Raw genomic sequence first — 1153433 nt, 5'->3', positions numbered from 1 at the left:
ACCGCCGTCTATCTTCGAGAGATCGGGACGCGTTGTAAAACGGGCCGATTCGAGGCTAGAGATATGCGACAAACGGCCTTTTTCCTACCATTTAATCACCTGTCGCGTTTACATCTGACGACTGTCGGCAGATTCAATAGGTGTTCCAGCTGGTGAAACAGCAAAGTGTGCCAAGTTGCCCAAAAGGGCAATCAAAGTCCCTACAATCGCTCCGATAAAACTCGGTGGATCGGACGATCGGAGTTTTATCAGCGAAAAAGAGGAACGCTGAAAGAACGAGGCTCGGTTGTTTCCATTTAACGGTGATGCGAGAGTCGAACGGTGCTCGATGTAAGTTAATTGATTCGGAATCGATCGGGCATCTCAGTCCGGTCTTTGGTAACACGTAAAAATCGGGCCGGCCGATTTTTCAGAGGATTATCTGCGGCCACGAGTTCCGCGTGCACGATGTGCGGCGTGCACCTTCGTTGCTCGGCGTTACAGGTACTACAGGTACCTGGAAACGGCGGAACAAGCCAGCCCGAGGTTGCCCACGTTAGAGTCGTACCTTAACCAAAGATATCTTTATCGGGATGAACCATCCGCGTAGCCGCGTTACGGCTTGATCGTAGCCAGGCTCTTCGGCCACGTTTCGCTACGTTTCGATAACCCTGCAGGCGCGTTCTCCGGAGCTGTTGGTCGGCCGAGAGAGAGAGAAAGAAAGAGAGAGAGAGAGAGAGAGAGGAGAGGAGAGATACGCTGCAGCCGATGGAATACCGGGTGGAGCACTCTAGGCAAATACTCACCTGCGTGCACGCACGTGTACGTGAGGGATTCAGCCGCGAAGAGACGATAGACTCCAGGAGTGTTCGCGGTTGGGAAAAAATTAGCAGAGGGAGCGAGAGAGGCGTGCATTACCTTCTGAAGAAGGCGCGACTCCCAACGACTCTATATAACTGCTTTAGATAAGGATTGAGTAGACACCACTACGTGGAATGCCGTTTTACATAAACCCCCGTCGTCGCACCATTCCCTCAGCGTTACCGATCTCCTTCTATTTCTCGTCGCGCTCACCCTTCGACCACCATTGAGATGTACATGCACGGGCGAAAACCTTTATCGAATCACCTACGCTCTAAAGGCACGTGCTCGTAAGTGCTGCGCCGCGGCGTTAAGTCCCCGGAGTGCACTGCGCCGTCACTCGGAGCCTACTTAACTTCGAGCCTGGGATTATTTCTGAGAGGCTGGGAGGTGCGATCTCCTTGCTTTGTATCGATTCGAGGCGATCGTTCCGGCGAACGCCCCGGGCGGATTCATTATCGACGTTGTAATAACGGTCGGTCGTTACGTATGGAATCGACGATTTTTAATAGCGACTTTAACACTCGAGAGCCGATGGGAGCCGGCGCAAACGCGGCGCTTCTTCTACTCGCTCTGCTCCCTTTCTCTTCCTGTAATGCGCCGGCGGATTCGCCGCTTTTACTCGCTCTAGTATCTACGAGATAAATAGTACACAGGCATCCTCGAATTCGAAGAAAGGAAGAAAATGGACAATCGATGATTTCAGAGGCGTTGAACGAAGAATGCGCATCAATTATCGTTAAAAGCGAAAAGCGGCAAGGCTGCTGTTAAAAATATTTGAATGGGCCATCACAACGGGCCAGTCTCCGTTCCCGTAGATTGTCGTCGGGCCATTGAGGAGTTCCATCTTCATTAGTCGCTACATAAATATTCCACGCGTTCGAGCACAGCCAGTTTCTATAACGATGATCAAAGGCCCCCCTGCCTCTACCTTTTACACATAGGTACACCGGGGCTCTCCGAACAAGCCATCAGGCCGCCTTTCAGCAATCCATCGATCCGTCGTGGATCGTTTTTCACTGCGAGGTTCGCCTTACCGGCGGCGTGCGATCGATAAAAAAAATCACCGCTGCGCGGATCTCTTCCTAGTTTCCCAAGACCCGTGGCCGCGATGGAGCGGGTCAAGCACGGGGAGGAGGCTTTACATTTAAGATGAAGTTTCGATCGGCCATACACGGCCGGAGTCTCCGATCGTAATCGTCCTTGCGATCGGGCTCGGCAGATCTCTCAGGATCACGACAGCCTTCTAATTGCCGCATTATAATTACAAATCGCCGGTTATGTGCGGCGTGGCGCAATAATCGTGGGCATGGCCCGTCGCGTAATTTATTTGCATTTCCACTTAGGTGTCTTCCGTGACCTTTCGCTGCTTCCGAGACATTGTCAAACCGATCGGCTGCCGCGACGGCAGCATGTAAATTAATTGATACCATCAACACGCCCATCGAACAATTAGAAACCTGCCTGGCGAGCCGAGTGATCCGGAGAAACTACCGGGACCTACCACTTTATCCTGCTACCGGAGTCGTCGAAATAACGAACGAGCAGTTTTACGCGTCATTTATGAAAAAATATTTTTATTACGTCGCGTGGAGATTAGGAATTTTGAAAATGTTCCGAGGAAGACCCATGCTGTTCCGCTCGGGCAGGATTTTTGTTTGTCGTGGCGGATTCGCGGCAGCCATTCCTCAGCCGATCGACTTTGCGAATCCTCTGTGGAACGGACACGGTTGCGGGCGAGTGTAAGACCGCTACGCAGGATCCTTCGAGCTGTTCCCTTTCTTGTAGCCCGTGCCTTATGCCGTGTTTTACGGGACGACCGGCGGAATTCTCGTTTCTCCGATCCTCCCGTTGCATCTCCTTGTGTAACGGGGGAACGCCGAGATTTCGGGGCAACAATATCATTTGGTGGCCCCGGGGTGATGTAGAGGATCGGGAATTCTGGGCGTGGGCTCGCGACATGCACCAGGATTCACGTCGACCAGATGGAACATCGCGCTCATTTGTGCTCGCACGAGGCTGCGTGTTCACCTCGCGGCGGCGGCACCGAGCGGAAGAGAGACGGGGTAGGCTAACCGCTTGACATTATCATTTACTTCGGACTGTCTTCGTGACTCCGTTGCTCGCCTCGCTATTGTATCCGCTTGGCGAAAAGAGTCTCCTCCTTTTTGCTTCATCGTCCTGTCTCTCTTCGAGCGAATATTATAAACAAGGATGACAAACAGTCCACTTTTCTGCTGACAAATCAGCAATCGCTTTTTCAATCGTGTATGCTAAAATTAAGACGGTTTATAAAAAGAACGTTTCATCAACAATGTTAAGTAGGTTAAACATGGCTGTCAGTATTTATAGAATGCAAGCTCCTCCCGCTGCATTATGTTTTTCTGCCAACTCCGCTGGAAGATCCAGATTAGGATCTCCGTTTCCTCATAAATCGTGTCTTCTCCCCCTGGTTTCTCCGATGCATTACTGCCGCGATGGGACACGTGTCGTATCGGGAAGTGGATGCCAGGAAATGCCAGAATCCCGTACGTAACATCTAAATCTTGTCTGAGAGGGTGTTTCCCTGACGCAGCGCGTGCCACAGGGTGCTTCCCATTGGCGGCTGTTCCTTAAATTTCTTAGGATTAAATGCGGCTATCCTCGGGAATAAATTGAACATTTTTCTGGATCATGTTTTCTTTTTGCAAACCGGCTAATTTTCGATGCTTTCGTGCTCGTCGCAATCGAAGGAGGCGAATCTCGGGCTCGCTTCCTCCCTCGCATCGTCTCCTCGCTAGTCCGTGGCGAAGCCGAAGGAACGAACTGATTTACATACTGGCTACGCCACTGCTGTATGCCTCTTTGGTGCGGGGGAGAGAACACGTGTGTGCGCTCGGTGTCCCGTGCGCACAGTTCAGTGGTTTGTGTGGGTGTTGGTCCCCGGGTACCCGGAAGGCGCGGCTCCGAAGGTTCAAGGACTGTACGCCAGGTGCCGCTGCAGGGAACTTAACTCGAAACGTAACATGTGCCGGGGCAGGTCCTTCTTCGTCTATGATCCTTTCGCTATCTCCTCGATTTTCTGCCCGGTACCCAGCCCCGAGAACGGCGCGCCGCGCGCCGCCTTTGAATCCCCAATAGCGGCGCGATCAATGGCCTGGAAATCCCTTTAGAGATTTTCAGGTGCCGCTTAATTGCCATCCGGCGAGTTGATTTATCGGCCGATTCAATGAACATCGAATTTGGACGAATCGGTTCGTCCTTTCGCGAAATGAGACGTTAAATCTTGCCTCGGGACCGGCAGACAACGTGATCACGGTGCTAAATACCCGAGGACAATGGCGATTCATGTGGCAAAAAGATGCAGAGAGCTACAGGACTATACTTCCTCGAAGGAAATCGCAGGAAACGCTTAACAGGAAGAAGTATGGAGTGTATCAAGCTTGTGGATCAAGGGTGGGGGCCCTCAAACGTTTGAATCCCCCACCAACCTCTTCGTTGCCCCACCGTAAGTACCTTCGAAGGTAGTCGCGGCAGGCGAAGTGCGTCCTTTCTCCATGGTAACGGCGCTGTGGCGGGGATATGAACCCTTTGTATTCGATTGTCCCCCCCGAAGCACTATCACATCTCTGACTGACCTAAAATTACTTGATTGTTTATAAACAGACCTGGGGTGAAGTGTTTTTGGCAGCTAGCGAGCGCTGTTAACAGGAAACGATCCGATCCACACATGTCAGGATTCCGATAATCTCGTCGCCTCGGCGGTGCATTAGGCCACCGATAACAATGGCTGATATCGGCTGGCTCCGATTGTTGACGTCAAGGAGCAACGGTAAGGAGAGTCCTTGCAAGATTATACGAGCTGCTTTCACGTTATACGCTGACTTTCTCCGTGGCGCGAGACGTGAGAGGCGCGGGGGGAGGGAACGAGCAGGGTTTCGGAGGAAAAATGGGCAGTCGATCCTCCTTCGCCTGGTCGTCGCACCCACACACCTCCACCACGGCCGCGTATCAAGCACAGATCTTGGTAATCTCCCGGCATCGACACACGGTTATATACTTATCCGGCTCCTTTGCCGACGAGGATGATTCATCCCGAGGCGGTATAAATCACTCTCGGGGTCCCAATTCACTCCGGAAGACGCCGACGACTTATCGAAAACGAGGATTTCTCCCGTTTCGAATCGCGCCCACAGGAGCCAGCTGCGAATTCAGATTTTTAACACTTACTTTTTTAACCGACTTCGAAAAAGGAGGAGGTTACTCAATCCGATTTGCATGTGCCTTTTTGTTTTCGCTTTTTTTTATGTATGTTCACCGATTACGTCGAGATGGATGGACCAATCGGAACGAAACCTTTTGCATTTTGTAGGGTATGTCTCCCAATTGGTCCCTTGAAAATAAATTTTGCATTTTTCAAAACCATCCTATGATGTTCTACAAATTTTGCTCGTTCCACTAAAAAGTGTGAAATAAAAAAATTTTATAAAAAAAAATTAAACCAACTTCGAAAAAACGCACTAAAAAATGCACTACAAAGTATGAAATAATTTCCATTTAATTTATGTGAATATACACGCGGTCTTAAATACAGTACAATCTTTTCGGAGGGGGCGCAAAAATTAAAAAGTTTTCCAAGTGACAGGCTGATTATGATTTCATTGGAATATGATGGACTTGGAAATCAGTAGTGTGGGGAGAGAAGATACATTAATATGTGAAAGCATGTAGAAGAATTTAAGGATTTTCGAAATTTCCAGTGTCGAAAATTTTCAATTTTGCACCCCGAAAAGATTGTATTGTATTTGAGTTCGTGTGTATTCACATAAATTAAATGGAAATTATTTCATACTTTTTAGTGGATTTTTTTCGTTTCAACAATATCACGAGAAATCTTCAATTCAATTTTTTGTTTAAGAACACAGTAATACAGTGGAGATTGTCTACGTCCACGTGCCGTTGAAAGGAACATCTGTAGCAATCCAAAGGTTGAACAGCTTTCCTCGAGCTCTAGCGCCAGAGATCCTGAACGATTTGGCTCGAGGCAAGCCATACTTGTCACCGTGCATCAGAAGCTGTACAAAAATAGTCGAACACGTATGCGTGGCACGCTTTCGTGCGTCGGTGCTTCGGGAAACAATCTGTCAGTAGGACAGATGCAAAGATAAGTCGGAATGCGTCCTATCCTTAAGAAGCTCTCCGCTCTTCCTGGTGTTGTAACTCCTCGAGCAGGAGATGAGACTGGTCTGAAAAAATCGTTTTTTTTTAAACCACGGTGGGTGAACCACCTGTCTCTACTTTGCGTCCGCTAAAAATAATCGAGCAAGCGTCCTGTTGATTTTTCTACTCTCGTCTGTTTTAGATAATGCCTTCTATTCAAATGCAAAATATTTTCTAATGACCAGAGAGCTCTTAGCATTTCCCAATCGTTGCAAAGAGGCTGCATGATACCTGCAGTTTGATCGCCAATAAAATATGAATTTACATTCAAGTCTGTGTAATAAGAATAATACACCTTTCATTAGAATGTAAAACATTTGCTAACAGCCAGAGGGCTCTTCGCATCCTTTACTCATTGCGTATAGTCTGATTACCAATAAAAATTCGATGTATTTCCAAACGTACCTCCAAGATGGACTAATTCTTACTGAACACTTTCCAATAAAATATTGGGTTGGGAATCAGTTCGTAGCGTTTTATGTTTTCTTTTATTCCACAACTATATTTTTGTTCTTTGACAAAGTATTGTACATCAATCGAAAGAGCTCTTTCTGCTCTACAAAACTGTGATAATCGTTGTTTTGAATAATTTAATTTTTTATTATTTTTCAGGCTTAGAAATGGAATATCCAGGAGGCAAAAATTAACATTTTCGACACATGTTGAGAAGCAATTTGAGGGACCCAAGCTCCCAATTTTTCGACAAATCCCCTGTATTCAATACAATGAAGATGGCTGAGAATGGTCTCATGATCGCAGTTCATTTGTTCCGCTAATTCTTTTTGACCTCGACGAAAAGCGAAGAAAACAGGTGTCGAAAATGTTGATTTTTGCCTCCTGGACCTCCATTTCAACGCTTGAAAAATGATACAAAATTAAATTATTCAAAACAACGATTATCACAGTTTTGTACAGCAGAAAGATCTCTTTCGATTGATGTACAACGCTTTGCCAAAGAACAAAAAAATCGTTGTAGAATAAAAGAAAGCATAAATCGCTACGAACTTATTCCCCAACCCAATATTTCCCGTAACTTCAGAAACAGTTTCGGGAAAGGATTTCACGGAGAACGTAGCGCTAAACCGCAGGTGATCGCGATCAATCATCGGCCCATAATATCGTTGCTCAAACAATCAATCAGCGGAGTATCCTCTCGAACCCTCCCAGGAGAACAAACTCCGCAATAAATTGCGTTCGTCGCGATCCAGCGAGTTACACCTCGAGAAATCATCAAGGATCCACGGCGGGGTTTAATGAGCCGCCTTGATCCACGTCGTTGCGCCAGCCCGGGGCTAGGATTCCTGGCGAATTTTAATTCGTCTCTGGCCGAGGGTGTAATTACAGGCGGCTCTGTTGCTACGATGTAGTCCGCGGCGAGCTCTAAATTAAATCGCATTGATTGCGAGCGAGGCTGGGATCCGTGGGAGAAACGGCGAACGGGAGAGTGATATGCGGTGCTTATCGATCGCCGGCGCGGCGTGTGTGGGAACGCGTCATAATTAGGTAAACGAGAGAGAAAGAACCGCGAATCGCTCGAGCGCGGTAATAACCTCGTAATTGAAATTCGCCTCGTGATTAAAACTTGCAAGAATGAAAAACGGGAAATTGTATCCCCTGCTTCTGAAATGAAAGGAAGCACGCTGCCATTTTGTTCGGGAGTGTGCCGCGGGATTAGACTACAGGCTTCGCGATAAAATACGCACGCGTCCTGGCGGGTACACGCGCGGCGCGGGTTCAAGCGGGTCAGCCGGCGCGGCCCGCGAGACCGAGCTTTGATGTCGACTTAACGATTTGACCGGTTTCAGACAGTCGTTAATCAGCCAGCACCGCTCCGGTGGTGGTATCTAATTGACGGCTAATTGAAGCGGACTGTTAAATGAGAAACACGATAACGAACGGCACCGGATTATTACAAAACGGTATTGCAACAGCCGAGCGATATACGTACTCGAACGAGGCACCACCATCGGCCAGCGATTTCCTCAAACCGCCTTTTTACCACGGACGCGAATTTATTGAAACGGTTTTGGAGAAACCCTCGGTTCAATGGAAGTTTATTCCCCTCGTTACAGGTTTCATTATCACGATCGTAACGTGGTAGCCATTTGAATTTTCCGCGGAATTGCTGTTTTACTGGGCTTTGTACGGTAGCGAGCGCAGTTAACGGCTGAAATTCATGGTGCAGCAAGAACGATTAACCGAGGGAATTCCCGAAGTCGGTGTTACAGTCTGCAACACCGTGTATCTTGTCCGGGAATTTATTCAACTGCGTTTTGTGTCGGGAATGTCTGAACAGTTTGCGACTGTTACGTTTAGACCGATTTTAAGGTTTCACGAGAGTCGGGGGTTGAATTATTAAAATTCCTCGGCGCTAATGTCGTTACGCAACCTCCGGTCTAATGATGATCTGCTAGGTTCGTGTCTGATCGTCATGAATTATTTTCCACGCCCTCCAGTCGCATCAATCTCGATTGTCGATCGCGACGAGAAGAGAGGGCCCCGAGAATGGTGCGCGTTCTACGGCCGACGTTACCGGCGGCAATTAGGGCAGTAAAAGGATAATTGCATTTATGTAAAATTACCCGGTCGCCGCCGGTGTGTTATTGTCTCCGGGGCCGGCACGCGAAGCGTTTTTCGTCCCTTGAAATTACAGATTTGTTTTTATATCTGGCGAGAACGTATCGTTAGCCGGACGTCGATCGATATTCGGCCTTTTGACTGCTGCCAGTTTGCAACAGTTACAATCCATAATAGCAGTAATTTCTGTTGGCATTACCGGGTAGCGACTGTCGACAGCCCGTGTTCCCTTTGTACCCGCGAATCATGGCTCGGCAATAAAAAAAAGTTTATGGCACAAGCGGAACGGTCCGGTAAACGTCGTCACCCGATGCGCTGTGGCGACTTTCGTGTCGGAGAACGTTGGGGACCGTAATCGTTTGTTTTTAACCCTCGTCCGGCCCTGGTGTCAATGTGACACAGTTTTCAATATTCAGTTTTCCCGAAACTCCGTGTCTTTTATCTTTTTAATGCGACACACATTACCGAAACACCTGAGATGCAAATGTTGACTCGTCAATTTTAATTAAAAAAAAACATCGAAAAACAACTGTTCATCTTATTATTTTATCGATCTTTTAGCACTGTAGCTATGTAATGCCGAGGGTCAGGTTCAGTTTGTGAAATGAGGGACGAATGAGGGTTAATAGAATGCAACTAAAATAAATGAAAATTCTAATTAATGTTCACACATGAGTTTGAAGGTGCCAAAGAGAATTTCGTTCAACATTTTTTTCTGTACGACGGCTAGCAGATGAGGGGTGTTGGCAGCAATGTAACCCTTGCGATGGAGGGTGTGGGAACCGTTGATTTCCAATGGAATTCCGATCGACTTCGCTTCTCCGTGATTCCAGGCAAGGTCTGGAGGAAGCCCCAGGCATCGACGCGGGTTTCTGTTCTAAACTTCGTTTCGTGACCGGCTTCGGTGTCCTACAAGACGTTTCACTCGAGCACCGGCGCGCGTTCCCAGTGAAATTATTGTCCTTAACACGAGCCTCGGCCCGGCCCGCGAACTCCGACAATAATTACGCGTTGACACAACCGGTATCCTTTCACATGTGAAACGGTCTGCTCCAGATTCTGAAAGATCAGTCGCGGGAGGGGTCAGCCCGGTAATGATACACCCATGTTGCCTTCATCTGACCCAACCCCCTTTAACCTTCCGCAGCCCCCTCACACCGCCCCCGCACAATAATATAATAGAATCGAAAATATCAATTGTCTAAATTCAACAATAATGACACCAATAACGAAAAGAAAAATGTGCATAAAATTTCCAGCTTCGCGGAAAATCCAAGCTTGTGATCACACGTGTGTAACGCTGTCAACGACCATGTTAATGTCATTTTCGATAAAAAGAGAACCAGCCTCCGAACGAAGCTGAGTAGTCGCCGATGTTAATTAACCATATTAACTAGGTTTTTCAATCTTCCCGATTGATCGATACCCACCGTTCAATTCGAGACCGTGGAATAATTTAGCATTTGTTTAATACCAGCGGCGTGCCTGTTTAACATTATGCGCCGGTGGATTTACGATTGCAGCAAGGACTCGCGTTATCAGATCACCGAGCAGTTTACTTTCTTCGGTCGAGATTACGCTCCATAAAACGCACCGGGTTGCGTCACAATGTGAGGTGAACAGGGGTCGGCGATCGGATCGAACGATTCGACCCCGATCGAGGGACGAATCGGCGACGTCGGCGGGGAATATATCGATTGCGACATCGCCGGAGCTCGAGTTTCGACGCCAATGGCCCCCGCCGCGCGTCGCTTCGTTTTATCCGTGGGACTTGATCGCATAGATACAAGAAATCGCTGCCGATCATTCGATCGATCGGCGTGCCGCTCGTCGGCGCCGATTTCTCCGCAGGTGTTCCGATCATCGGTATTCTTTTCCGTGAAGATCGATGGATCGGTGCCTGGATCACGGCTACACCTCGGTATCGCACATTGTTGGCCGCATTAAAACCGCTTCATCGCCGCGACGCCTCATTTTTCTCTATCTGCGAACGGTTCGCGAATATTAACGTCTAATTTCATTAATCCTCGCCATGCTCGCTATACACTATTATTTAAGGATTCTATCCACAAGGACGAGAGAAATCGTGAAATTGAAAGACAGGCACCGAGAGAAGGAATAATCGGCAAGAGCTTAATGTTAGGTCGATTCCACGTTTCGCCAGGCAGGACATTATGGTTAACCAGTCGCAGGAAATCAGGCCTCGAATGGCCAGTAAAAGCGTCAGCCGAGGATTTACAAGATTTCTTCGTGGATAGGGATTATTGCGGAGGATCGACGCTCAGGCCTGCCAAGTGATCAGCGATAAAACGTCATTACGGAAAGCCGTGTTTCGACGAGTCGACGAAGATCAACGCCATTTGCAAACGTGCGTGAAAGCGGCCGTTCGGGGCACAGGTGGCGAAACGATCTCGCTTTTACGTCGTGCCATTAAAATCAGCCGCGATCGTACCGCATAATGGGATCGATTTGTACGGCCAGGACTCTGGACGAGAAATACACTTTAGCGAGGATCGACTTTTCATTCGATAGCCTGTCGAGCCTGTCTCTTAACCCCTGCACTGTCAACTTACGCTGCACGGTAATCATTAGACCGTAGAACTTTATGCGAGTCCGAGTTTTGACTGACAAATTTAACACCTTCCACTTCGGACCTGTTTTCGACAAGTGTAAAACGTTCTTTTCGATTCGTACTGTATTTTTCAAGCATTCCCGGAGAAACATTATGAGTTGTGAAACACAAAAATGATACGTTTTACGATTGTTCGCTGTAATAATAGATCGTGCGCGAAGGATTTTTTAAATTCGCTACTTTTCAAGCCGACCTACATGCCACACGAAGAAAATCCTATCAAATATTTTCCCATAAACGCGAACGGCGCATTGACCTCTCGTGTTCGCGTTAAATTGATTCAATTACATCGGTTTGAAAGGCGGCTCGCGGCCCGAGCATATTTGACACACAAGAGAGAATAATCAACGTTGGATACCGAGCGTAGAAACACGAATCTCTCGTTGGCGCGTTTACAGCGCCGATCTATAATTATCCTTCAAAAGTGGGCTGATAAATGCGTGCAATAACTGGCAAGTTGGCATAATACGCGGACTAATTGCCTCAAATATTCCGTTCGAACCGAGCGGAAGAGTTATTGGGGGGTGGCTTGGAAAATATTCCGCGCAGTCGATTTATTTCTTGCATTGTTGTCGCGGACAAAAATAAATCTATTTTCGAAACGGTGATAGAACGCCATAAATCATAAAGAAATATAATCTGAAGCTTCAAGTTCTTTCCTGTTTTATTTATCCACGAAATATCAGTGTGGTTTACTCGGTGATCTGTTCGGAAGATTAATGACGTTCAATTCTTCAGAATATTCCCCAAGATCGATTAGTTAAATGCAACACAAATATAATTCGAGAGGGGAATTCGACGTGTGTCAAATTTAGTAGAGCTGCGCTCGAGGAATGACTGCCACATCTTTTATAGTTCTAGTGCGTTTGTGCATTAGATATAGGAAGCATAGATTTGTGGAAGTTCGACGAGGCAGCAGAAATCCTGGAGAACACCCGGAAAGGAGAGTAGAGGGTGCTGGGGTCTCCGTAAGGATTTCGGTTGTCGGATCAGGGCCAGTTTGTTGACGTAATCGACGAAAACGCCTCTCACACCGCGCCGGGCGAATCGGTTGAGTGGTCGAGTGGCAGGCCGGTGGTTATCTTCAATTTTTCCATTAAGGCACAGGTTGGTCGCCTAATGGTTGCTACTTGCTCCTCCGGGTATTTCGACAGTGGATCTCACTCGTTGACGAGGCTACGCCTCCGCGTTGCCCGGGGAACGATGATGAAGAGGGCCCGAGTTCTCGAGGGATGGGGGAGGGGGCGGCGTGCTAGTGGGTCCCAAGTGAGACCCCGAAGCATTACGGTGTTCCCCGTGGGGCCCCCGGTTTGAATTCCACCCGGTGATCTCGTTCGCGGTTATCCTGAGGGAGGTGTGCCCGGTTCTATTTTTAGGACGAACGCTGAAATCGGTCGATAGGGATTTCGTGGTACGGAACGCGGCACCCGCGCTCACGCTCTGCACCTTCGCCTTCGAGACGATGGCACATACGAAGAAACAGGTTTGACAACCTGGAGGTGGGCTCACCGGGGCCACGTGCTGCGGCGCATTACTTATAATCCCATCAGCGTCTCTCTTTCTCTCTCCCCTTCTCTCTGTTCCTCGTTCCCGGTCTCTTCCTCCTTTTGCTCATTTTCTTTCTCTCCTCCGCCTCCACCGCCTTCTTTCCATTTTATTTCTCTTCTCCTCTCGCTTCCTCTCCTACCTCCTCTTCTTCCTCTTCTTCCTCTGCTGCGGATCTGACTTCTTCTCTCCTCCCCCACATTCTGGTGTCCCCCGTTCTCTATACGTGTCTCCCACACCCTTCCCCACGTTCCGTTCTTCGCGTTTCGGGTTGCACTAAATGCTCGTGTAAACGCTCGACATTCTTATCGTCGATTTTTATCCAGCGATTTGATCGGACCGCGTCGTTACGGTGCGCCCTGCTATCTCGGTTATTCGAGGAAACGCGGAGAGAGCACGAGAGCTCGCGAATTGGAGACCTGCATTCCTCCAATTGCGAATTTAAAAGTTTTATACCGCGAACAGAATCGTAACGAAATGGTAACAAGTTGATCATTTGAAACACTGCTACACTTTCAGTGTCGATCTATTCTGAAGAACTTTTAGAATTCAATAACGTGAACGATAGCGAACAGCTCGTTCGTCGCCGTTCCATGCCCTCCCACCAGGACCAAGGCGATCCGTGCCAGGCAAATTACTCAAACGGTCCCAGCGCGCTCATATTTCCATATTGTATTTGCAATAGACGATTTACGCTCGTTACTGTAGAACCGTGCAGATATTTACGCCGACGGTGCGGCCGTTTTTCGCGTTCACGGTATTATGTATCGCGCATGAACCGAGAACGAGCGCCGCTCCGGTTGAACTTCTAACGCGGGCAGTTGTTAATTTCGCGTGTCCCGTGCGCCACCCGCTGGAAAAATCCAGTGAAAGTGCAAGTGCCTCGGCTACGAGTCGAGTGTGTCCCGGCTTCGGATGTCCTTGTGCGGATTGGAAAACGGAGACGGAACCTGTTTGTTCCCGCGAGACCGAATACCGTGTTCCGATTCGCTTGCGGACAACAGCTGGGTCGCTATTGATCCGGCGCCGGCTTCGAAACAACCGTTCGCAGGTTTGATTGACGCGGACATATTAATTCATTCTCCTTGTTCGACTGGGCTTATTAGCTTTGGAGACCCTGTCTCCAAGGTAACCTCTAACGAGCCTTTTCAATTAAAAGCTCGGAGAAACTTCTTACTGTTATCATAGTCCACGTCAAACTAGATCCTGATCACATACCATTTAATTTTACAATTACAAACATGCAGAATATTACTTGAAGAGAATATCCTTTCAAGGAATTCATTGCCCCGCGAGCAAGGAGTCGCAGCTGATAACCAGTTACGAGTCGAATGTTAATATACATTTTTTTCTCGCGAAAGGAGAAAATGCGACGACGTTCAAGATCACGGGTCATCCTGCATCTAGACGGCCTTGCGCGTATTGACTTTGGCGCTGACGAAAAGCGAACGTGGAACCTGTTTCTCCCGCTCGTCTAACGAGAACGCGGTATTTTTGGACCGCGTCTGGCTCTCCATTTTCCGATGGAAATTTACGGCAGCCTCGTCCCTCGCGGCCGCATCGATCGGCGTTATCGATCCGACGATCTCCCGCGGATGGATCCACTTTGGAATAACTCTAAACCCAAAGAGAAGTCTCATTTTTAAGCGCACAAACCTTTGTTCATCCTGTAAAGAATTGAGCTGGTTGTACCTTGACTAATCACTATTTTAATGGATCGTAGATTCAGATTTACAGTTTGTTACGAAGGCCTGCTGGATGGGCAGCTTCGTAGAGTTGAATAAACGGCGAAGTTAACAGGTCCGCGAGACCTGTGTTTATCGGCAAGCGTGTAACGAGCGGCGCGCCACCGGTAATAATTAGAGGAGGATGGGATACTGCATCACCAAGGCCGCGGCAAGAAATCGAGGAAGGTGGAATCGAGCTGGATCCGGGACTTAAATAATTAAAGCGTTCACATGGCATCGCGGTTACCGTTTTCTTGCGCAATACGATCTACTCGCGCCGCGATCCCATCTAACCGACCCCCCTTTTTCCCCGGGCGCCTAGCAACGTTGCGGTCTCCGGAATTATGGCCGAGCAATGTTTCTACCCCCATGAGAAAAGAAACGGATTGTTTCGTGTTCTACAGTTTTTGACGGATACAGTGCCGATAGAAAGTTTGCGCATTCCGACTTCATTCCGTGGAATCTCAGAAACTGGGGTCATTCTTCTCATTCTTTCGAACCACTTATTTCTACATTGTGTCATGCGCGAGACGGTAGAATATATTAGATTGTAGATTGTTCCGCGAGGAAAAGTTGCGTCCCCTTCGTTTTCTTTTATTTGAGCCACCTAGTTTCTCCATTTAATCGCGTGCCGATAGAACTGACCAGGGACTGAATTCTTGTGTGCTCACACCAAACATGAACGCAAGAAAGTCGATTCTAAAATACCAGAGTGCGTTGCGCGATTGCTAGCCAACAAAAATTTGAGATCGCGGCGAAAGATTGAAGATCACGATCTCAATTCGAAAATACGGTTCAGCTCCCGCCAGCGTTAATTGTGTTCCAGGTTTCCGAGAACGGTGCAAAGTGGGCGACGCAGTAGTGTGTTGGTCGTTCGCGAACAGGTGTCTCGGAAACTTTTAGCGGTGGTTGTATTAGCGGAGCGTCGCGGTCTCGTCCTGCGTTCCTGCACAATGAGCAGGAATTTGTCCTTCTTCTGCTGTCGTTCGCTGCCGTTCAATTTGCACCTTTGGCCGCGAGTAGGTCGATACACCGTTAACGCAGCCCCCTCCCCTCGCGAGAGTTGAAAAGAAATGAAAACGAATAAAACGAGAAAGAGAAAGAGAGGACACGGGAGGTGGACCCGGGGCTTGTCCTTTTTCGCGATCACCCGGGCCCAGGGAACAAAAGGATTTATTGCTCCCCGCTGGCAAATGTAGCGTTAATACACGTGTCCGGGCGTCGAAATTTACATAGTTGCGTTTATCTCGAAACCAGTTCCTCGGATCACGTCCTCTCCGCCGATCAAATATTCACGGTGCCTCTTCCTCGGCTCCGTTCTGCTCTTGCTCTCTCGGCTTCGCGTCCCTTCACCCCTACCACCACCCTGTTTTGTTGCGTTCTTTTTTCGCAGGTTTCTTTTCGCGAGCGAAAGGAACGCTGCCTCGTCCGCGACGGGCCCAGAGCGCAATTAGCGAAATTGTGTAATTAACGACTTCCGACGGGTACGAGGCGCGAGGCCCCAACTAGGAATCAAACTATTAGTCACTTGTCTCTATTATAACGCATCTGCTTGGCAATAACTCTTGCTTAACCCGTGGCTCATGAAAGGAGGCAAGAGCGTTCGCGGTCTCTTCTTGGCCGGTTCGCCTTTCTCTAAGCCGGCGGAAGTGCCGAAGAGAGAAGCTCTCCTCTTCTCCCTCGAAGAGCACAGGGAGCAGCATCTCTCCTCTCGCTGTCATGTTGCCATTCTTTCACTCCCGCGAGGCATTACAATCGCCCGGTGGACGGTAATAATATAGTCTTGATAGAGGCAAACACGTCTTAACTTCATACGCGCTTCCATATTAGTATTCTTGCGGTTATCCTTGAACGCCGAGGGAATTTCTTTTTGCGCCGGGTTCGCAGTCGGTTGTTCGCGCCCGTGAAAAAATTACGTCAAACTATGAATTACACCTGCGTTCTATTCTGTTGCCGGGCGACCACGGTCATTTATCATCGCGCTACAATGAGGGAGGCATCGTTAAACCATCGACATTGATTTCTAGAAATTGCTGATTTCCTACAGGCGGCGGCGTCGGCGGCTATGGAACTTCCCTTGCCCTTTGTGAACACGTCGTAATAAACCTGCGGCTATTTAATAAAGTTATAATGATCCTTCGAATTATTTAATTTAATAGTCCGCTCCGCAGACTTCGACGCCCCTGCACAGCAACGCTTCGCCGATACACATTCTTCAAATCGGAAGCTCTAAACAATGATTAATTTTAATAAATCCAAATGGACATTTTACGGTAGACCTTTCTTTACCAAATAGCAGTTATAGATTTATTTAAAATACTTGATAGAGTAATGAAAACGCTCGCTAAGGTTCTACTAGTCCGGAAACTTGAACGCCCGCACAAGAAGGCTCTCCAGTTACTTTATCCCATCCAAATAATTATTTATACTTCGTCCACCAATTTCGTCGTCCACAGAGACTTCAATGCCGAATCAGCAATGAAACTGATTCTACTGGGTGGGCTCGAAACGGGCAGATAAAGATACAATTTCGCAGAAGTACGTTTACGAATCCGTCGACCGGTACGCGTGTAGGGACACGCGCTGGTCGCCGGTCAAAGTTCTGCCCTCACTTAGCAATAATTCAACCGGGCTCTGGTTACCCGCGCTCCTCAAGAGTCCTGGTGCCTCCGTGCGGCTTCGTTCTCCACAATTCTTCCGTCGTCTTCTTTCTCCTCGTTTTTTGCCCCTCTCTTTTCTGTTCTTTCTTGTCGACGTCGAGAGCCCGGTCCCCGCCGCGTTGCTCGCTGCGGCCTCGCCGAGTAGTTACGTACACGTTCGTAACACAACGTGCCAATATCGATAAGTCAGTCGGAACAAAAACAACCGAAGGATCGGTCCGACTCTGCTCTGTTCCTATGGTACACCCGGTTACCTGCCTTCCCATACGTCTCCCGTTCGGCACGCCGCGTCGCGATCTCGTTACACGCGCCGGTACACCGTGATCGCCGGAGAAAGCCTACTCTTTCCATCCTGCGCTGTGGAATTCGACATATTCGAACAATCATTTGCTGCAAATATTGTAGAATCGCATCATTGGAAATGTTTTGTAAATTCTTTTCCTGGTGCCTTTAGAGAATTTCAGGCGTTAAAGTTCAGGCAGGATCAGTCTTTCGAGGAAAGAGAAGAGCGACTCGACTGTTCCGGCCGCGAGAAGAGCGTCTTCAGGGTCCCAGCACGCTAAATGGATTATCGGGGCCCATCGTCGGAGCCGTAGAGCAGGCGACAGGCCGGATGACCCCGGCTGAACGCTCCGCAGGACCAAGAAAATAGAATGTAAGGAAGAAACGCTACCGACCGGTGAGTTACGTCGCCGCGCAAGTGTTCGCCAATTATCTCGAACGGCTAGTCGACTCTAATTGGACTTTGCGCTGGTGGGTGGGATCAGGGATGCCGGACCGTAAAAGAATGGTTCGAGAAAAGAGTACGTGTGTGCATCGGTGGCGGTCCCCGCAGGTGTATGTATACGTATATACGTAGGTGCACAGGTCGGAATAGCGACGGGCACATCCCGAAGAGCCGGCCCGATAATTGGTCGAAAGCAGGGAACGATTTGCTCCATTAAATCCGAGCGCCACGGGGCCAGGTTCTCGCGGTGAGCCAGAACTCCGGGTTGTTCGAGGTGTTCCGGACGGTTACGACGATGGTATCGCTTTGTTACACACCTTCTGGTACCAATGGCTATAATAGAACGATCACATCGATTCCCCGGCCGCTGCTTTACGGTCTTTACCTGGAAGCTATACTAGCCGGTCGCCTGTTCCGTAATTTCTCGCACGTGGCTGGAATTTGTCCAATGACCGACTTATCTAGCGCTTTTGACTAATGAAAAACCCCAACGCCTGGAAAAACGAGTCTACTCTCTTGAACTCGTTACGGCTGCGCGTCTTCCTCGAAATTTCGAGAAAAAGTTGGCAATTCCTTAACAGATCGCACGAAGATCCTCGCAGCATCGCTTACAATTTTGTCCTCGAGTGTTCACGGCTCGGACCTTGAATGTTCGCAGTGTTGTCGAAGAGGCGAACAAACTTGGTCGAGGAGGAACATGTTACCCAGTTCGAGCGTAGAATTTTTCAAGCTTCGACGAGGCCGTTGAAGAAGGTAACAGCGTCCAGAAGGAACACCTTCCGGCGGGACTAAAGATGCGGGTCGGCCGACACGGCGCGCAGGTGAAAAACAACGGGGGTCGTTATCCTAGCAAGGTGTACGGATGCAAATCAAACGAATCCCCCGGCGGGTGAGGAAACGTCGTCGTCGTCAGGGAGTTTAACCGGCAGCGGCGGCGCGGCGCGACACGTCGGTGGTTGGCAGTGGCAAGGCAGCGTCGTCTATCTCGCTACCGAGTGTCCGTTTTGGTGGCAACGGTGATTTCAATCGCAAAAGCGGAACAGCAGAAGATTTAATATGGTTGGTCGTCGAGGACGTATCCTCGAGGGGCCTCCTCCTATTTCCGTAGAGGCCGGCGGGATACACGACGCCGAGAGCGGCGGTTCAGAGGAGAATTAGCATATGGCTGGAATCGAACGAGGTACCCCCGATGTCTCCATCGCTCGTGAAATGGATACCCCGTTGCATCGCGTTCTCCTTTCAGGATTGGTTTATGCCCGAGCAAGACTTACGGCCGGGCCGTGCCTCAATCGCCCGGGAGAAGCCCATACGGGCCGCCACGCGTGTGGGTGTTTACGTGGATATTATTGACTTCGTCTTTCTCTTTGTCGTTGGCCGCGCAACTTCGGTAATCCGGAAAAATTCCGTCGAAACGCATCCTCTTGATTCGGCCCGCCGCGAAAACTCGCTAAGCGAATTCTCCGTCTGGAAGGATCAATCCGACGCTATTTACAACCGGTCGTCGCAATTCCATGCTCAACGTAGTGCTGGTTAAACTTTCCTCGGTGAACGTGGAAAAACCATTATTTACAGAGTTATAGAGACTGTCGTCACCGGTCGGTGTGCATAAATAATTGGTAATGCGAAGGCCGTACGATCCGCGATGACTATGAGATTCGCCATATTTAGAAGCGGCTTGTTGACTTCGCGCGAACTTCACGACAGTTTCCACGGAAGAACCCCCGGAAGAGTCAGCCTCCTAGACTTCGTTGGACATTCGCCGACCATCAAAATCCACCTGGTCTCGTGGGTTTGCGTGGCGACCGAGCCACGCAGGGGACCTCCCGCGGAGGACTGGAGCGACGACTGATAAAAATGTTCGTACTCGATTCTTCCTCTGCCCTCCCCTCGTCCTCCCTCCTCGTCTCCTCGCCCCTCTCCCCACTGTTTCCCTGTCCGTCTTTATCCTCGTCTTATTTGGAATGAACGAAGGACGAGGGACATGCGAGATTACCGCAGCGAAGCTGCCCGTTGAGACGCGCTTGTCGAGACAAGACGAGACCAGACGAGACGAGCCAAGCGAACAGCCGTGCGGTAGGTACCCCGCAAGACTCTCCGCGGGATGATAAAACGAAGGGGATGAGATCGGACCGCTCGGGACGTACCAACTGTCCCTAGCACATTCTTTTTCGCCGGTCTCGAACGGCTATCAAGTCCCACGATAGATGAGCATGCTTCCTTTATAATCCTCCCGATGCTGGATACTTTGCCAAAGATGCTTCTGGGCCGGCCGCACCCGGAACGAACGAAAAAACACGTAGAAAATTCCTGCAACAAAATTTTTTCCCCTTCTTGTGATTTTTTGTTGGTCTTGGTCGCAACCCCAAGGGTAATTTATGTAATTCATTCGGCTAATATCGGCGGACCGTGTCGTAAAGCGTCCGCATAACCAATTTGGCACTAAAGACCTCGGCACGAGGGCCCTTTAAGGTCCCCCTCGCGGTGGGCAGTGCCATAACATTACGGGTTACGAGTCTCTCCGTGCACCATCTACTCCCTCTCGTCCTTCGCGGTCATCCTCCTCGTCGTCTTCGTTTGTCGTTCCTCCTCTTCCTTCTTTTTCATCCGATTCCCTGGCCTTCCTGGCCCCTTTTCCACCGTTCCTGTGCTCGTCTCTTCTCTCTTTCTCGCTGCTCTTTTTTTTTATCTCTCTTTTTCTCTCCGGCCGCACGCTCGACGAAGTCAGGTGGAGAGAAGCTGTGCGCGGTCGATCCTGGATGATATTAGCATGGTAACTGGAGGCCCCAGCGGGCGCCTTATTAAATTTGTACCATAAGCAATATCGTGATGCGGCCCAGGGCTGTTTCAATTTGCCAGCATGGAAATTTAAGGCTCGAACCGGGGCTCCGGCACCCGTCTTACCGACACTGGCTAGCCACGGACCCGCGCGTTAACCCGCCCATTAATCCATTGTTAATTCCTTTCCGACAGCAAATTAGTTCTAGTTGTTGCTCGGGTAATTACTTAATTCCCCGTCTTAGACTCGACCTGTTCGCCGTTGAGCTATGGGTGGGTTGCTGCGGAGCAAATTGTAATCTACACTGACAATGAGCTCCTCGTTCCCGGCTCGGAAACTGCTGTTTGCTTCGTAGTTACCGATGATGCACTCGTGGTACTTTGTTTCGCAGGGAACGCGCGCGATTAGAATATCCGAGGAAGACATTTAGATTTACAATGTCTCCTGGTGCGAGGAATGCTCGATATTTTCACTAAGAATTTCCAAGGGAATCGCTAGATTATGCATTAACTCGGGCAATTACTACAGGCCGAGAATAGAGCCGTAAAACGCCAACCGTAGTTATCGATTGGCAATAGGAAGCTCCGGTAGCTGTGCCCCTTAATATTCAACGTAGTTTAGTAGCTCGAACAATTCAAGTAACCCAGTTCAACACCATTAATTTCGAAAATCATTATCAGCCACATAATTGTCGCGTTCGAAAAATTCCGATCCCCGGCCGCTGATCACTATGTAGCATTGCGCGAGGCGAGTTAGCGGTAATTCCGATTCCGCAACATCGTGGTTCGCACGTTAGGTGTACAGCGGTTGCGGCAGTAAAGTACTTTACAGGATTGTGTCTTAAGAAAGATATTTAATTCCGAGAACCCGATAAACACGTTAATATGTGGAACCACGAACGTCGCTCGCGAGAGCCTGAAAATTAGCGGCCCCCTCCGAGACCTCTCCGATTTACGTGTTCCACATCGTAGTTAGCCGTGATGCAATTAAAAGAAAACAGGGGCCTCTCTCTCTCTCTCGCGCGCGCGCGCGGGAACCAACCTTGCGGCTGGAACCAGATAATAACGAGATAAACATTTCCCGATGATAATCCGACGATGCTGTTCTCCCTTAATTATTTCTTCTACTCTCTTATATTCCGACGGTACTCCTTTAATAACACTTCGAAGAATCACTGCAAGGTATAAAACGAAGAAACGATAGCCAGTCTCTAAGAAAAATGAATTTCTATCGAGACTGTGGTCGCCGGTTCGTGTTAATTAATCACGTCCTCGGTCTCTTTTTGCGGCGAATTAACCCGCGTGGAAAAGGTTTAATTGACCGAACTGTCCGCGCTGGTCCGGGGTCAAGTTAACTCGACCCTTCGACGTGGCCCGTGACACGCATTCGTGTTTAGATTCATCATCGCCGGCGACAATAGCAAATATGTGCGTGTGCCTGCACGCGTTGACGCGTCCCCGGCCGCAACCGACGGGGAAGACAGAACGTGGAAGAAAGAAAGAAAAAACGAACGAAATGAAATGACATAATAAGACGGCCGTGCCAACGGCACCATGGCGCTAATGATTACAAATGGCCGGGGCCGATGTACTTGCGCCGACCAAAAGGATAAGCCGGGTGATCGATCGCTTCCCCCAATATCGCTTGATTCGATTTGGAACCCATTCGGACCGCGGCCGAATTCTTGGCCAACTTTCCTGTCCTCGCACGAACTTGAAGAACAAGCTTACTCTTCGAGCGTAACCTGCGCCGCGGACGCGAAACAATTTTTTTAACTGCAGAAAATATTCCAAACAACGATGAAGATCATTTGAACAGCTGTTTTACTGTCTAACACGCGGGACGTGAAACGAAATATTTAGAAATACCTCGTGTTCGAAGCCGTCCAGATCGAGAACGTTGAACCTAACCAACATTCCTGGCTGACACTTGTCAACGAGCATTTCTAACCACGAATTTCTGTAGAGGAAACTTGCAGGATGCCTATGCATACGCAGATGACGACCTACAAGAAGAAGATGAGGGTGCGCGTCACGAAGTCTATGAGCATAGTTAAGGCTTGGGACATCATTGGACCTATTGTCGCCGAGCAGATCGGTGGACCCGAGTATTCCCATATACCTTACTTGGTTGACACAAGGGCTTATCAAATTGGTCACATTTTCGTCCAACAACCGTCCGAAGTAAACTACGCCACGATACAATTTAGCTAGTTTTGTGTAGACTTCATTTTTACTGGGTATCGTTGGCGGTAGATACAGTGTTTCTGTGCTGCGCCTATGCTCAAAGTTCTTGGACCACTTCAGGACTTCATCAAAAAGGAGAACGTCGACGATATATGGTTGAGCAAGGATCTTAATGCGATCAAGACCACGGAGGATCACGTCAACTTCCTAGTAAATGATCGCCGCTGCTCGAAATTGTCTGCCGAGTGAATCAAAAATGAGTCTATAGTAGACTTTAAACCAAAAATGGGGGTTTTAGGCCGCAATCTCATTATCTTATACAGGGTGTGTCCGTTAAGTTATGTCACCATTTTTAGGCATTTCCAGTAGTGCAATTAAAAAAATGTTTTAGACAAAAGTTTCTCAGTACTTGGTGAGCTACATGTTTGCATATTCTTAAATCTGAAAAATGCTTTTTACGTAAAAAAGTAAGATTGATCTTTTATCTAGAGCTTTTGACTACTGAAAACCCCCATCTTTGCATTATCGAGAAATTAGAAGGCACTTCATTCACCCTCGCAATCCTGGACGCGAGTCTACTCCCTTAATGACACCATTTTGGAAAGGTGGAGGCGGAGAACAGGAAGAACACCGTGGAGTTCCGAGCGTACGACTACTTCTTCTTGGACAAGGGGTCGGACATGTCGGCCAAGGGACAAGTGACCATAGATCGGTCGTCCCACGAAGGTACGAATAACAGTATGCCAGCCCGAGTCAGACAAGATACTCAGGTCAGACTTTCTCCGAATCAACGAAATTATAGATAATAGCGGTTTGATCACTCTCCGCGCTGCGCACAAAGACGATCGCCCCCCGACCAACACAGAATAGAAAAGAGGCGGTCGCCGAGATACAGATCCATTTTGTGGAAGATTAAAATGCACGATCGCTCTTTCGAACAGGCCTGTCTCGAGTCGACTGGTTCGGTTTGATCACGGGAGTAATCGCCGCGGAGAGCTGGGACTTGGTCTTGAAAAAGAGGCAGCGCGAGAGAATGTTCTACGTCGGCGACAGACAGAACACCGTCCTCTTCAAGTTCGAGATCTGCAAAATCGACGATAGCGGGAACGTGCACGATACGGTTAGAACCTTACTTTACGAACTACATCCATTACCATGAACGTAACACCGCGATTATTTCAATCCAGTCGACCGAGAAAATGGAATGCAGATGGCTACCAGTGCAACAGAGGGATCTGGACATACTGCCACTCACCGAATTTCGCAGCCAGAGCGAGATCGACGTTTGCCAACCAGACTGCTAGTTTTTCATTATGGATAGATAAAAATCGTACAACAGTCTTTTCCATTTCTTCATACGTCTCACTCGTGTTGAACGTTAAATTAATATGAGCCGAAGATAATCCGGAGACGCGAACGCAATGGGTGCCAGGCTGTCGAAGATATTTACGGCGAGAGATTCGCGTTTCGTCCCGCATGGTAAGACGGTCTGGGTCCTGGTAAAAGGACCTCTCACCGCATTACGAAAAAGGTTCGATGACCCGCAACGCAACCAGCCCTCGATCCTCCGGGTCGTACGTTTCAAGGACAAAAGTCGACCTCCTTCGCGGTTCTTTTCCTGGTTCCTGTTGGCGACCGATCTCCTCCTCCGCTGGTTAATTTAAAGCCGTTCGAACCAGCCACGACCTTCTTTTCTTTAAGAGAATCCTCCACCTCCGTTCTCTCCCTCTCCTCTCTCCACCGCCTCCGTGGGCCCCGGGGTCCTCCAGGGAGGATCGTGCTCGCTCTGGCCACCTTGAAAAAGTGCCTGACGCGGGCCTTTATATCGCGGCCGGCTAATCTAAAAATACTAAAGTCGACCTTTCCCGCGGCAAGAGTGATGGCCCCGGACGACTGCTAAATCAACGGCGAGATTGAGATGCAAATGCAGGCTCTCTCGCGACCGGCCGCGAGGAGAGGGAGAGACTTTACGAGAGAAAGAGGACAGGGAGCCAGGACTGCGGAACGTATGGACACCGGGGAGACACCTCTTAGGTGACATCCGCCGAATTCGATCGAGGCGAATCATTTTTTCAGCAATGTTTTATTCCACGGATTTTTTAAATTTTTCTGAAAAGGAATGATCCGGTATAGGAGTGCAATTATCATTTACGTCTCCATCGGGACCGCTGACAAGGCTCGGCGCTCGGGTCCGCGCGTAAAACGTGAAATTTAACGCCGATAATTCAATCGTTGCGGCGATTGTGCGCCGCCCCCGACTCGGTCCTCTGCTCTGTTGCTCTTTCGCCTGCATCGCGCTCGCCGTGAGGCGAAATAACTTTATTGAATTTTGCGCGGTCCGCCCGATCTCGCAATAATTCATGCGCGATCCGCAAGCACCGAGAGTCGCGCGAGCGAACGGAACGTCCGGCTGGGGTCCCCGCCTCGTATCAAGGGACACGATCTGCCTTGGGTGAACAACGAAGAAGCGTGCCGCAGCGTGGTGCTCGGACACAAGCGGTTGCTTCGACTCCCTCCGCGGAAATAAGGATAAATCATGCCCGGCACCGTATCTGACTGTGTTCGCGTCGGTGTCATCGGCGTCACGGCCCTTTGCTCGCCGATGCGCCCTTCCGCTGGAAAACAGTCTCCCAGCCGCCTCCGAGAGAGTCGGGCGGGGCCGACATTCACGATGTTTGACAACTTTCCTAATAATTTAAACCTTATCCGTCCCAAGGAAGTATTTTCCATCCAGTGGAAGTATTTTTGCGGAGGTAGGTTGTCGATAACAAGTTAGATTGCGATCTCGATCGGTCCGCGTATGAAATTCTTTATTTGAGAACGCATTATGTATCCCGCGAGTCCTGTCCGGTTCATACGCTTCATAAATACACGACTGTCCCATTATTTCAGCGTAAGCTGCGAACGCATGAAATATTTCCCCCAGCAATCTGGCGAGTTGATAAGGGATTGTGACGCAACGGTCTCTCGGACTTCCCATTAATTTTCCATACACGCGAAAGTGCGGTTAGATCGGATGCTTGTCACGGTAAAATGGCGATCGTAATGGCGTCCGTTCTCTCATCTGTACTGCCGCTGGTGCGCATCGACGGCGCGGCGCACTGCATCATCGAACGGGTTAACCTTTTTTTCTTTTGCGTTTTACCCACCTGCCGTCATCTCGGAATACGTAAATAAACGTTATCTCGATCTTAATGGACCGACGCGGGCGGACGTGTCTAGACTGCGAACAATTGTTACTATTATCGCGCGGAAAGGATGGGAGATGCTTACCAACAGATGGATATCTTCAGGGACGCTGTAAATCCCAGCGTGAAATGTACGATGCTAAAGGGTTGAGTCGGAGAAGGTGTAGCTGAAGTCGAAAGCGGTTTCGAACCGAGAATAAGTGGGAAGTACCGCGAAGTAAACTAGTTGACGCTAAACATATTATAATCCTTAAATTTCCTGCTTGTAAATTTTGGCATTGATTTTAGAATAAATGTGGAGTTGACGTGTTCGTGCAAATAATGTAGAATGCCAACACAGGCCGCTGTAGAGAAGTGCAACGGTCGTTTATGTCATTCGACACAGTTTTATGCGAAATTTCCATGCAAATGCTCGCATAGACCATCAAGTCAATATGCTCGGTGTGTAACGTTCACGCAACGACGAGGCGACGGGTGCATCTAGAATGCAGGCTGCAGTTGCACCGCGCCGCTCGACTTCCGGTACGGGGGACGGAAATTGTCATTGCCTGGCGCGTGCCGGCCACGCGACCAGCTTGGTAGCCGCGCTTCGTGTCAGGGAGACTCGTTACCATTGACAATTGACATTAACGAGGCGATCGAGCTTGGTACCACGTAATTGTATGATCAATGCCAACGCCTTTTGATAACAGTGTCCACGGCGGAACCGGGTCAACGATCTTGTTCCGACTGGCGATTGAGTCATTCCGAATTCTGGAAACAAATAATCGCACGTGGCTGAAATACTTGGTACAATAAGTCGTTCAGGGATCGATTGGATTCTTTGCACTCTGACGGAATGACTGACGCGAGTAAAATAATAAAATACAAAATTATATTCTGTAAAATATTTGACTGTTTGAAGCAGCATTTTGTCCAGACAGTAGATCAGATCCAGCAGCAGAAGATGATTTACAATAAGAAATACAGGGTACAATAAGAAATTCAGGGGTCGATTGGTTTCTTTGCACTCTGACGAAATGACTCTCTCTCTGACGCGAGTAAAATAATAAATTTATATAATATACTGTGAAATATTTGACTGGTTGAAGCAGCATTTTATCCAGACAGTAGATCAGATCCAGCGGCAGCAGAGGATGATTTATAATGTTCGGCGGCGCGGCACATAAAAATAACCGAAAATGGGTGGGCGTGACCGGGCTCGTATCGCGTAGCAGACTGCGCATAAAAATGCGTATCTGCTTAGGGCAGGATAATTACGAGAGTCACCCGTTATCTTAGAAATCGTGCGGGTAGTGGGTTGCGGCTCGGCTCGGCGCAGCGCAACAATGCACCTAGGCAGGCACCTGCAGGCTGCGCGTGCCGATGCACGCACGCGAACGTGCACGCGTGTTGCTACGTCCGATAGCCGTGACAACGTGGTGCTGTTGTCCGACCTTATGTAACGTGCTTGTTCCGGGACGCGCGAGTTGTTTTAAACAACAGTTGCCATGGCGAACGGGGGTTGCGAGCAACAACCGTGACACCTGATTTCGATATGGTCCCTCTCGGGGAACCAACAACGACGCTCTGGAACCTCATTGGAAAAGGTACTGCTCCACTTTCCAACTTCTATTCTCCATTTCTATTCAGGAGACATTTCTCAGAGACCCTTTAACCCTTCGAATACCATAAAGTACAGTGACAGCTGGCCCGAAGGATAATGAAAACGATTACTACGCGATTAATCGAGTGAGTCGTCGTTTTCGGGGCCCAGGCCCGGCTAATTAAGCGTATTGTGTCATCCAAGTAATAACAACGGAATTAACGTCCCTGTCCCATGGGGAAACGATCCTCTCCCCCGGATATAAAGCAGCGGATGCGTACAGTTCGAATTAATTTTAGTGTTTGACCCAGGGCCGACCCCGGCTGACTTTTGTGTGCCTATCCCACGGGTTTGTCTGTTTGAGGTTCTTCCTGTTAGCCACCACCGGTGCGACAACGTGTCGCGTTACGTTTCTCGTTGCTTTTTCCTCTTGTCTCTTTATTTTTTCTCTTCGCCTTGTCGTGCGGAGGATACGGGTAGCCATTACCTCTCCTCCTTGAATTCGTTAAACGCTTCCGCTCGGGGTCAAGAAAACCGTGGTGCCGGTTGGAGTTCGTTTCTGCACTGCTATTCCAGCCTGTGGATTTTATGGATGTCTGACAAAGATTTAAAGAGTCGTTTACTTTACAAGGATTGAATGAGACATTTAAGGATTTCAGTTTTACTTGGGCTGAAGGTGACAGTTTCTAAAAACCTGCCAGAGCTAAGATGGCGGGTTAAGGTGCACCACCACCTGCGGCAAAGTATAGCAAGACTCCTCGTAGGTGTACCTGCGGGGTGGCGAGCCGAGGCATCCGAGCATGATTCCTCCGCACATGTTCCACCTTCGGGACACCAGCGGCTACAAAGCGCGTGCCAGAAGGACCCACTCGGTTGGGCCCTCCGTGGAGGACCTGCCAGGATCTGGAATCACGCAACCATGAATCCGCCGAAGGAGACGGTGGTGCACCTGCAACCCCCAAGACAGGGTGCTCTCCACTCCTGGCCGAAGTCCGAGTCAGCCGTGCGTGATTCCTTGGCACATGACGCCTCGCGCGCCGTTAGTACGCCTCCGGCGGAACGGCGAAATTTGGCAGGCAAATTTCGGCAACCTAGCTTCAACAACTACAATTAATAACATTGTTAATCGTTTCATAGCTTACCCTCACAAATATAAATAAACGATTTCTGAAAATATTCGAAATAGGTGTTTAACCCGGCGTTGGTAAGGTGGGAAAATGTATCGCAAGTGTTAAGGTGGGGCCTCACAGACCCCCCGAAATAATATAATGTATTTTAGAAATATAAATACCTTTTTCATAAATGTAAGATTAGTTATTGTTTAAGAGGCTTGTAATTTATCAGAGTAAAAACGCAGATCCACGAAATTAAATTTTTATTATTAAAAAAATACTTAACAACTGTCACGCGTTCTTACAATGTTACGATCAATCTAAAATCTCTGGAATCTCTGTGAGACCCCACCTAACTAACGCCGGGTTAAGACCATTGAATTTGAGCTGCGATACTGTTAATCCGTCTCGGGGTTTTCGCCGTTCCAACAGGAAAACTCGGAGGTGAAAAAAGAATGGCGCTCGTTACTTCTTTAGAAAGCGATATCTTGTTACGCGTAGCTTGCCGCGAAACGCACTTAATGCCACGATTCATCAATCGGTCGCGGAGCCACGGCGAGCACGGCGAAGGCATTTTGAATAACGAAAGATAAGTCACCTGTCCAATGGGCCGGGTATCGGCGATTATCTTGCTATCCGGATAAACCGGCCCGCGGTTCGAACCGCTATCGAGAACCGATATAGAACGTCGCGTTATCGGGCTCGATCTTGATACTTCCGTTTGCTCGAGGGCGTAATCCCGCCCTCGATCACGCCACGATTCGCTCGTCTACGATTACACGATAAAAGTATGTAAACCTGTTCGTGAATTACTGTAAGTGGCTCTCCTTCTCTCTCTCTTTCTCTCTCTCTCTCCTCCTCCACTACCACCGCCATCGAGAAGAGAACTTCTTTCAAGAAAAGCGGCTGGCTCCTCCGCGCACACCTCCGGCTGGCTCCCAGTTATAATTATTTTATCTCCTAATGGGGGACATGTTTTGACGGGATTTTACGGCGCGGCCGGGCTCGCGGAAAACGCCGCCATCATAATCGTAGGGTCGAAGTTTTATGGTCGTGTGCTGGCCGGTGGTAATAACGCAATAAGCCCAGCCACGAGGAAACGAGCAAATGTAAATAGTCATCGGCATCCCGCCTGCAATTTACGGTTCGTAATGTTTCCGGCCACGTGACACGGCGAAGATGCGTATTAAAGACTCATCGTTGTCGGCGTGCTCGAAAAGAAACGAAAGCGTTCGGAATTCAAGAGAATTGTTCCGACCATTTTCCAACTGTTTATTCGGAAATTAACCCGACGCACGTACACGCGTGGAATTCGTAACGTGCGCGTGGCCGGCGCGTGTCACCTGTCCGCCACGGTTTCGTGAGTGCACGCCACTAGTCCTGGACAGTCCTGTACACCCTCCACGGAGGAGACATGGCCGACTGCCTCCCAAGACCTGCTGCTGGAGACCGTGGCTATTTGCCCCCTCGTGCGCCACGCACCAACCACGATCGTAATGTAATTCCAACATTTCCATACTCCCGGAGAAATTTATTCATCCCCGCCGCGCCTGACGTTCGAGCTGTCCAACTAAAATGAAATAGCCACGAGCGATAAGGGTTATTAAGTTTCCAGTATCCTGTGGAACTAGCAGGATTAGGGGATCCTCCTATTATGCGCAATTCGAAAGCTGGGTTAGCGTCCCCCTGTCCTCTGTCGGTCTAGAACCCTTTCACAACTGGTCTAGGAAGCTCCAGGTTTTCGTAATAAATTGTAGAGTGGCGCAGCTCGGTTGAACTTTGTTTCCTGCAGTAATGTTCTTCGGATGTATGCTTTAGAAATATGTATATTTTATATGTTTCCATTAAGCGATCGAGATCTGCAAGTCTCTAAACAGATCATTAATAACTGTCCTGAATATTCATGACCGACTAATTCAGATGTGATTCTTTGTTGATACGCGTCATTATGGTATTTTCTCGGGCGCGAAACTGGTTCCACGACTGCTTCGTAGATTTCCCGTTTATTTTCGACTTTCTATTCCTCCGATGCTAATTAATTGATGTCTGAATAGCACAATCAATTAAAATCACGAACAGAACAGGAGAAGGCGAAACCTCACAAAGGATTCGGGTGTCGTCTCAAGTGAATGCCGGACGTTTGACGTCCATTGTTCGTCCAGGTGAAAGAATCATCGAATCAGCCAGGAAACATCGACGTCACCAGCGATCGGTTGAAAATCGTTCCGCGGTGAGTCGTAGATTCAAATTAAACGATAGACATCGTTGTTCTCTGTTCGTAGATCACCGGGATCGTCCAGTCATCGCGGGTTGAATAATTGAGACCGGCAATTGTGGGCACCGAAACGAGAGTTCGAGGATATGCGACAGTGTACGAAAAGTATTGATCATCGTCGACCTAGGACTCTAGGGGTTTATCACGATGACCCAGCGGGTCCCTCCAATATTCCTCGCCATTGTTCCACCGAAGTAATCCGTCTGGGCAAAAGGCAGTTATACCGGCGAGCATGAAACTGAAAATAAACAGCGCGTATCTCGCTCGGATCTTGGCCGCGGAACTATGGAGAACTTCCGTGAAATAGTATCCCGAAACAATACGAAATTCCCCGCTTTCTCGTTCGTCGATTGACCTGCGCGCGGGTACACAGGGTGGTAGTATAAACATATTCGCCTGTTGTTGCTGCCTATATCGGTGAGACGTCCACGGTTTTAACAGCGGATAAAGCACGACGACCGGACTCTCGTGGCCGTATAAACCTCGGTAGTAGGTACCCTGGCTGGATATCCATAAATCTATTTGATAGTAGAAAGTCCTTCCATTATTCTCGCCACTCCACGGACTTATCCGCTTCGCAGCCCGACACGCGGACCCAACGCTTGATACGTAACACCCGCCGGGCAATAAAGGTACCTGGATCACGCTATCGGACGCGGATCGAAGGTTGGACTCGGCCCTTTTTCTCTCATTTCGCCGTGGCACGTGCTATCGCGCTCGCTATGACACGTCCCAAGACGAACAGGCGTAATCTCCTTCGCCACTGACGTACGCTGATACTCGATTCAACCATCCTTCCTGCTGGACAGCTTCCACTTCTGCCATTCCGAGGACAATCCATCTTTCCGGCTTCAACGGGCTATCTAAAAATTTCTGGATTTTGTCGAGGCACGGTGGTTGCCCTCTTAGAGTCTTAACCTTTAACTACCCGCGGCCTGAATTATCACATAACTACCCGCGCGGTGTATTCAGTACACCACATGTATCACTGTGCGACTGAGTACTGTGCGGAGCACGAGAGAAAACTAGCGGGCAGGGAAGGGGTTAAGAAGATTGCCTTTGCGTTCCTCTTGCCCCGTTCCCCTCCCGCTAGTTTTTTCTCGTGCTCTGAACAGTACATATATTATTGTATTGGTGTACTTTTTACACCAGCGCGGGTAGTTAAAGGTTAAGGGAGTAGACTCGTTTCCAGGATTGCAAAGGTGCGGGATGCATCTCATTTTCAGTAGTCAAAAGCGCCAAATAAAAGATCAATCTAGGCCGCGATCGCCCTCAAAGGTCCTATTTTTACGTTCACGAGGTGTAATTATTCGCCAGCGTGTAGCTGTCGCAGCTTTATGCTTCCGAATAATGCGAATTACGCCTCGTTAACGTAAAAATAGAATCTCTGAGGGCGATCGCGGCCTAGATTGATCTTTTATCTAGCGTTTTTGACTACTGAAAGACCCCATATTTTTGCACATTCCGCGCCCTTGCAATCCTGGAGAAACGAGTCTACCCCTTAATCGGAGTATTCCGGGGAAGAAGAGAATTGAAGGCGACGCGTCGGAGGGTCGCGAAAGCATACACGCGAGGCGGCGAGCGATAAATCTCGGAGAGTGTTACGTTCGGCTTCCCCCCGAAAACTGAAAACCGAGAGCAGAGAAAGTTCAGATTCAACAATAAGCGGAGAGACCTTCTGTTGCGTGACATCGTGGCTGGTTCTCGGACCGACATTACACGAACCACGAAGAAACGGATGATCGCCCTGTGTGGCTGGCCGCGTCTCGGCGCTGCCAACATAAAACCATGCCATTTATGGGATTGGTACCACCGTAACTCACAACATTGTCCGTCCACGTTATTTACAGCTGGCTTCGTTACGTGGCCAGGACTCGTTCGTCCTCCCCTTGTCTCGCCTCCTTTCTTCCTGCTCCTTTACGCCGTTGCGCTGTTGCTTTGCTGGTCAACCGACCTCCTGTCCTATATCTGTGGCTGCAAGGAAAAACGCCGCGTGTGAGAATTTCAAAAATTGTCAGTGCACCCATTAATTGAGCTTTATGGTATAGGATTGACGAATTTTCCAGGAAAAAGTCGTAAAAACAAATTCGAAAGCATTGTCCTATGTTAAAGCATTAGTGATCAAAACTGTAAAGGCAATATCACAAAAATGAAAGTTCTTACTACGACTATCCTGACAAACTGTCCGACAAATGTACTTTCGATCTTATTTACTCGATGTCATCAGACTTTTTCTGGCGGGTCTGCCTTCTCCTCGATCATTACTCAACTCCCCCGTCTAAACAAGACCTCCCCGCAACTCTCAAAGCTCGCGACGTCGAAACAACAGGATCGACGATAGAAAAAGAAAGTCGGGCGCATTTCTCCCCGGCGGAGGAGAGGTGGAGGCACACCGTCATGCAGGAAATATCGAATTTCCTGCACGGCTGCCTGGCGCGGCGTGCGACGTGTTTGTCAGACGTCGAACAATGCGGAATGACATTGCTGGCGCAACGATAGTTAAGAGACCGCCGCGCCGCGCGGTGATCAGCGCAATTTAGGACCCGGCAAGAGCGCGGACATTACAAACTGTGAAACGGGCGCCGGCTCGTGGACCCGAAAAATAGAAAATGTCAGTAGAAAGCTTCGAATATCATTTTTCCCGGTGAGTCGTTCGACTTGACGCCGAACGGACTCGAGACATATTAGATTGACCTATGTTTTCGAAGGCTACACGTGTCGGAGCTGGTTGGATCGGGTGGTTGGTGGCGGATCCGAATTTTCCATCCATCCATCAGAACGGTCAGGAGAAATTGAGCATAGCGTACGTGGAAGCGATACCGATCGATGAAATCGGAACGAGCGACGCCAAAGAGACGAAAACCGACTTGGGAATAATGGCGGGCATAAATCTAACCTCCGCGGGGACGTATCTTGGCGATCGGCTACTAGATTCCCGTCGCTGTAACACGCGAAGAGTAATTTTCGCTAAACTACAAGACCGATCCGGATCACGGCCGGAAGACCCACGCAGCATCGTGTAATCGGTCATATCGGTGATATCGGCAGATGCAGCTGCGACCTATCCCTCTGCCCCGCTCTATGCGGCTGCATAAACTCTTATGAACTTCTCTGGAGAGCACACTCTAGTCCGAAGCGTTCTATCGCGTGCTCTCGTTTTTCTCCGTAGAACGGAGATCGCTCGAGGGTATCTGCTGGATGGAGACTTAATGCGAATTATCAACGGTGACAGCGGCTACAAGCTGCACGAGAGCAAGGACAGAACGGGCTCATCGGTTATCGGTGGATAAATAACACGTATTACAGAAATAAATAGAGCCGTCGAACGAGTGTGTTCGACGGGCACGAGCTCGCGCGCGCGCGCGAACGAGAAACGGTGGCGAGAGAAAGAAAGGGTATCGCGGGAGAGGATGGCGGTGGACACAGAGAAGAAAGCTGCGAAGGAGGCGGAGGAAGAGGTGGGACTCGCGAGTACAGAGAGCACCGGAGAGCTCGTACGCGTGGGCGAAGGATCGAATGTCATACAAATCGCAGGTAACCTAAGCCAAAACCAGCTCGGTCTGCAAGCTAGAGACCGCCAAGCCGGCTCATCAATAACCAGCCTCTGCGCCGGTATCGGGGATCGAACGTTCTTAAACAATCGGCCGGCACGGGGCTCGGCTGGTGGCAAAAAGTACGCGACGAGCCTTTTTCAGAGGAAACAGCTTTCGATGGAATATTACACCGTGCCGCGTCGATGCTACCTCGTCGTATATCAGTCGGCTATCTGCTCGTCGCGGCCAATAATACCTCGGCTACAGGAGAATTAATTTGTTCAGAGTGATAATTAGACGGCGGATCTTTATGCATTTATAGCAAAATTTAGTAGATGAAATGCAAAATTGTTGGAAAATTTTTTAAATTCGAGATGCCAATACATGATTTCTCCTTTATTAAACTCATTGAGGGAAAAATTAACGTGCAATTTGTTTCCTATCTTTTGCAATCGATGCAGACACTTTTTATTTCGCATAAAGATCCGCAGTCTATCGATGCTCTTCAAAATTCAGGGGAAAAAGTGACCCTCTCTCTGCCGGTACAGTCACGTGACATTGGTAGATCGTACATCGAGCGATCCAGGAGAGGAAGCGGACGTCGCCGTCGATGCCAAAGCCCAAGGCTGCGGAGATTCCGATGGGTCTCGAGGAAACCAGGATGGAGAGAATGAACTGCGAACTGTAGACCGCGTGCAACGCGGTTCCCAGGCAATTCTATGAATACGAAATACGAGGTCGGTCGGTCGAACCGATACGAGCCGAACCGAACCAGCACAGCTTCGGCCAGGCTCACCGTACGCCCGCTTCGTTCAATCATCTTAGACACGCCCGCCATGTTGGCTTTGCATAAGCTTCGCCCGCGAGCCTTGTGTATCTCGCTCGCGACGACCACGACCGACGATCCTCGCGGGTGACGTACATGCACGTGCACGGCCCCGTGTAAACACGCAAAGGTCGACTTTCCTACGGGAAAATCATGGGTTACGTCGCTACCGCCTCAGTAATTATTTCACTGCTAAACGCCCCGGCGAGCCGGCGATTACTGTCATTCAGAATTTTAATGGTAACGGCCAGGTCTTGACCGCGCGGACAAGAGGAACTTCAAGCGAATCCTACGAATCACTTTTTAATTCTATCAAATTGATGTCGGAATTTTTACGAGACCATTCTTCCAAACGAGTACTTCAATCTCGACAGTCTTTCAACGAAACTGAACGAAAGTAGGTCGACATATTAGACGATCGAGCATAAATCCGCTGTTCGTTGTCAGCTTGATCCACGCAGATCATTTGAAATGCATCTCGGAGCCGTACTCCTTCCGGATTCTGTCCGGCGTTCTTTTTCTCGAGGCTGGTTCAACCAACTGCCAGCTTAACCGAGTCAAGCTTCGATCACTGAGAACATACATATGTCAAGACAGACGGAGAGACGCCGTTGTAAGAGGGTCGGAGCAGTTTTGTCATAGTCGATAAACTTCGGCGGATCAAGGTTTACCTCCTTACGCGCGCGGAGTTGCGTGCTATGGTCCTTCGGCGAAGTAAGTGAACTGAAGTAAAGTGAAGTGAAAGCGAGCCGACCTAACCCAGACCTATCACGCCGGATCGAAAGTGATTCAATGCCGGAACAAGAGTGACACGACGGATTCAGAGCGTTATCAGGTAATCGGCCACGGAATCCGCTTGGCCATTTTTTGTCCATTAACCAGAGGACGTTGCGAAACTGGGAAACTTTCGCTTCGAATCAGAGGATATTCTGAAATCTCAAGGGTTGAAGTAAAAAGATTACGTTTCCACTGTCTCCGAAATCAACTCATCGCAGTCAAGAGACAGAGAGCAGCTTGTTTCGGAGAGTATCGCATAGTTGATAAAGCGAAGCGAAAGGGAATGGGCAACCGATGGTGTATTTCTCGGTGGGTATTTATTGGAATCGGCGCCGATCGCGGATGGAGCGCGCGTGTGCTTGCGGCCAGTCAGGTGTGACGGAGCGCATACTAACGCGGGGGCATAGGCTAACGACTACTGCCTCTTGTAATTGTTCGTAGAGATCGAGCGAATCACGACGGATACACCCACGGCACACAGTGGCGGGCTCCCTGTGCAACAGCACACAGTATCAAAACGACGAAACTCAGGTTTCCTTCTCTCTCTCTGTCTCTCTCTCTTTCTCACGTGTCTGTTCGAGAACGGTTTTCCGTGATCGGTAGAAAATTTGTAGTAGTTCGCCCGATACATTCTCCGCGATGGTATCTACCGGCGTCTACCCATGGGAGAATCGAGACCATTCGGAGAACGCTCCTGTGTTCGAATCTACTATCGATCGGCAGGTTGCTAAGCGATCGCGGAAAAGATAGCTGAATGAAGTAGACAGAGCCGGCGAACGCGGACCAAATCGATCGAGCGGATAACGGCCGGTGATGCGGGTGAAACGGATGAACAGCAAGCAGCCGTCTAAACAAAGGGAACCGAACCGATAAACGTTCGGTAAAGCTGTTATTAATTGAGACTTCCGGGTGAGAGTCGAACGAAATCTTCTTAACATCGGTAACATTAATGATCCTCCTACGAACGACAATCGGTGATAGTAAGGGTCGGGTTCCGTTAACTGACGCAAAACACAGACCGCTGTAATACGTAATGCACACGCGAGCGACGGTTTAACTGGCCGGAATGTCTATCCAGCACCCAGGGGGATGTACGGCGCGCGTATTCGCCGTAATGGCTCAATATTCCAACAGCTCTATGGTCCTTGCCATAGATCACCGATCATTTTCTCCCGGTTCACGTAATACCAATATTGTTTCCGAGAATGGTGAGAAATGCGCCGGTGGCTTTATAACGCCTGCTGCCCTCGCAAGGGTTAACCGTTCGGCCGCCGACATTGGAATAATGCCGACTATTAAGCAACCTAACGTCGCAGCCTCGAGGAACGAGCTGTGGATATGGATACTCTCCTTAAACATCCTCGAGCTGCTCCCACTCATACCTCCCTACCAAATCAAGCGGTGACTGTGTGCAATCCGAGACAACTGCACGGCAACGCTTCGCTAGAACTGCATAAGAATTTTTCTGAACGCAGGGGTCGACTTCTTAGAGAAACCAGGTGAAGACTGAACGATTCGCCTAGCGAAACGGAGTCGAGGGGGTTGGCAACATTGGTCAAGGCCGAAATAGAGTATGTACGCCCATCGTCGGGCAAGGGAGACGCTCACGTAGGTCGCCATGAAATATTCAGGGGGTTAGCGCGTCCTTTGTGCTGGTCGTGTACCGATCCAGCAATAAAGACATCCGTTGAATGTCAGAAACGTGTATTCGACGGGTGGACCCGTGTGACACGGGCCATTATAATACCGTCGATTAAATCGTAGCCGGGATTCAAGTCGGAACAAGCGTAATGAGTCTATTCCTCGAGGCACCCCTTAAACGTATTCCGGGTTCCACGGAACTTACCCCTGCCGCGCCCATAATGTCGCTCCGGAATCGTACGAGACACGATAACATCTCAACGGTCGCTGGCGTGGAGCATAAGAGCTGCTCTCTCTTCCTTCTTCGTCCCCCTCCCTCCGTGGAGTTCGAGAGAAACGGAGAAAACCGATAAAGAAACGGCACGGCGCGGCGGTAGTAAAAAGGAGCACGCCAACAATAGTCAAGTGTCGTGATTTTTCTGCTCGACGAGGGGGGTTGTGCTGCCGCGCCTTCTATCCAGTCTTAATTAACCTACGTTCCCACGTGACTTCTTACCCACGTGGACGAGGGGTAGCCTAACGTACTTTTCACTGCGACAGCCGTCAGCCATCGATGGGGAATCGCATCCCCCAGAATCACTTGCTATCGCGTCACCTGCATCTCTCCTCCCTTTTGCATCCGTGGCCTTGGAGACCGCGTACGGTTAGAAGTCAACGAGGAGAGGGGCTGTTTCTCGTTACGATGGTTACTTCGAGAAGGTTGACGGTTTAAGCACACTTCTCCTCTCTGTCAGGACCTGAATACATCTTCCTCTGCCTCCCGATCGACTCGACAATCCGGGAAATCCTTAAATTGAAAACTTTCAAACACATGTTTTACATTTTGTATTTCTACGCAGAACGACACTTTGGGGCGCACGTTTAGGACATGGATCGAGGTCCAACGCTGACACGAAGTTTCCATTACCCAGATCCCGTGGGCCACATTGCAATTATAAAAGGGTTGGAGGCTGGAAAGGCTAAGATTGCGAACGACACGGTGGCCCCTGTTAGTCGAGATTACAGGCCGGAACAGAGCACCTCATCTGGCCAGGGTCATAAGTCTCATACCTGCCCGGAAACGCATTTTCCTACCGTGTAACGCGGCCGTGTCCCTTTTCTCTGTCCTCGCGATATTAGCTTATGGTACCGCGATATTAGTTTGCGAGCTAGTTACAATCCTGGCGCCAGTCATCTACGGAGTTGTAACGACCGATGTACCGTTAGGGCAAACGAAGGAACTGGGGATTATGATAGTTTGTTAGAAAGAATGGCCGGGATACGTGGGATCGTTAATCCTACTGACGCTTTGTTAGCGAACGACAGTAGCGAGGTCCGTGCATCCAGTTCCAATGACTACGAGTGACTAGAATGGCAGTCGGTTGCATGGGATTCCTAAATGGGATCGTCGCGTCGGGACGAGTTTTCACCTTTGGCCTGATGCAGCCTGACTACTTGCTACTTTGAAGATACGCTTTGTTGGCCAGAGGTTAATTATAAAAGAAAGTACATACCCCTAACGTATGATTTCCTGCGGCACCGTAATGAGTCGAACTTGCTCGAGTCTTTAATAACTTCGTTAAAAAAGAACATTCGCTGCAATACTGAAATATTGATTACAAAATAATACAATTTTATTTCGATCTGAAAGGAAAGGACGTTCGACGTTTGAAATAAAATTATATTAAATTATATTATATTATTATATTATTAATTATATTTAATATAATTAAATTATATTAAAAGCATAGGATCATAATTACAGAGGTAAATTCTTCTCGATCGAAAAATGAATAAAATAAATTTTATGATTTCGGCGCAAGGTTCGATCATTTATAGAAACTAGCAAATTTTCAATTATTTAAACATGTTTCTCGACGTTTCGATCCTTATGTGGATCATTCTCAATGAGACATTTTTTGCGTCTGAAAAATAATAATATATGTATAATATGTTTCGAAGAAAATTGTAACACAGCCGTGTATAATTCCATTCATTTCATTCCGATCATAATTACATCTTGTAGCATTGTAATACCAACCTGTAAAATTGTAATACCACATTGTAAAGTGAAATGGACCCATTTAACGGTCTAAAGAGCTTCAATAAAAAAAAGCGAAGTATCGTTCGACGTTTCAAAAATTTATCAGCGGAAAAGGCGATTTTCAGAAACATGCGTGACAACGGCCGACGCAGAATCTATGGAGGCATCGATTATGCCAGGTGGATGAAGCCGCGGCGGAGCGGAGCGGCGAATCAAGATGCGTTGCCGAGTGCCAATTAGATGGCCGTTGACGTTTCCGTCCCGTAGTCGGTAGGGGATGAAAGCCACTTGTCCGGCAGTGTTCCCAGTCCCTTTGTCCCTTTGATCCTCGGTGCATGTTGCTGCGTAATGTGGCGCAGAAAACACCGCCCCGGTACGACCACCCCAAAAGTCCTCGAGTCGATCGCGATCTTTGCGCGCACGTCCGGAACCAGAATATAATGAACCCGCATTAGGGGTTGGCGAGCTGTAGCTCGTGGATCGTCGCATAAAAGAATCGAATCCTGGCATAGGGAAGGGGGAGCAGAATTGAGGGTAGGGCTCGAAGACGCAAACGTTGTCGGCTGTATTCTCTCTGCGTGTATGTGTGGGGAGTCAAGTGGCGAGGCTCAAAAGAAACCGGTACCAAACTTTTTCGCCAACGAACGCCGAAACGTCTCCGATCCGATTTCTGTTTGGAGAACAAGAGAATGACTGAGCAGATGAGAATCGGGGCCTCGAACGAATCGAGAAGTCGTTGTACGGGTGACATGACGTATGCGAGATTCTTCTTTTTCGTCTTTATTGGGTCACGCTACGGTTATAAATTTTGTGGGGTCATTGTTTCAGGGGTCAGCTAGTTAAGGGAGTTATCCAGGAGTCAAAACGCTAGATGAAAGATCAATCTAGGCCGCGATCATCCTCAAAAGTCCTATTTTTACGTTTACGAGACGTAATTTGAATTATTCGGAAGCATACAGCTGCGCATGTAGCTATCTTCATAAAACTGCGACTGCAAATAATGCAAATTACGCCTTGCATACGTGAAAATAAGACTTTCGAGGATGATCGCGGCCTCGATTGATCTTTTATCCAGCGCTTTTGACTATTGAAAAGATCCATCTTTGCATTATTGAGGAATGAGAACGCGCATCCCGCACCCTTGCAATCCTGGAAACGAGTCTACCCCCGTAAGGGCAGTTGAAAATCATATTTCATTGCCGTAGCCGTGGAAGCGATTTTTAAAGGAGACAACATTAACGCATACGCGTTCTGTCAGAAGGTGAAGGGAACGGGAGGCAGGGATCCTGAAGGGACAAGACAGGAGACGAAGAGAAGCCCAATAAACATTCATGTATGCCAAGGTGTATCCGGGCTTGACCTCACCCTCACCCACATGATAGCGCGAACCTGTCGCGTCTCTGGCCGAAGGAGGTCGGTCGAAAAGGAAGAAGTAATTCCAACAAAAGCGACGTTTCTCCATTCATCCCCTCGGCAGACTTTTTCATATGTTAAGCGTCTTGTGCCCCGTGAAAAGAGGGCCGTGAAGACTCTCGCGGCTGAGGCGTGATACTGAATCAGACGTCCCGTAATAAAGGATGCTGCGATCTCAAAGGACCGTGGGATCATTTTTGTGTGTCGTCCATGTCCGCATCCTCTTGCGACGAAGAAAAAGGATCGAGATGAGAGGTAAGATGGAGAGAAAGAGAGAGAGACTTTTAGTAGAACGGAGACTTAACGAGCTACCGGGATCGTAGGTGGCTAGGTCCGAGGAACAAAGAAGCGATATTAAACCTATGACTCGGTTACCCGTTACTCGGATGACCATTTTGAGCTCCCTTTGTGAAAATGAGCTGACTACACCGCTGGCAAGCTCGAACCTAACCGGGACACATGCTTCGATAAATCTGGACGCGAACACGCGCGCTCGGGACAGAAAAATTAAAGCGGAAACCCTTCTTTAGAACTCAAAGTTATCGAGAAGAAAGAATACAAAGAATAAAGGTTCGAGGAGCAACGTTGCTATTAAATCTATCTCGGCAATTAAACGGTGTACAGAAAGTGAAAAGTGTCGTTCGCATCGATCCAGCAGATCGTGAATAAATTGCCGGTGATATTTCATCGATCGACGGGTGCAGGGTTGGGCGTGAAAACCACGGTACCGAAGACCGGGAGAAACGAAACATGGTTTGCAGCGAGGGGGCGGGTGTGGGATTAGTCAACGTCTCGGGTGTTTAGTATCGTGCATTTCCTGCGAGAGCCGGCGGGGCTGCCTCCGAGCGCCATGTTCGGAAGACAAGCAATCCCGGCGAGGTTTTAACTTAACAAGGTACACAAAGGCTCGATTTGGTGCACGAGTAACTTAACCCGCATAGTACAAAGCGCGTGCTGACCTCGTATACCCGACCTAAAACAGGGTGCCCCGGGTATCTCTCTGGTAGTACCAGCGTGTACCTACCACGGGAACCTCTACCTAGAGCCTGGTCGCTGCGCAACCGAAGAATGCCTTTCGCTTAGTTTAACAGCGGTAGCTACGAAAAACTGGCAGCGGCTTCTTCAAAGGGTCCACGTGTAAATAGACAAGGAAGAACGGGAAGACAATGGGACGGTGAAACGGATAGTACCGCAAAGGATCGGCCAGCAGTCTTGATAGAAGAAAGACGGACCCTGTACGCCGCGCTTAGAGGGTGCTCCTTATTCCCGGTTCGCTTCATTCCACCAGTATGATCATGCGATTCGGTTTTTCGCCTGTTTTCACCCGCTTTTCGCCGGAGACCCCTGCTCCGTCCTCTCTTCGCGCATTGTCTTCGGGACGGACTTTTTTCCGGACAATTCTTCGGATTGCGGGAGATTACCCGCAGCGATTTCGCTTCTGGTTCGAAAGTGAAAGATTCGCCCTTTAAAACGAGCCTGCGGAGATTATTGCCCGACTTTTTTTCACGAAGTTACAACAATTTAAACGTGACACTCTTTGATCTAACAAAAGACGGTGGTTCTTAAACTATGGTCTGCGAAACAATTTAGAATTTTTGCTAAAAAAGGTCATTCAAATCGTTTCCATGTTTTCACAATTCCATGTTTCAAATTAAATCTCGAGAACTACGTAAAATGCCTAGGGTTGGTCCGCAAAAAAGGATGTTGTTCAAGAGGGGTGCCCCGGACGACATAAGTTTAAGAACCACTGATCTAAGAGGATTCGCTGAAAATGAAATCGTCGTAAAGTTGTTGGAGAAGTAGAGGGAAGGTTTCGTCAACGTTATGGCAATGGCGTACAGCGTCGAGCTCGGCAAACAAGAGGTTCCCATCGACAGCGCGTGCACGCCGCGCCGAGCCGATGAAACAGCAAACTGCAAACTCGTCACGGTATTAAGGAGGGACCCTCCGTAATTACCCTGTGTGCGGCTTGATCCCGGCGTCGACTCTCCATATTACAGTCCATAAAAACCCTGGTAATTGTAACGTTCGCCTATCAACGTTTTATTACGTTCACCCTCGTCACAGGATGGAAATCGTTCGGCAACATTATCCGGGGCCCGTTGGTTGCGGCCGCGCGTTGTGTCTCGGAGCCGTGGCCCTAACGTCCGGCAAAAGTTCATACATTGTAAGAGGACGCCTCCTCGGTTGTACAGGTTACGTATGTATATATCGTAAGGGCATGGTCTCTCAGCATGCGATTGGTTGCAATTTATTCCTCTCGCGAGGCGTTTAGGACCTTCGGGGAGTCACGAATCGGCTCGTGTGAACGACCATCGCCACCGCAGGGTAGCTCCGTTGCCATTTTCGTCCTGGAACGTATACGCGAGAGGATGCTTCAACACATCGCCGCGATGTGTCCGTGTGCGAGGCGAGAGAGCGCGCGCCCGAGCGCACGAGCGTTTCCCTTTCGCATTAGCGTGGACATTACAATTAACGTTTCTTTTTTTCGACGCCTGTTTGTCAAGCGGTTTATCGACCGAATAAACAGCCGGACTATATAAGCACCGGGAACTCTCGTTTAATTATTCGCCGGGCGACGTTTAGCCGCGACAGGAGCCTGGCCATCGGTCAACCCCGTGAACATAACCGAACAAGAATAGCCGCGCGCCACGACGCTGAAAAAAAGATCGAAACCCGCACCGACGCGAACACCACCGTAGAAACCCGAGGGGTATACTCGCCGCGCGAGAGGATATGCTGCCACGTCAAGACAGTATTTTCGGATTAATCGGTCGTTTATGTGGCCGCGGGATGAAACCGTGGCCACGTTTAATCTACCTTACGACGCGCATTACCGGTAAATCACGCCGGATGGCCGGCCACGACGATACCGCTCTTTGATTGCTCGAATACACCGGGATTAACCTGTTCCATGAGCGACAACGCCGAATCCGGAGCACCCTGCTATCGGGAAACACGATACAATGCGAACCTTCGTTGGGAACACTTTTTTTCCGTGTCAATAAGACCTTGTGATCTAAGAAGAATCTGCCTAAGAAGATGAATCAAATTTTTATGTCATATATTTCCGCCCGTCAATTCAGAGTGACGTACGGCGAAGAATATTCAGAACTAAGAGATATTGCCGCGGATGCACCGCAAGGGAGAGTCATTGGACCAATATTGTACCTGGGGGTGTCCCAAATATAAATATATTCTACAGGGTGTCCCAAAATTCCTTCAACAGCCGGAAATGGGAGCTTCCTCAGATCATTTGAAGCAACATTTTCGTTTACAGAAATGTTATCCGCGGCTTTGTTTTGGAGTTATTAACGAAAAACACTGACCAATCAGAGCGCGATCTGGACGCGAGTTGGCGCAGTCGGCCAATAGACAGTTGACGCTCCGGCCGACTGTTTTTAAAACATATGTGGAACACGCCATTCGGAGTACTTCCATTAACCGCGAAGACTTGCCTAGATTTAAACCTTTAGACTTAGATTTAAGTAAGAATTGTTCTAACCAAATTGCTAGATAGTGGAAGTGGAAACTAGTAGTAAAAAAATAAGAACTTGATACTCCAGTAAATTTTTAAACCAATTTTCAACAAATAAAATCATATATCGTTGAATACCAATTCGAGAAAGTTACAGTATCAGTGACTCGACAGGCCCCTCCAACGATCCGACAGAAGATAGAGAATCGACGTTGCGATCGACCGGATTACAAAGTGGTAAAAGCCACGGAGAAGAGGGTTAGGCACCGTCACCCTCGCGATAGTCATCCAACAGAGGCTTCGGGCCACTTTTTATCCAGCTTCCGGCTCGAAATCCCTCCGTGACGTTCACCGGAAGCGTTTAGCCTCGTCACGGTTGTTTTAATTACGCGACCTGGCCACCGCGATCGTCCCTTCTTTTTCTCGGGCACGCACGACACCCACACACACACACCCTCTCTTACAGTTCCCAGTTAGCTATACATATATGTATATACCCTTGGCAGGAGTTTGTTCGACACCTGGCACTCCAGAAGGGAATTAATTTTTTGGATTAGCTTATCGCCTCTAGACGACCTGCTACCTATTGCGCCAGGAACGGGGTTAAGACCGGCTAAGCAGCTTTGTGTTAATGAGGTTCCGCTCGCGGAGGACGCGGCGTTTGTTCTTCTCTCGATTATTATTCCACGCCTGGACGAAGCTTCCGATAGCATCGAGCCTCTTCACAATACCCGATAATGAATATCGTGAAACTTCAGATCGGATAGTTGAACCATTGTGTTGATGAACTGTGTCGAGCATCTTCGAACAGTCATTTAATCGGTGTTCGAGCCAGGGCTTCGGAAACAGTAGACAAAATTCTTAACTCCAACTCCGATTCTCCAAATTGAAAAAATATGTGCTCAAAATAATTAAGAGTTGTAATAAAACTGAATAAATTGTTGAAATATTGTATTAAAGTCTAAGATTATGGAACAGATAACTCTGATACAAAATACAACACGACTGTTACTTTCTCACTTTCAGGAAATAGTTAGAAAATACTATGTACTACCATAACTTTAAATGTTTCTCCTCTACATAGTGCCGAGGTATATACATATACAATACGTCTATACTGTAGATCGATTAGCAATTCATTTATGTATACATAAATCTATTAATGATTTATAAACAAAAGAGCCGGAGTTGGAGTCGGAGTAGATATATTTTTTTCCGACTGTGACTCTCCGACACCGGGAGTCGATATATAGCTTTTTCTTACTCCGGATCCGACTCCAGTGATCAGCAGTTACTCCCAAACTCCGACTCCGACTCCGAAGCCCTGGTTCGAGCACCGGAGGATCGGAATAACGGACAGAAAATGAGTGGAAGCGTCGATGGCCGGGCGAGAACCGATGTCGTGGTAGCCAGGCGAATAAATAAGACGACGCGCTTCCGTCTACCTCCGGAGGCAGTATTCCGGACCGTTTCAACGTTCCATATCACCTATCGTAATGGGCTTTCTCACGAATCTCGGCCCATTAAAAGAATCCGTTTACGACTTGTTGCGCGCCGATATGGCCGAGCTAACACAGCTAACCGGTACGCGGGATACCGACGCGCCGGAGTACTATCAATTAGAATGAAATTGCGCGTTCCCCGTTCTCGCCGCCGAGGCGTAGGTGGGAAGAGGCCGGACCGGCAGAATCAGAAACAGAGACGGAGAACTTGGAAGAACAAGATAGAGACAATAGAGTAGAAGCAGGAACGAAAGAAATGGAGAGAAACGTTGACAGATGAAGACAGTAGAAGAGAGAGAGAGAGAGAGAGAGAGAGAGAGAGAGAGAGAGAGAGAGAGAGAGAGAGAGAGAGAGAGAGAGAGACAGAGAAATAAAGAAAGAAGAGTAGAGAGATCTACTACAATAGAAGAAAAAAGATAACAGTGCGGAGAGTCCAGAGGAGCAGTAGGAAGAGAGAGGATCGCGGAGAGTGGGAGAGAGAACGGGACTGGAAAGGGATCGGCGGAATAGCTATTATCCTCCTTAGCGGTAATCATCCGCGATTGTCTTCGTGTCAAACGCTATCAAGAGGAAGCCTCCGGAGTATTCAGATTTTATTAGGCGGACACCGAATGTACAAGCTGGCCTCTCTCTCTCTGAAGCCGCGTGTCTCCAGAACATCTTTAACGATTTTCGCAACAATCACGCTATTATTTCAACCGGAATCTGGCTGCCGCGACGTTCCATAGTGATAAGTACGTGTACCGGTGAATGCGTCTTAATCCTTTTGGTATTTATCCTTTCTTTACAACGTCTCTCTCCTTGGTCGGTTATCTGCTCCGCGTCTGGAATGCCGGGAATGCGCCTGACGAACGAGGATTTTGTAAGATTGAATATTATTCGCCGGGTGACGTAATGTACGTCGCAGTTGCGGCCTGTTGGAAATCGGACACGCTCCGTGCCCTTTTCAACTTTCTCCGAGGTACTTTTATTCCGCTCTTATCACCAGCTTCGTAAATTTCATTCCGCTCGAAATGTCACTATTACACGGATTGATTAGTAATTATAGTCCGCTAGATCGTGCGCCAACTACGTGACGTATGATTTATGTGGACCATCGCGCACGGATCATTCGAGTAACGCGCCACTTAATTCGACGTGGTCGTAAATCGAGACGTGTACAACATATATCTCTCTAACGACTGTAAAAAATTCTTTATACTCTTAATATGTGCATAAGTGGAGCACAGTATCTGGGACAGACATGACAAGGAAAGATAAGAAACTATAGAACAGTCTGATGTAAAAGTCTAGATGCTAAAATGCTTTGCTGTGATATTCGGAGGTGATCTGTTGACAGGGCGACACTAGTGGGAACAGACAAGGAGAGGGAACGATGCAGATGCAGTTTTCCGACGACAACGATGAAAGCCGGAAAATTTCACATGGCGGAGGAGCATCTGCCGTTGTGTAAGACAGAGAAAAGTCAGGAGAATGCAACCTGGAGGTTCGAATAATGCACTGCGCGATTAAGTGTGGCGCACATGCCATTCGAACACAGATCCCGATCGTTCTTTCTCTGTCGAGGAGGTTTTCCGCTTCCGTGGGAAGTGCAACCTGCGCGTTTACCCGGTCGGCTGAGGGCGCAAGGGACGAAAGTAGCTGAAGAGGGTCGTTCGCAGCTTTGCCTGTGCGACAGGTCTCGGCACGACCTGGGCCAAGGTTCCCCCCTTTGCGAGATTTCACCTTTCGCGGGCTCCGCACGGAGTTACCTCCGTTCCCGCGTACAGGTGAACACCGATTATTCCTGTGGGTCGTGCGAAAGTGATTTCGACGCGGTCGTAACGTCGATCACCGGCGTTCCCCCTGCGGGCACGTCATTAAACGCCGTGAAATTGGTAATTATAATCGACAACACGTACCTCGTTCCTCCCTGGAACGGTTTTTAATTCGCGAAACAGCAACCGGTCCGCCTAACCGACCTCGCCTCGCGATCCGTTTTGTGTCACGCGGCTGTGGGACTGAAAACCGTATGGGCTAGGCCACGTCGTCGTCGTCGCGTCGCCTCGCCGCGCATCGAGCTGCCGCGATTCGTCTCGGGATAATGTGAGAGTTTCTTTCGTTTACATTTGCCGTAAACACTTTTTGCTCGTCGGACTGAAACGCTGACCCAGTCTTTCCGCGGAAAATCGCTAATGGACCGATCGAGTGTCCCGCTCAGCCCAGCGACGACTATCCAGCTTTAATGGGCCCGCGATACCGTCAGCATTTTATTTGTGTTTCGAGTCGGGTTACAATGATCCCGACCACGAGATAACGTCGCCTCGCAACACACGGACAAAGAACGTTGCCCGTGTACACGAGAAACGACTATTTCCGATCGTGCATGGTACAAAGCCAGTGCAAATATTCGCTGTCAAATTATATCGTTGACGTTTTGGTTTTCTAGCAGTGTCAACGTTTCGCTCTACATCGACTAACGGTCGCAATAAATTCGAAATCTTAATTGAAATAAGATAAAAGAGAATTACGCAACGCTGTATTATAACCTTTAAATCGTTGACATTAAATGTAGCTACATAAATGGCGATTTCGATGACGCAAGAATCTTGCAGCATGTGCTCGGTGCGATTATTTCTACCGTACCCGACGCGCTCAGATTTTTCTAACCGTGCAACGGAAGTTTCCATTAAGATACTCCTTCGATTTTCATAGAACTTCTTCTCGCTCGGAGAAGGACAATTAATTTTCCGAGAAGTCGCTCCATGTGGTAAAACGAGATTTCTGCAACGGTCGCGGCAGAGTCGTCTCGTTAGCGATCGGCAGCGCGTTGATAAACCTCGGAGCGCTCGTTCAGCAATGAAATTAAGTTGGGGGTCCTTAGAAACGATTCCTCTCGGAGGGTCTGGCTCGAAGGAACGCCGAGGAACGTTATAAAGGAATCACCAGGGGCCTAAGGAAGTAGATCCGATATTCGAAACAGCATCGTTCCAATAATGGATCCGTGGGGTTGCATTTCCCATGGAGGTGACCGCAAGGTGGTCCATCGAGGTTCTCAGCCCCCCTTCGTCGGGACCTCCGTCGAAACTAGGCTCCCATGGGGTCCCGTGAGTACCGACAGCACCTGCCCACGGTCACCGCCCCGCTGAAAGCTTCTCCTTCCTTTTAAACAGAGCCTCGGCTCTGTCGCCTGCTACCGTGGCTTCTCGTCTAAACGAAACGAGAATCAGTCCACGGAGAAAAAAAAAATATACCCGACGAGGTTTCACTCCGAGGCTCCCGGGGCTCCGTGTTCCGATCGATAACGGCTAATTAATTCGTGTTCCTCCGACGATAATTGGAGTAGCTAACCAATCGATCGATCCTTTTTCACTTTCCCACGTTGACGTTACGACTCCGGCGAGTCCGGGTTAGGTGCCAGGCTACCAATGATCCGCGTTCATCCGCTCCGCAGCCTATAATTGCCATAGGTCGACGTCTCGGCCCCGTTTCTCACGTGTCACCGACGCAGTAAATTGTCATCCCGTCGGACCCCGTGCACCGGCTCATGTGAAATCCCGCCATTATCATCGCCGATCCACCGGAGCACACGTCCGCGAAATCATACGCCGCTCTTCGCCGCGCCGAGCAATACACTGCAATCGGTGCTTCTGTATTCCAGGTGAATCATGATTCGCCGAGAGGAATACCTCGCTGATACCATCGATCCGCGATCCACTTTCGGGCCCACCTACCGCGATAATCCTCCTCCGGAGCATCCTGCTTTTCACGCTTTGTTCGACGAATATTCTATCGTCACGTGCGATCGACGCTGCTCCTTATTCAACAGGACCTCTCATTCTGATGAGAGGACCTCCGTCCCCCCAAAAATTCATTCTTTCATTAATAATATTGTCGTCCTTCTTAAAGTGGCCGAGTTTCCAAACAATTTTCAGTAGAAACGTGGCCGAGATCGCCATGGGATAAAAGAAAACGGTATGAAATAGTGTCAGAATAGATAGATTGGTAAATTGGATTGAACCGAGTCCCGAAGCTGTAGAAAACCGGCCGACAGGGCCGCGACACGACAGAACAGCGGCAATGGCAACAACAGATCATGCCAGCGCTGTCTCTAGTTCTCACGGGGTTACGAGAAAGCGATTCCCTCTCTCTTTCTCTTTCTCCCCGCTTGCTTTTCCCTCCGTCGGCCGATCCTTGTCCTCTTTCGCCCTCGTTCTCGGCTCGAGGATTGCTTCTAGCTCTGTGGCAGCACAGGATCAACCGAGAGACTACTCGGGCCCGTGAACTTTCGACGCTAACGACGCCTGGCCCAAGATCAAGAACAAATTCTGACGATCGAGAGTTTCTCCTGCCGCTTCGAGCTGCAAATATTTACCACTTATATACACGGTGTCGGTTATTCTCCCGACAATTCACGAGGGTTTTATCTACGCCAAACCTCTCTTCACAATGTAAATATAATACATACTGATTTCTTAACATTTTAATCATTAGGATATGGTTGTGAGGAGTGGTTCTCTTTCTCGAAAAAAAATGCTTCGGATACGTACGGTTTCGTCAGTCCCCGTTGCATGCGATTGTTCCACAATTCCCCGAAGTCGAATGCGCCGGTGCGGTGTGCGGAAAGCAATCGTCGAAGAATCCGGAAAGAAAGTGCAGCTTTCATTCTCGAGCGCGGCGCTCGTGATCGGGTCTAGTCCGCGATGACGCAAGCGACGAAATTTTCTTTTGAATCGGAACCGCAGGGATGCAAATGCAACATGAAAGGCGGAGGCCGACTCGACGGGAAATACGATTTCATCGTGGACCGTCGGATATATCTGTGGATCCTGGGAAAATATTCCGGGGCTCGAATCTCCCAGGATCGATGAGAGCGATCGGCAGGGAAGCTGCGGATAGATAGAAGACGAGGACAAGGATTTCGAAGGGGCCGTCGGTTCACTTGTTCCGGTGGGAAAAATCGCTCTTGGGACTTTTGCATATATTAATCTATTTCAGGGAGCCATCCTTTCCTTCCGTGCCCGGTCCCTTTTCACTCGGTGCCTCTCCTCGAGATGGGTATTGACGGCCGAAACACCGTCGAAGAGGACTGTACCTGTCGCTCAATGGAAACAGGATACCTACCTGTTACTTTTTGTGGGAAGATTTCCTCGGCCGCTGGATCCTTCGTGAGAGAGAGAGCAGGCCGGATTATGTGGAAGGATTCACTGCTCAGTTCCGGCGCTCCGTTTGCGAGGGTGGCTCTCACTCTTCCTCGGCTCTCTGGATCGAGTTTCAAAGAACATCGATCCATTTTCAGATAGTTACCCGTCGATTCGAAAGTAATATTCAGCACCCGCGCATCTCCCACTTTGTGCCACGAGGATCCAGTGGGCTGGGAATATCGTCGATTCGATACAGAGCCCGTCAGAAATAATGAACCAATTTTTTACTCGGGTATACTTCCTCCTCGGCTAGTAACACTATCCTTCCTGTCGTCCCTCATTCCACTTTGATTGAAAGTATATCAACAATTTTTCTCATATTCTGTTACGATTTATAAAATATTTCATGAAATCATATGAGGCTGGAATTTAGAAGTCCAACTTTCTAAACAAATACCTCGAAAAGCGGTGTCGTGCAGAACCGCGCACAGCAATTAGCGTAATAATACGTCGGAATCGATATCAGATCTTATCTCTCCGGAGTACGGTTAAGGATTTATCATGCGGAGGAACGCGTTACGCAGGTGAACAGCTCAAAGCAGATGATTCGAGCTAATGCGGGAGTAACGTGAAATTATGGGGCTGATGGCCCGAGGCGTTGAATCCCTTGTGCCCGACTGCTTCGGAAGGATCGCGATAAAAACGCGTGCCACTTGTCGAAGCGGGAAGATCGGTGCACCGTGATTGCGGTTTAATAAACCGTCTACAATTCGATTAAACGTTTCAAGCATCCGTGTCATCGTCTTCTCCCGCCTCTCGCAACACTTCGTTGCTTTTAATTCGCCCTCCTCCACTTTCCGGCGTTAAAGAAAGTGCAGACCACCTTGAAGTCTGCACTTGCACCTACGCAGAAAATATTTCATCACGCGATTTCCTCGTATCGTCGACGCTTTTACAGAAATATCAGTAAAGATAGGACGAGTGTGTTGCTGTGCCCAGGCAGGTTTCGCAAGGGGGAAATATTAGGTTGTCCGAAAAGTTTCTTTCGGAATGTGTTCCTTTAAAGTCGCTAAAGAAATACGAACAATGCGATAATCTAACATGAATTTGCATTATTTTTGGGACAACCTAATATTTATTTAGCAATATTAAAGGAACACCTTCCGAAAGAAACTTTTGGGACAGTCTAAGACTTGTTGGAGAGACTGTACGGTGCCGAAAGATTCGCGAACCCGAAATCGCGACTCTAATCAGCGCGGCGGGCCGGTCAACGCGTAAATCCGCTCCTGCCAGCACCTGCCGCGCGTTCTCGCGCGGTTTCTTTCGCATTCGGGTTCCTCTTGTTCTCTCCTAGCCCGCGTTCTTGCCGTTTCGCCGATCGTATCTTCGCCCGTGGCTTCCACCACCGGAGATTATAAACCGCCGGGATTTATGTCGATTCCTGGAATCGGGCCTCGAAAGGAAGAGAACGCCCGAGCCTGGACGTTCTTCTTTCGCCGGTCCGTGTACTCGCCTCGGTCCTTTTTTACCCGTGCTCTCCCCCGCGCCGCTCCGCCGGCTCGGCTCCGCCGGGTTATCGCGAGAACCCGATAAATCAAGTTCGCGCGAGCGCCCACGAGATGGATATCTGTATGGCGTGGCGCGGCGTGGCGCGGCAACCAACGTACCCGCGCGATGCAATGCGATGCGCTGCGTTACCCGCGCATGTACCCGCTCGCCCGACGACGTGCGTGTGCGCCGCCATGATCGCTTTATGCGCCGACAGCAGTCTCCGCTTCACTCCCGCGGCTATTGAAACGACGCATGGATCATCGGCTGCAGACGTCCCGACGTTCTCCACAAAAATCCACAATTGTCTTCTTGTTTCGTCTTCAACTCTGCAGAATATTCTGGTAGACAATGGCGGATTCAGGAATGAAATAAATTTTCTCATCCTGGCAGAGTCGTTCGAAGATGTGCTTTGCTCCCAAAAAATTCCTAAATACAACCAATCAATATTGTTTGACACGCGGTTGTCATATATGAACAGGGGTGAATCTACACCTCCGAATCGTTGGACGTTTGTAAGAGAAACTTGTCGCAAAATTGTTGTTCAAGTTTTTTCTACATCAACACCTTCCACTCATCCAGACGAGAAAAAGTTTGAGAGAAGCCATGTGTCGCAAACAAATAGTTATCGAGATATAAGTTGGTCAAGCTTTTGTTTGTGCTGCGTCGTCGAACATCGCGTCGAACCCCGTTCCTAGACTTGATGGGAGTCCACGGGGTTCTCCATTGCCGGGTACGCGAAGTACAAGTGCAGCGCACGAGGTCGACAAGGGAAACGACCAACAGCCATTTCGCGTACACGGTTCCCCGATAGCAGAGGGGGGCCCGGGGTACCTGCCATAGAGGGTAAATTGACCGCGGCGCGACACACCGGCGATTTCCCGCAAAAGCGTTCCCTGATCGGAGCGCCGAGAGGGGTGGGAGGCGGGGGCTCTTGTATCTCGAAGACATCAGGAGCAGAGCGAGAGCGAGACCGTTCGTGGCGGGTTACTCTCGGGTGCCGGAGCCGAAACCGGCCGCTGCTTTATTTTATGGTTTTTCGAGACAATGTTCTCGCCGGCCGTTTCTACCGGCCTCCCATATGGGCCGGTTGCTGCGCGTACCCGGGGCCCCATTGTCTTCGACGACGGTGCGCCGCGGCCCGCGCGCGACCCCATCGACCCGGACGCTACTTTATTCCCGCATTAAAACGGGCCCCGGCGGAAATTTCGTTCCGAAATTCATTACGCAGTCGTGCACAGGCCCCTACCCCCTTCCTCTCGTTTTCTCTGTTACACACTCTCTCTCTCTCTCTCTCTCTGATGGGGTCCCATCTCGCGACGCGTTCGCTGCTGCACCATCCCGCTGCGCTCGTTCCCTCTCGCGGGCTTGTTCGGTTTTTTATCACTAAGCTCGCGCGCTTTATTGCGACGACGAACCAGCCCGCGCCACGCTCGCCTCGCTGTGTTTATTGGCGGCGGGATGGCTCTGAGCTACGCAGCTTTCCTGCCACGCACCTGCGCGTTCCTTCGACGATTTTTGCCAGCCGAGAACCTTCCCTCTGAGTCACCCACCTGACCGCGGTTTTAGGGATTCTTTCGCTGCTGCGCTTGAAATGGGACTCGGCTAGCCCACACCCGATCGTTAACACATTCTACGCTTTTTACCGTGGGTCCCTTTTCGCGCGCAAGAAAGAACATGTGGAATTTAATGGTGCGTACCGGATAAAAATGTTGAATATGATTGGAGTTTTATTTGAACAAAAAGTCTTGCTGCTAAAAATCAGACATTCCATATGCAACAACGTAATACCACCATGAATTCTTGCTGAAAGCAAACAAAATGGCCAGCGATTAAACAGTGGTCCCCGGTTGAACGCTGTGCCACAGTGTCGGGACGCTTCGTTACCTCGTGTCCACGATTTGATTAACATTGAATCAGATAAACCGGCACATCCTGCATATGTAGATGCGACCGCGCGCAACGCCGAAGAAATACGCTCGGAATCTGCGAGGCGGACGCGAGCCGTTCGGCATTCGCCAGATAAAATCTAGCGTAACTTTATGAGCTGCGGGTGATTTTTTATGGCACGTTGCCTCCGCTGGCTCAGCACCCTTCGCTTCGCCAGCGAGTTTCGCCACCACGGGCAGCTCTAACTCTTTTTTCGCTCGTTCCTCATGGGTTTCCGGCTGCGCAACGGCAGGCGTTGACAGTCAAACTTCGTCGCGGGGATGCTCGGCGAAGGCGAGTCGCGGAATTCCGTAACCGATACGCTTCCACCGAGAGAGAATAGCCAGGATTTCGGTGGACCTACTCGAATGTCGTATCATCTTCCCTCCTTCCACCGCTATTTCCTTCGGAGCTCCTTTCTTGAACCTTGATCTTCCGATGCGGTCACAAAAATTGCGAACTTCTCACTTTCACAGAATTTTCTGTGCCTTCAACCCCTTCCCCTACAATATCTCAACAGAGTCTAAGAAATCTACATATGTGTGCTCCTAATTTCCTTTAAACCGAAAGAAAATTCTACTTTGATTTTGTTAATGTACAGCTATTTACGAATATATGTTTTATGTCGGGAAGAAAGTTCTTACGGGTTTGCATTTGAATTTAATAGTTAAAAACTTTCTTTCGATCCTAATATAAACACACAATAGATATAAATTTTCTTCTTTTTTAGGAAAGTATACGAGAACTACAATAAAGTTCTGATCACTGAAACCGCAAAATAAATCGGAAGGGGAGGGGTTAACCTCGCTTAATGTATGCAGTGTAAAATTTGTGTTTTACAAGAATGTATTTCTGAAATCGTGAGTAACGCGTCAAAGCGAAGACAAAAGATTGAACACCTTTGGTCTCGATTTGCATAAGATTGTTAATCCGACGTTCCCAGCTGAATAATCGATCGCCCCCCGGTACCGTTAGCTTAATCTTTGATAAATTTTTGCAATGGTACCGCGGTGTCAACGGTTGTCACCCCTCGCCGATAAAAGTCTCGCCGCTGACACTCGGCGCACCGTGCACCGAGCGCGTGGGCGTGCAGATCGTAGGTGGAGTCGTTTCTATGCGCACGCGAGTGCATTGTCTCCCGGTATCCACCGAATCGACGTATCCGCTTTCGGTAACCGTCGATTGAAGTGTCGAATAGATTTTATTACACGACGCTCGGTCTTCCGTTAATCTCGCCTCGGATCTACTCGATGGTTTCCGATCTTTCTGCAGCATCTCCGAAAAAAACGTGGTAAAAAATTCCAGGCTTTTACCCAGTCTCGCATCAGACGGTCGAATCTCGAGAGCATAACACTTTGTCCGAGGTCTAACCGCGTTTAAACGGATCGCAGGGTGGCATAGATATCCCGGGGTGTGAGTGTACACTTAAATCACGATCGTTAGGCAGCAATGATCGAATCTAGAGCAGATCTGGCTACCTGAAACCCGGCTGAAAATACGACGTGCGATTAAACGAGAACCACCGATATTCCCGTGCATCGTGCCAAACCGATAGTTCCCATCGGTCGGCCGCGAGATTGAGTTATCTATCTGCCGACTAATCTTAACAACGTTGACACTCTAGCGTGGCGACCGAATGCCACACACCTCGTGACGGTTCACGTTAACGACCCAGCGATTGTCTGCCGCGATACCGTGCCGATCCAGAAAAGGGCAATTATCGAGCGAGAACGAGCAAGAAAAAGAAAGAGAAAGATAGATAATGCGAGACGAAGAGAGAGAGAAAAACGAGAGGAGAGCCAGGCAAGAGGGCGAGGCGAGGCGCCAAGTCGTGAGCTAGTTGTTAAGTGATTCCGATAACCTCTCAATCGTCCGGCAAACCGGGCTAGAAGGGAGAGACTGTTTCGCAGAAAGGGAGAAAAATCAGTGTTGGGGGCAACAGGCCCATCGCCGCCTTGGCCGCGGTGCCGTGGAATAATTAACGGTGGTCCCGGGGAGCGACCTGGATCGCGAGAACGTATCGCTTCCTTGTCCTGGGTTCCTCTTCCCCGGCGTTCACGTCCAGCGACACCTCGAACACGATGCTAACGGTTGTCGACACGACCACCGGCTGAAAACTTCCGTAGAAAATCCTGGACAAGCTTGCCGCTGCGACAACTAGATTATACACTCAGAGTACTTCAAACCTATTATTCTTAGTATCTTCCTCAATAAACAAAAGTAGCAGAACTGAATTTTAGAATATTCCTGCCATACATTTAATATTGTTACATCACACAAGTATATTATTATTATTATTAACCCTTAAAATGCTGAGAAAGTATTTTTCCTTAATAACTTTGTAAGTAATTGTTTGTAATTTTTCATATTTTATGTATTTCTTCTTTTTCCATCGCCACGTATTGTAGATGACTTGCCTATTCTAAATACATTACCGTACTGGTAATTAACATTATACGATTATAGATAAGATAAGATCTAGCGATAGAAAAGTAAATATTCTTTGTGAAGAATATCGAATGTTCACATCTGCAAAGATCATGGAGTAGAAATAATAGAGAAGAAAAATGAAGAGTATATTCTATTGTTCAGAATCTTGATGTATTAATTTTTTTTGTGAAGAGAATAAAATTTCATTTGATGTTTTTATACCATAATTATATCGATAAATACATATATTCAACATATCTATTTTTTATTTTCAATTTTACAATTTTTGCGTTATTAGTGTTACCAGAAAGTATACAGCATTTTAAGGGTTAACTTTTCTTTACTTGGTTAGCCTAACGAAATACTTGTGTGATGTAACAATATTAAATTGCGAAAGAAACATTTCGGACAAGCTAATAATTTAATTAATGCGTCACAGAGAGAGAGAGAGAGAGAGAGAGAGAGAGAGAAGTTAAGATTTATTTGTCGGATCACGGACGGCAATTTTGACCGCACAAGGCAACAAATTGCATTATAAATTACCGCAAACGAAACCCGACGCAACCATTCAATTTTAATAACACCGGCTCGGGCATTTCGTTGGAGGGTCCGGCTGGCCGGCGCGTTATTGTTCGATCAACCCGGAAATTTTCAGGGCTCGTTCACGTCGTTACCTGGCGTCGTTACCGGCGCTGTGATTGGCCGAGGAAGATCGGAAAATATTAGTTTCGTCGAGGTTGCTGGATGCAAGGACGCGCGGCGAACGGCTCGTTATTACCGCGAAACGAAACGCGCCTCGCTTTACGAGGTAATATATTTTTCGGTTCGAGCCGATGCGATGGCGCGCGAAACCGAAAAAGAGGATGTGCCGGAAGAGAGCAGCAAGCGGCGGGTAAGCAGCGGGTATGCGAACGGGTATACGCACAGCACCGTGGCCTGTCCGGTCGCTTCGTTTTCGAGGACGCGCGACGGTAGTCGACTCCCCGCAGATTTGTGGCCGTCTGATTGAAATGAACTGCTGCTCGATCCTGTTCGCCCGCGATCATCCGCCCGGATCTATCTATAACCGTCCGGCCACTTCCTTATGGCAAGATAAAAGCTGTTACGGCCCAGGGAAAACCGAATAACTGTCGAGGATGCTGCGACCTACACTGAAATCGCTCACAATACCGGATGCGGCTATTCCATTAATCTCCTTCGCTACTCGGCCTGTAATTGTCTTGGAAAATATTTCTCAGACATATCCTCCACCTTCCTCTTCAATCTCCAATCCCTTACTTTCACTTTAAAAACGTTGTACACATTTTAATACCAATTTGATTTACTTCTCTTCACTGTATTCGAAAGAATCGTGTAGCAGACTAAACGAGACATCGATAATAATAGTCCTCGAAGGATGACACGTGTCGCGGTGAGAATCGACGTGAGAGGCGAGAGAGCGTTGTCTCGGGCGGCGTGGAATTTTCTATGCGGTGGTTCGCGAATCAAAGTCAAGGTAACTGTCACGTTCGATCTGAACGAGAGAATCCCCGGTGGCACAAAACAGCTCGGTCTACGACATGAGCGAAGGCTGAGAGGCCGAGAACCGATACACACGTGCAAGTACTTTCTGATGCGAGCGATACTGTGCGACCGGCTGCTCCTCTAATGGATTCAAAGATGGATGATCGGTCGAGAGGGCGAGGGAGACCGTGTTACACCTTGGACGACAAAAAAAAAAGAAGAATCGGCCTGAGAAACTAGGAGTCGTTCAACTTTGTCAATTTTCAGATGTTCAGCGGAGCTCTTGTTATTCCGCTCGTCTGACTCTGAACATCCTTAACCCCTTATCACCGGATTCCCGAAGGCTACGGCAATGGTTCGTTTTCGGCTTGTCAAAGGGAATTCAATAATGTCGGTCCCGATTCACGGAATAACAAGTACTTGTAATCGCGCGCGATGAATTTCCTCGTGGCAGTGACCGGCGATAAATCTCCCCGTTGGCGCATTACCGTGTGCATTTTTCAACGGCGTCATTTTCGTACCTGCTCGACCGTGGGGCAGAGGTGGTGGCAGAGGCGGATAAAGATAGACAGTCCGATAAAGAGAAAAAGAGAAACGTGGAAAGAGAGAGATCGGAGGAGGAAAAAAACCGAGAAGAAACGGTCAGATGTATGCGCGTACGCGCCGTCTCTTTAAGATTCAGCGTATCGGGCCCCGTCGTCGCTCTCGCGCAAGAAAACGCACGGGGACGGTAAATTTCGCGAGAGCCGGTGAGCACGTCACAATTCAAGATTAAGCAGGACGAAACGGAGAGCAGAGGACGGGGCCAGTGTCGTATCAGAGACGCTCGAGTGCCCCGCGCCGTTCCCTAGCCAAGGACTTCGGAACCGCTATCTGTCGCAGCTGTTCCGCTCGAAAGGGAACGAAGAAAAGAGAGCCCGTGCCTCTTGTCCAGAACGAATGTACTGTGATAATAAGCGAACATCTCGCGGCCAGTCTACGCCGTTCCGGTTTGCTCTCCTTGCCCGATAAGCCCCGGGAACGCAGAATCGACGAAGTAAAACTTTCATCCGGCACGAATGATCGATGCGTTCTTCCAGTAAAATCACGCTCGGAAACAATTTTGTAATTTTATCATTTGCATTTCTTCGAAAAATCAACGGACTAAAAGAGGATTTCAGGAAGCACTTCCACAGGATCCAAGCACGATCAACGATCATGATCGCGATCGGCTCAGCTTGCCGGAGCGACGAGAGTAGATCCTCGGGCCTCGTGCTTCGGTAATCGTGTAAAAACAATTAAAAGAAATCGAGCCATTAAAAATGTGATTTCGGGGCGCGCCGAATCCTCTTAGCCCCCCGCCCCCTTCCCTTCATCCTGGCCAATCTCTCCCTGGACCTTCCCTTTCTCCTGCCGAACGGGCCCCGAGATGCGTTCTCCTGCACTTTGTGCAGCTGCGCCGCTCGCGAGACGGCGTTATCGAATTTACGAGAGGAATTCGGCGACACGGGCGTTAGGCGTGACACCGTCGCGACTCTTAATTGTAATTAATTTACAATCCGGACTGATTCGAGCGGACGCGACATTTAAAATCGCGGTTCGTCACGCCAAATACGGCGGCCCTGGCCTCGATGAAGCAGGAACGTCCGCGACGGTAATTAAATATAATCCAGTATTCTTTTATGGTCGCCTTTCCTTTTTCTTCCGGGTTGACGCTCTTTAAGGAAACGCCTGACACAGATTTATTCCCGTGCCTCGGAAAATTACTAATTCATCTTATATGAATAATTTAACAACGCGTTCGGTAAATCGATTCGTGCGTGGCAAATTTTTGAAATGGATTTTCTCGATGAGAAACCCACGAAAAAATTTGATATGGAATATCATTCGTGTGATTTGTATTCGCGACGTCGCGTCGCTCTGGATGAGCGCGTAAGGAAACTTCTGTCGGCGCGCATTGAATTGGTATCTTATCTGGTGTAATTTACATTCTGCATACTGTCCAATAAATAATGGTTCCCGGCGTTAAGGGAAAATGCGCAAAAGTGGGACACAGCGCACCGGCTCTTGCCGCGGTTGCCTTAGAAGAAGAGGCGGTTGCAACAGAACAAATTGAAGGTGCCACGATCGGCACGGGGATCAGTTTGCATTCCGCGCGATCCTTCGCGCTACCGTTTCGGTTGAAATGTTAATTGACCGTGGAATGCGCGCGAGTTGTTCCATAAAGACTGAGACTAATATCTGTCCGACCATGCAAACAGCTTAATATATCCCATTGTCTTTGCGCAATGGAATAATTAGTATACTGGAATAACGAGTGTATATTCTCACCGGTGTAGCAGCTACGATCGAAGTTCGATCTCGTCGATTTTGTAACTTGCAATTTCACAAGACGGTGAAGAGCTGCAGCAATGAAAAACTTTCTCGGTAAATATTCTTCTGGCGCCTTTCTCTCAAGCTCGGTCTGCGCCTTTTAAAAAAGCCCCTGATACACGAGAATTGCTTGACTTTTACAAGCGAATGGACGAAAGTTACAGCCCGGCCGCTCGGGTTCCTTAACTTCACGCTGCTTTTATACGATGATACGTCAAACGATACCAACAGAAATTCTGCTCGTCGCTGGAGACCCGTAAGCCTTTTGGTAAACCTTGATAACCGATTGCTATTGAATTAGTCCGTTTTACACATTTTACCAGATTCGCTGCTACTGAAATTCTATATGCAAAGTTTTCGCAAAAATTCGTATTTGTTTCTCCGAATAATCGCTGGCTTCCAGCTCGCAACAATGTGTTGCACGGCCGTTCGCGGCGGGTGAAATAAATGCCAGAGGGAGCAGCGGTCCACGGATTCCCGGTTGCACTCTCGACGAGAGCGCCGGGCCCCACGAGGTATGTTTGGGTTCCAGAGCACGAAATCGAGAGTGGCCGGTGATCCGGTGGCGTGCGCTGGAACGCCGTCTGGAATTCCAAGAAGCCGCGTGCTGCGCTGATAAAGAGCGTAAAAAGAATCGAACGCCCCGTGGAACGGGAGACAGAACGAGAACAACCGGAATAAGGAGACGCTCGCCGGTGACTCGGTGGTCTTTCCCGATCGAGAAACACCGGAGTCGTTTATTAACCCTTCTGCTCATACAACCCGTACTACATTCGACACAAATCTCCGAATTTTCACGACTGAAATTCTCCGAGACTCTCCGCGCCGTCCGGTTGGTCAACAGGTCCGAAAAACTTATGGTTGACGTGTTCGGACCCACCGCGCTCGTGACACACGGTCCGGGTGCAAATTGTGCGCGGTATTTCACCTGAACCGGGTGGCCTAGGCGGTTTATGATCGCACTCGGCATATTTGCGTTGAATAGACCGATAAATACAGGAGACAATAGACTTATAGTTATTGTCACAGGCGGCGCGGTGGTGCACACCGCGCGGCGGTCCGTTGTTCGCGCAGCGGCGCGCATTGTAGCCCAGGCTCGCTTTTAATTTAATGCTCGAATTTTCTATTTGCAGACCGTAGGAAAAAAAAATCGAGAAAGAACACCTCCGTGCCGAGTCGGGGTTCGTTATTCCCGCGAGAAACGCAGAACGAGCGTGTTCCGCTGAATGGAAATCGAAACGATCGCGATCAATAGGCTCGGCTGACCTCGTTCCCGCGTACCATTCGGACAGCCGTGTAATCGTAAACTTTTTCTTTCTCCAGCCGTTCCTTCCTTTCTTTTTCGTCCCTTTTTATTCGAGCTCGCGCCGCGGTGATTAATCGCGCCGACTCGCCGACTAGATAACGTGAAATTAAACGCGAGCGGATTGCGCGAGAGCCAAACGAAGCCCGATTTATTCGGCTCCGATAACGAGGGGCTCCGATCGAGAAACGAGCGAATTTGATGTCTCCTCGGTTTCGAAACGAGCGAGACCTGCGAGGCAGTCTTCAGATCTTTGCCATAAATGCACAAAATCCGCTCCGTCTGATTCTATAGGATGAATCCCAACAGATTAGCGGCTCGCCGAGAGTTCGTACGAGATTTCGGGTATCGACAGGGTCCGAGCAACCGGCCGATAATTAACTGCTAATTAATAGTCAGCGTAAAGCAACGCCCACGTTTCTCCTTTCTCGTGTTCGGTTTCGTGGGCACTCCGGAGGCAACGCGTCGGTCCTCGGGTCGTTTTAGCGGTCGCGAGATCCGAGTACCAGCCGATAAGATCGGTTCAACTGGCCGTGCTCGAATTTCAGATCGACGGGACGGTTTTGCCGAATATCCAGATCCTTATCCCGGAGATTTTGCCGGCCACGAAGCTGCGCCAGTCCGCCGTATAAGGTCATTTGTACGGGCGACGGTAGCTCGATGGCGTCACCAGATTTGGTAGCGCTCCTCCTCGAAGACGCCGATCTGCTTTATTTATGCACCTGTTTGCTTTCTGCGGAATTATTGCGTATTCCGACAGCCGCTCCGACTATTTCTTCGACATAGAAACGAGCCAGAATTTATTTCATGCGACAACCCCAGCAGTATATTACGGGACACCGAATTGGCGGGACCGTTCGACTAATGAGATCAGTCTTAATTCTGTTCCACGTTTTTCTTCGCATTGTTCATTCCTGTCGATATATTTTATTACACCGGAGATCGTGTTCAGATCGCTGGATTTCGGTTCGACGTTGCCAAAATTTGCATCATCGTTTGGTAATAAAGGGTTGCAACATTCCCCGCGATTTCGTGAGGAAAATGCAGGATTTTTGCAGAAGGAGAGGCCCCGCTTAGTATGTATCTCGACTCGGAACGCGTCTTCGCAAAATATGGATCAGGGGCTAGCAAAACAAGTCAAACTGTAGCAGGTATGAATTATCCATTCGTCTTGGCCCACACGTACACACGGGCAAGTTTCTTGCCGTACACTGTACAAGTATACCGTGTTCCTGTGTTCGATGATTCTTATCTCGAACGGATTACCATGGGACATATGTATGCGATACCGTAGTATTTTCATTTCGAATACAAACGTCTAATCGTAATTCACGCGACCGATGATTTACCGGGGTGCTGTTACAACGGCTATAACTTCGGCGAAGTGTTAACCAGCCCATCAAAACAATTCCCATTTTCGGTCGGCCGGTAATGGATCGCCGTGGCCATCGAAATTAATGCGCCAACTAAGAAGGCAATTTTTAATAATGAACTCGGTTCACCGGGAGTACCGAGAGTAAGACGAGGGCCGATTGAAATAAAGTGGCGAGGAGAAAACGGCGAGGCTTGGCTCCGGCCGTGGCGGAGAGGCATCGCCACGAGAATTTATGCCAATTTGTTTGGACTCGTCGCACGAACGAGAGGCAAGAGAGCTACACACTCCGCGGCTCCGAGCCTCTCTCGCTTTTGATTTGTGCCCTCGTTATACGCGGCCGGTGCGTGGTTGGATCGCCTAATTTCGTATTCCCTGGGCCACGAGCGCGTAATTCCACCTTAACGAATCTCGCTGCGTCCTGAGCAGCTCTTCCCCGAAGACAAAGAACAAGAATCAACGAACGAGAGCCGACTCGGGCGAAAGAGAGGAAGAAAGAGTCCAAGAAAGTCTGTAAGTAGCGTCGACAACAACAGTATCGACGACTGGAGGCCGTGGAGGCCGTGGAGACAGACGAAGAGGAAGAACCGGAGGAAAGAGAGGAGAGTAGCGCAAAAAAGAAACCAGTAGAAAAAGGAGGAGAGACACACCGAAAGAAGAAAACGAGGAGAAAGAAGAATTAAGAAAAAGTCCACTCGGAACGATGTCGGGGGTGGTTGCGGGGGAGGAGGAGGTGGAGGAGGAGGAGGTAAAAGGAGCTTCCTGTTCGGAGGCTCGTTAAATCCCGTCCCGGGCATCCCGAGAGGCGAGCGTTAACTCTGGCCCAATTAGCATACACAGCGCAGGCTACATCGCGGAATACACCTGCTTCTTACCTCCTACCTGTCCCTCTCTGTCCCACGTTCCTCGGACGCTGTCTCTCCGTCGCCGTTCCTCAGCAATGCTCTCCTGCTCGCAAGCCCAGCCGCAGGTGCCCCACCTGTTTCGTCGTGTTGCGCGTATGCGCGATGGGCCAGCGATTTACGTCGTTCGACGAACAGAGAGGCAGGCCACCGTTCGCGTATACGTGCCTCCAGCGTGCAACGGGACGTAGCAGCAGCAGCGGCGGCCTGTCATCATTATATGCAGATACCGAGGAACCGGGGAAAAAGTTTATGAAGTTGTCCGGTCCCGGGACAACGCAGCTGAACGATCCACGGAGGAGCGAGTCGGACCGCGGATCGACCTGTCGCGACCTGTCCCGTGGAAATGATCGATGTTCTTATCGGAACCCTCGAGAAACATAGAGAGAGAGACATCTTTGCGATAAACCCATCACCACCGATTTTAAAAGGCCCCGTATTCTTCGTTTTTGATCAGCGATAAATTCGGAAATACTTGATTCGAGTCGACAAGGCGTGGAAGATTGTGTCGGATTACCTTCGAATCGAGCGTGTTCGAGAAACCGAGATATCACAGTTCCATTCCGTTGACGGTGCTCGTCCATCGTGCACAGGTGCCACTCGGAAGTGGCGGCGATTTCTTCCTATAGAGACATCGTCGGCGCAGGTGAATATCGGCGTGCAAAACGATGGAGAAAAAGCGAGCGGGGGGAATTGTTGGTGGCTCGTCGAGTCGCAGGTGAACGCGAAGGTCGGCTACGTCGCGTATATAGGCCGAATTAAATTGGAGCACGGCAGATTGCAGGTTACCGTGTCTGCTGCAGGTGCCGGCGTCTGGATGGTTTCGAGCCTGTACACAAAAACGGCCGATCCGCAACACGGTTTGCGTAATTGTCCGGGGCGAATCTCGCCCGGAGAAAACAATTACCGGGATGTTCGTGGTGCACGGTCACGGCTCTTCTCCCTCTCTCTCTCTCTCTCTCTCTCTCTCTCTCCTCTTTCATACTCTCTCGATCGATGGGGCCAGGCTTCGGGACGATCGTTTTCACCCGTAAAACTATGGGACACGAAGTCTATGATGGAAGGAACACCAGGGACCTAAGAAGTTGATGCTCGGCCTGGGCCTGGAGTTGAACTCGCTTGACCCCGGTGTGTTCACCCACACCGACGGTGCCTGAGGCCCCGTGTCGACTTCTCTCTTTCCTCTCTTGCCTCTCATCTTCTTCTCCTCGTCCCCCGCGTGTCTCTCTTCTTCTTTCTTTCTTTCTTTGCCGGAGAGTCTCGCCTGGACCAGGTCCTCCGACCACCTCCTTTCTCTCTCTCTATCTCTCTTCTCCTCCTCTTCAGTTCCTATTTCTTTTTCTCGGTCGCGGTTTCAGACGGTTCGTTTGCTCCTTTTGATCCTCTAATTCTTCCTTTTCTCTCTGTCCCGCTCTCGCACCGGCTTTCGGTGACCGCGAGCTCTACAGGTGTCTGCCGCGCCTACTAGCCAGAAGACCCATGCGAGAGAAACAGAGAGAGAGAGATCAGACGATGGAAGAGGAAGAGCGAAGAGAGATTGGCGAACGGGGAAAAAAACGACGAAATAGAAGAGCGGAGAACCGGACTCTGCCCACAAAGGGACCTAATAATGAATCATAATGAGCGCGCGAGCATAACCGCCCCGGACCCGTGGGTTTTACACCGCGCCGGCGGTAGGGGCGTTACTTTCTTATGCAAAACGCGGGCTCGACGTGTACCCCGCGCGTTAAGCTCATTACGAGTCGGGGTAACGCGACACTCTAATCTTGTTCTCGAATTTAGCGGATACTTCGCCGTTTCTGGTACCGAAGAGGACCGAGAGCGCCGACGTTGGAACAAGGCGCTGGAAAAAGGCACAATGCTAGCTCGGAATCAGATCAACGAACAGGTGATACGATTCTGGTCGATCGTCCGTCTGGCTGGGGATCTCTATACGTGGGTGTTTTGCAGAACTGGCCACGGCATGGAACCCAGGACCATTCCTTCGGATTTTTATAACCGCGCGGCCGAATTGTTTCTGGCCGATCGTTCCGAGGGCGGTATCGAGGCGCGTGGCCAATCGATAATCGCCCACAGTGCGTATTAAACCATGCATCATCGGCATTATCGTTACGAGGGATCCCGAAACGATCCCGGCCAACAGTTCTCCACTTCCCGGGCCGTGGGGACGCTCGTGAAACCCCGCGTAAACGATACCAGGATGATTTTAAATCTGTTCATTACTCCGCCGCGGAATGTAATCGCCGAGTATATCTTTTCCCTCGTCCAGCGCCGATTCAGCGAAAGAAGTCGACCGTGGAAACGTTGAATAAATTCGTCGATCTTATCGCCCGATGCGCTTTCCAGGTCCCGAAGAGATCTATAAAATCGTTCCCGACCACCTCCTTCTACGCCCCGGTATCGACAAGACGAATCTAGACGCTCTCTCTAACCGGCTATCGGTAATTGAAATGGAATTAACGAATGATACCGGAATGTCTTCGCTTTGCCACTCTAACCGTTCGATTTTAAAACTTTCTAATTACCAATTTCTGAAGGCTCGTCTGCTTCCACGTGATTCAGATAAGGATTCTAGTATTTATACTACGGATCGCAGTTTAGATTAAGAGAATCGCAGTGCTGCTTATCAGTTCGGGAGATGCACCGCGAACTGTCAAGTCCATACAAGAGATAGAGCGATATGAATTGATCGTAACTGATATAATAAATTAGAGAACTCCTATGAGATACAGATAAATTGTCACTTTCTCTTTTAAGTTTGCTCGGATGGATATCAAATTGATTTCTTCAGTTAACACGGAATATCGTGCATCCGGAGATCGAGTTTAGGAAATTGTCCCGAAAATGGTGGCCATCTGCTACCCCTATACTCAAGTAACACGACCATCTCGGCGATCGCTGCGTACAGGTGACGACCCGACAGACGACAGTGATATATGTGCCTTGTTCACGCTCTTGTCTCGCACTTCTGATGAAACTTGAATATTCGTCGGAATATTTCTGCTAGGTAGATTGTCGCATCCAATAATTCTTCAATAAAGAGGAAACATTCTCGAAGCTGGTCTTAAAAGGGCAGAGTCCTCTCGAGTTAGTTAAAATTTTCAAGGTGTTCAGCGCGCGGAGGATAATAAAATCGAGGGAACATACTCGCGTAACAAGGATCGTACCTGGTTATGCAAGCTCCGAGTATAGCTGGGAGCCGAGCGAACGAAGTGCCGGTTGAAGGCTGGCATAAAAACGGTAGCAGACAAGTTGAAATAACCTCGAAAATCGTGCGGTCGCCCGCTTTCCCCGTGCAGGGCCCGGTAATTGGGCCCAGGCACGATGGTGTTCACCGGGCCCGGCAACACGGGCCCCATCCGAACTCCACCTCCGGGCCACACTTAGCACCTTATCCACTTAGCCGCTTCTCACGGGCTGTTCCTCCTCATCTCCGTGCGCTTCTCCACGGCGTGTCTCGTTTTATAAGGATTTTTGCTCCGGGGGACGTGACACTGTCATGCTCGGTGCCCTGACGAGAGAGCCTAGGGTGGTGAGGGGCTCTGGAGAACAAGGGAAAGGGAGAGAGAGAGAGAGAGAGAGAGGTAGAGAGAAAGGAGGAGAGGAGAAGAAAGCTCTCGGGGTTCGACGAGATCCGTGATGCCCGGGCGTGCTCTCTCGAGCGTCTCGCCTCTCGCGAGCCCGAGAAAGAGCAGGCCGACAAAAATTTCTGGAATTAATTCTCTGCCCACTTACCTCGCTTACTTACCTCCAGCCAATGTCTTGACGCCGCGCCGGCCCTTTTCTCTACCTTTTTCTTCTCCGCCTCGCTCGGCTCACCACCTTTCCGCGTTTCCTACGGGGCACCGTGCCGCGCCGCTGGAAATCAACGCTTGCGATCTCGACGATCGGACCCCGCAAAACTCCCGTAAATCTCCCTCTGAACCCTTGAACTCGCGACTCGAGGCCTTACCCGATTTTTTAGCAGCCCTTTTCACACATAACGAAGGAGGACGAAAGAGAGAGGCAAGACCGGAGACAAATTCGGCTCCCGGTGGCATTTCTCTGCGCGGGGCACCGTCGTTTTATCACGAGTCGCCGGGAATAAAACGGTCCCGTCGTTCACCGTGTTCATTACAATAAGAGCACCGCTTATAAACAGCCCCTAATACCAAACTCGTGTTCACTTAATGCGTCCGGGGTCCACGCGAGTCCAAGCGCAAGATTAATACCGTCCTCTCGGTGTTTCGGATCGGCCCCTTTGGTTCTTGACGCGAGGGAGGCTTGGAGGGACTGTAAGAGGGGCCAAAGAGCATAGGGGGTTTGGGGGGCAGGCCATCGCGGCGCGTCTCTCTATTGAGGTCCCGCATGACAGATAAGCTTAACCTCCGGCCCATTAACATTATTAACATCCGAACACAAGAGGGAGTCGGCTTTACTTGAGGGAGAAGAGAGAGAGAGGGAGAGAGAGAACCGCGTTCCGGCCCACGCGTGCTCGCGAACTCCCGGGAGAGGAGCGTAGCGCTCGGGCCCGCTTTGTGTGCCCACGAAACGGGCATTAAGGGGGTCCGCGTGCGACCGAGCCACTCGGATAATTAGGGGTACGTCGGCCGAATATCGCTTGCGGCCCTCTTTTCTGCTTATTAATTCAGCCCCTGGCCGATCCCCATTGTCGAGAGGACCCGCGGAGCTTGCCTGGGAATATGATTATGAATATCTGCCCGGCTGTAATCATACCTCTATCCGGCGCGTCTCAGTATTTTCTTCGAAGGTGAGGTAGAAGATGAGGGGAGGCAGAAAGAGGGTTGATCTCGCGTGTGGTGCATGCTCTACGACCGCGGATATCAGCGGAAAGATGGAGGAATCCGGTGGAGAAGGAGGAGGAGGAGGAGGAGGCTCTCGTGGAGAGAGGCCACGATTTCGATAACGATCGAGGAACCGATCATGAGCTTTCGTACATACACCGTGGCAAACGCTCACGTGAGAGGAGGATCATCGTAGCCCGGAGCGGGGTCAGTCCGTCTCACGAGGCGTGTCAACCTGCCAAATATTATGGAAATTTATTCCCGCGGGATTCAATGGCGTAATGGATTCCCGCCGCGTCGCTCCTCCGGGAACAACGCCGAGGCGGACTCGTCAGCAACGACACGCTCTGCCGCTAACGTTTCCAGACTAACTACTCCAACATCTAGAAAATAATTCACATTTGGACGACATATAGAAAAAGCTATTGTCATTTAAACAGTGTCCGAAGTGCGCTAAGAATCATACGATTTCCGTTCGACGTGCACGACGGCGGCTTATCTTTCCTGAATGTATCGATACGTTCGCTCATCAGCCTAAGGCGGGTGGCCATCGTCGACCACCGAGTTCTGGCGATTCGGCGATGGGCTCTTTGATCGTGCGTACCTCACGACCGAGTCGCCGGAGGCGTCGTCGCAACCTCTGGGACCTCGTGGGCCCATCAAGGTGCCGGTGAAGGGTTGCGAGAGATCCGTCGAATGTTTTCAGGACGCGAGAGAAGAGAAGAGAGCAAACGTGTGTGTGTGTGTACGCGTGGATTATCTCGATATTCTTCTGGGGGCCGAAGGATTCGCGCGAGAGGCTCGCGATTGAAAAATCGAGCTTGCAACCTTGGGTCAGAACTGATATGAACTCACCTCGCTGAACGAGTTCCAGACAAATCGCCGACGACTCCTTTCAGCAGCTCGACGAGCCAGCGAGCACAAAGCTGAAGATGTATCCGTCTTTGGGTACCAACGAGATCGCCTAATAGTGGCCATTAGTTATCTGAGACTGCGTTTAATGTTATTCCGAATCGGCGTGACCGGACTGTTGTGAACTCAACGGCGATGATTGCTGGTCGTGTCGTGAGCATTAGAGCTGCATATGGCTGCACCGTGCATCCTGGGGAAACCGAACTATCGGGAACGCATCGCTGTTTCCCTGAGAAAACGGTCCGCAGACTGAAATGAAGTTAGCCTGCTGAACAAGCAGCATACTAACACAGTGCTGACACGACGAAAAGAAATCAATCACAACGAATACACTTGAAAAAGGTTCTGAATGAATTTTCAATAGAACCCGAAGAAGGTAGCTAAAAGTGTCCAGAGTTTAATTACCAGCGTAACGGTCCATTGGTCGAGGGTTTTTCGCTGGACTTCCGGTTGCTCCCTTATCCCAGACAAGCTGTCTGAGCGTAACTCCCCGGTGGAAATCTATTTTCTCTCTTTCGAATCGTAATTACTCGCTTAGCATTTCCTAGAGCATCTCGCGGCCCCGCCATTCGCCTCTCTATAGAGTCTAGCTGTCCCGGGTAATAAATCAAACGTTTCTCTGCACCTTGAATCCCATCCGAGCGGTAAGACTGCAGGCGCGGGACACTGTACTTCCTCACCGACGGCAATCAGCACATGCTAATACGAATAATCCCGGGCCACATGCTGGCAGGTAATTAGAATGGTGAGGGATGTCCACGAGCCACGTACAGTCGTTAATCGTCGCCGGTACGCGCCCGTTGCTAGAGAGATATCGTTCATCGGCGGAACGCTGTTCACCGGACCCATTTAATCTGGGGCCTTATACTCTCTCTCTCTCTCTCTCTCTCTCTCGAGAGAGAGAGAGAGAGAGAGAGAGAGAGAGAGCGGGCGCGCGGGGCCCTCTGCGTGAATGTAATTCAAGTCGGCGCATAAACGACGACTCGCGAGGCGTTTAAGGATCACGCGAACGGAACGAAGAAACCAGCGTGACGCAACGGTGCTAAAAACCACGCTAAAAGTCTCGCCATCTTGGAACACGCCCGGGCAAATTCGTTCCGTAAATACGCGCCGCTCGGAGAAGGCGCGCTTCATTCGATTTTCGGCGATGCGCACAATCATTTCGAAGAGTCTGACGCCAGGCTACCTAGTTTTCTTAATGTTCGTAATATTACGAACATAATTAAGCATGTAGACACGTTATAGTTGCTTGAACGATCTCACCGGATACTTAATATACAGCTAGTCGTTGGATTGAAGTGTTAATAAATTTCCAATATCTACCACTTGTTCCAAACAGGATCAATTATTAACAGCTGCTGATACGTGTGTAAATACTAGTTGGTGCCATTACCGTAATTAGTCCTAGCTAGCAGCAAGTTATGGCTGTGAAAAAAGAGTGTTACTATCTAAATATGCTAAATACCAGCGCGTGCACTACGGTACGACTGTCTGTTCGAATGGGCACCGATTATTTAGTCTTACGTATTAAATTGATCTCTCAACAAAAAAATCGAATACAGGCTGTTCCAAAAAATATCCGTTACTTTTCCGCTGTAATTACGGTATCCGTGGCACGTAACAATTCCTTTCTTCTTTCTCCGTTCTCGCGCGGACAGGAGGAGGAACGAACGAGGAGAAAGAGGTGAACACGGAGGGAATCGGAGTCCCCGCGGCCGTCATCCGTGGAATGTATAATCAAGATTCCGCGGGGCAAAGCACACACTTGTTCCCCGGCTGCCTGTTTTGTCTCGTGCCCCGATGATTTTAAATTACGCCGGTATCGCCGGACGATCAGTGCCACGGCCACGGAGGTACCTGCTGGACCGGGCTAAGAACCCTGGCTACGGCTCTTTCCAGCCGAGATACCACGACCCGCGATACCAGCGACGTGTTTAGACCCTGCGGAGCCCCAGATGACGTATCTCGTTTGTCGCCGGAACACTTTGATCGACTGCTCGCCCCCGAACCGTTCCTGATCGCTGGCAGGTGCACCTCATTTTTAAACCTTTCGTTACGCCGACGGTCCAACGCTTATTCCACGCTGCACACACTACGCTGAAACAATAGCAACTTGAGGAGGTGGACTCGTTTCCAGAATTGCAGGGGTGCGGGATGCTTCTTCTCATTTCTCGATAATGAAAACATGGGGGTTTTCCCAAAATAATTTGCATTATTATCGGAAGCTTCATGAAGCTGCGACAGCTACGTGCTGCCGAATAATGCAAATTACGCCTCGGAAACGTAAGAATAGGACTTTTGCGGACAATCGCGGCCTAGATTGATCTTTAATCTAGCGCTTTCGACTATTGAAAATCCCCATCGCATGCATTATCGAGAAATGAGAAGGAGCATCCCACAAAATCAAAATAATTTAGCAGGCAGTTCCAGCAACTGTGTTACGAACAAAATTAATTTTAACGAACAGACGAAAAATTCCGTCGCATTAGAATATCCTCTCATTAATCAAAAATGTCGCGAATTACCGAAACGGATAACCGCGCGCTCGCCAGAACAGTAAAATAATTAGCCTAATGGCATTCCCAGCATAGCAGCGACAAACAGCTACGTTAGATTGCGACATACCTTTTTCTATGTCGACCATGACACGGCTCTGCATAGCAGTGACGCTGCAGTTAATTATGAGCAGGCTGTTTAGATATAATATTGAGCCCGATGCGCGCCTCCGGTATCGAATAAACGTGACGAAACAATGGAGGACGAAATTCCACGGGACCGGATACCTGAGAGCTGCTTCTAAAAGGGTTGCTACGCTCCTGAAAAAGGATGCTGGGTACTCGTGGTAGTGGGAGGCGGGGGAGTCGCGAGTAAGAGAGGCGAGCGAGTTAGGTATGTTGTTTAAATAAGAGCAACGCGAGTCGCCCAAGGGCGAAAGTTGTTGCAGCTTGGCTGGCTGGTGCACACCGCGTGGCCACACTGTTACGGCTGCGCTATGGCAAATATAAATGTGCTGGCTATCGGAAACAAGTGCAGCGAAATTTTCGAGCATCGAAGATCACCTTTGCACCGGTGCGAACGATATTTCAGCGAACAGGTGATCGTCGATCTTGCGTCTCGAATCATTTGATGCGAGAAAATGATGGACGATGATAATTCGAGATTTTTTTTATTTCTTTAGAATCGTAGAATTTCGCAACGGACACCAATTACACTGTCTTGATTGGGACAGCCACGCATTTGTCAGAGTTCACCGAAGACATTACGCCACGTCGACGGTGAATTTCACGCAGCTTTTCCGATTTCCATTTGAATGCCAGTAATGTACACGCAATTAGCTGCTGAAATTGATTCCACCTCCAATGGTAGATTGGAAAACATGATCACCTTCGATCCGCGCGATTGATACCGGGGAAAATAACTGAGGCCATTAATTGCGTGCCGGGTAACGGTTCTCCGCTCTTAATCGCGCTAAATTGACCCGAATGAACTGCTCCTCGTCCACTCGTGTTCATCATCCGTCTCTAAGTTTAATATTCTAAATGGTCGGTCTGCGTATCGGTAAAAAGCTCCGGGATTGGTCGTGGTTGTTCTTCGAGAACTTTTCTATCGTCCGTGAGAACCTGACGGAATCTCGAACGAGTCCTCCAGATTAGTCATACAAGATTTTATCCAACTCTTTCTCGTTTCAATCTTAATTGATCCATTTCCCGGCGACACTTTGCACCCCGTAACTTCCGTCCACACCATAAACTGTTATCCGAATAAATAAAGTATTAAATTCTATCCGGGATAATTATTTTATCTAACCGCGCGGCCGAGCCGGTCTAATTAACGGCCGTCGCGGCGGTGCAAAACGGTAAGAAAGTAAGATTTCATTATTCGCCGTGGACGTCAGAAGTCGTGAGGCGTTCGCGGCCGTTTCCGTGCTTCGACCGGGATGATAAAACATTATGACCGTTTTATAGGCGGGCACGACAGTGCGGTAAATCATCGGCGCGAGTAACACGAGGCACGGGGAGATCTTAACGACCGTGTCACAGTCCCGGTCATCCCCTCGGACTTTTGTTTTTGCGGTTAGAAAATATCGGCCGATCATCACACCGGTCAGTTGTTTTCGGTATCGCACATCGGTTTCGGGGTTGGACTCTGGAGGAGTTCTCACGGCGATCCACCGTTGTATTAAGTATACACATATACTGGCTCGAATACTGGCCGGGGCCGGCGTATAACATGCGAGCAAGTAATTGCACCGGGATTGGAGCGCATCAGCCCCGGCCAGCAACGAGGCAATTCTGTGCATAACTATGTCCGCGGAGCGTAATAGAGTGGCTAGGCCTCCGGTTTATCGGGCATACCGTGGATAGCTGGATTATTATACGTCACGGCGCGCGATGAGGCTCGAATTGCCTCGTACACGTCGGATAATTAGCGTTGCACGCTCGATCAGCGTCTGTCGTTCGAATCTGCTAATGACTTTATCAATAACTAGCCAGCCGGTGCGGTGGTGTGTCGTCCGCGTATCATGGGAGCCGGGATCGTAATTGCTCCAATGGAAATTCCGCGTATACCTCGGGATTCTCGGATGCGTCTGGACCCAGCGGTTTCCCATGGGGCCCCGTGAGATCCATTCCTCTCCTATTGAGCCGCTTTATTGATGCGCGAATCGTTAAACGGGATTAGATGATTGCGTCTCGCGTGAACGTCCGGTACACTCCGTTTTCCATATACCTGGACCTGCTCCCGTTCGACGTGCTGCTCATGTATATTATATGTATACAGGGTGGCTCGCAATTCATGATACAATTTATACAGAGCGATTCTAGTTAGCGAAGATCCGTCGAAAAATAACAATAACAACATCAAAAAATAACTTTGTTCTGGTAAAAATCAAGTACGGTCTGTGTCTTCTTCATACTTTGTCTCCTTGCACTCGACACTAACACCAGTTGCGAACCACCCTGTATACCGGCTCGCCGCGCTATCAACAATATCGCCTAACCGCATTCCCTATCGTTTTATCGCGCGATCCGCGAGCTCGATAACACTGTGCCGCTCTTCCTGGCGAGCCATCGCGACGCTGTTATGTTGCCTAACGCTAGATAACTTATTTCTGACTCCAATTAGCTCTGGTCCGTATACTCCGGCCTATTTTTCCGAGTGGCGCCCACAGTTCATTTCCTGCAAACCTTCCCGGCGCTTAGGCAGCTACGGTTTCCCCGGTTCTTTGCGTGTTCCCAGGCAAATATTCGATTTCCCGAGACACCGTATGATTTAGACCGTGGGAGGTAAAAACGGCGGAACGTTAACGTTCGTGGCAATAGGATGGACTCTATAGCCGGGCAAAACACTCGGTAATGGATGGGGCAGAGAATTAAATATGGAAACTTGAAATGTTAGGAGCTCTGCGGGTAATGAGGTATCTTGTCGAGCTAACTGGACTACAGTCTCGAGCTGGAGAAAAACGATCGTGTTTTTAAGGGTGATAATACACCGGCTTTTTAGGTAGAGTGTATGTACTGTGTTGCACGAAGTTGGACCAATTGCAGTACGCGTGAAAGTCCGTCTTTTTATCTACCGGGATGTGCTCCTTAAGTCCTTGGGGTTGGGTTTGCTAATCAGTAATTAGTAATCACTAGACTGCGGATTTTATGCATTTATAACTAAAATGGGTAGGCAAATTTAAAACAGTGGCCATGTTAAAAAGATTTAAGGCCACCAGTCTATTAGTTTCACCTTAATAAGATAATTAAAGGAAGAAAGAAATTTATATTTCACTCCTGTGTCCAGCAATCATTGCTTATATTTTTTATTTTGCATAAAGATCCGCAGTCTAGTAATTACTGACCCTGCGAGTGTGAAACACCAGGCAGTGACGGCTCAAGTCAAGTGGAGGCCCCAAGCGATAGAAATTTTAGTCGACATAGTAGCCTATATCGTTCGTGGTATTAAAAATAAGCATAGTTCACAATTAAAAATTGAGAAAGTTGTTTCAATTTTTTGTAAATGAATTTCTTGGAAAAGACATGAATGCTGCGAAATTTTCACGCGGTCGTTTCGTCCGTTTATCGTTGAACCCGCCACTGACACCCGGCACAGAATTTCCCTCGAAGAGCAACCCGTCTGACAGAGAGATATCTCAATCAGGGTGGAAACCTTGATTAGCCTACATCGCGATCCGAGCCGAACCTTTCGCCGGGAGTTGCGAGGATCCGAGTATCAGGGGTTACCGCGGCTTGACCCAGTAATACTCGGACCTAGAGAACCTACGTTCCAATTAATCCGCCGGCAGGATGCACCGGCTCATATCCTGGTCCAGATACATAAATCAAGAGCAATCTTCGGCGTTGCTAGAGGAACAGAGGTGCGAGAGGAGAAGCGAATAAGGAGGTGGAGGCGCCTTGCTCGCCTCTTCTTGTTCCTCTTCTATCCGGCAGCCTCCCTCCCCTTTAAAGCCCTCCTCTGTCCCCTCCGTATGCAGCATGCCTCCCTTCTCGCGGTTATGATCGGACCGCAGACCGCGACCATTGTTCGAAAGCGAACCGGGGTCGGTTCGTCTCGTTATATGAATCCGCCGCTGCCATAGTCGAGAGATAAACAGCGCTATGGGGGCTCCGCCACTATATGGAGAGAGGAGCGAAGATATCCATATACCGGCCTGTGAGAGGTGCATCTAATGGGGCGACAATCGCATATCGTTAGGGATACAGTCCCCAGCAAAATCCTCGCCACGGCTACGTCGGAGGTCCGATAGCGAAAGCAGCGTGAACAGTTGATTTTGATCTGTTCCATAGACCCCCTCGCCTCGCCGCGGCTTTATGGGGGCCCGTGGGATCCAAGTTTGTCGTCTTGCAGCACTTTCACGCCGTCGGAACCCTCCTGGCACCTAGATACACCGTTTGCTTCGATAGTTTAGCCTGGGAATCTGATTCGTCGATGTTCAAGCGATTTTTGTCGAACATCTCCTATTGATAATTATCTCATTTTCTGCGTACATATATGTTCATCTTACACGCGAACAGTTAATCCCTCGTTATCGAGAAAATTAAGTTTCAGTGGGAATCGGCTGAAGCGTCTGTGATCATGACCTTCCAGTTCTACTTCTCGTAAATACACTAGAGCACGCGAATCTAACGGATGTTCACATTCATTTTTCATTTGTCGCTGCAGCATTATTTATCGCATCACAGTACATATCACCGTTTTTCTCAGTCGAGCATAGAAAGAATTTGTTCCCGATGACGGCGTCTAGTGGCAACGGTGGCGGCGCTAGAAAAATATTTCGGATAACAGGTGGGTAGGCGCAAGTTTCCATGTTGGTGAAGATAAGTGCACGTCTTTGTTCGCGATCCACCGCGAAATTACACGGTTTATCAAAACTTGATCGACCTCCGCCGGCGTTTTTGCGGCTGATGGGGGCACCGTTTCTCTTAATAATTGGACAACGCCATTGTTCCCACCTTGGCGAGCATCGGTAGATCGAGAAAAGGTTCTCGATAGCCGCTTATTGTGCCGACACGTGTGCATCGATAAGCGGCCGTGATTAACGATCACCGTGATTTCGTCGGAGTTCCCCCGTATAGTTCGATCGTCCAGGATTTTTTTCTCCCGATCGCGGTACACAACCATGAACCTTTCTCTCCGGCGCGCGAGCAGCATGGCCCGTATTAGGAGTTGTGTTTCTTGCTATTTCGCCGGTATATCAATTATCTTGTAAATTCGTCGTGTACCGGTAAAGTGGATTTAATAACATTAGCAATATATACCCTCCCCCCCCCCTATTATTAACGTAACGTTGCATTTTATTCGGTCCCGAGGAGGTTCATTAAATTGTAAACTACACCGGAGCCCGAACCAGGGCACAAGAACCAAGGGGGTGTGGAGGGGCAGGGTGGCAGAGGTGAGGAACACACCCGGGGAGGGGATAAAGTCTCATATTTCTTCGGTCTTTTTCACCTTCGGCGAGCAAAAAGCTGGCGGTGGGCGTTGAACCGTGCCATTAACTGCAATTTCGCTGATGCGGTCCTTCTTCCGGATCGTTAGCGGAGCCACTTTGGCTGACTTATGTAAACTCCGTGGACGATGCAGATGTGATTTAATGAGAGGAGCGAAAGAGCCCACGATTGCTAACGTTTCGAGCCCGCCTCGCTCGCTAATTCGACGCGTGTTCTCCGTCGGGCCACTACGTTTCAGCTAGCGGTTGCCACCGGTGCGAAGCAATTAATCCTCGCGGTACTCACTCTCTTAATTGGAGGATTAATAGACGATAAAGTACTTAATGTACTCAAACAACTAGTTACAGACTGTATTTATCGTTTTTAATTTGACAAATCTTTTCATTTTATGCATATGAATTTGATAAAATACCTCATGTGTTACTTAAATGTTTAGTAATTGGTTAAATCCCAACATATTTAATAATGTAAACAATAGTTTGAATAATGCTACAGTTTTTCGCGGTGACTCCCTGAGGTACCGCTCGAGTGCTACGAGTTAAATATTAACACATTATCGACTGGTGATTATTGCATAATTTAGAGAAATCTATGGTACGTGGCTAAACACTTTTTAATGGAACCTTCAATGGCAACAGCAATTTTCATTGTGAACTAACAAGTCATCCTCAATAACGTCATCTAATAGTTTCATTTAAGATTGCAATGTAAAAGAACATTTCTATGCTTTCTGTTGGTACAGCACAATTATTGAAAATCCTATTAATAGGCTTCCGGCAGGTAAAGTGTTAAAAGCAGTGTGTCTTTCTTTAAAACTATATGTACAGGGTGTCACAAAATTATATGTCGCGATTCTACACCCCCGATTTAGTCGAGAATGACATAACCCACCGCAAAATTGACCTTGAACAAGAAAAACAAGGTAAAAAACCAAATTTTTTTAATATTGAAAATCTTAAAAGAAAACTTTGGTGTAAAAATTAAAAAAATCTTAATCCTTAATAGTATCTGTGATCCTGAGGGTAGGGTATAGATCAATCAGGGATCCTTAAATTTTGTTTTTTTTTTACCTTGTTTTTCACGTTTAAGGTCAATTTTGCGGGGGGTTTCTTATGTCGTTTTCAACTGAATCGGGGGTGTAGAATCGCGCTATGATGTCCACGACAAATAATTTTGTGACAGCCTGTACAAAATTGTCACAATATAATATTTTCCGAAGTGCCAGTTTCCAGGAGACGACACCTATGCAGTTCTCGGTGCGTTTGCGTGGCCGCAGACGGAGGGAGACCGCGGTGCAAGTGCAGGGGCCCGACGCAGGCCGCATCTGAATAACGGGCCTGTTTGCGGGCCAAAAGCAGCGACGTCGCGGCCAACTAATGACCGCCGTAATCGTGCATCTCGGTGCAACGCGTTGCACAGCCCGGTGCACACCTATTGCCGGACACTTTCTATTATCGCATCGACAAATGCAGAGTACAGGACGGGGGCCCGTTGGTAGGGGGATGTGTAGCCTCGTGTAAACGTAACGCTAGATAAGTTACGAGGCGTGCACACACGGTTTCGTGCGGCCCGCACCCGGGAACAGGCTCCGCGCGTTCTCGCAGTCTAAAGAGGCGGCTCGAGTACCATGTTAGGAATATCTGTATGGCCAGCCTGGGTTACCTTCTTCCTCGTTCGGAGAGAGAGGCCACGTGGGAAAAAATGTCACATTATTCTCCTATATGGTGATGCAGCACGCCGCTCACTTAGAAATTTATCCCCGTGGCCCCGGGCCCGTACGGGCCCCAACAGCTGCGGTAGTGGGGAGCCGCGATGCTTATACGGTCTTGTGGGAGTTACGGAAGCATGAACGCTGAACGGATGGATCGGGGAAACGCCGCGCGCCGTTTCCTTCGGTGAACTATACTGGCTGATTAGAAAATGGCCTCTGTTGGGACTTCGGCATAGGGAAAGATCGTTCTGATAAGCTCGAGTCAAAATACAACGATCGTATACTGTGGATCTTTACCGAACCGTTGGCCAACTCGAGAAGTGGGGGAACGTTTCCTTGACATTTGTCGGCGGATTAGGTGCAGTAAAGTTTTTTGCTGGCCGAAGGATTTGCGGGAAGCTAGTTGACCGTAAATCACCGATTACCTTCTGCCGGACCGGTAATCCTTTTGGCGGTGTGATGCACCATCTTCCTCGATTTAGCATATTTTTTCTCGGAACAGTAAAGACCAGGAGCCGGGAATAAATTATTCTCTTTTCTAAATTCCTAAAGGAACTGGCACGCTGATAATCGAGAACCTGTTTTCGACAGAATTAATCCTGAATCGCCGTAAAAGTCACTCGCTGAATCCACGGAATTTTTTGATGTCAGTAAAATGTCCTGACAAAAAGGAATACAAGGTTATAATTAATTTTATTCACTCAGCGATGATGTCTTTAAAATGTTCCTCAGTCCTCGACGTAGTTGGGAAGTCACGTTCACTTGAAAATGTCAGGACGAACCTGTGGGACCGTCGAGATCGAGGGTGCGATTTTCTGAATAGAATGGAACTTTTGTGAAATCTGATATTCGCGATATCGAAAGCGTTCGTCGTCATTTCCCGTACTGGGAAGTGAAACATGGCCGCGCGTGAAAGCCAACGCGAAAACGATTTCGACTGTTGCTCGCCGCGATTGGGAGTGACAGATCGGATCGAAGTCGTCCCATATCGTGTACGTCCGTTGCGATCGTTGCGCGATGGAGCGCACCCACGCAAAATACAATTGCGTACCCGTGTGTACTCGACAGGTATTCTCTTCCGCATATTTTTCTGTACAGCCGAGGCTCGCCGGACATTTCTACTCATCCCTGACTTTTTTCATTGGATTCCTCTTTGTCATAGCGCGGGGAATGCAAATGGGTCTCGGAGTGCATTGATGAGCGAATGGCTTGACTTTGATGCAGGAAAATGTATTTAATCGAATGTTGAAAATAATAAATTGAATAATAATGTTGAATAATATTCCAACTGTGGTCAGAGCGACACGTGGCAGACAAGTAATTAAAATTAAAAGTCGCCACGAAAAGTGTCGGATCGATACGTATCCTCGATTTGCGTCATCATCGGTCCGAGAGCCGCATCGACGGGATCGATCTGCCGATCGATCTGACCCTCGTTCGTCCGATCCTCCATCCACCGCCCTCGATTGCGTCACCTAAGCGAGGACGAAGAAATCATCGGCACCTTCTATCCGTGCTCTCTGCGAGAGACAATCTGTTGGCACGATCGACGCGCTCGACAATTATCTCTCGTCCATCCGTCTGTCGACGGGATCTCGACAAGGAGAACTGGCCAAGCTGGAAAGACGTTCGGGATATTTATTCCCGGGGATAGCTCGGATCGTATCTGAACCCGAAGTCCGGCTTTGGCCAAGTCACAGATCGCATCGTGCGTTCCGTTTCGCCGACAGGTATTCGCGGGAAACGAAGAATAGTCGGCCGTCCCGAGTTCCTGTTCCTGTCTTGCAGTAGGTCAATTCAGATCGTTATCAATTTTTCCACCGAAATTTTTATTCATTCCCGACGCGACCCCGTTGCTCCAACCAAGAGAAATTATCTATTTACGAAATAATCAAGATTATTCATCGAACGGAATTGTTTTGCTAAATTCGACGAACAGAGGTAGACCGTGAATCTGTGGCGGTGGTCTACCGGTGTCCGATGTATCGATCTCGCGCAAGTAGGCAGAGCGAAGCAGGCAGGCCGGAGCGCCGTTTTGCATAATACGACGAGACGCCTGGGCCAGTGAGGCCCGTCCTCCCTTTACGCCCGTTCGTGTCACGGGGCCCGCCAGCTTGACGACGTCTCGCGACGCGAGTCGAATCGAAATATTCCGCGGCGAACGTCCCCGGAATCGCTGGAGATTCGCTCGTTAGCGTGGACAGTTAATGCTGGGATAAATACCGGAATTACCTTGGCCGACGTGCGGTGCGTGCCCAGCATCCGGATGACCGTCACTCCGCCGGTATAATATTTCTTTCGTCGGCCAAGCCGCAGAAATGACTGAAGCCCTCTCTCCGGTCGCGTCAGCTCCCCCGTAGAGAAAAACAGCCACGCGTTTTCTGTAATTACGAAATTACAAGTCCGAACAATACGTATCGATACACACTCTTTGTCCCCGTTAGCTTTCACCGTGAGGAAATCGTGTTACGAACGCAGGTCTTGTCACGCCGGACGAGTTTTGCGACAATTTTCGATTCCGCGAACCGGCCTCGCGGATTGAATTTATGACGAGCAAAAGATACTCCCCTGGGAAACCGGGCGCCTTGTTCTCGGCCGAAGAAGTGTCGCCGGAGCTAGACCGCTCGGATAGATATTTCTACTTTGTTGCGCGAGCATTGCTTGAATTACAATCTCGGGTTCTTGAAAGCCTGTCGTGAATCGAAGATGGAATTTCTCATGGAATTAGAAGACCTCGGGCTAACTCGCTAATTAAAAGCATCGAAGTAGACTTTTGCTAGAAGGATATTCGATCCGAAAGGTGGGTCACTTGGTTGTTCAGTTATTTCCGAGGCAGTGAAATAAACTGAAGAAAATGTGTTCTAGAAGCTTTTCCTACACGAATCGAAAGAGGCCATCTCCAGGACACGAGGAGCAAAGTGGACCATCTGGACAGTCATTTCTGTAAATCGCAAGCGATTAAATTAATTTAAGAAAACAGGCTGAACGCATTACGATTACGATCACGCGATCAAGATTTCTGCGGGTATCGAGAGAGATCATCACTGGAGCAGACAAAGTAGACCAACGTTGGCGATTTCTATGCTCGGAAAGCAATCAAATTAAGTAGCGAAAATGGGCGGTAGCGGTTCCAGCTGACTCGGATTTAAGGGACACCTATCGCATCGCAGGGAAGCATCGAGATACCGGTTCAATCAAGATTTCTGTATCAAAGGAGATCATCGGTGGGGACACGTCCGCGGATAGAGCGAAGGAGCAGCAAACCGTTGTGTGCACCCACATACAATAAAGTCAGCCTATTACCACCCAGGGCGTCCTCACGTGTTAAGCCTCGCAGATTCCTCGGTGCCACGTTGAAGTCTTATTTATTGTGGCGCGCAAACGGGGCCCGGTATCGGGGCCCGGGGCCCGGTTTTTTTTTCCTTTCTTATTCCCGGGCCGATTATCGCCGCGAGTTATTACGTCGGTTCTTTCAGCGGCGGTGAAAGGTCGCGCTCATGCTCGATAAGGGTCACTCGCGATCCCGAGCGTACGGCGCGCAACGCTAAGCGAGATACGGCCGCAATATTTCAGATAACACGGCCTCTCGGATGCGCTGTTCGCCCCTTCAAGATCACCGGTCCCGGCTCGTATACACACCGAGCTGTGTGTAAAGTCACGGACTTGACACGGGCTTAAAACTTCTTCGACGAGCGGGCACGATGATTGCTCGACTGGACGTATTGTACAGTTCTATTTATATTAAAAGGCCCGCCCCGGTCACTCGTCGGAATGCGGCAGCGAACCCTCTTTGTCTCCCTCCGCCCCTTCGCATTCTCGGCTTTCGATGACGATCGGCATCGGACATCATTCCGCGCTGACAAATCGTCTGGCAAAGAGAATCGATCGTTCTCCGCTCTTGCCATATTTCGTTGCACCCGTTACTTTCACGGAAACTGCCCTTCGCGCTGCAATTCGACCAATTAAATTAAACCATTGTGTTAGACTGTAAAAGTTTCTTTCACTGCGTGCACATTCTAACACAATCTTCTGGAGCACATGAATCGAGAGCGAAACGAACTTTTGGGACAGCCTTATACTTTCAGCGATGATCTACGATCTAACCTTCGTTTTCTCGCGGCGGTCACGATCGGAATCGCATTTTAATAAATAGAATGTCCGCGCGCGACCGGTCGCGATTCCTAACGATGATCGCGATTTGATCATCGGATCTCTGGTCAGCGGTCGATCGTTTATTCGACGGTTTCGAACGGTCTGCCGTGACTGTTGGCCGGACAATTTCGAGCCATTCGAATGAAGATTTCCGTGCCATTACCGTTAATACGATCGCGAGATTGTCGGACGAAAAACGAAACGGTGAAAACGGGCGCCGACGAAGCGGATTCGCTCCGATCCACACCGATCCTCTATTCTCGGCGGGAGGCTAGGTTTGCACGAGGACGACGTGTGCGTGATACTAGTTAGAGAAATCATAACGTACTTACCGAGCCAATACGAGCGCCATTAAAGTAAACCGAGCGAGGAATCGATTCCGGGGGCCTTTATCGAGAGACGATCGCCGGATGGCTCGTGGAAGCGGTGCCCTCTGCGGCAACAGTTACACCGTGTTCCTTCCTACGTTGCCCTTCTTCTTCTCCTTTTCTTCTTCTTCTTCGCCTTCTTCTTCCTCGTCTTCCCTTTTCCCCTTCGATCTCGTTTGCAACCCGTGCCCACTTCGGATAGCTCGATGCAGAAACGCCACGAACGTGAGCATAATCGATTCTGATCTGAGTTCCGCACCATCTACTTCAACCTGACTTCGCGGTCGAGGAACGGCCCATGCTTCCTAACTAAGAGGACAGGTTTCCTGCCATATTGTTCCCCAAACTGTCTTCCAAAGTGTCTACAATGTTATGCGAGCCGGCCAGTAACACTATCTTCCTTGTTGGCCTCACTGTATCAAGTTGAATCTTCAACTTTCAACAGTATTAGTCCCTATCTGTCCACATCGTCAAGCGAGAGAGGAGATGAAGAGAATTTTCGAAATTTATTATGATCCCAATCTTACGAAATTTACAATCGAGAATGGCGTTAACGACGCATGAATCAAGTCGTCAAAACGGCAACGATTCCTCGAAACTCGAATAAAAATCAGTGGAGGCGTTTCCTCCGTAGCCCATTCCCGGCTACTTTCCATGAACTCCCAAACGAAAGCGACGCCGGCATAATGACGGATGGCTGTCGCTTATAAGGTCCCTTCTATAAGGCCCCCTATCGTCGCCGGGCCCATTACAATTCATTGCCGCGTGATAGATGTCTCTCGTTCTGCTCTCGATGGTTGATTGAGCTTAACCTGCGCCTCGCCCATGGCGAAAGAATGGCTTGATTTCGTGCGATCATATTTAACACGCCTATGGTGCCATTCACGTGTCTCTCGCGGTGTTCCCTTGTACGTGGTATTGTACCACGATGCAACTCGCGAGTCAAAACGTCACGATTTATGGGCCGTTTGTGCCTTGTGTGACTTGCTTGCGCAAGTCTCTACACCGTGGAACTTTCTGGTCCATGGGGCCTAGCCGATTATGATGGTCAAAACTGACCTTATAGGTTTTTCAATGACTATGGATAGGGTTGCCAGATCTTCTATATTTAATACGAGTCTTCTATATTTGAACTTGATCTCCTATATATCATATTTAAATTTTTTAAAATCTTTGAATAAAGTAGGTTGAAATGTGCTGTGTGTACCTCTTTTATTTGAACTCCTATATTTTGAGCCTATCTCATATATACATAATTGCAGTTTTCAATACTTTCTCTATATTTGGATAAAACATTTCTGGCAACCCTAACTATGGAACATGGTAAAATTTCAGCCCTCCAGCTTTCCCGCGAGGGTAGTTACAGGGTAACTTAGTTTCTGATGCGTTCTAAAATTCTGAAAAAAATGTGACATATTTTGGATCCTAAGACGCGTTTCAGAGAATTTTTTTCAGATTTTTTGTTGCGAACTGTCCTCGTAAAAAATGAAAAATCTCAACAAAATATAAGGTTTTTCTTGGTCATCTTTCTAATGGTTCGATAGCCATCGAAAAACCTCTAAGTGCAGCTTTGACCATTTTAATCGGCTAGGCTCCGCCTATTTTAGTATTTTAGTCGGTCTCGCGGCGTTTCTTCCCAAAATCTTCGCAAAACTCGGAGCGATTAAAATTCGAATAAGGTTCTCAGAGATTGGATGAAAATTACAAATATTATAAGAATGACGATACATACTATGAGGATGAGGCAAGGGCACATAAAGAACGTTATGCAGTCGTGGTAGCTCTTTATTTCCCCTCATTCTTCGAGCACGTGAGTAATAACCATCGAAACCTGCTCATTTCGGAGCGAGTCAATAAAGTCACAACTCTATTTCGTCGGTTCCGGGGCTTCGCATCGGGATCCATTGGCCGAGGAATTCGTCCAGGAGCGTCCGGGAGTGTGTTCCGTAGGAATGCACGGAAGATTTGTGTTTGTGCCTGCCGTAAAAGGATCCACCGGGCGAACGTTATCACCAGGAGAATTCATATAAACGCGGCGCGGTGCGATCGTCACGGGGGCTAAGACAAGTATCTCTGCCGAAGTTACTGACACGTCGTTCAGTTCGACGAGCTTCTCGGAAGAGCACTAATTCCCGATGATGGCTGCTGCCGACTGTTCTCCACCCATCGTGACGTCCCGCTGTGCGGCCCCGTAACTTCTCCCAGCTATCATAACCGAACATTAGGAATTCGAGTGGCGAGGGGAAGAGGCAAGCCTGCGGGGGATGCAGTTCACTGACCCGGAGAACCTGAACGTGGACATATTTCAATCCGTTTCGGACGTCGGCTCGATAAGCGACGAGCATCAGTCAGCCGCGAGGTGTCCGTCGAAATGAATCCTCCCATCCTCTGACCGGTGCTCCAAGGCGCACAGGTGATTCCTACAAAACGGGCCTTAATGGCTCCTGGTTCACCCACACTGCCCGTCCAAGGTCAGATAGCAACTGCGCTATCTACGCTCGTTCACCTTCTTTCTAGAGACCTCGCATCAAGTGAAACAGGAAGGTTAAAAATTCTCCCAGATGCTCCGCCAATGAACGTGCTCTGTCCGGAAAGAGAGTATCCGACCTTTGCTTATATCTTCGTTCCTAAGTGAGCTAAGGCGGATAGTGCGTGTTTATATTAGAGGCGGCCTTGTAACAAGTGGCCTGCCCATGCAACAAGTCTCTGTATGCCGTCAGTTTTGTGAAAAAAGTGTGAAATAAAAAAAATTTTATAAAAAAAAAATTAAACCGACTTCGAAAAAACGCACTAAAAAGTATAAAATAATGTCCATTTAATTTATGTGAATACACACGAACTTAAATATAATACAATCTTCTCGGAGGCGGCGCAAAATTGAAAATTTTCGACACTGGAAATTACGAAATCAGCAACATCTGTCATTTGGAAAATTTTTAATTTTTACGCCGCCTCTCAGAAAAGATTGTATTGTATTTAAGTTCGTGTGTATTAACATAAATTAAATGGAAATTATTTTATACTTTTTAGTGCGTTTTTTCGAAGTCGGTTTAATTTTTTACTCAATTAATTCCTCTTTTTTTTGGGGAACATTCATATAAATAAGTAAACTGAATTGTTTCTCTGTAAATCAAAGATAATTTTTATTATCTTAACGCTTATAAACTAAGGTTTACTTTGTTACAAATCGTACCTGTAAATCAAAGAAACAACATTCAATGTTTATTATCCACTCTGTTGTTCCTTTCTTACAATTCCAATTTCTTATTATCACAGTCTCTTTTGTTGTCATTCGTACACTTCTTTCTGCCACGTGTTTCTCTCATCATCACCTTCACCTTATTATCTTTATTTACCTGTCGATATTATTACCGACCATCGTTATTACGCGGGATAATTGAACTAATCTTAGGGAAGTGCCATGCACTTCCCTTACATGCATTAAAGGGCCTATTCTGTTTTTACTGTGTTTGATAATGATTTCCCGCAACAAAAAATCTGAAAAAGTGTGACATATTTTGGATCCTATGTCGCATTTTACCGGGAAGGAAGTTGTGGCTTCTAACGGACGATACTTTGGAGGGGACGCCATTGGTATCAAGCAAGGTCGGATGCTTTCCGGACAGGCCAAGTAAGGTGCACCGAATGGAAGACTGCAGTGGCGAATGGGGTAGAAAATTGGCAGAAAGTGAAACGGCGGAGGTGAACCGGTCCCGAAAGAATGACAAGAACGCCCTTTCACGGCGGGATGAGAGATACTTTATCGAAGGGCAGGCTACGCGAGGGCGGGGGCCCGATATCTCATTCGGAACGCGATGGAACGCCGCGGGTTAATTTACGGACGGGGCCTCGCGCGGGCTTTCGGGCACCGAATGCAAATACAAGTGTGGCGAAACCGCAGGGGTCCTTACACTCCCGGGGACAAGCCCGCTGAAGATACAAATGGATCGTCCACGAAAAACCGGCGGGTCACTGAGGCCCCGGGCCACTCGCGCCACCGAGTCACTAAAAGCAAGCTTAGCCGTGATAATGCGAGCTGAAAAATCGTCTTATTATTCACCGCGTCTGTCTCGGCCGCACACCGTCCACCGCTTGTTTGAAATCAATGGTGCAACCGGACAATGCATGATTACTTGCCGACGATTATCTTGCTCGTATTAAAATTTCATATTTCTTCCCGCCCTCCCTCCAAATCGGACACGTGGACGCGATTAATTCAAAGGCGGATGTACGCTCTAGGTTCCTTTTATGTACAAGAATATTTGGAAGACGCGGAGGATCGCACAGTCGGCCAGAAACCGATCTTTTTGGACAAAAATCTGCCGACAACTCAGTTTTTCATCGATACAATTGGAATTTTTTTTTAAATGTTCGTGAAAGGACAATCGTTAACTGTCACAATCAAGAATCCTTATCTACAAAGCCCAATAACTCCGATACTTCATCCTCCCATACCATAAATCTGCATTTTCAAAAAGATCGGTTTCTGGCGCACTGTGGCTCGGTCCGATCGATATTTCGAAATTGAAACGTCGACCGGTTTTCCAGAAGCGGCTGCTGCCTCTTGATTACGTCCTCGCGAGCCGAGGAATCGGATAGAGAAAGGTAGAAGAGGTCGAGCCTAGAGCCGAGTCTGATAAATGGTTTGGGACATGCGATTCCTCGTGATCCCTCCGAGATCCATCGACGATAGATCTTGCCCGCTTTGGGAATCGGAGTGTTCAGCTCCGTTGTCCTCTGCACACGGCTGTGGAGGAGCGATCTCCGTTGGTCACGGGCCGTGGAAGTTGGCTCGGAGAAGGGAAACAACGAGAAAGACCGTGGAACAGGCGATGCACAGGTGGTTAAGGCTCTGCCAGTACGTATAAGAGGAGAACGTTGGAATCGCGTGAGTCCAGTCGTACACATGTAGACATCAGATAGCACGCGTGGCACCGGTCACGACAGGACTCGGAGCGTCTTCGACGACGGTGCAAGAAGCGCCGATGAAAAATCCTTCCGCCGCAAGAACCTTGTCGCCGACGCGCCGCGCCGCGCTGACATTACACCGTGGCTTGAAACGTTCTTACGCGCGGACCATTTTGACCAGTTCCCGGGAAAACAAGGAGAAGCGCGCCTTGAATATTCCCGAGGACAAGCGTTACACACAGCCACCTCGACGCGACTCCGAGACCCGAGGAATTCTAGGTACGAGCTTTTAGTACGTGCCTACGCGTTCCCCGCTTTCCTTTTCGTGTCGTGATAATATTCGAGCCGCCCGTTTTATGACGGAGATGAACGTGATTCCGTGCGAGCAGGCTAACTGGACTGCGGACCTTTTCCAGCCGCGTTTCTCGGAAATTCGTGCCACAACGGAATTGATCCTTTAACCGCGATGCCTGTCGAGCCGAATTCACATAAATATTCCGCCGGTATCTCGTTGAACTCGTCGCCTCGGCGTGTTTGGTATTTCCAGGTCGCGCTGCGCTGCTGCAAGGGAGTTTGCTGTTTCAGTTGACTGCGAGCTAGGGAATGTTATTTTCTGTTTAAAATATACTGAAACCCAAAAATTAGATTAGCGTCGAGCCCCTAGGGTTTCCCTGTAGCGTATCGGGGGTAAAACCGGTCGACGCGATTCAATTTCGAAATCTCGATCGTGGTATCCTTGGGCGCCTCGGCGTAGATCGTGCGGTCTCGCTATAAAATCAGGAAAATCGGGCCTTTCCCTGCTGGAAATAGGGTCTTCTGCGGCACGGTTCCCGAGGCGATCTTAAGATACGATGTTTTACGATCGCCGGGCCTATGATATATATTCTGCGACGATAAAATGAATCGTGACAGGTAACGACGCCGATGCTCCTTTTCCGCGCGGCGCGTGACGATAATGCGGCGGCATGCGTGCAAGCTTGCGCAAGACTCCGCTGCCACGACTCCCGCGGCTGGTTTCTTGCTCGACGTTCGTTCCTCCTGCGAGATATATTTTTCCGGCCACCGGGGAGGCCTCCTGGAATCGATTCGCACTGGTCAACGATTTCCTTCCATCTCTCCGTACGTCGTCTTTCGTTTTTCTTTCATCTTGTGATCGCCTCTTAAATTTTCCCGCGCTTCCTCCACTAGCAGGGCTCGCAAGTCGCACGCGGCCCACAGACGTAAAAGGTACAAAGGTATTCTCCTTTCACCGTAAAACCGGGCAGCCGATCCACGGGGATATACCGCGTGCCAGCTATTTACACCACTTAGCCACGGTGTTACGTTCGAACTACTGGGAGCCAAAAAGGTCAATCGTCTCGCTGCTACTAGCCGACAATGGAGGCTAATCCGAACGGTATTGCGTTTTGGCCTTTAAGAAACACACCTGCCTCGATCCGCGGCCCTTTTAGCGCGGGGAATCGTGTTGCCTAAACGAACCGCGCCACCTCCGGCTGACCTATCCGCCGCAACCTCGAGAACCTGATTGCACCAGCGAGCTTTTGGTAGCGGGGTGTCAGCGTCGCCGTTCTGAACCGTTGCTACATCGCATTTTTTTTTTTTTATTATAGAAAATCTAATATGAGATTTATTTCAACATAATAGAGAGCACGCAGATTACCATACAGAGATTGCAAACAAAAAAATGGACAGTCTTCGCGAGGACGCAAGAGATGAGAAGATTGAAGATCATTATAGATACGTTCCGGCATCGTCAAATTACGGAACGCAAAAATAATAAACACTATTTATCAATATTTATACATTACACCGCTCGATGACACTCGCTTTTTTTAGACATCCAGTCCAAATACGGGCAATAAGCGGCAGAACCAACACAATTGTTTTCCCGACTCTTGCTACCGTTACACATTGAACAGCCACTCGGATTTTAACAGAATTTTCTTCAGCCTCCAATCCAAAGCTTGATCGGTGTCAGAGGCAAGCATTCAGTTTGAACAGCACATGTTTCGCGAACGTAATTCCAAACAACTTTCCAGTTGCTGTCGTCCGCGATCGGTTCTCATGCGGTCTCGAATACGGACGATTAGGAAACGAAAGTGTAGACAATTGGAAGAGGGGACCACACCCGTGGAAATCACAGAGCCAGAGGAAGAGAATGCCAGACGACCGACAATTTCACCTATCGGCAATTGAAACCGGGTGCATAATGAGTAACAACTCCTCTGTCGACCTTTCCACGAAGGAGTCGTCACGCATCTCGCCAATCAGTGGCCCGTAAAACAACGGTGTGCACGGCCTGGACATCCCGGCCGCTCTTACGCGTCCTACTCTGGGAAATGCAACGATTATTCGATGCAAATGAGCTGGCCAATGTGCGGGATTGCGTCAGCGTATGGCGCACCGTCGAGGTGCAAACAACGAGAATCAGATCTTTGATCGAACTTGAGGAACGGTCTTCGATTCCGTTTGCGCTGGGAACCTGAGCCTGAATGTGTCAAATGATCGAGGGCGCATTGTGCGAAATGTGTGCAAATCACGCAGAATTGCATTAGTCGATAGATGGTTTATGTTGGCGAGCAAACGAGGATGCTTTTGAATGCGCGCGTCGTTCATTGTTCATGTCGAAGCGAGATGCCGCGTAGTTTATGAGGATTCGATAAAAATTTCGTAATTGGCGAGGCGTATAAGGCATTGGACAATGGACAATTAAATAATGAACAGCTACAGAGGTTTGCGGTCGTTCCGAAGCTGGTTAAGCAACTATCCTACAAGGAGAGAGAAGATAAGAAGTACCTGGTCTGATTCGACGAGTGCCGTGCACTATGAAGCCGAAGATTGATTTCGAAGTGTACGGTCCCGAGAATCGCTGGTTCGACAAGGCACCGGAAGGTTGTTGCACCAGTGCAAGCTGGTCTACTTGCGTAGCGCGTCATCTTCGCTCAAGATCCGCGCCGATTATCTAGTCACCTCGAAGAACTCATAGGCATAGACGCAAACGTGTCGTCGGATTTTTAGCTGCCGCATCCCTGATCACATTGCGGTACTCTGATACACTCGTTAACGGATCCGCATGCATCGGACGTCGTCGATGATGCAGATCTCGTAGGAAACGCATCCCTGGATTGCGAACTCGACGGAGAGTAGAACCAGATCGATTTAACCCTGTGAAGAGACCAAGCATGATTAAATTCCGCATGTGTATTTAATCATTCTAAGTCTTCAATAAGGAACAGCAAGGATTTTTTAAGGGTTTCCGACCGGTTTAATCGATGCGCTTGGATCTCTCGCTACATCCTGTGCTTCGTCTTCCATCGAAAGAACCTTCGATCGGTTGTCACGAGCGATCTACGGATCGATCCTCGTTTCGCGCGACCCTCTGTAATCCAAAACCAACGATTCCGGTCACAGCACTCCTTCACCGAGAACAAAGTCGTACGTTTTCCAGCGAGCGGACGTTTCCTCCGTGTTCTCCACCCACGTGGACGCCGGACCTAACCGTCATGCGTATTACGTAACATCCACGTATCGATGCAACGAGGATAGAGAGATAAACGTTTGATTTGATTTATCTGCTACGGGAAATCCCATCGTTGCAACACGTTCCCTGGAACGAACAAAGGAGGGACGAGTGGTGGATTCACGCCGAGAGAAAATTCTGGATACAATTATAATTAGAAGAATGGCTGTCAAATTGTACATCGAAAAGAACGGTGTGCAACTGGTACGCCTACAACAAGGATAAAAGATCGATTTCTCGTCGGTCGGGTGGCTGGACCACCTTCTATGCAACGGAATCCTCACGAGGACATGAATAATCGTGGCGTTCACCTGATAAGCGGAATGCAGTCGATTCTTTGAGGGACCGGTCCCCGTGTTCAGGTTCACGGCGGCTACCAGGCGTTACCGGCCTGATCCTCGTCGATGAGCCGCCATTACGTACGCGCATAGATCATCCTGGTTGACCGTTGATTCGAGGGAAGAGAGAGCAACGAGGCTTAATAAAAGCAGCGCGCCAGGTTCGGTGACAATCAGGATGAATGGCGAATCGCACCGCGGCCATTCCTCTTCCTTGGCCCATTGGACAGGTATTCCCTTCGAAGTCCGGTGAGGTCCTCCGGTTCTACAGGGCCGGCGTTGTCCGGACTTTTGTAAATATTTCCAGCGCGGATGATGAACGCCGAATTAAATGAGCATTAATTATCGAGCGGGCGCGCGTCGCGTGGGCGTGATTCATGGGCCGGAAAGAGGCCCCTGGCTCCTTCTCCTTTCGCTCTTCTTGCTATTCTCGCCTTCCTTTTACCACCAGCTCTCTCTCTCTCTCTCTCTCTCTCTGCTTACTCCTATCACCGTCAATTTTATCTTCACCGGCCGATGAGAACGATAAACGACCTGCGAGCCGACGATAGAACGCGAGAGATTCGACGCGAGACGATTTATCGATTTTGCCAAGGAGATTAGTACTCCACACCGACTTTCTTCCTTCTCCGGACACGCCCTTTTGTTGCATTTACACCGAGCGGTTGTTACGATCGTTGTTTAGTCCAGATTTGGTCCGGCTGATCGGCTATCGTGTCACTCTTTTCAGAAGACTGATAGCTCTCCCACAAATAGATAATCAGTGCTGCATAGCCGCTAATTTCGGTACGATCTATTGGTTTCCGTGTAGCCAGGTAGATCGGTATTCGACTCGTTGCAACTATGTTAGCCTTTCTTTCTCCGCGATGACAGGCCCGCCCTTCTCTTCTCTTTTGTAACATCGTTCGTTGCCAATCACGATATGCAAAGATCATTCTTGTTTGCGAAACACTGTAACCATCTTTCTTCTATCCTCATCAGGTATGTCCGACCGATTACTATCGTGCATTCTTTACGGCTCTTGAATGCAGTCACGGACATGAAAGAGTCAACGAAACGGTTGCGGTTTCTCTTTAGACGAAGGACTGATGAATTTGTAACAAAAATCAACATATTATTTACAACGACTGCATACTTATTCTTGCAAATAGTTGATCCTAGAAGCGATCCGAGCAGGCTCGATGATGGAGGATCTGGCTGACGGAGTCCATCATCGCGTGGATGCGAGGACGGCTAGAAACGTTATCCGCTCGCCGTAAAATTGCGACGGGAGGTACGATCCGGCTCACGATCTCGTCCTCCGTTCTTTCGCCCGATTGCGCGGCTAGTTGCGCTCTTCAGGCCTGTCGAAGCGGACACGACCGGTGGCCAGGCCACGAAGACGCAGTTCCCTAGCCCCGGGAATTACTAGGATAACGTAAATGCGTTGCGACGGCTGACGTCTCGCCGCGCAGCACCGGCTCTCGACTTTTTCCCTCTCTCTTTCTCCCCGTCGATCGCGGATCGCGCGCGAATATCGAGAGCCGGTGAGCTGGTTCTCTCCGGTGGATTGTCCCCATGTCAGCACCGTTCTTCCTCCTCGCGGTCTCCGCTCGCCTAACGCGAACCTACGTCGCCACACGTGACTGCGGCCCATCCCACATCCCGCGACCGAGTCTTGGCTTACCTAACCAGCGGGCCACCTGAATGATTTGCGTCCTAATCGGCCAGCGAACTCTCCGCGAATATCGACGCGCCGAGCTGTTTTCACCCACCCTCGCCTCCCGGCACTTTATGCTTCGACCGCGTCGATTTAGTCCAGGGCTCGGAATTATTTAGTGTTTCTAACGTGTTCTTCGTAGCCTTAGTTGTCGATGGATATTTGGAAAATTGATTTGACAGTTTCTCAAGGAACTAAGTAACGAATTCGCGGATCGCCCCCGTCCCGGGTACCGACCTAATCCCTGGAACCGTTCGGAAGAACGGCTCGCATGTAGGTCGCTAATAAATCGCGCAAAAACGCGCTTGCATTCCGGCACGCGAAGATCAAGCCAGGCTCGAGGCTAGAAAAATGCCAGACGACGATAAGGTGGCTTCCCCGAGACGGTAGTCTCAGCGACACGTCTCTGATCGTCGAAAGACGAACGCATCCGAAGAGCTGGCGCTTGTCTTGAACCTGCCGAGCGGATGACAAGTGGAGCACAAGCATTTACGATTCCGTGTGTGTCGCGCGTTCTTCTCCTAAGAATGCGCCTAAGGTCTCTTAGCTGTTGGAGCTGTCTCCGACGAGCGTGTCCCGAGACAGATAGAGCGTAGAGGGAATGAAACTGGTTCCTCCGTGGATGAGGACGATGCCAATGAACGCTTTACCGCTGTTTGATAACAATGGCTCACTGTGCGTGAAACCAGGGTCCTCTCCCCGCACGTCCAACTTGACTGGAGCCACTGTCCGGTGTTTCTTTTCGAATCGCATCAGAACTGCCCAGTTATTGGAGCTCTCTGAACTCGCTCGAAGGAGAGATAGAGAGAGCAGGATCATTAATCATTAGGAGGAGGCGACCTCCTGGCAGTTTATCGGCCAGCGGGGCAACGTTCCCGAGCAACGTCGAGCTTATTCGAATTTAAATTTATGATAAATCCGAGTGAATTCCTCCGTACGCGTGACAGCGCGGCCGAACGATATTAGCATACCGCGTTCGAGCGTTTATTCTCTTTCAATCCGTCCGAAGAGCGGAAGCGCCATCGCCACGGCGGTCTGAAGAGAGGGGAATGCATTTATGCAGGCGGCTCTCTGCTCGGTATGCGCCGCGTTCCGAACAGATTCCAGATAGGGCCCTTTGTCAACGTTCGGCGCTCGTTATCGGCGCCGATGAATTTCGATCTTTTCCACCAGCGCGCGCGAAGTAAATGTCTTTCACGCGGGGGTATGATCCGCGCGGCCACGGACCACTCCGAACACAGTCGAACAAGGTCGATGAGCCCCGGCGACCAACCGAATTAACATACTTTCCGACGCGTCACGCGGACCCGAAGATGCTTATGGAAATGCTATTGGAAAGACGAACAACAGCCAAATTGCACCGGCGCGGGCTCAGCCGCGATTACAATGACCGATCGAGCACAATGAGATTCGTGAAATCGATGTCCAGCCGCCGGAGATCGGGATCGAGATGCTGGGCGATTGCGGAGGATGTCTGTGATACAATGAAGGGATGCGAAATCATTTCTTTCATGGGATCCTTTAAGCCGCGTCTCTCTGGTAATTAATATTTGCAAATCGGCGTGTAATTTCCTGGGTGCCGGTGGAAGGCGAACAGCTCCTAAATCATGTCGGCGTGAGTCCCAGCAAGCTGGTAACCGGGCAGGACGCAGGATCGTGGTTTTTCGTGGACGATGAGCTTCCGATATATCCTGGCTCGGCGGCTGCTGCACTTGTCGCGTCCACTTTCCCGGCCGTTTTCACACGAACCAGCTGTGGGAACCGCTCTCGCTCGCTGCACCCAGTGCAGTCCTATGTCGACCACTTGGAAACGACACCCCACAAAAAACCGACCCCCTTCCGCAAACACTCTTCCCGCGAGATTGTGTGCGCGGCCAAGGTGGCCCGTTATAAACATATGGGAGAGTATCGATAAGCCGAGAATTCTCTTTTGCTGTCGTTTCGCTCGTTAAGGATCGGCCGACGGGATCCCGAGCCTGGATCGCGCTGATCGCGACTAGATTAATCCGCGATGCCGCGGGACTTCCGTTTCTCCTACTGCTGGGATCCCAGTAATTAGACCGATCTTTGTTGATAATTCATCCGATTATTAATCCATTAATCTTGCCTGTTCATTTTTCCGACGTCTCTTCCTTTTTTTCTGCGACCGACGTCGCTTAATCACATCTCCGGACACGGTCTAATAGTACCCACGTGTATCGAGAACACTCGGAGTTCCCACAAAGGGCCAATAAAAACCGTCCCGAGGATAAAAAGTGTAACCAGAAGTCATCGAGGCAGCATCCCGAGATTTTCCCGCGGTGTTTGTCTTAAATATTATTTTACGAGGCTGGGAGAACTTCTGGGCCCATTCATGGACTCGGTCAAATATTGTCGAAGCCCAATCCGTCGACTGCCTCCATTCACCGGCGCCTTTCCTCCTTCTTCTCCTCTCGTTCTCGAGTTTTAATCTCTCCACGTAACTGCCGATGTCGCGCGACATCATCCGCCGCGTTTTTTCCCCGGCTTTTTCATTTCCGTGTATTCGATCAACAGCGATTCCACCGCTGTTGACAGTGGTACCCTTTTAAACGGGCACGCCGCAGACGAAGTAGGTAGAAATCTGTCGGTGGACCAAGTGCGAGATCGCATCTGTCACTGCGGAAACGGCTGCACCCGCGACTTCCGTCCTTTCTCGATGCGTTCCCACCGTGGAAGAGAGGTTAATATACTGGGCAGGTCACGGGTGGCTCGACAGGAAACTGCGTGTGTGTCAAGCAAGTGCATTTTTAAAGATGCGGGGCCGGTGCATGGTAATCGACGCTTGTATGCAGATCGATCCTTCGATGCGATTGGTCGGACGCTTGACCGAAGAGTCGCTCGATTGCGCAATGAAGGATTAAAGAGCCGATCATTCTACGATCGACATTAAATTTCTTGGTACACGATCGGGGACCACGCTCGCGATTAATCACCAGGCTTCATTGACAAATGAACGAGGATCCGCCGATGATCTGCGTACATCGTTAAAGACGCTAAAATCGTGCTCGGCCGATGGAGTCCAGATGTGTAGCGCAACGAGGGCCGAAGCTCTATAATCGAAAGACAGGACGTCAAGGCGAGGAGGTCGCGAGGTCGGTGCCTCGGCAAAACTTGCGCTTCTCTCGCGGCTGGTGGTCCCAATCCATTGATTTCTGTGCTGGCTGCAACAGCTCTGGCACACTCGGCTAAAACCATCGAGCGCCGCTCATAGCTGCGCACGATCGCCCGTCACTTTCTAAGAAAGATCGACGCGCGTAACCTGTACCATTCGGCCCGAACAGATGTTTCGTTATCTTCGATACACTTTCCAACATTCATTCCGCCGTGAACTTTCCTTGTACTCGATGATCGCCTCGGCGAACCTCATTGTTCTTCCTTATCTGCGCCGATTGAATCCGATCCCTCTAATACGCGACCTGTGGAACGTTAGACGCGTTGTCCGAGTCAGCTGACTCCTCGCAGTCACGAGTTAATAGACAGTTGTCTGTTTCAGAGATGTGTGTCATCGTTTGGTAGATTTAGTTACAAATAGTCTCTAACTGGGCCCGCTCTAGCGGTGGGCAATCCGGACATTTGTCCGGGGCGCGATTTTGGCTGTAAGTGTGAGAAAAATATTGACGTGTTAAATATCCAATTAATAGAAAATTTGCTTTTACTGAAATTTCAATAGAATGATTTGATTTTTATTGAAAATAAAAAATATGTACCTTTATTTAAAATATATACAGGGTGTCCCACCCGATTTCGACATCTTGATTTTCAAAGCCGCGGATAACATTTTTGCAAAGGAAAATATTGCTTCAAATAGTCTCGGGAACCTCCCATTTCCGGCTGTTGAAGGAATTTTGGGACACTCTATATATTTTCTTAAGGGGCGGCAATTTGTCCTTTTGTCCGGGGCGACGTAACCGCTAGAGCGGGCGCTGTCTCTAATCATTGTAGTCGGAAAGAACATCTGCAAAGGGTTCAAGGATTAAGGGAGTAGACTCGTTTCCAGCGAACAAGCGGAGGAATTAGAGTATCAGGTGCGATCGGCTGTCGAAGTCGATCGCCGCTCGCGTTTTGTATAATCGTAGTCGTTCGGATACGTGTCCGGGCGCGGTGCATCGTAGCGCATATACGAGAGAGCCCAGGGACCGGGTGCCGTACTTATTAGTCCTGTCCGCGCCGTAAATTCCATAATATCGTCCCCGGGCGTACACCGTCCCGCGGGATCCCGTACGGTCATAAGAGATACTAAGAGAAAATTATGGACATTCAGCTTTACACCTGGAACGCGTTTCAGATTATTAGGCACTACATTATCGGTATCGTTATTGGGAGATGTTTACAGGCGTTACGGGCCCGGCCGTTTCATGAATAATTCATCCGCCGATTAATTGTAATTTAGGGGATACGGAATCGCGTGAAATCATCAAGCCGTCCTGGAATCGAGCGCGCGCGGCTGTTTTCACATTTTATTTATTCGTGATTATTCGGACGCGCTGCTTTACCCTCGTTCGAGGCGATCTTAAAGGCCACCGGTCCAATCGTAATCCACACCGATTGGTAATTACTTTATCCGCCGTATCCTTTTGCTGCTAATAAACCGGGACCGTTCAGGAATTTCTTAAAGGATCATCGTTCCACCGAGTACGTTAATATATAGATCGCGATGCGATCAATCGATTCGCGTCCACCTTCCCTGCCACTTTAGATTCGAAGTACGGGTGCACGGGTGGAGAAAAAATTCTATAATAGATAAGTGCATTGATATTCTCGTACGGATAATTTTCTTCCAGTTTTACTTAGCTCACACGGTTAGTTAACGGCACCGCATTCTAAGCAAGCGACTCCTTCTTCAATCGTAAAAGTGTTTCAGACGACTGACACGAGAGATCGTAGGTAAAACGGTGCCGAAAAATGGTCGCGCGCGCGCCAGTTGAGCTCTCCTAACGCCGGTTTCCCGATTTAGATCTCCGTTCGAGGAATCGTCCGTGTATTCGTCGCACGTACACCGGCTCCGAAGAAATAGAAAGTACAAGTGTACTAGCAACAAGGTAGAAATGCGAGAGCGAAGACCGGTGACCAGAAGCACGTAACGCGGCTCCTCCTCGCGTCGTGTATCAAGAGCACGACGAGGGTGGAACAGCGGGCACGGTTAAATCGTATGCAAAAGAAGAACGCCGGTGAAAAAAGACGGGGCAGGGACAACCGCGGCGAGGAAAAGAGACGGAGGCAGAGCAGGCGAGGCAAAGAGAAGGAACAAACGGCAGTCAGGCAGCCGAGAGCGCAAGAGACGAGGGACACGAGCGAACCAGATTGCTTTAATTTGTTGCGCGTCCAGCAAAAATGTTAATGTCCGTCGGCCGCTCGTAATTCAGCTCCGGCGCGGCCTTCTCTCTTCCCTGCTCCCCCCCCTCCTCCTTTCTGCCCCCGCAAGCTTTTCCGTCTACCTTCGAAGGAACTTACCTGTCCCTCTATCTCCGTTATTCTCTTTCACGCGGGACACACACCGGTGGCTTCTTATCTCCGGCTTTATGCTCGCTTTTGCGCTGCCAAGGCGATGATCCGTCTCGACGGAGAGGGATTTGGAATCAAGTCGCAAAAATTGATTTTTACCTCATTTTACATTTATAGTATGTATTTTCTTCTTTAATCTTTCACTCAGAAAAGGTAATTTTAGGAAAGGAAATTGGCAACAGTCCCGAAAATCGACGGGAGGCAAACACGAGCGGAATTGATGGAAGCGTAAACGCGCGGAGGCACGAATTATGCAAATAAATTATATATCGACGGGGATGAATAGCCGGTTTGCCGAACTCCATTTACATACTGGAGGTACGAACGGCCACCGTAACAGAAGCAAAGGATCTCCCCGTAGGAAAAAGTCCGTGGCGAAGCAAAGTAGAGCGAACCGAGGTAAAGCGAACGAGAACTCAGGGGGATAGGGATGTGGTATATCGGACTGTCGCCTCTGTAAATCCTTGGTGCCCGGTAACGCCGCCACCGTCGTGCTGCAGCCTTATCATCGTCAGGGCCGCAGGACTAGCGAAAGATTCCAGGAAACCGACGACGGCGATCCTGCACGCAGTTCCCCTTAATATTAACATAACGTCCCGTGATGCATCTCGCCCGCGAACCTGCCCGTACCAGAACAAATATCATTTTTCCACGCGGCGTTTCAACTTGGATACATTAAAACGCGCCGCGGAGAATTTTAAACGCCTCTCGGAACTGCGCTCGGAACAAATGGTCAACCTATTTCGTAATTGTTGGACACCGAGGATAAAACGATATTGGAACACGATAAACAACATTTTTAATTCTTCATACTGCGGATGATTACTTTGCACAAGTTTCAAAAATTTAATGGCAAATTTGAGCTGCTATTCGAGCCAGTATGGAGAACATACGTAGAAGTTGGTAGAGGCAGCGGGCTCCGAGAGTCACACCAAAGGATGCTTCCCTGGTTGGCGGGAGCACAGTACCGGACCACGGCGGTCGTCTCCGTGTATCGTTTGATCTCGTTAATAGGACCGCATTGTCCTGAATCTACATACTCCTCTACGTACCCTTTCCCCGGTGTGCACTTCGTCGTCGACGCAAAAAAACGAAGAGGACGTGGCAGTGTGGGGGACAGGGGAGTCGAAGAAGAATGGGGTACGCGCGCGCGTGTACGCTCGCCAAAAGCACTTCGATAAATTGTTTCGAAAAACACCGGTCCCGTGTAAAAAACGAATCGAAATTCCAGTGAACCTGCCGCGAGACACAACGAGAGCCATTTACATAAAGATGCGCACAGGAAATCGAGGAAAACTTTTATTCATTATTGTATATAAAATACATTCGCTGTATTAGGTTGCCGATGTCTGATTTTTTACAACTGTCCGTCATCATATTCCGTCAAGAAACTACAAGTTTCTCCGCGGAGTTGGTCGTTTGGCTGCAGCATTCCACGCGGAAAGAAAATCCTTATAAGAAAACGCGTACAAGTTGCTCCTTACCATACGTTCCTTTGTGCCTGTTCCTCGTCGTTCTTTCTCCGGGTTCTTTCTCCTCCTGCCGTGCCTTCTTATCCTCGGATGCAACGTCTCGAGTCTGTTACAACGCACGGACTGCACTCATCATCCTATTGTTCTCTAATGAATCCGTAGATGCTGACGGAAGCGCCCCTGCCCACAAGATGCATGGGACAGGTTGCGTCTCCTGTGCCTCTTCTTTCCTCCTCCGGTGTCGTTTCCCTTAAACCTTCTCCCCCACCTCTCTTCCTCTTGATCCACCGTTGCCCATGGACCCACGGACCCCGAGCAGAGAGTGTTGGCCGGCTATAAACGACGAAAAAAATTATTTAGGCATAACGAGTCGGAACTCTAACTCTCCGGGCCTTTGTGAAATCACTCAGCCGCACTACATCACCTAACCGAGAATCCTGGTGGCTAAGAGAAACGACTGCCCACCTCGCTTTCTGTTAGAACGAAGAATGGAGTATGACGATGATGAAGCACGATATTGCGGTCCCGTCATCTGTGCTTGTCAACGAGGAATGTTTTTCGAATGCTGGGCCCCGCCACGAAATTTAACTACAGGAGCGGGGTCAGCGGGTGGACAGGCTTTCCCTTGTAGCAACGGGGCTCTGGGTCACTCTGGAAATTCGAAAGCTGACTGATTAGAGACATTAGAAGCGAAATTTCGGGTCTAATTGAGCCCTAGCACGTGGACACTCGATTACTCCACGGGGACCTCGATGACGCGGCGATTCGAAGGGCCTGTGTTATCTATGCTGGTTCACTGAAACTTCACGCAACTCCAGAAAATATTTACGTAGTTTAAGACCGGGTTGGGACTAAGAGAATAAGAATGAACTTCTTTCTTTCCGTGGCGACACTCTCGACTAAAACAACTGACGATCGGTTCTTATTGCCAAATTCGTGGTTGTTGGTTGCCGTTCGCTGTTACCAACCTTATGGTAGAAAGTGATAAACCGACTTCGAAAAAACGCACTAAAAGGTATGAAATAATTTCCATTTAATTTGTGAATACACACGAACTTAAATACAATACAATCTTTTCGGAGGCGGCGCAAAAACTAAAACTTCTCCAAATGACAGATGTTGCTGATTATGATTTCATTGGAATGTGATGGACTTGGAAATCAGTAGGTGGGAAGAGAAGATACATTAATATGTGAAAGCATGCAGAAGAATTTAAGGATTTTCGTAATTTCCAGTGTCGAAAATTTTCAATTTTGCACCGCCTGCGAGAAGATTGTATTGTATTTAAGTTCGTGTGTGCTCACATAGATTAAATGGAATTTATTTCATACTTTTTAGTGAATTTTTTTAGTGCATTTTTTCGAAGTCGGTTTATTTTTTTTTATAAAATTTTTTTATTTCACACTTTTTAGTTCCGATTGGTCCATCCATCTCGGCGTAATCGGTGAACATACATAGAAAAAAAGCGAAAAAAGGCACATACAGATCGAATTGAGTAACCTCCTCCTTTTCGAAGTCGGTTAAAAATATGTTCATGGCACAGTTAGCAATAAAATCCCAAAGTTGCTCAATTGTCAGGCGCATGGAACCAATCCAGCGATAGACCGGCGGAGCCGAGGAAAACCGTGTTCTTGGAAGTGTTGATTATTTAAACGATGCGGGACCGGATCCACGTGTCGCTCGCGGGTTTCCCATCGTTCCCCGTGACACACGGATCCATTATTTACGTCGATACGAAATTTACCTCCGGTGGAATCTCGATCTTGATCCCGGTGCTCGGGGTTGAGGGATGGGACGGCGACCGATGCCGGACAATACCGTATATCTCTCGCGGCCGTTTTATGGAAATCCGTTCGGCGGGACTCTCGTCGTCGATACAATGATCGGTTGGCCTCGATACGATCGTGCCGCAGCACCTGTGCCCTACGTGTCGTTGCCGCCACCTTCTCGCTCTCGTATATGCGAGAGCGCACGCCGATGGTAGAAGAAGAAGCAGAAGAAGCAGAAGAAGAAGAAGAAGAAGTAGAAGAAGAAGAAGAAGAAGGATCCTGCGGGTCACTGGCCGGAGCTCCTTTAAATATGGAAGAATCGGGGGAGATCACGATAAGGAGGGTCAGAAGCGGGTTACGAACCAGAATTTCGTTGTCATGTAAATTACTGTCTCTACGCCGTCTCTAACTAACCGGGGACCTGGCTGAATTCAATCTCGGGCCACGATTGGAGAGGAACGTTCTCTGTGTCCCGATGCCTTCGCTCTCCTCGAGAATGCACTGTGAGATCGACTCAATGGTATATCAAATAATGATGTCGCACCGTAACGAAGATATTGTTCAGCCCTAACGGAAACCTACGCCCCCCTCGGCCCCTCTGTTCCCCATTTTTCGTGCTCTGTTTACCGTGGTGTTTCGCGCAATTTCATTGTAATCCCGCGGAACAGTGGAATGTTCTAGACGTAGGATATTCCGGATCGTTCCCGGGTCCGAAGGATCCCCAGAAACAATGAACACGTAGAAACAGTACGGTCCTCTCGAGGAGAATGGTTTCCTGGTAAGATAAACAACATCGGCCAGCGAAACGAACGACGCTGGACCACCTTCGTGTCTCCCATAAAGACAGCCCGGTCCTGGCCACGGTGTAGGTGGAAATAGAACTTCGATTTCCCTTTTAATCCGAGGGGATCGGGCGTGATAGCTCGCACGCGTCGCCTGCTCGTTTCCCCGCTGTGGCCCGAAGTGTCCCTATAAAACGCGCGTTTTGTGCCCAGGTTTTGTGACCGTAAAGGACCGCCTCCCTCTCTCTTTCTTCCTCTTCTCCTGTTTGGACCAAGGCGTGGCCCCGCGATCTGCCTAGGTGGCCCGGCAGTAACTTACGCCTGGCCATCACCAGAGCTATCCGAATAACGCCGCGCTATCTTAAATATCCAGCAATTTATGCGTTTACACGGATTATCTCGCCGCGGGTTTACGGCCGGTAGTTACTTAATCACGTTAGGCACCGTAAGCCACCATCTCCCCCCGTCGACATATTTATACGTTTCTCGAAAGACGAACGGGCCGCCGACCCGCGAATCAGGTGCACTTTTGCGAAATTCGCGAAGATCCTCTAAATAATGATCCTCGTTGATCACTATCAAATAATTAGAAACGAGACATGCGAAGAAGTCCGAAGATAGCGGGAGAATGATCCTCATTGTTCTCTTATCTTACGATACTTTGTGGCCGAACCGAGAGGATCGTATTCCGGCAGCAAAAAAATGTGGAGCGTCGAGGGGTTGGATTTCCCCCGGTGAAAACGGTTTTATTATCCTTTTTTCCACCGTTCGTTCTTGTTAAAAAGTCCCTATGGCTGCGGCCGCAGCTTATCAAGTAATAAAGAATTGACTTTTTCTTTAGAATAATTCTTCACTACTTTATTGCGCCATAAAGAACCGTGGCCAACTTCTTGAAACTTAACGAGGCAGACGAAGCACGGCCGCGCGTATCAGGGCTCGGAATGCGTGTGCGTGCGACACGCGCGCGCATCCACGCACGAACAGTCGAACGAAGATACAGGTTGTCGGCCGCACCTGTAAACTCCATCGCGTGGGCGTCGGAGACCGCAGCCAGACATCGAGAAGCTGACGTGAAATTGTCAATTTCGGCTTAACTTTCATAATATCCGACCAAATCCGAGACAACGTCGATCGGAGGGCCCCGAGGAGAAAAAGAAATCCGAATACATTAATTCCTTCGAGGTTCTCCCAGCCACCGATCGACGTCGCTCACGTTAGCTTTGATTGCTGGCGCTGTGTTCCTCATTTTCTCCTGTTTTTGCTCTAATGTTTTTGTAAAGAACAATTGAGGACCGTGTATGTGAACCTTGTGAACCCTTGAGGGACACATTGCTTAATTGGAAGCGCAGACCGTGGCCACGGTTTCGCAAGCGTTGCTCGTTCGATGCCCGATGAATCAGCCGCGTTTCTCCATTTTGGCAACGCAGTGGGCCACAATCGTTGCATTCTTCTGCGCTAAATGCGTCGACCCTGTTGTCTCTCCTCTCCTCTCTCTCTCTCTCTTTTCCGAAGGTGTAGGAGGAGGAGGAGGTTTCTCTGGTTCACGGGGAGAGACTGAAACCTTGGACGGTCCATAAATTACTTGAAATAATGATGTCAGCCGGGTAATGAACGTAATGTACACCGGTTGGTGTGTGCGTTCAAAAGGATAAAGAGGGTCCTCGACGGGGACCTCTGGCACACTCCCATCGTCCGCTTCAAAATTGCTCGGTTTATTTGCGATCTCGTACAAAATCTACTCCTCAAAGTCGCTTTTACGCCGATCGCCGATCTCCAATTGACCGATTCCGTGTTCCTGCGATCGTTCAATAACGACACCGTTCCCGGCGAAAGTTTTTCTGGCGACGGCCACGTCCGGGTTGCAAATATCTTGTCCTATCGTCGCGTTTCTCTACCGTGCGACACGAGCCGCAATAATTTCGCCGAACCTGGCCCCGCGTGGCCGCTCGATCGGATAATGGACGGCATAAGTTAAAATTTCGGCCGATACACGCGAAAACAGGTGAGTTACGAACGGAATTATGTGACTTAAGGCCGGCGACGCGCGTACGTCCTCTACGCTCGCTGATTTTATTGGCAATTTGTCCCGGGCCGATCGAATTTATCGCGAGTGGGACCGTCCCTCTCCGGGCGCCTCTTTCCCGTTCTTCCTTCTCTCTTTTCTCTCTCTCCGCCCGGTTTTCGCTGCTTCTTTTTCCACGTTCCTCGCGGGATTCTGAATTTCTCAATTAACGCCGACGGACCTCCATTTAGCAAACGTCCTGTCCCCGGAGCGTTTTAAACGCTCCTCGTAAACCTCGCGGGGCCCTCTCGCCCGGTTAATAAGTGGCTTTTATGAAAGATACGCGCGAGAATGTAAGAAAATTGTTTTTAATGGAGTACTTACAGCCAAGGCTGTTCACCGATTGCCCCCACCGTGATCTTTCGCGTGATTCCGGTGGGGAAATGCAAGCAACCTTGACCGGTCTCCCTCGTTGGAACGAATTCACGAGGATCATTATTTTTAGGAGAGTTTCACCGGAAATTTCACGGAATTGTTATTTATCGTGCAATCGATTGCCTGGTACACCTATTATCCACAGAGTGATTTATCGATCAGAGGCGTTCGCGGGGGCGTAGCCAAAGACGATTGGAATCAATCTATAACGCTGCTCGTGGCCAGATCAAACTGAATGCTGGGTAATTTGCGCTGATGCTGTAATAGAATCTTTGTCAATGAGTTTAGCCAACTTTCTCGCAGAATAAGGGGCCCGACAAAAGTAGAATTTCGCAACGCGGTGGACACACGACCGTGCGGAGTTGAAATCGTGCGTGAATGGCCCTGAGGGCCAGGAGAGGGTGGTATGGGGTTCGAGGCATGCGCACAATGCCACTCGAGTGGTAATTTGTCCGAGATGGGTCATTACGGACTTAAGGCCTCGTCGTCTTTCCCCTGGCGAGGCCCGAGCTCGTTCGCGAGACACACGAATACTGGCTCTCGCGAGAAAGCGAGACCCGCTGACCTCATCGTGAACCGCGGCCGTCAAAACACGCGCTCGCGCGAACAAGAGGTTCGGATCTGGTAATTTCGGCACCGAGCAAAAAGAACCGGGCATAAAACACGTCGGTGGAGAAGAGTGGCACGGTAGACAGATATACGTGGCAGCGATGAGCTTCCAAGACAGCCCGGGCCCCGCGTCTCGTTTCGGGGAATTGGGACTCTCGCGGCTGTCGTGTTGTTCAATCTTCAGGCACGGTCGTTTTTTGGGAGTCCGGAGAACAGCTTCGGTTCATTTACTCTCGCGGGTGTACGCTCGGTTAATCGCGGCATTCTCACGGAAACGTGTTGCACGACGTGAAAGAAACGCCGCGCCGAGTGCAGTCAATTATCGTTCCCCGGTTTAGCGAGACGGACCCTTCTTTGCCGAGGATTTTTGCTAATCGATTCAACGAGGTTTCAATATCCCCCGGGCTTGAATTATTCATGGCTTATTTGCTCGAAATGTAAATTACTTTTTCGGGGATTTCAATAAGCGAGGGAGAGAGCGAGTCTGAACTTGCGACTTCGGTACCTCTTGATTTCGTTCAAGTTTAGCATGCGAGATCGGATGCAGAGAAGAATTCACGTTGAAGAGACGTCTCTTTAACGGCACGCTTGACAAAACTGTTGCAAACAAGCTCGTACCAAATAAACAACAGTTTGACAAATCAGATTAACTGTTGGATACGCGAGAAGAAAGAGTCTGTTTCGTCATTCGAAAAAGGTCGACATAAATACCTCTCTGGCCGCGCTTTAAAACCCGATCGCATGCAAGCCAGGCATCGTTGCAAACCATTGAGAAACGACTCCCTGTCTTCACAAAGGATCAGTGTTTAAGAGCCTTGCGCAATCTTCCACCTCGCGCCGCATTAATAACGAATTACGGCGATCAACATCAAAGGCACAGAGCAACTAAGAAACCAAATCGGACAGAGAAACACAGTCAGCGATCTGACAAGTACAGGTGACTACCCGTTCTGGATCACGTCCGTCCGCCATATAAAGAGGAACGAATTTTGAGAACTCGGTGGTAACAGGATGAACGCCATTATATCTGTGGCTGTAAGGAAAAACGCCGCGTGTCTGACAATTTCAACAAATTTTAGTTTATACATTCATCGTATGTATTTACCGGAAAAAAGTCATTCGAACAAATTCGAAAGGCTGAAAAAATAATGCAATTTAACCGATGTCCTAAATCGAAGCATTAGTGATCAGAACTTCAAACTGCAATATCACGAAAGTGAAATTATGTTACATGCGGCGTTCTTCCTGATAACCACAGATATACATACACTAACTCGAAGTCAGCTCGACGATAGACTAATTATTATTGGACAATTTGGTAGATTGATTATTATAGAACAGTTTGATCGATTCATTATGATAGGACAATTTGATAGACTGATTATTATAGGACAGTTTGATAGACTAGACGATTTTTCAGAGCTCAAAATAAATTGATTTAACACGTTCTCGGTATCGTGGTTGGTTCCGCTGCAGATCGCTAAGATCGCCAGACCATAAGAGGCTCGTCTACGGGAAACTGTCGTCCGAAACGGAAGCCATCGCGGAGGATCGATGGATCGCGATGGGGAAGCGATCAGTCAGCGTCCGCGCGCGCCGAGATGACAGGATATCGCGCTGAAACAATGAAGCCCGGCCTGTCGGAGTAAAATCGCGGAGGATCGTACGCTGGTGTAGGGGCCCGTGCGGGCATACGGGGAGCAGAGGGGGAGATGGGGCATAGTGTAGGGCCCTCACGGTGGTACCTGCACAATACCTGCGCGTCGGCGTGGGCGCACGAACCGCCTGGCCGCGTCTCAACCTGCTGAAACTCGTTCCTCGGTCCCTGACGAGGCCTCCGAGAGAGTGCACCGGCACGGACACGTCGGCTTCCGAGGACGACTTCTCCGGCTTCTCTGCCGGGCCTGTCGGGCCCAGCTCTTCGGATCCGCTCCGCGTTTTGCTCGCGTAGACGATGCTAAAGCGCCCCGAGAGGGCCCGGAATCGTGGGTCTCGGACGCGTCGGAGGCATATAAACCAGGATTACAGGAGACACGCGGCGCCGTAATTCTCGCCAGCCGACGCTTGACCACCGTTCGACTCTCCTCCACCTTAAAAATAACACCTCCCGTCATCTTTCGATCCCTTCCCCCCGTTGCTTCGCTCGTTTCCCTGCGCGCCATCCGTCGCGGAATTCACCGAGGAAACCTATCCGCTCCCCGTAAATACGCTGCCGCTTCCACAGACTGGAAACCCGTTTTTCGTAGCTAAAATTTTTAGTTTTCATATTTTCAGCTAATTTCTTTAAACATTAAGAGGGTAGACTCGTTTCCTGTTAAACCCCAACTTTGCATTATTGAAAAATGAGAAGCCACATCCCAAAGCCTGGCAATCCTGGAGAAAACGAGTCTCCTCCCAAATAAAATCGCTAAAAATATTCACTGGAGCTAAGCAAACCTGCAAATAAAAATTGCACAACACCCTCTGCACCTCTCCCGGCTTGCCCGAATAAATTGGCGCGGAGGGAACCAATCAATTTCAGTCGCCGAATGAAACGGCTATATTCGCGTCGAGCAGGTCTCAATCGACTCTTCCGACATCGATCAAACCTGACCGCGATAGCCGAATCTCTCCGTCGATTATCCAACGAACGCTTTATGATCCCCAACAATTGCTCTCCTCATTATATTTTAATTAGTATGGCGGATCGCCGGTGCCGACCGATTCCTCGGTTCATTAATGTTGTTTACGAGGCAGTCATTAAATTTGAATATTATTGAATAACGCTCGTTAAGGGCAGGCGCGCCGGCGCGATGCGTAATCGTGCTTACGTGCCCGTTCACACCATCGCAACGAACCAGTGTACGTACAGAGTTGTATAGCAAGGGAGCAACGGGTGTTGTAGCTGTGTGAGGTTCGAACACGACAGGTTGATGCAGACGTACGATGTAATTCGTCTTGACATTAATATATTTCCTCTAATAAGACAAATGCCGGGTCCACCTCCGCTGGTATAAGACCTGTCCCGATGGGAAAACTGCTTCTCCCTCCCATCCCGACCTTATGGAAATTTTCTGCCCATCAGGAAGCGTCCTGATCCACTTAAGGGAGCGTCCGAAGGTTAATTACTGCTCCTCGTTACGAGCACGCTCGCCGAGAGTCTCGAAAATTTCCGAAACCGTTTCTGAAAGATCAGATTCTCACTTCGAGGGATTATTGATTGAACATCGCATTCCGTAACTGGCGAGTTGAAAACCTATGAGATATGACGTAATTCTTCCGGGTCGACTGGTACCCAAATACTTAAAGAATGGGATTCGATTAAAACCCGTGTCACGAATCCGGTAAGCAAGTGTTGTTATGGTTGTCGGACAAGCTCCGCGAATTCCTCATCGTTGGCTCGTAATTGAAACGTTGATCAATATTCCCGGAAATCAGAATATTTATGCGCGCGGACGCCCACGATCCGCCCGAGGCTGCTTTCGAAGGAAGTTAGTCGAAAATGGGCAGCGCGGGTTAACTCATGCAATATTGAGTATGTAAATCCTGTGGATCTTCATCCGGCTCCGGGGATCTCGCTGCTTTTATTCGGAAATCGCTTATCTGTACCGAAGCTGGTATGTGGAATATGAAATTAGGTCGAAATATGATTTCACGACAAAGTAAAGAAATGAAAATTCCTGTAAGATCTACTTGTATGTATATTTATAAAGTTAAAAAATATTCTGATCTCATGGACTGTACCTTTGGCTCGACCAATGCGGGCTCGGGACCCACAATTTAGCAAGGCCCAGAACGCGTAGGCAAAGGCCGCGAGAGATCCGCGCGCGATGAATTCGTAGAATGGAACGGATGTTGGGCAATCCGAACGGTTGGCAGGTGCCGCGAGGTGGGCGTCGGTTTACGCCAAATTCGAGACGATACGAGGATTCCTGTTTCCTTTCTCACGCAGGAATTCCTTTACCTCTTCCTCCAAAGGACCGCACTCTTTTTTTGCATCGTCCATCGACGGCGGCACCGGGTTTCTATTTTCGAGACCCTCGAGGGACATTCTTCTGGGGCCCAATAACTCCGCCGCGATGCTTTATGCTCGGTCGGCTACCGAAAGATTTCGATACATTCCATGCAGACTCGTTTGGGAAATTAACATTGTCTATAGAAAAATTTAATATAGTTATGCCATTGCCTGTGAAGAGTTAGTTCAGCATTCTCTTTCACGGCGTAGGCACGTGCTCGACGGAACGCTGTCGCTGGGAAATCCTAAAATGTGAGGTCTAGTTTCCAGATCGGAGTTCGAGACGTCTCGAGTGACACAAAAATCGAGTTCCCGAAGAGAGATCGACAGCCGTTCGAGATTCCCAGCGGAAAAGCCACCGTTCCGTATATAGACCGGCGTGAACTGACAAAAAAATGGGTTCCTGTAGGAGCGTAGCAGGTTCGAAGATCACGAACGAGCGCATATGGAGTGGCCCTGAAGCGGATGAGGGGTCAGAGTACTTCCTACACGCGGTGCCCATGGGGTACACCCATACGCACATGATTACGTGGGCACGACGTGTGGGACATCATAGTACGGCCACGAGGCGAACGCACCACCTGTTGAATCCCCATGGGGAGGGTTATGGGGAATGTGTATGGGGGAAAGAGTGGGAGGACGTGGTCGAAAGAGGAGAGGCAAGCCGATTCAGGCGATCAGGAACGGAAGAAGAGAGTGGGCTACGGAGCTGGATTCGTTCCTTCGAAACCCTCTCTATTGGGTGAGTGCTAAAGTTTCCATGGTTTCTTGGACATTGCAATTTTCACTCGCGAAATTATTCAAGAATTTCTTTTGCTCGTCGCACAGTGGGACAGATTGAAGAAGCACGGACAAGATAACGGGAAGCGGATGTCTTCAAACAATAATATCTTGAAAAATGACTCGAACTAGGAAATAATTTTTGTCGCATTACGTAGAGGAAGGTTCACTGAAAATATCCTTGCTTGTTAAAAAGTCCATGTCAAAGATACTTAACGATTATTTTCATTTTACTCAGTACTTTTTTAAAAATATGTTATATATCATAATTGTGTGTCAATGAAAAGTATGATTTCGATGTAGAAAATAATTCAGGGCAAGAAGTTGATCACAGTTATCAGGACACTGCCAAATTATGTAGGGAAAATCGATATTCCTAAACTGTCTAACTTCATGCGTGTATCACAACTAGAATTACTATTGTATTTGATTAATTTGATCATTTTCGTGGTCGGTGGACATTTAGAAATCGATATCAATTGAAAAAATATAAAAATTAGAAAGTTGATTTTTTCGCAAAATGTCGCTTCTTCAATCGAACCCACTGTGCGTCGTTTCAATTGATTTTTCACTTACGATCCACACTTCGTTTAATTTATTTTCGAACGACGCGGACAATGTTATTTTAGACTTTTCAGACACAATAATGTGTAGAATTGAAATGTGCATAAATATTTAACAGCGTCGCGCGGGACAGGTTGCCGATTTCTAGAAAAAGCCATCGAAACTTCTGCACTCACCCAATATCTTTCCTCCTCCATCCTCTTATCCTCGGTCCGTTCTCTCCGGTCGTTTTGCGTTAGTCATCGTGCCTTTCGCAATACTTATTATCTTCTTAAATGAACCGCGCCGATGGTGGAAGCTGGCGGCTTCGGTAATTGGCCAAGATGCGCCCGCGGATAAGCAAAAGGAATAAAAACACGAAAAAAAGAATACGAAGGAAGAAGGAGAGAGAAAGGGAAAAGAAGCTGGAATATAAATCTCCCTTCGACGAAACAGTATTCCGTGAAAGCGTGCCCGAGCAATTATTCCCAATTATCGGCAAATTATAATATTCCGAGACTGTGTAGACCCCGATTAATGGGATATCGAGGCGCCGTGTTGGAATTTTGGGATTCGTGAATCCATGGGGTGGTTGATTCCGAGTGGAATTCTGGATACCTTGTAGCCGGGAAGATAATGATCTTGCTTGGCGTGTGGAAGCGTCTGCTTGCTCTTATGAACTCATTATTGTGCTGTACAAGCTCCAGTTTAAATTGTAAAAAGTCCTTCGAAGATATTGTCTTCCGATATAGAAGTCCTAAAGTGTTCGCACTCAGAGTAATTCGTTCAAAAGAGAAAATACATGCAACACGAGTTACGACGTTTAAAAGCAGAATGCGAAAATCTCGGATGATTAATCGCGTCCACCCACAAATCGTTTTCCTCCGTCAATCGACACTTAACGCTGGATTCATGCGCGCAGCACGTGTTGCACGCCTTAATACCTCACGCACACAAGCCTGAGTGAATGACAAGGGGTCTACGTGGATGGGCCCGCTTCCTCTTCCGGTGCTCGATAGCAGGTCAGGTGTCGCTGATCTTAATCCCGATGAATACCTGGGTGGTACAGGATACGATCGACAAAAGTATCGAAAATTTATGTTCGCCGGTCGACAAAAGGTGGAGAGGTCCACGAAGGGGGCATTATCCTTGATAACCTTTCGCAGGAAATGTTTCCAACGAAATCTTTCGATCCGAAATCTTCGAAAAAAAAAAAACGAAACCGGTCGATATAGATCATTCTTTACCGGGTATATTTTTCCATTGTGCCGTGTGGATCCACCTCCTAGAATTCCTTCTCGAGAATCTAATGACCGCGAGGAAGATCTACGAAAGAGCGATCTATAAGGACGGATAAACGCGACGACAGGTTTCATTGTGAGGGGACAGAAGCTGTTTTTCACCTGGACGTAGATCGAGATGCTCGATCTATAAAATGAGATCGCGGCGAGGAACGGATTTCCACTGATCTCGATTATGGACGTGAAAAGATGGTGGAAGCTGTACGTTAGAGTGTGACATAATATTTTTATTCTTTGATAGAATGATCGAGAGCTGTTCGGTGTTTTTTTTTTATAGCTGAGAGAAGAATGTTACTCAGAATGCAATTAATTAAAGTATACACGGAACGATTCAATAAGAATGAGATCCTCCTCGGGAGGCGTGATCCTCAGGAATGAAGGCTCGGTTTCCAAGTGGAATTCGAATGCGCCGATATAAATCTGTTATCCTAAGATATCCGTGATGTATAGTGACGGGGCCTGGCTTGTGACAGGTGGGAGGACTCGATTTCGAATTCCTCTTCTTGTCTCCGTGATATCTACGCGCACACCGATGTGCCTGCTCCGTACATGTGACGAGAGAGAGAGACGTTGAAGCGAAAAAATGAGAGAAGGAGAAGGAAGGAGAGAGTAAGACGGCTGTGGGTCCAAAAGTCGCACACGACAGATCGGGAACAGATCTCCAATTCGATTTGGAACGCCACGAATCCGGTCGACCGTGTATTATACGACAATGTGAAGCAGTCGTCAGCCGCCACGACCCGGTAAGTTTCGTTGTTTCATTGACACGAGATACGCGACCCCCGGATGAAAACGCCTCGAGCTGACTCGGGGTCCGTTAGGATCTTCCGCCGGGGACAATTAATAACTGACAACGCAGACGTTTTTGTCATTTATACGAGGTAATTAATTTCACGTCGTCCACTCTAATGAACCATTGATACCCGGCATTCTAATGTCTCCGATTTCGTCGGACCGTTCCGGTTCATCTGGACCGTGTCATTGGAGACAGGATGTGCTCGATCGGCGGATTTCGATCGGACATTCAGCTGAATAATAAATTAAAGATCGAGGGCTTCCTATTAATCATCGGATTAGAAGAATAGCCCCTCACACGAAGGAATCTTCATTGTCGAGACGGAGAATGATATTCGTGAATTAAAATTGATTTTGCCAGAAACACAAAAAGATCGCTCGTGTACTCGTTTCTCTTACAAATGCATAAAATCCGCAGTCATTAAGAAGAGACTTCGCCAAATATAGTTTGGAGAGGAGACGCGTCACTGTCAGTGTTCTCTATTGAATCGAATCTTGCCTATTTCTCGGGAGTACGTTCAACTCGTAAATCTGTCAATAGGATTTACGTCGAGCTCGAACTTGGTTGATGAGAGTTTGATATCCCATTAATCGCTATAGAACGTCTTATAAGGATTTCGGCTGTTGGAAACGGTGAACGAGGATTTGATAAATGATGGAATTTTGAAAGAATCGCGTTTCGACAGACAGGTGAGCTTAATGTGTAATTGATACGATGAACGGTCATTATTCCTATCGATCCTTCAAAATCCTTCAGTGGGACTTTACGTCATTTAACCTTAATTTCCGCACACAACTGCCTCTGCGATCATTATCGCATAAACGGGAATACTGTCACCGAGAGACTATAAATTACCGTTTCAACTTTCCACGAGATCAGAGAGATTCACAATTTCTCATTTTCTCAACCGTAATAGTCCCGCGGACGAAAGTTCAGGAAAAATGCCTAATCAATTTTCGCCGAGCAAGGATGGAATCTCGGAAATGGCTTCGAAGAAAAAGCGGATTGCTGATCGCTTCATCAGGCCAGACACGCCATAGACCAGCGAAATTGGACGATTAGATGTAATGATTGATCGGAGGCTGCGGAATAGACAATGTTCTCCTAATTCCAGTAAGGTGCAAGTTCATATCGATTAGCAGCAGCGTGGATCGATTTTTTACAGTAACACCTACAGTGGGCGCATCGACCCACGATTCTTCCTCGAACCGTTTCGCGAGGTTCAGCTGCCTAGACACGGCCTCCTTTCTCCTCTTTTCTTTCATCCACCCCCACGACGAGCAGCGTAATAGCTCACTTCGTTCACTGTTACTGTTATGCAAGATATAATAGGGTAATAATGGCACGGTCTGGCCTCCCTCGGTCGGTAACGCAGGGTGGAGCCAGTCACGATCAGAAAACTGACGTAAGCATCTTGTTCGTTCCTCTTCTTGTTCCTCGTCCTCTTCTCCTTCCTCTTTTCTTCTTACTTCTCTCTCTCTCTCTCATTCTCTCTCGATGATTGCTCTCTACGAATACCTCTGCGGACAGCTATGAACGGAGAACGACCCTGCGCCGAACCACCTTTCGATTTGCGCACCGATTACGCGAAAATTATTGATAATATTTTGTGGTGTGCGATAGGCGTTGATTGCACTGATATGGTAATTTGCGAGCGAGAAGGGCTGCGGTGTAGCCTTCGACTGTGTACAAAAGTCTTCGCAGCCGGCTGATTCTCTCTCCGCAACACTTCTGGGGAGATAGATCGATTTCTGATGGATCGGAAGAGGAGTATGCGAATCTTGACGGTTGTATAAGAATCTTAACCGTATTCTTGAAGCTGAACCAGTGAAAATTGTACGTTTCCAAGATTCCACACTGCCAAACTGAATAACCGCGCGCCAGGTATTTAACGAGAGGCAAGAGGTGACGCAATTCGGGGCTGCCTGTGCCAATGTCCGATGGAAAGGCAGGTAAAAAACTAACGAATCTGCATTTCGTTATACCGGAGCCAGCCGGCTGCGTAATCGGCCGAGAGCACTGTGCCTGCAATTTGAAATGGGCGTAAACTGCTACTTCGGTCGACGGATAATTTCCAAACGTTCTTGCAGCGGTTTCGTTCGGTAATATCGCGGGTGGGGTCGGTCACGAATCTTCGTTGACGCAAGACGAGCGTTCGCGAAATTGATTCGTCGTCCCATCGATCGTGAAACCGTTTAATCTCTAATTATCAACGTGACCCGGTCGATCCCGTTTCCACCGGCAGCTCCACCTCCTCGCGGATCGATCCGTTAATCGAATGCGAGTACGCCGACAAAACGGTGAAAATTCCTCGGCGGAGAAAGAACGCGGAAAAAACGTGTGAAAAACTCGATTTGCATACAAATCGGATCAAGGAAAATACAGTGGGAGGGAGGGAAAGCGTGTTTTTACGCGCATAAATTTTAAGCACCATTACCGCCGCGCCGCGCCGCGCTCCGCGAGCAATTGATAAGAAAAAGTCGCGAATTAAAAACGACCGTCGCACCGTGTTTGCCGTTCTATGGTTAAATACTTGTTCGCGAGTGAATCGTGCTTATGCTAACGCATGTAAATTACGCTTTCCGCGCTGATAATCGACCCGCGGCAAGCGGCGCGCCGCGTACGACAACTTTTGTACCGCGCATTGGTAAGGAGGTGGCAACAGCTTCACGGTCACGGTGCAAAGGTAATTAAATTACTTTAATTAAGGCGCGTGCAACATATTCTGCTCCGTGACTCGACACCTATTCAACCATAAGGCCATAAGGTGTACGCGACAGTACGATCACCGAGCCACACGAACGCCTGCTGTCACATGAATCTCGATTCTATTGCCTCGAAACAGGATCGATTTCGTTCCGATACCGCTGCTAATCGCACTGGACCCGGTTGCCAGGATCATCCCCAACAGTTGAGAACAGTTTTTAGGTGGGTGGCTCGACGATGATTCGACGGATCTCTCAGACACCGTGGCCCAAACACTCGACCACTTCCGCAGACATGATCCTCTAACTCTTCTCTGTTTTCTCAGATAACTCCTCGGCGTGTTTCCGTTTCGATTGACTTTTTTTAGATGCCGGTATTTGTTCGAGAAGTTCTCAAACAATCCCCGCTTTTAGAAACGATCCCTCGGGCTCTCGAGCACCGCTGTTTCTATGGGACGAGGAGCCCGCCTCAGTGAGACGAGTTAATGTCGAGTTCTTTTTATTGCAGAATAAAAGATTTCAAAAGAAGCGTGAAACATGCACGTCTACCTCAGCGTTCGTATTTGACGATTCAGACCAAACCGAGTCATTTTCCCATGATCCACCCGCATCGTCATCGGCGAAGAACAGGAATCAGCGAACAAGTGACTAAAAAGCGACTGAACCTGCACTTTGCAACAAGGCAGCAAGAAATCGTAGCGCGAGGCAGCGTCGAGGCATCGGCAAGAGAGTACGTATATGAGAGCTAGAGTACTGACCTTGAGTGACCGCCTTGAGTTCCAGGGGATTCACAATGATGATGATGATGATGATAATGACGATCATAACCAGGTACCACCTCGCACTCGGTTCTTCCTTTATCCGACTCTGGTATCGGATCCCCGGTTTGCCTCGGTAGCGAGCAAAGTGATGAGGCGTGGTCGATCACCTGGTAGCCACCGGGTTCAATCCGGTCCTCCGTGAGGGGTTACGACCTGCGTGACCTTCGATCGTTCCTCGATAGAGCTATTTCGAAGGCGTAGAGAAGGTATCCGTGATTCAAGCAGCTCGCCTCGAACGGTCTTGCTCTATTCGGGCCAGGATGCAATCTTCTCGACTAGGTACATACTTTCAAAATGGTATCGAGATCGTCACCTTCTCCGTACCATTATTAATTAATTTTGAATGATTGTAGGGAAAGCATACAAATTTTCTTTTGTCAGGAAGACAGTTCGGCTGACCGACCAGCTAATGATACAAAATCCCACGGGAAATGGCGATCAGCGTGCGGCGAAGTCATACAGGAAGCAGTAAAGAAAGGTCCCCGATGCAGCCGTGCGTAATCTAAATTTCAGTGGCCTCGGGAATCGACGGAGGGGGTGTCGGGAATACAGCCATGGATCGCCCACCTTCGGTGAGCGATTCTTCAACAAATCAGACGGTAATAGTTCCGCGAGAGTCCGCGGCGTTCCACGGGGGCTTTGTCTCTCTTGGTTTCTTGCCCGGTGCGTGGCTTTTATACGACGGCAATAATTATTTCGTAATACCGGGTAATGGCGGGTCCATGGCGAGAATTTATCGCTTGTGTATACCGCATGGCTGCCGGAATCCTCTGAGATCGTAATCCGCGGCGAAGGGGACGAGACGCGGACGTTTAACGAATGGTTTCCTCGTTACTTTCCACCGGGCTCCGTATAAATTACGACAAAATAGCTTCATCTACGGAGGCGAGTCTCCCGCGAATGCCACCTTCGCGACTCCCATCGTGCGAGGAAGGGTAACTCTCCGAAGGGATTTCTTTCCGGCGAGGATTATATATCTTTGATAGTAATTTTGTTTACGAGTCGACGGACGCGATTTGCTGGCCGAGAGTCACCGAGACGCCAATTACCGTTTCTCACTCGGCGGAGACAGTCCGTTTCGACTTTCCGTGTCCCGGATACTTTTACCCAGTCGATTTTACTCGATCCAAACCACGATCAACGAAATAATCTCGAGCATCCGCGCGGCGATCGTTTTCCTCGCGGCCGCGAAAGAGTTTAATTAGAGCGAGTTAATTGCGGATAACCGGTGCGAGACGATAAACGTCGGAAATCCGACACCGGCGACGGTCGCCGCACAATCGCGCTCGAGAAACCGGACTTTCTCCATTCCGTCGAATTTACGAGGGATCCCCGGTCGCGACCAACAGCTCGGAGAAGAATCGCTAGCGAAGCGGTAGGTAACACGGCCGTTGCGCTGATAAGAAGAGCCTCGGGTATCGATAGCGGCGGCCCCCGTAATTGGAAAAACCCGACGGAACCACCCGCGATCACGGCCGAGACTCCTCTTGCGAAACTGTTTCGCCGAGAGAACGAGACACCGCGCGCGCCCGATAAATGTTGCTCGAGTTTGCGCTTTCTTGTTGCGAGCCGGCGCGGCGCGCTCCAGCCTGTGAAACTTAATCTACACGGTGTACGCAGATAAGAGAACGTTGCTGCGGATTGATGACGGCGAAAAGGTTGCTTGAAAAATTGCTACCGGAATGCTGATACGATTAGAGGCTGCTGCGAGCTGCTCCGTCAGGAGCCGCGATATCACACCCGTTTCCAATATCAGCCGACCTCTACTTCCAACTGGAACACACTCGGACCCAGACCATTTTTTACAGTTCGATACGCGCCATCCTAGACAGAGGATTTTATTTCAAACTGTTATATTATTGTCAACCTATTAGACATGGTAAGAAAGAAAATAAATTTCCATTTCACTCCAGTTGGATGTAAATCAGGCAGAAAAATTTTATTTTGCATAAAGAACGCTGTCTAATTATTACAGTATATCATTACCAGACGAATGTTTAATTCTCCAATTTCTTAAATCTTTCACTGTTTCATATTTCACCCAACCAATTTCTTCGTATAAATGCCAGGATCGTAAAATTCCAGGATCGTAGCGTTACGTTTGACGGATGGGAGTTGCTGGCCGGTGCGCCGGATAGGCTAGAATCGAGGGGGGCAACAAGACGACGGGGAATAAAACAATCAGGGCCCGCGGGTTCATAACGCTCGGTGGAGAAGATTAGTTTCTCGTTTCATGCCGCGATTCCCTTGGGCCCTTTCTCAAGGGGAGAGGGATAAATGGAGTACACAGCAGCTCTGGCTCGGGCCCGGTAGCTCATCCGTGAGCCAGGGCACGCGCGGGGCCCTGCCACGCACACACCACGCACACGGGCCCCTTGTCGCGCCTGTGTGTGGCCCCGCTCGCGTGTACGGGAGAGCAACGCGCCGGGTAAGGGAGATTATATCATCAATGTCGTTACCGCATTACGCCTCTTTGCCCCCGGGGGCCTGTGAGCTGCAGAAGAAACTCGCTAATGTCCCGCACGGCGACAACGCTGAACACCACTCGAGATTACGACGCACACGCGTACAACTACACTGGGAAATGGTGAACGAGCACGCGAGCGCGACACAACGTTGTTGTATTCGTCGTAGTCATCGTTGTTGGCGGCGGCGGTGGCGGCTATCGGCGTCTCGCGATCGTTTCCTACCCGGCGCCAGATCCAGACGATCATACCGGTCGCGATGGATTTTCTTGCCAGCAAACGACGGGTGTCCGTCTACCTCCCGGACAGAATACGTGCCCTGTGTAATTTCTGGACGTATCCGAGTAGATGGGCAACCGTCGAGCTCCGGGCGACCTGCAAAAAGAGTTCGATCCTAAGTGAAAAGTTTCTCGTGGAACTGATCCGAGGGAATTTAGCATTTTTTTCGAGGGAGCATTACAGCTAGGAAGTTCAACTACAGTGGCCGAAGTTTCTATAAAGTCACTTAGTGTTTCTCTGTATTCTGAGCAGAGAACTACGGAAAACTGCGACTATTCTAAAAGTATTAGTTTTAGAACTCACAGAAATCCTGTTTGTTGTAATTTGATTCACGTGTACGAGAATGCCGAGAGGAAAAGTACTAACAAGTGAAGAAAAAGCATCAGTCGATGCTTATAAAGATATGCGCTGCTCTAGTCGCGCAATTGCTGAGAAAACTAATCGGTCAAATACTGTGATTAATGATTGTATCAATTTACGTGAAAATTACGGCAAAAATCATCTTAAAGGTAGTAATAAAAAATTGTCAAAGAGACAACATTCAATATTAATGAGGTCTGCAGCTAAGGAAGGGAAAAATGCAGCACAATTTCGAGCTGAATTGGAGCTCCCAGTAACAACAAGACAAGTGTGCAACAACTTTTAAATTCTTCTGGACAAAAATAAACCAGGCCTTAAAGAAGTACATAAACCGGCCCGTATCGATTTCGCACGGGCACAAAACACAGTGACTTTATAGAAATTTCGGCCACTGTATCTCTTGGATCACAGGAAAACATTTTTATTATTTCGAGGAATGGTTGGAAGGACTGTGAAACGTTTAGGGGCCAATCAGAGCCGGTATACGTAGCGACTATTAGCGGTATCGGTGGCTCCCCACACGCGGAGCTCGCACCTGCTACACTTCGTGACCGTGGTGGGCCAAGGTCCGGTGACCTCACTTCCTTCCTACTCACCTAAACCCCCAAGTCGGCCTCTGTTCAGCATCGATTAAGTCCCCGACAGTCCGTCACCTGCGAATCGCAGGCTACTTCCTTGCAGCCCTTTTTTCCGGGGGCAGGTTCGCGCCCCTTCGTGATCGACCAGGAGCGTGTGCATTTCTTATCGGGCTGCACCCACGGTTACGTCACACCTCAGCGGCTCGCTGCACTTCCAGAACAGGTGACGCTGTGGTTTCAACGCTGCGGAAACGGATGCGTGGATAGCCTACGTCACTCGGCTAAACGGCCGGTGCTTCGCGGTCTGAAACTGCTTTCAAATGACACGTTTTAACAAACGCAAACACGTAATGTTACCCCTGGTAAAATTCGCTCGATACAATGTTCGGAATTGATTGCCGAGAGAATTTCGCGTGCACGTAACAACGATGGCACACTCCACTGCCTTTTAGAACGGACGAAGCTTTTTCGTGCACCGACTAGAAAATTTCCTTGTGATCGGAATCAATTTGAAATGGCAATTTCTTGTGCCTGGATCGCGCATTTGCATATGCTGTACATGCATGAAGATGCTAAATATTAGCAACGCGGGACAACGTTTCCTTTCGGCATTCATTTCGGAGACAGTTAACGAGTTCCCGGTTTATACAAGCTGTGACGCCGAACGGCCTGTTAATATTCAGACATCGGCGTTTCGGTCTGCGAAAGTACCAATTCACCTTTTTTTTATGCCTGCATTATAACTCTTACATTTGTATAGGATACTTACGCTTTTATTGCACTGGTATTTTTATCTTTAATTTCGTTGATATCGAGCGGTTATTACGATTCGGAGGAATATTGCCTGTGTAATTACACTGGGGAAGAGTCGAAGCTTCGCCTGTGACGCTGGTGTTAAAAAACTTCCCAATAAGAACAGATTAAAAGTCAGTGAAAGTTACTCCCCGTTTCACGATTACCCTCGAAAAGATTTCTTATCTCTGGTGGCACCCGAATCCCGTGTGTAATGCAGCCAAAACATTAAAAAATCACGGATTTCTTTAACCTGCATCCGGTGCCACATTTTTTTTTCTCCTCCGAAACGAAACTGCAGCACACTTTTGCACGTTCCGAGCAACCTTGTGCCTTCATACACAGAATCATCCATATTCAATGTAAAAGTACAAAATGAATTGGGAAAGTAAGGATGTAGAAAATGTGAATTTTAAACGAGTTTACGGAATAAGCGAGTAACACGAATGAAAGAATCCAGTGGCCGGTTGGTCGAGAGGCAAATTGAGTTGCAAAAACGGGTTGCGAGTGTGAAAATAAGCATTCCGCTGCCAAACCGGCCGGGACAAAACACACCGCCGAGGTTTCGATCGAGTGGCAGCTGGGGCATCGAAAGAAATTATGCAGCTCGTATTACCCGTGGTCGTTCGAACAATCAGCACAATGCTCGCGGGACGCGGGGCCCGTCGAAGTGAATCGCGGGCAGGGGCCGGACGGGCCCCGACTTTCTTCGAAAGCATCCCGGAGGGGCCCAGCGGACCCGTGTGCGTCCGGTAGCTCGAATGTAATTTGTAATCGGCGTCGAGTCGGCGTAAAATATCGCGGGCAGCTCGTCATTTTACCGGGTGACGGGTACAAGCCGGCCACTCCGGGACCCGTGGCAGGTTGCGGTTACTTTAGGTTACCAGTTTTTGTGCCGAATATGTGGGCCATGCACCTGCCGCGCTGTCGAGAGCTCCGCGGAAGCCGGGACGTGGTGCTCGGGTTTCATGGATCTGGTTTTTGCCGTGCTTCCTGCGCGACTATCCGCTCCAGGAACCGAGCCAGACTCTGTTCACCATTTGGGAAAGTGGCTGGAACGAACGGAGGAAGAAAGGAAAATGCTGGGAAAGATCCTGGAAGCAGCGAGAAAATTTCAGCTGCGTTGATATTTATATATATATTCGCACATTCTACAACTATATTGTCGTCTACCCCTAAAGAAGGAAACGTTGACCAGACCGTTTCTCTCATACGGCGAGGTCCGATCGTAACTTACGCGCTTATTTCTGCGAGTACGTCTCCGTACAAAGGCGAGTACGTACCGGCTTACCTGTCCCGAATATTACCCGCGATATAGGGGACATTAAGAAAGTACTTTACGAGTTGCCGAAACGAAAATCTTTCTTATTAACGACCGTTTTATTCTCGGCCGACGGTAAATCAAGGAAGGCCCCTCACTCGACGAGGCCCCACCGATCGTTTCCAGGAAAAACTCGGCCGGCACGGCCCCGTGCGTTTCTCATCCCGTTTATACCCGCTCCCGCTGTTTATTAATAATTAAAAATACACACCGGCGAGACGCGTGAACGCGCCGCGCCGCCTATCGACCGGTAATTAAATTTAATGAGTTATCCGCGGCCGCGGCTACGAGGACGAATTTTCTGAATTATGACCGTGGACGACGCGCTCGTACAACTTGTCCGCTCGCTGGAAAACGTTTTATCGCCGTGTAAATCGTGGACCATCAACGAAAAGGACGAGACCCCGGCTTCCGGAAACGCCCTCGCGAATATCCCCGTCGTAGAGGAAGTTGATCCACGGGAGGAAACCTTTCGGGAACCTCCTTTTCCTGCGACTGAGACAGTTTATGAGTTCTCTGTCTTTTGGCATACTTTCGATCTGGCTTGCAAACCTCTGGCGAAGGAGTTTCCGAATTTTAAAACTTAAATAATGACTGGACTGCGAATCTTTATGCGAAATAAAAATTGTCTGCATCGATTGCAAGAAATCAAAGCTAAATTGAATGTTGCTTCTTCCCTTAATGATTTTAATACAGGAGAAATGATATGCAGGGTGAGTCTCGTAACGTGACGATCTCTTGCATGGTTTCTAGGGGGACACTAAACTGTTTCTACAATTTCGAATTTCATCTTCTAAATTTTGCTATAAATGCATAAAGATCCGCAGTCTAATACTGACCAATGTTCAAGTGCACCGTCTGAAAGCGCGTAAGAAACGAATGAACGTAACCTACGGATTATAAGAACCTATGGACCGGTGCATAAACTGTGAACCGAGTTCTGCAGGCGATATCTTAGCACCGCGCGAGGGCTCGTAATTTCCCGGTTACGCGCAGGTCGCGTTACCTCAGAGCGAACTTTCGAGCATGTTTCATCGGCGTAATGCCGAGTGACGACAAATTACAAGGCCCGGTACATCGTCGCCGGTGTCCACGGCCGTGTGTATCGGGGATACGATACGGTTGTCCTTTCGCGGCCTCTCGTTTCCGGGACCTGAGCGCGTCCTCGCCCCGAATCTCACCCGCATCTCGGCCGGTCCAGCCGTAGAAACGAGCACGGCGATCATTTAGAGAGAGAGACCTCTCCCCTCGACCCCGGTCGCACTTTCTTTCGCTGTTGGCGCCAGGCCAGGCGTAGGCGCCGTTTCGTTTCGTTTGCTTCGCGTATACAGAGACAGACACACGTGTGCACATAAGTATATACGCGTGCGCACGCCATCGAAAAGAGAGAGTCGGAGAAGGTGAACAGGTGGGAGAAGGACGCAAGATAATTCGGAGAGATCGACGCGGATGGAGGAGGATCGATATTACTTGTGTCACGGGACCGGTACCGCTACGCGACCGAAATCCGCCGCGAAGGTCGCCTGCTCGAAGAAAGGAATAGTAAAAGTGCTGATAACGTTCGCGTTATCTCGCCTCGCGTCGGCCCGCAACATTCTGACCTTGTCGAACTGTCCAATTGTTTTAGAACTTATAAAAATTGTCCAGTCTCACCGAAGAATGTTCTATTCATCCCATTCTTGCGCCAAGGTCTTCAATTATCCTCGTCACAGACGAGACAGTTCACTTGCCTTGGATCAATTAAATAGAACCGAGTTTTTGATCGCGCAAGCATCCAGCTTTTTGTCGGCTCCCATCAATCGGATCCGAGGCTAGGATCGTTTCTATCGAACGTCCGATCTCGGCTCTTGTAAAAAGACCGAGATCCGTCGAGATATTTTCTTGTTTCTCAGCGGAAGGTGGCCGGTTTCGTTTGCACGGGCAAATAGACGTCTCGGCAACGGCTTGTAATTTCTCTCCCACCGTGGATCGTCTCCGGATCCAGTCGATGTATCCAGTTTACCTTACAGAGAATCGCGCGATCTGTGACGCGAAGTGGCGCCACGATCACCTCGGCAGATTTATGGATCGAGGGGAGAACAGCGAGGCCGCGTGTCGTCCGGTTAGGCTCGGCGCGCGCGCGCGCGATTTTGGTGAAACGTACGCCCGAGATCGATGTACGTCCTGGATTTCGAGGAAAGAGAACGAGCGAGCCGCACGGAAAACCGCCTCCTCGGAATCAAAAGGACCTCGAGAAAGTCGACCCCGTCGTATCGAGTCGATCTCCCTTTCGTTCGAGACCTGGAAAACCTGTCGAAATTCTGAAAACCTTCCTTTCTCTCAACAAAACCTTCCTTTCTCGCGTAAGAATGTACGATTAGAAATTCCGACGTGGAATAGATTTTTAGGAATGATTTCAAACGAATCGTTCACTCGTAGAACGCGTTTAAAAAGAGATCACATTCGCTAACAGCACAATGCAGAACACACTGTCTATTCAGCACTCACGAGAACTGTATCAAATCGACACGAGGAACGAGCGAAGCTGAACCAATAAATATTTTCCAGCAGTGGTTTCTCTCGTCCGAAAAAATTCCCCGGAGCAATCAGCCGGCTCATAATTTCTGTCGGCGACTTTAATTAAGGCGGACTTTCATGCCGCCGCCGCCGCCACCCCCCGCGTCATTCAATTTTATCGCTCCGCGTTAAATGAGCAAAACTCGAAGGGGGCTGCCGGGGGAGTGAGGGGAAGCGGTAATTGCCGGGCTCGATAGGAATTCACGATAGCGATAATTTATTATCAAACTGATAAGCTCGTCGTAGCACTTCCTACTTGCGGATAATGGCGTTGGTCCGGCGCGAAACAATGGGGGGAGGGCCCCCGTGGGTGAAGGTAGACCGACAGGTAGTCGTAACATTCCCATCGTGCCTTGCTCACAAAACTCACCTGCTACCGGTTCGTTCGCCCGTCCTGTCACCATATGCTGGCTCGATAATCCCAGCTTTCCCAAGCCTCGGGGCTTTATGGGGGTGTTTCCATAGTTCGCGAGTAGTTTGCCAAACATGTGGATCGACCATTTCCAGCATGCCTCGTCACAACGGCCCGTTTATGGCCGAAGACGTTGGTTGAATATGCACATGGGCCGTTCGTGAAATTTTCAAATCTTAGAACACGCCCCGTGTCACCTCCTCGCTTCAATCATAGGGGACAGCAGTTGGCCCTTTTGTCCGCAAACAATTAACGGCGAACCTTTTTTGGTTATTGTAGCATTGTAGATAGAAACAACTTTATTGGCCTGTACATATTGGAGCTTGTAAATCGGTACCAGCAACGATACGAGGGCTATTAACGGTGGAAGACGTTAAAGTGTGGGTACCTCTGCAGAAGGATCCGATTCATTTTTATGACGGGATGTTCAACAAATAAGTTCGTTTACGATCGACGGTTCGTGAGCTCAGAGGGATTTCCCACAATACCAGATGTTGCCCAGCTTAACTATTTCATGAGAGTCATATGCTTAGAAAATCATTCTGCTGTCAATAAAACTGAAACAGCGCGAACACCTTGTAAACAGTCCTGAATGCTGTGCAACTAACAGTCCACAGGGAATTTAAAAGTCATGTTTTCGTTCCTGTCCACTCGGAACAGTAAACAAGAAGTCAGTTTGCTTCGAGAAAGAGGGGGCAGGTCAGAAGTGTTACACGTTCATCCTGCCAGCAATCGTACCAGCATGTTTCCAAGGTTGTAGAGCTAGATCCGGAAAGGGCTGAAAAACCCCTGAGATATTCTAGGGTCTTGTGCATAATCGGCACTTGTCGCCAAAGCTTCGAGGACTTTCTAGGATCTCCGAAGCTGAAGAGGGAGAAGAATAACCGTGATAACACCCAGAAACGGTTGGTACGCTGGCAGCCGATGTGTCCTCTCGGCGGGGACAATTGCTGGGGAAATCACAGGAGCAGGTCACGATCGAGGCAAGCGAGTAATGGTCGTCATAAGATGTGGAGTTTTCCGTTAGACACGTTTAGGTTGTAAAAGACGTGTTGCCGACTTTGCTGGTGGCGCATTCATGCCTCTTTACAGGATATAGCTGGTGGTATATTTTAGTGGGGCTACCTGCTCTTGCTGGTGGCCGTATTGTCCCTTAATCCCGATTTACACCCTAATCACCGGGGAAACCCTAATTACGAGCCTGTCCCTCGCAGGGTCGAACTGGTCGAGGCGCTGGGTTTTCCCGTGCGGATATTTCAACGGTGAAAAATATTCATCGATGCGCAGGTAGAGCGACTTGCTGATTCGTTGTGACCACGTTTTTTGTTCAACACTTTCGATAGTACATTGCAGTTAAATAAAACAAAATACATATAATTAACAAGTTGAACAAGCTGAAAGTAAGGGTGGATTTATAGTGGAGCTGCGAGCATCGATGATAGCGGCGCGGTGAAAAGAAACCAACATTCGTGACAACATTTCGACACATACTAATGAAAAAGTACATATGTATTATATTTTCTTTGTTTTTCTTTTTTTTCACCGCACAGCTCACCTCGCTGCTCTACTATAAATCCACCCTAAGCGTATGAACACAGAGCAATGCAAATTCGTCCGTGCGAACAATATTCGTTATTAAGACGGTCTCGCGAATCCGAGCGGATCGCGGCCATAAATCGACGGTGTTCGATCGAGAGATTCGTCTTCTTGTCGAGAGAGAGAGAGAGGGAGAGAGAGAGAGAGATTGGCTCTCTCCGGGGTTCGAATCGGTGATAATTAACGTCGACCGGAGGCGTGGCCCCGGGGCCCGGGGGCCCGTGGGGGCTCTCTTCCAGGACGATTCGTCTTCGTCCCACGGTGCGTGCGTTTCTCGCGTCCCGCGTCTCGCATTCGCTCATCATCAATTTATGCAGAACAATTCAACGACAACGGTGCATTACGGGACCAGAACGGCGTAGGTTCAAAGACCTTGCCCGCCGCCAAGCGCGGCTACACCTCGGATCGTCCTCCACGCAGGTACGGGCTCTCCTCGGGGCCCTCTTCCTGCTTCGAAGTCGCGCGAGCTCGTCTTTTGGCTGGCAATTAGCATACGATTGACCCTGTGCCGTGACCCTGCGCGACTCGCGGCCGAACGATTGAATTAAAATGCGTTTAAAGCCACCCGTCCCCCCCCGCGCGCTCGAACTCGCCTCGGCTCGATTTCGAGACCTCGAAGCTACGGAGAATCGGTGTCGTTTTCTTTTGTGAAAGTACCGTCGCCTTTTGTCGCGTGCACGCGACTTTCTTAAATAATTCTTTTTATTTTCGGACACCGTGCAAGCCCGCTCCCTCGGCCCCCACCCCTGTCCGACGCCGTTTGTGGCCCAGCCTTGCGTCTTTCCTAATTTCTGCTCCGGAAACTGTGCACACAATCTTTCTGAAAATTTGCTGCGAGACTCCTCCATACAGTTGGGAATGACAGCAAAAATTTTTGAGTATTATTTAAATTCACCGTCAATTAATTACCAATTATTCGAACAATGAAGCTTCTCTAAACTAGATTGTATTACTTGTAAACAAAATTGCAGCACTATTGAGTAAGTATTCTCCATTGGCCATCACACACGGTCCTCATGTCCTTTAAAGGCTGCAGAACCGTAGAAACCGCGAAACTCTCTGGTTCGGTGGTAATTAATTCCGGGCGAAAATTGTTTTGGGGGCCTCGCAGTCATTTCCGGACGAAGACGAACGGTAAAAGATAAAAACGCCAAGTACCCCGGGACAGCGGATCGGAACAAGGTGGACGTGTACTCGCACGAGGCCGGTTATAACCACGCTGTTATCCACCTCCACGATTTTTTTCCATGGGTTTCGTACCTCTCGACATGTGCAGCACGATCACCTTCCGCACGTCCTTGGTGGTACGTGCCCGAACACAAATTCTGCGCGAAGTCCCGGAGGCTGGCCGTCACATGTTTTCGGGCCTTGCCTTACCTGTTCGGCTGTAATACCTGCGACACACATGGCGCGCACACCGTCGAATCCTCGAAGCGTGAGTACACGATACGTTCCTGCACCTGCATTAATGAACCAGACGGACATTAATAAAGCGGAGCCGGCGATTCGCACGTGGACAGCATATGCGCCCCGGGAAAATGGACCAGCGAACCCGGCACTTCGTAATTTTAATCGAAACAGCACCTTTCCTCTCGCTGCCTGACATATCTTCTCGTAAAACACCGGAAGTACTGAAGACTCAGACTGGAGAATCCAGCGAATTGAACTATTAACCCCTTGCCTTACAATATCGTGTTTGACTCGAGATGAAGATTCCGTCGCGAGGAAATAACTCCGAGCCCTGGTGTAGACACGTGCGTGGTAAAAATAACAGAAAAATCTAGTACTAGAGCTAATCGATCTGCGTTTACGTTCTTGCGCTTCGACTATCGGATTTGGGCCCCATGAAAAATTCGACCAATTCACGCTGGGCGACGTGTTAAAAATAATTTGCTCATCTTCTTCTAATCACCTCATTCTGTGATCGGCCAATTCGCATTGATTTTGAAACAACGCTGTAAATCGGCGGTGTGTTTACAGCAGCTAATTACAGAGAACTACGCCTAGAAAACGCGAGCACGTGCTACAATGCAACAACGTTCCAAGCTCGTACGCGGAATCGAGCCTTGGCCACCGGCGACGGCTCACGTTTTTCGTTATCAGCGACCGATGCACCGCACCGGTGCAATGAAATCACGGGATGACCTCATTTCCTGAGTCAATGCATTCGGCCCGATGTATTCCGAATCGGCTCGCTGTTCCACGAACCGCAGATTCTGCGATTCCGCGGGCGGAACGTGTCCGCGAGCGTAAACTCCGCGACGATTCCGCTCGCGTGTCCTTCGATGATATTCGCCGAACACAGGTGTGCCGATTTTCGCAGACACAAGAGCTATGTTCGCTTCGAGAGTAAACACTTTCTATCTTCGTCTTTTCGCAGTGGCGCTGACTGATAATTGTGATCGATGAGTAATGGGCCTGCGATCCGGGGAAAAAGAAATCGTCGTGCGTGCGCTATCTTCGAGTACTGATGTGTTTTTTAAATGGACTGGTAGTATACAGGTGTCAAACTCTAAATATTGAATGTTAATTCTTTGTCTTGTTGCGGTGAGTCACATTCGTCACGAGAGATTGCCGACTGGTTTTGAAAGATTCTCTTACTTTTATTCTGCACACGTCGTCGTCGCTCCTACTCGAATTTCCTCTGCTAAATGCTTGTCAGCTAATTTTCCAATCGGTGCGCAAATTACGTGGGAACGTTGGTTAATCCTTTCAAAATTGCGTCTGTTACGGTAAATGTAATCCCAATTGAACATCCTTTAAACAGGAGCCAAATTCCTATGGCTGTGAAAAGTTGTGAGGTCAAACAAAATACGGCCAAGTTCGTTAGATTGGAAATCAGTCAGTCAGTGACAAAAGCGATTTTTGGGGTCCTATATCTCGGAACCTACTAATATTGGAAGATTAATGTTTTGTTAATATTGAGATATGATAGCATTTAACAAGTGTACGAAATTTCTCCATCTGCCTCCAGTGCCGAGTTATAAGCCTCTAAAAAACGGTTAAGTTGTTTCGTGTCAAAGAAGGTAGTGCGAGAACTTGGCTGGTGCACTACCGTGCACCTAGATAAATTGGTGATTATGTATAATAACTGGCAAACTTGGTGGTGATTATATATAATAACCGGTTACATGCATAATCACCGGATTAATCACATTTACCGTAACATATCTAGTTTACCACGTGTCAGATCGTACGAGGAAATTATAAATACAACACTCGATCGAGACGATCGAGCTCCGGGACTTTAGTGAAATTAGAGTGCTGGAGTTTATGGACCCTTAACGCCAGGAATAATGTATTTTTCCGGCGACTTCCATGCGAAATCAGGTTTCACCTATAATGCCAAGTGTAACAAGAAACGCGACGATGTAACCATCGCACGCACCGCGACGCGGCAATTACGCGGCATCGTCTTGACAAGTATTTACGGCCGGTGGAATCGGACTTTACGAGAATAATAAAATCAGTCCCATCATAATTCAACGGCGTGGGTCTCTATTCGATCTATTCGGGCCCCGGAACAGATCGATATCTCGACCAGGGAAAGATATCCCACGGTGTGAACATCGCTGGGCTTGCGATAGATACATTTTATCGGTGACTCGAATTGCGATGGATTAAACTTCAACGTACCAGAGCTTTATATTCAGATTAATAAATTCTATACTTCATGCGGAAACACTATACAATCTTTCATTAAACTTAGGTTGTATCGGCACCGCTGTCAAAATCGAGGGGAAATCAATCTCCGAGTTAGCGGCTTTTCCATCGGCACGGGGACCGCTAATAAACCTCTGTTTTTGCCAGCGATCTCGCTGACGATAATAAATACATTCGACGACAAAAAGATAATCACAATTCGAGGCTAATAGCGATCCTCACGGGGACCGAACAAGAAGTCGGGACTCCCAATAAAACGCGAAACCAAGAGCTGGCAGCGTATCGAGTTCCCCCAGAGGTTTTTCCGGCGTAATTTATGCCCGATAATGAATCTACACTCCGTAGATAGCGTAAGGTCAGGTGTTAATGCCGGTGCGTGTGTGGTGCGAGAACGCGGACCCGCGTGGGACTCGTGGGCCCATTGGGCCCACCCGCGTGCACACTCGCTCGATTCCACCGGCAGAATCAGAGGTGCTCACTTCTTATTCGCCGTCGAATTTCAACTCCCGCAAAACCAGAATATTCCCTCGAAATTAATACCCAATAACATCGCGGATTTGTCGGAACGATTCGCGCACAAAATCGCGAACACGTTCGACAAGCGACAGCCTCGATCGATATCGAATATTTCGGCGAGCTTCGTGGGTGAATTTTCGATTTTTATTAACCGCGGCAGTGAACTGCGGATTTTATGCACTCGCGACAAAAATGAGACGAAAATTGTATAGAAAAATTCGATAGATTCAGCAGTCTTGACAACGGAGATTTTCTGGAAACAGGCTCGATCGATTCCGAATATTTCGGCGAGCTTCGTGGGTGAGCCCTCTTTCAAATTAATACCCAATAACCGACGCGGATTTCTGCAACATTTATCGCGCGTAAAGTACGCAAAGACCGGATGGATTTGGTGGGCTTTGCAGGAAAAATTCTGCGAACACGATCAGCCGTGTTGTTCGAGGTTTATAGCAATGTTGGGCGGGGATATAAAATTGCACGTTGAATATAAAAAGACTGCGCGTGCAGTCTGTGCGCTTGGGAGGTTCGAGCTGTTGGTGGGACTTTATGCGTTTGTTGAAATGTTGCCGAGATCGTTGTAGGAGGTGAAGAAAATTTTGTATGAATTTACAAATCCGCTCGCAGTAGTCCTAGTAGTTTTCTCAGGGTGTTATTGAATTTCAGATAGCAGCTTTTACTTTCAAATCTCCCTTATCGGAAATTAGGCAGGACGTGAATCGAGACTGGAATCGGGACGGAGAGAAAGTACAGGACCAGTTCCCTCGGTTCTGTCTCTCCCACGAATGTGTATGCGCATCTCGGCTACGTAACCCACAATTCATCGATTCACCGGTTTCGTAACCGCAGAATTGTTTTCACCTCGCCCATGGTGTGAGCGAGCATGTCGCGTTAAAAAAGTTACGAGAGAACTCGACGTTCAATAAATAATACATCCTAGATACATAGATCCGATTCTCTTGTATCTCATATTGGTTTGAAAGGACATTTCCACAGATTCGTGCAACTCTAACGTGCCATATGTCGCAGGATCGAGAAGCGACGGATAAATCCCGAGAGCAATAATTCTCGAGGTAATCCTCGTAGCACAATATTCCCTCATACGCCTAAAATATCAACCCTTATGTCGAGGTTGAGCACCCTTTCCCGTTTCAGAGTACGAAGCACCGGCCCCAAACAATGTCTACATTAAGCATGGTTTCTAGAAACAGGACACACCGGCACACGGAGTCCTTAACGACCCCCGGGAACTCTCTGGAACCTTGAAGAGCACGGTTCGACGCGATTCACGGTTTATAAAGTACGTGCTTACGAGCGGGTTACAATCGACCGGGCACCATGGTTGGCAAGCACAGAGTCGACCCTCCATGGGCACGAGCTATTAAGATATTTGAATAATATTAACATCTCGGGGACCCCGCCAGACTTCGTGGCTTCGATAACAACGAGCCGAGCCGGGGCGGGGGGTGGCTCAGGTAGATACCACGATCAATTCTTAAGTAAGTAGTTTATCCCCATTCATTCGATCAATTTGAATTATTCGTCGCTAGAATTACCGGTTGGCTCACTGTGCGACGAGGAGACTTGGTCTTTGGAATCGTTTTAAGGTTTAACCCTTACGTAGTCAACCAAAATGTGTAGATTACTTAAAACCTTCCTGTATTTAACATGCTTGCACAAATTCTCATTATGAGACTATAAATTAATATACAGGGCGAGTCTCGTAACGTGACGATGTCAAATAACTTGTAAGTTATTTGTTGTACAAAAAAAATGTTCAAATAAATGTTGCATGGTTCCTAGGGGGACATACAGTGCTGCAATCAGATTTTTGTTACTTCGATTTTTTATCAAGATATAGACGTCACCTTCAGTTTATTAAATAGAATGATGCAAAATAAAAAATGTTTGCATTGATTGCAGGACACAGAAGTCAAATAAAAATTGTATTCTTCTTTTAATTATCCTATTAAGCTGAAACTAATACGTTGATGTCCTTAAATATCTTTAACATGCTTTAAATTTGTACGTGTCCATTTTTGTCATAAATGCATAAAAAATCCGCGGTCTACTAATCAATTACTAAACATTCAGATATTATATGAGGAATGGAAATATCCTAGATCGGAAGAAATGTTTAATTTTCCAGTGAAAATAGCTCCGAGTGCTAGGGTTCATTTTTCCACCAGAATATTTTCTGCCAGGGGTGAAGAAGAATTACAAAATACAGCTCCTACCTGGAAAAATGGTGTCCGTGCGTAAACAGTGAAAATTAGCAGAGAGTCGTGTCCCCGGCACATCTGCGACGCATGTGCGGTGGCCATAAAAGTGGGAAATACCAGAAGAAGGCAACAATGTCCGTAGGTATGGGGCATAAAATCGGAAAGTGCACAATTAGCCTCGTAATCCGACCGTTCGGTCGGCTCCGCGGCTTCGACTTCCCAATAAATAAAAGCGCGGATTTTACAGCTCGATCGTGGAGATCGGCATCGCGCGGCCGCCGGTCGCGTGCATGGGTGCGCGTAAACGTACGCTTTGATCGGCGTCGCTCGTGAAAACACGGGAATTATGCGAGCCACTAAACAATCGGACGTATCGCGCGGTACGCTCTTTAATGTCAGCCGGAAAGGAACAACTTAATCTCGCCATGCGAGAAAGAGATACGACGGCGAGACTTCTCGACCGGAGATCGAGGGTTTTATATCGAGGGCGCCGTTTCCAGAATTCCACCGACGCGACCGAGAGACCAGATTCAAATTCGACCATAAACGAGAATGATCACGGCCGTGACGCCACGTACGCTGTCCCGTCAAAGTAATAAAACCGACAACGTTAAACGCCTACGTCCTTCTTGCAGGGACCGGGACCCGCTTCCACGTGTTACCTCGAGGATTTTCTCGCCCTCATGGAAACCTTCGAATTGCGGGGATTTCCTATGGTCCGACACCTTCCCCTACGACGAACTTACGGTCGTCATTTTTACGACGACGTTGTAAAGTCGACGATTTCAGTTAACTTCTTTAGGCAACGCGCAAGCACGTTTGCTAATGGGTTCCACGACGTTTCTAAAGGTGAATTTCCCATGGCCTTCGTTCTTTGCATGGGGGTGAGTTTATGGAATAACGGAAAGGTGACTTCCCTATTCAGAATTTCATTTTCAGTGGTACTTCTCTGTAGCAGAGAGTTTAGAAACAGGTAAAAGATTCATTTGATCATATTTGAAGAAATTGTCTAATTGCAAAGGAGAAGTCTAGAAAGAGGCGGCTGGCAGCCAATTTGCAGCAGCCGAGGACGAAAGATACGAAACGGATTGCGAAAAAATCTGTCGACCAGGGGCCCAGGTAATTCTCTTAGCCCGATCCGGGTACGTGGCGTGGAGGAATCCTCTCGGTCGCGTAAAAAATGATTTTTCGTTCTTGGAAGCGAGCGTCGTTTCACGCGCGGACGGTCGCGACGCGTCGCGCCGGTTTCGGTGCGGGTCACAGCCTTTCGTAAAATCTTGCGAGCAGTAAATCCTCGCGTGTAAATCACCTGTCGGACGTTAAGAGGGAGAAGAAGCAGGGGAATAAGAAAGCGAAGAAGAAGAGGAAGAACCGGAGAGAGAGTGAGAGGAGAGGAGAGGAGAGGAGAAGAAAGAGGGGAAGAGAAGATGGAAGGTATATACGGTGGTGCGAGAGCCGTACACTGTGGTGAAATCGTAGGTGCGTGACGGCCGGGACATGCGTTTCGAAACTTTTGCGAGGCAAAAATCGCACCTTGTGTGCCGCCCGTATGGCGAACACTCGCCCGTGACAACCGAGCACCTTCGAAAAACGCCTCGGCCTGGCCAGCATTCCCACCGAGCTGCAGAATTACACGTAAATCCCATTATTCTCCTACGTATCTGGAGAACACATGGTCCCGGTCTGCCTCGACAACGCTTAGACCATAAAACCCCGGAGCCCGGAATTGTAGGTACGTGCCTCGGAGCCGACTTCTGTTCTATTTGGTAAACCCCGCGCGGCGCGGCGTTGCGCTAGGTGCCTACGACGACCTGGCAGAACGAATTTTCCGGCAAACAATCCGTTGTTCCCAGGTGCCTACACATTCCCCATCGCTTCTGCTCCCGTGTCGCTCGAACGGAATCCAATTTGTTTGAAAATTAATCTGCAGGCGATCATCAGGCTATCACGGTCTTCTTTTGGAAATGAATTCGATCTTAACACTAGGTTTACGGGATCTGTGAAATCACGGGTTCTCTAATATTCTTAATTTGCGATTATTAACACGTTCGCTGCCAACAACGAGTTATCTCGTAGGTCGAAGTTTGTATTTAGGTTTGTCATAAAACATTTTATCGCAAAAACCGACTACGATATAACTCGTATAATTAATAAAGCAGTTAAAAATTATCTGAATTCAATATCTTTCCCATAAATGCATGTTTTGTATTTTTATTTTACAATTAATTAAAATTTGTTGGCGTGGTGGAACCGTTTTTGAAAATGTCGCTCGGCAGCGAACGTGGTAAGTAGACTGCGGATCTTTATGCAAAATAAAAACTGTTTGCATTGATTGCAAGACACAGGAGCCAAATAGAAATTTCCTTCATCTTTTAATCGTCTCGTTAAGCTGAAATTAATCCACAGATGTCCTCAAATCTTCTTAATTCGTTCACTGCTTTAAATTGTACGTGCCCATTTTTGTCATAAATGCATAAAATCCGCAGTCTAGTGATAAGATTACCAGATTTATTTCTTTGGGTATATATTATTGGAAAATGGCCAAAAATTTGGATAGACACATTCTCGTTATGTTTATAAAATAATGCGAAATAGTTATTTCTAGAGCTCCGTAAACCTAGTGTTAAAAATGATCGATCTCCATATTCAACATGTTTCATTTTCTATCGAAAGACCAAATTTACTGGTGTAGAATGTAGAAGGTGCGCAACAAACGTCCAGAAGAAAAAGTCGCCCAAGAATATTCTGCTTTCGCCCCTACCATCGCATGTCACCCAATTTGCCCGCTGCCAGATTAAGACAGTACAAACGTGCCCGTTTCAGCACGTCTCCGGAACAAGTTTCGCTTCGACGCTTATCTTCGAGAAGTCAGTCTCGCGAAATCCGACTTGAAGGGGCCACGACCTTAAAAATACTTGCCGCGAAATTCGCACGTCTCGAGTCCCGGACACGTCTAGGAAAATAAAACAAACAAACGAAGAAAAGCCAGAGAAAAAGAAAGAGTCCAATCAGATTTTAACGAGAGAACAAGATTGCCTTACTTTCGAATTAAAGCACCTTTAAATCAGGTCCTCGGTCTTCGTTGAGAATCTCCTGGCGATGAGTCCCACATTTAATAAAAAGTAACAAAGAAGGCCGTGGAAAAAGAATGAATCAAGGAGGATGATAAGTCGAAGATCGATATTGATGTTATCATCATCCAACGGGAACGAACCCTGGTGGATTGGGAGGCAGGAGCTGTCAGCAGCGTAACACGCTCTGCTCGCCGATAGCATCTCGGCTTTTAGCATAAATTTGTGTTTGACGTGGGCGCCAATTAACATAGTAAATAACGCGAGAATTTTACGAGCTCGCGGGACCCTCTGCTCACTGACCAAACCAGATTCGAGCGGATTCAAGCGGATTTTGGATGAGAATAAGGGTTGAAATCCGCGATAGAAAGCGTATCGACTCGATTGCTTGCGATTTAATGGGTCGGTTAACCTTGGGTCGATTAACTTTACGATCGTCCGCGAAATCAAGACATTTGCTGAAAAAGGTAGGGCGAACCACGGATCCTCCACCGGTGAATTAATGCGCTCGAAGATCCTCGCTGTCGATAACACGGGAACATGTCCTGCTACGCTCGCCACGGTGATTTTTTTCAATCGGCCAAAGACGACCGGGTTTCGGCGATAACGCGCCGATGTACTCTCGTGTTCGCGATGTTTGTCGCAGGAGGTAATATAGGGGTCCTTTGGTGCGGATGTCGCTTCGCAATTAGAGGCCCCGGATTCGCAAAATGCCGCGCGGTTTGTCAAGTTAATGGGAAAACGCCCGGCCACAATACAGTGTAAAACTATAGATTGTTTTAGTCCCTTTTGTATTTTGGTCAATAGCGAACATACCGTAATTACCAGTGCTTCCTGGTAAATGAACAAACTTCAGAACGTACAGGAAGCATATTCCGTTCCTGCATCGATATTCCCATGTCCGCGCGCGCCGTCATCAGGAAAACATTGCACTGGAAGCCATAATAGAGTATGGGAATCGCCGTTGAGCTATGGGGACAGGTGACTCGAATCGCCTTTTTTTCGAGCACGCTATTGCGTGACTAGCCGGTGGCATTTTTGTCAGCAGGTGTCACATCAGTCTCTATGGCAATTTGTCAAAACTCGCCAGCCTTTTGCGGATCAAACCACATTCCAGTTCGCCATCGCGATCGACTCTGTCGCACTCGATTTAATATATTTCGCGAAATATTCGCGAGCGCGGTGTCATCCTCCCCTTTCCGTCGCATTCTCCACGGTGTCTTTTCGCGATTAGACGCGCGACAGTGCGCACACGGACTAATTAGCGGCCGTGAAATCAGCCAGAGCCGATGCGGTCGATCTCGGCTCCCCTTCGCAAGCGTTTGCGGTCTCGTCGCGTCACAGTTGTTAGTCCTTAACCACGTTAACCGCCGTGCCAGGGACGGTTTCGCTAATCGCGCCCTTCCACCCTCCTTTTTACACACGGACTTCCACGGTACTCCCACGAACTCGAAAACAAATCAACCTCACGCAGTCAAACGCATTTTTCGCTTCGAACTCGTAAACCCCCTTTAAAACCTATATTCATCAAAGTATTCTCCATAATTTTTAAAGACAGCGAAGATTCGATTTTTCCGACCAGCGCACCTTGTTCCAGCCTTGAAACCGCGAAGAGCCGAGCACGAAACCCGTGGGTACCGTAAACTCTAATCCCCAGGGACGTTGACTGATTTACACCAGCGACACATTCCCGGTCCATGCCGGGCCTAAGAGGAGAACCTGAAAAAAAGGAGAAAGACGAAAGGGGCGGTTAGGGTACACCCTTACGTGCAGAACACGAACAGGCAAAAGTTCTTTGCCGTGTATAAGAAGGTGTTCACAGCAGATTCACATTAAGATTCATTTCGCACATTTTTCTTTTTCAGCGTTGGATAGCGGACGATACGGGACTGGGAAAACTGGGTAAAAAGTTGCTGCGTACGACGAGCAAGTAACTAAATGACTTACGAAAATTGCTAAATTTTGCAACGTTCGACGAGGAATGCCCCCTGAAAACGTTCGAGGCTCGCGAACCGTAGGAGGGGCCCGGGCCCCGGCCTTCTCGTAGGGAGAAAGTAGCGAGGGCTACGAGAAAAAAGGCATAAAGAAAATTTAGCGGTAAATCACCCCGCTTTTGCTTGACCGCTCAGCTCGGACGGACGGGCGGACTCATGCATGTACGTGGAACGCGCCTGCCAGAGATCCAGCTTGTCGTTAAACGTCTGCACCGCGACGAAGACGACGACGACGACGACAACGATGGGCCCGACGATGGCGAATGGTGGTGGCCGATGGCGGTGGTGGTGGAGGTGGTTACGCGGGGTCCGAAACCGCAGAACGAGAAGGGGTCTGGTTAATTTTTATTGGGCATAAATTTGCCAAAATATTTGAGCGTGACGTGGATGGCCCGTAACTCTCGAGAATGTCCCCTCTACCCCCCACCTTCCTTCTCGCCGGGGTCCCAGAAAGGTTTCGTCCTTTCGGAGTCCCACTTGCTCCCTCTCTTTTCGTCTCTCCTCTCTTCCAACCCCCTTCGTCGCTCTCTTCTTCTCCTGTTTAGCTGCTCCTGTCTCGTGCACTGCAGCCCGCTAGCCTCCTTATGCATCTCGTATCTCGCCAGCGCCGAGGTATATTAAACATCTTTCGATTCCTGGAATATCCCGTGGAATTCGCCGTGAATGTCCGCGCTTGTCGGACACCTTCGACCCGACGATCTGCTACGACGATTCCTCGCCTTCGACCTCCTCGACCCTTCGAACACCCTCCTCACGTCGTCCTCTGACCCTCTCGGCCCCGGAGAAATACTGGTCCCGTTTCGGCTCATACTCCCTCAAAGCGTCGCCGATCTCGCCGAAGGATAATGAAGTTGTAAAGGGGAAGTTTATATCGACCGGTCGCAATTAAGTCGCCCGAGGATTCCGCCGGAATGCTCGGCAGCTGTGTAGAGACTAATTGATAGGTCGTTCGAGCCGATTCGAAGGTGATAGCGACTCTGGGCCCCTTTTAGCGCGGGATTGCTGGGCCCCGTTCAGTCACGCTTGATGAGCTGCGGGTAAAGAGGGATGCTGCTGGTCCGAATAATCTTTATCGAGGAATGGAGATTGCAGATTGTGCGATCCGTCTATTAAAATCAATATGCCAGAGGCACGAGTTACATCTCGGTCCCTAAAATTTTCAATCAGAGAACCTATTCTCCCCCGGTCGAAATCCAAAACGCAGACAGCCATTTCGTGCTCGACCGCAGAGGCCAGCCTCCGAGCAGTAAAACTTACGTATCGAGCGACGAGAACCGACGAATCTCGTTACGTGGTATCGTCTTGGTGGACATTGGAGTGAAGAGAGGCGTTCTTCGAGTTTGGGCACCCTTCGGCCCCCCGTTAGCAACCCCGTGCGTTTCTTAGTTGGCCCAGTCGGAAGGTAGGTGGTAAAATATGAAAATCAATAAACATAAAAATTAACACGCCCCTAACACCTATAATTTCAGCGGCGGGAACGTAACCGCGCCGTTAATACCAACATTATTACCATGGCCGGCTCTGTGGCCGCATTATGGGTGGCCGGGCACTGTAATTTGGCAGCAGTATAACCCCCCCACCGGGGCCACACTCGCGTCCGAAGGCAGCGTGTCTCTTTCGTATGCTCGGACCCCCGAGTACATCGGTAACATACATACGGACGCGGATGGGTTCTCTCGTTCGTTTCGCGGTGTCACGTGTGCGTGGATACGCGTGTAATAATGCCAGGAGATACTTGCCGCGGATATTTATGCTCTCCCTGATTCGGCGACCGGCCGGCTGCCTTCGTTCGCGAACCGTTTGCGAAACAGCTCCCTCCGAAACGCGATAGATTCGCCTGCCGAAACTGAGAGAGAGAGAGAGAGAGAGAGAGAGAGAGAGAGAGAGAGATGGTTCTTAGAAAAAAATATTCAACACGTGTTTCTTTTCGAAGGTCTCGATAAAAATGGACTAACTATCGTTTCGAAGCCAGTTGGACCATTCGAACAGGAATCTCCGAGCCGGGCGAATTGCTTTTCGGAAAGTGATCCCGCGCCGATATTGATTTTCACGGAAAAAGAATAAAGGGGGTGGGGGCAGGGTGGAGCGCGAAGAAATTACAACGTGCGAACGATTTTTTTCAGCTTTAGCACCCTCGAGAAAGAGGACGCGGTTTATGTGGCCCTTGGAAGCATCCCGTAGACACCTACGGTCGTTCGCAACACCGTTACCGTTCCGGGGGATGATAATGCTCGCAATTAAGGCAGCCGTAAAGGTTTCGCCCGACGCGGCGTAACAACGACGAGGAGGTTCTCGTTGTCTCTTTGACGTCACCGCGGCCTGCCTTGTTTGTCGTGGTTCTCGGCAGCGGGCATCGCGGCTGTAAAATGCACACATAAATCAGAACGTTTTACCGTGTAATTTGGCAGACCAGGGCGCGTCGACTCGCAGAAAAGTCGTTCGCGCGGGTTTATACGGTTGGGGTGGCTACTCTCTCGGTCCTCTCGCCGCTTGGTTTCCCTCCTGAAACACAGATCCTCGCGCAGAATCTTGCTAGCCCACTGGGAGACTTTTTCAACATTTCAACAAAACTTTGTATCAGAAATGTTAAACTCCGCAGCGAAACGCGGCGTTTATCCTGGCAGTCGTAGGACATCGCAAGAACAGCCTGAAGAGCGCGAGGATCATCGAGCAGCATCCCGAATGACACTCATCAAGGTACGGCTGCCGTGGTTGCTGCAACGAGCTACCTACCGCTGCGCCGAGAGCGTAGCCGCGGCTCGTAAACTGTTTTTATTCGCGAAGCCTGACGGGTGTGGGGTTAATCGGCAATGAAACGTCGCTATCGAGCCCTTTGTTCGCCGTGGTCCGAGTGGCTCGGTCGGGAAATCTAAACGGGCCGTAAACTATACAAAGTACGTAACTGTTCCGTGGCGCGCATGGTCCGGGGCCCGGAATTAAGATAAGCCTCTCGTGACTGGGCCCGTATCGGGTCCTGTGGACTTTTCGGACGTAAAATCGCGGCGGAAAAGACGCGAAGGGTTGCAGGGAACACACTCGAGCTGGTCGCTCGTAAAATAAGTATCGTTACAACCGTCCGCGCCGGGGCCTTGTAAGCGGAACGGGCCTTCTCGCGAGCTTTTGTCCTTTTTGGCTTATGCTAGCGCGCTATGCTCGCGGAGCAACGACAGAGGCCCTTGTTCGTTCGTTCGAGAGACGAATTATTCCCGCGCAGCTCTCCGGCTGTAATAGCAAAAACGTTCCTCGTTGGTTAGCACGTGGTGTGCCATTATCCTGCCATTTCATCATTTTATCTTCGTGCCCAATGGCCAGGCCTGATGAGCCAATAAAGCCCGGGAATATGGCCGCCCGACAAAAATGTCGCTCGCTAAATTTCTGCCTTCCAGGCCACCGAATAATTCCACGATTCTCTTCTCGGGCGCAGACCACGAGATTCCGGGCCCGGATAATAAGATCGCGGTGAAACGCTCTGTATCCCTTCTGCAACGGCGGGCCCTCTAAACTACCTGTGCGCCCCCGCGGACCCGTTTTCTGCTAGGAGACCCATTACACAGACTTAATGGACGATTTAGATGACGGCCACCCCGGAGACCAGAGAGATAAATGATTTCACGAGCGATCGGTTTCGCTGTTAGATAACAATAGACCCGGGGACCGGGGACCAGGCCACTCTTGCGTGGACGCTCACCGGTTGATGGTAATGAGCTTAACTGGTTTAAAGTGGAGCGCTTTGACTGATTATGCATATTACTCTATACTGAGTGACGAGGAACTCTGACTGGTCGCTGTGGAAATAGAATTGGATATTGATGTCCGACACTTTATGATTGTCGAGTGTGTACTGATCGATTCGGTTCGGAGACGTAGGAGTTTCAGATTTTTCTCTGTTTAAAAGTTATTGTTAACTTGATTCGATACCTTGGTTCTCGGATGATAGCCCCGACGATGTCAAGCGCCAACCCAGAACGTTCAAGGCCGAGGATCGAGTTAACGATCCCATCGATCCTGGGACGTCTAACAAATCGCCGGAGGATCTGGCGCCATCGGGAATACCGAAATACGAGCCCCCTCGGGGGACAATTAGTTTTTCCGTGACGCACCGTCGGTGGCTGCGAGCATCTTCGCGAAGGTGATGAGAGACCCGACTGCTCAACGCCTGTACGAGAAAAAAAAACACGGAGGAACGAGCGATGGTAACAAATGACACTCATCAATAAGGAATTAGCATGCTGGCGGGGCCGGGGATCCGTGTGGGAAACGAATTCGACTTCATCGTCGGACGAATCGATATGCCTGACTGTGCCGAAGAATGAAAATATGTTTCTCATTTCTCGATAATACATGAAATGGAGTTTTTCAGTAGTCAAAAGCGCTAGATAAAAGATCAATCTAATAAATAGCTCCACACGCGCAGCTGTTTGCTTCCGAATAATGCAAATTACGTCTCGTGAACGAAAAAATAAGACTTTTGAGGGCGATCGCGGCCTGAATTGATCTCCTATTTAGCGTTTTTGTATTATTGAAAAATGAGAACGCTCATTCCACACCCTTGCAATCCTGGAAAAACGAGTCCACCCACTCAACTCAAGTTTGTTACAATTCCGGTAGAGAATTGTTCTGCTAATAACGATGGTTGGTCTAATAACGAGGATGTCTGGAAAACGAGCGATTACAGAATCCCGTGGTGAACGGTGCAGCGACGACGTCAGTCGGCTGATGCAGCCGGGGCCTCATCAAAGAAGGCCCGGCAAAGTGAACCGTGGCAACTCGACCGACTGCTCGGCATCCACGGATAATATATACGTATTACGTATACAATGTGCAGTATCTTATCAACTAATCGAGCAAGAATCCCGTGGCCGGGGAGAGAAAGAGATGCATCGTTGGTCCCCGGGACCGCATCCAAGTTACCGTTGCGATCGCATTAAAACGAACGTGCATCCAGGGTGAGATGTATGTACGACCCGGCGATCCTGCCGCCGCTGGCACCGTTGATCTACATCGGTAGTGATCTACCGATCTTGTGTATAACTCGCGCGCGAATCGTGATCAGCCTTTGGGCATCAGAAGTGCAATCGTCCGGAATGGCCGTGGCCGGTGCTCGTTCCAGGGCCAGGATATACCGTTTTCTCCGTGTACGAGTCCGTCTGCCCTATTCCGCGGATGGAAACCGAGAGATCCACGATCCATATTCCCACAGAGCCGAGCTAGACCCGTGGATCGTTGCCACTACCGGCGAGGGATGGCCTCGCGAGGCAATACATCCTACTTTGATCACCGTTCCCGAAACGATCCTGCCAACCATCTTCGCGACAACGATTCCCGTTCAACCTCCATAAGGGTACGTCATGTTGAAATCTCCCCCGTTGCAAAATTTTCTTCACTGTGGATTGTTCCAAAAGTCTATATTTGAACTGTGATAATTAAAAAATGTAATTTAAAACAGTAAAATCGTTCCGACATATTAAGAACGCTCATATGTCGTTCTCGATTTATTAAATTTGTTGAAAATAGAGAGAAAATTTTTCAATTGATGAAGACAATTTTTATTTTGCACAAAGATCCGCCAGTCCAGTGACGATTTTTGGAAAACTAAAAGTTTAGTGTTTAAATTTTTAGTGACTGTATGCATATGGTTTTCTGGGTACAATGTATCCAAAATCGGGTGGAAATTGATTGCCAGCGCGTGCGGCTAAATGGGACAAGACGCAGACTCTCCGAAAGCCGACACCAACCGCCGTAAACACCGGTAACATGAAACAGAGAAAGGTCCTCTCCAGAAGCGAGCGTATAAAATAACACTATGTCATCCGAAAGTAGGATTTTCGAGCGTCCCGCGGTCTGGCCACAATGACCAGACACAAGGAGACCGGTGCTGCGAGCAACACTAGAAAATTACTTGTCTGCCCTTGAGTAGTCGCATTCTTGACGTTCCTCCCTCGCACCGTTCTCTATCCTCTCTCTCTTTTTCTTCTCCGGCGAGATCTCACGACGTCTGGTTTGGCCTTAGGACTTTTTACCTTTTTAGTCGCGTCCGTTCGTTCTCTTTTTTTACGTCTTATTACTACCTCCATTGAATCGGTGTCCCATTACGGCGTTGGTAACGCAGCAATAATTCCCGTTGGACCACCATCGCGCGATGGAAGAGGAATGATACGAGGTGGTAATCCCTTTCGTCGTGAATGCCTCTCTAGAAGCCTGTAACAGAGATAATCAAACGTCGCGTCGGTTTAGCCTGGCTCGTGTCCACCTGTTCCGCTTCTCCTGTTCGTTTACCTGTTCAAAAACAGTTTGATTTCACTATTTGTGTTCGCTATATGTCGTCGAAGAGTATTCCCGAAGCCGTTCGAGAGCAGGTGATCATTTACGAAGAGCTGGCGATGATTCATGCGAAGATTTAGAAAATTGAAGGCATCGCAGCCGCCAATTAGGCCCACCAGCGACCTGATTGATCGGTTACCGCGAGTCGTCGACCTTTTCGACGTCGTAGCCAGGAAGGGCCACGGAGGACTCGCCCTTTGGGGCCTCGGAGGCGACGCTGCCCACTCGTGATAGGAGCGGAGGCCGCCTCGAGTGTCTTCCACGGACATTAGTCCTCCCCCGGCGCATGTAAATTGTGCATGCTCTCCGGGGCCCATCTTACGGAAGGTTGGCCGAGGTGAGTTTGCCCGCGAGGTGCAAAACAATTCATTACCGCGTGACCTGTGACCCTGGTGCGCGAGCCGCTCATTATGGTACACTTTGATGATCCCGAGGAGGGTGTCCCCTGATCCTCCTGGGGCGGGTGGATCCTCTGCCCCGCGCGCCGCAGTCGAAAATCACCGCTACGTTGCATTCAATTTCAAGATCCAGCTATGATAACCAATTTCATGATCCAACGAAGTAGAAGTCTCGTGTGCCCGTATAACGCCAGCGAAACGCATAAAAATCAAGCAGGAAGGTGAATCCACGAAGTCATCGAAAGGAACAACGACTCTCGCACTTCTGCAAGAAAGAAACCTCTCTTACGAAGCCTACAATGTGTTAAACTTTTACGAGGCACAATAAAAACCGGTTGTCCATAGAACTAGTACCTACAAACCGCTCATTGAAATCACCGCGTCGGAGAATCGACGGTCTCCCGCTAGACTCCGTTTAATCGATACTCATTCGAGACGGAAGTAGCCATTATGGAGTGACGCATCGAGGGAAGAGGACACGCAACGAAGGAGGTTAATTATCCGTTCGGGTCGTCGATAATTAAATAGAATAAATCACGCGACGCGGACGTACATCGGTGACGGTGGCTGACGGCAGCAAAAGACGGTCTCGCTCCCGTCTTCGATTCTTCGAAGTATAATGCCCGTTGGACGAAGGTGGGAGGTCGTCGGATCTCCTGCTGGTTCTTACCTATATACAACGAGCGTGATAACGGTACCGACTCTTAAACGCCACGTTATTCCGTCAAATGAAATCCTCGTGACCCCGTGGCTCCCGCATTCTTTATCCCTCGGACGGGCTTCTCCTCTTCCTTCCTCCACCCACCTACTGCACGGAGCAGCGTATACCTCCACCCCGTTGCCAGACCTCCCTACCATTCTACACCGCTGCCTTATAACATTACAATTGCTAATTCCGCCGTTGCGGTTGCCGCACTAAAGTTCGACCGTCGTAAAAGCGAAGGCGACTCGCCTCTGACACGAATGCACGTGATTACGCGAGCTTGTCACTGCCGGAAACTCGGCCCTTGGTTCCCTGGCCCCCTTAGAATGATCCCAATGCTCCGACAATGTCGCACAATCTCTATCTGTTGGGTTGGCGAGAAAGCAATTTCGGTATTTGAAGGCGATGACCTGAAATCGCGCTTGAATCAGTTCTTTGCCGATAACGACCAGATGTTTTATGAGCGCGGAATTGTGAAGCTACCAGAAAGATGGTAAAAGATCATCGATCAGAATGGAAAATGTTCTATCGATTAAAGTTCATTGCTTGAATAAGAAAATTAACGCTTTACCTACCGAATGCCTATGAATAGGATTTTTAATAATTGTGCTGTACCAAACGAAAGCATATTAAATGTCTTAAATGAAAGTATTAGTGACTTGTTCGTCCGCAATGAAGATTGCTGTCATTGTTCAAGGTTCCGTTAAAAAGTGTTTAGCCATGAACCATAAATTTTTCAAATTATTCGACAATCGCCGGTCGATAATGTGTTAAAATACCGAAATTACTGTCTTGCCAATCCAATATTAAATGTAGTGCTGATCTCGTGTCGAATTCAGACCAGACCTGAACCAGAATCACATGAAAGTCAGTAACCGGTCTAATTGTCCGCTGTTAGCATAAAACAAAGAGGAAGCAACACCACAGATGGAATTTTCTGAATAGACCACCCTGCGGAATAAAATCAGCGTCGCGCACAATATAATTTGAAGTCCCCCGTGTGGCAGGATTCCTCGTGGCCCGCCTCATTATTCGGCCCCGTTGTTTCTACACCGGGGTTCTGTTGCACACACGTCGTCGCGCACCCACGTGCGCATTATTTCATGCGACGAGGACACGCACGTTTCGGAGAGGAGCCCGCGAGACGGGGTTTTTTTTTTTAAACGAGCGTGTCCTGGGTTCTCTTCCTGGTGCACCGATAGTAGGTCAAGTTAATATGCCGCATTGTGATTTTTAATATCGTCCCGCTGTCGGTCGTACCCTCCGCCCTCGCGGGCCCCTTCTCGGTTCCCCACCGTCCAATTCCGACTGGTACTCCTCCTCCGCAAAAAAGGAACGAAAGAATTCAAGTACCGGTGGAACGACTCGTTTCGTTTCGTTTCGTGGCGGGGGCCCCAGACGGCGAAAAAAGCATTGTTGGGATCACAATCGCAGTCGCTTAATATAGAAACAACGCCTCTCCCTTTTATCGTGCCTCGCGACGCCGAACACACACGCACGAACAGGTTTCACGAATACGATGCAACAAAGTTTCCTCGAACCAACAAGGAATCACCTAGGAGTTTATAGCCGAGTTACGGTTATAGTTACGTTTCTATAGGATTCGCCGTGTCCTTCCAGCAGCGAAAATCCAGCCAGATCTTTCACGAAACCTCGAGACGCTCGCCACTTCAGACTGTTCAAACACACTCGAAGTCGTTGGCGTCGAGGACGAACGTGCTACACGCTGAGAGAAAAAATCTGAATTTTGAAAGAAGATCGAGAATTCCTGCGATTTCCCTGCGAACCCGTGACGCTGGATCCAGCGTTACTTCACGGATCGATTGAAAGATTTCTTTTCCACGGTGGAGAGCGCGCGTTCCCTATATAATTTTATTATTTAACCGTAGGCTAAACTGTTCGGTGCGCGATTCGAGCCGATCCTAGACAGTGTATCGGCGGATCGCCCGAAGCGGTGGACACGGTTGCTCGTGATCGACGAAACGATCCCCCCGGAGAGATCTCTCGAGCGATCCGAGGGGCCCGCCTAACCTGGAAGACACGTCGCAGCCCGACAGGTACTTACGGTGGAGGAAGCTTATTAGACGGTGCGGTTGCATAACCGGGGGCGTTTAAGTGGACCTATCAGAGCCGACTGTTAACCTGGCAGGGCCCAGAACGTGCCGTGGGGCCTGGTCGTGACCCAACCTGTCCGATCTACCGACGGCCAAGCCGATCTTCGCCGACCGTGCCATATTTCGCGCTCCAAGATCGCCGATCGTTAGGCACTTCCGTGCTCCTATCTTGTCGGTGGCGGAGACGATCTTTTTCCTATCGTGTCCGGGGCCCGGGTTCGGCCTGTTACGGCTACCGAGCCGATCCTTGTACGGTCCGGGACCTTTTGGAACATTTACCGGACAGATAAGATGCTGAACTCGATGGACAACGATGTCCTCCTGCACAATTAATTGCTTTTAGGGTGGAGCAATTGAGGACGCTCGGACCCGGGTCGTCGACAGTGTTGGTGACTCTATACTCATACTACGTCCAATGAGTACGGTTAGCAAACAAATGCCACTTGAGTGCGACAGAGTATTATACTATTTTCGCATTAATTCTGGGAAGCAGGAACAACATAAAAATTGATTTCATCCCTTAACGACTTTGTTCCATTAAAAGCAACATTACAACATTCTGGAATTTGTTTAAATCCTTCACTGTTTCATATTTCGCCCAACCAATTTCTTCATAAATGCATAAAGATCCGCAGTCTAATTATTACATAATAATATGAAAAGTCACGCATCTCGTCCCCGGTTTGCTGTGGTACGTCCGTCGAAAAAATGCATGTCGGGTCTCATCAAAGGGTCCATTCTTCGACGGCTCTTAATTCTCTGTCGCGCCCGGGCGTCGCTCGGCTGCTTATGCAAATCCTCGCGTGATTAGGTGGCTTGTTGTCCAGTCATCCGGCCAGCTTTCTACCGTTCGGGGAGCTAATCCATATTCGTTATTCCGCCGCGTGTGGTGTTGGAGACGGTCCTTCCTCCGTGGAAACGGTAGCGCGGCGACGTGGGTGCAGCATTAGCGGCCCCTGTCAGGTCAATGAATCATTAGCGGGCACGGACAGGTCGCCGAGGCGCCTATCGACGACGTGAATAAATGTCGACTGCCATAATTCTCCTCCGCGAGAGTCGTGCAGCCGACACAGCCGCCGCCGTTTGCCGCGGTCCGCCTGTCCAATCGCAATCACGGCTCTCGAGAGCGCGGTGTGTCGCCCTTGCAACCATAGGCGCCTCGATTCATATGCACTTTTCAATGCGGGGCCCGTCACGCGAATAAGTGGCACGTCCCCCGTACAATATACTTGGATCCCGTAAATCAATGATCACGGATCTGGCGAACGGTGGTCGGCACCCTCGATCCACATCCGCGAACGCGAAAAATGACGGAGCATGAAGAAGTCACTGGATCTGTGGCCTCTCTTATCCTATCATTTTATTTTACAGATACGATGAAGAATAGAGAATCTCTTAGATACGGAATTATCCACGTGACAAATGATTTTCACCTCCGAGGTCATTTCTAAGCACGAAAGTTCCGGTTCGCTTTATTTTCTGGCGCTGTTAACTGGCTCCGGGGTTTCATTTTTACGTGTCTGACCAGGAACAGTCTTTTGTCGCCTGTTGGCGGATCTAGACTCGCCGATTCGTTCCGTGGACGGTTTCGGGGTACGGATTAGCCTCGCGATTAGTCAAACCCAGCCGGGTTGCAACCTTCGCCCCCGACCAGCCATGCATCAATTTCCCGATCTCTCGCCGTTTCCCGGGACCGTTATCGATGATTTATCGACCGGAAATGTCCGCCGCTTTGCTGGAGGTATCGAATCGCGGTTGACAAGCAATCGCAATACGGCCCCGTGGGTGGAGGAAGTGAACGAAATTGAGGGACGTCGTTAACGGCGACGCGAATGGAAGAACGCCCGGGAACGACCGTTACACGTCGGGCCGAGGGTTTTGCAATTTTAATGCTGCGGCAAGATATTGGCTGGCACTCTCGTAAAGAAATTCAATTTTAGAATCAATTCGACCCGTGTTTTACAATACCGGCCCCTGCGAATGTCTCTATAGTTGTCATACCGAAGATATATCGCCGCGTAATAGCCGCGACACGTCTTGCCCGGGCGTTGAAGTCACCGGCGCGGCGCGGCGGCGACTACTAGCGTCCGGCCGCGATTAAAGATGCTGGATTGCGACCTCGAAACAATTTGCTATCGCCTTGTGAAATACTCGGCGATGTTCCAGCTACTCGAAAGTACAATATTTACGGATTTTATGAATTTGTGACAAAAATGAACAGGCGCAATTTTAAATAGTAGAAACATTCATAGAATCTAAGAGTATCAACACCATACTTTCGACCTGTTAAGGGGGCAAGTGCTTCTGATTTCTCGAATGCAAAGGGTTCTTCAATAGTCAAAAGCGCTACAAAAACAGACTGCATAGAGATTCGCAGCCTAATAATTACTTTGAACAAGCAAAGGCTCATCTCCTGCAGTCGATAGGGGTCTTTCAAGCATTTCAAACGGCTAATGAACCGCAGAAATTTTGGAAATTTTGTCGCAACGAGTTTCGGGAAGGAGTTCGAGACTGCCTAACGGAATTAAGAAGATTCCTCGCGTATGGGCGGACGCACAAGCCGCGTAATTGTCGGTGTTAACCCACTTGGGCGTCTCCGCACGCGCATCGAGTGCGCTCGCGCGCTACATCACGCACGCGGCTGCACGCGCAGGAGAAAGAGAGAGAGAGACTCGCCGGTGGCACGAACCAATCGTGTGCCGTGCCGCGAATAATCAAGGAGAGAGGGGAAACGGTGAACGTCGCTCGTTGGAGACCGGCCGAACCCCGTCGGCCACGTGCGCAACCAGGCGACCGCCAAAAAAATGCTGATTTTTTACCCGCGAATTCCGCGTTTTCCTGCGCTTTACAATGCCCAGGCTGCGTTCGGTGTGACTCACTGCACCTGAACGTTCTCGGTTTGGTATCGAGCCCGAAGGAAAGTTGTTTGTTCGACGAGAGTTAGGGGGTTGGTTCGCCGCAGATGGAGATAACAGGCTTCGCTAGATTAACGATGAAAGAACCAGTTAACAGATAGTCTTTCTCTAGGAAAAGGATGCCTTGCAAGCTCGTTCGAGCGAATTTTCAGCGTGTTTCTACAGGCGGAGGCTGAGTCACGAAGAAATTGTGGGATAGGCACCTTTATTCGATTGTTAGGTGGCTTTTGAATCTGAAAATGGCTCGCGAACCATACCTGGATTGATTTACAAGAGCATTCACTTTCTGCCCGAATAGATTTATTAGCGGCTGGAGACAGTTAAATCTGTGTTAAGTTCCCTGTTGGTTTTATTCTTGCATACCTTCGCGAGATAATGAATCGCTCGATAAGGTAAACACATGTTTATCCGAGCGTTGTTCCTAGTTTTCTTTTAAAAAGATCATTTCCTGAGAACGAATGCAGCAAGTACCGATTCGAAAATGTTCCAAAGTTAGAGACTTTTGCAAGCGACCCTTTAAAAGCAATTAGGATATATCTCAATCGCTCCAGTAAAAAAGAATCGTTTCCCGGTGAATATATCGCAGCACGCGATACACGGTCGATACCGGAGTCGAACGCAGGACACGGTCGATCGTGGAGGATCGTTGTGTAAAAATCGGGTGGCGCGTTTTCGATCTGGTATCGATTTCACCGGTCGGTGTTCCGGCGATCGAGTAAATCACACGAGATCGATCTGGCCGATCTACGGCGAAAAATCCGGCCTGGTGTGTGTTTCTTTATCGCGATGGACTGCATTTGGCGTCACGCGAAGCTAGCTTTGGCGAGCAACAGGTGTCCCCCCGGTGACTATCTCGCGATTACGACATAGCAGGGCGGTTATGGTTGTCCGTTGCGTTCCTGGAAACTGTTCTCAATGGCCGCCGAGTCACCGTTCGAGTGTTGTCGATCGCGATCGGGCCAGTTTCGTGTCAACCGCGATCGATTCGCCGCTGTCGATACGCTCGCCGGAAAAAATTGTTAGTAATAAAACATCAACGGGGATAAATTATGTTCCTCCTTCGGTTTCTCGCAGTCACACGGACGATCGTTACTCGATCGGCAATTAGCGGGCACGCGTTGATCGATGACTGTAACCCTGAGAATTCTCATTACCCCGATTCTTCTCTCACGTTCGATGCAGCATTGCTAACAATCGACGATAATTAATCACGTACCAATGGCGTTTCCTAGGAGAAAGAATCTCGCCAGTGATCGTTTCGCGATCTATCGATGGGGAACTACGTTTGTGAGGGCCGCTGTGGATCCTTTAACCCTTTGTGCCGCGTGTTGTATCGTGGATAGGAGATGATATTGCCAGAACGAAATTTCTGTTTCATTCACGCTAAACCTATCGAGTCTTGAAAGTAAATGGTACATGTGCCATTATAAAAATGACAAGATTGATTTTACTTAGACTTTGTACAGCTCCTACTGTAATATGTGCTCCACTAAAGATATCTATACAATCATTTCTTGTGAAATTATTTTGATTATATCAATAATCGTGAAATGAAAAATCTGGAACCGGTCATTTCGACCGGCGATGGTAGGTTTAGTATTAATTTCAGTCGTGAAGTGAAACACTGCCGAAGTATGTAATGAACGTGTGCTACCTTGAATATTAATTCCCGATTGTGGAAGACCGCTTGACCGCGCAAGTCCCATGCAATGGCTCGTTAAAGAGATACAGTTCGCCGAAATCCGGCCGAGTCATGGTCGGCCATTACGTTTCACGGGTGACACGGTTGACACCTCACGAAATTGCGTAACCGGTCGACGTCAGCGATCGAAATCGTCGGTGTCGGAGCTCGATGGCTCGATTTTAATTATCGAACAGTGCCGGACCGTGTCGGTGGGCGGCGTTTCGTCTGCTAACGAGCCATCGTCATCGGGGCCCGGTAACATCGCATAGTTCGACGCGGGCATAGTTGGCATACTGTGCAGCCGGTGGTCCGACAGCTACTCTGCCATCGTCCCTCACTATGGGAGACCCCGGATGGCCCATGCCATCGGTAATTAAAGCGAGTCACGGTGATTGTTCGTGGCCGATCTTGTCATCGATCGAATCGCGAGCTGGACGGCCGATCTATCCTTCGATCCTTGGCGCGTCTCCTCTTCTCTCTTTCTTTCTTTCTTTCTTTCTTTCTCCTTCGCACCCTGCTCGCCAACCCCCGTTCACCGGTTGCAGCTTCCTGGCCAGCAATTAAGATAATGCTTTCGTAATCTCGCACGATATCTCCCTCGAGATCCGAGGCCTCGGAAGAGAGAGGCTCCTCCGTTGGTGCAGCGTGTTTGACCTTGGGTGCAATGCCACTGCGAAGGATTTTGCACCTGCAACGCCGTCCAGGGACCAGCTGTGCGGATAGAATTATGACGATCCGCAGGAAGTGCTCCTCGTCACGCATAATTAACCCCGCTCGGCGACACGCGTTCCACACGCCTCCCTTCTCCGGAACTCTGCTTTTCGAAGCGATTCTGCTCATTCGAAATCGTTAGATTATATTCCCAGAGCTCTGAACCAAAGAAAAGCAATCAAAATCATGATAGTGGAGGTCACTCGAATTTTATTCATGTGGCATTTTTTCTAAATATTTTTTAGACGTCATTTATTAAACTAATTCAGAAGAATTAAGGCTAGAAAGCCTTACAGAGAAATTGAAGTCGTTTGGTCCATTCATAAAAAGGTTATTCTGATTTAAAGTGTGTTGAATCAGTTATGCTCGTTAGTGTATGTATTCAATGTGTACTTGCGTCTACCTCTGTCTCCTGAAGATCCCAAAAAAGGTAGAAACAAAGACACATCGGAATGAATCAAAAGTTAATCGTTGGGATCAATGCTCGAAGAAAGTTAGCTGCCCGTGGCGCGAGAAATTAATGTCCTGGACACCTACGCGGAGAACGATGTCGCAGCACGATGTTCCACGTGATCGTGACACTCTTTAATCGATGTCCATCGAATAGAGAAGTCGTTAGAGGCCATGTTACACGGTACGTCTAAATCTTGGGCCAGAGACAGTGGAAATCGGCCTGGGAAACGGCGAGTTAATTAATTCGGAATCGTCTGTGTTCCTGGCCGCTGGCAAGGTATCGGTTGTTTTCAAGGGTATAAATCGTTTTTCGGTGTTGGTCGAACAGGCGCTTTCGTCTCGGCTGGAATTTCGGTGAGGCTCGACAGAGGCGGATGTCACGGCACTTAGAATGCGTGGAATCCACGGGGAAATGGACGACGCGACCGCAACACTTGTCCGAGCCATGTGCAGCTCGAAATACTCGTGTCCGTGACGAAGGGCGTGAAGGGAACACTTGCCAGGTTTCCTTGGAAGAAGGGCCACGCTTTAATTGCTTCTGCTCGTGCCTCGCTTTTTAGAAATACTTCCCTGCGGTGGAGCAAAACGACACAGTACAAGTTTACGTGAAAAAATTGGTAGAAATATTCTGCGGAACAAAATGAAAATTTATGAAAATAATGTACGAGTCTTGACGAGTTCTACTAAAAATATACGTAAACTGCTTTGAACATTGAAGATAGGCAGAGGACACAGGCGCGAAAAATGGCGAGGGACGAAGCTGTGAGAAAGGACTAAGCGTCCACCGGTTCCCAGTCGTTATTATGCTAACCAGTCATCAAATGGAATCAGCGAATTCGAGTAATTCGCCGCGCGTCATTATCCAAGGTGTGGCAATGTTCAGACGCATGGGTGGGTGGTCCACTGATTGCAAGCCACCACGTGTGAACCATGGTTCGGTTGATGATTTCGAACGAATCTGCTCGTCCCTTTGATCGAGAAGAATAAGCCAACAAAATAGTGGATAATTGCAGCGACTGGAGAAACTGTGAAGAGAAAGATAGTGTCGCTTAGGGTGCGGAAATGAATCCTTTCGTATCGTCCGTCACCCGTATGGTTTTGACGAGATTCACTTCTTCCTGTCAGGAGGGTAACACCTTCGAGAGGAAATTAAACGTTCCATCCGCAAGGAAATCATTTTTAACCAGGGAACTAATCTACTTAAAAATACGATAACTCACTCTTTTCCTTAATGATCATTGTTCAACCTTTCTCATGCTCTAGTTGAATATCAGACCACAAAGCGACGAATTAAAGTAACTAATTCGTTCATGAGGACTGCAGGAACTAGAAACGAAATTACAGGTTCGACGAGGAGTACAAAATTAGCTGGCTAGGTGGGAAGCTTCCGAAAGTATCGAACGGTAGCCATCTGACGCGTCCGTAGAGATAGGACAGGCGTTACCGATACGAAAAGGACAGCCCTTGAAAGGGTGATCCGGCTACCTGTCCCTAGAAAAAGACTACGATAGCCCTTCGTATTAGTCATCCGAATTCAATCGTCTCGAGAGGCCAGCATTCGAAAATTAATTACACCCCGTTGTTTAAAGCACATCTAGTTTCTCGGATGATGGATACCAAGACATTTATAAACAAGATGGTGTACACGTGTCGTCTCGGTCGAGCTTCCCACACTAATTCATATTTGAGCGTTAAATGGTGCATCCCCGGGCACTGAGTGAAAAGTTTTTCTAATTTCCTGCGGCCTGCTCGAGATTCTCTTTGATCTGTGAATCGTGAACCGGCCCGGGAAGTGCATTTGTTTCTACAGAAACTGTACAAACAAGTACATACTGAAAACAAGAGCCGTTTTGTAATTTATGAACTCACCATAACCTGCAGCGTTCCGAATCTCAGCGCAGCAAAGAGCCTAGCAAATTCGTCGGGAGGAAGAACATCGGCGAGCAGCAGCAGGTGGAATCTGCAGGGTCGTGCCGCGGGCCATCTGTTGTGCACGCCGCCTTAAGGGCCGGGTAACAGGTTGCTCGAGGTAGCCGAGATTGTTTTGTCCGGCCGTAAAGATCGTCCACGGGCTAATGAGCCATTCTTTCTGGATATTGGAACGAACCGGAGCGGCTCCCTTTTTCTCAGACCTGCAACCATCATCAAGATCAACGTTATCTCGCTGCAACACTCACGACGGGTTTTTCGAGAATCTGCAGCGTAGGATCTCGTTCGATCGAAGACCGCGTAATTCGGCGCGTCGCGATCATCGTATTATCGAGGATCGGGGCCCGTAAGGCCTTCGCGCACCTGGTCCAGGCTTCGGAGCACCGATCTCCTCCGGCTGACACAATGGGACACGTACCACCACGGAGTAAAGGGTTGCAAGAAGACGAGAGTCTTCCGGGAAGCGATGAAAGAGCTCGATTCCTGGTCGGTCAGGTGTGCCAAGCCCGTACGGAACCGGGGACCAGTTTTATACCTCGGGTCAATGTGGCCTATGGGCTTTTTTGCCTGCCCCTTTGTCAGAGACTCATTCACTCGCGCCCGGCACGCCGATTGCCACGGGCTTTCACGACGAATTGATAATTGGCTGATAGTATCGAGATCCTGGTACGTATTGCTTTCGTATGAGCGTGACGAGGATGTTTACCGAGGGAACGGATCGGTGTAATTGTTCGATGATGCTATTGTTCGTTGTTCTTGGACAGCGTGCGTGCAAACAAGCGTATGACGACTTGACTCCCACATTTGCGAATGAGAATCGAGTTTCGAAAATGTTTGGAAACGTCTCAAATAATCGTTCTGATCCGGAAAGTCTCGACCGGGAGGGTTTCCGGCCTGGTGGGCATCGAAAACGTAATCGATACTCGCGCAGTGAAAGTGCGGAGCGTTGGTTCGCTCGGATGGAGTCATGAAAGCCCCGAAGTCGTTGACCTGCGGGCGTCGACGTTCAGCCAAAATGGAGTTTCCACGGAGCAAGAAGGATCCAACGAAGACCCCGTTCCCATTGTGGCGTAAAAGCTCGTGGACCGTTCATTCTTCCGACGTTACGATCTTTTGTCGGTCTCCGAGACAGCATCTCCGTTTCTGCTTACCTCGAGAGACGGTTTTCTTCAGGATCGAAAAGAGACTCCGCGCTACGGCGCGTATCCCGACGCTACACTATAATACAACCGGCGCGGAATAATGGAACCTCTTACCCGGAGTATACGTACGCAGAGGCACAGCGCGGCGTGGCGCACCTGTTCGATCGGACCAGTCGCCATAAAAGCCCAGAGGCCAAGGTAGCTTTTGCTTCCACACTTTCTTGCACCGTGCACACGCGTACGAGTCGACGCGCTCCGCTGCAATCGAGGAACCAACACGCATACTCGAAAGTAACGAGCACCTGTCCTCCTCTCGAACCAGAGAAATTTCCTGCCGAATCCCGGCGCCGTCATTTTCGCCGGACATATGTGCCAGATTTTGCGGAAGGGTCAGCCAAACTTGCCATCACTTGCTTGGATTTCATTATTCCACTGCTTCGAAGGCTACACGAGATTCGCATGCACGTTTAACCCAACCATTGCTTAACATACGTTGAAAAATAATTGTCTAGAGACTTGCATCATTCTCGGAGGAGGCAAAGTGAATCACCAGTGCGAATCAATGTAGTCCTCGTGCCTTTAAAGTTCACTCCGAAGCTCCACATAAGGATTAACAAACTATAATAGACTCTCATTCAGCTCGGACGAGCACGGTTCCCAAAATAAAGGAGTATTTCAACGAGCCATCAACCATAAGCGCACGTCACAAAGCGACGCCGCCGGTACGGCGCGCATCGTACAAAGTAACGAAAATTTTTCGGCTTCCAAATGGAACAAGTCGTTTCCGCCCACCTTTGACTTTCACCGACAATTTCGGGCACCGGCAATTTCGCCTGGAATTAGAGGGAGGATTATATCATCGTTTCTGGAGGAAGATCGATCGATCTTAATCGACGGCGAGTGGAAGTGGCACGATGTTATAAATGCCCGTTTAACGAGAGACCGTAGGACAAATATTTGACGGGGCGATACAGTGACGAGGGGGAATTAGATCGTTCCATGATTTAGGTGGCCCATATGGGCGTCGAACAAAAAGCACGGAAAAGTTTGTGCCCCGTTTGTTCGTGGCGAAAGCGCGTGGGACTTAATACGCGCGGAGAAGCAGGTAGCCTCATCGTTGGCCAATGAATTGGACGCGTTCCGAACACGCGTTTGCACGCCATATGTTGTTTGCCTCGCTAAAAGACCATTGTGCGTTCGCGCGCGCGCGCGCGCTCTCTGACGCGAGCTGAATGAACGCGCGCGGGGTGAAACGGGATATCTCACGCTTGGGGTTGCGATCGTTCACTGCGCTGCTACGGAAAATTAAGGGATCGCAAATTCTGATGGGAAATCGCCGATTTTTAAACCTCTGTGATCTTCTTTGCCACGGTTTTATTGTACTTTGAATAAAAGATGTATCGCCTGCATTGAACACTGCATCCATAAAATATGAATAGTAACTTACATGAAATAAACTCGTTATAATGTCATATGTATTAATAAAAAATAACTTATAAGGATAGTTATATCAGTAACATTTCTGGGGAAACTCACATTTGGCACACACACAAGTTAACAAATCAATTCCCAATATATTTCGTTCTCTCTTAAAATGTAAATCTTAAATGTAACAGAAACGTGCAGAATCTGTTTTATCAATCGTCAAATATAAATAGCAACCGAAATAGATAACAGTCGGAAATTCCCGTGACACAGCAGTTGCTCGGAATAAAGGGGCACGTCTTCGTTTCTACCGAAATCGACATTGCAGTAGACACTCTTTTCTCGAGTTATATAGAGGGCGGGATGATAAACCGACCTGTCAGAGAGTGCAACGAAAAATCGTTCTATCTCGACGAGAGCAAGCAGAGCGAGGAGAGCGCAACACACGGTCCTCCTTCTCCTACGGGTCTGACATTTCCACGCAACTCGGGGCGACGAATAAAAAGAACCGCTCTAAAATACCACGTGCAAAGGTCTCGAAACTGCCTCCGGAACACATCTGACCACGCGAGGCGGGCACGAATCGTGCGCCAGGGAAAAACCGTCCGGCCGCGCACCGGCGCTGCGGCTACTCGATAGATTTATCTATCGTTAACACGGCAAATCTGTCGCCTTCGGAGTATAATTACTCCGGGGCGAACGGTTCTCCTGAAACACAGGCGTGCGGTCGCTCTCTCGGATAAAACGTGGCCGGGGCCGTTCTTGTCCGTCGGGATCTCGCCTCGAATCGAATCGAGTCGAATCGATTCGTCTCGAACCGGGTCCGGCCACCAACAATTACTTTTATCGTGGAGCACACGGTGTGCCCCCTCAGGGCCCCCCTCTCAAGGAGGGCAACAACGATCGGGCCCCCTTCGGATGGAGAGATAAACCGGCCGCGCGAGACCCGTTGTTTGTCGAAAGACAAAGCGCGTTATTATGCACGTCGACGAAAGTTATGCGTTGTTCCGCGGCACCGACCGATAACGAGCACTGCCTTCGCCGCCGATATTCGAGGTGTCCGCCGATTACATCTCTCCACCTTCGCCGACCCCATACATTTTCGACCGATTGATTCCTTATCGGCCAGGACCGATTGATCGGTCCTTCATTAATTACCGAGCGCGCAGTAACGAGCCCGAGAAAAAATCGGGAATCAATTCAGAGTCGTGGTCGTTCCGTGGCTGTTTTATTCGACGGCGTTTGATATGTTAATCTGTACCCTGCCGTTCATATACCTCGTCGTCTTCCGTTTTTAATATTCAATCTCTGTACAACCGAACCTCTATGCTTGCTTCACCGTCGTTGTCGTTCGAACGACACTTTAATTAATATACTAGACTGCGGATCTTTATACTAAATAAAAATATTTTACTTCGATTGCGATAAACTCGAGTGAAATAGAAATTTACTTTCTTCCTTAATATATTTCATAGAACGAAAATAATGTAATAGTATTTTTAAATTCTTCTAATGTATTCACTGTTGATGCAGTTGAAATTTCAGTTTGCAAATTTTCAGAGTGACGTACCTATTCCATTGAAAATTAAACTTACATCCATCACGAGAATTTAAATCGACTCAATTCAAAATTTGGAAACTTTTCCTCTCTCTCTCTCTCTTTCTGTTCGCTGAATTATTTGATACTCTCTGAGTAGATTAAGAGATTTTTTACAAACTGAAAGTTACCTCTGAACGGCGAATAGAATAATTTTGATCGGTAGCGTGAACGATGGAAGGAGTAACAGGTTGTGAGTTGAGGTGATCGAGCAATCACGAAGACAGATGTAAGGTTTAAACTCCAAGTAATTTATTTCGTATAAAATATCTCTATATATAGGTGATATCTGTATCTCAAATAGTAGTTTACTTTCTTTACAAAAAAAGAACTAGACAGAGTGGTACTCGCCCTGAGCCGTGCGCCGTACACATTAATTACACGCGGACAGTTTTTACGGTTACGCACCGGCAGCACCGGCTCGATTTTTGTTAATTAATTAATATAATCTTTTTTCGAGTGACTTCCCTGCTAAGAACAGCAAAAGACCAGGTCGGAGTGAGTATCCTCCTCGCAGCGAGTCTCTCGTTAATTCCTCGCAAACGTTCGTTATTGTACAATGACTAGTTTCTTCGAGTAACTTACAGTGATTTACAAAACAACCGCATAGAAAAGTACAAAATGGAAAGACAAAAAGAAACGTAGGATTACCAATCTCTCTCGCACTCTCTTTTTCTCGCGAACACGCACGCACACACGCGTAACACACACCGCATTCACTCGTCCAAACTCAAACCGACAAAAAAAAAAATACAGAAAAAAAAGAACTTAGGAAACGAAACATTCAGACACCCGACGATCAATTAAATACATTTCTCTTTCTCTGTCTCGTGTATGGCGAAAAATCGTAATACTTCGTTTCGTGCGTGCCTTAACAGCTAAAACGTCGAGAGATAATATGTACAGGCGGCTCGAGAAACGCTCCTCGAAAAAACGGAGAAATGGCACTTTGGTGCACGGGCGTCGACGCACGCTTCGGAAACCAACAAATATAAAAAAAGAAAAAAAATAAAACAAATATATAAAACACATCGGTAAGATCTTTTCTCTTCCGCGGATAAGAATCGAAAAGAATGCAGAAAGATACGGAAAATGGCACGGTAGTTTCACGGGACCGCGTCAAGCGGTCGCTTTTCGACTCGACTCTATTTTCCCCTGTCGCCACGGATCGCGAATACAGATTTTTCTCTGATCGAGCCCTCGAGGGGCATCGCTCCTAAGTACAAGTTTACAATCGTACCCTGAATTTCTCGCTGCACGTCGCACGCACACAACCCGAAAACTATATTTACAGCGCACCGGGGAGAGAGAAAGAGAGAGAGAGATAGACAATAAGAAAAACAGCAACGAAGGGCGGATCGGGGGTGGAATATCGAGAAGAAGAGACAGAAGAATAAACGAAAAGAGAAGTAATATGCACAACCATCGGTAGGTCTGATCGAGATATATCTCGACCGCCTGTGTTTTCTCCCTGTGACCCTTCTCCCCCCGGGGGAGTGAGGGAGTCCAGTTGCTTGGTAGCATATCGATCTCGTTTAAAATTCAATCGCGTAGAAGGGGACATGAATTTTAATCGAAAGCCAGGTACTGCTCCGACGAAGATTCTCCCGTCCGGATGAGACTGGAACCGAGAAACTGGACTCCGGTATATTTCTCCCGAGCCCCTCCCGCTATACTAAACGTCTTTTGTACTCCGGGAATGATTCTAAGGCACTTTTCAATCGGCGGATCGAGAGAGGAGACGAAGAAGAAGAGAGACAGAAGCAAGGAACGTACGGCAAACAAAGGAAAAGCGCGTGGTTTCCTTCGACGTGCCGCTTCAGCAACCGTAGCCGATGGGTACCGCGACTCCGGGACAGCCACCCTCTTGGTGTTTCGTCAGCAACGACATCCTGCTGAAGGTTTTGCTGCAGGAGGTGCACGAGTATTTCTTCACGTCACTGTGCGTCTGGAGATGCGCCCTCAGGTTACTCCTATCGGCGAACGCTCGGTTGCAGTGTTGGCAACTGAACGGTTTCTCGCCGGTGTGCGTTCTGATGTGTCCCTGAAGCAACCAAGGCCTGGAGAACGCCTTGCCGCACAGGTGACACTTGCAGGGCAGCGTGTGCGTCCTGATGTGCATCTTCAATGCTCCCAGGCTGACGTAAACCTTCTCGCAGTACTTGCACGAGAACGACTTCTTCGCCTGGCCTTCGGCCGCCGCACAATGGAACTGTTGATGTTTCGACAGGCCCGAGTAGGTGGAGTATGATTTGCCACAATCCGGACACTGGTACCTCGGCGACGTCGACGACGACGAGGACGAGGAGGAGGACGAAGAGGTCGACGAGAGGGACACGGTTGAACCACTGGTCACTGTTTTCTCGATCTTCGGGTTCACGATCGTCGGTCCTGTTGACGTGCTTCCTGCCGACGACCTTCCGCTGTCGCTTCCTGGAGAGGACAAGTCTTCAGGGGTTACCGGTGGTGGTGGTGACCTCAATGATCCAGATCCCAACGAACTCGTCGGTGACAGACCACAATGATCAGGACTGCTGGCCCAATGAGCGTAACTCCTGGCGATCGGTCTCTGGATCGTTGGACATGTCAACGCGCCATGAGGAGGCGGTGATACTGACGGATGATGTTCCGGGGACGAGTGTGGGTACGCCGGCATCGGATAAGACGGGTACAGCTCTGCGCCCGCGTGGTGATAGCGGTGATACGCCGCCGGATACGGGAGATAATGCGGCGGGTACAGAGGAGCAGTGCGCGCCCATGCAGGGGTCGCGTAATGTGCCAACGGTTCCACGGGCGTGTTCAGATTTAGCGGTTCGAGAGGCGCCTTGCTGGCCATGAAGTGCAATGGCGCCGACGTCGCCGTCACCGCCGCTGCCGTCGACGTCGAGCTGTCGTGTTGAATCACCTCGACGCGCGCCTTCTTCGCCACCGGGTGAATCGGCGCGATACCAACGGGCGGTGTGACTGCTTTTGTCGGGTACTGATGATGAAGATGATGATGCACCGTGTGGACGTGGTGCACCGTCGGTGACGTCGGCCCCGTCGCGAGTGGAGGCGACTGGGAGACTTTGATGACAGGCGATGGAGATCTAGACGCAGGCTGCTGTTGCTGTTTCTCCGCCGATCTACTGAGATCCTCGGGCTTCGTGCTGAGGTTCTCTGGCTCCGGGATGTCGTCCATCACGACGTCGATTATCTCTTCTGCAAGAGAGGAAAAAATTCGAATTTAGACTGAGGCTCGGTTCTGAGAATTGGTTCGGTTTCGAAAATTTTGAACAAGTTAAGATAGCTGATTGAAAAGGGTGAAAATTGTAGCGGGCAGCGAGACAGGATGGCGAGACTCACCTTTAATCGATTCGGTAACTTCCTCGGTGGGTACGTGCACCGGCCGCTTCTTCAGCGGGCAGTGGCTGTAGCTGTTGTTCTTCTTGACGAAGCTGCGCGGCATCTCGTCGACGAGCATGTTAACGTCGAGAAACGTCTATGAATTTCCGTCGAAACGAAATCGGCTCTTCGCAGGCACTGGACACCGCGAAGGCGCTACCGCAGCTTGTAATCCAATTGTTCTGCACTGATTGAACAACGACGACGATTATTGTCAAAGTAATCCCACAGACTTCACTGCACTTGCGTCACACATGTATGCGAAAACAATAGATAAAAAGTCCTGGTGAGTCTTCCTCGTCGTGAAATCCACAATGTTTATGAGCGCGCGTGCACACTGTACGAGAACGATCCTTGGTCGAAATCGATCCTCACGGTACGATGGTCGGATCTGAACTGAACTGACTGTTCGACCGGGACCGGGGTTAAAGGAACGACTGAACGAAACGAAACGAAATGAAACAGGGAACTCTGCTCGTGGAGCGTACGATCTCGTAACTCTGAAAACGGTTCGGCTGCAGGCCGGTCTCTGACTGGCAGGGGGGTGCGCCAGGGCCTTTTATAAGAGGTCACCCCACCGGCCAGGTGCAGGTGGCCCGCACGTGCTGTCCGACCAATGCAGGCCCGCGGGCCCCGCGCTGCCCGCCAATAGGGGACGGCCGGTCGCGGGCCATCGACCAATAGGAGCCCGGGCATCTGTTCCGCCGGCTCGCGTATTCTCCCCACTACCGTTCTCTATGCAACAACAGGAGGTGCAGGATGTTCGTGAGTGCGACGCGATTATCCTGCTGCGCTCCTCTCTGCGCTACCTTCTCTCTCACTTGCTCCCGCTTTTTTCCCCGACGTCTCTCTTTCCCCCTTTTTCACCGGCCGTCTCTTTCCCCGACGCGATCAACCGTCCTCGTCTTTTTCTCTTTGCGCTCTGTTACACCGCGCGTTGTTGCGTTGTTGTATGGAGCAGATGCTGGGGCCCCTCCGTGAGCCGCTCCCCACCCCTCTTTACCACCCCACGCCGTTTGAGACCTGGCCCAACGACCCGTCACCTCTACCGTCGTCGGTGCACATGCACCATCGATTCGTGAACACGTTTCTCTCTCTCCTGTGCTTTCTATTAATGTGTTTGTGCGCTGCCCGCGCTTGTGTGCGCTCCCGGAGGGTACTCCCCTCAACGGGCTGCGCGTATTTTTCTATTCGAATTTCCGTTTCGTCTACCTGAACTCTTGTCTCCCTCTCTCTCTCTCTCTCTCTTTCTCTGTCTTTCTTGGCGAAGAGTCGATCGTCGATGTGTCCGTGCGGTACCGTGGAGTGTGTCGCTTTGGCTGCCGCTTTTTTTTTTACACGTCAGCCGTCTTTTCACGTGGACACGGACGTAGAGGAGTGTAAACGTGTGCGTACTCGCTCGCGAGGGCACCGCAATCCGCCCGGTTCCCCTTCTGAATTTCACCCCTCGTCCCTTTCTCGCCTTTCCTACCCCCTCCTCGACGCCAGTTTCGAACGTAACGGTCGTGTCGCGTGCCACAGCATCGCCCACGCGTCCTGGAACCCACACACAAGCACACACGCACATGCACGCGTGTCCTGAGCGCACGATTCACCGTGCCCTCTCCCCCTAGAGAGTCCTCCAGCAAGGACTCACCGATGCGATGCCTTGCTGCCTGGCATTTTTGCGAGCGGGGGTGGCAGACGCTCTGATCCCGCCGATCTATTAATGATCCCGACACGTGGCTCGCGTCGAGATCAAGGCGATAAGCGCTTTGTGATTTTTTCGTAAACGGAGCCTGATCCTGTGCCGTTCCATTATCTTCTTGCGCCAGGATTTGCACACGAGTTCGTTAAAAGGGTAGTTGGCGCTGATTCCAAAGTCTGTGAACCACCGATCGTAAGAATAACCTCGTTCGGAACTTATCTCGAAGTCGATCTCGCGCGGGTGTAGTTTCGCAAGAACAATTGTTATGAGTCTCAGAACCAGTGTGTCACCGAAAAACGTGTGTGTCCCCGGTGCCGAATCGAAAAAGATAGCGGCCAGCCGAGGCGAAACGAAACGAAACGGCTGCGCAGCACACCGTTGACTTGTCGCTTAATTTACGAGACAAAGGAGCGCTCGGGCATTCCGCTCGATCGATTTTCCGTTTCATTCGCCGATGTGTCACCGGCGCTAAATCAGGTTATCACCGCGCGAGACGGGATCGTTCGAATCGGCCGATTGAGAAACGATAAACCCCGTGTGCGGCACCGAGACCGGTACCACACCGCGCAGCCATTTTTGATGGAGGACCCTTGTACTTGTCCTCGTAAACAGCTCGTTCGCCTAACGCTCTCTTCGGGGCTGACTAGACGATCGTTCGTTCGTTCGGTTTATTTCGTAATAAAGGGAGCCAGGAATTTTCCGATCGATCTCTCGCGCGAGCAGAAAAATCGTGCCATGAATTAAGAGTATTTTTAATTGCACACGTATCGATATCTCTGAAGTGTGTTTGTCATTTTAGCTTCTCTTCTCTCTTGCCTTGCTTCCATCACTCAACTTCTGCATCATGTAATCGGTGCTATGCTCTTGCCCCACATTCGGTTGTCTCAATCTCCGGCACAAACAATGATCTCAACGTAAATCAAGACCGCAGTTTCGAGCAGCACGGCCGGTTCTACACGGTGTCCCGAAAGAAATTTTTTTTACGGTGTTTATAAAAGACAAAGATGACTTTTAATTATTATTAAGATACAGACAGCGAGAAATTATTTCTTAAAAACAACATTCACGCTCGCAGCATTCTTCTAAACGAGAAGAAAAATTTCTGAGCACTGCGCGACACGTAGTTTCCGTGATGGCCGCCGTTTCAATACGGATATTTTCTTTCAGTTGAATCAAGGACCTCGGATTGCTGCTGTATACTCTTGATTTGAGATATCCCCCCCCAAAAAAATACATGGGAGTCAAATCAGGACTACGTGCAGACCAATTTATGCTTTCTCCTCTGGAGATCAATGTTTCAGAGAAAGTTTCACGAACTCGTGATAGATACGTGTTACAAAAACTCACGCACGGTCCGAAATTCCCAAAAGCCGCATTAACAACTGACATACGCCACATTTCTCATTGTTTCGTTGAAAATTTCTTTTGGGACACCTTGTATATAAAGCCGTCGTTATCGGTTCCGGAAGATTTATCGCGCGATCGGTCGTCAAGAGATCGGGCGCGCAAAAGTTCTCGGCCGAGGCTTCGCGGCATTATCGACGGCGCAGCTTCGCCGACGTTTATACAGGACACATTAGTCGAAATCGGTCCCCGTCGGCGACCCCCACGCGTTATAAATTTCTCCGATCGTTAAGAGCGACAGATTCGCCCGATTCGCGTGCCGATAACCGGACTCCTCGGCAAACTATTCGCATACAGCGCCCGGCACCGGACGAACCGGACGATTCGAATCACTCGTTGCCGCGACTCTTGTTCCTACCACAGAAACCACGTTGCTCCATTTTCACAGCTCTCTTCGGCTCCCTCGCCGGTTTCGCCTTATCTCATCGACACCCACGAACAGCCAGGTACAACGGTGTCCGTACACGCGAACCCTGTCCTTACACAAGTGCCCCGTAGTCCGGGGATGGCCGCCATCTTATTCGAATAATAGATACTCCAGTGTTGCCTTCGGAACATTACAGCATTTAATTCATTTAGACATGTAATTATATTCTTCTGGTTTTTTCTCCGTGTTTGTATACAACAACTCGTAACAAACTCGTTCAAAATGTAATTCGTAACAGACTTTTCCACTAACGACACCGTAAATTCCTCTTAACAGGTCAGCACAGACTAGTTCATCAAATGTACAATAAAATGGCCGCTACCGTTGACATAGTCATGCTGCCAATTTTCAAAAAGTAATAAGACATTAAAAATGTGGTGTGTTCGCATTAATTCGCACACTACCGTAACTAGCGAGGTTCTGCTGTAATTGTAAAATAAGAAATCCAGATGTATTTATATTATTGGGTTGTCGGGAAAGTCATGACGTATTTTTGGGTAATTTTCAATCAATAATATATTGGCCAATCAGTCATGACTTTCCCGACGACCCAATGGGTTGTCCGAAAAGTTTTTTTCGCAATGCGTACATTTAATATTGTTAACGTGACCGTCTGTTTATTAACTTCTCATTACTTGGTAATAAAACGGACTGAAAACGGACTTTTGAGATAACCTAATACATGTGTGATGTAACAAAATTAAATGTACGCATCGCGAAAGAAACTTTTGAGATAACCCAATAGTTGTGGTGCAAAAATTTAGTTGAGGTGTTAAATAACACAATAAAAAAAATGTTCGGACGTAGAATAAAAATGGTGTGCAGCTTGCGAAGCAGTTCGCAGGCGCCGGTCGACGAAAACAAGAAGCAGAACCGGAAGAGGAGGGCGAGGGAAGTGGTTTCTTCTGCGAAAGCCGTCGGCCGGTCGAGTAATTGTTTCTCTCGAGTCGATCGAGTTACTTGTCGCGCGAGATATAAATTGTTATTGGTTTGATGACTCGTGGTACGCGTGCTGAGTCAACGGAGCATATCCGTTCTGGCATCGTCGTCGGCTCAGCTCAAACCCGATGACCGTTGCTCTTGTTTGTCGTCCCTTTGATCGTCGGTCGTGTGACAAGACACTTTTACAAGGCTTGTGTTCCCTTGTCCTCTCGTGGGTGTCGATGAGATAAGCGGACACCAGACGCGGAGGAACAATCGCGGCACGGAGGAACTGCGCGATTTCTACGGAAGGCCACTGATGACCGAGTGACTCAAACTTTATACCTGCGCGAAACTTGCCGCTGATAGAAAGATGGGTTTTCACCGCAAATCCCATAAGTAGACTGCGGATGTTTATGCAATTTTCAATTTTTCTAGGCAAATTTGGAGAAAGTTGAAACAAATAAAATCTTATTTTCTGTGCTGATGTGGCCTTTTTAGATTTGAAATAAATTAAAATCGTACTAAATTCTGTCATAGTTTACGTCCTAGCATTTCGTGAACATTTTCAAAAGCGATAATTGCATAAAGGCTGTCCGCAGTCTAATCATAAGCCTATTGTAACCAGTTTTATAGTTCAGAGTAAATGGGAATATTTTTAACAGGGGTCGCAGACCACACAAATTTTTCAATTAGAATATATTCATGCTGTTTTGATCTGCACAATAGGAAACTCCAGAGCACGAGCCCGGTACCTGCTGCGGTCCGAAATTTAACCGAATCTGCGGATCCGCACCTTTCGTTCTAAATAAATGCGCATCGTAGAGGAAAGGGTGCATCGATCAGGGATCCCGATGATTCCCTGGGCAATCCACCGGCCGTCTTCGGTTACACGATCTCTTTTTACGTATCCCGCAACATACATGAAGAGAAAGAGAGAGAGAGAGAGTAAAGAATGAATCGTGCACCGGCGAAAAATAATCTACCTGCGTCGGTCTCCGAGCGAGTGCGCTTTTTAAACGCTCCGTTACAGAGAAGAGGTTCAGCTATCTGTCTCACACAGGACGGGGCAACCCTTTTCCCTTTTCGCTCGGCCGACGCCGAAAAAAGAAGCGAGACGGAAAAGAAGCATAGGTAGAGGAAACCCTGCATGGTCGGCCGGTTATTCCGGTAGCTACCCGCCGGTTCCGGTATGCTTCTGTCATACCCTTCTTCGTCCCCGAGACTACGCGAAAAATGCTCCTAAATTATATCAAATACTACGGGAGATCCTCTCGCCTTTTTCGATCCAGGGACGTTACTGCCAGAGAAGGGAGCCCACGGGAACCGCACCTCGCCCTTCCTGTATTTCGGGTATTCGCAGGTTGCTCGAAAAATGCCACTTTTTACGGGCGCTTACCCTCGGCGTAACAGGTTCGACGATGTTTCGTTACGTTCCTCGGGCCTACAAGCGATTTTCCAGCAGCCATTGCAACGCTACACCGTGACTATCTTAACTATTTTATCAAAGGAACAACAACGTCCGTCTCGATATTCGTAAATATTGTACATTAGTGTTATCGTTCCCTTGAGAAATTAGCTTGATTTGAATTTTGGATTTTATTTTGACTCGTTCCTTCGAGAAACATACTTCGAAACTCGTTCCATCCTGCAACAACGCTTTGTCTCGCCCCTTTGGGAACTGTATTTGGAAACTCGTTTGATTTTAAGACAGGATTTCGAATTTTATTACTCCTTCCTTTTGAACGCTGTATTCGGAAGCTCCTCGGACTATAGAGCACCTTTCGGATTTTTATTTCAGCTCATTTCCTTCGGAGATGCGTCTACTTGCCGAGGAGAACTCGTTTAATTCTTCGAGAGTATTTTTCACATTATTTTTACGTCCTTTCTCCGAAACTGTACTTCGAAACTGGTTCCATTCTTCGATAGTGTATACAGTTCTCATTCGTGAACGATGTACTCGCAAACTCGTTTGATTCTTCGATAGCATTTTTGATTTTATTTTTACCCTTTTCTTGGGGAACTTGTACTTGGAAACGGTCTCAAGGGTTGCGAGTAAGGGTTGAATGCTACGGGGTGGACATTCTCGAACGAATTTATTAGCTGGGAATAATAGAATGTGTTTCTGTAACTGTTCGGGTCGTCTCGAACATTCTCAGACGTGTCTCATAGGAGAAATCGTATAATCATTTTATCAGAGAATTCATCCTGATGAGACAAAAAATAGAGATTTTTAATTCTGTACATAAATCAATTTTAAACCGTGTCCGTCGTATAGCATTGCAAGATGATTCTCGTGGAATGAGATCGCTCGAATCCGATTGGGAAATCGATCGGACGTGCAGCTTGTGGCTTCAGGAATAGCATCCAGAGTCGATTTCATCAGTATTCGAGGCTAGACCGTAAATTACAGGGTGAGTTGAAAGGCAACGAAAGGTGTGACCCGTCGACTACCCTAGAATCTGTTTCGTACGCGCGACGACGACGTTGGATTCGAAACTTTTAACTAGTCCTCATATACATACGTATCGTACCGGTTGCGATTACGGCCGGCCGAATAAATCTGTATAATTATTGCGACGTGTGTGTACGTGCGTGTAGTAACGGGTGTGTAAAGGCCCTCCCCACCTCGTGGGGCCCAAGGTAGCCCCATCGGAAGGAAGCTGGTTTATTTTTTTGTTGTGCCGCCTCGAAGAGCGAGGGGCGCCCCATAGCTTCACCTTTGAAACACCTGGCTATTACCACTGGATGTTTTATATATATACACGTATACGTGCCACCATATGCGACTGGCCCCACCGAGACTAGCGGACCCATTTTCGTGGCCTCGTGGATCCCTAGGGCATGTGCACGGTACGCCAAATAAGGGAGGGAGAAAGGGAACCCTGTTTCCTCTTCTTCTCTCGTGCCATCAAACTGGTCTTCACCGGGTTCGGGGCTTGAATTTTCCACGGACCAATGGCGGAACCCGTCACTTTGTCCACGCAGGATTCGAACAAGATAGTACTTGACTCCCGAAAAGCACTGGCGAAAATGCCACCGCGCGAATCTACCTTGCGGCCTCGATAAATCAAGTCCCACGGGGGCAGATACACTACCGGCCGAAAGTTTGGAGTCACGGCGTAAATTCAGAGAAACGGAAGGTGTTCATAAGAAGAACTGAATGCCTTTCGAACAGCCAAGGAAGATTGACTTGTCAAAAAACTTATAAGCAGTATGTTTTATGTTTTGTATTATTCTTCTTTTCAGCAAGGAATGCGTATTTTTCTTCGAATTGCTCTTTCATTAAAAAACCGCTTTTATCTTTAATGATAGCCTGACGTATTCAGGGAATTCTCTGGCCATTAGTTCTTCGAATGTTTCTAATTTGATATCTTTCCATGCTTCCAAGAATTTCAAACATGTCCCTTTATAAAAGTGCATTCCGACATAAGAAAATGCTGAAACCTGTTCAAAAATATGATCCAACTAGTTAATATTTGATATTATAACGATGGACCATTTCAAAATTTATCGATATACACATGCGATTTTTACAAAAATCAGCAAGTGATTCCAAACTTTCGGCCGGTAGTGTATGCGAGCCTGGAGACTCAGAAAATGATGGAACTTTGTCGGCAAGTACGGTGTAATTCTTTATTGGATGGTTAAACGAGGGTCGGAATAAGTTTGCGTTACGTGAACTCAAACACTAGTTCTCGTCTCACGTGATTCAGTGCCCCTTTATCTTAATCTAAACTGTCCATCAGTAGTTTAACAAGCGCATCAATATTGACACTTTCCATTGCGGAGCGAATGCCCGATGACAGTATAGCCGGCAGATCCTCGGGATGACTCAGTGAACGATGAATTGCACGGGATGACCTTTGTCGTCCATTTCGTTCGCGATAAGCCTAACTATTTGCCATTTCACGTTGGTTAAAATGCTATAACAATCTCCAGGATCGTGTAGATTCCAGAATTTTCCCTGGCCAGCCCTCATAACTTACTTCTTTCCTCCCCTCACTTCGGCAAAACGCTCCGGAAACTGAATGAATGAGAATGGCCGAGTGTTTTGCAGGATGCTGGCGGGTTAGTCACACCAGTCATTTGCCTCGAAAACGGACGGAGGGCAAGCTCTTTTGGCAAGCGACTTAAGCAGCGGGAAATTGGCACGGCAACAATGGCCAAACACCTGCATTTCTGGCCCTGCCTCAAGGCTAATTAGGAACAATCATGCAGGTACTGCTCGGCGTGAATGGGGCGTTTAGTCATTCACTGATTCACTGGGCAAAATGGATGACATCAGCCAGCAGATTCTTGAAAGAAAAGCCTCGCTGTGACAATAACCCGCTCCGAGTAATTGAAACAATAGCCTTCGCAACGTCTGGACACGGAAAAACACGCCTCCTTCTTTCTCCGAGTGTGCATCGAATAATGATTCACCGCTTTTATTAATATTTATGATCCTGTATCTGGTCTCTCTACTGAACAAGTCGTATCTTCAGCATTTCTTTCATTGTATGAATAAACGAACTGAACAGTTTGGATTAATTTTTGCAAATAATCTATGAAATAGCGGGGGACCTTTCTAAGGCAAGTATTCCCACGTCGAGCATGTTAACGATGTTTGTCTTTCCTCGAAGGTTTGCGTCACCCTTATCGGACGAGGAAGATACATATTTCGAATTTAATCTAGGTTAGGTGGACTAGTCACTGTTGCACCTCGTATCGCGATCATAGCGCAGATATTTCCCGATGAGTAACGCGTATTGACCATCGCTGGAAAGGTCGACTTGTTTGTCGGTCCTGCTCGAAAATGTGCCGACAAGTCACCAGCGCAGTCTTATCGCTGCGTTACGGATTTGTTATTCCGTCTATCGCTTATCTGCATACCGTAACGCCTGGTGCATTCTCCGATGCGTCATTGCACGGTCTCTCCGTGTGTTTGCAGAAAGGGAATTTTCGAATTTTCCAACGATGAGCTCGTTCGACGTGCGCTTATCACGAGCTTCGTACTGAAAAGAAAAGCGTCTGTTTGAACGGCCGTGACGTCATAAAATGGGCCATAAATTCTCCCAAATTTTCTCTAAGAATCGAACACGAGTCACACCTCTAAAGTTTCGCAAGGGCCACTATTTTCTTACCAGTGCAAATATTTCTTCCAGGTGAAGTTGTTTGGAAAACAAGGATTATCCGTTCTCGCGGAGAGCCTTGCACGGCATAATTGATTCTGAGTACGATGAGATGAAAGCATGACACGCGTTCGTCCAGCAGATGACTCCTCCGATGTGCATTCTTGCTGTTCGATCCTGCATCATCTCACTTCCAGCATGCCTCCTTCGGTTTTTGTTTTGCCGGGCTTGTTTACAAGGTTATTAACAACCGAGATAATCAGGTTGCAAACAAAGTACCTGAGCAACCCGCCGGCAAAGCCTCTCTTCGTATCCTACGGGATCCCGCAGCCCCATTGTCCTCCATTGCGTACCTGGCCCCGTGAATCCTTTTGTCCTGCGAGCCTTCGTCCAACTGTTTCGAGAGCTCCTCGTTTATTTTTTCACTCGACGTCTCTGCTCGGCTTCGGGATGCGTCGAGCATCTCGGAGACAATTTTTCAAACCTAAAAACAACAACTTTCGACTTAGATTGCTGCTACTTTCTTCGACAGGCTCCATTAGAGTCGCAGATTCCTCAGGACCAATCAATTTTTTTAAAAATATGTTTATTGCAGGGAAAAATAGTACATTCTTATAATTAGTACCAACAAACATATAAAAAATAACACGCAATATTGCTTTGTTGTTCTAAATGTTCGCTCGCATACGAAGCTCTTAGAATTACTTTCTTTGGACGGTGGTTATGCTATTAGGAACTGTAATAATTATTTGCTATATTAGTAGGTTATATATAAACTAGAGGAAGTATGGGGTGTGGGGGTGGGGGAAGAAATTTTTTCATTCAATCAATCTGCATAGACACCATGGTCGTCGGAGATCATTCTCTCTAGCTCCTTTCATCAGCTCTCGAAAGCGTCCCCGTAACAATTCCCCAAGTATGGAAGCTGAACGGCGAAGTCATCGCCATTGAAGCACCAAGAAAGTTGAACCCCAGTTCACAATTACCAGGTCTAGGCCATCGCCATTGGACACCGAGGAGTCACCTTACAACTCTCGAACATTGTCTTGAAAGAAACTGCTCAAGAATGGCAGGTCCACGAAGAATGAAACGTTTCATTGAAGGCTGACCATCGCAGCGTCCCCGTGACCAATGCACTTCTTCGCGGGGATCCTGTGGAAGGTCCTTAAGGTGTCTTTAGTGCGTGGGCCTGATCTTTGCGAGCCTCCTGCCATTCATCCTGGAAACGGATACCTTCGCACAGGTGCAGATTTCTCTTCTCAGACCTGGTTTGACAGATTTTATTTATTTAAGCAGAATGTGTAGCAACATTTTTATCACAACTTTTTTCCTGCATTTAGGTTCCCATTTTCCACATATTGTCCCTCCCCATTGTATTCGCCTAATGAATCCCCAGTCCACACGAGTAACTTCAAGACAAAATCCACTTATGCCAGCTTCGAGCGGACACACGAGTGTCCTCAATCCCTTATTGTCAGCGTCTCTCAGCTATTCGGAAATCTGGATCGCGCGCGATCAACGGATCTCCTAGACTGGATCTAGAGAGCCACTGGGAGACGTCGGATATATTCCGTTGATCGTGAATGGGGAACAGCGTGGCCGGAGTTTTTCCTCTTATTTTCTTTCCTTCCTCGATGATGGTGAATAGCCGTCGCCCTCCATTGTGCCGGAATCTCAAAGAATCACTGGCTCTCCTTAAGTCCTCGGTCAGGGACGCAAAGCCCAGTACTCTTGTTCTTTGTGTAACCGGGAGCTGGGGACCTGCTGCAGCAATTTTTTCCTCGAAAGTACCGTCTACCCGCATCTACGTCAACGAGATGCACCGAATCCGTCTGATTCCGTCCGATCAGTATCAAAGTTCGTTTTTATGGAAACAAGAGGAACTGAGAAAATCGTAATGAATTTTTTCGAGGATCTAGAAAAATATTGGATTGTCCCAAATTTTTCTTTCGGAATAAACTTTAAATCCTTTAACACTAAACCTACCACGAGAGATGAAATGGCCCATTTTAGTTTTTTATTTGGCAATTATTAAAATTGTAGAGATGTTTTCATGGAAATTTATTGAACATATCTTTCGACTCCAGTATTTACATATTATAGTAAAAATCGCAGAAAATATAAATCAAAATCTTGTTATTTTTGTCACTTTTGATGGTCGGTAGGTTTTTGATTCATGCACATAATGCAAATTCATGTTAGAAAGTACTAAAACAGTAACATAAAGATTATCGCATCGTTTGTATTTATTTAGCAACATTCAAGGAACGCATTCCAAAAGAGACGTGTGGGACAGCCTAATATTTTCCATCTTCAAGTGTCCCTAAGCATCAGAACCTGCGCCGACGCGTTTCGAGACGTTCACCTGCGGCCTGGCGAGGAAAAATCGTTTGAAAAGATCGGGACAGGGTGCGAATCCCTAAACGCGAATGTAGCAGCGCGGCCATCTGTCCTGGATCCAGGACAGCTGATCCAGGACGGGCGCGTGGCAACTCTCCGATTTCGAGAAACGGACGCGCATGGGGGTCCTGAACGATCCTCTGACCGGACGTTTCATTGCGTTTAGTCTATTATTAGCGCCTCAAATAAAACGTTTCGCCGTCCGTATGCCGTGGTCCGCTATCTCCATCCTTCCCGAACAGCTTCTGGACTCTCGTCAAATATTTGGAAATTTCTTTTTTCCACCCTAACTTTTTCCTTTTCCATTAGCTGCGCTTAACTCGGGGCGCAAAGTGAGACTCTCAATATTGTTAGAGGATGCTGTCGGGAAATTAACGGTAGCTGGAACTGTCTGTCTGTCGTATGTCTCTTCAAGAACTCTTTCTTATCCTGCATCGTGCGTGCATTTTATTTTTTCAGTGTCAGGATGCGAAAGAATTCCGAGATGAATTTGATAGGTCCAGGTTAACGGCGGTTGTAAACGTCGACCAGCAGCCTGGAAAACAGTCGACCTCGTTAATCCGTATCGATAAGGACGCCGCAGATCGTTTTTCCAGGAACACAGCATATGGTCAGTTCGCTGGTCGATTTTCCTTTTGGCAGGAGGACGCGTGCCCATCGGGGGTTCGCTTTAGGGGCGGGCAGGTGACGAACTGGACCAGATGACCGAAGTCCCGTCAAATTTCTGCCCTGTAAACCCGCCCTGCACGGTGACTATCTCTGTCGAAAAATCATTTGCTTCTTTTACTTAACTTTTTTAACATTTTGATCGCCACGTCACCCATATCTGGGTGACGGGTATGCTTCCGTGGGACCCCCGTCACCCAAATATGGGTGACGCTCTTCTTGTTCGAGTTAATTAAAAATAGGATTTTATATATAGGATACACAACATGAATTCTCGCTTTTCGCTGTGTTTACGTTCTGTGTACCGACGGTCGGTTTTGGGCCCCGCGGGAAACTTAACCGAATTACGCTGGGCGATCAAAGTGTTAAACACAACTCAATTTCGTAGCCATAGAAGAAATTTTCTTCCGTATAAATTCCTTTTATAAATCTCTATCCTTGTATAAATACAAATACACTTTCCAGAGCTGAAGTATTATCTTGTTCGAGCAAACAAGAATTCTATAGCTTACTCGATCGACAGTCTTTCGAGTGCTATCGAAAGGAGTCACGCAAACACCGAAATCCCACGAAGTGGCCACTGGACCGTGCCTCCTCAGTCGTCAATTAAGACACGTCCGATCTTGAGGCTTCTCTCTGTTCCTGTCCCAAACACTTTAGCGTGGACCACTCTTTCAGCCAGCACGTTTACCGAATCGGCCGACCCTATAATGACATCACGGGACACGTCCTAGGGTGCGAGAGCGTGCGAACGCGATATGATCTCTTCAGGACCACCGGACGAGGAACTCTTATCTGATCGGCTATTAGGGTGAGACGTGGACCATGGCCGATGCATCACACAGGGAGAAGCTTGACTTTTATATTTTTCTGCTCGGCGCTCTTGTTTTCCTTCGAACGGACGCGACACGTTCATCATTATTGTGTACCAGGTCCGTCGATGAAGTAGCTCTTGTCCTTTTGACAGGACCTCACGCAGCCCGGGCTTTATCTGATCCTTGCGAGCCGCGTCCTGTAATTGTTGTGACATGCGGCTGGAATCTCCTGTCAGGATTAATTGGAATTTTTCGAGGATTCTGTCGCGTTTCCTCTTCAAACTGGTGTTCTGCGATAAACTCGATAGAAAAATTTGTACAGGACCTACTTCATGCCGTACTTAACACATTACCGTTGATTATTGCATAATTTTGAAAAATTTATAAGCTTCAATAGCAACAGCAATTTTCATTGAGAACTAACAAGTCACTGTCAATAATGTCGCCTAATAATTTCATTTAAAATTGTAATGTAAAAGAAAATCCTGTTAATAGGCTTTCGGTAGGCAAAGTGTTAAAAACGATACCTTCACTTTCGACCGGAAAAAGAGTACAATGGAGCGAGCCCCCTCTCCCAGCAGAGAAATCAAAAATCGGCTGGCCTAGAACACGCGAAACCACGCAACGATTTTTCAAGGATCGGCGCGGCGGCCAGGTAGACCGCTTCGATTATGATCGAATCACCGGGTGTGCTGGTCCGGGAGCAAGGCGCCTTCGTTGGCGCAGGTCCGGAGAGCCGTTCCGAGGGGCTTGCTTAATTAAATTAATTTCAATTGGGCTCTCGTATCGAGGCCCGATACACTTTCACCATGTTGCGACAGTGCCGCCGCCCTGGATCGGCTATCTCAATCTGATACCGGTACGCGTTTGCTTGATAACAATATCTGGATGGCCGCGGGCGATCGTGGGTGCACCGGTGTGTGCGTACACGTGCGTCGACATAAAAGCCCCCGGACCTGTATTACATCGTTGGCCGTTACGTTCGTTGCGAGAGAGACCCGGTCGGTCCCGGGCTCTGTTGCTGTTACGCGTCGCGCTTCGAAATTTCAACGATTTATCGACACGAACTGGAACGCCAGCGACCGATCACCCTCGCCGATATCGTAACTTGGATCGTTTCTTTATTCGAGCGGCAATGCAATCGCCCCGGCCGTTTCCACCGACGCACGCTTTGTCCTTACGAATTTACATTGCCATTTTATTACCGAGGTAACACAAGCTTCCATTCGGCTCCCATCTTCCAATTTATTTAAGGAAACTCGGCACACGACCGTCGAACCACAAGTCCCCTAACAGTTTTCGAAAAACCATCGAATATTTTCCTAACAAACAATCCCGACAATGGCCAAACTACTTTCCGCCTTTGTAGAGCCGCCTTCTTGATAGGCCACGAGCTTCGTCGACGGGAACAGGGCTCGCCACCCTCTTCCGTTCTTATTTCTGAAACTTATCCCCCCCAACACGAAGAACCAGCGAACAAAATCGTCCCGAGACGTGCTCGTCCAGTCGGCGATCGTCTTAGACTCGCGACCATGTGAGAAAATTCGGTAGCCTGCCCCTTTCAGACCGATCCACCAACATGATTTCTCCCCTTTTCTTTTTTCCTCTTTCTTTCCGAGCATTAACCGGGATTCCTAGCTAGCGTCTCGACGTTCCTGAATCGAGAACGAGTTCGGTTACCTTCTCTGCCTCCTCCTACACCTCCTACGCCGCTGAATTCTGCGGTCGATGCTCACGATCCTCTATATCCTCCTTCTTCTCGTCGCCTTCCTTCTTATTTCCTTTCTTCGACCGGCGTGTCTGTATGCGTGCGCGCTTCGTCTTCACGAGGGCCAGAGCTCATTGTACCATTGACGAGATGCATGTACGCCTTGTCGACGCTGATTATGAACGCACCCGTAAGCTTCGACGACCGCGTGCACACACGACGCGCTGGACACGGCTAATGCATTTTTTCTGGCCAGTGAAAAACGGACCGCTGCAGCCCTTTTACCCGGACCACGTCGCGACCGTCACAAAGATAAGATTTTTTACTATTGTTCCCGCTGACGACTTTGCTTGGAATCCGAGTCTTGGAGCGCGTGAGCCTTTATCGAAACCTATTAATGGAGCTTATAGCATTATTGAAAATATTTGTTGCATCATTAAATTTATATTTAATGAATTACTAATTGTTTTCTATGAGGTATCATATCAGTTTTATATTGATCAAATTAACCCTTGTGTAACCGGGTAACCTCATTTACTGTACTTCTTTCAACAATTTGTTAATGTTCCTCTAAAAAATGTTACAAAATTATAAAGCTTTACAGACGAATATCTCCAAAAATATTGATAATACGCAAAAATGTTTCAGATGAAAGTTGTTCAGTACCGACGGTTCTTTTTTAAATGGACTGTCCTATTTTTTATACCATAGATCGATAGAGTATCAAATAAAAGTGTTGACCTTCATATGTCCAAAACCTAATAGTTACGAGATATTATCCAAAGAAGAAAGAAAATTGTTTCAATAATATCTCGTTAAAAAATAAAACATTCCATTTAAAAAAAGAAAGTTGACCTTCTCCTCACCTTGGAATGTTCATTGGGAAAAATAAAAATCCTACCACATGATGCCGCCCTCGGTACTGAACAACTTTTATCTGAAACATTTTTGCGTATAATCAATATTTTTTGAGATATTCGTCTGTAACGCTTTATAATTTCGACCCTGTATAATGAGAATTATAATAAGAATTTCTGCGAACATGCTAAACACAAAAAGGTTTTAAATAACCTATACATTTTGATTGACTGCACAAGGGTTAACCCTTTGCACTCGAAGCAATTTTAATTCGAAAATCAAGACATCTCTTTCAACCCAGATCATTTTTATTCTATGTAATCCTTTTTACATTCTGCACATCAAATTTAACCAGTTTTCTCATATAACAGTTGAGCTTTCCACAATTTATAAAAAACAGACGAATTTAATAATATTGAAACTGTTTTGAATAATGGTGTGGCAATTTTCACTGGCGCCTCACACTCGTCATTCGAGTGCAAAGAAAGTCACATAAAATATTTCAGGTCGTAAGAAAAATTCGTTTCTCGAATTAGAATAGCTCCGAGCGCAGAGGGTTGACGGTAAGCAGATCAGCGCGATATTAGAATCGTGAGAGGACTTCATCCAGGTCGTAGGGCGTTCACGGGCGAGCGGGCAGGAAGAAGAGAACGACGAAGAGAAGGAGAATTATGGAGAAAGAATGAGAGAGAGAGAGAAAGGCAGTCCATAAACGACGGACGATGGGTCGATCCGCGGAGGATGGGTAGCACGGTAGTTGGCGGGCCGCGTTGACGGCAGCATTTTTTAAGGCAGATGATATCGGCCCCCGGGGGACCAAAGACTAATGCGTCGAGATAGCGGCAGTAAATCAAACGGGAATTCCAGGTCGTACGCGTACGGATGTTTATGCTCGCTCGCGACCTCGCGCGCTGTGCCTCTCCTCCTGCCACCGAGCGGAGATTTACTTTCTACCGGCCCTCTCGAATCGAAGAGATAACTGCGATCGCCAGCGCCCGCGCGATAAAATATTAACGGCCCTGGATGCTCCACTTTGCTCTCCTCGGTCCTTCAATAACGAGCCCGCCCAGCCATTGTATTAGATACCCACCCATGTTTCCTGACTCCACGCAGCAATCAGCTGCTAGTTTCATCTCGGCCCTAGACGATTACAGATCCATGCATAATCCTTTTGAACGTAGCAATTTTCTCCAAGCGCAGGCAACAATTTACACTGGCTTCGAGGAAATTAGAATCGAGATGTAACACGTTGATAACGATTTAAATGAAACAAATTATAATTCTTGGTTGAAGCACGGGAATCGATGGTCTTCCACGGCACTCGCGACAAGTAATCAATCCTTCACGGAAGCAGTTTCCAAAATAAACGTACAAATTGGTGATTACAGGGTCTGGGGAGCAGTTATAGCCGAGGAAAGGGAAGCTGTGTGGAAGCCAGTCACGTCAGCAGGTGTTTGCGCGAAGAAATTGATCGCCATTATCGTCTGGATCGTTCGAGTGTCCCAAGGATCAAGCCCGAAGGATACATGTTATTAGAAAATCTGGTTATGATAACGACGAAGACAACTAACGACGCGTAGATCGGTGTTTGGTTTCATCCGTTCGCTCTCTGCAGCCGGTAACGAGATTGATCCGTCAGCTCTCTGTAATTGAGCCGTTATTGAACGCGATCGATATTATCCCATAACCATAAAATGTCGAAATTGATAGGTGCGCACGGCGCAAAAGAGGAACAGCCACGAGGTGTACAGATTAACTGCGGACGCCCCGAGGTAAATGATATTCCACCGATCCTCCGCGAGTGTCACTATTAATATTCACCGTTGGAAAAGGTGCATTCCTGCTCGGAGGAGGACTATTTTTGAAACGACCCGACAGAAATAGACGCGCGCCGACCGTAACTTCCTATAACGTACAACACCGGGGGAATCATAACTCATTAGGTTTACATCGGCGCTAGAATATGCCCACGGGACGCGGGGCCCCGTGGATTGAGGAGGCGCCTTCATTTCCATAAGTCGGGGACTTCTCCTCGGAGCTACGACGAATCCACAGGAAAAACGATTCTCCATTTACATTCATTAAACTAGAGAACCGGTAGACGCGCGGCGACTCACCGCGAAATTCTACGTTTACCAAAGGGATTGTGGGGGAAACCGATAGAGACGTCAACGGCGGAAGGCACAGTGAGCGAAACGCGGGACAAGAAAATTATAGAGTAGCTCGAGAAGCTGCGAAAGAAAAGAAGGAATAAAAGAAACACCGAAGATAATGGTCGGAACGAGTGCAATAGGTAGGAGAGTTTGTTAGCGAGAGAATAACAAGTGGGTGTGGGAGAATGAGTGAGTTGAACGCGCGAATAAAACACTATTATAAAGTCGGGTTACTATAAACTCCTACACTTCGGTCTCGATTAAAACCTACGTATTATAATTGCTGCATACAAATGATTATTTATACAAGAAATGAATAACTCTGAAAAGCGTGTTCTAAATCGCGAAATAAAAGCACGCGGAGTAGAACGGAGCACGCGGAGTTGTCGCTTGGTTTTGTAATTTTATTTGGCGGAGCTCGGACGTCGGATCTCGCAGAAAACTGCTCCGTTTCCGTCGAATTAATCGCGAGGGGGCAGGGGACGGCCGGTTGATACGTCCGAAAATGAAATTAGTGCGTGAGCACGCGGGTGGGTAGCCGTGCGCCCCACAGCTTCTGCCGGTCGGTGGTCCCCGGCGGGCATACATTAAATAAATAATCTCGATCCTCTCTCGATATAACGTGACCGCTTAGAACACACCGGCGAGAAGCTACCGGCTGGGCCCGGGCCCTCCTCCTTGCGCAACTGTCGGCCGGTCGTTTCAATTAATTAGCATCGCGGCATAAAAGACGAGTCTCATCATCCTCTCCTGTTGCTCCTCTCTCGCACAGCCACGGTCAGATTATTCAAAACGACTCTCGCGTCGGGGGAGCGGCACCAGCTCGACTCCGCTTCACTCCGCTTCACTCCGCTCCGGACCCCCTTCGGCCTTCTCCTCCTCGATGATCGCCGCGTTATTCATTCCGCGGTATCGTACGTGTGCGTGCTCTACGTCCTAGAAAACTTATTAGTAATTCATGCCGTTGTCCAGTTCGTAGATTTCACCGGGAGCATCGTTTATCCTGGTGAACGTCGACCCGATGCACGACACGCTGCTTTCGGTGTTAAACGCCCAGACCGGTCCCAGGACGACAGCAATCGGACTGTTTTCGATCCGAGAGTTGTCTTATTGCCTGGCGAGGATCGTACACGGACGCATCCTGTTCACTAGACTGCGGATCTTTAAAAAATCTCAAAAGATCTCAAAAAATTGGTTGAGTGAAATCTAAAACAGTGAAAGATTTTAACACTAAACCTACCGAACTCTAAAAGCGATTAATATATTTCAGCTGATAAAAATGACAAGGTTCTATTTACTTAGATCCCGCGCAATTTTTAATACAATATGTGCTTGGACGAAAAATTTATCGAATCAATTTCCATGTATGCAACTTCATAATCTCAGTAATTATAAAATGAAAAAAAAATTAAAACGACTTCGAAAAAACGCACTAAAAAATATGAAACAATTTCCATTTAATTGATGTGAATACACACGAACTTAAATACAATACAATCTTTAGGCTGCGCAAAAATTAAAAATTTTCCAAATGACAGATGTTGCTGATCACGATTACATTGGAATATGATGGACTTGGAAATCAGTAGATGGGAAGAGAAGATACATTAATATGTGAAAGCATGTAGAAGAATTTAGGGATTTTCGTAATTTCCAGTGTCGAAAATTTTCAATTTTGCACCGTCTGCGGAAAGATTGTATTGTATTTAAGTTCGTGCGTATTCACATAAATTAAATGGCAATTATTTCATACTTTTCAGTGAATTTTTTTAGTGCGTTTTTTCGAAGTCGGTTTAATCTTCTTTTTATAAAATTTTTTATTTCGCACTTTTTAGTGGAACGAGCAGAATTTGTAGAACACCGTAGGATGGTTTTCCGGTCTTATTTAGTTATTTGCAATAAACACCGCAAAGAATGAAAAAATGCAAAATTTGTTTTCAACGGACCAATCGGGAAACATACCCTACGAAATGCAAAAGATTTCGTTCCGGATCGGTGACCATACACAGAAAAAAAAGCGGAAAAAGGCACATACAGCTCGAATTGAGTAACCTCCTCCTTTTTCGAAGTCGGTTAAAACTATGAAACCGGTCATTCGACCGACGGTGGTAGGTTTAGTGTTAAAACTTCAAGACTTTTAATGGTATTAGAGGGATCTCCCAGTAACGTCGTTCTTGCGCAAGACAACGTTAGACTGATAATAACAGCTGACTTGAAAGGAGTTGAAGTAGGGGTTGAAAAATTCGATTCTCTGCAGGGTTAACTTTTATCTCGCGCATGAGAATCATTCGATTGCAACGCGTACACGGTTTCGTAATATTTACAAGAGCACAAGTAATATACGATTTGCACACGGTGTTCCTTGTCATATCAGATTAAAGATCAACTAGCATTCTCTTGGCCGTCGCCGAAGAAAGGATCCTATCCTTCTTCGCGACAATGCTCGATACTACAAAAGCTGAATGACACCGCGCGCGGAATTGTGTCATATGCACAATGCAGCCGACAATTTTTCGTAATCAGGATACCATAGAAAACGACGCCCTCAAATTCATTGAAGATACACAAAGCGTTCGCCGGAAAAATCGCGGGCTTCGATCGATGCAGCTTCAAATAGCCTCGAACAAACGAAAATGAACGGGATAATACAATCAACTATATTATAGCTAAAATTAACTGTTCAAAAATAATTTCAGCAACTTGAAAATATCGTCAGGTTTTCGGAGTTTCCTAACTGAAACGTAGAAAAAGATCATTGATGACTATCGGTTCGTGGTTTCAGAGAAAGGAGTCGGTCCCGTGTTTGTGCGAGTGGGTGCGACGGCGCATGCTGATTGGAGCACCATGATTCCTCTAATCATTCCCGCGGCTATTAGGGTCACACTTTCTCCGAGCGGCAGAGACAATGGCTCCGCGGGCTCGATCATGCGAGTGCGCTCGAGTTGCGTACGGCGCGGCGTGCGTCGACGGGTGAAATTATCGGTTGCGAAAATCGGACCGGACAAAACTTAAAAAAAAAAAAGACACAAGCACGAACACAGCCAAGAGAAAAAATGTACACACATCGAAGAGGGCAGTGACTAACGGGCGCAGTTCGGAGATTCGGATCTGGGAATCTCGAGTAGCTATTCGAAGGAACGTCGACGTGAGAAACGAGTCTGCCGCCAGATTGCGTCATCGAACGTTCCCCGAGTACTCACCCTCGTAGACACTCGAATGACAAGATCCTCGCTGACAGATCCTCCCTGCACGACCACGCCGCGACACCGATTCAAACTTGTCTCAAGTGTTATCGAGCTGGGAAGAGTTTCCCGAAGTCGCTCGTGCTCGTGGCAATCGTGGAAACCCTTGAAAAGAGTTTTCCGCTCGAGGACTGCATCCTTCGAACCCTGCTCTCCTGATACCGTGGAATTCCAGCATGCCGAACACCAGTCTGTATACCCTATCCGAAGCTCCAGCTTCCTTCGGAAACTCTGTGTTTATTTGAAAAGGTCCATGCGTTTTATCATCATAACAAATCGGTCGACGAGCCTGGAAGTACAGGTCGAAATAAACAATTTTAGAAGCGGGAAGACGAACTCTTTTATGAGAAAATTTACGAGAAGTTACTTGTTGATTGTGCATTTGACAAGAAAAAACAATTAGCATAGACAATAAATTAGATCCAGAGTTTGGTTAACGATTATTCGGGAACGCAGAAACAATTGTAGTTCGTGTTCGTTTTACGATCGCCCCGGCGAAATAGTCACAGCATTATGACAGCAAACATTCCGATTGGTAAGGCCTCGTCGCGCCGGTTCTCCACGCCATGCCAGTTCCCACTAGCAGAGAGTAATTGGGAATCGGAGAACAGGATACACTCGGTGTCAATCGAGCCGCCATTGTGTACACCAAGTGTTGCGATAGTTGGCAAGTGGCAGACACGTTCGGTTCATTAAGAACACATTCCACGAAGTGTCTTTGAGAGTACTTATCCCGCCATAACAGGGTACTCACGGCGCCGCACTGTCCAGCGGAATGAAACGAGACACACCCCCGCAAGGGAACCGTGTGTACACGCGTATTATCAATTTTTATAGCGCTCAACGAGAAGCGGTATAGCTGCCGAGATCACTCGGTTGATTCTCCCGTGTTAGCTGGTCACTGAATAGCGAAAGTCACTTTCGCTGAGCACCGTGCTCTCCCGTTGCGTTATGTTACTTGCCTCGGCGAGGGTGTACCTTGCCTCTAATATTAATTTCGTATTCCTGAAACACGAATTGAATTTGTGGAGCGATGAATTCTCGACACGCTTAGCGTTAACACATTATTATTCCATAATCGTTGAAAGTCTATGGTTCGCGGCTGAGGATTTTTTCAGAGAATCCTTTAATAGAGCAACAGCAATTTTAATCGTGAACCAACAAATCACCGTCAATAACAAAATCCAATAATTTCCTTCGGGAGTATCGTGTAAAAGAAGATTTTTAAGCTTCCATTTGGTGCAGCACAGTTACATCTTTTTCAAGGGTTCATTTTGAAGGGGAAACTTCAAGGAATATAACCATATTTTTTTCAAAATTTAAATCACTCTGGCCCCTCATCGGAAAGAACGTAAAAAAAGAATTTGTTTAATTTTTTCGACATTACAAAGTTGATTTTCGATGTTGAAAAAATTATTTTGTAATAGCCCAATCCTTTTCGAATAAAACAAAAACAATGATTAATGACTATTTTGCTATGACCAACATTCATTTTAAATTATATTAGTCATTTTTAAATATTAGATGATTATTGCCCTACTCTGTTAACAGGCTACCGGTAGATAAAGTGTTAACAAGAATGTTCAGTGGAAGACGAGCTGGCAGGAAGCGGGCGGAAATCCTCGAGGATTTCAGGGTTTCAGGATCCGGTGAGGAGGGGAGCCGTGAAATCACAGAGCCGATCGATCCGAGAATCGACTAGAAACGCATCTGCCAGTGGCCGCGGGGGTCTGGCCAGGTGGCAGGAACTTTTCCGAGCGATGATCGTCATCGAACGCAGCCGTGCCGCGGCTCGGAGATCAATAGCCCGCTAATTGATCGGTCGCGCCGGCAATCGGACATTAAAAAGGGTCTGGCGCCTCGGGCACGGTCTCTCTCCGGTAACGATTCGATAAATCGATGACTCGTCGCGTCCGCGGGACGAATTCGTTCGGGCTCGTTAAGACGCCGTCGACCGTGAAGATTGCTCCTTGTCTTTAATTTTACCGGCAGAAACGGGTATTTCTGCTCGAACGGCCGCTCGTGACCGTTCCTCAATGTTTTCCCTTCGAGGCTTGTCGCGTTCACCTTTCACAACGATCTGCGAGGCGGATTCTACTGCTCGAAATTCTGAGCGTCTTCGAGTTAAGGGTGCATTTATAGTGGAGCTGCGAGCATCGATGATAGCGGCGCGGTGAAAACAAACCAACATTCGTGACAACATTTCGACACATACTAATGAAAAAATACATTATGTATTTTCATTGTTTTTTTTTTCACCGCGCAGATCACCTCGCTGCTTCACTATAAATGCATACTAAGTTCGTTCATTTGGTCGAATTGAACGTAGAAAGTGGGGGGCTGTTTGGCAGGCTGCATCATCAGGGGGCAGCAAGGGGCTGTCGAAAGTCGCAGGATTCCGAGGAACGGTATTGCCCACAGGCAACAGTGGCGAGATCGATAACGCGACGATTAGAGGTTTCGCAGCTCGTGCTTCAGTGAGCTGGAACCGGGCGTATTGTCGCCCCGTAAATTACGCGATTTTCTAGCGACTAAGCCCTCCAGACACGCATCGAGGCGCCAGGTCGTCCATGTCCTTATATGCGACGCCACCTGACGACCATTCCACCAGGTAGCAATCTTCCGCTATCGCTAATTGCTCGGTTTCCCGATCAAGCAAACGGGTTGCCAGCGATTTCAATATGTTGTCAGAAACACTTATTCGTTCGGTGCATTAAGGAGACATTAATCAATCTCTGACACCTTGACGTGGAATCGTTATTTATGCGCGAACGATACGATTGTCGGAGAAATTAATCTCCGTAATAAAACATCCGGCAAGATAGATTTAGGTAAAGTGAAAGTAATTAATAGGATGATTAATGTTTGCTTGCGCGCGTTTACATTTGCTACGAACAAGAATTTCGATCAAGCTCTGCGAGGATATGTATGTTTTCGCGGAGAAAGGAACGATTATGCGAGAAGGCTTCCACCACTGATAGGAGGCAACACAAATATCTGTACAATAGCGCAATTTCTCAGGTTGTGGACTACAGAGGGCCGACGAAAGAGTATTCGCATAGTCGCATTGAAATCTCCTAGAGCCCTAAACATCTCCGAAAGCATCTCCGATAAATTACCCTCATAAATCTACCCCTCTCAACGTGTTCAACCCCTTCAAGCTACCAACAATCATCCACCGTCAACCGCTAAAGAAGTGGCCAGAAGAGACCCCAAGTGCTCGGTTCGGTAAAGGCGACAATAATAATATCTCAAGACCTGCGATCGTATAAATCAGCCATGCTAATACACAGTCCGTTGAGTAAACAGCAATTTCACAGAGCGATATCAGGTCTGACGCGTTTTTACGCCCTGCTATAGTATACCTCTCTCGTATCGAATCGCATCCAAGGGAGAACTGGTCTCTCTAGGTGCATAGGTGTGCAAATTATACCCGAGCCATAAAAACGCGAGTAATGAGACTCTTTTACAACCTAACGTTCTCTATTCACGCTTCGTTACCGTGTATCTGCTGTTGCCTCGTTCGACCATTTCGGAGTAGTACCATTCGCCATGTTTCTCCGTGATAACGTTCGAATTTCAAGTTTACACTTTTCACTTCGAACATTTCAATTTTACACTCACTTTGGTTTTATTGCTGTGTAATTTACTACGGAGGTTCGAATTTCGCAGATTCGGAAATTCGATTCTCATCACTAGACTGCGGATCGTTACGCATTTATATCAAAATTGAGTAGATGAAATAGAAAATTATTGGAAACTTCTTTAAATTCAAGATGCCAATATACGATTTCTTCTCTATTAAAATCATTGAGGGAAGAAATGACATTCAATTTCGTTTCGATGTACTTCCGGAAAGCCCATACCTCCGATTTTTTTTATACTCTGGATTCTTACGTATTTCGACATGTTGATTACGAATATGATAGTAAAAATTAGCGCAAATGTTATTTTCATAGCGGAAATCGTGAAGAACCCTAAAAATCATAGTTTTTTCCATTTATTTCTGTAAATAATGGGAATTTTGAAAAATACTTCAGACAAAAATTTTAGGTCTCATCAAAATACACATTTTATGTCCTATTAATTTTTGTCATAAAGATAATATTTTCCGAGAAAAAAATGATAGGTAACTATCATATTCGTAATCAGCACGTCAAAACACGTAAGAATCCAGAGTATAAAAAAAATCGGAGGTATGAGCTTTCCGGAAGTTTATCCTTCGTTTCTATTTCTTGCAATCGACGCAGACAATTTGTTAGTTTGCATAAAGATCCGCAGTCCACTCGTCACTTTCGAAGTTTCTGGAATCGAAGCTCTGAAATTCGAAGTTTCGTAGCTTGAAAATCTTCGACCTTCGAAGGAAAGTAACAGCCCTATTCGGAACCCTTGTCGCATGGGGTCGGTTGCCAGCATCCCCAATCGGCGAAGGGGGGCCCGCAGTTCCCCGGAAAAAAGGCGATTTCTTCGGCGAGTGGATTTTCTGCGACGGTCTCGTCAAGGTTTTTCACACGTCCAACGGTTTCGAACCGGCCTCCAACCTGTCCGGGACTCAACGGTCATTCCCACAGTCACCTGTGCCGTCGAAGACACTCACTCGCCCATTGTAACGATCCCTAATGCGCGTTATCCCTCGGAGTCGGCTACCGGTTACCCGTTCGCCGTCTTTCTCGCGCTGATTTCTTCTCGCGGCCGACACCTTGCCCGCCTCGAGACAAAAGGATTCGACCGAGCTCGCGGTCGCCGCGGAGCTTGAAATGCTAATCCCCGTCGGAGGGACCGTGTCGAGATGAGAAAACCAAAGGGGCCAGAGACGGGGCCCGAGGAGGAGCGAAAAGGGGTGAGAGAGGACAGGGGCGCCGCGTGAGTTACGGGACAGTCTTAATTTCGTCATTCATCTCGCAGCGCAGCCGGAGAGCACCCGACAGGATCCCAACTTGGCGACTGACGCGACTGGTTGCTAAGACAAGCACCAGGTTTCTCGGAATCTGCCTGGGATTTTTATCCGTATCATTTTCACTCGTCATTTCAAGAATCAACTTCTTTCGAGAATTCTCACAAGTTGAAGATTAAATGGACAGGGAATCAGGTACGATGCAGTGGGCGGTCAATGTCGTAGCTCCGGAAGTCTGCGTTTTCTGGATTACTCAAAGCTGCTGAACGCGCCTCCGTGGCAGCCTCAATGGCGTTATTAAGTCGCGGTTCGTGAACCGGCATTCTCATGACAGACGAACGTCCCATCTAATGCCGGCGATCCATCATCTTTCTTTGGCGGAGCTGTTGGTAACCGCCAGCTCGAGACGTTCTGAATAACGCGATCACGAACAAACGGAGGCTAATTAATCCTGGGGATCATCTCTGCTTTCGGCTAGACAATCGCTTTCATTCTGATAACGCTGATAGCTGCGATTTAAACGATTAAGAACAGCTTAAGCGTGTTTCGTTCATAAAGCGCAGCAATAAAACAGAAACTGAGGAATATAAATTGATGTTAATGCGCGACGATAGCTCCGTCGTCTATGGATGATGATGACTGTCGCTGGGGACTGAAACATTTGCAATAAAACAGTGTGCAACTCTTTTCGGAGGGGTCCCGCGTTCCATTCTTCGTGCCTAGTGGAACCAAATAGGCCCCCGAAAGGATCCATCGTAAAGCAATAACGCGATGCAAACAAGGGTGGCTGGCGCGTAACCGATGACGGTGACGTCCAGCATGATCCAACAGAGGCGCTTTCATGCCCCCGGTTCGACGGGGCTGCAGAACAGTAGTATTTTTGTGTCCCGTTTAGCCACATGTCCCGCCGATAAAAGTGGCATTGAATTGACAAGGGACGCGCCGCGTTATCGAGCGATCGATAAATGCCGGCACAATGAGCCCTGGGAAATATTGGGACCAGTGTCGCTGATAAAGAGAAGACCGGCATTTTTATAGCCGGCAGGGTGTCCAACAAGACGGGGTGAATGGTACCTTGTGCCCCGTGGATAACGACCTCTGTTCACGCGCCGCCTGCCGTTCCAATAAACTCCATTAATTTCCATATTGGCACCGGTCTCCAACCAAAATCGATCCCGAGGAGCCCATTAAGTTTTCGATCATTCGATTCCGAAATTATAGAATCCGCGAGGATCTCACAGCGAAGGGTATACTTTTCGCGAATCGGTCGATTCTCTAACGATTCGAGCTTCTAACGCGTTTCTATAATTTCAGGGATCGTTCGAACGTGTTTCAAGGAATTTCGTATTTGAGGCTATACTTTTCGCGAATTATTTGATTACCTAGCGATTCTAACGCGTTCGAATTTCGTCCATATCTGTGTCTCTGCGGATCGGAATTATCTAATTTCGCCAGAATTATTTGATATATGATAATTCGAGTGTTCTTCTCGGGGCTATGTAATTTTGTATAATTTCTTAGTAACTGCTTTGTCCTGATTTGTTACGCGCACGAATAAATTCGATCACGAGTTACCACCGGGTTTCGCATAATGTTTGCGAGTCCCATCGGAAGATTACGTCTGCGCGAGGGGGCCCGATTAGCGGAAATTAAAGATACGGTGGCCTGCATGATACGATAGCTGGTCGTAAAAACGACCAACGTAAATATTAAGTAGTTTTCAGGGCAAACCAGGTTGTTTTCGCAGCTCTCTCTATCTCGTACCTGCAGACCGTAGGGATTAGGATTAGCATCTCGCATCGGCAGAGGGTGGTTAGGAGACGAAACGGTGCTTTTCCTTTTTTTTTGGCATGGCGTCTTCGTCTTCTTTCGTCCGTTCATCTTGTTCCTCGTCTTTTCGGTTAATGCGAGTTTTTATCGGCGCTAAACGAGGTGTGCCTGGCACAGATAAAAAAAAAGGAAGGTGGCCCGGAGGATTAACGTGTTTAATCTTGCGGTTAGAGAGTAAACAGCGGGAAGGAGGTAGATAGATGATGAGGAGACGGGTAAGAGCCGGTTGCGGTTTAAATCACAAAGCTCTCCGGCCAGTAAAACCTGCGGTTTCGGTTGTCGTCTTTTACGAGGATTCGCGGGCTGGCTACGGAACTACAATACAATGTAGAGCTGCTATAAAATGGTCAAGAAGGTAATCCAATCAAGAAAATTCCTAATTTAGTCATTTTTGTCTTACCTGATTTATAGACGAATGGTTGAGATTTTTCTAATTAAAATCAGTCCAAGCACGACGCAAATCCGACTAGTTTCGAACTTCGTGTAAATAAATTAGGGACATACTATTACTATGTACGAAGATAATAAAAGTAGATCGATTTACATCGTGTTTGGACTCATTCGAATCGGAAGAATTTCAATAATTATTGACATTAGCGATATTTATATTAAATTTAATGAACTCGATGTCAATAAAGGACCTGGCATAGATGGCACCCCTCCCTTGTTTGCTTTTGATAATCTTCAATAAATCTTTAAAATCAGGTTTATTCCCTACACTTTGGAAAACCAGTCTGGTTACACCCACACACACACATATTCAAGAAAGGCGACAAATCTAATATTGAAAATTTTAGACCTATAAACATCAGTAGCGTTATCTCCGAATAGCTTAAATTACGAAATCATGCTCGAGAGAGTGCAGCGTAAATTTCTTAGGTTTTGTTCTTATAAGATTAATAATCCTATGTCTATCTCTGATCACGATTACTCCACAATATTAAACATAGTCAACCAAGAAACATTGTCTGCTCGCAAAAGAGTATCCAACCACAGAGCTTTATTTTTAATTTAATTAATAACCATATAGATTGTCCCTTACGCAAATCAATTTTTACGCACCTGAACGTGCTTCGAGATCTCTCTCGAGCAGGTTTTCAAACACTTAAATGCAAATCCGCATATGGACTAATAAATCCTATAAATCGAATTATTGCGAACTCCAACATCCTATATAATAGTAGTACTGATTTTTTAATGGGATGTTACACACTTTCAAAAAAAATTACGCAGGATTAACTTATAATATCAGTCCCTTTATACCGACAGTTTTTTTACGTTAAGTCTTTGTACTATTGTAAACATTTGTGTAAAAGGACCTCGGTCCGTTCATAATAAGATAATAATAATAATTTATCGGTACCACATTTGACAAGGTAAAACAATTCCTGGAAGAGAAACGGGAATTCCGGATCCCGAGCTTTGCAAATTGAAGCGAGCACTACCGTGCTAGGCGGATCGGAGGCGACCGATAAATCACGCGAAGCTGGCCTTAATGAAGTTCACGAAGAGGTCTTATTGTGCGACGGATAAGACGGAGGTGGTGCCCCGATAAAGCTGGATGTTAGATTCAGCGAAACAGTTCCATTTGCTCGCGCCGCTATAGCCGCGAGTGCCTCTCTCGGGGCAGTCTTATCGAAAGCTCGATCGTCTAATACTCGCATTAGTTAAATGCTCGGAACCGGTTATTAGTAACATTTAGCCATTATACGGGCTGGCATATCTCGCTCGGCAGTGTCTCGCCAGCTCGAACGACCGAGGATTATTATATAAACCTTTTTCCCAGGTCGAAACGTTAATATACGTCGTGCTCTCGGGCTCCGCGCATAATAATTGTATTATGCCCGCGCAATCTCGCGGACAGCGAAATTTTAGACGGTCGTATCTTGTTCATCGGCGTCCCGCGATACGTTATTGCGTGTAATGGCTTCTATTAATAGGCGATTCTTTCCCGCGCGTTTCATTATTTCGCGAGAAATAGCGGATCTCCTTAAATTGCAACGATATCAATCTGAAACAGAACTAATGAGGCTGATTTATCGACTGGTTGTAAATCCCCGGGTTTTGAATAATTAGAGACGGAGATTGGAACGGCCATTAGCCTCTCTAAACGCGAATATTACTGCAGCGGAGAGACGTAATGAGTAGAACATGTGTAACTAATTTGGCCGGTGCAGTTTTATCCTGTTTAATAGCTGCACTTTAATTGAAAGGAAAAAATGTCGAAAGGAAATTTGCGTAGATTTGTAGGGACAATCGATACGTATCGATAAAACTAAGAGAGAACGTATAAATCATACAGAGTTCTGATTTACAGATGGAATTGAAATTTCAATGGTGTGTAATTTAGTGTTGCAACTTTCTAGCTATCTTTGGGTTATCGATTATCGTGAGATATATATATTTGGATATCGTGTCTGGCATGGCTAAAATTAAATATAATGTATACAACTTGAATCTGTACGCAAGCATCGAGCCGCAGGTCTTTCGTGGAAATATTCGAGCCAAATTTTTCCTCGCACAAAAACCCCTCCTATATTTTTTGAACCACCTATCTGTCGTCTTATCAGTCACCTTCCAATATACAACCGATCCTCCCTCGATATCTCACCGAAGGTAAAGATTGCTGGCGCGCCATGTACACGCACATCAAGTGTGTGCACAGAGAGTTTCCTTTTCTATCTATGGTGATTCCATGGGACCCGATCCATATTTGCGTTTGCCACAAGGTGCGTCGTCACCGTGCGCGATTGTCACGAACGCGTCGCGGACTGTCACCTGCCAAATTGGCAAACAGTCTTATCAGTAACGAGTACGGAAAAGTGTCGGGCCGTTACGTTCTGATCGTTCGCTCCGGTGTCCGTCCAATATTAATGAGTTCGAACTTATATATTGTATAAACCAGTGTCAAGGAAGTATATTGAATTTAGAAAAACAGGTTTTCAAAGTAAAACTTTCCTCTCTTTCAAAAAAAGATTAAACACGAAGGTTTATCTTTAAGTCAAAAGGTAATATACATTTACCTCGAAAGAAATCAATCGTTTAGAACAATTTAATCATTTTCATAAAAACGAGGGTTCCATAAAAAATCGGCCGGGGGTGGTGGCGAGGGTTAAAAGGAGCCGAACAGAGGATCAAGGAAGCTTCGATAGATCGAAGGAACGAACACGTGTAGCGAAGATAAAGAAGAAGCAGCCCCTCCGTTGGCGGAGGAGGTTTTCTCTTGGAAAAAGGGGGCGCGTTTGCCGACCTGCGGTTACGAATCATCTTTGCGGCATCTCTGCTCGGGGCCGTATCGTTTCTAAACACCGGTTAATCCGTAGGCACGACAAACGGGACGCGATAAAACATGTCCTCTAGTCCTCGGCCTCGTGGAATGCGGCTCATCGTCCTTCGCCCGGTGGAAACATCGATGATAACGGCCAAACAAAACCGAGTCGTCGCGATAAACCAGGTCGCGACAGGTCGGAGAAAGATCCTCGGCAAACAGAGGATCCTTCTGGCCCCGTGAGAATAATCTATGGATCGATATATGGAATGATTAATCGGCGTCCATCAAGTGAAACGATTTTCTATCACCAGGATAACCTGTAGACGCAATTCTGACAATATTTGGTGGTTGTACACGAAGAAATTTTGCATAAAGATCCGCTTAGAATGTTTCTGGAAGGCGAGTGCTGAAAGGAAACGTCTATCGATCTGTTTTCACCGATGTGAAGTGGCTTACAGCAGGCCATTTCTCGTGCGGAACACAATTGGTCCGCGGAACAACGGGGAGGGTCGAAATCGCCTTTAAGACCATTACGAAACCGGTCTTTAGTTTCAGAGAGTTCGGCGGGGTAGAGGAGGCGAAGGGCCTCTCGGTGGAGATCTCCTCGGGGTAGTCAAGGTGTTGGTTACGTCGGTGTCAATTAGGCCCACCGTTCGGAGGCGTGATCGACCGTGAAAAATGCCTGCGGTCACTTTGTTGGATCTTGTAAATCACATCTTATTGATTCCACGTCACCTTTCTTAAGGAGTAGCCCCGTATACCTTGTGTAACAAGAAACGGATTTTTTACTCGTGTGCTCCACCGAAGGCTAATGAACAGAGGTGTTCCGTTAAAACACGGCGAATTTCGGGAACTCGGCCAGAAGCGACGATGATCCGACTTGAACCGTATCGATGTCCGCCAGCGAATCATTTTCTGGAGCCTGAAGTGAATGTTTAGAGAAAATAATTTTTTTCAAGAATTTGCTTTATAGCAAATTTGCTCTTTATAATTTATATATATACATATATTTATAAATGGTCCAAACTGAATCACTTGTTCCCGGAAGAGCAAACAACGATACGGTCTCCCCGCAAAAGTCTTCCGGGAAAACTGATTTCCTTAACGCCACCGATAACCGATCGCCGACAAACATGTCGTGAGCGTGCATCGATACCGTGACCCTTCTTAAAATAGTTGATCGAGTAGAGTACCACCTGCCGAACCCACGCACCGTCGTGGCCGAAATAATCAGGTACGAGTCTATTGGCCCATTAGAGCGCATGATACATCGTATTAGCTCGTGGCAAGGAACACGATGCCATTAGGGAGATTGAATCGGTCCGCCTCGTGCGGAGAGAACGGGTCAGTGAAAGAGAAACAGAGAAAGAGAGAAAGAGAGAGGGAGGGTAGAAAGGAGAAAAAGGAGCCAGCAACGACGAAGAAGGGAGAATGTGTTTATCTGCGCCATATAAGCATACGTAAGATGGGGTAGAACCGTGACCATGGGTGTAACCCAAAGACCACGTGGCCGGAGAGCATGTGTTTTCAGAGTGAGTAGGTACTTTTCTGCCATCTGCCTCGGGAAGCCTTTGGACCGATAGGTGTGGTGTGTTTGATAAATACTTCGGAGGGGAAATAGATCGCCTGGAATGAGGCTATAAGAAATTAATACCGCCGCTACTGGAGAAACAAGGACGGAGAGACGTGGGGGTTCAAGCACTGCCCTTTAAAGGCTCTTAGTAAACCCTTGCCTTATCGGAGGCCGCAAGGTGTCAATTTTCTAGATCAACTAAACCAGAAACTGTGTAAGAATAATTGTAAATGACCGGAGGCATGATAGGCAAGACTGTTGAACGATCTAGAAAATTAAGGCGAGCGGTCTCATTAAGCATTCCGGGGGCTGGAAGCCGCTGAATGACTGACCTGCAGCGATTTAAAATAAAGAAGGCAGGCGGGTCGATCCGAATTCCTTTACTTGTTGCTTCCTTGAATGAAGCCCAGCCTTGGAAACCCCGCCGCCCTTCCTTGTCACTTCCGGCAGGAAGGTCTTCGACCGTCTCGGAACCGGTCCGGTTCCGCGGCGGCGGCGGCGGCGCGAGCATGAATGAACGTTTCGCGACAATGCGAATTCACCCTCCCGAGGAAGGGTTGCAATTAGACCGCCACGCGTATTGCCCGAGAGCTGGTTTCGAAGCTCTTTCTCTCTCTCTTTCTGCTCCGTGCATCTGCTCGGCATCTGCGGACAGATGCACGAGGCCGGTCGTCTCTCGGAGACGTCGCTCTCCTCTCCCGAATGCCCGGAAATGAAATTCTAAACACCCTCTCCTACCGACGCGGGTCCGACGTACCCGCCGTTTTCTCTTCTGCATCCACCTATGTGTCTGGCCGGTGAACAATGCAGCCGAGCTGACTGTGGCCTGGTAAAACGTGTGTCGTGAATCATGGGCGGCGCGAAGATCACTTATTTGCCCCCGCGGATGAGGTTACACGAGCTTCCTCTCACTCTCCTCAGCTCGCCATCTCGTTGCAAGCCCTTTTTTTCGATGCTTTTTCGCATTGTGGATCCGCAGAATCGACGACACAGCTGGGCGCGCGACCGGCAACCGTCAGGACCTTCGCAGGACCGCTTCGAGGACGAGACTTCCTGTTGGCAACCGACTTTTCGGTTACTCTTGCCCTCCGAGGAAGTTAGGGTACGTTGAATCACGACTACTGGTCACGCGTGTCCGGTGCTCGTTTCTTCATTCGTCTATTCACGAATCGACGTTACAGGAGACTTTCAATTGACTGAAACATGACGAATAGACAGCGGATTTAAACGGAGGGGTCGAGCCCGACAACGCGTCGACACGCTCAGCCCTGTTATTTTTGGGAAACTGTCGACACCCCTTTCCCGATTTTTGTCAAACAGCGTGCTGACACCACGGCGTTTAAGTATCGACGAATCCAGGAATTTCGGGGAAACGTCAACACGAGGTGTTGTTTCCCTTAGAGACGTTTCAAGGCGCCGACGCCTTGCCGAGCACGTAACTCAACCATGTGGTCAGAAATAGATCGGACCCCTAGCGAGGGTGGCACACGCGCCTCACACTTCCTGTTTTCCGGAAAAACCTCGGAACTGTGTTCTATTTTACACCCTGCAGCCTCCCCGTAGTCTAAATTAAGGCTCTTTAATCCACGATGGGCGTAGGACGGAGATTTTAACTTGAAAATGGTTACAAGCATCGACTATTAGGTGTAGAAGGAATGATTTTTAGACGAGGCTAACCTGATCAAGAGGGACGAGAGCAGATTCCAGAGGTCCGGGAAAGCGAGGTGAAATCTTGCGGCGAGATTTCCGAAGACGAGATTCTTCCAGTCGGCGAGAGACAGACGACATTGCGGTTTTCCTTTCATTGTGACGAAGCTAGACACCCCAGCGCAGAGGAAGCGATTTCAAGAAGCGTGAAGGGGAGGGTTCCGTGCGGCACGCTTCTCGGAAACTAGGTCCTAACATCAACCTACCGACAGATGCAAAAATTCGTAGGAGAATCAATGGTCCTCTGCCTCACCTGTCCACACACTTCTTCTTCGTTCGACTGCGAAGGTAGTCTACAGAACCGCATTCTGCAGGTTCAAGATGGAATCGAGAGTCCCGCGCGCTTGGTTCCTCGACGGATTCGTTGGTCGAAGGAACCAACGGACTCGATTCCGTGCCTGTGTCACCTCGACTGCAAGACCCTCCAACAAAAGAACTCCCGGGATCCTTTGTCGGTTCCTTTGCCCGGTTCTTTGTGAAATCCTCTCTATTCAGAACCGTGGACCATTCATGGTACGCGCCGTCTAAGAACGGAGCTAAGCGGCAAGTGCGCACTGCCTTGCGTAAACCGCGCACAAGTGTACCGAAAAGACCGGGATCTGCTGATCCTAAGGCCGCAGGGACTTTTAAAGTACCGATCCGAGAAACCAGGACGACTCACGGACTTTAAACTCAGCTGTACGCGCAATTAGAACATCCTGCACCCACTTGCTCGATGCAGTCCTCGTCTATGCATCTACGTCAATTTTATCTTTTCTGACTTGGGACCCAGGATTTTATAGGACTGTGACTGAACTGAAGAAATAGCTGCATTATTTTCTTCGCGATTTTATTAATGATTAGATTTTATGCATTTATAAAAAAAATGAGTAGGTGTAATTTGAAATAGTATATTGATTAGAAGAATTTAAGATCTTCAACTCGCTAAACATATTAAGACAGAAAATAAATTTCTATTTCACTCCAGTTTGTTGCAATCCAGGAAGACAATTTTGATTTTGCATAAAGATCCGCTGTCTATTAATGATCATCAAAATATTTTTCCGGGGTACTGAACGTCAATATCGATTTAGAACGCACGATGGTGAGTTATGGCTCCAGAGGAGGTTGAAAAAGCGGCACAGGGCAGTTGCATGTTGCCCCCAGCCGACAAACACGAAAGATACTTCCTACACGATGTTTAGAGACGGACCCTCGACCTAGATGGGTCCTAATTTCGGTGGGCCCTTAAAAGAAAATACTGCCCCCTCTTCTCCCTGGTTAGAAGGGGCTAAAGTGCAAGGGGCAAGCGAGGCCACGTGGCTATACGCGTGCCGGAAGTGACCAACCGGATGCAGACATCTGAAACGGTCTCTCTCCATCTCTCTTCTTCTCATCCCGTCCAATCGGATACGCCTTTAGCTAAGCTTTGTTCTTCCGTGGATTATGCTGATCTCTATTCGTAGCCGTTTTTCACCTCTCTGAAAGAAGGGTTGCTAAACGATAGATACGCCTTTCGATAGAGACACATCTGTCCCGGGTATTGTTCCGTTGGAAATGGATTGCGATTGGCAAGTGAATGCTGAAACAGTAACGCGTTCAACTCAAAATGATTTGCCGTGAGAAAATACAACTTTTTCGATTTTCCAAGTTGCCAGATTTGTGTCGAAATTCGTGTCGAGTTCTTCGGACGAGATCTCGGAGAAACCTGACCGAATCCGAGCTGGTCGAGAGGAAGAAACAGTTGTTTAAAAAGGAGAGTGGCTCACTTAAAGTTTTCAGCGGCCGCGTAACACGATCCGAGCCGCCTGTTTCGCTTTCGACGGCCGCTTATTAGCAAAGTACTCGAGGGCGGCTGCACTTGACCACTTCCTGCGGTCGTATTTTGTTTTTCCTTCCCGGCAAGTGTTCTCAATCCTAAACCTCAGCATGCTCCGTTTCAATTTTTAATGAAAGAAACTAAATCATTATAAATTCACATAGCTGTCCATGTTTCTTCGCTGGGATCGAGCAAGGATAACAAACGAACCCTTTCAAGTCGCACGCAAGCTGGCTACGAAGAAACGATTCAGAGTGAACTATTTTTCGTTTGAATTCAACCCTTGTGCATATCGTTGCCCCTCTCTTTCACTCGGTCCAGGACGACTTTCACCGATGGCACGCGTCCGTTTTCAACTCACGTTTGAAAGGGGGCGAAGCCACACGCCACGCGGAAACGCTCATGCTTCTCTGTGCCCTTATTATTGTCGCGCACATGCTCCCACCCCTTGTTGGGTCCCTGGTGACCGTTGAACTACTCCTGATGCGCGACAATCGATATTTAATACTAGACAGCGGATCTTTATGCAAAATATAAATGTTCTGCATTGATTGTAGGAAGCAGGAATAACATAAAAACTGATTTCATCCCTTAACGCTAAATCTACCATCATCGGTGATAATGACCGGTTCCAGACTTTTTATTTAACAATTATTGAAATAATAAAAATGATTTCGTAGGAAATGATTGTATAAATATCTTTAGTAGAGCACAAAGTCTATATAAAATCAATCTTGTCATTTTTATAAGGGTTATAAGGTTAATGAGTTAAAATCTTTTACTGTTTTGTATTTCACCCAACCAATTTCTACATAAATGCATAAAGATCCGCAGTCTATTACCGAAACTGCTCCTGCGAGCCTCGCTGCTCTTCGATCTGCAAAAATTAGCCAGCTACCAATAACTACGACAAGGTCTAAACTAAGATTTTTACAAATGAAATCGTAGAAAATTGCACTTAAAAAATGTTTTAGCAGATCTCTCTCAGAGTAACGAAATTTTTCCACACTCTGCTGTTCATATCTTCATTCCTTCCGTTTCAGACACACCGCCCCGGAAAGAACAACAGAAACCCGATCCAGTGGCACGTCCCCCGAACCGGTGAAAAGGTATCGACGATTTGGATCGTCGGGGTTCGAAGCAAGAAGTCTCGGTGACGTTCATTCATGGGTACGGGGTAATCGGATACAAGTCTCTCTATCGAGGAGTGCACGTGACCTCTAGCCAGAGGTTTTCCGGTCGGCGATGAAAAAGAGAGGCTGGGGGCGAGTCGGCTTTAACGGTAAGCACGTCTCAAGACGTTCTGCTGCTGCTGGAAAATAAAGGAGCGAAGGGGAGGAAGACCGAGGAGAGAGACGAGGGAGAGAGAAAGAGAGAGAGAGAAAGAGAGGAGTAACACACCGCCCCCGCTCGTGTGGGGCACGCGCCCGCCACGAACTCGAGGGGAGGCCTGCACACCTGCCCTTGTGGCTCATTGTACGCCAAAAACCCGGCATCCAACCCCCTCCTAGACAAAACTAGACCCCCGTGCACGGGGCTGTTTCGGATCTGAGGCAGCTAGGCTCGGGCCAGCTCAAGCATCTGCTGGAATCTGCGACGAGGGATGCGACGAGGGCGATAGGTTATTATTGGCATTGTGCACCCGGGCCTACCCTACACAACCAAGCCCACCGACATGTGTGCACGCGCTCTCTCTGCCTACGTGCACCTCAGCCACATGTGTCCCGGGATGACGATGGACCCCGGGTAAAAAGGTGCACATGCATCTGTCCGCATTTTGCGTGCATCGGCACCCAGCAAACCTCCCCTACCATTCTCGACGGTGTCTAAAAGCCACCCTCTACACGCGCAGACGATCGTTGATGCGTCCCGCAGACTGCATCGGCTTTTAACGGTCCCGTTGCACCGATTTCAGGGTTGAAGCCGCCCTGGAGGCTCGAGAGGGGATATCCTCCAATCTCGAACGGCGTGTTGCGCTTACGGTTTATACATTCTGCGATTGTGGTGGTGATTCTGCAGAACTCGACTGCGCTGCGATCCTCTAGTTACGATTTCAGTTCATGATCATGAGAGGGCTTAGCCGATTAAAATGATCAAAAGTGAACCTACAGGTTTTTCGATGGCTATCAAACCAGTCGAAAGCTGACGAAGAAAAAACCCCTCCGAGTAAAATTTCAGAAATCTAGCTAAATTACATTTCGCGCTTTTCCATGTATCTTCTGGAATTCTGAAAGAATGTGTCATATTTTTGATCCTAAGGCGCATTTTGCAGAATTTTATCAGATTTTTTTGTTGCAATCTGTGCTCGTAAAAAATAGCCAATTGGATGAATAGACCAGGTCAGGGCTGATGTTAAATTTTATTAATAAAAAAGAAGGAAAGGGTGCATTACTTTGACAATGAACAGTCTTGCAGTTTCATGGGTTTTGCAGTGGCACTCGAGCATTGTGCGACTCCACGCCAGCGAAGCCTCCCAAGCTTTGCGAGAAGTATTTCGAACTTGAAAACTATCGAATAATGAGCTACCCCTGGCAATAGCTAGTGCTCGAGCGAGAGCCGGTAATTCAATTCTACGATTCGATTCTCACGGGTCCCGGAGCTGAAGTAGCCTTCCTTATAAAACTCACTGTCGCCTCTGTTCTCGATGTAACGACAGGTATAAGCGTAACGAGAGAAGAAAAAGTAATGCCTCGTCGTTCGTCCCTATTAGCACTCGAGCTTAGAGTGATTGGCGTGAGTACTCGAGAAACGATTCTTTCGTCGGCAGAAGGAACTACCTCCGTCTATTCCTCACGGAATGGAATTATTGCCCTGTTCTTCGTCGTCGAACGATATGCACAAGACCCGTATATACTCGTATAGAAATCGCGTCCGGAACTCTAAAGTATCTAGATCGGTGCGTGGACTCGGCATTATTCGACCTGCACCTGGACTCTCGAGAGCACCGTAAAGATTTGCAATCACCTCCGTTTACACCGGTGCTACCTTTTGTGACCACCCTTCGGGGTCAGCAAAGGAATCGAGATTTCCGTTGCCGGGGCATGCTAATCTTCCGATCCGAGCATTGTTTCACCTGACTGACGGAGGAACGGATGCGAACGCTGCACCGTGCCCAGCATCCATGCTGTTCTCTTTCAAATCATCGATTTATTCGATTAAATGTTTATTGAGAACCTAAAATAGTTTTACAATTATCCCATTCTAAAGAAGGAATCTTTATTCCCGAGACCGTTCACCGACGAAGGGCTCTGTCGGAAAACTAACCTCCCGCCATCTATGAAGAAAGCCGCGAACGACCACGCCGAATTTCCATTTTCGGCCGAAATTCACATTCCATGAGGATTATGTCACTGCAATCTTAACGCTACACCTACCGACCATCAAAAGTGACCGATGTGTATAGTATTATAAAAATAATAAGATTAAATTTATTTATATTTCGTGAATTTTAAAAAATAGATTCAATAAATTCCCATGAGAACACCTTTGCAATTTCAATAATTGCCAAATAAAAAATGTAAAATGTTTAGTGTTAATAATGTCGCCATTCATATTCCTCCGATAAACATTTCTCCAGTAATCGTGTTCACAATCAGGAACACCTCTCCCGCGGGGCATGCGAACATCTATCAAAACACGCTTGGAAACAATCAAATAAATTACAGAAACAAGCTCGATCCGTATCAAGGGAACACGGAAAAGTTGAATGGTGAAAGAGCGCGATCCGCACGAGACTGACTCCGTCGACCTTATCATACTTCGCGGTACCCCATGCGCCCCATAAATCATTCATTTCACTTAGCGGGAACACAACACGGACAAATCGGCTCGCCACCGTCCCGGCGGACCTCCGAATCCCGGTATCAAAAACGCGGCGCGCGCGATCTACGATCTACCTTCTCGGACGTTATAAATTCTGCCTGGCCGATAGCGTTGCGGGAAAAGTTTCTCTGGAACAGATATCGCCGAAGCAGTGTAACACGGGTCGTGTCGGCGTGTTCGCGTTTCAACGACACACCGTCGACACTTTCTTCGACGTTGCTCGAAACTGTTGATTCGAATCGGGACATTCGGCGACACCGGCCACTGCGAGTAATAGACCGATCAATCGCAGAGATCGAGGCACGCTTTAATGGGAACACTTTAACCCCGTGCCGTATCTCAACGAGTCAGGCTCGTCACGAAGATTTTAACAAAATCTAACAAATATGAATGTTTTGCGCATCTTTTTAAATGAAATCAAATTTGATTCGTTTGCAATTAATATTTAAGCCATACAAAAGTTGCTGAAGCGTCGAGCCGATCGTTCATTTGCTGGGAGCGAAATTAATTTACGGTAAATACACTAGCAAATTATAATAAGATCATAATAACTCTATGTATCCCCGAAATTTGGTGCTTGGAATATACTTTCGTTTATTTAAAGTTCAATTAAAATATCAAATCATTTTTAAAGAAATTACCCAACTTCGATTTCTACGTTCCAATTCCAAGATCAAAGTCATTTAGAATTTAAGAAATCCTCGATTACCCGAACCGAAGCCGGTGAATGCAGGTAGGTTCAAAATTGCGTTTTATCATCAATTAAAATCTTTAAAATTTAAACTTCAAATCTTTAATACGTCCACCTTGGGACGTAACACAACGGCAAGGGGTTAATCTTGCGAGGCTGAATGATTCACTTGATCCGACATATCAGAAAATGTGTATCTAACATAAAGAGAACCAGAAGTTTGAAGTATGAAGCGAAGTAAATTTGAATGGCTGGTCGATCGGGTTCCGATTCGCGGGCGTTGCTTTCTCCATGGCTGGCCGTTCGCGAAAGGGCTACCATGGTAGCGCACGTTGACCTAATACGCTTCCCGACTATCAATCATACGCGCGTTAGACGCGGAGCCGACGACGACCGTTCTGTTGCATAACGTCGGCCGACCGGTGCACGCTCGCTAGATCGGGATAAGCGGGAACAATTCAATCGAGACGGACCCGGGAGAGGTTGTGCACCGTGTGTATACACGCAACGATAAAACCACGGAAAAATCTATTATCCAGCCGCACTTAATTATCCACATGTCGGCCGGTGAATGCGTTTCACCAATCTTCCGATCGCCGAGAAAACAGAGTGCCGAGCAACATTCTGGGAAGAAAGTTTCCGGACGTAACGTGGGCTGACCTAATACGCTTCGCGGCTATCAATCATGCGTGCGAGCACCTATACCAACGCACGGTGTAAACGGCTGTCTTGCATAATAGGACAAAGCCGAGAATTTCTCCGGCGCGGACGCCGCTCGTGTGGACAATTCAATCAGGGCGTCGCTAGCGGAAAGACTTTTCATTCTAAAGTAAGCTGTTGGATGCACATTCCGCTCATAAGTCTTGGGACAGTGATCATTAGACTGTGCGTTTATAGCAAAATCGAGTAAATGAAATTCAAAATTCATGGAGAATATATTATTTCTTCTCTATTGAAATCATTAAGGGATGATTCCATTTTAAAAATCGTCAGAAGAATTCCTGCCGTTGAAATGGAAAGGAAGATGCTCGGAAATGTGCATCGAACGCGTAAAAATCTGGTAATCACGGTTTCCCAGGCGGCATTCGAATCGCTTCGCGGTTAGCCGGTCAGAAACAGGGGTTCAGCGTTCCGCGAGGAAGATCTACGGTTCGGTTCAGCGCTTCCATTTACGGTCCCGAACCTTAAGGCGGTTTGTCGGCTAGACGTTAGGTATGCGATCGTAGTACAACAACACGTTACTGCGTCGTTGAGGAACGAGCACGGGCCCACGCCGCAACAGCGACCCGCGAAGCGATTGTCCTTAGCGGCTGGCTGACTGGCTGTCTAGCTATTACGCCGGCGCTGATAGGAGGATTGTCTTACGCGGTGTTGCCTAGGTGTTTAAGACCCGCGCTATTATGTTTCCCCGGCTGGTGTGGTGGATGGAACGAGATAGAGCGGAACAGTGAGAGCGAGGAGGGGGTGGTTCGAGACGTTTGGTGCGACTGTGTTCGAGTTAGGTTCAGGGAAGAGGAGAAAGGCAGATAGAAGCGAGGCAAAGAGAGCAATCCGTGGAACGAGACACCACGGGCGGTGCGAGCACAGTGAATTACGAGCGCAGCAGGAAGAAGAAAGACACTAGCGCTCGCTAATGAGGATCCAGCCTAGCCCCGGCAGCCGCGATCCATTCGGCTGCGCCGGAAATCGCGATCGCTGCCATTCAATTAATCAGCGGGAAAAATGCACCTGAGACAATCGCGTATGAGGCAGCGAGGACGCAGTGAGTCTGAAGATTTTCGTAGGAAAATTTCATGGCTCCAGGTAAGACGGGGTAAACGCACCGGATTGCGTCGGGATCATCAAAAATCGCGATCGCTGCCATTCAATTAATCAGCGGGAAAAATGCACCTGAGAGAATCGTTTATGACGCGGCGAGGACGCAGCGAGTCTGAAGATTTTCGTAGGAAAATTTCATGGTTCCAGGTAAGACGGGGTAGACGGCACCGGATCGTAGTCGGGATCAACAGAAATCGGCGAAATCGTATGGTTGTTCGTCCTAGTCGGGACGAGAAGAACCAGGTGCTACCGCGGGGCGCGTGTCCAGATTGGGGTAGGGGGCAGGTGGGCCCCCTGCATTGTCAATCTCTGCCTTTCTGTACCTCGTGCCTAGCTAGCTGCGTGTGTGATCGTGTTTCCGTGGACGTGTCCCGACGAAGGGTTCCCCAGTCGACGCGCGAATCTACGATTGTATTGGTGGCACGCACACCGAGCGAACCGGAGGGTGCAGCTAACACATAATGAGGATGTAGAGGGGTGCCGGCCTCTCGGGATGGCAATAGGGATGCCGTACCTCGGCTCACCTAGCCGAACGAGTGTACTCTCGGTCTATTGTCCGCGGAAAAGGCAGGTGATGAGAACGGCCGGTACCACGCGACTCTACACGGTGGTTCTCATCCCGAGGATCACCGTTGTTAGAAACAACTGAATTGAGATCCTCCGATATTCCTTGGAATGAATAAATTCTTCATCATTAGACCGTGGATTTTGTGTATTTATGAGGCACATGAAAAGGTGAAGGCATTTCAGGAATTTAAAAATACAGGAAATTTTTATTTCGTTCCTGTCTTTTTCAATTTCATGCAGAAGATATTTTTATTTGAAACAAGTCTCTCCTATCTTGAAAACTGAATAATTTATAAGAACGAAGTCTGTGAAGGGTTGTTCGACTATTCTAAGGATTGGACAAATTTGTTTAATTCGTTTATTCATTTATTTATGGGTGAATAGACTTTTGAATGTGGTTTAATGGTCGTGATAATACGGAGCCGGGTAGGATAGTTGCACCGATAGGACAACCACTGATGGCAGCGTGTCCCAGTATTGCACCATTGCACCGTATAGTGTGCAAAGCGCTCTGCCCCCACCTGGTATCGATACTCGAGCAGAGCACGTGCCATCAGCTGTCTTCGCTGGACCACAGCTGAAGCGGAGGAGGCGAGCAAGGACAATGCAACGGTCGGCAGATTTTGTGTCGGTAACAGTGTCTCCATGCAATCCATAATTTGCCAGGGCAGTATTTGTACGATTTGAGAATTGTAACCTGAAAAATCGGAGGCCAGTTTAATCCCTGAACATGGTAATCCGACGAGATCCGTGTCCCGCGGCGAGGCGATGAATATTCAATTGTTCCATCGGCCGGTGTATGTTCGAAACTATGTCGGCCGGTCGTAATAAATACAACTTTCACGTATACGGAGCGGAACAGGGAACGACACTGTGCGACGAAAGCCCGGAGGAGCCGAACAAAGGGGGCGCGGATAATGTCTGAAAGACACGGGGGTGGCGATGAGGAGTTACGGGCCGCGAGAGAGCACGCACGAAAATCACGGATCCAGGGGGAAAGGAAAAGAACGTAGTAAATCTGCCGGGGACAATGGGCAGCGAGTCGGAAGCGCCGCGGATCAACAACGTGGATCGGTAAGCTCGCCGTTCTGCCGTGGCCAATGAGATTATGTTCCTCTCGACTCTCGCTTTAACTGGTCCGTGCCCGAGTTCCGGTTCTTGCGGTCATTCAGGCCTGGAAAGCCACACGATTCCCGCAACCTATCAAAATGATAGAAAACCTATTAATTTTCATTTCAAAATTTCCCTACTTTTATTAAATTAAAAAGAATCTTTTTTACAAATACTTATTTTTCATATTTTATCTTTACCCCATTGATTGTACCCTTCCTCGTCAAATTGGGACCATGAAAACGTCACTGTTCCAATTACGACTTTAACGCGTCAGTATTCAGAAAGAAGATAAAATTTATTTTAAATTTAGACGGTGAATAGCCTGACATTCCACGTGGCTAGTTTACATTTTAATTCTCCGCGAGCTCGGCGCAGATCAGAATCAACGTCGATGGATGTTCCCGAGAGGGAGAGAGTCTTCCCTCTCGTCCAGTTCCGCGGCTGTTCATAAAACCGCGTCGGTATCAGGTTCCCGGGGCCGACACACGGGCGGCCTCCTCTTCTTCTTGGTCGTATCCTTCCTGTTTGCTCCTTGCATGAACGTCAGGTTGCGACAGGAGCGGCGAGCGCCATGACGCTAATACTATCGTGACGTCCATCAGGATTATCAATCCGCGGCAACGAAGACGAAGAAGCTTGCGGACGAAGACGAAGAGGAACCGCAGTGGACGAACGAGGAGGAAGGATGAAGAAGAAGAAGAAGAAGAAGAAATCGACGCACCGCGCCGCCGCCTAGCAATCCTTTTTCCTCTGCGCGTCGATCGCTCGAAGTCATTGTGCATCGTTGACGATAAACGCGCACGAGAACAGGAACGATAAATCCAATCCCGTTTCCGAGAAGAATGCGCCTCCGTGCGTGGTATGCAAATTAATTTGTACCGCGGCGCAAACGTGAATTTGTTGGTGCATTCCAGCATCAACGGAGTTTAAAATCCCGTTTGCAATGCGAGCTAGATTCGTTGCAACATTTCAAATAATTCTCAAACTTCGTAGGATAAAATAGAATTTTATTAGATGGATTGGGCTGTTACTTTACTTCGATGGTCGAAGATTTTGCAGCTTCGTAGCCTCGATTTCAGAAACTTCGAAGTTCGAATTTCGAACCTTAATTATTAGCAAATTAAAAGAAACGGAGTTTCGAAGCTTTGAACTTCGAAATTTCGCTGTTATGTTATATTTGATACAATTACAGTGATTGTAAAAAGTGATTGGACACTCCCACGTTTCGAAAAGAAATACGCCACCACAGTTAAAAGATTGAAGTCGGGCGTTTTAAACAAATACCCCAATAGTTTATGACACATAACGTTAATGTCAGTTCATACGATTCGAGGACTTTGAAACTTCGTACACTTCGAAACTTCGGACACGTCGAAGAGGCGAAGCTCCGGAAAAGTAGCCAGCCCTAATGGATACAGCAGCCGAAGGCGGTACGATCGCGCCGAATGAATGGAGAACTGCGCGGCGCGCTGGAGGCCAATAAAAATCGCACTTGTTTGCTCGCGGGCTCTGTCCAGCTAATCGACCGGGTTGCATAACTGTGAAAATGCGTTAGCAATCCGCGGTGCGACGTGCGGGGCGGTGTATTCTGGACCACCTTGATCTTTGTCGCTGTCGGGGGAGGGAGGAGGTTCAGGGTCGACCTGCATTCTTCGCGTCGGTTACTCCCATTATGCGGAGATCGCGACCTCGCGCCGATATCAGCCGTCGTCGTCGTTTCTGTACAGGTACACGTGTCGGGTAATTACGATTCTTCCTGCACGACGTAGTGCCTGACCTCGGAGCCTTCCTTGTAAACCTCGGGATTTAACGGGGTTCGTTTGTACCCGAAGGTAAATTCCCTCCTCCTTCTTCCTTGTACCTCCCCTCCCTCTCTCTCTGTTCCCCTCATCCACGGAGTTTTAACATCCGCCCGCTATCTCGTGTTATTGTTACCTCCTCGAGAAACAGCGTCTCGAGGAATCATTAAATTAAACCCTCCGCCGCTGTCGTGTCTGGCTACACGGACTTTTACTGAAATTATTTATTGAGACTTAGATAACCAACCTTTCGTTGAAATGCTGATCGGTATGGATCTCGTATGTAAAACTCGACACATGTAACAATTGATTCCCCCGATTAGAACGAACATGGGACTGATTTGCATAAGACCATAAGTCTCCCAGATGCCTGAGTACCGTCATCAGTTAATGATGGACCGCGATGTCAGGCCCAGCCAGGCAGAAGTGGGGCATCGTCTGCTTTCCATACCAAATATTTGCACGTTGGGGATTTCTGGCGGGTAACTAGAGACTAGAAACGGTCCTCTCGACGAGGCCACGTAACCGCCTAATCCTTTCGAGTTCCGGCCAGAGTCAATGGCGGCTGGGCACGCGATGGAAAAAAAGGGGTGAAGAAGGATCTACCTAGCCGGAAGCTCGGTGTGTACACGCGGGAGCCACGGCCCCATAATAAGTCTCGCTTGCCGAGGTCCTCGGTGACGAAGGTAGAACGTCGTATATGTGCCGACATTAACCAAATCTGAACAAACACCGGCGATGTGTCCTACCTTTCTATCCTCTTCGATCTTGATCCACGGACCAGCTGGCCTCGGGGCTTCATCCCCCAAAGGTCGACCCTCGAGGATACCGGGCCCCCGGATAAAAACGAAGACCCAGAAACGGTAAATCGGGGACCCTGAATGAAACTCGTGCCCCGATACCTAGCCGGAAAACCTGATATCCTGAACAGGGTGACGGTGTGTGTACAGTTAGATCGGGATGCGCAGACAGTCCTCATTCCAGACAGGATTTCGATGATCGATTCTTGGCTTTGCTGATTTTTCACACCTCCAGAACCCTTTCCCTAGGTCGTTAGAGCAGTTTGTATCTTGGATTGAATGCGTGACATGAGGTACGAGGCCTGAAAGTCAATTTGTCCAGTGATGAATATGCTGCAAAGTTTCAAAAAAGTTAAGGAATTCCACACGCAGCCAACGGCGAAGCTCGTCGTAGAAGATGGCCCAGAGTCTCGGTGGAAGGTGAGCGGAGATTCAGGTAAATCCCAAGAAGGCCAAAAAACAGCCGAGCGATCGAGGTCCCGTCTCGAACGGTTCCTTCGTTCCTTTTAAAGTTTAAAAGCACATGTACATCGAATGCGGCTTCGGGGTAGCTCGCCTCCTAGCTTGGTCCCGTGAAAGACGCAACCTCGTGGGCCTTAACTCGATCCATTCAAGATCGCTCCTCGTGCAGGCACTTTGTGAGCCGCGAGCACAATGAAGCCAGCCGAGCCGAAAGGTACCTGCCATCCGTGTATATACCTTTCAGCTCCTGGACACCTGCGCAAGAAGACTTTTGATTTTTCTCCTTGCCCCGTGCACCTTGGCGAATTTGTCATTCATCTTGGTGGCTCGATATATGCCACCCGAATATTATCTTGCTGCCGCCGCTTTCCTGTTCCGACGTTTCAATATTTTCGACTTACTGCTTCGATCGAGACATTCGAGACTTGCAATCGAGATTTTATACATGATTCGACTAACTGAGGTATTTTTTGTTTTCGTCGTTTGTTATTTCATTGTTCCTGTGGATGAGCAACAATAGTATTAAGAACATCCTGTAAACAGGAGCCAAGTTCCTATGTGTGACCGTAAAAAGTTGTGAGATCAAACAAAATACGGCCAAGTTCGTTAGCTTGGAAATACATCTTGCAATAGTTTAAAAGAACGCTATTTAATTTTTAAAGAGTTACATGGAGGGCTAAATTATTCAAACTTGGCCGCGACCTAACACCATGGCCATTGGTTTAAAAAGTAACGACCAAGTTTGAATAATTTAGCCCTCCATGTAACTCTTTAAAAATTAAATAGCGTTCTTTTGAACTAATTTTTACAAACGCTTTTTTCAATATTGCAAGAGGTATGCCTAAGCTAACGAACTTTGCCGTATTTTCTTTGATCTCACAACTTTTTACGGCCATAGGAACTTGGCTCCTGTTTACAGTTGGGATTTCATCAATTTTTGTTAAAATTTCATCAATTATCAAGTAGGTATCAAGGAAAATAATCCTTTTCTAATCTGCTCAGTCAGTCAGTGACAAATTTAGCGATTTTTGAGCTCCTATATCTCGAAACCTACTAATGTTTGAAGATTAATGTTTTGTCAATATTGAGAGCTGATAGCATTTAACAAGTGTTCGAAATTACATCTATCCATCTGCCTCTAGTGCCGAGTTATAAGCCTCTAAAAAACGGCTAAGTTGTTTCGTGTAAAAGGAGGTATGTACATAGTGCGAGAACTTGGCTGGTGCACTACCGTGCACCTAGATACGATTTTCTAGAGATGACGCGGTCTTGTCAGTTGAGAATCCGTAGTTTTTCCTGGAATGGCAGCGGCCTCTTCCGCAGAGAATAATGGAGCCGGAATTTTCCAGGCGTAAACGAGTCCCTGATTTCTGCGCCCTTGCACGGTCGCGAGCGAATCCTGGTTCAGGTGTAGGAATCACATGTCGCGCCGCGTTTATGCTACCCCGTCGGATCGCGGCACAATGGCTTTGACACATAAAGACCTCCCCTCCAACCCCTAAGGGTCTCTGCTGCTCCGGGAAGCGTGCCATTCGCCGTCAGCTGCTACCCCCAGAGCACGGGATACGTTGAAAACAACGTTCCTGGAACCAGGTATATCGATCTATCGAACGCCAAATGAATGTTGCGGAGACGAGAGTCAGGCCTGTTGAATTCCTCCATTCCGAACCACGTCGTTCGACTATTTTTTTACTCATTTCATTCTGTAGTTTTCTCTTTTAACATTCGCGGTGGTGAAACCCAGGTGCTGATATAAATTAGGTTACTCCACCCCGAGCACTTGCAATATCTTTTCTATTAATTTCGTTCGCACCTTCGATACTGAAATATAATCCCTGCGAAATTTTATGGATGCTTTTAGTATACTATCATTGCAGTGTCTCATTAGACGTTGCGTAAGTGAATAAATATGTGTCGTTCGGACGTAATAAAATTGTACGTCGCAATTTTTCTACAACTTTACTAGCCGATAAAAGTGAAAGGTTTTCGATAGGAAACTCAAGTTGACGTCACATCCAATTCAGAAAATACTCGCAGTGTTTTATGGTCTCGAATCAAACGATGCACTCTTTTTTTTATCAAATTTAATTTAGAATTTTAATGGTTTATTGAACCACTAAAATTTTAATTTGGAACACACTTATAGTAAATGTTTTATTGGACCATTCAAACGTTTGCTGCGAATCGAAACAAGATCGAGTAGATCAATAATTGCTTCAATTCCTGAGACCTCGGAGCCTGCGAGGAGCTTGACTGCATTAAAGCGAGCCTCGGTTGCTTTTTTTATTTAAAGCTCGGTAGTAGACGGAGAATCCTCTGTGACTGGCATGCCTAATTTTTCAGGCGGCCCAGACCGAATAATCTGCGAGACGCATTAATACAAAATTTTACGATCTTCCCCCCGAGACGGGAGCAGCCGAGAGGAGCGAGCTCGCAACAATGGGGCACGGTCGCATAAGATACAAAATGCAGCACAATGTTTCCGTCCGTTGGCCTCATATTCGGAGGAACGGATCTCTTCCGCGCGGTTGAAATAGGTCGCTCGTAAAAGTCTCGCTATAAATTCACCCCAATGTCTCCGCGATGTCTCCGGTGGAGCTGACGCGCAGGGGAGAACGATCGTAAAAAGAAGCGCTGCGATTCTGTGCATCGCCGGTTACCTTTCACCCCACCTGTGCCAACCGTTCTATGTACTACGGTACATACGCCATCGCAACCGACGATTTCTGCCGAATTTTGCTTCGGTTTCATGTTCTGGTTACTTTATACGACATTGAATTACAGTAACGGACAAAAGTTTGAGACGACTATCTTTTCAGTAGATCATCGCATTTTATTAGAGATGTTAAAAGACTATTAGTTCCCAATTGCTCTTACACTAACGAGCAAAACTGATTCAACACACTTTAAATTAGAATAACTTTTCTATGAATGGACCAAACGTCTTCAATTTCTCTGTAAGGCTAGAAGAATTAGTTTAGTAAATGACGTTTAAAAAATATTTTGAAAAAATCCATTTGGTCGGAATTGATTCCAGAGGTTCCCTAAACTTCCAAAGAATGAATAGAAACATCAAAGTCTAGCGTTCCTGCCTCCTCCTAGCACGCGTTCGATTAATTACAAAAGAAATTGGAAGAGAGTGGACAGCGAGTAACTTTCCCCTGGCAGCGAAGGTTACAAAGGCTCCTGTCGCCAGCGAGGTATGGTGAAACGGGAAGATATCTCGTGGACAAGTGTCCCGATCGTTTTCACGAGGGCGAGAATTCCATCGGGCGACGTTCTCGAGCGATTCTTCAACGACTTCGGAGTCGCTAGATCTCGTGTGTCGCGTCGCGTCGCCGCGATTTATCTCGTTGTAATCGATTCGTTGTCCGTTGGCGGCGAGTGTTGAAATTCCGGCCCGTCTATTCTGGGCCACCGAAACTCGCCAAAGGGTTACGGGGCCCGAAAGTTTTAAAAAGGAGTTTCGATCGGTGGAGGCGGAGAGGCCCCCATTCGGCGCCGCGGATTACCGATCTTATCGGCGGTTACAGGGCACCGGTGTACGCCCTACGCAGAGAAAGAACCGTCCGGTTTCGAGCTGGGGCCTGATCTCGGACCCACGGGTCAATTATTTTACCGTGTGGACACGGAACGGTATTAATGGAGGCTACCGAGGCGCGTCGCGCGTGCTCCTACCTTCGCCTTCGAATTATTCTAATGTCACGATACCGGCTGACGCTCTACGGATCGTTGTGAGCGCTCGATTTATACGGGGTGATCGGGAAACGTCTGTTCTCGAATCCAACTGGCCCACTACACGAAAATTACAATTTGTACGACAATCTTCTGCTGCGTTGACGATAATGTTTCGCACAATGAAAATCTATCTTCTTGTGCAAGGACTACTTCTGCTGCTATGGTTGGTCGATCGTTTCGGACACACCCAGTAGACGCTTTTCTACGTCCACGTCTACACCTCGCATTACCACGAGGAAAGAATACGCTGGCGTGTCTATGCGTTATCGCGGAAGGCTACTTGTCCGTGCATTCGTAGCACTCGGACCGAGCGAGGAAATTAATCGTATAGTGTTTCAAAATCTCTGTCTGTCCGTATTGCGACACTGAAGCATCCTCCTGGCATCTCTTATCGCATCTTTTTATTATTTCCCGGCCGACTAATATTTCTTCGCTTTTACTTTCATCGCTGGACCATACCCAGAAGCCAGAAGTTCGTATCGAATCGAAACCATCAGTCTACTCGAAAACGATCAATCTTACTACTTTCGTTTCAACGATCTGTACCAAATTGTCTAACAAGTACATTCTACGTTAAACAACCGCAAAGATTTGGCCGCCAACAAAATTCCCGGGGATCCAGAAGCCCGAGGATTCCGTCGCTCGATCGAAGGAGCAGAGAATCGCGGATACTTCACCGGTTCGTGCAGATAGGATCGCAGGAAATACTTTCAATTAACCGCTTCTTTTCGCCCGGGCCGGTCTATATTCATAAACACGGTGTGGAGGCGAAATTAAAATTCCGCAGCTCGTTCCCGATAGTCCGCCACCGGCGACCAGTCCAGATAGCATCTTCATTCATTTCCTCCCCCAATAACAATTAATTGATACGTCGATACGGAGTCCGCTTAGGCCGAGGCCACTTAGGCTGAAGAAACCCGAGGGATTCGCCCGGTATTCGGTGAAGATCTCAGGGAAAGCCGTCGATTCCGACGACGCGACGTGGAAACATCTCGGCGACGAGGTGAGAAAAAAAGAATGACAAAGCCCACGGAAACGATGGGAGAAGGGGAAGAAGAAGAGATGAGCATCGACGAAAACACCGGGGCCAGGATCTACCGGGAGTGAAGATGAATGCGCCGATTATCACGGCCGGTAATGTTCTCGGAAGCATGAAGCGGCGATGCTTCTGGGCCCGTTCGGTGTCGCCTTAGGCTCCACTCACAACGAGCTTCTCTTATAAAGACCCGTGGGGCACTAATCTGGCAGCGGCAAGGGCCACTAGGCCACGCCCACTCACAGGTAACGCTCCCTACAATGTTGACATTCGAGAGTTGAACTAAATTTTGTGGTGATGTACCATTTTGTGAATTCTTTTACTTCTTGATTAATTCAACGTTTGGACAACCTCGAGGTCAGAAAGAAATGTTTGTCTACACTTAGAGATACAGAATCAGTAAATAAGATTTATCTCTCTTCCGTGAAGATTTGCTTCCGAGAAACTTTCAACAACGACTTTGTACCTTAGGCTGATAACTAGCGTCTTGTTTAGTAAGCAACGTTAGCTTCTTCGTTTACGTTGATAGTATACGTATCCTTCTGCCATTTCTAGTAACCCTTCGTCTTAAGGCTGACTATATCGAGTATTCAATTTCCTTCTGCGACAAATTGTCTTGTGTAATTGATAAGCTAAATATTTTGCTAAAGCCTACCTCAATCTAATCATAATTTCGTTTCTGAAATACATTTGTCTGCATTGCACGATTTTTCGAAAGCTGTTGTAGGATTGATCGCGATCTATTCAGAGTGGTTCTTGATAACAGGGAGCCAGACATTGGTTATCTGATTATCAATTTCCTTCTGCGATAAATTGTCTTGTGTAATTGATAAGCTAAAAAATTTGCTAAAGCCTACCTCAATGCAATCGCATCTTCATTTCTGAAATACACTCATGATTGCACAGTATCCTCCTGTACAAAAATTTATCTGCATTGCACGATTTTTCGGAAGCTGTTGGAGGATTGATCGCAATGTATTCAGAGTGGTTCTCGTTAATAGGGAGCCAGCCATCGGTTATCTGGTTATCAATTTCCTTCTGCGATAAATTGTCTTGTGTAATTGATAAGCTAAATATTTTACTAAAGCCTACCACAATTCAATCGCATCTTCATTTCTGAAATACACTCATGATTGCACAGTATCCTCCTGTACAAAAATTTGTCTGCATCGCACAATTTTTCGAAAGCTGTTGTAGGATTGATCGGGATCTATTCAGAAGTGGTTCTCGTTAACAGGGAGCCAGACATTGATTCGAACGATCATCGAGTAGGTTTTTCGGTGTGAAGCAGGGTTAACGGTGCTCAGCATTCGCCGAGTCGGGTTAAGTCCGGTCCAGGTGCCGCCTGCTATGCCAGCCGGTGAGATGTTGCTCCTGGTGGACCTGATCGAGCTCGCTCGTGCCATTGACCGCCATTGACTCCCCCACGTACGACACATTGCCCGACGTGTCCGCCATGCCGGTGTGTTCCCCGAGTCACCTCAACCCGCATGGATCGGACGCGGAAAGTAAGAATTTTCGAGCGGATTGCCAGCTATAGCATCGATGATCCTCCTGTCAGGACCCCGAGACACCAATCTGATTGCATAATGCTACTAGCTGACACTTGCTTTGCTATCTGACATACCTTGCATTCCACGACAATTATCCTGTACCCTTCACAATAAATTTAACGAAAAGAAAGTCCGCTTGATAAACATCTATGGGGATATACTAGATTGTTTAAAGATCCCGTGTGGTCGAAGTGCAAAAGAGTTCGCATAATTGCGAGACTCCGGCGTCTAACGGGTCGAGAACGACGAGGAGTAACGGAAACGGTAAACGGAATTAATGGATTCACGTGAAGCGCCGACGGACTTTATGGGCCCTTAATAACTTCGGTAGACCCCATTACGGACACCTCAGGATCGACGGATCATTCGTCATTGCTCAATCGTCCGATCGATCCAATTACGGTCTCTGTAGCGGGCCGACGATTCCCGTCGATTCGGCCCGTTGATCTATGGCGCTCATATATTGTAATCGACTAATCGAGAGAGGCGAGCGCGCGATGACGGCCACGGACGATCGTCGAGAGGAAAAAAAAAGGAAAAAAGAAAGAAAGAAATTGAATCAGTGGGCAGTTTTCTTCACGAACGGCCGAGCACAATGCTTAGTTTGAACGATTGCGTAGATATCCTTTCCGCGATTCGTCTCGCATTCACATCGAGCCACGGAAATCGCTGAATTAAACCCTCGTTATGGTGGATTGTCGTCCAACAATGAGTTAATTATGACTCGGAAAGAAACTCGCACTAGAAAGAAGCATTTCGATCGAATGGTCCGAGTACCGTTTTTCGGTAATTCAGGATGACTGAAGGATTAAACAGTTCCTCTGACATATGAGTGCCAAATAATTGCAATTATGGATTTATTCTATTAGACATAATTGCATACAACTGGTCGACCATTAACAGACAAAAATCGAATGTCCTATCTTTCCTTGATCTAATACGGAATTTTTCAGAAAATTCTCACCCTGTTGGTTTCCAGTCATTATCTCCGGCTATATTTACTTTAAACTCCATATTCCAATAATTATATAGAAGACCTTACAATTCACCAGGAAACTGTAATTTTCCATTATAAGCAGTGGTCACAAAAGTGTATCAAAACCATCTGACCTGTCTTATCTTGCTATCGATACGGTATACAACTTTCACAAAATGGTGAAACATCTATGTCAAACATCGGTGTCGTGCGAAACTTTTCAGCTAGATCGATCGTTCACTTTTACTATCTAAAAATGACATCTCAAACAAATTAACCCTTGGCCTTAAAATTACCATAATAATTAGAACACTTTGTCTCCAATCATTTTCTAGATGATTTTTATTATTCCAGACACGATTGCATTAACTAGATTATTTAATGCGAGAATGTTGAAGAGTACAAAATCTGTGTCCGACGATAAAACATAAATCACCCTCGACCAATTTCGGTTCAGCTTTCACAGAAAAAGAAGAACGGGTCACCGAGGACCGTCCGCTTAAAAAGGAAATAATCATCGCCATTAACAATGATGACTGCCATAAAGACTGACGCAAATAAAAACCGCCTGTCCGAAGATCCAGGAGGACGATCGCTTATTGACAGTGATAGCCGTCGATTGTTCGGTAGGATCGGCACGATTTCGATCGAGGACCTGGAACCGGAAACCCCGGGAGTTTCGCCAGTCGAATTTTCGGGCGAAGCTCGCGGTTTCGTGGTCCGAAACACGACACTTCCGGAAACCGAGACGACCGACGACGTCGTCTTTCACGGCGCTTGGCGAACGCGTAGGCGTACCGAAAGTTCAACGCGGCCATATCGCGACTAACGCGAGGGACGCTTTAAATATATGTTGCCGCATAAACCATAAACCTGCTCTCGGCCGTTGCCGGTAAGCCGAATCCACCAAAACAAAACAGAACCTGCTCCTTTCTTCGACGTTCTCCCGGAAACTGGCTCCGACTCGTATTGCGCCTCGCGAGCGGTGCCCGCGATCGCTGGATCGCTGGATCGCATACGGTGGGCGTCGAAAGTGAAACACAAGGAATCGCTTTTCGATTCACCTTGTATTTCGCACCCCGCAGGTGGCCGTGAACAAACATGCAGCGCGAATACAAATCACTGTACAGCAAAATTATGAAATAATCGCTGGTAGTTAATGTGTTAAGGAGGAGGTGTTAAGGAGGCCTTCTCATTTCTCGATAATGCAGGCGATGGGGTTTTTCAGTAGTCGAAAGCGCTAGATAAAAGGTCAATCGAGGCCGCGAACCTCAAAACTCCTATTTCTACGTTTAAGAGGTGTGATTACTAGACTGCGGATTTTTTTGCATTTATGACAAAAGTGAGTAGAGGTAATTCAAAACAGGAAAGAAATTAAAAGAGTTTAACAATGCCGATATACTATTTTTAACATATAAAAATCATTAATGAAGAAAATCAATTTTTACTTAGCTCCTTGTATAGCTTGCAATTGATGTATAAACATTTTATTTTGCATAGAGATCCGCAGTCTAGTAATTACCATTACAACTACCACCTTAATATAGGATAGACCACTGGACATACCACGTTTCGTCGATGCTAATGCAAACCAACCGAGTCTCCGTTGCTAACCAGCACCGTCGCGTCGTCCGTTCGAAGATGGCGATCTTTTTTGCGAGAGGCGAAGTAGCTTCCTCGAGCAGGATCGTCCGGGAGAACGCAGGTGCAATCTATCCACCGGTCGGACAAGACAATTTTCAATCGCGCAAAGGAAGAAACCGCGGCGGTCACAGCTTTATTAAAGGAAACTAGCCGGTTGGTTCCCGGTTGGTATCGGCGTGTCGCGATTGCCCAAGCGGCGCTGTCGTCCAAATTTGGAGGGTTTCTAGCCGTGGAACGAGCCGTGCAGGGTCCGCGGGGCCGCCTCCACGGCTGATTTATCGGTAATTTACCGTGCGCACCGCGAGGGAAACATAAATCCTGTATCAGCGGTTTACATCAAGCGGCGCGCGACGCGTGTCGCAAGAGCGTTCCTGGTGGCGCGAGCGGTGCAAAAGCGGTGGATCGAGCAGGTTCGAATACGGCGTCAACCGATCGCCGATGCGATCTCCCGATCCCGAGCAATAATATCGCCGGTTTTCGCGTGGCTCCGCAACGCCGCTAAATTGACTTTCTCGAGAGGCGTTGTCGCGATAACAGAGAAAACCGGGTAGCTAATTGGCGGGTTCGACGATCTGGCGAGAAACAGATAGAGCCGGGGGAAAAATCGGTATACAGTCCGTCAGAGAAGTCTCCGGCTCCCTCCTCGACGGATTAACATTTTTCAAACTGAATTAAGTATTTCTTAACCCTTCTGTCCTCCTGTATAAACATTATCGGGTGCAACGGGTAAATGACACAATATTTAAAAACATAGTATTTGGGATAACGCAAACTCCATCTCGGGTCATGTAGACCCGAGGAAGACAGCAGGGTTAATCACACGTTTAACAATTAATCTGTAACGCTACATTCCGTAAAAATCGAAAGACCAGGTCGACTTTCGAAAGGCCGCACGATCAGAAAAGGGGGTGTACTTTTATGACTGACTGTATGATCTCACGACCTAAACGGCCCGTAGTTTCTCGATGGGGGGAGGGCAAGGCGAACGGTGTGGACTAGTAATGAGATTTTCTAACCGTGGAAACGTACTCTGCTCTAACGACGACACGGCTCGGAGGGCGTGTGCACGAGCCTTTATTAAGGTCCCCGTGGTCACGAGGCGACCATATACCCTCGGCCCCGGTAGATCGAATCGAGCGACTCGAGACTTTCGGGGCAATGGTTCTCCGCCGGGAGGTGAGCTCATTAATTCAAATAAATCGCTTTATGCATCGCCGCGATCTCGAAAGACGGTGGAAAGAAAGCGCGCGCGGTGCGGCTCGACGCTCGGCCTGACCAAGACGAATGGAATAGCTCGCGTGGCTTCTCCTTATCTCCGATGCATTCCGCTCGAACCTTGCCCCACGGTTACCGCCTTCGTTCGAACATGAACCAACGAGCTGCCATAAGAACGAACTATGCGCGCAACGCGTTATCCGAGGGTACACCGAGCCGAGAGCTCTCTTCGACGATTATCTGCCTATGCGCGGGGCTGCTGACGAGCACAGATCGTCCCATCTGCCTTCGAACTGGTTCGGTTAGAACCCTATCCCCTACCCTTACCGACTATCTCGCGGATACGCGCCGCGCAAATGATCGCCGCTCCGGCTTGCTGAAATTTCTTGATCGTACATCATCCCCGCAGACTCGCGCTTATAAATGGTGTTTTTTTAAGAGCTATAGAACTTTAAAATTAAATAAAAATCATAGCCATGGCCATGGTATTGGCTTTATTCAAAATATAGTTTTATCTCATTAGTGTTTAAATATGATTTCTGGCGTATAGGCGCTGTGCGGCTGGCTAGAATGAAGCGCAATCTCGAAGTCCAATTTTCGACCACTTTGCCTAGCAGCTGAGGCAGTGTATCGGCAATAACGCGGCTAATGTTGGCTTCCAAGTGGTCCAAAGTCTGTGGTTTATCAGCATAGACTAGCGACTGGGATGCAGAGGTGTGATATCACACGATCGTGGAGGTTAATTTATGGTTAATCGAAGAACTTGTTCGGATGGACGATTATGTCGCCAGTAAAATGAACGTATAATTTTCGAAGGCAGAATTTGCAAGCGTTGAGATGTCAAACATACTGAGCACTAATCAGCAGTCAATTGCCAAATTGACTGTCACTAGAAACAGTGTAGATATTTAAGTAGAAGACACTAATACATATACGGATCCTCGAGAGGTGTCGTTGCGTTTCCAATTGCGATGGCGGAATGCAAGTGAACGATTTCATAGTCCCTGGATCGTCTCCTCGCGGTGTATTCTGCCTGATGAATTATGGGTTCTAGTCTCTGGGTGATAGGAACCTATGGAATAGTCTCCTTCTAGACCGGGTTCCTGGAATATATTCTAGTACTTGAAGAATTTTATAGATCGTAGGTTATAAATCACCTGGACTTTTCGAATTCTAACTTTACGTTCCGAACGATCACAGTTTTAGAATGTGAGGTGCAAATTTTTGTGACGAGGATATAGTCTGCGGTGTGTTCTAGTTGATAAGCTGTGAGTTATTGTCTCCGAGTAATACTGGCACTTGGGATACGATCTTGGTCCTGGCTCTATAGTCTAGTTTCCTGCAACACAGTTTCTTCGACTGTTTCATCTTATAATGTGTGAAAAGATTTTAAACAGTTCTAAAATGTTGATACTTTGACATGCTCACAGAATCCACCGCATCAAAAACGACTTAGGTTCTCCGAATAGCGTCAGACTGATCAAGGTTTCGAGATACAGTTTATGATATAGTATCTCAGAATTATTCAGACCCACGAGATACAATCTTCGAAGGACTTAGACTACCGAGATATACTTTCAAAGTCATTAAAATCCTCCAGACATAGTGTCTGAATTATTCATATCCTAGACAATAAGTAATCCTAGCCTCGATGAAAAATTACACCTGTAACTATAATCAAGTCTCACTGTCAACTGTCCAATAACAACCGTCCCATAAACACGAACGATTCATAAATCTTAGCACACAGGTCCAAATCATTCCTCTAATTTCTCCAGCAGGATTTATCAATGATAGTCTTTTCGACCGAGTTCTTTCAATGACACGTCTATCTACATAATCGCAGATTTCCAGTGGATAGTACTGTCGCCCCGGACAAATATCAAGCATCGATTCAAGATAGATCAGTGGCCAGCACGGAACAAAACGTGAATGCTCCGGACACTAGCCCTGGAGCCTCTCCTGCCAATCTAGCTCCTGATAGTCGAACACACCGCCGACACTACCGCTAACAAACAAGCATAATCAAATAAACCGTCCCGGCACGCCACAATAAAAAGAAATCTTTCGACTGCAGGCCGTGTGCAGGCAGTCCGCGTGCAATCTAGCATCTCGGCGCGGCGCGGGGGCGTCTCCGACGCAACCGGCAGCGCGTACGCAACGATACGCATCTTCGCGCACTGTTGCGAGTCGCGCGAGGCGTTCTCGAACGCGCTTCACTTTTCACAAAAATCCGGGAGATCTTCCGCTTGATAGACGTACAAAGGACAGTCGAGCGAGAGCCGAAGAATCGCCGCTAACTATGTGGCAATTGAAAATCTGCTGCCTCTGCAATGGCTCGAACCATTGTCGACTGCAGCGTTGCATCTTGCAACAGAACGTGTCTGTCGTGTTATCCGACATGTAAAGTAATAATTATACAACCTCTTAGATTCCTGCTGAATTCGTTTGTCTTTGTGCTTGTCCTCTTCGCGAACCTCTTTTTGAAAAGATGGACATTTAAAAATTGACGAGATTAAAATTATTTGAAGTGAACAATGCACCGCGATGTATTATACACTCTGGGACGGCCGAAGAACACAGTGAGCTGGATCGTGTAACGTTTTACTATAACTCTTCAACAATAAGAGACATCGAGATGAAATTTCCACTAAAATTCATTAAAAAATTATTCCCACCTGCTGATAATTATCGTAATAAATATATTTTTTGTAATCATTTTTTAATTACAGTAAGGAGCATAACTGATTACATACTCTTTAAATCAGAATAACTTTTATATGAATGGACCAAACGACTTCAATTTCTCTGTAAGGCTAGAAGAATTAGTTTAGTAAATGACGTCTAATAAATAAGTAGAAAAAATGCATTTGATCGGAATTGTGAAAAACAATTTTAATGTTTTAATGTCTTACCGTTTTTACTGTTTTAAATTACATTTTAAAATGCATAAAATCCGCAGTCTAATCATTACAGATTACAACGTATCGAAATTTGAACAAAATCCGAACCAGTGGATCTAACTGTAGATCCCCGCAATTCCCGTCGCGTCGGCAGAAGCCGAAATCCGCGTCGTGTAAAACACATTCGCGCGAGTTCCGCCAGCGAATCCGCATAGCGATATCAATTAACAAGAATCTCTTTCCGCTTACTATCATTTTTTCTCGCAGCTACACCGAGCCAGCCTCATTAAAACCTCCCTACCATCTCGGTGCGAGACGCACATAAATCCTCCGGCCCCCTTTCTCTCCTACAGTTCGGCGTCCAAGAGGATTCGCCGACTCTATTCCGCGAGCGACGTCCCTCGGGGGTGGCTTGCGACTTATTTAAGAGGATAATTGCGTTTGCAAGCTCGTAAGAAAAACTGGTCGAGGAAAAACGAATTTCCGTAGTTCGTAAAAATGAGTAACTTCTGCTCGAACAATATTTTCTTTATGGAAATCGAGGATGGTAATGACGGTAATAACCGAGTTGTAACAGCCACGAAAATGGACCAATGGAATTCCTCTTTATCGTGCCGCTGGGACACGCTTACGCGGTACACGCATCGTACACGCATCGTACACGCTTGTCGGGCCACTATTCATCGGGCCCCGGACGTTTGGCCATCTTGTAAAAGCTCGGGGGTCCTGTTGCGAACGTATGTCAAGGGGGCAACCCGAGAAAAATGCGCCTAATTACCAGCTGGGGCCACCAGAGGTTCTGGACGTTGTACCCGGTCTCGAAATCAGAGTTTGATCGTTCCAGATACCTTCGAGAAAATAAATAAAATCGCAGCGCCACAATATCTATTATAATATAATATCTTTATCGCCCCGATTCTATTAACGCAAGTGCATTTCGCGTGGGGTTTTCAATGCAGAATGCCGCACAATAGCGCAATAAATAGCTGAGACACCTGGAAGGTGCATAAAATCTGACTCAGCTTAAAATACCAGGTTGATTGAATCATTAAGTGTTTTAACGTGAAGTTCGCCGAGGAGTCGCCTAAACGCTCTAAAAATAGCTGTATTATCGTGTGTATCGGAACAACGAGGAATTTCGCAATCAGTGCCCGCGGGGTTCCCGTCCGAGAAAATCGATATTTACATTGCACGTAAATAATTTAATCCGTTCCATTTCTCTCTCTGTGTGTGTACGTGTGTATGTGTGTACTTGTTGTTACAGAGAGTTTAATGAATGGAACGCTCTGTTCCCCGATGACTAACGATCGCGGGTATTCGATTACGAGGGATCCGTGCTAGACATAGTCTAGTGGAGACTTGCGAAACGCAATACACGTTGACACACGACTCCACTGTCTGCGACCTGCTCACGCCTATGCACGAACGAGTGCATAGATGCAATGCATTCGCACCACACATTGTTGCCCACACGCGAGCCGACGTTCTCCCGGCTTCAACAATACGTTCTCCGTTCGGCTTCCGAGCGTATTCGAGCAGAGTGGAACGGAGTGTCTGGAAACACATTTTTCGAGAGTCGTATCGTTTCAATCTTGTACGAAAAAGTCGAAATTTTCGAGCGAGCGAAACATTTCGCTAACATGCTTCGCACTCTTAACTATTACAACGCCGAGAAATATGTCTGAACACCGGGACATTCACCGTACTGCTTTTGTATTCGTGGTGTATTGTGGTTGGCACAGTTTCGATTGAATTATCGCCGTAAAATATTAAATCGAATGACCTGCAACTCTTTCGACTGGACGATTGTTTATCGTAATCATTCTTGGCCGTCATTACGCATTGTCTAGCTTCGATATGTTTAGAGTTAGTCAATTGTGGCGCTGAATATCTGTAAATGTCTGTAGTCCTGGGTGCAAGGATCGAACGACAACGCCAAGGACTGGATCACGAAGTCACACAAGAAGCGGTGCCTCGGACGGTGTCAATAACACTGTCAGCGGGCATTCAACGACAGGAAACAAAGTGGGCGCATCTTAATGGATTACACTTGTAGGCATCGCCTACTGCGGCCCCGCGGGCCCCCTATATCGCCAATTATAGTGCACGTTCGACGTATAAACACGTTATTTTATTAGCGGGGCCAGTAAAAGGGCGCGGCGTCCGTACCGTGGATCCTTTCACCTTTTTCTTCGGTTTCGTTTGCGAGAGCCACGCGAGAGAAGAAAGAAGAGAGGAGACGCGAGAAGCTCGCGTGCAAATTCTTGCCCGATGCGCACTGTCGTGACTCGCGTTCCGAAGTGCAAACATTCGATTCTTCTCATTCTGCTGTCCCCGCGCCAATGAAAGCACCGGTTCCACAAAGAATTAAGAGACAACGGGAAATATTCATTTTTTTATCTTTCGCATAAAGAAACGTCACTTCTTCAGATTGAAATAAATGAGCTACTGCGAGTTTTAAGGTACGTGTCCATCTGAGTGAGAGTAAAACGAGAGTAAAACGGCGACATTTTTTTCTCGGCGAGCAACTGTTAGCTATACCAACGCCGGTCGTATAGCTGAGAATCTTCTTGCGAGTTTTATGTATACATAAATCCTAGGTGACTTATAAATTAACATCTGCTACCGGCAGCAATTTTGTATTTGTCAAAGCCCGGTAAAAATGAAGAGGAGGATCGAGCTTGCGTCGATACCGATCGCAGTCGGCCGGAGTTTATGCCCGTCGGGAATCGGTGGAATAAATTCGACGGTGCCAGATTGCTCCAAGGTTATCCGGTGAATACCTTATTGCACGTTTTACGCGACTGCATCTTTGAGAAAAAAAGGCGAGCGAGAGCGTTCCGCGGCCAGGAGCGACTTCAACGCCTGCATAAGCGCTATCGGCGCCCGGGCCGACGCGCGGCGTGGCTCGGCGTGGCGCGACGCGCAGCTCGTTCTGAATGGCCCATTGTGTCGTCCGATCGGCGCGAATTTTTCGCCGATCCCGACGTGGACTCGCGTGGCCGCCCTCGATAGGCAGCAACGGGAATAAATTAACGTGCCGGTTAAACGTATCCGACCGACCGACGGCCGCGTATAATCGCGCGTGTCGTAACGCGTCCATTGTAAGCGAGAAAACCGGCTTCAAGCGCGTCCCGCGATCGCAGAAGGAAGTACCACCTAGGATTTTTCATCGAACCACTGACGACCGATGGCTCGAGCTTTCCTAACATCGAGCAAATTGAAAGTACATACGAGGGTAGATCAATAAGTACATCGCGTTAGAAAGACAGGCGGCGTTGCTGAGGGAAGAAAATTTCATGCTGATCGATAGATTAGTTTTGACTTGACAGCCATTTGCAGCAAACGTATTTGGTGTTTTTCGATAGCATCACGACAACACACGATCGCGAATTGCGATCGAATTGCTGCTGCATCCCTGCGACTTCTTTCTGTGCCCCAGCATGAACACGGGGTTCGCGGGAAAAAAATTCGGCTGAAACGAGATCATCGTCGAGACAGAAGCATATGTTCAAGAGTTTGACAAATTGTATTTCTTGAAGGATTTAAAAAAATGGGAGAGAATAATTTTTAAAAAATTTCTAAGGAACTTGCGTTTTCCTTCCTAACACGAGTACGTATCGATCCACCCTCGTACATGAGAGAGTTACCACGACTCTTGGATTATCGAGGATTTTTTGGTGTCCTCGGCACCTCCAACTTGTCCAGCGCAGCTCTCGGGAATGAAACCTGAACTGGGTTAGTCTCGAAAGGGGAATGAAGCAACGAAAGATCGTTTTCCCAATCGCGAAATCGGTACCGGCCAACCGAGTTTCGCGGTCTATCGTTCTCGGGCCGTCTCGGACGCATTGTTCGATAATGCAGTGCCGCTTAAATCGCGCCGCGGAGGCCCGATTTCATGGGGGACACATTCCCAGACGGTCGGTGGTCTTGGCGCCCGCCTATCACCGGCCAGCAAACCGTGGCGAATAACTTATCGGGCGCGAAACCGCGCCGCGCCGATCCGCTTCGCGCCGCGCCGAGCCGAGCCGAGCCAAGTCGAGTCGGCAGCTCCGCTTGTATCGCGATCCGAGATTCGAACGATCGTTGGCGGAACGGGGCACCAACCGTGGGGATCAGGGGCACCCTTATTCACCTGAACCTCGATAGCGTTTCCGTCTTCTATCTCGCGACTCCCATTCTACCTGAACGTCCCCAGCCATCCCGCCAGTTACTCCTCGAGATTTGCGATACGAGCTTCCCGCTGATACGAGATCCGTACGCACCGTCGCGCGCGTACAAGGTGTGTCCACGGACAGCACGGTTTCTCTCCGTTTGCTGGATACCCGGATCGATAGCGAGCGAGGTTTATTAAGGGGACTAGACAGTCGAAAATATTTTTTTATATTTTTTACTCGCTCGGATAACCGTTCGATTCGTCGCCTAAGCGACGCGTTCTCCGTTCTGGAGTTTGGAAGTTTTTGGAAAAACTACGAGAGCGATCACTTTCAAATTTTCTATCCATCTTGTTACGCTGTTGAAGATAATAATTATTGTTGCTGTAAGAGTAACGTTTGTTGGTCGCGTCTATGGTGGAGTTGTTTTTTTTGGGTCAACGAGTCGCTTAGGCACGTTTTAACGAGACGACACGGAGCAGAATAATAACACGAAAATCTCGAATCGATTAATACAGGTTTCACAAGGATGATCCGCACACGGATCTCATCTGGCGTTTTCGTACACGCGTCCGGCGTTGATCTTGATGGTTGTTCGTACGATACGATCGCGACGTCCCATCATGTTTTAATAATACGATTCTTAATTATATTATGAAAGACAAGGGGAGAGAACGGAACAACGCTCTCTGGAAGGTATCGTCCTGTGAGCGCACAGCATTTTTCACTGTGGCGGGCTTACACATTGGGTCAGCAGAAGTGGCTTTTTAAGGAGCGTTTTATTTTTGTACTGGACGCGACCACCGTTAATCCCGACCTTCTTACCTCGCCGATGATCCAACCGATAAATTCCGCGAGTCTCCTGCGAAACGGCCAACACTCCCTTCCGAGACCACTATACCAAGCTGTCGAGCATTTATTATCGCCGATAACGCTCTCCTCCGAACATTGTTACGCCGAGATCGGGCACAGCCAACGTCCGAGGACCCTCTGTTCAACGCAACAACACGGACCGCCTAAATTTATTCAATTATTCAAGATTTTCCATCGACACGAAATATTTATTTATCATTCTGTCGTATCTCTCGTGTTATCGATTTCTCGGATAAAGAATCATCGAACAACTGTAGATCGAGACTTCGTATATCTTGCTCTTGTGTAATTTTCATGCAATTGTCTTTAATGTTACTTGTTCTCTTACGATAAGTGAATAGTCGAGAGTCGAGGACAGTGAAAATCAGTTTCTAATCGATGCATCCCGGCAGTCGAAAATTAATAAAGGGAGAGAAATCCAATTTGCACGAATTAGAAAGTTGAATTTAAATGATTTCCAAGGCTCCGTGCGCCGGGAGTGGTAGACTCGTGCGCGCGGAGTTAAAAAGGATCAGGATAATCGACACCGTGGCCGGGCTCGTTCGGCTTATAATCGCGCGGCTTCGTTAAACGGTGCGCGACGTGCATGGTAATTAAGCCGCGTGGCGTAATCCGCTTTAAAATCACGATAAATCCAGCCCCACCCCCTCGTGTCAACGCGCCTTAAGAACCGTACAATCACTCGCAACAATTATTTCGTATCGCTCGAAATTACTGGCGACTCGATGCCGCCGTTCAATGCTCGGCACGTTTCCACTGACAATGAAATCAGAAATTAATCAGGAACTCGAAGTTACTCAAGAACCCGCACGATCGTAAATCTCGATTTTTCAGTGGGACGTCGAAATAAAATGCGGCAAGTGGAACGTCCTAAAACTAAAAATCCCTCGTGATCACTAGGACTATGCCTTCCTCTAAGAAAAAATTATTTCATGCTTTCAGGCTGTTACTTTCCATCGAAGGTCGAAGATTTTGAAGCTTCGGAGCTTTCCGAACCCTTGCAATTTCGGTAACGAGTCTACCGCCGTAGCATCTCCCGTCCAGAGAGATCACAATTCCATTAAAATCGCGAGGAGGAGACAGGTATCCCGGCGCAATTCATCAATTACCCGGTCCAGCAGGTGATTAATCGACGTTCCAGTGTCCCAGGCGACACCGTGATCTCAGGGGCTGGCAGGGGATCTAGGGAGGATCGACGGCAGAAGATCGAGGGACGTTGGATCGGTGGACGCCGACACTTGTTCTCCATCACGGCGCTACGCATTCGTTCTTCGTTCGGATGTTGAGCGACGAGCGGATATCGGCGATCAGACGTAAGTATGTGCGATCCATGGCCGTCGATCGACGTCCGGGCACGATCGGTAACCAAGAGAAACGAATCACGCGCCGCGATTAAATCTATGGGCCTGCCTGTGGACGACTTCCTCCACGGGGACGATCCCGATCGAGGATGCCGATGGATCGATCGGGGAAACGCGTAATGCGAGGCCACCGAGTGATCAATGGCGCCACGGGATATTGATGAGAATTAACGTTAATCTTTTGTCACGGTGATCCATGCACGCCGATCCTCTCCGGAGACTCGAGGAGCTGCGATCTTCCGAGACCGCCAGGCTTTTCTGCAGCAAACGCGTACGGCAAAGACATTCTTTGTAGAAAATGTTTATAGAAAAGCAGGAAAAATCCGTTGACCGAAAGCGTACACGCGCGCGAACCAGTATTTTCGCTCCACGGAACTTGTCGCAGTCAACTTTTCATTTGCGAAGTTTCTACAATCTTTTAAACGCGCGTTATTCATGTACGAATGTTGCAAACGAGCGAAATAATTTACAGAAACCGAAAGACCCGGTATCACGAGAACGTGGCAGGTTCATATACCACCTTCGAACACGGCCTCTATCAGATCTTGTGTTAAACGAGCGATACATTATTCGTTTTCGCTAGTCCTTGAAATTGATCATTCTCCTTTCCTCAATTTCTCTCTCTCTCTCTTCCTCTCTTTCTATCCGTTTGTCCGCGGGCACGGCGAGAAGCCACGACACCGTGTAATGCGGAATGAACTCGTCAGGATCTAATGAGAGTCCGCGGAGAGAGAAAGTCTCTCAAGTTTAACGAACGTTTGCCCGGCGCTTAACGGGCCAAACTCATACTTTCTAGCCCGCGAGACTTGTGCGCGAACGCTCCCAAACTTTCAACTTTATTTCACTTTATCACCTGCACCCTGATTCTTCGCATCTACTTTACTTCGTTCGACAACCTAGAAATTTTATTCCGATACTTTGAGATCAAGAATTAGATCGCTACTCCCCCGTAAGATCGGTTTCGCAATCGTTCAACGAAAAATCAGATCGATATTAATGACCGGCGACCCGACAGCGTGTTCCACGCTCGAGGAGAAAGAGAGAAAAAGAAGAAAGAAAAGGCAACACGAATTTCGAACGCGAATTTCTCAACCACCTGATCGTTTCCCCCATAAGACAGCCTGTAGACGTTTCTCGATTCCCGGCGTGCACCGGATTGCGTGCTCCACGCAGCGCGCGTGCCTCGGGCGCGGGTGTGCCCTCTCGGCGCGTGAGCGCTCACAAAGACTCGCGAACGCTTGTAGCCTCGGCTCGTCGTGTATAACGAACGAGCTCTCGGTCACTCACACGTGCAGGGGAGAATCCAAGTATTGCCAATTATAAATGTCCCAGTAAAATCCTTCGAGCTCCACAAAATCTCTCTCGGAATACGTTTTAACCCTCGTTTCACGAACTGAATCTCTCCCTCGGTGTGAAATCGACACAGTGGTAAAAGATAAACGAAATAACAAGGTAAACAGTTATTCTTCGATGTATTTCGGTTCTCTCGCATTGAAAAAAGAAAAATAACAAATTTTTGGGCAAATTTATGTAGAAGTAACGGAACAGGAACGGATCAGGATTAACGCCAACTCGAAGCATCCACGGATCTCGATCGCAATATCCGAGCACGGCGGCCAACAATGTAAACACCGGTGTAATTTCACAGCGCATTAAAATCAGGGATTACACTCAGAGCGGCAGGCATAAGCGGTGTCCGTCGCGTCGTCGGGTCGCGCTCGAGCAAGTACATCCGCGTGCAAGGTATAAAACGCGTTTCCACTCGCCGGGCTTAATCGACCGGAGCAGAATGTCACCGACTATAATCCACTTACAACAATTCACTGCCAATACCGGGGGCCACGTAACGAAGAAACAAGTGGCCGAGAGGCGGCCGGCCACGATCGTCCTCGTTATCTTGTGTCGTAGCCGGTCGTCCTCGCGCGATCAGGATCGCCTCGAGGAGAGCAGAGCTTTTCGCGCCGGGGCACCTATATTTAGAAATCACCTGGCCGGTAACAGAAGAATCTAATAAATTCACGAGACTTCAACACGTATATAATTCTTTACTCGACTTCAAGAATACATATACGCGCAAGGATTGAACTCGCCGATAAAAATTTGGAGCTTCGTACTCGGTTAACTTGATCAGGATCGTTTCTAGAGCTGTTCGCGTGGCGCCTATATTTAGCAATCATCGGGTCAGGGATCGGAGAGTCGAATAAATTTCCTTGTAGAGACGTTAGCGCGAATCGTAGCCGGGGCAAGCGTGTAATACGAGGAAAGCGAAAGAGAACGAGATAGTAGGAGAGTAGGAGAAACCGAAAGAAACGAGGAGTAAAAGAAAGAAACTCCTCGGACGATATCGCCGGCGAGAAGACGAAGGACAGCTAGGTGAAAATGAGATGGTAACCTGGATATCGAACGGCAGTGAAAGGGAGACGAAACGATCTTCGCGAGAAAGAGAGGGAGTGAGGGGAGACCCGGTTCCAGCGAGGGAGAAACACGGCTATCTCGCGGGGGAGTAGTCGAGCAGTACTTACTCAAAGAGCAAGTCAACAGCGGCAGCTCGTTGCTAACTTATGAGCAACCGGAGATCCCCCGGCCGACTACTAATGGGACTAGTACTACCAGTAGAAACTCACCACCGAGGGAGGGACGGGCTAGAACAAGAAACCGTCTGGCGGTTTATCCTCTAAACCGTTCCTTCCTCTCCACCCTGTTCAGGTTTTTCTCTCGGTTGTACCTGACGCCCGTATGTTTCTCTCTTCTCGCTTCTCCCTCCCCGTTTCCTCCCTTCCCGGCTTTCGTCTACCTGCGTCTACCTGCTATTTTAATAAATACGCGCAACGACGCGGCGCAACGGTCTACAGGCGGTTTTAGAAACGTAACAAATGGTTACACGTCAGGCACAAGGTACTTAAGAAAGGCCCGAGCTGCCGCACTAAATCATAGAAATCGTACGGTATAAATTACGTGAGCGAGCGAGTGCCCGCGTGCTCGCGCGAGTATTGTGCGGGCGCGAGAGAGTGTGAGGCCCCCTCCACCGACGCCAGAGGACTTCATTCAGCCTCTGTTTTGGGTCTGTTCACTTGGAAATTCACTGATAAAAATAGTAAAAACAAACATTTTTCTCCTTTCCTCTTGCCACAATCTATTGGGTTGGAGCGAAAGTTCGCAGCGTTTTTAGATTAAAATTCAACGATAAAATTAAGAGGTTTGTTCACAGATTCTTTTTGCCATTTTTCAATAAACCTGTGAATAAATTTCTTAATTTCATCTTCGAATTTTAATTTGCAAACGCTACGAAGTTTCGTTCCTACCCAATACCACCTTTCGTTTTCAATCAATTCGAAATTCAATATGTGCAAACCGCTGTGCAACTTTGCAACGTCCGCGGGGCAGCGATGAGGAAAATTCATTAACAGTTCAAGCCTCGTTAGAGCACGCTCTAATCAGCGCAGCCGGATTCTCCTCGTTTCAGCTGGATTCCCGGTTCTCGATTCGATTACGAGCGGCTTATGCAACGCGGCATAAAACGCATCCTCCCGTTCACGTGACTGTCGGTCGATCGATAAATCATGCACGGGATCCACTTGACGCGCGTTTCCACCTCCTCGCACCCCGGATCGTTCCGATCGGATCGAGCAACGTTCGGTAATTACACCGATTACATTCCAATTACGTCGTGGCCGGGCGCCATTGATCGTGCCCAAGCGAAAAAAAGAACAGGTCCGGCACTCCTGCGAACACGACTAGGACATGTTAATCCTGCGGTGCCCACGTGCTCGGTGCCCGGCACGGTTCAATCCGAGGTTACGAGCCGCGAACTATGCCGAACGTAAAAGTTGATATCTCATTTGGAATTGAAACGCGTGGCCCCAACTCTCTCGCACCTTTCATCCGATTTTTTCTTCTGTACATTAACGGCCCGGCTAAAGCGTTACGTTGTTATCTGATTGATAGGCGTGTTAATGAGAAATCTACATAGTATTCGAATCTACATTGGGAATTCAGTGAGATTCAGATTCGTTCTATTGATTTCAGCCTCGCGCAAACGTTTCGTGCAAATTCTAGCGAAAAAGAGATCGGACAGCGCGTGGAATTCCATGTACGAAAAACGCGTTGTGTTCTGATCGAGCAATAATTGTGTTTACGATTTTTCATATCATCATAGCGTATGTACCAGCATGCATACTTTCATCTGAGACACACAGCAACTTCTCGCATATTTAATTATATTACGCAAGACGCCGTGGGTCTACTTTCGTCTAAAAAGCCGGGTTGACACACACCTGTAATTATCGCCACCCAATTGCCGGATCGGACCGTTCCGCCAAGATCGCATTCGCAGATCGATTCTTATCGAGATCTTCGTACGTTATCGCCGACGCGTTTCCACGGATACGCCGACACTGCGGCCGCGTTTAATTACCGTTGAATCAGCTCGCGCGGCTGATTAAGGCGGGCGAGTCGCCGCGCTTGGTTACAACTGAAATCAATCTCGCTCGAGATCGATTAGTCGCGATCACGGCCGCTCAGCTGAATCGATTTCGTGTCTCGATTTGTTCGCGGCGAGGAAACTGGCTTCGCCGCGCCGAGGGGATTATTGGGTCCGCAGTGAAAAATCGGCCCGCGGAAATTATCCGCGGCATAAAATCCCTGTGATTAGAACAGGCCCCGGCTGGTTGGAACACGCGAGATGAAAACGAGATCGTATCGTGGCACATCGCGGCTCAGCTAATTAAATCCATGATTTATCCACAAAGCCGCCGCGCCGCCAATTTCAAATTCGCGCTACTTTATGATAATCCCGCCGACGAACGACTTCCTACATTATAAACGATACGATGGCTCGAGGGGCGTGTCTTGCGTAATACACGACTCGATAAAATATTTATTGGTCTTCTTTCCCTGTGAACAAACTGTGGTGTTAATTGTTAACATGTATGTATTCTTCAAGCGAATAAATTTGCTGACAGACGACGAAGAAAAGAACGTTTCACTTGGTCGAACAAGTACACAAACATAATAAACCGTGGAACAACATCGTCGCGGAAGAAGTGACAAGAGAGTAGCCAGCTTGGCGCGCGCGTGCCACAATTCATGACGGAAACTGCGGTCTCTGAAACGCGGCTAGGTGGTATCCATGGCCTGGATACCGATCGACAGATACTTATCGACGATCGAAGCTCGCGAGAGCGCGCGTGCACCGTGGACGAGGATTGAAATATAAGGGCGGAAACGCGGCCAATTAATTGCATTATAAATTCAAGCCGGGGACCGGTTCGGCGAACAATGAACCGGGACCGGGGACGCCGGTCGCGACACTTTGAGTACTCATTCTGCACCTGAAACTGAGCAACTATGCTCACTATTTATAACCCGACTTGTTTTCAATTATGAGCAAAAAGTCGGAACGGCGTGGAACCGTTCGAAAGCAGCGTCACGCGATTCGAGTCGAGGAAAGTTCAATTACGAGGGTGGCGGAGCAACAACATACAATCATCGAATTATCAGAGTGTGCCACATATTTTCTGAAAGCACTGTGAATGAATTTATGTCAGGACTCCTGTAATTATACCATTCGTTTTAAACTGGCAGCAGGCGCTGTGTTAATCGAGCATTTCCGTGTTGAAGCCCTTCGGCACGACTTCGAAGCGAGGACAATAGGCTGAATGGAGGAGCGTTCTCGCGTAAACCTGAATGCGTGATGCTCCGTTTACTATCGCCTCTACCGCATCAGCCAATAAAGGTAGCCGTCTCTGAACACGCAACTACGCGGAGGGGTTGATTCAGGGTAGCGAAACGTATAAATAGAACGGAGCGACGATCGTCGGAGAGTCGGGGCCGGAAAAATGGTCGGAGTCGCCCTCGGCGAAAAATGTTCTACACGCATCGAAAGGGGATACAGCGTCGGGTGTTGATCTAATTAAAATTACAGGCAGCCTATTAGCTACGCGAGTCCTGGAGCAGCTTCGATACCGGTAACAACGCAACGAGCCACGAGCGGGAGTTAACTTATGGTGGCGTGCAAGAGAGAAACGCCGGTCGACCGGAGAGTCGGACCGCGCGGCGGCGGTGGCTAACGAAGCGGATTTAGTAATTGTTTTGTTGCGTATCGCCCGCAGTGCGGAGCACTGCTCGACGCGCCATTACTGGTTCTACATTGTAAAACACTCCTCATTGATAGCACGAGCCTCTTTGAGCTCGCCTAAGATGACGCCGGCCGAGAACAGATACGAGGAACCACCGTTGCATGCCTGCCTGCCCGCCCGTCTGTCCATTTTGTTGATGCGACGCTCGACAACCTGGTCCTAGATAACTACAACCATATGTAAAGTTAGATGCATAAACCTGCGGATACTCCTCTCGTGACTTTGCAGAAGCCACGGGAATGTTCGAGTCCCCTGAGCGAAGATTCTTCAAGCTGAAGAGTGGGTATTCGAGCGGCGAAGAAAATTACTTCTTTGTGACCTCGCCGATCGCGCTAATTGGATTAGTAGAGGTTCGTTTTTCTTAGATCGAATAGTTGCTGTACCTTACTGAGAATTCCGATCGCTTTCTAAAGGAAAGTTCCAGTTTAAAATTCGCAAAAAAAATACGCAAGTAAGTTGAAACGCACCCCCATGTTTCGCGGTCAGTCCGGAGAGCTACGATCATGCTCGGAGACGGTGATTAACATTCGCCTAACATCGTAACGGGAGCCGATAAGGCCCGATTACCCAGCCGGCCGTTGGAAAAAGGGTAATTTATAGAAATCTGTCGTCGTTTAATTACCTGGCGCACGGGGGTCTCGTTTTAATGTCGTCGATCTCCCACCCGGCTCGATCGTGCGCCGCTAAATCATTCCTTGCTCTAATTCATCCGTCAGAAGGCACGTTTACGTATCTGCCGCGTTTCCGCGGTTTGCACGATTTATTTCCATAGAATGCCGTGGTTTCGCGGGCTGATTGGCGCGAAATCAGCCGGGGCCCGGCACACTCGAGGCGCACACGTGGACACACCGGGAAGACGGTGGAAAACGTATGGGGTTTTGTTGGCTGGGGACCCAGGCCGATTACCGATACCGCTTGTAATTTATTGCTCTTTATTCGCGAAACGTGACGCCGGGCTCTCCGTCTCGTAAAGTGCTTCCAGTTCTGAGTCACTGGGCCCGGCTCGCCTGATTTTTGTCCAATCGAGAATGTCGATAGCTCTCTTGCGCCGCCGCGGCCGAGAACCGTTCGACTCGAACGAGCCAGAGCGGCAAAGCCTGCATTAGAGGTACGCGCGAACACACACGCCGCCACCGGCCGATCGTCAAAGATAAAGACACAATAACTTTCTAATATTCGCCGCGGAACGCTCCGATTCCACGGGGATACGCCGATCCGTTGCCGTTTCCTTGAAATCGACGTTAATCGTCGCTACGCTCCTGAACCACTTGTCGCGCGGCCGTATATGAGGGGAGATCAATAATTACCCGTGTTCGAAGACAGGCACGGCGTTGCTGAGGGAAGTTGGCATTACTATAGTATACTGTCATCAATTAAACATCATACAAAATTTCATACTGATGAAAACGTGGTTCGCGGGAAAAAATTCGGCTGAAACGAGGAGGTCGTCGTCGAGACAGAAGCATATTTTCGAGAGTTTGACAAATCGTACTTTTGGCAGAGAAAAATAAACAAAAATGTCAGAAAAACTTGCGTTTTCATTCCTAATTAAGTTACTTGAAATTGTCACCCGAAACAAATTCTACGCAAACCACCTGCCAAGTGAAGAATTAAATGCGGAAATGTGTAAATAACAGTACTGATCGAAGGGAAGCCGCGGATCGAACAATGGCCGGCCGCTCGATCAAGGTCCTACTACAGTTAGACTGCGCAAGGATGCGAAATTACTCGTCCCATCAGGAATTGTCGCCAAGGACCGTCCATCGACGTCGATGGAACAGGAATGAGGCAGGCGCACACGTGACTGCCGTGAAGCGGCATGCGAAATCGCCGCTGTAGAGATCGGTAGGCATTGCTATTTGTCGAGATAGTATCTGGATGGGTGTAGCGAGTTATTACAGTCAGAAGAGCGGTCCCCGGCCGTCGATGGTAGTCCCTGAACCTCCTCTCTCGGAACCTCTTTCCTCTCCTCGTTCCAGCCGTTTCCAGGCGTTTCTCGCGTCGTGACTCCCTTGTCCTTTATCTTTGTCCGTGGCGCGTTTCGATGCGCGGGAAGCGGGAAACCGGAGAGGCTGTTATCGATGGCGAAAGCTCGACGAAATCCGTCGCGTGGCCATCAATTATCGGCCACCGTGGCACGCACGTACCCGTCCACGCCATAAAGCATACGCTGGCCGCACCATCCTGCATACTTCTTTCGCCTCGATCCCCCATTCCTGTCCTCAGAGATCCCCCCCACCTACTCTTTCGCTGCGATTCCGTTACCAACGGCTCCGATACGAAGATAGTTACTCACCGGGGCCGTTTACCGACGATTTCTGACCTTAATCCGCCCCGCATTGTTGTCAGCTTGGTTGCCGTGCTGGTCAGAGGCGAGACAAGCACCGAGGTAAGCCTGCAGTTCATCCAGAGACAAATAACGAGAGGTCTAGAAACATTACAAAAATTCTCATGCTCTAAGGATCGAGAAAATGCTCGAACTCGATTATTAAACAGAATCCAATTTCCCGAGCAATCGACACGATCGCACGTTACCATGTCGTAACGATGAAAATCGCTTCGAACGTGCGAAACTCTTCAGCCTATGGGATTATTTCCACCGCAAATGCTACGCTCGGAATGTCCGAGGGTCTCGCCGTTCCGTTTCTCGTTTTCTGGGCTCGAATAATTCTGCAGTGGGGAACGATCGGGGTTGGATAAAGTATGTGTGTCATGGATTTTGTAAGTTATCATTGCGGAAAGGGGCACGGTAATGGCGCCTGTGCGTTTACGCAGGCCACGTGTGGGCAACAAAGTCCTTTGGCTGGTGTTGCTGCTACGGCGCGGCGCGGCGCGTTGCTGGCGCCATCGTGCTCCGCCTCGGAAACCAATAATTTAGCATTGCGCTTTGCGAATGGCAATATAGACAATAATATTGTATCGTAACGTCCGTATATCGTAAGCGGGGCCCCATTGTCAGGCCTCTCGAGCCCCGGGGGCAGCCGTTATCGGGCGAGACGTCGCTCCCGACGGATCCTGGAGCCCTAAGAAAACCGTGAACACACTTTGACAGCGGGCCCCGAGTACACAGTGGAAGGCGGGCTTATGCTGATTTATCAACTGGCACGTCGACGGGAACGTTGTCGCGATACAGAAAGGCTTTTATTTCAATTGTACGCCCGCGAACGATACCGCAGATCGCTGTTAAATGGCCGATAATGGACCATCGACACCGGCTCATGGTAGCTATGCACTTGTCTGAGCGATTTCTACCGGGTGTTTGATATCTCATGATTTTTCAACTGTTCCAAATCTCCTACGTTACTCGTATTTCCGTCATCCGACGGATTAAACCTTCGGACCCGACCGAGGCCGACGATGCACTGTTTTCGCGAATTCATTTCATATCTTTATATTTATCTTTGTAATTATTGTTTGCACAAAGAAAAATGGTGTATTCCGTTCCAAGCATGACTCACACAGCCGGCTGAAACGATGAATCAAGCTTGTACTGTTAGGCTTGCTTCCCCGAAACAGACACAAGGAGAAATCACTTATTTTTTAATTACTCGCACATTGTCCACGCTTCCACCCTCTTCGTGCATGCGTCCCGGTGCCGGTAGAGGCAGCAGGAACACAACGCTTGATTTAGTGACGTCGCGGTGTTGCTCGTGTAACGAGGCTCAGAAATGATTAATTTCATGGTAATTACCGGTTAGTTGGTTAAAATTACTCGACCCGTTGTGCGGAAGGTTTCCCTGCCGCTTGAGATTTGTGCGTCTGGCCGGCGCGACGCGATAATTCAACCACATCGTCTGCGACGTCCAGACCGAGACAACCGACGGAAAAATTATAAATTGTCCAGTCCGTCATCCGACTGGCGGGCGTCACCCGATTTCTGCGAAGAACATCCCCGATTATTATTTAAATTATATTAGAAAGAAACAGACACCAGCATTCGCCATCCGAAATCTTGTTGTCCCGAGCGAGCGAGGGAGACAAGAAGATCGCTCGCCCAGCATAAGTATCGTTCATTTCGAAACGCGCTTAGGCCCGCTAAACACACGTTCCAGCAGCGCGCCGATCGCCGGCGTAATTATATTGTTCTGAATTCAATAAAATGCTTGTAATTTATTGCACCGACTGTTGTAATAAAATGTAATGACACGGTATCGCCGAGATTCATATCGAGCGCCGGCGTCGTACCTGCGCCACGGAGAAATTGCTCCATCGTTTACTCCGAGAAGGGAGCGAAATTGCACGTGTTCCAACGCAGTCCGAGTAAAAACCGATCGCACAATAACAAACATATTTTTCAATCTAAAAATCGTCTACGGTATTGTCACGATCGGAACAGTCGTATTTACTCGAGAGTCGAAGGGGTGGACGAGTGAAGAGGGATGGCATATGTTTTTGGTCCATGGGGGAGCGGCTATGGGGGATCCACGGGGCTCACCTGTGGGAAAGACACTCTGCCAGATTAGTAGCTTCTAGTTGTGGGAACTCGTCGAATTTCACAATTCTGTGCGAACGACGCCGCCGGTGGATTTTCATCCCCACGGATTGTGAAAATCGACTCGACGACTCCCACGAAGAACACGGATCGCGCACCTGCTCGCGAAGATGGGCCCAGGTGAACGCGAGCGCCTGTGTCCCGAGGCGTTGATAAATACGGGGAACGATGCCGACGCCGGTGTAATTACCTTTCCCTACGCTCGTTTCCCGGCGTCGTTTGCATAAATAACGCCGGACAACCGAGAAAAATGAACGAGCCCCGCGAGTGGCTCCTCGGTGATGGATGTCATTGCGAACAGAGACTTATAACGCGTTACCGTGTTCAAGGGCCGCGTGATGAATCGCACCCACGAGAATGATATTCGAGCTACCCACCTACTGTCCACCTATGTCGCCGACAATGCTACCCACTTGGTCAAGTTCGCCGTTTCACCCCTTCTCCTCGTCTTCGGGCCTGCGGTTCGCGCGGAGAGACGAAAATCGCTTTCGAGTTCGCGATAATAACCGCACCCTCGTGTAGGGCTGCCGCTTTCCTTCGTAGGTCGAAGATTTTGAGGCTTCGAAGCTTCGATTTCGGAAACTTTGAAAATTTTCGAAGCTTCGAAATTCGAACCTCTGTATTAAATTATTAGAGGAATAAAAGAAACAGAGTTTCGGTGTTTTGGACTTTGAAATCTCGCTGCTAAGTTACATTTGATACAGTTACAGACACTCCTACATTTCGAAAAAGATACGCCACCACAGCTTAAAGATTGTTTAAGTTACAACTTCATACGATTCGGAGACTTCGAAACTTCATGCACTTCAAAGGTTTCGAAGATCCTCGTACAGTTTCAATCAGTTGGTAGCCATTGCTTCATCTGCCGGCTTCAGGCTTGTTCAACTTCATGATTACCGTTTTCTCCGAAGTATACCATCAAGGTACACACGTAGTATACCTGGTATACACAGTTAGGTCATGCTAACGAGAGTCTTTCCTCTAATCGGAGGAAGCGCAGCAACGTGTGCAGACAATCGCCGTGGTCCGAGCTGCAGCTCATGAGGCTCGATCAGCCGGTGATTTGCAGACAATAGTTCTGAAAAAGGGTACGGCCTGGTCTCGTGCCGTGACAATGGACACGTGACTATCGCGTGCTGCGGATGACAGTTGACTCCGTCGCGACACGTGACGGGACAAACGAGGAATCGAGCCGCCGCGTGGTGGTAACCTTCGATCGCAAATTATATCACCAGAAACGTCAGAAACAGCGACGTTCGGCTGTGCAGATCGTTTGCACGATCGTTCGGTTACGTATGGGTTAGGTTTCCCCAAGAAATTCCCGACTTAACAATCCCCGGGGGATCAGATTTCCGTCTCTATCATGCACGGAGTTGTCCGTTTTACGATCCCTTCAATTTTACAGTCCACCGTGGACGCGAACGTTTCTTCTTGGCTTTTTTTTTCTCCCGCCGTGTTTCCGCCACGTTTCGCTAACGTTTCGATGACAGTCCAGCTCGGATAATGCAAACTGCAACGCTTGCGAAACGTCGGCGAGAACAGTAACGTTGTACCGGCTTAGACCACCTGGAAACTCGCGAAACGACCATCTTCTAATCTTTCGCACGAGTCTTGTGTTGCCGCGAATTTATTGTACTGCGTTTCTGGTTGGCGGAGGTCTCATGGCGGTGTCGTAAAAATTGATCGAGAAGAAAATTATTTTACATCAAGCTACTTGTTTTTCTCCACAAATCAGGTCACAGCGGAAGATTAATTAACAAGCTCATAAACTGCTTGGCTAATGGAGCATCGATCTCCGGATCGAGTAATCTCGAGGCAGACAGCACTCGACAACTGCGCGGCTACTGTCAGCGAATATCGGCCTGCTAATGAAGCGGTATTCATTAAAAATACAACGGTGACGTGTCGTTACGATCGGACACGATGTTCCCTTTTTGTTCGACGATCAGAGATAAGATAACAATTTTCAAACTCGCGCACAGTGAATCCACCGATAGAGCGATCCTTTCTATCGGAAAACGAGACCGTTACGCGGCGCCGAACGTTTACTCACCGATAATTTATAGTAGCGATTCCGTGGATCTTTATGCGCTCGTAAATCAAATTCGAATATTTACGGGAAAATTCGAAAGTCACGCTCCTTGTTCTCGATAGATACGATCGGTGTTTGTTCTTCGAATAAAAAACGTCCTGAATAATTTTGTACATTATTGCTACCATAAGTGACTTGTTCTAGAGTGATCGAGACAAAAATGAAAATTTTGTTAACTTCAATTGTAGATGTTGTAGATTGTTGTAGGCTGGTGAATATTCAGAGATCGATATAGTCGTCGACGTTTCATAGTTGCCTTTCATTAGTTAACCGATTACTGCAACTTTATCGATACAAGGTACCTGGTTGGCAAGCATTCTCGGTCCTGCATTTAACGCTATCTCCCTCTCGGCTTTTCCGATCGTGTATCGATACACGTTGTACGGCGATCGTTATAAGATCGATAGCAATACACGTAACCGAGGCTAATTAACCCGATAATGTGACCCAGTTAGTGGCTGGCCCTTTGGCAGCGTGTTGCGCGGCGCCTCGTACTAGCGCGTTCACTCTGCGCTATAAAGCCGCGTGTACACTTGCAACAAAGACTTTTACATAAATCATTATCCTGAAAATTTCACCGGCAACATTCACTCTTCCCACACAAATAAAACGCAATCGTACTTCTGTAACAGTGAGATAATTTTAAACGGAATGTGAGGATGCTCTCCATCGAAATAATAAGGTTGACCCAAAAGTTGGTTCTCGATTCATGCACATAATGCAAATTAGGAAGTACACTTACGATTATCGCATTGTTTGTATTTATTTAGCAACATTAAAGGAACGCATTCCGAAAGAAACTTTCCGGAAAACCTAATAGTTCGAAAAGTTGTCAGGAAAAGTTTCATTTTGATGAAATTGGTAAATCCAAGTGCGGAGGATCATCACCTGTGCACGCATCGATGTCACCAAGCGCAATATCGTGGTGTAGGCGGATAAGCAGCGTAACGTGTTCGACAACCCCACCCCCATACATCTCGCAGAGGTCTTTCGACAGTGGTGAACACGCACATAGAAACCGGCAGCGGCGGCAGACAGCCACTAACGAGCTGAATTAATTTATGCTCATTGAATTCTGTTCTGACAGAACCGCTTTTCGAGAAGTCATAATAAGAACACCGTGGGGCTTTTCGATTATTTAGTGCCTTTGCCTTTTTGCCTTGCCGATCCTCTTAGACGCTAATCTATCTCACTGATCCACGAAAAATACACCCGAAGAATCCTGTAACATTAGAACTGCTTACAGGATCCTTGAAAATAATAGGTTCTGGCATTGTGCACCTCCCACGAACAAAGTAGTTCATCTGAACCGTAGATCTAGTGAGTAAACTTTTCCAGTGTTTTCAATGTGAAATACTCGGCGATATTCTATGGTAAACGCACAGAAGTACAATAATTATTAGACTGCGGATCTTTATGCATTTATGAAGAAATTAATCGGTAACAGTAAAAACAGTAAAACATTTTAAAAATTCAAAAATGTCATAACGTTGCTTCTAATATAACAAAGTCGTTAAGGGATGAAATCAATTTTTATATTATTCCTGCTTTCTCTACAATCAATGCAAAACATTTTTATTTTGCACAAAGATCCGTAGTCTAATAATTATTTTAAACAAGCAGATCTTCCAAGCACTTCAACTAGATTTACGGAGCTTTAGCAATAAACATTTCTCATTATCTTATAAACATAACAAGATTGCGTCAGTCCAAATTTTTGCCCATTTTTCCAATAATATATACCCAAAGAAATAAATTTGGTAAATAATTCCGTTTTGACGGGTCCCCTAAACCTAGTGTTAACACATTACTGACCGGTGATTATTGCTTAATTTTGAAAAATTGTATGTTTCATGACAAAACACTTTTTAATGGAACAATTAATAGTAACAGCAATTTTCATTATGAACTAACAAGACACCCTCAATAACGTCATCTTATAGTTTCATTTAAGATTGCAATCTAAAAGAAAATTTCTTCAAAATTATTAAAAATCCTATCAATAGGCTTCCGGTAGGTAAAGTTTTAAATATTGAATAAAAGAGAGAAATTGTGCACCTCCCCACGATTGAAGTAGCCTATCCACTCGATCCGAGAGAAATCTAGTCGAGATTCGTCGCAGGGTTCCCACTGGTCGGTCCACTTAATAAAAACACGTGTCCATTCGATTCGTGTCAAGAAGCGACTCGTCCTATCAAGCCCATCGGGACCGGAGTTCGGTTCCCACAGGTCCGTTCTTGTAAATCGTCGCTGGTGGAACGCTAGCATATTGCCATTGTTGACTAAGCCCGTAGGGGGTCCGCGCCAGGGCCCGTATCATCCCCATGCCACTCCGAGAGCAAAAGAGAAGAGAGCACCCACCGGGGTCAGCATCATCCCTGCTTCCACCTTCGCAGGGTGGGAAACCGTGACCACCATCTCATTACCGGTTCCCATGGGTACGCGTGCATATATGGGGCTGCGTGTGCCGCAGGTTCTCGATTCTCTAGGGTGCATCGAATTATGTAATTGCGATTGGGGCTGAAGAGTCCGCCGGTCACCGTGGATTCTCGCGTGTGAACGATTTCCCATTCCTGGTTTCTTATTTCACCAGAATCCGACTAATTGGCAGTCGCCGGCGAATAGAAAAAACTGTGCTAATGAGACAAAGCCAGACTCGTCGCCGTCGATTCAGTCGTAATTTCCGAGCATTGTCGGTGGAGGGGTAGCATGATTTTTCGAGCGTGAGTCATTCACTTGTTTAACGTTTTAGTGACCTCTTTGTCGCGACTATGTCATTTAGTGTCGATGAGAGGTTTTGTTTCATTATCATTATTTGGCCATTTTAGTTTAAATCACTTGGAATCGTGAGGATGAGAGGCTCCAACTAAAAGAACAATAAATATATTATTAATTATTAAGTAACTATTAAGAATTGGGTGTTAAAGAAAAGAGCTGATCACCACAGGGAAGAACAGTTTTAACCCCTTGCCCTTCGATTTATTTTACGGTTTCAACGATTTGCACTTTTTTGTAGATCATAATTTCCTAAAAAAGAGAAAATAGCTGTACATTAACAAAACCGAAATAGAATTTTATTTCGGTTATTGGAAATCAGTGACATACATTTTTGTTAGAATCCGTTCAGACACGATATTGTAAGGCAAGGGGATGAAATTCGTACAATTAATTGAATTAGATTCTGCCTCGCATCCCACGCCACAGAAATCGCAAAATGGCCGTCTCCGCCCCAGAACAGGAAGCAGGCTCACGATTCACCGACAGTATCTCTTGAAAAAATAAATATTCCCCCGCCGAGGCAACTGAATAATCAGTGGCGGCGCACAAGCGTGCAAAATTGCGTGCGCACGTCGAGGGTGCGTCTTTCGTTCCGTTCCACGTTTCGGCAAGGGTCCGCCTTATCTTCAACCCATTGTTTGCTGATGGACCATAGGTTACCGGGCGAACCACGTGCGCATCGGCACGTGGCGAGGAGTGGTTGGATTCGTATAATTCAATTCTCGCCGCGTCGTCACGTGATAGAGGATCATCGGAGATGCACACCACCCCCTGAGAACCCAGCTCTAACGTCATTGTTTGCCTTTATCGCTGCGAACGCAGAAAAATCGCGGAAACGGGGTCGCTGCATCCGCTATCGAGGACACACGAGCCATCAGACACGTGCATCCGCGGTATGCATCCGGCCATTTTCGTTCGATTCATTGTTGGAGTCGTTATGGATCCATGAGCCGGCCTTTCGGGGGGATTTATGTGATCTACGGGATCTTTATGCTTGGAACTTGTGCTTGCATTCAATGTATAAATTCCCAGAAGTTGGTTTTCGATTGATGCACGTAATGAAAATTCATGTTAGGAACTACTAAAACATTGACATAAAGGTTGTCGCATTGTTTGTATTTATTTAGCAAGATTAAAGGAACACATTCCGAAAGAAACTTTTCGGACAACCTAGTATTATTTTCCAGAGTTGTGAATCGTGAAAGTAGAGCAACCCTTACTTTCGTAGAAGCGGCCGAAATTGATGTACGGGGTCGCCATAAAATTAGAGTTCTTATTCCCTGGAGTAAGGGGGTAAAAACAGGTTCTCCCCTGATCCGAATACCCAATCCCTTGCTCAAACTGCTGATCGAGGGCCGGCGCGGCGCGGCGAGATGTTTGAGGAAGACAACGTTTGTGTGTGGAGCCAGAGAGAACGTTCTCTCCCCCGTAACACGAGCTATCTGCCGGCTAATAAAGTTTGACAGTCGGTCAAACCGCCACGCTGCCACGTTGTTTGGCCCACGGGGACGCGGTGTATACCTTTCCCACACACGCGACTTAGGATTCCGTGCTCATTATTGCTTTTAAGGTCCGGGCACAATGCTGCCAGCGTCGGGACGCATATGTCGCGCGACACCGGGCTCTCTGCAAACTGCCCCTGAAATCGAATCCAAACCAGACCCTTGGGGGATACAGGAGTCCTATTAATTCGGAGGCTGCAGCCACCGATAACGACCAATGTTCCTGGCCCCCTGTGCGAAAAAAAACTGTGGCCTACTCGTGGTGCTAATTGATACCGTTCCGTTACGTGGTAACGCGATGTCGCTGATGTACACTAACAGCCAAAAGTTTGGAATCACGGCGTGAATTCAGAGAAACAGTATGTTTCTAAGAAACACTGAATGCTTTTACAGCAACCAAGGTAGATTTATTCGTGAAAAAACTTACGAGAGCTTGTTTTACATTTTGTGTTATTTCTTTTTATCAAGGAATGCGTACATTTCTTCAAATTGCTCTTTCATTAAAATGCCGCTTCTATCTTTAATGATAGCCTGACGTATTCAGGGAATTCTCTGTCCAGTAGTTTTCCGAATTTTTCTAATTTGATATTTTTCCATACTTCTTGTAAAAGTTACCTAAGATGTGCCTTTAGCAAAGTGAATTCCGAGCATTGTCTTACATTCGGTGTATAATAGAATATATAATAACGATGGATCACTTCAAAATTTATCTGTACACTCGATTTTCACAAAAATCAGCAAGCGATTCGAAACTTGTGGCCGGTAGTGTATCTATTAAATCAAATCTTGCAATTTGAACAGTGGTCCCTATTCGTCGAGTCAAAGTGTCCCACTTTTTATTGAAGGCTCTCCATCGGTAGACGAACGCCGCGCCGTCGAGCTAATTCGAATCGATTAGGCCCTCGACAAGCACGTTTTCCCGGGGTAAGAATTCATCTCGCAAATGACGGCGAGATCGATCCTCGTAGGAGAAAAGGGCGAGCCGACGCGGAACGAGCACTTAGCTCAATCGTCTAGAAATCCTCTATGACGCACATCCGCTGGTGAATCAGATGACGGTCGTGTGGGCTCTCGTACGAATCTGCGCGAGTTTCTGCGACGGTCAAACGACAAGGGAGAAGGAGAGACGGAGAGAGGAAGAAGAGAGAGAGAGGGAGAGAAAGAAAAATTACAGGGGAAAGAAACGACGGAAGAAGAAAGAGGAGAATCCACTCGTACCAATCGGAAGCTGGTTGTTCTGCACCCCCTCCCTATACTTTGTCTGGGATGCAGGGTGGCTGATAGATTAACTGCGATTCACTTTGCAGCTCGCGCGTAACGTGCGTGCTCGCGATCACACGCCGGAAGTCGGTATTGTGTGATCGTTTCATTCAATCCCTTTCACGATCTTCCATGCTCTCGACCGGCTATGCTTCGTCGGCCTTCTACACAGTTCACTTTGCTTCCTTTAATTATTTAACGGAAGATTCTCCGCTTTGTTCAAAGTAGCAAAAATACTAAACAAGAACAAACGACCTAAAGCGAGAGAGAGAGAGATAGAGAGAGGAACATAGGAAAGATTTCTATTATGTTGTCAGCGGAATGAAACCGTATTAGTACCAGTCGCAAATAGGGGTGCGATAAATCGTGCAGGGCGAAGGGTTGGCCCTCGCGCTGGGGATGCTGTAGCTGGTGGAAACCGTTTTTCGTGAAATCACACGGGCTGGTGCACGAGAGACGCAGGTCCCGGGACCGGCACGTGGCTTCAGGAGCGTGGGACATCATCGTGTTCGGTCGTTAAGGTTCACCGTGAGAGGGTGGAGACCGATAATATTGGCACGAGGCATATTGCGAGACTCACCCTTAACGTTCCTGGCCTGATGATGACGGGAGGGTGGCGCGTTTCCACCGGAACCGGTCCACAAGTATTATCGAGTCGCGTTTTACCAGCACTCGCATGGGAAAGATCGAGGGGTCAGAGACTCGTGAATATTTTTCGAAAACACTCATCCATCATCGACCAGTTGTTTGCAGAAATCACGGTCCGCGCCGCTGCAGAATTAAGTAATTTTCTAAAATAAAGAACAATGATAATTAATAACACAACTGTAAAAAATAATCTTATTGAAGAAGAAATTAATTGAAAAATTGCTAGCCTGCAGCATATCTTCTGAATGAATGTTGAACGTCGTTCTATTGAATGATTGAATCTATTAGGAAAGAGTTAGGTCGTAAGAGGCAACGAAGCGTCCAAGAAAATATTCGTTCGGTGAGAAAGATGTATAGATACGGATGGAAAAATTTGATCGGTAGCCTACCTGCATATCTACCTGCGGGTTTGCATCGGTGATCGAGTTAATTGGATCAGTGACATCCTCTTAATGGAACCGGCCCGCATGCGTCCAGGTGTGGTCCATAGACGAATGCCGAATTCGACGCTGGACGACAGATTACAAGATAACGATCGAGGTGGACCCGTATCGTTTGATTGGACGAAATTGAGTGAAACGATCCCCTAATAAAGGTGAATGAAATGAGCGCGCAATTATGAGGGAGATAAGGTGGCTTCCAGGAACGCGACTCGACATAATTGATATTAATGGCCAATCGAGGAATGTAAAATTTTTCTCGTCCGGCATACCGTTTGATCCGTTCCACGAAATCTAAATGCCTCAACCATGAGTTCTCTCAATTTTCTATTTTTAATTAATAGACAGCGGATCTTTATGCGAAATAAACATTTCCTGCCTGAATTGCAACAAACTGGAACGACGTGGAAATTGATTTTCTTTCGTAACATGTTTAATTTAGGTTGAAAATAATGTTCTGCTGTTTTAAATTACATCTACTGATTTTTTCCATACATGCATAAAAAATATGTTTTCATTTATCGAAAAGTGTAGAGTATGCCAGGAAAAAATGACGTTCGTGCAGCTAGCCAGGTTGACGAGAATAGAAACGCACGCGATCACGTCCTGACACAGGACAATTAATTAGACCGAGCAGCCCCGGCGCACTAATGACGCGTGAATGATTCAGGCCAATCAGTAGTTCAGAATCGCATCCGCGATGGCCGATGATGGATGGTCCGCGATGCGGAAATCACGGCTCGCGAAGTTTGCGAAAGAATCCTCTCTGCGAAACAGTGCCTTATATCCTGAGACGTTTCATCACTTCCTTCTGAAGTACAGGTAACAACTACATGCACGTAACAAGGTAATGGCTGGACTTCTTTAAAGAGGACGCTACGGGATGAACACGATTTTATCCGAATGAAAGATGACTATTCAAGACAATACACAAAGGTTCATTCAACGACCGATTCAGGGTTGTCAAGCGTCTATCTATTCGCTGAAACGTTTTCTTCTCCTGCGACTACAATCTTTCAATTCACCTCTTACCCTTCTACACTTAATTTTATAATCTGATACAGTAAGCACAAATATTTTAATAGAAATTATTTTTCTGTCACTCTTATCTTGATAATGTAATAATTAGACTATGGATTTTATGTCAATGTAATAGTTTCAGCTTGATAGGATAATTAAAAGAAGACTGCAATTTCTATTTGGCTCCTGTGTCTTGCAATCAATGCGAACATTTTTTATTTTGCATGAAGATCCGCAGTCTAGTAATAATTATAATGATAATGGGGTTTTTCAGTAGTCAAACTGCAAGGCTGTATGCTTCCGAATAGTGCAAATTACACCTCGTAAAAATAGGACTTTCGAGGGCGATCGTGGCCTAGATTGATCTTTTATCCAACGTTTTCCTTTTACGGAAAACCCCATCTTTGCATCATGGAAAAACGAGTCTACCCCCTTAAGCCCACAGAAATTCCCCGGAATTGACACCAGCACGTTTCGCAGCAGCTGTTAGGCTAATTGTTGCTCCCGGATAATTTAGTGGCTCGTAACATCCCCCTTTTTATTCATTCCGCTCGCTTCGTTTATTTGATTTCCCCCCGGAATAAAATTGAATCGATCCGAGTGACGGCGTCAGCGATGATAGGTGCATCCCTCGGATAGCAACCGTGGAATCCTCCACCTGACGACGAACTCGGAATGATTCGCGTGTTTCCTAATAATGGAACCGTGACCGGGGCCAGGTCTTCACGAGGATCGAGCGCCATTTTCCGAACGTAACACTCCCACGCAGCGTGGCGCGTGCATCCCGTGCTCGGTGCATTCGATTCATCATTGTCGATCGCAGACGAGCGTTTCACACCGTTCTCGCCTCGGAGCTTCTAAACGCGATGATGCCGGCTCCAATTCATTCGAGACGGTTCGTTCGACTTCACGGCGCGAGCTCTCTGATCATCGAACGAGAAACGAATCCATCGAGTGCGAACCGTGGACAACCACTTGAACCGGGATCCGGATGATTGAAACCGAGACAGACCCGTGAGAGTTCGATTCTGATCGTCTATTGTCGCCGTGTGAAAAATTGTTTGGACTCGTCATTCCAGACAGAAAATTGGCAATAATTGTTAAATACAAAATACTATTAGCAACACACGGTTCCAACAAACCGGAGTGACATAGAAATGTTCTCTCTTAATACGTTCAATAGCTTGAAAATGATATAAAAATATTTTTAATTCCGTCTAATGTTTTAAATCCATAAAATCCGCTGTCTAATTATGTATTAGTAACAGCACAGCTTCTTATTGCTTTAAAATGCTAGAAAAAACGGTAGCTCATTGGCAGCACTGACAAGCCATTTTACAAAAGGGTGAACGCAAAGATTTTAAGAGAGATTTTCTTGATGCAGGTATCGTGCCGACAGGCATATTATTTACATAATCAAGAGAGCACGACCAAGCATAAAGGAGAGCAGGGTGTGTCATTTCTATATTAAGAGTGTTAACAACGAATATAAATGTGCATACCCTCATATTACATTATAACATTAACTGCATAAGCGTTCTACTTTGCAGGTGCTTGCAAAGATTACACTCAGCTGATAACTTGATCAGATTATAATGGAAGAAGATGATTGGCTAGGAAGAACAGATGTTTATAATAATTAGTAGATATTCGACGTTAAATGTGGCAGCCGTAGAAGTGTTAACAGCTGAGTGCTTCTTCAAGGAGAACTCCTTGATTGTTTTTTTAAAATCCACAGATGTGGCAAGCTTAATAGGTTGTTTAGATACGATCCGATGTGTGGCATCGTTATCAATCATCTCTACCCCGTATTTTTACTTAAAATAAGTGTTCTTTGTGTAATCCTCAACTGGTAATCAGCCATAAGAATTGTTATCGTTACAATCTAGCCTTATTCGCCGTAAATGATACCATTTGATTTTTCCCGTATCACGTGCAACCAGCTTACATTCAGCTTACATTAAGCTTGCCGGTGTTGCAACACGTAATTAAGAACTCGCGCGAATATGGTGGCCTGCCAGTCGCGAAACTCCGTTGGCAACTTATTAGGGTACCCTCGACGCCATTGTGCGTCGTACGTACGTCGCGTCGGGATAACACAATGGTCGGCGTTCACGTGCGCGCGTTCGTTATGCGGGTCACCGGGATAATAAACGTTGATATCGCGATGCGAAAGTTTCGCTCGCTGAAATGCTCTTTCGACAATCCAAGGGGAGACTCTTTCCACTTCCTCCCCAAAATTGCCTAATTTTTTAACAATCTTTTTTAACCAATTCTAGAGTGAGTCTCTGCGACAAGAAGCCACCGCGAAGCCACCGCGAAGCATAAGATCGCATCGATCAATCTTCGTGCTGGTCGAAAGTAAATTCGGAACACACGCGGCGAAGCTAGCAGGCCCTCGTAAAACTCGAACAATCGGCGGCATTATACCGAGAGCAGTGTCCAATGCGCTCATGTGCACTCGCAGCAACCGATCCCGAGACAATCGGTCCCTTATATCATCTTCCGGCGATGGAAGGACCGCATGCAACTCCGCGCATACCCGTTCCTTCATTAAAAAATAATTACAGCGAGTGATTGATACCGGGGCGCGTTTTATTACCGGCGAGCGTCAGCCTTTTATTCCTCCGAGCGCAATAATAAAGACAATATCCTGATTATTATTAGCTGGCCTGGGTACCGTTAGCCCCGTAATTGTTATCGGCAAAAGGATTTCGTGTTAACAGCGTCGCTCCCGTCCGGAATGGGCCTTGCTCGTGTGTAAGGTGACAGGGAGGATATTTACGATCGCTACGGGATGTATAATTATTTTAAATTTAGGGCTCGGGGAAAAATGCGAGGAGCGCGAAAATTAAAGATTTTATTCGATTAATCTTTAAGTGGATTTTGAATGTTTAAATTTGTGGACTTGGAGTGTTGAAATTTCAACCCCTTGCCCTACAATATCGTGTTGGGCTCGTGATGAAGATTCTGAACAGAGTCTAACGAAAATTAAAAAGTTGTGCATCAATTGCAAGGCACAAGAACTATATGTATTATATCAATTTATATTTTTCATTAATAATTTTAATGTAGTGAAAATCATACAGTAATACTTTTAAAGTTTTTTAATCTGCTCACTGTTTTAAATTGCATCTACTCATTTTTGTTATAAATGCATAAAATCCGGAGAGAGTCTAGTTATTAATTTCCTTTAAACCGAGATGAAAATCTATTTTGGTTTCGTTAATGTACAGTTACATATTATAGTAAATTTTCTCCTTTAGTAAACTACGAACTACAAAGAAAGTTCTAATCACTGAAACCGTAAAATAAATCGCAGGACAAGGGGTTAACGACTAAAAAATTCTAGTTCTATTTGCATTTTTGTTGAAAATTGAAAAATAAAGATGTTTTGAGTATTCTTGATGAACGATGGTTTCCAGGGACCAACTCGCAGTGATTTCACGGAAAGGAGGTCGTAGGTGTGGAATCTCTCGATACACGGGTGTACAGTTTTCTATCAGATCGCGGCTACAGGTGGATTAGAGGAATAACAGCCGGGTTCTCAGGACCCAACGCGATTACCACCGACTGGTATCGATTTCAGACGACTACCGAGTCGCTAGTCTTCCTTTAATAGGATTAACGGTACTCGCGGTGTCACTTGTCGGCTCCCCATAAGCGAGTCCACTGTGCAACTCGCAAGATATACGACGGCCATTCGTTACGCGCGGATCGAGCGTCAAAATTAACGATTGGAAAAGTCAAGCTTAGCGCCACTGTTGTTGCGATTCCATAACTCATGGCGATGGCGTGCTCGTCAAGCTGTGTCGTCGACAGTTCTCGGAACGCCTAAGTAGAATTTATGAAATCTATTAACCACCTCGCCAGTCAAAGTACCACAGCTTCGTTGTCTGGTTATGGATCTTTGGAAATGATTCAGAAAACTTGTAAGTACTCTAGACTAGAGAACTGTCATCACACTAGACTGCGTATCTTTATGCAAATTAAAAAATATTTGCGTTGATTGCAGGTCACAGGAACCAAATAAAAATTGTATTCTTCTTTTAATTATCCTATCAAGCTGAAACTAATACATTGATGTCCTTAAATATTTTTAACACGTCCACTGCTTTAAATTGAAGTACCCATTGTTGTCATAAATGCATAAAATCCGCAGTCTATTCATTACACTAGACTGCAGATCTTTATGCATTTATGAAGAAATTGGTTGGGTGAAATATAAAACAGTAAAAGATCTAAAAAATTCAGGAATGTTTTAAGGTTACTTTACATGTAACAAAGTCGTTAAGGAATTAAATCAATTTTTCTGTTATTCCTGCTTCCCACAATCAATGCAAAACATTTTTATTTTGCATAAAGATCCGCAGTCTAGTAATTTCCATCTCACACCCTTTTCTCTAGAAAGCAATTAAGAAAATTAAGCAAAGTAGTAGAAAGCTGTTCCAGACGTCAGTATAATTTTTTGAAAGCTTGTAGTCCCCGTGTTAACTCGGAGAGATTAGAATTCGTTTAAACGTTTTCTTCGTTTTTTTCGTCGTGTGCCGTCGGTGATTAAGGTGAAATTAGTCCGAGACGACTCATTCGATGAGATTGCTTTGCATACGAGACGCCCAAGAGTCGTTGAAGGGTCCCGGTCATGAGAGGAGCAAGACAAATTGTCGGCGCACGATCCCGTCTGCCGGGAGATCGAGATCGTGATCGTGACGGCGCCCGACGACGTTTGTAAATCAATTAAGCTCCGCAGCCGATTACCACGACGTTAATTAAGTACCACCGGGCGGCAGGCCTGTCGAACTGTCCTCTAATTTCGTGCCTGCCTCTCCAACAGGTCCGATAATAAAGATCGCTCTGCCTGCTAAATGCCTGCCACTTATCTTCGCCAGATAACGACTTATCGAAACGGTTCTGCGTCGAAAGAATATTAATCGTGAGCTCCCACTGTCCATTCCATCCCTGAATTAATCGAACAATCTTGCAATGCAAAAAATTCGCTAGAGTTTATGGCCACCAACAATAATAATAAATATTTTGTCATTGTCTCCTTATTTAAAGCAAGTTGACAGTCCCTTTCACGGCATTAAGTAGAAACAGACTAACGCGTCTGACCATAGCCCACCGATTCCACTTTTTTCCAGGCCACTATTTGTAAAATTAATTTTTCCAACTAAAAAATAAACTCGTTGGTAAATCGTTCTCCCATGTTTATGCAAGGATCCGCGATATATTGTGAGTGTAAACAAAATAAGATTGAAGCAGAATTAAGATTGAAGCAGAAAATTCGCGAAGTTGAGCATGAAGATAAATAGCCAGGAGTGAGTCGTTTCTGTAGTAGAACGGCTAGTAATGGTTGTAGAGGCGGTCGGTTTCAACGAAAACACTCCGGGTCCTTGTCAGAAGCGAGTACAGCTCACTCCGTTCCCGGAAATCGCATCCCGATCAGAACCATTTCGAGAGGAATCGCGGCGGGAGCTATGCGCATAAATATCTAAGCCGCAGAGCGTATAAGGAGGACCAGCTAAGTGCACTCTATCGGCGCTCATTATTTTCCCGCGGGAGTGTCAGATCGCGGACTAGAGCTCGATAACCGAGCTCTACGAGTGCGACCGTCTTTCTTCCCCTCTGGTATCGGTATCTCGATCTCTCCTCAAACGACACGCAATCCGAAAAATTCAATTCTTTACGACCCCTCGCCCTGAAAATTCATTCACGTTTCCTTTTCAGATACTGCGAAATGTGCTCCAAGATGATTTCAATACTTCAGGAACTTTACCTTGTTCATTCATGAACGATTTATGAAGAAATTGGCTACGTGAAATATAAAACAGTAAAGGACTAGAAAAATTTAAGAACATCGTAATGTTGTCCTTAATGTAACAAAGTCATAAAGGGATGAAATCAATTTTTATTTTATTCCTGCTTCCCCCACAATCAATGCAGAACATTTTTATTTTGCATAAAGATCCGCAGACTAGTCATTAGTGACGACTGTGTGCTTCGCGGGTTATGTTTCATCCCTTGGATCTGCAGACTTCATGAATTTTAGTAGATTTTCTCTGGCTTGTTTCGATTTATGTACTTGTTTTCAGGTGTAAAAACTATTAGGGGATGAAATGAACCTGTATTTAACTCCTGCTGTCCAGAATCGCTGCTGAACATTTCTATTTTGCATAAAGATCCGCAGTCTAGTAAACACCATCGAAACACAAGTACGACGAAGGCTGGAAGGAAAAACCAGAGTGTCTATCACACTTAAGGCAAGCTAGATCATAAAACACAAAGGTGCAATAGTGCAGTTAAATGCACTTCTCGCCGAGGAACGGTTTCGCCCGCGGCTCGATCGCGATTTTTCCGCGGTCGAGCAGTCGCTCGCAATCCGCGATTCATAAATCTGTGTCACTGTGCCTATAATCCTCTGGGGGAACGGAATTCCCAGAAATAATTGCTCGCCCCGATGTCTCGATAAAACACCGAAATACCTCCGCGGATTAACCGCTCTCTCTGTCTCTCTCTATTGAAACAAGGGCACGCTGCAAGCAAATCACAATGGCCCGCTTAACAGATTGTGTCAAATTGATCAACACACCGACGCGAAATGCGCCGCTCCAACCGATTCCGCTTGGTATCACGTGTAAATCACGCTCGGTTGGTAGTATCGACAATCTGAAAAGTCGATCGGCTATCGAATAAATTGCCCCGCTCGCGGATACGGGTAATGATATCCAGCGTTATGGGGAAACCTTACCTGTTTACACGCGGCCCTTTACCCATTGTTACGCCACTAATGCCGGCTCATTTCTGTCGCGGTCACGCCTTCCTCTTTGAAATTCGAGCGCCGAGCGATGAAGCTACCGATCGGGTAGCCGATCCCACAGTTTCGTATGTCGTTGCTGTTAGGCTCCCACCACGGACGCGTCTTTATTATCTGAAAGTAATACACTGCGTCCGCGTCCCGTTTAGCACGGTTGCAAACCACTGCAGACTCGATAAAAAATTACCACAATAATGGAGATCCTATTATTGCCTGACGAATTATTTACCAAATATATATTATTGGAAAAATGGCCAAAAATTTGGACAGACACATTCTTGTTATGTTTATAAAATAATGTGAAACAGTTATTTCTAGAGCTCCGTAGACCCAGTGTAAATTAAAATTGTGGAGGTTATAGCCAAAATTAGTTTTATGAACTCTTGTTCTGGGACTCCTCGCAGAATATAAATTTTCTTCACACTTGCCGCGAGGTTCTCCCCTCGGAGCGGCGAACAATAGCCCCGGAATTAATTCAACGAAACCAATCAAAGTCAGCCGTCGCGTTCAACAAACAAGGGACAATACCACCAGCAAATGCCTCGGCCAGCGAAACAAAGATTAGGTGGGTGGTAATAAGTTAATGGCCGCTTTGATAGGGTGTTTCTCGCGATGAACGAGGAGGAAGTTACCGTGGCTCGCATCGGACGAGTCAAAATGACTTATAAGACGTTCGCGGAATAGACAAACGCGTTAAAAGGGAGGTACGAGGAATAGGAGAGAGAGAGAACCGAGTACATTGACGACACATGGTGGGCGTCGAGAAGATTCAGTGCCGGACGAACGTGCCAAGCCCAAACGGCATTTCATTCGATTCCTACCGCTGCGCCGCCGGCAAACATTAAACTCAACCTGTTTCAGTTCGGTCTGAACCGCGTTACAACCGAGACACTTCCTTCTACTCGCAAGAACCACCTCGGAGACCCGGCGAAGACGAGGATCTCTCAATTAACTCGTGATTCCCCGCGCTATTTCCATCCTTGTACGCTCGATGTTACCATTTGTATGGCATCGTCGTTATGCATGTATTAAATGTAAGATAAATTTACTGTTCACTCACAGAAGAATTATATTAGGTTGTCCCAAAAGAGTTTCTTTCGCAGTACGTACATTTAATATTGTTACGTCACACAAGTTTATTAACTTTCCATTACTTGGTAATAAAACGGACTGGGTCAAGTCTGAATTAACAAAACCAAAGTAAACTTTTAGGACATCCTAATAAATCAACCCTCAATGTATTCGACGTTGCGCAAGGCAATTGTCACACGTCCTTGAAGTCCTGCAGCGACCAAGAAAAGGCAACCGGAAATGGGCGGTTCTCCAAAGTTCTCGCCGCTCTCCGCAACACTAATCGGGTAAAATCATAATGCTGTCGGCGTCGGGCATTGTATGCAACGCTCCCGATCGGTCTCGAAAAATCGGCGCGATCAAGGTTCGGCTCCGAGGGGTTCGATCATTTTTCGAATTCACTTACCGTGAAACACTGCGTCAATGCTTACCGCACGGTTTCACCTCTGGCGAAGATAAGGCAGCGGTTACAGTGTGGACGCTGTACGTAGAACTACGACGCTGTTCCCCCGCTCCGCGTCACGGTGTCACGTGACTGATCCGGTACTGGTAGGGAGAGGGTAACTAGCTTGATTGTTTCATAATATTTTTCATCGAGGGCACACTGTACCGTGTGTAACGGGCACGTCGAGTAGAGCACGTGTATGAGACTCGCGGTATAAAACACTTTGTTCCGTTACACATCTACTCCTCCCTCACCCCCGCCGGTTTAGTTCGGTCGAATTAATTTATTCCACGCGCCCGAGTCCATTAAGCTTCACGGTTACGATTCCCGATCCCGTCGATAAATCGTCGCGCGTTATCGTTGTTTACATCTTCGTTATCCGATTCTTTCAACCAGCTCCGAGACCGGATCCCCCGGTGGATCGATGATCGAGGTAGGTGGATCGGCCGATCGATCGACTCCATTCACTGGGAAACGCTTTTATCATCGGCCACGATAAGCGACGCACCGATGCGTTCCACGCCTCCTGAACGCTGCTATTTGTCAGTCGCTGCCAGCGGTCTTTTAAACAAATCGAGGATTCCTGCGATTCTCCTGGGTAATTGGGTCGCCGTTATTGATTATTAGATTGCGGATTTGTGCTAGGTCGTTTTTACCATTTGGAATCAGTTTTACGACATTTTGTTCCATGATCTCTTGCGATTTTTCAGGCAACTTAAAGATCCCATGTATTGGATTGGCGAGAAAGTAATTTCGGTATTTTAATTAATCAGGCAATGAACTTTAATGATTCGAGTTTTCTTGTTTATTCTTTTTGGCAAAAGATCATCGAACAAAAGGGAAAATATCTCATCCATTAAAGTTCATTGCTTGGATAAAAAAATTGAAAATACCAAAATTACTTTCTTGCCAACCCAATAGAATGTCTGTTTTTTATTAGCAAGAAATTGCGTTGTATGACTTTTCACGACTCTATTTGAAATGACATTTACACCGCATGAAAAATGTTTAAAAAAGCGAGAAAAATGGTAATCCGATGTTACATCTTCTCCTGAAACAGCATACAACTTTTTCTTTCGTGCACTGTGTTTTTACCCATGCGCTAATCAAAAAGCAAAAGCCAAGAGAATTGCTACACGTAGGAAGTGTATGCAATTTATCTAGAAAATCAACATTGTGGAAACCAGTAGGTACACGTACCAATTCACTTTGGTACGGGAACAGCGTCGAACGCATAAGAATAAATCCCGCGGTCATTACAGCGGTTAAATCTCCGAATAATTAATTCAAACATATCGCAGAAACTGTCCATTAGAGTACAGCACGGTCGAAATCCGTATAAGGACTTCCTGCAATCAGTATAGCAAGTTCGCTTAGTTCGATTCGTCGGACGGACAGAGATCTCGAAGGCAAACACGGGGAAGAGGAAAAATTGCAGAAGAAAATCGTCGAAGTTAGAAGCGAGCGAACTCGCTCGTTGTCCGCAAGCAACAGTCCGGACGTCGATATAAATTTAATTACCGGACCCCGTTCATGCTCGAGGGAGCAGACCCCGGTGGCCCGAGCCAAACAATCACTTTACGTGAAAGTATGAAAATAATTCCAGGACGAAGGAACCGGACGGTAGTTGTAGGCGGCTGGTGAGGCTTGCGGGTGAGCGAGTGCATACAGGGTGGGGCAATAACTTCGTACAACTTCGACAATTCTTCAATCGCAGTCCTCATTCGTCAGTGTATACAAACACACTCAACATTGCACTTGAACATATTTGTACAACGAGTTATAAATATTTTTTGGATAAGTGAAGGCTTAATCAATATTGATTTTAAAAAACTATCGCAGAATCGATATGTTCTGTCGTCTCCACCCAGTATACGGGTACAGTTCACCACCAGGTGATCGATTTGATCGATCCAAGGTAGTTGCACCGGCAGGGACGTCGATCTTGAGGATCGACGATCCTCTTCCAGGGCTTCCATGTCTCTTTCACCTGCTCCAAATTCCAGCGGTGCAATTTCACGGCGATCGCTCCGCTCGCCGGGTCTCGTATCCGCCATTACATCGTTACGTGTCGCGGCTATTTGTATTATTATATTAATTACAGCGGAGCCAAGGATAACGCTGTTCCGTGACGCGTTACGGCTCACGAACGCGTTCAACATTATTGGTACCAGAAATGGAATTGTCTAATGTACAAGCCAGGAATTTTGTAGAGAGTGGAATGCGCGGGTCGCAAACGTTACCCGGGATACCTGTGTCAGTGTACACTTGTAATTATTGATTGCGTCGGTGGCTGAGGAATTCAGATTCGAAGAATTCCGAAAAATCGAGGGGGCATAGGTGCGAGGATATTTTATCTGTCATTCGCGAAAGTGGTCATTTGAAAATTTCTCGCACGGAAATACCTAATCGCCGTCGTGTTGCTCGTTTCTCCTGAAAGTAGTCGTTTATAAATTAATTTTCCCACGTGTATCTACATAATTTGATGAGATAAATACATTCCACGCTCAGTTTCTGGGGATCTTATAAACGCATAAAATGCACGGTCTAGCGATAAGGATCGGCCGCGATCCGAATTAAATGTTTCCAAGAGAGGGTTGGGCAGGGCAACGGAACTCGGGACACGGAACAACATAACGGACGTAATATCTCGTCGTGATTGTACGCGTCTGCGGCTTGCGCGTCCGTTAAGATGATCACGTATTACCGGTGAACCCCCGTCGAGTGAAATGGGTCCATTCAAGGGGCATTCTGGGGCCGGGCGATGCTGCGAGGGACTTTTGAGTGTATCAAAGAGCACTGTGTTCTTGCATAGTATTCCCGTCGGGGTGCATAGACGTTACATAATGAGACCGTTCAGCGAATTCAATGTCCCTCGTTCGCAGTATTCGCCAAACAAATGGCCCGGCGTCCTCGTAATAAAATTGTCTATCGGTATTGATTGCGTCATTTGCCGGACTGTCATGGAGCACGCTCATGGTTTCGTTTTCATCGACGTGCTGGTGATGCCCATTCAACGCTCACCCTCGACTTTTCGATTAATCTGACATTCCTTTGCACTCCTTGTGAAAGTTCCTTTCTGCGTACTAGGATGAAAGACGACGCTGGAATTAATTAAAAGACTTTCGGGCAGAGCGCACCCCTTCCCTGCATAAACATTAGAATTATAATAGACTGCTATTCAAGTTCTATACCTCTTAAGAAGAATATTAATATAAGGATATAAGAATAAGAAGAATAATAAGTACGGAGTTAAGAAAACACCCCTTTTGCTACTGGTGCTTGAAGTTTCTGCGTGTGTGCGGTAAAATCGGCGAAAATAGCAGGTCTCTTCCCGTGTTCGCATTCCACGGCGGAGCCATAACGACGCTGCTGGCCGAGGTAATTGGAGCGTCTATGATCGCCGGGCACCAGGCGAACGGCTATCGCAACAGAATTTGCACGTTTCAATGGGGACACTTAAACCGCGGGTGGGCCCATGTTTCTCATTGTCCGCATGTCGTTCGTAAGAGGCAGAATAATGGGCGCTATCTGCGGCAGCCAGTACACCGGCGTCGTAGCACAATAAAAAAGTATAAGGTCGCGGGCCAGATACCACGTACACACGCACACACACGTACACGCCGTACGGCCATCTCTTTTTCTCTTCTTTTTACAGGGCCTCCCTCTACTCTCGTTTCTCTTCATCTTTTTATTCTCTCTTTTCGGACCCGGGCACAACGAAAGAACGTATTACCGGATACCGATCGAAGTAAGATATTGCGGGACAATCGCGGATTGCTTCTTTCAGTCGTCCCCCTCCGAGCAATATTTCTCCTGATGCGAAATTTAATAAAGCAGCAGATCTGCGGGGACCATCTTCCCAAGAACATCCTTTTGTTGAGCGGCCTGTTGTTTCTCAAGGTGCATCGTTGATAGAAAAATGTGTAGCTGCGATTTGAAACGTTATAAGTAGACTGAGGATTTCGTGGATTTATGAGAAAAATGGGTGGAGGTAATTTGAAACAGTAAGAATGAACGTCGTTCAGAAAGTTCTCGGCCTGATTATTTAAAAAAGAACCTTCAGATTGCACTCTCCAAGGTTTCAGACTCGTGCGTATAATAGTTTTATTTTGTTGTCACTCCTGTGAAATGGATAAATTTGAAGTTCGTGTTGTGAACAAGTACTTCGTTTTGAAGAACTTTACTCCGACTGATAAAAAAAATGAGTTAGACTCTACTTTAAAGGAATCTCTGCATCTTCATTTTCTAGAAACCTTAAAAACTGGCTAGGGGGACAAAGATTCCTTTTAAATGAGGTATTATTCTGAAGGTATTAAAAAATTAGAACATCGCTGGACGAAATTATTACGTATCAGAATTGTTAAAACTAGGAAGAAATTTTTATATGGTTCCTGCTACTTGTAATTGACGAAGAAAATTTTTATTTTGCGTAAAGCTCCGCAGTCTAGTTATAAGGGTTGTAAAAAATGAGTAGTGTCATTAGCCGACTTAATCAATTTCGTCCACATGACTGCAGACATTTTGACAAGTCGTGAGTTCATTAGAGTGTCCCGCTCATACTCAGGTTCGATTTTTACAGGTTCGTACGGATTTCCCGTATCTTCGGTACGGTCGAATCGTAAATAATTTTCAATTTGAGTCGGCCTCGAGTAAACGTTAAGCCCCGGCAGATACCGCGCGTTTCCACGAACTCGAATCGCGCGATTTCACCGACCCGCGGGTATAAATCATTATTACACGTCCATTACGGTCCCCCGAATGGCGCGGAATCTGCTGGCGCGTTCGCGGCCGTGTTAACTAACTGGTTCTACGAGAAGAATCGATAATCTAGGATGCCCGGTGGCTGGAGAAGGACGAAAGGATATCGTTTCGCTCACGGTCCCGTAAATCACCGGCTCCGGTTGACAGTCGCAATTAACCAATGAGATAACGCCGCGCCAAGCGCCGTGAATCCCCGTTCCGCACACCAATCCATGGCTCCCCGTACCAGGAAAATCCAGGAAGACCAACACGCCGCATACACCGACGAACAAAAATATTCGCACGCAATTTCGCACACGGACACTTACAGTCAACAAAATCTCTGATTTTAGAAAAATTGTCTACTTGTTCAACTAGCTATAACTTTGTAAAAGCAAATCGTAGAGCAACAAACTTGAACTCATTTTAAAACTGGAGGCCTCTACTTTCACACCGTATTATTGTTCACTTTGTGCTAGAATATTTTTAACGATCTAGCGAGTGGAAAACTGAAGACACGCTTTGTTAAAAATATCTCCAAAAGTAAACAAAAGGAGAAAAATGAATACTTGATATATTTTCTTGCGACAGATTGGTTTTACGGCCGCAAGCGTGTAATCACCGAACCGGCGAAGCCACGTGCGAAATTAAGTGCTGGATTTAATGATCGGACCGCAATTAATTAGTATGCCACTGGATACCGGTAATCGTCGGCCCGCGCGAGAATTATCAATTTAACGCGTGAAATACTACCCTCCGTGTGGGCGTAAATCATTGCCGGGTATCGGCAGGAGTATACTTAATGAGCTGACGATACTCGCGTGCGGTGAAAAATCCGACATCAGTATACGGAGCATCTTTTTGCAGGATCGGGGTCGTTATGCCCCCAGCAGATTTCCCCCGCCGATTACGCACCATAAACCGTAATATGAGATCTAGAGACGCAAGGAATAAAGTGAGCCATTCCGAGCAATCGTATTTACCATTTCGCGTGCATTAAGCAAAACAATCGAGCAGTCACGGTCGGCGTCGCGTTGAATACCCCTGTCCGCGATACTCGATAATGAAAGCCTCTTGGCATTGTGTTATGATTGAAATCGAGATTGATAAGGAACTACGCGTCGATCTGAATACGGGACCGCCGAGGGGATTAAGCAATGGGCAGTCTGGTGCAACAAATGTTGCAAAGTAGACTCGAAACAGTCAAGTATCACGGTTGATCAGAGGTTCATTGTGTATTGTTAGTAGCGTAACACCACCGGTTGGGAGGGACGAGAGACAGACAGAGAGAGAGAGAAAGAGAGAAAAAAACGAGAAGAAACGATCGGTGGACCACGTGGGGGATACACATTTTCCTATGTGGGTATCTGGGTTAATCGGTTTCCATTGGCCGCGTGGTTCTCCACCGAAGTGTGAAAGTAAAATAGTGATACCGCAACGATAAATAAAGCCCAATCGCTTATCCGTTAATTTCGCTCGGACCGCGAAGAGGGTAATCACGGATTTTTGCCGGTCGACAATGTCGGACACTGTGAGAAACAGCGCGCTGCCGGTTCGCGGAAAAAAATCACAGCGTTCGCTCAGCATGCGGTATCGTATCGAGACCGGCAGCCTTATATTTTCTCGTCATATTAAAGCACGCTCGTTGGCGCTAGATAAGGACCATTATTCTCTATCCATTACGACACGACACGCGTACCGTATGTCGGCCGCGGTGAAACTGTCGCTTCTAATACGTTTCGCGGTTGTCGTGCAACAGGCGCGACGACGGACGCGAATTCTGCCGAAATCGTACTATGTATGTTTCAATCTTCGGAAAAAGTGAACGCCAATACTGGGACAACGATGCTTATCAATTTCGCATTAGAGGATCAGAGGGCAATCGCGACAGGTGCATTCTACGTCGCCTTAGAATATACGGGTTTTCCGCTTGCAACTCTAACCCGCGAGCCTTCGATTAACTTTTTAGCTTCGCATTTTTCTCGACACCTGCTTAGCATATACACTACCGGCCAAAAGTTTCGAATCACTTGCTGATTTTTGGAAAAATCGAATATATCGAGAAATTTTGATATGATCCATCGTTATGATATGGAATATTAACTACTTGCATAATATTTCTGAACAGATTTCAGCATTTTCTTATGACCATAATGCTCTTGTATAGTTTATACACCCAGAGTAAGACAATGCTCGGAGTGCACTTTTCTAAAGGGACATCTTTGGCAAACTTCTACAAGAAGCATGGAAAAATATGGGTGGCCAGGAAGCTATTAAAAATAAAGGTGGTTTTTTAATGAAACGGCAATTTCAAGAACAATTCGCTTTCCTTGATAAAAAGAAAAATAATACAAAATGTAAAACATCCTTTCTTGGTTACACTAAAGGCATTCAGTTCTTCTTGTAAACCTACTGTTTCTCTGCATTTACTCCGCGATTCGAAACTTTTGGCCGGTAGTGTAAGTGTCGGCAGGCTAGCCGGCTAATATTACGATCGAGCAGGGTTGGGGTTGGTATTTTAATGCGACCAGAAAATCATGGGTAACGTGCACCGGTAATCGACGCTCGCACATGAATTCCTCTCCGGTTCTCTCCTGCCGAGGCGAGACAGGCGAGCTTCGATTGAGACATTAGGCGAATAACAATAACAAAATGTTGAACCGTTCGCGAGGTAGGAAATTTTTCCTAACCATTGCTGCCCGACTACAGCTCCGTGATATCTGGTATAAGGTGTCGCAATACTCGAATAATATCGACAGTAACACGCATGTTGCTGTTATGGTTGAAATATAATATCCGATGAAGAACGGTCCGATGAGAATGAATTTGTTCATACGTCTTCCTCCTGGCAGGAACGCGCGTTCGATTGATTTTCTTGCGGCTCGCGGCTCGTTCGAGTTCGAGTGCCATTCGAGGGCGTTTATTTCACTGGCTGGCATTTCAGCCGAGTTTTTCACGTTGAAAAGGTCTCTCACGGCACGACCACGCGTCCGTCTCGCGATTCCTGGAATATCGGGCGTCGATTAGCTAGCCGGGCCGCGCGAGTCCCATAAATCGTTTTGCTCGCGACGCAATGCGTTTACGCAACGAAATGTGCAACGAGCGGCACGCACCGTGCGCGTCGGCGGTCCGAGGCAGGCCCAAACAGGAGAGAGAAAAACAGAGAACCAGAAGAGAGGGAGAGAGAGAGTGTATATACATACATTGAAACGACCGACGCTCGACAAATCGGCCGATAATACGATTACAGTGATAATTAATCTGATCGCGATTTCGATCTGTATCGAAAACCGCCCACGAACTGCCGCCGGCTGGAATCGGATCGCCGTGACGAAACGCCGATGATACGATAATTATTGTAATCGACCAGCATTATCCAGCAGGATCGAAAAAATTCGTCTGCCGGACACTTACAACGCGCTTATTCCGCTGATTATTCTATTAAAACGTTAAGCAACGGCAGAGGTGGGGAACAACTCGAAACCAGCGACGAGTTCACGGCTGATTCTTGCACTTTATCGCCGGCTGATTTATTAATGGTTTGCGGCTGGTCGGTGTTTAACTATCGGGGTAACAAACAGGTAATTAGTGCGTGTGAAACATAAATTGATACAGGAGTTATGTGTCGCGAGGTTTCGAACGGTCGAGCGCGTTGCTGTTTCTATCTGAATCGTACAGAATTTTTACCGACGTTCGAACGGACTTTAATAAAAATGCTGGAATATAAATGTCAACAGTTACGTGTTCGAGTCATCAAACAAACATGTAAATAATTTTTCAAGCAGCATTCGACCAGTCATTCGGATTTAACAAGCCCAGGTTTGTCGCGCGAACGTCATCGACAAAAGGCGAAACGATCACACGTGTTCCAAGGTTTTCGCGTCTGGTTCAGCTTCTAGAAACGCGATGAGAGAGAACAATGAGCAGAGAGCGTCGAGCGAGTTTCGTCACTTTCTAGAGTTTGAATCGGTGCGAGGATAATAATTGATTCGTCACGGATCGGTCGTCTATTGGTTAAACCATGGCGCGCGGCGGCGACGAAAAGAGAGCCAGGTACATACATATCGTGGCTCGTATAATACCGGCTCTATGGTGATATTTTCGAAAGAGTTCACGCGGTACACGCACGGATGTGTAGGAACCGGTGGCGTGACGGTGCTCCGTGGACGTATTATTGGCCGTGTTTCGCAAAAGATCGATCTCGTGGCGCGTGTACGCGTGTGCGTGGCTGTGTGTGGGTTAATCTGAGGAACCCGTTCCGCCAGAAGGCGATATTTTCCGCCTCCGCATGGCGCCTCCCTCTCTGTCTCTCTCTGTCCCTCTTTTGCTGTCTCTCTTTCTGTCGGCCGCCATCTGTGTTTTCTTGTGTCTGGCCAAAGGGGCCGTGTCTCAGCGGCCACTGTCCCTGGAAAACCGATCGCCACGTCGTTACCGCGATTAGAGAAAATTAATTAAACCCGCGGGGATAATCACCCGCTCCCTGTGTACCGGATAATCGATCAACATTCTGCAAATCTACGCGCCGTTAAACGGCATATACGTACACGGAACACGCGCGCCTCGCGTGCTATTCTACCATCGTGGTTTCTAAGTATGCGGTTTTTCGACCGGTAGCGACCGCAAGAAACACAGGGAAAACCTACCGCGATAGCGGTTATTAACGAGAACCAGAACACCGCTCGATTCTGTGCTTTACTGTTAATTGCGCGCGCTACCGATCTCGCTTTTCGAGACCTGCCACGCGCTCTGCTCTGCGAGCTTACTAAAAACTGAACACTGTCTTAGCTCATTTTATCCCCTTGCCCTACAATATCGTGTCAGGCTCGTGATGAAGATTCTGAACAGAGTCTAATAAATATCTTTGTTATTAATAGACTGCGCAATTGATCGCAAGACGCGGAAGCCAAATAGAAACTTCTTTGTTCTTTTAATTGTCCTATTAAGCTGAAATGAATACACTAATGTCCTTAAATCCCTTTAATTCGTCCACTGCTTTAAATTGTACGTGTCCATTTTCGTCATAAATGCATAAAATCCGCACACACAGTCTAGTTATTAATTTCCTTTAATGTACAGTTATTGGAGAACATGTAGGCATACAATAGATATAAATTTTCTCCTTTCTGAACAAATTACGAACTACAAATAAAGTTCGTCGTAGGGTAAGGGGTTAATGAGTGGTGCCTCTAGTTTCTCACCCTCAAATCAAAGCGAGAGTCCGAAGTGTTCGATACTGAGCGCGCAGTATCCGCAGAAAATCGTGTTTCCACCGTTCGAACGCACAAATTGTTCGCCCGGAGCGTTACCAGTCTCCATAGAAAACTTCGCCGATGATTTTTTCTAACCGGTTTTATTTCCTGCGGCTCGTCCCCGTCGCGTTTTCTCTAGCACAATACAAACTGGCGCGGCGCGGTGCGTACGCTCGAACGCGTACGGCGTGGAAAGACGCCCGGAGGTCCCCATTGTGCTCGTAATCTAGATCGGGGATTACTTTTATCATTGGCGGACATTCGAGCCGTTCGTTAGGTGCGCGGCGCGCGTGTAACGATCGGCTTTATGCGGCGTGAAAAGCGCGCGTAACGGTGCGTGCCGCCGCGGCCGATCCGAGAAACACCGGTATAATAACCGGTGCTCGATAACTGCGGAAAATCGCTCGACACGTGGATAATGGCCTGGAGAACGGATTCTCCCGCTACGAATCCGTATCTTCGATCTTCATCTTGAATCCCGTCTTGTGGCTATTTCATTTTATATTCTAGAAATATTTATTGTTGGAAATGTTCTTTCAGACCTTCATTAGATCACTGTTGAAATTAATGCTGTGCGAATAATTGGTGCGCCGTAATTGCGTCGGAAATTCGTTCACTCTGGAAAGAGAGAACGCCGTAACGAAATTCCCCATCGGACACGGCGAATGTATCGCGTACGGTGATCGACAGGTACAATTCACACGATTTCGCGGCCGAGAAATTCCACCCCGATACGATCTTAGGTACGCTCGCGATTTTCACCGCTAAGTGGATTTAATATCGAGAGACCGGCTGATACGAATGGTCCAATGGGTTTATTCGCAATCCAATGATAATGGGGCCGGCTCGTGTCTGACGCGAGTCATATACGCGCGGCGTTAATCCCCTCGCGGCATGGGAACTTAAAAACTGAATACCAAAGCGTATCGATGACTCGAGGGCACACCGGAATGCTGTGTGGTCTGCCTAACAGGTGGAGTAAAATATTTTATTTCGTGTTTCAGATTGTTCAAACAGAAATATTTTGTTTTCGAAATTGTACATCTCATTTGACATACTATTTTCTTTAAGCAAAACCAAATCTAAAATATTAAATAGTATTTGAAATATTTGTTTCGCCAAATAATGCCCATCTCTGGTTCGCACCGCGGCTAGGAATCATCGATGATTATCGCGCGTAGCCGATCGCGATGCCAATTGACTCGTGGCGTCGCGTCGGTTGACAGCCGGCGATCGCGTGCTCCATCATGGGCCCGGAGGGTCGAGGACGTTTCTCGCGCGTTTCGACATAAATCCAGCGCGGCGTTATCGCAGCCGCGAATCGATTCGCGCGCGCTTGTCCATGCCGATTCCTGTTATCGTGCCGGTGTATCTGGTTGCATCCGTCCGCGGTATCGTTACCGCGGTTTCTGCTTTTTGCCGAGCGGACGCACGGCCCCGACTCTGTCGTCGATTTCCGTGCTCTCGTTCAAGTCCGGCGTGTTTACTTCCTACGTGCAAGCACCGTCGGCCACCATTTCTCAGCCGCACGCGGGCATCTTGTACAGGCCGCTCGTGCGGAACGACGGCGAAACACCGCCGGGGTACACGGGATTACGGACGTACCAGTTCCGAGGAACGCTCCTGGCTCGGATCTCCGTTGCGAAAAAATCAAAATTCGAACCATCGAGACGATATCCTCCGGTTTCTTAAAAAAATCAATTCAAAAAGTTCCAGGACAGTCTCGTTTACAAGAACCGATTTTTATTCTATATAGTTACTACACCTGTTTAGAACGTCCAAGTTCTATTTAAGTAGATTTTAAGTAGTATTTGATTATGTGAAGAAGGATTTATTACACATTTGCATAGAAAGCCAGCGCCAGCACAAGGAAGGCTGCAGGGTTTCTGCGGGCAGAGCGCTCTGCCGGAAATATAAAGAAACCGGGATACGAAGGTTGATTTTTCCCGCGAAGGGCAATAATTACCCTCTGACCCTTTAATTACAGCGTGGGCGTTTCACCAGGCCGGGTAGTATTATCGGGGAATCGTTTGATACGCTTCAACGAAGTTGCTTTTAGCCGAAACGGGGCCCCGAGATCGCCCTTTTCGCTCTCGGCGGACGATTGTCTGGCATCGGGAGGCGAACACTCTCCGGAGGATCGAGAGTCCCAGAATCAGGTTAAACAAACGTTGCGCGGGACGTAATGGCGAGCTAATGACTTGATAAGCACCGTTGCCGGCGGTACACTGCAATAACCGAGTCGCGATAGATCCCTCGGGAACGAAAGAGCAAGCAGATCCAGAGAAAGAGAGTCGGCCGTTGGTGGCTCTTGCGAAGCGAGATCGAGAGGCAACACCACGCCCTGCTTGGAAATTAGATTGGCTCCGGCTACCAATTACCGATCTCGATAATTAGTTTCGCGGTGCCGATTGCGAAAACCGCCGATGCTGATAGAGTCGTCCCCATGGTACGATGTTTATGGCGCGATCTTCTTGCACGACACTGCAGGTGTCTTATTCTGCCGTGCATTTTTCTTTGCGGTAATTACAATACCGCGTCGAATGATTATTCTGTTAACAGTCGGCGCAAATAAGAAGATAATTTACACCCGGCCCGATAAGAATTGCTAATCAACTCAAAGCCCAGGCACCGAGCTTCAGCTTCTACCGCGTTCATTATTATTGCACCTGATACGTTCTTGTAGACACTGATTTAATTTTTAACGCTGTGAGCGGGTTCACTGCAGTTTTTAGCCGTGCAGCAGTTGCATTCTCGTTCACCTGGCACTGGTTCACAGGAAAAATTCTACACCCTGTGATTTAGACTCGACTGTTACAGCTCTCGTTCTTCTAGAAGTATCTAGGAGCATTGTGAAAAGATCGTAGACTACTTTATTTTACGACTCTCACCTTTCTAGTGTTAATTATTGCTCGAGTGCTCCGACTCTCTAATTAACCCTCTACTGTGATATATTCCGCAGAATTTATAACTTTCAAGAAACACGTATAAATCATATTCTTTCGTATGTTACAACATATTGGAGATGTATTCAATTAAAACGAGCGAAGCGCAAACTTCATATTATATCAACATCATTTCTGCCTTTTTATACAGCGTGTCGGTTTCTTTTAGTGCTCATTACGCTTCGCGTGTGAAACTTAGATTAAGTACAGTATCAAGGCAGTGTATAATTGATGGGTGAAGTGAAGATATTTCTTTTCCTCCTCGGCGGAAGATGGCGCAAAGTAGAAGTGTTCCTCGCAGATGGTTAATTATCGACCCGTTCACCACTACGTTTTAAGAGTGACAATTTTATTACCCTGTTCGCGAAGCTCGTCGTACAATGTCGTCGAGGTGATTTCCGCTAATTGCACGTTTAAAATCCTCGAAGCACTAACGACATAATCGTCCGTGTAATGACAGGCTGCCCGTGCCGCGTAGAGGCAACGCTGTCACTGCTACGGTGTTTATTGAATTAGTTAATTACACAGAGCACGCCGGCGACGTTCCGAGCAAGTGGTACCGTTCGCGGACAGGCAATTTTGGCACGCCTAATCCGTTCTGTTCCTTTTCCACTTCGACGTCGAGCTACGTCTCAATTTACGAGCCGAGTTTGCTCCTTGCTGTGCCATAACTCCTGCGATTGCTGTGTCGCTGGAGTAAAAGGGGCCAGATGCTCGCCAACTATTTCGGCTGAAACTTTTTCAAAGTTTACGCTTATCTTGCGTGGCTAGGAAAAATTCCAAAAGAATAGAATGGGTCCGTAGGACGAGACGCCGGACCCCCATGGGACCTACGGGGGCGATCGAAGCGATCCTCTCTCTTTCACTTTCGACACCTGCGCGGTGTCGTTCATCATCGAGCCGCGGCTTGTAAAAGGTCCTTGTCTCGGTTACGCTCGCCGCGGTAAAAGCGGAATCCACGGGCGATGATTTATCTGCGGCGAGTGAAATCGTTTCGGAGCGGATCGGCGCGGCGCGGCGTCGGGGTTTCGTCACTTTCGCGGCGCAAAGTGAAACGATGTGCCCGCGCCCCGCGCGCTGCTGCTCTCGGGGCAAAACAAATTGAAAGGCGCGAGCAGCAAATAATAATTAATACTTTCGTCGTTGATCGTTATCGGGCAACACGTTCCGGCCACGGCCACCGCTGATCGACAGCCGAACAACCGCAGCCGTGCGATGGATCGTCCGTAGATCCTCCTCGCGGCGCGACCCGGTGATTTATCGCGCCACCGCCCGCCATCTATCATGCCCGATAGCGCTGATAACCAGCCTAGCCAGCTCGTGTAAAGCTAGAATCTTTTGCCATCGGCGCAGCCTCCGAGGGACTCCAATCCGATCTTCCCCGTTCCATTATTGCGAGACGTTTCCATATTTTTCTTCTCCTTGGATCAGTGGATCCTTTGTCTGAGACTAGCTGAAGATTTGGAGCCTGCTTCCTGGAGAGCAGGTAGCAATTTGGATGTACTTGTTGGGTATTTTCTATATTTTAATCATTTTCTCATAGTCTTGCAACTCTACTTTCCGACTATTATTTCTAGTCTGCGAATTTTTATGCGAACAAAAATATTTTGTCTATACATCCCGCCAATGTATCTCGGCAATATGGTGCTAGTTTGCTCTCATTACCACTCTCATTGGTAATCCCAAGCCCATAAGGCGCCAAGGTTAAGGACTGTGGGGCATTGCGGGATCTTAGAGATACACGGCTCTGATAAGCAACTTATTACTTCCTGTATTGTCTATCTTCTGCCAAACCGGACCACCTCGCCTGCGCGTACCCCTGTGAGAAACTGAAATTATCCCGTTGACATACACCCTGCATGATTGAGACTATCAATCATTCCGTGATAACTTCCCTGAATGTCTAGCCTGTTAAACTTGCCAGACAAACCAAAAATCGTTCAGTTTATCAGAGTCGAAACACACCAGAATATGTACTTGCAGAGACACACGAAATCCGCATTCTAAGCGTCGCAGTCTAGTCCGGTGAGAGATGGCTGTCTCGAAATTTTTCCGTGTAACTGTCGCGGTACAAAGCAGGGAAATTAAGTCGACGTTAGCGGTAAACGACTGGGCAGAGCCGAGAAACGGCCCACGCTTTCTCCGCGCGGAGCTCATTGAGAAACGGCTTTAGAAGCGACGTCGCGTCGGTATTGTTTTAAAAGGCGTCTCCGGGCGGCGTCTGGGCGGTCAACTTTTGCACCGGCATATATCATCGTTCGCGAGTTACCTTTCCAAAGCGCCACGGCGGCTCCGTGACCCAGGTGTCTCTCTTAAAACACGCCGCGCAGCTTCCCTCCGCTCCGTTCCGCTCTGTTAAGATTATGGGAATTTAGAAGACATTTTTGTTCGTGCGAATAGGTATTGTCGCTTGATTTCGACGTCAGGAAGGAAGAGGAACCGCGGCGAACGTTTGCCAGAACCGCGTTTACTCCCACTTGTAGTCACGTGTGTGTACGTGGCGCCAGAGAATTGAACTTTTCCACGAGATGCCTATCGATCCGATCGATGACTTTCTCGATCACACCTGCGACCCGCCGCGCCGGGGCTTGGGAATGCGCCGCAAAGAAATCCGCGGACCCGTTTGCCGACCTGCGAACAATCTCGATGATTGGGTGCTGTGATAATTAATCGCGGATCCCTCAACCGTTCGTTCGATAAATTTCGACACTGAACCAACCGCACAACAACTGCATCGAAGATCGTTTGCGTTGCATACACCGTTGTGCACCGAGTTCGCTGATTAATACACTAGAAACCGATCGTTCTGCATAATCAGAATTTTCTCCATCAATTAATCTTTTTCATCGTATTTCATCTTTCCATCATTTTAGTTATTTCACAATCACATGGAATAATTGATATAGTTTTTTTAATGCGGTATTCCGTCTTCTAAAAAGAAACATTTCAGCAACAGTGTGTAATTTAGACGATCGGAGAGGTTATTAATGACACCACCGGCCCGCATCCACTTATTAATTTAAATAATTAAAATTCAATTGCCCACGGAATGAAATATTTGTTGTAACAAGCACTAAGCAAGCCTATCAAAACGAGCCATTGAGTATCGTACTGATTGATATTCATAAGTACACGCCGATCCTGCTCGCATCACTAAGAGCGACGTCTACTCCCCCCGTCACTTCTTCATTAATTTTAATTACAGCCGGCGAAATAATTGACAGCACGCAATAATTGACTTCCAACGGAGAGTTTACGAGCTATAGAACAGGAGAACGCAGAGAATGAAAGAGAGAGAGAGAGAGAGAGAGAGAGAGAGGAAGATAATGAAGCGTGTGTATACATACGAAATGTATTTTTCAACTACCACGCGTTTGCAGGCAATTTATACACCGATCGGAAAAGGTGAAGCTTTCAGAAGCGGCAACAAAGTGGCACAAAGTGAAATATCAGGAGTGTCCCAGGAATCTCTTCGATGATCGGGCCGGACCCTCTTGTTCGCTTATTAAAGAAAGCAATCGTGGTTGTTTTTTCACCGCAAAGCACCGGCGAACCACTGCAACACCAAGGCGCACCGATTGCGAAAACCTGCGCCGGAGTATCGTTTCCGCTTATTACGATAATAACGTTTATGGAAAATTGTGGGAGCCGAGTGATTGCGAGCGTGGTTGCTGTAACGAAAGAATTGGACGATTAAAGCGTGACGTTTCCCCGAACGAGAGACCTCGATTTCAATATTTTTATTCGTAGTTGGCAAACACGGAGAAATCTATTTTGAAAAATTGCGTAGATTTTTGTGAAATGGCCCTCTCGCGATTGAATAAGTGAATGAAAATTCATTGTTGTTTGGCCACAGCGAGAATAGCGGAGTAAGGACGGCGGAGGAAACGAGTTATCACGGAGGATCGATCTACGAGCATCCGAGGTATCGACTAGCAACACGGTGCAAAAGATCACGGGTGTTGCACCATGCACGCAGCAAGGTCCACCATAACTTAATCCACGTAAGTCGCCTACACACCGATGTTGGCGATGGCTAACCCGTGGATCGTTTATTTCGCGTATCCACCGAGCACGACGGTGTAACGTGTATTACGAGGCTGTCTCGTTTATTCAGACTCGCTTTCTGCCACGATTTATCGGACCGTGACAGATAAGATGGCTCTGGAAACGCATCAGGCCTGCGATTTACCTTGCTCCAGATAAGTGATCGATTCCGCCTGATATTTCATTCTCGAGATTATAATATTGATCTGCCAGCCTGATCGAATCTGTCGTATTCCGGATCAGGGTTTAAGAAACGTTGTAGGTTTATGATAAATAAAACACTAGTTTATTAATAAAACTCCCAATTTTTCTATGCGAACGATATCTTGCTAAAATTGTTTCAAACAAAGGTTCCAAAATTTTTAACACTGTCACTAAATACTTTCATCTATCCAAAAGGAAAAACTCTAGATTCAAAAACAAAATTCTTGACATATATTCAGTGGCTCAATAAAAAAAAATTCTACCATTCAACCCAGGTTATGGTTAAGTATCGTTCGATGTTTAAGTATCGACCGGTATCGATAAAGTATGGTAGTTCTACCCTTCTCGATTATTTCAAACATTCTGAAAGTTATTAGAGAAGGAATTATTACCACGTTTTTTTCATTTTTGCACGTGTGGCCACCTCGAAAATTGCGTAGGAATTTTTAAAGCTCCCCGAGGACAGGTTCGGGTGAAAGGACTGGGCTAAACGAAATCGATAAAAAGTCGAAGAGCCGTTACACCTACCGGTAAGCGGATTGGTATCTCGGTTCCCCGACAAGTCCAGCTCGTCCGTTTTTTTATTGTTCGGAGGATCTTCCCTTGTCGCCCTGCGTCCCGTTCGCTCGTTTGCTGGCCCTCGCAAAGACCCGGAGGATTGCGTGCGCCTCGAAGGTGAAACTAATAACAGCGACTCTCTCGGCTCTCTCGGCAAACACGCAATTACGTCTTGACGATGCGCCATGAATCGAGCTACCGCATTACGAGACACCCGGACTCGAAATCTCGTTCTCCAGAAAAACCGATCAGCCGTGTCTCTTCAACCATCGGGCACGGACGAGACCTTCTCTGGTTTTCGTCGTCTACCGAGACTCTCCTCGGACGATAATAAAATTTTTTCCGTCGACCTCGGAACCGTTTGTCCAACTTCTGCTAATTAGCTGTCCGGCGAAAAAGTGCATTCTCTCGTAAAACGATACGACTTCATTTCTTGAAAAGTTCATTACGCGTCTGACGCTCGAGCATATTAAATATGCACATCAGCTGCGAGTGCGTACGACTTTCATTTTTTGAAAATTACGAGAAGATTCGTTCCAAAAAGTTTCAAAGTGCACAAGAAAAAAATTCACAAAGTACTCATCCAAATCAGCCATTCCAAGCGCTTTCCAATGTTCGAGTATAGTAGCAGTCACACACATGCCAACTTTGAACGGAGCAGAACCGGAAGGAAGGTTTCGAAAGCCGAGTCACGTGGCATCGGAGGAACGGCTTGGCGGGCCCCGTATTATGCGAAATCGCATCGCGGATAGCTTGTGTAGCCCACGCGGGGATCTCGCGACACACAGCGTCGAGTGTGAGGTCCTCTCGCGAGCATGGTAATGACGTGACATACACGCACGCGACGAGACGAGAACGCGTACGTATTAAACGCAAACACTCCGCTCGGCTCCGCTTTGCTCGGCTCGGCTCGGCTCGGCGAGGGCACCGCGATGTCACCTGTGCATTATGCAATACGCCCGGTTGACCCGATCGGGGGCCGGATTAAATGTCGCTCTGTTAAATGCATGCCGCGAATAACTGTACGTGGGACGTTCATTTCGTAAGAGGAAATCACCCACATTCGTATCCCGGAGAATCGTGAATCACTGTACCGCCGCGGAAATGTGTAACACCGGTATCCGACGCGATTTCAATTGGATTCCTACGATGCGTCATCGTTTGTTGATTAGACTGCTAGTCGTACCGCAGCTGGTTTCATTCATTGGTGGGACGATTGTGTGGATGGTCGCGAGAGTAACAGGTTTTTCATGGATTGTTAATTCATTCGGATCTCGTTGACTTGATGATGTAATGCTGATAAAAAGATCCCTATACCCTAACCGATTAAAATAGTCAAAACTGCCCTTAGAGGTTTTTCAATGGCTATCGAACCATTCGAAAGCTGACCAAGAAAAGTAAATAAAACTTTGCGCTCTCTTCCGTGCATTGTTTGCAAGAGAAAAATCTGAAAAAATTCTATAAAATGCGCCTTTGAATCCAAAATATGTGACATTTTTTTACGAAGTTTAGAGCGCATCAGAGACCAGAAAATTCACGGAAAAGCGCAGGGTCTAAGTTACCGTGTACTTACTCTTGCGGGATAGCTGAAATATTACTCAGTGGGTATATAATAGTCATTGAACAACCTCTAAAGGGTAGTTTTGACCATCTTAATCGGCTATGCCCCATTTTTCTCGAGTTCCATCGTGAAAATTAGCACCACGAGATCTGTAACCGGCGTGTTTTCCGCTCGGCGTGGCTCGGAATCGGCGAGAGGAAACATATGGCACCGAACCGGGGAAAAAGAAGAGACCCGCGGCATCATTAATAAGCGCAACACCTTCGCCGGGTCGACCCACGTCTTCATTAGACCGCGTGCGGAGCGGGCTCCATTAGTTTTCCGTGGCCCGCGGTCGCGCGACACGTGCATCATTAAGAATGATATTTAATTAAGCGTCGAATAATTGGAAAATATTCCCCGATGCTCGTTTTCGAGCCGCAGCAGGGGCGCGTCCCAGGGCCACGTTGGCGTAATTAAAACTGTGGGATCGTTACGCCTGCGTTTGTACCTTTCGCCCGGAACGGAAACACGTGCACGTGCGCTCTCTTTCTCCGTTTCTCTCTCATCTCTCTCTCTCTCTATCTCTCTCTTTCTCTTGCTCTCGAGAGCCTGGAGATTTTTCCGCGGTGACTCGACGTCTGATGCTGCGTGGGACTCGCGCAGGTGCATCATCGATCGGCCATTCTTTATCGAAGCTTCTTTCAACGGGACGAGGAAATTGCCGTGCGGAATTTTTTCTCGCCGCGGGGTTTGTATGTAAATAAGGACTGATTACCGTGTGGTTTAACGCGTGATTAATACGGCATTCGACATTATTATTTTTCGAGGATTCACCTCTCCGCGAGAGCCCGGCGATTGTTGGGGCTTTCTCCGGACCGGCTAATAAATGACAGGCCAGCGAACCTTCGTTTGCACTCGCTATTTATTAAGGGGGGGGGTGCATTTTTTTATTATACGAACAGTCATTGTTCTTGTAGGTCCGATCTGAACAATGATGCCTCGCATTTTTGGAACGCATCCGGTTTCGAGGAGCACGCGCGAAGATTAATGAAACAAAGTTGCTGAAGGAATCGTCGTCTTTTCGACTGTAACTGTACCCGGCTTTGGGAACTCATTTCAACTTGACAGTGCAATTAAACCTCGAAAGATTGCGTCCCGAAGGTGGAACAGTTCGAGGAACGGTCCGTCCGAGTTTTCTTGTTGCGGAAGAAAAATTCCAAACAATTATAAGCCGATAAATTAACCATGATTACCGGAAGATGATGCGTTTCACGAATTTAATATAAAGGGTTAACAAACCCGAGAGAGAGAGAATGAGGGAGAGAGAGAGAGATCGTCCAGGCAAAAGGCGAGCCATCCGACGGCTACAATAAAGCAAATTGGTCACTGCAACCCATAAATATCTTGCTCTAATGAAAACGTTGCAGCTCGTCGCCTCGAGAAGGTGCACGTGAAGGCTCAACCCCCGTGCCTCCCAGCAGATGCTTTAACCACCGTTCTCATAACCATCGTTAATAATTATCGGTCTCCGATACACCGTGGATCTCCGGGGCCCAGATTCGAAAGGGTTTGCCGACGCGTTCGAGTTATCGGCGCATCTGTCCCGTAAATGGGCCCAGAATTTATGGCCTGGCCTACACGCGCCCGAAATCATTACCTCCACCCGGAGCGGGATATTTATACGCGCGACCTTGGCAGCTCTCAACACCCTGTCATTACCCACGCATGCTTAAAGATTCTCCAGGAGCACGCGCTCCACATCTCCTTCGAACCTGACGCACGCCTCCTCGAATCTGGAGAGACTCTCCGTCTCTGGCGTCTCGTCTGTGTAAGTTTTACTTTTGACATTTTTATAGAAAAAAATGTTCAGCCTACGAATTCGTTCTTACAAATTCGTTGCCTTTGCGCAGGCAAAGATATTGGACGCACCTCAGGACGCTTCTCTCAAGCGAAGGTGTGTAGCCTGTGTAGGTACGGCGGAGAGTTTCACGGTCGCCGGGCTCGATTCCGCTGAAAGACGTCGATTATCCGGGGCGATTTGTCCGTTGAATAGACGGCCATTAATTTGACGAAACGAGCATCCTCTTCCTGCATCTCTCACTCCGGCGCGTCATCGAAAATCCTCTGCGTCCGCGATGATCCGTCCGAGGAGGAGAAAAAGAAGAAATCCCGTCGATTACCGTCGATTATTCGCACGGTCGACTGGACTTCCGTGGCGGGCTGATTGTCGGCCGATTAGTAGCGCGATCAGGGCTCGCTAAGCCGAGAAGAATCTCGCGTTTGATCCTCTTCACGGTGTCCATTATGCTTGGATAGGAACGGTCCACCTGTCCGGCGCCGGGCATCCGATAATAAATCACACGGTTTTTAAACGGGACGGTCATAGGTGTACACCGGACAAAGCTAAGAAAGGCGAAAGAAAAAAAGAATGAAGGAAAGGCTTGGAGAACCGTAGGAGGCCACGAACAGAGATAGAAGATGGCGTAGTCGATCCAGTTGGATAGAGCGAGGGCGTATAACGAGAGAGAAAAAGAAATGGAGATCGTTCGCCGCGTTCCGTTCCTTTCGTGGAGTGACTTTTGCGAGATCACACGGCGATCCACCGCGTGTGTATTCAACCGGGATCATTAACCGACTATTATACGCCACGATGCTCCGTGAACAGATCATTTTTCCGAGAGTGACTGCGCGAGCTAGTAGAGAACGCGCCGGGCAGAGCCGCTCAGGTATTCAACGCGTTACACTTGCTCGACTCGCTTTGTCCGGCATCGCATTACGCAGTCCATTACTCATCCCACGGGGTTGCCTACCCGGATACAACGCGGAGTGATCCTGAAAATCACCGCATATGTGCTCCTCATTGAATTGTCTTCGATTATATTATTAACCTCTTTTTATTAACCGTCGATCCGCGCTGGCACGGTTTCTTTCGACCCTTAATTAGGCTGCGGCAACGTGTTCCAGAACTTTTTAATTGTGCCTGTCCATTCTTATCGTAAGTAGAAAGGTTTAGGTTTAAAAATCCCCCACAGTCGATCCCCGCTCGTCAAGCAATGACGAGTAAATTTCACGAAAAACGAGGAAGAATTACTTTTATTTGGTAAAAAATTAACTACTCATTCTTGAAAAGATTATTGTTATTGCACCGCAATAGAGATTTGGATTGACGTGTATACACGTCGAACGCAGTTAACTGGTTAAAATGCACAACAATCGGACCAGCGTTCGTAGGAAACGATAAAGTAAATGAACGAATACGTTAATGCTCTTTTGCATTTTTACGAGATCAATCACGAGAAGCGATTGATCATTTCGCGGACTTTACATGATTCTCACGGGAGGATCTTAGCTAATGCTCGCGCTAATTCGCTGCAATACGAAAGCTTAGTGACTCGTTACACCGGTAATGAGTTAATTACGAGCACGCGCTGGCGTCCCATTTAATGCAACGAAGTGGCGCCGGTGGTTTGCCGTAATGAGTGGTATTTCTTACGTGTCGGCGTCCTTTGTTCTCCTCGGTTGCGACACGCTCACGCTCGACATAGGTATAATTATTTCAAAGCTGAGGAAAACCGCGAGAATCAAAGAGAAGGGAACGGTGGAATCGTGCTTGCAAATTGAAATACTCGCGGAGCTAAACAATTGCGGACGCGTTATCTTGACGTGTAAACGTGACCAGAAAAACTTAATCCGCTTCACAGTCGATTTAAATCTTTCGGAAAACTTTTTGCATCGCTCTTAACCTATTAGAGGGATTGCTAGAAAAAAATTAACATTGTCTGTGATCCCAGACCTTTTCTTATGAAAGGGGAGAATTAGCATAGCCGGTTAATTATGATCGAAGGAACTGCACGATTCTGCAGGTTGATTGACAGATGCGACAGAACACGAATCAGAGGTAACACAATGTTGCACTAATCGTGAGCCTACGCTGTGCTAGGCGGCGATTTACGAAAAGACATTCGGGGTGTGTTTCAGTTCCCTATCAGGATCAGCCGGTCGATCGATCACGGTCTCTGTCGATGGCAACGGATCTACCGAGCGATCGGGAGCATAACTGAAACGCACAGCGAAGGCAACAGAACGCACGCGTGTCTCGCGGCAATTGTTGCCACGCTGAACGGTCCACTTAACCCGAGCGCATTGGCATTGGAGATACCGCTGGCCGATACCGTCTCTCGCACATTGCCGTACGCCGCGCGCCATACGCGATTTAATTATCCCAGGCTGGGTTGTCGACGTTGCCACCAAAAAGGTCACTCTCATTCTCTCTTTTCTTTCCGTCTGTTTCACGGAAACGCGCTAACCCTCCCCCATTGCGTGTTGGAATTTATTTCATAAATAAAGAACAAAATTAATTACTGAATCGGCTCTTCACCTGCCAATATACGTGGGCAGTTTTGAAAAGTTCTCAACTTAAGAATAAACGCATGCAGTTTGGAGTTTTAAATTGTTATTATTTTTCGATGTAATCTACTTGAACTTCAACGCAGAAAGTCCGTTTCTTGAAGATCTTCAAAATAGCTGTTTCCTGCAGCTGCTATTTTACCACGTTTTTATTAGCTCGCTTTCTTGTTTTCCTTTCCACACAAACAGTCTATTTAGTTTATATACTCATAATGAAATATTACGACAACGCTATCTCAATTAAGAAACAATGGTGCAACTGTGTACTCGAAGAGACGATGCCTCGAAAAAATCTGTTCCGATGAATTTAGCGACCACCACAGGTGTGTTCCAGCGGATGATCCTGCGGTGGTTCCGAGGAGATGGAATTCTCGAGGGAAGCCGGACGAGTGATTGACTGCTCGAAGGTGTAAGCGGTTCGAAACCGCAAAGCGCTCCAGAATCAATTCACGCCGTTATAAACAGCCCCTGACCGTCATTAGGATAATTTCTGTCCCAAGGCGTGTGGGTGGCAGATGTACGGGGCACCGTTACGAAAGCGGATTGCGTAAATCGTGAATTAACGACGACGGCCGAGGGTTTCACGCCGACCGATGACCCCATCGGATAAGGGGAGGACCGATTGATTCCGAGTGAAATCGCCCTCGGCAGATCCCCGTGCTGGATAAAAGTCTGCTCTTCGTGGTCCTGCTCTCTACCTGATCTCTACAATTTTCTTACTGACGATGAAATGTGAAAAAATCTTGGTTCGACGTTAAAATCGCGTTCGGTGGTGAGAATGTTCCGATTCGATCGCGTTTAGAAAGCGGGGACAGGCGTAACAAATCTCTAAGAGCGAAACGCGGTGCTAAAGAAGATATCAGGTGATTTATCAGTCGGTGGCTATCGCTGTATATGGGTTTAAATTATTGCGATCGCGAGGGGGTTAATAAAGACAGTCGGCCAGGACGCCGGGAACGGTATCAGATGCAGCCGCTCGATATAAAATAGCAACCGGCCTGAAAATCGGCCGCTGTCACCGGGTCATTGTGTCGTGTGTCGGTGGCACGATAAGCCGGCTTTTCTTTGTGCGCCAGAAACAGGTACGGCGCCACGGAATTGATCGATCATTCGGCATCTCGCTCGCGAGAGGTTTATACTGGCCGGTCGCTCGGACCAGACCAGGCTAGAGAGGCAACTCTGAACGCTCCATTTACCCCGGATCTATACGGTGTCCGTTTCGCCTGGACATTTTTGCTAGGCTTTCCCGGAGATAAGCGAGGTCGAAGTCGCGTTTCTAATTATTACATCGCGGCGGGAAGCCTGGCCGACCAAGTGCGCCATCGATCGATTCGAACGGCCTTAATCCTTTGCAACCCTTTACCGATCGTACAATGTGCTTAGATCCCGCGTTTCATATCCTCATTGTGCGCCCGGATCCGACAGTCATGCTGCCGTCATTGATATCTAATAAATCCTGTAAAGTAGAATCTACTTCCTGCAATCGACTACATTCAAGTTCTTTGGAACAGAGAAAGACAAATATTCTACGTTTTGCCAACGCCATTGTACAGGATGTATAAAAGGTAATGCTCATCCATCCTAGGGGTGAATCTACACCTCTGGATTGGTGGACATTTGTAAGAGAACATTTGTAAAGTTGATTTTTACATCGACACCTCCCACTCATCCAGAAGAAAAAAAGTTTGAAAGTGTAAAAATGGATATATAAGGTATTCTTTCATATTTTGCTACTTCAAATTTATGATTTGAATGGGCAGGGAGATGATTACTGGGTACGGGCCTAGAGTCGAATGTTCCTTTAAATTACGTTTGCCACGGTTGTGTGGACTGTAGTATTAGGCTTTTATCTATACGTATAATGCTACACTCAACATAATCAAATTTTGCAAGAACTTTAACAGCTTATATCTCAATAATTATTTGTTTGCGACATGTAGCTCCTTTCAAACTTTTTTTCTTCTCGATGAGTAGAAGGTATTGATGTAAAACCAAACTATAATGACAATTTTCTTTATTGTAAACAATTTTGCGGCAAGTTTTTTCTACAAATGTACATTGATCTAGAGGTGTAGATTCACCCCTACGAGGGATGACCATTACTTGTTGTACACCCTGTACATTATTGTACATTTCGACTTTATTCGCCGAGTTTGTCGAGTCGAATGTACTGTGCGGCACAATGGCTGTTAATTGCAACGAGAGTCATCGGGCCCGCCTACAAATGACACGAAATGAGACACTGCTTTCGAAATTATCCAAGGAACACGGTCAAGCAGCTTGACGATATTTCAGCCAGTATCGTGTGCCCGCGATATCGACTGGATCGTGGGCCGTTTGGCGCTGCGTTGGGACACCACCGTGTGTCTCCGGCTCGCATTAAACGCTTCGGGTTCGAATTGACAACCGGCGATATATAGAAAAAGATAGTCGAATATGCGTATGATATATTGCGCGGTGGTTGTTACCGTTTGCGCGCGGTGCCTGTGTTCAGATAAATAAGACACGTTTAACCGGCCGAGACGAGTTCAGACTTATGTTTCACGCGACCGATGTTTGTACTAGTTTGTCGGAGTACTGTTTCAACAGAGATCTCGTTGATGGGTTCATTTGCAATCCCGTGATTTTTCGATCTAAATCAAACCGGCGCCGCGGCGCGGTTCCCACTGTAAACTAATAGATAGACTGCGGATCTTTACGTAAAATAAAAATTGTCTGTACCGATTACAAGAAATAGAAATCTTCCCTTAATGATTTTAATAGAGGAGAAATCATATATGGGTATCTTCAATTTTGAAAATTTTTCAACAATTTCGAACTTCATATACTCAATTTTGCTATAAATGCATAAAGAACATTAATAGACACTAATAGATCCACTAATAGATACCTTGTGAAACATTTTTTACGTTAACTGCGAACAATTGTTCAATTCAGAAGAAATTACGAAACCAAAAGTGATCGCAATCTTTCGGAAACGAAGATCTAACGGCGCCCCTTGCAGTACCTCGTGTCATTCATAGTATGAAACCTTTTCAAAAATTGGTAACGGGATAACAGGGTCGTCCGAACCTATTTTTACCGTTTTCTTCCGGGCCGGAAGCTGCAGACGCCGCAAGGAGTCCCGCTAAGGAGCAGCCGGCTCGCGAAAAGATTCCACTTTTGATGCTCTATGATCCCCGAAACTCGGTCAGATCTAGGGTACCCTAGCGAGGGAGGGAAATATTAATAAACCCTGAGTGGGTGGAACTTCCTGGGCCCTCGAATAACAGAATACAGACAGTTATGGGTGGAGGGAACCGTTAACCATCGATGTCGATAATTGACATTCAAAGATTCGATCGCCCCCTCTTCTGCTATTATTCAGGTCCACAAAGAGTAGCCTTATTTCCTCCATATTGTCGAGATTCTCCTCTTGTATCCGGTTTTATTTTTTAAAGGGAGCCTGCATCGGCATGTAAAAACGTTCAAAAATATTTACAAAAATGGGTATTAATCATTTATATACAGGATAATTTATTCGGGCATTAAAGTACTGTTTCAGAATAGCGTTCACAGGTTTTTAAGCCTATTTTACAACCCACCCGGACGCTTTCATCGTAAAATCACGGCGCGAGCGTTCATCGGCGATCGGTAACAGGTACGTTCGACTTTTCCGATTGGATCGCGCCGTAAATGCCGGCCATTTTATTGGTATATTTTCCACGGAGCGGAAGAAAGTTTCCATCGCTATCGCTGGATTTTATTATCCCAATATTAACGCGCGTGGAAATATTTATCGTCGTCGACGCCGCGGGAATTTCGCGCCGAAACGATTTGAATATACAATACAACGGCGAACCCTGTACGAACGACGTTGGAAGATTACGATACCGTGGTGCTGTGCGCTCGGTTCAGCATATCGTGGATTACCGTGGTCGATGTACAGGGTGGCTTGATAATATTAAATCCTGAAAACCTAATCCAGACTGAACACCAATCCGTTGAGAACTATACAAATTGTTACCAGCTATTTCAGCAATTCTTTTAAAATCCATACCAGGCTAAAAAGTGTAAGGAACAGCAAAAAATAAAATATAAATCAGAGATTAAGTTGATGCAACTATATCACCCTGTATGCATGTCAGCGCGCGTTATGCACCTTGTGCGACGCCATGTTGACACGTGCCTCGATGATAACGGTCCGAGCAATCACCTTCGCGCAGAAACGCGAACGTTCTCTAAAATCATCGTATGAATCAACCGACGAGGGGGGAAATGGGGGACATTTCTCCCAGAGAATTTCTCCAGCGCGTATAATGCACGTTACGCGTATCTTCTCACATTACGCCGCGCCCGCTTGTAAATTTTCATGAAAACGCCGCGTCGGTCGAAGAACTTCCTCCTGACGAACTCTTGCCGAGAATCTTAGACGCGGTTTGATAATTCGTTGAACAAACTGGCAAGCGAGTTTCTTCTGGTATCGCGTGACAGAAAGAATCTCTTACACGCGTCTCAAATTCCTGAGGATCCGCCGGGGATCTCGATCCTCTGGATCCGTTCAACCCTTCCGTATACAATTTTTCTGATAAATACTTCTAAGATATTTTCAAAGCACCAGAAACATTAAGCCAAACAACGGGACATCAAAATAGAGATTGAACCAATTTCTCACGGTCCTCATTAGATTATAATGAGTAGACAGCGGATTTTATGCATTTATGACAAAAATGAGTAGGTTTGAAACGGTGAAAAAAAATTGGAAGAATTTAAAAATACTGTTACATTACTTTTAACTTATTGACTTATTGAACATGTTTAGACAGAAAATAAATTTCGATTTCATTCATGGTACGTCGTAATTCAGATAGAAAATTTTTATTTTGCATAGAGATCCGCTGTCCAATAATGAGGTTTTAATTCGCGGATCGACTTCGAAGCTCGATAGAACCTGTTTCTCACGAGCTATTAGCACGATAGTTTCTCGCTTCGAAAAGAAATCGCTGTAAAACCGAGAATCGAATAACGATCGTCGAATCGCATTAGCCTCCCGCAACCTCTAAATCATTCTCCCGGGTTCATTATACCGGGGCTGTCTCGATGTTGGTGTCTGGCGCTATCAGCCATAAATAAACAACGAACAATTTTCAGCCTCGTGGTCGTCGTTGTCGTCGTCGGCGTGGACGGTTCGGTGCTCAATTACGAAAGAATCTGCATCGAGAAGGCTCGATGGCTCATAGCACGCGCCAATTACTCGAAAACGAGCCGCGTGTCCCCGACCCATAGATCTCCGGCTCCGTTCTAACCAGGGAATGATCTATCGGTCCAGGCATTTCGTTTTCCCTGCTCGAGATTCCTCGGGCGAGCACGGTTTCTTGGTAGCCGAGCGTTACTCTCTCGGCTTCTTGCTTCTTACTCATACTCTCTCTCTCTCTATCTCTCTCCTCTCTCTCCTCCCGTCTCACCACTGGCCACGGGTACCTGGCGACGTTATAAATCGATAAAGTTCAGATCGGTCGACGTATCTCGACCGGTTCGAGCCATTGGAGCGCCTCGATTGGTCGGCGCGAAATCCCGCAGACCGGACAGCCGTCCGGGGACAGGTTTCACGCGATGGGTGACACACACCGGGCTAATTTATCGCACCGGGATAATTATCTCGGTGTCTACCAGCTCCGGTGCACCCTGGCCAGCCAATCACCGGCCGATGCCGTTGCCGCACGCTCCTCCCAGCTGTCGCGGGTCACCAGAGACCGCCGAGAACAAGAATGCCAGCCGAGAAGACTCACCGCGGTTGCGACACCTTGGCTTCCTTCGTAAATCCCCTCTCCTCAACCACCGGAGATCCGTCGATCCTGGATTAAGCGATCCGTGACGATTAATCGATCCAGAGCCCATCGGATCCACGGGGATCCGAGGTGTCCCGCGTGAAGCCGGCCCGCTGAATTATTGGCTGCGACGCGGTGCTCCGTCAATTCGAAGACGATCGTGATGCTGCAGAGTAACTTTACGAAATATATCTTTAGTGGTTGGTCGTGTAGATCCATCGATTTTCTGTAGGTGTATATAGGATGATGAATATTTTTCAATAAAATGGCAGAAACGTTTATTGAGCACAGCCGCGGATTTCGGAGTAGTTTGTGATAGGGCGCAGCCAGCGACATAGAAAGCAGCGGCAGATAAGTAGCGTGACAGTTCAGTCTGATAAATTGCTAACAGTATACCTGTTTTGCTACGCGGTCGCTTACAACGACTCGTTTACTCTGTTACGGAGCAGATCTCTCGAGTTTTCAACCTGAATGTTCGTGCCGGGTAACGTTATAGAACCCCGGCGATAAAGGAGCATAATTCACGATCGGTTGCATCGTATTAGGCTCTCGTAAATCAGCCGGAGCCGGTCTATCCGACTGACTCCCTCGATTCGCGTGCAATGTTCCCTCCCGGTTAAAAGGAAACGTTCTTCCTAAACGTTTTATTTACACGGTGCGAAATTAACTCTGATTCACGAGTATGTATGCGTACGTGTGTGTGTTGTGTGTGTGTGCTAACGCGCATTATTATGCACAGGGAGAGGACCTATCTCACCGCGGACAAGGAACGTCGACGGTTTAATGTCACAATAGGAATTTCGAAGTCACCAGGCTTAATGCCTGGAAACGTCGCCGGCTATGACATAACCCGTACTTTTCTATTAACATCTAAACGAGCTATTCACACGAGGCGAACTACGAGGCTCACGTGCCACAGGGAATATCGGTTTTGTGCTCGACGAGATTACGAGGGAGAGTTCCCGGTGTCAGGGCCGCACATGCTGCACTGCTGGTTCTGCACGGTGCAACGGATCCTTAACCCTTAACCCTTGCACACCGATCAGGATTACCGCGTTTGCGCCTTTGTCATTTAATGTGGAGCAGAGCTCGCGGTTTATTTAGCGTACAGCAGTTCCTTTTGATGGAATTTACACAGACTACTTAAACAAGAAGATGTACGTACCAACTGTTTAATGAAGTATAATTCGATACATCTAGAAAGAATTGTCGAACTTCTATATTTCCACGATTCGCAGGTAATTAACGAACACCTTATGAACATGGACCAAAGCTTGCGGACGAAGGGAGGCTTCCTGGGGCCGGCCCTGTGCCCTATCCGCGATCGTAGGCCCCGTGGCCGATAGCGAATCTGGTATGTAAATATCCGCGAGGCTCGGCTTTTCGCCTGCTCGTGTCGTCCGATCGAGCTCGGAGCGTGCGCAGCCATTGGTAAATGTTAGGCCGCATGTAAACTCGTGCCGACTCTTTCGCTCTTCAGGCTCGCATGGTCTCGCGCATGAGAGCGGCTCATACGCCGCGGATCTATGCAAATAACGACACGTGGGCGGCCGGCGTACGAGCTTGAATGAACCCTTGCGCCACGGCGCGGCGGAGTGAATGGATTTGCGTGGCGTTTAACGACCGCGACGAGTTTCGCTTGTATCGTTTGCCGCCACTACCGGAAGTCTTCCGTCTACCCGTGGTCCACGCAGCTCTACAGGTGTGGCAGTCGGTCGTTAAGTGACGAACGAGGGCGGCGACGCCACGTAGAAAACGCCGCGGAAAGACCCGCTAAAAGATCCCGTGTCTTTCTCGTTGAGCGAGCCTTAACGACCCAGGCCCGTGAAATTGAATTCACCTAAGCCGTCGGCGGTCACGCCACTGCGCGCGATCTTTCGGTATCTGGGACAAAATGGACGCCCCACCGCTTCGAACAGTCCCTCGGAGAGACTCCCAGTTTCTCTAGATTTGGTGAAATTACGGGGGCAAGTCAATATAAGAAGATTTATGTCGAAAGTGTAAATAATTTTAAAATAAGCGAGGACAGAACTCAATTTATATCAAAAGTGTAAATAATTTTCGTGCACGCTGAGTTCTATCTATTGTGGTAATGCTATGAAAGTTTGATCCCAATTCCGGCATTTTTCTTCCTCCTGGTGCAGATAGATCATGGTCGCTCCATTAGAAGTTTCCAGCAAAGAGGAACAACGAGCAGTGATCCGATTCCTGTGGTCGGAGGGTGTCAAAGGTTCAGAAATTCATCGTAGACTACCAACGCAATATGAGGAAAGTGCATTATCACGCAAAACTGTGTTTTTGTGGATCGAGAAGTTTAAAAGTGGCCGAACAAGTGTAAAATGCGGTGCGGAAATGGCTTCACGACCGACCGAGAACCTTTTATTTGCAAGGAATACGTAAGCTTTTTGACAGTTGGGTAAAATGCATTGATAAGGAGGGAGATTACGTAGAAAAATGATAGTGAAACCCTAGCTTCGTGTAAATAAATTGTAGAATGAAAAGTGTAGATAATTTTTGGAGCTTTCGCTCCGTTGCCCCGTAACTAGAAACTAATTAGTTTGGGCCGAAGAGAAACATTTTCTCCACTAGAAAATCGTCCCGCCCCTGACGCGATCACAATGGGCCTCTCGGACGAGTATTAATCCGACGCTAAGAAGACGTCCGAGTCAAAATATCTGATGAAACAGGTAGCTCTGGTCGAGTCCCTTTCACGGTACCGATTCATCGGCGAGATGAGAAACGGAGAAAAAGAAGCAGGAAAACGATCGTGAAGGGAACGAAGTCAGCCGGCCAATCGTTCGGACAGCGGTGCACGAAACGGTGCTAATCAGTGTCCCTTCAACGTCGAAAGGGGTTCTACCTGCCGGTATTCCGTCGATCGTGACGAGGACATTTTTCTCGGGACATGTCTGGTCACCGTGGCACCTGCCACACGTCGGATCGACGTGGATCGTTGTCGAGGATCGGGCCCCGGAGGAGGATCCACGAGCCCCACGGCACAATGGCACATCGTGAATCGACGGATCGATCCGTCGATTATGCTCAGGCTAAGGGGAGGAGTAGGGGAGACGCGTGGGCGAGGGCTTTTGTAACGGTAAATTACCGCACGAAAAGGTGGTAAAAAGAGGACGTATAGCGGCCGGGGAGAAAGAAAGGACAGGGTGGAGGAGGCGCTGATTTGAATATCGACGTTGAAGAACAGTGAAGGATCACGAGGCGTGGGCAACCGGGCGAAGTATGGCTGCACCTTACGATTAGCGATGGGACCAACCGCACCGCTGCACAAATTAATCGAATCGTTGAACACCTTTCTGGAATTTGCCTCCGTGAACCCGTCTTGTCACCTGACGATTAAAAGTATTCGATATATGCAATTTTTCTTTCAAGCGATTTGGGAAAGAAAATTTGATTAAGTCGACGTTGGGTCCAGAAATTGGGTTCGCTCCCATCGCTACTTATCCGTCTTCCTGCCCCCACCAGCCAGTCTCCTTTTCGCGGGAGATTTAATGCAGTCGCACGTGCTTTCGTAACGGTAAACCCAGCGCCGCTGGAAAACGATACCAGCGAATGTCCAGCAGACGGACCGACAAGAAAAAGCTGGATAGTACGAGCGGTAATTTGCGAGGAAACCCGTGGACAATATTAAATCGTGCATACAGCTTTCTACGGGATCGTAAACCTGTATATTGTAACCCTCTCGAGAAATTCTACGGACTAATTAATTGATCAATAATTTTATTATTTATTGGCAGGCTCGTGCTTCCGCTGTTCGAGAAAATTGCTTTGTGGTATTGAGGATATTTTGCTTTGTCCACTGTATAAGAATGTTAGAAACTTTCCTAACAAGCTATGGAAATCTGGTGTGAGCTCAGTTTCGAAGCCGTTTGTCATTTTCTGTTAGGTTTATACGATCTGTTGAGTGCTTTCGGGTTTAAAGAATTAATGCAAATAAGAGAAAGCTGAATAATATGTCTGCGGTCCTAGGAAAACATTCGCAGAGATCAGTGACTTTCATAGTTGCGTCTACGCGAGAATTCCTCTTTGGCGAACGCGAGCTGTTAAAGGTCCCGCAGGTTAGCGAAACAAATAGGTCATTTTAATTATGATATCTCCTTACATTTCACTGTTTATAAACCCCGCGGCGAGAACGCGTACGGTCGTAGATACTCGATAAGGGAGCTCGCGAAACGCGAGCCCTGTCGCTGTAAATTCGATCGCCGGCTCCATTGTCGGGCCGGTCAGGTGTTAACAGCGATTACTTATGAGTATGGAATCCGCGATATCCAACGTTTACACGGGGAAGAGTGTAGGATTCGCGGATAGGCGACAGAACCGGCCACGCGAGAGAGCTGTAGGTACGCCGAGCCGCGCCGCACGCAGCGCAGCGCCAGCAACAGCCGCACGCTTGCATTCTGAATGCAGCCGTTGCAGGTAAGCGGCGAGCGTGCATACATTAGGAGAGGAGCGTTGGTAGGCTGAGATACGTAACGAGTGACTAACAACGCCGGAGTCTCCGAGACGGTAATCTAATCTACCCGAGAGCCGGGGTTGCGGAGTCCATCCGCCAACGATGCACTCCGACTTCCACGGGATTGGCAAATTAACCATTCGCTGGAATTCTGATTGGATTCGACCCTGCTGGAAACCAGCTGAAACCTCTCCCCTATTTACCCGATCAAAAAATATTACGTTCGCGACACCGAAATTCCAAACATCGATGTTCAATTTATTAAAAACAACGGAAACGATGTATCGGGTCGTCAAGTATGAAACTTGACAAATAAAACACAAATTTCAAACACATTTGTCAAGTTTTACGATCTGATAACATGCACATGCAGCACTACCGGCCAAAAGTTTGGAATCACTTGCTGATTTTTGTAAAAATCGAATATACCGATAAATTTTGAAGTGATCCATCGTTATTATATTATATTGTAGTTATGCTATTGTACAGTTGATACACCGAGTGCAAAACAATGCTCGAACTGCTCTTTTCTAAAGGGACATCTTTGGCTATTTCTACAAGAAACATGAAAAAATATTCAAATTAGAAACATTCGAAAAACTATTGGCCAGGATGTCCTGAATATGTCAGGCTGTCATTACAGATAAAAGCGGGTTTTTTAATAAAAGAGCAGTTTGAAGAAAAATATGCATTCCTTGATAAAAAGAAATAATATAAAATGTAAAACATGCTGCTCGTAAGTTTTTTTCCAAATGAACCAAGACATTCTTGATTATTTTGAAAGCATTCAGTTTTTTTTTAGAAACATCCTATTTCTCTGAATTTACGCCGTGATTCCTATCTTTTGGCGGGTAGTGTATATGAGCCTATTAGAGACACAGTCGTTCGAAGATGACAACACGATGTCTCGCGTCAAAGGATACAGGCTGGTTATCAAAGTGTCAGGGTATAACTAAACAGACATAGGTGAACGCCGGCCGATATTATATTGTTGTTGGTAAGCAAATGTTTATCGAAGTATTACTCAGAGGCGTGGAACGTCGGTCGTACGATCGCGCGAAGGCGGCGTAGCCAGACGACGAGCTCGAAGATTCGCGAGGAATGTAATCTGTTGATACGTTCTCGATTTCAGAGTGTCTTCGACGTCATCGTCGTCGACGGCACGGTCGGCGAAATGTGTACAGGGCTGCAATTTTTTATCGTCACAACAAAAATTGCGACAAACAAAGCACGGAGATCATGTGAACGATGAATTCAATCAGAACGTGGACAGAGAAAATTGGAAAGACCCCCGGTTCCCGAAGCAAGTGCGGATGGATCTCCGCCGAATTTCATTGTGTCACCGAGCACCACGGAGCGGAACAAACAAGAGGGGCCCGTGGAGCGCATAGATCAGCATAAATCCGAATGATAATGCGCGCTTCCACCGATACACGGTGCAGATAAGCGTCTCGCATACGTGTTAAACGCGCGTCGACCACAGGTCCAGGTGTCATTCGAGCTGGTATTCGTCGAGGTCTCCGACGACGAGATTTTCTCCATCCCTTTCTATCCCCAGATTCTCTCTCCCTTTATCCTTTTTCCCGGAGTCCGCTGTCTCTGTGTTTATAACAGGCGACGACACCTCTGTTCGCGCCTTGGTGCATCGTCTCGGGTTTCGTTCGCGCGTGCTCCGGCCCGCGAAATATTCGCGACACGTGCAGATTATCAGCGCGCTTTTCCCCGCGGGAACGTGGCCGAGGGATTGCATTGAAGATTGGATCGAATGTCCTCGACGTTGCGTTCCCGGTACCGTCCCGATTCCCGTTGCTTTTATCTGGAGCTTTACCTGCAGGCTGCAGGGCTGCACCCGGCGCATTTCAGATGCATTTATGCGTACGCGTACCGCGTCTCGTCCTGTCCCGTCCCGTCCCGTCTCGTCGTCGTCGTCGTTGTCTCGAGTCGCGTCTCTTCGTCGTTTCGTCTGCCTGTTGCAAAATCGCTGGAGCCTTGTGAGAGCGAGTACTCGAGAGAGCTCGGTGCACGCCTCCTCTGACAGGTTAGATCGTTATATCGGATCAATTACAATGTACACCGTTCGAGAACACGCATCGCGATCGGCTCGATGCGTGTTCCGACTCGACCGGGTTTGTTCAATTATCTAAGCCCGGACGATAATGGACACGGAATTCCCGTGTCGGGCTTGACCGGTTCCGGACACTGGGAGACCGCGGAACAAGCTATTTTTTCCGGTACAACAATGCTCTAAACGAGTTTATTTTTTATTAAATAACATTTGATCCCCTCAGCGCTGCAAATCAGGGTTAAAAGTAGGACTTTCGAGGGCGATCGCGGCTTAGATTGATCTTTTACCGCCTGCATCATCGAGAAATTAGATACCCCTTAAAGCTTGTTTGATTTTGTTACTAAAAATGATTGAGAGCATTGGGAACATTCCCCACCGGGAAAAACAGGTCGCGTTTGGACGTTTAGAGTCAACTTACGAAACAACGAAATGATTCCGGGTCGCGCGGACATAGCATGCGAAATAATTCGCGGATATATGGGATTGGAAATCGATCGGATCATTACCGGCTTTCTTTTTCATCGGAACGACTTTACGACGTCGGTGAAAATTGTGTCTAGGAAAGTTTCGCTTGGTCGATTCGAGCGACGACGTTAGGCGAGTTTTAGATCGGGAGCAACATACACGTCCACGGACAGCATAAATCCCGGTCTTCATTGCGCGTTTATTAGGAATTCAATTCGATCAGCCAGACCGGGGATCGGTCGATCGTGTAAAACGCGTTATAACTTCTGGAACCGCGCACGCCTATTCCTATGCAACGATCGATAGATAACAAAACGATGTAATAACGGCCATATTGTCGGAGCCGTTCGACCGTATCCTTCGCATTCTTTTTGCCCGGCGCCGGGGCCGCTGCGCGCCGCGCGCGTTACACCGCCTGCCACCTGGAAAATTACGATCGATCTCGTGATTCATTGTCGCATCGATGACGATTGACAGCTTCCTTCTGTACGGTATTCCTTTCAAATCCGATTTTTTTTACCAATCGACGCCGCTGTAATTGAAGAAACTTTAATTTATTAAGATTAATGATTTCGCCGGACGCGAAACAAAGCGGAGCAACGGGAACACGCGCACCGCTATCATTTCATTTTTGCAAACTGCTCTCGTGACTGATGGAGAAACTTTGTGCTTTTTAAAAAAATTTGTATATCGACTCAACTATTTACGGTGTAGATTATTATTAGAAACTGTTCCAGCTTCCTGGAAGCGATGATCGGAGGAAGTGATTTTAACCAGATCTCTCGGAGGAACTCGAATTTAACGTAACAACGAACCCTGAAATTAATTATCCTTTCTCACAGGATCTACAGGTTGATCCTTGACAAAAGGATTTCACGGTTGCCTCGTAGATCCTGTCCGATCCCTGAAGATCTTGCAACAGGAAGGAAGCGAAGTCTCTGTATGACTTGGCGAAACTATTTTCCGATTACCTTTTTCTCTAACAAAAAAATCAATGTACTCGAATAATAAAGTATACTAAAAAATTTCTCAAGAAAAAATCTAGCTCGGGTAGTCCTAGTGTTGAATTATGGAGCTATTCGTATTTTTCATACAATTTTTCTGCACTTAATTAGAAGATTGATGTGCTTGGCCTTTCTCGAAGTGTTCACTTGTCGTCCATGTTTATTCAGTAGGACATCGATTAAAGTCAGCCAGTGTCCCAGTGACATCATCATCGAGCAAGAGAGCCCCTTCCGGTAGCCAAGGAGCCAGACACGCGGCCGATGGCCTTCTTGTATGTAAAATCAGTGTTGTATTCAACGAATGAATGTACCATGGCGCGTAATGGGCGAGGCTCGCCAGCTATTGCCATAAACCACGATCGTCCTACACATCCCCACCTGTCGAGGGGTACCTGGTGCCGAGGGCGATCGAAGATCAATTGCAAAATAGTCGGCCCTGAACACTCGCAAAAATTGAAAACGAAAGGCGGACTTTATGTTCTTCTCTCTGTCGCTTTCTTCGTGCGCGGCTTCTACCACCGTTTCTTCCACTTGAACTTTACGGTCCCACTCTTGGTCTCGCGAATATGCTAATCGCTGCTCGAGCTCGCGGGAAAACCTAACCTAGTTCGCGGACACCTAATTCGCTCCCTCCAGGATCGACGTTTGCGCACTCTGAAAAATAATTTTCAGGAATGCCGACGTTTGCATACTCTGAAAAATAATTTTGAAGACTGTCGACGTTTGCGTATTCTGAAAAATAATTTGGAAGAACGTTGAAAGAGACCTGAGGGTACATTGGCTAATAATTTTTTTAAAACATTGGTACTGCGTCAAGAGCAGCCAAGTTAAATTTTCTTCGTGGTGTATAGTGATTTAAGACTCTCCAGCAAGATCTGCGCTCTAACTCCAATTTATCACTCGTCAGAGTGGATCGTTCGGCAAGTTCCGCAGGGTGCGAAAAAGGGGAGGCGACACGGATTCAAAGTCAACGCCGCGATCGGAAGATAGACTGCCAATTATCCGTTTCCTCGTTATTCCAAGACGATCGTTATCTCGGCCGGCCGTAAAACGAAATGAAAAAAGAACCACGAAGGTTCACCGGCGAAGAATACGAGGCTGTGGCTGTGAGAGCCATTATAAAACGATCCGGGTAAAACAATGTGGTTTTTCGCACCTGGAGGGTCCGATTAAATATTGATTTTGGCCTAGGACCTGGGGAATCCGGGGAACGTTTTCGAAACAGCGGGGGCGAGGAGTTGGAGAAGATGCTCGAGGCACCTGCCAATTTCGGATGATGACTCTGCGACCGAAAGCTATTGTTTTTGCGAGGTTGGTTCTGGAGAACGGCGCCCCGTGGTCTCCGCAGGTTACACGCAGCTTATCGATACATCGATAATGGAGTGTGGGTGCCCCCCGTCTTCGTGGACCCCTCGAAACTGACCTCCGTACCCCTCTGGGCCCTGTTGTGACCGGCTAATAGACCATTGAATATGTTGATGGAACGCGTGTGCGCCCCTCGATAGAACGCGCCGCGTCGGAGAACGTCGAATTAAATTGCAAAACGCGGCTGCCCCGTTGCAAGTGGGCAGCGAAAATAATTGAAAGACTTAATGAGTTTCTTTCTTTCGGGCTTGCTCACCTATTCGGGTACCGCTTCGAGTTTTCTGGATCCTTGTAGACCGTGTTTCTAAATCTACGATTAGTTTCAAGACGAGCCGATTTGAACGATATTTTTTATGAATTTCCAAGTCCTACCCAGAAAAGAAATTCAGGCCCGTAAATTGTTCAGAAGATTCAACGGCAGTTTCGACAAGTCACGAAAGAAATGGTGACAGACCGAAAGCCATATAGGGACAGCATCACGGGCGTACCACGCGTGTCCTTCATAAATATGTTAATCGTTTATTAAACAAAGTTTATGAATTCAGTCTGAGCGGAGCGGCAATTTCGTCGGGCCGTGACGCCGTGTCCCCAAAGGGTTCCCTTTAATTGGCCAACAAAAGCGGACCGCTCGTAACCAGAAATCGTCTTCGGGAAAATTACCAATAAAAAGAAAAGAGAAAAAGAAACACCGGGGAATTTTAAAGAGTCCTCCGTGCGGCACACTTAGCCGCGCATTAGTCAAACAATTAAGAGTTTGTAATGGAACGTCACATAAATAACGCCGCCCGCGAGCCTGGTATCCTTCCCTTCTTTGACGCAATGGATCACGTTAATGGAATACACGGGCCATGCATATATGTATGTGTACACGCGAATTCGAGATGCACACGGCATCGTAGGGTTCGTACTTCCGAGGGCGGTTCCGTGGTAATTTCACGTGGGCGGCCTCATTTTCTACCACTGCAGGACTTTTCAATCGTGGGCCTGCTTTGACAAGCCCGGAACATCGACTTCCGTTCCTCAATTCAATTTAAAGCACTTGTGAGACATCAATTCTTGCAGTAACAAAACGCTGTTAATAAATAAATGAATAAATACAAAAAGAATGGTTACAGAAGAGCATAAGGCCCAGAAATGTGGACGGCCTGCGAGGATGAACGGTCCCAGCAAGGATTCCCATTGGTAAAATCAACAGACTCATCGAGGTCGGTGGAACTTCAAAAAAGCAAAGGCCTCCCTGCTACCTGCCGGCCTGCCGGCGAAGATAAGGCCCCCTTTCGTGGGCCCCACGGAGAAATCGACCAACGAGATATACATATACACATTTAACGATTGCCTGGAGGTTCACAGGCCCGGTGATCTTATCGAGCGACGGCCCGTGGTCGGATGACGGGCAGGAATTAGGCAATTACGCGCCGCTTAATTGCTAATTACTCAGGGGCGCACCACGGTCCGACACTAATTACTCCCGCTGACAATTTATATCGCGCGATAATTGTCACTGGGAAATGTAATAACGACTATCGAGAAAGGGTGCAATGTGAACCGAAACAGGCCCCGTTTTCTCGATGGTAAAACACCGGAATGATAGTCGTGTGGATTACGGGGAATCATCGAAAATCGTAATTCATCGATCACGATCGCGCGAGCCCCTATAATCTACGTGATTGCCGGGTTTTTCGAAGGTAGGGTGAACGAACCCTGGGCAAAGATCCTCGAGATGATCATGGTGGCCCATGGGACTTCCTACTTCGAGAATTATTCCTGTAAAAATGATCTTTTGACACATAGACATTGTTAATCACGATTCCGCCAGGTAAGAAGCTAGTTAAAGTCACGAACAGAAGCTTGTACTCGCTCGCGGTCTCCTGACAAGTGCCAGAGGAAAAGAAGAAGCTATCAAAAAGGAGGATGAGCAAATAGAGGATACAAGCCAGATGTACAAGACGCGTCCAGGGCAGCGTCGCGGATAATTAGCGCCGCGATCGAAGCGAGCCGTGCGTGACAATGAGCCATGAATCAATTTGGTCACGTCACATCAAAGTTGCTCGACCGCTTGGTCTTTCGATGCCGACCGGTTGGCATTTCGCCGGCACGATACCACTGTCCATGGCTGTCGCTTAGAGCGATCGGCTATCGGCCATGATTAAGGAGTCACTGAACGCGTTCGCCCGGAGGGAATCGAGTGGATCTAGTAACTGATAATCGAGTCGATAAGTCGTCGCCAGTGCCCAAGACGCGACTCCAAAATATTCTCGGGACAGACGAAAAATTATTTAAAAGAGGCGACAAGAAGCCCTGGATGGGCGAAGAAAATGAGGAAAGCACTTATCTGCGAGGAAAAAAAAGCACCAATTCCCCTATCGCTCGAAGAAGCAATGGTGTTTATACACGAAAATAATTTAAGTAAACGGCAGTACACAAATATTCGTTTGGAAAATAAACGACGAAATTGTGACATATACCCTACTTACGATGCAATCATTGAAGCTAGGAAAGATTCGGTACCAATGGGAGTTACGGTGACGGAAACAGTTGCAAAAGCAGAGCTTTATCTTCAATTTGATTAATAATAATATAGATTGTCCCGCACTCCTGAGGCAAATCAATTTCTACGTACCTGAACGTGTTTTGAGAACGAGAGCAGGATTTCAAACAATGAAATCCAGATCCTCATACGGAATAATAAATCCATTAAATCGCATTATTGCTTGCTCTAACATATTTTACAACAATATCGATTTTTTTAATGGCACCCCAGATAGCACAAAGACATCTTAAAGTACGCCTAAAAGTTCCCTGACGCAAGACGTAGGTACGTCTTTAAGTCGTACGTTACGACTGTGGCACGTCGTTTTCACGTCTTTTTCACGTACTTTGTACGACTTTAACAGGTCTTTGTTACAAAACTGTGCGACTTAAAGTCGCCTCTCACAGGTCTTTTCGATGTCTTTAAGTTGTACGTAAAGACGCAAAAAAGTTGCCTTTTTGGACACCTTTTTCAGACGCACAAAATCTTCAAATTTAAGAAAAAGTTATAAAAAATTAGAATCTATATTGTATATACATATATATTACTACTATCATGCACTGCATTCCACTTTGCCTCTGAAAAAATTGACTTTTGGCCACGAAAAACGGGTTTTCAGACCATAGTGCTGCGTGAGAAAATGAGAAATTGTCTATACCTTTCTACTAATTACATAAATAATACCATTTTTTAACTCAAAGATGAAGAGGTACTATGACTCGAGATAAAAAAGTTAAAATCACAGTCGTGATCGTGAAACAATCACGAGCGTGATCGTGATTTTGCGATCACTGTGATAAATGTTGGAATGGAGCCGGTGGTGGATGAAGAAGGAAGAAGACCGGTTAGGCGATCGGTTCTGCCACCAAGTATTCGCATACCGGTTGTTTTCGATAATTATGTGGAGCTGTTCCATCAATTTTCTGGGGTGCGTGCGAAAATTCGAGGCATTTCTAGCTTACCGCAAATCTATGCTGTTGTCTAATACTTTCTGTATTCACTGCTACAATCTTATGGATGTTCTATAGGGTTTTCTCTAAATTCCGCGTGAACTTTTCCGATAAGATGAACGCGCGAGATGATGAGAACTGGTTATAATGAGGGACACCGAGTATGTTTGCCAGGAAAATTATCAATGGTCTTCAACGGAGGTCCATCGGCCCGGACAAATGAGCAACAACGAGCTTGCCGAGGTAAAGTACGTGCAAATTAGTCACCGATCCTCGCGAGGAAACGCCGCTTGCCGACTACATGCGCTCGTTGCCCGCGTGCACGCGTTGCACGCGACCGGACAGTGCGTAGGCATGCTCGAACAGACGCACTCCATTCACTTGGCGCCACATTCATTCATGCCTAGAGCGAACTGTGCAACCGAGCCGGTAACGATCGACGAATCGATCGCCCTCCCTCCTTAAAATGCCCGTCAACTTTGCACGACCGATCTTTATGATTTTTGAAGCCCTTGCACGCAACCCTCGCTCATGTTATTTATTCAATTGACTTGATACATTTAATAATGAAAAATTTTCAAGAAACGATGCAGATGAAGGTGCAGGTCTGTCGCAGAAGGTTAATTTAATTTCGTTCTCAGCAGACCGCGTGCCCGTAGAGCTCCCTTTCCCCGATCGAATTAAGCAAATTATGTCACCTCGATTTATATGCATCCTTGTGTCCCCGCGACGCGACGATCCGATTGCTTGTACATACATTATTGCACGTTTACCCGGGCCACAGTCGCATGAAACGCAAGTGGGTGTCGCGGCGTTTTCTCCTTCTCCGTCGCGCTCTCCTTATCTCGTTTTCCCCTCTCACGGTGACATACCCCTCCCTCCGTTTTCCTCTCGGTTTATCCTCCTTTTCTACTGGATCGGTCGAACACACTGGGGAATTCAGAACGCCATTTGCCCGATCCATGGCACGGATAACCTCGCGCACCCGGACACTAACGGCTATCGGCGACCTTTTCCTTTCGAGATCCTTATTATTTGAACGCAGGTGCTTTGCTCCGCCGGATGGTACCTCTGTGATAACACTGTCTCTTCCCCCCTTTCTTTCCTCTACCTCCCGTCTCTGGTAACGTACAATGAGTCGCGATGGGCACACTCGAACGAATTAGAGTCCCTCGAATGCCCAGCCAGAGAGATTTCGTCCGGCTAACGAGGGTGGAACCGTGGTTTCGTTGCCAATTGCAGTATTTATGCGAGCTGAGATTCGGTCGCTGATACGGGGGTGGGCTCTGGTAATTGGTTGCCTCTTGTCTGTTAAACGGAGTCGCGGGCGTTCGTCTTGGCAGAAAGGAATGCTGTTTGCAGTTTAGAGGTTGCAATTTTGTAATAGCAACGTTCAGTAACGAAGGAATTCCGTGAAAAGAATGAGCGCGCGCGGAAAGACATCGCTTGTGCAGGTCTCCCGGACCTGAAGTCTCGAGACTGATCAAGTCTCCAGGCCATCATCGTGGAAAATCGTCTCTCCACTATTCTAAAAACGAAATTATGTATTAGGTTGTTGCATATGAAATGTCCGATTTTTAGCAGTGACATTAAACAAACGCAATTTCGTACCTAATGTATTCTATGTAGAAATTTCAAGTTTCTTGAGTGTATTGCGGTAGAAATAAGATATTATGATCATTCACGTTTCTCATTTACAAGATTGTTATCTTGATTTTGTAGTTATTTTTACCACCAACGACTAGTAAGTTAATTAATCAACAGATTTTGACGAAAAATCACATGAAAGTTATTTTTCCAGACATACAAAAGGAATACACGACAGTCGCGTTGATTGACGTTAAAATAAACGTTATTTGAAAGTAAAATTATACAATAAATATAAATCCATAAAAGTGACAGACACGTGGTTGCCTTATAAAAATGAGAAGAATTCATTTATTTAGACTTTGCTCGATTCTTATTATAATATGTGCTCTGATAAAGATATTTATTAAATCATTTCTTATGAAGGCATCTTTATAATTTCATTAATTGTGAAATAAGATAAATCTAGAACCGGTCATTTTATAAGAGTTGCATTCTAAAATCGGACATTTCATATGCAACAACCCAATACTTTCAGCAATCATTTTCAACAATTCTATATTGCCACAAAATTTCCATGTGTTTCACGCTAAACGCGTGACACGCTGTTCCGCGTCCTGCAGGCTCATCCAATCGAGACCAGGCGGCGATCATTAATTAATTACCGGTCGGTGATCGAGCGTGAATCTCGCCGGCCCACTTGTTGTGTTCGGCGCCGCGAGACAAAACGCGTCGAATAAATCGCAGGCTCACGCATCGAAGCGTTGCGTGTCACCTACGTGGGTTACCTATAATTTAATGTTATAATAACTAGTTGCACGGGTCGGTCGGGGCGCCGCGTGATGCACGTGCATTGTGTGACCGTTGCGGACAGAGAAACCGAGAGAAAGAAAGAGGAGACGAGAAACGTGAAACCAGGGAGAACGACGAAAGATAGAATAGAGAAACTCTCGAGCTGGCCGATGATTCACACTCTCGCCGGAGAAGGTGTCACTGGTTGTATGCATAAGCGCGACTCATTACGGGGGCCTTACCGACACCATGGGCCCACGTGCCTCCTCGAACGCAGAATGCAAATCGAGAAAGCCTCGAGAACACTCTGGGCGACGCGAAGTTCCTCTGGGACCAATCGACCTCGAAATCTCCGGGCCCGATAACGCTGGATGTGGCACGAATTTCTTTACAAATTTAATTCGCTATTTAGCGAGCCGCTAGATGATCGATCAAACGCAGAATGCAGCGCGTTTATGATAATATGATAATATCCGATTAACAGCCAAACGTTCAACATTTTTGTTCCAGAAGGATTTCACGTTTCAGAGGAATTACTTTTATGCTAAAGTGGTAATCGAAGTTGAAGAGTAAATGCGGTTGGAACGATGCTGCATCGAAATTACAGGGTAGTTCTCCGAGATTCCGAAACGGTACGGAAATTCGGTAAATTGCTGGAGCGCGTACATTGATTCCTTCGGTGAACGGTGAGGCATGTCTCGGCAAGGTGTTCGTGCGGGACTACCACTCTTTGACTTCGGACCACGCCGTCATTTTCATAATGACAATGGCCCGACGGCCTACACGGGCGAACCATGATGAGTAGTTTACGGTGTGACTCCCGCCACCTTCGCAAATCCCCAGCCAGTCGAGTCATGAATCTCCGACGGGTTGTCTGAGGATTCGCGATTTTTGTTTACCAATGTAACTGCACTCTATCATCAATACAGCCGAGTATCGAACCTTTGATCGGGCCCATTGTATCTTATTCATTGTCGTTGGGGAACATAGAAATTACAGTTCTGGGTTAACTGTCGCATTTATGATGAACGACTCTCTAAAACAATTAGTACTACTAGAAAGTTAACCCATTGCCCTACGATTTATTTCACTGTTTCAGTGATTAGAACGTTTTTTGTAGCTCGTATAAAAAGGAGAAAATATACATATATCTATTGTATGCTTGTATATTCTCCAATAGCTGTAGACGCATTAACAAAATCAGAGTAGAATTTTATTTCGGTTTAAAGGAAATTAGTAGCATACACATATTTATTGGACTCTGTTGAAAATCTTCATCGCGAGTCAGACACGATACTGTAAGGGAAGGGGTTAGAATGGGGGTGTTGCTTGGTCTTTCGATTTCCTGTCGATAAATCGAACGAAGAAAATGGATACGCGCGACGCGGGATCAGATAACGTCTAATGAGAGTGACATTTCGGCAGTATCATCATAAAGATCATCGAATTACAGGTCCCGCACGTGGGAAATGTCAAACGTCACTGTTCACTCATCAACATTTCGTCCTGGCGGTATCGTATATATTAATAAAGGAGTTATGCGCCTTGCGGCGGAGCACAATTGCGGATCGTGATCCGATACTAGGCATATACTTATCACTATTGTTATCCCTGTAGCGCGGGAGGAGGGGGATGTCATCGGGGTCTCTATCTACGATATCACGATCGGTAGCGTATACGTGTACCCGCGAATAGACGATTACGATAAACTCGAGCCAGCTCGATAACGATCTCGTTTATGAGCGACTCCTGTACACAGGATCGCGGTGATCCGATCAGGCTTATAAAGTTCGAGTGCACAAAAGTCTTTCGTGCCGATCGTGGACGCCATTGAAATAAAGGTATTTCACGATCTTGAACCGGCAACGCGGCGGATCAAGAAGCTGGCAAATCTAATCTCTCACGGCCGACTCTGACGATTGTTATTACTTCGTTTTACATTTTTTTCTGTTTCGTTTCTTTATGCTCGTTCGTCGTATACGTCTCGCCATTTCCACGAACGATCCAGAGAACACTTGTCGCGATCGATGCCAGCCGGACGATCGGTAATCTTAATGGGACACCCACGTGCAAGACACCCCCCCTCCCAAAGGAAGTCCAGAGTGCGTGTAGAATCGATCGGACATGGCACGATCGGATTCCGCTAATTGCAAATTTATGGCGGCTCCCGGGAAATCCGGCGATCCTCGGCTTGACACCGCTAAGCTGGTTTATTCGGCTTTGATACTCGATTACTATCGCGGGCATATCTCATGGAATCGGAACGATAGAGTCTTTTCTTGAGACTCGTGAAATTTGTTGTTTACGATCGATCAACGATTTTTACAATGTTCGAATGGTTTGTACCTTATTCTTGGATTTGAATTCTCGGTTAGAAGACCTAGACCTTGAGTGCGACGAACGTACTGGTTCTAAAAGCCAGCGATCGATTCGAGAACTCGCATGCTAATGTCATCGTAAAATACCTCAGCCTCTCCGCCGTGTTCCGCGATGTAAATGCCGGCAAAGAAATGCAACAGTAGGTAGCAGACACGAAGGTTTATCGGGGGCCCGGACAAATTTTCAGCGGTCTCTGCCAACGCGATCGATGCATGCCGGGTAGAAATGCCGGTGCACGAGGAGAGGTAGCAATGTCGACAGTGTGGCTTATGCCTACCACCGCGGAGGTGGTTTCAAACGTGAAATAATCACGCGTGGTCGAGCCAGAGACGCTGAATGAGTCACGCCTCGCGATATTGTCAGGGAAAAGAAAGGCAAACTGCGGATGGAAAACCAGCATAATCGCCTGAACCCTGTGTGCACGTCTTATCAGCTTTTTATCTCGGTTATGAAGAAAAAAGGAACTGTTTCCGGAAGTCACGAATTCGCCGTCGAAAATCGCGAATCAGCCAACGAAATCGTCAGGAGACTTACCTTTTACTGCTTCCTGGCGCCTCAGTTGGTCCAGACAATGCGTCACACACTCGCAGCCGCAGAACAAACGTCGAACAATGGTTCCTCCGTTAAGACAATGCGTCGTTAATGCCTCCCCTGTGCTTGTGTCACGATTTTTCAGGCTCCCGGGGCCCGGTTTCACCGGGATTCAAAGACGCTTTATACCGGAATCCCTCGACCTCCGATATTCTGCGGAGAAAAATTGTCTGATTACTCGCGGAGCTTCTCGTAATTGCGCCGTATAATTAGGCACGGTAACGAGCTGCCTGCCTAACACGCGAGAGTTAACAGACGTTTACACACAATCGAACCGCGCGGGCCGACTCGGTTTCTGTTAGAACCGACGATTCTTTTCACACGTGTCACAAAATCCTCCCCTTCCGCGCGAACTTTCCCCGCCGCCCACGATCCGCACGAAGGAACCGTCGACTTGAAAAAAGGAGAAGAACACAGGCGACGAAATTCCGCGAGAGCCTTGCGCATAAAAATTCGCACATACGTTTCCGTCGATCGGAACCAGCGATGCGACACCGGGTCCCGGGGGGAATTATTCGACGTTCCTGGATACGAGATTTCTCGATATCCCGCGCGAACCACGGAGTTCGATCTTGCCTCCGCGATTTCGCCTCTCTCTCCCCTTTTTCTCTCCTCTCGGAGGCTCTTTTTTCCCCTGTGGTCGTCGCCGGTTTCTGCCGTGCCACAATACAGGGTAACCAGGAGAACGGCCATAAAGCAAACGATAGAGAGACAATATTCTCTCCTGAGCAAACAATGGCTAACTTACGACGATCGTAAACAATCCCCTTATCCGCAGGTCGTTAACGCTGCATAATAATTTTCGCGACACTCCAACCCTCTCCTCTCTGTCTCTACCTCGAGCTCGCTATTATTTCCTGGGGGATCGATCGGGAGTAGCGTCGATCGGTATCTGAGGCCTCGGAACGATCGTTAGAACCTACTCATCTGGTTCGATCCGATAATGCCCGCCTTTAATGGCCAATCGAATTGGCCATTGTCAGGGGGCGAGGAATTCGCTATTCGACACGCTCGCAAATTGTTTAAGTGTCGTTTTTGCTCGATTGCACGGTTTTAATGGACTTCGGCTGACGGCGAGGAGACTGACTGCCGTTTGTCACTTCCTGCGCGAGCATTGAGATCACCTCGTTCACTGACAATTGCCTGTCGAAGTGATTTCAGATCTATGTAGACTCAAGAGAATTATTGTTTTAATTCTTTCCTTCGAACACGCGGGAAGAGTGAATTTTCATGTCGTTGGTGGGTCGAACACCGTTCAGAAAGATGTCACGGCTGAAATAAGCGAACCCAGCGGTAACGGTACCAGCACGATCGATAAATCTTCTATGGCAGCGTTACAATGGCTCCTCGACATCAATTAACTTGCAACCGTCTCGTGGATGGACCAATCTATCGCGACTAATGCTCGCTAATTATTTTTCTCGGTGCACCATGCGCGTCTCCCGATCGAACTATGTATTAGGTTGTCCCAGAAGTTTCTTTCGCTGTACGATACGTCATGTCACGTCGGTGGCTCAAATGAGTCAGAATGACCTCTCGCCGAGTGCAGGAGATCGAGTGCCGTGGATCGAATGTCCGCCACCCACGGGCGTCGATCGCCGATAGATCACACCTGATCGTAAATAGATCACTCGCGCCTGTTCCCGACACGTGGGCGTACACCCTTCCGATCTGGATCGTTCGGCCAAAGTGATTTTCAACTTTGTCTCGAATCAGTGCCACCTTGATCTCATTATTGATACACTGCCGGCCGAGTTTTACGACTAATGATCGTAAAATATATTGGCCTACAGAGATTTAATGAAACCATTAAGCCATCCTGTATACATACATACGTACGTACGTTTGCCGCACGCCGAGACACCGTCAGCTTTCTTACGCTCGCTAGAACAATCACAGAGTTTTCTTTGACTGACTCGCCGCTGAGTTATTGTTACTGTCAATTGTGTTGAGCAAATACTGCGGCCGGATCGTTCCAGCACTAAATGCCTGGGTGGACGTTGTTGCAAATGCATGGGACTTTCCTCCCAGGTGCGTTTTTAGTCGCCTTTTTTACGCGTTTGTTGCGCTGTTTCCATGTCCATTCGGAAATTCGAAATGTCTTCGTATCGACGGAAAAGAAATTGATTAATAGACAGCGGATCTTTATGCATTTATGGCAAAAATTTAAAGATACTGTTTCATTATTTTCGACCTATTGAATATATTAAGAAAGGAAATATTCCTATTTCGATCTTTTATTTTGCATACAGATCCGCTGCCTATTGATTAATAATGATCCTAGCCAGAACCAAACGTGCCGGTTATGATATTCATTTTCCTAGTTCTTTTCCGTTTGTCATTCAATCAACCTGACCGAGTTGATGCTGACACACGTGACTGATTTGCCAATAAAGGGCACAATAATTAACTTATTCGGCGTTCGTCTATCCCGCAGAACAGGCTCGAGGCTGACGTTATCCTTGACGTATCGAATAACGCGCAAAGCGCTCCAATTAAATCACAACGAGCATTGATACGATTCGATCGATATAATTGTCCGTGTTCACCGCGGTCGAACCGCCACGAAATCACCCCGGTGTAATTGATAGCCGGCTAATTCGGTGCTGCGGACCATTCGTTCGATTCGTCGGAAAAGTCGATTTAATATTATTGTTATTGGACCGGCTGGCTAATCGACAATTAAATTACCTATACGCGATGGGTGGTGGGGAGTGGCCGATGCTTTTAATATCGAAACCTGTTTCTTCTTTCGCTTCGAAATTGAAACTCTTATCGATCGATTCCGCTGCTGCACTTTCCAAGGATCGAATTTCATGCGTACGGAGCGTGAAATGTAATGAGTTCACTCGCGAGAGGGGCCATTGTAATAAAGTTTAAAGGTTCTGTGTTGAATTTAAAGTCGAGCTTCGTTCGGTCGGCACACTTTCCATTCAAACTTTAATAAAACACAGAGAAGAAATCGTACGTTCAGTTTTAAGAGGTCGTAACTTTAGCAAAAAATACTTAACGATCTGGAAGTAGAGGCTTTACGCTTTAAAGTGTGCTAAGAATCATTACTGCGTGATTTTTTGTTACGGAGATATGACAAACATTTAAATGAAACGTTTCGAGTTTCTGTGAAACATTGACGTTTATTGAGATATCTGAATTTATAGGAAGATCGATGATCGATGCAGTCAGAGCCGATTGATCGTTGGAACAAAACCGAGCCTGATTAGCGTCATGGAATCGGCCAATTCAATTGTAACAAGCTAATAAAAGCCTAAGCATCGGTACGCATTGTTCGGACGAAACAGTCTTGCCAAGTTCACGGAACGAGCGTTCGAATACGTATATCTCCTCGTCGTAGGTGTAATAATAATAATTATTATTAGCGTTATAATGGCGTGGAGACGAGAGGAGAGAAGCTTGTAAAGGTTTCTCGCCGATTTCCGCGCCGACGAGATGCCGAAAAAAAGTTTTTCAACGACCACGGCAAACGCGTGGGCGATGCTTTCTCTTCCGTCTGCGAGAGCAGAAGAGAGGCCTTGCCGGGCAGACGACCGATATAAACGGAAGACAAAACTAATTAGCCGGGATTATTAGAGACAATATGGCAAATTGCGCTTACTCACGGCCCGCAGCACGATCGTGCCGCGCGATAGACACTCGCTCGGAGCGTCAGCACGATTTAGTTCATTAATTATACCCGGCCTTACGATTACAAGATCGCTTTAATTGCAATTACGCAATCGCCACGGCCCGATCGATATATGGCGCGCTGTCGGGCCTGTAAACGGACCCCGAGGGCCCGCGTTTCGATTGTATGGGCCCCGTGTTCTACTATGGGGTCCCCTCTCTCCTGCAACGTGGACAATAATCGTGTTTACAAACAGCGTTCCGAAAAGGCAACAGAGAGATATCCAGGATTTTTTAATATTTTAAGAGACTCAATTAATATGATCCACTTTGAAAAAAGTTGTTCGATTTTGAAGGATGGGTGTGCAGAAGGTCTACACGGAGACTTCGTTGGCAGACCGTGTATCAATTAATAATTGTAGTAAAATTGCACGATGGTAAAACGTTTCTAAACGCAAGTAAATGGCTCATTAAAGCAACAGAAGGGAACGGCCCCATGGTCCCCATTGAAAGCAGCCGGAGCCTCGCAGTTTCTCCCCGTAAATCACCCACAGCGCCGCGAAATCCGTAACCCGCGTCGTTTATTTCATTAGCTGAATGATTGCGCGGAATCGTAAATGGAAGGAGGATTAGGCGAATAACGCGTCGAACACGCGATTCGCGAATTCGACGGTGCCTTTGATCGAGCGGCCAACGAAACCGATCGATCTTGTAAACTCCTGTTCAATTTTCTTAAAGACTTCGTAAAGCTCTGATCGTTACTAATGATCCTACCGTGTAGACCTTTATGCGAAATAAAAATTGCCTGCAGCAACTGCATGAAACAGTGGCTTTCTATTACGTTGTTTTAAATTTCACGTAGTCATTTTTGTTATAAATGCACGAAACCTGCAGTCTGTTCAGGATCTGAATGAAGATAGACTATATTCGTCGGTGAGATAAAATTACTGGTATTATATGCATAAGTCTTGCATAACATTAGCATAACATTGCACATTTCCTACACGAATGGATACGTCTGAGCCGCATAAAAGTCCGAGCAGTTTATTATTCAGGAGATTAAAATGGTCAGGGGGCTCAGGTAAATTTGTTTCCTTGATTATTCGCGAGGAAGGCAGTGGGAGGATGAATCCCGCTGCCCATTAGACGACAAAATTGGTTCTGCGCATAAGGAAAAGGTAGTGCAACGTAAAGAAACTCGAGGCGAAGCTGAAACGAGTGACTCGCCGGTGCCTGGCCGTAGGTCGCGGATTTATGGCCGGCCGGGTTTTATGCCCTGTTTGTAGAAGAAGAAGCGCACGCGGAACGCTCCTTGATTATTTCCTAGTTCGCTTTTACGTTTCAATTTAGCTTCTTCGACCTCGTCCTCTCCCGAGTCTCCTCCTCGAGCAATCGACTGAGGGCCTTGCAATCCTTGCTCTTTGCATTTCAATGTCTTCGAGGACTCTCTCCACTCGAATCGAGTCGAGCTGCTTCAATTTTATTCAACTCATTCGAGATCCAAACCTTCCGAAAGCAATTCCCTACGAAACATTCAATTTTAAATGGTACTATTGTAGGAAAAAGATAATCCCACACTATCAATTTCAAAATTTTATCAGTTCACATTTGTCGAACTAGAACTATTCGATCTCAGAAAGATTCGAAGCTTCGATATTAGAGGATTAAAAAAAAAATGGAGTTTCAAAGCTTTGAACTTCGAATTACAGACACTCTTACATTTCGAAAAAACTACGCCACCACAGCTAAAAAATTGATTAAGTTATAACTTCATACGATTCGAAGACTTCGAAGTTCCCTTCGTTCCTTCGAATCTTCGAAGAGTCGAAGCTTCAGGGAAAGTAACACAGCCCTAGTCGAAACCGCCTGAAAGATCTGCCAGCCTAATTCCCAGCACTGTCAAGTGTGTGGCTCTTTTGTTCGCTGGTAAATAACGTTTATGGGGTAGTTAGGGTCTCGGGAAAAAAATACGTCGTAACGGCGACTCTCGTCGGAGCTGTCAGTCAGCCGACGACAGAGGTTTCCCAACTTCCCCTAGAATTTGTAAATCAACGTTGACCATGCTCTCGCTTGTGTGATGCAAACGCTTCGGCCGACCTATTCACGCCCACCACGCCGGCCATAGCTGCCAACTATAATTGACTTTGTATTGAGATTTATCTGGTTCACGACGATCTTTTAACAAAGATTTCCCCCGGCGGGTTTATTGGCTCGCGGTTGCGACAGAAACGTTTCACTGTGACCACGGACTTACACACATTACAGTCGGTGTAATTAAACCAGCCCCGTGCTTTACGACTGCGCCGCGGTAATTTGTCCTAACGACCTTGTCGCCGCGATCTTGTTGCTTTACGAGACGAGCTTTCCGCGCATTAGGCGAGCTTTCTGTTTCGGGATCATTACTATACGAGCTCTTGGATCAATAGATTATAGAGAGAATATTTCCTTTTGGTCAAGAACGTTCTTTTTCGGATGGAGCAGAGGAAAAGAAGTCTCTGTCCCCAATTAGAAAACAGTGAAAAGAATTTGCTAGCAGTCCCACAGCAAATCGTAGCCGACCTCTGCAAGAAACAAAAGCGCGAGAATAATGCTGGTCGATTTATCACTCCGCGCAAACGCAAAATATTGTTAGACTCTCTGTTATTAATTTAATACGTTGCGCAACACGCGTCCCGTTACCAGAAGCGTTGCGTGACAATTACTTAACAGCGGGGATGATAATTAACAACTCGCGAAGGAATGTTCGATCGGACAGGCAGGGAAGAAATGGTTGAAAAGCGGCCCCGTTCGCTCGATTATAATATTCGTTTTTGCTCTCGCGTCGCTTTGATGTAATGACGGTCGCATAACTTTCTTGAAACGACTCCCGGGCCGAGGCAATCAGATAAAATCGTACACCCGCATGATCTTACGTAACTAAACGCGTGTATGGCGTATGTGGATCCTGAGGTGTGTGTGTGTGTTTAAATTCCATTTTCTTCTCAGTCCCCTTCGTTTTCGTTCTAAGAATTGATTAATAATGCTGTAATAATTTCGGGTGGTAAAACGTTTTTATGAGAGATGTTTCCGGTGAAGTTTGCACCGAAGAGGTAAATGGTAATTTTCGAAATCGTTCGAGCAGAATAATCATGTTCCCGGCGACCGTGTACCTCGATCGATTAACATGAGCAGGTTCCCGGCTCGCAACACACCGAAATTAATTCCGGGGTATGTTTACTCGATTCTTCGTGGCGGACATTTATTTCTTTCGGCATTCGGTATCATTAATTATTCAGCGTGCGTGCGTGACGCAAGTCGATCGCGACACACGTTGTCGTCCAGTGTCTAGCAGGTCTTAGCATGCCATTATCGCGCGTGATCATTGTGTTACAAGCTGCCGGCAATTACCCCCGCGTTCTTGATTGTCACGTCCCGATAATCTCTTAATCTGGTGACATTTCGCCGGCCTATGATTCCGTTGCTCCTGAATTATTAATTGGAAACTTTCCGCTAGCTAATACTCCCTCGAAGAATAAGAGAGCGGGCCATCCAGTGTGATCAATAATTTATTATACAGAACGATGGGTCCCGCGCACGTGGATCCAGAAAAATGGCCCCAGGGTTTCCGCGGTAATAACGGCGGTTTGTGCTATAATCATATTTTTGCACAGCCGAATGAGAGGAGATCAGAAGTCGATCTAACTACTCCCGTCTCTAGGCCGAGATAGATGAAGATAACATCTGACGGTGAACGCAGGCTGCGGGGGGTCCGTTCTCTCGCAACAGGTCTCCGAGTATGTTCCTACCTGTCGCGACTGTTCTCGGGGGCCTCGTCATTATAATGTTAAACGATTCGGGAGAGGAGCGAGCTCAACACTTGCATCAGCTGCCTGGAACTGTTCGATCGAAGTGGAGCAGTAATTCCTTCGCCCTAGTCTCTTTTTCTCGATGCTTCTTCACAGGGGACATTTCCTTGGCACATTTATTTATTCTACGATAATCACGATTTAGATCTGCATGTGCTTGTGGCATTCGCAAATTTGCAAAATAGTACTAGTACTTCTTGTAGTTACATTGAATCTATATTGTAAATAACATTAAAATAATTATTTTACTAAAACTGTGCCTAAAGCAAAGCGTATACTGTACCTAGAAATTATTGCGTTCAATTATCTATTGATTTTGAATTTATCCTAACTGCTGTGCACAAATCGAGAGTGCTATAACAGTAAAGTGAATGGTGGCGGCATCCAACAGTGAACAGGTATATTCTCTCGAACTGCAATTACTGCACTCGAGTATAAGGACAGACCTATCATCTTATGGGACTGAAACACCTATAATATATTTCTATTTCCTTGGAAAGTAGCAGGAACGCGATTTAGACGAGTTTATGCTACCAATGTTCGTGCCACAAGTCTATTTCTGTTCTGAATCATTGTTCCGCAAGCTGGATGGCTTCATTTGCATGCAAATAGTGGGACAGAAAAATACATTGGATGATAGGTTTATTCTTACCTCGTCTGTGATGTTACTTGCTGGCTGTTCTATTTGAACAGAAGGCGCGAAGAAGCTTCTGTAGGGTCCGCAGAGGCCGTTTGGCACAGCACTGTTCCAGCGGCGCCGAAATCCAACAAGTGAGCGCTCTTGTTTCTTCTCGCCAGCTGTCGGCTTTATTCAGTAAGTCCTGTATAATATATTTCAGTAATTTGAATTAGATTTATAGAATCTGCGTATTCAATTCTCAGCCTACATATTCTAATACACAATTTGAACTTCGGTAGAACCAGTTTGTCCAGTAACAACTGTAGAACTAGTTTGTCCAATAATTTCTGTGTATACATTCTTTAACGCGATTTCTATCGTATCTACAGAATCAGGGCACAAAGCTTGTATTCTAGACGACACAATACCTACCTTTAGGTAATTATACGTAGTTTTATTCAGCAAAATTCAGGAACAGAGGCACAGTACTTCCGCGCAATTTAAATCCACCACCAACAATTGCAACGTAGATGGCGCACGTGTAGCAACGTATCGACATCGACGTCAGCTGACTCGCTAAACAAGTTCATTTGAATTGGTTGTTCGTCGTGGTTCACGTTCTGCAATTTAACTGAAGGTTAACACAGTATTGTTTCTATTTTTATCTGCTTCACTACATAATGTCACGAACGACTGCGCCACAGTAAATGAAGTTGTGCTGGTCCGATTGTCTGGTGCAAAATAATTGAAGCCATTGAAGTTCTGAAGTGAGTCCTCGCTGGAAGTTTCATGGTAACCTGTCCTCTCGGACGTTTTCATTAAAAATCTAAAATCACGCTTTTATCGAAAGAATTCGAGGAACACTTTTACACAATGTTCCTTAATTAATCTATTTAATCACATAAAAAGGTTCTGAGCAAGTTATATTTCTGTATACAGACCTCTGGTGTTTACGCAGGACATCTGAGAAAGAAAAATGAACGATTCTTTCTTAGAAGACGTAGGTCTAGTCCCTGAAGATACTAAAAACTCTACCTATCAGATAGACAGGAACGTGACGACCAGAACTGCAACATCCAGTCCACTGCAACAACTGCAGTCGACCAAAGGCGACAATCTAAACAAAAAAATCGAGCAGACCGAGAAGCAATTGGTTCTTAAAGACTACCCAATAAAAGAATCGAGAAAGTTGTTAGAACAGGATGCTAGGAAGCAACAAATCAAAGTTAAAATGTGCGAGAAGAAGGAGAGGATGGTCAGCGATAGTAAATTAAAGCCTATCGAGAACAAAGTAAAGCCTAACGAGAAAGAAATTAAGGACGATATCAGGGCAAGGGTTAGGGAGACAAAGGTGAGGATCGCTGAGGGTAAAGTCACAGGGAAAGAAAGAACAAGACGCTCTGGTAGCTGTAAGGAGATCAATCAAACGTGGGATGTGTCTGCCAAAGAGAACAGACCGTCGGACGGTTCTAAGGAGGGCGCGTCTCAGGTAGATGTTCCTAAAGAAAGAGCTAGGAGTCACGAGCCTCCGAAAACGTCCGATACGAAGGAATTGGATTCTAGTACTTTGCTTGAAGCTATCAAAGACATTGTGAGCACACACACGAAAGAGGAAAGCTCGAAAATCTTAGGTGTGATGCAGAAACTGCATTTTCGCTCTCAGGCCAACTTGATTAAGCATATATTAGACCAGACGGATGAGATAACTAATGAAATACGCCCCAGTAAAGATTCTAGTACGGTAAGAAGCCTAATGGAGCAAAATGAGAGACTAAAGGAGGATATTGTCTTTTTGCAAAAACAGAATGTAGAGTTGCAGAAAAAGGTTCAAGAACTAGAACTTTTGAAGCAGGAAAATCTTACGTTGAAGCTGAAGTGTAAGGAGTTGTTAAAATAGTAGCTGCTAGACTGTATTGTCTCTAGGACGTTCCTAGAGCAGCCCATAGGTGCTTAGGAAGTTGTTAACGAACAGATGATCCATTCCATTCTATTGCCTGCACACGTTTTACCTACACAGTACTTTTAAAACTGTTACGAATTAAGTGATAATTAAGTACACTGAGATTAATAAAAGACTCTATTTTTTACTAATACTTTTAGTCTTTAACGATGGATTGCCCATATGTATTTAAGATTGTCGGAAGGTCGAGCTTGCGTTGGTTTGTGGTTGATATATTTATTGAAGAAATTTGTAAATCGTTTTCTGTAAGAAACTGTTGAATAAACATCTTTGTATCGATGATGATATGTTCTACATTTTCTCGTATGTGATTAAGAAAGTTGTCAGGCGAATAAGTAGTTCTCCGGGGTCGATTCGAAACAATTTATATTTGATTTATATTTTTAAAAGACGTATTAAGGCGACGCGATACAATGTTTCGACAAATGCAGATCGTAAAATGTATATTTACAAACAATGATTTCTTAGCGGTATTCAATTCTTGTTGAATGTAATCGATATACATATATAAAACGAGCATGAGTGACAGCTAGGTGTATCGACGATTAGAAAAGGTATAAAAGAACTGAAGTCCGTGATGACGGCAGTTTTTGGAGATACACTGTTCATCCTCTGTGATAATCGTTCCCTTATCTATAACCAATACGATACTAAATGCATCACGCTCGAAATGCACGTCTGTTCCGACCGTGAACTCTGACAAATAACAATTAGAAAACAAAGCACTATCTCTAGAATGGTACGACGCTGTAGCGTTCGCGGAGACTGTGAAATATATAAAGCACTTGTGTAGAAAATCATTTCCTCGTGTCACTGACGTGTCATGATCAGGATATTAATCGTACATTAATAAATATTAAAATAAAGATTACCAAAACACATTGTAGTACGTCCGTGAAACAAACAGGCTGAAATACCTCGATATTTTCCCGTTTCTTTCATCGTGTTAGATTCGTCCACGCGTGTTACCTATTCTCAACTTCTTCGTAAATATATACATACATATTCGTTTACAATAGACTTTTTTCGAAGATAGGAACAATCGTAACAAACATGGTGGTCATAAATTCCTGAGTTTCTAACTTTGCCGTTCGATGCGCTATCATTGACGATCGCGCTTTCTATTGTCACCGTTCCCAATTGTGGACGTTACTGTCATAAACATTCTCTTTCCTCGCGTAACAAGTTAATAAATTAATCTCTTTGTGAATCTGGACGCAGAGATCCATCCCTATCATCTTCTATCTCATCTTGGTCTTCGTTGTCGGTCCTTTCACCTTCTTCGGGAGGTCTCGTCCATCTAAAATCATTTCAATATTATTCAGAATCGTCCAGAATTAAGTGATGGAATATATTTCACGATGTTTTGATGCAAGACCTGATTAATGTCTCCGGCGATCTGTAGAGGAATATCAACTTAGCGAACAGATCCTCTTCGAGACATAGTTCTCCACTTTCGCGGACCAAATAAATATCCAAACATAGCCTGAGGATCCTGTCTACGTAGGGCAGGTCGTCGAACATTATCTTTGGCGCCATCTCGCTCACTACCTTCCTCATCATTTGACTTATCACTATCACCGCCGTGGTGTACAACCCCAAAATTCTATAAAAATCCAGACGCATTGGTGACTGCTCTTTCTATCGAAATTCTAAAACAAAGAAAATTTCTTTCAACCTACCCGAAGCCACTGATGAAGCTTAGTTCCTCGGGGAACGTTTTATCATTGAACAAGAACATCATGATATAACTGCAGTTATTCAATGGCAGGTGTATCAGTCGTTCATTGTATAGGTCATCGGTGCAGACTTCTTTAACGCTCCACCATCTAGCGCAGCAAAGTGCATTTGTAGACAAATTTAGGTTGATGCTTCTGAAGAGGTAGCTGTTGTCTGGTTCGTCGGTTTCTTCTTCCTCGGGTGATTTTCCTGAAACACAATCGCGTAACCGTCATCATCCTGCTTTCCTAAAATTCGTTCGACCTTTGTTCAATATGAAACTCACCGAGCTGCATTAATTGAGGAACGACGTCGGTAGTGAGGCTAGTCACTTTCAAGAACTTCGGAAAAGCGTTCGGCAGCGTTATAGTACCATTATGGGAAGTTGCGTTGCTGGCTGATAATATTTCTGCTAGTTTCAGCCTAACGGGATTAAATTCTGTTGAATTGACATATGGTGGCAACTGAATATCCCGCAACTTCGTTGTCACCTCTCTTGCGTCTTTCGCATAAGTTTTCCGGGACACTGTCCATTCCACGTGAATTACGACGGTGGTACTATTATCTTTCAACTCTGCCTCCAGTCTGCAATTAACGATAACAGTCTCGAATGAAATTCAAGAAACGAGTACAAGTTGTCTTGTGTAACATGAGTTACCGAAATTAATAAGTAGACTGTGATCTCCATGCAAAATAAAAATGTTTTGCATTGATTGTGGGAGACAGGAATGACATGAAAATTGATTTCATCCCTTAACGACTTTGTTAGATTAAAAGCAACATTGCAACATTCTTGAATTTCTGAAAATCTTTTACTGTTTTATATTTCGTCCAACCAATTTCTTCATAAATGCATAAAGATCCGCAGTCTATTAATGAGCTTCTTTGCAATACATTTTCATTTACCTTTGCAAATCCGGCGGCGATATGCTCCACAACTTCCGAGAAAATCCGCTTAGTCTCACCGCAGCGACGTCCGAATGAATATAGTTTTCCAGAAAAGTGACCGCCGATTTGTCTTTTGCATACCACTTTTGGAACTGCTTGTACTCAGACGGACTGTATCCGACGATCGAGCTAGTTTGCGCTGACATAGAGTAGATCGGTTCGTAAGGACCAATGCGAATTTTCATGGAAACCTCGTAAGGTAAATTAGAGTCGCCGACTGTTCCACCAAGTGCGAATAATAGCAGAGGGAACCAAATGAGACCGATAATGAGGAACAAAGCACCTCCACCGACCAGATATTTGCTCATCTGCTTCTTTTTTACGCCTCTTGGCTGAGGGAAGTCTGTTTCCAACCCCCTCATACACTAAACATTAATTTACAATAATTTTAATCATTCCTCCCACATGGATTTCTTTCGAATTGTGTTTGTACCTTGATCTGATAGATGCTAGCGAAAATGTCCTCCATCTTGAACCAGTCCATTATTGTCATGGATGTGTCCGTCCAGATCCAGTCCATCACTGCTCTCAGCTCGAACAAGAATGGCACTAACATGAATCTGAAAGATGAAATCATGTTTTAGAGTAAAATGTATAAGTTGAACTATAATTAAAAGATAGAAGATGGTCGTACCCTTTGAACAAGACGTAGTTAACAATGCTGTACTTTTTGCATACAAAGTTGCCGAGTATCCTCGTTGGGTAGCCTTGGCGTAGCTGATAAGCTGCCAGCAGAAGGTAGAAACACTTCACCATGTACCAGATTTGTGGCGGAAGTTTTTCATTAAATTGCCTGGAATTGTTAAGAAGTTAACGAGATAAAATCGTATATTTGGGGTTGTTAATTACTGGACTGCGGATCTTTATGCAAAATAAAAATTGTTGTTAAAAGAGGAGAAATCACATATCGACATCTTCATCTACTAAATGTTGCTATAAATGCATAAAGATCCACAGTCTATTAATTACCTTTCGGTTACACTGGGCAAAATGAAGAACATCCACGCATGTACGCCGAATATCAGGCAATATTGGAAGATCAGTTTTCCTAGGATCGATTTTCTTAAGAACAATGCTCTGTCGATGACTATCAAGGCGAACTGAAGCAGCAGCATCAGCAGAAAAGGCATTGGCACTCGATTTTCTTGTAGGTAGGCAGTGACTCCTCCGTCACCCTGCTGCGTCTGCATATTCAAACGAAAATTAGTATTCGAAGTTAGAGTACAAAGGTAGAGGCACTTACGCCGAACGAAGAGAACCCGAAGATGAGGAGCAAGAAGTTGAAGAAGTCGCAGAGGAACATGTAGGCGTATACGTTTGTCTTTTCTTTGCCCACTGGGCTGAGGATCTGGACGAAAAAGTACTTTGTTGGCTGGACGTACTTTTCAACTCTGAAAATTAATTAAAGCTTAGTCAGAGCAACTTATTTTGAGTTAGAATTTCAAATTAGAATGCTCACGCCATGTTCATGGCTGTTGGCAGCTCTTGAGCGTGAGGATCCACTTCTTCACCCTGTACTGCGACCAGATTTTCGTGTTCATCAGTTGTTTGAACAGATTCTCCATCGCCAGTTGCATGAATGTTTAAAGTTCTTCCTTTGGGTGTTCTCACAGTAGCTCCATCACTAAGAAAAAAGGTAACAAATATCCTCTCCTTATTGTTGATGGCGTAAACAATTTATAAATCGAAAAAATTAACGCACTCTTGCTGCTCCTGTTGAGATACAGGCTCCCCTTGTCCTTTATCAGCGGGTGGCTTTGATGAAACAAGGGTTAAGCTAGAGGGGATGATTTTTCTCGGTTTGAGGGATGGTGATGTCCACTGACCCAATGATTTGAGCATAAACCTAAGAACATCAATTTCATCAGTTTTTAATCATAAATTAAATCTTAATGATTTTAAAAGTAATTTACCTGTGGAAGAATACCATGAGCAGAAGTAGAAGATCCCAGAGTGCATAATTGGGTTTCCGTTCTACCCCCATAATCCTTGGTGTGAAAAGAGGATTGTTTGGAGCAGCGTCCCTGTTCCATGGCAGTAGCTCCAATTGGAAAATGCATTTTACTAGAACAATCACCTGTGGAAGATAAACATTTGGTTAACGAATTCTTTAAGCCTTCCAATGAATCGTGAAGAATAAAAATACTATGACTTACCTCGGTATAAGCGATTAGAGTGACCCAGAAGGTTTTCGACGGACGTGGGATGGTCAGGGAACCCCAACAGAACACCATAAGTGGCAGCGGTGTGGACAGGACGGACGCGTTTTTAATTTGATGGAGGAACACCATGAAGTAACAGAGGAGACTCGAGTGTGCCAGGATGCCAAACCAAATTGACGCCAACAATTGAATGATTGGGGGTTGATCAACTTCGGACAATTCTGCACCCTCGTCGCCATGTTGCGCCAGCGATAGTTCGGAGAAAAGTGTGCTGTACGTGGAATAAATTATGTCAATTATTTAAAACGATCTCCAGCGATGTTACTTAATAACGATTCACAGAAGAAAGGAATAGGTTTTCTTTCTTTTGCAAAGTGAATGTCAAAAGCACATTAAAAGCTGGGGAAACCTTCCACCATAAACGAGGCTGAAAAGGAAACAAAAATTATCATATGATCGCCTTCGGGTGTCCCGAGAAAAAATTTGGCAATGATTTTTAATCTGTCTTCTATTAAACTCTTTTCATTTGGCTTGGATCGCAAAATTTCTGAACTAATTCGATGGTGAATGCGTTACGTATGATTTCAAACAAAAATTAACAACGAATAAACTATGATTCAAGGGTACAATGGACACGCTGCGCACTATGATTAGCGTGCAAATTGTGCGGCGAGCAGCCGTGCAAAACAGTTTACGGAGCATTCTCGATACCTGGAGGAGGACATGTCCAATCCTCGCTCCAAACTCGGCGCCAGAATTCGGATATGCGGGACCGTCAGCGAGCTTCTTTTCCTGGCAAAAATAATACTACTCTCTGTCTACGTTTGTGTGAAATTGTGTTCGGATTTCAATGCTTGTTCTCTGAGGAATCGAGCGTGAACAGCACTGATCTGAGATGACGAGAATGTGGATAGGAAATATGGATAAGAAATAGAGGACGTAGAAAAGGGAGCAGGACTTACGGTGAAGAGCCCTTAGACAGGATGGTGATCGCGTCGACCATTCTCTTTCTCGTTTTCCTGTTGTTTAAAAGGGACATCATGGATCTCTACGAACTGATCCACATTCAGCACAGGATTTGTGGGTTTTCGATGCAACGGGTTTGCGTGGAATGTCGGAGTAGATCGTACTTTATTCTTAAATTAGAACTTTAGCTTCAACTAGTATTTTAATTTTAATAAAGTACCATATTACTGAAATAATAACTGAATTGAAAGGAATAAAGTTAAAGAGTACTCTTAGATACTGTTGAGTTAAAGTCGACCTCTTCCTTGAGTCCTCCACTTTTTCGCACAGCTACGCCCACTATGGGCAGAGCTTAACCATGATGAGTCGTATAATTCATAGTGGGGGAAGCTACCACGAGCATTAAGACGAATCCAATTCAACAGTATAGTCGTAAGTGTTCAGAAAATGACAGGACAAGTTGACAGAGGGATTTAGTAAGAAGTTAGACAATTAAGGGCGGCACTGACATCTACCAGACAAACGAAGCTGTTTATCCAAATCGTACCTTTGATCCAGAGATTCAGGTCGACTGGGACCCTCGCCAGGATCGTATTGCTCCTCAGCGTTCCCATTAGTTTCCGATCTGTCAGAGCGAGCACATTTACTACTCTACTATATAGTGTCTAGCCTAAATGGCAGGGGTAAGATCATGTCTTCTTCAAAGGGGGCGTCTCTCGAACATTTCTGTTAGGGACAAACTACTGGGGGGCAAGCACATCTTACACTACAGCTACGTGTCGACGGTCTAGAACTACAATACTTGAGAGGATCAACGCTGTCATTCTTCAATGTAGCCTTACATTTTCGGACAACGCGTAAACATGCAAAGAGATAATTAAAATATGGCCATTATTGTTTGAGGACGACAGTATCGATCCTCTCTTCACGATCTCTAGGTGTCTGCTCTAAATCTGTCTTCCGAAAAACACTACCCTGATACTCTGTACAGCTAAGCGTCTACGACAGATATCTGAGAAACTAATATAATGATAAGATTCTAATTATTCGGATTTACTATCCGTTGTCTTACCTGGTTTTCACCAGTGGTATCGGCTGCCACATCTGATTGATACCCAACCGCATACCCATCCGAAAGTCTGGCTTCGCCTAAGAATTTAACAAAATCATCAACAGTACTAACGAACCAATACAATTCAGACTCATTCTATACCTTCAACACTTTCTTCTCCTTGGCCAAGACTTTCCGTATGTATCTGTAATCTCTAGAGAATCTGTTTAGGTACTTCGTCATCGATGTTAGACCACTGTTGATAACCACAACCAAGAACTTGAAATACGTGACAAACGACACTTTAGTCTCTTCTCCCTCTTCCTCTTTCGCTTTCTGTCCATCGACCTTGTCTTCCCCATATTCAGATGATTCCGGAGTCTTCGCTGGCCCCGCTGTAGTCTCGTCTTTCCCATCGGTTTCGATGTCGGCCGAAGTTAGGCTGGTCTTATCGCCACCCTAATTGCACAGACAAATTGTTTTTATCTTTGCTCTGTGCTCTTCGCGGTCCCGGCACGCGGGATTCGATGCTGCCATCATCGATTCAAATAAAAAGATTGTCACTCGAGAGCATTTTTGCAAATTTTTAGAACAAGTTTTCCATCGAATTCGATCTTTTTTGGAACATTTTCACAGTGGCTTCGAACCCCGCGTGACCATGAATGGCTTCACGATATCGAAGATTATTGTTATAACAAGCGAGTGTGATTACGGTGCTAGAACTGGCTGTAAACGTAATGAGAAACAAATTAAGCGAGATATATCGAGCGGATTATGTACACCAACATCGCGTCGTAGGCGTCCCGCTGTCAACTGCAACTACATCACGGACGAGGGACGACATGTTAACATAAAAAAAAACATGAAAAAAAGAACAATAGAAATAGCTCTGGGACAATCCGCATCCGTTTGTACAAAGCTGGAAGATGCGAAATGAGGAATAGATAATAATAAATCCATCTTACTCTAGTAAGCACTGTAATAACCAGCGGCTGTATCCGTCTGCGACGTGTGATCGGTATTGTGTTAAGTGTACATGAATCTTGTGTCAGTGTGGAGCTCACCATTATATCATACAATATTTATACGCACTAGGTTTTTGTTTGTGTGTATGTGTGTATACTCGGCGGCTTAGGGGGGGGAGCGTGTTCGAATGAACAAACAAAATAAAAAACAAAAGGAACCAAGAATAACTAAAAGATACATCGTCCCAACGTATGGCACAGGAAACAAAACAACATAAAAAAAAATAAGAAAAATGTGAAGACAGAACGAAAGCTAACTAAAAGTTGGTTAACGGGTGAGAATGTAGAGAACTACTGGACTAATACATCGATGATTAAACGATATTAGAAAACAACGTTACAGAGGCTACAAGAGCGAGTAAATAGAAGGTAAGAGGGATTAAGACGATGGGTTGTGATGTGGGAGAACGAATTTGCACTGACCAATATCAGTTTTGCGGTTTCATAATCACTGAGCAATTATTATAGACTTTTGAGAGCCTTGACCAAAGTGTTAATATTAAAAATCTCTCAAAGACTGAGGATGACGAAAAATTTTGGCTTGGCGTTCAAAATCTAGAAGAATCGGCTAGTGTTTGTTGAATCACAAAAGGGAAAGTGATGATGTTGGACAGCGCGATCGAGTGAGAAAACGAAAGAGGATATGGTGTGGAGACAGGTGATAAATAGAGATAGAGATAGAGATAGAGAGAGATAGAGCCTGTAGCAGTGACATGCAGCCTTTTGAAGGGGGTCTCACATCGGTGGCCATCGCAGTGTCGGTCTCGGAACGTGCACTGAGATAGGACATTGACGATTTCTTCCTAGTCAACGGTGCGCTCCTGCGACGAAGTCTCAGCGCGTCCTTTTCCGTCCCTCCGAACATGGCGACGTGCGTCGCGGTCTCAATGTCTGTCTTAATCAGCGTGCTCATAAACTGCAACGACCAGACTCTTTAAAAAGTCATCTCGTGTCTCTTCCCCAACGTTGCCTCCAAACACGTGTGTTCGCCTGGTTGTCTTCTCGTTGGGCCAAAACGTACCCTCAAGGGCCAGGGGATCGTCAGAGATATGCGGGGGTGGGGGGCAATCGAGAAAATGTGGGGGTTGGCGGGGGAGAGGGTGGATGCAAGAAATGCCAGAAATTTATGCGCACACGTAGCTACAAAACTCTGTCGTGTGTTTGATCGAATTTTCAGGCATGAACAACGGGTATGATGTGCGGGTGAAGAGTCTATCCTTAACCCTCTATAATACTCTGCAACTCGAAAGTCGCATTAGGTACGCTCTTTTAGCCTGATTTCATCTTTTAGCTAGAATTTTATCGGTTCACCGTTTCCTTTCCTAACTAGAGAACTTGTTTCATTTCCAATCGCTTTCAAAATTGTACGGGGTTCTTACTTTATCCCGGAAAACCGAAATATTTCGTCGAGGATCGGTCCTATAAAAGGAAATGTTTCTTGCACAGGACCTCAAATCCTCGCGAGATACGCTGCCGGCCATAAGTTTGGAATCACGGCGTAAATTCAGAGAAAAAGAACTGAATGCCTTTAGAACAACCCAGGAAGATTAACTTGTCAAAAAACTTACGAGCAGTATGTTTTTCATTTTGTATTTACGTTTTTTTTATCAAGGAATGCGTATTTTTCTTCAAATTGCTCTTTAATTAAAAAACCTCTTTTGTTTTTAATAGCAGCCTGACATATTCAGGGCAACCTCGCCATTAGTTTTTCGAATGTTTAGTTTTTCTTGTAGAAGTTGCCAAAGATGTCTCTTTACAAAAGTGCATTCCGAACATTGTCTTACACTGGATACTGAAATCTGTTTAGAAATATTATTCAACTAGTTAATATCTGATATTATTACGATGGATCATTTCAAAATTCATCGATATATTCGATTTTTCCAAAAATCAGCGAGTGATCCCAAACTTTTGTTGCCGGTTGTGTATGTCGATTTTTCCAGGTAAAGAAAACAGCCTGTGCTCTTCTCGTTCAAACCTAATTGAAGTAGGGTTATAGAGGGTTAGCCTCATTGTCAGTCTGTTTGACGGAGTCGGTCTTAAGCTGCGTCGAGAGTGGGCTGAGTGAACTTGAACTTCTAGGGTCGAGTGTATTCAACGCGAACTTTGTTCTCGAAGCGGTCCAAATTCGTATTAGTCATGGTCACGCTCGAATACGAGACTCACAGCGGACAAACCAGAAAATTATATGGTGTAATTTCAGCGCTGTTCAACTTCTCACACATCTTTTCATGAGTTTTGTACGTACTTCGGAAATGGTCATTCTGCGACCTTGCTGTTCCTGCTCGTGACGACGCATTTGTTCCTCTTTCTCAGACTCGGTGTCCGGTATCATGTCAGTGACATCGTCGTCATCCAGATCATCGAACATATAGTAATCCCCAGATCGAATGGCTGATCAAAAAGAAAACAAACACCTCTTTCAATTGATCTGAGCCTGACACATTCGCATAGTACTGCCAAAGCCATGCACTGTTTTGTTAGACGCACTGCTATAGAAAATAAACGTTGTCCCAATAATCTAGCGCTAAATCGTTCAATAATATACATCTTGGTAGATTCGTAGACGTCGTTGCCACACACGCACAAATATACAACAAAATTATATATAATCTCTGTTAGAGTAGACGCAAAAACTGAGGTTGGCCGTTCAAGGTCATCTATGGGACTGTCCCCCACCATAGTGTCACTCGATTACGGAGGATCATGGGTTTGGAGAAGGGGTAGCCTTGAATGCCTGTCGAATGTGCGTCCACCTTGGCTAAACGATATTAATAATAAGTGTACAATAACAAAGTTATTTACAGGTGTGGAGTTCTGTAAAAGCAGAAGGATGGTTAGTCAGGATATGTGTGGACACGTCAGTTTAGGATATAAAGCCCGGTTGACAAGCTGCGGAGAGAAGAAAAGAATAATTTCATTTACCCTCTCTGTTGGTTTTTGGCGTGCGAACTCTGTACAACGGCCGTGCCCCTGGATAGAGAGTATCTAACACAAAAGAGAAACAGAAAAGTAGAGACAGAGAACCGAAAGACAGATTTATAGGGAGATTCGTCGGCGCGCGTACATCGAGATGTATCTTACAGCAGTATACATTTATATTACATCGAGGACAGTCAGCTGAATCCTCGAGTCTCCTCGCCAGGTTCAACGGTATTGGAATCTGTCGGAGGAACGTAATTTCTGGATTCTTCAACCTTCTGTAAAACAGGTTATTAACGGACTGGTGATGAGAGAGAGAGAGGGATGAGGAATATAATGCGGGATTCTAAATCAAAGAATGTACAGAACGTAAACTGAACACGTCTCTAGTTGTACGAAGTTATTTACACCTATCTAAACACGACATCGAACAGAGATCGATAGAAACTGGACCAAAGCAGACAACGAAAAACGTACTCGAAAAGAAAGTGGTTTGAAATAAGTTGATCTTGAGAGTTCGGTACAATTTTTCATACAGAAGTGAAGAGATTTGGAAGATCAAAAGAGAATTAGTACTGTAGGCTTTTAAGGAGGTAGACTCGTTTCCAGGATTGCGAGGGCCTGGTCTCGTTACGCCTCGTGAACGTAAAAATGGGACTTTTACCCCCATCGTTGCATTATCGAGAAATGAGAGAAACGAGAGTCTATCCCTTAATCTGTCCACAATCTGTCCACGAGCATGAGGACCGAAACGAAAGAGAATAAGGGTGCATCGTAGATGATCTAGAGGTGCAGACGGCGGAAGCGTATGTACAGGACATTGTAGCGGATCGACGACGACGATCTTGATCCCGTGGGTGGGTGTGTCGTTACATGTGTGATGAGACCGCGGGGATCGGGACGTGGTGGAGACGATCGACGGCCTGGGTGTCTGCAACTCGTTGACCCATTGCGGGCCGAAGTAGCTCGACTGTCGACGATGCCTGATCGAGGAGTTGATCGATCGATCGGGTGGTTGTCGATCGTACGGCGGAGGGGAGAACACCGGAAACGTCTCGTCCGGCGACGGTCCACGGGGGTTCAGCTCGCTACTTGGTGGAGAACCGAAAGAAATTCGAGCCGGCTCGAGGTAAGCATCGAGGCTGCCTGTCATGACCGCGGAGTTTGGTGTCGGCGCCTGCAATAAGGAGGCGGCACGTGGCGTCAGCGGGGGCGGCTCGTCGTCGTCCTCGTCGATCGGCGTCTGGTAACCCTGAGGAGGCGTGTGACTCGAGGACACGCACGAGCTGACGCTGGAGGACCTCGCCAAAGGCGCCTCGCCTTCTTTTGCGGGAGCATTAAATATAGAGAGTTGGTGTTAGGTCGTAGGACTTTTCCTGATGAAGGATTCACAGACTCGAGGGGGGAGTTGTGGTTGGAACTTCCGGAAAAGGTAACTTCAGTTAAAGAATAAATTTCCCTAAATTTCTCGACTGTCCATAGCCTATCAAAATTGGAGACCACCGGAGTTAGCGACTTACCAACTTTGTGAGTCTGAGGCTCCCTATAGCTAGGGCCTTGTATCTTTCTCTGACTGGCTTTGATCTTGTCCATCTTGAATTTTAGCTTCTGCAGCACATTCTTCTCAACCCCATCTTGAATCTCTATACGTTTCTGATGCAGCTCTTCCAGTAGTTCAGCTCCGCGAGATGCCAAGACGCTCATAGCTTTCGTCTCGTCCACTATGTGGAAGAAGTAGTAGCTCTTGAACAGTCGTTTCTGCAGTAGCAAGAAGCCAAAGCATAGACCATCCCAGACCATGCCTATGTCCTCTCGAGGGACTTCACAGGCCACATTACCAGACACTATATCACTAGAAGAACTTTCGAATTTTCTAAGACATGTGATGCCAAGTAATTGGATCACTGCGCAAGCTGATACTTCAAGCTGAAAACAAACAGTGCAGTTTCAGATACAATTAATCTCCAAAAAGAATAGATCGAGGCATATTCGATCTACCTCTTTGATCAGCACACAACCAACTCCCTGATGCAAAGCCTTCGCGAAGATGACCACCACATTGTATCCAATCAGTATATTCCACCATTTCAAGATCGTCTTGACTGGCCTCAAGTAGAAATCACTGCCCTGCCAAAGGAAAACGAAGGCGCCACCCAGGTAGCCTAACGAAAATAGGTTTGTCCGCTTTGTTCCTGCCAGGAACATGATCGACAGAGTGACCCACATGAGACTCATCAGCACGCCTCTCTTCGCAATGTCCAGCCACGAGTGAATGTGAGAAACGTAGTCCTTCACAGGATTCACGAAGTTTGGCTTCTCCATATTCTGATGAACAGAATAATTATGGCCGGCTGGGAAATCTGTGTTATCCGCAGCATATTGCTGCTCGATACGGAAGTATAGGCTCTGTCTGACTAGCATCATCAGTAGAATGAAGTCGCCTGGAAAGAAATCAGACTATATAGACTAAAAAGTCCTGTTAAAAAAATTGTTTAACTTAAACTGAGACTCACATATTAATTTTCTAGGGTTGGGAGGGAAGTCAGGATCGGGGAAGTACATCCACTCCTGCAGCCTCCTCAGTATCTCCGAATTTCTCCAAGGATAGTCTGAAAAGTGATATTCCACTTGCAAACTCTATTCGATTATAACAAATAATTTCGCATAAATGTTGAACAACCTATACAAAGCCAGGAAGGTAAAGCAACCACCAGAGCGTACTGGACAGGCAACATGATCACAGCGAATGATTTGAAGAACGGCCAAATCCTGGATATAGTCCTCCTCTTCAGACAAAACAACAGTAGAAGCCAGATGCTGTAGAGAACCGAATAAAAATCGAGCCTCGTGCCGATGAGCGCCACAGTACCAATTAGGCATAGTTCCAGACCGAATTTATAAAATCCATAGTTGAAGAGGAACTTTAAGCACTCTGGAAGACCTTTGTCAGCGTCCGCCCTGGTAATGGATGGGAACATCACTTGAGGAGTCTCCAGAGGCTCTCCGATCTCCTTTCGATAGAAGCACTGTCGAATTCTGATGACTTTTCGTAGTGTTGTCACTACCATGATCCCTATGTAGCCTTTCAACAGCTCTGCCAGCTGTCCTGCCTTTGCCTGCTTCAAACCAAACCATTCTGCTATGTTGTAGACTGTGTTGTTGCTCGAGAATGGGATCTGCTTATCGTTCATTTCTCTCTGGAAATGATAAATGAATTATTTCATTGGGTAGTGTTCATTTAAGGGAGTTGACTCGTTTTTACAGAATTGCAAGGGTTCGGGACGCGCCTTCTCATTTCTCAATAATGCAGGCGATGGGGTTTTTCAGTAGTCAAAGGTGCAAGATGAAAGATCAAACGAGGCCGCGACCGTCCTCAAAAGTCCTATTTTATCACGTTTTTATTAGCTTGCTTTCTTGTCTGTCTGTCTGGTCGGTACTTTGTTGCAATTGATTTTAAACTAACTTCCCGATGAGCTAGAGACTTGAAATTTTAAACGTAGCTCAGAACTGGATGACAATGCAATATTTTAAAAAAAAATTTTTAAAAGCCTATGGGTTTAAGAGATATAAACTATTCAATTTAACCGTTACACGTTAATAAATGAGAATGCGCATCCCACATCCTTGAAACCTGGAAACGGGTCTACCCCCTTAAATTTAAATCAAATCCTAGGTGCTCACAACGCAAGTGACGTCCCAATTATGTGGTTTGATGTACTGGATCTGGTAAACCATCTTGACCACCATCAGAGCGGCGATTAACGCCGCGATTACGTTCACAGTAAGGATTTGAGTGTGCCTGTTGGTGTTTATCATGATCGCTATGATTACGACGAACACGAGATTGATGGCGCACACCTAGAGAATTTAAACGTAGATGTAATCGGTGATAGGTTTCATTGATATAGAGATTCGATTAATCGCAACCTACGTCGTTGACGCACAGGAGAATCACAGAGGTGAAGATGACCTTCTGCATGTGGATCTCGAGGAACAGCCAGACGTAGTTGTAGAAATTCACTAGGTGATCCATTATTTTGCGGAAAAGTGCGATTCGCTCCAACTTAGACATCCCTGGATGCCAGATTTTCATAATTAGATGTCTGATCAGTTTCAAGATTCGTTAGGACTTACGTTTCAATTGACTAATACTATATTTATTGTCACGGTCATCTTCTTCGGATAGAAAGATTTCTCCAGCCGATGTTGGTGGCATGTTCAAGGTCGCAGAGTGATTTAGGGTATTTTCTCCGACGGGGCTCGTTCTACAATTTTTCATCGAGAAAATCATCTAATCGCACTCAGACCTCACACCTTTAAACTTCGTTATAACTAGACTGCGGATTTTATGCATTTACGACAAAAATAGGCACGTACAATCTAAAGCAGTGGACAGGCAAAAATATTTAAGTACATCAATTTAGTTAGTTTCAGCTTAATAGGATAATTAAAATAAGAATACAATTTTTATTTGGCTCCTGTGTCCTGCAATCAATGCAAACATTTTTTATTTTGCATAAAAAGATCCGCAGTCTAGTTGTAACTTCACGTACCCAACATTCTCGATGTTCGTCACTTCCATGAACTCTTTATGGAAGTAGTGAATCTGAAGGACAGTGATGATGACGAAGAACGTCGGAGTCAGTAGTCTGACGAACAGATCTTTCGTAGCATATGTCTCAAGCCCGATGTCCATTTGCAATTCCTTATCGATGTTCAGGTAGCTCCAATAGTTCGGGAAGTTGTCGAACTGGTAGGTGTACACGAGGATCAGCATGATTACCGAGTAGCCGATAACTGTCAGCCAGAATGTGTACATCATCTTCCTCCAGACAGTCCAAGAAATCTAGAAAACGAATTTATTGTCAATTCTAGGAGTACAGTAAAGTCGCCATTTCTATCCCCGAGGGTCTTCGCGGTCACTCTCCCTTGCCTATCCATTACACTGAGGGGCAACGTTTCCATACTTTGTATTTTCGGCGCGGTCGACGCAGTCATAAAAAGATAGTGTCCCTACGCGATCTCTCTCCCTGCTCGGAACCGGCGATGGGAAACTTACAGTAGTAGACAAAAGTTTAAGGACGCTCTAAAAAAGCCGATAGCTATTTTAAGATTGTACTATACGATTTGAACTTTTCTGGTAAGCTAGAGCAATTAGTTTACTACAGGATGTGAAAAGAAATTTTGTTAAAAATTGCAATTGATCGGAATTGTAGAAAAAATACTAAAAGTTGCATCTGTAATCTTCTTGTGGGAACCAGAATAATGAATTTTCTGTGCGTACCTGGAAGGTTATGACGAGCACAAGGAACAGGGACATGTAGACGATCCTGAAGACAGTCATGCGTTCCCCTGTGATCCCGCTGATGAAGAGCATGATTGCTACCACGGCGATCCAGAACTTGGTCAACAATTTCTTCAAGACTATTCCAACGTCTTTCATGAACTTGCTTTTGATTTCTGGCACTTCGTGGTTCATGGCTGTGGTGGCAGTCGATACAGAGACGTGTAGCGGTGCTACCATGTCTCTCAATGCTGAGGAACGTCTTTGGCGAGTTCTCTCAGCGGTGTATTGTCTCATTGTGATCCAGAACATTGTTATGAAGAGACACTGAAAGATTGAAAGTTTCATGAGAAACGTGAAATAATAATCGTTATGGAACATGAGGATTCATACCTTGACAACTAGATGCCAGCGACTGAGCTCCTGAGGCTTGCTGAACCCGATCTCCGACATCTTCATCCCGTTTATCTGCGTCGGTAGTTCTTCTTCAGTCAAATCCATGCCGTAAATGTACTGGCCAAGTAGCAGAAGGGTTGCATAGAACACTATGAAGGGCGAGCATTTCATCATGGACGCCCGTTTGTTGGGCACCATCCAGAGAATCAAGGCCCATAGTAGAAGAGCGAAGGTTGTCCAGCTGTGGTACATTATGCTCCAAGTCTGATAAGAAAGATAATTATTCCAGGCATAAAGAATATTCAAATAAAACATGAGATTCCGTAGGAGTCTCTTCATACCATCATTATGATGTTTGTAGCTAGATAGGACGAGTTGATTATCAACTGGAAGATCGAGTAGACGGCCATGATGATATTTTCTATGATCCCAGATTGCTCATCCGGAGCAGCTGAATAGAAATTAATCGATTAATCAATTTTAAAGTCTTGGGAACTTAATGATACGGTGGGCATTTTATTTTTTACCATCGCTGAAACTGTGCATGTGGATGCTGTCTTCCGGATGAGTGTCCTGGACGATGACACTTCCCGTGGAGTCCTGCAGGAGTCCCGTCCTTGCGGACCCAAACCTCATCAACTATTTATAAAACACATAACATAGTTCTTCACGCGTGTCAAGTGAATCTTATTGAATTCTGTATACTGTTTCTACAATACTTTCTCATGATTCCCCCATAAAAATTGTATATCAAAATTTTAGACAGACACATGCAAGCTACGTGAAAATAATACCGATGTTTACCTCCACCGTTAGCTAGAGTAACTTTCCGAACAGAACTGCGTAAAGAACAAAAATGATTGATAATAATAACTGGATTGCGGATGTTTATGTATTTTCCAATTTTTCTAGACAAATTTTAAGAAAGTGGAATGAAATGAAATTCTATTTTTAGTGGAAATAGCTTCTGTAGATCCAAAACAAATAAAAATTGTACAGAATTTTATACTCTATCCTTTCTTGAAGATTTTTATAAGCCATAAATGATCAGAAAGATCCGCAGTCTAGTAATAACAATTCCTCGAGCGTCGACGCATGCAAAAGTCGGTCTCCTTTCGATCTAATAAGTGATCGGTGTGTTCAGTGTTAGCGGTGGTGATCGCAGTGATAATCAAACATGCAAACTTAATCGTTATACGTACGGGTGTGCGCTCGTCGGCCGGTGGAAACGACGAATTACCGTTCGGCGTCTAAAACAATGGCAAACTAAACATAGCGGCATCCAAACGGAAAAGGAATTTGCTCAGCGTTAAACAACAACCAGAAATCTGGAAAGGCGACAGCAAATCAAAAGTCGGATGTTACCTGAAGGGGCGTGGAAAACATTCGTTAACACCCTAGTCTGTTTCTGTACATCAATTTCACATTCCCAGAAGATGTATCACACTATTTACAATGAACTATTCGACAGAAAAGTCAGTCACGAAAATTCGGGATGCGACCGCGATGATGATGCAACTTCAAAATTTCATGGAAAATTATGTTACAATTGTATGCAACTAGTCTGCTTGTTGTATCATCATCACTAAATTGGGAATCTTTATACAAATTTCTACTCGCGCACAGGTCATTTTACACTAATCAAAAAGAAGAGATCTCTTATATGTACATAAAATGAGTCAAAAACACATTGTCTTCTGTTTACAAGAATGAATGCATGCATTTTCTTGCATTTTGAATATTTAAAAAAATAAATGCACAAAGATCCGCAGTGTGGCTCGACACTCGAATGATTATGAAATATGAACAGTCGAAAAATGTCAACTAGCATCTACCATAGCAAAATCGAGATTCTCCATAACGTGACAGAAAAGTCTAAGCAAAATTCCGAAAAAATCGAGAAACTAGGCTCATGCAGGACGAGATCCTTACGCGAGCCTTTCGCCGCGCCGATTGCCACCTCTGAGACGGTGTCCTTCGTCTGATGGAAACATGCCTGGACAATGGAGTGTCCAGATTCTCCAGCTTGCCGCTCAAACGTTTCATTTTCTTAGCCTGTAATGCCTTGTTAGTAAAAGCGACGTTCCTCGGAGGTAAGTACACGTGTTAATCATTGTATCCGGAAACGGTTAGTAGATAAAACTGAGGAAGCTCTGATCTGATTACTGAGGCAACATTGGTGTTAATAGTTCTCCTCAACCGTGGAACAGATTAATTCAGACAGGCAAGTGACAGGGAAATCATTATCAGTTCGAGGAAAGCTCTGAGACGGCTGGCATGATCAATTGCATTGCAGGTTGTTCACAGAAAGCCTCGCGATCGTTAACATTTCAATCATTCAATTAAGAAACAAAGAGTCTAATGAATCCTTCGATTAGTTCGATTGATTATCGTTTCAAAACTCTCTGTGAACTGTTCGTCTTCGATCAGATCGATCGATAAAACTCGTGCTCATGAAAATCCTTGCTTACGATTTCTCAGGTGTTTTCAATTTCATTCATTGAGATCGATTAGTTTAACGTGTGGAGCAATCCCGAGGAAGACTCACCGGTTTTCTGTTGAGGAACTGCGATTGCAACGCCAGAACGTAGTAAAGCCAGAACAGCCTCAAACAGTAGCCGTAGATCAGCCAATCTGCGTTCTGCGTGTACTCGACGTTCCTCGGATCGCTGCAATTCGTCTGATAAATCGAGGTAAGGGCCAGATAACGTTGCCAAGTGCTGTTCACAGGGATTTGCTCTTGGGGAATTTGGTTTTGGTAGCTGAGCAGCGCCAGGATGTGCAGGGTCACGACTACCATCACGACCCTGCAGAGCACGGCGAAACCTTTCCTCAGTTCCTTGTTGCAGGCCCACCATGTGGCTGCTGCTAGAAACACCAGGAAGTAGAAGCCGGCTTCTATAGATGGGTTCAAGGACGACATGATGCACAGCGATGCCAGGACAACGTAGGTTCCGATGCTTCCGAGAAAATTGATAATCTGAGCAAAGAAAAATTTGTTTGAGAGGTCGAAGATTAATTCAGATTGAAGGTTGAACCTAGTTTACCTTCGCTGTACTGTCTTCAGCCTTTCTTGACGCATTGGCTGCTCTAACAGAGACATCGTCTTCCACATCGGTGATGGGTTTTTTCGTTAAAGTACGACAGATGCAGTATATTGCGATGGTGGTGGGTAGTACAATTATTTCTGGGGTCAACCAGAAGAATACTTCCCAAGCAGACGCGCTATCTAGCCTTACGAAACCTAAATGCCTGCACACTTCCTCCAAAAATTCGCCTGGAAACGTTAAGCACGTGGTTGATAGTGTTGGTTGAGAAAAATCGAAGTTATTCGTACAAAGTAGTGGAAAGTACAATAGTTCTACTGATAAACTGCCAGCAGGATCATAAGGAAAATTTTGTCTACTCAAAAGAAGCGGATATTTAGAAAGCAGATGTCTCGTGTCTTTCTTCTGCATCTACTACAAATCAGTTTTAAGGATTTGTAAAGCTGCCAAAACGATCTTAACCAAATAAACGGCCTAGCCGATTAAGATGGTGGAGATTGTTCTTAGATGTTTTTCAATGGCTATCGAACTATTCGAAAGCTGACCAAGAAAAACCCCTCGGGGTAAATTAGATGCATTTGCCGGTCTTTGATGCGTTCTAAAATTCTGAAAGAAATGTGACATATCTTGGGTCCTGATTTTTGTTGCAAGCTGTTCTCGTAAAAAATGAAAAACCCGAAAAAATTGTTTATGGTCCCGCTGGATTAGCTTGCTTTTCTAAATTGTCTCTCACAAATAGCATTTTAATGGATAAATGATGAAGGTCGCTCTATAAGAAAAGAGATTGATTACTTACAATTGTGGAGGAAGTGTCCGTAAGCAGGCAGCGCTAGCAACACTATGTGAAACGTGATTTGGCTGATTGCGGTGAGAAACGATAGGCCTATGCAGGTCTTCAGAAAAACACCGGTATGGCCTGCCATAGTCTTCGCGTTCGGTATTGGGACATGTGGCGAGTAGAGCATTAGGCCCAAGTAGACTAGGGACAGTCCCACAGGCCGCCATATTGTACCTGTTTCGATCAAACAACACAAAACATTCAACAACTTCTAAATGTTATTACTAGGCTGCGGATCTTTATCGCGAACATAATACTTAATACTTATTACGAGGCCAATAGTGTTGTCATCGTTTAACAATAACTATGACTCGAGCGCAATCTTTCCGAGCAATTCGAGGTTGCGACCTTTATCAAACGATATTCACTGTACCGTGCAAATGCATTCAATTCCAACGTAATCAGAAAGAATTTCCCACTCGTTAAAAGGTCAGCGAGCCCGAAGACCATAAAGTTTGACATTTCAGCTCCCTCCGAATCTCCCGACGAGTTTCGACGATTCGCAAACATTGCAAACGCTCTTTTAGATTTATCGTTCTGTGCCTCTAAGCTCGCTCATGCTAATAAACCGTGAATCATAGATACACAGGAAACACATGCACGCGTAATTAAATGGAACCAGTTCGCCCCAGGAGCAGTAATTGCTTTCGCTCCGCTGGGAGGCGTTAAGCTAATTAATCCCTTAATGAACCCGTTCAAAGGAAGGATGTATGTTCGCGTTTCTGTCGTCTTTTGATTTTGATATCGCCATTGTTCCGTTTCTGAAAAATCTTGATTTCTCGAATGATCCAGCTTGCCCTATTTCCCTTTCATTTCCGCCGACAAAACCACTTTCTATTCGGAGAATGCTTGCTATACACAAACGAAAAGCTTGATCAGCTGCCAAGGAAACACGGATGCGCGTTCCAGAGCCGGGAAAACGATCCCGCTCAATTTTCTGACGCCGGTCAAGGAAGATTGAACTCGGAAGATAAAATTCAACAAATAAATGTTCGCACATACGTGAAACTTTCAAGCAAGAGTACAAGAGGTCGCAGTAATTAAAATTGGAAGTGGGTGGATTTTTATTTGAGCAGAGGGGCAAGGAGCTCGAAGGGGTGAAATGTCCTTTTAACCTTTCGAGAAGGTGACTTTTCAATACGAAAGCGCTTGAGAAGAGTCAACACGAAGCAAATAAGGTTGACATTAGATAAAATTTGTAAACACGATGTTAAATCTCAATCAAGTAACCGGGTCGTCCAGCTATTAATACTCGATTAATCGCATATTAATGGGTCTTTAGAAATCTATTTTCCCGCGGCTTTTCAACGCGTCCTCGTTAATGGCAGAAACCGCGGACATCTAATTACTCCCGTTGGGCCGACGACGCCGACGCGAGACGATAACTCGAGCGATAACGATAGTACGTTCACCAACGTCGTAATTCCCCCTTTTTATGCTGGGTGATTCGGGTCAGCGGATCAAAGGAAACTTTCGAAATTGCCCCGACAGAACAAATTTCCGTACGAACGAGAATTGTGTTCGGTCAGTTAATAAAATTTCAGCGACCTCCATCCTCAACGCGACACCGTACGTTGATAAAGTTGTCTGCAGACAATCTTCGAATATGATACTCTTTGAGAAAGTAGAGTATATTCGCGGGAAATTGACAATAAACCTGGAATTTAGGAGCCGGTGCTCACCTAATTATAGACGACGCCTGTAAACCGAGACCGAACGTGTCCCGGCGCTGTCATACTGGCTTCCCGACGCACTGTCTCGAAATTTATGTGTGTACGCATGCTGGTCGAACTTCCGACCGCGTTCGGAATACTCATTTTTCATTCGGTCAACCGGAGAACCGCCAATTATGTTTGCTCGGGTATGGCTGATAGATTAATTGCCGAGAATTAATTGCTCATTGTCTGCGGGTGTTTTCGTTACAAACGTGTTTAATGCGCTTCGTTTTATGATTATCTTGAAGTTATAATTTTTCTTTGACAATACAGTACAGAAATGGGCTGGGTATCGAAATTCGAAAGTAGGTTTGTCCAGCTGAGTAGGATGATCGACGTCCTTCGAAAACAGACAGGAACGATACCAACAGCTGAACGTGACGCATTGTGGCATGATCTAGCACATGCGGCCTGGCGATAAAGCCCTATCATTAATGACGGTATTAAACTTCACATGGCCACCGAGTGGTCAACGTCTAGACTCTTAACACTTTACCTACCGAAAGCCTATTATGTAATAGGATTTCCAATTCTGGTGCTGTACCAAAAGAAATTTTCTTTTAAATTACAATCTCTAGGTTTACGAGGCTCTAGAAATACCTATTTCACAGTATTTTATGAGCATGACAAGTGTCTCTCCAAATTTTTGGCCATTTTTTCAATTATATATACCCAGATAAATAGATTTGGTATATATAATTCCTTAGGGAAGCTTCTTTACAATCTTAATAATCGCAAATTAAAAAATTAAGAAGACTCGTTAGTTTGAAATGAAAATTGCTGTCATTGTTGAAGGTTCCATTACAAAGTGTTTAGCTATGAACCATAAATTTTGCAAAATTATGCAATAATCACCGGTCGGTAATGTGTTAATATTATCTGAAATTTTCCGACAGCTGCTTAACTCCGTTTCTCAATTTTACAGGGTTCAGATATATTTGAGAAAAATTTAGTCTTCCCAGATGATGAACGACACTTTACAGTCGTGGTATTATATCTCTCAAATTGATTATTCTTCTATTTCTGGTTTCCACCTTGGAATCCGCACGGTCTTTCCAGTTTCTCACGATTTACTCGGCATAAACACCGACGCGAGCTCCGAGGTTATTAGTCGGTTCCCAAACACTATTTTAACATACTGATGTCATGGAGAGACGTCATCTGCCATTATTTTATCATTATAATTCAAGACTGTTCGCGTTCGTATAAATATCAACATCATTTTCGTTCCGTTTCGCAACGCTGACATAATATTATAGCTACTTATCGATACTGGTTTTATCGCTTGACAGCGACACGCGATGTTTCCTGGCATCTGTTTATTGATAACAGTATTTCGCACAGAACTTTCGCGCTGTAAATCAAAAGTCCGAGTGACAGCCATTTCTATTTATAAACTGGCAGCATGACACGATATTGCTGGTTTTCATTGTTGTATAGCGCAATGAACGTCAATGGAGAATCAATACTGTCAATGAACAAAATTCTCTCTTCAGTATCTCAGAAAAAACAGGCGGGCTACCAGCTAAGGAATCGGATAACTTTATTTTTAGACATCGTGTGCCACCTGTCAGAGCACACTCGGTGCAGATATAGTAATTCGCTGAACCTAATACAATACCGCAGTGTCTCCAGTGAAAACCGAACCCGGAAATATCTCGTTTCGATACGGCAAACTAGATTGGAGAGGTGCTCGCGGCCAAGAAATTGATACAGGTGACATTATTTTCATTGCATCGAACACTTACATCCCGTCAGAACAACCGGTAGAACGACCCTGAGGAGGGCCACGTTCAGCCAATACTTCGTCATGGCTGGATGAGCTCGGATGGCCTTTCACCCTGAAACAGAGAGAAACATAGGCGCTGGTGAAACGATCCAGGATCCAGGCTGTCAACATCTCGAGATTTTGCAGTGGCCGTGTCAGCTCGAAACGAATCGATACGACCCTGCCGCAGTTGGATACCTTTAACCTCGTTTTGCGAAGAGACAAGCGGCGTCGGCACCCTAAGGCTCGCCCTTCGCCTTTTATTATATACCCTCACCCCTTGCCCACAAATTTACGAGCTGTACCGTTCTACCGCCGAACATTACACGGATCCGCCATTCTGGCGCGCATAAACTTCTCTGGTAACGTGGTAACTCAAAAAAGTTCCAGGAACAGCCCCGTTAACAGCGAGAGCTACGAAATAGCAGACAGAAATTGCTTCTCCCACGTGGAACATTTCAAGGAAAATTATTTTCCGTTGAAACGAATGCATCGGAAATAAACTCACCCTCGGCACTCGAGTTGCTTACCCGCGAGATTTCGAATCGTCGAGGCACTGCACGCTCCGACGAGAGAGAAAAGTGAATTCGACGTGGCCTGACGAAGCGATTTTCTGGGGGACAAGAGCTTTCGGTGGGCCTCTATAAAGAGCGGCGCGCCCAGCTTAATTATTGGCCAATTACATGGGGGAGGATCTGGGATCCTCGGAAGGTGTGCCTATCCTGTTTCGAGAAACGTGGGTCCCCATCGAATACGATGGGGTTTTGGGTGAAATGTAATAATGTGGCTAGGGGGAGGAAGATTCAGATCGATTCTATAAATAATGCCGAAGGGTGAAGCTCATAAAAATTCTACGAAAAAAGGAGGTCTAATAACTTTAATGTTAAATATTTTGGTGTGAAGAATTGTTCTTCTACTTCTACTTCCTTTTCGATAAACACATTGAACGATTTGTACAAGATATTTAGAAAACGTTGACCGAAATGTATTCATAGCCTTGCCGGCGCGGGGCGTCGCGTCGTCGCGAAGGTTAGCATAAACTTGCCTGATGCGCCTTTTCAAGGCTGACTGTTTCCGCGTAACGCCGACAGGAGGGTTCAGTTCAAACCTTGAACTTGACAATTTTCTTTCACATTTCCTAATGTGCAGACTGCGGATTTGACTGAACAAAATGACTGAACAACACACGGAAATATTTTTTTATCAGAGTTGTTTTCTTTCACTAATTATATCATCGTAATTGGCGTTGTCTGAGGCAGGAAGAGTTCGTTCCGACATTATTCAATCGTCGATCACGCTCTCGCGAGATTTTATCGTTTGTCCTTCCCATTCTTCTGTTGCTCGGCCCAGATCAAAGATACAACTGAAGAACTTAATGGCACAATAAAACGATAGAACCATGTCAACCCCTACAGGCAACGGAACACAAAACGTATATCTAATTTAAAATTGGCTGCTACGTTATATCATTCTTTATCGTGCAGTTTTCTTGTATCTGATCTGCTTTCACAATTCATTACAACTGAAGTACATCGGCTATTTTTGTTACGATGAATAAAAACTTCCGGTCAACAGTTAGACACGTCATAATTTTTATCCTTGCTTCTCGCATGGTTGCTTGCGAGAGAAACACGACACTGGAATTATGTAATTAATGCGAAGCTTCGTTCCCATGGGTACATTGTCTCATTCTGCTGACCATGGCGAAGGCGGAGCACTCTCCTTTTGGACAGACGACGCATTTGACAGTGCGATCGATGCTGAAACTATACTGATAAAATCCTGGGTTACGTGCAATGAGTCACCGAAGCCTTTTGTTATCAGGCGTTGACTCTAGCCGATTGATTGTGCAGTTCTTTTCTTAAGAATAATTTTTCAAGAAATAATTGTATATGTTACAATTTCCTGCTAACAGGAAAGAGTTGACATTCATCAGACAGGCACACTAATCATTTTTTAAAGCAACAGCAAGGAGCTGAAGAGAAACGAACGCTCACTGACAAATGCGTGGGAGTAGCATAGAGCACACAATGGTCGACCATCATTACAAAATCAATCACACCGGAGGTGGCGTCGAACGTCCATTCACTAACGATCCAGCAGCGTATCGCTCGTAACACCGTGCAACACTATGCATCATGTTCGCTACACTGTGCCGATTGTGCCTCCAGTACGACTGAATCTAAAATTATCGGGATTCCGCAACGCCTCTGTCATCGGTAGACTGTGGATCTTTATGCAAGCTAAATATGTTTTCCATTGCTTATGAAAGGAATAACATAAAAATTGAGTTCATCCCTTAACGATTTTGTTATATTAACCCTTATGCAGTGAACCGGGTACCCATTTACTGTATTTCTTTCACCAATTTGTCAATGTTCCTCTACAAGCTATTACAAAATTTCTGTGAATGTCCATTCTTTACTCGCTAATATTACATATGAATTTATAGTCTTATATTGAGAATTTCTGCAAACATGTTAAATACAGAAAGGTTTTAAATAATCTATACATTTTCGTTGACCACACAAGGGTTAAAAGCAACAATATAACATCCTCGCATTTTTTAAATCTTTTACTTTACTTTATAAATGCATAAAGATCCGCAGCCTAGTCATCGGCATCAATTCGTGGTAACCTAACGAGTACTAATCAAACGTTGCAAGCAGTGGTTTTTCCGTGAGCTACTTCTGACTATTAATTAACATGCTACTTCGAACATAGTACTAACAGATTGTTCGATCATGCGATCACGTGGGCTACCAGCAAATTTCAAACCCTTGCCGAAGACGTGTGCTGAGTTATCTGTTTGCTGACTGGCGATCGATAAGATAATGATTCATCTTTGCAATGTGGACACGGTATTAGTTGTTCAGCGAAGGTTTAAACCAAATACGATAGCAGAGTCTGTTAATGTGTTGAATCGAGCAACAAGTGCACAATAGATGCTTATGTGAATTCAAGGAAATTCATTGGTATCAATGATATTAACATGGTTGTGATTTATCCATTGTTATTAAGCTGGCTGGTTTTCCATCGTTTTTATCAGCGAGCATAAAAATATTTACAGCCTGTTCCAACATAAAGGAATTAATTACAGATAACAGAATCACAGATAAAATTGAATCGCTACCGACAGAATGCCACCGATCCATGATGAATACTTATGTCATTTCGTTCGCACACAGCCAGTTGGTAAAAGCCGGACGACGCGCGTTGATTAGAATGCAACCTGAAGTGCTGGCCGGCTTAACTAATGCAAATGTGCTCGACTGTCAATGGCATGTTTTCACGACTACGGCTTCTCGGGTCTCGCACAGTGCATTTCAAACGATATTGATTTGCTTCCTCGCGTCGTTGAATTAATATTTACTTGATTTTCAGCGAGTCCTTTGAGTTTCTCAAATACATTAGACCGCATTGTACGAGAATGAAAATTGCTGCTGCCGCTATCAGCGAATTAATTAAAAAAACACATAAAAGCAATGAGGTACAAAGTATAATGATTACGTCCAAAAGCAGCGGATCGTTGTTATCTCTCTAAGCACCAGTTAATTAGCGCAAAGTACAGATGGTGGCACGAGCATTTTTTCGCCAAACAGCATGGGTGTAAAAAAGAGATATTGTGTCACGACATGAGGAGAGTCATTTCCACGAATAATTACATCTGTCCCGGGGAAAAAGAGCCGTTGCTTTGATTCCCTAGCAGCGGGTCCCATTAAATTTCTCGGACACCCGTTTATAAAGAAACGTGTACGCATTGCGTGCGGCGTTGCGTGGGTGCGTGCCGCACGCGAGAAAACGCCGGTTGATTAAGGTAGTGCGCAGAGAGCTAGTTACGCTTTTAGGCTGACCACACGTTGGATTTCTTCGTGGTCCGATGGATGATCACGTGCGATTAACGGGGTTGTTAAATGTCTCCGATGACACGGGAACGTTGTGCTAATTCGAGTTCGTTCCGCGAAAAACAAAATTAAAAATCGTATTGACTTGGTGGAAAAGCTTGGAGCACATTGAACGAGGAAACTGTTTAAATTCTTTGAATGAAATGTATAAACTTGAACAGAAATAATCCATGATTCAACCGGGCATTTAAAATTGAAATGAACAACCTCCAATGGAAGAAACGTCCACAGCTTATCACTGGACTGCGGATGCTTATGCAATTCTCAATTTTCGTAGACAAATTTTCAGAGAATGGTGCCAAATAAAATTCTATTTTACTACGTTTTTATTAGCTCGTTTTCTTGTCTGTTTGTTCGGTACAAATTTTGCAATTGATTTTAAACTAACTTCCCCATGAGCTAGAGACTTGAAATTTTAAACTTAGCTCAGAATTAGATGACAATGCAATATTTAAAAAAACACTTTTTAAAAGCCTATGCGTTTATGAGATATAAATATTAAAAATTTAACCGTTACACCTCCTCGCGCGACGCTTGGTAGTACCCACTCGGTTCCCACTCTGACTCATCCCCACTCCACTGACCCGCTTCGCACTGAAGGATCTCACAATCAGTATGCGTTCGAGCTCCGTGCGGTGTTTACAAAGTCACTACGTAGTATTATACTATAATGTTTGTTTACCAAGCGAAAGAACAGTGGCACCGAAATTCTCCGTCGAACCTTTATCTTTGACATTTTACCATGGCGTTTGTTTTCGATAGGACGCGGTCCTATAACGAAAAACGTGGGGCGCATGCAATAGATAATTGATGCATGAATAGTTCACCTAAATCACTAACAATTTTATTGCACTGCAAATGATATGAACTGTTATGTGAGTTTTCTCAACGGCAGCTACTCTCTACACTCCTTACTATGCATTATCTTGCGCCCCACGTTTTTCGTTTTAAGTCTTCCAAGTATTTTCATAGCAATTCAAGATTAACAATCACAAATTTTCAGGACTACATATCTGTACGGGGTTAGGAATCTGTATGTGGGGCTAGGAAAAATTATTTTATACTTTTTAGTCCGTTTTAAGAGAACGTGGTATTTTTTAAAAATTTATTTTTATTTAAATAATTATTTATTGGTAATAACACGTGTGTAGATCAGAAATAAATAAAAATCGTACTAAATTCTATTGAAATTCTATTGAATTTAGTACTCCAGCATTTTTTGAAAATTTTTGTAAGATCCGCAGTCTACTTATCACTGTAATAATCCTTGGAGGCTTCTTCATTTAAGTTTTCGCACCGCTGCTGATACTAAGAAAGCGTTTGCCTCTCTATCAGTGTCCTTGTGGATTACTACCGCGGTAGTATACGAATGACAAGTCGCTGCACTGACTAATCTATGAATGGTATTCCGATAATTGAGGTTTGCAAGATCAGCGCGAATACCTCGCGTGGTATGGGAATTTGCCCTCGGAGTGGATCAAAGAAGCTCGACACGTGCGTTCAATGATTGGCGGCGAACGGTTTCCCTGTCAATTCCAAATCGATCCTTGTCCCGGCGTATCTTGGCCAGGAGTAAACAGATCGATGCGCCGGTAGTTCCGTGTGCGCCAGCTTTCCAACACGATCTCTCTTTCTCTTTCTTCCGGCTCTCTTTCTCCCCGGCGAAATCGTAAACTGGCGAAAATGTCAGAGCCGTCTTTACGGGCGGCTCGCGTTCCACGCCGTTGGAACTCGGCTCCGTTTCTGGCGTTACGGGTCACGGAGACTCGAACATTTTGCGAATACTAGGCCGCACGAACGGGAAGGACCTTCCACTTTCCTCGTCGAGCCCTAATTTCGCTCGAGCAATCATGCTAAATTAGCAATCTTTGAAAGAACGGGGTTTTCGAAAATTGTTGAGAATCGAACCGGGAAATTCGAGATCCTATGCTGGGGGTTGTTCTCCAACGAAGAGAGAAGCTTACTTCCGGTTTCTGATAAGTCCTGGCCATTGTTGGCAGCGGACAGTGTAGCTCTTTGTAGCGTGTTCGCAGGAAAGTTTTCAAAGGGCGGTGGAATAGAAAGTTTCGTGAAACTTGATACAGCTTTATTTTTGATCCAGTGAAAGAATGCTAATGCTGTCTTATTGTTGGAAGACAATTCTAGTGAAACTCGCCTTCTTCTTTAAACAGACTAGTGGAAATATGTATAAAAGTCGACCGCACTGAATGCTAGCGTTTTAGTCGATTGGACGTGAAGGGGCTGTTTCAATTCCACTAATCCTCCGAACAAAACTGTACACGACTGATTCTAATCTCCCCTATAACACTGAGCGATCACGAAGTCCTGCAGACCTAATTTGACTGCGACATTATTATTCTACAACCATTTCGTGGATGCCTATTAATCCGTTAAACAAAATGTTCCCCAGCATCATCTATAACATAGCATACCAAACCGATGAATCAACACGTTCTCCTTTCTCGCTTCCACCTCTCCAGCAACTTGTACAAACCTAACAACTGACTATCAACAAGTCGAAAATGTTTGAACTTCCTTCACAAAAAGCCAGATCTTCGAACCTTTAAACCTTAGAGCCCGAGGGAAACGAAGCCTTTCGCTGCATGTGGAACTATCAGGTGTCCCCTGCAGTGACTCACACGTTGTCGCAAAGCCGACTGCGTACACTGCGTAGCACGATGCACTCGTGTGCATTCATGGGTGCACCGAGAAGGGACGCGGTCAACTGACTGGGATCGTCTGCTGGAACCGGTCGCATACGCGCCAGTAAAAAGGAGCTCACCTTGAACGGAGCGGCAGTGGCAGCGTTTCAAAGCATCCCTGTGAACTGAGCCTCTGCCAGCTGTCTATCGGCGGATCGAACCTCGAGGAGAGCAACATGCGCCACCCGGCTTCAACGCGCGCCAAATCCTCGACGTATCTGTCTCGAATCGTCCCGAGGATTACACACAATTTAACCAGTCGCGACAATTGGTTAGGCGACTGACAGGACGCCCACGAGGCGATCTAGATCACCGGATCGAGCGATCGAGACGCTCGAATCACGCGTCGCACTTCAAGTCAACGATCGGCGAGCAACGCCGGCCCGACACTGACTGCTATAGCGAAACTCGCCTTCTACGCCTGTCTCTGGCGTCAGAGATCCGCGCCTGCGTTCTTCTTTTGCGTCATTGCCAGGAACGTACATAGTGAATCCCCCTCTCGATGATGGATCGCTACTAGGGCTGTTACTTTCCTTCGAAGGTCGAAAATTTTGAAGCTTCGGAGCTTCGAATTTCGGAGCAAAGATTTCAGAAACTTCGATGGTGATGAGAATTGAAGTTTCGAAGCTCCGATTTTTGAAACTTCGAAGGTGATGAGAATCGAATGTTCGAAGCTTCGAAATTCGAACCTCTGTAGTAAATTATATTATTAGGGGATTTTAAAAGAGACGGAGTTTCGAAGCATTGAGCTTCTCCTACATTTCGAAAAGATACGCCACCACAGCTAAAAGATTGATTAAGTTACAACTGCATACGATTCGAAGAATTCGAGGCTTCGTGCACTTCGAATACTTCGAAGGCTTAGAACCTTCAATATTTCGAAACTTCGTACACTTCGAAGTTCCCTTCGTTCCATCCAATCCTTCGAATCTTCGGAGAAGTGTCAGCCCTAATCGCTACCTCGTGGAGACCTTAGCTCGCTTTTATAGACCTCTGTACCACCACTTCGCTATTTCGAGGATCGTTGATGGACACTGACGGTGGTACAGTGTACTGGTGGTCTGGGTTCATTTTTAACTTTTAGGGTGCAGAGGGTTATTTCCTTATTTTGGAGTAGGGAGAGTGACATAGCTGTTTTGGGTTTAGTTTTTGAATATTTGGACGGAGGAAATGTTTTTTGGGGCTGTTTGTATGAATATTTTAATTTCTGTGTATAGAGGTTTGTTTTAAGGGAAGAGAAAAGGATGATCGACGAGGGTGCTTGGATATGAGGGGGTGATCGATTGCCAAGAACATTGAGCAACGTTTTCTTGTAGGGTATTACTAGATTTATATGTTAGAACTACATAGTGTGATTTGGTTTGAGCAGCGTTCAAGCCACATTATTGGTGGCTTGTTGTAGCTCGAGGTATTTCGGGATATTGTCGAGTTGAGGTGGACTGTGTTAGCTGCATTGCGTGATAAACTTGTAGTTAGTTTGATTTCTATACATACATGTAGATGCTGAAGATAGAACAATCTGTTTTCACTCTTCTAATAATTTTTAGGTCGCTGAATAAAATAATTGATCGAATCCGAGTACTTTCTCTTAATGGCAAGCTACCTTAGCTTTATACTATCTCGAGACGATTATTAAAAAAATTATGGGCTCGGCGAAAGATCTATTTATTAATAAAAAAGAAATTTCCTAATTAGGATTGAAATCTGTTCGAAAATGTATTTAATTTACCTGTAATACTAACACAGTAAAATTACACTAATTTAATTGTAATACTTCAAGAATAATTGAATATAATTGAACAATTCGTAGGACTTGATCAATCAGGCTTACTAAAGGAATATTAATTTCTTCGATCGATAGATTGATGAAAAAAATGATAGAACGAGATTCTTACATTAATCATCCGACAATTAATTGTACGAATCGATGGTAGATGTCGCTCACGGTCCGTCGACATCAATCGATGCCGCCTCTGTTATATCGAGGAAGCAAACGCCTGTGGCTGCAACCGTTTAAACACGTCGAGGCGATACCCCCGGCGATATTTCATGATTCGGATTGAATGATTGCTGCGATTATACGTCTAACTGCTTCATCATGTAGTGGAAGAAGCCAAGGATTGAGAAACTGAAGCTCAGGGGGATAAACGTCGCTTTAACCCATGACCATACGCTGTAAAATTGTAAAAAGTCATTATAATATACTGTTTAACGAGACTCGGGAACTAATACGAGATTATACAAAATTGCAATCTACAGGATCTAATTGTAAGTGAAACCTCTACTTACTGCAAAATACTCACTTCTAGCAGCATGAACAACAACTAGCACTGACACCACTGAATAGAAAATTGGAATTATACAATTAAATGTTTACATACCTATAGATACGATAGCTAGGCTTTTACGTATATCAGAGGAAGGATTCAAATGCCACTTTTGAAGCATCAGTGGCTTTCTAGAGCTACAGTACTCTACAGAGACAAGTGTCGAATGTTAATTTACTTGTAGCTGTTATCGTCAGCCACTGTAAACCGCGATGGAGTTGGTATAGTGCCACATTCGAATATGACAATAGGTTTGACGGGATAATCGTCGGCATCAGTCTTCACCTGCTCGATTTTGAAGACTACGTCCTGGCCGCTGACAACCTACGAAAGAAATTGCACAGAGAAATTAAACGATTTTTCAATGATCTAATATTTCAATGATTTCCTACCTTGCCGAAAACAGTGTGCTTGCCGTTCAACCAAGGCGTGGGAATGGTAGTGATGAAAAATTGGCATCCATTGGCATCCTTGCCAGCGTTCGCCATGCTGACGAACATGGGGCCGTTGTGATCCACCAGGAAGTTCTCGTCGTCGAAGTATTTTCCGTATATGCTGATGGATCCGGTCCCATCGCTGTTCTCGATATCCCCACCTGTGTAAAGAAGCTATTAGAGCGAGTTCTGGTTGATCCTTCGGGTTAATTACCTTGGATCATAAACTTCTTGATCACTCGATGAAACCGGCTGCCTTTGTACGTTTTTCCGGCTATTCCAGTGGTCGCCAAGGTGACGAAGTTCTCCACGGTTTTCGGGACGATGTCTCCGAACAAACCAATCACGATTCTTCCGGCTGGATGATCGTCTATCATGATGTCCAGGTACACTTGCTCGGTGACTGTTAGTTGATCGTCCTGGAACGAATGTAATGTTGAATTAGACCTTCCCAACATTGAATCATACAACAACGAACTATTCAATTCTTTCAGCTTTCGAAGCTTTCTACATCTGATGCAATCTATGACATGCTGTCGTCAGAGTGCACGTTGAGCTTAAACTGCAGCTAGAGACGAAGGAAACCTTACATCGCTAGCTCTATACAAGTAAAACGTATCTGATCTATACCGGGCTTCAATTCTGTCTTCCTCGTAATCTAGATTTCTAGTCGCATTGCATCGTTTGCACGTAAGTTTCGTCACACAACAATAATGATAAACAATCCTCAACAAACTCCAGCGCCTCGTCGACAAACTGTGCTCTATTCTAATTTTTGTAGTACCAAACATAACACTTCCAGGGAAATTAATCATCATCTTTTTCAGGATTGTCCACCGTTCTTCTTCACTTTATCCTGGTTTCTTTTAATAACAACCGCGAGGATGTTCACCACCGATTTCCTTAACGGCATAACGGCACGCAGAAACACAAAAATATATCTGCCGACGTGAAGCAGAAAACGGTACCTCTAAAGTCGCGACGGCTGCGATCATGCAGGCAATCATCAGCAGGGTCTTCATGACTTTACGATCGAGATCCGACCGGCCCGGATTCCCTGATGTTCCCAACGTCATTAGTCAACTTCGAACTAGACGCATCAGCCGCGGGGACACGCTTGCGCGGAATGCTGCCGCCTCGAAGCACTTCGACCGTGTTACCTCACTTGACAATCTTCGAATCAACTGCGGAAAAACTGGCCGAACCATAATGATCCTCTTACTCGAGTATCCTTTTCCAAAATCAATATTACAATCTTCCAGGACCTGTTAAACATCCTGGTTTCGTTAACACTAAACCTACCGAGCCTCAAATTTATTATAATTTTATTTAAAAAATGACAAGATTAATTTGATTTTGACTTTGTGCGGCTCCTATTGTAATACGTGCTCTACTAAAGACATCTATACAATAATTTCTTATCAAATACTAGGTGCGCAACTAAGTTTCCGGGTTTAAAACCACCGGTGATTTTGATTGGTGGTGGTAGGTTTAGTGTTAAAGATCAGGCGAATACAATCCTCAACGAAAATGCCAGACCTCGCAGAATCGGACTCACCAGGTCAACAAGTAAAATTCCAAAAATTCTGACGAGATCCAGGACTCGACAAGTTCCTGCGGAGCAACCAGATCCTCGCGATGACAGCCGGGGTCAAAGATCCCCGAAGCTGATCCAAGCGACCCGCGCTGCTGGAAGCGTTCGAGTCGGGCTCGTTAAGTCCCGTTACTCCCGATCGTCGACCGGGTTGAATATCATAAAAGCAGGACCGGCGACGACCCGTGGATAGTCGTTCGAGGATGGCGAAAAGCAGCACATCGTACAGTGCACGTGGCCACCTGGCGACGTTCGTGTCGCTCCTCGTCGTCGCGTCTCTCGCAGAAGCATTAGTGCTTGAGCGACAACGTCGGGATTTTGTTATCCCGGACTGGATCGAAATCGTTGACGAGCCAGTTGCCGAGAACTCGAAGACCATTCAGAGGGCTGTGAGGGTGAGAGACGCGAAGGTGACATACGATGGAGCACAGGTGTGGAGGGTGAGGGCTGCTCAAGGGCAGACTGTCTCCAGCGTTGCCACCGACTTCCAGGAGGCTGGGTGTTAGTATTTTTATTTTTGAGAATCGCCAGATTAAAACAATTCGGGAGAATGGTTAACAATGCTCATTTTCTGTTTTTCGTGAGCAGTATTTTCTGTATGGTTGGGCAACGAGACGGCACTGGACGTGATGGTTCGTTCCGAAGAGATCCCCAGGGTCGCTCGTTATTTGAAACAAAAGGACCTGGATTATAATGTCGTGATCGAGGATCTACAGAGGCAAATAGACGAAGAGAACCCGATCCCATCGGAAGAGGAAATGCAGGAGATGGAGGGACGTTTTGGTTCGTAGAATTCTTTCAAATTGTCTTTTCATCGAAATTGGAATTTTGCTTACTATTCTGCCTCCGCTTGACATTCTCTTTTGCCCTGTTTCTATCTGTTATCTCCGAGTTCTGCTCGTTCGAATTGACGGGAACGAGTGCTTGCCTATTTGATTACGATCTGCCCATTACAAATCATAGGATTGATCTATTCACATTGGTAATACGATAGTTACAGAAAAAGCCAATATAAAAGTGCAAAAAACAGGGAATCAAATCCGTAGATTATAAAAGCCAACGCTTCCGCGGAACGAAACCCGTTCGACGGTCGCCAGTGAAAGAAAAAATGTTTCACTTGTCATTTTACCCGTTCCACTGACACGAATGGCAGCGACGAGCCAATGGGCAGTCCAGTCACGTACCGAAGAAAGCCGAGGGAACGAATGGCCGCGTCGAGGCACCGCACCGATTCGAAAGTGATTTTGATAAGCGTCGCTTAACAGCTCCGTTAGACGTCTCGGGCAAATTAATCGCGTGAAATCTTCCTCTCCCTCTAATGACATTCTAATGCTCCGACGAATAGTTTACGATCCACGAGGCTCGTGATCCACTTTGAATGTAACCTGAATTTAGAATTCTTTTCACGTTCAAACCGAGAAAGAGGAAATCTCTTTTGGTCCGAGTCGTTGAAATTAATCTGTCGGTTAGCAACCTCGTCGCAACCTGCTTACACAGTTCCGGCCCCACAATACCGATTAACATGAACAGTTACACGCTCGCTCGCATCTGTAGCGCACGTGGGATCGATTTGCTGGACGAGTTTACGCGATTCATGCTCGATCCGAATCCCGTTAGGTTATTCCCGAGCAAATCTTCTGATTGGCAGCGGGCCCAGTTGGAAAACGCCTAGAGAAACTTGCATCTCCGACAATTCGAACGGAATCGCGAATGAGGATAGCACCGGGAATGTGTTGTGGTTTGCGATTGATTGATGATCAGGAGAAAACGGGTTGTCGGGCTTCCACGGGGTCTTGTGTTACTGTTAGATGTTCGTTGAGGTAGACAGAGAGGCAGACAGTCTTCTGGCAATCTTGAATTTGTTTCTCTGAGTAATTAAAGTTTCTCAGGGGTATTGATTATTTATAGACTAACAGGTAACATCACCGACCACCGACCACTGAGCTTATGAGTAATTTTTTAGCTCGTTACGCTTGGTGGCAGAGAGTCAGGGTGCGAGGTAGATACCCACCACGTCCACGTCCTCTTCGTTATCCTGTACCTAGTCTATACGGTGGGGGTGGTCCCTGGCGCTTTAGGGGTGAGCTTCCCGCGCGCATAATCCGCTTCGTTGATTCAGAACCACTCGCTGTACTTTTCTTAACGATTCTGAAATCTGGATAAGTCAGTCTAACTCGAATTTCTAGAAGACACGGTACTAGAAGTAGCAAAGTTGCCAGTTGTGCGCCGAACCGTTTTACGATTTCAGCGATCGTGGTAAAAACTACGAAACCTGCTCTACTTGCCAGTTCTAGTGTCAAGAAAGTTGAGAAACGTTTTATATCCTGACGAAGAATTATGATTGACGCGATGATTATGATTGTCCGCAGTTCATCGATAATTGTTCGTCTCTGAATCCACGGAGCGGAACGTTCTCGCGTACGTTTTAAGGGCGTCGAACGTGCAATCTCTGAATAATCTTGAAGGTATACCTGTCAGGTCATCGAATGGAATGGACCAGCTACCACAGACTCGATGACATACACACCTATCTCGATTACCTGGCTGAAACGTTCCCCGGTGTTTGCTCTGTTGTCAGTATTGGAAACTCTGTCGAAGGGAGACCTCTCAAGGTAGTCATTCTTTTACGTAGAAAGCATTTTATTTCAGCAACAACGATCGATCAAAGAGGCATTCGATGAAGTCATTGTTTTTGATTGAATTGTCCTTCTACCGTTTTAGACATTCTTATCTCGTGGCTTGTTGAGTCATTGACGAGAGGCATTTCCTTTATCTTTTATGCATTCTTCGAAGTGTTCCACTAAATCAGTGTTGCGTGGCTACCTTCAATTATAAAGCCATTAAAGAGCAAGAAAGTATTAGGCTGTCCGAATGCGAGTATACACAAACAACGTGATCATCTGTTTATTAACTTTTCATTACTTGGTAATAAAACGGACTGGAAACGGACTTTCGAGATAACCTAATACTTGTGTGATGTAACAATACTAAATGTACGCATCGCGAAAGAAACTTTTGGGTCAACCGAATATTTTATTAGATGATTGAGTGAATCATTTACGTAGAGTCTTCTCGAGAGTCATTGACTGACAAGAAATGGTGAATGGTACCGTAGGTTCTAAGAATCAGCAACGGGAAGCCGAATGTCCCCGCGTTATGGATCGATGGCGGCATTCATGCGAGAGAATGGATCTCGCCAGCGGCAGTGACCTACATCATCGACTACCTGGTCGACAACAGTGAGAGCCTCGAGACTGACTACTACATCCTTCCTGTGGCCAATCCTGATGGGTAACAACTCGCAGTAACTCAGCAATGATCTCCTAGAAATTCCACTAACCAATCTTTTTGATCTTCAGCTACGAATACACGTTCACGAGGGATCGTCTATGGAGGAAGAACAGGAGACGAGCGATTGGCAGTTCCTGCACAGGCGTCGATCTTAACCGAAACTTTGGCTACCGATGGGGTGGCAAGGGAACCAGCAAGGACCCCTGTCGAGAGATCTACGCAGGCTCTGGTCCATTTTCTGAACCCGAAACCAACGCGATCAAGAACTTCTTCGAGGCCAGCGCTGCTAATTTCAAGGTTGCTCTCACTGGAACTCACTGACCGGCAAAATGACGGGTTCTAATATTCTTAATTTGCGATTACAGTAAATTTTCTATAGATGCGAAGGCCTCGGGGGGGGATTTCTTCGCATCTATCGCATTTGGTACTATTTTTTGAGCTGCAAAGGCCGAGCCGAACGCAGAGAAGGACAGCGCGTGTAAAGAGAGACCACGGCAACGTCCGCGTCTCTTTCTTTTTGATGCGCTGTCTTTCCTTGCGTTCGAAATTCTCATCATCGATTAAACCACTAAATACAGTTGAAATTATATCGTGTTTGGTATCATTTTGCATTAGAACAATGCCAGGAATATGTTGCTGAAAGTGCCATAAAAATATAATGAAAAATAAAGAAGATTAAATATTGGTGTTACATTGTGATGACGCACGGGCGTTTGAACTGTGCCGACGACTGCGACTCTCCGTGTCGCGTTAGTAGTGGTTCACACCGATATACCAAGCCGAGATCAGATTACTAAGTTGGGGGGGGGGGATATCTTTTTCGCATCTATAGAAAATTTATTGTATTAAGATTGCAAAGATGCTTCCCTGAGGAATTATTTACCAAATTTATTTCTTGGGGTATATACTATTGGAAAAATGGCCAAAAATTTGGATAGACACATTTCGAATGCTTATTTGGAAGAATAGTTTGGAACAATGCTGTTCTTTTAACACTAGGTTTACGGAGGTCTAGAAATAACTATTTCACATTATTTTATGAGCATTTCTTGTTATGTATTTCTATATATATTCTTTCAAACAAGTTCCACACCGTCCTAAAAAATTCCAAAAGTAATGTTTGAATTTATGGTTTCTCTGCAGGCCTACCTGACCTTCCACAGCTACGGCCAGTTCATCCTGTACCCCTGGGGCTATGATAGACGAGTCCCGCCCGATTACGCTGATCTGGACAGGGTTGGCAAAGATATAGCGATGGCAATGAGGAAGGCAGGTGGTGAAAACAGCGCTTACACTGTCGGAAACAGTGCGACCACTCTGTACGCAGCTTCCGGTGGCTCTGACGACTGGGCCAAGGCCATCCTCAAGATGAAGTATACTTATACGATCGAGTTAAGAGACACTGGAAAACATGGTTTCGTTTTACCATCGCGCTACATCATCCCCACGGCGAAGGAAGCTCTGGCTGCGGTGCTGGTCGTCTCCGAAGCTTGCAAAAGCTTGTAATTAATGAACTGCACGGTTGGAGAGTGAACTTTGCTGTTCGAGAAGCTTGTATAAATATTTTTGTTAGCATATGTATCGTGTACCTGCGCATTGCTAGTGGATGAGAAGCGGCGTTTATGTGAGAATTATTTATTTAATAAAAATGACGTGTGACGGAAGGTTTGGCTGATTGCTTGGCCTCTAGATAAGATATATTTCTGATTATATTTGATAGCATTATCTATAATAATTTCTAACAGGTTTTGATAGAACGATATTTGCAATCTGCCATGACACAGAAAGAAAGTTAGGGAGAGAGAGAGGAAGGGAGAAAGAAGCGCGATAAGAAGAGTCAGTCTTTCTAAGATACATTATCATTTAATAGCACATATTTGCACCGATGCATTCTGCAATCTTCTCAAACGATTCAATCGCGACATCCTATTAATCCTATCTGAATATCAAATATATTTATTAATAGTACAGTGGCTCGTGCGCGAATTTATATTTCTAATTGTTGATCGAAGATGGTTAAGAATAATTCAACATGATCACAGCAATCCACGTGATGAAGGCGGACACTCTTGTGTAGACCGAGGGTGCGTTTTTCCCTCCGCAGGGGAATAGTCCCCAGGAAACTATCCCAACCACTTCCGCTTCGCCAAAACCGTTCCTATTTACCAGGGGACCTCCCGAATCACCCTGAAAGACAAATGAAACGATGAAATTTCAATTAGACCCTCCAGGGTTGTCTTTCTAATTAAAAAGCTACCTTGCAAGCCGACAAGCTGCCATCCAAAGGTCCAGTGCAGATATTCGTCGGATGTAGAGGGTTCCTGTCCTTCTTCTTCAGGCTCTTGTCTAAGCTGAGTTTGCACAAATTGTAATCAACGATAGGCAACACGGCTGCCTGAAGCTTCTCCGGGTTCTCTGGTCTTCGTGTCCTTCCGATACTACCCCATCCACTCAACATTACATCTCCAGACGGTACCGAATCCGGGTATGGCAAGGCCACGGTGGAGACAAAAGGATTCAGGTCGAAAGGTTCCTCAAGGCTCATCAGGGCTATGTCGTAGGGTGCTACGGTCCTGGGGGATTCATCGAATGAAATTCATTGAAATTACTAGATTAATATCTCTACAGGACTGAATGTAATGATTGAAGGTTGAATTTCGATCTAAATTGGGTTGCCGAGAGTTGAATTAGAATTTGAATGCATAAAATAATGAATGCGTAAAATCCAGTCTCACTCACCCGTCGTATCGCGGATGAACGAAGGTACCCTTAACGAGTCTGCTCTGCTCAGTGTCCTCCATGACGCCGAGTTTGTATTTTCCAGCGAGGATCAGGTACTCTCCTTTGGAAGGAGCAAGAGTGACACAGTGTCCTGCGGTCAGGACCCATCCTGCTGTCAATAAGCTGCCACCGCAGACGTGTCTCGGTGCAATCTTCCTCGCCCTGTCGCCCCAGTGCACCGACATCTGCCAAGGATGCAATCCTTTTTCTGCATCCTTGCCCCCAACGATCCTCGTCGGACGCTGCGCCAGCATCGCTGATCTTGACATCGTTTCTGCTGGTGGAAAGTCAGATTAGATTCGAGAGAAATACAGGAAAGTCGTTGTAGTTTTACCCTCCATCGCGGAACAGAAGAACACAGCGGGAATGATGATTAAAGTGACTATGAATGATGTTTGCAAGCGCATCGCGCGGACTCTTCGACTCGCTCGAGCAATCACCATCGAATGAATACAGCGAGAGTGGACAGTGTCAAGGTGGCCGAGATCCCGGAAGAACATCTTGAGGAGGAACTGGACAGATCTTTCTTCCTACAACCTGGAACTGGTTCCAATCATTGATGACTGCAAATGGATTGCGTCAGTAGGGGTCCGGGTTTTCACTCGCTGACACTCCCCGAATGACATACCGCGAACCAGGACTGTCCGAATCGAGACTAGTTCCTTTCGTGATCGGTCTTGGATCGACACAGCTCTGGAGCATCGCTCTTCGAGGATTTTTTAAAATACTATTTCAAACCCCTCGATTCAATTTTTTAAATGTCAAACTGCAGATAATATAAATTATTGTATTAGATGATTGCGTAAAAGTTCGTGCCCGAGTGTAAAAATAAAATTATATAGTCGCCATCCTTTTATAATTTTAGAAAATAAAAATGTTCGACATTTAATGTGGGATGCAGAATAGAATAAAAATTGATTTCACCCCTTAATGACTTCGTTACATTAAAACCAACATTACAGTATTCTTAAATTTTTCTAATCTTTTACTGTTTTATATTGCACCCGACCAACCTCTTCATAAATGGATAAACATCCGCAGTGAATTGATTAATACAGCTGTATTCGTTAAAATTTAACCAGTGAATTGTATTTTCAAATCCGGCACGAACTTATGCAATCATTTAGTGCAATTGATTAAAATCTTTTGTGATTGGATGTACAACTTCTCAAAATTTCTCCTGTGTTAATAGAATGGGTAGAGAAATGACAAACATCGAGTATTGTGACTGAATTGTTTTTAAAGATTTATTTCCTGTTCAAGTGGCTATTGTTTATGTTTTCACAATGTATCTTTTTTCCATTCAAGTGTTCATTTCGACATGCTCTCTATAGAAATACGTATACACGCATATATCAAGGTGGGTGAACACTGTAGGTACATGTAGCATCTTTTATGCGACTCTCAATTTCAGTTCCGTAGGAAAGACTTAGTTCTTAGCGATGATGTTGTTGATCCAGTCATTGTAGGCAGATGTCCTGGTGTAGACCGATGGTGCGCCGACTGTGCCGCATGGGATGATACCCCATGAAACGACTCCAATTATCTCGGGTTTGCCGTTCTTCTCCAAGATCAATGGGCCACCAGAGTCACCCTAAAATCAAAGATATCGGATTGAACCACTGTCTAGTGAACACTCATAAGTAGATCTTTATGCAAAATAAAAAATGTTCGCAGTGATTGCAAGACACAGGGACCAAATAAAAATGTCTTTCGTCTTTTCATTATCTTATTACACTGTTTCAAATTGTACCTATCCCTTTTTGTCATAAAATCCGCAGTCTACTCATAAGAAATAGTTTAGTAGCGATGGAATCCAGAATTCAGGTATTCTTACACTGCAAGCGGAGTATCCGCCAGTGAGAGGTCCAGTGCATACGTTGACCGGGTCCAGAGGAGATGGTCCAGTCAGGTCTTCAACGGCTTTCTTGCAGGTTTTGAGGTCGATCAGTGGCAGAGTGACGGATTGGAGTTTGTCGGGCATGATGGGGCTGTTCGTTCTCGAGGTTGATCCCCAACCAGACAAGACAGCATTTCCGGTTGGAATGCTTCCTGCAGCCGGTAGACTGATAGGTTGGACGGATTTGGTCAGCTTCAGAGGCTTCGACAGCTTCAGCAAGGCGATGTCGTTGGGAGCGACGTTTCTAAAATCCGGTAATTCATGATCAAACCTCGTTCACCTTGTTTTACCTCTATTCACCTCTTGTATATAATATTACAATTGAAATTCTGATGGATCTTTAGAATCTTTCTAATATGATAATGGCTAGTCGAAGTTGTGCTGGACCTTTGGACGAATCTTTGATACTCACCCAGGGTATTTCTCATGTACGAAGGACTTCGCAACGGCTACCACCTGCTCCTCAGATTCCGTAGATCTCAGACTATGTTTGCCAGCCTTCACCACGAATTGGCCGTAACTAGGAACCGCGTCCACGCAGTGACCAGCAGTGATGACCCATTGGGCGGTTATCATCGACCCACCGCAGAAGTGAGAGTAACTCAGAACACCCCACTGCAAAGACACCTGCCATGGGAATTTACCTCGAACGGCCTCAGAACCTCCGACAACACGGGGGTCTAAACCCCCGGTTGGATGTAAATCCAGCATACCGAAACCACGATGGATTCTCGTGGTTTCGTAAGCTACAAAGAAATGAATTATAGTTTACTCGTTCACTGTTACAGTTCACGGTTTCGAGAAATTGTTTGCGGAGTATTTTTACTTACCAGAGGCGGCCGTGGCCAGGAGGAGAACGGAAACAATGAGTTTCAGAGCCATCGTGATGATTTGTTGCAGATTTCTGGTACGGATCGCCTTTTATAGGAAGCCGTCCGGTGATCGATTGCGCTGGCCTATCAGTCACATTGTCGAAACCAATGCGATCCACGATCGATAACGATAAAGAATTTCATTCTACTGGGTATCTCTTATCGATTTTTCAATTGTGAAATCCAGAGTGTTACAAAACTGTAATTAGAACAGTGATCAATTTCACTTGAGTGCAACAATCTATGAAACCTGCAGATACCAATTAATTAAAGCTAAGAAAATGATCTAACCGTTCATAAAAATTATTCAATTTTTCCGACTCGAGCCAGTGTTTCTTATTTTCTGGCAGTTTCTTAGAAGCTGTTTTATCGTTTGATTGAATCCAGATGAATATCTAAACGCTATATCTAATGCGACATTATTATTGTACATTGTTTGGAAATACGGAAGTATTAACGACTCAGCATGTTATCAGTCGCTTCTGCAGAACCAGAGATTCGGTGTGGTTTTATCGCCAGGAAAAGGATGAAAATATCAAACTCAATTTCCCGTCGATGAAGTTCGATTAAAATATGAAATTTACTTGCTAGCTTGTTAATACAAGGAGGATAAAAATATCGAACTCGGTTTCGTTTTCATTGAAATGATTAAATCATTTATTGTTTTTGATATGTGACAATTTAAACGGTCCTAACTTATAACCGTTGAGTTACAGGTTAGATTTAAGGGACAGTGGAGAAGCAGTCGGTTGATGTTTAGTTCATGTTCTGGTGAATCCAGTCGACGTAGGAGGCAACACGGGTGTAGACTGAGGGCATATGGCTGACTCCACATGGCATCATTCCCCAGGAGACAATACCGACTTGGACACCGTTCTGGGCGAGTGGGCCACCAGAGTCACCCTGGAAACGAAATAAATAAATCAACTGCTGTCCAGGTCGGAAAGTTGCAACAATTCGATGAATCAGATGATTTGAAGAGAACTTACAGAGCAAGCAGAGACTTCTTTGCCATCAGCTCCACTGCAGACTTGGGTGTCGAAGAGTTCAGGTTGTTGACCAACAGCGGGCTGAGCGGTGAGTTGTTTGTAGCAGTCATCGTTGTCGAGGATTGGTACGGTAGCCTTCTGAAGAACGCTGGGAAGCTGAGGAACGAGTTTCTTGGAGACGGAGCCCCATCCGGTGAGGACGGCTTGTCCAGCTTGTCTCTGGCCTTGAGCGGGCAGCTTAACTGGTGCTACCTGCTGGTTCAGTTTCAAGGGCCTCTCCAGTTTCAACAGAGCAATGTCGTGTTGGGCGACGCCTCTGTAAAATCACAGGGAAACGTGTTAAACGGTCGCTTCGGTGGCAAGAAGGTACTGTTCGTCTTGATTCAATTTTGTTGCATCTTGTAGTTAGTAGCTCACCCCTTGTATCCGCTGTGAACGACGGTCTTGACGACGTTGATGACCTGGTTGGACTGTTCAGCCTTGCTCAGGTAGAATTTACCAGCAACAACACGGAGTTTTCCAATCTTGAGGACACAGTGTCCAGCGGTCAAGATGTAGTTCTCGTTGAGGATGGAACCACCGCAGGCATGGGCATAGTCCTTCAGGGGTGGGATTCCCCATTGGATGGAAACCTGGTATGGGAATTCACCGGGCGATGCGTTCACACCGTCGGTAATACGTGGGGTCAGGTCAGCTGGGATAGCCCAGCAGGCTGCGGAAAATTCAATCGGTTAAACAAATTCATCGGTCAAACAGTTAAACAAAATTTCACTAGTCAAAAAGCTCTACTTTGGAATATTTCTAACAGAGGAAATTTATTATAGAAAATATGTTAAAGCAGGACTGCGCTTTCTTACCCTGGAAGACGAGGACGGAAGCCAACAAACACTTGGTCAACATTGTCGTACGATCAGCTCGGCACAACTTGCTCTCCAGCTGGAAATTACCGCTTATATATGAAATTACACGTCAATATCGACTGATAATTCTAAATTGTAATTGATAATGGAGCCACTCTACAGTCTATTTTTACTAAAGAAATGTTTATACTTCGTTAATTACGTTCTACAAGTACCCTGATTATCGTGACATCTGCATTAAATTATATTGTCTGCGATCAGTCGATACTATCGCGCTGATTTCAGCATGGGAGTCTTCGTCGACGGTCCTCCACTCGATTAAGTAAATTCGATCAGCTAAATTTTAAGGAGGAACAAGAAATTTGCATGATTCGACAATACACTTTTCTTCAGTTTATTTGAGAATTTTTACAATATTACAAATCCTTCAAACAATGCTTGAATAAATACATCGATCGCTTATCTAGTACGCATATATAGTCTACAATAAATTATTTTCTTCTCGGACTATCGACAATTCTACTAATACTTTACAATATTTACAGTATCAATAACGAGTATGATTTTATAAAAATTCTTCGTAACAACGCACGTTCACGTGATCAAGTTCCTCTTTGGAGAAGATTCGAGATTAGACGGTTGACCTTCAAACGTGATTAATAATCCGAAAATTAAAACATGCCGCAATCTCCGAAGCAAATCGAACGGAATCTTATCGAGTCGAACCGATTGTAGTCGTGTTTGGACGGTTCGATTAGATGCTTGTCGATTAATTTTGTTTTCATGCGGTGCAAAATATACAAGACGATGCGCACGCAGTATTTTGTACACGCTCGTCCGACGTGTAGAATTCTTTTGGCGAAATTTCACGTGATTCAAGTGACCTGTCGGACGATCGTTCGTATACCCGCCCAAATTTCGCGAGCCGTGGGCATGATCTGCGTGGCCGGAAGTAGAAATCCGTAAGTACCACGATCTCGAAGTTCCACTGTGTAGGCGTACTTTATTCCGGCTACGCCCTTTGCCCAGTCGTCCGAAGCTCCTGCAATTAATTATCCAATTAGCAAATTGTATCGATACAATTCTGTTCCACTGTACAATTAGACCGAGGTCTGATCATATTATCTTCCTCTTTAACATCGTTCCGTTATTTTTAACAGCGAAGTTTTATTTGCTATATTCGGCCTTATCTTCTGTATCTCCGCGCGGATTTTCCAGTTAATGACGAAACAGATGCGATTTTATTGGCATTGTAAAACGAATCAATTATTATTGAACTACCGACTTGATCTGCAAACAATTGGCTGCAAGCATCAATTCAGATTAACAAAAACGTAACTTTTCATCATGATACATTCCTAGATTCATCAATGGTTAATCAAAAATTAATATTAAATCACGATGAACATTTTAGGCAACATGTAAGTCTTGGTTAGTTGAATCAATTGTCGCCAACATTTGCATGCCTAATGAAAATCTGTTTTATCTAATCTCTGAAGAGTTCAATCATTTTAATGCGCGTCCGAGACGATTCGCCGCGTAGACAATAATCAGTTTAATTAACCGGCGGGCATCGATAGCACCCGGTTTCCAATTCCATGTCGAACATTATCAAACAAAACCGATAACAATCTGAGAGCTCTTTCTATATCCAGTTCTCATCGGTCAGTAGCATTGAAATGATCGTACCTGAAGTGGGATAGAGCAGGTCCGCCGACGGGCCGAGCTGATAATTAGTCCCGTGAACCTTGGAAATTGCGCTTATCGCTTTCTTAGCAGCGTTCGCTAACTCCGAATAATCTGATGGCCTCGAGTACGTGTATCCCCACGGGACCAGCCACATTTGCGAGTACGAATGCAGAGTCAAGTACATTCTGAAAGCATCATTCCACTCGTGAACGTCGAAAGTCTCTATTCTAAGCCAATCCTTCGGTGAAGTGAATTCCATAGCATTTACCTGATGTTGTCTTTGTTATCCAGGATGTAGTCAGCCATAGCCCTCGTTTCCGGTTCGGAGAAGGGTCGAGGACCAGCATAAGTTTCGTGACAAGGATCAGAGCTTGCTCCGCCCTCATCCATCTCGCCCCAATGGTAACCGAAATTCCTGTTTGGATCTACGCCCTCGCATTTCCCCCAGAACCACTTCGCGTAATGGTTCACCAACTGCAGGAGCCTGTGAAGGAAGTATCAGTACAAAAGAGACACGAAGGATAATTCAAAGAATTCTGAATTTGTTTCAGGAAACCAGAGGAAAAGGACATCGTACCGGCTATCGTCTTTATCCTCCCCATGGTTGCTCCTGGTCTTCCTCCACAGCCTGTCCCCGGTGTGACTGAACTCGTACCCGTCCGGATTCGCGACAGGTAAAATCATCCAGTCCGAATTGTCCAGCAATTTCGTATAGTTGCCGTTCTTCTCGACTAACTGGCTCGCGATGTAGGTCGCCACAGCTGTGCCGATCCATTCCCTCGCGTGCATACCTGCCGAATGTGATGACAATTCGAGGAACGAAACAAGCTAACGGTATAACATCCAAACGGTCCGACTCGGCTCGACTGGACCGAGCGTCGCTGCTACATTTTTCGATTTACGACGATCTGAATCTTAGAAGCAGATCTGCGATGTGATCCTCATAGAAATGAACCAGCTCTGTTCTTATTCTTTCCGTATTCAGTCACTCCCACTAATATTATTCGGACATACAGTAGCGGACAAAAGTTTAAGACTGCTCTAAAGAAGACGATAACTTTTTTAATATTGTACTATACGATTTGAACTTTTTTGGGAAGCTAGAGCAATTAGTTTACTAAAGGATGTGAAAAGAAATTTTGTCAAAAATTATGATACAATTGATCGGAATTGTAGAAAAAATACTAAAAGTTGAATTTTTAACATTTTTATGTGGGCCTATATTGAAAATTTAAAAAATACGTTTTGTAGATCTATGTCAATTAAATATATTCTGAAAATTTCGTCAAAATTGGTCGACGTTGCAATGAGCTACAAACGTCGACCGATTTCGATGAAACTTTCACAGTGCATCTCATTGACAAAGATCCACAAAACGTATTTTTTAAATTTTCAATATAGACCCACATAAAAAAGTTTAAAATTCAACTTTTAGTATTTTTTCAACAATTCCGATCAATTGCAATTTTTGAAAAAATTTCTTTTCACATCCTTTAGTAAACTAATTGCTCTAGCTTCCCACAGAAAGTTCAAATCGTATAGTACAATATTTAAAAAGTTATCGTCTTCTTTAGAGCGGTCTCAAACTTTTGTCCGCTACTGTACTTTTTAAATATTGGATCATACGACTTGACATTTTTGGGGAAGTTAGAACAATTGCTTGGCTGCACAACGTGGCCAAAAATCGTTGAAAATGCTAAAAGTTGTACTTTGCAACTTGTTATGTGGGCTTACATGGAAAACTTAAAAGACACGTTTCGCAGTTATCGTTTTTATGAGAGCGTCCGAATATTAACGAAAGTCACTGTAGATCTGTAGTCTACAGATTCCCAAAGATGTTTTTGATCATAGTCGACAGGTGCATGCGCAATTAATCTGTCCTCGGTTGATATACGCAGATATAAATTCTGATGCAACCTTTATTGGACTTGCATGGTAGCAAAGTTCCCCTAAGCGATCGAAGACAACGCGTATAAATTCTACTGTACATTTACTGCCTGTGTAAATTTTACGAACGTCTTTACGAATCTCTTCCGTCGATTCCAAAATGAAGACAAAATCAAATAACACAGGCGGTAGAGAATTATTAGAACATCGTAAAAATCCTTCAGATTCTTCAATTTTACGATGTCGAACAGAAAACACGTTTGATAAACGAGCAATCCACGCAGGAGACAATCATCACAATACTCTGCTATCAATAGACACTTTGTAACAGCATTCTTTATCACCGTCAAGTGCTAGAACAATCTTCAATCTCAGCTAGAACAATCTCAGCGAACCTTCGAATGAGTTGCAAATCTTTCCACATAGGAAACCAGTTTCTGTACAAGGAAACGTGTGTTGCTGAGAAGACGCGTCTTCATTTTATTATGCGGAGTAGAGACTACCTAAATCAACGGGACGACAGCGAGAATAATAAAGATCAGGGTTTCATGTCAAACGGTGGAGCCTGCTGCCCGAATAATTTCGCAATAGTCGTATTCTTCGGTCGTTCATGGGAATTTGTTGACTTACCGGCGTCTATCCAGACAGCAGGCTTCGGGTTGCCATCTTTGTTCGGACCGGTTGAGATTTTCACCATTTTGATCGGCTGCCCTTCGTAACTGTTGCCTATTGTTATCAGGTCCACCATTTTTGGGTATCTGAGCGACAGGTACTCCAGGTACCTCGTGATATCTGCAAAGTAGAACGTCATTGAATCAATTTTTGGGTCGTGGTAAAATTGGGTCAGCGGAACGTAACGAGATTTAATTAATTACCCGCGTATCGATGGTACCTCTTCCAGGTCATGCTGTGACCCTGAGTGGTCACGAGGTCGTCGCGCTGCTCCTTCGACATCTTCGGATTCTGACGAGCTATAGTTTTCTATCGCCAAATAAAAATTCCACAGAAATATATCAAAGTTCACCCTTCAATCTCACTCAAAAATCTATGGTTCGTGGCTAAACACTTTTTAATCCGGTGTTAGTTAGGTGGGTTAGTAGGTCTCACAGACCCCAGAGATTTTAGATTGATCGTAACATTGTAATAACGCGTGACAGTTGTTAAGTATTTTTGAATAATAAAAATTTACTTTCGTGGATCTGCGTTTTTACTCTGATAAATTACAAGCCTCTTAAGCAATACCTAATCTTATATTTATGAAAAAGGTATTTATTTCTATAATACAATAAATTATTTCAGGGAGTCTGTGAGACCCCACCTTACCACTTACGATACATTTTCCCACCTTACCAACGCCGGGTTAATGGAACCTACAACAGTGACAGCAATTTTCATTGTGAACTAACAAAGTCACCCTCAATAACGTCATCTAACACTGTCATTTAAGATTGTAACAACAATATCTATGCTTCCTTTTGGTACAGCACAATTACTGAAAATCCAAGTGTTAAAATACCATCGTACCTGAAGATCAGGTATCAACACCTGGAAATCGATCCCTCTGCCTCTCAGAAACGTCTTCAGATCAGAAACAAGATCTGGAGCGACGACTACATCGGTTGACCTGAAAACAATAACAATTTCTTAGAAGCACATCGTTCACCGAACAATAAATTCACATCTACAGTTTTATATGTACTTGTTGTACGATGGCTGCGTCCAGAATCTGAGGTCTTCCGGTTCTGCATCCCTGAGTTCTCTCAATTCCTTCACCTGACTCTCCGAGCTGGGGGACAGTCTGATCAGGTGATAGTTTTTGTAATTAACCTTCGCAGATCGTGCTTTAGGAATTTTCTCCGAGCCGATGATGCTGGATACGATGGAACCAATGCCGTTAGTCACTGCGGAGAACATTGACTCGATCATGTCGACGAAAGAAAATCCTCTCCCCGCATTCTTCGGGAGTGACGATCTAGATCTTTCTTCGAAACTGTTCGTTTCGTTGGAGAGAGCGTCTTGTTCCTCGGATCTGTAATTACGAGTGACACAACACTTAATTCTTCACTCAATTTTTCATAAATACTAAGTTTTATTAACACTAAACCGACCATCAGAAGTGACTGATGTGTATGGTATTATGAAAGTAACAAGATTAAAATTTATACTGGAGTCAAAAATGTATTCAATCAATTCAATCTCAATAAGAGTCAAATGAAAAATCTAAAATGTGTCATTTGGCCCTTCGTGGAAGGTTCAGTGTTAAAGACAGAGTAATTTGACACGATTCTGACCTATCAGTGGTTGCTTCCTCTTCCTCCAAGGACCAATCCTGTCGATCCAGGACCGAGGAATTGGATTCTCGCGCGATAAATTCAAGATCGCCGCGTTGCGGTAGAGCATCGATCGAATTCGACGAAAGTATGATCGACAAACCGAACACGAGGCACAGGATCGACTGGACGCCGACAGCCATGATCGGCCTGGATCAGGCCAGGATATATGCGATCTCCTCGAAGTCACCTTGTTGACTGTTCTCTTGGTCCGAAGCCGGAACCAGTCTCGAGACTCGTCGCTCGTAAGCGTATGCGAAAAACGACAGTTTCGCTGGTCAGCCTCGCGGACCCGGCTTACGGGATTTCTGTATGGTATTCAGTACTCGGGTTCCTTCTCGATCTCTAGGCCTAACCGGTAGCCTAACCCAGTCGAAGGACAGGGGAACGATAGAACACTATCCTACTTTCCCCAGCGAAACTGGCCTGATCGCTTCCAGAAACCTCAGCTGGTAATTGCAGATTTTTAGAAATGATTTTTAAAGAATTTTTAGCCTTTTAAATTATTCTATGTTGTATTAATAATAATGTCTATTTGATGTAGACTGAGCCTCTCTAACTTTTACAGCGATTTTCTAAGCTGTTTAATAATACCGATTTTTTAAAATCCGAATTTTAAAAATTGTCTGCATCATTGAATGTTATTTTTTCCCTTAATGATTTTAATAGAGGAGAATTTTTCCAATTTTTCCAGAAGTTTGAATTTCATCTATTCAATTTTCCTATAAATGCATAAAGATCCGCGGTCTTGTTATTATCTTGTTGGAACTCTTGTTTTCTGGGGAACTGGATCGATGAATGGATTGGAATGGAAAAGGAGACAAAATTGAGTTAGTTCTATGCTCTTGTAGCATTCGCAATCATTTAACATTCAGTTACTCGCACTCCACTTTCTACATAATTTCTATATTAAATGAAATGACTGCTTCAATGCGCAAAACGAATATTTGTCAGTGTTCACGCTTGTAACACTAAATTTAAAGTTTTGAGGCTGAAAGTATTGTACGCGAGTAATTAAAAGTTAAATATTCGATATACTATGTTTATTATAACAAAATTTAGCGTGATTTCTAAGTGAAATGATTTCCGGCTAACCTCAAAAATTAATATTTTCGTAAAAATTCTGGATGATCGTTATACTGAGATTGTGTTTACCTGCAACTATCGCACCTGTATGAAAACATCGATGCTCGCGAGGTTCAACGTATTCGAGTTACATATATGGCAAAGAAACAAACAGTGACACTGCCTTCTTAGACATTGTTCTTATTAAAATAACTTGTTTTTATTTTATACTCGAACTCATAAGATTGCTATTGAAAAAATAAAATTTTCATTCATGATTTGAAGGGTAGGATTTTCTTCAGTTGATTATATGTATAAAACGGAACGGCATTCTAATGTTTATTCTTTTCCTACAGGGGAGACAATTGACAGAGGCAGAATTGAAGATTCAGAGATATAGAGAGTCTTTCCATTGCGGTGTGGTATCTCAACAAACGCTCGAACCCGCCTAAAATTTTAAACAACACCCCGGTTGATTGTCGCCCACCATCTTGGAAGCATCCTGATTGGAAAACAACTTCTGTGACGAATTTGAACACATTAACTATATCATAAGGAAGATCATAGCTTGAGGATCAGGATGCCAGAGGATCCTCGGACGCCGCTGCCCACTCCGAACCTCAACGCACAATGCCTACTCATAATCAACTATGCACTCTCTTCGGCCAATGCTACTATCTTTTATCTTTTAATGACCGGCGGAACAGACAATGGCATATTTTATCCGGCCTTGGCCAGCGCCACTCTATTTGTGCATTTGATAGTGGCAATAGGTGTGCTCCTTAACTGGGAATGGAATCTGATGAGCATATTTGTATTGAACGTACTGACCTTTGTAAATGTGTGTGAGGTAAAAAAACGTTTTTTCCGAGAAGGCCTGGGGTGTGAGTTCGCAACGAGCGAATAGGGAAGCCTTTTTTGATTTATGACTGCGTCTAGATACACGCCGACCGCGCCGAGCGAGACTTCAATAGAGAGCCGAACATAGAGAAGGACAGAGTGTAATACGGATCGCGTGACCGAAGCGTGTCGCCGTCGCCGGCACAATTTAAAGGCCCGCGAGTTCTTACAATGTATGTAATGGCAGAGATGGAATTGTTCATTTTCCCCATTAGGCTTTTATGGGACTTTCACTAACTCATTTCTGGCATCTTTCTGATTAAAATGATACCAAACACGATATAATTTGACCAATATTTAGTGGTTTAATCGACGATGAATGTTTCGAACGCAACGAAGAAGAGCGTATAGGAAAGAAAGAGACGCGGGGACAGTCGTCGCCGTCCTGCGGAGCGACTTGGCCCCGAGTCGCTCCAGCAACAGCCTCGCGGAGCTGCCTCGTAATGTTTTGACGTAGCTCAAGGGGTAGACTCGTTTCCAGGATCGCAAGGATGCGGGATTCGCGTTCTCATTTCTCGATAATACAAAAATGGAGTTTTTCTATCTTTTTTCGTTTACGAGGCGTAATTTGCATGATTCGGCAGCATGTAACTAAGAGAATAGCTACACGCGCAGTTGTATACTTCCGAATAATGCAAATTACGCCTCGTAAACGAAAAAATAACACTTTTGAGGTCGATCGCGGCCTAGATCGATCTTTTACCTAGCGCTTTTGACTACTGAAAACCCCAATCTTTGTATTATCGAGGAATGAGAAAACGAGAAATGGGAGAAACGAGTCTACCCCCTTGTCAGCGACCAAAACCCACAAGAAATGATTTAGAACCGACTAAGCTACATTTCCACACTAAAACGTATGAATGGTTTAGGATTAAAAGATACAGGGATCGTACGCTGCGAATATGGTTTATTACGGTTACAACTATAAGAGACACACCGTTCCGGCGTGCAACGATACAATTATTGCGTGAACGTACGTAATCATAGAGCGTAAATAAGTAATAATAATTAAGAATTATTATAATGACTGGTGTTAAATTAATGGTTACTCGGTTAGTCAGGTTTTTTCCACGTGTACGAAATGATATACATACGATGAAATGAGACAGGGGATTTAGGGGCTAACGAAGAGAGATCGGCTCGGCAAACCGTCATCCTCTAAACTCATCGAATTCGTCGTCGCTCCCGAGTATACACATCGAATTTTGACTAGCACAGTGTTCTCCATTGACAGAACTCTTCCTTTGTCAGTATTCTCCATTGAAAAGAATAATCAGAGGAAGATAAAGCCAAACGGAAGATGCGAACCGATCTTCTCCGAGACCCAATAGAACGCGAAAGAATTAAACAGTTGCGACGTCGTAGAACATCCGCGATATCCGTTTCACCGCGGGTCCTCGTCTCGCCGCGGTATTGTCATAATTACATGTAACAATCTTTCGTAATAATTGACTGATTATTAGACAGCGGATCTTTATGCAAAATAAAAATTTTCCACGTGAATTCCAACAATCTGGAACGGAATAGAAATTTGAAAAAAATAATAGAACTGTATTTTTTAAATTCTTCTAATGTGTTTTAGTGTTTTAAATTGCACCTACTCATTTTTCCCATAAATCCACAAAATCCGCTGTCTACTGATTACCGTCGTCCCCGGCGGAGAGATCCTCCTTCGTCGGTGCCTTCATTTTGGTTGCGAAGGACGTCGCTCGCCAGGACGATTTTTATTAAATGGCAAGAACCTACGTGGGTGGGAGGGGTTATCAAACGAAATGACGTGTATCTTCGTGTGTCTGCGTGTATATATATCTACATATATACGTGTCTCTCTGTCTCTCTCTGTCTGCCTGTGTGTATGTATGTATACGAGTGTAGTGTGATGTTTCGTTTTATCTGATGTCTCGCTACTCCTCTTCGAGTATCGTTTATTTTTTTTGTTCCGTCACGTTGACACCTGTCGAGGCGAATTCATTTCATCGTCCTCGTCCTCCTCATCCCTGAACGCTGCCCTAACTCCGCTGCCAATCCAGGGAACGTCACACGTTCCCTTCGTAAACATCCTTTACCAGCTCGCTTTTATTTACAGGTATTTATATAGCCACTAGGCTGCGGATTTTATGCACTTTATCCACCGTTCGATGGCGAATGCAATCAACATTTCAATTCTGACGCATCCAATTTTTTCCAACACACATTTACTTTTTACTAGAACACATAGTTACTAGAAAATCTAGATGGCACGATCGCAACTCTGGGAAAGTAAATTTGACGAGTCTTTGCTGAAGAATGTTGCACTGATTTCTGGTAACAGTTTCCGCGGAGTGCAGTGATTGCATCGTGCATAAAATCGTTTGATTCCGCAGCCTAGTAATAACGTGTCTCGATACCATACATTAACCGGAGGTCGGCTCCGCAACGACGTAACATTTTTTCCGATAAACATTACTCGAGAGTCCCAAGGTATAACGCGGTAATATTGAACATACATATTGGATTCAACTATCGTTCGCATACTGTGCTGCGTACGTGAATGCCGCGAGTACGTGCGTCGTTATCTCCTTTCTTTCCTTTTTCATTCGATTCGCATGGATCGTTCGTTCGAGAGACGTACTCGTTTTGATTTCCGCGCGGCGAACACGGTCGAAATACTCAACTAGGACTACCAACTATCGGTACGTTCGCGTGTGCATGTCGGTACGTTCGCATAATAGCTTTCGCGCTCGGAGAGAGGCGTGACGATGCTGCCTTTCTTTCTTTCTCTCTGTAGTATACTCTCGTTTTACCCTACGGTCGATCTCGGGACAGTTTCGACCCGCTTATATAACGAACAATATCGGTAACACCTCTTTATCACGCAAGAATTTGTAAAACAATTTCATATTACCTTTTCTTCGCGTACTTTAGTATACAGGGTATGGTGGGTGATACAACAGGGGGTGATACTACATTTAGAAATAAGTCGAAAGAAAGGAATAACATTTTTTTGTTCTTCATTTTCGAGAAAATCGAGTTTGAAAATGCATGGTTCGATTGTCTCGAAAACGAAGCGTCAAACGAAAAAATGTTATTCCTTTTTCGACTTATTTTTACATGTAGCATCATCTCCTGCTCGGTTGTACCACCCGTCCGGCTGCACCCCGTATATTCGGAAACAATCGAGTTTTCTACTGCTCTGAATTGAACTTTAACACAGTGTTAGAATTACAATATGAATACAATGGCTGTATGAACATCAGGGTTAACTGTATATAAGGGTTGAAACCTTCATTCTCCATTCTTAAATTCTCCCGTAAATCCTCGCCACCAATTTCCACGATTTTTCAAACATTTTTGCACGCTGGGTCTGGAATGACCCGGATCGATCGAGGATCAGTCCACGAGGGAGTCGAATGGTAGTCGATCCAGTTCGATCATAGTCCGAGAGCCGTCTAGCCTAACTAACAAAAATAAAATACAAACCTAGCAAACGTGAACGCGAGATATGCGATCGAAGGCTATTAGAAAAGTACGTAAAATGTTGAAGAACAGGGTTCAAGCCATTGTGAACCGTGCGTGAGCGCGAGAATGTAATGGATTTTTCTTAATTAAGTATAGGCAGCTTGTGGGATCTCCTCCCATTCGTACCACCGTGTATATAGGTTGTGTTGGATTCGTCGAATACAGATTGGAGGAATCGTAGAGGACGACATTACGGGATTTTAGGACAGTACTAAAAAGTAAACTCCCCATTAGAATTCACCGGAATCCCATAACAATGAATAGAGTGGCAAGCGCACCACCGTCACGCACCTCCCCGCGTATACTTTATATTACTCTACTATCTTCTACGGTAATTACCAACAGTTAACGATCTCCATTTAACAACGTTTTTCCTCTTGAAGCGTGCGACAAGAAGGATGGAATCGAGTTTTCCTTCGTGTCGATCGATCCCTACCGATAATTGCTACTGTGTGTATCGGAGAACACGTTCATGCTCTACTGACTCGATTCTACGTTTCACGAAATGCATGGGGGCTTCCCACGGGAGCCGGTTCTTCGTATCCTGTCGCAGGATCGGGTCGATTCGCTTCCTTTTCCTCTGCTCGAGTCGATTCTCTTCGCCTTGTCCGTCGTCCGACGACGAGATGACGCTTAGTCGAGAAAGGAGAAGACGGTGGAAGGTCTAGACGATGTTAGCCTTCGACATAGAGCTGCCCATCATCACCTTGTTCACGAAATTCACGATCGCCATCGCTGGTTGCTCCGGCTCCAGTTCGGCGAACACGTGGCACTGATTGTCCGACTTGTGGGCGGGCTTTCTTGCCACGAACCCGAAGCATCGGCTGCAAACAATTTGGAACGTGTTAGATCGTAGCTGACCGACAAAATATTCTCCAAACTGATCGCAGGAGCTAGGAACGTAAGGGTAGATTCGGAATCAGCGCAAGAAACTCTATGAGAATCGCATAGAGAGAATCGAAACGTTTTTGACTGTTGGACAGTGTAATCAGTGTCGCCAGGTCGCCAGCAATCGAGGGGAATCAAGTACCCCCTCTCTGATGACCAGTCCCGTCTACGGCACGGGCACCGTGGTCTACGGTCTTAGTGGGGGACGTTGGAGTGTGGGCATGGTGCTGGAATGGGATAGTGGAAGGGGAAAAGGAGGAGAGTAATTGAGGCACGTTTCTGCCTCAACTGGCGACACTGAGTGTAATCGAATTCGCATCGAGAAGAACATGGGGAACTCACTGGGCGCTAACGGGTCGCCCCGTGTCCTCGCTGGAGAACTCCCAGGTGCGTTCTTCGGTGTCCAATCCGCAAAAGCTGATGTTATTAGTGGGATAATGTCTGCGGAAGAAAAGCTTCCTGGCGTTGTCGGTGAGGGTTATCCCTTGGGAGGATACTTTGAAGTGAACGATGGTCGCAGTGGGCAGTGGTTTCTGTTCGAACATGGTTGTGACTGCTTTCTTGATAGCCTGGGGCCCGGTCAGGGACTCTGTGTCCATGGTGAAGAGGTAAAGAACGTTGCAGGCTGAAAACAATCACACGAACTCAGTGAAAAAATATTCATCTCATCGTTTATTATCAATATTTATAACGACCTCACCTGCACCCTGTATGAGCCACTGCTGCGCGCTATTAGCACCTGGAGAATCGAGAGCTCTGGCTGCTGCTTCAGGTTCCGGGAGCAGCAGCTGGCAAGGCAGAGCCATTGCCATTAAACTATGCTGATAAACTAATGCCGACAGGGAGCTGAATACTGGCTCATTCGCGCATCCTTTTAGTCGAACGCCTCTCGAGGTTGGTTCGATTAAAAAGTGCCTAACCAGCTCGCTGGATGGGTCTCTTGGACTGCTGGGTGCTCCTGGAGGCGGAGTTGCCACTTTCAGAGCGAGACCAAAGGCCCCTGGGAAGGAATTGCTGTCTCGGACCACGAATGTCCCCGGCGCTGCGTCCTTCAGCATTGAGATTGCTGCGAACATTTCATTCTCATTGATCGCCTCAGTTCAAAACTACCATTTGAATTAATTTTTTACAAGAGGCCTGTAGATGACATTATTAGATGTATCCAACCTGTGCAATTGCAAACTGTGTTGGACACGTTCAATAGTTTTCATGATAGATTACAGTTCACACATGAAATTGAGAGTAATTCATGTTTGAATTTTCTTGATGTACGTGTGATTAGAGCTGACAAAAAGTTAAAAACTAATTGGTACTAAATAGTTTGATTGATCGTGCTAGTTTTTCTGTTCAATAATTCACAGACGCAGTTATTATAAAAATAAACGTCGAAAATGTAATTAAAATTGCAAAATTGCTTTGAAGTAAAATTGGATCGAACCAGTGCGCCGAGAGCATCATTCCATCTTTTATCAACAGTTATACGATGTATAAAAAAAAGGAACATTGATCCCCTCAGTGTTGCAATTACAACTCGCGCTCCTCTTCCTACTTTCTAGCTTAACACATTACCGACCGAAATTCGAAGATCAGCGAACCCACCTTGCTCCCGAGATATGTTAGGCTTGTACCAGATCCTGCTGGTGTCCCTTACGAACTTGACATTGGCGTCGGCTACTTCCTGTGGCTCGGTGTTCGAGTGGACACTCGACCGTCTCGAGCCGTAATACTGAACCTGCGGAGAGGATTGCCCGCCGCTGTTTATGGATGTGTACGAAGCGGCGCTCTGGAACCCAACAAAATCGAAAATAAAATCAACTCGCTTGTATTTGCATAATCGTGTTGCCCGCTCCAAATGACGAATAATTAAATCTCTTTTAAGAGAGCACCGTAACATTTTGGTCCGGACCGGTTATTGAAGAGTCGACTTACCTTCGGACTTTGGGCGAACTCGATGTGTGTCGGTGTACCAGGGCTGCGTGAGATGGTTTGCGACTGCGACATCGTCGACTCGTTTATCGGAGAAACAGATCGGTCCTTGCTACAAGGAAACGATCACACATGTATCGTTATGAAGTGACTTTCGTGCCGAGAATCGTTTCTCCGTGCAGATAGTTCTCTCCGTGTGAGTGTTTCACCTCTCTCTCTCTGTCTCTGTATATATGTTTCACGTCAAAGTGACTCGTGCAAAGTGTACGCCGTGAGAAAACATCGGAAACGTGGTACAAACAAGAAACTAGAGAAAGATCTAGGGAATATCGAAAGGAAAGAAACAGAGATAGAGAGAAAGAAAAAGGCAGAGTGTGAATGAGAAAAGATCGTGAGTGAGTTCAAACTTCTTCGCGAGATTACAGTGATCGCTTCATACATATATACACAGTTTCGATGAACATACGTGTCTCTGAATGTTAATTAGCCCGAGTTCCGTCGTTACAGGATAAAAATGCCTCTTTTTAGATTTCAGTCATGTGCTCCGTAAGAATCGTCGCGCGGATGATGCATGACACTATATGTATATGCTTTAGAAGATGGTACACGATGCAAAAAGCTCGAGCTTTTGTTAGTTCGACAGGTGCAATACACACACGACGAAATGTGACGTGGTCTCCACTTTTCGACCCTATCTTAATGCTGCAAACTGGCGCAACTGCATCGACCGGTTTTTCCCAATGAAATTCTCGCGTTTCTCCGTGCGGTCTTTACAATTCAATCAGTTCGAAACGAATGGTAAAATTCATCAGCCTAAAAATTCCCATAAAATTCGAATATATCACAGTGGAAATGAATTTCTGAACTTGCTGAGAAATTATTGATTGACGTTCCACTTGACGCGTTGAATTCTCGTGGCGTTTTCGCTGTTTTTCAGGCCGCGTGCCCGCAATAAACGGATGAATCGGTAACGACCTAATAAATCGTATAAAAGTGTAGGAACGGGATACTAATGGGAAATATTGGATGCGGAGATTAACGGCGGAATTTGCATGCGACGTTCGTGATAGGAAATATGAAATTCGGTGTAACGCGACGTAATTGGTTGCGCCGTGCGATGCAGTTGCGATTCGAGTGTACCAATACACACACGGTTAGTGGTCACGACATTAAACATTCACGACGCATCGACACCGGATCGACGCCGCGTTTCTGTCAGAAACGGACAGTCGCAAGTTCCAGCGGTGTCTCAGTGATATATTACCTATAGTCGAACGACGCCGATTGGTTAGTGAGCGGCCATCGTTTGTTATGCGTTTGTTTAAGTGGCCCGCTTGCCGGGAAACTCAAGCGTCTAGAATCACGAATATCAATCTGCGTCATAATCGTTGCATCTCTGCCAGCACTCGGTAAAATATAGATAGTCTAATAACGTCCGTGACAGCGGAACGACCGAGAAATAACATTCGAATGTACGTTCGCGACGTCGTCGACGTCCTTTCAATCATCTTTGTCTCTCGTTGGTCATTCGAGCTTAGCCTTGGGCTTGAAAATGCTCCTCGGTTTGGCAAATTGCTTGGGAACCAACGATTAGACTGAGAATTTTCTGCATTAAATCTCGGCTTTGATGTTTGTCTCGCTGTCATATAATTAGACTACGGCTCTTAATGCAAAATAAAAAATGTTTGCATTGATTGCAGACACAAGAGCCAAATGAAAGTTACATTCTTCTTTTAATTATCTTATTGAGGTGAAACTAATGCACTGGTGGCCTTAAATCTTTTTAATACCACCACTGTCTACAATTGTACGTATAATTAATGACAAATAGATTGCAGATCTGTATGCAAAGTAAAAGTTGTCTGCATCAATTGCAAGAAACAGATTTTAATAAAGGAGAATCTCAATCTTGCTGTAAATAAAGACCAGCAGTCTAGCGATAAACTTAGATCTTCCATTAATTATCAGCCTAGCCGAGGCCCCTAGGTGAGTCAAGTTCACTATATCACTGTCAAATCGCGTAAACTACACTGTGAAACTGAGTGGGACTCAAACGTTATTGACGCCAAATTCGGGGGTGTCTTCGGGTTAACAGTTGGCAAACATTTGCTGTGCAATTAGGTTGCAACAAGGTCGAGCTTACCTCTGTGTTGTCGGACTCTTGGGAGGAAGCCCCGATTCCTTGGAAACGTCTCTTCGTTCCTCGATGTAGATCGTTCGTTCGCTCGAGTAATTCCCGACATTGTTGTTATTGTTGCTGCCCATCTCGACGTTGTTAACATTGTTGTTGTTGTTCAGGTTGTAGCTGGTGTTCGAGGTTGCGTAGGAACGGTCAGAGGCGAATGTGACCGTTGGTGAGGAGTTGTTGACGTACGGGGTCCGAGGATGCACCGGAAATGCAGGTGTTTGCGGTCTCGATGCGTTACCGACCACCACGCTTCCGGGACTGACGCTCCTCTCGGTCCACGAAGACGTCGAGTCGTTGTGGGACTGTGAATTTTTATTAATCGTTCATTTACATACTTTTGTCTCCCGTTGTTGCTTCGTATTGCACAAAGATGCACGCTTCTAATCATTTCGTGCAGTCAGGCGAAGCGGGGCCAAGCGAATTGCAATTTCTAATCAAACTGTGCAAAACTAAATCGGCAGAGGTGCGAAAGAGTCAGGGAGCTGTCGCAACAAACGTGTTAATTTTCTGGTCAAGTGAAACTTTCAAGTTTCTCAGGATACAGCGGTTCAACCCTTCCGACCTGACAGAGATACGCCGCACACAGTGGGCCAAACCGACGAAATCTGTGTGAAAATCACAGAACTTTCGATAGAAAGATATGAAATATATAATAATAATACCGTTTTCATTCAGACTATGTATCGTAGAATCATAAAATGATGAAAACGTTTATTGTATCAGGACGTACACCGTGCGTCCTTCGGGTCGGAAGAGTTAAAAAATTATTGGACGAGTTAGACGACTAAAGTTCACTCTGACAATTCCCATGAAAGCGATCTAATCCGCCAGGTCTAGCGGCGTGCCACGATAGTCAGCGTCACCCCGAACACTTATGGCACGGCGCGACCGCATCCCCTAACTCCCTGACCTCTTCCGCACGACTACTATGGCGGCGCGATGCTAGTGAAACCACAAGTGAGGATTTCGCGAGAGGCGATGGTAGCCGGGACAAACCTGGACGCAATTCTGCCATGCTTTGGGCGACTGGTTAGGGGAGCAATTAGTGCCGGTGTTGTTAGCAACGTTGCTTCTCGCAGGATTGCTGGCCTGATGATCGTTCTCGTTCTTGTTAGTGACGGATAGCGGTGATCGAATAGGCGAGATATCAGCCAGCGATTGAATGAGGCTCACGAGAGGATCTGTCGTCTGAGTTGATTGTTGATCAACGACAGCCAACAAACCGGTGTCCACGTGGTCCGTTGTTCTCTCGTTGCTGGTTGCTCGGAAGCTTTGGTAAGCTACCAATCGGTTCCTCGATTCAGGCCGAGCGTTTCGCTCGCCAAAATCCTGCGCCGAAGTTTGCTTTTGGTCCACGTGATTGCCAATAACATTGTTGATGGAAGTCGGCTGCTGTTGCTGGCGATGCTCGCGCAGGAAAGCGTCCGCGCGCGCGAAACTGTCGCTCCGCGATTCCGGCCGCGGCGGCTGCTGCTTCTCCGTGTTAAGAAACGTGGCCTGTTGCTGCTGCATTGTTAATCCTAAAGGTTGTGCAGCTAAGCCTGAGCGAGGGGATGTCGGAGGGCTCTGAAAAGCAAGCGAAGCGCTTCATGCTAGAGGGAGAGCTACCGTTAACACTTCCCGTGCTGCCAGCGTGTGGTCTGCGTGGTCTGTTCGACGACGAACCAATCGCACGTTAGTTAGTGCAATTAATCGCATTATTTTACAGGTATATACAAAACGGCTACAGTCCCTCAGCCGGTTACTCGATATCATTTTTGCTTCGTCTCGAAAGAAAGACTCGCAACAGGTGGCTGTGCAGAGAGGGAACGATTCTCGTTGGAAAACGAAACGAGAGTCCACTTAATTTTGAAAAATTGTGAAAAATGATTCAGAAGCGTTTCCCTCTTCCGCAACACCTGTTCGGGACTGCGGTGCAGCCGGTCGAAAAGGAAGGCAGTAGAAAAGGGTTAAGCTATATACTCCTGGCAATAACTATCGTTTTTGCAGCTCTAAGGGGTCGATTTCTTGCTGTTTAGGATCTAACTGTGGGGGCATAACCATAAAATACGACGGCGCAGAACTAGTTGCTTTTACAGTCGCTGTCTACTGAGCGGCTAAATTGTAGCGTTCGTGCTGCCGCCGTCTCATCGGCGCATGCCGGAATCGATCGTTCCGCCGTTTCGAATTTATTATCCTTATTATCGACAATTATTTTAAGTAGTTCGGTGCTCCGGGTGCACCGTAGGCCGGCAGTCGTAACGTTCCGTTCCCTCCGATTTTAACGAGTCAATAAATATTGATCGTGTATCGGCTCTCTCTGCGATTTCGTTGCTTTGGACAACGTAGCTCCGGTGTGTTCCGGCTTTTATCGGAACGGACGGAAGTAAGATCGATCCCGACGGAACTAACAGCGAGGAATATCGAGTATGTGGCTTGCTCGAAGCACTTACCTGGCTGTCGCCGTACTTGCGGTACTCGTAAGCTCGTTTCACTGTCATGAAGGGACGCTCGCTCACGCTTTCCGCGCGCGGTCTTCCGAGGGTACCGGTCCCGGCGGTTCCGTTGTACTTCCGGCTGCTCGATCGCTGCGGAAGCAGAGGACTCGCCGGAGCCGATGTGTAAGGAAGCTGCCTCGTTTGTGTCTACATTAATTATTTTTTCGTAAAGCGTTCAAAATTTCCTGAGCAATAAAATACAGAGACGAGCATTATTTTAACCCCTTGCCTTAAAATGTCGCGTCTGACTCGTGATGAAGATTCTGAACAGATTATTGATATATGAACTTGTATTATATCACTATTCTCCTTTTTAAGGAAATTACGATCTACGAAAAAAGTTCTAATCACTGAAACCGTAAAATAAATCGCAGGGCAAGGGGTTAATGAGTTTCTAGCGATTAATTTTGAATGTCTCACCTGTCCCGACATAGAGTGCGGCGTCCAGCTTTCGTCATCGTCATCGAGCACCGCGGAGTCACTCGCATAGCCATCATGCCTCAGTCGTCCTCTCTGCAAGCTCCTAAGCTCGCCGATCACACGATTCCCGGTCTCCTGTCGCCAGAGTTTCCCAGGATTCCTTTCGTCTCTTCTCGCAGCGAGCTTCAGCTGCTGCTGCCTCAGCCACGATAATCTGCCGACACCAGAAACCAATGTGAAACTTTTCCAATTCGTATCAGAACTTTCACAATCCAGAAGCTACTTCTGCTGAATCGCTTTTGGTCGTCGAATCCGTCGACTTTTATTACAGAAAAGATAAAAAGGCCTTATCAAAGAACGGATTGACTTTGTAACAAACGCTCCGACTGCTCCATACTTTTTCTTTCAGCTTATAACGAATTCCAATCGTCGGACAAAAATTGGCCCACGAAGAGATTTGAAGCAAGATCTAGATTAATATTTCAATCTTGTCAATTGTTCGATCCTTCCGAACCTGTTTAGAATCGTTTGCCGAAGATGTGTCCTAGCAAACCGCGTTGCCCCGGGTCTCGCGGTTTACGATGCACCGGGGATCGCCGTCAGGGTGTGGCCGATGTTCTCCACTATGCCGGAGTATAAATTTCGATCCTCGTAAACAAAAACCGAGCTGGCGGTCCATTTATTACCGTTCTGATGGGGCCACGCCGCGCCGCGCCGGTGCGGCGAGAGGAACCGATGGCCCGAAGCGACCTCGTCGATCAGGATGCAATTATCCGGGATCTATCGCGGTAGGAGGTCCTGATTCTGGGCCCTCTTCCGACTGGTAACCGTGACGGGCCGGTTTGTTGCTGTTCTAACGAGGCTTTGTTACACGACTCGCGCGTCTCGTGTTCTCTCTCTCTCTCTCTCTCTCTCTCTCTCTCTGTCTCTCTCTCTCCTCGCCCCGCGTCGCGAGAAAGTAACTTCTCGTATTTTCATCTGCTGGTAACTCGAGTCGGTGTTAGAACGCGAAACCGAGAAGTCTCTGTGTACAAGATGGAAACAGCTGCTCCGCGGAGACAGCGATCCTTATCAACCGATGCATGATGGAGAGCTCCTGTCGATTATGTTTCCTCCACCCCCGCTTTCGGTTGGCATCGCTACTGCGATGTTAGGTATGATTTGTCGCGACGTTCACGAATTTCCTTCAAAAATTCCTACGGGAACGCAGTCTAAAGGGCCTTGCCGATTAAGATGGTCAAAACTGCACTTGCAGAAAGAAAGAAAAATCCCGCCGAGTAAATTTTAGTTACAGGGTCAGCGCCCACTCTAGCGGTTACGTCGCCACGGACCAACCGACAGATTGCCGGCCCTTCAGAATGTATATATTTTTTAAATAAAGGTACATATTTTTTATTTTCAATAAAAATCAAATCATTTTATTCAAATTTTAATAAAAGCATATATTTAGAAAGAAACATATAACATAACATTGATAATAATCAAGCAGTACAAAACAGTAGAAATTAATTATGAAATATCTGTATCTAGCCACAAATTGTTAACCATATAATTTTTTACATTTTTAAATGCTATTAAAAATGTGTATCATTGCACAAACAATCGAAATGCCATTATTTTGAAAATAAAACAAGCTGACATCCAACTACGCTAAAATCACAAAAACTTTTTTTCTTACTTTCAGTTCCGCAATCTTTTTTATTGCATCTTTTAAATTTACTTGATTAGCATGCTCAATTGCCAAAATGGCCAAACCATTAAGACGATTTTGTGTAGTAGTCAAACGTAAAAAATTATTAATTAATTTTAATTTAGAGAAACTCCTTTCGCTACTTGCTACAGTTATTGGTATCGTTAGCAATATTCTTAAAGCGATAGTAAGATTTGGGGCGAAATTCAACTTTGTGATTAAGCTCAGTACATTGCTTAGGCTTTCTTTTTCGTTCAAAAGCACAGGTACTGCTGAAATTTCCTCTGCTAATTCTACGAAATGTGAAATTTTCTATTAATTCGGTATTTAACATATCAATATTTTTCTCACACTTACAGCCAAAATAGCGGGCCCTGACAGGGTAAACCTCCAAGGGCAATTTTGTCCATTTTAATCGGTGAGGTCCTCGAAGAATGGCCGAGCTAAGGAACTCCTCCCACGACTAGAATTGCATCTAATCTCGCCCGGCGCCGTAATTTAATGCACAGCAGTTTCTCGGGAATATCGACTACGCTGATCACCGACTACTGTTTAAAGTTCGAGCACACGCTTCGGACGTAACATTGAAATATCGGCGTGTCCCCCCGGGAGAAATACGGTCTCGATTAACAAGCGACAAGTCGGCCGAACTTATCGAGTGAGAAACGGTAACTGCGAGCGCATAAAGGCGTGGTTCCGTCAATACCGAAGGTAATTCGGAACCATCGAGAGAGCTCTCTCGCGTGAATGCCGGAGAAAACCAGGTGTCCACGTTTAACAAGTTTGTTAACCGTGCCCGTGGAGGCGAGTTCGTCGAACCCCGTTTTGCACGGTAACGGCAGAGCATCGTGGTCGTCGTAATGTACGAGTGGTTTTGTGTATCGTTGGCTGGCTAGGCCCCCGAAACACGCCTCGCCGTGCCGTGAAAATAAACGTTGCGGGGCGGAGGCTGTTGCGAAACAACCGCGGGTTTCGCACGGATATTTCTGAAAAAGTACGGCCACAGCCGATGGAGAAACAAGGCGACGTTTATGGTCGATCAGGTCGACAGACGTTTGGCAGGTCTGCTTTCTCGTCCGCAAAGAAGTTCTCCTTTCGGGGCTTCGCCGTTCGTTCCCCGACGCGAACTCGGTTTTCAGGTTCTCCGTCGCTGTTATGGTCCTTCTACGGGAGCCGTTTCCACGGAAACAATCGTTCAAAATGCCGAACGTTTACCGTAATCTCGGCGAAACGCCTTCGAGACATCTACAGCAACTATTTCACCAGCTTTGACTCGGGGATTCCGGATTTGCTGGATTCTGGAGGCTTTACTAACATGAAAGAGCTGCCTTCTCGAAGGGGCAGGCATTCGAGACGAATTTTTATATTTCTCGATAGAGATTAAATAATTGAAACTATCCGCCTATACCGAGTGTCGAGGAGGATTCGCGAATCCTGTCCTTCCCGAAGGGGCTCAAAAGAATTCGAGGAATTCCTGCGAGGAAGGTCGGCGGTAAAAAGACGTCTGGAGGGTGGCAAGAGAGAGAAACCTCCTATTTCTGGACTCCGGCTCGCCCTCTGACATAATTATAAATATAGAACAGACGGGACGCGCTAAATCGGCCGCCGCGAGTCGGTTCATTCGGCCGTCTTCTTTGTAATTCTCCGCCGTTCCGAGTGTATTTCTTGCCACCGGCAATTTTTTCGTACCGGTGCGGTGGTGCGGCGGCGTCCCCGGAGTCCAGAGAAACGGCACTCGGATGCGGAAGTCATTCGAGGTAGGAACGGGAGCACAAAAGAGGCTCGTAAACCCTCCTACAATTTTCCTCGGCGAGCTCGTATTTCCGTCGTTCTTTCCGGACAGTCCAAGGCGTCCTCTTCTTCTTTCCTATCTCTCTTCTCCTTCGTCGGTTGTATCATTCGGGGGGAAAAAAGTCTTTCCTTTCGGGCTGAGTCGGTGAAAATTCACCGTCGACGAGTGGAAAATGTGCTCCGCCGACGGTAAACGCGATCTTTCCGCTTCGGTGGCTCGACGGTACACCGAGTTCCGCACATTTGTCAGACAGATGTGCTGCGCGCAGAGTGTTAACCGCTCGGAAGGGTATCAGAGGCCTGCCAGAGCTAAGACACAACTTCCCAGTCCTCTCAGCGCAATGGGAATCCTGAAGACCCTAATCTTCAATCTCCCTGGATGCCGCAGCAGCCGCGTCTCTGATTTGTCAGGATACCAGACCTCTGGGAAACTCGTGTTTCCAACTCCACACACTCTGGAAGCTTTGGTACTTCGAGTCTAATTCGAAGTTAAATTCAATATCGAATTTTTAAACATTTTTTCCTGTGCGAAAATGTTTTCCGTGGCTTTCTTAAGGGGGTATACTCGTTTCGGAATATTCGGAAGCATGTAGCTGCTGCAGCTTTATGAAAATGGCTACAAAAAATAGGCCTAGCGTTTATCTATCTTTTATCTAGCGTTTTTGACTACTGAAAAACCCCATCGCATGCATTATCGAGAAATGAGAAGGCGCGTCCCACACCCTCGCAATCCTGGAAACGAGTCTACCCCGTTAAGCAACGGATCTCTTCGACTTCCGGTCGGTAGGACGTCAACGGCCGCATTAAACCGTAACCCCCGGGTTCGTGGCAGCATTAAATCTCCGTGGAACGAGTGGTAGTATCAATCTCTCTATTTAGCGTCCGCGAAAAAGCGTCAAGTGGCTGGGATGACTCACGCTTCTCCCGATTAATGCTGCTCCATTATTCCCGTCAGATATCCGAGGCGCTTCCGTCCGGCCCTATATATACACGGTGTCGCGCACACCACTCGGCCCGATTACAGGGCCCCTTTTTTTGGCAAAGCTCCCGGCAACGTTACCGTCAACTTCACTCGGTGTAACGAATCCCGTAATTAAATGCTCAGACCGTCTAATAATAAATCGGTGCGTGGCGCGCGTCGCCCGCCGTGCCGGGGAACGTTTCATCGCGGTCTCGATATGCGTCGCGGCTGTATATTGTGAAATGAGAGAGAGAGAGAGAGAGAGAGATTAGGAGGCGAGACTTCGGACTAATGTATAATTTCTGAAAAGAAAGATATGCAGGACTGGTAACACGGGTTGAATAGTGATCCATGTTAGGCCCGCTTTGCGAATGGATAGAGACAGGCGTGTCGCAACGATCCACCGAATCAGGCGCCGCAAAAGATTCACGAGCAGGAGAAGGGGGAGGGTGGAGAGGAAAAGATCGAGCGGTGGAAAACCGGCGCGGGACAATTAATAAATCGTCTAGCCATACGCGGCCACGGTTACGGCACTCGCTGCTGCGTTTCTGTCGCGAATGGCCAATGCGGTCGTCCCGCGTGACTCATTGTCGTCCGACATCGCCGAGTGGAAAAGAGAAAAGTCGGCCTGGCGGTAACGACGCGTCCTATCGCGTTATGAAATACGAGGCTCGCGGTTTTGCGGATGGATATTGCCAGCGGTCGAGTTGCCTGCCGGGCAATTTGTCAGTCTGACGCGACGCGCCGCGCTGATGAGAAACGAAAATAATTGAGGAAAGAGAGGTACGTCGCTCGGCCGCCTTTTGGACCGAGTGACCTAGGTTCGGCGAATCTGGGGCACCATTGAGAAGCATCAATTGTGAAAGATAAGGATTTAATAAATCCTCAAGGTGGTCGACTCATTTCCAGGATTCTCATTGCTCTGTAATGCGGGCGATGGGGTTTTTCAGTAGTCAAAAGCGGCCGCGAATGTCCTGAAATGTCCTATTTTTACGTTTACGAGGCGTGATTTGCATTATTCGAAAATAGCTTTATGAAAATAGCTACATGCGCAGCTGTATGCTTCCGAATAATGCAAATTACGCCTCGCAAACGTAAAAATAGGACTGCTCAGCGCTTTTAACTGCTGAAAAACTACATCTTTGCATTCTCGAGAAATGAGAACACGCGTTCCGCGCCCTTGCAATCCTAGAAACGAGCGTACTCCCTTAACAGACGATTATTCATCGCGACTCTTCCGCAAGAGAACTTGACAAGAAGGTTACGAAGCTAATTGCCACAACAAATATTTTCGCCAGAGGGGTAAATCGTTTAGCGACACACCTAGCCATTAGAGCCTGGAGTCTCAAGACCCAGGGGATCGCAGGATCTGGGTCAACCGCTTATGTAATAGAGGATCTAATCTCCGTCCTGAAAACTTCGTGGCTATCACTTACCCATCGACATGGTCCGAGCTGGTCTTCGCGGGCCCATTAGCGAACTCCGGCGGCGGGTCGGGCGTGTTCGGGCTCAAAGGACTAATGGGTCTCCTGGAGTTCTCTCCGAGGATGTCCTCGAAGTCCACAACAGGTGCGGCGCCCCTAACCGAAGCCTTCCTGACCAACGAAGGGGAGGACAATTTCTGGTGTTTGATCATGTCCGTGGTGGCGCCGTACGAAAATGGCTGGCTGGTCTGTCTAGCGTGATAGGGGATGTCCTCGTCGATGTAATCGATGTTGCCAGGTGGCGAGAACGATTCCGTATGTTTTCTATACGAGTCTGTCGAGGATTCGGAGATCTTTCGATCGGGAGATACTCGATACTCGAATTCTTCGCGACGATGCTCGATCTTTGCTGGTTCCCTGTACTCGTTCTTCAGGGTGCTGTAGCTGCTGCTGCTAGCGTTGTATGGTGGACTGGACTCTTTGCCGGCTCCGTAGCTTCTGTAAGAGTCCTTCAGCGTGGAATAGGTTGATGGGGAATTACTCGCGTGGCTGCTGTAACTTCGGCTTTCTTGGATGTACATCTTCTCGCTCCTGTCTGCTCTGTAGTCCTCTGTCGGAGGATCTGGCATCGACTGAAGGAAAACGCCCTCTATGTAGCTCTTAATACTTATTTACTCTTAATCTCTTCAGGGGCGATTTTTTCAATGTGAAATCAGAATTGTTGGGAGATGGTGAACCGCTGAAGAGATTAAGAGATTTCGAATGAAAATTGATCGTCCCGAATTTCAAAGGGAAACAGTGTTTATTTATTTCGCCGAACTAGACCAGAAATAATGCAGAGTTCCAAGTATAGATCGATCACCAACGCGACCAACATCAAAGGGGAAAGAACCGTTTGCTTATGTTTCTTAAGTAGACTGGAAGCAAGCTAAAGTTCCGAGTAGAGACTATCAAGGTTCCTAATTTCGGTGGAAATGTTTGCTGATCAATTTCGCAGGGTTCGCGATAAGATAATTTTAGGTGGTTCGGCACTTACCTCGACAGTGAGCATCATATCATGGAGGAGCTTATCAAGATCACCATGAGCCTGGTTATCCGGCTCTGGTTCAGGTGGGCTAGGTCGTTGCGGTGGAGCGCTGCTGATGCCACTGTCCATGGAAACTGTCAATGGCGAGCCGCGGGCACCACCGGCAGCACCCTGGTGAACCACAGCGTACAAGGATCCATCTATGGGACCGCAGGTGTAACCCAATCCACGAGGCGATGTCTGAACCGAGGAACTCGAAGGTGGTGGCGGTGATAATGGTGTTTCCCGTCCTTCTGAAAAATTCCAGATTCAGCTTAACAATTCTCTAGAGAAACATTTGCGTAAAGATTGACAGCTGCCGCGTCACCAGCATTTGTTGTTAGTCTAATTGTTTATGCATTTTCCAATTTTTCTAGACAAATTCGAAGAAAGTGGAGCGAACTAAATTCTTATTTTTAATGGGAACAGCTTTGTAGATCCAAAGCGAATAAAAATTGTACAAAATTCTATCGAGCTTTATATTCTAGCCTGTTTTCAACATTTTCATAAGCCATCAATGCATAAAGATCCGCGGTCATTAATTGAAAAATCACTCGGTCAACAGGTGCGACGAGCAAACGAGCACCGTACTTTCTTCTAATCGAGCAGTATTCGAGGGCGGAAAGTTTGTGAGGGGCGTTCGCGCAATTTCCTCGGAGCGTCGCGGGACAAAGCGTCTCGTTAGCGTGGAACAATCGGCTGTAAATCGTTGACCGATGAAACTCCGTGGACTAATTGCACCGTGGCGGGGTTAAGAACCGTCCGATCTGTACGTCGTTCTTCCTCCTTCGACCCAGTCGCGGCAATTTAACGCTAATCCGTGTCGTTACGTCACGGCTGAATAATTCACGTGCACGTGGCCGAGGTAATTCCTGCGGTAGGTTTGTCCGCGTGTCGAGGTCGGGGAAAGTCTAAGTTCATGCACCCGTTAGGTCAGCGAAGAGAGATAGATCTATCCGGAGCTTGGAACGATCGAGCCTTTCCTCTAGATCCATACTAATCAGTAGACTGCGGATCTTTACGTGAAATAAACATTGTCTGCATCGATTGCAACTCGAAATTAAATTGAATGTTATTTCTTCCCTTAATGATTTTAATAGAGGAGAAATAATTCATCTACTCAATTTTGCTATAAATACAAGATCCGCAGTCTACTAGTCAGCTTGTACTCCTTCGGAAGAGCAAAGGAATCATCTACATACAGTGTAATTTCTGCACGCCAAGACTCGTTTCGAAATGACATCGCCAGAAAGTGTCCCCTTAAGAAATGCGATTCAGGGAACGTTCGTCCCGCGACCGCTAAAATATATCTTGCAGGGAATTCGTGATGGGATTGTTAACGAGGAACCGATGCGAGCCAGGGAAAAATGTCTCACGACTGTCATCCTGCTGGCGACTTATCTCCAGCTACTCCGCGGAATAATCGATTACAGCCGATGCCGCTTTTACGAGCTCCAATGAATTGAGAACGAAGGCGACCACGTGAGGCTTATCGCTGGAGACTGAGCTGCCGTTGCTTGCACGAAATTGCTCCGACGTTCGGAGATCCAGCTTTAAAAGCGACGTTCCTAAAATGTTGCTTTTACTGTAAGCAGCCCGTAAGTCAACGAAATTATTTTTCTCAGTCTGAGAAACATGGAAGCATTTAATACGTTTGAAGATTGAGATCAACGAACCGGGAATCTCGAAGATTGGAATCGACCGGCTCCATTAGGCCATTCAAACTCGCAGTAGCCCGTCACAGAGGATTTAATAGAGTTTTCACGCGGCTTGAAAAGCGAAAGAACACGCTATCCATAACAGAAAAGAGGCAAAACAGGCTGGCAAGGAAAGTGCACCGGCGAAGAGCGCTTTAAAGCATGCCGGCACTCGTGGACACGCCATTAGCATCAAGTAGACGGTCCCGCCGATGCTTTCCTCGCTCTATGAGAACCTCCTTTATGCGAAACCGTATCTCGCGGATGTTCGCGCGAGCTACGCTACGTTTTTGTTGCAAAATTCGAAACGACTTTCGCGGAACCTCGGTCCCCGGATAACGAGAAGATGCAAAGGTGGTTTCTTTTATCGGCGGCGAGCCGTGCTCGTGGCTTTTTTTGGTAGCGAAGAGACCGCGTGGGCTACGCGGATCGCGATTAAGAATTCAAATTACCCGCCGCTTTAACATTCCAAGGCGATGGTCGCTTCGCCTTGGCGGGATTATTCATGCCGGTCGTGTTTGCTTCCATTACGTTCGAGGGCAGAAATTGCAAGAAAATCGTCAAAGCTGAAAAGTTCGTCGCTTGAAAACTTCATTAGTTTGTTAGTGTCGAAGTAGAGAAAAGTTCTCGGATCTCGGGAAATTGATCTAATCTTTTTGAGCGTGGGATCAGGTGTCCGATCAAAGGATGTCATTTTCTACTTCGGCTAGATTACATGCTAGACGGTCCCAGGACACGTTCGTCCAATTACAAATATAAGTATGTACTTTCGAGATCTTTTAATCGAAGCAATACAATTCAATCTAAACATCCAACAGCCTGATCTAGCCACGAGCAACATTCCTCGCACATTTCTCGATTAGATAAATCATCTTAACCCCGTCGTACTAATTCGAGGCTAGACCACGACCCAAACATTCCCACATCTTTCAAGAACCCTAACAGTCCTCTATTGGATTCAGTTGCGAGAAAGTGGAGCATTCGCAGCAGTGAAAAGGATAACTTGACGAACACCGTGTATGCCAGAGGTGGGCATATTTGGCGAAACAAATATTTCGAATAGTGAGAGAATTTTAAATGAGATATACAATTTCGAAAATAAAATATTTGACTTTTTGCATTGTTATAATACTCTGAGAAACCGTATAAACATACAGTGTATCTTATCGTTAAGAAACGATTTACACTCATAAATGTATTGAATTCGAACCTGTTTCGGCTTCGACTGTTGGTCGGAAATGCCGCGGTGCCGGGATCGCCCAGATTTGAGCGCGCGAGGAAAGAGAACGTGAGGGATAGAATAACGAAGAAACTCGCGAGAGTGGAATGGTTCGTTTGAATGTAACAAATCACTTTATTAACGCTAGGTTTTATTCGATTTGCCAAATGAGCGAGAGTATAGAATAAGGCGCGAGAATACAAAATAAGAAAGACTATGATTAGAGCAGAGCGTACTACGTCGCGAGGTATGAATCCTCCGACGAAGGAGGATCCTTAAATAGACATCGATTCGGCGAGTATGGTGTTACGTGATTAGCGTAGATCGCTTACCGAATCGATTGTTTCGGGATTCAAAGCAAGGTGATTTACGGCTAACGATTCCGAGACGTTGCGAACGCGACTTCGTAACAATAACAGCGGGGTCTTTACGCACCGCTGAACTGATGTAAAAACCAAATGTCGCGCGGTGTTTATCCGTGTCTCGCATCGACCGGTAAACTCCATACCTTGAATCCCGAACAGAACCATTAATGTCAGCAATAATATTTAGAATGGAAATTGAAAATAAACACAAAATACAAATATTTTCAATATTCTTTAAGTAAAATACTATTTTCAAATAAGTTATCTTATTTTCAAAAATTACTGCATCAAATAAAATATTTTCCTTTTAAAGTTGTACGCATACTTTAAAATAAATGTGATTATTTAGTATTTACTATTTAAAACACTATTTCCCCAGCTCTGGTGTATACTCGGCGTGGCATCACCGGCTGAATTGAATCCGTTATCTGCGCGGCGCATCGCGGCAGGTATAAATCATTTTTATTCAAGCGTTTCACGATTATGCTCGCAGGCCAGAGCCACCAACAGCATCTCTCTCTATCTCTCTCCCCGTCAATGACGGTTAATCTCTCCGGCGCGGCATGGCAGATGGAACGCGTTTAACACCCGCGCGGCTCGCAAACACACCAAGCTGGATTGTAGTCGATCGCGGGTCGATCGAGATCGTCAGATTATTAGCCGGCTGTGTACAGCCTCTTTCAGAAGAAGAAGGAATCTAAATGGGCCTCGGGTATCGCGGATGTCCGACGTGAGACTCTAACGACGCAGTAAATCCCGCGAATATTTGCCGAACACGATAAGCAAGGAGCTGCTCTGCGACGTAGATATCGTTATCGAGGGCGTGACTTCGATTACAGAATGAATGGCTTCTCACCTGACATTTATTTCGCGGAAAACAATCCGACGATCGACAAAACATCGTCATAAAGCTCTCGAACAGTCTCTAGCTTCGTCTCGGTAGGTTTGATCATGTTTGTACGCTGCAATTAATTTCACGAATGCTATTTTAATCCCTTGCTTTACAATATCGTATCTGACTCGTGATAAAGATTCTGATAAAATGTATGTTAATAATTTCCTTTAAACCGAAATATAATTCTATTTTGGTTTTGTTAATATACCATAATATACAATAGATATAAATTTCCTCCTTTTCTCGGAAATTATGATCTACAAAAAAGATCTAATCACTGAAACCGTGAAATAAATTGTAGGGCAAGGGGTTTAAAAGACTTAATATCTTTCTGAGAGTATCTATGTAACATAGATAAACTATCGGTAACAATACCGCGAGCTTGATTGATTAACGTATAGTATCTCTGGAACATATTACTCTTTTGATCTCTGCTCATTAACGTGTTGTATATATTTATCTATGGTCTGATAAAAAATTGAATACAATATTTCAGAAGCGTTTTAGCAAAGTTTGCGACAGTTACCGATCGTCGGAGGTGATCGATCACCGTTTGGCAGGAGGAAATAAGTCTCGGTAGCCAGAATTGATGGTGCACCACCTACAGAGGACCACCCTGGATTTTTTCGAGGAACGATACCCGCTCGAAGGCTGAATTTCAGGATAATGAAGGGGGTTCTGAACGACGCTGACTAAACAGGACGCCCTCCGGAAAGATGGCGCTCGCGTTGCGTGTTTCGAGATATCCATTAAGCCTTCGAAAAGGCTTCAAACTATAACGCCGACCGCTTATTACGTCGGCAGTATCATAAGACAGGTTTAACTCTGCCAACTCATTCAGGTAAACGTAAAGACCTCATTTATTTTAATGTTAATGAGCCGCGGATATTTTCCTTCTTCCAGCCGAATCTCAATTTACCGACGTGTCACCGCTCGCGGTGGAGATACATTTTAACTAGACCGTGTGCCAAAGGTAAAATTAGACACCAGATTTGTTGCTTTTCCTTTGGGTGGAAAGGACTGAAAAATTCTGTGGAACGTTAGTAGAAAATTAAAAGATTAATTCGAAGCAAATTCAGCCAGAATTTGCCAAACCCCATTCGGAATGAATATTTCTCTTATTTGAAATTTTTCTGTGAAAGAAGGATTTGTGAATGAACGTTGGCAATTTTTTGGTTGAAAGTGAACGACGCAGACGACGGTGTAAATGATGGAAAAAGTTACTTTGGTATTCGGATCGATGGACGTCAAAGCGACAACACGGCGAGTGCACTAATCACCCCGTCGACCACTGACACGTCGGGATCGAGGCGATCTACGAGGAGCACTTAACACGTGCAAGCTGCAGCTGCGACTGCAACTGCGACTCGCGCAGATTGTCCGCGGGATAGCGGTGTCGCCTTTGGCCAATAGCCGCTCGCGATCCACGCGGATTTATTGCGCCAAATGATACGTCCACGCAACGATTACGTTTCTGCTCGTCTGTTATTGCGGACTCGCCGTTTCCTTTTCCAACGACGAAAATACCGATCCGAGCCAAGGCCGGGATCACTCGAGCGAGACTTATATTGTACGCGACTTCGATCCTCGCGCACAATATTTCGATTCGGCGAGTTATCGATGGTCATGCACCAATTCGTTGCGCCGGCGGCTGCCGTCGGAAATTAAATCATCGATTGCAATCGAAAAATAAATGGAACCAAACGGTTTCGAATTCTTCGTCGACAATTTTCATTCATGAAAAATGCTAGAACGAGAAGTTTACAGCAGCCTCGCTAATCCAGCAGCAACAGTCAAACATCGTATATGTACACAGTAAATGATTTAAGGGGTTAGGACACTAAATTGTTTTTTTATATAAAAATTACATTCGTAAACTTCAAACGCGTTTTTCACAGAATTGCGTTTTTCAAAACGGTGTACAAGATATCTCGAGTTCTACCTCAGCAATTACATTAAAATTTTCCAGTTATCTTCACTATAATATCTATTAGGCATTGACGATCGATCTTTTTTTCATTTTACTATTATTTTGTAAAATATAAATAAAAAAATTTTCTACCGAAATTCAGTCATTAAATTTCAAATATCTGCCATTTTGTTAATTTTCACAAAAATTGAAATGTGGGATCGTCAATGCCTAGAGAATATATCACAGTTTACGACATTTTTGGGATTTTTGTTATTGTAGGAATCCTGTACACCAGGTGGCCATCTGGAAGAAAAGGTATTCCGAGCAAAGACGACGGAAGGTATACGAACAAATTATTTTTGAAATATTACAAGCATTTTTTATAGTTCATAGTAAACTGAAATACAAAATCTAGTGTTGTTTACAAATCTTATATTATCCCCACTTGTCACTGTGTCCTAATCCCCTTAAGGCATTAAATCGGATGAATACCGGAAGCGATAAACCATATCTGCTCTAGGACCAAGATAAAACGTTCTACGACCGTTTCGAGTCGGAAGTACTTCGACGGGAACGGTCGTCTCCACGAGTCATGGTAAACAATCGCGCTTGACCATGACGCTCGGAGTACTCGTTGCACCTCGCTAAGTAAACGATGAAATTAACGGTGGGACGAACATCGCAACGGGTCGGCCTTCCGAAGCGGTGCCGGCCGATCCAGTTTCATTTCGCGCCGCTTAATGCCCCTCGGCTCGCGCGTTTTACGGCCGCCACCGGTCGATTGTTGGCTTGGGAACTTGTAAACATCTGCGAGAAATTCCTTGGTTTCTCGAATGGTCAGGAAGTTTCAACCCGCTGATACCCGAGCGGCCCGATACAGTGCGGTTTAAAAGACAATCGAAACTTGCTCCGGAACTTTGGTACCTCTGGTCGGGTTCGCGGGAGTCGGAAACCAGAAGTTTAGTGCAATTTGTTTGCAGAGAGAAACGCGTTTGTCAATTTATTTCGAGTATAGAAAATCCTGATTAACCCTGCTGTCCTCACTGCACTTTCGTATCCCTTTGCGTGACAGTGACCCGATGAATAAAACTGTGATACTTTATAAATTGTCGAGTATACCTGTACAATGATGAAACAATATTTAAAAGCATAGTTCATATAGACCCGAAGAAGACGGCAGAGTGAATAATTTTGTAAGAACCACGGAAGATTTCTGTTATCTCGCGAATCGGTCGGCAGAAAGTTTTGCGAGGCAGTGTACCCTCGGCAACGATCCCATCGGGCAGATTCGTTTCACGCTGTTTAATGGACTCGCGTCGTGGCCGCTTGTCTTTATGGCACGCGAGTAAGTATCCAGGCGCCGCTAGAAAGCGCCATATTTTCCGCGGCAACGTGCGGAACGTTGGAATCCATTGAGACGCGTCGACGCGCTCCGTTTTTCTCTTTCTCTCTCGCTCTCCCTCTTTCACGCACACATAAAACCGTGTATTAATAAGCTCTCTCGCGAGTTCTCGCGTAACTCGTCGCGGTGAATATGATAATTAGATTCCCGCTCGGGAACGTCATCGTCCCAGCCGGTTCTCTCCCCGTTCTCTTCGATTTCGCCGCTCTTTATTTTTCACCCTTTCCTCTGCCCGCCTCTTCCGCTCTACGCCATTCACGGAAAGGATGCAGATTACGCGACAAGGCCCCGGCTTATGGTAGTAAAATTTGCCATCGGCCGGTTTCTATTCATGCGCACCGTCATTATCTTTCGGCGCGCGGAGAAAGAACCGGCCGCGCGAGAAAGAAGGACGGCGAACGACAGAAAGAGATGAAAACCGAGAAAGAGAAAGGGAGACGCACGAACGAATTACTCGTTTGACGGCCTTATAGAGATTCATGAGACGCCGATGGGAAGTGGGCAACGATCCAGACGGAATATACCTTCTTCGGGATCGGAGACAGAAATCCGGACCTGGCGGGGGCGTGGTGGCTCACGGGAACTCTGCTCTTTTGCACTGGAACTCCTCAATGTCCCCAAGAAAATTACAAATCTACCAAATTTTCGAGAGGGTTGAAATCTCACTGAACCACACCACTGATCGAATATTAAGATTGATTATTTTCGGACTTTTGAGCAGAATAAAAATTATGTGCATCGATACAAAAACAGAAGATAATTTACCGAATAGATTGTAATGAAAATTGATTTTCAAGTTCGGCGAGAAAATTTCGTATTTTCCTCAGCGAATTCGCGGTGTTGGATCGTGATTTATGGCAGCAGCGATCGCAGCACGAGGAACACAAAAATCACTGTCTAGGATCGATTTCTACTTGGTGAGCGAGAGAAGAAACGCGTGTTCCGTTCACCGGGAGCACAGAAACGGCACTGTACGTTGCAAATGCTGCACGATGCTGATCACTACCAACCACCACCACCACCGCCATCGGCACAGTCATCGCGATCGCCATCAGCCACCACTACCACCGGCTACGTCACACCATCGGCATCGTTCACCAGCACCGTGGACCGGGCTATCGTCATCATCATTGGAGGCAGGCCTCGTTTTCATCCTACGCAAGACGCTGGCTTGGCAAAGTTTCGGTCTCTCTGCCTCCGCACTCGACGGCGAATAAACACGGGTTTGTACAACGGCTGACAGAGATTCTCGTCGGCGAGGGTTATTTAGGATTGTCTAGCTCGCAACTAGGCTCGTCCAGAATTTTTCGACTGGAGGAGCTTCAGGTGAATTTTTACAATTTACTGTAGACAAAATCAGTATAAATGAATTTATATATTTGAAATTGTGTTGCAGATTTCGACAAACGCCGTCGACGCTGTACAAGCCCGCAGGCAAGAAATGAAGCGTATCGCGGGATTGTCTCGGTGCAATCCGCTCGCCAAAGCTTCCGTGTGCGTGTCTGTCTCTCCGGCGAGATGCAATTATAAACGAATGCCGGTTGAGTCCACGCACGGAATAGACACGTGACGAGCAGAGTAGTTGACGGTGTTGGTACCGTCTGACGTAGTTATTGTTAGCGTCCGTGTCTCGTGCACGATATTCCGCGAGGACGTGGATTTTAATGAGCCCCTTTGGCTGTCAGTGGTTGCTCGTTTGCAGCTCGTTGCTGTCTGGTGACGCGAAATAATGCCAAAGCAGGTGAAACGAAGTCGAATCTTATTTGGACACGCCGTAGAAATTACGAATACAACCTCTGAAACTCCTGCAAAGGCAACTCGAAACTTTTCGAAAAAAATAAGAAAATGTCTTTTCAGTCGGGTTTTCAGATTTCCGATTCCGTTCGGAATAAATCCTAGTTGGCCACGACCCATTCACGTAGTTCCTGACCTAGGTGAGCGTGCGCGAGCGAGTGAGGCGCGCTTTCGCGACGGTGTACGGGCATTGCGTGTTCGCAGTGGGCCCCTCTACCCATTCGACTGGCCTCCAGTCTCCAGTCCTTCTACGGCAAGACTCGGTGAGCTCTGTCCCGGCCCCGTCGCGTCGTTGTCCTCGCCGTGGTCGATCGTTCAAGTCGATTATTTCGTGCGTGTACGCAAGCGAGCTGCGCGCGGCCGTGCCTACCGAGGAAACGGTACTCTCGACGTGCCTGAGCCGCTGAATTCGACACTTCAGCTTGCTACATCGCAGCACAACACCGAGAAACCGTCTCTCTTCGAATGCGAACGGTGTCGTAACACGTGGGCAGCCGGACACGAAACAAGCTCCGAACACAGAAACTAATTATTCGTGACATACAATGCCGGTCACCGGTCCATCGAGCCCTCTCCGAACACCTAACGGCAGTCACCTGTCGTGGGCAAGTCCAAGGCCGGGTCTCTCGAGACCCGAACACTCCTTTCGACGCTACTGTTTGCTTACAAATTTTCCCTGTCGGCTGACACGTTTTATATTCAACCATTCCACCCCCCTTTTCCGCGAACCTGTCCAAGCAGCAATGTTAAAACTCCCATCACAGTTAGGAACACAACTGTATTTCCGTTGACGTGATAAATCCAAGCGGTCGAACGTTTTCGGGCAGCCGCAGGGTACCCGTAAAATAAATCGAGTTGATTTTCGCCGCCGAAAACTGTTTAACCGCGGATTGATTCCGGTAAAAGTCCCGCGTGTATCAAGATTAATCTCGATTTGACTGGCACGATTCCCGCGCGGAATAAAACGAAGATTAATCGAGCGGCCCGGCCGTCCCCCGCAATGATCGTCGGCGTTCGACGCACGTAAAATACAATCGTGTTTCTTCGAACAAGCGGCGTGTTGGTTGCACGTCGCATCGTTTTAATCGGGATTCGTGCGAACCGCTGCGGAGACCGGTAGCGGGCTGCAAATGAATGGCCGGGGCAATTAATAATTCATCATCCGCGTCGGTGCGATTGCGAGCTGTAAGGCCGCGCACACGCGTTCGCCTAAGAACGGGTAGTTCCACCGGCTGCGATACGCATTGGCGAGTTACGTTCGCAAAGGACACGTGCCATAACGCGTTGTATGCATCGACACAGGTTGCTCCTAATTGGTGATCGTGATAAGCACAGCCCGGTTGTATGTAATTACTTCGAATTTTTTCCTGCCTCTCAATGACGGTTTTTACGGAAGCTGTCAGTACAATGAAGTAGACATTCCTCAGACGACGCATCACGATTGCGGATTAATTTATGCAGGACATGTTGCTGATAGAAGTGCATATTCCTCTATAATTTTCCTGATTAGCGTCCGTCCTGGGACTATGCAGATTTATGACGTGTGGAATTGAAAGAGGACGAGCGTGCAGTAACGCCATCAATTGCAATCAAGCATTGCAACAGTGTAATAGAATATTCCGGCCGCTTTCAGTTCTAATCTATCATCATCCTTGATTCCGTAGTGATCACGTAATTCGATCGTTCATCGCAATAAAAGACGCGTGCCGCGAGCTACAAACGCAACGTGCAGATAACGAGTCGGTGTCAACACTGTCAAGTATGCCAACGTGCATTCAGAAGGATCATACGTGACACTCGTAACGATTACTAATCACGTACGCCGGTGCACGTGTAGCTGTTCGGAACGAGAGCCGGACAGAACCGTGTTAAATAAGTGCAGGACGGGCTGGATCTCTCCAGTAGCCTAATAATAGTCTGCTAGAAGCTGAGGTCAGGCCGCATAATAGGCTCATATGTCACGGGAAATTTACATAAATGCACCGCGAGAGGCAACTAGATCGCTGATGAGCACCGCGCGGTGCATCCAACGGTGCATGCGTGCACTTCTTCCTTGCAACGGGCTCCCCGGCGACAGCTGCGATATCTCAGCCTCTCTCATCTTGCGGATGGTCTGTTTAGCGGCTGATACAAATCGCTATTTTTGCCCAAACTTATTCCACATGTCAAATTGGAAGGATAAGTTCGTATCATAAATTCGTACTATGGCATTCAGGAGGGTCCATTGAATTTTCAATACAAAGTTCCGAAGCTAGTTTCCAAGGTAAATTCAAGAGTTAACAAGCCCCTAAATACGAGGGACGATGAGAACCCGAAGTTCTGAAGTCGGAGCTCGTTACGGGATCCTAAATTTTCAGATTAGAAAGCGCACAGCGATATCCCAATTTAAAAGATCAAACGAGCTACTTAGGTGCACGCTCCCGAGGACCTAAGAGTCTCGATGAGTTCTAAATTCGGCTTCTCGAGTAGCTTATTTACCTCTAAACTCAAGAGTTCACGAGCTCCGAAGGAGTCTAATCCCAGGACTTTCGGGCAGCTTAGACGACTCATAAACTGGAGGATTTAAAATGCCTCAAAATGTAACGAATGCGACTAAGGCTCGTTTAAATCATTTTATAGATTCTAGATATTGAATTCTTGCATTGAACACACAAAGGAGTCAGCTGTTGAATCGTTCACATTGTTTCACTGTACCAGAGGTGGACATTATTTGGCGAAACAAATATTTCAGATACTATCTAACATTTTAGATTTTATTACGCTTAAAGAAAATAGTATTTTAAATAAGATACACAATTTCGAATATAAAATATTTCTATTTCAACAATTTGATCGACAAAATAAAATATTTCGATTTGAACAATCTGGAACTCGAAATAAAATATTTCACTTTTTGCATTGTTGTTATCGTTAAGAAACGATTTACACTTATAAATGTATTGAATTCGAACCATTATTTCCAGCAACAATATTTAAAATTGAAATTGAAAATAAAAGAAGACAAAATACATACAAATATTTGCAATATTCTTCAAATAATATATTGGGTTGGCAAATAAGTTGGTTCGGTTCTTGTGATTTATTTCACTGTAAAAAACCGAACAAACTTATTTGCCAAACCAATACTATTCTTAAACAAAATTACTGACTCAAATAAATTATGTTATTTTCAAAGTTGTACACATACTTTAAAATAAATAGTATTATTTGTTATTTACTATTTAAAATACTATTTTTCGCAGCTCTTCACAGTACGTTCGTTACTTAGTTCAGTGTATTGATTGCGGAAGATCCAGGTGTGAAAATCCTAGCTGATTCGCCACGAATTGCTCATCTTCCGATTGATCGAGGACTGCACTGGCAAACTACAGTTTCGCAAGCCTATTAACGGTATCCAGTTTCCCGTCTACATTCTGATGGATTGCATTACAATTTCGACGACAGACAGCAGCTAGAAAGGAGCAGGATCCCAGAGGAACCAGTTCTCTCAGTTAAACACCTCGATCCGATTATCGAAAATCGGCGCGCATGATTCACCACCGGCTAATCCAGATCGGTCGTTGTCTCACCAACACAGAGGCCGGTTCACGCTCGTCCGAGCGTGTCCCGGCTATTTCTACTGTCGGCCAGTGACGAGGACGGAACGAAAAGTTGGTCAGCCACCGTTGCGTTGGCAAGTGGTGGTGGTATTCCTAGGTAGCCAATCTGGGACAAGGACGCGTGCACGAATCGTGCGTAAGGCGAACGAATGCGTGAACGGTCCGGGGATGCACACGGGAAGACGGAACACTGTGGGAACCGGATCCTAATCGTCTGTCGTCGATACAAATGCGCGCAGCTCCATCGCCGGAGCGAAATCGATGCAATATTTCACCAGGCGAATCGCTGCACGTCGGCAATTTCTTTTCCATCGCGCATCCAGCAAACGCCTCGCGTAATTTATTTCGCGGCTTCTGCTGATTTTTTTTTTATTCCCGCACTGACGGAACTTTGATTCATCGCCGCCTGCAGAAAAATCTGCCGTGACTCTGATTCGCGTGGCCTCAACTTTTAATTTGTTTCTGAATTTCATATTTCCCAAGAATTCTGGACATACAAACGATAACAGAAGAAACGAAGACGCCAAAGGAAAATGCTAGCAGCTCACTGAATGAAAAACACAATCCGCGCCCATCCGGAAGAGAATTATGAAAGTATTAACTTCGACTAGTCGGAACAAAGGGGATGAAAATTTCCCGGGCAGTTTGTGGCATGGCCGTGGGTGATTGAACGGTTTTCTCGCGTCAACGTTCGCAATTTCCCAACCGGGTATTTTTCCGAATAAAAGGACTTGTTCGCTTTTATAGTATGATTTACCGGGGACGCGAGTAAAGGACCGTTCCATTTTCGTTGATGAAAATATTTTACGTGACACGCGGTGGAGGGGGAAGCAAGTTTGATAACAGTTCGTTTGTCGGAATCGAATACTTTTGTCCCGTTCTCTGTCACGTATAGCGGATTCCCTGAGCAAATGGCCCGGGTTTCGACGATGGGAATTATTTTTGTCCCCGCCCGTTGGGAAACAAAGCGGCTCTTGCACGCTGACTCTCAAAAAATCGTTTCCACGGCTCGACCCCAGCCTTTTGTTCGGCCACGCTGTCGAAGAAGAAATTGCACGGCAGAATGAGAAGAGAAAACGCGCTCCGGCGAGACAGAGAGATGGGGTGACGACAGAGACAACAGTCCATTGTCTTGTCGCTCGGTCGTACGTCTTCCTGCTGTTACGTCACCATTGTTTACTCTAACCCCGACGATTCCTTCGACGATGTGCTTTTTATTTCGTCATTTCGATACCCATTGTGCAACCGATTTGCCGTTTCGACGACGACTCCTTCTGGCACAGTTCTCGTTATCCTTCAAGGATTTTATTTTTTATCTACATTAACACTAGGTTAGGTTATTCTAATATTCTTAATTTGAGATTATTAACCCGGCATTGGTAAGGTGGGAAAATGTATCGTAAGTGGTAAGGTGGGGTCTCACAGACCCACCGAAATAATATATTGTATTATAGAAATAAATACCTTTTTCATAATTATAAGATTAGGTATTGCTTAAGAGGCTTGCAATTTATCAGAGTAAAAACGCAGATCCACGAAATTAAACTTTTCTTATTCAAAAATACTTAACTAATGAAACATCTTTACAATGTTACAATCAATCTAAAATCTCTGGGGTCTGTGAGACCCCACCTAACTAACGCCGGTTTAAGATTGCAAAGGTGCTTTCACGAGGAATTATTTACATTTCTTTGGCCTGGGATTTTCGCAAGATGCAGATCGCTGCAGCGGTTTACGGGACCCGTCAAATTAATGGGTTCCAGTATTCTTAATTTGCGACTATTAAGATTGCAAAGATGCTTCCTTGAGGAATTATTTACCAAATTTGTTTCTTTGGCCTGGGATTTTCGCAAGATGCAGATCGCCGCAGCGGTAAAAACGCGTTTCAAACGTTCGACAATGAGTTAGCTGATGCGGATCACGAGAGATGCAGTTTCTAAAGGATGCCAAAGGTCAAGCCGGCGACGTTCAGCGACAAATTGAAAGCGGTCCGCGCGCCGAACATGGGCAACAGTGTGCTCGTGGTATACCGTCGAAGAAATATTACCATCGAGGTACGGCGCAGATAGTCGGGAAACTAGCGTTAGCAGCGGGACTAGAAATCGCGGAGAGGAAAGCGGCCGTAATTATGACATTCTCGTTGACAATATCGACGGACCGTTCGGTCCCACCGGTCGGTGAAATCTTTCGCGCCGCGAACGGAAGCTGACCGTATCCGCGAGATCCATATACGGGATGTTTTTCCAAAGATGAACGCCGACACTTTCCAGGAACAGACTTTCCTCCGCTGAATGCGGACTCTGAGAGTTGCGACGGAATTCCAGGTTTCCGATTTTGGAATCGCGTGCCTTCAATTTCGCCACAACACATTGTGAAAAAATATCTTAGACAAATCTAAACAACCGGATGTGAAAGCAGAAGCTTCAAGCTTTAAAACGAGTCCAAGTTTATTGTTCTACGATCATTTTTTACGAAGTTACAATACACATTAAATATCGTTGTTACTCAGCCCTTTATGGGAATCAACACTTCGAAGTAGAAAACCTCCCGTTCATGATCGTTAGACTGCGACTCTTTATAAAAAATGAACATCTTTTTGCTAGATGATAAGACTTATGAACCATACACAAAAACGTCTTCGTATCTTTAACAATTTTAATAAATTGAAGATGACATATGCACCTTTTTAAATCGATTTAATGTTTCAACTGTTTTAAACAGTCTAACACACAAGCAGTCTAGTGATCAGACTGTACGTTCGTGTATGGAACTGTATTTAAAAATGATAATTGTTAGATGTTTCAGAAGTCTTGTTAGAAACGTGTGATAAGAAAACAATTCACTGACCAGTGTGCGTGGCACAGTTTCCCGAGGATCGCCGTTGCTCAGCCCCTTATTCGACACATGGGATCAACTTCGAGACTGCGATCGGATTGCACAAACGAAGCCTGATATATCGTGGAAACAATGTTCGGCTCCAGAGGTCGGCGTAAACGTAAACACAGAATCTCGCGCACAATTGGTCGCCGGAGGATCGAAGATCGGTCTGCCCGACGTGGACGGCGTCGAATCGCGCGAAAACTATTAAGCTCGTTCTCGTCCCTACGCGTCCCGACGCCAAGAATAAACCTAAGTCCGCCCCACCATCGGAACCACCTACTAGCGCGCTGGTTCTAAAGATTTTCGTCCCTCTTTCACGAAACTCGTTCTCAGAGTGCTAATTATGGCGTCTAACGAGACCCCACGATTCACGATTAATCTTCCGAAAGTTTTATGGACACAAAAATTGCAAGATATTGACTTGAAAAAATAGGAACACACAGCTCAAAGTTAAGTCTTTACACCAAAGAAAAATTCGAAACCCTCATCCGCTAATTACCTCGGTAAAAAATTCGGGGACTTCGCTGATTTTCAAGTCTCCTTACTCGCAAACCAGTTACTAATTGAGACTCGCGGACTTTCCAGCAGCTTCTCATTCGATATTCACCGGTCCCTTTCCACGTCAAAGTTTATCGTCTGTGCACAGAGGCGCTGAAAGGGAATCGTTTTCTATAAATTCGAAGGGAAACCGAGCGAGAGGCGTTTAACGATCGCTTCCTCTTCCGTGTAGCTCGCTGGAAACGATACCGAGATCGATGCCTCTCTTTCGCAGACGAAAATGCCGCGCCCTGGCCTCGCCGAAGATATATACACGCGAAGAAAGAAATATTACGAAGAGAAAAATGGAGACCGGAGAATGGAAGCCTCCTAAAAATCTCGGGAGAAAGATAAGGACCGGGTAGTACCGAAACTGCGCCCTTTTTAAAGAGAAATTCTTCAGCTGTGAGTTACGAGATATTTTCTCGCAGACCTGTTATCTTGTAACAGGCTTTGGTTTTAATGAGGTAAATCTTTGGAGATCATTTTCCTACGACCTGATGTATGAACATCTTCAGAGGTAACTAACAGTTCCATAAATTCTAAAGCGAAACCACTTATTCAGTAGTCTCTGAAAGTAATTAATTAACATCTAAAGACATATAAAAATATTTTGACACGTAGAGGCACTTAAAGGAGAATGTTAAAAGGGTTCTAATAATATCCAAAGTAGCCTCGTAATACACTCGACTAAAATTTCAACTCCAGCGAAGATCGATCGATCCAAAGCGACTGATGTATACATTCCTTTATAATAATACGAGGATTGAGTTTATCTAGAAGCGTCTAAATTGAATCGGTGATTACCGCTGCTTGTACAGCGTCTTTTCAATGGGACCCTGTGGCTGGGGTAGCAGAAAGGGTGGAGGAAGAACAGCGGAAGATAAGGGATGCAAAGGGACGAGGAAATGAAAGGGGACAGACGGTAATAATCGCCTGCGGCGCGAAAAACACAGTTCCAAAGAGCTCGCCCCGCCGTTTCCGCCCGGAGCTCCTTGATTCAAGGGGCGTGCTCTTAATTTTAGATTTCCACGTTGCCATAAGGCGCCAACCCTCTGCTCCTCTTCACCCCTTAGACCCGTGGCAGCCCGGGTCGGCTATGAGAAATTGATAGAGCAGATGTAATAAAAGTTCGCGAGGCGAGCACGCCCGGGAAAACAAATCCTGAAGAGTGCTTAGCACCCAGCAGCGCTTCGAACAAATAAAAACTCGCTGTTTGAATCGGGGAAGAGACTTCTGCTAAATGGAGCGCTTCCTCGGGAAATAAATACAGAGGAAACTATGCCCGAGGAAAAATATCATCCCCACCGTGATCGGGTGGAAAACAAACTGCGAACGTAGAAAGTTTCGCGGGACAAACTGGCTGGGGGAAGAAATAAACAACGAATAAACCAGTGGAAGTTATTTTTAAACATATGAAAAAGTTACTATTTACTCGGAGAAATAATAAAAAACGTATAAAACCTTCTTTGAGCCTGTTATAAAAATTTTATAAGCCCTCAATCATCCGCAAAACGATCCCTAAAACTTGTCTCCAACGGCCCCCTTTCTTGAAACACGCGGGACGGGACGAAAACAGTCTCCGAAGAAGTAGAATGAGATACTTATCGGGCGGAGAAATAAATAAACTGTAGAGTGCCATGTCTGGAGATGTCATAAAAAATATTGCACCGTCTGAATGATTTACGAAACGACTCGGGACAGAATGGGAATTCTTCGGTGCGGCGACTTTTCCGAGCGAAACTTTTTATCACACACCGTAAAAATGTATAAGAGAGGCGAGAACTATGTTTGAAGACATAATAAGAAATACCGACAGTTCTCAATGGCGCGGAAAACGACTTGGAAACAACGAAGATTCATTAGGCGAGGAGAGTTCCTTTCTCGTGGAGCACGGAAACTTTTCCCGGTGCGCCGGAAGAGCGCGTAGCTCGTCGGTTTGTTAAAGTCGATCGTTCGTGAAGAACGCCGCTCTCATGGAATCCTCTTTTCTATCGCGTGGGTGCGACGTGTGGGTTCGTGTGACGTGTAACGTGCTCGTGGATCCAGCTGGACTTCCTAGTATTAGCACATCGTTGCTTGGAATCACTTTTACACACAGTCTGGAAAATCCTCTCGCCAATCAATGGAGAATATGTTAACGGAACAAGGCACAGTGGACGATTGTATCGGAATGCTGGACATCGCGTTTAGCACCCCCTTCATTTTTTGTGTCGCCTCGAGATTGTCAATTTCTTTTTTGACGAACCAAAAGCTTTCTTCTTCGTCTATGAAGCCCATCAAAAAATTTTTTTCGACTTGCTATCTGTGAATGACACTCGTCAAGGTGCAATAGACTCCGGATTTTATGCATTTATAACAAAAATGAGCAAGAGCAATTCAAAACAGTGAAAATATTAAAAGACTTTAAGATTACTAACATATTATTTTCACCACATTAACCTTTAACAACCCGCGCTGGTGTAAAAAGTACACCATTATTTCAAAAAATGCTGTCCCATCACAGTGCAACTTCCCCCACCACTGCCGCTTCATGTAACCGACGCCCAATGTATCCACAAAATACACACGAAGTATTGTTTTGGTGGCGGCACGTTGAACTGCTGTTTCCGTGTATTCATTCGTACAGAAGAAGGAAATGAAGAGGAGCCGCCACCTGCTTTGTCAGGTATTTTGATACGAGCGAGATGTTTCATCTACGGTAGGAAGAAGAATCGAGTAACCACTGTCATCTGCGGCAGTTGCAAGAGATCAGTATGTAAACAACATATGACCACCGTTATTACATGCGATTCGTGCAAGATCGGCGAACAGAGCAGCGAATAAAGCGAATGTGAAAAGAATGTCACCAGATTTTCTTTTTTAGTAACAATTATTATATTCATTTATCGTGATTTTCTCAATAAATATCATAATTCATCAAGACAATGTATTTTCTTGTACTAATACAATGATATATGTACATAATCACACAGTGATACATATGGTGTACAAAATACACCGCGCGAGTACTTATGTGAAAATTCAGGGCGCGGGTAGTTAAAGGTTAAAATCATTAATGAAGAATAGAAATTTATATTTAGTTCCTGCGTCTTGCAATTGATGCACAACCTTTTTATTTTGCATAAACATCCGGAGTCTACTTGTAACAAACTTCAAATTTTCGTGCCGCTGTGCGAGGGTTCGGACAATTGCGAAGACGAAGTTGTTATCGTTGTACCTGAAAGTGTATCGGCAATTGCCGGTTCGCCATAAACGCGCAAAGTTCCCGGTCCAATGATCATTGAACGAGCCCGATGGGGCGACTCGTGATAGTCCCCGCCAACCATAATCGTGCCGAGTCGTTGCCTCGATTTCCCCGGGCCGAATTCCGACCTACGTTAAACGAAACGTAGCGAACGGCCGCCCACGCGGCTCCTTGCCCGGTTCACCGAACCGTTCGGAACATATTCGGAACGGTTGCGTCACCGCGACGCGTCCGTCAAAAGCCAATGGGAAAAAAAGGAACGGGCGACTCCGATTCAATTCGTTTCGTTAACGATCGGCCCGTGCTTCCAATAAAGCTTCTGACCCAAATTGGCCGCGATAGTTACGGTCGCTGCGATGTTGCTCGTTCACGGAACCCGAGGTGAAACTATGGGATCCACCAGAGAATAGCAAAAATAGGTGAACAACGAAAAGATCAGAAGAATTTAAGAGCCTCGATAAATTTTATTTATCTAAAATTGGAACTATTCGATCGACGAGGAAATAACGAAAAAGAGGCCCGCATATGGTGGCGAGATGGGTTGGGCCGATTGCACATCGAGCGGATTGACCGCCGGCGATGACCTCTTGGGTGTGACCGAATCGAAATCAATTCCGACGAGCCTTTTCCCAGGACAAAAAGAACGGAAACTATCGCTGTCATCCAGGATACCTCGATTGTATCTAGCGACGCCGGTCTTCTTCCTGATATCGACAGGCGACGTCAACGTCCGACGACTAGTTTTCGTTTCTGATTTTTCTTTCCGACGGGCGGTCACGAAATTGTCCAACGCCAACGGTTTTCATGCGATGATAGATGCTGATGGAAAAGCCACTCGGCGATTCCAAAAAATCTTCACTGTGACGTTCTGACAGTGTTTTTGAAGATAAACGGACATCTTGCAAACATCGAGGAAAAAATTAAGTGGATCACTCCGTCAATGACCAGACCACCAGGAGAACCTCTCGCATGATCAGGAAATAAATCCGTCGATTTCTACATCTACCTAAAGGAGCCTTTGCTGGTAAATTTTGCGGAACGAGCGGGTCGGAAGCGTGAACCGCAATAAATTTGGCGAAGCGACGCGCGTAAACAGTTCCTCGGTCCCTTTAATGAGGACTGAAATGTGCCGCCATATAATGGAGAATCGATTGACAGAGATGTCAGCGGAATTGGAGAAAGAAACGAGAATCTGTCGGAAAGCAAGGAAGGTAGAAGGTAATTTAATTGATTTACATTCGCGAAGAATTGAGTCAGAGGTCCATCATCCCTTGGGTTAGCGTCTTTTTGTGCTGGTAAACGTTGACGTCGGGAGTGGGCTGGAGCGGAGACACTGTGGCGGCCTAACTTCCTACATGCGCCACAAAAGGGATAGGTAGTTGAAACCTTTCCCGCAAGTACTCGGTTCCTCAATGATTTCTATATATACCGTCCTCAACCGCCTTCCGACATCTCAACCGTCTAAGGCAGGGCCCGCTACTAGATAGCCTTACCGATGAGTCCTCTAGCGGGCCTAGGACGAAACGCTCCTCTTCCTTTTTCTATCCACCAAACATCATTATTGCCGCTAAACTGGGGACCGCGACGTAGAACAGAAACGCAAGACGGAGACCGACCGGAGGAAAAACGACGACTACAACAGTGGATGTTATTCATTTTCGAAAATAGAATATGTAGGATCTCAGGAAAAATGAGGGGTACCGAAATAATCTTACCGGACAAATTTAAGACTCCAGGACATGTCCTACGAGTTACAAAATATACACAAATACACTTGGTCTCGCGCATGCGCGAGAAAATTTGGGGACGATCGGAGCACTGACACTGACACTGAGCATTATTACGGATTAGTCTCGCAAATCGGGAAGATTGGCAACATGGAACCAACAGCATTTGAGACAGAAGAAATTATATATGAAGTGCAAGAAATAGTATTGACGAAAGAAGTACCAATTGAGAATACGGAAGAAGTCGAGGATAGGAGAACTGACACGAACAACGCTAATTATTTCGAGGAAATCGTCTCATCGACTCTCTTTTTCGTGTTGTGGCCATACTCAGAGCCACCAACACAACTCGCGCAATTTTGTCAACTCGCACAACTCATTGTCAGAAACTCGCAACTCGCCGAGTTTTCTCACAGCGCCATCGTGCGGTGATCGGTGTTCCCCCAATCCCACTTCTGACACCAATTGTAGGATCTCAGGAAAAATCAGGGCACTGCCGCCGCGGGAATCGAACCCCGGCCTCACTGGTGGTAGCCGATCGACTAACGCGCTCACTCACGGAACCCTCCCACTCTTCCCAATCTCCTACAGTATACTTGATCTGAGGGTCCTGATCTCACAAATAAAAATAAAGAATAAAAATTGTATTCGAAGCTTCGAATAAATTCTCGGCGAATACAAATTATTCAAATAATTTTCGAATAAAAGATACTTTTGTATTCGAACGTTCGAATAACGAATAATAGTTACTTATCTTTTATTCGAATCGGTATTTAAATAGTTTTGTATTTAAATACTGCCCAACTCTGCCGTCAAGCATATAGAGTTGCAGAGTAGCTGGGTTTTGATAGGGAGCGCGGGGCAAATCGAACGGTAGGAGGTGTTTCTCGGAGCTTTCGGACCTTGCAGACCCATCGACCTTTGATCTATTTCCGGCGTGTCGCTGCGATAGACCGGCTTGGCAGGACGTATTTCCGGCGGCGTTAGTCAGCCGGTTTAAATCCGCCGCGTTAACCACTAGATTTTAGAAGAGCCCTGTGCAATCGTTCGGACGAGAGTTGTATTTCTGACTGGTTCTTACCGGTAGATCGAGGTTAATTGGCTACCATTAGGGTCGGGAATTAGCGCGAATTTTGTCCCCGCACGATGAGTTCCGTCGCTCGTGTCCACGTCACGTCGGTTTCGGGCTATCAGTTAATTAATCGCCGCGAACTTAAGCCCGCGAGAGAAAAAGTTTCGCGAGAGCCGAAAAAGCTCTGGCTCGACAGACACATTAATCTTCGTAGCACGTCATTTTCCAACGGACCCGGGGATATCCATTATTATCGTTGGACACGGGCTAACGTGGAAATCACCGCGAGCCCACCGACGCGATCTTTCTTTTCGGTAGTCTCCCTGATTCATCATCGTCAGGAGCCTCCTCTAACGCTGACCTACCCGGGTAACCCGATCTAATACGACGACGTAGCAATTGTACCAAATTGGACGGTCGCGTTGTAATCTACTCTAATCTAAGTTAATCGAGTGCCTCGTCCATCCCGCGAACTCCCAGAAGCGATTATTAATGGAGCGAGCTTCTTGAAATTCTTCTGACAGTGGGACGACATGGTAGGTGGTTGTAGGGAATGAATAATAAGTATCGTCGATGAAGAATGATCGCAGGTGAATGTATAGTACACTCTCGCTCGTAAGTATTATACAGGGTGTCCCAAAATTCCTTCAACAGCCGGAAATGGGAGGTTCCTGAGATCATTTGAAGCAATATTTTCCTTTGCAAAAATGTTATCCGCGGCTTTGTTTAGGAGTTATTAACGAAAAACACGGACCGTAATTAATTCGCTTAGAAAATTTTTATTTTGCGCGAACATCCGCTGTCTAATGATCACTGTCCTAAGACTTTTGAGCGGGAGTGTAAAATAGTAGTAAAATACTAGGGTTGCCAGAAATGTTTCATCCAAATATAGAAGAAGTAGTGAAAACTGCAATTATGTATGTGTGAGATAGGCTCAAAATATAGGAGTTCAAAGATTTTTGAAAATTATATGCCATTCAAATATGATATATGTAGGAAATCAAGTTCAAATATAGAAGACTCATATCAAATACAGAAGCTCTGGCAACCCTAGGAGAGACAGCTCGGGAACATTGAGAATCACTCACCGTCATCGCTGATTTCGAGATTCGTGTAGCTGTCCCAGTGTAGAATGGGATCGTGATGAGCCGAAGTGTGCGGCACAGCAGGCGTAGGTGCTGGAATAGGTCCGTCCTGGCGTTTGGCATCGGTAGCGAAGTAAAGAGTGACCACGCTGTCCGGAGGACATCTAGGATCGTCGCAGGCAACGTCCAGCTCGGATCGCGGGAAGGACACCACGTTCTCGGTAATTACGCACGTATGGAACTGCGGGGCCAAACAACAAGCATTCAGATCGATCGCGATACACCGTGTAACGATCGCGTTTTACGTAATCGCGATGCCCCCGGGCGGTCTCGCGTGTAACAAGACTCGGAAAGCAGATAGCATCTTGGTAATTACATGGTTCTCGTATTCTGGCCCGATTGACGTTTTTAAACGGCAACTTCTACTACCGCGACTCATAAACAATCTGTGACAGCGTTAGACAGAAGAGAAAAAAAATCTGTAAAAAGAGCTAGAGATCCGAACCCGTTCATTCGGGATCACGGTGAACGTACCTCAAAGGAATTTCCAACGCGATAAAAATGAGAAACTTAAAGCCTGAAGGGATCGGAATTCATGTTCTACCGGCTATACGGTTTACTCGCTCGACGGTAGAACTTACATCGAACTTCTCCTTAATTGGAGAATAATCTACTGTACGGTTTAATTGCTAGCGGAATTATCGTCTTACCTGAAGAGAGAACATGACTTCCCGGCTCTGCTTCGAATAGACCCTGTGGTAACATTTCACGAGGATGTCCCCGCGAAGACGAAGGCCACCGAGGTTCACCGTGAACTCTCGCGCGTTTGTTACCGAGTACAGATCTGAAGTGTAGACTGGAGTGAGTCCTTCGTAGACCTTGAGGAACGCTCGGCAGCCCGTCGGCTCGAACAGAGGCACCCCGAGGACCGTCAGGTGTGTCAGGTAGAGAGGTGACTGGCTGATTCTTAAAGAGCCCGAGAGCAATCCGCTGAAGTACTTGATGTACCTGCAACCAGAAGAATGGTTTAACTTTCCCCTCCCCTCTCGTCGGATAATAGCGATGACAGGGAGAACGCCACCGGAAGAACGGCAGCCTCTCTGTCCGCTCTCGTGTCCCAGAATTCCATTGCTAAACGCGACACAGAGAAGCAATTAATGCCGACACGTTTCTCGGGAAACATTTATGTTAGCCGGGTCAAGGTGAGCCGAGCTTTTCACCGTGGCATACGCCAATGGACAGTCTGCGCCGCACGCAACTCCCATAACTGCGAAAGCGCGAGCCAATTTGTGGTTCCTGCCTCGCGGTTAGCCAATTTCGGCATTCGGGAGATTTGTAAGGTGATTAAGTCTCTGCTTCGACTTGTTTCTTTGTTCTCAACACTTTCGAATTCTGAATAATTTCGAAAAGAGGACAGTTAAAGTCTTTTTCTATCGCCAGTTTAATCATATTAATCGGTTTAAGAAAACCTCCACGCGTGTCTGACTATGTGTGTGGACAGAATTTTCTACTTCGCCGAGAACCGTATTCGGCGTGATCCTCGTCGAGAGGATGACTGTAGGACTTCTAATGAACACCTTGCTGTTTCTTCGTGTCTGACCAGTCATGGAATTTTCTACTTTGTACGGTCCCCTTTCTCGGTTTTCCGCTTATATCTCGGAAACTATGTGTCCTAGCGATAAGACCATTCTACACAAAATTGAAGCTGACAAAATGTGCCATAAGATTGACTGCATTCAGTTTTTCGCTATCTAGCATAGTTTCCGAAATAACCGCGCTCAAAGTTCACTGATTGTGAAAAAGAAATTTTTGCCTCACGTTTTTTTGCCTTATTTGACTAGCTAAGTCTTCAGCACAATTAGTGAACTTTGAGCGCGGATATTTCGGCAACTATGCGAGATAGCGAAAAACTGAATCGAATCAATCTTATGGCACATTCCGTCAGCTTTAATTTTGTATAGAATGGTCTTGTTGCTAGGACGCATAGTTTCCGAGATATAAGCGGAAGACCGATAAAGGGCAACTTCTACGTGCCCCCTGCACCCCGCTCACCTCCTAGGAGTGGGACTTTTAGTATGTTTACCTCCTAACTAGTCCAAACAAAGACCCAAAGTTAAAAATTGTGTTCCTTCTATTTCCCTCTACAACTTTTCGTTGACTGGACTATTATTTCCTTGCCAAATTCCTTTCCTATTGTTGTCCGTTCTGCGGATTCAGAATTCTAGTCAGACCTGGTACACATCTGGCGACCAGATCCACGCGGGCCTAATACTCTCCTGTGTCTCTTCTCCGTTTTATAGCATCTTTCCGCATGTCATTACCTGACTCTCCTCTCCTTATTTTTCTCCCACCATTCGGTTTTCCTCCTCTCTTTCATTTGTACCTTTTCCTGGGGAGTTGAATTTTAACCGCTTGCCTTACAATATCGAGTCAGACTCGTGATGAAGATTCTGGACAGAGTCTAATACATATGCTCTATGTATGATGTATGCTCTATTAATTTCCTTTAAGTCGAAATAAAATTGTATTTTGATTTTGTTAGTGTAAACTATTGAAGAACATATAGACGCGTACAGTTGATATAAAGATTCTGCTTTTTCAGGAAATTAAGAATTGCAAAAAATGTTTGAATCACTGAAATCGTCAAATAAATCGTAGGGCAAGGGGTTAAGGAGCCTAACGACCGGCGGCGCATAGGATGAAGAGGTCGCAAGTAGATTGTTCGTTTGCGATCAGGCAAAGGTTGGTTGGTTGGATGTAGCGTTCGGTGTCGATTAATTCGACGGCTTGTAATACACCGTCGAAACACGGAAGAGAGTGGACTCGCAGCGTGGCGAGCGAGTTCCTTGTGGGTACCTGTCGATTATGCGGCATCGTGATCTCGCTCGGCCGTAATTTCGCGGGCTTGCTCACGAATCCTCGCGTGTCGCTCGTAACGAACCAGATAGGATCTGCCGAGACGCTGACCGATCCTCTAATGAAAAAAACCTGTTCCCGGTGGCACCTAAGGTGTGCGGGTTGGTTATGCGAGTCTTTCGAGCGGGCCGCGATCTTCGCAGCAACCGATAATGGATTCATACGTTCGAGCAACTCCCGGCCACGCTAACGACATGCTAATGCTCGTTGCTCGTCGAATTAATGGCGGCTAGCTCTAGGAAGAGGCAGGACGACGCCTAAAGGGAATCTTCCTTGTATAAGGACAGGCCTATGGGACAGCATTACGATCCACGGATCCGCGAGACCGTCAAACAACGGAAAACTAAACGCGAACGGATCGACAGCGTGTAATAGGCGCCGCGAGATCGTTCCCCTCGAATGGATCGCCAAGGTGGACAGGGTCTACCTTCGGGACGCGGGTTTATGGGGTTATTTCTCCATGATTTTTAGGCAGAGGCAACTCGCCGGGGATTATCGGACCCGATATGCATCGGGATTATGGCGCGGCGAGTGTCGGAACGCGTCGGGGAATATTATTGGTTTATGGAAAATGCTCGGGGGATTTTCCTACGGGCGTTTTTAATCTTAATGGGACTTCTAAACTAAATTGCGCAGCTCCGAATGGTTAACGCAGCTCGCAGAAGTCCGGAGAAATGGGAATTTCAAGTGGGGAGAGCGACCTTGAATAATTTGACGCAATTTAAGGGAACGCCGCTCCGCGAAACAATTAATGCAACTCGGACACGCGGCACTAAACTTGACGCCCGACCCAATGGACAGCCAAGGCTAGAATTGCACGAGTCTGGTTTTATACGATCCATTCTATGCGTGAGAATAGTTATACAATCTCACGATTCAAGTAATGATAGCGTGCAACGTTTCCGCAACAGAGCCAAGCTATTTCGAACACTTCAGCTAATTAATGAATTCTGAGCTGCATAGTCTGACTCGGCAACTCCTTCAACTACAACAATTCGTCGTAACTATCCGAACTATTCGTGTACGTTCACTGTAATGTCCGTGAAACTATTTCAAGCACGCTATCTCGAGCAATTTCTTCAATTGATTAATTATTCCTTCAGGTGTTCTATCAGAAAAGTAAACACAGAAATGTTATCAGTCCCGCGATTGATTCCCGAGTATGTACCGGAAGCGCATAAATCAATCCCGGCGTTATTGCATCCATCAAGCGAGCTCCGAGGATCGTAAATGCCAATTCCGACGGGTCCGTCAGCGATCGGCATACTAATTATGACATAACAGTTCACGTGACGCGGGAAACGGTAAGAGCAGCCGAACGGTCAGGTTTACGGCGATGGGCGACGGGCTCGTTGCGTTAAAATAAGGACTGCGTCCTGCTAATAACTGTCTATCCTCGATCGAACGAGTCCTGGAGAAGCTGCGCGCGTTTGTTTACCTTTAAAGATTCGACTCGTTGGACGAAGGGTATACTCGTCGCGACAGAGCCGCGCTCGCGGATGCTGGCTCGCGACTAATAGGCGATAAAACGAATTTTATCGCGATACGACGACAGTATAACGTCATGCTTCTCAAGCGATTACCTTCGGTGCGATGGAACCTGCAGGGATCCGATCTTGTCGTCCAAGAATCTCCTCATAGCGAACCTGTCCAGAGCCTGATCGCGTCCGCCGCAGATGCTGCTGTAGTTCATGTACGCGGACACCGCCACGCCTAATCGTTCTTTGCTCCCCCTGTGTCAGAATGTTCGTTTTTTGAATGCTTAATCTGGAGGATCTGGGGATTTTTGCGAAACGGACACGAACCTGGCGTGCAAGACCACCACGCGATTAGGCGCGCCGTTCAGCCAGGAGTCCAGCTCCTTGCACAGGGCGCACAACCTTTCCAAACTGGGCGCTAAACCCTGCGGCCAGCCTGCTTCTCTCGTATTCGGCTCGCCTGGTCGACCAGGCGATGATAGGTTGAATATCTGGAACATGGGACGGTTAGGTTCAAAGTCAGTTAATAGTTACCGAACGAACGCATCGAGCGTTTGATTACACGTTCACGGTTGTAATTGGCGTCGCTATTACAAAACTTCCTCCTCGCCGCTCTGTATTCGGAATGGATTTGAAGTCGACGCGAGGGGAGGTTTGAACTTCTACGAAAAGTTTCCTTCGTTACACTCGCAGTCTTCTTGGTTCTCAGGTAGTTCTACAAATCCGCGAAGTCTAGGAAACAAGCCGTAGAATCATGGCGAATCAAACGGCTAATGTAACAGCGTTGCGTAATCGCGTTGAATACAGTTCACCTTACGCCGATGTTACCGGGGATATCAATTTAACGTCGATCGTTATTTAAGAAAAAGCTGTGCCATTAAGCGGCTATTAATTAATCGGTCCGCCGGCTGCTCACCATATAATTATCGGCGTGTTTCCCTCGGAGCAACGTGGTGGCATGCTCGAGCACTCCCTGGGCATCCTCTCTGTACCAAAGAGCGATGATCCTCTCCGTGACATAACAGAGCTCCATCACTTCCGTCACGCGACCTCCGACCTTACCCACACCTGTCGTCGCCGCGTCCGCACCGACGCCCGGCGTCCTCGCGGGTGCCGTCGGCGTCGTGGACGTCTGCACCTGTCGATCAGACAATTAACACCGTGATCAAACCATTTTTTAAACAGAGTTTTTGCAGATTTACATGATCAAAACTGCCTCTAGAGGTTTTTCAATGACTACCGAATCGTTCGAAAGCTCTGACTTGGTTTTCCTTGATCAAACCAAAAATTAGAATAAGGAAACCGAGCTGGAGTACCAGTTCGAAATAATTCATCCACATTCCAAAGAACCGCGACACGCATAATTCATTCCCGAGTCGCCGCATTTAAACTCATAACGAGGACAGTCTCGCGTACAACCCTCTACCCCCGGATCCACTTTCACCAGAATAACCAATTCCGCGTGCTCCGGGGCCGCACCGTCGCCTCTCATTAAAGAAACAATAAATTATTCATCGAGGATCCGACGAGCGCAAGAAACCAAGCCGTCCGAGTCAAGAATAGCAGAAAGTCTCTCGAGTGAGAGTGAACCTTGGAGTACTTCGGCGCGTAGAGGATCCTGACGACGATCTTGTCCGGCATGCCGGTGTTTGTAGAGGAGGGTCCTTATCAAAGCGAATCGACATGAAATCCTGGCGCTTGGATTATCCTGGAGAACTACTCGGTTACGGACGACAACGACTCGCTACGACGGGATAACAGACTGCCTCGTATTGTGTTCCACTCGGGCCCGGAGTAACCAGTGGTCGCTAGTCTTGTCGGATAGATGCAACTGCGTTTCCTCTTCGTCCACCTGACGTGTGTGGACTCCCACCATCGTGACTTCCAACGATGCGTGCCGCCGATTTCCGTGATGCAACGAATTCACCCAGACGGCGGCGTGACTTTCAGACCGAGTCACGCTCGTCGTTAGACGCGAGTAGCATTAGCGGACAGCGATGTTCAAATCACTATGGAGTACGCGATAACGCTGTGCGTGAGTAATTCGACTTCAAGGGCGACGCGGAAGCGAACGTTAATTTGAATAGCTCGATTGTCGGCGAACTGCGTCGCAAGCTCTGAATGTTGGCTAATATAGTCGGCTTCTTCGGATGACGAGCGCGATGTTGACGTTGTTGTGGGGCGATTGTGAGTTGAGACACCGGTTCGAGTGTTGGGGAAGTGAAGGAGTGTGACGAAAATTGGGGAACCTCGAGGAACCATGAGGAATTTCATCCAACTCGAAGAACCGTCGCGTCGGCGCACAGTGGGGAAAAGTGACCTAACTCGATTCAAAAAGAAATAACTTTCGATAGAAATGAGGTAGAGCGATGAAATCTTTTTTAAATTAAAGCTGAAACTTGGCAGAATATGGGAAAAATAGGGAGATTATGGTACGAACGTTTTTCAAGTATTTAAGTATTTTTAAGTATTTAAGTATTTACTCTTTTTAACTTACTTCTCATCAACGTATTCTTTAACTACTGGTGATAAAAAATAGGAATAAGGTAACCCAGAATATGAGTTTATGGATTATGGAAAAATGTGCATAGAGCAGTTAAATGTGCCCCTTCATATGAAGAATATTTTATACAAAACATTTTCTCATATTCCTGCTGGTTTCCGTAATAATTGACTGTCTCAAGATAAATGGACCACCCTGTATATATGTATGGTAATACTTAAAAAATTGAGGTAACCTTCATTCTTTATAAAAAAAGGGAATAATAATTAAACTATTTAGTTGTTCCTCCAATTTCATAATTTTGGACATCAAATATCTCCTCGAAAAGTCATATGAAAGAACAATTATTTTGAATTTCAATTTTCAAAGTGTTCTTATTTCAGAGAAAAAACAATTTTCTTGAAATATGAAAGTCGAAGAATTGAATTTCGGCCACAAAAGGCGGGCCCCTGGATCACTGTGCGCCGATCGACAGCAGTAGATCATACCAGCTGTTGCCAGACAGGTCGGACCAATACGTTCCCGTTTCCAGTGGCATTTTCAGCGGCGCGGCTCGTAATAATTTAACGGGACGAGTTGGGTACGAGGCTCGGGTCCCGTAACGCCATCAGAGATCCAGAGATCCAGCTGCACACCGCGGGTGATACTCATCCCGTTGGCAAAAATGCGCCTCGTCAGACGATATTACGACTTATTCGCACGCGGGACGTCTGACAAATGCTCGCGAATATCCCCGCTTCTTCTCTCTCTCTCTCTCTCTCTCTCTCTTCTTCGAATGGAAACAAGAAGAGGAGAACTCCGCGGACTAGTGCGGAGGAACAAGGATAGTTTCAGGACCCCCGTGGACCCCTCAGGATCCTAAGCAAGCGTGAGAAATGCGAAGGACACGGCGTCGGCGTGGCGGGCAGTCCTCGGCTTCCTTGGAACGACAGCTGCGGTAGGACCGTGGGCCAGCGTAATAGCAATTTCACACGTGAGCCTAACGCTGCGAGGGATTTACGACCGTAGAGGACCGCGACGTACGAGCAAACCGAAGCCGGCTGCAACCCGCGAGAATCCAGCCCGCCGCGTTATGATCCTATAAACGTATTTTTAGAGCCGCCCTCTCCCTTCCTCCTCCTACTCCTCCTGTTCTCTAGACCGCTTCTTTTTCGCCAAACGCCCGGACCCCGTTGCCGTGCCAGCAATTCTTTTTTTTTTTTACACTCGGAGAGATCGTTAAATTTTCAATTTGCGACGGCGACACGCGTGGGCGGATTGCGCCCCGAGATTCGGGGGTGAGAAAATCGGGGGTGAGGAGGCTGCTTTGGCTTGGAAATTGGAGCCTTGGGGAGGCTGCAGAGGTAGGAGGAATTTTAAGCAGCCGGGACTCCGGCTTGACAGTGATTTTTGTGCGACGATGAGTTTGAGAGTCATGCAAGAAGCGTTCATAAATGGAATTTTCTGTTTTTTGGTTGATGGAATGGACTTTCACTGGGTTTCAGAGTATGAACGTGATGCAAAGACGATAATTATCGACCGCGGCACTAAAAGGGCGCGGAGAGCGTCGCGCCGGCTATGTCAATTATCGTTAATACGCGTAATTGCCGCGGCTAATTTCTAATTGGAAGTATAGCGCCAAGTGAGAGTGGGCTTTATCGTTATCGACTTCTTTCCGTTGGACGTGCACTCTGGATGCCCAACGAAGTAGTCTAGATCCGATCGATAACTACACGTTCCAAGAACTGTAAGGTCTTGATAGAAATACAGCATTAAGTCTCGATATCGTGCCAGTAAAATCAATATCGAGTCTGGAGTAACTTTCAATACATCCAATAGTGCCATTCTTTATTTGATTACTATAGAGCCTTGCCGGAATGACATAAACCTCGAAGTGCCTCGATATTCTTGCTGTCCTAGAAATATCCTGCGGTACTCCGACGATACTAAAATCTTATTATGTCACGGCAATGTTTAGTTCAATGCAAAATTGTTCTTCCTCTTTACAGAAATATTGCGACAACAAGTGTAAAAATGCGAACGTCCTGTTACATCACAGCAATTCTTATTCCATTGGTATTGTTACCCAATTCCCAAGAAACATCGACTTCCACGTGAAATGTTGCGACAAAGACTGACAGTATTTTCAAGTATGGTAGCAGAGCTTCATCCTGGGATCCATTTTCCCAAAAAAGTCGCGGCAATGTTTAGTTCACTGCCAAATTTTTTTCCTCTTTACAGAAACATTGCGACAACAAATGTAAAAATGCAAACGTCCTGTTACATCACAGCAATTCTTATTCCATTGGCATTGTTACCCAATTCCCAAGAAACATCGACTTCCACGTGAAATATTGCGACAAAGACTGACAGTATTTTCAAGTATGGTAGCAGAGCTCTATCCTGGGATCCATTTTCCCAAGAATGGCCACAGCCTGAACCCACGTAAGGGTCTCGCGAATACATTACACGGTCATCGTCAATATATTCGGATTATCTCGGGGGAACATCAGTCGATGCAGGCGCTGCTCGCACGATGCACCAGCTTACCACCATTTTACCAACTAATTCTCACCGGTCGCGGCATTAATGCTTCCCATGGCTTGTACACCTCGGTGTACAAGTTCGAAAAAGGTCCGCTAATAAAGCACACGAGCTACCTCGAAAGCTATCCAACGTCTGCTTTAATTCCCTGCTGGTGTTAGTCTTAATCCTCCCACGTGTTGCGTCCTCGGATCGTTATCTCGAGTAATCGTACTTTAATAATACTAACCGTAATGTGTACTTATTATCCAGAGAAAAGTACGGCGCCCGGAGCTCCTCTGCAAACTAACGAGAAGCCTGAGCTTTTTAAATGGTACTTCCTCTACGATTAACAACCTTCCTAACTAAATCCATTATTTAATCTCTTGCGAGTTTAACCGGAATTTTAAACTTGTGGCATTTTATATGCGACATATGTTGGGTCCCAAGGCGCATTCTGGAGAATTTTTTCAGATGTTTTTGCTGTAAACTATGCTCGGAAAAAATGGAAAACCTCAACAAGTGTAACTTTCTAATTTACCCTGTAACTGCCCTCGTGTCGAATGATTCGATACCCATTGAAATACCTCCAAGGCCAGGTTTGACCATCTATAAATCGGCTAGGCTATAAATCTTTGCAATTATTTTGCAGTAGGTAGCGGGAAGAATGTTTTCGATAGAGTCCGTTCGGTAGCAGCACTAAAAAGTGTTAGTCTACGTGCCGAAGATCTGGAAGCTATGCAGGGATGCTCAAGTATCGCCGGAGGTGGTAAGAAACGAGGTAGCGCGGCATGAAAGTAAAATCGCGTGGTATTGTAAACTGCGGAATTATTCCTCGGAAGATCGGAAATACGCGAACGATCGTTATGCAAAAAAGGGCTTGGGTACATCGTGGCCGATAAGAAGCCGTGATTTGTACCATTTACGAGGCAGCCGTTCTAAATATTTAATATTAAAAGAACCGTACGGCAAGTGCGAGGCAGTGGTCGAGAGCTGGTGTGCCCCGATTGCATCAGGCGTGTCTTCATTTATTCCGCGGGAAAACACGGCCGAGTCCTATTTACATTCGGAACGGCCCTGGTTTGTCGCGGAACGAACGGCCTCCGTCGTCTCTCGGCCTCTTGTTCCCGCCACCGTCACGACCCGCCGTTTTGCAAACGATCCTGTATGCAAAATCGCCCGATTCGGCTCGCCCCGGCTTCGAAATTGCCATACGCGAGCGCGACCATTTGCATCCGGCCACGTGCGTACCGGCTACCTCGTGAAATTTTCAACGAGACCAGCTCTACGAACCGCACACCTGACCTCGATTCCTTTCTTCCGACCGCTTTTTCGTCTTCTGTTCACGTCCCCCTGCATTACGCGTCGCAAAACCTGTGTTCGGATAACAGGCCAGCTGTAATTGAATGATCTTTGCGAAAGCACGCTGCAAATCACGTTGGAAATAGCTTTTTTATGGCTGCGACTCGTTGTACTTGAAGAATTGGGCTCGTGGAGTAAAATCTCCCCGCGGTTTTGCTTTCAATGATTTTCGCCAACGTTTTAAATTATTTCGAATGGTTTAGAACTCCTGTATTTATTGTTGCAGCTAAGTAAGATAATACTAGAGAAGGTTTGCTGGAATTTCTACCTGTTGTTGCTGCTTGTTCCTGGCGATGGTGTTGACACTCTTCGGCTGCGCTTCGTAGCCCCCATTGTGCTGCAACAAAGAGAGAAGTATACGTAATTACATCGCCTAGAAACCACCACCTTTAGAAACCGTAATTTCATTCAATTTTTAGAAAAATATACGAAACTCATCTCCAGGAAAGTGGGTTATATCAAAATAATAAGCAGTTTACAATTATGTTTATAATATTTCGATTGGAAAACGGTACAAATGAATATGACAAATCTCCCAGGATATTGAGAGTTACTGTATCCATCAGGAAATAAAATTCCTGTGCTATCGACCCGATCAATCATTTCGTATCCCGCGCGTTTAATAGCGTTCGATCGATCACTGTAGCTTAAATCTCGGCTGGAAGTAGTCGTTCTTAAGAGTGGGACGTGACGAGGCGCAATTTGTCGCGTTCGGTGAACAAACAGGCGTCGAAACAACAAAACGGTCTTGCAAACAACACCCACGCGAACGCACCTCGCTCTCGATATGGAGGGCAGTGTGCCAAACCGTGAACGCGATGCGGTGCAGAAGCGTCTCCGTCTCTTCCCGCAGTGGTGCGTCCTCCTTCAAATTGTTATTAACGTTATCCTGCCGGAGGTCTCCGCAACGACAGCAATTTGCGCGGAGCCAGGCTCGCGACAACGAGCTGCTGTTCGAATTTGTCATTCTGACGATCTCAAAAAATACAATCCACCGGAAACTTCAAAATTACTCGCGGATCTCTGGAGATTTCTAATAAATTTATCTCTGTCATAGGAACTTCGATTCATTCGTAAATACGTCGGCGACCGCTTTCACTTCTTCAACGATTTATCGAAAATTAAGGTGCTCCGTGTTTGTCCAAAGTATGACTCTGGAACTGAGTCACCGAAGGGTGAATATTTGGCGACGGTATCGTTATCACGACTTAGGACTACGTTCGACGCTCTTATCCGGTGGTTCGAGCTTTGATCGAACTTTGAGCACACGTTCAGTAAGTCGTAAATGTTGCGTCGATGATCGAAAGAGGTGTGAGCTAATTGAGCCTTTCAGCACACGTTTCAGGAATTTTCCCACGAAGCGGCGATTCCCGTGTTCATTCTTAACGCTTCTAACGATCTGATAAATTCTACATTCCCGAAAATAAATCTATCACAATTGAGCAACCGCGAGAGCAGCAACGATCGGAAGCGATCGAGGTCCCGTAGACAGTGGTCTCGCTGATCACAGTTTCGATTACTATGCCGTTCACGTCGCTGGGAAAGTTCGTTCGGAACGAGCCGAGTTCGAGAATTCGGAGTTCACGGTACGGGACAGAGAGCACGTGTTCGTACGACGTCGGCGCCGTGGGGTCCCGTGCTCATTACGAATTGTTCCGCAACATCGGGCACCGCCTCTTCTTCTATCTTCCCCCCTGGCGAAGAGACGACGACGTTTGCCAACTGCAGTCACTGGTGCCGCCGTCGCGATGATTCAGCAAAGAAAATTTTGCTGCTAATCCCTCGGCGCCTGTCGGATGTCGCTGCCCCCACGATGCATCCTCTTAAAAGCTGCCGGACAGATCGCACTCCGACCTGCACACACACACTCTCTCTCTCTCTTTTAGGAACTTCGCCGTGCTAATTGAACCACTTCCAACCATGCCACTTCCTCTGGCTCTCAACACTGTTATGCATGATCTCCTTCGCTTCGAATCATCCACCATTCTAAACTACACGCGGACATCTTCGAACTCGTTTATAGATCACTTCTCTTAATCGTCGATTGTCAGCATCATGGAAGGATTCAATGTCATCGAGGTTGCCGAGCAGCGATCAGCTTGCACGTCTGACAACTTCTTCATCGTCGTTTGCCACCACTTCTGACTCTGATCACAGAAACCCGCAACTCTCTCGTCCCCAGTCAACCTTATCGAATTCCACACGGAGATACAATATCATCGACCCTCCCAGTTACGGATCACCTAAATCAATCCAAACTACAACACAGAAACCACCCACTTCATCAATCTTATCAAGCTTCGAACAAAGATAAAATTAAGTGATCAACTCTCTTCCAGCGGATCCTTCGCTCTTGAAAAAAGGATCTCCGCCGAATGTTCTCGCAGAGGACCAAGCCCATCGATCTCGTGTCCTGAATCCTCGCGGGCTCCACCTGTCCGGCTGAGCGGCTCAAGGTCACAGTGGGTATCCACCCTCAGGTGTGCACGTTCCGCGCGTCGCAGTTGTTCGTTGGAGGATTGCGCATCGATTGCATCGCTTGAACACGGTCGTACGATTGTTGTCGTGGTTCGAGAGACGCGTGGGAGGACGCGACACCGAAATGATCAGTGAGAAAATAGTGAATAAACGTTCGGAGATCAGAGAGGAGATCACGCGACCTGGGTCAACCGGCACGAACGTCTGCGCCGCACGGGAGCCGCCCCGGCGCTGCGGCCGGATAGAGGGATGAAACCCTGCATCTCGGCTGCGGGGGTGGCGAGGGTGACGCCGACAAGTAACCATGGAAACCGCGACCAGCGTTCGCAAGTTGCACGCAGGAGCAAGCCTGCGCCCCGCGGGTTTGCCAGGATAGCGCGAGTTCTCGTCGAAGGGACAAGTTCCTCGACTAGGTCGAGTGCCACTCCCTGTAAATATAATTACCCCGTAAAATTGCTGGACGTACCAGCACGTGCCGCACCCTCTTTCACCCCGTCTCTCTCTCTCCCTCCCTTTCTCTCCTCGTCCGTTTTATTTTTTCTGGCTATCCTTAGACTGGCTCTAGACCAGGTCCTTCGGAACACACCCCCGCTTTTCTCCGTAACATTGCTGGACGCACTGCCACGTGCCGCACCCTCTTTCACCCCGTCTCTCCCTCTTCGTCCGCTTTATTTTTTCTGGCCATCCTTAGACCGGCTCTAGACCAGGTCCTTCGGAACACATGCCCGCTTTTACCCCGAAAAATTGACGGATGCACCCTCTCGTTCACTTTATTTTTTTTCTAGTTCATCTATTTCATCTTCCTTCTATTTCACCCAAAAATCTCCGGTCAGAATTCCAACGATCAACCTTGCAAGATTCTCGCGGAATCGGAATTGAAATTGGCCCCTGTTTGTATCCAGCGACTCGTCGCGGCCACGAAGTATATTTTACGAGCACGATAAATCACCTTAACTAGCCCATAGGCCTTCGCGGCGTCGGAACACGTTCTACCAGGACTAGATGGCTGGATAAATAGACGAGTGTCCTTGTCGGGAGAGCGGCGCGAATAAAGATGCGAAACATAGTAATTCAGATTCGCCTCGGCCACAGCGCGGGGATTAGTAAACGCGATTTTTATCTTGGTCATGGAGAGTCTATGATTTTAGCCTGGGATATATCCTGGTTATGTTTCAATCCGCCGAGCGTGTTAGGCACCGGCAACCGTGATTATTGATAAATCGAGTAGCGATAAATTTCGCTTGACACCGGGAAAGTGTACCGCAACCGTTGCCGCACACTTTTATGGTAATGCATAGGGCGTTCGTGAACCGTCTGACGAAATAATGTCTTATTAGAGCCAATTAGATCGTAAATCACTGTAAACTATATCTTAATTAAGCGTACGCCTCGCGGTACGAATGAATCGACGTTTTAATTCCCGCGGTATAATCATTAGTTTGAGCAACCTCTAATTTCCGTTGGCGCCTAATCTACATTGGTAATGCTTCGAATTTCGGCTGGAAGAAAATAGGCGTGGCTCTGGAGAGGCTGTAATTATCGCTGGAAAAATTAACCTGTCCGGCGGGTCACTTTTCTAGTTCGAACGTTTACAAAGTTAATTATTAAAGTGTTATTGGAATTTGCGAGGCATCACGGTGTTCTCCGAACGTCTTAAAAAGCCCTCGGGCTCGTTCCATCTGAAAATATCCGGGAAATTGCGCGAGTAGGCTTCTCCGACGTCAAAGCAAGCCCGAAGAAAATTCGATTGTGAGACGCGATTCGATTGAAAAAAGGTAATGGAATGAGGGAGCGTATTCGTTCCGTTGAAAGTCCGCGGTGGAACAGGAATCGAGTTTAATATTGAAGGGAACGGGAGCCGGTATTTTTGTTCGAGCAAAGTTGCAGCGTAATATACAGGGAATAGGTGATCGAGCGAACGTGGCCTGCAGCTGGACGAATTGCTTAGGTGTGCGGCTCGTGTTTCAGGGATCGCGGAACGTTTCGGATCACGAAAACAGTCGGAGACATTAAAAATGCCATTGGTGCGCGCCGAACGATTCGCATATTAAATTGCGACAGTCTTCGGCGACGTTTAACCTTTTAGCGATGCTAATTAGCCACGTCAGGCGGCGTATTAAAATTCCGTTTTGCTGGAAACCGACTGCTTAGAATCCATATTCCGTCGCGATAATAAAAGCGAGGCAATCGAACAGTTCTGAAAGTTTTGCTAAGCAACAACGAGAATTTACAATTATTTTATAAAATATTATATTCACTTTCGCTTCGCTTTATCCTCGCTTTAGCTTACTAATTAATGATTAGACTCCGGATTTTATGCATTTATAACAGAAATGAGCAAGTGCAATTTAAAACAGTGAAAATATTAAAAGACTTTAAGAGTATTAATATATTATTTTCACCACATTAAAATTATTAATGACAAATATGTTATTCGTCAAACTTTTTATTTTTATTTTGCAAAAACATCCGGAGTCTACTAATTATTGTTTTGCATGCTCGCAGCATGGTTACTCACTTCTCTGTGGCTCCTGTTTTTCATCTGTCACAATGATCTTCGGATAATGCGTAAAGTTGCGAACTTTGTGGAGAAAGAGGAAACGAGTCTCGTTGATCGACGGAAAATATTAATTGCGGAACGCGGTTGGACACAGTCGGTTTAACGAACGGTATAATCGCCTCGGAGGCAAGATGTTCGACAGAAAGACAACCGATTGGCTAATACCGGTTTAATTGACTTATGCCCCGTGATGTAGCGCGCGTCGCGATTGAGAATCACGTCTAAACACTCAACGAGAGCACAGCTGCGGAGGAATCAGCGCTCGAGACTCGAGACGGGATCGTGACCGTGGCGTTAGGAAAGTGTTGGAACAACGTCACGTCGCGTTACATTAACGAACAAATTGCGAAATGGCCCTCGGGGCAGCCTGGTTTTCGAGGATTACGGAAATATACCTGGGGTTGCGAGATCTTTCTTTCTCTCTATTCGACTACTCCTTATACAGAATGCCTGATGAGCTTCGCGAAATCAAGCTAGATGGAATTGCTAGTTTCACCTGATTCGGATCTCTTTGACGGGGGTCTTGTATTAATAAAATACTGTTAGCTTTGGGTATATGATAGCCGTTGAGAAAATTGGCAGAGATCTATTCAGTTTGGATCAGAGTTGGGCATTATTCCGATAAAAAATTATTTAAATAACGATTCGAATGAAAGATGAAAAATTTTTATTCGTTACTCGAAGATTCGAATAAAAAAGTATCTTTTATTCGACTCGTTATTTGAATAATCTTATTCGTCGAGAATTTATTCGACGGATAATAGATAACTTTTTTATTCGAAGCGGATTTATTCGAAGTTTGGATCATTTATCCAAGTTTGTCAAATCAAACATTTTCTGATTTCAAGGAGCGTCAGTGAACTCATAGTGAAGCAATCATGTTAAGAATACGGAATGACCGCAATGAATTCTTAGGAAGTGAACACACTGATGAGTAAAACGAATGCATAGACTTTTTTTGGTATTGATTTGTGAATTGTAAAATTTATTTGTGCATCTCAATCCTGGTTCGCCACACTTCTTTCAACTTCACTTACTCATTTCCATTATAAACGCGTGAAGTCCTCCAATAATGAATATTGACACATTCAGTGACAATAGCACAATGACGTCACGCGTTCTTAACGACGCAGCAACAAAAGCAACAGGGTTAACCAACAGAATGAAGGATTAAAGGAACGAGGCCAAGGGAAGGAGCTAGCCGAGACAAGCAACTATTCTAATCCTCGATAGTCGAGCACCGTGTCGAAGATGTCACCTGTTCAATCACACGACGGTCATAAAAACGGCGTATGCTTTGCCGTTTCGCGTCCTTGACTATTGCCAGGGAAACTTCGCGACAGGTGTAGAGACTTACACAGACACATGCATACGTCTAGCAACGCCTAATCGCCGTTTGGTTACGCAACTTAGCGTGGCATTTGCGGGAACCCGCGAACGCTTTTTCTTTTAGAGAGATCGAGATCCCCGTGTGACCTCACAGGAAGCGACAACACCGTCACGTTCATCGTTATAAATATCCGTGGTGCATACACAGGACGAGTGCATAGGCGAGAAAGAAAGCGATTTTTCTTGAGCGACGGTTGTTTTCCACGCGTTTACGTAAAGATACAAGCCATGTAACCGCGGTGTAATACGCGATAGAGATCGTGCATGGAACAGCGAGACGAGACGAGGCTTATCCGAGGGAATGGACTTATCTTTGACCTTTGAACCCGATGGCGAACAAGCCGGTTTTACCCTTCTCTCGCTAGATCTCGGGGACGATTGCGGGAATTTCTGTGGGTCGGACAAATTGCTTCATTAATCTTATTTTCGGTGCCGAAATGAAAAATAATGTTCGTTTGATAGGACAATGCGCTTTCTCGGGTCGGAAAAATATACGTCATACAGAATTCTGAAATTACAGGGCTGAGGGGAAATAAATTTGGGTATACAGGGTGTCCCAGCTAACTTGACCACGTTGAATATCTTTGTTGTTTTTAAAGATAGTTTTTAAAGAAGGCGACCTTCATATCTCTAAAAAAAAATCACATAAAAACAACCATTTTTTTGGTATCGTATGAGCAACATTTTACCATTCAACTTTGTCCCTCAGACATTTGACGTATCTTTAAAAACAACAAAGATACTTAAGATGTTCAAGTTTGCTGGGACATGTGTACTCGTCTCATTATACCAATAATTGGAACAGAATTATCAGTTATGGTTTCCGTAATTTTGCTCGTGAAGTCCGAAAAATCCGTCAAAATGACGGGTCCCGTAAACCTAGTGTTAAATACCAGGGTGACATCGGTCGATGCAAAAGGTTGCGTTCCAGTTTGTCCGGAAAGGAATCTTTTTTTTTCTCCCCTGTCTCTGTCAGTCTGTCTCTCTCGTTCTCTATTTCTCCTCCCACGCACACATGTACCGTTGACAGGAACGTACGCCGCGGATCCGCTGAAAGTGATTCGAAGGGAGAAAAGCGGGGAGAGAATATCGAACGTGAGTGAAATACGCGAGAGAGCACGCGGTACAAGTGGGTCGTGATCCAACGCCCGTGACGTTACATCCATCTGGAAGGAGTTTCCACTGCGGCACGCGGCCCGTTGCTTTAATAAAGAAGCCCTCGGGGGCCACTCTTATTTCTCTTTTGCCCCCATGACCACACAAGAAGGGAGCCGGTTCCGCGACGAGACGCAAAGGAAATTTCGATGGCTGGCTAAGGGCCAACAGTCGAATCGAAACCAGCATCGGGAACCAGTCGGTTACTACGCTTACACCGCAAACTTTTCGCCATGTTCTAGATACTGCACACACACACACACACAAGAGCAAGCGTCACCTATATCGCTCCCCCGGTTTCCGGGTAATCTAATCTCGAATCATGGAAATCATCTGGTCACACTGACCGATGTCAAGGTGATGCAGACCTTGCCTCTAGCGGAACTTGACACCGTTTCCGCTGCCCCTAATCGCAAACGAAGGCTCTCTGTTTTGCGAGACTGATGGGATTACTGGCATTCGTTTTCCTTCAAAAATCTAAGTTAGTCATACAGTAAAGTCGCGATTTCTATCCCCGAGGGTCTCCGCGATCGCCGCAGGGGCCAAGAAAAGCTCGAGTTGCCTCGAGCAGTGTAATCTGATCTCGGGTCGGGTATATCGGTGTGAACTACTACTAATCCAATTACAAAACTTCTGTATTTTTCATTATTTTTTTATTGGACTTTTACCGACTTATTAGTGGCATTTTTCTGATTAAAATCGCACTAAACACGATATGGAAGGGCAGCGCAATCCGAGTTCACATCCTTTGTACTTTCGGCGCGTCGACGCAGTCATAAAAGAATAGTGTCCCTACACGATCGCTCTCCCTGCCCCGAATCTGAATCTGAATATCGGTTCCCGACGCAACGAAATCGTATCGCGTGGATCGGGGGAACTAGATATTCGCGTTGCGTCAAGTCGATGAACTTGAAGGCTCAGCGGACTGGTACGTCGTTGGCAATACCATACACGTGCTAAACTGGTTTCCTCGCCGGTGCTCTTCGATTCGTCAGTTACGTACGGTAATTGACCGCGACATTAGCCCTATACACGCCATACCGAACAAATGGAGGCACAAATCGAGACGCGACCGATCATCTTCCCCGTCTTCTCTCTGTCCACTTATGCGTACTCTCCCGGCTCATCAATTAGTAGAACGGCGACAACTTGTCGTTCGCCATCGTAAATAAACGCCCTCGCGTTCCGAAAAGAGGCGGACGAGCCTCTTATGATGTCCCTCGAGTAGGAAGTTTCCTGTCCACTTCATGTCTAAGGACATACTTCTGTGGAGACCCATTGCCCGGAGTTATGCGGCTCTGAACGGCTTCTGGGCATCGTATGCTTAGTCTCGAGCATTTCAAACATTCTAAACACTCGGTCGCATTTTTAATTGATGTTGTTTAGTTCTTTCTATGAGTTGTATTTATTAATTGCGTAATACAAGCGGAACGCGCATTAGCATGCTCACGAAAGTCAACTACTAAAACATTTAACAATTACATTAATGACTGACAACAGATTATGATCTTTTCGAAGATTCCTGCAATTTAATCGAAATCTTTTCGAATTGCGATTTAATTAAAAATATTGAAAGCCCAGGTACAAGGGATAAGGGACGCTTAAATTGGATATCGCGAAGATTGCAGAGGATCGCGTCTCGAATTTCGTGGACCCGTTTTATCGAAGAAGGGGTGAGGCGGAAGATAAGATCCTTGACCGTTCGAATATTAAATTTCGAAATAAATTGCTTCTGATATGAAAGGAAAGCTCGGGAATCCCGCGGCAATTGTGATGAAAGACGCAGCTGGTTCTGGTCCGAAAGTAGGCGAGCGCTCATTTAACGGCGGCCACGCGTTTCCCTGATTCCTCGTCGCGCAATGAACAAACACGAGCGGCCTGCGGTTGAACGCCAGATGCCAGCTAATTCATACAATCTAATCCTGGATTTTTAATCGTCCGCTGGTAGTACATTTCCGTGACTCGGCTGGCGGCGACGTCGCGAGCCACCAAACCGAGCGCACAACTATTGTTGAATGCGTTTGATAGACCGATTTCAATAAATCACCGTCGAAACGGCCTTATCGTCGGCAGCGGTTGATTTATCGAGGCGTTTCTGAACCTACCCGCAATTTAAAGACGATTCAGGCGTTCGCCAAAATCGCTCCTAGCCGGTGACGTCAACCTGTCGCATAAATATCACTTGAGACACTTGTTAATGCGATCCGAGATGTCTTCTTGAGGCTATCGTTGCTACGGTACGGATTTAAACGAATTTCATTCGTCAAGAGACGCGACAGTAGCCTGGGAAGTTGTTAGAGCGCGATTAGATGACCGTTCAAGGTCGCTTCCCCCACTGCTGGACATATCGGACACGCCCCTTGGATCAGATTTGATCAAAAGAATACGGTAAGATGTATTTTTAATTTTGTGACGTGTTGGACACGCCTTAACCATCACAACAATCTAATTACACTTGATTCATACATAGGTTTTCTAGTGAGTCAGGAAATTATACAGTTACGAGGACTTTTTCTATCTTGAATCACGCTGAACACGCCTCTACGCGAGATCAGAAGGCAGAAATACCTGTCTTACGTATATCTTGTAATCATCTTCGTGTTTTCGATTTTTTCCCCATTACTTTCATCAAGAAGTAACACAGAGAATAAACCTTTTCAATTATATCCCGACGCCGAATGCAACTGAGACAATACTTTACGAGCTGATTTAAATATGAAAACTCGAAAGACCCCCTCCTCCCACCATAACTCACACTAGACACGCCCACAAAGCTAATACAGAACGAGAAGTCTTACCGTGACCTTAATTATCCAGTGAGTTTTATGTCAAACGCAACCCCGGCAATACTTTACGAACTAATTTAAATATGAAGCTTCAAAAAACATTTCTCCCACCACGAGCCTCTCTAGCCACGCCCCGAAAGTGAAATACAAAGCAACGATCATCCGACTGGCCGCAGTCAATAATATTTCCGGCGAGCGCAACTTTCCAAGCATGAAAACGAACTCCGCGATCCCATTTGAATATGAATATTCAAACTACCCTTCTTGCAGGCTAGCCACGCCCCGAAAGGGTCGGCTATAGTGCGAATCCCGGCGCGTCGACCTTGGTCACCCAGTTGGCCGTTCTCCAACTGAATTTCCCTCGATTCGACGTACCGGTTTAAGCGCTGGGGTTCGAAAGATCCTCTCGAAGGCTTGTCGGGTCCCTTACACCCTGGAATCCGATTACCGGCTCACACGGTACACATGTACTTCCGCGAAAGAGTCACTCGACGCCGTTCATACGCCTTCGTTCGCTCGTTTTTCCCCGTGGCAACGAAGAGAAACACACGAGGGGGACAGAGAGACGTTTCCTGATTCTCGTGTTTCGCGGACGAATCACGCGCGCGAGACCGTTCGAATTAAAGTCGAACAAATTGAGCGCGGATTAATTGATCGAGAGAGGCGCGGCCCCCCTGGCTAATCCCCGTTGCCCTTTTCCTTTTAATCCCGGCGCTCCTTTCTATTTCGATTACCTCCGACTACCAGACGCGTTCCTCGATTAAGGTTAACGCCTGCTAATACCCGGTGTAATCGGAATTACTGAAAGTTTCACAGCTTGGACCACGATCTCCGCGCTGTTTCATTTAGCGCCGCCTTATAATTTCGCCCGATAGGGAATCGTGCTGGCCGAAGCATGATCGAACGGTGGCGGACCTTTCATAATTTCATTTAACTCGCATCGTTTAATTTAATCGCTCCGCGGGCCTGAGAATCTCTCGTCACTTTGAACCGGCGGGAAAAAATGGCGAAACAATCATCTTCATGCATTTGTAGGAAAATTGTAGGAAAATTTTGAAAAAATTGAAGATGTCAATACACGTATTTCTCCTCTATTAAAATTATTCAGGGAAGAGAAAACATTCTATTTGGTTTTTATTTCTTGCATCAAGTTCCGCTGTCTACAAGAAATCTATACAAAGCACAAATTCAATACGAAAATGTTCATAAACAGATGACCTGTTCAAATTCCCAGCAGCGTCGCCGAAAAAGAATTTCGCGACCGCCGCCCATAAATAGCTGCGCCGCGCGAAGTGTGAGAACAAGAAATTGAAAATTTCAATGACCGGGAACGGCAATTGGTGAAGTTGCCGGTCTTTTCGCGCGAGGAATTTCACGCGGAGAAAGTTCGAAAAGCGTCGATCTCGGGATTCGAAGCACGAGGGAATTTAATATGCGCTCGCGTCGAGGCACAAAGCACGTTCGACTGCGAAACGCGGACACAAGTATGTCCGAGGTACGCGTTTATGGTATCTAATCTCCGTGACGACCAGACATTTCCACGGGTTTTCTACAACGTGGAAACCCGGCGCGCCGGCACACGCTTGAAAACTCCGCTTCGGATCCGAGCGAAACGCGCTCGTTTCGCGAGCGATAACGCGCGAACCGAGAATAGACGAATGACGCGAGGCGCCGGGAGGTCGCGATATTCGAACGATACATATTCGCCGAGTGTACAAGGAAATGCATTTTCGCGATAAAAAACGATGCAATTCGAGCGGACGGTCGTTGATGCCCGATGGACGCCGCGCAACACGTGGCCTAAACGGTCGAACAATAAAACGGGATTCTAAGATCGAGTGGCTGCGCTCGCGTGACATTGATTTCGAACTGCTGCTGTGGTGTCATTTCTCGGAAACATTGCCTGTTGCACCTCCGTCTTGCAAAGTGAAATTACAACACACGAGCGCATAAAAATCATTGCTCTCGTAGATAAACCGTCCCCTCGCAGCAATGTTTATCGGTAGGAGAATGCCCAGTAGAGCATGTGTAGAGGAAAGTGGGAATCTATAATTGGAGTAATCTCCGTTTCATCTGAGCGGAGCGTGTAGTCGCGTTCAACATTATTTTATCGTTGAGCTGTCATTCAAGTTGACGGCGCGCCGGGTAACAAAAAGCCCCGCGAAAATCCACTATTTTTATCCGCGCATTCCGAGTTGGATATTATTGAACAGAAAGAGAGCGAGCGGGAAGAAAGAGAGGGGTACACACACGGGCGAAGAATATTTGCGCGGCGGTTCTCTGTGTTCATTGAAGTAATCTCTATTTCAAGCGGCGTTACACGACAGTGGAATTTCTTGGAACAACATTACATCCGTTTCACTTACATCATTCCAGAGATAGCTCGTCCGAGAGAGGGCCAGGAGGAGGGGGGTTAATTATCTCCGGGTTTCGTGGCGCGATCGACGCGTTTCCAGCCGGTCGATCGGCTAAGCTCGATCGAACGGAGAAAGAGAGTAACTCGAAAAACTCACCGTGTATGGGACGTGGTAATTCCTGCGGTGCACGTCGCCGTGACACTGGACGGTAGAGAGCATGCTGACAGCTGTCAACCGGGGCACAAACGAATCAATGATCGAGCCGGGAACGTCACACCGAGGATCGACGATCTAGCGGCGCGACATTTTCGTCAACGGCGCCGCGGCGATTCGATCATCACTCGTTTTAAATCCACGCCCGCCGGAAGTGCGTGCCCGTGCACGCGCGGACGCATCGCGACGATCCCAGTCGGAGGATCGAGGATTGTTGTTTTATTTTTTTTTTTTTTTAAATAGTGATTCTCTTTTTCTTTTTTGGTTAATATTGTGTGCCAGGAGACGGAGGAAAGACGCGCGCGCGCTCGGCACGTTCGATGGCAAAAGCCGACGGAACTCGAATGGAGCTCGTGTCTTTCGGATCACGCACGGAACGTATAGGTTTAGGTAGAACGGAATGCGCTTGCGCCGTGCCCCGGCTAAGGCGCCCCAAGACCACGCTTGGTTTCTCCTTGTTCTCCACTTCTTCCACTTCTTTCGCCCTGGTCTCTCTTCCTACTCGTTCGTCCTTCTTTTGCACGGCCGACGGTGATAAACCGATCGAGCTCACTTGCGATTTCTGCGCTCCCTTCCTACGCCAGCCGCCCCGAGATACTGATCGAGATCTTCCATCGCGCGGTCGACAATTTTCTATTTCAGTACAAACCCAAAAATATCTGTGCAAAATCCTATACACAAATACCTAAAATTAATCGAGAATTTTCTCGCTCGTCATTTTTTGTGTTCGATTCTCGACAGTCATCGTCGGGAACGAGCGTGACGCGGTCGAGGATCGATCCGTACGCGCGAGAAATTAATTCCGCATATTTAATTAAAGCCGGCTCCAGCTTAATTCGCCGATGGTGAAAAACAGGTGGGACGTTCGGCGTCGCGATACACTTAAGTGGAACTATTACGCGAGACCCGACGGGTTCTTCGGGACGATAAAACTGCAGAGATCCCGGACCGCTTCATCTCCGAATGAATGCGAGAGACCGTTCCCGATGGAAAAAAGCGTGGAACGCAGGACGATCCGCGAAACTGCAAGTTGTTATTGCGATCCTCTGGGCGATTCCACGCTCAAAGGAATGAATAATGTATAGTCCAGATAGTCTCTCGTTAAATGAACAATGGCTGTATTAAGATAAGCTACGGCGGAAGACCACTCTGCAGGTTTTCTGGATTTACAGCGAGCATAAATTTACACCGCGCACAATAACGCGACACTCGATATTTAATTTTACTTGGCTGGCGCGTCGGATGGGCGATAGTGTCGCTTATTCTTTAGATACGTGAGTGAAAATTCATTTCACAAGCGAGGGTTTCGAAACCGTCAAAATATTGTGCGCGGAACGTCTCCTTAAAATGATCCGCAACCGAACACTAACAACCGCAAAGAATGCAGGCTTTTTTATTGGAACTTTCGGTCAGGATTTCTTTGATCGCGCCTTCGAATCGGAGCGCGATGGAGGATCAAGGACGAGGATGACACGCCGCCAGACGGAGGAGATCGTACGAGGATCCGGACAAATGATCTGTCTCCTCGAACCGGTTTCGGTTCGATAAATGTGACTGGCACCACGACAGAGGGGCGGGAAGGGGTAGAGGACGGATTGAATTCGTATCGATAATCGTCCCCGATACACGAAGAAATAATAATTCCCGTTCGCCGGTTGCCATCGCGTTTCCGCGCGACGTAATCGCCGCATTTACATATTCGTCGCGATACCGCACGGTAGAAATGCACCTGGGAAAATTTTCACGCGGCCTAATGGCGTCCCTGTAATTTACGACGACTCCGTTTAATCGATCATGCGTGCGACTCCGATAATTGTCGGCGAAAGGGGAGAAATAACGCGTCGTGGACACGTTATTGGGATTTGTATTAATAAACTCGAGAGAGAGCGAGGAAAGTTGTCCCTCGCGAACGAGAAAATACGTATAGTGTCCGTTTAATTCTGTGGTATTTGCAGTACTTCTATATTTGCGAACACTGACTCCCCCTGTTTCGTTTTAATCAGCGCGAACCCTGTTCTGGAAACATGGCCCGGGACCCGCCAGATTATTGTTCAAGCAATGCGAATTTTCGTTCGGGTTTCACCCAGAAACATTAGCTGTGTATCTGCAATGAAAGAGTAAAATGCGCGAATAGTTCATAAATCTTCGGTTTACAGTCTCGGCAGAAAGGAAACGCGTCAACCGTGTTCTTCCAGAGCTAAATGTTCCAGTCCGACGTATCTATCGCCTCGGCAGCACAATGGCGAAGCAAAGCGAGCCGTTCGCATAACACAAACATTTCATCCCCCACCCTGTGAGGGTTCAAATCGGCGCAACAATGGTGGCCAGGAATTGGAGCGAACGCAACTGGTAACAATATCGTCGGACACTTCCAACCCATTTCTTGTAGCCATTGTGTTAATGGAGCACGATCGGCGTTTACTCGACGTCGATAACAATAATAATCGCGGCGGTCCGGTTAAAAAGGACACGCAGACGCTGGCGTTGCCTCGCCACCCACGCAGTCGCAGGAAAAAAAGCGACAAAGGAAACGCGAATCGACGAAGGACGAGTTTATCGAGCTGCTCGTCCCGTTCATCTCGAACGCCGATCTCTTTAGCGATTACAAATAAAAATGTATTCTCTATAAAATTTAGAACCGATAAATTCTGAAAAATTGGTCCATTTTCTCCGGTCTTAAATCTCGTTTATGCTCGTATCGCGATGTGCCGATGGACCTCTCCAAATTTCCGCACGCCATTTATTGGCGACGATCGTAACGACACATCTTTATTACCGGGGTGCGGAAGGCGAGCTGGACATTTTTGACGAAACGGTCCCAGCGGGCACAGGTGCGCAAATTAGAGTCGACGGTCCGCTGTAATAACGTTCCATTCCCCTCCCCGCGTGTCCCGGACCTTTGTACGCGGCGCTACCACTGCTTTTAATTAATACGATTTGTTTTATTTAACGCTTTTTATCCCATCGGCTTCGTTTGTTTTTACTGTCTTTGTCCGGGTGGAATTACGGGGAACGCCAGTTCTCCCGGAAATTTTTGCTTTAATTCCGGCTCCCGTCGATTGGACTTTAATGTTTCGGAATGTGCCAGCTTCGCGTGCAAATTTCTTTGATGAATTTTTATATCCGACGTGGAAGTGGCGCTTTTATCGCGTTTTAACGGCGACTGTGTACAAATGGCACCTTTGATTGCCGCCACTGGATATGTTTGCGGAATAAATTAACGTGGGCCGAGAGGACATTATGTTTTTCGTCAGACTGCAGATGGAGGTTCTGCAAGAGTCTATCGGGCACCTTTCAAGAGTTGATGAAGAACTAAAAAAATCTCGTTTGGTTTATATGCAATTAATTTGGAATTCATTTTTGCGAAGTAAAATAGATACTTTCACTGATTCGTAGACCCAGCCAGTGCCGTAGCAGTATATGCGGAGCAGTTTAAAATTAAAAACTGCACCCGTGCGCTCCGTGACGAATATCCCAATTTGCGTGCTCGAAATGAGGCGCAGTGCGTGGTGGGCCAAGCAATTCGGCGTTGGCGAGCAATTAAACCCATCCGCGGGGGAAAAAAGTCGCCCGCGGCGACTGTGTTTCGAAGAAGATTCACGGGTGGCAGCATTTTTCACGGTTCCGACGTAAAATTCTGTCGAGAAGCGAGACATTAATCGTTCGGCGGATTCGGGCGCCAGCGGCGAGGGGCTCGGCGACGGTGGTTCATAAATTTCGATGCACTTAGAGCCCGTTGCAGCTACCCCCTGCATTCAACCAAACGGAGAAAGAGAGAGAGAGAGAGTGGGAGAAACAGACAGAGGAGAGAAGAGGAACGAACGAGGTCCTAGTCGCACGATATAGAATGATGACAAATCGTCCGCGCGGAAGGATAGCCGACAAATGAATCTTCTCTCTCGCAAGACTGACGCGGACCTCTGACTGGTTGCGATTCTTTTTCCTCGAGTGTGCGCCCAGATGCGTGTCGAATGGCGCGGAATGGGTCCGCAACAAGATTTAGCTGTCGTTTGCGACAAAAATTGAGCTTTTCCGTGTGAAAACGTCGCTTTCGAGAATTACGAGCACAATACAGTGTTGTAATAATTTAAGTTGGTTGAGCAGTGGATTATATGTAAATGGTAAACAATTAACTTTATTTAACCCTCCGAGTGCTGCGCCGGAGTCATTTTTCACCGTCAAGAAAGTACCGGGAATCGATCATTTAAAAAGCCCGCTTAAAGGGATTGTTGAAATTCTTTTTGTCGCTAAGTTGGCACAACTGTCCTCCATACAGAATGACAGAATGTACTTGACCGAACCTCGAGGAACCTTGAACGCGTCCGTATTAGTGAAAGGTGGCGTGAGTCAGAAATGACCCCGGCACAGCACCCCGGGTCCCAGTACTCGGGGGGTTAATAACGTGTTTACACTTTGATAGCCTCTTTACGTCGGATCAAGACGCTGAACAGACGCATGTCAATATTTGGGTAATTGTCCAGATGTCGCGGACAACATATTAAACGGTGATTAACATCCTACCTTGTCGATACAAAGTTGCAGTTACTTATTCTCTGTATGCTATAATGACATACAGTTCCATAAAAATTGCAATTAGAAGTTATTTACGGATGAGCATATTGCAGCAACTAGGTGCGAGAGTTAAGGCGTCTTCCCCTGTTTATTTAAAAGCTAGCACAGCAAAGTTTCAGTTCCGGAGCACCGCGTGGCGTTCCGTAAACTGAAAGTGGATCAGGGATTCGCGCGCGGCTGTCCGGGAACGCAATCGTTTTCGAATCCTTCGTTCTGCCGTGGATATTAAACGGAGTCAATATTACCGGTCTCTCGCTTTTGCGAATCCAGTTTCGCTTGTAATCCTTCTCTCGACTGAATCCTGCCGCTTCCGGAACTCGCGAAGCGATTCGAAGAGCGGAACTGGGTCCCCCCTCGCTCGCGAAATTTGTTTAGCTTGTGCTTTGCAGCTGGTGACACCGGGGCTTCGTACGGAAAAGCAATTAAGAAGACGGGATTAAGGAAAAAGAGAATCTTCTGAATTTATTTTCATTTATATAATAAATAATATCAGAAGGTGAATGGAATATCCGAGCTTCGCCTCGCAGCCACGCACATCTAAAAGTAAAACGGAAGTTAGCTGGTCGATACAAGAAACAGCTAAGAAGAGATTATGCTCAGTGCCTGGCCTGAAAGTGCTTCCTCCCTTCGTCAGTTTCTCCCTTGCTCTTCTCCTTCTGTCGCCAAGGATCGAACCCAGAGCAACCCCTTCGGCACCGTAAATAAATCCATGTGCCGTTAACGCGTGCCAGGGCAGATGTTAGTCGCCACTCATGTCTCGGTGGCGAAAGGAAAACACAAGCGGTTTGGAAAACATCCTTTGCTCGGACGGCTATTTGACAGGCTCGATTATGCACTTTTACAAGGTCGAGTGATGGGGAAGCTGGAGAACTTCCGTCAAAAAAGATGGATGGGGGCTATCCTGCTTGTTTATGTCTGCGGTCGACTGTCTTCGAGTGTGTTCGACTCTGCAGTCTTTCAAGAGTGCAGGAATCTTCGGGAAGATCATAATCGCGACATCTGTTGTCAGCCATTATTAAATGTTTTTCGAGATCAATCTCCGAGCGATACAGACGACCAAGCTCCGTATTGTAAGGAGAGTGTATTCCGGCAGCGTTACGCAATTAATAAATATAATCAAATAAAAACGAACAATGAAGAGAATGCATCTGGCATTGTACACAATGTTGAAGTGCATCCCACTTGAGCGATCCTCACTATAAAAATAAAAATTTAGTGAAAATTCTTGCTTCGAATTACTGCCATTCAATCCTTGAAGAAAATGCATCTGGCATTGTATACAATGCTGAAGTGCATCCCACTTGAGCGATCCCCACTACAAAAATAAAAATTTAGTGAAAATTCCTGCTTCGAATTACTGCCGTTCAGTCCTTCAAGAAAATGCATCTGGCATTGTACACAATGCTGAAGTGCATCCTACTCGAGCGATGCTTGTTACAAAAACACAAATTTAGTGAAAATTCTTCCTTCGAATTACTGCCATTCACGTGCTAGTGGAAAACCAACGTAGTTTCAGCTAAGGCGTCGGAGTAAACAGAGTGCACCTTTGTTCCTCCTTCGGCAAAGCGACCCTCGCCGCATTTTCGATGCAATTAATCTTACGTTGTCTTGCGGGGCCCGTGTACCAACGGACGCACGAATTCGCGTCGGGGGCGCTAGATACACACCGCGGCCATTGAAGTCGTTACATCAAGCCGCGCATTAATCTTATTTAACTTAATTGCACGGGCTGCTTTGTTAGCTAAGCATCCTTGGAAACACGCGCGTGTATAACGAAATTCTGGCCGGGATCCGCTTGATCGTGACTGCGCTCTGTTATAACGAGCGGCAGATTTTGGCCGGCGACGAGTGCGCTTTGAATAACAATCCTGTTCAAACCGGAAACCGTGCGATACCATTACTGCTGCGCCTTCATAGTCGCCCCGAGAGCAAAGCTTTGTTGCGAAATAATTTTTTAATATTTTCCTTCGAAAAAGAAAGGATATTCGAAAAGATATTCGGTTTCCTCTCAACGATATTTGATGTAGGTGCCCTCGGGAGGAATGGGACCGAGTTTTCTATCAACCCTAAAATGTTTAGGTAGTGCTCGGCTGGCAGTTCGCTGCGTTCAACGAACCGATGACGACTGGCAGCTGCAGGATTCTCAAGGACTTGCTCGTAGCCCTTTTTTTCGCTGGTCTCTCTTGGAGAGGCCCTCTTGACCCTTGGCTTCCCGGTTTTCTTGTTCCCCTGCCATTACCATAAGTAGCAACCGATTTCCAGCGGGGCGAAAGCGATGCTGGAACGCGAAACGTTCGTCGTGAATTTCATCGATTCATTGCTTTCCATGAACAACCCGGACACGTTGGACCGGGAACCTTGTCTTATCGGAGACTCGCGATCGTGCAGATCCACTCGACGATACCGAAGAGTTTATCCGGTGCTAGTAATTGCGAGATAACATCGGCCGATTAAGACGTTAATTATCAGAAGATTGACTCCGTGCTTGATTTCGATCTTCCCGCCGCGCGGTGAACCCCCATCGCGATTTTCCACAATCGATATAAGCTAATTTTATTCGAGAATTCAAATAGATAAGATTGGAGGTCTGGTTTAGGTACACACTTGACAACTTGTCCCTTTCTTTCATAAACACCAGGACAGTTATGGACTTTATGGCCAGGGAAGCCTGTGAAATTGCTTACAGAACTCGTCTAAGCCGAGGGTAGTGACTTCTTTGCATGCCGGAAGGTGAGCAACCGGCCGACGCGATGCGACCCGACGCGGCGTCGCGTCGCCTTCTTCGCCCTGATTTCCAACGATGAAAGGGGATCTTTGATGCGAACAGTCCAACTACGCAAGCTTCTGCCGCTGTTGATCTACTTTTCACGCACTAAATTCTCGAATTGAAGCCCCTTTCAGCGAAGACTGCTAGACCGTTGCTCTAATTGCAGCGAAAGGGGAGAGAGCACTTTTCAATCCATACTAAACGCTCTCGTGATTGATAATGGAATTGATCAATGCCTCTCGTTCATCTTTTGATACACATTTTTGTGCAACCGCAGAAATTCATGTGGGGATTATTCGATTTTCCCTATTGCGTTGTATTTGAATCTTCGGCAACCCCTAAAAATCGAATTTCTGCTCTTTGATCTGAGTTGATCTGATTATAAATATAAAAAGCATGTGTCTATCCGAATTGACCACTGGAAAATCCCATTTTTGTATTATCGAGAAATGAGAACGCGCACCCGCCGCCTTGCAATTTTGCAAACGAGTCTACCGCCTTAATGACTTCAATTTCCCCTGTTAATCGTGTCATAATGTTTGGACCGTCCGAGATCGGACGGGCATCGACTAATCGGCGTTAATGCGATAATAATGTCGAGGTCCGATCGCGCGTACAATTGAACGACCGCTGATAATCTGATTGGACTTTACACCAATTGGGCACTCCGATGCCGAAGAGCACGCCATCGCCATCATCAGGCCAGTAGCCGCCAGGCTGCATCGTAGCGATTTTATTTCACACGAAGGACGGGAGCCCGAATTCGTGGTGCGGCGCGGTGATAGTAATCTACGAGGGTCGGTCGCAGTCGGTTAATTAGGTCAGCACTGGCAAAAACTAAGGATGGGATCATCGACGATTCCGCCCGGGGCATATACAAATTGCTCTCTCGACGTCACCACGGTATCGAACCGGTGACCTTGCGACAAAGATCATCTCCGTGAACGGAAAACAAGATTAACTCGAATGATTGCGACATTATCGCGATACTCCGTCCGGCTCTCCCAATGAACCAGTTTCCACCAATGGACTAGATACACATTCGCTATCTGTCGACTTTTATTCGGGATCAAAGATTGTTCCAGATTAACAATCTTAAGCCGGAATTAACTCGAGCCGTGTATCGGGAACATAAATGCATTCGGAATTAATTCGTCATTATTAGACTGTGGATCTGTATGGAAAATCAAAATTGTCTGCATCGATTGCGAGAAATAGAAACTAAATTAAAGAGAAATCATATCTTGACGTCTTCAGTTTAGAAATTTTTCAACAATTATGAATTTCATCTACTCAATTTTGCTACAAATGCATAAATATCTGCAGTCTAGTCATTATGTTGTATTTCGTCTTTTTAAGCGACAATAAAAGCCAATTTTTTTATTATTCAGAAGAAGTTTTACGACATTTTGTGTTGTATGATCTTTTGCGATTTTTCAGGCAACTTAAAGATCGCATGCTTGTAGAATTTCTATTTTTTATTAGCAAGAAATTGAGTTATATGCCTTTTTACGACTTGGAAGCAATGCCATCTCTACACGAAAAACGAGATTACTTTCCTCACGCCCTAATATAATCAAATAATCATACTTTCATAGCACATATGATCGGACCTGATTCTGGTTTCTCGTGGTTGTAACTAGTTAGGGGATGATTAAAACAGGGTCCAATCTATCGGTACGAACGCAACGAGTCCGCGCCCGGAAGTCTCCATATACGGCTAGTAATTTCTCATTAAGTCCTGGTGACCTAGAATCAAACTCAGCAGAGTCGTGGGAGTACAATGGCGATGTAGGCTAGGGGTTGCGCCCCCAACCCTCGACTTCGCGACCGGTTCAATTGGATGTACGGCTCGCATACCGATAGTCTGCCGCGAACAATGCCGTGCGTTTAGTTGTATGCACACTCCGCGCGGCATATATCTGCTCTTTCTGCTGATGCACCGGGTTGCACCGGATTGCAGTGGGTTGCACCGCGCCGGAAACCGGCAATCGTCGTAATAGCACAAAAATGGAAACGCCGGCCACCCTCACTCCCTTCTCGTTTCACCCTCAACAAATATGATACCACCCTATCGCAAACGCTGTCCAGCATCATACTGATATGAAGTAATTAACCTAATACAAAATTACTATGCAGCGCAAATCGTTTCCACTTCGAGCAAAAAGACTCCGCAAAATAAATATTTCTGATTCGGTACGTAAATTAATTTGGGAAACGTGTTCATCGTGCACCGAGGCTTGTAATAGTAGAAGTTCATTCAGCTCCGTGCAGCGTTCATTGAAAACGGGCGCAGGAATTGCACTTCGCGGAAGTATTTTCGGCATTTCCCTACTGCGAAAGTACCTCTAAACAGGCACCATGTTCCAAGTTTGTTTCACTTTAGTTAGATTGCGTTAGTTCCGTGTTTCGAATTGAATAGGCGTCGGAGAAAAAGTATATTCCACCCGAAAAATGCTTTCAAAGGGTGGAAAAAGTGTTCGCTAATGGATCAGCTCCAAATTCCGTATTCCATTTTTTTTCGGTTACCAAAAGCTAGGAAAAGAATTGCAGAAAATATTTCACACCACTGTGGATCCCAATATAAATTAATATAAACGTTCCCTCGGTGGATCGTATATATTTTCGAATTCATTGAATCGCTAGCAGAAAATTTCGATATATCACGCAACCCGGAACGAACGCGGTGAAAATGGGAATGGCTCGATGGAATTCTTGGAGTTTCTATGTATGATACGGGAAATCGGTTATCACTCGTCGATACACTCTGTACAATGCTCTCTCAACCCTTGACCCACATGTACGGGGACCTCGTGGATGTGGTTGATACACCCCTGGAGAGTTTCAAAGGGTATTCGCAGCTTCCGCCGAGATTTACGCCCGGAAGGCGCGTGTATATCGAGATTTCGTCGTTTCGTGAATCACGGAGATAAAATCTTATTGGCCTGTGTGAAACGGGGCTGGATTTCTCGGGCTCTCGCGTGTCGGGCTTCTATTCAACCGTTTCCTTATTGAAAACAGCATCCTCTTCTGGACACCCTTTATTAATTCCCGTCATTATTCCGACGTGAAGAACAACACGATTTTCTTTGACAGATCGCAACCGTAATTCTGAATCTACGATTAAGCATACAGTGACTCGAATTAATATTCGGACGCTCTAAAAAAGACGATAACTTTTTCAATTAGTGTACTATACGATTTGAACTTGTTTGGGAAGCTAGAGAATTAGTTTACCACAGGATGTGAAGAGAAATTTTATAGAATTGATCGCAATTGTAGAAAAAATTCTAAAAGTTGCATTTTAAAATACGTTTTGCAAGTTCAAATCGTATAGCACAATAATACAAAATTGATCGCCTTTTTTAATTCGAGTCACTGTACCTCGGCTCCTCTTTGTGGAAGCTTCGCGGAGTCGTTTGGTGGCTCGCAGCCGTAAACAATGGAAGCCCTTGAAGGGAAGTAAATCGATGACAAGTGATTGGTACTCACCACGACTTGTTGACTGTTGGTGGGGCTAGGACTCGGACTGGGCGTCGAATTGGGGGTTGAAATCTCCCCTGAGGTAGGGGAGACAGAGCCCGTGGTAACGGTGCCAACTGTTGGGAATGCTCTCGCCGGATCTACCTGCCATTGCTTATGGATTTGTTGGGAGGTATCCCGGAATCTAGCTCCCTGCAATCAGACAAGAAAAGTGTCTTCATCTAGCTGCCGATTGTCTAGAAATAGTTCGCGACGTCGTTGTCGTGCGCTCGCATCCTTGAAGAATCAGACCGCGCAATCTGCTTGCACGCAGTTGTCCCATGCATCATATCGATGCGATGACACAGTTCGATTAGTCGCGGATATTTGCCTCCGAACAATTGTATCGCAAACGATCGGCCTGCACGCTCCACTGAAAAACTCCTTCGCAATGGAGCGCATTTGTCTACGAGCAGATATCTGCGCGGAAATTACGAAACTGCGAATCGCTTGCAAATTCTATTCCCAGTAAATATTTTGGCACATTCCTGCATTTGAACGTCGCTATTCTGGCTTCGCGTTTTCTTTGTGTCTTCATGGGAAAAACTTCATCATCACTTCAGAAAAATTGAATATTACTTCGAGGAACAAGAATTCGTTTTGTTCGCGTTTACACAAGTTTTCCAATTAACGAGAGCGAATTTAATTAGACAACAAGAAAAAATAGAAGCTCCCGATGCAATTAACGGAAAAGTACCTGGTGTTTTTCCCCCGAGAAAGAATAAAGTAATTAGCTGTTTTTCAACCGTAATTGAATATAAGAACCATCCTTAGGAGACGGTTGTTCAGGAAGAGAGAGAAAGAGAGAGAGAGAGAGAATAAATTACGGTTGTTCTTATTGCTTTTCCGGTGGCCGTACAACTGTTCATGTGCATACGCTCGTGGCCATAAATATTGTATTCCGACCAGGTTCGCCGGGTACGAGGGAAATATATTTTATAAAAATCACGCTGTGGTGGGTTCGGTAACGGAAAAAAATGTTTTCACTCAATTAATGGCCATAAATCGCTATCGGAACGGACAGTTTATCAGTGTATAAATCATCGTATCGAGCGTTAGGATTTTTCTGGAAAGAGGAACACGGAGGAAACATCGCCGTGGGAGGTCGTAGACCCTGCGAGGCCAGAATATCGCGTGCAACGGTGCAATCCGAAGAAACGTTGTTCCTCGCGGTGCGGTAATTGCAGTTATGCAACGACCTGCCATAATAACGATTAGCACAGGAGTATAATAGGAGGCGTAAATGAAGCTGTTCGCATCCGCCGAACGGTCGTTCGCTTTCGAGCGTCTTGGATTGAGCTGTTCTCTCCCCTTGAACGCGCGCGAAGAATCGAAAGCGTCGCCGCTCTCTCCTCGCCGATTTAATCCCCCGACGAATCAGCCGTTTTCTGTTTACCTTAAAAATTGCCGGCACAATGCTTGCAATTTCACCGGGCAGCTAATTGCTCGAGAAATTGCGCCGTCCTCGCTCTCCGGATAAAGAGAAGTTACGATTGTTTTTTTTTTCGAGGACCGTTCGAGTCGGGTTTCTCGAGAGAGTCTACGCTTTCGACGATTGTTCGATTTGCAACTGCAGATTGAAAGTCTCGTCACGCTCGACACGTATTTTTCTACCGGGCCCGAATCAGCCCGAGCCGAGCAAAAAATTCTGCGAACAATGCCCTGGCAATTCTTTCGAAAGGAAAATTCGTCTCTCGATCTTCGACTTTCCTCTGAATTCACATTTTTCACGGAGAGTTTGAAGAATTGCACACGCTCGGAAGTTCGATCAGTAAATTCCGGTATGAAATTAATTAAACGTTGAACAGATGACTGATCACGGAACGAACAAAACGATGAGCGAAACAGGGAGACTGCAGGAGAGCCCCGAATAATTCGCAACTTTCGCTAAGCCAGCAGGCGTTAAGAGCAATTAATAAATTTTCCAGAGAGCTGTGCAAGCACACACGTTCCCGTGTGTTGAGCAAATAATAGATCACTCGAGCGAAGCGCACGCCTGTTTTCCTCTTTCGGTCCGACCCCTGTGAATTTCTATGCGCGCCTCATTAATTCACGTGCAACCGTCGGGAGAGCCTCATTTTAAAATCCGATCTGTTCGCGCATCTTTCTGCATTTAAAATCCGGCCGCAACAGGGAGCGATCAATCTTCCTCCGTGTTGCATTTCGAAACAAGTTTTAGGGTATTCCGTGTACGAGAACCGGGGACGTACGAAGAATTTGATTTCGTACGGAGCCGTGGAGAGAAGCAACGAGAGACGAATGTTGTAGCCAGCGAGCACGATCTAGGCCATCAGCAAATTCCTCTCTAATCCTAATACAATGGACCCCAACTGCAGAGACAACTTAATCCAATGAGTCTATAATAGCGTACCTCTGTGTCTTTGTACCACGACGATTCCTAATTACATATTGGAATAACGGAGCGAAGCATGCCGCAAAGTATACGAGTCTACGAGTACGCCATTTGCAGGACAAAACGTTTAACCATCCGCCAAGTTACATTGTATCACAACTGTCAAACCACATTTTCCTAACTTTATGCATTGCAGCAAATGCTGCCAAGTTCCTTTATCGCATTTTAAACGAGAAGGTCCGATTATAAATTACATCGGTCTGCATAAATATCGACAGTCCGCATACTGTAAACCACTCCGGGGAATTTTATTGAGCGTTAAGCGCATTTGCAACACTGCTGTAAAAATGTGCAAGCTCGATTTCCATTATTTATGACACGAATACAAACGACATACATAATACAGTCAGTACCGTAAGTACTCGTACGCCCTTTAACCCGGCGTTAGTTAGGTAGGGTCTCACAGACCCCACAGATTTTAGATTGATTGTAACATTGTAAAGATGTTTCATTAGAGTTAAGTATTTTTGAATGATAAAAATTTAATTTCGTGGATCTGCGTTTTTACTCTGATAAATTGCACAAGCCTCTTAAGCAATCTTATAATTGTGAAAAAGTATTTATTTCTATAATACAATATATTCTTTATTTCTATAATACAATATATTCTTTCGGTGGGTGTGTGAGACCCCACCTTACCACTTACGATACATTTTCCCACCTTACCAACGCCGGGTTAAAACAGAATCACTTTTTTATAATTGTTCCAAACGATCTGAAAATCTTTTCTACACGTCATTTAATGAACCGATGCTTCTAATTGCTTGCAAAACATCGGGTCATTCGTTTGTTACGATTATAAGAAAGTTATTCTGTTTTAAAGGGCGTACGAATACTTATGGAACTGACTGTAAGCAAAAAGTGAATAACGCAGCAATTTTTTCACTTTAGCGAATAACTAAATTCTTGATTCTCGCGAGACTATTAACGGTAGCGGTTACTCTTATGAAATCCAGTGGCTAAGGAACAAAAGGTTGCAGCAGAAAGAAATTCTCACAGCGTGCTACCGTACGTTCACGAAAGAATCACTTTCTAACGATTAGATTTCCCATTGTAGATCACTCTGTGCATGACTGCCTCTTCGGCATCTACGGTACAATTTGATCGAGTCGCGGCTATCGGCCGCGAGATCTTTAAATCCAATTACAGAAGATTTTTCGTTCGACTTCGCACGCCGGTTTCCCTGTTTTCGGTGTAAAGTGGATTACCGTTTCGGCTCTATCGCTCTGAAACACCGTTCAACCGGATTGTTTCCACCAGGCAGCGTTACAGAAACGCGTTACGCCGCGCAGAACCCGAACAAACGTACGAATTAGAGGGTTAGAGGCAACGGGAGTTTCTGGAAGCCTCGCAACTCGACAAAGTTCGTTGAAATTCGCTTTCGGCACGCTCGGTCATTTTCGAATTGTAGCTGAAATGTTGCAGAATACGGTGAATTTTATCGAAAGTTGTGGGATTTCGTTGCGAACATGATCGACTTCCCACCGCGCGCGCCCACGGTGATCCAGCACGATCGAGATCGGACAGATACCTGTTCCACTGTGGTATTCCGGTATCGATCTCCTCGATCGTGAGGGTCGCTCGCCGGATACCGGTACACCGTATTTACACCCGGCTCACGATTGCTCTCCATGTAAATAGAGGCGTGGTTTTAATTAAGCAACAAGGAAGTCAACGGAAGAAACGCACGCACAACAGTTACATAACGAGAGCGTTCCATGACGCAATGTCGATATGGAAGATGCATTGATAAGACTCGATTTAGATCATCGCTGGTGATAATCGTTGGGATTACGATCTTCCTGATAACGCGCTTGTCGGATGGCTTGTCGAAATTGCAGCGAGTGGCAGAGACAATGAAATGAATCGTGGGCGGTTCGTTTCATTTTTTACGAGCACAGTTCGCAACAGAAAAATACGCACAAATTCCCTAAAATGCGCCTTAGGATCCAAATTATTTAAATAAAAATAAAATTTTAAAAATACCACGTTTTTAAAACGGACTAAAAAGTATAAAATAATTTTTTCCAGCTCCATACAGATTCCTAACCCCGTCCTGAAAATTTGTGATTGTGAATTTTGAATAGCTATAAAAATACTTGTAAGATTGAAAACGGAAAACTTGCACAACAGTTCATGTCATTTGCAGTGCAATAAAATTGTTAGTGATTTAGGTGAACTATTCATGCATCAATTATATATTGCATGCGCCCCACGTTTTTCGTTTTAAATCTTACAAGTATTTTCATATAATTATTTTCTGCTTTTTAGTCTTGTGTGTGTGAAATTTTTCAATCGATTTTAGACATTTTGATGAGATTATAACAGAGACATGTACTAAATTTCAGACGGTATTGCGACCGCGTCCTATCGAAAATAAACGCCGTGGTGAAATGTCAAAGATAAAGGTTCGACGGAGAATTTCGGTGTGACTGTTCTTTCGCTTGGTAAACAAACATTATGGTATAATACTACGTAGTAATTTTGTAAACACCGCACGGACCTCGAACGCACACTGACAATGAGATCCTTCGGTGCGAAGCGGGTCTGTGGAGTGGGGATGAGTCAGAGTGGGAACCGAGTGTGGGTACTACCGAGCGTCGCGCGGAGAGGTGTAATGGTTAAATTTTTAATAGTTTATATCTCCTAAACGCACAGGCTTCTTAAAAAATTTTTTTAAACATTGCATTGTCATTCAGTTCTGAGCTATGTTTAAAATTACAAGTCTCTAGCTCGTCGGGAAGTTAGTTTAAAATCAATTGCAAAATTTGTACCGAACAGACAGACAAGAAAGCAAGCTAATAAATAAAAACGTAGTTAAATATGTCACATTTTTTTCAGAAATATAATTTACCCTGTAACTACCCTGGCGGGCAAGCTAGAGGGTTGAAATTTCACTCGGAGAGGATTTTCTTAGTCAGCTTTTGAATGGTTCGATATTTTGACAAACCGCAGTTTTGATCATCTTAATCGGCAGAACCAGCCGTCTAATCGCGTTCAGTAGCTGTGAACAGTGTCAGACGCGGGAAAACAGCCTAACCTTGACACGAGTGGTAGGGATGTCCAGCGAGCAATTACAGGGGTCATAGTACAGATCTTTACGAGAGTCTGCCGGCGTGTTCCATTAAAGAGCCGCGTCGTAAAAGCTTATCGTCGATCGGCTGTAAAAACGAGCGGCGTGCGAGATACGTGTTTCGTCCGCGATCGGCGCGGTATGCAAATTGTGTTGCCAGATACACGCAATTGCGTCAGTATTCTGTCGCATGTCGAGCTCTGGCTCTCGAAGATGGGATCAGTGAAAAACTAAATTATTCGATGATGAAACGATATACAGACACGCTGGCGATATCAGCAAATGATTGTCAGGAAAGGGGGGGAAAAAGGACGAATTATGTCTAATGCGGGGTGGCAGGCGGCCGTTTAAGCAATAACAAACACCGCGCTGGAAAGATAGAAAAAAAGTGGCCGTGCTGGAGGAGAGCTCGTTCAGTTGCACACAGGCGTCAATGCGGTGCAATCAATTTCCGTGTTGCTCGTAACTCACTCGACCGTGTTGCACATGTGTGTGGAGACGCGTGTGCTGTCTCGTTCACGGATACCGGCGCACACAGTGGAAGGGAGGCGATCATGTGTGAGGGAATTACGTGGATAGATAACGGTTGATCTTATAGTGTGATCTGAATGGCCAGATATCGACGTCGATAAAGGAAAACACGGGGGAATGTGGAGCAACGTGTTCTCTCCCCGGGCACAATGAGGAAACGTTCACTGAGCCGTGTTCCTAATTAATTCCGGGGGCGAAAAAAGAAGGGTTGTAAGAAGGGGAGAGGAAGCAGGGAGATATGGAGCGCAATCGTGTAATCAATTTATCAATGCCTTTCGACTCGTTACATTTTAGATTCAATTATTATTAATTACACCGGCCCGATTGGAAATCGATGATAGCGTGTCAATTAGACGGCCGTTCCTCGGAGAAGCTAGATAGCTGGCTGTAGATAGTGACGTGTCGCTTGGGGCAAGTGTTACTTCCTTTCACTGGCATGTCCGCAGTTAGGGAAACGTGCTGGGAGATTCTTGTTAAAAAAATTCTCCAGAGGTGCAAATACTTCCAAGTTTGAAGAGATGAGATGGAGAGATATTGTAATCGCGAGCACACCTTGGTTTCTTTATTCATTTTCATTGGGAATGTAATCGTATCCTGGTATCAAATTATATATTCTTCGAAGATGAAATACAAAACCTTAACCGTTAGTTATTCTATACAAGATGTCCGAGGATTCTTAGAATTATTAAAAATCGGACGAGTACAAGCATAATTAACAGTAAACCTACCGAGCCTTAAAAGTAACTGGAACATGTTCTCTTATAAAAATAACAAGATTGATTTTGTTTAGACTTTGCGCGGCTCCTATTGTAATACGTGCTCTACTAAAGATATTTATACAATCAATTCTTATAAAATCATTTTTATTATTGCAATAATTGTAATCTAATAAATCTGTAACCGGTCATTTCGACCGGTGGTGGTAGGTTTAGCGTTAAACGTGTAACAAGCGAAAGACTCGAGCGCGTCGTTCCAGCCCTACCTCGCCGAAGAGGTCGTCCAGCTCTTTCTGCGACAACTTAGCCTTCATCCCTTAGTCATTCTCCGACCTAGGCCAAGAAACCAGGCGCCTGATCGTGGCGCTGACTCGTCGGTCGAACCTCTTCAAATGTCACCAGTCTTTTTACTCTCATTGGTCCGGTGTCGCCTGGGTTTCAGAGTGCTCGTCGCGTATTTTTCGACGCGCAAATAGTCGATGACGCGCGACGCGAAGTACGACAGAAGGTCGAGCGACGCTGCGACTGCAACTGCAGCCGCGACTGCTGCTGCACGTGTCGTACGAACAGTACACTTTTTATTCCCGCCGGCATTATTCGACCGACCAATCACCGGAGCCGGTCTTGTCCCCGTGTCCAACAGCTCGTCCCGTAATTAATCCGACGTTACATCGGGCATGCAGAGAAAAAAACGTCAGCGAATGGATTCGACGGACGCAGCTGGTTTGCGATGGTCCCGTGTGATGCACTGAGAAACGAGGATAAACCGCGGCCTTTGCAGATATTGGCGTGCGACACTGCACGTGATCTTTCGTTCGCGCATCCACGCCCCGATTTCGCGTGACTCGCCGTAGATTGGCCCGCGGGATCCTTTCGAGAGCGATATCGATCCCTTCCTGTCCTCTTTCGCCCGCGAATCTGGCGCACTATGTTCCTTCAACGACTGCACTTTCGTCGATCATCCCTGAAACTATCAGAAAATCACCAGTCACAGCTAGGACTCCGGTATTGACACTGGGGTCACGATGTGAACAGTTACAGAGGTAGGGAAGCACTCTCTATCTCTCTCCAACATCCTCCGTCTACCTTTCATTTTCCGGGGAGACTCCTAAATGCACGATTGGTTTGAAAAAACGTATTGAGGAGTTGTTTACGTTCTGTTATATGCGATATAATACGTAATATTCCATTAGAGACGATAATTACGTTGTTAAATGGTAATAGTATGGACATAACGATCTAAACTGCATTACACGATCGCCAGGTTAATTTACGTCGTCCAGTATCATTATTAACTCCGATGTATCCATTTACTGTATTAACTACCGCGCCATTAAAACATACAAAACAGCTCCTTTGGCAAGTAATTAACGACACCAATAACATCGTAACAAAGTTATTAGCGACCGAGCTATCAAGTTATTAGCAACCGACACGATCGAGAACATCTCCGCAAATTAAGACTTTAAATTACATGTACACATGTTTCTCATAAATGCACAAAATCCGCAGTCCAATCATAAATAATAGACTGCAGAGAAATTAGTGAAATTCCAGTGAGGAGGACACGGTGGATTAAGGGATCGAACGTGCGAATAATGTTGGAACAGCGATCTCCGTCGATGCGGGACGGGTTCTTAATGAAAACGGATGGGCCGGATGTTTACTAATTCGCCGGCGATTTTAATTAAATTGGACCCCGTGATTCCCCGATGGGAATTCCTCGGGTTCGATCGAAAACCTGCCATTTCCCTAGCGTTCCGTCGCGGAGGTTGGTGCCTCGTCTCTCGCAGCCTTCGATAACTAGTTCCAACGCCCACGCGAAATTACCGGCTCTCCCCTCCCCCTCCGACCGTTGGTCTCGCGAATTTTTGTCGCATACGTACAACGAACAACCGGCACTTCCGCCGGTGGCATCTCGTGTTTCAAGCCGGGTACTTGGATGTCGGATCTCGGCCGGCCATTGATACGGCACCGTAAAATGTCTATGGTTTCTCAATGACACCGGAGAAATCAGTGTGATCAGGGTTCTCACGGCTCGTGCTGACCGATTTCTCCGCGAGATTCTTATCGACACCAGACACTATCGATACACCGCTGTTAATCTGTCGCGTAAATTCCCGGGGATCGAACGCGAGAGCCACATCGAACGAATAAATGGACGAGACACGGCCACACAAGATGGGCACGGGAGAAATCCGCCGAGGGAATCCAAGGAATCTTCTATCCGCGATAAATGATAGACTTTCTTGACTGGATCGGCCGTTCGGTAATGCCTCTGCTTAGGCCTGGGAAATGGTCCTCTCGGGAACATCGCAACGAGTTACCGTTTAATCGAGAGCCGAGCCTCGAACTCGGCCGGCAGATTTTACGGCAGACTGTTCTCCACATTCTACAGTATTATATTACAATTTCATCTCCGATCAATTCGAACTCGCGCAGAATTTTCAAGACGACTTTATTATCCAAAGGAGGGATCCAGATTGCTTAAACCTTAATGAAGTTAGAACGTCCATCAAAAATTCAAATAAAGTTCAATTTCAAGTTCTACCTTAACCCTAGAACTTCGTTACGAAGTCTGTAACGAGTTCGCGAGATTTTTCGATCAGACAACTTAATGAGCGCTGCAGCATCAAACTTTTATCAACCCTTCGCGTGCGAACCTTTTTCCAGTGTAGTTCGCGATGATTCCAACATATTAGGTTGTCCTAAAAGTTTCTTTCGCTGCGTGCACATTCCATATTGTTGGGTAACACAATCTTCTGTTCGTTAATGTTTTACGATTCCTTAAGCTTCCTCTTTCTTGACCATGCCATTGGTTTTCTTAAAAACTACTCTGAATTTGCACGAACGAAACGAACGTATCGGACAACCTGATACTTTCTCGAAACAAGACTTTCAAAATGAATGTTTCAGCCAATAGCGGAGTATCTGGGGTGTCCGAAAGGAGATCTGGCCGGGATTCGTGGGAAGATTAAAATCCCCGACACGGTATCGTCAGGGTCGGGGCCGATAACGACGTCTGCCGGTGAATTGTCAGTGATTGCCGGACACGCGTGGGCCGCGATCACGAATTAGCGTTTCGAGCGGAACGTGTCGAGAACTGCCAACCGAATGGACAATGCCAGAGCATGGTTTCTGCCAGTACGGACGGCGGATTCTCGTTTACGAGGATCCTTTGTATACAGCGAGGCTTCCTGGCGACGTTTATTCCCGGCACGACGACGCGTGCAGATGCGCGTCACGCGTGTTACGAAACGCTCGATTGTTCCGTAGAGTCGATTTCGCAACCGATCGCGGAATAAAACTTGCCAACCGGCTGCTCGCTGTCTCGTTAAAAACAACTCGATACTGTTTTATCGACGCAGCAGCGGAGAGAGAGATCGGGATCCCGCGATTTAGAAACGTGAGAAACAATGCCGCGTGGAAATCATATTTTCGATAACGAAATTATTTATGATTATTAGGGGCACGGTTCGCCAAGCGTTTATGGACTATTCCGGAAACGAACGATAATTAGAAAGAGATTTACTGCGACCATTAAGCGGTTCGTTTATTATATTCTGCGGAGAATAAAGGGCTTAATGCGGCCTCGCCGAGGACGCTGTAAACGCAATCACGATCGATTGCGAATTGTGCGAAATTTGCCGTTATGAGGCGCAGCTGTGGGATTGAAACGTTTTTTAGAGTTATTTGCATGAAACTGTTAAGCTACAGTAAGGAGCATAACTGATTCCACACACTTTAAATCGGAATCACTTTTATATGAATGGACCAAACGACTTCAATGTCTCTGTAAGGCTGGAAGAATTAGTTTAGTAAATGAATTGTGAAAAACAATAGTAAAAACTGGGCCAATAACGAAAATTTGAAAGATGTGTTTGGTCAACTCGTATCAATTATATACGGCCTGAAAATTTCATTGAAATTGGTTAATTGGTAATTATAAACGATCAAAAGTGGTAATTTGTACTGTACCATAAAGTGGCAAGTTTCATTGAAATTGGTTTACGAGCTATAAACGATCAAAAGTGGTAAAAATTGCAATTTTTCAAAATTTTCGGCCTTTTTACCACTTTTGATCGTTTATAATTCGTAAACCAATTAACTAATTTCAATGGAATTTTCAGAGGTATATAATTTATACCAGTTGACCAGACACATCCTTTGAATTTTCGTTATTGGCCCAGCTAAAAAGGTTGTGCAAATTGTCCAAATGCATTTTTCCAACATATTTTTTACACATCGTTCACTAAACTAATTCTTCTAGCTTTACAGAGAAATTGAAGTCTGGTCCATTCATATAAAAGTTGTTCTGATTTAGTGTGTGTGGAATCAGTTATGCTCCTTACTGTATGTGTCCGGAAAATCCAATTCTAAGCGAATAATGGTGATATTGATATATGTATGTATGGTACAGAAATTACTATTGTTCCGGGAACTAATATATACACACAATATACAGCGTGTGTATTTTTTAGTGTGACATTTTTTCGGTTGAAGTTTCGTTTTCGAGAAAATCGAGTTTAAAGTTCCGCCAGGTTCGCGTGCTTTAGTATATGCACAAAGTAGAATTGGTTGACCATGGTCAGACGCGTCAGACGACTCCTATGCAACAGCACGTGTATTCCCTGCATTTTTAAACTCGATTTTCTCAAAAACGAAACGTCAAATAAAAGAATGTTCTTCCTTTTATTCGACTTATTTTTACATGTAGTATCACACGCTGTATATACGTTCCAGGTCCCGTATCTGCGGGTAATGACGCTGAACTTTCAACATGTGGAAATGTGAACTTGGAAGAGCCGCTAAAGAGCTGGAAACAACCGTAGTTTCTCGTACGGTTCAACCAATACGATGTCCCATCGAACAACGGTGACCAACGGTTAAATTAGAGTCGTACACGGGATCTAGCGAGGTTTTGCCGCCAGTGTAATCTCGATCTCGAGCGAGAGGTCGTTTATCCTCCCCCGAGCTATGCGCCGAAGAAATGTCCGGCTTCGTTCTCACGTGGGCTCGTTCGCCTCTGTCCGCGATTTACCTTGCGCCGCCGTTAGAGGACGATCCGAAACACCGGCAAGAATGCTCACCGATGGATATTATGGGTTCGCTGTGCCCTTAACCGCGGCCGGGAACGCATAAATTTCAACTATTCCACCGGGGGTCAGCATCGGGAAGCCTGACTGTGAAACTCGAGACGGGAGACATTTTCGAGCGGATGCCTGTGTGTCCGATAGAGACAACGAGCTTCCTGCGTTTCGTCAGTTCGAGAACTGTTGCAATTCGCCTAACCGATGCGATCGCGATTATCCGCCGCAAGTCCTGAGAGCCTCTTTTCCACCTCTGTGTACCCTCGGAAATTAATTTTTCAACAAACAGAAAAATTTCTTGCGGATTCTATAAATGATCCCTGATAACTACACCGCGGATTTGATGCATTTATGACCAGAATGGGCACGTACAATTTAAAGCAGTGGACATGTCCAAAATATTTAAGGACATCAATGTATTTGTCTCAACTTGATAGGATAATTCAAAGAAGAATACAATTTTTATTTAGCTCCTGTGTCCTGCAATCAATGCGAACATTTTTTATTTTGCTGATCTTTAAGTAAAATAAAAATGATCTTCATCAACTGTCAGCCTTTAATCAGTTTAGCAAGTTCATAAACAACACATAGATGTTCTCAAATTCTTTTGATCTTTTCACCGTCTGAAATTTCGCCCACCCATTTTTCTCGTACGCGTCAACTCCGCAGTCTACTGATAACTGTTCACAACGATCCCAAGTGCGCAAGAAAGAGCCGCCGTTCCCCACGAAGTAATACGCGATCTATAGATCACTGGCAGCGGGAATATACCATCGTTATCACAGCGTATCACGAGGTCGGCGAACACGAGTCACAAACACTGGTCAAGCACTAATCCATCGGCACTATCAGCACTGCGGCGAAGATATCGGCGCCGCTCGGACTTGTTCGCCTATGGATCCAACGAAACGGCTCGTTTTGATCGTGGATCCAGCGCACGGAGTTTCTCACGAGCGCGAGGACAGAGCGATTCTTACGTGCTCTCACACGTATCCGCGTACACCGACTGGCGAGTAGCAGAGATCGTGCACGATCCTCGGCCGACTCTCCACGCGAGTCAACGATATTCCTCGTAAATATTTACATCGCTCCGGGAGATAGATCCGTTCCGACGATCCCGTAGATATCTTCGGAGCGTAGAAGACTGACGAACAAGAAGAGGTGGGGGGGGGGGGATCTCGTTGTTTCATCCGGCCGTTTTCTGCGCGCGTCTCGGCCCCGAGGAGCAACAATAAAACTGTTACGAGCAGCTCACGATGCTAATGACGCGCCGGGCCTGCTGATTTAAGGGATCGATGGCACGGCTTAATTGAATTGGAACGGGTCACGGGAGAGCCGGCCAGCTCTTCTCTTCGATTTCAACACCGCAGTACACCGGTGCAACCACTCTCGCAGGAGACACGTTGCTCCTCTTCCTCGTCGAACAATGTTACCGGTCGCGGCCCCGCAAACTTTCCTTTAATCGGTTTACGGGAGCTCGAAGTTTCGTCATCGAGGACCCTGCCTCCGAAGAGATCGACAACGTGGATCAGAGCCCATGGAACTATGCACTCGATCGAGACAGTCGAGAATCAACGAGAGAAACTTTGAACCCTTTGTGTCCTCAATTACGGCCTTGCTCAGGCCTCTGTGCCGGCGATGTGTGCCTGGTAGCATCGTCAGATCTGCGAAAGATGCTGCGGTTTTGGGTTTCTCGAGGAAATACAGACATATCAATATATTTTCAAGAGGTTCAAAGGATCTGTATGATTTCCTCCGAATGTGTTCTCTAAACTCTGAACATTGAGCACGTCCTGGATCACCGGTTGAACGAGCATCGACGAGACACGTACCACGACGATCAAATCGAACCGCAGAGCTAGCGAAGTGACAGCCGTTGATTACCGTGTACTGGCAATTTTCCGCGGCCACGGAAACGCTGTGCCGCGAGCACGAGCGTCGGAGCGAAAGAGAGAGACAGAGACCGAGTTGAGCCGAGAGCGCTCACGCGACGAGCGTGCGCTTACACGTATGCGCGTACTGCAACTGGCTGCACTCGCGGAGATCGCGCGCGGAACACGGGCCTAGCTCGGGCTCGAGACCGTATGTCGCATGTTCCGTTCGCCGTTGCACCGCTGGAACGACCTCTTCCACGTCAGAGGTGATCGTTGCTGGGTCTGTCCTCGTGAACGATCGTTGCGCGGCAGCTTTTCACCAAGCAACAACGCCCGCCTTCAACGCTGTTATTCCTGTTCGTTTTACATCTCTGAAATACACAGGAAATTCTTCGTTCCTAATTCGCTGAAAAATCTGAAGATACGACGGGAAACTTTATTCTCCGGAACTCCCGCCAGTCCACTTTATGAACCCTCCCTCGGTGGAGCACTCGCTGTGAATCTTTCCCTGTTGAACCCCTCGGTGAACCTCAACGACGGTTCTCAAACGATATCTAAGATGTCCCATTCTAGCGTCGCAGTTATCCTGACGATTGCCGCAAATATCGTCGCGGCATTTCACGTGACGGGGACTGGGGATGCTGGGACGTCGAGCGAAGGGTTCCCAGAGCTGGTACAGGACTATAAACTACGCCAGGAGTGCAGCGGAGTTGCTGCAGTCGCGACGATGCACTCCGAACGCCTGCTGTGCTTGCGTAACCAATCGAGCCTTGCGGTTTGTTGGCTGACATCGCGTTGTTCGCGGGAAGAATTATGAACTCGCCGACGAGAAATTGGTCTCGTTCTCCTCTCCTTTTCGACGGACCCTCAAGTTCATCCTTTGACCCCTCTTCGAAATCATTGTCCCTTCTACACACCAATAGTCAACGCAACTACATCCGATTCTTCGACATGTAATTTTGAAAAAGGTCAACTTGATTCTTCCAGTCGCGCGTTATCGCTCGCGTTCGATAAATCATGCGATAATCGCGGAAGATATTGTTACACTCGAACTGTGACAGCGATGACGTAAACTCGAAGAATGCAGAAAATTTTCCGCGATTCAAGCGGTGGGATGCCAGAGAAGTTTTTGATTAATTAGTAGGAGCTTCAAAGTTTCGAGTTAATGAGCGGACGGACGGCGGCACGGTGAATCACGGGCTGCGGTGGGATTTTTGCGATTGATTAGATAGTCGGAAAATCTCGTTCGATCGGACTGTCACTCCAGATTGATGTAACAACCGGTTCTTGTGCAACACGTGCTGCCAATGAAAGAGAAGGTAATGCGTGATTAACGTCTCGGCGGACGCTTTAACAATCGGCCTTCCGAGGAACGGAAATTGCGATAACACCAATAACCGAGTTATCAAGATCAGAGTTTACCGGGGGATCCGGCCAAGTGCATTCTTGCTGAATGAATAATTATCATTGGACTGCGGATTTTATGCATTTATGGGAAAAATGAGTGGGTGCAATTTAAAACAGGTTACAATGATTTGAGAGTGCTAATCTATTTTTTCTCAGCTTGTTAAAATTGTTCAGGTAAGAGTAAACCCTTTATGTGGCTCCAGTCACTTGCAAGCAATTTTTATTTTGCATAAAGATCCGCAGTTTAATTATCATAAACACGTTGCACACCGTGACGGTAAGAGAACACGGTTTCTAGACTTTTTTTATTGGAAGAAGAGCCGATCATTGAAAAATCTTCTTCTACTTCCCATCAATAATGCACAGCAATCTTCACGAAGCTCTTCGAAAGCGCTCTTATCGTGAAACATTTCAACTCTGCTTCCCTCTGGAGAGCATCTCCTCGTCATTTCATTTATAGTGAGAGAAAAATCGTGCCGAAGTATCCGAAGTCCATCGACGAGATACAGGAAACTTTATTCCTCCGAAGTTTGCTTCCCGATCCGCTTCTAACGCGACGGAACGGACTCGTTTACGAACATTTCTGTCGAACGTTTGAATGAGTCGGCTGGTGGTCTCTTGCTCAATAAATAATTATCATAAACACGTGGCGAGAAAGGAACACGTTTCCTAGTCGGACTCGCGTAAAAATTCGCTGAGAAAAAACCGCTCGCCTTCAGCGAAACGTCAGCTTATTACGCATTCGGACCGAAAACCGCCGCGGTTAATCACTCCGGCAATTACGTGTTTCACAATCTCGAGCGTTGCATCTGTAATTTGCTCGCGGTGTGCGTACATGTACACAGCCACCGAAGGACTCAATTATCGCCGAGGGCGTTGAAGAAAAAAAGAAGAACGAATAAAATCTATGTGCAATCCGCTCGCATCGCTATGATTTACGGGCGGATGGAAAGCGAAGTAGAAAAACTTCGACGCGGTACGAAGGGGTTTGTTCACTTTTCTTTTAATATTTATAACTTGTACGATTATGTTGGACGAAACTAATTTAGAAAGCGAGAGAGAGAGAGAGAGAGTCACCGTGAATTATTCGCAATAAATTCGGCTTTATGCACTCCTCGGTGTCACGAGGAAATGGTTTTAATCTTGCGGATAGTTTATGGACGCTGACACCGCGAAACCGTCGAAACTTTTCATTCATTCGAATTTGCATAGCTGAATTGTTCATCCGTAAATTGGAAGAGAGTCTTGGATGTTCATCCACTGCTGCACAGGAATTTCTTCGAGCTGTCTTTAGGGTGTCTAAGAAGAATTAATGTATTCTGATTAGACTACGGATTTTAATTCCCTCATCTGAACTTGAGCTTCAAGTTCTCCCGGACGATCTGCAGCGGAGGTGCACGCAAATGCGTCTGTTCCAGACTTCCGGGCAGACTCGTCGCCGAAGCATCGAAGACAATGCCCAATCGCGATGATTCAGCGGCTTTAATTGCCGGGCGCGAAAGATTCCAGGCCACGTCGAACGCATAAATTGCATTCCGCGAAACATCCGATCGGTATGCAATTACGGGCGAGGAGAGACAGGTCGCTGGACAATGTCTCATAACTCAGAGGGAACTTCCTTATGACTCCATTGTGCGACGTCCTTGCACAATGGACGTCGGCCGATGCTCGGCCGCCAAGAAATATGGCCGCGATGATGCGCGGCTGTCCCTCTTTCCTCTCGTCTCTTCTTCTTCTCGTGGGGCCCCAATCTTCCTCGGCTCGGATGTTTACATGTGTCGGCACCGACCAGAAAAGGGACTCGTTCGCCTCGTGCAAACGACTGGTGCATTACCTACCCGGGTACCGCGGGTCGTATGCAGTTCTGTGCACTCGCGTGGGTCGGTCCGAGAGCGCAGCCTTTTTCAACGCGATCCTTACGCTACGTGCTGTGTCCTGTGCAAGGTACGTGGTCGGGACGCACGTGGGTGTTGTGCCCACCTTCCTCTTTTGCCTCACGTGTTATCCCGCAATGAATGTCTCTCCTTGATGAATTTCTTTGCACCGTTCACCGGCGAGTCTCCCGCGAGTCCTCGCGCTCCGCCGCGCCGCTCGCGATTGTTTATTCTACGAAGTTTCAAAGCCCGCGGCGGGATCATTGATTTCCTCGGGCACACCTGACTCCCACAGAACCGTTTCGCATTGTTTTATGGGGCTAGACTCGTTTCTCCAGGATTTCAATGACACGGGATACGTCTTCTCATTTCTCTTTAATGCAAGGATGGGGGTTTCCACTTGTCGAAATCGCTAGATAAGAGATCAATTTACGTTTACGAGGCGTAACTTGCATCACTCATAAAGCTGCGACAGCTACATGCTGCCGAATAATGCAAATTACGCCTCTTAAGCGTAAAAACAGGACTTTTGAGGGCGATCGCGGCCTAGATTGATCTTTTATCTAGCGTTCGTGACTACAGTGGCCGAAATTTCTATAAAGTCATCTTCTTTTTAATAGATATTTTAAAAATATCACCATTTTTGTTGATTTATCGTATCCGGTCTTGTGCCTTGCAGACACTCGGATAGAGGGACTGCGTACTCTAGACCGCTATGTTTACTATTTACGTTTGTTTTGATTTTTTTCTGTGTGGTGCAGAACACAAGTGCGGAGATTCTATAAAGTCACTGAGTGTTTCTCTGTATTCTGAGCAGAGAACTACGGAAAACTGCGAATATTCTAAAAGTATTAGTTTTAGAACTCAAAGAAATCCTGTTTGTTATAATTTACATGAAAATTACGGAAAAAATCATTTTAAAGGTGGTAATAAAATATTGTCAAAGAGACGGCATTCATTATTAATGAGATCTGCGGCTACGGAAAGGAAAACTGCAGCACAATTTCGAGCTGAATTGGAGCTCCCAGTAACAATAAGACGTGTGCAACAACTTTTAAACTCTTCTGGACAAAAACGCAACGTAAACCAGGCCTTAAAGAAGTACATAAACAGGCCTGTCTTGATTTCGCACGGGCACAAAACACAGTGACTTTATAGAAATTTCGGTGAGTGTATTAAAAAACCCCATCTTAGCATTATCGAGAAATGAGAAGGTGCATCCCGCACCCTTGCGGTCCTGGAAACGAGTCTACGCCCTTAATGTCACAGTTTGTCCATTCCGACTAAATGTACTATACTGGAAAGACTGTTCAGGAACAGAACCATGCGGGTGAAACGTCTCCTGAGCAATGATCGCCGCCAGATCCGTCCGAACTGGGTTAACGCGTAAAAAACGCGCGGGATGCACCCGAAGAAAGTCGTAACTCAAAGGCGACTCGGCCTCGTTATTATTCATGGCGTCGAATTGGGTCACGTCGCCGAAACGATCGCTGTTCGATCGGCTCTCGAACAAATTTATCCGGAGTCGTCGGGGACGTCGGTGTGTGACTTCTGAGCTAACGCACGACGCGACGTATCCCGCGAACGTGCGCGATCACTGTACACGTAAATACATTTGCATACACACGGGCACGCATACGCATCTGGGTCAGTAAGGCGATCGACGCACACCGTCATCTCTGTTATCGATTGCCGGGTTATCGGCGGTAAACACGGAAAGCGTTCGTAGTACTACCAGGAGATAAGGGACCGCCTACGAAGCCGAGGATCCATTCATTCTTCATACCCTCGTAGTGTAGACGCTGCTAATTAGGGTGACGACGATCTGCTACGTCGACGATGGAAAGGTCGAGATGAATGAAGTGTTCTGAATTGCTCCTGATAGTTGACATACTTGCTGACAATTTTTTCCGAGAGCAACTAACCGACATTCGATTGATACGAATCAGTTTCGCACAAGTGTTTGTACAAGAACGATGTTTACGATACATCGAAATCCAGGAACTGTCCGATAGTAAATTATCTGGGGTATTTGTTGAATCGTCGAAGAGCAAGGTATCTGTCGTCGTTAATTCGAAAATAGCCGGGCATATTTTATTCCCGTTGTTGACACAGACCCGCGGAACGCTCGCCAAGAGACAGAGAAGGGATTCGCCTGAACAAATAATCGTCGGAACGTTCGAGGGGCTATTCCTGATCCGTACAGTCCAGTTTCAAGATCGTCGGCTGTTAACCCCATCGAGCGTCGTTTCGAAGGTCGAAAGCAATGGCGAACGAAAAGGTTAAGGGAGCCGGGTCCAGGAGAAGCGAACACGTTGGTGCACTCGAGCTTTTTCCCGCCGATCGGCCACCCACTCTAAGCGAAGTGGGCGTGTGCATGAGCACACATTGTTCGCCGGTGTTTGCATTCCCTTCGATCCACGGCGTTTTCACTCGACACCGCTGCCAGCATCGCCAAAAATGCAATATCCGACGCCAATATCTGCGCTTCCGGTCCGCCGTGAGAATAACATTCCGGTCGGTGGCTCTGTAATTAAATTCTGCTACTGCTCTTTTTACGTTCTAAAGACTTCCGTAGATCTGTGTGTACTACTGTAACTTATAGCTCTTGTCGGAACATTTTTAAAATTGAAGATGTTGAAGAAATTTAGTTTCCACTGCTGCTTACTTATCAAAATTATATTAATACTGTACCTAATAGATGCACGTCAATAAATTTAAAATTGCTCAGGGACCAGAAAGAGGAGACACGGAGCAAGCGACGTCTTTCTCGAATTTTTCTTTCTCCGCCGATATTATTCAGTCTTTTTCCCCTGCGAGCCAACATGGCGTTATTATTTGCCAAGCAATCGTTCGGCGCTGTTGCGAGGCGAGCCACGTAGCCTGTGGCATTAAAATCCAAGCCATAATAACGCGCACACGCTCGCGCAAACACCTTCGACCGTTCCGATAACGTTCATGGAAAGAGAAAAGAACTGTAGCCCGACTTTATAACACCCGATAGCGGCGTGACGCTCGTCAATCAACCGCGAAAACAAACCACGAGCGTTTCAAAGTGGGGTCCTACTTCCACTTAATCGCGCTTACATCCATCAGCTATAGTATTTCATAGCACCGAGGTCCTACGTTCATTGCGATTCTCGTGGATTCGACAATTGCCAGCCGGTGAACTAGTTCATTCATTATTCATCGTTCGTTTTATTCCTCTTTTTATCGAACCGTCCGCGGAAACGAGCATTTGCATAAACATGCGCGCTCTTTTAGCACCGGTCACCGCTGGAACAATCAAACCTGTCAAACCGAGTGATTATTTTACAATTGAGGCCATAGGTGCGAGGTCGTCGCTGAGAATACCGAGGCGGCCTGTCACGTAACTGATAGTACATGTGCTCGAAACGCAGCTGATCGTGCTGCAAAAAGCACGAGCAAAAATATGCACAACTATTCCCTGTGCAAATAATACGTACAATCACATGGGCATTCGATTCGGGTGCAATTAGCGAGAACCTACTATAGCCGAATCGATACGCTCGATTCATTAGCAGGTGATCCGCTGAAATTCTATTTGCACAGGGTGTCACAAAATTATATGTCGTGGACACCATAGCGCGATTCTACTCCCCGATTTAGTCGAAAATAACATAAGGAACCCCCGCAAAATTCACCTTGAACGTGAAAAACAAAACATTTTTTAAGACTACAAAACTTAAATCTTAAAGAAAAGATTTTTGGTTTTTTTGCCTTCTTTTTCCCGTTCAAGGTGAATTTTTCGAGGGGTTCCTTATGTCATTTTCGACTAAATCGAGTGTGTAGAATCGCGCAGTGGTGTCCGCGACATATAATCATTAATTCGATTGTGTTTGGGTTTGGACTGTATTGATCAGATCGCGTTAATTACATTACGATAGGCTTCGATTGGTTAGATAACATAAGTTACATTACTACAGTTAAGTCTGTGACACGTCAGCATGGGAACCGTGTGGAAGCCTGCTTCAATAAAAATAATTCTCCGATAAACCCAGAAAACTTCACCTCGATAAAGAATACCGAAAAGATTATGGTACCGTTTAAGGCTTCGTGGATTACGGGGATCGATCGGCTAAGCTTGTCGGACACGATCAAGCATTCCGATTTAGCGTAATCCTCCGTTCCTATGATGTTCGAGCGGTTTGTTTTTTGCAAAAATTGAATGTCTGCGATGCTTGGGGTATTTAGGTCGGAACGTATGCGGAATGGAGATGTTTCAGTGTGAACGGTGCTTAATATCGATCAGAAGAAGAAGAAGAAGCTGAGATATCTGGAGGAGGCTTGACAAGAAGAAGAGCGGAGGGATGAGAGGTGAGGCCAGCCGAGGTTGTTCGCCGATGTTATGGTAGCCGTGGCTTCAAGGTCGCCCGGGATCACCGCGAGGACGCTGGGGCCATCGGGCCAATCAGAACGAGGCTGAGTCGCGCGGTTCTTTGAAAAACTCTGAGCGCATGTTACGTTTTTGTTGGCCGCTCGCCGTTCCTGCCATTAAGAACACGACGAAGGAAACGGGGGGCGAGCACCGTTTCTTCTCTATCGTTACATCAGCGAATCTCTTTAGCCGCTTCGAAGGTGATTAATCTTCCTGCCCTGAATTATTCAGCCGGGGCGAGTCGATTCTCGATGCACGGTAGACCTGCCACGGAAAAATCGTAAATACGTAATTCCTGGGCTCCTGCTAAGTTGCCGCTATTATTTTAATCGAATTTATTAGTCCAGATGACTCGATAATGTCGGACGATAGGCTTCCAAAGAATGTTTAAATTTTATTGGAACTCCGCTGAGGGGTTCATTAAGATTCATGATTCTTCAAGAATTTTTTCGCTTCGGTTTAGTCCAAAGTGTAGAGGATATTCATTATAGCTAGAAGACCAAAAGATTTGACCTATATGACGTCCTCCCTTGGAGTCCATCAGGATCACCTGGGAGTAGTTCTGGAGGAACTGTAAAGCTCGGACTAACTCAGATTTAACCTGGCTGTCAAAAAACTTTTGAAATTACTCTGGTGTAGCTTTAGAAGCCATTTATCTTTTCTAGGATATCCTATGGACCTCGGAAGACCTTTTATCCTGCTGGAGCTTTCCCGCACCGTTAGTCATTCTTAGTTGCTTTTTAGTCCATAAAGTGGAACTAGCTACAGAAACATGAACAAGTAATTTTCATATGAATTATTATTCATCCTCTATTTATCTTGAGCGTAACAATTCCTCCAGCGCATGGAAGTTAGAATTACCGTAAAGATCATGCATGTCTGTGCAAATCTCCATAAAATTTTCCCAGACGAGAGCACTATCCCCCAGGAAATAATTTCACCGTAGTGTTCCCGGCACGCAAGAACAGCATAACTAAACGGAGACACGCGGAAAATGAAAGTGAGCGAATCCCGGCCAGCAAGAAACAGCGAAGCCCGGCGTCTTCTTCATCGTTGTCATTGCAAACGAGGCTCGTTACGGCGCGCGTTCCCTCGTCCAGCCTATATTCTCCCCTAATTGGCAGGACGAGCGTGCTGGGAGGACTCCACGGTATGAATTTTCTCGCTTTTAGTCCCGGATCGTTGACTCGCCGTAGAATTAACAGTTTTTCGAACCGCAGCCTACCCGGAATATTATTTATCGCAAATGAGCACGCGCCTCGAGCAATGTAAGCTTCAACGCTGAACCCACCACTATAAAGTGGCCGATCCCAGCATTCTCATTATTACAATTATTCAAATTGCAAGATCCGCGATAGGTTAGTGCTGCTGCTGAAAATGTTGGTTTTGCATATATTAGGTAATTCGGAAAATCATTTTGTTGTCTCAAGCGGAAATGAAAGCCAATTTTTTACCATTTAGAACAAGTTTTACTTGCGCGCCGTTCGCGAAAAAGAGATGCGAGATTACGGAGATTGCAGACATAAGAATCGGCAGGCGAACGTTGTATGAGGACAGCGTCGGTTGCGGTAACGGGATGCGTTATCATCGGCCGTGATCGACGATTCCGTCGATTATGGCCGGCGTCAACTGCGTCTCGCGCCCACGCGTTTTTCGTGGCCGGTCAAGATCGCCGTGCGATCATCGATCCGACGTGCGACACGACGTCCCTGCGGTCTCGTGTCCGGTAAAAATCGCGACCGGTCACTTTCTCTTCCGCCTCGGAGACAAAAGGTGACCGGCGTATGATCAGTGTCAGTGTATCGATCATTCCAGCGCGGGAAAACGTCCTGGCGAATATCGCACGGACCGGTTACCTCTCGATAACGTCCGTTTCGCGGATGAGACGGACAACTCGAGTGCGGTCAGACCTTGTCCGAGACGATCGGTCGAAAGCGACTGGTCGAGTGATGAATTAGCTTGATTCAAAGTCAGTCGTCCTTTTGCCAGTCCAAGGTAATTTACCTTCGCGGCAGAAATTCGATCCTTCGATTTAAAGTTCTGCTTCGGATTAACATAATTCATTTAACAGAAATTGCTGCCCTTCGTTTCTGATTGGTCTTTTGCGAGAATCCTTTGCGGAGAGTTCAGGAGAATTTACTTTGTAGCATACGACTTGTATTTGAAATAGTTCTTCAGCGAGCATAAGGTAATTCACTTCGTAGCACAAATTGGTACCTTTCATTTAACGTCGTTCCTTAGTGAGTTTAAGATAATTTCGTTCGCAGCACAAATTGGTACCTTTCATGTAAAACCGTTTCTTTGGTGAGTCTAAGATAATTCATTTCATAGCATAAATTGGATCCTTCCATTTGAAGTCACTCTTTAGTGAGTCCCAGCTAAATTGTTTCGCAGCATAAATTGGATCTTTCAATTTTAAATCGTCCTCTACGAAGTGTAACGCGATTTATTTCATAACACAAAGTGGACAATTCAATTGAAATCTGTCGTTGGGTGAGTCTGAAAGCATTTGATCCTTGAAGTGAGACAACTCTGTACAGTTTTCCCAAGAATACTGTCGAATAAGCAAAACAGGTTTCACGAAATTAATAGTTTTCTCGCAACTTAGAATTTAGATGTTCAACCAGCGAACGTGTTAAGATGCACTCGCGAATAATTGATGATTCAACGTAGCCTATCGATTGAACCAGGTTTAACCTTCCAGCAAGACAGTCCTATTAACCCAAGATCGATGATGTTACCAAGAAGTAACTAATACATCATTAAGCGCCCGACGAATATTAATTGTAGAATTGAAATCGAAACAAAACCACTCATCTGTAAAAATAATTCCTCTCCCAACATTAAAAAGATGACTGAAACAAATGGTAATTCGACAGGATAAGGTCCTGCTAATGAGCTGCGTGATGGAGAACTATCCGGTCCAAGGAGGTGGCATATAAATCATTTCTGTGACATCGTCAACACTTTTCTTCGATTGAAATGCGAGAACTATACAACGTCTTACGTAATGGACGTGACTAATGCGTTTTCAAGTTAAGCACACATGTTTCTCGGAGTCCGCCTATCAACATGAATTCGCCAGGTGCAGTTTAGGGGATCACATTCTAGCCCAATATTTCTTCAATTCGCTTCAAACGTTCCCGCGGCCAAAGGAATTCTCCGTTGAACAATTCCGGGTATCCAAGGAGCTCGGGATGCAGGATCCACAACGCGGCGGTGCCTTTCAGTTCCGCGAACTCAATCTCCTCCAAAAAGGAAACCTGAAGCGACATGGCTAGGCGCCGAGTTGGAAGAAGAAGAAGAAGATCCTGACAGGGAAGATTTTTCGCTTAGCGCGAACTTCGACTTCGCGTTTGCCTAGTGGTCCCGCGCGTTTCCCCTTATCTTTGGAGCCGTCAGCGTTCGAGAGCGGAAATTCCCTGGTGGAACAAGGATCAGAGGAATTTGCAAAAGAAAGAGAGAGAGAGAGAGAGGGGGGGAGAGAAGAGATCTGGTAGAAGCTTTCGAACGCATCCTTTCTCGAACGTCGTTAAATCAATTCGCGCCGGAGGCAGACGTTCGACCGTGACAGCCAGCGTGAATCCTCGCGCTCGCCGACACTTGTAAACGCGGCTTTAAGGGCACCGAGGGGGATCGGACACGCTACGACAAAGTGGCCGTGGTGTTCGCGGTGTAACGGCCGTGCGGTTACCGGTTTATCGCGGCGAGAGAATGCCTCTGCTCCGCTCTGCTCCGCTCCATTCCGCTTCTAGTCCGCTCCAACGCCGAGCGGAGCGTTCACAATGAACGCGAACACGGCCGCAACGGTTCACCTGCGTAAATTCGAGCCCCGCGGCCCGACTACGCTTCCCCGCCGTGATTAATATTCCTAATTACCTATCCGACTCCTTCGCCGGTCCACGGCTTCCAGGGGTTTTCGCAATTAGCCCAGGTACCTCGTAAACGCCATAAATGATGCCTTCTGCCTCGTTTATCCGAGCGAATCTCGTGACTATACGCGATACGCTGTTCACGCTCTCACCTCCACCTTCAGCATCTACCGCTAATTATTAGACAAAAGTGCTTTCAAGACGGCAGGTGTGCGCTTCAGATCCCGGAGACTTCCACTGCTATTACGTTGTTGCATATGAAACGTCCGATTTTAGAATGCGACTCTTAATTTAAGTTTAATGTCATTGCTAAAAATCGGACATTTCATGCACAACAACCAAATACTTGTTCTCCAAGGGACGAAGATGCGAATCTTGTAGGTTTATCGCTATCGATTGACCCGAATGAGCAGCACCCGGGTCCATCGGGTTAAAAAAGATGCTCCTGGTCGTCCACCGAGGAAACCTGACACGGTTAATAAGGTGCTCGCTCAGCACTGCTCGGGTTACGGGCTTTGGTTGCCTAAGCGCCGTCTGGGAGAGCCACTGCCTTTTTTATTCTTGGTTTCTCGATCTGTTTGAAGAACTTCCAGTAAGATTATAGCACTCTCGTACGTGTTCATGAGAGCCACTGCCCCACCATTATGCCCACAGCAGAAGAGTGGGAGGCTCTAAAACCCCTTCCCACGCGTTCTACTGCACTGAATGCCTTTAGATTAGCACCGACTCCTTCCATCATCACAGTAGGGACACCCAGAGCTTCTATAGAGGTCTCGGTACCCTATTCTTCGGCTTCCCATTGGCCAGAAGTCAATAAGGCCCCGTCCAAGGCACCGCTCGACCCTGGATCCTATCGCCGGCTGATTCAATAACACCGGAGCACGATTAAACAAGGTATCCTAAGTGGGATTGCGATGAAGGGAATATTACTTGGAGCACGGCGAATCAACGGAGGCAAATGAAATGTCGGAGACCCTAAGGCGAAGGCTGTGCGCTGACGTTCGGGAACGTGGGCTAATGAAGCCCAGATAGTGGAGTCCTCTTAACGACCGATTTCCCATTGATCATTCGCAGAAATTACAAGCCTGGCGCAGGAATCCTCTGGATCGATCTTAGGGGCTTCCCGGAGTTTCTTGCTATCTTCATCTGGGACGGTCGTAATCATTCAACGGACCAGAACCGTGGTAATTAACGTCAAACGGCGTTCGCGGTCGTCACGGCGGATAAGGGTCTCCTTTTGCCGATTCTCCGTCTCGGCCAACCCTTCGGTGACACGATCCGAGAAAGAGACTCGCGAAAACTGGTCGTAGATCGTCCAGTTCCTCGATCGCCCACGCGGATCACCGCGAGCCAGGCAACCAAGCCTAATCGATGCGTGTTCGGTGCGTGAGCCTCGCGGCCGGCCTGATTAATAGCCGCAATTATTATCCCAGCTTCTTCTTCTTCTTCTTCTTCTTCCTACGACGGCCTACAACACCCTTTACCTTCGAGCCTTTCTTGGCCACGGAAGCTACGCGAACGAGCTATTAGGATGGTGCACGTGAAACGGCCGGTTTCAATGATTACCATGAACCACTTGATCCATTATCATCACTTTTTCTCCGCAGATAAGTAATGCCAACCTGCAAGACTCGAAACGGTTTATGCTGTGATTCTACAGTCCCTGCCGCGGGCGAGATTGTACGTTTGCGTTCTCGTGTCCGATCACTGCTTGCTAATCGGACACTTTGCATTTTAAGAAACTGGAACTTTCTGAAGCTTTCCGAAGATGTCAGAGCTCAAGTTTATCTTATCTGGAACAATGCTAATCGGACACTGTGCATTTTAATCCTAGATCAGAGATCTTTGCGCGCAAACTGGGACTTTCAATTTATCTTATTCAGAAGAATTTTCTGTGTCGTGAAACAGTGAAATGGATTGAACGATGATTGGAGAGAAATCCATTTGACACTAGTTGATTTTTGAAAATATTGCTCGTCCCAAACATTTTTCTCGATTAATTAAACGTCGACAGTTTCTACGGAGCGCTATCAACTTGCAGATCAAATTTCCCCTCGATTAATCAACACGGCCGAATTGTTTAAAACTGATAGATATCGAGTAACAGTGTGAAACTGGATAGTTGGAAGTGAAAAGCAGAAGTGAAACGGGGGATGCACGTGAATTAAAAATAAAAATCCCAGAGGGAAGTGCTTGAAGGATTAATGGAAGGTGGTCTCCAGACAATATAAACAGTTTCATCAAATTACAAAACAGTATGATGCAACAATTAACTGAATGGTTGCCAGAAGGGTTGCCATTGCTTGGTCCCAGAGGAAAATTCTGAAAGGGTTAATGAAAAATTGAAGTGACGCGGGTGGTCCCCGGACAATAAACACCGTTTTGCTAATTCTTACGTGTCTGACTCACTGTCACTTTCTCATCGTGAACGACAACGAAGCCAGACGGTCTCGAGCAAACACTCGTCGCCCATGGGAATCGTTGGAGAATCGTAGACGGAGCGCTAGAAGGAATCCTTTGAGAGAGGAGCGTGTTAACTTCACACGTAATCGCGCGCGTATACACACAGTGGGTTTGTGGGTTACGCCGAGCGGACACGCAGAATTATTCGGCTCGTAGAACGAACCGCTAATGAATATTGATGCGCCGCGAGGCTCGCTACGCTCGAGGTCGATGCATTAGCATTATTAACACTTGCCGGCGACCGAAAAAGAGAGATCGAGAGGAGAACGTTAGAGATGAACCGCGAAACACCCTGGAATTTTTCTTGTTGACAATCCCCGGGCTCGAACCGGACCGAAGTACTTTCACTGGGAACCACTGAAAAGTAAACTAAACTCGTGTTTGCACAAAGAGGATTTTGCTTTTGAGAGCCATTCGATTTTCAGAGTCAAATAGCACAAGGCTGTTCGTCCGATAAGTAGAAACGGCCAGTCACGAACAGACGCGTCATGGCAGAAATTACTAGTACTTGTTCCCGATAAGCGAAATGTGGATTTTTATGTAATTGTTGTCCTAAAAGTTTCTTTCACTACGTGCACATTCATAATATGAAGAAATTTTTTGAGTAGATACTCTTATGTTTTCACTATAAACTCCTAAAAACCAATTTTCCTCGGTTTGCTAGTTCAGCTATTATGATTTAATGGAAAAAATGTTGACGCTTTATTTTACACGTGTGTAGAACCAACAGTTTTTAAGATCTCGAAAAATTCTTGGATATACGTTGCCATTGGTTTTCTTAAAAACTACTCTGAATTGGTATTGACCACTGGATCGATTAATCGAGAACGAAACGAACCTTTCGGCCAACCTAATATTCGTGGAAAACGCGAGGAAACATTCTTCCATCTGACGCAGCCGATAAATCCGATGAAAAATCGTTTCGCGAATAAAGGGATTCTGCCGGTGAGCAGTGACGCAAACGTGTCCGATCCGCACGCAGACTTCAAAGTCTCGGATCGGCGGAAGCCTGCATTTACATGGTATCTAATCGTCGGGTGTCGAGCTGAAATTAAGCGAGTGTCTCTGGCGCAGCATCGAACGAGGTCAGAACGGCGTGGCTACGTGACCAATTGCCAGACTACGAAACAATTTAATGCGATTAGACATTAGTCGGAGGGGAGCGTTACTGTCTGTCGGCTGTCAAATTTCCTGGCCAATCACGTGCTTCTCGGACTGTTACCTCGAACGGTCACATTGTAGCCAAGACACACGTTCGAACCGCAGTGGTCCAAGATACCAAGCGCCTCGGCCATTCGTTTCCGCGAAAGTTTTTCGCGCGACAGGACTGCCGCGAAGTTTCCTGGCAAAAGAAACCGGAAACCACGGTAAATCACGGCCAACGACCGGGCTATACAGGGTCTCCCCGTTTCATCGATTACCTTCAAAGAGCGGCACGGCCCTTTTCCCAGCTAGTACTTAACTTTCTTGCCGGGAGAGACGTCCTCCAATCCGCGCGGAAACGATCGAACGGCTGCGAAATCGCCGAGCACCTCTTCGTGCCTCATTCCCGGGGAATTTTCGTGATTATTTCATGCCCGTTTCCGCGAGGAGATCTCCCGCTTCCTATCCGACTGCGATCGTGTTTGTGGAAATTACGAAAGTTTCCGAATCGAGTGAACGGCTCCCGAGAAGCCTGATTCCCGGGCCACAGTCGGCGGAAATTATTGCTGCTGTTTCCGGCCACCGTGCTTCTCGTCGGAGGCGGTGTCAATTATGGTAACAATTTTTCCAGCGACGAATTAGGAAAGCTTGACGAAATTAGGTGTTTCGTATGCAAAGATCTGATAAGAAGCTGCGCGGTAAAATCTCTGCAGCGGATCTCTGCCGGCAAGAGAGGCAGAGAGCGTAGATTATGAAATGCAATTTGAGATTCGTCACAGGGGACCGGCTACCCTCGATTTCGAACCGTGAACCGTGCGATATCAATTTATTTCTCCGGTTGAAGTTTACGGCGAGCGAGCGAGCGCGCGCCCGATACGTGTTCACGCGGCCACGTTCAACAAAGCGATCCGTTTCACGGCGAGATACGATTCATGCGGCTGTCACGCCCACGCGTCAGCCTCGCCATCGTGGAACTACCGGAATGCTGTAGCTTTGCTCCCAAGACACGCGGCGAACGGCATTAGGGCTTCGAATGATGTCAATGTCATCTACAGTGGCACCGAAAACCAATCGTACGCAATCTTCTCAATTTTTGAATAAATTATGGATTTACAACAACAATGAGCGAGTGCAATTTAAAATTGTGAAAATATTGACAGATTTAAAGAGTAGGGGAAGAGACGGGTTTTGTTTTTGGTTTGTAACTTTTTGCTTGATGAAGATATCAAAGAGTTTTATAATACCGTTGGAAAGGTGAAGGAAATACGCAACTTTTATGTGTAAAAAGTTTCGTGATTTGATCAACAAGTAAAATTTTATGGCCAATTTTCCGAGGACATGTTTTTTGGCTTCCTGAAAAAAGTGGTTGGGTTGTGAGACACTCGGAAAAATCAACCAAAGGGGTAAAATATAAAGTGAAACCCATGTAACTTTCAGCAAAAATGAATTTTTATTTATTGTAAAGACATTAAGTGGCCAAAGAAGTTAAAAAGAATGGCAAAAAATTGAAAAAAAGCAAAGAATGGCGAAGAAAGGTAAAAAAAAATATAATGAATGGAAGGATTCAATAATCATCTTCCCCTTCGTCATCCGAGTGGCTGTCACAATGTTTGCATGTGAAAAACGAGATGTGCGCAAAAATTCCATCAATTCTTTATTGCAAACTGTGGAAATATCGTTAAAATGGCTGTCAACTTTCTTCGCATAACGCTGTAACGTGCTCTTATCAACGCCATATTCTTTGGCAGCCTTTCTTATTCACAACCCAACCATGATGCCAGTCCAAATGTGACAGAAGAAAACAATGTTTTTGTCGTATTTGCGCAAAACTCAATATTGTATCGTAAAATGTAAGGAAAACACTAAATGAAAATGCATCAACTCACCTTTTTCAATTGATTCACTAAAGAAAACAATGTTTTTAAATAAATGAGTAAAAGTTTTACACGATGTCCGTATCTAATATAAGCAACACGTCGATACAGCTCGGTGCTAGCACAAAAACTAGCAGACGTCAAAACAAAAATTTGACAGCAGACAGATTGGAATTATCGCGATTGCGCGATGGATAAAAACGACTGTCTCAAAACCCAGCCCGTCTAACAACCCAACCTCTTGCCCTATGAATATATTATTTTCACCACATTAAAATTATTATGCAGAAACTTTTTATTTTGCATAAACATCCGGAGTCTAACGATAAAAGATCCATTTTTGTCCAGACTAGCCGATTCCTCGTTTCCGGATCGACAAACATCCGTGGAATCCCGACGTTCGAAAGTAGCGGCGTTAAATCCCGATGAAAAATGCGTCTGGCGATGTTCTGGCATCGCGATCGCCAAATTCCACGGTCCTCTTGTCGCGGCGCGGCGTCTCGTAGCTCGTAAACGTGCATCAGATTCGCCGCTTGCGCGCCGTTAAAGTCATTAAAGCGTTTATAAATTTGTCTCGAACGATTCGCACCTCTCGCGAGACGACTTCCGTTCTACGGTTTCCCTCGTTCCCAGCGAGAGGACAATTCGCATCAGTCGGATACACACCGGCGTAGAAAACATGGAACGAGGGAGAATCGGGGGTGGAGAGACCGACCGGCCGGTTTTTGCCGAGTTAACCTCGGATTACCAGCCATAACGTTTTACGACCGCGACTCGTTGGAATTGCCATTCCGCCCGCGTAAGGATGGCTCGTAAGGAGCTCGTAAACGACTTGCATAAAATTGATTCGCGGCAGCCGGCATCCGACCGACATCGGTTCTCCATTCGCGAAAACCGGACTCTCGAATCGCCGAAACCCTGCAACAAATCCACCGACGATCCCTTTCCACGATTTAGACGGCCGAGTCGACGATTTGTAATGGAAGAAGGGATGACGACGGCAGCCAGCCTCGAACCAGGCGAGCATTCTAATTTCGCAGATCAGATACCGATAAGATAAGCACCTCGTTCGGTCGCCAGACGTTTGCTGCGCAAACATGCCTCGCACTGTTTAAAGAAACCCGGTACATACCTGGCGCGCAGATGAGTCGCGAAATTTTCGGCTGCTTCGAAACTGCTTTACAATATTTTCAAACGTTGTAACCTTAAAATTCAATGAAAACCACGAGAATGCAAACGTGCAGACAAATTTTCGATATAGTCTAGACTGCGAATTTTTACGCACTTATGGAGAAATTAGTTAGGTGAAATTTAATATAAAACAATAAGATAGCTCTCGTCGATCATGAAAGTGCAAGGGAACTGCGGATCGTCGAACTGTTTCGCGAGCAATAAGCAGAGTCCTGCGAGAGTCCTGTCGAGAGGAACTTTTTCGAATCCGGTAATGCATCTGCGATTGTAATATTTGGAGTCTCGGAAACTTTCGGAGAACTTGGACACGGAAGTTCAGGATCTCATATCCTCGCGACTGACTTCCTCCTTGTTTCGAGGAGCGCGCGTGGATCCTGCGGACGCAGACGCGGAGGAATTTGGGACGTCGCTTTGCGTCACGGCTGCGGAAAGATCGCGGTGACGTCGACCCTATATTCGGCGACTTAGAATGTTTTCAGACAGTCTCCGGTAAAAAGAGAACGCGGACCGAACCTTTTATCGCTCCATTAACACCTTTTTGCGGCAATTTGTTCTCGCGTGCACACCCGACTCTCCGGTGTTATTTATACCGTACACTCTCTATTTTATACGAGAAATGAGACTGTACCGTTTGATTTATGCTACGTTGTTCAACAATCAGTCTTCGCTTTTAATGTCTGCAGGGAAGTTCGCGTGTAAAACTTAGTTTGGATGAAAAAGAATTTATACGGTAATTTTTGACAGTGTACTGGAACAGCCGCCGCCATTTTGGTCTAGCGGATGGTTGTACAGACGTTTTACATGTAAATCATGCTGCCGGGGTGGCCCACTTTCTACCTAAGTATTTTTTTATACTCCGCTGTTCATAAAAACTGAATCTGCATAATGGTACAGCGTAAGACAAACAAAAACTGGTTAAAAAATTATGTAGACCTTCTAGAATTAATTTTTGGTCATTTTAATCTTCCGATAGTGATTTAACAGGAATAAAAAATATTCGATTACGATGGACACTATAATTTTCCACGAACGAACGAGCGAATACAGTGTCAAGTTCGAATCGCAAGCAGGCGTCGGTTTATTGACTGAAGGGGTGAACTAATCGCGCAGTACCCTAATCTCCGCGTTCATCAATCGACACGGCCAGCAGCGAAATTTCAGGAGTCACGAGTTTGCACGGTTTGCTTTACCGGAATCCGATTCATAATGGCGAAGTTCGCTCATGAACCATTGTTACCAAACAGGCTCCATCTCCGCGGCGAAACTCATGAATATTTCATGGTCCTGCGAACTGGTACAACTAGGATGAGTACTTTACTGACCCGGCGGCGCGGCGGGCTGATGTACACCGTGTTAAACACTTCTCCAGAAAATTCATCGGCCAAAGGAATTCTCGACGAAAAGGTTGGTTTCGCCGGCGACCTTAGGAACGAAATTCCCAGAAGGGCTATTTCGGCTTGTTTGTGGATCTGCCTTGCGGACCTTGAGGCCTAGAGTCAGCCAAATACTTCATCCACTTCGCGGGACAGGCCGTGAACCTGATGGGGGACCATGAACAGAAGAGGACAACGAAAAAACAAACGGGAGGGGCCACGGACCAACGGATCCCGCCTTCGTTCCGCGGTAATTTGCGCTCGGACTCATTTGCATGCCAATTAATTGGCCGCGATTACGCAGGATTTATGACCGAGTGGTCTTCGCTTGGTTCTTCTCGCGCCGACACATGAATTAAAAATTAGGGCGATGAAAGGTCCGCGGAGGAACGTTAAGAAATAGAGTAGACTCGTTTTTCCAGGGTTGCAATGGTGCGGGATGCGCCTTCTCATTTCTCGATAATGCAAACGATGGGGTTTTTTGGGTAATCAGAAGCGCTAGATGAAAGATCAATCGAGAAGTCGTATTTTTACGTTTGCGAGGCGTAATTTGCATTATTCGGAAGCATAAAGCTTGTAGATCGCGAGGACGTACACCGTACGTCCTTCGGGTCGGAAGGGTTAAGGTTAAGGAATGGAATCAGTTGAGCCCGGGTGCTGACGCGAGCGGCCACAGCGATTCGCGAAAGTAAAAAGTCTCGAAGGGGTTCGATTTGACTTGGCCGAGCAAACAGGCGATAGCGGTTCCGTTAAAAGGGGAAGATAAAACGCGGCGAGATATCCGGCCGCACCCGGAAGCTCGACTATCGATGTATTTGCGAGAGGGAAACCGGGTAGATAGGCGATACGAAATGAGACTTCGGTCTTTCGGTTCCTCGGGCATTGCGTGCGAAAAGAGTCCATCGAACGGAACGGGTTCTCTCGGTCTTGGCTGGTCGCCAACTATCCGCCATTCGGAGATGTCCAATCAGTCTGGTCCTCCAACGTGCATGGAAAACTCCGGGAAAACCGTCTGGCCTCGATACTAAACTCCACGACGCGACGGCGGAGGCGGCGGCGGCTATCGAAATTTCAACGAACACGTACATAAACGAACGGTATCTCTAGCAACGCGTCGCTCGCTCGTACGCTTCGGCGTTCGTCATTATCTCTGTTCGATAATTAAAATTGCCTGACACAGGAACGACCGAGCCGCCTTTATCACTGCTATTTACCGATTATGGCTCCGGTAGTTTTGTGGACCGAGCGAATTGCGCTATCTTGCGTAATATTCGACTAGGCGGTAACGTTCTGGTGATTTATTGGAAATGCGGTGGATGTTTGTTCAAGATAGAGATCGAACATCCAATCTTGTATTGGAGTACTGTCGTCCTGAAAAATCCTCGACACTCTAGAAGCAATTTACTAATACATTCTGTATAACTTTTACTGGAGAAAGTGCAAATACCAAATAAACCGCAATATCGGTCCACAGATAATGGACAGTTCGCTTCAACTACAGATACAACGTGAAACGAATCCGAAGAACCAATACCCGATAGAAGGGCAGATCCTATTTGCTACAATTTAATTTCCACATCTCCAATTCCATTAGCAAGCTGCATCGTATGCACCGTCTAACCTAAAATCGAACCCGAAGGTTCGTAGATTCGGAAGACCGTGCAATAGCGAATAAAACCGCGCATAAACTTCCGACGCGCAAACAGTAGCGTACCCCTGTCGGTGTTTCTTATCTAATCGAGCCTTATCAGCTGCCCCGCTCGGTTCTCCATTAAAGCGAATCACCGTCCAGAAATTGCAGGCACTTCTTCCACGTGGAAGAAAAAAGTCAACTCACTGCATTACACCTAATTGTGTGTGTGTGATGTCCGGTGAACGTGGTTTGTGTACGTCGCCTGGTAATTCTTTCACTGACAAGCCGGGACTTTTTCGCTGAATCGATAATGATAAGATATCGTCGGTGATCGACGAGAAAACTGGAGTAATTTTCACGGTCAGTTGTTCACACGATGCTTCGCGGACAGGGGGCGGGGACCTGGGCGAAATTTGTAACGGAGGAGAAAGTCTGCGTTAATAGAGCAATGTACACGACGTGTACCAGTATCAAGTGTTATCCAAGAATATCCGCAGACTAGAAACCTCGAACAGTCATGCAAGCCGCGGATACATAAGACATCGTCGCGAACCTCGAGAATTCCACGTCTCCGAGCTATATATAAGGGCCTGTACACACTAATGCAATAAAACCCCGAAGCCGATGGCAACCGGAGCGTTTCGGCCAGCGATTCCACGCTGCGAACGTTGCAGTACCTTCGGCGAGTTGTCCGAGGAGTCTGCAACATCTGCCATTAGCTGAACACGTAACTTCTGTCGATTGAAAACTGTGAAATCTTTCGCGATCATGGTCTCTGCGGATGAATAAAAAATGTGAATTCAATAGAATCACTCGTGCCACCTCTCCCACCTCCCTTGTTACCCCCCGCATCGAACAACTTTTATTTCATCCGAACGGATGTACTAGCAGGAAAATGTATTTTAGAACATTATTATTAACCCTTTTTAAATAATGTTTAGTAATTGATTAGATGGAAAGTTGAAAATGTTGAAAAGAACATTTACAATTAGAGTTGAAAGTTATTGATTTATTTCTGCTCGAGTATTGTTTAATTATTTACGCGTAGCCGTTAGTTTGATACTTATAAAATGAAAAACTGATCAGGAATGAAATTATTTTGCGCTGAACATTTCCTGTTCTTATTTCTTTTCTTAACTTTCAAGTGTTCATGCTTCCATGACCGGTTGTGTATACATATTTGGCGAGTGGGATGCGGAAAGGTCGACTCGCATCACGTTCATAACTGGTTCAAGAGCCGAAGAGATCAGTGGAATAGACCCCCGGTGATCAGATAACTCCAGCTCTACAGGTATTCATTTCTGTCGTAGTTTAGCTGCCACGACTGGCCAAGAATTAGTCTGTTCTACTGGAGTATGGGAGTCGACCTGCTCGCTAATTGCTGGTTCTAAAACCACCTACAGCTATATAGACCTCTGGATGATGAACAGTTCAAAGCCTACGATAGGCATCTGTTCCGAGAGATCAACAGTTTAAGATTCTGTTAATCTCCGCTCGTCGAATCTAGGCTATCTGATTTTAGGCTTCGGGGAACCCACGGGAAAGATAACTGGAGCGTCCATTCGCCGCATAATCAATCTGGGATTCTACCTGATCAGATCGAGTAGATTCAACAAATCGTATGATTATCAATTCTCAAAGGAAGAAATTCTTGGCGGAGTGTACCGTAGATCATAAACTTCATTCGATCTACATCTGATCGTATCTTCATTCGATCTAGTGTTTTACGGACCGAGAAGTCATCAAATCTGAGATAAATGAAGCGAGGCTGCGAAGGTAGCTAAAATCATTTAGCCTGGGGCAGCTAAATTGGGGTAATCGCTGCAGCAGAGTAACCGTGGCAGCTAAATTCAACAATTTCATGGTAGCCGAAGCACAAGCTAACAAGGTAGCTGAATCCATCAAACCTGGTACATATACCCAAACCAGAGTAACCAAAGTAGCTAAACCCATCAAACTTAAGGTAATTACAGTATGATGACTAGGCTGGCTGAAGTCACGAAACCAATGGTAACTCGTGACGGAGGTAGCTGAATCTATCAAAGTTAAGGTTGCTAAGCTATGATAACTGAGGCAGGTGAATCTACTAAACCCATCGCAACTGAAATAGTATAACTGAGGTGGTAGCACATAGTTAATCGGGGTATAGCAAGATAGCTGAAACGAACAATTCAAGTTAGCTGGAGCAAGACAGTTGCGGTAGTTACATCCATTAATCCAAAATGCAGCTAGACCCGTGAAAATCAAGGCAGCCAAAGTCACGAAACCGCATCTACCTCGTGCATCTAACCGAAGGAACTAAACCCATTAAAATCCAGACAGATGAGACAAGGTAGCCAAACCATGTAGGCCAGGGTATGCAAAGCAGACTAAACAGAGCTCGACCGGGCACCGGTGCTGGTGTGTACAAGCCCTAAGTTCTTGTCGCGGCGAATTTAGAACGCAACAAGAAGAAACCGCGCGAGCGCCAAGAAACAGAGGGGAAAAAAGGTCCGAGGAAGGAGGAAAAGAAACGTGGACGGAACGCGGCGCAAGTACCTCATTGGTGGAACCGTGACCGTTCATCTTGCCGTCACCTCTGGTATCCCATTACCGGTCTGCGGCGAAACGCTCCAAGGATCGTTCACCTCCTCGCATCGGTTCTCGAAAATGGCGCATCTCACTGTCCAGGTGTGTGTCTGTTCCCCGCGATAGCTTTCTGTCCTTCACCCACGTCACGCGCCGCCAGAAATCGGTTGTGTTCGTCCGAAAGCCACGGAGAGAGCCGCCGGCTGCCCTCGGCACTCTCGATTTTCTTTTAGGCTGGTCAACGCCGGTCAAGGTCACGCCGTGATCCTCGCCGATACTAATTTCGGCGGAGTGTCTTCGGGTTCGACGACCGGACCACTCTCTCGCCACGATTTCACGAATGCTATCGATCGATCGATCGATCCTCGGACCCGTTTACCAAGGACGCGCTTATCCTTCCAGTAAAAGAAAGTCTCTATCGCACTGTGTCACTGAAACTTCACTGGGCACGGTGTGTCTCCACGATTTTCGTATTCCTGCATAGTCCTGACAGTTGCTGGAGTTGATAGTCCTGATGGGTCTAGTGGGGAGACATCTGTATGTTGGCACAATTTAGTCCTGACAGTTGTTAAACTTGATCAGGCTAGTCCTGACGGTTGCTGGGCACAGTAGGAACACACTGATAAGTTCGCTTCAGGCAGCTAAAGTTTTAGTTGTCGATAAAATTCCGGTACACTTTGAGTATTCGCGATTTCTAGTGATTGTAGCGTATTTATGATTTAGTGATGGATAGCGGTGATTGCAGAGATGACGAGGAGTGTTCCGATGGATCGAGTACCGGCGGCGAATCGATCATTTCCACGTCCTTCGCGTTGGAGCGCCGTTCGCGGACTGGAGAGCTCCGCATCGCGCGTGCACGTAGCCCATCGCTATCGCCGCAGGTAGACACCCCACCAAATACGCATACCGGCAGAAAATTTGTGGTCGAATCTTAACAACCCGCTGTTACACCGACGACGAGACGCTAAGAATTATATACGAGCACTTCCTGATTTATCGGTGACGCCTCCGCCACCGCCACCCGATTATTTATCCCGTGGTGTATAGACAGCGAGCCTTATTTGTCGCGCGCGCATTTATTACGCCGCCGATATAATTCACACCTCGGCCACGGGGAAACGAGATTGAAGCCCGACGGGGGCTCGTTAACCTTGCGCTTTGCTACAGCGATGCGTTCCGCGCCATTTCGTTGCGCAGAGTTGCGAGAGCTGTACGATTTCTACGGGATGTCCCGAAGAAATTAGAACCGGAAACTCTGATTTATCTTGATATTATGTATTTGCTTATAATAATCCTCTTCTAACACCTCACGCCATATTAGTCCCGCGCAATAAATTAGTGAAAACAGGTAGCAAACTGTTTATTGGTGCACTCAACTATTTTGTTGCAAGAGTTTATCTGGCTCTGTCATCGTCGAGCGGTACGAACCTCTTAAGCAACCGTTTAGCAGGAACTGTGGACAGAAGTGATTCATGGAGAATGTTCATAGCAACTCCGGCTGTCCTTATAAACGAAGAGTAATTGTCTTCTCCTATTGCATTACTTCAGAAAAATTCCCTGAAAGTATCTCCAACTTTCTTGCCGTCGAGATAACAAAAGAAACTTTCATTTTCCTGTCTATCCAAACAAGAAATGGAAGACAGGGTTTAATCATCTTCCAACATCGAAGAAACTGTTAGAATGCTTTGTCATGCTGCTAAAACATTTTTTATAATATTCAAGTAAGAACGAACAGTGTTCTTAATGGTTGAATATTTTCTGCCAGGCGGGCTAAGTTAATGATCGGGTGGGTCATGCGAAGCCGAAGAATGGGTCTGGAGGTGGAAGGATCGGAAGATTGGTGGCGTGCCTATTGTTTCCGCGATGAAGCGAGAGAACGGGAACGTTGCTTCTGATACATCATCTTTATCTGGCCTTCTCCTCTTTATTTTCGTTCGCGACGTTGCGCAGCGCGAGCTGATGCACCATCAGCAGCTAGGATATGATCCACCTTGATACCCTTGTTCGTGATGAATGCGGGATTGTTGCCGGTGTTGCTTTAAGAAACCGAGATGAATAGGAGAAACGAAGGCGAACCGGGGGCGAAGAGATGTTCGGGTCGGAGTTGATTAAGAGAACCACCAAACGAAAATAAAAGAAATTCGAAATTTCTGCACGCGATCGTGTGGACGCCGGCGGACGTGTAAGCGGATTAGGGTTACGCGAAAACGAATCGAACAGTTGAGACGCTCTCCGCACTGTACAGGACGTTCCAAAATAAAACAGCGAAAGTATGTCACACGACTTACGATTCTACCGTTAGAGCATGTAACACGGCGTGTTCTTCCAATTATAATTAATAATCGCGCTGATGTCGCAGAATCTTGCGCAGAAGGAATAAATGAATTTTGCTCGAATGAAATCCTCTGGAGATTAGTGTCTGGAAAGGATCGAGGAAAGACTGTAACGCTTGGAATGAGGGATTTGTGCTCATCTTCTGAAGCTTAAAAAAAGCTTGTCTGCGAAGGTCTGAGTCCAGTTTCGCGTGAGTTATAATATTTACGAGGGAACGGTGCTGATCATTTGGACGGGAGATTTGCGAGCGGATAGATGGCGAGGATTTTCGAATCGCGGTAGGAAAATCGATTGGATCGCGTGCGAGGGCTGTAACGGGATTCGGAGCGGGGTCGGGGCTATTGATCGAGCGAATAGGGGGATCGACGACGAGGATCGAGGCGGAGTAAGACGAGACGGTCGGCTAATCGTGAACGAACGTAAAAGAAGGCTCGCGGTGTCGTGACATTGACTCCGGCTGGTCTAATAGCTAATAACATCCGTGATCGGGTGCACCGTGTCGCGAAAGTAGGCGCAATTTACGAGGACACGGTCGTGCGCATCCTTCTAACCATCGATTTATCGCCATTATGCAAGGAATTATGTTTTCACGTTGCCCGTGAACAGGGGGAGGATGGTAAAACGCGATGACGGTTCGTTAGCTTCGTAATATATACCCTCGATAGGATGCTGTTCTAATCCTTTGTTATTTACTGCAGGAATACCTGGATCCGACTTGTCAGCCTCAGTTTACGTCTGCTACTCGCCGAGGAAATATACGGCCAGGTTGAAAATTAACCCCTTGCCGTATTTTAACGAGTCAGACTCGTCACGAAGATTTTGTCAAGGTCTAACAACGATGAATGCTATGTGTTTCTTTTCGCGCATTCCGCACCCTTGCAATCCTGGAAACGAGAGTGTACCCTCTTAACACCGGTCGCGTAGGAACGTCGAAGGGCGTGGATTAATACCGTCGGCGCACCTGGACGGTCTCCGGTCTCGCGTCGAAGAAAGAAAAGTATGATAAAGAAGCGTGCCGGGTGCGATGAACGGGGACGAAGGAGGAAGAAGTCGAGGGAACGAACGAACGGTGGACCAGCGTTACCCATCGTCTGGTTTCCCCGGTTCTTGCCGGGCTGTTTACAATCTTGGAAGGCCGAGGCGGCGGGTACACACCGTGGCTACCACCAGGTATGGTAGCCGCGGGTTTCGTACTTGGCGAGGACGAGATGGTGACCAGTGGTTTACAACGGCTGGACGGTCGATGCACCACCGTATGAACGTAGGCTGTGCAACAGAGCCGAAGCAACCGGAGAGAATCTGAGAGAGCGAGAGCAGACTAGCTAGCATAAGCCCTGGCTACGGATCCCGGTTCAAAGAGGCCACTAAAAGGGCCTGCTCGTTCAGCTTAGAGTTCCCGGCTCCTCCCTCTTCCACCAGGCTACCAGTTCACCGCAAAGATGACCGTGCCCCGGCGAACAAGGACGCTTTCACAGGAGTTTGCGTATCGGGAACAAGCTGTCGATCCTTGGCGAACGAATCGAGCGTGCCGATCGCCAACGACCGATGCCCGACACCTAGCCTAAACGCGGCTTTGATGTTTGGCGAGCTAATGGTGTTTGAGAATTTAACCACCGGTCGAACCGGCCCTTGGAATACCTGAGCGTCCTGGCATGCGGATCAGGTAGAGATCTTAAGCACTTTTTGATGAAGACTTTAGCGAATTTTAGTTTATTAGTCAGAATTTTTTCTTCGTTTAGAACTTCTACAGGCCTATTCTAATCTGGTGGTTGCTTTAGGGCACGCCTATTCTGTAGTTTATTTGACAGAAATCGTAGTTTTCATTAGGTCCCCAAATTCAAGGGTGGGATCCTAGCAAGATAGTTTAGAAGTTCGCCGAGGGGAAGCGATGAAAAGAAACGTGGCGACCTTCGATCTCAAGGAAACACCTGGTTCTCCATATTCGACGAATGATGTCGTTCGTTAGAGCTCGTTCCTCGGGCGCAGCGGTTCTCAGCTCCCCGGGTTCGGATGCGATTCCTGGAGACGAGGCGTTATAGCGTAGCGATGATATCAATACCTTCTCACATACATACCTCGGTTTATCTTGGCAAGATACGTGGCGTGATGCATCGCTCCGTCGTGTATACAGTAGCGTTATAATGTTACAGGGGACTGCAGATAACAGTACTTTCTGGACAATTTCTATCGTTATAGGGATACACAGTAATACACAGCCTCTGGAGATAATGAACAGGATGCGCCACTGCGTTCGAAGCGTGGTTGCGAATAAATTTCGAAAGTAATCAGAACCTGGGGAATAATAGAACCCACCGTATTGCATCTTCCTTATCTCTAAGCTATTTTTGTTCGAAATAAACATTTATACGTTTCTAAACATTTTATCTTGAACACTTTGTACGAATTATGGACTACAAGAATTCTCTTAATTTCTCGAAAGTGGACCAACCGGACTGCCATCAAATTAATGGCCCGATTAGTCACGGTCCAGGACCCGTTAACGGTCCCACGAAAAAGCACACACTAAATTGCGGCACGGGTTTACAGAACGACCGAATAGTTCACGCAATTAGCTATCTTAATGTACAGAACGCTCGCAACAGGAATGACCCATGGCGAGTTCAAGGCGACCAAACAAATATTCTCCCCGTCATCATGTCCGTGACGAATTACATCATACGCGAAGGCTGATGTTCCGCAATACCGCGAAGAGGAGGTTCGAGATGCCGAGGACTCCTGGAAGGGACCACGAGCTGCCTCGAATTTCAAAACGTCCAGGACGGACGTGATCCGCCAGGAATTCTTATGCAGGACAGAGGGCCGGTCCCCTTTGTGACTCCCCGAAAGGGTAATAACGTTCGTGCCGATGCCTGTAAACTTAATAAGCCCGAATTGCTAACGACCCCCGCGATCTTAGATGCGCTGGACGGCCGCTGCGCTGGATAGATGATTCGTTGGGCCCTTCGAGTACACTTGCGCTAGAAAGTTGCAGGAGTTGCAACCCAATATTTTTGCTTCCCTTCTCATATATAATTCTTGGTGTCTGGTACGTTTTTTCCGTTTGGTACACTCCTTTTGCAATTTTGTCCCTTGATAGATCATGTTTGCAATTCTTTCTTTTGTCATCCACCGAAATTTGTTACATTATTCTTGAAGATGCAAATCCTAGTCAATGCATCGATGTCCAGTTGCCGAAGAAACTTTCTAGCCAAGCTGTATGCCGCGGATCCTCGTCGTGTTCCACCGTTTCCCCTCATTAATATCAGGAAACGGTTTGGCGAATCACCAATTAGGCTAGGATTGTTCTCGTTTTAGTCGCGGCTCGAATAATCGTGACAAAACAAAACGGGCTCAATAAATAATCAGGCGTAGAACTGGATATTCAAGTAGCCATCCCGCCGGTTGGATCGTTCCTGGGCCCGTAATCTATCGGTCGAATCTAGCTAATTAAACTTTATGCCTTCCGGCATTTTTGCCTGATCGAAATGTCATTCTCTCGGTTGAGAGGCAGGCGCCGCTAATTGCCCGGCATCGATGACAAGTTCAAGCGAAAGTCAACGACTAAAGAGACGAGACTATCAGCGTCGTCTTTCGCGGGCTTCTTTAAATGTCAATCGCCCGGGTGCCCGGTTCGCGGATTCTTTTGCCGCTTTCACCGGGCGCGCAGAAAAGAGATCCTCGCGGGTAGATTCCACTCCGTTAATGGAGGTTCTCGGTCGAAAATAGACGTATCAAAGGGATCGGGCCGACCGTTTTGTTCGCGGTGCCACAAAACCATCGTAACAAACGACGTTCCGGCACTTACAGAAGGAAGTCGTGCTCGTCCTTTCTCTCTCTTTCGTTCTTTCTCCGGCCTTCTTGTCCCTCCATCTATCTCTCTGCCACTGTCTCGGGCACGTTCTCCTCGACGTACAGCGTTCATCCTTCCGCTATAGTCTCTCTATCTCTCTCTCTCTCTCTCTCTCTCTCTCTCTCTCTCTCTCTCTCTCTCCGCTGCTTCGTGGTAAGATGTGTGTCCTCGTTTGTGTGCGAGTGTGACACACGAGTGCCTCGAGATACGAAGAAGGTAAGGTAAGTGAGGCTCGTGCCCTGCCCGGTGACTGAACCCACACCGCATTTCACACAACCAGCAGAGGCCGGGATATCTACGCCGCTCGACAAAATTGCAAAACGTCCAGAAAATCGACGGAACAACGGCCATACGGAGATTTATATCACCGACGGGGAACCTGTTCCTACGACCAAGCTAAATACTAGACCGAGTACTCTCTGAACTTTCAAACCCAACCAGTTTTGTGCATTGTCTACATCAGCGTAAAAATTTATTTCTATCCCCGCAGGACGTCACAGAATTTTGTCGACTAGTGTACGCAAGCATCCAGCATCGCCATATCGGCTGAGACTTCGAAGAACCGAGGAATCTCATCGGCCACGCCACCGGTGGCGTGCTCGAATTAAGATGCATCTGTTAACCACGATCTCTGGCGTGGCCACCGATCGCTTCCGGTACCGTTCCTCGAACGCGTATCTGTCCCTCCATGTTGCACAAGGGTGCACGTTCACAACTGTACAGCCGTATGCTAAAAAAATAATCCAACTTCTCAAAAATTTCCTTACCGCAGCTCGTCATTGTTCATTCAGCACGCAACGATCTAGATTCGTAGTTTCCGCGGAGGGCTTCAACTGTAATTGATTCAACTCCTTTCTCTGCGCAAATTAAACTCTCGAACTACGAAAACAACGTTGCGGAGTTTGCCGGGCGCTGTCGTGGAACGTTTTGTTTCGCGTGTTCGAGGCACACGGCAGATTTGTTTGAGTACCAGGAAGTACGAGCGCTCGCGAGAGCTCGGCACTGCGAGAGCCTCTTCATGTACGAGGAAGTGCTCTCCACTCTGTCACAAAGTTTCCGAGAAGACGCGACGCGATCGCAGATACTAATCCGTTTAGAAGCGAACGCGACGGGGAACCGTGCGATCCTCCTTGCCGGACCACCGTACCGAAAAAGGTGAAGGGATCGGTGTGCGCTTACCTTGTCCTCGCAGGTCTTGTGGCAGATGTACTTGCACACTGCAATCAAGAAGAACGATTTGTTAGCGGTTTCTGACCGGTCGCCACTTGTCCGACGAGTTTCAAACCCGTAGAACCGTGACAAATTCTTCAATCTCGCGAATGCGACGCGAAATACCTTTACATTGTTTGTAGTCTGCGGATTTGACGCATTTTACGCAAAAATGGGTAGGTGCAATTTGAAATGGTATTATTTTCAGCTTTTTGAAATTATTAGCTAAAATCCGCAGAAAAGTGTATGCGAAAAATTTTGAATAAAAACTCGAAGCGGTGTCTATTTAATTCCTGCGAAAGCTGGTTCAAAGTTTAAACAGGCCGCCCGCGAGCAGTTTCGCTTTTACCGTCCACCACTACGTTTTACCGACCAAGTTCCCAGCAGTTGCTGAGCGGTCTACGTTTCCCAGTCACCGAAGCTACAGAGAGCCAGTTTATCGACTTACCTCGGCAACACGACGCCTGCTTGATCACCGCCTGATGGCACAAATGGCACGGTCGTGGCTTGCGCAACTGTTTCGTCCGGAACACGTGACACTGCGGTTCGAACTCGCTCTGAAACCAATCGAAAGGAAAGAGAAAAAATTAATTAAAGTCAATGATTATCCCGAAACGGAACGAATGCGGTATCTGATCAGGCAAGTAGAGCCTTGGCCGGCTCTCGTTATCTCAAACTTTTTCATGCATTTTTTCGCCGGCCCCGTTTAATTATCGGATAAGGACCTCTCGACTGGTTAGTTTCAATGAGGCCTAGATCTTCTAAATGAAACGTCTGTTCGAGGGTGCTTCGTGGCGACGGAAACTTTTCAGCTCCGCACCGGGAATCGTTATTCCATCGGTTTTATTAAAAAACAATCGACGAAGAATCGGGCCGCCGCCGTCAACAAAAACGGTTCAGCTTTTCTTCAACGAAATAGATCCGTTCTTTATTTCCCGGGTGATTCCCATTCGATCTGCGGAAAGTTAACATCGTGTAAGCTGGTACCGGTCTCTCTTAGTTAGGCAGGGTCCGCGAAGTTATGCGCAAATAATCGCTCGGGGCACTTAGGATCCCGTGATGCGCGGGTTCCGATTACAGACACGCAACCAGCCGACTCTTCCCTGGGAAGTGGATACCTCGTGGTTTCGCCGTTGTCGATCGATCACGCGTTCTCGGAAAACAATACGTGGAACCGTGCCAAATTTCGTAGCGCAAGTGTCGCCTCGCATCGGGCCCGAGAGCCGATGTTGACGCTGTTTGACGATTCTCGACGCGCCATGTCAATAATTCAATCGGCTTTCAGGGAACCCGATCGCGCGTTTCGATACTCTTCAGGGAAAGGAGAGACGTAGGAGGTCTTTGGGGTGTCGATTGACGACACACGATACACTGTCCTCTACGTGTTCGCGCCACGGATATAATGGGGACCGTCGATTAACTCGTAACCCAGGGTGGGCCACGCGTTTCTTCCACGAACCCACGTATTCAACGTGGACCCTGGCTATAGTAATTCACGGACATTCTAATTTACATGCAGCACACTCGCGGATGGGGACTTGGATAAGGTTCAAGTAACTCTGCTGTGGGTTGCGGTGTGGACCAACCCTTATTCAAGCTCCTCTAGGATCTATTTGACCGCGAATTCGCAGCATTCGAAGAATTTCACAGAGCGAATAAGATCCCGCCACAGTCTCCCTATCGATTTCTGGAGAACGATAAACGCAGGAAATATTTCTGTGTCACTCGTTTCACGCAGCAGGCAATTAACCCAATACCGAGGAGCACGCAACATGGTTCTAACATTCCACGCGCATTCCTCTGCTTCTTTCATCGATCTGTCATACACTTCTCCCTTTTTTCAGTGAATTCATTAAAACCACTCGTGCCACCGTCTCCCACCTCCCTTTCACTGAAACAATGGCTTCTTGTTACCCCCCGCATCGAACAACTTTTATTTCGTCCTAACGGATGTACTGGTAAGAAAAGGTATTTCGGAACGTTATAATTAACCCTTTGTAGATAATATTTTTATCAGTGGTACAGCAATTTTTAGCGGCGACTCCGAGCAAAATAAAATCCTCCGGGTACAGATAAGTAGCATCACCGAACAATAAAAGTAAGTGTAACGAGGCTCGCGTCGCCCCGAGTATTACCATACAATGAAACCCGGCGGAATTTTCGGTTAAGATAAAATAAAGTAAAATTAGGGTTGCTCGCCGAGTCAGATTAGATCGATCACATTTCACGAACAACGACGCGCCCCCGGCGCAACGCGGTATAATGTTGCGGGGCGTTTGATAAGCCGTTCTCAATGAAAATCCCGCGACATTATCATCGTTCGCGGTTACTGTTCGCTTTATCGGGCAAAGTTTGCTCTCGGCCGGCATCCAGACCGCGCCGACACAAATTGTAAAATACCGAGCCATTACGAGACCGTAATATTTCGTAATTATCAGTTTTATCGGCCCACTGCGAGCCACCAGCTGAATTATTGTCACTCGCTGTGGTCGTACCGTGCAGCCGGAAGAGCGAGCTTCCTTATTGGTCACTGTATGCAAAAGCTCGGCCCATTCGCTGTCATCGCGAGCCAGCCGATGTTCCTTTTACCGTTTCTTTTCGTTGTCGGACGATAAATGGCCCTTTTATGCCCCGTATTGATGGCTGCTGTTACATTTGTCCGACCGACAGGAAATGCTCTCTCGAAGATTCATCAGTGAACGATCGTCTTTGAAATTAGATCGATAAAACATTCTCACATGGAGATGTCGTAAACACATCGGGGAGAAATTTCTCCGGATGAACGGCGAGTCTAACGAGAACAAATACGTGACAGCTTTTTAAAAATTTCAGCAAAACGACTGGCAACGAGGCGTGATCGATGAGAAGCCATTCAATTTCTCGATTGTACAAATAATTCCGCTGTCCAGGCTGGCGATCGATCGATCCTCGACGAACACCGTGTATCGTACTTTTCCAATTACCCAGGTAATTGATGCCTCGCGGAGTCCCGCCGCCACTTAGCTCTGCCCTTTCCATTTGTAATGACAATTTATCAATCGAGCGTCCCGCGGTGCCAACCACGCGGCTCCATAAAAACAATGCGCACTTTTCCCATGGTCGCACATAATTTCACGGCGACTTAGCTCTGTCGCTTGTACAGCGACTGCGCGCACGTATCTCGCCAACTAATTGCCGGATTCATTAGCGCGGGCTGACCTCTGCTGGCCCGCGAGCGCGCACCGCCATTGATCACGCGCGATTAATTGATCCTTAATCTTCGGGGAAAATCCGCTGCGCCGCTCAGACCGTGGCGGACCAACCGTTCCGTAAAAAAATTATGATCCTTAGAAGTGGCATTCTATTATACGGGGTCGCGAAAAACAAACCCCACAGATTTTTCATTCGCGTTGTCTTTAGTCAAGGATTTAAACAATATTTTTAATACTGGACCATCCTTACCGTCTTAATGACTGTATTCTCTCCTCAATAACAGAAGGAATTCACTTCTCCTCTACCTTAGACTTTTCCAACCATTTTTATCACACTGTCAACTCCGCTTCAAGAATGCTCGGGTTCATACTTCGTTTTTCCACTGATTTTCATTCAATCCATACACTTGGGTTGCTATATATTACCCTTGTCCGTCCCCTGTTAGAATATGCTTCAACGAAAAGCGTTAAGTATGAAATCATGCTCGAGAGAGTGCAGCATAAATTTCTAAGGTTTTGTGCATATAAGACAAACCATCCAAAGTCAATCTTTGATCATGATTACTCTAAAATATTAGACATAGTCAACCTGGAAACATTATCTGATCGAAGAATAGTATCCGCGCGACCGGAGCTTTATTTTTAATTTGTTAAATAATAATATAGATTGTCCCGCACTCCTGAGGCAAATTAATTTCTACGTACCTGAACGCGTCTTGAGAACGAGAGCAGGATTTCAAACAATGAAAACCAAATCCAAATCCATATGGAGTAATAAAGCCTTTAAATCGCATTATTGCAAACTCAAACGTATTGTATAATAATATTGATTTTTTTTAATAGCACGTTACAGGAATTCGAAAGAAAATTACGCAAGATTATTTGTTAATGTCGTATCTCCATTTGTTTAGTTTCCTCGTCAACCACAACAACAACAAAGACTTATCGGTTTTTTGAGAGCATCCGAATATTAATGGGAGTCAGTGTAATTGAACTCTAACGTGTTTGGCCCACTGTTCGTGTCGGACTCCGCTCAAACTCGGGTTCTTTCATCCTACCTTTCTCCGAGCATCCTCGAGGTCGAGGTCGCCGCTGACCCGAGCACCGTAACTTCTTTTTTTCTTTCTACTCCCACCCCCTTTCTCTCTGTCTGTTTGGGAACGAGCTGATGCGCACGGCAGAAACGCAATAACGTCCGACGTCGAGAGTTTAGGCACGCGAAAGGATTACGATGAAACGACGCGACGCGTCGGGTCAGGCTCCGACTTTTAGTTTTATTTGGTAACCGAGGTGAGCGTATCTCGTTGCATGAGAAACATTCGGGATGAACAATGGCCCGGAATTTTAATCGCGCCGACACGAACGCGGCTTCCGCACGCGGAAATTCGCACGCGTCCCTGCGAATCTCCTGCTCCGATGTTTGACAGTTGAAAAATTTCAGGATCCTGGAATCGCCAGCGATGAATTTTAATGCCCGAACGAATCGCCCGCTCGCCATTTTTACCGCTGTTACAGATGGAAATGAACGGGGATATGGACGGACTAATCTGCGAAAGCGTTCGCTGGACATTGTTTCCTCGATGAACGATTTTACTAAAAAATTCACAGATTTATCCAGCTCTCTAATTCATCCTTTCCGTTTCGAAGAAGTTTTCAAGCTTAATTTTATTTTAACTAGATTTTCAAGTGAACCACGAACCCCAAAATGGCCGCAGATAAAATAGATGTGCGATCATCATCTGTTTGCTCGACCTATAATCCAAGCGATAAGCCAGGAGAGCCAGCCAGCTATCATAAAGAGGACATCAACAGCCAGGAGTCAGCGCCGAAAACAGATCGAACATTCGCAGCGAGAACTCCGCCCCTGAAAATCCAGCAAATACCTCGTGACAGTCAATGACAACGGGTACACCCTAACACGGTACCAAAATCTCTCTCTTGTGTCGGTGTCCTACGGCGGTGAAATTGAATTTCAACTAGAATCTTCAATCTTCTCTTCGCCACCTCAAATATTTGAGATCGGCTGTGATCGCTTGCTGACCCGGATATCGTTCTGTCTCGGCTCATGCCAAAATTGGATTCCCTGTGGTGGTGAGACCGAGAAGTCGTCGCGGAAAACGTGACAGCGTGTAGCACGGTTCGAGCGTGACGAGCATCGCGGTAACATTAGACACGGCATCGGGGCTGCAGGCACTCTTTGGCCTGGGAGCCATCCGAATTGCCCGCGGGACGTTTCTGTACGTAGAGTGCGCTATAAATGGGCGTGGTTTAGTTGCCCTTGATTCTGATACGCCCAGAACAGTGTTCTCGCTAAATCCAGAGCGATTAAAGCGAGACTAGGTCTTTGGAAATCCTATCGGAATCGCGATAGAGAGCTGCCTGGCGGTGTCTGTTTGCAGAATGTGTTCGAGGGGTGTGGCTCAGTAGCTCCCGCTTTCGTCAGAGTCCCGGATTGCACTGTCCCGTCTGTGTGAGTCGATGCACGAGTATCGCGCTCGATTTTCGGATCTCGGGCTGGCGAACGATACGGAGTGGTGATCCAGCCGAATTTCCAGCACGGTTGTTAATTAACAGGGCCAAAGTCGTGTGCTCGGGGAGCCGACACCGACACTCGAACTAGTCTGGGGAAAATCGACTCGGACGGGTTCAAAGTTCTGGCAGCCGAGTCGAGTGGAATCAAGTGCGTTCTGCTCGGGACGATACACACGTCGCGTCGGTCCGGTTCGCGAATCCGTCGGCGAGGAACGAAGGGAAAGAGGAAGAGAGAGCGAGAAAGGGTACGAGATGAACGGGAGAAGGACGAACGGGTGGAACAGAGGCCGCTTTGTCGGGTTGTGTTTGCGCTTTGACTCGGAACACTTCGGCTCGCATTAACCGCGTAGATACAAAGAGTGCACGGTCACTATTTTTTCCTCTCCGTGTCTCGCTTTTCTGTCTGCGTTCAAAGCGTCTCTTTTATCCCCCCCTCCCCCGCTCCCCCGCCATCACCCGTATCCTTTAATCCCGACTGTCGCGGCGACGCATGGAAAACGCGCGCGGAAATCGACGGCGTTTGAAGAGACGCCAGGGAACTGTATCGCCGACTGGACAGTTGCTGCAGATGCTGTCGCCTCGCGATCATTTCTGCGGAAGTTTGCGCAGCCAGCCGACTTCAAAGAACGGCGGTTCACCGAAACTAATGCTCTCCCCGCGAATTTAGAACAGCACCACCTTTTACTTCGCGCCGGTGTCCACCTGCTTCCTGATACATAAATTGTTTGAAATGCTGCAACACACGCGTCCACATTTTTGGTCGAAATTCCGACGGTGAAAAAGTGAAGAGATCGGAGGCCGGTGCGGCGAGAGGTGGTTCCAGCTCATTATTTTCCATTCGCGAGTCAAATTGCTCCCCGCGCGCAGTTTCCCCGAGGATTTATGGAAAGCATCGAGTAACAGGGGCAGGAAGTGACGCGGCTGATTCATGGGGCAAGAAATTACCTTGACCGGGGCCGATACTTTCCGTCGGGCATTGTTTATACGCGTCGTAAATAACGAGATATTAAAAAGGCATCCGGAGGGAAACGATTTAGGTGTATATACAACGTGGTCTACAAATCGCGAGGGGGAGGAGGGAGGATAAATAGCATGGAGAGCTACGAAGAGCCTGGCGGGATCATTACAAGGAAGCGGAGAGACGTTGAATCGTTGGATAGACGGGGAAGAAGGGGATCGATGCACATAGTGCATGCATGCATACGTACACGAGAGCATCGGGAGCATTGCGCACGGTCGATCGGAGTTGAAATACGATTTGCTGGGGTGGTCCGGCCGCGAAAAGAGGAATATAAACGAGGCTAATGCCTCGAGTGACAACATCTTTGCGAGGATGACAGAGAGCGTGCATAGGAAGAGACTTGTAGGCCTCTCGTCTTCGAACAAGAGCGTACGGTGGCCTTAAATCGAGCTCTTCCTCGAAAACATCTCTGCGATCGCGTTACCCTCCGTGGAAGTCGTGCGTGTAATAGAGCAGGAACACAAGGAACAGAGGGAACGAAGGGAATAGAGGGAAAGACGAAGAGTTATCGGGACCGCATTCGGAACAACGTCTTGCGCGCTGCTCTAACAAACTGGAGAAATGTATGCTCGCATCTGGCCCGGATCGCATGCCACGATCGCGTCAAAAAGAAACCGGGATCCGTGTTTGAGGAGCGTGGTAATTTAATGAAACACGACTCGCGGACCCTAGCATAGGGAAGACGAGACTCGCTCCGATTCACGAACGATTCCACGCGAAAAATGCCAGCTCCGATTTCACCGTGGATCGCTCTCCACGGCAGCGCCGCCATTTTCTTCCGGCCGCTAGAGACGACGAAACTTCATTTCTACCCTGCCTGAAATAGTCCCGATCTTAAAGAATTTAGAAATAGTGTGATCGTCGATGCTTAGCAATTAATTTAAATAAAGAAGATAAAGCGCGATTCGAAATTCCAAATATGGTTGAGAGACTTCCTCTCCGAGATGTTTGCGAGATGCAAAAGCATAGAGATATCCGCAATCTAGCAATAAATAACAACTTCCCGGTTAAATGGTCCTCAAAGAACAATCTCCGATAAATCGTAACGTTGCGCCGAGAATTCGAGCACCGCAAAATATCGGATATGGAGCCGCAGGAGATTCAAATTTCACCAATTCCTATGACTCGCAAAGTCATATCGCGAGATTTATAAACGGAGGGATAGTCGGACGTCGATTTTCAGGAAATTTACCGTGGTATCTTGACGCGAGCCAACGATGACCAGGGCCGGGGCTGGCTTCGAAATGGGAATTTATTCGACCACCGTACGTCGCGAATAAATTCTACGAGTCTCGTTTGCACGCGTACACGTTGCTTTCGTCGGGGCGGCCGCACACCTCGAAAATATCGCTTCTCTTCGGCTCCATTCCCTTCCTTCCTCGAATTGACTATCATATGCATAGTGGTCAGAACCGAAAATTTAGCTGGTCCAATAAATTCCTATGAATTCTAATTTGCGATTGTATAAGTCCGATATAAATGTAGAAAAATCCGCAGCCTGGTAATAACATTATTTCTGCCGTTTCATGAATTATGAGACAATAAGACTCGTTAGTTCGAGAGTTATAGATTTCCGTGTTTGTTCGAGAGCCTGAGGTTTTAGCTTTTTTGCAGAGTGCGGCGTTGGCACCAGGGATTACCAATCAGGACCCGACTCCTCCACCTTTACTGCGGCCTCTCTCTTTCTCTCTCTCTCTGTCTCTCTCCTCTCTTTTGGATTCAGACCGGGTCGGTCCCTTTCCCTCGGGCTTTTTATTCGTACGCCGCGCCCGGAATGCCGATGGCCCGGTCGCAACACCGACTTTTGTGAGTTATAGTTTTGCTCGCGGGCGAAACGCCGCGATTGTGCACGGGTTTGCAAACCCCGCGGCTCCGATGCTTGCGGAAAAAATTGGCCACGCCGACCGGGCTGCAGAGATATCGCGATAGCAACGGTGCTTCGCGAATGATGAGCTCGCAACGGGGAAGGATCAGCGGCGAAATGCGGCTCGAATCGTGCTGAATTTTCTACGGCTGCAAGTGTATTCTCGAAAAAATCTGCGAACCTCGGTAGAGAATTTTGTCGACTTCCAAGAAAGCATCGTAAAAAGAATCGTTTCTCGAAACGCGTATGGTAACGCACGGAAGCGTGACCTCTATACTACGAGAGGCTCTCTTCCACTGCTCACTGCATCGCGAAAGTGATGCAGTTAATTTGCAGCAGGGGTCAGTCACGGAGTACCACATTTCCCAGCCACCGTGCGTCCTCGTCGCTTAGATCCCGCAGATAATTCTTATAAGCCGCGCATACGCTGGCGCATTTTCTTAAATTATTCAAACTTTACGGAACTTATCGAGCCCGCGATCGCAGCTACTATAAAGTCCCAGTGCATCCGGTGGTACGTGGAACCAGGCAATTTCTTGGAACAGTTTATAAAGCTGGCGGACCCCCAGCGGCGCCATGCATCAGTGTGAAATTCGTGCGAACGACGAGTCCTGGCATGCGAGAGGGTCAAGAATTTGTTCAGCGCCAGGACTCTTCTCACCGGTATTCTTCCCTCTGTGCATCTCGGGGTGCAAACGCCCCCTGGTGCACTCGCCACGGTGATGAATGATGAACACATCGGTACCGTGACAGCCCGATCGCGAAAAAACCCGACGATAGCGCGAGGAGCGAGCGAGCCAGACGATGTCGGGCTTATCTGGACGCCGCGTGCTCGAGTGACTTTGAACGATTGCCTCTTTGGTTACGGACAGGAACCAGGTCGATTAATTCCTGTTACTCCTCTTCGCGAATCGTTCTCGCTGATTTCTATCCGAGAATCAATTTTCTCGGACCCACCAGGCGATCGCTCGCGAGTTCCTTTTGTTAGCGTTGGATATTTCGTATGATCTCTTCGTGCGAAAATGTATCAACGTTGCTTGGAGTTATAAAGTAGGAAATACTACTTTGCTGTGAACGTTCTTCTTAGTCGCGCATCTCTCTTAAATTGAACTGAACTTTATATAGGAAAGGTTGTAATTTATAAATCTAGTATGTACTACAGTAAATTCGAACATCACTTGTGGAGCGATGTAGCGCAGGGTGGTTGACCGCGTCTAGCGCTCGAATTTTCGCGTTATCTCGCCGGTATTCAATTCGCGAGGATCGCGAGAGCACTCCCACGCGGGATTGGGCCCGCGAAACGGAACCGGTTGGGCCCGAGGATTGCAACGATAGAGTGCACCACACCGCTCGTCATCCCGCATTTCGCCGGTACGGCGTTGAATCGTCCGCGTCCGTGTTGCACGTGCAACGTAATCTCGCTCGGTGTGTCAAGTACACCGCTCTCGGCCCGTTATCGGCGTGTATCTGGATCTTTCAACAAGATCTGTTACCCTCGCCTAGGCACGTAAGAACGCCTCGGCCTCAAGATCGTGCCCCTGCAATTCGAGTCCCGGTGTCAATAATATCTCCAGCCGCATCGCGGAGCCCGAGGAAAAATTGCTCGCGTAAGAACGAGCTATCGTCGGATCGCACACGACTGGCTCTCTACACGAGGAAGTTAACAGTGCTTGATACTATTCCAGAGAAACCCCATCGCTCTACTCCTCCGTGCAACGCCTCCGATCATCGTTAAAGCAGATCGCTGACGGAACGCTCCAGCCACCTGCACACGATACCCGCGAAATTCCATAGAACTTTGCTAATCAAACTTTCCTAATTATTCCCGCGGAAAAACGCCCACGAAACCCCCTTACACGATTTTACTTTTCCGCGGGGTGAAGTTTAACGAAGTTGCGTTCACGGGAATTTTCGGGAACTTCTGCTTCGTCGGCTGGGTGCTGCTGCTGGGTCTGATGCAGAGGTGGTCTGGTATTTGAAATAAGATATACACTGTCTAAAATATTGCTTTGAATGATGCTCTTGATTTAGCGATTAGCTATAATAACCAAAGCTTTGTTATTTTGACAGACTCCCTTAGTGCTCTAGTAAGTCTGAAATCTCCTAAATTCAATGTTAGAGCTAATAGATTCATCTTGGGAATTAAAAGAAAATTTATTCAATTTCATGAAAATTCCAATAATCACTCGATAAAATTTTTCTAGATTCCGGCTCACTCGGAGATACATAGTGTAGATGAAAACATAGTGTCGACGAAAGTTACTGTCGGTCCAATCGTTGATGAAAACAGTGTCGGTGAAATGAGTTGTCGACCAACCCAGGGTAACCCGTTCTATGGCAGTGCAACCGATATAATGATCAGAGGAAAGAACTTATCCAAAATCTTTCTAGAGCAGGATTTCAATTGCCATTAGACATAGGTTGCTTAATAGCTGAACCTAATATTAATGCGTGCATATATATGATAGCCTTTCTAAGTACATGTAACCTACGTGCCTAAGGGTCTTCGTTTCTTTTTATATTGTTACTAACGTTCTTGTTATATACCATACAATATACTCTGTAATACTCTGTACTAAGCATTATGTTGGAATAAATCTCATAAGAGATTTCCTAAATAAAAAACAAAAATGTCGAAAATAAAATTCGACATGGACAATATATATTCCGAATAAATTCGAAATTATTCCCCGAGCCAATCGCCCGTGTTATTCGAAGGTCTCGCAACCAATTAACCGTGTTGTTCGAAGGCTGTCCGTCTGTTCGACGAGCGCGTGAGAATTAATGTTCCAGAACGAATTGACAAAAGTGAGGGAAAAATAGCAGAAACAGACGAACGCGCCAATAATGGCTGAAACAAATCGAGTTCGCCATCGGCCCGACCGGAAACGGAGTGGACAAGGTCCCGGAAACTATTACCCGATCGTTGGTAATCCCATCTGGAAGCTATCCGTGGGCACGTCGATCGCGGTTCGCCTAACGATGACAAACGGTGCGGGATTATTCGGCGAATCGTAACTTGCCCGGCTCGCCTCGGACTTCGGTGTTATCCTGGCCAGGACGAACGAGTTCAATAAGCCGCAGGATGGACGAGTACATTGAAAAATGGCGGGTGTTCCTTTGCCACGCTATAGCCGATGTACCCTACTAAATCTTGAACGGTTTCTCCAATTTTTTACCTTTTTACATGATTCCAGGGTTCTTCAGTTTTACGAAAAATTCAGAAAGCAATCTTTCCAGGAGAGTCGACAGACTCGCCGGAAAGTGGGACCGTGGCGGAACGATTGAATATTTCGTGCGGTTGCGAATTGTCAACATTTGCAACGGAAATCAATATCGATACTTGTAAAGCTCGCCGACTATTTCCATGCGGCGCGGCGCGGCGCAGTGCGACAGTGGTGAGATTCGATTAACCGTGTAAAAGGCTTTCAATAATACATAGACGATATGGAATTTGTTCTTTCATTCCCGGTTGAATATACATGAGAATTTAAATAACGGGCCGGGAACGATTTGATTAAAGCCATGTACCCGCATGTTCGCATGGCGTCGTCCTTCGTTCGAACAAAACGGATGAAAATTTAATTAGAATCCAATCTCTGTTACCGGATAACTTCTCCGTGTGTTTCGAGAACGAAAAAGAAACCGCTCGACATCGTCTTGACACTTTCCCTCTAATTGATTCCGTGTCGATCGCAGAGGATTCACACGTCGCCGATCAGATTCTCGGATAAAGACATTAGGGTCTGTTCAGGCTTCAACTATCGGGTTTTGAGACATTATCTATCGCGTGATTGCCTCTCAAGCTCCGCTGGTATATGTAAATTGGTTCGACCTGGGAACGCTAGTGGAAACGCCTATAAAGAAATGACTGCCGGCATGAGAGACGCACACGTGCAAGGCGTGTTGTTACTCGGAAACATCATAATCCTCCGGTGGACGCGAGAGCACATGGGAGGAAGGTCGCGTATAAATCTTCGAGACCTGGCCCTTCGTTACAGACTCCCTCGACGTCTCGAGGAATTTATCCGTCGACGAGTTGACGGCGAGCAACGCGGTCCCAGACGCACACCGAGGGACAAAGAAATACCGCGAGGTTAGATGGCTCGTATGTTTTCTGATATGCTCGTAACCACTTCGACGAATGGTCCACGGTCAAATGTTAGAGGGCGGAGGAAGTATCGCGCTGCGGACGATACGTCTTGCGGACGTTGATGGCCCCAGGAATCTTAGAACGGTCTCTGCTTTCTAGATGGACTGCAGAGACTGCTTAAGAATGTGTCATCAAATAAAATCTTGTTATTAGTGATAGCAGCCTTCGCAGGTCTGGAATAAATCAGAATCTTGGAAATGAGTCTACCCCCTTATATTCTGTCAAATTTTATACTCCAGCATTTTTTGAACATTCTCAGTTTACTTCTAGACGTTACTGTTTAATCAGGGATATTCTTCCGGCCCCGGTGTTCGGGTTTTATATTCATAAATTGATTACTGAATCAACGCTCGTTTCAACGAGCGAAACGAACGAAGAATTTATGCGTCAGCAATTTCATGTTTCCACGAGGAACCGTTCCGGACAGAGCATTGTCCTACCTTCAGGCCAGCGAGAACTGTCAACCATTCCCGGTCCGTGCACTGCCGATTTACAAGATCGTCTACAGTGTGGTTGCACTCTGGTGCATGTCGAGAGAATCTAGGCAGCACGATGAAGAGGCACTTGCAGCTGAAGGCTCGCGGAACGCACGAAGGGTCGGCGTAGATAACGCCGGGGCTGATTTAATTAACGATAAGTAATTACGAGGTCGGCGTGACTTAATGACGCCCTCCGAGTGCATTATTTTCGTATCGCCACGCGAATTACACGCGCAGCTCTATTACGATTACGATCTCGCTACATCACGGCCATTTCACGACGCTTGTTCAATGGGTCAGTGGATTTTACTGCGGCGTGTTGTCATAAAAACAATATACGTATATTCTCACACCGGAACTTCTCTTGGTTTTCGATTCATGCACATAATGCAAGTTCATGTTGGGAAGTACTAAAACATTAACATCAAGATTATCGCATTGTTTGTATTTATTTAGCAATATTAAAGGAACACATTCCGAATGAAACTTTTGGGACAACCTAATACATATATTATATGATGTAAGGAGCATAACTGATTCAACACACTTTAAATCAGAATAACTTTTTTATGAATGGACCAGACGACTTCAATTTCTCTGTAAAGCTAGAAGAATTAGTTTAGTAAATGACGTCTAAAAAATATTTTGAAAAAATGCATTTGGTCGGAATTGCGAAAAACAATAGTAAAGATTGATTTTTACTACTTTTTCAGCTGGGCCGATAATGAAAATTTAAAAGATGTGTTTGGTCAACTCGTACAAATTATATACGTTCTGAAGATTTCATTGAAACTGATTAATTGGTTTACGAGCTATAAACGATCAAAAGTGGTAAAAAGGCCGCAAATCTTGAAAAATTGCAATTTTTACCACTTTCGATCGTTTATAGCTCGCAAACCAGTTTCAATGAAATTTTCAGAGCGTGTACATATAATTTATACGAGTTGACCAAACATCTTTTAAATTTTCGTTATTGGCCCAGCTAAAACAGTAGTAAACATCAATTTTTAGGAGTAAAGTAGTGAAAAAACATCATTTACTAAACTTTTTCTAGCCTTACACAGAAATTGAAGTCGTTTGGTCCATCCATGAAAAAGTTATTCTGATTTAAATTGTGTTGAATCAGTTATGCTCGTTAATGTACATATAAAATCGTTAAGGGTAGTGATGAATGTTTTGACAAAACCTGGTACACAGAGACATACCGACCGGAAAATGGCGACTGCAGCAGAATCCACTTTGTCAGAGGAACACGACGACGTCCAGCGTTAAAAAGAAGACACTGTTGCCAGCGGAAGTGTCTCCGCAGTGTCCTCTTTTCAACCGGCCCCGAACAAAGCGCCTAGAATTTATTATTTCTGCCCGATAGCGTTTTATTTCGGCCACCCGTGTTATTCTAACGTTGGACAAATAATGGCGGGAATATGCTAATGGAAGGTGCGACACGTCTCGTACTCTTGCGAATAAATCTCCGAGCGTGACATAAATTAGCGTGTTCAAAGGATACTCTGAACTTTATCAACCGACTCAACTTTTTCCTTCCAACCAGCCGCGCTCCGCGTTCAGCTACCCGCCGTGATTTACCGTGACAATTATTTTTAATTATTCCTATTCCTCGGCGCCACCGGCAGCCCTGTTTAATTTCCTGTTAATATTTATGAGATGCCAATGGGCTAGGGACTCTAGCGCGTCTTTAATAAAAAGTCTACGATCACGAGTTGCTCGAGTGAACGAAACCCTATCGATGATAGAAAAATAATTAATGAAATCCACGGTGAGAACAAAGTTTTGGGTGGCCGAGGATTCTCGATTAATTTTCTGTTAATATTCATGAGCCGGTGGCACCGTTCTGCACGCTAATGTGGCTGTGATAAAAATGTATGGTGATTAAAAGTTAGCTGGACGGTGAATCAAAGTTTGTCGAATTATTAGGTCAGCGCAGAAATTTTTTTGCAAATTCATAGATATATTTAAAAATAATTTAGCGACCGGTGAAAAATGATTTTGCAGGGGATGACAACTGGTGTCGGACAACGTTTCAAACAATCGAGCCCAAGGAGCTGAAGTCTTCTGGTAGAAGAGGGCTCACGAAAAGGCAACGGAGGCTCTTGATTCGAGGGAACAGCTGTTTCATGCGACGGTCACGAGCGTTTGCCAAGAACTCTGCGACCGTTCCGCCTCGAAAACTAGGCAAGTAGAACGAGCTGGGACCCCGGAAGAGACAAGGGTCGACGAGAGAAGAATCGTAAAACCCTTTTTTCCCTGCCCCCCTCTGACAGTCCCGAGAATAAAACGTGTTCCCGCGAAGTGACTCTCGACTCGCGTTGCGAAACGTGACGCCTAATTGCAAGAAACGCGAAAATCACAGCAAGAAACGGCAGCCTTGAAGAGTCTCGTTTACGATTTATCGCAGCGGCGGGGAAAAAATCCAGGTAAAAAGATCGATTCAATTTATCGAGGCCCGGTGCGTCGAAATCGATTTTATCCGGCGCGTTATAAAGGACGTCACGTTGTTCTTGTTCCGTCAGAAGGAAACACGAAAAAAGCGACTGCGATCACGTAGTTCGCTTATTGCTTTTTGCAGTCTACATTGTTGTTGGAAGCTGCCTCTGAAATAAATGGGGACGTTGTCCTCTCGACAGGAATGCTGGGTATGTATTTTTAAGAAAGACTTTGTTGTAACAATGAATTGACTGACAATGGTTCCACTCGGTATTCTTGATGATTGATCAGGAGCGCGTCGCACGCACCGAGAATAACCCGCGCAATATGCGTGCAGATTGCGTAACCCCAGCTCGAGGTGTGCTCGCAACAACGCGAAACGATCTTACAACAGATGCGTGGCGATTGGTATGTCTCTCAAGCCACGTGGCGACGAGAGTAACCCGTAGCCGGCTACGTGAAGCGTTTTCTGAATGGCTTGATGGCCTGCTCGAAGTGAATCGAACGATCGCGACAGCTGACACCAGCTAATCGAGCCGCGGCACTTTCTACCGTGAAAACTCCCGGAATGATTTCTCTATCCGAGCATAGTGAGAGAAACTAGTCCGAGAAGATCACACTGATACAGTGGGAATTGTTTTAAACATTTTAAGGTACACGTGTAATAAACAATTTTTCTTTCAGCAACTGCGCCAGAACGTGCAATCAACGAAATAAGTAGATGCCGTCAACCATGATCAGACACATCGGCAAACCGCATCAGAAAAATTCGCTTCCGTCCATTCGCGTTAATTCGTACCTGCGCCAAAGAAAGTTCACTTTCCTTCGATTCCGCAAAAAAGAATGTTGGAATGGGAATAGCCAGCGGGTGTTGAGTAATTACCGATCGTTTTGTACGTCGATTTGCTCGGAGACGTCACCGGTGACCGAGCGGCGTGTAATGCAATTTGACGCGATTACTTTTCTCCCGGCCCTGTGCACTTCCTTTGGCCGTGTATCTCTTCTTAAGTCGATCGGACACGCCTCGAGGGCTGACGGGAAGATGGCGGGGACGTTTCGGTGTCTGGAGAACATCCTAAGCCTGGCCGATTTCACCGATCGCTCCGGATTGTACTCGAACACGTCGAAACCGAGCAAAATGAAAGAGAAAACGCATTGGACGAACGAGAGCGTACACGCTGTCGGCGTTTTTGATACTGAAGAAGAAAGGGGCCGTAATTCATTTATTTGTGGATGAAAAACTTTTCTCAATCTCTGTCGATACATCTGTGAAAGTTTCCTGTGAGAAAAATGTGCGATCAGATTTGGTGTCTCGTATCTGAATTTTTTATCTGTTTACGATAACAGTTACAAGTGGTTTCCTCGTTTTTTAATTTTGTTATCAAGTTACGGGCTACCACCTAAAAGGCAGTGAACGTTTTCTTCTGGCCAGAAGCGACCAGTTACGTGGAGCAAGCCTGGGCGGAACTGCTCCTCGGCGCCCGTGTTTCGCAAGCGTTACTTGGGAAAATTCAAGTCATTCCGTGGTCATGGTACTTTACTCTGTCATTATCCTACTTTGACCGGACGCCGCGGGCGGGACATTCTTGCGCGGTTAGATCGAAAATTATTTTAATCCTGCGATTTACTGTTCCTCGAGCGCGCGCCGCACCGTCTCTCGGCTAACTTTCCAGTGGAAGAAACGCTATAGAAGTTTGCGCTATTCGCCTATTGTTGGTCGCTCTGTGCGACACGATAATTTATACGTCGATCCCTATCGGCTTGTATCCATCCATAACATAATCTAACGCGGCAATCAGTAAAATTGATCAATTCCCGTGCGCTTGGAACCTGGAGTCTCTTGGCCGGAAGCGACTTGGAGTGCAGGACTGGTTGCAACAAACAACTCGCAGAAAATTGTACAAATTTCTCTGTTTATATAAAGCGTCGACGAATATCTTCATTCCAGAATTTTATATCCCGCTTTAGTGCTATAAATAGACTCCGGATGATTATGCAAAATAAAAAGTTTGCGCACCGATTGCAAGATGCATGAGCTAAATATAAATTTATATTCTTCATTAATAATTTCAATGTGATGAAAACAATATATTAATACTTGTTGTACATATATTGTACTTGTTCACTTTTTGTTATAAATGCACAAAATCCGGAGTCTAGTTATTAATAAAGACTGTGTGCAGTGGAGCAATTACGATATAAAAGAGGCAGTCATTAAAAGATGGTGGTGAGGTCAGTAGCCTTGAGCAACCAATTATGCCCACTCCTATTTCACTATCTCTGAATTCGCAGCTGTTACAAGTATCCCAGAATGGTTTCGATGCTTTCGATCGTGCAGAAGCGTTCATTTTTACGCCGACGATCTCCACCGTGTTCTCCCTCCGGTCATCAGAGTGTTATTATTGTGAAACATTTAATGCCACAGAGATCGAGTTGTTTCGAATCATAAAAGTTGATGATACGTCTACAGTCAGCGGTTCGGTGCGAAGTTAATACTTCTCTCCCTGTCTCTCTCAGTTGGAGTGTTTACCATGGAAAATCGTAAGTCAGACCCGACCTCGTGGCGTGCCTATTCTCGCTCCGCCGGTTATGTAACGTAATAATACTTGCGTTCTGCGTAATTGCAGTGTCCTATATTCGGACTCGCCGCCTTCCATCGCTGCTCGCACGATCGTAAATATCGACGCGAAGAAGCGACTCGATCGTTGACTCTGTCGACCAGCAACATTGATACATCATCGATACGATCTAACTATTGCTGTTAGAATGACTCAATCCACTTTGCTCAACGTAATCGTTCACAGTAAATAGTGGTTGAATAGTAAATTACAGTTTCAAAGGCCACACGAGGATTAAATAATGAATTAGGCTCCTGAAGAAGGCAGTCGAATGAAGCAGATTGTTCCTCGGTCTCTATTTCACACTGCGGAGCACCCTAAATTTTCCCGAAATTCCCATAAATTTCTTCAGGCGATCAGCGACAGCTTAAGACCCCATAAAAGCGTTCCCCGGGTCATAAAGGCGACGGGTATTCGGGAGAGCGGTCTTAATCAGCCGTTAATCGGCGCGGCGGTTTCGCGCGAACCGTTTAATTGAATTGAGGAACGGGGCTTATGGGGGTGATGGTTTGAAATTGAGAAATGTACCGCCGCCGGTCACGAGCTGCGCGGCTAGTCACGACCTCGTAACTATTTTGTCCGGTGATCATGTGTGCGCCGCGTTCTCCTTGTTCCAGCTAATTGGTACAAATTAAAACTGGGTCGAAATTCCGGCGACTGTCATCCGAGGACCTCATAAACGAGTACATAACATTCACGAATTTTTTTATTGCTCATCGAATAAATTTAGCTTTCAAAAATTGCTCTTCTACCTCGAACTTCCATATTCACGACCCAAAAAGTTCTACTCCCATATTTTCAATAATTACTCGAACAAAAATTCGTAACACAGTGTTTATCCACGGGCTACAGACGTTGAAAAATTTGCCAGTAAATAATGCGTCGAAGGAAAAAGTTGGAGGACCGGGATGAGGATTATTGCGAATAGATCACGCTGTCAACGCTCGGCTCACGCGAACTCCTAACGGACACCGTCATACTGATCGCCGGCCGTAAATCAGGATTTGAAACAGCGCCGACGTCGCTCCCGGTAATGTTTATTACGACAGATTTCTCACGGAATAAACAATAAACGGGTCGACCGGCGAGTTATCGATACATCGACGCCCGCGGAACGACTGAGTGAATTAGCCGGCAAATTGCTTTCCAATCGACGCGAATTGAAAAGGCACGGTTATTTGTCCCGATCAATTGATAATCCGCTATTCTTTGATCGCGCAATTTAATTAATCCCGCGTACGTAATTCGCTGTATTTTACTGGGGAATTTTTGCACGGAATTCTTTTGCTATACGAATCGAGCGCGCGCGCGTTTTATATTTTATCGCTCGGACGATCCGCCTGGAACTCTAAAACACGCATTGTTTCGTTTCTAACAGAGACCGGGGAAAAATTGTTGGCGGTTTCAGAATGCGAGTAAAAATTTCGGGCTGTCGGGGATTCTTTTTTCCAGAATTGAATGGAGCTGCTTTTTCTCTTATAAAAATATTAGTTTACCGCATGAGGAGTCTCAGTTTGCCGAGCTTTGTCTCGAGGATGGACGCTGTGAATTTCTACAATGCACTGTTTCGAATTCTGAATTGAATGACCGGTGCAAAGGGTTGTCCATATAAAAGTTGGACTTGAATGGGGCTGCCTTCTGTGTGAAAGTATTAATTTACCGCATGAGAAGCCTGATTTTGTTGGAGTCTGCCTCGAGAATAAACGAAACGAGTTCACATGGTTAGCAGAACATTTAAAATGAAAAAAAATTGTACGAGTGATACATCGTTGGAAAGGCTAATTCGCCTAATGGACAGTTCTGTTTTACTTATTAAATTGCAGAATTTAATAAGTGCTCCGTGGGTATCGTGTAACCGAGAGCGTACACATCATCACTCATTTATTATTAATATTCGACAATCAATAACCGCCGAAAGAGATTTCTTCTCATGAATAAATAGGAAGATAATGCCGTGTATTCAGGGCCGAGTATGCCGAGTCAATGACGGACGATCCCACGTTATTGATCGTCAGATGAATATCCGACCCCAGGACGTCGCAGCGGCTTGTAAATCGGGTTGTCAGTCAATAATGATTGGCAGAACGACATAGCCCCCGCGCAATTTTAGGTCTAACGTCAACACGAACCCGGTACCACTGTAATTCGACTTGTTAAGCGGATCCATTAACAAGATTCGACGTCCTGTAAGATTAACTCCTGTGCACAAAAGGGAGAATAATGTAGGCTCAAAACTTTGACAATACCGTTTCCCATCAGTTTTTCCTTCATTGTAATACTGCAGCGTGAGTTCTGAGCATGCGAACCTGCTCTTTTGACCGCCATTAGTGTGATTGAACCCCGAGAAGAAAGGGTATTGTTCCGTATGCAGAGCATCGCGCACCGTGTACAGAAGTTTCGGTAATGACGAGCCGCGCGAACGGACACGCGAATAACTTTCCTCGTGACCTCGTTTACGCTGTGTTTGCCTACTTGCTGTAATCCACTGTCGCGGAGATCGCGTTTACAATACAACCAAAATTAATCTGGCAATTAGGGCTGCCCGGACAGTCACCGTAAATTCCCACAATCGAGGATCCGTGCACGCAAAGTCTGAGAAATCATAGCAATTCGTTAACTTGGATCTCCGAGGATAAAGTAATAACTAGGCTTATTAAAACAATACAAGGGCGGAATATAAAATTTGGCAGAATTTAGTAAAATTTTTATTTTGCTGAGATCTGCAAAGGCTACTACCACTGGAAATAACATTGTGTCTTATTCGACTTGCTTAAAATTCGTCTAGAAAAATTGTAAACTGCGTAAACGCCCGCAGTCTAGTAATAATAATCTGCTAAGTAAGAAGAGTACCGCAATTCAGAAATAGAGAATTTACTTCACAAAGAGCAATTAAAAGTCAGTGGACTAAAACGGGCTGACTAGCGACCAGCTAAAAAGTGTTTGATTCATGAACTGCGTGGGGCGACAAGCGTGTGGTACAAAGCGTACGGCAAATCGAATAAAAAGGGACAGGCACTGACAAAGCCACTCGAAACATAAAAATTCTTAACAAGTCCTGTGGCGAGTAACTGTTTTCGCTCGCAGCCACACCTAGCAATTTCACGTGCCGCGAGGCTGCAGCCGCGAATCATCGATCCTCAGCTCGCGGACCGTGGGACGCGTTAAAATGGTCATCCTTTCGATAGTTCACATCACCAATTCGATTCCTGTGCCTCGTATTTACTCGGCCGTCGCACAATGTGCTATTTGCGCGAAAAACCTGCTCTCGAAGTCGATGGCACAACATTTTGGATTACATTCCTCGTAATCATCATCTTATTTTTACCGTAATACAATCAAGATACTTGCGTTTGTTTAATGTCGTTGCTAAAAATCGGACATTCCATTATGCGACACCCTAATATAAAGTGGTTAAGATGGTTTTGTGGATCATAATGCAATCATTTCTTTCAGGATCAATTCAATTGGACCTTACAAAGGGGCGAAGATAGTTTTATGGATTTTCTGGGGGCTTCGCGTACGAACGTGGTTCCCTGGCGGCCGATTCGCAAATAAATTGTTGCCGCTCTGGAACGCTTGCATTATGAAACATGAGTGGCCTAGGAAGACGAGGAACCTCCAGTTGGCCGGCTGAAAGGGCATTAATCCTCGAGCAAATTCTCTCTGCCGTCGATTACATACTTTCGGGACACGCCTCGTTATGCGCGTTATACATCAGGCCGACGTCGTTCCATCACTAACCAGCGACGTTGTCCATCGGCTCGAGACACGCGAGAACCGCCTCGTGTTTTTCGCATCGCCGGCAATTTAGCTGAATTAATGACCGCAACCGCGTGCACGGGCCTCGATCGTCTCGATCCATGAACCACCGACGGGGAAATTATTATGGGGGATGCATGGAACAGTGATCGGGGTTGTCAGCTCGTGGTCACGACCGCCGACCGATCTAATGTCGGCTTAATGATCTCGCGTTCGCCGTGTTAGCCGAGCAGTCGGTCTATAAATAATCCGGTGTTTGTTCGAGGAAATTGCTGATCCCTTTCCCATCCACTTTCTTGTTCGACCCACTGAATGGACCATTTTCATCCGGATCTGCAAACGATCCATATAAATTTCCTGGTAGCCTGTAAGTAAAAACTCGCAGGAAAATTCACTTTCCATTGGGAGCACATTTTTCGAATAAATTGTAGAGCGATCGGGTATACACTTTTGCCGGACACGAAGCTTCAATATTTGTTCCACGAAACGGCAATTTCGGCGAGGCTGTTGCCTGCACGAAGATTGTCCGGAATAAAATATTAAAAGCACGCGCTGCATGTATTGGCGTCTGCCATGTTTGCCCAGGCCATGAATCACCGAAAACGTGTCGCGCGTTTTGCACGAGTCGCGCGCGGGGCCCTGGATTAACGTACCGAATATTCCGTTATTGAACCGATCGGAATCGAAACGGTCCGCTCGTGACACGGAATTTGTATCGTTTGTTCTGTGAGCGTGTCGGTATCTCGTTCGCGATCGGTTCGCGGCTCGCATAATTATCGTCGCAGAGCCTATCCCCGATAACGCGGTATTCAAATCGCGATACGGATCCATTCACGACGATGCATCATCGATGCAAATGATCGAATTACGTAAAGTCGTTCCTCATTGCGCTGCCGGTGGTTAAGCCATTGTGATCCTTATCTCTGGATCGCCTATCAGGATCGTTCCCTGGCGTGGCCCTGCGTTGAGCAGCGCGAGTACTCTTTGCACAGTGATCCGGATTGCCCCCCGGGGCAACGCCGCCGTGCCGCGGGCCAAATCACGCTTACGAATGCACCGCACTGTCTTGTGAAAAACGTTCTTCCTACGACCGACTGCTGCTATCTGAATAATTGGCGAGACTAATTGGCGGACTCGTTTCTTCCTTCGAGTTCTCATGAGCGTTCCAGACCGCGAAATTATAGAGCCTGATAAAGGAACGACTAATTGGAAGACTTTCCACTAATTAATATCGATATTCGCGCGATATCTTCGAACGTACTCAACGAGACTCTGTCTTACCACTGTTGCTGATCGGAGATTTCGCGCGTCAGCTGTTCTAACCAGACTGGCGCAAGGTCTTCATCATCATCATCTCTCTTTAAGTCAAAACAGGAGACTAATTTTTTCCAGCTGTTCTTTCAGGGTTACGTCATCAAACTTGAGACTCTCTGGACCAAATCTTGCAAGCTTTAGGCCAATTTTTCCCGACCACCCACTCGTGCGATCGCTATCTGCGATTCGCAGGTAGAGCATCTTCAGGTCGGGAATAAATCTCGGACTCTTCGGATTCTTGGTTTCCTACGGCAACCTCGAGAGCGACCGTGAGCAGCTCTCCAGATTCCCCTGTTTAGATAATCACGGTGTCGTGTTTTCGCCCGTGGCTTCCCCCCATTTAGTTAGTTAGACGGAAGAAGGTGAGACACACTTCTAGATTGAAGATCAGACGTGCTCCTGCCTAAAGCACGCGGCTCCTACACCAGCCGTAAGGAGAGGCTCGTTATTATAGTCGGATACTGAAAGTAAGACGTCGTCTTCAGGGCCGCCTTCTTTTTGGAACGTTGTCGTCGTCGTCGTCGTCTCGCGCATGTTAATTTCAACCCTTTCGCGGGAATTACTCTCGACGGTCTTCGCGAGCAATCAGTTGATTAACTCTTCCGACCCGAAGGACGTACGGGTTTCGAAAGGTTGAATAAGCAGTGTGTCGATTCCGAGACCGGAGGAACAATCGTCGTAACATCGGAAACACCAGGAAAATGCATTTCGAAGTGCATAAAAATGTTACTGTCACGCAGGAAGCGCGTCGTGTCCCATTTACATCGTAAAATCGTCGTGTTTTCGCATGAGCGTTGTCGCGATAACTCCAAGGCCCCGACTATCGCATACCGGCGCGGCGCTGGCCTAACTGCGTTGAATATTTTCGAAAAACCGTTTCACCGTGCGAGTCGCGTTCACAATGCCACGAAGGGGAGCCTCCCGGCATTGTTTCGAATGGGACAAACGATGAGTGACGATCTGATAATGAGTGCGCTCGCGTGCTGCGCCGTAGACCAACTCGGCCGAGAATCCCTATAATTAATTAACGCTGAAAACCGGGGGAGCGTTGTTTCACGGTTACGGTGTTTTACCCTGGCTCGCTCGTACAGAGAATCGGGGCCTGTGGCCTTAATTAATTCGCCGCGTCCAATTTGCCGATTGACGCTCGACGCCCCATTACTGTTACGAGAATTCGACTCGCTGTTATGACTCCCGGGCAATTACCGCTAATTAAGTATGCCGGGGACAACCGCGGCAGTGCGAGGCGAATTTCATAGACGGTCCCGCCTTTCCGGGACTAGTGTCGGACGCCTTGGCATGAACCTAATGTCTTCTAATCCAATCGAAGTGGCTGGTCAATGACAAATTGCATTCAGTTGCACGCACCACGCGTATTAATTCCACTGCACTCCTGTAGAATAAAATAGTGAATCATTTTCGTGTTTCTTCTCGCAGGACTCTCGTTCAAATTTGGCCTGTATGGCCCAAATTGAAGGACCTGTATTATAAAATCAAAATGGTACTTACTAATTTTCTAATGCAGGGAACATGTAAATATCAAATCTGACCAGAATATCCTGTATTTTCTAATTTTTTAAATTTAATAATTTCATATCCGTAAAATGAAAGAAATCGTATATTATTCTAGGTCGGAAAAAATGTTTGATTTTCGAGTTAAAATGGCTCCGAGTGCAACAGGTTAAGTTTCTAGTAAAATAAAAACAATAAACTCATGCTGGCAGCTTGTATGCTTCGATCACCATTTTGTTGAAGACAAGTAAGTGCCCGGTGATTTATGGTCGGGAGTGTATCGAAACAGAGATGCTGGCGTCGGAGGAGCAACATTATGGGGTTGAAGGCGATCGAGGGTGAAATCAGGCAACACATGGCGAATGTCGATCGTGTGCTGGGGGTCAACGATTGGTCGATCAAGTTCAGCAGCCAGTTAACCGACTGTTAGCCGGCTGTCGTCCCCGCTAACGACTTAATGACGGGAATTCACCACTTACGGGGCTCCTCCTTTTCTCCTCTTTCACCGGGGTCCGCGTCTTTCTTCTCCGTCGCGTTGCGTCGCGTCGGCAACGAACGTGAAACGAGCCAGTCAACGGTCAAGTAACAATGTCGAAAATTGGACGACAGTCTCTATTAACCTCCTCTGGCATCCACGGTGCAATTACCCGCGGCGGAAATAAAATTGTGCCTGGCAAATCGCGGTGCGTGTCAAGTGTTAACTGCCCTACTCTCTCGCCATCCAGTAATTCCATTCATTTCGCCGAGCATTTTTCTAGTTATCTCGAAACAGAGAATTCTATGAATCTACGAGTAGGAAAAAAGGGAACAGGTGAAATCAATTTGCACGTGTAAGCACCAGTGACATACCACATTTATTAAGATCATGTCGGTTTCCCATTCGAAAAATTCGATGTAGGATCAAGAACATGAATCACGCGAGTTGTAGCACGCTTGACGTCTGGAGCAATGTAAATGAAATGCTAATTACCCGCTGATTAAAATCTAGAAAATATACCAGCGCTGGAATATACGAAGTTACATGCGTTCAAGAATCTCCAATAGTTCGGTAACGGATTGGTCCTTTAATTTTGTGGATTGACATAGCGCGCTGCTACAGTGTCGCTGTCAAAAGGCCTGAATGGATTTGAAAAGATCTCGTTATTTCAGGTAATATCGAGCCCGATATCGATGCTTTGGTCGCTCGTTTACGTTGGTACCTCGGGTCCCCATTGTGCGGGGTCTCGATAAAGATCGATCGGTCCCCTGAATGACGGAATTCCCACTGTTGGTGCATTCCTGCGGCTCCCGTCTGGGAATAATACACGATGGTTCCTCGATCGTGGTTCATAATACTAAGAAATTACATTACATCCAACACCTACCGTCTTACGGATAATTGTTAGACACTGCCGTCGCAACAACGGCGTAGAATCCCCTGAATCCACAAACGATTTCATTTCCTTCTCCTCGCTCCTCTGTCCAGAGGATTTCGCGTCCTTTTTCGCCTCCAATTAAGCTACATTAAAGCGAAAAAGATCGATGCCACTCGATTGTGCTTCTGAACGATAAGAGCGGCCCGATATTCCTTTCTGGCAAGCCTTTGATCGGGCTACTTCGCGGCAGGAATTCGCCGCCACAGAGAAATATCCCTCTTTTATCCTGAATTCATTAACCTTTACGAGATTAATTATTCGTGACGCTCAATTTCTCGTCGGACCCTGCGGTTCGATGAAAACCGAACTGGTTCTTTCGCAAGGATAACGAACGACAGCGGGGATTTACATAATTAAACAGTCATTAAATTATGAGAACGATTTTTCAATTTGCGACTGAGAACGACTGAGATAAGGCCGACGCGACCGAAAGATCGATCCTTCTTCAGCCCTGTCAACAGCGCTGCGGTTTCCAGCCGCGAGGAAAGAGCGAATTTGCATCTTTGTGCGCCGCGCCGCGCGCCGGGATGCTGTTTGTCCTTTGCTCGACGTTGTGCTTTGTCAAAGCCTGGGAAAACCTCTTGGATGTATCCTGGATAATTATCCTTTCAATAATATTGGAGGGCTTCGTACAGACTCGAGAATAATTACGCGAACATTGTAGTTGACGTTCTACGAGCTTGTTATCCTGGAGCGTAAAGAAAATTTTTCCACATTAATTTGAAAAACTTTTTCCATAGAAAACAGCAAAATATTGCAAACACCAAAGTGACTGAAGAAAAGGTGTGTCTCGTGCAGACCAGGGTTTCTGGTGTTGGTATTCACGTGGTACGACGGTTACACGTTTTTCCGGCCACCCGCGCCTCGCGTGCATTCCGCAGGAAAGATGCTGAGCCAGCCTTTACGTAATGGAGCCATCTTTTTCAGTGGTAAGCACGCGTTCTTTTAAACGTCGACACTCAGCCAGAAAACACACGGATGTCCAGTACGAGTCCGTGGCTTCTCTTTCATTGTGCTTGATCGCTGTCGCGTCGTGTTCTATCTACAAGGAGGAAATAACCTCGAGATATCGAATTTCTGCTGTGTGCATCACGGAGTTGATGGTATCGCGCGTATCGGTGGATCCCGCAGAATGAGCGTGAGTAACTTTACGTGTGGAAACGTTGAAACTCGTTCAGCGAACGATCTTCGCACCCCGCGACTCAGGAGCATTGGAAAATTGCACTTCGGGTCTGTCAATCAATTCGAAAGCATTTTCACGCATGGACGGAGAATAGTAACAGAGATCTATCAGCTTATCGGATCGTGTTTCAATGCGACGTGCTAGGCTCCAGAGTGGAAATGCCTGTTGATACGATCTAGAGTCTGGGCGGAGAACTTGTCGAGAAGCGAGGTTACTAAATCGTTATACTTGAGATTTGCTAGAATCATCTCGGAGATTGTTGAAAAAACGAAGATACATACATATTTTTTAATCGAATCGAAAGAATCGGTTCGATCGCGGAACGATCTAGAAAGACGAGTACGAGATAAAAGTGTTTTTCGTTTGCAGGACCCGACGAGCGGCGTAACGCCGCTGCAACTGCCGGATTATCTTGTCATCGGTGCAATGCTGTTGATCTCGACGATGATCGGACTCTACTACCGATTCTCCGGTGGCAAGCAACGCACAATGGAGGTTAAGCTCTGGAAAATTAATTTCGCCACGGACGATCGAGTCGCCGCGCCGGGCCCGATCCAATATCCGCGATAAACTGCGCTCAATTCGAACAGCCGGACCCTGGCACACGTTCTTAGATCACCGTTTGCCGGGCCGATCTTTCACCGGTATCGAGCCGATCGATCTCGCCGACCGATAAATATTGCTATCGACACAAATTGCCAACTATCGGTCGGCTATTAATTTATCGGGTTACCACGGCGGACCCTAGCGAGGCGCGTCGATTAAGGAAATCGTTATTACGATTCGAGGGGATACCAACGGACGAAAAGTGTCTACTCGCACTTCAATCAACGCCGATAATAACAATCGCCGCGATTGATCGGCTCCGACCTGAACACATGCTTTTGCACCTTGTCGACCATTGTTTGCGCCGTGAAACGCTTTGACAACACCTCCGCACTTTTCACAGAAACATTCAAGAACGATCACAAGACATTGTTCAACACCTGATATTTTTATTGCAATACTTTACTTCGGAATACATCTCTTAGAAATGAGAAAGTTTAAATTTTAAATAGAAATTGTTCCGTACTTTTCAGAGAAACATTCAAGAACGATCACAAGACATTGTTCAATACCTGATATTTTTATTGCAATACTTTACTTCGGTATACGTCTCCTAGAAATGAGAAAGTTTAAATTTTCAATAGAAATTGTTCCGCACACGATCGGTCGACACCTGCGCTCGTAGGTATCGTTAACATGACTATCGTTGCAGGAATACTTCGCAGCGGATCGATCAGTAGGCGTAATCACCCTGGCAATAGGATTGTCAGTGTCGTTCGTGTCAGGGATTTCGATGATCGGATTCTCTGCAGAGTCTTATGCCCGCGGAATCTTATTCATGACGCTAATCTGTGGAAATGTCATCAGCGCGCCTCTTATCATATTGTTTTATCTACCTGTCTTCAATAAAAGTAACACCTTAAGCGTCTACGAGGTAAATGAACCACTGAAATAAATCGAATGAATTGTCAGTGTACATAGATCGTTCCCTGTGTTAATCGTGGCTCTGTCTTTCAGTATTTGGAGAAACGGTTCGGTAGCAAAGTGAGGTTAGTAACGAGTATAGTGAACACCGTTCAACTGACACTGTACTCCGCGATAGCGACGTTCGCACCTGCGTTAGCGTTAGAAGCGACCACAGGACTTTCCGGGAACATGAGTATCCTGGTGATCGGAACAGTCTGTATATTCTACTCGACCCTAGGTGGTATCAAGGCCGTCCTGATCACAGACATTCTTCAAGCAGGCTTGATAATCATTGGCATAATTTGTGCAATTGGAATCGCATTGGCCAACATTGACGGCGGAATATACGGAGCTTGGGACATCGCTTCTCGTTTGGGTCGTCTGAAGTTTTTCGAGTAAGGACCTCGTCAAACCCGTAGGACCTGTATCCTAATTGATCGCAACACAGTTTCAGACTCGATCCAACCATACGACACACTACCTGGAACTTGCTATTAACTGGAGCGACCCTATACTTGCAGCTGTACGGCGTGAGCCAGGTCCAGGTGCAGCGGTGCCTCACCGCGAAGTACGACAGCACTATGAAGATTTTAATCGAAAACACCCCTAGTAGTAGATATCAAAAAAGAAAGTCCGTTTTCAACAACCTCACCGCTAATTCTCTCGTTTCGCTGCCAAATTCAGGAGCCTGAACACTGCCATCTACGCCCTGCTGATCTGCTGCTTTCTGAGCACACTCATGATGGCTCTCTTCACGTTCTGCGGCGTGTTCCTGTTCGCAGTTTACGAGAGCTGCGATCCAGTCACATCCGGCAAGATCTCGTCCTTCGACAAGATCCTGCCATACTTCGCATCCGATAAAATGAGCCAGTACCCAGGGACCAGTGGCCTTCTGATCGCCGGAATTTTCAGCGCCACCCTATCCACCATATCCGCCACGATCAATTCCCTAGCTGTGATCACGTTGGAAGACTACATGAAGCCAGTCTGCAACAGATTCAATGTCGAGTTATCCAACGAAAGAGCAACTCTCATTGGCAAAGTACTCGCGCTAAGCTATGGCGCAATTGCCGTGGGCTTTGCCTTCGTCTGCGGATCGCTAGGATCGATAGTTGACTTGGTTTTGGGACTGATGGGACTGGTGGGTGGACCAGTTGTTGGTGTTTTCACTTTGGGAATGTTCACCGAAACTGCGAACGAGATCGGAGCCATTTGTGGACAGCTTATGGCGGTCATTCCTCTGATTGTGGTCTCCAGTGGAGCTCCGAATAATGTGGCGGACCTGCCGCTACATGTGTACGGATGCGAGAATACTACTTTCCTGGATAATCTCGAGACCATGACGATGGCTTATGTTCCGTAAGTTGTTGTTGAATTTCTGGGAACTTTGGGTGAACGTGAAAACGATTATCGGAGATCTTCCACGACCCAATTACACTTTTATTTTCGTGATCCTTACGTCAACTAATTGGCGCAGAATATTTTCTGCTGTGTTCGAAGCAGTGTTACCAGTTCCAATTAGTTGGAGAATTACAGTTACAATTAAGTAAGTCGCATTCTTTCTGATCAGGTTCTGATTTGTTCGGGAACGATTCTGTATTAAGGAAAAGTCGAAGAAACTTGTCAATGCGCCGGGAAATGCAAACAATTACTCGATTTAATGTTTCCGTGAGAAACGGCTTGCTGCTTTTACGTTTTCCCGGGAATTTACGGTCGGTATCTCGGCAGATTTTTCCATGAACAGCTAATCGGGCTGATAAATGTTGCTCGATCGAGTTCCTTTCGTGCCACGGAAACCGTACAGAGGCCGCCTAAGCGATTTAGTAGGAACGTTGCCGTGTAAAAATCGAGGAAAACGAGGGCCGAAAGAAAGAAAGTTGGTGAAACGTTTCGGCGCCGAGAGAGCCGAGAGATTCTAAGTATCGATAGCGCGTTTTCGAGAGGCCCCGGCTCCGAGGACTGGTAATCGATACTGTAGCTGGCAAATTTATCGGAAACGGATGATTTCTTCGGACGATAAAGGCTCGCGCCGCGCACGGATTTGTAATTGGAATATAAATTACGGCCGGCTCGTTCTAGGATACGTTATCATGTTTTTAATGCATTCTACGATAGCATGGGCGTGGAAGTTGATCCCGCGGTAGCAATAATCTGTTAAGAGACTCGTGATTGCTTCCCTCTAGAACCCCAGCCTGATTTCTTTTTGGCGTGCTCGCTTTCTCGTAAAACGATAAAACTTACTATTCATCGTTTCCCACGATGTTGGCTAATTGCTACGTTAATAAACTGTGATTACGGCTTCCTTGGAAATTCTACACGCCGACCACTATCGCTGCTGCTTTCTCCGATCTCAACAACGGGATCGCGCTTTTCGCGTCCGCGATACATTCTCTGCAGAATTTTTCTGCGAAACGAAAGAAAGATTTACGGAATCGACATTAGATAACAGTAAACCTACCGACCATCAAAAGTGACTGATGTGTACAGTATTGTACGTTCGGCATCCATTGCACTTTCGGCGCGGTCGACGCAGTCTAAAAAAAATTGTATCGGCGATGGGAAACAAATCGCGACTTTACTGTACATTTCATTCAAAATTCGTACAACCAGAGCTGGGGAAAATAGTATATTTTAAATAGTAAATAATAAATAATCCTATTTATTTTAAAGTATGCGTACAACTGAGACTAAAATATTTTATTTGTGATGTAGTATATATAACTTTTGAAAATAAAATAATTTATTTGAGAGAGGCAGTAATTTTTGAAAATAGTATTTTATTTGAAGAGTATATTGCAAATATTTGTATTTTGTCTTTATTTTTAGTTTTAATTATAAAAATTATTGCTGAAAATATTGGTTCGAATTCAGTACATTTATGAGTGTAAATCGTTTCTTAACGATAAGTTAGACATAAACCGCATATGTTTATGCGGTTTCTCAGAGTATTATAACGATGCAAAAAGTAAAATTTTTTATTTTATGTTTCGGATTGTTAAAAAATACATAGAAATATTTCATTTTCTGGATCAAATTGATGAAATAGAAATATTTTATTTTGAGGTTCAGATTGTTAATATAGAAATATTTTATTTTCGAAATTGTATATCTTATTTAAAATACTATTTTCTTTAGGCAAAATAAAATCTAAAATATTAAACAGTATTTGAAATATTTGTTTCGCCAAATAATGCCCACCTCAGCGTACAACGAAAATCGACATTGGTTGGAGGAGCTAATTACTCTTTAATTTGCAGGCCACCAGTAGAAGCCGATGTGCCATACCTGTACCGTGTTTCGTACACACTATACCTCCCCGTTGGTACGCTCATTACCGTGGTCACGGGCTACGTGGCGAGTCTGATTGTCAACAGGTTCTTCCCGAAGTACTCCTGCGTACCGGATCCAGATCTACTCATTCCTCCTCTAGCGAAGAGGGTTAAACGAAGAAGAGAAGACAGCAACAAAACAACAAATAGCCAATTGTTCATATTACAATACAGAGAACCGGACCGAGGTCAACAGAAACAAGATTAGACCAACAGGTCTAATAATAATTCGATTAACACGTTCGTTACTCACAGATACGTGACGTCTGCAATCTTCGCAGTTTACTCAAAGATAGTCAAATTCATCTCGTACGCATTCTTTCTTCGAGATCATAGTACAATGTAAATATTCCATACAGAATGTACTTTCTTTGTAACGTGAAGAAACATTTTCTATGAAATACTATTTACATCGATTCTTTCTTCGATCTTCGTAAATTTTCAAGAAATTACCATCGTTAAGATCCCAATTCCGCCAAAATGATCCTCATCAGAATTAATACACATTACTGGACTGCGGATAGTTATGCACAACAAAAAATGTTCGCGTCGATCGCGGGACACAGGAGCCGAATAAAAATGGTATTCTTCTTTTAATTGTCTTATTGAGCTGAAACTAATACATTGACGTCTTTAAATATTTTTAACACGGCCTCCGCTCTAAATTGTACGTGCCCATTTCTGTTATAAACGCATAAAATCCGCAGTCTAGCAATTACATCGATTCCACGTTGAAACGATCGCATGCCTTCGCGCGCGGTGGCAATCTCTCCGTAGCCGATTAAAGATTTAATTAGTAAACGAGTGTACACGTTGTCGTCGTTAATCGTGCACTCAGGTCCCGATTCCATTAGCAGCGAGGTAGCTGCTGCGATAACTCAATGCAGGTGGCAGAGAGCGTGCAACCAGTTTCAGAAATTCGTCTTCTTTCCAACGATACGCGTTACGCGCAACGAGGTTCCGTCACCGGAAAAAGGATATGAGCTATCGCGCGAATAATATTCACCATGTGGGTCAGAGACGTGGAACCACGCCGAAAATTGGCATGACTTATCCGCTGCGGCGATCATGCTCGTTCGCAGGCGTGAACCTCTAACCAGCTTAATTAAACCTGATTCGAGCGGCCGCGTTATTGTCGCTGAAAGACACGCGACGTGACCGGTGATAATTGATCCTTTCATCGCGAAACCGTCCCCAATTGAATTCCCCAAAAGGATTCAAGCGAAAATCGGCCGCCATTATGCCGGGACCGGTAACGATCGTTCGCACTGTTTGCGGAAGCGGAACTGCTGTAATTTATCGCGCTTAATTGTCTCGAGTCGGTCCCGGATACTGGGAACACGGCTTTATAATTCGTTTAATTGCAGTCGGTTCGCGCGCGCGCGTTCTGCTCGGTGTTTGCTGAATTTCATCGCGTAAATTGGGAATAAATTCCGGGAGGGAACGAGCCACGTTGACGCATCGAGCGACGTCTATCCGGGAATTAAAAGCCACCGGTGTCGTTGCGAGCACGGGAAATTATCGTGGCGTTTTTAAACGAGCCGAAACAGCCGATCCATTTCCCATGGTGCTTAAGCTGTTCCCTATTGCGCGTCATCGATCTCGACTTTTTTGGGCGTGGCCGAGGACCACGCTTTATCGTGGTTCTGGAACGTATAATTCTACAAGCGCTAGATATTAATAATTTCCAAAAACAATGTTAAATACGATATTAAAACGACAACTAATGCGAAGGACCTAAAAGTGGCAGCTTTTCTCGTGGTTCCCCTGCAGCTTCTTCCGGGCCAGGCAAAGAAATAAGAGGACAGGCTCGCATAATTACAATCGCTGAAAAGCCCCGGCAGAATTTAATCCCACGTAACGAACCAATGATTTACAAGTGTTCGCGGGACGCGGCTTCCTCGTCGACGTCTTCGGCGTCATAAAACACGTTATTTACGTATCGAAACGTCGCTTCCACGAAACTTAATTGCATGCTTCGATCACGAGAAGCTCCCGGGCTCCCGCGAACGGTGTTCTCATCGGAAAACAACATTCACCGCGTTCGCCGAGATCACACGAGATCCAGGCATCGGGTTTACACGCTTCCTGGACGCTGTAAATCTCCCTCCCACGATGAATATACAGAAGTTGCGAGGACGCGAGTCCATGGAATAGCTAATTGTCACTGTGCAGACCTTCCTCTCGAATTGGATAGACCGAACCTCCTACCGACATCACCGCGGATATCCGCACGATCGAGGGGGGCGCCATTTCTTCTCTCACAATTTATGAACCCTGCGGATGTTGCAGAATATAATCTCTCGTGGACAATCCTGTGATAATACCACCGAACTCGCTCTGCCATTTTATCGAAACAACCTGCTCCACCGCGAGATGTTCAATATTTGAGCCATTTGCTACGATAACAACTACTTATCGCACCTGTTGCTTCCAATAACATTTATTTAGCACTTTGCCGGCTGCGCGAAGTATTTGTCTTCTTCGAGGCTGCGAGGAAGTTGTGCAAACAGGCATCGACCAGTTCTCGTCCATCAACTGTGCTGAATGCACGCTGTATAATTTTGAGGAGAACATTGTTTCTAGCAGACTTTTAAAATGAACAAACAACGTACGAACCACAGAAAAACATCGGAAGAAGTAACAAATAATTTTTGGATAAAAGCAGTTTGGTTCGGGAGCGGTGAAGAACGGCTGCGACCGACTCTGCAGGTCGATGCAGGAGGCCCCGGTGCATCCGTTGCGTGACCACTGTTGTAAACGGTGCCGAACAATACACCGATCGAGGCCGATACATCGAACACCTCCTGGTGTAACGACCGCGCCGACAAAGTACGAACAAATGCGCCGACGAATAAGCGCGGGAGGGCAATAAGATCGCGGCAGATGGAAGTATCAGCTGCACAGCCAGGGGCGGATCGTTGACCACCATCGAGGCTGCCTTTCGAACTACTCGTTCACAAAGCCAACTGACCAACAGGGACTTCTTACGGTTCGCAACGTTCTCTGGAGTTCCAGGGACAGTTTCAAAAGAGCTACTCGAAGGAAGCCGCATTTTCCAACGAATGGCTACCGAGAAATGAATCTGAAAATTGATTCAAACTTTCCTCCTCAAAGGAACCATAAACCTAGATTTGCCGTTGCTCTTCAATATCCAATATTTTAGTAGCCAATAAATGAAGGAGAACTTCCGGAAAGCCCATAAAAATTTTCATCCTCGCATATTTCGCTTCATTTCCACAATCTACAGAACATTTCGTTTATTTTCATCGAGATCGTCGATGCTCCCCAGGGACGAGGATATCTCCGCGGATATCCTTACGGCCAGGAAGGACACTGGCTGCCGATAGCTCGAAGGATAATTGGTTGGTTAAACGAAAGTTTACAGCGGATTCCTTCTGCGACTCTGCGGGATTCCTCGCTCGGCATAGAAATTCCGAATGGTTTACGGAAACAGGCGCCACGACGTGGAAAAGGTAGCCGGTTTTGCTGTGGATCGGAAAGTCGGTTGTTCTTTGACCAGCGGGGCAAGGGGGAAGGAGGAGGAGGAGGAGGAGGGCAGAAAAGAATGTAGCTCCGTATCCTGGGTCTTCCACGATAACCTATGCAAAAGACAGTTCGTGCGCGAGCGTCCGGCGAGCAGCTTCTTCTCCGCGGAATTCACGATACGGCCGGCTATGCATTATAGGGAATACGATATCCATCTTGCGTCAGATCCATGGGATCTCGTGGCCGCGGCGCGGCACCTAGCCACGGCAAAACGAACAGAACGCCTGGCGACTTATGTTCGGAGAAGTATACAGAAGTCGTCGTCCTTTTCGTCTTCGTCGGTCGTGCCGACTCGACGCGGCCGGATAACGTTCGCTGCCCGCGCTGATTTAACCGCAAAACCACCAGTAGTGGACCCGGCCTTCGGGATATGGTAGCAATCTTGGCTCTGCAACAGCTACTGTCTCCTCGACTCTTGGTTACGGTCTCGGCGACACAGATTCACCGATGACCGCCGTGTGAAATGTTGTTGCTCGGCGATCGGCGATCGCTATGCAAAATAAAAATTCTCATTGGTCTTACATATAAGTAGACTGCGGTTGCAATTTGCAATTTTTGTAGACGAATTTTATTTTGATGTTCTCTCAAGCGGCCCCTAGCTCCCGTCAATACGCTTCAATATTTGTATTGCGACGCATTGGTTTACACGATTAAGCGCATTGTGAGGCATTTGTTACGACGCGCCGCACAGTGCCTTGTCATGGGACAAAAATAGAAAAATTAACTTCTGTGTTTATTATACAATGTCGTCACTGAAGGTTTCATTACTAAAATAAGAAGTGAGATTGGAAAAAATAAACAATCGTTCACGATGCCCTGTCACGTTGCATGCGAGCCAAAAATTTCAGTTGAAATTCATCATGTAAGCGAGCCAATATACGAGTGTGATGAAAGTTAATATCTTGTATTATTTGAAATGGAACGTGTTTTTTAGGGTAAGTACTTCTAATTTGTACAATGGTTTGATTCACATGGTCACTTTTTTCGAGTGGACTTAGTAGCAGAAATTGCAACGCTTTTTGTAACTTTAATGAAGGTTTAAAAAAATACTCCTCAAAACTCCTCCATGATTATTAGCTGCCCCTAGCCGTCCGAAAATTTTAAAACAATTTTTTTAGATTTTCTTTGTTTTCATTTGTTTTGATTATAGTATTGTTATTATTTATTATTATTTATAGTATTTATTGTGTATATAACGTACGAAAATAACCACATTACTGAACAGTCGATTTCGACTTTTGTCTCACTCGTAGTAATGTCTCACTCGGTCAATATGCCCTTTCAATGCACTATTAATTCAATGCAATATTATTGAACGTCTAGGGGCCGCCTTAAAACTTCCTAATGTTTCAACTGTTTCAAATTACATCCACTCATTTTTCTCACAAATGCATCAGATTACACCCTTTACACTCGTCTTGAAATAAAACTATAAAGTTTAAGAGAAGCCCTCAAAGAAAATCCAATAACGAGGTCAGAGCGTCGAGGTTGAAGGGGACCGCGAGAAAATCGCCGTAGCAGCGGTCGTTCTTGAGGAAGCTGAACGACTGTCCGATAGGATGCACATACGTATGAGGCCTCTGTACAATAGCCGTTCGAACTTTTGAAGCATTCTCTCCTCTCTCTTCGGAATCGCATTTAAAATTGAAATCACGGGCGTTCCTCCCCGCTTCGACCTCCTCGATCCGCTTCGTGTGGCCTCCGGAGGATACTCTTCGGCTCGTACGATCTTGATCATCGACGCTCTGCCTTGTCCTTTCTCCTCTCATTCGTCCCACTCTTTCTTTGCGATTCCCGAACGGTTTTGTTTCTTCTCTTCCAACATTTTTCCCTTCGCGTTCCGCTCATAAAACGCTCGAAACCGTGAATCTGCATGGGACTAATCCGTCTGGCGTTCATCCAGCATGAATTTCTAGCGAACCGGTCCATTCATCGATCCCCAACCACCGCTGACAGAATGTTTATGTGTGTAGATCCTCGATCCTACGATCTAAAGGTTTTCGGCGACGCGTGTGTGGCCTGGCTGAATATTTCCTGGCGGATGAGCCTCGTGAAAGAGTCGACGCTCGGTGGTCACGTAGCCGTAACTCTTTCCGATCGAAATTACGTGAGCCTACTCTCTTCTGCAGTCACTGTACCTGTGAATTATGCCTCCGGGCATGCTGCAAACTTTACTACACGATTTATTCTGCCAGCTAGATCTACCGGTCGAATTAAAACCACTTTACAATGGTCGAAATAAATTCGATCGTGACATTTTTACGTGGCAACGCAACCCACTCGCTTTTGATTGCTCGGTAAGTTCAGCGTTGAACTTTTCGCAAGTCATTAAAAAGATGACGTTAACCTAAAAAGTTTTCATCTTTGATACCTGTTAAACTACCAAAGTATAAATTCCCGTATAAAAATGACGAGATTGATTTTATTTAGACTTTGTGCAGCTCCTATTGTAATATGTGCTCAACTAAAGATATCTATGCAATCATTTCTTATGAAATTATTTTTATTATATCAATAATCGTAAAATACAAAATCTGGAACCGGTCATTTTGACCGGTGATGGTAGGTTTAGTATTAAATATTAATTATGTACTGGACTGCCGATCTTTATGCATTTATGAAGAAATTGGTTTGGCGAAATATGAAACTGTAAATGATTTAAATAATTCAAGAATGTTATAATGTTGCTTCTAACGCAACAAAGTCATTAAGGGATAAAATCAATTTTTATGTTATTCCCGCGGCTCACAATCAATGCGAAACATTTTTATCTTGCGTAAAGATACACAGTCTATTGATTACTCTTCCCGGCTATGAATAATGGTTTAATGGTCCAGGTTACCGAACGAAATAGAAGAACAAAGGTGTAGAAGGGGTCGGGGAACCCAGAGGATTACGCAACGGCATGTCGAAGGTCGTATGCCGAGAGCGCTTATGAAAATCGATTCGCCTTGCATCGGGACTTAATTACCCCCGAGCAAGGAATAATTGCGTCGAAATCAGATAAGGAACCAGTCCGGCAGGCGTTTAATGCCCGCGGGCGTAGTCCGTCCGATTAAAAATCAACGGAGGAACGCGACTCTCTCGTCGTCGCTGTGTCTCGCATTACGATGGCCGCGCGTGTTAGAAATAATCAAGCGACAGGAATTTCTCGGTGCGGCGTTCTTCCGACTGGAAACGTCAGGAAGCCGACGAAAAAATCTCTTCCATCAGGGAACTGGAAGTACCGCGTCGAACTGACTGGAGCCAAGTAATACCACCCGATATCCCAAGTTGAATCGACTTTCCGCGTCTATTCTCGGAATCCTATCGAACTCGGCTATCCAGGATTTTTGCATCCAAACGCTATTATTCCTCTTTTATCAAGTTTTAAGTAGAAGGGGGGTGACTTTCCGACGACATACGGTTGGTCGAGCTAGTTATCTTAATATTGCAGGCTTGTTTGCACTTTAATTAGCTACCCCGCTCAAGATTCTTGCACTCCAATGTTGCTCTTCCTACTCTTTCTACTTAAAGCTCAATTAATACACAAACGGGCAGTTTTAACCATCTTAATCGGCTAGGCCCGTTTTGATATTGTAAGATGTAAAGGAGGAATAAAAATGTGATCCTTGCTCAGAACGGGAGAGAGAGGGAGAGCACAATAAGCTACCAGCGGAGGCTCATTTGTGACACCCTCGGGTTTCACCGACATCGTCCGCGAGCTGCATGGTGAATGCAAGCGTCTTGCACATCACCGTGCGGGGGAATTGTCGATGCTAATGCATACGTCTTTCGTCGGGGACGGTCCGTTCCCGTTCGATCAATTTTTGCGAGGTAATCCGGGGCGTGACGATCGCATTTGCACGTGCCAATGGGCGTTCTCGTCACGTGGCGGCAGTTGACAGCGTCGCTACGACACGGAAACGAGTCACAGGGGTCTGACCCATCTCGCCCACGATTACCACGGGAATCCTACAGGGCTCTCGATTGCTCTCGTGCGCGTTTCGCATTCCTCCTGTTTTCCCCCCTTCCCCACCGTGTCTCTCCCCTTCGTCCTCTTCTCTTCTTCTTATTCCCTTTTTCCTTCACCTTCGAGCGTTCCATCGGCTGTTTTGCTCCTTCTGTTTTCCTCTCTCGAACCGCCGCCGCCGCCGAGAAAACAACAATGTTCTCGAAGACAATGGACTACGGCGGACAGTGATGGACTTTCTTTCGCGTTGACACGCGTTAACGATCGCGCCGTGGTCCCTTGATCGAAGACCGGAACACGCTTTCAATGATCCACGCCGCAAACCCGGCGAACCCTCGATCCCAGAAGAATACAGACGATTTTTCCACCGGTTAGCACGTGGCGGTTAATTGACCGCACGCCTGTCGATCCTCTGCGCGCGCGAAGGACTTCCGATCCTTTATTTTTTAATCCTTCGATGTTTATAAGCCAGCTGAAGCTGAATAAATTGTTGCGTAAAATGTTTATTGCAATGTTTCTTCGAAAAAACCCCATTAGATTACTATGTTGTTGTGGACAGAATGGCGTTTTTTGTGTGTTCTTTGTAGTTTTAATTTTTTTAGGCTGTCTGAATCTATCCTGTGTTAAGAAATTACCATCAATACATTAGGTTGTCTCAAAAGTTGGCTTTTGGTTCATGCACATAATGCAAATTCATGTTAGGAAGCATTGTTTGTATTTATTTAGCAACATTAAAGGAACACATTCCGAAAGGAACTTTTCGGACAAACTAATACAATTAAGAATTGACGAACAACTCTGTTTCCACGATCGTGATCGTTCGTTTCCAGCAGTTCCAGTTCTACTCGAGTACATCGAAGACGAAAGTGATAATCATGCAGCGTGAATGAAGCAAAGAGAAAGGATCGAGCATTTCCAGCAAAATCGGTGGGGATACCATCGAGTCAATTAAGCGAGGAAAAATACGTCTATCAAGGCGGAATTACAGTCCGTGAAAAATCGGGAAACGCGTTCTCTTCCACTCGGAGGCCAGTGGAATTCCGCGAATGATTCGGCGTTTTATTAGCCGGCAGGAAATTTGGTTGAGAAATCGCGAATATACCGAGAGCGGCTTAGTTCAAAGCGACGCGAGATCAGTAGACGTCAACATCAATATATGTACGTGTAAAACATTTGAAAAAGTTCAACAGAAGTGTCATTTATGTTATCTAAATACTTGTCGATAATGTTGGCTGTTCTGTTCCGACATATGAAACAGCATATAAAATCAACCGCAAATATATGTTCAAAAGGAACATCGAAAATCGAGTGCTTCGATTCTGGCACGTCGCGTCGCGTTACGTAAAACGGTCGTTGCACTTCGTTCTAAAATTTTGCCGAAGCGGTTCCTATCCGCTTCATGACTCACTGGTTGTTTCTACGAAATGCCTAAATATCCCCGACAGAACGCCGGCCCTGCGTGCCCTGAATTCCCTAGATACGCCGAATATGTTGCTTCTATTAGGTTGTTGCACGCGAAATGTCCGATTTTAGAATGCGGCTCTTATAAAACGTTTCGATCAGGAAATGCTGGCACAGTCTGTAGGTTTATTATATAAAACTTTGAGGTGCAAAGCTAGTCCTTAACACTAAGCGTTCCACAACCAGTCAAAAGACCGATTCCAAATTTTTGAAAGATGCTTTCATTAGAAATGATTTAATAGATATCTTTATTAGAGCACATATTATAATACGAGGCGGACATTTCATATGCGGCAACCTAATTATTCAAACTACGATGGTGGGTCGGGCCCCTTCTCTTCTCCTCAGTTAAACAAATTTTCTATTTGAACGAAGTCTGTTCCCGAAGTTCTCTAGCGACCGTACTCTCCTCTAAAAATCACAAATAACGCCGGCCACTAAAATGTTCATAGCAAAGCCCACGGAAGGAGGTCCGCTTCAGGAAGACCACCCAGTGTGCAGTGTTCCGAGTGCTGCGGAAAACTCCGAAGTCACCGCATAACTCTGGGAACCGGCGATTTACAATGCAAAAACCGGGAGAGGCTCGCTAAAAGGATAACTGCTGGACGGATAGTTGGTAAACTCAGTGGGCTGGCTCCATTAAATGGAGAGCAGGGATTATTCCGTGGGACCGCGTCCGCTGAACAGCAATTAAGAGGCCCTGGTGAGCGTCGTTTAAGCTTCTCCGTGACAACTTCTTCACACGAGGTCCCGAAGGGACGCTACGCGGCGTCAAGTGTCGACGGAACCACTCGGCTCGAGGCGACGATAATTGTGACCGAGAGGATAGTGATTCGACTCGGTCCGGAGCCACATGTTTTGACACGTCACGTAAGGGCTCTGTCCTCGGAAGCTGGGGGCATTAATCCGAAGGCCCACCTAAACGGCCACTCGCTTTTACCCATTTATGGTGGGGATTTACACACGGTTGGGACGAGAGGAGACTGTTTCTGCTTCCCCTTTATGTAAACGAAACTCCGGGGCTTTTTCCAGGCGTAATTCGAGATTCCAGGAAGCGGAGGACAGGTTGCCAGTACAGGTGATCCAAGATTAACCGGTCGATCGGATCGAGTAGGCAGGTCGAGTCGGTGGTCGAGCCAGGAAGAGGAGTACGGTCTCACGACGATTTATCTCGCTGTGAGGTCAGGTCTTCCAGATCTACCGTCCAGCTCAGCCTACGAGGATCCTTTGTCTTTGCTCACCTGTGAGAGCTTCCAAAGGTTTTCGAAAGAATATCAGATAATACCGTGCAAGTGCTTCCTTTTCTTAGACAATTTTCACGTTCACTTTGAATTTTCATTGTAATTTTACATTGCGAAATTGTCATCCGACTTAAGGGGGTAGACTCTCGTTTCCAGGATTGCAAGGGTGCGGTGATTAGAACTAGAAGAGTCACTAGTTAGAACTTTCTTTGTAGTTCGTAATTGCCTAAAAAAACATGTTCTCCAATGATCTCCAATGATGAAGGAAATTTTATTTTTTCTTCGGATAATATCACGTTAACTATTAGGTTTAGGACATGTGAAGGTCAACAGTTTTATACTCAGAATTTGATACTCTATCGATCTATGGTATAAAAAGTAGGACATTCTCCATTTTAAAAAATGAAGGTGACCTTCATATCTCTAAAAAAAATTACATAAAAACAAAAACTTTTTTGGTATCGTATGATCCCCATTTTACCATTCAACTCCTTCAGACATTTGACGTATCTTTAAAAACAACAAAGATATTTGAGGTGCCAACGTTAGGTGACTCACCCTGTATATTTATTGGACACTGTTCAGAATTTTCACTACGAGTCTGACACGGTATTGCAGGGCGAGGGGTTAAAGGGCCATCTTACCCAGAATTACACTGCGTTCCTCGAAGCAGTGGGGCCGTTGGTCAGTGGTTCTTTGTCCGAGCCGATTCTCACGAAACGCAGTCGAGATCCATTGATCATCGATCGCGGGAGGCTCTCGAGTGCAAGTGGGTGGATGCACCCACGCGGTTCCGTAATCCTGGGCGGGAAAAGGACGAGGCCGAAGACTTCAGGATCGTACTAGTGGGAGGCAGAGGGCCACCCGTGGTAGCGCGTTTTACATAATCGGTCAGCAGTCGCGAAAGGTAACGACGAGCGGCGTCCAAGAGAGCCGGATGCAACTCTTGCATATTCCCTGAGGCATCGAGAGGTATATCAGCTCGGCTACCGGGTCCGAGTACACCCTTCGAGTTCTCCCTACTCTCGTGGTTTTCGAACGGCCACACCTATGATCGTTCCATCGTAGCCCCGAGTGAGTTGCATCGGTGCGCGCGAGCCGCATCAACGCGTTCCCTTTGACGATATGATCATCGCATCACCGACGACGTAATAAATCGACGGGTGAACCGACCGATTATACTTGATCGGACCACGACCGCACCGACACGCTGTATAATCTAAGACGGAACGGATCTGAGGAATACTAATCGCCGTGAGGCCACCTCTTACAGCGAATTAAGGGATGAAAGCGTTAGATTCTGATCTCCGCGATTTTTTCTCCTCGAAGAACTACAGTGCGGTTCCTTTTGAAATTTTCAGGATAATTTGTATCGCGCGGAAGGTTTATTTGCCGAATATACAGGGTGTCCCAAAATTCCTTCAACAGCCGGAAATGGGAGGTTCCTGAGATTATTTAAAGCAATATTTTCCTTTGCAAAAATGTTATCCGCGGCATTGTTTAGGAGTTATTCACGAAAAACACGGACCAATCAGAGCGCGACCTAGACGCGAGTTGGCACAGTAGTCATGGCGCGCCAACTGTCTATTGGTTCGTGTTTTTCGTTAATAACTCCTAAACAAAGCCGCGTGTAACATTTTTGCAAAGGAAAATATTACTTCAAATGATCTCAGGAACCTCCCATTTCCGGCTGATGAAGGAATCTTGGGACACCCTGTATAAATTATCCGAAATTCATAGCATACGCTGTACACGGAAGGGAATTTCCCGGCAACCGCCGGTAAAATTCAGCGAGATGGGTACAAACGATTGATAAATTCGTCCGGAACGACGCAATGCATAGCGATGCATGCTGGTGCCTTTCATGCAACGAGGTGACGTTGTTTATGGGAAAGGAGGTTATTGATGTGGATGCGGGCTACCGTGGCGTAATAATGTTTTCAACAATAATCGGCTGAAAAATCTTTCCGCCGCGTTACTCCAATTGTGTTTTATTTGTTACGGACTGGGCCTGTGAACCAGGATGTACTTTAAAAGACTCTTCAGATCACTTCTACCATTCACAGGACGATTAAAAAAAACTACCGACCCTCTTGTACAATTTGTCTAAATCAAAGTCGCTGATGTTGATCAACCCTTTTGAACCCCACTCAATTCCAAGTATTTCTCAATTGCGTAAGTCTGAAGCCGGGGGAAGAAATATTCAAGCACTTCAGTCTTTCCCAGGACGACGCGAAAACCAATTACGGAACTGCTGAGCTTTAGATCGACTTTTCAAATCCCCAATTTATCAACATTACAGTCGCTGAAGTTGAACAACACTTTCAAGCTCCTTTCAGTCTTGAACCTCTCACAATTTCCTAGCTCTCTGCTGAAAGGAGAAAAAAATATCCAAGGGTTTCCTCTGTTGAAGGGAAAACTTGAAGAAATTGTAAGGGGGATGTTCGAAGATCGAAGAAACTTCGTTGCACCGGCTGCAGTCTCTCGCTGCAGGTACCTGCAGCTACCTGGTGAGAGCTGTGCCAACAAAATTAGGATTCCGAGCGAGGTACTAACCACCTTGGGCAAAGATTGCGCTTTTCGAGGTCGGGGACTAAGCGGTTCAGCAAAGTTAGGTTCGCGTGCTCACGAGGTCTCCCGACAAGAAGATGGCGGTCGAGGGGAATCATGTGGGGAAGATGAGGAGCAGGTACGAGGAGGACGCCGATAATCTCGGTGGCTGTTCCAGCTTGCGATGAAGAGGATTCTTCCCACCTTTTCGCCACGGGCCATTATTCTACACGTGCGAACATTTCGCGGGAACAATGGTCCGGTCGTTAGCCGGACTTTTCGTCCCGAGTTAGGCTCGTGTAGGGCCGCGTATTATTCCAACGCGACGGGTTCCAGGAACGGCGTTCGTTTGTCGGCGAAAATAAGACACCGTGAAAACCCGTGAAACCCGAAGGTCCTCTCCTGGAACCTGCCGGCCCGCCTATACCGATCGACTTACCCGAAAACTAGCAGCAAGTCGAAAAAGACTGCTCCCAGAATTCATTTGGACAATTAATTATGCTCGCACTTTAGCGAAAGATCGACTACTACATATGCAATGAAGAGGGTCCATCTCTCAGCACATGTTCCCATTCTCCCATTTCTCTTTTTTCTCCCTCTCTCGCGCATTGTTCGGCTCCATTACTTCTCGCGAGGACATTTTCTGAACCTAATTGGGCCGCCAGCTCATTAGCCACGAAAGTCGAGGATGACTTTCTCGCGTTAGACCAGCCCAAATTTGCTCCCACCGAACAGGCTCTCCTGAAGAGGCTCGCAGGGGCAGTTTTTGCCGAACTCGTTCAACTCTGCGCGAAAGAACTTCGCGTGCAACGGAGATGATGTAATGGCGCGGCAGCTGTTTAGCTTGAAGAGGAGTCGATCTATTTAACTGACGCGAGAACGGTTCTTGTGCATATTTGAAATTGAATGTGCGCGAGGTAGTTTAGAGCTGTTCGACTGTCTGATTAGCCACGGACAAATTGTTGAGACTCTTTGTTAGAGGAATTGAAACCTGTCAGCGACGATTGTTGCAGTCCTGGGCCAGAAGTTTGTTTGAAATTGATCTTGGATGAATTCGATGTAATGCGTGCTCGCAGGAAAGGAGACACTTGATTAAATATAAGGAGACTCCCGGAAGAGAGGCACCATTTCGATTTTCTTTTTCAATGTTTCTTTAATAAATTGAAAGGACCAGCTTCGGTATTAAGGTCATAACGATTCGCCCCATGAAAAGGCGCAACCCTCTCGAATACATTAACGATCTCAGTCTCGGGGCGAAGCTTCCCTATTTGCATAATGCCCTTTATTCGCTCGATAGGACAACGTTTCCGTGAAATCCCTTTCCCGAACGACGGGGGACGAGACGTTTAATGTCCCTCCGCGTTCCTTAGCCCCACAAGAACAGGATGCGTGTTCTCCTGAATGAATTCTTTAATGGCTGGTAAGAACGTGCCCTCGTGATACCGCGACACATTAGTGGCACATTCAATGTATTTAGATATGCATCGGAACAGCTGTTAGGAAATGTTTCAGGAGATTGTAAATACAAGAACACTAAAATTAGTAATAGCTATAAAATTAATAAAACGAACGTTACACTGACGAATTATCCGCTCGTTAGCGGAATTGATTCGTCAGAATCGGATCGCGTTAAATCGCCATAAATCATATTGCAAAGTCAAACGAAAGAGCCGGCGCGTAATAAGCTGTCACATTAATGAACGGTTGATCCCGTGAACGCCGGGAGAAAACCGGTTTACGATTTTTCCGTAGGTGACGATAAGGACCAGATGCGCCCCTTTCCGAAGGAGGACCCGAGGAGCACGGGGCCTTTGCTTGCGTTCTATCGTTAGGGCAAAGGTATTCAAGGGCGACAGGAGAATGGAACGGAAGAGAGCGAGGGGGCGGAAAGCGGCAGCCCACAGAGAAAGGACACAACAGAGATGAAATCTCGCTGTGCCCCGACCTGCTCTAATCTGCTTCGCCTTGGTAGATGCTCTGTAGCTCTTTCTCTTGTCCCCTTTTCGCTCCCTGTTTTCCTTCTTTCGCGTCCCCACGCCGATTTCTCTCGCCCCTGAACAACCAACTGCGATTTACTCCTCGTGCATCGAACCCGCGAGATAATATTGATTCTACCAAGGATTTTAATGACGTACCCTCCCAATTCTGGGGTATGATTAGAAGCAGAGAACTGGAAGCCAGCAGTTCCTAATTACTACCGAGCCTAGTAGCGATTACAATTATATGCCGGGTCCAGTGTTTCCAGATTTGTTATTCAAACGGCGCCGGTAATTACTCGGCTGGCGCGGTGGTTTTCTTCTCGTGGCGTGAAAAGAGAGCATCCACGGTTGCTAAATTGCTCCAGGAGGATATTCACGGGCGTGCGAAGTCATTGTCCGCCTCATTTCCCCTTTTCAGGTTCGGCGAGACTTTCTGTTTCTTTGGGGGGACCCCGTCCGTCTATTTCCACCTGTAACAACCCCTCGGGGCCAGGCGAGACGACTAATATCCGGCCGCGATGCAACTTTCCAACCCCTCCGACAAAGACACATTATTATTCTCGTCTCCGGCACGCTGTCACCCACCAAACGACCCCTCGGCAACGTGCTACAGCAACAATAACAGTGTCGTGTGTGTGTGTGCTGCGCACCGCGCCGGTGCCCGCGCGATTTGTCGCGCAAACACGCCTGCAACGACACTTCCGTCGAAATGAACTTCCGTCGGAAATTAATGCGACGGGAGCCGGCGAATACGAACGCAGACGTGTGAACTCGGGAAAGCGAATTTTCTAAAACGACCCTGAATCAATTTACACCTGCACAGCTTCGCGCGAAGAGAGAACAACCTGCAGTTTCTAACAAGGTTGTCTGAAAGCATCAATTCGAGAATACCCAACAAATTTCCCAATAAATTCCGAAATCCTCGAAAGAATAATTCTTTCATAATAATTATAATAAATTGCATAATTTTGAAAGATCTATGGTTCGTGGCTAAACACTTTTTAATGGAACCTTCAACAGTGATGGCAATTTTCTTCGCGAACTAACAAGTCACTCTCAATAACGTCATCTAATACTTTCATTTAAAATTGTAACGTAAAAGAAAATTTCTATGGTTTCTTTTGGTACGTTTGGAAGCAACGTCGTTTCGTGCATCTCAATGGGGTTTTTATTAAAGAATACCCAAAAAATTTTCCAAATCTTCGAAAGAATTATTCTCCGCAACGCTTAAGACGCAACGTTCTCGACACACAAGGGCCACTCCGTCGAATTCACCCCTCGCCCTCCGGAGTAAATGTCACCGATGGGTCGCACCCCTTCAAATATTTGCCATCCGGAAATTACGTGTTCGGAATAGCCGGTTATCCGATAAGGGGACAAAACATCTACGAGCGTCTGAGATGCATTGACGTGTCCCTGGGAGGGGTGCAAATATTTTGCGCGTGGTTATCGATCACCGTCGTAAATTAATTTCCCGGTAGATAAGGGGACCGTAGAAGGGAATACATAGTTCGACGAAGGAGTCGCGAGCCCTTATCGATAAACAGCGTGACAAACGCCAAATAGAGCCGAGGCGAGCCGAGCCGAGCGGATTCCTGGGTTCAAAGGTGTCCCCGGTGGCTTCCGGCAGCTTCAGGTACAGTTACATATAATCCCCCCATCGATTCTGCCTTTAATTATATTAATAAATCCAATTAGACCAGCGTATAGATCCCGCGATAGCCAATAATCGTGTAGATCGACCGATTGCGCTGGATCGTCGGGGTTCGAAGGTGGAAAGAGACGAGGGGGCCCCCGTAACTGTTCCCTTTCGTTTAAATCTTCCTGGACAGACTTCTAATAGATCCCACGGAAATTCTACATGCATCTCGATTCTTCCGATTATCTAAACAATTTTTGCAAATGTTTAAATCACGAACACAAAAGGAGATCACACTTATCTCCACTCCTGGCACACAGGAGACTAGAAATCGCATTACAAAGTCCATCTCGGTTATTCGGATCTCCAGTATTTTTCTAAAGACCTTCTTCTTCAATAGCGGGTAAAACTGCATACAATTAAATACCGCCGCTATTGTTTGAAAATGCCATCCGGCGAGGACGTTCCTTTAGAAACGAACCCGATAGCTCCGCGAGAGAGGAATACATAGAAGAAAATATGGCACAGCGAGCCGCGGCTGCAACGACGACTCAAAGGAACAAAGTGTACACCGGGAGCAGTCTGGAAACACCGGGAATCCTCGGGCAAACGATCCCAGATAATTGTGCACCTGTTTCCATCTCTATTTGGATTGGCGCGTGGGCGTGCGGATTGCAAGCGTTGCTAGATAGCGTTGCGAAGCTGCTCGGGCACGTAGAAAATGCGCGGTGACTTTTAATTCTTGCGGAATAACGTCTGCGCGGCGTACCGACTCCGATGAGCGCATACAAATTTTTTGTATTGTCCGGAGCGCGGAAAATTTGTAGTTTATCGGTGACGGTATACATGCGTTGTCTTTTTGTGCAGACTGTGGGAAACGTGCCAGGATATGGGGATGCAGACGGGGAGCGTGCAGCGCCCTGCAATAACGTGAATAATGGCGTCCGGTTTTCCGGGATGACCGAACGGAGAAAACATTCAACGTAACCACGCCGGAAAATCACGTAACACAGTCCAGTTAACTGAAGTTATGGGGGGCGAGGAACGTAGCCAGGCGTTCCTCCGCGTCTATCGATGCCTGTCATCGCGAGGAACACCGATGATTACGCTGCAATCGTTCTACCGTGACAGGTGAACCACCGGCACCGCAATAATTGTTCAGAAAATTGTTCGACCGACGTCCGAGCCTCGTATTTGCTTGATCACGATCATCTTCTTCTGTCTCTGATCTTTTTTGATTTTTCACTCGTAGATCCCGAAATCTCTCAGTTCCACGAGTCTCTTTATTTTTGTAACCAGTGATTCACGGCAGTTTTAGAAAGCATTGTTGGCGCTTATCTAACGCTCTCCAAGATAAGATTCTGCTGGATCTGGTGAATGGTTCGACGAAACAATTGAACGAGCAGCCGGTTAACGACGTTGTTTACCATTGCCAATGTAAAAGGAAAATTATATAACCGGCCGATTCGATGGGGCTCCGCCGCGTCACCCATTATGCGTTCTAACAAGACCGTTTTCATTAGCGCATTATCTTTCATCGGGAGAACAGAGACGACGTTGCGTCACCGGCCTTTCAAAGAGACGTACTCGCATTGTGTCTCAATGTCGCGATGATCCGTCTGGGGCACAGTATCGCTCAAAAGATCGGGACACCCGTCGCTCTTCGAAAGTGAACTCTGTCCAGAAACAAACATCTCTGACTTTATTTACGCATAGTTGTACCGAGCGGCTTAAGGGAGTAGACTTGTTTTTCCAGGATTGCAACGGTCCGGGATGCGCCTTCTCATTTCTCGATGATGCAAAGGGTTTTTCAGTAGTCAAAGGCGCTAGATAAAAGATCGATCTAGGCCGCAGTTGCACTCAAAAGTCCTACTTTTGTGTTCACGAGGCGTAACCTGCATTATTCGGAAGCATACAGCTGCGCATGTAGCTATTTTCATAAAGCTGCGATAGCTACATGCTGCCGAATAATGCAAACGCCTCGTAAACGTAAAAATAGGACTTCTGAGGGTGATCGCTGCTTCGATTGATCTTTTATCTAGCGCTTTTGATACTGAAAAGCCTCATCTTTGCATTATCGAGAAATGAGAAGGCGCATCCCTTGCAATCCTGGAAACGAGTCTGGCCCCTTAATCAGCAAATTATTCAGAATTCTTCATACAGAATTCTGAATGATCGAATTTCGCTTTCGTAGCACCCTCGATTCTATTTTTCGTCGCGCAACTATAAATTCTCTAGCGTTCGTGAATCACCCTGTACGCCTCAGTGACTCACAAAAGGATCGCAGCGTGTCGTCGAGCGAGTTTTATCAGGCCCGTGTCGGTCGCTAATTCGCCATAAATCCCCATCGACACGTTTCCTTTCGATCGACACGGGACGTCGTTCGATTTCCATGGGAAATCGCGGGCGTCTTCGCGGAAGAGAGCAAACATTACACACGATGGCTCGATCTTTCGGCTCGATTGCACGGGCCGCAGCTAATGGTCCAAACAGGAAGCACAAACGTGCTCGAACGTTTATCCAGTCGGTCGGATAAATAATTTCTCGTTTCCTCTTTTTGCGCGGCGCTTTCACGCTGCGATTCGACACGGGTGTCTCTCCGAACACCGTTCCCCTCAATCCGCAATCGAGACTGCTAATTTGTAGCGTTACGTGCACCGGGAAAAAAAGAAGGTCGATGTCGGCTGCTACATTCGCTTCAACTCAGCCATTGAAATGAAGTCGTTATTAGCTGTCGACTGACTTCGCGCACGTTCTACAGTCTCTGAAAGCTTTTAAGCTGCAGCATTTTAGCTGCCATCGACAACTGGATGATGTTGCCGAAGATTTCCAGTTGCGAGATTTCTGCTTTCCGAGCTGGTTGAGTCTTCCAGTCTTATCGATTCCGTGATTTCTGCAGGAAGTTCAGGTTGCGATGTCTCCATTTCTCTAAAACTATTTTCTTTTCCGACACGTTCGGAAATCGCCGAGACAATTAGCAGATTCTCCGTCCTGAAAATCCTAGAATCACTTCAGCTTCCACTAGAACGGCGAAACACAAGGAAACCGAACGGTTCGATGTAGAAATCGGAGATCGGCCGGAATCGCGTGAAAAGTTAGTCAGGCATGCTTTCAAAGGGTTAATGGTTCGAACGATCGTTCATCGATCGAGTCATTATCCCGAGACCCCGTTCCCGATACCGTTGATGAAGTGAAACGCTCGTAAACCGTTCCCAGGTCCTAAAGCGGCTCTCCCGATTCTCGAAAACCCGGTGGATAGGTTCGATTAGGTTCGATTTCCTCGATGGACACTTTTCAGAGTGTCCAGTACATCGGTTTAATGTGTCTCTCACGAGTCGAGCATTTTAATGTTCACCGGAGGTTTTTTAAGTGGTGTCGATTAGCGTCGACGTGCATTTAGTTGGCCGAGCTAAAGTCTATGGGACACCATGGAAAGTGGGGAATAGCAGCGTCGTATCTAGCCGCGTGTCCACGGTGAAGCAACATCTCGAAGCCAACAAACGAAACTGACAGAGTTCGGTTTCTTTTCGATGACATCTCGAGAGATGGCAGAGATCGCGGATCGTTGAAGGGAATGGCGCAAGTTCGCTATCTAAGGGGATTGTGGGAATACAGATCAAGGAAGAGGGCCGCGCAGGTGGATGTTGCTCATAATTCAGGGAAAGACAGTGCCGGACGCACGAGGGTGCCACCAACGGGCCATGCAAAGCCCCTATCTGATCGATTTAACTAAACGCCTCCACTATATCACCCTTAACTGATCCTCACCTTTCACCCTTTTATACACGGTAGACTGCGTTCCTCGCCTCTCGGCCTCGTAGCTCTTCGCCGCGGTTGCTTAGCCACGGCCGTCTTACACGACGGGATACAAAAAGACGCTCGTGAGAACACCGAGCCGTGACCGGGCGTCGATGACTTCTCTCCCGGCTAAATGACAGTTCCCTCCGCGATGCCGGATACGAGAATTGATATTCCAGGCTGCACGCTCGTGCCGATTCGACGATTCCCCGGGAAAATCGAGATTTAAAGGCTGTCGAGGGTGCATCAGCGCTTGATCTGGCAATAGGTGAGGGGTTTCACATTTTTTAACCGACTTCGAAAAAGGAGGAGGTTACTCAATTCGATCTGTATGTGCCTTTGTTTTCTATGTATGTTGGAAAATTTTCAATTTTGCGCCGCCTCCGAAAAGATTGTATTGTATTTAAATTCGTGTGTATTCACATAAATTGTTTAGTGCGTTTTTTCGAAGTCGGTTTAATTCTTTTTATAAAATTTTACTCTACGATGAAATACTTTGTTGTTCACTTATCGATCGAAATGACTCTATGAAAATGAATGGAAACATCACGTAACGATGCAGAGGAATATCAGAGCCGAAAAGCGTGCAAACCGAGAACTCTAGTGTATAAAATAATGAAAACATCTGCTGCTGTATGGCTCTACGAAAAAAACGAATAAAAATATGTAACGACACGAAAGGGTATCAGAGCCAAATGAGATAAAAAACGAGAACTCTCGCTCACAATCAGTATCTACGCGAATCTAACTAGAACGAATGGAAAGAAGAATGGCGAAGAAGCGTCGCTAAACTCGGGGATGGTGTATCAATGTTTCACACGTTTCGCTGGGTTTATATTGATGGAAGAGGTGTTCTCCATCCAAGGAGAGCACTCGGTGAATCACGGTTCGTTCGCACGTCGTTAACTTCACGCGAAACAAGACGTTCTTTGTTCCGTGCGGTGTGTCATCTCGAGGATAGGGGCGACCGCGGAAGCACAGAATTAACAGATTTCACGTAGTATTTTCAGCTGGCTCTCTCGGTGCCGTCTCGGTGCTCCTCATTACCGGCTCTCGAGAAATCATCCGACGACCTTTGTTCACCTCGGCCGACGGCGGCGACCACGGAAGAATTCTGTCGTGTCGCGGTATACTACCGGTGAAAAGGGTTTGTCGGGCTGATTGCCTGGAATTACCGAGATCCGAGCTGAACCGGCAACCATTCTAGACAGAGAAACAATCCTGCGATTCCGCAGGAACTTTCGACTTCGTGAACCATGCACCGATGAACAACAGGCTACTCGACGATCCACAAAAACCTTTCTCCCGTTTCCCTTTTCTCTCGAGTAATTCAACGTGCGAAGAACTTGAACAAACCACTAAAATCATAAGGTAAACATTGGTGCAACTGCTTTCGACAGTGAGCTACAGCAGAGCTCACCATTAATAATTGGAGTTACAGTGACTCCCACAAATATTCGGACACTCTTAAAAAGGCGATAATTTTTTTAATATTGTACTATACGATTTGAACTTTTTGGGGAAAGCCAGAGCAATTAGTTTACTACAAGATGTGAAAAAAATTTTTCCAAAAATTGCAATTGATCGGAATTGTAGAGAAAAATACTAAAAGTTGCATTTTACAACTTTTTTATGCGGGCATATATTGAAAATTTTAAAAATACGTTTCGTAGATCTTTGTGAATTAAACATATTCTGAAAATTACGTCAAAATCGGTCGACGTTCCAATGAGCTACAAACGTTTAAAGATGGTAAAAATTGCAGATTTTCACGATTCTCGGCTTATAACTGCAGATTCTTACATCTCTAAATGCCTGTCGCTTTTCTCCGCATCAACCGATTTCGATGAAACTTCCACAGTGCATATAATTGACACAGATCTACAAAGCGTATTTTTTAAATTTTCAATATAGGCCCACATGAAAAAGTTGCGAAACACAACTTTTAGTACATTGTATACAATTCCGATCAATTGCAATTTTCAAAAATATTTCTTTTCACATCCTGTAGTAAATTAATTGCTCTAGCTTCCCAAAAAAGTTCTAATCGTATAGTCCAATTGTAAAAAAGTTATCGGCTTTTTAAGGGTGTCCGCATATTTGTGGGAGTCACTGTATATCAATCGTAATTGTCAATCATTAATCGGATTACGTATTGGCCAACTCCGAGCTATAGCAAGAAGGAAGCAGCATGTCTTCTAGCCGATCTCCGTTCATTGTTTTTGAATAATTGATGCTGCACACAGCCCGTCGATCCCCCCTGGCGAACAATCGATGTCTCCGTGTGTGGCAAGCATCGGATCGGTTGAGGTTACACGCGGCAACAAGCCGCTGGATGATCCATCAGCCGATTATCTACGATCGCGAAAAGTAAATCTCGCGTACGTGTCGGCACGTACACGCGTGTAATATGATAATCCGGGCGCGTAACGCGAAATGTCAGAAAGAGAGGAGCTCGCCGCAGTCTTGTTACTTACAAAAGGCTGAGCGAATATGCGAGGAGGTTCGCGGGGGCCTCGGCTTTCGCGAGGCTCTCTGCCCCGTTGCGAAAGGAATTTGTTCGCTCAGCTGTTTCGAGGCAAAACGTACCGTGCACACTGGCCGCTCTGTTCGACGTGAATTATTTTATTGTCGGCAACCGCGGTTCGGCTGCACGCTGACGTAACCATCGCGAGCTTCCGGTGCATGCGGATTCTTCGCGGAACTGCGCGCGGAATCGGCTCCTCGCATCGCTCGAAAGAACCTTGCGAAATCCTCTGCGGAAAAGTTGAGAGAAACCCGAGAAAGACTCCTTTGAATGCATCTTCAATCTTTGATAAATGCAGGTACAACGGAGATTGAGATAGAAAACGTATTTCTCGTTTAAAAGAAGGAAAGCAACATCGAGCAAGTTTTTCTAGCCTGTGCTTGCCGTCATTTTTCAAAGACAAAGCTTCAGAGAGTGGCCTCATAAAACAGATCTTTATTCTGAAACGGCTATTCACAGCTGCGCGATGCCACTTCAGACACCGCAAATTCTTAAGCTATGTCGCACGCCTCGGAAAAAAGGCCGCATTCTCAGTTATAAATACTCATTCCAGAAAGAACTAATATAACAACTTCTTTCATCCAGAATCTACGCAGAGATCTTCTCCATCTTCCCTCGACTCTTCACACAGTAGAGCTACCGAGAAACTTTATGAAATCTACAGCTCGGCAGATGTTAACCAGACAATTATTTAGTACGAGGCACTTTTATAACGTTACAAACACCTCGAAGTCCAGTACGTGTCTTCCGTGCTCGAAATGATCCCGACAAGTTTTCGCACTCCTAGTCCGGGGGAAAGACTGCGAGAAGCTGACCCGGGTAGGGAGAAAATCGCGAGACAGTGCGACGCCAGACGTGTGTCCTAATTGAAGAACTTTTAATTGCGCACCGGCGTGCAGCTGCAATTAAGGAATCTCGAGAGGTCGGGCATCGTCGCTCGTAGAGCGGCACTGAACCCGAATCGTTAGCCGTAGTATCGCGCGATTTAATCTCCGCAGCGCGCCGCGTTTCTTTTCTTTTCTCTCGATTCCGTTGCTCGTTAAGTTTCCCTCTCCGCCCCCGCGTTCCTTTTTCCTGCTAGCCGCACGAAGGATCTCTCTCTCGTCCGACGAGACCAGTGTCTCAAACAGTTCCATTATCCGCGAAATTTTTCGCCTTTGTCCTCGCCAGCCGGTGAAAACTTCACAGTGTTGAACGAGGTGTGATCAAAAAAGAACTCGGACTTTGTCAGTTTCGAAATAAAAATTGTTCGCGTCGTGAAAAGAAGCGAACAATCGGCTGTTAGGCGAGCGTAGACGACGATGACGAGGCGCGTCAACGGTGTCTGGAACACGCACTATTTTTGACGATCATTTTTTCGAGGGGTCAACCCGTCTCCAACGACCCTGACGCCGAAAATAGGACAAGGATAAACTCGCAGAAGTAATTGACTACCTCGGTCTAATCTTGTTAGGCCGATTCGGCCTAAATTTCGCCGTGATTAACGCCGGACCGATGCTATATGTACTTCGAAAGATACCTGTAGTCGATTTCTAAGATGCTCAAAGGACGGAATTTGATTCGACGTCGGCGAATCGATTCCAGTTCTCGTTTTACACTTCGAATGATTTAAGGATTTCCCTTTGGACCAGCTAGTTCTTGTATTTGAATTACAGAATGGGGAGGTGATAATTGGACCGAGAATCTTCTCGCGGATTTACATGGAATCGGAATCCTTCTCCGAGGATTTTATCTGCTTCGAGAGAATGGAACTTTAAATGCTTTGCACTTAAATCTCTGTCTCAAATTGTAGCTTGACCAACTAGAAAGAAAGAAGTCGAATTTTCTTGCAGTCCCGTGTGTGCAGAGCGTTGTTTAAGGCGATTTTTCTGTTCGGTACAGCTAGCGTTAAAATAAATCTAATCTAATCGCGATTAGCTAAGGCTCTATCAACAAGGATCACGAACAGCAACAGAGGAATTCCCACGTGTAGCAACACACTGTTCGTTCGCCTGGTGTCAAGGTGTCCAAGAAATAGACCGCGCGTGGGCGCCGACAATATTGTGACGCCGCTTAAAAGGTGTAAAATAAAAACTGTGTGCTTCGAGCAAACATTTTCGAGTTTATTGAGCAAAGTCCGCCTCGTCTCGTCGGGCATTACCGAGTACGCTAAACGCGTAGGTAGATCTTGAGCGGGGCCTTCTAACCTTTCGAAAGATCAACACGGTCCCTTCTCTGTTAGTCCGAGGAACTTCGGCATAAATTGAAGAGTGCGTAACGACTCGGCTATTTCACTGATCCGTGGAATTTGGCGACGGAAACGAGGTTCCACCTCGCATCGGTGATAGGGGGGGAAAGTTCACTTGTTAGCTTCGAGTTTCGTTCATTGTTTCATAATTGGGGTGTTCGAGGGAGAAACCAGCTTTGTGCGCGCGCGGAGAATTAATTCCTATAATTAGAGAGAGAAAGAGACACAGGAACATTGTCAGTCGACAATGGGCTCGCATACATGCATCAAAAGCGATGAACCGATGGAGAGGGGTGCGTCGAAGGTAAATCGGATTAAAATGTGGGCGAAGACGCTGTCGAATGAGATCAGACCTTGGGTAAGTGCGAAGAGTGCGACGATGATCATTATTTTAAAAGCATAATGGCCTTCGTTTGCATACCTAATTTATGGACAGCGGATTTTATGCATTTAAGGCTAGCAACATTCGTATTTCGCACTTCATTTCGCAAAACAAATGTTCACAGACGTTTTACCGAATTGATCGTACAGAGGAAGACTCTAATTGGTTAAATTACGATTTCCCATGAACCGATTGCATATAATCTCAAAACTGTAGGCAACTTTCATTTTCAGACAAATTAAATACAATCACTGACGTTCAGAAAAGTAGCTTGAATCGTTATAGATTATTGAAATGATACGTTGTAAATCGAAAAGACCCTGCTTTGGTTACATTCAGAGCATCCCGAGGGTACTCTAACATCCTGGAAAACGGTGTTATTATACTATACTACTCGTTCTCATGTTAATGCACTCACTGTCGTCGCGCAGTTCATGCTCAAGTAATAATCTCTGGAAGGGGGTCGAGAAGTTTAAAGTTTCTTCCGAATGGTAATCTAGCACTTAACGTATTAAGCGTAATCGCTAAATCGAAATTGAAATTTCAAAGAAAATTATATAGCAACGAGAACGTTCTTCTAATAGCTGCGAGAGCTAATTTCGCAGTTGGTCGCGTCTCTAAACAGCGTCTCTCTCTCTCCCCTCCTCTCCCATTCTGTACTCTAAGGGAACCAGCCAATAAAACATTGTTTTGCATGTTCGAGTCAATGGCATGCGCGCATACTTCCTCGGGTAATATACGACCGAGCACAGACCGGTGTGCATGCCCGCTGATGACGATAGTTATGAGGATTTCCTAATCTTCCCGGAGAATTATGAGCCTGACTTGATTCACCGCGAGCCTCGCTGTCTAACCTTTCGCCGGAGATAATCGCCGGCTCATCTCCGTGAATCATCGATCCAATAACAAACATTTAGACGGAAAACAGACGCGGAAATTTTCCTACTGTTTTTCTCGCGCATGACAATAATAACCGATGCACGATTAAATCGCCGACGCGCTGTTAAATCCGCTCGAAGCGGTCACCTTGGCGCCATGCACGTTCGCTAGACAAATAGCAAAAACTGTAAAGGTAAAAAAAACTGCCGCGTGTGTGCTGTACGTGTTCTCGAAAAAATACACCTCGCTGGCCGACCGGTGCGCTAACTTAATTGCCAGTGTTCGTACGCGACGTAAGGCTATGCGCGGAATTCGAAACGGAGCTGTCAATACGGGCCTAGTCGATTAAGGGGTGAAATTTTACTCGGAGGGATTGTTCTTGGTCAGCTTTCGAATGTTTCGATAGCCATTGATAAACCTCCAAAAGCAGTTTTGACCACCTTAATCATTCTATTTCTTAACTTCATTAATCTTTCAACTCGTGACCATTCTGACGGTACGTAGATTACGAATTACGGGGAGGATGAATTTGAATTCGTTGTCGGTTCGGTTCGCATAATATCCGCGCATTCCGTAGGGCCAAGGGATCGTCAGAGACACCTCCCGGGGTCAGCCTTCCCTCCTCGGAGTTAGGTGGCTATTATACAAAGCTTCCTGGTTGCGAAAAAGTCTGCGGATTGCCGGGGGCGCGTTAATTTAATTGCCAGGTCCGCGGAAGAAGCGTGCTCGCCGATGGCCGGCGAATATCCACACGCTAGCGTTCGCGATCGCTGCGCAGGTGTATAGTACCGATAATAGTACGGTTATAATAACAGACAACGTGCGTTCGCGTGAACGTGGATCGCTCGCACACGTCGTCGCGTATTCCTGCGTGCGAACACCGGCATCGGGCTCGAGTTATTCGCGTTTCAGCGACTTTTCCAGGTATCCGTAACACGAGATCATGTGTGTTTTGTATAACCGCCACGGTCGGTCCTTTCGCCAGTAAATAATCCTGTAAAATCTGCTCGGACCCTTCGGACCACTTTTCGCATTCCGATCACGTCGAAATGCCTTCACGGCGTCTGATTGGAGTTGGACGCGTGTAATTATCAAAGAGTGTCTCTCTCACGAGGGTCCAGGTAGAGGCAAGGAGAAGAGAGCAGCAGCTCGTTGCAGGAGCCTGGTCGGAGGTTCCAGGTAGCGGTAGGTCGAATCGTAGAGATCGTTAGGCGAACGAGCCGGCGGAAAAAATCGCGCGTTAATAGCGGCGCGCAATTAAATAATAGCAAGGGGACCCTGTACCACCCGCGGCGGCGATTTCATTAAAGCGCCACTTAGGATGCGATACGATATTCCGCGGAATGAATACGGTGGCCGTTCCTGCTGCCATTCCGCGTCCTGTAAAAACGACGTAAACGCGCGTCCGCGAATTACCAAGCCGAGCCCCGACACGCATACGTAACCGGAATTTAAATAAACATCTATCTAATAAGAACCGACCGAACGGCCGCGAAAGAGACGACCACGCTGACTGGTGGCTTTTTACGTTCCGCGATTTTTCAGATTACCCAGCTGGCAAGACTTTTTACCACGAGGATCATTTGCGAAGCAGGAAGCCGCCGACGGCAGTACGCTTCTTTCGCGTTTGCTATGACCAGGCGCGAAATTGCCGACAAATGTGACAAGACACCGCAAACAAATTATGAAACGCGAAGTTCTGGGCTTTTTCGTTAGCGCCGCGGTGGAAGCATGTTAATCCTGCGCCTGCGTGACGTAATTTCTTTTTATAAGAGGATGATAATCGACGCTTCTGAACACATAGATTTTGCTTCGTTTACGTACAGAATCGTTTCGAATAAATTACAAAATGAAATGGAAGACACAGATCACACAGAATTACGCGGAAGAGTTCCAGGATTTAATAAAGCGTTTTCCTCCAGGAAGCAAACTTCTGGATAAAGAGAGAGAGCTCGAAGATCCACAGAAGAAGATCCTCCGAGGAAAGTTCCAACAGTTAAAACGATTATTAGGCGATTCTTTCGCCCAGGAATGCTATAAAACCGGGAGATACGAAATCTCGGGATGACGGAGGGGCGCCAAGGTTTCTGGACCCTTCCGAGGAGGCCGAGTTGATTTATTAATTTCTACGGCCGAGGCCCCGTTTCCTTTTTGTTCCGCGGCACTCTATATATCGATTCGAGAGGATACCTTGCCATCACTCACCAATTAAATTGATAATAACGTTCTTGGTTACCTGCTCGTTATCTTGCCTACTGGCTGACTCTTAACGCAATCGCTAAGTGACACCCACTCGCACGCGATCGTCAATAGCGAAAGGGTTGTGAAAATTGTGACATTTAAGGGGCACGGCCTCAAACGCTTTCTAGAACCTTGATCCCTTTGTTACGTTCATTCATTCATTCATTCGCTCGAACTTTCCGATGATTTCAGAAGTTTATTGACTTCGTTAGCGTGGTGAAAATTGGGGCACGACTTGAGCTAAATATTAGTTTGCACATTCCATATTGTTAGATAACATCAGCACATACAAACAACACAATCTTCTGTTCGTTAATGTTTTATTATTCCTTAAGCTTCCTCTTTCTTAACCACGCCATTGGTTTTCTTAAAAACTACTCTGAATTAGTACCGAGCACGTTAATCGAGAGCGAAACGAACTTTTGGGACAACCTAATAAAATAGACCAATGCCACTATCCCGAGCATTCGTTTAGCCACCATATGCTCCAGAGTTTTTAGAGCCAACCTAATTAATTCTCACCGCGACCATCTGTTCCCGACACCTAATTTCCCCGCTTATCTGGCGAGCTAGTCCAATCGTTCGAGTCTTGCCTGAAAATCTCGACCTAAGACAATCAGCCTACGGGTACAAAGACGAGCGTCACTTATCAGAATCTTATCGGCGCGAGAGAGTTGACCTTAGAACACACGATTCTCGTAGAGTCGATCCATTATGTCGCCTCGCAGATAAACCGTTCTCAGCGACTATTCTCTACAAACTACATCAGCCTTTCGCAGCTCATATGAACGTAAAAACGCTCATGAATGAACTGACATCATAGCACATCTAGAAACTGCTTCATAATGAGAATCTCGATGCTTCCGTCTCGTTTCGAATAAATCACAAAGTTAATATTTACGTCAGTCATCGTGTTCTAAATATATCGAGGCCGGTTCAAGTGGATAAGCGTGTACATGTTGAATTAATGTGCATATAATCGCGCCAATCAGCTTAAAGAGCGTAAGATCATCCATCGGACCAGAATCCCTTCGAGATCTACTCGAGGAGGCCTCTTCAGGGTAGAAAAACAAGAGTATCGTGATTGATAAGCAAAAATCGCAAGGGCCATGTGGCTCGAGTACATTTTAACACTAAACCTTCCACCACCGGTCAGAATGACCGGTTCCAGATTTTTTATTTTACAATTATTGAATTAATAAAAATGATTTCGTAAGAAATGATTGCATAGAAATAAAATCAGTCTTGTCATTTTTGTAAGGGAACATGTACAAGTTATTTTTAAGGCTCTGTAGGTTTAGTGTTAAAGTCGTGTCGGTGTTTAAGGGATGCTCCACCACCCCGTGTTGGTCTGGCTGGAAAAAAAATATTCGTAGCCGTGTAAAAAGAGGAAGGAATCTTACCTTGACGAGCAGGTGGATCGGCTGGCTGACGCTGAGTGGTTTGCCTCTTCTGGCGTTTCCGCCTCCGCCACCCAAACACTTTATCCACGGCATTCCTCGGCCGTTTTCTCGCCTCTCCGTTGCCCTGTTCGCTTCGGTCCTCCTACCTCCTCCTCGTTCTCTTCCTGAATCCCGTCTCTCTTCCGCGAATCCCTCAAGGTTCCCTCGGCTTTCCGCTTCTACAAGCGACGCTCGATCGCGGACGCATCTCGGCTCAGCCCTCGCGGTACCCTTCAGCGCGGCGAACTCTATGGTGGAGGAGTCGAGGAAGAACCCGATGGAAATCCCCGTTTAAACCACTCTCTACGAGATGGGACACCTTGGGCCAAACCCTCTTCCTCTGCCTTACTCGGCTTTTATTCGGGAAATCGAATGAGCCGACGCGTTACTTCAATGTTTCCTACGCGAGCTTCCTAGAAGCCCTCCAAAGCTTCAGCTCTCCCTATTTATTTTCCCAGGATTTCAGATTTAAGACTTTCTACTTCCTTCCACCAACATCACTGTCCTTTTCCCGAAGTCTCAGAATTTTTTAAATTATGGTCTGGAGTTTCAATCCCCTAGAAAAATCCTCAAAGGATTTTGTTTAAAATGTTCAGTCTCGCGAAGCTTGCAGCTTCTTACTACTTATTTCTGTGGCGTGTAGGATTTATAAATCCTTTTCATAAAATGATTCCAGCTACTGGCTTTTTTATGAAGGTTCAGAATTTTTTTTAAAATCTCTAATCCTTCTTGGACGAACTGAACAAATATCTAGCGTCGCTTTGACTTTTCCCACTCAGTCACACCCACAATTATTGATTTCCCCTGTTTTCATTCTTTAAAAAGCCTCGATGGCTTGCATATTTATTTTCTCAAGACGAATTTCGTCACTGATTTTCTTACAAATTCTTCGTATCTTTTGTAAACCTTCAAACATCACTGCAATCCTCTATTCTTCAAGTATATCTTCAGGGCGTTGGTGCTCTTCACAGATCTTTCTCTCACGATTCAAGACGCGTTTTCTACCTAAAATTCAACCATTCCTTTATTTTCGAGATATATCTTCTGGACTCCACTTTCATCTTTTCTTAGAAACCTTCAATCACCACTGGCACCGTCTACAATATTCAATAAATCCGTCCAATGCTTCTCGTCATCAATTTTTCTCTGGAGATCCAAGATCCACTTATTTTCTGAAAAATCTTCAATCACTGATTTCGTAATATACTTTCATCTTGAACCACTTCGGACAGCTTCAATCTTGAAGTCCTTGAATCCCCTAGAAATTCAGCTCAGCACCCACAACTTCGTAAGGACCGTTTCTCGAAGGACTCTTCGGGTATTGCCGCTGTCAATATCCCGGGCAGTCTCGCCAGGGGAATCCCACTTCAGGATTAGCCGTAGCGCAAAACTTTCAAATGCTCCCGCGTGTCACAGAGCCGATCGTTCGCAGAGCTGAGTCGCACATGGCTCGGCCGACCGTGCGGCTCTTGGATTATTGAATTTTTACTGTGCGCGTTTCTTCATGATGCGATACGCAGCTGCATGCGGAACGATACGGCGAACAGCGTTCATTTATTCGCGTGCAGAGTTCTGCCTCGCGGCGACGACGTACACGACCCACGTCCTCTCTCGCGCGCGGCTCCCGCGACACTGGCGGCTGTCGACTTCGCTATCGTCGATTTTATAGTTGCGCCTTGACAGTCCGGGTCACCGCTTCCCTTATCTACCAAGACGAGCCACCCCTGCGCGAGAACAATCCTTTTACCACGATCCGCCACGTTTCCACAGTCAACCACCACGACAGGTATCCGATTAACAAAATTGCCAGCGAGCAACCAGCTCGTTTTTCGCCTGGTCACACGATCGACTTTCTATTCGATCGCTAATGCGGATCCGACAAAATCGATACCGTGTTGCGAGATTTCGTAAGCCTCCTTCCTACGAAATCGCTCGCGGAATTAAAATAATTTCAGACTTAGGGAGAATTGATCATTTGTGGCAGTTTTCGTTGGAATTATTTTTGGCAGTTTTGCGCGTGTTTGTTTTCTTTTTTTCGTATTAAATATATCTCAGTCACATTTTCGTACGTTCAGAATTGACAACCTGGTCGCTTCGAGGACCAGTTTGACCCAAGCATCTCGCCTCTCAAAACTAGAGGGTATCGGTTTGACGTTTCGTTCGAAATACGCGCGAGAATGAACGACTACACGTGTCGGACAAGTGAGTTTGACGAGCCTGGTGTTTTCTCGACCAGCTCGACCCGCGGCCCGCCGTCGACTGACAGAAAATACCAGCCGGGACCCCGAAGAGCGCTCCGAGGGCCGGACAGAGGGGCGGCTGGGATCGACAATCCGTGTCGAAACGCAGCTCGGCTATCCGCATCTGCGCCTCCTCGACTTTTTCACCGATTGCTCCCGTTTCTCTTCTGTGACGATCGGCAAAATCGTTCAATCCGCAAAATCAATTACATTAATCAGACTCAAAGAAAATTTTTCGGACGTTTTTATACGCGCTTCAAGCTGTAGCATTTTCGAGAAAGAATCTGTCCTCGGTTCAATCCGTCTCTGCCTATATCGTTGTACCAGTATTGGAAAAAATAACTAGGAAAAAAATGAATGATGGAGTGTGAAAGTAGAGACTTCAAGCATTAAAATGAGTCGAGATTTATCGTCGCACGATTCTTCTTTACAAAATTATGACAGTTTGTTGAAAACCAAAAATTTGGAGTTCTAATAATTTTTCGAGATTCTGTATTATTACTCCATGAATTGTAAAAAATCGGGAGAGGTACGTAGCAGAATAATGTACTTTTGAATATCACTATCCAACATTTTTGAAGGCGTGGGAGTAGTACAACAAATTGCGGTGTAGAACGTGTTAGAAATTTAATTATTGCTAAGACATGGTCTCTGGTTCGATGTAGAACATTTTTCTGTGCGCTGTTAATATATTTTTGACGGTAATTAGAATATTTTGTTATTATCTCCCACGTATCGCGTCTCGCTCCAATTACTGGCGCATTATGGCTGACTAATTATTATTATGGCTGAGTAAACAGCTCGAGGAATGTTTCCTACAGATTTCTGCTCGTTACATAAACAACATTAATGGCTTGCAGAATTAACAAATCTGCCGAGAGGAAATTTCAGAAGATAGAAACTCCGTACACGTGTTTACACATTATTCCTTTTACCTTCTACATTGTTATAAATTTCAATTTCATTTAAAGCAAGGAACGCATGCAAAGAACCACTTTTAATTATGAAAAGGCGCACCAAAAACATGGGGTAAAACATCACACACGATTAATAGAGAAACGGAACTCGCTATTAAAAAATATTCTACTAAAAATTTCTTTTATGCAACATTGAAAATCAACGTAACAGAAAGGAGGTCAACAATTTTCTGTACATTATGTCATTCTTTGTGATGTTAACTAGCGACGTGTGCGAAATCGACTTCTTTGTTCAAAATGCAACAGCTAAATTAAATTCCCTTCAATTTTCGATCGCGAGCGTGGAAAATGATCCTTCGAAATTGCTTTATTTATCGAACGATTAAACTACAGCAAAAGTCCGGGTATTTTAATTTCAAATATCGATTAATGGAAGCGTGGAGATACAAACCATAAGGGGTTGTAAGTTGTAAAATAAAAACGGTGTTGTACGATGTCACACTTTTTGTCGGTTGGCAGGTTTTTAGATAATCGCGTGTCCCCATAGTCTACAGAGGCTAGTGATCGAAGAGATTGCTCGGGTTCCCCGGGGGCCACCCTTGAACCGGTCCCCGAGCGCCCTGTAAAGATCGTGTAAGTCTCTCGAGGGGGTCGGGGAAAAATGATATCGGCGAGGGGCAAATTACATTAGCACGCGAAACAAAATGCGTCCGGCAGTAGGCACTGTGTCGTACAAGCTGGGTATCAACGAGGAAACGTGTTTACATCTCGTCGTGCCCGCAGATCTTTACGATGGGAGGCCATAAAGCCAGTGCCGTAGCCACGTATTTACACTGAACCCGACGGGGCCACGATGTCCAACGATGATCGAACGGAAGTCAAGGTAACAAGAAAACGTGCAACAAGCCCAGTCTCGATCTCTCGAGACCCGTTCCTCTCCTTCTCTCCTTCTCTCTCTCCCTTTCGTCCAGTCGTTTGAAATTTTCGACGGACGGACGCTTGCGTAAGCCCCGCCATCATCACGGCATTAACAGCGGCGAACAAATCAATGAGACATAATGAGCCTTGAGGGGGGACACCGTCGAACAAAAAAGGAACGAGCCAACTTAGCTGGAAGAGCATTAGCGGCAATTGATTGATCGAGACTCTTCCCAATCGTGATCTAGTCGCGACGGTGTGTCACTAGAATTTTTCTTCGGGATCAATCAATCGGTAATCGGCTTTGTATTACATTACTGTATCCCGATTGTTTAGACAGAGCTTCAATGCTTTAATGAATTTAGATTACTTATGCGTGGGTGGTCTTGAAGCTTTGAGCCAAACAAATTTTTTGAGCTAATAATCCTTATAAGAATGATATAATACTTAAATGAACTGTAAATGATTCCTGTGAGTGACAAAAAAATTCAATTTCTACCGTAATACAATCAAGAAACGTGTGTGATTCTTTGATCAATAAGAAATGGTTGTTTAACGTTACTGTTAAAAATCGGACTAGCTGTTTGTTTCGACTCCTGCTGGAGGCTGCAACGCGTCGCAGTGACTTGAAAGTTTCATCGCAAACGTGGAAGTCGCAAGAGATTTCCGGACAAGGAGGAATCGCCTTACAACCGCGAGAACTTGCACGCGCCTCGTGATTTCGCCGGGTTTTTCGCTCGGCTCGGTCGTTTGTTTCACAGGAACGAAGAGAACGGGTGCAGAGCTTCTTCCGGAATCACCCGTTTTCTGGCCAGAGCAGAGACCGGCGGAGCACGTGCCCAGAAAGAGACCCAAAGCTCTCTGGCCGGGATATTAAGTATTCCGCTCGCATTACCTCCCGCTGAACAGAAAGTTACACACGCCTCGTTATGCGACCAGAAGCGGCACCGGCGGCGTTGTGCAAACTTAATTAGCAACTCGGCCAACGGACATCGGGAAAAAGGAGACACGCTTCGGAGAAGCCGATGATTTATCTCTTGCGCGGGCCCCCTGAGCCTCTGGAATCTCGTCCGCGTTTCGATTCTCTTCCCCCCTCGGACAGGAAACGAGGCACGATTCTAATTACGCGATACGATTTCGCCCCGAAATTTCATCGTGCCCGGTTTATTTAAATTATCCCCGTCGGAGACCCCTGGGGACAGGACGCGTAAATAGCGCGTGCGCTTTTAATTGGAGAATCCTGCGGCCTCGCGAACACACGGAACGAACCCCTGTGTGCTCGATACACTGCTAAAGTACACGTCGGTGTCACGATTAATCGCCCTGATTACCGTTCCGTCGGCGACACACGCGGTTTATTTCGCCAGCACGTTTTCCACCGGCTAATTAATTTGTCACTTTCCGCCAGACCCGGGTTTCGCATTTTTGTCCGTTCTCGGACCGTTTGAGAATGTGTCTGATCCTGTGGCATTTTCTCCAGCGAGATCTTTAAAAAGTCACGATATCGCCGAGGGTCGAATAAACGACGTCGCGTCGAATCGATTCGAAGAAAATAAACAATGATTACGGATACAGGTATCGGTCCTACAATCGGAAGAGAGCTTGCATGAATATTCAAGAGGGGCGGAGTCCGCGGTCATCGATCGTCAGATCTAGCATCACGGATTTACTGTTTCCTCTCTGGTTTCGTTTACAAATCTCGGAACCGAGGTAAAGGGTTGAACCACGTCGCTGTTCCCTGTGTAGCTGTCGCTTGTTCGTTAGGAATTCTAACGCGTTATCCGGACGGTTACCTAACCCAGACCTAGCCCCGAAACCCATTTGTATGCTAAAGAATTCGGCACGCGAGAAAACATAAAGTACCGCGGAAGCAGGTCACTGGATGAAGAATCGGGTCACCGAGACGAGACAACTTTTGCCCTTTTCTTTTAATGCCTTTCGTGGCCGGGAAACGAAGTTTTGTTTCTCTCGTCTATCCTCGACGATACTCGACGAATCCATACGAGCGTGGCGTCCAGATCAATGCATTCGAATTTTACCATGTTTTTATCAGCTCGCTTTCTTGTCTCTCTGTCTGTTTGTTCGGTACAAATTTTGCAATTGATTTTAAACTAACTTCCCGATGAGCTAGAAACTTGAAATTTTATACATAGCTCAGAACTGGATGACAATGCAATGTTTAAAAAAAAATTTTTTAAAAGCTTATGCGTTTAGGAGATATAAATTATTAATAAATTTAACCGTTACACTCCCCGCGCAATTTGTGATTGTGAATTTTTAATAGCTATGAAAATAGTTGTAAGATTTGAAACGAAAGACGTGGGGCACAAGATAATACATAGTAAGGGGTGTAGAGAGTAGCTGCCCTTGAGAATTGTTAATGATTTAGGTGAACTATTCATGCATCAATTATATATCGCATGCGCCCCACGTTTTTCGTTTTAAATCTTACAAGTATTTTCATAGCTATTCAAATTTCACGATCACAAATTTTCAGGGCTATCTGCACGGGGATAGGAATCTGTATGGGGCTAGAAAAAATTATTTTATACTTTTTAGTCCGTGTTTTAAACGTGGTATTTTTTGAAAATTTGATCAAAATTAGATCACTCTGTTCAATGTCTTAGTCAGACGTAAAGAGACCATTAAAGTGTGAACACATTACTAATAAAGACAGTTGCTTACCATAACAGAGGGCATTATTATGTTCATTCAGTGGACAGGTCAGCCAAACTAGGAGCTGACCTAATATCGACAGTGTTTGACGTAATCGTGAACGCGCATCCCCAACCCCGGAACGAAATGTAATAATTATACTGCGGATCTTTGTGCAAAATAAAAACGTTCTGCATTAATTTTGGGCCGCAGGAGTAAAATCAAGATTGATTTCATCCCTTAACGATTTCGTTGCATTGAAAACAACGTTACAACATTCTGAAATTTTTCGAATCTTTTATTGTTTTATATTTCACCCAGCCAATTTTTTCATAAATGCATAAAGATCCGCAGTCTAGTAATAATCCTGGGTTCCGGAATGTGGGTTCGCAAGTAGGGGTATGGCGACATAGAGAATCGTAGAGAGAGCGAGGGAGAGGGAGAGAGGACACACCGAACAAAGTTGTTCAGCAGCCACAGGCCGAGAGGTCAGCCAATTCCGGTGATGCTACAGCGTCCTGTTAACTTTCGTGCTACGTCAGATAGCCAAATGGCCGTGTGCTCCGCAGTGGCCTGTATTTCCAGGACGTCCGTTTTTCCAAACCCCGTCCAACCCCGCGATCGAAGCCGTCGGATACTCGATAAAAAGGCTGACACCGCTACCGAACGGTGTTGATTAATGATCCGCCGATCCCGGGATTTTCGAAGCACGCTGATTCGAAATCAATCATTCCTTAAATCTCTTCCTTATTCACCGAGAATCCCTTCGGCGACAAAGGTTCCTCCGGGAGCTCCAGGAGTGTCCTACTTTATTTTCTTTGAGCCGCTGTGAAAAAGCTGAATTGAGTGACTGTTGCTGTTTGAGCTTCGTCCGCTTCTTAGAAATGTTTTTATTATACCTGCGCTGCTACGATATTATATGAAAGAAGAATAATGTTTTAAATATTATAGAGAGTTGAATAATTGATCATGCGTAATAACTAGACTGTGCGGATCTTTATGCAAAATAAAAATTGTCTGCATCGATTGCAAGGAATAGAAACTAAACTGAACGTTATTTCTTCCCTTAATGATTTGAATAGAAGAGAAATCGTATATTGACATCTTCAATTTTAAAAATTTCCCAACCATTTTCAATTTCGTCTTCTCAATTTTGCTGCAGATACATAAAGTTCCGCAGTCTAGTAATAACGACTGCAGTGAAAACAAACAGCTCGCGAAATAAGGAAATACAGACGACGAAGAAGACACAGAAAACGATAGAATAAAATACGGAGAGGATGAAGTACGCAAGCTAAAACCTGATTCACCGTTAATAAACCTAGCTCGGACGGTTTTTTGCGGAAAAGTGTTTACTTGTTCCCATAAAATATCGGTTTGTTTAAGCCCCGTACAGCTTTCTGATTCATCCCGTGCCTCTTTTTCCCCGCAAAATACATGTGGTAATGCGTGTTGTTCGTCCCGCCGCAGAAAAACAAGTTTTTCTTACCGCGATATTCCGTTTGTGCACCAAGATGAATCACCCCGGCGGCAGTTTGCTGATATCCTGAGCTGCAGAGGGAAAATTCTAGGTACCTGCGAATCCGTATCGTAACAGTAACAATATTCGTAACAGCGGTGACTGCGGAAACCGCCATTACGCTGGTTTAACGACTATACCATGGAACGCGAGCATAATGTCGGAGCGTATCGTTCTCGAAACACGCATCGAACGTAATGGGAACTCTGAGATCAAAGATGATAACCGGGACCATGATGCAAATACGTTCCACGCTGATTTTCTCATCCCTCCTAAGCGTAAACGATACGAAATGTTTTAACTCTAAAAATTCAATGTTCCAGTCAGCTGTTGATCTTTAGGCACTTTTCTATAGCAAACAGGAAAAAGTAGTTCGATCGCAGACGCGAATTTATAGGGGCAGATGTGCACATTGAACGGAGAATACGTGAGGGTGAATTTATAGGCGAGATAACTCACCGGTTCGACGGTCAATTATGATCGGCGAAATGAAAAAACCGGCGCCACCGGGGGTAGATAAATTTTCGTACTCGTTAATACCGATTAATAACCGATGGGGAAACTGTTCGAGCCGATCGAAGCTAATAGGATGCTCGGTAACAAAAGGCTCGGGACAAATTCGCGCGAGTAGCTCGGGAAACCGCGTAGCGTTCGGGAGTTTCCAGCTGGATTTTCCGTCGGAATCGATTTAACGTGCCACGTACTTCGCCGCCGCGCCACGCCGGAAGCACTGGTTTCGTTTTCGCGGCTCCGTTTTCGACTGTGTCCGCGAAATAATCCCGGATTCCCCGGCGAACAGTCTCTCCCGAAAACTCCGGCTGGCAGCTTGCAAATATTTTCCGGGGAAGCTGCTTTCTCGTTTTCCCATTTTCCTTGCGGATTGAGAGCGACCAGCGACAAATGGGGACGAGAAACGGAGTACGTAAGCGCCGGGGATTTTGTTGAAAGGCAAATTAGAGGGGCTCCGAGTCGTCGTTACAAATAGGATAAATTGGAAAAGTGTAAAACTACATGATGCTTGATTTCGGGCAGGCGATCATTCTCCAGCGACCACAGACCCAGTAGACTATGAATCCTGGAAGTTGGAGGACGTTTTTATCGCGAAATAATCGCGGATTCGGGGAACAGTGGGATTCGTGGGAGGTGTAATGGTTCCAGTCTACAGTCCGCGAATATTTCTGCCCTTCCTTTCCCCTGCAAACTGGAAAGGGCCGTCCTGCGAGACCGACGGAGACAGACGGGGCGATAAAACGTGGCTCATCGGCGAGACGAAACTCGCGTCGGTTTACGCGTTTCCGGTGCGCGCTGCGGTTTCTCGCGAATAATAGACCGCGAAACGCGTGGGCAGAAACGCTGGAAGGAAAAGGGACGGCCGCATAATGGCGGAGCGGCTCTCGAAGCCTAGAAAGCGATTTCGCGGCGACTTTCTCGCGACCCGCCGATTAGATTAATAGGGATAGCAACCCCCAACGTGTGTCCGGGATTAGTCGAAATTTATGGACCGCCGAGGAAATTTATAAATTCCCCAGGGAAATAAATAAATTCCGAAGCCGACAGTGTCGCCGATTTTTACAGGAGGCGAATTTAACGTTTCCTGGATCGTAAACTGTTTCTCCCAGGCCATTTTTCTCGGACTCGATGTTTCCACGGAGACTTCTAGGCTAGGCTCAATAGCAGTGAAGTATAGCGTGCACCGTGCACGCTACATCGCATGTTCCCGCGAAGAAGTCACCGTGGAGTTCGAAAGTTTACCGTGTCGAGGTCTTCCGAAAATTTTTGAGCCGCGGATTTTTGTCGGGTGTTTTTTCCGCCGCAGGTTTTTTTACCGGCTCGACAACCGCCCGAGGGGCCACTCCGCGCGTCCACGATAACGCAATCGACTCGCTGATTTATCCGTTCATTACACGAAGTCGTTAATTCACGTTATTTACACCCCTCGATTAATCCGCCGTGTAATTTAGCCGCCGCGGCTCGTTTAATCCGTACGGTGCGCCTCGCGCCTAACCTTTCGTGTCAGTCGGAAAATCGTATTGGACTCGCTATCGGGTTTATTATCGCGCTCACGATTCCCCGGCATTTTTTACAGTGCGATTTTATGGTGGTCATTCGACATCGCATTCCCGTTGTCTCTGAACGGATGCTACGCAACAAATTCATTTTTACCGCGATTTCCAGCAAACCAGAATTTCGTGGGAGCTGCGAGACGTGGGAGGGTTGATGGAGCAATCAATCTCAATTTTACAGTCTCTGCCAAAGTAGTTGCTCTGATTTCGTGGAATTTCTGTGGGAGGCAGCGGTTCATTGTGGCGATTAGAAAAATATTAATTAGCATGAAAATCGTGTGAACGATGTTAAGACTTCACAAAATCGGTACGATAGTTTCTCGTGTCACGTCGAAGCGAAACTTTCCAGCGGCGAGCTCTCGGAGGAATGTCCCCCGTAAAGAGGAGCTTAATTACGCGGTCGACGGTTAATTACACACGGGGAACGTTCATTGTAGTCTTTGATTACTGCGGTCGCGTCGGAGCCTCTTCCTGAAATGAAAATACTCGGTGGTTCTTTTCTCGCGAAGATGACTTCTTTGAAAAATCGTGTTCGAACAACGTTTCTCTATTTCTATGTTTTTCACTATTCGCGACAGTCGGTAGATCAAGATGGCGACTTCCGATCGTGGAAAAAGTTCCGTACCGGCCGCAAAACCGAGAGTATCGTTATTATGTGATAGGTGGCTTTCGCACCTTGCCGCGAACCGGTAACGGGACCGTGGGATAAACAGCGTAGGGCAAGGGATACATAAGCGCGGATGTTATGGTGTCACGTGTCGCGGAAACCATAAGCCCGATCGTGTGCGCCCCATAGTGCAGTACGAACCCCATTCCCGTTATTCCATCGGGACACCAGTCTCAAAATTCACACAGCGCCGCTCGTAGACCTTTCTTGGAATGGGTGGAACGATGACGTCGTTAGACTAGTTACAAATCGTTACAACATCCGGACTTTTTTTCGGTAACTTTGCATGTATAGGAAAATTGAGTAAATGATGAAAGATAGATTCAAAGATAGTGCAAACCGTTTTCTTCTTATTAGGTGTAGAAATAAATTCGGCGCCTTTACATACATTCGATTGTGATTGCATTGCAAATTAAATTGTGTTTTAAAGCATCAACCTCACTCTATTAAACGCACTACATACATTTACGCTAATCGGTGCATAACCTGAAAAACAATAGTTTGCATTTGAGTCAAAGAAAAATGATGCTGAGACTACGGAAATGATTTTTTCCGCGTTAGGTGAAAATGCTGTAACGTATAAAACATGCAAGAAGTGATTCGAAAGGTTTCGCGGTGGAAATTTTGATCTGAGTGATGGAGAATGCAGTGGAATGCCGAAGAAAGTGCAGGACGAGGAATTAGAGGAATTATTGAATGAAAATCCTTGTGAACACACAACAGAAACGGAGCTTCGAAACGTAACGTGTATTCCTCTTTTTTTTCCACCGAGCTTATTTGTACATCTAATATTTAGCCGAACGCAGTGAGAATATTTTGTTGTTAAAGCCCGGAACGCAGCATGCATCGGTGACGATACGGTCTCGGAGAAGCGGAGCGTTGGCAAGCGCGTGTTCCTTGCGTGAATCGTTACGCCGCCGGCGCGTTTGATATCTGTACGCGGAACCATGGCGAATTTATTGTTTGATGAAGACGTAAAGAATGCGTGTAACGGTGGCGAAACCCGGGACACGGCATGCGAGGATCGCGGGGACCGCGCGAACACGGCTTTAACGCGTGGACCGGCGCCGTATTAATGGCGAACCAGTGCAGACAGAACCGGCGTTTTATAGGCCATCCTCCGCGACTCCTCACGAGAATTTATGATATACCGCGGAGGAACGCTTGTTCCCGATCTCCGAACCGCAACGCGCAGCTCGCATCATCTCGCTCGTAAAAGTAAAACCGAGAGACGCGCGAAAAAGTACGTCGACGCATCCTCCCGTCCCCGGATGAGCGAAGTTTTCTCTCGAAAAACGGATCCTGCCAATGAAGCCATTTACCGGCCTCGTGAAATGAAACGTGTAATTAAATTTATACGCGGAGGTCGTTTAAACGGAACCCCGGATAGGGTTTCATCATCGTTGCGCACGCTCGCGCGGGAACAGTTAGCCCAAATGTTTTGCAATATTGCTGCGACTCGATCCTGTGCCGAGCCGATAGCCGCGTTGCTTAGTGCAACAATTGATCTTTACGCAATCGTTCTGAGAAATCGGATTCGAAGATTATTCGAAGCTCCGCTACAAGCGAAATAAGAGGGGAACGAATAATGTAAGAACGTTTTGTAAAATAAAATTGGATCTATAAATTGGCATGAACTGTGTTTAAGTAAAATTGTAGTGGAGATTGGCCATCTTTTCGGTACAGCGGCTTGTGGATTGTCTCGTGTATCGGAATGGAAACGTTTACACGGCATAAACGCAGCCTAATAATCACTATTACCAGAACTCGGATGTTTCCCACCGCTTAAAAGGAAAATAATTACACCACAGATTTTAGTTGCACATCAACGAGAAGAGCCGTATAATTTTCACGCATTTTTCGACCACTCCCTTCGAACAATCGCCGCGATGACTATCATAATCCCCGGGCTTTAAAAGGCCCAGGATTTCCCATAGTGGCAGAAAAAGGTAATCACCGGGCATTGTAATCTCTGGCTTGTTGCTGTGCCAGGGAAAATGGTGTTTCAAATAAAAACTACCCGCAGAGATTATTTCCTGAACTGTGATAATGTACTATTACTTCTATTTTCATTAAATGCGTTTAATTAAATATTTGTTTAATGGTTTTCTGGAAATAATAGTATGCAGAGACTCGTACATAACGCGACGAATAAATTGTTTAAAATAACATGTACATGTACTGTATATTTACTGCAATATACAATACATATATAGTCTTTTTAAACAAGTTTCTGGTCGCATTTACGGTAGCTGTGTTTCGCCGAAATAATTGCTCGGTTTAGGCGACAACTCGGATCGAGAAAGATCAACTCGATATCCAGCATTTATCCTCGACGAGTCTTTCGAAGCTGAGCGAACGTCGACCGCAGATATCGAATAGCAAAACAAACACAGCATACACGTCTGAATAGCCGCCTACAACGAGAAGAAACACGTTGACAAGGCTTGGCAGCAAGCGTCCCAAAAGAGATCGGTCTATTTGCAACGATGAAGTCCAGGTGAAGGAAATAAGTCCAGGTGCGAACGACGGCACGCGACTCTATGGCCCGTCAAAAGTGCATTAAAGCCCGATACTGCGGGATGAATGAGCATGTTGGAGCGGAATGAATGGGAGGACGAGCTCGACCGTAGTGAAGCTGTTGCCGGGTGGATACGTGATAGGCCTACCGAAGCGAGGAGAGACCTCGTTCCAGGTTCTTTTCAGAAACCGTTCAACAGCACCCGCAACGAAGGATTCAAACTACAATGCTCCCAGAAACAGAATCTAGCTGGACGAAACTGTACCTCTAGATCTTTCAATATTACACACCCGCCTCCCGATCATAAGTCTTAGGACACCCCTGGTTTTTTAGTAAAACTCTGGTATTTCGTATAGATTATGAAGCTTTAACTGTATTAACTACATAACATAAATATAATGATAATGATCCAAAACACACGTAAAAAATATGTAAACACTATTTGAATCAACGTTCAATGTAATCATTTATTATTATTTATCTAATGCTTTAAACCAAGCATGGTTTATGTAGCATAAACAATACATGAACATACATTAATCTCTTAACAATACATAATAGTACATAATAGTAATGGTAGTAATAGTAACTTAACTTACAACTAGTTTATATAGCTTCTACTTGGTAAACTTAACGAGATTAGATTTTAATTGCACATCGCTTAATAAAATCGAAGATAATTGACGGGCCTATGTAATAATTTATTAAAAATTATGAAATGGCCACCCCAATTACCAGATTTGAACCCTATAGAAAAATTATGGGATCAACTGGATGGACAGGTACGAAACTTTTGCCCCCCTTCGAAAACACATGTATGGAATATTTTGAAACGAGAAAAATTGATCACGCGCATGCCAAGAATAGTGGAAACTGTGATAAAGAAACTTAGCGGATTCTTCGGTGAAAAGAAAATATTAATATTGTTTTACTTCTTGGTAAGATTTTTGATATATGAGTGCAGCATCCTTTCCTTCACATGTAAACCTTTAAAAAAGGAAAAATTTGTTCGTATCCTTCAACGATTATTTCATTTTTACAAAGTTCGATACAAATATGATCACTCTCCTAAGACTTATGAGCGGCAGTGTAAATTGAATTGAGGAAAAGCTGCCTTCTTTCGACGGGCGCGGGCGCGGGCGGCGAGAAGATACGCCGCATTTAAATGGGCTCTAAGTGAAAAGCGTTCTCTCTACTCTCCATCGATCTGAACCGGCTTGGATCCCGTGTAATGGGCTCGAGTGAACGGGCTAGAAAGTAATTGCCGGGAACAAGTAGCCGCCGCGCCGGTAAGTGCCGGTATTAGGTGTAAGTAAAGAACACCTGCGAAGAGCACAGTTAGAGACGTAATTTGCGTTTCGTAGCAGAGTAAGAGTTCTCGCGACCGTTCCCTCTAAATCGGCGCACTTTCATCATAACGAGCGTTCATTACTCGTATTTCAATTATAATTTCGTTACTCCGATACCGTTTCAGAAAACGGTTTAACCCCTTCACCTACTATTTGATGGTTTCAGCGATTAGTATTTTTCTGTAGTTCGTATAATTTCCTGAAAAAGGAGAAAATGTATATATTATAATTCGGTATGCTTATATATTCTCCAATAGCTAGCTGTACATTAACAGAACCAAAGCAGAATTTTATTTCGCTTTGTACCGAAATAATTTTCGGTAAAATTAAATAATTTTAATTAGATTCCCTTCAGAATATTGTAGGGGAAAGGGTCAACGGTTGAAACATTTAGCTCGCGACTTGCTCCTTTATCGGGACCTGCTGCGAGCATATAAAGAAGCAGAAACATTTTATGATTAATTTACCTAAAGAACCAGCGAGGCTAATTTAATAATATCTTGTGACCGAGTACAAATTGACTGAAGAGGCTTCTGGTAAAACAATTTAGACAATTCAAGTGACGTTCGTGGAATGAATTTTTAATGGAAAGGGGACACGCGGGAACGTAGATTAAGCAGACCGAAGGGGGAGGAATTCGAGGAGAAGTCTCGGCTAGAGATTACTCTTCCGGAAAGCAATTACGTTGGGGAACGCGGGAGGCACGGCGACCGCCTTGACGAAGATTTACTTGACGGTCGATTTTGAAAAATCGCCACGGAAAACAGAACGGCGCACTTTCTCGAGCCTTTAATTGGGCATTTAGGTTGGCCGGGATCGAAGCCATTGTCGAGCCGGTCGCATCGGAGAAATCCTTGTCCCCTTCTGTCGCGGTACGATCGACGGGACCGCTTTTTATTCATCGCGCGGATTCTCAACGATCATCGGAGACCCGTCCTTCCACGAGACTAGTTTATACGTCGAATAACTGTAAGTCTACGGTAATTTAAAGTCCGGTTGAAATTCAATGGAGTAGCTAATAAAATCGCGACCTGTCCCCGTTGCGACTCCGATACTCTGTCGCCAGGAACGATGACGTACGATTCGACGACGACGCCGTACCATGAGAACTCGGCTAACGGGAGAAGTGGTTCGCCCCGAGAACCATTTAGTAATTAGTTGAAAATTTTCGTTCCCACTGTGCTAACGTTTCTATTGGCTACACACAAGCAGAGCTTCCCCAAAGGAAACAACGTCGGGCAGCTTTAATTTCCAGAAATGCTTTCTGTTTGGCTTCACTCATGAATCAGTTACAACAAGTTTGTGTATCCAGCGTGCGGTCTTGACAGATCAGTTGTCCTGAGGTAGGCGTGAACCCTCGAGGGTGCTGCTCCACTTTTAGGACATGCTCATCATCGTGAGTAAATAGCGGATTCCGCAGGCCACGAACGGTTGTGTCTGGAAATGCATGCAGTTCCAGAGAACTTTGCTATCTTTAACTACCTTTTCCTAACTAAATAATTCCTCCAAAATAATAACAATGTCCGTCGGAAAATTCAATTCTACACGGAACGCGTACCTTGTCCGTCAGCTTAAAGGGGTAGACTCGTTTTTCCAGTACTGTGCATGGGTCTGGAATGCGCGTTCGCATTTCTCGATAATGTAAAGATGAGGTTTTCCAGTAGTCAAAAGTGCTACATAAAAGATCAACCTAGGCCGCAATCGCCCTCATCAAAAGTTCTATTTTTACGTTTACGAGGCGTAATTTGCACTATTCGGAGGCATACAGCTGCGCGTGCAGTCATTTTCATAAATCTATTTTCGAATAATGCAAATTACTCGTAAACGTAAAAATAGGACTTTATCTAGCGCTTTTGACTACTGTGAAAAACCCCATCTTTGCAAGCAAAGATCCTGGAAAAACAAGTCCACCTCCTTAAAAAATTTGATAAAATCAAGCTAGTCAAATTTCCACAAATCTTTCTCTCGTTAGTTACTCCTAGGTACACCTAGAATTCTAACATTGATGACAGCTCAATTTCAGGGTTAGGATCAATACTCGGTCGTCGTATCAGCATCTCATTTCGAACTCGGCGCCAGTACTAGAAAGTAGCGGGTCGAAAAGTGGATCAGATCGGATTCGAACAAAACGTGAAAACAGCCCAGTGCCAAAGCTGTCCTCGAGCTATAGTCTAGCCGCGTATAGATCGAACTATGTGGCGCGTAACTGTTTCTTTTATCGGGCACGCAAATAACATGCTGATTGGCATGCGATGCCGTAGTCGATACGAGCGGAAACGAACTGTTTCGTCGCGAAAGGGTTGGCCCCTGACATTGATTGCTTGATTGTCTCTGGTGCTAGGCCCAAACGTGGCGATCTAGCGCGATGATCTAACGTAGCAGCGACCGTTCGTTGACCCCACCGTGGACATCGTTTTCCTTTGCCTCGGCTTGCACCGTGTTGCGAATCATTTTAATTTTTCATTCTCATTCAAAGAACAACAGCACCGAAGCATGCTATATTCTCAAACAGGATTCCATTTTTGAATCGAGCCCGGCTTATCGGGATCTCTCTGTTAGTCTCTCGCATAGAATTTCCATGGGACCCTGTGGCACGTCTATTCGCTATTTATTATCGCGGCCAGGTCTCTGTTATTGATACTCGTAGCGTGGGCGGATGTTATCTACAATTCCGTTTCTTTATCGACGCGTTTGGACTCCGCGACGCTGTGCTCGTCATAATCGAAAATACATTCGATGAACAAGCGTGGTCTACTGGGGACCGGACGTTTCTTCTTGCGCGCTGCTATTCAAGCGAAGACAGCGTGGAATACTATGTGCAGCAGCCATGATAGTCTCGCAGTCACGTCTATTTTGACCGTGGACACCGCGCCGCCGCCGGCGGCGTGGGTCGCGAAAGAATTAAATCTTGCGTGGGACGCTCGGACTAACGGCAATCACGGTTTTCCTTTCTCGAGACGGTTCGAGTAATTGTTCGAGAGCGACAATTGACGCTGATTTTCTCGGTAACTCAACCAACGAACCTAATCTAATGCTTGGCTGCGGTCCTGCGGGAACCGATGTCCTGTCAATCCCATCTTCAACGTCTTCTTTAAGTTTCGTTTCGTTCTCGATTAATGTGCTCAGTGCAAGTTCAAAGTAGTTTTTAAGAAAACCAATGGCATGGTTAAGAAAGAGCAAGCTTAAGGGGTCAGACTCTTTTCTAGGATTGCAAGGCGATGGGGTTTTCCAGTAGTCAAAAGCGCTAGATAGAAGATCAATCTGTTTTCATAAAGCTGCGACGGTCTTCCATAAAGCATCACGGCCTAGATTGATCTTTCATCTAGCGCTTTTGACCACTGAAAACCCCATTTTTGCATTATCGAGAAACGAGGAATCGCATCCAGCACCCTTGCAATCCTGGAAAAACGAGTCTACCCCCTTCAGAAACACAGGTACATGCTGCAAGCAATCAAAAAGTGTCTCTACCAGAGTCAATGCCAACCTCGGCAATGTCGTTCCAGCAAAACCAGAAACATTAGGATTGGCCAACGTCCCCGTTCCGCGTACCCATTCATTCAATTAGCACGTCGTCGCTCCGTATCCATTAATAGCCTAGGCCTAGCAAATGGCGTCGGTGGAGCACATGTCGCGCCGTTGAGAGGCAACAGAGAACATTATCGAACACGGGGAAACGGCCGAGGAAACAAGCTGACCATCGTGAACAATTGATCCAGTCGGGGAGGGGTGGCGTTGCGGCGTGCATCGTTGCATGTCCACGGTTTGCGCGTAGGTGCAACGGGGCTAGATTGATTTCCATTATCGTCTGAAGTCTCCGACGTTGACTTCCATCAGGCCCGCACCCTCGTCCCCGGCAGATGGGCCTGTTAAGTCATTATCGTTATTGTTTGCGCGATGCACGAGACTCGGGGCGCCCACTGCGATGCACCGGGTGTACCGAACGAACTAAACGAACATTAATCCCAATTCCCATTCATCAGTGAGTCATCCTCGCGGGTTCTTCGCCGCAGGTAATTGGCCGCAAAACCGACGAATCGCGGACGAAGTTGACTCATCCGAGGCTGACACGCACGACCTGACCCTTTCAACGAACACTCTCTTCCTTTTTTCTTTTTTTTCTCTCTTTCCCTCTCTCTCTCTCTCTCTCTCTCTCTCTCTTTCTTTTTCTTTGTCGAGCGTTGTCACGCCGACGCACAATACCCTGGACCGGAAGTGACGCGCGGAAAGGGATCCGCTTGCGGAAGGCTCGCGGAAAAATTGGCCGCGACATAATACGAGAACCGTGGATCGGGGACAATGCGACTGTAATTGGCCGTGATCGGTTTGATGGATCTTCCAGGAAAAGTGGACACCGGGAAATGTATAGGTGGGGCGTGATTCAGCTCTGCGATAGCGAAAGGTGTTGCCTGTAGAGGAAATTCCGGTTCGAGAGTGTAGTACGTTGCTTTTCAGATCAGTTTGTATCTGGATCAATTAGTCTATTGTGTAGAGTTAAGCGGACCTTGTTGTATGTATTATTCAAGTGGTCGAAAATCCTCAATTTACGTGTAACCCTTCAGTTCTCATGTCTGCTGACAATAAAAACGTTCCACAGCAAAATCGCAGCCTGCAAATATTGGGTTGTCCTAAATGTTTCTTTCACCGCGTGCACATTCCGTATTGTTAGATAACATCAGCATACGCAAACAACACAATCTTCTGTTCGTTAATGTTTTATTATTCCTTGAGCTTCCCCTGTCCTTAACCATGCCATTGGGCAAACTACGCTGCCGAATAATGCAAATTAGGTTGATCTTTTATCTAGCGCTTTTGACTACTGAAAAACCCCATCTTTGTACATATCATCGAGAAATGAGAACGCGCAATCTGCTCCCTCGCAATCCTGGAAAAACGAGTCTACCCCCTCAATGAAGATGTTTATGGACCGAGATTTTTCGGGTCTACGAATTTGTTTGGTTTGCGGTGTGAACTGAAAAATCGAATTGGTTTTCATGCGTCAGTGAGTGCAACGCCCAACAATTTACGACTTCGGCAGGCCAGGCCCAGCGTTAATTTCAGAGCAGAGCCCAGAACCTAGGGGTTCTCGCACTATGGTAATTAGAAATCGTAATTTCCTCGTTCTTTCCACGAAAATTCGTCATTCGCCGACCCTCTGCGAGGATTCCCCGCGTGTGAACGGTTCGAGCAGACGGCGATCAGCTTTGTGCGTCGCGGAAACGCGTCGTCACTGGTAATTACGTGACTGCCAGTCAGCCGTGACATCGACAACCGACCCATTTTTAAATGGCGAGCGTTTGCTAGTGACCGCGGGGAAGAAATTCTTGGCGCTTTCGTAACGAGTTCCACCATTAAAGATTTATGTCGCCGAGCTCGCGGCATGCGGTTCCCGCTAAACCCGCGAGCGCGCGCGCGGGCGCGGATACAATAAATGAAAAATACATTCGAGGAGCTCCCGGAGAAATAATGCGGCTGACTTCCTTTCACTTTTTCCGCCGGTTAAATATTTACACTGTGGGAAAATCGACGGGAGATCTATTTTTCGCGATGCTGGAAAGCCTGGGTTTCCCTTTCTTGTTTCCCCCCTGCGTTGTAAATAACGAAATTTTGAAGACCGGGATGAAATCGATGGGGGAAATGGCTTTTCGTACAATGCACCTTAAAAAGGTATGTACACACGTGTCCGTTAATGGCTACATATCGAGAAGCAAATCCGGTGGACACGAATAACGAGGTATTGTATCGCCACCAAAATTCATTGTCATTCCTCCGATGCATTTCGTCTGGTTTGATCGCGTCGGGAAATGCGACTGGAACTGACGTTGCTTTGAAAAGAAAAATGCAACGACTTTAGCTCTCTCTACTCGAGAAATCGTAATCGTGGAGCATACATATAACAAACATTTTGTGTGTTTTTCTATTGTCTGCGCTAGCGATCGAAAGCAAGCGAAGATTTCCGGGGCAGCGTGGCTCATCAAGAATTCAATTAAGTGCTTCAGCTAATTCTAAGAAAAGAAAGCCATAAAAAAGGCAACTTTTTGAGCTGACCTTGCTGGAAAGGAGAGCTAATCAACGAACAGCTCTTGTGTACGTGTGTGTGTGTGTATTTGTGTGGAACACATTACTCTTTCACGAGGCAGCTTTCAAGGGTAAAGAGCACTCGGTCGAGATTTCTAGTGCAACGTTGAAGAAACACGTACGGCCAGCAGCGCACAAAAGTCGAGTTTTTCACGAGGCCGGCCATTTGTTTAGGCATTAGCGTAGCACGCCGGTACCTAAAGTGCACTGAAGTTCCAGCTCCGGTTACGTTCATTAGCTGGTACTCGAAAGCCAAGCCGGAATGCCTTGTACCAGTGGCTTTTTCTTCCTTTTCAGTTCGTTTCCCTCCAACCCTTCGTCGTCTTCTCGTTACGAACGGCCCAGAAAGGTATTTGTTGTTCCGCATAATCGACACGATCAATTCTGTACGCGACTGAACCCATCGGGACTCCCGTGTGAAGAAAACCTTCGCGAAAAGTATGGTATTCGCTGCGAAACACTCGCATCCGCTCCAGTCAGCTCGCATCTGCTCGAATGCGCTTCAGCCTGACGAGACCCGCTTCAGTTCGGTCTACTTTGCTCATGCTTGCTCCAATCCGCTCCAGTTCGCTGGAACATGCTCCGAAATCCCCTCTAGACTACTTGGACCAACCGATCCTCGCTCTGCTTCTTCTTCTTTCTCAGTTTTCTTACGGATTCCAGAGTCGTGCTTAGTCGGAGGACTGAGAAACAGGTATCTTGAAAAACCGGAAAAATTTGAAAGGCTTGTTTGTTTAAAAATCTTTATCGATTACGAAGCTATACGTTCAAATCGATAAAGAAGTATCCCAATCTCGTCTGACACGATCGTTCGATTTTCGAATTTCTTCTCGAACCTAAGTGGCTTTATCGCAAAGTGTGATCTTCCGCCTTCAATTTAAGGCCTCGAATGCGCGTTTTCGAGTGTTTCGCGTTTCCCTCCCGGTTTGTTCTTTACATTCTCTCGTTTGAAAAGGGGTGGAAGGGTGTTTCTCGTGCCGCATGATTACTCCCAAGCGAAGCGTGAAGATCTCCTCGAAAACATGTGCCACCTGGATCCGTTGCGACACGTCGCCACTTCGCCGATCCCCACGATGATTCGACGTCGAGTGCTGGCGATAGCGATCGTCCGAAGTCATTGTACGAGTCCGAAATAATAAGTCCGTCGTGATTTCACCTGGCCGATCGCGGGTAGCCGATAAACAAGGAGCCCAAACTTCTTCTTCTTCTTCTTCACCGCGCCGCGACGCGACGCTTTCACGCATCTTGAAGAGTTATCGACTTTTAAGTGGGCTCAGATTTGCATTTACGTGATCATTATTCGTAGCGGTAGAAACGATAATACAGTCAATATTCTATGGACGCAAGAAGGTGTTACACGTTGGATGCAAACGAAATATTCCCTCCACTGCGAGGCAACGCCGCAGGGGCCACAAAGCTAGAACTGCCTCGGTCCCCGAACAGTGTAAACATTACCACTACTAATCCAATCGTAAAAACAAACAAGTTCCATTTATTGCACGAAGCAGTCTCATCGGTACGCCATTTTTTGCTGCGCTTCGGCCGCTTCTATACATATACGTTCCGCTCGGTCTCTAAAGCACAAATTATTTAAATAAAAATAAATTTTCAAAAAATACCTCGTTTAAAACACGGACTAAAAAGTATAAAATAATTTTTTCTAGCCCCATACAGATTCCCAACCCCGTACAGATAGTCCTGAAAATTTGTGATTGTGCATTTTTAGTAGCTATGAAAATACTTGTAAGATTTAAAACGAAAAACATCGAATACCCACTGTAATTAGACTGTGGATGTATACGCATTTATGGCTTATAAAAATTTTCGAAAAATGCTGCAGTATAAATTCAACAGAGTTTAGTACGATTTTTATTTATTTTGGAGCTACAAATGGTATTATTTAGACTGGATTTTTATGCAAAATTATGTATTGTATATATACTTTCTTATGTACAATATTTCAAGGAATTTTTCTTCAATGTTTCTTACTCTTTTTGGAGATTCGAACTGAGGATTTGTTTCTTGGAATTTGTGTTTAGCGCCATTGTAGCGGCGGAGTGCTCAAACTCGTTGGCGAACGTTACCGACACAGGTGATTCGTCGAGGATAACGTGGAGCTTACAGTGATCTGAAATACCACATCGCTAAAAGTTCTACCACCGACGAAAATAGTATCCGAAGGGTGCCAAAACATCTGTGATTCTGTGTATTCCAGTGACAAGAGCACCGACGAGATTATCTCCGACCACCGACCACAGATTATTACCGACGAATTAAGAAGTCTGTGTCGGTAAACAGACGAAGTATCTCGTCGGCACTGACGAGATACTACTAAAGACTACCAGCACCGACCAGATACTATTAAAGACTGTCAGCCTTATGGGAGTTCGTGTCACTCGAATATTTCGGTGTTCTCTTACGCCCTCTAAGATATATTCCATATTATATATTATACATATATTACATATTATATATTCCATAACCATATTGATCATCATGAATTGTTACATTCTGTACCGAGCAGATATTTCAGACGATGTTAGTTTCAATATTAAAAGCAAAACTCAAGGATAAAAATTCTCAGAAATATATTATTGAAGCATAATTTTAGGAAAATCAACAATTCCTATTTCAAATTTTATACGAGACACCTCAGTTTGTAATTTCAAAACATTTCATAAACGAGAATTATTACCCTTCACTTTTTTATACATAAATGTTCCAAGAATCGATCTGGACAGAAATACTTTGAAAAGACTTTACTTTTTTGAAGAAATTAATGCGTGCGAATGTTCATGGTTTAAAAGTTATTCTATATTTCGAGTTTTATTGTCTATTTTTACGAAAAAATTAGAAGGCAAGGTGGTCAAGGGAGTGCTCGTTAACATCGTTAGAAAAAGGAATTGTTATGAACATTAAACAGCCAGATATAATAAATTTATCTGTGAATTGTATCGAATGAATTAATGCGTGCGAATATTCATGGTTTAAAAGTTATTCTATATTTCGAGTTTTATTGTGTATTTTTACGAAAAATTTAGAAGGCAAGGTGGTCAAGGGAGTGCTCGTTAACATCGTTAGAAAAAGGAATTGTTATAAACATTAAACAGCCAGATATAATAAATTTATCTGTCAATTGTATCGAATAAATTAATGCGTGCGAATGTTATGGTTTAAAAGTTATTACGTATCACGAAAACTATTAGCCACTTTCACTAAAAAATTAGGTGCTCAGATAGCCAAGGGATTGCTTGTGGACATCGCTGTCAAATAGAATTGTTATAAACATTAACCAGCTGGAAATAATAAATTTTTTCAATAATTGTCACGGCGATCGACATCGATCGATATTCGGCGGAGTGGGGGGCGCCGCTCGAGCTCGGCAGATCGGCGAGAGCTCACCAGTGGTCAGTCAGTCGGGGCGGGGGAAGCAGGGTGAGCGGACGTGCTGCGGGACCAGGAGCGCCAGGAGAACCGGAGGGACCAGAGGTGGACCAGAGGTGGACTAGAGGTCATCTACAGTTACCCTGGCCTACCTTCAACTGTCAATTCAAGGAACAACGGTAAGTTTGATTACTAATATTTTTCAAAACTTCTTTTGTCTTTTTAAACTCGTCCTTCATACTTTTGAAATGTTTATCGAGACTTTCAATGAAGACTATTGAGTCTTCTTCAAATTTATCAATTTTATTCTTTATAAAAATTACATTTTGAGCGTCCCACTCGTATGCAAGATTATAATTGCTCTTGTGAGCTGCTTCGTTGGTTGTTTTCGCACTCGTGTGCGGGGTTATAGTTATTCTCTTAAGATAAGAGTACTTGTCCACGTCGTTGGCAAAAGGAATTATTATTAACATTAATTATGTAGCTAGAATTAATAAATGACTCATGGCATTATCTTCTATATAATAAAAATCAATTTTGAATAAATTAATGCGTGCGAATGTTCATGATTTAAAAGTTATTCTATATTTCGAGTTTTATTGAGTATTTTTACGAAAAATTTAGATGGCAAGGTGGTCAAGGGAGTGCTCGTTAACATCGTTAGAAAAAGGAATTGTTATAAACATTAAACAGCCAGATATAATAAATTTATCTGTCAATTGTATCGAATAAATTAATGCGTGCGAATGTTCATGGTTTAAAAGTTATTACGAATCACGAAAACTATTAGCCACTTTGACGAAAAAATTAGGTGGTCAGATAGTCAAGGGATTGCTTGTGGACATCGCTGTCAAATAGAATTGTTATAAACATTAACCAGCTGGAAATAATAAATTTTTCAATAATTGTCACGGCGATCGACATCGATCGATATTCGGCGGAGTGGGGGGCGCCGCTCGAGCTCGGCAGATCGGTGAGAGCTCACCAGTGGTCAGTCAGTCGGGGCGGGGGAAGCGGGGTGAGCGGACGTGCTGTGGGACCAGGAGCGCCAGGAGAACCGGAGGGACCAGAGGTGGACCAGAGGTGGACTAGAGGTCATCTACAGTTACCCTGGCCTACCTTCAACTGTCAATTCAAGGAACAACGGTAAGTTTGATTACTAATATTTTTCAAAACTTCTTTTGTCTTTTTAAACTCGTCCTTCATACTTTTGAAATGTTTATCGAGACTTTCAATGAAGACTATTGAGTCTTCTTCAAATTTATCAATTTTATTCTTTATAAAAATTACATTTTGAGCGTCCCACTCGTATGCAGGATTATAATTGCTCTTGTGAGCTGCTTCGTTGGTTGTTTTCGCACTCGTGTGCGGGGTTATAGTTATTCTCTTAAGATAAGAGTACTTGTCCACGTCGTTGGCAAAAGGAATTATTATTAACATTAATTAAGTAGCTAGAATTAATAAATGACTCATGGCATTATCTTCTATATAATAAAAATCAATTTTGAATAAATTAATGCGTGCGAATGTTCATGATTTAAAAGTTATTCTATATTTCGAGTTTTATTGAGTATTTTTACGAAAAATTTAGATGGCAAGGTGGTCAAGGGAGTGCTCGTTAACATCGTTAGAAAAAGGAATTGTTATAAACATTAAACAGCCAGATATAATAAATTTATCTGTCAATTGTATCGAATAAATTAATGCGTGCGAATGTTCATGGTTTAAAAGTTATTACGAATCACGAAAACTATTAGCCACTTTGACGAAAAAATTAGGTGGTCAGATAGTCAAGGGATTGCTTGTGGACATCGCTGTCAAATAGAATTGTTATAAACATTAACCAGCTGGAAATAATAAATTTTTCAATAATTGTCACGGCGATCGACATCGATCGATATTCGGCGGAGTGGGGGGCGCCGCTCGAGCTCGGCAGATCGGCGAGAGCTCACCAGTGGTCAGTCAGTCGGGGCGGGGGAAGCAGGGTGAGCGGACGTGCTGCGGGACCAGGAGCGCCAGGAGAACCGGAGGGACCAGAGGTGGACCAGAGGTGGACTAGAGGTCATCTACAGTTACCCTGGCCTACCTTCAACTGTCAATTCAAGGAACAACGGTAAGTTTGATTACTAATATTTTTCAAAACTTCTTTTGTCTTTTTAAACTCGTCCTTCATACTTTTGAAATGTTTATCGAGACTTTCAATGAAGACTATTGAGTCTTCTTCAAATTTATCAATTTTATTCTTTATAAAAATTACATTTTGAGCGTCCCACTCGTATGCAAGATTATAATTGCTCTTGTGAGCTGCTTCGTTGGTTGTTTTCGCACTCGTGTGCGGGGTTATAGTTATTCTCTTAAGATAAGAGTACTTGTCCACGTCGTTGGCAAAAGGAATTATTATTAACATTAATTATGTAGCTAGAATTAATAAATGACTCATGGCATTATCTTCTATATAATAAAAATCAATTTTGAATAAATTAATGCGTGCGAATGTTCATGATTTAAAAGTTATTCTATATTTCGAGTTTTATTGAGTATTTTTACGAAAAATTTAGATGGCAAGGTGGTCAAGGGAGTGCTCGTTAACATCGTTAGAAAAAGGAATTGTTATAAACATTAAACAGCCAGATATAATAAATTTATCTGTCAATTGTATCGAATAAATTAATGCGTGCGAATGTTCATGGTTTAAAAGTTATTACGAATCACGAAAACTATTAGCCACTTTGACGAAAAAATTAGGTGGTCAGATAGTCAAGGGATTGCTTGTGGACATCGCTGTCAAATAGAATTGTTATAAACATTAACCAGCTGGAAATAATAAATTTTTCAATAATTGTCACGGCGATCGACATCGATCGATATTCGGCGGAGTGGGGGGCGCCGCTCGAGCTCGGCAGATCGGTGAGAGCTCACCAGTGGTCAGTCAGTCGGGGCGGGGGAAGCGGGGTGAGCGGACGTGCTGTGGGACCAGGAGCGCCAGGAGAACCGGAGGGACCAGAGGTGGACCAGAGGTGGACTAGAGGTCATCTACAGTTACCCTGGCCTACCTTCAACTGTCAATTCAAGGAACAACGGTAAGTTTGATTACTAATATTTTTCAAAACTTCTTTTGTCTTTTTAAACTCGTCCTTCATACTTTTGAAATGTTTATCGAGACTTTCAATGAAGACTATTGAGTCTTCTTCAAATTTATCAATTTTATTCTTTATAAAAATTACATTTTGAGCGTCCCACTCGTATGCAAGATTATAATTGCTCTTGTGAGCTGCTTCGTTGGTTGTTTTCGCACTCGTGTGCGGGGTTATAGTTATTCTCTTAAGATAAGAGTACTTGTCCACGTCGTTGGCAAAAGGAATTATTATTAACATTAATTATGTAGCTAGAATTAATAAATGACTCATGGCATTATCTTCTATATAATAAAAATCAATTTTGAATAAATTAATGCGTGCGAATGTTCATGATTTAAAAGTTATTCTATATTTCGAGTTTTATTGAGTATTTTTACGAAAAATTTAGATGGCAAGGTGGTCAAGGGAGTGCTCGTTAACATCGTTAGAAAAAGGAATTGTTATAAACATTAAACAGCCAGATATAATAAATTTATCTGTCAATTGTATCGAATAAATTAATGCGTGCGAATGTTCATGGTTTAAAAGTTATTACGAATCACGAAAACTATTAGCCACTTTGACGAAAAAATTAGGTGGTCAGATAGTCAAGGGATTGCTTGTGGACATCGCTGTCAAATAGAATTGTTATAAACATTAACCAGCTGGAAATAATAAATTTTTCAATAATTGTCACGGCGATCGACATCGATCGATATTCGGCGGAGTGGGGGGCGCCGCTCGAGCTCGGCAGATCGGTGAGAGCTCACCAGTGGTCAGTCAGTCGGGGCGGGGGAAGCGGGGTGAGCGGACGTGCTGTGGGACCAGGAGCGCCAGGAGAACCGGAGGGACCAGAGGTGGACCAGAGGTGGACTAGAGGTCATCTACAGTTACCCTGGCCTACCTTCAACTGTCAATTCAAGGAACAACGGTAAGTTTGATTACTAATATTTTTCAAAACTTCTTTTGTCTTTTTAAACTCGTCCTTCATACTTTTGAAATGTTTATCGAGACTTTCAATGAAGACTATTGAGTCTTCTTCAAATTTATCAATTTTATTCTTTATAAAAATTACATTTTGAGCGTCCCACTCGTATGCAAGATTATAATTGCTCTTGTGAGCTGCTTCGTTGGTTGTTTTCGCACTCGTGTGCGGGGTTATAGTTATTCTCTTAAGATAAGAGTACTTGTCCACGTCGTTGGCAAAAGGAATTATTATTAACATTAATTATGTAGCTAGAATTAATAAATGACTCATGGCATTATCTTCTATATAATAAAAATCAATTTTGAATAAATTAATGCGTGCGAATGTTCATGATTTAAAAGTTATTCTATATTTCGAGTTTTATTGAGTATTTTTACGAAAAATTTAGATGGCAAGGTGGTCAAGGGAGTGCTCGTTAACATCGTTAGAAAAAGGAATTGTTATAAACATTAAACAGCCAGATATAATAAATTTATCTGTCAATTGTATCGAATAAATTAATGCGTGCGAATGTTCATGGTTTAAAAGTTATTACGAATCACGAAAACTATTAGCCACTTTGACGAAAAAATTAGGTGGTCAGATAGTCAAGGGATTGCTTGTGGACATCGCTGTCAAATAGAATTGTTATAAACATTAACCAGCTGGAAATAATAAATTTTTCAATAATTGTCACGGCGATCGACATCGATCGATATTCGGCGGAGTGGGGGGCGCCGCTCGAGCTCGGCAGATCGGTGAGAGCTCACCAGTGGTCAGTCAGTCGGGGCGGGGGAAGCGGGGTGAGCGGACGTGCTGTGGGACCAGGAGCGCCAGGAGAACCGGAGGGACCAGAGGTGGACCAGAGGTGGACTAGAGGTCATCTACAGTTACCCTGGCCTACCTTCAACTGTCAATTCAAGGAACAACGGTAAGTTTGATTACTAATATTTTTCAAAACTTCTTTTGTCTTTTTAAACTCGTCCTTCATACTTTTGAAATGTTTATCGAGACTTTCAATGAAGACTATTGAGTCTTCTTCAAATTTATCAATTTTATTCTTTATAAAAATTACATTTTGAGCGTCCCACTCGTATGCAGGATTATAATTGCTCTTGTGAGCTGCTTCGTTGGTTGTTTTCGCACTCGTGTGCGGGGTTATAGTTATTCTCTTAAGATAAGAGTACTTGTCCACGTCGTTGGCAAAAGGAATTATTATTAACATTAATTAAGTAGCTAGAATTAATAAATGACTCATGGCATTATCTTCTATATAATAAAAATCAATTTTGAATAAATTAATGCGTGCGAATGTTCATGATTTAAAAGTTATTCTATATTTCGAGTTTTATTGAGTATTTTTACGAAAAATTTAGATGGCAAGGTGGTCAAGGGAGTGCTCGTTAACATCGTTAGAAAAAGGAATTGTTATAAACATTAAACAGCCAGATATAATAAATTTATCTGTCAATTGTATCGAATAAATTAATGCGTGCGAATGTTCATGGTTTAAAAGTTATTACGAATCACGAAAACTATTAGCCACTTTGACGAAAAAATTAGGTGGTCAGATAGTCAAGGGATTGCTTGTGGACATCGCTGTCAAATAGAATTGTTATAAACATTAACCAGCTGGAAATAATAAATTTTTCAATAATTGTCACGGCGATCGACATCGATCGATATTCGGCGGAGTGGGGGGCGCCGCTCGAGCTCGGCAGATCGGCGAGAGCTCACCAGTGGTCAGTCAGTCGGGGCGGGGGAAGCAGGGTGAGCGGACGTGCTGCGGGACCAGGAGCGCCAGGAGAACCGGAGGGACCAGAGGTGGACCAGAGGTGGACTAGAGGTCATCTACAGTTACCCTGGCCTACCTTCAACTGTCAATTCAAGGAACAACGGTAAGTTTGATTACTAATATTTTTCAAAACTTCTTTTGTCTTTCTAAACTCGTCCTTCATACTTTTGAAATGTTTATCGAGACTTTCAATGAAGACTATTGAGTCTTCTTCAAATTTATCAATTTTATTCTTTATAAAAATTACATTTTGAGCGTCCCACTCGTATGCAAGATTATAATTGCTCTTGTGAGCTGCTTCGTTGGTTGTTTTCGCACTCGTGTGCGGGGTTATAGTTATTCTCTTAAGATAAGAGTACTTGTCCACGTCGTTGGCAAAAGGAATTATTATTAACATTAATTATGTAGCTAGAATTAATAAATGACTCATGGCATTATCTTCTATATAATAAAAATCAATTTTGAATAAATTAATGCGTGCGAATGTTCATGATTTAAAAGTTATTCTATATTTCGAGTTTTATTGAGTATTTTTACGAAAAATTTAGATGGCAAGGTGGTCAAGGGAGTGCTCGTTAACATCGTTAGAAAAAGGAATTGTTATAAACATTAAACAGCCAGATATAATAAATTTATCTGTCAATTGTATCGAATAAATTAATGCGTGCGAATGTTCATGGTTTAAAAGTTATTACGAATCACGAAAACTATTAGCCACTTTGACGAAAAAATTAGGTGGTCAGATAGTCAAGGGATTGCTTGTGGACATCGCTGTCAAATAGAATTGTTATAAACATTAACCAGCTGGAAATAATAAATTTTTCAATAATTGTCACGGCGATCGACATCGATCGATATTCGGCGGAGTGGGGGGCGCCGCTCGAGCTCGGCAGATCGGTGAGAGCTCACCAGTGGTCAGTCAGTCGGGGCGGGGGAAGCGGGGTGAGCGGACGTGCTGTGGGACCAGGAGCGCCAGGAGAACCGGAGGGACCAGAGGTGGACCAGAGGTGGACTAGAGGTCATCTACAGTTACCCTGGCCTACCTTCAACTGTCAATTCAAGGAACAACGGTAAGTTTGATTACTAATATTTTTCAAAACTTCTTTTGTCTTTTTAAACTCGTCCTTCATACTTTTGAAATGTTTATCGAGACTTTCAATGATGACTATTGAGTCTTCTTCAAATTTATCAATTTTATTCTTTATAAAAATTACATTTTGAGCGTCCCACTCGTATGCAGGATTATAATTGCTCTTGTGAGCTGCTTCGTTGGTTGTTTTCGCACTCGTGTGCGGGGTTATAGTTATTCTCTTAAGATAAGAGTACTTGTCCACGTCGTTGGCAAAAGGAATTATTATTAACATTAATTAAGTAGCTAGAATTAATAAATGACTCATGGCATTATCTTCTATATAATAAAAATCAATTTTGAATAAATTAATGCGTGCGAATGTTCATGATTTAAAAGTTATTCTATATTTCGAGTTTTATTGAGTATTTTTACGAAAAATTTAGATGGCAAGGTGGTCAAGGGAGTGCTCGTTAACATCGTTAGAAAAAGGAATTGTTATAAACATTAAACAGCCAGATATAATAAATTTATCTGTCAATTGTATCGAATAAATTAATGCGTGCGAATGTTCATGGTTTAAAAGTTATTACGAATCACGAAAACTATTAGCCACTTTGACGAAAAAATTAGGTGGTCAGATAGTCAAGGGATTGCTTGTGGACATCGCTGTCAAATAGAATTGTTATAAACATTAACCAGCTGGAAATAATAAATTTTTCAATAATTGTCACGGCGATCGACATCGATCGATATTCGGCGGAGTGGGGGGCGCCGCTCGAGCTCGGCAGATCGGTGAGAGCTCACCAGTGGTCAGTCAGTCGGGGCGGGGGAAGCGGGGTGAGCGGACGTGCTGTGGGACCAGGAGCGCCAGGAGAACCGGAGGGACCAGAGGTGGACCAGAGGTGGACTAGAGGTCATCTACAGTTACCCTGGCCTACCTTCAACTGTCAATTCAAGGAACAACGGTAAGTTTGATTACTAATATTTTTCAAAACTTCTTTTGTCTTTCTAAACTCGTCCTTCATACTTTTGAAATGTTTATCGAGACTTTCAATGAAGACTATTGAGTCTTCTTCAAATTTATCAATTTTATTCTTTATAAAAATTACATTTTGAGCGTCCCACTCGTATGCAAGATTATAATTGCTCTTGTGAGCTGCTTCGTTGGTTGTTTTCGCACTCGTGTGCGGGGTTATAGTTATTCTCTTAAGATAAGAGTACTTGTCCACGTCGTTGGCAAAAGGAATTATTATTAACATTAATTAAGTAGCTAGAATTAATAAATGACTCATGGCATTATCTTCTATATAATAAAAATCAATTTTGAATAAATTAATGCGTGCGAATGTTCATGATTTAAAAGTTATTCTATATTTCGAGTTTTATTGAGTATTTTTACGAAAAATTTAGATGGCAAGGTGGTCAAGGGAGTGCTCGTTAACATCGTTAGAAAAAGGAATTGTTATAAACATTAAACAGCCAGATATAATAAATTTATCTGTCAATTGTATCGAATAAATTAATGCGTGCGAATGTTCATGGTTTAAAAGTTATTACGAATCACGAAAACTATTAGCCACTTTGACGAAAAAATTAGGTGGTCAGATAGTCAAGGGATTGCTTGTGGACATCGCTGTCAAATAGAATTGTTATAAACATTAACCAGCTGGAAATAATAAATTTTTCAATAATTGTCACGGCGATCGACATCGATCGATATTCGGCGGAGTGGGGGGCGCCGCTCGAGCTCGGCAGATCGGTGAGAGCTCACCAGTGGTCAGTCAGTCGGGGCGGGGGAAGCGGGGTGAGCGGACGTGCTGTGGGACCAGGAGCGCCAGGAGAACCGGAGGGACCAGAGGTGGACCAGAGGTGGACTAGAGGTCATCTACAGTTACCCTGGCCTACCTTCAACTGTCAATTCAAGGAACAACGGTAAGTTTGATTACTAATATTTTTCAAAACTTCTTTTGTCTTTTTAAACTCGTCCTTCATACTTTTGAAATGTTTATCGAGACTTTCAATGATGACTATTGAGTCTTCTTCAAATTTATCAATTTTATTCTTTATAAAAATTACATTTTGAGCGTCCCACTCGTATGCAGGATTATAATTGCTCTTGTGAGCTGCTTCGTTGGTTGTTTTCGCACTCGTGTGCGGGGTTATAGTTATTCTCTTAAGATAAGAGTACTTGTCCACGTCGTTGGCAAAAGGAATTATTATTAACATTAATTAAGTAGCTAGAATTAATAAATGACTCATGGCATTATCTTCTATATAATAAAAATCAATTTTGAATAAATTAATGCGTGCGAATGTTCATGATTTAAAAGTTATTCTATATTTCGAGTTTTATTGAGTATTTTTACGAAAAATTTAGATGGCAAGGTGGTCAAGGGAGTGCTCGTTAACATCGTTAGAAAAAGGAATTGTTATAAACATTAAACAGCCAGATATAATAAATTTATCTGTCAATTGTATCGAATAAATTAATGCGTGCGAATGTTCATGGTTTAAAAGTTATTACGAATCACGAAAACTATTAGCCACTTTGACGAAAAAATTAGGTGGTCAGATAGTCAAGGGATTGCTTGTGGACATCGCTGTCAAATAGAATTGTTATAGACATTAACCAGCTGGAAATAATAAATTTTTCAATAATTGTCACGGCGATCGACATCGATCGATATTCGGCGGAGTGGGGGGCGCCGCTCGAGCTCGGCAGATCGGCGAGAGCTCACCAGTGGTCAGTCAGTCGGGGCGGGGGAAGCAGGGTGAGCGGACGTGCTGCGGGACCAGGAGCGCCAGGAGAACCGGAGGGACCAGAGGTGGACCAGAGGTGGACTAGAGGTCATCTACAGTTACCCTGGCCTACCTTCAACTGTCAATTCAAGGAACAACGGTAAGTTTGATTACTAATATTTTTCAAAACTTCTTTTGTCTTTCTAAACTCGTCCTTCATACTTTTGAAATGTTTATCGAGACTTTCAATGAAGACTATTGAGTCTTCTTCAAATTTATCAATTTTATTCTTTATAAAAATTACATTTTGAGCGTCCCACTCGTATGCAGGATTATAATTGCTCTTGTGAGCTGCTTCGTTGGTTGTTTTCGCACTCGTGTGCGGGGTTATAGTTATTCTCTTAAGATAAGAGTACTTGTCCACGTCGTTGGCAAAAGGAATTATTATTAACATTAATTATGTAGCTAGAATTAATAAATGACTCATGGCATTATCTTCTATATAATAAAAATCAATTTTGAATAAATTAATGCGTGCGAATGTTCATGATTTAAAAGTTATTCTATATTTCGAGTTTTATTGAGTATTTTTACGAAAAATTTAGATGGCAAGGTGGTCAAGGGAGTGCTCGTTAACATCGTTAGAAAAAGGAATTGTTATAAACATTAAACAGCCAGATATAATAAATTTATCTGTCAATTGTATCGAATAAATTAATGCGTGCGAATGTTCATGGTTTAAAAGTTATTACGAATCACGAAAACTATTAGCCACTTTGACGAAAAAATTAGGTGGTCAGATAGTCAAGGGATTGCTTGTGGACATCGCTGTCAAATAGAATTGTTATAAACATTAACCAGCTGGAAATAATAAATTTTTCAATAATTGTCACGGCGATCGACATCGATCGATATTCGGCGGAGTGGGGGGCGCCGCTCGAGCTCGGCAGATCGGCGAGAGCTCACCAGTGGTCAGTCAGTCGGGGCGGGGGAAGCAGGGTGAGCGGACGTGCTGCGGGACCAGGAGCGCCAGGAGAACCGGAGGGACCAGAGGTGGACCAGAGGTGGACTAGAGGTCATCTACAGTTACCCTGGCCTACCTTCAACTGTCAATTCAAGGAACAACGGTAAGTTTGATTACTAATATTTTTCAAAACTTCTTTTGTCTTTCTAAACTCGTCCTTCATACTTTTGAAATGTTTATCGAGACTTTCAATGAAGACTATTGAGTCTTCTTCAAATTTATCAATTTTATTCTTTATAAAAATTACATTTTGAGCGTCCCACTCGTATGCAAGATTATAATTGCTCTTGTGAGCTGCTTCGTTGGTTGTTTTCGCACTCGTGTGCGGGGTTATAGTTATTCTCTTAAGATAAGAGTACTTGTCCACGTCGTTGGCAAAAGGAATTATTATAAACATTAATTATGTAGCTAGAATTAATAAATGTCTCATGGCATTATCTTCTATATAATTAGAATCAATTTTGAATAAATTAATGCGTGCGAATGTTCATGGTTTAAAAGTTATTCTATATTTCGAGTTTTATTGTGTATTTTTACGAAAAATTTAGAAGGCAAGGTGGTCAAGGGAGTGCTCGTTAACATCGTTAGAAAAAGGAATTGTTATAAACATTAAACAGCCAGATATAATAAATTTATCTGTCAATTGTATCGAATAAATTAATGCGTGCGAATGTCCATGGTTTAAAAGTTTGAACCCCCGTGGATCGGAGACTTCTTCTCCGATTTACACCTTTTGCTCCGCGATAATTACTCGACATACTTGCGTAATTTAGTATAAGTCCGTTGTTGTAAGAAAGGGAGCCAGAAGGAATATTGCATTCGTTCTGACTCCCTTTCGGGTCTCTCGTGCAGCAACCTCCTCGTGGTGAGACCTGGGCAATCGGTATTATCCTTTATTTGTAAGAACTTCTAGTCTCTTATGAATAAAGGATAATACCGAGCTAATAGCTGCACATTGCACATGTACAATTTTCGATAAGATTGTGTACTAGAATTTAAGACTTTCGAGATATAGAAACATATGTATTTCATTAAATTGTATGTGAATTTACTTTGAGGTAGCTTGCTGTCGGCCAAGGGTACATCAATGCTTTCTGCGTTTACCCTTGGCCCGCCTTGAGTTCGTTATTTCAATCAGTGATCTCGACAATTTGTATTTCTGTATTTCCAATTGTTTGCATCGGGACTTTCACAAGTCCCGCTTCGAAACATTTTCATATCTTGTCTGAAATTGGTATTCCTCCGATCGGAGGTCCCCCAGGGGCTCACTCACGGATGGTGCCGTGAGTGAGTACGGGGTGTCGCGTCCCCGGGGTACCCGAATCGCCTATAGGCCGCACCCGTGTGCGGGGTAATTTTGGCTCTCGTGAGCTGGTGTTAGGTTGGCTCTCGTGAGCTGGTTAGATTCGCACTCGTGTGCGGGGTTTGTTTGGCTCTCGTGAGCTGGTGTTAGGTTGGCTCTCGTGAGCTGGTTAGATTCGCACTCGTGTGCGGGGTTTGTTTGGCTCTCGTGAGCTGGTTAGATTCGCACTCGTGTGCGGGGTTTGTTTGGCTCTCGTGAGCTGGTGTTAGGTTGGCTCTCGTGAGCTGGTTAGATTCGCACTCGTGTGCGGGGTTTGTTTGGCTCTCGTGAGCTGGTGTTAGGTTTGCTCTCGTGAGCGGGTATTAGGTTTGCACTCGTGTGCAGGGTTATGTATTGTTATGTCTAACTATATTATTAGTCTGTTTCAGCTAGAATACACCAAGAAGAAGTCATACCAAGAAGAAGACATACCAAGAAGAGGACACACCAAGAAGAGGACACACCGAGAAGAGGACACACCAAGAAGAGGACACACCAAGAAGAGGACGTACCACGAAGTTGTAGTTTTATTCGCCGAGAGAGGTCCCCCAGGGGCTCACTCACGGATGGTGCCGTGAGTGAGTACGGGGTGTCGCGTCCCCGGGGTACCCGAATCGCCGATAGGCCGCACCCGAGTAAGTCGAGTAATTATTGTCTTAAATTCACGTTACTCGTTTTCTTGATTCCGACACAGCCTTCTGCTGTGTCGGACCTTGCTTGTATGTACCAGACCGATTGGAGCCGGTATTCGGCGTCGATACATTGAGAGGGGTGGTTCATTGAGACCTGTTCACTCGTATTGCCATTCTCTCTGTTCGTCATCCTACCCACGTCATCTCAATGGATTGCGTTGCCTGGTGGCAGGTAGTTGGCAGAGAAATTCTCTGTTCGTCATCCTACCCACGTCATCTCAATGGATTGCGTTGCCTGGTGGCAGGTAGTTGGCAGAGAGATGGTGTTACGTTTGAACACTTCTCACTGTCCATTCCTCTTGGTGAGGACACGTCAGGTATCGGCTCTGACCGGAGCTGCACTGCAAGCATTGTACGCGCCGCGTCACCTTCGAACCAGAGCCTTCTGCTCTGGTTCGCTCTTATTTTTTACTTTGAAAGAATCAGAGCCTTCTGTCTGATTCGCCTTTGAACCCCCGTGGATCGGAGACTTCTTCTCCGATTCACACCTTTTGCTCCGCGATAATTGCTCGACTTGCGTGCGTAATTTAGTATAATTCCATCGACTTGCGTGCGTTAGTTATTAAGATTGTATATCGTCGTTCTAAATATGTCGAGTAATTATTGCCGTAACGTCACTTTACTCGACTCGTATTTTTGACTCCGACACAGCCTTCTGCTGTGTCGGACCTTGCTTGTATGTACCAGACCGATTGGAGCCGGTATTCGGCGTCGATACATTGAGAGGGGTGGTTCATTGAGACCTGTTCACTCGTATTGCCATTCTCTCTGTTCGTCATCCTACCCACGTCATCTCAATGGATTGCGTTGCCTGGTGGCAGGTAGTTGGCAGAGAAATTCTCTGTTCGTCATCCTACCCACGTCATCTCAATGGATTGCGTTGCCTGGTGGCAGGTAGTTGGCAGAGAGATGGTGTTACGTTTGAACACTTCTCACTGTCCATTCCTCTTGGTGAGGACACGTCAGGTATCGGCTCTGACCGGAGCTGCACTGCAAGCATTGTACGCGCCGCGTCACCTTCGAAACAGAGCCTTCTGCTCTGGTTCGCTCTTGTTTCTCACTTTGAAAGAATCAGAGCCTTCTGCCTGATTCGCTTTTGATCCCCCGTGGATCGGAGACTTCTTCTCCGATTCACACCTTTTGCTCCGCGATAATTGCTCGACTTGCGTGCGTAATTTAGTATAATTCCATCGACTTGCGTGCGTTAGTTATTAAGATTGTATATCGTCGTTCTAAATATGTCGAGTAATTATTGCCGTAACGTCACTTTACTCGACTCGTATTTTTGACTCCGACACAGCCTTCTGCTGTGTCGGACCTTGCTTGTATGTACCAGACCGGTTGGAGCCGGTAGTCGGCGTCGATACATTGAGAGGGGTGGTTCATTGAGACCTGTTCACTCGTATTGCCATTCTCTCTGTTCGTAATCCTACCCACGTCATCTCAACGCATTGTGTTGCCTGGTGGCAGGTAGTTGGCAGAGAAATTCTCTGTTCGTCATCCTACCCACGTCATCTCAATGCAGTGCGTTGCCTGGTGGCAGGTAGTTGGCAGAGAGATGGTGTTACGTTTGAACACTTCTCACTGTCCATTCCTCTTGGTGAGGACACGTCAGGTATCGGCTCTGACCGGAGATGCACTGCAAGCATTGTACGCGCCGCGTCACCTTCGAAACAGAGCCTTCTGCTCTGGTTCGCTCTTGTTTCTCACTTTGAAAGAATCAGAGCCTTCTGCCTGATTCGCTTTTGATCCCCCGTGGATCGGAGACTTCTTCTCCGATTTACACCTTTTGCTCCGCGATAATTACTCGACATACTTGCGTAATTTAGTATAAGTCCGTTGTTGTAAGAAAGGGAGCCAGAAGGAATATTGCATTCGTTCTGACTCCCTTTCGGGTCTCTCGTGCAGCAACCTCCTCGTGGTGAGACCTGGGCAATCGGTATTATCCTTTATTTGTAAGAACTTCTAGTCTCTTATGAATAAAGGATAATACCGAGCTAATAGCTGCACATTGCACATGTACAATTTTCGATAAGATTGTGTACTAGAATTTAAGACTTTCGAGATATAGAAACATATGTATTTCATTAAATTGTATGTGAATTTACTTTGAGGTAGCTTGCTGTCGGCCAAGGGTACATCAATGCTTTCTGCGTTTACCCTTGGCCCGCCTTGAGTTCGTTATTTCAATCAGTGATCTCGACAATTTGTATTTCTGTATTTCCAATTGTTTGCATCGGGACTTTCACAAGTCCCGCTTCCAAACATTTTCATATCTTGTCTGAAATTGGTATTCCTCCGATCGGAGGTCCCCCAGGGGCTCACTCACGGATGGTGCCGTGAGTGAGTACGGGGTGTCGCGTCCCCGGGGTACCCGAATCGCCTATAGGCCGCACCCGTGTGCGGGGTAATTTTGGCTCTCGTGAGCTGGTGTTAGGTTGGCTCTCGTGAGCTGGTTAGATTCGCACTCGTGTGCGGGGTTTGTTTGGCTCTCGTGAGCTGGTTAGATTCGCACTCGTGTGCGGGGTTTGTTTGGCTCTCGTGAGCTGGTTAGATTCGCACTCGTGTGCGGGGTTTGTTTGGCTCTCGTGAGCTGGTGTTAGGTTGGCTCTCGTGAGCTGGTTAGATTCGCACTCGTGTGCGGGGTTTGTTTGGCTCTCGTTAGCTGGTTAGATTCGCACTCGTGTGCGGGGTTTGTTTGGCTCTCGTGAGCTGGTTAGATTCGCACTCGTGTGCGGGGTTTGTTTGGCTCTCGTGAGCTGGTGTTAGGTTGGCTCTCGTGAGCTGGTTAGATTCGCACTCGTGTGCGGGGTTTGTTTGGCTCTCGTGAGCTGGTTAGATTCGCACTCGTGTGCGGGGTTTGTTTGGCTCTCGTGAGCTGGTGTTAGGTTGGCTCTCGTGAGCTGGTTAGATTCGCACTCGTGTGCGGGGTTTGTTTGGCTCTCGTGAGCTGGTGTTAGGTTTGCTCTCGTGAGCGGGTATTAGGTTTGCACTCGTGTGCAGGGTTATGTATTGTTATGTCTAACTATATTATTAGTCTGTTTCAGCTAGAATACACCAAGAAGAAGTCATACCAAGAAGAAGACATACCAAGAAGAGGACACACCAAGAAGAGGACACACCGAGAAGAGGACACACCAAGAAGAGGACACACCAAGAAGAGGACGTACCACGAAGTTGTAGTTTTATTCGCCGAGGGAGGTCCCCCAGGGGCTCACTCACGGATGGTGCCGTGAGTGAGTACGGGGTGTCGCGTCCCCGGGGTACCCGAATCGCCGATAGGCCGCACCCGAGTAAGTCGAGTAATTATTGTCTTAAATTCACGTTACTCGTTTTCTTGATTCCGACACAGCCTTCTGCTGTGTCGGACCTTGCTTGTATGTACCAGACCGATTGGAGCCGGTATTCGGCGTCGATACATTGAGAGGGGTGGTCCATTGAGACCTGTTCACTCGTATTGCCATTCTCTCTGTTCGTCATCCTACCCACGTCATCTCAATGGATTGCGTTGCCTGGTGGCAGGTAGTTGGCAGAGAAATTCTCTGTTCGTCATCCTACCCACGTCATCTCAATGGATTGCGTTGCCTGGTGGCAGGTAGTTGGCAGAGAGATGGTGTTACGTTTGAACACTTCTCACTGTCCATTCCTCTTGGTGAGGACACGTCAGGTATCGGCTCTGACCGGAGCTGCACTGCAAGCATTGTACGCGCCGCGTCACCTTCGAACCAGAGCCTTCTGCTCTGGTTCGCTCTTATTTTTTACTTTGAAAGAATCAGAGCCTTCTGTCTGATTCGCCTTTGAACCCCCGTGGATCGGAGACTTCTTCTCCGATTCACACCTTTTGCTCCGCGATAATTGCTCGACTTGCGTGCGTAATTTAGTATAATTCCATCGACTTGCGTGCGTTAGTTATTAAGATTGTATATCGTCGTTCTAAATATGTCGAGTAATTATTGCCGTAACGTCACTTTACTCGACTCGTATTTTTGACTCCGACACAGCCTTCTGCTGTGTCGGACCTTGCTTGTATGTACCAGACCGATTGGAGCCGGTATTCGGCGTCGATACATTGAGAGGGGTGGTTCATTGAGACCTGTTCACTCGTATTGCCATTCTCTCTGTTCGTCATCCTACCCACGTCATCTCAATGGATTGCGTTGCCTGGTGGCAGGTAGTTGGCAGAGAAATTCTCTGTTCGTCATCCTACCCACGTCATCTCAATGGATTGCGTTGCCTGGTGGCAGGTAGTTGGCAGAGAGATGGTGTTACGTTTGAACACTTCTCACTGTCCATTCCTCTTGGTGAGGACACGTCAGGTATCGGCTCTGACCGGAGCTGCACTGCAAGCATTGTACGCGCCGCGTCACCTTCGAAACAGAGCCTTCTGCTCTGGTTCGCTCTTGTTTCTCACTTTGAAAGAATCAGAGCCTTCTGCCTGATTCGCTTTTGATCCCCCGTGGATCGGAGACTTCTTCTCCGATTCACACCTTTTGCTCCGCGATAATTGCTCGACTTGCGTGCGTAATTTAGTATAATTCCATCGACTTGCGTGCGTTAGTTATTAAGATTGTATATCGTCGTTCTAAATATGTCGAGTAATTATTGCCGTAACGTCACTTTACTCGACTCATATTTTTGACTCCGACACAGCCTTCTGCTGTGTCGGACCTTGCTTGTATGTACCAGACCGGTTGGAGCCGGTAGTCGGCGTCGATACATTGAGAGGGGTGGTTCATTGAGACCTGTTCACTCGTATTGCCATTCTCTCTGTTCGTAATCCTACCCACGTCATCTCAACGCATTGTGTTGCCTGGTGGCAGGTAGTTGGCAGAGAAATTCTCTGTTCGTCATCCTACCCACGTCATCTCAATGCAGTGCGTTGCCTGGTGGCAGGTAGTTGGCAGAGAGATGGTGTTACGTTTGAACACTTCTCACTGTCCATTCCTCTTGGTGAGGACACGTCAGGTATCGGCTCTGACCGGAGATGCACTGCAAGCATTGTACGCGCCGCGTCACCTTCGAAACAGAGCCTTCTGCTCTGGTTCGCTCTTGTTTCTCACTTTGAAAGAATCAGAGCCTTCTGCCTGATTCGCTTTTGATCCCCCGTGGATCGGAGACTTCTTCTCCGATTTACACCTTTTGCTCCGCGATAATTACTCGACATACTTGCGTAATTTAGTATAAGTCCGTTGTTGTAAGAAAGGGAGCCAGAAGGAATATTGCATTCGTTCTGACTCCCTTTCGGGTCTCTCGTGCAGCAACCTCCTCGTGGTGGGACCTGGGCAATCGTTATTATCCTCTATTCGTAAGAACTTTTAGTGTCTTATGAATAAAGGATAATATCGAGCTAATAGCTGCACATTTAATAAATATGTTGATTTTTCAATAAATTCTATCCCTATACCTATTGTCTTCCATAACATTTTGCAATTTCACCTTCATTCAGATAGAATATATGTATTATCCAAGCTGATTTTCCCCGGGCGTGAACAAGGTCATATATCGTCTGGTTCTATTTAGGTAAAGAGACGAGATAGTATTTCGTCGGTGATAGTATTATAAGGCAATTACAGAATGGGTAATGTGAGCATTCTATACTATATCTCATTCTTCTTCTAATACTTGACGAGTATCTCGTCGGTGGTAGAACTTTTAGCGATGTGGTATTTCAGTTCACTGTAAGTTCCACGTTATCCCCGCGTCCGTCGCGCCCGGTTACTGTCCCGCTGCACCTCTCGTCGGTGCCCGCTGAATAACACAGTCGGTGGTCGGTACGCCAGCTATGTGTAGCATTTGTAGGTACTTCAGATCGTGCAACAGGAAACCTCATAAGGCAAGTGATCGTCTGCTGATAATATTTATCTACCAGTTTGCTACTTTGTAAAATAGCGCTGTTCGCATTCCCTTTTTAAAAACGCGGGATGTTTAAATTAAAGCAAGTGTTTCTACACGTTGAAGAAGATTGAGGAACGACATCGAGTGGAAGAACAGAAATACCGTAGAAAATCAACGTTGGTGTGTATGAATGGGAAATTTATCAAACATGTTTTACCAATTTTTTTTATTATGATTTCGCTACAGATTGCATATGTATATACAATGTGAACCTATGGGGATACACGAAAATCTGGATTATGCTTAACAAAACGCAAGTAGAAAAATTCGTACACAGTGGTCAATCAACATTCAATAAACACCGGTAACTGTAAATGTCATTCTTTTCTCTTCTAAAAAAGATAACGAGTCGATATCCAGGGTTCGAGTCTCGATAACTCGCAGGAAAATATTCTGTTGTTTCGCGTAATTCGTGATATCTAATTTACAAAATACGAGCGAATACGTCGCACAGTGAATCTCGTCACACCTGTATACATATTTACGTTAACATACCGTAGATTCTCGTTTACAATATATGTATAATAATCTAGACTTTTAATTATTGTATAGTCAAAGCTTAACCAGATAGATTTCTTTTTCTTTTACTCTGATTTACATATTACATAGTAGTGCCTTACATTAAAGTTTGCACCGAGCAAAATAGGAACTGTAATCGCCTGATGTACTTGATTCGTCCTGGCTTCGAACACTTTCGAGTTTATTCAAATCAAATCCCGAATAGTTCGCTATTCAACTACGAAGGTAGGAGTGGAACAACTCTTAACCATTCTAAGGATAATTTTCAACTTTGCAATTTTATTGAATTAAAAACGAATCTCCAAAGGTGTACAAATTATAAGACTCTGTCAAGGTACGTTTGTAGACAATCATTCGACAAACTCATTCTCCCGTGACCATATCATAATAAATAATGATATAGACACGGTGTAAAAGGTATCTGAGATCTAGCCGTTTTTATTGCAGTTCCAACATTAACACTAAACGTACCACTTCTAGTTTCACAGGTACGATTTTCAAATTATGAAGTTACAACGATGTTTCCGCTACGAAATTATCGAATAAACTACTCTATTCGCATGATTATACACATTATGAAGGATCCAAGTTAATTCAATCACGTAATTTCTGAATTCACGTCGTTATAAAAATTCCGAGAAGTCTGAGTCGATTGAATCTCGTAATTTTTGACAGATTTGCCAGCACGTTTAGTGTTAATTCAGGCCAGAGGTGTGGGCATTATTTGGCGAAACAAATATTTCAAATACTATTTAATATTTTCGATTTTATTTTGCTTAAAGAAAACAGTATTTTAAATAAGATATACAACCTTGAAAATAAAAGATTTCTATTTGGACAATCTTCTGAACCTCAAAATAAAATATTCCTATTTTTACATTGTTATAATAGACTATCTTATCGTTAGGGAACGATTTACACTCACAAATGTAATGAATTCGAACCATTATTTCCAGCAACAATATTTAAAATTGAAATTGAAAATAAAGGCAACGTATAACTATATTCAATATCCTTTAAATTAATATTAAAAAAAAGTTACTGCCTCAAATAAAAAAAATTTCTACATCAAGTAAAATATTTTATTTTTAAAGTGGTACACATACTTTAAAATGAATAGGATTATTTATTATTCACTATTTGAAATACTATTTTCGCCAGTTCTGATTCAGGCTGGGAAAAAATTGCCGAGAACGGGGGCAAAGCTGAATCTATGGAACGAGCTTATGGACGAATTCCTGTTGCAGTTTGCGTACAAACAGGCAGCAAGAAGGCACCGAGCAACGCGATGCAACGCAACTGCTCCTGAATCTCGAGAGAGGAAGGTCCGATAATAAAAGGCCTCCGTCGCGCGATCCTGATGAAAGCGCGCGTCACGAATTCGTTAGAATGAACGACTCGTTACGTTAACGAGAGAGGAAGGGAGAGAATCTCTCGAAAATAAGAGAGAGAGAGAGAGAGAGAGAGAGAGAGAGAGAGAGAGAGGGAGACGTTTTCTAAACACGCCAACGCGTTCCGTGGAAAAAATTACTGCCGCCAGTCGGCGGACGTTTCATCTCGCCGCGAGGCGACGCGCAGACGATTCGGGACGATTCGTTTCCTGCGAAGGAAATACTTGCTCGCGCTCTCCCGTGAAATACGCGGCGTCGAAATCGATGGAAACGTCGCGCGCACCCGTATTAAAGCAGAGCTTTTCTCCAAAAGCGGCGAATCCTCGATCTGAACCGTGAACTCGCCGATCCTGACTGAGCTTTAACACTCGTGCTCTGTTTGGGTCGATCTGACCCGAAAGCAGACCTCCGACTATCAGTGGAATTTTTCTTTATGAAAGTTTCATTCCACCTAAACACACACCCTCTCTTTAATTTCGAATTTTTCTTGTCAAATTCATGTATTTCTCCCGAAAACAGACATTCGCTTTTATTCGGAATTTTCGCCGATTTTTACAAAGCCGACAACAGCAAATTCAATGAAAACGCAGAGAAACAATTACATCAACAGTGTAAAATGCGCCCGTCGCAATCATCGGTCCATAATGAAATCTGTCGATTCCAAATGATTTCAATGAAATGACTCGGACGAAAAAATACGATGGAATTTCATCTCCTCGATATTCCTGTTTCAATCGAAACCAGACTAGAAAAGATTAGAGAATCGATTATAGAGAATTGCAGGCGACAGGAAATCCCATATTACTTTTCCGATGCGAAATTATTCGAAGCTCTCTGAAAGAAAACCATTCCAGTGTTTATAATGGAATTCCTGTTTTACGGTAAATTGGAAAGACACAATTGCAGAACGAAATGTTCGAAATTGCGAGTAACTACAGCAAATTATTTGAACGCGAATACTTTTTGGAACTGCTGCATTCCAAGTTCCCAATCAACTTCTTAAATATCGCCGGATGAAATTCCTCTGGCACAATCATCCTAATAGCAGTCGGCCGATACGTACCGCGTGTTTTGTGTAACGACGGCGATAACGAAATAACGGCAGTAAAGAACACAGGGTATAATTTACATCGTCGTACCGCGATCCACCTCGGTTTTACGATGGTTCGCCTATCCTCCACGGTCGTCCCGGTTAATCTCACGATCAAATGGACACACATATCGAACGCGATTAACATTCACGTTACACAAGGAGTCTGGCCGGCTAGAGCTGCCTCTCCTCTCTCTCACTCTCTATCTCTCTCTCTCTCTCTCTCTCTCTCTCTCTCTCTCTCTCTCTCTCTCTCTCTCTCTCTCTCTCTCTCTCTCTCTCTCTCTCTCTCTCTCTCTCTCTCTCTCTCTCTCTCTCTCTCTCTCTCTCTCTCTCTCTCTCTCTCTCTCTCTCTCTTTTCTCGTGTACACACGCGCCTCTGCCACCCTCCCGAACCCGTTTTTATTTTTCTCTCCCTCTCGCGGCTGAAACGCGGCGCGGTCGCCTCGGTTTCACGCTCTCGAGCCGATCAGAGGCAATTTCCTGTCCGATTCATTATTCGTGGACACGCCTGGGGCCTCGCTAAATAATAAACGTCGATGGACCGCCATCGGTCACGTCGCCCGTGATCGCAGTATTCAATCGATCCGGAAAGTCTCGTCGCTCGTTTCACGCCTCGAAGACAAACTTCGCTTCGTTCGGTTTACCTACTGGATGAATATCGGGTGTCTCGCCGGATATTTCATACCATTATTTTATGGTTTTTAATTGTTGAATCGTCAGAGAAGTCAACCGGAGATTTCTCTCCTCTTTCAACATCATCAAATTCCGAAGAATCCTTGAGGCAGCCGCGCATCGCTTATTTTTCATCATTCTTTCTCCTCCTTTTTTTTCGTTTCATTCGAATCGTACCGGGACACCGAGAACTTTTAGAATCTTCGGCGGCGCTCTAATTATATAAAGTCTAGTTACACGGGTAATTTTGTACTTTGTCCGAAGCTTGCGGTTCGGTGGGATCCCTGATTAGTTTCCTGTGGTTTGACGTACGGCGGCAGGCGGTTCGTTTGAATTTTCCACGAATTTCAAATACCAACGATTTATTCCCATGAGAAACGTCTCACGGCTCCGGCGAAAATATATCAAAAAAGGATACTTACGTTCGAACGAACAGAAGTAACTGAAACGAAATGGGCGTAAAAACGAAACGAATCACACGATCTCTTCTTTCTAAACATATTTATTGTAATCGTATTGGCAAGTTGGATGGCTTACATGCTAAGAATGGCAAAAAAAAAAACGTAAAGAACATAAGTAGTAACGTAGTACGTGCGAGCGTAGGGAGAATGGGATCGAGGATTGCGAGAAGAAGTTGGAAGAAAATGCAGAGAGAAAGGATTAATGCGGGGGAGAGGGTAGACGGTAGATAAATAGACTATATGATATTTACAAATAAAAAGAGGGGATCGAGAAAAGAGTGGCTGAGAATCGTAAAACAGTGGGGGTATTTAGGGGTGAGTCAAACATACTGTCTCGTTCACGTACATGGCGAGACACGAAGTCTGCGTTTGTCTCGTTGGCGTGGAGCAAGATGAGTGAATGGGAACAACAAAACAGAATGTCTATCGTAAAAAGTCCTCTTCTTCGATCTCGTGGATACAATTTGTATACAAAACTCGCGCGACTAAAACAAACAAAAAGAAGGAAAGAAAGAAATAAACAGACACGGTCCGTCATTCAGACGTTCATCCTTTCAGCGTTCGGTCTAGCGAAGCTAATCCTTAATGAAAACGATAATGATACTATAATAACATTAATCTTAAGTTGACGGTAATAAAAAATAAGAGAGAGAGAGAGAGAGAGAGAGAGAGAGAGAGAGAGAGGGAGAGAGAGAAAGAGATAAACGTAACGTAACGTAACAATATTCGAAGCACCTTAACGGATAAGTTCTAGCCGTAAAATCAAAGAACGAGATGCGCCGGTGTCTCGGATGACGGGGCCGATGACTTCGATCGCTTCGAAAATATTTGAGATCGCAATTCCGTGTGTGAGTGCCCGCGACGAGTTTCCCCCCGCTTTCCGACGAGTTTTTCCCCGGCTTTTCCGCCTCGTTTGCGACGGTTTCCCGTTTTCGTTCGGTTGCTCTCGTCCGTGGGGATCAATAAAACGCGAACCGCATCGCAAAATTGCAATCAAACGGAAAATGACGCCGATGCAACAACCAGATCGATCATAAATCGAATGATCTTCCGAGGGGGATTATTCATTGGATCGTACTAGAATCGAGATCGGCAACGATCGCGGCGCGGGTTCGAAACGGGCAATTTTTCAAAGCTTCGAGTGAGATAATGAGACATTTTCGATTCTCCCGCGTCTCCTATGCGCGGCAAATTCAAACGAGTGATTATTCCCATCATTTACTCGCATAAGCCGCGCCGTACGTCGAGATTGCACGCTCATCAGTTTCGCCGCGCGACTGTGTTCCTCTGATCCGACGTGAGTTACAAAATAAGTTAGGTGTTATGGTTTCTATCACTAGAAAGACTCTATATATATAATATAATGTAATATTATATATATATATATATAATATATATATACGTACGTGCCTAAGGTTACGACGCGTCCCTGATTATGTTCTCTGTAAAATATCACGTAGATAGGTATATTTTATATTTTTTCTCTTTTCTTCTCACTTTCTAATAATAATAATATACATACATATATGTATATATATGCACGTACACATATAGTACATATATGTACTATATATAATATGTAATATTGTAGGAGGCCATTCGAACTTGATTTTTCTTTCGCGCACACAGACACGCACATTTTAAAATGTGTTCAAAATCGCAAACATTCCTTTTCTCTTCCTCGCTCACACAAAACACGTTCTCGCTATTCCTCTCGCTCTCGATGCAGCAGTAAAATCACTAACCGGTATACAATATCGACGAGTGAACGCGTAAAAACGACTGTAAGTACAACGTATTGCATTGTGATTTTGGAATTCAGCACTGTCGATCGCGGAACGGCCGAGCTCAGCGCGCTCTTGGCAGTGAATCGGGTTTTACTTTGTCCACGAGCGGAAATGCAACACGTACACACGTCTACATAAATAATCATCTATCGTTTAAGTGAGGTAGCTCCATTGTATTCTGTCCGGGACGTCGAGCCACCCCTCTTCGACCCGACCTACTCGAAATCTCACAGAACCACCATGATTTTACTCACCTAACACAGTTCCATCGTGAATTTTGTACTATTTAAGAGCTTCGCATTATAATTCCACATCGTCGATTTTGCTGACTTGAAAAATTGACTAAAGACTTGATTTTAGAGTTCGATTATTTTTCAGACGTATTTCATGTGAATTTTTGAGACGTCGGTCAAAGAGAAAAGGTTTTAGCTCCACGTCCGGACGCCATCGATTGTTTTCCATCGCTCGGTCATCCTTCTTCCTTTCATCTTCCGTACATTTTTATTTTATTGTGTTACCGCGCCAGAGCTCGTCCGTTCCGCGCAAGGAGGCAGACTCTTAAACCTATAATCCGTGGAAGCTATATTACCTCGCGCTCTGACTATGTGTAAATATTGTGTATACATAATTATATATAATATATATCCCGCTACAGAGACGTGGTTTCTGGGCCGACGGGCGGCCGAACATCGTAAAATAACATATGCTTTAGGTAATATGAGCGTGAGTATAGCGCGAGAAGAAGACTGATATTTAATAACATGGAGGTAGCTGTGGTGATTTTTCACAATCATTTCTCTTTTTATCCCCGTTCTGTATCTACGGCCGCTGCGGCTCGCGTGAGACTCGTTACAGATGTTTCAACAATTTTCCATCGATCGTTCCGAACCGAAAATAATCAACCCTTCGGTTAATTGATTAGATTAGATAACATTTCGAATAATGTTACAGGAAATTTTAGTTAAACAGCTCTGATAAATAGTCACCGAGAAATGTGAAGTCAAAGTGACAGAGGCTTGTTACGGTTCAGTTTCCTCGCCTCCAGAGAAACATTTATCCTAACAGCGATTATGCTAACGGTGCATCCACGCTTTATCGATACATTTTCCTGCGACAGATCTTGATATGAATTTTCTAAAATGATTATAGTCCTTGTTATAAAATCAAGAGAACCTGTAACAAGTTTCACGGGGGAACCGGTCGCGGCGGCCACGGTGTGCACACGCCTTGCCACAATGCAGTGTAAAATCTCGTAACAAACAAGAAACAAACAAACAAACGAAACAAAACAGAATCAGACGTCGATGCGCCCGGTATATAACGCAAGAATCACACCTGTCGTAGTAAATAGTAGCGGTAGTAGTCTCTATAAGTATAGTATCACGGCCTGGCTGCTTCAGATTTCCTGAGTTTGTTATTACATTTACATAATGCGTTATTAAATCGTGCCTGGTCACGGCCGACCCGAGAAAATGCCAGCTCGCTGCGCTATCGGCGGCGATCCGCTCGCGTATTCCTGTCTCAAGCTTGGTCGAAACTCCATTTAAAACGAAATCCTCCTGCTCGGGCACAATTAACGAAACTTCCGGGCGAGCTTCGATTGCCGGAACAACTGGTAATTCTCTTAGGCGAAAAATCACCCGGATCCCGCAGACTACGGGCTGGCTCTGTACCCTTCATTATTAAAATGAACACTGAATCTGCCATAAAAACAAAACGAATTTCCTTCATTTACTATTAATGCGTTCGGTCAACGCGTTAGCCAAATTAATTTTATGCACTTCGTTGTTCGAAGTTGAAGTTCCCAATACTCAAAGAATCCACGAGTTTCTTCAGGTAAATTGTTTCAACATTTTTAGACAAATGCTGGCAACGGTACAGATGAATCACAAATAAAATAACAAAAGCTACAAATTACTTTTCCATAAAAATGCAAGGAGATAGAGTTTGACGGTAGCCAGCCCGTAGAGGCGGTAGTTTATCAAGATCGCCGCAAAAATTCAGATAAACCGAGCTCCAGCCATAAACAGGACGACGAAAGTGTTTTAGCGGTGGAGTGTCCTGGTTCAAGGATAACGCATCGCAGAGCGTCTCTCGCTGTTTTCTACAGGGAGTTTCATCGTGAGAGATCCTTCGAGGGGCAGTCTTTTACGCGGGTATACGACAGCATTCAGTTTCTTCGTTTCCCTTGGGGGAATCTCACCAAGTCCTTTCTCTTTTTTATTTCCACGGCGCAGTGAAGTCAGGAGTATTCACCCCCTCGAATCGGGGTGCTGATTTGCATTCTCCCCAAGGACACGGAGTGAGAGAGAACGATATTCCGACGCCGCCGTGCCCGGGTCTCCTCGCAGACAATTCGTAAAAGGCTTACCGCGTTTACGGCGTCGTTAATCCGCTTTTATAATCACCGTAAACCGTGCTCGCCACGGTTCGAGCCTTTACGAGCCTGCGGGGCACACCCGTTTATTATTGTCGGCGCTGAGCGCTGCGTTCCTCGCTGAGAGCGCTCTGTTATGCGTTATCCGCTCCATCGTTTCCCCGAGGATTCAAACTAACTCTCGACGGTTTCGATATTGTTTCGATCCTAAACGCTCTGGACATTTTTCTCGAATTTTTCTAATCCCACGATTCTTCAAAAAATTCTGCTCCGCTCGGATCTTAGAGAATGTTTGATGGTCGCTGAGTATTTGAAAAAACTGCTGACGCATTTTTTGATGGTTCGAATATATTAGACGATTGATACAATTCAATGGTTAAATTTTAAATAGTACATCTTTATTAATCAATTATGTAGTCGCCATTCTTCGCTAGAATTACAAAACAATGATGACTATACAATTGCGACATCTATGAAAATCGGTCACGAACTTACGGAATCGTCTGATATCTATTTTTTCTATGAACCAAGAGAAATTCTAGTGAAGAATGAATCGTTTCTCAATGGAAGACAGACATTTCTACTGGAACAGCAAAAAGTCTTCAAAAACTTGGATGAACGGGCGAGAACTTATGACAACGATTCTGGCGACTGAGAATGTCCAGAGCCTCGAGGATCGATGGATCGCGATTTCCGGGATCGCCGCGGCCGCCGTTTCCTCGCACGATCGTCTCTCTAACAACTATTGCAATACTGTAGTTGGTGGTATTTATTCCAAGTGACTATTGCGAACTATGTTCAACGGACTATTACTTTAACCTGGGGGGGGGATAGACCCTGCGGGGGTTGGCGGGGTCGCAGTCGCTGGGGCGTCGTGTAAAAATACTTTACATGTATATATATGTACAATCGGTATATACATATATATATGCTTCTGTCTGTGTACATATATATATATAATAGCTATATGTATAAATACTGTCGTAGAAAACTATGATCTGCGGTTAGGGGATTAAAGGGTTTCGAGGAGAGGACGAATATTCAGTTGGTTCTGCGACCCGGCCATCTCCCGAAAAAAAAAAACAAAAACTATAGCTCTCTTAACCTGCGCACGTGTGTGTATCTCCAGCTCCGACGAGCTTGTAGAACCAGTGTTGTATGTCTAGAACCATTTGTCCAGTGTGAGCGTGTGTGTATACAATGTATATGTTTAATCACGCGACAATCGACTGTCGCTTCTATTGATAGTTTGAAAAAAGGACACGAAACAATAAAACGTTGAAAGAAGAAGCATAATGATGATGATGATGATGATGATGAAGAAGATGAAGAAGAAGAAGAAGCAGAAAGTCAGATCGACAAGATTTACAACTCGTCGAGGTTCAACCATCGTCATGGGGGTTTTTCAAAATGGGGCAGATAGTACGTATACATTCTGCTCTCCATTCCAACGAAGAAACTCGAGAAAACAGAAACGGGGAAGGAAAAAATGGCACAAGAACAAACGATTATTCGGACACAGTTCGAGAATCGTGTTTTCCCTCGATTTTCACGTTCTATCTAGTTTCCCTCCGGACGTGTTTTCCTTTTTTTCTCGCCACTCCTCGGCGAACAACACCGCGGATCAATTTGTACTCTGTGTGTATGTGTGTTCGTGTGGATGCGTGTACGTGTACGATTGTTGTTCACTGTTCCTCCGTTAGGTTTCCCCTAAATCTTCTTCGTGTTTTCCGGACGTAACCGCGCCTGATAAAACGTATAGAGAGCTTCAAGGCAAGAAGTGGTTCCTTTGTACCGATTAGACCTGGACTCGCGTCTCGATCGATCATCCGCGAAGCTAGATCACCTCCGAGCCGTGGATCCGTCGCGAGTGATCAACAAGCATTTTAAAAAACACGCGCGAACGAACTCGAACCTCCGATACAAACGATCCTAATCGTCGCGCGTCTCGTATACAAGTGTTTCCGATCGTATACAGTGCCTCTCCGTATATGTACAATATATAAAGTTTAAAAAACCGGAACCCACCCCCGCCGGTTCCTGACAATGTGCACACGTCCTCGCAACAACCCTAACTGGCTCTCTGCTATTTATTGTCTCGTGAAGAACTGTCGGTCTGCTAAAATCTAAACGCCCCTAAAGTGTCAATCTTCGCGGAAAAGCTCGCGGAAGGGGTGAGTCTTCGCTAAAAATCCTCGTTCGCCGGATCCACGCTCGGCCATTTTTGATTTCTCGGACTCTTAACACGTCTCCCGTGTCTCGTGATCTACGATTTTACTCCGTATCTTTTCTCCTATATTCTCTTTTTTTTTTTCTTATTCGTTTGGACGTATCTCTCGTCGCGTGCACGCGATATGAGTTCGCTCGACAGACTCGCCGAGACTTCGCTCGATAAAATGCTCTTACAGTCTAATTTCGAAGGGGGGGTAGGGGGAGGGGGGGCTGTTAGTATACTTCGAGTATTGTGTAGAGTTCTACTTACTCTAGGCGATAAGTCTAAAAACCTGAAACTCGTAGATTTCTTCTTTTAAGTCGTCAAACCGCAAACATCTCATCAACGTTCTCTCATTGTCTACGCATTCGCTCGTTGTCGCACGTCACGCTGCCTTCACGCACACGAAAACGATAAATTTTCGTCGAGAAAAGGGTTAAAAGGAAGAAAACAGAGGAAAGAACGAAACAGACGAGTCCCCTTAGTATTGCTAAGAACCTGTTCCTTTCCTCGTCACTAGGCGTAACTAACGTGTTTATAATATATATTTATAATATGTATTCTCCGTATATATATATGTGTATATATATATATATATCGATTTGTATACGTATATAGACTACCGAAGGTATTCCGTGGAAATCAAAGTAGCTCGTGTATATATCATTAGTAGGAACCGTGTTTCGAAGACACACCCTTCGGGCTTGGATCGAGAGGATCGAGATCTAGTACAATCTCAACAAGTGTTCGTGGCAAGACCAACCACTCTCTCGACTTTCTACAGGAAAAACAGTGGAGCAAAGGAAATTGTAAAGAGCGGAAAATTCATAAATATAAATTCGGAGATCGTCGATGCAAGCAAACGACAATTTCGACGATCGCTGAATGGTCAGAATCGTCGACTTTTTCAAATAGTCTCGAGGAGCTAGTTTGGGTTGTCCGAATGTCATAATACACGAGCAACTAATCGTCTAATGCATAATTCCGTGGTTGGGGAATCTCGAGGGGCTAGGGGATTACGTTGATGTCGATAAACTTAAGTACTAGAACGTCATGGCAAGCCCTGGGACAATTCGAGCCCGATCAATCGAGAGCTTCGAGGTGAAGAACGAAAAGGGAGGAGCGTGAGATGATGAGAGGAACGATATCGGACCGTCAGCCATCGCTTGAGATCGATCAAGGCTGCGGTGGCCAATCATGATCAGATTTCTCGATCTCCGGGCCGATCAAGCACCGTTTCGATCAACAATTAAGACTCCCTTCGAGAAATTCGCTTCATCCTGCTGTGTGTTCAGCCATTTAAAATCAAGTAAAATGTTGCAGTGTCTGGACTACAACGAGAAGACATGTAACTGACTTTCAGAAAAGTAGTAGTCTCGTCAGAGCTGGTACACCAGCTCGTAAATTACAATTTAATATAATACAAAAATGTGTACAAATTAAAAAGAAGACATCTTCCGTAGTACATAGTACTTGGAAGCAACGAGCCGATTCTCCTGGTAATCCGTTTTGCCGAAAAAATTTTCTAAAATAAAGAAGCAGTATAGTATAATCGATACGCTGGAGACTCGAACGAGTGGTAAGCGAGCACTTTCGAGGTTTGTAGTAAGAAATCGATCTCTCCCTGTTTCTATCGACAATATTCGTCATTCGCTATTCGACACATCGCAGCACCACTGCCATTTTTTAAAACTAATTGATCGCTCAGCGAATTTCTCGAAGAGAACCTCTTCTAAACCGATAAAACGAGACAGTTAACAATCGTAATAAGGGACGATTACTAATCACGTGCCTAATGCAACCCTTAATCGTCGAGAGCTTCGAGCACGCGATTCCACGCGTGTCGAAACTCGTTCTACATGATCGTGTCTGTGTGTCTGTGTGTCCCTCGAGAATTTAATAGTATAATGGTACGTGGTGTGGTGTCGTCTCGATGCACGCGTCTTCTAGAAGAGTCAAACGAAAAAACACGAAGGGGCGCGCTACCCTAAACGCTACACGTATCCTCTCTACTCGTTAATGCGTGCGTACGCAACACGTCCTGTCCACCTGCGCGCACGTTTCTCGTGGTACACTAACTTCTCTATAAATCTAGACAATATATTTTCTTCCTCAACATTCATATATAATAATAATAATAATAATAATAATAATAATATAATAATAATAATATCTTCTCGGGGCGCCGCGTGTCCGCGACGGGCACCGTTCTTTAAACCTTTAGAAAATAAAAAGAATCAAACAGTTGCCCTGGGCGTCACCTGGCTTCCCAATGATTCCCTGGCGCTCTTCAAGATCAATCTCAAACACCATGAAAGAACCATGGGAACAATCGTTCGTCCAGCCGATGCGCAACCTCTCTCTGTCCTCGTCGTCGTCGTCTTCATTTTTCATCGTCTTCTTCTTCTTCGTCCATGAGATTCGTCTTGGTCTGTCCTATCACTTATCGTTTATCGTGTTCACTGAGGTAGACAGATGGAATTTATTAAACGGGGGGAGGCGGTGTAAGGGTTAAAAAGTATGTGTGTGTGTGTGTATGTATGTATACAAGGTCCGACGTGGCCAACGAAGCTCTAATCGCCCGCACAACGAGAAGTTGATCACAAAATCAGCCGAGAAAATCGGCGAGCATGAGTGGTCCTTGTCGTCTTCTTCCTTCTTCTTTGGAAAACTGTATCTCTCGCAACAAAAGAAAACAGGAGTCTCTACTGAGGTAGTGGATGGATTTAAACTGTGAACGAGGCCCTGCGAGATCCACTCGGAGACCTGGACAGGTGCCTCCACTTTACTAATCGGGTCGCGAACAGGTCTATTCAGCCTTCACGATTTCCGGTTCCTCGTTATCGCTGAAGTCGTCATCTTCACCGCCAGACGATTCACCATCGTCCATGAGTACACCGTGCCTGTCCTGAAGGGTATCGTGTCGATCTTCGTGCACGACACCGAGTCCTCTACCTTCGTCTCTGCCGATCATAGGATAATCTTCTATCCCACGACCTCCTAACTTGTCCATGGCACTCATCTGCGCCATCTTAGCAGCATGAGCAGCCGCAACTGCTGCAGCTTGCTCCGGACTAAGTCCCATCGTCGCTAGACCCGAGTTCTCAGCGATGAACTGCAGGTAGGTGTCCAGGATCGCGGATCCGGTCGCGCTGGTGCTATGGTGGCTCGGATGAAGGTGTCCAGGAGGATGAAGGGGCGCCGTGTTAGGTTCTCGGCTGCCGTGCATGGTGTCCATCGATTTAGCCGCTATCGCTGTCGCGGTGGAGTTCTTGTTGCTGCCGCTGCTGTTGCTGCCGCTGACTTTGGTGATCACAGTGTTGTTGTTAGGCGTCGGGGAGCCGTACCTCAGGCTCAGAGGCAACGTCAGGTCCTCCGGATCATCCCCGCCACAGATGCTACTGCCTGCTTCCGATGGAGCACCTCCTCGAGGAATCTCCAACCTCATGTCCCCTCTTCTGGGCCCCGTAGGACTCGCTCGGGCCCTCAGTTCGGCGGGACTCACCTTGACACCAGCCTTAGCCAACAGACGAGACGCCAGCTCAGGATCGAACGGACTCGGCATCGGCAACACTGGCAAGTCCTTGGTGCTGATCCCACGATGCTGTCGAGACATGTGCGAGTGCAACGAGTTCCGCGACTTCGCCACCGTGCCGCACAACACGCAACGATATCCCGGACAGATCGTGTGCTTGTCCTCCAGGTGAGTGCGCAACGTGTGCGCCGATCGATAGATCTTCCCGCATTTTGGGCAGGGCCGTGGATCGGTCGCGCGGACCCGCGTCATGTCCAAACCGCGCCGGGCGACTGAAAAAGAAGATAAACAAAAGAATGATGAGGGACCGTGCTCTCCTGATATCCGCGGGAGTTAGCCGAACGGCAAAATAAAGAAACGGTAATTGAAGAAGGATCTAAGTGAGAACTATGTCTAGATACACGAGGGCTGGAACTGTAATAGTGGCAACACTGCTGTGGAAACGATGCGAGATAGAATTAGTTATTCTCACTGCTACCACATATTAGTCTACGCCTTACCTATCTCACAATAAATCGACTCTTCCTTCAGAGTCGAAGCGCACGCGTTATGGCGAGAAAAAGATAGTCTATGAGTAATCTAAACTATTGTGGTCCGTGTTTTCGTCCGAGATTATGCAAGCAATAGATCGCTCTATCAGAATCATCAACAGAACGGGCGCTGCTAATGGCATATCACGACTTCCACATCGCTGGCAACGAGTTGTCGACAATGCTGGTGCCCATATTGAAGGACTGTAGTAGTTTCACACACGTATCGCTTTTTGTATTATTAATAAATAAATAGTTGCCACTATTAAAATTTCGACCCTCGTATTATCGCTTATTTAAACTGTGGGAAATAAAACGTCGCTGCGTGGAACTGATAGAAATAAATAGTTCGTGGTTAAATGAATGGAGAACGTTATTCTTGAGGGACTAGAGAAATCATAATGATGGAACGGGCAGACGAGCAAAACACGAGCTTCTCTGAATACCTTTTATTGTACAAAGCATTACTTAAATAGTATATACTTTATTTCGTGTGTCGTATGTATAGTCCTTACTTTACGCTAGTGTCTGCTAAAATAGTGCGTATGATGCTCTATACATTGTCCGTAGCACGAGCTGTCAATCGTGAAAGCGATCTCGCAGTGTGTGTAACCCTTAACGGTGGAAACTAGCATCGAAGAAAAAATAGAAGACAGTCAGTTTCGACGATTCGCTCTCTGTTCTGGATCGTTTACGATCGACGGGGACTAGTGTAACGCGCGTTTTACTTCGCCGAACCACTCGCGCGACCAACAACTCGCCCACAAGAATATATATATATATATTTTTATATATATTTTTGTATATTTTTTTCGTGTTCATTCGCAGCGTATCTCTAGTAACTATCGTACACGTGTGTCGAAAAGAAAAACTTAACCTGCGCCTGGGGGAATTCTTCACCTAGGGAATACTGACGAAACACAAGACTGTAGAAAAATAACGCTAGGCGTTGATCGGGCCGACCGATCGATCCACACACGCTCGCGCGATCGCAGCTGCGCTTCGAAAATCATTCCACCAATCCTCCTTCGAATGGCAAACTTAAAATAGTATCCAATCAAACGATCTTCTGTCAATTACTATAACATAAACCTCTTTCATTCTTCCCTCAATCACTAGTCAAGATTAACTCCCGTAATGATGATGGCTCTGGCAATCTTGTTGACCGACTGATTCTATTCAGACTTGCAGCATTGTCACTGCTTCAGCTATTCACAATTTAAAAGTTCTATTTCAATAGTAAAAATAATTGTGTTCAACCTATTTTGATACTAAACTACTGGATAGACAGTTTGGATTTCTAATGTTAGACCGTACTGATTGTTTTAGATACCGTTCATCAATATTATATGAAATTTTTGATAAAGGAAACATCAAAATGACAGGTTTCGTCCCGACACTTGGCTATTGCTAACTTCGTGATTTTTCCACCATGGAACTACAAAACTTATTAACATCAGACTTTGGTCATCGTTCTTGGGAATACTTCAGGAATACTCACAAATTAAATTCTTAATGATGTATAGAAGTTTTAACGAGAAATCCAGTCTCAAACTGATAATAAGTAACTCTGAGAACAAGGATCAACAATTGTCATATATAACAGAAACATAAAATAAGAAGTGCTTGAGCTCGAATAAATTCAGTCACGCCCATTGAAAAAGCACCGATTCTTCTAAACAACCCGGATCTACGAAAGCTCACGGAATCACCGGGAGGTAAACAAAAAATGGAGTTTTTCAAATTGAAAAATCAGCCCTCGAAAGTGTTCGAATCTCCGAAGCGCAGCGGCGCGTCCCCTATTGCGTTTCTCTACGCGTGTTGTATAATTGTATGTGTGTAAATATACGTATAATATTGCGTTTCCTCGATTAACAATTACGGAAGCATCGCGAAGTTACCGTCAGCAGAGACCGGTGCACGCGGTCGACGCGACGGCGCTCCGGTCGACACGGTTTGCACTCTCTGCGCCGCGCGATTGCAGCTGCAACATGCAACTGCACTCTGCTGTGCATCACACGCCGGTGCGCCGCGGATATTTCGACTATTCGTGTCCCGCTCGTACATAATTTATAATTCTCTCGACTCCCATCTACGGTCTTAATACTACGATCTTTAACGTAAGGCTGGCTTACTCAGCTTTAGAGGAACATTGTTTTCTCTTGTAAGATACGTATAACCTAACCGTTTATGTCGTCGTCGCCGACAACACACTGTCGTAGCCTTACAGTCGACGTTACTCTTATTACACGGTGTCCTATGGTGTGACTACGCGGTTCTCATCTTGTTCATTCTCGTTTCTCATTCAGGCTCTACTTGGAAATACTGCTTCGTACGTTTTATCTTTTTTTTTTGTGTCTTCTCTTTTATACAAAATCAACTCTCTTTCTCTTCTCTATATATAATAATATATATATATATATAGATTATCTCTTCATAATATATATATATACTCTCTCTATAATATTTATATATATATATAATATATTCCTTCTGTTCTGTTCATCAATATAATCTTCCGAAATATTTACAAAGTGTGCGCTTCTCAATGTTTGGGGCGTAGGTTCCGAGGAGAAGAAGGAGATAATAGTGCTTTTGTGCGGCTTTCCACGAGGATTTGGGGGGGGGGGCGAAACAAAAAAGCGTCCGCAGAGAATTTTACATACACTTCGATTCCTCGAAGAACCCCTGGAAGTCGTTCCCGTACCCTCAGTATACTTACAACCTCGTCGCGCGACCTTTCGAAACGGTTTATAGGCTCTGACACGCGAGACCTTTTCGTGGAAACAGAAACGCACCCTCCACCGTGTCCAAGGAACGATATCGAGTCACGTGCAATCGATACACACCGTCTGGGAGGGTAGTCACGGGTAAGAGAGGAGTCTCGCGAAAGAAAAACAAAGAGAAATCCGAAGAAAGGATCATCCGAGTGAGAAGGAGGAGGCTGGCGATGAGATAGGAGAGCAAGAGAAAAATCGGAGATCTGTTGATCGTTTTTTGCCTGATTATCAGACGTAGGTCCACCTGAGCGTCTTGATCTGGTCCCACTGCACGGGATGCTTCAGACGCATATGGTTGCGCACGCTGTTAGGATGGGTGAAGGTTTTCGCGCAAGATGCGACGGGACAGGTGGGAGAATCGCGCGGATAGTGGTGTTCGAGATGGGCCCTCATCGTGCTGATATCCTGCAGGGTCCTACAACAGAGCGGACACCTGTAACCGTGTTGCTGATGATGTTCGCGCATCATCTTCTGCTGCCGGAAGTCCGCCGGGCTCCTCTGGTATTTGCTGGTCCCAGGATTGCTGCTAGAAGTCCCAGCGTTGTTGCTGTTGCTGCCGCTGCTGCTCCCAGTGGTCGATTGGTCTTGCTCATCTTTCGGTACCGCCTGATGATGGTGATGGTGAGGAGGAGGGACGGATGGTGGATGATGATGACGATGCCGATGATGTTGCTGGTGATGGCTGTGGTGGTGGTGGTAAGCCGCGCCCTCTGCCTCATCGAGCCCGTGATCTGCAACCACCACCACACCAACGTTACCACCAGCCACCACCACCGTAAACCCAAACCCCCCAACCCCCTAATAAAAACAGAGTACACCAAGCTGCCGTGTTCCCACCCCCCTCCCCTAACCTCTAGGTCTCATGCTTCCATATCTAGAGGGGTCATATCCCGCAAATGGTTGCTGGTTGCTGGTATTTAACAGATCGCTAATTGCTCTATCTCTCAGTCCCTCTCGCTCCCCCCGTGTCTCTTTCTCACACTTACTCTACCACTCTCACAGTTGCTCTCTGCCTCTCATACTCTCATCTCTCACACTCTCTGTCTCTGTGCATGCTCGATATCGCGGGCAATTGCCAGACAAGACTGTACGGAATCCGCGCAATCATCGCGTAAATCGAATACTGAAGCGAGGCACTCGAACTCGTGTTCGGGGTTGAATCTCACGTGCCAGATTATTACGAAAGCATCCGCCCCTGTCTGGATCGGAACGCGAGCTTCCTCACCTGGATGCACTGAACCTGCGGTCGGATCGAAGGAGGCGTCACAGGATCGAATGAAATTGTATTCTAATCAAGCTAACGTTGTACTTTCTTCTGTACAGAAAAAATTCATGGTGACACTTTAATCCTTTGCCCTACGATTTATTTGACGGTTTCAGTGATTAGAACCTTTTTGTAGTTCGTAATCTCCTAGAAAAGGAGAAAATTTATCTATTGTGTATGCCTAAATGTTCTCCAATAATAATACATTAAAAATTAATAACTAGACTGTGTGTGTGCTGATCTTTATGCAATTATGGCTTTTGAAAATTTTCAAAAAATGTTAGGGTATAAATTATGACATAATTTAGTACGATTCTAATTTATTTCAGATGTAAAAAGGCTACTACCACGGAAGATAAGATTCTGTTTTATTCAACGTTCTTAAACTTCGTCTAGAAAAATTGAAAAGTGCATAAAGAATCTTAATCACTAGTCCGACACGATACTGTAGGGCAGAGGATTAAAATACCTGGTCACTTCACATCCGATCAAGAATCTTAACAATGTCATTCGATCCCCGGTTAAGAGCACATCGATACACGTTTAAAATCGCTCTGCTACCAAACCTGCACACACGTACAAAAGTATGTGTTTCTTCCGTCAGTTGTGCAATTCTACAGTATTATAGGTCTCGCGTTTGGCACACCTGACAGGTTGCCGAATGTTTCGCGGGGATAATTAACGTAGCCGTTCGTCTGGCATCGAAAGTACGGAAAATAGAAAGAATCTGTCGATTGACCTCGCGGATACAGCCCACCGCCGGAAACAGTCTCCACGACCTTCGGGTATATACGAATCGGGGCATAACCCAGATCGTAATCTACTTTCGGAGTTTAATCTCCGTCACGAAAATAACCGGCGACTTTAAGCAGCAGCGGTATTTTATTAGACCCGTGGAAAGTTCTTCTGTTCCTTGTTTAATAACTTCCGAAGGCGATTCTATATCTGGGGCGAAATTCGGGGTAGATACTGGAAAGAATACTAAGAGTCTCTGCTGAATGAATTGAATCCACCGGAGGGATGTTGCTTGATTAATTCTGTAGCCAGATGGATGCTGTTACTTTGCGAGAATTTATGCCCGTTTCTACGTTTGTCTAGTGGACATTCGTTCGTCAGAGGACGGCAGTTTAACCTGCAGAAAAAAATTAAGATAGCTAACTTCTGTTAAAAATCAGTAATATTAGATGATTGATTTTGCCGTGGATTACGTTTGCTCCAAATGTTTCAATTCCATTTCTGAAACTACTGAAACTTTAATCGAATTGGAAGATACCATTGCCACCTGACCACAGAGTGATTGGAAACCCGATTCACTTGGAAACTCAATCTTGAAGATCCATAAAACAAGCGGATAAAAGTGACTCGGTTAATTGACATTCGGAGGTTGTACCCTACAAGGTAAATGGGGTTGTTCCTTCGAACCGAAGATTTCCAATTAATAAAAATACTGTCTGCTCGAACCTCAAAAAGCTCCTCATGTAAAGCCTAAAGTCTGAAACCTCAGAATCCAAGACTTACAACCTTCCCCAAGGTGGTCCACATGGAAACTACCAACCGAACGAAACAAATCAACTTTCCACGTAGTCCCGAGCCATGGACCCCGAGCAGGATCATCATGAACCTCAAGGGGATGTAAAATTGGAGGTGCGGGCTGTATCCACGGGGTTCACAGCCATCGATCCTCAACCGCAGCGTGATCAACCTGAGGGGCATGTAAAATAGTGGGTCCAGGCTGTGTCCACGTGGTTCGAGGGGCGGCCCCCGGCTTCATCTGTCCACGAGTGATTTTTTCGCGTGTTCTGTGTCCGCGTGGTTGACATCGGACGCTGAGGACCGTACTCATGGCAACGAGGAGGAGGACGAGGGCGACTGGTGCTGCTGATTGGGATTGTTCAGGCTAGGCCGCTGGTGTATCCCGTGCGCCTGTAGCTGATGATTGATCAGGTAATGCTTGGTCTTGCATCGCTTCCCGCACACGTTGCACTGCGGCCACGTGTCCGGCGGCGGCCAATTCGAGTGGACATTTTTCACGTGTTGCCGGAGGTTGCTCGGCGACGAGTAGCTTCTGCCGCAGTAACGGCAGAGAGGCCTAGCGTCGTCGTGGCGCAGTGCCGTGTAGAGTCTCGCGAAATTCTCCACGGCTTGCGTAGTTTCGCTGGCGGCCGCAGCCACCGCCGCCATCGCGGATTCCTCCCTCTTCGGCATCACCGATCCTACAACCAGGACGTGCCCGTCAGTTGATTCTGTCGTCTTTCATCTCTCTACCTCTCTCTCTCTCTCGCTCGCTCACTCACTCTCTCTACTCTCTCTCTCTCTATCTTTCACCCCCGTTCACTCTTTTCCAGCTCCACATCCGCCTCGTTCGCTCGCACACGCTCGCAATAGCAATCTTTCTTCCTCCAACACACCCAATCCTCCTCCTCTCTCTCTCTCTCTCTCAAACACACGCCTCTCCCCTCTTTTTTCTCTCTCTTTCTTCCCTTCGTTATCGTTCGCTCTCACTTTCGATCACCACCCTCCGCTACACCGAGTCTATCTTTCTCCAACATTCTCCTTTTCACGCACACGCCACCCACACTCGGGTTCGACATACACACGCACACGCTCCTCCTCTCTGAACACACTGGACACGCACACTCTCTCGCGCTACTCTCGTACTCTCAGGGCATGCCCGGTTGTAGGATGTTTGGTGTGTTCTGTTGTTCTTGTTGTTGATGTTGTTGTTGTTGTCGCTCTCACGCTCTTTCTCTCTCTCTCCCTCTCTCTCTCTCTGTCTCTCTCGCATGAAAGTACTTAGGCGAATAGAACGGAACGCATCGATCGCGACGCGGACGCACCGCTTTTCTCCCCGTATACTTCTCGAGCTTTCTGCTCTAACTTGCCAAGCGCCCCGCTGCTCTAGCGTTTCTGGGCCCGACAAGAAAATCTTTTCGAACCGATCTCGCGGAAAGAGACAGCAATTATTTCACAATGGATGGACGAATCGGATTACAACCTTTAACGTCTTGTAGAGGATGTTTCTCCGATGGCCCAGTTTAAACATTTTTCTGTTGCAGAGAAAGCGCTGGATCGCAGCGAGAGATTTTCGGTCGGAGAGGTTTGCTATGAAAGTAGAAGAGCATGATTCCCCCGGAACAAGCACCGTCGTCACCTCCGTCCTCGTGCATTTTCAAGCTCTCGGTGAGTGTGTGAGAGTGATAGAGACATGAAGAGAGCGACAGAGAGAGAGAGAGAGAGAGAGAGAGAGAGAGAGAGAGAGAGAGAGAGAGAGAGAGAGAGAGAGAGAGATAAATAGATAGAAAGATAGATAGAATAGTTATATATAGATCGAGAGAGAGAGAAAACAAAGGCAGATAATCGAGACAAAAACGGGAGTTCCCGATGTAAGAAAGAGATAAGTGAAAGCGGAAGACGGCGGTGGGTGTTCGGGGCGGGTGTTGGGAGAAAGGACAAGAGACACGGAGAGAATGAGAAAAGAGAGAGACAGTCGGCGAACTACGTAAGAACCCTCGTATTGATCCACCCTCTACGCCTCGTTACGACTATCTTTCCTACGAATCTCTAAGCAAAAAGCCTCTCCCACTTTTCGTGCGCGTCTCATTACGTAAAAAAGGGAAGGATGTGCAGGCACGCCGTAACTGTTCGAGAGATCCTGCGGCGAGATCTCGCGCCTCCGAGTATCGAGATTTTTTTCCAAAGTCGATGAACTTCGTAATTGTGCGGCGGAAATTGCGACGGCAGCCTCGAGACCAGCTTGATTCGGCTGGCAGTGGCTTCGTTTCATCAGAAATGATCGATTTCGTCGATAAAATTTCCGTGTCGGAGCGGAAGTTCAGAAGTAAGTTCTAAAACTGCTGTTCAAGCTTCTAAGTCGTAAGCATTGCGTCGTGTAACTACTCTAGAAGCGAATAAGGTTCGTCTATAAATCTCGACCATTGTAGCTCAGAAAGTTTTGCGAGATCTTTTATTTTAGAAACTCCAGTCGATCTAACAATGAAATCGCCGATCTTTCTGGCTTTTTGGGACGAGCGGAAATAAAATTTCCATTATGCCGACGTATTAGGTCGACGTCCCATTAGACGAATAAATGTCACGTTTCAATGAAACGAACCTTATTAAAGTCGTAAAGGCGGTATTGCACACTTCTCAGGAAATCAGAGCATCGATATTTTCAGAATTAAATTACATCACGCTTGACGTGCGAATCGAAATTAGCGAAACGTTGACAGAATCGTCTCGGTTTCGCCAATTTTGTCCAGTTTCTTTCTCGTACGCGGAAGCTTAGGCTCGTGATAAAAATCGTGGGAGTGTGTTGAGATGATCGCGAGTATCCGATACCGTGGGCGGCATCGTGTGTAGTAATTTACGAGCGGACTCGTCCTCGCGACTCGAAGGATTAATTTTTGCCAGGGGTGATGTATCGCTCGGGCAAGAAGGAAAACGCGGCGGAGACCGGGCGCGCTGATTTACAACGCGGGACGCACGACCAATTTATTAGAATTACACAACCGGTATACAGAACGCGAAAGCCTCCGGACCGTATTCACCGATGATTTACGTATCGGCTCGATCGGCCCGGAATCCGCGCGCGCGGAACTAAGATCCCTTCCGTTCTCATTTTTTCCGCTGATATCAACCGAGAGAGTAAATCTCCAACTGCCTATGCAACGACACCTGTATGCAGGCGAAAGCATGAAATAGTTCTTAACACCGCCTGATTTATCGCTGAAGCTATACCGATCTCGGCGCAACAACAAGTCACAATCCCTTTCCTGTTTATCGAGGAGTCTCGTTGACACGCACCACCGGCCAAAGGTTCGGAATCACTTGCTGATTTTTGTGAAAATCGAATGTATCGATCACTTTTGAAATGATTAACTAGTTGAATAATATTTCTTAACTGATTTCAGCATTTTCTTATGTCCATAATGCTCTTGTACAGTTTATACACCGAGTGTAAAACAATGTTCATCACTTCTACAAGAAGCATGGAAGTATATCAAATTAGAAACATTCGAACAACTAATTGCCAGGATTCCCTGAATATGTCGGGCTTTTATTAAAAACAAAGGCGGTTTTTTAGTGAAAGAGCAATTTCACAAGAAAAATACGCATTCCTAGATAAAAAAAAAATAATAGAAAATGTAAAACATACTGCTCGTAAGTTTTTTGTGACATCCAGTATCTTCTTATAAACCTTCTGAATTTACGCCGTGATTCCAAACTTTTGGCCGGTCGTGTACGATGGAAAACAGCCTCTGTCTTCTCATCGGAAGTCGAGGCGCGATCGCAGAATATCGCCAGTCGATTAGGTTGACGTGGGTTCCCTCGCGAGGAAGTTTTTCCCCGTCGCGTCCGATGGAATCACGTAAGACAGTCGAGTGAGTAATTGTAGCAGCGAGTCGGATCGATTAGGGCAGCAAGTGTACGCGCGCGCTTGATTACGACGAACCTTCGAGTCGATCGCTTGGAAGAGAATGATAGAACATCGACGGGGGTGGAACGTTCAACCGGAAGAGAAAATATCCTGGACACGAAGAGTAGCTGTTATGCGAGTAAAAGAGGTGGTAAGCCATCAGACTTTAGGAGCGATGTTTCTAATAGCGAAAATAGTCACCAAGTCACCTGCCAACCCTAGATGAAGCCTTCTTCGAGATCGAGGAGAGGATCAAAGCGAAAAGGACTCCCAGAAGACAGGGCTAATCGCAGCGATAGTCAGAAGAAACTTGAAAACGACTCGGTAAAGGACATGAAGATCGAAGGAAAGAGCGTCGTTGACAATGGTCCGCTTCGAAACAGAGCTAGGCACGTGGTTCGGCGAATTGAAAAGCGAAATGGAGCCAGACCGAATAAAGGGAAGCAACGTGGGGCAAAACACGAAATGATAGACTTATGAGACGAACGTGGAAAATGGAACGAACGACGCGACGACGGTGAACGGAAGGAAGGAACAGAGGCCGACGAGAGGAAACAGATTCAGTAGCAAGGCTGGAATGATTGCGCCAGTCCATTAGCGGCGTCGCTCCGACGGATTGCGCTGCATTAACAAGGGACCTGGTTCTCAAGAAGCAGCCGGCCCCGCTGATTGGCCGAAGGGAAGCTGAAGATCGATGTCTTTGGGTTTCCGGGAAAGTTCCTCGGCGTCTGCTCTCCTCTTACGCAACCGGGAGCGTCCCGCAAACAACCGGTAGAGTGGAGGACGATATCGACGAGAGTTTCTATTTCCACGGGAGAGAGGAGAGAAGAGACGCTGCGCGGCGTCGCAGCTCGAAATGAAAGACGACGACCGAGCTTTCTGACGTAGAACCTCGAACCGGGATCCTTTCAATCGGATCACCGGCTCTCCCTGGGGAACTAATCAGCCGAAGGGTCACCGTAACTCGCCCCTCCTTCGAGATGTACACGAGATACACGCTGGTCCACTGGCGTTTTTGATCGATTGGCCCTAAGTCCTCTTTTGTACCTAGCTGTAGCTGGCGAAGTGGAATAGATCTAGAAGTTGGGGCCTTATCCCCGCTACGAGACACGGAGCCCTAACCTTTACCGAATAGTGGGGGTTCATGGAAATGTTCCTTGTCGTGGACTCTATATCTGTGGTCGCATACGTTCACGTTCGACATATTGCCGCTTAAAGTTTTGATCGCTAATGCATTATTTTCTGAGCCTTTCGAATTTGTATTCATGACTCTCTTCCGGTAAATACGTGAATCCTATACTCTAAAGCTCAATTGATGCATGAACTCGAATTTCTTGAAACAGTGACATGCGGCGTTTCTCCTGACAACCACAGATATGTCGCGGGTCCATCTGCACAAAACCGAAAAGCAGCTGACAAAGACGAAGCCAGTCAACCTTCCCCGCGAGCAACCCTCTCCTCACCGGTAACACTGGCGGATTGCGGAGCAGGAGACAAGACCTTGAACGGCCAATTGAATTCGGTCGAACTATAGCGCATTAGTGTCCTCGATAACAGGAACGTAGACAGCAGCATATGCAGTTCGGCAATATGTATCGAGAGCACAATTGGCAGCCTGCGCCCGCCTCGAGCACTCTCGAACATGCCTCGAAGAGTGTTCCCCCCGCCCCCGCGCATTCAGGTTTTATATTTCTTCGGTAACTCCCCGCAATTTTTAAGCGATCAATAAACGTTGCGCTTTATCTATCGGGCTCTCTCCCAGCTGGTATCCGCGCGGAAGAAGGAACACCTGGTTTCCGGTACCGACTTCCTTAACGATCGGTTGCATCGAACGCGCTTGGCACGGCTTAGGTTTATGACAGGCCGCGTGATGTATGGGGGTTTCAGGGCTCCCGCTACGGGGTTAGGGCAAGGGGAAGTTTAATTTAGCTAGCCCACGTTGTTGCCTACGAACTCGTGGCCCTCGTGCACATCCACGACCACATCGCCCCCTCACACAGACGTCCAAGTTTTTACGAGCTTTTCAGAGCGGCCAGGGGGTGGAAATAGAGAGAGAGAACATGAGAGAGAGAAAGAGAGAGCGCTAGAGGACGCTGGAAAATAACTTTTGTCCTATCGCTCGTCTGCTCGCTGCCGCGGCCTGTGGCAGCCGGATCCACGTAATTTCGATACCCCGGGGGCGAGAAGTTCGCGCGGACAGTCTGTCCTCGCATTTTTTAATTAACCCTCCGTTCCGACGACGAAATCACTCTGCGGTGCGTCTCTATTCGCATTCATCCCGCCACCGGTCCGCTGGAATGATGAAAGTCACTGCCCGATTGGGGGATGCACTGTGTGAACCCTTCTTGGGCTCGGGGAAATTGAATTGGAAATCCGTGTCGTTTTATTGCTTTCCTTCCTGGTGCTATTCGATTTCATATTCTTGTTTGTAGGACTACTGTAAGTCGAAATAAAACTGTGCACGCCTCTCGGTGGGCTCTATCGAATCTCTCATAGAAAGTCTTATCGATAGACTGCGGATCTTTATGCAAACTAAGAATGATCTGCATCGATTATGATTTTAACGGACGAGAAATCATATATTGACATCTTCAATTTTGAAAATTTTTCAATAATTTCAAATTTCGTCTACTCAATTTTGCTATAAATGTATAAAGATCCGCCGACTACTTATTAACATCTTAACTGCGGAATTTAGTTTTTAATATCTCCCACAGAGTGCGGAATGAAAATCAAGCAACGGCGAGTATACACGTCGAATGCAGGGCAAATGGTTTTATTATAAATTTTACGAAAAACGAGGAGCGATTACATTTTTATCTGATAAAAACTTCATTCTTGAAAATGTTATTGTTATTGCAATAGAGATTTCGGTTGACGTGTATACACGTCGAACGCAGTTAAATCTCGGCTGCCTCAAACTCATAGACATTTCGCATATTTTCTAGCCTTTCTACAGTCTAAGAAACGACGGGAGCCTGTGCCGAGTCTGCTGAAGGACAGAAAGAGTGTGTCGATCAGCGATCGGACGGGCAAAATTGAGAAACCGTGTCGGCCGCGAGGCGTGTCGTCGCTGGTGACATAGGCGCGTTAGCCCGTGTGACGCGGGTATCTAAGGCACATTAGGGAAAGAACTATAGTAAAAGGGGGTATATAGTTCGAGCGAGTTTGGACAGCGGATGGCGCGATCGGAGGGTGTTTGGCCGATCGGAGGAGCAACGAAGAAGCTAGGGGGTAGCCGACGGAGGGGGTGGCAGCGTCAGTGACGCCGTCAGCGGGGGTGGCGGTGGTTCAGAGTGTGGCAAGGGTGGGTGCCGGGGGCAAGTGAGGGCAGATCAATGCGGACATGTGCGGGAAATTGCACAGGGATCGATCGCAAGACCCTCGGGGAAGCGCGGCCTCTCTCTCCCTCTCTCTCTCACTCACTCACTCACTCACTCTCTCTCGCTTGCTCTTTCTCTCCCTTCTTTCTCTCGCACTCTCTTTCTATCTCTCTCCTCTGTCTCTCACTTCAACCCCGTCCCTCCACTGCCCTCCTAACCGTCGCTCTAGCCTTCTCACTACTCGAACTACCTCTCTCTTTCTCGTCCGTGTGAGACCGTCCGATGGCTTTTGCGCCGCGACCTCGACGATAACAAGGAAATTCGGAACGATTCGCGACTTTCTGGGGACATTTGTTGCGTTTGGAAACCTCTGCAAGTAGTTAGCTCGTGAAACAACTCTGTGGTAGTACCTGTAATGATCATGGTATCTTTATAGGACAATCACAAGGGATGAAGAGAGTTCGCGATCTCACCTGAGTGTGAACGTCCACCGACACAGGACGCTTCGTTGCACCAATTCAACGAGCTTATCGTATGCACAGGTGCAAAAAAAAAATGACCATCGAAGCAGAGACAGAGAGAAAACGATCGATGCTGCTCGCAGCCGCAAAATGCAGAGAGCGAAAGCTACAAAGGATCATAGCACAGTCGATAGAATGAGTAAACATCGAACATCAAAGAGAGACAGGACATCAAGGTGTGAAGAAACGTTGTGCGCGACGATGCCAGCGGGTGAAGAAAATTGCACAGGGCCAAAAGAATTGCACATTCAAGAAACAAAGCGAGACAAAGCTGTAAAACCGAACCCGGCTGGAGGTTCATCGGCGCGTTAAAAACCGAAGCAACAATCGTTTCGAAAGTCTCTAGTCCGGCTCTCCCACGGGGAATCCCAAGGAAAACTGGTGTCCCGGATTGACAATGGGCCAGTGTTAGGTAGCAGAGAGGCGAAAGAACCTTGAAATTGATGAAACGCTGAGAGGACAAGCGGGCGAGGACCTTCGGTCCACCAGGATCGGTCAAAATTCGGGACAATGTCTTTTCTTAACGGGATCCTCGTGAAAAATGCACTTCTCCGGGCTGGAAACCCCATGGAAATCCCAAGCAGTGACTGGCCGTGTAATTCCAGACGATCGGTCGTCCCGAGAAATATGACTAGCAATAAATAAATGTATGCAGTGTCCACAAAACATCTGCAGAATCTGCATAATCGTGAAACAAAGAGTCTAAGATGATTTCGACAGGTTCTCTCGTTCGAAATTATTCAGAAATTTCATCCCACGTCTAGCTTGAATTCTGACGGGAAAAAATCTCACGGTAAACAAGCTCGGAGGCAGTAGGAAAAGAGCAGCAAAATAAGTTAATTGGAAGTTGATTCAGCGTACGATGACGCAGAGTGTTTCGCATGGAAAATGACGTTGGAAAAAATGAACGAGGCAAGACAGCTCTTATACTCGCTATTTTCGATTCATTCTAGCATCACTCTCAAATTGATTACGTAGACGATGAAGGAACTGGCAGCAGGCGCCGCGTTAATTTTTCGCATATTTGCGAAACGGTGCCAGCGGAGAAAAGAGAGAAATCAGGGAATAAATATTCGCCGAAATAAAATGTCTGCTCCCCGGGGCGGCTACCGCCGTCGCTCAACTCTTCCGCTTTAATTTCAAACTCTATTTTAATTTCAAATACGTTCGTTCGGTAGGCGGATTTTAAAATCGAAGCCCCGGCGTGGTTGCGCTGACGCGCACGCGCTGGACGCCAGCTTTTAATGAAAGCTCTAGCCGCGCTTAATTCAGAAACTACAACGGGAACGGACATTTAGTGGCGGCAATAACGAAACTCCGTAATCCCCCCGCGTCCTCTTTAATCCCTCCGGCGGACGTGAGAACCGAAAATAACCGGCGGTGGAGTGGAGGTATCAAAACTCGGGATAGAAAGGCTAAAAGCTTTCTCCAGCGGACAGCGTATCGGGATAGGCTGGAACAAAAAGGAAGGAAGCGGGAAACCGAGGAAACAAGTCTGCAGAGCAAAAGAGAGAGAGAGAAATGGAGCAGCAACTTGTCCATTTCCTGATACAGGGCACTCGTTGGAATTCAATCAAACTTGCAAAGCTTTCGGGGGGGGGGGAGGGGGGCCAGGAAACTGGCCGCTGTTCCTCTCGAGTGGCAGCGCGGGCTAAGCAAACAGCGAGTCGGATGGAGGACGATAACAACGACCAAGAGAACGCGGACGTTTCCTTGCTTGTTTGGGGATCGAAGAAGAAGAACGAGAGGACGGAGGGGTAGAGTTTGCCGAGAGAAAATTACCGGCAAGAAGAAACCGAGGGGAAGAGAGCACCCGCGGAAAATCAATGTGGTCAGAGCAGATAGGGAGGATCGCGAGAGAGAGAGAGACAGAGACCGGTGCCAGCCCCGAAGACGAGGAGAGATCCTTTATGTCGGGTCACGTCTTTAATATAGCTCGCGTGGGCGGCGGCGGTGGCTACGGCAGCTTAATCAATCTTCCTGGTAAAGTGTGCTTGCACCACCCTTCCCCATCCGTCGCCGGTGCAACCGTGAAACCCAATCTCGTTCTATCGTCCCGACGTTCGACGCGGAACAATCGATACGGCCCCGACGGCGACCAGGGCTGCGATCATGCCCACGCGAAACCGGCAAACGCGTTAACCCTTCTGGTTCCCGATGCCACTTTGTGGTGCCGTTTGATTTGCGCCCTGCGGTCGACAGCGAGTCGTTCCAGCTCGACCGGGAATTGCAATTCTACGTTTCGCGAACGCCGCGGAACGGTGCCAGATCTTAAAGATGCTATATACTCGGGTGTAACAGATGAAATTTGAAAAATTCTCCAAAGCAAAAATCGACGAATCAAAATTTCTCCTACGACGCACCGTTCCCGAGTTATTCAAGCGTGAAAGTGCAGTGTCCGTTGCTGTAGAGCACTTCCAGACGATTTTCTCGGCAACGGAACTTCATACGAGAAAACTTCTTTATGCGTTCTCGGTTTGTTTGATCATGTACTTTCGACTCCCCTAGTCGTTCTTTGTATCCGACGATGTTTACCCTGGAAAAAAATGCCGGGAACCTGTCCGAGACGAAGCGAGCCACAGTCCCTAACGATTTACCGTCCGGACAGGAGATTAATGCGATAGATTCCAAAAGGGAATTGCAATTGTCATTTGTCCGGAGGACGCAATATACGATGAACCGACCAGTCGGGTTGTCCAACCCTCCCGAAAACCCTGGATCCAAACACGTGGGTTTCACGAGGGTGAGAGAGGGCAAAAAAGGGGGATTCCGGAACATTAAGGAGGCAAGAAACGAAAAGGATGTCGGAATCAGGATAAGGTGGACCGTACCGGCAGAAATGGTGAAAGACAAAAAAAAATACGCGACGAGGGTCGCTAACGGGAGAGAAGCGACATTTGAACCCGACACGGTACGCTCATTTCTGGTCAGCTTATCGCGCAAAATCCCATTTTTATTCCACCCCACCCTCGGACGCGTTCTATAAGCAGCCATCCTTCTCGGCCTACCCTAAACCGGCGATATATCTGATCGCAGTCGCCAAAGTGGGCCGAAGTATCCTATTTCCTGTGTGTTCCTCTTTCTCTTCCACCCGCATCTATCCGCGTGTTGACCATGCCCAGGGAAGATGTTGTTCGGACTTAGTGGAATAACAAGGGAATTTCTGCAGCTTCTCTATAAATTAAATTAAATGTAGCTTTCTATTAAATACATCAGTCTTATCTGTAGAAAATAATCGTGAGCAAATTTCAAGACTAATTTCTTCGAACACCGAGCAAATAAACTCTACAGCCTCTGTACAAGTTCAAGCGAAAATACCTTGACCGATTCTCGAGTTGTCAAGCGTGTCAAACTTATTAATACACCGAAGAGGGGTCGGTAGGGTAGATGGAAGGAAGAATAATTTGTATTCCGCGCTTGTCCGTGTTCGAACGATAATGGACGGGAATTATTAAAGAAGAAAGGTATTTTCTGCAACCCAGTTCGGCTATGTGACACGTGTTCCCCGAAATAAGCCGGTAGATCAATGGCGCATGTCCTGCCCCGAAATACTTTTCGGTCGCCCCATCCTATCAAGGTTCAACCCCTGTAAGAAGAATATTGCGTACGACGGAAAGGACACGCTCTTATCGGGGAAGCTCGTCAGTCTGATAAGAATCTCGACCGGGGCTGAATGGCGAAGTTATCTGGATCGAATCCGGGTGATAGATGACTCTAATCTGCGGATAGAACTGAATCGAGAGTCGATTTCGCTGGCCACACCGGTCTCACGAATTTGATGACGGTGGATAACGTCCTACGATAAGAAACGAAGAAAACTATGGATTCTCTTCGATCATGCGCACGAGACGAACAGAATCTTCGAAATATCGACTCCTCGAAGTTGCTTCTTCATTCCGAAAGTAGTTTACCGAGTCTTGTCTGTCAGTTCTTCGGTTTGAAACTTTGTTTCCGTCCTGTGATAGTGTCCCAAGCGAAAATGTCTCGCCACGGGCCATCGGACCGGAAATACTGCAATTTTGTCAAATCCTGAAGAAAAGAACCAGACAGCCCACGGGGCGAAACTTCCTAGGGAACTTCGAAGACTTCGCCCCGAAAATCTGAGACGCTTCGGACGATCCCAGACAACCACCCCCTAAATCCAATTTCTGAGCGCTACGGCTAAAGCCCCTCTCCTCAAGGAACGCCCGGGACAGGCAATTTAAAAAATAAATTGCGCCACGACGCTGTGTACAAGCGGCGTTCACCAGGAAGCTCGAAATGGTAATTGTTTTAGGAGGAAACGTCCACTTACGAAAATCGAGTTTGCGACCCTGCGTGAAATTTCCTTTGCTCGGACGTGAAAAGTTTCGTTATTTTCTCGCTCTTTCTGTGTCCGGGAGGTGAAAGGAAAATCGTCGACTCGAGAAAATGAACTTTTCCTTACGGATAACAAAGCATCGATCCCCTAAACGCGCCGTCACCATTCGCAAGCCACGTCAGAGCCTCTAAATTGAAGGTCCTGAAATTCCCGAGCCACAAAGTCAAAAGAAATTCCCAGGTAGCGGCTTTGAATCGCTGAAAGTGATTCTGCTGATCCGCTTCTGCAGGAGACCCCTGCGTTCGCCTCCGAAACGCTTTTAGCGGCGTCTAGGTTTCAGAGGTGACGTGTTTTCACACCGACGCGACGGCACGAAGTTAGACGTACACAGAGCCAGATCAAGCCAGTCGGGTGGTTCGATGGCAGGGATTGCGGGGGCGAAGGTAAAAACGAAGAAAGCAGAAGGAACGGCCAGGCAAAAACCGAGTCGAGGGGGATGGGAAGAGGTGGGGGTTGGGGAAGGGTTAGGGTGTCGGGAACAAATGCGAGTCTCCACCTCCATTACGTCGGAACTGCGAGCGTCAGGGCTGGGTGGCACGGAAGACAGGAGATGGAAGAGATTCGTGGAAATACCGTGGAATTGGATAAGCCGGCAGGGTTTGTTTTGCCAGGGGTGCGCAATGGGGGTGATAGCCCTGCCGTGAGCTAGCACATCGCGTGGCCGATGCTCATAGGGGTTGGTGTATCGCGTGTCACGTACAACTTTCGTCTCCTCACCCTCGAAAAATGGATATCCGATGATTCGAGACGGAGACACTTAGCCCGTTAACGATTGATCGACCGATCGCTTGGGGTCGATGGCAAATGGCTCCTCCCGCAAAAATACCGAGGCTCTATCTTGCCGCGAAAGCGTGCAGAATTAATCGGTGAACGTTGGAAAAGAAAGGTAACGAATAGGACAGTTTTTATCGAATCGGTTGCGCAAACAAGAAATTCCCACTCCAACGACACTGTCTAACTAAAATTCGCCATCCTCGATCACGAAAACGCTAAGAAAATACAACAGAGTGCTGAACAAACGAAAAACCAAGTTCCCGAGTATAATTACTCCAGCTTAAAGAACCGGTTAGGTTGTTGGAAAATAGTGGTAAATGATCAATGCCAATCTATAGCCGACAATGAGACGGGGGCGGAACTATCGTGGCGGGTAGCCCTCATCAAACTTTATCCACGAGTGGAATCGAATGGTACGGAATACACGGAGAAAACGAACGAAAGAGCAAGTGAGAGAAAGAGAATGACAGAGAGAGAAAGAGGAAGATAGAGGGGTAGGGGTAGAAGAGTAAGGCGAAGTTGGATAGGAAGGAGAACGGGTGGAGGCAGAGTAGGTGCTGTTTGTTGAATCCTCGAGATCAATACAACCCACTCTATCTCTTTCTGCCTCGTAATTCCGTGAGCCTAAATGTGCGCGGGCATTCGCCGGTTTGTGTACGTGTGCGCGGCTGATAGTAGCCACGTACGAGAGTGCACGGTAACACGCGCGACGCGTCAAGACGAAAACCGAGAGCGAGGCAAATGGAAACCCGCCCGGCGGCGGCGCCGCGTTTCTGCCCGCCGGTTTTAGCGCCGACCCCGTCGATATTTCGAAAGCGAAGGTGCCACTCGCCGAAATACGGGAATATTGTGCCCCGAATAGCGGATTCGGTACGCTTCGAAAATAATCCGCTTTATTTTCCTGCTTAGCAGAGAGATGCACGCTTGTTGGATTAAGCGGTGTCCTTGAGACGTAGTCGGATCAATTTTGGTGAAAGGAGTACGCGATTCTTTCAAAATATTTACTTATCTACGGAGTTAGACCGATTTTCCACTAACAAGTATAGAAACCTAAAGACCACCCCATAAAACGATAAAATTCTCTCATTAACAGACCCCATCAAAAGAGCACTCGATTAAACACGACGACCTCACCTCAAGAACACCGTCTTCCTCCCAATCACTCATCCCCTTCCCAAAAACTCGAAGCTTAATTCTACGGTTCAAAACGGGAGATCCACGATGGCAGGCGGTCTATTAAAAGGGTGAGAGTAATAACGTCCCAGAAAGAAAAATTACTTCGAAAGTGTCTCTTTCCCTGGCTCCCTGCTTCATCCCTTGAAACGAAGTCTCGGTTCTCCGTTCGCGCGTGTGCGCGGGGGTGAATACATCCCCCCACCAATCCTGAGTCTTTCAAGTAATCAGGCCGACGCATCCTTTCCGATCCGACTACTTATGCCGATAAGAATTCCACGAGGAGAGCGTTTCAACTTCCTCTCTCGCTCTCCCGGCCAATCGCGGCTGCTTTCCTATCTCAGGCTCGAAGGATTGGCTGCGCACTGCGGAACCTTGCGAAAATAGGTCGGCCAATCCTCGTATCGGCACCCTCTTCCGCCTCCTCTTGCCTATCGCCACCTCCGCCCTTTTTGATCCTGACTATTCAAGCGAAAGAAAAGAACTATGCGCCGTTGGTTACTTCCCTAGACGACATTCCGGTCATCATTGTTCAGGCACTCGAATGTAAACCCAATCCCAGTGGAATTACTAGCCCAACTAGCTTCATCAAGGCTTGGAGACGCCGCGATACGAAACTTCGGATTTTACGCATTTGCGAAAAATGCTAAAAAATTAGAAAACGAACGTTGGGTATAGTAATTCCACTAGGACGCGGCTTAGCAGCCACAACAACGACATTTTCGGTTGTGATCGCGAATCGTCACGAAGAGGAAATAGCTATCCGCCGTGGGTACTTCCCTGGACGACATTTCCGGTCGTCCTCGCGTCGCGAACCGCTGCAAAGACTATTTGCGAGGTCTCAGTCGGCGCTCGACCGTGTCGGAGTGTCTCTCGAGTCGCAGGGTCGAGTACGAACACAGATTACCAGCATCCGTTCTCATCGACCCGTTCTCTGTTCCGGTTCACGGTCCAGGGGCTCTCGTCCCGATCGATATTCCGATCGATTACAGTGCTCTGTCTCCGGAAGATCAGCTGTCCCGGTTACTGATGCTGCGAGTGTTGGCTGGAGGATCCTTGTCCACCGGAAGACACCGGCGTTTGGATCTGATAGAGCGGGTAGCTCTTCCGTTTCCTGATGCCGTGCATCGACAGCAAATGGATCTGCAGGTACTGCTTCGTTTTGAACTGCTTGCTGCACACGTGGCACGACACGTACTCCGTCTGCACCGTGTGCACGTTCACGATATGCTGCTTCAGGTTCGAATTGTTCGAGTAGATTTTCCCGCATTCGGGACACTTTGGTTTCCCTGGAGGACCTCCGTTGTCCACGGGAAGATGTTGTTGGGACTGATGGAACCGTCGTTGATGGAACAACGCCATGCTGTCGATTTTCTCCTTGGTGGACGACTGCAGCATCAGGCTCAACTCGTTCTTTGCCGAGGAGGATTGCTGCTGTTGCAAACTCTGCAGGTTGTCCTGCAGCTTTTGATGCATGATCGTCAGCTGCTCGGTATTCAGGCTGTTCAGGGAGTTGAGCGAGTTCAAGGTACTGAGGGCGTGTTGCTGCGACGACGGTTGGCTGGTGGCGTGCATGGCCTGATGGTAATGATAGTGCTGCTGGAGAACGGACGACACCTCCTGACCGTCCGCCGAGTTGTGAGCCCCGCTCGAGTAATCCCCAGGCTGAGTCTGCTCGTTCCTTGTCGAGGACGCGCCCGGCAACCAACCGGAACTCGAGCTTGAACCATCTCCTCCAGAGGGCTGCCATCGCCCTGGAACCACCAGCCAATGTCAGTCCTCAGCCAACCTCGTACCGATCCCTTAAACACTATTCAATTTTGCTCTTTTGCCTCCCACAGCCCTTCGTTTTCTCTCCGTTTCACGTTTTGTCTGATTTCTTTCTAGCTTTTGCGCTGTTTATTTTTTTATTGTTTTCGATATCCCCCTCCCCCTATGATCGAACAAGAGGAGGCGGCTTTAGATATTTTTTTGCTGCTCGAGAGAGAAGACAATTTTTATTTAGTTTTTATTCGAGTTCGGTTCGTGCTCGGTTTCTATTAGGCTCGATCCGGCATATACTCGTTTCTTCTTCATCGTGATTCCGCACACACCTCCACCCTCTCGTTCTTTTTTTTTTATTTTTTGAATCCAGAATATGTTATTCTCGATCGTGTATGCGTACCTTGTCAACCGAGAGAGCGACCAATTAGCTCGTCGAAGGGTCGTTAAGAATTCGAGTAAAGAGTCAAGCTCAGCTTTGCGTGGCAACCCTAACAAACGTTTCTAGCGACTCGTGCAGGCCTTTGCGGAGGAAATCGATATTCCAGCGAACTCGGAACTCGAAGAGCCGTCGGAGACAGCGGCTTGGCTCCGCGAGATCACGTTCGCTCGCCCATTTGTCATTTGTATCATTTCGTTTGATTTTTATTCGCTTTCTATTTGCGTTTCTCGTTTTTTTTTGTTTTTGTTAATTTTAATGATTCTTTTCGATTTATTCAAAGGGTAGTTTGGGCAAGGGGATGCAGGGTTGTGAGAGGTACGAGAGTTCCATGCATTCAACGCAACAACGAGAGACCAGAGTCTTGAGGGAACGATGGGAGGATACTAGTCTGGGCTACGAAATCGTAATAAACTTGTGAAATCGTATCGTTGCTATGATCACTTACCGTAGTTCGGATCCTGGTTCGCCGCGTGGATCCCCGACGGTCCTGGTATCAGTCCTGCAATTGCCAATTACCACAACGTCAGCCTTTGCTTTCCAACTATCGAACGAATGGCAAAATGCACGCGGCATTGTTCGTAGATTTATTTGAGAATGTACCAGATTTAATCAAACAATGCATTTACTGTTTATTTTAAGCATTTAGTAACAATATTCTGAAATGACTGATATTGATAGAAGACGATGAATACCTGGTAGTCCCAAAAGCGCAGCTGGAAACGAGTTACGATGGTGTTCCATGGAGTCGTTCAGGATGTCGCTAGGCTCTGTCTTCACGGAGTTCAAGATGCTGTCGTTGTTCGACATGTCTTCCTCGTTGTCCGACATAGAATTCGAATCCTCGCCGGTGGACTGTGCCTGGTGAACAACAATCCTCATTCTTGTAACCTCTCGCAATAAAGTCAATCTCTAACTACGAGCCAAATCGATGAAGAATCTTACCTGTACATTATTAGAAGGTGTAGTGTGTATCGTAGGTCCTCCTTCCAAGGCCTGTCCTAACAGCGATTCCTGAAGCTCCGACTTTTGCTCCACGTGATTACCAAGAGGTGGACTCTGGCTTCTAGGTCTCTTCTCTGGAGGCGGACTCAGGCCACTCTCGTTTAGGTCGCCCCTGCCATTGTCTTGCCACGGGTTGCGTGGTGTAGCCTAACAACACATCACCGAACACTTTATTAACGTACCCTACACTAATAACAACTATTCTTAATAATTGTGAGTGTACTCTGAGGATTTAACTATCTCTGCGGTTTTCACTACTCAAAAGCGCTAGATAAAAGACCAATCTAGGCCGCAGACGCCCTCAAAAGTTCTATTTGTACGTTTACGAGCTGAGTTGTACTAATTCAATTACATTGTAATTCGATTACATAATTGAATTCCATTGTATTTCAATTAAATAGTAATTCAACTATGTCCTAACTGAATTACATAATTCAAACCTTTCAGTTATAATTCAATTACTAAGTATTTTAATCAGTTGTGTAATTGAAATGCAATATAATTAAAATACAGCTCTCCAAATTATAGAACTTTGAAAAAGTGCGATATATTTTTATGCTTTTCTTTCATATACTTCTTTGCTGTCTATGCGGCTTAGTTTCTATTCCTCGTCCTCCTTCATAATACGTAACTCTTTTTATAATTGTACCCCAATTGCAATTACGAATTTCATTGTAATTTAATTATAAAGTATTTTATAATTGTACTCCAATTGCAATTACTAATTGTAATTTAATTGAATGAAAATCTGAATGATAAATTACAATATGACTGGATCACAATGTAATTCAAAATTACTTTGTAATTACAATTCCTGGAGTAATTCAATTTAAATTCTGCACAACTCTGTTTACGAGGCGTAATCTGCATTATTCGGCAGCTGTCGCAGCTTTATGCTGCCAAATAGTGCAAATTACGCCTCGTAAACGTAAAAATAGAACTTTTGAGGGCGACAGCGGTCTAGATTGGACTTTTTATCTGGCGATTTTGAGTACTGAAAACCGCCATCTTTGCATTATCGAGAAATGTGAACGCGCATACGGCACCCTTGCAATCCTGGAAACGAGATTAGAAACTAGTAGGACCCCCTTACGGAATAAAGTAGTGAAAATTGAACTGACCGGTGCGCTACCGTTGTATCCACCCGACGACGACGGCGGCGGTATCTTCGCCGTCGCGGCGCCGCTGTTGACGTCAGCTAGTCCTCGTACCTGGAGCATCTGTGCAGTCTTGAGGAAAGCAGCCAACTGTTCCTGACCGACGTGCACCTCGCCGTGATACATGAAGCGCAGCAACGACTCCATATCTGACGAGGCGACGTCCCTCAAGATGACGATCGGATGTTGGCATGGGTTCGCCTGTCGAATAGAAGCAGAATATCTGGTGATTCGGATACAACAAGAAGAAAAAGATCGTAGAATGAATTCCAGTGCCGTGGCCGTCGAGCGTTGATTATGATCGATAGCCAGCCAGGCGGAATCTCGTTCATGTAAATCAGTTAATCCTATTTATCAGCGAACTAGCCAGGGCCAGGCTGCAGGCCAATTGATTTACAACGACGATTTACAACCTGGACACGTATAACGAGCGACGTTTAATCCACGTCGTCGATATCTTTCGCCGACGGTTTTAATGGCTCGCGGACCACAACGGGTTCTTTTCCTTTTTAAACGCAGAACGGCCAGCCTACAAATTGACCACTCGCGGGACGATCATCCGGATCGAGGACGATGGAAATTCATGCGTGTATACGGAGCCATGTACACACCAGGGTCTCGTCCACTTATACGCTGATCCGTTCCGTTCGTATCCGCGTCGCTACGCGTCGAGCCGCGACCATTCCGCGCGCGACGCGACGCGACGCGACGCATGTCCCAGCAATATACGGTGTGTGCCGGCTGCCATTATCGGCGCCGATATTAATTATAATTAATGACCGCCGGCGTGGGGGTTTCCATAACGCCATCACGGTTATTTCGGGGCGAGAGGTGTCGCGCAACCACGCGTACACGATCCGAGCGATGCCGCGCGCAAGAACAAGCCCGACTCGCCGCGACAACGACGTTCGATTATCGATATACAATGCCGACGGGATATTCCGCTGTTCTGCCGAAAACCGAGCTGCTTCTGATCTGGTTCATACCATTATTATTATTATTCGCTATTTCTGTTCGTTTTGTTTCGTCGACTTTCACGGATTAATTCAAATTGACACATTTTCTCATTCTCTCCGTTGTATAAACTGTGTCCATTGAGAGATAGTCCAGTCGCCAGGTCGAAAAAGGGGCATCTACCTGGAAAGTATTCCGAACTTAATGAAATTTTGGCACGTCATTTCGGGGTACTCTGGGGAGTCGAATCTGAGTTTTTTCGACCTCGAGGACCCTGTGCTAACTTGGGGAGGGGAAAAAACACCACTATTTTTGTTACCTGTTTTTGGTATTTTTCGCACGTTTTTGGTAAAGTTTGTAGGACCCATAGTTTTTGAGTTATAGGCGAAATACCAAAAACAGGTAACGAAAATCGTGGTTTTTCCCCCTCCCCAACTTAGCACAGGGTCCTCGAGGTCGAAAAAACTCAGATTCGACTCCCCAGAATACCCCCAAATGACGTGCCAAAATTTCATTAAGTTCGGAATATACTTTCCAGGTAAAAGTACCTGGCGACTGGACTAAGAATGTTCGCGAGCTTATTCGGATTGATCCACGTTATATAAAATGTTCGAAATGGCCGTTTCAGATATTTCCAATGGCTGCGGCCACGCTGGATCGGTTAAACGGAGCCGGGTATAGAAATGTTTATTATTATCGGCTGATATCGACTTACCACGCTGTTATAATCGTTCCCGGTTTTGTAATATCGACTGGCGTATTGACCGGTTGTAACTTGACGCCGTCGATCGAGTCGATTTTTTCCCCTATCCAATATTTCACGTCGTGAAAGTGGTAGCAATCAACGATTCGGTCTAAAAACTTTGTTGCGTGGACGTCTGATATTTCACCCTTTCACCGCGGGTACGAAAATTCATGGGGAACGTCGGAAATGCCATCGGAAAGACCGCGTTCGACGTTGTGTTACATCTAAAAAACGCGACTACAATCCCTGGTTAAAATAATACAGATCGATTCGAGAGCGATTGCGACATTCGATTTCCAAGCAATTATTCAGACTAATAAATTAGTCGGTGAACAACTCGGAATTTCACGGTAATCCCACGAGGACTGTCGCAATCGCGGAAAACACAAGCATGACAGAATATGATAGCTGCTCGACGAGAATTGTTGTTACAGCAGCTTTCTCAATGGCGTTACACGTCCGCGTAAACATTGCGACATTGATCGTGCGTAGCCGTCTTGCGAGAACGTTCCTGCACGTGAAATTGCATGTGGATTTAACTGAAGCCACGAGTGAAAATTCGGTCGGTTCGTTCTCTAGTTCAGAAATAGGCGAATATATTTTTTGTAAAGAATCAATGAATATTTGTCGGCGAAGGCCGTAGCTTGAATTTCAGTCCGCGCACGTTCCCGCAATGTTTTTGCATGAACGGGAATCGACTTTTATGCGTCGCCGAACGAGTTCCAATTAAACCAGATGAACACCGCGGTGCCGATCGGCGTGTATATCTGGTGTAATTGAAATAATCGGCTGGGCCGAGGGAAAAGTATTTCTGCATCGCAAAGACGAGCGCGAGCAGAGCCAAAACGGGTGGGGGAAGAGCGACGAAAGAGGCGAGAACAGAAAGGGAACAGAGAACTCCGGCGTGGACTTCCCCTTTATCGCATTAACCAATTTAATTAACAACTTTGAGACGGACTCTCCCTGCCCCCCTCCACCCCGCTAATTAGACCTAACGCGATTAAAACGGGTCAATAATTAATTGTATGGAGGCTCGTGCGTCGCAGACGGAGGCCAGGGCAAATGGCCGCTCGAATGATGCTCGCACGTTTTGCGACTTCATTCCCGTTTTCCCCGCGATGAAATCATAATTCGCGAATCGAATCGAGGGTAATCGGACACGCCGCGTCGTCGCGAGACAGGTAACAATACGCCGGAGCGTTGTATTACGCGCACGCATTCCGCCAACCGACTGGAAAAAGACGTTTCGCGACCGACGAATAAAATATGCTACACGATTTTTGCGTCAGCTTCGAGGCGGAAACGGAACTGGGAAAGATGGAAATATTTTATTGCGGCCCAGATCAAGTCTGCATCTGTGTACTATTTTTTGGGGTACGTATTAAATAAAGCAACTCTTACCGACAACAAAGTTCATCTTCTCCGGTCTCCTTTTCATCCGAAAACCCTCGGCAATTTCTATTTACGTTTCAATTCGAAATTTCGTTGAATACTTATTGAAGCATTCGAGTACTCTCGGATGAATGGAACTTTTTCCAGGCCACGTCTCGTAGCCGGTCGAGGGAAAAAACGGGGGATTTAAAATAAAGCAACAGAGAGATGCTGGTTTATATACAATTTCCCATCGGTGGCGGAGGCGGCTAACAAACGGCGGCGATTTAAAAAAGAGAACAGTGTAATTAGTTATTCGACGAGACATTCCCCCGTCCGTCCACGATCCGGTGTTCCACAATATCGTAGCTCGCCACTTTCGTTCCATTAAATAAGTACGCTTTAACAGGTTTCCCTTCCTCGTATCGAGAGACAGAGAGAGAGAGAGAGAGCACCGGCGCTCGATAGGAAAACAGGGATAATTGGTTATTTTAACGGGCATACCGATCTAACTTTTACGCTGACCGCTCGGCTCTCATTGTCCCCCGCGTATACACGGTGTACCAGCTCGTTTCGACCTCCGAAACATATTTAATTATATTAAGTATCTGCTTGGCAAACCCAGGATTTTGGACATGGCCAAACTGCGGATTTTTATGCAAAATAAAAATCGTCCTAGTCAAATGTAAAAACTGAAGGTAGATAAAAATGCATACACTCTTTTAACAATTTGAATCAACAATATAACAAAATCATTGAATTCTTCTAATATCTACAATCCTGTAAAAATTATTAGAATTCAAAGAATGTGTCAATTAGAATTTTTAGCCATTCCTCTACCTGTACCAAAAGAAATAAATTTGTAAGGGGGACACCGTGTATACAGGTTCAAATGTACACACACGGACAAACGGGGAGACGGACACACGGTTGTTCGCGCGCCCTTTATTTCCATTAATCAATTATCGGGCCGGCAAGAGAGCCCGATCACGAACCGCCGCCGTGCCGCGGCAAGAAACCCGCCGATCCCCGGGTTCGCTTTAATCGATCGAACGATCTTTCTGCATTACTTACGGTTTTTAGAAAGCGGACGCTCTGGATTCCGGCGTGATCGCTTACAGGTGGCTAGGGGAATTATGGTCGGGCCGAGTGATACACACACTCGTGCTCCGAAGAAAATCGGCCCGGTATCGGTATCGTGACTACAAAAGCCTCGTAATAAACCGGGCGCGAGAGGTTTCCCACGTTTCGAGGTATATCTCCCGCTCATCGCACAGACCGCGGAAGGCGGATGAGAATTAACCGCGGAAAAATGCCAGGAATTATGGTCGGGATCGTGGATACGCTTAAATCCACGAGAAATCGGCTACAACACCGAACGGGATCTTCCCGAGCGTTTATCGTCGTTGACGGACCGATAACTGGCTGTTTATGCTCGCGATTATATTCCTTAACGATCGATCGGCTAGCAGGTGTTCGATCAAATGCGATTACCCGTCGATCTTCGGCTTTAAATGTATATTTTTCTGCGGAGGTTTATAAAGTACAGGTCTTTAAACACACATTTTAAGTGCTATACGTTAGTCTTAGAAAACGATGAAAAAGATTTTGCAACTTCGGAGGAGGGTTGATCAACCTTCGAAATCATTTCCAACAGGAGAAAATGAAATGACTAATTTAATGAACGAAGGGGTAACAAGATACAGTGCCCACTATACATACACGGTGTCCGTCTATAAATGGCAGAGCAAATATGTCGCAACTGGTTGAAGTTACAAGAAAATTGAATGCGACAAATTTGCACGGTTTTAAGTCTGTTATGAAGAGATCACCATCGTTTTTTTATAAATTCATACCCCCATTTCTTTTACACATTTACGAAGTGGGAGTCATTTGCAGTCAAATATTCAATATCTTAATGTTATCTTTGAATTTTCATTTAAAAACGCTACGAAATTTGGTTCCAATCAAATATTTGCTCTGACATTTATAGACGGACACCCACATGCAAACCACTGCTATAAAGTGTGTATCAGCTCTTCGTGGTCGCTGATAACCTAGCTGTCAACCTTCATAAATAAATGAAAAGAGAAAAAGATACAGTTACCGGTGGTTTCTGCGAATCGTGAAAAAAGAATATCCGGCACCCCAGATTTACGGCAGGCAAATCGGCGAGCAGGGACTTTCGGTGGTTCGCGGAATAGATCGATGACCGTCCGTTAGAGCCGAGGAAAGCTCTTTTTCCGAGTACTCGAGCAGCTTCGCGCGAAAAGGTAGGGGACGAGGAAAAAAAATCGAGGCCCGAACGAGGGAAAAAGAAGGGAGCAGAATGGAAGGAAGAAGGGGGGTGGAACGGTTCGTAATCGCGCGTCGCGGCTGTATCGTGATCGCATGTAGGCGAAGCACCCCAACTAAAGCGTAAGTAGAAAAGTAGATACGATTGCATGGTTTCTGATCCGGTTATGCAGTGAACGCGCAGCCGTCATGGCTTCGCGAAACATATCCGTTCTCGTCGGGCTGTTCGCGCGCCGACAAATACACGCGCAAACACGTTTGCGTGTTGTTCGCGTGGACACGTATCTATACATACGTGCACACAAACACGTCTAATGTTCACTAATGTAGACCGGCGAGCACACCGCTGGCCTCCACCTCCTCCCTTATCTGCTTATCTGGATAGTTGATGTTTCACTGACGCATGTTTTAAGCTTTCCTCGCATTAAGCAGTCAAATCGCGAGATAACAGGCGAGGGAGCGAGTATCGATCAAACATTGGCCACATAGTTACCGTGTCTTTCTATGTCGTATACCGTTCCCTCTTTCCTCTAGCCTCTCTTCGCTCCCTCTCTCCCTCTCTCACTGTGTACGATAGTAAACAGACTTTAGGGAATCGGGCGTAGATAACAGCGACGATAATAGAGCTCCGGTATTGATTGATAGCGACCTCAATGAAAACCTAAGCGGACAGAAACTTTTCACTGTTTACTACACACAGTCTCGAGTCTTACTCTGGTTGTTCGAGAGCACAGCTGTGCTTTCATCGAATGCTGAGAGAATCTAGACTGCGGATCTTTAAAACATTAATAATTGAAGATGTCAATATATGATTTCTCCTCTATTAAAATCATGAATGATGATCTACGAATGAGTAACAGGCACAGAGCTTTCGATTCGGGATAGGCGAAGAAGTTTCGCGAAACATTCTAAAATTAGTTAACGGGTTTAGTAAATTTTTGATATACCAGGAAAATTTACACGAACGAAAAGAATCTCCTCCGGAGCCCATCCCGCATGGTTAACGAGATCGAGAGGTGGTAAAAGAAAGCGTTTCCCGTTCCCGTGCGGCGCGTTAAGGACATATTCACGATCCGGCCTTGTAACAAGCAAGTTTGAGCGATCCCCGGTTGCGAGGCAGCAAGCTGGTCGTAAAAGGATTCTAAAATAAGTCGGAAGGCAGAGCGAGCGAGGAATTGAAGTTCTTAAATGGCTCTATCATCGTCTCGCGGTGGCTGGTCGTCGTCGACAATGCCTGTGGCACAAGAAACACACGTACTCGGCGAAACACACGTTCCGCCCGCCCCCTTTACTCCTCGGTTTTCCAGCGGCGGCGGCGGCGGCTGTGTACAGGAATGCGCGCACGGTACAACTACGCACTTCCGTTGATAAAAATACACGGGAGGTATAATGTGTCTCGGTACACGCGCGCGACCATCGTCATTTCGCTGTACAAGCGCGGCGCGGAAGGGGAGCAAACGGGGAAAAAGAAAAAGGAGAAAAGAACCGAGCCGGGAGCGAGCAGGAAAGAAATCGGAGAGAAACGAAGGGAACGAGGAGGAAGAGAAGAGAGAGAGAGAGAGACGGATGAGAAGGTCGATGGGAGGAAGAGAGAGAAGAGAGAGAAGAGACACACCAGGCTGAAAGAGGACGAGACGACGAGAGAAGTCGTATTATACGCACACGCAGCACAATAATATACCAGGCGATAATTTGCTGGCCGCATGTGCGGCTGTTGGCTGGCCAGGCCGTGCGACATTAAGCGTAATGCGAGTTGCGCACCGCGCGCATAGACGCCGCATTAACGAAAAACGAGAATACGAACGCTTATTAGAGGCGCGATTCGCGAACCGAATCAACTACGTGAAATTAAATACGCGCGTGAACCGACTACACCGCGTACCGCTGCGAAGATCGTTGCGCGTACAGGCGTATTTTGTTTTTAGAGACGTATTAGAAAAGTCAGAGTTTTCGTGCACCCGAATATCGTCCCGTGCTCCCTCCGCACCGCGTGCATTCCGCGTGGCCGCAAATTGACACGAGCAACACGCGGTCAGTATATATTTAGATGCGTACACTGCGGTGGGAGGCAAGATATTTTAAAATATGAAGACACTCGGTGGTAGATGCAATCCGCATTCTGTACGAGACGGGCTGGAAATAAAATTCGATTATATCGCGGTGAGCTTGAGACACTCGAGTACCGAAACGAGACATTGTACACGAGAACTTGATTTTTAGTTGTTCGAGCAGGTCGCAGGTGTTTGGCACAATTTCATTCAGCTTCGGAGAATGTTAGACATTGCTAGAGCGCTTCTGTAATTAAATCAACTGCGAAGCTAGCGACAGCATAAATATCAACTTAGTACTACAAGTTTCTTAATATTTAGCCAGGGATTCAAAAATTCAACGACATCGAACAATCGTTGAACGCAAAGGTAGAAATTGTTCGGTGTTGTTTTTTCCCCAGCAGTACAAGAGAAATTGGTTTAGAAGAATCGGTTCGGAGCTGGTTTAGAAGCACCGAATCCCTTCAATTACGTACCGTCCATATACAAATTGTCCTTGTAGCGTAGTTTCATCTTTTCCATCGAAGTTTTACTTCGCTAGTCTCTTCACACGGGAATCCCCCGTTAACATCCACCAAAAAATTCATTGCATCTTTACACCCCAGATCCTACCGAACTCACCACCACCAAGGTCGTATCAGCATTCCACCCGACTCGAACCCGCTTCACAAAGAAATCACGAACCGTAGAGTTAAGCTCGCTCGTTAATCAAGCTTGGAGTCATTTTTCGAGGCTCGAAAATGTCCCTGGATTTTCCGGGGCAGTCGTGCGAGCGTGAAATAGACGCGTGCACGTATGATTACGCTCTCGTACACCTACGTCGCGCGGACATCGTGTAACGATCCGTTAATAACGTTACCGTTAACCGCGCATTAGTGGTCGCCGCGGCTATTTGCATATCGGATCGGTAATTTCCATCTGACGCCGACCGGAGAGCAAACGAGAGAGAGAGCGAGAGAGAGAGAGAGGACTGTGCATGTGTGCGCGCGTATATCCGTGTCGCAAGCTGCGGCATTAAACGCGGCACCTAGAGTACCCCTTGCTGCGGCACCTACGTGCCGCCATTACGGAGAACGTACCGGTGATTTATCCCGGTTCTCGATCCGAGGATCGAAAGCCAACGTCGTCTCCTCTCCGATCCGAAATGGATACGCAAGCCGGCGTGAATTTAAAATACGCGAAGATCGGCCGGGAAGATAGGCCGCCACGCAGAGTAACAGTACGTTCCTACGGTAACTATCAATTACGCTGGATCCCTGCCACAACCGCGCCGCGGGACTCTATCGTCGGATTAGAAATTCGAAATATGTATTTCTGGTTTGCCATCGGGTCACGGATGCCGCCGCCGCCGCCGCCGCCGCCGCTGCCGGCTGAGCTCGCTACCACGCATACTTTGAATAATTGGGTTTTTACGCCGGAGCTACCAGGAACGAGGCTCCTCTAAAAATGATTCGATCAATTTTAATGATAATGTCTCATTTTAAAGGGGAAACTTCAAGGAATATAACAATATTTTTTTCAAAATTTAAATTACTCCGGCCCCTCATCGAAAAAAACGTAAATAAAGAATTTGTTTAAATTTTTCGACATTATGAAGTTTATTTTCGAGGTTGAAAAAATTATTTCGTAATAGCCCAATCCTTTCCGAATAAAACAAAAAAAAATTTAGCTCAATCGGACAAACAGTTCCCGAGATAAAAATTCGTAAGCGAGACCCGTTTTCAAACATTGAAAACTTTGAAGGCCTGCCATTTTTTAAAAAATTCGAAACCGGCAAAATGATGACTAATTTCGCATGGATTACAACATATTTCGTTTAGAACAAAATCGACGATAGTGCCTGCAGAAAGTGATCGATTTGGCATGGAATGACCCGGTTGTTTTAACGCGTTACTGTTCAAAATCGGACATTTCATATGCAACAACCTAATAGATACTGTAAAAATTGGTTGCCTCTCTATTGTCGTAGCTGAACGATGGTAGCTTACGGTACAGAACGGAATAATACCGCTTTCCAGCCTGACAGTGAAATCTGCGGCGACATTAGCGCAAAATGCAAGGCCATTAAGTAGCTCGATATCTACGAATCTCGAGCGAGCAGCTGTTAGATGCATCTCCGATGGCAGTGCAATCGAACGATTTAATCGAGGAGGCTGAGTTCTCGGTACCAATTGCTACCGATAAGATCTCCCGATAAGATGTCTGTTCTAGGAGAGGAGCGCGATGTAACGGGGGTAACGTTCGGGAATGAATAATCGTTGGGGAATGAGGACCGGTTCGAAGATCGATTCGCCGGTTCCTCTGGGCGCGGAATGCTCGATCGATGGATCGCAAGAAAGGAGATACGCATCGATCCAATGTTGGAGGCTGCAGTCGAAGAGAATCGTAAAGTGAGTCAGGTGAGATTCTTGAAATTAAGAGCGGTGAGTAACGCCGCGGGAATTAAAGGAACACGGGGAAAGCTTGCGTGACGGAAAGAATTATCCTAACTGTAAGCTCGATCGTTAAAATGGCTCGTAAAAATTTTTATGTGTTTTATTGATCGTACTATCACAGTTTAATGTTTTCTCTCCATTTCGTTCTCGACGATATAGCATTTGGAAATATTTAGAAGGAACATCGAGTTCCCGCAATTTTTATCTTGCACATAACTAAGAAATTAAACGGTGTTGTTGGCCGAAAGCACCGGTGACTCAGCCGAATTTCCGCGAACGATAGAAGCTTCGTAACGCGATTTCGACCGAAAAAAATAAAATCGGAGGCTGTAGAACGTATCGAATACAGTCAGATAAATATTCCTCGGTTTCAGCCGCGCGGATGTCGCCCAGAAAAAAAAAAACTATGTTGGTAGAGTGACTCAGTGGCGCGAGAAAAGTGGGAACAAAGGGGGACTTGTTTGTTCGCTGGTGGTAATTGCGCGTTGCAATTGAACGTGTTGCGAAGACCGAGGACACGTTACAAGGGAATTCCATTCTGCTGAACCTGTTCGGGACACACCGTGCAGATAAAAGCGGGAGTTCAATGTTCTTCGAAATGGCTGTTGACTTGTCCAACGATCGACTAAAAATACGGGCAACAAACGGGATTGCTTGTTCGACAGTGTGTTGGATGTTTCGCGGTGACTTCTGAGATGTGTGGCGGAGTTTTGATGTACGGGTGATAATTGATCGGTGGATCTTTATTTTTAAAAAGGAATACAGGTGCTCGTGCGAGAGATTGTTAAGGGGGTAGAGAGACTCGTTTCCAGGGAAGACTCTTAGGTATCGAAATGAACACGGGTCTCCGCTTTCTCCGAATCCCGTGTCCCGTTGCCAACGAGAGTGTCGCCGGTCGAATTCTTGAATTACATCGTAACATATATAGCAGCACCTTCTGGCGAGCGGATTTATAAGTTACGCGCTACTGGCGCGCACTCGAAGCAATAGAGGGTTTTCGTTGGTTTCTCTCCGCGTCTTTTCGATCCCTCGTCCCTCGTGTGACTCACGTTATTCTTCACCCTCTCTCTTTCTCTCTCTCTCTCTGTTTCACTCTCCTCCTCCCCTCCTCACCCTTTCAATCTCCCTCTCCGTCGCAAGAGGCTTTACGTTTTGTTGCTCGCGTCCTCCGCGTTTCTTTCTTTCTTTCTTTCTTGGCTGACACTTTGGGACACGCACGCACGATACGCGCGAGAAGGAGGCACGCAGAATTTATTACGGTGCGGTGGCCGGTCTTATTTTAAGATCCGGCGAGAGGCAACACCAGCAACCGACGAACACGCATATTCCTCGTACCGCGGCGCGATGCGTGTGCACGCACACGCACGCATTAGACCCGACAGCGTGGGGTACTTACGGGAACGAGTCAATGGATATTATAGTCGACAGATGTACTATGCCTGTCTAAATTTGACGCGGACTTTGCCAACGAGCACGCCGACTTCGAAAATCCGACGCCAACCACGATCAATTAGAAAAATCCCAGCTCATTCGCTTGTGAGAACACGCCGCTGTGCTATGGCGAGCGATTTTTTTAATGACTAGACTGCGGATCTTTATGCATTTATTAAGAAATTGAATAAAATACAAAACGGGAAAAGATTTAACAAATACAAGAATGCTGTCACGTTTTTAATGCAACAAAGTTGTTCGGTGATCAATTCAATTTTCCTATTGTTCCCGCTTTCCAGAATCAATGCAAATCATTTTCATTTCGCATAAAGATCCGCAGTCTATTAACGACTGATTGAGAAATTCGAGAGGAAACGGATAAACATATCGCAGGATAAAAATACCTAATCGCTCTAACCCCCAGGAGCTTCCACAAAGTCCCTTTTCTCGCCGAGACGTTTAAAACAATTCGACGGTCCATATGTCGAGCGGCTATCGCTAATTGCAGCGTAAAACGCCCAGAAATAAGTCAAAAGAAATTTTTCCCCCCAACTGGAGGGCCAGGGACGCCTGTGATTGGCTGTTAGGAATGAGAAACGCAAATGCCGGACGCATTAAGAGCGCGTGCCTTAATGCGCGTGTACGTGCCCGCGTAAGTGGTTCCGTACGGAGCCGGCTGTAAAGGAAAACAAGCCATGATTTCATGACGTTGCCTCGGATATACGGCGTCATTTAACCCCTCTAACCCGCGTATACATCCTTCGACGTGGAGAGAGAGAGAGAAAGAGAGAGAGACCCATTAATGGGCCGCGCCTAAGGCTCGAGCGACGTTCGGATTAGAAAGACGATAAACCTGGCTCTTGTCCTAATTTCTTGCCGTTCTTTCTTTTTCCTCTCTCTCTCCCGTTCTCTCTCGTCTTATTCCTCTCGCTCTGTTCTTTTCGAGTTCTCCCTTCTCGAAAGCGACGGACCGTTTGACGCACGGCCTATGGAAACCGAGATATACCGTTGCTGGAATTAATTAGAAATACGTTTTGATCCGGTTAACGGCGACGTTTTTCTCGGCGAGAGCCTCGCGGATAACTGGAATAACGTTGCGGGAGTTCGTTCGAGAGAACTCGTTGACGATTGGCTTGTGTCTCCGTTGTTGGTGACTGCATTCGATGACGAATAACTAGCTGTTTCTTCTTTTTCTGGCGTGCGGAACGGATCGAAGCCGCTGTGTAATGATTGTAAATGTTATGCGCGACCTTTGCTCGGCCGCCTTGGCTCCGCATTAAAAATAAATTAAGGAGCGAGATATCGGATACGATACGTCGGATACCGAGCCTTTCTATTCTGGCCCCGTGAAACGTGTAATTACCGCTCGAAAAAGGGAACCGGTGGCCAACACCGGGTCCATCGATTTTTGCGTCGCGTCGATTTCAGCCGAGCCGGGCCAGGGAACACGGACCCGGGAACCGAGCCCCGTTGTCCAGCGTAATCGACAATCGGATATTTAATAACCGACGGCCTATCGGACATTCATACCGGCTCGATTAGCCTCCCCTTGTAAAAATATCGGCCGTATCTATCATTAATCTGCTAGACAGTGATAGCCGATCAATTTCGGTCCGCTGAACGCCATATGGCTTCACCTATTTCCACTCTTCGCTAAATTACAGACTCGCTTCGTACTGTTTCCGACAGTAACACGGGCACTGCCCTGTTTTATACGTAATTGTTTATGCGGATTCGGAACCGTTTTACATTCGGGACCGTTTCTTCATTTCGGCGCATCCAGTGCAACAAAAAGCGATCTGGATCACTTCGATTTTACTGTGTGGCCAAAAGTCAAAATGTCATTGAAACTTTCGAAAAGTTGGTAATCGGATGTTCTTGAGGTCACTGATAAAACGAATCAGACATGAGAAATTCAAAATTCAAAATGGTGGATTCAATACTGCGGACATATGGCCTGGAAACTCGTTGTTCGATAAACGGAATTAACGGGCCGTAGAACGACCGAGACCACTGCAAAAACCCGGTAAAAACAGGCGTGAACCGTGTTGGCGAGTTCGAAGCCGATGGTAGCGAGTAACAAGGCGTTTTGCAGAGCGGTGCGACAGATGGCAGTCGCCGGGTAACGTTGAACCGTACACCATTACGCGTTACATTCGACGGTTACCAGCGGTGATCGTGCGGTCATAAGTTTCCATCGGATCGTTGCTCGCCGTCTGGCGGGAATCATTACTACGCTAGCCATTATGCGACTCGGTTTTTTTTGCCGGGCGTGTGTGCTGTGCGCGTGGGTGTGCGGCCATGACGCGCGTAATCGTAAACAGCCGTGACGTTGCGAGGCGGAAGACGCTGATTCTGATTCGCAGTGCGAGCCTTATCTGTCGACGATTCCCGGAATAATCGTCGGGAGAGAACCATTTCGGACGTATCGAGCGAGATACCAGCCTCCGCAATTCTTGATTAACCTTACCAACGTAAATCGTAATCGATGTGCGCCAGCGATACTTCCGTTACTCGAAATCAAATTCCTACTTTCTACACTATGCGCGCTAACGTAGAGTTCTGATACGCGATTCATTCAAGACTATGAGTTCGTCAGTCTCTCTGGACGTTGATGGACTGCCGACTTTTCTGAAAAGCGAATCATGGAGACATTTGTTAAAATTTCTGGTCAAGCTAGAACTGTATATCATCTCGGCACCGACTCCAGACTAACAATTAATTTTTTATCGATCCTCCATCGATCGATCCTTGGACCCAATAATACCTAAGCACCGTCTTAAATCACTAGTCGCTTGATCCGCGCGGAAACAACCGGCTAATCGCAGTCGTCCTCGGCGCGAGACCGCTCGTAAATATTCTCGAGTATTTCGAAATGATTCAAATTTCGACTGTATTATGGTCCGGGGGGGTTCAGGTCGCGTAGAAAATAGACGTGGTCTCGGCTTGTTGGTCTCTCCTGCGGCCCTCTTCGGCGCGAAGAGTTCTCGTTACAGCGTCGAATCACACGTATAGCCGGAAACAAACGAGATCGAGCGTCGCGTCGTCGTCCCGTATATTTCCAGCGGTCTCTATCGTTCTCGCTCTCTCTCTCTCTCTCTTTGTCTCTCTCATCCTTTCTCCGACGAGCATCGCACGCGCGAAGATCGAGTCTGAGCGGCGCGCATCGCTCGGTAAATTTAAATGCGACCGGTCACGCGACGGGTAGCGAGCGAGTACAACGAGTACGTGATGGTAACGGGCCACGCACACGCACGTGGTCTCTCTCCCTCGTTCTCTCCCGTGCTCTCTCGTTCTCTCTGTTCCTCTTTCCCTCTGTCAGCTGCGAACGCCTTTAAATATAGAATATGGAGCACCTTTTGCCCGCCACACGCCGGACCCGATGGATTTGTGGTATTGTGCAAGCGTGATTTTCTGTTCCCTGCACTCGGCACGTGCCGGCGCTTCTCTGTTTTTCTTCCGCCGCCTCCCTGTCAACTTTTCCTGCCATCTTTCTGTCAACTTCGGCCGCCCCTCTATCCTCGCTTCCATCTCTCGTAACGCGAGAAGCTTGATTCGATGCAATCAGTTGCAACTTTCAGCGAGAATTATCCGTTTAAATCTATTCCGAGAATTTCTAGATTCGAAAATAAAGAAGAAGAGGAAAAGCTCTGCTGTGTCTGTTCGGGATCGTCATGTAGGTTACATGGTTGCTGCTCTATGGAGCAAGGCTGTGTTCCGACCTAGATGACCGTCGTCGAGCCTCGAAGAGTTTTCGACGATACTTCGATGGAATGGGGAAACTGGAGCCCCGAATGACAGCTGTATCCTGTCTGTGGACTCTCGTACCAGTGTATTTATACTTTTGTAAGTGGCATAGAAGAGGAATAGGTCCCATTAGAGCAGCTTTGAGCCTCGCTTAGCCACTTGACACCGAGCCTGTGCATCGGGACATATGGCAGCCTTCAATTTCTTACAGAGTACGCTTTGTTAGCACTATCCGAGCTCGAGTGGCTATTACCCAATCGCCAATTACCCAATCGTTCTTTTCGACTGTTTTCTTCCGCAGCACGAATACGCCAATAACACGCAGATCCAGAAACATGGCAATTTCGCGACGCGAATCAGGATCGAGAGATCGCACTCCGCGTGTCAGCGTTGAACGCCGCGATACGGGGCGCGAGGTATGAAGTTACGGGCGAGACGCGAATGAAACAGCTCGCGGATTAATTCCTGGGGATCGGTGATCAGGGCGCTCGCCATTAATGCAGTTATCTCGAGGACCGTGACAGCCTCTGAAAGGCGTGCCTCTCGGACGCAAGGAATATTGCCGGTTGAAACAGGCTTAACGAGTTCCCTTAACAGTTTTATCGCGAGCCTGGCCGCGGTGCTTAGCCTGCGATCGCGAATTCATTGATTGCCGAGGGAAACGAGGCTAATCGAGCCCCGGGACTATCGATGATATAAATTACACGGATCCTTTGCGAGGCGACGGGTTCCGTGGCTCGCATTTCGTAATCCGCTCTTTGATAAGAACAGTAGGAAAAACCGGGGGAACGAACCGATCCCGTGGAATAAGTTACAAATAGCTGGCCAATTAAGCGTGCGACGATCGGCGATCGCGTGCTAGCCTTCAAGCCAGGAATTTTCATTGACCGAGGAAACCGCGAATCCGAGCGAAAGACCACGATGATAAACGAGACAGAGGTGTGTGCAACGCGACGCGCAGACTTTACGATCCGCGATAAATATTTAAACTGTCTCGCGCGCGGTGGCTCGTTCACCGAGACTAGGCTCGCGCGAAGAGGCGAACGCTCGTTATCGCATCCACGGAATCGCATGATGCACGCATCGGCACGATCCGCTACACCTCGAGAGACTGTATCGAGACGCGGCCCACGCGTCGCTGAAATACAACACGACCGGCGAAATTATCGCGGAATCTCAGATGGAAATTGTCTCCGTTCAACTGGGCTTATCTTGCCGATGAAAAATCGTCTGGTGGCGAGCAAAAAAATCGTGGAAACGAATAACTCACGGAAATACAAGAAGAAACTTCACTCTTCAAAATGAGCCAAACCAGACTGCCTTACGAGCTTTTTTCTCAAAGTTGCAACGCGTTAAAAGATCCACGACTTCTTAGTTAAGATCTACCGATCTCTAATTTTGAATGTTAGTATAATAAGAACGACGACAGTTTGTTACTTCGATGTCCGTGAAGCAATATCGCCGTGGCGTAAATTACAATGAGCAGGCAATGTGGTGCACTACGCGCCGCGGGGATCCCAGCTCCCAATGAGAAGTTAAAATAGAATAACGGAGAACCGTGGAGTTGCTTGTCGTGTCGTGAAGAACGATGCCATGATTTTTATGGGAGTTTCCGACGTTCTATTCAATTTCTATACATTACAAAATGTTATCTCAAGGAAATTCTTCGGACTGGAAACAATCTATTACCACGCACAGGACAATGAAAACAATTTTCCACGAAGAAATAAATTCGGTCACTGAATCACACAGTGACTTTGTAGAAATTTCGGCCACTGTACAGCTCGGTCGTTCAATGCCACGTCCCCACCATAAGTCTCATCGACTCCCACCATGAAAAATCGATCAACCGGTGGAAGAAGTACTGTATCGAAGGATTAAGTACGTCGGAGTGCGTCAACTATGATCCAGGGGACAAGGGAAACGCGGGTGAACGTAAGTGCGGCAGGTCCGTTCCGTCGAATTTCAATTTTTCTCGCGAATTTCGTGCCAGCCGTGACAGCCTATTGCTCGAAAGCCAATTTATTACCGATCCGGGACAGGACGAAATTTATTATTGGTGGCGTGCGGGGCCGGAGAGGCACGGGGATCGTATTTCGGCAAATATCGTTGCGGACGTAGTCGATAACTCAGTGATTCGTCATCGACTCCCGGCCGATAGTCAAATGAACGGGGGGAGCTGTCGTAAATCGTTGCACCGGTGCACTAACGCATAAATCAAAGCTCGCGCGGCTGTCAGGTGTTCCAGGCAGACTCGTTATCGTTGCGTCACGCGTTTGATATCGAACACGCGAAAATATCGACTGGTCTCCTAACCGTTCGATTATATTTTCTTCCTTTTTTTCCCCCACACAGTCGAAAGCGAACTTCGTATACGGGTGTACGCGAAAAATGTCTGGCCGCGAGATATCGAGATTTATTTCTGTCTTTAGAAACTAGTCCAGTGTTAGTATGTTAATCTATCTAATTTGTCAGACTCTAATTTCTAGTCTTTCGACACGCTTGTATCGGGCCGAGATTCTCTGGTCCGAGAGTATTTCCACGTAAAATACATAGATCAAGTATTCGAACGGAAATTGAAAATTGGATTTCGATGTGCACGAAAATCGGCAGAATTTCTGCAGAGCGTAACAAAGTCGTCGCGGCCATTAAACGTGTCGATCTTTCGCACGGTTGCAGCGGAAAATATGGAACAGCTTGCGAAACGAGCCGATAGTGCTTGTCGGTAAAAACCCGGTGGTCCACCTATGGAGGTTCTACCCACGCGATAGTTAATCCCCGGCAATTGTGCACGATGTAATTTCATGTTTTCCCGTGCGCGCGGTTTAACGCGGCGACGGGCGCCACGAACGGAGTAATAATAACGCGGCGGTGGCGGCGGCGGCGTCTACGGGCATTAAACAAACGTTCCGAGCGTCACCGGGACGCCGGTGAAAGTACAATAGCGAGGGATATTAATGAGCACAAAAGGCTCCACCTTCGTAGCGACGCAATGCACGCTTTTTATTACGTCGCCCGCGTGACTTATATTTAAACGACAAGGCAGCGATATTCGTCGGCGAGCGTCGTCGTCTGCATGGCGTCGTGACGCAAGCTGGTCGAGCAACCAAGGGAGACGACGATTCGTGTCCGGCGTTATTAGCTCGAGTACCGCGCGGCTCTGACACTTAAAATCAATTAGCGGTACGCGTCAATTAGAAAGTCGGTCGCCTCTTCCACAGACTCGATTTCTTGCCGAGCTACGCGCGCAACAATCGTTCACTATCGTTCGCTGGAATCCTTTGACGGAGAGCCAGTTACGCGGCCGTGTTCACTGGCAATCCTCTAATTTAGCGGAAATTAATTAACCCTTCAAAGAATCTTTCAGAGTGCGATCGTCCGATCGCCTTGTTTAGGACCGATTTGTGCGCGACGTTAGTTTACGCTTCACCCTTATTCTAGAATCACAGGCAAATCAATACAAAGAGAAATTGTTATTCAAGGTGCTGCTGGAGCTGCAGCTGTGGCAGAAGAGACCACGATTTATTTATATTAATTATATTAAAATTTGGATGTTAATATTAATTTTAATTCGCGTCGTTTATCGATCGCTTGACCCCGCCCGAATCTCTGGCCTGTCATAGAAGGTGAATCTATAGATGGCGGGCTCTTCGGGTGGCGATTAGGGGGTCTATCGAGGGGGAACAGGAGGAAACGGGTTCCCCAAGGAGACAGGTGGAGACGCGGTTGACGACATCTCGACGACACGTTCGAGTGATCGATAGTCCTTTGGCCGAGGACTCCCGTTGGTCGCCGGTCGACTTCGTTATTATGCAAATCGAAACGGAAGTCCTTTCTCGATTCTTCCACCCGCCGCGCCGCGAGCTCGTAATTGCCATCTTCCGTCAAATTTTATATTCACGCCGGCTGCATTACGTGCGCGAGCGAAATTAAGGGTGAATTGATCTTTCTACCGGGCTGAATTTTCGTGCTCCTGAATTTAATACTAATTTACTAATCCTCTTCTACGCTGGTTTCAATAAATTGCTATAGACTACCTCTCTCCTCGATCGATGACTGAAGAAAAGACAATGACATTCCATGCACGACGCGACGTGACACGACGACCCGGTAAAAATATTTCACGCGAAAGTCGTGCGACCGATTTCACTTGTTTCGAAATTGAAAATCGGTATCGACGTTTCGTTAGAAAGGATCATATTCCCAATATTTCGACGATAGTTCAATTACGGGGATCGGGGGATTTTCGCAACAAGCGCGTCTCGGTAGACGGGAGCGCAATTTTTTGAAAGTATATTCGATTTCTCCTGGTACATATTAGTAATTATGTAATTACTCTCCCGTAAATTATCGTGGCCAGGTTGTTATTATAAAAATTATTAACTAAAGACAATAACCCGATAGAGAGAACGTGGCTAGTTTAAAGTGTGGCGAATATTGCACTGACCTTGAGGAGCCTCCGGAAGTAAGGGCTGCATGCGGAGAGGACGACCTTGTGCGCGGTGAAGCTGCTACTATCGCATGCCAGCGTAACATCGACGAAATCCTCCTCGTCCCTTAGATGGCGGAATGAGCTGAGGATGCTCGAGTGGAAGTCGTTCCACCTGAGTGAGTACTGTTGCTCGCCGCTCGACGAGGACGAAGAGGCCGCCATGGCGTCCGTCCCCTCGGGACCCACGGCCGAGGGCACCAGAGGTGCTATCGTGCTCACTCTGGCACCCCACGAGGACACCTTCACTTCACCCTCTCGTCTTCACCACCGCGCACCCCGAAATCCTTATCAACCCCCTGTATCAACCGAACCAGCTGCTAGCCCGTGCCGCGTCTTCGCGCGATTGCTTATCTCTCAATAACAATCTTCGATCAATTTCCCTCCTTCTTCCCTCTTAAAGCTTGCCCTCTCGATTCGACCTTGACCTCGTTACACTTCGAGAACGTATCTCGAATTTTCTTTGGTAGCCACCGTCGTCTTCTTCTTCTTCTTCTTGTTTCAGCGTCTCGACGATCTAGAATAAGTTTGGTTCACTCTTGAGATCCGTAGAACCGCTGTTTAGGTTGATGTCAGGTGTTAGGGAGCCGCGGAGGCAACCTGGATCTCATAATAACAACATCGTGATAGCGACGAGAGGACGTTGTCCGCCGCTGTCCGGGTACGCTGAGACAATGAGCCCGCGATCGGTTCTGAAAACAATGCGACGACTATTGTCAGGCACCGCTCTCTCGCCGGCACGTGACGGCCTATCGGACATTTTTGAATACCGATCGATAAACATCCGGCCAAGATCCGCCAGCGTTATAAACGCAATCGTCAATTTTGCCTCGGCGAAATCTCGATAACCCGTTATCTCGGATTTCGGGGGAACGCGTGCGACTCGAAAATATTCGGCAAGTTCGATAATCTTTAATCCATTCTCTAACTGCAGTGAATGATCTAATTGTTGCTACCAGTTACGTAAATTCAAGATTTTATAATTCTGATAACGATCTATACTACCTACTCTTCGAGCAAGTGCTCATCGTAGAGTTCTGCAAGGGACGATTGCACCCTGTCACGAATTTAAAAAATGTGTCTTTCACAGCTAAATCTCAATACATTTGAAACGAAACACCCTTTGAATATGTAATCAGAATTCTTATCTGCAGACCGAGACAGTAGATAACAAGATTACATTGTTATTTGCTCCGATCGCAAGTACTCGATACAAATTATTATTATATCGTACTTATTGTACTGGGTCTGTTCAGCGACGTGTCAGGATGGTTTAAAAGAGATTAACTGGAATTGCTAAAATTCAGGCTTGACAATCTGAACCACTAGAATTAATTTCTCCTACAATTTCTTCTTCTCGCGCGCTGTATTCGAAAAAAATGTGGGCTAACTCGTTTAAATGAAAAAAAAAAAAGAAGTGACTTACCCGACGTGAAGCAGATTGAACGTGACCCGAGCGATTTTTCCCTCGTTCTGTCCCTTCGTCCACCGTTTCCGCGAACCACCAAGCACGTATCACTTTCTCCCGTTCAACGAAGTCCTTGCACCCTCTGCCCAGCCACAGTTTGACAGACGCGTCATTCCGACATCCGTCGACGAAAGGCACCACGACAATCCCGTCGATGGTTCCCCGGCCTTTGGACACTCGCGGCTCGATAAATCACCGGCAGGTCACCTGATTTTTTCGGTGCACACGTGTCCTTGCTTATCATGCCCCTCTCGCTGGCTTCACTTTTTCTCTGTCTTGTCTCCTTCTCTCTTGCGATCCTTTCCTCCTCGGTGTCTCTCTTCTCGTCTGGCTTCTTTTTCTCAGTCCCCTCTCCCGTTCTACCTCCTACTCAACCGCCTTGATCTTTCTCTCTCTCTCTCCTATCCTGCGGACCGGATAAAAAGGCCAGGTTAACAAGCGTTTGCATACGAGACCCGTCGCGGTCCACGATAATGCACGAGATTATAAATGAAACGAGCAACGGACGAGCATTCCGACGCGACACGCCGTTCCTCGTTTCCTCGCGAAAGCATTCGTACTTCCCCCGCGCTACAGAGATCAAAATGTTTCAGACACTTTCAACTATTTTTGAATATTTTTTAACCAGCATTGCAAGGTTTCAGTAAATACAGGGTGGAGTCCCCTGAAAAGTCTCCGGAATTTTTTAAAGCATTTCAACAGCATAAAAATACCGCACAAACGAATGAATCCACACACTTGACCGAATAATAAGTTTTATTCATTCATTAACAATGAAGTGAACCAAAAACAGTTACAACAAATGTTCGAAATTGCCTCCTTTTCATCCGATACATTTACGGACCCGTTTTCTAAAACTCCCGACGATATATGGTCGCGCACTCTTCCACCGTAATCTCGTCCCAGGCACGCGTCAACGCCGCTTTCAGCTGTTCCACCGTGGCGTATCGTTTTCCTGAAATTTTTTGCTCCATGATGGACCATACTGAGTAATCCATCGGGTTAAAATCCGGCGAGTTCGGCGGCCAAACATCCTTTCCCCAAAAAAGCCGGGAAAACAGCTCTTTGCAGACGACGATGGTGGATTTGGCGGAATACGCCGGCGCCCAGTCCTGCTGAAGCGCGAATCCGCCCTGGCCGAAGTGTGTCGCGTTGCCCACGGCTTTAATTCCCTCCGGAGGACACGGTCCTGGTACTCGGCGACGTTGATTTTTACGTTTCTCGGGATGAACACCAGTGGCGTCTTCCCGGTGGTGCAGATACCGGCCCAAGCCATGACCGAGGCTGGAAAATGGCTGCGGCCGATGGTTTTCGCGGCCGAAGTCTTCTGCTGGCCCTTCTTGAGCAGCTGGCGGTGATTTTGGCGGTTGTGTAGAAATAGGTAATCCTCGAAATGCAATTTCGAACATTTGTTGTAAATGTTTTTGGTTCATTTCATTGTTAACTAGAGGGGAGTTGTTGCTCGCGAGCTTCGCGAGTAGGGTTAATCGAAATTAACTAAATGGCGAATGTTTATAATGTCGATAATGCAAACAGACGTCGATAATGTCAATTTCTATTGACATATTGATTAAAAGCTGCGACGTTCTATTGAAATATTGATTAAAGGCTACGACGTTCGCTTTTTTGTTGTATTGAGATATGACTCTAAAAGCACTGTTAGTTTTTTCGAATTTTCATGTTTCCAGGCAACTTTTCCAATTTTTTTTAATCTAAAAACCTGATTCGGACTACAACGAACATTAAAAAAAAAATTAGCCAAATCGGTCCAGAATTAATAAAACTTATTACTCGGTCAAGTGTGCGGATTCATTCGTTTGTGCGGTATATTTATGCTGCTGAAATGCTTTAAAAAATTCCGGGAACTTTTCAGCCATCCTGTACATATATCCATTGGAGTCGTTCGAATGCTTTCGTCATCCGGATACACCGTCTCGGTGAACGCGTTGTGCCTCGATCCTGCGGATCCACGAACGATCCAGCCTGTCAAGCAGGATCTAGTCGGTGCCAGTCATTCAATTATCAAGGAGTCGCACGAAACAAGCCGACCTCTCGAGGGGAAATCCCGTATTATTCATATCTATGGAAAGTGAATCGAAAGTTATGTGAATCTTGCGTGAATCATTATCCCTAACAGCGAACACATACGTGTACTATGTAAAGTGTAAATTACAGTGAAAAGAAAGAACCAAGATATAATTGGACGAAATAAAAATCTTCTGTTGTTTCATGATTGTGAATTGTAGAACGATCGTGGAAGAAAAAATGGAGACGTACAATAACAATGTGAGCAACGGGTGTGAATATATATCTGGATGCCCGGCGATAAGGCTATCGGGTCTTGTTTACGATCCCGTGAATTTACTTTGCACCATTCTCGGCAAATATTAGAAAACGCGATATCGAACGCGGCACACGGCCGGCCGTAATTACTTCTCCGCCTTTAATTACGGGAAGGGCCCGATTTCATCGGGGCGCTGGTTACGTTTCAGCTTTGTAAACAGTCGGCGGAACACCTTCGAATATTCCACGGTGAGTGTTGCTTTTAAATTACAGAGGTGTGTTAAGGCAGCACGCGAACGTTATAGGATTACAAAGCGACTGAGGAACGTTTGCTGGAATCGGATAGAGCGGCCGATCCGCACGCGGTCGTTTTCGATTTCATCGGAAATTACGACGATCCCCAGAAAACGCCCCGGAAAAATTCATTCACGAAATTTTATCGCGTGATAAAATGTTCGTTCCTTGTCTGTGTCAGAGATAAATTATAGTTCTCAATTTTTCAGAACTTGTAATGGCCATTCTGTCTTGCCGATAATTAGAATTTTAATCTAGAACTAGCATCAGGAATTTTCCTGGCTATTGTAATGAAAGGGAATACGTCTATCTTGTGCCAGTATGATTGTCAGAGCCTCAATTATCTAGAACTATTCCAGCAATGTTGTGTCCGAGCATGATTAAAAAGTATTAGACATACGTGGTTGTCCATCAGAGTGGAGCGATCGATTCCAAGGAGAACGAATTGCAGACAATTGAAGTACACATCGAAGCATGTATGTAACACGGTACGGGACCGGAATCGAGGAACACACATACGCCTCCCAGCACTTGCACATTATGAAACTGACATAATGACCAGAGGAGGATTTCGCAAGCAGATACCTAGAAAGCGTTACGAGGCGTAGAGAGCGAGCACGCGTTATCTCTCAGTTTCGATACTGAAATTAAATACTCATTTTCCAGTCCGCGGAGGAACGATTGGAAATGGAGGAAAGGAAATTACAAACACGAGTTCATCGTTGATTAATATTCCGCACTCGTCTTGCGTAAAATACAATGATGCTCCTTGACCCCTGGAATGTCCAATCGCGACAGAATCGTGCATCGTTCCACGTGCGCTCATATTCCATTATGCCGTATGAATGAATCCCGTGTCCCTGAATATATTTTGACGAACGATCGATGGATGAGCTTACGCTCGAGCAGTTCCAACCCCCGCACGCAGCTCATTTCGCAAACACTGTAAGAGTCGATCGACGAAGAACCCTCTCGGACTCGCGATCCACGGATCGCAGATGTTCGATCGACGTACGATCGGCTCTCTCTCTCTCTCTCGGCTCTCGCCGTTAATTGTCAGCCTCCTAAGCTTTATGATGCATCGAGACACAAAGGAGACTGATCCAACGTAAAAACACGTCGATCTGCATACGTCCGGCGCACGGCAGTGATTTATGGAGCCGAGGAGATCGACGGGAGCCGGCTGAAAGCCGACATCATTAGCGATCGTTGCTTTTGTGCCCCCGGCTCGAATAACTTCGATCTTTTTATCTTACTTAGCTCGGCCGTGTCTCCCTTTTGTGCGCTGGTTTAATTGAGAAAAATCGGCGAACGTAACTCTATCACATGCGACTAATAATTATGCGGAAAGTTTTCTGCATTCGCGCGACAGAACCGATCGAGTAAAAACAGAAGAATACGAGAGCATACTATATACATTAATTTATTCAGCTGTTGCTCTGTGCACTTTCTTGCAAAAAGTTTGTACCTCGATCTACAAACCATTAAGTCTCTCCCGCAGAACAAGTGTCATTGGTCATCGACGCCATTTTGGTATTACAGTCCCGATCAAGCGATTAACGCTAAAACACTTTTCCTGTCTCTCCAGGTACACGTCCGTTTGTTCATCATCGGCCCCCATTATCGTTTCACATTTTACGGGATATTCGCCTGAAGTCGAAGTTAGGTTTAATAGCAGCCCGATGACTGTGCCTCGCCTTCCACACACTCCCATTTGCATACTAATTATGCCATTCGTATTTGCATCTTTATGCGCTGCAATTTTACGCAAGGAAGACTCGGCCAACAAATTCTACGCAATTGCTGAATTATGTTTGTTCGATTTCGTGGAGCAGTGTGTGGTTGAAATTGCGAGGAGATTAATGCATAAAACGTCGCTGGCAAACAGGAACACGAAGAGACAAGGCTTTCGTCGTGACGAGCATTGTTCAGTTTCAATTGTTTTGTTTTTTTTTAGAAACGGGTTCGTTGAAGCGGCACAGGGACGCATGAGAAACGATAAATCAAAAGACGCGACGTTTAAATATTTCATTCGTGGCGAAAAGAAGAAGAAATTTCTCAGGGAATCAGGGACGCCGCGCGCCGTGTCGTGCAACTTCCTCGAATCGACGGTCGTTTTATATTCCGCAGAGCAATCGTAAACCTCATTGCAGTGCGGCGCAACGCGTTGTAATCGCGAATCAACAACGCCTATCGCATTACTCCGGTCTCGCGCGCGGCTCTGTTCAATGGTTTATTGCGTTTCTCTGGCCGCGTTTACACCGGCCGCCGCGCCGTGCTCCTCCCCCGTCCCCCGTCCCCCGTCCCCCGCAAACACTTCATTGTTTTCATTCATAGGCCGAGTGTTTCTTGCACTTGCTTTTCGCAAAAATACCATCCAACCCCGTAACGCCAATTTCCAATAAATTGGTCAAATCGGTTTTCGCAAGCACAAATGTGTTGTACACGTGCAAATATTGTTCCTTCGCACTTTGGCTTTTTCACATCGAAGCACATCGTTCCGAATGCTTCGAACGCACATTTTCAACTCTACCGAGAAGATGCTTCTTAGAAACCTAAACAAAATATCAACGTTTGTGTGCACGAAGTGCGATAAGAAACGATACGACTTACAAGATGACCTAATACATTGTGTGAACACATCAAGTATCAAATTCTAATAAAACAACGGATCACCATAGACACTTTCGAAAGCTCCGTCCTGACGTGAAAGAATTTGTATAGTTGTAAGTATGTATATGATTTTCCATTTCTCGATTCGGCGGGCAGAAGATTTCCCAATAATTAACAATCATTTCGTTTCTGCGTGTCGAGTGTGCCCGGTTGATGGGACGGTTTAATTAAAATGAAGCGCACCGTGTGCCGGTTAATTAAGTCCATTTCCAAGATTATACGAAAATACTCCGTTACTCTTTGCTGGAATGTATGTAAATGCGAAATCGATTCGAAAGGTGTTCAACAACACCGCGGGAATAATTTGCATGCGCATTAAATTTCGCACGACGCGTTATAATCGCTAGTCAACAACGCCTATCGCGTTACTCCAGCCTCGGTGAATATTTTCCAACGGTTTTAATGCGTTACCTGAACGGCTACGACCTCGTGGCACTCGAAATTATGCGATTCTACGGCACGACACATCCTGTGTGTCGTCGATCCTCGATCGCGCTCGATCTTGTCGATCTCGGCCGACGGGATTTCCATTCACCGACGGGCCGCACTTTACTTCCTCATTAACATATGCTCGCGGACGATTGCTACAAAGTATCGCGTGGAAATACCTTCCTAATCATAAAGTAAACTATGTCGTTAAAAAATGATTAGGCAACCAGCGTTCCGAGAAAATTGATCCAGGTAAAAGTTCGCTCGTTCCGTTTCTGAATTATCCGGAATCCTGAACGTGTGTTTGTTGTAACATACGATTATTGAGCTCGCCAGCAATCGAGCTAACAGAACGTAACAATTGGTTTCCTGCACAACGTGACAAAAATTTTTGGAACAAATTGCAAGTTGTCGGAAATCGCAGACAAAATTTTTATATGGTAACTTATATGGAAAAGTAAGAAAACACTTTTCGCAAATCTGTGTGAATTAAGGAAGTTCAAATCGTACGGTCGAATATTTAAAAAGTTATGTATCGTGTTTTTCAAAGCACCGAATATTAATGGGCGTCTATGAATCTGTGACGAGTTTCGTTCAAATGTATGCGGTCTAGTTTACACAGTGTGACAAAGTGTCCACATACTTCTCAGCAGGAGCGTATACGGAGAGCCTAATGAATTTGCGAGCGTTAGAAACCCGTTTCCCAATAAATCGGTAAAAATGTATCCGCGAGGCGGACCGCGAAGTGTGTCAAATTAACACATTAACGGCTCTCGCGGAGCGTTCTAGCGTATATTTGCCAGTGTCGGGCGCAGGTCTGAGAGCAGAGAGACAGAGGACGCGTGTTGCGTGCCAACAGGCGAAAGTACCTCGGTAACAACGAGTCGTACACGTAGAAAGCGTACGAGAGCTCGGCTCGACGAGTCGGTTCTGTGTCTCAAGAAAGTGTCATCGCTGCTAAATGTTCGCCGGTTTCGTACACGGATTTACACCGAGCCGGTACACGCCCGTTCATCGCCTCTCAGACACGGTGAAAGTCATCGTGGCGCGCCGGTGGGCTGATTATTATGCCACCCGGGCAATCGTCGGTCAATTATTACAACGTCGCCGGGGCCCGCGATTCTGACGGCGTAATTGCGCTCGACAAGCGAAATGGGGGCCGACAACTGCGTCGCGGGAAATTCGACGAACACGATCGCTATTCCCGCGTAGTTCCCGCTGCCTGAACGAAAGCCAAAAACAAAACTAGCTAAAATCATCTAATTCGCAAGATTGAGACTTCTCATTTTCCTCGATAATGCAAAGAAGGGTTTTTTCGGGGTAGTGAAAAGCGCTAGATAAAAGATCAATCTAGGCAGCCAGTCGCTCTCAAAAGTCCTATTTTACGTTCACGAAGCGTCATTTGCATTATTCCCCAGCATGTCGCAGCTTTATGCTTCCGAATAATGCAAATTACGCCTCGTAAACGTAAAAATAGGAAATTCTGTGCTAGTGAAAAACCCCATCTTTGCATTATCGAGAAATGACAAGAACCCACTTAATGTTTGAACATAGTTCCAGTACAGCTGAAATAAGCGATAATAAATCAGATTAAAACGAAGTTTAAATCGAATTTTACATATTACAAAATTCACGAGGTGAATAATTCTCGCTCGAAGGGCGGAACTGCCCCTGAATAATTGAACAGAGAAATTCCCTGTTAACGTTAAAACATGAAATGATCGATAAACCCTCCAGTTCATACATCTCGATTGATTTGATTCAAATATTCAAACAATATAACATATGTAGTAGCTTTTCGTACGGTACGGTAACATCGACATTCAGACGGTACAGATTGTTGCCGACAAACTGTACCGGTAGTTAGCATGAGATTTCCAGTTCCTTGATCGCGTGTTTTCCTGCAATGTAACGGGAGTACGGTAATCCGTATCGAACGAGCTCTCGAAATTTCGATTTTCCTTTCTCTTTCAGATTCCAAGCGTAAATGAACGATCACCGAGTGATTAGCCTTATCGGGGCACAGGTCTTGGCACAAACACAGCGTACACGGTGGTTGTGTGTATGTGTGTGTACAGCCGTGTTTACAGGTATTTCCTCGATCGTTCCGCACGGAACGTTAGGTTGACGACCCTTTGATAACCACGCGCGTACACGTCGCGACGCGGATCCACCAGCGTCCAATTAGGAGACATTTAGTAATCGAGGCGTTAATGAGGCCTCGATGGCTAAAGCTACTACGACTCAAGCCTCAAAACTGAGGGCCACTCGAGGACACTCGTTGTCGAGTTCACTACACAGTTACCGCTGTCTGATTTTTCAAGAATATCCTCGCCGTTGCGACTGCTTGTCGAAATTTCGGCAATTAAAATTTTTCCCACAGCCGTGTGAACAGTCAGACCTATTTTTAATAAATCGAAGAAACGTCTGCTATATAACACTTTGCACTCGCAGCGATTTTAACGGGAAAATTAAACATTTCTGCCGATCTAGAATATTTCCAATCCCTATGATCTTTTTGAAATTTTATGGATATGAAATTGATATAATACCGCATACAATACCTAAATGTTTAGTAATTGTACAGCAATTTGTAAAGGGTTAATCTCTGTTAACGCATCAACTAGTTTCTTTCAAAAATAGTTGATCAACGTCTCTGTTCAAGCAAGATATCTTTGGTTGGCTTCTAGCTAGATGCTCTTCTGTTATTGTTATAATCTACCGTGATCGTTATTGGTACACCGAGGAGTTCGACCGCTTGTTTGTTAATCGTCGAACGCAAAGCGAGTATGTTTGCAATTGTGTGGAATTGAAGAAAAGCGGCACCTGCGTCGCGACACAGTCTTTTATTTAATATCTTCGGTAAACATCGAGCGCGATCAAATGTTTTCGAGGTGAGCATCGTGTGTGCAAGAAGCTCTGTCGTCCGTAAAACGCGTTGCAGAAGTATGCAGCTCAGGTGGAAAAAAAAAAAATAACAGAGGCAGAGAGCTGCATCTGACTGGCCAGTGAATTCGTTTTTTGTAAAAACGCTCGATTTTTTCCTGTGGACTTTATCGCGACGCGTAATCGATGGTACATGGGGCGGTGGAATGAAGCGCGACGGTATGCGCGACGATAGAGAGGGAAATAGAGAGAGAGGGAGAGAGATGATGGTGGAATATCGCTTTGGAGAAAGAGAAAAAGCCGGTGATGCAGCACAATGCTCCACCGCGTACGTAAATAACACCGAGCGCTGTTATCTGCTCGGCTCTCTGCAATATGGAACGCGTTATCTTGCAGTTGGCTGCAGAATATTGCGTTTTTATCGCGAAACCGTTGGATCCATCGGTCGGCGAAGAGCAAGGGGTGTACAGATACGAGAGATCGGGATTAAGATCGATTACGCGTCGCGTCGACAGCATCTACGACACGATTTCTCATCGAGAACCAGCGATATGTGAACGAGATACGATTCAAAGACGAAAATCCCCCACTCTCAATTTCTTTCTCTCTTTCTCTCGTTCTAGGTTTAAAATCCATCTGTTCTCGATGTATTGTTCATTCCTCTGTACACTCGCGAGATTTTATCTGGAAACGACTACGACGACAACGATGAATCCCAAAGGTGAAGCCGAACGAATCGTTGTCCCGTCGACCGATAAAAGATAGAAACAATTAATAAATTTGTCCCGGGTCGCATTCTCGCGCAAATAACGCCGCTAATAGATAGATAATCTCCCTTTATCGGGGGTAATTAAGATCCCCGTTCGCTACACGATCCGTGATATGGAATTGTGTGTTCCAAGCGTGATTCACTGGCTTCAATCATTGCTTTAAAAAGAAAAACGGAATAATACGTGTTATTCATTAGCGAGTGTGGATAATGGTTAATGTAGGTTGGGGCATACAATGCTCTGTGGGCCACTATCTTGGCTCTGTTGAAGGCGGGGCTAACGAAGCCACGCCCACACGGTGCACTTTACGCCGAAGAAACTAATGCGCCTAACGCAGACGGGCGAAATCAACCGCAGCCGAAATTATTAGGTTGGAGCGACAATTCTTTCGCATTTTAAATAAGCACGTAATTTTGCTTGTACATGAAAAAACATGTTGTTAGCGAGTCATTGGGAAACAGGAATTGACAGGTTATTACAAATAATGACCATCTATTTTTATAAATTGATCCAAATGTTTTCTTTAAATTACGACAAAACTTTCCCTACAAGCTAATAAGTGACCAGAGCGATGCAAAGGTACGAAGAATCCGTTCAATGGCGCACAATCGAATTTCTTTTGAATCGAACTGGTCGCGCAGCTATTTGTCGCGGTTATTACGGTTTTCAAGGCGAAGTGACTGGCCGATTTCGTTGGTTGAGCAAGCCGCTGTGGACGCGACGTAATCACGGCACGGCAAGGGAGCCGCGTCCCAGGAAATCCCCTTCCCGTTGAAAAATTTTATTAACCGTGCACGCCGGCGTCCGGCTCCGTAAATTAGCCGGCCGCCTAAAACGCAATTAAACGGCCGGCCATCGTCGGCGACGATTCGCCGCGGTGGATCCAGGCCGATCCACCGTGTAATCTCCTCGTAAAACGTAATCGTCCGTGATTATTAAGCATCGCCGACGATTTTTCCATGACGACGACGAGATACACAGAAAACAGGCATACACCGTCGTACTCTCGTAGTCCTTTTCCTTCGGAATCGTTCTCCGACTACGTTTGACAATAATATTGCGCAAATTAAGTACCGTACGCATTATCAAGGTAGTATAGATATGCTCCGCGCGGTGACTTTCCTGGGAGACAATAAAAATAGCGGTTAATAGCATGGGAGCTAGGTTTCACGATTAACGGAAGAGGATAATATTATTTTATAACGATGTAGTAAAAAAGCCAGAGGAGTCGACGACGACGATACGAATTATTTCTGCCCCATTTCGGTACGCAGCTCTCTCATTAAACTTTTCTATAGAATCACGTTTCATTTCTTCGCTGATAGAGAGACCTAGTTTCGTAGTTTTTTCTCTAGCGGATTCTACTCAATAAAACTCCGCATAAAGAAAAGTTTTAACGCGATCGTGTTTGGTGCTCCTCCTGGAATAGAAAGAACGTTTACGGGAGTGACAAAGCTTCTGTCAAATCCGGAGTTTATCGGTTCCTCGAAAAAAGGGACTATTTACTATGGACAATAGTGTGTACAGGCGGGTTCACAGGCCACGCATAAAATTTTCGGAATTCCGCTGGGACGTTTCCGGCTCGCGCGCCGCCCAACTAATTGTTATCGACGGAAGATTAAATTTAATCAAATCCACATCAATTTAATTGAATTAAATCCAGCGGGGTTTACCGCAGCCTACATGACTAATGCAGGGTTAAATCCGGTTGGGCGTCGCGTCGGAAAAACATTAACGCGAACGCGATCATGGCCAGGCGTGGCGACGTTTCAGGCCGACGCGCTTTTGTTGGGCGTTGCACACAACAGGTCGTTACATTTGCGGTGGATACTATCCGTTGGATAGGGAATAGAGATTCGAGGATACGTTTACCACTCGCGGGCACGATAAATCGGAACGTTTTGCGGCTGCCATAACGACCGGGGCAGTGGATAACGCGTCGCGATATTAACGCGTGAGCAGGAAATGCCGGGCCACGTTCCCGCCATATCGATACACCGTGCAAAACGAGATACATGGTCGGCTCGATACATAGTCGGATAGATCAAGACGAGCCGAGATTGGATACGTAGCAGGAATGCCGCGAATTCGAGGTGTGGCTGTTTAAGCCCCCTTCTCGCCCCACTATCCATCGCTATAGCTGCTCCCGAAGGATACTTCCTCCTCCATCATCCACTTACAACCGACTACCGCGAGGTTATTATACCGCTACATGACGATGACATTCCCCGATGTCTCCATTACGGTCACTGAGCGATCGATTCGCTGTTCGATCGAGGATCGAGGATCGCTCAATCGATTACGGCTGTTTCGAGCAACGGAAAATGATCATTGGGGAAAGTGGTACATACTGCGATTTAGCATATACAGTGGCTCACGAAAGTATTCGAACGACCTTTAAAACAGAATAACTTTTTTATGATTGTAACAAACGACCTGTGATTTTTTATAATCAATTAGAAGCACTGGTTTATGAAATGATATGAAAAAAAGATTTTCCAAAAAATTATAATTTACAAAGTTACATGCAAAAATAAGAAAGGCATTTTTTTAACTTAGGGCCCTTAATGAAAATTTAAAATACATGTTTTTTGTAGATCTATGTTAGTTATACACGCATCGAAAGATGTACGATTTTGTGGATTTTAAGCAGAAACTGTTGAAAAATCGTGTAAAACTACGATTTTCAACATCTTTAATCGCTTGTAGCTCGTGCGTGTGTTAATCGATTTTAACGAAATTCTCAGCATGTGTATAACATAGATCTACAAAACATACATTTTAAATTTTAAAAAATGTTTATTTTAAAAAGTTTGAAAAATGACTTTTCTATTTTTGCATGCAACTTTGTAAATTATAATTTTTTGGAAAACCTTTTTTGCATATCCTTTCATAAACCAGTGCTTCTAATTGATTATAAAAAATCAGGTCGCGCGCGCGCGCGCGTTTGTTACAATTATAAAAAAATTATTCTGTTTTAAAGGGCGTTCGAATACTTTCGTGAGCCACTGTATGTAATGATACGAATGTAATATGTAGACTGTGCGGATCTTTATGCAAAATAAAAACTTTCTATGTATACCTGAATTGCATCGAGCTGGGGTGAATTAAATATGTAATATCTTGTTGAATATGTTTAACAGGTTGAAACTAATATAGTATTGAAGTATATTTAAAATTCTTTTACTCTGTCAGAAATTAAACCTACCCAGTTTTTATCATAAATGCATAAAATCCGCAATCTAGTAATATGTATGATCCTTGTACTCAGAGTACAAACAAATAAGTATTACGGCCATCGAGTAAATTGCAGTGCAAGGGGTTAGAGAAGTTACGAAGGAGGACGAGGACAAATCCTTCGACGGTTCCACAGTTCCTCGGTTGCGTTTCCAAGTTTCACGTCGGTGAAAGTTTTTACCGAGAACCAGAGAGTGAAAACGGATTTTCACGTGGTGGGTGTGCCATAGCGAGTGCAGTTAGCGGACGCATGTGCTCCGCCAGGGAAAATCCCATAACGTGGCTCGTATTACCTCGAGTCCTTTTCACCGACCGACCGACCGTTCAAGTACGCGGTTCGAATGGTCCGGATGGAACGCAGCCCACTGGCAAACGAGAAAATGTACATATATCCAGACCTTCAGAGTAAAGACGAGCCACTATACTGGGTGGTAATATCCAAAAGAAGCCAGTCAAACACATTTCTCATATTATAGCTCCAACAACTTGCCGGACGTTTTCTTCGGCTTCGAGATTCAACATTGAACATGAATTGTATGGGCAATATTTTTTCTATGATCGTGACCGGAGATATTTCGACGGACCACTCTGTGTATACGCGTACTCTCGAGTTACCAACGGCCCGGGGGAGAAGAAGAAAAGGAAGAAGGAACGTCAGCATTTCCACCGGAGGATAGAGAGAGACGAGAAGGGAACCGTAATGAAAGTGTGCAGCTCCCCGAGCATTCCGTTCCTACCCGAAAATAAACACCCTCTAGCCGAGCCCCGAGACCCTTCTTGGAAACCGCACCGAAATTCGTCTTTCCTTTTCCCATCCAAATCCCCGGATTCTAAAAATTCGCACGAGTCCGGCGTCGATCTCTCCGGAACCGAATAAATAGAATGCACCGAGGTCGCGCCGAAGGACGAGTCCTTTGTGCATCCTTAGAAAATGCATTGATGCAGAAAATTTTGATTTTGTTTTTGATAGATACCCTGCACGGATCGTTTAACCCTGGAACTGCACTGTTGGGTCTCGGAAACCCAGAGCGTCATTAATTATAATGAGCATGAGTGGCTTGTTATTTTTCACTTTCATGAATCATAGCTCTTTGTAAAATAACAAACCATGATTGCATTTTTCACATTTTCCGCTATCTCTTTCTAAAAAAGAACTTTGGCTGCCTGAGACCCGAGTGTCGTGAAGTACATGTCTCAAAAAATAAGTGTAATGTTCCAGGGTTAAGAAACAGCGATTTCGGTTGAACCGAACGAGAAAATTCTGAAGAAACGTTCGAGAAACAGCTTTGTCTACGAAGGAGTCTTTTCCTCTCGAAGCTGAGGAGCGCAAGATCGCAAAGCGCAGGAAGTCCAAAGCCGTCCTTTCAATTGTATCATTGTACGGCCGGTTGCATCCCGGTACTTTTTCACCTAAGCTTAAAGATTGCGAGTACTACAGTACCGTTGGCGTACTGGCGTTCTACCTGGGTCCGGGGCGAAGCAAATCTTGGGACCATTAATAATATCGCCGGCGCAATTATCGGGCCAGCTGCTCGGTTCCCCGTAGGGTTCTGTCGGGCCTCAGGTACGAAGAAACACGCTAGAGACCCGTCCCGGTACCCAGCACACATTTTCGAGTCGCAGGTACGTATCTACAAGCCGAAGAGCCTCTAATCTCGGTAATCTCATTGCGGTTTGCCGCTCTGAAACAATTGTTAGTTCCTCGAAAATGTATTTCAGTGGGCGGGGATGGGTCGATTCTATTGTTGTTTTTCCGACAGTAAAGCGATGTAAAAGGATACCGTACGCGCAATAAATTGGAAAGTTCTACAACCGGTGTACGATCATGGGTTTCCATTTTCCAATAATTATATTTTTATTGATGTTATTCTATCCTTAATAAGATTACAATCCCTATTTATCAATCTTCGGCTCCCGGTCTCTTTTGTTCCCCCGGGCTCAGATTTATGCGTTTCGTAGTGTATGGGATCGGCTATGCACCCTGCAACGATTCCCACGGATCGACAGCCCGACGAAGCCCGCGTACAACCCGACAATTGACCGTCTCCCGGTGACGAATGTATGTACATCATTTCGCGGCTGCAATCTCGTGCCCGTCAATTCATTAATTAATCGGTGGACAGGCCTGTGCAGCACGATGCTCCCGCTCGGCTCGGCTCGGCTCCGCTCCGCTCCGCGTACACCCGCCGCCGCCAATTACTGGCACATTGTCGCGCATAAATCATTAGCGAACGTGACGCTTCCATAATTCGGTTAATTTGCACTGTTTTTGCTACGCGAACCGCCCCCGCGCGACCAGGGCCACGCTGTTTTCTTTATCTTGCCGAGCGAGCTGCTATCATACGCGTAAAGGTACTTAGGTATACGTACGCTGACTATCAACTGTCGTTTGTGTGAAAAAATAAAACTGTGGCAATGAAAGAATAACGACGGTACGTACACTCCCGCTCATAAGTCTCGGTACAACTTATCCTCTGGCTTTAAGTAAAAGACTCTTTTTAGCAAAAGACTTGTGAACGGGAGTGTAGATTGGACGTCGTGCGAAAATAAATGCACTGATCTACGACAAAAGTTTATTTATACATGGTTGCAGTCTAGCTATTTTTGTCGGAGATACTGGAGGAAAATACAGTCACCAAGCTGCGATAAAAATTTGCTAATACAGCATTGCTGGCTAGTTATTTTCGTCGTGGGTACTGGAGGAAAACAAAAACCGATAAACTACGAGAAAAATTCGCGACAGGGTTACAGTTATTTTTATACATTCAGTTTCTGTGGTCGTATTAAATAAAATAATGTTAAGCGAATTTGTTCGAACGTATTTCTCGAAAGCAAGAATGCAACAAGGACAAATCTCTCACCCCCAGAATTTAGAAAAACATTTACGACTACCGCTTTTAAGCTACACAGAACAAACATTGACTTGAGGCTTATTTACTCACGGTCTGTAAGGACTACGATTATCTTCAAACACGGTAGAAAAATATATCTACTGCAACCGGAAATTGTAAAAATGAAGGTACCGTTGTGCAGACAAGATTGCGCATGGTTCCGACTTGAAAACCCCGTTGCTTCGCTAACCTTTATACTGCATTCGCATAAAATCTGTTTAAAATGCATTTGATTTCTCATTCACTATGCATTAAGTAGGACCTCTCGCAAAAATTTTGTGCAACTCTTACGTACACGTTGCACTGCAACTATGTTGTATTGTAACAGATATTCTAGCAATTGTTCGCATGGCTCGCGGAATAAAAAGCCAATTAATTTAATATGAGAAGGTTGAAAGAGAATCGCGTATTACTTTATTATACTATACGTAACGTTCGTAATAAACGAAAGGCAACGATGATCGCTATCGCACAGTGATCGTGGGAACGATAAAAAAAATTTCTAGATACCCGGATCAACGGTGTTTACGTATTATCGAAGGGACACGGCGATTTCTTCGAGATTTCCAATTATGATTCGCGGTGTAAATTCGCATAGCGCGTCATTCCAGTCCGAGCGCGGCGCGTGACTCTTTGTTCGAGCACAACTCGATAACAATAGGATTACGAGCCCTGAGAATTAGAAGATCGATAACCGGCCATGCGATAACGGCGTATTTGAAAACAACGGACTCGGGCTGTTTTTTGTTGATACGCCGAATCCGATGGATCGCGGTGGTGCGAATCAACGAACGTCACACGATCGCTATAATTAGCCGAAACCTTTCTTGAAGCGTTTCCTTGCGTGCAAGTTGCACCGAGGTGACGTCTTAACGCTAAACTTGCCACTGCGATCATCGAATCCGCCGATTCTGTATACCGTATTTTACCGTTACAGCAATGTCTCAAAAAAAAGTGCATGCAAAAATCAGTTTTCCCCTTCCCCACTGAATGTGTCCCCACCACGAGTCGTTAGAAGTTCTGGAAACTCGTGTGGAATAAATGAATTTAGTACATTTTGTTTAGAACCAGGCGCAATACAAAACAGAACACAATCTCAGACGGTAATCGAAGATACTATAACGGCACGTAAAAACTGATAAACTCTGAACGACGAGGTACAATCGAGACCGGCATATCATTTCGAAGATAAAACGTCAGTGAAATAGCATGAACGGTGTACCATTGAAACACAATAAACGTAATCGAGGGATTACTGGGCGTAGATAAGAGAATGTACAAGGAGATTAAATTAACAATTATTCGATGATTCATTTCCGCTGTGAGAATTGTATTCCAGCTGGATATTTAGCAGATCGATGAAAATGGCGGAGTGATTCGGTTTTCCGAAAAGATTTTTTCGAATAAAAAGTCTGTGGCAATTGTTACGGTTCGTTAGTCGGAGCTGACAGAAGTTTCACAGTGATCTAATAAATCGGCTGGAAAGATACGAGGGCCGTGTGCGTGCGTAAACGCGGCCATGCGACCATTCTGTATAGCTCGTGCTCGTGACTATCAGCTTATCGAGATGCGTGTGAGTCAGTCATTAATAAAAGGGTCGCTCACGGTGAAAAGCGTGGAGACGGGGGGCTCGTATCGATCAAATAACCATAGGCCGCCATGTGGAAAGAGGGATTTTCGTTCCTAGCCGGGGAACTCGCGTTAATCATCCTACCGAATCGTCCGGATTTCGAGAACATGGCGGATTTATAAAACTGGTTTATCTTCTGTCAATGCGCATTTTGCTCCTCTGCATTTTTCATACCTGAACCATTGTCTGCGCGCACTACAATGAGCCACGAAATCGCGTACACCACATATGATGTGATGTGAGAAAGAACACTGTAAAATACATGTATGTTTTGGTACTGTCATTTCTCTTTCACACTTCTGTGTTTCTAACTGTTTGGGCTTCATTTTGATTAGTATTACTGTGCACAATTTTACGTGAATCACAGTTTTGCTGAAACGATACTTTAACATCAACTGAACGCACCAATGTTTTCATTTAGTAGGAATGTGTACATTCCTTTCTAATTGTAAGAGAGATGAAAACATATCAACAGCGTTCGAATACTTTTCTGGGTCACTTATTATGTATACTTGTTTCTAATAAATATGTCATAACTTCTGCCTACGTTGTTGAATCCTTCTCAAATTTTACTGACGCAGTCTTGAGACTTCCCCCTTACTATAGATGCCACATTGTTTTATACAGATTAGTTCAGTACATTTTATTTTATTCATGAAAATTTGTAAATGTAAGCGTTCGAATATTTTCGTGAGCCTCCGTTTAAAAACCAGCGCGAACGGTCCCTATATGTATTTATTTCACAATAGTGTATGCAGTCGATTGCAATTCATGGCTCCCGCCACAGTGGTGTATTTCAGCTATAAAAATAAACTTTCAGCACAAATAAATGGACAAATAAAAAAATATGCTTTTTTAAACACGGTGTACGATTTTGGCAGCGATTCACGACACACACGATCTCCTAGTATGAATTACTGCGCGAGATAATGCACGTGCGTACATTTGTTACGTGTCCGACATCATGCTCTCTCTCCCGTCCAGGAAGTTTCGTATCGAGTTTATCAAAAACAGAACGGAAAGCCCGCACAATGATAGGGAAAAGGCGAACTACATTCACGGACCACGTTTTTCGAACAGCTCAAACAAAGTAGACAATTCTAATACGCGTTTGCGGGTCGTGTAGAGTGTTTTCAATTTAGACTTCGCGTAGATTAGATACGAGTAGAAAGTTTCAAAATACATACTGGTTACCTCATCGTTGACGAGTCTTTAATTGTGACAGTGGAGAAAATATCTGACAGATTGCCCACGTGCATTTCAATTTTTGAAAGGCTTCTAGAAATGCCATCTCGGAAATGTTTGCCATAAAACTTTTGAAAGCGTTATAGAACCTGGCGCGGATCTTTTGAAGCATAACGACCCTTGCGCAGAATCAACTGCATCTCGGTTCAACAAAGATCTTTTCTACAGAAGAAGTCCTAGTGTATTTCTTCGGTGTTGCTGATTGCGTGACACTGTATAATCGAGGCGTTAGGTGAATTCGAGGCTGGCCAGGGAAATGTTATGTACCGTGAAACGTTTCTGACCTGCGCCTGCCGGTCCCTGTGTGCTCGGTTTTATAATACATTGTCGCAGAGAGAGAGAGAGAAAGAGTGAGTCGAACAGAGAGAGTTAGGAAAGAAGGAACGGTCTGCGTTTTCGGCTCGGGCTTTTTGCGATCGCGCGTGTGCGTGGCCTCCACGTGCGTGTACGCACGCATCGGTGGATTCTCGTGTGCGTGCTGCACAGCCCGATTTATTGATCACACGCGTCGCACGCAATGTAGATACGTCCCCGTGCGTGCGTGTCGCAACGACCGACGAACTTCAACAAATTCCGTCTACGATTCGGAGTGACATGTGCATACAGTCGGCCCGGCATTAGCATAAGATCGAAGGGAGATCGAATTCGGCGGCGAAACCAACCGTGCAGACAGTTTTTCATGATTAAACGGCCTGTATCCCGCGTCCTAGTACGCGTCACTGACTCTCTCTCAAATTAATTAATCGAAAGTGATCGGAGATGCTTCCGAAAGCCATAGGGGATGGTTTCGGAAAAGAATGAAGCACAACAAAATTTTGGGGCTGTCGGTAATCGTTGAATATGATCAAATCGATTCGGAAATACTTGTGAGAAATGACATTCTGAAAACGTAATCACCAGACTGCGGATCTTTATGCATTTATAGGAAAATCGAGTAGATGAAATTGATAACCGTTGGAAAATTTTACACATTCAACATGTCAATGTATGATTCCTTCTCTATTAAAATCATTGAGGTAGGAAATAAGATGAAATTTGTTTCCACTTTTTTCAATCGATGCAGGCGATTTGTATTTTACATAATTATCCGCAGTCCAGTATGTAATCACCGAAAGCGAGACTTCATCGAGCGAGTCTTCGCCGAGTAGATTAATGGAGGACATTTTCGAGCCATTTCAAGAATTCCCGGTAAAGCAATGTTTTCATAGAAGAGAACATGAATTGCTTGATAAATTAATGAATCGTGACCGTGAGATCGAGTAGCTTCGTGTCAGAAGAAATTAACTTCTGCATGCGAGTAAGAGATACGTACATACTGTACCGTGTACCGAGACTCTATCTCAATTACCATAGTTTTTTTGGACGGTGACTCGATTAACCAGCGGGCATCGATTAATAGGAATTCCATGGGTAAATAGCATCCGGTCGATGTCTGATCACGGCGAGATAATTGGGAAGAAATCGAGGATAATCCCGAGAGCCTGGGAAACACGTTTTCGTTTTCGGGTACGACAAAAAGTGTATTGGAAATAGGATCGTTCAGGCGAGTCAAAAGACGAGTATTCTTGGATCTAGCTGCGTGTTGATACAATGGAACGCGTCCGTGAAGCAACGGGTCGGCGAGAAAGAAATCTAAGGCCATCGTAAACCACGAGAAACATGATTCGGATCATATCGCGACTGCCGGGATCGGTTAGGTGCGTGCCACCCCTCCGCTTCTGTCTTCGATCGAAATCCTCAACGTAGTTATTGCAAAAATTACTCGATCATTCAAGAACACTTTCGATTAAAATCAAATTCTATTCCTTTGTTGTCAATACTCTGCCACTAAAAGATACACAAGCGTAAGATAAATTCTTTCAGTCTTTTTCGAAGAACAACAAAGAAGTTTTAATCAATTAACCCGTAAAGTAAATCGTGCAACAGATCAACCGGTGTATGAAAATTGTAAAAAGTTGCACGAGATATCACTGAGCCGGCTTTCAACGCTGTAAAAGTCGACGTGTGGCAATGATCGAATGTTCCTGTGAATTGGTATTCACGTTTCTTATTCTTTGCAGCGTAACGAATAGACACGTTTTTGCGCGACACACATTTTTGCCGTTATTGGAAATATTTTTCACGTCGGCTAACAGAATAACGATTATGGCAGATTGCTTAGTCAACGGAGTATTTTCTGTCGGAGCTAGTGAATCGCAAATCAGCTAAACCTTGATACAGAATAATTATGAACGATCTTTGTTATTCCGTACGCGCTGGCAACCGAAAGATGATACAACAATTGTCGATAAAATCACAGAATTACGTTCGCTACATTAGTTTCACATTTTTGTCTAGGTAGTTAAGCAGTTCGAGGAACGTAGCGACATTGTTGAATTATTTTCAATCACTTCACGGATTACTTTGTGCGTACAAAATAGCGAAACTGTACCGAGAAATCGAAACAATTGCGGCAGACTTCGCCGGAAGAAACGACGAAAAAATGTTGCGGTGCGTAAATTGTGCGATCTTTACGTTTACGACCGGTGATTTTCGGCGAAAGTATCCGAAAGGTATGAGACGACGATCGTCGATCAGCATTGGCTCTCGAGCCGGCGCGGCGCGTAATTTCTATAAAAGTTAACGCAGAGAGCCGTGAGCGGGCTCGACGGCGTAGTTAACTACGTGGGCCGCGGTCGATCGTGCAATTAACTTTAACGAACGGCGGCCTTGCGATTAAACTTAATTAGTATCGCGGTAGTAACTCGTTAATAATCAGAGCCGTGTAACGGCGCGGTTACGCGCTCTCCCGGTGGTACACGTGCGTGCACGTGCGACAGGGAAGAGCGGCAGATTCGCTTTGGATTTTCGGAGCATGCAGTGTATGTGTGTGTGCGTACACGCGAAACGAATCGCGTAAACTGTTGTGTACGTGTGTGTATATTTACGTGACGGACGCGTAGACCAGAAGGAGATGACGTAGCGGTGTTGTGGATGATCGTCGAGGCTTGTGCACACAATCACCAAATCAGAGCGTCGAGGACAAATAAAAAGATCGATCGATCGACAATACTAGCAACGACCAATTCAACGCAAGATTCACGAAATATTTTCAAGTATCACTGGCCCGTGTCCGGGGCACAATTCTGCCGGCTGCTGCAACACCAAGGGGGCTTGAACAATGCTCCCTTTTCTCTCCGGGGCCCGGCGATCACAGAATTCGCGGGAGTATCACCAGCAAAATGGTAGCGTACGAAGACGACGGGCTCTCCTCACTTACGGAGCGGCGACGACCGTGTCTCATCCGGTTGTAACACGGGATTTCTCGGAGGCGAGAACTGGCAGCGAGTAAACAGAGGAACGTCCGTGACTGTTGCGTAGCGAACCGGCACTGACTCTGAATGATCGACCGACTGACTGAATGGTTGGCTGGTGGACAGAGACGCGCGCGGATCGGAGTGTACGAGGCAGAGTTTACCGCGCGCGTTCACCCTTCTCGCGGTTGAGCTTCTACTGCTCCCTCACACTCGTATGTCCTGGATCAGCTACCACCGATCGAGCTTCCGGTTTGGTTGTGAGCTTGTCAGCCAGCTGGCCCCGTGGATAAACAACGTAACCGTCACGACGATGACGACGATGTTGACGCGACGACGCGACGCAGCGAGGAGATCGAGATAGATGACAAAGGAGGTCGCAGTAAACCGTACTACGGTGCACCCAGTCGACGGAGAGCCTGACGGGCAAACGTAAAAACGTGCACTACCGTCTCTCTCTCCCGGCTGCGACGAGCGAGGCGGTTAGAACCATCGAGCACGAACCTGATTGCGGGGCGGCGCACCGAATTATGGGCCGCTATGCGCTTTCGGCGGCCTCTCGCTCCCTCTCCACCTTCTACCGCTCTCCTACTCTATCCTGGTCCGTTCTCCCTCCCACCAACGCTTCTCTTCTCCCACCATTGACGCGTTCCCCCCACCGCGCTACGATTTCCACTCCGTCTCGCGCTAGTCGCTCGCTCCCACCACTCGACGTGCCTCGCTACTAGAGCGCTCCGAAACCTCCCCTCTCACTCCTCTCAGCGGAACGCTGTTCGCGCGAGCGGTAGCATTGCCCCTTGCGCTAACTCGAAACCCACTCTCGCGAGAGCAACGTTGCCACCTTACGGCGTAGCTGCGGGGATGATGGACGTGCCGCGCCGCGCCGATGCGCTCTCACTCGTTCGCTCCTCATCCTCGTCACGACACGAACGCAGACCATGCACGTCTCGCTCGGTACACGCGTCCCGATCATGCTACCAGCTCGCCTGACACAGGAAGTTATGCGACGGACCAGGATTCACCGGCGTGATCGATGGCGGCGGCAGGTGCCTTCGGGAACATCTCTGGAGATTGGGGATGGTCTTCTCTCCTCCGGTTGGGTAGCCTCTTCTTCGATCATCAACGATTTCCATTATTTCTCTTGTCTTCTTTTTTCGTTTTAGTCGTCGAGAGATAGGGGTTCCTCAGTCTCTTCTTTAATTATCGAACATTTTAAGAATCTTTGTGTGCGTCTTTTTGTTTCAGGCGTCGAGGGGGTTACAAGGTCCGTGTTTCAGCCGCCAGCTTGCAGCACCGCACTACGCGCGCTCTTAGTGTTTTTGCTACTTGTTCCGCGATCAATACCGTTTTCGATTGGCAGAAACCGACCAGCCCGTCTTTATCCTGGGTGTCGGTTTTCTGACGTTATCACTGCAGGTCGGTAAGGAAAGCTTCGGGGGTGGCTAAGAGACGCGGAGGGTGGCCAGCTCTGCTAGAAAACTACTGCTTCCTGGCTTTTCGCTCTTCTTTCGCGTGCCACTTCTTTCACCCTCCGTCAGATGTCAGGCTCTCTGCGTCAACCCTCTTCCGCGCATCCAGTTTACACTTTCCAGGGTGGTTTCGAATGCTCGGGTGAAATTTCGAGTCCGGGAGTTGCATTATTTACGAGCCTCGTACAGAGTCCATGGTTCGTTTACCTAATTGCATCGCCGTCGGGTAATTAGACCTGCCAGCTCAGACTGTGGTATTCAGCGTGAGCTGATATCGTGTAATTAAATGAAAAGCTCCGGTCTTAATGACTACTTCGCGGTAAACAGCTTAACGACGCACGCATATCGCCGTGTCTCGAAACTAATATGTAATGAATGCCGCGATAACAGACGTATTCACCTGATAAACAAATTGATGTTTGCTTGCAATGCACCTAATTTATTGCGATGGTTTCTTGACATCGCGTCGTTCAATCTGGAAATAATGTTAGCGATATAAGGTAGAGAATTTACGAACGAACGTTCGGAAGACCGCGCTCCAACTCGAAGAATTTAATACCTTGAAAGCCACCCTCGAGCTTCCGAGTGCGCTCCACTAGTCGGCTTGTGAAAGCTCAAGCCCGGACCAGCGCGAGCTGCTGTCGCAACTGATAAAACTACCGCAAGGACATCCCCTGGCACTCGGGATCAACACTGCGACCCAAGGATCCCGGTTTCTGAACAGGAATGGGTACTCGCTGGTCGATAATCGATAACACGATTTCTGGCGTACGGAAGTTATTCCGGAGATGTTTTCCTTTAGCTATCGCGTCGACTAAATTTGTACACGTACGCTACCGGCCATAAGTGTTTGACCACTTGGCGGAATCGAATCTAAAAGTTTATATGAACGTTATAATTTAAATTACTTTGAGGTAGAATGAATATAAATGTATATGATTGACATAGAAGCATTATAATGCATTACATGTTAATTATACCAGTATCAATTAAATGTGTCAAATACTTATGGACGGCAGTGTAGCTGAAAGATCACTGAAAACGTCGATGAAGCATTGCATGCTTTAGAAATCCTGACGCGAGATGATTTTCGGGTGCATCAGGACTTCCAGAGGACAGTTGCACCGGGATGCAGGATCGACGGGTCGGGTCCAGACATCGGGTCGATCGCGTCGATTCAGAGAAAAACAATCGTTAGGCGGAAACGCAGCCACGTGTTCGAGCAACCCTGACGGTAGTGGTTCGCGGCGCGTGTTGACGCTGCGGAGCGTCGCTCGCGTGCGCTGGCGCATGCGATCGATACCAAACACCGCCGGGGTTTTCGCGTCCCCGCGCGACGTCACGATACAAGAGCCGAGGGGATCCGATAGGGGACGAGGTTGGCCGAGACCGTCCGAGGTATCGCGAGTCGCGGTAGCAGCAGCCGTCGACGCGAGCACGGCCCAACCGTCACCGTCGTTTCGACGTCGTCGACACTTTCTAGCCGCGGATCGTCCACGCGGAAACGAGTATCCGTCGCGAGCAACCTATCACTCCTCGGGCTGGGTTTCTCGGCTCGGTATCCCGGCGGTATCGTGAGCCGTGCGCGAAATAGTGAACCGTGTGCTGTGTTCGTCTGTAACCTGGAAAGGTCGTGGTACGAGGACACCAGGCCGCGAACACGGAAATTCGAGTAAGTTTCCCAAAAATGGTTGGGTCCTGGGTCTCTTCGTCTTCGATCTAGCATGCCTTGGTCAGGATTGATAGAAGCAGGATAAATGGAACCTTCCTCTACAAGCTCCAGAATCGAAATATCTCGTGAAACAGCGAGACGCTAACCTTACGATACCCCCGAGACGCTCTGCCTCCCCCGGCAGCTAGGTCTGACCATGAGCGGCTCATTCTACTGTAGTATCTACTGATGCTCCGTTTTAACCTGCGAGAAAGATCGGTTCGCTTCAGTCGATTCGTTTCATTCATTTTCGAAGAGATGATACCGCCTGTCTCGACACTGTCTGACTACAGACCAGCCGCAACCCCTTTAGGTCGCGGCGCAGCTGAGCTCGGCCGGGCGCGACCCACAACCCTACATTCGCGGTCTGCGGCGTGACCTAACCTCAACTCACCCCACCTTGGGCCAGCTTCGTTGCCACCCTCACTACTCTGACAGAGATCAGAACCATGAGCAAGACTTTACACAACGGTTTATTGTTTCGCCGAACCAGATTCGCACAATTTTTCTCCGATCCCTGTACAAAGTGTTTGGGCGATAGTCCGGCTCTCTGGTCTCGCTTTCAGTGCAGAGGCTGCCCAAGGTAACGGTGCAGAGCTGCCATAACTTTCGAACGGTCGGCTCTGACCTTGACAGAGAGAAGCTCGCGTATGTCACTATCAGCGGACGACGTCTTCCGGCGGTAGCGTTAATTAATGACCATCGATCCGCCTGCTCGGGCTGCACCTTCTCGTCCCTGCGAGACGATACTTTCGGTGCGGAAAACTCGAAACTCGTTTTCCCTGAGTTTTCCAGATTGTAAGAGGGAGGTATTGTTTACGGAAGAAGTTGACGTTGTATGCGTAGGAATTGTTTATTCTCGATGGACCGGGTTTATAAACGGCAACGGAGTAACAATCTCCCGTTTATTTGTTATTATTAACTGACGCTAAAGATAGACTCTGAGTGGTGGGCGCTGTTACCGTGCCTGTCGATCGACTGGATATAAATATTGCACAGAAGTCGCGAAATTCTGGACTGAAGCGGTTACGCAATTTTCGAGCAATTTCCATCCATGCTATTCCTTGTCCTGAACATTTAAGCATTTTCCACTAATTGGAAGCAATCTGAATCACTTTGCGTCTTAACGATGCTGATACAGTAGTGGACAAAAGTTTAAGGACGCTCTAAAAAAGACTATAACTATTTTAATATTGTACTATACGGTTTGAACTTTTTTGGGAAGCTAGAGCAATCAGTTTACTACAGTATGTGAAAAGAAATTTTTTAAAAAATTGCAATTGATCGGAATTGTTGAAAAAATACTAAAAGATGCATTTACAAATATTTTATGTGGGCCCCTGTATTGAAAATTTAAAAAATACGTTTTGTATAGCTATATAGATTACAGTAGATGTACCTAGCAGAAGAAATCAGTCTATTATTTAGGGTAGACCGAGGAATCTCTTTGCCGAGACATTTTTCGCTAATTGGACGAGGCTGTTTGAATAATTCCGTGTGCCAGCGCGGCACGCAAACATAGTTTACCGACTCGAAACGAAAGGAATGTAAACATGAAAGGACGCTAAGGAAACAGCTAGACTACTAGAGCAGTGGCTGCGACAATACGGGAGCACGTGCCGCTCGTGTCAAAATTGCTTGGCTCACTAAAATTAAATTGAATTATCCGCCTCGGCGCGTGGTAACGGTGCAGAAATTGAATTTACATCTTACGTAGCTGCGGGACAGTGTTCTATCGCGCACCAAAGTCTGTGCGGGATCTATAGTTCTCGTACCAGTGCAGCACCGCTCGCATTCATCGCTCATCGCACGTTCCCCCGTGTGTGAGTAACAACACATCTACGGTGTTATCCGTCGACAAAGTGCTCCGATTGTTTACCCATATCGAATTTAAACTGCACCGTCGTCTGTGCACGTTCGACAATCATGCGATCGTTCAAACCCTGTCCAAACGTATTCCCGCGACTTGATCCTCGCTTGTTTCACGTTTCAGACAGAAAACTTTCTGTTTCTCTGTGATCGTGTTGCGGTTCGACAGATTTATCATTGAACTTCGAATTGTATCGACTAAGGCGAAAATACTTAATTTGATATTGTATAAGTTACTGGTTCGAAACTTGTCACCGGAGATTACTAGACTGCGGATCTTAATGCAAAATAAAAATTCTCTGCATCGATAGCAAGAAATAGAAACTAAATCGAATGTTATTTCTTCCCTTGATGATTTTAATAGAGGAGAAATCATTTGTATATCGACATCATTCAATTTTGCTATAAATGCATAAAGATCCGCAGTCTAGTGATTACTATCAATCCGGGTGAAGTACTTCCAACGAGACAGGTTCGTAATCTCTGACAAGGGTTTCGTTATTTGAGCATTACGTAAATCGGAGCGTCGGAATATATGCGAATCGGTACGTAATGTTGCATGCACGACTAGTCTCGTTTCTCTCTTCGTAAATCTAGCGTTAAATATGATGGAAGTACAGAGTATAAATCTCTCTTCTCCACGAACCAAAAAGTCTGCGGCGATCTCACCCCGAAAATGAAGATCTATTCTAACGCCGCCCTTTCTGTTTCAGGCCCAGTTCCCGGTCGCCAGCGCGTCTGCATCCACCTTCGATTCCCCGTCGGCTTCGACGTCTTCGATCCCCGTGTTCCTCGATCTCGCGAAAATACCACCTCACTAGGATCACGGTAGATCCGAGGTCGGGGGTTGCGCGGGGTGGCGCGTGGTGCGCGGTAGATCGCAGGATTACGCGCGCGGGGAAGAGGGGCGGGTCGTGAGGGGTCCGCGAAGCGTAGCGTTTAGGTGTGATGTGGTGGAGCCCCCCGGGGGGCCGCGGGGGCAGGAGGTTCGTGGCAGATCGGTCGTGAGGGCCCCAGCCACGGCTCGGTTGCCTCTCGACGAGGCCGCCGGAGGGGCGGAGGAGGAGGCACGATGGTGTGACATCCGGCGATATCCCGGCCGACGCGGAGCCGGTGCTGGAGGTGGCGGAGGTGGTGGTGGAGGAAGCGGCGGCGGGGTCGAGCAGCTGCTGCTCGACTCGGAGGAGGAGGAGACGACGGCGATGTCCAGGCAGCTTCACAATGAATGGGACCACCTGAGCCAGCACGACCTCCGCGACCTCCGGGACCCGCGCGATCACCGGGACGTTCGGGACGTTCGGGACGTCAGAGATGTCAGGGACGTCAGGGACGTACGGGACGCCAGAGACGATGGGCACAGACGCGGATCCGGCAGACACCATCGGAACGAATATCTGGATTACGACCAGCACCCCACCGCCGCATCCACCTCGGCGCTCAACAAAAATCCGGTGAGTCTCGTTCTACAGTAAAGTCGCGATTTCTTTCCCATCGAGTTCCAAGCATTCTATTATGACTGCGTCGACCGCGCCGACAGTAGTAGAAGAGGACAGCATGTAAACACGGATCGCGCTGTCCTTCCTTGATTTTCATCGGAAAAATGCCACAAATAAGTTGGCGAAAGTACCATAAAAAAATAATGAAAAATAAGAAAGTTTTGTAATCGGATGGCGTGGTAGATCTAGTGTTAAGGAAGTGCGTATCAGTTTTTTTAGATGTACTCTTTCGATCTATACGACATTTTTTACAAAACAGTTTTATTCCCACTGAGATATCGCATCCAAGCTCCTGTGATACAGACTGTACACATGGATTGCACTATCGAGTAGCAAAAAAAGTTTTTCTTCGAGATCTTGAAGTCTCTGAAAATCGAGCAGGAATTTTCGCAGTCGTTCGATACGTCTTTGGTTGTGCGATAAAAGCCATCAGGTCTCCGGAAACACTGAAAACCACTTACAGAGCGTTTGTTCGTCAAACCTCATCTCCGAGAATGATACAAGACAGAAGGGTTTCGGGCGGCATCAATTAATTCAGCCGCAAGGACTCATCCATCACGACGACGAGCCACGCTCGACGGCGTTATCTCCGACACCCAATATCGAGGTCTCCGGGAATTTTGAAAAGTTAGTTTGAGTTGAAGGCAATTACAAGTTCGGAGGTTTGAAGTAGTTCGCCCCTGCCGCCGCCACGGCCTTATCTCTCGCCAGTCAAACATCAAGGAAGAGGAAGACGTGGATCGGAACTGTTGCCCGTGGAAATTCACGTTTATTAAATCTTCTGACGGCGCTCGCAGACGGAGATATAATACAAAGACTTGTGCAGTTCCACCGTATGACTTCTTAATATTTCGTGACCTGTGCATTGCGCAATGTTGTACGATCGCGGGAACTTTCTAGAGTTCGTACCTCCCTCGATCTTCCACGTGCAGATATTGCCATAATTTATAACGAGCCCGAAGTACCGTGTATCTCCCCGAACCGATATCTTAATCCCTGACCGCGGACGTTAATTTATTATCACGGTGAATATTGTTACCGTTATTCGATCGGGACTATTTCCGAGATGCTGGTTCTAGCTAGGGAAATCTGAAACGTGTTCGGGAGAATGTTTTGTTGCCGACTGGAAGATACATTTTTCGTGTTTGCGAGATTTTATTCGCGTTATCTGAAAAACGAGTCTACCCCCCTTAAAGTCCCCATCTCCACGCGCTGGAGACGGTGAAATACGCGTTCATTTCGAAGCTGCGAGAACCGCAGAGAGTTTCTGGGTCACGTAGCACCCGCAGCCCCGCATTTCTCACGAAATCGCCTAAGTTCGAGCGAGACTCGGCTGCGACGCGACGGTCGTCGTCGTCGTCGTCGTCGTCGTCGACAGTTGTTCGAGTACGCGTGCACCGCGGCCTAATCTATTCGTGCTCGGGCTTGAAAGAATTGAATGCGACGGGCGAACGGAAGAAAATGAAAGATGCCAGGGGCCCTGATCAAAGCGGCCGGTCTCTCGGCCTAGTTGCACCGATCTATCCACAGCATCCAGTGACCGCGGCTCTTCATTTAGCGGTTCTGCATCTTTCATACGGACCGGGTGCAGAGCGTCGTCGTCCTCATCGTCGTCGTCGCCGGTGCCTCTCATTTGCAGCTGCATTCAGTCGAGGCTTCCTTTCTCACCGACGAGACCCGCACACCCTCCAGAGGGTCAGAAGTGCTAATGAGACAGACACGGCGGATGATGGGGCGGGAAAGTGGAATCGAGCCTCTTTGGAACACGCGCGGTCTTCTTAGCTTTTTTCCCTCTCCACGCTTCGTCCTTCCTTCCTTCCTTCCTTCCTTCCTTCTTTCCTTCCTTTTCTCTTCCCCGTTTCTCTTCGGGGATGCGTTCGATGCAAAACGGACCAGCCAGACGGGAAACTGGGCCATCGCCGGTCCCGCAAGGTCGATCCGACAGCCTTTTAATAATAACTTCACCCCGAGCTACCAGCGAGCCCCGCTAAGGGTGGTTCTTGTGTGACAGGTGCCTTTTTCTAGGCCTTTTTGTAAATTCTGGGCAGGTTATTAACGGCAGCTTTGTTCACTAGTCTTTGAACGGGCACTGTAACATTTTTTTTTGTGGTGAACTGTAATTAAGTTTGTGGATACACTTGTAAGATAAATTAGAAATTTACAAAATTTTAGGAGCATGTTTTTGGAATGCTGTATCGTTGATGCGTGCTAAGCATTGATTTTTTGAACCTGTTACACTGGAATACCTGCTTAAAGCAACGGCGTTCCCGTTCGCGACAACAGGTTCGGAACTTTTTAATTGCTCGGTGCAATGCGGCTCCGGGATTCAATTGAGGAGGTTTAAGGAGCGGCTCGTTTAAACTGGGAGACCGCCTGTACGCCACTCGCTGCGGTTGCCGCAAGTTTATAGTGACTACAGAGGATCTGACTTTTCATGTTGGTAGTAACTAGAACACTGAGACTTTCCATTTTCGGGGATTAGTTTCGGAAATTCGTCCACTGCAAAACGACAGTAGACGTGTTTTATTTTATTTTCACTCCGCTACTATTGTATTATATTTGCGACTTTAAGCGTGCAGTTGTAATTTCTCTGAAAGACAATGAATTAAAGCAGGAAGCTTGAAGAGTCGAATATTGTGCAACCACTCTGAAAAGGTATAGAGGAACGTGCAAAGTTTATTTGTTAAACTACTATCGAACCGCATTGCACTTACAATCTTCCCAAAGTGCACCGCCGAGTAAGAATGCCATACAACCTTGAAAACTATAATCCACCTGAACTATAGTCCAAATTCCGACCTCTAAAGAAACTTTCCTGTAACTGTTTTATCAATAGCATACACACTCGACAAGTCAAACAATCGCACACTTCGTTCACAACCAACGAAATTAAATTCATTAATGAACGCGTACTCCGCACGGCGATTCCAACCATCAAATATCCCGAGGAAAAAACTTTCCGCTTGTTTTCGAATTTTGACAAAAGCTCGGAACCATTTGCATCTCGTCGCGAGGGAAGAGCAAAACACTGTAACAGTTCGCAGACTTGTCTCGGTCCAGTCCGATGACGCAAGAAAACGTAGCTGGACACGGCCGAGTTGATTTATTCATTTGCTTTCTATTCGGTATGGAAATTAGCTGGCAACACGCTCATTACCGGCTCGCGGCGCGCGAACGAGTTCTTTTTTCGTAAATTATTCGTATCCGAGAAAATTTCATGGCGGGGAGAGCCGGATTACTGACATTTACGCAGTATCTGGTTGTCGAAAAATTACCATTCGCTGAACCGCGAACGTCATCGTGATTGGTCGGGAGACAGCGTGACAGCCCCTTATCGAATTTACACAAATCCATACATATTTTCAAAGAAAATCGATTTTTCCAAGAAGAGCCCGTCAATCGCGTCGCGCGTCTTTTACACGTGTTCCGGTATCAATCAGGATTGTATTTATCACGTGGACTGTGTGAACGTCATCGTGATTAGTTGCGAGACAGCGTGACAACTTTTTCCATACATATTTTCAAAGAAAATGCGAAAATCGATTTTCCCAAGAAGAGTTCGTTAATCGTGCTCTGGTATCAATCAGGATCTTATTTATCACGCGGAGTCCCTTCACTTATCGGCGATCGCTCGACGGCAGCGCCACATCACACGCTTTATAATCGGTATACCTATAATCATGCAAATAACGGTGCATACATTAAAACAAAACTATATAACTATCGGACTGTTTTAATCGCGCGAACTTAATCCAGACTTTCCGGCTCGCGAGACGCGCACGGTCAATTATCGATCGTTTTTCAATGCCAGGACCTATCGCTATCTACCCGTAAAGTAAACGATTAATTATCTTACACGACCCACGCTATCCGGTCGAGCTGACAAATTTATGGAAAAATATGGTAACACAACTTTTTCGTCGATCGATTTTACCGGGGGGCGACCAACCCGTAAGAATTGAAGTTGTATTAATCTTAATCGAATCTTATCTTGCTGGTCTTTTGCAATTTGTCGGCCGATTTCTCCGTTCGTCGGTTTAGATTAAGTAAGTAGCATTAAGTAAATTCCAATCGATTTAAAAATATATATTCCCGCTGGTATATTTTCGAGCTGTCACGATCTCGAATTAAAGTTGAATGATCGTGCTTAAAGATCGTAAGAGAAACCAGGCACCGACGTACTTTATTTTCCATCTAGACAGTTCCATTCTCGCAGTAATATCTGTAATGAAAAGCCCGGTGTTATAGGAACGGCGCAAGCTTTCCAGACCGTGATAAGAGTAATAGGCGTCGGCCGGTTAGATGCGGTCGCATAAAACTCTTTAGAAACGACAGGCATTTCGCGACTTGTGTTCAGTGTTTACGACGCGAAAATATTAGCGAAAGTCCGGGTTACGACGTTTAAAAGCCTGGCGACTGCGGTGCGTGTGTACCGGTGTTAGCTTCTCTGTGCTCTGGTTTTACGACGGATTTACACTTTCACTTTAATCGAATATCCGTCAGGGATTCGAGATCACGGGACATCCAGAAGAGGATGTGGGTCAGCCGAGGATCTTGCAGAAGGGATTGAAACATCGCCCCTCAGAAACTTGATCAATTTCACAGTTCACGCTCTCTCACTCTCTCGCTGGCTTCATCCTACGGGAGAGATTCGCCCCTATCACTGATAAATTGTTCAACGAACACAACTTGTAACCAGAATTGGGCAAAAATCTACTAATAATTAAAAATGGCTAATAGTCTGATTGATTGTTAGTCGAAACTTAAAAAGAGTTCGTTAAAACTTTTTGATTAGTTAGTCATAAGTACATGGCACTAGTTAGTCACAGCTCTAAGTAATCGTTAGTTATGATTGATTAAATAATAATCAGTCATGAATCTTTAGTCATCAGTCAATATTGTGCGATTAACATACATTAATATGTATACTTAAACTATATCGGAATTCGCAGTGACCAAACGTGTCATAATCTGTATTTTATATGTTTATCAACTAATAGGATATTGTTTCGTTATTGTTATGTCTTATTTTAACTTGTAACCATTTTCAGTCATTAGTCATAGTGAAATTCTGATTACATATTTAGCCATTAGTTATGCCATGATAGTCAGTATTCAATATTCGTCCATAATAAAAATGTAGTCATTATTCATTAGTCATTATGTTCAAATACTTATGTAGTCGTTACTCGTAGTCACGCTCAAGTATTTACTTAGTCATCAATTATTAGTCACTTTGGTAGAGCTGATGAAGTTATTAGTCAATAATCATAATTCTAACTAGCGTTTGCCCAACTCTGCTTGTAACTCCTGGCTCTGCGTCGCCATTTTCCATGAAAAAAGAAGGGCTTAGTCGATTAAGATTGACCAAGAAAAGCTAGAGAGCTGAAATTTTACTCAGAGTAGTTTTTCTTGGTAAGCTTTGGAATGGTTCGATAGTCATTGAAAAACCTCTAAGGGCAGTTTTGACCATCTTAATCGGTTAGGCCCAAGCAACTCAACGCAATCGAGAAAGTGGTAAAAAAGTTTCGACACTGTACTCCCAGAAGTGGAATTCGTAAACAGCGAAACATACTAATTAGCGAACTCACTTGGTATGCCGAATACATAAAATTCTGGGAACGAACGTTTAAACTTTCCGTGGCGGGACGTCCTTCGCCAGGAAGAAGGATTTAACGTTCACCTGTCCGGCTAGAAAAATTACGGCCGAGGATGGCGGCCAATTAATATTGCGCGCGGCATCGGTAACGAAAAGATTCCGAATAATACTTTTATTTGTTCCGCGAACGCGATAATTGAGTCGAAAACAGGTGTAGAGAAATAAAGCAGCGGGGTGGGGGGCTCTCTCGGAGCGTTCGCGTAATCGAAAGCCCGTTCCATAAATATGCAAAATTTCATTTGCATTCATTGGTCGCGGTATAAGCCGCGCAAAGCTGGATACGCGATCCGGCTCGAGATCCTGGAATCACCGGAGCAATCGATTACCTGGTTACATACCCGGGCCGTTCCAATTTTCCGGGTGTCGTTACGCGTATGTACATGTATCTATCTTTATCTATATACATTCTATCTGCCGTCGTCGTCCCATGGAGCATCGCGATGGGATGCGATTTTCACTTTCGTCCGGTTCAAATCGATTCGTCACCATCCAATTTCCTTAACGTTCAAATTACGACCGCGAATCGAATAACCGGTTTTCGAGATTTTATTTTAGTGTGATCGAAATGGGGGAGGGGGTAAGGATCTCCTGACTATCGGAAAACAATGAAAATGTTTCTTTTTATAAAAGGCTACGTGAGCCGACCACCCTGACGGATCGATCATTGCGCGAAGATAGCCCGAAAGTGCGTCACTCGCTGAAAGATTCAGGTACAGGGTCACGTAAATAGCCGACGGTGTCGGCCTGGGCTGGCTACATCGATCTAACTGCATCGTTCGATGCAAGTAGTGCATTTCGAAGCCGCGTAATGGAATTACGAATATTTCACGTAAGGGGGTCCTCATTTTTTGGCTATCAATTGTGAAGCTGTCGAAAAAATGTGGAAAAACATTGTTGACCCCTATAGCTAAGGACCACCCTACCGTCGATCAATGAAGGGTAGCGTGTGCATGTAGCCGGCTCGGAGTTTCTTCAGGGTAGTGGGTCTCTGCGATGGTTGCACGGTCTCCAGACCCGGTTCCATCGAATATAGGTCAGTGTACAAGCCGGCAGGAGCAAAAGAGCAGCTTCTCTCTCAGACTTTTAGCTGTGAGGCGCGGACCCGATCGTCCCGGAGCCCGCCGCGGATACTGCTAACGGCCAAAACGGGTTTGCACACGCGGCTTCCCTTCCTCCTTTTTTTTCTCCTGTTTCCTTTTTGCTGCGAAAAGATTCCTGCGTTCCCTGTCCGCCTCTTCCTTCCCTCCCATCCTCTCCCTCCAGTCGGCCAAGCTGATTCACTGTCGAAATTATTGTTAATGGACCGCTCGCGGTCTGTATCGAGACTGTACTCGATGGACCGGTCCTTTTTAGGCACAGGAATCTCTATAATGCATCCTACCCGTACCTCGATCCTTCGCGGCTGTAATTAAATGCTCCTTTGTCTCGTACGCGATACCCCTTTTTGCTCGGATTTACGTTACCCGGGACAGCTGCTCCTCACTCCTCAGGATTTTATCTTCTGGCATTTTTTTTCGCCGACTAGCAACTAGGATTCACTATGGTTTCGCTTCTGGTACGGCTGGAATAGTGGTTAACATGTTAATTAATTCTCCGAATGATTAGGTAAAGGCAGGATTAATAACAGAACTGAGTTTCTCCTGTAAAAAGAGATTTCTTTATTTAATTATTCATGGTCCTACCACGGTCAAATTCCTATGCCATAGTTATTGAAATTATAACAAAGCTTTCATAGGAAATGACTGAATTGTTTTCTTTATTTAAGCATGTACTATATAATGAAAACCGTACAAAATGTTGAAGTGAATCCAATCTTCTTTTAGTTAAAAAAAAAAATCTTCGTCGTTACGGTTTGTCGAATATTTTAAATTACGGTGGACTCGCTATTTTTTGGCTGTGCCTTTCGCCCTTCATGGCGGTCATGGTCGTTATGTCGCCAGTAGGTAGGCTAGCTGACCTTCACGATCGCGCGCTTGTCCCTTCGCAGAGGGTTTTACAACGGAACAACGTTTTCGATCTAATGGAATTCAACGTGTAAAAGTGGCCATTGTAAATTGTTCATCCTATTTGAAATATAATAGCTTCTCTAATACTTGGTAGCTTATTCATCCTAACTTCTGTGAATTGGCCCATAAAAATTTGCATTCGCAGGACAAGCCACGGTCTACCTGTAGAACCTAGAAATTAGAATCCACTTGTCTAATTCACCACGTTTGCGGTTCTGTCACTGTTTGCTCGCATCGTGACAATTCTCGTTACAGTTCTAATATACCGCGAAGAAAATGATCACATGAAAAACGTATAGAAAACATCGAGGTAAATTCTTCACGGAAGAATCGTCACTTCTTCATGTTCCGTGCCAATCATGATCTTCCAGAAAGATTTCCTTCGGGTTCACGAGACTACGTCCAATTTCGAAATACGAAATTGAAGTATGTTATGGGGCTAAAACGTTTGATAGCCTGTACACCGTCAGATCTTTATTTTTAGAGTTATGACGAATTAAAGGGGAGGTGCGAGAAGCGCCGTGGCCGCAAACATGGCGCAAACACAGCGTTGCTTTGCATCCTCTTCAGCCGGTCATAACACGAAATGTAAAGCTTGGATCTTCGGTACCCATAAAACAGCCTCGTTTCCTGTATTTCCTCTCTATCCTCGCAGCCGTTTCAGACTCACGTTCCCCATTTGATTCGAGTTCCACGGAAAACGTGGGCGTAGTCATCAGCGGCGATTGTAGCCACGATTTCGATCCGGGGCTTCTCTATTGCACTATTGCACGCTCTGCTCGACGCGGCGCGTGCATTTCACTCGTGTATCCACGTACAAGCCATTCAGGCGAGGACAGAACGCTACTCGACGAGCCAATTAATCGCCCCTCTGTTCGCCGTCATTGTTTTTCACTCCCACGCGGCCGCCCCGGACTTTGGAATACACTAGCTCCGAAAAGTATCGCCGCGTTTTCAATGATCGAATATAGTCCATATTCAGACTGCTAAAACATCGTGACCGCAAATGCAGTATAAGAAGAGTGCGGGTATATTATCGTAAGATTCTTTAAATAACAATGACGTCTATTGTAAATTTACTGTGGCAATGCTTTTTTTGGCTGCCACTGTATGCGTCAAAGATAGCAACGCGCGAATACACGCGTCTGAATTTGCACCGGTGCAACCGGACCCGTCTCAAAAATCCGAAATGCAACAAACCGCTCGAGAAATGAATGTTCCACAAGCTGCACCAACAGCACAAGTCGACACACCGATAATGATTTACGAGCAATATCATAGCAGCGAAACGGAAGTGCAGCGGATCGTGACGGCGAATTTATCGTACGAGTTTCTATCTTTGTACAAGGAAGATCGTTGAAAGTCTTCTGGCGTTCTTAAATTGTGAAGTCGTCAACGCCTCGGTACAGTTTTTAATGAGCGATGCGACGAGCATTCGAGATGAAGTAACCTGATAGTGGCTCCGTACATCTCATGTACGCTCGTGTACAACTTGTATCAATTAATTTCTAACATCAATTGGTCACTTTTCTTTCTTTTATCTGTGCAGATATGCGTGGGTAACTTCGCTATTTGCATACTAGAATGCATTCCTTAAGTACGAGTGAGAAATGCATGTTGCTGCGATAACAAACTGTACCGTCTTCTCGAAAATACGCGAACAAGAGAGACATTTTAAAGAATCGCTCCACAGATTCCCGGAATCTAAAAAGTCCATTAGACCCGGTAGCTAATGACCTAGCTATAGCTAACAACCTCGATTAATCTTTTAATCAAATAAGGGGGAGACGAGTCTACCCCCTTAACACAAATTGTCTTCGCTGGCTTTGGATTTTTGTGAAAATCGTGTTATGGTTTTTTGAATCGTTTAGAGAATTTCTACTTGTAATTTTACGCTACCGTTCGTTACCGAGAATGATTTCATTGAATTGCCGCCACTGTTGGGTCGTATAAAATTGTTGTAACCGATCGAGTCGTCGAAAAGTAGACATGTGTCATTGCCCGAAATATTTCATTGTTTCTTCTCTGTAGGATCTAACCGGTTGGTTTCTTTCTTTCAAGGATAGTGTATAATCTGTACTGTGTTCGATAATCTTTGCATTATCGAGAAATGAGAGGGCGCATCCCGCACCCTTGCAATCTTACCAACGAGTCTAACCCCTTAAACTGCGGATCGGGTGTATCAGATCGGGTGCACCTGCGCTAAGAAGCGTGGCTCGTGCCCGGGTTCGCGTTCTGTCTGCTGTCAAGACTGTGTGGGCTTGAAAAAAAGGCGTCTTGTTCCTTTCGTTCGATGAGAATGCGGCTGGTTCCGCGTTGCGGCGGCAGATATATCCGCGGTTGTTCCCGGTGGCTGGGTCGCCGACATCGAAATTGCATTTGCAGCGGGGCCGCAGGTATTATTCCGCGTTCAGCCGGACTGCATTCCTGGCGGACCGGAAACTCCAATTTCTCGTGTCGCGCCACCTGCCCCCCGATAATTATTCCAAGATCGCGGGCGGCGTTATCGAATGGTCCCTCTACCTCTGCCCACCCCTCTCTGTCCACCATTGGTCGCAACCGGCGTTAACTTCTATTACGAACTGCGATCGAGGAACCACCCTAGAAATTCCCGGCTCGCGTGTTTCACGCGACTCTTGTCCGCAAACAATGTTCGATCTTCGTGGGTCTTTCCAATTAAGGCGGCAGGAGGCAGATCAGGTGCAAAGGAAGAGACTGCACCGGCCCCGTCCCCCTGTCTCCTCCTTTTTCGTCGCCCTGAGGCACCACGGGATGGAAAAGGGAAGTGACGGGTCTTGGACTATATTCTTATTGTTCTTGTGTTCCGAGTCGTTTGAGGCTTCGAACTCCTCCTCTTCTTCTCCTTCTTCTTCTGCGCATTTGGCCCCCTCTTACAGGCTGGCGACACTCGACCCAGCGTTCCGGGAAGAATCATAATTCTGCAATTTCGAAGGCACGCGGCTAAACCGGCGAGACGGTTATTTCTCCTCGTCTACTCGCCCCTTTCCGCGACTAATTCCGCAGGTGTACCCAGAGCGAGCTGCTGGCCGACGATTTTCACTCTCCGCCTTTTTCGGGACTGTCGGTGAAACGATCAGGTGCTGCGGCGAGCACTGTTCACGTTAGCGTGATTGAGATGAATGCAAATTCACCTGGTGCTGTCTATGGACAATTGTCGGCGATATTGAATTAACCCTCGGACAACGGACGATTCTTATAGCTATAATAATTTTAAAAAATTTACTTTTGACGATATCTCGTGTAGGCACATTAATCTTGCCGATATCCTTTGAAACAACTCTATTCAGTTAGTCAAAAATTGAGTACTTCTCGGTGAAAATAGACTCAAACACAGAAATCCTATTGCAACGAAAATTCTGTTCTCTAAAATATCAGAGATAAAATTCAGTTGATTCGTAGCTGGTCCGTTCCTACAAAAGCTACGCAGACGCCATAAAATCTGCGGCCGGCCAGTGTACGGTCCCTTTTTCTAAAATTAAATTCCGGAGCTGAAATATTTCCTCCAAGAGACATAAATTCGGCGGCCGAGGCGATTGCCGGGCCATCGCTAATTGTAGCCCCCGGTCGCGTCTGCGTGCAGTCCTAGAAGGGCACCGAGAGGCACCCGAAGGACGTCGCTGGTTTAGAACGTGTTTAAGGGCCGCGCCTTGCGGAGGGAGGAAAGAAAGAGTGTAACTATATGGCGTGCCGTAACAAAACGCAGTCTAGAAGTGGACCGAAAAAGCTTGCCAGCAGCCTAGGACAACAAAGGCCCTGGGTCTTGCCTTTGGGATCGCGTCTTCGTCCCCCCTCCTTCACATACTTCTTCCTCGCGCTCGTCTTTTTATCCAGCCTTGCGAGGAGACTGTTTCTTTCCCTCCCGCAATCGCAGCGATTTCTTTCTCGCTTTTTCACTGTTCGAGACAACGGGACGAGAATTTGTCGCTGTATTCTTTATCGCAGCGGTCTCGTGTGCCCGTTCTTGCACTATGCTGTCCTACAACGACGAGCGCCGAGAGTTGCGAGCCGGAAAAATTTCATATTAGCCGGTCAAATTTATTGTTCTTGGAGACTCATCTTTATAAAAGGATCACTTCTTTCTTCTCTCTGTCGGAAAACGGCAGACAAATTTCCCATTCCACGTGGAGTGACATTGAAGCAGGCCGCCATCTTGAGTGCACGAGGAGCCGGCGCTAAGTATTGATTTTAGTAGCACAGGGACATAAAAATCGAGCAATTGGAATACTCTAGATACAACAGCACAAGTCCGGATAAAAAATCTAATCTTTTTAAATAAGTTTCTGGAGTATATACAGAGCTCGAGAGCGACCGGTCCGCGGGCAAGATAGAAGAGATGAAAACCGGGATTCGACGAAATTATCTTAATGAAGTGTCACTAATGTCCACGGCTGTCCCGGGCGACTTGAGGGCTCCTCTCTTTCCAGCGGAGATCTTTTCAGAGATTCTTCGTCCACGGGCACGTCAGGTAGCCGTGTGCCTGTGTTCGGAGCCGCGAGCACCGGCGACGTAGATTCCCTATGATAAAGTGTCCGTGGAATCCTCTGGAACGAGATGGGCCGGTCTTTCTTCGTGTTCTTTCGGGAAGAGCAGAGATCTTTGAGAGTCGGGAGAGCGAGTAACGAGTTTGGCGGGAAGTCTAGCAGACAGCGAAGCGTACGGTCAAGGAAGCAGGCAGACAGGTGAAGTAATTCGATCCGCAGTCCAGGGACCATAAACAACGACTATCCGTGATGATAGCAACCGGTGACAAACGCCGAGCAAAGCAGTAAATTCATCAATCCCCGGACAGAACGGTATCATTAGCGACTCATAAAGTCTGACAATACCGGCGGTGTGTCCAGGTTTTGGTAACCGATTTTACGATCCGCGTTCAACGAGACCGCTCGTAATTTATTCCGGTGCTAGTATATAATTATTTGAAAATCGTGGCGGCGCGCTGGGGCAGGATTCAATTCCTGTCATCATGCCGGGGGCCCGAAAAAGGGGAACCCGGGGCCAAGAATGTCGAGCTAATGAACGCGGGCCATGGACACACAGCGCCGAGCAGAGAGCTCCTCGTGAGAAAGCCGTTCGCTTTCGTCAGGTAGAGAAGATGCTCGTTGTGCACGTGTATTTTTAGCACGGCCAGGTACCGCGGCCGTCTATGAGCGGTAAACACACGCTAAAATCATCGACGCGAGCAGCGGGTGAAACCCGAAAAACGCCCCCTCATCCATCCTGGATCTCTCTCTTTGCCTCTCTGTCTGTTCATCGACAGAATCCGCCGAGAGATGGTATTGGTCCAGGTAAGATGCTTGGTACCTGTTTCGATTTACCTGAGAAAGAACGGCACCGAAGGGAGAGAGAGAGAGAGAGATGGATGGACAGGAGGATGGTTCTTCCAACGGATAGAAAGGGACCGTTCAAAGTTAGCCCTCCCGATCCCCTGTCATTTGCTGGCGAGCTTCAAGTCCTCAGGATCTCTGGACACAACAACGTCTACGATTCTCTCCACCCACTCATACACGCGTAAATCTCAACGGTGTGGTACTGCGCTGGCAAGCATACCTGCTCTCTGTCCGACTTGCCATACCTCGCCTCCTACTTACCTTTATACCTGCCACAGACCACGTCCTGCAACGACGCGACAAGGAGATACACGCGTCATTAAATAATCCTGGGCCAGGCGCTCATCAGGATCTTTACGAGGCGAAATAATATTCGGCCCGCCGTCCAGCGGATAGCGATATTTTACGCAACGATCTAAGCTGGTTCTCCCTCTTCGCCCTTCTCCTTCTTCTTCTTCTTCTTCTTCAGGGCCACCGGAGAACCCTCTAGTTGATCTTGTTCGCTTTTGATCATCTCGCGAACGGATGGCGGGAGTAGATCTTTATGCAGATACCGGAGTATGAATTCCAATAATTATACTGTGTCGAACTAACAACGAAACAATGCTGTCGGATTAGACGGGAATACGTGGCAACCGTTTCATGGGGATCGAAGAATCCCTGAGAGACGCGTCTCGCTTTACATAATAAAGGAGCACCCTAATTTCATTCGTAGGCTTTTTTCCTGTGGGTTGATACTCTATCGGGCCTATCAGCTTTCGAAGGGACCTCAGTCAAATTTTTTGACAGAATCTCCACGAGGTTTCGGGAACTAGTTCCCGAAGGTCTTCTAGTTTCCTCGGTAATCGAGGTAGCCCGGGACTCTCGGCGAACGTAGGAAGCGTATACACACTCTGTTGGCGCACTAATGGTGCGTCTAAGGCACCCAAGGGGAACAAAATGAATTTTGAAGGCAGGAAAGAGCCGGGTTAGAAGCGAGAAGAAGAGATGGAAAGAAAGAGAACAGCAGTTCCTGGGGCTGGGCATGGCTTACGACCGCTTCTTGCTAGAAACGCATGAATAATGCAACAATTGGCCGGAGAGAGCGAGGACGATCCTTTGTTTTCGCAGGCCCTTCGTTACCAGCCGCCAAATTGCTCGCGAGCTAGCCGCCTCCGTCTGCTAGTCACCGACCAATTTCGTGCAACGGGCAAACGGTGTTTCGCGCACCGCCCGAAACCGCCATTCTTCGGGGCCTTCTTCTTCTTCGCCTTCTCCCGTCTCCTTCTACTTCTCCTTTCGCGAACGATTAATAATTACGGTCGGCAAAAGGGAAGACACGGAACCCGTCCCCGTCAAACTGCAGCTGCGTTTCACCTCGGACAGATAGATGTCCATACATAAGCGGACGGATAATCTGTTCCACGAAATGAATTAGATTAGCGAAACCCCGCACGAGGACGCGCCGATATCGTGCTCGTTACCAACCGCTCGCTCCGTTCGGTGCAATTTTTCCAAATACGAAAATGAATAAACTTTTGCATTAGTGAGAAATGAGAATGCGCATCCCGCACCCTTGCAATAATCCTGGGAACGAGTCTACTCTCGTAACGGATCTGCTCTTCAGCATCGACATTTTCTCAGTAGGATCAGGAATGCGCGTTTCCCTCGAAAAAATTCGCACCGGCCGTTCACACGCGCGCAAAGCGCACCGCGTGGCGGTTCTTTCGGTCATTTGGGCCAGTTAAATTAATTAATAAGACTGATTTGTTTCTTGCTGGTAGAATGGGGTGAAGCTCATGGGTCTCCCGATGGGGTTTTGCGTTTCTGGAGGCCTTTGACGGTCGGTACGATAAATATGGAGCAGCGTCCCGTCCTTTCCTCCGCATTCCTCTGGTCCCGGTGCCACCCTCTTCCCAGAAACCGCGACTTCGGAAGCGGCTTCCACTTCTCTTCACTCGACTCGCTTCACCTCGCTTCAACTTGTTTCTACTCGCTTCAGCTCGCGTGCAAAAAGAGGCGATGCCGTCCATCCGTCCGTCGCGTCGCGGCATTTCGATCGCCTAGGATCGAGGACAGAGAAGACAACCCGAGCTCCTCTCGGAGCGGCTTTCATTGCGGCAATAAGAATTCCAGAGGGTCGTTAAATTTGCTGAAATCCGTACGGCGACTTTCTAGGAACTTCTAGGAATCCTGAAGTGAGATTCTTAAATTGCAAAGCACCGGGAGGTGAACTCGCCGCAAAAAGGGTCGTCTTCCTTTCGGCTTCGCGATCGAGGGATCGCGTTTTAATGCTGGACGAGCCTCTTGGATCGTATTCGATCGAACGCCGAAGAAACGGTCCCGTGGATTCCACGGATTCTTCCTCAATCTGCCTAGTTAAAAAGATCGCGATTGCTAATTCTTTAATGCGCCTTTATTGCCAACTTGTTGCTCGGCCATCGGAACGCTGCACCACTCCTCGCCGTTAACTTAATGAATTTTTTCCGAGGAAAGATGTATCTCCACGAGACTTTTCAGATTTCTTCGTCACTTTTAGCTTCTGGAACAAGCTCTACCTTTCGCGTCGTTAAGAAATTCCTTTTCTGATTAAAAAATGCCCAAAGGGGATTCACGCTGTAGCGAATCAATGATTAAGATGGTCAAAACTGCCCTTAGAAAAACCCCTCCGAGTATATTTTCAACCCTCTAGCTTGCCGCTAGGGAGCTGCAGGGTAAACTATATTTCGCGCATCTTCCGGTCTCTAATGCGTTCTAAAATTGTGGAAAAATGTGACACATTTTCAATCCTAGAACGCACTTCACAGAATTTTTTCAGATTTATCTGTTGCAAACTGTGCTCGTAGAAAATGAAAAACCTCAACAAGTGTAAGGAATATTACTGTTACTTTTCACGTTCCGTGTTCGAACGTACGCGAGACGAAGTAACGAGGGACGTAAGTACCTCGGGCACTGAATCATGTCACAGTTTCTCGGATTAGTCCCGGACGAAACATCGGTTGAAACGAGATTATTTACAGCGAGAGTTGGTAACCTTTTAAATCGCCAAATGTCTCGCCGCGGGAGCCTGGGCTCGCTCGATTCACGACTTCCTGATACCGTGTGGATCGCGAGCGATCTAACGCGACGGAATTTAAACGACGGCAGCAGCTCCCTTCTGCTGGATCGTGACTGTAAAGGAGAGAGAGAGAGAGAGAGAGAGATCGTCAGCGATCGACTTCTTCCTCGTCGCAATAAAGATACACTCGCCGGACTTATGGAATCATTCTTCTGGCCCATATTTTGCGCCGTGCCGTGGACGTCTCGCTCGCGGGGCACCGAACCGGACAGAAATTACCTAATACTATAAATTATCCCTGCCCTAACCCGCGTTCGGGCTCGGCTTCGCCGTGGAAATCGTTTCGGATCTCGAGAACTGCTAAATGATTTCTCTCCTCGCCCCGTGTCTCGTCGCATTAAATCCGGAGTAGCTCTCCGGGCATTGGAATTCATGTTTATTCGTCGGAACTGCTTTCGAGCGCGATGCCATGTCCGATTCAACAAGATCGCGGACGGAGGAAAAAGAAGTGATACGGTCGCGATATGATAAACAGTGTTGCACTTTATGGTCTCGGTACCCCGATTTTTCAAATTCTTCCTGTGCCAGCGGAACCCTCGAGTGGCTTGATAGATTTCTATGTACACTAGCATTTTTAGAACAAGCTGTGCAAGCAACCTCCAGTTGCGAATCACGTATAGAATCGTGTCAAAACATCTATAAAATTATTTTTCTCGAGCTCTCAAATGGGGGTGGTTTTCTATGTCAGGTTTTTCTCCGGATGCACAGTTTCCATCTCGCGAATTCAGGCCACGTTGTCGAGGCTGCAGTGTTTCGCGATCTCTCGATGTATATGTGTATACATCTGTAAAGAGAGAGGGAAGGGGGCAGAAAGCGTCTCGATGCTAATAAAGAATTTATGGTGCTCGTTACTGGTACGGTTTTCTACGAATTAACGTTGATTACCGGAGCCAGCGTAAAAACCTAGAAAACGAGATAGGCGCAGAAACCGATTAAACGAATTCATGAATAACTTAAGCCCGTTCGACTCGACGCACCTGTCCCCTCTCTTATTCCTCCCCTCTTGGACACCCACCTGAATTTATTTCGAGCTCGTAAGATAGCCGATGGAACCGAACGCTGACACCTTCTCCCCATTATCTTACGGTGTTCCTCGAGGAGAAGGGCCACACCACCGTTCGCTTGATCGACGATCGCAGAAATGAAAAGGGGAGTCGTAAAGCGTTGCTCGTGCGCTCGGTTATCGACTCGCGTTTTCTCCAGGTTGAATTTGTCTCACGCGGAAGAAGCCTCGGTGCGTTTTATGAACGCTCGGCTAGGATTTATGGGACGCAGGATCTCTCGCGGATCGACGACGGGACAGAGCGAGCGAGGCTTCTTCCTGGAATCCGGTATCTTTGGAATGGATGCGACGTCGTTAGGTCGACGATCGGCGAAGGATTATGTATTTCTGGCGGAGAAAAATTCGATGGGAAGCCACGCTTCGACTGACGGTCGTGCGCGGACTTCGATAGAGGATCGACGGACGCTCTGACCGTCTGAAACAAACGGTAGATGATCTAAATCGCATAGAATTGCTGGATATGCATGAAAATATAAATTTAATACAAATGTCAAATCAAAACTAACCTATCAATCAATATGAAATTTTGTATGGGGTCGTTTAATTAATGACAACGCCGCCAGCCTTCAAACACGGGTAATCATTGATCTATCCTCGTACAAACCGATGCTAAAGTCTCGATGCTGCGTGAAGAGAATGAAAAAATTGTTCTTCAATTAGCAGAGGCAGCTGGCAGAGAAAACCATTGGAAGAGTCAGCATTGCATTATCAGGTACAGAGGAGAGAACCGTAAAATATTTAACGTTTTTATCTTCGGCTTGAAAATGAGGTTCAGGGCCCCACCCCTATTATAGCAGTCTCGCTGTATACAGAAGTAGAGTCTCGCGAAGATACCGGGAATCCGTCGTAGCTGTATCTGGTAATGGAAACACGCCAGCTTAGTGCGTGCCTCGAAAATAAATTAAAATCGCTATCTGGCTGGGTCCGGTAATCGATGCGAATTAATTGCGGGACACCCGGTACAGCCAGGGCCAGTAATGCGTGAGGACAAGAGGAGAGGGGGGACTGGATCGGTCAGGCGGGCCGTTAATGAAGATAAAAATCTAATTAGCCGGCCATAAACGAACACCGGGAATTTTTAAGGCCGTCCGAGCGGACATGTAGCCAGGCGCAAATTCATGAGCTTCCACTGCCTTCGGAAAGAAGGATCCACCCGAGCGGGTAAAGAGGATCTCTTTTCGATGCTGACGTCATACGGGTGAGAATGCGGTCAGTCCGGATGGGACCCCACGATAGTTCTAGGTGTATGGGAGTAGAGAAAGATGCGATTAAAACGTTGCCCCCGCACCGAGGACGCATTTTTCGTCTGGGTGTTGCTCGATGATCGTTCCACGGCCCTGGCTTGGATCGTTCCACCAAAGGAATATTCTATTCGATCCGTTGGAATGATTTATCTGACCGCTCGGCCGCAACCAGAACGCCATTCGTCTCTAGAAAATTGTTTTGAATGCCTGATTTAATGAACTGCCCGACTGGACTTCTATTATGGCAACTCTGCTAAGTGCCACCTTTTCTGGGTGTTGCTGCTGCGATCTGTCTTCGACGGCGCATTCTCCTCTACCGAGCTTTTTAATTATGGTATTTTTGTTCTGGGAATGGCATTCGCTGCGAGATTAACTTTGGCCGTCTCGCTGCTCTTGCATTCCCTGTTTAATTAGCAGCTCGTGATATTGTACCAGCGACACGATGTTGCAACGAGAAAGTTTATTCTTGGATTTACCGAATTACTAAACGCAGTCTTGTCGTCCTTCGATGATTCCTGGGGACATCAAGAGACGGTGCTTAGAATTTTTCTGAAATAAATTTTTTCAATCTCACAATTTCATGGTATTGAGAATAATTTGAAGCAAGGTCTAAACTAAAAGAGAGAGATAATATGTATATGAAAAGAGATAAGGGGGAAGGGGAGAATAATTTAGGAAATGATCATCGGCGTTTCCCGGCGTCGGTTCTTCCGGCATGTCGGGAATCTTAATCCCGAAGGGGAGCACACGGTTAAAGTGGCTTCGGGGACGCGGTTGTCGGACCTTATTAAGTACTTAGAGAGCGTAAGGGACTTCTTGCTCCCCGGGACCCCGTTTTAGCGCTCGAGTTACCTCGTTCGTGATGATGGAGAAAAAACCGAGGGGAAAGAGGAGACGGAATCGCCTTAGCCAAATTAATAGGCGGAAATACAAGCGGGGCCAGGATTATTCCGCGTTTCTGGCCCAGCCGACAGACACGGCCAGGTGTCGGCGAGAGTTGCGTGAACAACGTGGCAGCACAAGGCAGTTTCGTGGAACACGTGCCACGGGGAACACGTCGTTTGCGGCTCGTTCCTCGCGAGCCGGGAACGCGAAACTTTATTGCCTCGGAGAACCTCCACGCGAGCTAGCAGGAAAAGGAGCCTCGTTATCGACGGACCGGAAGTCAAGCCTGGAAACCGTGGCGAACGGGACCGTTTACATTGGAAATCCGTGCCCGAATATTGTGATTTCTCTGATGTTCTGATTTTGGAGGATTTTTAGTAAAGGATGTTTTTTTTATCCAGGTTACGTAAGAGTCTGCCTAGCCATCCCAATAAAAACATTCCTTCAGTCGCGATCCTCGACGGAATGATCGATCAATCCACAATCGTGTGATTGTCTGCGAGGCTTTTTCTCTCATCGAGCTTCTTTAAATAACGTGGCCCTGGCTAGGAAAATCACGGCGAGGCGTTTTGTCACGTGACAGTAGCATCGTCCAAGGGTTCAGCAGCCTGGCACGTAACAAATAGCCAACGAAGAGGAAGATAGAGAGAGAGAGAGAACCGTCTCTCGCCCAAGGGGGTCGAGATTATCGTTCGTGGGCTGGAAAGCCGAGGATAACCCGATGAAGGGTTGCTCTTCCGAGCCAGTGGCGCGTGCCCGCTGTTGATCACCCCTTCCACAGTTTATTATACCGATGCAACCCCGTTGGATCACGCCCCAATAGTCCTTCAGCTGCCGCAGACTCCATCGTAGCAACCTCTGAAATCTTTCGCGAGATTCGTCGGTAGTCCCGGAACTCTGCTACTAATTTCCATCCGACAGCTATTCAGTTTTCCTGAACGTGGCTGCACAAACGAAACAGAACAGATTCTTCGTGGCCCATCGAGGAGGATCAGGATACCCGCTAAAGACAGTAATCGGGCCGCTTACCTGCGCCTCTAAAAATAAGGGATCCAAGAGAAAGGGGTGGAAAGTTACATAATAACGGCGAGGATGCTTTCACAGTATATTTATCCCCCGGACTGTCTGCCGCACGGTCTGCCGAGGATAAACACACCGTTTCATGAACTGCATGATCGCTGGCGCCCGAGCAACCGCGAATTTCGAGCTGAGAAAATTGACCCTGCCCGGTTTCAACTTTCTCTTCTTTTTCACTCTCCGTTCCTTGCGCGGTAATATCCGTTTTCTACATACAGGAACGAACAAACGTGGTGAAAATTACAATTTTTCATGATTTGTCGGCCTATACTACTGCCATTTAAACCAATTAGCCAATTTCAATGAAATTTTCACGAGTTTCCGAAACACATTTTTGAAATTTTCGTTATTGGCCCAGCTAAAATAGTTGTAAAAATCACTTTTCACTATTGTTATTAGACCAGTCATTTACTAAACTAATTTTTCTAGCCTTACAGGGAAATTGAAGTCGTTTGGTCCATTTGTAAAAAAAGTTATTCTGATTTAAAGTGTGTATATCGTGTAACAACAAAGTAGAATTTTGCTCGAAAAGCTTCGCTATTATAGCGTCAACGCCAGTAGCCATCTTAGGCATTGCTGTAAAACTTGAACATTGTAAGCTACAGCTGTATCATGGTACAAATTCAGCTTCTAAACTCGACTTCCTGGACAGGCCACCAGTTTCGAAGTTCATCCACCATAATACCTGGCCGTGCAGCTACATAAATCGACTACCTCCCAATATATACGTTGGTACCAGTGGACCAGAAGATAATTCCATCTTCCGATGTGGCCCTGTCGCTTTCTCTTTCTATCTACCTCTCTCTATCTGTCTCTCTCTCTCTCCATCGACCACCCATTCTCTTTGTTTCTCTAGGTAGTCTATACCTGGTCCAGAGTCAAAAGCCGCCGGGATTGAAATTATTGGAGGATCCACGGTTTTTCCTTGCGAGGGATTCTCGTCCGACCGTGAGCAATGGTCGCCTGTAATTTCGGGTCCCATGGTTTCGACTATACTCCTGTACAGTTACAGCCAAAAGTATTTCTTCGCTCAGCTCTTATTCTAAAGTTCGTAAAAAGAGTATGAACTCTTGAATTTAACCCGTTGCCTTAGAATATCGTGTCAGGCTCGTGATGAAGATTCAGAATAGACTCTATATTATTAATTTTCTTTAAAATGAAATTTTCTATTTTGGTTTTTTTTAGTGTATAGTTAACGGAGAACATGTACGCATACAATATAAATTTTCTCCTTTTTTAGGAAATTACGAACTACAAAGTTTTCATCACTGAAACCGTAAAATAAGTCGTACGGCAAGGGGTTAAACAGAGCAGAAGTTTAGAGAAACCGACGATAAAGCTGCTGTTTTTATTTTATATAAAACATACTACTATATATTTTACGGGGAAGCGTAGGAGCTTCTGGAGTACAGTTCGAAAGTTCAATTGCTCCATAATATAGGACAATTGATCAGCCTTATCGCACATGTGCAAATAGAAGATCAGATCGCAGTGTGCTCGGGAGTCATCGACCTAAGATGTAACTGCATAATCTATAGTCCATAGCTGCAGCACTCAGATCAGTGCAGATTCGTTTACCAGTACAACAATTATCTCTGACAAAGAATATCGAACTGTGTCTGTACACATACGATTTTATAAGTTGTAAATTTCTGAAAAAAACCGAGGTCCCCGAAGCCTAGACCGGCAATTTGCAGAGGTGTCCAGGTGAACAGGAGGTGGCTAGATAAGTCACGTCTCGGTTCGGGTGGCAGACGCTATTCACACCGGGTTAACGAGGAGTGTCTATTCGCCATCGGTTCCTATGCGGTGTAGTTTCTACAATCTGCTAGGCAAAAAGAGATCCATCCGCAGACACACCGGCAGACATCTGCGAGCTTTCGGCGTTTGCTGCGAAGATGTGTAGCGTCACACAAAAAATAATCTTTCTTCTCCCTCTCGAGGAAGCTAGGAGAGAACGTCGGGGGCAACAATAGTGCAGATTTTCTGCGGGACGAATAGGCAACGGGGGCCAGATCGTAGACCGAGAGACCAGCAATTTGGTCGTCCATCAGGTGGCGTCTTCGTGACCGGCGAATATTATGGCTCGGGTAAGAGTCCCGTCGAAATTCAAATTGAACTGCACGAGGCCGGCGCGTATACGGTTCACCGTATAGCTCGCGGCTGCTTTTCTACTAAATCGTTTTGATTATACTCATTACACCCCGGGCCGCGGGTATTCGGGGCCTTGGAGTAGGGACCGGCTGCTGAGACCTTCGTGTTCTCTTATTCCCGGAAATCGTGGGCCCCGACATAGTCGGTTTTTGATCGACCGGCATACATATGCGTGTTGTATCATTTTATACACGCCGACATTCCGGGACGTCTGAGCGTAGGTACCGATGCAGGGTTGTGTATTCCCCGCTAAATGCTTCCCCCTCTACCACTGAATGTGGCTCGATTCTCCTCTGGCGACTCTCTGCGCGAGGGGAATGCGTGACGTCACGTTATCCTACTAATCTTTCTCATAAGTTTCGAGCAATTCGATTCCCCAGTAATTATTATAAATATTTGAAACATATGTGGCGACTGTGGCGACACTCACCAATGTGAAGTTCATGTTATGTTTAACATGTTTTGAACCTTATTATTTTGTCTTTAACAAAATAGGAAATGTTTAATCAATAGTCTTCTATCGAAGATGTAGGATCAAAGAATTGAGTTTAAAGAATTTATTTCTAATAACATTTTGTTTAGAATTTTATAATAGTTATAAATAAATTTCAAATAAGAAACTTCAGCCTTGCACATTTTTTGGTAACTCTAGTCCTAAATTCCCTGGAGATTTACCAAACATACACTACCGGCCAAAAGTTTGGAATCGCTTCCAAATAAATCAGAATCGGAATAAATTTATTATTTTTGAAAATTGATTTCCCTCCATAATATAATTATATTTAAACACACATTTGTTTATAATCAGGATCCGGTTAATCTTAATCTTCCTTGTTAAATAAATCTTCCATGGTTGCTCTAAAGGCATTAAGTTTGCCTTAAAAACATCCTGCTTCTCCGATTTTACGCCATGATTCCTAACTTTTGGACGGTAGTATATAAAAAATTTCAATGCTTGGTATTGACATCTGATTGACAATAAACGTATCGATGCTATTCGAACTAGAGTCGAGCATACGCAAGTATCGAAACAATAATGAATACGGTAGGTATCGAAAAGTATCGATTTCCAGATGGTTCCTTCAAAAATCTCAGTAGTCTGGAGCCAGGCCCATCGGCCGAACATTACAGAGGAAAATGATCGAGCTCGTCGTTCGCCTCGCGTCAATTTCGCCCGCGGTGCAAATGAGAAACGGGGCCGCTATTTCCCCGTCTATCGTGTAGCAGCTTTACAAGGTAGATAAGATAAAGTCTAGCTAGAGTAATGAGCCGGTATCTGCCGCGCAGAGCAACGCCGCGACCCGAAACGTCAATAATTGTAACTGAGATTATCAGACGGATAGAGAGCAATTAAGCTGCCCCGCAGAGAAAAAGCCATCCGCTCGGATAACGACGCGTTACGTTTTAGAAAAAAGTCGATTGGCAAGGATATCGGCGGAAACGCCGATCGATCGATCCTGTCCACGGAACAGCTGTTCCAACGAAATATCGAGCAGCGGTATCGACTCTCGAGAGCGCAATCGTCCGATAACGCGTAAAAACGAAAGCCCTGGGTGATTTGCATACTCGTCGAACGCATAAATTCACGAACAAACGGATTATTAACGCGGCTATCGCAACGAGCGATATAAAACGGGACGGTCGAGCGATTTACACGTGTTTAATCAGCGAAATCCGCGGAAAAAACAAGGCGAAAGTCTCTCGAGCGATCAAAGGAACGGGATTTAAGAGCTCGCGGTCGTTGGGACTCGGTCACCAATTAATTACGAGCAATTTTCGCGTAATCGTTTTAAACGATGGTGTAATCGAAACTCGGAAACGAGTCTCTGAAGATCGAGGATCAGTGGTTTCGAAGGAAAAGAGGGTCGAAAGTGGTGTCGCGTGGAGAACCGGCTAAATATAAACATTATTTACACGCGGGTGCAACCGTATTCCGTAGAAGGGTGTCAACGGAAACGCATTGCCGAACTATCGATCGACTGCAGTCGCTACAATGCACAACCCGGCCAGCACAGTTAATAAAGCAGCGTACGTGTGTACGCCAGCGGAAAGTTGCAGCGAAAACCGGGATAAACCAATAATTATATCCAACGCCCGACAAGTCTCACGATTTTTCTTCCTCGATGCTGGGCGACTTCGCTGCTATCGCTCCAATGAAATTTCAAAGCGAAGAGTTTATAACATGAAAATTTTTCATATTCATATTTTCTGCAATTTCAACATGAAAGTATGAAATCCCATAGCCTGAGAAAAACAATACCGTGCACCATGGCGCTTAAGAATCAGCAGAATTCGACGCTGTATTCTTTTTACATTAGTCAAAGAAAAATGCTACGTTAGGTGAACATGCTGTAAGCTGTAAAACGTGAAAGAGTTTATTCAATCAAAACCACCATCTTTTTATAGAAACAGGATTCGCCAGCTACCCGAAAGCTGGGAGAAGTGTGTAGAAAGCAATGGTGATTAGTTCGAAACGTAACGTGTATTGGTTTTTTTATAAATAAAGGTCAAAATAATGCTGAAAATGCACCGAAATTATTTGTACGCGTAATAACATCTGTGCAATTATTTCCGAGGATTACGAATCCAATTACAGAAAGCAATTACAGGCGGCGGGGCAAATAAAGTCTGAATTATTAAAGAGAGTCGCTCTCGGTCGGATTGAACCGGAAGCCCGGTAGCAGAAATGCATCGGTTGTAACACGGGGGGCGCGCGCGGATCGATCAAACGGCGCGCGGTCTATAATGCACCTCTCGGGTGCATAAACGTGTGCTGGGCGTCGGGTACGCGGTCATGTTCGCACACCAATAAGACCGGGACACCCGCCGGACGACATTGTAGCGACTTGCGACATGCGCCGCAATTATCCGCTCGCCGTCTCATTTGCGATTGTAATTAAGATCAGCGGTGGACGCGGGCGCATTCGAGCGTGCACACCGATCGGCTCCGATTGCAGTTGCAGGCGCGAGGCTGCCTCGCGCTTTCATTGCGGCGCTAACGTGGCAAACTGTTCTCTCGCGCCTCTTCTTTCTCGTTTTCTTCCTTGCCTGTCTGTCTGCCTGCCTGCCCGCCTTCCTCGACATCGCTGGACAGCTAACACGTAACGGAGGCCAGAATTTCGTGTTTTACCAAACCGACAAGAAATTTAATCGCGATATTCCAATCCTGGGGAAAAATGATTGAGCTTTATCGCCGCCATCTACTAATTACAGACCCCGAAGACAAGGGAAAAGTTTGAGTTACGCGTGCTAGATCTAAATCGATTCGGATTTTATTAGCGAGACTCGACTGTGGACATCGTAAATTAGTATTGTTATTATTTATCATATGCAGCGTCTAGCAACTCGTATGTCTAGACACCGTTAGAACAATTTATTGGACATAACATTGTACATTAATATATTTTTGCGTTACTGATTCTCCATTTCTTCGATAATAAATTGCAGAAAATTTCGCAAGCGGTACGATATTGGCAACTTTCCCCTACAACTCTCGGACACAAGGGAAAATCGTAAGTTATGCTTGGCGAATGAACATCGATTCCGATTTTATTAGGGGAAAGTAGCCAAATGCGTTCCGACCACCTAAATCGTAAAGTAATTCGTTATTACTTCTTGCACGCGCAACGTATAGCAATTATTGTCGCATCTACAGCCTCTACAACCGGTTTTTCATAGCAATGTGCTCTTGTTTATTTAGAGCTGGAGCAACTTTTACCAAATGTACAAACAGTGGACAATCAGTCTTACAAATTCATAACATAGTTCTGAAGAAATCGCTCAATTCCATTTTCCTGTATATTAACGAAATCTCCCGGATTTTGTATCACACAGATTTTCGATTTCCTGGATGCTAAATCACGCAGAACTACCTAAGTGGTCCGATATTGGCAACTATCCCCGCAGAGCTCGCGCGCAAGGGAAAATCACGGGTTGTTCGGTGTAACGCGGATGAAAATCGATTCGTATTTTATTATCCTGGAAACTAGTTCGCCGAGGGGCAAGCTTCTCCGGTTTTTTCCGCGTGAAAACGTCAAGCATGGCCGAGCTTGCGTAGGAGTTTCGGCTCCGAGACGCGTAATTAGAGGACTAGCCAAATGAAATACATGCGTTCGATCAGGGCGTTTGAATGAGTCCTGGGTTGCGTTATCAGGAAACATCGTGTTGCAAGAAAATCGTTGCTCCTAGCGGTCGGCTCTCAGAACTAGTTTTTAACGAACTGGCGCGCGGCGGTGGCGGCGGCGGCTTTCCTCCTTAAACGATCGGCCGCCGGTATTCACGGAGCGTTAAACCCGATCGACGTTTATAAATTTCGGTCTTGGTATACTCGCATACCGGCGTCCATTGCTGTTTTTCTCGACTTGCGCGAGACTCGACTTGTAATCCCGAACCGACTCGTAGTCCGATGAAAATAGCAAACATCGACGTGAAAAGAATGAAAAGCGGCTAATCGAACTGGCATTAATATTAACGTGGAGAGTAGCCTAATCGGATTATCCTGCTCGTTTTGCAACTATGGTCTCGCCTGCTGGTTTTCGAGCCAAGTAGCCATTAGATTAGTGCCCATGAAACTGTCATTGACCAGGTTTTTGTTAATGTACACCATCCGTTTGGCGTTACAATTTAGTATTCGTCGATTGTTCGATTTTCTACTCTGCCAGTTTTTCTAAGAAACTCCGCGAACGTCAAGCTTCGTATTCATGCACGCTTACCGCCACTTAGTTCTCTTTTTCATTCATCAATTAGAGCCAGGAGAGTTCAAGCAGCATGAAATCGGATCTTTCATATGCAAAGCTTAATAATCGAATTACTCGGAGACTTCGACCACGGCTTGTTTATGTCCCGAGCAGGTGGCCATTAAGGCGACAAAGTAGACTACCGATTTACATAGCAGTATCCACGGGGAGAGCAATAAACGCGTATATAAAATAGCTTTCGACATGCGACCGGTCGGCTAAATGATTTTCGTTTCGATCCACTGTTGCGCAGTCACGTTGCCGCTCGACAGTCGCAGTCCACTTGCATAATAATATCCTGCCGAAGAAGTGCAGTTTACGCGGCTGCACGATAATCTGCCGGCAAGGGTGGCGCGTCACGTACCGAGGCGGAGATGATTGTTGCGTGACTTCGGTCCACAACGATCCCCCAAATTCGCCACCCGAATCCTTCGGTGCGCCTTGCAAGAAGTTGAAAAGAAAACATTCGAAGGTATGGATCGTTTAGGCACGAGCGTTCGCTGCAAACGTAACACGCACGAGGCATAAAGAGGAGCGAGAAGCATGGGGATGCGTTTTGCGCCCCGAAGGGCGGGGGTGGAGATCAGTTTCCGCTTCGATGGCCACATGTTGCGAGTTTTCGAAATCCTCGTGGCTCCTTTGATCTTCCTGTCGATCCCCCCACCAATGACGAGGTAGTTGAAGAAACGGTGCATTTACAGTGTGATTTAACTCTTATGTAGTCAACGAAAATGTATAGATTATTTAAAACCTTTCTGTATTTAACAGGTTTGCAGAAATTCTCATTATAAGACTATAAATTAATATATTAGCGAGTAAAGAACGGCGTTTCAGAAACAGCACAATTCGATACTGTATTCATTTTTCATTTGAGTCAAAGAAAATTGCTGCTGAGGTTACGAAAATGATTCGTTCCGCGTTAGGTGAAAAGCTGTAACCTTTAAAACATGCAAGAAGTGGTTCCAAAGTATTCCGTAGTGGAAATTTTGATCTCAGTGATGGAGAACGCAGTGGAATGCCAAAAAAGTGCAGGACGAGCAATTATTGAATGAAAATCCGTTCAATCAATTCCTTTTTTTTATAAATAAAGATCAGAAGTGTGTTCAAAAGGTACCGAACTTATTTGTGCACCTGATAGGAAGAAGATGGCAGCCTGTCTGTCGAAAAGTCCCTTTCACCGGGATTCACTTAACCCGGTTGCCGCGATTGCTCCTCGAGATCGATCCCTCATCACGGAATCGGCTCGTTACACCCCATCAGCTCGTCATCGGCGCGTCAGCCCGGGGCGGAAGCATTCTCCGCGATCATGCGTTTCCTCGGCGACGAAGCGCAGCCACCGAGTGTCGGCACGCACGTCCACCTCATTACGCTGATTGCCGGCGCAATCAGAGATGAAACCGCGTGCCTCCGTACCCAGTAACCCCTTCGCTCGTACCCGGCCCCCGTCGCGACCGTAATTGCTGGCATCGCTCCGAGTATAATGTTCTCAGACGTTCTCATTTATGTCGGCACAAAGAAACTGTTCGAATTTGACTTTTCCCAATTACTCGCTTCACTTCCGCGTCTCCCAGCTAGATTGAAAATAATCAATCGTGCTCCATTACCATTCAGTGAGCTTCAAGCTTCGTTTTTACGTATAGAAACTGCCGTTTCGTTTCACTTTTCATTCATGAAATCGACGAGCATTCTTAACCCCTTGTCCTACAATATCGTGTCATACTCGTGATGAAGATTCTGAACAGAGACTGTAATAAACATGTATGTTATTAATAGACTGCGGATCTTTATGCAATTTTCAACTTTTCTATATATATATATATTCTATTCTATATATATACATTCTATATATATATATATATATATATATATATATATATATATATATATATATAGGTAAAGAATTAAATAAAATCTTATTTTCAGTGGTAGTAGCCGTTGTAGATTCGAAATAAATAAAAATCGTACTAAATTCTGTGGAATTATATTTCCTGGTATTTTTTTTTTTTAATTCTTGGAAGCCATAAATGCATAAAGATCCGCAGTGTAGTTATTAATCTCCTTTAAACCGAGATGAAATTCTCTGTTTTAGTTTTATTAACGTATAGTTATCGGAGAACATGTAGGCATACTAAAAGAGTTCTTGAGACCGTAAAATAAATCGTAGGGCAATGGGTTAAAAACGAGCGCACGAAAATTCGCTTTGTCTTCGGATTACGGCTGTCAAAGAAGTCATAGTATAGAGGCGGGTTGGGGAAGATTTACAGGTGTCACTTGCTCTATCTCCGCGGCGGGATTAACAAAACAAGTTTCCAATTACAAATATTCGTCAGTGTTTTATTTGATCGGGGTGTTGAGTTTCAGCGCTCTCGAATTGGAGACTGGTCGTTGGGAAACTGGTTTCGAAATGTTGCAGCCCGTGTATCCAGCGTGTGACTGTAATTATAATGCGCGGAGGCCTTTGGAAATATATTATTTCCTCCGCGGTTATTAATACCGGCCTCTTTTTCACCGGCCGATGAAATATCGAAGCCTGGGGATGCGCTAACAAGCAGGAAGTCGATCTTGCCGTTCTAAATTTAGTTGCAAAACACGCCCCCGGGGGAGGCGTTGATTTTTCGAATTTCTCTCGGTGTTTTTCCGCGCGGGTATATCTCGATCGACGAACCACAACGGCCGAGTTCTTCTCATCGAGCAGGTGAGCTTTCGTATCGAGCTAGCGTATACATACATACATATAACAAGAGCTCCGGGCACGGGTTGCTTTTAGGGCTAACGACGGGCCTCTAAAGCGAGAACGATGAAAATGGAGAGTAGGAACGGCCGTCTAAGCCTGGAATGCAGCATAAGTGCACGGGGGAACATCGGCTTAGGTTGGGTCGCCTGTTGGAGGGGGCCAGAACGTTGGATTTGACTTTGCAGTTGTGCAGCATCCTCTTCTCGATGTGTTTAACTTGCTGGCTACAGTAAGAACGAACAACAGAGAGAGAGAAAGAGAGACAGGGTCGAGAGAGAGCTAGAAAAGGATAAGGGGAGAACGTCTGAAGGTAAGAAGAACGAGAGAGCGAGAGAGCAAGAGAGAGAGAGAGATAGAGAGAGGGCCAGTAAAAGTGACGAGGGTATGATGTTCGCTTTAATATCCACCAGCAGGTATATATTCTCACTTGCTCTGCTCGTCCCACTGTCTTCCTCTCACCCACACCCGCTCCGTCTCTCTCTTCCTCCCAGCCTATTCTTCATTTAGCTTCTAGCCCGTTTCCAACGTGTCGATGGCATAATCTCTCTGCATGGGAAACTCTAGCTCCTTCGAGAGCAAAGAGAAATAAATTTTCCAGAATTTACGTGCAGCCCGAAATGTTCAAAGAAACAGGATCCTTTCCTCTTGCGGAAAGGATGACATGCGAATTCTTCCGGTCTCCCTGCCAGGATCGAAACGAATCAACCAGTCGAACAGCCTGACCAGCAATTATAGAAAAAGAACAGACAAGAAAACAAAGGGGCTAGAATAAACCTTGGAGGGTGAAGGAGGATGGGAGAGCTCTCCGAGAGTAGGATTTACGAAACGCTGCGATCGTAAATAAATAAAGGTGCAATGCCTGGCCGAGACGAGGCTTCGGGAAATAAATGGCGGAGGATAGATCCTTCGAGCTACGGATCCTTTGTCCCAGGAGCATACGCGGCGAGGTCCTGGCATTAGGATTAGACACGCTGCACACCCCCGAAAAACTGCGCCGACGCCTTCTCTGCAAGGTCGTGGGGCCCGTCATGCTCTGGGTTCGTAAAAACCCCAACTGGTTTCACATTTTCTTCTTCCTTTAGAATCTGCTGGAATACGCGACACCTTCTAATAACGCTGTTTACATATATAAATGCTCCCATCGCTTCCCGTTCTTCTTGCGAAACTTCGTCAAAAAGTAAACACGTGTTCTGTTCAAGTTATTTCCTTTTGTACAAACAGATAGACAGATTTTGTACAAATAACTTCCTGCCTATATAATTATTTCGTATTTGGTGAGATCACGGCACAGTAATAGGATTATCAGTTCAACAGAATCTACATATAATATTTCTGCTTCATTTTAGATAATTAATCTTATCAAATAATAATGTGCAGGAATGTTTGTACGGTTTCGGGCACAGCCGGTAAGAGATTGCCGGAGGCTGCGGGTCCTGCAGGATTATGTCCGCGCCAGTTCATGCTTTTATTGTTTCCCGGTGGGCCTAGGCTCTGGCAGAAAGCCGGCGGGGCGAGGCTGATCTTGTATCTCCCGAGGATCTACGCGTATTTTCACTTAGCGAGTTACACGACACCGGATACCGTTGATGTACCTCGCCAGGTTGGATCATTAGTACCAACTGTTCGGGAATCCGCAAGTACCCTCCGCAGCTTGACCCTAAATCTTTTTCCTTTTTTTTTTCTCTCTGCTTCGATCTACCCGCTGCGTTTCGGAATTGTAAAAGGGGATGAAAAGGAACTGTGCGAAAGTTTGCCTCTTTTTTTTCTGTGCCTCTTTGTTCCTTGGTCGAACTGACCCGCGAATAGGAAGACGAACTTTCGAAATTCTGGGTGGGGTCTGATCTTTGAAAAGAATATCCCCCGAACCCGATGGATCTCGGAATCGGTGGGCGTGCACCTTTATTTGTAATCATCATTAGCTCGGCACATTATTAAGAGGCTTCGAGATCTTGCTTCTGGGAATTTGGAGCGGTGCACGGGCCCTCGTAGCATTTCCGATTATGTCAAATATTAAATAGAAAATAAAAAAATGTATAAAGTGTTTTTTGAGAGGTGTAGAATTTTAAAATGAAATAAAAATCATGGCTCTGGAAGTTAGGCAGAATCATGAATGCTTCCGAGAGTGTTTTTGGCAGACTGCGTTTCTTCAAGGGACCCCGTTACAGAAATGATCGATGGCATAATCTTATCTGTAATCTTGCAGCTCCATCTTCGAACTCAACACTCTGTTTTAATCCCATCACAAAGATTGCCTCGCGAGGATAGTCCCGATGTATTAAGGAATTAATGGACTTTCAGGAAAGGTCGAACGGAAGAGCCACGCTGCACGAGGGTCGCGACGAACTGCAATTAGTCAATCTGTGCGTGCCTCCGAGACCGACGATCGTCGTAAGTAGATCCAATTCATGAGAACTCGACGCTTTCGCACAGGATTTCGCAAAGCTACGATGATCTTCTCTATCGCACTACACTTGGACGCTTCTACTGTCTTCTCACTTGTGTCGTTTCCTCTAGCCGTACGCATTTTCTCCTGCTTCAACAAAATAAACCCGATCCAGTGACCTTCTTCTCTCAGGCACTTGTCCGCTTCGGATGCACTCGGATCGAGCGTCGAAACCGAGTAGAACCGCAAAATAACACAGCCTAAGCACGCAAAAGGAAACACTCCGGAATAATAGCACCGGACTTTAATTCTTTTCGGGGAACCGCGACAATGGCACCTAACGAGGTCCCTAAACGTCCGAAAAAGAAAGCGGCGCGATACCGACCTTTCAGGTGTAAATTCGAAGTCGCGCTCTCGTTTTCGCCGTGTGCCAGGTCGCGTCCAATTTTCTCTTTCGCTACACCTTCTCTGTCTTCGCTGTTAACAATGATGACAGTCGAGATTCGCGATGTTCGCGCTCAGCAATTATACCTGGCGACCTGCGCGCCTTGTGCGTTCGACAGCTGCCGAACTTTCGTTGCAGCGGCGTTGCACCGGCTTGCATTAGTGCAATGACGGGTGTACGAGGGTTGGAAGCGAGGGGAGAGCATCCTGATGCGGGAGGAAGGATCAGGGAAAGGATCTCTTTGTCCTCACCGAGATCCTTACGGCAGCGTTGACCTGCTCCGCAATGGCGTCGAACCTTCGTTTTTTCGCTCCTCCAAATCTGATTGTTTAAAAGTGTCTTGCGGCTTCCATCTTGTAGCCTGGTGATTTTTACAGACTGTGTTAGTTCCATCGAAAGGCGACATCCGAGTTCTTCATAGCAAAGAGTTCTGGATCTATTGTTGGGAGGTGGAAGGTGCGGGAACCGTTGGAGGGTGTGTTTACTCGATAGAAAGAACGGGGGAATTTCTGTGTTGCTACGCCGGTGGGTGACTTATTTCTCTCGCGATACGCAAAAGGCCCATCCGAGCTGGCGAACTGGCCCTTGTAGGCCTGCTGCGTTGCGGTTAACTTCTGCCAAGGGGCCCCTGGACCTCGGGCATTGTTGCAGCGCCAGTTTTTGACAGGTACCACGGTGCGTGCGCCCACCTACGTACGCTCTCCACGGATTAACGTCTGGAGAGCGGGGAGGACGTGGAAACAGGTCTTGGGGCTCATTGGTATTTTATTATCGGCACAGAACGAGAGATCGGCCAAGCTATTAAGCCTCGGGGATGATAAGTTTTGTACGCAGCCGTTCTACCGTTAATGGTCACTTACTTTTCGACAGATCCACCGAGGAAACCTGTTCCGTAACACACGGCCGCCTAACCCGCACGCCTATTGAATTTCAAACGTATATGCCCGGAACTCGATTATCGATCGTTTTCTGGGTCACCTTTCTCTAAACATTTGGCGGAACTGCTCGTACACGTACTGGATACTGTGATTTAGGGGACTGGAAGCATTCTGGCCCTCTTTGGGCCTCATGCTCCGAGCTTGCTATTATAAAATGTTTGAAATGCTGATTTTAGTATCTAGCAAGAGATGATTACTAACACTAAACCTACCAGTGTCGGTCCCAGATTATTTATTGTAGAATTGTTGAAATTGGAAAGAACCTTTCGGAGGAAGTGACTGAATAAATTTCTTAAATCGAACATATACCATAATAAAAGTAACAAGAAGCTCTAAAATAATCTCAATCTTGTCAATCTTATAATCTATGCTTGGTAGGTTTAGTGTTAAAAAATAATGACCCTGCAGGTCCTAAAAATAGAGAAATATGGTCGTGGAACTGTAACAGGCTTCTCCAACGTTGATTTTATCTTTCTGGAACCCTCTCGAATCGGCTGGAGCATCTCCGCGAAATTTGGCGAGATCGTTGCGAATCGAGAAGTGATCTCCAGCAGTTACGTAGTTAAAAGAACGGCGGAATTCTACGGGAGAACAAACATAACTTACCGGCGAAGGGACGTCGGCCCTTTCACCGGTGGGACAAAAGTTAAAACTATACCGAGGGCGTAAAGCGTACGCATCCTCTATGCAGTTGAAGAGGGTCAGGTGAAACTCTATTGAGGGTCCACCTGGGGAGTATTTATTTCTGAACGAGATGCACAGGCCTGGCCCTAACCTAACCTAACTCTTGACCATCCCCACCGAGTGCAAATGACTGGAAACCCTCCTGAGTCGTTTCTACCATGCCGGCAAGTGCACTCCTCTCGCTTGACCCTTCTGAAAAACGAGTGATCTCTTCGTGGCAGATGCAAATGCGGTTGGCTTCACTGTCCCCCTTATAGCTGAGAAAAATCGACCTGCCGATTTTTCTCTTAAGTTCTTGCCGGAGAAGTTAAGCCCACCCCGGACGAAGGGTCCGGTCCAGTGGCCCTTTTGTTGTAAATCTCGAAATCTCTTAAAATAACGCGGTCGTACCTGTCGCGTTGATTCACGTGGTCGGAAATACGGATCACCGGCTAGGCCAGGGTCGATTTTGCATCTTCGATTCGAGATAACCGAGCCTTTGACGAGGGACGACAAGTTATGCTAGCTATGATCGTCCCGGGGGAGCGCGAGTCCTTGAAAACGGTCCGTGTGAAGAATCAGGATAAAAATCGATCTTGCATCCAACATGATAGAGAATTGTCCATTTACCGAAATGTCAATTAATGTTGAGGATCAGAAAGCATTAGAAAAGATCAAAATGAATGTTAACGTTGTGTATCGACTCTTTGAACTCGAAGCAATTTTAACTAAAAAATCTGGACATTTCTTCCAGCTCAGATTCATTGTTATTGAATGTAATCTTTTTTGCATTGTGCACATCAAATTGAACCTGTTTTCTCGTACGACATTCGATCTTTTAACAATTTATGGGATAGAGACGAATCTAATAATATTAAAGCTGTTTTGTACAAAGTCTTGAAGATATTACCACGTTTTTATTAGCTCGCTTTCTTGTTTGTTTGTCTGTTCGGTGGCAAATTTTGCAATTGATTTTAAACTAACTTCCTGATGAGCTAGAGACTTGAAATCGGTTACATGGCTCAGAACTGGATGAAAATGCATTATTAAAAAAAATTTTTTTTAAAGTCTATCCGTTTCGGAGAAATAACAATTTTTCAACTAAAATTGGGAAACGCGTTGTGACCAGGTCGACGGACAGGATCGTCGGACTACGAAGAGGGCCAAGATAATGACCATGTTGTCGTCGGTGTGGGTAAAAGAGCGAAACCCGTTCGCCTATCTCCGTGGAATAATCCGCGGTTCACTAGTAGAATTCGGTGCCGTTTTGGAGAACAGTTACTAGCCAAGTCCCTATAATTCTCGGTTGGTTTCTCGGGATTATTGTGCGTGGTAATATTGTAGCGAATCGTCGTGCTCTGGGGCTGTAGGGGTTTCTTCTCTCTACCTGGCGTCGAAGGAAGACGGTATTATGGCCGCCGTAAAGCACTAAAACAGCCCGATAGTTGTGTAGGGCCCCGCGGGGGAAGAAGTAAGTGGACATTAGTGGCCGCATTGTGAATCGGACCGCAGCGTCCGCCTAAAACTCGCCTAAACTCGCTACAGCCACGTTTTGCTGCACAAAGAAAGCGCCGATCCTGGTGCCGCGCCGGTTCGGTTTTCCTTCTCTTTCTCTCTTTCTCTGGTTATCCCCCCCTCTCTCTCTCTCTCTCTCTCTCTCACTCTGTTTGAGCAAGAACGACGCACACTCGCGACTGTTGCGTGTAGACAACAAGACGGGCCCCGTGGAGAGGAGGAAGCCGTGTTTTACGCTTCGTGGATATTTTCGGGCCTTGTGGCCCACTGATTCCGTGGTGGTGGGGGCACTCGGACAAGACACACAACGCTATTGGTTACTGGGATTGCGTTACCGAAGCTCGGGCCGTGGAACAAGGCACGAGAGGAATTCATCGTACTTCGGAGGTGATCCACACCGTCAGCGAGGATAGATACTTAGAACACACGGCTTTAGGCGCACCTAGTTCGTACCTGCTCAATGCTAAAATTATATTGTTAACACCGTTGCAATCCTGCAAATGCGTCTACACCCCTAACACATCACCTACCGGCGATTTTGCCATCGTTTTTCAAAGTCGTCAGCTAACCATCGAACTCGCATATATTGTTTCCCGCAGAATTAATTTACAGTCCGACTGATGAATGTTGAAATGAAATAGAGAAATGAATAATTATTACAGTCAATTGATTACATTAGGGATATAATATCAAGTTCCATCCGCGAATAATTTCTACTGTTAATAACCGTCGAACAGCATAAATTAAGCATTCCTTCCGAATTTAATTAACAATTCAATAAATGGACAATACACTGTATTCGATACGATGTGAATTTTTAAACGAATTTTTCTGACGGACCTGCCGCAACGAGAAATTAATTGACAATTCGATAAATGAATAATAGAGAACAGCATAATTAATATTCTAATTTTTGGCAACCGAGTGCAGTTCACTGCGTTTCATGCAGGACCACGAGACGGCGGGATAATTGCGAAAAGGACGCACAAAAGAAGATGCATGTTAAAATCGGGGCAGAGGATCGCATAACGAAGCAGTTTCGATTCGAATTTCCGGTCGGACGGCGATCGCCGCGAACCTCTCTCTCTCTCATTGGGTGGTCTCTCATTACGGCGGTTCCTTCAATGACTTCTTAGCACATTCGGCCAGGAACATATGGCTCCTGGCAGTTGAATCGGGATGACTGGCCGCACAGAGGGCAGTATTGTAGGAGCCGGAGTGATTTTTCATGGGAACCGTTCTGGTAAAAACTTCTATCCTCCGTTGCCCGGGATAATGAGTACTTTTGTGATGCAGCCCGGCCCCGGTTTTCTCTAGTTAGACGCATTCGATTCGAACAAACGCTTCTTCAGGTTCATCCTTCTCTAGATACTGTATTGCTACCTGACCGCTCCATTTGCAATTTTTGTCCGCTTCCTGTTCTCTCATTCACCGAAACAGGTCTCACTTTTTAAAGTCTACGAAAGTCCTTGAGACAGCATCAGTCTCCGATTATAATTAGAAAGAATTTATAGTTAACGTTTCAGACAATTTCGGATGTTCGTCAGAGGGAAAAATTGCGAACACAAAATTTATTCTATTCCTGTTTTGATCCATTCATTACTATGCTGATTAAGACTCTCATTCTTTGAAACATTCTCGAACAACGTCAGTCGTTAATTATCCTCGACGTGAATTCGCAAGTTAGGCAATCTTTAGGACAATTTAGGATGATACTGCTTTACCAAGAAACTGTATTTACAGTTTACTTGCTTGCCGTTTACCGCCATTCATTATGCTAATGAAATCCAGCTCCAAGAATATTTACGTTCTTAGAATACGTACAAAAATTCCTCGGACTATCAACAGAGAAAAATTGTAAAACATTTATTCTCTTCTTGAACCTTCAACTATTTCTGTGTTAATCAATGTTCTTTGCAAGAGACTGCTGCTTCTTTGAGAGAAATAAAATTTCTCGAGACAGCATGGTCCAGGAATAACATTATAAAAATAATTACAGGCTTGGAAACCTTGAGGAGAACTTTTACAATGATCTTCTTTCGGAAAGTCCTCTTTTCAGTCTGAAGTCGGTATCATTTTTCTCGCCGGTCACTACAGAACGAAGCAGAACCAATTTTAAGGACAGCTGGCACAGAAACGATTTCTTAGATCAGTCGAAAATCGTTCTCGGCGAGTGTCCGACTTTTTCGATCAGGATAGCAACGTTGTAATGGATTCCCGGCTAAACACGGGTCCAATTACGTTTAATAAATTCCCCGGCAGAGAGGTCGTAGGAAAGTTGTCCGATGTCTTCTCGATAGTAACGAATTCGATCGCAATCTATCCGGTGGATCTCCGGGATGGAGAAGAATAAACGAGTAATTGGCGAAGGAGGAAGGAAGCGGTTCACGAGTGAAGAAGAGGACAAGGAAGGAACGGGGATAGAGGATAGAGAGAAGATAGAGGGGACGCCGGTAATTATCATTTCTTGTACAAGAGCCGGCGGTGCTGGTATAGTCACGGATATAGGCGGTTTTGCAACATTCGGGCCCTCATTGTGGTGTGGTTCCTCCCGGTGCCCCTCTCGCCTCTTCGGTGCCCACTCTTTCGGTCTCTCTTTCTTTCTTCTGTTCTCTCCGCGCATCCTGTGCGCTAAAACAAAACGAAAACACTGCACGGGCCTCTCAAGGATAACGACTATGAGGCCTAGGCCGAGGCGGCAGCCATATTGCGGACAATTGAAACCGTTGCAGTGGGTTTTCGGGTACCTGCAGCTGCAACAGTTCCCTCTCTCTCTCTTTTGCTCGTGACGCACGCCATAACGCGCAGATGCGCCCGTCGCCCCGGCCAATTAATGCGAACTCACGCACGCTACCCGGAAAAAGGGAATTGTGGGTAATTAGATTCCGGAGGCCGAAAAAATAGCCGTGAAGCAGGAATTTCTGCCCCCGATTCCTCCGAGCTCGATCCCCGCTAGATCCAATCTCTGTTCGGAATGATTTCGACGACCCTTCTTCTTCTTCTTCTTCCTCCTTCATCTAGAAAAAAACGAAAAGAAACTAGCATAGCAGCTGCACGTATTTTTACTCGGTCTAGCTTAGGCGAAACTCGAACACGCTTAATGCCAGAGTGTGTAAATAAATTCACGATTGCAAATGCTCCACTGTTGCTGCTGGAGCAGCTCTTGGCACACGCGCCGCAACTTCTAAATGTTTTGTTCGACCGTGCCAATAAACTTCGAAACGTCGAACTCCTGTTTGAGTTCCGTCGGAATTTGTTTAGTGGGAACGTGGCGATGGTTTAGATAGAGAACTCTGGAGAAGTTGGGGGGAATTGATTGCTTCTTTGCTGCGTGGAAACCAACCCTCGTGATCGTCTGATTCGACTGTGACGTTGATTCGATTTTTTTTCTATTTGATTGTCACGTTGATGAGATCAGTCGAATTAATGGAGAATAATGGAGAAGGACGATTCTTATGGTATAGTGAATTTCGATGGTGCGAGCGAAAACTTTTGTAGACCACTGTATCCGTGTAATATATTCCCGCGCGAAGATGGTGGCTCGAAATATTTTTCGTTCGGCCTAGAATACACGCCACCGGTCCGTGTTCACACTCGCATCCGGACAAAGAATGCATTTGCCACATTACGAAGGACTTTTTGAGGAGGAAAGGAAAGGAAAGGAGGGGTGGGTAACCCGATGCCACAAGTTCAGCACCGACGCTGTAAACCACATGGCAATAGTGGGGAGGAATGGTTCTTTGTATCCGTGTGTATAGAGGACCGTCTAAGGCCGGCTAAAAGTCGAAAAGCCGACTTAGCCGGCCTTAGCTGGGGTCTCTGAATCATTCTTCGATTTTTACGTTCCGAAACTCGGACGCCTGCCTGTTCCTTCGGTTCCTCCAAAAATCATCAAAATAAAATTAGAGTCATTTATCGGATAAAGGCGACTCTGCGCGACAAACAGAGCCAACGAATTGTCCGAAATTTCGCGGAATAATTACGGAGGACTGATCGCCGAGTCCGAACAGGAGCTAGAAAGTGTCGGGGGCCCGGGAGCCGCGGGTCCGTAGCAATTAAACCGATCGGCCACTGATTGCGCGGCTAGTTTACTGGCGCATAAATCGTCGATTTAAAGCTTCGAATTTTTTACGGTCGCTCGTCATAACGGTAGCCGGTGTTTTCTACACGCGTTCCCTTAGCTGCCGAGGAACATAAAGTTCAGCCGCAGAGTCTAAATGTAAATCGGTTTTGGCCGAAAGAATTTTTAAGCGCGGCCAGATTCGAATGGCGTCGATGGTAATGCAACTTCGACACCAAGGAATGGCGAGACAGAAAGAGTGAGAGAAAGAAAGAGAGAGAGAGCTAAGAAGCAGAAGAAGAAGAAGAAGAAGAAGGGGCGAAGAGACGAAAGAGGAAAGGGGAAACACGGGTTCGCCGAATCTAAAGGACTCGCAGGCTAGCAGGGCCCGAAAGTCGTCCTACACGGTCAGGATCCAATCTCATTTGGTACTAGCATGCCTTCGCTCACTCACCTCCGAGCCACGGATTATTGGCTGCTCTTCTGCCCCCTCTACATGGCCTCTTCATCCTCGATTCTCCTCGAAAGCACCATCCCCACCTCGTAGATCATTATCGCCAGACATTCCGAGATGTATCTGCAGCGCAAATGCGGCATTACCGGTGAACAGTCTCTCTTCCTCCCGCTCTCGCTCTCTGCCCCCCACCCTCTCTCCCTCGCTCTGACTGCAGATCCATCGGTCCTTGAACAGACCCCCGACCACTCCAGCTAGCTCCGAAAAAACAATCGAGCCGCTATCTGCCTGCAGCGAGTGCAAAAATGCTAGTCGCGAGAAAACACCGGTCCAACAATTGAAGGAGGCGTTACTCGACAATTCAATACGTTTGCTGCCACCCTCAAACAATTTGAAGAAGACGGCACGTTGCATTTAACCCTTAGCACTCGAGCGGTGACCCAGAGAAAAAGAGAGTCACCACTAAAAATTGCTATACCATTATTCAAAATATTCTTGGGGCTATTAAATGTGTTGGTATCTAATCAATTACGAAACATTTAAGTATTGTATGAGCTGTTTTATCAATTTCATATTCATGAAATGGGCAAAATGATGTAATCGAGTTGTTCTAGATCGGAAGAAATGTTTAATTTTGATTTTAAGCATTGCTAGCTTCATCGGGAGTCCGATGTTCACACTGGTGCGAGTCCTACGGTGCTCTACTAATGAAACGTCTAACAAGTGCAGTAAGTTCATGTTGTGTAACACATATCTGACTGGAATTTTTGCTCTATTCTCATCCAGCTGTTCTTCCTTTATGTTTTCTAATAAACTATGATCTCATCTTTCGTTAATGCTCATGCGTTATTTTTCATTCATTTCAATTGGAAGCAACTAGAACCATTTATTCGCAGCAAGACACAAATGAGACCGGTGTGACTAATACGTACAACATTAGTCACTATTAGAAATTCCCATCTGTTTTTCGATATTGCTAAAATAAACTGCGAGATGGTTGATATATTGGTCGTACGGTCGGCTACGTGTGTAAAATGATGGCGATAACCGAGATTACTGGTAATAATCAATTGCAACAGTAATCAGGGAATGATCAATTTTGATGAATGATGCCGAGGTCTGTCCGGGACAATCTTGGCACCCTTATTGCACCTATGGCCTCAATTGTCTTCGTAGCAGGGCCCTCTGCGCGGAGTCGATTCCTTTCAGAGATGCGTCGAGAGATGATGATTCGGTTTGTATGGGTTGCTCGCAGCGCAGCGTAGCGCAGCGCAGCGTAGCGCAGCGCAGCCCAAATAGCTGCCTCGGATATCGTCGAACGAATAAAAAGAACGGTCTATTTATCATGACACCCGCGATCGTAAAGAAAGGTCTTTCGAGGATACTCACGGGGGTTGTCTGATTCATCAGCTTCATTCATCAACGTCCGCCGCTTCTGTTTCTTTCATTTCTTTGAAACCTAACACGCTCTCACTCGAGCTGCGCCGTGGTACGTACATACGCGCATCATGTGAGAGAGCATGACCGGTCCACCGGACCATTATAATTGAACAGTTCATTAGAGGATGAGGTCTAATGCTCCGTCTGTCGATACGGATCGTTCTAATCAGGGACTTAATACCGGTAAAACTTTCATGCCGTTATTATGCCAAGAGGCTGTACCGAAACCGAAATAGATAGAAACCGAAATCGTTAAAATACCGGTGTATTTTACGTACCGGTCCCGCAGAACGAAACAAAACTGAATTTCGATAATGAATTGATTTTCTATTTTAGTTCGTATCAGATCGAGATCATATTTTTCGCGTACAGAGTTGTGCGAGAAGCGATCCAGCACACCCGCGGCCCGAATATCTGTTCTCCAGGATCCCAGTCGTCGATCCATCGGGGTCCCGTAGCCCTGGTCCCCTATCTCTCTTCCTGTCCGACGAATTATCGCGTGTACTCGAGGATAAACTCGGCTCGGATTCAATACGGTGGCCCCGTCGGGGCCGCGGTATCGATCGAGTATCTCCCACTAATTGGGATTTCGCGGGATCCCGGGGCACAGACTATGAAAAAACGTGAAGCAAAACGGAGGAGGGCGTGGGTCCCAACATGGTATGACGCGATAATGCGGTACGGGCCACGTTGAACGTCTCGGGGGGCGAAAGAAGAGGCAGAAGAACGAAAAGAAGAAGAACAACCAACAAGAAGGAGGAAGAAGACAGAGAAAGGGTGGGAGGGGGGTAAGGAGGGTGGGGCCTGCCGCACTGACCTTGACTAGGCCCGAAGTTGAGGTGGGTTGAGGTGCTGCCGGGCCCTGTCCACCTTCCCCCACCACTCCCTTCTTCCACGAGCACCGAGTCCTCTCTTTTCTCTCTGTCCCTCTCACGGCCGCCTCTCGTCTCGTCGGGCCCCACCGGGCCTGCCTCGTAGTTCTGCATTCGCAGACTCCTCCATCAAGGACATCACAAAAAGTACATTAGACGAAAACACGTTGCCATTATACCGCGGCGAGCACCGCGAGAGGAGAGCGAAAACGCTACGTCTGCTCTCTCCGAGGCTCTGGCCGGTGTACAGCCACTGCAGCGGCTACAACGACCACCACCATAGGCACAGTCGCCGACATTCGGGCCCCCGCAACACCATGAAAAAAGCCCGTGGTCTGCTACGCAGCCTTTCTACGACCACGCCAACTTTAGGCCGGGCTCGAGACTCCTTGCTCCCGAATTTACGCTAATCACACCCTCTTCGAATACCCTCACCCTGGACCGGCTTCAAAATACCTACGTCAATATATTCCAAGCGCCGCCATCCCCAAATCAGGATATTTTTTCAATCGATCATGACTAGACTAGCGGATCTTTATGCATTTATTGGAAAATTGACAAAGAAAACATGTCAATGTATGATTTCCCCTCTGTTAAAGTCATTAAGGGAAGAAATAACATTCAATTTAGTTTCTATTTCTTGCAATCGATGCGGACAATTGTTATTTCGCATAAAGATCCGCAGTCTAATCATTTAGAGCAGAGATTTGGTACTTAATGCGTTAAACGATTCGCACCTCCCTTTTGTACAGTATCTAGAATCGCGTCGTGACAGTTCCGAGGGGTCAGTACACCTCTCCGAGGATTCCCATCAGCGTCTACCTCAGCAAAGGTATTTTTGACAGGTTGCTAACAGCGGTTCCCCGAATCGCGCGAGTGTCGAAAACGGAGGTGGCGAAACGCGCCTTAACTGCCGCCTTTATTTCTGGCCCTCGCGGTGTGTGCATCTCGCCTCTCACTCTCTCTTCCTATCTCTCTTTCTCCCAAGATCAAGGTCAGCAGTCGGAGATGACTGGACTCTTTAAGCGACGTACCTTTTCTTCGTAACCCGCGACGACGACTCTCGCGTTCTCTATCCTAAACCGTGCACGTACCAGCGTCGATTTCCGATCGAGAGCTGCCAGGTGAATAATGGCTGGCTACCGGCAGCTAGAAAGTTTGTCACGCGATCCTCGAACACGTCCCGACTATCCGTAAGAAACGACGGACTAGGTGGGAGGTGAAAAAATCGCGGAAGCACGCGGAAAAATCAGCTGGTAACTAACGGTGTTGCACGGTTGCGCGTGCGATCGAGCTTTTGTGTCCACGGCGATCTCGTTTTCGCGAGTTGCATGAAACATGGGCTCCGCTTGTAATTATCATCGTTACCGGTGCACCACGGCGGATATTTTATCATCCGGACGGGCCCGAGGAGCCGCGCGGTTTGTCGCGCTATAAATCCTGTGCCGCAAACGAGCAAGAACCCGTGCTCGGTTCTTGCGATTCGTCGCGAGTCGCCTGCCACTCTTTCAAGAGGCCTCTAACTGCCTATAACGGATAAACCACCGGCTATCCCGATTAGCCAGAATGCCTCGGACTACCGGCCGCCACAATTCCACGCTCGCTTTCTCCCTGGAACGAGCCAGCGGGAGACTCTAATCGCGAGTAACTTTCGGGGGCATGTTCTCGAAAGTTTGCATTTTTGATTCGCCTAAAAATATTTCCGAGCTCGTTGCATTTGTTGGACCCGTTACTTCCGACCCGAAGGACGTACGGTGTACGTCCTGATGCAACATGATGAATTCTCATCCTTTTATGATTCTACAGTAACAAAACACATGTTCAAAAAATAACAAAAAAGCTCTTATATGGGCTTTATAGACGAAGAAAAAAATTCGTCACAGTATTTATTGCAATATAAACGTAATATAAACATCTATAAAGCCCATAAAAAAAATTTATTCTCGACTTGCTGTCTGTGAATGACACTCGTCAAGGTGTAATAGAGCAAGTATATGTATATATGCCAACAAAGCCTTATAACAAACTTTAAATTTCAGTCAATGTCGCGGGTTTTCGTATATTCGTCCCACTATGCGGCGTACCTCCGTCGGTTCGGAAGGGTTGAGGACGGAGCTCGGCGCTCGGAGAACGTTTCCGGTGAATTTATCGCTCGGCTTTGGCTCCTCCAACGACTCCTGCGCCAGACACTTCTCCGCGGATCCTCCTTTTTCGTCGTGACGTCTAAATACTGCGCCTGCAGGCTTGCAGGCCGTAAAAGCGCGATTTCAAAGGAGCGTCTTATAACGCGGCCGCGATTGCTGAAGATATCACCGTGAACTTGATTGATAGCGCTGCCGCCTTTTCTGGAGTGCTTCGAGCATTGAGACGCGGTGCCGAGACTGTCGCAATTGCTTTCCGCGAGACTGACGTCCTTTTAGAATGAGAATGCTCGGGGAAACGCGGATTTGCGGAGATAATTGCGAAGGAAGATTGCACGATGATTGATCTGCTTTATTACATTTGAACTGCGGATGTTTGTGCCGTTTAGAGCATTCGCAAAAAATTTTCTGAAATACTACCCTGTTGAAAAAATTACAGGGAAAGTCGAACAATACACGTGCCATTCATTTATTTATCAATTTCTATTTTGTCACCTTCGAAATAATCCCCATTGATAGCAATTTTTGCTTGATCTCCTGAATCGATTGAAATCGATGTCCCGGAGCTTGATCGGGCGAATACGATTGTCATAGAACGGTTAATTTCGTTTTTCACACATAATGAAGATACGTCGCCGATGAATTTCAACATTATTATGAATAATCGCCGCTCGTTCGAACCTCGATTGACAAAATCAACTGCTGTTTATAAACTATTCAGCTGATCTGAAACTGGCAACGCAAATATGTTCTAAACAGGTGTAGTAACTGCATAGAATAAAAATAAGAGATGTAGCATTGCACGATTTCTTGTACACGAGACAGTCCTGGAACTTTTTCAACAGGGTAGTATATGGAAACGCGGTGTACTTGCTGAGACTGTGTTCAGGGTGCAGTTCAGCGGAGAATCTTCGCGATGGAAACGAGTTAATTCCGCGGTCGTTGGACAGCCATAACGCGGCGACGATTTCGTTTTTTATTTGGTCGAAGATAAAAGCGGCGTCTCGTCTGCCCCGGGGTCGTTTTAATTGCGTTAGTTCGAGCGCGGTTCAGTCGGAAAGTAGAAAATGGCCCCGTAAACGGGTTCCTGGCTGTCTGTTATGCTCGCTATGCAGTTAGATCTCCTGTGAAAGTCGATTCTCGGGACGCCCACTCTCGGTGCTCGTGTACTCGTTGTCCGAGTACACCGATGTCAAACCCGCGATCCGTCGTCGGACCAGTCGAAGATCGTTGAACGATAGCTCTCCCACAGAAAATCGTTGCGATATTTACGACTGTCGATAAAATAATCGATATCCCCCGGCTTTCAACGGGAGAAGTTGTTAACTAGTTGGAAAATAATGGCCAGCCTTAAAAACCGTATCGTTACCCGATATATTTGCATCGTATAAGTTTACGCTTCTGTCCCCGCGATAGCTCTTTATCTTTATCACGGCCTGTAGGTTTATTATCGCCTGTATACCATGTACAAGCCGCGAGCTTATGGTGCGGCGACATTCCACGCATGGGAAAAACGGGGTTTATTCGAGGGGACTCGCGAGCTGCTAGAAAAATTCGGTTCTGCGAATTAAACCTTCGATCACTGGAGCCTGTGTGCGTACTCGCCTCACCTTTTTACTGTTTTTCACCTGACGTGGAAAGCCTTGCCATTTTTGGACGCTGCAACCTTTCAATCCACTCGGTTGTCCTTTTTGTCTGGTGGCAAGAATCAATTTAACCTATTCACTGAAGACTCTGCAGGAATGTCCGGACACAAAGAATCAATAATAAATTTCGTTTGTCTTGCAAGAAAAATTAGTAATCCAATTTGTAAGGCTCGGAAAGTATTCGAAAGTGCTTTCAACTTGTCGGACAGCTGCCTCTCCTCGGAATCAAAGGAATGATTTCCTCGAGGCGTTGGTAATTCTGAAAACCGTGTTTCAGCGTCGCGTCCCGATGAATGAAGCTATCGACTGGCTGGTAGCGAGACAACTCTGTTGACAAACGATATAGTAGAAGTGTCCATCAATCCGCAAGTAGAATCGATAAAGCGTCCAGTCATTCTTGACAATAGGATGACTTCGTCGTCGTCATTACCACAGAGAGTAGTGTCGTGCAGACAACACGCGCTCTCTCTCACTCTCACTCTCTCTCTCTCCCTCCAATAGTCAGTCCCGTGCCTCCTTTTACGCGATGATGAGCACACGAGCACTCGGGCCGGAGTCATTTAAACGCGCCTCGTCATCGAACATACAGCGGTACCCGCGTTTATACCACGCGGTACGCTGCTCGAAATAATTAGAGGATCGCGTACTCTCGGCTCTGAGGTAAGGATTATTTTTAGAGCCGCTTCTCGGACGTTCATCCGTTGCAACGTGATATTAAACCTACATTGTTCGAACCGTTAATTTATTCTCCATCTACCGGAGTCCTGCCTCGGCACGATATTATATCCTTTTAAATTGAAGACCCCTCGGGTTAGTCCCTTGCACGCAACATTTCTTATTATTAAAAATCAATTCGTCATTTACTTTCTAGAAATCGAACACAGCTACGAGAAATGTTAAAAACTCTGAATCACTGACACTGAGTTTCAGGTGAACGTGTTAGGTGACTCAGCCTCCGACTCGGTCACTTTCTTGTGTGTGTGTGTGTGCAATTTTTCAGCGGATTACTCAAAACGCGTTTGAATAGCTGTTCGAAAGACCACCCAGCGTGGTTGAATTAAAAGTCGTGACTGGCCGGGCTTCAATTGCGTTCGTTAATTTTTATTTATTAATTACACGGAGGAAATACGTACAGCCGCGCGGCACATTAACGCGAATTATCTGACGTCAGGGTCCCGGGACCGGAGGCCCGAAAACTTGGGAGAGGGGGCCAGGTGAAATACACCGGCGGGCACCGCCCACATTTTAGGTATAGCTCGCGACAAGTCCTTGGCATTAAATATGTAAATGCTTCTGGGGACCAGCACGCACAGACGCAGACCGTTTAATTCGTTGGTGAATCGACAATCGCGTCGACATCTCGTCAATTGGCTTTTCGGACGGCGTTCCATGAAACCATTGGCCGGTAATTAGGTTGCGCATAATGATAACCGGACAAACATGTTGGCTAGTCTCTGGTACACGCGTCTCTCTCTCTTTCTGTTTTTTTCTCTCTCTGCTCTCCTCTCTGTTTCTCTTTAGCTCTTTGTCGATATTGCGCGTGTGTGACCGGTCCCAGACAAACAAGCGGGTCGATTAAATTATTATTCTCACGGAGGCTCGTTAACAACGGAGGAGAAAAATACTGGCGCGAGCAGCTCGCAAAGGAATTACTCCGATCTTAATTGCCGTTTCTGCGAACCGAGAGGAAAAGTCGTCGGAAGGGACCCAGCGCCAGCCGTCTTTTTTCGACATTTACATTTGCACATTTACGAACCGCACGTTGATTTATTACGCCGTTGTTCTTGTTCGTCCGCCTACCGAGCCTACGGCGACTTTCCATCGCTCTCCGCGCCGTAATTTCTATCGTGAGTTGCGACACATGGGTCTCGAGCGATTAGGAATTCGAGAAATGGGAAGTTCTTGCGGTACCAACATGGCTGCTTCCGGTCACGATCCACTTTTAATGAGGAAGAATCTCGGAAGATCTGCCGTTGCGCCTGACACAAGAAAAATATTGTAGAAATAAGTCTGTCTTTAAAAGAACTTCGTCTTGTCGACATTTTTTTCGGACACCCAGTACGTGGCGAATTAAGTAATTACACCAGGTTTTCAATGTAAAACACGGACCGTTTACTTTTATTAATGACGTAATTTTCGGGGGAACCGTACGACCTTGTTTCCGAGTATTCGCCATTTTCGTGTCGCAGCAGCCCGGTGTGTGTATTCTTATCTCCGCATCAACTGTCCAGAATCTTATTAACGCAAGGCTGTAGGCGCCCGATCCCGTCTTTCTCTCTATTTAATTCCGGAAAAAAAGAAAAAGCTGCTTGTTTTTTTAGGAAAAATTACCGGACACCTATAACTAGGAATATCCTCCGTCGTTGCTTTCAAGGTAAGAAGTCGCAAAAACAAACGTTACAAAGCATCCGCGGGTTCTTTTATCACTCGAGTGAACTGAAATGACTCATAAAATACTATGATATAGTGTTTACAGAGTAGACGGCGAGGTCATGCATGAGATATCAAGGTAGTTTGTTGCAAAGAGTGCGCCGTGAGTCAATTATTCTGCTGATTATCACGGGCTGTGAAACAAAAGTATATTCATTCGAAACGGAAACATTGTGTTAATTAATCTTTGGTATCTAATTGCAATCTCCCGCATGGACATTCGACACTCAACCTACAGAGTCGACCTTATCTGTGGGTCTAGCCGATTAAGGTGGTCAAAACTGCCCTTAGAGGTTTTTCAATGACTATCGAACCACTCGGAAGCTGACCAAGAAAAGCCCTCTAACATCTCTGGTCTCTGATGCGTTCTAAAAATCTGATATAAATGTGACATATTAGAGAATTTTCCAGATCTTTTTGTTGCGAACTGTTCTCGTAAAAAAATGAAAAACCAACAAGTGTAACTTTCCTCCTCAAAGCAGAAACGTTTCGAATGGTTCGATAGCCATTGAAAAGCCTCTGAGGGCATGAGTTTGATCATCTTAATCGGCTAGGTCCTTTTATGAATGATTATTGATAAAAACGAAACAGAACGCTTTAAATAAAACAATTAAAACGGAGACTTCTCCGTAAAATTACGAGCTTAACATTAAAGTGTCTTTAACCATAAAATGTACCAGCAATTAAAAACAAATCTGAGAGGGTAGGAACCTGTCTGCTTGCAGTAACGACAGTATAATTATTCCCTGGCGAATAGCAAACTACCAAGAAAATGCATTCTAAAGGAAACAACAACCTCGCCGTTCGCCCAGCTGCAGAGAGATTAGAGTAGCAAGTGCAAACAGCTCTCGAAATGTAAAAACAACTTGCGTCAGTGGGTGCTCATAGACCGAAGTAAATCATGACCTCAAACGCAAGCAGGTTTCGCAGACGGACTCCGCGAACGGGGCAACAAACGGGCCAGTGGATCTGAAGTGTTTAAAAGTTTCAAATATAGCTGAAGTTCTAGCAGTCTCGAGTGCCCGTCGAATTCGACGAGCGAAACAAACACGCGTACTCGTGCAACCGTGTACCGTCGCGTCGAGTCGCGAATATAATTTCGGCGATCATGGTCATAGCCGAAACGTGTATTTGGCGGCAGGGCGATGATCGAGGAGGCGCGTGTGCCGCTCGGTTACGTGCCGATCGCAGTAAACAGCCGAGTAAAGTAATTTGTGGGCCGAACGTGAGCAAGAGAGCGCGTGTCCGCGCGCGGAGAGTACTCGTGCCACTTATAGTAACGAGTATCGAACGGATTCCTGTTATTCGAGAGCCGGCCGAACGATTTCTCGCGCGCGTCCATTTTCGCCCCGGTAACCAAAGTGCCCGGTAATAACTTAATCGGCGTGTTCAAGGCTTAATTGCCCCCGAGGATGTGCCCGTCGTTGGATACTCGCCGTTATTATGCCTCCTTTCAATCGTTCAACGCCTCTTTCGTAGCCTATAAAACCGAGCCGTCGAAAATGGCACCTCGAGATCAACGCGCATTTTTTCCCGTCGACTAACAGCTCCGAGGTTTCAATTAAAACACTTTTCTAACCCGAAGAAACCGATAAATGCCAGCTGAAAGATGCAAACAATATTTTTCAGGATTCTATCTCCGACAATAAAAGTGTCTAAGTTGTTCCGTAATCTCCCTTATAGTTCATAAAATGCACCACGGAACGAGTCCAAATTGTATCCAATCTTACGTACACTACCGGCCAAAAGTTTGGAATCACTTGCTGATTTTTGTAATGATCGAATATATCCATGAAATTTTGATATGATTCATCGTTATTATATTGAATATTAATAACTAGTTGAATAATATTTCTAAACAGATTTCAGCATTTTCTTATGCCCACAAAGCTCTTGTATAGTTTATACAGCCTGTGTAAGATCTTTGGCAATTTCTATAATAATCAGAAGCATGGAAAAATATGAAATCGTGATTCGAAGCTTTTGGCCGGTAGTGTATGTCTGTATTTCTGGTGCTATAAGTATCAAGGTAATTATTGAAATGATACCCATACTAGGAAGAGGTGTCCATCGTTTTATGCTCGCCATTATTACGCCTCCTGCGGATCGCCATTCCTCTTAAACTGAATTGGAGCACGATACGGAAAATGGGAAACCGTCAATTTTACGGCAAACGCTCGTTTTGCTGAACGATTGTAGGAGGGGCACTCTAAAGCCTCGCGTTCCTATTTGTTTTTTCCTGTGGACTCCAGAGCTGAGAGAGAGAGATTCGATTTTATTCCTCGATGTTTACTGCTTCATTCATTTTATTACTGGATTGTGGATTTGCTTTTATGGTGTGTTTAAATTTCTGGAATGCAAGAAAACCTGGCAGACCTATCTCATACAATAGAATAATAATATGTACTGCTTAAAGCCCTCACATTATTCTGTCGTCGAACCGCAAGAACGCACTCCAATTTCCCTGGGTGAGGAATCAGATTTAATTAAAAAGGAATTCACCGTACAAAAATAATACATTAAACAATAGGATACAGTCGATTCGTGCACCGCAGGGAACAATCGTGCAAACAATTGACCCTGGCCACACAGTCCGTTATTTATTCTAGATTTCGCTCGATCTCACGGTTCCATTCGAAGCAGCCCAGCGATCGTGGAAACAGCTTAAAAATCACAAGATAACAGTAACGTGATCGCGGTACGGGGCATGTCGTTTAATTATCCGTACGAAAAATGATTTTAATGGCATGCTCGCAGGAGAAGTGGCGGCGGTTTATCGTCGAGCGGTGTCTTGCGCGTAATGGCCGCGATAAATCGGCTTAAATACAGAAATAAAAATTGGCGAGTCGCGATTATGAGGGTCGATCGCGCGAGAATTCGAGCCCGGGGGAAAAATATAGCCTCGTTATGTCTGCGCCAGCGCCTCGGCCCACTTGCTCCTTATCTGTCGCTCCATTTGCATGAGAAACTGCGGCCACAGACCGCGATACTACTCGTCGAAACCCTGTGATTAGGTAGACGGAGTTGACAAGAACCTTTAAGAAGGATTGTCGAATTCTACGTCTTCTTCCTTCCAGTTTTCGCAATCTACCTGCAGAAACACAGAGGAGACTGTGCACACCGACGCGACGACGCGACGTTCTCGCATTGCGCCCGAGCGTTAAATGCTCGTAAAAAGCTCCCATCGAACCCGGATATTCCAATAAACGCTGGAATTCCACCGGTATTCCATTATACGCTTGTATATAGGGTGGCCTTTAATTGGGTATCGAGTTTCACGGGTAGATTTATTTGAAGTTTAAACGTCCACGCCACCGATAATATGCCCGGTGGAATGTGCCGTTTAAAAGCCTCGTTCTTCGCAATAATTGATCATTCCCGGCCGAGAACGGTATGAGAAATCCCAGTTTTTCGAATCTAATTGGAAACGCGCGAGTCGGCAGATCTATTCTCGCTTTGACCGATTCAATATTTCATTGTTCGAGGATACAGCAAATATACAACTTTGCAGGATGGAGAAAAATTGTTTTGGGCCAGGGTAGAATTTTTAAAGCGTGCTCGGCACTCGTACAAAAATGGTACCTCGATGGGACCTCTGTCCGCCTCCGTGCATCGATGTTTTCTTGTAGTAGAGTCACACCCACGCGTGCACTATGTATCCGTGAAACAGCACCTCTAAGTTGTGTGAAGCTACGGCGTTGGAGGCGGGCTGGATGCTTAGAAGGCTATAAAAAGAGAAAGCCGGACGGCATAGAGGCATATACACTGCCGCTCAAAAGTATGTGGGCATTGTCATTTTTTCGGAGTCCGTAATATAAATTTATTTTATTGAACGATGTTTACTAGAGAATTCTCTGGCCAACGTGTATCTATTAACCAGTTAACTGCGTTCGTCGTGTAATAACTATTGCGGTGTAATAACAATAATCTTTTCAAGAATGAACTGTTACTTTTTTATTATTTTTATTACTGTTAATTCTTCCTCGTTTTTCGTGAAATTTAGAATAGAACCATTTGCCCTGCGTTCGACGTGTATACTCGTCATTGCTTGATTCCAATTCCGCACTCTGTGGGGGATTTTTAACTAAATTTTTACTAAAACTACTTTTTTAAAGTTTTTTTACTAGAACTTTAACTTTAACTAAATTCCGCAGTTAAGAGGTTAATAGTGCCAGCGGAAAGTAGGCTAGTTCGCAGGAGCTAGATTGGACGTGTGTGAAATGGTCGCCATTCCTAATCGTTAGAGTATGTAGTACGATAAGAAGAAATCTGAACAAGTCTTAGCAACGTGAAATGGTCATTTTTTAGATCGTAACTATCTGTAGGCGATCGCAATTATGAAAATGTCACCATACTTTTGGCCAGCAGTGTACACCGACACGTGTGCGTGTAGTTCGTGCACAGACGAGAGCAGTGGGTGTACAGGTCGAGAATGTGTGCGGCTGTAAAACGTAGGACAGGATTATCCTAAGACCGTTTCTTAACGGGCCGGGACGCGCATTCGCCGCGTGTTCTACCCAGAAAATAAACGATACGATAAAAATGTTCGTGGATACGCTTTTATGAAATTGCGATAAAAAGAACTCGGTTTTGGGGCCGACGGGTTGGGAGGAGGATTTTATGTAATTCGTCGGAACCCGATGCGTAGACGATGTACGGATCGGTTAGGGCCCCGCGAGACGGCTCGTAAAATTTCGGTCGAACCACGAAATTCGTACAAAGTCGGCGCAATAAAAGGTTCCGGACCGGGACTGGAATCTTACCTTGTCGATTCTTTCAAAAGAAAAGGTACCCTCGCCAGGTTTAACGAACGCTTCATGCCGGCCACATATCATTCGCGTTCGAATGCTAGGAACAGAAAGGATCTTACCGGTCCCCCGATTTGCATAAAACTTTGGACCAGGTCACACTTGAAACCTAGATCTCTTCGAAATTCTGCTCTGGCAGACTTGGAGAAATCTAAACTATTCATTCTTGGTTCTAATCGGGGATGCAACCCTTCGGGAACACCTATTTTTAGGAGACAGGCTTCATCCGTCACGTTTCAACCCTGTGAACGATGCGGAAGTAGAATTTGATTTGAAATGTTATTGGAGATCGACATAATTGGCTTACCGTGGCTTTCACAAGATCCTTATTGAAATATTTAAGACTATATTTCTGAAATCCGTTCCACAAACACCAAATACCTAAAACTGGCACCTCTGAACGAGCTCCACATTGCCCAACAAATCCCCCTAGTCTTTATTCTTTGGAATGAAAATCTTAAGACTGTTACAGCCACTTTCTCGGAGCCTATAAAACCAGGTACCCAAAAATGGCACCCGAAGACCAGCATCCAACCTCGAATCTTTATTACTGGAAATAAATGATCTATCTCCTCCACTTTACCGAATCTCTGCAAAAAACGGAGAAACCGACCACTCGGGGGCATAAAGCGATCGCCGAAAATGGCCAGAAATGCGCCTAATCTCTTCCTTTCGGTTCTCTCTCGGCGCAAAACCGATTTGGCCTAAGCTAGAGCCTAAGTGCGGAGCGTAGAACGTGATCCACGATTACCCGAAGTGTTTCTCGTCGTGTACAGCTTGTTGCTTAACATCCAGGCATGTCGTGTGCCTAGAGCAACTGCCAGCGTAATTATTGGCCCGTCTCTCCCACCTTTCTCGATCTTGTGTTACGTTATTCACAGTGTGGCGTGGCGTGGCGTGGCATTGCCACGCCGTGAGCAAGAACTTGTACAGCCCGCTGGTATAACGGTGACCCACAAAATCGGGATCCCCGAGTGCCGGTGTAATTATTACTGTGGCCCATTCATTGTGAAAACTCGCCTCGCGACGGCGCACGGGGGATAATGAGCGAGATTCAACCATCCCCGTGTAATTACCGCCGCTGTAAGGTTATCGGGAGTGCAGAATAATTGGCGATGATGCATGCAATTTCTATTGTCCCACGGCGACTTTTATCGACCCCCGGCTCATTGTAATCCTCGAATTTATACGCCGTGAATCAGCTTTCGAGAACCTTGATCGACAATTATCGTCGCTGCCTGAAGGGAACCACGCGTATTCGATTAATAGTGTGCGGCGGACACTATAACGTACCAAAATTAACTGGGAAAACGGTAGGAGACATTGTCGGTTGCAGAATATTGTCAAGGACACTTTTCTATCGACTAGAAACTATTCAAGAAATTTTGTTGCTCGGGTAATGCGGTTGAAAATGCCAACAATCCAAGTTTCGATCTTGCGAGGAGTCCAGAGTTGACCGGACGGAGCCGCTCAAGTTTAAACACTCGTAACTAGACTGCGGATGTTTATGCAAAATAAAAATTTCTTACCTAAATTGCAACAAACTGGAATGAAATAGAAATTTATTTTCTTTCCTATTATGTTTAATTTTAATTAATTAATTTATTTAATGTTGCTTCAACATCCAAGGTCATTAGCAACACGGTACATTCTCTTACAATATTAGTATCTTTGATATACTGGACAAGACCGGCGATATATTCCTCAGAATCTAACAGAATGGGTAAGGATCCAGGCAACATAACTGTTGCACCACTTAGCTTCTAGGATTGAAACTTGGATTTTCGGATGGCATAAGAAAAAGACAGAATCTTCTGGTTGCCCAGGGAACAGTGCAGCCCGTAATTGTCTACCAGCTTGTACAGATACGCTAAAGCTCGAACGCAGACTACAGCTGCCAGCTATCAGACTCTATCGGAGAGAGAGCCGGATAGACTGTGAAACGCGTCGACGCGTATTCCCGTCTCGAGTTATCTCGAGGTAATCGAGTCCACCTCGAGCAATCGACCGACGTCCTTAATCATTCGATTGGATCTAATTCGCGTTCATGATTCTCTATGCCGTCGTGTTCGTTCCCGGTTCAAGGGCACATACTATAGAGCTTCGATTCTCGGTACCCTAACGTGGTCTCTCTAGTCCAGCAATCGTTACGATTGTAATGTAAAATTTGACGATTTCTCGATTTTATCGAGGGACTCGAGAACCTTTCCGAAGGGAACGCGGTCAGGTGCTTGCCATCTGCTGCCTGATGGTCGGGGCCCTTCAAGGAACGAAACCCGTGGCGACCCTGTTTACCGTCGAAAAACTTCGCTGTTGTTCTTCGAAGTAACTGGAGACCGTCTTATAGTAAGTTGACACGGGACCAGTAATTCTCGGACTTCCGGGTACTCGAATTGGAGCCGCTGTGAATTATGGCTGTTCCGTGCCGTACGATTGCTATATAATTCAATATTTTAGTCTCCGTTTGTCTTCGGCAGTACTGCAATTCTCTCAGGAATATAGTTGCTAAGTTTATGATTGTTTCAGACAAGTTCGCATCCGTCTCTCCGGTCATCCCTTGAAAATCGTCCCTGAACATTATTCATTAGCCCTTCGAGGACGACCGCGATCGTCATTCTCTTTCTCTGTGATGGATACTGCATTAGGTCGTCCAAAAAGTTTCTTTCGCAATGCGTACATTTAATATTGTTACATCACACAAGTATATACAGTAAGGAGTACATTCAACACAGTTTAAATCAGAATAACTTTTTTATAAATGGACCAAACGACTCCAATTTCTCTGTAAGGCTAGAAGAATTAGTTTAGTAAATTATGTCTTAAAAATATTTTGAGAAAATGCATTTGGTCGGAATTGCGAAGAAAATAAATAGTAAGAATTGATTTTTACTACTTTTTTTAGCTGGGACAATAACGAAAATTTATTGGGAGTCGCAGTAGGACAATTTTCCAACGCGAGGGAATTGTCCTGGTGAAAATTCGCGTGTCGCAGAGCACGCGAGGGTAGAAAAGAATTGCAGGTTGGGTACCGTTGTCACGAACGTGTCGAGCAATTGTCGTGAGCGGTGTCGCGGGCTCTTTTGTGGCAGTCTGGACTCGGATCGAGACGACTGCTACCTCTAATCGCGACAAACTTTTAATTCCCTAATTGCGCGATAAGGGGTGCAGATGTGCTGGGAGTCGCCGAGGCCGGAGAGCGTTAGGCGATGGAGCAATTATCGAGTGCCGTGCGCGCTCGTTACCAGAGAGGAAGGCGTGCACAGACGGCGCCGAGAGCCGGGGAAAATAATTTTAGGCCCGATAACGATCGGTCCGGTAATTCGCCGCAATCGAGAACAATTTACGGCTCGTGCTCGGGCCGGTTACCGCCGCGGGTGCAGCAGCGCAGCGTCGCGACGCAAACGGAGTGCAGCTGCACTCTGGTGCACCCGCGCTTGTAGTTCCGTGTCACGGAATCGGCGCCAGGCGTCGCTTGACGCTCTCCAAACGAAACTTACAACTGTTTTCAGGCTTCCTTTCAGCTTGGAGGTTTGTCGCAAATCAAGCTGAAACTGCAACCCCGAGTGCATTTGCTCGCAAAGAGCTTCGAATGAAGCATAAAATGGCTCATATGATTTTTATCGGGCATTTTAAACGGAGAGTCAAGTGCACTGTTAGTGAAATGTAAAACAACTGGAGGAAAATGGTTAAATACCGGTATGATAAATTGGGTCTCGAGTAAACGAGCATCTAAACAGAGTGCGTCGCTGGAAAAACTCGAAGCTCGTGCTCGAGTGCGAACGGGATACGGGGATGGATGCTAAATCTGCCTCGCTCGAGGCGGCTAGACGCGGCCTACATTTCCGCAGGCAACGCTGATGCAACTGCAGTTCGTTCTGCCGGCGAAACAGGTGCGGGTGCACGGCGAGAGCCGCGCGAAACTGAGATTTAGGATGACAGACGATACGGTTAAATCGCGAGGCGAGAAGAGAACGGTATGCCGATGTGCTCTAGCAACTTAAAGTCTCCGGGCACTTCGGTATGGTTGCACAACTCCGATCATGAGGATCGGCAGGAATAATCGAAATCATGAAGACATGAAACATTCGCTAGTATTTTAAAAAACGATTTTGGAACACTGCATGATTTCTGACACTAATGTGACAAGTCAGGCGACCTCGGACTGGAGATATTTATGAGTTAAAGAGATTGTTTCTCGGAGGATTTAGTGGACAGGTCTGAAATGGAAAAATTTGGTGCCTCGTCCAGGGAGTTTCAACGAGTTATACTTTTTATTAGACAGCGACGAATGTTCCCGCTGGAAAAAACCCGACGATGGTACTTGTCCGTGCATTCAAAAATAACTGCGGAAATGCCGGGGCAGTGAATAATTAAAACGTGGAACGATTTTGTAAGGGGCGCTTGAGGACGCGGTGAATCCATCCGGTGGAGAAGTAGCGGCTTTCGGAGCCTGTATATTTAGCATTGATTCTTTCGAGAGAGAGAAACTGGATGGACGATTATTCGAAGAGCCTCGGGGCCGATGACAATACCGCTAATAGGTTTTCAGAACTTGTCCGCTCGGAGAGAATGCATTTTTTTCATTATCGAGGTTTTCACCCTCGTACAAAGGGCGGAGATTCGTGATAGAAAAGAAATGGATTACACAATTTCAGCGGAGCTTCAATGCAATTTGTAATATTGTTAAACGTGTTATCTCATCTTCACTCAAGTGTTCTACTAGATGGCACATGTTTAAGTTAATAATAAATGGCAAGAATCGTTAGGGGTTGTGGAGATGGATTCTCGGTTAACTTTCTGGAATCTTGAATGTAGTAAAATTTTGTTATCTGGAAATCGAGCAGTTTATCTTTTTAGGTGATAAGAATTGTTTCACGAAGAATTTAGCCCTCCCGATGTTTAAACTACCCCTTGAATCGCCATGTTAGAGTCATCTGGTGGTAAAACCGTTGCTCTCAGCCTCTTTACATCTTGCTGGCGTCGCTGCTGCTTGTCGGTAAGAGAGGATTCTCTGTGGTCGATATCGTTTCAGCGGAGAATAGGAATGTCCGCGGCACTTTAGTTTGCTTGGTCGACCACAAGCGGCAGCTTCGAGCTGTTCCTGGAGCTCCCACTTTATCAAAAGTCGACTAACCCTCGACCACAGCGCAAACAAGGTATAGGGGTGGCACAATCATCATGTGGGACTCGAAGATACACGGTCTGAGATACCGACGACGCGTGACGTCGCTGAGGATCAATTTTCCAATGCCTAACAAAAATATTTCTGAAGTGAACAAACCACTAACTCCTCATTTTGTACCCAAAAATCCTTCTCCTCTGCAAACGGTAAAAAGCGTGTTCGATTAAGGACCGTGGAACTTTTCCAATGGAAAATTTCTGTCATTGTACCACATAGCGGAAAGAATTCGGAAAAGTTGGGACGCGCACAGTGCCAAAGGTGACTGGCGTCTCTTGGCACAGAAATCGACGCGTCCGTGCTTCAGGCGCCGACGCATAGTTCGCCTGCACTCGCCTCTATTATCTAAACAGTCGACAGCGCATTTAAATATGAAACATCGCCTCTGCACAGGAAACACTGCGGCTAATTCTCTCCCTCTTTCGAACTACGAGGAACACAACGCCGCGCTCTAAATTGAAAGGGAAAATCCTTCGCAATGGCGCGATTCGTACGTAAAATACCGGTGGAGGAAAAATTAGCGACGATTAAGGAAATGACTGACAGCGTGTCTTGCCTGCAGCGACACAACAGGAAGCTGACCCAGTTGAATTCTTGAAAACACCCGGGGGAAAAAGTTGACAGGCCTTAAAACGCGAGTACTTAGCTCCGTATTCTATAAGAAGTTAACTAAGTTCGTTTTTCAGTAAACTCTGATAGGTTTGATCAATTTCTCGCGTTTCGGCACGCTTCGAAAGGGCTGCTACGTTGGTTAACGTCTCCGGGAGCAAAGGTGAGCTAATAGAGGGGTGCAAACGTGAGTTTAAGGGGGACTGGATGTTACGTCAGTCCTGTGAGAGTCCCAGGGATCAATCTATGTACCTGCACGTGTCCTCCACCAACACAATGCTTTTCCACCCCATTTATCGACCGCTTTCATCCTTTCTTCACCCTTTCCTCGCAATCCTCGGCTTTTCGGAGCAACTTCCACATGGTCCGCTCGCACAATGGCCGCACCATCCCGATATATCCTGTTCGGGTCATGAAATCAAAGCCTCGCAAGTTGACTGAACTCCCGCGAAAGCGGAATAACATGTCTTGGGTCAAGACGAGGTATTTTCATCCTCGGTGATAAGATCGTGCAGGCTGTTCGACACGTGAACACCATTAAACGTTGATGATATCTCGAGGATTATTTTGTTTGGCGTGCGTCTGTAGCTTCGACAAATTTCAGAGGCACGCTGCCTGATTGCAACCTAGACACAACCCAGACCTACTTATCGATTAGAATGCACGGTTGTTTGCGGACAGGGTCTTTATGCCTGACCACCGCCGATGACTTCTTAGATCCTCTGAGAGACGAGCCACTCTCACGCCATTCTCCCTTTCGACCGTCGTTTGCGTTTCTGCACGCAATTTGCCGCGAGACTGCAATCTTCTGCATCTTCAGCTAATCCTCTTGATGCGTTCCTTTTTACTCGCGGACTCCCGACGTTCCAATTTCGTGGAGGTTTTCAAGGTGTTTTACACAATTTACTTGTTACGCTTGTTTCGGTGATTAACCCCTCCGATAACCGATATGGTCCCTAGGGACCTTTGACGTTTCCAACGATGCAGCATTTCATTACGGTTCGACCAATAGATATAATATCACCATTAGGGTGAAAAGACACAACAATTAAATGCATCACACGTTTAAAAAGTTATCGGACGGTTAATGAATCCTAAATACTTGATCCACAAAGCAAACACGAGCTTCATAGTTGCCCGGCGTGGAGCAACGCGTTTTACTCAATAGCCGAACGAGTTAAAACGCTGTTCCCTTGACACGTTACAAAGGACGATTAATCATCGCAGGAGAGCGGAGGCTCGTTTCCCGGTTTCTGGCGGATGTTATTCGGTTACACCTAACAGCAGGCCCGGGCCCGGTGATTCAGAATCCGCTCGCGAGGATTGTCTAGCGTGGATCGGTCGCATTCTTCTTCCCGAGTTTCTCCGTTGAACGAGGAAAATTACGACGAATCGAGGCTCACTCGGCTCTCTCGGCTGGCAGAGTTTTCGGTGTGGCGGCCACCGTTTTATTTATAGCGGAGGAGGTCGTGATGCGTTCCAAAAGCTTCTCGTCCCACCAGTACCACACGTACAGGCATACCGGGCTTGTCTCGTACCAGTTTCCACTGATCTGTCCGTGAGACCAAGACAAAAAACGATCGGATACGTCGATCCACGCGAATATCGATCGTTGATCACCGGTGAACCGCGAATTTCCACCAGCAAACCAGAAAAATACCAAACCCTGCTACACGGGGTACACGTGACACGATCGTTCAACCGTGTTCCGAGTGATAACCAAGTGGCAAAGTATTTGACCAACGCTAGAGACCCTCGGCGAGCTTTTCCGGAGGCTTGTCGCAGTTAGGGGATCGCGCTGGATGTCCTACGAACTGTGGGATGCATCGATAGCCTCTGTCTATCTATCAGCGTCCATTCTTCTATCATCACATTTTTGCAATCGTTAGATTCGTCGGTATAAACTTCGTTCTTGGAGATTCTTCAAGCCACCAGGTTCAGAAGTCAAGGTTAAGGCTGAAGATTCACGACATCTCGCTATAGCGTTCGCTCTTCGGCAGGGATCCAAAGATTAATCATTAATAAGCGCAGCTGATGCTAATTAGGCTGGTTTCTCGCTAGCGTTTTATCGAATTGGTTCTCGATGCATCCCACGAGGCTTCCAGAGCCAGCTCAGCCGCGGAGTGCGTGAAAGTGAGAACGAACTGACAGCCGGCCGTGTGATAAATGCGGTTTCGAACCAGAACTCGACGTGCCTCTTACCGGAAGTCGATGGACTCGCGAAGCTGACGAATACTGTTGCACGAACGCGATACCTTGTCCGACGATTATTGTCACGCGACAGGTTCGCATAAACCCGGGATCGCTATCGCGAGCTTGCGGATAGGTCGCAGAAAGATGGCGCATCGAATTCGGCGGCCGGCGAAGAGGGAGCTTTACAAGCCCTTTGGCAAGAGGAAGGTAATTGATTTTTTTGATTTTCGTCAAGAATTTGTTGTAGTTTAACACTGAACTACTTTTACCGAGTTACTTTTTGAGACGTGTACTTGACACTCGGGTCTCGGAAAGTTCTTTTTTTAGAAAAAAAGCAGAAAATGTGAATATTTAATGGTTTAGGAATACAAACCATAGAAGTAATAGAAATACAAACGAGCCACTCGCGCGCATGTTACATTATAATTAATGACGGTCCGAGTTTCTGAGACTAAGGTTGCCAGAAATGTTTTATCCAAATATAGAAAAAGTATTGAAAACTGCAATTATGTATATATGAGATAGGCTCAAAATATAGGAGTTCAAGTAAAAGAGGTACACCGAAAATTTTAAACTTTTTTATTCAGACAAAGATTTTTGAAAATTCCTATAGGTACGTAAAGATCAAGTTCAAATATAGAAGACTCACATCAAATATAGAAGATCTGGCAACCTTATCTGAGACCCACAGTGCAGTTCCAGGGTTAAGATGAAAGTGATGAACGCTAACAAACGTTTTACAAAAATGCTACAGACCATCGGCCGATAAATTGTTGAGCGAATCGAACGGAATTTCGATGAGCGACGCTAGAAAGTAATGGGCCGGGTGATGACTCTAGAACTAAGGCTCGCTAGAAGTTCTGAACACGCCTGGGAATATGAAACGCTTGGAAACTTGCCCCAACTTGTCCGACAATTTACCCAACATTTAGAAAATTGGTTCATTTTTGTGTACACTCGCTCCGAGAGTTTCTTGCCGTTTCCTTTCTGTGGGCTCGTTACTTCCTAGCGGGTTTTAGAGGCTCTAGAAACTCTCGAGTTAACGAAGCTAGTTGCGTTTATAGTCGACAATTTGCATGGAGGATAGTTTTCAGTTTTGTTCAGGGGGTAGACTCGTTTCCAGGATTGCGAGGGTGCGGGATGCGCGTTCTCATTTCTCAATAAAAGTGAAAGATCAATCGAGGCCGCGATCGCCATCAAAAGTCCTAGTTTTACAAGCATGTAGCTGTCACAGCTTTATGAAAATAGCTACAGGCGCAGCTGTATGCTTCCGAATAATGCAAATTGCGATCTAGACCGATCTTTTTCTTTGCAATCCTGGAAAAACGAGTCTACCCCCTTAAGTGGGGCAAAGGCAGCAATCGAAGCGCAAGTAAAAATAAACAGGCTTATGTTAATAGGTGATGAACCCTGTAATACCAGACTATACCTGTCTTTGTTCCTCGTGATCGATTGTGATTTATAGAAGGAACTGTTCGCCGGTGACAATCGATCGTCGCCTGAAAAGAGAGTCGGATCCGCGACAATTCTATTTTTGCGATTGCCTCTAAACGACAGGATGCCTCTAATGCAGCGTTTACACTGAAATAGCTGAGACGTCCTTCGATGCCCCAGAGTCCTCGTTGTCGCCAAGTTTCGACAGACCAACCTTCCCGCAAAAATCATTCGTAAATGTTTCGTCGATATTGTTTATTTTTTAAAAAGGGCGGAGATCGATGTTCCGCTACACGCGTGACCGCGCGTGAATGCAGCTGCTCGAATTCGATCAGTCTGCGGTCGCGAGTGGCCACGAAGACGGACATGCGCGGCTCATGGGGAGGCCACGCATGCACTCGGAACTTATCTCGGAGGTGCATTCGACTAATTGGGTGGCATCATTGTCTACGGACTAACCCAGCATTTTGCCGAGTCACTAGAGCGATCGTCTACGAGCTTTACGTGATCTCTGGTCCGTGTTCATTGATTTTGAAGAGACACGTATCGTAGGCGGTAGAATATCAAGCATGATTTGTTATAACTAGACTGCGGATGTTTACGCAATTTTCAATTTTTCTCGACGAATTTTAAGAAATTGGAATCAAATACAATGTTATTTCCAGTGGAAGTAGTCTTCGCAGATCTCAAACAAATAAAAATTGTACGAAATTCTGTCGAATTTTATATTCCACCCTTTTTGTGAATTTTTCAGAAGCCATGAATGCATCGAGATCCGCAGTTTAATTATACCGGCCGAAATTTCGGAGTCACTTGCTGCATCCATCGTTATTATATCAAATATTAACTAGTTGAATAATATTTCTAAACAGATTTCAGCATTTTCTTATGCACTTTTCTAAAGGGACATCATTGGCAATTTCTGCAAGAAGCATGGGAATACATACAGTGACTCCCACTAATATTCGGACACTCTTAAAAACACCATAACTTTTTTAATATTGGAATATACGACTTAAAATTTTTTGAGAAGTTAGAACAATTGGTTTGCTACACAACGTGACAAAAGAAAACTGCAAGTTATCGGAATTGCAGAGAAAATACTGAAAGTTGTGTTTTTCAACTTTTTTTATGTGGGCTTATATGGAAAATTTAGAACACACGTTTCGTGGATATGTATCAATTAAACATATCCTGTAGTAAACTAATTGTTCTAGCTTCCAAAAAAAGTTCAAATCGCATAGTCCAATATCAAAAAAATTATGGTGATTTTAAGAGTGTCCGAATGTTAGTGGGAGTCACTATATGTCAAATTAGAAACATTCGAGAAAGTATTTACCAGGATGCCCCCTTAACACTCGATCAAAAATCATTGGAACGTCGCATCTTAGACGACCTAATAGCTTCTAGAAAATGGGCTGGCCAATTTCGAGTAGCTAGCCCGAAATGTGTGTCGCCTCGGACTCGATTCAGGAGGGTGAAGGGGTTGGCTTGAAGCCTGCAGAGGGTTGTATCGAAGAAAGGTCGGTGCAAAGAGGAGAGAGCCTGTGTCGAGGAACACTTGGAAGGTGGGCGCGTGGGGTTTGATAGGACACGTTGCCTTCAGGGTGCAGTGGCCTGGCGTTGTCGTGTGGCGAATCTGAGGGGGTTGGTGGGGTTTCGCGGGGGTTTCCGTCGGATCGATATAGTTACGGGGGTGTCGTCCGGCTTCCTCGGTGGCGCCACAGAGCGGGTGAGTCGGCAAGCCCCTAGGCCGATGTATCAACTAACCCGGCCAGGAACGCGATTCGCGTAGAGTGTCAGTACGCGGAGAAACGTCGTCGCATCTTCTGTCTCGCGCGTGTCTCTCACGAAATATTTCGCACGGTGTGTACCCGGTAGACCGGTCCGCGTTTTGTGACAAAAACATAAGAAAAGGTTGACATACACACACACGCGCGCGCGCGCGATCGCGTGTCAACGGAGAGGTGTTTAGAGGCACGCAGCAACGTGGCCAGTTTCTTTCCTCCAAGCTGTTGATATTTGTTTTCCTTGTCTGCTTCCGCGCGAGAAGATCGAGCACAGGTATCCAGCACCGAACAAGCCGATGGACGCAGGCAGAATTGTTGATAAACGCCAGCGCCGCTATCAACCGCAACATCAACGTGTCGTTCACCCGATCCCGAAACCCTTCGTTTCAAGGATTGTAGATTTTTGATCCTGGTAGAGGAGTTTTTTTTAAGGAGTCCTCGCAGTGGAAGAGAAGAAGGAAACGAGTTGTCTATGTTGCTCTTTCTGCGCCCTTTTCGATCCCCAGCAAATTGTCCGCGCACTCGAAACGAACAAAAGCGACATGCTCGCTCGAATGCGAAAGGCCAATTATTCCTCAAAGGACACGCTGCCATTACGACACCCGCCGCGCCGGCTTTACGCGAATCGCGATCATATTTTCTTTCTTTTGTTCCCACCAATGCGGTCTAGACGCGGTGAATAATTATTCCCGTGGAATCCGGCGAAAGTGAATCACAACTTCTTAATATAATATAAGTAGCGTGCTGAACGTTGTTCTTTTCCAGAAGCAATATTTATTTCAAATGAATATCCTTAATACTGAGGCTTAACAGAAATTAAAAGAACTTTCGTAAATGAACGTGTCAATTCCCTTTCGGTTAGCAAAAGTTTAAAAGAAGGAAAGAATATCGTGTTTAATAACAGTTTGTGTTTGATATTATTTGGGAATAACAATTCCTGCTGTCGTAGAGGCGACATTTGTCCGCAAACAGTTAATTCAGTTACCATTCACTGCGCCATTGGGTGTAGTTCTGCGAATTAGAAAACGTGGGGAGCACACTGCTACAACATCCCTCGAGGACATTCCAAAAAAGAAACAGTACTAAACCGGGAAACCTCAAGTTGGAAGAACCTCTAGCTGCGAAAGCTACAAAACAAAAAATTCACATTTGCGACTTACTAAACTGAATATCTGTTCGGCTCCTGTTTCTTGCGGTTGAGAATTTGTATTTCTCCACTGTCTCGTTACACGGAACTAACAAGAAACGCGGAATTGTATGCATACGCTGTTTGTCGTCCCGATAAAAAGCATATTACCCATCATGCAAATAATTAGTCATCCAACAATTCTTCCCGAGTGAATTATCCTGACGACTGTTTACAAGAGGATAACCCAACTGTGCTCGATGGCTCCGAGTTACAAAGAGGTCAACGGAATCGATTGCCCTCTCCCTACGACCCCGCTGATAATTCGAGAGGTCTCGGCCTTTCTCTCTCTCTCTCTCTCCGCCTTTTACTTCTCGTTTTCCTTCAAGAGAAAATTGTTACGTTTCAGTATAATCGGCCAACCGGGTTTGCGCTAATTGCATGCGTTAATTAATTATTCGAGTGGCCGGCGATGAGGCAGTTGCGTGACTGACAAGATCCTTTTGTGATCTGACCGGTGTGTTCCATTTGCTGCTGAGGACACATTGGACATATTCGCTGGAAAATTCGATACAAGGTTGTTCGAAAGAGGAATGCGCTTCAGGGTTTGTGGATGATGTTATCAACTTCGTAACTCGATTAAGATGGTCAAAACTGCCCTTAGAGGTTTTTCACTATCGAACCATTTGACAGCTGACCAAGAAAAACCCCATCGAGTAAAACTTCAGCCCTTTAGCTTGCCCGCGAGGGTAGTTACAGGGTAAATTAGATTTCGCGCTTTTCCGTGCTTTCCTCGATCTCCGATGAGTTCTAAAATTGTTATTATTTATTTTACAGAATTTTTTCAGATTTTTTGTTGCAAACTGTCCTTGTAAAAAATGAAAAACCAACAAGCGTAACTTTCCTCCTCACAGCAGAGACGTCGGAAAAATTTCGGTTTTTATTATTTTTCACAATGATCTCCCGCAACAAAGAATCTGAAAAAATTGACGGCACTGCCTGTTATAGAACTTTATCAGGGAACTATAAGCAGTAGAATAGAATCTGCTAATGATTTTCAAGTTTCGACTTTGATATTTTCGTTTCTATGAGACAAGCCACTCGTCTTAGATTCTAGCTTAAGCAATGATTATCCGCTCGAAGCAGGTTCGAATCCCTCCCGTGGCTAGCATAATCGAAATCGCGGACGATCCCGGCTATTAAACGCGTAACAGCGTGGCACGTAACCGGTGGATGCACACCATCGATTTACATAAATGGTATCGCCCCGTCGCGATCCTTCAATCTTGTTTAAGCCTTGAGCTAGATGAAGAGGAGAATGAAAGTTTTCGTTTCGATGTAACGAGCCCTCTACCGGTTTCGATATTACAATACTTGACAATCGATCAACGGCCGCGTCGGATACAAGCGGCTGGATCCTTTTTCTCAGCCGCGCGATCGTTACTTTAATTGCTACAGTATAATTAACGACGGAGTCGGCGTCCTTAGACAAGCAAAACGTGTACAACCGAGACGGGACTTGTTAAGATGCTCGAGTGCAATTATATCGGTATATTTCGCGATAACAGCTAAAGGAGATTGTCTGCCAAGGCGCATCGATCTCAATCGAGCAGTGCTCAACCCTTAGACAATCGCGATGCAATTACCATGAATTTTAATTTAACACTTTATCTACCGGAAGAATATTGATAGGCTTTTCAAAAGTTGTGTTGTACCAAAAGGAAGCTTAAAAATCTTCTTTTACACAAAAATCCCAAACAAAATTATTAGATTACGTTATTAAGGGTGAGTTTTGTTGGTTCACCATTGGGGTAGTTGTGTTGCTGTTGAGAAATCTATTAAAAAATCCTTAGCGACGAGCCACGGACTTTAAAAAATTATGGAATAATTGCCGGTAGGTAATGTGTTGAACTTCAATTCAGACACTCTGTTAAAATGTTCAAAATTAAAACCAGTTAAAGACCGGATAAAACCAAGAAACTAATTTTTACCCAGTATGTCTGCCTGCGTCCATCAACATTGCGAAAATTGCGCAACAAGCGAATGATCTTGTTCTTGTTGAAAACGTACTTGTACTTGAATGATCTTGACGAAAACGTACTTGTTCAGCCGAGGTGCGTCACCGGAAGTCGTCTCGAGGAAGCTCGATCTCGCGTCGGATCTCGAGATGTTCACGGAGATCGAGGCACCAGGTGGTCGAGGTGCGATAGCGCTGTCAAGCCGGGGGTAGATCGTCACTGACATTTGGATGGCTTGCAAACGGAAGCGCAAAAAGTCGTGGAAGATCGCCTGAGAAACGGTGCCGGTTGGTCGTTGCGCCAGCCAGGATGGCGTAGCGGCGCGCGCGCGGCATCTACACGGTTTCTGCTGGAGGAGAACAGAGATAGTAATCAAAGTAACGCCGGGAAAGCTCGACAAATCTTAGGACGAAATGCGGTAGCGTGTGCTAAGCGAGAGCTCAGCGGATCGAGACTCAGCCTCGGGGCGAAACTGGGCCCAACAAAGTCTCGGGCCCCGCCGGAAGTGGGTTACTACCACTCGAAGAACGGCCCTGGCGACTACGGCGGTGGTTTCCGGCGATGATCGGATACAATCAACACAATTCTGGCTACAACAAGCTGTTCACTCAGGTATCTTGGCCAGACTGTGACAAATACCTTCGTTATACATTCTTTAGTTTTGGTTTATTTATTTTCTGAAACACTTTAGATTATTTATCGACTGCCAAGAATTAAAGTAATCGATGCACTTTAATCTCGCGCAAGCAACTCGCATTCCTCGAACCAACTAAAACATCCAACAAACTCCACGAGACAGGGTTAAGCGAAAGTAAAGCGCAACTAGGTCAATGATCCAGCAGGTCGACGCCCTTAAACCGAATCAGTCGATCAATCTCGAGGGATTTCTGAGGGTGAATGTTATTAGCACTTCATCTGCACAACCCTACGTATAAACGTAAAAAATCAATTCTCTAATATCGAAAGAAAAGCAGAAAATGCTGTGGGATAAGGGTTGCGACAGATTTCCGGTCGATCGACCCTAATTATTTAAATCCTGGTTCGCCGAGTGTTTCCCTTTCTCTGCGAAGCGATAAGGGTTGGATATATCCCTGAAAGAATAACACTGGTAACTGGGGTGTTCTTTCACGAAAGGGTGCGAACGAACCGCTTGCGAAGTAAGTCAGTCGCGAGGGAAGAGTTGTCTTCTTCTCTTTCTCGGTTTTATAAAAGGGCCGGCTCTCCCTGTGGAGGTGCAACGCGTCATTGAAGTTTTCCATTAATCAGCCTGCCGTGAAATAAACCCGGCGAGGCGTGTTATCGTTGCAGAGCCTCGATCCTTTGCGTTGCAATCTAAATCGATCTGGTTTACGTTTTCAGAGTGAATCCGAGCGTTTCCGGTATGCTCCATTGGCCATCCGGTAGCCGCTGTTTTTCATCCTCGTTATAGATATTCTTCCCTCTCACGTTTCTACGGCCTTTTTATCACTTTGTTTATGTCATTCTACTATTCGGTCGGCGTGCCACTTCTTTAAACATTATCGACTACCGTGGGACACACACGAAATGCCTCTCGTTACTATTATTGATACTATCTTCGTCGAAGACGTCGTACAAAGGAATTTGTACTTGTTTGCCGTTTATTAAACTTTTTGTTTTGTTTTTCAACGAAGCCCAACAGCGTTTGCATTATCGATTTCTTATTAATAGTCGTTTCTCGAGCAGATAAAAATAATGCGAGGTATGCTTACCTCTATCGTTTGTTTACAAAATTCACGAGCAACATGGGTGAAAATACGGCATAGTGTAATCAACGACCTTCCAACTAGGGTTGAAAGAAGACGACGGAGGGTCGGGAACAGATCTGGAACAACAATTTCTACAGGGAACGCTGTTTTGCTCGATTGATTAAAGCCATCCTGGCTTTTTAAGGGCCACGAAGGGGCTGTGAAGGTCACGTTAGCACGCATAGACAAATTTACACAGTCACGCACGGGAGCCAGCCGTGGAGACACGATTAAGTATAGGCCGTTGGCATGACTACGACCCCCAATCGAATGAATTCATTCTCTGGGAGGAAAAAATTCCTCGAGGGCTCGAGGGAATACCACGACGTCTCAGAATCCTTCTACAGACAATATCGACTTCGATTTTCTTATAGATATTAATGAGAGGTGCAAGTTTCGACTCTGTCTCGTATGTCTGCCATTTTTTAATTCAAACACTTAATAGATGATTAAGAAAATTTACGGTGTATAAGTAAGATTAAAGCCTCCACTGTAGTAATTCGTAGCAACGCCGAAGAAGCTAATGATTCGACGTCTTCTGATAAAGGATAATTATCACAAGATTGAAATTTAGATACCCATCCAAGTGTCTCGACGCACGTCGGCCATTCCTTTCACGAAATTAAACGCTCGGATGCCGGAGACGTCTTTGAGCCGGCTGGATCAATACGTCAATGTCACGCGGCGGATAAAATTTATGAAAAATGTGTGGAGAGTGCACAGACATCGGGCACACGGTGTGTGAAAATGTAAATTGACCGACATCGAATGCCCGAATGAAATTGTGTGAGCTCCGAGAGAGCCTGAAAAATGTAAATTCTCGTCTGAGGGGCTCGTCACGCCTCAGTCATCCTTCTCATTTAATTAAGTGTCTAATTACGGGACACATGCAGAGGCTTCGACTTTCAACACGGTGGATCAATATGTCAATGTCATCGGGCCGATCGATGAAACTGCTACAAATTGCGTCTTGCCCCGGCGGATTTCTTGTTTACGAGCCGCACCGATAAGACTTCGAATTCGTTCTCGTTCGAATTAATCGAGGCCCCTTGTCACATTGTTGCCAACAGATGCAGGAGATGGCATTCAATCGAATGACAATGAAGTCGCGGACGCGTCTAGATCTCGAATTTTTGTCACGGATCATTTCTGGCGTAGCCGACGTGGAATTGACGATGTTTACTTGATCGTGACACTAATACCCCGCGAACGGCCGTGGAAACACCTTGAAACTGATTTATTGGTTTCGCCAGGTAATCCTGTTAACGCGTTCCCGATATCTTGTTCCGATTGCCGCCTTTGTCTCCGCGATACTATTTTATCGCTGAATATAAATGTTCCATGCTTTGAGGAATATTTAAATGGAGAATCGTTTCACTGGGATTGTCGATGTTAAGGCAGGTAATTGGGTTATACCTATGAATATGCGAATATTTTAAAAATCACCGCGGGATCTTTGAAGTTTTATTGAAAGCCAAATTACTCGATATATAGAGCTGTGAATATTCATCGGCTGAGCTGTTATTAATTTTTCATGCTGCAGCGTATCTCGATTGAGAAGATACAATCTTTCCTTTCATCGAACTTGCTTTTGTAAGACCAGCGTATTTAACAGATTGCTAATTAAAGAAAAAAATTCGCGTGCCTGACCTGCGCTGTCTGATTCTACTACGGTGTTTTCTCTTTACAAGGAACGTCCTCGGCAAATTCTCGTTTCCTTAGGCATATTGTCTACTCAAAATACAGTGCAACGATGTATTTCCAACCTCATTGTCGTAGTCATGATTCGCTTAAACTTTTTCAAACAGTATCGTCGTGTACGAGCGCCACAGTGCATTCTTTGAGAAGAATTCGATTCAAGTAACCGTTACACAAACTGCCACTTGAAAACGTTCGCAGGCTCTGGTCGAGACCGTCTCCCCTTTTCAACTAATGGCCCCGACAGTCCTCGAGGATCTTCTCCGAGGCTTTTCCTAGACAAAACATCGGGTCTCGCGACTTTCCTTGCAAAAAGAACGGCTCTCGAGCTCCGTCGCGTTCGCCGATGGGCAAATTTCAGTAAATGTGGAACACGGTGTAATGACCGTACGGAGTTCCAACTTCCAGATTATAGTCGTTCGCCCCGTTTGAGCTAATCGATAAGGAGATAGGAGTCAAGGAACGTGGAAGAACATCGCGTCCGACGATGTTACTTTGTTTCTGCTGTGAGAATCGATCTTGGCCACGATATTTAAAAAATCCTACAGTACTCTAACGAGGACTTTAACAAGATCTATCGTCATTGCATTAAAATATATTTTATTCCAGAGCTCCAAGAATAATTTTAATTTTTTTGAAATAAAATGGCGTTGGCTGGCTCAGAATTTGAACGGGTTTGTTTTTGGTTTCAGGGCTCGGCGGACTCGAACTATTCGCAGCCGAGCTCGGATCTCTCGCTGGACGAGGAGAAGGAGAACTTGCGACGCGAGAAGGAGAAGCAGGCCCTCAGTCAACTTGATAAAGCCAGGGTAAGTCATTGATCTTTCGCATGCTCCGGTTTCCTTTTCCTTCGCCGTTCCGTGCCTTTTCGTTCGTAGGCTGTTCTTCCGCCGTAGGGAGGGCCTTTCGTAAATCGTTTCGTATCGATCGTTCGCTTCCGAACGGCGCGGCGCCGTTGCCTTTCGACGTCTCGGACCGTTTTCACACTGTCTGGTTCAATGAATTCGTTAAACATATATATTTCTTTAAAGCGATTCAAACATTTTCTTCCACATACGACAGAGCTAAAATCGTACCTTAAGTCGCCGACGACGGAATGAAAAGCGTGTCGATGAATACGCGCGGCAGACTAATGAGATTTCACCCGAGAGGCTACCCGGCGAAACCAATTAAACGGCTCGGGATCCTTTGTCCCGACGATAGACGCGCGGATCCATTGTGCGCGTTCGCAGCCTCGATCATATTGTTGCCTTTGATTACGAGCCACCCTCGCCTGGAGTCATTGATTGCGTAATTGTTAACAGATCATTGGGATAAAACCGCTGTTTATTTCATCAACGTCTACTCATTCTTCGCGAATCGATGAAACCGAACGATAATCTTCGTAGCTATCGATTCGCCCATTACTGTTCGTCGACGAGCAGATCGTCGTAATAAATGCGACGAGTTCTCCGTCGATTTGTCACGCTCTTATTCTTTATTGAGGGGGCGAGTTGCCTCACACACGAGACATCCATGATCTCACTGCCTTTTATTTCACGCTTACGTTACGGTTGCGCGCGTGCTACGTTTTTAATGGACCGTAGCATTACCAAATACCTGTGACGACATCATCTACGACAGACCTTGCCACGTCATGTGTCTTGTGTACAGTATAGTTGGCAACATTCAGACGGTGGCATTTATCTGTTCATTCTAGGTGGTCCAATATCAACTAGATTATCATAAGTAGACTGCGGATCTTTATATAAGATGTGACAGAATTTAGTACGAGTTTTATTTATTTCAGATTTAAAAAGACTACTACCACAGAGAATACGATTTTATTTGATTCGAGTTTCTTCAAATGCCTGCACAAAAATTGCAAACTGCATGAACATCCGCAGTCTAGTCATAAGTATTGGATACTTAGGAGAATGTTTTTAAATTTCTCACACGCGACACAAGAATGATAGCTCGAGATTGTAGGTTGTCGGAACGATATTAATAGATCACTTTCAATTATTCAGGCGAAACCGGTAGCGTTTGCAGTGCGGACCAACGTGAGCTATGACGGATCCGTCGACGATGATTCGCCGGTGCATGGCTTGGCAATCAGCTTCAACGTCCGGGACTTTCTGCACATCAAGGTAAATAGATAGCAATCTGCTCCGACAAACACGTGCTCGCAGATCCATTCAGATAATTTGAATAAATAGAGTATTCGCTCTATTCGTATTATATTATAAATTCCAATTCAATGTTTCAATTCAAATCTAATGTTTTTATTCACATTGAAGAAGCATTGTCCATTAAATAGCATTTTAACGAGCCCACGAACTAGAAAGTTCCAAGCACCTGTTACTTAGACAATCGCATTAACTTTAAAGCCTATAGCGCGAGCATTCCCCTACTGTTCGAGTTCATCGTGACGAATTCCAGCTTGGAAAAGCAACAGATAGCCAAGCGATGATATAATCGACATTGAACAAGCATAAATCATCCCTGAACTAATATTATCCTTGCTTGATCCTTGTTCTAAGCTAACGATCAACGTATTGTACAGGAAAAGTACGACAACAACTGGTGGATAGGTAGGCTCGTGAAAGAAGACTCGGACGTTGGTTTCATCCCATCACCGGTGAAGTTGGAAGCCCTGAGGCAGCAAGCGAGCGCTGCGCGTGGCACGAAGAGCCTTTATTCGACGCGCGGTGGCTCTTCAGGGAACCTTGGCGAGAGTGGTATGCCCTCACGTGGTTCCACACCACCTACACCAGGTATCCTAGCACGTCCTTCTTTCTTTCCCCGCCCCGACAATACGTCACGGTGTGTCCCGTGTTCCGTACGGGATATACACCCTGTCATCTCGACCGGTCGACGCCCGACGAGCGAAAACAGAGAAGGGAATCCGAGGGAATCGTTTCCGGCCGGACACAAAAATCAGAGAAATATAGAAAAACAACCGTGACCGAACGATCTTGAAACACATTATATGCGCTTCTGCGGCCTTAAGTATTCTCTGAGAAACATCAACACACAGACACACTGTAGCTTTCGTTTCTGTCACACGCGAGCTTCTTTCTCACCAACCTTCACCATCTCTGCCCTCCTTATTGGCCGTGCAAATTCATTCGTAGACGTTCCCGGATCATTTTTAAAGTAATCTCCTTCATCTTTTAGATAACCGACGAATAGACTGCGGAACTTTACGCATTTATGGCTTCTGAAAATTTTCAAAAACTGCTAGAGTACAAAATTTGACAGAATTTAACACGATTTTTTGTATTTCAGACCTGCAGAGGCTACTACCACTGAAAATATGATTTTATTTGATTCCACTTTTTAAAAATTCGTCTACACAAATTGCAAATTGCATAATCAACATCAGCAGGCTACTGATGAATTTCTTTTTACTTACTGTTGCTATTGATTCATCGCCAGGGCGATCAATTAATTTGCACGCCCAATAGTTGCTCGGTAAGCGATGGTCGGCATAGACAGTTAGCATCATAGGGACTTTAGTTGACGTCGGGTTGACCAACAAGAAATTTTTTGGAGTCTGTCATTCTTTATGGAATCTCTGGATAAATAGGTTTCTGATCATTGTAATGGCGTAGAGATGAACATTTTTCTAGAGTTCGAAAGGCTTCTCGATGGTCCACCCACGCTTAATCTTAGCGCCGACTGTCCTTTGCTTCTGAATCACGCGAATTCGGCTACGGTTATGCCCATCGCTAGTCACCACACCAGTTCGACACATGCCCCACACATACACACGTCCGTGACACACTTTAGTACCGCTATAACAAAATATTTGGTAGTTGCTGGTAATGGGAATGATACCGAATCGACGCTTGCAACTTAGGATCAGACACTGTTACAAAAATAGAGGAGTTAAGGAGAAAATTCGGACAATTGTACACTCCCGCTCATAAGTGATCACATTTGTATTGAACTCTGTAAAAATGAAGTAATCGTTGAAGGATGAGAACAAATTTTTCCTTATTTAAAGGTTTACATGTGAAGGAAACTATGGTGCACTTATATATCAAAAACCTTACCAAGAAGTAAAACAATATTTATATTTTCTTTTCATCGAAGAATCCGCCACGTTTCTTTATTACAGTTTCACCCATTCTCGTTCCAAAATATTCCACAAATGTGTTTTTCAAGAAGAGCAAAAGTTTCGTGCCTGTCTATCCAGTTGATCCCATAATTCTTCTATGGGGTTCAAATCTGGTGATTGGGGTGGCCATTTCTCATAATTAGAATAAAGAAAATCGAGTTTAAACTTTCGCCAGGTTCGCGTGCTTTAGTATATGCGCAAAGCAGAATTGGTTGATCATGGTCAGACGCGTCAGACGATTCCTATGCACGTGGATTCGCTGTATTTTCAAACTCGATGTTCTCGAAAACGAAGTGTCAAACAAAAAGTGTTATTCCTTTTATTCGACGTATTTTTACATGTAGTATATAATGTAGTTAATAGAGAGTTAAAGGTTCATAATCTACAGATACGAAATGCCAAAGTTTTACTAAAAACCAGAGGTGTCCTAAGACTTATGACGGACCTGATAGAACCTTCGAGGGGTGGGTCCTGAAGTCACTAGAGAATATATGTATTTCCAGCAAGAAACAATTAGGAGTAAAAGTCGATTCGGTATCAGTCCGGGCACTAGTAGTCGCTTCTGTGATGACGGGATCAGTGCATCGACTTAGTTACCCTAGGTACTTAGATTGCATCGCGTTTTCTGAAGCTTCTCACTAGCTACCTTGAGAGAAAGAGGGACACTGATCTTCGCACAGGATTTAGAGTGCCACCCGATTAATCCCAGCTCTGTCTTCTCGACAGGCGATGACTGCGACAGTGTATGCAACGTGAGGGGTGGCAAGGCGACCTTGACTACACCATCGACCAAGGACAAGCGGGTGCCGTTCTTCAAGAAGCCGGTAAACGATCTCGACGGGTCCGCTGTGTCTGCGACCACTTTAATCCTTTGTGTACACTTGAACGTGTCGTGCCCGGTTACACTTTTCGATCTAGCTTTTTGATAGTCGTCGGCTGGACAAAGAGAACCGCGAAGTCTCGTCCACGTTGATCGGGACCGAAATTTTCAATGTGAAAAGCGTCGTATAGCCAGTTTTACGATCGGAGACGATCCAAACGAAGATTTTCCCACGGATTTGGCAAAGACCCGGTACGCCCGCGATAACGCCCATGACGTGGACGAGGCTTTCGTGTCTAAATTTATCAGTCGGTGCTAGAAAATATCGTGGGCCACGCGAGGACTAGCAGATTTATTTCTGTGAGTATAACTGCGACTGTATGTGTGGGTCTGTTCAACACTGTGCATCGTGTATATTTTTTGAAAAAGTACGACGAGCGAGCACTCGGGACCTCGTAACTCTCGAGGCGAGTTTATGTAATAATTTCCGCGCGTGCTTTCAACGATTGTCGTACCAAGGAGAGCCGCTTCTACTTCTTCTTCCTCTTATTCCTCCTCCGCTTCGCTGGCGCACTGAATCGTTCCGAGCCCGATGACTGCTCCCCGAACAGGTGGAAAATAAACGCATTTTCTTGTTTGTGTGTCAGTTAGGTGTCGATGTGAGTAGCGGTTTCTAGCATCGATCGATAATTGCCGTGGATTTATACAGTTGGTCGAACGCGACACTCACTTGTTGATCGATAGACCGTTGATCTCATTTACTCAGTTACTTGAATTAATATTCGGACGCTCTAAAAAAGACGATATCTTTTCTAATATTGTACTATACGATTTGAACTTTTCTGGGAAGCATCATTTAACCCTTGGAGTGTTTAAACCAACTGTGTGTTCTAAGCGAACCACATTTTCATCCCCAAAGACGTTCCGAGCTGCAATCTAGAAGACCAGAGCAAAGATTTAGACGCCTGACAGGCAGGGGACACCGCAAGTAGGTTAATAGAGTGTCATGTGGAGTTAGTTAGACTAGCCACGTGCTCCAATAATGCGAATAAGAGAAACGTTTGGTTCCTGCCAGCCAAATGTACCAGATCGGATTCGAAGATATTATTGGCTGTCCCTCTTCCCCGTGAATCCTTGCTCTGGATTCGAGAAATATGTTCACTGGATCGGTAGACTAGAAGATAGTTCGTAGGAGGTCGTTGGTAGCGTTAGTTTGTCGAATATACTGCTTGGCCAAAGCGCCTTTGGATGCCGAAGAGATTATGGAACGAACTGGAAGGTCCTTTGGCCGTGCAGGAGGGTAGGTCGCATGTCTCGAGTCAAACGAGTGGCCACATTAACTGTTTTCAATGTTTTCAATGTTTTGCATTCCGTGCTCACGAAGTCCTACGTAAGTGAGACTATCCTGGGGCTGACTATCGTAAGGCGAGCGGGACTCCTCTCGGTCATCGGTTCCACTGATAACGTTATCCATTTTCAGGAAATCACTACACCGTATGACGTCGTACCTTCCATGAGGCCGGTGATTCTGGTGGGGCCTTCGCTGAAGGGTTATCAGGTCACGGATATGATGCAGAAGGCGTTGTTCAACTTTCTGAAACATCGGTTCCAGGGCAGGTGAGAGAGAATTTCAATGCGACGACTGGACAGCGGATTTTATGCAATTATGGCAAAAATCAGTTGGTATAGTTTAAAACAGTATAAACATTAGAAGAATTTAAAAATACTGTTATATTGTTTTCGACCTATTAAAAACATATTAGGAAAGACAATACACGTTTCTATTTCGCTTCAGTTCATTGCGATTCGGGTCGACAATTCTTATTTTGCATAAAAATCCGCTGTCTAAGGATACCACTAAGCAGTAGATCTTTATGCAGAATGGCGTAAATGATTTTTCGTGGTTCCAGGATAATTATCACCAGGGTAGCGGCTGATATATCGTTAGCGAAGAGGTCCTTGTTGAACAATCCCACGAAAAGGGCGATCATGGATCGTTCGACCAACAGGAACAGCTGCTTGGCCATGGTGCAGACCGAGATCGAGAGGATCTTCGAGCTTGCCAGGACTCTCCAGGTGATAAACCACCATCTACGCTGCTGAAAATTATTATTTTCGGTATATTTAACAGTAATCACTTTTCACAGCTGGTGGTGCTCGACTGCGACACCATAAACCACCCGTCGCAGTTGGTGAAGACCAGCCTAGCCCCGACGATCGTCTACCTGAAGATCACAACGCCGAAGGTGCTGCAAAGGCTGATCAAGTCGCGGGGAAAGTCTCAGGTGAAGAACATGAACGTACAAATGGTGGCGGCGGAGAAGCTGGCGCATTGTCCTACCGAGATGTTCGACGTGATCCTGGACGAGAACCAATTAGAGGATGCCTGCGACCACGTGGCCGAGTACCTGGAAGCTTATTGGAGGGCCACGCATCCACCGGTGATCCCGACGGTCGCTCGACCAATCCCCGCACCGGTCGACGCGCTGACAACTCGCGTCACATCAGGTATCTTTCCGATCAGGTCGCTGTCGAACATATTCGTCGATCGGGTTAGCTGGATGTTTCGAAGTACTATTATTTCACGTGGGTTTCATTATCGCGGAGAATGGAGTCGCTACATCAGCACTTGGCAGCTTTGAAGGTGTACAAATTAGTTCGTGGCCGCTAACAAAGACTTCAGAGAAGAGAGGAGACCGCGATTTATTAACTCCGAGGACCACGAACTAGTTCGCACACCTAGTATGTGTACAGGGATCCACCGAGAAGATATTATACGTTTTATTTCGCGGGTCCCCACAGCCTCGTCGCAGACCTACCCTCTGCCAGCCTCGGCTTGGGTCGAGGTACTCTAAGCTCACTCGAAACTCTAACGAGCCCCAATTCCGTCAACTAACACTTGACACTTTCTTGTTGCCCCCTCAGGTGCCCGTCGCCAGAGTTCCTACGGCCACGAGCCAAGAGGTAACCCAACCTTCTCCTTCGAGCGCAACATTGTTACACGCGTCTCCCCATCCTCGAGTTTCTCACCGTGTTCGCGCAGCTTTGTGAACATCCGCATCCGTAGAGAGACCCAGGGGATTCGAAAGCCCGGAACCACCTTCGCGACTTTCTTCTTTGTCTGACAAAGTAGTCGCGTCGGTCCCCCGTCCCCGCTGTTCTTGCCGCCATTTCTATTATGCATTATGTCATAATAGGTTGTCAGAAAAATTTCTTTCGCGATGCGTACATGTAATCTTGTTACAGGTATTAGGTTATCTCAAAAGTCCGTTTCCAGTTCGTTTTATTACCAAGTAATGAAAAATTAATAAACAGATGATCACGTTGTTTGTATATACTTGTGTGATGTAACAATATTAAATGTACGCATTGCGAAAGAAACTTTTGACAACCTAATACAGTAAAGTCGCGATTCTTATCCCTGAGAGCCTCCACGATAATTCTCCGTTGCCTACCCACTCCACTGTGGGGCAACGCCGCAGGGGCCGCGAAGCTCGAGCTGCCTCGGTCTCCGAGCAGTGCAAACAAACAGTGTGAACCACTACTACTAATCCAATTACAAAACTTCTTTATTTTTCATTATTTTTATGGGACTTTCACGAACTTATTTGTGGCATTGTTCTGATTAAAATTACACTAAACACGATGTATTATAATTTCAACTGTATTTAGTGGTTGAATTGACGATGAAAGTTTCGGGCGCAAGGAATAGCAGCGTCCTTTCCTACGTTCGGCATCCTTTGTACTTTGTGCGATCGACGAAGTCATAAAAAAATAGTGTTTATTACACGAGTTCTCTCCCTGCTCGGAACTGGCGATGGGAAAGAAATCGCGACTTTACTGTACTTAGAGCGCGGCCGACATTCGAAGCTAGTAATGAAACACGCTACAACACCTTTGTCATTAGCTGCACGTAGCCGTTTGCATGCATTCGTGGTAGAATGTAGAGGCGTTACCCTCTAGAACGCTGGAAGACTATGCTACTTCCCGGCCTGCCGATTACGATCACGGTAATTTCGATGTGACGCACGTCCCACCTTGGATGCACTTTGCAGAACCTGCGGAACTTGCAGCACCGCCGTAACCAATTTTCTTTTCAGCGTTACACAGCACGGTTCTCGAAACTGTCGACCGTGGCGAAACAATGGCGCCGCGGTTGCTCTTGTTAGTCTCGAACATCTCTCGTCTTCTTTTCTTTGTTTCATCATCCTCGACATCAGTGTTTTTCTTTTTCGCCTCGAACGGGAACGAGAGGTTCTATTCATAATTTTTCTTTTCCGCGCGCTCATCTCATCGCATCTCATGCACGCTGCCCCGCTGTCTTTTCACTCGGGTGGATTCGTCGCATTCATCAATTCGAAATCGTTTCTCCAAAGAAGTCATCGATGTCTAAACCAATGGCGCTTCCTACGAGATAATCTCATCCGTACATGTTAACTTTCTGCATCGACGCACGTTTACTTCACCCACCACTGCACCGGATCGATTGTCTATTTCAATCCTCATTCTCTGTATCCACCGTCACGTTTCATCTGTGCTTTTAATTTCCTAACAATAGCGTCAAGAATAATTCGCAATTCAAAGAGTGTACCGTTCTGTCATTTTCGACCTCACCATTGCACTAGATCGATTCTCCAATTCAATTTTAGCTTCGTGTACGCTACCGGCCAAAAGTTTCGAATCAGGGCGTAAATTCAGAGAAACAACATGTTTATAAGAAAAACTGGATGCCCTTAAAGCAACCGAGGAAGGTTTATCTGTCAAAAAACTTACGCGCAGTATGTTTTACATTTTCTATAATATTATTTTTCTTTTATCGAGGAATGCGTATCTTTCTTCGAATTGCTCTTTCATTTAAAAAACCGAGTTGATTTTATTCTATATTCAGGATATTCTGTCAATTGGTTTTTCCATTGCTTCTAATTTGATATTTTTCCATGGTTCTTGTAGAAGTTGCCAAAGAGAGATGTCCCTTATAGAAAAGTGCATTCCGAGCATTCCGAAACTTTTGGCCGGTAGTGTATATACCGTTCGCTGTCACTTTTGATTGGTCTCGGTGTTTTAATTCTCTAACAGCTAGTTTAATATCGAGAATAATTCGGGAATCAGAGAGTACATCGTTGTTGCTCGATGATAATAAAGGAACTCCGGGAAGAACAATTCCAAATGTACTAACAGAGTCCGCTGCAGGCTTCAACAAATTTCCATCGGGGTGGCTCGACCACAATCCACTAATTGGGAGTCGGACTCGTCAATCCACGCGTGTTCCCGTACTAAGCAAGACTAACAAGTCACAGCTGCCGCGCTCGCGAGGATGCCAATAGACTTTCCATCCAGAAACCTGTCCCTTCGTCTTTAATCGTCTATGATGCATTCGGATGCAACGTGGGGCTAGCGCAGAGATCTTCAACCTACTCCGTAAAACTCAGTTCACAATGCTTAATAACAATACTTGCGGCTCTTCATGCAATTATGGCTTTCGAAAATTTTCAAAAAATGCTAGGATATCAAATACGATAGAATTTAGTACGATCTTAATTTTTTATCAGATCTAAAAAGGCTAGTACCACGGAAAATGAGATTTTATTTGATTGGAGTTTCTTAAAATTCGTCTAGAAAAATTGCGAATTGGGAATCTAGTCACAATTTCGTTGCAACTCGGAGCCTGAAGAGTTGAGATGGAATTAATTGAACGTCTCTGGGCTAGAGAAAATCGCGAGTCTGATAGAAAGCGGAAAATCGACGCCACGTGGCCGCGGGATTATCGACGAGCTCTGACTCCGATGTTTTGTCTCTGTTTACGTGTAAAAGCCGTGGAGGCGGTGGCTGCCACGGGAGTGATCCGCAAACAGGGCCAATTCTCCTATGGCCGGGGTGACGATGGCAAGAGAGAGTCGAGTTAGGTGAACACGCTCGCTCGACGACCTAAGAACGACCGGCTTCTTCCGCTACCTCCTCCATCCTCGCCGCGGATGTGATTTCACGGCGTGTACATCCCCCGGTGAATTGTACAGGGGTGTCCGTCCTCCCCTAATCACGGGGGAGGTGAGGTTCAGAGAATTAGAGACTGTGTAAATAGGGAAACCTACTTTATGGGGCCGCGTAGTAAGTACTGACGCGTTTGGTGCATGGACCCGTCGAACGGGACCTACCTGTTTCTCGTCACCAAACAGACGGATTTAATGTTTCTGGTTACTTTGTTCACCGCCTAAAACCCTCCCCACTCTGTACAGTCTTCACCCCTGCGCCGCTGACAATTTTTCCTTGATTGTTTTTGTAGCAAACTTTTTGCTTCAGCTGTACTTTAACCCTTGGCACTCGAATGGGGACTCTGAGAAAGAGAGAGAGAGGCACATCACTAAAAATTGCTGTACCATTCTTCAAAATATTGTTTACATTATTAAATATATCGGTATCTAATCAATAGACTGCGGATCTTTATGCATTTATTGGAAAATTGAGAAGATGAAACTCAGAATTGTCGAGAAATTGAAAAAATTGAAGATGTCAATATATGATTTCTCCTCTAAGAAATAACATTCAATTTAGTTTCTACTTTCAATTTTTATTTTGCATAAAGATCCGCAGTCTACTAATCAATTACTAAACATTTAGGTATTGTATGAGGTATTACACCAATTTCCTATGAATAAAATTTCAAAAGTCACAGGGAATGGAAATATTTTCGATCGGAAGGAATGTTTTAATTTTCCAGCTGAAATATAATAGTTCCGAGTGCAAAGGGTTAGTGAATATGGTAAAATGGTGAACATGCTAAAAGTGGAAACTGATTAATTAGGGGCTGAACGCTGTACAGGTTAATCATAAAGCGATCGTCAGGGGCCCATTCTATTAATTGAAATTTTGTATCTCACTAGAACTTGACTTCTTCGGTCGTCTTTATTTTTCTTTTTGTTCTCAGTTCTCGCCAGCCCTTCACCGACCCTTCTCACATAGACTAGGTTGATAGACTAGCCTCTAACTAAGTTCGACATTAACGACGTAGTCGAGAGGAGACATGTTTTGGATCGATCGGGACCCATCTCGATAACGAGGATCGTTCGATCCTCGGTGATCCTTTTGGGACGTTTGTTTTGTACGATCAGTCTACAAGTCCCTTTCGTTGATTTTTTTCTTTTATATTTTTCGTCAACGCGAAGATGATCCACTCGAGGGATGAACTGTATATCGTTCAACTTCTCCACTTCTCGATCTCTGCGTAGAAGGAAGCTCGAACGTCGGACCGTCTTTGCAGCGTGTTTCTTTTTCATTGTTCATCAATTTTTTTCATCTTCTTTTTGCATAGCTAGCTTGCATGCACTTGTTGAGTGAGGTGTTTCAGTGTTTCTAGATGTGACACGTAGATAGGTGGACTGATCCTTACCGTTTCGCAGTGAATATTAACTAAAGGAGTAACACAATCTATTATAATATAGTTTTTTTGAGTAATGTTATCAAGTATCAGTAAAATCGCAAGCTCGCGACGTTGTGAATCTCAAAAATTCTCATTCCACATAGTGATCCGCAGTTTACGATTATATGAAACGTCGTCGTCGAGCTTGCGACACAAGACAATTCGAAAGACTAGTATACATCTTTTTCATCACTTTATCCACCGGTAGTTATTTCATAGTCGATTATAACAAATAAACAATGTTTCTATTCTTGCAATCGATACGGACAATTTTTATTTTGCATAAAGCTTCCGGTAGCTAAAGTATGGATCACAGTAGAGAAAAATAGGAGACAGTCTTTCGAATTCAGCACTTCCGAACAGTCAACGTCTCCTGGCTTCTGCGACCAAAGTCGAACGAGTATCGTAAAGTCAGCAGAGGCGAGGATTGTAGGTTGTCTTTGATCGCGAGTGGGGACTAAACGAGTGTTTTTTGAAATGTAGGACCGGGCTCGTACAGCGGCGGACACGTGGCCGAGGGATCTCGAAGATACTATGGCACCGAGGAGGAACCGTACGTTGGTGGCGTCGACAATGGGAGTGAATCAAGGCGTCGCCAGCAACAGGACTCGCGCACATCGAACGGCATTTAGGAGCTGGGGCCCCGGGGCCTGTCGCTACAGCGCTGTCCCCACCTGCGCACCACTGCTCTTTAGTGGGGTCGCCTCCTGGTACGCTACAGAACGTACGAATTGCTTACGCTACCCTAGCGAGATGTCGCTCTGGTCTGTTAGTGGGGTTTCTTTCCTGTCGCTACCTGTAAAAACCGTTCCACCACCTGGTCACGCTACCCACGAGCGAATCGTTACGCTAGTCACCCTACACAAACGGTAGCGGACTCGCTACCTAACGATACCGAACAATTCCAAAAATTTACCTTGAACCTCTCGCCCTACGATTTATTTGGCGGTTTCAATGCTTAAACAGGAGAAAATTCATATCTATTGTATGACTATATGTTCTCCAAAGAGGAGTTTTAATATATTCCGGTTTAAAGGACATTCATAACTAGACAGAGAGCGGATCTTTGTGCATTTATGGCAAAACATAGTAGGCGTAATTTAAGAATTTAAAAATTTAAAGATACTGTTACACTATTTTCAACCAACTGAACATAGTGAGAGAGGAAATAAATCTCTATTTCACTCTACTTAGTTGTAATTCACATAAAAAATTTTTATTTTGCATAAAGATCCGCTGTCTATGAATAACATACATATTTATTAGAATCTGTTCAGAATCTTCGTCTGACACGATATTGTAGGGCAAGGGCTTTTGATTTTTGTAGAAATTGTCTTTTGGTTTTGAATCGTTTCGAGAATTTCTACTAGTAATTTTACGCTACCGTTCGTTACCGGGAATGATTTGATTGAATTGCCGCCACTGTTGGCTCGTATGAAATTGTCGTAACCGATCTAGTCGTCGAAAACGTGCACGATACCCTGACGCGCCCGCGCGTAAGCTCCCGATTAGTACACCCCTAGTTGGGCTCCCGTTTCATTGTCCGAAAGATTTCATTGTTTCTTCTCTGTAGGATCTAACCGATTGGTTTCTTTCTTTCAAGGATAGTGTATAGATCTGTACTGTGTTCGAACTGTTTCAAGTCGGTTGCACGCTACCCACGTTACACTTGTCCTCGGACAAGGTGTACGAGCTTCGGAGGAACGTAAGAATAGAAAAAACTTAGTCTCCCATTTGTTCCTTTTCGATTAGAATATCATTAAGTAGACGATCAGTTGATTTCACCCTATCATTTTGCGAGCATCGTCGAAATAGAGCCGTAGTACTGTCCAAGTAGTCTCGTAACCAGTATACGGATGCTTCTTTCTGTACTTCTTGAAAAAGAAATGACAACAAATACGGACGTCATCGACGATCAGTAGCCCCGAGTGTAGTCGCTCGAGAACTTTCACCGACGTTTTTCCCAACAGGAATTTCCGCATGCGATGGTCGGGTTGAAACACACACAGATCATTGAATGTCCTTGTCAATGCGGTACGCACAGGATAAACCCCCATTCGCGGAACCAGCTGAACGAGATGAGAGAAAAGACACGAGATAATCACGTGAGAACAAACAAAAGTACTATACTTTCGAGAGATTGAGAGGGAGAGACTGAGAGCGTGTGCAAGTGCGAGAGAAAGAGATCAGGGTGAATGAGAGACAGTGAGAATGCGTGCGAGACAAGGGAGAAAGAGAACAAGGAAGAGAGAAAGAAAGAAAGAGCCCTGGGGCCTCAATTTTTGCGCTGACTCCTCCCGGGCCCCAAGAACAAAAAAAAAACCCACCCCCCATGAGAAGCGTTACGATCGATAAAAACGCTCGACCAGCTGCGAGACGATCTCGTGAATCGGCGGCCAGTGTCGTTGGGACACCAACCAATCTCGAAATTTAAGGTAAACGATGGATTCGCGGCGACGAGACGATATATAACGGGTGAACACGCGAAAACGATCGGAGAACGCAGCGTTGTCGACCCGAGAACACTCGTCTAATTCTTTTACAACAAATCCGGCCGAGTGATCAGCGATAGTTTTGCTTCGACTTTAGAGCGGGGATTACTTAGACTTCGATCGCACGATCAATTACTAGAATCCCGTAGGGAATCTGTATCGGAGGAAGTGTAAAAAAGAAAACGTGCGTGGCGAGATGGGTTGGGATCAGATTAATTAATATCTCGGAATATTTGAAAGTTTTTTCGATTGTAGATGTGTTTATACATTTTATTAGGGTCTATCTGAGGAACACACAGAGACACGTACACAAACACGCATACACGCATACAGGAGAAACAGATTGTACACTTTGTGTATATACGCGCGAAGAAAACACTTTCGCCTTTATCACTCGACAGAGACAAGTAAACTCCGATCGTGGTACACAGACAAAAGAGTAAACGAAAAGAAAAGGAACAAAAAGATACTACCATAGATGACGAGTTGACGTGTAAATATTGTAAGAAGCCTTTCGAAACGAGTCCTTTCCGCGTTCATCGATGTGAACAGGGAACGAGGATTACGTTTAATCTACCAAGAATATTTGTAAGAGCGATCCACTCTTGTTTTTACGAAGCACCACAGGCATAATGCAACTGTAAAATATTTGTCGATTTAATACGGACACGCGTAGCCACGTCGATCGCGTGCGTAGGGTTGCCACCGCCTCGTCATTTCCCAATGGAACGCCGCTCTAATTAAACAGAAAAGAAAAACGCTGTCTGGACATCTTTTGCTGGAAGAAGATAAGTAAGGTTAAAACTTAACGCTTAGATTTTTCACAATTTCACATTTTTTACTCTTGAGATATCGATATAATAGGCTTGTAAGATACTAAGGTGTTTGACGATAGCCCGGAAGACTTCGCTTCGAGAGAATCCCGTTGTTGAGCCTCTCGAATCCGCGAATGTCGCTTCGTTAATCCTTTAAGACCTGCATTAAGAAAAATTCATTGTTTATAGGTAGACTGCGGATCTTTATGCATTTATAGCAAAATTGAGTAGACGAATGATTCTCCTCTATTCAAATCATTAAGGGAAGAGATAACATTTTCAATTCAGTTGCTATTTCTTGCAATCGATGCAGACAATTTGTTATTTTGCATAAAGATCCGCAGTCTATTCATAAGTTTCCCAAGTAATTGATGCTAAAAAGCACCGTCGGGACTTAAAGGGTTAATATGTTCATTAATTCGTTGTTCCCACGAAATGCATGCGTAAAACGTTAGAGGTATTTGCAGAGCGATAAATTAAAGTACCGAAGGGTGAAGTATCGCGGGTACTTTGATTTAGTTCGCCGAGAAAAGTACTAAAAAATACAATCATTTGTTGTACGTACGTCCTCGCTTGTGCAGGCGTTGAAGTCTCCCGCGCCGCGTCGAGGTCGCCGAGCGGCGCTCAGATAATCGCGCGTTTCCGCAGTTATTTTACGAGATCTAGCTAGAGATACAGCATGACACAGTTCTAAAGGTTCTTGCGGACCTATGTAACATAATTTACGTGAATTAATTACGTACAATTAAGGCTTGATTAGGGGTTAAACGCCGTACGAATTTCCGCGGGTACCGCGTACATACACAGTTTCGGTAGCTTCTTCTACCAACTATTTGTAACTCTTCCATTCGATTGCCAGTGATGTTTGAACCATATTGTTGGCAGCCCTATGCATGTTCACGCGGCTACAGAATCTAAATACACGCAGTTTCTGGTCGCTCGTGTACCATTGGTTTTTAGATGCACGCGCGTCATGTTGTTTCTTGAGTAGAGCGAATTTGTCACAGGCAACGTAAAGCCGATGAATTTATTGGAGGAGCATGGCAACGTGCGAAACAAACCGAGAGGTTTTGAACGTTGTCACCTGTCAGTCGTTTAGGATAGTACGAAAACTTTCTTTCGAGCGACACACGCTTTCATCACACGAACCGCTGTTGTGTGATTTCGTTGCGTACGTTTAGCCGAACTTTTCTATCGTTTCTTAGCACATTTGACATTCAATTTTCCTCGAGCTGTTCGTTTGTTAGTTCGTAGCTAGTACAATTAGGCTTTGAATTTTCATACGGAGCTGTTGAATGAATTTGATCGGCGTCCTGAGTACTAGATAAGTTCCGGAGATCTTTCAGTCTCCAATTTCCGTGTTGAACGGCGTCGCGCGAGTTTTATCGACGCCCCCGAAAAAGGGAAACGTATGTATGTGCAGATTTTCGCGCTTGAACGAAATTTCCTTAGCGCGGCGTGTGTGCAGTTTCCTAATTTTGCGTCGGCGGAATTTTCTTTTGTAAAAGACGAGAAACATAATGATCGGAGGAGCGACGGTTCCGCTTCGCGATCTATGAGCAGACAGGGGAAACGAGGATGAATTTTTTCGTGATCGAGTTTCGCGAGGAACGATTTTCTGCCCGGAACCGGATCGGTCCGGGGCAGCGGTCGCTGACTGTAAAATCCTTTCGCAGCCAACTTTTGTACATACTAGGTGAAATAATAACGATTAAAAGAAAAAACCAAAAAACTTGCATGCACGATCACTGGTGACGATTCTACTTAAAGATACTCACGCTTCCACTTCTGTGTGACCGACGTTCGCCCTTTTGTCCGGCTCGGGTGAAAGTTTTTTTCCGGCGCGTTCGCGTTTTGTCACGGCCCGGATTGTTGCTCGAGTGTGTACAGCGGAGACATGTGGCTGGCTACAGTTTCTTTCGGACTTGGATTCGCGAGAAGACACGCTCACGACGTTGCCCGGACGTCCCGTCGATTATCCGACCGCGGATGTCCATGCAAATTTCGCAGTTTCACGCGGCAAAGAGAACTGCAGGCTCGCATTGTGTTCACTTGTTTTCAATTTAGGAAGAAAGAGAAAACGGTAGAGACGGATGGCCGATTGTGTTGCGAAGAAAGTGTCCGATTCATTGTTCTCCTAACGAGCGGATTTTAGACGAACGAATGATTTTGTTGATTTTCACGGAATTCTTCGAGGGCAACCGTGAAACGAGCAATTTCTCTCTTTGGACGGACCCAACGTGATCAAGATCGATCGATGACAGGCGAGCAAGCTACTTTAGACAGTCGGACGATTTTTTACGATATTTTGTAAGAGTCGTGAAGCAGCGATATAGGACGAGTACACGACGAACGTCACGCGAACTATTCCACACGAGAGGTTCCGTCGAAAATCTCCTTTTGACATTTAGGGAAACGATCTACGTAGACGACACGAAGCTGACAAACCAGCGAGAATCTCCGTCGGCTTTGACACTTCGGTTTAGACAACAGAACTTTAGCGGCTCCCAGTCGGTCCGTTCTTCGTTTTTCGGTGTATCAAGTAGCGTTCAACTCTGTAACGTCCGAAATAATTAAAAAAAAAACAGACACTAGCGCGCTGAATTAATTAAAAGTCAGAACAGAGAATCTAGCGATCAGTTAAAACGGAGAAATTGTCGTAGCTTAAATCGAGGGCGATTCGGAATACGTGAAGCTCCGTAGTGTCTCCGTAAACAGACTAACAATGGTGTAATAGTAATTTTTCGATCATTCGAGAGACTCGTTCGACATCTTTCTAGATCGACAGGCGGGACGAGGAAACTTTGAATCTTCGTTTTCTCAGAAAAAAAAATGTTAAACGCAATGGTGGAATAATGCTGTTCGCGCGGGTCAGAAACGCTGAAAGTCCAATCGGGAACACAATCGAATTTTCTGAAGACTAACGTGAAGCGACGTGGATCTAGAGCAGAAGGGAGGCGAAAAAAAAAGAGAAGGCCGGAAGCGAGGGTGAGCCTTTAAGGGTGTTCGAGCGCGTATGTTCATTGTACAGGGGCGCGAATCGATCTTTAATTACGTGGCAGTTGATTCGTCGGCTTGCACCGTGTGCACGTGAGAACGTTGTTGATTAGCCGCTTATGGCGTCGCGACGACCGACGCCCTCCTTTGAACGCAACCCCATATGGTTGGAAGGTCCAAAACGGGACCGAAGCATCGACTGATCATTGTTGGGAAATCATTGAAAACGTTGATGGGACTGGAAAGTCTCATTGTTGTCTTACGTCGTCGATGCGGACAGTCTCGGTACGCTTAGAGAATATCGCGAAACGCCTGTCCTTGTATCGAGCCTTAAGGCTTTCGCAATAATATTGTTGGCCGCGGTATAATGTGGTTTTGAAAGTATGTATAATACGGAGGAGAGAGATTTGAGCGACGCTAGGATTGCGCGGACGCCATTGTCGGTTTGACTCGATGATCGTGAACATTGCCTGAATTGACGGACACGAGAATCATTGGCACGTGTTTCCTGCATCGGTTTCCTGCTTTCCTGTCCGAACAGCATCACACGCAGCCCAAAATCTCCACAAACTCGAAAATAAGAAGGAGCACTCATCCATTTCTCCATTCTAGATACAACAAAATTTGCTGTTTTAACCCTTGTGTAGTGAATCGGGTTTCTTTCAACAATTTTATTACAAAATTTCTCTGAATGTCCATTCTTCACACGCTAATAAATGTATTAATTTATAGAGAATTTTTCTGCAAACATGTTAAATACAAAAAGGCTAAATGCTAAGTGCACAAGGGTTAAATCTGTTCTCCATTGCTGCAGTTGTAATTTGATGTACACTTGCTTAGAACATCGGATAAAATGAAAATATGGATGAAACTGAAAATGTTTCGTGCGTTGCTTTGTGGAGATTTCGGGGTTGCCAGCAGTTTCCAGCCGGAGAAGAACGATAACGAGTTTCCAGACGAGTTAACTACTTATTTAGATGGTTAGAGTCGTTAGAGGAAAGATCCTTAGGCAGAGCTAGAGATGCATGCGTTTCATATTTAACGGCGAAACGATTCTTTCTCGATTTCCAAACACCACGCGCGGTCATAGTTTGTACGATGTTTCGCAATCTCGATCGCCGGTGAAACGAGCTCGTCAAACGCCGTTGACGCTCGCGATCGGCAAAGTCGCTGTTTGTCACGCCGTCCCAATTAATAAACGAGAAAAAGGAAAATTCAAGAAAAGAACGATCGTCGATTCGAATCAACCGGCGTCGCTCCGAGGACGAAGTCCCGCCGCCCGTCGAGATACTCGAGTCGTTCGAAATTCCCGCGCTTCGAGCGCGAGCGGCGCGAAATTTGAGAATAGCGGGCGCGCACCGTGTCCTCGGTGATGATTTTCTTTTTCCTTTTTTGCGGCTGGTTCGTTGGATCAAAGGTTTTCCCCTGTGTATATTGTCTATTATTATTCTCTCGCGATGCTGGCCTCGATGGTTCTACATTACGACGGTATACACCTGCGCCTCTAACAAAAAGATTCCGAACGAGCGAAGATAAATCGAGGCTCAGCCGCGCGATCGAAACGACCGAGCGATCTATTCGTTGTCTTCGAGCGAATTTTCTTTGATTGTTGTTGCACTGTGCGGAGGATTGATGGAGCGTGTGAATGCGTCGGCGAAGAATGCGCGCGTGTGTATATTGTTCAGGCAAGAGAAAGTAAGGCGGAGAGATGTTTGTATCGCATCGCCATTATTCGAATTAACGGTTTATCTAATTGTAACTGAGCGCTGCGGATGAACGGGGCGAAACGGAGCACATGTGAGTGACTGGTTGACAAATAAAAAAAAAAATGAGCGAAAGAGAGGGAGAGAAAGGGAGACGCACGGAATGCACAGAGAGATTGTTTTAGAGAGGGTCGAAACAGATTGCGATTCGCGGTTCAGTGTGTGCGAGCTACGGTTGTTCGGAGAGACGGAATTGAGGCGATTAATTAACGAGATGTTGTAAATTGTTCTATAGCAGAAATGAAAAGTGCTACGAGCGTGGCAGCGCGCCCCAGGGAGTTCCTCGACGACAATAATCTTTAACGAAACTTCAACAGGCGAGAAAGCTTCGAATTCGAATTTGCAGTTCGTCGACGATTCTCGACGGGCGCGATGCTCCGATCGTTTCGATGTTGATATGTCAATGCTGTGATGTTATCCTTTGAAACTTAAAACGAAAAAAAAGTATATTTCCCCTCTCCCACCCCCCGCCCCTTGCCCGATCCTCCCACCCTTCAAGACACGGCCCCTCCCTCTCCCCGAGAATATCCCCGGATTAACGAGAAAAAGAGAAACCCTATTCCCCCCCATTTTTTCCTTGGAGAAGCGAATATTTCTATTACTGTAACACTCCGCATAGCCCTTACAAAATAGCTAGATTCTAATCGTATTTAATGTAAAGTTTATTATTGTTACATCTCAGTGATTCTCTCCTCTATCAGTGATCTCACGGAGAGAACGTGACGCGACCAGTCGAGAACGTTTCATTATAATATGCGATCTCGGATATTGTCAAAGCCGGGATCCAAGTTCGTGGTAACAAGACTCTGGAGGCGTGGGATGTTTGAAAGTAAAAGCGATCCGATAATCGACCAATCGTAACCGCTCGTTTCTCTCCGATACGTCACTGGTGCCCAAAATTCCTATATTTGTCGCATTTGTAAATAAAATTTTTATCGTCACACGACAAACGCCTTATTTATTTTATAATTTCGTCTTTAAGATTCGAACAGAAAGAAAGAAAGAATATACTAAACGCAAACATCGTTGCCGTATGAGAAATGCACTTGCTGCAGACTTTTTCTTTATTTCACTATGTATCGGTACACTTAGCCGGTTAATCTTAACGCATAAACTATTTCGATACGATGAGGTTGAAAGAAAGTAAACGAGGTTTAGCCACGTGAAACGATATTTTCTTCTGTGAATTATAAACGACGATACAAAAGGATATGTACACTCTACTGTGTGTCGTATTACGATAATACAAGATTCATTGTACTTGTTACAGTTGCTGGTAGGTCACGTCGATCTCGACGGTCTCGATCCCGTGACGGTCGAATTCAATCAAGAAAAATCATCGAGAACAACGATGGTTCTCGAAACGTTCCCCCGTTCCTTTTTTGCACGCGTTTTGTCGCAACGTTGAATCAACAGGTCTCTCACATAATATACGTATCGTACCGAATCTTTGGTAATGGATCCAACCTTAATTCGAACAAAACGCGATCGAACACGGAGAACGTTCCCGGTGTGTCTATATACAGTGTATCGTAAAAAAATATAACACGCTCCATCTTGAAATGCCAGCGAAAACAGGAAGAAACAAGGTAATATTCAAGGAAGAAATGAATATTCGTATTCGTAATTTATAACACGATTTGATCGCCAAACACACACGAATACTCGTCACTTATTCTTCATCTCTATGTACACGAGCTCGAGTCCTGTTTAATCGGATTGCACGACGAAATTTACATACAGGACTCGCTTAATAACTTAAACATCGAAGCTCTTGGACCTCCTAAACGCCTTTACAGATGTTAGAAATAAATAATAAACGTATTTTGCGTCTCGTTTAAATGCAGTTTACTTAAATACACTTTCGATCCTTCGAGATCACTTTAAATCGTGCAAACATCGAATAAAATTGGAAAATAAAGGCGGAACTTATTTTTGGTCCACCCTAATGTAAAAACATCAAGCGAGTCTCGAAGGATCAAGGTCAAGGATCGACACCAATGGATCCCCAACTATGTTTGAACTCTCTTAGAATACCTCTCTAAACGCAGAACATTTACACATATACTTCTGAATGCACTATAAACCTAAAATTCCGTACGTCTACCTTTGGTACAATTTTCCTCGCTATTGACTATGATCGTAAATTCTCTTTGTTCTGTTTAACCGACGCGGTTCAGCCTGGACGCGAACCCTCTGCCAAGCTTACATAGCTGCAGCAATAAATAATCTCAAATCATCGACTCCTTCGAACATGCTAGCACTGAACCATCGAATACTGTCCAACGCGCCGACGCAACGATGAAGGTAACACCAAATCTTTCGACAGCTTCAGCATCTCGAGACACTACGAGTAACAAAGCTGTTTGCATAGGGGGTAGACTCGTTTTTCCAAGATTGCAAGCCTCTGGGATTGCGCGTTCAAATTTCTCAATAATGCGGGCGATGGGGCTTTTCAGTAGTCAGAAGCGCTAGATAAAAGAGCAATCTCAAAAGTCCTATTTTTACGTTCACATCCTTGCAATCCTGGAAACGAGTCTAGTCCCTTAACCATAGGGGTTAGGGTTCTAAGTAGCACTAGACAAAATTCATTCGCAGATGCTCACGAAGCGTCTAAATGAACAGATAGTTCTCGTAATCCGCATACGAGGACGCGGTGACGTGTTTCGACGTCAACGGCGTCGAGGGTACACTCTGTGCCAATTGTTGGACCCGAGACACTTGCACCTGAGGCATCTGTGTCGCGTGAGGAACGACGATTCGAGACTGTTGATTCAGCGAACCGAGAGACAGATGATGATTGTCCACTTTGTGGATATTATTGTTGTTGATAGTAGCCGGTTCCTTGTGATAAGACGACAGATGATTGTTGTTGTCGTGGTGCTGGTTGTAGTGAGCCTGATGGTTGCCGTGCAGGTTCAGTCTTGACATGGCCACGCTGATGCTCGAGTCGGACGCCCACATACTCTGCAAACAACGACGATTGTGTAACGAATTTGACTTTCTATTATACTCTTATATGAATAATTCTGACGACGGATGACGCGCAGAGAGATGCGCCGCGTAATTGCGTTTCGACGTCTCCGCGGGAGAGATCCGAGAATGCTTTTGTTTGAGACGCGTGAGAAGAACTAACTTTTCTTCGATGAGGATTGTAGTCGGGATTGCGCCTGATACGAAGATGACGGTCCACGCTGGTCCATCTTTGCGTCACCTTCAGGGGTGAGTCGTCGGGGTGTAATTTTCTTTGATACTCTTCCCCCTCGCAGACTTCGTACAAGGAGAACTGCTCGACTCGTTCTTTCGAGCTGTAGCAGCTCAACAGCATCTGGATCAGCTCGTCCACGGTGGTCTGCTCGGAGATCAGCAGACTCTTGTACTTTGACTGCAAAAGGGAATTCATTTATCACCTTGTCGCAGAGTTGGCAAACTAAAAAGGCGGAGCAATTTGCGAGGGAGTGGGATGTTTGAAAGGGAACTTAACGCGTGACTTACCCCGGACATGAGCGCGCTGTCGTATATTTTGACAAGTCCGCCGCGACGCGTCTGCAACGAGAATCTGCAACACAAGAAAACATCCGTGAATCCTGGATATCGTGGATGTCGGCGAGAGCTCAAAGGGAATCGGGGAATACTACTTCCACGTAAAAACACGGGGCTACGGCTTCTAGTCAAACACCGCCGGTCTACGTAACGTATACCTTCGCCGGAAGTCCCGAGCCACCAAGAAAACATCGGTGACTTCGGGGCCTTCGTGACGGTAGCTTCGACGTGTCCTACACAAACATTCTACTTCCATTTAGCTTTGCTGTTCCCTCATTTGTGCTCTGTACTATCGAACGTCAAAGATGACCGTTTTTATCGAATTCAGGGACCAATACGGGGTCTGTCGTGTTGCTTATATCTTCGTTCCGACCCTGCTACCTTGTAATAAGTGGCCTGCCCGTGCAACAAATCTCTGCATGCCGTCATTCGAAGACGATACGCAGTTTTGTAAGCATCGGGTATTATAATGACCGAACGTGTGGAACAAGAGATATCAAGTCGGATACTTTCCGGACAGACCACGTAGAGAGGTTCAGTCAGGTTCTAGGGGTTAAGGAGGACAAGCCTGACCTGCCAGAGGAACCGCGGTAGGAGGTTAAGCAAAAATCCGTAGCAGAGGGTTCTCCAAGCATAAATAAAGGCGTCTCGCGTGGTCGCCCCAGACGACTTGAACCGAGGAACAAAGGGAATCACTGGAAAGGACGTTGCTCGTTGGCTCGTGCTCACCGACCCACAAGAAGTCGCGTTTACGGTCGGTCGCGAGCCCTGAAATTACATCACGAAGCCGACCGAAACCGAAAGGGGAGCGCAAAGAATGTGCTTGCTCTCTGTAGTTCGATAGTACGTACCTGGAATCGCCCCTAGGATGGCACGATTGCAGAACCGCGGGTCTGGCATCCTCGTCGAGTGGAAGAACTGTCCTCACGTTCGGTCTTCTCACGGTGACCTCCATGGTGAGATAGAACAGCCTTGGATCGCGGTGCCTCATTCGGTACTTGTTCAGCAGGTTCTGAACAACCTCGCGACAGGTCGTCTCGTAGCTGATGCTGAGAGTCTTGTACTCGATGTCCGGCCGTAAACAGTTCGCGTACACCTTGATCGTCGTCTGTAATCAACGAAGAACAGCACCGTTAACACCAGTCTTGTAATAAAGTCCAGAAAAACAATTATTAATCGTCAGGGGATTGTCGGATTGATTTCTGCCGTAATCGGCACGCGACACTCGTCATTTGTCAGATCACGAACCCCATAATCTCCGTTCGACGTCCAATTTGACGCACGATATTCCATCAAAGGAATATATCGACGCCATAAATGACACTGAAAGGATAATCCGAGTATTGTCGCGGAAACGTGATGGCGCAGCGTAACAGCGGCTTAGCGAAAATCCGAACGAGATTGGCTGGGTTTCAGCAAGTACACCGGGGAAATGATTGTTCGGCACGTACGGGGCTCGTGGCGTGGATGTGTTTCACTGCGAGTCGTTACGGTTGGAGATGTAGCGCAGCTTGCGGTCATAAAATCGACCTACACGTGTTTCCGAAAGTCTCAGTGCCAGTTGCAAATGTGGCGGGCAGACCCGAGTCTTCGGCTTTTAAAGTCTGGCTATCGTAAAGTCGAAGAAATCGGACAGTTTGTGAAATCTGAACATTACACGACATGAAGAAGCTAACCATTAAATTACATAATTCTTAAATTGCAGTTTGTCATTTTCTAATAGTTTCACGACAAGCTGTACCGTTGTTTCGAGGGGTTGAAACGTGGAAAGGAAGCGGCGGTGTTTTTTAAAAAGGAAGAAGATCGACTATTTATTAATGCCACGGACCACCGGTGCACAAACGCATCTTGACACGCGCACATGACGCGCGCATCTGCGAACGGGGTGATCTGGTGTGTCTGGTTTATTTTCGGTGAACGCATCCCCTCGTTCACGAACGTATCTGAAGGGTTGATAGCGTTTTATGCGGCACGCGTGGCCAACGTCTGTCTCCGAGTTAATTATGGACTAATTGTCGAGCCTCTTGTCGCGCCTCCGAGTCTTTACCATTTTTTTTATTGCGCGTCCTCCGACAAGGCACAGGACGTCGCCTTCCTTCCTCTCCTTTTCTTCCTGCGCTATTCTTCCGCCCACGTGACGTCCCGCCTAATCCTTTCTTAGAACACATTCTCTCTTAAATCGTCTCGAACGTAAACATCCCAGCCTGGATCAGCGATGGATTAAACGCGAGCTGGTGTTGCTAAACAACCGATCATCTCCCATCAAATTTATTGAAACACAATCGGAGAAAGATTCTGAATTTTTCCAATTCTCCAAACAACTCCTCAATCATTCTCGCAATATTGATCATTCCCACAATGTATGTACATCTTCGAAGTTTACATCAGCGTCCCTCCGGGGAGAATGATTTCAATGTTTCACAGAAACGAAAGCAAAGTTTGAGTATCGTTCAACAAGTAGTAAATTGTGTGAAGAATTCCGAAAGCGGCTACACGTCCTATCTCCGACTCGACGATTTATTCCCGATACCCCATCGAGACCGATTTCGGCGCCATCGCTCCCTATTTGCGGTCCGACTAAACAAACAGCGGGATTCTTAGACGGGCAGTCGTCGTGGAATTCCCGGTGGCGTTTTACGACGACCGAGAATCGATAGTGGAGGCGTGTGTTCCGTTCAGAACGGACGAGTGCCCTAACAAAAGCGTACGGTATACGCCCGGCGGCTGTCGTAAACATCGGCGCTCGTTCAAATACACGAAATTCGTGTGGCCCTCGACGCACGGTGAAAACAAGCCAATCCGTGTGTAGGCGCGCGATCAGGATTTCTGATTCATCGCGAGGAATTCCGATACGCTTACCCGCGAACGTGAATGCGGTTTGCGCAGAATTCTCAGGTGTTCCTGCAACGAGATCTTTGTCCTTGTTTTCCTCGGTTGCTGCACCTCTTCGGCGCATCGGATTTCCGCCAGACAAAATTATTCTACGGACTTCCTCCAAACATGAAAAATACGAGGGTGGATTAATAAGCACCCGTGTTAGAAATGAAAACGCAAGCTTTTAATCCTTTTTAATCTGCCATTTAAAAAAAAAAACTTCAAAATAAGCTTTTGTCTCGACGATGACCTCCTCGTTTCAGCCGAATTTTTCTTTCAATTTTCAATATAGGCTCACATAAAAAAGTTGTAAAGTGCAACTTTTAGTATTTTTTGAAAAATTTCTTTTCACATCCTGTACCTTCCTAATTCATTTCTGTAGCTTCCCAAAAAGTTCAAATCGTACAGTACAATATTAAAAAAGTTATCGTCTTTTTTTAGAGCGTCCGAATATTAATTCGAGTCGCTGTATCAATCAGTATGAAATTTTGTATGGGGTTGTTTAATCGATGAGATTAATTATTGATCTACCCTCGTAAACAGAGCCTTTTTCTAAGATGCCAGTAGGCGTGGTGCCCGCAGAGTAAGCCATTTTTGCAGCCTCCCAGATCATTAGAAAGACTCCGACAGTTGTTCATCGGAGAACCCGTTGCGAATCAGAGATTTTTCCGTCGCAGGTATCCGAGACACCGTCCTCAGGATGGTTTCGCCTAACGGTACGTACTCGTGCATTCCGAGCAAACAAGCGACACGAATGTCGACCGAGCATCTCGAAGAGGGTCCACAGAGAGGACCCGTTCGAGAAGAACGATCGATAGACGGGTTTCTTTCATTGCGGCGACTAATGAAAGAGAAAACAACGTGGAAGGGAGGAGAAGCGTGTTGTAAAAGTGTCAAAGGGAGGTATGTGGTTCGTCAGCAACGTACAGGAACGATGCTACCCCGTTACCAGACATCAATATCTTCCAGCCGGCTATGGGCCACGAACCGAAATACACCTTGGGATATTTTTGTTTGAATGAGATGCTCGTTCCGGTTAAAAGAATCGCTGCGTCGAGTCTGTTCGAGGAATCCGGTTGCAGCGTGCACAATTAAGGAGCACAACCATAGAAAGAACTAACACGTGAAAAATGAAAAATCTCCCCCTAACAGAAGCCATTAAAAGCCAGTAAACGAACGTTCTAATAGGGAAGTTAACAGCGTGGAATTCGAAGAAGAGGAAGTCCTGCGCCGAAAAATCCCTGGTAATCTGGCGTATCGAGTGTAAAGTGTAAAAAAATCATGGGGAAGAGAAGGGCAACCAGGCGGAATAGAAGTCGCCATATGCTGGGGGAATATGTTTAAGGGGAATTTCATCAAGCCCCATAAACCGCTGTCGGCTGCCGTGCTTCGAAGAATGCGTACGCGGGCTGCACTTTTGGGTTTTCAGACGTGTCCATGGGTTAGATTGAATCTTTTTACTGTCGGGGTCCTTCGTGTAGAGATTCTATCGCAGGCTCAATGGCGAATCTACGCGTTTCGCTCGGTTGATTCATTCCGGGTCTAAAAATAGGCATGGTATCGCGTCCTTATCGTTATCAACCGCCTCGAGTAGAACAGTAAACCCAGCTTGGTTACAACGACACCCGGTATATCGCGTACCCCCGTTTCGGAGCAAGGTAAACGACACCTTTCAACGGAAACCCTATTGAACGGCCTTGCCTCTATCCTAATCGACTAACATTAGATCGACGTATCATTCGTATCGCTCATGGCGATTCTAAAATTGCATTCGCTACTTGTCTCACTCAAATTTATCTCAGTCTGAGCCCGTTAAACAAACACTTTCAACTCCAACTCTAAATAGCTCCTGAATCATCGACTTCCAGATTGTGTTTACTAACACTTCATTTTCGAGCACGTCTATAATTCACAGCCGAGACCATCAATTACAGACTACGCTAACTTGATCAATGAGATGCACTCGCTTCCTCGGTCTATAAGTAGGCAATCGTGTGTTTCCCCCGTTCAGAGAAGTTTCTCTGAAAAAGTGAGAATCCGTGGCTGCAATGTTTCGCAACCGTTCCATTCAGGTCGAAGAGAGCCGAGCGATCTTTCGGAATCCGGAAATGGCAAGGGATTATGAGAACTGGCGCGCTTTATAATTAGAGCGCGAACAAAATCGTGCCACGGGCTTGAAGATCGTCTAGAGTTTCTTCTGGTTGGCTATCCCACGCTAATGGAGCCGCTCGACGCATAGTGATGTGCATATTTCCCTAGTTTTACTGGATTCATCAAACGGTGCGGCCTTGCAATTATTTACATGCGCTCAACCCCCATTCATAATAATTAGAGACTCTCCTGAACAATGTAGTATAATATATTAAATACTCGTGAATGATGTACGTATTCCGCAGAAAATGGAGAACGATCGCGTACAGTCCCAGGAAACACGAGATATCGAACGAAACAGTGGCTCCGTTCATTTCTGGCTATCTATCGGTCCGTTGACATCGAGATGCCAAGATGGAGGTGTCGATTAATTTTCATGCGGGGCCACGTAGACCCCGGTCTGAATGGTCGCAGTATCTGCCAGTCCCCCAGGTAGGACCCTGTCGCATAATAAATTCCTTATCCCAGAAGAAGTCCATTGAATCTTGAAACGAAGGTCCTCTTTGCCCCTTTCCCTGGTGGCACGTGCTTTCCGACTCTCAGCTGCCGTATTTTCCCCAGCGTTGGGTCTTCAGGTGCTGTTGCCGTTCGAGCACGTGTCCCCCGCCTGATTTCCGGCCGAAAAAGAAGGATCCCAAGACGGTTAGAACAAAAACCAAAGGCCCCACGAACAAGGAAGAAGAATCCGTGTCGTCCGCTCTTTCTTTCATCGCCTTCTTCTCTCTGAAGCCCCGTGAAATCTTTGTGTTCCGCACCGGTGGGTCTCCGCGGAAATGGAGGTCACGGGGCTTTGTTTTTAATTATTTTCGTCGGGCGACAGGTAATGGCTCGCCTCCTATCGAAAGATCTCCGATCCACGATCTTTCCTGCAAGAACCGTCCGCCAATCCGAATATAAAGCACGCAATTCGAAGACCTCAGGACCGAATATCTGCTGCGGTTTCACCGATCTCGCGAACACGAACACGATGCGGCGTAACAGTCGCGTTCACGATGCCCGATAAGAATAATTAGCGTCAGTCTGCTAACGAGCGGTTCATCGACGACGTTAGAACATCATCGGCAGCACACTTTCAGTCAGATCTCGCTCGTCTAATGAATTCGTCCGATTACATCGCGTTTTGTGGTTAATAATCGTTTGCATCGAGGCACTAATTATCATCTCCGCCGAGTTCTCCGATGCCGATTAAGCCGGCGCGCCGCGGCGCAAGAAGACAGAGTTGATTGGCAGGGTGATTACGATCCAGAGTTGAGACCTGCTTCTTCTCTCCGCTTTGTAAACTCGATTTTCTTCTATTATTTAATCGTTGCTCGTTTGCATTCCGCTGCAAATGGATCCGTGATCGCCCTTGTCGAAGAGCAGCGTTTCTTTCACTGTTGCTCCCTTCAACTTGAGCTCGAGGTTACTCGAGAATACACTGTTTCCTCGTGGACAATGGAATGATGGTTGTCCGGTGGGGTTTCGTGACAATTTTGCAGACCAGTCGCGTGTCCGAGGTACGCAGATTTCGTGCAGTTGGCCGGTTCGTTAAAGGGAACCAAGCAGAGAAGCGCGTAATCGCGGCCAGACAATTGTACGAAATGGTTGGCTGTTCTTCTGGTGCAAGGCGACAGTGATTGACCTTCGCGTGGAATTCCTGACCTCACGAGGCTCTCGGTTCAGATGCGTACGGTTGACCCCGTCACGAGCGATTTAACATGCCAGAGCTCTTTCCAACAAAAAGGGTTCGAGAGCACCGGTGGCTCGATGATAAAACGGCGCCGCTTGCTATCGCTCGGTATCGCCGTTAGACAGAAAAAATATTGTAAGACTATTATCCGCCGGTGGCTCGTGCGCTGCCATATTTTTCTTGTCGTTGCGACACGCGGAACTCGAGCGATAGCGGCTCATTCATGAAACGCGAAAGAAATCACTCGAAGCTGGTGTACAGCGTTCTATTCGATGGACCTTGCGATGGACGAGCCCTGAATGTCGTCTCGAATAAACAGAACTGCGAACGATAAATTCGAGACAGGATTTTCCAGACAATGTATCAAGATATAAGGTTCGTAGCACTATCATATTGATTGCTGGTAAAGCCACCTAACTCCCTAAGCAGAAAAAAGCTGTATCGGTGCAAAAATAGAAGCTCGCGTCTCGTGGACGTTTCGAATGTCCTGAAACTACACGACGAATGTTTGCTGACAGGATACAATACGATCCAGGAGTGTCGTCATTGGTATCGTGGAAGCACGATCAGCTAAAGCGCCAACGCAGCTCTCTCGTGTTCAACATCGTATCATCGTAGCGATCAATTTCTGTCGTTGACTCTCATGTTTTACTCGAAAAGTAAAACAGAAAGCTTCAAGAACACAACAATGGGGGGAGACAATCGAGCACTCTCTCTGTCTCTCCGAGTTTCCAAGTCCCACGAGGATCTACTGCTTTCGGGACCGCCTCGCGATCCAGAATGATCTCTCCTGTGTGTATTCACCGGCCGTGATTTGATTCGATGAGAAACCGGTGGCTCCTTGTTTCCTGCCTTGTTGTTACTTTCGCGCCGGCACTTTCCCGCGTACCATCGTAGACAATGCCTTCAGGAAAGCCTGGGAAGCTTAATTGTTACCGAACGAAGCACACTTCGCACGCTCGATGGAAATTTACACGCGGACCCCCAAGCCAACTTGCAGGTTCGAGTGGGAGGACCTGCTTCTGGGACTCGTGACTCCTTTTGTGCTCGGCCACCAAATGTCGCACGACCCGGTTTACATAACTTCCAGCGATATGTAACGGGAATGAAGTTGGGTAACCAGTTCCTGTATCGATCCGCAGACTCGTTGGAATGCTCCCCGTATCTCACTAATCAATCTCCCGGCTCCTCCGGCTCTTTTCACTGTCTTTCGGAAACTCTTTCGGCGATACAACCCGTCAACTAGGTTAATTTCTTATTTTCTTCATTTGCGTAGTGTTCTTAATATTTTTATTGAGCTTAAGGGGGTAGACTCGTTTCTAGGATTGAAGATGCGGTTTATAAGTAGCCAAAAGCGCTAGATGAAAGATCAATCTAGGCCGCGATGGCATATAGATTTGCATTATTCGTCAGCATGTAGCTTTCGCAGCTTTATGGAAATAGGTATAATTCCGAATAATGGAAATTACGCCTCGTAATCGTAAAAACACAACTTTTCAGCGCTTTTTACTACTGAAAAATCCCATCTTTGTATTATCGTGAAATGAGAAGGCGCGTCCCGAACCCTTGCAATTGTGGAAATGAGCCTTAACATCTGAATTAGCGAATGAAATTCGCGGAGGACCACACAGAAGGAGCGGCGATCTCAAATTCGTTTCGGGAAGAACCCGACGTCGGTGGAGTCCAAGTGGCCGACAATTGACACCCGTTTCCGGCCCGTCGACAAAGGAGAGCGACGCTTCTTGTGGAGGAGGTTCCCCGAGGAATATGGGGCACGTGCCCTCGTCGAAGGATCGCGTGCCCGCTTTCACGTGCGTGCACGCAACGCCTACGTCCAGCTTCTTTTCCCCGACGCAATATGTTCCCGGTATACATACCCGGGAACATAATACTTCGCTGGAAAGCTTCCTTCCTGCGAGTGCTGCCAGCAGGACCTCCAGACCACCATATGGCACACCAGCCCCGCGGGCTTCACGAGATGAAAGCAAAACTGGACGGGATCCACCGGCCCGTGGATCCATGATCATGCTCGCGTGTGCATACCAGACGATGCATCGCGATGATGCGAACACCGGTGCAACGTCTGCGCCCGGTCTAGTCGACGGTGCATTCTGAGATCATGCTGATGCATTCTCTCTTTCGAATTCCTCGGATCTAGGACGCGCGGAACGCGGTCGATATTGCATTTACAACTCCGAAGTGTAATGCGGCGATCTTCTTTGATTATTAATTTCTAGATCTACATATTTGGATATGTTGGATCCGAGGCATTATCCTTCGGTTACGATCTTAACTCTCATCTTGCACTTGTAATGTTTAATCACTGGGCCAGATGTAAAGTGGTAGTTTCTACGAAGAATCTATCGGAACCATCTGTTTTGATCATTAACCCTGGTACTGCATTTTGGTTTGCATTTTAGTGAAACATCGAGGTGGGATACTAAACCATTAAATATTCACAATTTCTGCTTTCTTCTTCTAAAAACGAACTTTGGGTTTCTGAGACCCGAGTGTGAAGTACATGATGTTGTTTGAGTCTTGCAAAAATTTGATGCAGAGAGCGAGGGTTTCCCGGGAGTTGTGTGGAGATGACAATCGCAGTGAATCACTAATTGACGAGCGGAAGGCCGTGAGGCAAAGATGTGGAAACATTTTCCCGCGGTGGGATCGCGGCAATTTTTTGGTTCAGTAGCCACGGCAACGGCAATAATGACGCACGTCGTGAATAATCAAGTTATGCAACGGATTGCGCGGAAACACGGTTACATTAGCTAAGTGTCCATTCGCCGGTGTCCCCGCGAGAGTAAACTGCCGCGAAGAATTCACTTCAAGTTCGGACGATCTCTCTTGAATCATATTCGCTTCCACAACGTTCAACGAGCCCAGCTCGTATCAGACACCGAAAAAAATTGCAGACTCCCAAGCGACCTTAACAATTGCAGTGGGTGTTGAGAGCACTGCAGCTTAACACTCTAATGGCTACTGGTCAGGAAACACCCGGCAGCTGTTTACACACGGTTATGGGGGCGGAAAAGTGGTAGACGGCTGTTCGATCTCGAGTTTTCTATTTTTCTAAAGTATCTCGAGTGGTCGGTGAACAAGTACTAGCCTCCTGTTTACGGTGGACGAGTCGCGTGCTCCAACCTCCAGAGATGAAGCCCACTCGTGTCGGTTCAGGAAGCGAGCCACTTTCTTGAGGGCTTCCAATTAAAGCGTGGTCGCGCGCCGGAAAAGAATGAAGTCGCTGCCCGTCTTCAGGAGGAAAAGAAACAGCAGTGAGATCGTAATTAACAATGGACACCGCCTTCCAATGGTAGCGGGTTCCCAACTCGTCGAAAAACGGCCCAGAAATGTCTACTTTTTCGTTTTCGTCCTCTCGAATAAATTAATCCTTTTCGTCTTAAATTCTTGAATTTTTATTCTGAGCTCGACGTGATCAGTAGACAGCGGATCTTTATGTAAAACAAAAATCGATTGCAAGAAGTGGAAACCAAATTTCATGTTATTTCTTGCCTTAATGATTTTCATAGAGGAATCATATATCGATATCTTCAATTTGTAAAATTTTCCAACAATTTTGAATTTCATCTACTCGATTTTGCTATAAATCCGCAGTCCAGTGATCAGCTTCGATCAGTCAAGTTAATTTCTACAATGTATATATTTTGTTTCGATTATGAACACCATAACCACGTCTTTCCTGGTCCTCGGTATAGCATGCAATTGTGACGATCACGTGTTTTACTCTAGCTGCCCAGCCTGTACACCATGACCATATGGTTATCCTTCCTTTACGGTGGCTAATTGCACCGCGCGACACTGTAGTTAGCTTTCGTATCAAGTTTTATTTCCAGTTTTAATGACAGACCTCTGTTACGTACTCCTTTCTCCTCTGTCTTCCAACGGTCTCGCTTCGACCTTTTCAAAAATATTACACGCACCGTGTGTCATGGCTGCTGTATGTTTGTTCTCATTGCTGAAGACAACTGACGCGACAGATGATGTACTTAGGGTAACCTGTTTCACACGTGTTCTAATTTTAAAAACGAATATGGAACATTTAGGAAAAAATGAACAGGTGAGATTGAAGATTGCACTTTTTTCACAGGCAGTAAAATCTATTTCGAATTGAGGAAAGAACGAGGGTGAAAGGTAAGCAAATTTCCCCAAAAAATAAATATTGAGCTTGACGAAGAGCTATTCGGTTGGCATGAAAGTAATTTCGGTATGTAAGGGTGCAACAAACCCCAATTTTTATTCTGCGGGCAAAAACTGATCCAAGTGCGATTTCAGATCATCATCATTAGTGAAAGTTTAATGCTTGAATAAGAAAGTTGGGTTCTATTTCACGTTAAAGTACCGAAATGACTTTCTTGCCAACCCAATAGAGAATTCAGAACAGGTACACTTGAAGTTTTTTGTTTCCAGGATACCGAAAGATTCTCAAGAGGGTCTGAGCGATTATGCTTCGGCGGTTGCTCTTCTGGTTGTTTATATTTACCAGTGCTGTCCGATCTACGGTATTAAGAGAACAGGAGGTCGGTGACAGACGGTCGCAGGTCCGTATAATTGGTCCTTCCTCTGCTGCTGATTGTTTTAAACGAGAACAACTCGACCAACTTTAAGTCCCCCGTTACCACCAACACGCGCGCGATTATTAGCGGGCACAAACCACCATGCGAGGAACGCTTGCATCCGGTTCTGTGGGCCGTGGAAGGGTGACAACACGATTCCACGCTAACTCGAGGTAAGTACGATTCTAATCTCATTGAGAAACGCAACATCGGTCATTTCCAGTCACGGAAGTGGTCCCCAGAGACCACGGGATCGTTAAAACACTTCCACGATCGCTTTTTACAATTGCCAACATTTCCCAACAACACCGCCAACGTTCTGCATCGTTGGAATTGCATTTATTGTTTCATCGCCAACGTTCCCTGACGTTGGGATTGCATTTATTGTTTCATAAATCGTGAAGCGAGCCGCCACGGAAGTTGGAATCATTAAATCTAGAGTATATTGGATCACGGTATTAGATTACCGCGTATTAAGCTATATTAAATCTTGTATAGAGGGTGAGCCTTTCTAGTGTTTCGACCATTTATGGTGCATTTAGTAGCAGTTGCAATTCTCAACACTTTACCTACCGAAAGCCTATTAATAGGATTTTCAATAATTGTGCTGTACCAAAAGAAAGCATATAGAAATTGTTCTTTTACATTACAATCTTAAATGAAAGTATTAGATGACGTTATTGAGGGTGACTTGTTAGTTCACAATGAAAATTGCTGTCGCTGTTGAAGGTTCCATTAAAAAGTGGTTAGCCATGAACCAAAGATTTTTCAAAATTATGCAATAATCACCGGTCGGTACGAAGGTATTTCTTCAAAAATGGTCAGGTAAAATTTTTATTGCCAATTCACTTTTTTCTACAGTGTATGCAGTATGGAAAATTTATTGTCACTAATTTCGAGGGGTGTAAAATCGTTAGGTCGGTGGTTCTATCGCGTTTCACGCGATCTCGCGGCTTTCTCGGAACAGTTCCCCGCGAACAGACCCTCGAAATCGCCTTTCAGGTAGCAAGAACCCCGCCGCGATGCACACCTGACCACGATTGCCGTAACCGAGGCGATAAGGTCGACGAGGGAGGGTTATCTCGAACAGTGGTGGTTTCTTTCCATGAATAATTCAAAGGGAGCGCGCAACCGCCGCGAAATGTATGCACGAGATTTTAAAGGGAGCCGCTCGAAATTCCGTAATACCGTTCGCCTTGCCCTAACTCTTGCCGAAACGCGGATTCCTTCGAGCGAAAAAGGGTATCCACCGACAAACGAGGAAGCTCGTTAAAGTGGCACGTTCCCCACCATTCTTTTTTTAAGGACTTTCGCTTTTTCCGCGAGGCTCATTAACGCCAGACGAGATTATTACTTATAGGCCGAAAATAAACGACCAGGCAAGCGGTGACGCTCGGCTTCATTTAACCCGGCCTCTTGACTTCACTTGACCAAGTGTCAATAAGTCGCGCGCCATGTCAAGACCGAAAAACCACTGAATCCTTTGACTGCCGTTTTCCCCGATCTAACAATTCCAGATAATCAATTAGCCCGACAACGTGGCGAAACCATTTTTATTTCCTGGAGAAAGCGTTTGCGTTCTGCCAAAAGTACTAGGAGTTGGTGCAGTTGGTCAATTAATTATTTTTAGAGAATCCATTGTATTGGTCCGGATTAGCGCTGTTACTTTCCTTCGTAGGTCGAAGATTTTGAAGCTCCGAAGCTTCGAATTTCGGAGCATTGAAATTCCAATGTCTGTAGTAAATTATTAGAGGAGAACTTTGAAATTAGATAGAATTACAGACACTGCTACATTTCGAAAAAATACGCCACCATAGCTAAAAATTTTATTACGTTACAACTTCATACGATTCGAAGACTTCCCTTCGTTCGTTCGAATCTTCGAAGAGTCAAAGCTTCGGAAAAGTAACAGCCCTAGTCCAGACAAATTGGAACGGCTGAACCGATTGAGAAGGGAATCGTTTGTCGAAGAACGACGGGATCGGTTTCAGTTTGCCTTTTCCATCGAGGGGCAGGGTCTAAATCGATCGTTTCGGTTCGCAGTGGGGTTGATATCGATCTCTGAATAGCAGAATGGCGATTACCATGGTCAGTGGAAGTCACGTTCATGGGAATTCTATTTTATCCTGTTGAGGGGTTGCAGGTGCATGGCTGCACCTGCCCCTCGTTGCGCACTTCTCGGTCCCGTTGCGTCTCTATTCATAGTCCGTCGAACGACATATCGATGACGTACGATTTCATCGGACTATTTCCAGTGGTCTGTCGTAAAACTAATATTGGTGTCGTAACAAGCCGCGTGTGACTCGAACGGGTTCGTTGCACCGGAAGTTTCGTGTCCGTGCCTCTAACTCCTTCGTCGTAGAATCTCGCGGACCCTCGACAATACCACGAAAAGCCGCGATAAGAAACATGGTTAGCCATACTTGAGAAGTCCTCGCGTGATCGCTATCATTTTTTATCATAGTTAACTGTACCGCGACGTCGCGACAGTCTAGACGACGATCTCGTTTATCAACGCAGCGACTCCCGGCTCCTGTTTGCGTTAAGTAATCGCACGAAATGAATTTTATCGGGTCCGGAGAACAATGGAAAATTGTTGCTCGACGTTTCAACTATTGTCGACGCGCATAAACCACCGTAAAAATAGCCTGTCGAGCTTATAACGGTGCGAACAATAAACACGAACGATACGGCAGAGAGAACGCCTCGTTTCGTGCGACCCTTGATGACACGCATAATCGTTTACCCGTGGGACACCCGTTACATGTCATGAAAGAGATACGCCGTGGTACTGGCGCCGTGCCTATCATTACGTTGTTTAACTCATAATGCATCGTAACACGTACGATGCCGCTGCTGCTGCTGCCTGTATCACTACCGTTTACGCGGTTCGAGGCTGTGCGACCCTGGATCTTCACGGATCTTCCTCGTTCGTTAACTAGGAAATTGGTCGTTTCCTAAACTCTTTGCCGGATCTCGCAAAGTACACGTTCAGATCATTTTCTATATTTATTTGGGTGTATATATTATTGAAGAAATAGCGAAAAATTTGGATACACACATGCTTGTTATGTTTATAAAATAATGTGAAATAGTTATTTCTAGAATAAACTTGGAATAATATTTTTCGGCGCAACGGTTCGATCAAATTCTACATTATATAGCTATGTTGTAGGAAATTTAAACGTTTCGATTCGGATGTGAATCAGTTAACGTCCTAAGACCACGTTTGCTATAGAATTGTATTCTATTAGAGGAAAAGAAAGGTGTTTTGTCCTAGACCCGCTAGAGGACTCATCAGTAAAGCTATCTAGCGGGCCCTGCCTTAGACACAAGTGTCGGAAGACTTTTTGAGGAAAGTTATTAATATACTAATTGGTGACAGTTCAGTAACTTGCGAGAAAGTTGTTCGACGATAGGCTTTCTCGAACTCTGTAAATTTTTCGCCATCTATGATAAATTATTGAAAAGTTATTTCTAGAGCTCCGTAAACCCAGCGTTAAGGACTCCTTCGTTCTGTAATTTTCGCGAACAGAGGCCACTGTCACGATAGTTAAACGCAGAGAAAGCTGAGCCGATTTCTAATTGCAGCGCAATTAACCAATTACAATTAAACATTTACAGGATTCGCCGGCGAAACGAGCGACTCGAGAGCGTGTTACACGTTATTAGCGATGTATATGTATTTCTCTTCCGTCCGGTTTGTGCAGGACCACCATCATCATCGACGCGTTCCATCGTCATCGATGGACGCTTCCGGCTGGCCGGAACCCTTGTTTCTCATCCGGTCAGCTTTTCAGCATCAGAATTCCCCGGATCAATGGTTAGCAGCCTATCCGACTCATTCATGCGTCTCCCTACTCTCTCATTCTGATGCACATGTGTCTATAAACGACGCGTACGTTTCGTAAGAACGTGATTACAGTCGAGACGTTGAGTCACGCTAAGTATCCGCGAAAATGGTTTCATTCGCGAGTTTAGTCATCCGGCACGGTCAACTTTTCCTTGGAAATCCGGTCCCGGCTTGGTATACAAATGCTTCGCCACCTGCCGCGTTGGAATTTATAATTAACAGACCGCAGACGTCTATGCGAAATTAAAGTTTCCTGAGTCAGTTGCGAGACACAGAAGCCACTTAAAAATATCATTTGTGCTTTAATAATTCGAAGAAGCTGAAAGTAACGCGGAATAAATGCAATCTGTAAATTACGTACGTTTACGAAGAGTCACGTCTAAGTCGTAAAAATTCGTTTTTGTTGCAGCTGAACAACACTAAAATAACTACCGATAAAATGAAGTTCGATGCAGAAGGCGAGAGGATCGACAGAGATCTATTTACGTCTATTCTATCTGACCATTCAAGATCCCCTCCTTAGGACGCGTTGTTCCTATTAATTGACAATTTGCGTTGTATGTATCTGTTTCTCTCCGTCTCTCTCGTTCCCGATCGGCCAATAAATGTTCATTAATTATCATGGGTCAGGCGGTCCGAACGTTATCGTTCCGAGTACCGTGAAACCACCGGCACAGATCTTCCTTCATCATTGGGAAAATTGTAATGGAACAGGGCCGGAGAAGATCGGTGGAGCTACACCGACCATCTGGCACACAGTGCTCCCATTCACTCTTTCTTTCGTGAACTCTTCCCCCACAACGGTTTGTCGTAGTAAGTTCTTCCTTCATCCCGACTCCTCCTTATCCTCTTTTACCGCCTTTGTGCTCTGTTCGGCGTGTGGGTCCGTCATTTTATATCTTCCCGTGATATCAAGCCCCGTGATAATCCTGTTTGCCGACGTCGCGGAATTGTTCGTGGAAGAACAAAGCGTCGATCGTTTCCCGAAAGCCTGAAATCCTTCAAATCTTGTAAGGAGACTCTTTAATGACCGGTGAATACTTTCCGTGCACAAATCGCAAGCATCTTATCCCACAGGCGAGGAACCTGTTCGCGGGTGTCTCTCTTTCGGAGTCGATCCGTCAGATAAAAACGTTCGATGCACGTCTCTGAAGGAGTCTCGTGTTACTCGTCCGACCGCAGGAATTAATCATCTCGTCTTCCACCTCGAAGTGCAATTCTTCTTTTCGTTACACGCGCTCGTTACCCTGTTCTCGCCAGTTCCTCATGCTGTAGTCTTCATCGAGGGAGAGTAGCTCGGGGCCCGTAACACGCGTGAAAATTGCAGGCGACGCGTGTTCACCTCGCGAAGCTGGTGACGAGCTGAGAATCTTAATGATTTGCTGACAACTGTATCGGAGAACCACAATTTCCGTGGAACTCCGAGGGAGAACGTGTTCGAAAAAAGATATTTAAACACCGCTCTGAATTACCAAAAAGCATAACCAATAAACACGATGGTCCATAAAGCAGGCCATTGTGACAGAAAACGCCGAATCGATCGTAGACATGTAGCCGGCATGAACGAGCGCTTTCATCGGTTCGACGTCGATCGGATCATCGCGTATCAACCCCGGGAGCAATAATAATCCACTGTATGGTTCGATCGTTCGTTAACACTTTACCTACCGAAAGCCTATTAATACAGGATTTTCAATAATTGCGCTGTACCAAAAATTATGCAATAATCACCGATCGGTAATGTGTTAAAATACATTTCCTGAAAAATCGACTGCAAGAAGAGCGGGCAAAATGGCCACGGGAAGTTTCTTTCTGAAACGAAGCCGCGTGTCGACGCTGCACCGCATGGGGTTTATGCGGTAACACCTTCTTCCTCGACTTTCAAATTTCTCCATGAAAGCAGCGTTGTTTGGGGCATCGCGGGAAGGGCCTAAGGGCCCTCTGGGGCCGTGCGAGAAGAATGTTAAACGTCGCAATACAATCAATCGACGGATGCAAACACGAAAGCGCGGCCATCTGGAGACCGCAATTGTTGCGATCGGTTCGAACAGATGTCGATCGATGACAGCGGGAATAAAGGGTTTTAAGGTGGATTCGGCTTCGACAGGAAACTGGATCCTTTGGGCCGGTTTTAATATGGACCGGTGACGCGACCGGGAATTTCCTTATGGTCCGTGGAATCGTCGCTTTTACGCAAAGTTCGCGGAAACGATTTAAACCGACTCGTCCGACCGGATTCGAACACTTTCAGATTGCATCTGGTGATCAAGGACGCTGCACCGGATTCCACGAATGTAATATCACGGCCCACACAGTAGGCACGATTGTTAAAGATACCTCGAAGACCTTTCGGCGCCTAGAGAAATCACTGAATGCTTCTAATGCCAGCATATTAGCACGTGCTCGCGGTGTGAACACTGCGTAATCGTATGCAAAGCAGAAACCACGGTAGCCGGAGACTGTTTATCTAGGCAGTAAGTCTTCCGTTGTGAAACGTGTCGAGCAAGTTGCGAGACGGCTTCGCGAACGAACGATCCAAGGGGACACATTGATCCCAGCACGAATTTATACTTGGAGCTTATAGCAAATAGAAGTTCGTCCCGAGCGTTTCAGCCGTCCAGGTCGGCGACAGCGATAAAAAGAAGCAATTAGAACGGCTAGACAAGTATGTAACACCTAAAGAAAGAATGCCGCGCGGACAAGACTCGATAGTTCCGCCTTTGAGAATGAGTTACAGCTGCGAATGCAGATAACCGAGTGGTCGAGCCGGGAATAATACAACGTTTAAGAGCAATACGATCCAATAAATATGTAGAATGACACTCTAATTGGCCGTCATGCGTCACAAGCAGGCTAGCCAGTGATTCCCGGTACGAGAATGACTGTTCAACAGTTGTTTCGCGTACACGGCCACGTGTGAGAAGCCAGTGGCGAGTGCTTTCACCGCTGTGCTGACCAATTCACGCAGAAGGAATTTACGCGACGATTTCCTTCAATGGGACACCAATCGGCGCTACGATCTACGACATACTACGATCCTATCGAGGGTCAACACCTGGATCGTTACCACTAACTCGTAGAGATCGCTTTCGATCCTAACGACTGTTACGAATTAGAGCTCTTACTTTTCCGAAGGAACGAAGGGAACTTCGATGTCTTCTTATCGTATGAAGTTGTAACTTATCTTTTAGCTGTGGTGGCGTATTTTCCTCAAAATGCAAGAACGTGTCTAATTGTATCAAATATAACTTAGCAGAGAAATTTCGAAGTTCAAAGCTTCGAAACTCCGTTTCTTTTTGCTCAAAAACCAACAGTCCATTTTTCACAAGAACTGCAAGACGATTACTACATGCATTACGTTTCTTACATGCGACACCGGTGAGGCATAAGAATTACCGCGCTGGAGAGTTTGTGCCTCACCGCCGATATCAGCTGTGCGAGTTCGACAACAACCTACGAGGTGATCGACCGACTAGATAATCCTCGCCGTATTGAAAGTTTGTCGAACCCGTAATTATTGTCTCGTGAGCCAGCTCCGAAATTCGAAGCTTCGAAGCTTCAAAATCTTCGACCTTCGAAGGAAAGTCCTATTACAAATCTCTATGAATGTGTTAAATACACTTAATAAGAGGAGCAGAGGAGAGTCAGTTCACTCGAAAACGATGTCCAGGTGCGTTAGACCTTAGAATGCCGCAAGAAAAACAGATCCGAGCGGAATCCCTCGCGGCGATCGTCAAAAACGTACTTGAAAGGTGCGCGTCGTGCGTCACCGGTTGCGCAATGGAGGATTGTCACCACTGTTAAGCAACAGATTCCGGCTCGCAACTCGATCGCCTAATCGCGGATGTGGCCAAACTGTCCCCAGCGTCGAGGGCCGACGCGTTTCCATTCCGAATTCGCAGCCGCCAGTCGTTCGAAGAACAGACACGATCAAACCGGGCCGGAATCAGCCGTGAAGATTAATCGGACGGAACAGTATAACGACCGGATCGGTTTACGTTAATAGACTCGCGATCTGAATTCCAAGCGCGGTAATGCCTCGCTAACTGTCTCGGCTACCGACTGTGTAGTTAAGACGAGATTATCGCCACGGTCGCACGGGAGACGTGACCGGAAGAAATACGCTGTTCCGGAGATTTTAAGAGAATCATTGTTTCAGGGTCAAGCTGCGAGGCTGTGCCGCACTTGAGGAATATTTAGGAACGTTACTAGCAATGTTCCAAAACTAGTCACTCAACTAGAATACAAATGTTGAATCACTGAAGCAAACTGCGTTTCTCAACGATTGGTCGCGTGACTCGAGCAGATCAATTCTTCAGCCGGCCGGCAATCGTTTCGACAATGTTTTTTTTCGTGATCTCCCTATCAGTTCGAGGAAAAACGGGTGAACGGCACCGATAACTGGAGAAAACGCTCCCGGAGAAACGTCGCAGATAAACCGAAAGACGACGGTTATATTTATACATGTATATACCAGATAATCGATTCGGTTTTTATCGCAACGGAAGCCCGAATCACGTATTCTCGGTACTAATTGCCGATCCCGGAAGACCCTCGATCATCGTTCCGTTGTTCTGAATGAACCGGACATTATCTGGAAAGCCTGACGTTGTCGGCAGAACAGATTACCCAAGAATCCGAACAGCTAATCGCGTTGAAACTCTCCTTCCGCCTCCGCGAGCCGATTTATCTGTGGATCTGTTTGGCCAGCGATCCACGATTTTGCCGAAAGCTTCCGCGCGTTTGTTTTAGCGCTGGCCTGGTTACGAAAACAAGCAGATCTAGCTCCGGGTGAAAAGAAGTGAAAAAAACCTGGAGGAAAAAGCGGGAGAGCTTCTCTAATCCGTCCACGAAAGCTCTGCTTCTTCCGTCAGGAACGTCAACCCTGTTTTTGTAAGATTTAGCTCGTGTTTATTTAAGGCCTACCACTCCCGTAAAAATCACGTGTGTCTCCAAACAGAAGAGTTCATCTCGTGACTCTCTCTTTCTCGCGGCTGATAATAACCTATAATTATCTGTGAACGAGCAGGGACGCTCCCTAAATACTTGTGAAAGTGTTCATCAAAAAGTCTATACACTAACTATGTTTTTATATATTTTATAAATTAATGAAATGACTGATACACTTTTTAAAATGCATGATGATTAGGCTGCGGATTTTATGTATTTATGACAAAAATGGGTAGTTGCAATTTAAAAGAGCGGACAGATATGAAAAATTTAGGAACATCAAGAAATTAATCAAAGAATGAAAGAAGTTTTTACTTGGCTCTTGTTTGTTGCAGCTGATGCAAATAATTGTTATTTTGCACGAATCTCGGTAGTCTAATGATGATGCATCGGAGCACGCTCGTGAGCGACAATGGCCCTCACAGACGGTCTGTGAATTAGGAGGTTGACACGAGCGTCTTATCGTCGATTATGCATCTCGCCCAGCCGACTTTCTTCGTGCATTGCTATGACATAATGGCATTCCCCGCCGTAGGAAAGCGCTACTTAACGCAGTTACGCAATCAGACATTCCGTGGACCGTTTAGCATGATAATAAGATGGCGGACAGTTCGTTTCAAGCTCTAACAGCGTTTACTCGAACGACTGCATAGTCACCTAGATCCTGTTCCGCAGGATAATCAAGCATGGAAAAAGGATGCTCTCAAGGGAGACGCAACTGTGACGATTACACCGTGTGGATTTTATAGTGGAAGCATCGACCTGGTCGAGGATCCTTGGATCGCTTGTATCCTGATTACGGGGCATTGTGGTACGGGCTCCCTTCTTCTCCTTCCCCCCTCAAGAGACCGATGTCGTCGTCATGCGGGTGCGCCGGCACGTATTTATTAATGCGACGCACAGTTTATTACGCCCCCTCGCTTCCCACTCCGCCGACAAAGGAAACGGAGCAGGAAGAGAGAAGACTTTCGACGATTTTCTTCTCCTCCTCCCGCTTTCCTCTCTCTTTTTCCTATTTTTATTCCTCCGTGGACAACCTGGGTCATTTATGTCATCCGGAGCGAAATTTCCGATCCTCCGATTTCTACCGCTTTAATTGAATCAAATGAAATTGTCCCCATTCTTCGCCGTGAAAGTTCAATACAAATCAAGTGGAACACAAGCCGATTGTGTTTCGTTTTTTATTAATGCGATCATAGAACACGATCCCGAAAATTGAAACTGGGATATATATTTTCTACCTCTCGTTGCCGAACAGACACAGGTGTCCCATTGTCTGGTTCTAGTTTTTGCGGAGACCGCAAGATTCGCGTTGAAAATTTCGATCCGCCGCAATCCGACGCAACTTTTTACCAGGAATCAATCGGGACACGTACGTTTTCGTTCCGCTTCTGGGTTCGGGACCTGTCCCGGGTTGTCGGACCTCGCAACATCCGGCGCGGCGGCCCGTGGTTCCGGCTTTCTTGTGTACGCACTCCTATCCGAACCGGTCTTGATAAAACATGTATACTTAATCCTACCGAACGGTTCAACTTTTCCAATCTGCGTGCCGTTTGATCGCGACCTTCTCGAGTGAACGCCGACAGCGCGTTCGCACGATTTTAGAAAATCTGAGCGATCCTCGCGCGGTTACATCGCGGAGAACGAAACATCCTCGAATGTCGTTTCGAAATCCTTTGTCCTATCATTCTCACGACAAGACATTTCTCTCCCTTCTTTGGCGCAAAGAAGGTCAGATTCTTCGAGGATGATCATCGTCTCCTGGTCTGAATACAAGGTCGAGATGATATCTGCGTCATCCTTCACCCCATTATCATTCCAATATTCCCTTCCCTTCGAGCATAATGCCTATTGTTCAACTCGTAGGGTCTCCGCTTCAGAAATTCGATAAAAAGATCTGCGATGTTCAAACCAGTTACCAAGTTATATTCTATTAATTCTGAAATGGTTACCGTAGGAAAGTTACTGGCAATTGATTATTATTTAGTAAACAGAATATCGACCACATATGTTGACGCAAGTATCTAGTGTCGAGTGTTACGTAATTATGTTTCAACACAATCCGCGCAGTAGCAATACGATCGGAAGACGTTGACATCACAAGGATCATTGCACGGGGATTTTTCGTATTTCCCGCCACTTACGTAAAGCTGTGTGGTAACCTGGAAGCCGCAAGTCCCTTCCTACAGTCAGAGTTAACGGAGCCGAAAAATAAAACTCGACCAGAGTACATTTTATTCCGTACCGGTTCCAGCATCCTCGCGAGAACCAGCCAAACGAAACGCGCTTCATCGCATTATCTAATCGAGGCAACGATAAAGCCTCTATCGTGTTGAAATTAAAATGAATTCTCGATGCATTCCTTCTTCACTTTCTACGACTTAAGGTCGATTTATATTATCCAAAATACTCTCATATTCTCTATGAGTCTGATTTTCAGAGAACGATCCGCAGGCGAAACTTCGGGAACCACGGGGAACGATTAAGTGGAACCACAAGCGTACTTTTTCATCCACATTGTGAGTCCGCCGCAATGTGCGACGTCCTGGCATGCGGGGTTCTCACAGAGAATTCTCGGTTCCACCGACAAAAACTGCGGGACCGACAAAGATAAACTCCGCTATAGAGTCTCGAAACTTTCAGATAGTCAGACAAGACTCACGACTACGGAACGGAGAAAATAATTCACTGACCCTACCATTTGCTTCGTATACAGTCGACACCAGTTCTTCCAAATTTATTTTATATCCGCTCCCCAACCCTGCGCCGAGGGAAAAAGATTTTTCTGTCCTTCGTATAAAATGCTCACAAACAGTTTTTCGTAAGGTTACCAGCCCGTTCTAACATGTTCCGTTATCACATGGTTTAAGCGAGGTTTTTTTACGATTGCTGTAAATATGAGGTGTGAAACGACGGCAAATAGGTTTCACAAGATTTTCGTGTGGAATCTGGTTGTGAAAATATTCAATCCGCCGCGCCGCGCCGCACCGGCCAGGATGTGCGAGCAGATGGCTCCTCGAAGAAGAAGCTATAACGGAAGAAGTCAGTCGTTTGCGCAGCCGCGTGTGAAGCGGGCCAAGCAAATTCAAATGCGTGCACACAATGTACATAGTAGCATGTATGTACTCGTACAATATTGACGACCACGGCCATTTCACGGCTGCAACCCCAGAAACTGGGATACAAGCGTGATAATGCATTCCTCGCGAATGCAGCGACCTTAATTCCCATTAGTCAAACTAGCGAGGTCGTCCCATGATTAGCGATACAATTAAAGGAAATGCAATTCTCTTCGTGTGGAAAAATGTATCAGTCGAAAACGCCTGAATACGATTTCGCCCGGAGAGCCTAGTTCTTGAGATGATTAATTGTGAATATAATTGGGCAGACATCTCGGTTTAATTCAATCTGGTGGCCTCTGTGAATGGAAGTGGACCGAACACGCTTCGCTATATCATATACATAAATACAATACATATAGAATGCTCGGGATTCGTAACTTGTTAGTCACGGTCGTGTGAAAAATTATATTATGCATTTTCTACGAATCTTTTTACGGAAATTTATCTGCCGTAATTGCGCCAGAATATTTGATAATATATACAGCAAGTAACGAAATTGTAATTGCAACAGGATTTCGCAGCTAGTTCACGTCGAAAACTTGATTGCAATGTTAATGTTAATCTAGTTTAATGCCGAATTTATTATAGAATTGTGTACCTAGGCTTGTGTTAGAATCATTTCGCCGAGTATTGTGCACGATTTGTTGGAGTTTTAAGGATTGTTCGGAAGCTGTGAATCCTGAATGCAAATGTTCGTATTTGAATGTGGTCCCTTCGACCGTTCCCGGTTCAGTTTCCTCGCAGATGTCGAGAAAAAGTGACCTCCCTAAGCATCTTGTCCGGGATGAAGGGCCTCCGAAGAGTCATGTTTCTGTCCGCGCAAAAAGGGATGCGAAACCGCACGGTGTGCAGTCGTAGACACTTGGGACTGGTCGTGAGAAACTCACCCTCCGCGAACCCGAAACCCGACTTTCGTCCTATTAAAATAGACGCGCAGCCTCCTCTCTTCCAAATAATATTCAAATCAACATCTCACGCATCCGTTGGTATCGAAATCAACCATCAAATTCATTAAATTTAAGGAAACGCATTTCTGTTCAACAAACAATAGTACAAATCAGATACCACAAGATCCAAATGCTCATAATTTCTACTCAAATTTAATTACCCAGGATTACAATGCACATTTCCTTGCACTTTCTAAGCATGCAAAAGCCACAACTGCATAACAATCCATCGATCACACGATGTTCAACACGTGACTCAAACTTCACAATTACGTGTTCTTGTGAATCGCTTGGAGCTTTCCACCGATTTTCGCAAAAAGCTTCCACACTCGAGCGATTAAACAATGCTCTGTTTGGCTACGGTTGTTTGCACGATAGAGAGCACGTCTATTTCGGTCGACACTGTATAATCAGGCGATATAGAATGCGTCAGAAATAATCATGGATTAAACACACGTCCCGTCGATGGATCCCATTAGCGGTGCCGAGCAAGGACACTGGGCCAGCTGTTAATAAGTGCGGGGAATCGTTTTGTTCTCGTTTTCACGAAACCGTTCCACCGCACCGTCGCGGATAACGTTTTGTTCTACTCGTTGGCTTCATTAAGCAACCACGTCATTGCTTTTTGTCCCCTCCCGCGACGAAGCTCTCGACCTTTCTCCCGAGAGCAACTTTTTTCCATTTCGACCGATTCTATCAAGATTCTTGCCCACCCTGATTCGATTAGCTACCCACTGGAGATTCATTGGTCGCGGATTTTTTGTAACCATCTTCTTTCGTGTCGGGTTGGTCACGCGACGGAGGTGAGATTGTTTTGTGGAAGAATAAGAAGAAGAAGAGTGTCGTTACCTGCTGTTGGGTAGCGTCTGCAGGAGAGAAGCTGGAGAGAGCAGTTAGGGGTGCAAGAGACGCGCATGATGATGCCCTCGAGGGCGGCGGAGTATGACCAGGAGTCGGACTTCCGCTTCCGCAACTGCTCGCACCCCCGCTCGAGGCGAGGCTTACGCTGTCTGCTCGCCCTCTCCACGGCGAGACCGACACGTGCTTCAGCATTCCTCTGGTCTCACCTGTAATCAACGTTTTTGTGTCGTTTTAGTTCCTTTTGCTGAAACCAGACGCGTTTCGTGGGGTGATCACCCCTTAACACCCTTAAAACCTTTTCTCGTAGATATGTCTTGAGGATTCTACTTCTATTCCTCACAAAAAAGGCTTTATACGAACACGTGTGAAAATTGAGTGTTTCATGCTCGAGTGCGATAAACATAACATAAACATCTGAATGAAAATCGTTTCACCGCCTTTCTACAGCTTCAATGAGCTATTAACGCTGAATGGACACGAATGTGTTACAAAATGCATCCGAGCGCTCCATTAACGCCAGCGTTGCCAATTAAACCGGTGTATTAATCCACATTGAACCAGAGTTAGAAATGCTTGAATCGAAGGTTTTGTTTTTTGCAAAAGGGAACTGGTTCGCGTCGGGGAACGCAAAGGAACGTGACTCTCGAGAATCCACGAGAACAGGTTGAAGCCAAGGTGGAATTCTTGCTCCAATTTTCGCCCGTTCCTCTGTTTCGGATTTACGACACGCTGGTTGTATTGGTGTAATTGCGGCGCTGTCTCCACTGGAAATAGAATGGCAACGTCTCCGCCCCGCGGCAAGGTTGCAAAACGAAGAAATGATCGACGAAGGCCGTTGGATAATGATCGAAATGATCGCAGCAGCGGTAAACAGAAGTGGAAAGTCGGCGTGAAAAACCGAGGATAAGAATATAAATTCACTAATAACTGGAGTGGGGATAGATGTACGAGTACAAGCGATTTCGTTTGCGAAACACGTCGGGAAGAACCCTCCCGAGTCGCATAAACAGCGGAATCGTAACGCAGCTGCGTGCCAGAAGTTCCAGAAGCTTAAACATTCGCAAAGCTGACGGGACCGCTGCTACGCAGAAGCCTCTGCGTGGCCCGATTGTTTGAATATTTCCATAACGAGGGAGCGCAAGAAAATGGTAACTATTCCCACACTGTTAACTGTATCTCCCCTCATTAATAATAATTAGCCGGGGCACCGCGCCGCGTTTAAGTGATCCTCGCACGCAAAAGGCATCTATCGGTTCTAAACCCATTCCGATCTAACTAAAACGTAAACAAATACATTTTCTACGAATTGGGAATAAAAGTTCCTTTCGGAATGTGTTCCTTTAATGTTGCTAAATAAATACAAACAATGCGATAATCTTTATGTTAATGTTTTAGTACTTCCTGACATGAAATTCCATTAATGTGCATGAATCGAAAACCAACTTCTAGGGCAACCTAATTTATTTAGCAATATTAAAGGACACATTCCGAAAGAAACTTTTGGGACAACCTAGTACAACCTAATACAATACTCACTTTTCCAAATTCACAGCTGAGCGCAGTCCGCACCCGCGGTCTGTCGCGCACGTCAATGCGCGGGAATCATGTTTACACTTGGCGAACAAGCGGCATTGAGTGCGATCGAGTAACACCTCCAAACACTATCGTAAAAATCCCCGCGGTATATAAATCAGAGAAACACTGCTCGTAGAGAGAGAGTCACCAAGAACAAGTCCGCAAACTCAGTTCCTAAACACTGTGCACCCTCCAGAAACCTTTTCACCAAACAGAAAAAATCCTTCCAGTCTCCGGGTCCTTTCAGAAATCGTTAACAATCGCGAAGAACTATTTTGAAAACTAAATATTTTTCTGATCAAAGTACGCTCTTAATATCACTCGTGACAGTCTCTGATCCTTTTCGAGATTTTGAATAATTGTACGATAACGTCTGCGAGAACTATAACGATTTGATGGTTGGAGTACGCGATTTGGGAAACGTTGATATCACTCGTGACGCGAGTGTACCGCGTTCCACACGCCACGAGCGCTGCGCTACGACTGAAGCGGAGCGGCGAGTAAAACCGACGCGTATAGTAAGCGGCGTGGCGTGGAGGAAAGAAAACGACCTTCCTGCCGAGTGCACGAGACGCCGAGAAACGCACGGTGAATGTTTGTGAATGTTCCACCGGGTACCGGGTTTCTGTGTGTTGGTGCGGGGGCGTCGCGGAGCGGCGTCGCGCGAATACAAGCTGCGAGGACCCAACGCTCACAACTTTTCAGCAACATTCCGCGTGGGCGAGCAACAGACTCAGGATGCCCACGGATTAATTCGGTTTCCCTTCTGATTTCGCCCTTCCTTTCCACTGCACCGGGGTGCATACGTTATGAGATGCATCGGCCGAGCGACAATGGTTCCTGATTGTGCGCCAATTGGACGGTTTCGTTTTGCAAAGACATTGTTGTTGGTATTAGGTTGTTGCATATGAATACGTATCTTGTAAAACGTTTTTACCGTAATACAATCAGGAAACTTGAAATTCGGTTGGTGTCTACTTTGATCAATAAGTTCATTTAGAATGCCAGTTGAATTTGTTTAATGTTACTGTTAAAGACCGGACGCTTCGTACGCAACAACCTAATATTTTTAAACTATTTTCTGGAATGTATTTTGAAATATAATTTCAAAGTAAAATATTTGAAGTTTCATGTTAAGACAGATGGGAAATTGATGTCGTGCAGTGTCCTTGAGGTGGACGATTTATCCGTGAGCAGTTTTCGTCACGAGGGAAATCATTTATTCGATGACAGGAGACTTTAAATCGGAATTGAAATTCTGTGAACGGAACTAGTAGCTTCCTAAGCGAGTAAATTACAATGTCGGAGGAGGGACAAGTCTCACCTACTAATGAACGTCACGCGAGACTTTCTGCATACCTGAAAACGACAGTGCATTATGATAAGGTACATGTGTACGACATTCTTTTATGCATATTAGTAGTCGAAACAGCACTGAACCCAACACATATTCTCTAAACCGTGAGTAGAAAGAAACGTTCATGTTTTTCTAGCGATGTGTCCACAGTACTCGCACATAAAATGGAAAGTGTGTTCTTCCAGTACATCGCAGGAAGCAAAGGAGAACGTAAACCAGTTGGCTGATAAACTCCCACACGATAAACACGGAGCCAGAGCTACGACAAGCTTATCACAGGCCGAGAAATTTTGATGTTCGTCTCCGAGATGACGATACTTTATTTATGCGCCCGGTACCCGCGATGGAAAAAAGAAACGAGAGGATCGCTTCCTACGTGATCGCTCAGATCGCGACTTTGTATGGGCGTTGATCGTTCTTCAAGGTGTGTTTCCACGACGGCGACTTGTCCGAAGGAGAAGAGGTTCACGTGGGAGTGAAACTAATCTCTGATTTATTTCACGCGCCTGTTATGGTTCCGAAGTATTCGTACACGCGCGAAATACCGCTTCCCCGATCGAGAGATTGCACCGGTTCGAGAACGTTAGCAGAAAAATATGTTTCGTTTTCTAGCTCGGATACGATCTAGATCCGATCTTCGCCACGCGTACGAGAAAAAGATGAACGAAAGTTATGCATTTGCTTTCATTCCGGAAGCAACGGGAACAATTTCCTCCAGTGATAATCCTTTTTGCTGATTTCTCCCACGATGAATCGTGGCTTCCCGCGACCGTCGCAAATTATAAGGACTCCTGGAGCGGAGCGTTAGGTGAAAATTGTACGAACTGCAGCACGCTGACACGCTCCACGAATGATTCATTTATAATAGAGAAACGGTACTTCATAAAATATTCAGGACATCTTCAGATTTGACCAACAATTGATCTATCTTCGCACTACTGTAACATCGTTCAATAAAATCGTACAATAATCTAACTAAGCTCATCTTAAAGGGCGAAGCCTCGACTTTCGAACCCTTTAAGTGAATTTTTTCAGAGAGCCCTTTACTTCCCCATGGAATAGTAATGAGAAGACCCGTGCATTTAACATTCTAGAAGTGACTTATCCCCCCATTTGCACCAGCTAAGTGCACTTGTCGATAGGTCTCCAGGTTGACAATAGGGTGTAAAGGTCGAAGGTATTATACCTGGAATCCCCGCAAAGGGTAACTTTGTGCAACGTGGGGTGGCTGCGTAATACGAGGCGCATCACAATGCAGCTGCACCCATCAGAAATGTATCGAACGGGATCTCGGTAAGCGATACCTTCCACAACCCAGACCAACGAACGGGAAAGGTATCTATAATTCACAGTTCGTAAAATTTTTTGTCTATTCCTGTTCAGCATCATTGTAAAGATCACTCGAGTTGTTACAAATTGGTTGCAATCTTGTTTCCAAGATTTCGTTCACGAGGTCGAAGACCCGCGAATCAGATTCCCGGGATGTTCGAGAGAGTCGGCAGCTTCAAACGCGCGGTTAATCCCTCGAAAAACGCGGAACGAGTGTACAGAGAGCAACGTGGAATATCAGCGACGCGTGATATCGTGATTCGCTCGTGCAACACGCGTGCCTTTTGTCGCTAACAACGAGACCCCTGTCAAGTATTCACCCGCCGGCAGTCTGGCTCCGTTCACGGCGATCTCGAGGGGAAAATTCAATTAGCTTCGGCAACTAGATCGCCGGCGTTCCAGCTGCAATCCTTAGATAAAGTTGCTCCGGAGCAAACGATGTGCGATGCGAAATTGTCGCGATATGGACCTAACCAAAACCGTCCTAGCTGAAGTGTTTCTTACAGTACATCTCGTAAATAAGTGCGCTGAATTTGATAAAATTTTTTTCACAGGAAAAGAACGTGTTAAAAGTCGAAGATTGAAATTGAGACAACAGTGCAGATGGACAGTAGGCTTCGAATGAGAGAAGCGAAAAAATGACGGGTTTCCAGTGGTCGACGAAGCTTCCCAAGTCCCATTGAATGACGGTTCTCGCCGACAAGGGAGCTCGGCTAGAACGGGGCGAAGGCAGCAAGCAAATCGGAACCACGGTGGTCAGCCACTTTATCCTCGTGCACGCGGAGCGAGCAGCGTGCAGAGCACCATGGCAATAGCATGTAGAGCTCTGGTACCACGACGTGCGTGCTATGCTATGGGAGTTTGGCAGCGGCGGTCCAGTCTTGACGACGGGTCTCATGGTGTTGCGTTACTTTCCCACAGGCGAGTCTCTTCCTTCGTGTGTGCAGTTCCTTTCGAGGTTGCACGGCGCACGCCCACCGTGTGTGCACCTGCACAGGTACGCACACTAACAGAAATAGAGAGAAAGAGTGGGAGAGTGAGAGAGAGCAGGGACGAAAACGGGGGAGATGCAGAATGAAAGAAGAAGGGGAGGGAAGCACGCATCTCACCTTGCAAGGCGAACCTGTTCGCCGGCAACGGGACGGAATATCGTCGTAACCGAGTGTTACGACCTGCGAAATAATGTTACCCCCGAGGATCTTTAAATTTCAGGCTACCCGAACGGAGGAAGCTGCTCGACAAAGACGCTCGATCTGCAATTAGACGGGAAACCGGTGCCGTGAGATGCGCAGATGAACAACCAGAATTCCACCGGTCGAACGGTTCCCCAGACGATTTTCTGAACTACTTCGAAAAGTCAGTATCATAATAAAGAAATTGTCGTCTTTCGAATATTTAATTTTTTATCAATATTTTCCTCGTTCGATAACCCAACCGGATTACAAGAAGCTCCCATTGTCAATTGACGTTTTTCCGGTTTCACGTGAAATCGACAGAGAACGATCGGATGGGATTTAATGTCAATCCTGCAACGTGGCAAGGTCCAGCTTCCTGTCTGCGTGACGGGGCCCATTTCCGGGACCGTTCCGTGCCGCGTGCATTCAATGGGACCCCAACATCGAGTGGTCTCTTTCCCCATGGTCATCGGCGAGTTCGACTCGTTTCCCATGGGTGTTGTTTTCGTCTGTAACAGTACACTAATCCAGATAAAGCCGCGCTGTTTTGTTTTGCGTCGCGATATGGTTAACACGCTTGTAGCGATAATTGGACGGAGGTGCGCCCGACGAAGTCAAATTAATTAGCTCGACAAGCCTGTACTATCCTAAAAATTGCCCACATCGGACCTCTGCCCTAGTGTTTCGTAATAAATAAATTGAATTCACAAATAGATTGAAGAACCTATCGGGATGATTTACACAGAAGTAAGTTTCAATTTAACTGCTTGAGATTGATGACGAAAACGTCTGTGCAACTCACGTAATTTGTCTCGAAGCAAAAAGGCAGCGTTTAATTTGCACGAATCACGTTACATTCGTTACAACATTATCGCAGCGTGGAGGATTTATAAACGACGCTGTGATGAACGGCCGATCCCCCGGTCACGATAGATCCTCGCGGGAAGACGATTTATACGCTGTTACGTCTATTGTCAGAGCCTGTTTGTCAGTGGGCGATCAGGATTGTTTACCGTACGACTTACTCGTCGGTCTCTTAGTCATAACTTCGTCGTCATGCGATATTCAACGAGGCTACGCTTTGTCGTAAACGTGACCCGGTATCCGCGATAAAAAGTGTTAACAATGGAACACGCTTGTGAATTCAGTCGAATCATCAATCATATTTGTCGAACTAGAGACTCTCCACGTTCGGTAGATAAAATTGAATTTCCTCGTAGCAAGACCGGAGAACTTTAGAAGAAGAGACCGATATATTTTCTGAACGAAACGATATTATCCGGTCTACAGCAGGATTACCGTATCATCTGCTCGTTCGTTGCCCCTCGTTGCCCTCTGTCAACTGTCTTAAGAAATCGGGAGAGGCTCACGAACCGTGTAACCAAAGCCAATCCTCGAGTAGCATGTTCGAGCTGACCTAAATGTGCATGGCCGCTCCCGAGTCGCCAATCCTATCCCCTCGGGATCAATTAATTTCTTGCGTAACGACCACGAGATAAGGGATGATCGTTAGCACGGTTAATGAACCGAGAACTCGACGCATTTGCATTCTAGAAATTCAAACTAGACCGGGCTCGATCTAATCTTATTTGACAACCACTGAAACGAAGGTGTTCCCTTTGGCAGTATTTCAATCAGTTCGTTCGCAGCCGATGGAATCTCGAGAAATGCGCGGAGGAAAGTGTGAACTTCGTAAATGGAAGATTAGAAACTGGAGCGGCAACTTCTGTGAAGCGAAAGTTCGCTTTGTGGGAAGAGTTGCAGGAAAGAAATTGGTAAAATGCGACTGAGAAGCTTTCTTCTTCATTCTCGCGAAACGCTGGAAAAATTGGTTGTTTCTCCCTTGGAGAAAAGAAACATTCTCCAAGGGAATCCTGTCTCTTTCCCGCACCTGACGCAATGCTTCGCAGCTTGCATGTCGAATTTATCCGCGAGGTTTTGCGCAGGAGTATAAAATCGCGTGTGTGTCTAACGAGTTCGTGCGTCAAAAGGTTTCACACTCGAACCGAGCGGCGTTCTTTCGCATTAAGCAAATTCCGCCGCTTAAGAGCAATGACAAAGAAGTGCATGATTTATAATGGTCGGCCGAACAGGATTACATTCATCCTGCAGTCTCGGCAGCGTTTTACAGAGAGAAGCAAGTAGCGCAAGAAAGCCCCGTCAAGACGAGGGTCAAAAAATTCGAAGTGGATCGAGAGAAGATATCTCTCGATGGCGTATCCCTTGCGGCGCTCTTGTTGTAACAAGATTCGCTGACGGCATCTAGTTCACGGGATAGTTCTTCGATGAGTTCTTCATTCCCATGAGTGTTGCTTTCATCGCCGGAGCCGCGCACTATTTCCAGGCTAACTTTATTAACCGGTGAAAGAAAAACACCGGCGGCGAACAACGGGCTTCCTCACTTCGAACTCGTTTGCTTCGAGTGAACTACGAAACGCGTGGCTTGTCGTAATCAGATTTTTCTACGCACAACTACACCTTCGCAAAAAACTGGTCGATCAATCGACTGTCTATCATTCTAACCAGACTGATTTTTGTGCAAACTCCAATTTTCATCGGGTGTTTTATGAAATTATAGGCTGGGCAAAATTTTCTCTATTTATTCGATCAGACGAATCGAGAGACTACAGACCGTTCAGTGTGATCGAATATTTTCTTCTAGAGGAAGTATTAACATATCCTTTCGAAACCCAACTCGAAACAGTTCGAACAACCAGCCAGCATGCATAATGTTTCGTTCGGTTTGCAAATTCTTGTTATGTACCCAGGCATCTGAAATGTGGGAAAATGGAAAGTCATCTGGAACGAATGAAACTAGTCCAGTCATGCTACAGGTGTAAAATCCTGATACGCACTGGATTTAATAACCCATTTCCGTTTCTCTGAGGCTACACCCGCTTTCGAGAGCCAATTAGAATACCGACCATCTTGTTTTCGAGCAATTTGTATCTGGAATATCAGTGTTTTCTCTCGTTTATTGTTCAAGACTAATAACCACTGAAATCTATAAAACTTTGTCGCTAGTAAGATCGTAAGTAAATTCCTTATTGTAGAAAGTAAATTCCTTCGCTTCCTTTAGTATCAAGCAAATTCCTCGCTAATAGACTGCAGATGTTGTGCATTGATAACAATTGAGCAGGTGAAATGCAAAGCAGTGAAGACATTAGAAGAATATAAGAACTCGGTCTTATCGTAATCAACTTACTAAAATTATATTCAGAAATGTTTCATTTGCATAGAGATCCTCAGCGCCCCGTGTTCTTATAATTAACGGAGAAAGAATTGGGATTTATGATGGCACGCTCGAAGATAATTGGCAGGGGGCCCTCGACAATTGAATCAAAAGTTATTTCGAGATGGGGGAGGGAGAGGAGCGTTTAGTGGGCTGTATTTCGGGATTCTTTGTCTTCTAATTATACAGGATGCGGTCTATTAATGCAAGCCAGTGAAACGGGGATGAAGAATAGGGGGTCGCGTGGCATTGTCGTGCAGCAAACACCACACCCTCGTCAGCCGCGCCCTTAACAAGGTGCGGCCCGGGTTCGTTCGTTGCACCTTCCACCCTTCCGAGGCACGCAAACACGGATCGTTATTCCGTGTTCCCAAGTAATAAAGCACTCTAACATGATTACACGTAAAAGCGTTCCGATGAAAGAGGAAGCCGGCATCAGCCGCAGACGTCTTTCGCGGAACGGCTCGTATATCATCCTGACGGAATCTAATCGAATCGACAGGGTTGACAATGTATGCACGCTTTTCGCAGTCGATGCGGTGCACAATAGAATTATCAATTACCGTGACCGATCGGATGGAAAGAAACTGTTTCAATTGGCGGAGTGAACTGCGATATTATTTTCTGTGTGCCTCTTCAGTTATTCTCACCTTCTTCCGGAAACGACCCGATGCTTCCGGGTGCATACAAGCGCATCTCGCCGCGAACAATGTGCTCGATTCGATTTGTCTCGCGAGCCTCTTCCCTTCCACTGTTTCCGGCACGACTGTAACACTTAAATAGCTTCCACTTCCGCCGGAACCAGCTAGCTAACCGTGACAAATAAAAACCGGGATTATAGCTCGCGGAGAAGCGTGCAGAACGGACAAGTTTCCGAATTTTTTTGGAAACGATCACACGATGAAAAATTCTAAAATTTTAAAAGTCATTCTATGTATATCGTATTTCGTGGATTCCATTCGCAATCTAGGATTCCAGTTCAACTATATTTTCCCGGAGCACGGTACTCCGTTACACCGATTTACTACCGTTAGCCATGAACTCAAAAATCCGCGAGTTGTCGCCGGGAACAATGCCGATTACTGAAAATCGACGGAAATCTTGCTCCCGTTTCGGTGGTGTGCACGCAACAGACTTCCTTGCACAATACTCCGCACGGTTTCGCCGTGTCAAAATGCAACAGACATACACCACTATGTATACCTGGGATCGGCAGTCGAAGTTAAGCAATTGCTGCCGGCCAGGAATAACGAAGACGAGTTCCAGAGACCCAACGTTCGCATAATTAATGTCGATTCGCTGTTATTACTGCTCCGTTGTGCAATCTACGAAATTTCACGGGAAACTGTAAACGGTGTCATTACTCTACGCGAAGATGATGAACCTAGTTTTAGAACCATTCATCATTCATTAGGAAATCTTCCAGTTTTCGTACTGCATGGATCTTTAATGCAGAATTGTAATTGATACAGAGAATTTTTATTATCCACAAAGACTATTCGAATGATAATTTCAGCAATCTTTCGGTCTCGTGTCACGTCCCTGACATCTCAGCTACCGCAGATTCAACGTCAGCAATGTCGAGCCGGTAATAGCGTTGCAACAGCAAATAAATCACAGTTCATTTGTTGATCTTTGATCCGAGCGTGTCGCGTACGTGGCTCGCACAAAAGCAGCGATAACTGTACGCGATAAGTGACGACGGTAAATAAGGTAGGACGATTTGCTACACGTGTCGCTTCGACAAGCTGTCGTCTAATGGAAACGTAGAAAACCGGGGCAATCGTTCCATGAATCACAGTTCCACTATGTCAACGTTCCTGTAGAATGTCGCCGACCGTACGTGGCACGGTTTCCATGGCAAAACTCCTGCAAAATTGAGACACTGTCTGATCCAGACGTGGATAAATCCACTGACGTTTCCGGCGAACGGTTCGCCGGCTAATTTTTCCGTGAACAACATTCACTTCCGCGGTGATGGTCTCTCGAGTTAGGTTGATCCCTCGGGACGAAATGAACGCTTCCGGCAATCCTCAATTAAAGAGATCGCGTGTAACTCGAACTCGATTTTCGCAGTCACGTGAATCAGGTCGAGGCCTGATCTTTCTATTCCATCTGAATGTTGCGAATGAATTTACATCTATTTTCAGGTAATGAATACTACATACAAGTTATTAAATTATTTGGGTCTGAGGAATGAAACGAATGTCGAAAGCTCCTCGTTCGTGGAGGACCGCGAGCGACTGAACGTGAGAAAATATTTGAAAGCGAATCTGACGGTAAAAGAATTCCTCGGACGTGTCTGCCCCATAATCAAGAATTGAATGATATAAAAGCAGGCGATCACCTGAATTCTAACCACCGGCGAAACCCGTTTTCTCGCCGGTGCTGGGAACTTTAATCGTGGCTACTGATTTCAGGATACGATGGAGGCGCGATCGAGTTTTCACCGTGCCGCGTTACGCATTTCCGGCAGAATCAAGTATACGGTCGTAGTAAACGGCCGATCCTTTCGTTGCCCAAGAATTTCATATATCCGGCACGAATTCTTGATGTCGTTCCTTTTTGGCCCTGTCAACGAGAAAACAATTTGCCCCTGTCAGGCTAGAAATTCTGAGGATGGCAGTATAATTATATGAGAGAAAAATCGTGATGAGGATCGCCGAGGACCTTTCGGATAGGGACGGTCTTGGAAAAAGGGAATCCAGAGATGCAAGGCGTGACGGGGAATCTGGAAACCCGAACTTCTGCAGTGCCAGTTTCGACACTCATACCTTGGGATTGACAGCGCGTGACCGTCTCGTGTGACCTCGGTGAACCGAGACGGACACATTGCATCCCAGTTCTTCCATCCTATGTTCGAACACTGTTAATCGGGTTCATTAGACTTTGGTTTGTGAACGAAAGCGGCGGAAATTTCACTTGATTAACGCTGTACCTACCGAAAGCCTATTAATAGGATTTTCAATAACTGTGTTGGACCGAAAGAAAGCATAGACATTTTCTTTTACATTACAATCTTAAATGAAACTGTTGGATGACGTTATTGAGGGTGACTTGTTAGTTCACAATGACAATTGCTGTTGCTATTAAAGGTTCCATTACAAAGTGTTCAGCCGTGTACCATAGATTTTTCAAAATTATGCAATAATCACCGGTCGGCAATGAGTTAATATCGAACAGCTGCCATTGATTAGGAAAAATATTCGAGGAAGAAACTTTTCGAGAAAGACAGCCAGCAACTGATCATTTCGTTGAGACTTTAGTACAATTTCTCTAAAAACAAAAAACTGTTTCTATAAATTGAATAATTTGTTCCATTAGGGCCGAGTTAAGTGGCTCACATCGCAGGTGACGCAAACAAGCGAGAAACACATTGAGAGAGGCACTAAATGGTCTGTTTTCACGGTGTCTGACAGATTCCCAAATAATTTAGGAACATCACAGCCCCATACGACATGAACCACCGGCGTCGTGCATCTGCCAGCAGCGGCTAACGTGGGAAACGTCCTTCGCCTTTCTGAATCGCGTGAGAGAACCAAATTAACTCTTCATTACACGTATTCATTGCGGTGCGCTTCTACACCAGCGTTCTGGACGCGCGAGTTCACCTTATTTTCTGCGTTTCTAGTCCATTTTCCTCGTGCGGCGCATGTTGTTGTGTGTATCGCCTTTTGCTTTCGGGATCACGCAACTCGAAAGCTTAGCGTTCACCGGTTCGAACGACTCTGCTCGCGTTTCTGTAACTGTTTCCTTCGTTCCGTTCGCGGGTTTTTCACTTTCTGTGCTTACTGTTGAACCATTGCATCTTGTGCTGGCCGAACTATAGTAGACAGCGGATTTTGTGCATTTATGAGAAAAATGAGTAGGCGTCATTTGAAACAGTAACAACGTTAGAAGAATTTGAAATTACTTTTCAATAGAGGTTATTATTTTCAACCTATTAATTACCTATTCAACCTATTAACTATTCTATTCCGCTCCAGTTTTAAAGATCCGCTGTCTACTAATAAGCTTCTCAATCGTATTGTGTATCTCCTGCAAGGGGAAAGTGGGAAACTAGTCTCAATCTGGCGCTACAGTGGGCTGGATCGAGAAATATGGTGACATTTTACTATAACTTTTGAACCATAAAAGATATCGGGATGAAATTTCCACTAAAATTCATTAAAAAATACCTACCTCCTGATAATTATCGTAATAAATATATTTTTTCTAATCATTTCTTAATTAATTCTTTAAATTTTGTTGTCTTAAAATAAAATTAAAAATTGTTCATTTATTACTTATTTAGTAATTTTTCAGATAATTTAAATCACCGACGTCTGGTTATAAATTTAACAGGAGAGAGCTACGACGAATGGAGTATGGATAACAAAACGCTGCGTCCAGACGCGCAAAGGAGATCCCACCTTAACACAGTAGTCACTTTCCCCGAACATAAAAATGCGGCTTCCAGGCTCATAAACCATAAGATTTGTCTAATAAACGAATCGTAGAAGAAGCTCTAACAACAGCATAATTAGGGCTATCAATTAGAGTCTAGCGATCCGAGGCGTTCCTCTTGCTTTCAGGCTCTTGTCTCTCGAGCAAGCCTGCTTCAGCGGTCGTCGTTCTTAGCTTGCGAGCTCTTGAGAAAGGAAAGCGGCGGCCTTCTCTCTTTGTCGAGGAACCTATTGTCTCTCCATGATGGATGGGAACCGCTGCTGGTACTATGGCGGTTGTCCCGGCATTATTTCTTCAGAGTCTGTCACGTATGACAATAAAGATGCACTTTCGCGATAGTAAAAGAACCACCTGACGAGGAATCGCCTTAAAACTAGATTGCGATCTATTTGTGGAAAGGTGAGTATGGCCGCCCATCCATGGGAAGGGAAGATGCTAAAATCTTTGGTGGAGATCTATGTGGAACGATCGATTTTCGTTATCGACGTATACGGTCTTATGGACGGGACGAGCTCGATAATCTGCATTGCAAATCAAGACATTATCTCGTGCCACTTCCGATAGATAGTTCTTGACTTCATTGACTTTGCTCTCTTCAAATAGAATAAATTGAAGTATACAATCTTCGTAGGACAATTTAAAAATTTAAGATGTCGGTATATGATTTCTCATCGATTAAAATTATTAAGGGAGGAAGTAGCATTCTATTTGGTTTCTATCTCTTGCCATCGACACAGACAATTTTTATTTTCCATAAAGACTGATTAATATTTAGCGATAGAAATCAGCAGTTAAAAGGCTTTAGGCATTTCACGAAAAGAATGTCGTGCGACTCGGCGCTAATCGGTTGCCATCGCACTGTGTTCCGTCCGAATTCCTGGCAAGGTAACTGTCGAGCTACTAATATCGGAACACGTGCAACATATACATACTTACATACATATGTACAAACAAACATATTCATGTACAGAAGCTGACCGGGGTAACACATCCGTAGCTCGAGGGCCAGAAAATACAGGAATTCGATTGCGGCGGCACAAAAAGAGCCCGAGGAATGCGACGACAGCGTAAATCGAGAAACAGATTGCACAGGGGGGAAAGAAAAAGGAAAGTCTAAGTTTAGTCGATCGCGTTCGAATTGCTCTCTTAATTTCCGGGGCGAAGATCACACGGGCTCTCTGATCTTAATTGCCGTGACATACCGTCGTTCACTTCGAAGATCACACGATTAATTCCGAAATTTTCTTTTTAGAAAGCTGAGAGTCCTCGAAGAAGGTGAATTAACAATACCGACGATCTGTGGCAATATAAATCGGTAGACACAGAAGGCATCTAATTACGCGGCCGGCTAATTAGATGAACCAGGATATCAGTCTCGCATCTTTTCCGCGAAGAAATCGTCTTTCCGCCGACAACCACTGTCGGGGGTCGAGAAACAATCTTTACTACCGCATGGTACCATTGTACGCGGGTATTCGTGGACAGGTATATTCACAGGTGAACTATAATTTACATGCGACACTCGTGCGATTTAATCTTGATAATCACACATTGATCTTATATTAGGTCGTTGCATGCGAAATGTCCGATTTTGAACAGTAACGTTAAGGAGACATTACGCTTTCTCGGTCGAAAATTTTAATCATTTTTATGGGGCTGATAAAGTAATGAAAAAACATTTTTTGAGTCCGTAATTTTTTCTTAAGTCTTCAAATAGATCAGCAGCGAATCGGGAACACATCGGCTAATGAACCAGTTAGTTTGTCATACTATTCAAATGACTCGGATATTTTGAAACTCCCATATGAATTGTAAATGAATTGGGAATGTTCGAAAGGTTAAAACGCCAGCGTCCACTCTCACACGCTTATCTCTGTGTGTTGACGGGTTCACGGAGTTCTACGGCAACTTGTGTGCGTGTGGATGTCATTCTATTGTAAACGGAGATGCACACATATGAACGCGGTTCTATTCTCGTGTATTCCGAGCCATGCGGGTAGCGCGGGCCCGCGTTTCCTGTGTACTCACGCCAGCCGAGCTCTTTACGCGTACGCAAACGCGAGTGCACATGAACACATGTGCGGTCTTGCCATCGTAAAAGCTAGTGTTTATTGTCGGGTCGACGTGACGAGTACATGAGAACCTGATGTCATATTGCGCCGCGGCTTCGACAGAAATGAACTATGCGTACCGGCGCGGCGCGGCGCAGCGCTGCGGCCACTGCACTTCCGTTCTCGCTGTCCATTGTGTCCATATGCGTGTTGTTAGCGCGATAGCTGACTTCGAACGCGATAATTTATTATGTCATACCGCGTTTACGACGTGGAAAAATGGCACTGTTCTTGCACGATTGGTAAAAATAAGTTCCGAGCTGTGGAAGCAAGGTTCTCGCTAAATTTGATCAGAAATAATGAAAGATAAGTCCAGCTATATATAGGATTACGTCATCGGTATCCACCGATCGATCAACAGGTATTGACCAACAGCACATTGACGTGCCGCGCAGGTGCCTCGGCAAACGTGGGTGCCGCCGGCTCGTGGGTGGCTCGGAGGCATGAAATCCCGGATTTTTGCTCACCTTTCGAAAATATAAAGTTTTCGTTGAGTGAGATCGCGTCGCCCACGTTCCCCGCGAACGGTGAACAGCTGCGAGACACGGCCAATGAAAACTTGGTCCCTTTCCCGCGTAGGAAGACCGCAGGACTCGGTTATCGCGACGCGTGCAACAACCGTGGGCCAGATTGCAAAAATTCTGCCTTCGAGGCGCAAGGAAAGACTTCGCGAAGCTACTGGGAACCTTATTCATCTCTTCTTTTGGCGACAGATTCGAATAAACAGCACTGAAGAGTTCATAGAGCCTATTTAATAACCAATTCTCTGTGTTTGACTTGTTAAGTATATTATTTAGTCGGCGAGTAGGAAATAAAGAGAAACTTGGAGAGCGAAGCGTTAACTCCGTTGACGGGAGTTTTGAAAGCAAACGGAACGCACGGTTAATATTTTCTGATCGGCGAATACGCTTCAGGAAACCCAAGTATGCTATAGATGATCCTAATAGATAATTCCACTTCCGTTGGCTACTGTAAGCGTAAAACACGGACGATGTATTGGAATTACATTGCATTATTATGCCGAACACGGTGCTCGTGAATGCATGATGGCGCGCGAGACAAGGTCCTGCATCTTTACCTGTCGGGCCCGTTGTCCATTCTCTTCCTAGCCAGGTCCTGAAGAAAACCCGTTTCGGCCAACATCGAATGCATTTTTCTGTTCACCAAAAGGGGAGGAAACGAGTGCGAAATTCCCACCTTTTACTCGCGAATATATAATGTACTCCAGCAAAACAATCGAGTTGTGCGACTGCTGCGGAAACCGCAAAGATAATCTCGTAACAGGATAGAAGGGCTAGATTAATAATATTTTTCAGATACTTCCGATTGACCCCGGAGTATCTACTTTAGATTCTATAAATAAATATTGCGCTTTTCTGTTATTTCTGTTATTGCCTAGCCGATTAAGATGGTCAAAACTGCCCTTAGAGGTTTTTCAATGACTATCGAACCCCTCTGAGTAAAATTTCAGCCCTCTCTCTCTAGCTTTCCCACGAGGGTAGTTACAGGGTAAATTAGATTTTGTGCTTTCCGTGCCTTTTTCAGCCTCTGATGCTTTCTAAAATTCTGAAAAGATGTGGCATATTTTGGATCCTAAGGTGTATTTTAGAGAATTTTTTCAGATTTTTTTGTTGCAAACTGTGCTCAAATATGTAGCATTTTTTTAGAATTTTAGAACGCATCAGAGACCGGAAAATGCGTGGAAAAGCGTGAAATCTAATTTACTTATAAGGGCTGGGCCCTTTAAAAATAAAAATGTGAAACGATAACACGAACTCGCTCGCTGATCGGTATTCGTTTTAGCCGCCTTCTCCTCAACATCAATCAAATATTAGCACAAATACACATGTTCATTTCCCGGTGAATTCAATCCCGAAGAAACTGAAATCCTCTTGAAATGAAAAAGACTTTTCCACGGATTCCAGACACCTAACGTTTCCTTACGTACCGGCCGGATTGGAAAAGGATCCGGTGGCGCCCCACAACGGCGGCAGCGTGGAAACTCGGGCAAAGTTCGGCGGACTCGTAGAGCAGGGGAAAATGTCTCGCAGGTATCTGGTTTGACGAAGCACGATGCGTGCGGTGTGCATGTGTGTGCGTGTCGTGTGAATTTTCACAGGTGGTGATTTTCGGTGCTGGACAGGACGCGGAGTAAATCGCCGGCTGAGGGGACGGTAGTCGAAAAAAAGGTGGACGCGAGGTGTCCCGAGGCGCTGGTGATCGCGGGGCGTATCCCAAAAATCGTGGGGGAGAAACGGTCCTGATTCGGTCAGGCGAACTCCGCGAGTATAGTGTGCGTCGTGTGTTTTGTCGCATTCCGTGAGAGAATCGCCAGTGTGAACAGAGTGTTGCGAAGAGTGCGTGCGAGGATTGAAAGAAGATCGATTTGACGGCGGCCGCCAAACCGATTCGCAGCTTACGCCGAGATCCTACGATGTTGGATCGCTTTTCGATGACTTCGCACGACACCACGGCCACTTGAATCTAAACGATCGTCTTCAGGATTTCCGAGCGACGAGTGGACGTGTATTTTTACCCGTAGATTGGCCGAATTCGAATCGCTGCCAATGTGCAACTCGGCCGACGCTTCGTACGTGCAAAAGCTAGGTTATCTGCACCTCGGAGACGAGCCCAGCGATGCCGGCGCCGCTGCGAGTATCGGCAGGGTCACCGGATCGAGGCCCGAGGCCCAGGTACCTGTGTCGAGAAGCTCCGCTGGAAGGAGCGACGCCAGAGGGCCTGGCAGACCTGTTGGAGCCATCGAGAGCTTCATCGAAGGCAATTCCGAGGCCAGGCAAGTCCCACCGGCTGATTATAAAATGTACGAGAGGGAGAACATCATAGCTGCGTCCAGGTTTGCCACACCGAAGCCTGTTGAACAGATCAGCGCTCAACAGCAACAGAGTCAGAGCCGATTGACTCATCAACAGGCTCCGGTGTACGAGAATATTGATTATTATCCGCAGCAGAGTCAACCTCATCCCCCGTACTATCATCCTGTAGAAACTAGGAAGAGCCCTAAGAGCAGTCCCAGAGGTTCCTTAGCCAGCGAATCGTACGAGCCCACTTTCAGGAAAGCTCAACCTCAAGTGCCCACTGGAAACAGGTATCAATCCGTATCACCTGCGAAAGAGCTACCTCCGTACGAAGCACCGCCTGTTTATGAGAATATACAGGAGGTGCATTTCCCTGAGAACGCACAAAACAAGCCCGGCCCTCAGGTTCCACCTAATTATTATCATCCTGCTACTATTAACGGGGGTGATTATGTTGTCATGACTGGGAAAGTGGGTCAAGCACAAAATCAACGCGGTATGACCCAGAGTTTGTCTTACACGCAGCAGAGGGCAAGCAATATACGAGGACAGAGCTACGATGGCTCAAGTTTGCAACGTTCCGTGGATTCTTCCACGTCGAGGTACTTACAAGGATCTTCTTCTTCGTTGGACCACCAGGCAGGCAGAAGTGCTTACGTTCCACCATCTGAATTACAAACGCCAACCAGGAATTTTAGTTATAGTGCTGAACAGCAACAGCAACATTCTTCTAGAACCGGATTGCCGTACCATAGTGAATCTCCACCAATTCGTTTGCCCCCAGAACCTCACCACTACCGTGGATCTCTAGACAGTACGCTGAGCGGACAGCATGGGTTCCGAGCTACGAATCATATTGAAAGTGCACAACAGTCTCAGTACCGGCAGGACAGTCCTCAAAGTTACAAACCGTATATAGAATCTGGTACAAAACCTGCCAGTGCAACAATCTCTGGAGATTCTCAGGCCAGAAATTCTCCAGCCTACGGTGCAAGGCAGGTTGAACAGCCTACGTGTAGAAATTCCCCCTGCTACTCTCCGCCGAAGGTGTTACCACCGCTCGAGAGAAGCTACTACCATCAGGAGCCTAGATCATCAGAATTTCCAGCTAGGAATTCTCCAATCTATGCTTCCAATAGATCAACAGAACATTTAAGACTAAGTAATTTACAGAATGATAGAAACTTCATTCAGGATGTACCTGACCCTTCGGAAACAAAGACGCCGGTGTACACTACCAGTCGTGCTGATTCGTCCAGAATCATTTCTAACAACCATATCGCCAGGGGTTCTCCGAAAGCGAGTCCAACACACAACCAGGTGTCGTCGGACACGGTTGCGCACATGATCAATTCGCCGAGACACGTGGCTTCCTCTTCGTCAAATAATGCCATTGGGAGCCCTATTCGCGGTCAAGTACAAGCGCCGGTAACCAGTGCTACAACCACCACCACCGAATCTGATTTAAATATCCATGGGCCTAGGATCACTAGTCTGCCTCCAGGGGTGACTAGCGGGGTGGCTGGTCCAGTTTTCCTGAACGCTGGGGTACCTATGTTACAAAGGCCGTCCGAACCAGAACTTGAAGAAAGGAAGTCGGTCAGCCCGCCGATCAAACCTACGGCTGGCAAGGGGCTGCTGCCCTACAATGTCATTCCGCCCAGACAATCAGTAAGAAACCGCAGAGTGAGACAAAAATTATTCGAAATCTTTAACCACTGTCTCTATCCCCTTTCTCTCTCTTAATTGGGTTAAGGGAACACGGCAATGCTTTCGATTTGCTTTGGCAAATCGCCGCGCCGGTTCATTTGCATGCCGATTTCATATAAAATCGCGACGATCCCCTAACTGCATCACACAAGAACTTCTCTAACATTGCTAAATTTCTTGCATTCTGCTCTTCTGTAACAACAAAAAAAGCATGTCAGAGTTTAACGCGAAACGAAGGAGAGGCCTACGCGATGTTTGTCGCTCCCAGCGATGATCTCACGAATGTCAACCGCTATCGCTGATATTTTACATAACGAATGACCCATGTGACGATAAGATTAGCGGATATTCCAGCGAAAATGTTGCTCCCACAATCCGATAAACGGCCTCCTTAATCCGCCAGAAATTTCGTAAACCATCGGCTTCGGTGAACGAAAAAAAAATATTCACGCTTGGATTTCAGAATATCTTACGATTCGTGACGAGTTCTTTCTCCGAACTCGCGCTGAATCACGGTCTGTAAATTGTTTCCTCCTGACGAGCGCTGTATAGTTACCGCACGATATTTTATTCATCGATTGTACGCGTCTTCACAAAAGCATGTAATCCTCTGTACGCTTCCTCTGTTGTCATTGTTCGGCTGCGGATCTTTATGCGTTCATTAACCAAAATTTGATGAAATCGTAGTCTTCAATATGTCTGTTACTTGTATAATTAAATGATTTACAACTTTCGAAATGAAATATTCGTCGGCTAGGGGTTAACAGTACTTCCACTTTATTTTTTGCCACAAGAAATCCAGCCAGCCCAGATGATTTGCATAAAGATCTACAGTTTAGTCGTTATTGATGGCCAATACAGGATGTGATTTATGGCTTCTAGGGGCCCACCGAGGCGGAAAGGAAAATAGAGGAGCTGACGAGACAACTGGAAGAGGAAATGGAGAAGCAAGAAGAGGAAGGCGAGTACTTCGGTAAGGAGTCGTCGGGCAATTATTGAAAACGCCCCCTAGTGGTTGCTGATACGTGGTCATTTCCGGTTGCACGTGTACATTGATCTTTATTAGTCAGTGTTTACGTAGCTCTCGTAGGCCGGGTCCGTCTTCCTTGATTCTTCGTAATCTGTTTAAGCAGATTAAAGTCCAATAACGTCGCCCGGGCGGGTCGTTATTTCACTCGACGACGCATTCCGACCCGTAATTCGAAATACTTCTGGTAGGAAATAAAAAGCGACGGGGTACCGTGCCAATTCCCACGGCACAAGTTCCCGGTAGACCGGTTTTGGAAAATGGAGTCGGGCCTCAATGTGTCGCGAAACTTTTTAACGCGGCGGCGTTTCGTTGACATTCACTCTCGGCCCATTCGTTTCCACCTACGTGTCTTCGCACCTACTTGAAGCGCTACAAGTGTGCGCGTTACGTGCATTCGTTCACGGTGCACTCGCGAGAACATACACGGCAAACATAGATGTGGTCCGTCCCTTGTGTCCGAACACCGTAAGGTGGTGTTCACATTGGACAATATCAATGTCGATTAGATATTGCCGGTTGTCGACGGAAGAATGGGATGATCAAGCCAGCTACACGTGCTGAAAGCGTCTTGTATTGACGCGAAAGCCACTTAAGTGTGTCAGACTTGTTTGTCATTTAAATTGTCCCGCAAACTGGCCAACATTGCGCAACACTGATTTTCAATTCCAATGAAAGTATTCGATGCAAATGACTCCGCTGTCTGCGGACGATTCTGATCATTTACCGTTCAAAAACACGGAAAATCTATTTCGTTCAGGTACTCTTTGGCCAAAACGCGATTATCCAATTAAGGTGATCCACCTGGCATTATACCTTCAAGAAGTTCCTTCAAGAAACAAATTCCAGTACTGTTATTAGAAATGGAAATACGCTACCGCCGACCTTGAAGTCGTCATTAATAAACAATTCCGCAAATATATATTTCGCTGGAATGAAATAGTCTGCGCTGGTAGTCGCTGCCGCTGAAGCCCGCGCGAGTGGGACAGGAACTTCAGCCGAGCGAGTCGGTGTCAGTCGATAAGTGGCTGGCGTTTAGGCGAGCTTAGTATTCCTCTTGGTTTTTCTGCACGAGTTCTATTCTTCGTGTAACGTCCTGTACACGGAAAACAGCGGCGGCCACGTCGCGCTCGCCACGGTAACTAATCTCGTTATAGATAGACCAGTCGGACTCGTTGGCGGCTTCTAGTTCGAACAAGACTGGCGCGGCGAGACCAAGTCGTTAAATCGAAACTACAAGTGTCGCGGTCAACGCGAATGAAGTACCGAGAATTCCTTTAGAAGGGATGGCGGAGTCTGTGTTACCCATAGAAAGCTGTGAGTTCGTTTACACTGGCTAAATCGACCCCGTGTGTATCTATAATCCCGATGACGATGATCCCGCACGATGGAATGCATTGTCGAACGGTCGAGGGTATTTTTAAACACCCGCTGATAAACCTGTCACGATCGTATACCGTTTGCAACCGTGATCACCAAAGAATCCGCTTATTGCGCAACCCGGCTATAAACATTGTAATGAACCTACAACTGCCGACGAGTACTCGAGGTACCTTTTTATAGGTATATGCCACACGTGCGGCGAAAAAGTAACCGGGGCCGGCCAGGCCTGCCAGGCCATGGGCAACCTATACCACACCAATTGCTTTATATGCTGCTCCTGTGGAAGAGCGTTGCGCGGCAAAGCGTTCTATAACGTCCACGGGAGGGTGTACTGCGAGGAGGATTATTTGGTACGTAAGGCAATCATAGAACCTACCAACTAAAGAACCTACGAAGCTCACGCAATGTTACCTTCGCAGTATTCCGGCTTCCAACAGACGGCCGAGAAGTGTGCTATTTGCGGACACCTTATTATGGAGATGGTAATTGAATGGAGAACATTGTCATTACTTCCTTGATTCTTGATCGAACGGTAATAAAACCGAGGTTTTTTGCCGCAGATTTTACAAGCAATGGGGAAATCGTACCACCCAGGGTGCTTTAGATGCTGCGTGTGCAACGAGTGTCTCGATGGTGTTCCTTTTACAGTCGATGTAGACAATAAGATTTACTGTGTGAATGACTATCACAGAATGTTTGCACCCAAGTGCGCTTCGTGCGGGAAGGGCATCACTCCAGTAGAGGTATTCGACGTTGTCAAATACGTGCAAGCAAGTGTCTCGAACATCCTCGATAATGATGTGCGATGTGAATCTTTCAGGGAACCGAGGAAACCGTGCGGGTTGTCTCGATGGACAAAGATTTCCACGTGGACTGCTACGTCTGCGAGGATTGCGGCATGCAGCTGACCGACGAGCCGGACAAGCGATGCTACCCACTCGATGGCAGGCTCATGTGTCGTGCATGCCACATCCAACGCATATCCCACACGCAGCCGAGAGCACCGCAGCCAGTATCAGCTAGTTATCAATTTATGGGATAAGTTAAATGAATTCCGCGACTATGCATTTCATCGTACTGTGCGCGCGCGCGTGCGCCAGTTCGTCGAGCGACTGAAACACACACACACACAAGAGTGTGTCCAATGGTGAAAGTAGCTTTCCTATCGGTCCACACAGTGGTTTCAATTCATAGTAAACTAGACACACGCATCGATTATCAAAAGTATACTAGCTTTATATTGTTCCTATGAAGGGAACTGGATCACGTACCCAAGACTGGCTATTTACAGAATCGAAATACTTACACTGCCCAATGGGGGATCACCTAGGTTCTAGATTATTCCGGTCTAATCAATATAAACGTATCGATGATCTGTCTATGTAATTCGTTAGACAATAGATCGGGCCGCGATATCGTGCGGACGATTCTCTCTTTTTTTTCCATTGACAGCTACTAATAATATAGATAAGTGGTTATATTTAATATATGTGGTCTTTATTTATTCGTCGGAAGGTACTGCACCGCGGGTGCAGTGGTCTCATTTAGGATGAGCAAGTTGCGCAGGCAACTGTGATATATTAGCATAATAACAAAATGTCGTTAAGTAACAACTCCTTTATTTTTAGTTCAGGTATATGTATATATATATAATATATATGTATATCATATGAACTGCGACGTGTCCGTTATGCGAGGATCGACGGCACGGATCTCAGAACGATCGAGACCTAAGATTTCTGGATACGTCCGATTGTCAAGACTTCTACGACGGCGCAGAATGCCGTGATTGATGCATCGCGTTTTGCTAACAGTATTTATTACGACAATACGTTATACACCGATCCGAGAACATTACACGACAAAATACTCTTGGGATTTTTTAGCGATACTGCTCAGGAATTAACGGACAGGTTCACGATCGAACACTATAGCTGAACGCTCAAAATTTCATAACTGCAGTGGTATCTCTACGATACATAGAGATATCCAGGTTTGGTGCATTGTCGTTGACTAAACTTTACAACGCACAACTCGTGCTGCCAAAAAATTTGCTACATTTCACGAATAATCAATATCTTCGCGTCTAGCTGTAATCTGCGAGTATTGTAGATAAAAAGTACAATGTTATTTAAAATGTATGCACGGTATGTAAAAGGAGACGACCGTTCAATAAAGAATGAGTATACCTGCCAACGTTAAATTGCTATCGTTCTAGGCAGGATGAAAAAAGGAAGGTAGCGTAGATTTTTTTTCTAATCGATTTTTATTGTAACACAGTAAAATTATACATTTACAACAGGCAATATACATCCGTTTCCACGTTTACGGTTCGCAGTGAACCATACCCGAAAACCTAAATTTCGAATCAAAATTAGGTCACCTTTGGTTTTTATACGCTGCTACGTTTTCGGGGGTTCCGTTTCCTCCCTCGTTTTCGGCGTGGCTTTGTGCGTTGTTGTTTTATTTGATTCTTTCGTCTATAACATATGAAAAATATTATGGATTTAACAGATGTGATTTCGTTTCATCTACGAACCTAGAAAAGATACGTGATACATAGTGAAAACAAAACAATTAACATCTAGCAGTTTAATCGAAACCTACACAGAGCATCACACGCAGGCTATATCATGTATGCATGTAAGAAGAACAGGAGAACACAAATATTTCAGATAAATAACAATTTCAATGAATCTTAATTAGTGTGTAACACATTTCGTAGTACCTTAGCTATCATTTGAGCCTGTTTACCAAACGGCAGAGGTTTCACTATTCCCGATTTGCTCAGCTGCCTAATAGTCATTGTTGTCAGACCTATACAATATATGCATACCATTATTATTTCGATTTTATACAGGTTCCTGTAAGTGCAACGAGTTTTCATTATTTGCCGTTTAATTACCTACAGTGACAGTGTACCTAAGTGGTGTAAATATTTTATATAAAGCGTATGTTAATGCCCAGTTGCCTGCACTGGAATTTCGTACCATGTCTAAGTATTTTTCACTAAAATTCAGTACTTCCATTATTTTGATTATGTCCACGCCGCTGAAATAATACGGGACAGTGGAAACAAAATTACGAAACAATTATCGGCACGTGTGCGTACAGTTTTTTTTGCGTGCATACTTTTTAATCGTTGCATAAAATAAACCAACCCAACCGGCCGAGGTGATTATATGCACTGGTACCAGAATATGCCAATAGTCCTTGGTCATCTGTTTCATCTTTGCGAATACTGACTGTTTTTGTTGTTGGCCTGAGTGGACGTCTGTACCATTTTGTTTAAAGCCGCAGTAATGCGTGACCGGAATACTACATTTAGCGATATTGCAACTGTGAGGCAGTTGAATTGTGGTAATACGATTAAAAAGTGGGACAGAGTTACATGAGAAGTTTTCATAATGCGGGTATCGTTCTGAAATTTGTTTACACAACGACAATATCAAGATTATAAATCCAGTGACAAACGTGTTTCGAGCTCGGGATCGCGAATAACCTACCGGTAAGCTTGAACTTCCAGCGTTTCGGATCGGTGCATCGTATGAAACGCACCGATTCCAGAAAATTTTTCGTTATTATAGTCGGGCCGAAGCCCAGGGTGCTGATCAGCCGACTACTACGGCCGAGGATCACTTCCATTTTCAAAAACAACCGCTGATACTTCTAACCAATAACTTCCACTTTCGGTATTCTCCGGGTGCCGTACTACACCTCCGACACCGCGTGTAATTCACGTTTATTTGCGCACATTCGACGAGACGTACGAAACGGGTCTATAATGTGGACAGGGCCGATGTAAACAAATATTCGAAAAGTTAAATATATTCACAAAAGTCAACACGTTTTCCGCATCGTTCACTGCAAATGTAAGTTGATGTAAGTTTTGCAATGAAAATGCTATGGCTACACCTATGCCATCTACAAGCTCGATAGTTGTACGCACGGCAAATTGAAGCACATTAATTATATATTGAGAACACTGTTGTTCTCTTATTGGACAGCCAGAAGCTATTATTAATTGTTAACTATTCTTAGCTGACAATTATTTCTCTTCGAGTATTTGAACACATACGTATTTATTTATATAGACAACCATGCTGTCTTTAACCTAAAACTCGATAGCGATTCATGGACAATTGATTTTCACAGTTCCCAGCACCAGCGCCTCTACCTCTACCACGCAAAAACTATATTTAGTAACAAATCACTGCATAATAAATCAATAATAAATCAATTGTATTTGCTTACATACAACTTGAACACGTTAAACAGTATGAATACCTCTCTCGCAATTCGAAAACGTTGAAACAGGTTCAAAGAACTTGCTATAATTTAGAGAGTCTCTGGCTTGCTATTATTTAGTTCCATAAAACCGACTTGGGGAAATGTGATCCGTTTAGGTCATACATTGGCAACATTGATACGCCGGGTTTTGTTGAGGTCATGATAAACGGGTCATGATCAACCGCAATTAGACGTAGTTCTCGTCCAGCATCATCCAGCATCGAAAGTGATCGAAAGCGAAAGTTTCCGTCACGATTTGCAGTGACGGCTGATGTACAGAATGGCGAAAGGGATTGTACTTGTTGTACAACTGTTTTTCGTTGCTACGATTATTGAAAACACGAGGGCATTCACAAACGTATACCCGAAACTGAAGAGTTACCCAGTCCCCGATGAGATTGATGTTGGTAAACCTCTGTTTTTGACGCCTTTAATTGAAAGCGGCAATATAGACGATGCCCGGAACAAAGCTGTCGTACAGCACAAAGAAATGGCCGATGTCAGCAGTTATGCTGGATATTTCACCGTAAACAAAGAGTACAACTCGAACATGTTCTTCTGGTTCTTCCCCGCAGCGGTGAGTGATCGTAAAATTCAAATTTTATCTGAATTTAAATCTTCGATAAATTAGCGAATTATAAATGAAGAATCAAATTTTATGAGATTTTTCTATTACATAGCACAACCCTAAGACTGCACCTGTGGTATTGTGGCTGCAAGGAGGTCCAGGGGCAACATCTATGTTTGGGTTGTTCATGGAGAATGGTCCATTCTTTGTCAACACAAACAAAACTCTGCAAAAACGCAAATACTCTTGGCACCAATCGCATAATTTATTGTACATTGATAACCCGGTTGGTACCGGATTCAGTTTCACTGATAACGATAAAGGATATGCCACTAACGAGACACATGTGGGAAGGGATGTTCATACAGTACTGGTTCAGTTCTTCACACTGTTCCCAGAGCTTCAGGGCAATGATTTTTATGTAACCGGTGAATCCTATGCTGGGAAATATGTGCCTGCTGTGTCGCATGCTATCAAAGATTACAATATCAAAGCAGACAAGAAAATAAATTTGAAGGGTTTGGCAATTGGGAATGGGTTGACCGATCCAGAGAACCAGTTAGTATACGGAGACTATTTATACCAATTAGGATTAATTGATTCAAATGGGAGAGATTTGTTCCATTCGTATGAGGAGAAGGGGAGAAATCTAATTAAACAGAAAAAATTTGTGGATGCTTTCAATCTCTTCGACACACTGCTCGATGGTGACCTAGTTGGCTCTCCATCATTGTTCAAAAATCTAACTGGATTTGATTTCTATTTCAACTATTTGCACACGGCAGATCCTTCTGATGCCGATGCAATGGCAGAGTGGATTCAGAAAGCAGAAATAAGGAAAGCTATACACGTTGGCAATTGCACATTTAATGTTGAAAATAAAAAAGTGGAGGAGCATTTGAAGGGTGATGTTATGCAGTCTCTGGCAATTTTAATTACCGATCTCACTAAGCATTATAGAGTTTTAATATACAACGGCCAGCTCGATATTATCGTCGCGTATCCCCTCACCGAAAATTATTTGCGTAACCTTGAATGGACCGGCGCCGAAAAATATAAAACTGCGCCGCGGAACTTATGGTGGGTGGGCAAAGAATTAGCTGGTTATACGAAAACAGTCGAGAACTTAACAGAAGTCCTGGTGCGAAACGCTGGACACATGGTTCCTTCGGATCAACCCTTATGGGCTCTCGATCTCATCACTCGCTTTACGCATAAGAAAAGTTTTTGAACACCTATTATACTCCAGTATTTTGGTGAAAACTTGTGATAATCTTCCCACACTGGCTATGAACAAACAATTTAAGGAACAATAAAAATGTAGACTTAACGTAGAACTAACGAGATAATCGAATGCATTGATTCGGGAAAGTATTTGCACACTGCACCCAGAAAAATTTATATTTGTGTCCAGTGTTTAAATACTGAGACGATTCAGCGGACATTCGAAGAACAATTGCGACGCATTATACTCAATTTTGTATTTGATAAATTAGTAAATGTTTATTCATAATAAAAGTATATATACATAAGCGTCTTATCGTTGAGCTGCCCCTTGAAGTCGTACGTTTTATCGTTAGGTAGTCTGTTCGTGTGAATTAAAGGTATCAGCATCGATTGTCACGATCGACAAAGATTTCTAATAATGTAATTCATAAACATCAATCTAGATATGGCAGTAGAAAATTGTCTACTATAGACACGTTTTTGTGCCACTCGTAATGGGGAACGTTCGGTACTGTGATCAGAGTGAGCCTGTTACTTTCGTCTAGCGTCTTCAGTCCGATCAAATCATCCTCGTAAATAGATCTATCACGCATTTCTATCACAGTTAGGTTGGCATCGTAGTATCCAAAATGACTGCTCTGCCATGGGGTGATCACCCCATCGTCGGGACCTCCTATGAGCACCAAACGTTTCAATTTCGTGATGCCTTGCTTGGATGCTGTTGCGCTCGACTTATTTCTCTCGTTGTTTACGTACGGAAGGAAGTCACTGTATTTGTAGTACAATTCCTGAACAAAACAGGATAATTTTACTCTCGAAATAAAAAGTGGTCAAGCCTTCAGTATACGAACCTGATGATGAGGATCATTCCAATAATTCGCAACGCTGATGGTTTGCCCGATTTTCGAATAAAATAGTTCATACGCGGTTTCACAGACCAGATTAGGGAAAAACAAGTGTAAAAACTTCGCTGCAATCAAAACAATCATATGAATCATGTTTGAATGTCCATTGTTTACCATCAAAGATAGCGTTGCTTACTTCCGTATTGTCCTGCCTGCGGCGAACTCAGTGAGATAAAATTCCTGATATTGTGTCCAGGAAATTTCTGTAAAATCGCTCTGGCTAATAGTCCGCCCTGGCTGTAACCGATTAAATTAATTCCCTCGGGGAACGCGGCACCTATAGAAATAACATCCATGCCTATCTCCTCCACTTGTCGCCACATAGACTCCAAGCTACTCCATCCCGCGTATCTCGGAGTATTGTAAATCTGCGTCCCAGGATGCATCTGAGATATCAATTTTGTTTACCCGCCAAGTTCAAGCAAGTGCGACATCCGAGGATATAGTGTTTATCTTTTGAATTATACTCGCCTCCTTGATCCTTTCGCTGATGAGTTCCATGCTGTCGCTTCCCGTGAGGACCCCATGGATGACCACCACAGCTCGGTAGCTTTGTGTACCATTTAGAAATGCCAACAGCAACAGGAGGAAGAAACTTGTTGACCTATAGTTCGATGTAGTCATCGCGACACTGTGCATCGTGCGACTGTGAGAGAAGCACAGCGTCATCTTACATTAAAGTTCCATTTAGAATGAGCGACAATATGACTGTGAAATTGCTTCTGATTGGAGGGGCGAACTATAAACTGAGTTTCTCATTGGAAATGCGCCCTTGGATGACTTCCACTCGATTTATTCGGTGTTTTCTTACGCCTTCTAGCATATATTGCGGCTGGAGTAAGAAACAGAAGGCCACCGACGATATCTCGTCTGTGATATTTACCACAGCTCCTACATCATCTTTAGCATGGAACAGAACCTACACCATCTTTAGCAGGAAACAGAACCCATTTTACTCTAATTAAATCTATAGCATGGATCAGAACTAGTTTCAACCACCGATCAGATACTATTATTTAATAATTAATATTATTTAATAGTATCTCGTCGGTGTCTGTGCTCGTGCTCGTGCCCACTTATTGGTATCCCTGAATAGCACAGGCGCTGGCTGTCTCTTCTATGCCGACTGGTTCAGTAAGTCGGTAAGTAGACTTACTGGTCGGTAAGTTGACAAAATCGATTATCAGAGGAGATGAAGGAGAAACTAATTTCGACTGATAATTCTCGACGCTGGTTAGCGGAGAACTATTTCGATTGTGAATGTATATTCGTTATACTTTTCGTAAAACCGCACTTGCAGTTCACCCATTAATCGATTCTCGCCTGTGCCCGTCCATCTCGTAATTCTGTTCCCGTGGTTTTTCGCGGAGCCCTGCGGTAAAACTTACACCGCAACAGCGGAAACCTTTTCTGTATATACCTTTAACCTGGTAACCCGACCAGTTCCATCAATTGTACATTTTAATTTAACTCTCAAACTTATGGAAATCGATATCTACCTGGTATTCAAAATCCCGATGGAACACCGAAAGATTATGTTTTATTCTACCGGAAATCTCTCTTCCTCAAATCATCCACTAACTTCGTAAAGAATATTATATGTATTTTCACAAATACAACCGAAAATATTGAAAATGTAGATTTATGGATATAACATATTTGAAATAAATTTACTTAGAGCGCACTGATAATATAATCAAATCCCATCTGTTACGCATTTTTCTTGCAATCAAGTGAATATAGTCGTGAAAAAAATAAAAATATACTTTGAAAATGAAATACTAGTATTTATTGTGTTTGGACTGCAAATTTGTATGGAGTATATTATTTCGAGTGAGTAAAACCATATGTGCCTATAGACTGTACGCAATGTACGGTGAAGGGTTAGAAAACTTGTTGGAGGAATAGGATCACGATAAAGAATTCTCTTTTACGAGGTTCCACGCTATATTAATATCGTGTGAAGAAATGCTTAAACCGATCGGCCGGCTGGTTCTCCAGCAGGATTAATTGCGCCGCGAAGATTGAGCATAATTTTAATTGTGGCAGCGCGGCTCTCGTTCCCGCTCCACCGGAAGCCTGGGCTGTTTTAACTGAAACGGAAGTCGTTCGTTCATATTTCAAACGGTGGAACGCGCGTTAAACACACGACGCCTGTATCGGTTTTACGATGTCATTAGTAACGATTCCCTTTACGACCTCTTCCTAAGTTATAAATTACGCGCTGGATACACGCTTGCTGGAGGGAAACAATGCAATTAGCGTAGCCGGTACGCGCGCTTAATATACGCGTACACGTTCTCGCGTATAATTGCCTGGTGCGCGATCAGAACTTACCTATAGTCTGCTCCTCGGCAAACCCCGAACTTGGAATTGCTATAAAACTTGATGCAGACGCAGACGGTATCTTTGGATTGTTCATCGCCCCCGTAGAAACTCCAAAACATCGACTGATCTCTAGGTTGCTATAAATATTATGTTGGACCTACTGGACTGTTGGGACTAAACGATGGGTAGCGAAGTTGTTGATAATAGTAGCTTCGAAACCGTCGCACCTCCGAAAAGAAAGTCGCTCGAGTCGGAAAAACGAAGGTGTTTTAACGATGTCTACTCTGCTGGTTCTCTCTCTCTCTCTCACGTCTAGTCCAGTCACGGTCTCGAATTCTATGGTGAAAATGCCGCGAGACGTAAAATTTCCCTTGTCAATAGCTCGGACAAGTGTAAATTGTGCGACAGTGAAATCGTGTGTACAGCACGTTTCCTGCAAGCGCGATTCTATGTAAGTTGTCACCGGCAGGCAGTCGTGGATGGCTTCCAGGTGAAATTACTGAAAGTTTCTATGGTCGCCCGCGATGGAAACTTTTCGCTGGAACGCCACTCTTGCGCTTCACTTTCGTTTCTTTTCTTGTCCCTCGCTCTTTCTCTCCCGCCCTCTTTCTCTCTCTCTTTTCCTCGATATGAATAACAATAATATAACGTTGAAATCAATTTCCTTACGACTACATTTCGTGACGAAGGAAGCGTTTCAAGTTGAACGGCGGATATGCGCGAACGGGCCGCAAGCTTGAAGTTTTACGGATCGTTAAAATTAAAACGGCTGTCAATCATGTCTATCAGCTGGCGTTCAGCAGTAGAGTTACGCTGTAGTGGTCAATAACATCAAGTATTCCGTTCCTTTAGATTTTGGGACATTTTCGAAGATTTACGAAAACACAGCAGAGGTTTCCGCCTTAAATTCAGCTAAAACGTAGAGAGAGAAAGAGAGAGAGGTAGAGCAGTTAGTATTTCGTTGATAAAAAAGGAGTTTACACAGGGCTATTCAACTTGATTGCACGGTGCGGTGTGTAACTCGCACCGCAGTGGGTTTCAACTAATCTTGCCAACCCGTGTCCGCTGGGCGGTTCGTCGCCTATTTTTCTTGTCTTCCCTGGTACTTTTATGAACGCAGTATGTGGCAATAAAGGTTCAGCCGGAAACGCGGACAAGAGGGGCGACCGTATAAAAGGAGGTGGTCCAGGGAAAAAGAGGGTTTGGAATGGAGGCCGCAAGCAAGTGGAGGATGTGCCGTCTTGTCCGGCAAGGATTCCACGTCGTACGGGGGTTCTTCGGTTTAATAATACATCGCGGGACCGTTAATCACGACGTGAAATATAATTTAATAGCTCGGCGAGCGAGGGCCGACCACTAAAAATGACGAACGGCCAGGAAACACGCGGCAAACTGACTGGCCAGCCCCATCGCCGGCTTGTCTACTCACACCACCCCATGCTTGCCTCGACGCGACGGAGCAATAAGGATGAAGGGTTGGCTATTTCTCGGCGACCCTTTCGGTATGGGTGTTCATGAAAGTCCCGCGGCTCGCCTGTACATTATGTTCGCCCAGTGTGCCGCACTGAATAGTCCCAATTCGCGGGATTCCTTCGGATACCCGAGATATCCGTCCCCAAACCATTTTTTCTCTGACCCATATCTTCGTACAATTCCTCGGACGAACATGGAACTTGGAGTTTGGCCGCGATAATACTGGATTAAGGTACACGGTAATGACTTGATATTCGTGAAAGAGATGTGCACGATATTTCTGATACCCCCCGCTATCGCGACACCCCTTGATGAAATCGGTTAAGTGATACGGGAAAATATTCGCGAAAGTCGGTTTAACGTTCACGACAATGGGCACGACACATCGCGATGCTCGCGATTCTTTTTCCGCGCGGCTTTTTATCGCCGCGCAAACACAGTTCCGGCTATCGGCCGAATCGTGAATCGCGAAGGGCCCAGAAACACGTTACGATTCCTTTAACGAAAACTTTTTGCCTAAACTTTTCGCGCTACAATTTATTTTACGGTCACAGTAATTCGAGCTTCTTCTACGTTTTGTATAGAATTGTATTATATGGTATAGAATTTTATTTCGATTTAAAGGAAATTAATGATACATAGGTGTTTTTCTTTCTTCTTGGTTAACGCTGTGGAACCTTCTTCATATTATCTCCAGCGTTTGTAGCTTACTTCCGAGGTCAGGCATACCTGTATTCTCATTAGCGGCATTGTACATCATCTTCAAGTTTTATCATTTCGTGTAGCATAATAGACTCTTGAATATCGTTCGAGCATCCATCGTACTACATATTACGGCGATTATGTCGGTTCCGCGAGAATTCTGAATTATGGAAGAAAGTACATATCAGCAGTTATAGATTCTGGCTGCGTTCGAACCACCATTATCGTATCGTTTCGCCCTCCGAACATAATTAACCGCATAGAACAAGCCGAGCGAGGGTTGGTAGAAGGAAGCTATGCGAGCCGCCGCTTCTATAGTCTATCGTAATAGCTATAAATAAAGGTATTAGAGTGGCCTTGAACGAACCACTCAATCGTGTAGACGCAACGAGAACTCCGACCCGGCTACCGAGCTACCCCAGTTTCTATATAAATTGCCGAAATATCCACACGAGCTGCCGAACGTGAGCCACGTGAGCTCCTCGGATGGGGTAATAAAGATATAAGGCACCGTTTTATAGACCGACGTCGCAGTTAGGTCAGAAAGTTGGTGTTGGTAAACGCCATTAGCAATGGCTACGAATAATGCGCGAGTCGAAGTAATGCCACCCTGGAACGGTTTCAAGCTTTAAGCGGCTCATAAGCTTCGTATCTCCGCTCCTGATTATACAAATTGGCCTCGCGATACCTCTAACCTAAATTCACGCGTAACACAATATTTTTACTCTCTTTATCGGCACAACGTAATCACAATAATAATGATTATTATCTCGTTGCGCTTTGAACAGGTAAACAATATTGTAGTAGCAAGTAAATATGTAGTTACATCTTCGTTAATTCGAGTAGAATTATTTCGAGGACGACACAGTCGTTATTTATGCCAATGCTTAAGCAGAAAGAGAATCTTTTCAGGAATATGTGATGGGGAGTATATTCGGTGTGTTGAATTTATTCGTTAAAATTTTCGCTTTTCTCTGAAGAAAAAATTGTCGGCGATACAGTTGGTTCTTTACGACTGACTCGAACCCATTGCTATCCTCGCAGAAGACAACAGATCGTGCCACGGCCGGTTTCCGTGGTTCAACTCCCATTTAGGAAAGATCCGAGAAGCGCCGCGCCGGGTGTTTTCGAAGAACGGCGTCGCGTCGTACCGATTCATAAATCATTCTTTGATTTCCTAACAGGCGATATTAACTCGGCTGATTCCGTTCCCTGCGAGGAGCAGTCGCTCCCGGCTTCGTCCCGGCTACCTCCCGCTAAACGTTTCGTAATTTATGAGAACAAGCTGTTGTTAGCGCAATACTTACTTAAAAAGTTGATTTATGCAAGCTACGGTTTTTCGTGTTTAGCTGTGCCCGGCCCTCGAACATGATGGTGGTCGATGTAATATTTATGTCGATGGAACAGCCATATTTAGCCTCTTCGTGGGCGATTAAAATCCATCAGAAAACCCTATGACACAGCAAATCTCTATGGCAGCAAAAAAAAAGAAAAAAACTTCACGTAGATACTTAACTAATGAAACTTAGACGCAGATGCTTGGAAATATTGTAAAATTATAGGATTTCCAAATAAAATCCACAGTCTAACGATTAGACTGGGGATCTTTATACGAAATAGAAATCTTCTACGTAGATTGCAAGAAAACGGGATCCAAATAAATATTTCTTTCCCTCTGTAATCATTAAGCTCTGATTTTGTTTTACAAGCTCCGATTTGTATTAGGATCTCCGGCAGAAAAGCGATTCTTCAATTATTATTCGTATTTTAGCAGAGGTTTTCCAAGGTAGTTAATGAAATGCGGGTTGTGTTTTCGTCGACATTTGATCGATTGTAACGAGCATGAAAGCAGTGTCGTCCGGGGTAGATACCAGAAGACTGGTTTGCCGGAAGAACTTCATTTCCATCCATCTTGCTTTGGGCCGTCATACGCCGCGCAGGGATTCAAGTCGCTATGAAAAATAGACGTTCGCCTTTAACGATACATAATGCTTCGAAACGATGAACAATATTTCCCGCCACGCGCTCCCGTCGGAATCAGAATAAATTTACATTGTGAGCACCGGGGAAGACACACGGTATATTAAACCGGGCCCTCTCCTCTTCACGGACGAGCACAACGTGTCGTACGTGTAACTCGGTCTCTTCGTATCGTAACTTGCAAGCTGTCTCGTTGGAATCTTACGCTTATCTTTTCGACCATGGTTCTTAAAGGTGTTCAACTCCGGGACACTTGCTACTAAGAACCAACGTGTCTGTGAGAGAACTCGAATCTATTTTTCGAGTAGAATTCATCGATAATATAATGATCGCGGGATACAAAAGGGAGCAAATAAGAAGAGGCAGCAAACATTCGTGTTTGCGGGAGCGCGCAGAATGTCGTCCTGTAATCGGCCGAATATTTACCGGCGTTATTTACACGAGCTTCCGCCGACGGAAACGAAATATTATCAATATGTATGTATACATATACAGGTAATAAATTATTGTACTAGATACCGTCGGCGCTCGAGATAAATACCGGGGCCGCAATCACGGATGCTCCCCGTCGAGCAAATCGGCAAATTACATAAATTGAATTGTTATCGGGCATCGGCAAACATCATCATGCTCATCGTCGCGTCGCGTCGTTTCCAACGTAAAGCCGCGTTTACGGGGAGCGTTAATCTCGTCGAATGGCCCGAACAGAAAAAGCCGCTTCGAATCGCCATTATTCCGGCCCCTTGTATCTCCGAATTATTGGCCGGGGGCATAATCATCCTTCGGAAATTACGATTCGACGTGGTTCCCGTGTGCCGTGTAAGTATCGCCCGGGAAACTGATTCATGCGACCGTGAATACACTCTGTTGCAATTCCTTCCGAATTTTACAAGCTCTATTTCTATCCTGTTAATCGGACTGTGTTAATTCTAAACCGTAGATTGCTCGAACGAACCTTATCACTTTCACGGTATCCATAATTAAATGATACATGTAACTTTAGGAATTAAATGTACAGCTCCGTTTCGAGTATTCAGATGTCGAGAGAATAACAATAGAGGTCGTCGCGTTGTTTATACGACAGCGTCCCGTCTTCTGAAAGCTAGATTGTTGTCAGCCGGAGCTATTAAGGGATCATTCTCCCCATTAGAGTCCGTGTCAGAAATATAAATGTCAAGGGAACCGAGAAGTAGGGGAGAGAGAGCCCGTCGCGTCTTAAACAGGTTGCTCCGAAAGCGTACGGCGATCAGCAACGTGTTGCAGAGTCACCACACCGTCATAACTCAACATATCCCGGTCGACTTCGGTCTCCCAAAGTCATCCGCCTGGCGAGAGGAACCGTTCAACCCCCCGCGGATTATTTATGGGGTGCAACCCCGGTCGAAGGTTCGAAGGCTCCGTTCAATTTTTAAACGGCCCCGTCTCACGTGCACGAGATTATATACGGTCTCAGCGAGCAACAATCGGTCCTGATTTCTCAGCTGACGCGGGCAAGCAGATATAATGGGAGAAAAATCGATTGATCGATCAAGGCTGCCAGGGTGCTGTTCCCCAGTGGCTTCTTTTGGCGGCGTGACGCGCGACGCGACGAGGCGTTCTATCTTCGCAATATTTCTGCGCCAGGAGTTCGCACACCAGTGAATTAGTTACGAACCCTTTTTCCGGCCGATCGAACTTAAACAAACGAGCAAGCAGACCCATCGTCGATTATGATGGAAAAGAAGACTGGAAGCCTCGGTGCAACGTGGCCAATTCATATTTGAAAAATTGCTTAACTCTGCTGTGCCTCCTCTGGCTGTTTTTAGATAAATTGTGTGCTGTTCAAAGATAGTTTCATGTTTGAGAAGAGCAGAAAAACAATTGTTGCTACTAGACGTTTCCTCTGATTGCACCAAACAATCGGCGATACATAAGATTACGTAGATGTTGAACAAGCACAGTTTTACTAATACAACATAGATGCACCTGCGCTGTTTATGCACGAAGGTCTTCGGTAGGTCGGCAGGAAAACAACTCAGACTCCGATAACAATCTCGTTGATCAGCAAAAACATAACTTTAACGCATTTGCCCTCGAGTGAACATAAACATAAAAGTTCCCGATGGTGTTCGTCGCGTGGGAACATAGTAAGAGTATTATTCGCCAGTCGCCAGGTGATCTATCCTCCCCCGTCTCGCGTCGGAAGCATGGCAGTAGGCACGAGACCGTTAATTTTCATCGGCGAAAGAGTCTTCGAGCCTACGGTGAATTAAGATTAATCGATGCAAAAATTAAATTGCTAATCCATTAGCTTCGATCTCGTCTTCGGCTTTCGAACTTGGAAGCTGAGTCATGCTTGTAGTCCCAAGGAGGGTAGGTGGGAAAGCCGAATGAACCGTGATTCATTCGAGCCAGAAACAGCTGACATTCTGATTATTATCCCTCTATCGAGCTAATTGTTTCTTTCGTGGAACACGACAGAGGAGTGGCCACTCGATCACGTATTCGATGATTTATAGCGAGGTAAATCTTGTTTAGCGAGATACAGATGGCCATCCCATACACCGGATATGGACGCTTGATGGATAGCAGGCACGATCTTGCGGTGTACCATGGCTTAGACGCCAAACATACTGTGATATGATGGCAGAGCGTGTACCGGGAAAGCGAGTCTCGCAGGATTCGTCTTCGGGATCGTTATACGCGTGAAGGATCTCCTGAATCCCTCTGGAGACGCTCGGCTCGCTGATAACGCTAGATGGAACGGTGATACGCGCACGGTGTCACTGGATATTCCGATTTAATTGCGTCAGTCGTCGCCCGGAGCTATCACTCTTGCAAACAAAGTACGCGATGTGTGGGAAGACGCGTTCGAGAGACGGATAATTAATCTTTTTCGACCGAGGTCAATTAACATTCGGCGAAATTCTTCTAAAGTCTTCCAGAGTGTTCTCCTTCACAATGATTATACCCCAAAAGAAATTGTTTATCTCCTATATGTACCTATGCGTGTACGTACAACAATCGTATTGAAAAATGCACGACTGTTCCGAACTAATGTTCGGATTAGTTAGAAGAATGGATACAGCGCACCGACTTTTCGATCGTCGCACGCGAAAGAGGTGTGGCAACGCACGTCGCTAAAGAGACGTGGATCATTGGATAATGATAGGATGTTCCATCCCGTTCCATTCTATTCGGTTGTATCCCATCCTCCCTAACACAACAGTCATCATGTCGTCGTGGTACGGATCACTTAGGGATCATTAGCTTTATGGCGCTTCCGCATGGCCAGCCGTTTGCAAGTGCAAGTGGATATTGTTCGCGAGATACGGTGCTGCGTTTCACGATTCGCGCGGTGAAATAGGCGAGAAAGAATTTTTCTTACAGTCGATACCGAAGAGAGTGTAACAATAGCGCACCGAACGAAACGATCCGGCTCTTGAATTTTGTACCGATGCGCGATGTCCGGTCGACCGGGAAGCACAAACTGACCGTTGTCAAACGGAATCCATTCGTTTTTCGTGCGAAACACCTTTTTAAGTCACCATAAAATAAGTGTTTGAATCACAGTTAATTTTATTTTCGTTAGTTATTTGGCTTATCTCGTCCTGTTTAGCGAGAGCTGTTCTGCGTTATTCAGGTCACTGTCTATGTACCTGCAAGTTCGAGTTGGTTGATCTAGCAGTATGTACTTGCTTCTTAATCATGTCTAATAGACTATTAAGGAAGCTTGAAAATCTTCGTTACATTCGTTAGTAAATCTGTCCTGCCATTTTAATCGAATATACAATTAGCGTGCAATATGAGATGTCCTTTATGTAAAGTACATGCATACAAATCAATTTAATACGATTGTCCCACTTTCTCGAGTAGGTCAAAGAATAAATGATGATTTATTCAGGCAACCTTTCGTTTCTGTGTAAACGAGTATGTATCGGGTCTTCGCCCGGACCGAATATCAATCGTCGAAAAAGTAATCGGCGTGGGTGGGCTCGACGAAAAAGGATTCTCTGTTTTTGAATTTCTATCGGATCCGAAGCCTGCGGCTGAGCCAGTGGCTTCTTCGAACCCTGATTAATTCGTGTTGCCATGCGATACCCTTGGCATCCTTGTTTCCGTCTTCACACAGGCCCACGGCTCGTACCCGCGCGCGCTTAGCTGTTTCGGTGTGTAACGGCACACCGGGCGCGGCCATCCGCGTCGCGGATGAATATCGCGGATATAATGTTACTGTATTTCATTACTCGTGGTGTACAGGATGCGCTATGCTGGCTCGTTCCCGCGCATCCTGCACCAACGCCGGGCTAGCGCCCTCTCCACCCTCCTCTACTCTCTTCTACCCTTCTCCATCCTCCTCTTCGTCGCTCTGGCCGGCACGTCTCGTTGTATATCCTCCATTATGCGGCCCGGTTTCGGCTTCCGGCCCCACCATTCAGGAATATCACCTTACGCGCGCATCCTCGTGATTCAGCCGACTCTCGAAACACGTTGTAATCAAAGGATTATCACGGGTACCGAGCCGCGGCCCCTAAGTCAGCCTCTGTTCAACGCTACCACCCGGACCACCACCACCACCACCACCTCCACCGAGCTATAATCATCGTCGCACACGTGTCCACCCGTCCACCACCACCCGCAAAGCCCCTACCCCAAAGAACCTACACTGTTTCGTTAAGCGACCGATTTTCAAGCGACTTGCTACCGTTGAATTTCACTCTGGAATTTCCGAATCCACCAAAGCTAACGCTGCCTTGTCATTGTTGCCAATCTCTTCGTTCACGCACCTCGAGCACACTCGCTCGACGATATATTCGAATGATAGGCTTCCGATATCATCGTAGAGTAATCACTAATCACCATTGGCTTGCAGTATGTAATTAATTCGCAATATAATTTCCCTGAGAAAGTTACACAACAGTAAATGTTCGGTGATGACTGAAGGAACTTGGTCTGAATCGGAATGAAAGAGAAACGGAGAGCAGTTGAAAACGGCACGCCATGCTTTCCAACGCAAATAAACTGCTCCGACAAGCGCATAAATATATAGTGTATATATAATTCAAAATATTACTCTGTAATACGATGCTTGATCGAAGTCGAAACCAAACGTTACATCGTAATTATTCTTTAGAGAGACAAAGTAATATCTGAACGGAGAAGCGTGCTTTGAACTTTTGATCAGCAGCGTACATAATATGTATTTATGAAATTCATTCAGGTTCTCAGCATTCGATAATTAGCTGCCATACAATTCGTTGAGACTTGGACGCATAATTGATCTCTCCGAATAACACGTCACAATCAGTAGAGTAGGTTTTCGATTGCTGCACGAGAACGGGACCGGAATTTCAAACATGATCCGAGGTTTTTGTAGTGGACGAGGTGTCCAATCAACCTGCGGACCACCCTGTTGCCTCTTACACGCAAAATCCGATCCACACAGGTAAAGTTGCAGCCCCCATAGCGATAGCGTGGTAATGTAAGTATGATATAAGGGTGGGTTGTTGCGTCAGGGGTTAATCGTGTTCGCGGACTCGTGAAAACTGCGAGAGGTTGGTTCCGTTCGTCGAACCGCGTTATCCGAAGTTCCCGAATCCAGGATAAAGTCCGTTGGCCCGTGTAAATTATGCCAGCAGGGCGAAGGAGCGTAAAATAAATCGGTGGTTATCGTAGAGATATTATTACACGGAGGTCCGACGAATTTCACGCGGCCCGGAACTAATTATATCGTGATAACGAGGCTAATTTCGAGCCACGCGGGACCGTTTCGCATTTGTACGTTTATAAAGAGAATAGGATTATAAATAGACGTAGAGGAGAGACGAGAGCGTGGCGTCGCGTCGTGTCGTGGTCGTCGTCGTTCGAGGAACAGAGCTAGAGAGAGCATCCGAAGTTCTACCTCGCGTTCTGCCCGGCCTCTCTCCATTATTATACTGTCGCGTCGACCCTCAAATTGTAGTCGCTTTCTCTCGAATTCAAGTGCCACCCACCATTACGTGATTAACGCACGGCCTGGCACACGTGATATTATCTGCGAGCGAGGGACTGCGAATAGAATTCGCCAAGACGAGAACGTCGCTGAACTGCGTTGTGTCGTGATCGTCGCGAACATAATACACCCCGTGTACAGTCTTTCGTTTTTCACCCCGCGATCTTATCCGCTCTGAGCCCCTGAATCGGTCTTCGAGTCTTCCTTTCACAGATTTTCTTGGTCCGCGATTGCGATCGTCGCGTTCTGCCCGATTTGCAACGACGCGACGCGACGGTCCCGTGATTGATAATTGCATCGGAACGCGTTCTCTAAACCGAGAAATAAGTGATCGCGCGACAGAATATGTTGGTGGTTAATCGATCGCCCGGGCGAATTGGTTTCCCCCGTCGCGAATATTTAATCGTGCAGCGTTGATAATTGCACGACCCGAGCTCTTTGTCCTTGTCTAATCATTCCGAAAGATCGCGTTGGCGAGTCCACGATAATTATTTACCGTCTGTTCGTCGGTACCGGTCAGGTAGTTATTTATACAGTCCTGTCGGTCGGTCAATTATGCAGCCAATTATTTTCCGGGATGCGGCCGACTTAATTACAGAATTCACGGAGGCGGCAAATTTTTAGGTCGGTCGCGTAACAAACTTGGACGAAATTAATTGAATTTAATTTGACGCCAGCCAACATTGGGGATCGTATCGCGTGACCGTGTTATTAGCGGACGGTTTGATTGAATTTTTATCCCGCTCGCTCGCTTTTGTGTGCTTGCGTTCGTTAACGGGGAAAAGAAGAATTCTACGGATTTCCGGCGAACAAGCTCGAGAAATTCGAAACCAACCCCTCGCGAGCGTCGAGATGGATCCACACCTCTGCATCTTCTTCTACTTCATTTTTTCTCTCCCAGCCGATAGCCGCCGCGGCGTACAGTCTGTATAGTTTCGAAGGATTTTTGTTCGCGGTCTCGAGGGCGAGTCCGTTTCAATTGAATCCCCGTTTACGGCAAGTTCTTTCGATCCAGAATGAAAATTTCAATGGTTCCGTAATGAGTTTCTACCCGCCGATAATTAATTCTGCAAACTTATATTCCCCGGCCGAGTTAATTTCCAGCCACGCAAATTAGGATTTTAATCGAATCCCGGCCATGCTATCAGCGAGCAACCCCCGCCACGCAAAAATGACGACTCGATTCGGTAACGACACCGCAGTTCGCGTTCATCTTTCACTTTCACTTTCCACACTTTCGCCGTCTATCTGTTGATGATACAATCTAAAAGGGGAGTTGAAATTGAACCAGTTACGGTCATCTTCATCAAATATCAGATTTATCTGACACGTTTCTATTTATATCACTGTCCAACTGTTCTGTGGAAAAATCATTCGCATAACTTTGACGGTTGAATCAGAAAAAATTCGTAAAGTTGAGGGGACATCGGAATCTATCAAAATCGTTTACCAATCACCGGAAGGGAGAATTAACGTTGAACAGACTTTTCACGGTAGTTCTAACTTGAAACTATGGGCTCGACAGTGTCCCCAAAATTTTGGAGTCTTCGATTTTCCGATAGTCTTCGGGCGTGGAACGCCGCGCGTCGCGTCGTGCCGAGAACAAGGCAAGAAATCGTCGGGTTATCGCGCCTCCACGTTTCCTTCTTCAATATTGCGTGGCAAGTGCTGCCTGTAATCTGTAATCCTCGTTAACGTCGTCGAAACCGAGGGAATTTCTCGCGTTCCTAGCCTACCAGCCTCTCTGTTTTTCCGTGCGGAAAGTTACGGACTCTCGAACCACTTCCGGCCAACTGGCTTTCGATATTGCCTCGCGAATTTCAGTGCTCGCTCGGAGTGCTGGAGAGCCTGATCGTCGTAGCGAACAGCGTACAACGATTTTATTCGCTGTTAATTTATTAAATCACTACACAAGGTCGGAAGCAAAGTAGCTTCCAGTATTTTCCTATATATCTTTCTCAGCCTCTGTTGCAAAGGAACTGCTGCATCTCGAGGTTCTCCTTCAGAATCCATAGAGCGTCTTCGACTCCTGGATCTAATTACCAGCGGTAACAATAACTCATTCAAGAATTCTAATTACGCGAACGGTTGAGGTACAATAAGAAAGAATGATAAGAACAACGGCTCCTATTTTCACCCGGCGCGGCGCTGTGTCCCCGGTGTCTAAACAGCCGCAGCGTTGATCGCATAATCACGAGCATCGGATATTAAAAAGCCAGGGAACCGCGCGTAATGCAGTGGTCTCTTCCAGGGTCCGAGAGTATTCTCTGCAGGAGAGTTGGATCGCGCTGTTCAGCCGGCTGGAATGCTTCGTCGATAAATACACGTTATCGATATTACTTTCCGCGCGGTGTCCACGATAGCGGACCGATTCACAGTCTTCGTCTCTTTTCGCTCTTTATTTCTCTTTTCCTTTCTTCTAGCCCATCTCGCTCTTTCTCATTGTCGTCGCCGGCCGGCAAGGAATTTGTGTCCCACGGGTCGTCGCGTTGGGGGTGGCACCGTTTCTATTCATCTCGAGAAATAAAGGCGTACCCGATCGCTTGCCCCCGATAACCATGAATATTTTATCCGTATAATATCGCGCGTACACACTCCTCACACGCCCCGCAAACGCGTTCACACGTACGCTTTCGTATACGTGTCCGGTCGGTATCTGGCTCGCCCGCTCTCTCTCTCTCTCTCATCCGTCTTCGCACTCCTTCTACAGACATCCTACCTCCGCAGGGATCGTACATCGCTCTTGAACAGTGAGGAACAGCGTGTACACAGCTGTCAGCAGCCAGATTGCACACCAGGAATGTAAACCGTGCAGCAATCGTCGCGAATTTAGCGCGCGATACTCTGCACAGCGCGGGAAATCGTTCTGGATCAAGTTAGGTCATATCGTTTGAGCAAACTTGATTGTCATAAGCGATTCTTTGTTTTAGTGTTAAATAAACGTACGGATATGCGGTGTAAGGGACCGGGAATTTTTAGTAATTCGCGCTTTCAAGCTCCTCTCTTTATCCCTAACATGCAGTGACTGCAACACGTCCACGAAAGTATAACAGTGAGGACAGAAACGGTAGTTGCTGTTAGAGGTGGTGAACGAGAAGGGACAGGAAAGTTAAAGAATTGAAAGAGACTGGATGAAATAAAAGAATTTAATTTCCAAGGTTCGTTTGAATTTCCTGTGCTCAGTTTGCTAGAAAAAGCGGGACACAATGCACGGTCGTGAAATCTGAAGTAACGTGAACGAGAAAAGTAAGAGGTGGCGTAATTAATGGTGTTCACAGTTGAAAATTTGTATTGTTCGGACGAAAAGAGTTGTCGAGAAAGGTCTGCCGAATAATTACGAAGAACGGTCACTTCGTTAGGCGAGCGGAGGAATAACTTTCGAAATGAACGCGGCTGGGACACGACCAAGGTGAATATTATACTATACTATAATAACGTCAGCGTTGTTAAATCCTTCGTCACGTTTGTTGAATGTAATTACGCTACGTGGCGCGAGATTACGTACTTCCCTCGAAACGACGGGAGGCATTTTTTAAAAATACGCGGTGGTTTCTTGTTCCACCGAGCAACGAGAAATTGCAATGGAACAGAGGGCTGTGGAAATATCCGAGTTGGTAATTATTACGCGACGGATGTTTGAAAAAGGGAGGGTTGGGGATTGTTAAATCGAGCCGCGAATTGATATAGAAGCCATTTATAGAACGCCCACGCGCCGTGCCGTGCCGGAGCGAGCCGGAGCGAGCCGTGCAAAATGATCCGAAATACAACGGTTAGTAGACCCTGTAAATTCTCTTGCACTTTCCCGGCGTCGAAATGCTAAGAAATATCACGCTGTCGCATAGTTACAATGGACAACAGCTGAAGAAACCAGTTGTCGGAAATAAAACCGAGCCCGAGAAACGGAATACGGGCACGCAATCCGCGTGCGAAAGTCACGGACGTGGAACCGAAATCCCTGTCGCTCAATAAATTCTACTCGTGATCGACCATCCTCAAAAACCGCGATGATTCTGTACGACTGCATATTCTATCGTAAGTAGATTAGACGAAACGAAAATTTCTTTTGTCAACCGGAGCGTATAAACGCGAAATCCTTTGTACTCGATGGTAGAAATATTGGTTTTTGATATAAACGTCCTTTGTGTCAACATTTCATTTCAGTTTTCCCGATTTTAATCCTTTGTATAAGTCAGCGGAGAACGCTGCTTGCATTCGCAGCTCGAACGCTATAGGGAATGGGAGTAAAAATGTCAAAATACAAGAGTGTGGTTTCTGTATTGCATTTTCTTCTGCACAGAGTGTCTCGTCCTTAAAGAAACCACTTCCTGCGGACTTGGATGATCGCAAATGAGTCCGGGAGGGGTCAGGCACGGTCCTTGTGGCTCATCGAAGAGCGGAGATCGCTTTCACGAGCAACACCGCCGCGCTTAATGCCCAATAAACGAGCGAGGATGATCGGTGTACGGCTTCGAGTGAACACGAACGAGTCGGAGACACTCCTACAGACGCGGTTCTGTGGGATCCCCGTCGCGTCGCGTCGCGTCGTGCTTTGCCACGAGTGGTTCGTCCCGCGTTGGTTCACGCACCAACTATGTATCGTGGCACACGCACACGGGCTCACGCAATCTGGCTCGCTTTGTCACGCGTGCGGTCGGCTGTCTGCGTGCTCGTGCTCGTCTCTCGTCTCTCACCTAAGTTTATTGTTAGAGGGGCCGCTGGCCGCGGACGTGCCACCAGGATTTAGTGCGTCTTGCACGCCCATGCCGGCACCTACTACGCGCTTCGCGACGCCTCCAGTGATCGAACGGCGATCCATCGATCGTCTATCCGTTCCTCGTCGAGCGAGGACACGCGCGCAGAACCCCACGGTAAAACGATCTTTTCCGTCGAGTGCACCCCGGACAACCAGTGATCGATCGCAGTGATGAGTTCTGTTTATGCGAATCGAGTGACTCGAAGTGCGAACCCGGTGGCGCGAAGGTAGACAAGCGAAGTCGAACGTGACACGGATCCCGATCAAGTCCCGAGCCTCGCGCTGCTCTGGCTTCTATCTCTTCGCGTTCCTTTGATTTTCGACTCTCTCTCTCTCTCTCTCTCTCTCTGCATCATCCCCGCAGCTCTTCCCACCGTTCGATTTCTATATCGCGACACACCAGCAGCGGAACGGTTTAATTCCATTTCTCTCCTCTCTCTCTCTCTCTCCCCTCGATGGTGAAAAAAGAGCGAAAAAAAATAAAAGGGTCGCGATATCCGACGGATATCGCGCGAAAGGGACTTCCGTTCTGTCGGATGACACGGGGGCTCAGCTTTCCACGGGACATCGAGGCCAGAATGAAAAAAAACGTGAAATTTGGATTTCGAGGACACCGGGAGTGCTACGAACACGAAAAACCAATTGCAGGAGTGCATCGGCGCTCTCGAGCGGGTGGGGATCGCAGCCCGAATAGAGGAATGACGAACTGATTCAGGGTGCGGCGAGGGTGCAGACGGGGCTAAACGACGGTCTAGGTCCGGCAAGGGACGCGAGAGGGTGATGCCGCGCCGTGCAACAGTCGTCCTTTGAGCAGACACGCGTTTACCTCGAAATCAAAAATTGCAAGCCACTGGTAAAAGTGAAATTTCCATGCTCGAACGGACGTTTCGTCTACACAGACCTTCGCTCAACTTTTACACGATCATCGCGAAACGCGACTTCGCCGGACACGTAGTTTCTCTATTTCCACTGGAGCTACGCGTTATTTCGAATAATATCGCGTGCGCGTAATTCGATCCGGAAATATTCGATTCATTGAATTCGATTGTTCCCGTTCTCGAAAAAGTTGAGCCCGATGACTTTTTAATCAGTCCTTTAATAAATCCGCGCGGATTAAGTTTAGAAATTGTTAAAACATTCAATTCGGTCGCACATAATTTCTTACAGTAACAGAAATAATGTTTTCTCAAGCTTCTCCTTTCGGCGAATTCGAGGAGACTCTTGTTAATCGTTCTAGGGTTAATATCGACTAAGGGTACATTTAGTTATCGCTACTCTGATCGTTTGTTGCGCCAACGTAAACGTACCGAAAGCTCGTGTCGTGGTGGGGCACGAGTCCGCGATCCGATTGATCAAGAAAAATTGACTTTTCACTCGACGGTAATGCTCTATTCAACAAGTTTCCGCGGCATCAAAGAAGCCTCCTACTCACGCGAAATCATTTTTCCCGGGTGGTTTAAAGTACACACCGTGTTACGTGGTAGGTTGCGAGGGGGTGGGAACTCTCTGACTTTTCGCGACGCGCGTCTCGACACGAGCCAGCGTTTACCAGCGTTTTAACGTCGACCCGGCCTCCTTCCGCTCGCTAATACATCCTTAAACGTAGCCGCTCGTTGGTATCCTCCCGTTCTTGCTCTCTTTCATCTCCGAGGCCCTAATTGACTTTGGTAATTATGTGTACGCTCGGACAGAGGGCTTTGCTTTCGGCCTGCTTACTTTCTTTGTTGCTCTTTCGAGGAGTTAAAGAGGAAAGACGGGACGAGAATGCACGTGCGTGCAACCGGCATCGTGGCAACCATAATACTGGTATAAATAGGCGGCCGGAGTCGGCGCGCGGATCTCGTGAGATTTGACAGCTCGTGACGAGCCGCTGCTCGAACGGATGCCCTGTTTCGCGAGAAAGGGAACCCGGTTCCTCGAGCTGCTTTTTCAACCTTGCTTCCATGGAACGTCGTTTATTTCCATCGGGTCGTTTCAGAGACAGGCACGCGAGCGTGGGCGTGTGTCGCTTTCGACTCTCGTTTAATTGCGGCTTTTCAATGTAGCGAAATGTTATTTAAAACCGTTCCACTTTGTGCGAGGTACGCATCGGCCCGAGTTCGTGTCTCTTGGCGGCAGGTTTTTCAATACCTGCTCCATCGGGCACCGATGCTTTGACGCGTTTAAAACGCGCACGATTTTTGTTTACGGTTCCTATCCGTCGCTTTCATCCCTTGCACCTGTGTATTTTTTCGACGAAGGGTCTGAATTGACCGATTCTTTGAAGAGCTCGCGAGACTCTGGCCAATATTTTCTCCGGGAAATGTGGGAGGGAGTTACGCGCGCGTCGCACAGGTGCGCCAACGCTGCAGCGAGGCATAAAGCTGAGAAACACGTAAATCCATGTGACGTGTACGTGCGCTGGTGTTTGTTGGTCTCGGAGCAGGTCGTGTATTCTCGCGTTGCGGCGTATGGCGCGCAACCTACGAGCACGCTGGGACTAACGAAATTTTCAGTAGTCGGCGAATTAAAATTCAAACGCTTACACCAGCCGTGCTGGCGAGGGGAAAAAATTCGAACGGGAGACTAATGTCGCGACGACGGTAAACTCCGCATCGCCTAAATTTTAATCCGCGTCGCCTACCCAACGACACCTCTGCGCCACTCTCGACTTCTCGCTTCTTCGGCTACGACCGCGCGAGTAGCCATCCCACGGCGAAGAACTTCCGCAGGATTTTGAATTTTGCACGTTACATACCCGGCGCGGCGCCCGATTTTTTGCCCGAACCGTTCACGACGAGCAATTCCAGAGATCGATATCGCGGACTCTGTGAGACAGCAGTATTACGATTCGTTCGAACGACCAGCAACCGAGGCTCAGCGGTCGTCATTCGCAGCGACACGATTCCCGCTTTAAGGACGACTTTATCGACGCGAAATAAAACCGACGGGAAGATGATAAAAGATCGAGACACGCATTTTACGTCGCGAGCTGACGCCGCACCGCTTTTGCTCGACCCCGAAACTACGCAGGCCACTTAGCAACTGCTTCCCATGGAGCGTGGCCGATAAAAAGCTCTATCTCTGGACATTATCAGATTACGTTACTGAAGCTGACTTGTTCATTTACGACTACCAGACTGCGAATCTTTATGATAAATAAGAGGCGAATCAAGAATTCTTTCATGTTTCAAACGAATTTAATTTTCCAACTTTTTACAAGAATGAAATTTTTCGTTCAATCACATAAAAAGTCCGTAAGCTGTATACAATTTATAGTTTATTTGGTGTAAATGCATGCTTTCAATATTTCGATTTTCAATCGGAGTTTTTCATTGGTTCACATGTTATTCGCTAATGGGAAACTCGTTCAGTGGCGGCATTAGAGCCAGGATTTTCGAAATGTTTTAAAAGGTACGTTTTTGTATGCGAAGTATTTTAAAATTTAAACCCGAATATGTTGGCATTCTTCGATCTTTTCACTGGTGAAATAATTTTTAATATACGAACCCCTCCATCAGATAGTTGGCCGTCATTCGTACTTACGTTCCAGTCACTGCAGAATTACCAGACAGATCAAAATTGGTGGTTTCATCAGATCGTTCTCATTTTACTCCTACTGAAATGATAAAATCGTTTTCACAGAAAATTATTCGTTGCATTTATTTACTCGAGTAGACATTATGGTAGAAATCGCTGGCGAGATTTAACAAGCTCGTTAATTAATAACACCTTGGGAGAATTCGCTGGCGTCAGCGACGTCATTGTTCTAGGGACAATCCTAGCAACCCTCCTCTCCCGTTTCGCGACGACCTCCTGAAAAATTGATCGCTCGGTTGGCTGCTGTGACAGCCGCCGGCGCAGCGTAATTTTTCAGATGACACTCTGAAAGAAATATAAAGACAAACGTAAACCACCGGGGGAAACAGCACGCGGCTCGATAGTAAATCGAATTTCCGCGCGAGTTTAGCCTCTCGTTCCGGCGTTAACCTGTCCGGCGTTGTTCATTTATTCAGCCGGAACGATCGGGCACGGTTATCGCGGAGAGAGAGAGAGAGCTAGAGAGTGAGGAATGTCTCTATTTATAGAAAATTGGACGAAAAATTGTGCAGACAGCGACAACAACCGTCCGCGTGGACCTTTTTCTCCCCCGCTTCCCTCTGCGGAACGTTAAATCTTCACCGGACAATTTTCTGCCGTTCGTCGGACACTCGTAAAAATGCCAGGCTTTTTCGAAAATACCGCGGCGAATGGCGGCAGTTCTTCCGGTAACCAGCCGCATTAGCACCACTCCGGGTACAATAATCGAGCGCGTCGAAGGTCACGCGCCATTTCCGGCCGGGAAAACAAAATTGCACCGAAAACAGTTATTTTCGAATCGTTCCGGAAGCAGTTTGTCCATTCGCGAGGTCGCTCCTCGAATACGAACGTCCGCGCAAAAATTGATGTGTCCCTCTTTCCATTTAACCAGCACGAACAATTTCGACGTCATATTTTTAAAGCTTGTAATTATATTCTTCTTCCGAGGCACGCGAGTTGATCGCGCTACCCGCGCGTTTGTCTTAACAAGATAAAATTGAGCGAACGCGTGCTCAAAGAAGAAAAGCTGTAACTAAAATTGAATCCATTCACGCCTAACTCGAGTCCACGTACATTCATTTCGCGTGGCAGGTCAATCGACGCGCAGGAACTCGCATTAAAATGGATCCAAGGGGCTGATTACATCGTCTGGTTAATTAATTCTTCGGATCCCGAGCCAGCAGCTCCTTGGCCAGCGGCGGCAAGATGGCGTGTTCGAAACTCGGGTCCAAGGGGAATTATGATTATTTGCCGGGTTGCGTTGAACAAATGAACGCAAGGTTTTTAACCTCGGAATGTTAAGTCGCACGGTGATTGTGCTTAACTCTCGGTAACCGAGTTGTCCTGCGAGTTACGTTAGTACTCTGCATTCTGTATACAGTCACTTTCGAACTCGATTATCATTGGAATCGTTTGTGACATTATTTTTTCCTGAAGAACTTTTACGAGTCTGTTCTTTCATGCTTTTTCCTTATTATAAATTGAACATTCCCGACGAATCGAGTAAACAGACCTTGTTCTAGTTCCGGCTATTCGATTTCAATAACACCGGTTAGATGCAATTAACTTCGCTATATATGTCGCAGATGAAAGTAAAATGGTGGATAGTGGAGTTCTCGAGGTCGCTAGTGTCAACGCAGGTGTTGAGAATGGTAGAAAGCCTTTTGGAAATGATTGCTACACGGTATTAGGCTTCGTGTGGCTTCGTGAGGCATTTGAAACAGGAAAGGTACAATCCGCAAAACATCGGCCCCTTAGAGCCGTTCATCTTTTTTCTCCATCGTTCTCCTCGAATCGCTCCGGAAAAAGAACTCCGTGGAACTCTGTATGTACTGTTTCTTCCCGCGAAACCGTTAAACCGTTCCGCAGCCCACGTTCCCGTGCACCATTGAAATTCCCTGTGAACGTCCGAGTCGAACGATCGCGATTTTTCAGAGCCTCTCGTCGGATCCCTGGAGCAAGGGAGCTACCGCTCGCCGCTCGCATAACCAGATCGTGTTATTAACAGATAAAAATGCAGTTAAAAACTATTGTTCCGGGGCAGCAGCATAGCAGAGAAGAAGAGAGCGTGGGCGTCGTCGGTTCATCCGGTGAGCTAGGAACATCAGGGCGAGCACAAGAGCAGTGCGAGACAAGTTCTCGGGGCTGTATCCCTTGGAGCGACTTTAAGCAAATGAGGTCTTATCGCGCGGCCCTTTTCCCAGGCGAGATCTAAACAGGTCACGCGTGTATCGGCGCGCCGCGCCCCGTCCTTTCTTATCCAGGACTTTCCGCTTATCTACCATCGTTCTCCGGCGAACAAACTACATCGGGCCGCGATAAATAAACTACACGGCGAGAGAAAGGAGCGTGGAAGAGCTTTCTCTCGGTCTCTGTCACTTTCTGTTTGCTTGGAGCGGAAAAGCTTCGCTCTTGGCGCGGAAGCATCGTCTGGCGAAGTGTGTCGCGGCGCTTTTGCCAGTGTCTCCGATGAGCCAGCGCGGCGGCGGCGGCGTTCGAGCGTTCGCCAACCGGAATTTTCGTGTTCAACGGTGGAATTTCAGTGGCGGTGAGTTCCGTCGTGCTTGATCCGCGGTCTCGGAATCCCGTGTTACGGTGAGAAGCCAGCGGGAACGGCCGGAAGGAAGGAAGGAAGGAAGACAAGAAGGAAGAAGGAAGCGCCACGGAGGAGGCGTTAATAAAGTTTTCCCGTTGATCCGCGCGCGTGTTACGCCCGCGTTTACGTGGCCCCGGGCGAAAACTATGAGGCACGATGAGCGGGCCAAGAATCGGTGGCCCACGGTGCGAGAAAATGCTGGACCGGTGCCAGGAGCCGCGTCACGGTTGGACTGTGTTGCTGCTGGTGTATTTGGCCATCTGCGCCTCGCTGCCTGTCACGATTTTCTCCGGTTCGTATTATTCGATCGCCATATCTCTCTCTCGGCTCTCTCGGCTTTCTCGGTTCGTACACGATCGCGAGCCCCGAGCCACGCCTAACTACGAGTTTCGCATTTTCCAACGAAATTCCACTCGGCGCACAGTGTGCCGTCCTCATAAAATAGATGAAACTCGGTCGGAGGTTTTCTTGTCATCGTATCAGATCTTTCCGCGAAAGCTTATGACACATTGAGATACACTAAATTGGCCACGGAGCTTGATCATATTCCTTCTGATCGCGTGTTTTAGTCTCTTCCACGTTTACGTACATGTATATTCGCGAAAAAAAATTCGTTCTTGCTCTGGATCAAGTAAAATTCAAGTAAAATAAGAAAGAACACCCCGAATAGTGTCACATCCAAGCAAATATGTAATCCCACTGAAATTATTCTGCTTGTAATTAATAATGTATTTGCCGTATATGTTACTATTGAATTTTCTCCAGCTGTTCGCGATGCCTGCCCACTGTGCGACATTCTCAATTTCAGCCGCCTCCTCTCGATAAAAATTGTTTGCGGCGGTTCCAGGTCACCCTGGGCCAATAATGCTCGATAGCGTAACATTATACGAAAATTGATGCTCGTTCCCGGTGCCTGTGGCGGCTTCGGTCGAATTTTAATGCTTTTTTCGTTGGCGAAATTTCAGATGGGCGACGCAATATGCGTGTGCTCCTAAAATTCGCCAATCAGTTTCATTGGAACCGTTTTGGCGATAAAATACGCCGTGGAAACCTTTATTAGCGAAAAGTGAAACTTCTTCCGTCGACATTTAAACATTTTAAACATTTTTGTTTAAAACATTTAGAGTATGCGGTGCGGTGCAGAATTTCACCATCCGCTGCGCCGTAATATAAATCATTATTCGAACGCTGTGAATCGAAATCGCCAGCGAGACGCGAATAAATCCGACGATATAGTCTATCGAAGACGACTACGACGACGCGACGGGATAGATTGCACCGACGCGCGACGACGCGATTCTTTGGCGCGGAAACCACGGAAACTTTCGCCGCGTTTGTTCCTCGATATGAACTCTGACGATCCCACCTGAGAAATGAACCACATAAATCACGATACGCTCATCAAGCTCGCGGCGATCTCAATTTTACCAAACTTTCGCCACAAATCGTCGGCAGAAGACACACCGCGCCGCGCCGCGACGCCTCGGCGACGCTCGGCGCCGTCTCCTAAAAATTCCTTTCATCTCCGCGTCAATTTTAGAACGACAAAAGAGTTTTTCTGAGCAGAAGTCGCTTTACTATTCGTAACGATAACAAGGCGTGGGGACCTTTGGCGAGCGCCGTGCATCGATTTCGAGCCTGATCGATCGGTGCGTGGAAATTCCGTGCGCCGCGCCGGCCAATAGCTTGTCAATAATTTTTAGCAGAGCTGGCAGCGTGTCCGACTCGTGCAGTCTGTAACTTCGAAACCACGTCTCCTACGAACTTCCATAAATTCACCTGGTCGAATTCGAATAGTTTTGGTGGCAGGCCGAGGGACAGAAAGTTCCCACATTTTTGTTCCAGCTCGACGGCAGGAAATTGCTTAATCCACGTCGTGCAATCATCGAAATTCCATTCAGCGTCAATTAAGTGGTTACCGCGTTCCAATCTAACGGTCGATAATTAATGTAGAAAATTTTAATTAACATCGTGCTCGATCCGTTGAATTCGATTGGACGCGTAAACGAGTCACCGGCCAGCAATACGAGAACTGGCTGCTGGGATCGGTTTGCCGTCTAGTTGAAAGGTTCGATCAGCCGGCGGATAACTGTTTTTCGAGCCGCAAAACAATACCATAGACGCTCCCTCCTCAAAATAGAGCCGATAGCTATTTTTCACCGGGAGAATTCTCGCGAAGCGACACGACGCGATATTCGGCGGACCTTGCACTGAAACACGAGGGTACAAATGAAGCATGCAGGCGCAGGGCGGTTAGGGAATTTAAATCGTCGTCGTGCCCGTGGAGCAAATTGCAAGTCGTATTAACAATTACCTCGTAATTGTTCGCGACAACCGGGCGAAGGATTTGTAAAGCGTAATTAAATTCCAGCAGCCATGTTCCATTACAGGAACGTCAACTCCGCTCGGCGACGCTCTATCGCGGATCCTCGGCGTTGTAACGGCGTCGCTTTGTTACAATTTTGACGATTTAGTCACGCGGCCGACCGTGAAATTGAATTTTTGCTTAAAAAGCCCCCGCGGTGCGCCGCGCAGAGCTGCTTTGTTCCTTGAGAAATTGTCTCGCCTAACGACGACGTCGTTCGCTTTACCTTTCCATTGTTCGAAACTTAAATACCGCGTTACCGTTGCTTCCTTTCGGAACGCTTTTCCTGTCGCCGCTCCGGCCACCATGGAAACCATTAGAATTATTCAATCCGGAGACTCGCGTAGAGCTTCAGAATCATCTTCGAGTCAATAAATGTATTGTTCGCCCATGCACATACAATGTCCCCCTTTAGTGGAATCGGCAGATGACCAAAAAACAATTTGCAATTATATTATATTCGAATAAATTGAATTTGCATTTTTAGAAAAATCCATCACTGTGCAGTGTACCGGGAGGGAATGGAGGCATCGATTTATTTTCGAAATAAGACCGCACGTCTGTCTTCGTTTGCATGTTTTTTCGAGGAAACACTTGCTTTATGACACGCACGTGCTACCATAAAAGTCTGCTCACAGTCGGCATACGGTCGGCACACGGACGTGTCCCCGTACAGCTTCAGCAATTTCAAATGTGCTCGGCTGCATAAGTACTTCCGTTAAATCTGTGTCAGAGGGAACACGGACGACAATTTTTTTCTTCGACCGACGGTTTCTCCCAATGCGTCGTTCCATCCTCGCGTAACCCTTCACCCTCGTCCGCAGAGGCTGCTCGTATTTCCCGACCGGTCCAATCCGAGTTTCTTCTTTGTGTCGCGCGGCGCAATTAAAAGATACAATCGAGTTAAATCGTTCGCGACGCGCGTTCCACTGGACGCGGCGCGGTATGCCGGTTTAATTAAATCGAACCACGAGCTAACCAGAAACTCGCCTTCCAGTACGAACGATGATACTCGTTTTAATCTCGCGCGTGATAAGCGTTCGGCCAGCGGTAATCATTCCGAACTTTATTAAATTCGTCCCGCGACAAGTGACCTATCGTATCAGAATCCAATTCGCGGGTCCAATAAAACGCTCGCGGGAAGACACTCGTCCCGTATTTAATAAATACGTGTCCCTGATTATATTAATTCATTGATCACGTACGCAAGCTTACATAAGAATGGACGAACATGACAGTTGCTACGCGCTCTAATTCCATAGATCAGAGCTGCGCGAAAATCGAATTAAAAGTTGCTCGATGTCCCCGGATCGAGTCCACAAATTCGTAAAATGTTTAGCAAAGCATTACCACGAATCTAATGAATGCGTATCAAGCTCGAGTCTCGACTAGCCGTAAAAACATGCCGATACAATTAAAATTCTACGCACGTTTCCTCACGGTGCTGTTGGAATGTTGACCCCATAGACATATAGAGATAGACTGCGCCGTCTTATGGGCGAGTTGAAGCCCACAATGGCGGCGCGCGGTACAAAGAGTGAGAGAGAGAGCATTAGCCGGGGTCCATAGCGCTCTCTTTCCAATTGATGTATTTATTGATGTTTTATTTTTGTTTTTTGCCGCCATTGTGGGCTTCAGCGCTTCGTACAGGCCGCGCAGTCTATCTCTATATGTCTATGGTTGACCCCCTGTCGTCCGACAGAATGTTGGACAGTAAGCAGCGTTCACACGCCAGCACGAACGGTTTGATATTATGTAATCGGTTTTTTCGAGGCGAGTGCCACGTTCGTGGCTTTCCCGTTCACCACACATCTGGCCTGGTCGGCGTAAACAGTCGCGTCCAAACTTGGCCGGGTCGTTCTCAAACGAGAACACGGATCTAAAGCAGCGTACACCGCTAACTGCACAAATAATCGCGGCGAGCGTGTACAGAGCCTTTTGACACGCGAGTTCTTCAAACAGCGGGTCCATTACACATCGCCGCGCGCCGCTGATCTTCAGCACTCTTTATTCCACGCGGAGTATACGTATACATAGGAATGAACAGAGATCGGCTCGACGCGACAAGATCTAATTGAAAATAAAAACGCGATCTTCTTCGGGCAGAGGGTCGTTGCCGCGATATAATTAATTTCCCATGCGGAACAGCGAATTCTCGGGGAGAGAATGCAAAGCGGCGAATCTACAAGTTAAATAATTTCTCGGGGAAAGTTCGGTGGACGGTGTGGAGAGAGATCGGGTCGTTTAAAATTCGGAAAAACTGACTTGCGACAAGAGACGACGCGATGCGGCCAGAACTATTTATACGTAAATAATGTAACGCCGCGCCGTGGACACGCTGGCGAAGCCCTTCTCCGTGTCGGTTTAGGGAAATTAGTTCGGCGAAAACTTCCCCCTCCGTTACATATTTCATTTCTCGGCGAAAAAACTTGTATCCATAGTAAATCTGAATATATCGCGGCAATCACTTAGGTGAACATTTAAATATTTGGCGAATAAGTCGTTTGTCGCGTTGAATTAGTTATTTGAATGCGGTACGGTGATCATAGACGCCTGTCATTGCAATTTCGATCGAGTATGTTCATTTAGCGTTTCGACGGTCGCGTTCAAGTAATTTTATTTGAGAAGTAGGCCCGGTTGAACGTCGAGCTACCGTCAGCGGGAAAGCAATTAATGTTACACGGTGCTCTGACCCGGGGCTTTCAACTTTCAACCTACAACCTCTTCTCCCTTAAATCGGCCGCACGCACGCACGCACGCACGCTCCGTTCTCGAGCTCCTTCTTTCCGCCAGTTTCACCGTTCCATTCCTCCCGCCGCGCCTCGCGTCGCTAACTTGTTTTTTTTCCTCTCCGTTTTACTTTCTTTTCGTCGAACACCGTCGAGAACGTCGCGTCGCCCTGACGCAAATTAACGCGACGGAACAAACGCGCTGTCGTTCGACGCTGAGGTTCGTTTCAACCTTAATCTGGCCACACTGCCCCTTACTGTTTCGCGAGACTCGTTCGCTCGCTTCGAATCTACTCGTTACTCGCTCGCGGAGCAAAGCGAGAAAAAGGAGGATGCTAACATAAGTTCCCGTTTCGATGACAGCGGGACTCGCGACTGTTTGACATCGTTTTCACCGTCGCGTCGCTTCGCAACGATAAAAGCAACGTTGACGGAGTTCTCTTAGTAGCGGACATTGAAAGTAAGGGATTGTTTGAACAATTTTCTATTGTATGGTGATGTTAAGCGAGGCTGTTTGTCAAGCAAAACATTGTGTGCGATCAACCTATGTTGGCATAGACTAAGGTTGAGTCGCCTACGGCTGTTTCTCTTTCCCCTTTTCTTTCTGCTTGTTCGTAGCAAAAAGCTTTCCTTTCCGCTGGTTGGGGAATCAAAGGATCTCGATGTCGATCGGAATTCCAATTGGTACAGTGTTAATTACGTATATTGGGTAACAGGGGAGATCGTAGAGGTTCGTTTTATGAAGTGTTCCTTTTGCGAAGACGCGAATGTGGGCTCGTCGCGGAAGCCATCAAAAATTTGTCCTCGTTAAACAGAACATCTTTTTCTGCATTTAACTCTTACGTTAATTGTTACGTTAATTACTATCAAATTCATCTGCAACTACGCTAGCAAGTGTGTACGTTTCTAAAGGGTTGAAAGTATTTCCGTGGATTTTCATACGTTTTAAAAACAGGGAAGATGCTGTGTAGTGATACATTCACGCGTTTAACTCTTCACAAAACAGTCTAATTAGCGCGCCCTCCTACGTTTGAATGCAGCGCCGAAACGCGGCGACAAAACAAGCTCTTCCGCGCCAGGCCTAAAGGATGATTTCACGCGCGTGCAATTTGCTCGGCCCTGCGAATCCGGATAATTAGAGAGGTCGGCGCATAAACGGGTGGCAGAGTTTCGTGGACCCGTCAAAAGGACCCTGTAGCGACTGCATCGGTTTGTTTAATAAAATCACGATCGCGTCAAAAATTCTGTTCTGCAGAATTCCACACAATCAAACTTTGCAAAAACTTTAACAGCTTATATCTGAATAGCTGTATGTATGTTTGCGACATATGGCTCCTTTCAAACTTTTTCTGTTCTCTTTGAGTAGAAGGCGTTGATGTAAAAAAAACTTTAACAACAAGTTTGCGGCAAATTTCCTTTACAAATGTCCAATGATCCAGAGGTGTAGATTCACCCCTAGGACAGATGACCATTACTTTTTATACACCCTGTACAACAGAAACAATGCGAGAGGGGGGCTGAACGAGCGAACAAACGAACGAACGAACGAACGGTGTAATAAAACATTCACGGGTGTCGAATATTAATCGTAGATCCAAGTGTGCCAGCTCGCTCGTGTAACGCGTCACGGAACAGCGCGTAGAATAAACCGTTGAATTTAATACAGCATCACGTGTGAGCGTCGAAGAAAATCCGTAAACCGATGAAATATTCAGGGAACCCGGATTTATTCGCGTTCCCGACCATTCCATTTGCGAACCGGCATTTTCCATTTTTCATTGACTCTTTGACAGGAACTTTCTCAGAACATTTCATAAAATATAAGCTCTATTACGAGCCAACAGTCGAAGATTCATACACCTTGCCACTACGCGCCTACTACGTCATCGTCGTCGCACAACCACCCATGCCGGAATTAATTCACGCTGTGTTTTTCCTTCGAACCCGAATTCCGCCTTACGTTCGATCAACAGGCTGTGAGATAAAATTCTCCGTTCCGGAACAGCTCTTGCTATAAATTCACGGCCAACTCGTTTCGGCCGATGGTTACTAGATACGAGAGGTTGCCGAAGTGCTAGTAACACTCATTCTATCGTTCTCTGGGAGCTTTGAATCCCTAAAACTGTACTACAATGTTCATTTCGTGTGGAGAAATTGGTCTTTGCAATGCGGTACCACGTCTTACCTAGCATCTCATCGGATCCTCCAGGACAAAATAAACACGACTCAGTTTTCCGACGCGATTAATTTCGTGCGTTGTTTCGCCGACTGGTTGGATCCAATTCCCGCGGAAACGACGGAGAGAAAAATAGAAAGAAAGGAGTGGAGGGAGGAGGAGAAGAGGAAAGAGGGGGACAGGAAGAAAATTAACACGCATCGCAACGAGCAACAAGTACTTACACGGCCCTCTCGTGAAACGACACAGCCAAAGCGACGCAACCCATTCGCCGCAGCGAGTATTTTATTCGGAGACAATCGAGTCCGGGAGTCGGCCAAGCGCTCCTGCCGCGCCGAGAATATTGCAAAGTGGGGCGCGGCCGGTGACCGGCACTGCGAACCCGAAACGTTCTGGATGACTTCTAATTAGAGCAGCTCATCCGTCTGTCTCCGAGATGTCCTCGGCCCGAAATTTTCGTTTCTCGTCTCGTGCCACCGCGGAGGACAGCCCGAGGAGCCGTGAGGAGAGGAGATGTCCGGGGAGGAACGGAGACAGGCAAAGTGCAGTGAATCATTTCATGAGCATAAATTAGCGCCCCGTCGCAACGCCGGTTAATTAATTAAGGTAAATTGTCCTAAGCGTAAGTAACTGCTGGCGCCTGGGTCACTTCTCCGTTCCTCTCTCTTCTCGTCCCCCACGTCTCTCATCTCTCTTTCCTCTTTCCTCTATTCCGCTGTGACTTTCCGACTTCCGTCCTCTTCCTGCCAGCCACGAACTCTCCTCGGACGGTCGGTCTGCCAGACGAGCTTCCGGAAGACCGGTTCCTTCTCCAGTAGTTCGTTCGTTCTGCACGTTTGACACACCCTCCGGTCATTGTCTCCGTCGCGAATGGGACAGTACACTACCCTCCGTTATACCATTCCCACGGCGAATTAATTCCTGACCTTTTCTTCATCATTTTATGCTCGCTTGAATGCCTCGACATATGCGAAAAGTTCCGAAATGTCTCCTATATTGTCAACCGGCTGTATTCGTTGATCTGTTCCCTCGAGCGACGAACGTGTAGCCTGTAACGAAGCATCGAAGTCATCGGTGCACAGAATAATCAGCGAATCAAACTTCAAATTAACATGATAAGATAAGCGTGCCAAACGAGGCTTAACCCAGCAACTTTGATTAATTTGTTTCGAGACTAATAAAATCCTCCAGGAAAATCGGTCAGCTGTCGCGGCACCTGTCGGCAAAGGTTCCCGCACGTTGAATTACTGTTCGGGGACAAAGTCAATGAAAGTTAAAGCAGCAAAGATCGGGATATTACCGATGCAAAGTTTCCGTGGAAGCGTATTCCAACTCCCACAGGCGCGGCGCGCCACGGCACGGTACGGCACGGCACGGCGGGTAAATGGGGAAACGGAGACTTCCTGTGAAGTTCGAAATTGGAAAAAATCTTCGGGTCCCTACGATAGCATGGCTCAGCGAGTTCCCGGCGTCGTTTGAACCCTGGGACGAAGCCGGGATTCAAAGAAAACACCGCGGAAATGAAGTCGTTCCTCGGATATCGTTTCTCGGATTTGCGCGTCGAATTAAACCGCCCTACACGAACCCTTCTTTCGCTGTCTCTCCCTCCCTCTCTCTCACTCTCTTCTCCAGGGTTCTGCCGGGCTCCGTTGTTATTCCAACTCGGTGCAATCTGTCGTCGGACTGATTCGATTCAGCGAGTTCGTCTGGGCGAAATGAATCCCCGACGCGCGATGCGTTGAACAAAGGCGGTTTAAATAGTCTAATCGCGGCCCTCGGGGCTGCGATTTTTACTACCGCGCCAATTTAATTGGCCCTTTTCACCGGGACGGCTCAATACGCACCGAGTTTTAATGACTAAATGGCGTCGGTATACCGAAAACAAGAAAATCGTACCACACGCGAGCGCAGCTCCATTGTCTGCACTCCGCGCAAATTAATATAAAACTAAGTCGCGTCGCACACTCGGCCAGAAACCGATCTTTTTGGACCAAAATCTGCCGACAACCCAGTTTTTCATCGATCCAATTGGAATCTTTTTTAAAATGTTCGTGAAGGACTATACTTTGATGACGTGCTGCGCGAAAATCATTAACTGTCACAATCAAGAATCCTTATCTACAAAGCACAATAACTCCGATACTTCATCCGCCCATACCATAAAGGATGTGTACTTTTTAGAATGTGTGTGTGTCGAGGCTGAGGCACCGTGGGGGATAAATTGGTTGGGTTTATTGGGAATCAAAATCCGAAGCGTGTCAGGAGCGAAAATCTTCGGGCAGCCGCATCCGGATGGTTTTCCTTCTGGATTTCGCCTCCGGGGCGTCTCTACGAGCAACGTTTCTCGTTCGGGTAGTTAGAAACCGTTTGCCAGAGTTTCAACTAGCAACGAAACTTGAACGGAGTTCGCGTTCCCCGGTCCGTTATGGTTTCACGGATTTACACGAGTCCCGAACGTCGAACCGGCAGCCAATTTCGAAGCGAATTTTCAAACCGGGAGAAACCCGGTTATGGTTTTTTCTATATTTTCTTTACAGAAGAGAAAAACGGCTCGTTCGAACAAGCGGGTTAGAAGGCTTCCGTACTCTAGCCACAGAATTTTTCTCACATTAACGACCCCGAAGATAAATGGTCTTTTTTCGAGGAGCGGCTCGCGTCGAGAAGCTCTCCTCGCCACTCTGTACATTCGTTAAATTCGAGTCATTACATAAATTGTTGTTTTAGCGAAGAAGAAGAGGAAAAAGGAGAACGGGCTCCCGTAAGTGTCGGCCCTGGCCGACTGGAAATCTCACGCGGGAAAAAGGAGCGATGAAAAATGTGACAGTGTTTTGATTAATATTGCACTAAAAATCCTGGTTAACGAGCGTCTTAATGACAGGATAATTAAAGCATCCCGCGGCATCCGCGGTGTACAGTGCGCGTAATTAATGGACGCGCTCTGAATAGGAGTTAAAAGGCTAATGAATTACGTTATTTACGATCAGAACTTCCACCGGGGAATAAATCTCAATGCACAGTGGTGATCCACAGATTCGTTTCGCGGATGCCTGTAATGTTTATTACATCACCGGCTTACGCGAGAAATCTGAGATATTACGTTAAACTCGAGGGAAATGTACCCCTACCGCGGCGGGAGAAAAGTAATAAAGATAAACTGCATGACAGTGATCAAAATAAAAGTCGCCGCAGTTTATCATTCTATTAACCTTAGTTTACCGCGATCCTTCAGTTACATGTGTCGGCTTTGCATAAAAATGCAAGCACCTGCAACTTTTTCATCAGAGTTTTCCTTGCTAACGAGGGGCTTGCTAACGGTACTTCTTAGTAGAATCCAAATAATCTGTGAATCGAAATCGAGAAATACGCAAATCCAGGAGTAGTCTTTCAAAATTGAAAGCTCACATTATAAGATATGTATGACCAGAGTGTGAGACCCTGTTTTCTCTCTCGTCTCCACAGCGTGTTCACGAAAAAGAACAAAAAGTCAACAGACACCGCGCCGGAACAGGCTTTTGCTACGTTGCCACGGAGCGTGCAAGAATACGGAAAATTCAATAGAATATTAGCAATAGTATTTCGCGAATATCTCGAAAACTAAAAGCAACCCCCGTATCCCTATATGTGTAAAGGAAAAAGTTCAAAATGTGTAGCTGCATAACATACTTACATTTCATCAAAATCGGAGAGGAGTGCCTCCTTCGAAATGATTACCAAATATTCGATATTTGATATATTTTATTATTATTTGATATATGATTACCTATATGTAGAATAGTATTTTCTAATACATACAGAGAACTGTTTTAATCCGTACGATTTTCAAATCCATTTCTCGGACCGTCCGATAGTACCGAAACATTTCAAGAGAGAAAAATAATTGATGCTAGCGATTGCTAAGATATAGCGAATTTTACAGTACACTCGGATCGACGGTTTCGCGGGCCCGTGGCACAAAACCTGTGCAATTGACGACGCATACCGCCGAGTAATATTCTTGGGGCTAGCGTTGCAACATTTTTTCACGGATCAGCGGTGCACGGTCCGAATACAGCTTGCTGGCGTTCTCGTTCGATCAATTCTTTCTACACGTGTACCGGCCGCGGATTACGCCTCGTAAAACGAAACACGTATGCCTACGTATCGGCCGCGCTATCAACTTTCACGATCGTTCCCACAATTAAAACGAATTCTCGCTGGCGTAATAACGATCCCCGCGCCGCGTTCCGATCGTCCACCGAATTCCGCGTGCACACTGCACACGCACATCCACACTGCCATCCGCCATCCGGCGAAATTGCCAGTCGACAGCCTGGCGGAATCCTGTGCTGGAAAATGGGAAATTCGTCCTTATCGTCGTGGAATCCGGTGACGTTAATGAAGAAACCTTTCGCGCCTCTGCGAATCGATCGGTTTAATTTATCCGTCGGATCCTGCTTCAATCTCTCGATAAATCATTGCCCTCGTAGATTCCCTTTTTCAATCTTTATTTCGCCTATTTCTATAAATCTTCTATGTTATTGCCTTTCCTTCTCTTCATTTATTCTTTTGACGGCCATCAATATTTCTTACGCATTTTATCCGGACTGATTTGATTAAATTTTCGATGTTACTACCAACTGTTTGTTCCTCTCTGTTATCCATACGTATAATTGCACCAGGTGTGTGTATATTTTCTTGGGGAGAAATATACATATTGCGAGTTCGTTGTTCGGAGTATAATTTCGATTTATCGGAGGCAGGAAACCGAAACTGTTTGTTACCAATATTACGGGAAATATCTGGGACCATCGAATTCCGCTGGTCAACAACATTTTTCATACGACCTCGTTAATTCCCCATAACATCCCCTTCGCCTTGCGATACAGTCACCGCATCCTCCACCCCAACGATACCGTGGAATCAGCGGACAAACAGGGTCGACGAAATTACGGCATGATATTCGACACGTCCGGTAATCCAACCGTATCCCGCAACATCCGGCCAAATCGAATTCGGGTCGCGCGTGTTAGACGCGTAGACATCAATCTAATCTGTCGGTATAATTAATCTATAAACGTGGCGAATGGTGCGAAAAGGCGATGACACGCTGCGCCGACTTCGAATTGTTGCGATTCGAAGCTCGATCACGGACAAATTAATTTCGATCGCGGCGCGTCGTCCGATCACGCTCTCGAAAAAGTTCGTCCCTCCTTCGAGTGCGAATCCGAGTGGAAATCTGTCGATTGCGGACCCTACTCCAATTCACACGAATTGTATGAAACGTGTCCCACATAGAACGCTCGAACCTTCACAAATTATTCATTTTGATAAACCTTCACCTTTAACGCGACAGACGAGGATAAATCGGAACCGGGTCTTGAAAGCTGATTTAATATTCATTTCGCTTCTTAAAGCGGTTGTGACGAACCCTTGTTCCTAATTGTTATAAATAGAGCGTGGATTTTCATCGAAAAGGTTCGATCGTTTTTGCACCGCGTTTTGGCAACGTCCTGCCGGGGCGTAATTTGCAACAGTTTATCAGCGTATTAATAAACCATATGGTTTCGAGGGTCGCGTCTGGCGGCGGAAGGGTTGCGCGGGGCTGTGCGGAAACGTCACGGTTTGCGCCAGAGGCTGCACCGACTGTTAATTCGACTCTGACGCCGTGATTTAGAGGTGTCCCGCGTTTACACACAATACACGTGTTGTGTGCACGCGTGGGCGTACACGTTCCGCCGCGCCGTGCATAGACATGCGTGGCTGCGCCTTATGTGCTCGGGGATGCCGCGGACAAACGAATGTTTTCCTGTTTACGTCCGTGGATCCGTATAGTCGACGGACTGTCGTTCACCTCCTGCTTTTTACTGATCCTCAACAATTACCTTCGTTGACGACAGATGTATACATATAGTACAGCGTCGATTTCGTCGTCGACGACACACCCGACGCGTGACGCGACGATTTCTGCTCTATCATTTACTACAGTCGCTCGGAATAACATGCGGACGTCCTTAGATAGACGATAACTCTGTTTTAATATTGGACGATATCACCTGGATTTTTTGTCAAGTCTGAACGATTAGCTTACCTCATACTCTCTCTCTGTGTTTCGAAGAAACTTCCCGAAAATGTCCGGCAGTGTTTCTGCGAGCCACATGCGACCAGGAGGCGTGCGGCCACGGTTTCAAAAGTATTTCAAATTCGCTCGTTTCATCTTCCTTATTTATCTTCGTTTCCCGTCCCGCCTCTGTTTCCGGTGTTCCCTCCGTTGTGCGCGGTGATCAGTTCTTCGTCCGTTTCCTCCAGGGTCCTTTTGCTTTCTTTTGCATGGTTCTTGCATGCAGCAGCAGAAGCGCAGCGGTAGCAGCATTCTTTTCTTATCGTCCCTGAAACTACGATCTCCTTTCCACGCATCCACTGTCCTCTCCCCTCTGCCCGCCACTCTACCGGCGACGCTACCTTCAGTCTTTATTTTCGTTCTTCCAGAATTTCGCCTCGATACGACCGCGCTGACGGGCCAATGGGTTTCCGGAAAGCATTTGCTACGGTTTCTTCTTCCATCCGACGACTGGTACAAGATACGAGTCGGACGCGAGCGTTAAACGTTAAACCTCCCCCTAACAAATCCCGTAGGTTCCCCCTTTTTGATCTAGTTTTCTGCATTCGGCGCATTCCATCGAGGCTATCGCGGTATAAAAGTGAAAAATGGCTAGGTTGGAGACATTTTCGGTTTCTGGGCCGCGGCGTGCAGAGCACAGCGTCATTTTTGCGCCTGCCTCGCCTCGGTTATTTGTCTCCGGGATGCCCCGGATATTTACACGCTCAGGCGATCCCCGTTTCTAATGCTTCCCGATCGAGCCAGCCAGCCCTCCTTCGGGATCGTTTTCCCGCTCGTTTAAGTCGATGCCTCGAACTCCGCCGACTTCTCTTAAATCTAGTTTACCAACTTCCTCTCAAATTGCGTTAAAATGTGTTCCCACCCACTCCCCGCACGCCAGCCTCGTCCGCCGAACACTTTGTCAGGACTAATCCTTTAAGAATTCTAATTCGATTTGGTTTGCCTCTTCGACAACGTCGCTGCGGAAATTCTCTCTCTCTCTCTCTCTCTCTCCCTCTCTCCCTCCCCAATGAAATTTTGTCCACTTTTAAAGAGGTTCTGCAGATTGTATAATCCCGTTGCTCGCGAATAATACAATTTTTTCTCCGCTATGTATCGCGTCAGCTACGAATATTCTTCATTACAGACTCCAAATTGCACGATTTTCGCATGGCTAAACAAATTTTCATACAATTGTTGCACGGGTAGTAAAATCGGAGTTTATTTATTCGATATCGGACTCTTCGGATAAAGCCTGTCCGATCAAATACAGCAGAATTTTCAATATTCATATTCATTACTTATTGCTGGATTATGCGTTTATCAGCATGTAACACAATCTTTTGAATCTATTTTCGACGTTGTTGCATCATACAAACGTGAATAGAATGTACTAAAAAATCGTGCAACCATGAATAAAATGTGTTAAAAGGGACCGTGCAAATGGGAATCGTATAGAAAGGGAAGCCACAGTAAGTTTTTTCTATACATCCGTTTAAAAAATATTAAATAATCCTTTGATCCAATGCCAGTACGAACAAAGTCACAGTATTACACGGTCGAAACGTAACTTTTATAAATCAGTCCTTCTCGTTAAACATTTCTCCCTTATCCGGAGAACATTGATGAGTGTCGGATTACCAATTCACAGTAATGAGTTTGAAGTATCTGCCAAGGGAAGGGAAGTTGGTTACCGTATGCGATTCCCACGCGATACAATGAAATATCTCGGAATTCTATCCGGCGACAAACCGTGTAGAACGTAATACGGCATAGAGAACGTTAATTTTTCCGAATTTCACCGGGCGATTAATATCGGATTCTCAGCTCCGATCCGTGCTCGCATTACAAACACTTCCTGCCGGCGCGAAATTATGAAATTCCCTCTGGCCGGGTTTTCCGTCTAGCGTCTCTGCCGGTTTTCAGAATAATACATTAGAAGCAGCCTTCGCAATGATCAAATTACTCGAACAACAGGCATCGTAATGGAATAATACCTGCAGTAATTGCATTGTGCAACTAATTGGAGGGATGTGCTTCGCACTTTGCACAGACCGGGGGTATTATCCTTGCGCGAAGCGGTTCCTTTTGGGGAACACAGGAGCGGGAACGGGAACGAGAGAGCGTGGGCGCGTGCGCCGCTCGAAATAAATTATTTGGAACGCGTCCTGGCCTCTCGTATGGCTTTCGCGAGCGAGTTACACTTGACGCCTACCTCTGCTCCTTTTTTCGTTTTGCGACTTCCGCTTTCTGGGCTTCAGAAACTAATCTCACAAAGGTTTACAAATAAACGCGTCTCTCCCTTGCTCCCGGTATCCTCGACTAATTTTACACATCGGCCCGCCACTATTTAACTAGCTTCTGTCGCTTATAAAATAAACTCCGTGGACCCGCGACGGTATTTTTTCGCGAACGGTATTTATTTCCTCTCGGGCGGTACACATGTTTTTCCTGTCGCTCGTGCGCATTTGGCACCGAGGCTGAAACACCGACGAGCACTGGTAACGTCGAAAAAATGCTTTTATTTTTTCCCACAGAGGGCCCCCGCCCGTAGGGGTTGCAGTATTCGTTTCAACGGCCCGTCAATATTTCTGCCTATTTTTAATCATCTTAGCCCTTTGACAGCGCACCATATTCGCGCGAGAATTATTACGGTTTAGCGAGATCATCCGCCGTTCCCAATCTCGACGCTCGGAACTCGGTTATATCAGGTCGACGAATCTTCGATAAAAATAAAACCGGGTTGTTGGTTAGATTCGATGATATGTATTACTCGCGTGGCAAAGTAACGTCGGTAAAAAGTTTTATCTTGTCGAATGCAACTCGCGGCCAGTCGCATGTCGATCGCCGTTCCACGGCCTTGAAATCTACATTAGACATTGAGGGGTCAATTGTCGTTAATGGCTACCCGCGTCGCGAGCGCGAAACGAAGGGTACTCCTTCGTGTGGTCCTCTTGTAATTTATCCCCAATTGACTCTCTATTAGACGCATTCATCTTAATGTCTGCTCGGTCGCATCGGTAATCGGCGTATCCATCGATTTCTCCTCGTTACCCGCCCGAACACCCTCTAACTTTATCTCCAATAAATTCCCCTGCATCAATTGCTCTTGTGAAATCTCTGGCGCGACCATTGTAGTATCTATCGTGGTCTATGCCACTCTGTTGAACCCTTGAAATTCCTGCATACACACTTCTGTATCAATACTGGCCAGCATTGCACGATAGACACGTGTCTCAACATTGTTCATTATATTTAGCACATGATCTCATGTTGTGCAAGTCATAAATAAATGTGATTTAATAAATTCATCTTTAAATCTGTAAAAATATTCACATACATATAATGTGACAGTCAACGTGTTAACAAATTCAAGGTTCAAACCTTCTGATAAAATTATTGGTGCGATAAATTACACGGAAAACTGAACGTTTCTCATTGTGTACGAGAATCAGTTTGAATGTTCGCCGTGCTGGTACGCGCAAAGTTAAACGGCGCAGTTGCGATTGCATAATCGTGCGTTTTATATCGCGGTCGAGACGTCAGAAGTATCATCAGAATCTTTCATATCCGTTTCAATCCGGCCTCATCGGGATCCTATCCGGCCGCTTCTGCTAATAATCCAATTACCGGCCGACAGCGAGACCGTCTGGCTTCATTTCCAATCTCGATCGTCCACTGAAAGATTGTCTCCCGAAGATTCGATAATTTTCCCGGAGACAGGGTGCCGGAGTTAGTGTCGTCGTCGTCGCAGAATATTCTCTCCTCCTCGGAGCGTTTCCATTATCGGGCGCGACGCGACGCGGCTAACACGCGCATGGTCATTTATCCGTTTCCTGCGGAACACTAATTAAAAGCTGCGCGTCCCGGAGCCCGCCGACGATCCCGATATCTCAGTCGGCAGTTTGTAATTAATTTTATTGAAATCGAACGAGTGGAAAAGTAGAGGGGGTAGGTTGCAAACGGAGCAGAGAGGGGTAAGAGGGTAGCGGGGGGCCAGCCCGGGGCAATATAAAAGTTGGATCGCAGAAATCAATCGGCGGGCGGGAAGGGGAGGGTGTGGGGGGACGAAGGGCGGCAGCGGGACAAAATATCGGTCGAAACGCGGCCGGAGACGAGATTGAACTTTCGACCCGGTCTATCTAGCCGGCGAGCGCGTTCGTTTCAGCCTCCGACAGCCTCTCGCACTTGGTGCAAATTGCGAACTTTGATGATCTCCTCTTCTGCTCAGCTTTTTCAATAAACCGTGGGAACGCGAGAGGAGAGAAAATTGCCCGTTCCACGCGATAGTCAGAGCATCGGTTCCCTACGAGAGAATGGCGGCCTGCCCAACACACGGGGAAAAAAACCGATTTCGAGTCGCGCGAACGATAGTTTAGAACGATAGTTCCTTCGAACGGCACGACCGAGCTACCTCGTCCCGCTACACTTTCCACTTTCCACCGCGCAATTGCGAACTATTCTTCAGTCCGGCCGGGCCGCGGGACGCGGACTGTTTCGCAAATCCCTGTTTTCGAGACTCCTCGACCAACGTCATCGATCGGCCAACGCTGTACAACGCTCGTCGCCGCGTTTTAGAACGCGGTTTCAGGGAAACTGCTCGATCCGACTTAGCCAGAACGGCTCTCGGCCAACGAAAAATCAAGTCCTCCAAGTGGGTCGGCCAATTACCGAACTTCGCTAACCGGCCCCAACCCGCTTGCGATTTTAAAACTGATTCGTACCCGAGTCAGGACCGTCCGGCTCTATTCCGATGAATTAATAGTTCGCCCTCGGATACCGGGTCGCTTCAACCTTCGACGAATTTTGTAGCGCTTCAGAATCATCATTTGAGTCCAGATGGTTACAACAATTATTTCAGCGTGCAGAGCGTTACGGAAAGCTCCAGGTCCGCGGTCGACGTGATTATTTTTGCGAGGAGCCCATCCAATTTCGATAAGGACTCCCTAGAAAGCGTATGGGGCTGCGAATCGATCGGCTCGTATTAATTTTCCCGTTGCGAAAAAATTCGCCTGACAGCTCTCGCTCCGACGCGACGCGACGTTGAGATATCGTGTTCCGTCACTTGGACGGGCAGGAACAGGCCGCTGAACGGATCGTTAGAAAAATAGAGAGGGAGGGAGAGGGAGAGAGAAAAAAGAAAAGAAAGTGGACCGGCCCCGAGTGATTTCTTTCTGTGTGAAAGTGCGGCCACCTTCCCACCAGGAAACCCAGAAACCTTTTCTCGTCTTGTCCGCATTTTTCAAGTTCCTCCAGCTCCGCTTTTCTCACCCTCTCCTCGTCTCTTCCACTCTCTTTCCGTGCTTTATCCACCACCTTTCTCCCACTTCCTACATATCCCTCGTATCTTTCCGTTCTGGCTTTTTTCCACCGAGCCGGCGGCGCGGCGAGACAAACATTATCATAATTCCTTGAGGACCACCGGTATCGCGCGCACACACGCTCCTGTCGTTTAATTTTATTGTTTGAAATACCGTTATTGTGCCGCGGGTCCAGTCAGCCTATTCTCGACCTGTGCATTACAAAGCCGCGTTAGAATCGCCTTTTCAATACCTTCTGTTGTGTACCCGGAACCGCGAGACCGTAAGCTGTTCGCAGTTTATCAAGCAATTTTGTAGGAATTTGTTGTCTCGAGAAATTGTGCTCTATAAAAATACAAGGCGGTTAACCGTTTTAGCGAAAATTTTATTTCCTTACTTCTTCATATAGCTGCACGAGGAAAATAATTCCGAATTTATCAAAATAAACGAATACAAAACAAGTTACACAAAGTTAAAGATAGTACAGATGTGTACTGAAGAGGGCAGAAAAGCAGAGGGAGTTTTCCTTGATATATTAATCCCTGTTATTAAAATGGAACGGGAAAAAGCAAAACAGCTGTTCTCGCAAAAAGGAACGGAAAGTTTCTTGTTCCAGCGTCGCGTTCCTCGAAGGGAAAGAAAAATTAGTCTCTTGTTGCCGGCTGGTCAACGTCAGAAAGATTTCCCTTATTATTTTCGTGCAGCCACTTACTCGCATCGATGCCGCATGACATAGTTCCGCGACCGACGAAGTACGAGATGTATACGGGATGTACGAAAGAATTTGTTCGAGACAGTGGGGAAGGAGAGAGCTCTTAAATTTTTGTCCCTCTCTCGGTTTTCCAGTTGCTCCAGCGCAGCGATTCGCCGTCGTTCCCGGGCAAAGTTGAACGAGTCGAGCTAGTTTAGTTTAGTTTTATTAGCGGCACGTTCCTTTTCTTTGACCGAGAGCCCTCGCCTCTCTAATCCGTCTTCGTTCCGACGGACCGTTCAAGTGCTACGTCAATTTGCTCCCGGTTTTTCTTTTTTTCTACTCCGGCCGCGAACCTTTTTCCAACCCTCGATTCCCCCGTCTAATTTCCCAGACGGCTAATTAATTGAAACTGTATGAACAATCGCGGGGTCGGGGCACGAGGGAAGATCGACGTTAACGAATAACAATATTCACAGTGGGAGGGGGAAGGGGAAGGGGGCAGAGGCTGGAATAGACGGGAAAAATTGCTCGTTACGTCGGTTCCGCGAGGCAGTTAATTCCCGCGGCAATTCCGCGAGTAGCCGGGAATATATTTTTCATTTTTCTTCGCGGCGCGAGAGGCGGAGACTTGAATTTTTCTGAATTGAGGGGGCGGATGGGGAACGGTAACGAGCACACGCGAGGAAGAAACGTACACGCGGAATCGCGCGACAGTGGAAAAGGGTTGCGTCTAGCTCCGCCTGGGCTGCCAACTATGATTCCACCGCGGGCAAACGTCATATTTACGCGGGGCATAATGTGCCGTGACTGGCAAATTTCACTTCGTCAGGAGTGCGCGTCTGCTCTCTGGCTCTCTTTCTCTCTCTCTCTCTCACTTTCTCTTCGTTTCCCGGCACGAATTACGCGACGTTTATAATCCGTAACGCGGCTCGACGCAATGGGATGTACCCCGCGATGCGTGCAGAACGACCATTGCGTGGGCAAACAGCACACGTGTCGAGCACGTGGTGTTCTTCAGCGTGACGAACAGCTCTCGCTGTTTACATCGTGTTTCTGCCATCGTCGCGGGAAATTTCACTTTCCTTCGGCCGGTTACCGACCGCCTCTGATATCCTCAATTATTAATTCCTTCTGGCTCGCCTGTGTACTTCCGTCGTGGCACGTCGTGTACGCGTGCCGTTCCGTTGTAACGCGGCGTGTCATTCGAAACGGCTGGGATGACGGTCTGCATCAACCACTTTCGCGCTTCATTTAATCTCCTAACAATGTGAGAAAATTGAAGCGTTATTACGTGGCGAATTCTTCGCAGTTGTGATAAGAAAAAGGCGCGGTAATTATTTAGAAAGAGGCACTCTCCTCTCCGATTTTGATGTAATTTAAATATGTTATGCAGCTACAAATTTTCAACAACTTTTTCCTTTTTACATATAGGGGTGCCGCATTTAGTTTTCGAGATATTCGCAAAAAACTATTGCTAATACTGTATTGAATTTTCCGTATTCTTGTACGCTCCGCGGCAACGTAAGCCTGTTCCGGCGCGACGTCTGTTTATTTTTTTTTTGTAAACACATTGTGGGGATAAAGAGAAAACAAGGTCTCATTCTGGTCATACATATCTTATAAGGTGAGCTTTCAATTTTGAAAGACTACTCCTGGATTTTCGTATGCGTGCTCTCCGCCCCCTCCACGACCTAACGACAACTCATTCTATTCGCATGATTTTTCCATTATTAGTTCAAATTCTGGATGACTTTCAGAATTGAAAGTTCACCTGATGTATGTATAATATTATAGTATAATCTTAATATACAAAATTATGTGTGTATGTCCCATCGGTTTGTCACACACTCGCACGTGTTGTCCATCTGTCGGGGTTGAAGTTGTCGGAGCGCGGTGGTTGTTAATAATCGGCCGGTTCAGAGGTGATCGGTGCGCGTTTTTTGTCTGTCATAACAACCTTTTCAGGTATACTGCCAGTAGTCGAGCGCAACCCGCCTAGAGTCCTGCTGTGGACTGTATAGGCATGAATAGTATAATACAAGTTCAATCCTTATCGGACACCAAATAATACATTTTACTCATTGCGGGAGAATTCCTTCGTAGTATTGATTGCGTAGGAATTCGATCCGATGTAGGAATTCGTAGGAATTCGATCACTGCCCTTTGTGTTAATTATTGTATGCCCAGTATTCGGCGGTGCGTATTTAATATCCAATTATTCATAAAATAACAGAGGAATGCAGTTACATTATTGACTGATCTGGTCCATTCTACAGAGATTCGTGCGAATATACACAATTTTTGGTGCTGTGGAATTATGTTGTTAACTGAATCCATAGAGACGATAGTTAACGAGTTTAGTTGAACGCGAAGTGTGGAGACTTTAGTCTACAATAATTCATTTAAATTAATTTAGTGTGTAAATTTAGTCTGTATTGAGATTACATGGATTATGAGTGTATGTGTGTGTGGTACACGATATTGTCGCGTGAACTTTGATGGTGTCGATGGACTGGATCGACTGGAACGCAGCGCTGAATTTTTCACCGGCGACCTGACGTCCTCCGGACTCGTATAATATCAATATTAATACAATCTCCTTTTAAATTCCGACACGCGAGCGAAATTCTGTGGGAGGACGCGCGAGAACGTTTAAAAAATACAACTGATTATTTAAGAAATGATCGCGCGGTCTTTACCTCGCGCGTAATAGCGGAGCGCCACGAAAAACCGCGGCCATAGTAAAAACTGAAATTGAAACCACATTATATTTCCACTCGCTGCTCGTAATTTTCGCGGAAGACATCTCGTCCGCCTTGTTCGCGGAGGATCTTCGTCAAAAGCACGCGTCCGGCTGGTGTTCTGTCCGACAAGGCAGCGGCCGTTTCTGCGTTTTCGTGCGGCGCGGCGCTCCAGGCGGAAAAAAGGCTGCCTAGACGACGCCGACGACGACCGGTTTTTCCACTGCTTTATAATATTATAAACCGGACGCGAGTGCCCGTAAAACCGAGGATGTTCCTCGTCCTTCTCTTTCTCTCTTTCTCTGGGCGCCGCAAGCCGCGGGCTATTTTTCTTTGGACGTTTTACAGCCCCCATCGAGGCAGCATCTTTCTCCGCATTTCTCTCGTAACATGCAGACCCTCAGAGGCTGGAACAACGCTGCGAGGCGAGGCCGTTGTCACCCCGAGCACTCTCTCGCTGCGCTGCGTTTCGTTTCGTCCCCCATTGGCGGCGAGGCCTCGCTTAGACGAATTATGCCCCGCGAATATCGCCCCCGGTTATCGCACCAGCAATTAAACCAGGACGAGCGCACCGTTAAACCGCCGCGCAACCGCAGGTTTTTCTCTATCCCGCACGCGATGAAATTTTCGCGAATTTCACGACTCCACGTTTCACCCGAATATTCCCGAGGCGGCTGCGCTCTACGGTTCCACCGCTCTGAACCTCTTATGGACACAATTCGGCGTAATTCGATTTCGATGTAATGCGAAACTTTCACCGGACCGATTTAACTCGGGACTCGCTAGTTCTGCGAATTCTAGCTCACTGTCTGGTCTGTCTGTCTGTTTGTCTGTCCGGTACAAATTTTACAATTGATTTTTAACCAACTTCCCGATGTTACTGGACTGGCTTATTTTTATGGTTGATGATAAAATGCATTTCTGTGTTAGTCTGTGGTTTGTTGTATATATGTCTAGTAATCGCAGCACGAGTAATTCACCTCCTCGCCGATTTTCTGCATAAACGCGTAAAATCCGCAGTCCGATAATAACTAAAATAGATTAGCGATAAAGGCATTCATTCTTCACGGGGAAAATGGGTTGCGGGGGAATGCTCTATTTGATTACCGGTTTACCAAAATTCCGCAGGGAGCGGAACGTGCGGGAGGATCCTTGACTCGCGCGAAAAAATGATATCCAGCTATTCTCGACCTCGAAACTCCACGGTTTGCGTATTCCCGTTCTGTAAACTTGTTACTCTTCAATCCCGACCCCATTTCCTGGGGCAACGGGAATGGAATAAAGAGGGATCCAGGCCAGTTCCGGCGCAGGACGATTTTCGCGGTGCCGTCATCCGTACTCGCGGCCTCTGCTTTTTGTCAATTAATCTGGAGTTATCAGTGCAGCGGTGGGAAAAGGCCACGGCGCGGCGTGGAAGAGGTATGGTGGTGGCCGAGGGGAAGCTGGTCATTTGTATTACGGCAGAGCTGCGGTGCCATAGTGTATGCCCGAGTATGTGTGTACGGTCTGTTATCTGAGCGCTCTGAGCTCCGATCCCCGCAGGCTTGCTCTCGCTCGTCACACGTTCGCGCGACCCGGCCCGACCCGGTCCGATCGAGACCGGAAGGCAGCTGGCAAACGCTGTTGGATATGCTGGAAAAGGGAACGCCGCGCCGCGCCGGAACTTTGTTTATGCGAAAACGGTCCTGAGTTACGATGTCACCGGTTCTCGTTCCGTTTCGGTTCTCTATTTGATAATTCGATAGGACTTGGCGGCGCGCGGACACTGTTCTTCCTTTCATCCAATGCTTCCGATCGTCCACGCTCGGCTTCATTCGAATTAAATTCATCGGGCAGCGTTTTCGATACCCGCGGGAAAATACGGCCGCGATCCGCTCGCCATCAACCTGGGAAACCAAGCGAGCCGGCAACGCAATTAGACTTGTTCGTTTTCCAGCGCTGTTTCCTTGTTCAGTCGATTTCGACGATTGCGTCTCGACTTTGATCGATGAACGATCCTCTCGACGAATTTTCTTCGTTTTAGTTTTCGCGTGGTCATGGGGAAATTGTTGGCGGAAGAACGTGGATGGTCCATTATTTTCATTTTATTTTCGGGCTGACTGTAGATCTCCGATCAGATTGGAGGGAACGGGAATGACAATAGGTATATTTGTTTAATTTGGAAAATCTGTTGGAATCGTTGGGAACGATGCTTCCACTACTCTCCGAGGTTCGTGTATTAGCGAATAGCCAGGCGCACACGGTTTTATTATACCAACTTTCCTGCAGGATCAATCCCTGTCAACCGCCAATGGATATCGCCGGCCGGTCTGATGATGATCGATGATGATGGAGAGACTGTTCGGAGGTATACTAACGAGGCCGCGGGCCGAATAGACCGGCAGCTATTCGACGCGACGCGACGCAGAGATTACCTTACACGTGTCCAGATATCCAGCAATGGAACGAAGTCGAAAAAGACGAAAGATCGACTTCGTTCGCGGAGATTAACAGGGAATAATCCCGCGGAGAGGGAAGCGGTCAAAAGCCTAATGCTTTCGTATCTTCTATGCAAATCCATTATCCGTCGCGACTTAAAACATGAGAACGATTGGAATGAAGTGGCAGAGAAGAGCGTATATTTAATACTACACTCTCTTTTTGATATGTTCTCCATTTTTCTGGCCCTATTTTTTCATTGGTTGTACCAGTTAGTGTATACCAGTGAACTATAAGGAAACCGTGCAACAAATGGCCACAACTGGTACAATACATCTACCGTAGAAGGTGTTGCATAATCAAGTATCCGCTTAAGAAATGAGCCGAGTTTGCAGAACCGGTAACAGTTTACTGCTCTTCGAGTGTAATGCATTCGGTTTCTGGTATCTGGCTGCGTGGGCCAGGTTCTAGTCGGATAGAAAGCAAGTGCTGAGCTTCCATTCCCCCGGGGGCCGGGGGGTTGGAAGACGGTTGCAGCAGCGAGAGCTCGGGCTTCCTGTCCAGAATTTGCGTGCAAGTTTCGCCAACGATGGAAACGCGTGTGGTTCTTGACGACGTGCTTCCGCGCAATTGAGTTAGAAACTGAGAACTTACGAGCTACCCCTCCGGCGGAGTGTCCCTTTAACATCGCAAGCCGCCTGCGTGCTCTTTAAAAATTACCCGCTCCCTTCAGACGACGCGACGCGTCTCCAGATTCTCCTGGCTCCTGGTTCCGCGCCGCCATTATCCTCGCCCGGATCTTCGCGCGAAATTGATCATTCTCCGCGAAACTTCTGCTCAATTGTTTGCTGCCCGATCTCGAGCAGCCTGCCACCTTTCCCGCGATATGGTCCCCGGAATTCAGATATTCTTTCGGGATTTCTCTTTTCGAGTTCTATTTGTGCAGAGAGAAACGAACTACATCGAATTCATTTCACGCAAAGCGCTTTTAGTCGATTAAGATTGTCAAAACTACCCTCAGAGGTTTTTCTATCGCTATCGAACCATTCGAAAGCTGACCAAGAAAACAATAAAAACCGAATTTTCTGGCGTTTTCCAGTTTTTACGAGATTTTTTACGAGCACAGTTTGCAACAAAAAAATATGAGAAACCGAATACCGAAACGTTGTCCATTCGTTTTGACGGTATTGAGAAATGGCGTCAGCTTTTTTGCCGGCAGATACAGTCCCGCGGAAACGCTCGCGGGCCGAAGGTTTCTATATGAATTTAATGAGCCGCAGTTTCTGGAAAATCGCCGCTTTTCCCGGAATTTCGTGCAATTATCGCGAAGCTGATTTCCGCGGGAAACGTCCAATTGTTCCAATTGTCGGGACTTTTGAAAAGTTGACCCCCATTCAGGAATAATATTGCCGTCAGCTGTTCTCTTTTTTTTCATTTTTCTTTTTGGAATTTTGCACAATTATCCGGATCTGACTGTCCGTATAAATTTAATCCCGCAGCGGGGCGTGGCTTATGAAAAATTCCGTGGCGTTTCGTACCCGGCATTCGCATTTTATTGTACCCGCATAATTGTTGCAGTGGGAATTTTCTGCCGTGTAATTCTTGCGCAATAATCTCGCAGCGATTATTAACAATATTACTGGAGAGTTATAACATTTATTTTCGAGCGTAACCCTTCGAAATTCCCGAGCATGTTTCGCCGTATCACAGAGCAGCCGCCGCCATTGTCGTCGTATCGATTCGCCTAGTTCGGAACTTAATAGTTCTAATGAACAACGCCGACACCTTCCGGCGAGACATAATTTCACGAAAACGTTCTTCTGCTTGCAGCGCCGGTGCAGGTCCGTGAGATATCGAAGGAGGGCTCGCAGCGTCGTCCGAACGACGCCGGGAACGATTCGATCGACGGAGATGCGCCGATGTTCGAACCAACTGCGGCGAACGTCAGCGCGTTCGTCGGCCAGACAGTCTATCTGCCATGCCGGGTGCGAAACCTGGGAGACAAAGTGGTAAGCCGATGTTCTATTCCGCGAATCAGTTTGCAAGATATCGGGAAGAGCCGACGAGACGCGAGCGAGAGCTACGCGGAAGAAGAAAATTTCCTCCCACCGGCCATATTTTCGACAACTAATGCCAGCTTTTATGGCCGATATGAAAAGTTACATCGTAAAGGTACAACGTAAAAATTCCGTGCCCCGTAACTGTCCCCCCGCCGACGTTTCGTTAACCAACACCAATAAAGATTCCCCGGAGTTTTTAAAAAAAGCACACCGGCAACTTCTTCACCTTGCACAGCGAAATTTCGCGTGTCGGACGCGGAAAGTTGCGCGTCGCGCTAGTCGTTTACACGACCGAGATTGCGATCGTTATAATATCGGTGTACGTTAACATCGTTTCGAGATAGATTCTGGTTTTTCCCGAGTGCGGAGTGGAAAAGAACGAGAGACCGGGAACAGTTTGAAGCGACGCGCGGGGCGGCGAAACATTCCGCGAGCTCTTTTCCGGGATTACGTGCTCTCCCAACAAATATTTTCCACGGGCCACGGGCATGCATGGCTGTCACGGTAATCGGGAGGATCGGGCCAAAGGGAACCCGCGAATACCCGTACACACACACACACACACACTCGCGCGCGCGTCCCGGAAGTCATGGCAATTAATTTTCGGAAGTTGCTCGAGTCCCCGGTTCTCATTCCGTAGACTGTAGACCAATTTCTATTCAAACAGGTTGTCTCGCGTCTGACGACGACGTCGCGGCCCTTTGCCCGCGTTATCTCCACAAACGGCGGTTCCCGTGTAATTAATACCAGGCCTCCAATGACAAATCGTCCTTTCCGCAATAACGACCGACCAATAAATACGCTGCGAGCGATTAGAGCAGCCCGCACGAAAACGTGGACGCCGAGGCGTGTTCGAGCACCGGCTAGCGTGCTCGTGACAATCGATCAAATCGAGACGCTGGGACACAGACATCAACGTGTTTCCTTCGGGGTTAATACCTAAGCGATGCCTATCTGCTAGCTGGAGATCGTTTACGTCCTCACCCCCTGCCACAGTAACTAACCTGTTATCTTTATTTGTCGTTTACCGGGTCGATATCTGCCTGAATTTGTTCGCACGAATTCAAAACGGACTGGGATTACTCGTTAGAGAGTCTGTTTTATGAAAGATGCAAACGGGGGCGAGCGAGTCGGATGGTCGATGGTCCACAGTTTAATTCGCGTTGGCGGTAGCGTTGGTCGGCGCCTTTTTCAATTTCATACCCGATTTCTAGCACCGCGTAGAAGTTGCAAAATGTGTGTCGGAAGCTGTAATCAACGATTCCTCGCAGTCAGCGGTTTTCCCGATAAAATCTCGCGCGCGGGAGCATGCGACGTAGAACTTTTGAAAATCGATCCGAGGCAGTTAAAGAGTGGAAAGTAGCACAAACGGTGGGTTGGACGGGCGGCGCGGCGCGGCGGTACGGTGGGTTCGAAAATAGCTGGCGTACACTGGCGAAACGGAGTATTAAAGAAAACTCGGGGAATTTATGCTAAGCGATGACCATAATCATTTCACCCGCGGGTACACACGGATCGTCGCGTACAAGCCATAATCCCGTCTGGTTGATTCGTGTTGCTCGTAGATACCCGTTAGATTAAGGGCCAGTCGGCGCCATGTTCCCGGCGCTATCGCTCGTTTCTCGTTGTCGAATGTCGAGCTGTTATTTCTAAATTCCCCTCTCAACGGCCGGCATCAAAGCCGGAGAACAAACGCCCTCTGCATGGGGTGCGTCATCAATTTTTCCAACATTTTCTGTTCGATCGGTCCATCCGTTCCATTGATTTTTCCGCAGCCGGGTCAGCTTTTTTACAGCGATCCACTGTTTGATCGGGCAACGACTATGATCAAACAACCCACGGAGGTCCAGAATATCGCCCGGCGAAATTAATACTCGTCACCGGTCGTCTCGAGTTAATTTGAAAATTAAATGAGGGTTAATCACGGAATCTTATCGCCGGTTTGGTCGATTCCAATTAGGTTCGGTTAATTCGGCCGAGACCGGCTTCGGCTTTCCGTCGAGAGCTCGTAATCTCGTTTCGAATTAATACGAGCCTCTCTCTCTCTCTCTCTCTCTCTCTCTCTCTCTCTCTATCCATCTATCTATCTATCTATCTTTCTCCCTCGCACTGTACCTCTATCTGTCCCTCTATCGCTCTACACACCGGGCCAACGTGGAAATTTAAAACATTCGTTAAAAGCACGTCGATGATATTCCGATAAATTTGGAATGTGTTTACTCGAGTTATTATTAACTTTCCCATAATCCGATATTATTTGCGCACACTTTTTACCGTGGATGTTCGAAATACGTTAAATAAATGCCTCGATGGAGTCAGCTTTTTATTCGCAAGCGTTTTTCGGCGAGCTTCGTATCGCCCTTGCGCTGGTATCGCCTGAACTATCGATATTTCACTGGTTCGAATATCGACGGCCACTCTTCGTTTTATTTCGTTCCAGACTCGTTTTCAACAATTTTTCCCTATTCAAAGCTTGCTAGTTTTCACTTAGCTTTCGTGCGGTGTACTTGCTATCGCGTTCTCGGTGCTATAGACCGCTCTATCAGATAAATCGTCGGCTTAGAATTCAATGGATCCGTTTAGTTTAGCGAGCATCCACTGCGATTACTGAAACAATATTATTCCGATCAACGAACATTCTCTATGGTATATAGAAACAGACAGTAGAAGCAGGTACATACAAAGTTTCCCAAGTTAGTTCGCCATTTTTAGAAGCCCGAGACGCATCAATTTATCGGAGTAGATTCAGGCAATCGTGGCCAGACGAGCCATTTCAGCTGAACGTGCACAATGTAACAGGCACAGTGGAGAATGTATGTAATCATCTGTAACTCGTCTGTAAACACCTATATAATGCCAGTAAGAACTTCAAAATACTTTCCCATTATCTGCCAACTGTTTCAGTGTTGTTGTTTCCACCCATTCGGTCGCCCACCGAAAAGTTCGACTCCGGAAAAATTATTTTTCCGTATACACGGGGGAGGATATACATATTTGTCGACGCTTGCCGCGTGACAAGAATTCGTTTGGCAAACACCGTCAAGTGGCTGATGATTTGTTGACCTTGCAGGGCGACACACGCATCCGCGGTTTTGATCGATGACCGGAAACGCCGGCGTGTCTCGCTGTTTATGCAAAACTCGAGGAGTTCCTGTCACGTATCGTTTCCGACACCGCGGCGCGCGGCCCGGAATGCGAAACACGGTGCGGCGCGGCCACCGGATTCCGATCGTCGCGTTTTTGAAATATCGCGAACAAACAGCCACACTTGAAGTTAATGCCGCACGGTAATCTATTTCCTTTCCACGAGTTTGCCGGCTGTCCGACTCGGTTTCCGTGCCATTCGAAATGAATGGCACTCAGACATCCGTGAAAGAAGTTCAGTTAAATGGCGACAGACAGGTGACAGTGGTATAGGTCGGTCACTGGTCGGACACGCGCCGTCCTGAATCGCATTGTTCGATTCGCGACAACTGTTTGCTGAATTCGAATGGATTTCGACGTTTAAAATGTTAGAGGGAGAGCGAAGAAATATAATTCTATTTAAAAGTACAGAATAGTATCGTAAGAATATATCATAATAATCGTAAGAATAGAATTAAATATTTTATACATGTAATATCATATGTGAAGAAACACCACTAGATTGCCGACTGCTTTACACCTGAAACGTGATTCTCGTAACTTCATCAGTCGTCGGGCTTTGAAATTAAATTTACGGTGGCCCGGTGTGGATCAGACATGACTTTATTACGCAGTAGCCTCGTAAACCAGGATTCCTGGACTGCAGAATTCCTGATAGCTGCACCGGCAATAAAATCCATCTAGAATACGCGAGCGGAGGCTGCGGTTTCCTCATTAAAGCCTAAGGTGGCGCCACCTTTAATGAAGTCGTTTCCTATCTATTTCCCTCGTCTATTCCGCAGTTAACCGTGAGTATCTTTTTACTTTTCCTTTCGAGGAGTGATACGACGCAACAACTTTCATCGCAGAAATTCATCAGAAAGATATCTGACGTTTCACGGTGTCTAGAATCGACCGATGGGTGAATCTAGAGGGCGAGAGCATTCATGTTGGAAGGGTCAAAGCCGAAAAGTGTCCGCTCAATCGAGGAAATAAATAATGCGGGCGCAACAAACTTCGTCGACGGTCGAATCACGCTTTTAATACCGATCGATCATAAATTCCCGGACAGAGAAGAGTTAGCAGCGTCCATCGATACGTTCGCGGGGCGTCGCGTCGCGTCATTCACCATTCGCTGGTTCCCATGGTGTCCAGCATCGAAGCCGAAGCAGAAGCAGAAGCGCGACGCGTCCCGCTAATGCGCCCGAAAACGAGCAAAACGTAGGAAATGGCTCGCGGATCCTGCCTGAAAGTGACTCGTGATTTGTTGATCCAGCGGACAGGCCAAACATCGGCGTCATGATGGATCGCCGTGAAAAAGGGAGCCTTATCGGGCCATCCGAGGATCGATTCAGCCGCGTGTAAGACTCGAAAACGTTTCAGCCCTCTCGAAAACGTGTGTTGTGCCGCGCCGTTGCGTTTCTACCGTATAAATGCAACGACCGCGAATTCCGGGCGTGCATTATTTATCGTTCAGCCGGCCGGTACATACGATTAATTTTCGTTTCGTTCCGTTTCGAAAAACCGACCGCCGCTGCCTGATAATCAGCCGACGGGAAATGGAATGTGCTCCACGGACCCTCGACCTCTCGTCTTTTCCTCGTTTGTCAGTCGCGAACCGCCCAGCCCAATCGAATCCTCGTACCGAAACGACCATTTTGTTATCGCCGGATCGGGCTGTTAATGACGCGTTGTTGGCTGCCGCGGAACAACTCGAAAGAAGGATAACGTCGCTATTTATTCTGGACTCTACCATGAATTTCTTTTTTCAGTGGAATCAGTGGTACGAAGTCGATTGGAAAGGGTTCGAAAAAACGGCAGCATCTCGTCTGATTATTTCCGAATGTAGTACGCGTCCCTTTTAACTGATATTCGGCGCGTTCACCGGCTGTAAGCAGAGTTATGTGTGAACGGCCCGAGGGAATTTATTTTGGAATCACCGCATTATTCCGAGACCGAATAGAAAATCTTTCGGGTGCGCAATATTCGACGCGAATATCGTTCCGATTTCAATTTCGCAAATTGAAAATCACGAATATCAATCGTTCGTACGATTGCAATTTCCTTTCCGGATAATACGGCGACAATAACTCGCGCGCGCTTTCGTTGTTGCTCTTTTTTTCTCCCGTTTTTGCAGAGGGCGATTTTTACATTCGAAAGTTTACACCGTCATTTCCCGGGGACGGGATTTCGGGTTGACGTAGCGCACCGGTTAAACCGGCTTTCGGCGCGAATAATCGGACAAAAACTCGGAACTTTTGGGACAGATTTGCACCGGCACGCGCAAGCGCACGCGTACGCGTCCTGACCGGCCGAAAAATTCGCGATACCGTTCGATCGTGTCCGGTACACGCCGCGCCGCTGAATGTATACTTGGCCGGGGGAAAAAGAACGGGAGCGAATTCTCTAGCGGCGCGATAAAAAAAAAGCGCACATAAAATGGTGCGGTTTCCGGGTCTCGATTTGAAAGCGACGCGAATCATTTGTCACGTTCCCCGCGCGGAAAGATCCCGGCGAGTACGTGAAAAAATTACGGAATCAAATCCGACTATGAATCCGATAGCATTTTCACGCGTTCAGCGTTCTCTCAACACTGCGCCAACAACCATCGAAATACTCTCGGACAGTGTCTCTCTGTTGAACATTTAATTAAATCGCATTTCATTATGGCACATAATATCGAGCATTCGACCATAAACGTCCAATGAATTTCTAACAAATCGCGGCCGCAGCGAAGTTCCAATTTGTTGTTGACTCTGTTCTATTTTTCTCCCAACCGTTAATTGCCGAATAATATGTCCGACCGTTAATTAAATTATGTTGTCTCGGGGGCTAAATGTTGGACGCATTCCCCAAATCACCGCGAGTTGAATCGTCGGTGGTTTCGGGACAGGTGGCCTCCGCTTTCGCTATTCTTCCATCCTTGTTCTCGGTCTCGCTTTTTCACCCCCTCTCTAGTTCGTTTCCTCCCTCTTTCCATTCTTCGCGCTGGAAGCCCGTACCTCCTTCGAGCATACCTCGCGCATTTAGTAAGCCGTGAAAGTAAAAGAGTTCCTTCTAAGCGCAAAGTGGTCTCTCATCTTTGAAATGCCTGGCTACTTTCCCTCTGTTTTATACCGGGCCATTCTCCTGCCCCTTTCTTCCTCTGACGGTCTTTTTCCCCTCGCCGCGCCGTCTTGCTTCGCCGCGTCTCGGATAGTTTTGTTTCGTCCTTGTCCGCCCTCTCGACGACGAGGACGACGACGACGACGACGACGACGACGACGTAACAGGAAAACGAACATTTTGTTTAGAGAGCGCGAGCGCACTCGGTCGAGTGTAATCTTAATGAAAAAAGCCTCCTCCCAAGCTTTCGCGCCTTTCTTCCAGCCGTCCCTTACGTAATTAAAATTCCGACGACGCCCCGCCACCCTCGCCGACCCTCTTCGGACGATAAGAATTAGCCACCCCTACCGACTGCGTTATTGCACCGTCCCAGGAAACCTTTTCTTCTCCTTCTACCAGGCGAACGCGAGTTATTTCGCGCGGAAAGCGATCCTCGCGATTCCCCGTTTCGAGGAATCCTGCTATTCCGGTGCCCTCCGCTGTGAAATTATTTTTTCGATGCTCCGTTATTACCTCCGGTACGCTTTGATCACTCTCTCGACGCGTAACGAGATTGCCACCTTTCTGGAAAACATAAAAACCGTCGAATTTCATGCTCGTTCTACGGAAAACTCGATTATTCGCTAAGCTGTAATTTTAAATTGTAGATTTACTATTTTACGAGATATCATTTATATACACATCTAGTAAATTCGTAAAATATTAGTAAAATGCCGATTTAGTTCTACAGCAGTATTCGATCGCCCCGAATGAGATCCGCAAATGTTCGCTAAATTTCTAGAGGATGGATTGGGCGATTTGGGAATCGTTGGCGGGTGCAATAAATATTCGAGGGGCATTGTCGGTGTTAGAATTTAATCTCGCGAAGAATTCGAACTGTACGGGGGGCACTGCAGACACATTTTCCATCATGGAGCGCACAATTTCCGAGAAAGGTGGCTCGTTCCGGGAACAAGTTAGTCGCGGGAGCTCCGAGGAGAGCCGGCGGCACGGCGAGGCGACGCGACGCGCGACGTGTCACAGCCAGAGAGGAGATAAACTCGACTGGTTGGAAAAAGCTGTAAAGCGCTGCTCCGTGGGAACTGTTTGACGCTCGCGACCGTCGGAAGATGAGATTTCAGGCTTTGAGACTAAGATTTCGACTTTCCTCTCCCTTTCGCAAGTCACCCGCCCCCAAGCACTCGAACGAATTCGTCCTTCCCCTTTGACGGAAAGAGGAAAGGGAAAGGGGAAAGGAAAAAGGGATCCCTCCGTTCGCAGGGCAGCTCGCTTGCAATCCCGTGCTATACAATATTTCGAATTCGAGAATTGTCTCGTTTTCTCGCGAAAGCAAAATCTCTTCTCGTCAAGGAGAAGGTTACGGGAAAAAATGTCTCGAAGGGTTCCCGAGACCAACGGACGAGTTCAAAGTGCGAACAGTCTCGAGTCTGTCCTCCGCGAAGCTTTAAAAATGGGAGAGAGAGGTTGAGTCTCGAGATAAAAGTCTGCTCGCTGGACTAGCTTTGGATTTCGAGGGCTTGGCGACGTCGATGGGTCTGAAAGCGAAATAGATCTCCGCCGTTCACGATTTACCTCACGAAATTTGGTTAGATATTCATGCTTCTCCTCCTAACGCACTAACGTGACGGGTCTAGCGAGAGAAAATATATGAGTACGTTCACTCGAGAGGACAAATTGAATGAACGTTTTAACAAATATTTAACCTTCTACTTGCTGGAGCCATCGACACCTTCAAAATAAAGTGTATTCCGAAAAAGGGAGTCCGTGCCATATTAAATAAATACTAATGAAGGTCCTCCCGGCAAATTGCAGACTTAATTTCGCAAAAGTGAATTATATCCACCGCTCTCGTTTACGCGATGACATTTCTTCCCGACTCTTACCCTGCAAAACGTTACTTAACGAAGCTCAAAGAAACAGACGCTTAATTGGTAGTCTTTTCCTCTGGTTACATTTCTTTCGCGGGAGCCAGGCTATTCCGGTTCCCGTGCTGAAATTGTAGAATTCCGTTCGATAGTCGAAAAACGAGCGAGCGACCGAGTCCGCGATCAGCAATCTATAAAACAAAGCCTTAGTCAATTGTCAGACCCAATGGATACGGCCTCGATCGAACGAAGGGTTGATGAAAAAAAGGACCATCAAACCGAATATGTTTCGAGCGAAAACCATTTTGCTTGTCCGACCAGATAAATTACCTGCCTCGTTACTTTCCCTTGCCGGGCAGATTTTTTCGTTACAAAATCCTGGACATATGGGTCCGGATCGGTTTTACAGAGCTTTAGAAAACTGGCGGCCGAATTGTTGTGAATTCTGCAACGTTGATACTTTTTGAAATGAAGCGATTTTTGCACGAAGCGATATTGATAATTGAACGGAAAGCAGATCGCATAATGTCTGCCACGAATTGGTATCGTAGACATCGTTCGATTGTTTCGGCTGTCAGCCCATGGCTGACGAAATCTGCTTCCAGACTATGCGATGGTAGACTTTGTTAGAATGTGTCAGTTGTATCACACTGGCTGTCCGAATCGACTGCATCGTGTAACATGCTGCGTATTAATTTACCATGGTTAACAATGAAGCCTGCAAGCGCTATAGAATCCTCCGAGCCGCGCGTTTAATCAAAGGGGATCTCATTTCGATGCTAACTACTGAAAGAACACGAACAAATCGAGTCGCGGACGCGGTGGAAAATATGCTAATAAAACGCACAATTATAAGATCGCGAGAAACAGTATAATTTTGCCGCGGATGCAATTTTAATTGCACCAAACTTAATTAAGCTGCCTGCCATTTCCACTTTGCCCGCGTTTCGCTCGCGGAACGTACGAAAACGACGTCTTTCGTTGGCCCCGTTGATCTCTTCGCGACTGTTAACGACGTATCGATTAATTATTAATTAAATCGTGCTCAGATATCCGTCAGCGAGGAAATTACGCGGGCGCGGCAGACGAAAACGCTAGGATTGCCCGAATTCCATGAAAATACAAATTACAACGGGGTCTATGCAAAGCGAGCCTTCGATTATTGGAGATGACGGGCCCGGTTATTCGGTCTATCGAGGCTTCGGTTCATTAGCGAAACAAATTTCGCCAGCGTCCGAACGACGCGGCTGCCTATCGTTTCACAATTTCCATCGGCGCGAATTTATTATTTCCGTTCTCTTGTCCTGTTGTTCGGCGAATTCTCCTGACGAGCTACCCCGTAAATCGTTTCGCGCGTCCCGCAAAGTGTCCAATTATGGCTCGCGCCAGGAATTTAATACCGAATTTTCAGTTTTATTCCCGGCTGTGTTGCCTCCTTTCCAGGAGAGGGAAAGAGAGAGAGAGAGGGAGAGATCGATAAAGGCGGTGATCAACGGAAAACGTGACTTCGATCGCGAAGAATGACCTGCAAGGAAAAATTCTAGACTCACCAATTAAACTCTGGAACGGTGTGTATGTGTGTAGAAACGTCGCTGCCATCTGGGCAGTTGATACTTTGCTCCCTGGAAGCTTTCTCTCGCCGTGGCCTGCCGACAAATTCATCCGAGAGGCCATCTAATTGTTTTGTTCGGCGGCCACCCCGTGACAAACGAAGCCTATCGATCGCGTGCCCGTTATTTCGAACGAAGAAACATCGTCGATCAAGAAAACGGGACAGAGAAGCAGTATGAATCGTTGATTCTCTTCGAGGAAAAGCATCGCGAGAAGCTTTTCTTCCGCGGTGGCACGTCCCAGCGAATTTCCAAACAGAAAGTTCCGTCGCTTTTAATGGCCGGCGAAACGTAGTTTCAACAGAAGCGCTCGCAATGAGAAAGTTTTTGAAAACGGCAGGGAATGGAAACTGGACAATTAAGACGGGAAAATTAGAATTAAAAATTTCAAGCCCTGGCACCGCGGCCGACAGCCGCAGGTTTGCAGAATTCTCGAATTTAGGCGAAGGAAAAATACCGGCAGAGACGAAGAGCTTTGTTGCAAAATCCTACCTGCGAAAAACTGCGAGTTTTTACCACGTTCGCGTCTTTAATTGCTTGATTGTTTGTAGTATGAAAAGCAATTTTGTGCTCAATGCTCTCGCCTCGACAGCAAGCCTAAAACGCAATACCACAATGTTAAAAATATTAACCAGCATCTACATTTTGGTACATCAAAAGACTTAAGCATAGTTTTTATCACAGTTCCAAAAGCCAGCCCAAAAGACAATCCCGGGTCGATAAAAGACCGTCCTTATTCAGCTTCAGCTCCCAAAAACCATGTACGAGATAGTACTATTTCATGACACGTAAGCGGACCTTTTCGATTCTCGTGTGCGCGGTTTAAGCCATTCTAGCGAATGAAAACGCTAATAACCAAGCGTCGCGATATTTATTGGACAGCTTCCGCGGTGGTTAAAGTCGAATCCGTAGGGCGTTCCACTCCGTTCCGTCGCGTCTCTCTCTCTCTCTCTCTCATTTCTCGTCGCGCCTTTCGCCGTTGCCGCAAAACCGTCGAAACTTTTCCAGGTTTGGAGCCGAGTCCGGCATTGCCGCCATTGTTTCCCAAACAGGGGTTGTTACCACTTTTATGAGGGAGATTTGGAGCTTACCGGGAGAGAGATAAGTTCGGTACGCTTGTCGCTTAATCGGGTCTGGGTCCGGGTCCTCTGTTTCCGCGCCTTCGGCCCTCCGAAGCAGTCGCAGCAGCTTCCAAGCCCCGAGGTTCCTTTCCCTCCGTTCGGAATCAAGTGATTTCAAGGATCAACCGAAACGGGCTGCTCCAGCTTCCGGGGCCGGACTGTTTACGAGGCCGGGATTCCGCTTCCATTCCGCGCGACGGGAATATGGAAGTCCGTTGAAACATAGCGATGGAAATGAACGTCGGATAATGCTATGAAACGGTGACCGTTGGTGCGGTTCAGGGAAACAGGGAGCTTCGGAACTCGATTAATTCACCTCCATGCCACCGGGTTCCGGTTTTTCCCCCACCTCGGATTATTATTCGCCGCGATTAAACTATTCGAATGCCCAGGCAAAAGTTGAAATTACGAAGTCGCCGGCGCGCCGCGGAAAGTAATCCTGGTGCGTTCTCGCAGCTTCCGACACGGTTCAACGTGGTTGATCCTAAGCGAGTTTAAATAATTCTTCTCGGCCTGGGTCCGCCGCTCTGTTCGCTCGCACGCCTCCGCTTCTTTCACCGCTACGCGCTATCCGCTCTGGATTATTCAAACTAGAAAGAAGCGGCGCGGATTCGGATCGAGAGATACGCTCCTCGCGCGCAGAGATACGGCCGCGCGCACCGTAAAAGGAATACGCGATCCTGTGAAGCTCTGTGTGACCGACGCGATGTTTCCGGTGTCTTTCCGTTCGTCCGGCACAGTCGTTCATTTTACGAGAGGCATCGCATCGTGGCGCTCTACACGTTTCGTCAAGCTGACCCCTGCTGGTCCCCTTGCAAACACACCACCTACGCTGCCTCGTTTGCCTTTATGCCGCTCTCACGTATTCCGCTTCGCCCGGTGCACGGCGCGATTCTATTTAGAAAGGCCAACCCTCGAGAGTCTCTGTTACGATCACATTTTATTACGGAATAATAATGGAACGGCTCGGCGAACTTGTGAGAATTGCACGGGTGTTACCGACGAGATCGGTCGATGGGAGATGCGTCGAGAACGCGAGAACGGGTGAAGACAGATGGGCGAGCGTTCACCTGTGTGCACCCGTGCCAGAACACAGACGAATGGCTCGGATATGTTAGATATTGATAAGCGGCAAGACTCACAGCTCAAAGTAGCAGAGTGCTTATCCTCGGATTCGCGAAAGAGACAATGCGTTCCTGGAGGACGATTAAACAGAGCAATAGTCGCAGAAGTTGCTACATTTCGACAGATTTCATCCCGTCGAAACTTCGCCCGTCCTAATTACCAACGACAGAAGTTGAAGAATTCCGTTCAAAGTTTAATGGCAGAAATAATTACGATATTATTGGCCCATTACTCTCCAACAAGTCAATTAAACCGCGTTCCCTCTAACGATTACCGTCGAATGCACCAGAGCTCGTACAGCGTCAAAGTAGAGGGTCGAAGGGTTGTAAATTACAGGATGAACGGTACAGACAGAGAGAGAGAGAGAGAGCCTCGAAGGGCGTTACCGCCTTTGGAGACGCTCGGAGTCTTCTGGTGGTAACGGCTAGCGTCGTATCGAGGCGCGTAGCAACGATAATGAAAAATAAATAGCGGAAACGGGCGATGCCGAGAGGCGGAAAGCGATAAATAGCGGAAAACACGAACGCGCAGGAGGAAAAGGGGACGGCTGCAATTTATTCATTGACACTCGGAGCATTTTAGACAATGAAACGGTATCGGCGCAGTCTCGCTTCTCTTGCTCCCCTTTTTTTTTTTTTTTGGTCGAATATCGAATCGAACAGGAACGCGCCGCGCCGCGGCAAAACTGGCCATGGTCCAGGACGAGCGGGTGTTGCGCGAGGCCGGGCTCGTTTCATTTAAGCGTATCAACCGGCGACTGCGGGCCGGTGTTCCGGCCCGAGGCTGGAAACGCGACTTCGTTATCGAACAGTTCTCATCCCCGATTAACTTTAACACCGGGACCGGATCCGAACAGGCTTCCGGGCTCTCGGCGCGCCGAATGCATAAAAATTTCATCGAACGGCATCGGTTAGCGCTCCGAGAGACTAACGCGCGCCTAATGAAAGCGCTACACGTGCCGCGAGAAATAACGATCCTGCGCCTCCCGAACCCCTTTTCCCCCCTTTTCCAGGATTTTTTCTGTCTCACGTCTACGCGCCGAATGAAAATGAACTCCGACTGGCGCGAGCCTCTATCGACGTGCCCCGAAATATTTCGGTAAGTGATATTTCGGGTTCGGTCGCGCTCGTTTCTTTTTCACACCTCTGCGTACTCATCGGCGGTGTTTTTCTCTCTCTCTCTCTCTCTCTCTCTCTCTCTCTCTCTCTCTCTCTCTCTCTCTCGAGTCTAGATAAATTTGCCAAACTGATCGGACAGTAGCAGTCTGTTTTCACCGGCTCGGCGCGACGCGGCGCGGCGATCGTATGGCTGCGAATTTTCTTTCATCGACGCCATCGACGGGAGATGATACATATTTCGTCGATGTCACGGAAAATTTTCCTCTGTTTGTGGGCGGGATTTCATTGGACGCATTCAGCCAGTCGTGGCTCACCACCCCTAGTCCTCCCTCGAACCAGGTCTCGACTGTGAAACTTGACTCGGGCCACGACCGACTCGGTCGACTCGATAGTCGTCGGGTGTGCGTTTGCACCGCGGAGTTTGCACCGCGCTTTTGCACCCTCTTTGCCCCGTACACACCCCCATCGGCTTCACGACATTACTTTCCTCGCGCTCGAAACTTCTCGATTACTTTTATTAGAACGCAACTCCGGGAATTAACGTGGCTGCGAACGTTCCCCGGGATTGTTTGCGACGCGCCTCGGTCTTATGGCTGTGTTCGAGGTCCTTCAACCTCGACTTTCCCTTCGACTTCCGACCCCGGAGCGGAGCTGCAGTCTGCAGGGCAAATAACAGACTTCCTTTACGATCCTCCAACAGCTCGAGAGACTTCGTTCCACTTACTTCGAAATTTCGCCGAGCTCCGCTCCGCTCTTAGCCGGCGCGGCGCGTTGCTTACGTTGCTTCTTCCGAACAACATTTCTTCTACTCCGGCGGGCCCTCTCGCCCGTAACGGCGCTTTAATTAGTCGGTTAATTGAACGAGAGCCACGTCCGTTGTAAGGGAAGCTCGGCTCCGGTGTTTGGTCAATGCGCTCGTGGAGTCCACGTGCTGGAAACCTCGAGCCCCGTTATTGTGGGGTTCGAACACAAAGAATGGTCACAGATCGGGCTTCGAATTTTAATCCGCCGGGAAGAACGGATAATCGATTGGTGATAGAACGATGGAATTCGAAGATGGTTCGGCGCGATTGCCCGTATCGTATTCCGCGTCCGAACCGGACCCATAAAATCCACTATCAGATCCCTAATCAGGAAGTTCTATGGAAGTTCTGCGGAAGTTCTTGTAGAAAAAGGGAGCGAGAGATCGTGGCGGAGGCGGGAATCGAATGGGAAACAAGGATATATAAAAGAGCGGAGACACGCGGAAGGTGGCGGCGGGGTAAATGATTCGGCACGGAATCGATGCTCCTCTCGAGCCATTTAAAAATCCGCTTTAATTTCCACCGAGTTTCACACCGATGTCCAAGTAATATACATCACCGCGCGGAATTTATATGCTCGTTGCACGCGCCGGTGCTCTGGACGTTATAGAATCGACGGTGTGTAGTACGATTTCATTAAAAAATGATAATCTTTTTGAGCGGGTGAAACACCTCTTTGAATAGCCTAGTATGGTGATTCTATTTCGTTTAATAATTCATGGAGCGGACAAGAACAGATGCGATTAAAAATTAATATTTCCGTGAGCTTCTGTCTTTTTGTTGGAACACCCCGCGCCGCTCGAGAGTATAAATAATCTTACGGACAGCTTCGAAGTCGATCGAGCAGGAGGCAGTAGATATCGGCACCGAATATTCCTCACGATAAATTATTTTTCCGAGCCGTGACGCTCTCTTCGTCCGCGGATAATTAGATTTATTAAGTCAGCCCTGTTTACACGGTGTTGGAGCACGTGATTTATTGAAGAGGAGACCTCTCGACAGGGGCAGTGGTAAAAGAGGGATGAAGAGGGCGCTTGTTACGGAGATTATGAGGTGAATTCTGTCCCTCCTTTCGTTCTCATTACCGACTCTTTTCTATTCGCTCTTCCTCTCTCTCTCTCTCTCTATCGCGCGCGTGCGCGCGCACATTCTGGCTCGCTTTGATCGGCTTCGATAAGCCTTCTCCCCCGCGAATGAACTAATCCCAGTTTCAAGAAATGCTCTCTTATTCTCGTATATCGTGCAGTTGTATTTAACCCGTCGTACTCTCTTGTGAAACTAATTTTTCGTAATTTCAACATTAATATGCTATACAGGCGGATCCCTGAAAGCAGTTGTTCCGCTTCGCAGCTTTCGCAGCTCTCGCTAGCTTCGCGAGCCTCCGATCTTATCTCTCAGTCAATTTACCTGCGTCCTATTTTCAAATTCTTTTGTTCCGGCTTGTTCCCCGCCTCCGATACCAATTTTTCCCGCGACTTTACCCTTCCTCTCATCTCCTCGCTCTCGTATTTCCTGCTCGTGTCGTGTAGCTACGCTCTCGTCCCGTCCCGTCCCCGCACCATGTCAGATTTGCTCGTCGACAAGGTGCATAAGGGCCCCGTCATCTCGACGTTACCCTCGCGATGGAAATAAAATTTCCCCGTAGCGAACGTCGTTATCCGGCGCGCTAGCGTGGTTTAGAGAGACGTTCGCCTCACTCCTCTCTCTCTCTCTCCCACAAAATCACGTATATACGGACCGTAAAACAGTTCCGCCACGGAACGGAGTTTTAACAAGTTAAATGGCACCCTTCCTCCGCCCCGTTCCGAGGGGGGCAAAGATTCCCTTCTTTCTCCCTTAATCTGACCGTGGAGAACGCGATCGATCATTTTACCACGGCCTCGGCCCGCCTTTCCCCACCCTTCTCCCCACTATTTCTGCAGCCCACTCGCCCCTTTCGCCGCGCCACCCCTTAAAAACGTCGCTCGAGATGAATGCAATCGTTACCAGGGGAAAGACCGACAATGTTGAAGCGCTCCTAACAGAAATTCTTCCCATTCGAGACCCGGAGAGGATGCATCCTTCCCGTGGAAACTTTACGCCCCGTCTTTATCGCCGCTTCCACCCCCGGTTCTTACCCACCCCCTATTCTCCTCTCTCCGTCCCTTATTTTCCTCGGCTACGTCTATTCCGCGAGCGCTTCTCCCTCTCTCTCTCTCTCCCGCTTCTTACTTTGAGGAATTACTTCACCTGCGTTACTTATCTCGAATTAATACGTCTTCCACTTTGCCAGCGATTTTCCCTTTCGGCTACTTTGTTCTGGGTAATTTCGCGTAATGGAAGTCCCGGTGCGCGCGAAAACCTTGCGAGAAGAACGGCGAAACGGTCGAGCGAAGTCTTCTTCCTAAAACGTGACGCTTCGGCCCTTGACTTCTCGATAAATCATTGAATTTTCGTCTGCATAAAACATGCTGTAATCTTTTCATAAACATCAAACGATCGGATGGTGCAGAATCCCCATTCTCCGAAGCTATGGTGTATGATTTTTTTACGTTCTGTACTTTCGTAAGAGAGCTTCGATCCTCGTGCAAGATTCGCAATGAATTTTGCATGGGAAGAAGAGGAATTCGTTTTTAACTTGGCAAGAATGTCTTTGAAAAGACTTTCGGTAGTCTCTTTACAGTAAGATAACCATCGAATATGTTTCCCGCGGGTTTCGAGTTCAATTTGAAAACGCGTAATAATTTCATAAAGCGAAGGGAGTCCTCAAATTATCCAAGATATTCGACAATGGTCCAGAGATTCTGCGAGACGTCCCCTTTCCCTTGCGATCGCTTTGCATTACAGAGCTATCCCGAATTAATTTCGTACACAAAAATGGTCGAGGGATTCGTTCAATTTCATCCGCGAGCGGTCCTCCAAAGGGAATAAGTAGTCCGATTCTTTTCTCCGACCAATTTCAAAGAGTGTACCAGAGGGTCCGCATTAAATCTGCTAACTCGCGTGGTCTTCCTTTATATTCACTAATGACTGCCAGTCCATGAAACCCATAGAAGAATTTAATATTGCTCGTCGTACCATTCTTCGATCTCCTGGCAAAGAAAATTATTCGTGGATAGCTGGAAAAAGCTTCGTCTCCTGACGGTTATTTTAATCGGATACGCAACAACGCGGTCGGACGTGATATTTTTATCTGCTGATTTCCTCTCGCTATTCCTCGAGACTCGTGTATGCAGCATATTCAATATTAAGACAGGGATGATGAATTGCCCGTGCCAGTCTTATAAACTTTTCCACGCGAGGAAGAAACTACTCTTCTCCGACTGTGTGTTTCGCCGCGCCGCGCCGTGTCGGTTTACTGTTTTCCCGCATCGCTTGGCAATCTTAGCGTCGTTCCGAAAAGATATACAGCTCTCGCGAGAGGAGCATATTAAATCTTGCCCAAAAATTGTACCTGCTGCGGCAGAATTCCACTGTGTCCGACGTTTCTGCGAAAATACCGCGTCACTGTCGACAAACATTTGTACATAAATCAATATAAAACCTCGTCCATCGGACTTTGCAGGGCAGCCGAGGGTTAAGTCTGTCCGCGCGAAAGCCAATATTCGCATAAATTTCGGTGGGGTTGGGGGCCGGGGGGAGTGGGCGCAGCTTCGGAAGGAGCGGATGAATATTTCATGGTGCTGTCAAGGTGCAAAATTGATTCAGAATTTTGAGATGTAGTTTGCCGGATGTTTTTAAATTTTCAGGCGACAATGGTAAAGTCGAAAGTTGAATACAGACTGGTTTAACTAATTTCGAAGTCAGCTGCGTCGGAGATGGCGCGGCGGGAAGAGGAGGATTAATATTCACGGCGGCGAAGGAAGGGGCAAATGTTGAAACGATCGTGGGACGTTATTACAGGCAAGTTGAGACCGGACCACCGCAGACGTGCACGTAGCGATTCGTCGCCGCGATAGCAGGGCCATTCGCGTCCGCAATTACGATGATCGAAGAACTTGGATGGAATCGTCCTCTGTGAAGCCCACGCCGTCGTGCCGCGCCAGTCGGCAGCCGAGTGAGATCGTTTCGAGTTTTCCAACATCTGCAGCGGCGCGGCTGCGAATGAACGAGATTTCGACACTCGTGTCGAACCCTAACGAGGAAATCGAGGGTGAAACGACGTGAAACTTCGGACGGGAACCGGTGGAGCGATACCCACGGCATTCGGTGCCCTCGCCGACCGAAATTCTTGATCCCACGTAATTTTATCCGATCCTTATCTAATTACAGTAAACGATTTCTGATCGGGGATTGGTTGCCACGTTTTGGGATAATTCGGCTTGCTCCGGGTATACGATTTCGGGCCGTGATTCGTTCCGCTGTTTCCCCAATCGAACTCCCGTCGTTTTCATTTATAGAGTTTCATTTGCAGAGTTTCGGAGAATTTTACTTTTGTTCTTCGGGCACACAGTTAGCCGGGACTCGCGAGCACGGTTCCCCAGGAAAACTCGTTTTCCTCCGTTGACCCGTCGATTTTCCCCGAGAGATGTCGACTGCGCAATCGGAAATGACGAGATTTGACGGAATTTAGTTTTGATGCGATGCTCCGCTCCGTGGAAATCCGGCAAAGGGAGCGATATCGGCGACGCTCTCTTACCCCTCTCGTCCCCGATATCGTCTTTCTTTCCGTCCTGATCTTTTCCGTTCGATTCCGGGGGCGCACAAATCGAATCGAAAGTAGGACAGAGACAAACAGGGTTCGTTTATCTCCCGTGTTCCCTCCGATCACCCATAGAATTTTGATCGAGGGCGTGATTTTCGAAATGCAAAACGATCGCAAACGATCGCCGATCCCCCGTCCGGCCCACCACCACCCTTCCCCATTCCGAATTTATGCGAACCTTCGCGTCGTTACCGTAGATTCCATGTCCCCGCTGCCTAATGAACCGAACCGCTCTTCCGATTTTATGCAACTTTGTCGCCGTTACGGCCTCACAATTCGATTCGCCGCTTTGCACTCCCTTGAATTCCAATGCTTCGTGTCTTCGTGTCCAATGAAACCGTGTCTACCGTTTCATAATTGTTCAATTCAAATGGGACAAGAGTGAAACGAAAGTCTTTCCGAACATCGCATTAAAGCTGGGTAGCAATTCCATCTGAACTTTAGATCCCAGTCAATTCTACAACAGACAAATCTGTTTCCCATGGCACACGGAACTTTTCCAATTAACATAAACCCCAAGACGCGTAACCGCCTGTGGGTCAAACTCGGTCGGGCGAAATCAATTTCCTGTTCCCGAAAAATGATCGGGAGGGATCGCGGGCACCGACACCGAAGGTAATAAGGCTGGAGGAAAATCGGACAATCAAACCGGGGTTGCGCGATTCGATCTCGGCGAAATACTGGGTATAAGCATTCCCATGGCCACGGTGGCGTAATTAAATTAGAGCGCGGCGATTTGAGCGGGAGCGTGGAATCCGCAGGGTATCGAGAGGCCGACGATACGTCTGTTCTTTCCGGTTGGCGCAGCACGCGTGGGACACGACTCGACTCGAACTGAATCGAATCGAATCGCAAACAGGAGCCTCGATTTATCGAACAGAGAAAACTGCTCTCCGGCGCGGCGATCCTGCTCCCTCCGAGTATTGTATTGTTCTATTGGAATATATGTTCGGATGGGTGCATTCTCCTCGGTTCACCCTCTTCGAAGCCCCCAACCCCCCTGTGCCGCGCGCCAACCCCCGGCGACGTTCACTACACTATTTCCGGCGAGATTGTCGAAAGGGCCGGGATAAAGTTATATCGTATTTCCGGGCTCCCTACGGTCCGCCGATACTCCAACTTTCGGTAATTGACGAACCGTGGAGAGCGTATCGACAGTATACCCCGGGCTGAAAATCTTTAACTTCGCGTTATTGCCGTCGGTTTACTGTCGAGCGGCTTTATAAAGGAAGACACTTCCTGCAATGGAATAAACGTATCTTCCTCCTCCTCCTCTTGCCTCTGCTGCTCTTTCTCTATCCTCCACTCCTTCGAGCTTCCGCAGCCTCGCTCCAACCACGATTCGATGAAAGCCCGACGACCAATGGGAAACTTTTCGCGACCGACCGTCCCGTCTCCCGGCAATCCGATTTACCCGAATGATAATTTAGACGGCGGATGTTTACGTCCATTTCGATTTTCCTAGATTATTTCAAGGAAACGCGAATCAAAGGGACGCGTTCGTTTCCACGGTTAATGGCTCCATCGATGCTGCTGCGCTCTGCGTTCACGGTGCTTCTGCTTCAACCACTTATTTCGTTTCACCGCCGCAGTTACAGTGATCGAACAATGAATTTGCGGTTCTTCTTCTTTGAACTGGTGCTCACAACGTTCGAGGCATTTAGATTGTATTAGGTTCGCGTTAGGAAGATACTGATGTTTTGAGTGCGGTTGACCCCGTCTCCAAGATAGTGATCAAAAGGCAAAGGACATCCTTGAGTGTGTGTCGAGAAGGTTGGTGAGCGCGCAGTCGCGAAACTGGATCAAAGGGAGTCGGTGTGGGGTTTCGATGGAGGGATCGATTCGCAAACCATCGAAATCCGGATGATCCGACTGTATGACGTTCGTTTATCCTCTCGGCGATAAGCCAGCGGGTCCGGGGGCGTCTTTGCGAAAACCGACGTCTTCGCGCGCGGAGGGCTTCCGCGAGACGTGTTCTTCGGGCGTCGCGCGTCGCGTCGTCTTCTATCAGCGACCTCTTTCCGCAAGAAGGCGCGGCGTGCGTCGACCGGGGTTAGAATCTTCCGAACGTCACGAAGATTACTTACCGGGAGGGCTACAAAAAGTTATTGGTTCGCGGCCGGCCTGACGCGTTCCCTTAGATCGATGCCCTCTGATTCATCTCGACGAATAAATCCCGGCGTGGAAATTGAAAATGATGTGTTGAATACGAGACCCGCTCCGCGAATGCCCCGCTGGTAATTTCCCCTCGGAAGCGGAAATTTTTCCTCCACTCGGCCCCGTAATGCCGTTATCAAACCGGTAATTACGATCCTTTGTTGCGAAACACAGCCGTGAAGTGCTCCGGAACTCGATTCAAGTAGTAACGCTATCGGGAACTTGGTTATTGTTTCCTGACGAGAACGAAACTGTCGGGATGACGCTGATGTATGTGCTACACGCCGAGCTACACCGTTATCCTTTATTTATTTCGCGGCTGGATCAGTTATTATACCGAGTGTAATCGAACGGCGCTAAACAAGCTCTCCTATATATTCATGTACGTTTCCGTATCTTTTATTATTTTTTCAAATGATATTTTCACGGCTTCTAATCTCCGCCACGTCATTAGCAGTTTTCTGTTTCAATGTATTATAATTCCAGAGTGCTATAAAGCATCAGAAGGTTTAATAATCTTCGCTGCGACACGCAGTGCTGAGGGGTATATGAAAACAAGACTTAATCTCCGCGAGGTGTTTGCATTATGTAGAACCAACAAGCGCAAGAAAAAAAGGATCGCGGCTTACACTGTGTTCAAAAACCTACATTTTTCACGAGAACTGTAAGACGATTCCGAGCCGTTTAAATGATGTATTTACGTTTCTTAGAGAGCTGCGTTAGCCGCTCGGCAGAATTCTTGAAACTTCTGAGCATCTTGTCATACTGACACATCTCTTCTTGTCATTTCTCTTATCACGCATCAGTCTGACCGTTATCGAACACTATCTTTTTGTCAGCTAGATCTTGCAATCTTTCCCTTTTCTATCTTCCGTTTCTTTTAAATATATTTTGTTCTGTCAACCATCTTTTCTACGCTTTACATCTTTCCTTCAACTAGAGTTTACAATACACTGCGTCGCAAGAAAATTGAAAAAATACTAGGAGAAACGTACCGAGTAAACTGACACAAAGCAAATTGTGTAGTCGTAACGAAGATGTTGCGTTATACATACTACGAATAAACAGCAGTACGGTCAGAAATATTGACGGAGTAAATCAATTTACGTTCGGTGGGAACGCGGAGGTCGTAACGCGGAGCAATTTTGAAAACGGCGCGGTTAGTATTTCGTCGGAACGGTGTTCGCGGTTTCGTGGATTTGCGAATACGGGGGAACTGCCGATAACGCCGAGGAGAAACGACGCTCGAACTTCGCGCGTAAAGAGGATAGATCTGAAGGTCGGGCAACTTCCGGCATTCCGAGTTCCGACTGGAAACGTACGAAACCCGACGTGCCCTTAATTGTGCGGAGCTCCCCGATCGACTAGGGAGTTCTCTCGATCGAGTGCACAGCTCTCCTCCTATCCGGTTATACGCCCGATATGTTTATTGCACGATCGTCTTAATTGACTTCTGTCCCGATCGTTATTGGACGGCCCCCGCTCTCTCGCCTTCACCTACACCTCGAAATTGCATTTCGTCCCGTTGTTCGATGCGCAACGGCACACTCGACTTCCGTTATGTAATCGCGATTAATGGAAATCCGCGAATTTCTAACGGTATCGTTCCACTCGATTCACCGAATCTGATCCCGCTTGCAATCTGGCGATCCCTAGCGTCGACCATAGACAATATTATACTTAAGTCGTACTTAATTATCGATTCGTATACAGTTTATACATATTCGTGTAACTCCTTCTTTTATTATTCTATAAGATTCTAATCAAATTGTTGTTTGTACGAATAGCACGATCTGCAATAAATTACCTGCTCGCCACAAGCTTATTATGATTCTTATATTATCGATTCACATGCGTTAATTAACAATGGCAAAAGTTACACGAACGTTTCCATTAAAATTACTCATTCGTGGAGATAGATTCTGATGAAATTCTCCCAGTTTTCTGAATAGCAGGAAAGTCCACACAGTCCAATTATAAACAATAGCTGGGTGGCAGTAGAAACAGTCGACCATAGTCGGCCGCAGCAGGAGCAAACGGCGAACTTGTAAATCAGATTTTCCTGGAAATTAAAGGTTATCCGCGGGCAAATTTTCTCTCGTCTCTGTCCTCCGTCAATTTGCCGGTGGCTTTAAGTCTCGGAAACACCGCGCGCCGTGCAAGCTGATCCAGTTTTCCCGGATCGAGAGCCGCGCAATTCCATGTCGCGAAAGTGGTTCCGCGGAGTCGCGAGAAACTCTTTCTCGCGTGCGCCGCGCTTCGATAGGATCGCGTTTCCATCGGCGATCTACCAACAAATCAAGCGTCGACGGGTATCTCGTTACACGGTGGATACTCGCGAGTATTTATGGCGCGAAACGTAATCTGCATTCATCGTTCTCCCATTGTTAGAAATTGCGTCTGAATATCGCGGCGACATATTCGCTCCTCGATTCGATTATTTTTAACCGACAGCATTGTTGACTCCTTCCCGGCGATGCATCACGTTGTCACGGGGGAAATACGATCGGGTCGTGTGACATTTTGTAACAGATTTCGTAGTCCGGCGTTGCGGTGACGAATGAGAAAACCGAGTCGGGAGAAGAGTCGGGGGCACGGCCGTGGCTCAATTAGAATTATCGCGCGCATAATTCTCCGATAGTCTGCCATTCAAAACATGATACGAAGGTTCAATTAACGGTTGAAGCGGTCGGGTTCGGGTCGTACAGCTCGAAACGGATCGCGGATTAAAACGACGCGTGCAGTCACGTGGATTACGGGGATGGGGGTTCGCAGAGCGGCGCAGGCCGTCGACTGAAAAATAGGGTGAAAATTTTCATTAAATTTCTTCAGCGCCGACCACGGGTTTTTCCGTAATCCGGTCGACGCGCAAGCTCTCCAAAGCCTGAACACGCGACGCAAAACCGTTTTCATTATTTGCCCCGCTTTGATACGACAGCATTCACTGTGCGAAATCGAATGCGTGTAACGCCCCCGCTGTTCCAGAAATAATTCTATTCGGCGACTCTCTCTCCCTCTCACGTTTCGGCCATTGTTCGCGGCATAGGAGACAGAAAAAAAGAAATATAACGAGGACAGGCTGGTTCGCGCGATGGAACCAGCAACGCCGGTAATACAATTTTCATTTCAATCGCATTTTTAATAGTTTGTCCCACCGCACGATCGATGGCCGGATTTTTTCTCGCACGGATTCGGTCCGATTGATAGGCTCGTTTGTTGGTAAAAATACGTGCACGGAACACGGGGTTGCGGCTTCGTTCACGATCGGTGTAATCGCGGTGTAATCGTGTCAATTTCGAGGTTAATGAAAGCTTCGGGTTTCATTCGTTTTATTGATTTGAAATAGATCGTTCCCTCGCGCTCGCCCCGCCTTTATGTGCTGCGTCCGTGTTTGTGAAAGATAATTCGATTTAACGGGATAACTCTACGCGGCTGATTAAAAAATAACTTTGAAGTTTATGAGATTTTCGGAGCTGCTTGTAACGATGAAGGGTATCGCTCTGATCAATTGAAAATCGGGTATCGCGGGCAATCTAAAATTGGCTGAATCGTTCAACAGGCACAGCGTCAAGTTTCAAGTTCGTTAGAATGGAAGCAGCACTATTCGAAGCACTCGGTATGCACGGAGGCTGTATTTCCAGAGGAACCTTCCGCGAATAATAATTAGAGTTATAAGAGAAAATGAATTATTCTGGCTAGACTAGTATTAAGAATATCAGTGCCAGATTATACACTATACTCTTCCTGTGGAATTAGTTCGCCAAGAGGTTCCTCGGCGCGCGTAATAGTAACGCAAATCGTAAGCGTAATAAATTACGAACGGCGACGAAGTCCTCGAGAAAATATGAATACTCGCGGATAGATCGGCTTGTGCGAAACGCAGGGGAGCGGAGAGAGAGAGAGAGAACGGTACCGGTACTCACTCGAATCAGCTTCTTTGAGACGTCTGCTTCGCAACCAGCCCGTGGATTCCATCAAAACTTCCCTCGATTCGTTTTCACAGCGCATCGCGCCGTGCCGCGTCACGCGCGCCATACCACACTACAGTGATCGTAAACTTCACTCGCGTTGCGTCGACACATAGCGAGATCGAGCCCGAATGTGCTCGATTCACGCACACCTGGCCGTCTCTTGCCTTTGCTCCGTTCTCTGCCTCTCTGTGTCGTCATCTCCGCGATATCCGTGACCGTTTTGTCATTCCGTCGACTCCTGCGAAATTCCGCTTTGCTTCACTTTCCCTGTGACGCTGGCAAATTCGTTTATTCGCGAATTAACGCGGCAGAAACTCAACGACAACGATGACAAACTCCTTGTTTCCAAAACTGGAAAACGAAAATTTACGATTCTCCATTGTTTTGTCCAGTGAAAAGCGAGACGTAGCGTCGGTGCGCCTTTAAACAAAAATTTATGCTAACAATGTCACATTATACGCACATAATACCACATTTTGCCAGTTCGTATTGTACCAGCCACGTAATTATGCTAAATGTGGCTCGCAAACGACGAAAGTTGTAAATCTTCAAGCCATTTCATAATTGGTAATTGCGAAAATTCACGAACACGTTTGAAGCTTGGCTGCGTTTCATTCGAGACAATGTTCGTATGTTCAGGTTCGACGGATTTATGGATCGGGCGGTGTGGCGTGGCGTGGTCTATTCGTCGAATAAAAGTGCTTTAATTCGACGTGGGGTTGGTCTGGAGTTTGTCTCAGCGGTTCCCGAGGCGGTCCATCGATATTCCCGGAACTCCGTGGCCCATTATCGTCCCCGATCACCATGACAATGCGTCCCGAATTCAGTCGGGAGAGTTACGGCGAGCCGTTGGAAGCTAGACGTCGTGATCTTGGACCATCGAAATCGCGATGCACGCCCTAACCGGTTCTCGCCCGATTCTCGGCTAGTCAAGCTCGGCTAGCTGTGTGTACGACTCGGCCGCATTCCTAATCCTCGTAGTATAATTCCGGGGAAAGACAGTTTAGTATTCGACGAACGCCCCGGAGCGTCGTATCCGAGGGGGCGTCTCAACGGCGTTCCTCGTGTCTCGCGGTTAATAAACACCGGCCGAAACTTGCCGATTGTCGTTCCGCGGGAATCGTAACCCGGAAACTGGCTCGGAACTTCCGTGGGACCTTCCTTCGGTGCCATTCCGTGTCGATGATCGTGCTTTTATTGCCGCTGTTACCTCGTTCTTCAGCACCTCCAGCTCTATTAGCCCCGGCGCGCGCCGATCGAAATGCCTAGATCGAATTGGCCACAATTAATGCATACTATACTTTGTGAATTGTGAATATCGCTGCAAATATCGCCTTTTATATATCGTTTTCAGAATAAGTGGCTCACCGCTCGTCGGCCAAGTGGATTATTCAGTAGTACAAGCGTAAAATTCGTCGGCCGAGCTTAGAATTTCGCGTGCGCAGGCCGCACATTCTTCTCCCGAAATTCCATAAACGGTTTTACGCGGGGAACGAAGGCACACGTTGAAAAAGGAGTAGTCTCCCCGAGGATGTGTCGCGGAGTCGAAAAATATGCTGGTTAAATTCCGCGGAAACTTCGCCACGGCACATGTCTAAAAACAATTGAGCCGGTGGCATTGCCGCGTAATAATAATTCCGAGTGTCGTTGTCAGTGACGCTGAATGCTCAGCGACGCGGCGCGCTATCGCGTGATTGGTATTAACCCCACGGAGAAGGAAGGGTATTCGGTGCCGGTGCCTCGTATTATCGATATTCACATGCGAGCGCGCAATAAAACCGTATCGCGACAAAGAGACGCTGCCTCGGAGGCCCTCGTGGAATCCGTAGCTAGTCGAGGAAATACGAGGGAAACAGAAGGCGAAGAAAGGACCGCGGGAAAATCGAGCGTAAGGGAGTCTAATCGACCGTGTACCGCTATTGCGATTGTCAGATACCACGATCGGCGAGTGCAGAACGCGCGACGCGAGCCCGCGCGGGTCGCAATATCGAACCGAAGTGAAAACAGGGTCAAACTGATGACACCGTTCCCCGTTGACGTGCCTCCGAGAGATTATTTGAACGAGCAGTCGATCCCGACCTAAATACAACGCGCACGGCCGTTGTGTCCCGCTCTCGCTCCTGGGTATCACCCAATCGTTCGTTTTACCTCTATCCGCGTGCCAACGATGCCTTCGGAACACGCGGGAAGCGTTCGGTCGCCTTCTCTTGCCCATTCTTTTTGCCGGCAGGCGTCCGGCATTATCGCTTATACATAGCACGCGACGTTATTCTTTCAGAAATGCAAATATACGTTTACATGCATCCCTGTTTCGATTGATCTCTGTTCGAAGGGGAAGTTATAATTGAAGCATATCCAGATGGTGCTCGCGAGACCTAACAATAATCGAAACGAGTACCTGGTTGTTTCCGTGAATCGCACGCGTTCTACGAGGATCATCCCGATTTGTCCGATTCCCGTTTAGCAGTTGATTAAATCGTCTCGATCTCCGAGCAACGCTCGTTCCACAGATTCACCGAAGGGTCGGGCGGTGCCCAAGAGCAAGAATCAATGTACCGGGACGCGATAAAACGAGCAAACTCGAAAATTACAGTTGTGCCGGTGAATTCTCGGACTGCAATTTCGTCGCCACGGGTTCCCGAGACCTAATAAAACTGGCAAGGTAGGAGGGCCGTATACGCGAGAATTTATTCCGGCTTTTGAATTTCAAATCGCCCGGAACGCCGTGCCGCGCCGAAGGCGAGCGCGAGCGGGGCGAATCGACCGCATTGTATCGCGGATACCTGCTGATTACTTTCCGATTGCGAATTATCTTGCTGTCTTTGGCCCGATTACGAACGATTATCTCTGTAGGAACGTGGTTTCCTATTTTTTAATCGGCGAAAGCGAACCTGCGTTCGCCTCGCGGAAGGTACCGAAGGAAGATCGTGCAAAACACGATTGTCGAAACGGTCGATTTACGGAGGGAGTTTCCTTTATCAGATCTCGAAGCAGCGTTTTCATCGGATACTCTATATAATAGAAGCATGTTCTGGCGAGCCCCGGGTTCTATACCGTTGGAAGAGGAGAAATCGCGGGGCGTAGGCGAACCCATCATCGGTTCGGAGCGGCATCCAGCCAATACCCGGGAAGCTTTATGAACGATTCGACTCGTATTTCCGACAGAAAGTACATCACCGTGGACGTTTCGAACGGCGAAAACAACGCGCGAACAAGCACGAAGGAAATATGAAAGGTACGCCCGATCGAGCAACCATGTTTCATAACTCATGAGGACGACGTCGCTGAAAAGAATCGTCAAGAGTATCGTTTCTAAGTTGCCCGTGAAATTTCTGCCTGCCATCGCGCGCCGTGTTCTGCCTCCATTGGTCTCTCGCTTTAATTCGACTCTTTTCCGGAAGTAGATATCGGCGGCGCTTTCGATGCTCGAGCCTGGCAAATGACCAACAAACTTTTCAACCCGCCGCGATTCAACGCGTACAATAATGATCTCAAGTACGGTACCCGATCGTACCCCTCCCTATTACTCTCTTTTTCCCCTTGAAGCCGCGCACGATGGAGTTAAATGCCATTTCATCGACAATTCACGTCCGGTTAATTCGAGCTAATTACCCGAAGAATTGTTTGCCAAGCGCAAAGGACAAGCGCGGTGATCATTCGCGTAATTAAGCCGCGAAACATAATAAAATGGGCGAGCGGAATCGACGCGATATCGAGTCCTTGAAATCGAAGCCGCTTTAATCGCAACGAAACTGAAGGCGGAAAAGCTTTCGCCACGTGAGATCGATCACAAGGCTTTTAACACTGACCCGGATTATCCTCGCTGGGCTTGGTTTTCGAACTGCTCGCGGCTACACATTCCAGTATAATTGAGAAACGAATCTCCTGTTCCGCCTCGAAATTCATAGAAAGAGGCGAATCCGAGATTCGGTAGCGTGCGAATAAACGTAGCCGTCGATCGTTCACTGCTTTTCTGAAAACTAACGCCGCGTCCGGGGGTCGAGACGAAAGCCCTTCGCAAAAACGAAAGAAAGCTTTACGCGGTTTACAGGGCATTACGCGCAATCCATGCTGATGTAATCCGGGCCGGGAAGCTTCGCGGCGCTCTCTCCGAAGGTCGCAAGAAATTTCCGATGAGAATCGGTAAAGGGATCTACCGGGATTCCAGAGGCTCCTCCATACATGTATGCAACCGTGGCAATGCCGGCAGCCAGTTCGACCTTTTTCGCGATCCGTCGACCCGTTCTCGTCCGGTCGTTCGACGTTCCGAAACGACGCTTGAATTAATTTACCCGTGAAATAAATAAAAAGCGGCTGGCGTGCGAGCGCGAGCGTTGCGATCAAATGTTCCGCTCGATTCCGTGGACTCTGTTCCGTGGTAAACTCTCGTCCGTAAAACGCGCATACGCCTCGATACGCTCGCCCGGTGGATGCTGCCACCGAAAACGGGGATGAATCTTCGAGGAAAAATAAATCGAAAACGTGCAGGCAATTTTCCCCGTGCGACGGTTCGTTTACCGATAAATCGATATGCCGAAAATTATGCGCATGTTGCCGAGCCCGAGCTCTAAGTAGAAACGGCGGACAACGAGCAGACACGTCGAGCCATTTTCGATAGCGACGCGGCGGCGCGGGAGGTCGAAAATTCCAGTTGAATTTTCCTTCGAAGCGCAGGCAACCTATGATCAAATTTTAATCTACATTTTTTCCGGCCGTTTACCTGTTCCGGGAATGAGCCATCGGAAAACAGCGATTCACCTGATAAAATTCACCGCGACGCTCTCTAAAATTATTTTCAACACGATTGCGCCGCGGAAGCGCCATTAACAGGGAACTGGTGCACTGTTTCATTCTCACTGGTCGAGAAAATGGCGCACGGGTCTCATCTGCCATTAACATCGCGCCGAATGCGGTATGCAAACAAGTAATCGCGTTGCCGCGGAAAAGAAATTCTTGTTGCCGAGGAAACTGCGTTGCCGGTATAACGAGGGGCAGTCTCCCGAAAACAAGCTCCATCCGACGAGAGTTTCAACCCGCGTCGTTACGGAAGAACGGCAATCTCCAGGATTTATAAACCTCGAGTCTATTCAGCGGCGCGTCGCGTCGGTTCGTTCGCGCGAGTTCCTTAAAACCATCGTCGCGAACGGCGTCCGAGACGTCAAGGTCAGTCGAAAATTCACGACCCCGGCTGCCGGAAAGGATCATACTCCGCGGGTCTGGCCGCGATTCTCCTCCATACATGCATGTCGTTATGGTAATTTGGATCTCCTCGACGGAGCTCGCATGCCGACGAATTCCAAGAGCGCGCTAGCTGCACAATGCATCTATTCGCGTGGCTCTTTTCCTCGGCATCTTCCGCGAAACGTTCGAGAGGAGCGGCGGTCCCGCCGGAAACGGCGAATAACAATGTCGCTGCCGGGTTCCGGATAATAATAAAGATCGTCTGTTGCGGAGCGTGACGCAACCAGGCCAGAAAATGCGCGACGAATGACAAAAGAATTGCAATTTCCTGCCGCCGCTCTCCTCGTCGAGCCAAATTGCTCGCTGCCCTGCTAGGACAGCAGAAGAAGCTTCTTCCCTCCGGTAAAACTCACTTTACCGTCTTGTTTGCATGTTTTAAGGGACGTCGCGACGAACAGATTCTGTTCTCCGAATGTCCATCGAGTTCGTATAACTTCGCGCAACTCCTCTCCACTCGGCTGATGTCTACCTGTTTCGGCAAATTGAACGTCTTCGACGTTTGCGACATCACGCTCGGCAAATCTCCAGCACGAGTTGTTTACGCGGAATGTGGTTATTAGGTTTAATAGACTAGAGGATGCGCTCCTCTCTGCAATCAGTTTGTTTAATGGGACCATCCGTCGAGCACTGTAGACGCAATTTTTATTGCAATGTGTTCTCTCGAATGGAGTGATTTATTCAATCATTTCAAACTGTCTTCGTAGTGTTTCAACAATTGCGAAATAAGAAGATACTGAGGAAGAGTGCGGTAGGTTTAAGTTTGAAACGGAATAGCTGTATGTTGTAATTTTCTGAGAGCCCGCTGTTCAGAGAAGGGTTCCATTACCTTTATGGAAGACTAATCCGCTAAGTATATCGATTGGAGCATGTAATGTCTTTATTACATGGGAGAATTAAGGCGATGCGACGCTTCGATTCCGGCGCACGTTCGCTCGACAAGGTAGTTGACATATATATATATATATAATTTAGAATCTACTCGGCGTGTACACAACGTCACATTTGCTTTAATAGAAATAGAACAATAGAATTGCGCGATAGATTGACAAACAATAACCGAGTTCATAACCGACGGAATTAACGCACTGTTTACATTCTGCCCGGTGAATATCGGAGAAACTCCCCGGAGCAATCTGATCGCACCAATGGTAAGCAAACGCGTCCAGAATTTTGGCACACGAATAATCAAGACGGAAGTTTCGTCGTTAAACGCGCCCCTAATAATACGTAAACAATCGTTTAGAGATATAGGCGATCAGAAACTCTGACCGCTGATCGATACCGCCCGCGTCAGAACTGTGGTGGCCCTTATCAATCGATGGGTTCCATCTCACTGTCAAAGGCTCATAATACAGTATTATAAAAAATATACAACAATATATGTACCATTGTATTTGTACAATAGTTGGCAGAGTCTACTTTGACTTGAGGATTTTTGAAAAACCGAGGGCGGGGTGCAGAAACGACTTTCAGAATCGACTATTAGTTACCGTAATGTAAGACTGGACAGTGCAATCGCGCTAAACAATTGGAGCGATAAGGGTCGAATTTCCGAGCACTTTGGGCAGAGCCTGTAGCGTCGATTCACTCTCTCGATCATCGTGACAGAAAAGAATCGTCGAAGGGAATCAACGGTTGCTGGGGAGCAGTCTCGAGACGTCTCGAAAGGAACCGTTGTCGGTGGTAGATCGCAGATAGAACCGTGTCACCGTGCCACCCTCGATTTCTCGGTCTCGTCCCTCTCGCTCGGCAGCCAGACAAACAGCTCGGAATAAAAAGAACCTTCGTGGAATTGAAAGGATTCGTTTTCCCACGGGCCCTTCCATCTGAACTACGAAGCCGCAACACCTTTCGAAAGCAACGATTCCGCTGCTAAAGGCTAAGCGGGGGATCGATCGGCGCCGATAAAGAGCAAGCTCAATGGAAATTCACACCGTTAGCTCCGTAGGATTCTGCCAAGTCCCCGTGCATCGACGTGTTTCTCCCCAACCATCGTCGAGGTTCAAAGTTCGCGAGCCTGCCAGGTCGGAGAGAGGCAGAAATAAAAAAAAGCACACGGGCCGATAACCCCATAACAAATTTCCTGCTCGGCTATTCGTTCCGAGCGGAATCGTCGTTGGATATCCGTGTAACCAAAGCAACGGTCAAAGCGCTGTTCCGACCGACGGCCTACCGACGAAAAGCATCGATCATCGTCCGTAACTGCGATCCCCATTCAAACTCTCTAGCTCATCCGGGATTTTCTTCTCCTCTTTGTACTCTGTCACTCTCTCTCTCGCCCTCTCTTGGAAGTTCGACCGCGAGAGACCATGCTTCTTGAAAATGGGAAACAGCGAGGGTGGAACAAAAGGCACGGGCAAAAATAAAAATACACGAAGGGTTGCCTTCCACGGGAATTCATTTCACTTTCCCGAAGGATTCCTTTTTTTTTATTCACCCTTGGAAATCCAGAATCATTTGAAATCAACCCACGGCCTCGCTCTCATCCCCTCGTCTAGCCCCATCTGTTCGAGAGCCACGAATATCCCGAAGAAATCGCGACCGTGGACACCGTCGGTCGTCCATCGGACGTCGACTTTCATCCCCCTTGCTCCCCACCGCTTGCCTGCGGTACGACGTTGATCGAGTTTTCATCCCCGATTCGCTCCCGCGGGCGTCCCGCCCCTTCAAGCCCTGATTTTTATTCGAGCCACACCGGGTTCGTTTATAACGTCGTTTCTACGTCGATCGTGACGCCGATGTCTATCGTCGGATCCACGGGGCTAGTGCGTCGCCGAACATCTTGGATTTCGCTACAGGCGAGTTTGTTGGGAAACATGCACCACCGCGGTGCGTGTCAAGTAAATTTTTCGGGGGCGAGCGTCGCGAAATTTGCCACGCTTTAATCCCTTGCCTTACCATTTCATTCCGAGGCTCCAGACGAACCTTTCCGGGACGACGATGCACTGGCAATTTGCTTCTGTACGATCGACATTATACGAATCAAATCATTCCGTAATTATTATAGTAACGCGTCGCGTACATTTTGTCCATCGTCAGACTTTTCATTCGCAATCGTTCGGATACTGCGGCGGGACTGTATTCATTTGTGCTATACGACAGAACGCACACTTGGAATTTCATGCTCTATTTTTGCTCGGAACCTCCGTACGGTGGAAAGTTTGCTGTGCGGGGACAAAATCACTCTGCATTCGACCCAGATTCTCTGTTAGCCGAGGGTTAATTGTTACGCCGATGTTAGGTATAATATTAACGCAAGCTGCGTGTGCACGTTTTCGTTTGGGAGAACGTTCGAAATCCAGTGAAAATAAATCCTCCCCTCGTCCTTTGTATATTTATGACCCAGTTGCTGTCTGTTCCGCCCCGGGTTGAAAGCAAACAAACGCATCGATTTACCTTTCGCGTAGGTGGAAATAACGCGTGGAAACTGGGGTAAAAATGGTAAATAGCGGTTTCGAACCGGTTCGGGGCCGAAATGTTTCATCCGTTCCCGTTACCGGTGTAGCCCCTCTTTTTCCGTTGCTCATCAAGAGCAAATCGCGGGTAAACTTTCAATTCCGCATTCGATTCGCATGGCGGCCAGTCTTCCCCCCTTTCCCCCCTCTCTGTCTCTCTACCCATCGAGTTCCTGTAGACACGCGTACGCGGGTAACGCGGACCTCGCCGCTTTCACGCTAGTAGCAGGAGTTAAATTTCAAAGGAAACTCATTTGAAACTTCGACGCTGGGCAAACGAGGGCCTCGGAAAAAGTACTTTTATACACCGAATACCCGCCGCATACCAGGTCCACGGTCTGAACTGGTCTGCGAGCTTTTCTGGGAGGGGGGCTGGGACGAGGGAAGCCGCCGTTGCATTCGATGTTTCGAAGCCAGGTGGTTTCGACGGGCCGAAGAAAGGACCGGGAGGAGCCAACAAAGGCGAAAGCCAGAAGCACCTCCGCGCTATACCGTCCTGATACCGGTCGCGAGAAAGATCGATCAACCACCGGCTTCCTTCTCGCTAGTCGCAGCGACACCTGCTCGCGTTTTTATCCCGCTCCCTCCCACGCCCGACGCTTTGCTCTGGTTATCCTACCTACCCTTGTTTTCGACCAACTTCGCTCTCAACTTCTCATTAAACTTATAAGTGACTGAAGGATTACGTCCTCTTTGAGCACCGTCACCGGATTTATTCCAGAAATGTGCTACATCTCTGGTAGAAATCGCTGGATAAAAACTATTCTTTTTCTGAATATTAGGTTGATCAGGAATAATTCACGGTCAATTTGAATCCTCGGTGCATCGAAAGCGACTCCCGTGTAAAGTCTACTTCCGTCCGGCTCCCTCGGAGGCGAGAATAGCTCTGAGATTTTCAGGGAATTCTTAATCGCGGCAGCTAAGTGCGCAACGGCGAATAAGTAAGCGGTGACGAAAGGAATTAAGAAAGCGAGGGGAGAGGAAAGGAAAGGAAAGAGGAGCTGCGAATATCCAACGAGCGAAACGAACGCTCCTCGGAGTCAACGGACTCTTCTCGGACTCTTCTCGCAGATAATCCCGGTATTCATTCCCCGGAAAATTATTGGATAATCCTCTTCCACCATAATAATACGGTGCAAACGACGAAACCCCGCGCAGATATATTTCACAACTTTCGCTCGGGGGTTCTTTATCCTTCTTAAGGAAATCCCGAGGTGATGGAGAAACGCGTGCATTTCGTTCTTACATTACAAGAATTCTGTGTCGTCTCTGCCATTTCTCCTTTATTAATATTTGTGTCGATATCTGAACAACTAGTTTGCAATTTCTCTTAAATTTGTCTTGTTCGCGCGAAACGTTTCAGTTCTCGGAACAAAAAGTTCTGTTCCTGGCCATCAACCCTTTGCGAGGGCGTGTGGAATCGTTCTTTTTGCCGGACGTCTACCCCGGAGAAGGCGCAAGCATCAAAGTTTTTAATTAAAAATGGAGAGGTTGCCGATTAAAGCACCGCCTTTCGACGCATCGGAAGAAACAGGGCCGCCGCGTCGGGAATGGCTTGACGGGGAAAGTTGGATGCGATGCCCTCCGTAAGTGGAACGAAATAATGATAGACCGACGTAATCGCGTTCGCTGATCGCAAACCGGCGCCGATGGAACTCGATGCTAAGCGGTAAAGTATCCCGAGTTTCGTAACGAATTACATGCAGTGCGAGCTGGCCGGGGCCGGCACATTAAGCCGAGTTCGAAGCTCCGCTTAAATTTTAAACGAGAGTCGAACCAAGTTGCCCGAAACTTACCGGCTACTTGGCCGGTCGATAATTAACGTCGGATCTTGCTACGTCTGCCCTCGGACATCGGTGGATGCGAGGCAGCTTCGTTCTCCGAACTTGGCTGACCACACGTGGACTTTACGGCTTGTCCACCTAGTAGTTGAATTTTTAATAAAACTCCGATTAGAAGATGGAAATTTGAACCATTTGTCGATTACATCGAGCGACAAATCAACTCTGCTCGATGCGCTTTCGACCGGTGAAATCGAGAACTCGTGATCGATCATCCCCATGATAGACCACGGAATTGATGGACCACGTTATGCCGCTTTGTCTCGTCGTTCCTTCACTGTAGCATTAATAATCAGCAATTTATGCGCCGGGTGGGGAAGATACACGTTTGTCGAGCCCAGTAATCGACGTTCCATTTTACTTTGCTCTCATTGAAACCGGTAATTGACAAGTTTTGATGGTGCAACGGGCAACTGTTTAAAACGTCGCGATACAATGTCGGTCGGGAACATTAATGGACAGGAATGAGTGATTGTAATTGCTGGTAATATTCAATATTTGGGAATAATTTGCGACTCGAATACCGTGGAAACGTCGATGGAAATTATCCCTATCAGCGACGGCGAGAGGTGAACGCGAGCGCGTTAACCGATTCCGGCGAACATAACCGTGGGGCCAAAAAGAGGAGAGTGAAAGAGGAGAGCGAGATAAAAAACCGATGGCTGTTGTTTCGAATCGGGAGTGTTCAACAGGGGGTCGAAGCTTTCAGTGTCACAGGATGGAGCCCGTCAGCTTTTCAGTATTGCGGAAAACGCCATCGGTAGACTCGACTCGGTCACTTACCCAGCCGCGCCGCGCCCGAAAAAATTGTAGCCTATTCGAAGCGAGAACGCTGAAAGCGTGTAAAAAATAAAAATTCATAGCGGACGCGTCCGGGTTTCTCTCCGGGCATGGGCAACGCGAACCGATTGTCGCGGATGCGCCGGCCAGGAGACACACGGCCGAAAACGCATATAATATTGTTCTCATGATTCAGAGAATATCTCCGTGAAATTCGCGGCTATGAGAGCGGCTCCCCGCTCCGTTGATTAATCACACGGAAACTCTTTCCACCGAATTACACGCTGTTTGCGTTTCGTTCGTGGCGGTTGAACAGGGACAAAGCTGGCTCTTAGCCGTGCTCCGGGGCCCCGGGATTTCATTGTAAAAATGGCGAAATGACTCTTGAATTTTACGAGAATTGCTCGTGACCAGCTGGTCCGCGTTGAATCGCGGCGTTGATCGCGAGCGCTCGCGTATCCTGGATTCGTTCGACCATGCAATCGGCTGACAACTGGCGTACTTTGTGCGGGACCGTGTAATATTCAACGCGGAAAAAGAATAAGCCGGAATGCGACCGCGCCCGGACCCGGTTTTCCCTCTTTTTTCCGCGTTCTCAGCTTCGCTCGCCTCGCCCATTCGAGAGCTGTTATCAAAAGCGGTCAAACGACAAGAGGACACCGACGTTTGCGTACGGGAACAGAGTTACGCTCGGCAAACTCATTTGATGAAATTTTGCCGGACGAAAACGGCGAATCCGAGCATGATCGAGGCTAGATTCGCTGACCGATCGAAAGATTAAGATCGCTGCGCCGCGCCGGATAGAATTCAATCCCTCCGCTTGACTCCGACAAAACGGGGACGGTTGCCGCGTCTTTACGTCGACGGCTCGTCGTATTTCGCGAGGAAGTGCCGAACGATATTTACGCGGATAATCCGCGTGCGCGCGTGGAACGGAGGCGCGGCCGTAAAAATGTTGCGCGAGGAAATCGTCATCGGAAATGCTCGTTGAAATCTCGCGCATCGAGAGGGAGGAGAGAAAGAGAGAGCATAGCGTGCGTTTCTTGGACGGTTTCCAATCGATTGCGGCAGCCAGCTCGTAAATCGCTATTTGTCGGGGACCATTATCCTCCCGGGAAAAAGGGAAATTATCGGTTAGCCGAAATAATGAGTCCCCGGGAAGGAAATGCATCTCTTTTCAAGGTATTTTCGCGTTTCGCTGTAACGGGGACGATCGCCGTGCAACGGGGCCGGATCTGTGCAGTCTTTTTCCTCTACAAAGTATGCTCCGATTTAACGAGTACCTCACATTTCAATATTTGTAGTCTTTGTTTGCCGTGTTTATTCCGGCGCATTTCGGTTCGAAGCCGCGCGTAATTACAATCGAACCGTTGCGCTGCAACGAAAATTTACCAGGTCTGATCAATACCGAGTTATTCTACTAATGACATATTCTGCTGTAAGTAGCTTATTGATAGTTCAACGAATTCTGTGTGTGAATCCTGAATTCTACCGGCTTGTAGTTTGATTTCAATTCGCGTCTGACCAATATCGGTCGAATCTACCGAAGGGACAGTGCAATGCCGCTCCAGTGCAAATGAATCAAGAATGCAAATAGTATTCGCCATTGCCACCGCAACCTTTCTCGCTTCTATGCGAACCACTATCTCCTTTTATGATATCATGTCATTCCATAAGTCGTTTCTCACAATTTACTAACATATGGAATTTTAACAATGCTTGCTTTACTGTTTAAACGCTTTGACTACATTTTATATTTTTCAAAGATTTATATATTTCTTAAAGACATAACCTAAACAAAATATTGACATTCATATATGTGCAATGCAATACAGAACACGCGGTTCTTTTTTCCACTCTCTTCACTTTCCTATCTCCCAAAGAACTATTTTTCAGTCGCTGCACGAGTAGAATAAACTTGAATATTTCGAACATAATTCCACGATGAAACGCGAAATTTAGCGAGCCTGATCAATGTAGATCTATTCTACTGGCAAAATGTTCCACACCGAGAGTAGTATCGGTGCATCCGCTATGGACATTTTCTATGGCACATCTACGTTTTCCATATATACGATCGAAGCATGATTTAAATTCATGTCTGACCGATATCGGCCAAATCTATTGGAGACACAGGTCATGCATAAGTATGTTAAACTTCGGTGTTTTTACGAGCGCGAGTCGAATTTCCTGTAATACCGTGTTAAAGTATAAGAGGACGGGTCGGCGAAATCCGATGGCTGACTATTACATTCCACTACCAGTGCGGCGATCCGTCGGCTTCGTCACAGCGCGGCGCTACTGTGTCAGCATATTCCGTCGGAATACTACCGACGAAATGGCAATAATGCAGGATGGTTGGACTGCTCGCTCGTAAAGCTCGAAGATCCGAGCGCTGATAATCGCGTTACAGCCACAAAGCAGCGAGTCTCCGCTCCGGTGGAACCGTTCGCGGGCACGAAACTTTTTAATAAATCCACTGGCCATAACTTATCGCGGAACGGCCGTCGAAGGGTCCGCGTCGGGCCGTTGAACCTTCGTCGTGCTTCCGCGTTCGATTCAATTTGAATCGTTCGAAGGTATGAAAAGGGCGGAGAGAGCGAGAGAAAAGGGAGCTGTAACGACAACGACTACGATGACGCCGACGACGATAAAAAAATCCGGACTTCTGAACGAAGAGAATCCCCGTGGAAAATGTTTCCATTCGCCGACGGTTGATTATTACGCGGCGGCGTAACGTCGTGTCGGCCAGACAGAGGGTGAGTCGAGGTGGAGCGAGGCGAGGTGAGGCACGAGGAAAATGACGAGGGAGCGTTGAAGAAAGGAAATGGGAGGCGAAGTGGCTCGAAAGTGGGCTCATCAGTATGCAAAATGCACGAGCCGCGAGGGGTGCACGCGTGCCCCTCTCGTGTCCTCCGTTTACCCGGCTGGCAGTTACAGCAGCCGTGCTCGCTGCACCTAAAACTGCTCGCTGCACCTACGCTGCACCGTCGCCACTCGCCTCGACCCGCCGCGCCGCGCACCGCGTCGCTATCTTACCGTGGAGGACAACTCGAACAACCGGCGAACTTTTCGCCGCCTCCTTTCCCTCGGTTTTTTCTCCCGTGCACGAGCTGCACCGTAAACGCCCTCGCAGCTGCGTCCGCCACTTCTTCCAGTTCTCCGTCGAACATGAAAACGATCCCCGGCCCACGAGCATGCGTGCGTGAGTGCGTGCCCGTGTATCGCGCGGCGTAATTATCTTCATTTCCATGCTACCCTCCGGCTACGCCACATCATCCCCTGGCTTTCTCTTTTCTTTTCGCCGGATACTTTTATTTCTGCCCCACCCCACCCCGCATGGCGAGGGATTTTCTTCTTTTTCATCAAGTGTTTTTCTTCGTGATCCTTCAGGCGCCGATGCAACGCGAGGGCATCTTTGATACCCTAACGAAGTTAGCCCGCTAAGAACCGCTCCCTCTTTTCTCTGCCGTGCTTTCTTCGCCTCCTCGACGAAATGGATCTCACCGTCCCGCGCGCAAACGTGTAAATTGCTGGTACAGCGGTCTCCGGAATTATGTGTACAACACCCCGCGCACTTTTGTAGTCGATTTACTTAGAGAAAGAGTGGCTGGCTGCAACCGGAGAATAAATTTATTGGACACCTTGAGTGCAGTCTCTGCTCCGGCCCAGCCACCTTTAACCCTCCTGGTAGTTCTGATAATTTGCTGCGAGGAGGAACGCTGGCTGTCGCTTTAACACTTCGCCGTTTTTTGCCGCAATTTCCTCCGCAAACTTCTCGATTCCGCGAAAATAAATTTACAACGGAAGGATATTTCGAGGCAGCTCGAGGCAGCAGGAAAATTTGAAGGGGGCGGCTTGCTGCCTCATCAAACGAGAACTCGTTCGTCCCTCTGTGTAATTAGCGTGGGGCGTTCCAGTTTCCACGTAAAGTCTTGCGAGTCGTTTCCCGGGCGGGTAGGAAGCAGAAGCCGAGAGGAATTCTTTCGAGGATGAAGGCGCGTGGCATCTTATTTATCAAACGGCTCACGGCTAGGCCTTTCGTCCGCGTTCCGGCAACGGGACCAGGCCGCGTTGCTCGCGCGTAAAGACCCTCGCTGCGCGCCGCGAACCGCGCGCAGGAGAAATAAGAAGTCCCCTGCATAATTAAGTAGCCCTCGTTTGTACCGGAGGCATTAGCCTCTGTTTAGACTTCTGAATTTTAAATCGCGAGCGCAGCCCGACCCTCTTGAAAAATTAATACACGCCCTAAGGAGGCGTGGAGAGGCGAGATTGCGCCGGCAGGATGATAAATTCATGGCCTAGATGTCGGAGCGTTACTCGCGGCGGGATAATTCTCGCGAAATGGCGCGCTTCAGGACCCAAGGAATAGGAGACGGCGACGACGACGACGGTGATAATTCGCGGCGTTTCGAGTGGCAGGCTTCATCGTTTAACTCCTTGCCAGCCCTGGGTGAGCGACTACATGCAGTTCCGGGTTTTGTTCGTCCCACTCGACCACCGAAACGCTTCCTGCGCGAGCAGATCCCTCATTCGATTCGTCAAATACTCGTTACGTTGTCAAGTCCCCATTCACGCAACCCTGCTCCTCGCGAGTACAAGTCATTTATTTATTTTCTGCTCCGTTTTTTCCCCACCCGTGTGCAGCGACATCGTGCACAATGATTAAATAAATGCACAACTGGGCTGCGGACAAACTACAATTGCGCAACACATTTTTTCCAATTTTTCCGGCCATCTCCTGGTTTTATTTTGTTAGTATTATTGCATACACCGCCGCGCCGGCCGATTACACCGATAGCTCGCGACAGAGTTTGTTGATCTCGCGCGTCGATACAGTGAACCAATGTTTTATTATGGAAGCATTTTGCGGTGTTTGCGGTTTCGGTTAGTTTTCACTTACGCGAAAATATCTGTGTAGTTATTCGAAAACTACCGTTTCGAAAATCAACAAACGAGGGGAAAGCCCGTTTACCGTATCCTACACCGACACAACAAAACCGCGGGAACAACAGTGAAAAACGCGGGACGATCCTCGAGTCGAAATGTTATCTGCGATTATTCCGATGAGAGTGAGAGTGAGAAGACTATTATCTGGAAGATGCGGGCGCGAATGGGGCCGACAAGGAACTCGAGAGATGAAAGGAGATGAGTAATGGCAGAAAATAATTGGAGGATTCAGGCGTCGCGTCGCCAGTGTCAAATCGTGGAATCCACCGCGAAATAAAACGGAGCCACTTGGCCTAGTTGCGTGTATGCAAATTGTCCGCCACTTCGGTAGTACTCGTGGTTCCGTGCTTTCAAATCTTCCGCGTTTACGTCGAACGGAGCGAGAGGAAATTCGCTTTTTCCATCTTCGAAAGGGGTGCTCGACTACGTGCCTCTCTCGCCGTAAGATAAGGATACATTTTCGAAAAATCAGACCCGCAACGACCGAGCAAATATCTATTAGAGGAGTCGGTACAATTTGCGGAATGGAAAGTCTTTTCGAAGTAGTTCGCCCGGTTCCAATTACCATTAAAGGCAACGGGATTTCCTTCTCACGAAAACATCAAATTTTCTCTTCAACCGAGATCCTCTTTATTAATTTAAATTCTCTCGGCCTAACCACTCACAATCGTAATTACTGTGGCAATAATTCTCGCGTTGCCTCGCGCCGCGCCGCGTAGTCTCAAAAGTGGTTCTCGTTGGCGAAAAAAGGCTGCCGGTATTATTCTCCCAAGCTGCGCTAAACCGACGCTGTTTCCCAGCCCGGAGAATGAATTTCGCCTCGATCCTCCCACCAGCCTTTTTCCTCTCTTTTCCCGGTTTTTCCTTTTTCGCGTTTGTTATTCGGCGGCGTGGTTAGTTTTCTCACTTTCGCGGCCCGTCGCGTCGCCGATAACGAACGGCCGGGGCTGATTTTAAATTACGCGCGGCGGTGGCATCCGAACGCGGCACGGTTAATCGAACGGCATTACCGTCTCTGCCGATGCACCGTGTAACGCAAGAAAGCTAATCGATAAAAGCTCAGTGACCTGGGACCGTTGTTGGTCACCGATTAGTTTAGGTTAGTCGGGTCCAGGTTTGTGCCGCGCCCACATTCGCCGCTCGGGGTGACGATGCGACCCGTTCTCTCGTCGCTCCATGCGCGTTACGCGTTACGAAAATACCGATAGCTCGCCGGAACGTTCGCCAAGTTTTTTTATTTACGAGATTGATATGCGGCCCCGGAAAACAACGGGAACAACCGCGGAAACTCGCCATTGAATTATTTATCAGATCAGCGGTGTTTTTCGGCTGCGGTAAAAGAAACGGTTTAAGAATAGACTCTCTTTACCGAACTTTATTCCCCGTGACGCAGCTGAACGCGATCCGGTTTAGCATCAAACTTTTACAGCACCGCGAACTATGTTTCCGATGATATATGAAAAATGTCAGGTGTGGAAGCTTGTTTTTGAATGTGAACGAAATAGCTTTTTCTGTCAAAGTATACAGCGAAAAGTGTACATAAAACGAACAATTATTTATTGAATGTTCTTGGTTATAAGTTGTTCCACCGATTATAAGTATGTAGAATCGTGGTGTACGCGGCGCGAAGAGTCGAAGCAGCGGCGAGAGAGCTCAGGATGAAAGACTCGGTGTTATTCATCTCGAAATCCGCGAACAGATGGAATCGAATTATTCGTGCGAGATTTTCGCTGAAAATAACGTGGAAAACAAGAAAATAGTGAAACTTTCAATACCAGGGGAAGCTATTCTCGCCGGTGGAAATTTATTTTCCAACAGATTTCAGTACCAGGCCGGCAACGCCCGATTCCATTTACCCTCAACTTTTTAATCGAATTCCGCTTGTGGAAACGAAAAAGATTTCGTGGCAGCTTTTGTGGCTCTCGCGCCGGAATATTTTGAAACTTTGTCCCGGCGCGGTGCAGCGCGGCGGGTATGAATAAAAATCTTTGCTGCGGTGGACGGTCGGTTGCAGCCGAGGGAAACAGGAGTTCCGCCGCGATCGGGGGTTAATTATTTCGACCTGTACGAATTCGGGAGCGTTCGCGACTGTCGTGGATTCGCAAAATCACGGACCAACCGCGACCTCGTGCTCGCGTAATCCCCTTCGACGAATAGACGGTCCGCGTATGCTGTCGCAATTTTTCCGCGAACGATATTCGACTTTTCTCGATAAACGGAATCGGATTAAAAAGCGGACGGTAAGCGTTCCCGTGACCGCTGAATGCATAAAGATTCGATATCGGCTCGCCCTCTGTGTACCGCATCGTCGCGTCGCGTCGGAACATTTTACATTCTCGCAGAATTTTTCATTCCGAGGCAACTAATTATCTCGGGCTCGCAAACAGAGATGGAAAGAAAAAAAAGAAAACTGATTCTATCTCGCGGAAAGTTTAACCGTCTCGTCCGCCGATCGTAATTTCAAAATTGGAAACGGTCTTCGGCTTGATAAAACATTTCTGAATCGTCCAACTTGCCCAACGACAATTAACCAGTGAAGAATTGCAGTTCGATTACAATATGAAGCCGGGAGTTTCAGGCGTGGCGCAATAAGCGTCCGTTTCGAGTGCGGGTCTGTCGCAAAGACAACGGGCCGGATTCTTCGGAGGAATCGAAAAATTTTCCAGTCCGTAGCTTCTACAAGGAAGCGTCTAATTTAAGAAACACTCGTGTGTGTCGTGTGCACGCTCGATCCTTGGTCCGAGGTTGGCGGACCTCTGAAGAGGCGCTGCAGGTTGCTTGCGGGCGTGAGTGTAGGGGTCGCGCGGAAACGAGCAGCGAGGCTCGTAAGGTTGCGGCGCAACGACTTGGTAAGAGTTGCATTTTTATCCGGCGAATTGTGTCGCAACGTAGCAGATGAAAGCGGTTATGCCGGCTTCGTGTATTGCCATCCTTTTGTCTCTTTGCACCCCCGCAGCTTTTTCCGTCTTCTCTCCTCCAACCATGCTCCTCCAGCCGGGAGTGGCGACCTCAAAGCCAGTTCTATTTCGGTAACCCGGACGACGTGTACTCGAGTAAACTGGCATACGACCAAATGCCGTGATACACCGGCCCCGCCACGCCGTACATTCTTCTCACCCCAAACGTTATGACCTTCGCCGTAACGCCGCGGACCATTACGCCACGGCGTGTGCTGCTTACGTTATTATTGTATAAATCAGCCGCACGCGGCGCCCGGGATTCTCTTCTCGTTACGTCCGGCGCTGATATCGCGGCCGAGGCTGCTGCTCGTTTCTCGGAATTGTTTTACACCGCCCCTGCCTCGGCTTTAAGGGGATAGCGACGCTGCCAGCCCTTGCTACCAACGCTATTTCATCGCTAATGTGGACAATGGGCCTCCTCAACAAATTCCCGGAACGCTCGTGGACTCCAAAAGACAGGAAGCTACGCCGAGACGTGTTTCCAGTCGTTGGAATCATTAATATCTTCCATATCGCGAGTATTGGGATCGATGAGGTGTCGTTAGGTGGTTGTAGTATGTAACGTTAGTATTACCTTGCTTGAATCGCGTTGCTTCCAACCTCTCAGATCCCAGAGAAGTAACATTTTTAGTAATACCATTGCCGACATTAGACGAGTTTACAGAGTGGTAACACTCTGTAAAAAGCAACATTTCGCAGCTTTTAAACCTATTAAACTTGGTCTGGGCGACCTAGACCGCGCGCCGGTAAGCGAACTTTGAAAATTGCGAGTGGTACGGTCAACGAAAAGTCGGACACTCCCGGGATCTAATCGATTCGAGTCCGCTAAAATATTGATCAGCATTCTACTTGACCGGGCGAGTGGTCTCCGGAAGAAGCCGGGGACGTGTCAGGTGGTCTGTATGTATAATTCCCTCTGATAATCCATTCCCTTTCAGACTCGCGTTCGTCTTGTAATGAGCACAGGTTTGCGCGGCTCTCGGCAAGACAAGCACACCTAACCCCTTCAAAAAGGCGAGCTTCCTCGTTACGATTAATATTTCTCGGTGACTTCAGCCTCCTCGACCTGCAACGCTGGCGAAGATGAACGAGGAAAGAAGCACGGCACGATGTGCAACCGTTCGAATATGGTGGTTTGGACACCGGGTTATCCGATCGCTCATACTTTTTCGTCGCTCGACAGGCTATACGCTCGAGTATTAGATATCTGGTTATCGCGGCACAGTCATTTCCGATGTGCATCCAGTTACGGTGTTCCCATTGGTCGTCCAGCGGGAAAAGCGGGAGGAAAATCGAAGCGAGAAGGAACGAACAATGTTCGCGGAAAATATCGAACTTTTAAACATCGACAATGGCTTATTAATGATCGGTAGTCATTCCAAGTTCTAAAAATATGTAAAGACTGTAGCGACATCGGAAGAAAGAGGACATTCGATTTCCTTTAACTTCCTTTAGCTTACAATTGACCTGGACAATTTGTATGTTGCAAAAAGATCCGGCAGTTCTCAATGGTCTATTATCCTCTCGAGAGTTTAATAAAATCAAACTTTGCGAATTGCCGCGAGCGCAGAATTTGTCGACAGCGTTTTTATCTGTTTTATTTGACATTCAGATTCGTAGATTTCCGTTGAATCACGAGTTTCATTCGCTTTATCGTCATTACTATAACGGGAAGTATTTCATTCGCGTCGGGTCGCAAACAGCCGGTTCAGCGATTTTTAATATCGTCACAATGTCCGGTCGGTCATCGCGTCGTTTATTGATTCAAGCTTTAAATATAGAACACGGAGAGACAAATCCTGCGCGCATAGCAAACGTCGATTGTACATCATAGACCTCTCAGGGATCACCGGTGACTAACTTTTAATTCGCAGTCGCTAAAGCCTGACACACGGTCTCGAAATCAAAAAACCGTGGAGCTCTCCACGGGCAGCCTGGAAAAGTGATTTCACTCGCGACTCTCTGGGATCGTTGGGATCCCCGTCGTTTTCTATTGTAATTACGCCTCTGTGATTCTTCTTAATTAACAATTATAGAGGCATTATTCGGGTTCGTCGCGAATTTCGAGCTTCTCGGAGGATAAAGCCAACGGGAGACCGGTTCGAAATGTCCGTATCGTTTTTAAAGGAATTTCCTCGCAATTTTTTGCCTGGATGTTCCCGCTATAGTCACGGGTCTGTGAGCGTAGAAATTAAAAGAGATCCCGGTTCGTGGATTTATTGTCGTTGCTAAAACAACCGTGGCGTCGCGACGCGACGGGAGGTCCATGTCTACGTGCGTCGCACACAATATTCAAACGGCGAACAAAAGAAGTCCGGATTCATCGGTAATTAAATCGACGTCGGGACGCCTCCGATACGGTCACGTTCTCCTATCCCATCACTTTAAAGTCGACGATGTTGTTTATCGTGGCGCGTCCGATGAGAGGTCGATATCGATCGCAGTAAGGGTGGGACCTCCATTGCGCGTCTGGACGCAATCCTGCATTCGTCGTAGCTCTCTGCTGTGCCTTTGGACGCACAAACAACCGACGAGATACTGTTAAAGACCTTATGGGAGGTCGTGTCGCTCGAATAATTCGGCGTGATCTCGTCGGTGAGAAGGCAAATCGTCACGGAACCATATCGACGATGTTCTCACGAATAGTTACATTCTGCACCGAACGTATTCCAAGTGAAGCAGATATTTCAGACGATGTTTCAGTGTTGGATTTCAAGGTTTAAAATATTAAAAGCACTACTCAAGGATAAAAAATTCCTGGAAATATTATTGAAGCATAACATTAGGAAAATCAACAATTCCTATTTCAAATTTTACATGAGATACCTCAATTTGTAATTTAGTAGGACGAATGGAGTATAAAAGGCGCTGGGATAACAAAACGCTGCGTCCACACACGCAAAAGGAGATCCCACCTTTAAGGCTCTCCGAGCGGCGCGACGCTGGGCGTCGAGCTAAATATTTTCTGAGGTATGCTCGGTTTTGGACACGTTTATTAGATCTCGCTCATAAATTCGCGTCGACTTTTATACCGACACTTGGATCAATATTTTAAAAAATCCAGTCGCGCCGCGTCGGCTTCTCCGCGGGAGCTCGCGAAACGCAATCCATCATTCGTAAATAATGCTACTGCTTCGGTTGTTGCGCCGTATAGCAATAATTCATGCGGCAGTCAGAGCCAGACATCGGCGTCTCCGTAAGAATATCGCCATGTTATTTCAATAACGCAAGAATGATATTTGTCGCGGAGATTTCGCTTGGAAACGAATTTCGAGCATCAGCGTTTAACACCGCCGCGTATCCAGACAACCCGTACGAACAACGAACAGTCTTCATTTAATTTTCAAGACATTAAAGCGACCGCGGACAGGTTGGCGCATCGATCAAAGTTAAGAGACCCGGCCAATGAAAAGCCCGACGCAAGGTAAACTGCCCAAGAGGAATTAAGGATTAAATCCTCCCAGGGTGGTCCAGGGGTGAAGAACGAAGAGGGGCAGGGAAAACGGCAGAGAAAACTCATAAGAATTGATGAATCAAGCTGGGAGAGGAAATGGTTCGCCCAGTTGAGAAACTCGTGAATTTAACTGAGTAATCAGTAAACTCCCATTACCCGCCCCTTTTCTGGCTGTGGGGATAGGGGATGGGGGAAGGGGTGGCCGAGGATTAATTATTTAGCCCGGAGCAATAAGATATGTCAAAGGTGGCTCTAACTACGGAACATGGCGCTGCCCGACCGGGTTCATTGCTGCGTTTTATTAATGGAGCTTGCCAGTGACATAAGGAAATCGCGATTTTATTTCGCTCTCCTGCAAGAAAGAATAATTGCCCCGTACATTAGCCGGACTACCGCTTAAATTACTCGGCGAATCGCTGCACAGCGATAGCAATAGTTTTGCCCCTCCGTACGACGAACCCTCCTACGCGCCCTAATCGAATGAAAACGACAGTTGCGGTCTGCGATCCTCGTTCCGAATCGATCCTTCATTTTCATAAAAACGTTAAGGACGAGGACTGATTGTTCCAACGCAACAAGACGGCTGAAAATAACCAGAATGGCAGATATCGTTTCAGTTCGGCAAGGATATTGCCCGAATCTGTAAATTAGCGGGCGAAAAAGGGTCGGAAACTTTTTCGCCGAGCGCGATTTCTCTCCGTGGCCGGCGAAACGGTGATTTTCGCGCGTCGCTCCATTAAACCCCGCCTTTATCTCCTCCGCTATCCGAACTTTCTTTTAACAGTCTCGATCCTTTATGCCGAGGCCGCGGGGGTAACGACGTCGTAACATGTTACTACGTTATGTATTACGGCGCTCGTAACACGGGTGTAAAGTAGCGGGGTCGGGAAGGAAATAAGTCGTAACAGAGCGGTGATTTACGGGCCGCGAGTGTGCATTCCGGGCCGGCTTCAGTTTTAAGGGGCGGGCGGGCGGGCGGGCGGCCGCGTTTGTAGTCGTACATATCGGATGAAGCCGAACGACGACGTCGTCGGCGACACACGCCGCGCCGCTGACGAATGCGCGTCATTACCGTGAGCAAGACTATACGCGACGGGCTCGGATGGAGCCGCGTTTGCGGACCGATCGATATCATCCCGTTTAAACCGATAATGGCTCCCGCGGGTCGAGTAGAACCGGCACGATCAATGGAAATTGTTTATTAAACATTCACGCGCAGTTTACCCAATTTACATGCGCAAGCCGACCAATTCATAAAGTATTTTTGGTCTCCATTCGAGTACGTTGCGCATCGATCGCTTCCTGACCTCGTTTTCTTCACTTCAGGAAGTAAAAATGCATCTCTGCGCTTCGGGAGTTCTGAGCTATTTGTATCTTCGTTCTGTGACTCCCAGTGCTCGGTCAGTTAACATTAACAAATCCTCATTTCGCTCGCACGCTCGCTCTCAGTGAAATTAATCTCGATTATTCAGGAGCGAATTTAGTAACGTCTAGAAAATTTCCTAGCGGCCGAAAAAAAGAGAAAGTCTGAGATTGTTGCTGTAACATCGAGCCGGATTCTAATCCGCCGGAAAATACATTTCAATTTCGCCGGGATCCGTAGATCCAGCTTAAGAGGCGATCGATTCGAAGCCGGATGGGTGATCCGAAGAGAATCTTTCGGGGGTGCGGATTCCGTAAGAGTGGTAGAAGCAGAATTCCCAGAAGCTCGGTTGCGAATCTGGGCCGAGCTTCCAGACCTGGTGGAGTAATTGTAAAATATTTGCTCGCGTTCTCCGCCTCGGACCTGGCCGCACCCGTTTAATACAGCAAGAGGGGTGGGGAGTCGTTAATTCCATTACGCTGGTAATTTCAACAGGGACCACTCGGGGTGTTTCAGGTGTCCTGGATGAGGAGCAAGGACCTCCACATCCTGACGTCGGGGAACACGCCGTTCAGCTCCGACACGAGATTCGGGCCTCAGCACACGCCGGGCAGCGACGCGTGGACTCTCAGGCTCGACAACGCGAGAATGACCGACTCGGGCAAGTACGAATGCCAGGTGAACACCGAGCCCAAGATGATGTATGCTGTTCAGCTGTCCGTGCGAGGTAATTGCCAGACCGTCGTCCACTTTATTTGAATACGTCCATCAAATTGAGTTACCCTCTTAACGCACTTCGTTTAATCATCTCCGGCGACTGCTTTCCGGATACGCGTCTGGATTTCGAATAAATTTTCAGATTTCACAAGGCTTTGTCTTTCCGACATTGCTGGACAACGGAAAAACTATCGTCGCCGCGCCGGAATAAAATCGTTTAACCACTGCAGAGAGGCGTTGCTAGGAAACAGTTGCGGATTAATCAGTTTTAATTTCTATTTCGCTGCACCGAACATTTTCCTGTGCGTAAACATTCCAGCGCGTAATATATCGGCGATACTTCGAGCCAGATTGAATACTTCATTAATTAAGCAATTTATTTCGATATCTCATATTCTCGATTGGCGCGAGCCGTTTTTATCGCGCTACGTTCACCCTTCAGCGGAAATTCGCAATATTATATCTTGCCGGACTGGAAAGAATTTTTCGATATAAATCTCGGTGTACTAAAAATATTCCGGATCACCAGATATTAATCCTTTGACGGCGGAAATAAGAAATTTAGATCGGTAACCGCTTAACCTCTTTTATCGAATTAAAACGACCGAGTCTGGGTTTTCTTGCGTTCGTTGCAGTAATAATTTATCCGTGACTGCCATGCGAATATAATTTCGCAAAAGTATTGCTGTTACGGCGTTAATCTAGCTAGCGCCCCGGTCAAATGGTTAATTCTTTGATTCGGAATGGTGCACGGAAGTGTCCCAATTCAGTTCGATAATTCTTGGCGCTTAAAAAAGGCGAGCAATTGCCGAAAAGATGGTCGGAGATTGCGAACAATGGGTCGCGGGGATGCAGGAAATGAATGGTCAGATTCCCCGGTGGCAATTTCGAAGGTTATTTATCTGTCGCGAGGGCTCCGGCCCGTGTATGACAAATTGCATTTTGATGACCGGCCATTGCGCTTTGCTTTTAGATGCCGACAAGCCGGAGGGCTACGACGAGCCGCATTCTCAACAGACACGGATAAGTAAGTGAGCGTCACGCGGCGTGCGGCGTGCGGCGTGCGGTGTGCGGTGTGTGCGCCCGAAGAAGCTCTATTTCTGTCGAGACGGTTTCTGTGGTTCGCCTAAAGCGTCATTGTAGTTCTCGAGGCACAGGCCGCCATCTCGAAATAAATCGAACGAACGCGCTTGCATCCGCGGGGGAACTTGCAACGGGACGGCGCGGCATCAGCACGCGAATCAACCGCGTATAAATCAAAGTTTCGCGCGTGCACAGGCCCCCGGCGCGGCTCGTTCTCGCAGAAGCGAAATTTACCGGCAGACGTAAACTACAACCGTGATACACGATATTTTTTTCCCATGGATTCCAGAGACGATTAAAAAACATTTTCAATCAAACAATCCCACAACGCGATTGCCGAACATTCCCCCGACGTTTCATTGCAAATTTCTCGCCGAGCGTTGACAGCGCCCAGATATTCACACTTCAGCAATGCAATCAAAACTCCATCGGGAAGTTCCCCCGCGTCCACCGGCTACTCACGGGAATTAAATCGGATTCCGATGCTGCCCGATACATACTTGCGCAGTTTTTCCGCCCTGCTAACATTAGTCGCGCCTCGGCGATCCTGATTAGTTACATTAATTGTGCAATCCGCGTATCTTGTCTTTCGGAAAAAATGACGACTGGAAAACACCAGAACCTTGTCATGCAAATTCATTTATTTCGTTTCTCTGTAAGCAAACTGCGAATTTGATGCATGTCGAAACATAAAAACAAGGGAAGTTTTGCTTAAAAGCGTGGGCAAGAGGTCTCGGGAAGCGCTCAAGCTTCTCGACTTTCGCGGAAAATCCAATGTTTGGAGTTAAGTGTCGCAAAATTCGATTACGATTATCAAAGGAGGATGAAACTCGCGGAAAACCGAGAACGACCCATTTTTCGGCGCATTTCAAAGTCTAATACGTTCGCCTCTCGCTATAAATGTTTTTCCCTCGGTGCCGCAGAAACTTGGAGAATATTTTCAGCTCGTTTTCCTGCGGCGCTCGACAAACTTCCTTGGAAATACAATTTTTCGGTGGATTATCCGACTCCAGTTCCGATCCACGACACTTAAACTGCGTTTCCGACCTTATTCCAGGACGCCCGCAAGTTTCGAGCTCGCGAGAGCTCGTTTATTTTGGCAACAGAGGCGAGTTCGGTGGCTGTTTACCACGACCCGGCTAATTTTTCGTGGAGAAATCACGCGACGGCATCGTTACGCACGTTTCGCAGCTAGCCACGTTGCGTTACCAGCAGGGAATTTCCGTTTCCGGCGAATTATTAGATCGCTCTGTTGTTTGCGGCCATAGTCCCGAGTGAAAACCTTCGCGGCCGCGTATATCACTCGGGAACTTTGTTACCGCATTTGCATATTTGCCGGCACGCGGCTGCTATTCGGCCGTTTTCAGAACGATACTTAAATTCCCGTTCTGAAACGTGTAATTAGTCCGCGTGTTGTAGCGTTCGAAGCCGTCCGTGTAATCATTAGTATGCTGAATTACGGGACCCGAGGGATTCGCTGGAACGGTATCGAACTTAAATGTTTCGCCTGCAGCTATCTTTCCAATCCCGGTGACGCATGCAAAGATATTAATCGGATTTTTATCACGCAGATGGCGGGGCTAGTTCATGGCGAAATAGATTTCTAAATTCTTTAGAATCGTTCAACTTTGTACTTTGATCGTAGTCCATTAATTAAAAACTCTAGTTTAATCTCTAATATCTTAATGGTTTGTTTGTGAGATTTCTGTTTCAATCCGCTCGTACAATTTATTTTCGCCTGAAGCGCATGTAAGGTAAAATGCTTGTCAATTTATGCGACCTAAGGAAGACAAATGAGATCGTTCGCGAAGCACTTTGAACCGGTTATCGCAACATCGACTTAAAGCCGATGGTTTCGCAGCGGTACGACGAGGCGGAGCGGATTTCGGGAGCAATATAGAAAAGGTCCAGAAATCTCGCGTCTCGGGGATAAAATGATGGAACTTGTGGAGAGAATTATGAAGCATCTGACAGGACGTTGCAAGAAGAATCGACGACGGATCCCTGGCCGTCAAAGCCAGCGAAGAAGCGCACTTATCCTTAAGTGATTGATGTCGACCGGATCCGCCGGAGAAATAAAAAGGCGGCTGTCGGATGATTTTTTAACGGGCCGGCGCGCGACGGTGTATAACGGTGTCACCGGGGCGCCCCCTCTTTCGTGTCAAGGAAATACATCAGCCTCCATTAATATCGCATGCTTATAAATAGGGTGTTTGCCCGATAGACCCTCGAAATGTTCACCGAAATATTTTATCGGGACTGTGGGAAAGCAACTTTTCTTCGAATGTTGTACGAAAGAATTCGAATGTTTAACAAACTTGTTAGCAGCTACAAAACATTCTAGCTAGCTGATTTTTCAATTAAAAACCCGGCCCCCATGAAATGGCCAGAATTAATGAGAAGCCGAAGAAGCTTCGGTCAGAAGAACCGACGAATTATCTCGTCTGCTCGGACGAGCAGGTTGGCTATTAATCTCCGATTCATGCTGCATTCTTCCCTTCACGCTATCCTTATCCCCCTAAGCCGGAAGCTTACCAGCTTTAAAAGAATATTGAAACATTTGCGCACGCTTGCTTCGTGCTTTCTAGTAGGCGTTTACCGGAGATTATCGGTCCCAGTGGAAGGAGCCAATGATAAATTCAACGGGAGGGCAGAGGTCCGAATGTTGCAGAGGAGGCAAAGAAACCAAGGGAGAACTCGCTAAAGAAACAAGCTGCGCGCGTACAGTAATAATGGTATAGCGTAATATTTCGCCGCGGAGAAATGCAGAGTTCCCCGGGGAACAGGTCGCGGGGAGGGGGGATTAATTCGAGTCTAATAGGATTATCCTTAATCCCCGTAGTCCTGGAAAACCTCCTTCCAGGGTCTTTTTCCTCGTCACCTGGCGGCGAGCAGAACCGCCGCGCCGCGGTGCGTCTCCGAAAGGGCTCGGCTCGAGAGAACGCGCGCGTTAAACGAGTCTCCGCCGTGATCCTCGCGTTGAATAATGTATAATCGTCCCAACATTATCGTACGCCATGGGACGTCCACCTTACGTCGTCTATCACACCCTGAACCATTGTTTTTCCCCGCCCTTGCCCGCACTCGTCTAATGAATTATTAGGCCGCGTGCTCGTCTCGAGCGCAAGACGACCCCCTTGTTTGTTCGCACTTCAAACTCCAATTTCCGGGCGACAGGCAACTACGTTTCTTTGCCCTTTTTCTCCCTTTTTCCTCGTAGTTGGTTCTTCGTCCAGTACCTTTTTCTCTCCTCTCTCTGTCTCCTCTTTCTCTCGTTCCTCGTGTCGTGAAAGTAGGTCGCGTTTTAATACAGCGGCGAAACTTGAGGGCTTGAATCGCGGTAAGCGAATCGTAATTGTGATCCCTTTGGGACGTCTCGTTCCGGGCCTTTGACCATTCCGGATCCTCCGTTACCTCTCGAATGCCTCGAACAGCCTACCCGCTCTCTTTTCCTCTGTCTCTGTTTTCTGCAGTTTTCTGCGCAGTTCAGATTTTAAGTGACCCCGTTGCCGAAAGAGTTTCGAGGTTTGCAGCGAGCGCCGCGCCGGTTTTGAGATACTCGTATCGGAAGAGCGTCAGAAATAGTGGACTGCGTATAGCTTCCAAATAAAATTAAACTTCCCGAAGGTTTCGTCGCTGCCGTATCTTGCGACACACGGATACAGAGAACTTCATGATCTTCCCATTCGCGAAGAAGGTCAGGATATTTGAAAACAGGCTCTGGAACTGGGCAAAGGTGCCCAGAATGTGCTGACGACATTTCAAGAAGAAATTCTGCGGACAAACGTACTGAGATTAATTGTTGGTCTACTTTATGAATTCATGACAGAAACGAGATCAAACACGGGGAAGCTGTTGCCAGCTAATTAAAATTATTCATCCTTATTCCGCGTAAGGAACTGCAGTCTTGACGAAGAATGAGATCAAATGTAGAAAAGCATCGTTCTGTCGGCAGCTAATTAAAATTCTTATTCCGAGTCCTATTCAAAGTCCAGTTTCTCGTAGCGAGAGGTCGACAGAACGCGTTTACCCTAAAACAGGTCTGTCGGCATCCGAGTTGAACAATGGAGCTGAACGATAAAGAGACATTTACGTTGACGAGACGTAGGATTTTTCCGGGCTTCTTTGTTACTCGCTCATGGCGAAGCACGGTGCGCCCGCCTCGGTTTACACGGATCCTGGATTGAGCCGAACGCGAATTATCGAGTTCTCGAATGAAAGAGGTGGTGTGGGGTGGCTGGACGCCAGAGGGAACGCGGAGAAAGGGAGGAAAGAATTCGATTTTAAGCGGGAATTGGAGCGGACGAAACGCTCCCGCGGCGAAAAAAGACCGCGTCGTTTCACGGCGGCACGCATATTAAACGAGTACTTGGCCCGACCCTCTAAATTAAAATGTACAAACTTGACAGCGCGTCCCACTGTGCTGCCTTCTTTTCCGCCGCTTCAGCGGGAAATACTTGTTCTTTGTGTGCTACCGCCGTCGCGACGTCGAGTCGGGTCGTGTCGTTTCTCGCCGGAGCGACGCGGCGTGCGCATTAATTAAAATTATTGTACGATATAACGTTAACGCGGACCGATTTGTCAGCGTACTCTCCTCGAACCGTGAATCCTTCGGATACAAATGGTTTCCATTCATTTCCCCCTCTCTTCCGTTCCACACCAGTCCGCTGGAATCGTTCATTTCTGCGAGATAACACCCGGTATTCGGCCGACGACCGGTTATTAAAGGCAAGGAACGAATACCGTCAATTACGGCGCGGTCGCGATACGTCAGACGCGGCTGATGCTGTCAATTAAAAAGTTGCGGGGAAGTTCGTTTTACTCCGGTAGCGGTCGATCGTTCTCCGTGGAACTTCCGCCGGCAATATTTCCACCGGTGAGCGTAATTAATTCGCCTCGAGGGGTGTTTTCATCGCAGAAACTAAGGAACGAAAGCCGGTCGTCTAATGAAGTCATCGAGAAGCCAAGGAATCTCCCATCGATCCGCGGCCGATTCTTGAAACTTGACCCCCGCCGTCTTCGCGCGAGCATAACCGTGTAACCAGCCTGTATTTCCGCTGTGCAGAAACGTAAAATGGATTTAACCCTCTCACACAATTCTCTCCATCTCTCTCACTCATTCCCTCTCTTGCATTCCACACCGAGTAATTACTTTCTCGGTCCTAGACGCAACGAGCCGCTTAACGTCACTTCAAACAGCCGACTGTAATTTGTTTATTTGTGTCGACCACCTAGAAACGCTCCCGCACGCGTAACGTATTTCTCTGTCCGCCGCGCCGCTAGATGGACACCTGAACGATTTCGCGGGTGGTGTTCGCGTAACTAAAGAATTTTCGTAATTAACGAACTTGGCGGAAGCACAAGGTTCTACAACGTTTGGGTCAATCTTTGTAAAACATAACGGACGAGGAGTATCGGTCGAACAGTGGCAGACCAGAACCGTCATGGACGGACTATTTATTCGGTCAACGTAACACTCTTCCTTTTCCCTTCTTCGTCCTTTAGGTAGCGTGAATTTGTCGATACAGATCCTGTTCGATAGACAACAATCTTGAACTCTTTTATGAAATAGTGCCTAGCCGATTAAGACGGTCAAAACTGCCCTCAAGGGTTATTCAATGACTATCGAACCGTTCGAAAGCTGACCAATTTAAACCCCCCTGAGTTGAGGCTTTTCTTTTTTTGACGAGCGCAGTTTGCAACACAAAAATCTGAAAACATTCTGTCAAATGCGCCTTGGGATACAAAATATGTCACATTTTTTTCAGAATTTTAGGAAGCATCAGAGATCAGAAAATGCACGGAAAAGTGGAAAATGTAATTTACCCTGTAACTATCCTCGCGGGAAAGCTTGAAGGCTGAAACTTTACTCGGTTGGGTTTTTCTTGGTCAGCTTTCGAATGGTTCGATAGCCATTGAGAAACCTCTAAGGGAAGTTTTAACTATCTTAATCTACGAGACTATATGATTTCGTGTGCCATTATTGGTTGGAAGGATAGGAATCCGTATTTGGCAGATTCCGTCGAAAATCTTGATCGGCCCGCCTCGATATCATAGCGCAACGGGGGCAGCAACCATATCGAGTAGAACAACTCCGCCATTGGTCAGATACTTGAGCCGGTCGAGCACAAGCGTTCGAGCTCAATTTTCTCGATACCGAAGCAAACGAAAGAATTCCACTCGACGCTTTCGACTAATTTCGTTCTCGTTTCGTCCACTCTAGCTGGCAACTATTCCGTTTAGGTGGGAACTAATTGCTCTACTTTTCCACACACACACACACACACAGAAACTGCGCGTACTCGTTCGAGCGGTGAATTTCCATGGGAACAGAGCGTGCCGTTGCAAATCACTGTTCCCCGGACAGACGAGGTTTCCGAGCGACGACGGCATCGTGTTATAATGAGCTTGACGTGCACCGATGCCACTGAGAAACCATTTAGCGCTGTTTCGAACCCGTCTAATCTCGCCGGTAGACGATGCGGAGCCGTCGTATGATATTTGTCCGTACATGGGTTGCAGGTTACGAGAGTACGGCGCCGGTTGCGGACATAATGGGTCCAAAGGAACAGAAGGTAATGGCGGGCTCGACGATCACCTTAAGGTGCGTCATATTGTCCCCTTATCAGACTCGACCCATCAGAGGCGTGCAGTGGCTCCGGGATAACAAACTCCTCACATTCCAGGTAACGCATAGATTCTCCGATGTTTTCTACTAGTTTCCCGAGAGACACTAATGAAATTTTTTTCCTCGATGCGACGCGTCCTCGCCGCTTCTTCTCGTCGTCCCGTTACCTTCGCCACTCGAGGCGGAATCTCAACCGAGACGGAAGAAACACGATCGTAAATCATAGCGGTGACAGGGCTCGAACCTCGCCAGAGAATCGACCCTTTCGCTCGCGTGTGACATTGTTGTCGCGTGTGTCGTGCGAGGAATATTCCACGTACGCGCGCGGAGCTGAGCGGAATTGAAATCGGCGAAGGGACGTCTAGATCTCTCCGAGAAAGACTTTCGCCCGGAAGGGTGTCTCTGATCGTTTCTATGTTTTTACGTGTGTTTAAGCAGAAATGTTCGAGTTCGTAAATTCCATAGTTCGTAGATCCATAGATCGAGTACGGGCTGGTCGAAAGCGTTTTATTTATTCGCGGCGAGAATTCTGCAACGCATCCCCCCGGCCGGATTTATGACGAAATTACAAGCCGTTAACAGCTCGGCACGGATTTATGTAATTTTCTGGTTCCGCGATATTTTTCAATCGTAATATTCGCGCGGTCAACAACCGGACGTGGGGACCGGGGCGCGACCGTTGCGCGTTTTGCAAATACGGCGGTATTAATTGTAAACAAACGTTTCACGTTCCCGACGCGACAGTCGAGATTTCCGCGCTGCTGCAATTTGACGTTTGCATTGTTTACAGGCGGCACGGGGCGGGATCAACGTGGAGACGGAGAGAGGCGCGGCACGCACCGTTTCCGAATTGACTTTGGCGGTCGTGACGTCGGACGACGTCGGAAAATATACCTGCAGGCCAACGGAGGGACGCGCGGACACTGTCATGTTGTTCGTCGAACCAGGTTAGCGTCGAAATTCCCCTAAAAATCGCTGTAATGTCGGACCCCGACAGACATTTCGTTCTGCAACGCCTGGCTGTTCGTGTAAAGATTTTTTAGACTGTTCCAGGACAACGGTTGCGAGCATACTTCGCCGTCATTCTACCAGCGAAAAGCGTAGAACGCAACGCTTTGTTACTCCGACTCCAGGAAATTTAACTTCGAGCGAACAAAACGTGAAAATTTGCCAAGTACCATTTATTTGAACTACTCGATTCCACGGCGAGCATAATGAAAAATCCGGTCCCGCGGAGAGCGGTAGAGCGAAACAAGTAAACGCGATTTACATTCGATCCGGTGGGAGCGACTCGTGCCAGCGGAAAAGAGAGCCTTGCCGGTACGGGAGAGAGAGGTGGCTCATGATCTAAAGTCGCGTCTTAGGATTACTCGAAACACTTTAAAGTTTTAAGGAGGCGGCTGTATTTCACGGCGGAACTATTTGTCTGGCTGAGCCGCGCTCGGTTCGCTGTGGACGTCGTTTGCGGTCGTGAAAGAGGGAGAGAAAATCCTGAGGCTCGGGGAAGGACGCGACGGTGCACGTGTCCCCGTGAGAAATAGAGAAGGAAAGACAGAAGGGTTTCCAGGGGGTAGCTAGCAGAGTTGCATGCGGAATTCGCAGCCAGTAGTCTCTATTATCGTGCATTCTCCTTCGGAAGTTATTGCTAGGAAGCGGCCGCGGGACGCTCGGCGTCGCATTTTTCCCGGGCGACCGACGCCCACCGCCGCGCCGCGCGCCACGGCACGCGTATACACACGTATCCGACGACCACCCTTTCCTCTCGGGACCCGCGTTACGCCAGGACAAGCCGTAAATCAGAACTTCGCCGACTCGTTTCGTAGTTTCCCAGATTGCGAATTTACGCGGTTTATAGGCGACAACCGAGCCCCGCCATTTTTCCACGTCCAGACGACGACGTTAAACGTATTTCGTTCCCATCCTGCCGTTGCAAATATCAGATCACTTGAACATTTCTATCCGAGGCACTTGCCACGATGTTTTTTCTCTAGTCGTCCAACAGCGTCTGATATTACGGATTAGAAGCTCTAAACGGGATGGAAGTTCTTTAGTTAGGGTGCAGTTATAGTGGAGCGGCGAACATCGATGATAGCGGCGCGGTGAAAACAAACCAACATTCGTGACAACGTTTCGACGCATACTAAAGAAAAAGTACATATGTATTTTCTTTGTTCCTCGTGGCCGCTCCACTATAACTGCACCCTTAGTGCATTTAGTTTGCCAATGAAACTGTACGTAAAATGACGAGCACCAACTTCCTAATTTTGAAGATATAAGTTTTACAGTTCGGTTCCTTCAGTATGTACTCTAAATGCAAGTTGTCGGACGACCGCTTGCAGAGTACATATTGAAGTTGCTCAACTTTAATTACTTATATCATTAAAATTATCGGGAAACTGCTCTTAATGTTTTACAGACATTATCGGTGTGTGTCGCTTCGAAAGCGCATCGTGACTAAAGTGGATCGATTACGCCCTCTTCTCCGTGCTTTAACGCACTGTACTATACCTTTTTAGATTTTTAATGTTGCTATTGGGATCAAGATTACAAAGCAAACGCCGCGCCGCAGCGAAACGGCGCGGCGGGTGTAAAAAGCAAGCCTATCCCGAATCATGCTCGGTTTACAACCCCAAAATGTCTGTACCTCTGTTCCATGTACACATATGATGAAATGGCCGGGAACGCCGTTTGTTACATCGGCTGCGCAACATTTTGCCGGGCGTTCGGCACGCCAGCCGGTCATCGATCGAACAGATAAATCAGAGTTTCGGCGATTCGCCGCATGGTTTTCCAAATTGCGAATTTACGCATGTTTATGGGACCGATCGCATAACCGGTTCCGAAAGAATTACCGTCCGGCCGGAATTAAACGCGACCGTCACGATGCCCCGACGCAGAGATGATTTTTACGAGCACACGGCGACGCAAATATCCTCATAAATACTGCTGTGAATATCGCATGAAGGTTGCGTTTCGATGAAACACAGGCTCGGTAGACCCGAATAAATTGCGGCCGAGGAAATCTACAGGGAAATTATTAACACCCGATGCCTTTCTGCCGTGTTACCATGAAATTATTTTCCAACGCACCGATATTTCAAACGTTGTACGATCCAACCACAGAGTGGTTAATCAAAATACACACATATATTAAAAAAGATTCTTCTCGCGTTAGTCGGAGACTTGAAGTCGGCCAATTCGCGGTCTTCGAGTTATCCTCCTTAAGAAGTTCGACCGAAGACTGAAGACAAAGTATAGCAAGTTCCCAGAGATTTGCTACGACCAATCGGGCGTCAGCTTATCGAAGACCAATAGGGGCTGCTTGCACCCTGGACGGGTAAAGGCTGGCAAATTTTTATTTGACCATTGCTCTAGAACTTGGTAAACTTTCAGTTTCGTTTCTCCGAGATTTTCCCGGGCACCAACGAAGTTTCGTATGGGAGCGAGAGAACATTTTTATTTGCCATTCGTGTCAATCGCGTCGCAAGAATAGCCAACAAGAAAAATGCCACGAGGAAAGGAATCCCTTGACAGAGGAAAGGCGAAGATTGATGCTCTCCGTGTTGCAGACAAAGGCAACGACAGCGATGCAAAAAGAACCATGAGAAATGCCACGTACTGTAGAAATGTGCAAATTGAGGGAAACTAGTACTCGATCTCCTCTACCAACGGTGTATAATGCTGGTAGCGGTGTAGAATGATACGAATGGAGTCGACGTAATCCCGTCGATACAGATTCGCGGCAAGAAGTGTCATTTGGCTGATTCGTCGAATGCGGCGCGATATTTAACGACTTTTGCGGAAGCTGGATGCAGAGAGAAAAGCTCGCAAAAAACTGGTCGAGTGCAGTGCCAGTCCGCGGCGCGAAGCTGTGCTTTTTGCTCGAGCGGGACGGGACGGGACGGCGTGCTTCCTGAGCTAATTCTTATGCGATCGTAAATAACGTCGCGCATATATCAAAACTTACACAGCGAGTTCCCATTCTCCGTTCGTCGTTGCAGTCGTCGTCGCCGCCGCCACCGTCTCTCCTGCAACAATCCTGTCTTATCCACTTCTATCCGCCGGTACCCCGTTCCCCGTCCGTTCTTGTCTTTCGGTGGGTGGAAGCTCGTTCCCTCCTCGTTTGCCGGGACTCGGTTCCGAACGCGGAAACTCCTCGGCTCTCGGTGACAAGAACCTGCCAGAAGCACTTCCACAAACGCGGCCAGATTAAAGATACAATTCCCGATTCTATTAATTAAGAAAGTTAATTACGGTAGAATTCAATTTTCCTAATTGCACATCATCGGAGTCCTCGTGCCTCTCGAGGCTTCGTCCTCGATATCTCGCCGTCTCGAAAACCCTCTCGAGGCCTCGCTACCCGAACTTTTCCGGTTTCCGTTTCTTTTTTTTGGAGGTTCGTCGGAGTCACCGTTTCCCGTCGGCCTCGGTGTCTTCTCGCTTCTATCTCCCCTCCTACGTCCACGCCTCTTTCACCTTTTCATCTCGCCATCTCCAGGATCAAACCGTTCCTCTCTCCCACTCCACGTTCGAGGGCTCTCGCTTTGAGCTCCTCGAGGATCTCTGGCCGCCGCGCGCCGCGCCGGGCCGCGCCACGGGATCTCCGAACCCACGAATTTCCCGGGGTAATCTTCCGGAATCTGTTTTTAAGCGAACACGCGAGACCCGCCCTCCGCAACAAACATCAAAGACTCGCCGCTAGCGGGCCAAGATTTTAATATTTGGCCCGTGTTCAGGCGGCGGCTATTAAGGACCGCCCGGCGCGGCGTGCTTTTAGCGCCGTTGCGTTCTGGCCCCGAGCACGAGTTTAACAGTTTGCCGGCAGGAAAAATTTGGCTAACGACTCAACCCCGCGTAAGTCGCCCGCCGTAATAGCGCGGAAACTACGTTTCAACCATTGCCCACGATTCTACGGCGATCTCAAGATATCCCCTCGTCTCTAGGGGTATCGCCACGGTTTTTTGTCTAAAAACATCAATGAGCTAAACAGCTTCTTTTCAGTATAGAAAACGTTGTACGGGGTCTGTCAGGAAAGTAATGCGACCATATTTTTTTTTTAAATCTATTGAACATATGAGTACAAACCTTTAAAATTCTTCAAAGGCGGATCCTTGGGCGTCGACACATTTTTTCCAGCGCGATTTCCATGCTTCGTATGCTCCGTGGAAGGCGTTATCTGGAGCCTCTCGTAGTACCCTCGTCGCAGCCTCGTCGAGCACTTCCAACCAAAACTTTTCCGTAGATTACGGGGAAAACAGTAAACGGCACTTCTTAGTTGGATCACAACACTTTCTCAACCCCCGTACAGTCCTGACTTGTCTCCCGGCGACTTCTTCTTGCGTGTTTCCAAAAATTAAAAATATGCTAAAAGGATGCCATTTTGAAAGCGTGGAACGCGTCAAAGAGGCTGTGACGAGGGTACTACGAGAGGTTCCAAAAAACGTCTTCCAGGGAGCATACGAAGCATGGAAATCGCGCTGGAAAAAATGTGTCGACGTCCAAGGATCCTACTTTGAAGAAATTTAAAGGTTTGTACCCATATGTTTAATAGATTTTTTTTTTAAAATGTGGTCGCATTACTTTCCGGACAGACCCTGTATTCGAGGCATTGTGATAGTTGAACTTAATTTTTCTGACCAGTGGCAGATTCATTCTAAAAAACTTTTGTAGACAGGTCTGATCGCGTACAGAAAAATCCAGTTGCCGCAAAACGGAGTCTATCTCGCGTTTCAGGACTTCCGCGAATCGATTTAACGTTGGAAGTTTATCGTTTGAGCCGCGGGGCAGTGCAATTAGGAAAGAATTGGTTGGTTTTGGCAGGTTGCGTGGAAAGTTCGTCGTTCGCGAAGACAGATCGAGGCGCGCTTGCGAGGGGATTAGTTGGATGTAGGGTAACGTTCGTTTACCGAAGATGTCGGGGAACTGGTGGATCCCCCGCGCTAATTCCGCACATTGTTATTGATATCTGCGTCAGAGAGCAACGGGATCTCATCGTTGACCTTAATAAGAGACCACCGGCTCGGCGGCGGTTAGTTAAAGGCCAACGCCGGCGGGCCTTGCGAATCAGCCTTAAGAGCGGTGCTGATCCGGTTTCGCCTAGGTTGGCGGCCAGCCTTAGTGGGTCAGTGGTAGCGGTAATGGATCGTATAAATCAGCCATAAGTGCCTCGCAAAGCTAGCCCACGCGGGCTTTCCAAAGAACTCTAGATCACTGGGCGCGGAAGCGGGTGCTATCAGACGCTACGAATTCGAATATATAATGCAGTGATTACGGAAAATTATTAAGGTCAGCAACGCCGGGGCCCGGCCCCCGCCGCTTCGCGTCGCGCCGCATCGAGTTTGAACGATCTCCGGGGACGAGTGCTTTATTCGCGGTGAATTACCGTGCAACCATTACCCGTCGCTAATCGATCCGCGATTACTCTCTCATTGTTTTTCTCTGTCGGTTAAATCCCCGTTATTATTTCGTCGGCCCCGTTATCGGCGCACTTCCTATTATTAATTGCTATTCTTTCGACGTTTAATTGCGACAAGCAATAACAATGGAGACCCATTCGACCTCCGCGACTCGTAACCGGTCATTATTTTTACAATTATCACGGTTTTGCAGGACATTTGCGATATTGAGCGAGTTGGCCGGGCCGATTTGGTCGATTCTGTTTCAATCTCTCTACTTTTTCTCTCTCTTTTTTTTGTGACCACTCGCCCGGATTCGGTTTCATGCGAACGAATCAATCCACGCGCAGCGTTGTCGGCGGCGGTGGTAGTTCGCTTCGCTACCTCGAATTCGCGAACGATCTACAAGCTCCGAAAGTTGCGCGAGTGCCACTCCAGGTCGTCTAGTTTCCCGTAGGAGCTCTTCGAAATTGTCCCGTGTCCCGCGCGTTCCTCAAGTCGATCTTTCTTCGAGTGCTACTCCGCCGTTGCTTGGAAATGCTCTGGGAGTCATTAAAGCGATCGATACTCGAACCTCGGCGAGCACTTCTGCCCAGCGAGTGTTCCGTCTCGCGCAGGGAAACGACACCTTTCACAATCCCGGCCGTCGGAGCAACGCTCGACTTGTTCTACTTACAACGAAAAACTCCTAAGCTTCCTTGATTGGACATCGAATTGTTCTTTCGATGAATCTTCGCGTGAACACGCATTGTAGTCGTTCGAATGGAATAAACATCCGGTTCAGCAGTTTCAATGGTGTTTTGCGGGAGAAGCCGCATGAAGTTTTTAATAATGCGCAAGACAAAGCAGGACGGGAAAAAATGAGTTCTCTGGTTGCAATTCGCGCGGATATTTCGGGTCTGAAATTTAATAATATCGCAGCAAGTCGTCGAGCTACCTGGGGAAGGGACAAAAGGAGAAAACGAGAGGGGAACAGGGGACAGGAATGAAATTTGGTGCCGTATAAACGGCAGCCCGGGGAGTCGTTAAGTGTTAAACTCCCTACGAAGTTCCTGGCCATGTACTGTTCGATGCACGCACATATGTATACGTAGTGTGTGTGTGTGTGTGTGTGAGAGAGAGAGAGAGGGATATATATATATATATATATATTTAAAAATCTCGAAAGCGGCCATGAATCTCCCGGCTGAGGCGGCGACATATTGGAGTTGGAGCGCCGGGAACCCGTCGGACAGAAAATAATGTTGAGACTTATTACCGGGATGTCTGGACGTCTTACTTTGTCGGGCCAGATGGAAGTTCGCACGGGGATTTCATTCGGGAGTGTAATAGAAATTCCAATGAAATATTATCAACCCGTGAATCCTCGATGTCAAACGAAGACGGTGAGATATTTAACGCCATCGTCGAACCGGGTCTACTTCCCTCGAAAATTGAGAGGTTCGTTACAGAAACGCCACTGCAAACTCTTCGGTCCCCGAAGAAAACGCATTCAAACTTCACCGTTCCATTTATCCCTTTATGGGAACATCCGAGCCTCCGGAATCGATGAAACTTTCCTGCCGAGTATACTGGAAGGAGCATTTTAAACTGATCACCTGAATATCTGACTTCCTATTGAGTATTTAAAAGAAAGTGTAAATAACGTGTCTCCTTATCTACGTTGCGCCATTGAAACCAGGTAAATTTCATGCGAAGCGTTTCGTTCTGTCGCGAATAGCAAGCGCGACATGTTCTGACGTACACACGGCTTTCACGGTGTCAGGATATTTTGCGGATTAACTCGAACGTGCTTGATCTTTTTCGGAGGGCTGGTACAAGCCTCGAGGGTGATCTTGGGCCAACGATAAATCCCGGCCGGGGATTATTTTCACTTTCAAAGCTACCGACACCACTGGCAGCCGGTGTCATTGACGAATATTCGGCGCTGGGAGCCGGAGATCACCGATTAATGCCAAGCAACGCTAACCGAAAGTCCGTCGATGCCCTGCCACTCTAATTAAACGGTCAATTGACCGTGCCCTATCACGGCAGCCAATTAACTACCCCTGATACCCAACCTGGACAAAGGACCTGGACGGGAGTGGATTGCGAGCGCTGATGTCCGGAATCCGTCGTGATCTTCCGGCCACGGCTCGGCGAGAGGCAAGTAGACGGCCCGACACTCCTCGAATGCCGAGGAAATTGTGTAAACCGCAAGCGGGTAGGCTTCGATGCCTCGGAAGCTCCATCGACCGTAAACTGAATCGTGCTGGCAAAGATTTAGACCAACCCTTGTACCCTTCTCGCCTCCCCCTCTCCGACGCCCTGTATTAACGATGAGAATGTCACGTGTGCCGATCACGCGTTGGGCCTGGAAACGTCTGCGGTTTCCAATGGGGTTGCCAGCCGGGGATTACTGTATTTGGGAGCAGTGACGATGCGGTGAACTTTGTGGTTTCTCAGGATTAGCTTTCATTGTATTCCCTTCCTACAGTCACGCTCGGTCGACCTCTTTAGAAGCGCGTTGCCATCCCCACCACGTTGATTCGACGGTGGGCGGAGCTCTTGGTCACTGGCAGAGGGGGTAAAGCTACGATAACGCTCAGAGTTCGCTCATAATCACGCTACAAGGTCCGCGGAGCTTCGCTGCGAAGAAGACGCTAAGCAGCAACGGGAAAACGAGCGACGAGCGACGAGCGATTAAGGGTGACGGTCCGAATTTGACCTTGGCCGAACATTCATTTCATTCGATTCAGTCACTGTATCGGTAAAATATCGGTAAAACAGTGAGTAAAACTTCAGAAATACACTAGCGATCCTAGCTGAAAATGCCATGGAACTGATACTTGTGCCGAAACCCTCCGTTTAGGGGTGTAATTCCACCGTACTTCGTAGTTTTCAAACTGTGTGTTTAAACACGTATAGTTTAACATAATAAAGGTTGCATTGACACTGCATGTGTCCCTGAATATGCGGCCAGCTTCATTTTTTTCTATAGAAACCCTAAATCTCTCGATATTTAAGAAAATGTATCTGTCGTGACTGTGGCAGCACTGTCGCGCCGCCCAATATTTGTCGAACTCCGCTACATGCTGCCGAATAATGAAAATTACGCCTCGAAAACGCAAAAGTAGGCCATTTTTGGAGCTGACCGCAATTGGTGGGACTTTTATCTATCGATTGTGACTACGTAGGGGCCCCAAATGTTTGAAAAGTACGGAACCCTTGCAACCTCGTGTGCGTATACAATGTCTAGCGTTGTGTGAGGGTACCGCCACACTGGCGCTCGACTAAGGTCAAATTCGGACCCACACCCTTAAGGGAATTGGCACTCTCGACGGTTGATTTCGTGCGACTCTTACGGACACGGCTATTCTGTTTAGATATCCTGGGGAATCCTCCATGACTCGTCGTGGATTCATACCACTAATGACGTGTATTTCGTGCGAGCCTCTGATTGCTCATGCGTTTCAGTCTGTATCGGTCGTGACCATTTCAGCCTGTCAAAGCGTAGCCAACGCTCTAGAACCAGTTATCATCGATCCTTGCTAGGATTAAATGGTATCAGTGTCATCGACGAGGCGCCACAAGTTCATGGATCGATCAAGTTCTACCGTGCAGTGCAATATTTCGATACGGTGCGATTCCGCGATGACAAAATTGCGCAAACACTGTCTCTTGCTGAAAAAGATAAACTTAACAACGGGAGAAAATCGATCAGTTGATCGATTCACTTTTGCGAGAAACTTTTCTGAAATCTGATCTCTGAATCTGTTTGCAGTGCACATTATGTAAACGAAGAAGCTAATCGATTTTTCGCCGCAATCGTTTTTCAAAGTTTTGGAAATACTTCGCGGCGCGGCACACTTAAAGGCTGCACGTTTAATTAGCCTCGCGATATTTAACGTTCCAGTAAAGCCAAGCACGTTTAATCAAAAGACGATATTCATAGCCACGCGGTCAGCGAGCCACGCTGTAACTCAAACTTCTAAAAGTAACAGTGCGGAAAAGTTGAACGCTTAATCGTTCGAGAATATGAAAGCATAATTACTGGGTCGGGCTGGGTTGCCGGGAAAATTCGCTGCCGACAAGCCGGGGAGATCGAGCGTGAATGCCGAAGTACCACTTTCATGGGAGTACGATGAGACGAAGAAAGAGGGAAGAACGACGAAAGACGAAAGACGAAAGAATTCGCCGGGCTTTTCAATGCACATAGACGTTCGCGGGAGCGCAACGCTCGTTTTTCTCCGGCAAATCGCTCGTATTTCTGTCATTAGAGGATCGGGTCTGTGTAATCAGAGAGGAAATCGTTAGGAAAGTCATTTCAAGAAAATAAAGTACCTGTTAGCGGCTCCTCGAAAAAGTCAAGATCCTGTTCGCGGGGCCGCGCGGCGCCGTAAAACGCCGCTGAGAAAGACTGGTTCGAGAGCTTCGAACAGCCAATAGTCGCAGACGGGGGGCTTCCACGTCGTTAACGACTTTAACCGTTTTCCGTATCCGGCCGTCGACAGCTGGCCCGAAATGCGACCCTGTATTTCTTTCCAGATTCGCGAAAATCCGGAAAATCTTCGCATCGCATTTCCGATTGCTGCGGGTCTTCGAAAAATTGCTCGGTAAAGCGTGCTCGAGTTTTCCGGGCCAAAATGTGTTCCCAAAGCAATGGAAGCGGATCGTTTTTATTTCGCATAGAAAATCCACAGTGTAATGACAACTTTTATGATCCGTTTTTCGATTCAGAGTTCTACCGAAGTAACTTCTGGGCTCGTAAATTCGACGGTAGCAGCTACAAGAGCAATTTAATAACGCCTCAGTGTTGAACCGCGGGAATCTGCTACGCACATGGCCCGTCTATTGTGGAATAGGGTTTGGCAGCGTTTTGGGGGTTCTTGTTGAGCCAGCCGAACACTCGCGCGTGTCCAACGCCATCTGCTCGTGCACGTTCTTTACGTTCGCGTGAAACGTGTAGCATTTTCGTGGCGAATTATTCGAGAGGAACCGGTGCGGTGCGGCGGAATCCTTTGCATTCCTTGGAGACGAGCGTCTGCATACTGCACGCTGTAATAACACAATGGGGTCAGTACTGTCCACTTATGTTCCTCTGGCCTAATCCTTTGAAACAGTTTCAAGGCGACTAATGCAGTAATAATATTATATTTCTGCGAAGAGAGACGAGGTAATCCAACAGCAGGACACAGCGCGCATCGAGAACATCTAAAGATTTGAACTTTGTCAAAGCACAAGAATTAATCGTGACCATGGCACGAGAAGAACGTCGCTGGTCGTCATAACTAAATTTCCGATCGGCTTTAATTTCGTCTGATTCTCGCGACTGAAATGAACGGTATTTTCGGGAGATTAGCGGAACGAAATTACTCAGGTTCGAGGGAGTCGCGGGCAATTATTTGTCAGCTTCGAGGCCCGTGGCGTCGCCGCGCTAAAGAGCGTGGTAATTAATGAAGACCTTCCTCGACGACTGGCCCGGGAAAAGCAGGAAAAACCTATAATCCGATAGTCTCCCGGGGGACATTGATTTACGAGTCCGTGGTTTCATTATTCTTTCTCGTGGGCACCGATAGCCCGTTCCCGGGTCGACTGGGGTCGCGAGCCTTCCGACGGTTACTCGCGAATCGACGATCGCCGTTCGCAGAACGTTTCGCAAGACACCGCGTCACGACGAAATTGCGCCTGACACACAAACACACGCATACAGAAACGACAGAGAGAAAGAGAGATTTTATTTTTGTTTCAGGAGAACGTACGGAAGCCATGCAACGTGACGCCGGATACGTCTCCTCCGGATGTGACGTCAGCCACTGGCCCGGGCTTCTACTTCCGTTCTCGTGGTTCCTAATACTCGCGCGAAACAGCCAAACTTCTCTGCAATAGCGCCGCACCACGACAGTATTTCACGCGCGCCTCCACGTTCTACCGTTCTCGGAATTCGAGTGGGAGTGCGCCAGCCAGAAATTCGACGAATGCCGGCTAGATTGTAAGCTAGATACCTAGGAATCATTGATGATAGGGCGAGGATACGCTGCGGGACCGGGCACCCTCGAAAAACTCACCACCGGACCAACTTCGAACCATCGCAAATCGACAGAAACCACCGCTGTGGATTTTTCAAGTGTCTCTACAGAACTGACATCCGAGCGAAACAACTGCCAATCAATTATCGCCTTGTTTCCTCGCGCTTTATTTATCGTGAGAAGCCTTCGGTAAATAGCCAAACTTCAATTTCGAAGCGCGGTTCAAGTTTCAGATTGGCCGCTTGAATTGTTCATTCCGTTTCAGTGCACTTCCGAGATTTCTAACATCGATCGTGTGTTGCGACCAAAGATAATTCGCCAGAGAAACGGCAGCGAAAAGGGACGCCGAAACGTATTTTTTACGTAAATAATTCAGTAAGCGAAGCCGCAATGCTGCACTTGATCTCAACGCGTCGTCGGCACGTCTTTTTCAATTCGCCGTGGCAATACACGACGACTTCTTTGAACGGTACCTTTTCAACTGAATAGGGTTAAAGTGGCCGTGCCGGCGCGGCGCGGCGTCAAAGGATGCGAGGCTAATTCGATATCCTGTGTCTTAGCCACGCCGATGCCTCTTCCGCGCGAAAGAGCGGGACGTTAATGAAATCTTTAATTCATAACTGTATTCGCCTCGCCGCCGGTGCCTGTAGAAATAACTCTAGCCTCCGAAAACCTCAGCAGTTTGTACATAATTGAGGCCGGGATTCGGTGTTGTCTTCGCCCTGACGAGCTACGATTCGTTAAGAGCAATTGGCATGTAGACTGTGGATGTTGAAATGCAGATTAACTTTTCTGATTTCATTCGAAAACAATTCTCTCTGTATCACTCTGTTTCGTTAAAATCGATTTAACGGGGTTGTACGACAATTTTATGGAAATTCTTGAAAGTGCTGTTGGATCGAACAGGTAATTTACGTTGCTCCGAATGCACAAACATCCACCATCTACTGCTGTCGCGATTCAGCATAGTATTTATTATTACAATACAATATTTTCAGGGTACCGTTAACGCACTTCGAAGGACGAATTTATTTTTTAAATTTATGTGAACCGCTCGCTGTTAATTCAAAGGCATTGCGTTGTCTGTGGAACAATCGAACACGCGCCGCACTTTGTACGTTATTTCTAAATAAATCTATTCGAAGTAGCAGGAGTTTAATTTCGCCGTTTTATTCGATGCTTTCCCAAACTTGGAATAGATATTGCACTCGGTGCCGGCGAAATTATTCCCCGAACCCACAGCCTTTCCACTTCCTCGAACAATTTTGCATTATGAATTACAAATAAGCTAGCAGGTCGCATCAGAAATCAAGGTCCGATTCCGGGCGGCAAGAATTCACTTTTCCATCGGTCGTGATCCATTCCGATATGAATTTTAAAGTACCTACCGGTACATACTATGCATATATCGAGTGTGGGAATCGTTGCGAGATCTATTGATATAAAACAGAGATTGACCATTGACCTAACCTTGTCCAGTCAGGTTCACGCCCCTTGTCGCCCTTTCCACGGGGGTGACAGCTACGCGAGTCGATTTAGCAACGTCCCGGACATTGCGAGCTACCCTCGAACTCGTTCGTTCGTGACTGAATGCAAATAACCGGTAATAATCGTGAATTCTGCCCGGCGGTAAGCAATTATAATTATCGGCGTAAAGCACCCTTAAATGTTGCTGTCTAAATACTCGCGTCCTTCGAGCCCCGAAAATTCACCGTCCAAGCATGAATTAACAGACCGCGTTCCTACAGGGAATGTTAGAGAAAAATGTTAGGGAATCGTCTTTTCTGACCCACGACCAACGAGAAGAGGCGAAATGGCTTTCGAGGGTTGCTAGAGGCCGGATGATAAGGCTCCCGACCGGAAACAGTCACCACCATCCACTTCAGCTGCAGCCTGCGCGGCCCTGTCCGAACTTGAAAAATAATTCAGCACGCAGTAATGTCCTGAATATAAAATTCGCCGGGCAACGGCCAATTTCGGGCCGGAACGGTGGATCGGAGTTACCGAGTCGAGAATTTTCATTTATAAATTCGCAAAACTTCGAGTCTCATATAAAATTGCTCCCGGGAAACGGTCCGAGGATTTGGAAATTAATCGGTGACCCGGACAGAAGTCTTTCGGGTCTCGTTCGATGAGTAATGCAACTAACAGGGCTCTTCGCATCTTTAGAAATTGATTTAACTCCGCGACAGTTTGTTTTAGGGTTGCGGCGAAGGACATTTCGATTTCTCAATTTACCTCTGGCGCTGTTTGCACAATATTGGATTGGTCAGACGACAATGTTGCAAGGGAAGGCGTTGGAAGGGAGCAAGGCGATCGAATCAGTGGTAAGGGGCCGAAGAGCGAAATACTTGAAGTCGTTTAAACGATACCCGGCTAGGAATAAAATAACGCTAAATTTACGGCGGGCCGTGAATCAACATGCTTTATGATTGTTCGGGTTACGGATGATAAAGGGTGAGAGCGGAGGACTAGGTAGACCGGAGAGGTCGAACGAAGGTTCGCACGGTTTCGTCGGTAGCGAAGAGGGTTGGGGATGGTGCAGGGTGAAAATTGGAAAACTGCATTGTCCAGCCGTTCCGTTCCCCCGGGACACATTCGTTAGCGGCATCGTCCATCGGTAATAAATTTCACGTATCTTCCACCTTCCAGTCTTTCATTCTTGTTCAAATTAAAGATCATACCGATCGGGCCTGGTCCAGGATAACAGGAAATTCGTTGTGCATTCGCGAGAGCTCCCCGGTAATCTCTCGCATCTTGCCCCGTTTCTGTTTCTCGAGGAATAAAAAGCTCCGGGAATAAACGGGGACCGTGGAAAAACGCGTTGAAAACTCGACGGCGCGGCGGCGAGACGTGTGATTACCGATTCGAATGGGAAGAGTGTGTCCCGCGGGATTAATTTAGCTGCTGCCGAGAGTTTCCGACGGACCGGACGAATCAATGAATCACCTGGACCGGGAAATGACAGTTAATTTTCACCGTGATTTGCCTGGTTACTCATTACGCCGAGCAAGAAGGCTCGCGCTCCATGCGCACCGCTCCGCACCGCATCCCCTCCCCCGGCAAAAAGTGTGTTTGTAACCCTGCTCTGTTGACTCGCGATTCAATTTCGCTGTAACGAATAAACAGCACCGGCCGAATCCATCCTCGTCCAACCCCGCACTGTGTCCCCCTCGCGGTTCCAACCCAACGCGGCGCGGCGCGTCGCGGCGCAGCGATTCGATGAATTCGTTCGAGTGAACAGCCCCGAAAAACTGGGCCGATTTAAAGCCACCGGCCGCTGCCAAATTTCGCTAAGTGATGCGATTTCGATAAAAATTCAATCTAGCAAAGTAATCTGGCGCGGCGCTGTCGCTTGTAATTCCATCGAAAATTGCACCGGCCAACAATTTTTCTCGCTACTCAATAGCCCGAAGCACACACCTGCATAAAATCTGGTATTCAAACCATAGAAACGGCATCTCTCCTCTATTTTTAACATACAACATTTTCTAGCTGATAAATTGAATTTATTCCTCATGCTGGGTTTTACAAAATAATCTCTATGAATTGGATGAAACTTTGATCAAGAATCTAGGGACTAGCAGGACATCCAAAAGAATGCACAGGCATTAAGATAACAGTAGAAGCATCCGGACAATCATGAGCTTGCACACGAGCCAAAATCTTTGGATCGATTGGCCGAGTCGCGCTCTAATTTCCCGGGCAGGAGGAGAATTATGTTGCCAATAAAGGGGGTGCACGCCATCTTGACCGGTTAGCTCGCGATTCAGTTTCACAGTAACGAATGGCGGGGATCCGGAATACTTTCGCGCCTCTCCCTCTCTCTCTCTCTCTCTCTCTCTCTCTCTCTCTCTCTCTCTCTCTCTCTCTCGCTGCCTCAACCCCAATCTCGCGCTGTCGCGCGTGAAAAGCCGGAATTGCTCTCGACTATTGAAAAACAATTAAACCGGTAAAATATTGGCAAACAGGGCTCGATGGACGGCTGATATTTTACCAGTCGCGAGGACCCCACCGATCGCTTTTGCCACCCTTTAACGCCCGAGCTTATATTGCGATCGCCGATCCCCAACCCCTCGACACACACTTAACCTACTTATTTTCTCGTTAACCCCGTCGATTCAATTTTCACTTAACAGTTGTTGCAGTTGCGGAGAGAGAGAGAGAGAGAAAGAGAGAGAGTAGCGGAACGTAATGAGCGCTTTCGGCGGATATAGTGTCCGCATAAAAAATACGGGATTAGAGTTTCGTTGCTCGAGTGGCTCGCTGCTGGCTGACCCATATCTGCGCGCCGCAACAATCTCATTTATGACTACTGATCGTCTTTTAAATTCGAGCCTTTTGGAAATTTCGTTGTCCGTTCCTTGTGTGTGCTCGTTCGCATGCAACAACCCAGTTAACGTTGCGATAACTCACGAACTTAAACACTTGTTGAGGCTGCGTGCTGCGGGCTTTTAGCGCAAGTGGAATGAGTTAATTATTCCATCGACGTATAACTTCCTCGATCGATCCCTGGAAAAATTGTATCGCAATATTCTAAACGCGAGAAAGGCGGTTTAGTAGACTATCTTTTGTTGTCCATAGATTGCCGTTTGATATGCGAAATCAATGTCTCTCAACTGCCCTTCTAGTCTTGATAAAATTGCATTAACGAGATAAAAATGGGCAATTAATCATTCTCGGAACGCTATTAACATCTTTTCACAGGGAAATTGTCTCCGTGACTCAGCCGATACATTGTATAAATGGATAACTTTACATAGAAACATTAATATTATAGAAGATTACTTTTTACCTGAATGTTGTCCGCCCAAGACGTCGCACGTCGATGTTGCTTGTAGTCGAACTTCGCCAATAGCAAGTAGAACAGGTCGACCACGGTCCCGAGACCGAACTTCTGCGACTAACCGCACGATCAAAGTTACAATCTATAATATCGTTTCTTACACCGCGTACATTGATACATTACCCAGTGGAACAGCTTGACCATATCTCCGGTAATCGACATCGCTTGATTCTCTCGGACACAGTGCGGCATTTCCGTTGCAATGTTTGTTTTTAACGGAACCGGCCGGTCGTTCGAACGTAATCATCGGATGCACACCCACGTAGCACTGAAAAAAACCGCACACTTTCACACGGTCGAGCCAACCAATCCAGCCTCCTGTCGAATCGGGTGAGCGCAATCTCGCGAGATTAGCGGCTGGAAAATCGTTCGAACGAGTTGTTCGAAAGGTTTGCGAGCTGTGCAACTATTAAAAGACGACTCGCGTACGCCTCGAACGATGTATATACAATATATTTTTGCCGAGCCGAGCCAGATATGTAAAACTGATCCTGACCGGCGTGTCCAACAGCTTCGCGCACTTTTTTTCCATTTCCACCGGTTATCACGGATATATCCCGCTTCTACGGAGGTGCAGTTCGCGCGTGGAAATTACCTCGTGGTCCCGCTCTGCACCGTACCACCTACACGTGCACACACACGCGCGCGCGCGCGTTCCAAGGGAAAACGAACGACGGGATAAGCCCGTCGAGCTATCTGCCGCCGCTATCCGCGGACACGACTGTTTCCAGCTTCGCCGCTGTCACAATTAATGAACGGACCACCTGGTGTCAGCCGATTTTCGGGAGACGAGGATGTGCTCGACGTTTTTTCCAAACCTTCATCCAAGACCCGCTGACGGTCCGACGACAGGCTAATGGTGAAATCAGCCCGGATCCCTTCGGACCACGAAGGGCTAATGTAATTTCGAACTGTGCAATCCTCGACTCGAACATCACACTTTAAGCATTCGAGAAATTTATCTCGAGGATCGGCCGCCACAACATTAGAAAGATTAGAGCATCGAATAGATCGTTTCTCTTTGAACGCATGGCTGTTGCGGTAAAAATGTTTAAACTGTCGATAGGTTCACTGTCTAACCAACAGCCTAGCTTGCCAAACGAGCTGCTGCTTGGTATGGCTTTATCGTGAGAAAAACGAGGGTGGGCTGTCTCTGGACCCAGTATGACATCCCTGCTTGACCAGTCTCGGTTTTTGCCAGGTCTCGACCATATGGTGACCCAGATTAACAAGATTCCGAGGTCGGCGGGTCCCTAAATCTGAAATAGAAAGCAAAGAACAATAAACCCGAATCGTCCGGCAATCCTTGATCCGTCTGTCTGGATAACATACTCTTCTATTACCGTCTCGACGTCCAACATCGACGAGACGAGCGCGAGCGGTTCGGTTCGTTCCTCCGTAGCGTTTTCCCTGAGAGTCTAATATTTCAAATGGCTTTCGGATGGCACCGGGAGGATCAATCAACCGTCGAATCTTTCTCTGATTAATGAAATACCGGGGTCGGCGAACTCTGGCTAAACCGGGAGGCTGGATGTCATCGAAAACAGAGGGGATCGAGGATGGAAGGGCGTTTCTGGGCACAGCTGCTGGGAGAATACGTGAAAGTAAAGGGACGAGGAGGATGTCAAGGGACACGGAGTAAGGGTGGATTCGAGTTTCGAGGAGACAGAGACTGGAAGCGCGCCTAGCGCTTCAGGATATCCTCCTTTTTTTTCATTTGTTCTCAGTTCTCGGTGTCGAGCCGTCGGATTCGACAGGACCGTGGCGAACGATTGTATCGAATATCCTGGTGAAGTCGGATGTCGCGAGAGACGCTTCTCCGGGTCGATTGTTTTTCGGCGGCCGGCGAAATTGATTACTTCGGCGTCTGGGGAAATATGACGTAATGGCGCTTTGTCGTAAGCGTATTATCCCGGAGTTTCTCGTTTCTTTTATTTTTTATTTCGCCGGTCTTTTTTTGTGGTTCGACGCCCGGATCGAATGCGGACCGAGCTCGAGAGAGATTGAATCTGAAACTGTTCCGAGGAGAATTTGACATTTGCGAGATTAAGTGACGCTTCTTGCGGCCGCCGTCCGCGCGGTCGCCTCCGTTGACGATGATAAATCATCGGGTCCCGAATTTTCGGGCACCGGCGGCGCGGCGGCGCGACGTCGTCCTGTCCCTCGAATTTTTGTAGGCCATCCTCCATCGATCACTCGTTCTTTTTTCCACTCTTCGTTTTTCTTTTTTTCCCGCCGGTGTTCTCCCCGCGTTTCTTTTTTTTTGTTCTTTTTTTCCGAAACGTCCGATCGTAGTCGTGTTCGACGAGTGTTTTCGAACACGGCCCGAGCAAACAACAAACTCATTTCCATCGCGGCGCAGCTCGGCAAAAATTGCGCCGCGCGGACGCTCGACTAATTTGCGTACCGCTTCGACGGACCGTGCGAGGTCCCGATAAGAATCGTTATCGGCAAACGGAAAGAATTCCCGTGGAACGGAGCTGCGTGGTAACGGGATAAAGCGATATACATAGATCGTTAGAAATATATGCGGGTGGAACGAATCTGAGAGCCGTTTTGATTTTTTTTTTATATCATCATTACATTTATTGAAACAGTATCCACGTCGATGAATATTTTTGTTTTTCTTTACAGTATTATAGTTTCCGTACTCGGGTGTCTGTTTTTTTTTTTTACGTCGCCGCTCTGTTTTCCCATTTTTCCCCGATTCTCTTTTCCCGTTATTATTTCGTGTGAGTGTGTGTTACTTCGCTTATTCTTTTTTTTTTGTCTTTTTCGTTATGTTCGTTTTACCTCCGTCACTTTGATTCATGCTGACGTTCCTCTATAACATGATACATTTTTCGTTATCGATTATGAATTTTATGTACAATGCGATCTAGGCTTACCTATCGGTCACAACCCGACCGTCCCCGTTATCGCCGCGGGTTTCGCATAGACCGGATTAGGACGCGGTTTCTATCGATCACCGATTTATCGTTCGGTTTCTCGATTTATCGAGCACCATCGATATATCGCGTAAAACGCCGACGCTACGATACGAGAGTCTCTCCGTTTGCGACGCCATACCTTGACCAACCGAACGGCGGCCACACCGAAGGAACGACACTCGGTGGAGTCGAGAAGAAAGTTTTTGTTGTTTGCGATAAATGTTGAATGGAATCACGCCGATAAACATTTGTCTCTCTCTCCCTCCCTCTCTCTCTCTTTCTTCGTCTTTCGTTTCGTCAGTTTCTCCGCTAACAACATTTATAATCGATTAACGTCGTCTCGAACCGCTAAACTTTTGGAATAATATCACGCGATCAACATTCGCAAACAACTGGCCCGATCGATCGACGATCAACGACACAAACACGCGGCAAGCTGTCTCTCTCTATCTCTCTTTCTCTTGCACACGCACACACACACACACACACACACGACATCGATCAATCCACACACGCACGATTCTTTCTCATTTTTCTTTTCTACCGGTTCCTGCTAGAAAAAAAAAACAGAAAACGATGTCGTGTTCCGTTCGTGTTCGTCGCGCGATCCTCCTCTCCACGCATCAACTGCAAAATATTGTCCTCTCACAAACGACATAAATTACCGTATATAAACTATACAAGAAGGAATAATATCGCGAGATATCTTTTGTTTCCGCATACTCGCGCTCTCAAGAGATCCACAGATCCACACTCGGCCTCGGCCACACGCAAACGCACGTAAACTGGCAGTTTGTTTTACAACCGCGTTAACACCCTACCTCCGTCGTGGTACAACATTATAAAAAATCTATGGTAGTCCTAAGGGTAAAGTCGCACCTTAACCACGCTAGCCGTTATGATATCGTTTTACTCGGTTACGTTACATCGTAGTAAATCTACTTAATTAAGTCGTCGCCGCCGTCGTGCCTTTGGCCTCGTGGCTCAGGACCAGGATGATTTCAGATTCGACGAAACAAAAAGGAAATTTCTCATTGATTTCTAACACGGAAAAACACCCACAAACATTACACCTTCTACCAGGTATTATGGAAACGTAGACACAATGTTTTACAACACAAAGGAGTATCTTCATTCTTCCAATAGAACACTTCGAAGAGTTAAACGACACTGATCTTTTGATTTTAGAAAGTGTGATCGAACCAAAATGAAATTAGACACGTGTCGGATCTTATATACTCTAAGGTAAAGTGAACCAATTGTCAAGATAATTTAAAGTTCAAATAAATTGATAAAATCCGCAGTCTACTTATCATTCGCTCGACACACCATGTTCTACGTACATACAGGGTCTCGTAAAAGGCAGTGCACTGGGTAATCTTCTCTGCCATGGCAGTTTCGATGATTTCTCGATTACGAACACTGACAGAGCGACAGGTTGCCTTTTTCTCCGCTTTTAGAAAGACTTCGATGCAAGAGAACGATTTTACAATAGAAAAGAAATTTTTCGTAGAACATCGGAAAAGAGACTCCAGACTTAATAAGTGACTAGAACCCACCGGATCGAATAAAAGATGGCTCGTTAAATATAGTAGAGAACATCGAGGACTAAGATATCGCCGAGACGAAAGATTAACAGGATCTCCTTGACCTTCCGAACGTTTTAAGAATTTAGTTCGCATTTACCGAGCGGGGGCAGTGCGTTTTAGCGCTCGATTTCATCGAGTACCATTCACTTCGAAAGTCCCGAGCCCTTTTCCTTCGATAATCTAGAGGATTCAGACTCGTCGCCCGTTTAAGCGCACTTGTTAGGGCGAGCCGAACGCACTCTCTTTCTCTCTCTCTCTCTTTCTCTTTCTATATTTCTATTTCTCCTTCCTCACCGAGAACAAATTTTATAACGCTGCTGGATCGCTTTTCCCATCGAATTTTATACGTCTGAACAACTCTGACCATCCTCCGTTCGATACGCAATAAATACCTATTTACCGCTCTTAAGTATACATGTACATAATCCTTACCTATATTGATGGGACCTAGGACTTAAAGTCGTTCAGTTCATAGCACTCGGGATCGCGCGTTGCGAGCCACCGAGTCTGATTGCATGATTCAATAAGACGTTAAACGACAATCGATCGCCGTGAGTTCGCGAGCAAGAGAAATTGGGACGAGTTCTCTCCGGTGCGGTGTATTTCGTTCCTCAAAACAAACAGAAACATATCGAGGACGATCGGCGTAGCCTCCATTCCAACTGCGCGTTCGAACAATTTTTGAAAATTCTCATTCGTTAGCATTCCGAGGGAATCAACGACAACTCGCGGCTCGGCTTCCAGTCTGAAAAGTTCGTCGCACGGCGAACACAGGTCGAGTCTGGGCAGAACGTGGATACGATCGTTCCAGATTCGACGCGTTCGACGATTCTTGGACACGCTGTTCTGTACAAACGAGGTCGACGAACGACTCCCCCTTTTTTATATACAGGCGAGAATAGAGATAGAGAGATAGTGAGTGCGAGAGACTTAGTTATGCATGCTAGCTACGCGACACCGTTCAACCGCAAATATCGTTTAGGTACGCCGAACCGTTGGATCGAGACAGTCTCCGTCGGATCGACGACGTTTCAGGACCTCCGTTGGTTCCTCGATGTCTCGCTTGAGCTCGTCGACGCACTTTTTTTCAGTCGATCGACATGTTCCCAGAGCTGAGCTGAGGCTGAGCACACGCGTTGAAAATATTCGGCGATCCACACCGATCCACACAGCGTTCACGTGTCACGGCCGCGCGATCAGATTGATTTATCCCGGGTCGAGAGCCACGGCGCGCGGGCGCCTCGGGCTTTCTCTCTGTTTTTTATTTTTCCTCGACCGTTAGTTCCGATCCGTGGCCCGCGGGCCAAAGGGAACACCGCGATGCCTTTGTGCAGCACACCGTTTTCACACCGACCAGAGCCTCCGCGTTCAAAAACCCCCACGTTTTTTATTTAGTCGAAGTCGCCACGGTTCACAACGAGACTGCTCACCTCAGCAGGTTCGCGATTAACAGCGTCACGGTCGCCAGGAGAATGGTCGGCGCCACGCCGCAACTTCCGCCGTGTTGCATGGCCGCTGGGTGTTCGCCTGGAACAGAGAAGAAATATCGTTCAAACCTCCTCCCTTTTCCTCTATTTTCGCCACGCTCGTCCGCGTAATGCCATGCGCCACGTGTGCACTACCCAGCATCGCTCGGTGTTTTACAGCGAGGCGTTTAGCCGTTTGGGGCGTTGCAAACCGAATTAGCCGACAGAATTTAGGTGCTTCGTACGTCCTGTTGCTTCCAACAGCGTTTCAGCCTCGACGGAATATATACGGGAGTCCACGATAACCCCGGATTTTTCCTCTGGCAAGTAGAACGAATCAATAATATGTCAGACATATGCGTTTTTCGGGCAACTACCAGATGCTCAAAACTACCTTTAGTGGTTTTTCAATGACTATCGAACCATTCGAAAGCTGATCAAGAAAAACCCCTCTGAGTTGAGGCTTTCCATTTTTTACAAGCACAGTTTGCAAGAAAAAAATCTGAAAAATTCTGTGAAATGCGCCTTAGAATTGTAAACGCATCGGAGATCGGAAAATGCGCGGAAAAGCGGGAAATCTAATTGACCCTGTAACTATCCTCGCTGGCAAGCTAGAGAGGGCTGAAATTTTACTCGGAGGGGTTTTTCTTGGTCCGCTTTCGGATGGTTCGATAGCCATTGAAAAACGTCTAAGACCAGCTTTGACCATCGAATATAAACTCGATATCGCGTCGAGAAGTCGATAAAACCCGATCATCGTTCCCAGAATCACGATCGGATTTCAGGGGTTTACGCATAATAGATCACCGGCTGCACCAATCCCGAAATCCCGGAATGTCTGCATAATTAAGGCGGTGATAAATTATTCTTCGCTTGTATGTGGCGTAAGAGAGGCTTAAGGGCATCCGGTAGTACAGGTCAACAGCTGACCCGGCGCGGCAGCTCCCGGTGCGACCGCACAATCAAAGTCACGGTAAATCCTTCAGGGAGCAGATGAGTCGGGGAGAGGGGGGCTATCCCCAGAACAAACTTCTAATTCACGGGCCGTCGTCTTCCATTACAGATAACCATTAATAACAGCGTCAGCGGGGTGCAGGGTGTTGGTTGCAGTGCTTGGCCAGCTGCGGAGGAATAGAACGCAGTCGGCAGAACGGTGCAGCTTGTGCAACGTAGCCGGCAAACCAGCGTTAATCAGGAGCTATCCCCGAGGCAGGGCTCGTGTAATTTCCATACGTATATTTCCCATATCCAGACAAATGTTAACGATGTATCGGGAGGGGGGTGGGGGTTGTGAACGGCGGTCCGCACACGCACGCAACGTCCAGTAATAAAGATAATCACGGTCGTGTAACCACAGGTTGCTGTTGAGCCGAGAGAGTCGCTTTCCTCGCGTGTTCCCGACGGGTTTCACGGATTTACGAGCGGGCAGAAAATCTCGTTGCCGGCCATTCTAACCGAAAAACGACGTCGTTCGTCTCGACGACGACGCGCGACGCTGCGTTTCAGGCCGCCTCGGGCCGCGTAATTGCGTTAATGCGCGCAGAATAATCCGTCCCCGGGCTGGGCCGGCTGATCGCGAAATAATTGAAATTTGCGGTCAATTTTGCAGAGTAATCAGCCGTGTTTGAAATAACGTCGATGGTCCGAGCCGAGCCACCGTCGATTGTGAATTAATTATGCAGACGAACTGCGTCGCATTAATTTTCATCCCCCTGTACAGCATTTTCCCGCGGCCACGAATCGTCGCGCGACTCACCGCGCCGCACCGCACGCTCTCCCCTAACTTGTGCATGATCGATGCTGCTCGCCTCGCCCGCGAACCGTATCAATGATACAGCCCCGAAAGTATGCTCGATTGAAGTCTGTTAATGGAATCGCGCGTGCACTAATCTTTGCGCCATAATTCATGCCCGGTTGATTAGCAGTTCATTGTTGTTCGACGCCCGGACCACGACCCTGCCGTCCGCGTCCGGCTGAATGCCTGATTCCACCGATGAAAGCGGAACAATTCGACGCGTTTAGCGGGGCACGCTGAAATGTTTCTGGGGGACCGATATTTCTACGCCGTTGTTACTTCCCGGGGATTGATCGATTCGCGTGGAAATTAATTGGATGCGGAACCCATTAAACGGGATCTATCTTTATGGTGGAATGGAAGCGTCAGAAATTTTTCTTTATCGAAGGACGTATTACAATAAAAATTGAATGGAGTCGGAATAGATGTAGTGTTGTCATTGTTACAAAGCAACACTTAAATAGAAAGTAATCTGTCGTCATCGGGTTTTCCGCCTCTTTATTTCCACGCACGATAGCATAATTGCATAGAGTTACAATGCACCGAAATAATTCCTTGAATAATTGCATTTGCAATTCAGATCGATACCAAGATAGGAATTCAGCCCGTAATTTTTCCCCATGTATTTTCATTAGGCTCGATGGCAGGTTGCGTTAATTGCGCGGAATCGGGGCGAGCAAGACGCAACCACAGCACAAGTGGAATAAGTCGTCGATTTTCGCGACTGACGTGCCCCGCCTGGATGCGTGCGCGAAACGACTGACAGGTTAGATTGGCGAACTCGCCGAGCAAGTTACGAGTGTTGCCTGGCTGACAATAGAACGGAAGGGAAGTGTGTGCGCGCGCGCGAAGGGCTGACTACTTGCCGCAATACGCGAGCCTGTCAAACTTTCTGACGAGGGACTTCGATACTTGATGAATGAACAGCCTGTCCCTATTCCTTGTTGTACTTCCGGGAGTTCCATTCAGGCCGCGCACCGCGACACCGGGACAGCCATTGTCGTGGAATTTGTCGAACCATTGTCATGCAAAAGGGCCGACGACGTGTCCCGGTGACTAACTGCTAGGGCCCCGATGATCACGGCCTATCAGTTCGCAGGCACATCAAACCGATTGCGAAATTGCCCTTCTACATTCTTCGCGTATTAATTTGATCATGGGTGGATGGAAGAGTATACTAGCTGCTGTTTCGTTTTTAAAGTAAACATCGACTTCAATTCTTCTAATATTTTCGAGAAATTTTCTGAATTTCCTTACAGCCAGATTTTACTGCATCAACTGGTTGGTTCGTCTTCTTCAGATCCTTGACGTCTCTAACCGTTTTGGGGTAGACCTTTTGTGAAATTTGTACACGTCTCTCCGAAGAATGTCAGACCGTACCACTTGAACCGCCTCGTTTGTTATTTCTCCGCCCCCCCCCTCCCCCTATCAAACTTATCGAATAATTGTGACACAAATGGTATGCAAAACCGTGCCTTGAACTTCCACCGTGACGTTTGAGTTATGAGAACAGCGAGGGCCGACAAGAGCATGGAAGTTATACAATTTAAATTCGCGATGGAATCGCGGGACGTTGACTTATGGGAATCAACGCACCGCTCGAAAATCGATTATAGTCCCGGGAAAACGGCTCGTCAAACGTCCCGATTCGTTAACCCTTGTGCCAACAGGCAAAAACGTTAATTCGTCGTTTGGCATATCAAACGGAATATAGTTCCACGTTGTTCTCGTTCGCGTCGCGTTTCTCTTCCGCGGAGGGTTAACGCGTTAATGTACGCTTTTACAGTAAACGACCAGGTGTCTACGAGCGTATGGATCGCGCGCGAACACGCGTCGAAGCGTGTCGCATCCGGGATACGTGATTTCGCGAGACGCGGCGGCAAAGTGTTCGCGATTTAGCCGATGTCTGCTGATTTTTCCTCTTAAATGCATTTGCGAGCGACGTTTATGGAAGGGTGTGCGCATGACGTTGCCCTGCACGCCCCCGCGAAACGCTCGAACGATTCCCATATATCGAGGAAAAAGAAGAACTCGCCTAAAAACGCGCGAATAACCGCGTCATATATCGAGAAACGTCGCGCAGATATGGGGAACTGATATCGTCGCGCGGCCGGCGAAAAATAAATGAATGGTGATCAAATTTCCTTCGATCCGATCGACAGAGCGGGCTCCGTTTGCGCGGTTCCATCAGCTACCGGAGGATTCGCAATTCCTTGCTCGATAATTCGCGATCCTCCAATTACCATCGGTCCTTTTGGAATTAATTATACAAAATGCAGGATACGTCCGGTTCATTTGCTGCCCGTTAATCAATCGCGCAGAGATATAGACGACCGGAATGATCCTAAGTGCTCGGTAATGATCGACTGCAGCTTAATCCCCTGGCATCCCCTGTGTTATTACATAAATTTCGCCGTGATTCGATTTTACATGGATTGACCTCAGCTGCCGGGAATCGTATCACCGCGCGCGCGCGCGCCCGGCGAAACGTGAATTTTCGATTAAAATTACGAGAAGAATGTCGACCATCAAATTGCGGATGAAAGTAGCCGTACGGTCTGATTGGGGGTATAAAGGAGGTTAATTAATTTCAACGGCCGATTCGTAATACTGTGTGCAATTTAACACGATGGATGCTCGTGGTCCTTTACCACCGAGTTTCCTCGTTGCAACATTTAACCATTCTGTCGATAATCAAATCTTTGTAGTCTCTGGAAATATTTTCATGCCTGAAATTTCAACTAATCGATGATCAAATGATAATCCATGATAAAAATCTACAATACAATAATTTTGCTATTTCTCAAGAATAGTATTAAAGAAGCTAGAGAAAGAGATACGAAAAGATCCGCTGTTCTAATTATCCGTAATGAAGCACCGAAGTGAATGTAGACACTGTTAAGGCCGAAGAAGTTCTAATGAACGCGCTAAGGAAATAACACGGCGAAGGGTTAGAGATTAACATGCGTAGCGTAATAACGAGGAGGCGATTATTCAGGTCACGGATTAAATATCCGAAGGTATCCTTTCGCGTAGAAACGATCCAGAGCTGCAACGGTGTCCTCTCCTGACTGCAGAATGTTTAATTTCCGTGTGTAGAGGATTACGCGTGGCGCGAGCAGATCCGTTAGACCGGAAGACTCGCGTAGGAAGAAAAGAATCGTGACGAGGTTGCCGGAGACAGGATAAGCGGGTGTTACAAGAAGAGTGCGGATCAATATTAAGAAACTTGTGTGTCACGGCGCAGCTACGTCTGAGCGCAAGACTGATCGTCGCTCTCGGAGCCCTCCTCCTCGAAGAAATTAAGTTAACTCCCGGGCGAGGGTTTAAAGAGCAGCGGGTTGGCTGGCGGGGGAGAGCGCGGGGGGTAGAATAAGAATTCGGTGGAATAAAAACGACTCTTACCATTCAGCACGTGGACCATTACGCTCGCCGGAATCGCGTTGCTCGGAATGCAGGTGTAATTTCCGCTGTCGGCCAATCTGGCCTGTGTCACCAGGAGTCTGCTCGTCGTGCCGCTTTCTGTCTTTTCCGTCTCCAAGGAAACCCCGCCCCTGCGGTGAACGCTGAATTATCAAAGATACTTTGCTACTATTCACGCCAGCACTGGTTATATTACTTTGTTAGTAGTTTCTAAGGTTTCCCGTCGCGTTTCCGTCAACTTCGCGTCGCGCCGCGCCGCGTCGCATCTCGGCTCACGGCACATGTATATCTACATACACGTATATACTCGTATATGTATGTATACGTACCGTTCTCGCTTTTCAACGGAGCTGTTTATGCCTACCGAAATTTAAAAAATTTTAACCTTTTCGAACGTAAATTGAAGGTGGAAAATAGCACTTGCTGGTAGAGTTTCGATTTGATTAACCTTCCGTTACTCGCGCGTATCTCACAGATACACGGCTCGTGGTGGGAATCGAGCTTGCTCGAAAAATAATGCCCAATTGACTTATTTATTTAAATTTATACTGTAGAAATATGATTCGACACTCTAAACACATAAATTTGTTTGGTTTTTCTGATTAAACATATGTGTATCTGAGAGATACCGGGCGACTATACTTGTCGGACAGAAGCCGCGAATAACGGAAGGTTAAAACACATACGCGTGGGTATGTTGAGAAATCGATAAGTTCCGACTGCCAGTTCGGATAAAATTGACTCGATTTCGAGTGGCGTCTTCGCGTCAATTTTAGAATGTATTCCCGTAGGAATTTTTCAACGTTTCAGGACTTGCCGGCTTACACGGTCGAACATCTCGATAGCCTGTAAACGTAGTCGTATCGAGAATTACCGTCGGCCTATCGCGAGAACTATACCGTGGAACCGGGGTGGAATATTCGACAGGCTGTAGACCGGATGCATTCCTCGCGGGAACGTGCGCGCGGCAATAATCCTAACACGTGCAATCGAACGGAAAAGCGAGCAAAGTCCATGCGGAGTGCGGGAGGTTTGAGACGCGAGTGGCTCGCGATAGGACATTACCGAGGGGGTAACTCGAGAACTTGATTCTCGTGGCTTGTACCTGGGACTGTCGAAATCCACCACGGCTGCTCCGTGATGCCACAAAACGCTGCTGGGCGGTGTACTTTGCACATTAACGGTGCACGTGAGGCTTATCGTGCTGCCCTTCTTCACGTAGACGTCCTCCGGACCCAGGATCTTCGCTTGTGCCGCTGCAACACACATTCGAAAATCGCCCGCTTAAATATTCCGTCCGTGGCACCCGCCTAGATTCATTTCGTTCTCGCCTAGACGCGACACTGTCTACTGTCGTCAGAGTCTCAGGCATTTTCCACCACAGATCTCTGTACTTCCTGTCACCAGAGTCCACAATCGTACTGTGCATTTGATTACCCCGATTCATAACAATACCTTCAATTACTCTAAAGCTATCTTACTGGGATGCTCCACAGAGATTTGAAACTTTCACGGCTTGGCATCATACAGATTCTACTACTGATGCTTCCAGGGTTTGGAAGTCGTGTCCTTTTGGAATCAGAAGTCAGAAGACACGTGGATACTGGTTGTGTCTGTGTTTCTTATAGTTCTCCGCTATTGCAGTTATATACTCCTTAATTAGTTCCACTGTGTGTGCGGTATGTCTTTCAATAGGGAGTGCTAAAGTGGGAGTACAGCCAATTAGATACGATACGCAACGATGATTATGGTCTCTCGTAACGGGAAGTGTACTTTACACCCACGGCATATCGAGAAACAAACAGACCAGGCCGAAGCGACACGCGTCAGCAATCGACGCGGTGCTCGCCGCCAGCGCAGCGGCGAGATTCGTTTAATTAAATTCATCCTTTTAAGCAGGGTAGAATTTAATTAAAAATTCTATGCACAATTTGAAATTCTACACTCGCGCAATATTTCCGTCGGCCAGCTCCTCGAGTCTACGAAGCCGGCGGGCTTCAGACGTTCGTTTGAACGGCGTGGGCGGAGAGTTCCAGCGAAAAAACGACAAGTCCACGAATCGCGAATCGCCGAGTTGCGATTTAACTTTCCGTCGACGATCCAACATTCGATTGCTCGTTCGCCGGCGGAATTCTCTTCCCGTGGGGCTGTGGGGGCGTCGATCGGCTTCGGGAAAACAGCGACGAAGCCGCGGCAGGATATTAATGTCGTGAATCACGAGATCCGGCTCAGCAAATTGTGGTAAGTGAACTTAAATTCGGTGTAAAAGGCTCTATGCAAACGCCGCGAGCGCACACGAGGCCGAGGGAGAACCGTGCCCCCTCTCTCCCAGCTCGTCGTGACTAACATCCGAAACGATCTCGCTCAAGTTTTAATGGAACCTCGAAGTTCGGGTCGACGGAAACACAGTCCCCGAGTGAAAACGAAAAACGCGAAGACGAGGAGAGGCTCGTTGTTGCCGCGGACATTCTATTGTAATTGCGACCGTCGCTATCTTTTCTAGAGCACTGCGGGTTTTAGAGTGAGTTGGAGAAATCCTGCGATTTTTGTTCGCATCTATACCGCTCGGTGATTATTCACAGACTCTAGGAAATACCTATGACCATCCCGAAAAGAGCCTCCGATGCATCGTTCGCGTCTGAAACTGAAATTCCGAAGCGGTTAGCTTGAACGTAGCATGCTCGGAAGAGTTGCGCGTGTGTTTCTAGTTCCGGGAACGTCACGATCGAGCAAGCAACACATAGAAGAATAGAGAAAGAGAGATAGTGTATACGAGCGACGACGAACACGAGCTTTCCGCACGAGAAAGGGCGAGTCGAGCTGTCTGGCGAGACTTTTCCGTGATAATTATTACGAGGACGATAATTCGGTGGTAATTAGAGGACGTCGGGCAACACGAGGAGCCCGGTTCTCTGTGGTGACGATCAGAACGGAGCTCTTTCGCCGACAGAGTCAGCTCGACCGGCCCTCGTAAAACAAAACCATCCGGGGGTTGCATTAATTAAACGCTAAACGGGGATGACGTGCATGCACCGATAGAGCACGTGGCCTGCTCGCCGCACACATCAGCAGACCACGTGCACACGAATGCATGTACACAGACATGCTTGACTATAGTCGGGGGCTATAGTCGTCGCTACACGCGTACACACCGGTCTAGAATAGCGAACGTCTAGCAGCGAGCTCAACAGCTTGGAAAAGGAGAGAGAGTGTCTGTTCTTGCGTGATTCTAACCTGAGTTGAACGTCCGATGAATGGCGTTCGGTGTGGCGGTGGCGGGGACAGGGGCACTTTCTGGAACGGGAGGACAGAAAAGATATCGAGTTAATCGATTTCGTCGAGAGATCTACGGTTTCGCGGCTCGGCTGGGGATCCGACTGACTTCGAACATCCTAGCATCGGCAGCTCGCTATCCTTTTCGCGAATACATTCGTCGCAGAAGGCTCTCCGACCACTTTTACATCGCCGATTAATTTCTCAAGAATATTCTACGCCGATTTGTCAAAAGAAAGCCTAGTTCGTCCGTTAATAGTGTTCGCTGCCGCTATGTTACACCGTCAGCTTCTTTCTATCGCGATAAATGTTTTTGCGAAGATACATACCGAATCTTCATTTACGAATCGGAGGATCGGAATATGGTTTTACCAGGTGCGAGAACCAAGTAGAAAAATCCTTGGACACTTGTTGGAATCTAATCATCATTTCCTTCTTTCTTTCGAAATTCAAGAATCGCAATATCTATTCGTTTCGTATGTTTTACCCGACAACGACGAGAGGACAGTCACCGTTTAATTAAATTTCGCAGTAATTTTCAGCTCTCCGGCCATTACTATCTTGTAATTCAACTATTTACATCGAGTTTCTCATAATACAGTCAGTTTCAGAATCGACAGATACAAGCGAATTCGTTCAAAGGACGCCGGCGTGCGGCGTTCCGGGTTCTTTGAATATCTGATAACAGCATCACGCTCCTTTCACTATTAATTCACCGTTTTCCCCGTAGCATTTACAGCTCCTCCAAGTATAATTCCGTCGTTCATTAGCCATATTTAATTTCCAGGCAAGACCTCGATCCGGGGGATCGTATTTAAAGCGCGTCGGGGTCGAGGCTCTCTCTCTCTCTCTCTTTCTCTCCTCGGATCTCCGTTCAAAGATCCTCGACTATAATTAAGAAAACTATAGCCCCGGTCCGGGAGGATTATTTCGCCGGGAGGAAAGCCGAAAGATTGGATATTCCTTGGAGCAACTGTATCGCGGCCTGATTTTCATCATCCAAGAATATCGATTGCAGCCGACTGACGAGCAATTAGCGTTGCCCGAGCCGGGCTCGTGATAGGGACAGGTACACGCAGAGGCTGCGAACATAATTAATGAACATCGGTGTTCGTGCACGCGGGATCCACGAAATCCTGTGATCCCGGTGGAAACGGCTCGCCGCTCAAAGACGCCGTTCTCCGCAAACGACGACTAATTATTCCCGGTGGCTCTCGATCGTTCGATGGGAAACAGCTCGGCCGAGTGGGCGTCGAAATTGGGGGAAAACCGTCCCGGGGAAAACAGGCACGCGCCACTGCGATTGTTCGAACGAGTAAACAATAGAATTGATTATGAAATCGCAGGAATACGCGCGCGGCATTATGCTCGTTGCAGAAACGTCGGACTGCGCCCCGGCATTGTCACTCGTTACAGTTCACCGTGGAATCGAGCGATAGAGCGCGCACTCGATTAATATCGATAACGCGGGATCGTTAAGACCGATAAATATTTGTCGGACTCTCTGAATAATAGGCGCTCGTTAGCGCGCACCACCAGGTTTTATGTGCAGGTACGGGTACGGACCGGAAAAGAAACGGAGTTGCAATTGCTGGAAAATACGCAATTACGCGTGGGATTACCGGGCGAACAAACGTTGATCGCGTCGAACGATCGGGAACAATCGGTCGCCGCGCCGCGCCGTTGCCGACGCGAAAATCAGGATCGCGTGACGTGCACGCCGCGTTACGCTCGCGGCATTGTTCGTTAATTCCAGCCGGATCCCGGGTAGAGGCGAGGTGACTCGATCATGCTTAATATGCGAGCGGGACGGCGACGCTCGATGATTCACGAGGACTTTTAATTGACACTGTAACGCCGCCGGTCTATGTTGTAACGCGAACTGTACCGCTCTACGTGTCGACGCGACAATCAATTAGCTAAATTAATTGCGCGGATAGAAGTACCTGGCGACGAAGTACACAACCGGCTGCAGCACAGGCACGATGCTGATGGGAACGCCCTTATCACCGGTGGCTAACGTGTGCAACGTTGATAATAGAGAAATGGGTATCGATCTCTCAGAGATGATACTTGGAACTGACAATACACGATAGCTGCGGAATCATCTTCTTCGGTGTTTTAATCCTCGCTTATTCCTAGCGTTTTCACGCGATCCAACAAGCTATCCTTAAGAATTCTTCTAATTCGACTAAAAAGGCTTGAATATCTTTGAGAAAACGGATCAATTTAGATTGAGAAGCGTCCACTGTTTCAACGCTGAACTGTTTGCTGCAGCATATTGTCACTTCCAAGTGTAGTTTCGCGAAGACACGCATGCAAGGCGGTAAGCATCAGTCCGTTTAGTCATGCTGGTGCGTAGTCAAGGTACCGGAGGTGTCTGTCCTGATCGATCAGGCGGTAGACACGTACGCAAGCGTTTAGAACATGTCTTTCTCATCTATCTCCATTATACGCAGGATATTTACAGCGCCACTGAGATTTAGTAAACTCGGCTGACCCTCCAGCGATCTTCCGTCAAATTACTTGGAATAGAATAATCCTCAAAGTTTCCGTCTCCACGGAGATTAATTGGATGACCGAAGGCGATTTGTATCGGTCTTTGGAGATTGACTTTGATCGCGAGAGGGCTAACCGCAACGATAATGGTCTCACGTTGGAAGCTTTACCTTCGACACTCAACGCGAAGGCTAAATTCATTTTGGGCTCGGTGTTAACCTGGCATTCGTAAACCCCTGCGTCACGTTGCTGGACGTAATCGATCTTCAACGTCCATTCGTTGGACGCCTCCGGATGCTCCACGGAGAATCTTCCGTCCCCCGTGTACGCGTGGATGGATGACGTTAGTATGTGTAAATCCCTTTTCCGTATCCAGGATACCTGAAACAAAAATGGCCGCGACTAAGCATTGTCGGAATACCTAGGAAAATTCTGGGCACCGCACGACACTCCGGTGTTCACTGTTAACGTTTTACCCAGAAACGATTCGGTAATTCTCTCGCGAATCGCGAAGCTCTTTCTCCGCTGCCAATGAGATCGTGTGTCGTTAATTAACTTTCAGTTAACAAGCGAGGGAGTCTTTAAGGTCGCAACGTCCATATTCCGATAAAAGATCCTCGCGTTAAGCATTCTTCGTCGAGGAAAGTAGCCGATTGTTCGACGACGCGACTCAATTTTAACACGAGTGCTAATGAAGCTCATTAAAATTTTTCAAACATTTTGCTCACGCTTATACGAGGTCCCATATTAATTAGGTAATTACTTTTGACGCATGGGAAATCTCGTTAATGCTCAGAAACCTTAGCGACGCATGCACTACCGAATAATTCCGTGCAATCTCCTTTGTTCGATTCACTGGGAAACAACGGAACACCGGAGAAACGAGTTGCGTGTGAAATAGTTGGCCAGAACCGTTCCACTTTGGCCCGACTATAATTTCAAGATTATTCGACCGCACAGTGGTACAGAGTTACAAGGGTGTTGCTAGGACTGCCATGGAAACATTGTTTGACGGGAATATACATCTGTCAAATCTGTTAACAGTCGTATAATGACGTTCCCATTGATCAATCGGCGCACCTGTGACGATCTAATGATCGAATCGGCGCGCGCGACGCGTATCGAATTTTCCGTTTGCTCTCCCCTTTGCGAAATTGTGGTTACGCAAACGTTATTATACGTCAAACTGCAGACGGGATTCGTTGGATCGTGTGACGCCATGTTTGTTAACGTCCTCAGCAGAATTCCGCAAAGATCCTTTGAGGGAACCTATGTTGAATTTCAATTTGAGCGACTAATCAATTCATCCCTGTTTACTGTCATTTCCTACTTCGTTATATAATTCCAGAGAAATATTAAACATGTAATAGTGCAATTCCCTTCAGTGATTTATTTGAAATGTTGAGGGAACATGTTCGAACAAAAACTATCAAAATTATAAAACATCAAGTGCTATTTGAATGCAAATCAATCTTACGAGAATTTTCCAACGAGAATTCTACGCCCTGGTTTGCTCAAAAAAACTTGGTAGAAGTTTAATTGTTAAACTTATGTGAAAGAACCTTGAACGACGTAATCTGACAATGCGAATTGTACAACTCAAAGAGAGACAAACTAATTAACTCCCTACGCAGTCTCGGCTTTCAACTACATATCTCTAAACAGAGATATGTTGACAGCGAAACTACTTCCCCAAAGGATGTAAATTTACAGAACCCGACTCACTGTAGTTCATCAGAAAACTCAGATTTTCGAATCGCAGACCGATCACCGACGTTCACGGTGATCGTTAAATGTCTCCGCACTAGCTGAACAATTACGCGAATGATGCGTGACGAGAGTCGTCTGTTGCATCAAAAGTCACCCCAACGAATCCCTTTTCCAACCCTCGCGCTTATGGGTGTCGGTTCCTCCAGCCCCAGCAATGGGGGATCGTTAAACGTATGTTTCCCGGGAAGAAGATCTTCTCACCCTCGTTAATTATTCCCAACTGCATCCCTCCGCGGGAGACAGGGGTGGGGCAGTGAAACGCAATCCCTCAGTCGAAACGACGAATCTCGGCAAGTTTTCAACGTTAGTCGTTTGATAAGGGTATGTCGTTTCATTTTACGTCCGCCGCGCCGCGCTGTTGCGCCAGCATCAATTGATAGTTCCAATGTTAGGGTGCATTTATAGTGGAGCGGCGAGCATCGATGACAGCGGCGCGGTGAAAACAAACCAACATTCGTGACAACATTTCGACACATACTAAAGAAAAAGTACATATGTATTTTTATTGTTTTTCTTTTTTTTTCACCGCGCAGCTCACCTCGCTGCTCCACTATAAATGCATACTTAGAGCTCCTCGGTTACAATCAACAGATTCTTCCCCGAAAAATTCCAGGATCGGAGTTGTTGCAAGCTTGTTTACGCGTGGTTTCGGGGACAAATGTTAATTTATTAGTTTCGGCAACGATTGCAACGAAGGAGTCCAGTTGACGCAGCCATAGAACTCGGACGATATCATTGTTTACTAGGCGGTTTTATACGCTCGCTACCGTGTTGGAAAATATTTGTGTAATTAAAACGCTGCCGGGCAGACCGCTGGAAGAATGTTGCCGGCTGGTCTGCGGCGAGCCGACGATGTTCCTTTTATTTGCAGATTTCTCGCCTCGTTGTACTTTAATAGAGGCGAAATTCCAGGATAACACGTCGACCGCACAACATCGTTGTTCACGGTAATCTGGACATGGCGCGAGCGGCTGTGTTCGAAACTGTAAGATCTGGACGGCACGGCGCAGGAAATAGAAGGCAGAAATGGCGGGCGAGGTATTTAATTTGCAGAGGCGGTGCTCGCCGTCTCGGGCAGATATAAAAGGCGCGAAACGATAACCGGCTATAGCCGCGAAGGAAACGGTGCGACGATAGCGCGGCGAACGTACGCGAAATTTATACTTGAAGGGACCCGCCTTAGCCTGGTCGACTTGTCACGCGGTGAATAAATTCGCGGGACATGTCTGACTTAAAACGCTGCCGAGATTCGTGATCGAAATAACGGGTTGTGCCCCGAGACAGAGAGGAATTCCGAAGAAATTTTCGCGAGACGACGCCCCTAGGGAGAGAACCATACCATTTCTCGTTTCATGCTACGGAACAAATTATGTATGATGGATGCGGGCTGCGAGAAAGGAACCGGAACAACGTGGAAAATTGTATTCGATGAATGTTTCAAGTCGGAATTTCTAATTTTCTATACGGTTAATTCGCCGAAAAACCGGTAAACATCCGGTGTGCAGGTGTTCCGTAACGATCCCGAGAACGTTGAATAATTTCTTTAGGTATTTAGCATAACGGTGCAGTGAAATAGATCGCCCATATATCACAGATGTACGTCCAATCCGCCCGTATATCCATGGACTCGGAGTACTATTAAAATAAAATGCGACCTAAGAACGCCTTAGCAGCTTCGTCGACAGATATTTATCACAAGGGCTAAGTGAAACAGGTCAGCTATATATCAGAAACGCGTCGAATCTACCCGTATATCCGCGGACTCCTCACATATTCATAATAGTAAATTCAGAGTTACAATGCTTCATGGAACCGTCTCAGGAGTTTCTGCAGAATTTAAACGTACGGGCTAAGTGGATCGAGTCAGTCATGCATCGGACGTAATTCTAATCCGCCCGTATATCCACGGTCTTCAGAAATACATTACCGATGCAAAATCTGCGACCTGGTTGTCCTAGACTTCTTCAATAAAGATCTAAGCAGTATACACGTCCAACAACCGAAATCAGTGAATTAGGTCGATCATACAGACACGGGGCCAAATCGGTACTACACACGACGCCTCTATCATTATTAGAAAATCTGTAATATAAACAATTGTTTCGGTAAACGTGTCCCGCGGCAACTGGCATAAATATTTAGAATAAGATGCAAGTGAAACGGGTCAACTATGCATCAGACTTACGTCGAAACCGCACGTATATCAGTGGTTTCGAAACTTCCTGCGCTCCAGCTGGATCAGGACATTTTCCAAGCCGTCTTTAGCAGTTCCTCGCTGCACCCCAAAATTTCTGTTCTCTCGAAGCTTTCCTCGGAAATAATTTTAGATCTCGATGTTCCGGTAAAAATTAGGTCGCGGGAAGAGGCGTTATTTTCCACGAGAATTATTCCTCACCTCTCTGCGCGAGAGTTTCGAAAACGACAGTGCCCGTTTTCTCTGTTCGCGTGCACGTCACCGGGGATCGTCCGTATCAAAGGAAAAGCGGGGGCCCTGGGTGGGTTTCAGGAACGGCAGACGGTACGTAAAACATCTCCAAGCGCAATTTGCCGGGCGGTAACCAGCGTAAGGGAGCTCTCAGCGGCTTTGCCCTTTCGCGGCGGCGAAGAACTGCCATTTTCTGCTTAGGTCAACCCGAAAGCGAGCCGGTAAGACGGCCCTTTGTGCTGGCTAGGTACACCGTCAACCGCGCGATCTCCATTTCCTATTAATCCGACAGCGTGCTGAAAACCTAGCCTGAAGATCCTGAGCAGCTCGCGAAACGACGTCGAAGCCGCGCGATCGGATAGAGAGAGGATACGTAGCAATTTCGTCGGAGAAGGAACACAGAGTCCGAAGGGGGATTCCAGAAGGAGCGGAAATCGAACACGAATTTTCCCGTGGAATTTCCCCGCTGCGAAATATTTCCGTCTCGGGCTTCCCTTTGGCCTGTCTCATCCCGAGGAAGCCCCGACGTACGTGCAGGCATTTTCTAAACGGCGCGGCGTCGACGAGACGCGGGCGACGGGTGTTGCGGGCCCGACACGCAAGCAAGTCGCGTTTTCCTCCCCCGTGAACCCGGCCACCAGCTCGTTTCCACCCCCCCCCCCCCCGAGTTGCACGCCCCGAGGAAACTGGAGGCTTCGTCCCTCCAACGGGGAACGATGATTTTCCCGGCCATTCACTGTAATTCCTCGGGATAAAAGGTTTTCCACGCAGGTACGTAGAAGGGCGGAGGGCGGGAAGGGGGTTCGTTCGTGGCGGCTGGTGGAAATGGCGTACAGGGCGCGTTCGGCTGAAGGCAAACTCGATTTACAGACGAGCCGACGTACGTCTCTGCTTGTACTTATCCGCGCTCCCGGCTTTCTTATTTCGCTCTTACCGCGGCATCCGCTCCGGGATCCACGGCCCCAACCGAGCGTGTCAGTCAATTTAGGGCCGACAGATCGGTTTGCCTCAATTTTATTCCCCGCGTTGCTGCCACGGCTCGCGGGAGACGCGTGACAAACATCGTCCTTCTACCGAGCAGACTGAACACCCTCGTGTTCGATGTACCTCGGAATAAGATGGGAAACGTCGGGACGAAGCCGACTTTCCTCCTCTCCTGATGCGCGAGACTTGTAACTCGCGTAAGTTAATTATCTTGACGACTGCGACGCGGGTTCTTTGCCAGCTGGAGACACCTGGATGGAGGACTTTGGTACCGCAGTCAACGCTTTGAGCACCTCGAAACGTGTGAGTCAAGTTAGACGAGTTTGCGCGGCTGATTGAATAAGTAAGAAGTTCAGCGATTTTCATTTCTGTTTGCTCCGGTGTTGTGCAAATATGTATGTCGCTCAATTATTCGTCGAATTTGTTTCGTTTCGCGATCATTGTTCGGGTTCACAGAGATTATGGATGTTGGAAGTGTTACACGATAAATTGTGTGTTGGCAGTGATTTATTGGTAGAATCGTAGAACCGAGCGTTATTATAGACTATCTGTGTTCGAATGGGTTAATATTCTGTTCGGTAATAATACCAGGCCACTCCGTGCGCGTGAAATAAGCGTGAAATCCCTTCTGAAACTAGAGACTGAAGTCTCGAAGCGTGAATCCTCTAAACCAGATTATCCGTTCCAACGACCGTCGAATTATTCCGGAGCGTAGAAATGTCAATCACCGGATCTCTGATGATCGTTTTATCGTAAGCTGTTCGGTACGGGGCCAATCGAAATTAGAGATACCAATTAGCAGGTGGTATCAATTTAATGGCTTCGCGTTGTCGTTCGTCATCGTCGTCGTCGGCGCAGCGAACTGCGCTCGATACCGGTGTTGCTCGTTGATTATTGTCACCATCGTTATCGTCGTCATTACTTCTCTCTTCCTCTCTATTCTCGTCGTTTCCCTTCCTCTCTCTCTCTCTCTCTCTCTCTCTCTCTCTCTCTCTCTCTCTCTCTCTCTCTCTCCTTCTCTCTCTCTCTTTGAAGCGTTCTCTGTATCCGGCGCAGATCTCCTGGCTCGCCGAGGCCGTTCATTACCTGGCCATCCGTTTCTGCTACTCAGCCAATGGCGAAACGGAGGATGAACGTTTATAACACTCGATATGCGGGCTAATAAATTGGCAGCTTTTCGGTCAATAATCTCTTCAACCAGTCGCCGCATCCTGCAACAAATACCACTAGCGTTTGTTACCGCGTTCCCATGCAGATTCGAGGGTTTCGACCATCGAGGGCTATTCCTGCTCGAAACCTGAAGATATTATTCAGAGTGTTCAACGAACTCTTCTAACTGAACACGTACAAAATTAACCTTAAACGTTTCTATTAGAAATAAGCAAGCAGAATGTTTCAGATTTTAATGACTGACCAATTATTTACCAGACTATTCGCTCCTTACGTGGTACAGAGATAGCTGAATTTATAAAAAGAATGGAAATTGCCGTGTACGTTATAACTGTACGAGTGTGGTTATCAGATGTGCAAGATCACCATCCCAGCTCGCACAGAACCATGGAAAAAATGAGAATGTTTCAAAGACTACGAATGCAGCGAAGAAGCCGCCACGAGTGAAACAGAATTACATCTCCTTATCTTTCCGTGCAAATTCAGCCCTGTCGGTTCGATTTTATTACGCGTAAATAGCGAGCATCTGGAGAAGCTCGGCTTGCGGACGAAGCTGCAAGAATTTCCCGAGGTGGAATTATATACGGTGTTGGGTGAACTCGGTTGGTTACCATGGCCGTGGCAACGCAGCGCATCTTGAAGAATCGCGAGTTCCTAATGAAATAATAGCGACTGCAGGGACGGCACCGTGGAAATTACGCTCTTCGCGCCCTCGACGAGACGAAACGGGACTAATGCCTGGTAATTGGACGAGCTTTAGGAGTGCCTACCAGAAGCGTTCGCGGGAGGACAGTTCGGCGTGGCACCGCTCCAAATTTTGTATAGTATCGCGCGAAAACGTGGGTTGAGGTTTTCGGACAGAAAGCAGACGGGGGCGAGTGGAAAATGGCAACAAAAGGGAGAGAGACAGAGAGAGCGCTACTCTCTGTGTTCTCTGCTCTTTTAACAAACTTCTGCTCTCGTTTTCCGTGCGAGTTTCTGTTCGGCCGTGCGATCGACGTGTCCGCTTCGCAGAAAGACTGCCCGGAAGCGGCGAGAAATATAGGCCGATGGTCGATCGGGTCGATGGTCTAATTAGTATTGGAGTTCTGCAGGTTCCTCGCAGCCCAACGGATGGACTAGATCTTCCTTGCTTCTGGCTCCGCTAGAAGGTACTGCTAAGGGTGTCTTGGGAACGGTTCCCGTTAATGAGCCTCTGGTAACGACGCCTTTTTCGTCCGCGCCCATATATTCAGCCGAGACCTCCAGCCAACCCGACCCGCTGCATTCTCACACTTCTGGTCCCGTCCGTTGCACCGGATCATCCGGCAAACGCCCTCACACGCACACGCTCGCATACACATATACTCCACACACACGCGCGCGCGCGCGCGTAGCCACCGCCGCATCCCCTCATCACTCAACTATTCTGAGAGTCGGCCAAATATTCCCGGACCTCTGTGTTCGACGTAGGTTGCCTTCGGGAGCGCTTAAGCACCGATGAAGCAACGCTGTTCGGCAACTTCGAAATTGTAGCTGGAGCAGTTTGCATGCTTCCAGACTCGGCACGACTGATCTGAAATTTCCCCACTTTTCACCGGGGGATTCTTCTCGCGCGAGAAAACCCGACTGCGGAGATCCTCCGCGCTCGAGCAGGATCGAGATATCCGCGCGTTTAATCCAGGGAGTTACGTTTTCATGGATAGACTGCGAGAAGAACGTGTATCCTCGCGGAACCAGCATCAGTTTTTCGCAGAACTGTCGGTGTTGCAAGAGTTAAAGCTCATTCGCAATCTACCGGAATCGATGCTACAGAGAGCACGGAATTGCTAGAATTCACTTTTGCGGAGGATTGCGCTCGTTCCACGGTAGCGACTCGCGATAAAGCGGACGTGGGCGGGTCGATAGATTTTTCGGAAAAGCCTCGGAGTCCCGTTTATCAGAGGCGACGAAGTTTCGTGGAAGTTGTTCGCGGCATCGCGTCGGGGTGCTCGACGGTGGTTCCTTAAAATTCGCGGACCGTTCGAGTAGCTTCATAAATCTGTGGAAGTATTGCGTGCGCGCGGAGCGGGGCCAATAAACGTTACGTGTTAGTCTGAGTCAGGCCGGTTCGTGGAAAAACGGCAGTCCGCCGACGCGACGGAAAGTAGCGACCAGGGTTCTATACGTAGAATACGGGTGGAGAAAAGGGTTGGCCCAGCGCGGCGGGCCGCTTGTCAATATCGAGAATTAGAAATTCGGAGCAGGTGCCTCCCGAACTCCCCTTTCGTACGTGTTCACAGTTAAAGGTGTACGTACATTTTGCCCGCTGACAGAGAGGTACGTGAATAGACGGCGGGTTCGGTGGACGCGTAACCTCGACCGTTGCTTGCGAATGCAGGCTACGAAAACACTTCGTGATCGTGGGACGATCGTCCACCATCGCGCCGCACATAAATCAAACAATATCGATCGACCGCCGACCGTCGACCGCCGATGCTATTGCTACGCCGCGCCGCGCCGCGCCGTCGCCCGTTTACACACGGCCTACAAACACGCCGATGATGGCCGAGTATCTTTGCTCAAGTTCTCCTGAGCCGTAAGAGTCAGCACTTTGATCGTAGAATGCGCATCGTACCGGAGGACACAGAAGATGCATGAATTTTCATCTGAAAACATTTCATTCGACTGGCCCATAGTCTTCTTTTAGCCATACGAGGGTAGTCCCAGAAGTACCCGACCTTGACATATAGCTGGCGGTTGTTATTTGAAAACTTACTATAAGCAAAAGTACAATCTTTATGAAGCTTAAGTTTGAAGTCGCTACGTTGTTTAGTATTTGCTGGACAGCCAACAATAGCAGTTAGAGAGAAAGAAAGTGTTGTTCCATCAGGACAATGCACCAGTTCACACATCCGGTATCGCGGTGGCCAAAATCAATGAGTTAAAGTTCGAATTGCTTCCTTACGCACCCTATTCGCCAGATTTAGCCCTCTCAGACTATTTTTTCTCTTTCCAAATTTTTGAAAAAATGGCTCGGTGGTAAAAGATTTGCCAACAATGAAGAGGTGGAGTCTGCGGTTGATGGCTATTTTGAGGAGCTCGACGGGTCTCACTATAAACACTATAAACAGCGTATCCAAGCTATTAAACATCGCTAGGAAAAGTGTATCGAGCTAAAAGGAGACCACGTTGAGAAATAAAGTTATTTTTTCCCCAATTTTTTGTGTTTTCTTTGTTACCCTCGTACACTATCTCAGCTCACGGAAGTTTGGCCAAGAGAGAAAATTGTAAAATACAATAATTTAAAACGTTTCGCTCGCTTCGAGAAAGTTTATATTATATTATTGCATAGTAATCTTAAATAACCTTTCTACATAACTAATGAGGGTTTTCCGAAGAAACGTTACAATAAACATTTTACGAGAGGAAAGCGAGCAGTAGTGTACTATATGTATATCAAATAATGTTCAGTAATGTTAAGAACGTGAGGAGCAATAATAGGTTTCTTGATGTCTAATAAGCCCGTATTAAAATATAGTAATTGTATGAGGCGGGCAGTAAAACTGGAATCCGTTTTGATGGCTAATAAAAGTGTGGTGTGTTGAAAATAGTAATTATTGGTGTGGAACGCCCGGTGAAAATGGAAGTCGGCGAGGTGGAAGAACGTTTTCTGGTACGATGCTTCGTTCCGGAGAAGATCGAGTTCGAAGTTCAATTACGGGCCGATGCCGTGTCTGACCATTACAGGATGCTTCTACTTGAAGTACATGATGGCGGCATCGTGCTGTCTGTGCTTTATTGATCTCGTCCTGTTCCAGATATCAGCTTAAACGAGTTTAACGTGGAAACGATGTAATGCCACATCGCGTTTTAGACAATAGTCAGTGGAATTAGTCGGAGATGGCCAGACACGAGAGCTAAACGGCACTGCAGCGCGAGCTTGAAATTTTTGATAGTAAATTGATAACGTCGGGAATTTGTGCGTGCAAAACCGGTTGCTATGCAATTTGTAATTGCTGTACAGTATTATTAAAACAGTGATTCGTGGTATTCTGTGGTAGAGAGAAAGTAAACGAGCGCCACGGATAGGACGCAAAAAGCGCGTTTGTTTTTAGAAATTTGTAGAAGCACCATGGGTGTTTCGTCGACAAAGTCTTTTAATTAACAAAAACCAACTCGTCGAAATTCCTGCCGACCGGATCCGGCTTTAACAAGCCAATCGTCGGCAGGTGTATTTTTGATCGTGACGGGCCTTTGGCGGGTTTCCGGTGTTCCTTTTTTCCTCTGGTGCGTGCGCTTGCGTTTTTTTTTCGGCAGCGGACCGATTTGATGTCAGGTTGATTGGAAAACGTTCATACTCATTTGTTCCAGCAGCCCGGATGGAATATACATACGTCAAGCGTACACGTGTTATTATCCTGTAAAGCTCACTTTTATGGATGCGCTTTTATCAACAGTACGGACATCTGGCCCGCTATCGATATCGCCCGGTCCCCAGCCTAAAATTAATGGTTGTTCCAGACAGGAAACAAGCCGTCGCCATTAAAAGTATCGCGCACGGTTTAATCGACAGTCCGCAGCCAAATTGACTGATGCGATCGAGTTCGATCGAAGCCCGGGCCGACGCGACGCGACGCGCAGATGAAAAAGGAATATTACGAGCCACGGTTTCGCGCTGATTTTCAGCCTGAATAATGAAAAAATGTTTAACGGTAGTTGGACGGTAACTTCTTCCATCAGCTAAATCAGAAATTAAAAGACGGGGAGAGAAAAGCCATTCTGTGTTCTGTAAAAATGTTGAAAATTTTCGACCGCCTAACACCTCCGCATACCCCCTCAAATTTTTGTCGGTTTAATCCCCCCCCCCCCCCAATGTAAATACGCTACGAGGAAAGGGATTTCATTTAGATTTCACAGAGCCGAATGGAAATACCGGGAGAGAACGCAAAAATTTCTGTCGTTTCCCCACGCAAACAAATCGGGCTCCCCTTTAATTCGATCCGAGCGTTCCGCTTTGCAAAGCAACGACCGTTGTTTGGCAATAATTCAATCTCGTTGCTCGCACGAACGTTAATAAGTAACATGATGGACGGCGTTGCGTAAATTACGCGGACCGCGTTGATCCGCGCAGCACTATCCGTCCGTCAAATTCGATGTAATTTACTTGTAATGCGGCAGGGTGCATCGTGCTTCCGTTGCGAAACAATTCAGCACCTGTCAACTAAAGATAATGCAGTGCAAAGCAAAAGATAACAAGCAGTGGCGTCAATTTTTTCAGATTTTTTGTTATGGGAGATCATTGTGAGAAACAATAAAAACCGAATTTTTTCGACGTTTCTGCTTGGTCAGCATTCGAATGGTTCGATGGTCATTGAAAACCTTAAAGGGCAGTTCTGACCATCTTAATCGGCTAGTGAAAAGCCGTTCGCGAGTAGCAGAACTGCTCGGAAATATTCAGCAAACTTTTATCGCTTTCTTCGGCTCGGAAGAAACCTCGGGATTCTAGATAGAGAATGATTACCGGAGGAAGTTGATATTTGTCGAGCGAATAGCAAGACCGGGAGTTAAGGGAACGTTAGTCTTCATCCGGAATGAGAAATCGTCCTTCCCGTCTTGCGGGGCTGACTGCAACACCGTGCAACTGCAGTTCACGCGAGACCGTGGCGGTAACCACCGCTCCCTATCGCGTGAAAATAGCATTCACCCAAGTCGTAAATTTATACTCATTTCCGGGGTTGCGGATAGTGGGTTAGCTATAGTAGTCGTCGGAGACGCTTGCGGGCTGCGTTCCTTCGAATTATTGCAATTATCAAACATAGGAATATCTTAGAACGAAGGACTTAACAGTGTTTGAAAAATAATCTCTAAACAAGTGACGGGATTAGTGGACATTTCATAAGAAATTCTCAGCTGTGACCCCTCCCACAAAGTTTAATGTCCACTGAGCTGGCGTAAGTGTGTTCCGCGCTCATGGGAGTTGAGGATTTGGCAGAAAGCGGTGCCAGCGTCCGCAGCAAGCTCGCCGAAGTTTACTCGTTCGATTAAAAGAAGAAGCAGCCGGTCGGGGAGCAATTACTCTCGCGGATGGCCAATGTTTCACCGGAAAACAGGGCGCCGAAGGACGCGCGAGCTCGCCATCCGGTTGCCTCTCGAACGGAACCGTCTCGCCAGGATCGTTTCCTCAAAGGAGGCCAGAGAGAAAGAGAGAGAGAGAGAGAGAGAGACGGAGTGGGTGTAGCAAACCCACCTAAAACGGAACGTATTCGCGGTTGGTCGCAAGAAAGGCGTTCGACGAAGTCGTAAATTTCCTCGGGCGAAAAGTCGCGGCGAAACTCGTGCCGAGTGTGGAACACCGAAGTAATTTGAAAGACAGCGGGGCTGACGCTTACGTAAGCTTCGGGTTGTCAGATCGGCGGGGGTGGTCGAAGGAAAGAGGGGGTTTCCCGTGGTCCCCACACCCACGTCTCGTTTTTACTTGCCCCTGTCTCATCCAGCAAACGTCGGCAATCCAGCTGTCCTCGTCACCTTTCGTCGGGCTCGTTTCTTCTCGCGAAAGGAAAAGTTAAATTTGAATTCGCCGCGACATCTGCGCGCTCACACCTTTTTCCTCACTGTCTACTTTTTCCCGTTTTTACCGGGACAGACGTTCTCCGCAACATGCCCGACCTCCCACGATCGTATTCTCTCGTCCGACGTCCTCGAATTCGGATTCGACCGGGATGCACGCCCGATATAAATTTATAACGTCGAGACCAACACCGGAATAAGAATTCACCTTTTCCGCTCGCGCGATCTCTGTCGCTTCGATGGATTTGCGACCGCAGGTTGCCCTCGTGATTCGAGGCCAACCAGGTCGTCCCAGTTTTCTGGAGGATGCGTTAACGCCACGAAATATCGTATCTTGCTTTAAATAAACGCGTTTAAGAATTTCGCTGCAACCATGACAAGACGGAGAGTGGGGGAATGAATATTTTTCCTCGGATTTTAGAGTCTTGTACGAGCAGTGACGGGAAGAGGAACGTTTCCCGTAAAATGGGAGTCCGGCCGCATGAATCTGGAGAACGCGGCGGCCATGAATACATAGAAGTACACTATCTTAAGATTCGCGAGAGTTTTTGTTCTTACGTGGGTGGGGTGGCTGTTTTGAATATAAAGTAGTACAGAAGATATTCGGAGCGTCAGGTGTGTATTCATACGTCCCGGAGCCTGTTGCTGCCTTCCGGCTCCACTGGGCATGTATCTTTATAGAGTGTCGATCACGCGACTTCTTTCTCACCGGTCCTCGGTCTCCTTTCACTTTTCACCGGTGATCGATCAATCATTGGACTGAAATCGGATGACACGGAGGGAATACCGAATGGCGAAGTTACACCTGCCGCTGGTAAACTCGGATATGGAAATACGTTGTCGCACTTTGTTGAATGCTTAGTTCACTGAGAATTCAATTTCAACGAGCCACTGTGCCGCGTAACGTCTCCCTCAATCGATAACTGTGCGACTAGTATGCCAAAGCGATCTCCAACGTTGTCTGGATAATATATGGTAGGAAACATGTGTAAGCGTGATATAATAGTATCGAATTATTTTGGGGCGGTCTGTGTAACTGCGCACCAGCGTTTGTCCATGTAACAAAAGTGAAACGACACTGGTTACGGGTTGACGTTCCAAAAAGGGAAGCTTCACAGATGAATAATTAGTTTGAAAAATATTATGGCTGGAAGTTACAGCACTGCAACTCTCAATAACTAAAACGAGTGCCACTCGATCGGAGAATGTGATATCGGCTAGAAAAATGTCACCGCGTCCGTTGTAAGCTGCTCCGAAAATGTTATAAATAGCATGCTTTCATAATTATTTTCATTTTTCGAGTTTTCCTGATATAGTACAATATATAAAGGTAAAACCACTACGACTTCTAATCATTATTTTTCTAAACGAAATTACTCCTTTACGAAGCGTAACCTCGTCAACGTTTTACGCTTACGACAAAATATTTGCAGGGAATCTCGCGCGCCTTTCGTGTCCGATCGACCTCTGCCGTTCAAATTTCTGCGAAAAAAAAGATGTGCAAACGCGGGTATCGATCATTTTGCGAAATTAATTACGTTTCCTCGGCTGGAAGTACGTTCAACGCGGTGCGCGAAACGAAACTATTCGCGTAAGTCGGACGGGTGTTCGCACGCGTTTGTTTAACGTAATTAATGACCGCATTGTTCGTCGAAAACAAACTACGGGGTGACGGCAAAAACGGAATCGGCAGGAGTCGGGTTTGGCCGGGGGAAGTTCAAAGAGATCCGGTTATTTCATTAATCGCGAATTTAACTCGACAGGACAGACAACGCGGCGAGCCTGCGTTTCGCGTATATAGCGTGGGCTCCAAACTGAATCGACTAAATCGAATTTGCCTTGGGCGCTCGCCTCTAATAACGCGACGAGACCTTTTTTTAACCGTTCCGCGTCAGCCATTCTCGTTTGCAGTCTAGCGCGTTCGCCGAATACAGAAGCACGCGTCACCCGATTTATTTACTATAACGAAAATGACGCTCGCGTTCCATTATGCCCGTTCGTTTTTCGGCGGTCCCGCTTTTCTCCTCTCATTGTCAGTCTCTGTTTCGCCGGGATTCCGTATATCTTCTCTTCGCTATCGTTCTTTTTTTTCATCCCTTTCTTTTCTTAGTTTCTCGATGGGCCGAACACGCACGAGCCTCAAACCGACGATCGCTCCTTTGAAACCGACCGTGCAGCCGCGCTCCGATATCGATTTCCTATAAAACCTTCGGGGAGATGCGCCGCGTTCAAAGAAGCAGCCGCCACATAGACTGGCGGTCGGTGAATTTTGAACAATGCCGGCTAGAGAACCGATCCGCGACCGTTTCATTTGCCGCGATGAAACCGATGGGTAAAAGTGCGCGCGAATCGGTTGCGAGTAAATAAGGAATTAAAGGCGATGCTCCTTTGACTAGTCGAGCTGCCTTCCTAATTCCCGCACACGTCGATCACGGCTGAAAAATAAAACAGTTCTCCACGGATTGAAAGAGCTATCCTCGTGCTGTCTATTTAAATCATGGACTGCGGGATTCTCCACAAAAACGTCCTCGCATTATCAATTCCAATCAGAGTGGAGCAAGAAACGTGTTCGGACCGAATAGAACTCGTAAATGATGAAAACCAAAAATTTTCCTTAACAGGGACAGACTGTTCCTCCATAAAGGTAATCATTTTGTTTATTTATTTAAAAGGTTGATCGACGATCAAGTATTTATATAAAAGAACAAAGCGTTGTCGGAGGGAGAGCTGTTGTCCTCCAGAAAAAGTTCGAGGGTCGGTGAAATAACAAATATAACTCCTATAAAATTGATTTTTCTCTGCGGTTTGGTTCCACCGCCGCGTGTAGACGCCTTAATTCTGTTTACAATTTCTGTCACCCTCTCGAGGGCCGGGTCAACACTCGAGCTCGTTCAATTACGCAACCCCGGGCGCGCGCGCGGGCTATCAATTGATTTACAAGGGTGCGCTGTTCCGGCTTGGCGTCCCGAAGAGGAAAGGGTTGCTCTTAAGAGCTCCGACGCGACGAGAGAGCCAATAAGGGTTGGTTCTCGAGAGCGTGGGAACACGGGACGCACGTGGATACGAAGGTGGTTCGGGGGAGGGTGAGGTGGTGGTGGAACCACGAGGGCGGGCCAGTCCTTTAGGATTAAAATAAATCCTAATCTGGCACGGGTCGTAAAGTTAAGAGGGTGGGCCGAGTCCTCCGGGTCTTAGGTCCGTGGAAACTGCTCGGGACGAACAGAAGGAAAGAAGGGAGCAAATAAAGGGGTCCGGGACACGACGCGACGGCTGGAAAACGTTGCCTCTCCAGGATACACTAACCTCTTTCCACGTCGGTGTTACTCTTCTTCTTCTTCTTCTTCCATCCCCAGTGATTTTCACCTGGACTCTACCGGTATAGATATTAATCCCAGAAGAAGAAGAGGACTGTAAATTTGAAACGTTCGCCCTGGTGTACGTCGGCCAAGAGACGGCCACCGAGGCACTCGCCGACGAGCGCAATTTCGTAAAACCAACGGAGGAAGTTGTTATCCGCGGTCTTACCCCGGTGATCTGGGTCACCTGGTCCTTGAGAAATATTCACCGAGAATGGAACAACTTCCGCGGACCAGACCAGAGTTCTTTGGAACCGTATCGCAAATATATACAAGAGGCTTTCGATGCCTGGTAAGCAGCCGTTATCATCGAAGTCGGAGAGGAGATAGGAACGCCGAGCACGTCCTCCGGAGGTTCCACGGCTACGGGAAATATTCATATGAGAGGGATAATGCGCTTTGAATGCTGAAACGACCGGTCGTCGGGAATGTGCCGCTGTCTTTTCTGTACGGCCAATTGATAAAAAACCGGTCTTTTTGGGAAATCAAATGGGAACTGACTCGTCCGGTTTGTAGCGGCTTCAGAATTGAACGGAAGCCGGTGATATTGCATGGCAATTTACTATATATTTCTTGTAACGTCTGAAATCGTACGCCAGTCAAAAATTACACTTTTCTAAAAATTGAAAACAATCCAATTTGCCGAACAGCGCGCAAGGATTCAAAGAAACCCCCTAATTCGTTGCAATTCCGGTTGCCGTAGAACGACGATTGAAGTCTGGCACACTGGTGGGGGAATAAACATTTTCAGCCAGGAATTTTCCACTCGATGGGTTCGTGAGGTTTTCTCGTCTCGATTTTCCTCGGCGCGACAGCCGCATCAATTTTCACCCCGTCGTCTGTCTGACGTAACCGAGAGCAACCCTTTGACCGAGGATCGTTGTCGCGAAAATCCGCCCCTTAAAAGGGTGTCGTGTCCTCGCAGTTTCATGGTGGAGCAGGGCGGAGAGAAAGAGAGAGAGAGAGAGAGAGAGAGAGAGATGCGGGGGTGCGAGGCTACGGGGATTGGTGACCGACGGCGAGCGCGCCGAGGGATGTTTATTTTTAGGGGGACGCTAGCACGAGCACCGTCGTACTTTCCTCGGTACTCGGTCGGTCGTGGAAGCCGTTTGTCAAGTATCATATCATACAACACTCGACCTCTCCCCGGCCTGACTACACTAACCTATCTCGAGCTAACTCAACATCGCCGAAGCCAGGCCAACCCTCCGAGCCACCCCCACGGACAACGGGATACTTTGTTTGCCTAGTGCTCGACCACTACTAACCTCGCTACACCCGGAACCTGTGTTATGTACGATGCTTGCATCGGTGAGCTAGAACCCACACGGATAGCGCCGCTGTCTCGACTAGGTTCATACACGAATGCGCAACGTACACACACGATCGTTTGCGAGCGAACGCCCCCGCTCCACTCCCGCTCCACCCCCAAAAGCAACGTCTTTCTATTTATTTATTGTACTTCGGATACTTTTTGCAAGCCCCAGTTCTCTCGGTAATCCGAAATCAGGACGGTCGGACTTGTTTACAGCAAATATTGGCTCCTTTCGTTTCCGGAACGAGCGGATGCTTTTACGTAATTGATAGCGGCCATCCTGATGAAACATCTGTCGTGATTATTGTGTACGATCGCCGCACCGCACCGGTGTCAACAGGATCGGCTGGTTGCAGGATCTTTCGCGTAATTCGACGGCCGATCAGAGTTTGTTGCGATGACGCGGCTCCGGCTCCCGTTCAGATTAATTTGATTGATTGCTCCGCGAGAAAAATCATTCGTTTGCTTCTGGAATGCGTGAGACAGTTGCAACTGCAATGATTGAACGAACAAAGGAAATGGGAGCAGGGTGAAATTAGGAGGGGTCGATATCGCGAACTGGAATATTAATAATAATAGCGGCCGATTAATATTCATAGGTTTCTAGCGCGATATTACAGACCGCCGCGCCGCGCCGCCACAATTATTGACTCGAACTCCTTAAACAAGGGTCCCACTGATACGCCGGGCGTATTCCAGTGAATCGCGCGGGTGCTCGGCTAGAATACGCTTCGGTGACTCCGGTGTGCATTAAATTCGATGGAATAATACCGGCTCGCTGTACCGTTATACGTCCGCGTTCGAGCTTTCGTTCAAGCTAAATTTAACATCGAAGTAGAGAGCCGATCACAGACGAGAGCCGTTTATTCGCGCGGATTGTCGGACGAAAATAGATTCTTGTCTCGATAACGAGTCTGCTCGAGGAGACTGCGGCAAAGGGCCCGGATTCCCCGATGGATTTCGGTGTTTATTAAACAAAATCAATCGGCGAAAAAAAAAAGCGACAAACGTTCCGGAGCGGCGGCGCAGCGGTACCCCGGTGGTTATATTTTTCCGGTAGGAATGGCAGCTCGTTTTTTGCGCGCGCGATTTCGCGGCGACCGTTTCCCCGCGGGCTCCATCGTAAATAGTCGGAGAGGAAGTCGGCTGGCTCTCGCGGCGCTCTGTGAAATCGGTGCGGAACCGGACGCGTTCCGTAGAACGAGATATCCCGGATATCGATTCTACCGGCTGCAGGGTAACGCCTGGCATTACGCGGTGTCCGTCGGCTCTCGACCAAATTATAGAACAGCGAATCCAACGCGGCTCGCGCGATTCAATTAAACTAAAAACGCCGGCTCAGCCTCGACTCTCGCACGGGCAAAATATTTGTCGACGGGATTTCGGGGGCCCCGTGCCCGTGAAATTATAAACATCCGCCGAGCAAATTTTATTTACGGACCGCCGCGCCGCGCCGTCGCGCGAAAAAAACTCGTAGTTCGCGCTCTTCGTTTATCCTTGCCTGACCGTGCTCGCTTCCCCGTTCATCAAGATGCAACGAAGTTCCTTGCGAAACAAAACCGATAGGTTGGTACGCGCGCCGCGGGAACGGCACGGCCGGAAAATTGCCCCGCATTTCTCCAAATAAAAACCGAATACTAATTGCAAAGAAACGCACCAGCTACGGAAAAAAGCACTCGGAATTAATTCGACATTCCGCTCGCAGCGCGCCGCGCCGCGCGGAGAAAATTGTTGACGGGAAAACAATGGAGGTACATACTCTGTTGCTCGCGAAAGGAAGTGTTTCTGTTTCGCTCGCGCGCCGAAAACGGAAAAACAGATAACTCATTATTGTACGCGTGTATGGCGAAGAAAGTTACATTTTGCCGAATTATCACGAGATGCTTTAACAGTGGTTGCGAACAGTCTGTGCAACGGTATAGAATCTACTCCAATGAATTCATAATCTCCCTGGTTTTTTCTACTTAAATCTTCCTTCGACTTCTATGATTGCAGTCGATAGGTAAATTGTGGCATAATTCAGAAGGATGAAGATTTTCATAGCTGGAATATCACATCAAGTTCGGAATAGGATAGAAACTTGGTAACGCAACGATTCTGCTTCATACGGTCTCGCGTAATTACCGAAATGGTTTCAGTGTTTTACGAAGGAATCTCCATCAAAACGCGGCAATTGTTATCGGTGTTTCACGAGAGTCTCCACAAAGCCTGCCGCTCGCGTGTAAACCGAACTTACGCTCATTCCGGCGCGACTTCAAAGGGGCCGGAAACACACACACACAAAGCCAAGAGAGAGAGAGAGAGAAAGCGAGGTTTTGCGAGATTTCGCGTTGCGAAACGCAAATCGATCTGACGGAGACGACGCCTGCTCGGCCGCCCATTTCCCAGCCCAGTCCAGCAACCCGCCCTGTGACCCCGTTTTTTTGTCCCAGACACCGGCCCACTCCTGGTCTTTTTCATTTGTTATTCACGGGTCGGTGATTTTTAAAAGAAAGCCTCCGCAATAATTATTACCGTGGGCAATCTTTGGCCCGCATTCAAAGAAATCGTCTGTTCCCCGAGAGCATCCCGAGCGCGACTGTCGTCGGTATAGCGTTCTCTCGTTCTCTACCTATATCTCTCTTGATCCCGAGAGGGTGAAAAGAGGGGTAAAAATTGAGGCACGAAAGAACAGGGACGGCGGAGCAGTGCGACGAGCCTGGAAAGAATATAATGAGGGAAGCCTTACGGGTTTTACGGTGTCTATATTCGGCTCGTCATTACCGTCGTTCGTTTCATCCTGTACGAATTTCTTTCTCCGCTCCTTTCTCCCCGGTTCTCCTTCGCGTTCCTTCCTCCTTCTCCTTCTACGCCTCGTTTTTTATTCTCTATTACTTCCTTCGGCTCTTCACTCAAGGCCATTATGTTACCGGCACAATGGACGCCAATGAAGATTGCGGGAACGATTGCTGATTCCGTACTCGAAGTAGCACGACAGACTGGAGATACACCGCCGGAGACTTTCGATTACCGACGCTTTCAGCATCCACTTCCCAGTCTGGCTGCTCATCTGGCTAGCGACTTCCCTATCCACTTCGATCCCGTAGCAAACCGGGAAACTTGCTTTGGGGAAACTCTTCTGGTCATCCAACAGGACGCGTCCTTGTCGCTTGATCTGACAACTTTCGTGATATAGTCGCGTGCAAACGATGTCCTCGAGATACAGTCTCCAACAAGTTCGGGATATTTTTAACGAACCAGTTTCTCCTCGATGATTTTTCTTGTTGTCCCGTGGACTCTGACCCGAACACCGTTGGAACTAGAGCAATCGTTAAGGGCAAGAAACTCGTTCGAGGATGAGAACGTAGGGTGGCAATTATACGACAAATATTTATAAACCTCTCGACACGATGGAGTTCCTTCCCGCCATTCCTCCCTTATGAGTGGAAAGAAGTTGCGAAGGAGTTGCGACCGCGTCGGTCCTTTTCTTTGTCGGCGGGCCCACCGGCGCGGCGAGCTTTTCTTGAAGGGAAACGGCTCCCTTTGTCTTGATTAAACGGTCGAGCAGAGGTTCATTTCACAGCTAGCGCGCGCACACTTCTACGTTACAAAGACCGGCTAAAGTTAACAGACAAAGTCGCGGGATAAATAAGGGACCGCGTGCAATTACGTGGGCAGACAGTTTATTCCGACCTCCGCTGCAACAGCTTCGCAAATCGCGTGTGCCACGCGTTCCTCTCTCGAACGTCGAGGCTTTTTCCCGATAGGTCTTCGGAAACAGCAACTCGATCTTTCAGAACCCTGTAAGCCGATACGCACGGTGAAGTTTCGTTTGTGAAGTACACGTAAATTATTTCTGACGTCGTTCAACCTACGTAGGAACCACCGAGGAAGGCTCGTATCATTTTACTGGCTGAGTTCAAGGGTCTTCGCTGAATATTTCTCTGCCGAATAGCAGTTGTAATTGTTCCGTTACAAGGCCGTGGTATGAAAGTTACGAGAAAAAGTGAGATGTGAGAGAGACAGTTTTTCTTATGTTGAATCTCAACGAAGATTAGCGATCGCGAATGGTACAATCAGGATATAAGTATCTGTACAGTATTCTAATTATCACGGATTTCATGGATATCCGATTATGGCATTTCTCTGGGAAAATCCATCAGTAGCGAAGCTAGGCTCTGTCGGATTGAGGACTCCTTCATTGCCGATTATTGAAAACTGCTTATTGAGATCAAAGTACATTCCATATATCAGCGTGTACAATATCTCGAGTACCTGGCGGTTATTCGTCTACTTATAATAATTCGATGATACAACCACACCGTGTCGGTTGTAACACGATTTCCGGCACACCTGGTACAAGCTGATAGAGCTTAAGAGAGCAGGTCGTGTTGTTTTACGGTTAATATTCCGCGTGGACGGAGCGGTATCGATCCGGGCGCAGAGAATTCTTCAGAGAGAGGTCTGTAGTAAAACGATTTTCAATTTACATGACAGACCAACACCTTGACCGACAAAGAAGGCACGGCCTCATTAATTTTCGCCGGAAGATCCGGTCTGGCTGGGTCGAAAAGGCGGGCGGAGCCCTTCGGCGAATGGAAGTGGCCCGGAATTGAAAAATCAGGGGCGAGTCGCGCACGGGCACACGAATCGAATCAGCGCGACGCCCCATAATTATCGTAGCCGGGATTATTGCGAACGTCTCGTTATCGCGACGAGACTCGGGGCTAGATTTTCGGGGGCAGCTGGATAGAAATAATTCTCCCGGGACAGGTTTCCGTGACCCGTTTCATTCTTTCCTCGCCACTACGCTGCGTACCGGCCGTGTAATATTCGCGTTTTCCCTTGCTCTTCGTTCACTCGGGGACCCGCTATCTCGCTCAACTTATGTTAATGCCACTCGTGAGGGGACGTTGCGTCGCACGGATTAGACCGGACTCCTGTATGCATGTAGTCCGTGCGTCCGCCAAAAGTGCTGGGACCGACTGAATAATTCCCTCTCCGCGTGTCGGCAGTATAATCGTCGTCATAAGAGAAACACGGAATGCGTTAGCCCGCGTCCGACAACGAGCAAACGGACGAAAGTCAAGTTTTCTACCTTGAAAATTTTATCGGAGCTTCCGCGTCTCAGCTTTTTCCCCGTGTCCGACCGTTTCCAACCATTTCCACTTTTTTTCCCTAGAACGGCGAAATCGATGGACGAACGCAAAAATGAAGAGCACCGTCGCGTCGTCCGCATTCGTTGCAAATGAGCATATCGAAATGAAAGAGGGACGCATCGGTCAGTCATATTCGAAAGGAGGCGAGTCGAATTTCCTCCGTGCGCCGGGCACCGCGCCGAGGGCGATCCTGCGAGGAAATTATATTTCACGTTCCTGATTAGCTTTTCCATGTAAAGTCGTCCGGCGTACCGGCTGTACCGTCGGATCCGTTCAGAAAATGCCTGGATTCGCGAATAAACTCGATTGGTAGGAAATGGTAATTACCGTTGAACAGGGAACGCATCTCCATTTTCATTAATTATAGGTTCTCATTCCGTGCTCTTGGCGGATAGTGTATGCACATACATATCCCACCTATGTACGCTCGAATAAGTATGCATCCGGTTGGGGTGCTTAACACCGGCTCTCGTTTACGTGTGGACAGACGCGGACACGGACACGAACAGGGGAAACACACATTCGTCTCGGTGCGTCTGGTCTGCCGCATGTCCGCACGTTTCCACCTATGAATGCACTGTTTACTGACGCAATATGCCGAATCCCGTGTTTACGTCGACGACGTACACATTCCCGGCTAGCGATAGCAATCACCGTCTCTGCATCCACCGTATTTCGGCGGCTGGGACACATCACCGTTCGTGTACGCGGTTCCCCGTAGCTCCGACGTGTTTTCACTGCGCCGTGTAACTTGTCGCTTTGCCATCCCCTCGTCCCTCTCATCGCCATTTTTCCTCTTTCCCCCTGTGTTCGGTTATGTTTGCTATGCGCGCACCCTCTGCCGTTCTCTAAAACTTATTTCCCTTCTAATTTCTGCGTCGTTTCTGCTTTATAAATTCTATTCTGCCACGGTTAATCGACGAATCGATCAAATCTACAGAAATCTGTCGCTGCAGCATATTCGCGGTAAATCGGCGTAGAAATTTCTAAAGTGTCCATACGTGGCTCCAATTTGTCGAATCTGCATCCGGTAAAATTCGGTAAAAAAGTGGGCAGGGGCTGGCAAAAGAGGTAAGCGTTCTAAACCCGAGATTCCAAAGGGTCGCGAGTAAAAGCCGGCAATTCTCGGCCTCCATTCGTCGCGCAGTAGACCCTCCTACGTCTATCGCCTCCATCGAAGGAACTTGATGGAGTGACTGTAACTCACCGTGTCGAACCAACAGCTGTGGCGAAACTTCGCGTCCAGTTACAATGAAATCGACGGAGGTGGGTATCGAGGGCGAGGAAGAGGAGACGAGGCGCCGTGAACACGAGGGAAAAGATGGGAGAGGCGCTGCCTGTGTTTTCCACTCCATTTGATATTTCTTTCATACCCGCGTGCCGAGGTCCCGAGCTTTCACCGAAGTCTACGGCACTTGTACTTGCCATAGGGGACCATTCACTGTGGCTTTCGGACGTCCCCGGGACCCTTTCCAGCCGATATCATTCCCTTTGCCGTTGTATATCTGTCAATCGAGTGCTTTCAGCCGTGAGAGCTCCGTACGACGCGACGTTACGGCCGAGCCTTCGATCGAAACCGATTTCAGTCATGTTTATGGGTATTCAATTTACGAATGTAAATCCTGTAAAATCGATGCGAATACATCGTTCATGAATTTCATATACCGATCACCGACCCCGTCGAATTATTATTATCCCATTATTATGTTGACGGGGCGGCGCGGAGGTGGCTCGCTATGCCGCATCGCCGTCGGGTGTTGCATGGTTAATTTCCACCGGCGCGAAACACGTCAAGCCTGACTACGATAAACACTATAGCACGACGAATAGCCGGAATCCCTGGAATTTTGATGCGCTTAATGAGCGACGCCGCTTTTAATCGGCCCGGAGGATATCGCTCTATCGGTTTCGACGCGCGAGGGAACACATTCCGAAGACGACGCGGGAGATCGCCCAGGAGAACACGGTATCCCCAATTACGCTGCGACCGCAGGAAGTTGGCTTTTCTCTCGTTTGATAACGCGTTGACTGCACGTCTCACCGATGAGGTTAAACAAACAGACAAGGCCGAGGCGGAGGCGGATTGTTCGCGGCGAGTTCCATAATACTGGCAGAAAGCCGCTGGAAACCTCAGCAACGCTGCAAGATATACACCACGGGTCGTGCGACGCTTACAATTCCGGGGCTTACAAATTTTACGACGAACTCGCGGAAGTATGCGTTTCGCGTTCTGCGACGCCCCTGAGCCGTATCATGCTGTCCCTCTATACTGTCATTAACAGTACGATGACTTAACCCGTTCAACTTACCCTGTTTATTGCCTCCAAGTATCGACTAACTAACGTCGGTGTAACGAATCATTTCATTCGATCTTTCAAATCGTCTTTCCGACATTCAAGATTACTCTACTGTACAGTGTTCGAGACGTTCTGTTCCAAAATATTCGTTTCTGGGTCATTCCATGTCGAATCGATCACTTTTTGCAGGCTCCATCGTCGATTTTCTTCTAAATGAAATATGTTGTAGTCCCTGTGGAATTAGAGGGGATTTAAGTCATCATTTTGCCGGTTTAGAATTTTTTTTAGAAATGGCAGGCCTTCAAAGTTTTCAATTTTTGCCCATTTCGGCGAAAACAGGCCTCGCTTACGAATTTTTATCTCGGGAACTGTTTGTCCGATTGAGAGGCTTCCATTGAGCAACGACACCTTTTTTGTAGAACATATAAAATTCGTATCAAAACTAATATCTATGAATGAAGTCATGATTGAAAAGGTCTTGTTGGCCAAGAGTGATTAGTAATCACTGATTACTAATATTGTTCTCCAGGTATAAATAGGGTTATTTAGTCGTATACAGTCTGCTATTTTCTTGAGATCAGCGATATAGACAACGGACCATAATAGCCGTGCGCTCGACTCGTCTCTACCTGAAACGGGGGTACACGGCGTTCTTTACCAGCAGCTCATTGTGAAGCCAATTTTAATGACACTATCTTTTTCAAGGGCTCATGTTAAAGGGAAAACTTCAAGGAACATAACCATATTTTTTTCAAAATTGAAATCACTCCGGCCCCTCATCGAAAAAAACGTAAAAAAAGAATTTGTTTCCATTTTTCGACATTATAAAGTTGATTTTCGAGGTTGAAAAAATTATTTTGTAATAGCCCAATCCTTCCCGAATAAAACAAAAACAACTGTAGCTAAATCGGACAAATAGTTCCCGAGATAAAAATTCGTAAACGAGGCCCGTTTTCGCCGAAATGGGCAAATTTGAAAACTTTGAAGACCTGTCATTTCTAAAAAAATTCGAAACCGGCAAAATGATGACTTAAACGCCCCCTAATTTCTCATGGACTACACCATATTTCATTTAGAACAAAACCGACGATGATGCCTGCAAAAATTGATCGATTCGGCATGGAATGACCCTTCTTCAGTTTAATAATGAACTTTCGAATTATACTATAATATGCACTTACTAACCTATGAGGTTCACGGTGATAATTGCTTTGATTTTGCACCGTCAGGGTTTATTTTCGCCACCTGGTTTTTGCAGGATTTTTTGGCGCATCGTCACCGCGTTAATATCCCGAGTGCCAGTAGCATGACACCGTGAGTAGTCGGACAGGCGAGGCGCAGGCGGCCAGTGGTTGGTGGTTTGTGCAACGCGAGTAGCGCGAGTGGACGCGTGAATAGGAACTGTGTCAGTGTGCCGAATCGCGACGTCTGACCGCCACCGTCCGTTACTACTGTGCCCGGTTCGTTTCTATGCTTTCGAATCCGGGGATATCCGAGGCCGTCGTTGCCATTACCGATGACGACGGACGCGGAATGAATATGAAACACGATGGGCGACGCGATTAATTTTCATATGCGGCTGATTACGTCGGACGTTTCGTTATCTTTCGAAAAATTACACCGACTTATCTTGGCCCGTGTTACCCGGTGTAACACACCTTATGGATTGTTTGCGGCTCGAGTGTCGTGCTAATGAATGCCACGGCATGCCGTATCTCTTTCTCCGGGAACACGCGAGGGGTTCGTACAGAGGGTTGGTTAAAAGACGCGGAATCCGCACACATTTTTCCCTTAAACATGCGAGCGGACAGGGAGCGTTCCATTGATAACGCCGACACGGTTTCCGCTTGAATTTTTATTCGATCCGATTCCTGGCATACTTAACGATCCGCATCAGGAATTCACCCCAACGAATTGACCCTTCCTGTCGACCAAGCAACCTTCGAGGTGACAGTAATGTATTTATTTACGTTTACTCGGCAAGATGAAACTTCGTTTACTCGTGATAAATAGCATGTACATACGTAGACACTGCTACAGATGATCCAAATACATAAGGTGTCACGCGTAGGTTGAACACTGAAGCGTAAGTGCGCGGCCATCATTGTGCCTCTCTGGAGGCTGTCGACGCAATAACCGGCGTTGTATGGCATCGCCGATGATATTCCGCGATCGCAATAATTTACGTAATGACGGCTGATGGCACAATGCGGCCCGAACCCAGGCGCAAATCGAATATTATTTCGAATCAGCTTGCATTACTGTGCAAGCGCGTGCTCCCTAACAGCCGCTGTGATCTCTGCCCACTTTGCTTTCGATGAACCGTATAAACTGCGCGTTCCCGAATGTTTGCTCGACGCTTGTTTACAAACACTGCTTTACATTTATGTGGTTACCCCGGGCCATCGATCAGAATTATCGATATTTCTGCCACCCCCCCTTACCGCTGGCCGGTATACCGCCGAGTTATTTTACTAGAACCTGTAGTGCAGTTTATTCTCCTTTAATAACAAATACCGGGGAAAATCCAGTATAATGCAGAATCGTATACCGGTTCGGTGGAAAATGGTGATCGAACCGACCGTACCGCCCCCGAATCCGCTCTCGAACAGTTCGAGAGCATGTTCCATAAACATTCTCTGATACGCAACAAGCTCATTAAACTTTTGAATCTGTCCGAATTTACGGCCTCGATAGCCATGCTTCTTTCGTGTAACCGTTCCGAGCGATTTCCCCCCGTGCCTATAATCATCATCGACAATTTCTACTTTAAACGCCGCAACTGGTGTTCACCGAAATAATTTTCGATATCGTCGAGCTCGAATTTCTGATCGATATTAATAGGCATTCAAATATTTTCGAATACTGTTCCTATTATTGTACAAAGTGCGAAGTCTACTCACCGTACATGTGTTGCTATTCGCACGAACGCGAACGATGCGTCCCATTTTGAACATCCATAAAGACGAGCACCGAGTTCATCCCGGCGACAAAGTTGCATCCAAGAGACCTCCCGTGTGCGCCTAACAGCTAACGTACATAATTCCAGAGCCCGAATTCTCCTGTCTGTACCCCGAGGGCACATTAAGAGCCCGGGGAACTTTACGCGTCAGTTTGAGCAAGTACGATCAAGAATCTGTCCGGAACACACTCGCGATTCGGAATCGTTATACCGTTCCGCGATATACTCGACCCGTTTTACGAGCCACTGGATTATCCCCGTTAATCATAATTAATTGCCCCGCGCCCATGTAGTCATTACGAGATCTGTGGAAATCATTTGGTTAATGGTTTACTGCCGTGGCTAAATGAAAGTCCGACGTGGATACCCAGCGAGTGCGATGCTCGTCAAACCATACCATTGTCTCTCATCGATAACGGCTCTGTTATCGAGAATTGACAATCAAAAATTACATTAATTTTTACGTTCTTCTTTTCCGGTCAAAAGGTTTACAAGTAATTCGAAGATGCGACACTCGATTTAGAATATTCATCAAGGAAACTATTGAAAATTTGATCTCGGAGGTAGTGGTAGCGTTTGTTGCTCAACATTTGCGAACGCATGGTTTCGATGGGGATTATCCCATCGCGGTTCCATGGCGACCCCGTTGTCGAAAGGTGGAGCGAGGACGAGATCGTGGGTCGGTGACGCGGCGATCGCGATTCAACATGTACAATAACAAGATTACCGTCGATGGAACGTCATCCAGATAAACCATTAATCACGTTGCTTGTGTTGAACGATACGGCCGTGGCGCAAGATTGGCGTGAAACGGAGTGCTTTTATCGTTACGGCAGGGGTACGTATTCGTGGCGGGGGCAAAGAGGGTGTCAAAAATCACTAGCCGATTTCGAATCAATCATTTTAATGTATTCCACCCGCCTCGGAAATCGACTAGCCCCCGGTGCAACTGAATTTAGCGGCTTTTGATTCCGACATGCTCCCAGGCACAAATTATTTTCTCGTTTATTCTCCCGTGAAACAGATATTCCGTGTATTCCGCCGATTCCATCCGATGTATACCTGATACACGCGTAATTGAATGGGAATTTTACGGTCGCGCGTCTTTCGTTTGCACGCCCGCGTCGCGCCGCTCAAACATTTATACCGTAGACCAGGCATGGACATTTTTGTCTCAATTGAGACAAGACCGTTCCCCACCGTAGCGCCCACTGTCCCCCACCAGGATCCGTCGTTACCATGAAGAAAGTACTTGCATTGTCCTTCGCAAGCAGTGCGCAGGCTTCGTCACCGAAAGGAAGCTTGGTGGGGGAAGCAGGCGTTTGAGGGGCTCCACCTGTGCCCACGCCTGCCGTAGACAATGTAAAATATGAGCTTTACATCAAAGTAATACACAATATATTCCACCGACAAAGCGAGGAATCTGTACTGTATTATATACAAAGAGAGAACAGACAGAACAGAGAGAACAGAGAGTGAAGGGAAGGGGCGATAGTGACGTGGAAATGGAATTCGTGGTTCGACTCGTTCTGAGAGCGAAATCATTTTAATCTAATTGAACGCGCTGTGAACAAATCCTTTTCCGCTCGCGGCAGTCATTCTACGTATGCCGGAGAGTATATTTTAGCCATTCTGTAGAACTCTGATAATAGCCCATCAGATATTAAACACGTTTCAATTAAAACTAAAAAGAATTTGATTTTCGTCGTCGTTTGAACGATCAGGGAATATTTGATTAGTCATTTAATATAATTGTGCAATAACGTAATGCACCAATTCTCTCGGATGTTTATCTATTCTGCCTCGGACCGTTCATTTGAATACCAAGTGTTAATAAAAATGAACAGGTAGCTAATTCTCGTAATCTAATGGCAGTAGTTCTTTAAATTTCCTGAAAAGTTGCATTACCGGCATAGGAATCGCGTAAGATGAAAAGGCTCGTCAACCGATACGCTGCTGTGGCTCTTATAGCCGAGAGAAGCTCCTTGGTCGTAATCAGGTAATAAAGCTCAGAAGTTATTTAAAGTTTCGCCGGAACGGTCACGAAACAGAGTGGAACGGCTGGCGGCAGGCAGAAAGCGTTCTCCCGTTTCAAAGAACGACACGATTTCCCGGGATATCTTTAAAAGTGTCTCAATTTCCTGACAAAGTTCCGCGGAAATCGGATCGCGCGGGGTCGCCGGTAGCCGGTGGCCGGTGACCGGTGGACGTAGCACGCGTGCACCGCACGCCAAACGCTCGTTCGCCCGAGCCTTTTAAAACAATCAGGCCGCGGCACGCGATTTCGTTCCACGGTACACGACCTGTTTCGCCATTTTCCAACCGATTCGCTGATACGCTACACGCACGCAAATGATCCAGAAAATGCGGCGGAACATCCATAAACATAATTCCCAATAAATGTATCCATTACCCTTCGCATTTAATAGAGTTGCTCCGGGCCAAATGATTTTACCGGGCTGGGAATATTAAACGGGAGAAACGAATTATGGTATACGCGAATGACGTCAACCGCTTCGTGCGTGTGTGCAGCAATCAAAAATCAGACACGTACATACATTTGTACAGTCGTCTATTTTCATTTTTGTGGATGAATCTGGTCTCCGACATTGAGGATGAGAAATTCATTTGATTTTTTGGCTGACGACTGAATAACTGGTTTTCAACAGAAAATAAGTAGTCTGTCTTTTGTGCGAATAGATTTTATAAAATTCATTATACGATATATGCACTGGCGAGGCAAATCAAAGCAGCACTCAATTTTCATCGAAAATGTTCGTCTACGATATTGAAAATGTTATAACTTTGTGAAGAATAATCATACGAGAATCATTCCGAGCTGATTTTAAAGAGTAAAGCTTATATAATACTTAAAGGGTCCTTGGTCTCGTGTCGACCGCAGTAAATCGTCGTGAATTCGTAGACACGCAACGCAGCCTCGAACCGCTCCCGTTTCCCGACCGGCTTTCATTATTAGTTGTCTGGATTTGCTTCGCTAACGCGATCTGGCTAACAGCCAGTTTTTTTCCCATTCTTAATTTCCGGTCGAGCAAAGCAACGCTCCTCCGCTCGGTTTCCTAGCCATCGCTCGATTCCTTCGGAATCGGTTTTTGCGATCCAACTAGTCCGCGACGCTTAAAAATACACGGGTATCGCGCTCGATTTATGAAGCTGGGTACTGTGTAATCGCTAAGGTATTACAAAAGTTCTTGTTTGCTATCGTAGTACAGGAATCCATGATTCTTCTATCGAATTTCAACGATTCAGCTCCGGTGAATATTGATATCGTGCGGTGGTCCTCTGCGATTCCATCACGTGGCAATATAGATTTCTTGCATAGAAGCAATTTTATTGTGCTATGCTCTTCCTCGGATCGAGTTTCGCGTTCGATTACGAATTAATCAGAATTTTGAGGATCGAGACCTCGCTTTTAAAACATTTTTAGTTAGTTTGCAATGAAAGCATAACGTTGGACGTTTACTCGAGATCCTAGGCTTTATTGGACGCCGGGAAAGGCAATATATTGGAAATATTTCTCGTAAAGAATAAACTGAGCCTCGTACGAGCCGCCTTTCAGCGTGCCTTCGCCAGAATACCAGCGTTTGCGTGCGCCACGGTTATGCATGAACTCGGGGCTGTTTTTCTTGGGAAACGGCCTTCTACGAGCTAAGAGGGTCTCGGAACGCAGGTATGCAGCTTCGAAGAATGTGACTCTGATTGACTGTGACAGGGTAGTATAATATTATAGTTTTGCAGCTGCTAAAAATGATTAGTCAGTATATATATTTAAACGGAGTTCTCCTGTATACTGTATACATACGTTGCTCTCTGTTTAAGTTAGATTTCCATTATCCTCTAAACTTGAGATCAATCGTCGAATGATCAGCAAATCATTATAACCTATGAACAATTGATGAGCTCAGATGTATGCGCCACGCTCACCTTGTCAATAGTAATTAGCGCGGTCATAGTGTATCCTCTATTCAGATGCAAATGAGCGTGCTGTTAGTAGCGGGAATTAATTCTGAAGTTTCAAACGAAACAATCACATTAATTTCGTGATGATTATTAGCCAAATTAATATCTATGATGGGCAGCACACCGTGTTTACGTTTCAGCTTCGGGTTTTGTTAATATGCCCGATGAATACTAATTACAAGCAGCGATCGATAACCGGGTGGCGGCTGTGGTGGTAGGTGCCAATTAAATAGATCTTTACTCTATTTTCGGAGGCTGGTGCATTTAGCCGTGAACTTAATTAAAGCCAACTGATTGCAAGACTGCTCGCGAGCTTAATCATGGACCTGGTCAGTTCCTCGATGGTCTTGACTTGCTCTCAAACATAACTTAATACAATAAATAGTCATCTGATTTCTCACTCCTCACGCTGTTCAATTAATTATCGAAATGAAGAAGAACTCGGGCTATATTTCAGGCTGATTTTGTAACCCTGTCGCTATTCAATTAGTCATCGAAACGAGAGAAAAATCTATGACGGGGACAGACAGACAGAGAAAGAGATCCGAGAAAGACAGCGACAGTCTCGTTGCTACAAATAAAGGACGGCCGGGTCAGACAAATGGCTCCCTCCGCGAGAACACGCCGGAACAAAGCGTCGAAACAGGAGACAATCGGTTATGATTTGCACCCTCGCAACCCAGCCTCCGTCGTTCACCTTTCTTTCTTCGTGCCCTTCGCACTTGCCACCCCTCGGCACTGACACCGACAACATCGCAACGCAAGACAGCGACATTTCTCTGTCTTTTGTCGAGCTCCCCGGCTCGCTTTTGTTTCCCGCATCTTATCTCCGCAGCCAGCTCTCGCGCAACACGCGTTACGGGTTTTGTTAAGGCGACGCTGATTTATGGGAGCCTGTCTGGCGAGAAATCGAGCCCTCCGAGATCCACGATGAGATCTGTGATAATGCTACGCCCCCGCTCGCCCGACTGACAATCCTGCTAGATCCTGATACTCGCGCAAATTGCTCTCGTTATTAATTCGACACCGCGTTCCCCGCGCGATCCTCGAACGCAAACTTTACTCGGAATAAACACACACATCTCATTTTTCTTGTAACTTTATTCACCGAAAAATTGTCCAAGCTAGCAAGAATTTGCACCTCGGACAGCATTCAGCGGAACAACGATACTCTTCGGTCGCTGAAACGTCAGGTGCACTGCCGAACTAAGCTCGGTCGCGGTTGCGCTGCATCGTACAATCGTGGAACAGTATTGCGAACAATGCGAAAAGGAAAGTACGCGGTCGACGGTGAAATGTCCGAACAATGCCGGTACGTACATGTACGTTTAATACAGGTAGATATTCATTCGGCTCGAAGCAACGAGCTTCGGGGTCGAATGGCGAAAACACGGGGGAACGGAAACACGCCGCAGCAACGCATAACCGGAACGCACCGTCTTACGGCTGCCCGGGGAATGTTACGGCTTAACGGAGTTTCCCTATACAGTAATAACTTAACGCTGCCTCGTAACGAACATTAGCGGGGCTCTTACCGCGCCTGCCGGCTATAATATTCGCCTCGTAAAATCTTATAACAATCGGTACCCCGTTTCCTTAAGTTCCCTGCCTCGTGCATATACGTACCAGCAGCGCCGAGCTGCTGGATAAACTAATGCTTCGAAAACATACTCTTCGAGGTATATCGGTAACCGTAGGAACATCACTCGATATATGTCCACTGTGTGACAAAACGCAATATTTCCAGATAGCAGCGTCTTTCTATACGTTATAATTCTTTTTTCGAGCTCGGTGTCTCGATTGGCAAGAGCTCTGAGACGTCGTGGTGGTTTGAAACATCGAAAAATCTCTGAACGTAGCTCACTGGCGGTAGATCATTAAACCAGAGTCCGATAATGAAACCGTAGCCGCGGTCCAGCTCGCAATCTGTCGTCGCTCGTGTAGCAACAGTCCGAAGCGAGGGCGAGAGTACACTGAATCATTCGTGTCAATAGCAATCGGTGAAGACGTTCATTGCGCCGGCAAAAGGTAGTAGGTACGAGGCACGCGCTGCACGAAGAAAAGAGGGAACTGTAGGAGTACCGTCGAATAGGGTACACGTCTGGTTGTACCGGCCTCGTTTATCCGTCGGCGAGGCGAGTCGAAGCGGGACGAGGCAGAACGAGGCGAGGCCGCCGCGCCGTCGAACCACGAGAATTTAATAGAAGGACTTTCCGGAAAAGACAATTTTCTCGGTATCTCCGACGACGTACGAGCACCGCGTACGAGTGCTCGGTAGGTCTTGGTTCGTTGAAGCTGCCGTGTAGAAAGGACTGGGAGAGAAACAGGGGCTCTGCTCGAACATGGAGAGACGTGGAGAGAAACAAGGGGCGAGCGGAGTACGACGAAAGAGAGAAACAGACAGAATCCGCCGGATCCGGAGATTCGTGCTCGTAAATGGCGAGGTGGAGGCATTAAGAGCCGGAGCGTACATACACACATATATATATATATATATATATATATATATATATATATATATATATAATATATACGCTATAATTCCTCCGATATGAAGCTTACCAAGGATTCCCGGCGTGGTTTATGGTGTTTCAATTACACACGCGATGATAGCCGGGTGTTACAAGCCTCCCCATAAGCCAATGTTCCTACGCCCCTCCTGTTTCCCCTTTCCCCGTAACGCAAACGTAAACTCTTGAAGGACCGGGACCGGTCAGCGTGTCCAAGGATAAAGTACGCCGATCGAGGGTCGCCGAATGGTCACGTCGGCTGGACGAATAATGGTGAACGGTGGCCGAAAGGGGAACACGGGGCAGAGCCGCAGAGCTGTCGCAAACCGCACGGCTCCACCACTATTGGTAGCAATTCGACCGGTGTTCCCCGACCGTAGTTCCGCCACTGGATTCGACGCTATTGCCCGGTGGCATTGTAATTGGCTGCCAAATGAGAGCCCGACCTGCCCTAAATCTTCCGAAGTTGCGCCACCGCGGGATCAGCGCATATACTCTTCCTTGAAACTGCCAGGACATGAATCCCCTAGGTCCGAGCTCCCGGATCTATCTCCTTTCATCAACCGCGCCACGCCGCGCCGGCGTCGACCACCGATGGTTCGATGGAACATCTTGCCTCGATCGTCTTGCGAATACGTTTCTCGGACATCCGGTAATCCGAAAGGCACGCTTCCGGATATGCGAGACAGGTGAAAAAGCCGACAGCGAGACACGGAATTATGGTGCGAGGGACGAGAAGGATATTCCAGCATTCCGTGAGCTTTGTTGTCGAGAGTGTTTACGGTTAAGCATTTGGTATGCTTCGACCCGATATCGGCTAGTGTTGTAACGTCGATTTGAGTTCGATGCGTCAACGCTATCGAGAGAATTTAGAAGATTCGCATTTCCATGGTAATGCGACCTGCATGTTGCCAGCAACGCATTAAGCTGGAAAGAAAATCCGCTCGACACATCGCGTCCGCAGGATCCGGCCGAACACAAACGACGAGTTTACTCGTCTTTGGTTAACAAGTTAAACGGATCACAGGCCCCTTTCCGTCTAGAGATAAGTTAAACACGGTCCAGGCTTTCGCCGAGCAAAGCTTTGTCTCAGCACATATTGGATCCCAAGTTTTACAATATTAAGAGACCTCGTTGTCAGTATGCCGCTCGCGGAACGCCGAGCAAGAAAGGCACAGTCGAGCGCGTCCGCGAGAGAAAGGATCCAATAAAGAGGCGGAAGTGTAACGAGTTCCGAGATTCGCTGTGCAAGAAACGCAGAACAAGATCAAAATTTTATATCGCGACTTCAATTCCAGCCTCGGCTTTAACTTGCCAACTACAAAAATTCCATGGTCCCAACCTCGTTAAAGCCCTCGCGAACAGGTCGTTGCGAAAGCAAAGTTGTCACTGTCGAAAAGAGAAGAACAAAAAGGTTGGGGAATAAGAAAGGTTCGCGGGGGGTGTCAGTCGAGCGAATAGGCTTGAAGGGAGCGGTGGCTCGGTTCGCCGGACCTGTATGGGGCGTTTTGGCCCTGCGCCCTTCCGCAAATCTCAGACAATGACGCCGAAAAAGGCGAAGCGCTGGGAACCTCTCTCGACGGAGCCCTTGGTCGAGGGCGCTCGGCAACGACGAAGAAGCGCAGGAACGAAGCGCGCATTCGAGAAATTCTCGAACACATTCATCGAACGGAGAGAAAGAGAGATAGATAAAGGCCGCCAGACTACCGATTGAAGGGGATTTTCTCTTCGTGCACGCAGACAGACGCGCCGCGATGTTTTGTACGCGCGGAAGCCATTCGCCGAGTCCGCCGGGCGACAGTCATTAACGGAGATGATGGTTAGGTGTGCAGTCTGCGGCTTGAAAATCATTTCCATCGGAGATACCGTTCGCAATAACGATCGCGGAATATTACGGGCTGCAACTTCCCCGTTGCACTCCCGGCCCGCAGACATTTTTTTTTCCGCTTGTGTAGCCGGCCTCTACGCTCGCGGAAGCCCTTCTGTATCACCGAGCCATCCGTTTCATCCGGCGTCTGTGCCACAGAGCGAAAACGAGTTTGCTAATCGATCCGGTCGCGACTCGATACCAGACGTCGCGGCCTCCATTCCACTCGTTTCCACCGTCAACCCGTCCGTCACCCCCCGCACGATCCTGAAAAAAAGCCTCGTGGACAGAAGGGGGACCGAAGACTGCGCACGCCGACTAATCAAAAGCGTTCTCTTTGCCGTTGCCCCCGGGGAGAGCCGGTGTTCATCGCGGTTTTTCAATCCTGCAAAATCCTTTTGAACGGACAGCAATAGCGAACCCGGCTCGGCAAGTGTCGCCCGATCGGCGCGCGACCTTTCTTCGTTGCCGAAGGAATCATCGGGCCGGCTACAGGGGATCGTGCGATTGATGTTTCGACGTGCTCTTTCAACGAGACCGAGCCGGGAAATTATCGAGTCACGCCTTGTGCGAGCCGTCTCATTATCTCCAACGTTCCCCCGATACTTTCCAGGAACGTATCCTTTCGACGGATAATAAACATTGACTCTGTCACCTGGATCGACCCGATCGAGACATCGTTCTCGAGATCTTGGAATTTAGGCCGAGTTCGTTAGCTCTGTTTCGGGATTGGCTCCCGCGCGTGTAATCTCGATTGTCGATGTGGGTCGGGCGCGTGCACCGAGTAAACTACACTCGCGATTTTCTTCGTTAAGAAACAAGGTTGAAGAATGTGTCTGGGACTTGACACGGAATCAGGACCGTTCCCGTAAATATTTACCGCGTCGTTATGACAGAGAGATCGCGTCCCAATTTGGCGGCCTTTCGCCTCTCATTAATCCTGCCGCGAAGTCTGGGCGCAGCGCATCGGATTTCCGCGTCAATTATTATCGCAGTAATTAAAACGCGGCGCCGCGCCACGGTATCGCGATGCCGAGAGGAGTCTTGGAGCCGAGGGAACTTTCGAAGCCCGGATGCGATGGGAAAGCTCGGCGCAATCAGCCCTGAAATTGCGTGAAACAAAGAGGGAATTGGAAGCGAGCCTGGCTGCCGTGCCGCCGCGCCGCGCCGCGCCGGTTAGAAGAATCCTCTCGAGCGGAGGAACGCGTGTAGCGGCGAGAAATTCGAAGGAGCTTTAAACTTTTTAATTAACGCGGCTAGCCGTGGGTACCCGGACGAAATATTTCGGCTTCCAGCGTCTGTCCCCGTTCGCGAAATTCACGGTCGCAGTCCTCGAAACTCTTCTGCCAGGCTGCTCTCGTGATACAGCCGGAAGATAACGAGACGGAATTAAGAAAGCTCGGGGAACTCTGGTAGTTTCGCGCGAATCGACACCGGGAATCACGGCGCGTGACAATCGCACGGGGACCGATTGTTTTGAATGGGGCCTTTGTAATCGCAGCCAGACAAAAGAAGAAACCCACGACGCGCGACGCGACGCGACGTAGCGAGACGTCGCTCACGGTGATGACGTCTCGGATTCCTCGATGCGAAAGGGGTTGCCGCCGCTCGAAACCACGGGAATCTCGACGGAGGCATATATAATGAGGCTGGTCCGCGCTGCTAATGCTCGCGGTCAATCAAAGGGAAGCTCGAGTGTCTGACGAGGTGTAGCCACGGAGAAAAAACCGAGGATAATCATTTCGAGAACGGTTCAATTGCTCGCGGTAAACATGGAAATTATGAATTGCGTACGTATTTTAACAGATTTTGTTAATAAACCACGGTTTAAATGGTCGAAATTGAGAGCCCTGATAAGCGCGCCAACGGTATACGAAACCAGATCAACTTTTGAGAAATATAATACTAGTTGAACCGAAAATTCCGGTGCATGTGGTTCTGGTATCCGATATTGAAATTGAGTAACTGTGAACCGTATCGTTTATTTATTTATTAGCTTGCGAACCGGTGGATGATTAATTTGTACGTAGCTTTGTAGAAGCAAGAAACGCGATAGCGGCAAGAGTTCGCCGGGAATTGTTTTCTACCTGTCTCGAAGTAGTCGATGTTTATTCGTCATGAATAATGCGCGTCTTAAACGGAATAACAAAGACGGTACTCTTCGGTCGCATACTAAATTGACCAAGGGAACAGCGTTTACCGTGGGCACGGCGCGGTGTCAAGTTAATTGTAAGTGTTCGTTACCGGGGAATCTTGTACTTGATTTAGACGGGGAATTTGCATACCGCGAGTATTGGGGAAAATAGCGCGTAGGCTGACAAGACAGCATCTAGGAAGCTCCCACAGAAACGAACGAAGTCTAATCATTTCCAAGCACAGAAACGATCGAATGCCTCGAGCATCGCTTGGCAATCGAATCAATCGCGAATGCTGTTTCATGTTTCAAATACGAACTACATATTACATAAGTGTTTAATCTGTAACTGTGATAACGTTTCATTTGTCGACGCATGATTAAATTAGTACAGCGCAGCGTGTCGTTGCATTTCGCTTTAATTGGTCAAATTGCAATGTCAATTGCAATTTAATTACAAATTAGCAAACGCACCCGGGCTTCGTTACACTTACATATAATTGATGTAAAGGCCTTGGGTTAAACAAAGAGCAATCCGTCGGGGTACATACTCGCGGTTTCAATTTTACAGTTTTGACGTCACCGATAGCAACGCTACGCCGACGCACTCTCGGTCTATCGAAATAAATCTCTCTGATTGGAGGCAAGGCATGCCGGTACGCGGCGCAATACACGATCTCTCGTTAATTTCCACCCGGCATTCATTTGCAAATTAATTAAAAAGGCGCATAAACGATTCGGAATAATGCGCTAGCCGGCAGAAAATAATCGAACGGATCATCGATACCAGCCGATATAAAAGAGAGATACCGTCGGTCTCGAGGAGGATTAAAACAACCTGGCTGCCACCCATGCTGCCCTTCGCGTCGCATCGAAAATATTCGACCTGCGACGAGGAAATTGATATCAAACATAAAATGCTCGGAATTGGTTAGCATCGACTGTTACATATTCATTGAGTCGCTCACAGCCGCGCTGCGCCGCGCCGCACACCGTCCCGGCCGCCGCTGAATGCCATCGGATTTCAATAATTTATTACGATTCCAATTCCTTTTCGTAAGGTCCCTCCTCGATTCCCGGGGACCCGTCTTCTCGCGATACGCTCTTATCCACCGGTTTTGAGAATAAAGAGAGCTCCCGGGATAACTTTGACAAAGTTCAGGATCAGTCTGCTAATGCCAACATCGTCCCCTAATTGAAATAATGTCTCCAGCTTCGAAATACCGTTCCGCGCCGCGCACGGAGCACGCAATTTATTTCTTGCATTCATTTCGAATTTTCATTTTCATTTGCCGCCCCGGCTTCTTGTAATTACATCCCCGCCATTCGGCTGCTCTCTCTCTCGCTTTACTTTATTATATATATGTATTTAAGTTATACTGTCGTCGACGGGGATTATTATTCGGACGGAACTTATCCGAGCGATTCGTGTCGCTCGCTAAATTATTTACAGAGCCTTTTTCGGCAGCTTTCGACGCCGATCCACCAACCTTTTTCCTTTTCAGCGAGGTCCCGAGTGGTCTTGAATGCCTCTAAATAGTTGCGGCGGTCGACGTGGACGGGAAGATTGATTTAAGGGCTAAAGTTTTCCGTCGATGGCTCCACTTTGTGGATTCGCCGACTTCAAAGGCCCGCCCGTCCCCGTTTATTGGAGATTTATATTTCGATGGAGGGCCGGCCGAAGATCTGTGATCGTTGAATCGTCGAAAAATTGCAGTCCGATGTCCCGGGGATCTCAATCGGCTTCGTTTGCGAGATCACGACAGACAAATTATTGAAGAGTCTACAATGTGCACATGGGTGATTCTTTTCAACGATATCATACGTTGAACGTAAAGTCTAGAATTCGATTTTGGTATTATACAGTGGCGTATGCAGAATTAAACGATCGCCAAGAAAAATCCCCGAGCGCAACACACTAAAGAACGCTAATTGCAGTTGCCAGGTGTCGCACGAGCAACAAACAGCTCGGAATAAAGTTTTATTCCCCGAATTCAATCAACACGGTCGTCCCAGATTCCGGCGTTTCCTGGCGTTTCCCGGCGGTGGAGACAGAATATTACAGTAATGAAGACAGGGTTGACAGCACGTAAAGCGTCGGCACGTTCCCAACGCCTGTTCGCCGCGTGAAGTTCCTAATTAGACTCTCGCGTCTAATCAGCTTCGCGACTCGGACACGGCCTGCGAATGGCGAACGGCGAACGGCGAACGACACAACAGGTCTGTGCAACTGAAAACGCCTCCGGAAATATTTCGTTATAGATTTTCCATGGCGTGTGCCCACCGATGCGACGGTTACGCCACGTTATCACGTAGCGAGGCTAACGGCGAACGGTGTCGTGTGCGAGCGTCGCGTTCGCTGAATCCAGGTCACGTACGCGTGATAGATGCAATAACATATAAACTGCGGTGAGAATTAGAGCCCGGTGGCGATTTATATCGAGGGCTACCGTTCTCTGGAGACCAGCGGACGGCGCGGCGTGACCTCGCCAAAACCCGGCGTACGCTCGCGAAACTTTCGCGAAAGTCGGCCGAAATATCCGGCGCGATTTATGCCCGCCCGTAAATAACCCGAAACAAAATAAAGAAATATCGTCCAGTCCGGTTCTATTCGGTTTCTAATCGACCGTTCTGCTAATTTTTGTCGGTTGCAAAAATTTAGCCCTTCCGCAAACTATTAGAAGGATATAGGAATGTAGAATAGGACATCTAATAATTCTCCCTTTAGCTGCAGTAGAAACAATTGACTTACGGCATTGTCTAGTAATGAAACATACGAGAAATGTCATCCATGGTGTCGCACAAATGTTATCGTCACACGAAATTTTGCTTCGTTAGCGAATATACGAGTTTATTCGCCATGTTCCTGTTTAAAACAATTAGTTTGCATTGTTGCCGTTATTGTCGGTAACATGTATTGCACGTAATCATATCTACAACAAATATGCACGAAATATCGGTGTACGAAATATATTAGTTCCTGAAGCTTTTCCATTTCAATATAACGAAATAGTTTGACGACAAGGACATCATTTTTCATTGTTGGTTGTGCCGCAAAGGGGTTAACGGCATTATGGTCGCGAAGAAGGGTTAAGGGACGAAGCGCAGCAGAAATAGCATGAACTTTAGCAAATTGCTTCTTCGAGGATTGCAAGAAGTCGGTTCGCTCGGACCGTCTCGCCGCGGAATTGCATTCTGGGGCGGATCCTATTCCCTGTCGTTGCGTTCAAAGAAAAATGTGCATTCGTGACTGGTTTATTGAATAATTTACCGTGCTGCTGCTGGCCGCGATTTCAGGCCAAATCGAGGCATGATTTCATCCTCTCCGGGATTCCCCAGCCCTCTCTCCACCCGAGATTTCGAGCCACTAGCTCACGTACCGTCTTCAACTCTGCTATTACCATGTACCATGTTCGGGGCGCGCTGCCCTCGTAATAGACAGGCTGCCGTCGCGCGTTATTTTAAAGCATCGCGCGGATAATTTGGGAATCTCGCGGCGCGGAACGGCACGGAAATTCAGGCACACTCGGTAGATCTCGTTCCGAAGGCTTTGCCGCCCCCGACAAGACAATCCCAAGGAACCGTCGAGATTCGCATGCCCCATTCGAGGCAGACAGTAGAAGAATCAGTCAGATTAGGGTTGAAGCGCGGAAAATTAGGTGTCAGCGTGCACTCGGTGGAGGGGTGGAGGGGAATACCATGCTAGAAAAAGAGAAAGAGTGAAACAACCGACCTCCATACTCATTGCTCCCGAGCATTCATCTTTCTGGCTAGAGGTACCAATATTTTTTCACCACCTGACAGATTCGATCAGCCCTCGCGATTTTTTCGCGTCGCTCTTCTGGTCCCTGTCAATCTTCGTTCACGGGCACATTTGTTGTCCTGCTCTCCGCAAATAAGTGTTTTTCATTTGCATCCTGAAGACAGTATTGTAGCTTACTTTCGAAAAATAATGAGATTCCTCGAGAAGTTCCCACATTGCGTTAGGTTTCTATAAATTGAACAAGCTCTTTATTTAAACGATCAATCTTCTGGATCGAAAGCTCTCCATTCCGAAAGACGCTCTAATGAAATTCTGCCGAAGCATAATCTAATCTCGAGACACGCCGACATTTCCGAAGGATATAATTCCACGATATTTGATTACGTTCTTGCGACTGCAGCGACGAATGCAAGCTGGATGACTTCAGTTATGAAAGTGTCGACATGGTGAGAATCGAGAACGCTTCATCGTAATGTTTGCGTTAACATAGGGATGACGGTATCTTAGTCAACCCGTTGACGCCTTGACGTCTGACACGTCTTTAATGTATTATGTGTTTCATCTGATATAGTATACATTGAAGTAATATACTCCTTAATATCAATAGCAAATATTATCTGAAACGTGTCTATCACCGATCCAGACTCTAATCACTGTAGTCGTTAAATAAAAGTCGGCATAGTAATCGGCAACACTGATCCCAGCGTGAAAGAAATCTCGTGGAATCTGCAGGAGCAGAATTTCTCTGGTTAAAAACCCGTCTGACCGTACCGATCTCGTTCTACTCCGTTACCGTCCGATTACGGCCATTCTACGTCCTCGCGGTCGTCATAATACCGACTGATTCCACTTACTGGTTTTCGGATCGACTGCTAGCCAGAATTTATTCGGCAGTTCTGGCTATTTCACTTGCAAATCGACTGACCAACAGCGAGCGTGTTCTACTCGCCTTGTCTGACCGCACGTGGACCCGTTCTACTTGGAGCGCATCCAGCCACTCATTCTCCCCGTTGCGCGCTAATCTCGAGATTGCTTCTTGCGGCGGGCGATGTGCGTGACGGCACTTTGTCAGCCAATCCAGCAAGACACTTCACAACTGTCTTCAGTTTTTACAGGTGCTCGGAACGGCTCGTAACTCTTGCACAAGCTTATCGTAATCACGGAAGCGTCGCGTCGCGTCGGTACACGGCGAGCGAGACGATACTAAACGTCTGGAGATGTTTTGCAATATTTGGCCGTAAGTTCCGGGACACGATCTAATGAAGAAACTTTTTACCAGGAGCCGCGGGTCTCCGTGGTTCTCGATGATTTCCGCTTCGGTGGCTAATCCCTGGTTCTTAAATTATTTCTGCGGCGTGTTGAATACAGCGTGTTGAACGCGAGTATGCGGGGAACGGAAATTGACAATGCAACTTCTCGTTCCACGAGTAGCAGCGGTGCTAATGCGTCCGTGGACCTTCACGAAGCGACAACAATGCATCGCTAGGACGTAGACACGTTAGCCGTGCAAGCGATAAGCGAGCTACTGGGTCAAAAAGAGAGAATCTCGTCTCGACCCTGAGAAGGACGGTCGAGGCAGGGTCAGGGGACGAACGGGGCTTGGCCCAAGACAAGGAAATAGCTCCGCGAGCTTTGGAGATGCGACTCGTAGGAGCGGGCAAACGTGTCAAGTTGTCTTAGGCAAAGCTAACACCGGGACACATCGAGCTCAGGCGAGATGTACGTGTGCGAGACACGTCAAGGTGCTGGAGAGGTACAATTCTAGTTAGTGCCCTGTTTCAACTCCACCCTTCCGTTTCAACCCCGGCAGCCCATTTCTCTCTTCGACGCTGCTTCTTTCTACCCTCGGCAACCATCAGCAGCTTCCTCGTTGCAGCTTTCAGCTTCCTGTATTGCGACCGTTTCATTCTTCTAATAAGAGAGAGAGAGAGAGAGAGAAAGAGAGCGCTTCAACAGAACGCCTTCTACCGGTACACCGTGGATTCCTACAGCGACCGGCTCATATTGGATTTGCCATTCGTTGACTTCCATTCGTCGCCGATGAATTTATTGGAAAAACGAGGCGGATCCGGCAGCTCCCCGATCGCCCGGAGAATTTGTCGATGTACCGAGATACGCTCCCGGTGAACGGCGTTCATTGATTTCCCCCCGGTTCTAGAGCTCGACTATTTTATCGCGCTATCCCGACAACTTTATTGAGATCCACTTGTACAGAATACCGGGACCCTATTTCGTTCCATTTCGTAGATTTCGAGGATAAGATTTCGTCCGATATATTTTAAATGGATAGGGAGCGCATTTGGTCGGGCCGAATGCCACCATCGTAGGACAGTGATGCGAGTCCTTTATTGGTTAGCCGTGGGTTACTGCTGCGATAAAATAGATGGCGATTTTTTCCAGGCATCACAGTGATGGAAGCGAACGAATGGTCCGACTGGACTGTGTGTATTTCTGCGTTCATGGCTCACAAAAGATTTTAATATTGGCTCCAGAAGTCATAAGTTAAATTTCATTTCGTTTCTGCTCTATAAATTTAGACTCTAACGAAGAAAGTTTCTAGTTTGCATAAAGATCCGCGCACTCTGGTAACTATTAAATTCTTCATCCGTGTTGATGGAGTCAATGTGCTATAGAAACCGGCGAAAATCAAATTCGCTCGAAAGGTATCTACGAAGCTGGGAATTTGCGAAAACATCCGCAGTCTAATAACGCCGCCGTGCCCGGCCGTATCGCGTGCTATTGATAGTTGGCGCGTTGAAAAGGAGAAAAGGGTCTCGCGCGAACTCGTCGATAGGCGTCGCGCGAATAACAAAGAACCGTGACGTAACTCGAGTGGAGTCGAGTTGCCATTAAAGCAGATGCGCCCGAGCGGCATGATACTAAACAGATTGCACGTATAATGGGGTAGTCATCCTGCGACTAAGCCCGCGTCAACAGCTTTATCCTTTACACACGTAGAAAATGTAGCTTGAAGGTGGATCACGGTCGATTACTGTTTAGAGCTTTTCGAGAGACGAGTGCACGTTAAAGGAACGCCTCGCGTCACCGTTCCAGTTTGCTGACGAGGAACGTCGTTTTCGCGTCCGAGCGAGGCCAACGATCGTGGAGAGTAAAACAGGAGGAGCGTCTTACAACGCCGGAAGGAAGATCAAAGATAAGAATCTCCGAGTCTTAGCTTTTTCTCGCGCCGGCGATCCCTCGGAAGCAATTAATCTTCCCGGAGGAAGGAAAAAAGCGTGGGCGTAATTCCGCTGGTCCGACTCGTGGATATTCGACGAATTCGACGAGCAGTCGCGCGCGCTCGCATCAGCTTTGTAGTCTCGGGAATTTTCGCGCGTCCATCTTCCTCGCTGGAATCGATTTGCGATGTTCCTTCATCCGTGGCCGCGGCGCTTTCGGCGAGAGCCTCGAAACGGAATCAGGAATATTTCATGAGGAGCGGCGGCACGTCGATGGCTACGAAAAATCGCTTTGAAGTCGTCGGCTGATTGCGGAAACGCGCCGGCTCCGGCTCTGGCTCTCGCTCCGACTTCGGCTCCGGCTCCAGCTTCAGCGCGCGGGCGAGCGAGCATGAGCGCGAGAGAGAGAGTCGACTGAAAAATATCGCGTTCTCGCGTTGAATCGACCGACCGTTCGGCCCGCTTTGAAATTGTAATGACGGCCGGAGTACGGTTCTCGCGAATATCAGCGTAATCTGCCGCAGTATGGTCCCAGCCCCGAATGTTGCAATTCATGCGATGATCGTTATGCGTTGCTCCATTCAAGTGTTGGAGTCGCGTGAACGCTGTAGTCGCGGCCGGCTACCGCGCTCTCGCACTGCCAGGAAATCGAATAATTCGATTCTGATCGCTTTAACGTCCGTTCGCGTTTCCCATTGGCCGACCGCTGGCATTAAGCGGATTAGCGAAAACGTAGGAGCCGACAGCGCGCCAGAGAATTGTCGCTCGACCCGGCATTGCATCTAATTGGCAACCGATGAATCTCCTCCGGAGGAGATCCTCCGTCCGCTTCCTGAATTTCATTCTCGCCGCTGCCGCTGGCCCACAGGTTGGACGCTTCGATTCAATAAGCTTCCATCGAGGGCTATTTGAATAGATTCTCCATCGTACTCCGCACGGCTCTTGTATTTAAAACACGCGGTCGCTGCCCGGAATCCTTTAAAACGGCCGTCCTGACCATATACCGACCAATTCCGAGAATACTTTGGTTATTTATTAATTAACTTATTCATTATTCAATGTAACATTAAGTAACTGTAATGCAATGTCTGTTTACAGCTTAGCGTATCTTTCAATCATTCGCTGTTCGCATCTAAAAGACTTGGCCACAGCTAGAATCCTTTAAAAATTCAAGCTATTTGGTGATTCTGAATGATTGTTTGCAAATAGCAACTAAATTAATGTGTGTGCCAGTTTCTTCGGGTCTCTGACAATATACACACCCGTTCTAATACTTGACCGTGCAAAGTTACGCGTTCCGCTCAGGTCCGTCGGGAATCATCGACATCGAAGTCAAACTACAGTTGTGAATTCCAGCTATAGCAATGTCTATACGTTTTCCTCTGTGCCCAACAATGAACACTTCAAGCATTTGTGGTCTGTCCAGCACAGAATGATATATACGGTTTACGGTGCATTCGCAAAGAGTATCCCGCTATTTACCCTACGGCTGACCATATGGAGGTCGATACTACTTGTTGGCGGTCTAGCCAAGAATAGAAATGCATTTTCTCCGCCTCGTGTCTGACAAGGTATTGTACTCGTGCATGCTGGTAGCACAATACTCCCGGTCCGATCAAAACTTTTTCCTCTGTTATCTGCATTAATTGCGGCAGTTTGTAGCATTGTCTGCTACGCGTAACTAATTTGTCGTAGTATTCTCTGTTGTTGGCCGTAACCAGCCGTTGCCGTACGTCTCTTGTAACCGTGGGCAAATTGCTCAAAGGTGAAAAACGCATGCTATCCGTCGTTAATTAGAAAGGCGTTCACGCGTAAGAAGCCTGACGGTTTGTCACGCAGGCCACGTAATGGGAACTAGGTGCGAGGAGGACTTAGCGGCGTCCGACAATTAACGAATGCAAAGGAGTTCAAGCCGGAGTACACCTAATTAGCGCGAGGCACGTTAACTCAGCCAATTACACGAATTGCGCTGCGTACTCCACTCTTCGGCGGTTTTATTAAAAGGACGCGGGGAGGAGAGCAGTCCCGCGTATAACTCCTGCACGGAGCATTAGTCGCGGATTTAACTTTAAATCCAGACCCACCAGCCAAGACACAGAGCTTACGTGTGTGGGCAGGCACGGAGCAGAAAGTTATACACGCGCCGCGTACCAATATCCATTTACTTGGACGTTTCTGGACGGTCGTAGAGACCGCATTGTAACGAGGAAGCTTTACGAGTGGCCGCTGATTTCCCCGGGAAGCGTCGCTCATTTGCGAACCGGTCGGGAAACAGGCGAACGCTTTTCCAACGGCTATAATTGCGACTTAAAGAGCGCCGCTAATTTTCCACCGCGGTCCCAGCATGCGTTAAAGTTTCTACCAAGAAAATTAAACTAACCTCGTCTCATCTCATCTCTCTCTTGCTCTCTCTCCCTCTCTGGTTTTTTCTCTCGACCAGTCTAATTTAGAACGAAGAATTTTCGACGGAGAGAAAACCGCTTCGCCGTCAAACAAATTTCCCGTTTCAAACTCGGCGTACTCTAATTTTCCTTTACCCTAATTCCTCGAGAAACGAAATCACAGCGGATAAGGTAACCGCGTGCTGCTCTTTAGCTTCGTTTGCCCGGCAATTTCATCGAGAGCCGGGCCAGACCGGGCGGAAACATTTCTCGACGGGTTTGTGAGCGCAAACTGACCGCGCAAGAAACCGAAGGGAAACCCGTGCGAAAGGGCACATGCTCTCGGGAACAACCCCGTTCTTTCGAGCGAGCAAAACTCTGTCTGATCGCGGTCGCGGAAACGAAAGGAAGTGGCGGGATTATCGGGAGAAATCGACGGGGGGGGGGTAACAATCGCCGACCCCTTATCTGCGCATACCATTATACTTCTGCCTCGTTCGACGGGAACTTTCTGAATAATCGAGCGTCCTCGGCGAACGGGCGGACGTTATCGCCGTCCCTAAATGGAATTTCTAATTCGCCGATACAATTGAGCCGCGGAGCCAATTTGCGGTTTCGACCGTGGAACTTTCGCGGTTCGCCTCGCGTAAAACTCGGCTGTAAATCTCGAATGTCGCATCGATTTTCGTACCGCGGCAACCCGGTCTCTGCTGTTCGCACTCTCCTCTCCTCTCCTCTCCCTCTCGTCCACCGGAATTCGCTGAACTTTCGAATGGACGCGGACGCGAATTTCACGACTTCGATATGGGGTTGTCTGTTAGTTCCCTCGACCCGAAATATATGAAGTTTCTGTCCTCGGGAATGATGTTCGGTGCCTGAATACGCTGTTGGGCCGGCTGTGTATTCGCAAAGCGATATGAATTTGCCGGAACGAGGACAGGGGTTGATTACATGACGCTTTTGACGATATCCGAATTTGTTGACGGCATTGGAACATCAATAATTAAATCGGCATTGGTTTACAGAGATTGTAGGGACACGCGTCGTACGATAATGTCATTAAAATCGCGAGTGAAAGAGCACGGAAGGCCCGCATACGGTTGTCGGGCTGGTTAACGAAATTTATGATATTTTCCGTCGCTATTCATACGATTGGTCGTGGGGACGAGTGTTAATAGGATCCTCGGGAATAACTCGCAGTTGAAAAGTGAAGATGGTCTCGATTCCTCCACTCGTCTGTTCGTAAAATCAATGCCACGCTGCTCTGACCATCTGCTGAGAGGGTTTGCCGGTTTACGACTCGAAGAGGGTTGTTCCGTAACAACCGCGTAGCACGTGGTCGCCGTGATCGCTGTCCCTCGCCTCTCTTCGTCTCTCTATATCCGTCGCTCTTTTTCCCACGTTTTCCTCTTTTTTACGAGCAAGAAGCAGAACGAGACCTGCATAATGTAATTGCATCGGTCGAGGACCGTGTACCTGATTTCTCGTTCGATACGTGAACGCATTTAATGAGCCGCGACATGTCCCGGTGAAAGAGACGTCTGGCTGGGCTTTTGTTCGCGTCTGTTATCGGAAAAGCGCGCCGCTGACAGATATTTCAGTCCGCGCGGTTGACCTCGCGGCGTCATCGACGATCACGGAATTAATTACCGCGGCCTCGATGATTTCACAACGAACCGAAGCAAATATTACCCTCGATAATTGCCCCACGGATTGGATACCTCGTTTAAATGCGAGGAAAACTGAATATCGCACGCCCTCGCTCATCCATCGACAAGAACAGCACCGAAAATGCGAGCGGAAACATCGATCGGTCTCGTAACAACAAACAGAACGTTCGCGGCGATACACTTCAATAATCGAATAGTTAAACACGCGAAAAAAAATCAGTTTACGAGTCGCCACGAGAAATAGCAAGAACAAGTCGTGATCAGACGCGTCGATAACTCGCGCGATCATTTCCGGTTGATTCACAGAGCCGCGTAACATCTTCCTGTATACAAAGACGCAAGAATCCTTCGCGTCTGCGTGTCCCAGCATTTAAGTTTGTATGTCTAAGGGATATAAGCAACCGACATACACGACGCAACGCGGGACTGGAGTGCGTTATTCGGAGCGAATTCGAGTACCTTCACGGGGGACGGAATTCGTTCCTTGTACCGTCGTGGCTGATGAATGTGTCTCGTTAGTCGTCACTTGGCTCCGTAGCGTCACCAAAATTCAGCTATTACCTCGTTGAACCGTCGTCGTCTACGACGTCGCCCGTAATCCCGTCCACGCTTGAATGCGGCACCCTCGGGCGTCCAACATTTTATACTGGTTTTTATTATTACCGGCTATCGAGGCATTCCATCACCGTTTTCTATAAAGACACCGTGAAACGACCCGGTACTTGGTAATCAACGTGCATCATTCGTCTGACAAGACTCCAGCTTCATTCTACTTATTCAGACATCATCAGCTGCGATATTTGTGTCGATAATACGCTTCTTTCTGACTGGCGAGTCTGTCTCCTGTTCGACGTCCGTTTGCACATCTACATATCAGTATATTGAACATATGTACTACTTGCACGTTTTTCGACAAATAATCTTGGTATACACGAAAGCGAATCTACAGTCACTGACAATTTAAAGTGGACACCCTTAAAAATCGCATAACTTTTTAGAAATTGGACCACAGGACTTGAATTTTTTAAAGATGTTAGACCGGCTAGTTCGCTAGAGAATAAGTGAACAAAAATCTAATACGATTGCAATTGGTAGGAATTATACAAAATTTTTAAAAATGATGTTTTGTCAACTTTTTTATCTGGGCCTGTAATGATAATTTAAAAAATGCGTTTTACAGATTTCGGTAACTTATATGCATACTGCAAAATTTCATCGAAATCGGTCAACATTGCAATGAGCTACAAACGTTTAAAGATGATCACGTAAGGGCGAAATGCCCTGGCAAGGCTGAAAATCTGCGACTTTCACCCTTAAACTCTCATCATTAAACGTATGTAGCTCATTGCAATGTAGACCGATTTCGACGAAATTTTCAGTATGCATACAAGTTACCGAAATCTATAAAACGCATTTTTCAAATTATCGTTACAGGCCCAGATAAAAAAGTTGACAAAACATCATTTTTAAAAATTTTGTATAATTCCTACCAATTGCAATCGTATTAAATTTTTGTTTACTTATTCTCTAGCGAACTAGCCGGTCTAACATCTTTAAAAAATTCAAGTCCTTTGGTCCAATTTCTAAAAAGTTATGCGATTTTTAAGGGTGTCCACTTTAAATTGTCAGTGACTGTATATGCGAAATAAAAAATGTCCTACGTCTGACCACTGTATCCTCCGACTACTTGATCGTTTAATATTATACGTATATAGACTGTACTAATGATACAGTTTGCTCGATGCACCGATCGATACGGTGCACAACTTGTGCAATGTCCGATCGGTCCTGTAATCATCTCAGTTGTCCTCCGTCCGACCACTACAATACCCATACTGCTACAGCATCTTACAACCACAAGAGCCGTCTTTCTTCGACCGAGGAAACACCAACGGGCACCGTGGTTGTGCTATTAAGGTGTACGTAGGAAGTGCACGCTCTCCTTGTCAGAGCATGGCTGCACTCGTACCACTTGACCCGTGTCTGCGAATCGATGTACTCTTAGCGCTTGCGGCTATGTGACAGCAGATGCTACATCATTTCGACCTTGTCTAACCGCATGCAGTCGATATGCTACATGTTACACGCATGTTACTCGAACCTCGTCTGACTGTGAACATCTTGTTCTCTTGGTTGCTGACGAATCAGCTGACGGGAAGCGTCGTAAAGCTCCAGCGTCGTGTCAAAAGGAAACGTTAAGGAACTCAACAGGTATGTTAACGCCGCGGGAATCCGCTATGCTGTCGGATATATGTACGTACGTATCAGAATATTACGGTATTGTGATGCATGAGCGAGGACCTAATGGTTCGTGGGAGCTGGAAGGCCGGCGTAAAAACGCGCGTTTCGCTAGTTGACGGCGAGTAATACCACGCGAATGGCACAGTTATGTGGGATAGCGCTGGTCGTAGCGCGGATGGCCTTTGAATATTGAGCTACTAAACAAACGCCGTTGGCGACGATTTCATGTGGAACGCCGCGGGCCACCCTGCGGCGTCCCGTTGATTACCCGCGCGTTGGAAACGCATGATTGCTTCGTCCTCGCGTGTATGGACAGCTGACCGGAAGCCTGTTACACGTCCCGCGATAGCACCGGCTCCGGTGCGAGAGCATAACAATTTTTTACCGCGGCAGAGATAATGGAACAGAAGCGATCCGACCCGGACCTACGCGTCGACGCGTCGCCCTCGGATTTCGATTGGCATCGCGATTCCATTGCGTTCGATTTTTTCCGTCCAACGAACCGGATCAGTAAAGTCAAGCAAACATTTTAAATTCTCACCACATTTCTGAGATAGTTAACGCAGGAGTATAGTTGGTCCGAGTTTAGACTCGCGATAAAAATTCACGTTTATGAGAGAACCAGAGGGCCCAGGAAGAGTTATAGTTTCGCGAGCGTCACGGACCCTCCCCGAGCAGGGACTCTTAACATCAAGCGGAAAATGAGCTTAATGAGAGGTTGTCGCGAGCAAAAAAAGAAAAACTCGCGAAGGAAGAAGAACCGGCTGGAGGGCGAAAACGTTCGCGAAAGAGAGGCGCATTCTTCTCTTTTCAGTCGTCGCCTCCCTTCCAGAGCCCCCTGGGACTTCCACGGCCACTTGGCAGCCGTTCAGGAAAAAAGTTTGGTCGAAAGCTCGTTACTTAGCTTGCGGACAGAGCTTTAGACGCCGTTTAGCGAGTATCCAGCGACACTCTCTCTCCCTCGCGCGTAACGCTGCGCCTCGAGCTTTCGTCTTTGTTCCTCGACCCTCTGCTCGGCGAACCGGAGGGCAATTGGGGCCCCGTAATGAATGGCGGTTCGTTACAGGGAATCGTGGTCATTTCGTATTCGGGGGGAATTCGTGAAGCAAAAAAACAGAGCAACACTGGCTAAACATCGGGGTGATTCTTCTATCCAAGCAACAACCGAAAGTAAAGTCGGTGCGTCGTCTCCTTCAATTTTTAAAAGAGAGTACCTACGCGACAAAATGTTTCGAGATACACAGTTGCACGTTTCCGCTTGCAGCAATACATATAAATAAAAAAACAAAACTTGAAGTTGCCAGCGAAACACGGGCGTTACGTTCGAAAGCGTCAGCAGCGGTAATGAACTGAGAACGGGGCCAGTAGTTCGCGTCGAAATTTTGATGTCTCGGAGGAGGAAATCCCGGGAACCGAAAACCTTGCGCAGCTTTATCCGCGAAGCATCTTCTGCTGGGATTCGGGTGCCGTGGCGCGCGAGAGCCGTGCAATTCCAGAGCGAGACGATAACGTGGCAGTCGCGGCGAGCAACACGCCGCGCCGGGATCGAAAACAATTCGTGTTAGATTGTCTAGCGAAGCCCTCGGCGAATGGGGATTCTTCACGGGATCCGGTTCGCAGGAGGAAAAATCCGGCGGACTCGTGCCGTGTTGCCTTAACACGGCAGCGTTGCTCGTTATCGTCGGGAACGGGTGTGTCTTCTAGCGGAAGGTATTACGCACGATGCGGGAAACGTGGAAAGAGTTCGGTGCACGGAAAATGGCTGCAGTCTGAGCACGATCTATGTCGATGTTCCTGCGAGATCCCAACCCCCTGGAAACGTATGGTTCGTTCCCTTCGTTGCGTTTAAACTCGCCTCGGAAACGATTCGCGGCCGAAATCAATTAGGAAAGGATATAAGACAGCTGGGGTCCTCTTTTCCCGCTTTTTCTTTTTGTCTTTCTTTTCTTCCTGTACGTTCTCGACCGGTATCGCGCTCGCTGTACGCCCGCCCCGGGGATTATGAGAATTTTATTTATTGGATTTTATAGTACGCGACCGCGCACACACGTAGGACAACCGCGGCTCGTTTACTGTCGCAAAAAGGTATAGCGCGGCAATACCTCCGTGTGTTCGCCCGTTTTCACCCATTCCCCGGGACACGGGAGCACCACGGGAATTCCTGGCGGCGCGATTTCACGGCCCTCCTGACCAGCGATCCGAAAGACACACATAACTCCGAGAATATTCTGCGATCTAGCGAACGAATGCCTCCGGTAAGGGCACGGACGCGGAAAAATTCTCGCCGAACGAGAAACAACCGAGAACTGGAACTACGCCTTCGGGATAACGCGATTTCGTGGGAATTGCGCGCGTTCCCTCCGCTCGCTCGCTTATCGATATTCCCGGTGGCCTGATCGATGCAGCACGCTGCTTTCTCGATCCTTGTGCACTGTGTTGTTCGGCACAAACAACGCTAAGCAGCTTCACCTAGAAATATTTAACAGACTGGATGTCAGTCTTTTCTCAAACGAAATTTGCACGGTAATCTTCTGATATAATTTTTTGTTTATACGATAACATGTACTTTACCTATTCTTGCTTTATTTGCAAAACAACGCTAAATCGATGATTTCACCGAAGGTTTAACTCCCGCGCTTTCCGAGTGATTATTTGCCAGAACATCACCGCGATTTCGATATCGAATCGAGGTGGAAGCATCGATTGTTCGTCGGATTAAAAGAACCGTGAGAGATGCGCGTTTGGAGAGCGGTTTCGCCGATTTTCCGGGCGGCGCGGCGCACGTGCGTTCACGATAAATTATAATAATGCGTTGGGGCGCAGGGAGGCGTAATCTGCTCAACAAGTTCGAAATGTCAAACACGCCGCCAGGTTGCAGTTAATAACGTTAATTTAGCAGCGTAACTTCGTGGGCGGTGGTCGTAATTTCGCAACGGTGATTAAGTTCGTAAGTAAAATTTCCCCGGTTACCGGTCCCGCACGGCTCAAAACTGTTTCGACTATTTTCTGGCAACAAACTGCGCGATCAGCTGTCATCCAGTTGGCGAGGTGTGCGGCTCGAGTTTCCGCTCGTTTCCGCGCAATTGGGGGACGGAATGGATTAAACGCGGCCAATTGCGCTTGAAAATCGTAATGGCCTCGGTGCAGAGTGCTGTCTCCTTTCCTCTAGACGAACACGCACGCATGCACACACACGCGCGCGCACAGAAGAGCGAATGCTCTGGTTGCCGAATTCCTCTCGACGTTTTTTATCAACCACCCTGGCACGGACACTTAAATATATTATAATTCTTAAAAGCAGCCGGCCGCGTCTTGAGAAGCGTTGTGCTTTCAAAGGAATTCAAATTAATGCTTGCCACGATCCTCTCAAAGGCGCGCCTTAAACGTATTTAGTTTAGCTGCATCAAGAATAAAATAATCTTGACTTTGAAGCTTTTTCCATTAAACTCTTCAACGATGCCGCACGGTTCTTCAACGAACGCCGTCGAGATAGGAAAAGAGACCGCTCGGGAAAAAGGGAAGGGACCGAGTGCTTCAATCAAGATTCATTTTCTGCAACAGAATCGTGTCGCTTAATTAACAGTCGATCTTGCAGTGCTTCGTATTCGCCCGTCCTCTCTTTCTCTCTCTCTCTCCCTCTCTCACACCCTTCGTGCTCCCCTTTCATTTCCTTTGACACTGTCTACTATGGCCTCGTATACGTTCCCGGCTTCATCATTCCTTTCTTTTTTTTCCTACTCTCTGCACACCTTCGACATCTCGTTTTCGTAATCGTACAAGAGTTTCCGCGAGCCGGCTGATTGGCATTAATTAAATTTCCCCCGGATCAATTTTCATTCGTTACGGCTCGCCTCGAGACCAACTTCTTCTCGCGTTACCTCTGATTCCTTTCATCTATATTAAACGGGCCACCGACCGAGTCCGTGCGGATTCGAAATATGGGCTTCCACTTTATTAATTATTCGAGGGTCAGTAAAAGAAATCCTGCTGCTGAGAATCGTCGCGAGCAGACGTCACATCTCCCGTGAACAGGAAACTTTGAAAAATCGCAGACAATTATGTGCAAGACTCTATTAGCAGTCTCTAATTTTTCATTTCTAATGACTATTTTTAATCGAAGGAATTAAACGTAATAATTGGAACTCGAATATTTCGGTTAAATTATACCGAGTTATCTGGCCATCACCGACTATTATAGCAAGAATTCGCTGCGCGGAGGAATATTCTGTTATCTATGGTATTCAAACGATCAATACTCGAAGTAGAAAGAGACCCAATAAATGGTCAGACATGTATGGTATATAATAAATCGTTAAGCTTACTTTTTTCGAAGACAGGACTTCGAAATGAAATTTGTTGATAATATAACTTGATACGCCGAGGGAAGACCTTCAAGAACTACGAACAATTATTTGAAGTTAATTTAAATTAATTTAATTAAATTAATTTCAATTGAAATCAGTAACCTGATGCAATTCAAGACAATAATTTAAAACTCCACCGCTAGTATTGGACCGCTCATTTTTTCTACTTCTGACCAATGGTCTATACATTTTACTTAAAAGAACCACTAACGAGAGGCGCCGTTTCCCGAAACCCCAGCTACTTTCAAACTATGAAATTATTGTGTGGAGCAGACAATGCTACATCACTGTCAGTGTCTGCAGCAGTGAAACAAGTGGAAAGAACCGGCAATGGTCAGACACGCGAGCTAAATGGCCTCTTAGAACACGCGTTCGCCGTAAATTTCCAACTGGGATTTAGTCGGCAACGAAGTTCTGCGCGAGAAGCGTACAATCTGTACTTTTACAAACACCTTTTAACTCTGAATAATTTACTGTTTCTTTTTTATATCGGTGATTCGATGACGCAACGGCCCGTCGTGTCACTATTTATCGCGCATCTTTTGTACACTTTTTTAGGTGTTCCCATTCCGGACGTGTAATGGCGCGGAACATCTTGAACGTTCCACAGAAAAAGGAGAGGGCTCATTGTTTCAGAAATACGGCGTACACATGTCCGGGGACTTATTGCAAAGCAATCTGCTCGAGCATCCTGTTTTATTGACTGTTTTGTTCATGCCGGCGGCGTTGCTTGGTCATAGTGTATCCGACGCTACACTGGCTCGTTGCGGGGGCTTTACTGAAAGCATGAGCACAGAATTTATGCGAGCGTGTTTCAACCGTTATGACATAGCCGATATTGAAGGTAGCAGCCTCGCGTGAATTGCTGGATCATTTAATTAAGTATTCCTAATGGAAAGACAGTCGGTCCTGAAACGCGGGATTTTACGTTCGTTCCAGTTACTCGAAAATCCTAATTTGTCTACCTTTTCCTGTCCTTTCGGCGCGGAAATTAATCCCGTCGAGTCGGCGGAGATCTCTGACGACGAGTCTTGCCGCTCTGTGTTCCTGAATGAACAATTATGTTATGTAGGGTTAGTGGTACGCATTTTATTTTTACAGACGTCAATAATGTAAATTCCTATTGAAATATTGATTAAAAGTTGCGACGTTGTATTGAAATATTGATTAAAAGCTACGACGTTCGTTTTTTTGTTGTTGTATTGAAATATGATTCTGAAAGCACTTTTAATTTCTCCCGAATTTTCATGTTTCCGGACAACTTTTCCAATTTTTTTAATCTAAAAACCTGATCCGGACGACAACGAACATTTGAAAAAAAAAAAATTAGCGAAATCGGTCCAGCCGTTCTCCCGTGATGTCGTGAAAGAAGATTTCAATCGCTAAATATTTGGATACATACCAAATTAGCTAGCTAGTTCTCTTCGTAAAGAAAGGCAATCCGGGTGAGTAAAAATTTGTCTAGGCAGGGAACGGCTAAAAGTGCAGAGTGACAAAAATTGAAAGGGCTTCCAGAAATAAAACTGTACACCACTCCATCAACTTTGTCTACGTTCCAGCCGAGGTATTTCCGAAAAAGGTCGAGGGTTTTCGCCCGTAGCGTTTTTTTTTCACCGGCGAAGTGCGGCGTGGAGGAAAAGTTCAACGAGATTCAGCGCCGAAAATTCTTGAACAGGGTTTCCGGAGCCCGATGATGAAGTACACAAATTTCCATCGCAACAGCGAGAGCGGAATCACGGGAGAACAGAGGCTGAGTGCTAGGCAGCGGTGGTGGTCGGAGGTTGAGCAGAGGGGGTGGAAAGAGAGAGAGAGAGAGAGACAGAGAGAGAGAGAGGATCGGTGAGAAAGTGGCGTGGATTTCCAGGTTTCGGCATTAGCATACGTAATATCGGCAGAGGCTGGCTCCGGGGGGCACCGACGTGAAACTTGGAATTCCCATTGGTAATAAAGAGTTATCCGTTACACCGTCGGCACGCTGCTGGTGTGGTGGTGTGCTGTTCACAGTGGTTGGAGAAGGAGAGAACACGGACGAGAAGCCTCGGACGGAGCGCAGAGAGACGAACGACGTGGGATTCTAACGGGAAAGGAGAGATGGGCTGAGAAACGAGGGTGTGAGAAACGGCAGCGTAAAGTTCAGGGGCCCATTATTACGTTCCGCTGACGGTACGTAGTCATTTCGTGAGGCACGTCGACCAGCTAGATCCGTTATTATTTATTACCAGCACGAATCGCTGCTCTTCTCTACAACGCGCCACGCCGCGCCGGTGAATGAACAGCTTCCTAGCGATCGAACCGAGTCTCGAATCATTTTTTAGCATTGAACTGGTCCAGGTAAATGCTCTCCGAATACGGCTATTTCCTCGTTCTGTCGATTTTTACTGGCGAAATGTTCGTGCCTCTCACTTGAATCGACGCTCATTTTATTATGTAAGAGTTGACGGAACATGAATGTACATAATCAATTGTTTTGTATGTCAGAAAAGTATTCATAAATATTCCTAAGTACAGCCGCTTCTCTTAAAAATTGCAAACATTGTAAGATTCGAAGATAGGTATCGCGTACCTAAATTCAGAAGCTAATTCCGCGTGTGCTGCACGGAAGGTATATTAAGAGTGTACAGTGAGACTTTTATAGCCATGTCAGGAATAAACTAGTTTCCTGCTCGCCAAGTGCAGATAATCTTCGAGCCACTTCCAGCAGCCAATTCACGGGGAATGGAGCAAACGGATTTTATTGCGATCAGCAGCGATAAAGGACTTCTCGCGGGATAATTAATCATTCCCACGGGCGCGCTCTTGGTCAGAGAATTTTCCTTGGCGTGGAATTCCGGGGTCGTTACCACGTTCAGCCGATTTCGCGCGCGGTGGAAGCCGGGCGAGAGCGGAACGAAAAAGAGCGAGCCGATGGAAGTTGAAACGGAAGAGACAGCGAGAGAGAGAGAGAGAGAGAGAGAGACAGAAAGAGATGGAAACGCGGAGTCATATCGCTCGCGAGGCACATCGACCGGGTGGATCTCGTTATTATTTATTGCCAGCACGAAGCACTTTTCCCCCTTTCATCGTTGCGCCGTGAATAAGCCGGCGATTCGGTGCCGACGGATGCGGAGAATTCGTCCGTGACGTTTCACGCGGCTGAAACGGTCGGGCGAAATGCGGCTGACAAAAAAAAATAGAGAGAAAGCGTGAGGGAAAGAGAGAGAGAGAGAGAGACTGTGCGATCGCTGACGATACCTCTGAAAAATCGGCGTTGTTCGAAAAGATTCATACGCGCGGCCGTGTATCGTTTCTGTTTCCCTTTGTTCCGTCCTCCACCGACGAAGCGGCCGTTCCGTTTCGTTCGCGATTTCGTCAGCGAGAGCTCACGGCCTCACCTTTTCCGTTCGTATCGTTATGTTAATTACGACATTCGAAATTCACCGTTGAAATTATTTCCAGGCCCATTCATCGGCTCCCTGGATTGCCAACGAGAAAGGATGTCCATCCTGCGCGACTGTTCAGCGAAATAATTAGCTACTTCGGACGGTTGCCGCGCCCCTCTCTAGCTAAATTCCGCCTTTGATCGCGGGTCAAATGGATATTCGAAACGGTAATAGCGCCGAGCATTGCGCTCGCGTAGCTCCGCTCGATTCGACGATGCTAGAAAACCAAAAAGCGCAGGGTAGAGTGTTAATAAAATCGCCTGTGACATTGCTATAGCCACAGAATGATTCCTAGAAACGAGAGTAATTTTTTTAGAGGCTTCGGTTCGCAACTGAAACCATCACGTATTCGGCTGAATCCTCTGTAGCTGAAATGACGCTCGAATTCGAGAGCGATTCGCTAATTAATCCATCACTCCGTTCTATTGTGAGCTTTTCCTGTCGAGTGACGACGTTAAAGGGAAAAATATTTAACGCGGGCTCGTACACTATCCGGCGCGAGTTGTAGACAACGATTACGCTATCCACCAGGGTGGAGTATATAATGGACACGATGCAATTCCGATCCAGGGAAAAACCGATATAAAATATTCGCGCGGGTGAATATATCCGGCCCGGTTCCCCGTGTCCGCGTTATAATTCACGTGCCTATTATTACTCGTTTTTGCGGGCCGGCTACTCATTAATTTCTCTTTAATCCTGCAGTCCCTCCCGAATCGTAAAACCCACATTGTTCGTATAATCTACCGACGCGAGATATTACGTCAGCGTCGGGAACGTGAATTCCCTCATCCCGCATCGAATTACTGGCTGCTTTTACATATGAAAAATATGGACGTAACAAATATTGCAGGCGTATTCAACGCTAGATTTAATAACAGCCCCCCTGATCACGCCCTTTATCCGCATTTCCGATAAATTCACTTGCTGGTTAGCGTTTCCGCTATCGTTGCCCACGTATGTCTGCAGCGGTATCTAATACAGGCGTTCTGATAATAGAAAAAATTTCGATTCTGCTCTATCGAAACGTCTGGCGAAGTTGTAGCATCGTTTGTTAGAAGTCTCAGCGAGCAGAGATTCCTTGAAAGTAAAAAATTGTAAACGGCTCGTAAGTGAAGTTTGAGCGTTGAGTGGAATCGAACGGGACGGATGCGAAATGAGAGGGCGGCGAAAAGGGTGGAAAGATAGAGCCGGCAGAAGGGTGAAACAACTTAGGGGCAGGAAAGTCGTCGATGGGGGATAAATTCATTGAAGTGGATAACTGCATTGTGCCAGAAACACTGCAGGAACACATCCGATTATTGGGAAGACGGGATTTCGGCATTTCTTTACCGTTTGGCCGGATGCCAGAGGATGTTGTTTCCTGTCGTCGGAGGCCGTTGGCTCGGAAGAATCGGTTCGGTTATTGAAATAATGTAGTTTTATTGCTCATCCTGACTCCACGCCGCGTAGCTATTCCCCCGTTTTCGACCTTCGTGGCTCGTGCTGGAAAAACGTCGGGACTGAATAAAGCCGCGCTGGAATAGACGGTCGCGTCGCGTCGTAGCGTAGCTACCAGGTCGAGTTCCTGCTGGCCGAATTATGCACGCTCAATTTTATTCCTTTTTACCGCGTACCCCGCGCATCTTGGCTTCTTTTCCCCTTCTCGTGCATCAACCTCTCTCTGTCCGAGAGAGAATCTCGTGCTTGGAATGCGGTTTTCCCGCTCCGCCGCTATCCGGAGCAATATTGCAAAGCGGTGCAGTCGAAAAGCGAGATACACTAGCCGGTATTATCGCAAGTAGAGAACCGGAACATCTCAACATCCCTTTATCGATCACTCCAACCGCGTTCCTGAACTTCTATCCACAGCCATTCAACGGCGCTCAACAACCAACGTTTCCCTCGCTTCTGTTCGACCCCGTTCTTTCCAATCCACGACTCCGTCAAAGGAAAATTAACTTCCGTTAACAGGGCAGCCTCGTAAATTCGATTCGAAAGGGTGAAACTGGATTTCATCGGACACCGGAACTTCCACGGCGGCCGGGTTAACTCGAGAGTCCCACGTATCGATGCATCCACCACCCACTGGCCCCTCCACACCGCGCCGGCCAAAAAACTTGAACCTCTTTCGCGCCCGGTATCAAAGTGGTTTAGTATCGATCTCGCAGGCTTCGTGACCCGCCTGCGAACAATCTCCAGGCGTCCTCTTCCTTCCATCTCTCCTTCCTTCCGTTCAGGCCCTGGTCCCGAAGAAATCTGGCGAAAATTGTGGCGACGTCTAACGCCGGGCACGACTGGTATCGAATTAAGCTTCGAGAGCCACTCAAAACTTTCGCTCGAATCGCATTCGTTTCTTTTTCATACATACTTTACTGTCTGACCATATTCAATTCTATTCTCCTTGACCTACAATTTATTCTACCTGCCTTGCCACAACCCTTCCTGCTCGACTGTATCAAAGCCTACAGTTCGCCATTCTCACTGACCCAGACCATCGACTGTCACATTCCGCTCGTCTGACCATGACCCCCTCTGTTCCCCTTGGTCTAACGCTAAATTGGCTCATTCTACTTGTCTGCCCATAGACTGTCATCCATTGCTGTGCTCATAGACTGCCCAATTCCTCTGTCCACGGCTCTGCTTAGTCTACCTGTCGGATCGTAGACAATTCTGTTCTGCCTGTCTGATCACAGGCGGTCCTATTCTACTTGCCTGATGATAGATGCACGTCCGCTTGCCGGCGAATATTGAAAACGTCGTTTCACGTTGCCTGGATGTTGGTCTGGTTCCAGCGGCCAGGAAACGCCCCACCTTCTCGCCCAGCCGGACGATCTCTCGCTTCACCCAACTGGTCTCGATGGACCTCTTGCTCTCGCTCGGCTGCTGGCTTTCCACTAACACGAACAACGGGAACGTTTACACGCACCGGCGAGTCCCGCGTTTACCTGTTCGACCGATCGATGCTTCTCCTGGCCCGTCAATCTCGCGCCCCCTTCGCCCGCGTTCCTCCAATCGTCACCGGCGCGGCGCCCGTCACCGTTAATAATTGCATAAACAATCTCCGTGGACCGGATCCGATTTCCGGTGAAAACTGCCGAGTCGGTGCACGTCGTGCTGACACGCCACGCGGATCACCGACTTCTCGTCCGATCGGTATCGACTATTTCGTGAAAAACCGACCGAGAAACCGAAATTTTCAAGAGACAATCCTCCGATCCGATCGCAACCCAGACTCCATCGATCCGATCCCAGTGTGTAATGACAAATCTCGGGACACGTTCGCCGATGGGTAACTCGCGCGATCTGGAAAATTTTCCGCGGGAACTTCTGACGAAGTCCAAGCGCCTCGTAAATCGTTTTCCCCGGGCGAAGGGAATACTTGATAACCGGAAGTTTCTCCGATAGCGTCCATACGTTTAACCCTGGCGTTCAATTGTCGTAAGTTTTCGCCTCCTTAACCCTTAAGTCGGAACCGCCCCGGCGCGGCGCGGCGCTACCGCCCGTTTCGACAAGATCGTTACCCTTAAAATATCGAAAGTTCCGCACCGGGAGAGCGTCGGGCGCCACACCCTTCGCACAGCCGACGCGACGGGGAGTAGTCGGAGGGCCGCGGAACTTTCGGATTACTTTCTTCTTTATTAAAATCGTGTAGACGGTAATGAAGCTGTCAGCGGGCCGGCCTAATCCGCCGGCACCGGTGCGGGTAAACGCGAACTGTTTTTCCGTTCAACGTCTGGCTTTAGTGGCACTTAGACCCGCCCGTGAAAATGAATTCGTTCCCCGCGGATCCCTCCAACATTGATGAAGAGGCAGCTGCGCCCTTTCGGCGAAATGTAAATGGAAGGAAATGGAAGAGCAACGGAACGGTGGGGGCCCTTCTATAATATTTTTCCTTGGCGTTGTTAAACTACTTCGATAACGCTTCAATCATCTTGTTTCAAACTCCAATAGGTGGATATACCTTCCGAGATCGCTGAATATAGAATATTTTGTGCATCGGGACACATCGAGAAGTCGGTACGACTCGACGGAACGTCAAACACAGATGTGACCGGGCCCGTCTCGGCGAATTATTCGAGCGATCGGGCGGCCCTCGACAACGACTTCGTCGAAATACATCAGGATCTCCATCCTCGCTAAACTTTTCAATTTTCCAGTGGATTTATGATGCTTCCGCCGTCGACCGCCGCGAACACGATTCAATCCACGTTGCTCGGCCATCGATTTCCCGGACGATATCGTGTCGTCCAGCCGCGAATCGAATTTCACCCGGCCTCCGTAACAAATGTACGTACGGCACAATAATGCGTCCCGAATCGGCGGTCTGGCAAAAATGCCAGGAAGATCGAGTACAATGTCCACATTCCATTTACAGGGAGACATATATACAGGGAGGCGCGGCACGGTGGATCTCTCGTGTCGATGTTGCGCGATCGCTCGATCCGTAGATCGATGGGACACGATTGTCGAACATTGCTGGCGTCCTTTCAACCGGACTATTCGAAATATCTTTCTATCCGTGTGTTTCCTCTGTTCACGCGTTCTCTCCATCTACACACACACTCGCGCGCGCCGCACGCACACACTTTCACGTACAAACAGAGAGAGAGAGAGAGGTACAGAGGCGGAGAATGAGATAGAGATAGTAACGGACGCGCGATCACCGTTCCGGGTTTTCCTGGGGATCTCGAGAAGAGATCTCGGAGCGCAGGTGTCCCGCGGCGAAGATTCCCGAAGGAGATTTCCCGGAGTCTAACGTTACTATCGTTTCCACGGTGTGCGAGATTGCGTCGCTCACGACGAGTTCCTTTTTTTTTCGTCCCCGTCCTATTTTCGATTTCAACTCCTCTCTCGGACGACGCTCACCGCCCACACCCCCGTTATCTTCGTTTCTGCCCCGTGCCGGTCGCCAAGGGTGACGTCGATGCGGCAACGAGAGATTGGAAAGGACAACCATAAGAGTCTAGGGGCCAATCGAGAAACAACCGGAGAGCAAGTTTATAATCGAAGATAGACGCTCGGTTCGCGAGAGAACCAAGTGGAGTGGGCACGAGCCAGCCTCGGCCCAGAATCTCGGGGAACGAACGGGGAAATCCCAGAAATGAGTTGAACGCGACACGCCAGAGGAATCGACGGGGGTTGTATGGGTGGCGGCAGGGCGAAGAGGAAGACAGGCAGGACGGGAAATGAGAAAAACTCGTAGCTGCGAATCCCACGGACAACTTGTTCGATAACGGGACTCGTTTCTTTCGGGGATTTTTAGATTAGGGGCTAAGAAGTTTCCCCGACGCGAGGCTTTTCGACCCTTGTTCGACGTGCTAGTCCTCTTACTCCTCTTCTTTTTTCTCTCTTCCGCCTTTGGTATCCTCTCTTGCTCTCTTTCTGTGTCCCGCGTCACTAAAGCGGAAGCATTGACAGCCGTGGAAATTCAATACACAAGGCGCGTCGCTGCCGTCGATAAACGAGAGTACGGTGATTCTCCGGGTGAAAAAAACAAGGGAAAATTGAAAATGAAATGTTTTCATGGGCCAGCTCGCTCCGTGGAGAATGGACGGTGTTAGTTGAATTCGTGCATGTCTGTTTTCACTGTAAGTAGAAACGGTGAGCAACGAACGGACATGTTGTGCAAGGACTGTGTGCAACAACACGCGTCCACGCGTCCCGAACGTTCGGGCTCAATTTTTTTTCGTGAACAAAGGAAGATATGGGAAATGTTTGATTGAAACATTCGTCGTACAAAGGTGACAAACAATTGCGAATTTGTAATACAGACCATTTTTGAAACGGGGCTGTAGCGTTCGGCGATGTGTGTCGATTAGAAAATTTTTAACGATTTTCTTTAATTTTTGTCACACATTTACAAAATCCGCAATCTATACTGTGAGTATATTAGACCAGCGTAATTAAGTGGCACGAGCGAATGGGAACACCGAGAAGTTTTTCTTCTCCCCGCCGCATTTCCCATCGACCAAGCGGAAGTGTTACAGATGAAGGAAGAACGAATTTCCCGCTGGCGGAAAACCTTGCGCCAACATTCGGGAACCGGGTCAAAGGATGCTTCGGTTCTTGCTCTTCCGTTCTTCTTTCGTCTCGAAGAATTTATTGCGCCTTTCCGCGACTACACTGTATATTTCGAACCTATTTTTAATGATCACCGTGCGCGAAACACTTAGAATTCGCTTACGTTGGACAAAGCTTTCGTGGAACTAAAATTTATCGCTGCCTTCGTTAACATTGAATAAAGTTCACCAACCCTTCACTCATTTGCGTCGCAAAAACAAAAGAGAAGTAACGCATATGTAGACTAATTTATTTTATGAATACTTGTTTCGTGCAAACTTATAACGTCACCTAGGAAAACAACGAGCGCTGGTTATAATGGGAAGAAAAATTACCGGAATAAATTCGCTCCGCTGATTGCAAGCAGGAAAATATGCAAATTGGTTATGAATAAAATAAAGCCGAGTGGGGAAAAGGATATTACCGTCAGGGGAGTGTATTGCCGCGGCGATGAGTACACAAATTTTGACTAATCGATGACAGAAAACGTTCCGTCGGCGGTCGACCCGATATATTTCTCTTCCGCGAAAACACAGCAGATTCCTCCTTTTGTGCGGGCCGGGCCGCATGAATATTCGATGAGGCATCGCCGGCGAAAAACAACAGTCGGAGCGGGCGATCTTATATTTCCCCGCTGACGTCGCGTGATTTAATTCGACTCGTGCCGAACCTAAAGGTTCGCGGGACCGTCTCGCGAGCGTGGCCGATTCATAACACGGAATTGGTACTAAATTAGGGATTCGACGAGCGGAATACGGCCGCTTCCGCGTTAAAAGTCGCCGAAGAACGGAGCGAGTGAGATCGATAAATCTTGCTTAGGGTGCCGACGACGCCCCCAGGCCCCCTTCGGTCGCCCGAGAGACCCGGTCGCGAGAAGGAAAGCCACTTCCGTGGAAATAGTATTAAGTGCTGCGGCGATCATAAATAACGGGGCGCGGCGCGGCGCGGCGGTGTAATAAATGAACGGGCGTGCATTATATCGCTAAACCGGAAAAGATACGGCTGTGACATTAATCACGCACGAATCAGTCACGATTGAAAAACCCGAGTCACGGTAGAGCTTCGCCGGTCCACGAATAAAAGAAAGCTACTTAATGTCATCAATCAACTCGAGACCCGCGAGAGAAGAACGCGAACAATTCCTTTTGCGGTGTCGTTTGTTGGTTTCGCCCTCCCCTCCACCCTCCCCCCAGCCGTCGCACTCTTTTCCTCTCTGACGTAATGACAGAATCATCCTTTATCTATACCGGTACCGAGATTACAAAGGAGCCAGCTCTGTAGATGAAGTATCGCCGTTGCCTCGTTTGTCCGATAGCAAACCGCCCTAGTCTACTTTGTCTGGCCAAATGAGATAACTGCCGCAGTCGTCTGAACATGGACCGATCTGCACCACTCGGTGAAGCATACGTTATTATCAATTCTATTGTACTTTGTTATGGTCTTTTTGTCTCGCCACAGGGTGTCCCATTCTACTTGTCCCGACTAGAAACGATTCTAGACAACCCTGTGTGACGCAGCACTGCCATCGTTCGATTTGGCTGACCGTGACCTACGCCATTTTATTTTGGATGACCATGAACCGTTCTATCCACTTGCTGAACCACGGACTATCCTTTCTACTTCGCTATGGTCTAGTTGCCTGACCACACGGAGTCTGATTCTACAGCGAGGGACCAGAAACTGTGCTGTAAACTACTTCGTATGGCCCACGGCTGTCCCTCTGCCATTTGTCGGCCCATAAACTTTGTCATTCCACGTTCTATAATCTAAAAGAAAAAAGGTTCCCATTTTACTTGGCTGAACGTGCGCAGTCGTATTCTGCTGCATTTAACGAAACAGTTTAGTTTGTCCATCTATAAAATGTAAATTTGTAGGTGTTTAAACATATTGAGAAATTTTGTACCTTGCGGAACCCCAAAAATTGATCCGGTATAGACACGCACAGCGTCTGACAATGAAATTCCTCGATTTAATTCTCGTTTCGTACAACGTCCCCATTTGCCAGCCCTTAAAGAGCGAAACGCCTTTGCTCCTCACTAAAGCAACCACTTGGATTGGCTGAATTAACGAATAGAATGTGCTGACCCGTGGCTTTTACACGTTAATTGGCTCGAAGAGCCCGTGCGTTTAAGCTCCTCGCGCTGCCGTGTTTCAACTGTTCACCACCGGATGAAAAACGGTTCTCGTCGCTTGCACGGCTGCCCGACCTGGCCCAGCTTCTGCGAAACTGCCGCGTGCCTCGAAAGTTAAATGAAGCGGTAGAACAAACTAACTACTTATTAATTTACAGGGAACTAATGAATGGGTCGCGGGCTACGTTCTGACGGCACACCGACGTCCTCGAAACGCGTACCCGACAACCGGATGACCGTGCTTTTCCACTCTCTCGTACAGGAAGAAAGAATGTCGGGAACTTCTGGGACGGGAAATCACCGTGAGCGATCATCTCCTTCGACAGGAGTGTCGCATTTTGCGACTAGACTGCGGATCTCTGTACAACTATAAAAATTGTCTAAATTAAAGGCAGAAGTCAAATAGAAATTTACTAATCCTGTTGTGGAAATGCGAAGAAACGCGAGCGATGATTAATTAATTGGTATCTAAGAAATTCAGGAGCGTCGCACAGTGTTTTTAATTGTTCTGTCCTGAGCACCGGATAGGGCAGTACTTTTTCGAAGCGGAGAAAAGGTTTCGCCAGTTCGCGACTAATCTCGAAGAGAATAAACCCGTCTCGGCCCGGCTAGTTCTCTGCAGCGGATACTTACACGAATCCTCGACAGAGTCGCCGTCGGAAAAAGGAGAAAAGGAGAAAAGGAGGCAAGGCGAGGCGAGCTTAAGGTTTTAATTTATAGCCGAGGAGACCCGCCTTTAATCCGGCAAATCTGTAGAGTGCCGTGTTGCTCGTAAATAACCGGGCACCCGGGAAGTATTAATTCCAATGAAAAACAAACCGAAGACAAGAAATTAATACCGGCTCTTTACATCACGGAATAAACCGTATCAGACTAATCCCTTCCAGAACGGACGTACACACCTGCGGAATCGTCGCGCGGCACGACGACCGCGTAAAAGTGGCCCGTAGAGAGCCGCTCCTGTATTTGCCTCGGAAACGCTGAGTACATCGACCGCATAATAGAGAACTATGTCTCGAGTTTCGAAACTTTACGCTCCGTTCCCAGCGTGGACACGAATTCTTTTCTGAAATGGATTACGTGTTGCTCGAGCCATCGAGAAGGAACTGGATCTTGGGATTCGTGTTCTTAACACGCGAATAACAGGGAACTTCTTATCGACTGTGACTGTAAAATAAATCGTAGCGCGAGCGTCTCGGAGAGCACGAACATTCCGAAAAATTAACCGCTAAGGAGATTAAAAAGGAGTCAGTTCTTCCAACGATCGTCAGCGATTCTACGGTTAAACAGTGTTGTCCGGTGATCAAGCCGCGTCAGATTTCCCGTGAAAATCACATTCAATTAAATCTCGGTTACCACGCTGCTAGCCTCGGCTGCTCCCGGTCTCTGCACCATCGAGTTTCCATTAAGAAAAGATTTTCGTATCTCCGCGTGGCTCGGCTCGTACAATGCCGCGTCATTAGAGCGGCACGCGCAACAAAGGGATACGGATAGCGGATACTATTAGTCCGCTGGCTGCATTGATACTGCCTTTTCTTAGCTAGGACCGGACCGGTATCGCGTAACGTTCCTCGCTTGACAACAAAGCCACGTATTTTCTGCTTCCTGTCGTTTACTAGACCCTGCTACTCCTCTGTGTTTCTCTCATCTTTCTCTCTTTCTCTCTCCCTCTCTCTCTTTCTTTTTCTTTCTAGCCAACGCGCGACAAAGTACATTAGGATACGAGCGATACCGAGGAGATGGTAATGAGAAAACTCGGCGCCGAGATCGGGCGTAAATTTTATTCCCTGCCGGCTGTGTCTTTCGTGGGAAACGTTTCGCGCAAGAACCGCGAGGAAACGGGCCGGCTGTTTCGGCGGAGAACTCGTTCTGCGAGAACTCCCGTGCTTCCGTCTGCCGTCGACGGAAACTTTTTCAGACGCTTTACGATCGAGCCGCGAACCTCGACGAATCGTCGACGATATCGTCCCGTTTACTGCGCACGTGCGCATTGTCCTACGTCCGATCGTAAAAAAACAGCGAAACGTGTTCGAAACTGGGTGCCCGACATATGCACCCCTTCCTCCTGACGTATAACCACCGACTATAACGTGGCTCGCGATCGACGTACTCGTGTGGTCGGTCCCTCGTTCGATAATAAACAGCTATTCGCGAACTGGTTTGACGTTGATGGCGGCTCGACACTTACTGACAGTACGAGAACGTTTTACTAAACGTAAGCAGTCTGACACACGAGTGTTACATCTTATTCGAGTGGCTGTTTATCGACATTTGTTTGGAAGTTGTGTTGCTAGTTGTTGCGCAAGATGATGTATATTCTTCAGGATGCCGAAAGTATGAGGACGTTGAAGTTGGTTGCAGAGGAAGCTCTCGGAAAGTAACTTGGAATTTATGGGACAGATTTAGTGGTTTAATGGTGTTTACAAACGTCCAGAGACCACAGTTTACGTCCGTTTGACTATGTTCGAAGCATCGACCGTCGCCAGCTCGTGGCAGAGCAGTTCCTCTTCTACTGCATCGAGGTAGGAAAACTGCGAGGGAAATTTCATCGGGGAAATAATTAATTGTTTGATGAACGGCGAAAAGTGCGCGGTGAACGTACCGTTCCGCGGAGGTGGTAATCTTTCACGAGTACGAGGCACGGCGCGCTCATTATAAGGACGCGGTCAGTTTTTCTTTATTAATGAATGGCCGGGGCCCCGGTCTTCTCCTTCTTCTTGTTCTCCTTCAGCGGAGAATCGTTTCTGTATCGCTCGAGCCGGGCCGAACGACCGGGGTAACTTTCTAATTAAAATCGAAGACGGTCGAGCTTAATTATCTGGCTCCTAAAACAGCCTGGAATCCGAGGCGAAGATGGCCGGGCGCGGAAAAAAGGAAAAATAGGAAGGGACGACGGGTGAAAAAAGAATAAATTACGTCGGCATCAAACTTTCATAATTTACCCGGGCGATTCGAGAAGGTTATGGCCCCATTACGCGGGGAAATTACGGGGCCAGAAACTCCGCTGCAACCCACTTCCGAATTTTTCCTAATAGCCTCTCGCCTCCGACAATGTCTCGCCCGAGTCTTCCTTTTGCGGCGCGGTGAGGCCTCATTTTTAATAATGCCACCCCTTAAATTATGCCTGCGCGTCGGCTGATAAAAGCTCGGAGGCATTTTCAGCATCGGCCGTCATCGACGCCTCGCATTCTTCGCGCACTTCCATTTTCTCTCTCATCCCCCTGCCAGGGCTCGCGCGATTTTTACCATCCCCGTTTCAAGCCACAACTCCCGACGTCGGCTCTTCTGTTTCGCTAACCAGTTCGCAATTTTTTTCAATATTTTTTTACATCATTTTTCGCAGTTCTTGATCCTGAGAAACTTAATTTTTTTAGACATAAGTGATCATTTCTGAAGACTGCAGCCTCGGGCGTAAATGTATTTGTTTCATTGTGAAAGAGTTTGCGTGTCCCGCAGCAGCGGATGATTTTCCCTCCGCGTCTAATTGATGACGAGAACGGGGTGGCGCGGTGTTTGGACAGAGTATTTGATCTGAAGATAAAGGAGTGTATCCTATTGTTCGACTCCCGATAAAAATAAAATAGGAACCGGCAAGCCTGGAGAACGCTAGAGACCGTAGGCAATAAAAGCACGAAAGGAAATAATTTCGTTGGGGGCAGTTTCCACGACTGAGAATGGCTCCCTTCGCACTAAACGACAGCCCTTAAAAGGGTTTGATAGCTCCAGAAGTCTCGGTTCCAGATTGCTCGAGTTAACGAAGCGCATTGTCGTTAGCCGAGCGCGCTGAAAGAAGTTTCGCATTTAAAGTCAATCTTCCGGCTATTTGTTACAACGACGGAAATACGCTCGCCTTTTTACCTCGGTTTTAATGAACTTTCAGTCCGGCCGGTGGACAGACGTGCGCTCGCACGGCCATTTTCTTTCGCTGGACGAGGGAAACGTGTATTTTACAGAAGCACCTGTTGTACCTAGTAATATTTTCACGGACGACTTTGATGTCGCTCTTTACATCGTGTTTGTCAAGCACACTTAATTCCACGTACCGGCACCGGCCCTCGGAAAACCACTCGGTGCAAATAATATCTTCGTAATCGGCCACTCTGACTTGATCTCATATTTTCCAGCAAAAAATTAATAGAAAATCCTCGCTAGGATTATAATGGTCAAAACTGCCCTTAAAGACGCCTAAAACCCCTCTTAGTAAAAAGTTCAGCCCTTTAGCTTTCCCGCGAGGGTAGTTACAGGGTAAATTAGATTTTCCGCTTTTCCGTACATTTTCCGGTCTTCGATGCGTTCTAAAATTCTGAAAAAAATGTGACACGTTTTGAATTATAGGGCGCATTTCAGAGAATTTTTTGTTGCAAACTGTGCTCGTAAAAATGGAAAAACACAATAAAAACGGAATTTCTTAGGGTTCTCATTTTTTACGAGCACAGTTTGCAACAAAAAATCTGAAAAATTCTGTGAATAGAGTCTAAGGATCTCCTCTACACAGGAGCCCTCTAAAATCTTGAATCGTGACGTAATCAAAAGATTCCGGTCGGTACAGCAACTGATAACGTTCTAGGAAGCAATTCCAGCGGCCATTTCGCACAGAATCAAACAGCTGGCGGCCGTTACGTCCATTTCACCCCCTCTGGGGCGAAATACAGATAAAGCTAATTGAGAGCAATCGCTCTCGGGACAGACTTGGTGTTTCTTTAATACCGCGGATGGGGGATGAAAGCCTGGCTCTCGATTGCGCCTCGTCATCCCCTGTCGTTCAATTGTTATTGTTTGCTGGGGCAATTTCTTTGCGAGTATTAGGCATACACGAACGGTGGCACCAACAAAACTTAATCAGTATGTAGACATTTACAAACTCCAATATATTATATAAAATTTCGAACAAAATATTTTTTCTTAAATCGGTCACTTTTATTCTTTTAAACTGTCGCGTCGCGATGATGGCAGAGAATCGTTCTTCGTCGTTCGTTATCGACAGTGGTCTCTCGTCGTTCCGACGGGCCGCAATTCGTTGGCCCGCGAGTCGGCAAATATAAGGTATTGGAAATCAGCCGTTTCTCGAGTGGGTGTGGCTGGGGCTCGGTAATGGACACAGGCAGGCTCTCGGTCGCCTGTGCAAACTCCCGGACAGAGGTTCGTAATCGAAAGACGGCCCCGGCCAGAAATCCTCGAGAGGACGCGGCGCTTCTCGTTCACAAACACTCGTACACCCCCACCCTCCGCCCCGTCTCCGTCAGCCGAGGATTAGGAGAACGGAAGCGTCCCGATGTGTCTACGGACCCGGACCAAGGCTCGCTGACGATTGCATTTCTCCGTTTTTCCGGCCAGAAATTGTTTCAATTCGACTCCCGAGCGACCGGCGACCGACGACCGACGACCGGCGACCGGCGACGCGTCGATTACGAGATTAAATCGGGTTTAGTTCCTAACCCCCTTTACCTTAACCCCTCGTCACCACTACCGACTCATCCTATTCTACGAGCAGCTTATTTGCCGGCGAGGAAAACAATTTTCTAAATTCGCCGCGATTAATCCTCAGGGTTTTAGACCTACGGATCTTCGGATTGTTTGGTGTAGGAGGTCTCTGATGGATCCTAAGCGAAGCTGAAGCGATTTGGAATTGGCTAGTCTACGGTTTTTGGGGACGTTGGGAGTGGGAGTAGAATGAACCTTTGGTTTTGGGAATTCTGAAGTTTCTTCTGGGTAGATAGAATTTTCATTGAAAGCGTTGTCTAAGTTTTCGAAGTGTTAACCATTTGTGGTCCTATGTCGAGCCAAACTCGAAAAAAGCGAGTAAACACGTTGAACCACAAAGGGTTAATCTCCAATAATCTCCAAGCACTCAAAGAACTTAACATAAAACCAGCTCTTCCTTGGAAGAATCTGAAAAAAATCACCGACTCTCCTACATACCATAACTACGACATAACATCCCTCTTAAGGACCTAAGAATTAATTATTCCGGTCTTTTCACTTACGCCGGAGCGGCGCGGCGCACCGCCATGCATCCGAAGCGTATAAAAGATTTCAAGGGCTGCTAAATTGCGCGGTTCCAGAGAATTTAATGCACTCTTAAGATGCTCTCCCACTATAGAAACTGCTTCGGCGGAAAATAAAATTCTCGTTGACCCTAATTTCTGAAAATTTCCCTATAAAAATGGGAATTTGCATAAACATTCGCACCGCCCGTTCACCGTCATTGTTTGCTCTCCTCCTCGGTGTGGTGCTCGCCGCTCAATAGAATGAATTAATGATAACGAAGGTCCTTCCATTCGAGGAGAGAAAAAATTTCAAGTGGGAATATTGTGCGTGCACGGAGCCGATCGTTAATGCCAGATTAATGATTCGAGGGTGGCGTAACGGGTAATTAGGGGAACGGAAACGAGCCGCTGGCCTTTTTGCCGCGTTCCAGGAGACTGTGACAAAGCTGCCTGTCCGGAGATAGTATCGGGAGAGCCGCGAGCACTCGTTCCTTCGCTCGTCCATTCACTCTCCGCCGAGCTGACTTGCATTTTCTTTGTTCATTAGCGGTAACTTCCAGCACACAGGTTGCAGGTGGTCTCCGGCAGAAAGAAATAAAAAGATCGGAGGAAGTCTTCCCGATAGGATTGCACCCCGACGTCCCGGCATATTCGTGGCTTTCTCTTGTTCCACGAACCGACCTCCGAGTCGCTTCCTCTTACCCTCTTCCCTTTAATTACTCCCACGCTAAGTGAAAATATCCAGTAAATCGGCAAAAACCACCGAGACCTGCGGGATTCGCTTGAAACGCGCCATTCGAACCACCTCTTCTCCAAGTTCCATGACAATTGCCATGCAATCGGTTCGATGTGCTCCATTCTTACTACTGCATCAATTCTTTCGAATTATAGCAATTTCCAGAGTAGTGCTTCGGACGAGACAGTCGAGTGCGAAGGATCAATATCAAATAAATCAGTATTTTATTAACCGTCCACGTTTGTTCTTCCTATCGTATTACCCACATTTTCGCTGGAAAAATCACGATTAATTCGCAGGGCAGGGTGCTAATTGGAGCGTCTCGACTCCCGAGTCTCGAGAATCGACGACAATGCTCCGTCGAATCCCCGAGCTTATTGGCGAGCAGATTTGCAGGATGATTCGAGACAAAGGAAACGGTTCCCACGACCAACTGGCAGTCAGCTGCTAGCTCGATGTTTCCCTTTAACCGACAGGGTCCCGCTTTGTGCGACAGACAGCGCGCGATTAATTGTTCGTCGAACTTTAATCAACGTAACCATCACGCTAATAAGATATCTGCCGCGAACGCGTCGGCTACGAAACATAGAGAGCGCGCACCTGCCGAGTATCATTCTCTCTCTCTCTCTCTCTCCACTCCTCTCGTTATCTAAAGGCAATTGGAAGTTCTGCAATTGACCCAACTATATTTGCCGTTCCGGTATAATTAGTTGCCAGTAATTCGACATGCCTCGGCGGAAGTTCGCCCGTCCGGGCAAATATTTAAACGCTCCGAGACACCCTCTCGCTCCCTTAAATTCGAATCGGCGCGACGCGGCGACGGGAACGAAGCCCAAAAAGTGAACGAGAAGCGAGAAAAGAACGAGTCCACGCGAGAAGTAAGTTGTATCCGTTCCGTAGCTTCTATACGTTTCTGGAGTGACGAGACCGATCGACGTACGACCGGCTGAAGCGCGAAGAAACGAGAACAGCCAACAGAAAACAACATCCGGTCGTTGCGCTTCAACCCAATTAGCCGAACCCTAGTCGTCTACGCCAATTTACCATTTCCGGGGGAATCTAGCGAGTGGGACTCTGTCTGTCCTTCATTAAACTACGATTCACCTGACTGAATATGCATCTCCTTCTAATTCCTCCAGCCCCCGGGGCCCGAGTATGGCCCGATGGTTTGCTCTCGTTATCGCGACGGGAGACTCGAGTTTCATGGATTCTTCCCTCGGTTTCTTAGATCATCGCCATTATTCTTACAATTGACAGAAGGCGGCTGTGCTTCCGTAAGATCTCTTCCCCTTAGACTTCTTAAGATGTTAAATGTCATTACGTTTCATGAATTCCTTCGTTTAACTCGGACCGAACCCACTCTAATCTTGTCCATAATTTCCAGCATCCAGATGTTCCAAACAATAGCGTACTAATTTACCCGAAAACCCACAGACTCTGGAAGAAAAACGTGAACTTCTGACTAACGTATATCCAATCCAGAATCTATCAACAATTTTAGATTAAAATCTATGAAACCCACCCCCAATATGTGACCATAATTGTTCAATTAGAACCAAAAAATGAACTGGATTACCGAATAAAACACTATAACTAATTCGTAGAGGAATTGAACAAAAACTCTTTATTGAGGATCAAAATATAATGTTCCGTTGCCGAGTTCGTCCAACGACAGACTAGCGTCTAGAACGCCTCGACCGAACACCTGCGGCCGCACACACAAACACACTCGGACTCAAACGCCGGATTCGTTCTCACGAAAATCGCTATCCTCGGCCCATGGCCTGTTTATATTTTTTGCTTCGAACGTTCGACAACTGGGAAGACGCGCAATTTCACAATAATTTTCATCCGTAAGTCGAAGCCCGTTAAAAATGGACACAGCTATTATTTTTCCGGGTGATACGTGGTAGTTTCATTAAAATGGCGGACGAGTAGGGCGACAGCCCTTGTCAGAGACACGTGCGCGTGTATCGCACACGACCGCGAACACGTGTACCTGTTCTAGCGAGCAACCAGGCGTCGAGCAGGTACGGGCAGGGCTTGTCGGACGCGTGTATGGGAGCGCTCGTGCTTGTGCTCGTGCTCGTCTTCCTGTGTACGTATCAACCGGCGCGCCCAATAAATCCACGGTTTAATTAAACTAAGTTTAAACGGATCCCACCCTCTCCTGCCCCCTTTCGTTCTGCCCGTCCGCGAACCGGTTATATGTATTACGTTCCTGTTCCGCCGCTAAATCAATTATCGGAGTTACCGGGCGCACGCGGAACGCCGCCTCGAATATTGCAACTGCCCCAACCCCCCACCCTCGCCTGGTTTTTATTCGCGGCCGATCCGGATAGACGAATTTTTTAATTTGCCGAACGGCACGCCAATCGATCCACATGGTCCGCTTGTATCCGCGAATTTTGTCGCGCGTCGACGTGTTTCCCTTTCGGGTCGATCCTTTCAACCAGCTACCCTGTCATGTCGTCGATGCGAGCTCTGTTTCGCGTTGTTTTATCGTTGCCATGATAACCAGTCGGCTAACGCATCGATTTGCAAAATGCAGATGCTGGGCACTGGCCGTTCACCCTCCCCCGTTTCTAATTTTTTAGCATTCCATCACTCACTTTTTGCTGACGTTTTGCCTGCGTACTGTGGGAAGTTTCTGTAATCTTTTCTCGGTTCCAGGGATTTGTGCGAAAAATTCCACAAAAATTCTCGCATACTCTTTCGCGCCTCGATATTGCGAAGATTTATTGGAACGAATGGAATTGTATGTAAGAATACGACAAACTTCACGAAAGTAGTAAATATTATCGGCTAGCTCCGAGTCAAACTGAAATATTACATGTTTGCGATCAATATTCGATCCGTGATAAAACATTGATTAGGAAGATGACTTGTTCTACCTGGCAGCGAGTAATAACGTCAAAGAATTACCGAAGAATTCGCGGAAGAAATTGCGAGGGGTTAACACGAGCGTGCAACTGGAAACTGGGTGGGCGATTCGTCAAAATAAATGGCAAACGAGGAACGACAAAATACCCGGTTGCACTATAAATGTGTCGAGGCTTTTCGTTTTTGTAATGACGTGGCAATATATTTTAAATGAAAAATATGCCGCCATCCATTAGCTGGCGCGGTAATGTTACAGGATATTGGAAAATCATTACGAATATAAATGAAATAATATAGATATCCGATTTCCGACGAAATTAATTGATTCCACGAGAGAATAATGAATGACCAACGAGTCCCTTCCAAAGTGACATAGATCATTTCTCCCTAATACATTCACGAGGCGGCGAAGCTTACAGTTCGATGGATCTTACAATCAGCTGCAATTTACAGATCCGAATTTATGGATTAATGATACCTCGATTTTATCGGGCAAAATCAGATTCCACTTTGCTAATAGAATTTCGTACAAACTATACTATCCGGAGGATTCCAGACTGAGACTCACGGTTTAATTAACGAGTAATAAGATCAAAGGATTAATTAGGCATCCTGCAGAGTCTGACTGGAACAATTGAATGGTAATACTCGCGACGTGTACGCGGAATTCGGTTGCGACGATGTCCGGGAACAACGTTTAAGCCTAAGCCGTTGCAAGTATTTCCGACGGAACACGCGATGGGAAGGGCTCGATTAAACAGATCACTTCCGGTACAATCGACCATGATGTTGCGCGTGCCCTAGCAAACGAGATGCGATCGCGCATCTATTTTTCTTCAACCCCCAGAACCAGGGGAACAGTGATCTAGTGCGGTGCAACAGTTTCCAGCTGAATTTTAAGAAGCCCATACATCAGCGTATCAAACCTTCTGCATTATTCAGGCTAATGCATTCCCCTAATAACAGACGAATGGATTCTTCTTCGCTATTTGCAGCGTTACCAACACCTTTACTCAACACGCTACAAGGTAAGACAAGAAACAACGCGGAACGAGACTCTCGTAAATCGTATTCGCTCCCTTCGCTCCCTAATGCGAAAAACTGCATGTCCGTTTTTTTCCCGTACTAGCTGTGGCTCTAAAAACTATTCGGTAATTATTTAGAAAGAGGCACTCCTCTACGATTTTGTTGAAATTTAAGTATGTTATGCAGCTACACATTTCGAACAACTTTTTCCTTTTCCAATGTATGCAAACCTCTCAGTTTGTAATGAATGTATCAATATGAGCCACAAGAGCAACGAGAATTGCATTAATACCACGAAATAAATACAAAACGAAATTTCGCGGCGAGCAAACGTTGTAATTTAATTCAGACATTCTACTTTGCCAAATTAGAGAAGACCTCCGCGCGAATCTCGGGGAAATTTCGACCAGCATCCCCTGCAAAACTCTCCGCCCTGTAACTCGAATTCTTTTGTGGAAAACATTTCAATCGGAGGACTCTTTAATGAACCAGCATTCCTAAGACCTCATTCGGTGTTTTAGACCTCTCTTCGGTGGTTGTGGTTGATAGAGACCGACAGACAAACAGAGAGAGGGAGAGAGAGAGAGCCAAAGTGCGAGACGCTAAAGAAGCTCCATAGGCACAGAGCGAGGCTATCGAAGCGTTAAAGTACACAGCTGCTGTCGAAACAGCGAGAGAACACTCTCGCTAATTAAATGTTACAACATCACCCGATCGGCGGCGGATATCCGCGGGACTCTTCGCTCTGAATCGAGCCGTATGTCAAAGCGAGGGCAGTTAATGTCAACCGGCTTCTCGCTAACGGCTGCTCGATGGACAAACAATTCTAAAACGCTGAAAATCGAACCAATCCATTTCCCGAACGTCCCCGCACCCCCACCCCCTCGATCAACATTTATCCTTTGATCTTTGTCAGCTGTCCTGCGCGCCCGTGCACTCGCGTTTCCGACAGTCTGCATATTCGCCGGCTCGTTGGCACCGTGTACGCTCGTTCCTTCGTGTACAAGGTGCAAGAAGGGCATAGTCAATGATTCTGAATCTTTTTTGAATCGAACCCGGGGAGTGACGCGAAAGAAAATAATAGACAGAGAGAGAGAATGAGAGAGAGAGAGAGAGAGGGAGACAGTTGATTAACCGTTGTATCACTCTTTCCGCGAACTGCACTCTCGTGTAACCGTATATGCACTGGCTTGAATAATTCCCGACCGAGTCTAATATTGATAATGCTATCGTCGATCGAAGGGAAACACCCGGGGAATCATAGTAAACCACAGAGGTGTATGAATAATCTGGCGATCGACCGGGGACGTTGCTGTAGCTTATTATTATTCTTCGGAAATTGTGTATCGCGGATTATCCGGGGTAATTCTGTCCGACGAAAAGTATTTGTCCCGAAACTGCGGCCGGCATTAACGAGCTCGAATAAATGATTTCCTGGGTTTCCGAATGCTATTCGCCGGAGTAGCGAGCGTTAAACGCGGCACGAGCACCGAAGTATAATCGTATAGTTATATGCCACCGAGTATTAGCATACGCATAAACCGTATCAATATGCATAACGGCTAGTTTTCGGGAAGGGGAGGGTGGCACGGTCCGCGTAATGTTTACTTATCGCTACGTGCTCCCATATTGTCGCGAAAACCCGGTCCCATATACGTCCAGCGTCCCACGGTGCGTTTTCACGGATTTCCCGGCGGATACCCGTGAAATATTAATGGAACGCCGAATTACCGGATATGAAGAGGACAGGTGGGCAGTGTATCGAGTGAGAGTAATTAATTTTTCATTCACGGAAAAGAGAGAGAGAGAGAGAGAGACGGGGGTAGAGTGGATTCTCCGTGGAAGCAGCTTACAGTCGGCCGGACTATTCGACCGATAAACTGATGATGCGAGTCGCTGATGATCGAGGGATTGTTCGCGTTTCAATAAATTTCATTGTCTCCGTGAAAATAACCGGTTCAACTACCATCGCTTCGCATCGGTGGGCCTGGCCGGTATATATATATGTATATGTACAGCTTGTCAAATCTAGCTGTGCAGCGCTGAATGTCTTCCGCAAGGGGAAATGTCCCCGCTGCGCAATGGTAAATAGGCGGAACCTCGCAATGATGGTGAACTGATCGTCACCTGTCCAACGATGCACGTGGCGACAGCTCAGTTAAAAAGTAAAGTGACACAAGTGTATTCACGCGAACATATTAACAGTTGTTTTGTATGATTACTGGGGTCCCATGGAAATCACCGACACAGATTTCTCCGACACGGTTTTCTCCGACAACATTTCTCCGACTCCAGATTTGTCCGACAACGCCTTTAACCGACAACGGTCGTCTCAATTTGTTGTCGGACAAAGTCGTTGTCGGACAAATCTGGAGTCGCAGAAATGTTGTCGGAGAAATCTGTGTCGGTGATTTCCATGGGACCCGTTTACTGCCGTAAGAAATAATGGACAGTACGCACTTTTGACGAGGTGTGTACCTTACCGTTCATATATTGCATCCTTCTCTCGTCAAGTGCGGTCTTCGTTTTTGTCTGCGCATTTCTAAGTTTTGGTCAACCGCACAGCTAGATTTGACAAGCTTTCAATATATCTGTCAATAGAAAGAAAGGCTGGTTTAACAATATCCAGAAAAAATCGCACTAAAACACAGCAACGGAAGCCATCGATGAACTCGAAGCTCTATTCGGTCATAGAAAAAGATGCTCTGGACACGGTTCTCGAAGAAACTCCAGTCGAACTGTAACAATGAAAGTTAGCCGAGGCGAAGTGGCCTCTTTTGCGGATCGATATCAGTGGCCAGGAATCGAGTTGTCTTGCTGGTTGCACGGGCGGTAAATCGACAGACAGCCGCACGAAATACCGTCCCGGTGGTATCACGTGTCCACGTTGAGTCTACTTTAACGCGTCGGTGAGCGCCTATCGGTCCGCCGGCAAGAAAGACAGTCCTTAAATCTCTTCTACAATCCCCCCTCGGTTTCACCCTCGAATTCGCCGGGATTCACTCTGTGCGCCGAGTGTGACCGGCGTTTTGTAGTGTGCGTCGAGAGCTTGCCGGGCATCGTTCTCTGTCCATGTACTATACGTGTTCGTGTGTGTCGTTGGTCTTGGTCGCGCGAGGGATGCCTTTAATTGCCAGATAGGAGCCCGTAACGGTGGAAGAAGCTAGCACCGGCTAAACCAAGGATTGGCAGGGGTTGTCATGGGTTGGCAGGGGTTGGCAAGGTGACTGCTCCCTTGCCGCCGGCAAACGAACCGATCAAGCTTACTCGGCCAAGTGGTTACCGAGCCTCTATCCATCCCCTCCTTGATTCCAACACGCTCTACAAACCTACCGGATGTAAGAAAAGTAACTTAAACAGACGAATTGCCGAGGAAAAGTGACTACAGCGAATCCGTGATTATCCATACTGAACAGGTACACCTACATCGCTGTTTAAATAATAGAATGATCCAAATAGAATAGCCTCTTTGAGAATGATCCACATAAGGATCGAAACGTCGAGAAGCATGTTTAATTAATTGGACATTTGCTGATTTTCTATAAATGATCGAACCCTGCGCCGAAATCATAAAATTTATTATATATTTAAATAACAGAGTCGCAATTTTCACAGTTACAATTTTCAACCCCTACATGAAACTAATAATTAAGCGACGATAAGATCGTCCTCTTATTTTCGCGTTCGCACGCGCCGAAGAATTATTATTGTCATGTTTCCGTCCCCATTTCTCATCCCCCTAAAATCATCGATTCTGCAGTACCAGGTCACTCTAATTAATAGCCCACCGTTCTCTGTACAGATTAATGGTCTATTCGTGGAAAAACCGTGACACCCATTGCAACAATGCCCTGTTGTTTTCTAAAACCAATAGAAATGCTGACTAACGAACACAGGCAAATAAATATACGATCGATACTTTGCGTGGAGGTCCCAGAATCATCGATTTATAACAATGAATCAATTTTCTCGAGGGAATAAAAATTTAGTGTTCGGTTGGCTTACCACTCTGTCTCCGAGATACTTCACGTAACAATTTAGTTCTGTGGTTTGTCCTCCTATGGCAGTGACATTTCGAGGAGCGATGTCGTCGAAAGCTGGTTTGTTCAATGGGCTGGTCGGCTTGCTTCCGGCGACCACGCTGGCCAGGCTGGATCCACCTGGAAAATAAAGAAAAATCAATTAGAAAGATGTTTATAGAAAACGAATCGGAAATAACTCGAAGTAAATGACAAAATTCCGAGGAGGAAAGATGGAAAAATATAAAGATGCGTTTACTGTTTCCCAGGCGAGTCGGTTCCTTTGACAAGGAATTATGAGAACAGAACAACGATCTCCAAAGTGACAGCGAGTGGAACGAATATAGAAACTCTTGGAGCGTTACCTTCAAACGAGGTTAGACAGAGCGTCGCGCGAGCGCGCGTGGCAACATCAAAAGTTCCGACTCGAGTGGACTGGAAGTTGCCGGTTTCTGGGCGCCGCGCCGTAGACGCAGGTAATTCTAATAAGTACTTGATTAAGGGAGAACTTCCTCGTGCAATAGTAATGCGTCGCTGCTATTATGCATGGTCGTCGTGGCACAATCACGGCTAACGTTCGTGGAATACCGTGTTAGTTGCGCCCGAGGAACAACCGCCCCCTTCTTTGATCCCCCCTTAATGCAAATAGTTGGCGAACTAATAATTCGGGGAACGTGGCGCATTGACCCTCGAGAACGAACCATGGGGAGATTCGAGCGCTCCGCTATGGGGGAAAATTCTGTTTCCATTGATACCGCCACCCTGCGAACCCAAACTGTCCCTGGCCACTTAGTATTACAGTATAGTCGCGCTAGTTTGCAAACAGCTGTGTTCTGCACGGAGAAATTTCGTGTAGGAACACTATTTTTTTTATGACTGAGCCTACCGCACCCTTCTCGTGCCGGAAGCTTCCAGAAACTTATTTGTATTAATTCTGGGCTGCTGAATTTTTGTTCGAGACCGCTGTGGCTCCGATTGAATCCATGCTTTCTAGAAATTGGCGAACGACCATGACCATGAACGGACTACGTTCGACGGTGAATTAACTTCACGACGGTGCGTTCGATATCGGCTGCCAATCCCTTTGACGAGCTCCTTCGAAACGCGTATATCGGTATCGGCTATCGTCCGACAATCCCCAACAATTTCGCATGTACCTCGTAACAATTTCAATTTCTGGACCGCCGAAATCCCATTTTCCCCGGCACACAACGGGAAATTATCGAACGCCGTTCTGTTTCACTGTTCTCTTCTCTCTATCTCTCTCTCTCTCTCTTTCTCAGAGGCAATCGGCCTGCACCCGTGCGAGAGCCGGTGCTCGTCCCCGTTTTTCCCCATTTCCCACCCACTCTCGCGGGATCATGTTAATGGCGACTCTCTCGTCTCCGCGATCCACGAAATCCTGGTTAATGGCAAATCGAGTGATTCATAGGAATCTGCGGCCGTTCCGGAAGAATACGCTTTACCGGGAAACCTTCCTTTTACAGCCTCATCCGAGCTCAACCGGCTCGTTCCATCCACCTCTAAAACTCTATTACGTGGAGCTCGCATGATTCTTTAAATAAGAACCAGTTTTAGATCGTCTCTCTCTCTCTCCGGACAATTTTTAAACAATTATTATTTCAGATTAACATGCACGATCGAAAATTACAGATTAAGAGATTTCTTTCAACAACTCTGTATATATGTGTATCAAAAACAATTTTCTCATAAATGAATTCCGTCAGTAATTTCTCCGTACGAAATAAATTCATGGACTGCTAAAACGATATTGTGCTCTGCTGTGCGATAGAAGAATCCGCAATTTCGTGGAAAAACAAGCAAACGGCGAAGATCGATCGTTCGTTCGAAAGAAAAGTCGCGCAAAACGGGACGAGAATCGCCCAGGAAAATCGAGGGTTGATCGGATTGCCCTCGACAGGGACTACTTCGCTGGATTGTCAATACGTCGTGGCTTGACGGATAAAGTTCAGACGTGTCTGAACAATTTTCGGAAAAGAGGAGCTTTATGTCCATGCCGCGCGCCGGTCCGAACGGGCTGCGCATGTATCCCATATAAACAGGTTCGGTTTTCCGGCTCGTCTGCGAGAATCGTCGCAAACTTCCGGATAGAAAACTGTGAGTGTGCAGGGCGCAGCTCTCGGAAGCGATACGAAAAAATATTCTTTACGCGCTCCTCGCGGAACATTTATTCAAATTTATTCAAATTCGAATTTACGGTCGTGGTATCTGCCGCGCGGCGCATATACCGATGCGGAGTCGATTTAAATACGACTCCGAAATCCCGGAACATTTTCTCGCTGCCTTCCTCGCGATAAACACTTGTTAATTCCTAGTATTTATTGCGAGGTGGACACATTAAATTTGTCTACGAAGTGCCTTTGTTGATATTTTTACTCCACTCGAATGTAGGTGACGAAGTTATTTCTGCAGATCTGAAAAGTGAATCTCGTGCGAGTGTTTGGAAATTAGTGAAGACTCGCATAGATATTTCAGACTAAAGTCCATTTTCGGGGACAGGATCCAAGCAACCTCGGAGTGTTCTGCAATCTGGTCCGTGGCGGACCTACACATTTTATAAAGCGGCGCAAACAGAGCGAGCTAGCAGCTCTAACGAGAACTATTTTAAACAAACGTCCCTCCGGGGCGGGCAGCCGCAATCCCTTCCGCTCTTGGTGATTCTCCAAATTTCGTACCTTCGAGTCGCGGCACGTACGTTCAGTTATTTGATCTGCCCCTTAGATTCCAAGTTGGCCGAAAGCACGGCCAGCGATACCTTCCTAGAAAGACAGAGAGAGATAGAGAGAGAAAGAAAGCTAGGTTCTCCCTATCGTTTACCGTCGTCCGTGAATTCCGCGGCGAGAACGAAGGCCGAGAAATAAAAAGAGGTCTCGGAATAATCAAAGGAACAGCAGCGACTAGCCGCGTGTCGTAAACGAGAAAGAAAGCAAGCAAGCAGGAAAGTAAGAAATAAAGACAGAGAGCAAGGAAAACCGGGGTTGAAATAACGGTGTAACGCCAGCAAACGTATTCTTTGCTGACACGCGAGGCGGGACCACGGATCCACGAGTTCTCTGATTTACACGCGGCATATAATTTCACCGAAATGCATCGACCAGAGATAAGGGATCATAATTGAACCCTTGAACCCTGGAACGCGCTCCCAGAACCGTTCCTCTGTAATAGAAATTGCCGCGTTGCGCCACCAAATGTTTCGTTGCTCTCGTTGCTTACTACCCGTTCCTTCGTGGATTCGTAGAAGTATAAAATTCGTGTCGCGGACGCGATAAAAGTGTTTCCGGATGACTAGTCGTATCATAATTCCGAAAAACCCTGTATAAATTTCCCTTTTCTTCCGTAAAATCGCGAACGACAACATTCCCATCGCAGCACCAGTAAAATAAATTACAGATCAAGGAGTAAATCTCAATGTTTGCGATCAAGCTGCCGAGGTTTAGCAGTTTCCCCTTCGGCGTTGCTATAATAAAGAAACACTTTTGATCATTTTAACGTCGTCTGAATGGCCTACGGCGTCTGGTAGCAAGCAGTAATCGAACGAACGGGCACGCTTACGAAATGTCCCCATTGTTATCCTGTTCTTGTTTCACGGCGGAATTTTCCAAGTAGTTGCTGTAGTTCCCACTCGAGGGCCAGTAGTTGGCTCGAAACTACGACGTCGATTCTTTCCAAGTGGATCGTATCGTCGATTTCGGCGTTGAATTCAGTTCGACCGACCGGCGATGGGTCTGAAACTCCTTTCGGCCGTTTCGTTCCATGGCGTTCGTAGATCGCGATTCACGTTCACGAAGTAACCTTCGCTATTTATGCGATAGCTGGCCCCGGGATTCTTTTACGCGGAATCTCAACCATTCCGTTCCGCGAATAGGCGATTCGTTCGCGTTCACGCGATTCCTCGAGCGTCCAGATTAATTATTTCCAATTTCGCTTTTCCATTTCTCTCCCGATTGATTCTTTCGAGAATTTCATTGTAACCATTACCGAAACCGTCCCGGATATAATCGAATAAAACGAAAACCTAGTTCGGAGCCGAACGATTAAAGTTATTCGAGTTATTCGCGGTCGGCGAATTTTCTCTCTGATAGCAGCTCGTTCCCCGGCTAATTGATTGTATTCCATTCAATTATTAAAGGAAATAGGGCCGACGGTGATTAAAAATTGGCCAGATTTTATTAATTCACCACCTCTGATATTACTTTTCCATTATATACCATTACCATTATTACCATTTTCCTAATCGCGCTCTGGTAAGAGTCTCGTCCGCTAGAACGTTGGACGTTTAAGATTTTATTTGGACCGGCCGAAACACGCTAAATTCTGATTAGTCAATTACAATATTTTGCAACTCGAGGTGAATAGCGCAGCGGAAGCGGCGCAATCGAACGCGGCCATTATTAGCGACAAACAAACAGCGAGCGGACGTCTACACAACCGGAACCACGGAATCAGGAGTAGTTGTCGAAACTTTGATCAAAATCAAAAACGGTGGAACGGTTCTTGACCAGAAAGACTTGGTCGTAAACCATCTACTCGGCGTTCCGCGCGATTGTCGGAGCAGAGAGGGAAAGAGAGACAGAAAGAGAGTGAAGACTTTACATCGCAACGAGTATTACGTTTCGAGACTCGCTTGGGGTATCCTTTCAATAGCGAAGCCGCACCGCGCCGGGGCGAACTGCTAAATAACTCAGCAGTTTCGCGAAGAGAAAGAGAGAGAGAGGGAGAGGGAGAGAGATGGTCGCCGAGATTGCAGGTCGAGGAAAGTTGCGGGAGCGAAGGGATCGCGATAACCGAGCGAGGTGCCTCGTTACTGGTCCCGAAACCCCACCAGCGGTGGGATAAGGGCATATTCTATTAGCAGGATGGTTCACACGGTTCCGCCGACCCCGTAAATAGAGTCGGTAAACAGATTCGCACGCGGCAACGCTGCGCCGTCGACAGGGGCCATCGGAGCTCGCGAAACTGTCGCGTTCGCCAATTTCATCAACGCCGGCCGTGTAACAGGCAACGTCGACGAAAGATTGCGACCGGGCCCTCCTGACACTACACGAGAAAAATATTCCATAGGAATATGAAATACTTGGGAAACCGTACAGCCATTCGCACCATAAATCACTGGTGAGCCGCAGTGTACCCCAGCGTTGCTACGATGGGAAAGTGTTCGATGAAAATTGTTAACGTGATCCCTGATGGAATGATTTGCATACATATTAAAAACAGTGGGCAGCTGTGGACCAGCAAGAAACGAAATGAAAGGTGCTCGTTGTTTATTAGAAATGATGGTGAAATGGAGTATTGACAGAAACGAGGTGGGATGCTTCACGCGGAAATGAGGTAATTCCACAGAAATATGTATAAGGAGGAAGAGCCTAGATAGATTGCTGCGCGATATTTTTTCGCGGAGTTACAGCAGCTTAACCACAAAAGGCCCAGCAGCAATGCACAAATAGCAGCGTATTCTTGCGAATCCTGTAGACTGTAGAGGAACGGCGTCGCTTAAAAGAATTGAAAGACGGTTCGGAACAGGTTCGCGGATTCCAAGCGACGCCGCACTGGAAGTAGTTTAGGAAGTTATTAAATCTTCAGTCTAAGGAGTTCCGGCTCCCCGCCGCGCCGCGCCGGCAGCGAAGTTCCCGATGCACGGCTACATGTTTCACGCGAGCGTATGCGCAACTATTTGGGATATTTGCGAACTGGCGCGTACCGTGAGGATCAGCTGGCCACTGGGGAAAGTTTCTTGACAGAGAAACTTCAAGAATCCGTTCGGCAATATCTCCGTTCTCTCTTTCCCGTTGCACGGAGGCCAAGAATCGAAAGGTACCTCGGAGAAACAGAAAAAGAGAGAGAGAGAGAGAGCCGGGAGATGCGCATTAATCACGACGATTGTCCCTGGTCGAGAGGTAATTGCTTGGCGTTAATTACTCGCTAACAAAGTGCAGCTTCGTGCTAATTGCTCGGCACACCGACACGGCTCCCCCGAGAACGAATTTCTTTCCGAAAATTGCGTGCAAAATAATTGCGCGCCGCGGCGGACACTTGCGAACTTTGCACCGTCTCGCAATCACACTGATTCCGTATTGTTACTGTGCTATACTCGCTGGAATGTCCGACCGGAATTGTACCTCGCGCCAGAGATCGGCGAACTCGTTATCTGGATAAAGACTTTACAATTAGAATAACGAAGACGAGGTGGAGAACCGGTTCCCACTTTTCATTGTATAAACATGGGAATTTCAATCTCCTAAGTGAAATAATACCTCTTGCTCCGGTCGCGGAATTATACTCGTTTAATGGCACTCTGTTTTACACATTCATCGGCCGCATTAGCTGAGAATTCGCACGGTTGAAAATTGTTCTGCATTCGTTATATCGTCAATTAATTTTTCCGGCAACTAAACTTTTAAGGCAAGTGTTGAAAGTAGGCGTCTAGGTACTCGAGCATTGGCAATAGGGTTACAGGAACAAAAAAATATTTAATCAACACGGATGCAGGCGAGGGTCACTAATAAAATTGCGGACTCCCGCAAGTTCTTTGATCATCGGCTGCCACCGTGCGGGCTCGGTCCCATAAGAAAGGCATTCTATAGCGGCCGAACCGGTGTCGATGATCAAAGTTGCCACGTAAGAGTAACCAAGTTTATGATACAGGCACGCCGCTAATGCACACGGTGTCCCAAGTACAGATTAAACTTTTCGAAGCCCATTAGTGTGCACCGAGGGACGCCGATATCTCGTTGGCGAAGTCAGCGGTTAAATTTACGGACGTCCGGGTCTCGTGAGGATCTTCAAAACGCTTCCAAGTATAGCTGGGATCTATAGTATTGGAATGCCGCTGTAAATGCGTGGATTCAGGGCTTCGGAAGACCAGACGAAAGTGATCGAAAGCTACCGGAAGGGTTAACGGTCTCAATCAGGGACCGCTCGGTCTAAAATAGCTGCACATCGATCATTTATCGATGGTGAACCGTGAACCCCGCACACGTTCACCTAAGTTTGCGTACTATACCATGTGACCTACACATATTTCTCGGTGGTAGAAAATCAATTTTGGCAGTGGAGATTTTTTAAATACTCGCGAACGCTGACCACTGCACTTGTGGAATTGTTGCTCGACCGGAAACGTCTTGATTCGCTAGTACTCGAATATCGTGTTTCATCCTCGAGACCAATACACCTCGAGGACCCGTTGGATCGATTGCTTCTGGGTCGTCCGTTCGTATGCTACGTCGTCGAGCAGCTTGGCATTTTGACAAACTCTGTGTACACTGTAAAACATTGACACCGTTTGTCAGAAGCAGGGAGCTACTCGCGGGACGAGTACACTATTGTCCCGGTATTTGTTCTTCATCAGAGCCCGAGGAGGAGGTCGTAGTCGCGGGACGAAGGATCTCTGGAATCGGGCTTGACCCGACTCCAGTCGAGGAAATTGCCACTCAGAAAGTTACGTAACCGACGGGATTACAAAACTTATTGCTCGAGCAGCGAAGAGAAGACATCATCGTGTCGCGGCGCCGCGCCGTATTCCCGATGTTTCTAGCGTCATTCTGCATCGTCTGTCATTCATCCCCCGCTCACGTTAATAATCACGTTACCATCCGATGAATATCAATTGCAAACATTCCCATAGAACCAAAGCAAGCAAAGTTTACAGCAATTTCAATAATTGTTACGTCCGTAGAAGAAATTACATTCTCCGCATGACAACAGCGTTGATTTACGCAACGGAAAATTTTAATCGCTTCGTTTTACAAGCAGGTTTTCCCAGAACGGTCCCAGGGAATAATCGGCAAAATTTACAGTGAAAATTTCGCCGATTCCTTAGAAGTACTACCTTTGAAGAAGTACGACGGTGTTGGTGAAGTTATGCGGTCGAAGTTCTTTCTTCTGCGTGGAAGTCGCAAAAGTTACGTGTCCGAAGAGGCAAGAAAAGTTGGAGCCATCGAACCGGCTTATTACCGATTTATCATTGGGAGAAATTAGAACAGAAGGTTCGCTCGCAATCAGCCTCTCTATTTCTCTCTCTGTCTCTCCCTCTCTTTGAAGTTTTCTGCCCCTCAGAACAAGGGAGAACGCGCATTCGTTGGCCCGCTTACAAAACTTCCAACATCGCGAGCTATTACTCCGATGAAGGATGATGACTGCTTCTCAGGGCCAGGCACGGTCGTTTGTTATTTACTGACCATTACGCTTCGACGTGATCGAAGTCTTCGGTCGGCAAAGGAATTGTACAGCGTTGCTCGAGCGGTTTCCGCATGCGTGTGTTTGTCGAATTTATGCGATTATCGCTCGAAAATAATCGCGGGACACGAAAGTTCCGCGAAACTCGGTCGCATTCGTCCGAGCTGTGATGAAGGACGGTTCAAAACGACGGGTTGACGCGTGCGAAACTTTCTTCTCCCGCGATTGTGTCCCGCATATTCAAAGCGGCTGGAGTTTTCCAATTAATAGCAGGATTGCATGGACAATCAGCCACCGACGTCCGTTTCTCTCGCAGCGAAGCAAACAGGCACAATGGACCGGTATTTAATGGCTCGTAAGATCCTTTAACACTTTGACTGGGACTTCAATCGTATATGCCTGTTACTGTCTTTTTGTCAAGCTAGCCGATTAAGATGGTCAAAACTGCTCCGAGAGGTTTTTCCCAAGAAAAACACCTCCTAGTACAATTTCAGCCCTCTCTAGCTTGTCAGCGGGGGTAGTTACAGGGTAAATTTATATATAAATATATTTGGTAACAAATTCTACTTCTCGTGCTTTTACATCTATAGATAGAACAAACTATACTAACAATAAGTGATTAGACGATGATTATCTTAGATAAGTATGTTTTGATTAAACATCGTTCCAACCTCTCCTATTTTCGGTGATTCAAATTAGAACCCACTACCGAAGGATCGGAAAAATACGGAGCGTAGAAATATCAACGAATCAGCGCCGTTAGCGATATAATTCAGGCATACCGGGCCAATTAAAATAGCAATCAAATATGAATCCAGCCACGCGAGGGATCTTCATGTATTCAAGTGCAATTCGCATTAATCCGAATGAATTATTAAATACGCGCGCACTGTTGGCTGGCTTACTGCGGCACGAATAAACGCGCATGAATAACACAGCTGCGGAGAAGTTGGTCACACGAAATAAAGGCTATTTAGAGGCGCGCGCGAAACACATTATAGCAGCTGCGTCTGCACACCGGAATTTTCATAGCGACTCTCAAGAGTCTCTGCGAACGCATTGAAATTACGCTATAACTGCGATATATTCAAATATAGAAGTTTATGCAAAATAAAACTAGTTCTAAATTGCAGGGATCTCTTCCGAATTACAGCTACCGATTTTTGCCTAAAATCCGCAGCCAACTGATAAATAATGTGTCGAACAATCGAGGACTGGTCCGGCACACAGTTCCCAGAGTTTGAATAGATCGTGGGAGCATCCGATACTTGGACCTTTGAAACTCGGACGGAGGCATCGAAGCCATCGAAGTCGGGGCGAGTTTCGTCCCGGCCATTAACACCGTCGACTACGGGGAACTCCCGGTTCGTCTGTCCAGATCAGGAAGTTAAATACGCGGATAATAAAAGTTCCGCGGGAACGCAGACACTCCCGAGGCCACCGAAAATGAACTCGAAGGGGGCAGAATCGCGTGAGGCGGTGTGCGCGCGGGGCGGGGGCGTGCAAGCTCTCGACTCTACGGCGAGGTCAGTATATCTCGAAGGGAAACTTACTTTCCCGGGGCATTCTTCTCGTACCTATCGTTCCCGGTTCTCTTTCTTTTTTCGCCGTTCACCGGGCTCCTTGCGCTTTCCCCACACGACTTCCGCCATGGACGGAAGAGTTGCAGGAGGCGCGAAGCCCCGTTAAAGCCTTCGCTTTAAAGCTTCGCAACTTCGCCAGAAAGTTCACCACTCCCCCACTCCTATCCACGGGAACGCCGCGCGTCGAACTATCGGTAAAACCTCGCCGCAGTATAAGCTCGACCTTTCCGATATTATTATTGCCCTGGGCGAACCTTGTACTTTCCGCGTCCTCGTTTTTCTTCCACCGATTCTTTCTCGTTTTACTTTTCACTTACTTTCGACCCGCAGGACACGTACCCGCCTCCGGTCCCCGGAAACCCGGAAACCCGGCTAAAAAACAAGGGGAAATTTTCCACATTTTTCCCTCTTGTTTTGTAAGATTTCGAAAAGTAGATTCACAATTAAGAGAGACAGACGGTATTCTTCTTTCGAGAGTAAGCAACGGTGGAAAACGGCGCGGCGAGAGCACGAGCCGCGAATTAATCAGCGATTTATGCTGGCTACGCTGGTTCACCGCGGAACCAACGCCCCGTGTGCAGCCCACCGTCCTCGCTGCTATGTATTTCCATATGGCAGAGTTAGCGGTTCATAATGTCGGGGAATTGTAAATTGAAGCATTCGGAGAGAGCCCCGGTCTAGCCAGGCTGCGTCCTGATTCTCCATTTAATCCGTGACTCAGTGGCTTCCTGTCTGCGCAACCCTTATTGATCCTTTTACCGACGACGATGCTCGCTGGACGATAGTACGAGCTTAACAGACGCTGCACAAACGAAATCGAGGTACAACATTCTTTCTGTGAAATCTTATTTTTCTGCGCGCAAATCATTATGCAAAATAAACATCCGCTTCTGTTGCACGATAACAGATGCCATTCAATTTATACTAGCACTGCAATTTATTTCAGAGTCGGAGAGTTAGAGTGATTAGAACTTGTTCATCGTTCACGATTTCCTAGAAGAAGAAAACCCAGAATATATTGTACATACGTACAATATATCAGTAACAATAGAATAGAAATTTATTTCGATAATAAAGGAATTTAATAACATATTGCCGGCTGACACGCAAAACCTCAATAAACATAATTCCAACACGGTTGTAATCCGCTAGAAGTGCCATCAACTTTCTAGGCAAATTTCGAGCACTCTCTCGCTGCAGTGTTTGCGTTGTTCCTATTAAACACAGGTTACATTAGAGCCTAACTGCCGTGTTTTACACGGTGCTTGGCCACGCTTTCCATCGAATCAAAAAGTTGGTCGGAACAGAATGGAGAGAAAGAGAGAGAGAGGGGAGGTGGCAGAGAACGGGTGAGTGGACATTCAATTTAAAAGCGCCGCACGATTAAAACGCATTGTTTCCGCGCCGCATCGAACGCAGCCGGCCCCGTTGAAAATGAACGCGGTCTCCCGGGCATCGTACGCTATGCACGATCCACACGTATGCATCCGGCCGCGCGGATAATGGCCTGAAGGTACATAGCACGAGCGGTTCGAGAAATAGAAGAACAAATACCGTGGGACACGTAAACGATACACATTACGCTCCTACGTGACTGAGCTACGACCCATAGGAAATTCCGCAGACAGAGACATTTATGGGATCGACCGGCAGATACCGAATGTCACGCGAATCGCTACCACCGTGCAGAGTCATCCTGCCACATTTATTTCCGCTTTGTAGCCCGACAGCGTTGACCAATTTCTATCTAACCGTGTGCGACGTTCGCTCCCTACGATATTAGGTTCGCGTCGGCATCCGTTCGATGAAGATTCATCATTTTCAACTGGCACGCTTCTCTCCGGTCATCAACCAACCAAACGAACGCATTTATTTGTTATTTATGGAAAGAATTGCTTCAACGCTAATTCCATTGTTCAACTGATATTTTTAGATGACAGACAAGACACATTTTATAGTAACAATATCTTGTCTGGCAAAGAAATCCGTCTGGAAAAAAGTGGGCTTCGATACAGGAAAATCATTTTACACTTTCAAAGGAAACTTAATTCTTATTAGTACACTTTTAATCTCGGTACTTCTGGCCGGAGAATTTATTCTTGAATTTTCATCTGGGCAAGTTTGGAACTGTAGACAAGAGCGGTGCTTCTTGCCTCGAAACATTCAGAAAATGTTTTATACTTCGAGTCCGCGAGTCAGGAAGTTTTAAATGAGATCTCCTCTACTTGCACCAAAAAGTCTCAAGAAATCATTTTTGTTTCCATCTACCGAATTTAAATAAGGAATTTCTCTTTAGAGGATTCTCAGCGCGAGAAAAGTAGTTTCCTGAGTTTATTATTACTCGTAGCTGGAGAATTACCTAAATTTCAAATCGGTCTTGTTCCAGTTCGTTCCAATAGGAATTTGCTGGGAATATCGGAGATCTTTGATTCCAAGAAAAATCACCGACCGACGAGGATAAATTCCAATATGTACGAACGCTGTTAATGAAATGTCGGACAAGGGAAATCGGTTTTCTATTTAAGAGAATGGCAACGAGTTTTCTTCTCTCCGTCCCTCTGTAAGCTGCAATTGAAAGGGAACACGGTAAAAACTGTTATTAACCAGAGTTCGCTTTTAACGATCAACAAAACGAAGATACACTCGCGTCCCTCCGTTTCTTGCATTTAAATATTCCTTGATGTGTATTTCCCCGTATTCAGTCGCTTTTAATAGAACCGACGGATTGGATGTATTTTATTTGACTTTTTACTTTCGAACTGCAACGACGCTATAAAAAGGCTATGCGTTCCGTTTAATGGAATACATTAAAACCGTTCGATTCTCCTTCTCGCGGAATTTAAAAACCGATGTCAATTATAGACCACAATCTGCTGCATAGATTATAACTTCGTCAGGAATACTTTGCCTCGAAATTAACTATGCGTTTGTTCGAATACGAATACATTTTACTACCATATTAAAAATATTATTCTCGATGATTTCGGATCCTCGATACCTTAATGGAACGATAAAGTACTAAAATATTACAGCAAAGAATGAACCTTCTTATTAAGCTACAATGAAAATTAGCTTGGGAATTTAGCATAATTAGAACTTTCGAGGAACGAAAGTCGCAAAGCCCCAATTTTCGAACCTTCCTATTAAACTGCACTCAAAAATTATCTTAGAAATCTAGCAGAATTCTCCTACTCTCAAGGCAGGAAAATCACGAATCCCTAATTTCTCGAGGTGCAACGATACGCTATGGACTTCTTTTCGTTCCACAAGATGACTAAAACCGTAGAAATCATCACGAAAAAAAATCATATGGCAAGAGGGTTAACAAGAGGCTTTGTAAACTGAAGGTAGAAAAAATTTCTTTACTTAAAATTTCAGTGAATGTCCAAGAAAATGGGCGTTCCGTTAAACGGCGATCGTTCGAGCGAGCTCCTTCCGATTCGTGGCTCGTTCCGAACCTTCGTACCTTATACCTTATACCATCGGGATCGGGTTCGTGATTCTCTGGAGAAAACGTTGGGGCACGGGTCTCGTCTGAGGATAGTATCCAGCCGAGAGGACGCGGGGTAGTATAGGGTAGATGTTTAATGCAAACTCATCGATTCTCCAAACCCTCGGACATTTTTCTCCCTCGTGGAAGCCTCTCGGAGGGGCTCTCGCGAAAGATTGCGGCGAAGATTCTATGAGTGATGGCGGCTCATAAAGTCGGATGTGTGCTGCACCCCCATCCACCCCATCCACCCCCACAAAATCACCCCTTGACCCGGGCCGAACCACCCCGGCCATTTCTTGCGGCAGTGAAGTGATCCACGGTGATACATCGATCCAGAAACGACACCCGCGATTCTTGATTAGCAGCTAAACTTTTATCATGTCCCACGCCCCCTCGAAATATCGACGCTCCTGTAGAATTTATAGGAATTAGGATAGTCAAGCCATGTTCGAGAGCGAGCGACGATATCGTGCGATCCCTCGCACGCGATTTTTCGGGCTCGTTTACCGCTGGAATTCATCTCGCGACCCCCCTTATCGCGACGAGCATGATTACGCGCGAATGGGAGAATCTCCGAGGATCCTCGTTTTCGCCAGATCCTGTTATCCTGCTGCTACTTTATCACCCCGCCTCGCTGAATTGTAACTCGTGTTTGATGGTTTGCTGCGACTACGTAATGGCTCCCTCTGTATGTTTGTAGGTTCCTCGCTATCTTACTTATTTAGTTATCTGCTTTTTCAAGCGGAACAGCCAGGCAGAAAAGGCCAGGGCTTTTTCTACGCCATTCGTTGCTCCGTAGAGTAAGCTGCAAGCTTCCGCTATAACTTCTTCACTGCATTAACTGCATATTCTCAGTACGGGTTTGTCCTGAAATTTCGACAATAATGGCTGACACAAAGAGAAACTGAATTTCTGAACATTAACACATTTCATACAATTGAATGAAACAATACAATTGATACAAACGTTTCTTATTTTGCACGAAGATCCGCAATCTAGTCATATGCTTGAATATGCTTTAATTTAGAAAATACATTTAGCATACGAGATGGCGAAATAAACTGTAAGCGTGAGATGATAAAACGAAAGCGATTTGAAGCACATTGTGGACTCGCAGAGGTTCTCGACTGTTTGCTGGCGACAAACGTAGTAAAATACGAATATTAAATATTTGACTGAACCGCAAGAAGTATGATCATAGAGAATCCGATGGGAAAAAGCTCGCGAGTCGCGAATTAGAAGAAGCGTCGCGGGAGGACAGGAATAAATCGCGGTTCTTGCATGAGCGTCGGTCGACTCGAGGCGGAGTGTTGCCAACGGCGGAAAAAGTCACGCGAGAGTCGCCGAAACAGAGGGAAACACGGGACAATACACGAAGGAGCTCGAAGGATTCTTTTTGCTTTTGTTCCTTGGACCGTCTGGCTCTGGTGTATCCTCGAAGTCAGTGTGTTCCGTCGTGGTCTATCGCTCTGGCCGCGCTGGCAGCCGCGAGAGCTTTCCGTTTACGACGACAGTCTTCGCCATCGATCCTTGCTTCGAGAAACCACGACGAATACCCCCGATGCTCTTTTTCCTCTCTGTCTCTCTATCTCCGTGAACACGATGGAATCGTATTTCGGACACGCAGCAGAGTTTAGTGGGCCGCAGACGCGATATACTCCGATCGCAAGGTTTTATGCGCTCGACCACCGATAAAGAAAACATCCATTCCCTATTCGCAAATATTTCCCTTACCATGGCCATCCCAGAGATTACTTCGTCGAAACGATGCATGCGAACCGTGATGCAGTATTAGATGCATACGAGATTCACTGGGAAGAACCTATTTTTCCTGTTAACCTCCTGCGAACGAGAACATCCTTCATTTTATGTTCCAATGGATCGAACGGACCCATTTTCTTCGAAAAGCAAGATTAACCTCTAGGCGAACTAATCAAGATGATCCGGTCTTACTTAGTAGGTTAATCATTTTTATTAAAATCGTTGAGGTTTAGAGGAAAGATGAATTAACATATCTTTCCGATATCAGGTTTTAAAGAGATCTTATTTACCTATTATTTGATAAAAGCCCGTCTCCACGATTAAACTCACCTGATACACTGGACAAGGTTTCAAGAGATCGCGACATCGCTATCGATTATCACGCAAGGCACTATTGTGTGGTCTGGTGATCGAGTACGTTTCGTGTATTATCGGCGATATTATCGCGAAAGTTCCACTGCCATCGATACGTCTATTTAAACGATTTCTTATCGAGAAGTCGATCGATTAAGATGATCACTTGCGACAGATTAAAAGCCACTTCCTTGTTGTGCTCTGTACAACCGTGGACAGATCTAGGATGGTGAAAAAGTCACTAGATGTTTATAAAATGGAATTATTATTTTTAAAAATTCACATTCCTTCTTTTAGAAATACATTCGAGTTTTAAACGATCTAGCGACTATTGGGAAACCCTGTATTCTTCAAGGGGAGGGTTGTTCCGCGTGACAGATGATTTCAGTATAACGGGAGATACAAAAGACAGGAAGATGGGGGAGCCGAGTGAGCCATCCTCTTCTCGGACGATAAATGGGCAGGGATTTACTGTAATGGGAGACAATATGTAATGCGTTTTTGTCGCACAAACATGTCAGATTGTATGTATTTAAAGAAAATCTTCTGGGCCAGCAGACGGTAGGAAGAGAAAGAGGAAAAGGAGAGAGAGAGAAGAGAGAACACGAGGCGGAGAGACGGTCTCAAGACCATAGTTCTGTAAAAATGGCCAAAGTTAGGGGTTCCTTCATGGTCTGCTGCCTTCCTTGGCACATTCGCCTCGTCTGCGCCTTAACTATTCCAGAGTCTTGCTTTCCTGCCCGTAGGAGTCGCCCTATTGATTCTCGGGCCACGGTCGGGCTGATTTAAAATTTGGCATGGGCCCGGGAAAACCCTTGTCTTCACCAATGTTTGCTTCTTCACTTATATTCAACCGTTTCTCACTATACGCGTACACCATCCAACATTTCTCGGACTTTACTTGCAACAATACGGCCGAACTATTATTTTACCGTTACAGTCTTAACTAAGCGAAGTTATTCGACTTATTTGTGAAACGAAAATTGAAAGTATGGTAGAACCTCGCTCGTTGCACGAAACGGGACTGAAAATCCAGCTTCCATCAGCGAGATTTGATCGATTCGAGGATCCATGCGGTTTTCGAGTGAATCGTTTCGCGATTCGAGGGAGAGACCCGGGGGCTGACAAACGAGATGGTAGTGCGGGGGGTGCGGATTACCGTTCGCGAGGTTAAGCCTTTAGGCAAGACGAAATGGCTGCGCATTTTTACGCCGAGCGACGACCAAGGCGACGCTCCCTTTGAGAAACGTCCAAAAGAAAATGAGTAAATATAGGTGGGCGAGACCGGGTGGTTTCCTCGCCTCGCGCGGCTTCTCGACTGGCTGAAGCGTAAGCGTCTTTAGAAAATACAACGTTGCCCTGTCTCCTCTCTCACCCCTTTTCATCCCTCGTGACGACAACTCCCCCACAAACCAAGAAAAGGAGGAAGAGGGAGAGCCTCACTCTTTTCACAGAGCGGCTCGTCTCCTTCTTCTATTCCGCGCGTCCGACCGCTAAAAAGGCTGTGGCCGCGCCGCGCCGTTTCGCGGACTATCTCTCTTTCTCTTTCTCTCTCGTCTCTCCTCTCCCGTACGTTTGAAATCTCGTTGGCACGAGAACCGGAAGCTAGTCGACGCGAGGCCATTCGATGTCGGAGATAAATGGCTCTCCGTTTTAAAGGCCGGAAGACGCCGCGCGGTTGGATCCTTGGTCACTCGATGAAAAGGGAGAAACGACGACGAGACCGGACTATCCACCGGGGATAAGTAACGAATTACCGAGGCAACGCGAGAACCTTTTTACCTTCGTAAATCAAGCCGATCGCCGCGTGTTTCCCACCCACCTTCCACCATTCGCGAGACTGTATCAGATCGCTGTAAATCGTCCGCTCCGGCCGCTAGATCAACGAGGAATGTAAAGAAACGCTCGCCCCGTGGCCGAACCTCTGGCTTTTCTCGCGTGTTCCGCTTTCAGCGAACCTTTTTCTAGCTGTTATTTATTCTCGTGTTCTTTTCGAGCACGTGGAATTTTTTCCAGCTGCTATCTGGTCGAATTTATCGCGCAATGAGGGCTGGAAAATGGAAAACAGGCGTAATTGATTGCACGGTTTCGGATGCATCTTCAAGTCCTTTGGATATAGTGATGTGAAACGATTAATTAAGTCGAAAAAATTCGAAATCTGGACTGCTAGCTTGGAGGGAAATGATTGGATCTCTCAAAGATCTTCGAGTAGCGAAATTCTATTGATAATAGCTATCGGTAGCAACATGCCACCGCAGCTCAGCGACCGTTTAAGGAACATCATGATATTTATGTGTCATGAATATTAATAGGCGTAATTGTTTAGAGATTAAATTTATTCAACCGAGCGGATACGGTTAATGGAATACTTGGAAGTGCCATTACCCTTTACACACGTCTATTTACATAAAACCTCGGCCTATGAGAATCGAGGGCGGCGTCGACTGAAAGGGTTTTCACGTCTCTTTGCCTCCTCCTCAGATTTGAATTAATCACGCTAATTATGCGACCCGCGGGGGCGGCCTCTCCCTTGAATCTCTAATTCTCCTTTGAGGCTCGAAGAACGTTGCTCGTCGATCTTACGTGCACGCGAGATGGAAAATCCCGAAACAACCGCTGCGTCCGCCAGCGCGGTGCAGGGCGGTATAAACGAGATTTAAAACCAAGCTCGCGGACCCTGGGCGAAATTAACTGAAATTCAATCTGGCGAAGGAAGAGAACGAAGAGAAAAGGAGGAGGAGCTAGTTAGGGGATCAAAGGTTTAGCAATTATGGCAACTTCTGGGACCCTTTCCATTCTCGTACCGTCAAAGAACGATTTCTTTGGAAAGGATAATTCATCCAATCGATCGAACGCAGTTTTCTATGAATATTCACCGCTCGGGCAATCGAGACATTGAAATGTGATCTGAATTGTGGATCAAGCGTCGATCGCGCAGCCGCAGCGGACAGGCTTCTAGCTAGGTTTCTCGGTTTCTTAGACCGATGAGAGACGGATCGGCGATAGCAGGTTCAAGCCGAAGCTATTGCAACTATTTCGGGATTCCCCCGCGTCTACGCGGCGGACGTTGTTCCCAGCTACGCCGTGCGCGAACCGTGGCAAATTAAACTAGACACGGTTCCGCTTCCGAGTGGCCGCGTTTCAATTTCGTTTGAAGCTGTTATTCCCAGTATTCTTGCGTAATCCCGTACACAGCGAGAGCCGAACCATGCTCCGCCGTTGATGCCCGAAAAAATCTGCAAATCGAGCTGATCGTTCGAACAGTGTTAGCCTCTTGTAGCCGAGGATTTCATTTCGGGCGCAGGCCATTTTTCGGAACGGATTCGAGCGATCGAAGCCTTGTTCGAACGTTTCCGGATTGCTCGGTATCACCATTAAAATATCCCGTGGGCCCTTTCGCACGGTAATTCACTGTTTAGTTTACGAATCGCGCTAAATAGTTTGCTCTCTGCCCGAAAATCTTATTTCGTTTACGTATCGTTTACGTTCTGGCAATCGTTTTCGCGTTTTAAATGTGAAAGATTCTCGAATACCATACATGGTTTTCCTCTGAGGGTTCGAAACTATTGCTCGGAAAGCGAAGACGCGTCGCGGATCGGTGCGAGGGCTGTCCATGGGTCTTGATCGGCATTTTCACCGTCCGTACGAATCTCGTCGGCTAATTAAGGTGGATGACACGCGGCCGGATTAAACTTTCGCTTGGGCATTGTTATTTCGCCGCTCGCGACCCGATCTTTCGGTGTCCTCGTAGCGGCTTAAGCCGGGCTCTAATCTGTTCCGCGTCGCGCAACTTCCCGGTCGCGCGGCGCCGGATTTTCGCGACTCGGGAACGATTGCGGAAGGGACCAGGCGAACGCGTGTTCGGAATATTAATTGGAGCGATCGCGTGACGCGGGGCGTGCGGCGTGCGGCGTGCTCGGGGCTTGTCGTAATAACCGGGAGCGTATTCGCATGGCAAATTCAGCACCCTCCTCGTTCGCTCCCCTTTCCGAGACTGTTCCGTTGATCTCTCTGGCATCTGATAGCATTACTAGCTTCACGGGAAATAGACTAGAGATGTCAGGACCGTACGTATGTATATGGTATGTTGCCGCGCTCTGTGTCTCGTGTACATACACTCGCCTGTGTCGAATGTTAACGCATTACCGAAAACAATACTTCGATGCTGGGAAAAAGATGGAAGTGCAGGTTTATCAAATTAGGACTATAGATCTTTGCCAACTTAGTATCTAGTTGCACGGTAGTGCACCAGCCAAGTTCTCGCACTACCTCCTTTTACACGAAACAACTTAGCCGTTTTTTAGAGGCTTATAACTCGGCACTGGAGGCAGAGAGAGATGTAATTTCGTACACTTGTTAAATGCTATCATGTCTCAATATTGACAAAACATTAATTCTCCAATATTAGTAGGTTTCGAGATATAGGAGCTCAAAGATCGCTAAATTTGTCACTGACTGACTGACTGACTGACTGACAGATCATCAAAACCTTTTGAGTACTTCCCATTGACCTACAAGCTTGAAATTTGGTACACAGGTCCACCATAACAAACACTCAAAGGAATAATTATCAAAGTTTGAAATTTTACACCTTAAAGGGGTTGTATTGAAAAAGAAACATTACGAAATAGGTACGTAGGATAGAACATAGCAGCATAACATACATAAGTATACGTTTTATTAGCTTCGAAGTCGCAACAAATACTGATGAAAAAAAAAACAATCGCTCTAACGTAAACAAAAGAAACTGCATCGAGCATCGCCGATATCTTCGACATATTGAATTTGGATTTTGTCTCGCAGATTAGAAAAGGATTTTCTTCTTTGATGCCTACTTGATAATTGATGAAATTTCAACAAAAATTGATGAAATCCCAAGAAAAACATCATGTAAACAGGAGCCAAGTTCCTATGACCGTAAAAAGTTGTGAGATCAAACAAAATACGGCCAAGTTCGTTAGCTTAGAAATACCTCTTGCAATACTGAAAATAGCGTTTGTAAAAATTAGTTTACAAGAATGCTATTTAATTTTTAAAGAGTTACATGGAGGGCTAAATTATTCAAACTTGGCCGTTACTTTTTAAACCAATGGCCATAAAAGGTGTTAGGTAGCGGCCAAGTTTGAATAATACAGCCCTCTTTAAAGATTAAATAGCATTCTTTTAAACTAATTTTTACAAACGTTTTTTTCAGTATTGCAAGAGTTATTTCTAAGCTAACGTCATAGGAACTTGGCTCCTGTATACAGGATGTTTTTGTTGGGATAGTATATTTCTCTAGAGTTGCTTATGACCAAATTCATAGACGAATTTTTTCAAGACAAACGACAACCGATCCCTCGCTGAAAATCGTTTAAACGCTCCATTATACAGCACGAAGTTACTGGCACCGAGCCAGTAAGACTAAAATTTGCATCGTTCATCTCGCCATCAGATTCGTCGTCCCGTCAGTCTCTCTCCGGCCGATCAGAGCTTAGGATTATGTCCTGGAGAATCCACGAATCGTTCGTTGACGACAATGTAGCTCAGAAAAGAAGTGGATCTCCTCATTGATGAAAAATCGGGTCCGAGGTACGACAAAAGACATTATCCCCCGCTGCATTATACATGCGTATCGTATTAACCAGCGGAGAAAGAAGTCAGCTGGAAGTTATACAACTAGCAGCATCGTGGTGTAGCGAACATCCTTCTGGAAGAGCGATGAGTTTGAAAGTTTCCGTAGAAGCTAAGGAAGCTCGTGGGAGAGATGCGGCCGCAGACGATCCACCGGAGGTAGCAATGTAAGGCGGCGTAATTAAACTCTCGAGGCTTTCCTCCGCAACCGTATCACCTTCTCATCGACGATAACCGGGCGTCTATCTCCACCTGGGCTCTTCGATCGAAAACTTTGAACACTTGTTGATCAATCAACAGTTGGATTAATTGCAAATTCCTAAAACCCCGTTCCGACTCTTTCGCGAGATTCCTTAACAATTTCATGTCACGATACTCTTAGCTTTAATTTATATTTCTGAAAAATGTCTATTGGCTGAATGGCCCCAGTTATTTTTTACATGAAATTCTAATGGAAAAACCCGTGTAGCTAACATTACTTCATTTTCTTCCCTGTTCGCATCAGTGGGCGGCGCGTTGCATCCCAGGAAACGATAAAACGAATGTCACGCACGCGATCATTTGCACTGTTGCGCAACCGTTTCAGGATCATATAATTGTGCCGCCGCGCCGTTGAATTTTTCGAATTGAGCTACGAATTATCGCATGCCGACAATAAGCGTTTCCCGAGAGTCATTGTTTTTTGGCGTGCAAGAAAACGTCAGGCCGCGCGCCGCGCCGCGACATTAGCCGTGACGGACGCGGAATGAAATTAACAACGAACCTAATAATCACCTGAAGACTAATCGATACTCGGTCACGAGGCACCTCTCGGCCACGCTTTCCTGTAACTGTCGTAATTACGCGGTAATGGCCGGCGAAATGTTGTACATTTACGCGGGCACGTGATTATTGCGGAGAGGCTGCGCGCTTTATGCGATATAAATCGCGGCTTCTATCGATGCCGGGGACGTTAATGCGTAGTTTTCATTTCGAGGGAAACCATTAAGCCCGGTTAGCGAATATTAAAAAGTTGCATCGTAACCGTGGAAATGGGCCGCGGAGGCTGTTGGAAGCTGGAGGTGGTCTTGATAGATAATCAGAGTCCACGAGACGTGTAATTACCGAGAAATCGCAAAACATTCACGGTAGATCAATTATTTTTTTTCCAGGGCGAATGAGTCCGAATGATAAATTACGGGACAATTACGTAACAGGAACAAGAATCAAAATCAGATAACTTCTATTCGAGATTCTGCGAGCGAGCAGCCCAGCGAGGCCCTTTGACGAAAGTTTCGTCGGCCGTGTTCGACCTAGAAAAACTGTCCCATTTTTTAATTAACCGGGGGAAAATCGGGGATCGTTCCGCAGCGAGACAGGGACGTACTCTGATTTCCGATTCGCCGGAAGTGCCGCAGCAAGAAAAGTTTCCGGAGGATAAGCGACAAACCTTCGGTTTTGCGCGTCGGACCGTACTCCGCGCTACGTTAAATGAGTTCTGCAGTTAACAGGGAATATCATAAATCCAGAGTCTCGCTGCCGGTGCATTAACTCACGGTTCTGCGAGTGGAATAGGGTATAATCAGGCCAAGTCGAGCTGAAGATCACGTCGGAATATTCCCCCCGCACCATCGGCCACCGAAATTTGTGAGATTATCCAAGATACCTATGATTAATACTCGGCCTCGGGGCTAACATCCGGTTTCGTTCGGCCTTGTTATCGATTCACGGGCCGCGGAAAACACCCACACGACGCGACGTGCCCAGTGCCCACGGTTTGGTCATTAATGTGAGGCCTCGCGACGATCGATCCGATGCGTGACGGGATCAGTTAGAAACGTCTCACGTCCGATGACTACTCGCGCTGCTGCTAATCCAGTTCAATGTTTCGGCGAGTTACTCGAGTTACGATTGTCTTATGTCTTACACCTCTCTTAACGGGTTAATGTTTGCTAATTCGAGGCAGTCGAGATTCAAGCGGAATCATTCGGCAAGTCCACCAAATAACTATGCAAATTTCGGCCGCAAATTTGGAGGGTGACTAATTCGAAAGAATCGCGGGCAATTAGTATACAAAGTGGAATTTCCAATTCGCAGTCGCACTCCATTCACCGGCGACACTGTTTTCGGGATCGGGAGTCGGGACTTGGTGGCTTTCGGAGGGTCCGGAGCGTGATTCGACTTCCAAACTTGATAGCGATCGTTTATTTAGGTTTCCCCTGACAAACGCGCCTGTATACAAAGCGTTGCCATTAATTCTGTTCTCGCAATTATATCGTTTTATTGCCGATATTCTAACGAGACGCTTATCTTAAAACTTTAGCGAACCGGTTGTTTAGCTCGGCCGGACTCAGCGTTCGATACAAATTTGCTAAGCGAGATCTATACCTGTTTGGATCAAACAGAATTAACCTACAGATCAAAGTTACCTTTGCCATAATGTTCATTTGCCGCGATAAATTCCGAAAACATTAGCTAGCAGAAATTCTGCGCGAGTGAGTCTCCGTTTCGGAAGTTCAATTTTAAAGAGCTTCACGGTTTTTAAAGAATGATTCTTCCTAATTTATATTTCGCGGTGTAGCTAAAAGATCCTTTTCTTTTCAATTATTTAAGGATGATTAATAATAAATGATATGTTACATACGAGATATTACAGCACCGGCGCGGCGCGGCGATTGGCAGTGAACCGTCGCGCGTCGCTCGACAACCTTTACAGGTAGTTCGTTGTACCAGCGACATAGCAGCAATAAAGATGGCGGGAAACGTTTCCGGAATGAGCTGGGAGTCTCGGGATTACGTAATCCAGTAACCTGTGGCATGATTTAAGGCCGAACGAGCGTGCCATTTTGATCAAACAAATACTAAATTCGAGCGTGACAGCAGTCGTTATCGTCGAGCATTACGTGCGAACCAATAGATCGTTCAATGGAGCGATCCCGTGCGGAAAAAAATTTTTGCGCGTGAATTTCGCGAGCGGATAGACGGAGGCTCGTTAAATCGAGTGATTATCTCGACTCTAACGACCGCTGTCATTAAACCGCAAGAATCGCTGGATACGATCGGTGGACGAGCGCCGGTTACGTTATCGTCACGAAACCATCGAGATCATCTCGGAACAACCATGATCGCCACGAGGACCGGCCACGCGAGCCTCGAATCCACTCGAAGCCGCGGGAGGAGTCATTGCAAACACGATTCCGCCAAGTTCTTAACGGCGTCGAGTGCTCGTCGAGCCAAGAACACTCTCCGATCGGAATCTCCTCGGTGGGCTTGACGATCTTGAAATGCGCATAAATTCGACGCTCGGTCTCTCGAAATTCCCAAACACAGCTGCCGACGTCGCTCCCTTTACCGTAAGTCCGTTCAACTTCCGGGGAACACGGGTTCCGCAGCGCCGCGCCATAGACAATCACGGAATCTTCCGCGCGAATTCCTACGGTATAAATTCCGCCGAATGTGTAAAATTAATGATAATGCTCGGCGAGATAAGCCGAGATTAACCACGGATGATAGACACGGTGCTTCGGTTAACGATAATTATCTAGACGAAACTCGCGGTTTAATTTCGTAAAAAATAGATGACAATGACCGGACGAGAAGAACATTAATATTACACTATTCATGCTCAAGTTTGGGAGCCCATTGAACGCATAATTCATTCCCGCGACAGTCGCTCATCTGTCGGCGATAAAATACAACAGGTCCGCAAATATTTGTAAGCGCTCCGGGATGAAGACGGGACGAGGAAAATATAATTGAATTCGAGACTAGAAATCATAAAGCTCGCTGGCGCAGTTAAACAATGCGTGGACGCACTCGACGAGCGATAACCTTGTCGTGGAAACCGGTCACACGATAGCACGGCCGCATAAATCAACTTCTATGACAACAATTAATAGAAGTCGAGCTCTTGTTAGCGGAGTGCGTGTTTGTCATTTGTATCGCTTTCTTTTCCAACACGCGCCGGCAACCCCTGATCTCGCTCCGTTCGAGCGCCGCTAGCATTTAATTTGTAGAAGATACACACGATGATAAAGGAAACAGCGGGCTTCGAAAAGTGAACCAGCCTCCGCCCGTCATTCTTTCACTGCCACGAGAGTGGAAATTTTTGCAGAGCAGGCAGGAGTGATTGGATTAACTTCCTGAAGGAAAGCGCAGCTACGATAACGACAGGAGGCGGGTTCCTTAAATAAAGTACCCGTTCGGAAAATTTCTCGTCGACTGTGCCGCCCTCCCGCATCGTTTGATCAATGAAATACTCGGTTCTCCTCTCCCCGAGATCTCCGAAGCGGAAGAGATCCGTAAATAATGGGGTACATCTGAAAATTTGTTTGAGGAGCTAGCGGTGTCTTTGTCTTCCTTAAATTTGTCAATGCATAAGTACCAGGACTCGTTAGCAAGTCACGATGAAAATCGAGTCGTCAATTTCCCACCTGCTGTATCATGCAAAAACATCTTAATCACCTTACTCTGACGTATTAATCAAGAAAATGAACGATAGGTTATGTACGTGGAGTCTTCAAGCTTTAATTCGGCCAGAGGTTCCTTGACGTGTTATCTTCCTTTTTGGAATTACGATAATTTAAAGTAGATAGATGACACTGCGTGTTTTCTCTTGGAGAAGTACTGCTGGGAAGGGGCCAATCAGTAATATAATTGAGGATGACATCTAAAAATTTGTTCGATGGGATTATGGTATCACCGGCTATTTTCGAGGCAGCTAATCGGCTCAAGAGAGACTATCTCTCGGTGACCTACTGGACACGAAACTTTGGACAACGATTCTTCGGTGTTCGGTTTTCGCTCGAGCTCGTAACTTCGGAGTTATTACTCGTTCAAGGCCGTCTAGCCCCACTCTTAATGGCACAACATCGTTTATTCTCCTTTCACGGAAGATCGATCCTCTATTTGCTCGCAAGTTTGCTCAAGCAATCGGTGAATACACGGAGGGGGAACTGATTCGAGAGAGTCATCTTTTATGATCGAGCTGTAACCGTCTCAAACATTTTAACATAGTCGACTGGCGTAATATCGTAGGAACTCTCACACGCGACGAAGATATCAGATAACGTTTGCAAAAAATACGTCTCACCGTCCGCGCCCGCACTCACTGCATTCCGCGCTTTAATCGCCATTGGATTAATTTACCTTGTCAGACAAACACTGGTTACCGTGGACAGTGGTAAGTGGATGACAGCAATTTTTCTCTTGTGAGTTGTATTCAGGTACATAACAAATTTCAAGGCGTATGCTTGAATTTTTATTAGAGTTAGGCCTAAGCAAGGTAACGGCAGACATACATAGATATACGAGTACATTAACTAAACTGATATAAAAGATCAGAGCTAATGCTGTTACTCTCTACAAGTGCAGATGTCCAACAGCCAAAAAGTATTTCGATCCCCACTATGCGATTCTTATGGAGTTTTTCGCGCTGATTCCGAATCTGTCTGAAAATGGAGTTTAAAAGGAAGACATATTTTTCAACTTTGAACAAATATTGCGATGTTATTATAAAAAATATTGAATTGTTCTTTACAGCAAAAGATCGCCAATTTTGCTGAGATTACCTGGTTCACGAATATATCGTTTAAGATCTCCGATTCTGTGACTCAACTTGATTTATTCTTAGATTACTAGATTCTATACTTAGATTACTTTATTCTTAGTTTACTAGAAACTTTTCTCACAATTGATGCAGAACCTTCCCCATGTTTAATTGTATTTTTAAAAGTAAAGAACAGTAGAAACCGGTTAAGTCAGCGAAAAATTAAAAATTGTGTAGGTACACGGTTTCCTATTCTAACTGCTAAACCGGATCAACTCGCCCTCTTCAACAATTTCATCGGGAACTTTTAATCCCACAAGGAATCATAAAAGAGATCAGAACGCGATCCTCGCAAAGGTTCCCCGGATAAACAGCTGACGCGGTATTCAACTGGTTAATATCTCCTTCAGGCGTATCCAAGCCAGCCGAAAATCGTATACGTCTCCGATCTCCCGCACCGGTGCGGTGTAGCTCCAATTGAAAACCGTCTCTTTGTTCGACGTCGCGTCGGTGGCTGATCTCTCTGTCTCTCCTGGCCCTTTAGTTCCAGTGGAATTGTCTCGAACGAGCAGCAAACGGCACTCGAGAAAGAGAAAGAGAAAGGGAACGAGCCAAAGCAAGACCGACAGAGAAATTCGACGAGTAAGGGACGAAGGGAGCCGACAATAGGGAAACGCGAAAGGGTAACCGAAGCCGAAGAGAAAGGGACGAGGAACCAGAACTGGCAAGAGGATGAACTCAGACACGAAGGGGTGGAAGCGTAACGACAGCATTCGAGGCTTGCGAGTGTGCTCGCGATCGTTCGCGTTTCACGACGACTTAAATGGGCTTCTATTGATATTTGAACGCCAAGACGTGCCGGACACCGATCCGCGGATTGGGACCTCTGGATCGTCTCCGTTTCTCCAGATCGAGTAGTATCGCCTATTCCCGATCCCCGTGTGATAACAGTAAAAGTTTATTCGCGGGCAGTTACCGGCTCAGATAGCCCGAGAGCCGCAAACAGAAGAAGGCCCCCCCACCGTTACAGGTCCAACGAACGAGAATTGATGCCCGATGGAAACGCGAGCCTCCAATGTCCCTCGTAACGCTGCTAGCTTACCTGTCTCTGCTACCATATTCTCTGCAAACAGTTCTTTCGGGAGCAGTTCGTTTTTATCCCCGCTAACGGGACCCTGGATCTTCGTTCCCCGAGCTATTTCCGCGAGATGCGAGTCTCTTCTAGCTAATTATGGGACCGGGGAGATCCCGGATTCTCTTCTGAAGCTGGTACATTCCATTAAATGGAACTGCACCTGCGCTTGTTTGTTTCAAACATTTTTTTTTTGGCTTTATTAAATTCCTTTGTTGCCGAGAGAGGAGTTGGGGATTTTTCGACAACTTGGCGTTGAATAGAGTGTTTAGTAAATTGTGCGCTGCTAGTTAAAGTGCTGAGAAATTGGAACATTGAATGGATCTCTGAATAGACTTTGATAGACTGAATAGAGTGTTAATCAATTTTGTATACTAGTTAAAGTGCTGGAGAAATTGGAGCACTGAATGGATCTCTGAATAGACTGTGAAGTTACGTGAAATTCGATCAAACATTTTTGAAGATCAGGAGACATTAATCGGCTTGGATGGCCGAATTGTAAGGATCTCTATAGATAGTTTTTAGATGATTGTTTAATCAATATCTTTTCGTAGATCGCGTCCATAAAGCAACGCCGACAAGGAGTTGTTGACAACGTGAAGTAGGCGCTGATAAATCGTAACTGCTTAGTTATCATGTCATCGAATAAGCTACTATGATTTCACACAATATTTGCGGTGGCTATGCGCGAATCAACTTGTTAAGCAAAGCTACAAAACCATGATATAAAAATGTGTGCAATCGGGATGGCAATTCGCAAGTTTGCTGAAAATCTGTAAATACTGTAAGCCGATAAAATGATTGCAACGCCGACGAATATCTCTCGGTGTTTATTTACGAAGCTTTAAATCGCGCCATTCTTTATTGTACCCGGATACAGTGGCCGACATTTCCGTTTTGTACTTCCGAGTGGAATCGGCGAGATAACAGAATCTAACAATCGAGTCTCGGATTTTTCGTCGTGTTTCAACGTAGTCCGTCGAATGCCGTTGGTCTACGGCAGCCCGAAATTCTAATCTTCTCAAAGCTATCGTCTTATTTGATGTTCGTGGCGGAACGACGATCGGCGAGCTATTTGGCAATCGATTATCCTCCTAAACGATACGATAAAATCCCCCCCCCCCCCCCGCCCCGCCCCGCCCGGTGCGTTTTCGAAATTGCATCGTATATCCAGAGCGAGTTTAAAGCGTCAGCCGACTGGCATACGGCCCCGTGTGCCGATAAACCGAGGCGATTGTAAATTTACCCGGTGGTACGGCAGTATAATTTTTCATTGCGCGATACAGCGCGATAATTCAGCGGGGCGCGTATCAAAGCGTGCCAGTGTAAATCGCGACATTCCTCGTGCTAATACAACAATTTGGACCGGGGCCACGCGATAAAATCCACGAGCCCCGCTGATTGAATAGCCGGAATTACTGATATTATCAAGGGCCAATTAATAAAATTAAAAACAACTAGCTTTCTCGACCGGGCCCTCCGAGAATACGTTTCGTTTGATTAAAATAAGCTGGCGGACAACGGGAACAAAAATTCCACGACCTGACCTATAAAAATACAAGGATATTTCTTCATACCCAATTTGATTTGTATCGTCTGATTTTGATAAAACTATCTGGAATGATGTTGAACCGGGTCTCTGATAGATTTCTCATTGTTTCACGGTACCAACATCCATTCTTTCAATAACAGAGAACGCTGTTTTGCGAGAGGAGTTCGCGTGACATCCAGAGAAGCATCTTTCTGATTAAAAATCCTTCCGCGTGGGAACGTGACGGCTGTGAACGAGTCTCAATTAACATTCCGTCTCCCAATGGACCGATCTTGTATCAACGTTTGATCGCGTTAACAGATTGACAAAAATTGTTTCAATTTCTATTTCACGTTCTAATACATCATCGGCGTTGAGACGAATGAAAAGGTTTGTACGCGTGTAATTGGCGCAAGCTCAAGGCTGAAACGATCGAGTGTGACGTCACACGATTGATCAATTACATAATGCCGGTGATAGTACACGCGCGGTGACGGTTGCACGAGGCACGTGACCCAATCTCGCTTACTGTCGCGAGGATGCTCGTTAGCGTGAAAAGATCCCCGTCCGACGCGACGAACAGAATTATTTCATTGCGTACAACGATAATGGCAATCGAAGAATCTAGAGAGACCGCGAATTCGAAAGAAAGATAATCGTTTTGACCTGGAAACGGCTCGACTGGCAACGAATTTGGTGGTTTTTGTAAAATTGATGCGCATACTTCGGAAACCAATGTTAATAAATCCAATTTTTAGACACTGTTACGAGATTAGAATATTAAGTTGATTTAAACTTCCCGGTTGCCTGTACAACCAATTTAAAGGGACAGTGAAACGACCGACTGTAAAGGTACCGCCCGCAGTGTCGCCTCTTGTTGTATCCCTACCCTTTGGTGTAATTTTAATCAAGGCTGCCAAGTGTTCGGCCAATCGGAAGCGACTGCTCACATTGGCGTTTCCTTGGGGTCGATTTAAATGGACGTGAACGACCAGCTATATTCCCTTTCTTGAACCCGTTTGATTCAACCGCGCGAGAAACAGGAAATTCGTGCAAACTTGGAAAACTCCTCGATGCTGGCAGATTTTCCAGCGTTTTTGAAAGGAATCTGGCGAATTGATCCGGAAAAGGGTTTCCAGGAACGAAGCGAAAAGTTACTCTTTCGACAGCCCTACAATTTCGAAACAGTAGTAAGAATTTCAGGAAAAGAGATTTTCCTTGACAGACCCACGATCGTTTCGTAATTCCGAAAAGACTCGAATAACAATGAAAACGTTCGTAAACAATGATTCGATTAGCATTCATGAATTCAGTCCTGGTGCTCTAGCACACGTAACATGTGCAAGAGTCAACAGAATGTACGAATTCAACTGTAAGTGGCTTGTCTGACCATCGCTGCCCTAATCTACTGCGCTAGTTTAGCATAACCCTGACCTTATTTGCACAAAACGAGCGTTTTCACAGTTATGGCATTATTAAAGGCCACGGCAGGTCGGATGGTGTACAATTTCAAGTATTTTATTATTTTCTCTGCGATCCAGACCAAATTGCGTGCGATCTTGTCAAAAACAAATTTTTTCACGTCGTGTAGTAAACTGATTGTTCTAATTTCTCAAAAACTCCAACTCGTATGGTCCAATATTCAAAAAGTTATCGTCTTTGTAAAAGTGCCCATTACACGCGGCCAATTTAAATCGCAACGGCTGTCGGTAATTAGACCGCAATAATTGCACAACAAAGCACTGCGCTCATACTACACGCTGTTGCGACAGGTCTCACATATATCAATCATAAGCATCCGTTAATCTCCCGAAGTTTTATCATAAAACAATAAACACTGAATGCTTCACGCTTGGGACTCTCGTTATCAAGGTAAATCTGAAGCACCTGAACGCCCACGTGTGTGACAAATTTTTTTATGAAATCGCGCAATCAATTGCGCAAGATCGACGAACGAACGTGGAACACGAAGACGAAGGATCTTAGTGCGAAATGAAATTTTTCGGAAGAAATGTATTTTATCTTTTAACAATCTCAACAAGTATTCTCTCTAAACAACTAATGTCTTTGCGGCATTGTGTTTCACGAGACTCGACACGAGCAAGAAAAAACCTCTTATTGTTAGTTACGTATGCGAATCACGGCCGATCGTCAGCGATCCTTTTTGCTACGGTTTCGAATTGTTAATTACGACGATCGATCACCGTCGGTTCATCGAAGGTGAAAACAAGTTTGCCATGTTCCGGTTACAGGATTCTGACTTCCTCGAGTGGAGAGGCAGGCATAAGCGCCTTTGGCCTTCGTAGTTATCCGCGGGCATTTATGGTTACGAAACCGCGTGCAACACCTCAGATACGATGATGACAGTGGACAGTGACTAGCACATGCACCGTGAAACTTCAGTCGATTGCAGGGTTACGTCGCGCGTCGAGGCGAATAAGAACGGGGAAGAGGGCACGGTTTGGAGGGGAATTTCATAATAACTTCAATTGAGTTCCTTCGTCGGACGATAGTGTGCGTTCGCTGGTTACATAAACGCTTCAAGTTCGCGTGAGCGTACCGATACACAGCCGGCTCCCAGTGGTCAACGTTAATCACTGGCGTGTCGATGATTAACGTTCGTGAAGTGACGCGACGTTCTTTGACACGACCGGAGTCACTTATCCGCGTGATTGCTTGAATTTGCCGAGAACGCCTGGCTGTAGCAGCTCCACAGATGTCCATTGCGGTTGCTGTATTCCATGTTTAAGACAGTTTTTTTAGTTTGCCTTGACTGACACGTGCCACTATAGACAATTGGCACGCTTTCTAAAAAGATTACTTCGTACGATTATTGTTTTACAGAACTTGTTGCAGAAGTTGAGGATTCGGTTTTCAGATGTTGACAGCTGAAAATTGTCGTGTTAGCTAATTGAATAGCAGGCCACACGTACGTAGTCTACGCATTGTCGCAAAGAAGGCAGTATCCGCGGTTAGGGTTATCGCATCAAAATGCCGAAGGAAAAGGCCTCAGTCGAGGTCGTTGCCCTCTGCTTTTTCTCTGTTCCGTGCGACCTACCAACCAGCTGACTGCTATCTAACACGTCGACTTGTTCAACAAACAAGTTGTTGACGCTTCAACTTGTCGAATAAACTTGAAACTTGAAATTTATAACTCCGTTAACCCTTCTGCTATAAATCCTACTAGGATGTACTTTGCTTGAATATCTTTCGGAACAGCCCGTTTAATAATCTCCTGATGAAGACAGATCTTGCGGAATTTTTATCGTTGCTGGTTGGCCAGTTAAAGCTGGGCGCAGTAAAATATTTGTCGAAGTTTAACGAGAGTTTTACGCTACTATTAGGAATTTAATAGAATTTTTAACGGAGTTTAACGAAGTTTAGTTTGATGACAGATATTGTAGAAAAACTATGCGAGTGGAGGTGTGTTGCACGACGCAGTCTGGTAATAATTATAAGTTTCTCGATGATTTCTCTACGATCGTCCGCCCGGCGGCAGCTCCAACTTTTTCAGAGAGAATGTCAGCGAGCTGTCACTGTTAATACAGATATAACGAGGTGGGAAGGGCTTTCCACGAAGTTCTTCTTCAAAATTTTCTTTAAAGCGCGCTGCAATTTTTCAGCATTAAGAGTTCTCGAACTTTGTCTTCGAGGACTTTACTGAATTCCCGGCTCTCGAGGATGTACATCCATCTGAACCCAGAAAGACGACGCGGAAACTCATAATAGTCCATCAACGATATTCATTTTAATAACCCGAATAATCGTTAAAATTGCTCGATTAGCTCCGAGTTCGTACCTTCGTCTTACTATAGCATTCCCGTTTCTACAAGATCCGAGAAGATGGTACGATATGTGAGCGAAGATAGAGAAAGTTCGTATCTTTGTCTTTGAATAGCACTGTCATTTCTACTGGCTCGGGAATGATAGCGATTCAAGCAAGTTCAAGAGTACGACCTTGACGCGCGTGAGTTCTCCTAAACGCTCGTACTAAAGCATCGCAGACTAAACAATCATTAGACTAAAGCATCAGAAAGCATTACGTAAAGCATCATATTGGGGATCTCGAATATTATATAATCATCCCCGCCGTCTATTCTATTTATTTCGGTAATTTATGCTACCGACATAGCTTGTCAGCGATCCCTCTGACAGTTTACCCGCGATTTGCATGCAGTTTTGTCGTGAAAAGAGTGTTGCGAAATGACATTGGAATTCAGTGCACTGAATTTCAATGCGCCAGCTGCGAACACGATGCGCGCGTATGTCATCAGAATATTGTAATGCGCGGATCGTTCGCGGTTACAGCGTATTGTTTCCTCGGTTCTGTCGGATTAGTATGCGAGCGTGTTAATTCACGAGACCCTGTTCAAAAATTAGGTCGACGATCGCTAGCCCTTCACCTGGACTTTGTCGGTTCTCCTCGGATTGCGTTCGAAGAAAATCAATTTCTGTCAACCCTTGACCGATCAACTGACTCGTAACATGGCACATTTTACTTTTAGGCAGCGAGATCTGTGATGGGACCCAGAGTTACAGACGTTCCATCCGAATTCTAACTTTTCAGCAGGTTAAAAGATACGGGAAAAAGAATCCATAAAAAGATGGTTATTCTCTTACGTTTCATTCATTGAAGGTTCCGTTACCGTTCAACTTGACCGGTCAGCTTCAGAGCGAATTGTGCGAGCACGAGTGTAATTCTGCCAGCTAGTCTGAGAGGATTCTGAGAAGTAGAGGGACCGGTGATAAGTCGGGGGGGGGGGAGGGCAATAAACGGTACACGAAAAACGTCGTTCGTGGTGCAATGCGCGCGTGACTGACTCAAACGAGAAAATCGCGATGCTGTTCCCACACTCGTGCCGATTGTTATCCGTCGACAGTGTCGACGATAAGATGACGTACGCGGTCTGGGGGCTTCTCGTTAGAGTATAAATATTGCCCGGCGTCCGTATAGAACGTGACACTTCGATTCTACCTAGCACCGCTTCGTATCACAGATTCACGAAGGCGAAGCGAAGTGATCCATTTGGTGGACGATCTACGATAAAGACTCGCAGGTCAGTGTCGACCAACGAATTCTTCATTCTCGCGCTACTCTTTCATTCGCGTGCTCAAAACAAGTGGACAAAGTGCGAAACAATTAATCTGTATCCATAATTTCTTATGGACTGTCTACGGACCGTCACGGTCACGAGTTCCGACGATATAAAACACAAAATAGTTGTGCATCGTCCTGGTGATTTTCTACGATATTTCTTTGTGAATTGTTCATAGACTGTCGCAGTGACGAGCTCTGTCTATGACAACACGAAACAGTTCTGCATATTCCTAGTGGTTCTACGAGATCTCTTTTCCATCTAAACTTTGGTCAGACCGCCACAGTGTCGGTATCTGTTAATGATCTAACACATCTAACACAAAACGTTGTCGTAGCGATTCCACGAACACCTCAGTGATGAGTTCTGTCAATAACGAGTACCCAGAGCGTTTCGCGTCACTAGCTACGTTCTCTGTATCAGAAACAGACAGCGAGAGAGAGAGAAGGAGAGAATTCAGTGAAGGTCCAAGAATAGACACGATCGAGTGAAAGTCCTCTTCGAGTTCGATCGCGTGTGAACGAGCCACGTCTTTCTGCTGAAGATGATAACTCGTTTTCCGCTCCCGTTCCGGCCCGGTGCGGTGATATTGCGCTCTCCGCGCGCATAAAATGCCCATGCATCACAGTACACCCGTCACCGATCCGTCCGCACCGAAATAAACGGAATCATTAATCTCGCCGGGGCCGATTTGTCAAATCATTAAGCCCCGACGTTCCCGGGGCGTCCCGTTCGGATCGTGGTTCTCCCGCTGGCAATTAGTGATAATTCGAAAAATTGTTTGAAAGCATCGGGGTATCTGGAGCGGATTCGATCGTCTAATTAAAGCCGGAACATCATTTGTCCCCGATCTCGTATCGCGCGCGCTTCGCGATATATCTCTCTCGTATCGAATGTTTGCGTGCGATAAGAGACCGTTCGCCGACCTCGGATCGTTCGTATGGCCATGCGAATCGAATCGAATTTTCTGGGAGTAATTGATCTGCTGTGGCTGGTCGAATTAGCAGGGACAAATGTGCTAAATTTGCAGTACTGTCGAAAACATATTTTTTAAGAAGAAATGTTCTAAAATAAAAAGAATTTTGTGTAGCTAGACCCATCTATAAAGCTTGATTGTTAAGTAACGATTTGATCAACCATTGCAGTCTATTGCAGACTATTGGGCCTTGAAGATTTCTAATTAACTATATCTTAGAGATCGTATCTCTGATTAGAAATGTAAGCGTGGTTCAGACAGGAGTACATCCGACTTGCACTCGTGTCTTCGTGACGCCGTCTTCGCGAAATCCGCGATGTCCGTGACGCAATCGTCGGGGGTCGTTGATTCGAAACCAACAGTCGTAAAAATCGACACTCGAGACGATAAATAGCTTCAAGGTCTGATGTATTACCTCACGACAGATTAGATATTTAAAAAGACTGTTTCATTGTACGAAAGTCGAAAAGATATTACCAGTGATTAGTTACACACTCGGCGCCCTAACAGAGACTGACCGGACCGTTATATGTACCGTTTACTTTCTCACACTGTCGTTTTCATATTAACACATTACCGACCGGTGATTTTTGCATAATTTTGAAACACTTTCCATTGTGAACTAACGTGTCACCCTCAATAGCGTCATCTAATAATAGTTTCATTTAAGATTGCAATGTAAAAGAAAGTTTCTATGTTTTCTTTTGGAACAGCAGAATTATAGAAAATCCTATTAATAGGCTTCTGGTAGGTAAAGTTGTAACAGAGTTGTTTGTGCAGGAAATCTGTATGAGAATTTTGTAACGAGCGTCACGTTTGTCCCATCGCAACAGTATCGCAGAAACTATAAATGCATAACTATCCGCAATCAGCAAACCGCGTGCCATTTCCACAGGCCGATAACGCACGCAGTATCAATACAATACGAATCTTCAATCGTACGCGCCGTGAAATAAATTAATTGAATCCATTCCTGGCTGTTCCGTGAGTCCCCACAAATCACGAACCCCCCAGCCTCCGTTTAATTAACATTCTCGGAATAAATTAGTGGAGAATCGGAACGGAGTCCACGAATCAATTCGAAAAATCGGGATGGCAATCGTTCCGGCGATTCCAGAACATCACTCTAAAATGTAAAACACGAGCTGTATCCTTAAAAGAAATTTCTTAGCTAACTGGAACTTCCTCTTCGATTACTCGGAGCCTATTCGCTAAGGTATCTATCTCCAGTCGAGAACATTCGCACGTTCCGATTCCATGTTCTCGGTTTCTGGGAACGTGATCGGTTCCCTCGGGACTCGCTCTAAATTTCTTTAAAATATTGCGGAGTTGATAGTAGAGCGCGTCCATTGGACCAATGATCGCGATTCAGAAAAAAGGATTAGCCGGAACGAGGGGACAGGTCCGTGATCCATTAGGTCTCTAATTGAAACAGCACTGTCTGAGCGAGAGGAGGTTGAATGGGAACGTCTAGGTTCGACGGTAGGGCAGTCTTAACGGTGCGGCGGCGTCTAAGGGAGCAGCGGCAAGGGAAAGGGTCGTGGGTGGTGGAGAACGGTAGACAGAGGGGTTGAAAGGCGAAGAAGTCGAAAGGAGGAAGGAGAGAACGAGAGGAAAAAGGGGAGAGAAGCGTGATAAATCTCGCCGCGAACAATAAGTTACCGTAAAGAATCGTTTCCGCGTTGGCTGACGCGCCGAGAAGAACAATGATTTGTCGGGGAAATTCTCCAATTCCAATTCCAATTTCAGAAATGGCCCTGGAGACACCGTCATGGCTGAACGTCGACTTCACCGAGAGGATACTGCGTCTGTCCGAGGAAGACAGCACGGTGCAGGTGATCGATGTATTTGTGAAACCGGCGACCAGCAAGGGCGACAACTATACCAGCGATATGATGAGGGTAACCATCGAGTACACCCGCATGCAGGGCAATAAGAGGGTTAACGAGAAGACGTCGCTCATCTTCAAGATCGAGCCGATTCTCGAGGGAGCTCGCAAGGATCTGGTAAATTAAAGTTGATTCTATTCACCGATTAACTCTCGTCGATTAAGTGGTCGATTCGCTTCATCATTTATTTATTTCCTCCGTGGAAATGATAGCTTTGTGACTTGACGCGGACTAGGTCGTTTTCTATATTTTAAAATAATAATTTGTTTGTGTGACGGTAGATCGAGAAATCGCAAATATTCGACACGGAGATCATCATGATGACGGACACCTTGAAGAAGATGTCGGACATGCTGGGCCCTGGAACTCGGCTCGGTGCCGAAATCTACCACGTGCGAATGGAACGACCACTGTGTTTGGTCATGGAGGACCTGGCAGCTATCGGATTCCGCATGGCTGACAGAATTGCCGGTCTTGACTTGGCCCACTCCGTGTTGGCAATTCGAGGATTGGCCAAGTTTCACGCCGCCTCGGTCGCTTTGTGCGAAAAGGTGAAACATCGTTGATCAATTCTTCCGCCTCTAAAGTCCAGTCTTTGGTCCCTAGTCTGCTCAGAATCTCAAAATCGGAAGAATCAGTTTTTCACAAGATATGCGCATGAAATTGCAGAATCTCAGAGACTCCTCTAAAATGATTAGATATTATATCGGTGTAATAGAGTCTAGAAGTCATGAAGAATTATTTCGAGTGCACGTGTCGTTATAGGAACCGAAACAAAAATCTAAATACTGGAAAGGTATATTTAACGAGGAACATCCGGAAGATATGAGTGCTTTCTTCAACCTTGGATGCGCTGCGTTGGCAGATGAAATTGAAAAGTGGCCTGAACTTGGAAAGAGGTGAGTCTGAGTGTGTGTGTGTATGTTTTAAATTACACAATATTTGATTTGCATGAACGAGTTACTCTAACGAGTCTTTTAAATTCACAGATACGCGGACAAGATTAGAGCAATGGCTAATCATATGTACGAACTTGGCATCGCGGCTATCAAACGGCGAGGCGATGAGTTTAGCGTGATCAATCATGGCGACTTTTGGGTGAACAATATGTTGTTCAAATATGATGAAAACTCGAAGCCAATCGATCACATTTTCGTAAGTTACTACATTCTCTTAAGACGTTTCGAAGAACATCCTGAATCTGCTCATACATATTACACGCCGCGCCGTGTCTGGCCCGTGTGACAACGGTTTCTTCGCGATTGTACTATCGGAAGCACACGGGTTGTATCAAACGGGTTACGGACCCTTGGATCACGGCCACGAAGCGAAACGTTGATATCAATCCGAGCGGGACGCGACGAAAGAGAAAGAGGCGTTCGAAAAAAAGGAAAGCGTTTCGACAGTCGGGGACGTCGCGCGCTATGAATAATGCAATAAATCCGATTCGATCGCGTTTAGGTACATTCCGCACCTGTCGGTGCGCAGTAGTAAAGAGCGGGAAACGACGAGAGAGAAAGATAGCACTGGCAACGCAAGCAAGCAAGCAAGCAAGCAAACCCTCCACGCCCGACGACTTCCTAAACACGAATCCCGCTTCTTTCGCTCGCGCAGATTTCATTTACAATTCAATTCCGGTGCCGGCGACGATCGATCGAGCTTCGATTTACGTTCCAGGTGGATTTCCAAGTGTGCGTTTACACGACGCCGGCGATCGATCTGCAATACTTCCTGAACACCAGCCCGTCGGAGGAGGTCTACGAGAACCATATGAACGACTTGATCGTCGACTACCTACACACGTTGACGAGCACCATGAAGCAACTCAACTGCAAGACCCCACCGCCCACTATGGACGACATCAACAGATGCATGAAGGAAAGGGCAATTTATGGCCTGATCTCCTCGATAACCGTTTTGCCCGTCCTTCTCCTGGACAAGAGTCAAGCATTTGACATCGACGAACTATTGCCTAAAAATGGCGTCTATGACAACCCTGGATACAGAAGCGCGGCTTATAGGAGGGTGATGACCAAGAGGATTCCCAAATTCAACGATATGGGACTGCTCGATCTCTAGATTATGCATCTCGATGGTCGATTCGATGCTCGTTGAAATCGTCGCGCATCTCGTGTCTACAGGCTGTGGAATCGTATCAAGTGATAGACGCATCGATTATTCGATGATTCGAAGAGGTTCGCTGTCTAAAGATTAGTTCTATTTGGAGTATGGCTGGACGATTTGTTTAAATTTAGGAACAATTGAGCCGCGAGCTGAAGCGATTAGCTACCTTTCCAAACTTTTTACAATTTTATAGGAGAGCGCTCGATCGATGCGTACATTGTTACATTTAGAAGAAATTTCGTTGATAAGCTAGGAAAAAAGTATTGACAATTTACTTTGTGGCGTTTCTATTCGAGGGAACGAGAAGCTTCGCGTTTTGGAGAGTCCGCCAATGATGATAGTACAAATCGACACGTTTTTAGATAGAATTATACGACGACTGGCGTCGACATACTATATTATCGCGCACGGTCTTCGCAACGCGCAGAACGTGTTTTTTGTTCGACGTCGAGAATACCGTAACCAGAGGACATTTTTAATTCTCGCCCCGTGTCCATCTGTCGGATATTATTGACGTGCCGGGTAACGAGTTCCTGCTTTGACCCCGTTCGCCTCGGCATTACCATAAAGATTGACCGACGCCCGTGCGAATCGCGTTCGGAGCACACAAAAATTGTTTCATGTTTAATACTAAAAAAAAAGCAATAAAAATGATGGACCGATATTCGGTGCGACGTTCAATGCCCGACAAACTCTCACCGACCAATATGAACCGTTCCATAGAGGTATGCATCACGGTTTTATAATCATACGAATTTTTACGGCGACTGCTTTATTGGACAAATTTATCGCGTTACAAAACCAGGAGCTGTAAATACTTTCCATTATCGCTGAGGTATGTGTTAGCAACTTGGGCAACTCCCTTCAAATTTGTCTACACATGGACAAGCACAAACCTAATCTTTAACTCGCACCTCCTGGTTCTGTAATTGTTATTATTAATTACTAATCAGCCGGAAGACGAGTTCGTTGATCCAGGCCATCCACGCGAGTTCGCCAAGGCCATTCAAGGTCATAGTTCTCGTCGAATAGCGTGCTGGACATCAACTATCTATAGACCAGCTGACCCAGTTCCGTCCTCCCGCAATTCCAGTTATAGTTTTTCAATCCGCTTAATCTATGGCCAGCGAAAACTTGTTCGGAACAGTATATCCTTCCCTCTCTTTCTCTCTGTTTTTTACACCCCTCTGTTCGGTCGCGTTGCAATATTTCTGCGCGGCGCGTTTAACGAGAATCCTCTTTCTAGGCGGGCGTAATGCAGCAGAATGAATAATTGAATATCGTTCCCGCGTAACAAAATTCAACACCCGGCCGAAACATTTCGTATGCAGGTGAGTGAGGGTAGGAGAGGACCTAATATTTTCCCTCTGATTTAATTCGCCGGCTCGTTTAATCAACCCCCACGGCTTTTTTCGGCCTGGCAGCAACGCGCCCCGTGCGGGCCAACTCTGCCCGCGAATTATTCATGCTGTCATTGGAACAGTCATTGGTCCGGGGCCGCGTAAATCTTTGCCCGGCTGGGAGATTTAAGAGAGACCGAGCCCGCGCACTTTCATGCAAAACGAAACGTGGCCCCCACGGTGTTTTGAATAAATGTACGCGTCACGTTTTCTCGTGCTGGCCGGCGTGACTGTTTCTTGCGGCCGACAGAGAAAAAGATCGGCGGAAACGAAGTTACTCAGAGGGAGAGAGAGAGAGAGAAGGTGGGAGATGAAATTGCGGTAATTATTCGGAAAGTACCACACTGTTCTCGGATTTTGATGAAATTTAAATATGCTATGGATTTCGACATTTTGAACAACTTTTTCCTTTCCCAATATATGGGGGTCGCTTTTAGTTCTCGAGATATTCGCAAAAAACTATTGCTAATACTATATATATTGAATTTTCCGTATTCTTGCTCGCTCCGTGACAACATAATGCGATGCTGGGCAAAAAATTAATGAACGATTGACGATTAAATTTCTACTTCAATCGTTAATCGCAACTAACAATTAATCTCCTAGTTTAGTCGTTAAAAAATTGCGGTTAACGATTAAATACTTATTATTTGGTCCATAATACAAATTCTGTTTACGTGCTTTTATGTTTTCTTTTCGACGATTCCTTTTTTTTAATCAACGATTCACGATTAAATCAATCGATTGAATCAATCGCCGATTTATTCGACGATTTCTTCATTTAATCAACGATTGACGATTAACTTCATCAATCGATTGAATTAATCGCCGATTATTCGACGATTTCTTTTTTTAATCGTATACATTAATCAATCAATCATGATAAAAATTTTAATCGATTATTGCCCAACACTGACATAATGCCCTGTGTTAACGAAGCCAAAGAAAAATGAATTTCCTCCTGTATCCATTTTAACCAGTCAAAACTAATACACTCAAATCGTTTACTTTTTCCGATTTGTTTTCACAAGCTTGTATTTAATCCATTCTTGTCAGAAACATAAAATCTAGTAAAATCATTTGCGCACAGGAAACAAAATTAACCGCGCGTCATTGGCGTGGAAACATTTTTCTGCCCCAGAGATCAAACTGTATTAAACAATGCAACGATCGCGTAAAATTGCGGAACCTCGACGCGAACATCGAGAGAATATTGAAAAAGAAAAATTGCTGTTTGCGGGAACGCAAATATTTTTCGGTAACAACCGGCAGCATTCATAATCGATAAAGGTATCGGAATGGGGTTGCAGAAATGAATAATTACATCGAATGCTTGTAATTACCATGCATCGCCGAAAATACCGCTGCAAGAATTGAAATCTATTACAGGTTGCCACGGCTCTCTCTCCCTCACTCTATAAATGTCCCATGAAATTAACAAGCAATTAAGCTCGATCGAGTATCCCGGAATGACACGCGTCGAACCCGGCCATTCGAATCGAACGTCAATGGATTCCATACATTGATTTTATTCGTAGACACATGCACGCGACACTTACTGCAACCGGGGCCGGTAACGAGCTTCATTCAAAGGATCATTTGAACAAATCACGGTCAATTGTCGGGCGCAGAAATATCACTTATTTCGAATCAACATGGATCAGGACTTCTGGAATTGTTTAACGAGGCTATATATGCCATGGCTTGAATCAAAGTAATCACCCGATGGCGCTGCTGATATACCAAAGTTGCGATTGTAGGGAACGATTCTATTAGTGGCTTTTGACTGCGGGAATCCACCGTGCACGACAAAAATGTGGAAACGCTCTTGTCCGAGCTAAGAAGAAACGGCGGGCTGTATTAATCTGCGTTGCTATCTTTTGTGCAATAGATAACCAAAGTAATAAATTTATTTACTAATTCCGCAGTTGAAAAAGTCAATTCCAAATTTTCACATGTCAGTCCTTAACAATGTTGCACAAAATTCGCAGTCCACTAGTGGGGAACTGTGCAACTGATGAAATTATCGAATATAAGGCTTATGATTCGCCGGTTTAGCGGCGAGGATCGAATAATTTTATCCCGTTACGAGTGGCCGCGGTGCATTAATTAGTAGCAGGCGCCCGCGGTATGTTCTAACTGCGAAAATGATCAAACACGGGGATCTATCCATCAGATGATCGGTAGATCGAAGCTCGGAGTACACAGGAGTCCCAATAGCGGCGTGTGAAATTGTGTAGACGCTGCGGACGCCGCGCCGCGCCTCGGGCATCATGGAGGATGCGATTAACTCTGAAAGCTAATTAATATCTTCGCGAGCCCGGTACACGCATTTCGCCTTTCAATTAAAGCGAACCGGTGTTTGTCCATGCGCATATTTATGCGTGCGATCGACACGCACTCGTGCGCGGACGCGCGCGTGTACGTGACGCGAAACAAACGATCGAATTAATCACCTGTGTCCCCTGTCCCCGATATACTGAAATAAACCGCCTATCAATTCGATCTTGTGTGTAGACCGTCTTACTCGGACTGGTTCCTTTCAGTTTTATCTAATCGACGAGCAGTTGCTCTCAAGTTGATTATGCTATCTCGATTCCAAGGGATTTCGGTGCATGGCTTTGCAATCGACGTAATTTATTACCCAAATTTCAATATATTAGCGAACTCTTGTTCTGATTTATCTCTCCGCTGTCTGTAATTAATTAAACACGCGTCTACCGGATTTAATCGGTTTTTTATCGGTCTTACTGTAATAATCCTTTAGAAAGGATTATTATGCAGATACAGAATTTAATGTACCACCGATTCCCATGAGGAAATCATGAGATCGCGACACCATTATTAAGCCTTGTGTACTATTTAGGCATCAATCAATCTTTAATATTCTGTCTACTTAAGCATCTAAACTCATTTTATCCGTATCTTTCTTCTTTAACGTTAGACGAACGCCGTTAAAAATAGCGTAAAGTAACGACAAACGATTGTTCACTGGCAGAAGGCGTCTCAAACCCGGCAGAGCCTCCGTTTAATCACTCTGGTTCCTTGTGTCTGTCTCGGAGCTTTCAATTCCATGATATTATCTCCATCGCGCGTCCTTTAGAAAACGCACTTCCTCAGAATCACCTTACGTTCTGAATTACGCGAGAAAAGGTAGGCTACAATTCTCGGCAAGAGGAGAGAGAAAGAAAAGAAGGAACACTGGGGCGTTTCCATTATCTTGTTGTGCAACAGTGTCCCACGGTATAAAATTTCCTCATGGCTGAGGAAATGAAAGCAAACCTGTCCCGTTTCTTTTCCATTCGTCGCGGAGAAGAAGGAGAACGAGACGAGGCAGAAGAGAGAGAGAGAGAGAGAGAGAGAGAGAGAGAGAGAAAAAGGGGAAGAGTAAGAGAGAGAGAACGATTAAGACCACGCCAGTTCGCGACGATGCGACGAGGAAATTTCAGGTCGTTGGTAACGCGAGCTGAATCACTCCCGCGGGGACAAATATCGTCCGTAATAATCGATCGGATGCCTTGAGAGAAGTTCGTGCTTCCGCAGGTAGCGGCGATAGCGGCGAGACGGCAGACATATTGTCCAATACGGTAAGTAATAGGCAATTCCGATAACAAATAAGTTGTTGCGGCAATATCGTTAGTCAAAGTCTTCCGGCGTGCTATCCCGAGATAAAATGACACCCTCGGCCCGCGATCAGTCATCCCTCTCGTCGCGGCCGAGCGTCGTAAAACGCGAGAACCGGTCTAAGGAAATTTTAGTACCTCCGGCGCGATATTAATTCCCCGCACAAATCACCACGTACAGAATGCAAATCCGCGTCTATCAACGCGCCAACTAAGCAACCACGAAAATTCCTTAAAATCAGACGAATACTATTTAATAAAACAGAAAACAGAGAAGTTCAGGTTTACATTTTGTAGACCACAAGCAGCACAATCTATCTTTCACCGTTGAAATGAATTTCTCTATTCATCGAGACATTCTCTCCAAACTGAATCGACAAACTAAATACAATTTTCTCTACACCTCCGAGCGTCCTCCCGCGAATAAACTCAATTAAAACACAATCGAATAATCGCAAACAAAATTTTTATACTTTCAGACACACCTGCGCGAAACCATGCTCACTCGATCGCAATACAATTCTTAGAATTGCCAGAGAGCTAGACAGCCACGATGGGCAATCTCCAGACAGCAGGGCAGCTGTTTGGCAAATTTCATCGAGTCCCATTTATTTCTTATTTCTGAATTCGCCTGCAATCTCGGCTCCTCTCGACAGAGGAAGAGAGAGAGAGAGAGAGAACTCCAGTTCTTCGCGAACTCTCTTCAATTTCAAAGCGACGAGCTCTCTCTCCGAGCAGAATGTTAAAGCCTCATTCCCCTGTGCAGTTCATCGTACATCCACCTCGGAACCTGCTTCACCAGCAGCAGTACCATCGTCGAACACCCGTGAGACCTAGTGACTCGAGAAATTAATCGAAAAAAGGAGGGCATAAAGGAGAAACAAGAGGGTGCATCCGATGCGGCGCGCGGCGTAGGAAGACGGACTTTGGAAGTAGAAAATAACTGCCATTCCGGCGAAATTGAAGCGAGCACGTCAGTGCTCGTCCAATGAGTGCGACTTGCCCGCCCCATCCTCATATATTCCCCCGCCTTTGTCTCGAGGAATTGGTGCGGTATCACGTATATAAAAGTAATATCTACTATCCCAGTACCAGTCAAAGGGGTTCCTTCCGTTTGAGTTACAACGCCACGCGATGACTGCGAAAGCCAGCGAGAGAGACATAGGGACAGCGACAGAGGTCTCTCTTTCTCGATGGCTGAGGAGAGGGTTGTGTCTCTGTATACAGTCGGCGCGGATGTACGCGGTTGTCAGGGACAGAGGGTTGATAAACGCCTGTGCCTGCTGCCTCCCAGCCGTTTTCACCGGCATCTCGACGACCCCAGTCATCCGCCGCGGCCACAATCATCCCGGCGTCGTGGTATTCATAAACTACTCAGACAACGTCTAAAACTTTGCGTCACGGCCCGGCGATGCTCTGATACGGAATAATGGTGACGGCATAGTAATGAAGATCGTGCATGCTCACGTATATACATATATGTATATATATATAAATATTGTATATATATATATATATATATATACACGGAGAGACATAGGAGGATAGAGCATCGTGTACACTCGTGTGCATGCGCCAGCCGGCGGAGCACACCCTGTGCTCCACGTAGGAACACCTAAGTATTTCTATTGTGCGATGTGTCTGCTGTTCAATGCTTGTCCTGGCGGCGACACGTTTACCCCTTACAGTTGCGTATAGTCGCGACAACTCGTCCTGGAAATTGATTAATCGCTACCACTCGTTGCCATGCTCGCTAACAGTGCCACTGGATGCTGCCTGATTGGATAACTTGTGAGTAGACTGGAGGATCTATGGACGAATATTAATTCTGCGGAGCTATTCAAATCGAGACGAACTTCTTTTCCCTAGAGTGAAGCCTTTTTATTGTGTTCTACGGAAAAGCAATGGAGGTACTTACAGCGAATTGAAATTTAACATTTTCGCCGGAATAAATTAGTAACTACTCTAATTACAAGGGTTACGTGTATATTATATTGAATTAGGAGGTTGTAGATGTTGAATAATTGAAATGGAACAACCGTAGCGTCGTCGCGGCTGTTTGGTGCTTGGCTAGGCACCAGTTTGAGACACAGCGTCTTGTTGTGCCATTACGCTGTCCCTTCCGTTGTCTTCAAAGACCAGGCCACATAATGGTGAGCAGATAGTGGCTGTAAATAAATGGATAGATGGGTAGATGGGATAGACAGGTGGCCCCATCTTCGGTAAATCTTTGTCCGTAGCAGCTACAAAGCGAGGACACTATCTGTATCATCCCTACCTGCCGACTTATCCCTTTCATCTAACTAAAATCACGCTTATTACCTAAAATGTAGGTCTATAGTACACACGGAAGCCTTAGATACTATCCTAGCTTCAGAAGCTATCTTGCCACGTCGTGTTATTCCTCTGAAATCTTCAAAGGCTGGGCATAGATCAAACCGAAAGAACAATTGTTCATAAAAGGAGTCAAGATTCTCTTTGATGGATTTTTTCTGGTCTACTCGGAAGACAATCGAGAAGAGTCTCTACAAGACCACTTGATAGGACCGTGTCCTAGCACTTCCCTACCAATATCCTGTGCCCAAAGCCGGGTACCTAAGTCGTGGAGATCAAAGGGCTGGCCAGCAGCAGCGTGTATCGACTGGCTGAGAGATGGTCATCCCTTCATTGACACGATTTCATGGACACTGAACTTCCCTGACAATATTTGTTCACCGACACGTTTAAACCATCCACACTTATTTAATTGGCAATGTTAACTCAACGTTGTGGACTTCTGATCTGCCCAGTGATTGTAATCTTCATTTGACCACTGGCAATATGTGTATCACAATTTATAATATGTACATACTCGAGTAGAAGAGTAACGACTGTGCGTGAATATTGAATAGGAAATGATCATCAAGAGACAGTCTGCGAGATAAGGATGTCTCGATCGAGTCACGAGGGTGTGATCGTTGCATAAAGTGCGGCTAAGAGCGTCGTTGTTAAAAATAATCGTTTATTTCTATCGCTTTCAATCCGCAAACGTTGCGGAACGGTCCTCCGATGACCGATTCGATTATAATCAAGGGAAATCGTCGTCGTTACACAATCGGACTACCATCCGCGAGGCACTGATTTCGTGGGCGGTGGTAGGATGGATGGCTGCGAACAGGCCGGCCAACGGGGGATGGCACCGGGGACAGGGCAGAATAAATAAACGCCATAATTCACGTTCAACAGTTACGAACGGTTCAATTCGCAATTGGAACTGGTCCAACGGGCAGGAGCGCGATATAGACGAAACGCCAGGCAACCGATGGCTGGGACGAACAGAAAGAGGATTGGGGTGGCACACAGAAGGGAGGACGACGAGAGAGATAGAGATAGAGATAGAGAGAAGGGAGGATGAGGGTTGAAAGCATTACACGACGAAGGGACAAACAGGTCGTCGCTTCTGTGCACGGTGACGAGCGTTGCCTGAAATTAAGTTAAAAGGCAGTATTTCCTGCCGCGGCGCGGCGCGGGCTTTACACCTGCATAATCTCGTCACCCGCTCGCTATCCCGACCGCTCTGAATCCTTCACCCCCATCACCCCCCTGCCCCAACCCCAGGATAAAAATAAGTAGATTACTGGTTAACTTGTTAAACCGGGAATCAAATTTGATCGAGTTAAAGAAAACCCTTTACGATGGCTTCTCGGCCGGCTTTCTACCCAGCTTTATCCCTCGCCTTTCCGAGACTTTCGGTCCAGATTTCGTCATAGCCGGTGTCACAAAGCTGGTGCACTGTAGAACTTTAATTGCATTGTCTTATCCTCACCATCAGCTCGTTTTCTATTTGTACTATCGTTCTATGTCTACGTTTAATTCAATGCTTCGTCCCTTGCACTACGAATTATTTTACAGTTATCCACCGCACCGAGATAAATTTCGAAACAAAGCGGCGAACTTTAAAATAGAATTTAAGCAGAATTTTAAATATGGCAGATGCGATATCTCTCCGACGCGACGTCTGAAGTGGCCATCGAGCGAACAACGCGTAAGCTTGGTATTAATTCGTCCACTCTATGGTTCAGGCTTGCTATTCGGATATTCCTCCGCGCGCTAGTTGAGCGAAAACAGTGTTTTTTCTGTAGAGAAACAATTCTCTGTCACGAGGAGGTTGGATCCACCGCTCCGGGGGATCCTTTAGCAGTTTGAGCAGCGCGGGACAAACGATACTCTCGCGGAAAGTTTTATAGAATTCATTATACCGCGGAGTCCGCGGCTCGGCAGACGCTCGAACGGTTTAATTGCATAACGCGGAGAATTACGGGGGACGAGTCTTGTCGCGGGAAACGCGGATAATTAAAACGGTTCGCGCCGCTGTTCCGTGGCCGAGAGAGCCCCAGCGCAGCGGCGCGACATCGCTTAAATTTTCGGGGAACTCTAATTTCGCCCCTTCATTTTTCCCCTATTAACGTATTCCGCGGCTTCCCGTAACGCCGCGGCGCGGAATTACGTTGCGGGGACCATGGTCGCGAGAAAAATTCGTCGTTCGAGGCTGCTCGTTGGAGTCGACACGCCGACATTGCCACCGCCGCGCTGCGACGCTTCGCAAAACAATTTCAATTTCGCCGGATACGGTCTCGCGCAAAAACCGTGCACGCTTAATTTCACTTCGCGCCTCCCTATCTCGTGTATGCCAACCCCCCCCCCGGCACCCCCCACACCGCAGTTAGCATTTTCGGCAGCTAACTGCGCTCGTGCACATCCGATGCGCGTAATGCGCACTCCATCAGTGCAGTTTGCGGTTAAGTCGGCGGCCACCTACGCGAACAAAAAGGCGGTTGCCAGGGAACAGGTGATTATCGCCGCGCGAAACGATTCCCGTTTACCGATCCCGCGACAAAGCAAATCCCAATCGATTCTGCCGATTGTCAGGGATGATTGCAGACGATCGACGCTGGCTGGATATCGCGGGGAAATTCATTTCGGCTTTGAACAGACGCAGGATTTTCACCTATTCCGATATGTGGGGTGTGTATCGGAATACAACGAATCTGCGAGAGAAAAGGGTGGAACATGCTTTGCGCCTGGTTAGGTTCGATTTTATTTTAGAACTCGCGTACTGGCCGACGATTCTCGTCTGTCCAAGAAGCGTGTGCCGCTCGTCGATGCTCTTGTAGCGAGTTAATAAGCTCCTAGGGTATTTTTGAGCGTGTTTTCGTGACCGAGATTACGGGGCGGGGACAGGATGAAAACGTGTCGCCTGTGACGGCGCCGCGCCGCGCCGGGCCACTTCCGCCTTGAAAATTGAAGTGTGCCGAGTCGAGCTCAAGTCGTCGGCACTCGTTAACTTTATTCGGTGTTTCGGACTGGTTTCCAGCCGGTCCGCGGGAATCCCGTTCCGAAATTATACCAGACGTCCCTTCTGTTATAAATTTGATAGCTCGGCACCCGGCCACCGGATCGAATTAATGGTTATTTTATTCATACCGCGGCCGGCGTTCTGGTTTCCTTTTGTTCCGCCTGTATATTTCGTATTCCGATTGTCCGCGACAGAAATTCGTGATTAATCGCTTTGGTTCTCTCTCTTTCTCTCTCTCTCTCTCTCTCATTCTTTCTTTCGGGTCGAGTCCGATTCAAGACCGAAAAACCCAGTCCCCGATTTCTTTCGTTCAATTTTCGCCGCCCCGGGACCGTTCATTATTTCGCCGCAAGATACGCCGTAAATAACATCCCGCCCCCGCGCAAGAAGTATATTAGCGGGAATGGTAAGAAGTATCGTTAAGTGTCTCCTCCCCGGATTATTTCGTGGACGACAGTGTCTCCTTCTTCGCTCGATTCTTCCCCAGTCGAACCTTAATAAATCCCCTGTCCCCGATGGTAAAGAAATAGGTTTTCGCTGGGAATCCGAAAGACCATTCGTACGCGCATGGAGAAAATCTTTTCGGAGACTCTTCTCACATCTGTCTGGTCTCTGCTGTAATTAATTAACCTTTTGAACTCGGAAAGCTCTCTCTCTCTCTCTCTCTCTCACTCTGAAGCTGTGAGTAATACCTAAAAAGAAATGGAAATGAAACTGTGATCTTGTATGTAACTACTGTAATTTAGTAATTAGTACATGTAACTACCAGCATGTATTTTCATATCCACTGAAAAGGACAGTCGACTGGAAAGTCATCAAACAATCTTTTTCAATAATTTGTTGATTGGGTTATACGGAAGTATACCGGTAACTGATCGAAAAAGTCGAATTTTTAAATGGTATTTGTCAAAAGTATAGAACCTTGAAAATGTGAATTTTGTATGGCCGCGAAGCGTCCGCACAAACGTTCGCAGTTCCTGTGTGTAATTGAAAGAAAAACGAAAGAACCAACGATCCGTAGATACGTGTATACGAGGCGAGAGGATCGCGGGAGCTGTTTTCCATAGCAGAAGGGAAGGCCGAGCAAACACAGATTAAACGGAGCGCTCGGTGTCTGTAACTCGGCGAACGCAGGCGCAATTAACCGGGAAAGTTTGATGGGCGAGAATGTGAGAAAAGGCGGAATCAACTGAATGGCCAGATCGAGAGATGGCCAGAGGCAGGGTGTAGGCTAATGCATAAACAATGCGCCGTTTATCCGCGTTGGGGATGCAACCCCAATGAATAATAAACTACCCTACAGACACGCGGACGGATAGAACCGGTCTGGCGTGAAGCACGACGGTGGCCGTTGGTGGGAGGATTATCGACGAAAAACTGCCCCTAGCCCGGCCCTGATGACCCCACGAGGGTGTGAATATTATTGCTTCCAAGATCCACCCTCCCGCACAAGCCATTTTCGCCAGGGACATCCTCGCGACTTATCGATGGTATCTGGGGTGCACAGGGACCGATGAAATTCTACGTAATAACACGAATGGCCCATAATCTTTATCGAACGTTACCCTAATTCGGTGGAATTTTCTGGTTTCCTTCTGCAGACTTAGGGTAGGGGCAGTCATAACGAAATCGTTCGCAAAAATTTCCGTAGGACGTTAAAAATCTGCGAAACTGGAAAACGCGTCAGAAGTCAGACATCCGGTAAATGCTGCACACCTGTACGCGAAACCGGTTCTAGCGATCGGTCCAACAAGTGGCAGGCACTCGTATCGTAGCACAGGTAAAAATACTCCAACGAATATGTAAATACCGGTTGCTCGGTGGAGAACGCGATTTTCCACGGGCCGTGGAAAGTGCAAGCCATCAACGAGCGATACCGTGGCTCGTTTCGCCGTGTTTTCTTCGGCTGGAACGCTGTTGCTCACAACTTTTTGTCGCGGATGACGAGGGTGGTTTCGAGGAGTGGGGAGGAGCGGGGGAGGGGTTGGTCGGACAATCTCGTTGGAAAGCAGCTCCCGGCAAAACAGCAGTTTCGACCGGTAATCCCGGACTGTGTTTTAATCTGAAAGAACCCCGGGTACGCCGCTGATTGCATTGCATAGTAATCTTAGTTTTTACCGTGTCTCGAGATTGGCGGTCGGGCGTGCGGGGGTTCTGTTTTACCCGGTGCATCCCGCACCGGATGATATCGGGGTCACGCGGTACCGCGACCCGCATTATACACGCCATCGCGTATAATCCCGGCGCGGATAAGGTTGGGGACCCCGCGTAAAAACCAAGGGGAAAAGGCTGAAGCAATATCTGACGACACTGTCGGCTCAGGAATTTGATAAATCGATCCGTCTGATCGCGGCTTAAGCGGCTCGATCTTCGACGAGACGCTTCGCGATGATCCTAGGCTGCTTAAGTAGATTCAACCAGGAACACGCGAGCTTCAAATTTAATTCCGGTTTAGTACACTGTTTTCTTGGGATATAGTCTCTTACGATGAAATCGCTCGAACAATTCCGCAAATATTTTCAGGGTCATGTGTTCAGGGTAAGACGTGAGACAATGCAGTGTCTATTGGCTCCGATCCGACACCGCGGAGGAACCGTAATAATCGTCAATGTCTGTGGGGGTGCTGTTAGAAAAATAGATTAATTAAAGCCACCGGTAAACCCTGCGAGCACTCCGGGCAAAGTAAACAGGCGTCGAGCTCGCAGTGAGTTGGTTGAATTTCGGATCCTGGCGGGGATCATTGTGGAGGCGGGTTAGTTCTAAACTCCCCGGGTACAATTATCCGTTATTATACGCGCTATCGTCTCGCACATTGTTATGTAATTCCCCAACTTTGGCCATGTAACGCTTTAAGGAACGCCGGAGACGCGAGAGAGAGAGAGTGAGAAAGAGAGGGGGAGAGAGAGGGAGTCCAGACAAGAATTGCCTCCGGTGGTGCTGGTTGCTCTAGAGTCACACCCGAAAAATCACATAACCGTGTTCCGCGCAAAGTCTGCCTCGAAACGCCCGAGCAAACCCGTACAATCTCATTCCGGTTCTGAATTGTTTCGACAAAATTGAATCTCCGAGTTACACGACGACGACGACGACGACGACAGCGGCGGCGGCTGGTCGATATTACACAGAAAATAATTTCCGAGAGTCCCGGGCAACTTAAATATTAATTAATGAAATCTACAAGGGACACTCGCGCCGTCCGCTCTTTTCACGGCGAAGCACACTGCTCCGCTGATTTATGAAAGCAACAAGCCGAATGGAGCAACGTCGCGCGCACCAGAGATGAGAAGCGTCACCTTCCGACAAACACTCACAGAGGTATTCGTTTAATTAATACCTGAAAATAAATACCGAGGTCGACGGACTCGAATCACGGTTGCACTAGCATGCTCCTTTCCTACAGAGACACCGCATTTTTTTTCAGCTTGTTGAGAGTTTACCATTCAATCTTACTCGGACTTTCATCCATTTTATTCGCTTGAGATTTTTACTATTCGTATTTCCAAAGAAAGAAATTAAAAACATTTCTCACGATTTAATGAAACACCGCAGAGAAGATAAATAAATTCCTATTTGCATCCTACGTTTTGCAATTGATTGCAAACAATTGTTCTTTTGCAGACGAATCTGTAGCCTGCTTATAAATCTCATAGAAACCAGTAAAAAAAGAGAAGTCAATGTCTGGCTCGACACAGAGCGCCAGCTAATAGTTAACCTGTGTTCTGAAAGATCCAGGTGTGCGCGTAGCAGCTTAGGCGAGTATTCGGCGTTGTCAGTTCCGGGAGAGAAAATCGCGGGGGCTGAAAATGGCCGCGAGTATCGAGTTTTTGTTCTGATCGAACGTAATCAAGCCGTAAGTGGCGCTCGAGAAACTAGACGACACGGGGACTTGAATAGAAGTTCGATGCAAGGGAAAAAACGGCATCGAGCCGAAGCGGTCTAGACTGGTCCTGGTCCCGGTCCCGGCCCCGTCTCCGAGCCGAGTCCATCCGTCGATATCGGTTTCCAATAAAAACGGAAACGCGAAACACACCGTGGAATTTCGTCCATTAACCGGGATGACGAATACGGAATTGAATTTATCGCGTTCTCCTGGCCGATCCGCTGCGCCGCGGATCTCCCGCGTCTACCGCGGAACTTGTTTCGCGAGCACGCCGCGCCATGCCGTCGCGTTGGGGGAACGGACGACGGTGTCGTGGAATATTACACGATAAATTACCGGTACTTTACGAGGTAATACCATTTTTCCTGGACCGGAGGCCGACGTCGGTGTAATTCTCAATCGCGTAGAACCCATGCATCATTCCGAGCAGTCGCGATTCTCGCGGTTCCTGCGAAGCTGAAACGAGTCTCGCGAATGAGAGATTGGAGAGAGGAGCTTCGACCTCTGTTTGAACAGCGGAACCCTAGTCTGATGATATATTCAGCTAACACTGGTATTCTTTATGCTTCAACGATTCCTAGTAATTTTTACGAGAAATCAAAGGTGATTCTAAAATTTAAAGAATAATGTATCAAATATCTGTTAAACTCTGTTATGTAAGAACCTTTAGAGCAATAAATTTTCCCGAGCTCCTTGATCTCTTGAACCCTCGAAGAGCGTCGGTCGGTGAAAATGGCCGCACGGACAGGAAATCAAAAAATCGGAACAGGGCGCGATCGGCCGCGATTAAATCGAAGTCGATGGAGCTCGCGAGAATAAAATTCCAGTGGGGCACGGTCGATTAGCCGCGACTCGAGCGCCAAATTGGGGGAATTAAAGCATATTTAATGGGGGTAGCAAGACGGAAAGCTGCGGTCTATCGATCGCGTTTGTCCTATCGGCGTGTGCAGGTGCCTCCAAAACTGCCGCTCCGAATTCATTCGAAAGAAGATTATTTTGTTCCCTCCTTGCGAACGACATTGGGAAGAGGGGATAGCGAGCGCTTACTTCGTGGTGAGGAGAGTGACCTTTGGAAGGCAATTGAATTTGTTGCATCCGAGAGATCCGGGGCAAAGAGTCCTTTAACTTTCGAAAGAAGGCTCGGAGGCTCTACCATTTATCGTCGAGGGGAGAGACTCCTTCGTTTCAAGGACGACCGCTGGCAATTATTTCTTACAGAATTGATTCGATTGATTGCTCGAGGACAGTTTTCCCACTTCCAACCACTATCAAGTCGAAGCGGGAGTATCGGACAGTGAGCCTCGGTTTATAATTTCGATTGAATTTTCTACACGAACTGCTTGTAGACATTTCATTACCGTTCCGCCTCGAGTTCGTGATTATGAAGAATTTTTGTGAACACGTTGTGTAGGTTTTGCTTGTACCAGTTATTTTATCTGCATTTTGAAATCCTTCAGAAAGTAAAAATAATTATGAAAAAATGTTATTTGTCGAACGTCGCTCAGCATTATAACTTCCAGCAATTTTTTTTTAACTAATTACTCATCCCGACGCTGGCCTGGCATAAAACGTGCTGGAAAAATCTGCGACGACGATAAGTAAATTCCTCAGTTATGAAAAAGTACAAAAAGGGTTAACGTTAATAGGGACGAGACCCGGCAGAGATCCACCTGCACGATTTTGATGAATCTGTGGAATTGTGGGCGCAGATATTGATTACACTTTGACCCAGATTTGGTCGTCGCGTAGCTTCGTTAACGGTTTCGCGGAGGCTGATTGGAAAAAAGGAGATACACACCGGTATCTCTCTCTGTCTCTTCCTTTCTCTTTCTATCTCTCTCTCTCTTCCTCGCAAAAAAATAGATAGAGCCAAAGAGAACCAGGATATTAAAGGGACATTGAATCTTAATGGTCCAGCCGATAAAATAGTAGATGTCGCGCATTGATAACATCGACGACTGTGATACGCATTACAATTCGCTCTTAGGATAATTTTTCGGTTCAGTCATTTCTAGCTCTTTGAAGAGTCTATGTTGGAACCACGTATCGGTTTATCATCAGAGAGAGGAGAGCAAGGGGGAGAGAGATTTCAATCTTCCCTAACAAGTGTCTCCGGTGCGTTGCATTGTAAATAATGAAAATCCGACTCACCGGAGCTTTTCACCGTAGGGGAAGCAGAGGGCTGTGCGCAGAGAACGTGCGTGACTCCCAGGAGTGCCAGAACGATCCGAAAAAACTTCATCCTGATCATTGTTGTCTATCTATTCCATGGACCTCCTGCAACAGGCATCGAAAAACAACTGGTTAAACAGATTACTACTACAAATATGCATAGGTAATACTACAAAAATGCAGAACGGAGTAGTCAGTCAACAGTCAAGGGGTAGACGTTGATTCTACGTGTTCAGAATGACACGTTATAAGAGGCTTGATTGTGATTATCCTCTTTTGTTGATTGTAATCAACCATGAAAGCAAATTCTGCCGCCCCCTCTCCCAAATCACCACCCTTCCAAAGCAACTAAACACAGTCAAATCGACCACAGTACCGTCGTCGGGACGACCCCGACTTGTCTTAATCCCATCGCACAGTTCGCTGGCGACCATAAGTCAATCACCACCCTCGTCTCCGTCGGTTCGCTTCCCGAATTCGTTCGGCAAGGTAGCCCGGCCCTATCTCCATTTCTCAGAATCTCTTCCCTAGAGTCCGAGAGAGAGAGAGAGAGAGAGAGAGAGAGAAGGAGGGAGAGTTTGAGGGTAGTTCCCGGCAGCAACCAGTGTTCCCGTAGCAGGGCTTGCGGGGTAGCAAGCAAGCATTAATATGCTTCAGCCAACCCCTTCCACGGTTCGTTACGTAGCTTCTTAGGCCCGATAAGCTCGCCTGGGGAGCGACAAGGAGAGGCTCTCTCTTCCAGGTCTTCGCAGCAAATCTATTTTAAATTCTCGTTCCGCCACGGTCTTCGCCGAGCATCGCCGGGGCGAAGAGGTGTTTTCGCCAGCGTCGGTAGCGTAGCATATTAATTTCCGATAAATCAACCCACCCCCGCAGGCGATGGCGTGGCCGCACCCCCCTTGTCCCCGTTCTAGCCGTTTTATCAGAGCCCCGGCAACGCCAAGCCGCAGCGGCGCGATCCGATCGCCGTATCAGAATCTCATTTAGCGGGGAAACGGTTTCCACGGCCGCTTTATTTTCCTTACGTTCGCTCCTCCTACCACCACTGAAGAACGGAGGAAGATCGGCTTTCCCGGGGGCCGGTCTCTGTGACGATCGCGTTCGAATTCAGCAACGCAAGCGTTTGCCATCCCCCAGAGAGAGGGTGTCGTCGCCGAATCGACGATGGATCCTCTGCTCTGTGCGACAAACGCCGATGGAACCGTCCCTCCTGCTATACCCCGACTTCAACCCCGTAATTTACTGAAAGTCCACCGCGAGAGCGCAGTCATTTAGGTCGGGAGAGCCGCTTTTATAGTTTCCGAGCTCGATCGGGTTATTTTAAGGACCTCGAATCGTCGGGCATGCGGCTTTCCCGTCAGATTTTTTGTTGCTGGAGATCACTGTAAAAACAATAAAAACTGAATTTTTTCGACGTTTCCGCTTTGTGGAGGAAAGTTACACTAGTTGGTTTTCCATTTTTTACGAGCATAGTTTGCAACACAAAAATCTGAAAAAATTCTGTAAAATGCGCCTCAGCATCCAAAATATTTCACATTTTTTCAGAATTTTAGGACGCATCGGAGACCGGAAAATGCGCGGAAAAACGCAGAATCTAATTTACCCTGTAACTGAGATGTTTCTTCCGTCAGATGTCAGCTTTCGAATGGTTCGATAGCCACAGAAAATCCTCTGAGGGCAGTTTTGACCATTTTAATCGGCCCATCTTAAACCCATGCCCACTCTATGACGCAACCATAACGCAAGAATTTGAGAGAGTTGATAAATTGAACAAACCATGGCTGTGACGGTGGAAAACAGATAAAGAATCGTTAACGCCAACAGTTTTTCAAAAACGCGTGTTCCTTTCGGCCATTCGCAATTTGTTTCCCGGTGCCGCGCCGCGCCGTGCGTCCCTCGACGTCCCATTTATTTATCTACGAGCAAATTTCCTTCCGTTTTTAACTATTACAACCGCTGACAGACGACCAGCTTCCTGATGCAATCCCTTGTTGAATTGGCCCCGCTGACATTACGCGTTTGTTGCAGTAACTTGGAATGCGGAGTGATGGATAGACTGCGGACCTTAGCGCAAACGTAAATTTTTATGATCACGGCAAATGGAGAATCGTGGTATATATTTCGTTACCTTGTCGAGGCTTTTGTCGTATTTCAGGAGAGATAAAAATTTCATTGCAGCTTTCTCATTTTTTATGTCCAGCTTAACAGTGAAAAATTGATGCCATTGATTGAACTTTTTATTTTGTTTCAGAGAAATTTTGTTCGGTGAACGGATTTCTGTGAATTAATTTTTACGAAAATGGAACTTTTATTCGACGGTGATTGTATTTTCGTGTAAATTCGTCGATTTCAAGAGGAACCGAATTTTCAATTGATGGTATTTGTACGGTTTCGTGCATTGATCAAATTCTGTGAAGGGCCAACGTTTAATTTTGCAATTTACGCACGGAAATTCACAGTCTATGGTAGTATCATGATCAAAGCACTCAGAATGTGTACGATTGCAAAGCACGACTATATGATTAAACAACACTTAGACTACTTTTAGAATATAATGGTCATCCCTAGACTTCGAGTGAGTCTTTTCTTTTAGTGCCTCAGCTGTTCTACATTTCACTTGTGCATTTCTGCTATGAATGCATAAAATCCGCAGTCTAGCGATCTGAATGGCTCGAGAGGCTCTTGAATTTCCGCGGAATCGTTTCGTAAATGAATAAGAAGCCGTGGTTCGGTTATTGATCGCAGAACGGTTGAATCGAGCGACGCGACGTCGTGTTACGCGATGATCACGCGACGCGACGTCGGACACGCGACTAGCCTGAAAGAAGTTATCATTTCTCGGTGATTGTTCGGTGTTTGTCCGGCTTAAACGCGATAACCTCGCGAAATACGTGTGCGCCGCGCCGTTGCTCGAAGCAACGATTCGGTCTGGGAACCATGTTGATTTTCCATTCTTGGGCGGCCAGACTGCGTGTTGGCGTGGCCGCAAGCACGCGTCCACGCACGTGATATTTCCGCGTCACGCAGTACTCGACGTGGTTTACATTGTCAGTGTAGAACGGTAAAGCAAACAACACGGACAGCATAATTTTGCGGCGGTGGAACGATGCGTGTTGGACGTGTTCGCGATGGAAAACCGCGTATTCCAAGTTCTGCACGTCGATCTGAGAAATTGGAATATTACTGTTCCGGATTTTTACCGAACGCTTCTACCATCGTTTCAGTTTAATTCAACAGATGTAACATTAACTATACATTGTGGCAAAAACTTCGACGAATCTTTTGGTACAGTCAGGTTTTTCGAATGGTTCCCTTGTTTTCGAATGGCGGTCAATGACTAATTATTATCGAGATATTGAAACGCGTTTTGAAATGATTCGTCGGCCCTGTCAATAAGTTAGGTATCGTGTTACATGGTGTATAATCTGTCCGCTATTATTCTCAAGGTATACAAAGTGCGGAAATGTTTAAACAACAGACATTTGTTATGCTGAAACGGAGATATCGCCGCATGCACCATTCCTCTCTATTTCTCTGCGTAATAGACGCAACCCGTTCGTATAGGACAAACTTCGCTCCACAAATTGGCCAGCGCGCGTTCAGCATAAATCCATCTCGATAATAGCGTCGATTGTTCCCCATTAAAGCAGCAATCTGCATTAAACTCGCTCGGGAACGGAACGTTTCGAATCACGGCTCTTTAACGAAGAGAACACCTTGAAAATTGATAGCCGGACCATTTGCGGCTTCTCTTGAAATCGAATGAACTTTTCCCTCCGAAATTAGGACTTTCCGATTCACCAGAATTAAGAGAGCTGTTCCGTTCAATTCTTCTATGGTAATTGTAGGGAGCAATGACCGGAATAGGCCGATCATATGGTCCCAAGATCGCGGACCCCACAAGAAACGAGAGCAACAAACTCGGAAAGCCGAGTTGGGAAGGAAGTAGGCTTTTTTGTCTATACGTATAATTCTACACAATCAAATTTTGCAAGAACTTTAACAGCTTATATCTCGATAACTATTTGTTTGCGACATGTGGCTCCTTTCAAACTATTTCTCTTCTCGATGAGTAGAAGGTATTGATGTAAAAACAAACTTTAACAACAATTTGTTATAAATAATTTTGCGGCAAGTTTCTTTTACAAATGTCCACCGATCCAGAGGTGTATATTCACCCGTAGGACGCATTACCATTACTTTTTATACACCCTGTACATAAGGAGCGAGAACATTGCGAGAGCGTCCTGTTTTTATTCATCGGCGAATAAAATGTATGTCTATTTGTGCTGTCAATACGAGAGTTGTCTTACATGCCACACTTTGTTTCTACATAATTATATTTCACTAGATTCTTTGTGTTTATCGAAAAATTCGTGAGCAGATTGACGGATAATGAGCTTCGATGAAAATGGGGGTCGGTGCTTTAATCGGTGAAAGATAGACGCTGTTTAAATTGTTGCAACTTTATGAAAAAAAAAGATGATGCTAAAAAAATCAGCTACTTCTCACCTGAGATAACGATCCTCTAATTTCGATGGGTGAGGGGCGTCGCGGTAGAACGGTGTTAAAGTAAACAGATCGAAGCGTATCAGTGGGTCGAGTTGAATATCATAAACGTGTCAACCGGCAGTCTTTACGGGATCGTTTGAGCGTCGGGGTTTTCTCGAGGGTTGGTTGTTTGATCAAGAGGAAGGGGCCTCGACGCGAACGGGAACGTTAGTCTCGGCGCTGCGCCGTACCGGGCCAATGTCAGAGGAGGGTTGCCAGCTTCTGCTCGCCACTTGAAAACCGCCCGTGGACAGTTATGGTGGTGTCTGCCTTGACTGCGAGTCGGCTAACGCGGCAGAATATTCTACGAAAATTCTTGCTCGAAAGAACCTAGTAATCTCCTGTTCACGGTTGCTCGAATTTGTTGTAGCGGCCCGCGTGCGCGTACAATCGCGTTCCCTGGTTCTTGTTTTAGCAGGGTATTGCGTTGTCGAACACAGGGAGAGAAAAAGGAAAGAGGAAGGGGAACGAGAAAGGTGAAGAGAAAGGGAGAGGTACTCGCGTTATGCACGCGGTTCGACCGATACGTCTGTCGCTTCTTGTTTGAATAAAGAGGCCAGCTGGCTTTCAGCGAAATAGATTTTTGTTCGAACGCCGAGGCAAGGATTTCCAGGAGAACACTTCCACGGAGGATCGTTCGGCAGCTTTCGTGTCGTTCAGTCGGATACGCGAATAATTTTCTATCTCGCGATCCCGTGGATGCTGTTCCCCGAACTTCGCCAGAAACTCGCGGAATTGCTCGTCGCGTCGCGTCGCGCGTCGTGGCGCTGTTCGTCCTCGCGAAAATCGATTAATTGCGAAGGAGAATCCGTGGGCTCCGCTGTGCAGAACAGGATCTACCCCGGGGCGCGGGCGTCGGGCGTGAAGGAAACACGAAAAACTTCTAAACGAAGATCGATAAACATTACCGCATCGGAATCGCAGGCAGAAGAACCGTTCTCCCGTCCCGTGTCGGACGGACAAAGTTTCGCCGGGCCGAGGCCGCGACGCTGCTGTTGCGAAACTTTCCCGTGTGTAAATCGATAACAAAGCGGTCGTTAAAAGCCTAGCCCCCGTGCCTCTTGCTACGCTTCCTCTTTGCGAAATTAACCCCGGGATCCCGGAATTTCTTCGCGTCGATTACGCCCGGTCCCCGGGATCATCGATTACGCGATTAAACGGTTTACTTAACCCGACTCGTTAATCACTTCCTCGCGGGGAACCCGAGTTGTATCTAACCGAACCTTAATCTCGACCTAACTAGGATTTACCTCGGGCCCGGACTTGCCCAACTTGGACCTAAGGGCATCTCGATCAGGTCTAATCGGGTTAAATCTAGTCCAGGTTAAATCCAATCAGAACTTCATAAGAAAGCGGAATTCACATCTATGTAGATAGAGGAACCTTAGATTTAAATGGGACTTGGAATAGAGACTTTCACCGCGTTCAATTCCTACGATGACGGAAAGCCGCTTCAAAGTAATCTACGAAGAAAGGCCGTACTTATGTAGTTGCACGATACCAGCATTTCAGCTTCGTGAATTTTACCGAACTTGGATCGATGCGATCAAGATCTTGTGTTTGAATAATCGTTGGGTTCTCCTTGGATCCAGAGGATCGTGAATGATAAGAGATTTATAGCCACACACGTCCCAGCTCCCATATGTCCCGTGAGTTAATCGTAAATTGTTCCCGCCGTGGACTCTTTCGACCGCGAGTCAGACAGGAAATTTATTTTCTCTGTTCACGGTGCTCGTGATTTACGATCCCGTAAGTTCGATTCCGTCGATTCCTCCAGGATCGCAACGGAGCATTAACTGAGCCTTTCCGCGACCATTACTCGCCGTGGGGGTCTCTCTCCCCCTTCCCCCCCTTTTGGAAGATCGAATCGTGTCTTTGAGAATGAGATTTCGTGGATCTTGGACGTGGTCGGCATACTGAGATGAGTCCAAAGACCTCCCGCGGCTTCCTTTATTTAAGCTTCGCATCCCCTTGTGTCTGCACGGAGCGCGAATAAAACATGAATATAGACGACGCCGGAAGAAACCTCTACCTCTGAATGCGGCGATACGTCCCTGGGACTGAAATTTCTTAGACAGTCCAGAATAATAATGTTTATACTCTATACCGAACCTTGCGTATCAGTGATGAATCTGCAAGCGGACAAAGCGCAACAGATTTAACAAATTCACGTGACCACCACTTTACAGTGGCGAGTGCAGATGTTTGTCGTGCGATTTCTTACGCGATATAGCAAACGTTCAAGCTGCTCGCACGCAGCTCGGACCAATGGTACACGTTTCCTGTGATTTCCTTGCGCGCTCGTAACTCTGCCAAATATATCTGGTTTATTACATTCTCGCCCAGTATATCACGGACCGATAACCATTACGGCCATTCTTCTGCCGTACGCTATCGTACAACGTGTGTTTTAATCAAAATTTACCACTGATTGGATCGGAACGAGCCGCGGTATATACTTCCGGTAACCCTCTCGCGAGAGACACTCCGGCCCCATTGTGGCTGTTTACGCTTTCGCTTCGATAACAATAAAAAACAATAATCTCTGCTCGATAATAGCGAATACCGAACTCCCGAGAGCACACACGAATCCGACTCTTATCTGATACGCGTGTGTGCGTGACTTCGACAAGTAGAAACGAGACCAGCCGCGATCAGACGCGCCAGCCAAATCCAATTAAATCGGAATTTAATTTCCTCGCATCAAAAAATTCTGTTGCGGGCGGTGTCGATGATACAACACCTATTGCCCAGCCTGCACTTTGGGATCGCTTTGTCAAGCGCGCTGTACAATATTCTCGCGTTCTTATAATAGAATTTAATTTAAGAATGGTTGATCGCCGAATCTAAGTAACAGGATCTGAAAGTGTAATTATCGGTTAACGAACTCAGGAAAGAATAAGAACAAAGCCTTGCGGAATGAGCCCTTTAATCTGCAGGCTAGGGCTGCAAAAAGGCCGCAACAAATACAATTAACTCTTCTCCGCGCGCCACGCCGGAGTCGATTAAAAAGAGTTTGATAGTTCGGCAGGAAATTGAAGTTTCAAGCGGGCCTCGTTAAAATTAACGTGCAAAGGCTTCGTGGCTCGGGGTCCGTCTATCCGTTAATTTCCTCATCAACGTTCTACGCGACGCGACGATGGATTTACGAGACCGCACGCGAATCGCGCAGGAGTTGGAAAGAGAGATTCGCGAGTGGAATGAAACGGCAATGGTCCCGCGACAGGGAGCGAAAGGGCACTCGTTGCTCGGGCACGCAAGTGGCCACTCCAACGGTCCACTAAAATCCCGAAAAATGTTTTCCGGCCCCGGCCATAAATCCGTTCGGGGAGCACTCCGCTAATAGTACACGGTGTAATGTGTCCCTTGCCGCGAGTGTGTAGCGACATCCGTCGCGTATGTCACGCATTAATCCACTTCAAAGTGGAAAGGACCGCGTCACGAGCAGAGTTTCCCCGGATGACGTACTGTTTCCCCGAAATATAGGATATTCCCATTGATCAGTTGGTGGGAGGTCGCTGGATAGACAGCGAGAGAGGGAGCGAGAGGGAAAGGCGACGAGTCGGAGGTGTCCCATCTTCGCTATGCCAGCCATTGTCACCGACAGCGCGGCGTATTAATGGATAGCAATGAAATCGAGTTCAATGTGCGCGACAGCTATCCAGAAAGTAAGTTCCACTGACCATCTTAAATATTTTCGTTAATATTGGACTAATCTTTTCCGTTATCGATTTTCTACTATTAATATCCTGAAACATCTCCGACATCGGTCTATTAGCTATAGAAATATTTGTATACAGGGTGACAAGAAATAATGGAGTTAAACATTTCTTATTATAATTCTGTCAAATCGACGAATTTTTGAAAACCAAATGATAACAACCATAACACAGACCTTTAGTATTCATATATTTAAGAAGTTTCGAAGTGGCCACCCATTGAGCCGATTCAGAGGCTCAAACGTGTTTTGAAATTTTCGGCTACGGGCCACAGCTCTTCTGAGGTCATTCGAAACTTTTATGGGGCTGAGCACAGTCCCTGGCCCCCAAAATCGACCAAACGCTGGAGTTCATAGAGTTGAGATCCGATGAGTACGGCGGCCGTTCCGCAGATGTGATGAAACCTGGAAAATGGGATTTGCTACGGTTTTCGTGGATCAAGGGGTGAAAATCAACCAAGAAGTGTATCGACGGGACATTCTCGAAGTCGTCGTACTTCTGTGGGCCCAACAGCACCTCGACGATCCGGAATGGACGTTACAGCAGGATTCCGCGCCGGCCCACAGAGCGAAAACGACTCAGGAGGGGTGCAAAGCCCATTTTCCAGGTTTCATCACATCTGTGGAATGGCCGCCGTACTCACCGAATCTCAACCCGATGGATTACGGTTTTGGTAGCCTGTGCTCGGCCTCATAAAAATTTGAAGTCATTGAAAAAATCTCTGCACCAGGAGTGGGACCGAATGACGCCAGAAGAGCTGCAGCCCATTGCCGAAAATTTCAAGACACGTTTGAGCCTCTGTATCGGCGCAAAGGGTGGCCATTTCGAAACTTCTTAAATATATGAATACTAAAGGTCCATGTTTTTATTTGTTATTATTTGGTTTTTCAAAATTCGTCGATTTGACAGAATTATAATAAGAAATGATTAACTCCGTTATTTCTTGTCACCCTGTATTTCGTTTTGGCGAGTGACATCAGGGTGCGAACCTCCTTTTAAGACACCCGATCTGATCGGCGCTAATGAGGCCCGAAATACTAGGTCCAATGACAAATCTGCTAATCGGGCAGCGTTAAGGGAAGCGTATAGAATCGTTATGGCCGCGGATAGCCCGCATGAGTGATTAGTTTGACCTGGGGCGTTGCGTCGCGTCGCGTCGAGTCGCGTATTGGCTTCCTGAATATTGAACGGAAACGGGATTACATATTCCGGTGACGGTTCCACGGTTTTGCGGCAGCCGATATCCGTGCTTTTTGCCCGCGTTAACCCGCGCATTTACATTCGAATCGCGGCCAACGCAGCCGACGATTCTTCGTCGCGATAAACCGCTCGCTCCATCTAGTATCCACTAACGCCGCTGTCTTCCTCGGATCTCATGCTCTGTCACAAGCTGGTTCGCTCGTCGACTTTCGTTGCCAGTCGATTCATGGCCGTCCGATTCGTTTTTTAACGGTCCAACGTATATGCAGAGTCCGCGAAAATTCACGTAAAATGGGAGTGAACGCAATCGTGATATTTGTTCAAGATTCTGCAGATTATTTGATATCATTATATGCGGTAGTTCTCCAGTTAAAATGATCCGACACTCGTCGAGCATATCGCGATTTGAACGAGCATAGTCCAAGGGTTAAGATCGCGACCCCAGGTTCGTGGCTCAAGACGAGGCGTTATTCAAATGAACCATAAGATGGCTTATCTGATCGGAACTGCGATCGTGTAGCCAAGCATCGCGATCTCGACGTGATACATTATGACGCATGGTTATTGATACAAACTGCCTAGATACCGGCGCCAAAATATATTACGTGGTAAAATTATTCCACGCAGATATCGTTCCTAGATCACCGAATTAGATACCGTTGCTCCTCTGACGCGGGCCCCAAAATATTTCCTCTACCATGTAGCACCTTTAATAATGGTGATGCATTAAACAACTTTTATTAGTTCGAATAAAATATAATTTATGTTTTAATTTTTCAAATTTTCATCGGTGCACGCACGCACTCTATTTTTATGCATTCTCGTTGTTATTTACAGTTTATATTTGCTCATAAACGTTCGACTGCCTACAAATTGCCACTCGATTCAATATTTGCCAAATGTGGTTTTTTCATATAATATGCAGCAGTAAATAAAGGCTGTTCGATATTGTTCTAGTCAACATCGTGACAGAGATTTCAAAAAGTATCTATTAAATCTGCATGATAGTCTGAAAGTCTTAAAATAAATTTTCTAAATGTAAAAAGTTTTCTTGAACCTCTCGACAACACGATCTCCCGCAAACTTTTGAAACCGTGGTCCTAAAGCCATCCCTGGCGATACCCGCCCCGGTGGTGTGCGAATTCAAATTAAAGTGTTCGCCGAATCGACGCGGAGCGGCGCGGCGCAGCGCGGCGAGGGAATGTTATTGCGAAAACAGCGAGAGTTCACGGGAATTTCCGTCCAGCGGCGTGCCGGGGGCAATTTTTCGACGCGTTCCGGTTTGTTTGCTCCGCGGATAATTAGATTACACCCGCTAGATTCATCAATGCTCTGTTGCAAGTGGAAACGTCGAGCACTGGTCAGACGCGTCGGGCTCATTCAGCTCGAAGCCCCACGCAAATGTACATAGTACTTCGTTCACGGCTGTTATTTATTTTCCAGCAAGCAATCAACAGCTTTCTGGCTCCGTAACCAGTCGTAAAATGTTCAGTCGGCATCGTTGTAATAAAATATTTACGACAACCGAATCTCCGAAGCACGAACAACGCGGTTTCGACGAAGTACGACTGAAAATTTGCATTTAACGCGTGCAGATAATAGAGAACCGCGTTCGCGAATCAATAATCTACAAAATGTGAATATCGGGAATGGTCGAATAAATTTGACGGATAATCTATAATATACCCCGCGGCATTTTGAAAAGAATACATTAAACAGAATTTCTGTCCGCGTCTACGTGGATTTACATTACAAATGCGCCAAGCATTACACTTTTCCGAAGAACCGGACAAGCGCATAAAAACGAAGGAGAAATCATTCGTCTGAAACATACTTGGATTATTCGAACGTGAGCTATTATTACGACAACCCATTCGCTGGGCCGAACTCCCACGGATTGTTTATTAATAATTTCCCCGGGGCTTTCGATGCTCGATACCCGCCGACTTATTTATCAATGCGATTCTCAGCTCTCTTTCTCTCGCTTTCAGAAATTGCAGAAATTGCTTCGTCCAGGTCGAACGATGACAAATGTCTGTCAGCAGAAAAGGCTGGGAAACTCATTAACCGGAGCAGTCCCGGTTGATGACTCCGGGGGACTATCACTATTATCGGAAGCACCCGAGTTAACTGCGTTCGAGGATCCTAGGTGTCGACCTACTCTGTACACAAGCATAACTACTTCCTCTTGGGCTTTTGTTCCTCGAGCTGTTTCCTTCGGCCTCCAGCCACGGTAGCCGTTTTTCCATCAATCATTTCAGTTTCGCCCAAGATTCGCCCATTACGCTCGCGTTTCTGTCGCGAGCGCACCGTTTCCGCTCGGATTCAGCCCTCGATACTCGCAGCGAGCGACTCAAGCGCGTCTAATAAATCCTAGATCCTCCCGGCGCGGCGTGGCGAACCGAGGATCGTCGATCGAACCGTGTTCGAGCGACTTTTTCCGGAAACAAGTAGGCGTAATTTAATAATTCCTGGTTCAAAAGTTTCAACTTTCTTAACGCTTGATCAATCGAATTCAAAGATATATAAACTGGGGATATGAAATAATTCTTAATATTCTGACAAAATGGAACGAAATATTGAATTTAAAATATTTATTCTATTGTAGATTTTGTTAAAATTCGAGCACAAAGGAGTAAAAGCACCGATAGCGAGTTTCTCCTCTCGTCAGCGCGCAACGGTCGATTCAGCAGGTTTTAATCTCCACGAGGTTAATAAACTGTTGATCTGGCGGTTCATAAATGTTTTTTATGGAATTCGCCTCGCTCCCGATGGACGTATTATCGGTTCCTGCACAAAAGCGATAAAAATCACGAAAATCATCGGCCATCGCAATATGCGAAAATTAAATCGAATGTGCGCGGGGAATGTGTTTATGGGGAACAAGGTTAATATTCGTACCGCGTTTTGCAGACAGAGTAGCTTCAAACGCCACGAATTAAATGTAAATATTTTGGAGCCGGCTCTACGGCAAATTACTCGCTGTTTAGCTGGTTGATTTCGACCGCCCCCGACCATAAACCGTGTTCATAAAATATCGCTGGAACGTTTTACGGGGAGGAACGGGGCGGGCGTATTTAAGTACGGGGAACCCCGGGCGGTGTAAACGTTTCGATAAATTTCGTGTGCGTGACGCCTAAGCGACTCCATGATGTCGCCGACGTAATAGATATATCGTGTCAAATAATTGCGAAACAGAACCCTCGAAGCGGGTCTCGTGATGCATCGGCTCGCGTGTCGTGAAAGGAACGCTTCTCTCCCTTAATTTGATACATTCCGTTCAATTAATCCGGATCCAATACTTCCGCAGGGGTGTGCGTTCACGGAGTAGTTAATGCTCCGATTTTCTTCCCATTTCTCTCTCCCTGGACGGGGATTAGAACTTGTAAATCGCGCGAGGCTGCATGCGAGGAAAAGTAATTAAAGTATCAGCCGCCTCTCGCCCCTTCTCTCTTTCTCGATCTATATCTTTCTCGTTACCGTTGCTTCGACGACGGTCCACCTTGCGAATAAATTTGCCGAGCTGTTATCTAAGGAAACTAATAACGGCCACCGTTAGAAGAGACCTATCCCGAGCATGAAGTTTATCGGGAAAGAAGGCCGAGAGGGAAATTTATACCGAGCCTGCCGGGATGGATGGTTTACGGCGTGGTGAAAGTTCTACCGCTTTTTTCCCCGTGGAAACTTCCCAGCAAGCAACTTACTCACTTTGGTGTGCTCGTCGTCCTCTTTAATCCGGTTTCTAGGACTGTCGCAGTTGGCCAATGCTGTTTTAACTTGTTCTCTTGGTAAAAAGTGCTACTGCATTTCTACAATTTGCTTTGAGAACAGGTTGCCTAGAACATCCTTATGTGACATTTCCTACAATTTCTCACTCCCATAGAATTCAATAATTATTTGCGATCATTTCGATCACCTGTATTCAGCTCTCCGAAGACGTTTCCCTCGAGACCGCAGCTCGCCTCGTAAAAAGGGAGCAATCCGCGTTAAAAACACAACTTGCAGCCCCGAGATCCCGAAGAACCACAAACGTTACGATGTTTACGTTTCATGCACGATACGGATATTCTACCTTGCCTGCAGTCTTCCCCGCAGCAAGCTGGACGTGTCTCATCCACGAGAAATCCGGATCCACCGTGACCGCGATGAAAGATCGATAAACCGTGAAATGATCGCGAAAACATCCTAGATAACCGGCGGGATCCGTCGTAAACTTCCTTTGAATGGGGTTATAGAGGCGCGAAAAAGAACCGCTTTCGCCGTGGTTTCATGGTAAAAGAGAAACACACACTCACCTTCGAGTAGATCGCGTCTCCTTTGTCGGCGGTTCTTGCGCACGAAGGGAGAGAGAATCGGCTTTCACGCGAGAAACACTGGACCACGGCCGAGGGTGAAGACAATGCCACGAAATCAAGCGGCGAGGTTGGCGAGAAGAGAACCTCGAAGAAAACGGCGCGAGACAGAAAACCACCGTGGGAAAACAGCTCCTCGCCGCTTTCTCCGTCGATTTCGTCCTCTCTCTCTCTCTATATCACTAGCATCTTTTTAATTTATCACTCGCGAGGAACAACTCTGGCGCGGCCACTCCTCGCGATGGCCGATCGATGTCGTGTAGGTATGTACGCACTTTCACAGCCCGTTATCTACTCGATACCGAAGCATTTCGCCACTCGATTTCTCCCTGGAACCTAAACGAATCGATGGCAGAGCACACAAGCCGCGAGCTCGCCAAGTTGCATTCCCGATCGAGCGAGAATCGGACGAAAGAAGCTCGTCGATTCCGGATCGATCGTCGTACCAGCAGGATCACTGGAACGTCATCGACCGGCAGCTGGCGGCCGCAATTTCCCAAATATCCGACCTACAAATCATTCGCGGCCCGGCGAGCAACCCGCGCACTCTAATCCCATTCCTCCTCCACTGTTTTTCCGTTTTCACTCCCGACGGTTCTCTTCCTTCTGCGCTCTGTTTCCTCCGCGTCGCGTCGCGTAGCGAACAGCCGCGTATTTACCGTCGATCGACGGATCGATCCTGTCCGCGATTCTGCAACAACGTTTTCAAGCGACCGAGCATCTTGTCCCGTTAGAAGCCGCGTACACCTCGCTGTGCATTCCTGACGTGATTACGCGGCGATGCGCGTAGCAAAGTTTCCGCTTTGTCACGATGAAAAATCCTCTCTCGAACTATCCTCTAGCCGCACTGCGAGTAGCATGGGAACACACACTGTCACCGGGAACTCACAGGGATCTTTGGCTCTTCAGAACACGATTCCTCACGATTGTTACCTTTTTATTCGCAAGCAAATAAGCACTGAACCGAGATGGTTTTAAATAAGGGATGGTTCGTTCGCCGGAGGATAAACAACGCGGTCCGCTCGCCGGTAAACAGATCCACGGGGCCGGAATTCCTGTTTACAGAGCCGGAGGGATGTAGAGTCGAGGGCTGACACCGGAGTTGTCGGTTGGCCGCGTTTCGCCGCGTTTCGCCGCTGACTGCCACATAGACGCGTGCGAATCCGCTCGTGCGCTCCCGGAACGGTCCTCTCGCGAGTATTCCATCTTCTTCACATGCGAACTTCGGGCCGCGATGCACGCGCCACGAGGAAAAACACTTTTGGTCGGAAACTCGGCACCGCTCGCGGTGGCTTTGATGGATCGACAGGTGATAATCGATGATCGACGATCGATGATCGATGGTCGATGATCGACGAACGACGACGGTGCAATTTTTCTGGCGATTTCGAGGAACCGGGCCGCGCGGAAACGCGAACGCGACGGAACCGCCGGGACGGAATCTCTGCGTTTTCTCGAACGGTGGTCGCACCTTGGCGGGGGATGCGCGCGCGAAACCACCACGAGTGATGCTGGGCTCGGACTGGAGCCTCCGGCGCGGCGCTAGCGTCGCGACGACTCGGGGCGGAGCGGGTTCACCGCCCCGCGCACCTCCTAGTCCACCAACCGTGTTAGGCCACGGGGTGGAAACAGTGACGTCGAATGGGAGAACGTCACCCTACGCCATGGGTCCTCAAGAATTTTCATGTTCGCCCGAATACGGTTCACCGTCTGGTTTCCTTTTTTTTGTATTTTGTTGTTGTTCGTTGTTCATTAAGAATCATACTTCCAAACGTCTCACCGTTTGACCACGTCGAGATCTCCTGCGGATCGTTTGTCCATTACGGAAACCGTTTGTCAAATGTCCGAGTACATCAAGGCACATTCTACAGGTTGTCTCTCTATAATTAGGACGCTCTATCGAAGGTCTGTGCATCACGGAATATTGTATTAGTTGGCAGATCGCGACAGGAATGTTCTACCGAATGTCAGATCCCGTCAGGGCATTCTACCGATTTGCCAGTCAATTATTGAAATTGGAGGCGAAAGAATCAAAGCAGCCTGATTTATTTAATGCTGCTCCACTGATTTAACGAGAAGCAGGAAACGAGGTAATGTTCGAAGCGCATACATATGTATTTCGGATCTCGAAAGCTTCCCAGCGCGACGATATAAACCATTCGGAGTTTATTGTAAAATCTTGGAGGGTTCTTAAGGTTTCAGGACTTGACCGCGCGCGCAGAGAAGTATAAGTAAGCCGAAACTAAACTAACTTTCCACCGGAGAGTTCAACTTAAAATTAAAGTTTAAAGACTTATAACTTCCTAACGTGCCGCTGCTTGATCCCGTGGGCAAGGATAGTTAACTCGATAGCCTCTATCTCGAAAATTTAGGAAACCACCGTAGCGCCCGGTAATCTGGATGTCCCTGCACTCAACAATATCGTGTAACGCGCGCATCATAAATTTTAGAACGCTCGTTAATGCAACGGTGAAGTACGATCATTAAAATTATGGTATATCGCGCTTGCTAAATGAAGACAATAAACTTTACAGAACACAGCAGTGGTTAAAATTAACATAATGATCTTTCACAGCGATTCGCTGCTACTCTGATTTCGTAAAAACGTTCTCCCTGTCTGACTGTAACAATGCTACGTTATTAACGCGATGCTAAAATCGTCAGGAAATACCTTCCATCCGACTACGTGAAGCATGCACCGCTGAAATGCTACTAACAACTGGTTCACCGTATGTTACACCGTTCGTCCTGCTGTCTGACCCATGCACGACTATTCTACTGTCGCGCATTAACCCCGTTCATCGGAAAGACACTTCTATCCAAACTGTCTGTAGCTTGCAAAGACATTCTACTGAATCAATAGAAACGTTATACGGTAAATCCGATATCGCACATCCGTCTGGCTCGGACAGGGACATTCTACTGCGATCCGTCTACAAGTTCCACGCCTGTCTACTATTCAGCGCCGCGCTCGCCGTCTGACCCTTACGAGGCAATTCTACTATCAATCTCGGCACGGTTTTACGGCTGTTAAGACTCATTAAACTCACTTAAAGCAGGCCAGATGCTGTTAACCCATATATTGTGCACAGAGTTTAAGAGCAAAAACACGAAGGGAACGCGCATGCACCTTTATCGGCCCGATAAAAATTTAGCGCGTGGTTGTAAAATTTTCGTCGCAGGCAACGAATGGCACGTCGTCGAGTGGCGAGATCGGGAGTGATCGAAGGTTCAATAGATTACGACGTTCCTCCTTGTGTCTCACGCGGATTTTACGAGCAGCAGCGGAGAGAGAAAGCTACGGGAGAGAATTATTTGCCGGAATGAAGGGCCGCGGACAATGACGACGAACCTTGGGAATAGAGAAAGGAATCGCGGCGAACGGAAGCGCCCGGACGTCGATTAATTCTTATTGTCAGGGTCAGGCGGACTCTCTGAGAGGAGAAAATATAACACGGCTCGACGGCCGTCTGGCCTGTACTCGTCGGAACGGAGACTGGCTATCAGCAGTTCCACTCCAGAGGGACAATTGGCTGACTAGTCGCCCGTTCCGACCGTTTCAATCCAATCGGATTTGTACAAGGTGGCCGTTTAGAAACGTATCTTATTAGAGACCGTCCCACCTGCTCGATCCCTTTACTTATTTCGATGGGGAATTTAACGCTAACAATTTTTTCACTTCACTCTCCTCCTCGATCGATCCCTATCCGCTCTCTCTCTCCCTCTCTCCCCCCCTACCAAATCCTTTCCAGCTGGCGAATTCCCATCTTCATAGACTGCCTTACAAATTCCTCGATTGGCATCGAATTTATTTTATCGGGTAGAACATTTCTCAGTGTTAAACAGCTAACATACTCGTATGTATGTTATTGATCTTTCTCAATTGAATAGTTTAGTTAGGTTTCCACGCGCGAGAAAGTTATTCAGCCCCTCTAAAGTAAAGTGCTGGAGACGATTAAAAGATCCCCGGACCACAAAGTGCAGATCAGTTTGAAAACTTCCCAACGCATATTCAATCGACACAACATTCCCCGAGTAACTCGCGCTCCGTCAAAGGGACTTCATCAACAAATAGATACTCGGAGGGATTCGGAGGGCGCAACAGTGTTCTACGGCGGCATTGTCTGTAGCACTTACTTAATCTGCATTAGACTTGGTTGGTCCGACAATCGAATGTTCCCTTTTGCTCCCTTCCGACCGCAAACCCGCATCGACCGCAAGCGTGCGCGTTAAGGAAATCGTAGAAACTTGAGTTTAATCGGACTGTGTATTAGAGTGCAGAATATCCTAACTATACGTCAGCTATCGACAAGAGAATGACGAGGAAGAAGAAACTGTTCAGAGGATGTTGGGTGCGCTAATTACAGTGTACGCCCCTCGGGGCAGCGATGATCGAGACCCGGCCTCTATTCCACGAGCGTGCAAGGATCCTTCGACGACGAGGACTCGGGGATTGAGAGGAAATTAATTAAGATGGCACTGTCCGTGATCACCCCTTTTCGCACCCCCAATCTACCGACTAGAGCTGGAGCATTCCATGCATAGCTTGCGGCTACATCTCAGGACTGCTACATCACCAAATCCGTCCCTACCCTAGCCCGTCCTTGTACCCTTTACCCAAGGCCCTGGGACAACCATTCCCCCCGGTACCGGATGTTGTACACGATATATTCGCGCCGTTCCTCTCACGGCTACCTAGGAGGTATACCGACCAGGGCCGAGAGAGAGAGCGAGAGAGACCCATCTATGTATGTACATATATACATAGACCAGAACCCGAAACCACCCTATTTACAGATTTCAATAACAATAACAACGGAGCCCTTGCGGCGCAGAGCGGCGGGGCCGAGAGAGAGAGCCCGCGGCCCTCCAAGGTGGAAACCCACTTCGCGAGATTAGGTTTCGGAAATTGGACCTTGCCAATGACGTAGAAAAGATTCTGCCCCGGGTTTATCGATGCTCGCAGAACGATCCGCAGACCACACTGGCTTCCATGCCATCGATGACTTTCCTTTCTACTCGACACGACCATCTGTCTTCGTGGTCGACGCAGACGAAACGAATCCTGCTCTCAAGGACAACGAAATTTGCTACCCTGTCTCTTGAACCCTTCGAACCACTGCGGTTTCCACGGGGAAGCTTCTGTCTATTGTTCTCACGGTTACCGAGGTTTAAAGGGTATTGGAAGTGAGCTGCTCATTTGCTAGATCGATTAGCTTCGGAAAGTAGAAAGTAGAGAAGATTGATGTGTACGTTCGCTTTTAGGAAGTATTTACTGCTACATTATGAATGAAACTGATATCATCGTTGCACAATATCTTAAAGAACATCATGTACACTGTTGTGCAAAAGAAGGAACCACCCGGCCATATGTAATAGAAAAACGTGACTCAAGTAAACACGTTTTATTACCTGAAATGGATTCCGCTGTTTAATTCTGAATAGTTTTTTTTATAGTTTTTATCCCCATGATGCGTAGAATGCAATGCAATAAAAAAAAATTTGACCGTGAAAGTCAAGGTCAAGGAGAATTTTGCGGCAACTGTTTTTTACAGATCTTCATCGATCCGAAGATTGGAAATACGCCTATGGCAGCCAAGACCAAACTTTTTTTACGCCCTGTACATCAGAGTACATCAAGACATAGTATTATACGTTTAATAATATGAACAATAGTAGTAAAAAGTGTAAAGAATTTTACTAAATTGGACATTGCACAATAGAAATAAAATCACATTTTACCGGGAACCACAAATTCAGATTAATCCGCGCCATTATTTTGTATTTGTGCCTGCTAGCGGAACACAAAATGCATAAAATATCCGCGGGAACAATGCACGGTAAAACATATAATAAAATACTTCGTCGAGGTGCTTTAAAAGCAGACAAAACAAATTTCTACGGCTTCGATAATTGTAAACTAAAGTCTGAAGCAGGCGTGTTAGTTCCAGTGTAGTAATTGAAGTCGTGGAATCTCTGCTTTGCATTGGACGTTTCGCCGGGAATAGTGAAAAAGTCGGTCAGTATAATTACTGATTCGATGAGATAAATATCCAAGCGAAAGTTATCGGCGCGGAGGCAGAGTGGTGGACAGGAACAGAGCAAGGAAAAGAGAGAGAGAGAGAGAGCGAGAGAGAGAGAGAGATTAAGAGCCGAAGAAAACGGCAACTTGAAATTCCCAGGTGGGTCGAGCCCATCGCAGAAAATTTTAATTGGCATCATTAGACTCCGGCGAATAATTAGCGCTTGAACGATCGAGGGTTTAATGGCGGGGCCGGGAATACGGTCTTTAGGGTCTTTTCACGGCTCGGCGTCTGTATTACCTGGCCGGTTCTGTGGATACGTCGACGAACGGGGTGACGGGAACTTTCACCATTGCTTATTAATATCTAACGTCCAGGAAAGTTTCAGCGGAACGAAATGCTCCAACTTCTGGACCCAGTCCCATGGAAATCAGAATCCATTCGCGACACGCTGGCGGCGGGGCGGCCAGCGGAGGCCGTTGGAAACCAGGCGACTTTTTACCCGCGGCATTCCGAAAGTCGAGTTTAATGGACCTTACGGGATCCGACATCTCGAACCATTGTTCCAACCGACGCGCGTCGCGTCGTCCAGCCACCGCGGCAATAAGCTCGCCGCCTGCAGCGCTAAGAAACCTCTAACACTGTTGCAACGCTGAAGCACCTAACCCAGACCGAACTCGAAGAGATACCGCTTGTTGTTGCGCAAATGCATAATAAACCTATTGTTCAGGGGTGCGCAAGTTTAATTAGTTCACCGTCGGCGGTTCTCACCCGGCCACCGCTGATAATTATTACGTTTGTTCTCCTAGCGATTCCGAGGGAACCGGCCGCGAAAACGAACCTCGAAGAATCGGGCTCTATGGAAGTGCTAATTATCTAGTCATTATCTAGGTTACTAATTGTTAGAACGCGGACGTTTCCCCGGACCGCGATACCTCGCGAAATAAAGACGCGTGTTGTTATCGCGGTGGAGTTTATAACGCACCGGGGCGGCGCGGCGCAAGGTATAATTGAATAATCTATTTAACGAGACCTGATGAACTTTCGCCGCTAAATGAATTTTTCTTGTTATAATTAGGCTGGCTGTGCTGCGGAGTTTTCTCATTTGGGAAATACACGCGAAGGTTCTCAGCACTGTACACTACCGCTCCGAAGCGTGTGGACACTCTCTTAATTGATCGTTAGAGAATTTCACGAAACCGTAAGTGTACCAGTTATATTTCTCCACGGAACCATGAAAGTTGTAGAACCTTCTACATTTCCGTCGATATAAACATTTATTTGAAAATATTTAAAGTGTGAATGTGAGAAAGAGAAAATTGTACTTTACTTTTGTGTAGAAGCGTATCAGTTACATTTCGTGACCGAAAGCGGACCGAATTGATCGACGGCACGATCGAGAGGCACTTGTTCAATTCCCAATACCAAGATCGACCGAAACCTTCGGGTTCATAGCGAAGAAAAACCGTTGTCCGGACCACAGAGTCCCAGAGATTTCATTTCGTATCGTCTCTCGAGAAATTCGGAGACGGTTGGAAGGATACGTGGTTACGGCACGGAGCGGCGCGGCTTGTCCGTCTCTCGGATGCGTTTTAATAATGGTCCCCGTTTGCTCGAGCTCGCCCAGCAACGATTATAAATTACAATCGCCGCTTATCCGTGGGTTCCGCGTAGCCGGGAACGACTTTTCGATATTTTTCCTTTGGTCGTTGGGCGAGAGCGGTGGTCTTTCCGAAGGAAAAGGATCGACGGAGAGCACAATACGTATGAGGCCGGGTATAATGCATCGAATCGGGACGAAATGCCTTTTCACGAGTTCTTTTGAGCTTTCAAAGCTCGGAACAATATCTGACTTGAGATTGGGGTCGCGGGAAGTCCCTCGGGTAAGAAGTGTTATCTACGTTTCCCCAAGCCTGAGACTAGACCCCCCGCCGACCACCATTCAAGCCACCTTCAACCCCTTTTGCCGACCAAGCACTCACCCCTCCATTTTAATCACTACTTCTGATAGCCTGCTCGATTGGATCGGGGACCTTTTCGTACACCCGGCGTGCTCCCTTCGATTCCGAACAATCCGAGGAATCCCATTACCGGCCGCGTACAATGAAATTTTAGACCGCTCGCCTCGAATTAGAGCCAATCAAACGAATATCCCGCCGATGATCCACCTGATTTCCAACGAACCTGTCTGAATTATCGGCATCATTCTCGTGTTCCCCCGCAAATTGATACCTTTGCATTCGGAGATCCGGCGAAACCGTTTGGTGCATTGTTACCAACGTGCACTGTTACTTACTGCGCAAAATGGGCAGGTGCAACTGAAAAAAGTAATAATAAACACATGGAGTACTCAGTTTCTGGGCAAATAGCTCGTCAAGCTTGATTTCCGTCCATTCAGCTCGGCTCTCGCGGAGAGGAAAGGCGTTCATTTATTTCCCGCAAACTATTATGTGGATACGGCGCGGCGGATTCTGAGGTTTATCACTTGGATCGTTCATCGTGTCGTTCCCCGAATAGTCAGACTAGAGGGGAAGCCGAGGAAAGGAGTGTCCCGTAAGGAATAGTCGAAGAGGACAAGGGTCCGAGCGACGCGATAAATAAATCTCGAAAGCTGCACCCGGGAGCCCTGGGGTCTCGAGGTAGATAGATACTGCTTTCACCCCCTTTAACAGGCATGTCCGACGAATGGCAAGGGGGTTGGCTCTCTGTGTGTTCTTCACGGTGGCACCGCTCCCGTCGAAGGATTTAGGGGCAGGCTTGTAACTGTACGATAGGAGAACCTGATGCACGTCGCCGCGCCGCGCCGTTGGAAAACGGAAAATCTCCGCCGAGAAGAGATAGGACACGCGTGACCACCACCAAATTGTGACAAACTACCGACAGGACACGGTTGCGCAATAAGTGACAAGTTTTGGACGATCGCTCGATCTCTTATACAGGGGCCACAAATTGGCCGAAATTGCTTTTCTTGCGCAACATGAGTGTTCCCAGAGTGTTTATTTCCATTCTAGTGGACATACAGTCCTGCGTCTTCCTTTTTCGATTCAATATTCTTTTCGTTGCTGCGTTGCTATCTGTTTATGCAAAGACTTGTAGGTGGATAACTGGAACTATCCTGACGAGGATATACAGTGAGCGTCGAGCACAAAAGAATCGAACACTTTGGATTAACTGTCGAACAACCAGAGTTAATTTATTTTGTTGCACTGGTGGTTGAACGCACCGTAACACGAATGGTGTACAACTATATGCGTATGAAAATTGTCGAATCCGCAATTCAAGGAGTCCACGTACTTGCAGATGAGAATTACGTAGATGCGATGAGCGCATGATTTCTCTACGATGTGTCTCGATAGAATTCGCGTGTACTTGTCGACGAGAATAACGTAGAGGCGATGAGCGCGTGGTTTGTCTACGATGTGTCTCGAGATATAATCCGAATCTGGACTTCGATGAATACGCGTTGGTCGGATACAGAGAATTACGTAGGAGCGATGAGCGCGTGTTGTTTCCTACGATGTGTCTCGTTAGACTGCCGTGGTCAGCTGTGTCGAAGACATTCCAAATATTGTTGAGATGAGCGGTCGATACGCAGTTTTTCGTCGTCGAGTCGCGTAGCGCTCTCGCGGAATTACAATTAGCGGGGAGTTCGAATACTAAACACTATCCAAGAAAAAAGAAGTAACTCTCTTACCGAATCGATATTCGAGAATCTGTTCGGAGACAAGAAAGTTGAGTGTACATCTACGGTTTCGCTATAATTATCGTTAAAGTAAGGGCCAAGTTTAAGCTGTCCTCTTCAACTAACAACCCCAACATCTTGGTTAATGAATGGATAGAACGTGGCGCCGCCCCCGGACAACCGCCATAGGCGTTCCGTTACAGGATAGTTAGACGTCTCGCAGCCGGATCATTTACGAAGTGATTACACAGGAGCCGATCAGAAGTTTCGCAGCGTCTCTCGCAATAGGACGGTGGATATTTATCCCACGGGCTTGTTGCGACTCAAGGGCGTGGTTGCGGGCGAGTTTTATACGACCCGTAGGAACCGAACGAAACTTTCTTCCTCTATACATTTTCGCTGGGGAAACTCGCACTTCTCTTTTCCACGGGAAAAGTTATCCTCCGCGGTGCATCTCAATGGCCGGGGACGCGCCTTATTTTCAGAAATATTACCGGCAACTTTCCGCGTCGCGGAATCGCGGTGGTTGACTTTGGATACCGAGTACTCGGCACGCATACTTAACGATCACCGATGAAGCGAACAGTTCGAACTTTGCTGGCTCCGGTCATCGATTACTCCCGTCGAGGAGCATTTACTTTAATAACAAATCGCTGGAGCATCGTTCGAGGACAGCCTGACGTGCAGTACTGAAAATTGACGAATTTTTTAAAGAATTTATTTTCATCTATTTACTGGAGCAATCTGTAGAATAGGCCTTATGTTCAGCCCGTTCTTAAGCAATTTAACCAATCAACTGAGCACGCTCGATCACCGTTTCACATATTATTGACTCTAACTACCGGCATGACTTGGAGCTCACCATCGAGTTCCTTCGCAGTAAGAAAAGAAACCAGGACCTCCGTATACACGGTAATAGTCTGCGGACGATCCTCTGTTGATCTTGCTTAAAAATCGCGAACAAGTTCCGGGTAAGTCAACATCGATTCCATCGAGTGTCCACTTCGTCTAGCGGTCGCCTGCAGACAGTGGCCGAAGGAGATCGGACGTTGTAGATCAATAGGGAAATCCAGTCGGGTTTTAGTTTGTCTTGCTCCTCGAGATATCTGCCTCGCGATTCGAATAACCAGCCTTCGTGACCCCTTGAAACGAGAAAGAACTTCCTTCGGTTACTCGCCGCATCGACACTCGACGATTAATCCTTCGTCAGTCGATCCTGAAAATGCCAACTTCCGTTTCCCTGCGAATCGAAATATCTCCACGCGCATCCTTGGCAACCACCGAGCGTGTCACATTGACTGCCAATGGGGCAAAATTTCGCGGTCAATATTGTTCCACGGTCCATCGAACGAGAAGGCATTTCCAGTGTCGGAATGCCGGGGAAACAAGAGGCCCCGAACGATAAATCGTTGACCCTATATTCATAGGAGTTTCTTCGACGTCTCGAACTTTATCACCCCGGCGCGGCGCTTAGAGATTCGACTTTGATAACGTCCCGGAGAACGACGCGAATTTAACGTAATTTGCCGCGGGAGATGGCGCGGATCGTTAACGCGTGCGGGAAACAACAGCCGTTTCCCGACGTACAAGAAAGTGTACCGTGAACGAGCACCGGTGTTTATGCAATAATAAAACTCAAAATAAAACCGCTCTCGTTGCGAACGCACCGCGTCCTCTTAGTGCAATTGCTGTTTCTGAGAGAACCGCAAACGCTGCGCGTTAGCTGCGTTTCCAACGTTTCCTGCGAGAATATTACAGGAGGCTCCTCTAGGAGACTTCAAGAGGGTCTAGAGGATCAAACGGGCGATGGATAATAGGGTAACCGAATAATTCGGGAGCAAAAGAGGATGTGTTATCGATAAATCGTCGCAGGCGGCGACAGAAGTCGCCACAAATGGTGAGCTTACGATCGCGAGGGGTGAGACGGGGCTTGCGGCACTTGATCAAATTCAATTAAAGAAACCGGAAGTTATTAGGAGCGCCGCTGGATACGACGTAGTCGTTCCCAGATCAGGTCGCTGATATAATACGAGAGCCGGCTCCTTCGGAAGAAAAAGGAGGAAGAGGACACGATACTGCCGAAAAGTTTGTTTCCCGATTGGCTTATCTGATGCCGGCCAACAGGAAAGTCTGAAATGGGTCTGCGCCCCACTGACGTAAACTGCTCCACCCCGTTTAGAACATTACTGAAAATTCTCGTTCCCCTCGACACCCGATTTCTTTCCGGCGCGGAAACAAAAATATCAAATTCCTCAGAAAATGAAACGAGCAAACGTTAATTTGCATATGTCCTCTGTTCCGAGGTTGAACAGAGGAACTACTAATAATGTCGGAGACTGTCGGCTACCTTGTACCCCTAACAGATGAACGGCAGCAACGTTTCCAACGATTCACAAGCTCCGGAAGACGCAATCGTCTAACTATGTATTTTGCAACATAAGACAACGAGAAGAGGATCGTGCGACACGGATACAATTATTTATTATACAAAATACCCTGATCGGGCGTTGTTAATATACAATAAAAAATATATTGAACATGGTAGTTTGTTTATTAAGTTTGTTATTTTTAATTTTAAGCATGTCTCTTTTTATTTTCCTTTATACACCTTCCATTTTCTTACCTTGAACACTTTTGTGCCGCCTTTGACAATTTTCTACTGTCTGCTTGTCGTTGAGTTGTACTACTGAATTTCGTGCCATCTCCTTCGATATCATGTTCTCCTAATACAAAACTGAATTTTCGAGGTTTCCGAAAATTTTTCTAAAAAATCGGATTTTATATTAGGAGATTATGATATCGAAGGAGGTGGTACGAAAATCAGTAGTACAACTCAACGAAAAGTCAGAACGGGGGGGGGACGGACTTGTCTCAATTCAGACAAAAATGCCCGTGCCTGGTCTACGGTCTGATCGAGGACGACGCCCTGAGGGCGCAATTTCCTGTAGCTTATGCAGCGCCCGTGAAGACGCAGGCGCCGATACTTGGCACGGAAATCGTATAATGATATCAGATCTTCTTCCGAAACAGCAAACAGCCATGGAAATAATTTGCGGACACATCGCAGACAGAAAAAAAAATTTTCAGTAACCACTGGACTGGTTTGGCTTGGCAAGGATTAGTCAGCCGGCAACATAGCTCTCGTGAAACAGTAGTATCTCGCTTTTCTGCGAAACAAAGTGTCCCCCGGCAAGATCGGATCGGACAAGGCAGCGGGTAAGAGAGTAACCGCATTTCCCCTTTATTCCCAGAGAGAGGCGTCGATTCGCCGCGTATCTGACCGGCTTCGACACGCGTAAGTCGCTGTAAAATCGAATTCCGACCTGTGTAACGGTCGAAGTGGCTCAGAAATCCCGTTCCTCCGGTGAAGTGTTAAATTATACGCCGGCGGGAATGGGGTAACAGCGTTCACCAGGACCGGCCGGGCCGTCCGGTTCGAGTGGCGGCGCAGCGCCGGTTTAGCAGCCCCTTACGAAATGACTGTTTCAATTGGTTTGCATCCCGGGGGATTGTCACGGTGGCGGAATGGCTGAACGCCGCTACCACCGACGTCACCATCGGTGACCGTCCCCTTTAACCTCCCCCTGGTACCCTGGCCGTTCTCTTGTATGGTAACTACGGATAGCAACCGGACCGCAATCTGCATTCCGTTACCTAATTGTCGTAACACGACGATGTATGTAGATGCCCGCGTATTGTGCATACATATATCTGTGGAACCGGCACTCTATCGTGTACATACGGTATCCTCCTTTACATGGATACCCACCAGCGGGCACATGAGTGCCAGGAGGATAAACAGAGACCGGAAGGAGGGACCAATGATACCTGGCCCATCCACGTATGACGCCCACGTAAGATCCCCAGCTCCTCATTCGCCGATAGAAGTCGACACTCGACAATATATCCGACGATTTTTACTTCCTGCAACTGGAACAATGGATTCTGGACAGTGTTGAGTTAAAATTCGCATTTTGGGTGGAATTTGGGTTAATTGCACGGTGGTCGAGTTCCCAGGTCGACGACTCAGCTAATCCGGGTATCGTATCCGAAGAAGCCAACGATTCGAGGCTCGGCCACGCATACGCTCCCCTAAATCGTACTCCCCTTCTGACGGCGTAATGGATGGCGGTAAATTGATAGTTGCCACTGTACAAATAGCAATATAGCCGTGAACCCCCGTGCAACGACAGTGGTCAACGGTTGAACTGTCAGGCTCGGCCCACCGGCGGAGTTAAAGGGGTTAAACGGGGGGCGGTTGTCGGCGAAGGGGTTGGAGTGGAGAGGCGGCAGAGTCCCGGCCGGCGATGTTCCACAATATGTACCGAACGCCATGCCCTCGTGGCTTGATTGTTGTTTGAGCACTTTGCAACCGCTCTCCCTCTCTCTCTCTCTCTCTCTCGCTCCCTCTGGTGCCCCCCGGGATGCATCGCGCGTAATCAAGAGAGCGCCGAGCGTCGAACTTTTCAAAAACGCGCCAGCCACTCCGGGACCGATTGCCACTCCTGATCGGCTCGAGAGAAGGACCGGCGGAGTTATTTTGAAACTCGACTACGATATTTGCTAGACTTTCCAGCGGGAACAGCCGGTAAGCGATCGTCTTTTGAGTCTGATTCACCGATCGGACACTGTTTAGCCGACCATGCCACCTGTGGTACTCGTTTATCTGCTATTTATTAGGGGTGCAAATCAATTCAGTGCCATTTCTTTATTTACGTTTAACTAATTACTAGAATTGTTCCGGCCACATATTTGCGCGATGGTCTCTTCATTTCTCTCGAACAAGGGTCCTGACAAGCCGGAGGAAACTCCATTTACGTGTTACAGCCGGCGAATCGGAAGCCGCGGAACGAATGGCTGCCTTTACAACTGCGCCGGGTAGCTTCGTCCGCCTCATCGCACACTATTAAATCGCTTCATCTCCAAGCGGAAAATCAAGGGAGATAAAAGAATCGAACCGCAACTCCCACGGGACGGAACGACCTCTCCCGGTTCGATAAGAACAGGCGAAGGCGCCAGATTACAAATAGCTTCTCGCCACAAAACCTGACCCAACCGATCTCCGCCGGCATTCACCTCGACCATCGGTTTGCTCGCAAGTGATTCCAGACCTGAACCGAGCACAATATTTAACGGTATTAATGATGGACCTGTTTCTACTTCTTTTCGTTCATTCCGATGAGTTGATTTGAACTTATTGATTCAACGAAATATGTAGGCCAAATTTTTCTAGTCAGATATGATACGAAGAAATTGGTGATAAAGGTCTTATAACGGTTGAAGTACCCATGGACTATAAGATTATGGACTTAATAAACCTGAATGAAACGAAAAAGATTTAGAAGAACTAACAGCTGGATACGTAATATTTGCTCTAGATTGCGAGTCTAAAGCGTCTCTGCAACTGCAATAACTGTCAGTCCCACCCCGTTCAATCTGCACGATTACCGTAAAGTCAATTTAACAGTCTATTTAGCTCTTTATAATATTTCAAATAACGCGATTCCCGTTAAGTTTCTAACAAACGCGGGAATCAGTGTCTCCTCGGGGATCTTTCGGAGATTCCTGCCAGTCCACCTGGATCATAGACACCTGCATCAAGGTGACAAAGTCGCAACCATTAATTTCGAAGATCAACCGAAGTCTGCAGGTACCCCGTCGATCATTACGCAAATCGGAAGTTCCAGCCACCTGGCGGGATAATGAAGGCTCTATGGGGGGGTCCTCTGGAGCGTGGGAGGGCCGACATCGAGGTGTACGCGGCTGAGGGAAGACAGACAACCTGTCGCAAGGCCGGAGGAAGCGATATATAGGCAGCCGAGGGTAGCGAATGCGAGCCGAAGGGGTGGCGCTACATTGGCTTTTACGAGCGAAACCCCCATCATCGTAAAGCGCCTGTGCTCCGCCGTTCCCTTCGTCCCCTCCTCAGCGTATCTCTCTCGCTTCCCCCTACGCATCTATCTCTCTATTTCGACTCTGTTCGCTGCTGGTCCCCGTCAGAGCCCTCTTCCCACGATTCTCCGTCTCACCTCGGATTTTCGACTCACCGGATCGCCCCTCTCTACCCGTCGCTGACGGACTCTCAGTGTCGGACCTGGTCGCGCAGCCAGAACAGCCCCCGAGTGTCCCCCTTCAAAGTGAATTCCAATACATTGGGATGCGACCAAAATGGTGAAACACGGACGTGGCTTCCTCGTCTACGAGCGAGATTTGAATGTCTTGCTCCGGAATTGGCGACGGTTGAGCGTCGGAATGGAAGGCAGAAATTGCTCGAGCCTGGCAACCTCCTGTGTCTTCGGGTGCCGTGTTCCTCTCTCGCCTGTCCTGTCCTCTCCTCTCGTTCTTCGAGCTCGGGCCTGATTCACGCCGATGCCTCCTTCCTCGCCCCTCGTGTTTCGACCATCGACGTCGTCCTCCGTAAATATCGACGTATCCTTTTGTCGGTGCTTCAGACATCCTCCATCCTCCTTCGACGCGACTCGATCCTCCGAGACCGTCGATCGTTCTCCAAACACTGGCCGCTGGAACCTGGAGGAAACCGGAGGGAATCTCGAGAAGAAAACCTGGAGGGATACCTGGGGCGGGGGATACCTCTTTCTCTTTAACGCGGATTACGGCGGGTCTCGTTCGTCGGATCCCGCCGGGTGATAAATTCGTTCGCCGCGATCCGCCATCCAACCACCGCCACCAGGTCCGCAGATATCCGCGCGTCTCACCGACCAAGAAGTCTCATGATAAATTCGCGAAGATCCTGATACCATATACGCTCCCGGCGAGTAATCCTCGGCTCACCAGCCCGCGAACTCGAAACGAGTTTGCGCCGCGAACGAGCTCTCCTCTTACCCGGCGCAGCGCAACGCGCACGAATTCTCTCCTTTTTTTTTCTTCTCCTACTCTGTCTCTCTGCCCTAGTCTACCTTCTTCGTCGTCTTTTTCGTTCTTGTCATCTCTCTGCTTTTCCTCCTCCGATGGAAGAAAATAAAAATGGATTCCCCGTTATCAGCCTCGCCGCGTTTACTCCCCAACTTCTTGATTGGACGCCGCTCGCGGGATCGAGCACCTGCGAATCCGCTCTGCGGCGACGATCCTGATCGCCTTAACGATGATCGCCGCCTGGAAATTCGATTCCCGCTTACGGCCGACAGTGTTGGCCCACAAGCTATCAAAGGACAGCACTGAAAACTCTAAATCTAGAAACCTGTAAGCCATAAGTAAAATTATGTACAATGAAATGTTAATATCGCCAGTAAAGAATACTAAATCCGGAGAACCAGTGCGGGAAGATGAATTGTAAATTAAGAGCGAAATTTTTCTCTCGCAAGGTTTCTCGAGAGAATCAGCTTTGAGACCTAGGTACAATGCATCGGCACCGCGAAGTAGAAACGGTCGGTAATGATCAGACGCGCGGCCGAATGGAATTCAACGGCCACGTGTGTACGCGGGCGAATATTCAATTTTCATTTGTCCGATACGCGGCGCTTCATTATAAAATGAAAGGTTAATTAGAGAGACCGCGGCGTGGTTTTCTTTCCGCGTTCGAATCCGAAGAAGAATGAACCGTGAACGGCGCGGCGGTAAAAAAAAACCGTCGGTCGCGATACGTTTGTAGGGAGTCGGCTTTAAAATATTCAGTCAAGAGCGAAACACGGCGGCGTGACAAGTGCTACGAATGGTAAAATAAGATTTGAACAAGCATCGGCCCCCGGTATTGACATCGATTCCACGGTGAACTTAATATCGTTCGGCTTCCGCAACGTTTATTTGACAAGAGCTTTGACGTGCAAGCTGGTTCCGTATGAAAGTGGCTTTCCGAGGGGTCGGAGGGATGTAAAGAAAATATGTGCCGCTATTGAAGCGTGCGGAGCGCGAACAGCGCGCTGATATATTGCGTAAATGTGACAGATATCCTCCGCAACGTTCATTCCTACACCGTCCTCTTCTGTGCGGCGAGCCTGTGTGCGCGTTTTCTCTCTGTACTAGTCTATCTGAGTGTGTGTGTGTGTGTGTGTCCTCTGATGGTACGGTCGTATGAATGAAACCGAATCCAGCGTTAAAAGCCTCGTGGCGTCATGTCGCGACAGTCGTTTGTACTGCGCGAGGCCCTGAGTGTCTTCCTTTACTCGTCATTTGCTATAAAGAAAATATTTTACGACGATCTCAAATGGCGTTTCGAGTCCTTGTCACTCATCCGCGACAGTAACTAACCGACATTCACGGCAGCTTTCGACTCAAGATATTTTTGAGAGACCGTAACCGAGACGGAATCTCGCGTCTGATCTATACGGGCCAACTCCACTTATACGGGTAAGCGTTCAAGCCGACGAAACCCGGTAGCAGAAGAGGCAAATAAGTCGGACAAGCCTCGAAATTTCCTTACAGTCGTTGCTACTTCGCTGCACGAAACGAATTCAAGGATGCATTTAAAAGCTTTTCATCCCCCGAAGAAGATAAAAACGTTTATTATCCTCGCGCTCCGCTTGTTTATATATAGTATATACATATATAAATCCACCGTCCGACTTATTTACAGGAATTGGAACCGGAGAGACTTTCCGTCGCTGTATTAAAAGCCCTCTCGCGTTTCAAAGATCGTAAAAATCTCATTAAACTTTATTAAACATTTCGTCGTAACCGGAGGCCCGACTTACAGTTCAGAATTCTTTGGAAGCCCGCGAAAATGTTTGGGAGTACTGTCGATTTTTGAAGCCGTTCAAGATCGTCTATCGAGTCCCGTTGGAAATCTAGCTATTGAATAGTTTATTAGTCGACCATACCTAAGTACGTCTAAAGCCGGATGCAAACTAATGCTCGCGAACTATGATCGCCGCTCGCGTAACTGGTAGCTCCACTCGAAAGGGTTGTCTAAGACTGGCTTAAAGGATATTTAGAGAGGATTAAGTATAATATTCGGGAACAGGGTGAATGTAACGGAAGTCAGTATCGATCTGGGTTACTGTTACGCCTTCTGCGCTCTGCCTGCCACGCGGAGACCCAACCACGTTAGCCCGTTGAACACGTTCAGGCGAAAGATTTCAACGGTCTTCCGAAATTTCTTCGAAATGTCAACGATGGGAAGAAAAGTCAAGGATGGGAAATGATTTTGCGAAAATGTCTAGAACGATTTCGGTTTTAGCGGTAACGGGATTGACTTTCATGAGGGCTACTTTCATTGGAGATTAAAAGCGAGTCATTCAGCGGAAGTTGCCGCAGTGTCTTTCGAAGTCAGCGAGCCGAGGTCTGGAGTCGACCGCAGACCGTGGCAAACGCGTAAATCAGACACTCGGTCCGGAGTTATCGAATCTCGAGGTAGAAGCGTCAAGTGGATCCGATCAAAGGGAGCACGAAGGTTCTTAAAGGGTGGGGTCGAGAGAGAGAGAGAGAAAGAGAGAGAGAGAGCTGGAAAGGGGTGCGGTCTCTGTTATTCCCTCCCTGCTGATTTTCCGGCGAGATGATTCGATAAGCCTCGAAGTAATGAAGTTCCACTGGCAGCTGGCTGCGACACCGAATCGCTGTACCTGCGATCGTAATCCGTGGGACGGCCATATTGAAACGGAAACACAGAGGCCGGTGACAGCAGAGATTAGAGAATTACTGCGAGCCAATAACCGTTAAAGAGAACGACCGACAGTGCCAATGTTCCTCCACCGCAAGCTGGCTTTAAACTGGCCAATATTAAACACCGTATTGCACGGATAGCGGGATGCGACTGTGCAGGACGCACTCCAATCACCGTACGGTTGTCCCGAAGATTCTTTTTTTTCTGATCGAAATCTCCTTCGAATAGAAAACTGCCTCTAGAACCGTTCGTCCCTTACGAAACCACAGGGTCAAACCTTTCATCGCCGAATCCTTTAGCCATCGAACACTCGAGATCGATAGAAGCCCGAATTAAATATTCCGCGACAAACAACACGTTATCGAATGATCCAGATAACAGTCACGTACTTTCGAAACGGACATAATTATTCTTGATCGGTAGGTGTTTACGATAAAATGAAGCTAGAATAGCTTGAACGTCATACAAAAACAATTGAAACGGGAAACGTTCCCATGGCACCACTGCCGAACTAATTTACTTACAAATTTTATACGGTCTCGTATAAACGAGCATTTATCTCTGTTCCACGCGATAAAGATGATTACCCGCATCGGGCGAAATGGAACCTTCGGAGCCTCGTTCTCCTCCGTGGAAAAAGGCAGTGGATCAACGTAGCTCGATTTCATGGTTTCAGTCGTGAAAAATAAAACATCGAGGTCTGTTGTGCGTGCGCCGTTTTAACGATGCGACGCTCGTGAAAAACTAAATAAACTGACAGGACCAGTCGCGTTGGCTCATCGACGATACGCGGCCGCAATAATGCCAGCATTGTTGCACAGGCATGGACGTCAATCTTTAATGACGTAAGTCGATACCGAAACTGTTCTATGGCGTGCGGTAACATCATGCTCGTTTGCCTTTGCAGTTGTAAATTGTAAACGAAATCGACGTTACAATGAAACGAGGAGAATTGAATTTTTGACAAGAGTTTTGGTAATCGAGTTGGCCCCTGGATCCTTGGATCGTTAGCCGAGGATCGAGCCGTGTATCGCGGTTTATCGATTCGGTGAAGGCGACTGGTAGCACGTGCGATTTAATGCGGACCGCAAGTTTGATCGCTTTGGAACAAGAACTGTTTAGGTGGCTGGTAGATGATCATCGATGGCTGTTAGCTAAAGAGGACAAAGGGTATCGGGTTGCGTTCGAAGTTACGTGACGACAAAGGCAGCCGATGAAGTATTTTGGCGCCTGGTCAGAGAGTATTCTGGGCGGACGCCTTCGGAAGGAGCTCTCCCGAAGTTGCTCGGAGAGGAAACCAGGGGTCTGTGTAGTCGATGAAGGATGTACGGTCTTGGAAGCACGATTTATTAAATAGATTATATTACACGATGGGAATGAGTGATCGGGCCAGCTCGGACGAGAATTTTACACTGCGGAACTATCATCGATTGCCCGGTACGGGAACTATTTAACGAGCTTAACTTTGCCCCCGATTCGAACCTGCGCTGCGCGCGGCGGCTCCACGGAGGCTGAATCCTGACGAAACTTTCTAATAATGCCAAAGCAGTTAGCGGTGTTTCCGGCGAATATACATAGATAGACCATCGTCGATGTTATGGCCCTGTAATTAAGATGCGTACAGGTGAATAATGGTCGGCTATCGAGGATCGAAATATTTCAAGTTCTATGGGGCTCGGGGAGTGACCGAGAGCAATCCAAAGTGCAGAGCGATTGCAGTGTTATTCGCCGGCTTGAAACGGTGAATAGTGCTCGAAAGTCGTTGAAGATTATCTGGATCGTTCGTAAGTGGTCGCTGAGTAGGCGGCCAGCATTATTGGTAGCCGGAAGTGGTCGTGCATCGTGCAAAAGTTCTAAGAATGATCATGGGTAGTTCGAATTATATCTGGGCTGGTGAGAAATGACTAAAAATGGTGCAAGAATCGAAGAATCGAAATCTACATTCCACGACAACTTAGCACTTGTAATCATGCGATATAATCATCGACAACAAGCATTGGCTATATCGCCATGAAGCCCGGTGAGCATCTTGAACAACGGGACGCAGTAATTCAGAATAATCGTCCATATTTCACATGTTCGATCGAATGCCCGGCCCAGAATAATGAATAATTACGCTCAGCCCCTTGAGCATTATATCCGACGTTCCGGCATTTATGCATTAACGTGCGATAATAGTTACAAATGGCCCTGGGCAACCGCAAAACTGATCCACGATTGTGCCTCTTAGCAACGAAGTATGGGGCGACGGGGGTGCGGAAACCGCGTCCGACGGATAATTACTGTGGATCTTCGGTCCGCCGTGAATTTCGCTCTCGTCGATTAGGTCCGGAAAAATTCGCCGCGTCCCTCGGCGAAGTCGGCTGACCGAAAGAAGTTTTAATTAAACCCGCTTGTACGCCTGTTAATTCTATTTACAGAAGTGCTCCACTCGAACCGTGACGATGCAGTGAGGGGCTGCGACTGTGTACCAGCTCCCATCCAACTTTTTCTCCGTCGCCACGCCGTACGCATTCGACGTGCCCGGTGTCTTTTCACATTCGATTCAATGAACACTAATTACACGGCGCCCGTGCGCGCTCTCCGTCAATGCGACGAAATTTCACGTACCTTGAGGATCGCCGTAAGCCGCGAAGAAAAACTCGCCGCTTCTAAATTCGAGTGGATAACGACGACCGAAAATTGGGGGAAAGTATCTCGCCAGTATTATAGGAACGCATTTGGCGATGACATGACGGTTCTAACGTGCGAAGACCGTAATATCGCTAGTAACTTCCCGTTGGCGTTCCAGCGACGATCAGGCGAATTCTATGCAAATTAATTTCCCGCGAAAAATTGCGGAGATGCTTGCCACTTTGTCGTGTGTTCCACTTGCCAGCTTTTTTCCCTCGGAAATTCCTTCACACGGCGCTCCGTTTCCGAGGCAATCATATTTGAATATTCGTCAGGAAAGCATGCTATTGAATTAGACTCGGCTGACGTGGCTGGCCATTACCTACCGTTCCATTTATCGCGGGAACGGAACCACCGGTGTCAGAGGAAACTTGAAACACGAATTATTGCATTAGTTGAATTCTTTCATTTGATACTCGACTTGCTCGACGATCGATGAGCTTACCGCACAGATTTCGTGGTAACGAGATATAATTTCAAGTTTTTCCCACAGTGTGTCGAACCGAGTGAAATCTTCGAGTGTTAGCAGCGCAAGTCTTACAGGCGCTTTGAAACCGTGAGAGCAGTCCGTAATAATCGGTGATAAAACAAAGTCGCGAGCTATGTCGGAGCAAGTGGAATTGGCGAGAGTTCCAGTCAAAGGGGCGGAAGGGCTGCGTCAAAGAAGGGAACAGTAATGGTAAAATTACTCGCAGTGGTAAACAAAGGACAAACGAACCCCTTACACAGTTCATTGTCGATGTAATTCTGTTAACCGAGCTGCTTTGGCTGTTCAAAGGACAATATTGTGCAAGATGTCATTCGCTACACATAGTTGCATTTTCCCACTGCACCGTACGCAGCGGTTCGCAATGCGATTTCATTTGTCCCAACCGTTCCCAAAAACGCTGAAAATGTTCCTGCAAGCTCTACGCGTCTGCAAAGATCACCGTTTTACATTTTCCCCATTGGAAACCTGATCAATGCTGTAATTGGGGACTGATATCAATTTCAGTACTTCAGGATCGAAGAAATCTGCTTATATCGACACTCGTGCGTTAGGCGCATTAGAAACGATGCGATGGCGCGATTATCTGTCCTCGTATCCCCAGGGAGACACTGAGGGCTTGCGAAGTGACGGTGCGAAGGGGTGGTCTGGTGGTAAATGACCAGGGTCATTGGGGAATATCGTAGTTACGCATTAGAGCAACGCAGGCACAACTGCTCTCTGATAGGTTAACGATATTACCTGGTTAACGACGAAACTCGACGCTGCCAGCCTGCTCATGATGCCTTCCGTGCCAAAAGGCACGAGCCTACGCTAACCTCCTGAAGGGACCCGGCAAACTGGTTGACGCCTTTTCTAACCTAATACCTGTTTAGGAAATTCCATCTTCGGATATCGTTCACTTTAGTTTAATCTAGAATCGATGTCTAGAAACCGAAGATGAATTTTCATCCTAAAACCAGGACCTCTAGAAAACGATGTTGCAGAATATTTCAATAATTGATAAGTTCTAGTCTTTCATACAGTACACAGAGACGATCTCGGGATAATATTGTATAATCCGACCATTTTTGCTTCACATTAAAAATCCAGAAACTGCGTGTTCATTTAACATTTTATATTTCAAAGAAATACGTCTTGCACCGTGTTCTTCAGTGTCTAGAAACAAAAAATGGATGGAAGTACACCGCGAAAAAATGAACGAGAAGAAATTCTTCGCTCCCCCTCAGGCTTCTTTAACATCTTTAAAATTCTCCGACTTTGAAAAAGCGATTTTAGCATAATACCATAAGAATTTACGATGTCCGTGCTTTTTATAAAGTCCGGCTGAGATTCTAAAATACTTGGTCACACATTTTCACTTCTCATTAATAATTAACAAGTTCTATATCATCTATAATGTCACAATCTTCTACGATACACGTTAGAACATATTTTACAGGATCTAGAAACAGAAAACCGGTGGGTTTTAGCTTTAAAGAGGCAGACTGAAGAAACGTTTACTTTAAGAAGCGTGTGAGAAAAAATTCTTTGATCTTACATACTTGTGTGATATTTTCGACATCCTCAGACATTGTAAGAACAATCTTAGTTGCAATACTGCGATGCCTGTGTTGAAAGGAGACTCTCAGACGCGATTCATGAGCCCTCAATGGACGAAACGAATTGTAGATCGCCGCGGGCGATTTCCTTTTGCCGCTTATCGAAGCCGGGAACGCCGCGAACGCCGCGCCCGCCTATAACGAAACGAATTTCCGCGGCAATTTTACAGAAAAACGCTTTGACACCGCGTACGGCGTGCACAATCCGGTTAGCGTATCCACTCTGCCGCGTTACGGCGCAACGGCTCGTCGGATGACGTATCCATTCTGCTCGTCTGCCTTGTCTCTTCGTCGACAGCGTTCCTCGCATCAGTGTTCCTCGACTCCTCGCGAGAAGAGAAATAATGTTCGCTTGCTCGCGACACCCGACATTTCCACGTGTACAACGGTATTAACGCAGCCTTCCGTCAAAATCGACACTCTACACCGGTTGATTTCCTGGGAATCGTATCACCTGCGAATATTTAATTACCTCGTTTTACAGAGATTAAACTCCGCAGAATTATCGCTGACCTACGGATTATTTCCCCTGATTATAATATCCGCATCGTATAAACAATTTATACCGCGAACTGGGTCGCAGGACTTCATCGGATGGTGAAT

At 46.6% G+C, this 1153433-nt stretch overlaps 21 protein-coding genes and 1 long non-coding RNA gene across 84 annotated transcripts; 9 read left to right on the top strand and 13 right to left on the bottom strand.

Annotated features, from left to right (window-relative positions):
• Window positions 1-120485: 120485 nt before the first annotated feature.
• LOC143211392 (uncharacterized) lies at window positions 120486-159563 on the bottom strand. Its single transcript, XR_013009452.1, has 3 exons — window positions 157551-159563; window positions 122261-122552; window positions 120486-121400 (listed from the first exon to the last, which is right to left on the bottom strand). It is a non-coding gene; the product is annotated as an uncharacterized LOC143211392 (long non-coding RNA).
• Window positions 159564-162006: 2443 nt separating this feature from the next.
• Window positions 162007-166417, bottom strand: LOC143211220 (uncharacterized). Its single transcript, XM_076428684.1, has 2 exons — window positions 165120-166417; window positions 162007-164975 (listed from the first exon to the last, which is right to left on the bottom strand). Exons 1-2 carry the CDS (start codon window positions 165235-165237, stop codon window positions 163594-163596), a joined length of 1500 nt encoding a protein of 499 aa, XP_076284799.1. The 5' UTR covers window positions 165238-166417; the 3' UTR covers window positions 162007-163593.
• A 150793-nt stretch (window positions 166418-317210) lies between these two features.
• Window positions 317211-318879, top strand: LOC143211698 (uncharacterized). 2 transcript variants are annotated; one of them, XM_076429604.1, is made up of 2 exons: window positions 317211-317401; window positions 317574-318879. In XM_076429604.1, exon 2 carries the CDS (start codon window positions 317611-317613, stop codon window positions 318529-318531), a length of 921 nt encoding a protein of 306 aa, XP_076285719.1. In that variant the 5' UTR covers window positions 317211-317401; window positions 317574-317610; the 3' UTR covers window positions 318532-318879. The 2 variants fall into 2 exon arrangements, with proteins under 2 accessions (XP_076285719.1, XP_076285718.1); XM_076429603.1 differs by having other exon boundaries at window positions 317211-317426.
• A 64-nt stretch (window positions 318880-318943) lies between these two features.
• Piezo (piezo type mechanosensitive ion channel component) lies at window positions 318944-349425 on the bottom strand. Of its 9 annotated transcripts, none has more exons than XM_076429590.1 (38): window positions 349123-349425; window positions 342416-342508; window positions 338911-339126; window positions 338115-338344; window positions 337616-338047; window positions 337000-337122; window positions 335595-335706; window positions 335409-335518; window positions 335065-335331; window positions 334672-334998; window positions 333941-334233; window positions 333522-333652; window positions 333319-333461; window positions 333069-333245; window positions 332068-332584; window positions 331901-331996; window positions 331386-331828; window positions 330908-331313; window positions 329391-329453; window positions 328714-328859; window positions 327205-327381; window positions 325603-325899; window positions 325462-325538; window positions 324937-325014; window positions 324135-324215; window positions 323418-323694; window positions 323175-323338; window positions 322964-323107; window positions 322721-322885; window positions 322505-322652; window positions 322231-322445; window positions 321896-322054; window positions 321695-321821; window positions 321220-321626; window positions 320600-320898; window positions 320277-320523; window positions 319973-320200; window positions 318944-319894 (listed from the first exon to the last, which is right to left on the bottom strand). In XM_076429590.1, exons 2-38 carry the CDS (start codon window positions 342477-342479, stop codon window positions 319789-319791), a joined length of 7692 nt encoding a protein of 2563 aa, XP_076285705.1. In that variant the 5' UTR covers window positions 342480-342508; window positions 349123-349425; the 3' UTR covers window positions 318944-319788. The 9 variants fall into 9 exon arrangements, with proteins under 9 accessions (XP_076285705.1, XP_076285708.1, XP_076285706.1 ...); XM_076429593.1 differs by lacking the exon at window positions 337000-337122 and adding an exon at window positions 336270-336317; XM_076429591.1 differs by lacking the exon at window positions 349123-349425 and adding an exon at window positions 348902-349077.
• A 157-nt stretch (window positions 349426-349582) lies between these two features.
• On the bottom strand, window positions 349583-352936 carry LOC143211700 (peptidyl-prolyl cis-trans isomerase B). 2 transcript variants are annotated; one of them, XM_076429608.1, is made up of 6 exons: window positions 352772-352936; window positions 352018-352222; window positions 351762-351964; window positions 351548-351693; window positions 351332-351381; window positions 349583-351215 (listed from the first exon to the last, which is right to left on the bottom strand). In XM_076429608.1, exons 1-5 carry the CDS (start codon window positions 352877-352879, stop codon window positions 351348-351350), a joined length of 696 nt encoding a protein of 231 aa, XP_076285723.1. In that variant the 5' UTR covers window positions 352880-352936; the 3' UTR covers window positions 349583-351215; window positions 351332-351347. The 2 variants fall into 2 exon arrangements, with proteins under 2 accessions (XP_076285723.1, XP_076285722.1); XM_076429607.1 differs by lacking the exon at window positions 351332-351381.
• Window positions 352937-353566: 630 nt separating this feature from the next.
• LOC143211696 (carboxypeptidase B) lies at window positions 353567-358352 on the top strand. 2 transcript variants are annotated; one of them, XM_076429600.1, is made up of 7 exons: window positions 353567-353898; window positions 353986-354180; window positions 355361-355477; window positions 355876-356009; window positions 356513-356688; window positions 356757-356985; window positions 357832-358352. In XM_076429600.1, the coding sequence occupies exons 1-7, from the start codon at window positions 353601-353603 to the stop codon at window positions 358192-358194; spliced, it is 1512 nt and encodes a 503-aa protein (XP_076285715.1). In that variant the 5' UTR covers window positions 353567-353600; the 3' UTR covers window positions 358195-358352. The 2 variants fall into 2 exon arrangements, with proteins under 2 accessions (XP_076285715.1, XP_076285716.1); XM_076429601.1 differs by lacking the exon at window positions 355361-355477 and having other exon boundaries at window positions 353570-353898.
• Window positions 357595-360017, bottom strand: LOC143211697 (trypsin-like). Its single transcript, XM_076429602.1, has 4 exons — window positions 359804-360017; window positions 359428-359743; window positions 358946-359261; window positions 357595-358875 (listed from the first exon to the last, which is right to left on the bottom strand). The coding sequence occupies exons 1-4, from the start codon at window positions 359967-359969 to the stop codon at window positions 358705-358707; spliced, it is 969 nt and encodes a 322-aa protein (XP_076285717.1). The 5' UTR covers window positions 359970-360017; the 3' UTR covers window positions 357595-358704.
• A 674-nt stretch (window positions 360018-360691) lies between these two features.
• On the bottom strand, window positions 360692-362273 carry LOC143211699 (trypsin-1-like). The gene is made up of 4 exons (XM_076429606.1): window positions 362200-362273; window positions 361782-362115; window positions 361307-361613; window positions 360692-361063 (listed from the first exon to the last, which is right to left on the bottom strand). The coding sequence occupies exons 1-4, from the start codon at window positions 362249-362251 to the stop codon at window positions 360899-360901; spliced, it is 858 nt and encodes a 285-aa protein (XP_076285721.1). The 5' UTR covers window positions 362252-362273; the 3' UTR covers window positions 360692-360898.
• Window positions 362274-362878: 605 nt separating this feature from the next.
• On the bottom strand, window positions 362879-364130 carry LOC143211150 (trypsin-1). The gene is made up of 4 exons (XM_076428611.1): window positions 364088-364130; window positions 363648-363942; window positions 363231-363546; window positions 362879-363144 (listed from the first exon to the last, which is right to left on the bottom strand). Exons 1-4 carry the CDS (start codon window positions 364128-364130, stop codon window positions 362998-363000), a joined length of 801 nt encoding a protein of 266 aa, XP_076284726.1. The 3' UTR covers window positions 362879-362997.
• A 184-nt stretch (window positions 364131-364314) lies between these two features.
• Window positions 364315-372695, bottom strand: LOC143211356 (carboxypeptidase B). Its single transcript, XM_076428950.1, has 9 exons — window positions 369958-372695; window positions 369366-369695; window positions 369191-369290; window positions 368542-368647; window positions 368297-368458; window positions 366357-366570; window positions 366048-366263; window positions 365780-365964; window positions 364315-365132 (listed from the first exon to the last, which is right to left on the bottom strand). The coding sequence occupies exons 1-9, from the start codon at window positions 370137-370139 to the stop codon at window positions 364966-364968; spliced, it is 1662 nt and encodes a 553-aa protein (XP_076285065.1). The 5' UTR covers window positions 370140-372695; the 3' UTR covers window positions 364315-364965.
• Window positions 372696-372851: 156 nt separating this feature from the next.
• Window positions 372852-680696, bottom strand: LOC143211349 (protein abrupt-like). Of its 31 annotated transcripts, none has more exons than XM_076428893.1 (22): window positions 555321-557634; window positions 493617-493725; window positions 493139-493176; window positions 448252-448434; window positions 424751-424819; window positions 419032-419253; window positions 418443-418606; window positions 418221-418370; window positions 414432-414729; window positions 413725-413962; window positions 390261-390541; window positions 389237-389856; window positions 383359-383572; window positions 382894-383085; window positions 381458-382027; window positions 380417-380763; window positions 379538-379627; window positions 378277-378385; window positions 377947-378130; window positions 377048-377413; window positions 376690-376972; window positions 372852-376283 (listed from the first exon to the last, which is right to left on the bottom strand). In XM_076428893.1, the coding sequence occupies exons 1-22, from the start codon at window positions 555411-555413 to the stop codon at window positions 376124-376126; spliced, it is 4980 nt and encodes a 1659-aa protein (XP_076285008.1). In that variant the 5' UTR covers window positions 555414-557634; the 3' UTR covers window positions 372852-376123. The 31 variants fall into 31 exon arrangements, 30 of the variants coding, with proteins under 30 accessions (XP_076285008.1, XP_076285006.1, XP_076285010.1 ...); XM_076428891.1 differs by having other exon boundaries at window positions 390261-390544; window positions 555321-557633; XM_076428895.1 differs by having other exon boundaries at window positions 381635-382027; window positions 390261-390544; window positions 555321-557633.
• Window positions 680697-682310: 1614 nt separating this feature from the next.
• Window positions 682311-778985, top strand: Ca-beta (Calcium channel protein beta subunit). 11 transcript variants are annotated; one of them, XR_013009443.1, is made up of 13 exons: window positions 682312-682614; window positions 685236-685973; window positions 718320-718409; window positions 758322-758438; window positions 759639-759758; window positions 760175-760385; window positions 762461-762558; window positions 764035-764171; window positions 764465-764630; window positions 764702-765062; window positions 765480-765518; window positions 770452-770678; window positions 771939-778985. XR_013009443.1 is itself a non-coding variant. In XM_076428940.1 (12 exons), the coding sequence occupies exons 2-12, from the start codon at window positions 685725-685727 to the stop codon at window positions 770598-770600; spliced, it is 1701 nt and encodes a 566-aa protein (XP_076285055.1). In that variant the 5' UTR covers window positions 682311-682614; window positions 685236-685724; the 3' UTR covers window positions 770601-778985. The 11 variants fall into 11 exon arrangements, 10 of the variants coding, with proteins under 10 accessions (XP_076285055.1, XP_076285054.1, XP_076285058.1 ...); XM_076428940.1 differs by having other exon boundaries at window positions 682311-682614; window positions 760175-760349; window positions 770452-778985; XM_076428939.1 differs by having other exon boundaries at window positions 770452-778985.
• Window positions 778831-808260, bottom strand: Rau (RA domain-containing protein rau). Its single transcript, XM_076428956.1, has 6 exons — window positions 808116-808260; window positions 806568-806785; window positions 782430-782686; window positions 781531-781594; window positions 781172-781420; window positions 778831-781002 (listed from the first exon to the last, which is right to left on the bottom strand). Exons 2-6 carry the CDS (start codon window positions 806769-806771, stop codon window positions 780649-780651), a joined length of 1128 nt encoding a protein of 375 aa, XP_076285071.1. The 5' UTR covers window positions 806772-806785; window positions 808116-808260; the 3' UTR covers window positions 778831-780648.
• A 414-nt stretch (window positions 808261-808674) lies between these two features.
• LOC143211367 (uncharacterized) lies at window positions 808675-824208 on the top strand. Of its 2 annotated transcripts, XM_076428973.1 has the most exons (5): window positions 808675-809615; window positions 809648-810846; window positions 811395-811679; window positions 811762-811837; window positions 812053-824208. In XM_076428973.1, the coding sequence occupies exons 3-5, from the start codon at window positions 811646-811648 to the stop codon at window positions 812207-812209; spliced, it is 267 nt and encodes an 88-aa protein (XP_076285088.1). In that variant the 5' UTR covers window positions 808675-809615; window positions 809648-810846; window positions 811395-811645; the 3' UTR covers window positions 812210-824208. The 2 variants fall into 2 exon arrangements, with proteins under 2 accessions (XP_076285088.1, XP_076285087.1); XM_076428972.1 differs by having other exon boundaries at window positions 811395-811837.
• Window positions 823843-830976, top strand: Jub (LIM domain-containing protein jub). Of its 2 annotated transcripts, none has more exons than XM_076428926.1 (6): window positions 823843-826306; window positions 827213-827303; window positions 828921-829090; window positions 829160-829222; window positions 829301-829483; window positions 829561-830976. In XM_076428926.1, the coding sequence occupies exons 1-6, from the start codon at window positions 824372-824374 to the stop codon at window positions 829780-829782; spliced, it is 2664 nt and encodes an 887-aa protein (XP_076285041.1). In that variant the 5' UTR covers window positions 823843-824371; the 3' UTR covers window positions 829783-830976. The 2 variants fall into 2 exon arrangements, with proteins under 2 accessions (XP_076285041.1, XP_076285042.1); XM_076428927.1 differs by having other exon boundaries at window positions 823844-826291.
• Window positions 830977-830987: 11 nt separating this feature from the next.
• On the bottom strand, window positions 830988-832901 carry LOC143211365 (uncharacterized protein C18orf19 homolog B-like). 2 transcript variants are annotated; one of them, XM_076428968.1, is made up of 6 exons: window positions 832247-832901; window positions 831873-832161; window positions 831646-831791; window positions 831469-831557; window positions 831348-831366; window positions 830988-831220 (listed from the first exon to the last, which is right to left on the bottom strand). In XM_076428968.1, the coding sequence occupies exons 1-6, from the start codon at window positions 832383-832385 to the stop codon at window positions 831204-831206; spliced, it is 699 nt and encodes a 232-aa protein (XP_076285083.1). In that variant the 5' UTR covers window positions 832386-832901; the 3' UTR covers window positions 830988-831203. The 2 variants fall into 2 exon arrangements, with proteins under 2 accessions (XP_076285083.1, XP_076285082.1); XM_076428967.1 differs by lacking the exon at window positions 831348-831366 and having other exon boundaries at window positions 832247-832899.
• A 270-nt stretch (window positions 832902-833171) lies between these two features.
• On the top strand, window positions 833172-835130 carry LOC143211358 (venom serine carboxypeptidase). The gene is made up of 2 exons (XM_076428954.1): window positions 833172-833607; window positions 833711-835130. Exons 1-2 carry the CDS (start codon window positions 833302-833304, stop codon window positions 834827-834829), a joined length of 1425 nt encoding a protein of 474 aa, XP_076285069.1. The 5' UTR covers window positions 833172-833301; the 3' UTR covers window positions 834830-835130.
• On the bottom strand, window positions 835113-836414 carry Ppt2 (palmitoyl-protein thioesterase 2). Its single transcript, XM_076428966.1, has 4 exons — window positions 836202-836414; window positions 835867-836116; window positions 835677-835795; window positions 835113-835613 (listed from the first exon to the last, which is right to left on the bottom strand). The coding sequence occupies exons 1-4, from the start codon at window positions 836397-836399 to the stop codon at window positions 835260-835262; spliced, it is 921 nt and encodes a 306-aa protein (XP_076285081.1). The 5' UTR covers window positions 836400-836414; the 3' UTR covers window positions 835113-835259.
• A 15595-nt stretch (window positions 836415-852009) lies between these two features.
• LOC143211366 (uncharacterized) lies at window positions 852010-858839 on the top strand. 2 transcript variants are annotated; one of them, XM_076428970.1, is made up of 3 exons: window positions 852010-853052; window positions 858504-858585; window positions 858700-858839. In XM_076428970.1, exons 1-3 carry the CDS (start codon window positions 852522-852524, stop codon window positions 858708-858710), a joined length of 624 nt encoding a protein of 207 aa, XP_076285085.1. In that variant the 5' UTR covers window positions 852010-852521; the 3' UTR covers window positions 858711-858839. The 2 variants fall into 2 exon arrangements, with proteins under 2 accessions (XP_076285085.1, XP_076285084.1); XM_076428969.1 differs by having other exon boundaries at window positions 852320-853052; window positions 858504-858710.
• Window positions 852917-962629, top strand: LOC143211361 (zwei Ig domain protein zig-8). Of its 5 annotated transcripts, none has more exons than XM_076428958.1 (7): window positions 852917-859383; window positions 885421-885599; window positions 934893-935103; window positions 936067-936120; window positions 942699-942862; window positions 943595-943751; window positions 954931-962629. In XM_076428958.1, the coding sequence occupies exons 1-7, from the start codon at window positions 859248-859250 to the stop codon at window positions 955065-955067; spliced, it is 1038 nt and encodes a 345-aa protein (XP_076285073.1). In that variant the 5' UTR covers window positions 852917-859247; the 3' UTR covers window positions 955068-962629. The 5 variants fall into 5 exon arrangements, with proteins under 5 accessions (XP_076285073.1, XP_076285072.1, XP_076285074.1 ...); XM_076428957.1 differs by lacking the exon at window positions 954931-962629 and adding an exon at window positions 943839-947858; XM_076428959.1 differs by lacking the exon at window positions 954931-962629 and adding an exon at window positions 943839-947858 and having other exon boundaries at window positions 853046-853164.
• LOC143211363 (zwei Ig domain protein zig-8) lies at window positions 880026-1130349 on the bottom strand. Of its 4 annotated transcripts, XR_013009444.1 has the most exons (9): window positions 1128752-1130349; window positions 1114966-1115091; window positions 1059291-1059445; window positions 977199-977409; window positions 974491-974550; window positions 972362-972512; window positions 971239-971399; window positions 888332-966099; window positions 880026-888257 (listed from the first exon to the last, which is right to left on the bottom strand). XR_013009444.1 is itself a non-coding variant. In XM_076428963.1 (8 exons), exons 2-8 carry the CDS (start codon window positions 1115063-1115065, stop codon window positions 965999-966001), a joined length of 927 nt encoding a protein of 308 aa, XP_076285078.1. In that variant the 5' UTR covers window positions 1115066-1115091; window positions 1128752-1130348; the 3' UTR covers window positions 962797-965998. The 4 variants fall into 4 exon arrangements, 3 of the variants coding, with proteins under 3 accessions (XP_076285078.1, XP_076285079.1, XP_076285080.1); XM_076428963.1 differs by lacking the exon at window positions 880026-888257 and having other exon boundaries at window positions 962797-966099; window positions 971239-971387; window positions 1128752-1130348; XM_076428964.1 differs by lacking the exons at window positions 880026-888257; window positions 974491-974550 and having other exon boundaries at window positions 962797-966099; window positions 1128752-1130348.
• LOC143211359 (uncharacterized) lies at window positions 1093388-1099240 on the top strand. Its single transcript, XM_076428955.1, has 6 exons — window positions 1093388-1093548; window positions 1096313-1096569; window positions 1096734-1097003; window positions 1097218-1097351; window positions 1097442-1097607; window positions 1098130-1099240. Exons 2-6 carry the CDS (start codon window positions 1096315-1096317, stop codon window positions 1098529-1098531), a joined length of 1227 nt encoding a protein of 408 aa, XP_076285070.1. The 5' UTR covers window positions 1093388-1093548; window positions 1096313-1096314; the 3' UTR covers window positions 1098532-1099240.
• Window positions 1130350-1153433: the final 23084 nt, after the last annotated feature.

Source organism: Lasioglossum baleicum, chromosome 8 (assembly GCF_051020765.1).
Source record: "Lasioglossum baleicum chromosome 8, iyLasBale1, whole genome shotgun sequence".
NCBI lineage: Eukaryota > Metazoa > Arthropoda > Insecta > Hymenoptera > Halictidae > Lasioglossum > Lasioglossum baleicum.
The sequence above is the reverse complement of the archived record's forward strand: the minus strand, read 5'-3'. Positions and strand labels throughout refer to the sequence as shown.

Excerpts from the sequence above, each read along its gene's own strand:
- LOC143211700 (XM_076429607.1), bottom strand. The coding sequence starts at position 352,879 with ATGACGTTGGGAACATCAGGGAATCCGGGCCGGTCGGATCTCGATCGT. Across the intron at positions 352,223-352,771 it reads CAGCCGTCGCGACTTTAGAG|GACGATCAACTAACAGTCAC; the intron begins GTACCGTTTTCT and ends CATTCGTTCCAG. Across the intron at positions 351,694-351,761 it reads AGCACACTGTTTTCGGCAAG|GTTGTCAGCGGCCAGGACGT; the intron begins GTAGGAAATCAT and ends TTTCTTTCGTAG.
- LOC143211696 (XM_076429600.1), top strand. The coding sequence starts at position 353,601 with ATGGCGAAAAGCAGCACATCGTACAGTGCACGTGGCCACCTGGCGACG. Across the intron at positions 356,010-356,512 it reads TCGAAGGGAGACCTCTCAAG|GTTCTAAGAATCAGCAACGG; the intron begins GTAGTCATTCTT and ends ATGGTACCGTAG. Across the intron at positions 356,689-356,756 it reads CCTGTGGCCAATCCTGATGG|CTACGAATACACGTTCACGA; the intron begins GTAACAACTCGC and ends TTTGATCTTCAG.
- LOC143211365 (XM_076428967.1), bottom strand. The coding sequence starts at position 832,385 with ATGGAAGTGATCCTCGGCCGTAGTAGTCGGCTGATCAGCACCCTGGGC. Across the intron at positions 832,162-832,246 it reads CTGGAAGTTCAAGCTTACCG|AACGATACCCGCATTATGAA; the intron begins GTAGGTTATTCG and ends AACAAATTTCAG. Across the intron at positions 831,221-831,468 it reads AGGCTCAAATGATAGCTAAG|ACGAAAGAATCAAATAAAAC; the intron begins GTACTACGAAAT and ends CATATGTTATAG.
- LOC143211361 (XM_076428957.1), top strand. The coding sequence starts at position 859,248 with ATGAGCGGGCCAAGAATCGGTGGCCCACGGTGCGAGAAAATGCTGGAC. Across the intron at positions 935,104-936,066 it reads TGTTCAGCTGTCCGTGCGAG|ATGCCGACAAGCCGGAGGGC; the intron begins GTAATTGCCAGA and ends CTTTGCTTTTAG. Across the intron at positions 943,752-943,838 it reads CATGTTGTTCGTCGAACCAG|ATTTTTTAGACTGTTCCAGG; the intron begins GTTAGCGTCGAA and ends GTTCGTGTAAAG.
- Rau (XM_076428956.1), bottom strand. The coding sequence starts at position 806,771 with ATGCTGAAGCACGTGTCGGTCTCGCCGTGGAGAGGGCGAGCAGACAGC. Across the intron at positions 782,687-806,567 it reads CAGACGCTACCCAACAGCAG|ACGACGATCAAGGTGTACGC; the intron begins GTAACGACACTC and ends CGTTGATTACAG. Across the intron at positions 781,421-781,530 it reads ACAGCGCGCTCATGTCCGGG|TCAAAGTACAAGAGTCTGCT; the intron begins GTAAGTCACGCG and ends TCCCTTTTGCAG.
- LOC143211697 (XM_076429602.1), bottom strand. The coding sequence starts at position 359,969 with ATGTTCTTCCGGGATCTCGGCCACCTTGACACTGTCCACTCTCGCTGT. Across the intron at positions 359,262-359,427 it reads GTTCATCCGCGATACGACGG|GACCGTAGCACCCTACGACA; the intron begins GTGAGTGAGACT and ends TGAATCCCCCAG. Across the intron at positions 358,876-358,945 it reads GCAGCTTGTCGGCTTGCAAG|GGTGATTCGGGAGGTCCCCT; the intron begins GTAGCTTTTTAA and ends TTTGTCTTTCAG.
- LOC143211366 (XM_076428969.1), top strand. The coding sequence starts at position 852,522 with ATGATCGCAAATGAGTCCGGGAGGGGTCAGGCACGGTCCTTGTGGCTC. Across the intron at positions 853,053-858,503 it reads CACGCGCGCAGAACCCCACG|ATAAAAATGCAGTTAAAAAC; the intron begins GTAAAACGATCT and ends TGTTATTAACAG.
- LOC143211359 (XM_076428955.1), top strand. The coding sequence starts at position 1,096,315 with ATGGCCCTGGAGACACCGTCATGGCTGAACGTCGACTTCACCGAGAGG. Across the intron at positions 1,097,352-1,097,441 it reads TGGCCTGAACTTGGAAAGAG|ATACGCGGACAAGATTAGAG; the intron begins GTGAGTCTGAGT and ends TTAAATTCACAG. Across the intron at positions 1,097,608-1,098,129 it reads AGCCAATCGATCACATTTTC|GTGGATTTCCAAGTGTGCGT; the intron begins GTAAGTTACTAC and ends TTTACGTTCCAG.
- LOC143211367 (XM_076428972.1), top strand. The coding sequence starts at position 811,689 with ATGCTATGGGAGTTTGGCAGCGGCGGTCCAGTCTTGACGACGGGTCTC. Across the intron at positions 811,838-812,052 it reads CCGTGTGTGCACCTGCACAG|GCTACCCGAACGGAGGAAGC; the intron begins GTACGCACACTA and ends TTTAAATTTCAG.
- LOC143211150 (XM_076428611.1), bottom strand. The coding sequence starts at position 364,130 with ATGTTGACCAAGTGTTTGTTGGCTTCCGTCCTCGTCTTCCAGG. Across the intron at positions 363,547-363,647 it reads GTTCACAGCGGATACAAGGG|AGGCGTCGCCCAACACGACA; the intron begins GTGAGCTACTAA and ends GTGATTTTACAG. Across the intron at positions 363,145-363,230 it reads AAGAAGTCTCTGCTTGCTCT|GGTGACTCTGGTGGCCCACT; the intron begins GTAAGTTCTCTT and ends TTTCGTTTCCAG.
- LOC143211220 (XM_076428684.1), bottom strand. The coding sequence starts at position 165,237 with ATGCTCGTCGACGAGATGCCGCGCAGCTTCGTCAAGAAGAACAACAGC. Across the intron at positions 164,976-165,119 it reads AGTTACCGAATCGATTAAAG|AAGAGATAATCGACGTCGTG; the intron begins GTGAGTCTCGCC and ends CCTCTCTTGCAG.
- Ppt2 (XM_076428966.1), bottom strand. The coding sequence starts at position 836,399 with ATGACGCTGTGCTTCTCTCACAGTCGCACGATGCACAGTGTCGCGATG. Across the intron at positions 836,117-836,201 it reads TCAGCGAAAGGATCAAGGAG|ATGCATCCTGGGACGCAGAT; the intron begins GCGAGTATAATT and ends TTGATATCTCAG. Across the intron at positions 835,796-835,866 it reads GCAGGCAGGACAATACGGAA|CGAAGTTTTTACACTTGTTT; the intron begins GTAAGCAACGCT and ends TTTTGATTGCAG.
- LOC143211358 (XM_076428954.1), top strand. The coding sequence starts at position 833,302 with ATGTACAGAATGGCGAAAGGGATTGTACTTGTTGTACAACTGTTTTTC. Across the intron at positions 833,608-833,710 it reads TCTGGTTCTTCCCCGCAGCG|CACAACCCTAAGACTGCACC; the intron begins GTGAGTGATCGT and ends TCTATTACATAG.
- Jub (XM_076428926.1), top strand. The coding sequence starts at position 824,372 with ATGTGCAACTCGGCCGACGCTTCGTACGTGCAAAAGCTAGGTTATCTG. Across the intron at positions 826,307-827,212 it reads AATCAGTAAGAAACCGCAGA|GGGCCCACCGAGGCGGAAAG; the intron begins GTGAGACAAAAA and ends TATGGCTTCTAG. Across the intron at positions 829,223-829,300 it reads GACACCTTATTATGGAGATG|ATTTTACAAGCAATGGGGAA; the intron begins GTAATTGAATGG and ends TTTTTGCCGCAG.
- LOC143211698 (XM_076429604.1), top strand. The coding sequence starts at position 317,611 with ATGAACGATTCTTTCTTAGAAGACGTAGGTCTAGTCCCTGAAGATACT.
- LOC143211699 (XM_076429606.1), bottom strand. The coding sequence starts at position 362,251 with ATGGCTCTGAAACTCATTGTTTCCGTTCTCCTCCTGGCCACGGCCGCC. Across the intron at positions 362,116-362,199 it reads CCTGGCCACGGCCGCCTCTG|CTTACGAAACCACGAGAATC; the intron begins GTAAGTAAAAAT and ends ATTTCTTTGTAG. Across the intron at positions 361,614-361,781 it reads GTACATGAGAAATACCCTGG|AAACGTCGCTCCCAACGACA; the intron begins GTGAGTATCAAA and ends ACCGGATTTTAG.
- Ca-beta (XM_076428939.1), top strand. The coding sequence starts at position 685,725 with ATGTCCAGGCAGCTTCACAATGAATGGGACCACCTGAGCCAGCACGAC. Across the intron at positions 760,386-762,460 it reads TTCCACACCACCTACACCAG|GCGATGACTGCGACAGTGTA; the intron begins GTATCCTAGCAC and ends TCTTCTCGACAG. Across the intron at positions 762,559-764,034 it reads TGCCGTTCTTCAAGAAGCCG|GAAATCACTACACCGTATGA; the intron begins GTAAACGATCTC and ends ATCCATTTTCAG.
- LOC143211356 (XM_076428950.1), bottom strand. The coding sequence starts at position 370,139 with ATGGCTGTCGGCGTCCAGTCGATCCTGTGCCTCGTGTTCGGTTTGTCG. Across the intron at positions 366,264-366,356 it reads GAGGATAAAGACGATAGCCG|GCTCCTGCAGTTGGTGAACC; the intron begins GTACGATGTCCT and ends CTTCCTTCACAG. Across the intron at positions 365,133-365,779 it reads CCTGCTCTATCCCACTTCAG|GAGCTTCGGACGACTGGGCA; the intron begins GTACGATCATTT and ends AATTAATTGCAG.
- Piezo (XM_076429590.1), bottom strand. The coding sequence starts at position 342,479 with ATGACGAAGTATTGGCTGAACGTGGCCCTCCTCAGGGTCGTTCTACCG. Across the intron at positions 332,585-333,068 it reads ATTGGGACGTCACTTGCGTT|AGAGAAATGAACGATAAGCA; the intron begins GTGAGCACCTAG and ends TATCATTTCCAG. Across the intron at positions 323,339-323,417 it reads CTCTAATCGCTTATACCGAG|GTGATTGTTCTAGTAAAATG; the intron begins GTAAGTCATAGT and ends TATCTTCCACAG.
- LOC143211349 (XM_076428891.1), bottom strand. The coding sequence starts at position 555,413 with ATGCCGTGGATAAAGTGTTTGGGTGGCGGAGGCGGAAACGCCAGAAGA. Across the intron at positions 383,086-383,358 it reads CGCACTCTATGTCGGGACAG|ACACAAACGAGGCAGCTTCC; the intron begins GTGAGACATTCA and ends TAATTAATGTAG. Across the intron at positions 379,628-380,416 it reads AAGAGTCCGACAACACAGAG|ACGCTTGAGTTTCCCGGCAA; the intron begins GTAAGCTCGACC and ends TCGTGATTCTAG.
- LOC143211363 (XM_076428963.1), bottom strand. The coding sequence starts at position 1,115,065 with ATGATCAGGATGAAGTTTTTTCGGATCGTTCTGGCACTCCTGGGAGTC. Across the intron at positions 974,551-977,198 it reads CTTCGCGTTGAGTGTCGAAG|AAAGTGCCCCTGTCCCCGCC; the intron begins GTAAAGCTTCCA and ends CTCCCGTTCCAG. Across the intron at positions 971,388-972,361 it reads GTGGATTTCGACAGTCCCAG|GGGCGGGGTTTCCTTGGAGA; the intron begins GTACAAGCCACG and ends CGTTCACCGCAG.